The following is a 917,189-nucleotide window of genomic DNA, read 5'->3' as shown; positions in this document are numbered from 1 at the left end:
ATCTATTCTGAAACGTAAGAAGTAAAAACCAAAGGAAAAAGTGGAAATACTATCCTAATTTCAATAGATTTCTGTTGTTTCTGCATTTGATAGTTAGAATTAAGGCCAATGCTAGATGGTAAATGTTGGGTCGATCTATTCTGAAACGTAAGAAGTAAAAACCAAAGGAAAAAGTGGAAATACTATCCTAATTTCAATAGATTTCTGTTGTTTCTGCATTTGATAGTTAGAATTAAGGCCAATGCTAGATGGTAAATGTTGGGTCGATCTATTCTGAAACGTAAGAAGTAAAAACCAAAGGAAAAAGTGGAAATACTATCCTAATTTCAATAGATTTCTGTTGTTTCTGCATTTGATAGTTAGAATTAAGGCCAATGCTAGATGGTAAATGTTGGGTCGATCTATTCTGAAACGTAAGAAGTAAAAACCAAAGGAAAAAGTGGAAATACTATCCTAATTTCAACAGATTTCTGTTGTTTCTGCATTTGATAGTTAGAATTAAGGCCAATGCTAGATGGTACATGTTAGGTCGATCTATTTTGAAACGTAAGAAGTAAAAACCAAAGGAAAAAGTGGAAATACTATCCTAATTTCAATAGATTTCTGTTGTTTCTGCATTTGATAGTTAGAATTAAGGCCAATGCTAGATGGTACATGTTAGGTCGATCTATTTTGAAACGTAAGAAGTAAAAACCAAAGGAAAAAGTGGAAATACTATTCTAATTTCAATAGATTTCTGCTGTTTGTGCATTTGATAGTTAATATTAAAGCCAGTGCTAGATGGTAAATGTTGGGTCGATCTATTCTGAAACGTAAGAAGTAAAAACCAAAGGAAAAAGTGGAAATACTATCCTAATTTCAATAGATTTCTGTTGTTTCTGCATTTGATAGTTAGAATTAAGGCCAATGCTAGATGGTAAATGTTGGGTCGATCTATTCTGAAACGTAAGAAGTAAAAACCAAAGGAAAAAGTGGAAATACTATCCTAATTTCAACAGATTTCTGTTGTTTCTGCATTTGATAGTTAGAATTAAGGCCAATGCTAGATGGTACATGTTAGGTCGATCTATTTTGAAACGTAAGAAGTAAAAACCAAAGGAAAAAGTGGAAATACTATCCTAATTTCAATAGATTTCTGTTGTTTCTGCATTTGATAGTTAGAATTAAGGCCAATGCTAGATGGTACATGTTAGGTCGATCTATTTTGAAACGTAAGAAGTAAAAACCAAAGGAAAAAGTGGAAATACTATTCTAATTTCAATAGATTTCTGCTGTTTGTGCATTTGATAGTTAATATTAAAGCCAGTGCTAGATGGTAAATGTTGGGTCGATCTATTTTGAAACGTAAGAAGTAAAAACCAAAGGAAAAAGTGGAAATACTATTCTAATTTCAACAGATTTCTGCTGTTTGTGCATTTGATAGTTAATATTAAAGCCAGTGCTAGATGGTAAATGTTGGGTCGATCTATTTTGAAACGTAAGAAGTAAAAACCAAAGGAAAAAGTGGAAATACTATTCTAATTTCAATAGATTTCTGCTGTTTGTGCATTTGATAGTTAATATTAAAGCCAGTGCTAGATGGTAAATGTTGGGTCGATCTATTTTGAAACGTAAGAAGTAAAAACCAAAGGAAAAAGTGGAAATACTATTCTAATTTCAACAGATTTCTGCTGTTTGTGCATTTGATAGTTAATATTAAAGCCAGTGCTAGATGGTAAATGTTGGGTCGATCTATTTTGAAACGTAAGAAGTAAAAACCAAAGGAAAAAGTGGAAATACTATTCTAATTTCAACAGATTTCTGCTGTTTGTGCATTTGATAGTTAATATTAAAGCCAATGCTAGATGGTACATGTTAGGTCGATCTATTTTGAAACGTAAGAAGTAAAAACCAAAGGAAAAAGTGGAAATACTATCCTAATTTCAATAGATTTCTGTTGTTTCTGCATTTGATAGTTAGAATTAAGGCCAATGCTAGATGGTACATGTTAGGTCGATCTATTTTGAAACGTAAGAAGTAAAAACCAAAGGAAAAAGTGGAAATACTATTCTAATTTCAATAGATTTCTGCTGTTTGTGCATTTGATAGTTAATATTAAAGCCAGTGCTAGATGGTAAATGTTGGGTCGATCTATTTTGAAACGTAAGAAGTAAAAACCAAAGGAAAAAGTGGAAATACTATTCTAATTTCAACAGATTTCTGCTGTTTGTGCATTTGATAGTTAATATTAAAGCCAGTGCTAGATGGTAAATGTTGGGTCGATCTATTTTGAAACGTAAGAAGTAAAAACCAAAGGAAAAAGTGGAAATACTATTCTAATTTCAACAGATTTCTGCTGTTTGTGCATTTGATAGTTAATATTAAAGCCAGTACTAGATGGTAAATGTTGGGTCGATCTATTTTGAAACGTAAGAAGTAAAAACCAAAGGAAAAAGTGGAAATACTATTCTAATTTCAATAGATTTCTGTTGTTTCTGCATTTGATAGTTAGAATTAAGGCCAATGCTAGATGGTACATGTTAGGTCGATCTATTTTGAAACGTAAGAAGTAAAAACCAAAGGAAAAAGTGGAAATACTATCCTAATTTCAATAGATTTCTGTTGTTTCTGCATTTGATAGTTAGAATTAAGGCCAATGCTAGATGGTACATGTTAGGTCGATCTATTTTGAAACGTAAGAAGTAAAAACCAAAGGAAAAAGTGGAAATACTATCCTAATTTCAATAGATTTCTGTTGTTTCTGCATTTGATAGTTAGAATTAAGGCCAATGCTAGATGGTACATGTTAGGTCGATCTATTTTGAAACGTAAGAAGTAAAAACCAAAGGAAAAAGTGGAAATACTATTCTAATTTCAACAGATTTCTGCTGTTTGTGCATTTGATAGTTAGAATTAAGGCCAATGCTAGATGGTACATGTTAGGTCGATCTATTTTGAAACGTAAGAAGTAAAAACCAAAGGAAAAAGTGGAAATACTATCCTAATTTCAATAGATTTCTGTTGTTTCTGCATTTGATAGTTAGAATTAAGGCCAATGCTAGATGGTACATGTTAGGTCGATCTATTTTGAAACGTAAGAAGAAAAAACCAAAGGAAAAAGTGGAAATACTATTCTAATTTCAACAGATTTCTGCTGTTTGTGCATTTGATAGTTAGAATTAAGGCCAATGCTAGATGGTACATGTTAGGTCGATCTATTTTGAAACGTAAGAAGTAAAAACCAAAGGAAAAAGTGGAAATACTATCCTAATTTCAATAGATTTCTGTTGTTTCTGCATTTGATAGTTAGAATTAAGGCCAATGCTAGATGGTACATGTTAGGTCGATCTATTTTGAAACGTAAGAAGTAAAAACCAAAGGAAAAAGTGGAAATACTATTCTAATTTCAACAGATTTCTGCTGTTTCTGCATTTGATAGTTAGAATTAAGGCCAATGCTAGATGGTACATGTTAGGTCGATCTATTTTGAAACGTAAGAAGTAAAAACCAAAGGAAAAAGTGGAAATACTATCCTAATTTCAATAGATTTCTGTTGTTTCTGCATTTGATAGTTAGAATTAAGGCCAATGCTAGATGGTACATGTTAGGTCGATCTATTTTGAAACGTAAGAAGTAAAAACCAAAGGAAAAAGTGGAAATACTATCCTAATTTCAATAGATTTCTGTTGTTTCTGCATTTGATAGTTAGAATTAAGGCCAATGCTAGATGGTACATGTTAGGTCGATCTATTTTGAAACGTAAGAAGTAAAAACCAAAGGAAAAAGTGGAAATACTATTCTAATTTCAACAGATTTCTGCTGTTTGTGCATTTGATAGTTAATATTAAAGCCAGTGCTAGATGGTAAATGTTGGGTCGATCTATTTTGAAACGTAAGAAGTAAAAACCAAAGGAAAAAGTGGAAATACTATTCTAATTTCAACAGATTTCTGCTGTTTGTGCATTTGATAGTTAATATTAAAGCCAGTGCTAGATGGTAAATGTTGGGTCGATCTATTTTGAAACGTAAGAAGTAAAAACCAAAGGAAAAAGTGGAAATACTATCCTAATTTCAATAGATTTCTGTTGTTTCTGCATTTGATAGTTAGAATTAAGGCCAATGCTAGATGGTACATGTTAGGTCGATCTATTTTGAAACGTAAGAAGTAAAAACCAAAGGAAAAAGTGGAAATACTATTCTAATTTCAACAGATTTCTGCTGTTTGTGCATTTGATAGTTAATATTAAAGCCAGTGCTAGATGGTAAATGTTGGGTCGATCTATTTTGAAACGTAAGAAGTAAAAACCAAAGGAAAAAGTGGAAATACTATCCTAATTTCAACAGATTTCTGCTGTTTGTGCATTTGATAGTTAATATTAAAGCCAGTGCTAGATGGTAAATGTTGGGTCGATCTATTTTAAAACGTAAGAAGTAAAAACCAAAGGAAAAAGTGGAAATACTATTCTAATTTCAACAGATTTCTGCTGTTTGTGCATTTGATAGTTAATATTAAAGCCATTGCTAGATGGTAAATGTTGGGTCGATCTATTTTGAAACGTAAGAAGTAAAAACCAAAGGAAAAAGTGGAAATACTATTCTAATTTCAACAGATTTCTGCTGTTTGTGCATTTGATAGTTAATATTAAAGCCAGTGCTAGATGGTAAATGTTGGGTCGATCTATTTTGAAACGTAAGAAGTAAAAACCAAAGGAAAAAGTGGAAATACTATTCTAATTTCAACAGATTTCTGCTGTTTGTGCATTTGATAGTTAATATTAAAGCCAGTGCTAGATGGTAAATGTTGGGTCGATCTATTTTGAAACGTAAGAAGTAAAAACCAAAGGAAAAAGTGGAAATACTATTCTAATTTCAACAGATTTCTGCTGTTTGTGCATTTGATAGTTAATATTAAAGCCAGTGCTAGATGGTAAATGTTGGGTCGATCTATTTTGAAACGTAAGAAGTAAAAACCAAAGGAAAAAGTGGAAATACTATTCTAATTTCAACAGATTTCTGCTGTTTGTGCATTTGATAGTTAATATTAAAGCCAGTGCTAGATGGTAAATGTTGGGTCGATCTATTTTGAAACGTAAGAAGTAAAAACCAAAGGAAAAAGTGGAAATACTATTCTAATTTCAACAGATTTCTGCTGTTTGTGCATTTGATAGTTAATATTAAAGCCAGTGCTAGATGGTAAATGTTGGGTCGATCTATTTTGAAACGTAAGAAGTAAAAACCAAAGGAAAAAGTGGAAATACTATTCTAATTTCAACAGATTTCTGCTGTTTGTGCATTTGATAGTTAATATTAAAGCCAGTGCTAGATGGTAAATGTTGGGTCGATCTATTTTGAAACGTAAGAAGTAAAAACCAAAGGAAAAAGTGGAAATACTATTCTAATTTCAACAGATTTCTGCTGTTTGTGCATTTGATAGTTAATATTAAAGCCAGTGCTAGATGGTAAATGTTGGGTCGATCTATTTTGAAACGTAAGAAGTAAAAACCAAAGGAAAAAGTGGAAATACTATTCTAATTTCAACAGATTTCTGCTGTTTGTGCATTTGATAGTTAATATTAAAGCCAGTGCTAGATGGTAAATGTTGGGTCGATCTATTTTGAAACGTAAGAAGTAAAAACCAAAGGAAAAAGTGGAAATACTATCCTAATTTCAACAGATTTCTGCTGTTTGTGCATTTGATAGTTAATATTAAAGCCAGTGCTAGATGGTAAATGTTGGGTCGATCTATTTTAAAACGTAAGAAGTAAAAACCAAAGGAAAAAGTGGAAATACTATTCTAATTTCAACAGATTTCTGCTGTTTGTGCATTTGATAGTTAGAATTAAGGCCAATGCTAGATGGTACATGTTAGGTCGATCTATTTTGAAACGTAAGAAGTAAAAACCAAAGGAAAAAGTGGAAATACTATTCTAATTTCAACAGATTTCTGCTGTTTGTGCATTTGATAGTTAATATTAAAGCCAGTGCTAGATGGTAAATGTTGGGTCGATCTATTTTGAAACGTAAGAAGTAAAAACCAAAGGAAAAAGTGGAAATACTATTCTAATTTCAACAGATTTCTGCTGTTTGTGCATTTGATAGTTAATATTAAAGCCAGTGCTAGATGGTAAATGTTGGGTCGATCTATTTTGAAACGTAAGAAGTAAAAACCAAAGGAAAAAGTGGAAATACTATCCTAATTTCAATAGATTTCTGTTGTTTCTGCATTTGATAGTTAGAATTAAGGCCAATGCTAGATGGTACATGTTAGGTCGATCTATTTTGAAACGTAAGAAGTAAAAACCAAAGGAAAAAGTGGAAATACTATTCTAATTTCAACAGATTTCTGCTGTTTGTGCATTTGATAGTTAATATTAAAGCCAGTGCTAGATGGTAAATGTTGGGTCGATCTATTTTGAAACGTAAGAAGTAAAAACCAAAGGAAAAAGTGGAAATACTATCCTAATTTCAACAGATTTCTGCTGTTTGTGCATTTGATAGTTAATATTAAAGCCAGTGCTAGATGGTAAATGTTGGGTCGATCTATTTTGAAACGTAAGAAGTAAAAACCAAAGGAAAAAGTGGAAATACTATTCTAATTTCAACAGATTTCTGCTGTTTGTGCATTTGATAGTTAATATTAAAGCCAATGCTAGATGGTACATGTTAGGTCGATCTATTTTGAAACGTAAGAAGTAAAAACCAAAGGAAAAAGTGGAAATACTATTCTAATTTCAATAGATTTCTGCTGTTTGTGCATTTGATAGTTAATATTAAAGCCAGTGCTAGATGGTAAATGTTAGGTCGATCTATTTTGAAACGTAAGAAGTAAAAACCAAAGGAAAAAGTGGAAATACTATCCTAATTTCAATAGATTTCTGTTGTTTCTGCATTTGATAGTTAGAATTAAGGCCAATGCTAGATGGTAAATGTTGGGTCGATCTATTTTGAAACGTAAGAAGTAAAAACCAAAGGAAAAAGTGGAAATACTATTCTAATTTCAATAGATTTCTGCTGTTTGTGCATTTGATAGTTAATATTAAAGCCAGTGCTAGATGGTAAATGTTGGGTCGATCTATTTTGAAACGTAAGAAGTAAAAACCAAAGGAAAAAGTGGAAATACTATTCTAATTTCAACAGATTTCTGCTGTTTGTGCATTTGATAGTTAATATTAGGGCCAGTGCTAGATGGTAAATGTTGGGTCGATCTATTCTGAAACGTAAGAAGTAAAAACCAAAGGAAAAAGTGGAAATACTATTCTAATTTCAATAGATTTCTGCTGTTTGTGCATTTGATAGTTAATATTAAAGCCAGTGCTAGATGGTAAATGTTGGGTCGATCTATTTTGAAACGTAAGAAGTAAAAACCAAAGGAAAAAGTGGAAATACTATTCTAATTTCAACAGATTTCTGCTGTTTGTGCATTTGATAGTTAATATTAAAGCCAGTGCTAGATGGTAAATGTTGGGTCGATCTATTTTGAAACGTAAGAAGTAAAAACCAAAGGAAAAAGTGGAAATACTATTCTAATTTCAACAGATTTCTGCTGTTTGTGCATTTGATAGTTAATATTAAAGCCAATGCTAGATGGTACATGTTAGGTCGATCTATTTTGAAACGTAAGAAGTAAAAACCAAAGGAAAAAGTGGAAATACTATTCTAATTTCAATAGATTTCTGCTGTTTGTGCATTTGATAGTTAATATTAAAGCCAGTGCTAGATGGTAAATGTTAGGTCGATCTATTTTGAAACGTAAGAAGTAAAAACCAAAGGAAAAAGTGGAAATACTATCCTAATTTCAATAGATTTCTGTTGTTTCTGCATTTGATAGTTAGAATTAAGGCCAATGCTAGATGGTAAATGTTGGGTCGATCTATTCTGAAACGTAAGAAGTAAAAACCAAAGGAAAAAGTGGAAATACTATTCTAATTTCAATAGATTTCTGTTGTTTCTGCATTTGATAGTTAGAATTAAGGCCAATGCTAGATGGTACATGTTAGGTCGATCTATTCTGAAACGTAAGAAGTAAAAACCAAAGGAAAAAGTGGAAATACTATCCTAATTTCAATAGATTTCTGTTGTTTCTGCATTTGATAGTTAGAATTAAGGCCAATGCTAGATGGTAAATGTTGGGTCGATCTATTCTGAAACGTAAGAAGTAAAAACCAAAGGAAAAAGTGGAAATACTATTGTAATTTCAATAGATTTCTGTTGTTTCTGCATTTGATAGTTAGAATTAAGGCCAATGCTAGATGGTAAATGTTGGGTCGATCTATTCTGAAACGTAAGAAGTAAAAACCAAAGGAAAAAGTGGAAATACTATCCTAATTTCAATAGATTTCTGTTGTTTCTGCATTTGATAGTTAGAATTAAGGCCAATGCTAGATGGTAAATGTTGGGTCGATCTATTCTGAAACGTAAGAAGTAAAAACCAAAGGAAAAAGTGGAAATACAATCCTAATTTCAATAGATTTCTGTTGTTTCTGCATTTGATAGTTAGAATTAAGGCCAATGCTAGATGGTAAATGTTGGGTCGATCTATTCTGAAACGTAAGAAGTAAAAACCAAAGGAAAAAGTGGAAATACTATCCTAATTTCAATAGATTTCTGTTGTTTCTGCATTTGATAGTTAGAATTAAGGCCAATGCTAGATGGTAAATGTTGGGTCGATCTATTCTGAAACGTAAGAAGTAAAAACCAAAGGAAAAAGTGGAAATACTATCCTAATTTCAACAGATTTCTGTTGTTTCTGCATTTGATAGTTAGAATTAAGGCCAATGCTAGATGGTACATGTTAGGTCGATCTATTTTGAAACGTAAGAAGTAAAAACCAAAGGAAAAAGTGGAAATACTATCCTAATTTCAATAGATTTCTGTTGTTTCTGCATTTGATAGTTAGAATTAAGGCCAATGCTAGATGGTACATGTTAGGTCGATCTATTTTGAAACGTAAGAAGTAAAAACCAAAGGAAAAAGTGGAAATACTATCCTAATTTCAATAGATTTCTGTTGTTTCTGCATTTGATAGTTAGAATTAAGGCCAATGCTAGATGGTAAATGTTGGGTCGATCTATTCTGAAACGTAAGAAGTAAAAACCAAAGGAAAAAGTGGAAATACTATTCTAATTTCAATAGATTTCTGTTGTTTCTGCATTTGATAGTTAGAATTAAGGCCAATGCTAGATGGTACATGTTAGGTCGATCTATTCTGAAACGTAAGAAGTAAAAACCAAAGGAAAAAGTGGAAATACTATCCTAATTTCAATAGATTTCTGTTGTTTCTGCATTTGATAGTTAGAATTAAGGCCAATGCTAGATGGTAAATGTTGGGTCGATCTATTCTGAAACGTAAGAAGTAAAAACCAAAGGAAAAAGTGGAAATACTATTCTAATTTCAATAGATTTCTGTTGTTTCTGCATTTGATAGTTAGAATTAAGGCCAATGCTAGATGGTAAATGTTGGGTCGATCTATTCTGAAACGTAAGAAGTAAAAACCAAAGGAAAAAGTGGAAATACTATCCTAATTTCAATAGATTTCTGTTGTTTCTGCATTTGATAGTTAGAATTAAGGCCAATGCTAGATGGTAAATGTTGGGTCGATCTATTCTGAAACGTAAGAAGTAAAAACCAAAGGAAAAAGTGGAAATACTATCCTAATTTCAATAGATTTCTGTTGTTTCTGCATTTGATAGTTAGAATTAAGGCCAATGCTAGATGGTAAATGTTGGGTCGATCTATTCTGAAACGTAAGAAGTAAAAACCAAAGGAAAAAGTGGAAATACTATCCTAATTTCAATAGATTTCTGTTGTTTCTGCATTTGATAGTTAGAATTAAGGCCAATGCTAGATGGTAAATGTTGGGTCGATCTATTCTGAAACGTAAGAAGTAAAAACCAAAGGAAAAAGTGGAAATACTATCCTAATTTCAACAGATTTCTGTTGTTTCTGCATTTGATAGTTAGAATTAAGGCCAATGCTAGATGGTACATGTTAGGTCGATCTATTTTGAAACGTAAGAAGTAAAAACCAAAGGAAAAAGTGGAAATACTATCCTAATTTCAATAGATTTCTGTTGTTTCTGCATTTGATAGTTAGAATTAAGGCCAATGCTAGATGGTACATGTTAGGTCGATCTATTTTGAAACGTAAGAAGTAAAAACCAAAGGAAAAAGTGGAAATACTATTCTAATTTCAATAGATTTCTGCTGTTTGTGCATTTGATAGTTAATATTAAAGCCAGTGCTAGATGGTAAATGTTGGGTCGATCTATTTTGAAACGTAAGAAGTAAAAACCAAAGGAAAAAGTGGAAATACTATCCTAATTTCAATAGATTTCTGCTGTTTGTGCATTTGATAGTTAATATTAAAGCCAGTGCTAGATGGTAAATGTTGGGTCGATCTATTTTGAAACGTAAGAAGTAAAAACCAAAGGAAAAAGTGGAAATACTATTCTAATTTCAACAGATTTCTGCTGTTTGTGCATTTGATAGTTAATATTAAAGCCAGTGCTAGATGGTAAATGTTGGGTCGATCTATTTTGAAACGTAAGAAGTAAAAACCAAAGGAAAAAGTGGAAATACTATTCTAATTTCAACAGATTTCTGCTGTTTGTGCATTTGATAGTTAATATTAAAGCCAGTGCTAGATGGTAAATGTTGGGTCGATCTATTTTGAAACGTAAGAAGTAAAAACCAAAGGAAAAAGTGGAAATACTATCCTAATTTCAATAGATTTCTGCTGTTTGTGCATTTGATAGTTAATATTAAAGCCAGTGCTAGATGGTAAATGTTGGGTCGATCTATTTTGAAACGTAAGAAGTAAAAACCAAAGGAAAAAGTGGAAATACTATTCTAATTTCAATAGATTTCTGCTGTTTGTGCATTTGATAGTTAATATTAAAGCCAGTGCTAGATGGTAAATGTTGGGTCGATCTATTTTGAAACGTAAGAAGTAAAAACCAAAGGAAAAAGTGGAAATACTATTCTAATTTCAACAGATTTCTGCTGTTTGTGCATTTGATAGTTAATATTAAAGCCAGTGCTAGATGGTAAATGTTGGGTCGATCTATTTTGAAACGTAAGAAGTAAAAACCAAAGGAAAAAGTGGAAATACTATTCTAATTTCAACAGATTTCTGCTGTTTGTGCATTTGATAGTTAATATTAAAGCCAGTGCTAGATGGTAAATGTTGGGTCGATCTATTTTGAAACGTAAGAAGTAAAAACCAAAGGAAAAAGTGGAAATACTATTCTAATTTCAACAGATTTCTGCTGTTTGTGCATTTGATAGTTAATATTAAAGCCAGTGCTAGATGGTAAATGTTGGGTCGATCTATTTTGAAACGTAAGAAGTAAAAACCAAAGGAAAAAGTGGAAATACTATTCTAATTTCAATAGATTTCTGTTGTTTCTGCATTTGATAGTTAGAATTAAGGCCAATGCTAGATGGTACATGTTAGGTCGATCTATTTTGAAACGTAAGAAGTAAAAACCAAAGGAAAAAGTGGAAATACTATCCTAATTTCAATAGATTTCTGTTGTTTCTGCATTTGATAGTTAGAATTAAGGCCAATGCTAGATGGTACATGTTAGGTCGATCTATTTTGAAACGTAAGAAGTAAAAACCAAAGGAAAAAGTGGAAATACTATCCTAATTTCAATAGATTTCTGTTGTTTCTGCATTTGATAGTTAGAATTAAGGCCAATGCTAGATGGTACATGTTAGGTCGATCTATTTTGAAACGTAAGAAGTAAAAACCAAAGGAAAAAGTGGAAATACTATTCTAATTTCAACAGATTTCTGCTGTTTGTGCATTTGATAGTTAGAATTAAGGCCAATGCTAGATGGTACATGTTAGGTCGATCTATTTTGAAACGTAAGAAGTAAAAACCAAAGGAAAAAGTGGAAATACTATCCTAATTTCAATAGATTTCTGTTGTTTCTGCATTTGATAGTTAGAATTAAGGCCAATGCTAGATGGTACATGTTAGGTCGATCTATTTTGAAACGTAAGAAGTAAAAACCAAAGGAAAAAGTGGAAATACTATTCTAATTTCAACAGATTTCTGCTGTTTGTGCATTTGATAGTTAGAATTAAGGCCAATGCTAGATGGTACATGTTAGGTCGATCTATTTTGAAACGTAAGAAGTAAAAACCAAAGGAAAAAGTGGAAATACTATCCTAATTTCAATAGATTTCTGTTGTTTCTGCATTTGATAGTTAGAATTAAGGCCAATGCTAGATGGTACATGTTAGGTCGATCTATTTTGAAACGTAAGAAGTAAAAACCAAAGGAAAAAGTGGAAATACTATTCTAATTTCAACAGATTTCTGCTGTTTCTGCATTTGATAGTTAGAATTAAGGCCAATGCTAGATGGTACATGTTAGGTCGATCTATTTTGAAACGTAAGAAGTAAAAACCAAAGGAAAAAGTGGAAATACTATCCTAATTTCAATAGATTTCTGTTGTTTCTGCATTTGATAGTTAGAATTAAGGCCAATGCTAGATGGTACATGTTAGGTCGATCTATTTTGAAACGTAAGAAGTAAAAACCAAAGGAAAAAGTGGAAATACTATCCTAATTTCAATAGATTTCTGTTGTTTCTGCATTTGATAGTTAGAATTAAGGCCAATGCTAGATGGTACATGTTAGGTCGATCTATTTTGAAACGTAAGAAGTAAAAACCAAAGGAAAAAGTGGAAATACTATTCTAATTTCAACAGATTTCTGCTGTTTGTGCATTTGATAGTTAATATTAAAGCCAGTGCTAGATGGTAAATGTTGGGTCGATCTATTTTGAAACGTAAGAAGTAAAAACCAAAGGAAAAAGTGGAAATACTATTCTAATTTCAACAGATTTCTGCTGTTTGTGCATTTGATAGTTAGAATTAAGGCCAATGCTAGATGGTACATGTTAGGTCGATCTATTTTGAAACGTAAGAAGTAAAAACCAAAGGAAAAAGTGGAAATACTATCCTAATTTCAATAGATTTCTGTTGTTTCTGCATTTGATAGTTAGAATTAAGGCCAATGCTAGATGGTACATGTTAGGTCGATCTATTTTGAAACGTAAGAAGTAAAAACCAAAGGAAAAAGTGGAAATACTATCCTAATTTCAATAGATTTCTGTTGTTTCTGCATTTGATAGTTAGAATTAAGGCCAATGCTAGATGGTACATGTTAGGTCGATCTATTTTGAAACGTAAGAAGTAAAAACCAAAGGAAAAAGTGGAAATACTATTCTAATTTCAACAGATTTCTGCTGTTTGTGCATTTGATAGTTAGAATTAAGGCCAATGCTAGATGGTACATGTTAGGTCGATCTATTTTGAAACGTAAGAAGTAAAAACCAAAGGAAAAAGTGGAAATACTATCCTAATTTCAATAGATTTCTGTTGTTTCTGCATTTGATAGTTAGAATTAAGGCCAATGCTAGATGGTACATGTTAGGTCGATCTATTTTGAAACGTAAGAAGTAAAAACCAAAGGAAAAAGTGGAAATACTATTCTAATTTCAACAGATTTCTGCTGTTTCTGCATTTGATAGTTAGAATTAAGGCCAATGCTAGATGGTACATGTTAGGTCGATCTATTTTGAAACGTAAGAAGTAAAAACCAAAGGAAAAAGTGGAAATACTATCCTAATTTCAATAGATTTCTGTTGTTTCTGCATTTGATAGTTAGAATTAAGGCCAATGCTAGATGGTACATGTTAGGTCGATCTATTTTGAAACGTAAGAAGTAAAAACCAAAGGAAAAAGTGGAAATACTATCCTAATTTCAATAGATTTCTGTTGTTTCTGCATTTGATAGTTAGAATTAAGGCCAATGCTAGATGGTACATGTTAGGTCGATCTATTTTGAAACCTAAGAAGTAAAAACCAAAGGAAAAAGTGGAAATACTATTCTAATTTCAACAGATTTCTGCTGTTTGTGCATTTGATAGTTAATATTAAAGCCAGTGCTAGATGGTAAATGTTGGGTCGATCTATTTTGAAACTTAAGAAGTAAAAACCAAAGGAAAAAGTGGAAATACTATTCTAATTTCAACAGATTTCTGCTGTTTGTGCATTTGATAGTTAATATTAAAGCCAGTGCTAGATGGTAAATGTTGGGTCGATCTATTTTGAAACGTAAGAAGTAAAAACCAAAGGAAAAAGTGGAAATACTATTCTAATTTCAACAGATTTCTGCTGTTTGTGCATTTGATAGTTAATATTAAAGCCAGTGCTAGATGGTAAATGTTGGGTCGATCTATTCTGAAACGTAAGAAGTAAAAACCAAAGGAAAAAGTGGAAATACTATCCTAATTTCAATAGATTTCTGTTGTTTCTGCATTTGATAGTTAGAATTAAGGCCAATGCTAGATGGTAAATGTTGGGTCGATCTATTTTGAAACGTAAGAAGTAAAAACCAAAGGAAAAAGTGGAAATACTATTCTAATTTCAACAGATTTCTGCTGTTTGTGCATTTGATAGTTAATATTAAAGCCAGTGCTAGATGGTAAATGTTGGGTCGATCTATTTTGAAACGTAAGAAGTAAAAACCAAAGGAAAAAGTGGAAATACTATTCTAATTTCAACAGATTTCTGCTGTTTGTGCATTTGATAGTTAATATTAAAGCCAGTGCTAGATGGTAAATGTTGGGTCGATCTATTTTGAAACGTAAGAAGTAAAAACCAAAGGAAAAAGAGGAAATACTATTCTAATTTCAACAGATTTCTGCTGTTTGTGCATTTGATAGTTAGAATTAAGGCCAATGCTAGATGGTACATGTTAGGTCGATCTATTTTGAAACGTAAGAAGTAAAAACCAAAGGAAAAAGTGGAAATACTATCCTAATTTCAATAGATTTCTGTTGTTTCTGCATTTGATAGTTAGAATTAAGGCCAATGCTAGATGGTACATGTTAGGTCGATCTATTTTGAAACGTAAGAAGTAAAAACCAAAGGAAAAAGTGGAAATACTATTCTAATTTCAACAGATTTCTGCTGTTTCTGCATTTGATAGTTAGAATTAAGGCCAATGCTAGATGGTACATGTTAGGTCGATCTATTTTGAAACGTAAGAAGTAAAAACCAAAGGAAAAAGTGGAAATACTATCCTAATTTCAATAGATTTCTGTTGTTTCTGCATTTGATAGTTAGAATTAAGGCCAATGCTAGATGGTACATGTTAGGTCGATCTATTTTGAAACGTAAGAAGTAAAAACCAAAGGAAAAAGTGGAAATACTATCCTAATTTCAATAGATTTCTGTTGTTTCTGCATTTGATAGTTAGAATTAAGGCCAATGCTAGATGGTACATGTTAGGTCGATCTATTTTGAAACCTAAGAAGTAAAAACCAAAGGAAAAAGTGGAAATACTATTCTAATTTCAACAGATTTCTGCTGTTTGTGCATTTGATAGTTAATATTAAAGCCAGTGCTAGATGGTAAATGTTGGGTCGATCTATTTTGAAACTTAAGAAGTAAAAACCAAAGGAAAAAGTGGAAATACTATTCTAATTTCAACAGATTTCTGCTGTTTGTGCATTTGATAGTTAATATTAAAGCCAGTGCTAGATGGTAAATGTTGGGTCGATCTATTTTGAAACGTAAGAAGTAAAAACCAAAGGAAAAAGTGGAAATACTATTCTAATTTCAACAGATTTCTGCTGTTTGTGCATTTGATAGTTAATATTAAAGCCAGTGCTAGATGGTAAATGTTGGGTCGATCTATTCTGAAACGTAAGAAGTAAAAACCAAAGGAAAAAGTGGAAATACTATCCTAATTTCAATAGATTTCTGTTGTTTCTGCATTTGATAGTTAGAATTAAGGCCAATGCTAGATGGTAAATGTTGGGTCGATCTATTTTGAAACGTAAGAAGTAAAAACCAAAGGAAAAAGTGGAAATACTATTCTAATTTCAACAGATTTCTGCTGTTTGTGCATTTGATAGTTAATATTAAAGCCAGTGCTAGATGGTAAATGTTGGGTCGATCTATTTTGAAACGTAAGAAGTAAAAACCAAAGGAAAAAGTGGAAATACTATTCTAATTTCAACAGATTTCTGCTGTTTGTGCATTTGATAGTTAATATTAAAGCCAGTGCTAGATGGTAAATGTTGGGTCGATCTATTTTGAAAAGTAAGAAGTAAAAACCAAAGGAAAAAGTGGAAATACTATTCTAATTTCAACAGATTTCTGCTGTTTGTGCATTTGATAGTTAATATTAAAGCCAGTGCTAGATGGTAAATGTTGGGTCGATCTATTCTGAAACGTAAGAAGTAAAAACCAAAGGAAAAAGTGGAAATACTATCCTAATTTCAATAGATTTCTGTTGTTTCTGCATTTGATAGTTAGAATTAAGGCCAATGCTAGATGGTAAATGTTGGGTCGATCTATTTTGAAACGTAAGAAGTAAAAACCAAAGGAAAAAGTGGAAATACTATTCTAATTTCAACAGATTTCTGCTGTTTGTGCATTTGATAGTTAATATTAAAGCCAGTGCTAGATGGTAAATGTTGGGTCGATCTATTTTGAAACGTAAGAAGTAAAAACCAAAGGAAAAAGTGGAAATACTATACTAATTTCAACAGATTTCTGCTGTTTGTGCATTTGATAGTTAATATTAAAGCCAATGCTAGATGGTACATGTTAGGTCGATCTATTTTGAAACGTAAGAAGTAAAAACCAAAGGAAAAAGTGGAAATACTATTCTAATTTCAATAGATTTCTGCTGTTTGTGCATTTGATAGTTAATATTAAAGCCAGTGCTAGATGGTAAATGTTAGGTCGATCTATTTTGAAACGTAAGAAGTAAAAACCAAAGGAAAAAAAGGAAATACTATCCTAATTTCAATAGATTTCTGTTGTTTCTGCATTTGATAGTTAGAATTAAGGCCAATGCTAGATTTTACATGCTGGGTCGATCTAATTTGAAAGTTAGGAAGTAAAAACCAAAGGAAAAAGTGGAAGTAGTTCCCTAATTTCAATAGATTCCTGTTGTTTCTGCATTTGATAGTTTATATTAATGCCAAAGTAGATGGTACATTTTGGGTCGATCTATTTTGAAAAGTAAGACGTAAAAACCAAAGGAAAAAGTGGAAATAGTTTCCTAGTTTCAATAGATTCCTGTTGTTTCTGCATTTGATAGTTTATATTAAGGCCATAGCTAGATGGTACATTTTGGGTCGATCTATTTTGAAAAGTAAGACGTAAAAACCAAAGGAAAAAGTGGAAATAGTTTCCTAATTTCAATAGATTCCTGTTGTTTCTGCATTTGATAGTTTATATTAATGCCAAAGTAGATGGTACATTTTGGGTCGATCTATTTTGAAAAGTAAGACGTAAAAACCAAAGGAAAAAGTGGAAATAGTTTCCTAATTTCAATAGATTCCTGTTGTTTCTGCATTTGATAGTTTATATTAAGGCCATAGCTAAGTGGTACAAGTTGGGTCGATCTATTTTGAAAAGTAAGGCGTAAAAACCAAAGGAAAAAGTGGAAATAGTTTCCTAATTTCAATAGATTCCTGTTGTTTCTGCATTTGATAGTTTATATTAATGCCAAAGTAGATGGTACATTTTGGGTCGATCTATTTTGAAAAGTAAGACGTAAAAACCAAAGGAAAAAGTGGAAATAGTTTCCTAATTTCAATAGATTCCTGTTGTTTCTGCATTTGATAGTTTATATTAAGGCCATAGCTAAGTGGTACAAGTTGGGTCGATCTATTTTGAAAAGTAAGGCGTAAAAACCAAAGGAAAAAGTGGAAATACTCTCCTAATTCACCGGAATGCTGCTTTTTCTGTATTTGATAGTTAATATTACGGCCAATGCTAGAAGGTACATGCTGGGTCGATCTATTTGGAAATGTAAGAAGGATAAACCAAAGGAAAAAGTGGAAATACTCTCCTAATTCCGCTAGATTGCTGCTATTTCTGCATTTGATAGTTAATATTAAGGACAATGCTAGATAGTACAGGTTGGGTCGATCTATTTTGAAAAGTAAGAAGAAAAAACCAAAGGAAAATGTGGAAATACTATCCTACTTTCTCTAGATTTCTGTTGTTTCTGCATTTGATAGTTAATATTAAGGCCTGTGCTAGATGCTAAATGTTGGGTCGATCTGATTTGTAATGTAAGAAGTAAAAACCAAAGGAAAACTAATGGAAAAAGTGGAAATACTCTCCTAATTTCAATAGATTTTTGTTTTTTTTGCATTTGACAGTTAATATTAACGCCAGTGCTGGGTGGAACATGTTGGGGCGGTCTAATTTGAAAGATAGGAAGTAAAAACCAAAGGAAAAAGTGGAATTAGTTTCCTAATTTCAATAGATTCCTGTTGTTTCTGCATTTGATAGTTTATATTAATGCCAAAGTAGATGGTACATTTTGGGTCGATCTATTTTGAAAAGTAAGACGTAAAAACCAAAGGAAAAAGTGGAAATAGTTTCCTAATTTCAATAGATTCCTGTTGTTTCTGCATTTGATAGTTTATATTAAGGCCATAGCTAGGTGGTACATGTTGGGTCGATCTATTTTGGAAAGTAAGGCGTAAAAACCAAAGGAAAAAGTGGAAATACTCTCCTAATTTCAATAGATTTTTGTTTTTTTTGCATTTGACAGTTAATATTAACGCCAGTGCTGGGTGGAACATGTTGGGGCGGTCTAATTTGAAAGATAGGAAGTAAAAACCAAAGGAAAAAGTGGAATTAGTTTCCTAATTTCAATAGATTCCTGTTGTTTCTGCATTTGATAGTTTATATTAATGCCAAAGTAGATGGTACATTTTGGGTCGATCTATTTTGAAAAGTAAGACGTAAAAACCAAAGGAAAAAGTGGAAATAGTTTCCTAATTTCAATAGATTCCTGTTGTTTCTGCATTTGATAGTTTATATTAATGCCAAAGTAGATGGTACATTTTGGGTCGATCTATTTTGAAAAGTAAGAAGTAAAAACCAAAGGAAAAAGTGGCAATAGTTTCCTAATTTCAATAGATTCCTGTTGTTTCTGCATTTGATAGTTTATATTAAGGCAATAGCTAGGTGGTACATGTTGGGTCGATCTATTTTGAAAAGTAAGGCGTAAAAACCAAAGGAAAAAGTGGAAATACTCTCCTAATTCACCGGAATGCTGCTTTTTCTGTATTTGATAGTTAATATTACGGCCAATGCTAGAAGGTACATGCTGGGTCGATCTATTTGGAAATGTAAGAAGGATAAACCAAAGGAAAAAGTGGAAATACTCTCCTAATTCCGCTAAATTGCTGCTATTTCTGCATTTGATAGTTTATATTAAGGCCATAGCTAGGTGGTACATGTTGGGGCGATCTAATTTGAAAGTTAGGAAGTAAAAACCAAAGGAAAAAGTGGAATTAGTTTCCTAATTTCAATAGATTCCTGTTGTTTCTGCATTTGATAGTTTATATTAATGCCAAAGTAGATGGTACATTTTGGGTCGATCTATTTTGAAAAGTAAGACGTAAAAACCAAAGGAAAAAGTGGAAATAGTTTCCTAATTTCAATAGATTCCTGTTGTTTCTGCATTTGATAGTTTATATTAAGGCCATAGCTAGGTGGTACATGTTGGGTCGATCTATTTTGAAAAGTAAGGCGTAAAAACCAAAGGAAAAAGTGGAAATACTCTCCTAATTCACCGGAATGCTGCTTTTTCTGTATTTGATAGTTAATATTACGGCCAATGCTAGAAGGTACATGCTGGGTCGATCTATTTGGAAATGTAAGAAGGATAAACCAAAGGAAAAAGTGGAAATACTCTCCTAATTCCGCTAGATTGCTGCTATTTCTGCATTTGATAGTTAATATTAAGGGCAATGCAAGATACAACAGGTTGTGTCTATGTATTTTGAAAAGTAAGAAGTAAAAACCAAAGGAAAAAGTGGAAATACTCTCCTAATTCACCGGAATGCTGATTTTCTGTATTTGATAGTTAATATTACGGCCAATGCTAGAAGGTACATGCTGGGTCGATCTATTTGGAAATGTAAGAAGGATAAACCAAAGGAAAAAGTGGAAATACTCTCCTAATTCCGCTAGATTGCTGCTATTTCTGCATTTGATAGTTAATATTAAGGGCAATGCTAGATACAACAGGTTGGGTCGATCTATTTTGAAAAGTAAGAAGTAAAAACCAAAGGAAAATGTGGAAATACTATCCTCCTTTCTATAGATTTCTGTTGTTTCTGCATTTGATAGTTAATATTAAGGCCTGTGCTAGATGCTAAATGTTGGGTCGATCTATTTTGAAAAGTAAGAAGTAAAAACCAAAGGAAAATGTGGAAATACTATCCTACTTTCTATAGATTTCTGTTGTTTCTGCATTTGATAGTTAATATTAAGGCCTGTGCTAGATGCTAAATGTTGGGTCGATCTGATTTGTAATGTAAGAAGTAAAAACCAAAGGAAAACTAATGGAAAAAGTGGAAATACTCTCCTAATTTCAATAGATTTCTGTTTTTTTTGCATTTGACAGTTAATATTAAAGCCAGTGCTGGGTGGAACATGTTGGGGCGATCTAATTTGAAAGTTAGGAAGTAAAAACCAAAGGAAAAAGTGGAAGTAGTTCCCTAATTTCAATAGATTCCTGTTGTTTCTGCATTTGATAGTTTATATTAATGCCAAAGTAGATGGTACATGTTGGGTCGATCTATTTTGAAAAGTAAGACGTAAAAACCAAAGGAAAAAGTGGAAATAGTTTCCTAATTTCAATAGATTCCTGTTGTTTCTGCATTTGATAGTTTATATTAAGGCCATAGCTAGATGGTACATGCTGGGTCGATGTATTTTGGAAAGTAAGACGTAAAAACCAAAGGAAAAAGTGGAAATAGTTTCCTAATTTCAATAGATTCCTGTTGTTTCTGCATTTGATAGTTTATATTAATGCCAAAGTAGATGGTACATTTTGGGTCGATCTATTTTGAAAAGTAAGTAGTAAAAACCAAAGGAAAAAGTGGAAATAGTTTCCTAATTTCAATAGATTCCTGTTGTTTCTGCATTTGATAGTTTATATTAAGGCCATAGCTAGATGGTACATGTTGCGTCGATGTATTTTGAAAAGTAAGACGTAAAAACCAAAGGAAAAAGTGGAAATAGTTTCCTAATTTCAATAGATTCCTGTTGTTTCTGCATTTGATAGTTTATATTAAGGCCATAGCTAGATGGTACATGTTGCGTCGATGTATTTTGAAAAGTAAGACGTAAAAACCAAAGGAAAAAGTGGAAATAGTTTCCTAATTTCAATAGATTCCTGTTGTTTCTGCATTTGATAGTTTATATTAATGCCAAAGTAGATGGTACATTTTGGGTCGATCTATTTTGAAAAGTAAGAAGTAAAAACCAAAGGAAAAAGTGGAAATAGTTTCCTAATTTCAATAGATTCCTGTTGTTTCTGCATTTGATAGTTTATATTAATGCCAAAGTAGATGGTACATTTTGGGTCGATCTATTTTGAAAAGTAAGAAGTAAAAACCAATGGAAAAAGTGGAAATACTCTCCTAATTTCAATAAATTTCTGTTGTTTCTGCATTTGATAGTTAATATTAAGGCCAGTGCTAGATGGTACATGTTGCGTCGATGTATTTTGAAAAGTAAGACGTAAAAACCAAAGGAAAAAGTGGAAATAGTTTCCTAATTTCAATAGATTCCTGTTGTTTCTGCATTTGATAGTTTATATTAAGGCCATAGCTAGATGGTACATGTTGCGTCGATGTATTTTGAAAAGTAAGACGTAAAAACCAAAGGAAAAAGTGGAAATAGTTTCCTAATTTCAATAGATTCCTGTTGTTTCTGCATTTGATAGTTTATATTAATGCCAAAGTAGATGGTACATTTTGGGTCGATCTATTTTGAAAAGTAAGAAGTAAAAACCAAAGGAAAAAGTGGAAATAGTTTCCTAATTTCAATAGATTCCTGTTGTTTCTGCATTTGATAGTTTATATTAATGCCAAAGTAGATGGTACATTTTGGGTCGATCTATTTTGAAAAGTAAGAAGTAAAAACCAAAGGAAAAAGTGGAAATAGTTTCCTAATTTCAATAGATTCCTGTTGTTTCTGCATTTGATAGTTTATATTAATGCCAAAGTAGATGGTACATTTTGGGTCGATCTATTTTGAAAAGTAAGAAGTAAAAACCAATGGAAAAAGTGGAAATACTCTCCTAATTTCAATAAATTTCTGTTGTTTCTGCATTTGATAGTTAATATTAAGGCCAGTGCTAGATGGTACATGTTGCGTCGATGTATTTTGAAAAGTAAGAAGTAAAAACCAAAGGAAAATGTGGAAATACTATTCTACTTTCTATAGATTTCTGTTGTTTCTGCATTTGATAGTTTATATTAAGGCCATAGCTAGATGGTACATGTTGCGTCGATGTATTTTGAAAAGTAAGACGTAAAAACCAAAGGAAAAAGTGGAAATAGTTTCCTAATTTCAATAGATTCCTGTTGTTTCTGCATTTGATAGTTTATATTAATGCCAAAGTAGATGGTACATTTTGGGTCGATCTATTTTGAAAAGTAAGAAGTAAAAACCAAAGGAAAAAGTGGAAATAGTTTCCTAATTTCAATAGATTCCTGTTGTTTCTGCATTTGATAGTTTATATTAATGCCAAAGTAGATGGTACATTTTGGGTCGATCTATTTTGAAAAGTAAGAAGTAAAAACCAAAGGAAAAAGTGGAAATAGTTTCCTAATTTCAATAGATTCCTGTTGTTTCTGCATTTGATAGTTTATATTAATGCCAAAGTAGATGGTACATTTTGGGTCGATCTATTTTGAAAAGTAAGAAGTAAAAACCAATGGAAAAAGTGGAAATACTCTCCTAATTTCAATAAATTTCTGTTGTTTCTGCATTTGATAGTTAATATTAAGGCCAGTGCTAGATGGTACATGTTGCGTCGATGTATTTTGAAAAGTAAGAAGTAAAAACCAAAGGAAAATGTGGAAATACTATTCTACTTTCTATAGATTTCTGTTGTTTCTGCATTTGATAGTTTATATTAAGGCCATAGCTAGATGGTACATGTTGCGTCGATGTATTTTGAAAAGTAAGACGTAAAAACCAAAGGAAAAAGTGGAAATAGTTTCCTAATTTCAATAGATTCCTGTTGTTTCTGCATTTGATAGTTTATATTAATGCCAAAGTAGATGGTACATTTTGGGTCGATCTATTTTGAAAAGTAAGAAGTAAAAACCAAAGGAAAAAGTGGAAATAGTTTCCTAATTTCAATAGATTCCTGTTGTTTCTGCATTTGATAGTTTATATTAATGCCAAAGTAGATGGTACATTTTGGGTCGATCTATTTTGAAAAGTAAGAAGTAAAAACCAAAGGAAAAAGTGGAAATAGTTTCCTAATTTCAATAGATTCCTGTTGTTTCTGCATTTGATAGTTTATATTAATGCCAAAGTAGATGGTACATTTTGGGTCGATCTATTTTGAAAAGTAAGAAGTAAAAACCAATGGAAAAAGTGGAAATACTCTCCTAATTTCAATAAATTTCTGTTGTTTCTGCATTTGATAGTTAATATTAAGGCCAGTGCTAGATGGTACATGTTGCGTCGATGTATTTTGAAAAGTAAGAAGTAAAAACCAAAGGAAAATGTGGAAATACTATTCTACTTTCTATAGATTTCTGTTGTTTCTGCATTTGATAGTTTATATTAAGGCCATAGCTAGATGGTACATGTTGCGTCGATGTATTTTGAAAAGTAAGACGTAAAAACCAAAGGAAAAAGTGGAAATAGTTTCCTAATTTCAATAGATTCCTGTTGTTTCTGCATTTGATAGTTTATATTAATGCCAAAGTAGATGGTACATTTTGGGTCGATCTATTTTGAAAAGTAAGAAGTAAAAACCAAAGGAAAAAGTGGAAATAGTTTCCTAATTTCAATAGATTCCTGTTGTTTCTGCATTTGATAGTTTATATTAATGCCAAAGTAGATGGTACATTTTGGGTCGATCTATTTTGAAAAGTAAGAAGTAAAAACCAAAGGAAAAAGTGGAAATAGTTTCCTAATTTCAATAGATTCCTGTTGTTTCTGCATTTGATAGTTTATATTAATGCCAAAGTAGATGGTACATTTTGGGTCGATCTATTTTGAAAAGTAAGAAGTAAAAACCAATGGAAAAAGTGGAAATACTCTCCTAATTTCAATAAATTTCTGTTGTTTCTGCATTTGATAGTTAATATTAAGGCCAGTGCTAGATGGTACATGTTGCGTCGATGTATTTTGAAAAGTAAGAAGTAAAAACCAAAGGAAAATGTGGAAATACTATTCTACTTTCTATAGATTTCTGTTGTTTCTGCATTTGATAGTTAATATTAAGGGCAATGCTAGATGGTACATGTTGCGTCGATGTATTTTGAAAAGTTAGGAAGTAAAAACCAAAGGAAAAAGTGGAAGTAGTTTCCTAATTTCAATAGATTTCTGTTGTTTCTGCATTTGATAGTTAATATTAAGGCCAGTGCTAGATGGTACATGTTGCGTCGATGTATTTTGAAAAGTAAGAAGTAAAAACCAAAGGAAAATGTGGAAATACTATTCTACTTTCTATAGATTTCTGTTGTTTCTGCATTTGATAGTTAATATTAAGGGCAATGCTAGATGGTACATGTTGCGTCGATGTATTTTGAAAAGTAAGAAGTAAAAACCAAAGGAAAAAGTGGAAATAGTTTCCTAATTTCAATAGATTCCTGTTGTTTCTGCATTTGATAGTTTATATTAATGCCAAAGTAGATGGTACATTTTGGGTCGATCTATTTTGAAAAGTAAGAAGTAAAAACCAATGGAAAAAGTGGAAATACTCTCCTAATTTCAATAAATTTCTGTTGTTTCTGCATTTGATAGTTAATATTAAGGCCAGTGCTAGATGGTACATGTTGCGTCGATGTATTTTGAAAAGTAAGAAGTAAAAACCAAAGGAAAATGTGGAAATACTATTCTACTTTCTATAGATTTCTGTTGTTTCTGCATTTGATAGTTAATATTAAGGGCAATGCTAGATGGTACATGTTGCGTCGATGTATTTTGAAAAGTTAGGAAGTAAAAACCAAAGGAAAAAGTGGAAGTAGTTTCCTAATTTCAATAGATTTCTGTTGTTTCTGCATTTGATAGTTAATATTAAGGCCAGTGCTAGATGGTACATGTTGCGTCGATCTATTTTGAAAAGTAAGAAGTAAAAACCAATGGAAAAAGTGGAAATACTCTCCTAATTTCAATAAATTTCTGTTGTTTCTGCATTTGATAGTTAATATTAAGGCCAGTGCTAGATGGTACATGTTGCGTCGATGTATTTTGAAAAGTAAGAAGTAAAAACCAAAGGAAAATGTGGAAATACTATTCTACTTTCTATAGATTTCTGTTGTTTCTGCATTTGATAGTTAATATTAAGGGCAATGCTAGATGGTACATGTTGCGTCGATGTATTTTGAAAAGTTAGGAAGTAAAAACCAAAGGAAAAAGTGGAAGTAGTTTCCTAATTTCAATAGATTTCTGTTGTTTCTGCATTTGATAGTTAATATTAAGGCCAGTGCTAGATGGTACATGTTGCGTCGATGTATTTTGAAAAGTAAGAAGTAAAAACCAAAGGAAAATGTGGAAATACTATTCTACTTTCTATAGATTCCTGTTGTTTCTGCATTTGATAGTTAATATTAAGGCCAGTGCTAGATGGTACATGTTGCGTCGATGTATTTTGAAAAGTAAGAAGTAAAAACCAAAGGAAAATGTGGAAATACTATTCTACTTTCTATAGATTTCTGTTGTTTCTGCATTTGATAGTTAATATTAAGGGCAATGCTAGATGGTACATGTTGCGTCGATGTATTTTGAAAAGTAAGAAGTAAAAACCAAAGGAAAAAGTGGAAATAGTTTCCTAATTTCAATAGATTCCTGTTGTTTCTGCATTTGATAGTTTATATTAATGCCAAAGTAGATGGTACATTTTGGGTCGATCTATTTTGAAAAGTAAGAAGTAAAAACCAATGGAAAAAGTGGAAATACTCTCCTAATTTCAATAAATTTCTGTTGTTTCTGCATTTGATAGTTAATATTAAGGCCAGTGCTAGATGGTACATGTTGCGTCGATGTATTTTGAAAAGTAAGAAGTAAAAACCAAAGGAAAATGTGGAAATACTATTCTACTTTCTATAGATTTCTGTTGTTTCTGCATTTGATAGTTAATATTAAGGGCAATGCTAGATGGTACATGTTGCGTCGATGTATTTTGAAAAGTTAGGAAGTAAAAACCAAAGGAAAAAGTGGAAGTAGTTTCCTAATTTCAATAGATTTCTGTTGTTTCTGCATTTGATAGTTAATATTAAGGCCAGTGCTAGATGGTACATGTTGCGTCGATCTATTTTGAAAAGTAAGAAGTAAAAACCAATGGAAAAAGTGGAAATACTCTCCTAATTTCAATAAATTTCTGTTGTTTCTGCATTTGATAGTTAATATTAAGGCCAGTGCTAGATGGTACATGTTGCGTCGATGTATTTTGAAAAGTAAGAAGTAAAAACCAAAGGAAAATGTGGAAATACTATTCTACTTTCTATAGATTTCTGTTGTTTCTGCATTTGATAGTTAATATTAAGGGCAATGCTAGATGGTACATGTTGCGTCGATGTATTTTGAAAAGTTAGGAAGTAAAAACCAAAGGAAAAAGTGGAAGTAGTTTCCTAATTTCAATAGATTTCTGCTGTTTGTGCATTTGATAGTTAATATTAAGGCCAGTGCTAGATGGTACATGTTGCGTCGATGTATTTTGAAAAGTAAGAAGTAAAAACCAAAGGAAAATGTGGAAATACTATTCTACTTTCTATAGATTCCTGTTGTTTCTGCATTTGATAGTTAATATTAAGGGCAATGCTAGATGGTACATGTTGCGTCGATGTATTTTGAAAAGTAAGAAGTAAAAACCAAAGGAAAATGTGGAAATACTATTCTACTTTCTATAGATTTCTGTTGTTTCTGCATTTGATAGTTAATATTAAGGGCAATGCTAGATGGTACATGTTGCGTCGATGTATTTTGAAAAGTAAGAAGTAAAAACCAAAGGAAAAAGTGGAAATAGTTTCCTAATTTCAATAGATTCCTGTTGTTTCTGCATTTGATAGTTTATATTAATGCCAAAGTAGATGGTACATTTTGGGTCGATCTATTTTGAAAAGTAAGAAGTAAAAACCAATGGAAAAAGTGGAAATACTCTCCTAATTTCAATAAATTTCTGTTGTTTCTGCATTTGATAGTTAATATTAAGGCCAGTGCTAGATGGTACATGTTGCGTCGATGTATTTTGAAAAGTAAGAAGTAAAAACCAAAGGAAAATGTGGAAATACTATTCTACTTTCTATAGATTTCTGTTGTTTCTGCATTTGATAGTTAATATTAAGGGCAATGCTAGATGGTACATGTTGCGTCGATGTATTTTGAAAAGTTAGGAAGTAAAAACCAAAGGAAAAAGTGGAAGTAGTTTCCTAATTTCAATAGATTTCTGTTGTTTCTGCATTTGATAGTTAATATTAAGGCCAGTGCTAGATGGTACATGTTGCGTCGATCTATTTTGAAAAGTAAGAAGTAAAAACCAATGGAAAAAGTGGAAATACTCTCCTAATTTCAATAAATTTCTGTTGTTTCTGCATTTGATAGTTAATATTAAGGCCAGTGCTAGATGGTACATGTTGCGTCGATGTATTTTGAAAAGTAAGAAGTAAAAACCAAAGGAAAATGTGGAAATACTATTCTACTTTCTATAGATTTCTGTTGTTTCTGCATTTGATAGTTAATATTAAGGGCAATGCTAGATAGTACAGGTTGCGTCGATGTATTTTGAAAAGTTAGGAAGTAAAAACCAAAGGAAAAAGTGGAAGTAGTTTCCTAATTTCAATAGATTTCTGCTGTTTGTGCATTTGATAGTTAATATTAAGGCCAGTGCTAGATGGTACATGTTGCGTCGATCTATTTTGAAAAGTAAGAAGTAAAAACCAATGGAAAAAGTGGAAATACTCTCCTAATTTCAATAAATTTCTGTTGTTTCTGCATTTGATAGTTAATATTAAGGCCAGTGCTAGATGGTACATGTTGCGTCGATGTATTTTGAAAAGTAAGAAGTAAAAACCAAAGGAAAATGTGGAAATACTATTCTACTTTCTATAGATTTCTGTTGTTTCTGCATTTGATAGTTAATATTAAGGGCAATGCTAGATGGTACATGTTGCGTCGATGTATTTTGAAAAGTTAGGAAGTAAAAACCAAAGGAAAAAGTGGAAGTAGTTTCCTAATTTCAATAGATTTCTGTTGTTTCTGCATTTGATAGTTAATATTAAGGCCAGTGCTAGATGGTACATGTTGCGTCGATCTATTTTGAAAAGTAAGAAGTAAAAACCAATGGAAAAAGTGGAAATACTCTCCTAATTTCAATAAATTTCTGTTGTTTCTGCATTTGATAGTTAATATTAAGGCCAGTGCTAGATGGTACATGTTGCGTCGATGTATTTTGAAAAGTAAGAAGTAAAAACCAAAGGAAAATGTGGAAATACTATTCTACTTTCTATAGATTTCTGTTGTTTCTGCATTTGATAGTTAATATTAAGGGCAATGCTAGATAGTACAGGTTGCGTCGATGTATTTTGAAAAGTTAGGAAGTAAAAACCAAAGGAAAAAGTGGAAGTAGTTTCCTAATTTCAATAGATTTCTGCTGTTTGTGCATTTGATAGTTAATATTAAGGCCAGTGCTAGATGGTACATGTTGCGTCGATCTATTTTGAAAAGTAAGAAGTAAAAACCAATGGAAAAAGTGGAAATACTCTCCTAATTTCAATAAATTTCTGTTGTTTCTGCATTTGATAGTTAATATTAAGGCCAGTGCTAGATGGTACATGTTGCGTCGATGTATTTTGAAAAGTAAGAAGTAAAAACCAAAGGAAAATGTGGAAATACTATTCTACTTTCTATAGATTTCTGTTGTTTCTGCATTTGATAGTTAATATTAAGGCCAGTGCTAGATGGTACATGTTGCGTCGATGTATTTTGAAAAGTAAGAAGTAAAAACCAAAGGAAAATGTGGAAATACTATTCTACTTTCTATAGATTTCTGTTGTTTCTGCATTTGATAGTTAATATTAAGGGCAATGCTAGATGGTACATGTTGCGTCGATGTATTTTGAAAAGTAAGAAGTAAAAACCAAAGGAAAATGTGGAAATACTATTCTACTTTCTATAGATTCCTGTTGTTTCTGCATTTGATAGTTAATATTAAGGCCAGTGCTAGATGGTACATGTTGCGTCGATGTATTTTGAAAAGTAAGAAGTAAAAACCAAAGGAAAATGTGGAAATACTATTCTACTTTCTATAGATTCCTGTTGTTTCTGCATTTGATAGTTAATATTAAGGGCAATGCTAGATGGTACATGTTGCGTCGATGTATTTTGAAAAGTAAGAAGTAAAAACCAAAGGAAAATGTGGAAATACTATTCTACTTTCTATAGATTTCTGTTGTTTCTGCATTTGATAGTTAATATTAAGGGCAATGCTAGATGGTACATGTTGCGTCGATGTATTTTGAAAAGTTAGGAAGTAAAAACCAAAGGAAAATGTGGAAATACTATTCTACTTTCTATAGATTTCTGTTGTTTCTGCATTTGATAGTTAATATTAAGGGCAATGCTAGATGGTACATGTTGCGTCGATGTATTTTGAAAAGTAAGAAGTAAAAACCAAAGGAAAATGTGGAAATACTATTCTACTTTCTATAGATTCCTGTTGTTTTTGCATTTGACAGTTAATATTAAGGGCAATGCTAGATGGTACATGTTGCGTCGATGTATTTTGAAAAGTAAGAAGTAAAAACCAAAGGAAAATGTGGAAATACTATTCTACTTTCTATAGATTTCTGTTGTTTCTGCATTTGATAGTTAATATTAAGGGCAATGCTAGATGGTACATGTTGCGTCGATGTATTTTGAAAAGTAAGAAGTAAAAACCAAAGGAAAATGTGGAAATACTATTCTACTTTCTATAGATTCCTGTTGTTTTTGCATTTGACAGTTAATATTAAGGGCAATGCTAGATGGTACAGGTTGAAATGAATAGGTATTTTTAATCATAGTTTAAGAGTTTATTTAGTTGGGACAAACCCCTCTCCTAAATATATACCATCGAGACCTTAAATTGACGTATTTACATAAAATTCAAATTTAATGACTATTCATTCATTAAAAGTAGTTCATAGATCGATAATTTGAACGATCTCAGTACTTCTTATTAGTGGGTGAACGAGCATGTTAGTACTTTTATGTCACGTAGGGAATCGTTGACCACGCTAACTCATCAAATGTTATCCATATCGGGTTAAGATGTAGAATTAGTAGTTAGTAGTAGTAACAAATTTGGAAAGAAGTCCTACATTGCCGGGGCTAACTCCTTTCCTATTCGATGTTCAGTGACGAGACCAGCAAAATTCTGGTCTACTTAAAATTCTGACACTTCATTGATGAAAATCGGTTCACGCGTTTAGGCGCTACGCAGTTTACAAAAAAGGTAACAACAACAACAAGAAGAAGAACAACAACAATTTCTGAAAATGCCGTTTTTGCTCATTTTCGGCAACTTTTTTCTCGAAACCTGTTAGATCTGGGTTGCTGCAAAAATATTACACGTATAAAGAAGGATTTGCCCTATATTTTAAAGAAAATTTGAGTATATTATTTTTAAAAGAAAAAGATATAAAAAATGGTCAAAGGTGTTTTTCAACGTTACTCTTTTTCGTGCACTTTTTGACGATCATCCCTTATACAACTGTCCTACGGGACAGTTTTAATCTTCCTAACAATATTTTCAAAAACATTTAGTAATGTTATGCCCCCGGGATATCTTTAAAATTGCTCTTTTATCAGATTTTTTTTAAAAAAAATTAATAGTGCGCATTAAATTCTGACTTGATATGATACTGAGAAATTGATATGTCCAATAATGAAAGGTTAACGGTTCTATTTTTTCGTGAGTTTAAGGATGACGAACGTAAATTTGTTACTACAGTTAAATGTGGTGCGTTCTAAGAGATTGGTTTACAGAAGCTCGTCAAGTCAAGTAAAGCTCCGTCATAGATTAATCTAATGCCCCTAATGCGAGATATCTACGCGAAGCTGCACTTTCTCTATCTGTGCTGCAGACATAAATATAAGTCTGAAAGGAAATAAAGAATTGTTATTCATTTAAAGGCAGCTTTAACTTAGCAAACTTAACTGACTTCAGGTACTAGCTAACAGCAGAAAAGCTCGTTTGTCAAATCGTTAAGTTCTGTTAAGCTAGCTGACGATGAAACTATGACCTTCTCAATTACTACCTCTTTTTTAAGTCTGATAACCACAGAGTAAAAAATTACTCATGTCTTTAATGAATTAAGAAACGAGTTAAATCAAGAAACCAACAGTTACATTCGTTGAGTGCACGTGCCATTTCTCTTTATTTTCTCTCTCCATCCTTGGTCATCCAGATCTTAGTTCTATTAACTATAGTTCAATTAAAAATGAGTGTTTAGTATTTCCATTCTTAAGTTTATACTATTCTATTCCATCCATTTCCTTATCTAACTATGTAGAGATAGAAGGGGATGGATAAAAAGTGAGTATAAAATCAATGATTTTTAAAAATAAATTCAAATTTAATTTCTGAGACTAATTTAACCGAGATTTTGGCAATATTTTCTTCCAATAAAAGAAAGGTAGAATGCATAATATATATCACAAGATTACTTCTTTTTATTTTAGTAAAAAAATACAATTTACAATTATTTATTATAATAATAATAATTATTTATTTGCCATTAAGGCACAAACTGAGTGCTATTTATAAACAATTTACATGTGAGATAAAAATAGGACGTAATAATCTCTGTACATGCTACTTAAATTACAGATAGAAAAACAAAAACTATATAACATTCAAAAGACAAAGAAAACTAAGGCAAAACTTTAACAACTCATATTATTTATTTTATAAAAAAAAGACCTTAACTTTAATACACTAAAATTATAAACAATGAGTAACTTTATTTTTTCGTTAATGAAAAGTACATTTAAAACATTTCTTTCTATATTTGAGGGCTGATTACTATTAAAAATGATTCCTAATTGAATTGCATTGAAATGGCAAACAACAACAGATGATAAACAAAAATCTTCTTCAAAATGCATTTTGCAGATTGTGCAAAGCAATTTACAATTTATAATAGGAATGCAACCTACAGTAATCTTATCAATTTACAACAAAATTCGGGTTATTCCGAATTCAATTCTAATCATGTAATCAGAAGTATTTCGAGACCATTGTCAATTGGTAACCATCTCTTATAAAAGTTAAGATGCGCTCTCTACAATAAATCGACGTATCTTAGACTCGCAGACTTGTGCCCAAATTACAATTATCTTTGCTACAAAAATCTGCAAACTATTCCAAGGTAGAAGATCTGCTATGGGAAAAGTACGGACTTGGATTGTCAGTTGAACAAGAAATGATTATGTAATCCAAAGTTTACAGTTTAAAATAAATGAATGAAAAAAAAAAACGAAATTAAAAAGGTTTTAGCGAATGGACGCTCACGATTCAGAACAATAATGTAACACTAAAATATTAAATAAATAAATCATAGATTTGATATCTACTATAGCAGAAGGTCGTTAAGTTCATAGAGTCTTGATATTTCACGTTCAATCATTTCATATTACGAACAAAAAAATAAATGTTTTATATTTTTATGAATGTGTTTGAATAGTGTTAATTAGATTTAAGAATCATTTACCATAATAGTGATAGATGTAAACAATTTTAGAAAGGATTTACGTTAAAATAAATGAATTTAACGATGTCACACACGAGTAAATCCAGACAGATTATGTTGTCTTCTAAGGTACTATTTGTTTATGTGTTCAGTGGTGTGAACGTACTCTTTGTTTTATGTTCAACGCTACAAACATCAGCAGTTTGTTTTTATTAGTTTACAAACAAACCTAGTAGGGTCGATGGTCTCCAGTTAGTTTACATTTCTATTTTTTAGCTACTAAGTAAAACTTGAATTTACTCTCTTTAAAGACAGTAAAAGAAGCCGATCCTTATACCAGTACCGTTTGGTCAGGGTAAGAAAATTTAGAGGAGGCGATAAAAAGCGCAGAAAGTAAGCTTGGGCCAGAGCGCTTTCTATCCTCAGATTAAGGCCTTCTATCAGCAGAAGCCTAACCTAAGAAGACGTTTTGCTTAGACAAATAGGCTTACCCCGCTTACTTCATATTACCAGCAAGCTGACATGTTGTTCTAAATTTTAACATTGAAAACCTGGGTATTTCCGTATGGTATTGATCCGGTTAAGTATAGAACACAATAATTTTCATTAATAAGTTATTTTTTAGAATTTATTAGATGTCACAGACCCTTATGCTGGCCATTTTCGTCTACAAAATATATGTTCAAGTAGCACTGTAGATTGACTGTAATATCTAGTTATTTATAATAATGAAACTACTAATTACAGGTTAAAAAGAAAAACGTTACAAAAAATAAAAAAAAGTATGAGGCTAAAAAATTCAAAAACTTTTTTAAAAAATGCTTACACCAACATACATCAATGATTTTGTTTATTTTATTTATTTATTTGTATTTTTAAATAAAAATCGTCGGTTTAAGTTCATTCTTCGATTAAAGCAATTGTTATTTTATGAAGTAGTCAAACGTTTATAATAATACATAATAATTATCTGGCTTTATCGCAAATAGTAATATAGTTTTCTTCAAGTACACTCTCAATGTAGCTGTTCTTCTCACAATGTTGTATATATGTAATATAAAGTAAATAAGATATGCATATTTTTAGGGCAGCTAATTATTCCAGTATTTTCCTATAAGTAAAATTAGGGGGACTAAATTAAATTACAATTGAGAAATGAATAATTGTTGTTGAATAATCTACTTGTTATTAACTGTGTGTTATTTGTGCTCACGAATATTTCGGTAAGACGAATTCTAGACAGTAGCCTACTCTAACTTTGTCTTTTTCTACTTTAACATGCATGTACATATTTATGTGATTTATCATAATTATAACAAAAAAATATTATAAATGAAGTGGCCAGCATAAGGGTCTGTGACATCTAATAAATTCTAAAAAATAACTTATTAATGAAAATTAATGCAGTAGAATTACTTAACTATTAATGAAGTATTAATGAAATGTTGGGTACTCGCTGATTTGTGTACCTTTTGGCGTTTAATCAACCCTTATACTTAACATTTTAAACTGTAAGTTTTTGTTAAGGAGATTTTTGTACCTTTTGGATAGATTTTCCTTTTTGTTTATTTTACAAAGTTACATATCTTCTTTACAGATTTATTTAAAATTTGGAATAAACAATTCTATCATTATAATCTAATAAGGTGTTAAGTCGGAACCGTAACTACCAATGGAGAGATCTTTTTAAAGAATGATTATAGTTGCGTTCCCCCAAACCATCCTCAATAACAATTTTTTTGTAAAAGCGTTTTGAATAACATAGGAAGGTATTTGTACGTAAATAGCAAAATTAAACTGCGATTTCAGTACTTCCTTTTAAGAGGAGTAAGAAAAATAAACTGCGATTGCAGTACTTCTAGGCAAAGAGGCAAAGATGTTTTAATCGAACAACAATTTAATGATTTAAATCGGTTCACTCATTGATAATTTTAACGATTGCAGTACTTCCTCTTAGTAGGTGCAAGAGCATCAGCAACGTAGAGGAGCTTTAACCACTTATTCGAGCTGAATTTTATCAAAATCGGACTAAGCGTTATAGAAATATTGGTAATAATAGTTTTAGAAAGGGCCTTATTTGGGTGGGGCAAACTCCCCTCCTTATGAGGCACGGCGTCGAGACTTTTAAAGTGCAAATCTGTACAAAATTTCGATTCGAATGACCCTTCATTCATGCAAATCGGTTCACGTGTCGATAATTTGCAACGATTGCTATACTTCCCCTTAACAATGTAAGAGCAGATCGTCGCTTTAATGTTACGTAGGGGAGCCCTAACCCTATCATCCTACCAAATTTTATCATAATCGGGCCAAGATTTACAGAGTAATTAGTAATAATAATTTTGGAGGGGGCCTTACATAAAGGGGGCTAACTCCTCTCCCATTCAATGTACAGGATCGAGACCCCCAAAAGGCACATCTACATAAAATTCCGAATCGAATGACACCTCATTCATGAAAATCGGTTCACGCGTTTAGGCGCTACGTTGTTTACAAAAAAGGTAACAAGAAGAAGAAGAAGAAGAAGAAGAAGAAGAAGAACAACAAGAACAAGAACATTTTTTGAAAAAGCCGTTTTTGCTCATTTTTGGCAACTTTTTTCTCGAAACCTATTAGATCTGGGTTGTTGCAAAAAAATTACAGTTATAAAGGAGGGTTTGCCCTATAATTTAAAGAAAATTTGGGAATTTTATCTTTTATAGAAAAAGAGAAAAAATTTGTCAAAGTTGGGTGTTTTTCAACGTTACGCTTTTTCGTGCAGTTTTTGATGATCAACCCTTATACAACTGTCCTACCGGACAGTTTTAATATCAATGCAATGTCATTGCGGCGAAATGGATAATTTGACGCCAACCCTCTTCTACGAGGAAAAGGATTTTTCAATACGGATACTTACAAACCCTATAAAAATAAGAGTAGATCTGCCGACTAACAAACAAAGCAATGGGGACTGAGAAATCTTTTAACCTTCAAATAATCACATGGGAGCTTCTAACCTCAAAGTAGTTTTCAATAAAAAACAAAAATCTTTTTTTTATAAACAAATTAATAATTGAATGGCTAATCCATTGCTATAGAAATATCCTGAATATTTTCGCGATAAACTAAAGTCATGAAATGTATTAATCGAGATTCTTGTAAGCCATAAAATTAACAAAACAAAATACAGTTCGAAGTTCATTCCGTTCCTGCTCTGTTGATTTTTAATTATTTATATCTTCATGGGACACAGTGCTCTCGACAATTCGGTCCCCAAATCAGTTCTAAATAAGTTCACTTCTTAAAGTTTAGTTTTTCAGTCTTCAATGACACGCCAATACACCCAGTCCGACCAAAGTACTTCTCAGATATCTTCTAGATGTAATTGCCCCGGCACAGATCCACAGACTTAGCTGGTCACTCCAGAGCTTAGCTCTGTTAGCTTCTTCCTTTACTGGACAAAATATACTATATACTCGTAGTTATAAATAGAATTAGTTTACACAGTAATCACTGAGAATCTTGGGTAAGAGACGTTCACTCAAATTAAGAAAAACAATCTATAACAAATGAATGTAATTTTAAGTAGATGAGTATTTTTTATAGCCTATTCCTTTTGTTTAGGCAATAAATATTTTCAAAAATTACTAACATAACCATTTTTTTTGCAGGGCCCCGCTTTCCCGAGATTGTCGCTGCAGGCGTCTTCACACTTCCACCTTTTCTTTGAGTGTCCAAAGAGTTGAACCTGCTGACACCAAGGTAAATTTAATTAAAAACTGCTCTAATAAGAAATAATAAGTTCCCTTTAATTAAAATTGGAAAAATTACTTCAGGTAATGACGCTCTTACTTTTAACAAGCAATGAATGCTCCTTTATCTGTTTCCTTCTTTCCAGAACAAGAAATAATTGGAACTTATATCTATTCTACTGTTGTCATAATGTCTGTTAAATCAGCTCTCTTCAAATCCTAAACAAAAAGTATAATAGTATTGAATGAAAAATAACTTTTACAGGAAGTTGTAAAGTTGCACTTATGGTTACGTATCTAGGGCACACAAGGACTGACACGCATTACAATGCATCTGTACAAAATCACAATAGATCCTAATGTTGGTCCAATTCAAGTGTGACAACACAACGGGAGGGTTAAAATGTGCACAGTTGAGAGATGCAGTTGATTGCATTGAGGGGGGAAGTGCCAACCCCTTCAAAATGGAGGGCGTGCAGTTTATATATATGTAAAGATATCAGTGATACGAAACTAATGTGGTTAATCCTTCATTTATGACAAGCATTAATGCAGGTGATATGTGCCAGTGTTCTATTATAATAGGTTAGGCAATAAGCAGTAAACACTAACTATAACCTCTCTCCAGCTGAATCCTGGCCAACTTACTCACTAAGAAGCAGATGTCCTCTGGGTTGCTTCATTTTTTTTTTGTAGCCCTAACTTGAATTTATTCCCAATGAGTTCATTTAAATTTTTTTTTTATGCCATAAAACAAAATATACCTCTGTACAGACAGCGATTTTTTTTAACCAGTTTCAGATCATCAATATATTCTTCCCTGCGCCTCTTAACTAACTATTAAATTCACAGGTTTAGACCTTAAAACAGTGAGATTCTCAATACCGCTCCTTATTTGGAGAAGAAACCTAAATCTGCGCATCTCGCAAATAAAGTATTAAATGAAATTTAAATTTAAGAGGATTGAACAAATTAACAATGAATTACTGCAGTGGAATTGATCTAATTAATTTAAATAATTACTACTTCGTTGTCCATTATTTTCCAGTCTAAAACAGAATCCACGATAAACTTAACTAAAAAATAAACAGGAAAAATGGACAAAATTACTAAAAATTTCTCTTTAATGATACTAAATACTATTGGGATACTTGACATTGGCTTTCGCCATACAGCCAGCATCGTCTAGGTGCTTATAACTAGAATATCACTCACGCTCCATTCTTACCTATAAATACATTCGCTTCACACATTCATCCCTCTACTATATACAACTATTTACATACAAACTTACAACTAATGGATGGATCAGTACTCTATATTCCTGCCATCCTTATAGCTTAATCGAAATTAAAATCACCGTAATCCTTCTCTAATCATTTTCTTTCATTCATTCTAATCGGCTATAACTTTGAAATACATTGATATTTCTTTGCTAGCTCTGCTAAAGATTTAAGCACATATATGTTGGTGGAGAATATTATGTCTTCGTAGCGAAATGGTGCATCTAAATACCTGTATATGTCGTCAAACATTCGTTTTCTTTCTACCTCTGCAACGTGGACAGTTGCTCGTTTAATTACTAAAATTTTACATAAGATTGAATAATGTTAACGCTCTTCCTGTATTACAACCGGTGGTTAGAAATTTGCAGAATTACTTGTACTTATTTCTCAATTTCTCGCTGTTTTGCAAACATAATAGCAATTTTTAAGGGGGTGGGGGGAAATCGAAATATTCAAAGTCGTTGCACATATGTAGATTATTATAAATGGAAAATTAAAAAAGTCAAATATCTACACATCAACGAAAAATCAATGCTGATGGATTAAAATAGAAACTGGCCAGTAGTATAATAAACAAAAAACAGTCGTGCTTCAACGGAAACAATAAACTATTCAAGACTAAGTGCGCAATTATTGCATTATACAATATGCTGGGTAAAAAATTCATCAAAATGGTGAACAGCAAGATTGAAATTAGCTGTAATCTGCAGCAAAAAAAAAAACGATAAATTTTATTCACTGCTGGCATTAATTATTACAAACATGTTGATTAGTTTGCCTTTATTGTTTCAATTAAAGCCTTTTAATGGATGACAACATATTTAATTTGTACATTGACTTATTGATTGATCAATGAAAAGAGAGAATTTGGTTCAATTGTCCGTTTGAAGTGCAATAATAATTCAACAAGGGGGATAGATTGGTCTTCTGATTGGCTTCCAGTAAAGTGGGTCAATACAATAGAGGGGGTACATTGACATAGTATTTCCAGACTTTTCCCCTCTGTCTGGATTTCAACTTTATGGATATAATACATTTCAGTTAGGGGAGAAAATTACTTTTATGATTTTTTATTATTTTTGACAGAATCAAATATAATTGGACCAAGGAATTTTATTTCCTAACCAGCTGTTAAATCGCAGCTGATTACTACTTTTATCAAAAAGAATATACCTATGGCTGGAAACATAGTGGAGAGGCGAGCAAAGCGGTGATGATAGTTGCTTCAGATCAAAGAGAGCGACGAGCAGCGAGCAAAGAGTCGCATGCACATAGTGACGAGTTTAGACGCGTTTGTTCTTTCGACGAAACAAGATGGAGGAACTATTTCTATGTGAAAATTCTTCCTTGAAAATTTGGTATTTACAGCAGCTTAGTAGTAGGAGCTGCAGTGTACATGATATAAATAAGTCTAGAAATGAACTTGGTGAATTTCATCACTTGTACCAACAATTTCGAGAGCAAGTTTCGTGCGTATTTTCGAATGTTTATTATCAACATTGTGTAAAAATACCCTTCCACTAGATAGAATGGAGACCTACCCATTAATAATAATTTAATTTTGCCTAGTATTTAGATGAAAGTTAGCATTAAGGAATTGAGAACCAAATTGAATGTAGCAAAAATTACCCGAATTTTCCATTAACTACTGTTGTAGCTTCGCAAATATTATGCATAGATAAACACGTTTGCTACTTAATTGTTGTATTCAATTGTTTGGCAACATCATCCCATTCCTTATCCAACACAAATCTGTTGTGATGGAGAGGATCCTTTTGGTCCTACAGAGGTTTCTTTAAAAAAACTACACCAATAAATGTTTCAATATCCATTTTAAACTTTAAAAATTGCGCGCAATAAGAGCGGAGAAATCAAACATGTCATAACGCTTTGCTCTACTCTTTATAGATAGCGTTGCTCTATCTTCGCTTTGCTCTCCACTATGCGCGGTCCCATATGTTAACTTGGTTTGTTTTCGCCACTTTGCTCTTCGCTATCATCGCCGCTCTACTATGTTTCCAGCCTAAGGGAATATAAAACAAGCCAATAGAAAGTTTATGTTCTGCAAATTCTTAAATCTCTCATTTTTGGATAACATCTTCTAATCAGCTTCCTGGATAAAAATAACTAAACAATTAGATAAATTAAAACAATTAGCTTTATAGAGCAAAGAGAGAAATCTGCGAAATGGAAGTATAAAACTAAGTTTAGGGACTTGAAGCTAAATGATTAAGAAGTTAGATCGAGATAATTAAAAAGAATAAGGGATTTAGGATATTAGGAATCAGTGATGAAAAGTAAAGGGTACTCAAAGGCGGAAATAAGGAGAAGAAGGGCAAAGATCAAGAAAAGTGTTGCTCCTAGCTTGATGATTCTCCCTAAGAAGAATAAACACACACGAACAATATGCACACAAAACAAAATACCGTGTCAGGTAAGTTATAAACTTCGTGTTCGTATGTCTCTGGATATCTAGTTTCCATCAGTGGGTGGCTTCACAATATCTTTGGAGTGAGCTCGGTGGGTTATCAGCAATCTAATGGGTTGACGGAAGGGTAACTTGTTTTGTGTTTCGTCACGACCATCTTTCAAACTACTAGTTGGATGCTGCTCTAAATGAAATTGATTTGCATGGTATAAATAAATGAATACGTCTGATATCAATTTTCAAAGAAAAACAACAAGATGTAGTGATAAAGAATTCAAACTTTTAAGTTTTTTTTTGAGGAATTGCGATTAAAAAGAACAATTTGAACGATTTTTGTTTTTCGTTTAAAATATTATTTTTGTTTAAGGGAGTAATTTTTAAAGTTTTTTCATATTTCTTACTTTAATCTCATTATTAAGAAATCATCTTACAATCAGGGCAACAGAATAGGCTTACACCCTAAATTTCCCACCCTCCGAGACACGTGCCTCCCTCTAACGGCCCTCAATGTATACCCAAGGCTCATTTACATAATAATTCATTACGTCATATTTTTTTTAAATGAGAATTTAAAAAACTAGAACCATTGTAAACTTGATAAATAAATTTACACACTGCAAGTTATAAAGAGACAGGAAATACGTCTTGCTTTATATAAATAAGCCTGACAGTTTTGATGCAGTTCGATGATCACGGCAAAATGAACAAGAGGAAAATATGAGGGTACATCAAACTAGCTAAAGATGGGGGATCAGCAATCTGTGAAGTTCACATATGCGATTATTTGCACCATATGGTCCACGCATACAACCCTATGGGTGTTTAACATAATTATAATATATTTAATAATTAGAATTAATATTCGACGAGATCTTTTCTGTTGTTATAAAATGTTAATCCAATTAAGGAACAATTTTATTTTCAGATGATTTACGTATTTGACTTTACCAGTAAACTTTCAGCTTTTTATTTTCTTTTACTTCCGTAAGAGAAATTTCTGAGAAAGAAAGAATACCAATCTAGCTTCTTAAGACATTTCATGTTTAAGATACGAGTATTCCGTTAATACACATAGACTTGCAAGAATTTTTCATTCTTTTTGGACATCCGAGGGTCGTTGTTGCATTCAACTATAAAAAACGCAATATTCCACATTTCTACGAATAAGAAAAGAGATAAAAGAATAATGAAAATGGAACTTTTATTTTCACATTTGTAAGTGATGAAACCATTGCAGTAATAACGAAGCTTCAAGCGAAATCGCCAAGTTTTTTTTCTTTGAATATTACAATAAATCGGAAAAAAATACCGATTGGGACTTATTCATACTTACTTCCTCATCCCCATATCTTACCTAAAAGACCGATATTTCAGAGTCAACTGTGGAGCAGCAGACTCTGATATCCGCCTAGCTCGAGCTGGTGTTCCTCAGGGCAATGTCCTAGGTCCTCTTCTTTACTCCTTATACACAGCAGACATACCTCAACATCCAAATACCATTCTTTCTACCCTTGCTGACGATACTGCAATCTTATCTCCTCATTCCGATCCTCTTATCGCTACACGAACTCTACAAACACACACCAACCACTTACAGGACTGGCTTTTCAAGTGGAGAATCAAAACCAACGTTACGAAGTCAAAGTTTATAGTATTTACTCTCAGTCGGAAAATCCTACCTCCCATCATCTTGAACCAAACTCCTATACCATCTGTGGACAAAGTACGCTACCTTGGACTACACCTAGACAAACGGTTGACATGGAATCCCCATACTAGACTGAAAAGACAAGAAACTAACCAACGCTACAAACTTCTCGCCAGACTACTTGACAAACGTTCGAAACTTAACCTACATAACAAAAGACTCTTATATCTACTGTTACTGCAACCTATATGGTCATACGGCATCGAAGTTTGGGGATCGACTAAGCGTTCCAACTCACTACGCCTCCAGGCATTACAGTCCAAAATAGTTCGAAAACTTCTTAACGCTCCGTTCTATGTATCTAACCTCACTATCCATAATGACCTCAAAATTCCTTTCATTACAGATCTTGCTAAACTCGTTTCTTCAAATTTCATTCCTCTACAGCAACTCATCCTAACCCTCTCATAGAACACCTATCTTCCTCCACATTACCAGGTAATCCTCTAAGGAGATTGAAGAGAAGATGGCCTCGTGATCTTCTCTTATCGTGAGAGCAAAGCACGTTACTGGAGTGGCACCACTGGGTGCCTTCTCCACTCATGATCTCTTCTATTTCTTTTTTCTTATACCATATTTGCTTGTTGCAACAACTGTTGCAGTGGTAAATTGCAATAAAAGATTTAAAAAAAAAAGAATATTGCAATAAATCGAAAAAAAATACCAATTAGGACTGTTATTCATAAACTGAATCGTGAATAAATCAACTCGGCCATTTCATTTCTGAATTGTGCTAAGCAAGTACCTGCTTTTCAAAAAATCAACTTTAAAAAACTACTTTTGTAAACTTATAAGTACTTAGGGTATATATTTGCTTTCATTCTAACAGCATTCGGTAGAAAAATAAACTGTACTTACAATTTAAGTTCCCAAGTGTCTTATAATTAACAGCTATTCATTATAAATTTGCTCCTAATTAAACGAATGCATTTGCTGTTAATGTTGAATAACTAATATTTATTTATATGTAACAGCCACTATATTTAAATTATCCAATTTTAGAATTTGTATAAATGTAGGATATTTGATTACGTCACTGGAATTAATTGGACCCAAAAGCTAATGGCGTCATTTCGACTTGTTTGCCTGCAACAAAAATTGGAACAAAATTAATTAATTAATTTAACAAAATATTATTAAAATAAAAAGAGACAATATATTTATAGAAAAAGACTATTATTGGAATACTTTTAATTTGTTCCTTTGAAAATATTACCAAAAAAATTCTTGCAAATTTGATGGATTTTGATAGAATCAAAATTAAAGTTTATAACTTCAAGAAAAAATTAAAAATTAACTAAAATTAATAAGTTTATTAATTTGCCAAAAATAAATAAAAACTAAACTACTCTCAATTTAGATCTCTTTGCTCAGCTCAGTCTGTGTGCCGTGGCCGTGATCTCTACAATTTGCTGATATGTAATGGTAATTTATTTAATTAATAATAAAGTCAAATTTAAGATATGAATGATGATTTATGTACAATCTATTACTTATTTTAATGGGAACCAAAAATATGTAAATATTTTTATATTTTATGAAAGATTACTTTGTGAAAATGTAAAATAAAAATTTGGGTCATTTGGATTCCAACTTTCAAGATGGCGATTAAAATTAAGTTCTCAAGACAAAGTTTAATCACTTTTTTTAGTGGCTTTAACTTATAGAATCCAACTTAAAAATGGTAAAACTTTGTTTTATTATCATTTTTTTAAATGAATTGATAAAGATTGATTCCATTGATGCAAGGAATCTGTAATTCTTAATCATTCAATCTTGTTCAGAATCTTACCATACGTTAAGATTAAGTAAATCACTTAAACAGCTAGAATAACGTAAATGTAACGTAATCCAACTTAAAAGTGGTAATACATTGTTTTATAACCATTGTTTTAAATAAATTTGAAAAGATTTAAGGAATTTATGCGAGTTATAATTCTGAACAATAGATAGTACTGTTTAGAATCTTACAAAATGTTACGAAATCTGTAATCTGTAACATTTATTCAGCTTAAATAACTTTTCAGCGACTTTTTTTTAGTCTTAAAAAGAATATTTTACTTTATACATTCATATATAGGTAAAATTGCTTATTCTAAAGTAAATCAAAAAACACGTTCCAATTTCTTTTTTGATATCTGAACCAAACCAATTTCCGAAACACTTTTGAAATCTATCTAGTCAAAAAATGATTTTACTTAATCTTAAGCATTAACTTTATAAATTCAATTGTTGCAATTAAATAACTTAACACCTACCTGCATGATAAAATAACTGAAGGTATCCTCACAGATTTGAATGCTGACTTTTATTTCAAATTTTAGCATTTTTTTTTTAAAGTAATCAAATTAAAAATTCCCATTTTTTTTTGTTTTATTACAGGTGGGTGAATTTGTGCTGTGTTATAGTGCAGTGTCAAGTGTTTTGGAAGGCTGATCTGAAATCCTGGAAGAAGCAATCAACTTTGAAATAAAGGTAGGAGTGCATGTACTGTGTAAATCACTTGTAACTCAATAACCTTTTGCTTTTGTACTTTTTCATTAATATTATCATCACTTAGATTAATAATCAATTCTTTATAATAATTATGTTCAAAATTTAGGTTACAATCTTAAAACACAGAACGAATACAATACCGAGTAAAATATTATACCTCTTTCTTTTTCCACAAAGCTAAAGTTTGCATCTTAAATTCCTCCACTTCCACATTCACATTTTGAACTCTTTACCTTCTATTTTCTGGTTTCATTACTTTAAAATCAATTCTAAAAACAAACTATAACCTAAAATCCCTTTGAGCACTAACCTCACAATTCAAGCACTAATAGTATTAGATCCCCACCACAATACCTCCTGATGTTAGCGGTAATTGAATTAGAAAAGAAAAACAAACCACTATTTATAATAAGAATTGTTTCTTTGGGTTACTGTTTACTTATTTTTTTATGGCATCGTTGAATTTAAATCTAACGTTTATTCTGGATTTGTAAATTTAAAGTTGTTGAATTTTCATAACTATTTCAAATTTAAGAAATATTTCTGTTAAAGATTCAAACTTTGTTAATTTCTTTTTGCTTTTTGATAGATATTTACAATATTCTACATCTGAATTGAATAGTGTCACGATTTTTTGCTAATGTATTACCAAATTTAAATTTGACTTTCTTAATTCATTACAGAAGAGATGTTATTTACTGTAAATTACTATTTCTGTTTGTATTCCCTTATGCAGTTGCTAACATATGTAAATCTGGTGTGAAATGCTTTACTTGGAAATCCGAGGGCTGTTGAATATCTTGAAATTAGTGGTTCTTGAGAACAGAAATGAGGAGATATGCAGTAACTATTTGTACACTGGCTAGCAAGAACTGAATAAAACCAGACTAATAATAATTGGACAAAGTTATTCAGAAAAATGCATCAGTTCTTGTGTAGTTCTTTAGATACTCATTAGATCGCTTCTGTATTCATTCTTTGCATGAGCCTGTGCCAACTTACTTACAGGCCTGCTTCTTATGATGTTTCCCTTTAATGCTGCTAATTTTTTTTCACAAAATAACTAAATAATCTTTTCACAATGTTTTATTTGAACTTGCCCTTTATGTTTTACCCTGTTTTTACATGACCAAATATTTTCTCAGGATTCCCACCATCACTGAGAAGTCTCAACCACCTTCTGAGTTAGACATCTTTAATTTTGTTTTATAAATATCAGCAAAAGCTTCCCCTAGATAGAAAATTGAAGCTCAAGAGTTTTCTGCAAGGGCCAGAAGCATTTTTATTAGCTGCAACTTCATTTCTGTTGGATAACTGCATTTTTTTAACCACTTCCAATTGTGGTTTCTATGAATAATGCTGGTTGTTTCTTTCTGTAATCAGCATATCATCTGTTTTGGCGAGTGGATCCTCAATCACAATTACTCAATTAGAATAGGTATATATTCAGTTTATAATTCAGACTCATTTCGGTTTGATCGCTCGACCACTCATTCTGTTCAACGCCAAACGCAATGGCTTTTCAAAATAAAGTTTGTACCATTCTCGACGATTGTCTTCACCTCAAAATCGGTACAATATTGTTCTAGAAGACTGGAAAAGGTATCAGTTCTTTCTCCAAGGATGTTCTTCTAGTACTTGCTTCTTTATCATGTGGAAATTTAAAAAAACGAAATGTTGGATGGCTAGGTCAAATTAGGCGCTTATTTCTTTTCTCTCAAAAGCTCAACTTTTCCTAGGCAAAAACTCTCTCAAAACTTTTTCTAGGCAACTCTCAAGATCCTAGAAATTTGAACAGCTCAAACTGGTATCTTCTTTCTAATCAATTATAACCAAATATCTCAAACACTGCATTTCCTTCCCACCAAATTGTTACAAGTAATTACAACCACAGGTTCCTAAACTGCATTTTCTAAGCTCCAACTGGGGGGGGGCACCTCTTTACATCAGCGTCAGTTGTAGCCATATTTCTCGAACATTGCACTTTCTGATTTATATCCAAGTATTTACTGCAGTTTCTTTACTGGGTAACTCCCTGCAAACAGTTGTAACTACTTTTCTCTTTCTACTACTAATTTTTAGGACAAAAATCTATTAAAACAGTAGTTTTTCATCAGCCTTAATATTAATACGAAATTCTTTCATATTGTGAATCATCTTTAAGGGCCAATCTCTTAATATTATTTCTTAATAAGTCCATTCTTTCTATCAGGGTATTACATTAGAATGTGGAGTGTATCATCCCAAATTTTATTTTTAACCACGATTTTTTGTGTGTCAGGGTGTGTTATCTTTCTTGTGGACGGCGATTTCGAAAGATTATCGTTTTATAGTGATATGGACCTTTTCCTCACTGAATACAATTAATCATCCGGTAAAATTTTAAAGCTTGAAGGTTTGATTTAAAGCGTAAGTGTTGCTCACCAAATTTCACTGTCTCCCAGGATTCCTTAATCCTCAGTGCGTGCTCTCACTTAAATATAACATTCAATTTTGTAAATTTAACTCGGATAAAATACTTCCCCTCTTTTGACTTAAGTAAAGCGGAAAAGCTGGAACAATACTCACAAGATAAGAAATACTCGTATACTGGAAGTAATACGTCACTAGCAGGGATTAGGTAATCGGATATGCCTAAAACGGATTTGCATATCAAAAAGAGGCGGCGAGAATACTCGTAGAATCCCCTTGATCATGAGGAGGGCGGTGGTGGTAAATCCTTTAATACTTGAAAGCAAACCTACAGCAAACGTCATCAGTTAATCTTCTTTCCTCCTCCTCGCCGCACTTCCTGTCTTGTGTGCGCCACTAGCGCGCTCTGTGAAGCTCTAATCCAAAATGAGCCTATTAAGGAATGTTTCAACTACAGTTGAACAAATTTTAACAAAAATATCCTCTTTTGAGTAATAAATCTTTTGAAAAATTCTTTGAGGAAATTCTTTCAAGATTCTAAATCATTTCAGCGACTTGTCTTCTGTTATCCTCTTGCTTCATTAGGTTCACTGTTTTTCTCACTTAGCGAGCTGTTGCTATGGTAACTAATTTTCAAATTTCACCGGAAGTTCTCTCTCTTTCTCTCTCCATCTTTTTTCTCAATCTCCTCAAAACTCAAAATAACATCTCTTACCACAATGCTCTGAGTTTGTCTTTAAATTTCCAAATTTTATTTTCTCCAATTCTTCGAGGTTTTTGTGAATGAGGTAATATTACGTCATTACCGGAAATGTTTTAAAGCTTCTAGACTTCGAAAAAGTGATTTTTACGAAATGATCTGTGTGTTTCTGTGAATGTGTACAGATAATTGTCAGGAAGTGCATACACTTTAAAGTGAATATTTTTAATTTTGTATTCAACTACTTTTTACAAAAAATTGTACGTTTTAGAAATCTTGATCTCTTAAATTGTGATTAAAAGAAACGTTGTGTCGCTGTTCACTTCATATTTTTTAAAAAATTTCTAATTAATATAATTAGATGGCCTCTTCTGTGTTTACTGAGTACAATGACCCTTTTTAAGGATAATTTATTAGACACTAAATTCTGACGTTAAATATGTATCACACAAATAGTGACATTCTTATCTTCATAATTCTTTAGAGTTTCTATTAATAGAAATATTAGTATTTATTAAGACAAATATGTACGCATTTACTAATTTTTTTTATCCGGTCTCTACTTGGTCGAATTGCCCAAGCGTTAGCCGCAGTTCGTTAAACTTTAAATCTCTGGACATCTTTTGGTTGGAGCTCATGCTGCGAGCCAGAATTACCTCTTGTGACCCTTAATACTAAACAAGGGTGCTGCTGTTCAATTAGGAAGCAATGGATGCCCATTAATATAACAATAAAAGAAAGTATGACGTATTATTTAGGAAGGTATCAATGGGTAACTAATCATTTCCGAGTTTAAAAAAATTTCTTAAGTCGGAAGTAACCGGATTTTTAATTTTATTTTGAGTTTTTTCTTTCAAAAATGGCCACTTTGATGAACCTGGTGACTTTTACTAAAGACATATTCAGCACAACATACATTTACATATACTCACCTCTTAAGAGGAAATGGACTAGCCGACTTGACATCTCTGCCGGACATAACGACACTTACTGACACCCTAAACGCATTCTCACAATAAACGAAAGACCTGCGAAGTTAGTTGAAATGCATAAGAATTTGGGTTTAGCGTGCCCCCAGACAAACTTCATCTCACCATCATACACAAGACACAATAAAACTTTACAAAAGGATACATAAGAGATCTTTTGGCTAACATTAGCCACTCCCTTTATAATGCACAACCTACCCTCCATTAGAGGAACTATTGTAATCGTACAGATTTTCGATTTTAAAGTTTTTACCGGATTAAACGTTTTGAGCTTCTTTAAATGTGAAAAGTTATCTTTAAAATCCCTCTCTATCGGAGGACAACTCAAGTCAATACTACATATCGATGGTGATTCAAATTTATTATTTCGTTAGAGTTCCCGGGGACCTCATCAAAGGGTCTTATCAAAATCGATCTATCGAATGTGCATCTTTTTTTCGATTTTGAGAATAGAATTTTGCCGTAATTTGCGATTTTATTCAAGATGTTTTTTAAAAAAACTTAGTGTAATGATTGCGTACTTACCGATTTTATAATGATTTTTATTTGTAACATTTATTTTTTATGACACTTTTATAGTATTGTCAAGTATTACATTTACAATATTTAGAAAATAGAATAACAGGAAGTTGGAATTTTCTAAAAGGGTTTTCTAGGTTTTCTAAATCAGTAGATACGAGGGTCGTTTGAAAAGTCCGTGCAAAGTCAGAGAGATAGCACCACTGGCGCGTATCGAGGTTATGTTTAGTTAGTAGCATCTCTTGGAAGAACACACACCAAGTTTCAGCCAGATCGGTCTATTTCTTTGTGTTTGGCATTCGTTTGAATCGAGGAAGTCGAGTGATTTTCAAAAAATGGAATTTCGTGTGTTGATTAAACACTACTTTATGAAAGGCAAAACGCCTCAGGAGACTAAAGAGAAGCTTGATAAACATTATGGTGACTCTGCACTTTCGATTAGAACAGTTTATTAGTGGTTTCAAAATTTTCGGAGTGGCCATATGGGCACAAGTGACGCTGAACGTTCTGGACGCCCTGTTGAGGTTACTACTCCAGAAATAATTGATAAAATCCATGATATGGTGATGGATGACAGAAGAGTGAAGGTGCGTGAGATTGCTAGTGCTGTGAGCATCTCGAATGAACGGGTACATAATATTTTGCATCAACATTTGGACATGACAAAGCTATCCGCAAGATGGGTGCCGCGATTGCTCACGCTTGACCAAAAACGAAATCGTGTGAAGTGTTGCAAGGACGGTCTGCAGCTGTTCCAGAAGAATCCGCAGGACTTTAAGCGTCGTTTCGTCACTGTGGATGAAACATGGATACATCACTACACTCCTGAGACCAAAGAACAATCTAAACAATGGGTTACCAAGGGGGAATCTGCGCCAAAAAAGGCGAAGACCGTCCCTTTGGCCGGAAAGATTATGGCGACTGTCTTTTGGGATTCGCAAGGAATAATCCTCATCGACTATCTGGAAAAGGGTAAAACTATTACAGGTGCATATTATTCATCGTTATTGGACCGTTTGAAAACCGAGCTGCAAGAAAAACGCCCACGATTGGCCCACAAAAAAGTCCTTTTCCATCACGACAACGCACCAGCTCACACCTCAGCAGTTGTGGTCGCAAAATTAATGGAAATAGGTTTCCAACTCGTTTCACATCCCCCCTATTCTCCAGACTTGGCTCCCTCGGACTACTATTTGTTCCCCAATATGAAGAAATGGCTGGCGGGAAAAAGATTTTATTCAAACGAGGAGATGATTGCAGAAACGAATGGCTATTTTTCAGACTTGGGCAAATCCTATTATTCGGAAGGGATCAACAAACTAGAGCAGCGTTGGACGAAGTGTATAAGCCTAAAAGGAGACTATGTTGAAAAATAAAAAAGGTTTACCCCAAAAAATTAAGTAGTTTTTATTTTTGCACGGACTTTTCAAACGACCCTCGTACTTGTCTTTCTTTTTTGCCCTAAATTACTTCGTAACTTTGATAATGTCTCAGTATTTCCTGTTCGGAACTGTTAGAGGTTCATAAGCAAACTAAGGAGTGGACAAATATAAAGACTATAATAAATTGGCTATTTACTAGTGCCTGTCCCTGAAGCTTAGACTTAGAGCATCCATTTAACCCCATGTACAAGTACTGACATCAATTAGCATAATCGATTTCTTAGAAGCCAAAGTAAAACTGGTAGAGAGAAATTTTTATTAAACCTTCAACGGCGGTCAACTTTTATGCGACTTAATTTTTATACTCCTTTAGAATCCCTAGTGATTTCTCAAATAGAACGCTGGAAACGCTAACTTCATTTTCCCACGAGATTAAAAGTTTTGGGCAAAGTAAGAAATATTATGAAGTTTAGAAGTAAAATCCCTTAGTCTATCCGCTTTAAGTCAAATCAAATCTTTTCTAAGGGGTTGATTTGTTAAGTAAGTTATTTTTAATGAACTTAGCCCATAAGAAGTTTGGCGTCGTTTTAAATTTCAGGACTTGAAGGATTGCTCTAACTAGTGGGTGCCATTAGTAGACTATTTGGGTTGCGATGGTGTAGCCAACCACCATAGAATCTAATCTATCTGACGATGGTTCATCTGAAGGGCCGAACTGATTTCTCCTCCTCCGGTGGCCAGAATACCAGTCCTCTTTGACCCAGCATTCAGTGTCATTTTCTGCTACTAAGATCTGTAAATTGTTCGTACAGTCTTGCATAGTAGTTTACGTAGAATCATATTAGTTATCTACGAGTAGAACTCAATATTGTTTAGCAATAGATTCTTCACCTATGTTAGAGATATTGCGCCGTAAACGCTAAGACAATATTTACGTTCTCACTAGCACAGATGTTCACTGTAAAATGAAGATACAGTAAACTAAGTTATTTCAATCAGAGTAATAGCAATCCTAACACTGCATGAAACGCGCAAAGTATAATAAATAGGAAATCGTTGAACAAAACAAAGAAAATAGAATCACAGTTCCATTAATGAAGATATGATCATCAGAGTAAGAAGAAGAAGTGGAGACCATCACCGGTCGTACCAACACTCTGCAAGTGTGAAGCTTTCAACTGTTATCTTTTAAATCTTGAGATTGTTTTTTCTCCTTTATATCCAGCCTGTTTGGCTCGAGTCCAATCTTATGTCCAACATGTGTGAGGACAAAGAGGAAGTCAGTTAAAAACTTGAACAAGTAGTCAAGTCAGGAATGCAGGAGGAAGTTATCGATCTGTTTTAATCTAATTACTATAGTTCTTCCTTCGTAACTCCGTGGAAATAAATTAAAAAGAGGTGATTCTAATTCCTTAAATTAGCAGTGAAATCCTAAAAAGATAGCCCAGAGATTTCTCCACTTCTAGAAGATTGCTTCAGGCTGGAGAACCTTCTCTTAGTAAGACAGCACGTTCCGACGGTTCGGGTGTTTCTTCCATTAAATACTCGGATCTTTAGTCAGTTTTCCTTTCTCGGTTCCTTCGGATGCAAAGGAGGTACGGGAGTGCAGGATGCTCTTAGTACGCTGAGGAACAGCCTCATAGATCTCTTATGGTCGCTAAGCACCGGGACCCAATTAATTAAATAGAGCATGAACGCTCTGATGACTTTCTAGTTCTCTGTTTTGCTTCCTTTATTTTAATTTACAACTCCCAATTACTTACCTTTAGTCAATTTAGAAATCATGGCCATCTATCGGTGACCAACATAAGTCGGAAACCCTATACAAAAATATTTGTATTTAAGTTTTTCAAAGTCGGAATTTCCGCCAATCTAATCTTCCTAAATATTAATTAAATATAAGTGATAGATCCCTACATTAGGCCGTAGTAGAATGTATGCTTGCTAATTTCCTATACAGAACAGACTAAAATGAAGTTCTGATGATCTTGTAGCTAAGCTCAAGCGCCTCCATGAACTGCTTCATAAGATTTATTTTCAGCATCACCAGAGACACTCGCATTTCGCGCTACTACGATTGTGTTGAAGTGGCTTTTCCCCAGTCTACCGCCGCTAGTATTTTTTCCTTTTCCAAGTTATCCAATCTCAAAGGCCATCTTATATTTTCCAACTCTTCAAATTCAAATCCTCGATCCATTCTCGCAATACAAGATCTCTGACCTCTATATTCCTTGACACCATACTTCATCCTTTGACAAATCCTTCCTAATTCGCGCTACCTCTCTCTGGAACTCCTTACCTTCATCTATTCGCCATGCTCCTACCCTTTCCATCTTTAAATCCCTTCTGTTCAATTATCTCCTTTCTACCCAGCTTCCTCCGAAACTATAATTGTATTTCATTTATTTCCTTAATTTTAATTCTCATTTTTGTAAATACTTTCCTATTTTTTGTATATAAATATCTAAAATACAGGCCAAGCCAATAGGGCCTCCAACTGTACATGTATTTATTCTTAGGGGACAATGGTCCCAGGATAATAAATTTATTTTCTTTCTTGGTGAAATTTCAAATAAAAGAGTTATGAAAATGTATCAAATCTTGCGTGTATTTTTTGGGGGGTTTTACTTTCTGAATCTAGCAGATTGGACACCTCATTTTTATTTATTTATTATTGTTACTGAGTTTAGATTTTTTTTTTTTTTCTTCAAAATAAAGTACTATTAGTCAGAATGTGATTGTAAATGGCTGACTTGACGTCTTTATCTCCGTGCCTTAACCATGCCTGTAGGTTAGTCGATAGATCTATTTCCATCTCCAGGTCTCCAAATTTTTGTCTTAGGTTTATGGTAGCAACATACTCCAGCACCACATGTTTGGCATCAGTACTATTTCGTCCCATTGACTTTAGGTTGTATCTATTATTTCCTGTTCTTAATCGTATGTGTACAGAGTGTAAACATGCTGAAATGTTTTGCGGAAAGGAACCACGGTCTGGCCAGTAAGGCTGAATCCTGGAATGGAAACTAACTTTGGTACTTTTACAGCTGTTGTTTTCAATTTGACATTCGTATGTTAGAATGTTTTTCAAAAAGTATCCTTGCAAATAGGGTTTAAAATTGGTGCTTTAGTGCTGATTACAGGATTCCTTTGGTGCTCTTTAATGATGTAATTAACTTACTGCGACTATCCATTTTAGAGTTATGCCTGTCCACAGGCACCACCCACACACACCCAGGAATAACCAGAACATTTCTTTCGTGTTTAAGTATTTCCGATTTTTTTTTTTAAACATGAAGTTCCGGTAAATGAAAATTTGAAAAACAGTCAAAATTGATGTGGTATTCTGAGGATCAAGTAGGACTCGGTTGCTATTGGCGATTTAACTGGCGGATAGTTTAGGAGCGATAGTAAAGACGGGAGACTGATTAGGACGAGGGGAATGGTTTAGGAGGGGGGCAATTAGTGAGCGAGGTATGGAATTAGTTTGATCACGTGGAGAGGAGTGTCAACAGCCATCTGTCAACAGTGGGTATTTCTTTTGGGGTTGGAATATCTTTTAGCCCGTATGTTTTTAGGCTGGTCTCAACCACACAGTTCTAGTCTTTACTTGTCAGTTACATCAATCGTTTGTTCTGTTCTGACATATTTACTCGTTGCTTGCAGTCTCAAATTTAACTTAAATACAAAGCTGAAATCGTCTCGAAAAATAAATTGATAAAACTAAAACAACAAGAGAACATGAATGGTGATTGTGTTCAATAATTTAGAAAATTAACCTTGGCCAAAAAAAACGCTAAAGTTGGCCTTGACAATCAGCTGTTAATCAATAAGTAATTGCATGAATTTAAACAAGAGAAAAATGGCCATAAGAATAAATGTGATCCCATTTAAATTCATTTGAGATAAAAATGCGCTGTTTAACAAATTGCCAGAGCATAAAGCAATTTTTTATTACTTCTCTCTTTTTTTATTCCTCCAGAACTTTAGAATAAATAATTACTTAATCTTTTTTTTATTTTTAATTTTTGTTTGCACTATTACTGAATTAAAGTCGGCATTCTTCGGGTTTATCCGGCCGGCATTTAATATCTACCTCTTTGTCTCATGCGCTTTCCTTCTCTCTCTATCGGTAACTAGCGACTATATCGGCGGAGCGTTCTCTTTTAGTTTGCTAGACAACCTTCTCCAGTTGGTTGGTGGTGATAGCGAGGTTTCATTTCTTCTCCTTGTCTCTCTCTCTCTCTCTGTCTCTCTCTCTCCAGTTTATTGGTGTTCTCCTTTATCTAAATCGGTGGAAAAGTGTTTCGTTCTTGTTATCAACAATTTCTTCACGCTGTTTATCGTCTTGATGAAAATATGATAAAAGTGCATGTTGCTGAACAACACGCACAAGAAGATATATCGCAGTAAGTGCCGATTATAAATTTTTTAAAATTTTTCGTTTTATTAAATTATATTTCGGTAAAAATGGTTATATTTTTAGAAATTATACCATCCAACCTTGAATTTCAGCCATTATTTAAAATCACTTTTAAAACGTGCTTAATAGAAAAACAAATTTAATCTAATTTGACTGAACTTTGAAATATAAACGCTATTATTATTATTTTTTTAAAGTTTACAATGAAGGGTTTCGTTCAAGGAACGCCTTAATATCTTATTTTGTCTCATCCTCTTCGGTGGATGATTTGTCTATGGTTGATATCCAAATGTATTTTCTCCGGTGGCAGTGTTCGAAACAATGATTTTTTTGGTCAATATTTGAGGATTGCATTATCTGCTGCTGCTTCTTCTTCTTCTTCTTCTTCTTCTTCTTCTTCTTCTTGAAGGTGATTGTCAACAGTTTGTAAGATGGTTTTTTTCATTTTCGTCTTTGTAATTAGCCCTGTTGGTAATTTTACCCTCTATAGTTGATGTTTCCTTAATATCATTATTTTTTTACGTACCCTTTCACATTTTTGTTAACGATATAAAACTAATAATGAGAAGAAATAAAGTAAAGATGCCTTCAAAATTGGAATTTAAATTTTGTAGATTTGTTAATTCTAGTCATTTTTGTACCAAAATATTTTTTTTTTTTTTTGCAATTACTGGTATAAATCGCAAACACTTTAAACGATTTCCTTGCATAATCGTCCCCATATTTGGGAAAAATTGAGTTATTTAGAAATAAAAAGATCTGAGACAAACGTTACAGTTTAAAGTGTAATACAAAAATGCATACAATCCATCAAATGCATTATATTAGAAGCGATATCTTTCTAGAACTTTCTAGAAAATTGTTCCATTTAAAATTTACTCTAAGATTTTTTTTGTTGCTCAAGTCTCAGTTGTTGTTATTAAACGATTATTGGAGTTTTTTTTTGCCACCTGCTGTAATTTAAATTATATTTCATATTATAACCCTTCTCATCGTTTTGCTCATTTAAATTAAATTGAACTCGCACACCAAAATGCGAAATCTGATTTCCTATTCGATTATAAAATTCCAAATTTAATCATCGATATAATATTATTGAAATATATCTTAGATTGTTCCTACTTTCTTATTGCCATTTAACCATTTAAGCTCTCAGCGTGATTCTGTCCATCTGTAAAACATATGTCGTAAACTTTAAATAAGATTGAATTAAAAATGCAACTCTGGAGATTTCATTTGTTTGGGAATTGGTACCATTTTATGGTTTAGAAAAAAAGAGATACCATATTGTACTTTTACTAATTTTTATTCTACTTATCTGTAAAAATTATTTATAAATATTTTGAATAGGTTATTTTATTAAAAAATTTAGAAATTTTAAGTTAAAGTTCCAAGTTCAAGTTATGTTTGTGAATGAATACAGAATAGAGCTTTATTTATAGAGATTAGTGCACTTACGGAACTTACAATCTTACTATCTTACTGTTACATTTTCTTGACAATTTTTATTATAATTTTTTTTTTAAATCTTGAAACATACTTTTTTAATTTTTTGAAATCTCGCTCTTTAGAGTAATGTAAATAAATGTTTCCGATTTTTCTCGTACCGCATATAGCGTTAATAAATTTGATTTTTTAAAAAAACACTAGTTTTTTTTAACTCAGGGGGGCCAACAAAACAGACAAAGGAAAAAAAACAAATTTTCCTCAAAACGAGTACTTTCGGCGACAATTTGTTACAGGAATTTTAACGTAACCGCAATATTTATTCTTTTTTTTACCGGAAATAATAAGAAATGAATAAAAATAAATACGCCATAGGCCTGTTTTAATAGATATTAATATCATATATAAATAATTTATCAATATTTCGTATAAATAATTAATTAAAAAGTTGAGCATATTAATAACGGAAGTTAGATGATGTTCTCACGTTAAATTTGAATTAATAAGAGTAGACAATTTCTTCTATTAAACATAAAATTAGTGCTCATGTAGAAGGCAGGGTGCTGTGAGGTGCACACTCTAGTAAACTGGGACAAAATAAGCCTTAACTCTCCAAGGAGGTTATTTCCTGTTATAATTCTAACCTTGACCTTAGTTAATAATATTCAAATATTTACGTTACTTACAAGACAATTTTTTTTTTTTTTTTAAACAGGCCCTATATTAATATCATTACCAATATCTTTTAACATATTATTATTAATAATATTTTTTAGAAACTCTCCATACAATAATTTGTTTAATATTCCATTATTATGATTAATGACGTATTAGGAAATATTTCCGTTAAATAAATTTTGTACTGACAATATTGTTGTTAATAATTGGCACCCATGACAATGTCGTAATTAGTTCCATTATTTCGTACAATAATTTAGCACGGCTAATGAAGTTTGGCGGCAAAATAATGTTAATCAATTCTCAAATTAGCCCATAATTTATTTATTTATTAAAACTGTCCGATAGGACAGTTGTATAAGGGTTGATCGTCAAAAAAGAGCACAAAAAAGCGTAACGTTGAAAAACACCCAACTTTGACAATTTTTTTCTCTTTTTCTATAAAAGATAAAATTCCCAAATTTTTTTTAAATTATAGGGCAAACCCTCCTTTATAGCTGTAATTTTTTTTGCAAAAACCCAGATTTGATAGATTTGTTTATTTTTGTGATAGGTCTTGTTGTTGTTACCTTTTTTGTAAACTGCGTAGCGCCTAAACGCGTGAACCGATTTTCATGAATGAGGTGTCATTCGACTCGGAATTTTATGTAGATGTGCGTTTTGGGGGTCTCAACGCTGTGCCTCAAACGGGAGAGGACTTAGCCCCCTTTATGTAAGGCCCCCTCCAAAATTATTATTACTAATTACTCTGTAAATCTTGGCCCAAATTTCGATAAAATTTGGTAGGATGATAGGGTTAGGGCTCCCCTACGTAACAATAAAGCGAATTTATTAATAAAATTAACCGGATGTTTCCATTCTTTTGGTGAGAAAAATATGGCGATTGGGCCAAATTTTATTTATTTTGGAATTTACTACCGGGATAATCGATTTTCATTGGTTCTTGTGTGCGGAAATTGGTGACTGTAACTTACCTTCTTTGATTTTCCTTCAATTAGATTATTTTTTTTAAAAAAAAAATTCTTTATTGTACCCGCGCAATTTGGAATTCCAGGAACATTCGATTGAGGGCGGCACTTCTGTGTTTGGGAGGGAGGGGGGTTAGGCACTTGAACAAGTAAATTTAGGATATAACTTTGTAAATCTTAATTTAATGAATGATATTAATCAGTTCTGTGATTAGTGCATACTGAATTCCCAAGGCGGAGATCCAAGGATCGAATTTAGCTGCTGGCCCTTATATTTTCTCTTCCTAGGAGCACTTTACATCTCACTGTCCGGTGATGGATGCAAAGAGAGAACAGGTTCGAAGGCCGGAAGTGTTCTGAAAAAAAAAAAAAAACTCTGAGCGCCAATCACCTCTGTTTGTTCACGAGCCTTAAATAAATAAATAAATAATCAAAAAACAATAAATTATTCAGCGTAAATTCGCACTGACTTTTAAATCGATTAATTTCCAAAGAAAATTTGTAACTTCCAAGGAAGTGGCCATGTGAACTAAAAAAGTGCACATTGCACTTGGTACAGACTTTGGGAACTGCTCTCCTCTCTTCGTTGCATCATAAAATGCAGATTTTTTTCTTTTTCCTTTTAACTCACTTTACTCACAAACAACTTAATTCCACATGAGTTGCACGTTCACTCGATTGAAAAGTCTCGCGCCCGTGCGTACGTATGTTTATGGTGCTCGTAGATCTTTTTGTTTCTAAAAATATTGACCTCTGAAACCAATGAGCAGCGTTTAACTTTGTTCTCTATCTCTCTTGTCAGTAACATTAACTTTAATGTATCTTCTATCTCTTTGTCCCTGAAGTAGCTATGACGGTATTTTAAACAATTATTACATAAAAAAACGAATATATAATGTAACGTAATAAAATTGATAATGGACATAAATCCAAACACAGAATCACTAATTCGATTGTGATGGCTGGAATTTATAAATTATCTTATAAGATAATCTTATGTGATAAAAAAAAAAAAAAAATTTATAAGCGACCATTTGGGCTGCCAACTGTTAGGCCTAAGCAAACTGATGGAACAGATTCCGTTATGACACACATCTCTTCTTCCATCACTGCCACCACCAACATGCAGACGCACATGCTTTTACTTAATTGGACAAGATTCCTGACGAACACCTAAAGCCACCAATAGTAGTAGTTTTAACTACAAATAATAGTTGTTTTTACTACTAACTATCTAAACATATGGCGCTATCTATTAGATTTTCTTTATTTATTGTCGCCTTCTTTATTTTATTAATTTCTTATTCTATTCACTTCTAAAAATAGTGTTTTGAAATTATTAATAATAGTTTTGTTTGCCAACATGAAGGAAGATTTTTATCGATATTCTTCTTATTTCATCGTATTTCTTCTCTACATTTAAGGCAGAACTATTGTAATCGTGCCTAATTTGAATTTGAGTGATCACCGGATATATCTATTTTAACTTCCCTTGAATACGAAATAGTAGTTTTATTCTATTGTATGCAAAGATGCGCCCAGGGGGACCCCCTCCGAAAATATATTAACAAATTATACTTATCCCAATATATGCTATAATAAAAATTTAAATTACTTGAATTAGGGGTGTAATTATTTTAGTTATAATTCCATGTTAAGACGCTAACTTATCACTACAATACGGTAAAGAATTCATTGAGAACTGATAAATAATAAAAGAGATATAAATGTTTGAAATTAGAAAGAAATTTGTAAACAACCAAAATTGAACCTTCCATATCTCATTAACTATTATCACCATAACATTCTAATTTATCCAGTTATAGAGCTAAGTTTTCTCTACAATTTGGTACGGAATTCATTAAAATCTGAAGAATAGAAAGAGAGATACAAGAACTGTTCATTAATTTTGGTGACTGAATCATAGTTTCAATAGGAATAAAAAATTAATGCCAGTTTCAGTCATTATAAACATTATTCTGCCGAGCTTTCGACCTAGGGACTAGGTCATCTTCAGGGCTAATTTACAATGTACTGTTTTACATCATTAGAGAGTTTGTGTGTCTTCTGTCTTGTCCTGTTCATGGACTCGTTTTCTTCGTGGTGTATCCAAAAGTGTGTTCCACTTCAGTGAAAATGTTGATTCGATTGGCCTTCGTCTTGTAATTATTGTCCATTAATTTTGGTGACTGAATCATAGTTTCAATAGGAAGGGTTCATGAACATACAGGACAGAAGACACATCAACCCTCTAATGATGTAAAATAGTATATTGTAAATTAGCCCTGAAGATGAGACTGAAAATGGCATTAATTTTTTTTTAAGAACAAGAATATTATCTAAAAATGCCTTTTTTTTTTTTGCTCATTTTCAGCAACTTTTTTCTCGAAATCTAAAAAGATCTGTTGTTGTTGCAAAAAAATTACTCTTTTAAGCGAGAATATGCCCTATATTATGGCAAAGTTGGGTGTTTGTTTTGAATATTGCGCTTTTTCGTGCACTTTTTTGACCATCAACCCATTCACAACTGTCCTATCGGGCGATTTTAACTACGTAAAGTACACCAGAGTAGTGCAATATGACGAAATCATAGTTGAAGTCGAATTCTCTACTCCAAACTGATCTGAATCTACCACTCACGATGGATGTAAGCTCGAAACCGGTCAGGGATACAAACAAACATGTCTTTTATGACGGATATTGAGTCATATTTTCAATAAAATTTTCCGTTTTAGGTGATGTCCAAGTAGTATATAAATATTCTCTATTTACATTAGCGTACTAATCTAGCCACCGCTGACTAGATAGATAATTACTGGTGAACAAAAAGAAGATAATTATTTTACTAAGTATTTACTAAATAAAACAAAATAAAGAAATAGATTTTGCGAAAGCTAAAAGTGTAAAGATTAGCCATTAGGTACTAATTGAGTCACTCATCTTCAAATATGGCCATATCTTCGTGTTCAGTTTTTTTTCTAGTTGCATATGTTCTCAAAGTGTCTAATTTGCATATTGATTAGTTATAACAAAAAACAGCTCCCCCTCCCCAAATTTGACCAGCGCATCTCTCCTACCAGCTAATGACTGTACTCCTAAGTCTTTTATCCATTAAGATATGTAATTTCCAAACATCGCGTGTGGGGGGACCTAATTTTAAATAACGGTTTAATTTACTTATTTTTTACCCTCTAAAAATTTTCTTTTGTAGTTTGTGACCTTAATAAAGGCGAAGAAATTCAAATTCAAATAAATTCAAAATTTTGTAAAGATTATTTCTTCAAAAAGGATTTATCTGTGTATCTTGAGATACTTGATTTCAACTTACTCTGGTCCCTAATTGAAGAGCTTGGTGCAAAAAGGAGTTATCTACAGTTTTTTAAAATTTCTAGTAGGGGCAAAAAAACTAAATATGCTTTAAGATGTATTCCTTATGTTGTGTCTGCTGTAATGATTAGTTAATATATTGTGATGGGGGTCATTTTTGGGGTTCAATTTTAACTTTCTGGGGCATTTTTTAAGCTTGCTATAAGCAAAAGTTATTTTGCAGCTAACTCTTTTTTTGCACCAAAATCATAATTTTCAGTAAAACTTGAGTGTACATATTAAGTACTTTAGTCAACAGATTTCTTGTTTTTGAGCTTTTAAGTGACATTTTGTGTCTTGTCGAAGCGAATGTTAGATATATTATTATGCCTGTCAAAAAGAAAAATAATAATATCTACCTAATATAAACATTAAATAAACCTAATAAATTTTTTTTTGAATATATAGGTTTCGTGACCGTAAATTGTTAAACTTGGAATTCTAGGTTAGCGGAGGAATCGGTCAAATAAAAAACAAACTCGTCTCTTTGCCAACGTTTCGACAAATATATTGTCCTTATTAAAAATACAAATTATTTGTAATATCTAGGCCCTGAAGAGGTCAATATATTTGTCGAAACGTTGGCAAAGAGACGGGTTGTTTTTTATTTGACCGATTCCTCCGCTAACCTAGAATTCCAAGTTTAAAAAAAATTTTGTTTGATTGATTGCGTCATCTTTTCTGTTTGGAGCAAAAGAAAGTTATCTGCAAGTAGAAAACTCATTTTTGCTCCAAATCTAGACCTAGGTTAGAGAATAAGTAATAATGCACCAAAAGATGTAGAATAGGGGGCGCCACTAAACACATTTTCTGAAAAAAAATTTAGATAACTCCTTTTTTGCACCAAGCTCTTCAATTTGAAACTGAGCTGTAAGATATTAACTGGAAATTCTGGAGTTCCCTTGGCTAGAAATAAAGTTTTGAAGAGCATAAGTTTGGAAAAACGGAAACGCTCCTCACTCTGTGTTCTATGAATATCATCGAAAGTCGTCAGAGCTTCGACTTCCAAGTTTTACGTAATTTGTTTCCGCTTTTGTTGCTAACGTTTTGGCCGAATTCTTCAATTATGCTGAAGTAAGTTTTCAGTATTTTCACTTTTACTTGAAAATTATCTCAGTTTTAATTCAAGTTTAACGGATTCAGTTTTTTTTTTGAATAAATAATTAAGAAAATAATTAATTTAATGAGCTGGCCTGTGATAATCTGAACAATTTGAACAATCGGTTTTTTAAAGATAAAACTATGTACTTTTGATACAGGATAATATTACAGAATTGTTTACACATGATATTGTGTCCGTTTCCGCTGCAGTTATAGATTAAAAAAACAAGAACTTATTTTTGGCGCGAAGATATGCACATGTAAAGGGAAATTGACTAATTTCAGAAAGATAATTTTTTCCGGAATGAGTATTCGACAGCTTCGACTTTTCCTTTAGCTATGTTTTCGATTGATTACGTATTATTTACAAGTTTATTCTTGTAAATAAAATTAAAAATTCTGGTTCATCCAGTATTGTGAGGAACGTTATTTGGAGAGAAGATAAAATGCCAAAAAATTATTTTAAAAAATCAGAGAAAACGTATGTAAATTTTAAGGGAAATCTTTGGAGTCGTTTTCGGGAAAAAAAATCGAACGAGAAAATCGATTCATTTAAAGTAAGAGCCTCGATTATGACAAAAAAAAATTTTTTTTGGCGAGTTTCCTAAACCGGAACACATAATCTCACAAATCCCTACAATAGATCGATTTCTTAAAACCACCTTCTTAACAGAGGCCTTGAAAAAAAAGGTACTTCCGTTGAAAATAAATACCAAAATGTGCACTCGAATGCAATAAAACGCACTTATACTGATGTTTTTATGAACGTCAGACCACTTATTCTCCCAAGATATCAGAACTGGAGTGTACTAACCTTGGCGTAATTTATGGCAAATGCTGACCTACGAAGTTCTCAGCTAAACAGCCTCTCCTCTCCACATCAACTCCAGACACAGCAATACTGTGATAAATGTCCAAAAAAAATAACGCGGCGGAAAACGGCGGCCATCTGGAAAAGTTTGCTTCAGCTCTCGGTCTCTCTCTCTTCGTTGCATCTTCTCTTTGCATTTACGTTACCAACTTCAGGCTCTCTTTTATCTTTCAAAGTATTTTACTACATTGTTTTGATTGCAACAATCACGTTTCAATAGATCTTCCACTCTGTAAGAGACCAGTTCTATGCTATTGGTTAATATATTGATACATTAGCCTATTAATTTAATGGCTTTTATTGCAGTAAACAGCAGAACCATTGCTGGCATAAATATAAATCTATCAGGTTGTGTGTAGAACTCTTTCCCTTTCTGTCTGTCTGCTATATATATGTATTATGCACGTATATATTGCAATGCTTTGTTGTACTCGTATTCCGTATCCCTTCCCCTAGATCCAGCTCTTTCTAGTGCATGCTCTCCGTAAATCATAAAAAGTGGGAAGGAATTGCTAAATATTCTTATTAGATGTATTGCATAATAAATTATTATATATTATATATTCGTAGTATCAGTAACAGGTCTATGAAATAAAGTAAAATACACACTGTAGAGGGAAATCTTCTCATAAAGAACTCCCCTAAAAGTAATTTTATTAGTAAAATGTATCAAATGAAAATCTATCTGTACAATAATAAATAGTTCGAAATTACAGTAGAGCGTTACAGCTGATTTAAAAAGAACAAATTGATTAATCTACCATTGACCAAAGATGAAAGTCTTTCTAATTGGTCAGGTATTTAGTAAACATTCGTGCATGTTGTTTGAATTTCGCTAGCGAACGGATTCTAAGATTGGAGGTCGTTGAATTGGGAAAAAAAAATGATCGAAACTGCCCGTGGAATTTATTTTAACGATATGGGATTGATGAAAGATGAAACCAGAATGCATTTTGGGTCGGAATATGAGCACTTCCCCCTAATCTTTGTGGCTACGGAAGGAAGATGTACCCTCTTTGCGCTCCTTGACTCTTCCTTGAATTTAATTAATCCCACAAATTAAAGAAATCCTTAGGTTACTGTTCATTATTTTTGGTGACTGATTCATAGTTTCAATAGGATTAAAAAAGTAACTGCCAATTTCAGTCATGATATATTTTTATTATGCTGAGTTTTCGACCTAAGCCAGGGATGGCGAACCTTTTGAGACGTGGGTCAAATTTTGTTCATTTTTTTTTTTTAGTACTAGCTCTTGGGTCACTAATGCCCATTTGCACAAGAGTTAAGTTTAAAAATTTTAAACTGAATAGTTTCAAAACTAACCATCTTCAAAAATTCAGTTGGCTTAACGGGTAAAACGTGACGAAACAAGTGGCTATGGAAGTCTCTTTTTATAAACATAATTGAACAAAACCTTACAAAAGTGTGTTTTATCTGAAGAAAAATCTAAATATGGTTATTTGCTTTGGGTTGTCGATTTTTTTAACAAACAAAATATGAGTAAAATTAAACATTTTATTTGATATTTTGTAAACACTTTTGCTTTATTTCAAATACTACAAAAGCGTTTGTCGTCATTTGCGTTTTAGAACTGTAATGATCAAACTAAAGGTTATAGATAGCATTTAAATTGCTTTTGTGTCAATGCGTGATTGAAAAAAATAAAGATAGAATATAAATTATCCACACAATTAGAAAATCTAAATCAACCTGCGTGCAAATAAACAAATGGTTGCCTAGCAATTGTGGGTCAGTGTCTGACCCTCGGGTCATAGGTTTGCAATCACTGGACTAAGTCATCATCAGGGCTAAATTTACAATTTAATATTTTACATCATGGACTACTCAGTTCATGAACAGACAAGACAGAAGACACCCCAACCCTTTAATGATGTAAAATATTGCATTGTAAATTAGCCCTGAAGATGACCTAGTCCCTTAGGTCGAAAGCTTGGCATAATAAAAATATATCATGACTGAAGCTGGCAGTTATTTTCTCATCCTATTGAAATCCTTAAGATTATTAGAAAAAAAAAAAATCATCAAATATTTTCATTATATTAATTTTCTTGCACACACCGACGGAAAGCAAAAATCGTAGACTGCAGTTCAAACTTACTATTATAATTTTCGCAAGTTATTGGCTGGACATTTGGTATGAGATACCACAGACAGACCAATGTCTACATTCATCCACAGCCGCCGTTTTACCATTTATTTTTGGCAACTATCCACTGCATGTAAAACAGGAACTATCCTTCTTTTATTTACTATGCATTACAAATAGTTTCCAACAATGCAGCAGTATGTCCTTTAGAAAGAATGTATTATACATAAACATGACAGCTACTATTTTTTCTTATTTTTGATTTCCTGTAACCTGGTAAAAAAGTCAAAAAATAATTTTAGTTGACACATTCTCATGATTTTAACTCAGTGCAATTTATTATAATTACAAAAATTATCTTACCCAGAATTACGTTTCGCTTTTGCTGCATTTTGAGATCGTATTTAGCAGGGAAGCGCATCCCATTTAACTGGGATAATTCTGGCTGACTCTAAAGTATTTACTACGGAGTAAATACTTCTAACGAACTTCTCTGAATGGCAGACATTATATTTATTTCAAGGATACTTGTGAACCACATGTGAATCTGATGTCCCAAAACAGGGGACGTGAGAACACGTTGTAGAAGATGCTGCTTCACTTTGGAAATCTGGGGAGATTAATTTAGATTACAAATCTTAAATAACATTTTTTCTCCCAAGTTCATGAGTAAATTTGGGGAAGCTATTTTTTTTTGGAAATGACGTGTAAATTTCCCAATAATATTTTTTAAATCTAGTCTTCATTGGCTAATCAACTTTTGTGATTCTCTTGATTTGAGAATAGGGGTTTAGTATCATGTAGTCTGTCTTTCAGTGCGAATAAAAGTATCTCAAAAATGGAAAAAATTAAATAAAGTTGACACATTACGTTTTGAGAAGGCTGTGAATTCTTGAAATCCGTAATTTTGAGTGGATCGTAATACCTAGTTTAGTCAAGAGATAGTTGAAGTGTAGTTCTGTAAATGAATTCCTTATTGTCTAAAGTGGTGTTTTATGGGAAACGCCGGAGTGGTAAGCGAGGGCCAATTTTGAAAATTGTCAATTTAGTCCCTGATTTTTTTAAAATTTTACGTTGGCCAATGAAGTATGACGGTAGAAGTACTGTTGGCCAATCATGTTATTCTTAAATTTTTTTCATTAGATATTATCAAATTCCATTGGCTATTTAATTTTATTTTTTTAAATAACTAAATTGCTTTAATTAAAAATGGGTTTAAAAAAAAATTAAGCCTCAAGGTTAGAAATAATGATAGCTTTATCTTGCGCGTTGCATCTTTGACCTCAAAGTAATTGCTCTTGTTGCACTTACATCGCCACATCGCCATAGAAGATAAGTTCTCTTATTTCTCATTTGTTGTCTCATTGTAATAAAACTTGAAGGAAGTGTTGACTGCAAATTAGTTTAATGGAAAGTTGCAATAAAATGCACTAACCTAATAAGTAAATGTTACTGGTCCTGTTAATTGAGGCTTATCTAGTATTCTTCAATTATTGTTTTATTTTCTTTATAATGACTCAGTTACTTCTCCATAAGTGTCTGCCTTTTAAAAAAGGGAAGTAGCTAATTATTAAATTAAGCTTAACCAATGAAACTACTGTTATGTGATTCTAAAGCGAGAATACTTGATCTTTTTTATCTTAATGTATAACTTTGGAAATAGATTCTAAGGAAGGAAGTAATATTCTCTGCAGCTTCTGCAACTTGCACTTGTCCTACTCGAGCAGGAATTCTGGCAATCGGACCGATTTTAGACTTTGATTTCCCACCACAAATATAGTTTTTAAGGTGTTCTGAGAATGGAAAAGTGGTTCTATTAAATTGGTAGATTCAGTTTTTCATTTTAGTTTTCTTTTCCACTTCTACGAATTTCTTTAAACTTTGTACAACAAATTGCGCATACTTATACACACACAAATGCGTAAAAACCACTTTTTTTTGGGCACGGTAGTTCTTAAAATAGATATTTCTAGTGGAAAAATTGTCATCAAAAATTTCCTAGCTCTCTCTCGAAGAAGCGTTAAACAGAAATAGTAAGATGTAGAGTAAGGTTGCTCAAGTCGTACCCTTTAAAAAAAAACGTTCTCAGAAATCAGGGAATATATTAGTAAATACATACTTGTGGGTATCATTAGAAACCTTAGTAAACCCTGATTTTATTTATGGCAAAAAAATTAAATAGTCTGCGCACATTTTCCTTAAAATCCTAGTTTTTTTTTTTAAAAAAAAAATGACATTACGATTATTAAGGTTCGACTAAGGAAACCAGTACCATAGATTAGATTAGATTATCAGGGTGGGACCTATGCCCCACGGCATCGCAGCCAAAAAAGACTTATTGTGCCAGCCCCTTCTTAGTTCTAGTAAGCGAACCCTCCCCTGCTAAAGAGGTTGAGGACTTTTCCTACTAGTTCTTTTTGCGCTACTATCTCCTTTGGTCTCAAACTTCCAAAGGTTTCATAGCGCAATCACTCGATTGAAACGCAATTGAACAACAGGTGAGAGGCCGTTTCCTCCTCTTCCTGACACAATCTGCACAACGGTTCCGAGCTAATAAGCCCCCACCTTGTACAGATGACTATGCCCTATGTGTACTGTGTAAATGTATTGGGGTGTAACGGTATATATTGTTCATGTTCATATTGTTAGGCTAGGATACCTGCAGGGACGACAAGTACTCTGAAAAAGTGGCTAGTCCACCTTAAGTCGTACCACCTACAGCTTAAATCTTACCTCAAACTAAAATTAAATAAATATATGGTTTATTTTCAAATAAATATATTTGATACGTGTACTTGGAGCCAGCAACTTTAAATTTTGCCTTTATTTCTCTCGAAATCTGACGTGTTAAGTAGGAGACTGAATCTGAGACAATAATATCGACCACCGGCCGGGTCGTATATACTATATACTGCTGTACTTTTTGTAGGGATTATATTTATTTCATCCCATTTTCTAGGGACGTATAATTATAGAGTATTCTTCATAACGTTCTGCATAAACAAGAACTAGCTTGCTTGGATCTGAGAAAAAGCAATATTATTAATATAGATAAGCCATTATTGTAGAAATACCTTCATACCTGCGATGTAACTATAGTTCCTTATTGCTTATCCACAGGTAGAATAGCTCTAATTCAAGGTTTCTTATAGAAAAAGGTAATTATAGTGTGCATTCAGTTTTGTGGCTAATGGTTTGCTTTTAAGAGTGAGATATGGTCCACGGACAGTCCCGCCTCCCTCTTGAAGCTTGTAAATATTTCTCTGTTAAACTATAGCGGATATCATGCGCATATTAAGTGAAAATTACAGTTTTGTATCTAGAGATAGCGGCTGGTGAGACTATTTAAAGCGTTAAAAAAAAAAGCCTAACTTTTGTAAATAGTTTTTGCAGAAATAAATAGTTAAACGCTTAACCACTAATATGATCAAGAGTCCTTATAAAAGAGCGAAAGACCCCTAGTGAGTCACTGGGTCCATATCGTGACTCAGATGACCTCTTCTCTCCTACGAGAATGACCTTTCTTTCTTTTTTTCTTTTCTAACTTCACCCAGACTCGCTCTGCGGTCCACTATTTACTCTGGACGGTCCAAGCTCTTTCCTCCTCTTCCTTCTGCTCTCCTCTTCCTTCTTATTCTACTCCAGCATTATTTATAGTTGGAGTACTTCCTGTTGTAATCTTTTGCTCTACCACCCTCTCTACACCCTCTACTTTCCAGATGGTCTATTACAGTTCAATTTATTTGCTGTATCATGATCATGTGAATATGGCTACGTACTTATAAATAATGCAAAATAAAAGCCGAAGTAAAGATATAATGACCTCGCTCCCAGAAAATGACTCTCTAACAAAATTATTGTTTTATTATACGATTTTTAAAATTTCTGTTTTAAATCCAACCCATTTATTGTTCAACTTTACATAATAATATTTTATCTTTTATTATGTTTTAATAGATAGTAAACCTTATTCAACTTTTATGTCTTTCTTTTCCACTTCCTTTTTTAAAACCGCCTACAGTTATTTTGTTTTACTTCCTGTTCCAGCTAGTTTTTTGATGCTGGTGGTCAGCGAGTGTCTTGTGTGTTTGTAACAGGAAATCGTAGAAAGTTTAAATTTGTAATTTGAGCTACGATGGGGTCCGACAATAAGCTTTTTAAGCAAAATTCACTAAAATCGGAAATGCCACTTTTAAGTATCGATATCTTTGTAGTTTTCTTTAAATCTAGGCGCCACGATAGCCGAGCGGTTATAGGCTAGACTCGCAAAGCTAAGATCTATTGTTGGTTTAGTGGGTTCCATTCTCCCGGTCTAGGGGCCTTGGATTTTATTTAATGGTTAATATGAGAAATTTATAGTAAAGTATGTAAGGCGGTTATAGGCTAGACCCGCAAAGGTAAGATGTATTGTTGGTTTAGTGGGTTCCATTCTCCCGGTCTAGGGGCCTTGGATTTTATTTAATGGTTAATATGAGAAATTTATAGTAAAGTATGTAAGGCGGTTATAGGCTAGACTCGCAAAGCTAAGATCTATTGTTGGTTTAGTGGGTTCCATTCTCCCGGTCTAGGGGCCTTGGATTTTATTTAATGGTTAATATGAGAAATTTATAGTAAAGTATGTAAGGCGGTTATAGGCTAGACCCGCAAAGGTAAGATGTATTGTTGGTTTAGTGGGTTCCATTCTCCCGGTCTAGGGGCCTTGGATTTTATTTAATGGTTAATATGAGAAATTTATAGTAAAGTATGTAAGGCGGTTATAGGCTAGACTCGCAAAGCTAAGATCTATTGTTGGTTTAGTGGGTTCCATTCTCCCGGTCTAGGGGCCTTGGATTTTATTTAATGGTTAATATGAGAAATTTATAGTAAAGTATGTAAGGCGGTTATAGGCTAGACCCGCAAAGCTAAGATGTATTGTTGGTTTAGTGGGTTCCATTCTCCCGGTCTAGAGGCCTTGGATTTTATTTAATGGTTAATATGAGAAATTTATAGTAAAGTACGAGTATGTTTGCTAGTCGCCTCCGTCCACAGCATTTAATCCGGTAGTTGGACGTAAAGCTCGCCTTAAAATGTAGGCATTTCTTTACTTTACTTACTTTTTTACTTAGTTTTCTTTAAATATAACATACTTTTTACGAAATTTACAATGACCTAACTTTTATTTGTGGTGTTCACTCAGGGCTATTCATTTTGAAGGCCCTTTTGGGTGAGGGATAAGATACACGTAAGGTGGTCTCATCACCCGTACCACAACATTGTGTTGCTTCGTGTTGCAGCATTCTGATACCTTATCATACGAATTGTTAAATTCCTGATTTAAAGCCCGGAAGTGTTACACGCTAAGTTTCCATTTCTATGTTTAAGTTCATTCCTTTTATAGCTTAACTTGGCGGACATTATCTTGTATTTCGCTGTTATTAGCTTTTATTCAACTCTTTCTTTCTTTATATCCGCCTACAGTTTAGTTAAACTTGACTGTTCATTTCATTGATTCACTAACCGTTTTTGGCATTCCTTCGAGAAGCTATGAGTCAGCCTGCTTTTACGACCTTCTTTAATTTAAACATACTGCTATTGCCTTTAATTAGATCAGCACTAAAGTAAAAAGTAAAGTAAAGTAATTGTGCCTATTTTTTCAGGCCGGCTTTACGTCCAACGGCCAAATTAGGTGTCATGGACGGAGGCGACTAGCAAACATACTTTACTGTAAATTTCTTTTATTAACCTTTAAATAAAATCCAAGGCCTAAGACCGGGAATCGAACTCACTACCACAATACATCTTAGCTTTACAGGTCTCGCCTCTAACCGCTCGGCTACCGTGGCACCTTTAGATCAGCACTACAGTAACCGAGTTATCTCAACTATGAATTTGCATAGTTTGAACTAGGGCATAGCTGCTCAATTACTAATTACCTTAATCAAATTACCATCCAAACTTTTGCGTATAATAACAATCAACATTTATCTAGGACCTTTTACTCCTTTATCAGCGTTTAAATGGACAGTTCTTTGTTGTCCTTGATTTTGACAAGCTTTGAAGCTAACTGAGTAGAAGAAGTTATAAAGAACATTACTGAAATACGTTCTGTGAGCTTAATTTTGATGTCGATTAAAATATTAAATAACTAGGAGAATTATTAAAGTTGTTAAACTGGGAGTGTCCCGACTATTTATGGACTCAAGGAAAAGTAAATAATCGAAAAAAAAGTAATTGTTTCGATTTCTTAGCCGATTTGAGTTGACTATTTTGGTTTGCTATCTGAGAATGGAACTTCCTTAAAATATGTTTGGTTTTTGGTAACTCCTTATTTAGTTTAGTAATGTATTATTCATATTGGTGCAATATCTTAGATTGTGCAGGATAAGGCTAGTTTTATTTCCTATTATCTTGTACACTTATTGTGACTGTTTTTCTTTTATAGCGTACAGCCATATGTTAGGACGGCCGAGGCGGCCTTGTGACCGGCTCGCCCACCCGGAGGCGTGGTCTGTCCTGGAGGTCGAGCCAGGTTTTTGTTACGCGTTCGTTCTCCTCTCCTTTTCGCTCTCTTTGCACACAATCCTAGACTAGATTTATGAGCGAGTGAGATGAATATAGGACTTCCTAGTTTTTAGTTTACACCAGAGGTTAGGATAGTCTTGGGTGCTCCTTAAAGTCACCGGCTTGTCCCTCTCACTTTGTTGTTCCTCTCACATCATACAGTACAGGTAGTTCATCTTGCATACAAAGTGGCTACCACGGCCTACATATTTGTCATTTACCTTGGACCTTAATCAACATAACAACAGTATACCCTAATGTAGGTTGGTGTGGAGACAAGCATGATCAATAAAGCTGTATACATGCTTATCCTCATCAATGTTTTCGCCTAATTAACTACATTCCAATCATTCCTAATCTCACTTTATCGTAACTGTTTACTGGTATTTTAATAATAGACATGAAGGGGTTACTACAATTTATTTTTGGTAGAAGTAAGAGTATTTCGAGCGTCTCCAAGCTTCCAAATTGGGGTAGAATATAAAAATTAACCAGTTAAGCGTGGAATTTATTTAAAAAAAAAAAACCACAGAGTGCGGAATTAAAATCAGACAATGACGCGCATACACGTCGAACGCAGGGCAAAACAACCAAAAGTTTACAACGTCGTAAAAGTCACTGCAAGCGACTTTTTTTTTGCAATTTCTGGAGCTTAAGATTATAGAGCATTCTGTGCTCATTCAAAAGCTTGCACCGCTTCATGTATGCATTGCTCTAGTTAACTAGAGAAGCAAGAGCTTTTACAAGGTAGAAAAGAGCTTTTGAATTCTGTGCAAAATGAAATCATGCTCGTACTGAGGTCTGAACCTCGTATCTAAGGTATAAACGGCATTGCACAAGGGTTGAGAGCTTCTGTTTGTGTGCCTAATTCCCAATCTCTAATGCGGAGACCAAACATGTACCAACCACTTATCATTTGGCTGACCCCCTCTAACCCCCTCCATATAAAATACTTGGCAGTTCTATTGGTAAGATAAAGGAAACATCCCACCAAATAATATTCTTTTTGTATTTTATTAAAATTTCGAGTTTTTATAGTTAACTCTTTATATTTTACATTTTTCACAACGTATATACACGTCAAACGCACCGTAATAGATTAAAGTTTTCAAAGCATCGTCTAGACGATATTCTTTCAAATTTGTATGCTACTTCTTCCAACCAATTTTTCTTCCACTTTTAATCAGAAAAAATAGACGAAGTTCTCAGCTTTAAGCTGCGCTCTAACTTGCTACTTCAGTACAATGTTCAGTTCCACCACTTGTACAGCCTACCAGGGTTACCAATTCGGGCTATAGTAAATGAAAAATAGAATAAAATTCCCATTGGGGCCATCTTATCTGAATCCATTTTGATGTTATGATTGTTTTTTTGTCGAGAAATTACGACATAACGATATAACATCGTGAGTTGCGTGATTATTTTATGCTAGATTTTATTGTTTATTTACTTGTAATGAACTGCCAAAATATTCATTGATGTCTTCCTTTCTCTTGCTTTCAGGTGAGTACGCTAACCACTTCAGTGCCCTTAAAGTTTGCATCACTTCTGGGTAATGTACAGTCTATTTCCTTTCTTCTCTCTCTCTGCAATATCTGTGTGAAACTTTCTCTTACTACTGTAAGAGAGTGCATTGCTGAATGTGGGCCGTTTTTATGGGAGAATTGTAAATAATAATTAGAAGAATCTCCTCACGTGGGTAAAAGATAGCCAATCAAGTGAGCCAAGATCATTTTGATACTGTTATATAAAGGTAATGTTAATGCAAAGAACGTGTCTTATAAAGATCGAAGGTCACACAATACGAGTGTGATGTTCTATTTCAAAGTCACCTAGTCTCGCACATACACGAGAACAGAATATATGTGTGGTTAACATTTAACCTTACTACAGTTCGTCTACACTACATATTAACAATGTTCTCATCTCGTTACAATATAACGGCGAATTCCTAGTCCATCTCTATCTCTGTCACTCTCTCTCTCTCTATTCCCGATCTTCGCTCTTTGATTCCCAGTCTTTCACTTACACACACTTCCTCCGTAGATCTAAGTATGTACATAAAGCCTGGCCATATAGACTTGGATAGATAAAAATTCCCTTTCAATTAATAATAGCTCTTTCTGACACTAAGAGATGTTATCTCTGATAGAAGTGTAGTCGGTCACATTAATGGAACAGCCAATAATATAATACCGGTTGAAGGGGGGGAGTAATGGAGGGGATCTGCCTCTTTGAAATATCGAACCTCTTATCGATATTTAAAAAAAGGAGACTACATCTTTTTTTTTTATAAATGAATATAATTTTTTATCCAATTATTAATCATTGAATTAAATTAATTCATAAATCATTTTGTTGTTAATTAATTTTTATTAAGTCAAGAGTAGATTAAAAACAAAAATTAAGAAAATTATCAGAATTTATCGATCTTTTTAATGTAAAACTTGATCAACTTTTCTACGCGTTCCATTATAGCGGAGTGGATTGATTTAAAAATTCAATATGAGTAACGTAATTGATTTTTAATTTAAACAAAAAATTGAGTGAAAGATAATTTCTTGATCAGTGATTAACGTCTTATTGTGTGATAAAGTACCGGCTTTTCATTCAGATGATCTGGCCGAAATGGGGCGTCGATAAGCGACAAAACTTATTGGTTAACGCCTTAAACTGGCCTGCGGTCAGAACTGCTGATTGGTGTAGCTCCCAGTATCACAATGTCAGCTTTCCACTAATAGCTTCCCAGCAAAATTTCTAATTACTTCTTATTGGCCGTTCTTGAATGTACATTTTTACTATTTCCACCACTCAGTAAACACGTTTATAAAAATATATCCGTACCAAATAATCCATAACCTTAGTCAAACTAGTAGGTTATGTAGGCTAGACCCACAATGCTAAGATGTATTGTTGGTTTAGTGGGTTCGATTCCCGAGGTCTAGGCTTCAGATTTTATTTAATGGTTAATATGAGAAATTTATAGTAAAGTATGTCAGGCGGTTATAGGCTAGACCCGCAAAGCTAAAATGTATTGTTGGTTTAGTGGATTCGATTCCCCTGGTCTAGGCCTTGGATTTTATTTAATGGTTAATATGAGTTTATAGTAAAGTATGTTAGGCGCTTGTAGGCTAGACCCGCACAGCTAAGATGTATTGCGGTACTAGTCTAGGGCTTGGATTTTATTTTTAATGTTTTTTTTTTTTTTTTTTTTTTTTGCGTTTATTTTTGCTACAATCAGCGCGTTAGCGCTATAAGTAACAGTGATAACAGTAACAACAAATAACAGAAGAATACGAGTGGAGAAGTTACCCAGCGGTAACACTCCAAAACAGGCTATTAGTCGCTCTCTTCACTTGAGAGGAGATCACGAGGCCACTGTCTCTTAAGGCGTCTTATCGGGTTGTCAGGAAGAGTTCTAGAAGAAAGATTTTTAGCTAGAGGATTTATATGAGATTGCAGGCTGAAGTGGAGTTTTCTGTATCTTGTTTTAGCGACTTGTGTGACAAAAGGAATGTTAAGGTCAGTGTGTATAGTCAGGTTGGAGACATAAAAAGGAGCGTTTACAATAGTTCGAAGAATTTTAGATTGTAGAGATTGAATCCTTTGAAGATTGGAGCGTTTGGTTGAACCCCACAGCTCTATTCCATACGCCCAGATGGGTTTTAAAATAGCTGTATAAATTAGTCTTTTGTTGTCCAGAGAGAGTTTTGATCTGTTGTCTAAGAGTCTTTTAAGTAGTCGATAGCGTCTGTTCAGTTCTGTTCTTTTAAGTCTAGTGTGGGGGTTCCAAGAAAGTCTTCGGTCTAAGTAAAGCCCAAGGTAGCGGGCAACGTTTACTACTGGTAGAGGTGTTAGGTTATAGATGACTGGAGGAAGAGTAATGCGACGAAGAGTAAAGGTGATATTTTGAGACTTGGTTTCATTAAGTTTAATAGCCCATCTCTTGAACCACTGTTCTAAGGAGGAGAGATGTGACTGCAGATTTCTGTGAGCAAGTACAGGATCATGATTAGTGGACAGTAAGGCGGTGTCATCTGCGCATGTGAGAAGTGTAGTGTTAGTATCTGTTGGTATGTCTGAAGTGTAAATGGAGTAGAGAATAGGACCCAGAATGCTGCCCTGTGGAACTCCAGCGTCGATATGCTTAAGTGGGGAGAAAGAAGATCCTATTTGCACTCTGAAGTACCTGTCGGACAAGTAAGATTTTATGATTAAATAAAACGTGGCAGGTAAAATATTTTTAAGCTTCCACAAGAGGCCAGTGTGCCATACTCTATCGAAGGCCTGCTGCACATCAAGGAAAGCCCCTGAACAACATTCTTTCTTTTCAAGAGAGGATGCAATTATGTCCACTACTCGATGACATTGCTGAATAGTAGAGTGGTTACGTCTAAATCCAAACTGATGATCTGGGATCACATAAGAGTTTTCGAGGATAGGAAGGATTTGTTTGAGAAGAAGTTTTTCGAAAATTTTTCCTAGTACAGGTAATAAACTAATTGGACGGTAAGACGAAGGATGTTGATGAGGTTTTTTAGGTTTTGGGATAGGACGGATTACGGAATACTTCCACAAGACGGGGAAGTAGGTTGTTCGGAGAATTGCGTTGTATATGGAAGTCAGAAATACCATGGCTTTTTTGGGAAGATTGCAGAGAATGGTTGGTGTAATGAGATCAAATCCAGGCGCTTTCTTACGTGAAAGATGATTTATGACGTACTGAACCTCAGAAGGTGAAAATGGTTTGGGTGGGAGTGAGAGAGGAAGAGGTGTGTCCAGATCTTGTAGGAGAGATTTTTGGAATTGTGAGTCGATAATGTCAGAATGTGGAGTGAATGCATTTAAAAAATGAGAAGAAAAGAGAGCAGCTTTATCACCATCGGAAGTAGCCCATGATCCATCGCTACGTCGAAGTGGGGAGGGTACTGGTTTGTAGCGGAGGATTCTTTTTGAAGCGGTCCAGAGAGATTTGTCTTCGGTAGTCAGTGATAGTGTATAGTTTTCAAAACGTTCATTTTTTAAGAGCTGTAGTTCAGTCCTGAGTAGATGAGTAAGTTTGTTAAAGATTTGTTTGTCTGAGGGATAGCGGGAGCGCTGCCATACGGCTCGTGCTCGTCTCTTATCTGTGATGAGTTGTCTTATGTATAGTGGTAAATTAGTAGTGTGATTATGTTGTTTTCTGGTATGTGATGCAGATTGATAAATGGAATTTTGTATTGATGTTGTGAAATGTTGTACAGCGTTGTCTATGTCTTCACTTGTTTTAAGTACAGTTTGTAGATTTAATGAGTCCTCTAATTTAGATTGAAATTTCTTCCAGTCGACCGGGCCACATATCAGAGATGGTTTAGGAGTATTAAGAAAAGGATTTATGTTGAGAGTAATCAGTACGGGGCTATGATCTGAGGAAGGTTCAGTTAGAGTGGAGATTTCATAGTATTGAGACATCCGATAAGTGACAAAAATATCTAGGATATCAGGGAGCTTAGATAGAGATGTAGGCCAGTACGTAGGATGATCCGGTGATATTACGCTGTAATTTCGGGCGTGAAGAACATTTAGTAGAGTATGGCCACGTGGATTTGTTGTGCGGCATCCCCATTGTTGGTGCTTGGCGTTGTAGTCTCCACCGGACAGGAATCTGGGACCAAGTGTTTTGAAAAATGAAACAAACTGTTGTTGAGATATGGATCTGGCCGAAATGGGGCGTCGATAAGCGACAAAACTTATTGGTTAACGCCTTAAACTGGCCTGCGGTCAGAACTGCTGATTGGTGTAGCTCCCAGTATCACAATGTCAGCTTTCCACTAATAGCTTCCCAGCAAAATTTCTAATTACTTCTTATTGGCCGTTCTTGAATGTACATTTTTACTATTTCCACCACTCAGTAAACACGTTTATAAAAATATATCCGTACCAAATAATCCATAACCTTAGTCAAACTAGTAGGTTATGTAGGCTAGACCCACAATGCTAAGATGTATTGTTGGTTTAGTGGGTTCGATTCCCGAGGTCTAGGCTTCAGATTTTATTTAATGGTTAATATGAGAAATTTATAGTAAAGTATGTCAGGCGGTTATAGGCTAGACCCGCAAAGCTAAAATGTATTGTTGGTTTAGTGGATTCGATTCCCCTGGTCTAGGCCTTGGATTTTATTTAATGGTTAATATGAGTTTATAGTAAAGTATGTTAGGCGCTTGTAGGCTAGACCCGCACAGCTAAGATGTATTGCGGTACTAGTCTAGGGCTTGGATTTTATTTTTAATGTTTAATATGAGAAATTTATAGTAAAAGTATGTTTGCTAGTCGCCTCCTGATCCACCCCACACCTAATTTGGTGGTTGGACGTTAAGCCCACCTAAAAAAATAGGCATTACTTTACTCAAACTAAGTGGAGGAAGAATAATTCGAAACAAGTACTCAACTTGCTATTCTTGCTAATTTTATCTGTCCCAGCGCGCTATTGCTTATTCTATTTTTGACCGGTTTCGAATTCGTATCCTTCTATCAGTGGCTCAACCAATCAGTTTGGTTCAAATGAGGGATTGCCAAACATTAGAGTCACAGGAAGTATAGTGTTTCTTTCAATTTTCCGAACGGAACAATTGAAAATCTCAAAGGGCAATTGTGTATTGTAAAATTCGCTTTTGTATTTTCCAAACCAAACGATTATTTCATAAGTTATTTTGTAGAAAGGTAAATTTAATGAGAGAGGCTGTGATGTGACAGTTTCCTCTGCATTGCCAGCGATTTATCAAATGGCCTACGAGTACTCCTTAATGGTAGATCAAACCAAATCAACAGACCTTAGCTCTGTGTTCCTCGTTGGTCAGTTCCCTTGAGTCCTGTTACCAAATCGGCAAACCTAATCACAAAACTAGAAAAATCCAATTGTCCGGAGGACTGCCTCTCTAGTCAGCAACCATTCAATTTTGTATTACTCTTTTGTAGACACTTCTTTCGGTGAGCAAATTTTCTTTTATAAATTAAATTTTATGTCAACTGGGAAATTGGATTGATCTAATTTTTACTTTCCCTAACCTTTGTAAATGGAAGTATTGAAATCTATCTTGCATCTTTACTGATTAGATTTTTCAGTTATTTGATTTTCCTGGATAATGACTTCTCAAACCATATTTTTTGGGGGAAATTCATATCCTCAATGCTGGTAACTTTTATTTGAACATTTTCTCAGCTTGGTTCATTTTAGGGTATTTCTTTGTGATGGAATGGATTAGGTTTTCCTGTAGAGTTAGTTCTTGTTGTAAAGTACGGTGCTTTGTAACTTCATTGTTTCTAAACGTTTATTTCTTTTCTCTTATTTCTAAATTATGGAAAGCTTTGCGACCGAGTCAAACTAGAAAATTTACAGGAAATACGTATATGTTTGTGGTGCCCTAAACACGAAACAAATGATATCTAAAGCATGGGCCCTAGAAGTTTTAATTATAAAGTCAAATAAAGAATTGTTCGTTACAATAATATAACCGACGGAAGTACGTAATTATGGATAGGTAATGCCTTTCCACTAAGACCTAACCTGTTTTATTGTTCAGCAATTCATTTCTAGGTTTATTCAGCCAGACCTACTCTAATGTGTCTTCTTTTTGGGTTAATGTACAGTTTTACCACCTGTAGAATAATAGTTGGGATTCAATGTGTATGTAACCTTCCAAAGTTGAAGTAAATCGGCGACATGAAATTCTACGTTTACTTCCTTTACCAGTATTATTTTATTGTTGCATAATTTTGACGGAAATGCCTTTATTAAATGTTCATTTGGGTAAAAAAAAGATGAACAACATTATTTTGAGAGAGAGTCAGAAAATAGGCGTATAAAAAGGGGTCAAAATAAACTGCCCCATTACTGGGTCTGTTGTAATTTCCCATTTCCCCCTAATAATTTGGCCGTCTGATTTAACCACTAATATCCTAAGAAATAATTAATTGTTTAAAAAAAAAATGAGTTGCGTTACGCAGGATTTCCTTTACGAAAAGAAATTGCGGTTTAATTAGACATTGATACCACAAGAGCGGAATCTAATAACCATAGTACTCATTATAGTTTTATCCAATCCCATAAGGAAACCTTCCTTGATTTAATAACCTTCCGGAGTTGGATACTATTAGGAAAGATTTTTTTTTTATTACGTAATTTTTTTCTGAATGGGGGAGGGGAGCAATTTGGAATTTGTTTGGGTTACCCACTTTGATTTGATTAGACAGTGATTATTTTGGGCTGTGCACAAAACTTTGGGTAACATTGTAATAAAAATAATGATGCTGTGTTGGGATTGTTTTGATCTTTTATAGTATTCTGTTATTGTAAATGAAATTAGGTGGCAATTTGGGGGAGAGGATCTGATATGAAACATCTTTATCTTTTTCTCTTCTGAAGGTTTTTGCAAATTCGGATTTTTTTTTAATTGAAATTATTAGCATTTATTGATGACAGCATCAATATGATTGTAAGACGAAAAAAGACGACAGTTCCACCGCGCTGCTTAGACACCACATTGAAAACAAACACAATTTTGACTTCCAGAATGTGACAGTACTTGATAGGGAATAGAACCAATACAAACGTAACTTTCTAGAAATGTGCCACATAGTGAAACAGAACAACACAGTTAACTTTAGGACAGACACGTCGAATTTAGCCAATTGCTACAATTTTATCATTAAAAAATAAATAGATATCCAAATTTTGTACATAATTATTGCTGTGTTCTTTTAAATTTGCTTCTGATCATTTGGTCCATCATATGTATTTAGTTCATAAGGGGTTTTTGGCTTTTTCTATGTTTGTCTTTAACGTTTTTGTTTCAAAAGAAATTTCCCAATATCTATTTTATTTACTCTTTTGTCAAATTGAACATTGTTATTAGTCTATTGTATCTGTTCCATTGTCATTACCAAAATTCCCGTGTAAGTCCCGCTATATATAACCTGTTCTCCAGTTCTGGCTCTTAGTTTCTGTAACTCAACCAACCCGCACAGCCACGTAAGTTTTCAATAATTATAAAGAATTTATTGTATTTTATTTATTTTATTTTTAGATTACTGTCTTGTTTACTTATTTTCAATGTTACTGATTCTCTAAATTGTTTGTAGTTTTGTATTTGTAATATCCATGCCCTGAAGAGGACAATATATCTGTCGAAACGTTGGCAAAGAGACGAGTTGTTTTTTTATTTGGACCGATTCCTCGCCAATCTTGAATCCTAAGTTTAATGATGACTTGAAAGTTGGTTTACTGTACTTTATAAAGTAGCGTGTACAACCCAGGAAAATACGATTGAGAAAAATTGGGGCGCGCAATTTTCCGTATTTTAGAACATGATTTCGCCCGAAGCCTAGACTGGGAATCGAATCACAGAACCTAATTTATATAAGTCCTTTGCGGGCCCCGCCTCTATCCTACGGGGCCTTTGGGCCTTTCTTAGCCTCTTAGCCAGCCCTTAGAACCTCTAGCTACAGAGGACACGCTAGAAGAAGCTAGACTGCACTTTGTAAACGGGGTAAAAAAAAATTGAATGAAAAGCTTGAATAGAATTCTTTATATTACTAGAATTACTGGCCTAGTTTGACTCCAACTGCACCAGATGCGACATCAAAGCGACATCTTTAAAACAGATGTTAGTACTGTTTGCGTGTGTTCGTGTGTGTGACAGAGACAGAGAAGGAGAGAAGTTTACGTCAATCCTCAGAGTGATGATGTAACCATCATTTTTTACAGAAACTAACTGCAATTAAACTTATCCTAAAACTGGGTTAGATTTTTTTTATTTTTTAACTTAATTAAATTAATAGATTCATATCGGTTAATGTTTTTAATTAAGTTGTTTGTGTACTTACTCAAAACTCAATTAGTAGTGCATATCGATTATAATTGAAGAAAGTAAATATATGATTCAGTTAGGATCTGGTGATTTTTAACCAAAACAATTATGGTCAGTTCTAGAAGATTACTTAATTTACGTCTATAATAATTAGATACAATATTTTTGTGATTTTGTAATACGTAAGTTATTTTTACTTTGTCTAACTACGTAAAAAAAAGTATCATTTTCATGCTGAATTGTTTAAAATTTTCCTTTCCAATATCCGTTTTGGCGCTTCCTAAATCAGAAAAATGGTTTGATAAAATGGATTGTGTAAAGTAAAGCATTTTTCAGTCGAGCTCTTTACGTCCAGCTACTGAATTAGGTATCATGAACGGAGTGAACGCCGCGACTGGAGAAACCTTTTACTATAAATTTAATAAAAATGGGCTCTGTTCCAAAATTATTTCACATTAAACGATGTATATATATATTTCTTGCTTTATTTTTCTGTAAAAAGTTATGCTTAGGGTATATTTGACAGCTATGAACAGTAGGAAAATATGTGGTACGAAGTTTAAAGTGGCAAGTGAACTTAAATTTAAGGAAAATACTATCCTTGGTTTGGAACTGTTTACATTTTCCTTTGGGAAAGTTGCCAGCGTTTTTGCGGCTATTTTATTGTTGGTTGGGAAGGTTACATTTTGGTTTCTGCAATATCTATTAATCATAAATAAACGGAAATTATGTTTTTGCTACCGGAAGTACTCGTACTATGCATTCGTGTCAGAATTGCGGTATTGAGTTTCCACCGGATATGACACTAGGCCGGAAAGGCACACATTGTTCAAAGTTGATATTTTTTTGTAATAATAAGGTGCTTCACAACATCTGTCTTTGGCGCCTCTGAGCTTTTTTTCAGTGCAGTGCCTGTTTCCGGGACAGTGTGCTCTTCTTACAGACAACACTCTCCGTCATTGGGCACTAATCTGTAAGAAGCACCTAGAAAGAGAAAAATCTATTGGCCTGCAGATCGATTCGAATCTGGGATCTCCTTGTGGGAATCCAGTTAGCTATACCCCTCGTCATCCCTCATTCCTCTCACTTGATATTAGACTTTTTACTAACTGGTCCAACTTCGCAACAATTCGTATTTCGGTTAGGATCTAGCTCCGGAAACACCATTTGACTTAGCAGGTTTTTAGTGATGTTTTCAAACGTCTCTAAACTTGGTTCGTGCATACGTATTGCGTACCAATAATTTTCAACGACAAGCTGGTAGTGGAAAAAGTGCACTTTGAAAGTTTTTTCTTTCGTTGAGGTTGAGGGTTGTCTCGAAAACTGCAAGCGTTTTCTTTAAACCACTTGCATCTTGCTCGCTTTTCTTGGAATAATTTTTCCATGCTAAGCCATTCTATAGGAGCTTTAGGGAGGAGAAGTAACAATTAGACTTCCCTCTACTGTGCTCTTTCAGTATATTGTGCGGTTCTAACTTCTAAACCCTTAATTACCTCAGAGTTGAAGTAACTACCTTTTGTGATAATAGCATTTGTTCTGCTGCTAGATGACGTTCACGCCGCTTTACATTGATTTTCATTAGTTAGGTCCAGAATAAAGTCACTTCTGGCAGCCACCAGTCATCCCAGCAAGGGAGACAATAAAATGAATCCCTTTTTTGCATCCCATAGAAAACACTGGTCGTAACCTTTCGGACGGATGAAATCGATTCCAACTTTTTTTTTTTTTGTTGCAGAGCCACCCATTGCTCTGATAACAATATCGACTTCTGGCGTATACTATAGTCTCATCTATAGTAACCAATCTGTGCTCTAATTGGTTGGTCAATCGATTTCCTGAATAAATGTTACCTTTTTGATTCATATTCATTCAGATTCCTTTGAATCATAAAGGAATACTGGACAACACGTTTAAATTCAGCAGCCCATTTCTTCACTGTTGAAAATGAAGAACCTGGACTCCTTATTAACCTTCAAATTTCTGTTGGCTATAATCCGCCCATAGCAGGAAATTCTACGTCTACAAATTCTCCAATTTATCTATTTCAACGACTTGCACGCAACTCGTTTACTTTTAAAAGCTATACAAATAAAAACTATTCATTTGACCAAGTTAACCCTTGACTTCCGTTATTTCGATACGTCGGTAAAAAAAAGAACGAAGTTTCATTGCTGGCCGTACCTTCTCGATGCCACTGAACATGCCATCATCTCGAAGAAATTTCCATCCTATCGTAGAATAAGAACTTCACAGCTCAAACAGGAGGCACAAACTTCGGACTAATTCTAGGTACTACCCTGGGACGAGATGTTTCTTATTTGATTAGAGTGAGAATAGAACGAACACGACTGACTAGATCAGTGATGGGCAAAGTACGGCCCGCGGGCCAACTCCGGCCCTCGAAAGTATTTAATCCGGTCCACCGAGGGTCCATCGACATGGATTGTATATGGCCCGCTATAATTACGTTTTGACGATCGAGAAGTATAAAGTAGATTCTACTTAGTAGAATAATAGATGCATAGCCTATAGGTGAAGCTAAACTAGCCGCGTAGTTACACAAGTGTGTAATGCTGTAAAGTTTTTATAATATTATGATTAAAAGCTTTAACACAAAATGCATTTTTTCTATAATTCTGGCCCTCCTCTAGAATTTCTTAAACTTTGTGGCCCCCCATTAAAAAAGTTTGCTCACCACTGGACTAGATAATCTCGTAGCTGGCTCTAAAGTTTATTTTAGTATTATTATTGTAATAACTCCTTCACATATATATATATAATATAATATTATGTAGCGAATACAAATAATGCGGCCAAGATAACGAGTGTAGAAGTGCAGTGTTAGGAGTTGACTCCCCGGGGAGTGGCCAACACTCTGAATGCTCCCCGTAACGACCTCAACAACCAACCAGCCAACCTATAAAATTCCATAAATACAGACTGCCGGCTTTATCTGTACACAACAAAGTATTGTACTTTTGTTTGCAGTTCACTTTAAATAAAATATTTGTGATTTATGATTTGTAAAGTTTAGGCTACCTCTCCCTCCTTCTTTACCCACCCTTCTTCTTCTGCATTCTTCGGGCCAATCATCAGTTTCTATTGTCACACCATTGTGAGAATCTATTTCTGGTAGTAAAGTTCTATTTAGGATTTGACTTCAGAATTACATCTTATTTTTTCCTTCTACTACAATTAAGCGGAAGTAGTATCGATCCTGTGTGGCAATCTTTAATGATTTAGGAAATTCATGTTCTGCGGCCATATGATTCCCTAAATGTGTGGTTTTTAATGAAACGATATGTTTGTCGATTCTAAGATCGATTGTGAACACATCGTAATTCCATTATCTTATTCGATTTCTTACTCACTCACAACTTCTTGCTGTTCTAACTTACTTAAATGAGAAAAAAAAAGTAATATACGTTGTAGATATACACATAAATACTATAATACACAAACTAATTCATAAATACGAGATAGTATCTTCGTTTTTGTCCGTCGTAGCGCGCTTTTTTTTTTAACCCTTTCCGGTTTAAAACATTCATCCATGATCAGAGGTAAATTAATTAGTTTGGTGCAAAGAATTCGACTTTACTTACACTTCAGCATCGTCTAGGTGCTTATCGCTAGAATATCACTCACTCTCCATTCTTACTTATAAATACATTCGCTTCACACATTCATCCCTCTACTATATACAACTATTTACATAAACTACAACTAATGGATGGATCTGTACTCTATATTCCTGCCATCCTTATAGCTTAACCGAAATTAAAATCACGTAATCCTTCTCTAATCATTTTCTTGCATTCATTCTAATCGGCTATAACTTTTAAATACATTCATATTTCTTTGCTAGCTCTGCTATAGATTTAAGCACATAGATGTTGGTGGAGAATATTATGTCTTCGTAGCGAAATGGTGCATCTAACTACCTGTATAAGTCGTCGAAACATTCATTTCCTTTCTACCACATATCGTGGACATATCATTATTATATGTTTGAAATCTTCCTCCTCATTGCAATCTACGCAAAGAGGAGAGGACCTTTTGTTGATCCAGTGAAGATACGATCCGTACACAGCGTGGTTCGCTCTCAGCCTGCTTATTGTCGTAACAACCCATTTATTAGTGACAGTTCCCTTAAACCGTGGTTGTCTAGGTAACTGATCTACACATACTTTTATAGAATCTCCCTTTATTACCATTACTGTAATCTGTCTGCCATTTTTGTAGTGCTGTTTTTGCAATTATACACTTGATATCTGTGTGTGGTAATTTATAGTTAGCCATTTCCCCACTATTGGTGGCTTCCTTTGCATGTTTATCCACAATTTCATTTTCTTTTATACCACAATGACTTCTTAGCCACAAAAAAATTAATACTTACACTTCCGTTTACTTATGCTCACTTATACTTGCTGTTTGAGTGAGGCATTTAAATTTATCGTAAAAGATTCTGTAATAATAATAAAAGTAAACTTAGTATGCACTTAAAATGCACTGTACGTCATGTGCATTGGTAACATTATAGAATTGAATTCCAGTTTTACAAATCTAAAACATAACCTGTGCTCAAAGCATAGGAAAACCTTAAACACGTTGAAATATGATTTAAAACATAATTAAAATAAATAAAATCTATATTTAAATCTATCAACATTAATTATTTATTTGATGTTAAAATCAACCATTTTTCTCACTCACCTTCTCTTATAAATTAAATTTATGATAATAAAAAACAAAAGCATTAATAATTTAAGATGTTTCCCCCCATTGTGCCGTTGGGGTGAGGTGGAGACGGGGAATTGGTAGTAAATTTGATTTTGTTAGAAAGAGCTGCTCTGGTGGACGAGTGAGTTGATTGTCTGTCAGTAGATAATTGGTACCAGAATAGAGGTGGACGTTTGAATGATCTCTGGGTTGTGAGAACCGGTCTAGAGAGTGCAGCACACGTGTTTTGTCTGTACGTCGTTAAGTTAATGCGTGCATTGTAAACTAGAATTGTTCGGGGCCACTGATAACGTTCTAGGGATATTCAGATTATTTTATTTAGTTCATCCAGGAAATTGTAAAGGAACATATCGATTTGCCTTCATCAGTTACTGACATGAGAATCGTATTTGGTACTTTCTCCAACCATTTGTTACAGGAAGTACTATCATCGTCCAAATTTTTGATTTCCGCTTGCAGCAGTGTACCATGAAAAAGGTCTTTACAACTTGATGTATGCAGTGGTGCACTTTGACATTTTTTTTTTTCGGCGCATCGACAACTTGGTCATTAGCGCCGAATGGTTTCATAAAATCTCTCGTGCTAAGTTGGCACCCCTCCTCCCTTGCTACATCCTTTACAGCTTCCACTGGAGGCAACCGAGGGACAATGGAGCATATCTACTCTCTTCAACACCTTTGACAAATATTTTTCTTAAAAAACCTAAATTAACTAGATAACTTTCTGTATTTGTCTCTCTTTCGTTTACGTCACAATTGGATGTGGGCACCTTTGAACACTCATCAGAACAATGAACTTACTCTAAACTGCCTACAAGTACCTTCCACAAGGCAATGCAGTACAAATCTTGTGGCTACCGTCTCAGGGAAAACTCTACGTAAAGGTAGTCTTCGGCCAAACTATGACGATTGCTTACCCTGTCCGTCCAGAACTTCTCAACTCCTCATATTTCCACACATCAAATAGGTGGTAGAGAGGATGATAATGATATCGTACCCAATATGAGCAGTCCTTTTCATTAGAATAAATATTCAGTTCAAAAACCAGCGCCACTATAGGCTCAAAAGAATTTAGGAACGGTCCATCATTTATTGAAGGCATGGAAAGTATTTTTACTCGTTCGATACCCATTCGCATATGCTCACGTGAGGGTACTCGGTGCCCTAATCACTGAACTCGTGAGTTAAAAGTGAACTTTCCCTTATGCCATAAATTACCGAAACCAACAAAGATTCTGAGAAAATTCAAAAGATAGAAGCAAACCTTGAGTGCAGTATTTAAAAGAAAATGGTTCTCCGGTGTTTTTTGAGGTCGCGATTGGGGTTATTGGTTGAGTTAATGATTAAGATTCTTCTATGACACATTTTTATGGGGTTACAGGTAGCTATTGTCTGGATTGGGACATTTATATGCCCTTGCCTGATGATGTTAAGATGATGTTATTGAATTCTCCACTTTTTTTTTTTTGTTTACTTTGAAATAAGATAGATTAACTCTGTGAATGAAGTTAGGGAAAAAAAAAAATCCATTACCAAATATAGTGTGAGTACGCAGGAGATAGAAATGCTTACGAAACATCCGTCTGTTGACTACCGGTGAAGGTAAGGAGGGGGCGACAGAATCGCGGCCGATAATGTGCTAAGTTCGTGACTCACACATATAAGGGGATGCTCCGTTTCTGTTACTGACCTACTGTTTGCAAATTAATGGCAATGACTCTTGTGTGTGGACTAGAGTCCATCTGACTGTTAACTTCTGTCTTAATGAACCCAGTCCCTGTCCTTTTTGGCATCATTCAATCGACTAACGGGAATTCCTTTTTCTTATCTTATTTATTTTTTTTTTCAAATTTTGTTCTACTTCCTTTTTGAAAATGAATCTTCAGTAAGCTCTCTATTTACTCATTCTGCTTCAAAAGGGACGTTTGACGATCGTTCTAGATTTACGAATGACATATAAAGTTGTAAACATGGGCCTACACCTCTTATTATCAATGGATCCTGACGTCGGATCATTGTTGCCAAAGTTATAATTCGTAACTTTAAGCTCTGTTTGTACGCCTTACCGACTAACTTCTGTGACTCTCTTCCACATGTTAAGTTAAAGGCGAAGTTTTTGCAGATTTCACCCCCTCCTAGAATGTTTAAAAATTAATTTTGTTTTTTTTTACAAACAAAATTTATAAAATCCAATCAAAAGTAGAACTGAGGAAAGAATTAAAATTTACATTTAGAATTTGATGGGAATTTAGAATTAAGGTTGGGAATTGGATACAAACGCTGAATGTGCTAGTCTGCTCCCTAGTGGCTGAATATAGAATTGCCGTCGGTTCAATGAATTCTTTATTCAACCAAAAGAGGCCGCAATTATAACTTCTTTTCCTTGCTGTGCTAATTTCTTTTATTCAATTTACTTTATTGGATGTTTTTAAGTAAGTTTTAAATTAATTGTAATTGTTACAAGATTAGACTTTAATAGCTACTTTGCGGCCCAAAATGGCGGAAGAAGTATTTCTTTGAAATTTATTACTTTCATAGAAGTAGGTTGGTAATCTTGTCCCATTCCTTCAGTTACGTTTCCGCAAGAAATACTTTCTTTGTCGTCCTCCTAATGCGAAAAACAATTTAGTTTTCTGAATTCAATGTTCTATAAGTTTAGAGAGACACCAAATAATTGGTATCCGTGCGTATTGAAAGCACGACAGACTATAAGCCTTTCGACAAATTCAATCAACCGGATGTACCATATTGCTGAATTTATTTTATGTAAAGTTTTTCAGCTTCAATTTTCTTCTTTTTTCTCTAAACTTATTTGAAACATTTACACATCAGAAAAAAATCATTAAGGGCACCCTATTTTTTGAAGGAAAGGTTTTGAAGGGCCATTTTAGGGTTACGTATGGCCTCACCCCTGACTTATTATTAGGGGAGAGGGGGCCACATTTGAACAGAATTTACATTTTCTGTTATGAGTGCGCACAGAATCGTATTATTGAACCTTTTTATTTTGTTTTCTACAACTTTCAAGTCTTCTGTAACAGATCTGTATCAATAAACAGTTGGTACTTTACATACATATCTATATTTTTTTAATTTTAAAATGTGTCAAATGTTAATATCTGCCCCACTGGGGGGGTCACCTTTGAACACAATATAAAATAGAAAGAAATGATATTACTTAACTCTGAATCTACCTTCTATCAGTTATTTCTCTCACTACTACATTACTTTCTCTTTTAAACCACTGGAATCTAGTTCAAAAATCAAGAATGACTCAGTTCGGAATGTTGTACCCGAAGTGATGATGGGTTTAGGGAAGTTTGAACAAAATATTCGGTTTGTTGCGCTTCTTAATGGTAGGTTAAACAAAAAAAAGTCACAAACTTGCATGTCGGTAGGGCACATTTTAAGAATGATGTTGAAATGTGCCCCTCATAATTCCATAAAAGAAAATATAATATCCAACACTTCTTGCAAGCAAATAGACGAATTCCAAATGTTAATATGGACTAACAATACTCACACCTTGTCCACTACAATCTTCACAATACACTTCCAAAGCTGCAACAAAAATTTTACTTCCACCTTACAAAATGTAACATTCCTCAATTCTGGACTTTACCAAACAATGAAAACGAAGGGAAACTTTGTCAATTTATACAACAAGGTCTTCCACAAAATATGGAGAAATTTACCAATCATAAATTTTTTAAATATTTGGCGAGAAATTAAAACTGTTCAAATTTGCCCCCCTCTAGACTACATTATATCCGGAAGTCACACTGACCATATTTTTTCCAGTTTGAGCGGTTTTTTGTTTTTATTATTAAAAAATTCAATTTGTAACGTGGGAATTTATTTACCAAAAATTTAATATAATTGAAACAAGAAAGGTGAAGCAAAGTGTTATGTAAAGATTTTTCAATTTAGATTTAATTATGCATTTAAATTTGATTGGCGATTAAATCATATTAAAAGCTGCGATGTGGGTAGGAGGCAGGTGAAGATCGTTGGTGGTTGATGCTGGAATAGAAACCAAAGAGGCGGGTATGTAACTCTCTGCTATTTATACTGCAGACGGTTGTTATATCAGGGAATTTGCAAATTAATTGCTACACTCATTTTAGAGCAGTTTTATTAATTATTTTCATCCTATTCGTAGTTAATTGAATCCCCCATTTATGGATGGTGAAGTTCGACACTTGCTTTCTTGACTTAATTTTTCTTTAAAGACTTTATAAATAACTTATTTACATACAACTAAGTATAGCATAAATCTCAGACTGGAACAAAGTTCTCCAATCACCAAGAAGGCATTGCCATATTCCTTCTCAAAATAGGCTCCCTCTCTTCCAGACCTCCTGACAATTCTGGTACCATCTGCAGAATCATCATGTATTACACTAGTTCGTTACTTAGACTGATACCGAATTGTACAGCCACAATAAGAATACTCCAAATTAGTGGAAGATATCGCTCAAAAACAGTATCCACGGCATTGCCGCTGGACGCCCAGAACTCAACAACAGCCCAAGATTGGATCCCCCCCCCTCAAATCTTTCACAATTTACACTGCAAATATCCCAGAAATAAGATTCTATCTAACTCTAAATATTAGTTCAAAATTTAAATAAAATTGCAATAAGAAAAAGCCTTTAGTGTTCAAGACTAATTGTGGCAAACATTTGTCTTCTTTTTCCGCAGGACGTCTTTCTGCACTTTCTTGGGAGCCACTACTTTCCTAGGACGGGTGGGTCTGTGTCGGGATTGGCACCCTGTCGCGCGTATGAATGGGTTGCGTAAATAGGTTTAGGATTGTAAATGAGTATGAAGTACTCGTATATAGAGTACTCCACTCAATGTATTTATAGGAATATATCTATTAGGATGAATGTACTTAATAGGATGAGTGTATGAGTGCATAAATAAATTTTGCATAAATAGGTTATTTTAAAATTTAGGCTAGATCTCTATGGGGTGCGAGGAATATCGAGTACTCCACCCCAACATTAGTTAGCTAGGTTAACAGGAAATACGAGTTAGGCCAACCACTAGGTTAGTTTCGACTAGATTAGATGTTAGTGTAGATTAGACCGTCTATTCTCCGATATACTCCTAGTATCCTCGTAGTTCAGGTGCAAAGGAGCTTCGATGTTGCGCACCTTTTCGAATAATAATAATAATTGTTTTATATTTACTTGTAAGGGATCTTCCAAAATATTAATTATAATGTTTTGTTCTCAGGTGAGTACGCATTTGTCATCAGAGTTTACTTCGGCACTGGTATCGTATTATTTTTGTTTTTCTTTATTACGTTAATTTTCCCTTAAACTACTTTGAGTGTGAGCTTTCCTATCGTGTTCAATTTAGAAAATTGGTTTTTCCACCAAAAATATTTGCTTTCTTAGATTTTTCTTCTCAGTTTTGCAGCGCCATCCTCGAAGCTCGAACTATTTCGTTCTATATCTTCTCTTATCCCCCTGGTTAGAAGAAAGTATTGACGGACACCATTCCGGCCATGAGTTTTACTAGAATTATCTGTTTGGAGACGTCCTCTGGTTATGAATTAGCAGTTATTTGGACTTTGTCTGAGTCAAATACCCACCCCCAAAAAGCCAGCGTTTACTAGGGAAAACTAATTATTCCAAGAGTACACGATTTCCTCCTTGGCCTTCCACTCTCTGGAGCAGGTTCCGTCCTTAGCGCATTCATTCCTTATCCACAGATAACTTCTCCAGCAGTTCTGAGGGATGATTCTCTTTGTTCTTGCTCTCTGCTGGAGTGAGTAGAGAGAACAAGATTAATTCCTTTTTGACAATGGGACAAATCCCTAGGGATTGCTTTTAACTTGGGAAACACTATATTATATTTATTTAGGTGAATTAGTTTTATTGTTGGACACATTCCGGAAATATTCTTTTTTAAGAGAAGGATTACGTCATCTTGAGAATCACAGTAACAGGAAATCATTCGCAGACTATTTATACTTACCTTTTTTTACTCCTAGGTGTTACGATCGTGCAGATTATCGATTTTAAGATTGTTTTCCTATTTTGTCTACATGACTATTAGATCGTGAATGTCTAGTTTACCCATTTATTTGATAAATAAATTACCATAAGTGTATGGTTACTTTATCAATAAAAACTCAGCTGATATCTCTAATATTATTATGTACAAATTATTATTCGAGTCATGTTGGAGGGGGTGTTCATTACTGAAAGCTCTAAATAAAGCTACAGTTAAATGCAATCCATTAAGGCTGTAGGAAACGTGAATTTATAGTTAATATTTTATACTATCGTTTTTAATCGTTATCTGAACATTAGTTTCACTGATCACGTTTCATTTTTTTTTTTTTTTCTTTTTTTCTTTGTGTTATTTTAATAACCTAACGGATATTGTGGGGGGTGTTCTTCAAAAATGATAAATTTTAATATTACTATAAATAAAGTTTTACTTCGGATGTTGTACGTAGTTTCTAAACATTAGTTTGTCTGTAAGTACGTTTTAGAAAATTAAACTTTAAGCGGCTTTTTGTTTGTTTAAAGTTTAATAGTTTTGAAGCATTCTAAGTATGAAAATCGGAAGCAAACTTGCTGCACAGCTTCTCTATACAAGTTTCTTGAGCTAAAATAGATCACAGCTGGTGATTCTTATTTCATTTCTGGTCATCCACGTAATATCTAAGCTAATCATCTTACTTACATTGATATTTAAACGTGAACATCTTCTTAGAAGATAACGCCGGTAAAGATCGTGATAAATCTAAGTATATAATCAATTTTGGTAAGAAAGAATAGTAAGATAGAAAAAATATCGGCAGAAAATGACAGACGATAACTTGAATGGAAGAGAAATCGTTTTCCTATTAAAGGAGGTACCTGTTTGATTCTTTACTCGGCTTTACTCAGCCAACAACGCTATCAATAACTCCGAGTTTATCTCAGAAATAAATGGAGTCTACCCTCCCCCCCCTTTCCGGTGTATTCTTATTCAATAGGCGGGGGTTGAATAAAGAACGAAAATGGAAAATCAAAAGAATCAGAAGTGAATCAATTGAATAAAAGGAATAAAATAAATTATTGCTATAATTCTTCAAAAGTCACTTGATGGACTAGTTCTCTTAATCAGGGTTCCGTTTTTCGTTTTCCACCGGAACTACGCGTTTTGAGAGGTCCTTTGAGTCTGAAAAGTCCACTGTTCTTTAAAAAAAAAAAACGAAAAATCTCATCAAGATTGATAATTTGCTTAGTACCATCAGAGGATGCCTCAATAAGGTTTTGGTCAAAAATTGGTAACAGAAAGTACTCAAGTACCATTATACTGTTTATTGTACTGCATTGCACAATATTTATTATTAAGAATTTTACGATTGAATTTCGAAAATTTTAAGAAAAATAACCGGAACTTAAAACCGGAAATAGCACTTTGTGTAATGGATTAGAAATACAGACGACTCTCGATAAATCGAAATCCAAGGGACTACATGAAAAATTCGAATTATCGAGATTTCGAATTATCAAGAAGTTTGAATTATCAAGAAGGGGGAAAAAAATTCGAATTATTAAGAGTTTTTATTATGTATATATGTATGTACATACGCATATTGAAAATACGTATGAGCTTACCTAAGTTTTAGACATTATATAGCCTCAAGTAAAATAGTAAAAATAATGAAAACGACAAAAAAGAACAAAAAAATTACTTATGTATTTACATTTCAATAAATAATAATGTACATATGTACCTAATTAAAAAAATGAAGAACAGTTTTTGTTTCAATGTGGCTTGACTTAGTTAAGTGACTTAGAATTGTAGAAAGCGTTGATGGTGGAATATTGAGAGTTTTGGCGATATCTTTTTTTCGAACCACTTTCCACGGCCGCCATAATTTTTTTTGGGGGGGACACAGTAAGGGAGACGTACTTACCATCGTGACAAACTAAGAAAGAGAACTGGAAAGTTAAACTGGGCTGGAAGGAGGGAAACATTACGCAGGAAATGGACAATAAGCGGAAAATGAGAAGTAAACATTACTAGGGAAAATTCGAATTATAAAGAGGGGAAGCGGTCTCGTTCGAATTATAGAGCCTTCTCTCCCCCTATTGTTAAGAAAAGGATTTCGAGCTATCGAGCGTATCTAAATACACTGCATTTTTTCGATTTACCGAAGTTAGCAGCTGTTGAGTTCGAATTATCGAAAAATTCGAATTATCGAGAGTCGACTGTACCATTATACTCTTTATTGTACTGTATTGCACAATATTTATTATTAAGAATCAAATTTTACGATTGAATGTCTAAATTTTAAGAAAAATAAGCGGAAGTTAAAACCGGAAATAGCACTTTGAGTAATGGATTAGAAATACATAAATTTATAACTTTTACTCGGAACATTTTATTTTTCCCGAAAGTTTGGGTACTTCTGAGTGAGGAGTAGGATAATATTGTTGCTTCTAAAGTGATAAGAATTAAATAGAACTTAAAAGATCCTAGTTTTTAAGAAAATTTTGGAAACTTTGGAGCTAGTTTTTTTTTTTTTTTATCCAGATTTTCTTTTAAGATGAGAGGAAATGAGGAGACATTGTCTGTAGCTTGACGTTAATTGGATACTTAATTGTAAAATTAATTTTTGCAAACTCAATTAAAGGAAATTGAGAGAAAAAAAAACAAACGAAAAACGTTAATTATAGGGTTCTAAATATCTACATAATCGATTTTAAAACGTCTACTTACAGATCTTATTTATTTAAACGCCTTTCTCACCACAATCACTCGTACGTTGGTGAGAAAAATAAAAAAAACTTACGAGAGAAATTAGATTGATTGACAAATTATGATCAAGGAATATTTACCGACGCAAATTTTCTTGACTTGATCGTTGAAACATTTAGGGGGTACTTCATCTTGTAAACACACTAAACCACGGCCTCCTGGTTATTTGCTCATATAAGGATATCCAAAGAAGGAAGACGAAGAGGGAAGTAGTAGTAGAGCAGCTACTACTCAGCTGTGGTTTGTTACAACTCTGCAGAAAGGACTGCTGGACCGTTTGGATATTGAAGTGGTAACTTTCAAACGCTCTGGAACATTACGCCCGCACGGGCCACCCCCCCCCCATGCCCAAAAATAGTGTATCCTAAGCGAGTGAGAAGAGTAGGCGGTGTTTTTTCTGTTCTCCTTCCAAAAACCTGTGTTACCTTACACTTATCGAATCTTATCTTAAATAATGGCTAATTCTCAATTAGGTGAATCATCAATCAATTTAATTTGAAATTTTTAATGATCTATTCTAAGATAAATCTAAATATCTCCAGTAATTTGTTTTCTCCAGTTTTAATCTACAGCGGTGTTCAAAATAAAAATCTGATTTGATTTTTGTCTCTAATTCATGTAGAAGACCCGACTGAAAGCTTCTGGTTCAAAACAGCTGATTTGAAGGCCTTTTATTTATTGAATAGATTTTTCTTAATTTTTGTGCTTTTTCCCCCAAAAAAAGGCTTCTAGGACTTTCATTTAACTTATTCCTCGACTTTTATTATGAACACATTTTCCTAAAAATTCCTTCAAGGCCACTACTGGAGTGTTAGGCTTTCAATATATCTTTCTATTGTGATATTTTGGCTTATTGCCTGTTAAAATATCTATAACAAATAAATTTAGAATATCTTCAGTTCGAATCCCGCTTATCGTGTAATAGTATAAAGTAGTAGTGAACGGATTAGCTAACTGAATTCCTACGCAAAAATCCCGGGTTCGAATCCAGCAGCCTGCTCTTAGATTTTATCTTTCTTGGAGCTTCTCAGCGTTCACTGTCCGGTGAAGTAATGTTGTTACCTGTGAGGAAGGAACACTGTCCACGGAGGCCTAAATTTTGGGGATTTTTTTTTAAACAAATATTTTCGTGTTCATGTATTTCAACATAATATGTATATCCGGTGAGAATATATATTATTTATTCAATTTATTACTATTGCAATTATTCATGTACAGCTACAGCTAAGATTAAAAAGTACCTAACATGCTGATAAAGATCATGGTAATCAAATATTGAAGAGAACAATCCCACTGTTGCAATAAGCTATTATTGCAATAGTATTTTAGCGGAAACAGCGGACTCTGTAAACATTAGGAAGTTAGGAGGGAGTAGTTTTGAGTTAGCGGCGGGGAGGTGGGTTAAGACCCTCCAGGGACATTAGCTCTCTCTCTGTCACTCTCTCGCTCCCTCTCTCTCCACACACTCTATGATACGGAAGTTCATCTCTCTCTCTCTCTCCCTACCCTCACACTCCAAGAAAACGGAAGTTCAGTTAGTGTTTCACTGTTTACATTTTGCTCCAAAACCTAAACTCTGACGGAGGTTTTCAAACTACCTGCATGCCCAGGGTCTTCTTGCACCGGTAAACTTGTACTTCTATTTATCTACTCCGCTCTGCTCTGCTTTATTGAGTACAGTTTGTGAATGTTTGTCTGTTTTATATTTGTACTATTATCCATTCTTTCCTCTATGAAGAATTAAAATTCTGTAGATGCCAGTAGTTTTGCCCCTACTATTTTTGGCTTTTTGGCATTTTTTAAAGTAAATAATTGCATTCATCCGTCTTAGTAAGCATCAGTACCGATTTAGTATTGTCATCCATCATTATAGGCAGACTAATCTGTTGTAGACCCCGTGAAAAGCACAACTTCAACTTTACCGTTCTAAAACATTACATTTATGTATACAAATTGTTGTTTTTTTAAATTTATTTTGTAATTTACAATCTCTATACATTGTATACAATAAGTACGGAGAGAGTGATGAACTGGTACGGGAGGAGAGCAGGAGGAGAGAAGCTACCCATCGGTAGCACTCTCTATAGGAGAAGGATGACGTTTAGGTCTTCAGACTGCAAGGAAGTCGCGGGGCCACTGGCGATTCATTCGGCGAGGAGTATTAGGGATGTCAGAGGAAGCGAGAGACAATACAAGAGGTTTAGAGTTAGTCGAGAGAGTAGTATGGAATTTTTGGTATTTTACTCTTGGCGAGCTGGTCTATGAAGGGAATGTTGAGGTCGTTGTGAAGAGTGAGGTTAGTCACCGTAGAAAGGAGCCTCAGCTATCTGTCGGAGGAGTTTTGACTGAAATGTTTGTACAGTCCGTATGTTTGTAGGTTTGGCTGAACCCCACAGCTCTAGTCCGTAAGTCCGCATAGGTTTAAGAATAGTGTTGTATATTAAACGTTTGAGTTCAATGGGTAATTTGGAGCGTCGTCCAAGTAGTCTGTAAAGCAGTTTCGCACGTTTTGTCATTGCTTGTCTTTTAAGTCTAGTGTGTGGGTACCACGTGAGTCGTTTGTCTATGTAGAGCCCAAGGTAGCACACCAGATCTGTACTAGGAAGAGGATTGCTGTTGTAGAGGATAGGTAAACAAAAAATACCTTGCAATTATTTATATATAAATAAGGTATATGTAAAATCAGATTTCTACATGAAGTCGTTTCCTTTTCTGGTCTTGCAGGAAACTTCTTATCTCTTTCAACCATATTGTCTACGGCTTCATGTGTTTATATCACGCAACTAAACCATTCGATTTTGTGCTTTGTTTAAGAAGATGTTAAAACTTCTTGTCTTCAGTTCTGTTAGGGATAGTAATAAATTAGCTGTGATTTTATCTGTATTTTTTTTTGTTTAAATAAGTGCGTTTTTTTTTCTCGTGCGTGCAGCTTGTCCGAGGTTCTCTAGATTCCGGGAGGTGAAATAGAGCCGTCATTCAGTGGTACCCACTCCCCACCATAGGGCCTCCCTGAATCTGCTACAGGAAGCCTCCCAAACTAGCTCCAGATCCAGCTAACTCTCTTCGTAACTTTTTCGGTTCTCCAGGGAAACCCCAAGTAGAGGGTGGAGTCAGTAGGGATAGATAGGTAAGGTACTTAATTATATCTTTTTTAGAACAAATTCTATTTGTCAAGCAAAATTAATGACGTAATTAAATTAATTACGTAATAATTAACAGCGATTAGAGGAAATCTTGTGAGTGAATTACAGAATGTTCTTTGTTAGATCTTTGAACTTAAAAAAGCTTCAGTTTTATCTTTATATTTTCAGAATATTTGATTTAATTTTATCTACTGCATTCATGTTTCATCTCTCGATCAGAAATCTGCATTTTCATCCTTCAAATTAAAATATATTTGATATTCTAGAGTAGATAATGTTCTCAGAGAACCTAGCGGTAATATTATTATCCTTGGCAGCCTTTATAATAAAGTTTGAATTATTTATTTTCTTATTTAATAATAAAAAAAAAAACATTGTCCTATATTTTATAAATTGTTCCAGTTCTTTCAATATCTGTTACGACCGTATTGATAGCGTGATTGCCTTAAGCTCTGTTCTTGGCATGATTCCGTGGGACCCTCTCCAGATGGGAAAGACAAGTTTCTTACTTATTTGCGAATAAAACTCAATCTTTCCCACCCATTTGTAAATAAATTTCTATCATGTATTTAGATTTTTTTTTAGCAAAAAACAAAATTAATAAAGTTAACGTATTTTATTATTTATTTATTGCTGCATTTATTTTTATTGCATCACACAGTTAGATAATTTAAATTTATTGCTCGTAGGCTATTTCTGTTGTTGTAGCTAACTTAATTTATAAACTGTTTTTTTTTTTAAACTAGAATTGATTGCTTTAAAAAATAAATAAACAACCTGATTTCGTGAATTATTTGACAATCAAATCGTTACAAAATTCAACAACTAGCGGTCTCCCGCTTTGTAGCGGTTCAATGTTTACTAAATAGAACAAAAAAGATAATTGGTTGATAATTATCTGAAGCATGTGGAAAGATAAGTCACAGTTCTTACTAGTTGCAAAAAACCAAAAACGTTTATGGAAAGACAGGCAGATCCATGGGGGTTTACCCTGGAATGTTGTTCTTTAGGATTCACGAAAATCTTTTGAGACCAATCCAACCCACAGAAGAAGAACCCAAAAACTCGCTACAGCTCTGCCAATGTCCTACCATAGGACTAGTTCTGTCTCCAGCGGTTGACTATAATTTCCCTTTAGGGCACTGTTTAGATAGAAGGGCTATTTTATTGTAATATTTTAATCCTTTCGGCCACTTATGTGATTTTAGGATTGAAAGAGTTTCAAAAGGATTGAACCAAATGGCTTGACCGGATATACTATTAGCGAATAGTTGTGACAGCATTTCCTCTAAGCAGTTAAGGGTTTCAAAACTTCTTTTTCTAATTTTAAGTAGAAAAAATAAGAATATTTTTCTTCAGTTACTTTTATAATGAATAAAAGTAATACGAATGAAACATGACACAGCTGTTAATTTGAATTTTCAATTGTAACATAATAGATGCGCGCGCATATTCGCTTCCTTTGCAATGACCTCAGACGACATCCGGGAAGTGATAGATAAACGGCTATATTCTATTCACTTGTAGTTGGAGCAGTGCCTTACAAGTAACCCTTGCACTCTATATGCACATTAGTTAGTCAGTAGTGCAATTTGATCTGATAGTTTCATTGTTACAAACTTTGTCTTGCTTTATTTATTCTTTGTGAAAGTGTAATGCCAGTTTACTCTGAAGATGCCATTACTACCATTGACTAGAAAAACAAATCCAATTTTACAAAGGAAGTCCTCCATAAAGCAGAAAGTTCGGTTTAGAACTCAGGGTGCCACATATGGGTGAGCCTATGAACATGCTTTCTATGCTTTAGTAATGTAGTAATGCTTTTCTTTTATTAGGTGGGCTTATTGTCCCAACTACCCCAAATTAGGCGACGTGGACGGAAGCGACTGGCAGAAATACTTAACTACAAATTTATCACGTAGAACCATTAAATAAAATCCTAGACCTGGGGAATCGAACCCACTAAACCAACAATACATCTTAGCTTTGCGGGTCTAGTCTATAACCGCCTAACATACTTTACTATAAATTTCTCATATTAACCATTTAAATAAAATCCAAGGCCTAAGATCAGGAATCGAACCTACTAAACCAACAATACATCTCAGCTTTGCGGGTCTAGCCTATAACCGCCTAACATACTTTACTATAAATTTCTCATATTAACCATTTAAATAAAATCCGAGGCCTAAGTTCAGGAATCGAACCCACTAACCAGCAATACATCTTAGCATTGCGGGCCTAGCCTATAACCTCCTAACATACTTTACTGTAAATTTCTCATATTAAACATTAAATAAAATCCAAGCCCTAAGATCAGGAATCGAACCCACTAAACCAACAATACATCTTAGCTCTTCGGGTCTAGCCTATAACCGCCTAACATACTTTACTATAAACTCATATTAACCATTTAAATAAAATCCAAGGCCTAAGATCAGGAATCGAACCCACTAACCAGCAATACATCTTAGCTTTGCGGGTCTAGCCTATAACCGCCCAACATACTTTACTATAAACTCATATTAACCATTTAAATAAAATCCAAGGCCTAAGATCAGGAATCGAACCCACTAACCAGCAATACATCTTAGCTTTGCAGGTCTAGCCTATAACCGCCTAACATACTTTACTATAAATTTCTCATATTAACCATTTAAATAAAATCCAAGGCCCTAGACCGGGAATCGAACCCAGTGCCCAAATACATATTAGCTTTACAGATCTCGCCTCTATCCGTTCAACTACCGTGGCGCCAAGTTAGACAGAGTATAATCGCGATGTTTGAAGAAAATTAGGGCTGGGAAGACTCGCGAAAAATGTAGAATCATTGAGGAAACTAATATTTTTGGTCATCATTTCTATGACTGCATCTTTCGGATGTCGTCTTTGTCGGAAGATAACTGCAGTTAAGCTTCCTGCAGAATATATCTTTTAGAGATATTTATATCTACACAAAATGCAATTTTTCATACTTAGATTGTGTACAGAATATAATATATCAAAAAATTTAGTACCATTGCAAAAATAAATCTTGTTTCGAGTTAATCGATAATCGTCTTATATTCAGACCGTATAAGATTTAAACTTAACATTTATTGTGCACCCAGACAAAAAATAAAAATAAAACCTTTTAATTTATGTCGAAAGTAATAAAATAAGAAACGCTTAAAACGTGACAAGAGTTGGGAAAACTTTATTAAAAAGAAAAAAAGATTGAATGCAGAAGAAGAAGAAAAAACCGGACATTACCGACAGTAAAAATGGGTAATTATTATTTACCGTCGATTGTAAACTCACAAGAAATGTAAAAAAAAGGAAGTGAACTTAAATTACACTGTGTGTGTGAGGAGGAGGGGGTGTTCAGTCTTAAGAAGAATTATTATGCAGCCGAGGTAATGTAACGGACTGTGTGGTAATCATCAGTCTATTTCTTCAATCATCCTTCAACCACATGTTCAAATTACTTTGCCAATCATTTTTTTTCCCCCCAACTGCAATGATGTTATTTTATTAATACATTGATAGGTTTAGTAAGGTACAGAGGTCATAAAGTAGCTAACATTTGAAATGGATTGCTTAAACACCATTTTCTTTTGTATTGAATTGTTTTAATCGTGGATTACTGTAATTTCTTTTCCTGTAAATGTTACTGTAAATGGTTAGTTGGTCACGCGATATCATATTAATATGGGAGGCTTTTGAAACTTAATTTCAGTACGACTTCTTCTGTGTGTGTTATTTATTGACTTCTTTGTCTCTAGGGGCGTTTTATACGGGATTGCAGTGCATGCTTTGATGAAGGCTTTCTAAAAATTAAAAATAAAAACTCTTTAGGGTTCCATGTACCCATCACCGAAAAGCTCTTCCCCAAATATTGCCCCAAAATTACAGGAAGATTTGGGAATGTTTTAACAAGGGCTGGTAACAGATGGTGCCAAATATCATAGTTAAAGGAGCCAGGCATAAACCTCTTCATGGCTGCAAAAATCCTCCCTCAAAGACGGGGACATGTTTCGCACCCCAATTACCTGGAAATCACACTGAACACCTCACTCCTGGCTAAGGATGTTACTCCTCGGGGAGGAAAAACCAAGGCCTTGAGAGCTTTACCCAAGAGTCGCTCTCTAGAATTAAGAGTCTGATTAAACGGACGGGTCTGTAGGGCGAGCTCTAGAGTGGGGGAGCCACAATAGATCCAAATGGGTCGCAGTGGTGTAGGCCTTAAGGGCCGCCCTATTAGAATCTTACCATCTCTTCAGCCAAATGATTGATAACCGCTAAACCGGAAGATGTTCAATATAACCATTCATCTACGGACATGTAAGTGTTTCCAAAAGTGTACGAATATGTTAATGTTCAGCTTTGTTTTAAAAAAAATGTACCATTAAGTGAACTTACAAAATTCAGCTAAATATTTATTAAATATTATATATTGGTATACAAATGGTCGAAACTATAATTTCCAAAGTGTTAGAACAACATTCCTAATTGGTACGACCTTGAACGTTATTTACACATTTGCATTTCTGGTCTTTTTGATTTATTTTCCATTCACACTTGAATAATGAATGGTGAGTCTAGGCAGTTGATGATGACGTAAGCCTATTACTCTCTCTATTCCTCCATGATATATTTGTACCACCTTCCCCAGTTCGACCGCTAATTTTGAACCAGTCTCAATATTTAACCAGTTCTTTATAGTTTATGTTTTGGTCCTGTCACAACTCATTGTTATCCATTGCCCGAAGGCTCCTCCGTCACCCAAAGTAAGGAGTTCCTTTTTACTTACTGTCCTGGTACACGGGTTCCCCTTAGGGCCTTCGGCTTTATAAGATGTTCTTGTTGATTTTGAAAGGGCTGCTCTTATTTCCTTGATTGTTTTTTATTGAATGTTGATTATTTTCGGCAAGTTTTCTTTATGGAGTGTCTTTAGGTTTCAAGGCCTGAGCCTACCTGTCATGGTTTTAGTAGTTTATTTCATTTTTTTTCGCACCCTCATGTTCAAAAGAATTTTCATCTTACCCTTGTGAACCGTCTCAGTTTCAAATTTTCTTTAATTTTCATACATCTACAACATAAATATGATCTATTTTTCGTGGAATACAGATTAAGGACACTCTCCTGTGAGAGGGAGTTCCTGTAAAGGACATTTCAATGTAACCTACCATCTTATCACTTATTAAGTGGATTAAATTTGTTGCAAGATTCCCAAACTTGAAACCGAACGAATTCTTTTTTGTCTTTTTTAAGAGAATTGACTCGAAAATGCCAGTTACGATTTGTTCTGAACTTCGTATTTACACGTTTAATGACACATAATCTACAGATATTTATTTTATTCTCTACGGCAAAACCGTTCATCTTTAATTTGTAATTGAGTTTAATGAAAAGGTATTCCAAATGTGAGATTAGTGAATGACCTTAAAAAGAGTTCAAGTATAAGGGCGGTGTACCAAGTTGAACCTGGTTACAGCCCGGGACTCCAATGAATGGAAAGACTGCCAATGTAAGGAGACCAGAACGAGGAGACACCCAACAATAAGATCAGCATACAGCCTCAGGGCAGTGCATAGCACACAAACTAATTAGCCGTACCAGAGGTCCATCTAGTTACAGGCCCAGCGGGCATCCTATTTAGTCTTTATATTAAATAGAAGACTCTCTTAGAAATCTCTTTAGAAAGCAGGATGTTGCGAGTGAGTGTATATATATATATATATATATATATATATATAAAGAAGTGAAACTTCATCTTAAGAGTTCACAGTCCAGAAAGAAGAGAGTCTATGAACTCGTCTATTCTGGGTGTGATAATGTAGCGCTTAATTGTAATAGAGGATCTACTAATTATGTGCCGGAGGTGTTTTGTTTTGCGATTAAAAAAAGAAGGAGTTACAATCTCTCTCTCTTTTGCCATCTCTAAGGAGGAAATCCTTTGTCATCCATCTGCGGTCAACGATCTCTGGTCCATGCAAGGGAGTCTCTCTGCGCTTTAAGATCATTAACACGCCGATATTAATTTGAAAATAGATTGATGAAACCAAGTTTCTGAGAGTAGTCGACTTGCAAAACCTTTGTGATTCTCTAATCGCCATATTGTCAAGGATTTCGAAGACGAAATTGCAAGTTTAATTAAATTAATTTATTTCAAATGCTTATTTATGAAAATCACAGAAATAATATAAAAATGAAATCTCAACCAAAAGCACAGAAAGACCGACCATAAGGCTTGAAATTGTAAAGATGGAGGTTGCCACCTGTCTTACAGAAAGAAATTAATTATTAAAAAAAAAAAAAAATTGTATTAGAGATTTCAAATTTAAAGAAACCTACTGGACCGGATGGGTAAATCTCTTAAACGACTTCCTTTTAGCTTTCATAAATCTTCAGTTTACATCAAGAAGTACCATTTGTTTGAAAATTCTGTTCAGGAAAATGGATTTTTGAGTAAGCTTTCCTCAAAAGTTATTTTATGTTAATGAAACTGGAGCCAATTAACTTTTAGTAAAAAATTTATAGTTGGAAAATGAACTCACCAATTATTATTCTACTAGCCAATCACAAAATTTTTATTTCCGGTAACCAATCTGCACATTTGCGATATTTCTTCACAAACCAATCATCTGCACCCAGCATTGCTGTCTGTATCAGTAGCTTCAAGTAGCTTTTTTTACAAGTATTCTTTTTTATATATTTGTGTGTCTATTGGACAATATGTACTAATAATGCGGGATAATGAAATTAAAGCAATGAAGACAATGAAGATGGAACTCCAGCGATTATAGGGAACGTTCCCAGGGTCCTCCTATATCGATCAGAGAAGCCCTGACATAGCCAAGGTCAGGGTCGCAGCTGGGGTATTATAACAGTTTTTATTTGTCTCTTACATCTCTTTTTTGTCTTTTAAATTGTTATTTCGCCACGATACCCTAATCTTCTTTTCTTTTCTTTTTTCTTTTACTTTTATTTAAATTGAATCAAACTTAATTGACTTAGTTTTACAACTTGTTAGGAATAACCTTGCTTGATTAATCTACATTTTTATCTACTTTGTATTGAGTAAATCTGTTCTTTTAATTGTACAAAAAAGAGAGAACAACACAGCCAGATTGTCTTTTAAGTTCCATCAATATTGCACCCCGCAATTATTGCTGTTGATTATTTTTTTAATCGATATGGATGCACAATATTGCATAGAATTTAGGTTATTAGAAAAAATGAATTTAAAGCCTTCTATTCAGCGATTTAAAAGAACCATTATGGCTTCCTTAAGTGTAGTGTTCGTACGTTGAATAAAAGGATCTGTAGTGTTGGTGTGCGAATTTTTAATTAGTGTGGGTGGTAATTAGTTATCTTGTGAGGCCCAATTAGTGAAATTTAAAAGAAGTGTTATGATGTAGGGGAGAGGTGGGGCACATTTGAACAGAATTTACATTTTCTGTTACAGAGTGCGCACAGAATCTGTGATTATTGTACCATTTTATTTTGTTTTCTAAAACTTTCAAGTCTTCTTAAGAGATCTGTATCAATAAACAGTTGGTACTTTACATACATATCTATATTTTTTTTAATTTAAAAATTTGGTGTCAACTGTTAACATCTGCCCCATTGGTGGGGTACCTTTGAATACATTATAAAATAGAAAGAAATGATATTACCTTACTCTGAATCTACCTTCTATCAGTTATTTCTCTCGACTGCTATATTACTTTCTCTTTTAAACCACTGAAATCTAGTTCAAAAATCAAGAATGACTCAGTTCGGGATGTTGTACCCGAAGTGATGATGGGTTTGAACAAAATATTCGGTTAGTTGCGCTTCTTAATGTAGTAGGTTCGGACCCACTTTCCCCTTCTCTGCGATTAAACAAAAAAAAAAGTCACAAACTTGCAGGTCGGTAGGGCAGCACATTTTAACTGTGATGTTGAAATGTGCCCCCTCTCCTTCCATAAAAGAAAATATAATATCGCAACACTTTTTTGCAAGCAAATAGACTTTTGTAAATAGTAGATTTAAAAATACGTATTCCAAATGTTAATATGGACTAACACTACTTACACCTTGTCACTACAATCTTCACAATACACTTCCAAAGCTGCAACAAAAATTTTACTTCCACCTTTACAAAATATAACATTCCTCAATTCTGACTTTACCAAACAATGAAAACGAAGGGAAACTCTGTCAATTTAAACAACAGGTCTACCACAAAATATGGAGAAAATTACCAATCATTAATGTTTTAGACATTTGGCGAGAAATTAAAACTGTTCTATGGTGCCCCCTGTTCAGATTTGGTTTTATTAAGCCACTTCTTCAATCATTTAACCACTTCCTCTGCAATCAGTTAGCCACTTCATCATTTCGCTGCATCATTAACTTGTTCTTTATTTTCATTGGTTTTTAAACGGCGACATTTAGGCCGAAGGTAGCCGAGCGGGTATAGGCAAGACCCGCATAACTCAAATGTATTGTTGGTTTAGTGGGTTCCACATTCGATGTCGAAAATTGGACTGATTGCTTTTGGTTATTCTTACCTATTATTATGAGAGAGCATCTGTTATTCGCTTAAAAGAAAAACAAAATTGACCTGTTGATTGATGGTAAAATGAAGTAACCTTTTTGCTAAACAGAGCGTGCTCGTATTCGTATATTATGTGCGCACGCGCGTAAAACAATAAATAATAGTGTTACCTATGATAGACGGTTTTTAAGACACGGGTCTACAGTAAGACGGTGGTCGGACGGGGAGAGGAGAGGCTGTTGTTGGTAGCCAACTTGGCTAGACTGGCCACTGGACGGACACACCAATATTTTGTGGATGTGGGCAGGCCAGCCACCATTTTCGCCGCCTTGAGGCCTAAATCTGTTCCTTTTACTGTCATTTCCAAAATTACTTATTGCTCAACGCTTTGCAAGGGCATCAAAAATACTTTGAAAACATTTTGTTAAACAAGATGATATCCGTGTTTCTTTTTATTTTTTGTTTTTTTAAGAAATAATATGTACACCTGTACGTATAATTGTTTTTATCTTTTTAATAAAACATAATTTACCATGTTTTTTTTAATGTTTATAGGATATTATACATAATTATACAGACAATATTAAAAAAAAAACAGAGTTGAACTCTTGTTAAGTAAATTATCTTTTGATTTGTTTTATTACTTGGGCAAATGTTTGGTTGTTTAAAAAGTAATTACCCTTTACATAATACATGGTAATTAGCGAATGTTCAGCTTTATCACTGTCCCCGCCATTTTTATTCTATTTTGAAATTTATTTAGATGTTTACAAAGTGTCTAAACACAAGGACGAAGGCGTTTGTTTTTCATGATTTAACGCCGGAATTTAGATGCGAATTTCGGCGTGGAAATTCGATAAAAATTTGGAAATAAATTTAAAATCTGAATGAAATCTTGACTAAAAACTCATACGACTTTAGCTTACCAAAATGCGCATGGTTCTAATTTTTTAAATAAGGAATTTCAAAAGATTTAATGCTGTCTCTGAATTCATTAAAAGAAAAAAATTGCCTTTAAAAAACAAAATTATGTTACTGTCGTGAACCCAGAGAAATGGCAGCATGCCACGTATACTCTCCGGCGGGGCTCCTGTCCACCTGTCCTCTTCAACAGCAATCCTCTTCCTTGTACAGATCTGGTGCGCTAACTTGGGCTCTACATAGACAAAAGACTCACGTGGAACCCAAATACTAGACTTAAAAGACAAGTAATGACGAAACGTGCGAAACTGCTTTACAGACTTCTTGGACGACGCTCTAAATTACCCATTGAACTCAAACGCTTAATGTACAGTACTATCCTCAAACCTATGTGAACTTACAGGACTAGAGCAGTGGGGTTCAGCCAAACCTACAAACATACGGACAGTACAAGACATTTCAGTCAAAACTACTGCCGACAGATAGCTAACGCTCCTTTCTACGTGATTAACCTCACTCTTCACACCGATCTCAACATTCCCTTCATAGACCAACTCGCCAAGACTAAATACCAAAAATACGATACTACTCTCTCGACTTGCTCTAATCCTCTTGTACAGTCTCTCTCCTCCTCTGACATCCCTAACAATCCTACTCGCCGACTGAATCGCCAGTGGCCCCGCGAATTCCTTGAGGTCTGAAGAACTAAATCTCTCCTCTCTCCTCCTCATATTCTCCTCCTCACATTCTCCTCTCTCCTATAGAGAGTGCTACCGCTGGGTAGTTTCTCTCCTCCCGCACCAGTTCATCTCATTCACCTCCTATTTACTTATTGTATATATTTATACAGATTGTAAATTGCAAAATAAATTAAAAAAATAAATATTACTGTCACAGATCTGCTTGTACATTATAGTAAATTCTAAGTGTTGTTCATTCTTTTTGGTGACTGATTCATAATTCCAATAGGATGAAAAAATAATTGCCATTTCAGTCGAGTAAAATTTATTTTGCCGAGCTTTCGACCTAGGGACTAGATCATCTTCAGGGATAGTTTATAAAGTAATATTTTTATATTACAAGGTTGGTGTGTCTTCTGTCTTGTCTGTTCATGGACTGAATGTGCACCAACCTTGTAATGTAAAAATATTGACAATCTTTACTTATCGTTTCCAGAAGGTCTTTAAGCATGTGCTTCATGTTGAAAACTGTCATGATTGTATTTAAGCGACTAAAATTTTGAATAACTATGCACTAAGAAATGGTAATAACTCAATACAACGGAAGAGACCAACGATATAAAACGTCCTTGAACTTGCCACAGTATAGGAGAAAAGTGATTATTATTTTTGGGGGGGGGGAATGTCTATAATAACTAGGTAATGTAAGTTATAGTGCACGGGGCGTTACATTGATAATAGTGTGGCGGTCTTTGTATGGTAACTGCAACAAGAAAAGATACCCCAAGTGTTTTTTTTGAAAATAATGAATGTCATGCAACTTAGCTTGGGGAGAACGTGATTCGCCGAGGCAGTCCTGGAAGTGCCATAACGCTAGCCACTAAGACAGAACTGGCTCAGCTTTCATGTTCACAAGTTTACAATCGGGTTTTCTACCTGTGTCAGATCATAAAAGCTCTATATTTCCAAATGTTATTTTCTCTGTGAAATACGTCACAAAAGTTTACTATTCCTCATTTGCTCCAATCTGTCAGTTGATGCATTTAATGATTTCAAACTGCCCCTTTTGCTAAATTGAATCTTGGTATATAATTAATCCAATGTGTATAACATTTAATAACAGCTATTTCAAACTGACCTAACATATGTGTATATATTATATTACATAATAGTGGATTGCCTTAAAATTATTTATTAAATGGGTGAATGAGTCAGCCTTGATAAAAAAAGAAAGAAAAAGAATTGTACCTTCATTCGCCCAAGATTTTGAACTTAAATTTGACCTGCATATTTTTATTTTTTAAAAAAAATTTAAGCCATAACTTATTGAATGTTTGATTAATAAAATGACAATTTCTTTTTAACTTCCGGTCAAATAAAGTACATATTGCATTTTAATGTTAGCGAGCAATAACAGCAGTAAATTATACTGGGACATCATGTGTTTCGATTTTGATTTATTAAAATAAATAATCAATAATCATTTTAGGGTAAAAACAAAGACAGTCAACCAGCAGTTGCCAATCGTAACTAAAAACTAAAACTTATAAAACTTTTTTTAGTTAATAATTTATTCTTAAAATTTATTCAGTTTTACCCAAAAAAAAAACGCGATCTGTGACGTATAAAATCAGTGACTTAAAATTTTTAATATTTTAAAAATACAATACCGAATTCAGTCCCACGCTTTAATCAGTTTAACTATGCAAATTAATTTTTAAAAAAATAATTCAATATTTTTTTAAGGACTGAAATTCAATAATAGCACTTTAGATTGACCAGCTATTCCACCTGTTCTAGAGGAATATTTAAATATCAGTTGGGGCTGGGTTAGCAAAATGGGGGACCAAATTGGAAAAGATCAATCAAATATCAAATTCAGGAAAGCTTTAGGGCTAATTATATATTATTTACCTGCGTGTATTTACCTGCGCCAATATTTACTCAACGATTTGTGATGTTTTTCTGTTTTGATATCAGTTCTATTTGTTTTTAATAATTGCTGGTTTTGGATGTACAAATAAATACCCGGGTAATGATTGGCTCATTTCTGGACTGCCTTCAGTTCTTTTTTTATTTTTTTGATTGGTTTGTTCATCGTGAGCATTACGAGATGTATTTGAATGCAAAATGCCGACAAAAACTGAAAATCAAATTAAAAAATATAGATTATGGAATAAATTTATTTAAATTGCTTCGTTTGGTGGTTTTTTTTTTATGTTCCCGTAATTTGGGGAAAGGGATTTTGGAAGCCTTCAACTGGGAATTTGGTTTCCTTGGAGACTGAATTTGGGTGAGTGGAGTTCTGGAGGAAAAAAAGTAAGTCTGGTGTGAACGCTAAATAGGAATTTTTCATATATTTTTCAAATTTCAAACTTATTCTTCTACTAAGTGTCGAAACAATCCGTACGTACCAATAAAAAGACCGATTAGAGAAAGAAGTGTATGCTAATTACTCCCTCTAAACTGCACTGTGGCGATTTTGTAGCAATGCTCTCCCCACCAAAAAAAAAAAACGCTTATTAAAGAAAAACTTAATTCAAGTTTTTTGAAGTGGAAGTTGGCTTTGGAAATGAAAAGAAACGTTGAAAATTTGAGAAAATTATTGAAACGATAACTCAAATAATCAATCTGAAATCAAGAGTAGTCGCAAGATAAATCAATTCTGTTTAATACATTGGGTGCGAATAGCTTTTGTAACAGTATAATAAATGTACAGTGTTATCAAATTTACATCCGGTTTTTACAGGAAGAAGGTTATTCTAAGGTTCTCCCCCTTACCAGATCTTATTCAAGTGATACATCACTTAAATAGGGCGCTTACCAAATATGTCACACATCCCAACTAGGTGGCCCTATTTTGAAAAAAGCCCTCATCACTGGCATATTAGGTGAGCACGTACCACTTTACTGTATTGGCGTAACCGGATATCAACGGTGCATATCCTTGCCATATTAAAACCCTTTACTTCACAGGAAATCGTACCTCCCTTTATAGACTATCTCTCTCTCTACAAAATCCATTTCCAAATCAACGCACACAGCCAACTAGATATTTCGCACATTGGACACAGTTTTACTTCATTCGCACTACACACAGGAAATTAAATCCGGCGACCCAGAATATTTGATTGGAGACATCCGTTTTCAGTTTCTGTCCACCAGCGAATTTCAAACGTTCGTTCCAATAAAATACCTTTTTCTTTTGGTTGAATTTATTGGCGTAGATAATTAAAGGGAAATTTCTTAATTAAAAGGCTTCAAATGTACAGCAATTACTATTGGACTACTCAACAAATTTTATATTACTTTGTCCTCGTAGTGTATTAGGATTTGCTTGAAGTAGATGGGGTAATTATACCCCAAAATTTTGAAACCTAAAATCTATTGCGATAGTTCTTGTTAAGTAGGGGAGATAGGAATTAACAAGTCCTTTACATCTTTGAACTAAGGAGTTCACCTTCAACAAGATGTACTACCACTGAATGAGCTCCCTTCCACAAATTAGGGGGATGATGATCGTTACGCATTGCTGCTCTCTTGTTTGTATATTTATTTAGTTATAATAACTCAGAAGTTATAAATTCACCCTGTGTGAACAAACTTATTGCTACTTAAAGTTATATTAAGGTGGCACCGCTTGCTTTACTTCTGCTCTTTACAAGAGGAAGCTGGTTAATTGCATTTTGTTCCACTCGAGTTGCATTTCTATTGCAGGTAAAACATGATGTTCAGGTTAATTTATGTTCCTTCAAAATATTGTTAATTTCTTTCTGCTTCAATTGCAGTCCAACAAAGGAAATCTTGCTTAACGACTAATTTCACTGTTCTAACTTGTACTATTTCCTTCAAAGAAGGAATTTCAAAACATAATTAAGTTTTCCTAGCATTTTCACTTACCCATTACTGAAAATTACCCTGAACTGCCGCAAGATAAATTTTCTTTGGACAATTATTCAAGTAAAAACTAGACATGTAAGTGTAGCTAATGTAAATGAAAAGGGAAATCTCAGAAAATTTAAAAAAACTTTTCGAAAATGTATTGCTTCCGGTTAAGGATATTAACCCCGAAGCTGTAGCAGCACATTAAAGGGAAGTTGATTTCCTCTTAGCATAGAAGTTTCCTTTTTCGAATTCCGGCTGGAAAAATATAGCAAATAAAAGTTATAGATATGAAAGAATGCCAATTAGGATATCAAGTTTCATGAAAAGCGTTGAAACTGTTTTCAGAAAAGTATCAGAAAAAATGTGAAATTTTCTCTTAAAAAGGAAGTACTCGTACGTCACTCGATTTGAAAGGGTGTACTAGAAAGGGTTATTAGTATGGCGCTTTCCCGAGACCCCAAGATTAAATTTGGCTTCTTAAGGGGAATGGTACGCCATGTGCATCTATCTGTAGTGTGCGAAGTTTATAGAAAATCGTACAAACTAAAAATAATAATAATTTTTTTTGCGCTTATTTCTGCTACAAACACTGCGCATTGGCGCTATAAGTAAATAAGTGATTCAAGTAAATGGTAGTGGATACAAATGAGTGGAGAAGTTACCCAGTGGTAACACTCCAAAACACTGAAATGTATTAGTCGCTCCCTACACTTGAGAGGAGATCACGAAGGCCACTGTCTCTTAAGGTGCCTTGTCCGGGTTGTCAGGAAGAGTTCTTGAAGAAAGATTTTGAGCTAGAGGATTGCAGGCTGAAGTGGAGTTTTCTGTATCGCGTTTTTGGCGACTTCGGTGATAAAAGGAATGTTAAGGTCAGTGTGTATAGTCAGGATGGAGACATAAAATGGAGTGTTTACAGTAGTTCGAAGTATTTTGGATTGTAGAAATTGCATTCTTTGGAGATAGGAGGTTGAACCATTCAGCATATACCATACGCCCAGATGGGTTTTTAAAATAGTAGTATAAAATTAGTCTTTTGTCTAGAGACAGTGCAGATCTATTGTCTAAGAGTCTTTTAAGTAGTCCGTAGCGCCTGTTTAGTTCTATTCTTTTAAGTCTAGTGTTCCAAAAACGTATTTGGTCTAAGTAAAGCCCAAGGTAACGGACAACTTTCACTACTGGTAGAGATGTTAAATAGAAAAATCCATCCAATAAAGACGTACATCTGGTTGTTGATAGATGTTCTCTGGTTGTAGAAGAATAGCGTATAGAGTTTCAAATAGTTGCAAGAGTATGGGGGTACACAAATAGTGGAGATAGTGAGAGATTGGATCTGTCACCGTATTGGCTTTATGTCTTACGGTATTCCTTTAAATCTTGTTCAGGATTTCCTCCTTCTAAGAAATGTTTAATCCTCCCCCGCTACAGGCTGAGCAATTTCTTTCCTACCAAGAAATCCTGTTTTCTTGTTTTTCTCTCCTCGGAGCTTTTTTGATTTGTTCTCCTGCTTAAAGAGTTTTCTTCTGCAAACGGAGAGAAATAATTGACTTCCTTGTTTACAGAAAGGTATTTTTATTTTCACTTGTAAGAGCGGATGTGTAGGATTATGCTTGAATTTGCCTTTAATCCGGTAAAATACTAATTTTGAGTGCCCTAAGCAATTGTTTTTTTTTTCCAAAACACATAGTGTGGCACATGTATTCATCATGGTTAAGGAACAACTAATTGCCTAGAAATTCATATTTAATGTTGGTCTCGTGCAATAAAATTTTTGGACGGACTCAGACTACCAGAAGTATCAAATAATCGCATAGCTTTTTCGTTTTTCTATTTTTTTTTTTTTTTCAAGGTTAGCGTAATCGCACGCGGAGATCCCGGGTTCGAATCCAGCTGTTGGTCCTTAAATTTTTTTTTTCCTTCCTAGGAGCTTCTCACTGTCCGGTGATGAACAGTGTTGACTGTAACTTCCAGAACACTGTGCGTTTAAAAAAAAAAAGCTCTGAGCGAACAGTCTCTGATGTGTATATCTTGAAAAATGGCTACACCCTTTCAGCAGACATGTTAAGAATATTGACAGCCCGCGGAATGCTTCTTAAGATGGTCTCTAAAATTCACGTTGATCTGCAACTTATATCTGTATAATTTCTTCAATGTCGGAGTTTTAAATTCTGGATAATGTTGATGAAAATTATATTTATCTTTTTCAAATATTGGAAAAACCTCTTACTTCACTTTTCTTGATTCAATTCCAAAGCTTCTCAAGTGCAGTGGGAGCTTAAATTTGACCGCAGTCACAAAAAAAGAGAGAGGTTTTATGAGGAAATAGACTAAATCAAGGGAATGGAATGTTCGTTATTACAGCCTGGGTCTTGGGTTGGTATAATTTAGCTAAAGATGCGCCATAGTCTTGGTATGCGAATATTATGCTTATCTCAGCCCTTCCTGCTCGTAGAATACCATTCTGGCATATAAGTTATCGATGGTATTTATAGGCTTAAGCCTTTGTACACACACTATAGTGCAATGAGTTGCTTTGGGCACTCAAAATTGATTACCATTCCTTCTTGTATAGTGTGTTGGTTATTTTGATCCATCCAGATACTTTCTCTCACTTTTAAAGTGCTTTTAAACTAAGAGCCACAAATTTGCTCTCATATTAGCGCACTATAGATCCTATCTTGTGACATATACATCTTATAGTGCTTTCTTATTTAATAAAAATTGTAAGAAGATGAGAGTATATAAAAGAAGATGAAGGCAACAATTTCTTCTTTATTCTGTTCAGAGAGACGTGTTGCATGTTTAATGACATGAAGCTGCAGAAGTGCACTCTTTGAATTTGCTATGCAATCGGACAGGGGACTGTCAGCGTGACATGTTTATCTCTTGCCTGCTTTTAGAGTTGAAGTAATTGCAAATTTCAATATAAAGGATTACTGTTCTAATTTTAAGCGCTTTTTTTTTTTTCAGGCGGGGGCTTTAAGTCCAACTACCAATTGGGTGGAAGCTCCATACTTTACTACAAACAATTTTTGTTAACAAATAAAAAGTAGTCATACGCGGGATTCGAACTGGGGTCCTCTAAGACTATATTTTATTTTTAATGCAATCTGCAAGTTTTCGAATTTCATTTTTTCCAAATCATCGTAATAAATTGGGGCGTAACAGTTAAGTCTAGGTGCTTCTTGAAGGCTGTCGATTAGACATCTGTTTGCCACAATAATTTTAATCAATAATAAATATCAATGTCATTGTTAAAATTCTTGCTTTTAGTTACAAACTTTGTAATAATCAGTCACAAATTAGTACTCTAATAGTACTTTCATGTTTCTTGGTTAAACCATTTGGTAGGAAGAAGTTACGTGAGTAAAATGAATTTAGGGCACAATGAAGATATAAATATTAACTGGAAATTTACACACCATGATGAAGTATTGTACAGATGAAACGTAACCTCCATGTAGAGTGTTATAGTGAGAGAGAATGACGTAAAAAGCAGGGAGGGAGGTGGAGGAAAAAAACTGTAGCGTTATAGTTTTCGAAAGGGCAACTATATTAACATAACTCTTACAGGAAGATAGAGAGGCCTAGACAATAACAGCCACTACGGAGTGTTCGCTGCGTGTGTCCAATACGGCAGATCAATCTTTTACACACGACCGACTTAGGATATTGGGTCTCCCTCTACTCTCTCTCCCAACATTTTGGCTGGAGCGTGAGCTCCACAGACAGGCTGAGTATGTCTGTCTGTGTAAGGTAAAAAGAGAAATGAACGACTCCAAGAAGCTGCGAACATATTCCATCTTACTCTTTCTAATGTAAAGAATTCACTCTAGAATTTCCAATGTATTCTTCTTAAAAAATATTTCACTTAAATGGAAAAACCAAATAGAAGATGTTTTTCCATTTTCTTTTTTTGGTAATATTTTTGGAAGGCCGTACAAAGAAAATAACCACTTCCTTTTGCAAAACATGGCTTTTACGTTCTAACGGTTCTCTTAACAATTATTGCAATTTTGGATAAATAAAATCTTTATTACAAACTTTATTTTTAATTATTATTATTTCTTTTGTACGAAATATTTATGATGGGGTCTACGTCATTTGGTGGTATTACTGTTTTCTCTCTTTTTTGTGTACTTTCACTTCATTTTTTCTGAAAAATGGTTCAAAAAGTCTGAAATAATAACTGAGTTATTGAGTTTAAAGAAATGCTATTAATCAGTTTTCAAGAAAAAACACAAAAAATAAATGAGCTCTAAAATCGTACTTATGGTTAAGTTATTTTTTTGTTTTGTTCAAATTTGGCATTTCATGGCCACTTTGATCGTATCTTAATATCATTCTGATCGAATTTAGATCAAAATCACTTTATTGGGAATGCTTTTCCCTTAAGAATTTTCAAAAATTGGTTACGGTTGCACATCTTTTCCCTTTGAAAATAAGGAGAAAGAGTAAAAACCGTTTTCTTCAGTAAATTTATGTAATTAATTTTATCTGTAATATCGCTCAGGTTTATTGTATTCTTGTTCTGATATCCTTTCATCATCAGAGGTGAGAGTAATCAGTTGTGGTGTAGTGAATTTCTACTTCTGGTTTCTTTCCATCTCGCTCACCCATCCAAACTAATTCACATCTAATAAACTGGCAGTGGTAAACTTTAAATCTGTCAGCGCCCTTAACAGAACCTCTAGAGAAGTATTTGAAAAACGATTGGCTTGCTATTCATATTTCTTTTACACCAATATACCTCTTAAAGAGAGCAACTTGTTTGTTGCCTGCATCTACAGTTATGCTCGTATATCGATATTTATTGAAGACTAATTTATGAAGTGCTTCAATTTGAAGTGATTAGAAAGATTAGATTATGTAATTTTTGTTTTTTGCTTGGTATTTATATTTTTTGTAACTTCCGCTTCCAGAACTATCCTTAATTTCTCCTTTCTCTTTTCTGTTACAGGTAAGTGACTGTTTACATTTCTACGATTACTCCAATATCTGGTGAGAAGTTTATGATTTCTATTGTAAATTCCTTATTTTTAGCAATTCTTTAATTTGTGGAATATCATGGGGAAAAACAAATTTATAAATCGTAGAATATACAGAAATGAGAGGAAATGGGTTTTCTCTGAAATGCTTCGAGAAATGAGAAAGAAGAGGGTTCGAGTTTATAGGAAATCGTTTTCGAGAAAATTATATATACAAAAGGCCATTAATTTCTCTCTAAAAAACACATTAGAGGGAAACCTAACCACTTCCTCTTCTAAAACTATCCTTAAATGAATATTTGCAGCAAATAAGTCGGGAAATCGATATTTCCGGTTGTGAATACTCAGATTAAATTTGAAATTAGAGCTTCTTGTTTTTCTTTTTGAGCTTCACTTTTGCATCCATAAACCCATTTTTTTAAAAACTACCATTTTTTTTCAAACAATTATCGGTGTACATATTTCCTGTTTAAATTCAGTTTTAGAAATTTGACAGGATCGAAATACTTTCCTCTTTTCGTGGTAAGAAAAGCCAATGAGAAGTCTCCTTCATTTTGGACCATCTTTGATCGGAAGTTTCAGATGTGTTTTGGTATTCCGAAAATGTAATCTTGTAACATCTGTATCATTAATCCGACAAATTATTCCCTTCCTCTTTATAATAACTTTTCCACTTTTTTATTATTAAACAATACTTTCTAATTTAGGACGCACATGCTCTTCTATATTATTATTTAATTATATGTATTTTAAATACATTTGCAGCCGTATGTGTTAGCGTATTGTTAGTAAGCACGTGCTTATTTAAACTTCATTGAGCGTCCTTTATATTAAAATTATTAATTTATTAGATCAGAACAGATGCGTCGGTTGATCGCTGTCTTTATTATTATACTTACAAAAAGAGCAGGTTGCTTTTGTTTCTTGGCCAGAAGGTGCTAGTTTCGATTCTCACCTTGAATTTTATTAAATTGCTTAATTATTAATAATTCAGGATTATGTTTGCTATTCAGCACTGTTCAGGTCACTGGCCCTTTCGAAAGTTGTACGTAAAAGCACCAATAGCATTACTTGCTGTTACTACTACTTAGTTCCCCAGGGACTGACCCATTATTCTTTAAAAGTTGTTTTAAAAAAAGGATGTAGATCTAATGTTTAAAACATCTTTTTCCCGTTTTCGTGATAACCTCTAAAACCGAAAAAAAATCGATTTAAATTATATGTATATGTATATCTAAACTATCTAGTAAATAGAAGAGATTTATATCTCACGCACAGAGTTCGCTTTTGCCAGAGTTGATTTGTCTTGGGTTTGTGTACTGTGTATTATGTATTATGTAAGACGCCATGCAAGGCAGTTAGGTTTGTACCAAAGTATTATTTGATTTCCTTACAGTTCGTGCATACCTTCTACAAGTGGGTATGTTTGTGGTTTGTCTGTGGGTAATCCTGAAGAGTTAAGAGAGGTTTTGAGAGGAGAGTTTGGCGTTGTCCTGATGGACAGAAGAAGTGAAGGGCATGGAATTGTTCTGAATATGAGGGTAATAAGATCATCGAGGCTTCTTGTTAGAAGATTTCACTCCCCCTTTTGGAGCTTTCGGGGGCAAAAAACTTCCCCCCCCCAAAAAAAAACCCTGAAACACTCATTAATTGAATGATTCAAATTAACAAGCACAGCTTTTGATACTTAATTTTACAAGAAATTCAGCTTCACAATACTTTTTTTTTTAAACCCAGAAATTGTCGTAGTTAATACTTGAAACATTGCCATAAATATAGACGACTATCTACGTACATAATGACGCAAGTTATTTATTAGAGGATTGACGTCATCATGCTCTACGAACTACACTATGAAAATAATAAATATTTGCACAATAGAAGTTTTTGTATTGTGAAGGAAATATAGTTATTGTGGCCCGTTTATGTTGTTCGTTTAATTCATTGAAAGCAATAAACTATTTTCTATGGTTCGTATATTCCATGTAGTATAAATATACGATATATTCTGGCGTAGTCAGCATTTATACTACGTCCTTTATCACTGAACTTGTCCGTCTGTGAATGATTGTTTACATTGAGTTGAAATTGTAAATCTTTTTTCTTTTCTCCGCGTAATGTTATATCAGATGTATTTACAACCCAGCAATAATCTAGAACATCCTTACCAACCCTCGAAACTGGCAAATTAACCAATAAACAAACTGTAAATACTCTTTTTAAAACGCATTTAACTTTTGCACCCGCATGACTTAGTGTTACTGCAATTACATTATTATATAAATAGCAAAACCAGTTGGCAACGGATAGCAACTACATTACATATGTATTTGTATTGAAAGAAAATAATATTATATTTAAATAATTTGTTTGTTTAGTAAGAACTAAAATAAGACCAACTAAATTTCTGGTCAGACAGATTTTTAATCATTAAATGATTGGTAGTAGGCGCCACGGTAGCCGAGCGGTTAGAGGCGAGACCTGCGAAGCTAATATGTATTGTGGTCCTGGGTTCGATTCCCGGTCTTAGGCCTTGGACTTTATTTAATGGTCAATAAAAGAAATTCACAGTAAAGTATTATTGCTAGTCGCCACCGTCCACGACACCTAATTGGTAGTTGGACGTTAAGCCTCGCCTGAAAAAATAGGCGATTACTTTACTTTTACTTAATGATTGGTTGTATAAAATTTAAATTATTATCTTATAAACTTTTTTTTTAACTTGCTGAAAATATTTTCAATGAAAAAATAGAATAAAAGGGCAGAATAGTTTTCGTTTTCTTTTATTCTTTATTCCAAGATATCTCCTTCAGCAAAGTAATTTAGACACAAAACAACATACCCGCACAGAAAACCAGGATAACAATCTACAATGTTGTAAAGTTGAAAGTGTTGCAAAAAACTTTTCAAGTTGAAAACAATCCTGTGAAATGGGGATAGAGAGAGACTGTAAGTTAGGGGAACGATTGGTCACCTGGTTAATCGTAATGAACCATCAGATAGGAGCTCATTATCTCACCTATGGGCGTTAGCTGCTGCTCAAGTAAATCCTGCCAGCTTTGAGAAAACTAAAAAAAAAGAAAGAATAAGACGTTCATACCTCTCAATCTCTCTCTCTCTCGGTCTTTCTTTCTCACTGCTTCTTCACAGAGTTATTCTCAGCAACAGAAAACAGCTTGTGGTCTCTTAGATTCTGTGCTCTTAGATAGTCGCCTTTCCAGACAATCCCAGCCGTACAAGTTACGAGATTTGTTAGCCGTGGTTAGTGTTGGGTGCAAAAAACAAAAAAAAATTTATAAGAAATCTCTGCTTGCATGTAGAAGACTGTTTGTGTTTCTACCAGATTTGTATCTTACTTTGGCGTCCGGATAAGTTAGAATGTGTTTGGGATCGTAGACTTTTTTAACACCTCGCTTGTACTGTTCGCGCAGTTATTTGCCCAGAAATACCACTATTTTATATTACTTGGTTACTTGTAGAACATCTATATATGTTTAGTTGGTTTTATGGGCTCTCAGATGCCAGCATTCAGTATTGTTCTCTTTCACCCAACTCCAGAACTTCAATCCCCTCTTTTCCAGCAATGAAAGATGAGAAAGATTTTTATCGGCCTGGCTAAACAACCAGGTGTCCTGTTTGTACGCAATTTTTGCCTAATTAGGTTTTTTTCATAAATATTTTTACTACCTGAGTAAAAGAATGTTTACGATCTATCTGAATTTTAAAAATTAATCTTTCAAAGTAAATACCTTTTTTGGGATCCCTCTAGTCCAAAAGAAAAGATTTTTCAAAATGTATTAGTTGATAAACACCGGAGGGACTTCTGGTCTTGTTATTTTCAAAAGCGATTAAGATGCACTGAGATCTATTTGCAGGATTTAGGGGGGCTTTTACTGCACATACGCTCACTCACACTGATCAGTTGGTGAAAGCCGTATTTTCGAATTTAGGGGATCACAAAACTTATGTTTTCAATATTAAGTAGTCTAGCAACGACTTTACTTTTTTGGAAATATAGGAAGTTATCAATCATCAAGCCTGCAGGGGGAAGTGGATTAGCCACTTCTTCAGGGTATCCCAGCCTAACAACATGAACATGAGCAACATATACTGTTACACCTCAATACATTTACACAGTACACATAGGGCATAGCCATCTGTACAAGGTGGGGCTTATTAGCTCTCGGAACCGTTGTGCAGATTGTGTCAGGCTGAGGAGGAAACAGCCTCTCACTGGCTGTTGAGTGATCTTTGAGACCAAAGGAGATAGTAGCGGAAAAAGAACTAGTAGAGGAAGTCCTCAACCTCTTTAGTATAGGGGAGGTTTCGTCTAGATCCAAAAGGGGAAGGCACAATAAGCCTCTTTTGGCTACGGTGCCGCAGGGCATAGGTCCCACCCCCAATAATCTAATCTAATCTATCAATCATCAAAAAAAAGTTAACAGTTTTCAGTTATCATTGAACTTTTAAGAAGCTTTCCTATAATTAGGGAAAATGGATGCAATTACGTGTCTTCAGTGTATAAGGACAAAGATTTAACTTGCATTAAAAAGAGATATTGTCAAAGTTTAGTAATTTTAATCGATCTTGGCCCTAAGTCGCGTATCGAAGTAAGATTACTAATGACAACAAGGAATGCCAAATTACATTTACCAGTTCTATCTTTTTATGTCAGGGACGTTTATGTTAGATTTAGTCATGAAAATTTTAATTATATCACATTTAGGAAACGCTCGCAAAGTTTGTGCGTAAGTTCTACGTAAAATGTTAAGAGTCACCATTAAAAGTGAAATTAATAATAGTATATGGTGGGGTTAGCGTATCAACTGAAGGCTGTGAGTCGTCCTTATTTTTAGCAACGAGGAGATGGGATGAAGGTATCGTGTATGCTTGAGGGTAGCTTGAACTGAAACGGGATTCAATCCTCAATATCATCTGCAACGGCTCATGTGTAAGTGCTGGACTAAATAGACTTCCTTGCGCTACTCCAGGTAGATTCGTTTCATGACAGATAATTCAATGACGCATACTAGCTCTGAAATTATGTTCTGTCAGTAAAGGACTGAAAGGTATTTAGCTTACACAACAACCCTGGGATGCCCTTTCACATCGCGGACCTAACTTTCCTCTAAGACATTCAGAATGCGCCATTCAGTTATTTTAATTGTACATTACTACGTCAAATAAACGGGCCACTAATAAAACGTATACACGTTAGTTTTGCTGTTTAACACCTTTTGAACTTTATACAATGACGAAAGGCAATTAACACGGTTGACCCATTTAAATGAAATGTATTTTAAATTATAGAGACTATTTATCCAATTAGAACCAGATGGACAGTAAGTACCGAACTCGGTGCCCAAGAGATAGATGTGACCCAGCATTCTGCTCTAGACTAGGCTCTGTCTCTAGTAATTGGTACAAAGCCCATTAATATAATCCATTAATGACAACCTTTCACCTGACGGAGAGGCCATACCTCCTTCACTAAAACGGGGACGTGGCGCTCTGTTAAGAATTAATGTAACGGTTAACTAACCCCTGCCTTAGTGTATGTTACATTAGGAACATTAACATTTCTGTTTTGTTAATAACCACACCGTTTATAATTTTGTAGCTAGTACAACCAGGTGGTTAACCAATGCTTTTAGAATATTTTTAACTCTCTCTTTCTGTTTCCAAGATTTGGTAATTGGAGTCATATTTTCAAAATAGACAAATTTACTGCTTTCAATTTAGAACTAACTTAATTTATGTCTTAATTATTATGAATATCTGATTAACTATGAATTAATGATGGTAGAGCAAGTGGTAGATGCGACATGATTGTTCATGAGTAGATGCAAAGGTACTCACTCGTTGCTAAGTGATGATTTGAGTTGATGAACTACTAAAGCATTGAATTAATTATTTCTTAATGATTTATTGAAGTGTCCGTCTGATTCCAAGTCTATTTCCTCAAAGGTGGGAATGCTGCTGGCAAATTGTGTCATCAGTACTTCAACCAACTCTTAAGACCGATTGCTGGTCTCTTATTGCTGTAAACATTTTCTTTGTTGTGGTAAGAGTTGTTCTACTATTACACAATGTGGGTGTCTGATATTAGGTTTGTAGAGCGTTGGGATTGGTGGTAATGTTTTTGTGTCGTTAAGTTGGTTAACCCGCAGAGCTCTCCAGATATCGCTAATGGTCCAATTTATCGCTTCTGAAAGGTTGTTGGTATCTGTTACGAACTAGGGTATTAATCGTAGGTAGCAGATGTTGTTCTATCAGCGAAAATGCTTAAATGGAACTGGGCAGTAAATGTGTGTACATGGAAGATAGACGGACCAACTAGATAACTGATTGATATCCGGTAGGAAGGAAAAGAAGAACAAGAAGGCAGTGCATCAGATGCAGCGACGAAATTCATTTATTCTGTAGTTTTGAGATTTGTTTTAATTAATTTATTTGTAGTAAAGGAGCTCAAATTTGGGCCCAGTCTAACTAGAAGCAATAAAAACTACAATTATTTTCTTTTGTTTTTGATTATACTGTGCTGTTATTTTTTAAATGATTTATGGCGTGTCAACATCGGAGGTTATTGGCGCCCGGAGCTTTTTCCAGTGCATTGCCGGCCTCCGGACAGTGTTCTCTCGTTACAGACACACTGTCCATCACCGCACAGTGAGCTGTAAGAAGCTCCTGTGAAGAGTCAGTGCTGGATTCGAACCCGGGACCTCTGCGTGGGAATCGCAATACGCTAACCGCAAAGCTAATCCCTTTCCTACTGTGCTGATAAAATAATAATACGTCACTTCCTCATATTTTGATTTAATGGAATAAAGGGTCACTATTATTTTTATGAATGGTATATTATTTATAAGAGAACTCCACCAAACTTAATAAAACTTAACTGGAATTTTCGCCTAACTAATTAAACGTAATTACGTTTAATTCTAAAACTATATATATATATAATTTGGGAAATCATATTTTGCACTTGAAAATTTTCCAAAAACTTTGGCTATAAAATAAAAGATTTGGATAATTTATTAGAATAGTTATGTGGCAAAAGTTTCAGTTGGTAGTGTTATTGTCAAGGGATAGAAGAAAGGCATTCTGCTCGTATTTCATTGGGTGCGCGATCCATTACTTCCTCTAGAAGTTCGGATATGCCGGTACTAACGCGCGCACAGGGAGGCCACCTGAATACAGAACACAGGGAATAATAATATTGAATATAGGGCATGGAGTTTGGAGAATGCGTCCTGTCTTTTTTGTGCTGGTGTTAGTGAAATAAGTTGCGAGGGTGAAGTATGAACAAACATTTTTGGAGCCGCTGGAACGGTCGGTAGAAAGCTTTGAAAAAGGACTTTTCGACGCTCTTTAAACGCCGCACAGCGCGGAGAGCCTCTCTTAGTATTCTTCTTCAACTTTATCACAAATTTCTCCTCTCATCCTCTCTAGAACATATTCATGCTCGTAGAATTTCACATAAAACAATGGCAATATTCTCCTCCTTTTCTACATCTTCTTCTTCTTCTTCCTCTACACCACTACTTAGGGGTTACCCTGGCCAACAAAGACCAAGTATGTGGATAACCTCATGTCGCTCTGGCTGCCTTTTTTGGGGAAGGTGCGGGTAACATTACAACGTAAAATATTGTGTTTTGGGTGTGCTTACCACTTTGCACTCGGCTTCCTCCATTCTTTCCAAATAAATTTCTCTCCTTTGCCCATTCCAAGTGACATAAATCTTTTCTTTACTTCGCCCTCAGTTTTGGTACCATCCTCTTTCTCAAGGTCTTTCTCATCTTGGAACTTTTAGTAAACAAATGTATATTTTGAAAGCTAAATAATAATATACATGGTGACATCTGTATGTTGTTATTTTATACGTGACGTAGAGCTTCCTCTGCCAAGTTTTGGAAATGGGAATTTACCGGAAATATATGTTTAAACCCCTCCCCCCTATCACGCAATACTCTCTCACCATACTTTGGGATGACTGAATTGACTCTACCGCACTCTGTACCACATCATTACCTGTTTCTTTCTTCGTATGTATCTGCCCATGAATATGATGACATCGTCTGTAAACGCCAGGTCTTGTAAACGAGATGGAGACAAGACGGATTGCAGCTTCCTCAATCAAATTAAAGAGAATCGGTGACTCCCTCCTCTATAGACCTAAACTACTCTTCATACATTTTTCTTATACTGCATCGCGTGTCTAGTTCATTATTACCGCGAGCATGATGATCTTAGTTGGTGTCTATTTCATGTTTTTCCAAAAATAAGAGCTACTGATATCAAAGGCCATCTGAAAACCAATCTAAGAATGATTTGTCCAAATTATGACATCACAATAGTCCTTCTTATGAAAACGAAAAGAAGCAAAAATAGGTATTATTTCTAGTCATGTAAATCTACTATTATTTTAAGTCAGTTACCTCTAGTATTGTGCTAATTTAAATAGAACTCTTGGCAGACTCAAATTTTAATCTTCCAATTATTATTCGGTTATTGAACTGTTAAGGAACACCATCACAGCGTAACAATACAGGCAAAACTGTAAACATGCATACATACATAAGCATACAGTTTGGTTCCAGCCAGACAAATATAGGTCATCAATGCTAAGAACTAATTGAAAATTGCATTCCAATTGCAACTGAGCGAACTTTCTTCTTATATTATGTCTTAGGCATGAATATTTTATCAAGAAAATGTGAAAACTCCATTTATTGAGGCTACTTCTCAGTTGAGAAGGTTTCTTGGACCTTTTTCTTTAATAATTCTTTAATTTCCGGTATTTTAGCTACCTGTTTATTCCTTCTTGATATTAAACATGTGAGTAGTTCTGTAAACAACACCGTAATGGCAGTGCGAAACTTTCCCATTTCCATAATAAGTGTTCTAAATTAAATTTTCCTGGACAGCTTACAGTTTACAAGAAAATTGTGTAAACTGGATTAGAGTCAGCCGAGTTGTCTTTAGCTTTTCTATTTTTTGGGGGGCCCTTCATTGTTAGTGGGAGATCAGAGTTCAGGAAAGCCTAGGATCGAGTCGAAGTTCGAAAGTCAGATTGTGAAAGTTAATTCGCAAAGTGCGAATCCTCATCGGTAGGCAGCAGTTTCCGGTGGTACTCGGTGTCGAATTAACTTGTATTAGAAATCTTGGTTGTTTCGAAACTAGTGGCAGAATTACATTATGAAAATAAAACATTATTCACTCTCTTTGGCTGATTTAATCTCTACAAAAATTCCACCGACCAAGTAAGCACTAACAGAAAGAAATCTACGCTGTCTTCTTAATAAGCAGCTAGGGTAACCCATATTCATTTTAATATGCTTATTATAGAATGCAGGCTCAGCTACAGCATGTTTATGCACACGAAACTCAGGTTATCTTGACGGTTTTTCCTGATTGAGCAGGTATTTTTCATTAGTTGTTATCTCTAACAACCTCCCATATAGAAAGATTTAGGCAGCATAAGTTATTTGCGATCGCTAAAAAATAGTAGGAAAATCATTTGTTTTTTCCGTTTCCCTTCCGTTTCTTTTTTCACTTCCAACAGTGAGTATTCTCATGTTACACGTGTACGTCAATCACATCACACTTAACCCTATAAAAAATTAATTTAACGTCGGTTTAACTATATTCTGGGAACTAATTACTAAAATATAATATTGGCTATATAAAAAATGTAATACAATATCTATTTGACGCTCTCGATGACGATTATATATCGACACGACCATCGATGATAGATTAACCAGGAATGTTGAGTTATGTATGAGATGGTAACACTGTAATATCCTGTATAACTCCCCAGTGGTACGTCTGTTATGTGTCCAACTATGTTTTGACGTGTTACGAACAAACTTCTAACATAACATGCCATCATTATTGAATTGGATAATAAAGTTAAATATAGTTGTTTTCAAAAAACATAAAATAAATAAAAGGTGAGCATAAAACTAGTTCTGAGCAAGGGTGTGGAGCGAATTTGGAGGACCTAACTCCCATATGATTGTCAATCAAAAAGGGAGGGGGTGAAACATCAAAAGAGTGGCCTAATTTTCAAACAATGCTTCGTGAAACATCTGGTTTTTTGCAGTTGCTAAAATTATGTATAATGCACAGTCGTACAATCATAGTTCGTTTCCCTTTGTCAAACCCTTCATTTATTGGCCAATGATTAAATGTTCAAATTTGAGATTTCAACTTAAATATTCTGAGTAAGAAATTATTTTTCTTCAAATAGGTCTGTCCGTTTATCTAAAAATATTAGGGCTAAAGTTTTATATTGATTTAAGAGCCAAGATTGGATCCAGCTTTTCGATAAAGGTATACAAATAAGAAGTGCTTCTTTATTAAATCGATTTTCTATGTTTTGGGTTTTTTTTTCTCAAAAAATGACTCCTCAGGTTTTCTTTAAACATGGTATTCTCATTGCATACGTACTGCAACTTTTTTTTTAGGAACATTTCCCAATTTAAGGGCACATAGCGAATGAAAGTTACAGTATTTTGAGCTCGCGAGTTTTATGACGCGCTAAGAACCTATGTATCGTCATCACCTATTCCATGGAAGCTTCATGTTTAAAACCATTTTCAGCGTTAACCTCTCAGAAAACAGGTGATCCAAATAAGTTTTGGTAACATGTTTACCACTTTACAAGGTTTTTCGGTAGTTGTAACTTTATTTAGTTTGAGTTTAGTTGTTTCTCAGTTTTAGCAACAGTTCTACTACTCCTAACTTCCTTCAAAACTAACTTCCTGGTGGTTTAGTTTCTATAAATTCTCTAGTTCACTTTTGGCTGGCTTCAATTTCTTTTAATCTCACTCAGAAATTAAACCTCCCCTCCTCCACCAAGTACAAAGTTTTACGTGAAGTTATCCCACTAATACACCTAAAGTACACCTAAAGAGTTCAATGCACTTTATAATAAGAGAAAGAACTAAAATTTCTGTCCTTTTCTGTGGAACATTGTCGATGATTATATCGTAAGCCAAGCTGTAGTAGAATTATACTTTGGAACTTGAAATTTCAACAGGGCTTACTTTAACATTTACAGTTCAGAAAGTTTACTAAAAGTTTCATGTTTAAACTTGCACCCTAAGGTACATTAAAAGGTACACATTGAAGTTTAAGATAGAAAGGGTTTTATTCCATTATGAAGTTTTAGTAACATGAGGTAAAGGGAACCTTAACGCTTTATAGAAATATTAGCTGAATGTTTTAACCTTGTCATTAAAGTGAAATTATTTAAATTTTCTATCAGTCCTTTACCAAAGGGTGAGTTAAAGGTCTCTAATTAGTCCTAATCTACGTCAGCGAATAATGATAATGAAGGCTCAAAAGAATCGACCGGTTTCCAAGCACGAAAAATTTGGAAACTATACAATGTGCACTGTTATAATTCTGGGGCTTATATTAGTTTCAAGGCCTTTATAATAATTAAAACTACCCGGGTAGGACAGTTGTTTCTAAATGTTTTTTAGAAACTCTCCATACAATAATTTGTTTAACATTCCATTATTATGATTAATGACGTATTGGGAAATATTTCCGTTAAATAAATTTTGTACTGACAATATTGTTGTTAATAATTGGCACCCATGACAATGTCGTAATTAGTTCCATTATTTCGTACAATAATTTAGCACGGCTAATGAAGTTTGGCGGCAAAATAATGTTAATCAATTCTCAAATTAGCCCATAATTTATTTATTTATTAAAACTGTCCTGTAGGACAGTTGTATAAGGGTTGATCGTCAAAAAGTGCACGAAAAAGCGTAACGTTGAAAAACACCCAACTTTGACAATTTTTTTCTCTTTTTCTATAAAAGGTAAAATTCCCAAATTTTCTTTACAATATAGGGCAAATCTTCCTTTATAGCTGTAATTTTTTTTGCAAAAACCCAGATTTGATAGATTTGTTTATTTTTGTGATAGGTCTTGTTGTTGTTACCTTTTTTGTAAACTGCGCAGCGCCTAAACGCGTGAACCGATTTTCATGAATGAGGTGTCATTCGATTTGGAATTTCATGTAGATGTGCCTTTTGGGGGGTCTCGACGATGTACATCGAAAAAGAGAGGAGTTAGCCCCATGAATGTGAGGCCCCCAACTTCAAAATGATTATTACTAATAACTCTGTAAATCTGTGCCCGATTTTGATAAAATTTGGCTGATATAAATTTATACTAACCTATAAGATATCGGAAATAATATAAACGGTATTATGAGTAATGTTTATTATGGATTTGAGCAAGTTTCGAGCCGTGCTTTGGATATTTAAGCGTAGAAAGAATGTTTTGGGATGAGCAATAGGGAGAGTACGATGTCATTTCTACTTCCTCTTTTCGGAAGTCAGGTCCTGTCTCTTTACTTCCGTAACTTTCCATCTCAATAAATTCCCATGGTTCTCTACTAAACAAAATCTACTGCCATTTAAATTCTATTAAGAGGAGGTTTAACTTTGTGGTTTTAAATTCTGTATTGAAAATTTGTTCCTCAACCGAAAATATAGGATAAGCTCACAGCCCGAATTCAGTTAGGTACTTATGGGATTGTCCGTATTTTATTCTACTGTGGGTACTGTTCAAATCGTAGGCCACCTTGTATGAGATCAGCCTGAAGCGGAACTGTCAAAGTTGTTTGACTTTGAAGTGAAGTCAGGTGGCCAAATAATGTGTGCCCACTGATTTAGCACATGTGTGCTTTGCGCATGTACCTTGAATGGAACTAAGGCTAGACTTAGTTCCGGTCAGTTCTGATTAACACCAAATATAGAGAACTTTGTAGTTTCCGTTCCTGTTCCCGCCCACTCTCACGAAAAGAAATCAAACATTACCAGAGCATCGACCTTTATTTTTTATTATATAAAACTTACAAAATAAAATAAATTTACTACACTTTATTATTATTAATTCTTACTTTTATTATTTTACTAAAATTATTACTTCGCTAATAAAAATAATAATAAAGTTAAGCACATTACTATTCATAAGCTCAGGCTCAGATATAAAACAACTAATTAAGATCTGATTTTATATTCTATTCATTTATGAATAGAAAGATACGTGTAAAATTTGCTTTTTATTGACATTTTATCGTGGTTAAGTGTTTTATGTTTTAATATTTTTATTACCTCTTATAAGAGGGAGTATTGCAATCGTGCGGATTACGTTTTTTTAACGTTTCTCCAGTAACATCCGGTTTTAGGTTTCCTATAATAAGGGTGTTGGTCGTGTATCCATCCAAATTCGAAAAGCGAAAATCGCAGTGTTCAAGATTTAGATATTTTTGTAGAAATAAGTTTTATTTTCAATCAAATTATACTAATTGCTGATAATCTACAATTAGATTTAGTTAAGCGGTCAGTAACTGGCAAAATATCTAGAAAGGATGCCACTGCCTTGACTATAGCGGCTAATGAGGTAATTCTTGTAGTTCTAAGTTAGTCCTAAGCAACTAGATGTACAGCTCAAATGTTTCTATGGCAGTTGGAAGCTCGGCTGTCTATCCCCGAACAACTGTCTGGTCTTCAGCAATTCATACACTCAGAAATTGCCCATTGCAAGAGCTTCCTGAAGTTCTTTCCTCCAATTCAGGAAACACGTAATAGTAGGTACTCCAAACAGAATCCTAACTTAAAGAACTAGGCTCTGTTACCTAACAATTTCTGATACCACCAAAGACTCGGAAATGAACGGGTATTTATGGGCGTAAAAAAAAGGATGGGTATCTATAATTTGCAGAAAAAAAAATAGCTTACCGGAAGTCCATTTTATTGTCTAGATTTTTTGTAATTTTTACGAAATGTTTTCGAAATGGTTCCTTTAAAGTGATCATGTATAAATACGCTCTTGTATTAAGAACTACTTTTTAGTAGAAGTTGTGAGTTTTAAGAAAAGTTTATTACGTAAATTGGGGTACCGCAAAAGCCAAGTGAATGTACCCACTAGAGTTTTTCACTTCCTTGTTGAACACAATTAGAATTTTGGCAAAAGCTACGCGCTTCCGGTCAGAAGTAGAAAAAGAAAGTATTATTAATGAATAATAAAAAATAAAATAAATAAAGAAAAAATAACATGAATGGGAAAGAAATCATAGAAGTTTGAATGAAAGTTATCGCTAAAATAAAGTAATAAAAGCCAATAATAATACAGAAAAGAATAAAAAAAACTACTGCGCTACAACCACTACGTGAGTGGACACTTTAAAATATGCGCAAGCTATAAATCCAAATGTCCCTTTCAATTGTGTTCTTTTATCTGAACACTTTGTGAATACCACGTAACAGAGAGATTGTTAACATTTTTACACGTAAAGGAAGTTCCTGGATGTTTTATATTCTCAAAATTTAATGTGTTTTACTGCAATATAGTGAGCATATGTAGTTTTGAAGGCCAAACCTGTTTTCCATTCATTTCTATTTCTTTTTAAAGCTTCAGGGTGTTCATTTTAAGACAGCTCAAATGCATTTCATGCTTAAACGGTTAATCTAAGCAAAAAATGGTAGAGGAAAAATTTGTTGCCCGTCACCTCTAGTTTCAGAATATGTGACTTGATTTTAGATTCCTGCCCGCATACGCGGCTGACGCGCGTCCAAAAGTAAGGATTCGCAGTTGACTCCCATTTTCATGTTCACAGTTTTAAAGAGTATAAAAAGTTATGAAAGAAACCGGAAACCGTAATTCGATATCTTTAAAATTAAAGGTGCTAGGCTATTTCGAAATCTGGATATTTACTAATCATATTTCAATTTTTTTAACTTGTTATCAAAGAGAAAGAAGAGCACGCGATAGGTCATGTCTATGTATTTTTTCATCCCCTTTCTACTAAAAATATTGCCAAGGCAGTAAAGCTAGTATTTTTCTTAATATCGGGAAATAAGTAGTTTTTTCCGAGTGATTTTCTAAGAAATAATCAAATGTTAAGAGCTTTAAATGTTCTCAAGCATACCCAAAATGGCTAAAAATTAATTTTACATCTGTTACAAACAAGAAGGTTTAATAATTATTTGGTAATTTTGGGAGAGTTGCGTTTTTATTACCAAAAAAATTGGAAATCTCCTGCCACATATTTAAGTGATCAATATCTTTCATGTAAAGGATCAAACTTATTCCTTAATTTATCAAATAATGCACTTTACGCAGCTTGTGCAGCATGTACTGTGCCTTCAAAGGTGCCTCCTCAGATACAGGAGAGCAGTTGATAACCTCCTGGCTAACCTGGCTTGCGAGTCAGAGGAGGCACCTTTCAAGGCACAGAAGGTCACGGCTGATCTATATCTCTTCTATGTCTTCCATTATTTTCTAATATTTTATTAACTTTTTTTTGTACTTAATTAATATTAAGATAAATATATTAATCTTTAGGTACGTAGGAAAAAATTATTTAAAAAAAAATCATTCTCAATTTTTCATAATTCAAAGATCGTTTTCGAATAGTTTTTGCCAATATTCCTCAGTTTCTCTTTACTTTCTCATGAAAAGAATCTCATATGAACACTCACATGACTTTTTCTTACCGTAATTGACGAATATAATTGAATTTTATTTTAACTTAGAATTGCTTAATAAAAAGATCAATTAAATATTAATGTTGACAGGATGCGACACAAAAATTACAAGCCAAACTGACATTTAAGCTTAAGTACGCCACTAGATCAGTTTGAAATGAATCAGTTTCGGCAAATTCATAGTAAATTACAGAAAAAGCCTTACTTTGAAATTGCACTTCTGGTGTATTGATTTTCTATCTTTTTGGAAGTTTGGTTAGAAATTTAGTGAACAAATACGTAAGAGGTAGTATAACCTTAAAATATCTAAATGGAAGTTTAGAAAACCTTATTTATCCCTTCGTAAAATGAGAGTATAAGATGGCTCTTTGTACGATTAATTTCGTCGATTAAATTTTGATTAAAATTAAAAACATTTATTCCATCAGATTTATGATTAAATTGTATTTCTAATAATTGCCCATCTCTGGCGATAACCAGTTCTCGTATATTCAGAGAATGACCCTCTAATTCTCGAGTAGATATTGTTACATCTTTTAGGTAACATGTTTGTCTCTATTGTACGCGAGTACCCTCTTTATTCTATTGTATTGTAACCTATAATTTCTCTTTCAACGAGAACACTTCGAACAGGTTATCCAAAATTTAATAATTATAGGTTAACAAAATAGGGTACGGATGGTTTCTTTTTTTGTGGGTCACAATCGGATAGAAAGGAAAAAGCAAAGTGTTCTGTCTCACTGCACTTCCGCTCTTAACCTCTTTGTGTGCTCAATAGAATCTAGGTGAAACAATTTTACGTATTTTTGGGTAGATCCAAAGGGGGGGCCCTATTAGATGTAAATTAGATGCATACTTTGTTACTTCTAATTTAATAATGCAACGTAGTGGTGGTTTTTTTTTCTTTCTGCAAGGAAATTAATTCAGTTCCGTGGGAAAAATTGTACCGGAAGTATTAATTTTGTCTCGAAATTTCCGGGCTAGTTTAACGTCACATGAGACTATGTATTTGGTTTTTCTTCCTCTTACTTTTCGAAGGTGAGTTAACTTGAGCTGAAATTTTATATCTTTAGATTGGGGACGCATCAAGAGAAAGTGGGTCTCAAGGATTTTCATGGAACTTTGTACACCCGTTGAAGGACTTTTGGTTGAATCATTTTCCAGAATTCGATGAAGAAAATTGGGTTATGATTCCTTCTGGTATAGAATAGAAACAAAAATTATTATTCTGGGACAATTGTCCCCTAAGAATAAATACAGGAACAAATAGAGGCCTTAACAGTTTGGCCTGTGATTAAACAGAAAATAAATAAATAAATAAGTATTTACAAAAAGTGAAAATAAAAATAACAGCAGAAATTAAGGAAATAAATTAAAACAATTAGAATTTCGGAGGAAGCTGAGTAGAAAGGAGATAACTGAATAGACGGGATTTAAAGATAGGTAGGGTAGGAGCATGGCGGACAGATGAAGGCAAGGAGTTCTAGAGAGAGGTAGCACGTATTAGGAAGGACTTGTCAAATGATGAGGTACGGTGAGAGGGAATATAGAGATCAGATGAGCGAGATCTAGTGTTACGGGAATGGATGGAGGATTTAAACTTAAGGAGTTGAAAAATATAGGAAGGCCTTTGAGACTGGGTGACTTGAAAAAAGGAAAGAAGCCAAAAGATATTGGCGGCGATAGACAGGAAAAAGCCACTTCAACTCATCGTAGCAGTGCGAAATGCGAGAGTCTCTGGAAATGCTGAAAATAAATCTTATGAAGCAGTTCATGAGGCGCTTGAGCTTAGCTTCAATATCACCAGAAAGACCACCATACACTAAACAACCATAGTCGAAATGGGGGAATATAAGAGAGGAAACTAGGAGTTGCCGGGTCTTAATTGGAAAAAGGTGACGGGAACTATAGTGCTGGGTACGTTCCTGTGTTTTTTTTAAACTATTTCTTCTTAATTTAATTTTGTTGTTGCGATTTCTCTCCCTGGAACATCTTATGCCACCCTTGAAGTCTCCACCACGAAAGGAGGGTTACCTCTCTCAATTTTCTTGACGAAACCTCTTTTCATTGGTATCCACAATTTTGTTACTATACTTCCTGTTCTAAAGCGCGACAAGAGAATGGGCACACTGATAACTGGAACAATGACCTTAAAATCATTTAAGAAGATATCTGCTCTGTTCATTGTCAGATCTGGTGCTAGATTATCTTTGTTTTTTGTCTATACACCACTATCTAGCTTATCGGACACTCCCACATTATGAAAGAATTTGCATTCTTTGCTGGTTTTATAGTTTTTTATCTAGATCTAGGAATTTCTCCTGCTTGGGGAAACGGATGTAATGAGTTTGATTTTTACCCACAATATACTAAGTTATCTTCCCCCTCTCCTTCCAACACTTACTAACTAATTCTTCTTAAGATAATCACACCAGCATCATTATAAATACTCACTGAATAGAATGATATCAGAATTCTCAGCACACCAATGAAGTCAGTATTCCCGGATTGAGTGATATAAACAGCAATTCGTAACAGTGTCATGAAGATGTTCGTTCATATTGTACTGAGCCTCTTCATATTTAATTGAACTTCCTATTCCAGAAGCAAAACTACCTTTATCGCTTTTCCTCAACAAAAATGAAATGTTTCTTTTTCGGTTGTGTACTTATCCTTTAGGGTTGTACTTAGCTTAAAGAGAATCTTAGGAAAATTTTAAGAATACAAAAATCGTGAAAATCTATTAAGAAAAGTGCCCCTTCCGGATAATTGATTTTGTCCAAACGTTTGTCGATTGTCTCCCATCGATGCACTTGAACAAATATCGATTTTACATCTCCTCAGTTGAATTTTACTTATCTTACACTCTTCGGACAGTGAGTAAAAACCATTTTTTTTTTTCCATGCGCAGAAGGCTTCAAAACGGAAATACCCTTTGAAAACAAAGAATTTGCTCGATTTCAATAGTTTCATCATTTCTTTTTTTAAAGTAAGAGGCAGTTCACTTAAACTTTAACAAAAAAAATGTACAATAAAAGTAATTGCGTAGTAAAATTGATGAAGATAATTAACAAAGTGGAAGTGACGTAACACAAATTGTTCCCTTCTTTCATTAACATGCTTATTGGATGACTATTATATGATGTTAAATTATTTAGATGGCAGCGAATTTATTACCCTAATATGGGTAATGTTGGTCAGGGTTTTAGGAAAGTGTTTTCTCTTTTGTAAGATTAATGGCGATTTATGGTTAAATAAGCATTACGTTCAGGTTATTGAGACATTATAATCAACAGATTAACTGCACAATTTAGAGGACATCTTTGTAACATTTACAACACCAACTAGGTTTTATTTTGCTGTCAAAATACTTTTGAACATTTCACTTATCTGTTGTTTCTATCTCTGTTGGTTTTCTCCTCAATAAATCTCTGTAGTATTACCATCTTTGTTATAAGTTATTTAATGGGTCTATACTTTGATTAGTTGGCTGTTCCAATGGACCTTTTGGACGTAATTTTCATTTTCATTCACTCAACCAAATTCTTTTCATCCTTTGGCACGAGCTACTCCGTGGGATTTGGCCCTTAAGCGATGTTATGCCTGTTCTGGTACAAAAAATTACGTATCTGCACTATTGGCAAAGTTATCATCCATTCTAAGGAGGAACACCACCTCTCGTCCTAAGTTAAAGGCAAATAAGTAAAGGAAAGGGCTGGAAAGGCAGTAGAATAGGTCCTCCAAATATTACTAGTCAGTTCCTCCGTTGGCCCGCCTCAGAAAACAAGAGACTCCTGGGATATTATAGCAAAATAGTGGAAAATAACAGCAATGATATTGAAGGTCAGAAATTGCGTTTTTTTTTAAATATATATTGAGCTGCAGGAATCGTATGCCCGAAGCGGAAATCCTAGGGCATTTCTTCCTGTATCCTTTTTTTACCTATCCTTTTTTTCCCTTGGGATTTCACAGCCCTAGAGCTTACTCATTATAACAATTCTAATAAGGCTCGCTTGGTAACACTTTCAAGTATGTTTTCTTATTTCAATTTTTTCAGCCATTTCCATTCACCACCATTTTGTCTTTTTTGTATTTTTAATGACAGCCTAAGAGATGAAATTGTTTCTCCTTGCTCCCATTAGACAGCGCTCTGGTTAATAATTTCTTTTTCACTCTTTTGGTTATTAGAACAGGGCTTTGTGTTTATTATTCACATTCTTTTTTTTCCCTTCACTTACAAAGTTTTTTTATGTTTCATAAAAAGGGCCGTCTTGAACGACCTTTTTTAATGAATAAACTATTTACACTTCTCTTTAGATAATTTTATTTAAATATTTCACTTCTTATATTTATATTTTATTTTTTTGTTTATTTAATTATTTATTTTATATTCAGTAAATAATCCATTTTTGGTCCTTAAAGTATCATCTTCCAAAAAAACATAGTTCTCTGGTTCTCATCTATTTAACAAGAACAAAATCTCCAAACAAAGTTTGTTCTCTCACACTATGGTTCCGCAAAGAGTACTTTTTCTTTAAGAGGCGTCTTAGCGCTTTAGTAATGTAAAATAATCGCCCATTTTTTGTCAGGCGGGGCTTAACACGTCCAACTGCCAATTAGGTGTCGTGGTCGGAGGCGACTAGCAAACATACTTTACTGTAAATTTCTCTTATTAACACATTAAATAAAATCCAAGGCCTAAGACCGGGGAATCGAACCCAGTTAGCACACAATACTTATTAGCTTTGCGGGTCTAGTCTCTAACTGCCTAACATACTTTACTGTAAATTTCTCATATTGACCATTAAATAAAATCCAACGCCTAAGTCGAACCCAGTACCACAATACATATTAGCTTCGCAGGTCTCGCCTCTATCCGCTCGGCTACCGTGGCTCCCTCTTCTTAGCGCTTTGTCACAATTTAAAAATCATAAAAAGGAATCTTAGGAAATAGCATCACAAGTCATCATGGTACAATGATGATTTTGAAAGGAAAAAAATTTGGACTAAAGTAACGTTAAGTACAAAACAATTGGCGATTTCTTAAAATGCAGAAAATTGCTCTTAGTTTTCCAATAACATGGTTTTCAACGTTAATCTGTAATAAAAATGCTTTTGAAAAATATGCATGTCGAAACCTGCAAAAAACTTTCCTTCTAATCTAAATAGTATAGTGACGAAAAAAAAAAAAAAGAAAGTAATCAATGGACAGTTAAACTCATATGGGGCTAACCGAGGTGGGACAGCAAGCAGTCTGTCGTTAGGCAATACTGCAACCTTCACCGGCCCATTGTAGTGACCAGATAGTCTCCCCTCTCCTTCCAGAGTACTGACACAACCTCAGACCGACTGAACTACATTCATTCAGTTTGACCATAGTCAGTACTGCAATTTAGAGATACTACTACCAAAAAGAAAAAGAATCGAAACAGTAATAAAGTGAAACAAAAAAAACTTCTTATTTAATTTAACTAATTAGGTACACCAGTTTGCCTTGTTTAGGTTAGCCCATTTTGAGTTGAGGACGGCTAGTGTACAGTATTTAACCATAAGAGTGCATCTTGTCAAGGATGTGTGTGAACGCTTGAAGAATGACGATGAGAGATGATGGGTTTGTTAGGTCATTGTGTAAGTTTCCCTTTAGAAATGAATGGACCCGTCCTCCCAATGAACACAGTTGCTTGGAGAGCCTAGAGGCGTAGAAACGAACCCTAGGAACGGCTTACAAATCGTGGTCTAAAAATAGCCTTTCTTCCCTTAAAATTCAGCATTTTTAGGGGACTTCCATTAATCACCGCTAATGTTTTGCTAAGTCTGGAGTACTCTCATATATTTTCACTTCAGTGGCACTTTAGAGAGAGCCGCTTAACCCCACAACCTCTTTACTCTCTCTCTCACTCCCCGGAAGTGCACTAAAAATGGAAAAATTTCCTTGCAAAAATCATTTCAAATTAAAGTTATACCAACTTAACTCTATCATTTCCGGTCGCACAAACCACAGATCCGGATCACCAGATATTACTGACCCACAACAGAACTTCAATTAATTTTTTTTTTTTTCCCCCGTGCTCAGAGAATCCTAAACCCAAAATCGGAAACATGCAGGATTACAATACTTCTTTGTTTTGAATACAAGAGAAAGTCGGAAGTATTAACTACATGATTGTCCACACAAATTTAGGAACTATTATTTTTTTCACGAAACTTCATAGTTATTCACTAGTTACAATACTTAATTCAACAATAACTTCTAAAGCAAAGGCAGGATATAGAGATAATAGTACTGCTCCAGACTCGATGACTAAGGATGCATTCTTGGGATGGGTTACCACACACACCTTTTGGGTTTTCCTTTATCTCAACAATATTTATCTTTTCTTTTATTTGTGTGTAAACATTTTTTTTTTTTTTAATTTTTTATGATTACATCTTTGTGTAAAATTTAATTTTGATTATCTCATCATTTTTTGCTTTGTTTGCCTTTTTAACAATTCGTTCGTTATGTATTTTGTTAATTAGATAAGGAAAGTATTGCCAGCTAGCCGAATTTTCGAAATTGTAGTTTTACCAATTATTCCTTCTGAAGAGTTCGAAAAAAATTGCATAGTTCAAATAACATTTCTAGAAATTTATATTTCAGTTTGGTACTACAACTTACACACTCACCACCCCACATACTTAGGCGCGCGTGTGCTCAGAGAGGAGAGAGAGAGCGCGTATAAGTAAGCAGGAGAATATCTATACCAAAATATCTCCACCGGGTACCTAATTAGGTATACCTTGTATGCCTCTATTGGTAGGCAATGTGGTCCTTTTGGCTGTGTAGGTTTTGCTAAACCCGCAACAGTTAGATGTATTGAGTGGTTAATCTAACTTAGTTTGGGAATGTCTTTCAATGCTTCATTTCTGTTTGAGTTTTATTTGTTCTTTCAAATGAGCGGAAATATTGAAATCGTATCGAATTTGCGATGATGAATTTTTACCGGAAATGAACATTTTGTATGTAAATAAATAAATAAAACCGCAGCAAGCTAATACTTCATATTTAGTTTTACGGTCACCCTCTGTACTAAAAGCAACTTAGCGTAGTAAATATTTTTCCTATAAATACCGGAAGTAGCACTTTCCAAAGAAGATTTTCCTAATTTCTTACGATTTTCTTTAAATTTAGCGCATAGCTTTAGATCTGAAACTTTTAATTGATGCATTTTTCTTTTTCTTTAGAGACCTCAGTTTGTGGTAATTCTTCCCTCCCAAAAAATATATACAAATTTTAAGGCAATGACCATAACCAGGATGTGAAGTTGAGCTACTTTTGATTTGTGAAAGATTTGAGTGCTAGTTTTTTCTAAATTTTTTTTTTGATTTTACGAATCATTCAGCTCGGATCCCTAGATCCGAGATTGGTCTGTGCAGGTTTTTATTTTTTGTTAATCATGAAACTTATGACTTCAAATTTCCAAAACGAAACTTGAATGAAATAATCCTGATGTATAATTTTATATTTATATATGTATATATCAGGACAATTTACCTTATTTACAAGTTGTTCAATGAATGCGCTTTTGGAGAGGTGTGTAACAAAATGATATGAATGGACACAGACATTATAATCGGATCCTACATTGGAGTAGGGGGGTTTTGCCCTTATATATATATATATATATATGTTCAGAATGTGACACCCTTTCATTAATTTTTAGGGTAAATATATATAAGCGCACACACACACAAATCTTCATCGCATTGAAAACAACCCCCCCTTTATATAACATTGTGCTTCGGCCCCCATCGCTAGCTCACTCACTCTGGTGACCAAAAAGCGAGCTGCATTTGCAAGTGGGATGGTACTTTGATAGAAAAAGAAAGAAAAATAATAACAATAATAAAAACATTTGTGTGTGTGAGTGACAGTGATAGAGAGATAGAGAGAGAGCGATATGTGTGTAGAGGATGATGTTAGTAGTAGTAAAGGTGGGCTCTCCTCAGGGTGTTAGTGTAGTTGTAGACTCTGTATATGCCTTATGGAGGGGATGACAACATATCTAGCGTCAGCCAGTCATGTGCCAGCTGTGAATCAGAGTGCACCATACGATCTTCTTGTCCAAAAATTGTCGTTTTTTTTTTTTTAATGTGCTTTTTTCTTAATTTTTGGACATGGAGTTTTTTGGGTTCTAGTGATTTCCATTTTGGTTGGTTTTGTGATCTGTAACTGTTACAGTTTTTTGTAAATTTTTTTTGGGTGTACTCGAAGAAAAGTTTCTTGTTCCACGAAAGGTTCCAACAAAAGAAAAATTTTGGAAAAAATGAAATTCAGTACAGGAGTACGTTCCCAGACTTATACCCTATCCAGAGAAAGGTATGCTACGAAATTTTAAACAATAAATTCAGGTTTGATCCTAAAATCTACATTTTTTTCTATGTTTTGATCGATTCCTACCGTATTTTCTTCGATTCTCAGCCGCCTCTGATTCTAATTCAGATCATAAATTTTGCAAAAAAGTTAATATGGAGTAACATTAAGTCCATGCTTCCAATTAGTTTTCAGTCACTTACTTAGTTTTTTAGTAAGTTTAAATTAAGCCAAGTTTTTTGGGGGGGATAATTATTTAGTTGAGTTGGATAGAGAGACGTTTTGGGGGCGGATTGGACCTGAGGGTGGCGCGCATTTCATCAGTAAAACTTCCTTTTAGCTGAAAACCAAAATATAACTGAAAAATGTCCCAAATAATGTAGAACAGTCCTGAAACAGAAATATTTTACGAAATTAAATTGGTGCCCTCGATAGACCCAACTTTGAAACGCTTAATCTAATCATGTAGGGTTAACTAAAGTAGATAAAGAGCCCTAAATAATCTGTTATACCCCTAGCTGTGGAGTTAATCGGGACTTAGAGCATGTCATCATGAGGTGCCCTCAGTTCGATGTATCCCTGAGTAAAATTTGTTTAATTTAATTAACAACTATGGAGCATGCCTCTTTATTATTAATTATTATACAATTTTATTCTCTAATAATGTGGAAGTTATTCGAGACAATAAATAAAAATTGTTCAACCTGTATCTCTGATTATTTGACATTCACTTTTTGGTCTGTAACTTATTTAGTTTTGATCGTATGAGTTGATTTAAAAATTTATAAAAAGAGTGAGATTATATTTTGAAAATTTGAAGCTTTATTTTTGAAATAGAGCTTTACATCACTACTTACGAAGAAGCTCGGTAAACTTAGAGAGGCCGAATGCTTCATACATTGGTGTTTTACAGTAACACATTAGAAATTCTGAAGAAGTTATGAGTCTTAAAGGCAAAAGGAAGATCTGGGAGGCCTTCTCGGTCACTTCTCCACCTTTTTTTTAAGCTGTTTTTGTAGCTCGATCAAATAACTGGAAAACTTGCAGACAGATTAGGAGCTCTAGTTTTTTTACATATTTGCGCTTACATGACTTAATTTTTTTTGGTATCTGATGCAATCAAACTCTGAAGATGGCTAAAAATTCGTAACCTGTCGGAAATCAACTAAAGTAATAGCCTATGACGTTTAATATTACCAATTATTCAAAACAATGAATCAAAGAATCATTTTTTTAGATCATTAAAAATAAATGAAGCCAATTTTCGGTCTAAAAACCGGAAATATGTTTTTTAGATACAATTGATTAGCTTTGATTCGAAAAGATGGATTCAGAATGACAGAATCATTTCTTGTCTAGGGGTTATAATGGCAATGCTTTGATCTTATATGCTTTGGGTCCGCCCTAGTCCGCCGCGATTACCTATTTAGTAGTTGGTCGTTAAGCATCACCGGAAAGATCGCTTACTTTATCGATCTTCAAATTTTTTTTTGAAAAACATTTATCGGCTAGAACCTTATTTAATTTGGAATCTATTTTCTATTTAAATCTTAGCAAATTTGAATGTTCAAAATTTTTTGTAAAATTAAGATGATTGGAGCAATGAATACGAAAACTCATTTTAAATAAGTTTCGCTTTCTTATCACCTGTCAGGAATTTGAAATTAAATTGATTAAATTCGTTATTAAGGAGAGGTGGGAGTTTTTGATTTTTTAATGACCAATTTGACAATGGATCCCCTTTAGATAAGGAGAACTTCCTTCAAACTTAAGGCAGGACTAGTCAACTGTACTTCATCGATTGATTTTTCTTCCTGTTTAAATTTAAATCAATCCTTTCTCAAAATGTATTTGTATTTTTAATATAATTTAAATATTTTATTAAACTTCATTAAATTGTGGTGCTTTTCTAGTTATATAAAAATTAAGTGCGGTAATTTAAGGGCGATGAAAAATTGAAATTAAAATTTTTCTGCAAATCTGATACAAATTTTCATTTATTATTTATTCAAGTCGTACTACGTAGAATAAGTATAACGGCATAATAAATAAAATGAACTGTACTTTTTATTACTTTCAAGGCCATCCCATTGTTTTAATTTTTCAAAACATTACGCGTTTTCACTTAAACCACTTTAAGACGATTCGTTATTTCCGGTAGAGTGCCCAGAGCGTTAGTCAATTTGAATAAAAGGAAGGACAAACTGTATGATATATTGGCGTCTCTCGTTTTTTAACGTGGGCACTTGATTGCTGTTCTCTTTTTGTATTCCGTACCACTCTTATCTCATCTTGTAAAACGTAGGTTGATTATTATATTAGCGGATTTTATTGCATGAATGTCCTAGTTATTATGGTAATTAGCTTGTTGTCTTAGATTTTGTTCTTATTTTTATTCTACATTTCTATAACTTGTTTTATAACTCGCTTTTTTTATCTTCTTCTGAATATAAATACTTTGATTTTCAATGTTCTAACAAGTTATTTACAACATAATTAATATCAAATTTGTATTCGGGCGAATATTGTTGTAAACAAAAAATAAAAATAAAAGATTAAAGTAAAAAAAACAGGTGAAGAAGGGAGACGTCTGACATTCTTTGATGACTTAATGAGCCTTCAGAAATAATAATTTGGTGTTGGCCACCTCTCCACTTTCTCTTGCCGTAATTTACGTCATTAAATTTCAAGATTAAATGAAGATCATAGTTGTGGTTTAATAGGAAATCTCGAAGTACTAAAAAAAAATCTAGCTCCAGTAACGTGACTGGCGCAATCACACGTCATAGACCAAATTTTTTCAGACTCGGTGGACTGCCAATCGGTTATTTTCGGTTAGAAAAGTTCTGAATAGAAAAATCTCGTTACAGACAATACTGTCCATTACTGGGACAATGGGACAGACAATGAAGCTGTAAGTAGCTTCTAGTTAGAGAAAAATCTACGAGCCCAGCAACTGGATTCGAACCTGTGATCTCCGCGTTGGTATCCAGAATTCGGTAATCGCTAAGCTATTCCCTTCCCTTATTAAAGTAAAAGTAAAGTAATTGCCTATTTTCCGCAGGCGGTCTTTAAGTCCAACTACCAAATTAGGTGTTGTGGACGGAGGCGACTAGCAAACATACTTTACTGTAAATTTCTTTTATTAACTATTAAGTAAGACCAAAGGACTAGACCAGGGGATCGAACCCACTAAACCCACAATACATCTTAGCATTGCGGGTCTAGCCTATAACCGCCTGACATACTTTACTATTTTCTTTTATTAACCATTACATCAGCACTGGCTGATTTCTCTCTTCCTGCGTCCTTACGGTTGCGGTGTGCGTCGGCTATGCCGGGCAGTTTTCGCATCCTATACTGCACTTCTACTATTAACAATTTGCCTGGTGTATATTTATTTTTTATACAGGTAGCAAATAAATAAATAAATAAAAAAAACCATTAAATAAAATCCCAGACCTAGACCGGGGGAATCGAACCCACTAACCAACAATACATCTTAGCTTTGCGGGTCTAGCCTATAACCGCCTAACATACTTTACTGTAAATTTCTTTTATTAACCATTTAAATAAAATCCAAGACCGGGGAATCAAACCCAGTACACAATACATATTAGCTTCGCAGGTCTCGCCTCTAACCGCTCGGCTACCGTGGCGCCTATCTTTCCTTATTATTTATATTGGGACAATAGGTGGGTACTGTTCCTGAATGTACAGCAGCCAAGAGATTTATCGTTTATTTAAAAATGGACAACACTCTTGTTGAACAATGAGTAACGGGTCACACATAGAAATATATATAGCTACAGAAATATTCTGACATCTCTTTTTGTAAGCTACAAAATTTATTAGGTTTTATTAAAAACAAATAAGTACCATAAATAAGAAACTGATGAACAATATGCCAACTAGACTCGTGCATAAAGATGAGAAATACGTAGCTAAAAGAAATATATGTATGAAGTTCACAAGAAGTGTAGATATGTCGTCATTACTTATGCATTCCCAACAACTGTGGCTACATTCTCAGGATATATCCTTTCAACGTTTTATTTATTTAATTTTTTGAAAAAGGAAAAAAAAATAAGGAAGGGTTTCCTTTGCAAGTAGAGTTCGAGGACATGCAAGATATTGGTCCCCCTGTTTGCATCCTGTTTTCCCATAAATAATGGGGTTATCCTTTGAGTAGGAGGTGGCCAGCCTGGGAGAAAATAATTCACCTCTCTGAGGGGGTTGCCACAGGCTGACTAGACAAATATTGAAGGAGTATCTTGAAATAGAGCTGACCTCAAGTGTTCCAAGCTCGCTTCCTTAAGGGTAGGAGCGCTTCCTTACAGGGTGGTGGATGCTCTTGTAGGAGATCTACCTTCTGGGAGCTTCTTTCTCCTTAGAAGTTAAACTTTCTCAGTATAAAAGTCCTGATGATGCCATTTTGCCTGTTTACTTACGCCCGCTGAACTGGGCAAGATTATTGGGATCTTGTAGATTTTCAATGTAGATTTTTATTTATAGGAGATTCACCTTTTGAGATCGTTTGAGTCCAAAAAAGTAGTTTGTCAAATTAGTCTTTAAGTGTATTTAGAGTGCGCGATAAGAAAAATCGCGTGAATTTCAATCGATAAATGGTTTGATTGCCCTTATCGGATCTTACACTAAGCTAACGGATGAAATCAGCCAACAGGAAATACTCCTTTACTGAATCGAGTTTTCTTTTTGTTAAATGACATCATCTTTTTCCGCATAAAAGTTTAGGCCATCATTATCATGGGAAAAAGACGTAAACCGTCAAAAAAAAAAAATGGCCACTCTCTCAAAAACAGTTGACAATCAGACTATGATGTTTATGAATCTCAACACAGCCGTAACTCACACTACTAAATACTATAGTTTTATAACCACTACCATTAAATAAAACATCCAATGAACTTTGTAAATTTTACTGCACAATATATTCAAATAAGTATTTTTGTAGACTTATTACTAAGTAAAAGTATCGTGTACTTAACAATGCTTAATATTTATGATGTACTTAAAGTTTCAAATTAAATTCTATGAAAGTGTGGGGCCCATAAATAACATGAGAAGAAAAGAAAAATGATTTGTTTATAACCTTAAATGGAGTTTCATGCAACAGTAACCTTCCACGCTCTCTTATTCTTTCTCTTCGATTTTAATTGATTGCGTAAAACTCAAAAATCAACTTATTAATTTTTTTTTTTTTTTTTAATACTCGTGTGATTATTTGCAGTGTTTATTGAGATTTACAACTGCAACGATTGTTGCAACAAGCAAATGAGGTACACGATAAAAAAAATATCACGTGAAAATATACGATTGGAGAAGGCACCCAGTAGTGTCACTCCATTATCGTGGACATATGCATGCTCTTATGACAGACAGTAGATCGCGAGGCCATCTTCTCTTCAATCCCCTTGGAGGACTATCTGGTATTGCAGAACAAGATAGTTTTTCGATTAGAGTGTTAGGATGAGCAGCTGTAGAGGAATGAAATTTGAGAAAATGAGTTTTAGCAAGATCTTTAACGATAGGGATGCTAGATCATTATGGATGGTGAGGTTAGATACATCTTTCTTCTAATTATAAATATACACACAGAGTGATAGAGAGAGTTTTGAATAATGCCGCAATCACTTATTATCCATCCGAGACAGTAGTGATGCTGCTTGCCTTCCTTGCCAAATTATTTCTTCAACTTGGAACTGGAAGTATTCTTGATCGTGACTGGCTTTTGGGGGATGTAGAACTTTTCCCGTGGATTTTTTGATGTTATTTTGAGGTCTCCTAGTTCAGAGGTGGATTCTCAACGGAGCATTAACTAGTTTACGAAGTACTTTTGACTGTAAAGTCTGGATGTGTAGAGAGTTTGAACGCTTAGTCGATCCCCATTCTTCGATGCCGTATGACCAAATAGGTCGCAGTAGCAGAAGGTACAGTAGTCTATAGTTATGTAGGTTAAGTTTCGAACGTTTGTCAAGTAGTCTGGCCGAGAAGTTTTGTAGCGTTGGTTAGTTTATTGTCTTTTCAGTCTAGTATGGGGATTCCATGTCTAGGTACAGTCCAAGGTAGCGTACTTTGTCCACAGTTGGTATAGGAGTTTGGTTCATGAAGATGGGAGGTTGGATTTTCAGTCTTAGAGTAAATACTACATAAATTTTGATTTTGTAACGTTAGTTATGATTCGCCATTTGATAAACCAGTCCTATTAAGTGGTTGATGTGTATATTGAAGAGCCCGAGTAGCGGTAAGAGGATCGGAATGAGGAGATAAGATAAGTAAGGAAAAAAAAATTTAAAAAATGTTCTTAATGTAAATTTCATTATTAATGTTTATGCTAAGTTTAGAATACTCTTAAACCGCTCGCGATTTCAAGGCAAAGCGTTTTTACGCTCATATACTTTAATAATCTTTCTTATTTTTGATGCTGAGATCTCAAAAGTGATAACTTCAGACAGAAATTTTGGCACGAACTGGTTACTTTTTTTCCCGAACTAGAAATTAGGAACAAAAATGTGGCCAAATTTCTGAGATTTTTTTAGCTTTTAAAATGGAAGAGCACTTAAGATACTTTTAATTTTCAATTATTATTAAAGTTTTGCTTCTCATGTTCATTCGTACCCATGCCCTTTAACTCTACCGCTGATTTTCGACTTCAGAGATCATCAGTGCATGATATTTCCGGCAGTATCTCATTTCTTTCCGAAAATTTGACCCTATTGCAATGGCTTCCTTGTTACAAGTACAAAAAATAAAAAATGAACAAAATACACAAATCGTGATGTTGAGGATGACCAAGGAAATTCATTAATCTTCGACCAGATTTGCTGGCGGGCGAACGTTCCTTTTGAGTGGTTTTTATTATTGACGGGAATATGAATTACAGCAAATTATGTTTGATAGCTGTGATTCTGATAAGTGTGATGTATAAATCATCTTTCTTCTAATTATAAATATACACACAGAGTGATAGAGAGAGTTTTGAATAATGCCGCAATCATTTATTATCCATCCGAGACAGTAGTGATGCTGCTTGCCTTCCTTGCCAAATTATTTCTTCAACTTGGAACAGGAAGTATTCTTAATCGTGACTGGCTTTTGGGGGAAGTAGAACTTTTTCCCGTGGATTTTTTGATGTTATTTTGAGGTCTCCTAGTTCAGAGATGGATTCTCAAAACTGTTCTCTCTCTCTTTGGCTTTAAAGTAGACCACAAACAGAAAAAAAAAAAGTCACAGGAAATAAATCATTATCTACTTTTACCTTCCGGAAGACGAACTTTGCATTCGTGCAGGTTTTTGGATTTCGAATATTCTCTAAATCCATCGCAACTAAAAGTCGCAATAAGTTGTATTACTTTGATTTTCTTGGTTTAAAGGAAATTTCTAGTTTCTTTAGTTGAATGACGTAGTAGTGATTGCGTAGTAGTAAACTTGGTGTACTGATTGCGTACGCCACAGCTATAATTTTCATTTGAAGCATTTTAACCAGGGAAAACCATTTGTAGACTTTTATATGTGTTTAGGGGAGGAATTTTCCGCACTATTCTCTCTGGTCTCTTAGTTTCGAGTGAATGTGGGGTTCAAGTTTCGAATTTGAAGTAAGACCTTGTCGATATTATTATTATTTTGTTCCTTTCCGATTGTCTAATAAAGTCCTCAAGCTTAGACAAAACTCGGGATGATCAATCTACACAGAATGGAAGCCTAAAAGGCGGATAAAGATGTGTGACGTAGAAGGGTTGCGTTTTGGAGTAGAATTTGGGGCAGATTGTAATCAATCAAGGGGGTGTGGTCTGCAATGAGTGAACCAAATTCTATAAGGCCGGCAAAATTATTGACAAAACTACAGGCTCCAATATCTCTTCACCGTCTGCGAACAAAGAAAAAAAAAAAAAAAAAATCCGAGATATTAATATTTAAATTTTTCTAAATCTTCATATTTCTTTTTATTATGAAATAATGGTGGACAATATATGTTTATCACTGCCAGGGAACATCCTTTTAAATATTATTATTTATTGGAAATTTATATGAATAAATCAGCCGAAATAGGCAGAGGACTATTCAGATGCGTAGAATAGGATAATATTTATGGAGCAGCCCAGTGTAGGTTGTGCTGAAGATGTGGGCGTCAAAGATACATCAACAGCTGATTGAAAATGTCAAGAATTTTTTTAAATAAAAATTAAATTAGTTTGTCGTTCGACCGTTTTTGATTCGATTGATCAAACTGCAGATCAATTTGGTAACTTAACATATAAAATCGTTCTTTTCTAAATATTATACGAATTTCTCTAACTGCAATTGAAGTTACTTATTATTATAATTTTTAAATTTAGAATTTGTACGAATAATTTACTAAAAACCACCAGCATTTAGAATTCTGCTTCCGCTGTACCGATTTTATTAATGTTAATTATTTTTTTAATTAATTTAATCTGTATATACATATACAATAAGTAAATTAGAAGGTGGATGAAATATATTGGTGCGTGATGAGCAGGAGGAGAGAACTAGCCAGCATTCTCGACAGGAAACCGATTATGAATACCTCAAGGAGGTCTCGGAGACACTGGCGATTCAATCGGCGAGTAGGATAGTTAGAGATGTCAGAGGAGGCGAGAGTCTGTACAAGAGAACAGTTAGAGAGAGTAGTATGGAACTTTTGGTATTTAGTCTTGGCGAGTTGGTTGTACGAATGGGGTTGTTGAGGTCGTGGTGAAGAGTGAGGTTAGTCACCATAGTCAACTATCTGTCGGCATTAGTTTCGACCGAAATGTCTGTACTGTCCTAAAATTTTAAATTTAAATAATTCTCAATTCTTTACGAATTTCTTATTGTATGATGAGCGATATCTCGCACTTTCCAGCGAAGAACGCCCTACCTAGTGCTGCACGAGAAACGAGATAAATCTCGGTCTCGGTACCGAGACCAAGACGAGACTTGAGCAACCGAGACCGAGACCGAGATCGAGATATGATATATATCTCGTCGAGAAATCTCGGTCTCGTCTCGGTTTTTCAAATATTAATTTTTAGCTACAAAATTATAAAATTGTGTTCTTTATTAATAAATAATCATTACGTGTATTGAATTAATTATTAAAAGATACGATTTTATTATATACAGGTATGTTCAATATTGCTACATCTATTTGACTTCGAATTACATAAGTAAAGTAAGCAAAGTAAAGTAATCGCCTATTTTTTCAGGCGGGGCTTTACGTCCAACTACCTATTAGGTGTCGCGGACGGAGGCGACTAGCAAACATACTTTACTGTAAATTTCTCATATTAACCATTAAATAAAATCCAAGGCCTAAGACCGGGAATCGAACCCAGTACCACATAAATTCACTAAATTTCACTATTCATATCATAAAAGAGCTTTTACTGAGTCAGAAGTTAGAGAAGATCTTCTGTTGGTCATTATCATCGCAGCTTGCGAAAATAATCTTTCAGATGGCACTGAAGTTGCACAGATACTAAAAATATCTTTTGCCATTCTAGACAAATTTTTGAAGGAATTCTTAAGTGTTTTCCACCATTCTAAAATGTCAATGTCTACTGGTGATTGGTCTAATTTGGTGTAATTAATTATTTCTGTCTTCCATGCTTCGGTGATATTTGCTGATTTTTGAGCAAATGGTGCAAAAATATTGATGCAGTCGTCGTCGTCGTCAAAACGTGAATCATCAGATTCTTTATCTTCACCAACAGCCATAACTAATGGAGCTGGAAGTTTGTTGGGAGGTGTATTTTTTATTTCACGAATCGACTTGTTATAGGAGGCAGATATGTTATTTGGGTCTTTCATTTGGCGCGTTTTAACATCTTTTTGAAATTATATAAAGATATATAACAGTAATAGTAATATATGATGCATTGAAGTGTAAGTAGTTGTCTTCTTTTACACACACTTTCATTACCAATATATAAATTAAAATAATTATTAGAAAATAATAACATTTTTTGAAAAGATTATTAATAGCAAACCGCTTTTAATACTTAAACAAAAATTCAAAAAACCGAGACCGAGATCGAGACTGCATAAAGTCTCGCCTCGTCTCGGTCTCGTGCAGCACTAGCCCTACCTGGAACTCCCACACCGGAAACAAACAAGGATCTTAGTTTAAGTTAACTCTAAAACTCTACACAATCTTTAATGTGAACATAGGTCTTGTAAGGATCAGCTAAGCGCGCCAAATTTAACCGTATTCAATCCGTACAATGTAAAGTCCTATGCAGAATTGTTAACTTACCTTTCTACGTTAACAATCCCCATACTGAAAGATTCCCCTTTGTTTTCTAGACCTAGCTACCAAATTTTAATTCAAAACAGCCCCAAACTATCGTTTTCTCGAATCCTTTCCAAAATTTGTAGCATGGATTGCCTCGCGATCATCTGATCCCATGATAGAGAAGGGCATCCTTCGACATGGATGTCTTCTGTGTTAGCTGACTCATGATGGTCGTCTTTGGATGGCTCTCATTTCTTTCAAGCCATATTACTTATTTTTTATTCGTAATGTCACTTACTATTGTCAAGAACCGGTTGTAAATTAATTTAAAAAATGTTTATATATATCATTCTTATTACTATAATAACTTACTTTAAAAGTGCTAAACGAGATTAAGAAAAAAATTAAAATTTTAATAATACAGTACTTTGGACCCAAGTAAGCAAAATGGTGTGCATATAATTCACCGCACAACCCAGTAAATCCCTGCAATTATCTATAATGAAGGGCCTCCAGTGCCCTAATAAATTTGTTGTAATAGGCTTCACCCAAAAAAAAAAGGAAGGGATTAATACCCTTCTGTTTAGTTAATGGCCGTATTAATTTGTTGATAAATTTAGGAGAAATAGGGTTATGACATAGGGTTCAGTTCTATTTAAAAGTCTCACTTTCCTTCTCCTATAATATTTAAATAAAAACAGAAATAACTAAACTGATATTGGTTCTGTTAAAGCTTACAGCCATAACCAGGGCCGGATTAAGATGAAAAGAGGCCCTAGGCTATTCCACTTATGAGGCCCTTTCACCTCCCATTTTTCAAGTTTGTAAATTACATGAGAGATAATAAAATACATCACTACTGTGATATATATCAATATGTTAAATGAAACATGTTGTTATTGGTACTGTTTTTAGAATAGTGTAATTTTAATTTTGCTAACAATTTTGAATGTAGGCCCCTCTTGATCTTGAGGCCCTAGGCTTCAGCCTAGTTAGCCTATAGGAAAATCCGGCCCTGGCCATAACCAAAACAATAGCGAGACATTATGCAGTAGCAGACAAAATGTTGACTAACCCGGAAATGCTAAAAAATAATATACAGGATGTCCGGTAGAGATTGGAAGTTATGTGTTGTTAAAATTAAAATAAAATTATTAACATTTCCTGTAAAATATAAAAGAAATTGTCTTCTTCCGAACTAGATATTGGAGAGTTGATTACCAAAAATGTTAATTGTATTTATTTTTGTTTTGCAGAGATCGATACTAACACCGTTTTTTTTTTTTACTTTCGATTACTAGCGGAATTCCGCTTTTGTGATTTGATCCTTTTTGGGTGGGGGGGGTGGTAGTCTTTTGAGATCAAAAAAGGTGGTTTTAACCAGATGATATGTTGAGAGTAGGTATTTCGATTGGTGCCGCCACTTTGAGAGCCGGAAGTAACGCTCCTTTCCGGGATAAAACCAGCGGAAAGAACCATTTTCGTGAATTGATTTTTTTCCCCTTAAAAGTTCGTACTTTGCATAAAATTGATAAAGGTAAGTTTTATTTTTGACAATGTCCCAATATTTTTGAGTTTCGTCCCGCATTGCTCTAATCACGATTGTCATTTCTCAGAGTTTCTGGTTGCAATTCCTGCTGCACATTCTTCTTGTGGAAGTTGGATGCTTTACAGATTCTCTGTTTTCTTTTTGTGTGTTCTTCTGTTCCTTTATTTCAAAATAACTTCTCTTGTAATTCATAAAGTTAAGTGATTGAATTTATTTATTTATTCTTTGTTCCCATAATAATAATTGGATTAATAAAAATCCATTTTATTATACATACATTGGCTAGGAGTACAACTGCAACCCGTTCTCCTCCCTATATGTGGAAACTTGTGGTACTGGTTTAAATAAGATCTCGGTTTAATGTAATAAAATACTCGACGGTGGCCCAGTTTACTGACAAGAGCCCCGGAAAGCTGCTCCTTATAATCTCACCACTCCATATTGTACATATTAGGCGCAGATAGAAGACATGTTTCATCATGTCCACATACGCACTTTCACATCTCTACTAACCGATCTCTGTACAATGTAAATCCATTGATCCATTAGTCTGGATAAGGTTATCTCATCTTGATTTGTCCTTCGTACTGCTTTTTTTTCTTTTTCGCTTTTTTTTTTAATGAAAGAACTAATTTTCATGAGTTTATTTATTTTTTTTATTTAAATAAAAGCCCAATGTCAACTTAGTAATTAAACATTTTTGTTCTCCTGTCCAATAGGATTACTTCTACAATAACTAAACTATTTTTTTAACCCGTCTTTTGTTCTTCGTTACAATCCATTATTAGACTGTTCAAAAGATTTGTTTAAAGGTAATAAGAGATTTTAATTCTTCTCTTTCCTGATGTTGGAACAGTTTTGTAACTTCCGGAAACTTGTGAGAAAATCCTGTAACCGTGAGAAACAGGATGATGTTCGATGTAGAAGGAAAAAAGTGGATTTGTTGCCAGACGTCTGATCTTTATCGATACCCAGTAGATATCCTAGAACGGGAAGGCCTGAAATCTGAACACCTGAGTAGAGATTAGATTAAAAAGGTTTTATTTCCGTTCACATTAGGAGAAACCTCGCTTACGTTTGGTTTGTCTGCTTCGGAAATTAAAAGGGATGAAATACCCTGAACCAATCAAATATCTCCAATTAATAAAAAGTACCAAAGTCCATTTTAAAAATGCCAACAAATGGAATTCTCGTTTGTTTAATGTTATTGACACCACAGTTATTTGGTAGACTGGGTTTGTGTTATCTGATGACTTATAATTCATTTTTGATTTATATTTTATTTTTTACGTGTTTGTTTTTGGTGAAAGCTGGTTTACATTTAAATTTAGATTTTAAATTATTGCTCCAAATATGGGGAGCAATTCCTTTTTTTTCCCTCTCCAATTTTGTTAAATGTTATTTTTATTGAGGGAAATTAGATTAAAAGAGGAGCTGGCTCAAAAGTATCTTTTTCTGACGCGGAGGACCCGGGTTCGAATCCAGCTGTTGGGTCCTTAGATTTTTCTCTTCTTACAGCTCACTGTCCGATGATGGACAGGGTTGCCTGTAACGAGAGAACACTGTCCGGAGGCCGGCAGTATACAGAAAAAAGTTCTGGGCGCCAATAACCTCAGTTGTTGACGCGCCATAAATCATTTTTAAAAAAATAGATTGATATTTTTGGAATTTTACATTTAAAAAATTTGGTCTAAACACATTATCTTCTTATAAAGCAGTTTACGAAATTAAATTTTAAATAGACAGTTGGCCTCAATATTATACAATACATTTAATGATTCTATTGAAGGAAGTTTGACGTCAAAAAAAGGGGGGATAACTCAGCTTTTCCTCCCCCCCAAAAAAGGTGCTTCATGAATTGTGCCTTAGGTATTTTTTTGTGTTAATTAAATATTATCCTAAGGGCCAATTTCTCGATAGTTATCGATAGATTAATCTTTTATCGATACCAAAAAAAAAATACAACATGGAAGTTCTTATATTTTGATATTCTTAGTTCTAAGTGAATTTCTTTTTAAATAAATGGCAGCCTTATGTTGCATAGCTGCAGTCCAGACAGCCGGTGCATCCTGTTCGTGTAATGAAAATGCATTTCCACTTGTTTGGAGACAAGCGTTGGGCTTCTTAATCTACTCAGTGGAACGGGTTCATAGGAGTTTGCCGATAAAATTGGCGCGATGCGGATTTTATGTACACATTATGTGATACATCCTTAGAAACTTTAGATCACTTGCATGGAAATAGCAACTTAGAGATTTTCACTAAAAGTATTAGAAATTTTCAGGATTTCCCTAAATTTTGGGCATTCAAAATTATAACCTATCATCAATATAAACCTTAATTTGGAGAATCAAAGTAATTTAAATGTATGGAAAAAGGTTTTTGATTGATTCCCTTAGAGAAGTGATTACCCTGATGTTAGTAATAATCAATTTCCAATATAGTTAATTGATATTAATAATCAATGATGTTAATAATCAGTGCTGTTAATAATCAGTTAATTCATTAATAATCAATAATCTTCATACCTCCGCCCACACATACACATTTCACTGACTCTCATGCTTACCTCGTTCTCGAACACAATTCAGTAAACATTCCAAGACTAAAGAAATTGCCCTGACGACGTATATGAAAGACGTCTTAGTGTTTCAAGCTAGATATCATCTATTCACAGTGTGCAGCACAAAGTAGCATAATCTGAAATTCGTAAATCAGTCTCATTACTTAGTAACTGACTATTACTAAAAATAACGTAAACCTAACTGTTAAAAAACTAAAAGAAAAACTAGATTGTACTGAGGCAAACTTCCCCAATATTATATTTATACATAAAATATTCGAGGTCACTAAAATATATCGCCTACGGTAATTTAATGTTGTGAACGTTTTTTGTATTAAATATTTGTAATAAAACAATATAAATAGCCAATTATAGATAAGTTCTGTTCACGACTTAATTTATTGCATAGAGACAATACGAAGTTTAAGAGAGATCAATAATGATCTTTAACAATTGTCTTGTGTCTATGTATATAATTATATACAACCTTGGGAGTATAGTCTATATTTTATATCTATATGTATTAGGTTTGTCTTCAAGTTAATAGTGTTATATAGACATAAATATTTTTGTATTAAGGGTGGTTACTATGAGTTTTTAAGGTCATTTCTAATGTATAATACTTTTTTGAGTTTGGAGAGTATTGTGTATAGGTCACATATATTTTGCATAATTAATGATTGGTCCCAATATTGGCTAGCTAGATGGGACTGCAACACTTCAGTTTCATATTTCTCTAAGGAAAGCGCGAGGAGTTTGCGAAGCTTGTCTCCCGGTTTAGGCCTAACGACTGACAAATTGGGTCGCCTCTATCAACTCAGTAATACTTGTAAGTGACGGGTTGCTGAGGCGGAATATAGTGAAACTATTGCCGAAGACAAAGCAAGCTCTATATTATCACTACGATTTCTCGAACACCACTAAAACCTATTCTCTCTGTACTCGAAGACCTAGAGAACAAACCCCATATGGGGCAGTTTGTGATCTCCGTGGTACCATTCTAAAAGGCCTACAGTGGTCAAAGGTTCGGCCATACTAGTTTGGCCTAAGGTTTTCTTCGCACCCTCCTTACTCCAGACGAAGATCGTTTTCTGCAGCGAAGTCGGTGCTATCCCTATTCCTAATTATTCCCATAATACTCTCACGCCATTAAATAAAGCGGGACGGGACCCTCGCCCCACGGCACCGCAGCCACAAGAGGCTTATTGTGCCTTCCCCTTTAAATCTAATAGATGAAACCTCTCCTTCTAATAAGGTTGAAGACTTTTCCTACCAGTTCCTTCTGCGCTACAATCTCCTTTGGCCTCAAAGTTCCAAAGATATGGTGGCGCAGCCATTAAATACTTCTATTCCTTAATCCTTAATTTAAATTCCTATATCCTTATACACTTAACATTATTTTGTATCTCTTTTATTTTATTCTAGACCTGCATGAAGACAACCTTCTATGTTTTTTCTCCATGCTTCAAATTTTGTTTACACTTCATTTCTATCAAAGTTCCATTCTGGAACATCTCTCGCAAGTTTAGCAGACGTATTAAAACTTTTATCGCTCACCAATTCATCTGATCAGCCCCGAATCCTTTTTTAGCAATCTCTTAAAAACCCAATACAGTCCATAGTTAATCAAAAATGTTCCATCATCTCCTCTCCAAAAATTAAATGACGTAAATTGCTGTAAGTGAACGTCCTCGTGAATGTGGTGTTAACATTAGATCTTTTCTGAGCACATTTTTGTGAACATTTTCGGACTCATGGATTTTATTGTGAGATTCATTCTTCCATAAATGAAAACATGAGTTCCTGTAGCACCATGAGTTCTGTAGCACCATGAGTTCTGTAGCACCATGAGTTCACTTAGTGTTGCTACCCGACCGGAAATCATTCCCTACTTTTAAAGTTATTGAAATCCACTGGTCCATGAAGTTTCCAGAGCTTTAATGTGTGATAAAAATCTAAGAAAATTCTAATAGAATTCTCTCTATTTCTCTATGTAAATTATTGATTATACTTGAAATGAAATCTTTAGAGAGACAGAATTTATAATTACTGTAATTCTCTTAGTACATGCCTTAAGGCTGGAATACCGTTGACTAAAATAAAGACGGGGTTATGTTATAAATCTCATGTAATTTTCTTATAATTTCAATTCCTTCTAACTGTTCTCTATGCCTAATGAAATGTTAATTTAGTTATGTATCTAATGAAGGTAGAAGAAAAGGTCACGCGATTCTTCTCTCCTAGCAGGAGACGTTATTGTCGTCGTCCTTCTTTCTCGAAATTTATTATTTATTTATTTATTTATTTTACCGAAATTCGTGTTTTAGAGATCCCCTGAGTTCAAAATCAATTTTGTCTGTTTGTATGTTTGAATCAAAGAAATGTCTTAAAAGTTGCATAAAACTCAAAATTGGTTATCCTGTTTTTGATAATACTTAAGCCTTGCCTTAAATGCGCCCAATTTTGAAGCACGATTTTGTAAACTTTGTATACCTACTTATTCATCTATTTCCTTCCTAATTGCATATCTTATTTATTAGATGCACTTTTCCAGGATAATGGTGTTTTTTTAGAAGTTTAACTTTAAGTATTCCTGTAAATAAAGCTATAGTTATTGGCTCCAACCCACTCCTTAAATCATTGGCTCCTCTTCCTAATCTTTTCCTTTACAATACCCCAATAAAATATTGTTCCTCTGTGAAAAACCTTGGTATCACTTTCGATCAAAACCTATCCTGGAAAAACCATGTTTCCCAAATCTCTCGTCGTTCCATCCATATCCTTAAGCAGTTTAATAGTTCCCGTCACCTTTTTCCAATTAAGACCCGGCAACTCCTAGTTTCCTCTCTTATATTCCCCCATTTCGACTATGGTTGTTTAGTGTATGGCGGTCTTTCTGGTGATATTGAAGCTAAGCTTAAGCGCCTCATGAACTGCTTCATAAGATTTATTTTCAGCATTTCCAGAGACTCTCGCATTTCGCACTGCTACGATGAGTTGAAGTGGCTTTTTCCTGTCTATCGCCGCCAATATTTTTTAGCTTCTTTCCTTTTTCAAGTCATCCAGTCTCAAAGGCCTTCCTATATTTTTCAACTCCTTAAGTTTAAATCCTCCATCCATTCCCGTAACACTAGATCTCGCTCATCTGATCTCTATATTCCCTCTCACCGTACCTCATCCTTTGACAAGTCCTTCCTCATACGTGCTACCTCTCTCTGGAACTCCTTGCCTTCATCTGTCCGCCATGCTCCTACCCTATCCATCTTTAAATCCCGTCTATTCAGTTATCTACTTTCTATTCAGCTTCCTCCAAAATTCTAATTGTTTTAATTTATTTCCTTAATTTCTGCTGTTTTATTATTTTATTTTTACTTTCATTTTCACTTATTAAATTTTCACTTTTGTAAATACTTATTTATTTATTTAATTTCTGTATAATCACAGGCCAAACTGCTAAGGCCTCTATTTGTTCCTGTATTTATTCTTAGGGGACAATAATAAATAATAAATTTCTTTTCTATTTCTATTTCTATTTCTAAATTGCACTTCAGTTACATCGTCTCATCTTCTACTAAGTTCGTTTTTTCGGCCAGTTTTTTGACGATTAACTTTTATGCAACTCTCCTACCTCACACTGTTTTGCTCAACTTACGATTTGATATATTCCCTTTATTATTATTTTCCAGAAATAAATTAGAATAGAACAGAACAGAAAATAAATTTATTATCCTGGGGCTATGTCCCCTTAGAATAAATACTTGTACAATTAGAGGCCCTATTGGTTTGGCCTATATTTTAGATATTTATAAACAAAAAATAGGCAAGTATTTACAAAAATAAGAATTAAAATTAAGGAAATAAATGAATTCATTCCGGAGGAAGCAGGGTAGAAAGGAGATAATTGAACAGAAGGGATTTAAAGATGGAAAGGGTAGGAGAATGGCGGACAGATGATGGTAAGGAGTTCCAGAGAGCGCGTATTAGGAAGGAAGGATTTGTCGAAGGATGAAGTACGGTGAGAGGGAATATAGAGATCAGAGATCTTGTATTGCGAGAATGGATCGAGGATTTGAATTTGAAGAGTTGAAAAATATAAGATGGCCTTTGAGATTGAGGATAACTTGGAAAAGGAATGAAGCCAAAAATTACTGGCAGCTGTAGACAGGAGAAAGGCCACTTCAACTCATCGTAGTAGCGCGAAATGCGAGAGTCTCTCTGGGAATGCTGTAAATAAATCTTATGAAGCAGCTCATGAGAGGCGCTGGAGCTTCTGTAACAAATTTAATTTCTGTCTAATTGTAATGAAGCCAATTGCTTTCTGTGTCTATTCATTGAGTGCAGACTGCACCGCGTTGAATTTAGTGCAGTTTTGTGTAATAATAATTTGTTTAAAATAATTCTCGTTGTTTAAATTATTGCGAGTTTAGATGATCTAAGTTCTGTAATAGACAATCCATCCAGTCAATAATAAATCATTCCCATTATTTATTATTCAATTTTATTGTACAAAAATGCAACTATCAACAATTTGTAGTTTTTTAGCAATAACCAAGTGCTAATGGATAAATGACATTTTAATAAATGTATTAAAAATGTATTTACACTTTGGATTAGCTGCAGGCGTGCAAATGTAGGCCGATAGCCCGCTCTCCTCCTTCCCCGCAGATTAGGTATTATGGGGCGTATTGTGTAAGACAGAAGTTCCGCCAGTTCTTTTACCATTCTCAAGGTTAATAGTCCAACCCACATTTCAATATTTGAATCAATTATTTGTATTTAAATATTTTATTTGTATTATATTTAAATGGTTTATTTTAATCTTTGTCTGGCAATATTGATTCTACTAACAAACACGCTGACAACTGACTAGTTGTTGTATCCTGTTAAAGTAGTTGTTGTGTGCAACTAATTGGCTAACTCTAGCTTGATAGTGGGTTAGCTTCCTTTTAGTTATTAAAAAAATATATATATTTTAATTAATATAATAAATACGCGCTGTGCGAATAAATGTAAACTCAGAATTCTACCTAAAACCAAATTCCTTTCATCATATATATTAAATAAATATAAATTTATTTCTTTATTTACCATTTGTATATACATATATTTACAATAAGTAAAAAGGAATATATGCGATAAATGAATGCGTGAAAGGCAGGAGGAGAGAAACTACCCAGCGGTAGCATTCTCTACAAGGATATTAATGATGTTTAGGTCTTCAGACTGCAAGGAAGTCGTGGAGGCCATTGGCGATTCAGTCGGCGAGAAGTATTGTTAGGGATGTCAGAGGAGGCGAGAGACAGTACTAGAGGATTAGAGCAAGTACATAGAGCATTATGGAACTTGCGAATATCGAGTTGGTGTACGAATGGGGGATGTTGAGGTCGTTGTGAAGAGTGAGGTTAGTCATCGTAGAAAGGAGCGTCAGCTATCTGTCGGCAGTAGTTTTGACCGAAATGTCTGTACAGTCCGTATATTTCTATAGGTTTGGCTGAACCCCACATCTCTAGTCCGTAAGTCTATATAGGTTTGAGAATAGTGTTATACTCGTATATTAAACGTTTCTAGTTCTATGACCAAGTAGTCTGTAAAGCATTTGGGCAAGTTTAGTCCTTCTATATCTTTCAAAAAAACTGGAAACAAGTTAATAAAATTTTGCTGAGAATTCCTCCACAGTGGGTGGTCAACACCCATCATCTTCTTGTGACCTGTTTTTTTTTATGACCCCGGTACAGATAAGGATATCCGGTGTAGTTTTTACTGATAGAAGATTAAGCCTACACTAAATTGCGTATGTTTGAACACATTATTGCCAATAATATTATTTAAACGCGAGACACGGAAGCAAGGAACATCCCTAAGGAGTTAGGGTAGAATTTTTATGTCGTAGCAGTTTTGAATTAGAAATTAGGATTCCACTTTCCAAACGCATCTTTGTAATATATTATAATAAAAATAAGGAACGTACCTGAGCGGGTCCTTTGGGAAACATTAGGGTGGGTATCCTGTAGCTTGATAAAGAGTTTCAGATAGAAGGAATACCAAGTTTTAGATATTGTGTGTGTGGTTACAAAAAGGATTCAGTCCCTTTTTATTTATTCCCGTATCCTTATCTACAAAAAGGATATACTAATAATTAATTTTTATTTCATCCTGAACTTTTATTTCTACCAATGGCTTGCCACTTTTATGCTCCTCGCCTTTCTAAGATATTCCAAATGATTTTTACCCCCCTCTTTATACAGCATTACCATCTTTATTTTTATTAAGAGAACCAAACTTCGGCTCACAGCATCCTTATTTCACTCTTCAACTCTTTCTTTCTCACTCTTAAAGCGGATACTAAAAGTTTCATGCTTGAAATTTTTATGCATTTTTTTTTTTACTTTTACGGTGACATTTCTCTTCTTGTGGTGGTTTTCCCGCTATTTCCTTTTACAGCCAGAAGTAAACTTATTACCTTCTACCTTCTCGGGGATTTTTGCATCTTATTAGTTATATTTTTCTTGAGCGGTTTGAGAATGTAAATGGAGCCGAGTGTTGGCTGTGATTTACTGTTACTTTTAATTAACCTTCCATAATTTTTACTTTTATTTCATTGCTCTTCTGTAGAGAGAGAAAGAGAGATGCTCTTCTGGTAATTTTGTTTTTCTTCCTTAAGGACCATAAAATAGGTATTTTTATTTCTTTCTGGATTAACGGTATTTTCCGTGAAGAGATATTTTTATTATCAAAAACGGGTTTATAGTTGAATTTATTTACTACTGATCTCTGTTTAAATTTGCTCCTTGCAATTTTGTTTTTACTTTATTTATATTATATCCCATTTTGGAGTCTTCACGTTTTTTGAAAAAAGCCTTATTTAAAAAAAAAAAAAAAATTATAATCAGGTGAGAAACTTACCGATATCCTTTTACTTAAAATATTTCAATATTTAACGGAAACTGGTCCGAGTAGACAATTTTTTGTGTTCGAGATAAAATTCTTTTTTTTTTTTTAAGAATTATACTACGAGAGATTTTGCTATTTAGAAAAAATATCTGTAGCCATCTTGCAAGATTGTCTCTTTCCGCAATTTACGTAATTGGATTTTCTCGTAACTTGGAATTTGTACTTGAAAAATAGTCGAAGTAAACATTATAATAGAGTAGGATGAAAAAATTAATGCCAGTTTCAGTCATTATACAGACTGTAGAGTCCATGAACAGGCAAGACAGAAGACACACCAACCCTCTAATGATGTAAAACAGTATATAGTAAATTAGCCCTGAAGATGACCTAGACCCTAGGTCGAAAGCTCGGCAGAATAAAGTTTATAATGACTGAAACTGGCATTAATTTGTTCATTCAATTGAAACTATGATTCAGTCACCAAAAATAATGAACAGTAATTATAATAGAACTATGTTTCATCAAATGTTTTTTTTAAAAATTTATCCTCTTGAAATTGAGGTTATCGCTATCAATTAATCGTATAGATAACCAACCGGAAACTTCACAAAGAAATCATTCTGAAATCGAATTTCAGAATCGATTTTACCTTTTCAGTACAGCCTTGCTAGTCGAAATGAAGTTTTTTTGTAGTCTAAAAAAGAAGTACGAGGGTGGTTTGAAAAGTTCTCGAAATCACCGCAATACTAATGCAAACCTCCTAGACCAACTACAGGAAAAGATACGCGAAAAAAGACATCTTTCATCATGGCAAAACTTCATGAACTGAGGTACGAATTGTTGCCACATCCACCTTATTCACCTGATTTGGCACCATCAGACTTTCATCTTTTTCCCAAGCTGAAAGTTATCCTCGGTGGACGGAGATTTCCTACAACGGAAGAACTGACAGCCGAATTGGAGAGTTTTGCCGAATTTTGCAGGCCTGGAGGAATCTCATTTTCGAGATGGGATCAAGGCATTGGAACATCGCTGGACCAAATGCATTAGTCTACAGGGAGACTATGTTGAAAAATAAAAGCAGTTCCATCGAGGTAAGACACTTCTTTCTAGTACATTCCGAGAACTTACCAAACTTATCAAACTACCCTCGTATATTGTTAGAAAATGACTTGTATTTAAGTGAAAATTCTAGCTGGAAAAAAGAAAAGTCGCCGAAAATTGCAACTTTTTTTTTTATTTCACCGGCATTTTCGCTTTGCTGAATTGATTTTACGAAACTAATAAATACGATACTAAACCGGATGTCCGTGGAATTAAGTTTTCATATTATATAAATCACATTTCTATTATGATGTGGAAAGATATTGGGGATATTGAAAGTAAAAAAACAAACAAAATCGTCGATGATGTAGAACAGATTAGAAGTGTACTTTGTACTAAGAGTAATGTCAACATAGATATATTCATGGTAATTTAATACGCTCCAACAGCTAGCAGTAAGGTAATAGAGAATTGGTGAAATAGAACCTTGAGCGCCATCGATAGTATGTTACTGTAGCAGCAGAATTGCTAGTGAAAGTATCTCCTACACAATGCAATGTTCTCTCACTCTATATTCTGTATGGCAATGTTATAATTGAAGTTCATGTGAACTATAAATCAGAATTGTTTTTTCGTTCTTTTCAGCAATCTCACGGTACTTTTGTTTTGTTGGAATGTAATTTTCTGTGGACATCTCAGAACTACGGGGGGGCCTCTTCTGATTCCACTTTAAACGACTTAGTCTAAAGATCAATGGAAAATTTTAGATTTTTCTGGGAAGGCCTTCAAAGAAGGTATATTCTTCTGCAGAATACCAGGTATCAAAGCTAGTTATCCAGGAGCCCAGGAGCTCAAATTCAAGAATAGGATTCCTTCCTATGGTGCCAATACTCAGTTCTAATGTTTGACCTAAGTATCGGCACCTTTTGTCCCACCTCTTAACACTAGAGAAGTGAAGATCTAAGGTTGAAGATTAATACTAATATTTCCGAATATAATTTAGAGATTGTGAGACGAAGATCGCTGAACATCGTCTTTCCAGTTCAGTAATACAGTTTTTAATAATCTTCCAACTCCATCACTAGTGAAATCAATTCAGGCATTATGTCGTGATCTGGATTTTTTAACGAATTCCCCGTGAGTACTATTCAAAATAGTGTAAAACAGAAAAGAATCGTGCATTCGACAAAGTCAAGATCATCATGGTAAGAATGAAAGAGAGGACAGATTTGACGAAGAGCATCTGAGAAATTGAAATTGATTTTTTTTCGGCCTTTCTGATCTTATATAGTGGAAGAGAGAAATAGAAGATTCTGTGGCGTAGAAGAGCACATCTCATATAGCTCACACAGTGTTAGCTCTGGCTTGGTGTGCTCCAGTATCACGATTGTTTCCTTTATCAAGATCCAGGTTACAATTTAAAAAGAGCACCTTTCTATGAGTCATTAAGTGAATGTAGCTCTTTTTAACTACCAGTAAGACACTGTAATTCGGGCTGCGTTCGTGGTTTGTTTCTATTAACCCCAGCAGAGCGGCCATAGATCTAATATGTGTTAGAGAAATTCTGTAAATAGCTACTGGTATGTGAAAGTGCTTTTTTACTGGGTGGAATAACTTTTTTATCTGCAAACTATCGAAACATCAGTTAACTCTCAACCACTATAGTTGATTTGATCAGAAAAAATCTAAACCCGTGATTCCATGTTATGAATTATAGTGTAATTGATGCTGTTTTATTGATGCAATCACAGATCTGCTTCCAAATCAAACAGGTTGTAGCTAGTTTACATGACAATTTTACTAAGAATAGTGTAACATTAATTTTTGTTGGTCTTTTGTGTTCAATAAAACGGATCTAGATGCCAGAGTTTTCTCATTGATTTCAGCATTATTACTTACACTCCTAATAAATAAAAAAAATCAGGGACGGGATTAGCAAACAGGGACACGGGGATCCTGGGTTCGAATTCAGCAGCTGGCTCCTTAGATTTTTCTCTTTCTAGATGTTTCTTACAGCTAACTGTCCAGTTAGTTCCGGAGCTCAGGTGTTGATTCATTTAAAATGGCGCTTTAAAAATTAACCCTGGATTTGCATAATATTTATTTCTTCGGTAATTTCAAAATTAGGCTAGGGAAAACCTTATTTTTTTTTGAGAGAGAGAAAACTACTGCATTGAAAACTCAAAATGAGGCTTTTCCACTCTTTTATTTATTTTTTCAATCATTTATTTTTTTTTTCTCTTAGCAGTCCGCCAACAGAATTTTTATGCTAAAGAATATGTCGGTCAAATTTAGTTGAAATCAATGCAGCGATGTAGGAGTCGTTTTTTTAAAAACAATTTTACAAAACGTCAGCCTGCATTAAATAGCCATAATGCGTTGCAAGTATCATATCAATGTAATGAATAGCTACTTAGATATCATTGGAATCACGTGATGCATGATGTTATTGTTTTGGTGCATGATGGTATCGTTTTGGTGCATGATGGTATCGTTTTGGTGCGTGATGGTATCATTTTCATGTAATTTATCGATTATGAACTATTTTTTTTTCAATTAACTTTAATGTACAGGTGTTTTTATTGGTAATTGCAGTAATTTAATACCTTTATCTTTTGTTACAGGTAAGTTCTGCACATGGTATTTGTTGACGGCTAACGTGTAAGTTTAATTCTTCCAATAATTTGACTAATTATTAAGGGTATCACCTTCTTTAGGTACACCCCAGTTCCTCCTGGGCCTACCAATCTATCCTTTGAATTAAAGCAGAAATTTCTATCAAGATTTTGCTGATGTAATTTCAAAGACAAAAATTGTGGGAAATAAATAGCAATTTGCGAAACACTAATCTTTCGGATTCAGAGGACCGCAAAATGTTTTTTTCTTCCATTCAATATTAGTTAACTTAGTAAATTAAATCTTTTAATGCACTAAGTATAAGCTAAAAATGGGTGCAATAAATCTAAATTGGTCCAGATGTAAGGGGGTCTAACTGTAAGATATATGGGCGTTACTTCGCTGGTTTATCTGACTTGATCACATTTAAAAGCAGACCACGAAGTGCATTTAACCAACCAAACCATTCGTATTGCCCGTGCTTTATTAATATTTACGTGTAGAATTAAGTGTTACAAACTAGTGTAGTTTGTAAAACCAATAGTAATCGCCTATTTTTCAGTCTGGGCTCAACGTCTAAGTACTAAATTAGGTAGGGGGTTTGTTACCAACAGTTGGGTCTGCTAGCCGTAAAATTGGTATTTATGTGCGCTTACTGCAGACACTATTCTGTAATATAGTTAGCACATTTAATTTTATTTAACTTCCTGCCATTTTTTAGGTTTTCCTTTATTTGAAAATTATTTCTAATTGAATCTAGTATTAATGTTTAGAAATACGCGACATTACTAAATCGCACTTCAAATAGTTGTTATTAAAAAAGTCATGGAAAGCTCTAACTTGATATTTCGTTTTCGGTACTAAGGTATTGGCTGAAATCATTTATCCGGAAATACCACTTTCCTAATTCGATTTGGGGGCGTGGTTTTCTCGAAAATGGCTCCCATTATTTTCTTTAACGTACGAGTATATCCCGCTTAAAATTGATTGTTCGCAACTGCATTTTTTTGCCATCTTTTATTGGGCATTGAACATGGCCATTGCATTTCAGAGTCTTCTGATTTAACTATCCAATCACGTCCATTTTAATCTCCAGTTCATCTCTTTGCTGATAGCGTTCCAAATTGAATTATTGATTGACTAATCATGAGTACTCCTCCTCTAATTATCGATCTTGCCTCTTTTTGCAACCACCACCTTTTACATCTATTCAGTAGCAGAATCCTCCCCATTACCATCTTATAAATTGATTTCTTTCCTTCGTCGGTGTTGCAGAAGAGCCTAAAAGAAAATTTAACTGGCCGTTTTCCTTCTAGTAATGTTTTATAAAAAAATATATCGGAAACTCCGGTCTAGAATTTTTGTGGCCTCCTTCTAAGTCTTATGATCCGGAAAATTCCAACCTAGAAGGTACTAGGATTTTTCTCTTACCTGGCTTTTCCATCATAAAATAATAAAATTTTTCTTCTCGGCCAGACGAGGTGAGGAAGGTAGGGATCCATATATGTGCACCAAAAATCACTCTAATTTTTCCATAAGCTCTATGTATTGAAAGCAGTTTCAAAGATATATAGTTTGCTATAAGACATAATAATAATAGAGACAATAATTTGCTATACTAAGAGAGGATATACATTCACAGGGAGCACTGGTAGCGGAGTGCCCTAACATGCTCTCCGCGGGTAGCGTACCAATATTTTGGTGTACTTTGCCCTGACGGGTTCTCTCTACCAATATACCCGCTGATGATCGCATTTTTCGGGATATTTAAGCGGCCCTGGTTACAGGCTAAAACTGTGGATTTCTTCGGCTTCTATTGGACAGTATTCCACAGTCTTTTGGGGCTTCTTTTATTCCTCTTTCAATTTTCTGAGCATTTAGTGTGCATCTTCTACTTTTTGTATTCATCTTAAGTGGTAGTGTGTTCCTTGCTAGCATTCCCATTTGTTTGATTTTTTTGGTTTTATTCTCTGTTGTTAAAATGGCTTGTTATTTTAAATAAAGTGGTTGATGAACAGCATCCTTGTTTTAAATCTTTCGTGTCGTTGTGAGTGGTCCTTACAGCCTGCTTCTTCCCTGTTTCTAAAGACAGGTTTTTTTTCTCAGACCATCTTTGCTCTGGGAACATTGTCATGCTCCCACTGTAAGGACTATGCTCCTTCTACTTCTTGCAAATAGTTTCCTGAGGTATTGTTGCATTAATGACGGAAATTGCAACAAATCCACTCCATAGTAACAATGTTTATGAAAGGAGTCTGTAACTCTCCGCTAACCTCCTGGAAAACAATGATGATCTGACGTAGTAGAACTTGAGGAAATAAGAAGTGTTCTTTTCGTACCAAGCATCAGTTTAACATAAGATTTACGCCTCTCCTTTTAGTGGCCTGAGATCAACCTTTTCTCTGCATAATACTCTGGCATTTTGTTCGGAAATCTCAGAGAATTGTAAATAGTCACGTACAGTGCAAACTTTTTTTTTTTTTTAAGGACGCCTTAAGGGTCCCAAGCCCAGTTCTGATTGGTTCCCATGTTGGCAGGCTAAACAATAATTCTGTGGTGACATTTGTGAACCATGAACAGGATTAGCACCAATTTGTGTCTCATCATAAAAGTGCAAATCATTCAGTTTCTATTAAATCTCTCCACTTCTTAGTAAAAAATCGTTTACGATCGTGTTAGGGGCTCTGTGAGGTGGAATGTTTTATGGAAGAACTTGAAATTTTGTCCTCTTTACTCTGCAACCAAAACATTTATCTTTAAACGTAGCATATTTATTGTCCGTCCTCATGATGTTCAAAATATTTTAATTGTAACATTTTTCTGCGACATTTTGACTTTGAGTTTCTTCGTTTAGGCTTCCTCTAAAGCCATCTATATTACAAAGGAAGTTTACATATTTTGCTTCTAATCCGGTAAATGTGTGTGCGTGTTTTTTTTTAAGTCGCAGCTTAAATTAAAGTATAACTTGGAGACAATTTTATCAAAACCAATCTATAAGTTTTGATGAGCAATTAGGATTAGTGAATTAGCCGCGTTCCAATGACATGGTAATATCAGGGATTATCCAGTATCGATGACAACATCGATACCTGTAATTATATTGCGGTTTAGTAACTATTTAAAGTGTGCACATGGCAACGCTTCATTTTGGTTTAAAGTGCAATTCCACATTAATTGACTTGCATTAAGAAATATTTATATTAAACTTGCAATTCCTTGTAAGCAATTAAATTTAAAAAAAAAAAATCTTTATAAAAATCGAATAATTATGAGCAATTAATATAAATTTTAATATTCACTTCCATTAACCATTTAACATATTATTATCTTTGATTTTTTCAATTATTTCTTATTGTAAAGGTTTATGAATTCAATTAAATTATATAATCGCAATAAAAATGTACAAGAGAATATAATATAATTATAATTATTATTAAAGACAAATTAATAAAAAGAATATGAGACAGAAAACTTTGGTTTCGATACCGTTCTTGTGTTAAATCAAGATTTTATTCTGAAAATTATTTATTTTAAAATTGTATTTTCCCACGTCATTTCCTCTTCAAAGGATTTAATAATGTACCAATTATGAAAATATTCCTATTTTTCTTCTCTATAATTTGAAACTAGACATTTGCTTTCATAAAAAACGCTATTAGAGTTATCCAGTTAATTTCCAAAACCAAATATAAGTTTGGAACATTCGGCGTATTCTTATTCGTAGATTCAGGGATCCACCGACGGCCCATAGAAAATATCAGGTTACATCTTTCCATTTATACCAACAGAAAGGGTACAGTAAAAATGGCGGACCTCTACATTAAAAAGTACTGTTAAAAGTAACCAGAGTTCGGCGTTTGCAACCTTCCTTCATGAGGCATCACTGCCCTTTAGCTGAATTGTTCCAATGCTTTTGAGAAATATATGATATTCCTGGTTTTTTGGGAAACGAGAAGGAAGTTAACAGTAGATGAGCGAGAAATGAATCTCGAAGGTCTAAACGCTGGTGAAGATTTAGGCGACTATATCAGGAAGTAATCAGAGGCATGTTTCATTACAAAGTGGAACTAGTTACTGGTAGAGCTGGATCTAGAACGTGATAGTACCCACAGATTCTGTGGTGAGATGGAAGGAATTCCAGGACTAGGGACCATCATTCAAAGAATGATTAGAATCCTGGACAGAGACCAGTCACTGAGGAGAATATACAAGCCTTCTCTTAGTAAAGTAGAGTACGTCCAACTACCAATTAGGTGTAGTGGACGGAAACGGTTAGCAAACGTACTTTACGTTAAATTCTTTGTATTGACCATTGAATAAAATCCAAGGCCTAAGACCAGGGGAATCGAACCCAGTACCAGAATACATATTAGCTTTATAGGTCTCCGCCTCTAACCGCTCGGCTACCGTGGCTTCTCTTCGTCCGAAAATCTGTTTACTAGAATAAAATTGACCATATTTACTTTTATAAAGCATTAAATAATCATTTCGCACACATTTCAACTCACACGTGTGCTTTACATGTGCAACAACACCCACACTCTGTATGCCCACTTCAAAGCGTTCTCTAATCATGGTACCAGTCCTCCTCTTCGGTAGCTAGTAGTACCAGTTCTCTCCGGCAGCTAGTAGCCACAGACTGTCCAAGGGAAGTAAATCTACCTCTACCTGAACAAAAGATTTGTGGTGAACCAGATTTTAGAACCTCTCCCGTTGCGCCTCTACCTCTTCATCTCGTTTCCAATTATGGAGCGGCCAGCAGCGGGAAAACTCTACTCTCTAATCAAATCCTACAATACTATGTATGCACTTAGTGGTCCTAATTAATGCGCTACTTCATTCTCTTGATATTGGATATACTTTTACTTCCTAACATGTCGCCTATCTGCCAAGGTTGTAGCGTTTTTTACTTTAAGGAGTAATTCCCTATGTTTTAAACAGGTTTAAAATTTTTAATTATAAAGTTCAAAGTTCTGTATTTGTTGTCGCAGGCTCCGCAGTCCATTAATGAACCTTGCTCACTGCAGATGAATTGGTCTTGTTCTCTCTTTGTTTGTTGTTCTTTTTTAAAGGGAAGGAAGATTGTTATCATTTTCAGGAAAATAAGTTTATTATAACTCAGTATTGTCTGCTTAAATTTGGGTACCCCCTTCGTTTAAAATACAACTCCATCTTTAATATTCCAAGGTTACTGGTATCTCCTGTTTGCAAATAGGGTCAGATATGCGGAACATTCGCTCTTGAGAGAAGGTAGAGTGGTCAGGAGTGGATTTTTTTGAATTCAGGTGTCGATAGTCCACGGTATTATGGCTCCTTGTGCATGTTTGAGTCAATCCACTTAAATGAATCGATCACCTCCTGCTAAAATACCACTATTATTGACGCCCAGAGCTCTTTTTCAATGTACTGCTGGACTTCGGAATGTGTTCTCTCGTTAAACGACAACACATTCCGGTGAGAAAGCTGTTAAAAGTTATTACCCGGAGACAGTGTGCTGTAAAAAGCTCCTAGGAAGAGAAATCTAAGGGCGAGCTGTAGGGAATAAACTCAGCGATATTTTCCAGCGCAGCGAATCTCACCACACTTCTAAATGTATACCTTCTTATTTCCCGTAAAGATCCCGATATTTTGCCAATTGGAGGGATACCAGGTATATAAAATATAATTATATCCCTCTCTCACAAGTTGTAGTTCCCCGAATTCCCTTTACGCTGGTAAATCAAGTAAAATAGGCTTCCTTAATATATCCCTAAGGGCCTATTAATGAGCCTACCACAATTTATCTCCTAATAATAATATGTATTACTCATTAACAAGGTCATAAACAAGACTAAATTATAGAGGGAGGTAAACATTAATACTAGCAACCCTCTAATTAATGGTTCTAATATTATATCAAAACCAGTAAATTCCTGCAAAAGTCCCACTCTTGTTTCATAAAGTCTTCATAAATTATGTAATTCTTAATTTCAAAGATTTGTGAACACATTTTAAAGAAAAACGAATAATTTTCAAGAACAAAAATAATTAAAAATTAATTAACGTTCAGTAATAAGGCGTTTTCGTTAGAATTGATTTCTTCAATTGTTAAAATTGTATTTACTCATTATTATTAAGGAGTTCCTGTAGTGGTTATGAGTTGATTATGATAAGTTGTTATGAGTCGAGGTTTGTAAATGAAAAATACTCAGTTCGTGTTCAGAGTGGAGCTATATTTCAGTTATTTGATGCATTAATATTAAAGGATAAGCTTCTGACTTCTGTCCTGACAGCTTCTGACTTCTGTCCTGAAAAATTAGGCAATTAGTACTCTTACTGTAGAAGCTGTAACTCATTGGAGAGGAAGGGCAAATCTTTCCTATTTTCTTCTTTTAAAACCTTAAAATAAAGAAAGGAAAAAAGTATTCTTTTAAAAAAAAACTTTAATTACTCTTATAACTGTGGATGCTGGAGGCGTGATGTAAATATTGATTGACATGGACAATTTAAAGGTGACTTCATCTTCCACGTTCCCATAGAAACGCATAAAAATCAATCTCCATGAGGAAATCCCAAGTAAGATTCACGGTTACACTCTAAACGGTCTGATTCATTCATCAAAATTGTTTTCAATGAATTGTTCATTAATAGATTCGCCAATTTCCTTTTTCATTCAGTGTTTTATTTCCGTTTATCCGGCGGTTTGTGGTAAAGATACAATTTTTTTTCTTTTGTTAAATTACGTTTTTAAAAGAAATTCAAGTTTTAAGCTCTAAGTAGCACGTAAATAGTTTTAATTCTTAAAAAAAAAAAAAAGGAGTAGATTTTGAGATCGTTTTTGAGTTTGTATTTTGAGTGCGTATTGTGCAGCATCTCACTGAGTTAAATTGATTTATTAAAATATTTTTATTACCTTATTATTTTATCTACTTATATTTATTTTGCCGTTCATTATTTTTGGTGACTGATTCATTGTTTCAGTAGGATGAAAAAAATAACTGCCAATTTCAGTCATATTTTCCGTCTTCTGTCTTAGGTGCATATGATATTCCTTTTAATATTAATACAGTAATGATGCTGCTGGCTGTACTTAAACGATACTTTAGAGGGAACTTAACCATCTCTCCGCCAGAAATGTCAATTATAAAAGTTAGATATCTACTTGTGGGAAGAAGACGTATAAAACCGTAACCGTTTTTGAGACAGTAACAAAACAAAAAATCAAATTAGTAAAATGATACGTAATTCCGATTGGCAGATTTGGTCTAATTTGCTCATACATTAGAATTGTAGTCAAAATACTCGTAGGACCTGTGTTCCATTCAGATCTTTCTACAATATTTACTTAAATCTCTTTAAAATGATGTGTAAACAGAGTTAAGACAACAATAAATTCCTATAACAAGATGATGAGCTGACTAATTTGTAATTTAAAAACAAATTTAATTTGGCTGTAATAATTGTAATTACCTTTTAGGAAAGTTTTTTCATGTGAATAATACTGTAATTTCAAATTACACTATCCCTTATCCAAGTAGACAAAGACTCTGGGTGTAATTGTAGCTGGCAATAACAATGGTAACGATCCTAGACAACTCCCACAGGCTCCACATTCCATAATATCATCTCCATTATCTCCTCTCTTAAATCTTGAAAAGGCCGTAGATTTTTCACTTAATTAGTTAGGATCAAGATTAAGAAAAGAAAAGTAATTAAACAAAGATTTCACTGCTGGGAAAGCCGTCTTTAGTTAATTATCACCATTTTGTAATTCAGTAATATCTTTTCATCGAAGAACTGTTAGTAGATTATTAATTATATGAATAATTAGATATTCTGGTATCTCCTGTTTGCAAATAGGGTCAGATATGCGGATCATTCGCTCTTGAGAGAAAGTAGAGTGGTCAGGAGTGGGTTTCTTTTGAATTCAGGAGTCGATAGTCCACGGCATTCTGGCTCCTTGTGCATGTTTGAGTCAATCCACTTAAATGAATCGAACACTTCCGTCTAAAATACCACTATTATTGACGCCCTGAGCTCTTTTTCAGTGCCCAGCTGGACTCCGGAATGTGTTCTCTCGTTAAACAACACATTCCGGTGAGAAAGCTGTTAAAAGCTATCACCCGAAGACAGTGTGCTGTAAAAAGTTCCTAGGAAGAGAAAATCTAAGGGCAAGAAACTAGATTCGAACCCGGGATCTCCGCGTGGGAAGCCATCCCGTTAGACCACTTAGCTGATCCACTCTCTCACTCCAGTATAATGTTCAGAATTTTGGAAAATTTAAGGATTTTGAAGGAAAAACCCTTGCTCATGATAAGAGTTGTGTGAGTGTACACAAATTAAAAATTAAGGAGCGTCCACCTCTAAAATCATTGACGAATCGGTGACTCAGTGTAAATGGCCGCCATCTGGACATCGTCCTCTTTTTTTTACCGGAAACATTATCCAACACCGAACAGGATGCTGTAAGAGGATCCTAGGAACCGGAAACTGGACTTGAAGCCGATGTTTCCGCGTGGATGGGACTTTCCTTCATTTTCATTGTTATTTTATTTACATCCATCGTCAATAAAATAGGATCCGACATAATGTTCTTTCCGACCATTCTGAGTTAAAGAGAAACAAGAAATTATTGTTACAGCTTCATTTGAATTCCAGTCTTAAGTATTTGTCCTTTTGCAAGTTGTTAGGTTTTTACTCCTTTTTTTAACCAATCTACCACCAGCCTTACTTATTCTTTATTTTCCCATGCACACCTATAAACGATACAAGTATAGGTAGAAGGGATAACCAGTGTTGATTTACGTCTTTACAAGAGACTGGAGGCTTACGGAGCTTGTAGACGTTTATATTATCGCTACCACTAAAGGAGATGAGCACTTTGAACTCAGAAGCGTGGGTTAGAGCGAGATAGAACTTACCGCTCAGCTAAAATAGACGATAAGTGCCTCTTTTTCTAACAGAAATTTACGTCCCCGTTCCCTAGTCCATAATTCCTAAAGTACCCTTTCCCATTTGTTCCTTAGTTTATCCAATAGTTTAAGTAGTTTATGATTTAATCGTATATAACCATATTTATGTCCATATAATATACTGATCTATCGCATTAACTCACTTTTAGCCGTAAATTTCACTGTAATGTTTACTTTTTCTTTTGTGGAAGAGGAGAATATATGTCTGCTGCAAGAAGAATAATTGGACAAAGAATGCGAATCATCGCAGAAGGTCGAAGAATTGCTATTTCCTTTTCAATAAGTCCACTTCTGATTTAAACAAAATTACGTTCTTTTTAATAAAATGTTGCAGTTTAAAACAAAAAAGAAACGTCACAGCTTCCTCAGTTCTCTTCTGAACTTAATAATTATTTGGAGGATGTGACTCCAAGTGATTTTCCTAACGAACAACATTCCTTACTGCTTCATCCTTACAAAATATTATTATTAGTTGGTAGAACCGTACAAGAAACTGAATTGGCGCTTTAAAGTTCTTTTGGCAAGGAAAACCCGTGCTTTGAAGATTAGAAACACTTCCGAACAATTCTGTTCTTTAAAGTAGCACTTCCGTTCAATGATTTTATCTATACAGTAAAGTAAAGGAATCGCCTATTTTTTCAGGCGGGGCTTAACGTCCAACTACCAATTAGGTGTCGTAGACGGAGGCGACTAGCAAACATACTTTACTGTAAATTTCTTTTATTAACCATTAAATAAAATCCAAGGCCTAACACCGGGAATCGAACCCAGTATCACCATACATATAGCTTCCCAGGTCTCGCCTCTAACCGCTCGGCTACCATGGCGTCTTGATTTTTTTCTATATCTATATTTTATATTTATTTGTTTCGTCTCACAAATTTAATTCTTATTATTGACGAGACCGTACATTTTTTCTGATGACAATAGTTTTCTTAAATAAAAGATATACTTCTAAATGTTACAATTATGTTTAGATACCAAATTTCTGGTTTAAAGAATGTAGTTGGAACAGATTTTTAAAATTAAAACAAATTGCTTGAAACAGAAATAAAATTAAATCAATTACATTCATAGGCGCTAATGACGTCAGCAGGTGTTGCGCCTTAAAAAGAAAAAAAGGATACACTTACCGCGGGGAATTGTGGAACCTCTTCAATCTAACTGGCTTCTAGATATTGACAAACATTGGACAAGGCTATTTTATAGGATGACCTAAACAGATTCCTATGATGATAACATGATAACCATCGTACAGCTTCTAAGGATTCTGTTGGTGGAGAAGAAAAGCTATGAGAGGTGCTCACAGTTAAGCTTACTGGGGGAGATGCTTGAGTTTTCTTTAATTTTTTGAAGTTTACAACTCGACATTGCAGGAAGTGGTATTTTGTTTTCAACGAATACATCTTTTCTCTTTTCGAGGCGTATATTTCCGGTGAAAATCATTACGTAAGGTACACTCCAGAATGAAATGAAGTTCTCTACTTTTTCTCTTTATTAATACAGTCCGGTAGAAAAGTTGTATCCGGTTGGATCGTCAAAAACTGCTTGAAAAACAAAAAAAAACGATTGCCATTTATTATTTTTAACAAAAGTATACACACTTTGTAACTCTTCTGGATTAATGCCATTACTTCCTTTTGCTATTCCAAACATATTAGCTGCATCAAAAAGGTTGAGATTTACATTTAACAACGCTTCGATCTCTATTTGCCGAAACGACACAAAACGCCTTTGATAGACGTTAGTACTTTCGGCAATAGAAAGTTGGTTTTGCTCGTATTAATGAAAGCAAAGGGACATTAAGTGTAATTTCTTCTAATACTTATCTTACATCCCCCATTCGTGCAAAGGAAATGAGATATATTTGTGGCAGTATGATCGTGTACAAAAAGTAAAAAGGTTATATCCTCACTTCCGAGTTTATTGGGAAAGGTTGCATCATTATAAACTGCTTCATCATCTTTCTAAAAATGTAATCTTAAGCGAACGATTCATTTAATTTAGAATCGCCAAGTTAAATGAACTTTTTTGAGACTGCCTACTTCACACATCCCGTGAACAAAATATAACAGTCACATCTCTAAACCAACATGAAACAATAAGTTTTTCAACAAAATCAGCCAGCGATCCCGAATCGATTTATTCAATCATTTTCTAGAAAATAACTCAGTGAATTCCTTTAAAATTGTAACAAAAGAATAACACATTAATTATTTAAAAAAATTTCTATTTAAGTAGAAGTTCAGCGTAATTTACAATTTCATTCCCCTAAACTAATATCAATACGATTTAAAATATAAGAGCAAATAGAGGAGTAAAAGAAAGTAAAATCTAGTTACTTAAATGAAAGTGAAAGAGCACCTATATATTGTACTGGGTAACTGTGTTTTTATTGGTGAGGGAGTGGCTTACGGTATTGCTTCGTCATCAGCCGTAGACCGCCTACTTTACACATCCCGTTGGCCAATGAGATTAGCGAATCCTTTTTGCTAATTATTTATAGGAAAAATACAATTTAATTTTTTTTACTAATTTTTCCCCCATAGGTATTTGATAAATTATCGAATAATGCAATAAAAAATTTAAATCTTAAAAATGACGAAAATAATTTTTTTTTTCTACATTATATTCCAGGTTTTATACTTCTAATTTAATGTAGAATCAAAAAAGTTAAGAAAATACCTTCCAGAAGTAAAAGAAAGTAAAATCTAGATACTTAAACGAAAGTGGAAGAGCGCCATTTATTGTACTGGATAACTGTGCTCTTATTGGTGAAGGAGTGGCTTACGGTATCACTACGTCACCAGCCAAGAGACCGCCTACTTCCCACATCCCGTTGGCCAATGGGATCAGCGAATTGGTTTTTGTAATTATTTCTAGGAAAAATACTATTTAAAATTTTTTTTCCAATTTTTCCCCCATAGGTATTTGATAAATTATCTAATTATGCAATAAAAAAAATACTTTTACAAAATACGATAAATAATATTTCTTTTGGACTAAAACTTCATGTTTTACACAATTATGGTTAACGGAATCAAAAAAGTTGAGAATTTGTATTGTTTAATCATGAAATAGACATAAAAGAAATAGGCACATTGTAGACTTGTAGTCCGCCATTACTTAGGCTGTAAGCTTACTTTACAGTCCAGTCGGTGGAGAACTCTAGTGGCAATTTCTGTAAACACACATACCTAGTCTCTACTGTTAGCTATTTCTTGATATTTTCCTCGGTATTGTTTAATGTATATAAATCGGATTTTTTAAATTTTTATTTCCGTACATGAAATATTTCCTAACAATATTGACGACTCACAAGACTTATATAGGTGAACCTCACACTCACATATAACTGTGTTGGCAACTCACTAGACTTGTATATTTCAACTCACATTTAACCATGTAGGTAACTAACTAGACTTACATAGGTCTACCTTACACTCACATTTAACCATGTCGACAACTCACAAGACTTACATAGGACAACCTCACACTCACATATAACTGTGTTGGCAACTCACTAGACTTGTATATTTCAACTCACATTTAACCATGTAGGTAACTAACTAGACTTACATAGGTCTACCTTACACTCACATTTAACCATGTCGACAACTCACAAGACTTACATAGGTCAACCTCACACTCACATATAACTGTGTTGGCAACTCACTAGACTTGTATATTTCAACTCACATTTAACCATGTAGGTAACTAACTAGACTTACATAGGTCTACCTTACACTCACATTTAACCATGTCGACAACTCACAAGACTTACATAGGTCAACCTCACACTCACATTTAACTATGTTGGCAACTCACTAGACTTATATAGGTCAACTCACGTTTAACTATGTAGGTAACTAACTAGACTTACATAGGTCTACCTTACACTCACATTTAACCATGTCGACAACTCACAAGACTTACATAGGTCTACCTTACACTCACATTTAACTATGTTGGCAACTCACTAGACTTATATAGGTCAACTCACATTTAACTATGTAGGTAACTAACTAGACTTACACAGGCCAACCTCACACTCACATATAACTGTGTTGGCAACTCACTAGACTTGTATAGTTCAACTCACATTTAACCATGTAGGTAACTAACTAGACTTACATAGGTCTACCTTACACTCATATTTAACCATGTCGACAACTCACAAGACTTACATAGGTCAACCTCACACTCACATTTAACTATGTTGGCAACTCACTAGACTTGTATAGTTCAACTCACATTTAACCATGTAGGTAACTAACTAGACTTACATAGGTCTACCTTACACTCACATTTAACCATGTCGACAACTCAGTAGGCTTATAGCAGTAGTACTAGTAGTTATAAATTATCTCACTCACCTGACTTCGAAGCATTATCAATCCCCTGATGACGTTGCAACAAACAGGAGAAGCTGTACTCATGGCAGTGAATGCTCGTAGTCTGAGTCCCAAGCGAGATAATGGATATTACGTCTAATGCCACGGCTTCTAGATAGACTAGCACTGGCCGAAAACCGAAGTCTACATAAGAGCCACGAAGAGTTTCAGTTCCACGTAGTATTTTGTGGATTAGCCCACACACAAGTTTAAAGCCGCGAGCCGCGCTTTGCCGACCCCTGAGGAGCTAGGTTACACTAGTTGTAGGTAGACATCATGCTTGGGTTTAGGGTGAGCACTTTATTGAATAATAAAAGTACGAGACAGGATGTGGTTGTTGTACTTACATCGGGGGAAGTTGCGCACTTTATTACTTCGCCTTACATAAAATACTTTACTGGAGGGTCGTAAATAGGTAATATTATAAAATAGTTGGAGTTGATTTTTCTTTTTGGAAAATAATAAAAAAAAACATTCCAAGAATTCCAATCATTCTTGGGCACAAATATTTATTTTCTTGAACATTCAGCGGATGTGTGTGCACGGGGAAATCGAAGAAATGTCTTTAATATTTCTTTTTATTTTATTTTATGATTTAAGGCGCACCAACATCTGGGGTTATTGGTGCCCGGGGCTTTTTTCAGTGCTCTGCCGGCCTCCGGTCAGTGTTCTCTCATTACAGACAACACTGTCCATCACCGGGATAGTGAGCTATAAGAAGGTCCTGAGAAAAACTAAGGGCCAGCCAGCCAGATTTCAGCCTGGGATATTTGCGTGGGAATCCAGTACTCTAATCACTGAGCTTATCCCTTCCATTTTGCATTGTTTATTCAAATAAAGCATAATGTTGGTGATAACTGAATAGGACTTGAAATATTCGCAGTTAGGAATAAATGTGATAAGAGATAATATGGTGGGGGATTATCATCAGATCTGTAACTCTCATTTACTATCTATACTCAAGTCCTGCTTAATTTCTTTTCATGAGAATTATCTGGAAAGTTCAAAATTAAGCCCTTAAAGGTTCCATAGTGAAGCCAACAAGAATTTATTTAGAATAGTTTTTTATTATGTGGAAGTGGACTCGAGATTTTTCCAACTAGAATGAAGACGCTTGTCTCTATGTGTGACATCACATGTCACATCCCATATTGTTCCGAAAGAACGGAAACTAAACAAAAAAAAAATAGTCCTTTAGGATCTACTCGTCATACTCTCCGGCCATATTTATATTAATGACATGAACTTGACTATTTTAATTAATATATCTAATTATTTCTTTCTAGTTTAGTTTTTCATCAGATTTCTTTTTTGTCCTTCTTTTTTCCATTGAATAAAATAGTTCCCACAGGAACATCGCACAGCCTTCAGTATATTGAAGATCAAAATTAATCTTTTCCGTTTTAATTAGACTTGTTTTTTCCTCCTTCATTCCCATCGTCGCCAGTTCCTACTTCTTAAAGAAACTTAAGAATAACTTTGTCCGCGTTATATTTCTCTATTTTTCCACCCTCCATTTTGTTTCCTTCCTGGTTAAGCCTATTGGAGTGGAAAGAGAAATGGGTGAGGGGAGCTTGCAAGCGGAAGTTGATGGGAGCAGACGAACAACTTTGCTAACTTTCTGTAGCTTGTTTCCTGTCTTAATGATATTTAGTCTTCTTTTTTTCAAAGCTTGTTATTTTTCAAAATACTTTTCTGTAACAAATCTTAGGGTCAGTGTTTTATCTCTTATGTTTACATAAATTATTTATTTGTATTTTCCTTTGTATTTCCATCTTTTTTTTTTCCTGGCATTGGCTTTTCACCATACAGCCAACTTCAAAGCTTATTCCTTCCTAGGATATTTGATCTTAACTATGTAACTTCCTATCCACAAGTATATTTGTTAATCAAATCTTCAACAGGTTTCAGGGCATAGACATTATTAGAAAAGATGATGTCCTCGTATCTAAATGGCGCACTCAAATTTTTGTACAGCGAGATGAACAGCTCATCTCTTTCTTTCTTATAGAGTGGGCACTCCATGACGACATGTTTAAAATCTTCCTCCTCTTTACACTTTTCGCACAACGGAGTAGCTCGTTTACCGATTCGATGTAGGTACGACCCGCAGACTGCATAGTTCGCTCTCAATCTGCTAATTGTAGTAAACAATCTTTTGTTCATAACTGTACCTTTAAACCAAGGTCTTTTCAGGCAGTTGGTTCACCATACGCTTGTAAAATTGACCCTTCGTACTATTACTGTAGTCTGTTTGCCACATTTGTAATGCGTTTTTGGTTATTCTTCCTCTTAAATCCGACATTGGAACTTTTTACTCTTCAAATCCTCCATTTTCAGTGGCATCTTTAGCGAGTGTATCCACTAGTTCATTCCCTTTAACACCGCTATGTCCTCTTACCCAAAGAAAGTGAACGTAAACGCTCTCCTCTTTAACAAGTGCTATACGCTCTACTATTTCCGCAATAATATGATTCATCTTACACAGTCCGTGTGAGTTTGTTAGTCTATGCAGTGCACTCAAGCTATCACTTAGATTTCCATCTTTAGTAATAACTTCACAGTCTCAATTAGGGAAACTGGTTCTTCTACCCGTTTACCTAAACCTCACTCCTCTTCCCACCATAGATTGTGTTAAGTAACTAGGACTCTTCTTGGACAAACCCCTAACCTGGGAACCCACAAACTTGACTTAAACGGAAAGTACTAAACTGACGATTCAAACTTCTCTCTGGACAAAGGAACGAAACTTTCATTAAACAAATTGAACGACTTTATCTACTCAATCCAATCTTTTCAATTTTATATTTTGTATAGCCTCTACTCACCACTAACCTCGAACTTGCTGCTCATCAAAACCAAATGAATTTACCTTAAAAATAAGGATCCTAAAGTACACTAAATCGGTAATGTAGTATCGGGAACATTTATGCATTACAAAATGTTTTTAGATCAATATATTGATCTGATCTTTATTAAACTCTAGCAACCCCGGACGCTTAATTTTGTTTTGGGTTTTTTGGTAGACCTGGAATATGGCGCGGCGGTTCGTTTTGTGGCATGGTCATCAATGTAGTTGTCTACAGCATCAAAGAAGATCATTTCTATCTCACGTACCATCCTTCTCGTCCTTCTCAATCCTTCCTTTTGTATAGATGCGTGTGTGTGTGAGACTCAGTCACCGCCTTGTGGGAACCAAAACTCTTCAACAGCATCTTGCTCCTTCGAAAATAAAACTATATTCCCACTTCTTTCTTTTTTTATTTATTTTTGGTAGACATTATGTTATTATATAGCTTATTCATAACTAATTCTGAAGTTCAACCGTGTATATGGATTGGTTACAAGGGTACAGGAATTTTGTACTGATTAGAAATTCCTTTTTACATTAAAATTTTGAAAATATTTTGGTGGTTTCGAGCCCAGAAACATTTGCTTTCACTTATCCTTTAAGACAGATTTTGAATTTCATAGTTAAACAAAATTTAGAGGCCTGTTAGTCACTCTTTTTTTCGGTTACTTAGAGTTAAATCGAGGACAGCTATACCTGGAAGCTTTTTCAATGGACTGACGGCTTTCGGATAGTGTTCTCTCGTTGCAGGCCATCCTGTCCATTGTTGAGAGCATCACACGGTGAGCTCTTTAGGATCAGGATTTTTCCTAAATGGAGTTTTCCCCTTTGTGCTTCCTCAACAGCATCATAATAGAGAACATTAAAATAGTATTTAAGCCGAATTCGCAATCAAATTCTGAGTTTCAATCAAACAAACCAACTGAAAGAACAGGAAGTCATGATTGTGCAGACATGATTTGTGTTGCCAAGTTGAATTAAATGCTAACTAAAGATTTAAATTAAATTCCGAATTTAATTGTTGCAAGAACAATTTAAAATATAACAAATAAATAATAGAATCGTAAAAAAAAAAAAAGAGGCAAGAATAGACAAGACTTCTAAGGCACCCAGAATTGCTTAATAATCTGTCAATCAGAGTTAACTTTTCTCAATGTGTGATAGCCGCTACAGCAGGAGCCTTCCAGATCATAGGCGAGGCATAAATCTGGTTTTAAGTGTATCAGGATATCTTGTATTGTAGCTTTTGGTTTCCTGTCACTTCGGCTCTTTTTTGTTCACAGCGGCATCTCTTTCTCCTTTGACTACATCTTACATTTGGTATTGATCACTTGTGTCCGCTAGATTTCACACTTTGTAATCTACATGAAGTTATGACGCAAATCCGGTTGCTGTCATACTTCCATTTTTTTCCCCAACTGGACACATGGAAATCATTTTATTACGTCAGTAGTATCTCTCTCTTTTTATCTTTACTTCACTATCTTTGTTTTAAGTGCTGTCGGGAATGTGAATGAGTGAGTCACAGTGTGGCCAGTTGTTTTTATTTGAGTATGTTCAGCTTGACAATGGTATTACTTAAATTTTTATATGACTTGTTTTCATTCACCGTTGTTTTCTGGACGGTATCCAAATATGTCTAAATTCTGGCCAACCTGCTTTTACATTCTTTTAACCCCCACCCGGCCAAATGTAACAGGTGGTTTTGTAATTGTGCATATTCTCTTAAAGGAAAAGAAAAGCTCTTTTGACGTCCTAGAAAGTTAGAAAGAATTGTTTCACAAATGGAAGTCTGTCTGTCCTTCAGTATGTATCCATCATACAGGTCACAATCTTGGTCTTAGAGGGGGGAATATTTAAGCTCGCACGTTCAGCCCTCCTTTCAGTATTATAGTGCAATTCTTATACCTGCATAATATGAGCTTGAAATGCCTACCCAAAACTTGTAGCTAACTAGACTCAGCCCAAAATTTCTAAGATACATTGAACACAACGAAAGATTTTTATGGTTTGTTAACACAAAGCGGTAATTTGCAACTTATTTTGTTTTCCACTTTGAGATCTCAACAATTACATTACTAGTGAAAACTCCGAACAGAATATTTTCTTGACAATTACAGAATATTTTCTCTTAACGAGCTTTGCGAGAGAAATAAAGATATGGATAACCAAGTTATTTCCTTTATTATCTCGCTTCCTTATTAATTCAAAACAACGTTCACATCTATTATTGGACTGGAGGTCATACGTTCGTGCATTATGTTCATTTTCGTAGTGTTGTTAATGTTCCTATTTAATTGGCTCCCCCCCACTCTCTCGTTCAATTTGTTCTCTTTGATGATTTGCCACCATTGTAGGAAACTGCGTCTCCATTCAGAAAGGCTAAATTGAATTTAAACCCATTTTGTGACTCCGACAGAATGGTTATTCCATTATCTATTTCCATTAATTGAATGTTTAAATTTTAATAGCTCTTGCTGGCAACCTTTTAACATTCTCTATTTTACTTTAAGAAAATTGCGTAAATATAATTTTAAAGCTACTACGTAAACCTTTCTATTTTTAGAATAATCCATTTTGATGAAAGTCATTGTTAGAAAATGGGGCTTAAAGACGTCGACAAAAATTTATCAGCTTCCGTAAAGACATTGGAAAATTAACTGCGAAAAGGAAGTAAGGACCTCCTGCAAGGATTCTATGGGAATCACTAACACACTAATTCCTACGCCATCATGTACCACGAGTTCTGCTGTTCACACTCATTCTAGTTATTATTTATTTCTGTATTCTACGTTCCTTTGATACATTTACCCTCCCCAGCCTTCATCCTCGCCTTTTTTTCAATGAAATCGGTGGAGGCTTTTTTCCAATCATCCACTGCTTTCTATATAAAGGTACGTCACCATATTTATCTGCCTCTGGCTTTGCATGATCTTAGTAGGTCTTATTTGGCTTTCATATGAATTTATTCTTTACATCTTTAGAATTCTTGTTCCTCTTTTTTGTTCTTTGACTTGGTAGTTGTGTTGTTAGCTGCACATGAGGTTGTTGTCGATGATTACACCCTCGAAAAAGGGAAGATCTAAGTAGGATATTGGATAGGCACGGCGCGTAATATTGCAATTCGACTAGAAAAGATGAAGGGCAAAATGAAATAAAAGATTGACTAAGGGTGAAAGTAAATTTAAAAGGTGCCATGATAGCCGAGCGGTTATAGGCGAGACCTGTAAAGCTAATGTGCATTGTGTGGTGCTGGGTTCGATTCCCGGTCTTAGGCCTTGGATTCTGTTTAATGGTTAATAAAAGAAATTTACAGTAAAGTATGTTTGCTAGTCGCCTCCGTCCACGACACCTAATTTGGTAGTTGGACGTTAAGCTCCGCCTGAAAAAATAGGCGATTACTTTAATTTTAAGTAAATTTAAATGTCGAATATTTAAGAAAATCTGTTCTTTTTTTGGAATCAGCTATAACTCTTCGTATTGTAACTTCGGTTTAACTTTTAATTTAATCATTAGTTAAAATTTAATATGTTTCACATGAAAAAGATGTCCTATTTGCGATGTTAGGAGCTCCGGGCGAATCCCAGTCGTCTTTTTTAAAAGAATGTTAATTGAGCTTATTTAGGATGCCATCTACATTAGTCAACCTCAAACTCCGGCGAGAGTGAAAGATCTTGAGAGGGAAAAGCTAAAAAGTTTTTCCATATCCATGAAACAAGGAAATACATACTCAAGAAGAGTTTTCACTGTTTTCCGTTTGGAGTATTGACCCGCACTCTCTGTTACCGACAATTAAGAGAATATACAAAGTAAATTAAGTTATTACAATAAAAACAGACCAAGTTAATTTAATGGAATATGAACTTGAACACTTTTAACATAAATTAAGAGAATCCAATTAAAACTCAGTAAAGTTCTTTTACAGACCTTTTTTTTTTTAATGTACAACCATTACGTAGACCCCTCCTACATATCCACCCTTAGTACTAAATCGATTTTTAAAAAAAAAGTCCACGATTTATACCGCTCGTTGGACTGCCAGTTTAGCTTTTGGTCCTAAATCCAATTGGTGTTAATAATAAAATGTTCACTTGTTTTTATGGCCAACTAATCCCACGGATCGTTAGCCAGTAGAATTACGTTCTCATTCACCAATAATGTTATTGCTTCTTTTCTCATGTACACACCATTGTATATATCTATTTTTGATTTCTGTAATTGAAATAATTAATCATTTGGAATGTTCTCTTTCTTCTAATTAAAACACAGTTTTAATTAGAAGAAACATGATATTAAAAACACATTTTTCATTTTTTTTTAAATCATTAATTTATTTAATGGTCTCAAAAAATGTTGTTGGTCATTTGCTTGTTTCATTAACTGACGAATGTTTAATTTTTTTTAAATATTTCTAGGACTCCTGGTTTTGTCTAAGATAGTGTCTTTGATTGGACCAAGAGCTTTAATAGAATATCTTGAAGCAGATTTTTAAAAAATCTGAAAAATGTTTTCAATTCCGTTACTTCCTCTTCCTTTTTAATGCGTGAAAGTCTTTCCCCCATCCCAAAAATTCAATATTTCGCAGCAGGAGTTTTTTATTTTATTTGATTTCTTGTAAATTTAATAATACAAGTTTGTGTAAAAAAACATTCCATTTAATTCTGATAAAATGGATTTGATTCTGTCATGTCAGTATCTGGTACATGAATAGATAGATAAAGCGAGATGTTTGCCAATAGATTAAACCGGATATGCATAGGAAGGGTTTTTTTTTTTTTTAAATAGAACTGGCAGGTGCCGGAAATGTGTCCTATTTTTTTATGTAGTTTCCGTCCTTGTTGGTAGAGATTCACCCAACCAGAATTCGTTTCCTGGCAGACTGAAATAACTCTTCCGTAGATTTTATTTTATTTTTTTTGTTTTTTGTTTTTGAGGGTGACGTCAACAAATAGGGAGCAGACAGTCCTGCAAATAAGAAAAGGGGCAGAAAAACTGTTACAGCTTTTATCCCCTTTTATATGATTAAATGTAAAAAAAAATCAATCTTCTGTCGCTATCGATGGTGTGTGAAGGCGGATATAAGTAGAGGCACTTCAATATCAAGATTGTCTTCAACGATATATTTACACACATCAGATCAATAAATATTCTCACATGATTGTACAGTTCTACCATCAATATTGTATTTCTAGTGAAAAGGTTCGGCAAAATGGAAAGATTAGAGAGGGGGGTTTGGTTGAAGTTGAGCTTTCTCTGCATTTCCGTTTTATCGATTATAATTGTAGTTGGCCTTTTCTTTTGGAAATCTTTGTTGAATCTTCTCAGTATTCCTCCCAAACTCGCGTGATCTGCGTTCTAATCCGAAATTTGAAAGATATAAAACTTTTATTTGTCCCACCGTAGACGTATTTCGTAATTTGGCCATATTATATCCAAGAATTTTTCACGTATATGTTAAACACTGATAATTTCCAAAAATAACTCATGCTCAATAAGTATCATCATATCATCCATCAGCCTGATTGCGCATTTCAAACAGCCGGATGTAAATTCGAATTACAATAAATTTCTCCATTCCCCTTAGACCAAATATATTTTCTATTAATACTTTCGACAATAATATCTACAGTGACTCTAATTCATTTTGAAAACTCCTTCAAGAGCTTTCACAAAGCGAAAAGCTAGCGAACGAAATCCAACTCATGGATTTCATTTTTAAAGTTAGGGCCAGCTACATTGCTGCGATGATTTGTATTGGTGACAATATAAAATGCCTAGAATTAAAAAAATGGCTACCCTAATACAAATTAATGTAGCCAAACGGTTACGAAGGTTTTCCCCCCCCCCTTTGTTATTGGCTTCTTAAGCTAGCAAATCAGCCATTTACATTCTTCTTTAGTATGTTGAATGTTTATAGAATTATCTTGTTGTTTGTTATGAACTCAAAGAGCTCTGTGTAAATGCTGCCATCATCAGCTGCCAGAATAGTATTTAAATTGGCAGGGAACGGACATCCAATCGCTATCCACAAACGTTCTCTTCCTTTAGTATTGTTAGCACAGTCCAGGATTAGATGGTTGGCCTCAGCTATTATTCCAGAAGTACAGGAACACTTGTGCGTTATTTCCACACCAATCCTGGCTAGATGGTGCGGCGAATAATTGTGGTTAAACCTCATTCTAATGAGTGTGCTAACAAACTTCCTATTGTTGTTCTTATATCTGTAAAACCATGGTCTTTTGGAGACACTAGATTGTATGGCTGTGTAAAATTGGCCTTTTCTCGAAGGGTTAAATGTGTAACTGAAATTCCAAAATTCACTTCCAGAAGTATTTTTTAATTACGTCATCTGCGTGAAGAGGAAGTAGTTCAGTTCAGTTTACCGGAACCATTTTGTCATATATCATGTTCAGCGGCACATAGAGTTATTTACATCGGAATTGTTTATTAATCCTTCGCTCTGCGAGAACAATCAATGTAGATAATGTAATAAAACAGTGCTTTCCCCATACAGTTAATCAACTCTACCCAATCTACGAGTATAATAAAAAATAGAAAATTTCAATTACCCGAACATAACAATTTATAATGTGAAAATGATTAAAAACAATAAAATATCCTAACCATCCGGACATTAAATATTGCCCATGTTCAATTTTAATAACATAAAAGATGAGAAAAGAACAGCTGGAGAAATTACTTCCAACCTTATCTATGGCCGCCATACATTCGTTTTATAGCAACTTCTTATTTACATATTCTGTGTAACATCATTGCACAGCTCCCCAACTGTTCAATGTCTTATGTTTTATTGGATTTCTTAATTCTTTAAAATGAGTATTGCAGTCTCCACTGCCAATGTCTGTCTATAGTTTTTATTGACATCTCTCTCTTTTACTTCTTCTTTCTCTCTCCAGGGTAATCTTGTTTAGTATTTCGTAATGTAACTTACAAGTCTTTTTTATTGGATACGCATGCTCCAATAAGATATAGAAATCTTGTTAGAGCTCCAACATAAATAAATAGTACTGCAGCGCACCATTTACTTTTTGTTTTTTGTTTTTATTGTTGTTTACTGTAAATAAATTCAATGTGATCAAGTAAGAAATAGAGTTGTTATGTGTATAGATATATAAATGCATTAAAACTATTACTTCTTCTTCATCTTGTTGAATAGTTGGCTTTGTCCGACATGAATTATAACTCAGATAGTTGTCCTCATTTTCAACCATCTTTAGAGATGTTCTTTTCAAGATATTAAAGAAAATTTGTTTTGCTCTCAAAGTTTCTGTCTCATGAAATGATTGAATCAATTCTGAAAACATCTCTAAGCCCCTATGGCTGAATGCTCTTACTTCCTTCAAGACTACTTGGTTTGGGAATGTAAAAAGGCATTGGAACAACTGGCTGGAATGGGTGCCTGGTCATCAAGGGAAAGAAACAGCCGATCAGCTGGCCAGGAATGGAGCTAACACTCCTTTCATTGGCCCGGAACCAGTCCTGGGGATCAGCAAGGGTGTGCAGTTTGTGTGGCTCTCAGAGAATGGATCTGGAGGGAACATGTAAAGAACTGGGTGATGTGTCTTGGGGTTAAACACAGCAATGACTATGATGTCTTGGCTGTGTGAACAAAGAGCCGAAATGACTCTGTGCTTGGGTAGAAAACAAGATTACTCTGATCACAGGCCTGTTCACGGGGGCTTGGTAGGTTCAGGAAGCATCCTGTACAAGGTGGTGGGGCTTATTAGCTTGGAATCGTTGTGCAGACTGTGTCAGAATGAGGAGGAAACGGCCTCTCACGAGCGGTTGCGCTGTGAAACCTTTGAGGCCAAAGGAGATAGATAGTAGCTCAACAAGAACTAGTTGGGAAAGTCTTCAATCTCTTTAGTAGGGATCCAAAGGAAGAATAAGCTTTCGTAGCTGCGGTGCCGTGAGGCATGGGTCCTGTCTCTTTACTAATCTTAGTTCTCTATGGAAGCTAAAAAAAAGCGTTTTATTGATCTCTAGTTATGTTGTTTTTCACTAGCATTTCATTTGAGTTCCACCATTTGACGCCAGCAGTCTAATGTAAAAATTGAAAAATAGTTTTAAGTATAATCTTAATATTCAGTCACAAATCCACTCTAAAACAGGCCATCGATTAGTTTCAGGACAAGCTTAATACTTGTGGTTACCCAAGCGAGCTTCATAGTTTTCCCCATTGCTTGATTTTGGTGACTCAAGGTAGACACACACCATTCAGTTCAAGCGTAGTTTTAACAATATTCTCCTGACGGTTTCAAATTTCAGCGGGTAAACTGTTGTCAACAAGCGCCTAAACAATACTTAGGCCTTGATTAAATACGTCTAGTAAACATCGATAATCACAGGAAGTTGTTATCGATAGATCGTGGGTGTTCGATTAGTTTTATACCATTTTCTCATGCATTTTTTTCCCCAACATTATACGAATTGATTTATCACTATTTCATGTTATTAAAGCTTCTTTCTTTCTGACTAGATAAAATTTTACAATAAATTTTAATAGCATTCCGATGTTTATCTAAAATGTTATTAAAAAATAAATAATAAAAACTAGGTGAAACTAATAAATAATAAATTGGTAAAGCTGGTAGCGAGTAATGTCAGTCTCTAGCGAACCGACAGACCAACTTGACTGAAGGCGGAATTCCAACACCCGCTCGTAAACAGCTGATATAAGAGAAATGTTTAGCAATAAATAAAGATTTTATAATTTGTAGTTAGGAGGTTCAATGTTGGTTACCATCCTGATGATGAGATATGTCTGTGCCTAACTTTTCTAATGGAATTTTATATGGCTACTGTAAAAATGGTTGGTCATTTTTCATTCAACTAGTTCCTGTTTTATGTATTATATATACGTAGATGTACGCATATTTATAAAATAGGGTTATTTTTATATTTGTACACTACGTAGGTGATCTCAATTGTGGAAATATAAAAATAGTATATTTCAATTTTTGTTTGCTTAATTGCCTTTATTTTTTTTTTAAATTTTTGTTGACCCAATCTGATTTGGGCATCGATCATGGCGGTTCTTTTCACAACAGCATCCAAAATAAAGTGGCTATTTCCTGTGTCCAGATCTTTGAGTTGCCTCAGTATTCATTACCAAACCATTTTCTAGCTGACGCAAGAGAACTCAGCGTTTAGGGAAATAGATTTGAAATAGAACTAGGGATCTTCCACTTTAAAAGCCACGCTCATGACCACTAGACCAACACCCTGGCAAGATAATCATAGGTCAAGAATTCTTGCATACCGGGTACATTAAAATGATATGATGATTTGCTTTTATTTGGTGATAAAACAAATTTATCCTGGATACAACCCACAACCATTACATTACACTACGTTTTCAAAAATCTTCAATTATATTATTATTTTGGTTCTTTACGTCTCAAATAACATTTTATGCAGTCAGAGGACCCCCCAAAACAGTGTATTTCTGGTGGAAAATTAATATTGAAAACCGATCACGAATAGATAAAATTGTAACTTTGGTCTTAAATATCTCGACTAATATTAGGGATATTGAAACGGGGTCAAAGTCATTTTTCACAATTTTTTATGTAGTTTTCATAATCATTGTCAAAACCAGTGGTCCTTATGAAACCCCGATCAGTTTTTTGGCCGTAACTCCAAAAATGATGTTACAGCATCGGGGGTGGAAAATTTGAAAACTAGACCAAATAAAACATATAGTTTACTTCGTGGGTTTTTCCAGATTTCCGTTTTCCTAAAACGTTATTAGCGATTTGTGCGTTTTATATGGATCACCCTGTATAATTAAGAATGTTGAATCTTAACTGTAGCGAAAAAATTGGACATAAGTCTCGCCTTTTCCTCCCAAAAAATGAGTTCATTTCCTTTATAAACAAAGAAATACAAAAAACAAAAATAAAGGGAAAATTAAAACAATATTATCCTCAATGCTCCAACAAAGAAACAGGCATTTTTTTTTTCATTTTTCTTTCTCTTTGTTTTTTTTAAATCCAAATAAAGAAAACCCCGGAAAATGTACAAAAGAACTAACTGGCCGAGTAAAAGAGGTGGAAAAAAATTATAAAGATTACAGTTTTAAATTGCACAAGATTACTTGATATAATAAAAAAACTGCAAAATGTTAAAATGGTTTTTCCTAAAAGAAAAACAAGGAAAACAAAAAATAAAAGTACTCTCTCACAGTTTACATTTTCATTGTGTTTTCTCTCTTCTTTTTTATTTCATTTTTTATCAAAAGAAAAAGTTTTTGGAAGGTGAAAAACAATTCCTTGCTAAATATAAATGAAAATGCAAAAGCTTGCTATTTAAAATAAGAAAATTTCGAGAAAATGAGAGGGAAAAGTTTATTTTAATATCCAGTTAATGGAGTTTGTCTTTAATTTTATTCAATGTCCTTTTTTATGGCAACTTTATTTTGGAGGGGGCCCGGATTTTATTTTTTACTTTATTGTTCTTTGGTTTTTTATGATTGAGGTTCCGTCTGTCCATGGATTTTGGAAGTTATTTTCATTTTCCTGTTTGTTATGTGTATTAACTTTAGAAATATAATTTTATAACTAATTTGCGATATCCAATACCGTAGATAGTTCTTAATTAATATATAACAGTGATTTAATAGATTGGCCCAATTTTCAAGTAAGCAAAGTAGTAAATCAGCATGTATAATATCCCTCACAGAATAGAGATCAGAGTAAAGTTTTGGAATCTGTGGATTGTGAGAACTTAGGCAAAAGCCTTAAACTCTTGCCTCTAGTGTACCTTGACATTATCTATGAAAATATTTCTACTATAGAAGTGTTAGGGGCAATAATAAATCTTAATTCTATCTTAACGGGGGAACTGTGTAAAACTAAAGTAGTCGTAAGAGTGAATCAATATGGGGGTGACAAAGAGGCTGAACGAGGTAAAATGTCATTATAGCCCCAAACGTAACCTCCTACCAACTGCTAGCTATTAATTATATCATAAAGTGGGTTCTAACAAGTAGGTTGGTAATACTATGCTGGCAAGCCTGTTGAACTTGGCAGAGGTTGGCACCACTTACTAGGGATAACGGCAATATCTCTTTTCTCTAGCATTAAGTAATGCCTATTTTTTTTCAGGTGGGCTTTAAGATCTAAATACCATACTTTTCTGTAAATTCCTTTTATTAATCATTAAATAAAACCCAAGGCCTAGATAGGGAATCGAACCTTGTGTCACAAAACATCTTAGCTTTGTGCTTAGGGACTCGTCTCTAACCACTCGAGGGTCTGAGGGCTCGTTTGTATTAAAACTATTACATTTTAAGCTCCAATAAAGTTTGTCTTGTTTACAATAGCATCCATGGTTGCTCTGGAAACTCAATGGCGAAAAAAATTTAAGTAGTAAGGTAATGCCTACTTTTTTCCAAGCGGGCTTAGCGGTCCAAATTAGGTGTCGTGGACGAATACGATTAACAAACGTACTTTACAATAAATTTCTTATATATACAATAATTTCTTATAGGTCAACACCTAGACCGGGAATCGAAAGTACCATAATATATCTTGTTTAGCGAGCCTCGTTGGATAATTCCAAATGAACCAAAGTCGTCATATGGCTAAGCCATCACCGAAATCAAAGGTGTCTTAAAGACAAACTCAAAGCCCAACACAAAACTCCAGGACTTACTACCTATCATTCACTTAATTTATCATCTTGAAGCCCAATCTATTTGACCGCTTCATTCAAGTTCAACATGGAAATCAGTATTATTCAGTTAGTCATAAAACTGAAGCGAGCGTTCTACTGAGCAGCATCTTAGAGTCCATCCTATCAACAACCATCCAGGAACTATCCTTCTAACCTATCCAGATAATGATTTGCAAAATCTGCAAGGATATTCTTCTAGTATTTTATGATAGATTCAGAAGAGCATCCTTTTTATTAAAGTAATTGTTTCCAGGCGGGGTTTAACGTCCAGCTACCAATTAGGTGTCGTGGACGGGGGCGGAAGCTCATACTTTACTATAAACCATTTCTTTCTAACAAATAAAAATTAGTCCTACTCGGGATTCGAACTGGAGACCTCCCACATATGAATCCACGCTCTTGACCACTAGAACCAACACCCTTCCCGCATTCTTTTTATTATTTTTAATAACAAATTTTGTATATTGCTACGTGGATGAACCACAAAATGGCTAACCCAAACCTATTTATGAAATACCCTACTACATCTGCAATGCAGTAATGTGACAATAACTATTTGGCTAGTTACCAACTATCGCTGCCAATTACACAGGATCCGTATAGATTTACCAAATACTATTTTAGAAATCTTCCATTAACCCCCTAACCTCTCGGAAGGCTATAGATTTCATCAGGCATTATAGATATCTGCTTATTTCCTCCCTCCATGTTTTAAATTATCATAAGTAGGTCTGTTTTATATTTGGAAGTCCATATTTGGCTATCTGCCATTGAGTATAGCACGAAACTACCATTTATTTCCAATTTTTTTTATGGTCATAGGCTAAAATTTGCCCTATTTGTTATCATTTATTTTATTTACAATAAGAAATTCTCTCATAACTTTCACTTACACATAATTTACGTAATAATAATAATAAATTTATAAAGTTACTTTTCTGAAAGATAACGTTCCCCCAGAGCCTTAAAAAGAACTACTGGATTTCCACAGCTCACTATCCGATGATACCACAGTGTTGTCTGTAACGAGAGAACACTGTCTAGAAGCGGACGGTACACTTGAAAAATAAAATAAAATGTTAATTTTGTCTGTAAGTGCTTCCATTTCAGAATATTATCCTTTAAAACAAGTTAAACAATGAAATAGATTAAAATTCATTACACGCAAGTTATGCTGGTCTAGTATAACTTGCAATGCATATTTTGTATAAATTCAATTTTTGCTCCGATTTGGCATAAAAGTTCATTAAAAAATGGAGACAACGAATTGATAATGAAATTTTTGTTTTTATAATTATTAAAAAATAAAAAACTATCGCTAATTTATTGAATATCCTTTTAAAAGAATTCCTAAATTTATTGCAGAAATAAAGATAAGCGCTTTTATAGTCTCTCGGGTCATTTTATTGCAATGATTTTTTTTTAATGGCGTACGTAACATTGATATTTATTCCAACTCTTTTACGAGCTATCTTGTAACCTTATGAACTGTTATCGGAAACAGTAGAGTGGTCACTCTACTGGGCAGTAAACGTACTAATGTATTCAAACAGTTTCTTTCTCGTTTCCTATTTTATTGCGGTTCAATAATTTTAAACCCACCTGTTATTCTCTCAAGCTTACAAACAAATAAATAAATAAATAAATAAAATATTATTAATAAACAACTCGATTTTTGTAGCCAATCAAAACGATTGGTGCTTAAAAAATATTAGTAAATTTATTGATATTAATTTGGTAATTTTGGGCCATCTCTAAACATTAAAACCCCGGCCATTTTCGATTTAAAATTTTTATAAAAAGTTCTTAGTGCATTGTATGCGGAGGAGCGGTCTGTAACTTCGGGAGGTGATTCAGCAGCTCAAATGCAATAAAAAATATTCTATTCACTTTGGCCCGATTCTCAATAGTGTCCAAGATATTTGCATTTTTAACTTTTCCATCGATATTCGCGTTTTTCACCATAAAAATGGCCGTAACTTTTCTATCCTTTATCCTACAACAAGGCTGCTTATTCCAAACGAAAAAGCATTAAATTTTCTATAAATCTGCTTAAAACCAGAGCCTCAAAACGTTCTTATAACAATGAAATTTTTACTTTAATGTCTAAAAAATTCGTTCTCGATGATTTTTGTTAAAATTTTCAACTGCATTTTTTTCAATGATTAATGAATCAAGGAGTCACATAATTTCAGAAAAAGTTGCGCATTTATGGAGGTTCTTTTGATCAAAGTTAATTAATAATAATTCAAAAACTAAAAATGATTATTTTCTTTTTGTTCCTTCTCCAAAAATAGATTTAGAGTAAAATTAGTAGTAAAAAGTCGGTTACGCAAAATCCCAGTTTTCTGCAATTTACACCCCTCAGTTCGGGGTAGGGTTTTATTAAAAACCAAAAAAATCCATATGGTCTTGAAGCTCAATAAATGTGCAACTTTTTCTGTAATTGGGTGACTCTTTGAATTTATTAATCATTGAAAAAAATACAGTTGAAAATTTTAACAGAAATCATCGAGAACGAATTTTTTAGACATTAAAGTAAAAATTTCATTGTTATAAGAACGTTTTGAGGCTCTGGTTTTAAGCAGATTTATAGAAAATTTAATGCTTTTTCGTTTGGAATAAGCAGCCTTGTTGTAGGATAAAGGATAGAAAAGTTACGGCCATTTTTATGGTGGAAAACGCGAATATCGACGGAAAAGTTAAAAATGCAAATATCTTGGACACTATTGAGAATCGGGCCAAAGTGAAGAGAATATTTTTTGTTGCATTTGAGCTGCTGAATCACCTCCCCAAGTTTCGACCACTCCTCCGCATACACTCTGTATAAATACACACAATGATCCGATGATAGTTCAGTAATCGTAAATAAAATATGATCTAGCAGGCAATGACTTTTACATAAACAATAAATTATCTACGTAACCAGCTTATATTTCGTGTGAATCAGCTGGTAGAAAAAAGAACATGAACTTTGTTGTACTTCAATATTTAATAAAAATAAATAACAAATTTTTACTATTCAAGGCTAAACACTGGATTCCAGAACTGTGTTTAGAACGCGTTTCTCATTCTCCATTGAGGGAATATCCCAAGCCAGATTATTTATAATAGTTATTATGTATGTATATATTCTCCGCCTTTATTCAACATATCATACTATCTCTTACTCTGGTTCCTCTTCAGCTGGGAGGGAGGTTACAAACAGGCTACCGTATAACCTCATTTCTTTAAAATAAAAAAAAACTGGTTCGGTCTTTAACGTTCAACTTGTACACACGTAAATATATATATATATATATATATATATATATATATATATATATATATATATATCAGTTTGTCTCTTTTTTTTTATTTTGGTAATGTTTAGTCGATTTTTTAACTTAGTGGGCGTGTGCCTTCTGTATATTGTCACGCTATCTATGCTCTTCTAAGCTTGAAATATATATATACAAACCTAATATTCAATTTCCTACTTACTTTGTTTTGGCTTTTTTTTTAAATATTACGTTCAGGATCCTAATATTAGACTTCGAGTATTATTACATTATATTACGGCGCTACAACTCGAGTCCTGGCCTCCCTCATGAGCATCCACCATCCTGCTCTATCCTGTGCGGCTGCTTTCCAGTTGGAAATTTTCAAAAATCTTGCGTCAGCCGCCACTCCATCTAGCCCACCTCAGTCTCGATCTTCCAGCCCTTCTTGTTCGGTGAACAGTCTCGTCTAACACCTTCCTTGGGATCTCAGATTCCTCCATCCTAGCTAGGTGGCCTGCCCAGCTCAGCCTGCCTGTCTTAACCACTTTAACAATATCCGCTTCGGCGTAAAAATCGTACAGCTCCCTATTCTTTCTTATTCTGAGAGGGATGAGGACGCGAAGGAGGAGCCCCCGGACTTGGAAGAAGTGGTAGACGCCATCCAGAAAATGGAAAATAATAAGGCGCCAGGAGCAGATGGGCTATCAGCAGAACTTTTTAAGTCGGGTTGTGAAGAACTCCACCAAGCGCTATACGATCTGATTTTTGCGAGATGGATTAAGCAGAAAATGCCACAACAATGGGGAAGTGCAGTTATATGCTCTTTGCATTAAGAAAGATGACCAACTAGAGTGCACCAACTATAGGGGTATCTCCTAAGTTCGAGAATTATACTTCAAGTAAATTTACCGAAGGAACTTCAATTTCCCATCTCACGTTTACTATTCAGTAAGTGCTCAATTTAAAGTATTATTAAAGTCAGTATTTAAATGAAGTCTGCAAAAGGCGTTTTACGAGTATGTACATTTTACGAGTATAATTCCGACATTTGCTTTTTCTTTTTTTGTATTTAGAGATCACTATAAATAATTAATAATTTTTTTTTGTTAATGAAAACTTAATTCCAAATTTGGCTCGATCGCAATACTTTCTGTTTTAAATTGAAAGAGAAAAAGAATAAGATAAACCTTGTCGTCAAAATATCTTCAAAGTTCTGTATATTAGTCAGAGAGCTACAAACATTTAATAATGAAAGTCGCTACTTAGTTTGATTGCAGAAGAATTAATATTTATGTGTTTGTGTGTGTGTGTGTGCAGGACGAAAAGGAGAGGCAACAGGAAGCCCGGAGGCGGAGATGGAGAGGCGTACAGCCAGGCCAGTCCGCCGCCGGATACTGGACAACAAGATAAGTGCAAGGTAAGTTTAGTGCTGTGTGTTTCTTTTTGGCATGAAACTTTAATGACTCTCCAGGTGCTTTATTTCAGGACTTATTGTTGCATTCATTTGAATAAGTCTTTATTTCAGTATAATATAATTATGATTAGGCTTTTATTTTGTGTATATTACTACAAGTGGATAAAAGTGTAGCTAAAAAGTGTACTGATAATTGCATTTCTGACTGTAAACACGTCGAAATTCTTAAGGCCAAGAAATTCCACAATTTGTGAGCTGTTTTATGCGAGTTTTTTCCTTATTGAGCTTACTCTATTGCCAAGTTTTAATACGTAAAGCCTACCTAGAAAAATACTTATCGCTTAGAGAACATATCCGGTGTCCACTCCATTTGAAAAATTTTGACAAGCATTTTGTGTTAAATAAATAATTACGAAAACCAATAATATAATAATTCTCTTCTAACAGAGAATTAATAATGGATACGTTTCTAATTAATTAGATGCACATAATTAGAGACAGCTTAGAGACTAGCATGCAATAGTAGAATATAGATTAGGCAAATTTGTAGAGAACAAAATTAGATTCTATTAGATTAATAGCTACTAGATTCTAATTATTAACAAATAATATTTTTCTATTCCAATCTCTTTGACGCAATCTCTGCCTTTGATACACCCACAATAGCCACAGCCTTGCTCTTTTTGGTTTTATTATTATAGTTCTATTATTTTTAAATTGATCTGCGTGTGGATCGATTTGTTGAATCGATTTTTCAGTTTGGTTTTAGATTTTTGTATAAAGTCTTAGGTTTTCTTTGAAATTGTTAAACTGATTCCAAATACAATTTTAATAACTTCTATTTAAAACAGTTTTTTGGTGGAAACATTCTATTTAGGGCAACTTCTAGGCGAGGCGGTTGGTAAGGTTTCCCTCTAAAGGGTTTTGTGGGATCTCATCTGAAGCAGGCACATCCCTGGAATCCCCTAAAATAAGTTATAATGGAATAAAAGTTACCAACATACATTACAACTTTCAATGAGATTGTAACAAATGTAAGGAAATCTCTCCCTAAATTTAATAAAATCCCTTTAAAAAAAACCTTCAGGAAATTCATGTTTCCCCAAATAAGTGATTTTACAACAATCTTGATCCTTAATATTAATCGTTCTAGAAATTATCATGCGGTATACCGAGGTAAGGTTCTTTGTAGGGAAGCCTAACTATTACTCCTTCTCCCCCTCCAAAAAAAACCAGCCCCAAATTAATTCAACCAAATCTTTTAAAAGTGTAGCATGTAGAAATAACAATAACACTTCCTAAAGGTTCCGGTAGTTCATGATTAGACCAAAAGGAATTAAAAGCTAAACCATGAGAAGGAAATGAGTTTAATGCACGACACCATTTGCACACCATAAAACTTGACTCCCCCACAATTACTACTCTGGGTCACACACCTGTTGCTCACTCATATAAATTGTCATATTTTCTCAACTCAAATTGGCTTCAGTTTGTTGTGAAATATTGCTGTTAGAACTACCTAATATTGTTTTCTATTTTATTGTTTATTGTTCTGTTTTTGATATCAATTTTGGGCTGCTATTAAATATTGCTGTCCCGGTAATAGTGTATTGATTTTTGGGCCTCCTGTAACGGGAGAACAAGATATTAAGCTCTTGGTAATATATAAATTTATTCGATCGGTTGATACAATATCAAAAATTAATTTTTTAAATTATACCTTTTAATATATTTTAGAGATGTTTCTTACAATATTCAACTATTAATTATTCGCATTACTGAAATAATCTCCAGACGAGTCTCTCTTGAGATCATGAGCTCCATGATCTGTGCGAAGAGTAAGCATTCAAAGTGTACTAGAGCTCACTTAGAAGATCATTGATTTTATCCTGTCGTAGCATGGCATGTTTATTGCATCTCTGATCGGTTTTAGACGTTCATCCATCAGCAGAGGTACTTTCATTCAGTTTCGAGTAGAGATTTCGACTTATATTTCCGTCCCACACAACATTTCCTAACTTCTAAGCCAAAAGAAGCCTGGATAGTTTCATTCCTAATTTTTTACCATACTCTAAATTCTAAAGTTTATCCAATAATCTCTGATTGTAGGCTAAGAATTTCAGCGGCATCTAAATTTAGAGCATTTATTTGAAAAATATTACAGAAAAACCAAAATAAATTAATTTTGAACATATTCAGCTAGCCTAATATCGTGTAGATAAAATAACTGCTTTGTATAACATATGTTATGACATCACAATCTCACTCTCAGCTGATTCTCTACAGTAAAATAATTAATATTCTAAAGCGCATGTGCATAGACAATGGTGACGTTGAGAGTGTATAAGGTGAATTTCATTTCTAGAATAATAAATCTGAACTCTTTATAACAGTTAATTACGATGGAAACTGTACATATTTCTTATAGATTATCAAAAGATTTTGGTGTTCAAGTGAATTTTGTTAGAAAGATATTGGATTATAATAATAATAATAGTTATAATAAGGGAAGGGATTAGATTAGAAGGTTAGCGTATTGGATTCCCACGTGGAGGTCCCGGGTTCGAATACAGCTGCTGACCCTTAGATTTTCTCTCTCTAGGGAGCTTCTTACAGCACACTGCCCGGTGATGGACAGTGTTGTCTGTAACGAGACACTATCCAGAGGCCGGCAGTGCACTGAAAAAAGCTCTGGGCGCCAATAACTTTAGATGTTGACGCGCCTTAAATCATTTTTTTAAAAAATAGTAATAATAATAGCCATTTATTAAACATTATACAGGGTTTTCATTTTAAGACGGCTCAAATGCATTTCCTGCTTAAACGGTTGATCTGAGCGAAAAATGGTAGAGGAAAAATTTGTTGCCCGTCGCCTCTAGTTTCAGAATATGGGACTTGATTTTAGATTCCTGCCCTAGTATTCGTAGTACGAACTCTCACTTTTGGTCGCGCGTCAGCCGCGTATGCGGGCAGGAATCTAAAATCAAGTCCCATATTCTGAAACTAGACGTGACGGGCAATAAATTTTTCCTCTACCATTTTTCGCTCAGATTAACCGTTTAAGCATGAAATGCATTTGAGCTGTCTTAAATTGAACACCCTGTATATAGAAAAACATATAGTAGGTACATATAATAATAATAATTATTGTTATAATTCTGATTATATAAAATATATTATCAAAACAAACCATCTTTAGATGGTGGAAATAAAAACAACAGAAAGCAAATTCTTAAAGTGACTTTACCGAACATAAACATTTATAGATTTTCATAAAATACCGCAAGCACGATATCATTTTATATGTGCATAAGTATCTTTGTCTCTGTCGGTTGCATAGCTGCATTTTTATTGGTTTTTCTTTTTTTAAGGATTTGTGCTAGCGTTATGGCCTAGCCAGTTTTATTACTTGAGGAGGGGCATGCTTGAGAGGTACTGAAACTGCAAGTGTAATCTACACCAGAAGAAATATGATGAAATTCCTTGCAGTTTTCTTTTAATATTTCTGACTAAATTAACTTTTAATTTGATAATAATTTTTTCTTTTACAAAAAAAAAACTATCAAGTCGTCAAATATCAAAAATTAATCAAACAGGAATTCATGAATATCATTTTAGTTCCGCAGAAAAGATCAAGAGACCAGTGGCAGCTAAAATAAAAAATAAACAACCAATAAAAATCAAGCAGCAAAGAAATTTCAAACCTCCTTCTCTAAAACGACTCTCTTGTAAAGTTCCGTTATAATAAGTTTAAACTCATAAATGCTTGGGCTGGTGTAAAACTATAAAAAGCGCAAACGCAGTTCTCAAAAAATTAACCGTAATAAACCGTTTGGACAGGTTTGGACAATCTCTTTCTGTATCAAGTCACCGGTGACTTCCTTCCCTTTTCGTCCAGATTATTAAATAATATGCCGAGATACTGACATAATTTTCTATTTAACCACTCAAGCTGTAAGCAATAAGTGTTGTTTATCTCGGACAAGTGGAGCGTTTAAAGCCACCCAACAACTTCATTATTTCATTTTTTTAAATAATTAAATAAATATAGGTTATACAAACAATTTAAAAAATATCTTCTTCGCTAAATAATGGGGCCCAATACTAAATCAAATGGTGGGAGTCATATTAATTAATAAATTAATTTTCACTAATTGGCGCCATTGCCATAAAAGAAATAAACATTGGTCTTGGAAAAGAAGTAGACCATTTTTCTGAGGTAAAGGCCCATCTTTGTTCAACAACGCCATGCATTTACTTTACTTTTTCTTTTCTTTTTTAATTCTGATATTTATCTCCGAAGGTAGTCGTATCTCCCATTGTACGTAGTAACCCTACATTATAGCAGAGAAGATTTCTGTTCAAAATACTAGTAGTTACTTTATGCCCTGCAGGTATTACTCCTGAATACACCTGTCTCTACCTGTGTACACTTCTGATCATGACTACATTCACCTTATCATGTCTACTTGATTTTGTAGAAGAAAAAAAAAAAACTTAGTTGGGTCATTCTCCTGGTTAGTGTAAATTTTCTAAATGCAGACATTATTTTCAGGATGAAACCTGGAAATTGAGAATGTGATTTGTTATTCTGGTGGGTTTCCAGTGATTCTTAGAGAGAGTCTACGATCTAGGTGGAAACTAAAGGCCAAATTTTTGTTTGATGTCCTTGTGGTTTCAGGGATTCTGTAATGAGAAAGTTATTGACATTCGGCTTCTATATATTGAAAAACTATTCCATATTGATTCAAGCGATTGACAGTTAATTTCTATGAGAAATAATTAGTTGAACCATGGTTTCTCAGCCAGTTAAATAAAATGAGGTCTTGGTTCCCAGTATTGGTTAATATCGTTAATTAAGCATGCAAATTGAATCCCTGACACACCTTCACCCATCATCAGAGGTTAATTAAACAATTTGGTGTAAAGACTTCGTCTTTACTTATGTTTACTTCTCACACAGCACTCGCTGACTCAGCATTGCTCTGACTCAGGAGTCAGCCAATATAATCTGGATAAAATCAAAGAATTATTTTTTCAAAAAAAACTGATTTTGTTCGCGTTTTTCTTTTTACTTTAAATTTGCGAGTTTTCTTATTATTCTTTCATAAACTTGGCCGGAAATTTATACAGTTGGTACAGCTGTTTATATAAGATAATGAGATAATACAAAGAAGTTTTGTATGTACTGTTACATAGTGCGTTGTACGTATTATAATTTATTTATTTTGTCGGTCCATTATTACTGTACGCAATGTGCCTACTCGTATGTTAGCAACGGTTGTTTTACTCGTACTTTTGTTTTGAGCAATTATTATTTTTGTTTGTTTTCTGTAATATTTGTGTTATTACTTTCGTGTTTTATAACAGTTCTATTGACCCATAATGTGTATTTTTACGAGATTCGGTTTAATTAACTTTTACGTTCACCACTTCATCCTTAAGAGATTGGCAAAATGAGGAAGATTCTAATGATTTTTTTTATTTCGCCAACCAACAATTTGTAGAAGACATGGTTCAAAATGTTTCGATAAATTTCGAGATCTTAGAAAACTAAAAAATTATTTTTAGCGGAAGAGCCCCCTCTCTCCCCCTTCGAATATAAGTTACTCTCTACAGCGAAAGACAATGTTGTGGAGAGTTATTGAAGAGATAGAATTGAGTTGAAGATTAGAGCGTTTCGTTGGACCTGACAGTTCAATAACACAGAGCCTATGAGTTGTTCGTTATTTATTTATTATTTAATGACTTAAGGCGCGTCAATATCTGAGCGTCCGGACAGTATTCTCTCGTTACAGGCAACACTGTCCATCACCGGACAGTGAGCTACAAGAAGCTCCTAGGAAGAGAAAATCTAAGGGCCAACAGCTGGATTTGAACCCGGGATCTCCGCTTGGGAAAGATTAGATCAATGGATCCTGTAGTCCTTTAAGTAGTCGATAGTACCCAATAAATTCTTTTCGTTTAAGTCGAATGTGTGGGTTCCACTTTTATCAAAATGCAGCCAAAGATATTGGACAACTTTTACAGCAGGAATAGGAAATTGATTCATAGTAGATCGGAGGATGAGAGATGCTACTTAGAGTGAAAGTAATGTTTTGAGATTTGGTTTCGTTTAATTTTCCATTTTTTTTAACAAACTCTCGAGGGAGATGAGATTGGTGCATCTTCGTGATCAAGATGAACAGCTTCTATGTTCGTATCATCTGGATAGATTAGAAGGGTAGTTCCTGCATGGTTGTTGATAGGATGGACCCTAAGATGCTGCTCAGTAGAACGCCCGCTACAGTATTATGACTAACTGAATAATACTGATGTCCGATTTGAACTTAAATGTAGCGGTCAGACAGATGGGCTTCAAGATAATAGATTAAGGGAACGATAGGTGGAGTCCTGCGAGTTTTGTTTTGGGACTCCTCTGATGGCTATGACGGCTTAGCTTCACTTGGAATTTGAGATGTGGTATTTTTGATTTAGAGTAAAGCACGTGTAGTCTGGTTCGTCCATCTAATTCGGTAGTTGGTATGGCCTGCCTGGGAAAGTAGGCACTACCTCCTTTCTTCACCTCCTTGAGTTTCGAGAGCAGCGATGAGTGCTAAACCAAGACCAACATTATTGGAGCTAAAACTACTGAATTGTTGCTGAACTGTTTCAATAAAAAACGAGCCCTCATTTTAAAGTAAAATTACATGAATATTCATTCGCTTTTTCCAACACGCTTCAGTTTTTAATGCACTAAAAAACTAGTGAATATTATTAGATAATGTGGGTCTCTCATAAACTAATCTAAAACAATGTATTAATTGTTCCTGTATTATGCACCATGATGTCAGTCTTCATTAAAGGTTTCTTTCTCCAATTCTTCATTTTGGAAATTCGATACAGAAATGCGGGTCTAATCGTTATATCTCTACTTCTGGGTACATTTAATTATTTATTTAGCCAATGATTTATTAATAAAGTTTTTATTTTCTTCTAATAATTAACGGAAGTATTGCTGCCGAGTCCTTTTTTCTTTTTAATTCGACTTTACACCGGAAATGTCTCTTTTGAATGCTTAAAAAAGTGATTTTTGGAAAAATGATCTGTATTAGTATCGATAAGTTGATAATGTTTTCAGATTATGTTTTCTATAGCATTAATATTAAAGAAAATTCAAGCATTTTTTAATAGTATTAAAATTTTACATGATGATGTCGCCAGGAAATAGAAAATTCGATGATTTTTCCAAATTTGAACTATTATCTTAGTTCGAAGTCCTCTTGGTGGTAGCACATCTTTTCTATTAAATATTAGCACACCTTTTTCAGGGACTGAATATTTTTATTTAAAGACATTTTGAGTTAATGGTTTTGGAGGGGGTACAGGGGTGAACCAGTAAGTATTGTCCATAGGCCTACTGTGTGTAGTACATCTAAAGTGGAGTTCAATGACGTATTGGACAACTTCATATTTTCCTCTGTTCTTGAGTGACGACTCTTTAATTTTTTTTTTCCAAAGCCATTACTTTTTTCCAATAAAAAGGTTATTACTCAGAAAGTTTTAGTCCCAATTCGATTCTGATGACACGGTTAGAAAGAGAGATAAATTTTCTAAAAATTGACACCATTTTGAAGCATAAGTTATTCTCCAAACAGCCTCGAATCTTCCTCCGAATGCTAGAAAAATAAAAGTAATGAAAATTGTAAACACGTTTTCTTGTAAAACAAACGTAATTTCTCATACGAAGATGAAAGGAATCCTGGAAAATGATATACCGTTTGAAAGCCCATTAGACAAGGAAACTTTTACTAAAAAGTGCCAGCACCTAGATTTGATAATGATCACGTAAGGGCCTAATGAGTTTTCTTAAAAATTTCGACTACTTTTATTTTTCCAGTATCCAGGAGGAAGATTGAGGCTGTTTGGAGAATAACTTATGCTTCGAAATGGTATCAATTTTTAAAAAATTTATCTCTCTTTCTAACCGTGTCATCAGAATCGAATTCAGACTAAAACTTTCTGAGTAATAACCTTTTTATTAGAAAAAAGTAATGATTAAAAAAAAAATTAAAGTGACCTCACTCAAGAACAGTGGAAAATATGAAGTTGACCAATACGTCATTGAACTCCACTTTAGGTGTACTCCATACAGTAGGCCTATGGACAATACTTACTGGTTTACCCTGTATATATTGTATATATAAATCCAACAGCTACGTTTCTTATCCTTAATAAAGACACTGCATACACAACATATTAACTAATCTACGTGAGTTGTGCGCGATAAGTTAAAAAAGAAAAAAAAAAATTTGATCCCAAAAAAAACTATAACTTGATGATGAAATAGCAGTTATTATTTCTCCATACCCAACGAAATGACTGTTCGCACTCTGGCGGCTAAAGGAAGTGAAAGTTATTTAGAAAACTATTATTTGATTGGATGATAAGAATCAATATATTTATTCACACATAGAACGTGTATGTCTTGTTGATTAATGTTTTATGTATTTCGAAAGTTGAAAATGAAATTGAATTTAGAAAAAGTGAACATTAGATTATGGTAAATATAATCTAGTTTATGAAGCTGCTCATTCATTACACTGATGGTGATATTTTAAGGGGGGGGGAGCCAATCTCTGTCTACAGAATGCCATACAAAAGATAACTATTTACTAAGAAAATTTGAATGCAATTTAAAGTAGAACTTAATGGGCAGTGAACAGAATAGGGGAAAGCACATTCGGGAAAGTGGTACTTTTGGATTTCGGAAGTTTGAAAATAAAATATAAAAAAAATGGGAAATTTAGCAACACGATTATCTTTGCTTTGTAGCGTACAAGAGTTGATGAATATTTCATGGAAATGAAGAGGGTTCTCTATAGTGATACCTATCAACCATTATTTCTATGTACTGGGTAGTCCATCACTAGGATGGCCATCACGTCTTAAATCTGGCTGTACTATCGTATAGTGTGGTCCTATTTGTCTGTAGAGAGAGAGAGGTTAGTGGTTTTGAGGAAGTCAAATATTGTTTCATTTTGGCTGGAGTTAGATCACGTTATAGGCCAGTGAATCGTAAGGCAGGTAGTGAGCCTAAAATTGTATTTAATGGTAATTGTGACACCCAGGGCCGGATTTAGATGAAAAGAGGCCCTAGGCTATTCCACTTATGAGGCCCTTTCTACATTGATACATCACTAAAACAGTGTTTTATTGTTCACTGTTTTTAGAATAGTGAAATTTTAATTTTGCTAACTATTTGAATGTAGGCCTCCTCTTGATGTTGAGGCCCTAGGCTGAAGCCTAGTTTGCCTATAGGAAAATCCGGCTCTGGTGACACCGCAAGATTGGCAAGTTGGTGAGGATACACTTGTCTGTGTGGCAGTCTTTTATGTCCAATTCGGAGGTGGCTCAAGATCACCTCTTCTCGACGTTAAGGTTGGGAAGAGGAGCTCCATCTGTTAACATTACTTTTTAATCTCTCTCAATTTATTGACAGTGATGAGGAGCCCCATCTCTGACTCCATTTCTCTAATTCACTTTCTTTTTAATGAGAGCAATGTAGTCCTATTCTGGAAGCTCCCGATATAAGAAGTCTTACCTCTTCTTCAACACTCTTAAGAAGTGCTCTTAATGGAAATGACCCGTAAAATATTTCAAATGAAAGTTCTAGATTAACATCCGGTACAAAGTAGGCGCCATTTTCAAGGAAATTTCAATAAAGAGAAACTTCCAATGGCGTGATTTTTTTTCAAACCCAAAATTTGAGCAAAAATATTTAACCCACTTTTATAATAATGATCACGATACAGGATCATCATACGTAATCCTAAATTAGTACTTTAGAGAGAAGCCTAACCACTTGTTCCATAAGTGCCCATAATTGAATTTTCAGGAAGTTGTTTTAAATAAACGTTTTCGGTCGTCATGAATATCCGTTTTTGAAATCAAATTGAAAAGTTAAGTTAAAGGTGCCCCTGTTTTTCGTCTTTAAAAATAAAAAAAAAACAGATTTTCGAAAAAATTGGCATAATCGCGAATGTTTCATTACTTTGTATTAGAGAAAGTAAAAATATGTTACGTTTAAATTTTGTTTGTGAGTCATGGCGAGTCACTTTGTTGACGGAATTATTATTCACCAAATAAATGTCAGAAAAGGTTTTCTGTTTGTTTTTTACCGTCACAATAGACAGGCCGTCGTAACATATTGTGTAAAAAAGTAACAAACAAACCAACAATGTTACCAACCTCTACTGACAAATAAAAAAAATACCTAAACTATTACTACGTGAACTACATGGTAATCACATAAAAGCTACTGGAGATAGCATTAGCATTGCCTAAAACTTGTTGAATGACTAATACTTACTTAATTAAGGTGACGATTCTCAGAGAGGTTTTGAAACTCCCCCCCACGCATCACTGTGATGTTTTATATTGTGGAAGAGGTGCGTTAACCTCTTTCGCTTAGTGTGTTCGACTGGGTGGACAATTTATCATGAAGTGTTAGGCGACACTCTGCCACTCCCTAACTTCATGATGGTCTATATAAATTCGATTATGTTCAACCTCCTGGTGATATTGTAATTGAAAGTTTTGAGATCGATTTTTGCGATTTATTCATTTTCCACCCGGAAATATCGTTTTGGGTCCTTCTTGGGTCCGGAAAGAATGCTTTTTAGATAATGGATTGAGTGTGCGAACAAAATACTTAAAAAAACGGAAACTGTGTTACCAGTGCTTTTTTTCGTGCACTACCGGCTTCCGGGCAGACTTCTCTCGTTACAGACAACACTGTCCATCAGCGGACAGTGAGCTGTAAGAAACTCCTAGGACGAGCAGCTGGATTCGAATCAGTGATCTCCGCGTTGGAATCCAGTATCCAACCACTTTGACCGGAAAATACGTATAATAAGTGTTTTAACTTCCGCTGTACTAAGTATACGTAGGTACCCAACCTTTATTTGAATAATTTTTTAAAGAAATTTAGTTTGAGGATATTCTTTTCAAAATTAAATTTGAGGCGCGTCAAAATTTGAGGTTATTGGCGCCCTGTACACTGGTACCCAGAGTACACTGTCGTTCTCCTATTAGATCAGGAAATGTGAATTTACAGGTAGCTTTAATAGCTTCGTTTCTCTCAATAAAAACACTAACAGCTTCTTATTAACTCGTATGAGGTTAGATTTTCCCCGGAGACTTTCAGATGGGGTTGATCCTGGAATACAGAAAGATTGGAACTTATTTTGTGAATTAAATGAAAAAAATCCGTTTAAAAAAAAACAAAATGATATTACGAAATGTGAATTACAAAAGAAGGTATAAAAAATCTATGATTCTAAATTGAATGATGATGGATCATATATTGTTATCTTGTAATAAGGTTTGTTTGTGTATTTTTGAGGGGTAACATGCGATGTCACAGTATGTGGGGGAGCCGTGCTGCCCAAGAGATTATCTCAGTGACATAATATAGTATAATACACATACCCCCAATCGTTCTTATATATACATATCTTTATATGTTTATTCAAAAACAACTGTAATAACAATCTCTTTGCGAACAGTAAACAAGGAAATGTTATTATAGTATTTAGGTAGATCACGGTCTTTAACACCTCACTATTAACAATAACCGGTTCCCTATACATCTTGCCACTATTGCTGAGCAATTGTTAGTTTAATAAAACAGTAACAATTCGCTTGGGACCTTCCCATTGTTAACAGCGTTGGGAAATTTATTATTATTCTGATAATAAAGGAAATCTTTTATATCTTGTGAAAGGGCCAAAATTAATTAGGAAGTTATGAGTCTGTGTAGGGCTGATATATCGCAAGTTCATGTTCATGGGGCCTTCAAGAACCCCTTGGTGAATTACTGGATACTTCGCTGGAAACAAGGTGAAATAATTACAAAGGAGTGTATTTAGACCAGTATTTACAAGTAATTTTTAATAAAGATTCGTGTATAACTCGTCTTTTCTTAGAGTTTCTTGATTTCGGCTAGACGATTATTGAACTAAATAACATACACTAAGTAACAATAAAAGGCATTTCTTGAACTAAAAAAACCGTAGTCTCTCCAACCTGATTGGCCTAGAACTTGGTACGCAGAGATAGCACGATGAATATCATTGTAGAAGATCAACGTTTAACTACCATGAGTCTGTTCTCTAGAACAGCCGTTCAAACCCGGTTAAGAAAACAGTTTCAAAAGGAATGCAGGTTATGTTAACTACAGTTCTAACATACTACTAGTCTAATACTTCCTATAAACGTTTCGTAATCTTCTCATAACCAGCAACCACTGTCAAGGTAAGTACTTGAGGAGGGGCAAAAAAAAAAAAGAAAGAGAAAGAAATATAAACACGTAATCGTTTCAGAATACCACTGGATAGAATTATCTAGTTAGCAGTATCGAAAACAACTTAGAAACCGTTAGAGAATTGTTAAATTTTTTTTTTTTTTTTGTACTATCCGTTTCCTGCTCGTAATGGCAAAATATTGCGATCATGGTAACTTTCAAAATTGGCTGCAAACTGAAATGTAACAGATTCTGAGCTCCAACTGAGCAAAGAAAAAGAATGTATGTTAACACTTTTCCAAATAACTACTCGTATAATTCCTAGAGTCGTAACTTAAAAATTTTGTTAAAAGTAAGAATCTATGAATAATATCTCTTTTTTTATTATTATTAACGAATACAATTAGTAAATAAACTAAACTTAATTGCTCAGAAAACTTCTTTTAAAACAAATTCTCTAATATTATTCCAGACCATCAGTTTGGATTTAGGCGACAACACTCTACTGTACAACAGTGCCATCGAGTGGTAGACACGATTTCATCCTCCCATGAGAAGAAAGAATGTTGCTCGGGTGTCTTTCTCGATGTGAAGCAAGCCTTCGATCGGGTTTGGCACCCGGGCTTGCTCTGGAAACTCAAAGACATACTTCCGTTCACTCACTTTCTCATCTTGAAGTCCTATTTGTCAGATCGTTATTTTCAAATTCAAATCGGAACATCGTATTCAGCTAAACATCGTAATGAAGCGGGGTGTTCCTCAAGGAAGCATCTTAGGACCTATCCTTTATGTTATATACACAGCAGACGTACCACTCCATCCTGAAACTGTCCTCCTAACTTATGCAGATGACACAGCTAAACTTTCTCCTCACATTGATCCGGTAACTTCACACAGACACCTTCAAACTCATCTCTTTTCTCTTGAGAAATGGTTCAAGAAAATGGAAAATCAAGTTAAATGAAACCAAATCTCAAAATATTACTTTTACTCTCCGCCGCATCACTCTTCCACCAATCTTCTATGACTCAATTCCAATTCCTCCTGCCAATGTTGTGTCCGTTATCTTGGAGCTGTATTTAGACAAAAAGACTGGACTTGGGACCCGCACACACGACTTAAACGAACTGAAGTTAACAGGCGTTATCGACTACTTAAAAGACTAATAGACCAACGTTCAAAACTTTCACTTAATAACAAACGACTGATTTACAATTCCATACTAAAACCCGCCTGGACGTACGGTATTGAACTGTGGGGTTCAACGAAACGCTCCAATCTTTAACGAATTCAATTGCTTCAGTCTAAAATTCTCCGCACTATCGTTTCAATGGCTCCATTTTACGTTTCAAATCTAACCATCCACACAGACCTGGAAATTCCGTTTGTTGGTCAGGTTGCTCGAACTCGTTACAAAAGTGTTCATCAGAACTTGCACTCTCATTCCAATCCTCTCGTCCGCCATTTATCCTCTCATCACCTCCCAGATCATCCTCTCAGACGATTAAAACGCCTGTGGCCTCGCGATTTTCTCTCCTCTGAAGAGAGTAGCTAATCCTGGAGACGACTTAGGGAAGTGTTATCACTGGGTAACTTCTCCCCTCAATTAGTTAGTTTGATGTCAGTTATTGTCATTGTTACAGCGTGTCTAGCGCTGGTGAAACTTTACAAATAAATTAAAAAAAAAAATGCTCAGAAATAACTTAACAGGTTAGCATTTCCAAATTCATCCCAAGAGCCTCTCTAAAACTAATTCTTATAGAAAAAATTATACAGGTACAAGTTAAATATTTGTCTGTTTGTAACGAGTTACGAAATATTGTGAAAAATTGAAAACTCAACGTGGAAAAGTTGTCAAAAACGGTACTCTGCCCTTTTTCCAGCAATCTGTTAATTTAAAAATAATATTTTGCTACCTGTTCCCTTTATTTTTTGCTTGCATTAAAAATTGGGAGAAAAAGCAAAACATTATCTGAGATAATCGTGAGATTTATCTGAAAATGTTTCCAAATCAAAAGAGTGTTAGAAAATTTCACTAAAGACTTGGTCTAGATTTACTTGATTTTGTAATGTCTTCACGCTTATATTTATTTAAGTTGCACGAAGTGTCACAAGTTTTTTTCTCTTTTGGTTTAAGAAACCTTCAAGAAATTGGTTAAGATTCCCATGGTAATCGTGTGGATATTTAAGTTATCGCTTTAAGATAGTTTCGTTTACCCATCTGTCTGTCACTTTGTAATTACATCAGAAAGTCACTATTAGTTATGCATTTGCATCATGCTGTTGCCATGATCGTACCCTTCTATTTCTTCTCATTGCTTGCAATAGGCCGAATCGCTATCGTGCAGATTTTCTATGTTACGTCTTCAACGGAAGTACAGTTTTGGGATGTGTAATGGGGATTTTAGCCGATTTAATTTTATTTGAAAAAAAAAGGATAGGGGCAGACTATTTTTAGCAAACATTTTAATATTCTAAATTTAAAATAATGATAATTGCGATAAGTTTAAAGAATTACATAAATAATTAAAATAATTAAAAATAAATAAATAATAAATAAAAATAAGTTTAACTTAAAACAAACCTATCTGTGCCATCTATGAGTAAAGTTAGTAACTAAAATAGTTCATTTTTTTGACGCTAGATATCGTCACCATGTAACCTTCCCATAGATCTAGGTACAGGGATGTTGTACTGATAATGGCCGTACGTTGCCGTGAGTTATGGTTTATCTCGGTTATCTATTTACTCATTCATAAGCTAAACAATATCCATTAGTGATAGATACACGTAATAACAAGTTTTTTTTAGACTTTAATGGTGGTAAGTACATAATTTGCTAATATTATTTAAAAAGTCCATTGATTAGTGAACCATCTACTACGTATTTACGAGGACATGTTTTATTTGTAGTGCCAATCAATGTTTACTTGAGTTGTTCATTTACATTGTCACTTTAAAATGATATTCTAATCAACATTTTTTGCTTGTAATTTATCATTGAAAACACTAATTGTGGGTAATTCATTTATTTCAAAATGAAATTCATTGTTAATGAATGCAATAAATTCAAATTCAGTTCAGCTTGATTTCATTCTTATTTCCGATACAATTACTTATATGCTATTTCATTTTAAAGTTTACTTATTTTGGTGTTAACTCAGATTAAGTAAATCATTATTTGATATCAAAATATAATTTACAACGTTTGTCTGATTCTAGTTCACATTTTTAATGTGCTGTTTCTTGTTTTAGTTCTTTTTTGCTTAATTCATTCTCATTAGTTATTTATCGTGAGTAAGATCGCAAAGTTATAGTTTTGAGATCTAGGATCAATAAAGTGATCTGTATGTAAACTTTCTAGCTCAAAAACCTCAGCAAACCCAAACTTTATATTCATTTTGAGTACTCCTTTGGGACATGACAGTAACTTAAAGGAAAAAAATTCCTTATCAACTTGTACAGAGAAGATCTTTCACTTTCTTTATAATATTCAGGAAGCTGGTTATGACGGTTACCTGTAAACTCCGATTTATAGATTACATACACATATATAAAGTAACTTTTGATGCAATCAGTTTTCAAGAAACTGGTAGGTCGGGTGGGTATAAGTTTCTTATCTTGTGTCATTTCATTGTAACGTACGATCTCATCGCTTTTGTAATTTTAATTGGAATTATTGGAGTGAGATATTTTTTTTAAGGGAATAATGGCCCCCAATCAAGGGAAGGTTTCAGTGCCAATTAGTTTATAAGGGTACTTTCTGCTACAGTAGCCCTTGTGCCTGCAAAGGCTGATTGCTAATTCACTCATGAAATTACAGGTTCGAGATTGGTAACCTTTTTGTTAGCGATTTATAAAGTTAGACTATTTCCAATGTGTACAAAGTTCAGTATGTTTTTCTAACATATGTTTAGTGATAAAGTTAGATTGATAAACGATCTGTATTCTGTGCATATCAAAACAGGAACATAATCTAAAGATGTTCACTAATGTTAGTGTTAGAATAGTTTTTCTTTTCTTTTTTTAGCATAGATAGTTCTGTTTAGTTCCGTAAGATGGTAGATTTTTTTTTATTTGATTTTTTTTTTTAAGACCGGTTCTGTGTGTTCTTAAGGGGAAGAAATGTTACACAAGTACCCGCTCATATATTGTTTAGCTGTTTATAAATATTTGTGTATATATATCTTTGTGTAACTGTGTTGTGTAAGGTTATATATACAGAAGAGTTTACAGCAAGGCTTCTTAATTGATGCATAAATCTCTCATAGTAGTCACCACTACTAACAGTACTCGTACAATCTGCGTCCGTCTGGCTCTGTACGTGTGATGGTGGTTCTCAGTTCGTGGTCGATGTTATCAGTGGTGCCTTGCTGGCCACAATATATTCCCTGGTATTGGCTACTGGTAGCACTTCTACGTGTTCCTTTTAGTTTTCCACACCTCTTTTGTACAATATCATAGTTAGTTGCTCAGTGCTAGCAACTTCACACCTGTCATCAAAACTAATTTGTTTCATTTTTTGCTCCTTCCTTGGCTAATCTTTTGGTAAAGAGGTTTTTAACTAATTGATCTCTGGGTGTACTCAACTGGCGTATCCTCTAACCCCAACGACTTCATTGTTAGAGTTCCATAGTTTATGTAAGTGGTATTTCAACATGAACACTAATTACCTACATTGCCTAGAAAGGGCGCGATTCTTCTCATAGCCACCTAGATCGTCCAGCCGAACTAGAGGACTTGTTCTCCGTTCTGTAAGTGCCTAACTGGCTATTATCTTTGGTTATTTAACTCAGAAAATGGAAGGTAAGATGTAAGTTAAGATTGGCTTAGAGTTTTGGAGGTATCATCAGAGATCTTTTGAAAATTTTTTAAGTAAAATCAGGTTAGTGAAAGGCACTACTACTAAATTTGGTCGGTCCGTGTCCTGCTATACGATGTTTTCCAATATAACATCCACGCCAAGTACAGCTTTAAGATCTAAGACTCCCAATTGGGAAAATGTCTTTCAAAATCAATAAAACATTTCTTTTGGGGGGCATTTTCAATGCAAAGCGTGTAGAAAAATTAACCTTAATTTGGGTAGTTCGCACAAACAGGTGTTCATCTTTATCTGCTTTACTTAACTACTGTCTATGGTAAACAGCTATCCTAGATAAGGTTTTAAGCCATCAAACAGACAATCAACCTTTATTTGGAACTTTAATCAACATTCCTGTAGGGATGTTCCCTTAAAAGGGAAGAATGTTAAGGAGTATCCTATTTTTGGAACGACCAAGCGGAACATATATCTGTACAGTGACGGGCCTATGATTAGCAGAGCATTTAAATTCTCATTTCTACAGAATTCCATGCGTTCAGATACCCTGAACTGATAGAACATTCTTAAAAAGAGATAGTTTTGCTTTACTAACTACTAACAGAGCGGAGGTGTTATGTTCTGGCTCCATCTAATTTACTTTTGACCGCCATTAAAACTTGTATCTGCTCATGATCCCCATACTGGCGTTTACGATCGTGCATTATGATCTTAGCTTAACAACCTACTTCCCAATTTAAAGGCTAAGAATGGTTGCAATCGCCTTTGCGAGGGAGTAACCTACGGTTTTTCCGCTTATTTCTTGGTGCCGGCTTGGACTTAACAAGTCATTCCAGATGGATTTGGTTTTACCCTTCATGATGGTTTGCTGCTCCTATCTATCGAATGAAAGTAAGCCTCTTCTGTAGATAAGGAATCATGTACTCTATGTTATAGGGTTATCAGAAAGTATAGAAAACATCACTCCATGTTTTCTGTTAGTATGAAGGACTTGTATTGCTAACAATTCAACAGGAGAAGATAAACTGAAGTCCTTTCTAAGTCTAATCAAATATACTATAGTAGGTGCTTTAAATTAGTAAGTGCAAGTAGGTCGCGTTGACGTGAGCTGTCCTCTAACAGAACCTCTCAGATTTCTTCTAGACTAATCTACTGAGTCACTACAGTAATGGAATTTCTGTGCTAATTCACTAGAACACTACAATTGTAATCGATATTTTTAATCGGCTTGAACATGCTAGCTACATTTCACTCCCTTCACATTACTAGTAATTTTATTTTTTATTAGAGTATTTAATTTTTATGATTACAAGTATGTTTATCGATGTCTGAATAATTATATAGCCGGATATTATGTGTAATTAGTAGTTTCGGATCATGTTAACTTTGTAATGTTGTAAGTTCATTCACTTCCTTGTAATAATTGTACTTAGTGCATCAATAAATATCAACTAATCTAATGAATTGTATGCAAAAAAAGGTTTATGATTAATAATTATAAGTCCCTATGTTATTGAATATTAATTTTAAACTTGAATAAGTATGTAATATAGGAAGGAAATAAAATATAAACTAATAATAGAAATAAAAAAAGTTCAGAGATATGTTAGTTCTGTGCTGAGGCAGAATGCGTGTTTATAAAAGAATTACGATTCTTGGTCACGCACCGGCTTCTTGTTAACAAAGTGTAATGATACAGCAGCTGCCCCTTTTGGTAAACAGTTTATAAAGTTATAAATAACGACTGGTTTATTTAAGAATATAAATATAAAGGTACCTAGTTACTTGTCTTAGAAATAAAATGGTTATTGTGGGTGTAATACTAGTTCTAAGAGTTGCCGTCAGGTAGCAGTAACTGTCCATGTAACTAGCTGGTAATAGTACATGCAATGGCCGCTAGATAGCTCTATCTGTATTGTTTTTTACTTGTTTACAAGATCATTTTCTGCTGGACCTGCATTATTTCTTTAAATTTCAATCGAATACATTTATAGATACACATCTTTTCTTAAAATTTCCATTTTTTCATTTCCAATTTTACTTCTTACTTTCTCTTACTACAAATTGTAGAAGTATTAGTCATTTCAAATTTTCGTTTTAGAGTTCGAGGTCCTCCGAGTTCGAACAAATGGGTTTAAGAAAATGTATGTTGTTTGTTAGCTAATTTTAGATTATTATTTTTTTTGTGTGTGTGTGTCTGTTACTCTCTTTTACATAAATGGAATGTAGATAATCCAGCAATGGTAATGGTTATGTTGCAGAGTGCCCAAGAACTATTCGAACTACTGGAACGTGTACAATCTAGCAGGCTGGACGACCAACGCTGTGTTCTTCCCGCTTACTTCTCTCAGGTCAGTGTGCCTTTTTAACTATTTATGGTTTTGAGAATTTTTATTTTATAGTCTCAAACTTTTCAGTTCAATGTTTATTTCTGTTGTAATATTAAGCAAAGAAAAACTTTCCAAGAAAGCACCAGTAAGGTTGTTGTTTGAGCTGTCCTACTTCATGCGCGTCATTATTGACGTAACATTAAGTGAGTCCTAGTAGATATAACCCACCACTTTTTCAAAAAAAATGATAGAATACTTATTGATAACAGGTTAAAGTCTGGCCTGGTCTGCTCCTATATTATGTATAACGATTCTTCTTGTCGCCTGTCGTTTGAAAGGCCGATTCTTTGTTGATCTCCAAAGCTAAATTAAACAGTAATCTTGTGCCTTGTTTGAAACTCTTGAATGCCAGTATTCTCTGTATTTTCTTTAAATGAAGTTTTGTTATCTGAATGCAAAATTACGTTTTACCTTTTTTTTTTACATCTTTTTGTAGTAAAGTAAAGTAGTAAAGAATACAAGATTTAAGAGCAGACTTAATACAATTACTGGATTGCATCTCCAGTGTACGTCCTAGCAGAGTTACTACTCCCCTGAATCCTTCATCTCAGCCTATCCTTCCTTTGCTTTCACCCTGGCTAATCAAATACAAGTGCCTTATTCCTTTTTATCTCCGCATTCTAGTGGAAAAGTCTTGTTTATACTCCATCCACACAAATCCACCAGCAGACACTTGATAAAAAAAATACCCGAGGATTCTTTCTTGTCGTGAGTTAGTTCGCTTCTTCCGCCTCCGTCGATGACCCTAACTCTCTCTTGCCTGCCCTTACTGTACACAGGAACATTGCTGCATGCCTTCATCAGTTGTTTTTCCTCGCACACCGATCGCCGCCTCTTGTATAGTTTCTTTTTATTGCTCCATTGATTTTTTTAAACTTGTTAGATGTTTGAAGTTGTTTACTTCTGGGTTACCTCTTTTTAAAATTGTACAAAACAAGCTAGTTTTTTTTTATTGTTATCAATTTTTCGCTTTTATTTCTTGTAGTAAAGTTATCATTTAGTTATATATCTGTATGATAACCCGGCGGGAAAGTTCTTGGCGTAGTAGTGACTGATAGATAGATAGATAGATAGATAGATAGTGTTTTTATTTTTCTAATTTACAAAATACACACAAAAAATTTATATATACAAATACACTATAGACAATGGACATTTGTCCGTCTGCCAAGTTAACCTCGTATGTTAAAAACAACTGAAAATATTTACTTCTAATTTTAATAAACAATTTACTTAATTAAATAATAATTACACATTTTTTTTTTTTTTTTTTTTTATGCAACCAAAAATAAAAAACAAAAATAACGTACTTCAGTAGTAAGAGATTGGAGATAAAATAATTAGTATGAGATTAAAGGTAAAATACACAAAACAGAATAAAATAATTAAAAATAAATAATTAAAGTGAAAAATAAAACTATCCATTGTATTGTGAGATCAGGAAAGCTCTATAAGTGGATGCGGTCTGTACGTATGAATACAACGGGTACCAGTTGCCCCTTCCGTTTAAAAAACTTATAATCTCGTCACTAGTCAATTCTGCCTTATTGAACCACCTTACCCTGTACTCCCTGAGTATCGGACACACGGCAAGGAAGTGGAAAGCACACTCTTCTACACCCAAATTACACATAGTGCAGAGTCGGGAATTTTCATCTGCCCACGGCTTGAAGTTCAGATCTAACAGCTGGCATCTCGCCCGAAACACCACTCTCTTTAGGTGTAAACTACCCTCGTCTGACATATATTTTTTATAATTATCAGGTAGATCCTGACTCAATAGCTGGTTATAAAGAGAGTAATGCTGCGAGCGGGAGGCCAGTGACAACATATCCCTTTTATGCCGATCTTCAAACAATTGCAGAATTGTACTCTTCCAATCAGGCAACTTTACACGCTCCTCCAGGAACTTCTCGACGCCACAACCATAACGATCCGATAATTCTAGCCAAGAGCGATACCAGTATAGTTTTTTATTTATTACTTTTTGCGCAATAATTTTGGGTAGACGATGGTCGGGTAGTTGTAGAACTTTTATTACATATTGTATCTGCATTCTTAATGTATATAGATACAAAGGTTTTAACCCAGTCTCTATAAACAACATGTAACTCGATGTCCAACGTGGTAACGCAAACAGTTTTTTAATAAAATATCTTAATAGTATTTCTACTTCATCAAACTGTTGGTGACCCCACACTTGGCAACCGTAACACATAGCAGCACGTGAGACCGCATTAAACAAGGAATACTTAGTTGATAACGGAATTTCGCCTCTACCAACAAGATCTCTCCAAGTGCAATTAATCCCATACTTAGATACAGATAACTTATCTTCGAAATGCCGTCTCAGGGATAGCTGCGGTGTCATTCCGATACCCAGATATTTATAATAATTCACTGTCTCAATACAAGACCCACCCAAAAACCATTTCTCATCACGAGCCAGTTTGCCGCCGTTCCTAAATACTACGATTTTCGATTTATTTAAGTTTATCTTTAAGTTCCATAAATTCGAGTATTCGTGCAATCTATTTATCATGTTCTGAAGGTCTCTGGGAGTAGAGCTAATAAGGACTATATCATCTGCGTACATTAAACAGTTTATTCTTGTACCATCCACCCCCACACCGCCCCCTATGTACTCAGGTAGATCATTTATATAGAGAGAGAACATCATAGGTGATAGCAAACATCCTTGCTTCAGACCTAACTTTGTGCTAAAACTTCTAGTGACGCCATCCTGAACCCAAACCGCCGACCGAGTATTGGAATATAACCCCTTAAGTGTATTAATAAATTTTGAAGTTAATCCAACATTATATAACTTATAATACAGAGATTCCCTAACTGGAGAGTCAAATGCGCTGCTATAGTCCACAAAGAAACAATATAGTTTCTGTCGTTTTACCGAAAGCCTGATTTTTATTAGATTAAACAATGTGAATATATTATCTATTGTGGAATAATTTTTGCGAAAACCAGCCTGGCCTTCATTTAAAACATTGTTACTTGAACACCAATGTTCTAGTCTTTGTAATAATATACCCGTAAACAGTTTAGATAAAGTTCTTGGCGTAGTAGTGACTGATGTGTCTTTTAGTTCGAAAATGCGGGTATTTTTCTGTCTAAAATTCTCTTTTAATTCACCGCATCGTTTTTGCAAGAGTAGATTTCATCTCTGATAGTTTAGGAAGCTAAACTAAATACCCATCTGCAAACTATTGTATTTTGAGGTTCCATATCGGGTAAATAGGATAGATGGCCAGATAATTCGTTTTCCAAATCTCTCAATGTTCCCAATGCCATTACATCTTTATTGTCCTGAAGACTAGAAATACGATTGAGAGAGTTGTCTTAATGTGGGCACCAGACGTAATCCAGAACCACATCTTGGTGTCTATATATATATATATATATCTTCCTCTCTCTTTCAAAATTGGCATTGTCTCTCTCTTAGGTGTAATGTATAAACAAAGTACACACTATTCATCGTTGTGGGCGATTTGACCGTCATAAATGTGGCTTGCCTTGATTTTACTGCTAACATCATATCCAATATTTTATTTTGAAATAATTAATGTATTAGTTATATTATTTATTGTTGCAGTTTAAAAGCAATAATGCGTCTTAATACATTATACATTGATATAAAATCAGCTCCATTACAAATGCTATTAGTCTTTCTTCAACTTACTTTCGTCTTGTTTTTACAATGTCTCAAGGAGATATTTGTTCAAGGTTTTCTAAAATTTCTTTCCTTAAATTTTGGTTATATTGTCCTAAAATTAATTTGGGTTTATAGAAGGTGATGTTCAGTTTCGCCGAAATCACATATGTATGTTAGGGTATCTAATTTGGTTTTACTCTAATCTAATCTACAACTAGGACCTCTATGAGGTAGGACGCATGTGTAGGCCTAAGGTGGGTCCATTGTGTTTCTGCATTCTGCCCTGTACTATTCAAAAAAAACGAGACAAGCGATGACTTCAAACCCCCACCAGTTCGGCACCAAACATCACAGGGAATCGTTTCCAAGCAAAATGCTCATAATGTTTGTGCATTCCCCGAGGAGATGAAGCGAGGTTCCATTTCCCACAGCTCCACTTTCGTTCTGCCAAGGTGGTTAAATTGAGTGTCTTTATTACAGGTTAAGTGTCTGGTCTTTCCAGGGCAAAAAAAAAAGGACTTAGATTACCTGCTTCATCTCCGTCACACCTCTCCCAGTGGAGAGTATACTTTCATGTTCAGCCATTCCTCAGTGGTCCCAAGAGTACATTTATATTAAATAGTGCACAAAGGTCTGGGGCCTAAAATGGTAACTGCAAGATGCCCTCCTTTGTCTTCTTCTAATTTGGTTACACAGTTTCTAATCGATTCTTGCTCCAGCTGATGAGTATCTACAATGTTTTATTTTGTCAGTGTAGATTTATGCCCGATCGATAAGATGTGTTGACAAATTTCCATTGCTTGTTGTTAGTTGCGTTGTTCTGAATTAGTTAGATTGCATTAAGTGTATCGCAAAGTGTTGTGTATGTTGTAGCCATTCAATGCAACAATAGGGAATAGTCTTCTTATCATTAAAATATATTTTCATCTAATCAAATAACGATGTAATCACTCCAAATTCTCACCCAAAAAGTCCCAGAAATTTAAAGAGTTGTTGAAAATATAAAAAGATATTTATTCAAAAGAGATACTTTCAGAATAAAACAATAAAGTAATAATAGAAAATTTGAGTATTGGTTTGCTGGTAAATGGAGAACAAGTTGGTTTACTGGTTCTCCGCTAGGATGCGTTAGTATTAACTTATTGACTTATTAACTTGTAATCGGGAATTTGTAGTCTGGCCAGGCTCCTTAATTATATAGTTCGGGATATTAAACCTTTATTTTCTGGTCTCATCCTTGTATTACGTCTGGATACTCATCAGATCATCTCCAGCATTGGGCACATTTAGAATTAAACATATGTATTATTATTTAATTTTTGTTGATGACAGATTTAGAGACTTTAGCTTAATTTTATTTTTGTGCATTATTTTTTTATGTAAATATTTTTTTTAATTATTTGATCAAAGACGTCATGTGTTGTGGGTATCATTATGAAGTTTTTACTTATTGTCTGCGGGTATTCTTCTTCGTACAGCTCTTAACAGTTTCCATGCAGGTACCCTTTGGAGCCGTTTACAGCTTCCAGGGTTATTTTCTTCTTTTTTTTTTCTGGTATTCTGGACTCATTGCGTTTTTAGCAGGATGGTTTCTTTGACTGTGTAACTTTTTATACCGCTTTAATGTTTATTGTTTGAATTAAACCATCTTTTTAGTACAAGTTCTCTATTTCTGGTAAACATATTGAATAGAAGTATTGGTATTGTTATAAATTTACATTATTATAATTAGAATAGGTTAGCTGATACTTGGTATCCAAAAAGTTTATCTCGTAATAACAGTTTACTTTGTTCGCAAGCCTTGGAATAAAATTCAGGACATAACCGTTGTTGTTTAAATGAAATTGTAACGAATAAAAGTCTCCATTTTTTTATTATTTTTTTTAATTAATTCTATATAAATTAAATACTTTTCGCGAGAATATAAATTAATTTACGCAAAACACTGAAGAAATAGAAAATAAATCTCTTTCTCTCTTTTTTGAGGACAACAAGATAAACGCCCTCTTCTACCAACCAATTAAATTAATTGAAAATTAATAGAATGACGTTAGAGTAATTTCCTTTTCCTTCCTTTTATTAATTTTTTAGATGCAGTTTTTTGATAACAATGATGCAGTCAACTTGTAATTACTTTTATAAAGAAATTACTCTTTGATTAGATGTTTTAATTATTGACTGCCCATTTAAAGGGGAAATCTAGCTGGCTTTCATAATTTAGCCAATATGGTTAAGAAAGTTTTCATTGAAATTGATGAAGGTAATATTATGCTGGTCTTATATTTTGCAAAGACTGTAGATTGTATTAAAAGGGCGAAGGAACGCAGGCAATCTTAATGCCCATTGTTCCTTCAAAATCCACTGCTCCACCTCTGTTCTACAACGTCGATAGGATACAGGGATAATGGGCTGAGGAGTCATTGTTATCATCGCAGCTCCCCTTCCTTTGCTGTTTCATCAGCAAGTTCGTTACCCGGAACCCCAGAGTGACCAGGGGACCAAGCAGCCGAAACAGTATTCAAAGTTCCCAACAAATTGAGAGCAACATGACAAGAATTGACCGAAATTTTGGTTCTTACTAGGAGAGGTCAGAGCTTTAATTGCAGCCTGGCTATCCGTGAAGAACCTAATATCAGTATCGGCAAATCCCTTCCAGCGGAGTAAAGTAGCTGCCATCTCAATGGCGGCCAACTCCGACTGAAAAACAGATGTGTAATTACCAAGATCTAGGCAGGTGCGTTCCCATCTGAGCCCAAACTGGGGTCCCCAGATTATATTTTGCAAAACTTTAGTTTCATTAGTTTTTCGTACCAACTTTTTTTCCCAATCACACAAATTCGATGGCTACAGAACCTGGTGCTATTGTCTAGGATGGTGTCTGTACTGAGGGTACCAGTTTTATCATCCTATTTCTCTTCAACTACATCCTTACACTGAACTCGAATATCTTGTCCAAATTATGCTCAAGTTTCATAGAAAACTCATTACTTTATTATTAACTTTTAATCTGCTGGAATTTAGTATAGAAGAATATATAATATAGTATATTCAATATAGAATGCTTCTTTTTCACCAGGCTCCTTAATTATTTAATGCCTTTGCAATAAAGTGAGGTAAAAAATAAATTAAATAAATAAGTCAACTTATGGCTGAAGAATTTAGATAGATTAACTTCCAAATTTATTGCACGAGTCTTTACTTCTGATAAATTTATTACTTTTGGTTCTATTTTAAGTAATTTCAAAAAATCTTTTTTATTTCTCGTTCTTATGAGAAGCCATTTTTTTTTTAAGTTTTTCCTGAAGATTTCTGTTTTCTGTTTTGATGTCTCTTGAAAATGAAGAAATGATTTTTGTACAATATTTTCTCTGTGTATGTTCCTTTACAAAATTGACAGAAACCTCAGATTTGATATTTCTGTTACCATTAAATGTTGAAAATTTACTCCCCGGAAGTGGAGCACTTTATTGATCGATTTTTCCGGTTCAGTTTTTATTAATTTTTCGAGTAAGTCGTGTGACGTCAGTACTTTTTCTTAGTTAGCGGTTGTAAAAAAATGAGTTTAAGGATAAGAAAGAGAGTTCTAAGGATATAACAACCGTGCTTTTATAGAAAATTCTTTACTTAGAGGTCAAAGGTTATATGATGACCTCATTCGTTCTGGGAGAAACTTTGTCCCTTCTCTATATATGTTCTCTCTCTCACTCACTCTTTCCATCAACGTGCCCATCTAACATGAAAGATAGGAACTGGGAACAGGCAGAGTTTAGTGGGATAAGTTCTGGGCAAGGAAGGGTTGGTTAGATGGTAGTTTGTTGTGTGCGTGCTATGTTCAGGATGTATGTCTTACAGGAGAGGATGCTGTGGATGCCAGCATGTCTTGGAGGCTCTGTGCTTGTGGACATGTTCGGCGAGGAAGTCCAGAGAGAGAGAGAGGAAGGCTATCCCGTGGTTCTAGCCTGCCTCAAGGGATTTCACAGTCCGCTGCTATTATCAAACTCCCTTCCACTTCTTCATCGCTCTTTCTACGCTACTATTTCTGGACTTCAATAACTTTATATAACATACTCACTGAGCGTACCTTTAAGATCGTCTTAGCTACAAAATAACACAATCTCCTTATATAAAATTAACATTTGTTGAGCTTTATTTCCCTATCTGCTAACCTAAAAAGCTATTTAACTTTTGTCATTCATTTAGTATTTAAAAGTTTTACCGCTTTCATTTTCCAAAAGTCTAGTCTAGTATTGATCCATTGATTGATTTATTGATGAATTTTGGGTTATAAGCGATATCTCTTTTTTAGGTTTTTATTTAAAATTAGGGTTCTTAAAAAAAACTTATCACTTCTCTTAAGTCCTACAAAATCGTTTACTTATCTTACTTCTCTACGAGGAATTACTGGACGGGTTAGCTGCGAGTGTTGGACCACTGTGTGCTTTTCATATCTTTACTATAACTCTGCCTCCATTATAGGGTACTTGCAGTTATTTGGAAGAAGAAAGGTTAATGAATGTGCCTGTTTAGATGGTGGAACTCAGTAAGACCCCTGGAGTTATGCAGACATTGTTATCTCTTTAATATAGCGGCAGTAAGTTGACATGGTTTACTGGAACACGATATGAAACTATCGATTACTCTGATTTCACAGGCCTATTCACGGTAGGTTCAAGAAGCATCTGCGCAAGGTGGGGGGGCTTATCAGCTCGGAGACGTTGTGCAGATTATGTCAGGAAAAGGAGGAAACGGCCTCTCACCTGTTGTTCGTTTGCGTTGCAATCGAGCGTTTGCGCTATGAAACCTTTGGAACGCTGAGTCCGAAGGAGATAGTAGCGCAAAAAGAACTAGTAGGGAAGGTCCTCAACCTCTTTAGGAGGGAAGGGTTCGCTCACTAGAACTAAGAAGGAGCTGGCACAATAAGTCTTCTGTGGCTGCGGTCCCATCTACTATCTAATCTAATCGATAAAAAGAGTAAACAATACCAAAAAAAAGCAGTTCATGTTAACGTCTACCCCTAAATTTAGGGGACACTTAGGGGGTGAGACAATATAAGGGGCCCAAGGCCCTTTGGTTCGATTCAAGAAGTAGCTACATACCACCAATTAATGTGGTGCTGACTCGTACGTTTTTGGGAGTCAATTTAACTTTTAATTAAATAAAAAAGTCCCAGATGTGCACATTTTAACCTTTTATTGGTTTTTTACGTCTCAAGTTTGGTTTCGACTTTGGATTTTTAGTTAGTTGCTTCAATTTAAGTCCACAGCAACTGAACTGCCATTTAAGGGAATTTAGGATATGATTAAAAAAGGAAGGTGAATCGTACTAACATTGTGACCTTTCAACTTAAATTTATTTTTGGCCTTTTCTTTTTCCATACAACTCCGACACTATTCTCTAACCATTGTTTACTCCCATCACACAATTAATAAAGCCCGTAATAAATCATCATTTCCGAGTTGAAACAATTTCAGACGCATGTACAGATAGATGAATAGCGTCAAGATGCTTATTATTTGATTCGAGACGCACTATAATGGCTAGCTTTAACGTAACACCTATTGTTATAGCAAATATAATAGGAATCAGTTACGTAATGATGTCGTCATAGTTTGTATCTTGTACTAGTACTCTTATAACTGTAAAGAAATAAAATGATTCAACAATAACCAACACTACTAGAAACCGTTTTCTTATTTTGCAATCTTCAACCAGTATTTTGTGGTTAAATATTTTGATTTTTTTTTTTCAAAAATCTGGTCCCAAAAAAAACAATTAGTCAACTTTTTCAAGTAATTAAATAAATGTTCGTGGTCTAATATTAATTTTGATCAGTCCGTCTGTGTTACCATGATGCTGGAAATCTGTAGCAGCACCCACCAGATGTTAGTATGTAGTGACTTGGGTGTTTTCTGAAGTCTTGACGGTTGGTTCGATTATGATTCTGGTTGAGAGTCCTGGTTAAAGTTTGGAGGTACCAGTCTCCTCTCTATACTGATCAACTCTCGACCAAATAAGCCCTTCACGCTGAACAGGAAATATAATAATAAGTGTGGAGTGCTGTTTCTTCTTCTTTCCGGCGATCCGGAGTTGGTTGGTTCATTAAGCTAGTTGTAGCCCTTTAAATGAACTACATATCCCAGAGGCCTTGTAAGAGTTATGCCTTTAAACTATTAGGGCGACTGGGGCTAATAATGAACTTGTTTCTTTGCCTGCTCCTTTCCTGAATATGGCTCCAGAGGTTCTTAGAGCTTACCATGGGGAACTTGCCCAGACCTAGCAGGCTATCGACTCATTAAATTCCTTTTCTGAATAACCTGGCATCTAGAAATACTTACTAAACTCTTTAGAATGTCCACCTAGAGCTCCACACACATCTTTCAATTCAACTTCGTAGAATTTACTAGCCAGTAGAGCTGCCTGGATATCTCAGAAAATCACGACCCCTTCTCTTGTATTCTCAGCTAGACAAATGTAACTAGCTCAGTCTGTGGCCAGTTTTTCTAGGCATACCAAGATGTCAGCTCCCACTCTTTTGTTCTATAACCTTTTAAGAACCTCGCAAAGCCATAATTGTTAATGTTTAAAGAGTTGGCGTTGTCTAAGTGATCTTTTTAATCCCAGAAAGAATCTCATTAAGAAAGGTGATTGTAAGGTACCCTAAGTGAAGGAATAGAGTATTGAATAGAATGCACCACTGATTGCAATTATGGTGCATATTGCATGAATTTTACTTTCTTTTTCCAGTATATAATAATAATTGAGTCTGTCCAATAGATTATATTTAAATAAGGTTTGATCCTCAACAAAAACGTTGAAAAACGTTCAACTTTCTTAAATTTGTTTCCCCCCGCTTTACCTAACATATAACGTGTTCAAAATTGAATTTTAGATAATGCAGCACCGCATCCAGATAACATAAAATAACAATAACAATTAATAAACATATTAATGCATTCATAAATATTCAGATTATGTGTTTAGAATGCTAGTGGGCTTGTTGATATATTATATACTTGTAGAACAATAGACAGTATGACCATTTTACATCTTAATGACAGACGTTTTGGTGGTAACGGGGTGAGAAGGAGAGGGTTATTTAAAAGTTGGGATTATAATGACTGTGGGAGTCATTAAGTGGATGTGCACACAATACTGGGAATATTATCATTACTATTGTTAGAGGGAACCTAGTACCATGGAGTCCTGACTTGTTGAATCATTGGTGTCTACACTTTATCATCCCTCAGGAGCATCTAGTTCCAGATAGAACTTAATATAAATTCTGTAATTAGTAAAATTTATTTCCATTCTAGAGTTATGTTGAACTCTTTTGCTTTTTTTAAGGAATTAAAAAGGGATATTTCTGGTTGAATTTCAGTACGTGTTGAAAATCTGTCCGAATGAAAAATAACTGGAGTAAACGGTCGAACAACTGCATCACGCAAACTTCCTGAAACTTTGAATTTTTACTGAATATTAGTTACTTCAATGGGTGCTAATTTGAAGAAGGGCTTTCTAGGTCCCAGTCTCTTTAAAAAATTGGGTGGAGCAAAAGGTATGAACCGGTTTTAAAGGGATGTAAAACAAAAACAATTCAACTTACAGAAATTATGTTTATACTGTTTAATTCAGTACAGAATCTAGTTTTTTACATTAAGTTTGAAAGATGATATCACGTAGCCGCGATGCACTCTTGAAGGCGAATTCTGAACTTTTTCAACCGCTCTTCTGCACATTTCGATGGGTATTGCCGTAACTTCCTCTCTGATTCTGTCCTTAAGTTCTTCCTGGGTATGTGGACGATGTTTAAAAACTTTTTCCTTTATGTACCCCCAAAGAAAAAAATCACAAATGCTCAAATCTGGTGAGCGCGCAGGCCCCTCCACGTCACCCCTCAAAGAGACGAGGCGCTGGGGGAACACTTGCCTCAATCTCGCCATTGAAATCCTAGCAGTGTGGGATGTAGGTAGCCCCGTCCTGTTGGAACCAGATGTCTCCCAGGTAATTTTTGAATTTCCGGTTGACATTTGTTCTATATCGAAATTGTGACTGAATCACTAATATAATCTTTCTCTGGAGTAGACAGGAAGAAGTAAAAATGGGAACCCATTCCTAGGATGTGAATTGAGTACAACGAGAGTATGCCTCTAGGTAAAGGGCCTTGAATCGTTTGGAGGGGCGGTTTACTCATCCAGAAAGTTCAAGGAAACATACATGGAGGAGATTAACATTTCTATTTTTCATGGTTGTTAAACAATTGTTTAACCATAATGTTTTCTTTACTGGTTTGTTTTTGTTACTAAATAATATGTTTTATACCATGTAACAGACTTATGACCTTACTTTCTTTAGGAATAGTGCGAATGTCTCTTTTTCACATGGTTCCAGAACATGAAATGTACCATTGACTGCTTTTAAAGTCAAATCTAGTGCAAAGTAAAAGTTGTTGTTTAGGGTGGATATGGTTCTTGAGAAGTTGACGCTACAGATGACGACTACCGGCTGCATTAATCAAAAATTGTGATTACCCAAAAAAATCACCGTCTTTTTGGGCATCTTCAGCCTACCTTTAAATATTTTCCCCAAAAATGAGAAAATATGGCTTTTATAAATAGAAGCCTGAACATTCAAGAATTGAGACTATAAAGGGCCTATTACTTTTTCTGCACCCGCGTAGTTGTCTGCTCCAGTTGTGATTGCTGAATCTAGAGGGCTACCACCGGAAGTTGACAAAGAAATGAGGCGTGCTTTAATAACGCCGTCATTTTGAACAGAAAAACAATTAAGTTTAAATGCTTCGGTTTCCTTCTGTTGACCAGTTTGTTCGTCAATTGTATTATCAGGCGTTTTACTTTTTTGTAGTTCAATAGAGTCTCCGTCTTTCTTCAACTTAAGAGGAAGCTTGACTGTCATTTCCCCCCTCCACAAACAAAAGATTCAGTTGTACCAAAGACTTCCTGTATTTATGTCAGTAAATGGAAATTAATTGTATTTAAATTTCACTACTAAATTTAAATTTTACAGGATCTAAGTAAGGCTTCTTGCGCATTTTATGACCGCAGTTCGTAATAAGTCCCATATTTGGATGAGTACTATTAGGAGCGGTTTTCTTGATATTTCCCTGCTAGAGTCTACCCAGAAAAAATTTCCACGCTACGCTATATTGTCCAAACTGTTTCCTTAGTTGTGAGTTTTCCTCTTAAACTTCATGCATACCCGTATACTTCCGCGGTGTAAGAAGGAAGTCAACAAAATATGAACGGATATAAAAATAAAAAATAACCTCAGAACTTCAATAGAAGCCGCCAGTCGCCATTTATTAAAAATAAGAATAAATAACCATTTTTTTCAAAAATGTTTATTTTAATTGCGAATACAGGAAATGAACTCTGCAGTAGTTAATTAGCTAGTAAAAATGTCAGTGAATAAACGCGTACGTGATCACATCAGGGGGTTCATCATCGCTATTACATTTCTAATATCCACCATTTTTAATGGTGAGAGGTTTTAAAAATGATTAAAGTTTAGCTTTACGCCGGATGTAACCGTTATTTTAATTTCATACCTTCATTTTTTTTATGTATATGACAGGATATTGTTGCTGCAAATCCAGTCTTTGTAATTTGAGCTTAAGATTATCTGAATATTATGTAAATGGCTGTAATAACGTCTGGAATACTTGAAATGGATTACGTACTGAGGCATCTTTAGGTCAACTAATTAAGACGAAGCTCAATTTGTTTACTCTTGGGTGTTTCCCAAAAAGGTTTTGTGAGGAATCAGGAAAATGTTTTTCTTTGAAAATTTATTCTATACTAGAAGTTGTATCCGCTTTATTACGTTTTTGAGAAATTTCTTCCATCCGGTTTTCTCTCTCTCTCCAACACCTAGTAAAACAGGAAACTCCCTAGAAGAACTTGGGAGAGCCGGTAATTCATGAGGTTCTAGGAGCGACTTCCCTCATTTATACTGCCATTTCCACTGCGTCATAACAAGGTTTTTCCAACCAGTCTAATCGGTCTAATAAATTTTTTCCAGTTTGTGCGAGTAAGTTTTCTTTTTTTCTTAAAAAAAAAAGATTTCTTTGAGGCCCCTTTTCAAAAAGTTTTGAAGCAAAAAAAAAATCCATAATAAGTTGTAAAAGGAGTTTCCTAAGAAAGTGGACAAAAGCTCCTCTACCCCTGCCTATTTGTTCGCGGGGGTATTTAAACGGAAATAGGGGCAAGCAATAAATAAAAGAGGCCACACTAATGGAAAATACTTTTAATGCTTTCTAGATTAGAGGGGAGAATACTTGCACTTACTGAAGTAAGAGAAAGTAAAAGGAGAAAAAAACGTCTTTCATCTGCACTTTTTCTCTTCGGTTTGATACAAATATAAAAACGCTTTTGTTATTTGAGGTATTAAAAAAGGAGTTCCTCCCTTCTCCTCCTCCTCCTCCTCCAAACCCCTTTGACCCAATATTTTCTCTCGAGTTCCTAATTCACACTAAAGTTTGGTTGTTTAATAGACCGTTTTCAAGAATTACCCAACAGATGAAGCCATTAGCCGTGGTTACCTTCTGGGAATGTTTAATTCCAGTCCAGAAAACAATAATAATTAAAAGCTTTTTAATGTTGAACTTTATTTAAAATAAAAAATAAAAAATAAAAATACTTTTTGCGTGTGTGGGTAGAATTTAATAAAAGTAATGGATGCAGAAGGTTGTTAAGTACCGTTAATATGGAATTTATTATTTTCCATCTCTGTTGGAACGTAGGAGAATTTAAATTGTATTGTTCTCCAGTATTTAGCTTCAAAAAAACATGAACTCGCATGACTTGCTCTTACCGCAATTAGATGCGCATAGTTTCCCGAATTTCCCACACCGAAAAGTCTTAAGTTATCCCATTTTTTTTTAATGCAGTAAACTTTTTTTTTTAATCTAAGGAGCAAAGAAAAGGTGCCCCAAATGGTAGTTCATGTCTTCTTGATCAATGATCTTGAATGATCAAGACGGCAAAATACAGCTACCGTGACTTTGCAGGACAATGAGATGATATTGGTGTAAAGTTTTGGACGGAAGTTACGTGGTTTTTGTCAGGTTAAGCAGTTCTTATTGGTGGTTTTTTTCAACCGGATACTGCAAGCTTACTTATTATTAAGGGTTGGAAAGAAGTATATTTATGTGGTTTCTGGTTTTGGCAAAAGGGGGGGGCCATGCTGCTGTGGCACCACCTCGGAGAGGTCGACCAGCGTCAATTGAACGTGGGTAGAGTACGAGTAGGCACAGCGTCTTCGCGATGAAGACTAGATTTTAGGCCATTTTGATAATGGCCAGTATAAGTAAGGTAATCTTATAAATATTGTATTGAGATCGGCTAAATGAATTTTGAGGTGATTTTTGGGATAAAAGTCTGTGGAGGCACAGGAGCCTCACGTTTTTTTGGGGCTAAATTTGTTAATATATAAAAAAAAAAACCTCTAGTGAGAATCCAATCACTGCGTCATACTTAGCTAGGAAATTGCAGTATAAAACCCATGAGTGGTATTAAATGACGTTGACAGTTTTGATGGCAATAATATTTCTGACTTCTTTGAGCCTGTAATTGTGTGTAGTTTGTTTGTTTTTTTTTTTTTTAAGAATCTTGATGTTTATTTGCTGTTAAGCGGCGGACAAAATGAGGGTAACAGTTACTTAACAAGTTGACAACGTCAGGCTGTTCTGTTTGTCATGGCTGTTCGCTTATCATTCGTAATTTACGATTGTACGTACCATAAAATCTTGACCCTCCGTTTACTTTACAGCCTCCTACAATGAAGCAATCTCTCTTGCAGCCTTGTGATTCCAGTGTTTGTACACTTCATTGCCAAGTTAAGTTTAGTATTCTGGTTTAATAAATGAAATTAGTTTAAAAAATCTCGCATTAACACGCCTTGTATTATTTCATTTTATTATTTGAGGGCAATTTGATGGATTTCCTTTTTAATGGTTAGTTTTCCTGGGAATACAGTGAGGGCACAGATATTTCCTACCTTCCTACTCCACTACAGCACTGCAGTCCAGCAAGAACCTAAGCCTTCTCCAATACTCCTGGCCATTCTTTCTTCTCATCGGCAAGACTCCTCCACCTTATTCACACCAAGTCTTCGGTGGGCATCCTCGTGTTTCTATATCCACCAGGCTTATCTTTCAATAATTTCTTGGGGATTCTCTCGTCTGGCTTCCTTTCCACATGTCTTCAACTGATTCCTTCTTATGAAAGAGACCAGATCCGGCTCGCTGTACATCCGTACACCTATTCAGATATTTCCTACAGGTCCCACATTTGGTCTCTTACTACCATTGGCCAAGAGTCCCTTAGACTCCCACCCTGACTACCAAAAAAAATTGTCCAAAGAAGAAAACATTACACCATAAAAATAGAGGTTTTATTAGATAAAATTTTTCGAAGTCCGAAACCTTACCCAAGATTACCAGTATTCCCAGCATCCTGTCCCAGCGCATTTTGCCCATTCTGTGCGCCTTCCATTGTCTGCCTTTTTGGGAAACAGACTTAATAGAGAAAGCCGGAAATGGGGCCAGTTCTTTGGTCCCCGTTGCATTACAGCGTATCATTTTTCGAAAAAGAGAAGATATGATTTTCTTCTTGGTGATAATTACTCCTCAGCTGTTAAAAGACCCTTTTATTGGTACCTCTTAAGCAAGAGAGAAAAGTCCGGGCTGAATAAAAAAAGAAGGTGGTGATTCAAGTGATGTTGCTCAGACAATTGAAACTTCACAAAAGGAAATTAACTTCAATAAAGAAAAATATTAAAGATAATGGTTTCAATATCACGTTAGCTAAGAACTGTTATTACGTCATTATCCTTGTATCACACACAATAGTGGATGCTGTAAAGCGCACGAGATGAGCACAATTAGAGACAACTGTTTTATCAAAACAAAAACTTGCGAGGAAAAAAGAAAAACGGAAATAAAAAAATTTAATCCGGAAAAGAGAAGTGTTTATTTAAACAAAGGCTGTGGCAATCTGCTGACGTCAGAAGAAAAACTTTTTCCTTAGAGCAACAGTTTTTTTTGAATGGAACATCTGGACCAGTCTCTGCTGGGGATGGAAATGATTGCTATTTTGTTCTATAATACTTAAAAGAAGACTAGTTCATTAACTATTTAGTTAGACTAGTTGATTGAATCGGTTCAGATTATCGTAGTAGTTTTCTAGTTTCTGTGTGTAATTAGTGAAAATACCGGAACTATCAACTGTTTTTATTTTCGTCTTTTTCTTTGTGGTTGTGAGCGAGAATTATTCAATTAAAACAGCTGAATCTCTTTATTGAATTTATAATAATTTAAATGCTGCTGCACTTTTAACTTCAATGTACTGAAAATATCGGTTCTCCAGTAATCCGAATACTTGATGATACCCAGTTCTACAAAAAACAAAATTTAACTGTGCGATCTAGATCCAGTATTTTGCTATCATTTGCATCTTTCTAGAACAGACTGCCAATTATGAAGATTTGATTACAAAGCTGGACGGGACCTATGCCCCACGGCACCGCAGCCACAAGAGACTTATTGTGGCAGACCCTTCTTGGTTCTAGTAGAAGAAACCTCCCCCTACTAAAGAGGTTGAGGACTTTCCTACTAGTTCATTTTGCGCTACATACTATCTCTTTTGGTCTCGAGAGTTCCAAAGATATCTTAGCGCAACCATTCGATTGCAATACAATCGAACAGCAGTTGATGAGAGGTCATTTCCTCCTCTTCCTGACACAATCTGGCCAATGGTTTTAAGCTAATAAGCCCCCACCTTGTACACAGATGCTTCCTGAACCTACCATGTCTCGTGAATAGGCCTTGATCAGAGTAATCTTATTTCTACCCAAGAACAATCACTTTGGCTCTTTGTTTACACAGCCAAGGCACCAGGACACATCACCCAGTTCTTTTCATACTCTCTTTCCAGATCCAATCCCTAAACTGCATCCTTGGTGATCCCCAGGACAGGTTCCAGGCCAATGAAAGGAGTGGTAGCTCCATTCCTGGCCTGTTGATCGGCTATTTCATTCCCTTTGACCCTTACATGACCCGGCACCCATTCCAGCCGAACTTTATTGTGCCGAGCCAGTTAGTTATTCCAGGGCATTTTTACATTCCCAAACCAGGTTCTGAAGGAAGTAAGGGCCTACAGTGCGGCTTGGCTGTCCGAAAGTATGCGAATTTCCCTATTTATTCGTAGGTTTTCCTCAGCTCAGGTTTTAACTGCGAAGACTTCTGCCTGGAAAACGGTGGAGTATATCCCGAGAGATCTCTCAATGAGTACCACAGGTTTAACCCCATACACTCCACTAAAACAATATTAAACAAATCTCAAATTACATCGAAATAAATGACAAACTTTTAAAAAGCAATATTCAAATATCTTAAACTTTTGCTTATTTTAGCTTAGCTTATTTAAAGCTTCTCTATTTTCCTAAACTTAGACGAACTCTTTCAATTTCTAGAAACAGAAATGTATTTTATGTTTCTCAGATTCATTTCAAACTAAAGTCCGAACAGAATCTAAACTTCATTTTATAATCTAACTCAAAAACTCTAAACGGGAACAATATCTTCATCTAGTTGGAAACTGTATTTCAAAATTAAAAAGAGATGATTTTCAACAAAAAGTTTTAGAATCAAATTAATAGAAAAGTTTTCTTCTTTTTTCCTTTTTGAGGCGGGATTTTTAATGGTTTTCCCGGTTTGATATTCTCATCCTCTTTTCTTTATAAAGTTGGCAGCAATAAGGAAAAGGAAGTTGGTGGAAGTAACTTGTTGCCCTTATTTGTAGTATAGAGGAAGCGGTGGTGAGTGAAGTAGTAGGAGGCCCCAGAGTTTTACAGCTCCACATTGTCCTTTTGCAAGCAACGCGACGTCCTGCCTTCCTTCGGCCTTCCTGGACCAGTTATGAATGGGTGCCCATTAAAGACATTCGACACACGTTCTCAAACTCCTTGATAACGACCAGCACAACTTTAGAACGTTGCTCTGAATTTAACTTAACCCTCTATTCTTCTAGTTTACTTCTTTCGTTGGACTTTCTTTCCCTTTTTTCCTTACTATTTAAGTTTCCTGTTTCCTCCTTTATCGGTTTGTCTTCTTCTACATTGTTTTTACAGCTCCTCACGCAGCGTCTTCCAATGTTCTAGATCGTTTCCATTCAAACAATGAAGAAGACATTATAATTGCTACTTTTATGATTCATTTCCTGAAGACATAATTTCTTTGTAATAAAAGATAGTAGATGTTCCCACCATTTTGGATAGATTCAAGTCCCTTCATCTGGACTTTTCCAGAACGTTTTAAAGTACCTTTCTACTCATTTCTTCTCGCATTTTGGTAACCACTTTAACAATTTATGCGCAATGGGTCAGAATTTTATGTTCATGCAAAAATGAATTACAGTCATTCCCCTTTTATAACTTTAATGTTGGATCTTGACTAGATTTTATTTCCATTTTCGTGAATAGCTTAGAGAGCCTGCTTCCCTTGCAGTTTACAAGGACCACCAACCCTTTTTTGCGAATCCTCTCCTTTGAACTCATATCGCAAACTAGTGATGCATCTCAATAAGACCTTTTCCACTCATCTAGAATCACTCACCTACTGTGTTTTCTGATGTAAAGGATATAATTTCTCAATATGTGTCTTATATTGCTAATTTATTATATGTATAGGAAAGCTAGAGAAATACATTGCTAGTTACTAAATATTTATCTCGGCTAGAAATCCTGCTAGCTGTGATAGTTGTTGTATTTAATACTGTAGCCCTTGGATACTCTAAATCTTACACTTGGGAGCACTCAGCACGGTAATGGAGCTAAATGTACACAGGCTTGTTTCTATCCCAGTGCCTCCTACATCTCTGCCACCGCACAACTAAATATACAGCTCTCCTGTCTGGAGGCTGTCCGAACTATATTCCCTTCACAAATGAATGTATCTTAAACATGCTACCAGTTTTTGGAATCCCTTTTAGTTTTATTATTAATAACTATGTTATTTTAACTTTATTTGATTTGATCAGTTTGTTGCAGTTTTTCATCTAATAATTGATTCATAATTCGCTGATTCGATTTAAAATTCGATTACACATAAATCATTGATTAAGATTAACTGAATACTATATAATAATAGTATTTCCATGCATATTTTTTAAATATACTTATTTTTGTTACAGGTAAGTACCCCCCGCAAAATTATTTTGGTGATGGGTCTACTCATGTAAGTTTATTTTTTATTTGTCTTAAGTATTTTTATTTGCAATAATTTGTCGATTTCTCTCCCTAGAATCGTTTTTTTTTTTTTTATACCACCTCTATACCACTCATCCTGGTTGTTTTGAGCACGAGTTCTCCATCGTAATAATTCATTTTTGCTAATTTTATTAGTTGCTACCAGATTTAATAAGGTTTTGTCAAAATCGATTTACTGGAAAATGTTCCCATTACTGAATCGATTTTCCTTTTTTTAGGGAATTTCTCAAAAAAAAAAAAAGGCTCCATTAATTTTCTATAAACGTGTCATGGCTGTTTGCATTTATGCATATCTATAGTTATTTAAAATAGTTGTCCACAATTTTCATTTTAGGATAAATCCTGGGGAAGTTAATGGTTACGCCACCCTCTACTAAAGTACCGTTTGTGTGTAATGTATGGATCTGTATCTTATGTAATATTTAGGAGGGACATTAAATGAATTCTGACTTGAATAAGATGGAGAATGAATCGTGAGTTTGTTTGTAAACATTTTTATTTAAATTTAATCATTTTTTTTTAAATAATGTCAGGTCTTAGTTCTTTATTAAGTGCAATTTTCTATCCTCCATTTTCTTTTTTAAATACGTGAGTAATTAAAATGAAGTTAGCCTAAAGCCGAGGACCGACTTGAGAAATTAATTCCCTAAAGTTTGGCCATCGAGAACCACTGACGGATAGCTCTGACAGGGATGGCAGATCCCCAGTAGTGGGTGGGGGGTAAAGCTATAGAATGCGGTCTCCTAAAACCATATAATATCGTAGAACAAGAACGAGGCAATGGGGCCCTGGATGTAGTTTTCCTTGCTAATCGACAAACTCTTGTGAAAACCTTCTTCATCTCCTCCACTCTATGTGGTGTTGGACTGCTGCTGGCCACCACCCCCACAAGTTGAGCTGAAACTTTGTCATTAGCTTTCGTATTGATGGTAAATTCACAACAAAATTTTATGTTCACTGAAGAGAGTTGTTTAGCCAACTGCTCGACAATGTTGCTTCTATGGACTCGGTAACTAATATAATATTTAATATAATTATTAATAAATCTTCTCTTAACTTTGCAGCATCTCAGTCCTATTATTAATTCTATAATTTCTTTAGAAAACTTATTATTCTTAATTAAGTCACACAAAAAATGCGGGACAAAATAATAAATGTGTCTTTTATAACGGATTTTGTTGTGAGATGAATATCATAATGGCTGTGTCAAAAAGTATGGAGATAGGCGTTGGTCGCGAACTATTGGTTGTTTGTGTTTTTATAAAAGGATGTATGATGCGTAAAGTTTTCTAAGTAGAATTTTGCGCAGTTTTATATTTGATCCATGGATTAATCTTTATAATGTACCAAATAGTGCAATCTTTAATCAAAATTTAATTTTTGACAACAATTTGACTAGATACAAGCAAAAAGATAAAGAAAGCTTTTTTAATTTTCTTTTAAATTAAAAACAAAAACCTCCAGAGAGTGCTTACTTAATTACTACTTACTATTGAAATATGCGGGAGCAATTAAAATTCTCCTCCGGAAGGTTAACCTTAGCAGGTCTTAATTGGTTACGTATTTCTTGCATAAGTTTAGCCTCTAAAAGTAAATTCTCTCTCTCTATTGTTCTGTAGATAGAGATAGTTGATAATTTTATAAAATGCTGCGCAGTTTGAAACAAAATTTACTTTCGCGCTTTTTTTATTTTTGTTTTTTCTATTTTAAATTAACTTAAGTTTTATTTTTGACTTTGTACCACTCCTCGAAAAGAGGGAAGTTTATACAGTTGATTTTGAGTTTTACCAGATCTCTGCTAAGTCAGATCAGAGGAAATGGTTTGTTTTTTTAGATCCTGAGCTCCATCGTATCCCCCCTCCAAGAGATTTGTAGAGACATCCTCCACTTTTCTGTCTGTAGTGTCTTATATTTTCCATTTTCATTTGTTTCAAAAATTCTTGATAGACATTACTCTTCTTTCAGACTAATACAGACACCAGGCATTCCATTGATAGGCCCAAGCTGTACATGTTGTGTTTTACTCAGGATCTTAGTGACCCCATAAAGTGGGTCCTTCGGCCGTACAAGTCGATTATCCGGTCTTGCTGATGGAGCAACTCCTCTGGAAAAACTGCACAAATACGAGAGGATAGATGGTACTTTTTTCGCCAACGTTTAGCTTGAGGTTTTCATACACCATTGCTAAGACTTATCTGGTACGTCCACGCTTACTTGGCCGCTCTTTGAAGGTACCTGGAAACTCTCCTGGGTTCTTTAAATGCCCTGGAACCATGTATTTAAATGTCGAACCCAGAAATTTTGGGCGAGCTTCTTGTAATACATATATATTCATTTGGAAGCGCTTTAGAATTATTGTAGCTTAACAATGGTTCCTTCAAGTTCGTCTTTCATAAATTACAAAATAGTCGAACCAGCTAAGCAAAAATTTAGTCCATATAAAAACAATCAGTATTGTTCTCCGAACACAAAGCAAACCTTTTTTTTAAATAATTGGAACTGAAATTGTTCTAAATAACTTCTTTTTTTTAATACAAGGTTGTTTTATTTCATTTATTTTTTTTTCCTAAAAATAAATTACCCGGGATTGTTTGTATTTACAGTTATTGTTGTTGTTAAGAACGCATCAGTTGGTATTGTTATTTATTATTGTACAGCATTAATGTTTGCGTTGGTAGCTCACCTTGAAATCTGACTGGTCAGTAAAGGTAGACTTGGACACAACCGAGCGGTTTAGTTAGCAGTGGGAGCAGCAACAGTCGCTTTGCAGCAGCAGTGGTAGGGATAGTGGAAGATGAGTGGGGATAACGGAACAGCTTGCCAGTCAGTCGGATAACCTACCATGCTGTTGTGAACAAACCGTTCGTGTCCCCATTCAATTGACATTGTGGCTCGGTAAAAAATTTTTTTTTGTTTGTAGTTTCATTTATCTTCGGTATTTTTATAAATCATTAATGAAGAACTCTCATTGATGAACACAGAAAAAGAAAAACCAAAAATAATTTAGGGCACATCAAGTGTTCCTTACTCCTTTGAAGTTCTGTGTGCCGTGGATGGTGTTGTGGGCCTCCTCTAGGTCCTTGTTCTCCAAAAGAGTGGTTATACTTTAGATGAGAGACTGCGAAGTGGCCACCAACAGTGATACCGGTTGGGTTAACTCCGTCATGGGGGTCCTCAAATGGAGGAAATCATCCACGGAATCAAATGCACAATCTACTGCAACATCTGTCCAGGTTGCTCAACAAACTCAGCAGGTATTTTGGTGTTTCACTTTTTTTGTGTGTGTCTGTGAAAGAGATCATTCCAAATTAATTTTAAGGAAAGCTTTCTTCATTGGTTTAGAGATTTCTATTTAAGTATTCAGGAGTTTAGTTTATAATTAAAAATAAACACGTTCCATAGGAATGTAAACATTAAGTTCAGTTGAAAGACACGTTTATGCTCCTTATGTTCCACTTTGTACACCACATTTGGATCTTTATCAGCTGTTTATTCTGTTTTCTTTTCAAATCGTTTTATAATTTCTTTTCTTATTGCTTGTTTACGCTTCAAACTTTACATCACAGCTGCTTTGACTAGTAATTCATTACAACACCATGTCCATACATCAAAATACACTCCATCTCGTAACAGTTTTCTTATTAGATTGATATGCCTTAAGGGATACTCCACGTAAATTAATCCCTATTACTTTAATAATTAATTGAAGTTGCTTTTATTTAAAAACATGGAGAGGGTGCCCGGCTTCATCAGCCAAAAGAGGCTTATTGAGCTGACCACTTTTAGGTCTAAACAGGAAAAACCACTTCAACCATGAATTAGTTGGGTGTTGGGTCTTCAAAACTTCAATTTAGGTTGGCCGGGGCTAAAAAAAAAAGAACAAATTATTTTAAATCTTCAACGTATTTGGCTTCATCCAACCATTGAAAAAAAATAACTCTTTTAGGGTTTCCCACCCGTGGGTTTTTTCCATCTCTTCTGAGACTCCAAGCAATTGAAGTCACACAACAAACCCAGCCAATCTAATGTAGTAGTTAGAAAAGTAAACAAGAGTCTCATTTCTTGTTGAAGAGATTACGTATGCCCATACTGGTCCTACTAAGGGTGAATATCCTCAGATTTCTGAGTCAGGTTTGGGTAGTCTCAAAAAAGGGGTGCTATTTGTGTTGCTCCAATATACTTGTACGGAGAGGGTCTCCTTAGTTATTGGGATAACCCTTGGTCCCTGTCACGGTTGTGGGATTAATTAGTGTTGAAAGGGGGGTTCTCTGAATAGAGTCTCCCCCTGCGCTGTTGGTCAAAATTTAGATACTGGAGATCATAGTCCAAAAAACACAGTCTTGCTAAGTGAAACGTCAGCCCTAAAATTACAAGATGTTCGTCAATGGCCAGAAAAAGTCTTTATCGCAAAGAGTTTATTAAATAAACTTAGTACACCATAATTGTTTCTAGCGCTATTTTTTAATAGAATTCTTTTCTAGGAGGAGGTAATTGGCTTGCTCTGAACTAGGGATTACCTTTCTCCTAAAACCGCCGTACTGGTTTCAAAATACGTAATGTTATACCTGAAATTGATTTACTCAGTAGACATCTGGCGCCGTCATCAGCCAGCTCGTGGGTTGGAGCCCACCTGCCATCTGTCTAACGACCTTTTTTCTCAATGTTTTATTTTCTGTTGACATGGAAATGTAATTTTTTTCTTAGTTTCTCTTACAGTGGCATGAGAAAGTACTGTGCTGTTACCAAGTTTTCAGAATTTTCTTCAACTAAATACTATCTAGTTTCCTAGCACTAGATTTCTTTCACTGAACAGACGCTACGGACTACTCAGGAGACTCCTTGGACCGAAATCCTCCATGAACGTACAAAACAAACTTACATTTTACAAAACACTATTACGACCAATATGGACATATGGAGCAGAATTGTGGGGCTCCGCCAAACCATCCAACATCCAACCTATCCAATCTTTACAGTCTAAAGTCCTCCGCCGAATCGTTAACGCATCATTCTATGTCTCCAACCGCACCCTCCATCATGATCTCAATATTCCCTACGTAAATGAGTTAATCCACACCCGATTCCTAAATTTCCACAGCAAACTCTCTGATCACCCAAATCCTCTGGCTCAATCACTATCCAAATCGTCCCATCCTGACAATCCTCCACGTCGCTTAAAACGGCGTTGGCCACGTGACCTCATTGCCTCCTAAACCCCCAATAAGTTCCTGGAGAGTTCCAACGCTGGCTGGTTTCTCTCATCCAGTCATCCTGGTTGTGGTACTGACCCAGCTCAATGGCACAATCGAATGTTTATTAGTATTTCACTTTTGCTAAATGTATATTTTTGCACAGTTGCAAATAAATAAATTAAAAAAAAAAAAGATTTCTTTCGCTTCCAAACAACACATTTTACTGGGGAACCTCTCCTTTGGTTATCATATCGATGCCACTGATACGGGCACACTCTCTTGACTAAATTTATTTCAATTGGGTAAAAACGTTCACTAAAAAAAATACAATAAATGTGGCCATTGACATTTTTGTTGGGTTTTAAAGTGTTACAGTCATATCTCAGAAAGATAAGATACCATTGGCGGAGTGATGGGCCAATAAGCCTTGGCAGCTGTATTTGAATACTGAGGCACCCGCTCCACAGCTGTCTGATTAATTGAACGGCGGGCTAAAGAGAGGGACTCCTGAGTAGAGCAGGAAATCCCGAGTTTGTCCACTCCGAAGAGAATTACTTCATATTGACGCGACATGTGCAAAGCTCTTTCTGTGAAATAGTAGAGAAGGTTATCCCTTACTAGGATCCCCACTAACCTTCCTGAACTATTCGACTGTTTCCGTCTAAAACTCTTCCGGTTATAATTCCTGCACCTAATCTTTTCACACCTTAATCAATCCGTCATAAGTTGATTGAAGGTTTTCTCCTCTATCTCGCTAACTCTAAAAAAACAAAAGGGGGGTCAGATCTTGGATCCAATTGTGTAAATTGTGATTTCCCAAGCTACAAAATACAGTATGAAACCAAGACCCAAAATAATCCTACTGTGATTCTTATCTAGAACCTCTTATCGTTATTTTAGAAGCAGAAGTTGATGAACTTAAACGCACAGATCTCGTACTTTCATGTGCCCTAAAACTTCATTCGCTTCCAAATTGGGGCGACTTCACTGATTCAAGAAAGTTTCATTTTTTAAATCAAGTTAGAAGCAATCAAGTTCGAACCAGATTATCTCTTCGCTTGAATGGAGGCGAAGAGTTTATTCGATTGTTTTTTTGTTTTTTTTAGAACTTCTAGGGTTTCGAAACAATTATATATATTTTAAAATAACAAAAGTCTTATTTGGCAAATATTTAAAGACTTCCAATTCTTCATCTTACATTAAGTCCTACGAGGAAACAAAAACATAAGGCATCTAAACAAAGTCTATTACCTAGATTAGGTTTATGCACTATCCTGTTTCACAATCAGTCAAATATGCCAGAATATAGTATTACTATATAATCCAATATAGTACCATGCAAGACCCACCTCGCATTGACAACCTCCAACACTCCTCAGACTTGGGAAATTATTCGGTGTTCCTTTTTTCCCACTGATAGGTTGATTTTAGATGGCTATTATGTGATCTATCGGGGTGTAGTATAATAATTCAATGTTATTTTTAAGTATCACTGACCTTGGGATTATTTGCTCATGAAGACTTGATCTTACCGCTGAATTAATTTACTTAATTGTTTTCGAAACTGACAATTTGTGATATAATGTGTTTTGTCTTCAAATTAAAAAAAAAAATTCTCTATTCTCGAGTCTATTCTTGATACTATTATTTCTAATATCTTTCCAAAAACTTTGATGGTTCCCCTTCTCCAAAACCAGGCCATATATTCTCAATATTTTATGGTTGTTTCATAAAAGAAAAATACTTAACAGCATCATAAATACATTTTTATTATTTATCCATAATGAATGACATGTGCAATAATGTATTCCATAGATTCTGTAACATGTTTCTAATAATTACTTAGATACATTCACTGCAAACATGTTCACAATAAATAAGGTTACATTTAATGTAAACAGTTTTGCTTACGGAATATCTGAAGACCTGAATAACAGAAAACTGGTATTTCGTCATTTCCGTTTTACTAAAAAACCTTCATTATTTAATTTTAAATTAAGCAAACTAATGCTCTGTAAATTTGTTTTACAGGGAAAGCTTTATTTCGATTGGTTTCTCTCAATTTTGGTGGTAACCAAGAAACTTTGCTGGTTTTTAAACATTTTGGCCAGTTTAATTTGATTTAAGTTTGTTTTATCAATATTGAAGTTTGGTTACTTCATTTCTGCTTGAAATATTGAAGCAATGACCTAATTTTTCTGCACTTAAATTTCTCTTTTAAGAAAATGGTTGAAATATATGCTAATAATTAGATTAGATTTATGACTCTGATTACCTTAGGGTTAATTAGCAACAACTTTTAATTACGCAAAGTGGCCAATAAAAGTGGAAATTTATTTGGGAAATAATAGCCTTGATTTATGTTAAACAATGACCAGTCTTTTCATTGTATAATAATAGAAGGACATTATTATAAGGTTAATTAATAATAATAATAAAACAGAAAATAATATCTTGACAATCGTTGCAATTTTTAGCGAATCATGTGGCCAAATTCTTGCTGAAACTTCAAATATTTCACTTAAATATTTAGATTTATTCCAAATGGCGTGTTCAGTTCCACAATAGGACACAATGGACATTCTTTGTGATCTAGAGAGCTGTATTTCGATTCTTACGACACTCCGAGTGCCCTAAAAATATTGTCTTAAGATATCTTGGCATTAGCATGTAAATTTGTTGGCGAAAAGGAATCAGGTGTACTTGAAATTAGTAATTTACCTCGTGAACTTGCCATTTTCAATTATACAAAGGTGATTTTGTAGGCAAAATTTTCTTTTTAATCTATTTGGGAGAATGAAAGTGGAGCTAATGAAGATCCTTAGCTCTCTAGTGTCAGAATAGCCTCTTGAGGAAGCATCTGATTATAGGATAAGGATTTCGAGGAATCTGCTCTTTAGGAGGCATCAAATTCAAAGCCTCGAAAGTTGCAGGAGCCTTTTTCGGAGTCGGCTGGATCCTGTGTTCAGATTAGTGTTATCTTTAAGCAGCCCACTTTTTCACAAACTGAGGATTTGCCTTAGTCCTACTCATAGATCAGTTCCGTTCCTTATTGTGCCTTCCTTTTGCTGGCCTTCCCTAAATCTTACTTGCTAATAGGTTCTGTCATTTCAGGATAACTTTATCTCTCAGATCTTGACAAAGCACTCCCAAATCATATCTACGAGTAATTACAAAAATATATCCGTGCTCTAATAACTATCTGGTTTTCGGCAATGATTAACACTTTTCTTAATCATAGATTTGAAATTAATACAAATTTTTAGTGAATTTTATTTGATTGGTTCATTCTGAAGTAGCACCGCCTGGTTATGATCCTGTCCATCCAAGCGAGTCCCCATTGCTTGACTGGAGGTAGGCGAGCCTCTAGCTACATTATTCCCCACTAAATAATATTTGCGGTAAAATTAGCTGCTTACGTAAGTAATCATTAACGGGCAAAATAACATCGCCATGAGAGAGGCGTTTGAGCGAGTAATCGTGATCTAACATTGTCGTGAGCTAATTCTAGTCCGTCTTGTCTAGTTCTCTGAGTACCGCTAAATACATTTTGTCCTCCTTAACAAGTACTTCTTCCATATATTCAACTTAAGTTTTCTATATAATATATGTTGTTATATACATTTATTATTTTTTTAATGTTTTATACAATATATGGAACCTTATCTCGACTTTAAGTTACAATAGATCATAAAGTTGTCCTTTTTCTAGAATGATACTTTAGAGGTATGCTTAACATAGCATGGGACTTAGTTAGCATCTTGATTTTGACGTTTTATCGAAATGGTACTTCACTTTTTAAATTCACCCCCACACTAGAGATAAAAGAACAGAACTAAACAGACGCTATGGACTACTTAAAAGACTCTTAGACGACAGATCAAAACTCTCTCTGGACAACAAAAAACTAATTTATACTTCTATTTTGAAACCCATCTGGGCGTATGGAATAGAGCTGTGGGGTTCAACCAAACGCTTCTAGCTCCAAATAATTCAATTTCTGCAATCCAAAATACTTCCAACTATTGCAAACGCTCCATTTTATGTCTCCCAACCTGGACTATACATACCGACCTTAACATTCCTTTTGTCTCACAGGTTGCTAAAACACGATACAGAAAACTCCACTTCAACCTGCAATCTCATATAAATCCTCTAGCTCACAAAATCTTTCTTCAAGAACTCTTCCTGATAACCCGGACAAGACGCCTTAAGAGACAGTAGTCTCGTGATCTCCTCTCAAGTGAAGAGAGTGACTAACAGTCTAATGTTTTGGAGTGTTACAACTGGGTAACTTCTCCATTCATTACTTATCATTTGTTACTCTGTTATCATTGCTACTTATAGCGCCAACGCGCTATATAAACTCGAAACTAAAAACTTTTTAAATTCAATCTTTATTTCCTGCCAAAAGTCAATGTACATAGCCTATACAGGAAAGTGGAAAGCGTTTCCCGGGTTAATATTCGAATTTGAAAGGATCTAAATTTAGTAGTGAAGTATATGGTAATATTAATTTATAAAGTTATATTTACATTGAACTTTGTAAATAAATATTTATTACTACATAATATAGTATTGACTCAGGTATAATCGTGCGTGGCCCCGGTGTTAGTCATAATGAGCTAGCGAGATGGTAGGTCAAGTCTGATTGGAGATTGTCCACAGTCATCAAGGCTGAACTGTTATGTACATTATCCTGACTTAAGGAGCTTACCAGACAATTAACTAAACTTCTCCCACCACTCTCTAAGCCACTAATAAGGCTTCGTTATAATCGATATTTAACTTATCTTTGTTTGTTTATTTATAAGGAAGATTATGTTAATGTAGTCTATCGATATGTTTATCGTTGTTTTCCTTGGCGATCGATACTTCTTATTCTCTCTTCCTGCTGTCAAATTTAAGAATGTTCTCTGTTAAGTGTTGCTGTTTACTGTCATCTCGTTGCTCATTAAACAGCACACTACCAATAACAGTAGCAATAATTATCCTTAAGGAAGTAGTCAATAATTTCAGCGCCATTACTTCTTGGACTATTTTCTGAAACAAAAAAGCCATAAGTTCTAATTCCACAAATCCACTTCCATAGCTTACATATTAACCTGTTAAGTGTATTTGGCGTGTATTCACGTCAAACCAAATCTCTATTACGGTGCGTTCGACTTGTATACTCGTGAAAACTATAAAATTGCCATTAACTATAAAAACTCGAAATTGTAATAAAATACAATAAGAATACTATTTGGTGGGATGTTTCCTTTATCTTACCAATAGAACTGCTAAGTATTTTATACGGAGGGAAGTGGAGGGAGTCAGCCAAATGATGTGGTTGGTACATGTTTGGTCTCCGCATTAGAGATTGGGAATTACGCATACAAATAGAAGCTCTCAACCCAAGGGTTTTGTGCAATGCCGTTTTTACCTTAGATACGAGATTCAGACCTCAGTACGAGCAAGATTTCATTTTGCACAGAATTCAAAGCCCTTTTCTTCCTTGTAAAAAAGCTCTTGCGTCCCTAATTCGTAACTAGAGCAATGCATACGTTAAGCGGCGCAAGATTATGAAATGCACAGAATGCTCTGTAATCTCAAGCTCCAGAGAGATTCCAGAAAAAGTGCTTGCAGTGACTATAACGACGTTGTAAACTTTTGGTTGTTTTGCCCTGCGTTCGACGTGTATACACGTCAATGTCTGATTTTAATTCCGCACACTGAGGCGGGGTTTTTAAAAAATCTAAATTCCGCGCTTAACTGGTTAAAAGCAAATATTTGAAGTTAATATTCGGCTTTTAATAAAAGTTAATTTCTTCCAACCTTTTAAGTTCATTAAGTTCATCGACCTACAACTATTTTAGCATTCCACAAATATGTATATTTCATTTTAAAAACATTATGTGCTAAAGAAGAAACCCTTGGAATGCGCCAATTAAAGTCCTCGACTAGGCTCTATGCTTAAAACCGGCGAATATCTCATCAGATCCGTCCACTTTGCTAAGACATCATCATTCTCTCCTAGTGATGCTGTTATGATTAGGATCGTTAAGAGACAATGACACTGGTCGTTATCAGGATGGAACTCATTCTGTCCCAAATAATTGGGACACAGAGCTATTACCACCAGCTCTGCGATTATTACAAACCTCTTTGGTATTAATTGTTTTCTAGCTGGGGTGCTTGTTCCCCTATTTATAGCAAATGTTTGTCCTTCCATTGAAGTCTTCTGCTGGCAGTTTATCTTTCCTATACTTGAATTTTTTCCTAATACACCTTCTCTATGGTTGGTTTTTAATCTAATTTGGTGACAAGGAAATTTTAATGACTGTTCAAATTTTTTAAATATTTTTGCATCTTATAGAGCCCACTTTAACTGTGCCATTCCGCTCATTCGATAATATTCTCTCTTCACAGTCCTATTTCTGTTTCATTCAGAAATTTGGCCCACAAAACAAAGATGCAAGATGAACTCCTCGTTGAGCAGAAGTTTAGCTACATATTTAGTCCACCTTAAAAGAATAGGGAGTAGAACCAAACATTGTTTTGAAATGGCACATTAGAGGCAGTCTATTCACCCATCCCTCAGGAGAACCCTTGTAGTAAAAAAAAGAGCTTCTTCCAGTTAACGAATTTGAGCCGTTAATTTTCTTAGGGCAGAACCCACGAGGAAATTTGTTTTTCCAGCTATTTGGAACTACAATGTTCTCCTCATAGATCCAAATATTTTCTTAAAACCCTTTTCCCAGATCTAGGAAATCGCATGTTCTTTCAATCTATTCGTCAAAGCCTCAAGTCTGTTCAGTTTTCATTAATTTTCATCAAGTTTTTCTGAATACCTATAATTGCAGGATATAATCCTAACTAGTTCTGAACAAGCTTTAATTTAAAACACATGTTGCAGACAAATGTGATGCATTAGAACCAAAATTTCGTGCTCAATTCAGTTTATCTTAAATTTAAAAACAATGAGAACAGAATTATAAGAACAACGCTGAATGCTCGAACGCAATGTTGATTATAGTTTCAACGTAATTAGTTAGCTGGTATTGTTCAGTTCCAGTCCGCCGTTCTTGTTGCTCTCTTGCTCCCATATTCCAGCAAGTATTGCCACTTTCCATTAAAAAAAACAAAAGACATTATTATACCCACGTTATGTCCTTGGTGTCACGAGTATTTTAGGCGATGTGCAATGGCCAGCCACGCTAGGCCAAGGTTCCGTTTATTTATTTATTTATTAAAATAATAATAATTTCAACAAAACAGTTTTTTCTTTATTTAAAATTGACCATCCAATTATAATATATTCTTTTGAATAAATTTTATGTATGATTGTGTCTCTGGAGTGGGCTCATACATGTAAATAGAGAACCAGTACTGTTATAATTCCTAATAAATATTTCAGGTTTTACCTTCTTTGATAAGGTTATAGTGTTATCTAAATATTTATTCGTGCTAACAGCTGGCCCCCTTTTTTTTTATAAGAAACGAAGCAAACAGACAGAATATATATACTGAATAATTGATATGGAAATTTCATTTACTCACTTTGCGTTGTGTAATTCTAAAATTTTGTAATAAATTTGTTGGATTATCAAATTTATGCTTCGATTTTCTGATACTATCGTTTGTTTATAACTAATGCGATCGTCTCTAAATTTTTTTAATATCAAGTTGTCACCAGAAATATCTATTTTGATAGATCCTGGATCCAGGAAAGTGGGTGTTTTTTTTTTAGAGCAAATGGTCTTGAGTATGAACGTTAGTCACACAAAATTCTTGCATTTTCATCCTTCTAAGTTTTAGGCTAACAAGTTCCAAGGCTCTTGAGAAAGTATCTTCTACGAGTTTGATTTCCAGGTTATTTGGCTGTTTTCGCGAAATAAATGAAATGGATGTAGGCAAAATCAGAGGGTGGTCTCTCTCTTTTCTATTTATTGGCCTTGAAACTGGGACTGTTTCGAGGACACTTGTCCCGTTTGGTTTTGAATAGTTGTTCAGCTTCTTGTTTCGTGTGAAATTAAAAACGGAAATGGTAAAATTTCATCTGAAAATCATTTTAAGAAAGAACTAAATTCAATTCCCTAATAAATTGAACGTACGTTTTTATTGAAGTACTTCTTTGTTGGAAAATAAAAAAAATTATAAATAATGAAATAGAGCATACTTGAAGATAACTTTTGGCCCGTGCCATGAGGGTTGCGTACATAAACCTGGACGGGTGGGCTTGCCAGGAAGACGCACTTCCGGTACATCTGTCCCACCTGGCTGGACCGTCGCGCTTGGTGGAGCTTGGTTTCCTGTTTGTACGCTGAAATGAGTTTTTTTCCAGCTTTTTTTTGAACTTCAACTTTTATTGTACCTGTTTTATATTTGTTCAGGTTTGTTTAAAAATAAAATAAAAAGATTGATTAATATACTTTAAAGCTGGGCTTTGTAATGAAGGTTTTAATCGAGCAGGTGTACTACTTAAAGGAAGCGCGCTTTAAAAGATCCTTTTTTCTTTGTGAAAGTTTAGAGAATTGAGCTTTAATTATAATAATATTAAAAAATGTAAAGTAAAGTAATCGCCTATTTTTTTCAGGCGGGGCTTAACGTCCAACTACCAATTAGGTGTCGTGGACGGAGGCGACTAGCAAACATACTTTACTTTAAATTTCTTTTATTAACCATTAAAAAATAAAATCAAACTATAAAATCCAAGGCCTAAGACCGGGAATCAAACCCAGTACCACAATACATATTAGCTTCGTAGGTCTCGCCCCTAACCGCTCGGCTTCCGTGGCGCCCTATTACAAAAATGTATAAGTTAGTTTTTATCGAAACTTGAATTAGAACAAAAGTAGAGGGGAATTGATCATCATTGGGTAGTTTCTGCAGACATTTAGTCATCAAAGAAACAAATATTGCAGGTGACTGAAATTTTATACTTCGATTTTGGTATGCATTGTCGGTGCCAACTGTAACTTTGCAGTCGTACAATTTATTCAAGAATAATTAGTGATAGATGAGTTGCTAAAAATTCAAAGGTGAATTCAAAGCATGGACTGGAAAAGCGAATTTCCAGATAGGTTTTTCACGATTTCAGTTTTTTTGCAAAATACTTTTAAAAAAAAACCACTAGAGCTAATTTCTTTTTATTATACACGTTATATTGCATGCTATCTGTTTTAGAACTCTCCCAATTTTAATTTAGAATTCCCAATTCTAAGCTAGAGCCAAATTACTTGGAACTCCAGTTCAAGTGAATTGATTTATTTAGCATTCTAAAATAGTCTTTACAAATAACAGACATACAGCCTGTTTAGGTATGCTGACCTTCAGACCTTTAGCTGAGTTCTAAATCATTCACTATATCCTACAGTATTTAACCTAAGTGAAAGGTTACATTGACCTGAATGGGTTTCTATTTAAAGCGGTGGCAAGTTTCTTCAGTACCAGTGACCAAAACCGATCGGCCTGTTGGACATTCAGACAACAGTACTTGAAAGTTACCTGTTGTCAGTTAAGGTATTGAACAACTTCCAGAGCAGACTGGGTCTCTTAGACTCTTAAGTATAACGGTAGATTGTAGCAGCCATGTTCTTTGACTCTGTCTCCAGGCTTACATTTCACTGCTGGACAATAATTTCACTTTGTCTCCAAATAAAGTACTGAAAATAACATTATAGTCTTATTAAATTATAATAATATGTACAGCAGTTTTTCAATATTTTTGCTTGTAGTTTAATAAAGACTATTTTAACGAAGTGCCAGAACTTGAAGGAGATTTGAAACTTACTTTGTGCGACAGACTTCTCGTGTTAAGCTTTCAATTTTACGTCAAAATAAAAATTAAAAAATATAAATTCTTAATCTATAGCTGTTCAGATAGATTTTATAAATCTGAATCGATTCTACTGAGTCGATTTTTTAAGGTGATATCGTAATATATGGTTCTAACTTGTGTGTAATATTAAAGAAAATAATCTTGGCCAAAAGAATTTGAATAAGACTGGAAATGATCCTTTTTTCCCCCAATTTTAGGTTATTTTATCCCAAAACGGCTTTAACCAAATTTTTTTAATTCGTATTATTGTTTTATTTAATGGCGAATACTGCTAACTAGAGAATGTTTGCTTGTCACCTGATATAATTTAAGACATCAGGCGGGAATTGATCCAGGGAGCATTTCCGGCTAGTTGTCAATATGTCGCTGACAGAATTATTTAAAAAAATAAATAAAAGATAATACGTTCCAATTAAAATTGACCAAATTCTTAGTCCATTTTAGACCATCCGCATATACGATCATATTAACATACTCATACACTTACGTCTTTTTATAGCCGAAAGAAATTGCTGAGTTCGCACTGTTTTGCGAGCAATTCTATATCTATCTCGTATATTTAATTTAACCTTCACTTCTATCATAATCTATTTCCTGTAAATAGAAAATGAAAAAAATTTAAATAAGGACACTTTATTCTTATTGATGACGAATTCTGTTACAGTTTTAAAAAAAAGTTATTTTTCCTAACTGCTTAAAAATAAAAAATTAGTAAAAATGAAAAGCAAAACAAGAAAGGTTCACTAATGAATACTTCATACTTGATGAATCATGCGTGATGGCCAGTTAATAATATTTATTCCTTTTTATGACTAAACATTATTCTAAAATTAACTGGAGAATTGTGAATCCTTGGGAGATATGCACCTGCTCAGAGAGCCATTAACAGAAAGAAACAACCAACCCCTGTTCTCCAGACAGGACTGGCAAGGTGTACAGCAATCTTATTATCCTCTTTGTTTCTTGGTCTAGGGTGGGATGTAAATTTAATGTTAGTGGCTTTGCTATTATTATTTCTTTTCTCATGTTATATATATTTCTTTAGGTATGTACTAATTACTAGCCAGCATCCATCTTGCTTTCAGTGAGTCTGCAGCCACAGTGGGGCACTTCTTCAACATCTCTCTGATACTTTAAATTATACCAGCGATTTGGCGGCTATAATGGCATGCATTTTCATTTTATTTCTTTCTCGAGTTCTATCTTTTTTTTTCATTTCTTCTTATCTGCTTTCTTAATAATTCATCGAAGGCTATTCCAGTTGATTCCTTTCATGGGTTTTTAGTGCTTAGAGCTAGTAATAATTTTAGAATAGAAAATCGATTTATGTTCAACTGAATAAATCGACATTTAGTAAAAGATCAGATGTAAAACTTTATGAATATTGTTTTTTTTTAATTTGTAGATTGGTGCTGGGTATGATGAAATTATTAAAACGAATGATTCAGTTGTTCAATAGCCAAGGGGCCATTCGTGCGATCGTAGTCCCCTTTGAAAGTTAGTGGTAAACTCATACATTGGACAGGCCTATCAAAAAGGGTGTGCTATCCATCTTAGGCAGGAAGAAAAAGAAACCGTACTACGCGTATTCAGTACTTCCTGTCAGAATGTGGGACTTTTTTTTTTGGTGCTTTGAATAAGAAATTGCGAATCTTCAAGCTTAACCCAGAGGTGGAGTCTTTGGTCCAGACTTTTAGGTACTAATCAAACTGGCAGTATTGGTACTCCAGTACTCCAACCGGTGGGGAGGCACATTAGAATCCCTTGGGGATCGCGATCCTTAGGTAGAGTCTGACCATACCGGATCTAGTCTAATCTATGGAAGTAAGTTTAATTTGTAGAGTAGAGAACTTTGTTTAAAATGCAGATAACAGATGGATTCGGGTCCATCAATACACATGTAGGAGAGTTAAGCCATTTAATCAAGTCTTAGAACTGGAATTACTGAATATAATCTATTACATTTTTATCTGTTACTATAGTGATATATTACTATTACAAGGCGCCACGGTAGCCGAGCGATTAGAGGTGAGACCCGCAATGCTAAGATGTATTGTTGGTTTAGTGGGTTCGATTCCCCGGTCTTAGGCCTTAGATTTTATTAAATGGTTAATATGAGAAATTTACAGTAAAGTATGTTTGCTAGTCGCCTCCGTCCACGACACCTAATTGGTAGTTGGACGTTAAGCTCCGCCTGAAAAAATAGGCGATTACTTTACTATTGTTACTATTACTATTGTAATCTATTACTATTACATTTTCGCAGCTTATTATTTTAAAAAAAGCCCTTGGGTGCCCCCTTTACGCAGTAAAGATTCATTTTATTTAAATGAGAATTGCACTAAAAATAAAACATTATAAATTTGCTTAATAAATTGAAGTCACAATAAATCTAGAGAAAGTTTGCTTCCTATCGAGTTATAATTTGCTATAAATAAAACGAAGCCCTGACTTCACTGAACTTAACGATAACTTAGAAATGACAGAACTAGTAAACTAATCCCTCTCTGGCCCCGACTGTGCTCCTGCACAAATAAACTTTATAAGGTATCCACACTGTTACAATTTTAAAGGATTGTCTGTGGGAAGTCATGATACAATACAGCCTTAACATATAATCAAGGACCAGAGAATCTTTTCAACTTTATCACAATTTATAAAAAAATACCAGACTACAGAACACTGTAATTGTATTACTGATTTGTTATTAAAGTTTAAAATCTGCGAGGACCCTATAACCGTCTGGGGTTTTTAGAGTCTCTGTAGGGAATTTAAGTTCTATAAAATGATGTACGTTTACAGTTAACAATTCTTAGCATTTTATTTCGTTTTAATTTAAACTTTATCTCAGATAAAATTTTATTATGCTTATAATTGGACTAACAAAACTTAGAACGTGTAATTATTGTTGTTTATATATTTCTATTTTAATTGTTTATTGGAGTATGTGGGTACTTTAATGTGGGAAATTGCACGTATTGTTTTGTTGAAATGAATATTTATTTTTTGGAGCCGGTCTATTAGGCGTTATTATTTTGTTTACTAACTTCTTCTATAATCAGCAGGTTATTTATCGAGAGATTGTTTTTTTGATTCCATGTTAATCATAGAGCTTTTTTTCTTGAGTGTACTTTGTGTGAAGTTGTTTGCATTCCATCCATTTCTCATAGGCTTGTCCTTTAGGGCTAGTATTCATCCAGAAATTAACTATAGAATTTGGTACTTTGAAATGCACCACTATTGGTTACAAGTTCCCCAAAAAGAAAGCTCGGTACATTTAAATGAAATAATACAACTTATTTAAAATACATCTGGTCGCATAGAATAACAAATTCAACAGCATAAAGAATTGTAAGTGGAAGAATTTATATAGATGGCTGTGGACAGCTCTTTAAAGAACATCCGGGCGAGACCAGCTGTATTCTGCAGCTGGCTGAGGGCAAGTTTTTTGTAGCATGTCACAGCCCACAGTATTTCGCGACTATGCATCTTCTTCATCTTCTATTTAAATGACCCTTTTTTTTTATATGTGTATAGAGCTAAGAATTAATTTCCCCTCTGACCAACCAGAAATGATCTCTGCTGCCGAGTGATTGTCCATCTGTCCGGGACAGGGTTCAGACAAGAGGAATTATTGTCCTAGAGGGTTGGTTTTACCTTTTTTTTTTTTGTTCTGTTGGTTATTAATTTATAAGCGGCTTGCTTATTTGCAACTGTTTATGTTCAGAGATAAGGGCTGAACTACTGGCAAAGAGTGGAGATGAAACTCCTTTCATTGGCTCGGAACCTGTCCTGGGGATCTCTAAGGGTGTGCAGTTCCGTGGGGCTCTCAGAGTTTGGATCTGGAGAGAGAGCATGAAAAGGCTACGATGCCTTGGCTGTATAAACAAAGAGCCAAAGTAACTCTGTGCTGGGGTAGAAATCAAGATTAATCTGATTATAGGCCTATTCACGGGGTTTAGGAAGCATCCTGTACAAGGTGGGGTCTTATTAGCTCTCGGAACCGTTGTGCGGATTGTGTCAGGAAGAGGAGGACCTCCTTCGACCTCTCACTTGCTGTTCGATTGCGTTGCAGTCGAGTGATTGCGCTAAGAAAACCTTTGGATCTTTGAGACCAAAGGAGATAGCAGCGAAAAAAGAACTAGAAGGTAGAGCCCTCAACCTCCTTAGTAGGGGAGGTTTCGTCTACTAGATCCAAAAAGGGAAGGGAGGGCACAATAAGCCTCTTGTGGTTGTAGCGCCGTGGGGCTTAGCTCCTGTCCCGCTTTTGTATTCTGTAAGAGCTGAACTATTTTCAGCGCTTACAGAATATGTTTTTACTGGCAATACATGTGCTGAGGTCACCTGATTATAATAAAAATAGTTTGGATGCTGGATTTCTTTCTCAAACACTCTCCTTCCAGGCGTGTTTGTGTATCTTTGTTCTGATGTGTGAGTGAATAGAATATCAGACCCGAGAAGTTGTTGAAAGATGCTTAAATTTAGTACATATTCTGTTTTGGTTTTATTAACCCTCTGACTCTAAGTAATTGCAAATTTAAGCAATCCTCTTAAAGAGTCGAGAACCTCACGGATATGAAACCTTACTGAAATTCGGTTTCATTTTTTGAAATAATTTTAAAATTCAATTTCTTGACTTCGTCACTTCCGCCACTGATTCTCTTACAAATGCCCACCCACACAGTTATCTCTACTATTCTCGATTCGTACTTCCGGTGTAAACTTATCGGAAATATGGCATGTTCCCCATACTTCTCTTACCTACTGTAAGAGAAAACAGAGAAGTAGTATTTATATTTCATTCCCAGTGTCCTAGAATAATTTCAACTGAATCTTTTACAGCCTCTCGTCATCTTCTGAATTATGGGCCCTAGATATGGGCATTGGTGCCACACTAGTGTAGTGGGGGCCCATTAAGATACTGCCATCGTAGTCTTCATGTGTCCACATATTATATACATATGTTCCTCAAATGGAACACCACACTCAAATGAGATAACTGAACGAGGTCCCTTATAAAAGGGGAGAGAACATTTATCATTATTTATTACCCTAAATAACCACGGCGTCGACCCCCTAAAGTGAAGGGCGTTGTTAACAGAATCGAGAGCAAAAAAAGAGTAATAGCTCTCAGTGGTTGCCTTTAGGGGGCGTATTTATCTTAATCGGATTCTGTTCTATCTATTGTTGTAGCAAATGATAACCAAATATCTGGAAGACGAAAAATCTCTCCTATTGCAATCTGCATCTAAGTATACTAGTAAGTTAGTAAATGTAGCTAATTAGTCTAACTGCCACCATCAGCGCTACCATCAAATTCTAATATATATGTTTCCAAGTTCCGGCCTATCAGATTAACCACGTTAATCCACACGTGCCTGTGTGAGAGATAGTGACGATTTTCCGGTAGAAGCCACCGTTTCTAAAATTGTCGCAATACTTCCTCTCTTCGTGAGAATAATAAATTGGCATTCCCATTGGCTGGCTAGCTTCTAGATTCGCTTAGTCTCTAATTAAAAACCAAGGGTTAGGCCACCAGTGCTGGATACAATCAAAAGATCTAAATTAGAAGTTCACAAACTGAAACGCAGTTCAAAGCAACTCTAGATTTTCAACTTCAAATAATCTTTTTTTTATCCAATAACTTAAGTATTAAAAGTTCTATTATATGCTTTTAGGACAAGCGGTATATTGGAAGATACGACCGGGCTGGGGCAGGCATGATGGAAGGGTGCGGTTGGTGGTGGGAGGTCAATGCACTTGGTAAGAATACCGGGGCCGCCATGTCTTTGATGTGCTTTATAGTAAAATATAATCGGGTTCTTTGCATTTGATTTATTCTTAATGACAGTTTACAGCTTAAGTAAATGGTGATTGGGTCTTATTTTAGAAATTGGGTTTTTTTTATCATCCTTTAAGAATTTCATTTTTGTCATATATTTATAAGGTTTTTATTTTAAAAGGAATGCGTCGCAATTCTTGACAGTACTATGTACAGAGATCTTTAGAACTCGGGGACCTTTATGTTTCTGTAAAAAAAAAGAAAAAGGAATTGCCTATTTTCCAAATTTCTTCTAATAACACGTTAAAAGGAAGTGGTTAACGCACTGGATTTTCACGCAGAAGTCCCTAGTTAGAATTCCAAGTAACTGCGCGGCCTTTAGATTTTCTCTTCTTTGGAGCTTTTCTTACAGAGCATACTCTGTTCAGTGATGGGATATTGTTAACGAGAGAACATAGTCCGGAGACTGGCAGTGCCCTGAAAGAAATAACTCTGGGTGCCAATGAACTCAAGACGTTTGACGTGCTTTAAAAAAGGGGGAATATATTTAATAAAACGTGTAACGCCAGGACGGGAAATTGAAACTAGTCCCGCAATACACCTTAGCTTTGCGGGTCATGCCACTAAATACTCATTAGGCGCTTGCTGAAATAAAGTTCAGTGTCGTAACTCAAAATTATTGTCAAAAATTCTAAGTTCTAAGGCATTCCTTTTATAGAATATATTATATGTATAAGTATAATTTTTAAATTATTCAAATTTTACAGTTTTCTCTGTTCCAAACTTTTAAAATTGCTTTTTACTATCTACAATAAGGAGAAATCCAAGAAACGAAGTTTACCATTAAGAGAGCTTTATTTACATTTATCTTATTAGAACTTATCATAGACTAAGAAAAAGAAAGCAATCCAATCTGGAGGGGGAAATATGCTCTAAATTAAGTTGAAACTATGTTTTTAGGGATAGCATCACGACCAACGTAGGAACAGGGGATATAAACAGGTTTTCGTTCAAGGTTATTCTACCAGTTGGTCAACCAAAATCGTGTTCATTAACCAGATGAAAAAAAAAGAAAAAAAATTATGTATACTTGTTCAGCGTTTTTTTAAAAATATTACCATCATCGTATTTTAATGGTAAACCAAGCGCACAGTGATGATGGTGATGATGGTGGAGGCAGTTCTGAAACTAAAAGTGGTGATAATTTAATGGGCAGACTGTAAAGAGATGTGTCTTGTAGATATAGATACCGGCTGGGGAAGATGCTGGCGCTTCTTATTTTTACTCTAATTGACGTATTTTCTTAGGACTTGCGAGTTCTTATTACATAGATTCACTGAAATAGGCTCTTGAGTTTCTACAGATTTTTCTTTTAAACAAATTAACGATTTCCTTTGAACTTGAAATGCTAATTTTCTTGAAACAATTTTCCTAAAAATTGATTTCAAAGCTTTAGCGGGGGTAGATTACATTACTTTTAAAGTAACTCGCGTTCAGATCGGCTGCTGAACTTCAATAAAGTGCTGGAAGTCGCCATTAGTTCCCTAATTATTTGAAGAAATATTGGGGCGAGTCCTTTTTTTGCATGGTCACCAGATTTTATTCTTAGTAAATCCTTATTAAGGAACTTAAACATTATTTTAAGTACCAAACATCATGCCTTTTTTATTTATTTATTAATAATTTGTTTTGACTTACTTTCTCTATCCAGTGCCACAAACTTTCACAATTATCGCATACATAAATATAATTATATTTATTTATATATAATATTTAGTTCCGCTACAGATAATTGGAGCCATTATCACTGAAACGAAATTAACAACAGAAATGGAAAGTGTAAAAGAGTGAAAAATTATTAGCTGGATTATTTGATTGGCTATCAAATTGGGTGCATGTTTAAACCTGAATAATTATTTTGACGTCCATATTTATAGTTAAATGCTGATTCTCTTCTATTTTCATTACGTTTATTTCACTGTTTGACTTTTATATTTTCCCTTTACACAAATAAACTGCAATGAAAATTCTGTCCCGGAAATTACAAACGTTTTTCGCGTATCTTTTAAGTTTAACTACATATATTGTTTCTCTCTTTGGAACATGAAAACCGATCTTTACCTAATGGCCAAATGATTCGGTTATGATGTGTGCCCTCATTTGTTGCTTCTAAGAAACTAAACTATGTGCTAAATACGAGTAGTTTGATTGGTGCAAAGGGGGGGGATACCCAGTTTTCATTATAATCAGGTAACCTGCAATGGTGGTTGTTGCTTCTATTCTTCTTGATTCAGTTTTGTTTTACCTCGTTTGGTTGCAAGTAAATTTGTGTTCAATTCCTTAGATAGGTAAGCTAAATCATTTAGAGCTTGCTAAAAACGGATTACTTCGTGTACACAGTTCCCGAAAATATACACGATAATCAAAATCAAAGACAGGGACACCATTAATATACAAACAAAACTTAAAATATCTACAAGATATATATGTGCAACGGGACTGCACAGCTTCATACACTTACTTCGCAACATTTAGAGAGAAGAATGAAGCAACACTACAGAAAGGTTAGTCTTCCCGTGCACTTTAAAATGCGGTCAACACCGACTACTTTATGTATTATGGACAAAGAATATAAAAGATAGATGCAGATAGATTTATTAGGGATAGAGGTCGCGATGTTCCTGCTGGTTCTTCCGTTCGGGCAATGTCCTCCTCTACAAGCTGGGTTTTTGTCAGAGTTATTTCAAAAAAACTAATTCCTCCAGAGGGATCATTTGGTTTCATCTGGATAGGGTTCACTTTCAACCTTGGGGTTTCTGCTATTACAGGCTTGTTGAAAAATAATTTTAGTTTCTTATTTTATTTTTCTGATACTGAAATACAAGTTTTAGTTTAACTTAAATTATAGTTTTTACTTATTTTGAAGTCCAGTAAACTCCAGCTGACGTCATTTGCCATTACCTACATATTACGTCATTCATAATTATATACATATATTAATCTTTAATAAAAGTATATAACCATTATTATTTAATTAAGGACTGAGCAGACACAGATAACTTTACCCAAATTAAGAATCGCACAATCAAAAAGGCATTTGCTACAGCCGCTGCCATTGCAGATGTAACCTCAGCCCTCACAGATCAGACCCTTCTTTGTACTGAGCAAACTTCCGTCTCTTAAGGCATACTTTCGGGCTAAAAAAAAAATGTTGCAATTATAGAAGGGCGAATTTTCTTAGACCTATGATCAACAAATCAAAGTGTTTGAAAGTGGATGAAGAACAAATAACTGCAGGTTAGCAACTCATACATCTTAAACTCGTATTTCCAAATTTTGACCCGTCCGTTCATTTCCTGTTTATTAAACAAGGTAGGAAAAGGTAAAAAAATCTACTTTAGATACTTCTAACACATCGTTATATTCTGAAAATGAAATGAGATCATCATGACAGCTTGCGTGCGAATTCCGGCCACAGCTTCAAGGTTCGCAGCTGATCCAAATTATATATTATTTAACTCCTACAGATCAAGGAGATTGATCTCGTGTCTTGAGTTCAAATACTCCATCAGTTTTTTTTTTGTTTTTTTTTTTTAAATTTAAAAAACTAGATAGTTTAGTTTGAGGCCTACAACACTAGTTTATTATTTTTGTAGTTAAATTTTCGTATTTTGTTTACTTATCTTTGTGCTGTAAGAGGAGCAGGGAGATAGGTAACCTAGGGCATCCTCTACTTCAAAAAAGAACCTACCACTTCACAGAGGCAGAGAGCTACAAAAAATGACCATTACTTATCTGAAACGAGACATTTCATTTTGGAACATCTAGTACCAAGGTTTTGATCATAGTATTGTCTTGAAGAAATTTGTGTAATTATAGTTTCAGTATGGACTGCATTAATCCACTATAAGCGTTCAAAAAATAGTTTTTTTTGTAAAGTTAAAATGATAATTGCATTAACTATTATTTTTAAAAGTTAAATCCACTACCACTTCAATTGTTCACTTGTTGCAGACATCAACAATATTGATGAACTGTAATTCAGCTAATTTTATTAACTTTAGATGATTCGAATCAGCCGTGAAGCGCAGAATTGATTTAAATGTATAAATGGCAGGCATTTTCGGATTTTTTTTTGTAAACTTTAGAATGATAACTGCATTTTCATTTAATTCATTTCAATAATTGCAGTTAACGGAATGTCTTTTGAGCCAGTCAGTCTTTCTTTCTCCTCATTCTGATTGGTTCTAAGCTTTAGTTGTCCAACTTAAATCTATAATGATTCCCTAATTTAGTCCTTAAATTATATATTTAGAAAGAAAGCATTATTTAGGGATAAACCTTAACGGTTTAATAACGAATCGACCGGAGTGTAGTGATGTATCCATGTTTCATCCACAGTGACGAAACGACGCTTAAAGTCCTGCGGATTCTTCTGGAACAGCTGCAAACCGTCCTTGCAACACTTCACACGATTTCGTTTTTGGTCAAGCGCACACTATATATATATATAGTGTGTGTTCTTCCAAGAGATGCAACTAACTAAACATAACCTCGATACGCGCCAGTAGTGCTATCTCTCTGACTTTGCACGGACTTTTCAAACGTATATATATATATATATATATACATATACGAGGGTCGTTTGAAAAGTCCGTGCAAAGTCAGAGAGATAGCACTACTGGCGCGTATCGAGGTTATGTTTAGTTAGTTGCATCTCTTGGAAGAACACACACTAAGTTTCAACCAGATCGGTCTATTTCTTTGTGTTTGGCATTCGTTTGAATCGAGGAAGTCGAGTGATTTTCAAAAAATTGACGAAAAAGAATTTCGTGTGTTGATTAAACACTACTTTATGAAAGGCAAAACGCCTCAGGAGACTAAAGAGAAGCTTGATAAACATTATGGTGACTCTGCACCTTCGATTAGAACAGTTTATAAGTGGTTTCAAAATTTTCGGAGTGGCCATATGGGCACAAGTGACGCTGAACGTTCTGGACGCCCTGTTGAGGTTACTACTCCAGAAATCATTGATAAAATCCATGATATGGTGATGGATGACAGAAGAGTGAAGGTGCGTGAGATTGCTAGTGCTGTGGGCATCTCGACATTTGGACATGACAAAGCTATCCGCAAGATGGGTGCCGCGATTACTCACGCTTGACCAAAAACGAAATCGTGTGAAGTGTTGCAAGGACGGTTTGCAGCTGTTCCAGAAGAATCCGCAGGACTTTAAGCGTCGTTTCGTCACTGTGGATGAAACATGGATACATCACTATACTCCTGAGACCAAAGAACAATCTAAACAATGGGTTACCAAGGGGGAATCTGCGCCAAAAAAAAGGCGAAGACCGTTCCTTCGGCCGGAAAGATTATGGCGACTGTCTTTTGGGATTCGCAAGGAATAATCCTCATCGACTATCTGGAAAAGGGTAAAACTATTACAGGTGCATATTATTCATCGTTATTGGACCGTTTGAAAACCGAGCTGCAAGAAAAACGCCCACGATTGGCCGACAAAAAAGTCGTTTTCCATCATGACAACGCACCAGCTCACACCTCAGCAGTAGTGGTCGCAAAATTAATGGAAATAGGGTTCCAACTCGTTTCACATCCCCCCTATCCTCCAGACTTGGCTCCCTCGGACTACTATTTGTTCCCCAATGTGAAGAAATGGCTGGCGGGTAAAAGATTTTTATTCAAACGAGGAGGTGATTGCAGAAACGAATGGCTATTTTTCAGACTTGGACAAATCCTATTATTCGGAAGGGATCAACAAACTAGAGCAGCGTTGGACGAAGTGTATAAGCCTAAAAGGAGACTATGTTGAAAAATAAAAAAGGTTTACCCCCAAAAATTAAATAGTTTTTATTTTTGCACGGACTTTTCAAACGACCCTCGTATATTAAAACCAAACCAACTGGTACAGATATTGTCCCAACTAGCCAGCCGATAGCAATGGAGTGTTGAAAGTAACTCTGTAAGGGAAAACGATCAAACTATTGTTGTTTGGTCGATACACTTAGAGGTTTTCTTTACTTTAGCGGGACATGTTTTCTCCTGGCTATAAGAATATTGTGGCTTTTCTACACTATTTATCCATTTTCTCTTTTAAAAACTGCCATTACTTTCTCCTGTGGTCTTTTTTTTATTCTATTGATGAAAATAGTAATTCTTTTGTTATTGATTTCATTAGATGTTCAGGACTTTCTGCTCTTGTGGTTATTGAATTGGTTTTTTGTGTGGTAACTTATTTCATTTAAAACAGAAAAGGCTGTATGAGAAGTTGGAATCATATTCAACAGTTCATTACTATGTGCACATCACGAGCTGTTGATTCCTAGACTACAATCAGATGATTGTTACTTACAGCCTCTCTCTATCTTAATAAAAAATTATTCTTCCATGTACACACCTTGTTCCGTTGAAGATTGTTTATTAACATTATTATGCATACAAGTTTCTCGATCTATGATTTTTTTTTTTGTATTACAGAAGGCAGTGGCTATGCACACGCACGTGTGTAATAAACTAGCTCGCTGCTTTTGAAGTAGGGAAAAAGAAGAGATTATAAGAGTTGAATGCAGTTCTTACGGAGCAGGACATCCGGTGGTGTAGTGACGCATTGTGAACTGCAAACTACATTACTTGCAACCTCTACCGGATGTTTGCCAACTTGTCCTATACATACATGTATATAATGTTTAACTAGGTGTACACAATACTGTTTTCTCTCTTTGACTAATTATCTAATTTTATTGTATATTTCCATATTTTAATTATATCGTGAGCATGCGCGGAAGTAAATTGCATACGTCTCTTAATTAATTAACCAAAAGATTTGAAGGTTTTGAATAGCACGCTAAGATGAATTGTTTTCATTAAACCAATATTATTATTTCATTATTCATTTTGTAGTTAATTTTTTGATTAATATCCAGGTATATATTAGGATCCAGTTTTTTTCAAGCTCAAATGCTAGCTTTTTTTTTTAGTTTAGTTCGATTTTTGAGAAATTCTTTGTCAGGATTTTTCTTGTGTTAAGAAGATTTATGGATAAAGCTGGCTGCTGAACCAGAATGTAAATCAGTCATAGTCATTTATTTATTATATTTCCTCTAAAATATTATTTTATTGTTAGGGTCCTGTTTAGGGTGATAATAATTGAGTGAATGTTTCACATCATAGTTCGACTCTCAGCAGTCGTTAGTTGCGGGCAAAAAAAAAGGCGCTCACTACGAACGATTTGCGCATTTACCGCTCTTTTACGGTTACCCCTCTTGTTTCTCTTTGATACTCTGGTCCAGGCCGAGGATGTCACGCTTCTCCTCATTCTTATGGACCATATCCACATTTAAACAGCATTACAACATAACCTACTTTTGTTATAACACGTATTCTCATTTAAATTTGGTTTATACCTTCCATAACACCAACTTGGGTGACTTCTAGCCCATTGTCCTGTTCTTACGTGTTTCGAAAGATATGATTTATAAAAGCCGTATATGTACAGCTAAATGTGTTCCTCACCTCCCTTCCATGGCTTTATGTAAGCTCCTTTCTTTGTGCTTTCAAAAAGGTGATTTATTCTTTCTATTATATATCTATTACTGTTGAAATATGGCTGGCCACCATCTCTTAATTCGGTACAAAGGATTTGTTCGTTCTGTCGTGATTGCAACGTAAGAATTTATAAATTGCAGATTTGAAGCTGAAAAAAAAAAGCGGAAATGGTTTTCACTAATGTACCTGATTCGTTCTGAGTTCGGATCCACCGGAAGTACCACTTTATTGAGCAGGTTTCCCACTATTTTGACTTCCCACGGAAATGGTTTCACTGATTTTGTCTAAACATAACATTTTACATTTCCTGCTCTCTGAACTAAAACTTTTGAATAATTTTTCCCGCAGAATTTATTTCAGGGTAATTTTGGGGTTGTAGGGAATAGACTACTTCCCTTTTGTGCCATGCCATTGGAATTAATGATTTTAAATACTGTAATTGTAATATTTAAATTGGGTTCTTTTATCTCATTTTGTATCCTAAGTATTTATTTAGGGCCCCTGATATTTCTATTTATTCATCTCTTCTTGTAAAATTATTTCTTAATAAGTTGAATCGTAAGATTCTTCTTTACAATGATATTTTTACTATTTTACTCAAGAAAGTAATTATTATTTCCAAATTCTTACTACGAAGTCATTCTGATAAGTTGATACTTATTCTGAACTCCTTAACAAAAACTTACAGTTTTAAAAGTTAAGTATAAGGGTTGATTAAACGCCAAAAGGTACACAAATCAGCAGTTCCCAACATTTCATTAATACTTCATTGATATAATTTAAGTAATTTTACTGCATTAACTTTTCCTTCACATTTTTTAGAATTTATTAGATGTCACAGACCCTTATGCTGGCCATTTTCGTCTACAAAATATTTACTCAAGTAGCACACCATTTAACTTAGATTGACTGTAATATCTATTTATCTATAATAATCAAACTATTAATCACAGGTGAAAAAGAAAACGTTATAAAAAATATAAAAAAAATAAGAGGCTAAAAAATTCATAAAATTTTTTTACATCAATAATTTTATGCATTTATTTTTATTTTTAAATAAAAATCATTGGTTTAAGTTCATTCTTCGATTAAAGTAATTGTTATTTTATGTTGTAGTCAAACGTTTCTAATAATAAGTAATAAATAATCTGGCTTTATCGCAAATAATATAGTTTTCTTCAATTACATTCTCAATCTAGGTGTTCTTCCCACAATGTTATATATATGTAATATAAAATAAAGAAAATAAAGATATGCATATTTTTAGGGCAGCTAATTATTCCAGTATTTTACCATAAGTAAAATTAGGGGGACTAAATTAAATTACAATTGAGAAATGAGTAAATATTGTTGAATAATCTACTTGTTATTAAATGTATATGTTATTTGTGCTCACGAATATTTCGGTAAGACGAATTTAAGACTGAAATATTGTTTTGAATCCTCCGTGATTGAAATTTAAAAAGTGGCCGACTCTAACTTTGTTTTTTTCTACTTTAACATGCATGTATATGTGACTACTCAGAATAATTCATCACTCATTTTATCATAATTATAATAAAAAAATATTATGAATGAACTGGCCAGCATAAGGGTCTGTGACATCTAATAAATTCTAAAAAATGTGAAGGAAAAGTTAATGCAGTAAAATTACTTAAATTATATCAATGAAGTATTAATGAAATGTTGGGAACTGCTGATTTGTGTACCTTTTGGCGTTTAATCAACCCTTATACTTAACTTTTAAAACTGTAAGTTTTTGTTAAGGAGATTTTTGTACCTTTTGGATAGATTTTCCTTTTTGTCTATTTGCAAAGTTACGTCTGCTTTACAGATTTTTTAAAATTTGGAATAAGCTATTCTATCATTATAACCTGATAAGGTGTTAAATCGGAACCGTAACTACCACTGGAGAGATCTTTTTAAAGAATGATTATAGTTACGGTCCCCAAACCATCCTCAATAACCATTTTTTTGAGAAAGCGTTTTGAATAAAATAGGAAGGTATTTGTACGTAAATAGCAAAATTAAACTGCGATTTCAGTACTTCCTTTTAAGAGGAGCAAGAAAAATAAACTGCGATTACAGTACTTCTCCCTAAAAGGCAAAGATTTTGAATCGAACGACAATTCATTGATGTAAATCGGTTCACTCATTGATAATTTTAACGATTGCAGTACTTCCTCTTAGTAGGTGTAAGAGCATGATGGCACTTCACAGCCACATAGAGGAGCTTTAATCACTTCTTCGTGCTAAATTTTATCAAAATCGGACTAAGCTTTGTAGAAATATTGGTAATAATAGTTTTAGAAAGGGCCTTATTTGGGTGGGGCGAACTCCCCTCCTTATGAGGCATAGCGTCGAGACTTTTAAAGTACAAATCTGTACAAAATTTCGATTCGAATGACACTTCATTCATGAAAATCGGTTCACGTGTCGATAATTTGAAACGATTGCTATACTTCCCCTTAACAAGTTTAAGAGCAGATCGTCGCTTTATTGTTAGGTAGGGGAGCCCTAACCCTATCATCCTACCAAATTTTATCAAAATCGGGCCAAGATTTACAGAGTAATTAGTAATAATAATTTTGGAGGGGGCCTTACATAAAGGGGGCTAACTCCTCTCCCATTCAATGTACAGGGCCGAGACCCCCAAAAGGCACATCTACATAAAATTCCGAATCGAATGACACCTCATTCATGAAAATCGGTTCACGCGTTTAGGCGCTACGTTGTTTACAAAAAAGGTAACAACAAGAAGAAGAAGAAGAAGAAGAACAAGAACAAGAACATTTTTTGAAAAAGCCGTTTTTGCTCATTTTCGGCAACTTTTTTCTCGAAACCTATTAGATCTGGGTTGTTGCAAAAAAATTACAGTTATAAAGGAGGATTTGCCCTATATTATAAAGAAAATTTGGGAATTTTATCTTTTATAGAAAAATAGAAAAAAATTGTCAAAGTTGGGTGTTTTTCAACGTTACACTTTTTCGTGCAGTTTTTGATGGTCACCCCTTATACAACTGTCCTACCGGACAGTTTTAATATGTAAAAGTTCATCTAAGTTAGTTTTATTTACCGTTTATTCATGTAAATAGTGCTGTAGCGTGATTGGTTCATTGATAAGACAAGCTGTAGGCGTTTTGGAATTTCATAATTGTAATTGGTACCACAAGAATGAAATCTATACAATATCCCGTTTTTCAAATAACGATTATACAGACTTCTTGCATAATTTCTTCACAGAGGATATCCCGCTCAATCGATTAACGGCATGTATCCATGACTAAGAAAGAAATAAAGGTAGACTAAAGTGAGTTTCTATTTGCAAGGTTGGTAGTCCTTGAATGGAAGTTCACATTTAATATGGTGTACGATACATAAGGCGTTGGCATTTCCTTTTTCTTCTTTCACTAAAAATATAACCGCACGGTTCAATAGCGATCGCCTACAGCGAAATTATATGGTGTGTACTGCGGGGAGAGCATGTGTTCCCCCTTTATAAAAGGGAACTTCTTACTGCATGGCGGCTACATTTAGTAAACATTCTAATTTCTTACTCCATCATTTCTATAAACCCCTGTAGTTCGTGGATCTCTGTTTTAAAGGTTGTTCTTTGCTATTTACTAACTCCCTGACTTCACGACGGACGAGAGAGCGAGCGGGAGAAAGAAGGAAAAGGGGATAAAAACCATTCAGCGCTGGAATATCGGCGGATGTAACAAGAACGGCCGTTTCCTCTCTCTCTCCTACCTCATTCCGCCCCCGGTAAAGTGAATGTCAAACTGTTTTCCTCCCTTCAGGCTGTTCTCCTGACTGAACCAAGAGGGAGTGTGTCTGCTTGCTGCTAAGTGTGGAACAAGGATATAACCAGATATAACTTCCCCCATCCCTTGGAAGGTTCTTTTTTTTTACCCCAAGATGGAAATGGTTTGTGAAATGAAACAAATCTGCACAATTGTGATGTAATAGAATACAGCTATATTTTTTTTCTCCTTTATATTTTATTTTCTCTTTTATATGATAATATTGGTTGTTATATATTTTATTAATCCGACTTAACCTAGACTTAACTTGGATTGCCAGTTATGTTAAGTTTTATGGTGGAATTTAACGTAGATTCCCAACATTGATACCTTGCTTTCTATTCAGTTGTTGTTGCTTTTTCCATCTGTCTCGAAACTTCTCTTAACGCTGAACTTTTCGAGTACATTCTGTCTAATTCTTCTGGCCAGTAAAAGTCAGAAGAAATGGAACGTCCATTGGAAAGAAATTCGTGATGATCTGGTTCCTTCAGAAAGCGCACAAACTCTGCTTTTCCTTCATAATGCTATCCGGAAACAGCATTGGAATCTGCATTTTGAAACCATTAACCCTTTATATTCGTATTTGCCACAGTAAAATCACTTAGTCAGTATTCTCCGTGGCATGTTCTGCAAACAGCTCAGTACGTTGTTGCTTTGTGTATATTATTACCTAATAAATTCTACAACGCAGTGCACTGACGTCTGTCCATCTCGCTTTCTGCACAACGTTTAAAGTGGAAGATTCCACAAATTATCTATAGTGCAAGTGATCATGTCATCATCTTAACAAAGCATGGAGATGACAGCTAAAGTTTTCTTTAGGTAGAGCGAGTTCAGCATCAAATAGGTGTACTCTCCTCAATATTTGGGCTTTGGAAAAGCTCATTTTAGCCACGCGTTGGTTTGTCTTGAACCTACCCTTAAGAGCGTCAATCGGACTGAACACTGAATGAAGATTCTTCTTCAGATAGCAACAGGAATCTAGAGCAAGTGTTAGTTTTTCATTTTATGCGCGATCTTCCATGAAAACTGAACACTGCAGATTATACTCTTATTAATTGATGCTTTGTTACAATTTCATGACATCATTCATAATTTTTAATGCTTCTTTTTTCCCTCATCATTGCCAGTTTCTCTTTGAGTCACACTAAATGATGAGGTGAGTATATGAGTCACACCTCACGGCAAAGAGTCGAGATAAGTAACTCTCTGCATTAATATTATCTATATTGCTTAGCTTGAAACAGGAATATAGTTCACATATTTACACAATCACGTATCTCGAAGTACTTTATTACAAATTATTATTCATATTGTACCTGGTAAATCTTTTGTCATTAACTTACATTCTTATTAGTGATTCGAGTTTTGGATTTTTCAGGACAACTTATTGCAGGGTCTGTCCCAAATTTTGTGCCAATTAAATATTTTAAAACATAGTTAATGCTGTGGCAATGCCAGACAGCATTCATATTATCCCTGATTAACCCTCCCTAATTTTTTTCAACTGAACCATGTTTAATGTGCAAATTTTTGTTTCAGGTATGTTCGAGTTTTGAAACCAAGTATGATTTTTGCATTTAAGTACGTAAGTCTGAATTTTTATTAAAAATCTATTTTTTGTAAGAACAGTTCTGTAACCGAGCGAAATTTTCAGATACTTCCTTGATTTTAGTAGTTCTTAGTCATTTAAGTTCTGTCCTCAGCCTTCCAACAAATAAACCTAAACTAGTTCCACATGGAAGAAGGAGCCAAACCCTTAAACATTGGGAGAAAACAATCTTTTCCAAGTTCCAAAGCCTTCTGAGGAATCGTCAATGCTACTTCTTACGATTCTAGTGTTAATTTTTTATTTCCGAACTAATCTATTTCGTTTTCGTATCTTCCACAACTAATCTATCCCAGTCATCTTAGTCCTGCAGCTCTCGAGAGCCCTCTACTTCATACCCTGAAGACTGACTACCCACCGCGCCGTTTAAATCAAACGATTGATTGTTTAATAATTGTCTCGTTTGATCAAGCCAGACCTAAATTCCTGAACTTTTCCAGCAATTGCTGGCGTCGCCAAACTCTTATCAGTAGGTGTAGAGGTCATGTATGCATCTATTGACTCAGGATGTGTAATTATTAATTATTAACAATACTGAAAAGTTTCGAAATCCATGCTTAGATTTGTAAAACATATAAACAAATACTTCAAAGTCTGTTCCTCTAAAAAGAGAGTTCGGTCCTTTATTCCAAACAACAAACTCCAAAGCCATCCGTGGTGCTTAAATTAAATTGTGCTTTTTTAAGTAAATGTCTGAGACATGTTTCATTTTTTTGTAAACTTTGGCGTTACGAAGTGAAACTTTTGTTGATATTTAATTTGATTTTGTCGTGAAAATGAGGCCTCTCCAACAATTTGTTGGAAAAGCTATCTTTTCTTACCCGTTCTCGAAATATATACCTATATATATATATATATATATATATATATATATATATATAACAAACTTGAGAGATAATGGTGAAAGTAAGTAGATTTGTCATCGGTAGGGGCGCTGTTACCCCGAACCTTTCGCACCCTTGCGACTAGAGACACCTGTTCGATTAATGGTGCCACGTTGTTGCCATTACTCCAAATTGTGTAACATGATATCCTCCGGCTGTAGAGACACCCTTAACCTCACTTCCGGGGTTATCATTATTTTTATTTTCTACCTTCTATTTCTCTTGCTCTCATTAAAATGTGATGATCATCTTTTGGGTGAACAGTGTGAAAGAACTTTTTAGAAGTTATCGATAAAGGATATGTCACGTTGGCTCTTTTTTTGTGAGTTAGTTCTTGGTACGATGGAAATACTCCTTGTCTCTTCCTCTAAAGAGCGGGTACGATACTTTATTCCAGACAAAAACTCCTAAGCCATCCGTAGTGTTTAACCTGAGCCTGTCATAATTAACTCACACTTAAAGAATTTCGAGGAAAAAGTAGAAATGAGCTACTGGAAGAAATTCGCTAAGAAGGAACCAATAGAAAAGGTTGGAAAAGAATTTAACCTAAAAGAGATTGGAGCAAAGAAGTCGATGCTGAAGTGAGGTCTTCAGGAAAAGTTGTGGTGGCATTTAGGCTGTTTGAATAAAAGGTCAGACACAATGGTGACACCCGCAGCAGAAAATAGTAAGCGAGCCTTAATCGGTACAATTGGAAAGATTGGCTATGTCTCTGAAAATAAAAGAACAGTTACGTTCTAAAGCAAACTAACTTGACGGAAACTGGTCAAGGGAAATACAGGCTGAACAATTTCTCTGAAACGTGTATTTACCCCGCGACAGGAAGTAAAAGTGGCCAAAAAAAATGTCCATCAGTGTTCACAAAAGATTGTCCATTCTTCAATTGACGAGTTAATAATGGTTTCCCCAAAGTTGTTGATCCTGACAACAGCCAAAAGGGAGGGAGTGGGGCTATCAATTGTTTGGGAGGAACTTGACCTGGAATATTCCCGCCGCCTACAACTTCTGCACCTGACCCAACCAACACCAATGTTAGTCAATTAAAAATTGGGTGATTGCAACCACTTCTAGAGTATCTAGAGTGGATCTAGATCTAGTCCACACATTGGCTTTGCTTCATCCCCTTTACCTCACCTAAAAATCATCTAAATTCTGCAAGTTTGCCTGCTGGAAATTGAGAGTATGTTTGTCATTACGGTTAGAAGAATATTCTTAACGATATCACAAACCTAAGCTTTAAGCAATTCAAACCGGAAATAGTACGTGATGGCGCATGAATCTGAGAGCATATTCTAAGTGACAGCGTACTCAGTAAGCTTGATTTTATAATTATCTTCTCTACAATTCATCTTGAATCCTAGAAAATGATTATTAAGTATAAATATTGTTTCAGTTTTTATTCTGGAATAATTGTCATTGTTTGGTAACTCAATGACATTTTATTATCGCGAACATTTTGTCATCTTTATTTTTAGTTTGCATCTCTCTTTCATTAACCACAAAAACTTTTGTCATAATTAATTACAGCAATTTGAAATGGAAAACTTCTAATTTGCGGTCAATAATAGAATTTCCTGATGTAAACTGTTTGCTGATTTTTTTTTAATCTAAATGAATTTCCAAGTTGTTATTAGTGGTTTGTTTCATGTTCTATCAATCAAATCTGATCTCTTCATTAAAATATTTAGATACCAATTTTATTTTTGAAAGAATTTGATAGGCTAAATAAAATATTCGGTCCAATCACGCGTACATCTTGGACTACGTGTCAAATCTTAAATGGCTATCTATAAGACCAGCAGTTCTAATTTTTTATTGTTATTTAACTATTATAATTGTGTAAAAGGAATTTTTATTACATTAAAAGTGGTCTATGTTCACTTGTTTTTTCCATTTTCTATTTTAAACGATAAAATATTTATTTCCTATCAAAACGTTGAAGTATAATTTCGTAATATCCTGTTTTAGAATGTTTAGGAGATAATGTTTTTACTGATTTCAGAATATTTTTTTTATTATTTTACTGGCCAAGAGGGTTTGTCAAAATCTTCTATTACTAGAAGGAAATAAAATAACTATTACTAATACATTATTAATTAGTATTAATTTAAAACAAACTATTATAAAAATACAACTATTTTTATTGTATTAAATGATTATTTTTAATGTTAGGGAATTTTGGTGAACAGCCAGAATATTCCTCGTGAATAGTTTTTACTCTCCGAAAAGTGGAAATCAAACCGAATAAAATCGATAGTTTTCTTTTGTGGAGAGGGAAAGAAAACTAGATAATTAGTTGAAAGTTGTAATTAATAGTGTTCGGTGATGTAATAAGGTGAAAAAGTCAAATTTTGGGACACCCAAATTTGATCTCATCCAGAGGTGTTCATACTTTTATTCAAAAAATAATAATGTGATAATAACCTCAGATAAACTAGGATTAAGTAGTTTTCCTCACGGTTAGATTAAGAAATTTATCTATCTAAATTGAGAAGCGCTATTATCTGTGATTTTGAGCAATCAAGGCAATCTAATATGTTTGATGAAATTGTTGTAATGCACGCGCGGCTAGTCGTGATACTGACAGACTAGTGAGTTTGCTTTACATCATGTTAAGTGGATAAAATTAGAATAAAAAATATTTCCTATTATTTATCATAATTCTATAATATTCTATAATAATTATTCAATTAGTTATGTAAGGCTTTTATTAGTTAAGCATTAATTTTAATTACAATTATTTTTTAAAAGTATTTTTTAGTTTAAGGTAGTTCAAGAGAAAAAAGGGTTCACCTTTTTAAAAGTATTTTTTAGTTTAAGGTAGTTCAAGAGAAAAAAGGGTTCACCTTTTTAAAAGTATTTTTTAGTTTAAGGTAGTTCAAGAGAAAAAAGGGTTCACCTTTTTAAAAGTATTTTTTAGTTTAAGGTAGTTCAAGAGAAAAAAGGGTTCACCTTTTTAAAAGTATTTTTTAGTTTAAGGTAGTTCAAGAGAAAAAAGGGTTCACCTTTTTAAAAGTATTTTTTAGTTTAAGGTAGTTCAAGAGAAAAAAGGGTTCACCTTTTTAAAAGTATTTTTTAGTTTAAGGTAGTTCAAGAGAAAAAAGGGTTCACCTTTTTAAAAGTATTTTTTAGTTTAAGGTAGTTCAAGAGAAAAAAGGGTTCACCTTTTTAAAAGTATTTTTTAGTTTAAGGTAGTTCAAGAGAAAAAAGGGTTCACCTTTTTAAAAGTATTTTTTAGTTTAAGGTAGTTCAAGAGAAAAAAGGGTTCACCTTTTTAAAAGTATTTTTTAGTTTAAGGTAGTTCAAGAGAAAAAAGGGTTCACCTTTTTAAAAGTATTTTTTAGTTTAAGGTAGTTCAAGAGAAAAAAGGGTTCACCTTTTTAAAAGTATTTTTTAGTTTAAGGTAGTTCAAGAGAAAAAAGGGTTCACCTTTTTAAAAGTATTTTTTAGTTTAAGGTAGTTCAAGAGAAAAAAGGGTTCACCTTTTTAAAAGTATTTTTTAGTTTAAGGTAGTTCAAGAGAAAAAAGGGTTCACCTTTTTAAAAGTATTTTTTAGTTTAAGGTAGTTCAAGAGAAAAAAGGGTTCACCTTTTTAAAAGTATTTTTTAGTTTAAGGTAGTTCAAGAGAAAAAAGGGTTCACCTTTTTAAAAGTATTTTTTAAAAAATTTGAAATTTGAAGGGAAATTTCAAAACTTGGAATCTTTCGAGTTAGTTATAGTGAGGAGAATAACATTTATTTGAAATTTTTTGGTGCATATATTTATTTTATTGTTCAATATTCTTTGCGATTCAGTAAGGCTGTACAAAATGCCCATCTGCGGATGCTGTCTTATCATCTTTTCATTTGTTTGTAGGAAACTGCGCCTGTGACAGAGAGTTACGATTTCTTTCCTGTTTTGTTTAACCCAAATAGTGGTAACACCAGTTGTTTTCAGCCTCTTAAGTAGATTTTGTGGTTAGTGAGGACCTCGATGTGACTTTGTATTGTTAGGCTGGGATATCGTCATGGACACCAAGAATCCAGAAGGAAGTGTATTTCCTTCGCCTTGATCCTTGATCAAATATTTATAGCCTCTTCAATATCTATTGTTAACCAGGACCTGAAAGTAGAGAGAACCAGGTTTTCGGCAGATCCTTTATTAAAACTATTAAAAAAATCCCTTATTTCTACTTTCAAAAAAATCTACAAATAAATTAGATTTGCACTAAATTAATCTAGTCCTTACAAGTTTAGCAACATTTCTTAATGTTGTTACAACAACATTTTTAATTCTGTCCGCTGTATAAAAAAAAAAAAAAATACTTTCTAAAAGTGATTGCCAACAAGACTGCCGACTGTTAACGTGCCGTTATAACAAGATATCAGCGTAAACAATCGATCGGTCACAATGAATCAATCGAAACAGTATGGTAACTATGCACACTGTTCTACCGCCTAACCATATCCGCCAAATAAAGAATCAGGTGTGGCACACACGCAGTCGCATACAAATATCCCGACAGTTTCCCTTGCACTAATATTTTTTTAAAAGTAGGAATTTCTACCTTTACAACCATTAAAGGGTGGTAAATTTACTTCCGGGGGTATTTCTGCTAAAGTGAAGTTGGTGTATTTAGGCTTGCAATTGAATAAAATAGGGATTCACATATTTTGTTGTTTTTAGGGGGCCCGAAATTTGTAAATTGTAGCTAAAGGACTCTCAAAAAACAAGGAGGACAGTTGTTATAAGGGTTGAACGTCAAAAAGTGCACGTTGAAAAACACCCAACTTTGAAATTTTTTTTTTTTTCTCTTTTCCTGTAAAAGATAAAATTCTCAAACTTTCTTTAAATTATGGGACAAATCCTCCTTTATAACTGTAATTTTGTTGCAATAACATAGATTTCGAGTAATACGTTGCTGAAAATGAGCAAAAACGGCTTTTCCAAAAATTGTACATCAATCAAATAGGTGTTGTCAGTTCTTCAAATTTTAACTCTTAACGATTTCCCTGGTTTTTTAGTTGGTCTGACTGCCAGTACAACAAAGCAGATTTTGTAATGAACCACTTTTTTCGGGTTCAATGGGACCTCAAAATCGGAAGTCAGTACGATCACAATACTTCCTGACGGCTAGAAGAAAGCAGCAAATGAATAGAACAGTACTGTTTAGTTGGTGGGCAATTGCAAAACCATGTCCATAGACCGTCTATTGTCTTCCACACTGATTTACCGTGCCTAAACGTTGCTTCAACTCTTTTGCTTTGTTCTCACTTCTAGTTTTGTAGCGTTTTCTTTACTCTTCACCACGTTTAGTGGTTAGAAACGCCTGGTTATTTTTTTTTACGTCTTCTTGCTAACGGGAACACGAGGCTTGTGTGTCCAATGTTTGCTATTCTTCATCAGACTTGTTGTGAAAATTAATTGGCGCCATTTTTGTTGTTTTCCTTTATCACCCGTATTTGTCATCCTGCTGTTCTCTACTGTTAGCCGTGTGTGTTTCTTTGTGCTCTCCTTTTAAAACAAGTTTCTACTCTCCTTAACTTCAAGGGAAAGCGTTTCCCTCGGGCATATACTCGTATGTCAGCATTTTCCTTCTACACTCCTTGACATTTCATTGTCGCTTGTGTAGGGTATATCCTCGGGGAGTTTTCTTCCATCACTCATCCTCCTTAAACTGTACAGCTGCTGCGTAGCAATCTGTGTTACTCTCAGGAATACCATTAATTCGTTGGACTTCTGTATTTTCTCTCTCTCTCTCTTACTCCTGACTGTGTGAGTGAGCTCAAGAAAAAGGAAACTTGCAGCTGAAACTTGTCATTCCAATTACTGATGGAAGGTATCTCCATCGCATTTAACTCCAAAGTTTGACTCAAAATCATTTCTGAAGGGCTTTTCCGAACTCAAATTCCAGTTACAGTCGGCTATAAACCGACTATTTTATACAAAAACCACTCCAGTATTTTAACTGAAATGAACTCCGTCGGCTTCCTGTACACGCTAATGATTAGATTACCTCCCATTACGACTTCCTTATGTTTACTTTATTAATGTAACGAATGTGTTTATAATGTGGATAAGTATTACAAGTAATATCTTCTTGATTACCATAATTTCAAGACCGATAAACTCGCGCAAAAGATTCTGTATCTCAGACTCCCATTAGGTATTAATGGTTATTACAGTTACAGGATGCTCACATATCTCTCTCTCCTATTCCCTAATAACTTTACGGATTATCTTTTAAAAAGATTTATTGAATTTACTGGGATTTTAGCATTAAATTTATCTCCCTACTTCCGCTGGTATCGCTTTAAGGAGTAATTTTTGTTTGTCCATTTTGTTGCATTGTTGTATTTCTACATTTTCAACTTAATTTCAACCCTTTTTCTACACTATTGATTCCTGAAGTTCCACCTTAAGTTTACCTCTTCGTCGAGAAAATTTCCAAAGAAAGTCACAGTCACCATTAGATGTAGATTTAACTATGGTTCTGTGATTATGATTTTTTTTGTGATTTTGTATATACCTCTCCTATATAGGCGCCACGGTAGCCGAGCGGTTAGAGGCGAGACCTGTAAAGTTAATATACATCGTGATCTAATTTTGCTTTCGTCCAATCCTATAAAAAATAAAAAACAGAACATACTAACACACGTACATATGTAATAAGACAAAACGCTACATATAATCGATACATCGCTTGCTTGACATCGCGTTACTTCTTGCTGTTACTTCGTTGTTACCAATTTCTTTCATTGCGTAAAAGCTCAAATTAAGTTCGTGGTAATGTATGATATATTGATTAAGTTGCGTCTTCTCATAGTTGAGTTACATGGCCACTTACTTGAGTAAATCGAGCTGTAATTTCTGTTTGAGTTTGTATTTAATGAACAGGTGAAATTGTCGCAACATGCTGCGCATAAAAATCATCTTATCTTTTCATCATTTTTAAGCATAAAAATTTATGTAGCCAGCTCAAAATCCTTGAGAGCTTTCATACTTGATTGTGAAATATTGAATGAAAAATATTTGTTTAGGCTAATTGTTTTAATGTTTAACTGGAGATAGACGTTTAGTTAGGCTTAATCGATGTATTTTGTCCAATCGAGACTTTAATACAATTTGAAAGGTAGTTAACATTTGTAAAATACTGTAAGACCTGCAAAGCTAATATGTATTGTGTGCTAACTGGGTTCGATTCCCGTTCTTAGGCCTTGGATTTTATTTAATGGTTAATAAAAGAAATTTACAGTAAAGTATGTTTGCTAGTCGCCTCCGTCCACGACACCTAATTTGGTAGTTGGAAGTTAAGCTCCGCCTGAAAAAATGGGCGATTACTTTACTTTTACTCTCCTACAGATCTTTTAACTTCCAGATCTACATTGGTGGCAACGAAATTGCCATCTCCTTCACCCAGATATTGGTTACAAAGTTCGCGAAATTTTGTCCATCCGTTTTATGTCCCCACTTAGAAATCAATTGTCACATATATTTTGCGATGATCGTTCAGTTTGTTAATGGTTAAAAGAAAAAAGCAAACTTTGTTGATTGATTATTTTCAACGCTACAGGTATCTAATCGTTTTTCAATGGTTGAATGATTGACGGAGGATACTTCAACTTTTGAAAACGTCAATCAGTTGATTTAAATTGATAACCCTGAATGCCATCTTCCAATACTGAGAACCCATTCGGACATTGTTAGAGATATTCTTTAGATTTTGATTTATCTTTCATTGTCGACACCCGGCCTTTGTTTTCTCAAATTGTCCTGCAATTTATCTCCATCATTTGTAGTACAGGAACTAGAGCGTCGCAAACTTGAGAACAGTTAGAAAGATAGTGAAAAAGTAATTCATCTCAAATTGTTGTAATGTAATAAATTTCAATAGAATGTTTTGTAATGTTGAAAGAAAGAGAGCCATCTGTGTTCTGAGACCTCCCCAGCAATCTGGCTGCTCCATTGTCTTAATTTCCTTTTTCTCACTAAATCCTTTCTTTTCATCTCTTTTTCCCATCAAGCTTCCATTTTCTTCTATCTAACATCCACTGAAACTTGTTTCTTCCGTTTTTCTTTTTTCTATCCCGTTTGTAATCCTGTCTTACATCCTGGTTATTATATATCTTTCCTTTCTTTTCATATTACACATCCTTTCCTACAGAGAGATGTTGCTATTGCGCTTCCTCTGCTCCAAATTGTTTTTGGACGCCCGTTCTTGTTTTATTTATAGTAAAAAATAATATTTTTCTGTTTATATCGACTTTCTTACATACCCACACTCAACACACATCAGAAAAACAAATTGGGGTTCTCCAATTGGTAGTTTGATGTAAAGCTTTGCCTGAAAAAATAGTCTTTTTTTTTATACCCGCCCACAGATAAATTTGTAAAAACTACTTTTTCGTTTTTACGAGACAAAACTGTCTGGTGGTTGGCGGGGCGTTCAAGAAAGTTCCGGGCGCTGACAACCTGAACTATTGACGCGCCTTAATTAGCAGAAATATATATATATATATATATATATATATATATATATATACTTTTTCCTGTTCAGTTTACCTGAAAACGGCCATTTTTGCCCTAAACCAGTGGCCGACAACCCGCGGCTCTTTTATCCAAATTATGTGGCCCTTCAGTCTGCCCAAAATATATTGTATATTTTAATTTTATTGAAACAAATGAAAATTTCGTTTATTAAAGATATTTTTTAAAAATAATGTTAAATGTGATTGGTTCGAAATTGAATAGAATTATATTAAAAAGCACGTTATGTTATCATAGAATACTTTCATCCAAACGCAGGTTTAGTTATTATTTATATGTTTATTTACTTCACAATATGTGAAAATAAATATATAAAACATTTAAATGTTATTGAATATCATTAAATAATAATTTACGAATACAAATGATCTACAGAGTTTGTTTACACTATCATCCTTGCGGCTCTTGGTAAGATTTATTAAAATTATTTAAGGAGAAATGGCTCTCTACTTAAAATAGGTTACCGACCCCTAAACTCATAATAGAAAAGGTGCATCTATTAGAGGCCTACCCTGGTGGTTCTGAAGTGAAATTTCAATTTAGATTTTCCCGCGTCATGCTGTTGAATCCCGCGCCAAACATAAAAAGGAAGTAAAAAAAATCAGTCAAATTTAAGAATCGTTGATGCATTTTAAAGACCCAAAAACAAAAAAATCTGTGACATAGGAAGATTGAATAATTAGATGACGCATCATCATAACTTTTCGATTGATCCTACTCAAAAAAGATGTCCTACATCCCAAATATGCCAAAAGCGTACAGCAGACTGACCTATCGAATGGTTTTTGTTTTGTTTTTTCCTCCACATGGTTGGCTAAATAACAGATAGCTTGGGCGATATTTTAGGATGCCTATAGACACGACATACATAGATGGGTGATGAAGGCCTCGTATCCAAAACACAAGTAGTGAAGTTTTATGTCAGGATCAGAGGGTCTAACTGCTGACAGTGATGTACGCTAAAGGGGGGATGGCAAGTTCTAGTGGTGAGTGGGTGGGCCACTTTCTTGATTTAGGTGTTCCATGTAGAGAACTACTCACTGTACGAGTAAGTCTGTCCGTTCGTAGACAAAACGAGCCACATCTCATTGAGTTATTTCCGTTCCGAAAGATTATTTGTTCGCCACTTTCTCCTTCTGCGCGGTTAAAATAGTTATTGAAATAATTTTAAGTAATAAATTTTATTAGAAAAAATAAGAATAAAATATAAATGACAGGAATTGAGCATCAGTAATCAATAGAAAGTGAAAAAATACGCTTTTCCCCCTTTTTTTATCTATGCAAATTATATTTTGTAATAGATCATTCTGACAACCACCACTTTATCTATCATTCACAGCTCTTCACTCATAGTTTCACTATTTTTTTAAACTATATTTTTTTATATTTTGAAATTAACTTTCTTTTAATTCAATTATTACATCTCGTAGTGATAAACTTCTGCCCCAATTTGTGATCTTCAATGTAAATAGCTTTGGCTTCGATACGTAATAATAAAAACTGTGTAACGCGTCTCACATAATATGTGAAGTTAATACTTCATTCTCTTCTTCCATTAAGTAAGAGGTAAGTGTAGCGATTGTGATGAATTCGCCGGAAATATCCGTTTGGGAATCCACTGAGAGCGAAAAAATGGTGATTAGAAAGTTATACCTGAATGTGGATACCACTTGCTTAACCCTCATGGGACGTGCTAGAAAGTTAGCGGCTCCTCGACTCTGAGAACCATTTTAACTTTTTCTTTTAGTGATAGCCACTTTTTGTCTTCGTTATTTATACATTGCTACGTGTATAATACATATTATACATCAGGCAAAGTGTGGATAAAGAGTAAACTCTACAAATACTTGACGCAAAAGCTGCCCCCGGCATAGCCGATGCATAACGAGAACGTAGGGGACACAGGGAGAGAGTTCTGAGAGTATTCTCAGGAATTTTTAATAATTGGCATTGGTCTAGGGGCAGGAGATCTCGAGGCCTACGTCATTTTAGACTTCGTGGTGAAGGATAAGGTTTCTGTGGGAAATGGAGGAATTGTGTATGGATAGATTCGGTGACGGAAGAGGATATTTCAGTTCTTTGTGAAGGGTGAAGTTAGAGGCATAATAGGGAGCATTAACAATACGACTGAGGACTTTTAATTGAAAGGATTAGGAGGACGCGGGAGATATTGGAGGGTTTAGCCGAAACCCAAGAGCTCTGTACCGGAATACCAGATGGGTTTAAGTGAAGTCTTGTAGTGGGGTTAGTTTGTTGGGTGTTCTGTCTTAGTTGTTGCGTACCTTTTTGTTTAGTTGTTGTCTTCCAAGTCTAGCGTGTGGGTTCCATGTGAATCTACTGTCCAAATAGGAACCCAGGTAGCTCCAGGTAGGTTCAGTAAGAACACATTTGAACACCTCTGACAGCTGAGCATGGAAGTTATGTGATCAATTTTGATGGATGGCACCAGCCAGTTTGAGATGTTCTTGAAGGAGTTTGAAGATTTCAGATGGTACTGAGTGGGTAGAGAGGGGATGACGGTATCTTCAGCATAGATCAAGGTGTTTGGGGGGGGGTAAAAAGTCACAGATAATACACAATATTTGATGTTTATTATTTTTGGTGACTGAATCATAGTTTCATTAGGAAAACAGTCTAAAGTTCAAAAACAGATACGAACACAAAATACTTGTGACAATTGGCAACACTGACTTCCTTACAACCAACCAAACACAATCACACACAGACCGATCACATTCTGCCCATGAACAGACAAGACAGAAGACACACCAACCCTCTAATGATGTAAAACAGTATATTGTAAATTAGGTAAATATTTTTGTAAATTTTCGTTACATTATATACATATTCATTGTAATATAATTGGTAATGTAATTATTGTTAACAATCTGTAAATATGTTCCACAGCCCTGAAGTTGATCTAGTCCCTAGGTTCGAAAGCTCGGCATAGTAAAGTTTATGATGACTGAAACTGGCGTTAATTTTCCATCCTATTACAATATTTAAGTTAGACCACGGGAATGGACTAAAAAAGTAAGCCTTACAATTTTGTTTTATTCTATGAACGCAACACATGTATGTCAGGCGGGTTGAATAGAACTAACTTATTTTAGGGGTTGTTTTTGTTTATTCCAATTACAGAATTCCAATTGACCAGTTTATAATAGAAAAATGAAAAGATTTTATGATCAAATTATTACAGAAGGGGGTCAAATTACATAAAACCTGTCTTGTCTTGTCCTGTAACCACTATTTTAGATTTTTTTTAAAAAAAAGTATATGAATATATGAAAATATATTTTTTTATTCATAATAAGTATTCACGTAGTCAACATTCCCTCCATTGTTATCGCAGACAATAACCTGAACCACATGTTCTCGTAACTCACGACATAACATAATATGGACCGCATAATCCAATTTATGGAATATGTTGATCGTACCATAAGATTTATTTTTAGAGTTATTGAAGCATCAATATTTTACTGGTCTCGTTTTATTTTTGCCTTACATTTCGGCCATTTTTAGTGGCTAATACTGAGTACACTAAATGTTTCATACTGTGTACAAAAATTATTCCTTCAATTGATTGTTTAGTTGTTCTTACCTATTTCTTAGTTCTTCACTATTAAAGAACGGGTACGTAGTTATTTGAATATATTGTGATAGCTCATCTATTTCAGAGTCTACAGTAAAAAGAAAAACTACATTATTTATTGCCCAAACTTCTTCAAGTTCCTGCTCTCCTTTTCCTTTTTTTGCGATGTAAGCAGGACAGGAAAGCTTGATTTATATGCCGTGCCACAGTGTTCTAGAAGCAGGACACAGGGGCAGGCAGACTGTGCTGAAGAAGCAGCAAGCCCAGGGCACATTTGGTTTAGCTTTTTCTATCTTTCGCCGCGTTTACTGGATTTCTCCAGGTCTACAAGAGCCATTGATCGCTACGATCTCCCTCCGCTCCCCCATTCGCCTGCTCTTTAAAGACAGTGTGCTAAGACATTCCTCTATAAATTATAGCCCAATAAATGGCTTTCTTTCCCCAAAAAGTAATAAATGAAATAAATACATTTTACTGGATTTGATTCTTCTAAAAAAATTCTCTTATTGATGGTTTTCTGCTTTTTATAGTTTCGTAGCTTTTTTTAGCTGCTTTGATAGATAAAAAGAATACATAAAATAAATATAGCTGATGCATACAAATATATTAATTCTAAGTAAGTTTAAAAATAAAAAGCGATAATTTCGTAGCGTTAACTATTAATAATATCTAGTGTAAATAAGATAATGAAAAGTACTAATTACCCATAAATGCCGTTATTACTGTTTTTATTTATTTTTTTTATTTAAAGACGATGATACATGAAATAATTTTGAACCATACTTCCGGGTAATATTTGTAGATAATCGTTCTTTAATAATTTTTTTTTAAACTTATATTTGAGTAAGTATTTTGGGAATTACGTTTCCAGCTTCCTTTGATTTCTTTGTTAAACTCTTTTTTGTATTTGGTATTTTTGTCTTTCTCTTGAACTCACCGGAAATGTTGCAATAGTAGTTATTTTTCTTGGGAATCGAGTGTGCGGTAATAAATCGTTTGAAAAAGCCCAAATTCTAGATTTCGATTTCGTACAGTATAGTTGTTGCTTCCGTCCAAATCCGTCGAAGTGCTCTTTTGTGGTGTGATTTTCAGTTTATTTTTCGAAAACTAATCCGACTGTAATATCTCTACTATTACAACAGAAAGAGCTCTAGAATTGTTCCAGATATTCTTTATTGGGTTTTTATAGAATCTAGTTTTATAACTCAATTTAACATACGTTTTAATAACATACGAGATCTGTAAATTAAGTAATGAGACTGATTTTTTTAAATATTTTTATTCAAAAAGAATTACAATTCTATATTGTCACCTTCAAAATAACTTCCTTCTGAAGCCACACAGCGCTGGAGACGTTTCTTCCACTCCTCATAGCAGTGCTCGAACTCCGATACTGGAATAGCCTTCAGCTGGTCGGTTACAGCCGTTTGACTGTGCCAAAATGATGATTACCTTGAGGTGATTTTTTCAACTAAGGGAAGAGAAAAAAGTCACAAAGACTCAAGTCAGGCGAATAAGGAGGCTGTAGAGCCACAGGAATGTTTTTACTAGCCAAAAACTCTGGTTTATTGAAATTGCTGTGTGTGACAAGGAGCATTATCGTGATGCAACAGCACCCACTTGTACTTGATGTTTGGTCTCACACGAATGACCGTTTTTCGAAGTTTTTGGAAGAACCTCTCCGTAAAAGTGTTGATTGATCGTTTGATCTTGAGGTAGAAACTCTTTGTGGACAATTCCGTGGATATCGAAAAAGGGAGCACTGCTATGAGGAGTGGAAGAAACGTCTCCAGCGCTGTGTGGCTTCAGAAGGAAGTTATATTTTGAAGGTGACAATATAGTATTGTAATTCTTTTTGATTTTATTACTTAATTTACAGACCTCGTATCGCAATTAATACTAGTAACCATTTTACACTGTTACACCGATTTTGTTTTGTAAAAAAAATAATAATTTCACATAAGTATCTATTACTTTTATTGGTGAACGTTTTTCCCCAGGGAAAATGGATTTTCTCAGGTTTTCCAAACTTTCATAGTTCACAATTTTTGACCCTCCAGGTGCATATTTTAACCCCTTCCCTTTTAAAGGTAAAATTACTTACAGAAACTTTTTAATTCAAAAATTTCGTTTTATTTAATCTTTGTGACATTAAGTTGTGAATTATTATGTTGGGAGAATTATTTGTTATAATGTGGCGCCAAGGAGGTGTAGCATGAAGTCCCCGTGTGGGCGCGACCTGAGACCCACAGAGGTCACGGCCGGTCTCATGTGGTGGGTACACAGGACCCTTTACAGTACCTTTCATCTACAATTTTATAGCAATTATTGTGTCCCTGCCCCACCCAAGACATCAGCAATTTGTTTACCATTTTGCCATTAATTCAGCTTTAGATTTGTTCAATTTAAATCGCTTATTAAACCTGTCCGCGGTTAATCCTTTGGATTGTTTACTGTAAAATAGTCCCATGTTTTTATTATAAGATTCCTGCAGGCTGGGAATCACTGCAGATAAAAAGAATCGTATTATCTTTTCAACTCATTCAGTTTTTCCATCAGAAAAACTTGAGGATAAATTTTTTTGATTCATACACATCTGAGAAGCCTTATCAATTTTGTCTTCTTTCTTTTTTTAACATCAAATATTCAATGTTTAAATTTGTCGCAAAGATAAGCGGTTACCATGGAAATAAGATAAGCAGTAAGTTGGTTATCATATCTGGGTAGTATCAGAGCCGCTTGGTTCTTTTCCCGGATTACTTCGATAATTTAGCAGAATTCAAGTTAAATTTCGTAAATTCAATTCGTGTTTTTTTCCCCCTGTAATATGGAGCGTCAACACCGAGCGGACGTTACGATATCGCCATGATGAATTTCATTTAGTTCACTGAAATATCATTGCATTAAATCATTCCCCAGATTCTGTCGACCACTTTGGAGAACAGTTTTTCCTTGAATACTTCACCATTTTTTTTTTTTAGAGGAGTAAGGGAAGGAGTTTGTAGATATCTTCTTCTGCTGTTATGCTAATTAAGTACCAGCATTTCCTATTGTGGCTTTTATCATCAACCTGAGGGTTGTTATTGTAAACTGTGTGCATTCATAGTTAAGTGTAAACACTTCCCTTAAGTATTCAATGTCATTTCTTTTTCCTCTCTGCCTGCAATCGTACCTGTAAAATCTCTTGCTGAAGACAAAGTTCGAGTTTAGAAAAGTGACTTTCCTTGGATTGGTGATTAAGAGTTGCGAGTTGAGTAAGAATAAAGGTCAGATAATTGTTGGACACTCCTCGTGTATTTTTATTTATTAATAGCGAATTTATTAGCAGATCTGTAGGGATTTAATTATTTATTACGTAGAGGTTGTAATATTAGTAGAAAAGGTTTAGATTGTATGTATTTGAACAACGTAAATTTGGATTAGATCTTAGAAAAAAAACACACAATTGTCTACATAACTTATCTCACTTACAATTTAGAAGGTTGTTATTCAATAGCTAAGTAATTTTTTGACTTTAAAAATGCCAAGGATAAATTTGGGAACAAGTAGTTTCAGTTTACCAGATCCCTTGTATATGTTTTAGGTATCCATTACCATATTTCATTTCTTGAAAATCAATTCTTTTGTTTACTTAATGAAGGATGGAAGAAATGTATAAGGCTTCGATTACGTAGGAGAATGTTCGCTGTTACGTTATGTTTCTATTGTTAACACGAAGGTCGTAAGGGCTGCATAGAACATGTGCATTATTTTTCCCTTCATTCAATCAAATTGGAATAAACTCTTCGATAGAATCACTGCAGTTTGGTACAGATCTGTGCCGAAACTTTAACATCATTAAAACCTATTCTATCCAAAACCGTTTTAAAATACATTATTTCTGTAGCTACTAAATCTTTGTTTTATTTTCTATAAATTGGGTTAAATAAAATGATTTTAATTGGCCAGAAATATGTATTATAAATAGTTATATCTTAGAAAAATAGGAAAATTACGTCTATTGTTGGCCAGACTAGAATATAACGCCAGTATGCGAATAGATTCTTCTAATAATAGTTTGCACTAAATAAGATATTCTTGGTATAGTGATTATTACAGAAATATACACATTCAACTACCACTATTACCAAGTGTTTTTTAAAGTTTACTGTAAAGAAAGCAATAGAAGTGAGCTGGCCAAAACTGGTGTGTTGGTTTGGTGAAATTGGTCGGAGATTTAGCGGAAGGGGCTGCCTGTTTGATCTCTGGTTTCATTACAAGTTCCTTTTTGTTTCCCCCCCCCCCCCGCTCTAAACACTAATAACAGATGTTCTGTTATAACCAGTGCTCACGTCACAAAGCCTTCCAATGGGAATAGGTTTGATAAAGAGGACAAAATAAAAAAAAAATGGTAACTTTGGCGGTGAGTTCGATGTTGGGATTTATTTTTAGCGAAATATAGTAGTGTTCGTTACTTTCTTTTGTAACTCACTCTTAAGATTCATAGTAATTTTGGATATCGGAGTTTTTACTGTAAATAAGTATGATATAGGGAGTTTAAGTAATTCAAAACTGTTAATGTATAACTCCCCTATCCAAGACAAGTCTGGCTAGCTGTGATCCAAGTCACAGCATAACCCCAACTTAGCGCACACCCAAGATCCGTTTAACCTTACATTCCAGCATTACCCTGCCTTTAATATCGGGCGGTTCTACTAGCCTAACTCCAACTTGACTGTTCTTCTTTGCTGCACATGGAAAAAAGTCTTGTGCAACTTCACATGTAAACTCCATGACAGCTTTCGCTTTCCCAATTCTTCTAGTTCATCTATAAAATATAGGAACTGTATGGTATGATCCTGCGCGGTTGTTCTTTATAGATTAAAGGAGGATGAGATGTGAATAAGTAAGATCGGAAAGAAGTAGAGGTTATTTACACTAATAAGGTGATAAAGGAAACACTAATTGAGGCATCGCGAATTTGGGGGTAGTTCGAACAATTTTTTGTAGCGATATTAGGAAAATTTTAACATAAATAATCGAGAACGAATTTTTTATACATTAAAGTAAATATTTAATTGTTAATACGAAACGTTTGAGGCTCTGGATTAAGTAGATACACAGGGTAATTTAATGTTCTTTCGTGTGGAATAAGCAGATTTGGTGTATGATAAAGGATAGAAAAGTTACGACCGTTTTTATGGCGAAAAACGCGAATATCGACGGAAAAGTAAAAATTGCAAATATCTTGGACACTATTGAGAATCGGGACAAAGTGAATAGAATATTTTTTGTTGCATTTGAGCTGCTGAATCATCTTCCGAAGTTTCTACCTCCGTGCACACTCTGTATAATAAAATACCGATTAAAGATTGAAATTATTGATGTTGAAATGCTAGTTAATAATGTACGAGGTATTGTTACAAAATACGGCTTTTGCTACACAGTAATAAGGGAACGTTGCGTCCATGTAAAATTTTTAAAATCAAGTCCTAACCTAAACTAAACATTTAGATATAAATTTACTTTATGTAAAATAAAAATTTTTGCATTTTTAGAATTTTATTTTAGAAAAAATTCAGATTTTATTGTAGATTTCTCATCCGGAAGTATTACTTGATTCTCTAAAATTTTTATTTAAATTACAGACTCAAATCCTGTTATTGGAGCATTATTGTTTGGGAAATTGATTTCAAGCCAGTTCCAGATTAGAAATGGAGCTGTGCTTCGCTTTGAAGCTTTGAATGGTACGGGTTTAAAAACTCGAGAAGTTTGGGGAAGATGTTCAGGTAGAATGTACCTTGGTGATGTAGAAGTTCGCGTGAATCTACCCGCCAGCCTATTCTGTAGATAGCTACAAAGATAAACAATGAGCACTGGATGTAGAAAATATTTTAGATGACAAGAAAATACTTTAAGCTAGATGTGACGTTTACATGTTGAGTATGACATCACAGGCTTTCTCAGACAAGACATTCACATATCCAGGTGGGTAAAACGCCCTCTTGTCATACTAGGCGATATGGAAACATATTGGAGAGGTTTTCTGTTTTGTATTTCTAGTTCTGTGTTAATGTAGTAGTAAAAAAGGGCTCTTTGTGTAACTGTGTGTTGTTATAGAGGGGATTTGTTGGGCTTGACACTGGGAGACGTCACGGCTGTGAGGCGCCAGACTTGTAGGCTATTTAGTCACATCTTCAGGCAATATGTGGGCTTTAACTAATTGGTCTGGTTCTGTCTGTTCGTCTAACTGTCGACTTAGCAACACCATATTGTTTAATGTCTCATTAATGAAATAAAATTTTAAAGAAGAGCTTATTTTGTTAGGTTAAAGAAAGTACGTAACCATGACGTTTTAAGTAACTAACCAAACCCCGTAAGTGGTTCTACAAAATGATTTCCATGGGGTACTGGTTTATCAAAATTTATTTTTATTTTTTTTAGTTAACTTTAGTCGCAGGAAGTATTGCAATCGATTTAGTGTATAATCGGAAAATCTCAAAACACGATACTCTTACGTTGAGTAAGGGGTAATCTAAATACAGAAGGGTTTAAAAGCAGCATGATGCACACTTAATAGGATTATCCATCCAGTATAGAAATCACCCCAGACATCCTCCGCATAACAATAGAAATGGACAATGTACACCAGGAACTACCTCACCACCCCTCCTTCAACTGATATATTATCTTTATCTATTCAGCGTTCTTCAGCGTGCTGCGATATACCACAATAACTGAACCATACATCCGCCGCCCTTAACACCCTTCCCAACACCATGAGAACTCTTTTCAAAAACTATTTCCTCTACAGTTCCCACAATGGCCGTTTACACCTGGCCGCCATCATCATAAATTCTTGTATCTTGTAGGATTATCTAGGAAACAAGAGCTGGACGAGTGCGGAGGGGGTAAGATTGAGAGAGTGAGTGAGAAGGCTGGTTAATTTCCTTAATTGTTTCCACGGTTCAGGTGGCAGAACCGTTCACTGTGGAGGTGCTTCTTTCTCCAAGCAAGACTGTATTACTTCTTGGGAAATGATAGAGAAGGCTTTTTTTCTTTCAATTTCTTATCTTTTTCCAATTTTTTTTGTTGTAATTTCTTTGCTGGTTGAAAGAAGCTTTTTGTAATTAGCTGCGATTGTTCTCAGAGAAAGAAAACTAATTGCCTCTCATTCCTTTTTTTTAAAAAATTTTCCTTACATTGGCATTCAAGTTTCTTAATTAAAAAGTAAAATCTTATTAACAAACACATATTAATTGGCATGCCCTTCTTTTCGAGTTCTGTTCTTCAAGATTCATTTGAATATCTCTTGTTCAGATTCTTCACCAGAGTAATGTGATCTTATTCAGTGCATTCTACAATCTAAAGATTGAAACAGTCACATCATTAGTCATTCATTCTCCCTTTAGTAAGAACAGACTTTCAGTTCTTAAAAAAAGGCTTAAGCATTCAGCAACCTTGACTTGCGTAAAAACTCTTATTGAAACATTGGTGAAGTTCTGGATTAAAGATGGACAAAACTAGGAAAATATTATGATCTCTGACCCAAAAAGATTCTTAAAAAACAATACTTAGGCACAGGGATCGAAACACCCCCAAATATTGTAGTTTCACACATCAGTACATCCCCAAACTATGTGTATATTGTGTAAGTGTATTGTTAGTGTTGCAGTTTGTGTTGTTTCCCGAAGAAGTGGCTACTTCCATTTCCCCATTACAGAACTCATTTGTACATTTTTCAGACACCTAAGTTCTATGAAAAATACTGGCTCTAACTGGCGTGGCAACAAGACTTTTTAGATTGCAATGTATTTCAAAATGTTCAACTTATCCTCGTTTAAAACCATTAATTCTCAATCACACTTCAGTACTGACTGAGTTACTGTTTTTGGTGTGCACCTCCGCAGCCTTTCTGAAAAAACAATACAAGTTCTTTTAAACGGAAGTAGGATTTCCCGTTTAAAAAAAGAAATACTTATTTCCTTTGTAGAAGAACTCAAAACAACTATTTCCCCAAAAATGGATAATGAATGCAATGTTCTAATTTTTAATATTAACTGGCCTTGTGCCGAGTCAGAAGAATTTCAAGATTGAGATGCAATCGTATCGTTCGTTAGAAATAAAAAGAATTTTCAAGAGTGAATATGAGTTGTAAGCGTCCAATCGTATTCAAAGGACATACTTGAAAATCCATGGATAACAAGTAGATCAAAAAAGAAGTTGATGAACATAAAAGATGACTTCAGGCGAAAGTTGCTGGGAAATTAAATACCATAGAAGGATATGAAAAGCAAGAATTGGTAAGTAAGGACTGGAATGGTTGAAAACAAAGCGGATAATGTTGGACGGGGATAACCATTAATGATGGTGAACTCCACCACTTAGTGATCGATATTTAGATCGATTTAGTACGAGTATTCTCGCGATAGAACTCTGCAGCACTCCAATTACGAACTCCTCCTTATTGTTCTGATTATTAGACGGAGCTTCATTAGCAATATGATATCTGGCCAAGTTTCCCAGGTGTTAAGCACAGTGATCAGAACAGACTAGTGTAGATCTCGTCTTCAACAATGAAGTTCTGCATGTGAACGAGGGTGGATGCTGCTACTCGGTACTAGTTTTCCCACGCCGTAATGACGACGGACTGCCACTGCAGGCCGTGAATGAGGGCCACCCCAAAGCCCTTATATAACCACTTCAGTTTGTATGTATGTTCAACTCTTTATTTTCCTCTCAAGGTTTCTTTTAATTTATCCGTCCACTGCAAAAACCCTCCCTCCATCAGTGCATCTGCCGCTACAGCGCATCTTTTATCGCTTTCTGTTTGCTACTAGTAAAAATTATTAAGTTTTTATCTGAAGTTCATAGTTTTAGATCTCGTAAGTCTTGATAAAGATCAAGCAAACATGTGTTTCGTCTTGTTACCATCGTATAATTTGCCGATCTTAGCAAGCCAAATATCTGTACCGGTTTCTAAATATCTTAGAGCTTGGCTTAAGTCTACTCGTGAAGAACTTTATTAGTTATATCCACTTCTTTAGAGGACAGCCTTAAATTCTCGGTTACGGAGACGGATACCCGAACTTAGCTTAGAATCCAGCATCGTCCAGAAACTCTCTTGTTGAAAAGGGCACAGTTTTTCTTCTTCTTCTTCTTCTGCTTCAACTTCGTCGACGCACATAGAGGCAGAGTATCCATTTCTGTATTAGAAGGTTCTACCTGAATCTGTCTTTCTTTCCAAAAACGTTGTCCTCATTCTTACTTCTTCTTTTAGCTTGACGTGGTCCAGCAAATCGTCCATTCAGCGCGTCTTCTCCTTCAATATTGCTGGTCGCTTCGGCCACCAAAAAATGCCTTTTAGTAAAAATAAAATCTACTTTTCACTATCATATTCTAAAAATCTTTAAAAAAATCTAATACATCCTGAAAGATTCATTATGACTCCTTCGTTCAAACATAATTTATTCGCAGGATGTACTACGTCATCAAACTGTTTTCAAGATGTTCCTGAAGACGTAAAAAAAAACAGGTTCCCAACCCAGTTTGATGAAGTACAAAGAAGGGTCTTTTGAAAATAAAATAAAATTTTAAAAAATAATCACTTTATATTTGATTTCTAAGATGAAACCCATTATAATTTCACGTTTCTATTGGCTGGATCAAGTTGACTACCCCCTTGCAGTTACTCTGGCCTTATTATGTACTGTGAATACCTATATTTTAGTGAATAGAATGAGGCGTGTTAACAAAAATCACGTCTTGACGCATACATCATGTAACCTGACACGTTTTGGTCGATGAGATACCTACTACCTTATGGTTAACTTTTGCACGTATAACTTCTTCTCCGTCTATTCAACCACCATAACATTACGTTCACATGAGTTTTCTCTAGTGCCAGTAACCAGTTCTAGTTTAGCCTTTACTTATATTATGTAGATCGTATTTATGATTAGTTAAATTATAGTGGCCGTGCCATTCCAGCTGTCATAATTTGTCTCAAGAAATGTTCACACGTCTATAAACTATTATTCTTGCTAACTTATTAAGAAAGAATAAATATGGTTTTGAAAACCTATATAACTTTCTATTCCAACTATTTCTCAAAAAGATTCATTGTCAAAATTATGTAAGGCTTGTTTTTGCGATTAACCAGAAAACGTTTGGTCAGCATTGGTGGTTTGGAGGATTTTGTTTAGTTTTGTTTTGTTTACGTAATCTTAGCTTAAGAGAATTGCGTTTGAATAGATCTTCAAGTTGAATCATGGCCTCGAGTACTGCCTCGGCTCCTTTTCTCTTCTACTCCTCATTTCTCTGTGTAATTTCTCTCTTTTCGTAGCTTCCTTCACGCTCTATCTCAAGTTGTCGATGGCCTGCTTCAACCCATGTTGTACATCCTAAGCCAGCATCATTGACATCCTGCCAGCCTTTCTTTTTCTTCCGCTGGATGAACTTCAAAGTTCGTCTGGTCTTCGTCTCAACCTTTCTCAAATATCTCAGAAGCCTGCAGCCGCCTTTTTGTTTCAAATAATGCCCAGGAAAATGATGAGTAAACGAACGGAGGAAAGAAGTAGAACTATTTACACGACAGTTTGGTGTTCTTAGACACTTTTTTCTGCAGCAGAAGAAACTGTTTCTGAACACATTGAATGTCTATAAGATATCGAAGACTTAAATAATTATCATAGATTAAAGAAAATCGGATAATTTTTTTTTAAAAAAAAGAAAAATGTTTCTTTAAAAATAAAAGAATGAAAATATTGTAACATCTCTTACAATCGAAGAATAAAAGATAAGTATCAAATCACAGGCTCACAATTTCTGAAAAAAAGTGACCAAAAAAAATATTATTTCCTCCTATTGTTTCGGGAATAGTGATTTATAAATCTAGTTCCAAAACAGGGAAAACTTTGACAGAAATCTTCAGGAGATGGAGAAAAGAAAGCAATGAAAGTCCTGTGAAGGAGGACATTATGTCCAAGATAGTCCGTGAAAGAAAGGAGAATTCTCACAAAAGGAAGAAGAGGAGTTGGCTTTGATCGCTATCAAGACGGCAGTAGGGTTCACAGCCAAAGGTTAAAGTTGGCAGCACTGTCTATTCTCTATTTTTATAAATTGTTTTATCTTTTTCTTCTTCTTTTTTCCGAAAAAAGTTTTGTTTCCTTTAAAAGGTTATTTTTAGAAGGTTAATTCCAGGTTTTTAAACACTTATTTTGTAAACGAAAATACAACTTGTAAACTTGTAAAGCCTCATTCTAATTTATTTTATTTCCAGTTAGTTATTTATTGTTTTATTTTATCCTTTATTTCAAATACTTGAAAATTATTAAGCCAGGGCCTTGTCTTCCTGCCTTCCAATCAGATATTTCTGGATGAGGAACCATTTGTGTGCCTCTTTCAATCAAGTGGCTCTCTCCTTTGTGGAGGGATCTAGTTACATTTGGAGGTAGGGCGATTCAAGGAGGTATCGGAAGTACGGAAATAATATTGAATTGAACCTGGAAGTATGATTTTTTTTTTATAATCCGAGCGGAAGTGTTATTTATTGGGGGAATAATTCGCCATAAGTTTGATTATAGTGAATGAAATTTCTGAAGATTAAGGATTAAAATTCAAAACAGTTCTAGATAAATTAAGTTTGCAAGCTTTGTCGGATAAAAATCTTAGAGCTTTGAATTATAAATCGATTTGTCACCATTTCGCTGCACCCATAAGCTCATTTAGGTACCTTAGCTTTTATTTAGCATTTATTTAAATTTACATTTGCAATAAATCTTTTAACAGTCAGTTTTTAATCCGCAAAGATGACAATGTATTAATATTTCATTTTCGTTTACAACGTTTTTAGCTTTAATTGAGCAATATGCAAATATTCTTGCCAAAGACGTTTAAAAACAAGAAGGCACATAAAACATGTCATAAAAATTTGCGCAATAATTCTTTGATTCTAAAACTATTCCCCACATATACTGAATATGGGTATAATGAAAAAATATGGGTTTTCATCCAAACATCTATTTAAAAATTGTTTATTATTAATAGATTTAAAAACGTACATAATTGCATAATTATTTAGCTATATGATATGCATCACATTTTTGATAATTATCCAAAAAATTATCAAAAAACTACATACTCGTATTATTGGCTTATTTAATAATTTTTATAATAATCATCACATTTATTCGTAACAATAATAATTTATGGTAAAATTATCATCATACTATCATCTATTATTAGAAAAATAGAACAAACCTTTCGGCAAGTTGACGATGGCTCGATTTGGTTTTTGCAAAATCTTCCAACACATTTATTTTCTCTTCTAGAGATAACCACTTTTGTTTGAGAGACATATCGGAAAAAATAATATTGTTCGTCCAAAGTAATCTTGAAAAATGATTAAAATGGTACAAGATGTATGGAGCCTATATAGGAAACTTTAGGAAAAACCAGAAAAAAAAAAAAAAAACTTGAGAGGGGATAATTATTTTGATCACCGCGTCAAACGAACTTTTAAGAATAAGGTGGTCGTTGGTGGGAGGTGAAACATTTAATCCGTTCCCCAAAATCAATGTCCGCGGTTGCTATGTAGAGTGACCGTTAGACGGAGGTTCTTTTATATAGAAAGTGTATAGGGGTAAAACGGGGAAATCCAAAAACTGCCCGTAAATGGAGTTGGTCGCTAGTGAGAGTGTCCTTTATGGGAGGCTAGTCTGTACATCATGCCATGTAGAGTTCTTTTCTAGAATTCTATAAGATTTAAATGCAAATATAAATTTGAATCATATAAAGGGCAAAAGGTCATCTAGGGCATGGCGTCTAGTCTAGGTCATTGACTAAAAAAAGCAACCCTATTTTTTTTCTTTTTAATTTTATGAATGAAGAGCAGTTAATGGAGTTAACAATAATTAGAAAGCCGTCTCTGGTGGATTCGCAACTGAATTAATGTTACCGTATGAATGGTGAGTGGTGAGTTCATTCACGGCAACAGGCCATTCCTCAATGTCAAAAGAGCACTGGCCCCCCACCTAATTAACCTAATAAAAATTTGCCTTTGTCTTTAGTTAATCGATGGTCATCGTTAGGACTAGAATGATTAGACCAAAAATAGAAAGACTGGTAGCGTCAGACTTGGGGGTCTCTTTTAGTTATTATGGGCTTAATTCTAATTCTGGGGGCCTTTATTTTTATTTTTTATTTTTTGGAGGGGGCTAAATCCAGTTATTGGTTTCTACAAATTACGATCTTGTCACCAGTTTCCGTTTTAAATTCACCTACTCATGCAACGCGAAATTTTTAATCGAAATCTTTCGACCCGAATTACACAATTTCTTGTAACCTCTCCTAATTTCGAAACAGTTTTGGAGTTTGTTGGATCTAATACAGAATAAAAGACCAAGGTTTCTAGTTTTATTATTTATTTGATTTATTTACAAAATAGAGTGAGGCCATCTCTCTCTTAGAGCTTTTTTTACACCTATTTTATTTTTTGCATAATGTATTATTTAAAAATCTAGGCAAAAAATGACTTATTTGTAAAATATATTTTGTTTATTGTTGCAGGTATGTCAGTTTCACTTCCTCTGTAATAAGTAAGTCTTCTTTTCTTATTTTTTAGTAATTATTATCTTTGTTGCATGCGAGTTGACCTCTAGCTTTTGTTCGAGTCGGACGTATTTATGAGCTCTGTAAATTTTTTGATTTTACAGTGGTAACTTTTGAGTATTTCAGTGGGATTTTCGCTGAATATATTCCTCTTTGTTCACTTTATCTTGTGATAGTGATAATTTGGCCGAAGTGACGATTTTTTTAACGTTATATTAAAAATATATGAATTAATTTTTGTGAGATTTATAGATTAACGTAAAGTCTGTGTTATTAGTTACGCGAGTTTGGTGAGTAGTGGGGTACAGGTGGAATACGTCATCGACGAAGATACCCTAAGAGGCCACGCCCATTATCGCATATACTGCTGTGCGTTCGCCAAGAGCGGATCATATTCATATATTAGAGAGAGAGAGAAAAAAAAAAAAAAAAAAAAAAAAAAAAAAAAAAAAAAAACGCGCAGGTGCATTGGTGAATAGTTTTGATTTAATAGTTTATTTTATGAGCGATACGATACACAAACTTGACTCTCCTCAGCTTGAGCGAAGTGGAAAAAGAAGAAGAGAAATTAATTCACCTCCAAGTACTCTAGTCAAGAGACAGTCCTCGACAGAGACTGTATCGCAGTCTGCAGCGACGATGGAAGTCGGCAAACTATCTGTGGATCAGCTAATGCAGCAGTTTAGTAGTATCTTGGACAAAAAATTACTTAATGTAGCTACGAAAGATGATCTAAAAATTGTTGCCGGTGAATATAATAAGATTAAAGAAAAAGTAAAGGAATTAGAGTTTAAAACTATTAGTGTTCATAATCAATTAGAATACATTTCGCAGCAGTTAAGAAGAAGAAATCTTGTATTTAGAGGACTGGATATTTCTGAGGAAGGTAACTGCAAGGAAACTATTACGAATTTCTGTACGAATATGTTAGGTGCTAGGCAAGATATTTGCGTATCAAGGGCGTTCGTGCTAAAAAATATCCCAGGTAAACTTATTGTAGCAGAGATCGCATCCGATGAAGATAGAAACTACCTGTTGAAGAAAAGAGTGATACTAAAAGGAACACAGTATAGCATACAGCAGGATATGACACCAAATATTCGCCGAAAACATAACAAGCTTCTTGCTATGAGAAAGCAAATTAAGAGTGTTAATAAAAGTATCAAAGTCAATGTTAACATGAACTACATGTATATAGAAAATATAAAATTTGAATGGTGCGAGTCAAACGGTATTATGTCAAAAGGTGTTAATGGTTTACAGAAATTAAAGGAATTGTGCGGCTATGATTTCGCAGAATTTATAAACAAACTGCTGAGAGAAGGTAGAAAAGGCGAGAATAGTGAAGAAATAAGCATGCATCAGCAAACATTTATCAGCAGCGAACCAACTTCCGGATATAGGGAATCGTCTCAAGGTCAATCAGGAGTTCTGGCAAAGGAGAAGAATAGGAAATGAAGTGGGGACGTCTGCCGAGAAAGAAGAAAAGTATTTAGAGATGAAAATGAGTATGTTCAGGTATTGTCTTATAATGTATGTGGGTTGAAAAATAAAAGAGAAAATGTTGAGTTTTTTAATTTCATAAGGAAGTATGATGTAATTTTTTTAATGGAAACGTTTGTACTTGAAAAAGAAATTTTTATGTTCGAAAAATATTTTTCGGGATACACCGTGTGTTGGTCGGGAGCGAAAAAAGAAAACGTTCAGGGTCGGGCTAGTGGCGGCTGTTTGCTAGCAATTAAAAATAATTTTAATTGTTCTAAATTTTTAAAAATAGTTAATTTGGATGGTATCAATCTGTTTATTTTCCAATCAAATTTTGCTGAAATTTATATAGTTCCATTATATTTGAGTTGTAATAACTGGGAGTCTGATTTCAATTCAATATGTACTTTTTTAAATAAATATCCAAATAGTAGGTACCTGCTCATTGGTGATATAAATGCTAGAATCGCGGGATGTCAGAAAATACCGGAAAGTACTGTAGTTAATACTCCTAATTTTGGGGCTAACAGAAAATCAAAAGATGCTCTTATTAATAAAAAAGGGAAAAAGTTTTTAGAATTATGTGACGATTTTAATTTAATAATATTAAACGGAAGAGCAGTTCTCTCTGACCCGGAAGGAGAATACACGTTTATCGGGCAAGGGAGCTCTGTGATTGACTTAGCGTGCGTTTCGGGGGATGTTTTACAGATAATAGAATCTTTTCAAGTACTTGCTGAGCTTTATTCAGATCATATGCCGATTTGCACCAAGTTATATCTGCCAAGTATTAACAATTACAGAATAATAAAATATGTACAGCCTTTACTTCCAAAATTGTTTTGGTCCAAAAATGACGAGATGCATTTCAAAAAGAAAATAGAATTTAAATGTAAAAATAGTGATGTAAAAATGTCAGGTGATGCTCAACATGATATAAACACATTATGTAATATGGTCAGGGACTCTGCCCATCATGGTAAACAGCGGATGAACTTTAAACATAGTAGTAGCCAAAACATAAGAACATGGTTTGATCATGAATGTATACAACTAAGGTTGCAATCTTTCAAATTATTAAATATTTATCGTAAAAATAACAATAACTATGTTAGAAATTTATACATTCAGGCTAATAAAAAGTTTAAACAACAGTGTAAAGAAAAGCGGAAATTGTATTATAAAACATTAAAAGAAAAATTTAATAATGTCAAGGACTCTAAACAATTATGGAGTTTAATAAATAAATTCAAAAAAAGAAACTTTTTTTCTAGTCCGTCCATAAACGAGAAAGAATGGTATGACCATTTTAACAATTTGTTAAATCCGGAAATTGAGTATAACTACTTTTTATATTCTATGCCTTATATAACTGATGATTATATGGATGCAAAATTCACTTATAATGAGCTTGTAAGTGTTATAAGTAAGGCTGGGATCAATAAGGCCCCGGGATTTGATAGGATTCCGGTGGAATTTTTCAAGAATTGCCCCCAAGTATTTTTGGAACATCTTTTGAACGTTTTTAATAATATAACTGATACAGGAAATGTACCTTCTACGTTCGCTAGATCAATTATATTTCCTCTTCACAAAAAAGGTGATATTGAAAAAGTTGAGAATTATAGAGGAATCTCTTTTGCGGACGCGGTATCTAAACTGTTTACGGGTATATTATTACAAAGACTAGAACATTGGTGTTCAAGTAACAATGTTTTAAGTGAAGGCCAGGCTGGTTTTCGCAAAAATTATTCCACAATAGATAATATATTCACATTGTTTAATCTAATAAAAATCAGGCTTTCGGTAAAACGACAGAAACTATATTGTTTCTTTGTGGACTATAGCAGCGCATTTGACTCTCCAGTTAGGGAATCTCTGTATTATAAGTTATATAATGTTGGATTAACTTCAAAATTTATTAATACACTTAAGGGGTTATATTCCAACACTCGGTCGGCGGTTTGGGTTCAGGATGGCGTCACTAGAAGTTTTAGCACAAAGTTAGGTCTGAAGCAAGGATGTTTGCTATCACCTATGATGTTCTCTCTCTATATAAATGATCTACCTGAGTACATAGGGGGCGGTGTGGGGGTGGATGGTACAAGAATAAACTGTTTAATGTACGCAGATGATATAGTCCTTATTAGCTCTACTCCCAGAGACCTTCAGAACATGATAAATAGATTGCACGAATACTCGAATTTATGGAACTTAAAGATAAACTTGAATAAATCGAAAATCGTAGTATTTAGGAACGGCGGCAAACTGGCTCGTGATGAGAAATGGTTTTTGGGTGGGTCTTGTATTGAGACAGTGAATTATTATAAATATCTGGGTATCGGAATGACACCGCAGCTATCCCTGAGACGGCATTTCGAAGATAAGTTATCTGTATCTAAGTATGGGATTAATTGCACTTGGAGAGATCTTGTTGGTAGAGGCGAAATTCCGTTATCAACTAAGTATTCCTTGTTTAATGCGGTCTCACGTGCTGCTATGTGTTACGGTTGCCAAGTGTGGGGTCACCAACAGTTTGATGAAGTAGAAATACTATTAAGATATTTTATTAAAAAACTGTTTGCGTTACCACGTTGGACACCGAGTTACATGTTGTTTATAGAGACTGGGTTAAAACCTTTGTATCTATATACATTAAGAATGCAGATACAATATGTAATAAAAGTTTTACAACTACCCGACCATCGTCTACCCAAAATTATTGCGCAAAAAGTAATAAATAAAAAACTATACTGGTATCGCTCTTGGCTAGAATTATCGGATCGTTATGGTTGTGGCGTCGAGAAGTTCCTGGAGGAGCGTGTAAAGTTGCCTGATTGGAAGAGTACAATTCTGCAATTGTTTGAAGATCGGCATAAAAGGGATATGTTGTCACTGGCCTCCCGCTCGCAGCATTACTCTCTTTATAACCAGCTATTGAGTCAGGATCTACCTGATAATTATAAAAAATATATGTCAGACGAGGGTAGTTTACACCTAAAGAGAGTAGTGTTTCGGGCGAGATGCCAGCTGTTAGATCTGAACTTCAAGCCGTGGGCAGATGAAAATTCCCGACTCTGCACTATGTGTAATTTGGGTGTAGAAGAGTGTGCTTTCCACTTCCTTGCCGTGTGTCCGATACTCAGGGAGTACAGGGTAAGGTGGTTCAATAAGGCAGAATTGACTAGTGACGAGATTATAAGTTTTTTAAACGGAAGGGGCAACTGGTACCCGTTGTATTCATACGTACAGACCGCATCCACTTATAGAGCTTTCCTGATCTCACAATACAATGGATAGTTTTATTTTTCACTTTAATTATTTATTTTTATTTATTTTATTCAGTTTTATGTATTTTACCTTTAATCTCATACTAATTATTTTATCTCCAATCTCTTACTACTGAAGTACGTTATTTTTGTTTTTTTTATTTTTGGTTGCATTAAAAAAAAAAAAAAAAAAAAAAAAAATGTGCAATTATTATTTAATTAAGTAAATTGTTTATTAAAATTAGAAGTAAATATTTTCAGTTGTTTTTAACATACGAGGTTAACTTGGCAGACGGACAAATGTCCATTGTCTATAGTGTATTTGTATATATAAATTTTTTGTGTGTATTTTGTAAATTAGAAAAATAAAAACACTATCTATCTATCTATCTATCTTTGTTGCATGCACTTGCACGCATAATAGTGTATGTAGAGAAGAAATTGGTTTAGGTGCACGGTTTGCGATTAAAAGAAGGTTTCAAGATAGTACCATGAGCTGCTATCTTAGAGACGGAAACATCAGCCTTAAAATGTATGATCAAAAGATAGCATTTGTTACTTTTCTTAAGATTTTAGGGCAGCCTATTGGAGCCGTTGTCCAGTATGCCCTTTAAGGCTTAGTTATATGTCCAATCGTTAAGTGCTTATTTTGAAACGTCCATCAAGCTGTATTTTCATTCGTAGCAATGTATTGAATCTAACTATAGTTTTTTGCAAAATGTTTGATTAAAATTTCGCTATAAAATCGTCAAAACTTTGTGCAAAACCTTACCATAATGGGCTGGTCTTACCAACAGCCATGTTTGAAGTGGATAGAGTGGCTGCAACAGCAAAGTGGCTACAACTCCCCATAGATACAACCACAGACAAACCTCGCAAGTTTTTTACCTCCTCCTCCTCCACCGCCCCTCAACCGTAGCAATTTACAAGATAATGAGTTTTTGTTGTTTTAATGAATTTCCCTCAGTTTTTCATTTCCACTAGACTGTGAGTATCGTCGTTAGCCAACAGGTGGCAGCAGCCATTATGCTCTAGTCTCGGGAGGTGAAGGGACAACTCTAGCGCAATGATTATGTGCGATTATGTTGGCAGTGTTGAGCACGTAATACGCAGCATTGCGCTAATGCGTCACCCCCACCCAAACATTACAAATGTAATGTTTATTATGTTTTCAATTAGCGCTAATTTTCCGTCCATTTCACTGCCATCTAGGTACACAATTTAATGATACAAACTCATCAACAGCGTCGCATTTATTTATTTTTGGTAAATCGTGATAATTAAAGGTAATTAATTAATGGGGCAATTAATTAATTAGAGAGTTTTTATGGTGGGGATTAAGTGTGGGTGGGGGAGTTAGCGCTTGTCTGTAAGTAAAGTACAGATTAGCTCTAAATGGAGAAAAGCACAGGGGAGCCTAAACTTGGCATTTCTCTCTGTGGAAACGACTTTTCGCTGTTTTCTTTGTTCTGGGTTCTTTTTTGGGTGGGAATGGGGTTTCTCAGCGAACTGCAACTTTAAGCCCTTCACTGGAGGAGCACTGAAGTTTCTTACTGTCACAGTGATTTTAAAAGTGATGCTGAAATTCCCAGTTTAACGTAAATCAAGTTTTGAATTTGTCCCCTAGTAGAGAGGATTTGCCGATTCTGGCGCACCTAAAATACAAAATGGCGGCCATCCCCTCCCCTCCCACCCCCCTCCCCCAACCCTACCCCCACCCCTCCTTATTGACCAATCATCGATTTCGACGAGGGTTTAAGCCACGCCCCCTACCCCCACCCCACCTTATTGACCAATCATCGAACTCGACGAGGGCTTTAGGCCACGCCCCTTCCCCCACTCCACCCTTCTTAATCGACCAATCAGCGAATTCGATGACACCCCTTTTACCCCCACTCCTTCCCCCACCCTTATTAATTGACCAATCAGCGAATTCGACGACACCTCATTACCCCCACCCTAGCCCTACTCCTATTACATGACACCTACCTTTACCCCCACCACCTCTAGGTCGTCGTATTCGTTGGCCTCTTAAGCTCCTCCTACAAGATGGCGGCTCTCCTAACAGCTGTAGTACACAAGATGGCCGACCTCGTACCAGCTGATGACCACAAGATGGCGGACCTCATACCTCCACCCCCTCGCCCATTGATAGACAGGAGGGGATTTTTTTTTTTTAATTATTTTTACTTACTTGGGATTCGATCCTACAACCTTCGTACTGATAGACACGTCATCTGCACCAGTCGGCCACAGTGGTAGTCTCGCTTACTCTAGTTTTGAATGTTCTCTTATGTTTTAACTTGGAATTATTTTTTAAAAAATCTAACCCCCCTCACCAAGAATTTTTTTTTTTTATTTAAATTACCCCCCACTATCACAAAAATATTGAAAAATAAAAATGGATAACCTCACTTTAGGTAATAGAAAAAACTATTTACTTACCCCCTCCACCTGGACTGCTTCCGTTGCTGATAACGCGACCTACACTCACTGAAAACTAAACCCGAACTGGCATTTGGACTGCGATACTAGCATTAACCCCCCACCACAATTACGTCACACTCTAACTAGCCAATAGAATTGCATCTTTTTTTCCAAATGATTACCTCTCTTGACAGGTCTCTGTAGCAAGCCCCCCCCCTTTCCCTTCCACATCTTTTATCATACCTGTTAATTTATATATATGCCAACATAGCTGAACATGCTCCAACAAGTCTGGACATGTAGCCAGCTGCCTCTTTCGCTTTAACCGTTTTATTATTTCCGTTTACCAACTATACAAACCTGTATGAACATATCGTTATAGTCTCAATAGGATGACACGTATGATTAGCTGAACATGCTCCAACAAGTCTGGACATGTAGCCAGCTGCCTCTTTCGCTTTAACCGTTTTTTAGTTAGCCAATAGAATTGCGTGCTTGTCTTCCCTCTCTCTCTTGCAAGTGTCTCTCTCTCTATAAGGTGAATCATACCTCCCACCTTTGATGCAGGACTCAACCTGTCCGTTAACTTCATATATGTTTCTTAGAAAAAACAATATTTTTAAAACTGAACTTTGCCCTTATTAGCTTTTATTGCTTTATAAATAATAAAACTTTGAATGTTTTAAATAAGAAAATAATTTACACTGCTAACTTAATCAACTGCGCATGCGTAAACTACAGTCAATTGTGTGATACCTTAATACAGCAGGCAGTTGCAATATCGATTATTCCTATCGATTATCACATTGACTATATGTATTGATTAATATCGATTTATTTCTTAATTCAAGTAATATATATATAACCACTGCTATTTAAATAAGAATATGTTTTACACTGCTAACTTAATCATCTGCGCATGCGCAAACTCCTCTAAATTGTGTGAGACCTTAATACAGAAGGCAATTGCACCCAAATACATATGCGCTGCATTTATTAATTTTTTTTTGAAAAATTAAATAAAATTTGAACTTATTATGACGCAACTTGTTGCAACCTTAACTAATTACCATATCTTCCGTTTACATACAAACCTGTATGAGCATGTCCTTTTTGTTGCTACCGTAACTAATTAGCATATATCTTATTATTTCCGTTTACCAACTATACAAACCTGTATGAACATATCATCGGTGTAGTCTCAATATGTGTGATTACCTGAACATGCTCCAACAAGTCCGGACATGTAGCCAGCTGCCTCTTTAGCTTTAATTATTTTTTTGTTATTATGAAGTTAAAAGTAAATTGAACTTTGAACTTTTTAATAAAATATAAATGTTTTAATTTACTTTTCTTTATTTATCACATAATTTGTATATGGCTTAATATTGCTCAACTTGCATGTCTGAGCTTGCCCTGTTTGAATTGGTCAGTAACTAACTGATGTCTCCCACCCTTGGGCATGACGTCACTAATTGTTAGCCAATGGCATTTCGTGTTTTTACTAATAATCGATTATCATAATCGATTCTTCTGATAATATAAAAGTCGCTCCGAATTCTGCTGCGGTCATACAGTGTTTAGTGTTCTTAGTGTCAACAGCTTTTCCAGCGTCTTGCCTTCTTTGAACTGTAAGTACTTTTTTTATTAATTTTCAACAAATATATATATATTCGTTTTTTTTTTTTAATTATTTCACTTTTTAGTATTTCATTTTTATAAGTTTTCAATTTTAATTTCATTTTATATAGTTAATTTTGTTTCTTGTATATATTTCTTTAGTAATATCTTAGTCTAGTTTATATTCTTTATTCCTTTTTATTAGTAATTTTGAAATATTCGTGGTTTAAATATATATATATTTGTAGTTATTATTTTGTGTTACGTACTATTTTATTGATAATGGAGTGCCAATATTGTGGAAAAATGTTTTTACGGGGGGACTATAAGGAGCGTCATGAACGTGCTTGCGCCGCAAATGAGCAATCTCGTCAATGCCCTAATTGTAGAGAAAGTTATTCTTCTCGAAAAACGATGCTTGCTCATTTGCGACGCTGCGGTACTGAAACACCAGTCATGGCAAAACGAGCTCGTATTGAGGCAGCTCAAGGCCATTTATATGAAGTGGAGTCAGCTTTTGGGAGGACACTTCGAACTTTTTTCCTTCCAAGTTCCGGGGCAGTCGACGCAATGGAATTTCTAACAGGTCAGATAGAAACATTACGTCGTCTGCTTCAGGAAGTAATGGCAGACAGCGATTCTCCCCTGAAATATAACTTGGTCTTGGAGGCGACCTTTGAAAACATCAAAGGTGAAACTTGTGATCGCGCCTTCAAGACTAAGAATAAAGTAATTTATGAAGACTCCTCCATAGACGATTCTCTTAATGAGAGCTTCAAGAAGATTGTAGTAGAGATGGAGGAGTCAACACTAAAGGGGAGCGGCTGGTGCCTAAAAGAGTTCGACGGAGTCCTCTTAAAAGTAAATAAATTTACCCCTCTCGGCGGCTCCAGCTTCATTCCCCTTCCTCCTCACATTGCCAATAAAAAAGCCGTCATCAATGTCCAAAATACGGATGACCGGTGTTTTCAGTATGCGATTCTTTCTCGCTTCGTCACAAAGGATCCACAACGTGTTAGTAAATATGCTAATATAGAGCACAGGTACAATTTTGACTGCATTTCCTTCCCCACTCCTCTCCATGAGGTGAAAAAATTTGAAAAGTACAACAACATTACGATAAATGTTTTCACCCTTGGAGAGAAAGGAAACGTGTACCCTCTAAAAGTGGTAAAGCAGGAGAAGGAGGACCATCGCGATCTCCTTCTCCTGACTTTAGAGAATGGACGGAGCCACTACACTTACATTAAAGATTTTAATAGATTAGTGGTCCGACAAATTACTGCGCATGGAAAAAGGGTACACGTTTGTAAGCGGTGCTTTACCCATTTCAACTTGGATGGTGAAAGCATCGCCGAGCGGGTGAGGGAACATATGGAGTATTGTGGAGTAAATAGACCGACCCGGATTGTATTGCCAGCCTGTAACGACGATGGGACCCCTCCAAAAATATCTTTCACAAAAATACAAAACCAAATGAGGGTTCCCTTCGTCGTTTACGCTGATTTTGAGGCAATTTTAAAAAAAATTGATACAAACGGAAACAATCTGGGCCGGTCATACACAACTCCCTACCAGAGCCACCTTCCTATGAGTTTCTGCACTTATGTAAAAGTTGCAGAAGACATACGCCACTGCCTTCCTGCCGATTTTCCTGCGGAACCTTACATCTATACGGGTGAAGATTCCGCAGAGAAATTTATGGCTTACATAAAGGCGGTGGCCGAGAAGGTGGCTCTGGTATACTCCATTAAGCGGCCAATGCTACCCCTGACACCATCTCAGCTGGAAGACTTTAAACGGTCCCCAAAATGTTACCTCTGTAATCTTCCCTTCAACAGAACCGATCCTAAAGTGGCGGATCACGATCACATCACTGGTGTGTATCGTGGTCCTGCTCACAATTCCTGCAATATCCTTTACCGCACTCCTCGTTTCCTTCCCGTCTTCCTCCACAATCTGAGCGGCTATGACGCCCACTTTATTGTTCGCCAGTTGGGGTATGACTCAAGTCGCATTGACGTCATCCCCAACAGCGAAGAGAAATACATCTCATTTAGCAAGCAAGTGGGCGCTCTAACCGTCAGATTTGTGGACACCTTCCGTTTCATGTCTTCTAGCTTAGATAGGTTGTCCAAGAATTTGCCCAACAATAAATTTATAGACACGGGCAAATTCTTCCCCGCCGACAAGATGGATCTGGTCGTAAGAAAAGGAGTGTACCCCTATGACTACACAGATTCGTTCGAGAAACTTAGGGAGACGGTTCTACCCCCTAAGGAGGCATTCTATAGCACCCTTAATGAATGCCACATCTCGGACGAAGACTATCAGCATGCCCAGTCAGTTTGGGAGGCCTTTGAAATTAGAACCCTAGGGGGGTACAGCGAACTCTACCTTAAAGTAGACGTAATGCTCTTATGTGACATCTTTGAAAATTTCAGAGATGTTTGCATAAGAGCATATTCGCTGGACCCTGCCTGGTATTTCACGGCCCCAGGACTGGCTTGGGATGCCATGCTGAAGTGTACAGGGGTACAGTTAGATCTACTCACTGATTATGACCAGCTCCTGATGGTTGAGCGGGGTATTAGGGGTGGCATTTGCCAATGCAGTCTTCGCTATGGTAAAGCTGACAATGCTTATCTGTACCCAGATCGAGATCCCCATAAGGAATCTAGCTACATTGCCTACCTAGATGCAAATAATTTGTACGGGTGGGCAATGTCAAATCCGCTTCCTTACGGGGATTTCGAATGGGTATCAGATCCGGATACTCTAGACTGGGGCAATATGCAGGAAGAAGGTCCCTTCGGGTATATTGTCGAAGCCGATGTTGAGTATCCGGCCGAGTTGCACGAACTGCACAACGATTTCCCCCTTCTCCCGGAGAATAGGGTGCCTCCGGGACAGGTTAATAAGAAATTGTTGGCTCCATTGACCAACAGGGAGAAATACGTTGTTCACTTCGTCAACTTGAGGCAGGCTATGGGTTTAGGTCTGCGGTTGGTACGCGTACATAGAGCGCTGCGATTCAGGCAGTCCCGTTGGCTTCGTCCCTACATCGACCTCAACACCCAAATGAGACAACAGGCGACCAACGACTTTGACAAAGACTTCTACAAACTAATGAACAACGCGGTATTTGGTAAATTCATGGAGGACGTACGAAAACGAACAAAAATAGAACTGGTAACCGACGAACGTAGAATACGGAAACTAATAGCGAAACCTACTTTTAAAGACAGGACGATCTACTCAGAGACGCTGACTGCTGTACATCTGGACTTTGAACAGATCACGATGAACAAACCAATTTATGTTGGAATGGCCATTCTTGATCTGTCCAAAGTCCGGATGTATGACTTTCACTACAGTACAATGCTAACCAAATACGGACCTGACAAACTAAAACTTTTATACACAGACACTGACAGCCTCATGTACTTGGTACAGACGAAAGACTTTTACGAGGACATAACTACAATGATGGACGAGTTTGACACCAGTGACTACCCTGACGGACATCCATGTAAGAGCAACAGAAATAAGAAGGTGTTGGGGAAGTTCAAGGATGAAGCCAGTGGAGAGCCTGTCTCTGAATTCGTGGGCCTCCGCGCAAAGATGTACGCAGTACGCATCCGCGGCCTAGAGAAGAAGCGGGCGAAAGGGATAAAGAAGGCAGCCGTAGATAAAAAAATCACCTTTGATGATTATATGGCTGCCCTGTTCGAGGGAAAAGAGTTTACAACAACGTTTAGAACAATAATTTCTAAAGAACATAAACTCTTTTCCGTCGAACAGAGAAAAGTATCCCTTTCGCCCCACGACGACAAACGCCATCTAGTCGATCGCATTCACACTCTCGCCCATGGCCACTTTACCATAGCGGACTAACCTGTGTAACGTTGTGGATTTTTTGTAAATATATATGTATATTTCATATACTATGTACATGGTTACCTTGTTTAGAGTAGGTCTTTTTTTTTTTTAATTGTTCTAATCAATATTTATTTATTAATTTTTTTAAACGTAATTTTGTAAATATTTTTTTCATATATTATTATTTTTGTAAATATTTTTTCCATATATTGTTAGTATTTAGTATTAAGTTTTTTCTAATTAATAGTTTATTAAAATAAAAAAAAAAATAAAAAAAAATTAATAAATAAAAAAAAAAAGGTGGTGGGTATTAGTTTAAGTTATTTTATGTAAATAGGATGTGTGAATGATGGTGGCGGGTGTGTGAATGCAATGTAGATAGATTTCCTGTGCCATGTACATAGCTTAGTAATATATATATACAGAAGCGAGAGAGCGTTCCTTATTAGTTCCCATCATGCGCTTGATAAAGCAACATCACACCCTCTCCGTGCAAAACCTTGACGACAGGGCCTCTTCCAAGAAATGTTCCAAACACGGTCCGCTTTTCCCAGATTCCATTAGATGTTTAATATGTGGGCCGTCCAATTGTGGGAAAACTAACCTGATGTTGAGCTTAATATACGATCCAAAGGGGTTGAGATATGAAAATATATATTTGTTTGCAAAGTCATTACAACAGCCCAAGTACCGGAAGCTAGCTCAAATTTTAGAACCTTTAAAAGATATTGGGTACTTTGAATTTGAAGACAATTCTCAAGTTCCCCCACCTAAAGAGGCCCTGCCAAATTCAATAATTATTTTCGATGATATAGCATGTGACAAGCAAGATAATGTAAGAGCCTATTTTTGTATGGGGCGCCACAGTGGAGTTGATATATTTTATCTAAGTCAAAGTTATACTAGAGTTCCTAAGCACTTAGTAAGAGAAAATGCAAATTTCCTAATACTCTTTCGGCAAGATGAATTAAATTTGAGAAGAATTTACGATGACCATATCAATTCCGACATGGAATTCAAAACTTTTAGAAAAATTTGCCACTGGTGTTGGAAAGAAAATAGATATGGTTTTCTAGTGTTGGACAAAGATAGACAGATTAATGAGGGAAGGTATCAAAAAGGTTTCGAAGCCTATATAATACCTTAACTATGTACTTGAAGATCATTGTTCATTGAGCCATGGAGGGGTCAACTAGTGACGTTGTAATGCGTGAAATAATCGAAACCAGAAAGACGATTCAAGAAAAGTGTAATTTATTGAAGAGAAACAGAGAAGAGACCGATGAATATTTGAAAATGAAATATCAACCTTTATTGAGTCCATTGAAAGCATTGGTGGAAAAGCAGGAAAAGCCACCACTTGAATTAAAACAATCTCCTAAACCGGAAGTAGCTACTTGTGAAACACCCCTTCCACCTCCAAAGAGACTAAAATTTCTGAGGCTGGAATCGGCTACAACACCAACGTCAAGATTAACAAAAACATGGCATGAAGAACTTTCAACCCCAAAGCGACCGGAAGTTCTAAAGTTATCTTCTTCTGCTTCTGCTGAAGCAGCCAGCCCGCTTCAAGAGGTACGAGAACAAGCACAAACGCCCGAAGGGAAGGAAATTTCAGCAAAATATTTGAAGGAAGTTGGAGAAATGTCTTCAAAATATATCAAAAAATTTGTCAAAAATGAGACCAAGGACTTGGATATGATATATGGTGTAGTTTATGACGGTCGGAGATTTAGTATTGGTGACTCAGTGGTCTCCATCAGCAAAGATATTCTATCTGTTGGTGATAATACCTATTTCGGCACACCAGGTCTTTTCGAGTTATTATTCATGACAAATCCAAACTTGTCTATGGTGAAAAAGACGGATTATATCAATTATAAGAGCATACTGCAACAGACGAACGCTCATAGAGAAGGGCACAGCCCTTCCGGACCAATTAAAGTTCTAAACACAAACATGAAATACAAGAATGTGATTTCAAAATTGTTTTCAACAAAAAGAGGTGCCGGATATGTAGATCCTAACATGCTCGTAGATCGATTAAGAAGCTTACTTGGCACCAACAATGCCAGCGCGGAAATAAAAAGTATTGAAGCCCAGCTGAGAGATGGAGGTATAATAGCGTAGTGTGGACATGAGCAAGCTTCATTTCATCATGGCCTCTGTTAAGGAACAGATCGTTAACGAGTTGCACAGACCAGCAAGAAGAGTGTTCAAGAGAAGAGCAGTCCTTCTGAAGGGCTTGGATGACCTATGGCAAGCCGACTTGGTGGAACTAATACCCTACGCTAGATTCAATAAAGGCCACAAATATCTGTTGACCGTGATTGATTGTTTCTCCAAATATGCATGGGCGATCCCTCTGAAGAATAAGACAGCCCTGGAAGTGAGTCAAGCATTCGAGAAAGTATTAGCCGAACGGAAGCCAAACAATTTGCAAACGGATAATGGAAAAGAGTTTTACAACAAGATATTTGGCAAGCTGATGAACGTGAACGGTATAAATCACTATTCTACCTATAGTAACTTAAAAGCTTCAATAGTGGAGAGATTCAATCGTACTCTGAAAGCGGCAATGTGGAAAAAATTTAGTCTCCAAGGATCGTACGACTGGTTAACCAGTATTAAATCGCTAGTGAACAAATATAATAACACTAAACACAGAACTATCAAAATGACACCGGCTTCAGTACGGGGAAAAGAAATAGAAGAACAGCTGTTACGAGAAGTATATGCGAAGAAAACTTTGAAAAACGCCAGCATTCCCAAGTTCAAAGCTGGTGATCATGTACGCATATCCAAATATAAAGCGCAATTTGCTAAAGGCTACTGCCCTTCATGGTCTACAGAAATATTTAAAGTTGCTGAAGTGAAAAATACCATACCGATCACCTATCATCTGAAAGATTATAAGGGGCAAATGATTGCTGGAGGTTTCTATCAAGAGGAACTGCAGCTGGCCAAACATCCCGACAGTTACCTAGTGGAGAAGGTTATTAAACGGAAAGGTGATAGAATTTTGGTGAAATGGTTGGGCTTAGATAATTCACACAACAGTTGGGAGAATGTTAAAAATGTTCATATATAAAGCCAGAAACAACTAACAGCGATTCAGTTTATCATGAGACGTGCTAAAGATAAGAAGAAAAAGAAGAGAATCATCCCCACTCCTAGACGGATGGGTGGCAAATCTTCAAAATTGAGCGGAAAAGCTAAACGAATGCTGGATACGCTACCTCGCCTGCGACTAAGTAATTTTGATCTAATTAAGTTGGCAAAATCAAATAAAATTCCTCATTTCAGAGGAGTGTTCATGATTGATGAATTTCCAAAGAAACCTTGGAAAAATGAACGAGCCATTTTTAATTTGGATAGCAGTGTTGGCAGTGGTACTCACTGGGTTTGTTACAAGAAGAGAGGAGAATATGTTCAATTCTTCGATAGCAGTGGTGCCAATCCCCCTGCTGAATTTGTCCGATATGTAAAGGGAAGTCGAATTTCATGGAACAGGAAGCAGTATCAGAAAGTTGGCACTAACAACTGCGGTCAGCTTTGTCTACTCTTCCTGCTGGATGTCTTATAAAAGAGAGGCTCACAACTGAAGTTGGCCATTTGATCACTAGACGGAGATGGGGTTAGACTTTAGAAGAGGCGATAAAAGGACAGTTGCGGAGAAAAAGAGCATCATTCCAGTGAGAACAGTTGCCGAGCGAACATCGCTGACCAACAGCAGTATTCGATTTCTTCAGGCTGCAGGTTACTACGTTCTATCATCATCATGGAAGTGTTAGATTTGGAAGAGAAATGTCAGTTTGACAATTCAATCGAGTGCATAGAATTGCATTCCCATCACCCATATGCTTCTTCAAAACTACTGCCAGGCGATGAAATACGCATTAGTGTACAACATCAAGATCTATATACGCTACCCAGTCAAAGTTTGCTCTACTTGGAAGGCAAGTTTTTAAAGGAAGACGGCTCTGCAGTTCCTGTTTCATCCAAATTGACCAATAATGCTTTTGCATTTCTATTTGATGAAATAAGATACGAACTAAGTGGAGTTGAAATAGATCGAGTAAAAAACCCAGGAATAGCTTGTACACTTAAAGGGCTGGTTTCGCTTAAGGCAGGCTGTCAGTATATTACAAACTGGGGCTGGTGCTATCCTCAAAGCGATGCTCTCAACATCACTTCAGCAGAAGGATGTTTTAATTTATGCATTCCGCTGTCATCGCTGCTGGGATTTTGTGAAGATTACCAGAAAATTGTGATTAATGTTAAACAAGAATTGATACTTGTTAGAAGCAGACAAGATGGAAATGCCTATAAATTCAACAGATTGAATGAAGAACAAGCGGTGGAGAGGTGTAAAATTGAAATGGTGAAGCTTTGCTGGATGCTGCCCTATGTAACAGTCAACGAACATCAGAGATTGGCTCTTATGCGTCATCTTAAATCTGCTAAGGTATTTGCTCTAAGTTTTAGAAGTTGGGAACTCTATGATTACCCTTTGTTGCCGGCCACTCAGAGGCAAATCTGGTCAGTAAAGACTTCTAGTCAAATGGAAAAGCCCCGATATATCATTCTAGCTTTTCAGACCGGACGTGCTAATAATGTGGAAAGCAACGCTAGTCACTTTGACCACTGTTCTATTTCAAATGTAAAACTTTATCTTAATTGTAAAGCTTTCCCATACGGCGATTTGAATGTAGATTTTTCGTCTAACCGTTTTGCCATTCTATATCATATGTATGCTTCCTTTCAAATGTCATATTATGGAGAACAAATGTATCCTCTAAGTTCTTTACAAAATTTCAAAGAGAAAACACCCTTAATTGTAATAGATTGTTCTAAACAGTGTGAATCTATCAAATGTGGCCCGGTAGATGTTAGATTGGAATTTGAATCAAAAGAAATGTTCCCGCCCAACACCACTGCATATTGTCTTATTATACACGACAGAGTGGTAGAATATAATCCTTTAACAGGTATTGTACGTCGTATGGTATAAGAAGGCTTGAAGAGCTAGTTCAGTGTTCAGTATGGCTCAAACAGGCGTGCTGATAGCTGACTTCCAGTGCTTTGTAGACAGTGTAGGAGGTTATATTGTTAAAGAGCTTTCTCTATTAGACTATAATTTTCAATCAGTCAGACATTGGATATTCAAGCCACCTGCCCAACATAAACAATGTGAAAAAAGTAGAAGAACCAATTATTGGTTAGAAAATTATTATCATAAAATTAAATGGAATGACGGGGATATTGAATATGAAATGATTAGAGATATTTTCAAGTTTATTGATTGTAATTATAAATTTGTGTTTGTTAAGGGTTATGAAAAGAAAAGATTTCTTTTGCAAAATCTGTACAGTTGTTGTGTAATTAATTTAGAAGATTATGACTGTCCAAAACTTGATTCATTAGAAGCAACAGGAAATCAGTGTATTATACACAATACTTGTAAAGAGAAATGTACGCAATATCGAATTAAAGCCATCAATTGCTGGCTCAATAGTAAGTTTGGTTGGAATGAGACGGAAATATTTTTGCCTTGAAGAACGAATGTGGTCACTGGCGAATGCATTGAGTTGCACACAAACCTGAATGTTGGTCACTGGCGGGGTGTAAAATCCCCGTAAACCATGAATGGATTTGTGCAGATTCTGTACAATGTATGAATGCGATTGATGCAAGGCAGCTAAAATTCCAACAACCATTAAAATAAACTGATTCGATAGCAAAACATTTCTTATTTATTTCACTTTAATGTACTAATTAGAAGTTAAATATTTTATTTGTATTTGAAGTTGATTTTTAAGTTTTTATATTTTTCTGTAGATATGTATCTTTTTAAGTTTTATTTCAATAAATGTATTAAGTTAAATTATTGCTTTATTTTTCAATTATTCCTTTTATTATTATAAAATTATTTTTAAAAAAATAAAAAAAATAAATAAAAAAAAAAAACAAAAAAAAAAACAATCTTCCTCGATGACCTCCACCTTGACGTGGTGAGGAAGCTTAAGGCGGAAGCCGAACTAAGAGGGGCGCATATACAAAATTTATTTAGTTAAAAAAAAGAAGAAAAAACTAAGCTGCAGCTTTTGCACGTTGAGGATATGACAATGGTATGAGTCATCATTATTTTTTACTTGCCTGTTCAAACATGTTGTGCAAGCGTGTTAACATTTTTTAAAAAGTAAGTTTTTAAGTCTACAAACATTCAAAGTTTTATTATTTATAAAGCAATAAAAGCTAATAAGGGCAAAGTTCAGTTTTAAAAATATTGTTTTTTCTAAGAAACATATATGAAGTTAACGGACAGGTTGAGTCCTGCATCAAAGGTGGGAGGTATGATTCACCTTAGAGAGAGAGACACTTGCAAGAGAGAGAGGGAAGACAAGCACGCAATTCTATTGGATAACTATAAGTGACGTCATAGAGTGGGGGGGGGCCATCCGTAACGGTAGAGTAGTGAAGCTTGTAAGGTAATTCGTCATTCGTTGCCCACAGCTCGAGAGGTTAACTTCATACTTCAAAGGTAAGTAATAATACTTTTTTATTGAAACAATATTTTGATAATGATGTGATACTTTCATATAATATTCTTCTTTTAGATGTCTAAGTTGGCAAGCTTTTTGAATGATGTGAATACAAGGTCTGCGGGCATTGGCAAATTATCAGACCTAAGAACCGGATACTCATACGAAGTGAAGCAATTCGAAAGAATCAACACTAAATTTGGAGATGCCATCGTTGCCCATTTACATTATATTGGCCCGACAATGGACTACCCAACGAGGATCTTCCTTCCACGCAGATTTGCGGCAGTGATAACTGATGAAATGGTGGAAGATTACCAACAATCAAAGAAAAAACTGTTAATAATGTACAAAGGCTTTAATAATGGAAGATATGACATAGAATTTAAATAAAATTTATACTGTGAAATAAATGTTATTATTTTACTTGTATACTTCCTTTAAATAAAAATAAAATGTTTTAATTAATGTTTGTTCATTCTTATTTTTACTTTATACACTTATAAATAAAGAAAAGTAAATTAAAACTTATTTATATTTTATTAATAAGTTCAAAGTTCAATTTACTTTTAACTTCATAATAACAAAAAAAAACGGTTAAAGCGAAAGAGGCAGCTGGCTACATGTCCAGACTTGTTGGAGCATGTTTGTGCTCGTTGAGGATATGACAATGGAATGAGTCATCATTATTTTTACTTGCCTGTTCAAACATGTTGTGCAAGCGTGTTAACATTTTTTAAAAAGTAAGTTTTTAAGTCTCCAAAACATTCAAAGTTTTATTATTTATAAAGCAATAAAAGCTAATAAGGGCAAAGTTCAGTTTTAAAAATATTGTTTTTTCTAAGAAACATATATGAAGTTAACGGACAGGTTGAGTCCTGCATCAAAGGTGGGAGGTATGATTCACCTTATAGAGAGAGAGACACTTGCAAGAGAGAGAGGGAAGACAAGCACGCAATTCTATTGGCTAACTAAAAAACGGTTAAAGCGAAAGAGGCAGCTGGCTACATGTCCAGACTTGTTGGAGCATGTTCAGCTAATCATACGTGTCATCCTATTGAGACTATAACGATATGTTCATACAGGTTTGTATAGTTGGTAAACGGAAATAATAAAACGGTTAAAGCGAAAGAGGCAGCTGGCTACATGTCCAGACTTGTTGGAGCATGTTCAGCTATGTTGGCATATATATAAATTAACAGGTATGATAAAAGATGTGGAAGGGAAAGGGGGGGGGCTTGCTACAGAGACCTGTCAAGAGAGGTAATCATTTGGAAAAAAAGATGCAATTCTATTGGCTAGTTAGAGTGTGACGTAATTGTGGTGGGGGGTTAATGCTAGTATCGCAGTCCAAATGCCAGTTCGGGTTTAGTTTTCAGTGAGTGTAGGTCGCGTTATCAGCAACGGAAGCAGTCCAGGTGGAGGGGGTAAGTAAATAGTTTTTTCTATTACCTAAAGTGAGGTTATCCATTTTTATTTTTCAATATTTTTGTGATAGTGGGGGGTAATTTAAATAAAAAAAAAAAATTCTTGGTGAGGGGGGTTAGATTTTTTAAAAAATAATTCCAAGTTAAAACATAAGAGAACATTCAAAACTAGAGTAAGCGAGACTACCACTGTGGCCGACTGGTGCAGATGACGTGTCTATCAGTACGAAGGTTGTAGGATCGAATCCCAAGTAAGTAAAAATAATTAAAAAAAAAAAATCCCCTCCTGTCTATCAATGGGCGAGGGGGTGGAGGTATGAGGTCCGCCATCTTGTGGTCATCAGCTGGTACGAGGTCGGCCATCTTGTGTACTACAGCTGTTAGGAGAGCCGCCATCTTGTAGGAGGAGCTTAAGAGGCCAACGAATACGACGACCTAGAGGTGGTGGGGGTAAAGGTAGGTGTCATGTAATAGGAGTAGGGCTAGGGTGGGGGTAATGAGGTGTCGTCGAATTCGCTGATTGGTCAATTAATAAGGGTGGGGGAAGGAGTGGGGGTAAAAGGGGTGTCATCGAATTCGCTGATTGGTCGATTAAGAAGGGTGGAGTGGGGGAAGGGGCGTGGCCTAAAGCCCTCGTCGAGTTCGATGATTGGTCAATAAGGTGGGGTGGGGGTAGGGGGCGTGGCTTAAACCCTCGTCGAAATCGATGATTGGTCAATAAGGAGGGGTGGGGGTAGGGTTGGGGGAGGGGGGTGGGAGGGGAGGGGATGGCCGCCATTTTGTATTTTAGGTGCGCCAGAATCGGCAAATCCTCTCTACTTCCCCTAATTACTTATTTTTATTAACAAGCCGTAATTTCTATTGTCTGGAGAAATAACTATAGTGGGAATTTTGGAAAGGGCTACAACTTGAAAGCATACCATCTTTCTGTGTTGATGCTGAAGGGTGGTGAAAAACATAAGCTCACAATTTTAAATTTCTTCTACTTGTTTCTGATCTTTTATTCTTCTTATGGCGCTACAGTCCGAGGCGGCCTGTTCAATCCAGCCCCAATGATGGCTAATTGGGTGCTATTTCATTTTCTCCATTCATTGTTTTGGCCACTTTTCTATTATAGGATGGTCTTCTGGGTTTAAAGTTTTTAGAAATGCTGAAAATTTGGTCTACTAACATTCTGCATAGAAAATAGGTCACATTACTTTAACCAATAAGTCTAAGGAAGACATAAAGAGCCCATTTATGGCGTTCAATTCTCTATTTTTCCTTCTCTGTCAGTTCCTGATGATTGTCTTCCGTACTTCCTTCTCCTTCCTGTCTTACTTTACTTTGTTTAGTGCCCAGGTTTCTGTGCCCTAGATATTATAATTAAATTACAATATCAGGACAGGACCTATGCCCCACAGCACCGCAGCCACAAGAGGCTTATTGTGCCTTCCCCTTCTGGATCTAGTAGACGAAATTTCCCCTACTAAAGAGGTTGATGACATTCCCTACTAGTTCTTGTTGCGCTAATATCTCCTTTGGACTCAAACTTCCAAAGGTTTCTTAGCGCAACCACTCGATTGCCGGAAGTAATAACAGTTCTCACGGGAAATTCTGGTTAGTAGTGTATGTTATTTGTACCTCGGTCTTCAACTTCTTCTTATAAAAAATAATATTGTAGAATTTATCGAATACTATAGACTCCCTTGACGAAATATTCCGGCGGATGCGTTATCTGTTATCTTCTGGCTCCTAAAATGTTTGTATTTTCGTTAACTCCATTTTATATTTATAAAAAATAAATCCTTTAAAAACAGTTGAAACCTCAAATTCCATTAAAAATTAGAGTTGTATTTTGTTCTAAATATAAATTGAAGTATGTCAACCATTGTTATGAACAATGTATTCAAATGGCATTGTGTAGCCATTATTTAGGCCATCAATAGAATGGAAAATAAATAAATTATATATGTAACAAATAATATGTTGAATACCGGTGTTATTTAATAACGGAGAGAGAAAAAGAGGCAATACCGACTACAAAGTACGAGTATTTGGTGGCGATGAAGTTGAAAAAGCTAGTGTACACATGGCCGCAACTATTTTGTCAGTTTGTCTGTCAGTCCATAATAATGTCCACTTGGACAAAGGTGAAGCAGAGGGGACACCGTTATCTTTAACTTGTGTGTTACTTTATATCAATCCCTGGTCAGTAGAGGGTCCTTGGTAAACAAAGAAGAAAAAACATTGTCATCTACTTCCGCTTCGTCTTTTACAGCATTCCTTCAGGAACTTTATAATTTTTTTTATTAAAATTCTAGCAAACACCTTTTTTTTGTGTTTAAAATTACCACGTTACAGGAAACGTCACAAACTGCCCCTCGAATCCGATTGGCACAGCAAAATGATTCAAAAAGAAGTACCTATAATAATAATTGTAGCAAAAAGTCAGAATGCAAATAACCTAGCTCCGAATATGTCGAGAAATACATAGATTTAGAAGTAATGGGACCAGAAATGGTGGGCGGAAACCCATTCACTACAACCAGATAGACACGCAAAAAAGCTCCTCTGCTAAGCTTGCTACAGAATTAATAGAGAATCCTCACCATTACGAAGTCTGTGAAGGTTTTGTCAAGAAGTAGAGGAAACGGCTTTGACAGAATGTTTGGGGGCTTGAAATTTCGCATCTTAGTCCAACCAAGTAGGCAGGATCATGGAGTTGCTTTAATTGAAGGTAGAAAATAGAATCCCAAGGGTCGCTTTTGTGGCCAATTGACCCCTTAGAAAGCAAGCCGAGACCATGTTTGGCGAAGAGATCAGTTCACGGGGGGTCTTGATGCTTGATCCTCGCATTGTGACTTATGAAGTGTGTTTGTCCAAAAGGATTCTTCTTTTCATCTTGCTTGTCTAACATCTTAGGATTCATAATATTCCAGGAAATCGCTGAAAAATTTAGGGCAAAAATTGAACTTTACTATTTTTCCCCTGCCTAAACCATAAATTTAAGTTTTAACTTCCTGTTCCGGCAGTTTTATATTTAAAAAAATGAATAAATAACCAGAGAAACTGACAGAGTAGAGAGTCCTGTAAACATTAACCTAGTTCTGTTACTCCAGATATTTCATTACTTCTATCGAAATTCCATTTTTAAAATTTGGCAAAATAAGGTAAAATTTAGTTAAGAGCAATTAAGAGTAATAAGTCCTGTGGGAGATTTAAATATTATATTGAACGAGTTCTCAGTTATTCTTATTTTCTTATGAATTGCATAACCAGAACCAGCGAAGTGTGCAGAGTAAGGTCAGTCTGGTAATAACCTGTTTCTTTATTTTCATATCTGGTATTTTTATAATTTTATTTACAAAAATGTTTTATTTATACTAATTAAATCAAATATTTCACACTAATGGGAAATATTTAGTATTTAGTATCAAAAATTGTGTTTTCTCTTACTGTAAGTGGTAAGGGAGAGTGTCGCGATCGTGAAAAATGATTCTTTATTGTGTTTTCATTGGAAATGATCTTGGGTCAAAAGTGTTTTTCATTTTTTTAAGAAAATGTTTTACGTATAAATGAGCGCAATATATCAAATAAAACTACCAAAAAGCTCAAACTTTATATCTCATTTGTGAGTGGTACCCCTGCATGACTTCCTGTTTGTCAAATAACTGATGAAACACTCTCAGCCGGAAGTAACACTTTATTGAAAAAGCTTTTCCAATGTGTTCCTCTTGGTTGAGATTTTATTGAAAAACTGGACTAAATGATTTTCTACTCCATACCATTTTTTAAAAAAAAAACTAATCGCATATTGTGTATCTAATAAAGTTTTTTATTTGAATCCTTTAATCCAGGAAAATTGATTTTACTAATTTTATACAACTGGAAAAGCTTTGTTTTTTTCCTTTAAAAAAATGTTATTTCGCGGAAATGTACGCGTATTACCTCCTCTGTAATATTTAGAATTAAAATGTATTGCTCAAATTCTAAGTTTGACGAAAATGGCTTCTTCCGGAAGTGAGAATCTTTTATACGAAGTTTTAGTTAGCTTCCGCATAACTTTTTTTCTTGTATTAAGTTCTATAGCTTTTATCGTTTGGTTTTATCCGGCGTAGAAGAACGCATGTTTATTGTATCCAATCCTTAACCGGATTTTAGATCGTTATCCAGTATTACCTGCAGTTTATAGTCAGATATGTAGATTTAGACTTCACGTTAGTGTCTCGCGATATACGTGATAACTACTGTCTATCCGTCACTATGAAGACCCTAACCATATTTTTCGCAGCTTTTTTTGTTGGACTTATTTTTAAGAAAAATTGAGTTTAAGTAATATTTTGTTGAACACGCTTTATTTTAAGATCCTTTTTCTTGTAATGAATCCTTCTTTAAAACCAACAATTAGTAAAAATTACAAGTATACTGGAAACTTTTGGTAAGAGCGAATCGCGTGAATGTTACAAAACAGATTTGGCAATTTATTAAATTTTACAGATTTGAGATATATTCAATAATATTAATAATTAGTTCTTTTTTCGTTTTTGTTGGTACATAATATTTTCTAATGAACACTTATAGTTTTATTTGGGTCTAGAGCGCTTTTGAACCAAATTAAGAATGGTTAAATGCACATAATATAGAACCAGGAAAAAGTAGATGTTTGTCTGTCTATTGTAGACAATAAATGGGAGCTGTATACAGTTGAAATTGCTAGTTCCTATTCTAGTCCGCAGAGAAATAGTCATATGTTCTGTGGTTATATTACCTTCTCCATACAACCAGTCGTTCTAGTGGGTAGTGGTAATATTGCGGAAGTGGACGTCTTTTAACGTACTGCATATCGCTTCCTGCGGTGAGTAAAAAAAATACTCCAGTATTAAGGGCATTCTAATCGAAAATAAATTGCATTTTTACGCCATAATCAAAACGTAGTCACTCTAGTAATTAAGCTACCAATACTAATAAAATTAAACAAATTTAAAATCTATATTATTTAATTGCAGAATGCAATTAAATAATATAGAACAAAACTGAATGCGGTTTATTGAATGTTTATTGCGGCAGTTTTATTTCTAAAGTATATCCACCAGCACATGTTTTTTTTAAAAGAAGCGGTGAAGAGGGAAACCATAACGGTAAGAATTTGTTGTGGCGGCAGCTATACACTAAACTTGTGCCTATGTAGGTATATCTGTTAAGCTGTTGAAGCTTTAGTGTATGTATATATATCTAATGTATGCAGTAAAAGCACAGAGCAGGCTTCCCTACTCTCAACATTGTTGAAGATGTAATGTGAATGTAGGAGGATATTCTCAGCAGTTCTCTGTAGCTTCCTCTCCCCATCTTGCCAAAGAGGTACAAAACCTAATACACGGCTGCGAGGTTTTTCATGGTCTACTTTATTATTCTAATGTTATTCCTTGTGAATAGGATCTAATGTACTTCGCTGGTTATTTCTCTTTCCTCTTTCCTGGTTATTTTTAATGGATCCTTATACATCTATTTTCTTAAATTTATATATGTAAAGTGTATAAGATAAGTGTTTCTATGTTGCATTTAAATAATTAGAACAGGAGAAAAGTAGTTTTCCATTGACATATTTACTACTTCTGGTTTTATCACCAGAAATATTCCTCTAGGTACAGTGAACTGATCTCATTATCACTTTATATTTGTGATAATCAAACGCCAGAATTCTAAGTTCGGTAATAATCTGTTGGCTGGAAGAGAGATTTTTCTGTACTTCTGATTCTGCACCCAAAATCACCAGCTGGATCCTTTTTTTTTTATGTACCCCAATATATCCATATCCATTGAGGGCCTCTCAGTTTTGTGTATGTCCGGAAGATACTGATTTTTTATGGTGCGTCTGAGACTTCGATACTTTAGAATGCGATCAAAGGGATTATGAAAATGCAACATTCACGATTCACTGCTAAATGCATTTTATTATAACTTTATACTCGTGAACAATTATTAACATTTTATTATGTTAAATCCTGGCTAAAATAACAACCAATCAACATTTAATAAAACATCTCAATTTTTTTGTTTTTTTGCCCCCTTTTTTTTGGGCATTGGCTTCCGCCATACAGCCAGCATCGTCCAGGTGCTTATCACTAGAATATCACTCACTCTCCATTCTTACGTATAAATACATTCGCTTCACACATTCATCCCTCTACTATATACAACTATTTACATACAAACTTACAACTAATGGATGGATCAGTACTCTATATTCCTACCATCCTTATAGCTTAACCTGAATTAAAATCACGTAATCCTTCTCTAATCATTTTCTTCCATTCATTCTAATCGGCTATAACTTTTAAATACATTCATATTTCATTGCTAGCTCTACTATAGATTTAAGCACATAGATGATGGTGGAGAATATTATGTCTTCGTAGCGAAATGGTGCATCTAAATACCTGTATATGTCGTCAAACATTCGTTTCCTTACTACCACATAACGTGGACATATCATTATTATATATTTGAAATCCTCCTCCTCATTGCAATCTACGCAAAGAGGAGAGAGGACCTTTTGTTGATCCTGTGAAGATACGTGGTTCGCTCTCAGCCTGCTTATATGTCGTAACAACCCATTTATTCAGTGACTGTTCCCTTAAACCATGGTTGTCTAGGTAACTGATCTGCCATAGTTTTATGGAATCTCCCTTTATTACCATTACTGTAATCTGTCAGCCATTTTTTGTAGTGCTGCTTTTGCAATTGTGCACTTGATATCGGTGTGTGGTAATTTATAATTAGCCATTTCCCCACTATTGATGGCTTCCTTTGTAAGTTTATCAACAATCTCAAATTTTAATTCGAAAATTCGGATAATTTAGAACTTTAATAATTTATAGTAAAGAGTAAAATTGTTGAAAACTTTTTCACCATATTTTATTGAATTCTATTTTATATTTAATCTGAAGGTTCCTTTGAGGTAGCCAAGTTCATGTTACACATTCAAGGTATCCAGGAGCTGTTATCTAAACGTTTGTCCCTTTAACACGGCGCCACCCTACAATGAGATAAGACGGACAAAAACTTACCAAACAAGCCAACATGGCGCTTTAAGTGAAGCAAAAAAGAATTTTTAGACCACCCAACTTCCTTAAGATATTCGGTGTTGAAAAGACTGTTTTAAAAAAAATGGTATAAAAGAAATAAATGAAACGAAATATACGACATATATAATAATGACGTAACTTATGACAAAATGCAGCTTCATTATCACGTACGGTCCTGTCAGAGCGTTACAAAAATAGTTTTCCATATTACTGCCATTTCTTATCTTTTATTTACCACCTACACAAAATTAAACTCATAATAAGGAGGACAAAAGAAATAGATTTGTCTGTATATCCACATTCACTGACTTATAAAGCGTAAGCTCCCAAGATAGATAGATAATGGTGCCTTGATATTTGAGCTGTTGGCCTTCTAAAAGCTAGATGCAAGAATCTTAATGCCAATCTCTTGTAAAGAAGAAGGGTAAATGAAAGCAACTCAGTATTTGCGCGGATACCTTGCTATCGGTGATTAGATTTAATGGAGTTGAAGTGCGAAAGCTGATGGCTGCCACCATCACCACACAGAGGATAGCTTTTAGCTGGACGCAGATCAGTGAGTAAATACTGTAACTACTTCACAGTTAAAAGCCGTTTGTGATAGAATTTAGTTGAAAAGACTAACAAGTAGTGTTAAATGAAAGATAAGTGAAGATTTAGGTAAAAAAAAAACGGTTTCAAAGTCAAAATTATAGATCATAGTGAGCTGAAAGAGCTCATAAAAGTGGAAAATCCATTAAGAGATGGTTCAAGAATTTTTAATCGCTAAACTCGCCGTCCACGGGAATTTCGGCGATTCTACGTTTTGGGGTTAATGTTAATGCTCAATAACTCATTTAGGGTAAACCATATTCTAACCCGCACTCAAAAATATACTATTTGAGTCGCTAATTCGTATTCAGAGAACCTCAAATTAGGTATACTTCCGGTGAATATCTCAAAACCAAAAATCTGCACGATTACAATAACCTTCCCTTACTGTTTACTGCAGTAAGAGTATCTAAAAAATGAGCTCTTAATTATGCGCATTAATGGTGTGAAATCTAAAGGACTTGCTGGCCACATTTCCGCTCTCAGTCAGTAAGTTCCGCCATCTTGGCCTTTATGGACCGTTGCGTGTACCAAAAGTTATTTACTATTCTTTACTGTTTAACTTAAAATTATAAGTGTATTCTTGTTGTACTTCTTTTTATGTATATATCTACGACAAATCACTTAGAAGTTGAAGGTATTTTTCACTTATTGAAGCAACCATAAATTTCAAACTACAGTAGAACCTCGACTAACCGGGCTGACCTCTGGCTATACCCACCCCGGAAAACTGAAATCCCGGTTAAACCGAATACACAGAATTACATAGTAATACATTACTGTTTCGATGAGGATTTTATCTTCGATAGATACAACAAATACGTTTACGTTTAGCACCAGGTTTTTTTAACGGATTCCATTGCGTAAGTGAAATAAAAATTCGACGGAAAGGGCAAACGAAAGATGTTTTCTGTAGGACGGAACTGATTAACACTGAAAACTAGCTTGAGATTAGGCTGCTCTCTGGGAAGATTAAAATAATGCTGGTAATTATCCATAAAAATATTACATATAACCGTGAAGTTGAAAATCAACCACGTAAATCTCATGGTCTTTTGTAAGACCGTGGTAAATCCCAAGAAATTCAGTACTAATTGCACCATATTTTGGGGTTTTTACATACATACATAAAGAACCCTTCAAGAAAATCAGGTATAAAAGAGTTGCTGCCACGCCTACAATTATGTTACAACGGAAGACAAAAAATTTTCCTGTCGCCGCCGGAAATTAACTTTTGTTTCGGCGCCGATCCAGGTGTTCTTATGATGACTCAACATGATCCCGGTTAATCCGAATACCGGTTAACCGAGGGCCAGTTAATCGAGGTTGTACTGTAATTCGAAACCTACAGGATAATCTTCGCTTGAAACGTTCACCCTCACAAGACTGTTCGCTATCACATCCTGTCTTTTTTAAAGGACCTTATGTTATTGTAAGAAAAATAAAATTTCTGTCACTTCCTAAAGCTCTCCAAGAATGGTAGACCGAGGGTTATCCCATTGAAAAAAGCTACCTCCACAGGATCAATGTTAGGTTGCATTCCTAAGAAGCGCCCAAAAGGCTGGTCACATCATACCAAGCTGGGTAACAGCATCCTGGATGAGAAAACTTAGCCTGTGGAAGTAAGTGAAAAACAGGAAAATCGGTAAGGATGCTGGTTGTCGAATTTTTATCGATCTTGAACACGTGGATGATATATTATGTTTCGAGTTTTAAAAATCTATAATCTAATTTAAGGCGCGTAAACGTTTTAAGGTCATTGGTTAAACTTAATTTTTCACTGCACCGTCGGCCTCCACACTTTGTATTCTCTCGTTTCAGATAATAATCGGATAGTAAATTGAAAGAAGCTACTAAATCTAAGAGATGGAAGCTGGATTCGAGCGCATGGGAATTAATAATTAGGTTCTTCGTTTGGGAATCCAGGTCGCTAACCATTGTGTTAATTTTTTCCCTTTAGACGACCTAAAATATGTATTTCTGTTCGAATTTAAATTTAAGAAACTATCTCTAAACTATTACAAACCAAGAGGAAGTGACAAATAGATTAGGCTACTTCATATACGTGTTTCCATAATTACGATCTACAATACGACAAAAGATTTATTTTTTACAGAATTGGTTCGTGACCTAATAGATAAGTGAAATCTTGAAAAGAAGCGTGAGTAATTATCTTTATTTGTATAAAAGTAATTAAAGATCTAGAAACAACCTGCCCAACTAGAACAAATATAGCAAAAGTTTGTAGCAGGTATTTCTATTAAACGTAGAAGTGTTACACTACGCTAGTCAGTTAACGAGTTTTATTTTTTAACAAAATCTCTCAAGAAAGATGTTACCAACTTGATTATTCTATTGTTAGTGATACGAACAGCTGAGAATTTTCACAGCCGTTTAGATCTCGTCCCATCCTTTTTTATCTTTTTCTTGTGCTATTTTTAATCTCGCTTGGTACAATAACTACTTGTTCTCACACATCTCAACTTGGAATATAACATAAATTCCGTTAACAGTGTTAGAAATTACTTGGACCGGATTGTTCATTAGCCATCTTCATAAGCACTCAAAGAGTTAATGTTACATCCACTGGGAAACGAACAGTAATCATTTCTAAGTACGTAACAGTTTACGAGTGTGAATATGCAAGACCTGCCAGCCATTACAAAGTGTAACAAGTCTCCCTCGGCTTAAACAGGAATTATCCTTCAAGAAATAATTATAATTTATTGTGATACTCGCATGACTCTTTCTAACAACATTTCTCGGAGTTTGAACTAGACTATTTTTACACGTAACTCCGAATTTATTAAAACATTTTCAATTCTTTCCTCCCTTAGAATCCCCTGAAATGAATAATCCTGGATAAATTATTAATATTATAGTTACGGGACAGTAAATTTTATAGAAAAGGTAATTTAGTGGGATGGCTACCCATTTGCCCCTTCCTGAACTGCCCTTAGTGGGATGGCTACCCATTTGCCTCTTCCTGAAGTGCCCTTAGTGGGATGGCTACCCATTTGCCTCTTCCTGAAGTGCCCTTAGTGGAATGGCTACCCATTTGCCTTTTCCTGAACTGCCCTTAGTGGGATGGCTACCCATTCGCCTCTTTCTGAAGTGCCCTTATTGGGATGGCTACCCATTTGCCTCTTCCTGAACTGCCCTTAGAGGGATGGCTACCCATTTGCCCCTTCCAGAAGTGCCTTTAGTGGGATGGCTACCCATTCGCCTCTTTCTGAAGTGCCCTTATTGGGATGGCTACCCATTTGCCCCTTCCTGAAGTGCCTTTAGTGGGATGGCTACCCATTCGCCTCTTTCTGAAGTGCCCTTAATTTATCTTTAAAGCATTTAGATAACTATATTACAGCTTAGTGGAACCCAATCGAAATTTAAAGTTTCAGCTTCTTGAAATGCCCCCACCCAGAGATATTTTGATCACAAGCAGTTATTATAGTGCTACATTTCAACTCATTTTATTATTATCCTTCTACCATCGTGTAATTATATTTTCTTAACATTTTGAGAAATTTCATTCATTTTAAAATCTGCCATTATCAGACAATCACAAATTATTGTTGTGATTAGCATACAATCTGAATAGAAATGCTAATTAGCAGATTCTGCATACCAGTTATCCAACTGATGCATCTTTGCCGAGGAGAGAGTGTTAGTGTAGTTTACCTGACACTGTACTGCATCTCTAATCTCTCTCTAACTTTAGGTATTTGCATTTAGACAGATCTCAAATTTCCTGCTATAGTTTCGTTATCTTGTTACTAGCGATAATCTTCATGCGTGAAACAAAAACAAAACACGAGTTGCTCTTGATTAAATTGTCGTCATAATTAGCAAAAATGTGTGGGTGGATTATTGGTTGTATATTCTCCAAAGAAGTATTTTTATAAACAGCTGTCATCTTAATATCTCTTTGGATTCAAAGCTTAAAGAAATTCGTCAGCGCCAAGGCTATTCAAAAGGCTCGGAATCTTCTGCGTTGAATTGCACTTCAACATACTTAATTTATCTTTATGTACAGATGGTTAAGTAGATGCATTATTCACAGTTTACATGTTGCACATTTTCCCCTTGTTTTGGACTTTGGTTTGTTGGGATTACGTCTTGATGTGTCATATTATTCTGTTTGCCAAACGTTTCGGCACGCATTGCTTGCCAAAAATAAAGATGACTGTGATTTCCATGGATTTCTGATAAAGCAGGAAGTCATGCACAAGTTCTCTTTAAAGAAAAAAATGTGACCCACATCAACACAAAGAAAGCACACATCTAAAAAGTGCTAATGATATCACAACGTGACATAAAACAATAACAAAGTAGAAGACTGGAATTACGGCACAGGAACGTGTAATGGACAGACGTCGCTATAATTTGAAGGAAAGAATGAAAGAACGCGAGTGAGATGAATAACAGAAACAAAACAGAAAACTTCCTTGGCTTACTCTCGATCTAGGATTTTTGGAACGAGGAATTAAAAATAAAATCATAAGATAAATACATTTATAGTTTAATGGCAGAACAGACAAAAATATTAACCACTTAAAACTCACATCAAAGAGGCAGTGGCAGTAGCCACCATTACAGTCATGTGATGGTAACCACAACAGAGTATAACCTTCAAAGAGATCATACTCTTCTCACGTAGTAAACACCGTATCCAATCAGCCATTGACGAGAACACATTCTTGCCGAAATATTGGTCAACTGGAAGAAGTCGAGTTATCAAAGACTAATCAGATTACAGAAACTATCAAGGATTGCTTAATCTATTCACAGTATCTGGAAATATTTTTACAGGTAATTTTCATCAATTTATGTTCGAAGTATTAAGTTTTAAACTTCTGTTACTAACTTGGTAAGTTTGAACTCTTGGAAAAAAGAAAACTGTTTCTGCTTTCCAACCCACAATATTTGACCCAGTTGACAGAGTGGCAAACCAATAAGAAACGTGATCCTGATCTAATTTTGCTTTCGTCCAATCCTATAAAAAATAAAAAACAGAACATACTAACACACGTACATATGTAATAAGCAAAACGCTATATATAATCGATACATCGCTTGCTTGACATCGCGTTACTTCTTGCTGTTACTTCGTTGTTACCAATTTCTTCCATTGCTGTAAAAGCTCAAATTAAGTTCGTGGTAATGTATGATATATTGATTAAGTTGCGTCTTCTCGTAGTTGAGTTACATGGCCACTTACTTGAGTAAATCGAGCTGTAATTTCTGTTTGAGTTTGTATTTAATGAACAGGTGAAATTGTCGCAACATGTTGTGCATAAAAATCATCTTATCTTTTCATCATTTTTAAGCATAAAAATTTATGTAGTCAGCGCAGAATCCTTGAGAGCTTTCATACTTGATTGTGAAATATTGAATGAAAAATATTTGTTTAGGCCAATTGTTTTAATGTTTAACTCGAGATAGACGTTTAGCTAGGCTTAATCGATGTATTTTGTCCAATCCAGGCTTTAATACAATCATCCTACCAAATTTTATCAAAATCGGGCCAAGATTTACAGAGTAATTAGTAATAATAATTTTGGAGGGGGCCTTACATAAAGGGGGCTAACTCCTCTCCCATTCGATGTACAGGGTCGAGACCCCCAAAAGGCACATCTACATAAAATTCCGAATCGAATGAAACCTCATTCATGAAAATCGGTTCGCGCGTTTAGGCTGTACGTTGTTTACAAAAAGGTAACAAGAACAACAACAAGAAGAACAAGAACATTTTTTGAAAAAGCCGTTTTTGCTCATTTTCGGCAACTTTTTTCTCGAAACCTATTAGATCTGGGTTGTTGCAAAAAAATTACAGCTATAAAGGAGGGTTTGCCCTATATTTTAAAGAAAATTTGGGAATTTTATCTTTAGTAGAAAAAGAGAAAAAAATTGTCAAAGTTGGGTGTTTTTCAACGTTACGCTTTTTCGTGCACTTTTTGACGATCAACCCTTATACAACTGTCCTACCGGACAGTTTTAATTTGAAAGGTAGTTAACATTTGTAAAATACTGTAAGACCTGCAAAGCTAATATGTACTCCTTAACAAAAACTTACAGTTTAAAATGTTAAGTATAAGGGTTGATTAAACGCCAAAAGGTACACAAATCAGCGAGTACCCAACATTTCATTAATACTTCATTAATATTTAAGTAATTCTACTGCATTAATTTTCATTAATAAGTTATTTTTTAGAATTTATTAGATATTTAGATAATTTTTAGATATTAGATATTATGCTGGCCATTTTCGTCTACAAAATATATGTTCAAGTAGCACTGTAGATTGACTGTAATATCTAGTTATTTATAATAATCAAACTATTAATTACAGGTTAAAAAGAAAAACGTTATAAAAAATAAAATAAAAATATGAGGCTAAAAAATTCAAAACCTTGTTTAAAAAAATGCTTACACCAACTTACATCAATGATTTTGTTTATTTTATTTATTTATTTTTATTTCGTAAATAAAAATCGTCGGTTTAAGTTCATTCTTCGATTAAAGTAATTGTTATTTTATGTAGTAGTCAAACGTTTATAATAATAGGTAATAATTATCTGGCTTTATCGCAAATAATATAGTTTTCTTCAATTACATTCTCCATCTAGGTGTTCTTCCCACAATGTTGTATATATGTAATATAAAGTAAATAAGATATGCTATATTTAGGACAGCTAATTATTCCAGTATTTTACTATAAGTAAAATTAGGGGGACTAAATTAAATTACAATAGAGAAATGAATAATTATTGTTTAATAATCTACTAGTTATTAACTGTGTGTTAATTGTGCTCACGAATATTTCGGTAAGACGAATTCAAGACAGTAGCCTACTCTAACTTTATCTTTACTTTAACATGCATGTACGTATATGTGATTTATCATAATTATAACAAAAAAATAATATAAATGAAGTGGCCAGCATAAGGGTCTGTGATATCTAATAAATTCTAAAAAATAACTTATTAATGAAAATTAATGCAGTAGAATTACTTAAATATTAATGAAGTATTAATGAAATGTTGGGTACTCGCTGATTTGTGTACCTTTTGGCGTTTAATCAACCCTTATACTTAACTTTTTAAACTGTAAGTTTTTGTTAAGGAGATTTTTGTACCTTTTGGATAGACTGTCCTTTTTGTCTATTTTACAAAGTTACATATCTTCTTTACAGATTTTTTTAAAATTTGGAATAAGTTATTCTATCATTATAACCTGATAAGGTGTTAACTACCACTGGAGAGATCTTTTTAAAGAATGATTGTAGTTGCGTTCCCCCAAACCATCCTCAATAACAATTTTTTTGAGAAAGTGTTTTGAATAACATAGGAAGGTATTTGTACGTAAATAGCAAAATTAAACTGCGATTTCAGTACTTCCTTTTAAGAGGAGTAAGAAAAATAAACTAGGATTGCAGTACCGGACAGTTTTAATTATTGGTACTGGGTTCGATCCCCCTGACTAGGCCTTGGATTTTATTTAAAGGTTCATAAAAGAAATTTACAGTAAAGTATGTTTGGTAGTCGCCTCCGTCCAGGACACCTAATTGGTAGTTGGACGTAAAGCCCCGCCTGAAAAAAATAGGTCATTATTTTACTTTTTACTTACTGTAAGTTTGAAGAAAAAAAATCAGCAATTAGAAATTGTGAGAAATGTTTAAGAGAAGCTAATATCAGAGATTCTTCCCCAAAATTTTCTCGTTAACTTCCGCTAAACTACGGTTAAACGTACCAAACTTGGAATTTACTAACATTTTAAGTGATTTATCATAAGGATTTAGCTAAATAATGCTATCGTTTAAGACCGGAAGTTAAGTAAAGTTTGTAAAGCAGCTTTTAGCCTTCTGTATTCAGAAGTTAATCTTAAGTCTCCAGTTGTATATCTCAACTTCCTCTATTTGAATGTACATTTTAATATAGTAAGATTTGACTGTCACGAAGTCAAAAGTTTTCTCTTTTCATTTCTATCTTATTTTTTCGTCTCCACATTCTCTTGACAATGACAAAAAAAAATATTTGTTTTTTTTAGCGAATGGTGTTTCTTAAGTTTGGCAGAACTTTTCCCAAAATATCCTAGTAACAGAATTGTTTTTTATAGAATGAAACTCTCTAGTGCTTAATTTGAGATACACCCAATATGGCGGCTAGACAGAGCGAGAGAAATGAGAAAATACCTTTACCTTATCCTGGCTGCTTATCTGCACAGGGAGAATGTAGTAAGCTTGCACAGCTGACTCGCCTTATACTTTGTGATGGGCGCATGTCACTGATACCACATTAAACACCTAAATAGCATTTATATTGCTTCCGTCAAACTACTTTTTTTGTCCCCGCCTGCCCCCCGCGCGCGGCTTGTGACTCTCGACGGAAAATCTGGAATCTGCTGACATATTCGACTTATCTCTTAGTGCAGTTATTTGTAAATGATCAGTTGGCTGCTAAAGGTTGGTGTTTCCTTCGTCTAAATAAGCCCAGAAGATGGTAGTAATTTAACGGAATTTCAAGGTGATGGAGCCATTTTCGGGAAAAACTTTTACAAAATCTGTAAATTAGTACTTTCCATTTAAGGTATTTGGTTACCGGTCGCCAGGTAGCGTCTAAAATAAGTACCAAATTTTCTCTTTTAGTTTTGATAGTACTTTAGACATCAATACTACGATGACCGCCCGGGTCGCCCTTCCACATCCAAAACGGATGAAAATATCGATTATAATTAATCAACATTACTAACGTGAGGTGCTTGCTCAACTCCCTGAAAGAGTAAGAAAAAAACGCCCCGATTTGTGTAAGAACAATTGACGGGGTTCTCCATCAAAACAACGCGCCGGCTCACACTGCATTGTCTGTCAAGAAGACGTTTCTAGCCAAGAACAACATCCCAGTTTTTGGGCCATCCGCCTTATTCGCCTGACCTGGTGGCCCCATATGACTTTTATCTGTTCCCCAAAGTCAAATCTGCATTAAAAGGAACACGATTTCAGTCCTTTAAAACTGTGAAAGAAAAAGCGGCACGCGTCATGCAGGAGCTCATAGAAAAAGACTTCCAGCATGGTTTCGAACAATGGTAAATTCGCATGGAACGTTGTAGGGATAGGGGAGTGGTGTATATTGAAGGTGATAATAACTAAATATGTTTAAATTTAAAATAAAATGTTTTACAGCAATAGTCTCGATATTTAATAGCCACACCTCGTATTTTCTACGGAGTTTGACTTTGATCCCCTACGATAAAACGTCTTACTCAGATATCCATCATTCTTCTTACATCCAATAAGTTCCCTTTTTCTCGCCATTACATTAACATTTAACCGCGGTCATATTGCTCTGAGAATCCATCTAAATTAAGGACACTAATCACATCAACTCCCAAACATTCATATCTCTCCATTAAACTCACGTGATTTGGAAAGAAAAGGAAATTTAGTAGCAGCTCACAGCGATACTAGTGCTCGGCTAGTAATTTTACAAAACTAAACGATAGTAAAGGAAAGGGTGAGATGTAGTTTGCCTGGCTAGGATGTCACGCAACAACCCAAAGGTAACTAGGTCGATTTTATTCCCCTCCTATTAGCCCCTCTAATCGTACACTGCCATCTAGAATTTGATCTAATCTAGCCCTTAGTCTTGCAGTAGTATTTACACATGTTATTAGCAAGACTAACCGTAGTCTTAAATCATATTTGTTGATTGTACCTTATTCAGATGTAAATTTTTTGATTTTTTTAAAAATTAACTGGCTTATTTAATAGTTTGTTATGAATGATTGATTACTTTTTTCTTTGCAAAAAACCTTTTCAATTTCTTTTGCCTTTCGCGAACGGAAGTATTGCGATCGTGAGATTATTGATTCAGAATTTCTGGCGGAAATATCCGTCTGAGTTTACCTGATATGATAATGAGATTTTCATCGATTGGTTTGAGGGATATAATGTATATATACATTTATATAAAATCGTTACTTCCTCCTAAAAAATGGTGGACAATCAGTACACAGTAATGAACACAGCTAAAACAAATAAATGAAGACGAAAATAAATAAATTAATTAATAATGTAGAGATTAGGACAAAAAGGGACTGATATGCTGCAAAAGAAGAAAAATATCCTCTAAATACGAGGTGTCCTTATCATCTAATCGATGGACGCAGAAAATCATCCAAATTGGGGTAATTTTGTCACGGGACGAGTGTATCCATGATAATTCGATTATTTGCAACGGTGATACGGTTCGCCGATCTGCAACAAAAACGGATGTATGGCTTAGAGGTCGTTAATAGATTCGCAATAGACTACGATTCCAGACTCTATGTAGCGGAGAGTCCATTGACTTAGACCGGTAAAGATCCTGGTTGAAAGTTGTTAAGTAGGTTTAGTCTAACTTATAGACTATTCTTCTGTTGTCGTCTGCGTTTTTATAGAGAACGCTGCCAACGTTTTGACTTAGAGGGGCTTAAATATCTTAGAGCCTCGGCTGGTTTCGAGCTTCACAATGTCAAGGCAGTTCTTTCCGCCAGTTCTCCTGATCGGTACTGGTACAGGCTCTCCTCACTATCAAAGAGCTCTCTTAAAATTCTAAACTTTTCCCTTTAATTTTCTAAAATATCAAAACATTTTTTCTAAAGCATTAATTTTGTTTCTACACCTTACATAGAATTCCATTCTAATCATGAAGTTTCCTTCTGCAGAAAATGATGTCTATTACAGCTATTTCGAACAAATGTAACAAAATATTTAATATCTATATATATAATTCAAAAATAACTAATACTTTAATACATTTCCAATCCTGGTTGACCCGAGTTATGCATTCTCAGTTTCGTTAACCTTTCAGGATTATGCGTGCCCTGAACAGTGGTTTGGCTCGTACGTCTGTTTTATAAAGGTTCAAGGACCTCCTTTCTTCCCAAAGGTACACCTACATGGGCACACTAATACGCACTTGGTTGCATTTATTTTTTTTTATTATTATTATTTTACATACTTCGGTAATAAATAATTTGACGATTGATTATTGCCAGCGCAGTTAAATATGTAATTTATTCTGTTGCTCCAGATTCTTTAAGATACAATTGTAAGATGATTTTTTGTTTTTTTTAATTGAATCATTTTTTTATGACGTAATTATCCTCTTAATTGGTTCTCTGTCGTTTCGTAGCACAATTAGGTCAATAATTGAGCGACTCATGCCTACGACAGTTTTGTATCCAATCCCTTGTTACGGGGGACAAAGACTTCGTTACGTTACTTATAGGTCACTGCGCCAGGAGATTCTATTTTATACAGCAAAGGCCTTGGCAACCCAGGTAAAGTTTTCTCTAGCTTTGACGGTCACCACTTTCAGGACATCGTCTTAATATTTTTTGCTGCAAAATTTCCCAGCGGAAAATAGGGCTATTATTCATTTCTATTGACTAATTCTTCTTTACTATGTACGTATTTGGAGGTTGCTGGGACATATGAAAGTTAAGAGGCCTTAAAAGATATCCGATTGGTCTGGTTATCTTAATCTAGGTGATCTTGGTTGCAAGCTGTAGTAATATCTTAACTGAAGAGTAGGTTAACCATGCTCCCTTTTTAACCAGCTCATCAACTTCTTCGGTTTGGTAGAAGCCTGGAATATCCTTTTACCCCTTTTGGATTGTCTTTCAACGTCACTTCTCTTCTTGTAGCAATAACATGGAACATTAAACTCATTTTAAGGATGTCAACACTATTACTTCTGAAAGCAAAGTGATATAGAATTATATAAGCTTCGTGTCGTAACTAGCTGATTGAAACGGATATTAAACCTACGCTTTTCTTGCCGTAAATATTGGCTATATTAGAGGTGAATGAGACATGATGCTTCCAGGGAACTCATTCAACGATTTTGGAATTGAGGTGTTCTATTTTTGTTTTGTTTTTTGGAACTGGAAAGAACTGTGACAATTTTGGTATGAGATTATCCTAGCCGATTCTTAAGCCAGAACTTTAAAGCCCACGGCGAAATTAGGCAGCCTATGTTTTCTAAAGGATTTTCAGTCTTTTCTTGGAAAGAGTTGTTTACAGATAAAAATGAACTCCCCCTCTGCTCCTGAAAATGCGTTAAGGTTTGATTAGGAAAGGAGTAACCAATCCTGCAGGAAATTGTAGTTGGCAATCAACGCTTTTCAAACTGTTGAAAAGTTAGACCGGAAAGTTCTGCCCAGGATGTTGAATTACTTTCTTGATCAATTTTAATTGAAAGACTTACGTAAAGCCCCTTAAGAGAACGGTCCAAGGTCTTTAACTTCCTTCATTCTCCATAGATGGCGTTCAATGTATCCATGTTTGGTTAATTGATACCAGGTAAAAAATGAATTAATAAAAATAACAGGTATTTCTACTTTAACCAGGTGTCACTTCGTAGTGAAAGTTAACCGTTATAGTTAACAAGCTCATAGTTACCGTATCACTAAACGGATTAGCTTTGAATTTAATGTGCTCAGGTTTAGTGAGGGCTTACAATTAGGCTCTGGGGAGGATGGTAGGAAAGGAAAAACGATCATTTTGCTGCAGTTATCTCTCTCTCTCTCTCAAAAAAAACGCAATAATATCCCTGGATGTGGGGAAAACGTTTTTAAAATCAAGTTCTGGCAGAAGCAGTTCAAGTTTATTGATAACGGCACCTATAAAGACCACAAAATAATCTCTCCTGCGATGCACATGTCAAAACGCGCTTTTTTAAAAAACAAACTAACTCATCCCCTAAGCTACAGTTTCCATGCACATTCTTCCACAGTACAGTTTTTTTTTTATCCTGTAATTGCGTCAATAACGGTAGGCCTTAGTTAATCCATTTGGTATCGTGTTACGTTTCCAGCTAAATGTATCTGTTCACCTCAATTTTGTTTAGCAATCAAGTTCCGTTCCACTGGTCACAATCATTAGCCAATACTTACTTCATTTCTATTGGCTTAACTGATTAAAGTTGTATTACAGAAAAAGTAAACAAAATATCAAAATAGACACAAAATACTAACATTTCACATTTTCTTATCTATTTATGTAAAAATAATTACAATTTTTAAATAGGAAATGGAAAATCATGAGCAGGTATAAATGTAAATAAGCAATTGTCTCATTAAATTGGGCTTTGTGTTTGCCTTTTGGAGCAGTGGAATGGCTAAGCCATTTGGCGACTTAGGTGGTATACTTGGGACATTCGGAGGACCCTTAATTTAAATGATTCCATCGTCAGAAGTCGAGTAACCAGCTTGGTGAAGACAATGTGACTTTAACTATGTTTCTGCTTAACACTGCACTTGCGGACTGAATGAAGATGCTTCTAAGATGCGTTTAAATCAAAGACACAAACAAAGAACATATCCGGTTCCGTACAAGTACTAGAAAACAGTCGCAAAAACCGCTTTATCCAAACACAAATCACCAACCACAGCTCTACCTTCAAACACAGTCAAACAACCTTTTTCTTTTGTGGCATCGCCAAATGTTTAGTGGAGCCATCAAGAGTTTGATGGATGCAGAAACAATTGGGTGTAGGAAGGGGTTAACTCCCCCCCCCCTCAAGGGCCAGAGGAAAGCGGAAAAGTTCATCAGCACCTAGGAGGTGTTGCCATTTTTTTAACCTAATTCTGCAACCTCCTTTTACCTCCACCATTTCCAGAAATTGATGGGTGATAACTCTGAAGACGCAGAGAAAGACCCACTAAATTTAAGCGTAAAGTTAGTTTTATTCACATTTTTATAAATTCTTACTCACGCACATGTAATATTAATCATAACGGTTAATAAATTGCAGCATTTATCTAAGTGCAATTAAGTTTATCTTGGATAAATATTTGATAGCGTGATATCAACTTTTATTGGCTTTGAAATGGCTATTTTATTTTATTTTTTAGCAACAAATTGTCTGAGAAAAAACTTAACTGCATAAGTGGTATTAGTTGCAATGTTTTATTGATAATAGTTAATGAGATATAGAAGGTTTAAAATTTAAATGTAATAGAGTATATAATATGGGATGAATGTCGTTTTTCAACATTACGTTTTCTCGTGCAGTTTTTTGACGAACAACCCTCATATAAATGTCCATTTTTTTAGGGCCAGTTTCTAGTACATTAAGCCTTGTTATTCATTGCAAAATACTTGTTTAAGAATATTGTACACTTCAGCCGGGCCAAGTTAATGGTAATTTGCAATAGTACCAGGTTAATTTCAAATAGAAAAGTTTGATTAGACAGTTTAATGAAGTAACAACAATAAAAATATGCGCATAAGAGTAAAAGCCATTGTCAACCTCTCTGTTAAATCGAAAAAGGGATGCCAACTTAATAAAAAAAAAAATTAATGTTTCTAAAGAGACAAATGTAATTTGTGTCAATTGAAAGTGGTGACCTCAAAACGGCAGATGATTGGCCTTAGAGAGTTGATTTATTATTTATTGTCCGTTATTTTATATCCCTCTTCTTTTTTTTATTTCATTCGTTAAGAATGAACAAGAGTTAAGTTGTCCCAGTCTAGCCAAGAGCCAAGTATGACGCACTCCTCTGCGTGGAGGCTGTTCAACTGTTAGACGCTGATTTTATTTCACTCCATAATTACTTTACTGCAAATTATGGAACAAGAAGATTCATTCCTACATTCATATTAACGACTATTGATTATATTAATTAATGCAAAATTTCACTCGAAAGTTTGCCATCCGGTTTTGCGAAAGGTCTTTTACTCGTAAATGAGACCGATATCAATTGTGCATCTTATCTGCAACTTACTTATCATCGTTTCGCTCATTTACTTAATTTGACTTAGGAAACCTTTTCAGAGATACAATATTAGTTCTACAGTACTTAATTTCAATTAGGTCAGTACCAAATGATGACGATACTTACTGATAATATTTGATGAAATATTAAAAATAAATATCGATTGGTCTTACTGATGATGCTGATCTAATTAGTAACGGCAGCTTGAAGTTTTTTTTTAAAAAAAATCTTTTATTGAAATTTACAACTGCAAAGATTGTTGCAACAAGTAAGTGTGGTGCATCATTAAAAAAATATCAGAATATACGAGTGAAGAAAGCTCTCAGTAGTGTCACTCCATTATCGAGGACATATGTACGGATGGTGAGGTGAGATACATAGAACGGAGCGTTAAGTAGTTTCCGAAGTATTTTTTGACTGTAATGTCTGGGAGGTGTAGTGAGTTGGAACTTTTAGTCGATCCCCCATACTTCGATGCTTTCGATAGGTTGCATTAACAGAAGGTATAAGAAGAGTCTTTTGTTTTTTAGGTTAAGTTTCGAACGTTTGTCAAAGTAGTTCTGGCGAGAAGTTTTGTAGCGTTGGTTCGTTTCTTGTCTTTTCAGTCTAGTTTAGGGATTCCATGTCAACCGTTTGTTCCAGATACAGTCCAATTGTTATATTATATTGTATCTCTAAAATATATAGAAAATAATTGGTTATAAGAGTTACTAAAATATCTCTTAAAATTCTAAAGAAATAACGTAAAACAGGAGACAGTATTCATTGATAATAGACTTGATATCGATAGATTTTATTATGTCGTGAAAGTAGAAGAACTTACGTGATCACGTAGGGCACGCGGAGGAATGAGGGTCAACTATTGGACTGGAATTAATTGTTAGTATTTAATTGGATGGGTGGAGGGCTGGCCGGAACTCGGATGACCAATTATATCGAAGAGGGTCATGATAGAATTTAGGGAAAAAGAAATTTTTCAATCATTTAAGGGCAATTTTTTAGGTACTTAATTGGGATATGAAGATTATTTTAACGAAGGGTGCGATTGTCCGATGGAAACAAGAAAAAAAGTTAATAATCTGCTCAAAATATTTTAATAAAAATTATTGAACCATCTGAACTTACTTAAATAAATAAAAATTAAAATTAAATTTAAAAAATCGGCCATCTTCAAAATAAGAAATCATTCTGTTCTAAAATTTAATTCATCTTCTTGATTAATTAAAATATTTTATAATTTAAATGATCATTTTTTAAAATAACAGCTGATATATGTCCACTAATGACCATTGCAGTCAAAGCGCCAAATAAAAAACAGCTAATATGGTAATATTATAACCTGACAGTATCAGCTGATGAGCGGTAACAAGAAGGCGATCACCAGACCAGATAAGAACTAATATTGTGTTTATACTGTTTTATCTCTGCAATATACATTTCATTGATTGATGATTCAAATCATTATGATGCAGATTGATTGGCGGATGAGTTCTGGTGAGTGAAGTTATAGTTTTAATACCTAAATAGTTGATTTCATTAAAATTAGTTTTGAGTAAATTATCATCCAGAACTAGGCCAAAACATAGCTAGTACGTGTATTCAATTTCATTCAAAAAGTAATTTAACTCGAGAAATGAGTCGAAAATAGAATAAAATTTATATTTGAAATGAATATTCTAGGATGATGCAGCTAGAGAATATAAATTACTGTATAGTCGCCTAGTTAAAAACAAAACAAAATCTATGAATAAATAAACTAGGAGTGTAGTAGTTAAACAGGAAAAAAGAGGAATAATTAAGAGACCGCGTTCATTCATAAAAGGAGACAAGTGGTAATTACGACTCTGTAGGGCCTACACTGGAGGAATACTAAAGATAGGAAATCTATAACTGGAGGGGCTTACCAGGGTATTTCGGGTTAAGTACCCTTCTTTACTATACATGTACTTAGTTTGTAGATAATTTATTTTTTATTTAAAGATACGCTGGTTTGGAATTTACATTCTCGAAAGGTTAAATATGTAAGCGTTAGTTTGATTCTACTGAGAACATACTAAGAACAGGTTGGTTTTGTCAGAACTATTTACATCGAACGATCCTTCCAGTACTCGAAGGGATGGAACAATTAGGATCTATGGCTTGTGATGGAGTTAGAGCAAATGTTCTTCTAGTTCAGTGTTTGGTAAATATTAGATAACTATTGACCATTCAATAGTCAATTTATGTGTTAAAGATCACGTCAGGAAGATCTCCAAACACAATCGGACATCCAGTTTTGGTAAGAATGTGTGAAAGAACAACCTCGGTTCTGCGTAGAATGATTTAGAGATAGTTTCAGGTGTGCTTGCTGTCGAATGTGTGTGTTTCACATCCAGATCTTTATTTTTAAAATAAAGTTTCCCGCATAGCGCTGAAAAAATAACACAAAATGATTAACTAAAGAGCAGTAAGGTTGTACACTGCTGATATTCAATTGAAGAGTCTGAATTGGTTTGAACAATTCATTAAACATTGAATGAATATAGTCTGTATATACAAACACGTACTTGCGTACATGTAAGGTAAATATAGGCGAAGTTAAGGAAACTTTTTGTTAATAAAATATTCATGAGATATTGAGCTATTCTAGTGAGCGCTAGTATAAGGAGAAGAAGTTGAAGTGGACGTCTCACTTGGAGATAGTCGGTTATTATTACCGTAGAGGACGGTTATAAGAGATTGACCGGGTTGGTGAGATAGGGTTATACAGCAGAGAGCTGGTAAGAATACTCGACGCGGGGGGGCCAGACTCCAGCGGCACATCTCCTCTATACAGATTCAATTATCGACTTTCAATAGCCTATTTCACTGGCTATGGTACACTGGCCCCGATATTAGTTCTTGTCTGGTCCGGAGATCGCCTTCTAAATAATGCATCCAATCTCTGTCTCTCTGCTCCATTGTTTCCTACTATCGATATCACTTCCTTTTCAATTTCTTTATTATTTCCTGCTAACTTTAATTAGAAAAGTTCACATTTAGAATGTCCATGTCTTGTCAAGATGTGAAGCATCTTTGTTGTGAACAATTACTCGACGAAGAAAACAAGTCAGCGCAAAACCCCGCCTGTAGTTATGTTATGTTCAGGTTTAGAAGATAACCAACTGGGGTCTTAGCAAAAAAATTAAAAGGAAAAATCGTAGGAGTCAATTTCAGCAAAAATACTGAAATATTTCTGAAAAATACTCAAATAAAGTGTACTCCTGGAACCAGTTTTGATCAATACCATTATTTTGAAGTAACTATCATATCCCGTGGTGGTACCTAAACGAAATACAAAATTTGAAGTAGGTGTCCGAAACGTCCGGGAAATTGTGGCATTGGAAGCGTCCTGCGCAGTTTCCTTAGACTTGAATCTCTTGTAGCGTTGCCACGAACGCTGCACACGAGACTCCTAAGGCTAAATTAAACTGACGTAATTAGAAGCGATGGGTGTCACGTGGGTGCGACTTTCTGGCCAATCATTGGTTGCCTCTTGGTTGAAGTATTTTGGCCATTATCGGATTTCTGGACACTTAAAATGGTAAGAAAAATAAATAAATAAAATATAAACTATTTCTGCGAATGTTGAGAAAATTAGATAAGAGAGGATTGTTCATGTAAGCTAATGAAGCACTAAGGGAGATAATGACTTCATGGCCGCCCATAAATTCCGCAGAATATAATTATTATTATACATTTAGTAGGGCGCATCCCCTGGAGTGGCATTCCCAACTTTGTCCCCATTATTTTCTTCTTTAATTCACCCCCCTATTTTAGGCGAGCCATGGTGAGAATTGCCCGCTGTTAGCCAGAATGAGAACATTAAGAAAGAAGCGCTGGGTATCTTCTAATTCAGCGGTTGTTAGCGGTGAACCAGTGTCGTCAGCCGTTCCTCCGTTCCAGACTTCTCCAAATAAAACGTCTGGAAAAGTCGGCAGATTTTTGCTCTTTCTGCTTCTCCTTAATTTTAGCCTCTACCGCTTTTTACCCCTTTTTATCTAACAGCCTTTTAGTCCAGCATCCTTAGTTTAATGCTCTTTGCACTTCTTCTTCATCATCTAATGAATCTTGCCTTATCTGAAGCTAAAGTTAATAAAGTCTTTCAGCACAGTGAAATAACTTTAGAGGGTGGCCAACCATATCCATCCCTCGATGGATCCTAGATAAGTGTTCCAAATAAAAGTTGCATATCTACGTAATGCAGTTTGGAGTGAATCGTGCAAGCAATATTCGATAAATAATTGTCTTAAAAAGTGAAAACTTCTTGCAGTAAAATGGTTTCTACCGGTTGAAAAATTTGTTAAACCAATCTTACAAACGGATCTCTGGGTTAAGACCCAATCAAAAATAAAGTTCTACTGGATTTGAGATTTTTTTTTATACACCAACAAAATCCAGATCAATCCGCTGCCTAATTACAGTAATGTATAGCTTTAAATCCTTTGCTTCTTTTGCCTCTTTGTTGTAGAATAGGGTAAGCTTGTCTATATCAATTAAAAGTAATTTTGTTGACTTTGCTTTTCGTATGTCTTGCACCAAGATAACGTGAGGTTTTTTTGGATTAATGAGGAAGCTTCAGTAGACAAATTACAGTATCATCTGGCAAGGTTTTCTTGGAGTTCATCTCATTAAAACTAAAATCAATTACTGGATCTGTATCAAGTCCTAAGTTCTTTGGTGATCTCCTGAGTGGTGAATTGCTTTCCATTAGTGCTCATCCTCAAAACACATCGACCTAGGTCAACAGGTCTGTTGTAGTAAAACTCTATTTTCTTTCCTCTTGTGAGTGTTGGATAAATTTATGAACTTATTGGTGACCTCTCTATAATGGAAGAATATCTGGGAAGGTTTTATAACCTGCTCTATTTTATCTCTTTTGAAGCATTCTGATATCGCTGCACTTGCAAGGTCAGTTAAGATTCCACTGCGTATAAAATTAAAAATTATTAAACTTGTGCGGTGGGGGAACCAATCATTTAATGTTATTTTATTGAACAATTAATTTATTCAAAATTTAATGTAGGAAAAGCAGGTAATATTTTATTCAATAAAAAGTTTAGCCGCAAGTTGGTATTAATAAGTTTTTTAAAAAGAAAACACGAAAGAAGCAAGCGGATTATGAACACCTTAACTTAAAAAGTTGAAAATAACTCTCACGCGATGCTGTTCACCATAAAAAGTATCCATTATTATGAAAGTTTTTTGTGTTATTGTGTTTATGTTTTCGTCACAATTAAAACTTTCCCAAGGTGAATAATATTGTTGATGAAATTGCTTTGAATACTCTATCGCTTTCTATTTAGTTATTCGCCTTTGATATAAAACTAACTTTATTATACAGAATATTGTTATTTATTCGAAGTTTTCCAATTACAAACGTACAAAATAATAAATATCCTACCACACATTAAGTGGAAATGTTTCTAAAAGACTAATGTATCAATGAAATGTAAACAAAACATCAAAACCATCAGTGACATATAAATGTTAAATATACGAGGGTTGTTTGAAAAGTCCGTGCGAAGTCAGAGAGATAGCACTACTGGCGCGTATCGAGGTTATGTTTAGTTAGTAGCATCTCTTGGAAGAACACACCCCAAGTTTCAGCCAGATCGGTCTATTTCTTTGTGTTTGGCATTCGTTTGAATCGAGGAAGTCGAGTGATTTTCAAAAAATGGACGAAAAAGAATTTCGTGTGTTGATTAAACACTACTTTATGAAAGGCAAAACGCCTCAGGAGACTAAAGAGAAGCTTGATAAACATTATGGTGACTCTGCACCTTCGATTAGAACAGTTTATAAGTGGTTTCAAAATTTTCGGAGTGGCCATATGGGCACAAGTGACGCTGAACGTTCTGGACGCCCTGTTGAGGTTACTACTCCAGAAATCATTGATAAAATCCATGATATGGTGATGATTGACAGAAGAGTGAAGGTGCGTGAGATTGCTAGTGCTGTGGGCATCTCGAATGAACGGGTACATAATATTTTGCATCAACATTTGGACATGACAAAGCTATCCGCAAGATGGGTGCCGCGATTGCTCACGCTTGACCAAAAACGAAATCGTGTGAAGTGTTGCAAGGACGGTTTGCAGCTGTTCCAGAAGAATCCGCAGGTCTTTAAGCGTCGTTTCGTCACTGTGGATGAAACATGGATACATCACTACACTCCTGAGACCAAAGAACAATCTAAACAATGGGTTACCAAGGGGGAATCTGTGCCAAAAAAGGCGAAGACCGTTCCTTCGGCCGGAAAGATTATGGCGACTGTCTTTTGGGATTCGCAAGGAATAATCCTCATCGACTATCTGGAAAAGGGTAAAACTATTACAGGTGCATATTATTCATCGTTATTGGACCGTTTGAAAACCGAGCTGCAAGAAAAACGCCCACGATTGGCCCACAAAAAAGTCCTTTTCCATCACGACAACGCACCAGTTCACACCTCAGCAGTTGTGGTCGCAAAATTAATGGAAATAGGGTTCCAACTCGTTTCACATCCCCCCTATTCTCCAGACTTGGCTCCCTCGGACTACTATTTGTTCCCCAATATGAAGAAATGGCTGGCGGGAAAAAGATTTTATTCAAACGAGAAGGTGATTGCAGAAACGAATGGCTATTTTTCAGACTTGGACAAATCCTATTATTCGGAAGGGATCAACAAACTAGAGCAGCGTTGGACGAAGTGTATAAGCCTAAAAGGAGACTATGTTGAAAAATAAAAAAGGTTTACCCCAAAAAATTAAGTAGTTTTTATTTTTGCACGGACTTTTCAAACGACCCTCGTAACTGTCATGTTGAGTCGACTTTTGGGAAACCTTTTTGTATCATTCTCTAATATGGTCTCGGCTAACTAAGTAACCTGACCTAGGCAAACAAAGTCAGGTTCTTTTGAAGGAAATACACACTACCATGGTGAGTACTACATCTCGCTCGCTGCTGATACCTATTGTGAGAAACACTTTCGGTTTTTCTGAGGAGAACCTCCAAAATGGAGGTGGAAGACAACAGAACTGGAGCTTTAGCTGAGGAACTGAAATAGGAAGAGGTCAAATGAGCGTTCCACGTTCCTCAGTAAAATATAGGCTTCATTGCAACTGAAATGGCTAATGCAAAAAAAAACTAGGCCTAGAATCTAATTGCACCTGCAAAACTATGAGGTGATATAGGAGATTGTATTTCATCTCCTGCGAACTGAGATACGATGTTTTGGAGAAGGATAAACTCTGCCAAAGATTTCTCATACTGAGATATCTCAGATGTTATAATTTGGATGGGTTAATAGTTGGTTTCATCTAGTTGAAAAAGGGCCACAATAGATTGATACTGTCTCAGTGCACTGAACCCTTCATCATCAAAATTTTTTTTATTTTTACTTATTGTTTATTCAAGAAATTTTTTTAAAAAACAAGTCTGAATCGATGACTACATAGTCTTATTATGTTGATGAAAATTTCCCTTTAAATTAGTAAACATATTTAGAGTAAAATTTTTCTAGAAAAGTTCAAATAAACATATTAATTTATAGGATGAGAAAAAATGTACTTTAATTCCTATATATACTCACCTACACATATTCAGTCGCATCTCCGTAATAGCTAAATACTATAATAGTATAAAATAGGTCACTAAAAGTTCTATAATAATAAAGGAAGGAATAAGCTCTTGGTAGTGACTAGGATATGACGTGGAAAGGTCCTTGGTACGAATCCTGTTGGCTGCCCTTAGGTTTTTACGAGGAACACTAACCGGCAGTGCTTCGAGAAAATGTTTCTCAGATAATACATTACAAATATCGAGATATTCTAAATAATAAGCTACAGGGAAAAATTGTAAATGTTTAACAAACTAATTTTTACTCGCTAATAATTAACTCCTCTATACTTATTTACAGAGCTGCCGAACCAACGGCGAAGAAAGACGTCAAGAAAGGACGGCTGCCGAAGAAACAAGAGATCTACTGGAACGTATCCTAGAAGGTGCAGCACCATATCCTACGGTAGTCCTACCGCCAGGCGGTGGCTATTGGGAGGATAGTGGCGATACCCCGCCTATGGCCCTTCAGTCTCCACAAGATCACCAGCCAAAGTATTATAGACATCACTTCCTCGGACAGGTAAGCTCTATACAGCCTTCTCAAAATCTTAGTACGAGTTTTTATAAGCTGGCTATGGGAACAGTCGAAGTAGTTGCTGTAATGTAATAATTGTTCATAGTATTGAGAGATAAGTTGTATTAATTATGCAGAAAATTCATGATTGGAAATAGTGAAGTTAAAAATAAGTGGGAAATTAAGCAAAGAAAAGAACCGTTATTCAATATTAAGGAATGAAAATGTATTTTCCGATAGGCTTTTCCAATTTAGAATTACCAATTAATGTTAGCCAATTTAAGGAAATTTAAATCTTAGGTTACATCCTAAACAAATTCATAGATGGCCTGAGTGTAATTCACACTTGCTTTGTAATTCATTGGGAATTTAATTGCCTATTAACATTTACAATTTCAATTTTTAATTGAGTATATTTCTTTTAATTTTTAGTAAAATTCAAGTTTCAGCTGGATGACGAGTTTCCTATGGGTTAAAATTCCTCCTGGAAAAACCACTTTTATCTTTGGGTTCTCCTCACAAGTGCTAATTAAATTGAATACACAATTTCATTAAAAATGCCACATTTGTCAAAAAAAAAAATTATTGATCCGAAGTATAGCTTGTCTGAAGGAAACTGGTTAGAAAAATCGCATCTGAAAAAAATTTTAATGACACCAAATTATTTATTTGAATTTCGTTTAAACTTAAAAAGTAATATTACTTTTTTAATTGCAGGAACACATCAACCTGACTGGCTGGGATGATGCATTAGGCCCTGTCTTATTGTCTTTGAGGCATGAAGCTGTGGAGGACCAGACGAGGATAATATTGAGGCTGAGAACGGGAAGTGTTAACCATCTGTTGCCATCCACCAATACTCCACCTTTAGCCATCGCAAAGGTAAACCAATCATCTTCATTATTATCTATATTCAGACAACATTAATTCAATCGTACTTTCATTATATTTAATAAATATTGTTTTAGGCTGTGAATCAAGATCTCACTTTGGCGAGGTTAGAACCAGTATTATGTCCAAGATCGTCACATCTTATAGCCGCCTATGATGAACACGTCTTGGTCTGTCAGTATAAGTTTGGAGTCTTATATCAAAGGTTTGGTCAAACCGCTGAAGAACAATTATTCTCCAATAGAACATCCAGTCCAGCTTTTGATGAATTCCTCTCCTGTCTGGGACATAGAATTAATCTTAAATACCATAAAGGGTTTGTGATATTTATTTTTTTTTTTTTGCTATTTTAATATTACTAATTTTTGTGCTCATTTTTTGGGAGTTTGATCAGCACTCACTTTATTATGTTTCTCAAGATTTTTTTAAGAAGAAAGAAAAGAAAGAATGAAGCCTAGAAATGGGAGGGATGAGAGGTGGAATTGTCTATAGAATCTCGTTTAAAAAAATGACTACTGCTTGGAGGTTTTCTTTTAAAGGATTCAACTCCATGTTAAGAATATAGAACTTATAAAAGTGAGTGAAGCAATGAATGAGTAAAAGTTGGATAGATGGTTGAAGAAACACAATTGAAGGGCAAGTTTCCTAACAAATATCCAATGGAAATTATATAAATTTACAACAATTCTCTTTTGGGAAAAAGATACAAAGAGGAGCATAGAAAACAATGGAAACTAAACAGAGCAACATTCTGGGAAACTGCAAAACATCTTGGCTAGTTACCCGGTTTCCTTGAATCTGAAATGGCAATCTACATTATTTTAAATGCAGATTTTATCCTCACATGTTTTCTGTATTTCGATCTTCATCCATCAACAACAGAGGTTGAGTTATCATGACAGAAACGTGGTTAAAGTCACATTCTTTACACTAAACTTATTAATCTCATCTGATGATCGTCTAAAAGCCAAACCAGGTCGAAAATAAAAAAAAAGAACGTGCTAGAACATATAAAATCAGCTATTTTAACCATCACGGCATATCTTACAACCTTTTCTACATCATTATAATTAGTTTAGTCTGTAGTAGAAACTTACAAATACAAAAAGTAACGCTTTAAAAATAAATCATTAGGTAATTCATCAAAATCAAATCAAGAGTGAAGAAAATTTTTATATTTTAAAAAACAGAATGACAAAAAATCTTAGGCTTTTATTCATTAATATGTATTTAATGTTATTATTTTTTTACACAATAATATATCGTGTATTAGTAACCGGTTGTACAATAAAAAAGTTCTAAAATCAGCTGTAACATCTGGGCAATGTGGGTCCCATCTTTACCATATGGTTAGCATCTATCATTGGCGAAACCAAACTCAAGTGTATTACTTCTTTTTGTTAGTTTTACTTGTGTACTTTTTGGTCTATTGGCATCGTGAGAATTGACATAACAAAGTGATAAACTGTCTCCTGCATTGTGACGCATTTAAAGATACATTCAGTTATAAGTCTATAATTGCGACATCATTTATGTATAATAATGCATTAATGTGCATTGTTTTTATTGTAGATACCGAGGAGGTCTAGATACTCAGTTTGGGCAGACCGGCGAAGAAGCGGTTTACCAGGTGTACAAGGAGAGTGAGATTATATTTCACGTATCAACCTTACTTCCATACACTGACAATGATCCTCAACAGTTGCAAAGGAAAAGGCATATTGGTTAGTCTAAAATTCTATTGATTATTAACTTCTTGTTCTAAAGTTTCATTGCTAAAGATCAATATTTGTTCAATAATGTCCAAAATTGGGACATTAATCCGAAAGATTACTTTTTTTTTTTTTTTTTTGAAATCCACATGATTTATTCAATAAACACCTCTCTGCACTAGATGAGATGTTCCTAGTTTGGGTTTATTTCAACATGCGTGCAAATAATCTAGTAAGTGAGGTCTATTATCCACATCCTAAAGCAGTTTAATGGTTCCCGTCACCTTTTTCTAATTAAGACCCTAGTTTGCTAGTTTCCTTCCTTATTTTCCCCAATTTCCGTATATGGTGATCTTTCTGGTGATATTGAAGCTAAGTTCAAGCGTCTCATGAGCTGCTTCATTAGATTTATTTTCAGCATTCCCAGAGACTCTCGCATTTCGCGCTACTACGATGAGTTGAAGTGACTTTTTCCTGTATTTTTTGGCTTCATTCCTTTTCCAAGTTATCCAATCTCAAAGGCCATTTATATTTTACAACTCTTCAAATTCAAATCCTCTAATCTATTCTGTAATACTAAATATCGTTCCTCTGATCTCTAAATTCCTTGACACCATACTTCATCCTTCGACCAATCCTTCCTAATAGGCACTACCTCTTTCTGGAACTCCTTGCCATCATCTGTCCACCATGCTCCTACCCTTTCCATCTTTAAATCCCTTCTGTTCAGTTATCTCCTTTCTACCTAGCTTCTTTCGAAATGAATGCATTTATTTCCTTAGTTTTAATTCTTATTTTTGTAAATACTTACTAATTTTTTATATATATACAATAAATACAGTCCAAACTAATAGGGCCTCCAATTGTACATGTTTTTATTCTAAGGGGACAAAAGTCCCAGGATAATACATTTATTTTCTTTCTTTCTTTATTAATTCCTGCGGATATTATCTCTAATTGGTGTAGGCCAATATTCTACTATTCTGCATTTTATTAAGATTTCTCTTTGTCTAAAATCTTTAGTGGTACTGTATCTAAAGGTATTGCTTTAGGCGTGATGAATTAAAGTCGAGAAAAAGAAAACCCAAAAGTACACTACGTCTGCTGTTTGATATTTTGTTGTTTAGGGATGAACACAATCACTTACAATAATACCAATAACTAGACTAACGTACCCTTCAAGCAGGAACATAGCACCCTACAGGGCCTACTTTAAAATTATTAGAAGTAGGCATGTACTTGATTCTAATTCACTTAAGATAAGCTATAGTCTGTTTTAGAATATCCTCCATTATACCGACGACGTTTTTTTTAGAGCAATTCATGTAATTTTCCTTTTCTTGAAAATTATAGTTTGAATTTAAAAAGATATGTTACCCGTGTTCATTATAATTAAAGAATGTTGTTAACGAAAGTGTATCAGAACTTCCATAGAACAACAATAAATCATGTTCCCTGAATCAAAGATTTAAGCCAAAGTTTATTATGTCCTAGTTTTAATAAAACTTCTTGGCGACTGTCTATAAAATTACAAAAAAACTAGAAAAGATTGTCAGACACACTTCCAATAATATATTCTTCCAACATGTAATTTTTTAATAATTCATAAATATTAAATAGATTTAACATCCTAGTTAGAGAGAGAAGAAAGTTCACATCCTCTTGCTTGATCCTTCCACTGCGGCTCCACTGAGCCAATAGTGTACCAACATGTTGAAAACTTGACGAGCCACTCCTTCAACCGTTGGCTGCATTCAATTTATTTCAGAAGAACTATGGACAAACTTCATGTGCTATTGAACTTCTTTTGATGATTTGATTTTTGACTTTATGTACCAAAAAAATACCAAAGAAAAGCAGTATAGATTTGGTCCTAAGTTTGGTTTCGTACATAGACTAGAGACTACTGTAAGTATTAATAAAATAAATGGCATGGAAGATTTGTTAAAGTTTCCCCTTTAAATTGGGTACATTGACCAGTTTTGTTGGTCGAAGGCCTACAGGGATAGAAAGAAACTAATTTAATTTAGTAAACTTTGACATTAAGTTTTTAAAAAAAAGAAGGAATTGCCATTTTTATATTATTTAATTAATTGACTTGATTTAAATTAAAAGATAGGCTACTTAATTTTTATAAAATCATTCATTTCGAAGGATGTAATTGTGCAGATAAAAGCACCTTGACATTTAAGTGCTTAGTAAGTCTCTAGACCCGCCTATTTTCGATGACAATTTATCCAGTGAAAGTTGGTCGTTATTTATATTTAGCGCTTCTTTGTTTTTAAATAAAGATTTAGATTAACTTTGTTTTTCCCAAGCTAATTTCATAATTTATACGAGATTAGATTGAGGAAATTTAGAAGACTACACAGTCTTACGTTCTGTTTATAAATGTGATCTCCATTAATTCTATTTGAAAAAATTGGATGCGACTCAAATAATTAGTGGTAAACAATTTGAATTAAGTATAATTTTAAAACCCCTTTAATTCCAAGCTTGCTAAAAAGGTGTTGAATCCCCTCCTCATTAAACGAGAGTTTGTTTATATTGACGTTCCTTTTTCTCTTCCTAGATGGCAATAGTCCAAGATGTTGGAAGTACCATATTTCTTATTCAACTGCTTCCCTTACCTTCTAATAGACTGTACATAAACATAAGTATGGAACTAAACCTACTTTTTTTTAAATAGATTTCTATTTTTCTTGCCTATACTTCCTAACCACAACTTCTGCCCTTGGGAGGGCGGGTTCTACAACTGTTCTGTTCATTTATTGAGAGAGTCTATAATTTATTAAAATTAAAATTCTATCTTATATGTGGTTTTCTTATTTTTGTATGAATTGAGTGAATATTTGAGCGTTTTTTTGTGGAATCAGTTAACAAAAATAAGTAGTAATAATCTATTTTATTCGACTAGGAATAAAGAGATAAATCTGAGTGGTCGAATTGAGAAAACTGTAACCCGTACTCTTACTAAAACAATAACCAATTAGAGAGTGAGTAACCAATTCCAAAGAACCTCCATCACAATTCGATTTGGAAAAAAAATTGTCCTGATTTCAGAACTCTTGAAAACTTCAGGCAAATATAATTAAGTACTCGAATTGTTGAGCTTACTATAATAGTAAACATTTATTTGATATTTTCTTTTGACCTTTTTAAGATTCACATATGTATGTACGAGCCCACAGTTATGTATCTTTATGTTTACAACTTAGCCTTGATAATTCCAGTCCACCTACATTCGTTTTTTAGATATACAATTCTTTTTTTTTTTTTACTCTTAGAAGTGTGAGAGAGTATGTTTTTATTTGTATTCCTCCCTCTTCACAAGTTCTATCATCCAAGTACTGACCTATTCGATGGGATTCACATGAGCAGCGTTCTCCAATAAGAAATTTTCTTTGAAAGTGCCTTACTTATCTAGTATTTACGATTCTATTAAAACTAAACATAAAATCGCTTTTATGACTTTATCGTTTATGATTTTTATAAACTGATTACTCCCATCACTACCCTAGCGATGTTTTCAATTTAAAGAATTTATTTACAAATAAATAAATAAAATATAATGAAGGTGGATGACTGAAAAGGTTATCTTTTTAAAGTAAATCTTATTTAAATTTATTAAAGTTATTTGCCTTTTGGGGTTACAATTATTATAGAGTTTTGTAGATTGTAATTGTGAGCATAAATTTATTTTTCAATTCATCTGTTAAATAGGTAATGACATTGTGGCGATCGTCTTTCAAGAAAAGAATACTCCATTCTCGCCTGATATGATTGCATCACATTTCCTTCACGCTTTTATAATTGTTCAAGCAATCGAACCAAATACTCCAAATACAAGGTATTTGTTTATGTTCAATTTAAGTCATTAATTAAATTTATATTTTGTACAATTAAGTGTTAGCAATTTAAAATATTAAAGCTACCAACTATTGATGAAAATTCGTCATTTGGAAGTCATTTATTGTAGTCAAGATTTTTTTTATAGTAAAATTTTAAGATTTTTGCTGAGTGCAGCTAGTCGCGCTATTTCATTCAAACTAATTCAATGCAATGTTTATATAAACAGCATTGATATCTCACTTTGTTAATTTTATATTGATAATTTGATATTCGCTTAAGTCTGTAACATTCCTTAATCGAATTTTGAGTTAATTTTAAAAAATATTAAATAATTTATATTAAAAAAGTTAAAGTAAACCCACTTTAACAACCCAAATATCAAAGTAAAGTGGCTCATGTCGTGGATATTTCCTATGCAAAAAGAGATAAATGCTTGTGGTATTGACTTTTTCGCCACCTTAAAACTGTCGTGGTACCAAAGAGAAATTAGTGGCACAAATGTGAGTTGGAAGGGATTAATAACTGTGGATATTGGATTAATAATTGAAAATTTTGTTCTGCCATGTAACTTTTATTGCAGAACTTCTTGATATTTTAATGTACGTAAAAAGTGGAACAGTTTTGATAAGCTCTTGATGTAGTGTACACAACATATCAGCTGATAACATTGAATTCATGACTGCTTTATTCGTTTTGTTATAGGTACAAAGTCAGCGTAACAGCCAGAGATGATGTCCCCATGTTTGGACCATCTTTACCTAATCCTCCCATTTTCAGAAAGGGTCCTGAATTAAGAGAGTTTCTATTAGACAAATTAATTGCTGCAGAATCTGCTTGTTATAAAGCCCATAAATTCGCCCAACTTGAGGTAAAAAACAAAAACATTCTTACAAGATTATTATTTGGCATACTTTAAAAGAGGCATATTTTTATAGATTGAACTTTCTATTTTGCTTCTCCTTCTAGTTAAGAACAAGATCAAGTTTACTTGAATCATTAGTTACTGATCTGCGAGAGAAATCCAGAGAATTTTTAGGACCTGCCGCACTTTCAGCTGGTACTAACGGTCATAACGATTCGCCATCTTCAGATTTTGCTGAAACACCCAAATCAGAATCCGGAGCTGGTTCGAGATTTATAGATACTGTAAGAAAGGCGTTGATTGCCCGGGTTAGATCGCAGGAGACTGGCCACAACAATAACAATAATAACAATAACTCCACTCATAACAAGAGGCAGACTAATGGCACTACGGATCATGATTCGAATCAGGTCAGTATTTGATGGAAGAAAGAAGTGTAAAACATGAACGACTCCTATCATTAGACAATTCTAATCCCTTTGAAATTAAAAATAAATATAGGCGGTGGGAGTTATATTAAAATTAAGATTGTCTACATCTAAACGAAACCTTCTTAGCATTAGAAATAAAGTAGATTATGGAGTGACTGTTTTTCCCAGTCAACGCAGATACGTTGCATAGGACAGAAGGGAAGTGGGACATCTTAAAAAGAATAGAAATGTACAAACAGAAAGACCCAATACATTATTATAACATTTATTCAATTTTCACTCGGATACGCACTTTAAAATTCATTCCGTACCGCACGCTCAAAAAAAAAAGTTGCATTTTCTTGACTGTTTTTAAGATTTTACTTATTGGTTGAATGATTAGAATAACATATTCTTCATTATTTTCTTTCCCGTCACATAGCGGGCCCTACTTAAATTCGCCCCACCCAATATAAATTACAATTCAGATTTGATAATTTAAATACACACACATGCCCTAAATTTTCAGAACCTTTAAACAAGTACTAATTTTATTAAATATTTTCAATTTTATTTTAATATTTTTAAAATGTTTTATGATTCATTAACATTTTGAATAGCACACATGTTCACTATATAACCTCCCTTAGTCAGCAAGTGAGGTGCGAGACGGGATCATGAGTGAAGTCGAAATGTCAACACCAAACTGATTAATCCACTTCTGTGATGGGTGAAAGTAGTCAGGGATACAGTAAAGATGGGTGCTATGACGTTAAAAAAAAAAAAAAAAAATGAAAAATGACGTGCAATCTCCCTCTGTGGTTCAATCCAGGATTTTTCTAGTCGTTATCTCTTCCATTGCTCTCAAGGTGTCAATGATCTTATTTCACAAACTAAATACTGTATCTATCTTGTTCAATTCGCCTTTTTTATCCATTTCTTAAGTGATTCTTCCAAGTAGAACTTTTTCGTATCGGGGACACCTCAAAAGTAATATTTTTCAATTCAGTACGAAACTGGTTTTGAAAATGACGTATACTTAACTAGCTTTCTTAATAAAAGTTACTAACTTCCAAGTGGACTAATAAAATTTAACCGGAAAAATAAAAGAAAGAAATAGTTGCATGACATTCTCAAGTTAAACTTCTAGTAACTTAATTTTCGTGTTGTTTCAAAATGAAGAGCTCGAGTAATCCAGTGTCAAGAAGTAGCACATTTGGCAAGAAGAGTACTCCATCTTCACCAGTGTCCAGTCCTGATATTCACACACAAAGATTAAACAGGTAAGCTTTGTCGAAAGTTTAAACCACTGATTTGCATTGATTTTTTGTGCTGGAAAAAAATCATGATGTTTGAAATGTTTTTCTTATAGGCAGGTAATGTCTAAAACAAATCTTATAAGTCCTAATAAAATTCCACAGTTTTAATTAAGTTTATTTAATATTTATCTTTTTCACTTTTACTTTCTTTTAAATACTGAAGTAGATGGGAAAACATTGCAAATATTGTTATACTTTTGTCATCGAGTTAAGTGTGTGTAGTTTATTGTAAGCAAGAAACCTTACTTTTGTAAAATTTATGTTTTTTCCCCTTAGTTAAGATCAAAGCCATTCAATCTGAAGAGCAATTTACTGAAGCGTTTTCATTTCTAACATTTTTAAAAACTTCCCCTAAAGCATGGATACATTTTAAGATTAGCATTTTCAATAGAAAGTTGAGTTTTTTTTCTTTCGAGATAATACTTTAAAGTAAGTTTTATGAAAATCCTATCGTTTAAGAATTCCATTAAACTGACGTTTAACAAAATGTTAGGTTTAACTGGAAATGAGTGAATGTTCATAAATGAGATTTTTATCATGCAGTGACAGATGGGAATTTAAAATATGTTTGGCAAAAACCTTAAATTACTAGTTTACCTTAATAGCTATTAAACTTACTAATCCACTTTTACTAGCAAGAGAAAGATAATTTATCAAGTTCGAAATATGCTCATTTCACTTTGATAGCGAATTTTCTAACTAGAAGATTGCAAATGAGGTAGAAATACTGTTGGTCTTTCCTACCAAACTATTTTGGCTGCTTAGAGTATTTACCTTTGCGGTTTTTTGTTTAAGTGCTATTAGTTCGTTAAAATTTTCGAGTTTTTCTTAAAAACTGGATAACTCTTAATTGTTTGCGTTATCTATTAATTTACATTTTATCTGATCCTCTAATGTTTTCCCTCTCACGAAACTCATGCTAAATTTTGTGTTAAATATATTTGTAACCTGAACGTAATGGTAATGAGATTACGTTGTACATTTTTAATGGAAAGAATCCTAGATATTTATTTGTACTTCCTTTGCAAATTACTAAGCTTCTTTTTGTAATAAATATAAATGTATTAATTTTTATTTAATTGCAGTGGCCGTGTGTCGGAAAGCGATTGCTCATCTCTGAACAGTGTGGAAATGGAGAACGGAGGTGATAGTGACACTGGATTGGAAAGTATGTCGTCTTCGGAGAATAAAACTTGTTCACTCTGTCTGGAGCCGGCGGATCTCGCCCAAGAGGTTACCAGATTAAAATGTGACAAATTGCATCTTTTACGACAAAACGTGGTAAGCTTATTTTTTTTTTTTTTTTTTTGCGCATCAACAGCTGAGGTTATTAGCGCCCGGAGCTTTTTCCAGTGCACTGCCGGCCTCCGGACAGTGTTCTCTCGTTACAGACAACACTGTCCATCACCGGACAGTGAGCTGTAAGAAGCTCCTAGGAAGAGAAAATCTAAGGGTCAGCTGCTGGATTCGAACCCGGGACCTCCGCGTGGGAGTCCAGTATGCTAACCGCATAGCTAATCCCTTCCCTACTCGCTTCGGCGGTACATATACTAAAATTGGAACGGTAAGCTTATTATTGGTATAAATGTGATTTATTATCATTATTATTATTATTATTCAATTTTAGTAGTATTAAAGTAATAATCCTAAGGACATTGCCAGGATTGCCTGCGCGTGTGCCTTCCTTATTATAGGATATAGAGACCCTCTATATCCTATAGTTTATATTCTTCAGTGCCGGTCTCCTATATCTGGGATACCTAATTTTGTTATCTTTTTTTCTATTTTGGGCCTCATTGTCACCGCTAAGCTCGTACACCCACATGCAAGCGATCTTTTGCTCCCTGTATCGGTATTGTTCTTATTACAACCATTATGTCTACCATTATTATTATTATTGAAATTGATTTATTCAGAATTCTTGCGATGTTCTCCTGTAATAATGCAGTACTCCTCCACTCATCAGTCATCAGTTAGTGGAGTGTTCCTCGTTTGTCTTGTGTTCTTACACCAAAGATTTTTTTTTTTAACTCCCTTACCTCTATCTACATTTCTTGGAGACAGCTGAAAAACTCTCTTACAGTCTGTGTAAAAGCAATTCTCTTTGTAAACTATCGCTGATTTTGCGCTGGGCATAGTTTCAGTTGGATATCTAATCATCATTATTGGTTGGGATAAGCAATCTGTGATACAGTTTTAGACTTTGAAGTCAAATGTTAGCTCATTCTTAGTGAGATTCCAAAGACTATCTAGTCTCCCACGCATAGATTATTACCCCATTATAAATTAAATAAGCTTCTAGAGGATTCAAGAAGATTTTTTTCTTCACGATTAAAGAGAAAAAAACTCTTGCAAAGCTTTTTTCATTTCATCTAACATGATTATCACATCATGAGGGAAGAAATGAGCGAAATATCAAGACCATATTAGGCGCAGGCTTTACTTTCGTATTTAATCGAACAGAATCGTTTTAGGATTCGTGTAATTGCTTCCTTTTTCGCCATGTCCAATATTCATTTATGTCACTCTTCTGAATTCTTCTCAGTGATTGGTCTCTTCAATTGGAAAAATTTTCTATTCATATCATTTTTAGATATTTTGTTTTCTTCGGCAAAACTTATTTTATTTATTTAAAACTTTTAAGCAAAATCCACGGCGATATAAAAGATGTGTTCCAATTTTTTCTGTACTTGCAAGGTATTCGTAAAGTTTGAGCAGTTAATTGTTTGATATGGAAACTGGAGTTAACTGTGGATACGCTAAACCCAAATATCTATTCACTCTCAATCTATCCTATCAGAGTTGTAAGTTGTAAGTACTACATTATAACGAAATCACATCCAGACTACTTGTTTTTATTATGCTCAGTTAAGTTTTAATGCTTATGTTTTAATGTTGAATTTTTGCATGGAAAAGTATATTGCAACTTAAACTCTGACTTCTAAAACTATTAATAAATCTGATCTTATTGAACTAGAGTGCTTTACTCGCAGTTTCAGTACTTCAATAGGCCTTATAACGTTTATTTGTATACATGACATGTTTTAAGGGTATTTATTTTGTTACTGTGACAATTACAGAGCTGCCAGAGGGAGATCAAACGTCTGCGAGAAAGAGAACTAGGTCTACAGTCAGAACTGGCAGCCGCTAGTCGAGAGATACTTCGTCTGAGAGAGTTACTCAAAGATTATAGCACTAAAGACAACAATTCCACAATTTAAACTTTACCTTGCTAAATTATTATAGTTACATAAATTATTTTTTAAAAAAATTATAATATACCCACCAAAATTAGTTATTCCAACTATTTAATTTTCTTTTTTGATACCTCAGCAAAAAAAAATAATTAAAATTGAAACAGAAAGAAAGATAGTTGGAATATGTAGCTGAGAAAAAATATAAATTCTATTCCACCCTCACTGAGCTGCTCTCTTGGCTGAGAAAACATTCCTTAATATTTAATTAATTAATTATGGAAGTGAGGAAATTAAAGAATGTTGATATTTCTTCTTTTTTTTTTCTTAGTATGTATGTTTTTGTATATTATTTTCGTGTAATTGAGAAAGTATTTAATGTGAAACCCAGAGAGGCGAAATCACATTTTTCTGCTGGAGTGTTGAGATTATTTATGTTTCATATTATGTTCTTCATAAAATTTCTGAATATGTGCAAAAACTTAAAAAAAAAAAATACTCAGTCTGAATGTATAAATAATAATAATAATAATAATTTAATTGAATAACAATAGTCAGACATATTTCTAAAATGTAAATCAGCTTTGGGATGAGCTGATAGGCCATCCCTCACTCTATGCCACAAAATCAGCGATTTTGTGGTGTTGGTGATCAAAATATTAAAAAAGTAGAAAATTTGGAAACAAAAACAAAAAAATTGTAAAATGCAGAAAGAAATTTCTTATCATTTTACTTTCTTTTTTTTTTACCCCTATTTTCTCTTTAATTTATAGTAAAAAACTGGAAGCGGTAGATGAAAATTGAAAAAATGTAAATATAAATGTTGGAAAAATATGAATGGTGTCACTAAAAGTTTTTTGAAGAAGTACCTGGAAAAAAGTAAATAATTTAAAAAATACGATTGTATAGAGAAAATTAAAAGGAAAAGATAAACAACGTTAAAGTTGTTATGAAATGTGTTACCATCACTTACATTTTTTTTTTTTTTGTAAATATGTAATTTTATTTTATTTTTTTTGAGGTTGTAGAAGGTTATTAAAGCCCCCGCTGGAAAAAAATGCACTATTTTTATTTTCTATATTTTCCAGGAGTGTAAAGTGTAAATTATGTTTAAATTTATTTTTTTAAACAAACAAATTTAAAATAAACTTTATTTACTTATGTTTTTAGAAAAGAAAATCATGATGTCTTTGGAAAAGATCTGATGAATACTAGAAATGTTTTCATTTATTTTTTGCTGTTTTAACCTATTACTTACAAAGCTATCTGTGATCCAAATCATTGGGCCCCTTTTCCTTTCAGTAATCTAAAATTCTTGAGTCTTGAGTGTTGAAATTTACTTAATGTTTAAAAGTGACAGTAATTTAGCTAAATTAAATATTTCTTTTTAGGAAAATGTCTATTAAATAATATTGAATTTAAAAAATATAAAAGCAATCTCTTTGTTAGTTCTTTTTCAAAGAATATCCTTTTTTGGATGAGAAAGAGAAGGATTGATTGTTACATTATGTAAAACTAATTTAAAATGTTTTCTAATTGAGAGAATGGTAGAACCATTGGTAAAACCAAAACCAATACGATTCAAGAGCTATATTAATAAGAGAGGACGAACTGCAATTTTTCATTAAATTCTTCGATCCATTACTGTTGGTTAATCTTTCTTGGGACATGGACATAGTATGGTAGATTTTTCTTGATCAGTGTTATCTTACAAAGACTCTGTACTTTGGCTCAACGACTAGAATTGTCATCAAATTCTCAAGCTTCAGGACTCGGATTTTTAAAGAAAAAATTGATTTTCCATTCTATAGCAGGAATGTGGAATGTTCCTAGCTTTAGCAATGTTCTGGCAGCATACTCATATAACACAAAATGTGTATATTTTTGTAAGTCTGTTCTATGCAAGTCCATTTTTTTGCTCAGTTTCTGCTTCAGATACAAATTAAGTATTTTAAGACCTGGATACCCTTAAAAGTGTCCAGCCTACATACCGACTATTTTCTCGAAGTCAATTTAACTTTTAGATTACCCGATTACTCAAATCTTGAGGCCTGGCTCATTTCAAGCATTAGTATTTCTAGTGAAAGGGCTTTATCTATGCTTATAATTAACACCACCTATATATCAACAATGTGGTAATTTATTAACTGTGAAAATTTACAAATTAACATTAAAATTTAAGATTTAATAATTAGCCGAGGAAAATCTGCAAAAATAGTTCTCGTCGTTAGGATGTGCTAAGGCACTCTAGATAGGATTTTTTTACATAAACGTAGTACAGGTTTTTTTACTTTGATTGTTTCTGTTTACGTGAATAATAGTCCTGGTGTTCACCAATTTATTCTTTTCCTTCATCACCTCAGCTACTTCCAGGATATCATCAGCGTAAGCAAGAATGCCAATTTCCACTCTGCAGATAAGTCTATGTGAACATTTTGTGTTCTCTTTTACAGTAAGCAATTCATCCAACTTGAGAATTAATTAGAAAAGAACTTGAAATAAAGCTTGCTTTCAACCTGGGCTGAAACAGACCCTCCGTCAATAGGTTATTGTTTTCTTAAACGCGCTCGAATCCTTCTCTTTCGGGGAAAATAATGATTTAATGTTTATTGAACTTTAAAAGAAAAAAGTAAATATTGTGTTCGACGTATTCATTAGGACTTAAGATTCCTACTCAATCAAATATTTCTCTGCACTTGCCGAAGCATTTTTTGTTGTTTTAAAGAAGAAAATGAAGTGCAGAATCTTCTTCTTTGCCTTCAAATCATTTTTTATTCTTTGCCAGTCTTTTGAAAAAATGAAAGAATCTTCTATATAAAAATGTTACAAAATATTGCAAAATGTAGTTTGAAATTTTAAATTAATTATTTAAAAAAAGAATTAGTCTAATATTTATTATTGTATGGAAGAAAAAATTCCATAATATTGTTAATATAAATATTTGTATAGAGAGAGAGAGAGAGAAAAAAAAAGAGGTTAGTTTTATTGAGGTATAAATTTTAAGAAATTTAAATAATTTATTGTGAAATTTCACTTCACTATTGATGTTAGCACAAATTAAAATATATATATAATGAAAAAAAGAATTAATTAGAGTACAGTAGTCAATTACTTACTTCAAGCACACCACTATTGATTGTACCAAAGGAATTATACTTAATTTTATTAACATTGCTATATATTTGCAAGTTATGTACATTTTTTTTTGCATAGTATACATATGATATTTATATATTATTAAGAACTTTTTTTCTTTCTTTCTTTTCCCCCTGTCGCTCTTTCATTTATTTCTGTTAGTATGTAAATATAATTTAACATTGGTTAGTTTTTCGTAGAGGAAGTAAGTTGACAGATTAACGATTGTATGATTAATTTAGTCTTATAGAAATATATAAGTACATATTTAGTGTTGTCTCTTATTTATTTTTAATGTTAAGTTTTCAACAAATCTGTTTCACAACCTTTTCAAATCTCCGTTAACTTCATACAAGTTTTGTTGAAGGATAGATTGCCTTACCCCATCCTCCATATAGACCTTTTTCCTTTAATATCTGAACTTTTTCTCAACATATAACTCTCCATATTTCACTGTCGAAAGCAACTGTATCCTTCAATTAACAATTGGTCATCATTTCTTGGATTACTATTAATGAGACCATAAGCAGTGCGACTACTTTTCTAATGTTAAAAGGTACCCAAAACAGAATTTTAGATAACTAAAATTTTCTTTTTTTTATTTGAGTACATATTTATCAATATTTTATTTTAAATAGTTAATAATAGTTCCTCTAATTTTTAAATATTTCCCAGCACAAATAAATTTAATGTAATTCAGTAATTAATAAAATGCGGCCCCCTCATGTAAAATACAATTTTTAAACATTACCTATTTACAGTCAGAGTCATAAATATTCGTACACCTGCAATTTATTCAGAAAACATACACAAAATTGGAGTTAAAAAATAAAACGCTTTGCCCAACAATTGTTTTATTAACATCATATCAATTGAAATTTTACCATATCACATGATCCATAATACCATAAATAAACTCAAGAAAGCCTACACCCCCTGCACTCACACATCCCCAAACCATTGACTGATTTGCCACCATATTTTACCGTTGGAATGAGATTCTTAACATTCATGGCATCATTTTTCCTCCTCCATACTTTTTGGTTTCCTCGGGTACAAAATAATTCTAATTTAGACTCATCAGTAAAAATCACTCGATTTTAGAAATCAGAGGGGTTGTTTGTATTCTCTTTAGCAAATTCTAATCTTTTCTTTTTATTAGCATTACTGATGTAACTTTTTTTCCGAGCCCTTCTTCCATGTAAATCATTTCTTTTCAAACACCTTCTAATTGTGCATGAACTTACTTGTCTTCCAGTTTCAGAATAATATTCATCCTCCAATTTCGGAGCACTAATTTTTGGATTTTTTTAAACTTTTCTCACTATGACCCTTTCATCGTGCACACTTAATTTTCTTGGACGTCCACAACGTTCTTTAGAAATAAATGTCTTCCTCGCACTATATCTGTTGATAAAGTCTTTAACCGTAGTATGGGGCCTATTCACAATTTTACCGATTTCTCGGAGCGATCGACACTCATTGTAAAGACGAATAATAATCCGCCGTTCTGATTCGGAAGTTTCTTTTGATTTGCGCCCCATTTTAATTTTTTTTGGGGGGGGCTAGTTTTAACGTACTTGCTAATTGTATGTATTCGACATAAACTGAAAATTAAAACCTGACATCTTATCGGCAAGATAATATTAAAGGATTACAGTCTTAAGTCCACTGTACGAATACTTTTGACCCCCATCCGTTTACTTGTTTACTGTAAATTGAAAACATAATCAATTGATGAATGAATTCAAATTATAATCAAGCTTCATTTTGTTTGGCTTGGATCACATTTAACATAAAAAGTCATTATTGGAATTATACACAGGAAAAAAAAGTATTAATTGAAAGATATGCTGGTGTACGAATATTTATGACTCTGACTGTATATGAAATTCACAAGCCTTAAATTAAAACTAGGTTACATTAATTTTATTTCACCATTTTTACAAAAAATGTTTTACAATTCATTGACATTTTAAATACCACGTACACACCATATGACATCTTGTAACCACATACATATGTAACCTTCCTCTCTCAGACATCCAGTTCAGTGTGAGTGCTTCAGTGTTGAAGTCACTAAGCAATATTAATTTAAATGTTTAATTATCTTATAAGTTACTTATAATTATCATTATAAATCTGATGATGGATAAAAGACGAAAACCTCTAGTTTGCCACGATGGACAAAATCACCATTACATCAACATAATTTAATAAAGATGTTCATGCTGAGAGACATTTAAGTACGTAAGTTTTGTGATATTAGTAACAAAATACTTTCTTTTATTGCTGCAAATAAACCTCTCAAAATTAAAGAGGGGTTTTAGTGAAGTCAACTTATTTTCTACATTGTGTAAATTGTTTTGTTGATTACTAGAAGTACACCCTATTCTTTGGTTTCCATTATTTTGGTAAAAACGTGGCAAAAAAATTTTAAATAAATTATGAATAGTAAAATATCTTTTATATACGCACAATGCCTCAAATTTCATTAATGCTGTCTGTAAAAATACAGAATTTATTAGGCACCATAATTTTTATTTTTTACATCAAATTACACTACATTTAGTATAAAGTATATTAAAGCACTATAAAGTAAGAATCATAAGTGTGATTATATTTGTTCGCTGAAATGAGTGCAGTGGTCAGAAGCGTTCTATCTTTATCCAGTGCTTATCAACACTGCCAGGTTGCAGCCAAGTAATGCTCAGCTTTCATCTGAAATGATTATGCTTCACATCCAGCATCCGATAATATTAGGTGATTGTGATCCATTCTATTCCGAAGATTAACAAAGTTATGGAAATGTACCTACTACTCTGCCTTTGAGGGACTGTTTCTCAGGTAGCCTTTTCTATTATTTTATACGTTCTAAGTATTATAACATAAACTAAACCCGTGATTCTGATAAATAATCTTTTCCTTTCAATCTGAATAATTTTTTTTTATTGCATGTTATTAGTGAATGTTTTTCCTGTTACAGTGTTTTCTTTTACTTCTTCATCTACTTTTTACTTTTATTGGTTTTTTGTACTTAGGCAAATTAGCCATTTGTGTAAAATCTTGATGAAAGTTCACTGACTTAAGCAAATATTAATTTTTAACAATCTTAATCTAGGTACGGATTAAATTGTAATAATTAATGTAATATTCTTTTCCATTATCCAGGGCTTTCATGTATGGGCCTTTCTAACGCTATACCAGCCTTGAGCACATAAGTAACTCTCATCTTTCATCTGAACTGATTTTCTCAATGGTTTCTTCACTACACCTGTCATACACCATTCTCATCCATTCTATTACGGAGCATAAAGAAGTCAAGAAAATCTACCTATCACTGGCCTGTGTGGAACTGTTGTTCAGGTTGGTATATATATTATTTCATATTATAGTGGAAAGCAAAACTTTTTTCAGATTTTTCCCTCAGAAAATGGAAAAGTTACAATTTTTGTTGAAAGTAGGTTTTAATTTGATTGATAAATTCAACGTCAAACTGCATGTGAATTCTAAATTTTTGTTCAATCTATTTAAACCGTTTTTAGTCATAACCTTTTTTTAATTCATTTTCATGAAAAAAATGCATGGAAAATAATAATAAATGTGATGGAATTGTCAGTCAAATTAATCATGAATCATAAATCATATATGTGTTTTTTGGAAATATATACATTTCCTTTTCATTGAGTAACCACGTTTAGCTTCTTTAATAAATTATTTTAATGTACAGATCAATGCTTCAGCTAAATTTTTATGATAATACTTTACTATAGCTACTTATGTACAGATTTTATCATTAAAATTAAATATGTTTGAATAAAATTGTAACTTTTTTCATAGAAGTTAAATGAAAAATAGTACAAAAGTAAAATTGCCACGAAGGAGCAATTAATCTTAAAAATAATTTAATGTTTCACAATGCAATGAATTCGTTCTAAAAGATTGATCCGTTTAATCCAAACTAATGATTAAGTATTAATTTGTAGAGTCATTGAATAAAATGTTTTTTAATTCTAGAATTACTCAATAAACTGTTTATTTCATTGAATGTTTTCAGATTGAAAACAGCCAATACTGTGAGTACTACCAGCAAAACCGTCCATCAACTGAAGTGGAAATGAAAAAGACGATGAGAAAACATCTATCAACTGAGTAAGTAGAAACAACTTTTGTTATGAAACAATTGCTAAAAAAATATATTATTTAGGTACAGGAAATTTGCATGTTTGTATCACAATCTTATTTATTAAATGATTTTTTGACTTAAAGTGAAAATAAAAAATATTATTTAGTAGGTGAATAAATAAAAACCTTCATTTGAAAAAAATATTTATTTACACAGCTATTTTGTTTTTACATAGACTTATTATTACATTCTATTACACGAAAAATATACATATAAATTAATACAAAATACAAAAAGAATTGCTAAAAAATGTTTAAAACTAACAAAGAAGAGATTTGTTCAAAAAAAAAAAAAAAATTAATTTAAGTAAAAATAGAAATTTTTAAAAGATGTATTAAATCTTACTTCGATTCTGAATGGAAAAAGTGATTATATCGTTCAAAGTAGTTTCAAAAATTATTATTAACTTCATTGTCAAAGAGAATTTGTAGCATTTATCTTAAAAATTACTTGATTTCATTTAAAAGTTGCTTCACATGTAATATTTGAAAGAAGAAAAAAGACTTAAAATTAGTTACAATTGAAATTGCGTGCATATTCAAATCTGGAAAAAAATCAAAATACATAACTAAAAGCAGTCACAACTGGCAAAGCGCTCTATCGGCAAGCTCCAGAACTACTCAACAAATAGTAGTTCTCAGGTCTTCCACTAGATCGCATAGGTATGTAGAATTCCTGTCTTTAATTTCATATATGATTTACATTCATTTTTGTACTTTTAATAATCTTCACTGAAGATAACATCGGTTATAAGTAACAAACTATTGATATTGGTATTATTGAATATTGGTTGGGATGGGAGTAACAGTAAATACAAAAGAGTAATTATTGTGTATAAATGTAGTTTATTATAAATTTTGTTAATAACACTTAAATAATTTTATTTTTATGTAAGTCAACATTTTTCTGATTCAGAGTAAGTAAAACTTACAAATAATTTGTTTAGGTATTCTTGAGAGATTACAAGTAAGGAATAAACATTTATTTACATTCCATTCTCTTTGAACAATATCCATTCCTACTCGTATATTAAAAAACTAATTGTCTATTATTTTTTTTGCTTCTGAGAGTACAGATTATAAAGATTCACTTCTGAAGGAATAGTTTTTAAGTTAACTTCAAATGTAAATTAATATGTACCATAAGTTTGATTATAAAGGTTGATCTACTTAGATTCTTTATTGCAATTTTCGACTTCCAAATGATAAATTTGTTAAAATATATTTACGTATTTGTGAATGAAATCAAATAGTGTATTGAGTTTTAATGTATTTTGTTTTTCTGTATCCAGTGCGTTGGTCCAGGGCTCCTTTTGGCCTTTCGCTAGCTCTTTGTTCAGATCATCTATCATCTAAAATGTTTACTATAAAGCTCTAAACTTGAATGTCATCCATTCCTACATTACAATGTGAGCATTCTACCATCAATGTTTTACACAGCTGCTCTTAGGGTAGTTTTCAGTTAACACAATCAGGTACCTTTATTTAATACTTCCAAAGCATGTTGAAGTAATTTTCTTTTTTAAAAAAGATAATTAAAATCTTTCTCGCGAATCTACTTACCACCCTGTACTTCAGGTAATCTTATCTATTATTTATTGTGTTCAGTGAATTACTGAGAAATGATTTTTTTGTTTTGTTTTCAACAAATTAAATATTTCATTTATTCAAGTATAACCATTAGTTCTTTATTTTAAAGTACTTTTAGCATAACAATGAATCAAGTTCAGTCAATATACTAATTTTGTATTATTGTTATGCAGTACGTTCATCCAGCACTTCGCTGACTTGCAGCTACCATTTATGATCGATCACATTACGTGTACATGTCCACATAAGTTGAGGTGAAGCGCATACAATTTCGCATTTCTGGAAAAAATCTATCCTCGCATTCTTGTGGGACTTTTCATTCAGGTAATTATATCTTAATTAAAACGTATACCATTAAATTTAAAAAGGAAGGAATGCTTTTTCAGATTTATTAAATCTTACTTCGATTCTGAATGGAAAAAGTTTTAATATCATTCAAAGTAGTTTCAAAATTTATTATTAACTTCATTGTCATTGAGAATTTGTAGCATTTATCTTAACAATTACTTAATTTGATTTAAAAATTGCTTCAAATTAATGATGGCAAAAAAAATACAATTTAAATAGCTTGCATATTGAAATCTGGACGAAAATTAAAATACTTAACTAAAAGAAATCACAACTGACACAGCGCTCTATCGGAAAGTTCAAGAACTACTCGGCAAGTAGTAGTTCTAAGGTCCTTCACTAGATCGCATAGGTATGTAGAATTCATGTCTAATTTCATATATCATTTACCTACATTTTTGTTACTTTTAATAACCTTCACCAAAAAGATAACATCGGTATTAACTAACACGCTAATTGCCTATTATTTTTTTGGTTCTGAGAGTGCAAATTATAAAGATTCATTTCTGAAGGAATAGTTGTTAAATTAACTTCAATCGTAAATTAATATAAACCATCAGTTTGACTGTGATCTACTTAGATTCTTTATTGCAATTTTCGACTTCCAAATGATAAATTTGTAAAAATATATTTACGTATTTGAGAATGAAATTGAATCTAGTGTATTGAGTTTTAATGTATTTTGTTTTTCTTTATCCAGTGCGTTCGTCCAGGGCTACCATTTTGGTCATTCGCTAGCTGGTTGTTCAGATCATCTATCATCTAAAATGTGTACTGTAAAGGCTTTAAAGTTGAATATCATCTATTCCTGCATTACAATGTGAGCATTCTACCATCAGTGTCTTACACAGCTGCTCTTAGTGTAGTTTTCAGTTAATACATTCAGGTACCTTTACTTAATACTTCCAAAGCATGTTGAAATAATTTTCTTTTTAATAAAAAAGATAATTAAAATCTTTCTCTTTAAGTTGGAATGAGAAAAGTTTAAATTATGTTGAACGAAGGTTTGAATTTAATTGAATAACACAATGTAAATCGTTCGAAGTGTTAAGCATTTGATCATCAATTGCAACTATTTTTCATTCAACCCTAATCTTTTTCAATCGAATTCGTTCACTTTTAAAAAGTATAATCTATCTTTTCATTAGAACTTAACATTTTTTGAATTTATTTCAAGTAATTGCAACGTAGAGTAATTTAAGTTTAAATAATTAGCTGTCAGAATGTTTAAAAATGCTACGAATTCATTCTTAAAGAATGATCCGTTTAAAAGATTTAAGCTTTCCTTTCATTCCTGTAAGATAAAAATATATCTTTGAAAGCAGTTATTTGTAGTTCATTGAATAGAACGTTTTTTTATTTTAATCTTTTATTAAAAATAGAAAATGTATTACTAGTAGGAGAATAAAGAACAACCTTCAATTTTTAAAATAATAATTTTATTTGAGTAATTTTTTTTCTTTACATAAACTTAGTAAATTATAATCATTTATATGAATAAGTTAATAAAATACAAAAAGAAGTGTTAAAAAGTGTTTACAACAAAAAAGAAAATTAGAATTTAACAGCAGATGTAATCTTCTCTTTATTTTCAGTGCTTTCATCAATGGGCCCTTTCGTATCACCTTTAATCTGAAGTGATTACCTTTAAAGGTCCCTTACTTTATGTCCAGTAAGCAGCACGTCTGCACATATTTTGAGGTAATTCGCATCTATTTGTGCTGGAGACATTACGCTAAGTAAAGGAGATGTACTTACCACTTTATATATTCTGTTAAGGTACTGTTATCCATTATTTATTTTTTTTGCATACTAATTTATGTATACATTCTAAATAAATGAGTGAATAAGTTTTACTAAACATAATAACATGGTAGCTTTATTTCTGTCAGATTTAAATTTTATTTAATTTAAATAAAAAATACGTTTTAAAGGGTAATGCATGTTATTTCTTCGCTTCTTCCATTACAGTTCAATACTTTTGCACTAAATCAAACTTTTTTGAAAGAAATTGAATGCAGAACGGTTAATATTGATTAAGACCTCATTAGATTGGGAAAAAATTCAGCACCGTGACATCGCAACATCGTTGCGAACTCAAAATGAGTCTTATTCATTTAAGAGATACAATGTATATTTGATTTCATTCTTATAACAATGAAAATGTAACTTAATACACGGTTGAGTAGAAGTAGCATTTATTCAAAGCTTTTTTTATACAAGAACAACGTAATAAATCCTTTATTTCATTGAAGAATGGGTGGTTTTCAGAATGAAAACAGCCAATTAGAGTACTGCCTGCAAAAATGTTAGTCAAATAAAGCTGAAAAAAAAAGCATTTGGAAATATCTAAATATAACATCTATCTGATGCAAATGTGCAACTTTTGTTATGAATCAATTGCTAAAAAAATTATTATTTAGATATTTGCAAAATGAATGTTTAAGTCACTATCTCATTTACCATAAGCTTTATTGACTTAGAAAAAATGTATTATTTAGCAGGAGAATTAAGAACAACGTTTAGTTTTTTAAAAAATTATTTATTTCATACCTATTTTATGTTCCATAATCTTAATATTTTACATTCTATGATAATGAAAAAAAACATATATAAATTAATAAAATACAAAGAGAAGTGACAAAAAAATTTAACTTTCGATTTTAATTTGTTTCATTGTTTCTTCTTTCTGAAAGATATAAATGTATCTCAAAGTAATGGTTGTGTTTTAATTTGTAGAGTCATTGAATAAAATGTTTTTTAATTCAAGAATTACTCAATAAACTGTTTATTTCATTGAATGTTTTCAGATTGAAAACAGCCAATACTGTGAGTACTACCAGCAAAACCGTCCATCAACTGAAGTGGAAATGAAAAAGACGATGAGAAAACATCTATCAACTGAGTAAGTAGAAACAACTTTTGTTATGAAACAATTGCTAAAAAAATATATTATTTAGGTATAGGAAATTTGCATGTTTGTATCACAATCTTATTTATTAAATGATTTTTTGACTTAAAGTGAAAATAAAAAATATTATTCAGTAGGGGAATAAATAAAAACCTTTATTTGCGTAGCTATTTTGTTTTTACATAGACTTATTATTACATTCTATTATACGAAAAATATACATATAAATTAATACAAAATACAAAAAGAATTGCTAAAAAATGCCTAAAACTAACAGAGAAGCTTAAAAAAAAAATTAATTGAAGTAAAAATCTTCGATTTTGAATGAAAAAAGTTTAAATATCGTTCAAACTAGTTTCAAAATTTATTATTAACTTCATTGTCATTGAGAATTTGTAGCATTTATCTTAAAAAAGTACTTAATTTGATTTACATGTAATATTTGCAAGAAAAAAAAGACTTAAAATTAGTTACTATTGAAATTGCATGCATATTGTAATCTGGACAAAAATTAAAATACATAACTAAAAGCAGTCACAACTGGCAAAGCGCTCTATCGGCAAGCTCTAGAACTGCTCAGCAAATAGTAGTTCTCAGGTCTTCCACTAGATCGCATAGGTATGTAGAATTCTGTCTTTAATTTCATATATCATTTACCTACATTTTTGTTACTTTTAATAACCTTCACTGGAGGTAACATCGGCAATAACCAGCACACTCTTGATATTGGTATTATTGAATATTGGTTGGGATGAGAGAACAAGTGTAATTATTGTGTATAAATGTAGTTTATTATAAATTTTGTTAACATTTAAATAATTTCTTTTGCATGTAAGTCAACATTTTACTGATTCAGAGTAAGTAAAACTTACGAATAATTTGTTTAGGTATTCTTGAGAGATTACAGGTAACGAATAAACATTTATTTACATTCCATTCTCTTTGAATAATATCTATTCCTACTCGTTTATTGAAAAACTAATTGTCTATTATTTTTTTTCCCTTCTGAGAGTACAGATTGTAAAGATTCACTTCTGAAGGAATAGTTTTTAAATTAACTTCAAACGTAAAATAATATGAATAATAAGTTTGATTATGATCTACTTAGATTCTTTATTGCAATTTTCCACTTCTAAATGATAAATTTGTTAAAATATATTTACGTATTTGTGAATGAAATCAAGTGCATTGATTTTTAATGTATTTTGTTTTTCTGTATCCAGAGCGTTCGTCCAAGGCTGCTTTTCTGGCCATTCGCTAGCTGGTTGTTCAGATCATCTATCAATCATCTAAAATGTGTACTGTAAAAGCTTAAAAGTTGAATATCATCTATTCCTGCATTAGAATGGGAGCATTCTACCATCAGTGTTTTACACAGCTGCTTTTAGTGTAGATTTCAGTTAATACATTCAGGTACCTTTATTTAATACTTCCAAAGCATGTTGAAGTAATTTTCTTTTTTTAAAAAGATACTTAAAATCTTTCTCGCGAATCTACTTACCACCCTGTACTTCAGGAAATCTTATCTATTATTTAATGTGTTCAGTGAATTACTGAGAAATGATTTTTTTTGTTTTTTTTTTCAACAAATTAAATATTTCACTTATTCAAGTTGTACCATTAATTCTTTATTTTAAAGCACATTTAGCATATCAATGAATCGAGTTCAGTCAATATATTAATTTTGTATTATTGTTATACAGTACGTTAATCCAGCACTTCGCTGTCTTGCAGCTATGTACCCTTTATGATCGATCGCACTAAATGTACCTACATGTTCTCCGTACATGTCCACATATGTTGTGGGACTTTTCATTCAGGTAATTATATCTTAATTAAAACGTATACCATTAAATTTAAAAAAGAAGGAATGCTCTTTCAGATTTATTAAATCTTCGATTCTGAATGGAAAAAGTTTTAATATCGTTCAACGTAGTTTCAAAATTTATTATTAACATCATTGTCAATGAGAATTTGTAGCATTTATCTCAAATATTACTTAATTTAATTTAAAAATTGCTTCAAATTAATGATTGCAAAAAAAATACTATTGAAATTGCATGCATATTGAAATCTGGACAAAAATTAAAATACATAACTAAAAGCAGTCGCAACTGGCAAAGCGCTCTATCGGAAAGTTCAAGAACTACTCGGCAAGTAGTAGTTCTCAGGTCTTCCACTAGATCGCACAGGTATGTAGAATTCGTGTCTTTAATTGCATATATGATTTATGTTCATTTTTGTTACTTTTAATAACCTTCATTATACTTAGATAACATCGGTAATAACTAATACACTAATTATCTATTATTATTTTTGCTTCTGTGAGTGCAGATTATAAAGATTCACTTCTGAAGGAATAGTTTTTAATTAACTTTAATCGTAAATTAATATGAACCACAAGTTTGATTATGATCTTAGATTTTTTATTGCAATTTTCGACTTCCAAATGATAAATTTGTAAAAATATATTTACGTATTTGTGAATCAAATTGAACTAGTTTTAATGTATTTTGTTTTTCTTTATCCAGTGCGTTCGTCCAGGGCTACCATTTTGGTCATTCGCTAGCTGGTTGTTCAGATCATCTATCATCTAAAATGTGTACTGTAAAGGCTTTAAAGTTGAATATCATCTATTCCTGCATTACAATGTGAGCATTCTACCATCAGTGTCTTACACAGCTGCTCTTAGTGTAGTTTTCAGTTAATACATTCAGGTACCTTTATTTAATACTTCCAAAGCATGTTGAAATAATTTTCTTTTTAATAAAAAAGATAATTAAAATCTTTCTCTTTAAGTTGGAATGAGAAAAGTTTAAATTATGTTGAACGAAGGTTTGAATTTAATTGAATAACACAATGTAAATCGTTCGAAGTGTTAAGCATTTGATCATCAATTGCAACTATTTTTCATTCAACCCTAATCTTTTTCAATCGAATTCGTTCACTTTTAAAAAGTATAATCTATCTTTTCATTAGAACTTAACATTTTTTGAATTTATTTCAAGTAATTGCAACGTAGAGTAATTTAAGTTTAAATAATTAGCTGTCAGAATGTTTAAAAATGCTACGAATTCATTCTTAAAGAATGATCCGTTTAAAAGATTTAAGCTTTCCTTTCATTCCTGTAAGATAAAAATATATCTTTGAAAGCAGTTATTTGTAGTTCATTGAATAGAACGTTTTTTTATTTTAATCTTTTATTAAAAATAGAAAATGTATTACTAGTAGGAGAATAAAGAACAACCTTCAATTTTTAAAATAATAATTTTATTTGAGTAATTTTTTTTCTTTACATAAACTTAGTAAATTATAATCATTTATATGAATAAGTTAATAAAATACAAAAAGAAGTGTTAAAAAGTGTTTACAACAAAAAAGAAAATTAGAATTTAACAGCAGATGTAATCTTCTCTTTATTTTCAGTGCTTTCATCAATGGGCCCTTTCGTATCACCTTTAATCTGAAGTGATTACCTTTAAAGGTCCCTTACTTTATGTCCAGTAAGCAGCTCGTCTGCACATATTTTGAGGGAATTCGCATCTATTTGTGCTGCAGACGTTAAGCTAAGTAAAGGAGATGTACCTACCACTTTATATATTCTGTTAAGGTACTGTTATCCATTATTTATTTTTTTGCATTCTAATCTATATATACAATCTAAATAAATAAGTGAATAAGTTTTACCAAACATAATAACATGGTAGCTTTATTTCTGATTTAAACTTTATTTAATTTTAAAAAAAAAATACGTTTTAAAGGGTAATGCATGTGATTTCCTCGCTTCTTTCATTACAGTTCAATACTTTTGAACTAAATCAAACTTTTTTGAAAGAAATTGAATGCAGAACGGTTAATTTTGATTCAACATCGTGACATCGTAACATCGTTGCAAACTCAAAATGAGTCTTATTCATTTAGGAGATATAATGTATAAATGTATGTATAATGTGTATCTCAAACTTATGATTATGTTTTAATTTGTAGAGTCATTGAATAGAATGTTTTTTATTTCAAGAATAACTCTATAAACTGTTTATTTCATTGAATAATGATTTCAGATTGAAAACTTCCAATACTGTGGAGTACTACCTGTAAAACCATCCATCAACTGAAGTGAAAATGAAAAAGACGGTGAGAAAACATCTATCAAATGAGTAAGTACAAACAACTTTTGTTATGAATCAATTGATAAATAAATTTATTATTCAGATATTTTTAAAATGCATGTTTGTATCACAGTCTTATATATCAAATGATTTTTTGACCTTAAGTGAAAATAAAAAATTATTTAGCAGGAGAATAAATAAAAATCTTTAATTTATAAAAAAAATTATTTATTAGTATGCCCATTCTTTTTTTTTACATTATATACATGTTATAAATTAATAAAATACAAAAAGAAGTGATAAAAAAACGTTTAAAACTAACAGAGAAACTTAAAATAATAAAGAAATTAAGGTAAACAAAAAAGTAAAAAATTAGTTCCAAAAAAATCCGTCAGAGGGCGCCACTTATGAGACAGGTGTGAAAATAGTTCCAGAATTGACCACCAGGTAGCAGTGCTGTAACCTTCTCTATATATACGGCAACACAGGTAATTCTCGTCAGTACGACTTGAGTAATGCAGGGGGGAAGGTCGCTCTGTCGCTCCCAAACATATGTATCTAGTCTAGTCTAACATCCATCACCTCTCTCTCAAAGAATCATGAAGTGGGGAGATGTTGTCGCTTCGACGGTTCTCCCCACCCTGCCCCGCCCTTCCAATGAACTTAGTTATATAGCCTCCCAGAGCAAGATGGCGGACACTTCACTCACCTGATCCAGTGGCCACTAGATCGCTCCAGCTGACTGTTGCTCTTGCACACTCTCACGACTCTGCCAGCCATCTTTAACCTTCCCTCTAGGTTTTCTTTTTCACTTCTACCAGTATCTAGACTTTGTAACCTTCCTTTTAGGTTATCTTTTTTAATTTTTCGCATTTTCTTCGACACTTTCAAATATTAATAAAATATTATTCATTTTTTACGTTTTATTTCTACTTTTTCGTAGTAATTTAATGGAAATATAAATAAAATAATTTTTTAAAGACTTTTTTTATTACTTTTTTTTCTAAACATGCAATTTTTAATTTGGATAACATCATGCACATTACCTACAATAACTACTTACTTTTTTTTTTATAGATTCTTTACCAATGTTTGTTGGAATCACATTGAATTGATGTTTTCACATCTTTTTCACTTGGGCTTCCATTGAGGACTAGTTTTGGAGGCAGTACTTTGGTATCACCATTATAGATTCTGAAAATCATTATTTATTGTAATTTAAATAATTATAGTGTTTACTTAGTTTTACTTAGCATTAAGAAATATATGTATAACACTTTATGTATATTAGAAAAATTAAATAAAGAATTGATAGCTCATTTAAATCCTTTTATTTAAAAAACCTATATCTTTTCATTCAATAATAATGAATTTATTTCCAAAAGAAAAACACTCCTTATAAAAAAAAATAATATGATTGAAAACAGCTAGCCCTTAGATTTTTTCTTCCTAGGAGCTTCTTACAGCTCACTGTCCGGTGATGGACAGTGTTGTCTGTAACGAGAGAACACTGTCCGGAGGCCGGCAGTGCACTGGAAAAAGCTCCGGGCGCTAATAACCTCAGCTGTTGATGCGCAAAGATAAAAAAAAAAAAAAAAAAATATGATCGAAAAAATATAACCTACTAATACTATTTTGATAATAGTAGAAGCTCGAATAATAATAATTCTGTGTCATTGGAAATAAATACAGAATAACCATGCATGTTTCACATTGAATTTGACAATGAAATATATTCAAAAAACACAAAAATTAATATAGACGTCTGTAATTAAACTAAAGAATTGATTTTTTTTTTTAACGAACCTAAAACTTTTCATTCAATGATAGTGAAATATATTTCTAAAAAACACACTTATTCTCCTTAGGAATAAAATTAATTTAATTGGAAAAATATAGATTGTACATAATCTACAAGCATTATTATGAAATTATTGTTTTGGTAATTAATTAAAAAATTATAAGTTCAACTAAAAATAGTTCTATGTGATTGGAAAATGATGTAGAGTTCACACACATCTTTGATGTTGAATTTTCCAATTGAATTAATGTTACCTACAATCAACAAAAATTAAAACTTCTTTCAAGTACAAAAAAAAATAATAATTTGTACGAAAAAAAGTTTTAGTTCTTGTTATAACATGCTGAACATAATAAATAATAAGATAAAACTTACCTGGATGCGAATAACTTCATATTAATGGTCGTGCTGCTGGAAGTACAGAAGGACCTTTAAAACTTCATCTCAGGTAAAAGCTTAGGACTACAAGTTGACAAAACAGCCCATCGATGTATGCACTGCACGAACTGAAAAAAATATTACATTAAACATAAGTAGGAGTAATATGAATTTAATTCACACTACATTAATATTTTATTTAAAACGTAAAATTTAATCTAAACCTTTCTTCAAAATAATAGTTGTAAAATATTCTCTTTACTTTCTTAAAATAAAATTTTATAACACTGAAAATGTGCCTATTACCAGAGAAAGGTACGACTAATTACACATACTTCTGTAACAAAATAAATGAACTTGGACGAAATAAACCTAGAGTTCAAATGTTTTAATAAACAGAGTTTTAAGAATTTACTTCTTTTATACCAATAAAATCGAATTAAATCTTCAAATTTACTTTATTTTATTGTCAATAAGGTTTTTTTGTCTAAAGAAAAATACTATTTTTAAATTCTTGGAATATTAAACGTTTTAAATAAAATAACTTTACTATGAAATTCAAGTTAACAAAAAGTCAGAATTCAATAAAGAAATAATTATTATTACTGAAAAGAAGTTAAAACTGGCTGAATAAGAGTTTCATTTGATTAAAAATAATGCTGCATTCTTTTACGTTTATCGTTGAATATTTATATTGAAATCAATTTTTCTTGATTGAAAGTGGAAACATTACTTATTCTGATAATTATCATAAAAAAAGGGTTTACTTAATGATATAATAAGTAGCACTTACGGATATTACCTAAAGAACATTTCAACCAAGAGGTAGGTAGAATTTTTTGGCTTCTTTAATCTCCAGAATAGAATAGATGAGAATCATCCAACATTTACCAAATTGATGATGGATGTAAAGAAGAGGTCATACATTTAGCTTTCCAATGAACGCTAAGCATTACTAGGCAGCGTTAGAAAAGCTAATTGATGAAAGCACTGGATGGATAATGATTAAAAAATAATCCTTTATCAGTTTCCATTAATTTCACACGAACTAAATTATTCTAAAAATCAGGGCATTTTTCTGTCAAACTAAATCAACATTTATGTTTATTTTATCACTAACCGGTTCCGGAATTTTATCTATCAACTAAATTCTATTCTATCGAGATAGATTATCAGTTTGTAGTAAAGACAACTACCTCTGCTACGTTAAGAACTCACGCTACACTTGCTAAGTAAGGAAGGTTATATGGTGGTTATGTGTGCCATTTAAATTATTAATTGATTGTAAAAAAATGAAATAAATATAATGAATCCTACTATTTATTAAACCGTTCTGAACGTTTAGTGCATTTATAATGTTTTAAATTTGTAAAGTTGGAGTTGTATTTTATATACATTGGGGGGGGGGGGGAGTTAATAAAAAAAACTTTGAACTATTCTTATTTCTTTTATACAGAGAAATAATAACTTCGAAATAAAAGAATGATAAATAAATGATTCAAGTAAAATGTTATATGGAAAACAGTAAAAAAATCTGCAAAATGTTCAAATCTTCAAATTTTTTGCATGTTTGAGATTTGCTTTGGACCTTACTACAACTAAATTAACTATGTCTTAAGACAATAGACTTAAATATCATTCGAAAAATTATAATCACATCAAAAATTATTGAACAGCAATTGATTCTCAACATAAATAAAGTTTATAATGAAAAGAGTTGATTAGTTGTCAATGTTATTGCAGTAAGTTATCTACTAGTTATTTTTTTTTTGCAATTCATTTCATTTTAAGTCTTTAAATTACATGCATAATAACTACTTACCTTTCTTTATGGATTCCTAACCATGTTTGTTGGAATATTGGATTGATCTTTTACGTCTTTTTCTCTTGTGCTTCCATTGATGAACAGTTTTGCAGGCAGTACACTGGAATCACCACTATTGGTTCTGAAAATCATTATTATTTATTGTAATTAAAATGTATTAAAAAGCCAGATAAAAATATCTGTAACTATTTATGTATATTATAAAAATTAAATAAAGAATTGATAGCTCACTTAAATCTTTTTATTTAAAAAACCTACATCTTTTCATTCAATGATAAGGAATTTATTTCCAAAAAAAACACTTACTCCTTATGAATAAAATTAATATGAGAATAATAATAATAATAATACTTTATTTTTAAAAAGTATATAAGTACATTAAATTTTTAGTACAAAAGTATAATAGGCATGGCTATATGCAGCCGTCTGCCAGAGTTTACTAATGTTTAAATGAAAATACTCTTTCTCAATAAAACATAGAAAGCTAGACCTAAAAAGATATGAAATAAAAATGAATAAAATAAATAAATAAAAAGTATAAACATAAAATAATAATAGTGAACTGTTACAGAACAAAAAAGAAAACAACATTTATAACAAATTAAATAAGAAAGTACATAAACGAAAAAAAGTTCAAAATAAATAATACAAAAAATAAATGAAATGTACATGAAAAGAAATTCTAAGAAGAATCCACAATCCAGATATACCGAACTCTCCAAGCATGACGAGCATAGCGGATCAATGGGCGAGGATTTACTTGGCCGGATAAATAAGCAATAATTTCATCCCTTGCAAGAGTTCGTTTATTGAAATAAAGAACTCGAAATTCCGCCAATAGAGGACACACACCCAGAAAATGATATATCTCTTCGCGGGTATTGAAGTTACAAAGAGAACACATTTCAAGGTCGGAATCTCTCTCAAGCCAAGGTCTACCATTTAAATATAGTAACTCTCCCCTCAGCTTAAATAGCCAGCGAAGTTCAGAGTGGCTTAGATTCTCGGAGAAAGAGACCGTAACCTTTTCCCGAAGGTCCGAAATCAAGACTCTATACAATAAAAACCGGTCGGATGCCACTGCACGATTTACAGACTCCACCAGTCGAGACTTATTAATAGCATCTGGAAGTTGCAGAAGTTGTTTAGGACAATCAGAAGGGTCAACCAAAGAGAAATGAAAATCATATTGGTAACACCTGAGTGTGAGCCAATGTTTAAACCAATAGACCTTATTATTAATAATCTGGAGGGCAACAATTTTAGATAGGCGGTGATCAGGTAAAGAAAGAACTTTAATTAAATATTTTATGTGCAAATGAAGGGTATAGGATTCAAAAGGAGGCAACTCAGTCTCTATGGCTAACATGTAAGAAGGTGATACTAATGGTAAACCATACAACTTCTTTATAAAAAATCTTTGAAATTTTTCTAAGATTTCATAAGATTGAAAGCCCCAAACATAGCAGACTACTGCGCGTGAGACACTCTTAAAAACTTGTATTTTAGCATTTAATGGGATGATGTTATTTGAAATAAATTTGGACCAGACTCTGTTTAGACCAAGTTTAGCCGAGGAGACTCTCTCTTCAAGATGGGGGATAAAGGAAAGGCGGGGAGTTAATATTTCACCAAGGTACTTGTACCGGTTTACAATCTCAATTCTTTCGTCTTTGTAAAACCACTTCTCAGATGCCGCAAGTCTGCCTCCCTTACGAAAAATCATTATCTTTGACTTCTTAAGATTTACTTGTAAATTCCATTGGTCACAATAATTTGCTAAGATATTAATATTTCTTTGGAGACTGACTGAGTTATCGGTTATGAGAACAAGATCATCCGCGTAAAGCAATATTTTGATCTTAGTGCCTCCTATTATAACGCCACCTTCTAGGATAATTAATATGATTAAAAAAATATAACCTACTACTGCTATTTTGATGAAAATGAATTAAAAATACAAGCTCTAATAATAATTCTGTGTGATTGGACATGAATACAGAATAGCCATGCATGTTTCATGTTGAATTTTCCAATTAAATTACTGCTACTATCAACAAAAATTAAAACTTTTTTCTGATACAAAAAAAAGTAAGAAAAAGTTTAGTTTACGTTGTATTACTCATAACATAATAAATAAAAAATTACCTGAAGAACAGTTCCAAAGACCGTCCCCAATTTAGTTTATTTTCAGAAATACAATTGACGCAAATTACTTCGTATTTATGAAAGTGCTGCTGAAACTATAGAAGGATGCTTAAGAATTCATCTCAGGTAAATACTGAGCTTAACGGAGCCGCAAGTTGATAAAAAGCCCTTGGATGTTAGCACTCACTACTTGAAGAAAAGATACTACATTAAACCTAAGCAGTAATACGAATTTGATTCACACTATATTAATACAATATTTAAAACGTAGAATAAATAATAAGATAAGACTTACCTGGATGAGAATAACTTCATATTAATGGTCGTGCTGCTAGAAGTATAGAAGGACCTTTTAAAACTTCATCTCAGGTAAAAGCTTAGGACTACAATTTGACAAAAAAGCCCATCGATGTATGCACTGCACGAACTGAAAAAAATATTACATTAAACATAAGTAGGAGTAATATGAATTTAATTCACACTACATTAATATTTTATTTAAAACGTAAAATTTAATCTAAACCTTTCTTCAAAATAATAGTTGTAAAATATTCTCTTTACTTTCTTAAAATAAAATTTTATAACACTGAAAATGTGCCTATTACCAGAGAAAGGTACGACTAATTACACATACTTCTGTAACAAAATAAATGAACTTGGACGAAATAAACCTAGAGTTCAAATGTTTTAATAAACAGAGTTTTAAGAATTTACATCTTTTATACCAATAAAATAGAATTTACTTTATGTTATAACAATTAGAACGTACTAAATAATGGTAACATTACCTGAACAAAATTTCCACAGGCCAAGTGGGAGGTACATTTCCAGGACTTCTTCTATCTCCAGAATAGAATACGCTAAGAGTTTCCATTCAATTCATGCCAATTGAATTATTGTAGAAATCAGTTTTTTCCTGTTAATCTAAATCTACATTAATGCTTATTTTATCCTTGGCCGGTTTCGAACTTTCATCTATCAACTTAATTATCCTAATGAGACTGATTCATTAGTTTGAAGAAGACTTCGAAATCATCGATACCCCTTGACTCCACGCACTTGCTAAGTAATGAAGGTTATATAATGGTTATGTGTCCATTCAAAATGTTAATTAATCGTAAATTTTTTTATATAAATAATAAAATAACAATAATTGGACCTTATTATTTATTGTAGGCTCTAAACGTTTAGTGCATTTTTAATGTTTAAAATTGTAAAGTTAATTATTTTTTTTTTTACACGGGAGGGAGACAAATTTTTTTAAAAACAGAATTACCCTTCTTTTGTTAGTACTGAGAAATAATTACTTTGAAATAAAGCAACGATAAACAAACTATTAAATAATATAAAAAGTGTCAATGAAATAAGTCAAATCTTAAAAAAAAAAATAAAAACTTCTTAAAACACAGGACTTTTATTATACCAAAAAGCAATAACCACATCGAATATTAAATACCTTACGATCGCAGGAATGGATGCTAATACTGCATGAACTAAAAAAAAAAGCCCGTGGATGTAAGCACTGGAAGAAGGAAAAAATACTACATTGAAACCTAAGAATATAATTCGACTTAATTAACGCTACTTACTTTATTACAGAATTACCTTCTGCTCTCAATTTTATAGTTAAAAAAACTGTACCTTGCACATCACTTACCTACCACCTCATATTATCAAAATGTACGTACAAACTGAAAACTCAAAACTAATCAAACAACCAGGGGCTAAGCACATAACTTATGATAGAAAATAAAAGGCAATCTTGTATTAACTAAATCGGAGACAGGAACTCTGGGTACAGAGTATTATTGTTCCAATTATTAATGCAAAACCCGAAGGTTTCTTTCTTTAGTTTTCACAAGCTCTCAATAAGTGAACAACAGAATATGCTTTGTACTTTTTAGATTTTTATTTGAAGAATTCAAAAAATAATGCGGAGAAAAACTTCAAATAGGTGAATTTGTCACCATACATGATTCAGGATCTCTGTTTCAAACAATGTGGTCATGGAGCTAATGAACCAGTACCAGGTGAAGAAAAGACATTAGTTTACGATAATTATAACACCAGTTCATGACTTAATTTGTAGAGGTACAAATATCATTGGAACGTTGCAAAATAAAAGAAGACATAACCCGAAACATGTCCAAAGAAAAAAAAAAATTAATGAAAGTAGAAAGGTACTTAATTTCCAACAGAATGATAAAAATGTTGTTGGGAAATGAAAGAAATTAAAACCCGGAAGGAAATTACGAAAAAACTTAGTACCATAGCAGAATATAATGCCCCAAAATCTTACGTAGATGTAAATCGTTAATAAACTTATCAAAACCAGCAGAAGAGAGAGCTGTCAGAAAGCTTTCGGATGATTACCAATAAATCGAGGTCATTATCAGCTCAGAAGTAAAGAAAGTGATTAATGTGTTCTCTTATAAGGATGCCACAATACTCCTCTGGGTCATAGTGGCGTAGGCTTTTAGGCAGACCCCCAAGGAATTTAATTCTTTTCACTTGTTTTTTTAAATAAAATGGTGTTCACGTGGTGTAAATCATGTATAATATTTCAGAGTTGCCATCTAATTTTGTGAAATCCAATTATTTAGGCTGTTATTCAGATAACGGTGATAATAGATTATTAAATGGTAAGTATGTTACCTTTATGAAAGAATTGTCTCCAGAATTTTGCGTTGGCTACTGCTATCGAAGTGGATATAGATATGCTGGAGTTCATAATGGGTAAAGTAAATATTTCTTAGTCCATAATGGGTAAAGTAAATATTTCTTTACTATGTAAATGTTTATTGTTTCTCTTATTAAAGTAAGAAAAAAAATCAAATGTTTCTCGGAAAAGCACTTTTTAACTTTTTAAAACGAATGGTTGATCTTCCTCTCTAGCTCATCTCCATACATGCCTCTCTAATGGTTAGATAGTGGGCGTAGAAGAGTAAATTCTGTGGCTGTCCATGTTTACATAGCTACATCCTGCGGTCTCACATCAAAGAATTTGACTGATTTCACTTATCCTTAACTTGGGTATCAAGGAATTCTTTAGGGTAACTAAGAAAAATAAAACGTGTTGGATGTGCCAAGTTAATAATCACTTGAGTAAAGCAGTGCAAACTGAAACTATCATTTTATTATTAGCAACATTCTTTAAAAGATGTTCATGATAACAATTCCCAGTGATTCTTCCCAGATGAAAATGCCCGTGAAAAATAAAAAAGAAACTTTTATTTATCCTGTGGTGGTAGTCTGGTGTCAGAAATGTTACAATAATAAAATCTACAACCCAGAATAGTAAATTTGATTTTAATATGCATTACGAAAGCTGACACCTGGGAACCGACAAGCAAAGAAGTAATGAATTACTGGATTCGTTTCCCGCTCTTTTCCTTGGATCTTATTTAATTGGAAAAATAAGAAAGTTCACTTGAAAAAAAAATTTCATTAGGTTTGTTTACAGTTTGCAATCATTTGCTACTCTAGCAGTGATCATTATTTTATATATATTTGAATGTGTTTTATGGGAAATGCCTTTCATTATTTTGTTAAAAATTAAGTGAATGTTTATAATCTCATTCATAACAACTGAATATGACTCATTGCGCTTAACTATTAAACTATTCTTGACTTATCCACCCACCCAAGCCTCCTCTTACTTATCGAAATAGGTTGCTCTTTTTCTAACATTGAACTTTCTGCTAGAAAATTGGTTAAATTTTTCATTGCGCAGCAAATACTCTGAGGCATTGTTTGATGAAACCTATTAAAAGTAAATTAGGCATGTGTTTCTAAAGCTTAAAAGAAATTTTTCAATTGGTATTTAAAAAAGGTGTTACATTATTATTTTTGGTAATCTTTTTTAATATATTATAACCGCAGAAAGTATATTTACTTATTGTTAACATGTACGTTTCAGTACTCAATGTTTCTGTGGAGATAGCCTTAATCAAGGACAAAGTAAATTAAGAGATTCTGATTGTGATATTAAATGTGCAAACAGTAGATTTAATTGTGGTGGTCTGCGGAAAAATGGAGTCTATCACACACACTCAGATTTCCGGTAAATTTCTTTATTATTTCAATTTTTCTCATGAAAGTTGATAAGCTAACTTTTATAAACCTATGTATATTAAAGTATAAAAACACTTAAACAAATGTTCCTTAAATCATTCAGTTTTGAGCACATAAGTTTTAGTTAAACGTAACTACTGCCAATACTCAATCCATCTATGCATTAGATTATCAGGATGTCATAATACCAGCAAGTCGATCATCATCATCGCGAATCTACTGATTTCATATGCTCACTTTCTTAAACAGTAGATTCAAAAATACTTATCAACGTAAGTTGGAGTCTCATCACTCATTTTTTGTTTTGTTTTTTTACATTTCGTGATGGACAAACTTTACCCCATCATTATTAAATTTGATACAAATCTTACTTACATTCGTTCTGCAGATTATTCTGAAGAAGACCATCTCATAGGCTGTTTTATTGATAACGAAAAATTACGACTACTCTCCGCCTTACTGATGACAATTACAGATAAATACACTCCAAAATTATGCCTTAATATCCGCTTGCAACTTGGTTATAAATTCTGTGGAGTTGAATATGGGTAAATCTTTATTTTTATTTATTTTATTAATTTATTTGGGTGCTTTATTTCTAAAATTAATTCTTTAAAACTTATTACTTCTCCAGGCAGGAATGTCATTGTGGCAACAAAAGACCTGATAGTAGCCTGGAAGTAGGTGAAAATCAATGCGAAATGCCTTGTCCTGGTGATCGTAGCCAAAAATGTGGTGGTGCATGGAGGATTAATGTATATTCTACGGATAAATGGTGAAGATTTTATATACTTGTAAAGAAACAAATTAATGAAATAAAGAAAAGTGAAAAACAAAGTGCTTATTTCGTTACATTTTATCATTATTATAATAAAAAAATTATTATGAATTAAATTGCCAGCATAAGGGGCTGTGACATCTAATAAATTCCAAAAAATATTAATGAAAACTTAATGCAGTAAAATTACTTCAATGATATCAATAAAGTATTAAATGAATTGATGGGTACTAGCTGATTTGTGTACATTTTGTCGTTTAGTCAACCCTTACACTTAACTTTTAAAACTGTTGACTGTTATATTATTAATTAATTTAATACGTTGATTAATTCAATTAAAGCTCACTTTTGTGACTACTCTTAAAAAATTTCAAAATACCATAAACAACACTGAACTGAGCAGAAGACTTTATGAAAATTCCTAAAAAGATTTAAAATAGGAAGGAAGAAACTCCATTATAATAATATACTCACTTTTTTTTAAATAATTAAATTTCAAGATTAAAAAAGAGATAATTGCGACCGCAGAGAATTACGTTGTGGCTCACAATTAAGTTTCTCTTCGAACTACCTCTACGTAAAAAAGTCCTGTTTCTCTAAAACAAGCTTCTGCTTCAAAGTTTACCAAATCGACAAAAAGCCTTTTTTTAACTAATGATTTGGACCAGCTATAAGTAAATTTAACTAAAATTGTTTATTACGCCACTAATCTCATAAAAATTGTTCATCTTGATAGCCAAATAGTATAAAGTATACATCGCATCAAGCATATATTTCATCACTAACAGGTTTCTCACTTTTATTAATCATCAGAAGAGGATTTTTTAGTTTAGTGCAGATTTCGATGACTGGCCCGCAATATAAACGCTGATTGAGTGAGGGAGGTTACATGAGTTGGGTGTGAGTGTTATTCAAAATGTTAATGAATCGTAAAACATTAAAAAAAAAAAAAAAAAAAAATACAAAGAGAAATACATTGTTTAAGAGTTTTGCACATTTAGTGCATTTGTTATGTTTCAGAATTGTATTTTATGCGGAGGGGGCGCGTAAAAGTGCTGGGAAATAATTTTTGGAAAATAAATATTGATCAATCTGGGTTTCTTAATTTAACAAATGCGTTGATAAGTACAGTCCCCAAATGAAAACATAAAACAGTAAAAAACCATGCAAGATGGAATCTTAGGTTTCCTTTTACTTTTTTATTATTTTAGCCAACAGTAGTGAGTCTATATGCAGGTGCTGTAGTGTTAATTAATGACTGGAAGAATTGGGACTCAGGGTTTGTAAACTTTGCGAATTGCTCACAGATTGCTTTGGGATTTATGGATACTTATTTGTGTGCTTCATGCCTTTTGTTTTTGTGAGTATGGTTACTTCAGCAGTGTCACTATGTTTGTTACGGAATAAATTTAAAGATTATATCAGAGTTAATGTCAGTTTGGTGTTAAAGATGTTTTAGTTTGTATATTTCTACTCTTTCTAAGATGTCCATACGTCTTCCCTTCCTTCCTGTACATTACAGCGTCATTGTGTTGTCGATGCAGTCTGGTTGATGAGTGTTTCATAAAGAGGTTTGCGTTGAGGTGTTTTGTTGTGTTTGAAAAGAAACAATTTATTTTAACTAAAAAAAATTGTCAATTGTAGGAGCAATTTTCTTTAAACTTATTATTTGTAAGTTCTAAAATTACTTTTCTTTCATTTTATTTAAACAGAAGATTAAGTTGACAAATCGAAAATAAAAAACTTTAAGCCACTTCTAGATTTATCTAAACATTATTTGAAGTAAAATTTCAAGCTGCAGTAAAGTTGTGACAACTACTTCAGGTTGGACAGAAAATTCAATCTAATTGAATGAAATTAATAAAGGAAATAAGCATAAATTGATGATGAGTACTTACTTTTGAACGGTATTTTTCTTTAGAATAACATTGACTAGTCATATTACTTAATGTTAAGGAGACAAGCATCAGCACGCTACACAACAGCTAATATTTTACATATAACCACTATTGGTACCTGTTCAGGGTAGAGTTCATTTTGAAACCTTCAGTGCTGTTAATCGAAGTCTAAATAAAGTTATTTTTCAGCAATAATAAATGTTCAGTAACACACTAACATAAATATCATTAGTTTAATGATTATTGAAAATATTATGCATTACTTTGGTTTTATCAAGATTTTTTTCAAATAAATAGTTAGTGCTTTTTAATTCTACTAAACAGTATTAGTCCTCGTTCTAAATGTGATGATTATAACTGCGTGATAAAAGAAACCGCTTTTTAATTTATTTTTGATATAAAATTGTAGAATTTTAATTTTGCTAGTCCAAGGAGTTTTCTTAAACCGAACATCAGTAATATTAACGAGCAGTATTTCAATTCACAAGAAAAGATAAGATAATAGTCTATTTTTAAATTGCCAACAGTACTAGCATTTTTTCCATTTTATAGTAAAATGTGCAGCTTATTTGAAGAAATAAATCTGCCAGAGAAAGAATTTCAAGAATTAATCGAAAAGGCCAAAGACTGGGCACTAATGCATGGTAAGTTACTTATTTATTTATTTGTCAAGAAGAAATAACTAATTAGTTATCTTAATCATATTATAATTTTAATTTTTAGGGGTAGGAATGAGGTCTAAGCATCATTTCTCTGTCAATTCAATTAATTTCGCCCCTTTCACATTGTTCCCTACGCCTCTAAAACGTGAACATTTTGAAGAAGTTATCTCTCTGCAACTTTCATTAGGAGAATTGATGCATAAAGTAGCAAACGACCGTGAATTCTTAACGTCAGCCTTAGAGAAGTAAGCATTATCTAGCTCTTCAGAATGATTTTTAAAAGATTATTTAAAAAAAAGTGCAATTTTTGGTATTTTTTTTTAAAGAACGGTAGAAGTAGATGATTTTACCAGAAGACTTTTTAACATATATGAAACTGTTTACATGGAAGGCATCACACAGGTATTTCTTGTGGTATTTTAGAAATTTTAATGAGTTTGCGCTAATCATTACTGTATGCGTTTCAATTTTAATAGCACATTTAGTAGACAGCATGATTGAATTAGCATCAGTTGATATTTGAGTTACTCTGAAACATGTTAACTTTTGATACCTAATTTCACATTTCAATAGGATGTCATGGGATGTAGAAAAATTGTCGTTTTTCGATTGAACAAAATTCCTTTCTTGATTAATATTCTTAAAAATATCCCATTTTTGATTGAGCGCATAAGGAATTTTTCTCACACTAATACTATTCTTTGTGTTTAAGCTCAAAAAGTGCACTTCAATGTCAGTTTTGGAGAAGTTATTAGTATTTTCTCCCATAGAGAAATGTGCCGAGGAACAGAAGAAATTGTCGGTTGAATCTGAATTTAAACAGATGGTAAAAGTAGATCCATGCCACCAAGTTCTTGGATCTTTTTTTGTTTTTAGAGTGACTGGAGGTGTGTGGGCTAGCTGAAACAAAACTTGGGAGCAATTATCAAAACTGAATCATATTACGGGATATCATATAAAAAATATAATTTAAATTTCTAGTGGCAATAAAAGTTGACCGCGAACCTCTTCCTCATTAGCGACAAAACAGGTTCGCTCTGAATCTGCCTTTCTGTCGACATCCATAAATAAAAACTAAATTAATCAAAGCAAACGGTACGCAGTAAGCTGATTCAATTCATCTTTCCCGTGTACTTAGTTGTAACTCAAAATTACTTATAATTCGAAAGATAAATAGTTTTTCTTAATTTTAAAAAAAGGCTAGTAGCCTTTTATTTATGACTATGAAGATGTGGGTCTAGAACATAAACCCGATAATACGTCTGTTTGAAGAACGTACAATTTAGTGTATTTTCTTAAACATAGCTAGTATTCAATGTGAAGATAAACCTTCTGTTGTACCGTAGCATACTTGGTTGTGCCTCCTCTCCTGTTCATTTAGAAGTTTATTGAATTTCTGTAATCGAAAAAAGGTATTTTTTTTTTCATTCATCCTATTTTTTTTTTTATGATTTAAGGCGCGTCAACATCTTAGGTTATTGGCGCCCGGAGCTTTTTTCAGTGCACTGCCGGCCTCCGGACAGTGTTCTCTCGTTACAGACAACACTGTCCATCATCGGACAGTGAGCTGTAAGAAGCTCCTAGGAAGAGAAAATCTAAGGGTCAGCTGCTGGATTCGAACCCGGGACCTCCACGTGGGAGTCCAGTATGCTAACCTCATAGCTAATCCCTTCCCTCATTCATCCTATTATAACTAATTTAAAAGTATATCCACTGATCAAAATTTTTCACATTGCACTGATTAACATTTTTGCTGTAAATTTTTTAAGCTTGAATTTTGTTACAGTGATTGCATTTGAATCATTTAGAGCACTTTGACTATTTCAATAATTTCTTGGAATCTATTCTAATTTTTAGTGAACTCTCACTTCCCGCTCTAAGCGATTCATTTTAGTGTATATTCATAAATATGGCTAATATTCAGTGCAAATAGAGGAAGGTAAAACTTCTGCATTAGTTGTTGTCTCTTATTCATTAGGAAGTTAAAGCGGTGTAATTGCTCCTTGGGTAATGCAATAATGAGGTATTCATTTTTATTTATTTATTTTGTAATAATTTACTAATGAACTCTTACTGATGCGTTTTACCCTGTTGAGGTCTTTGCAGTGTCAAAAGAAATTGAAAGCGGTTACACTAGCCATTATTCATAAGAGTGAGAAGGTTGAAATCCCTAGTCTATCATAAAGGACATATACTATCCCTAAAAAAAAAATAACTAAACGCAAGCTGAGTCTAGGATGTATCCTAGATTAAGAAGCTTTCTTGATAGACTATCCAAATCATTAGAGTTTCTCTTAGTGGGAGGTTTCCATTTCTTTCTCCAGATGAGGTCAAACTTGTTTTGTTGAACTATAAAATTACCTACATAATATACTAAGAATGATTTCAGAAGAAAATTCTTTATTTGTAAAAATAACCTAATTTTTAATTAACAATTGCAGTTTTACAAGTTGTGAGGTCTCCTTTGATTTTTATTTTTTTATTTTTTGAACCTCCAGTATTTAACAATAATTTCTTCAATTTATTTTTTTAATGCAGGAAATTTATCTATCCATGCTCAGAAATGATACAATGATTGCCAGTACAGGCCCAAAACAGGTTGAATACAATACAATTGCATCTGGTTTTGGGTGGTTGGGTCCTATCTCCAAGGCTATACAGAGGTGTATTTACTTTGACTTGATGATTGTTCATTTAAAAAAAAAAATCAAGTGCGCTTGCTAATTATTTTTGTTTTGCTGCTTTTGAAAAGTTAAAACAACTACTAATTCATCATTTAAACTCGTACAGCCATTGTGATAGTTATTTCTTTTCTAATTAAGTGCATTAGTTTTTTCATGTCTAAAATCTCTTATGGGTTAGCTAAAGAATATTCTATGAAATGAAAATTTAAGAAGTATTTATTACATGAAATATAATATTTTGAACTAATTTTATTATAGAATATTCTACTGCATTTCTTCACTGATTTTGTGTTTTGAACTAACACTTTTTTAAATTTATTTATTTTATTTTCATTTTGATATGGCGTCTGTATGGAGGATTAATAACACTAAAGTACACAAGTTTTCATTGATGCATTTACAATGCCGCTAAAAGACTAAACTAAGACCACACAAATCACGTCGAATATCCATAGAAGTAGAAAATTTGAATTCTAAGCTTCTTTCTCTTTATCCATCAATATAGATCTGGTTTCCCCCAATAACCACCTCTTTTGCTCCACTACCTACTTTTTTCATAGTAAACAAATTTTCTAATACGGAGAAGCTGGAGAAGTTATATTTCCATTGAAAATCGCCTGATAATGATGGGCATAGAATTAATTGTTTGCTAAAAGAGGATTCAAGTTACAGAAGATTTTCTTTATATTTTGAACTCTGATTAGTTGGGTGAATGTCTCGTCTTGCCAAACGTTATGGAACTGAATGTCTGCTCTCATCATTGACTGACGAATATAGACGTGTGACATTTGAGAGAAGTGTGATTCATTTGGGGTTTTGATGATGTATTTTTCTTTAAATATTTTTGTCTCATTTTTTATTAATTGAGATGGATCTTTGCGTATGTATCATCTGTGCTACGTATTTCTTTTGCCTCTACAGTTTTATTTCTCCAAAATCTTCGGATTATAGGTGTTGATCTTATGAATGTTATGGTGAGAAGCTAAAGCGTCATTACTTTCTTGTTAACTCTCGCTGTTGTATCAAAACTTTCATCCAACAAACCAGCTTACAAAACATGAAGAAGAAACTTAATAATAAGCGAAATTCTTAGAAGATAATGTTCCATTTTTGGAAGAAAAGTTTACAAAGGTAACATTTTAGTACGTTTAGTGGTTACTAAAGTGCAGAATGTCGGCAAAATAGTTTTCCTTCCTGAATTTAATGTTACTGTTCCTGTAATATTACAAGTATTTGTATTTTTGACCTAGAAATTATGTATTAATTGTTAAGTAAAAGTATATTTAACCAATTTAAGAAGTTTCTTTTATTATTGTGTTCAGAGATTTTCCCAACGTTATGTTGTATCTATTTAAATTTAGGTTCATTTCTCTTGTCATATATTTCTCAAACAACATATTGGTCTTAATTCGGTGTTTTGCTTTCGATTGCTGTTATATGTTCAGTACCCTGTTATATGTTCAAGCTCTTCTTGGGCTCTTTGACACCCATATATTGTTATTCTTTGCCAGAATTAAAAACACTTTTTTGCACTGATAGTTTATGTTAATGCACCAAATCTTTCTTTTTCTACTTTTATAGGGCTGTCTTAACATATAACTTCAAATTAGGTCATACTTCTCTTATTTAGGAAATTTCGTTGGAATTGACAAGATCTGACTATTTAGAAGATATAATATCACAGAGACTGAAACAAGTTGAGTTCAACACAATTGCATCCAGTTTCGGTGGCATGTCACCAACAAATGTACGCCTTCAGAGGTACGGGAAAATTTAATTTTATAAATTACCTTAAGAGAAAGTGTGTGAAGTTCACACTAGATCTAAATTTCAATATCCATTCTGTCATTAATTCTCCATGATTAATTTTGTGTGGTGAATTTTTACTTAGTAATAAATGTGTTCATTTTAAATAATCAGATTTTTACTAGTAATTATACAGCTTGGTGGACGGTATTGTATTAAAGGATTTCGAGCTTTAAATAGCCTAATGTTTTTGTTTTCAAATATTGCTTAATGATGATAGTAATGATTGAATATTGGAGTAATTTTAAATGTACTGTAATATCAATCAGTATCCATTAACGTAGATTTAGTAGGGTATGTCTTTAACGTTCTTGTCTTTGATGTTATAAAAAATTCACTTCAGTCAAAGATAAAATTGGTGGAAAGTAAAAAAAGCGCCTATATCTTTTCCTGAAATGGTGTTTCGTAGGTGTTTATTTCAATTTTTATATATATAGAAACATAGCTGCTAATTATAAAGTAATGAACTTATTTAATGAGTACAGAATTTTAACTAGAGATCACCACAGCACTGTTTGAGTTATTGTTGAAATTTGTAGAAGCTATTTTGCTATTTTAAAGTTGGAAAGTAATTGATACTACAATGTATGTTTCAAAATTAACTATTTCATAATAATCTCTTTTTGTACGTGCATGTGAATGAATTATACTTTTTATTTTTATAAAAAAAAATGATTCTATTTAGAATAAAAATTATGGTAACCTTGTTAATTTGCAACCAGTAGCTATTACACAAGAACATTAAGAAAATCAAAACAAAAAGAGTTCTCTAAATAATTATTGTCTTCTTCTTTTTAAAGGATTACATTTTCTAGCCTGAAGTAGCAGAATATTTAAAAATTACAAAAAATATTTTCTTATTTTAAATTTTTTATTAAATATTTTAAATAGAACTTTCTTTCGGAACATAAGATATCTATTAATTATTTTTTTGTTTACGAAAAATATTTTTTTTTAAAGTAGTATTTGATCTCTCTCAGCGAAATCTGGTTTCTATTAAGTTATGTCAATAGGCGGTTTTATTTTGCAACAAATATTGAAAGTAGCAGATTATTTTTGCGATTATTTTCAGTTATGAGAACTTTTATATTTCATCAAGCATGTAGATAATAAAAATATAATACATTGTTTGGAAATTACCTGAGTTTTTTTTATGATCAAGAATTGAATTGACTTTCTATTTTATATTAGGCTCGCACTAATGAACCTATTTTGAATAAAAATTGTAAAGTTGTTAAATTGCTAGCAGCATCTATTACACAAGAACATTAAGAAAATCAAAACAAAAAGAGTTCTCTAAATAATTATTAAAAGTAATTAAATAATTAAATGCACTCGCATTGGCACAATCAATTAATCAACAGAACGAAGTTAGTGACAGAAAGCTTTTATTATGGTTATTTATTTATTTATTTTATTATTTGTTGAAAACTTGCTATAATTTTATTTTTGTTTATATTATAGTTACATCCTGAAGGAAATTGGACATTACGACAAATTAAAGCAAGTATGTGTATTTTTTTCTCTGTCAGTTTTCTAGTATGTTGTCCATTATCTTTACAATATTTCCGTTTTTAATAAATATATAATCAAATAATACAAATTAAAAAATTACACGTAGAAGAAACAACAGAAAGAAACCAAAATGCTTTTAGTTTTTACGTGAATATATCTAGATGTTCAAGCCAGTTCTGGGCAACGAATCTTTGTTACATTTTCAAAACTTATTACTTACATAGGGATAAACTGATTATGCTATCTTTTTTTTTTTAATCCGTACACCTTAAATATCATCACCTCCGCGTGGGAAAGGGGGGCTCGATGTATTTGATACTCAGGGCATGCTGGGTTTGGTCTTAATTTTAAAACTATTCATTAGTTTTATTAGATGCAAAATTTCATAATCAGAAATAAAATGGTGTACAAAAAAAAAAGCATTCGGAAAAGCGTCTATATAGCAGATTACCTTGCTATTGTTAGTAGCAAGAGCAAGAGAAACAGAGGACGCAAAAATGCGAAAATCTACAGTAAATATCCTCTTGAATGACTGAGATCCACCTAAAAATGGAATCATGGCCTCCAGAAATAAATACCAGATCTTGATCCTTTGATGACCTTAAGGCTGACTAAAACAGACGAGTCATCCGGTGCCATAAGTGATCCTCGAGCTAAAATAAAAATTAAATTAAAAAAAAAATTTTTGTGGAATTTAAATTTTAGTTTCAATGAATTTATTCAAGCTTACATCCCATATTATGTATTTAACTATGTATATGTATTGAAATATATGTTTTTATGTATGTATTTAATTGGCAGTAGTTTGTACTTAAACATCTATATATTTCTAGCTACCAGAAAATAATGCATTAAGCGGATATTGTGAAGGAATGTTGGAAGCTTGGAGAATTTTTAATGTTCCAGAGTATGTGTATTATTTTTTATTTGTTTAGTGCGTGTTATTAAATGTTTTTACTACTTATTGAGTAAATATAAAGTATGAAAATAAATGACAATAATTTTCTTTTTTTGTTGTTGTTTTAGTGCTTGTATCTTGTTCGTTGTTGAAGATGTTACTTACAATATTTGTGACCAAAGATTTATGGAATTTGAATTAAGGGAACTAGAACCTAAAATTAAAGTAATAAGAAGAACCTTTAAAGAATTACATACGGAAGCAAAATTAGGACCAAATAAGGAATTGTTTGTGTAGGTGGTAATGTAAATTTCTAGATTTAAAATGTGTGTTAGTGTGGTTCACTTTTATCATTCATAGCAGGCTTGACTTTGTTATTCTAATTCTGGCTGTTTTTAGATGTAATACTGGGTTCAATTGCCGTTTTAGGTCTTGATTTTTATTGTACGGGTAGCATAAGAAATTTATAGTGAAATATGTTAGCAGATCTTCTTTCGTCCGTGACACCTGATTTTGTAGTTAGACGTAAAGCCCTTTTGAAATTAATTCCTATTATCATCTATCTTCAAATGGAAGATACTCTCATGTGAACATTTTAGAATATATTCTAAGAATTACATGGTTGAATATATGTGGTATCTATCAGTCGTAGTTATATATTAAATCTAAGCTTTTTTATTCGATTTACTCGAATTCATATTATTATTTTTTTTTGTCATAGAAGTTTTAAATAAAATCTAATAATCGTGTAACTTACTATATGTTGAAATTACGAATTTGTAGCTGTAAAAAAATTTAAATTTTTATTCTTCTACAGCAAAGATTCCTTTAAAAAAAAGAAAGTTTAAAGCATTTATTTTATATTTATGTTTGTTAGTGGAAAACACAGAGTTGGGATTGTTTATTACAGAAGTGGATACGTTCCCCAGCAGTATTCAGAAAACGGCTGGCAAGTAAGACTTCTTATAGAAAGATCAGACTCTATTAAATGTCCCAACATTCAATATCATCTTTCTGGATCAAAAAAGGTTAACGAAATCTACTTTGTTATTGTTTCCTTTTAAAGATTATCCTGTAACGTAGCTAATTTTTTACTAAAAAATAAATTTCTTGAGACGTAAATTTCTTCAACATTGTAGGTACAAGAAGTATTAACAAGACCTAATGTTTTAGAAAGGTTTTTAGACGAAAATGAAGCCAAAAAAATTAGAAATTTGTTCACTGATATATACCCCCTCAATAAGGTAGTAAGATTTTAATTTTTTTTTAAATTTACTTATTAATATTGAGATGTTAATTCTCGAACAGGAACATACTTCGAGGATTTGTATAGCTTTTTAAACAAAGTTGCTAATATTCAATTTCATGACTCATTAAGGCTATTAGGTTATATTATATGCACTGCATAAAAGGACGTTCATAAGATTTTTCTAGAGTTTGCTGTATAACAAAATCATCTGTAAGCCTCTTGAGGCTTCCTTTTCAGAGCATATTTATAGATTATTAGCGTCTTTTGGAAGGAGTACAGTGTGAGTGTCTGTCTGTAAGTTGCAGACGTCAACATATATAGGTTCTACGTTTTGTCAATGATGGGTGATGTCAGTATAAGTGCTGTTTGTGTTGTTAGACTGGAATATCTGCTGGGACTGTAATATCCCTGAAGAAGGATATTAATATCCACTTCCTCTCATTGATACGCTTGCTCGTAGGATGAACCGGGTGGTCTGGAAGCAGAACAACTATTAATGACTAATCCTGAAGATTTTGTATTAAAACCACAACGTGAAGGTGGTGGAAATAATATTTATGGTAAAGATATCACGGATTTTATTAATGGAAAACACGAAGATCCGAACTGGCAAGCATCTTTTATAGTTATGAGAATGATTCGTCCAATAACGTATAAGAACTGTATAGTAAGACCAGAAGGGTCTATATTAATTACTGATACTATTTCTGAGCTGGGGATTTTCTCCGTAGTTATCGGGTATGTATTATCAAGTAATTTTATTTCTGCCCGTCTAATATAATACCATCTCAACAAACACTAGATTAATACTTGTTCCCCAAAATTCAATGCATTAATAAAATTTCATTCATTTTAGATCATCTTCGAAAATTATTTACAATAAACAGACTGGTCATATGTTAAGAACAAAGCCTTGCGATTACAATGAAGGTGGTGTCGCTTCAGGATTTGGTGCCTTAGATAGTCCGTACCTTATATAAAGTACATTTGTTTCCATAAAATGTTTTAGTGTTATCGTTTACAAGACACTTGTATTGTTTTTATAATTGTTCTATTGGAAAATTAAATTTTTATAACTAGACAGCAGTATGTTTTTTCTTTGCTTTCCTAAATGTTAGATATATTCCATTTCAGTACTTACTTTACTTACTTGAAAAAATAAAAAATAAGTTTGGCTGAATTGATAGATATTGCTACATAAAACGTGTAAAAGGAACTACCAAATCACCTTCAGGAAGAAATTTGGCCTGCATGGTTGGTATACGAGTATTTCCAATTATTTCTCAAGATGAAAAAAATCTTTCATAAAAACGAAAGAAAGATGAAATATAAAATTAATTTTCAAAAGAATTTGGTCCTTTACTGTCGCAATAAAATAGATAATAATTGTAAAAGCTGGGAAGGGATTAGCGAGTTCTGAATTCCAAGGCGGAGAACACGGGTTCGACAGCTGATGTTACTTAGATTTTCTAATTCCTAGGAGCTTCTCATAGCTCACTTCCGGTAATGGAAGATTTATCTCCATGTAGGCACCATTTATAACATTTTTTGGAACATAGAATTGTAACAGTTTTAGCATTTTTTTCCTCATCTTTTTTTAAAGGAGTTCCATTTCAAGGATTTCTTCACCAAATTCTCTTTAAACTACATTTCCTCTTCATCTTTTTATTTCATATCTAATACTTGGCTTAAAGAACGTAACGTTTTTGTCTGAGCCAGAAGCTGAATCACACATTAACTCTCCAAATGGAAGACTAGAATTTGCTATCAAGGGTTTCATCTTTAGCCTTTATAGCTTTCACTTCTATCACAAATTAACTTATTCTTATCAAATTCATTTATTTATTTTTTAAAGGTAACTTCAACACAAATATAACGGATAAAAAACCACAATAGGCATATTCTATAGGCATAACAAGAAAGACGTATAAATGAATATGAACACATTAACATTTAAAAAAAAATACAACCTAATAAATAATTAGTAAATAATTTGTATTATTTTGAACAAAAACTTTAACAGGCAAGAAATTAATTCTTAGCTTTCAGAAGTTTCTAAACAAAACAAAAAATTGGTTTTTAGTACAAAATAAAGATGGATGCTCAAATTTAAGTACTATATTGATAAATATGTGACTAGATACTGAAATGTTAACTAGTGTAAACTTCCATTTCATTAAGTACAAAAACACCGAATATATAAATCTAAAACATAAATATGTCTTTGAAATATCTGAAAGTATGTTATATTTAAAATATTCTTATATAATTTATAAGAACAGTATCACATAACAAAGAAGTTTGTAAATAAATTACACTAAGTAAAAAAAATACAACCTCGATATTCAGTTCGAAATCATTAAGTTACCACGGAAATATTGAATCTTTCCTCGAACAGCAATTACTAATAAGAACAATAAATTTTCTGTAAGGATTATAAAATTGTTTTAGCTTCTTGTAGATACTACTAAATACTTGTACCACGCCCTGGTTCCTTCCTTCATTTCCGGGATGGTGATGGTGTTGTGGAAATAACAGGATATATCCCACCGTAGATGGGTCTAGTCCCTCGCGGTTGACAGAAAAAGAAGGAAACGTTCCTTCAATTCTTTCAATCGATAATTTACTACATAATAAGATTCGTTTCATGTTTTAAAGTAACATGATTGTCTGTGAGTTGTAACAACTAGAAGATATTTTCAGTGAGATCTTGCTTTATTACTGGTCTTTTTACAAGCGTTCACCCATATTCTGGATATTTTTGTAAATAGAATGTTACCATATATACTCTAAGGGGAATGCCACCCAAGAAATGCGTCGATAATATGAAACCATTCACTATATACGAGTACATAGAAAAATGACTGAGATAAAAAAACAGCGTTCCATTTTCGTATTTGGAAGTAAATCTAATAAGCCGATTTGGTACTTCAGCCGGATCATTACGCAGATTAACTTTTAAAACGATGATTTCTCTGCTTTCTTTTACAATTTCGTCAAGAAGCAAGTAAAAGAATAAAAATAAAAGTGAAGAAATAAGATCTCCACGCTGGTATACCCAACGATTTAAAGAGTGACTAATATTTAATCAAATGAATTTTCAAAGTCAATTACTGATTTTATTTCTTTAAAATTTAATGCCAAAAAGGAGAGAGTTGAGATAAAACAGGGCGCAATGAATGATATACAAAATATACTTTTGAAGCTAATGAAAAAACCTGATTCAAATTAAGATGAAATAATATTTAGTTAAATATAATGTACGAAGATTGGGCCAATCTGTATTCGTAGGGACGAAATCAATAATTTTAAAGCTAATTAAAAAATTAAAAAAAAAAAAACTTTGTTTACTTTGTTGAACTTTAAAGGAAATTTAGTGTCACTCACTGTCTTAGAGTGGATTTTACTATTTATTAATATTTTTCAGTCATGAAGTAGTATTTATTAACTAAATATTTTGGTTTTGCAGTACCTTATCAAAAATTCGTTTTATTTCACCAGGAAATTTCGACTACATGACCTGAGAATTTGTCCGGTGAGGCACTTTCATACAAATAATTCTTTTAGCTTCAGGAGCGCTCCATGGGTCGTCCCTTCTCAACTGATAATCTGTGTCAGGAGCGCGTAATCTCTTTTTATCAAAATAATTGATAAGGCAACTAGCTGGTACCCAAATTAAAGCGGTGACAATGATTACAGCACCCACAACATTGTCTCTTAATATCAATAAAACTTTATTAATATTAATGTCTTCTATGATATCCCAGAAACGTTCAACAACATCTTGAATTGTTTTCTCACAAACTCCCTGAAATAAAAATTTTAAAAATTAAAATTTACACATAAAAATACTAAAGAAATATTCTTTAATTCATTAAAATATCTCTGCATTGACCTTAACTACTCAAAGTTTGGAATTTATACATTTTCTTCTGAGAAAAAGAACATAAACTATCTTTTAAAAAAATTTCCTACAAAAGTTATTTTTATTAAAATAAAATGACTTTAATCGAGGAATCAAGATTATTGCCTTTTATTAGTTATTTTTATCTATTTAAGTTTTCGTACTCAGTGCAAGGATATTTCTGATGAATACACGATACGAAAATTTGCTACAGGATTTAAATGTGTGTATCACGTTAAAAATGTCACTGCGGCAGTGATGGTTCAAATAAACATTTCAGCTTTTTTTTTTCGATTGATTGATTTTTTTCTTTTTTCTGTAACATGTGTATTTGTTTATTAAGAATAGAGAAGAAATAAAAGTAATTTAATACTTTATTGCAGAATCCATGAATACAGGGAGTACCATCAGGAAGAATGTCATCATGTGTTGTTACTGGGAAGCAAGTTTCATTTAAATTCATCCTACAACATCGCTTGCAAGCATCACCACCTGAAATAAAGAAAAAAAGTCTCTTGCTCAAAAAAAATTTTATACATGATATAAAATTGATTATATTTATACATAATTTATATTTAGTTAATTTATAATACATGATGTATAAATAGGTATAACAAATTTTAATTGGTAAGTGACATTTTTTCTTACTTGTATCGCACATACAGCTCAGCAAATTTTGTGTCTCACAATATGGAATACATTTACCCATACGGCATTTGCCTTTTTCAAGACATGTAGTACCGTCCGTCATAGGAGCAGATTTGGGACATTCAGCTCCTTTACCTGAACATCTGGATTCTTGTTCACAAGTTGCGTATTGGGCGTCTCGACATTTATTACCAGCTGGAAGATAACGGCAATTCTGACAGCATGGAGAGTTTTTATCGCTGTAAAAAATTAAAAAATAAAAATTATAAATGAAAATAAAGGTGTTTAAAATGATTTCTTCGTCAAAATAAATTAAACAAAACAGCCTAGATAGCACTACATCATCTTAACAATACTTTCAGAATATTTAATAGCAAGAGGTATTTTTCGGAACCAATTAAATAAGAAAGTATCATGACCGCATTAAAATTACTAATTTATGTGAACGCTATCTCGAAAACAAAAGATTTCAGAAAGTTTAGGGTCAAAATCCAGACGTAGCAGCCCTCAACTGTTTTTTTTTCTTTTTTCAAGTTCTAAAAATAGCTCCCAAGGTGTGCTTTAAACTTTGTACGCACATAGCACTGTGTAATGTCACTCTAGTGTTATGCATTGTTTTATAAGCTATATAATGTTAGTAAGAAGTAAGTATGATTCCAAATTTGAGTTGGAGTAAAAGAAATTAATTTGAATGTCCAAATCAGATTTTTTTCCTGCTTAACTGAACAAACGCACTGGGAGGACAAAAAAAACCTCGCAAATCTGATTCGAAAGTTGTCCTTTTACATCTGTAAAAAACAAATATGTTTCTCTCTTAAAACATTTTTTCAATTTATTTAAGTTAGGTAGTTTCATTTAAAAAGAGATAACCACTTCATTTTTCTTTGTCGCTATAAAAGGTATTTCTGAAATCCTACTTTCGGAAGTTCTAGTCAAAATTTTAAAAGCCCAGAGAAAAGGCAAATTTACGAATAGTGCAATAAAAGTGGGTGCACTTTTATAATTAAGGGTGCTTAATTATTTAAATATTCCTGAATTCTGTACAACTGCAACACTAATTTAATAAAAATCAAACCTGCAAACAGCCCCCTGATTTCGTCTGAGTTTGCACACCTTATCACAGCAAGCATCATTATCTTCTGTACCTAACAATCCTGCATCACATTCTTCATCACCCTAGAAATGTGTACATAAATTAATTCATAAAAGTACTTGAAGTAACCCAGTTATTTAATAAAATCAGACAGTCACAATACATTACCTCAACTCTTAGATTGCCGCAGAATGATTCTTCAGGCTCGGAAAAGCATCTCCCAGACTTAGCTTGCAAGACTTTTCTAATGGATCGTAAACTACACGGTGAAAATCTCTGAAATCACAAAATATCACTTGTAACATCAAACACTATCTTCACTTCTTCTTCAAAATTGTTGTAGCTTTACATTTCAGCTGATTTTTATTTATTTATTTTTTTTCAAACATGCTTTATAAGTGGGGAAACAAATAGCATTACCTTGTTATTTACATCGTAGCCACTGACGCTGTAAGTATACATAAGATAGGAACCACCTTGGCTTGCACTAGGGCTACATTCTGCTATATCAGGATCATGTTCGGAGCCCCAATTATGTCCAAACTCATGTGCGGTAACTAAATCAGCTTCCCTCGTGATTACTCGCTGACCATAATGATTTCTACTAGAACTCAGCCCAGAGTTAAGATAAAGAGTATAACCATTCTTGAAATATTCTAAAGAAAAATAAATGAATATCAGTTTTTCAGAACTTTTACTTTGATTAAATTAATTGTGTTGTTTGTCAGTTTTTAACCAAAATGATAAAATAGGAATTAGTTCCTCTAATAAATCAGCAAAATTGTCATTTTAATAGAAGCTAAGTTCCCATTACTTTTATTACTTATAGAAGATACCTTAAGCGTACGTTTCAAAACCTTGGGACTTGCAGCACACTCAGGAAATGTATCAAAGCAGAGAAGAGATTAGTTCCGTTGATACTAGTAAGCCGGGGTTCTGGGCTAATGTAACCCAGTGCAACTATTAGATTTTTCCTTTCTACAAGCCCTTAGCTGCTCACACTCTTAAGCGAGAGAACACTTGAACTTGTGGTTCCGGTCGGCAATGACTTTAGATGTTAACGTGTTTTAATTAAAAATGAATACGAAGCAATGCAAGGACTGTTGTTACTGACGAAAATGTGGTTAGGTCTGTAGTGCTGGATCATATTGTTAATTTTATTCGCAGTAGGTTGCATGTTTATTCTATCGGTTTTGTACTTTTATCCACCGTCTGTGGTGTATTAATCAGTTTACTGTAGAGTATTCGACTCCACTTATATATTCGTATCATACGACACTTACTGACTGAGTGAGGGATGTTACATGGTGAACATCTGTGATAAACAAAATATTAAAGAATTGTAAAAAAGTTTTTGTAAAAACAAAGAAATAAAATTAATGAAACTTAATATGTGTGTTAGGATTCTGCATATCTTGTGCATAAATAATATTTCGGATTTGTACAGTAGCAGTTCAAATTTATAAGGGGGCGGGGGCCCAGTTTAAAAGTTACTAGTTTTAATTTAACAGAGCACGCAAAATGGCAACTTAAGTTTATAATAAAGCAGAACAACGTTCGTTTTGGATTTTGCTTTATAGAAAAAACAAGTTATTTCCTCATTGTCTTATCTCTAGTGAAATAAATTAATTGACAATGAGGCAAAGAAGGTATCATAAATGATCAACGAGTTACTAGTCTACACTTTAAAAAGTTCTGTGGAATTACTAGTAGAAGAACATGTCCGAACACACATAATTATAGACGTTCTTTGTCTTATGTGTCATATTATGGAAATTACCCGAATTTCAGTCGAAATTGAGTTCATTAGACAAAGGACTGTTTCTGGCAATCTCCAATCAAGGAGAGCTATTTATACTGAACTGAAATTGGTTGGTTGCCTGGCTTGGAGCCTAGGACGAAAACAAAGTAATACGCAGATGACACATAAGGAAATTATTCTGTAACAGTACAATCTACAAATCAACGTCACCAATCCATAAGCTAAAAAATCGTTTACAGTTAATGATTAGTTAATTCAAAGATTTACATAATATAAAAATCATGCAGCATGCTTTAAAGCAAACTGTAACCTGGCGTGCAGATTCCGCCCACAGAATTCCTTCTAGGCGATCCGACATAAGCTAAACCAAGGATACCGCCTTCAAATTTAAGATCAGTGAAGAGATGTGCAAGACAGAAATCCTTATGGCTGTACTCTCGGCTGAAAACCTAATCAAAAATGCTCATCTTTTTTTTAATTAGCTATCATTCATTGATTTATTTGATTTTTTTTAAATTTTTTTTTAAAAAGTTAATGACGTAAAATTAATGGAACAATAAACCTTTGTGCTCAATCACATACTCGAGTCGATCTCTTGTTTCCAGCATTCACAATGAAATTTAATTTCAAAAGTAACTATTTTTAAAGAAATCAAATTTGGGTGAAGCAATCACAAGTCCTCTTCCTCTACAATAACCATAGTAATAATAAATATAACATAGTTCAATTTCTTCGGATTTTACGCAAACTCGGAAGTTTTAGCGACATATTTAATTCGCAGAAACTTGTTCAGGTAGTAAACAAGTAGAAAATGCTCAGTAAAGGCCTTTTATTTGAGAAACCCTAAGATATCCCTCCGCTCACAACTCTCCTAAAAACAACTTTTACGAAGATCATTTTCAAGCCAAACTGATAAGTTCTTACTTAAGTAATCAGCATGCCAAGTTTAAAGAGGGTTCAGCTCGAATGGGTTTTTAATTTTGAAACCTTGTCACTTTTTAAATATGGACAGAATCAATACACAAATCATAAATGACACTTTAAAAGAAAGACTGAATGCTCTCTCCACCACTAGAAGAACCATTAATAAAAGAATTATTCAAATTATGTTTTAGAACTTCAGGAGTCTAATGAGTATGTTAAGTTTAAAGAAAATTATTTAAGCCACTTTTAAAAAATCTCACAAAAGTGAAAATAATTCTGTAAACTGGTGGTTCAGGATTTTCTTCGCTCAGCCTCTGTCATGAAATAATTTTTCGTTTCTAAGTAATTTACATTTAACTTCTGTTAATGAGCAGAGTCGTATCCTCAAAAATATCTCTTCTTTTTATCGGAAAAGAAATGAGTAATCTTTGAACGAATACACAAATAACCTTAGCAAATGTTCTCGTACTATATAAGGTATCTGAATTTGGAAATCAAACGAAAACCCGCTTGAAAAAATAGGCATTTAATTTACTAAATAAAAAAGTACAATAAGCCTCTTTTGGCTGCAGTGCCGTGGGGCATAGGTCCTGACTCTATCTTTAATCTTACTATATAAAAAGTAACTTATTAGACTAAGCGATACTTGACTAGCTGGATTTTAAAGATTACTATTAGTCTTAGATTGTAGTTTGAAAACTGGTTAACAAAGTACCTATGAGAAGGGTTCTTTTGCAGAATAATTTGTTGTTTTAAAAAATACCTTTTATTAGATCGTTTATCTAACTGGCTAATTATATCATAAACTTGGAGTTAACTTAAGATGGCGACGCTAACATGCTTTTAAATTGTTTTCTGTAATTCTTTATATTCGATTTTGTTTTTCGAATGCCTTTTAAGAGTTTTTTCAACAACTATACCCAATCAATTAATAACTGGAGGTCAATTCATAGGATTGCTGGTTTATTTTGCACACTTTTATTTACTTCAATGGAAACATAAAGCATTAAGAAGCGATTCTAAGCAATATACAAATTAAGAAGGCTTAGTTTTTTTTAACAAATAAGTTTACTAACATCGAACATATTACCATCACCCATACCTTCACCAATGCATTATTTAAAGCAACCCTTTAATAACCAAAACCTAAGTGAAACAAATAATATTCAGAATATAAACCATCACTGCAGATTCCTCCAACAGAGACTGGCCTAGACGAAGAGATATACGCTAAACCAAGAACTGTGCTGTCTCGAGATGTAAACGTTTGATGTGTGAGTAAATGTGTCAAACAGAAATTACCGTGGTACTCCCTTGAAAAAACCTACAACATTTTAAACGGCCAACCCATAAAAATGAAAAACAAAACAAAAAATAAAACTCTCCATCCAAAAACCATTGTAAGTAATATTATTTATATATATCTATTCACGTGTACGTACCAAAAACTTCACATACCTCTAAAAGATTCCTGACATCCCACTTGTCCCTGATCATATTGTAATGTGCCTCACCACCTCTAACTCTTGTCGGTTCTGAATGTACTACAATCTTCTTGATGACGAAACCCATGCCTTTAAAACCTTCACTTTCTGCTCTATCTTGCCATATTGTGTCGTTATAAATTTTATGCACTCGATCTATTAGACTTATCTGTAAAAAAAAAAGTAAAGAAGTAAGGCGCGTCAACATCTGAGGTCCTTTGCTTCCGGAGCTTTTTTTCCCCAGCCTTTGGACAGTGTTCTTTGCAGATAACCAGTCCACCATCGGAAGGAGATCCAAGGAATAGGAGTTGGATTCGGCCGTGGGATCTCCGCGTTTCCTATCAGTAAGGGATTTTTTTTTTCCACATCTCTTAAATAAAGTCTGAATTTGACCTTCTTTTTTTCAGTTATTAAGTAATACTCTCGAGCATCCTTATAAAATGAAGCATTCCCTTTCATATAAAATTACAATACATTCAATTTTATAAAGTAGTAGAATAAATCTTAGTAACATATTACCAAGTAATTAATAGTGGTTTTAGTGTTTTTTGCTCCCATTTCTTCGTAGAACCTATAATCAGCCACCAAAAGTAGAGGGCATCGTGTTTTAGTCGGTGTGTATTCATATTGATCTGCCTGCCTTTTCTTTCTTGTATCATTCTTATTAACTTCGTCTTCAGGATCATTTTCATGCTCTCCTTCTTCGTGAATATCCCAACCTCATTATAAAAATAACGTTCACTTATGAGTGAAATCACTGAAATAATTAGCCAGTAACTAGCATTCTTTAAGAAACCTACCTGGGCCTTCCTTTACATAAGCGCAAGGACTTTGTTTGGAGCCATGCCAGCTAAGTCTTACATCCGACTCTCTATAAGCAACCATACTTTCATTACCAAGATGTGGCAAATGTCTCCATGAGGGCTGGAAAATTTTCAGAATTAAATTAAAAATGTAAACCTCCAACAGAAAATGTAACAAAAAAAAATATATGTATGATTATTTCAATTAAAATTAGATTACTTCTATATGATATGTCTCATCTGGTAAATGAATTGCAGCAGTCATTACTCCATCTTCAATGTGAACACTTGCATCTGACCATCTCTCACCAAAAAGTCGGCCTTCATAAAAGTTTTCGTGATCTGAGAAATGAACTTGAGATTTACCAGTCTTTTTCACAATGTAATTTACAATATGTGTTATCTTTTAACAAAAGTAATGGAATTGGATTCTAAATCGTCTGGCTTTATATAATGAGAAGATGATGTTATAAAAGTATTTTGGAAATTCGTTGTTCTAGATTTCTCTAGAAGCTTCTTCAGATGTGGAATGCTAAATAAAATAAAATTAAACCAACAATAATTGCTTCCTTCTCTTTATCAAAGGTCTGCTAAGACGTTATCAACCTCAAAATTAGATACGAACCGAATGATAAACTGCTGCTAATATGAACCATGGCGTAATATTAGGGGATCCATTCTACCTCTTCCGTTTTCCTTCAAAACCAAACGTCACAATCTAGACTCTATATTTCACTATCCCTATTTTCTCTTTGCACTTTCGCGTCTCATGCACTAGGCCCTGAGATATCAAGGAGATATTAAATCCAGAGTAAGATGGCTTTTTTTTTCATTTGTCGAGTAGAGCACTATCTCTTATTCCATTGATAACAATTGTAATTGATAATTAGAAAATGCCTGTTATAAAATTTGGAATTATCTTTCGTTTTTTCAGAGCGGAAAGTAGTAAGTTTGAAATAAGTGATGCAAAATCTGACCTCTGTTAAGATATACAAATAAAAATTCTCTTCGGATAAAAGGCACAGTCAAGAGAAAAACATTAATTTTAGTAAAACTTCTAGGCGAACAGCAAAGTTCAGAGCACATCTACACCTACGGCTGATAAACCTACAAATAAATTAAATTTATTTATTTTCTCGTTTTTAAATGCGTTGATACGAAACAAACTTATCACGTATAAAAATAAAATAAAATTAACTATTATTTAGAAAACGAAATCCATGAGTAGTTTCGAGATAATAGTAAAACAATACGTTATTTCATATTTAAACTAAATAAATACTTTATATTTAAACCAAAAGGCGCCGCTACACATTCTGACGTCAGTTAAGAATAAAACATCAAAGAAAGTAAATATTAACAGAAGGGGATGGGTGAATTAATACTCTAAAACTGTAGCTTTCTGATGAATCATTCAAGTGAAACAGGAAAACTAAAGTAAATAAAAAGCAGGACATTATATATTTACTTTTGAAATATTACCTATCGCTACGGGTTTTTCATTACCATCACCATCTACAGAATAGGCCTGAAACTTGGAATGCAAAACACCTTTCCTGGGTGTTAAGATTAAACGAAAGTCCCTTTAAAAAAGAATAAGAACTTATTAGTTTCTTTAAAAAAAAGAAAAAAAAAGTATGTTTCCATCGCATACCTTCCGAGGATTTTGAAATTAACTTCTTTAATTTTGTTGTAAGGGTGAGAACTCTCCTTCAGTCCCCGTTTAACTATGTGATGTGTGAGATCAGAGGCTTGAAGTGTGTCGAAATATTTCAAATTTTTATAAATTGAACCTGGTTTAATAAAGAAATTTTTAAAATAAAATAACGATATCTACACGGCTGAATATATAATTCAAAAATAAAAGGAATACTTACAGGAAACTTGTCCTATAAAGAATAAAAATAATATCCATAAGTCTAACCCTAATCTGATGTAACAGATCATTGTAACCACAATTATTTTGACAGTGTCCTTCATAAAAAGAGTTTCATATCACTAAAAAAATTATGTTCTAGGAGTATTTCACACTTCTATCAGTCACAACCAATGCCACTCCTTAACCTCTTCAATAGTAATCATCTAAACCTGCAGGTTTATAACCTCGAGTTGATAAGGAAATGCAATATCGTTGATATTATAATTAGTACACTGATCCGAACAAATCTAAATACCATGAAATATCCATTTTAAATGGAGCTAACTATTTTAAATTACGACTGTGTTTCATTGTTTCTAATATGTTTTTGGGATGATTTTGCCTGAGTCGATCAAAAATTTCGAGTTTCTTCAGTGGTAGAATATTAACACTTCGTGCTTTTCGATTGAGCGTCAATGAAAATATTAACTTGATTAGTTAGATTTGTTTTCGAACTCAGATAGCCAAAACTTAATTGAAACTACGCTTCATTAAAAGCTGTTGCATAAATCGAAAATGTTAACATACCTTATTTATCTAGAAAATTAAAGTAATTGAGCCTTAGTAACCAGTACTAGATTTACATAAGGAGAGTCATGCTCATAACTCCTCGTCTGTATGGCTCAAGCTAATAGGGAAAAAAAATTAAATTATTAGATAAAACAGGGTTATTAAGAAAATTGTGTTTTAAAATTGAATGATTTTTTTCAAAGAACTTCAAGACAGTAACTTTTTTTTATTTTTGTTAAAAATCATAAACGCATAATACTGTACCCAATCTAAAAATAAGTCATTTCACTCATTAAAACTGATGTAAAAATTGTAAAAACAATTTTTTTGTAATCTAAAAAGTAATAAAGTACTTAGGTAGCAATTTCTGTTATCAAGCAATATTTATGAAAAAATATATTACTATTATGCAAAAGGTATGATGATACACCCACATAAAATAAAAATCATATATTTACAAATAAAAAATTTATTGACAAATTGTAAATTACTAAGAATTCTCTTCCACAATAGGTTCTTTTCTCTCCGACACGTAAGGTACAGAACCAGGTTTAGAATGAGCTCTCCTGTTTGCTTCCCTGAAGAAATAAAATGGCACAGATATAAGAAGATAAGCTAAAGAAATTTGAATCAAGTACGTATGATGCATGTACTGTAAAAAAAATTCTAATCTTACTTTCTTTTTTCTTTAAGAAACATTTGGCGATGTTGTTCAGCCGCTCTATGCAGATATTTAGGTACATGTCTGTATTTAGATATACTTCCGATCTGAGGGAATGCTTCAAATTTCTTTTTCAAAGCTTCTTGATATTTAAAATTTGCTTTCTCTCTTGGTAATAACTAAAAAGTAAATACAACCTTTAACATTAATAATTTAAAACAAAGGTTCAGTAAACCTTTTGAGATAAATAAGTGCGATATTAAGACTAAATAAGCACGATATAAGAAGAAAATTTTACATAAGGGACATTGATTTATTTTTTGTTTTGATGTTTTTTTTGTTTTCAACTTTTTACTATGTTCAACACGTTGTAAATATTTTGAGGAATTTTTCGGTAAAAACATACGTGAGCAAGGCAGTAAGATTAAGTACTGCATATAAATATATGATCGGTTGGCACACAATTATAAAGTTAAATAGATGACAGTAAAACATAACTAGCAAACAAATCAATAGTTGTACTTGACTGTATGTTACATGCCAAAAAAAAATAATAATAATAATAAAAATTATTAATTATTTGTCATTTTAGAAAGTTATAGCAGTTGTTAAAACAACTTTAAAGTACGTTCCTCAAAGAAAAAAAATACATTCAATTTAATTTAAAAAAAAAATCTAGAATACATACAATTCCTAATTTTTCAGAAGCTCTTGCTTTCCAAAGCCTTATATTCATTTCATCAGAAGCACTTAAAATATATTTGTTATCCAATGACCATAACACATTTGTAATTCTTTGCATCCTCTTTGTATGATAAATCTCCCGTGAAAATGACTAAAACAATAAACATTTAAATCAATGTGATTTGTAATTTTACCTTGAAGGTACCAAATTTAGGCGATACGAAGCACTGCGCCTTTTTACAACTACTGTTCCCAGTTAATATGGCAGGTAGGACCCTGAAGCACCTCCCAAAAAGTCCTCAGACACGACCAACTGGTAATGTACAAGAGAGAGATGTCTCCCAACAACTCCTGGTAACTTTTCAGGCTCTGGATCTTCCTTGAATGATGGCATCGCAGTTTTGAGGTGTACTGGATTATTCTTAATGAAGAACTCCCTACAGAATCTGCAGGTTCTGCCAAGTTACAAACCTAACTGCTTCTGTTTCTCTGAGTCGACAATGCCTGACGAAATCCGATATTTACTCAGATATCTTTCCAGGTTGTAGCTCCATCTCCTCCTACCTCAGGCCCTTGGTGCATATACAGCATGGTTATGCACACTTTTTCCTCCTTCCTAAGATACTCCTGGAGAGCTCTCACGCCGTTATAAAAAAAAAAGAATTCGGCAAGATTTAACATTAGCTAAGCGGCTAAAGTAGAGGCGCAGACCACCAAATAAGTGTACAATAATAATTACAATAGAAATAAATTAGATGTATTCAGAAATTTGTTTTATTTAATGCTGCTTATTTATAAAATTAACGATAAATTATGTAAGCTAACCGCACCTTGTACTTGGTCTTCGATTAGTTTTCGGGCCTCCGGCGTTTATCAAAATGTCTCGAAAATAATAATATTTACTTGATCAGGGGACGGACGGTCATAGCATTTAATTAAAAGAGAGTATTCACTCCCGTCAATGAGAAAAGTGGATAAAAAAAACTCAGCCAGTCACGAATAACCATTTATGATTTTTACAAATCTGACAATTGTTATTACTTTTAAAAAGTTATTTAACAAAAACATTTATTTTATTTAACCCATTTGCATAATTAGCGTACATATACGCTCAATTTTCCTGGCCACTATCACCGGAGCTATACTAATATACGCTTTTTTTCACTTAATATATCGTTAATCCTTAGCTAGAAAACAGAAATGGAGGTTGTGTTGTAGATAAAAGTTGTGATTCGGTTTTATTTGTTGACTTTAATTCATGACACGACCTTAAATTTCAATTTTATTTATATAAAAAATTAAAAATTATATGAATAAAATATAATAAAAAAACATTTGGTAATAAGGACCTTCTTTTTCATATTTCCTTATGATGCAAATGGTTAGGGAGAAGAATTGTATTATTACTTTATTAGATTACCTTAATAATAAATGATTTTTTTGTAAATATGCTATTAATATAAAAGAGAATGCGTCTTTATCAACGTCATTAAAAGTACATCTATTTCAGGAAATAATTTATTATCTTTTGATTTACTAATAGACACGGACTTATAAATATGATTTCTTTTTAGCATGACAGAAAAGGAAACTAATCAAAATAAAATAAGACTTGTTTTACACAAATGAAAGATGAAATCTGTTTTGAAACCATTTCTGAAATTAATAAGTAAAAACGTTATCTCCTCGAAAATTAACGGAAAAACCAAACAATTATTACTAAAATAAGCAAACAATCAGATCTAAAGAGATAAGCGAAAATGTACCTTATTTGCTTGAAAAATCCTTAATGTTCGATCATAACTACCGGAAACAAATTCCAAACCGGTTGGAGCGTAATCAACACTAATAACTGCAGAAATATGTCCTTTGTGCTTGGTTACTGCTACTGCCATTTTTCTTGTATCGAATGTGTACAAGCTAAAAAAATATTTCACAAAATAATACGTCTATTCCCATCAAAAGAATAAATTTCATTATTACATGAAAAATTAGGCATTAGATGACATCAAAAATACAATTTTAGGAATGTTTAAGATTGCCCACGCTTTTTGAGAATGTCTAAAATGCAAAGAAGCATCACCCCGTTTTATTCTGTATTTTTAATATACATAAAATTGTATGCAAAACCTTTATTATATTTTCTGATACAATTCATACAATAATCAAACATTTAATTGACCGAATTACTTTAAAATTCAAATTTAAATGTTTCATGTTTCGTATTTTCCAAACCTTCTTTTTGAGACAGTCAGTGAATATTTAATCTGCCTATTGTACTTGTTATTTTATAAGTTATTTTGAACATGATTTTGCAAATTTTCAAGAATTTTAAAGTAAAATATACCAAGGAAAATATTTGTCTTGCCACCGAAACGGGCTCATATGCCCTCTTTAAGAAGTGAGCCATGAATGGAAACCATTTGTTTGGCTTGCCCAACCTAAACAACATATGTCAACCAAAATTAAAACATTTTTATGTTTACAATTATAAAGTTTCATATCACTGGAAAGGCAGAAATTATTTACTGAAAATGTTTTTCGACAGGTAAAAATTAAAGAAGGCAGGTATAGTTATTTTAAGACATTTTAAATATAAGACCAATTGTTTTTTAGGTTAAAGAAGTACCATACCAAACTCTTTTCAAAACACTCCAAGTCATATTTCAGGTGAACAGATTTTCTTTAATCTCGGAATCTTAACAAAAACATTTAACAAACGTTTAAATGTCACTAAATCAGATTTACTTGCTGAAATGGCATCCTCGAGGAAAGCGTGATGATAAGGCTCTCCTCAGAATCTAATATCTACCCGCTCTTTCATTTATCAAGTTTAAAAGAATACTGTTGAAGCCTCAGTCGAAAATATTGCGAAAAACAAGGTCAATTTACACTTCCGTTGTCAAATTCTGATCTAAACTCCATAATTTCTCTAAACGAATAATTTCAGATTTGATGTCCCAAAAGATTTATTACAAGTTTATTGTATGAAAAGACGGTCTAAGACCTAAGCTATTAATAAATAAAAATCCCTCTAAAATGAGGGATAAAATTTGTCTTGGAGGTTTCATTAAACTAAATTATTAGTTACAAGAATCACTGTACCTAAAAAGTCTTAAGTTTATGATTGTTGGGGAAGAAAGTTATGTAAGTGTTGATAAGTTGGATCCCCGCATGGTTGCCATTATTTTCTATGCGGATAATCCTTTCTATGGCGACTTTCGTTTTGTTATTTACAAGCAGTGTACGATGTGAGAGTATAAAAGAGAGATAATGCATTAAGGAAGATTGAGTTGGTTAGGACATGTGGAGCAAATGGAGGATAACAAAATCCCTAAACGCTTTTTATATGGAAGGCCCAGAGGCATCATAAGGAGAGGTAGGCCAAGACTGCGATGACTTGATGACGTCGAAGAGGATTTAAGGAAAATAGGCGTGCGAAGGCTCTTGATTGAGCTTAGTGGAGAGCCTTGATTGAAGAGACCCAGGTCCTTTCAGGACTGTAGCGCCGAGGAAGAAGAAAAGAGTGATAACCTTCGTACTCAGAGAACTTTTAAGATGAAAACACAATTTCGCTAAGTTGACACAATCTAATGACATTAGGGAGAGAAGTAAAAACTCAATTAACAAACTGAAATATAAAAATCAATTACTTGTAATCTTCATTTGCTAATGTGTATATAAATGCTTCCATTGGATTCCAGGCAACTTGATTTGATCTCATTGCAAGGACCATTTTACGAACTGGTCCAACTTCTCTAGTATCATAAAATGTTATACTTCTATCATTAGCGCATATGACTGCAAATCAACAAAGAAATTGAAATAATTAAATTCTTAAACTTTAGAAAAAATAAAAAAAAAAACAGCAAATAGAAGTATACAAATATTAAGAAAAATAAATTTTTTAACAAATTAGGTGACCACGTAAGGTAATAAAATGTATACAGGGTCATATGGGTCATATAGGGTCATATACAGGGTCATAAAGGTAGGAAGAAAAAGGAGGTCATCCAAGAAAATCAATAGTAACTTAAGCTTTTGATGTTTTAATATTATCGCTTTCAATGTAAAAATAGCTGAATACTTAGTATATGTATACTCTTTACAAAAATATCTGAATTAATAAGAAAAAATAAAAAATAACCAAAACAATTAATTACTAACCCAATAATAAACCAATGATTTACCATAAGAAATGAAGGTACTAATAAATAATTCATTACTAATTACATTTTTAATAAATAATTTATAAATATTTTTCTAACTCTCTAAAGTTCCCAAAGTTTTTTTTGCCCTCTGTGGATGAAATTTGATATTTATTAGTTTAAATGAAGTCCAGAAAGACTCGAATGCTTTTAAGGATTCAACCTGTTTATTTGATTACTTAAATGATTAACTCGATGGAGTCAGACAGTTTTTCTTTTCTTTTTTTTATTTATGGAAATGTATTTCTAAATGAATACGCAATATAATGAATATTATTTCATAATTAGATCATAAAGACATAAAATGTACTTTGATGGATCTCCAAATATATATATTATGGTTTTTTTAGGCGCCACGGTAGCCGTGCGGGTTAAGAGGCGAGACCTGCAAAGCTAAGATGTATTGTTGGTTTAGTGGGTTCGATTCCCGGTCTTTAGGCCTTGGATTTTATTTAATGGTTAATAAAAAGAAATTTACAGTAAAGTATGTTTGCTAGTCGCCTCCGTCCACGACACCTAATTGTAGTTGGACGTTAAGCCCCGCCAGAAAAAATAGGCGATTACTTTTTTTTTTTTTACTTAAGGTTTTTTTCCCCCCACATGAAACCTCTTACGTTAAAGTTTTGTCGAATGAAGTTGCAAGCAAGTTAAAGAAAGCAAAGTACGATCAAATCTGGTAATCGTATGTACATAGAGTTACTAATGTCTTGACATAAACAAAAAGTCCACAAATATATCACTGTGTGCAACAGATCATTTTAATTCTATATGTCTAGAATGAAGGTTTGCGTGCTATAATATATCATTATCTCTAAGCTCAAATGAAACAAAAAATATATAAACAAACTATTAACCTAGTAAATGGGGCTCCACTAAATTGAACGCAATGTGATAAGCACTATCAGCACCCCACTGAAATGAGCGTATAGGTTCATTTCTAGATTCTTCCCAAAGTTGGCAAATCTCTCCACAAGTTGCGAACTGGCCTGATTTGTTATTATATGATATACCATTAAGTAAGGTCTACAAAACAAAAATAATGAATTATCACTTCTAACGTTAAAGAAATGAGCTGCACCTTATTGTTAGGACCAGAATCCTTATTTGCCAATTACAGATTGTGCAACTTAAGAATTACCTTAGATATGATCGTATTTATAGGAAAGTCTTTCTCTCCGTAGCCAGGAGCTTCAGCGTTCCAAGTTTTTAACGTTTTATCATCACCAATAGAAATAAACCTCTGGCCATCTTGTGTAAAAGCAATTCCCCTGACATAACCATCGTGCGCTTGCACTTGTCTGATACACTTTCTTTGAGCCAAATTCCACAATCTAATCTGTTTACATATACAAGAAATCAATCAAAGTAACCAGACATAACATAATCAAGCTGTTATTAATAAAAATTAAGTAATAATACTTCTCCATCAAAAGATCCACTTCCTGTAATTGAGAGACTTTTTGGGTGTTTGCACAAAACAGAAATGCCTTCTACATGACCATCTAGACTTCCTAGAAATGGTTTGGCAAATACTTTATCAAGTTTCACAGCATTTAGAGTCCGAATGTATTCTCTTGGTGCTTCAAAGGGATGAAGAGCTGGATCAAAGTTTCTCGGAACTAGAAGAGAAAAATAAAAGCTTAATATTTTCAAATTAATTAATATTAATATTTTTCAATATTAATCCGAGAGAATTCTCGGACAAATTATTAAAATAAAAATTATTCCAATCCTTGGAATCATCCAACAATAATCACATAACTCAAGAGTATATTCTGGGTTAATGAAACGTATCTACAGAAGTAAAGGTTATTGAAAACAGCAAAACAACTCAAGAAATAGATCAAAGTTAACGATAGGTTTTTTGTTTTTTAAGTTATTTTGAATGTGGGTACTTATGATATAAACTTATGTTTAAAAAAATTAAATCATGAGCTCTCTTTTACTCACCTTTGTAAATATCCCTTTTTGTTTCTCGCAAATAATCGTCCGGATTTCGAGATAATACTTTTACTCTCATATCGGAAATTCATCTAACAGTGCAAAATTCAGGCACAATACCAATTTAAAACAATGAGTCTTCCTACCACGCTAGAGATTGCTAAGAATTCTAACACATTGGTAGTTTTATTACCTGTAGTTACCTCTCTCTCAGGTTACTGCTCTCAGCTGGTTGCGCCACAATGATCAATGTTTTCCGTTGAAAATTTGGCTGTTTCTCATTCTAAATTCATATTTACCTGAAGAAATTGGTTTACAATAACAGAAAATAGTTGACAAGTTCCCTAGGAACACTACTATTTATAAATAGTCATTTTCTTAAAACGACCACAGGGACGTTAATATTTATAATTTTAAAAAGAATCCAATTAAAATTGGAAATTAAAAATGTGTTACTTCTAAAATTTCTGTGAACATGTTTACATTTTAATTATATTTCTTTCTCCACTTAATATTTCTCAAATGTAAGGAGCTTATTGACAAATTGTATGAGGAGCAAAAAGAACGAACGTGGCGCTGGTTAAAAAGAGGAGGGGTCAGCCATTCTTTAGTGCTGTCGTAGGGCCCCTTGTTTTAGCTGTGGTTACCAATGTGATAGTTGTTATTTATCGGTAATTGGTGTGAAGAAGATTTTTTTAAAAAAACAATGTCCTCTTCCGGAGATTTCGGAAATCCACTACGGAAATTTAAACTTGTATTCTTAGGAGAACAGAGTGGTGAGTGGAATTCCTCTTGACATTAACTTTCATTTCAGCCCTCATTTCCACAGAAAAGCTGTTTACTTCCTTATGATATTTCTTTTATCTTATGTTTTTAAGGGTTTAGTTTAAGTAAATAGATACGTTTTCTTTCAATGTTCTCCCGAACCTTCCTAATCGTAATTTTATCCGTGACTTCGTATGAGTGATGAGTAAGTTATAATAAAAGGTTTCAAACATATACTTGCTTAAGGTTTCTGTGGAGTATAGGTTTTTAAACTAACAATGCTACCTTTGATTTTTATCAATTAATTAATTTAGAGAAGGTAGATGAATTGAAAATGAATTCATGCTTTAGATAATTTTTTAGTAGTATACTGCAGTTTAATTATTCCTAAAAGCTAGTGAATAATTATTTTAGGCATTTAGTATGTACTGGACAAAAATAAAGTGAGGAATATTGTATAATTTGTAGGTCATAATATAATGATAGTTTCGTACTATGTGAAAAATCTCATATTCTCATTAAATAATACATATTATAGAGTGCCCTAATTTGTAAATGTACAATTTTATTGCTAAATTATTTTTATTCACTAAAAAATAAGCAATTAGTTTTAAGATAACTTTTATTTATTGGAAGAAAAATAATTTTTAAGCAATGTGTCGAAAATATTTAAAAGATTTTTTTTTTTACTTTGAAGAGCTTTTATAATTTTTCAAATACTGAAATGTGATAACAAGCGTGTAAGGTCTTACTAAACATTGAAGGTCTTTATCATTTAACCGTTACATTCACTATTCTGTATTTTATTGCTTGCATAGATGCATTATGCAAGTGTGGAAAGTAAACTACTAACTTTTTAAAGAGCCTTCTTTAAAAAAATAAATTGACTTACTGGGTTAATAATACTTCTAAACAATACTTCAGAAAGAAATGTACATCTATTAATGTTTGTTAAAGAGTTAAATTTACATTGTATTTATAAATTGAGTATTTTAAAGTACTTTAGACTTCTACATAATTTCTCCTAAAATATGTATTTGTATGACTTCTTTTATCAGTTTTAATTGCTTTCTTTTACAGTTGGAAAAACGTCTCTAATTACAAGGTTTATGTATGATAGCTTTGATAATACCTATCAGGTCAGTTTTACCTTAAAATTTCATTTTTGTAATTATTTTATTTTTATAAATTTAACCTTATTTTTTTTATGTTTTCTATTATAGGCGACTATAGGAATCGATTTTTTGTCGAAAACAATGTACTTAGAAGATAGAACGGTAAGTCGATTGAAATATTCATAAAGTTTACTCTTTTGTTTCTTTACTTGTAAAGAAAAGTATTTATATCGTGTCAAATAGAAATAGAATTTTCATAGAAATAGATATTTTACAGTCTCTCGATTTGAACAAAAAAGTTTTTGGAGCGTGTGCTTTGGCGTGAAAAAAAAATTACAAAAACGAAAAGTAGAAGGGTTTTAATTTTGGAATTTCGCTTTGGTAGTTTTGTCACATACAGTTTTGTCCGGAACTAATGTTTTGGTCGAAATCTATGAAAGAGGATATGCGCTTTGTTTCGTATCAGTATATTTTGGATATATTTAAATTACATTTTTATTTAAAACTTTTTCTTAGATTTATTGATATTTTTTAGGATTTTCTCGGTACTGCTGCACATAGGTCTTTCTAAGTTACCGCGTAAGAATTGTGTCTAGTTTGTATGTGATATGTTAAGGAGCTATAAAAGCATCAAGAAAATTTGGATTTTTTTTTAAATTGACTCCAATGGTAATATAAAAATAAACAATAAATAAATACAAATTTATTATTCGTTCAAGAGGCTTTATTTTCTACATATTACATCATTACTAATAAGGATCTGGTAGAAATATATTTATAAAAAGTAGAGATTTTAAAATGTCAGCAAGACGCATAACATAATCTCTGTTATTGAAACAGTTGTTTTTTTTTCCGGATAATTAGTTTAAAATGGGTATTACCGAACAACTTCAAAATTGATACTATAAATCGTGGTGGGCTTATAGTTACAACTAATTATTCCTTGAACATGTACTTTATAGAAGGTCACATACCTCGTCATTTAAGGACATCTGAACTTCCTTTTTTTTTTTTCTTTTTTTTTTTTTTAGTGGAAGAGGCATCGACTACTGAGGTCATTAGCGAAGAACCATATTAATCAATTTTTAACTTTTGTTTCAAGTGATTATGAACATGATTTGTAAGTTCTGAATAATTGCAAAAAGGACGAAAGTTGTGGTGCAACCGGTGGATAATAATAAATTTTAGGATACAATTGATAATCCGGAAATGGATTCTACTGAAAAGCAAAAGCCTTTTTTTCCCCCGTTTAGAACATTGCTTTTATACTTTAATGTACGGCATTTTTAATCGTCTGAGAGGAGATTAATTCCTTTGCTTTCCAAAAACCATTAGAGAACCGTAATGAAAAACAACATAAACTGGGTCTTGGACAAAGTTCTAGTCCCGAATTCATTTTGAAAAATTAGTAAATAAAGATCTACCTAGGTTTACTTGAAATGTGCAATCTTGGAAATTTTCATTTTAAGACGTTTTTCTTAATTAGTTCAGCATATCATCCGGTTCTGTATAATGATTATTAGCAATTAAATACATAATAATCGAGTTAGAAAAATATGATTTGAACGGTTTCGTTCATCTTCATTTTGAGAGTAAACACTAACTCCCATTGACATGGAGAATGTAGTGCTTGCTTAGGTTTTAACCTAAGCAAATAACATTTGTTTTAAGGCAGTCCCGAAAGTGTAAGCATTCATTCCGTCAAAAGTGCAGTTTTATTATTTAAATTCAAGCCAAATAACTTTTTATTATAAATTCTAAGTTTGATGAAAAATTTGGGAGTTAGAACTTTTGAGATTGTAGTAAAAAAAAGGTCATGTGTGCGTTTTTAAGATTTTTAAAGAATTTTCTGAATTAAACAAGTAAAATTGCATTTCAGGTAAGGTTACAGCTATGGGACACTGCCGGACAAGAGAGGTTTAGAAGTCTGATTCCATCTTATATAAGAGACTCAACAGTAGCCGTCGTTGTTTATGACATTACGAGTGAGTCACCTTTTTTCTTTTTATCTCATTCAGCAAAAATCCTGTGCACTTGACTTTCATTTATTAAAATACTTTCACAAATTTACTAGCATTACATTTTTTTTTTTTGTAATTTATTATTCTATTTTTTGTAAAATCTTGTTAATTTCGAAAAGAAAATGAAAAGTATGATAAACTTCTGCAGGTCAAACTATATTTAAATTCAGAATGACGTTTTGTTTTTATTCAAACAATTAAAAAATAAAAATAAAAAATCTATTCCGCTATATTTTGTGTATCAGATTGATTATTTTGAAGGTCACGCAGGTAGAAATGGATTGATAAATTAGTAGTTCCAGATAACGATTGAAGGTTTGTTGAAAAATTTCAGTTGCTGAATTTGATATAGATCTAATTGGAATAGAACAGAAAAAATAGTAGCCCATCATTTGTTTTTTGTTTGTTTTTTTCAATTTTTAATAATTAGTATCAGATTCTTATTCCATTATTTAATTTTTTTTTCTAATTATTTAAAATAATTTTTTTTTGTGTGTGTAACTTTTTAATGAAGTGAGAAATCATTAAACTAACAATTTTCATTTAAATAACTTTTCGATAAGCGTTAATTTAATAAAGCGATAAAGATAAGAACTAAATTGGAGAAATCATCAGGTAGAAAAATTGTCAATCGGTGAGATTGATTTGAGTAATTGTATTATTTAAAACATCACTTTAGTTTAAGAAATTATTTTATCTCTAAATAAAATGCACTCTAAGGTAATCATACTTATTGTATTTCTTAAATACCACATAGAACTTTAAATTTTTTCAATGCATTAAATAATCTTGAATTAAGCGACCAAACAATGTTCTGAAATAGTAGCAATTCATGGAATAGCTTACATTTCATCTTCCGACGGTTCCAAAAATATATCTTCTTGATTGAAATGTTCTACTTCGATAGTTAAGGTAGCACTCAACAAACACTCTGAGAGAGTACAAGGATTCCTCTAGAGGGTAGGACACTTATCTCCAGCTAGGTAGACTGAATAAAAAGAAAATAAATATATTTAATTGATTCTTTGAATCTAATTTAAATCCTAGGTTAAATTAAAAGGAGAGAAAGAGGTAGTACACTGAAGTGAATCGAGGAAATTTATGATCGTACAGCTTTCACTATTTGAGCTAATACTGAAGCATCTTGGTCTAACAATACCTTCAGCATATAATGTAACTCAAGCACTCGTACTTGCAGCGTTGGCGGATATGTGCAACTACTGAGTTAAGCAATCCCACCACTGTCAAACTTTAGCTCAAAATAACCAAAATCTCCCTCTCTCACAATTATACGTTATTATACTTTTTGGGTAGTGGAATTGATTTTATATTAATCTCTTCACAAATGCAGATTTGCTTTAACAATAAAGTAATGTGTCAGCGGTTTTTTTTATTCGCCAAACATTTCATCATGGACGTAAAGTATTTGAAGTGCCTCTCGTCCAACTACGTTCAGTTCTATTAATGGCTCTGATGATATACGCAGGAGTAGAAACCCCCGTGTGGAGAGGTTATACGCCATTTTGATTACATTCATTTGACTGCATAACGGCCTTTGGCTATTACCTTCTTAATTGGGTTTTGATTATGTTTTGGGTTTATAAACTTGTTTTTTTTATTTTATTTTGTTTTGTTTGTAATGTAGTTAATTGAGGTACGATTTGTTGATATGCATTAAATTCTAATCGATTTTTTTTTGGATTTACATATATATTTATATAAATCTAGCACTATAAAACGAACAACTATAAAGCAGTCGCTGGCTCATCTCAGTTATGATACAAATATTTCATTTCGAGGCGCCACGGTTAGAGGCGAGACCTGCAAAGCTAATATGCATTGTGGTACTGGGTTCGATTCCCGGTCTTAGGCCTTAGATTTTATTTAATGGTTAATAAAAGAAATTTACAGTAAAGTATGTTTGCTAGTCGCCTCCGTCCAAGACTCCCTAATTGGTAGTTAGACGTTAAGCCCCGCCTGAAAAAATAGGTGATTACTTTACTCTTTTTTTTTTTCATTTCGGCGATTAAGAGTAGTAAAAACTCTTCAAGTTGAGAATCTAGAGTAAGATAGCAAGTGGTGAGTGTAAGCGTTTTGGCCCTAGTTTGATTACGTTTAGTAAAAATAGCCCAAACAAAACCCTTTCAAGTGATAAGAATTTAAAACACTAGCACTATTTCTATGTTTGCCTTACAACTTTTTTGCATTAGTAATGGAATTTCAAACTTGGTTTACTTTCTTATAACAAGAAGTGTCACTAAAAAAAAGATCACTTCTGTGACAAACTTTTAGCTAATGTCATATTTAAATATGTACAATATATTTAAATAGAAAGATCTTCTTCCAAACCAAAAACGAAAAATAGCATTATTTTAAAATTATGACTAACTTTACTTTCCTATACAATGTTTCTTAGATGCAAATTCTTTTCATCAAACATCAAAATGGATAGATGATGTAAGAACGGAACGAGGTAGCGATGTGATTATTATGCTCGTCGGGAACAAAACAGATCTCTCTGATAAACGTCAAGTATCTACAGAAGAAGGTGAACGTAAAGCGAAAGAGTTAAACGTTATGTTTATAGAGACTAGTGCAAAAGCAGGGTATAATGTTAAACAGGTAATACAATTTTTAAATTATGGCAAAATCATATTAATATTAAAATATAAAACGTACTAATTTTTACCAGCTACAATAGTCGGAAGAGGCCAAAAAGAATCAAGTTTTTTATTGTTCGATGTTTCAAACATCTTGATGTTTGTGTTGAAGTATCAACAGCCAAATAACCTACTAATTCATCAGCATATTAATTTTTCTTTCATGATTTTTTTGATTTTTAAAATATGGCCTATTGCAGTAGACAGTTATATGTATGTAAGCCGTTTTATTGCAGAGAACCACCCGGTCTCAGGATTTTGCCATTTTAAGTACATTTTCTTCATATGTTCCCGTTTTTAATTACCCCATTTTTGTTTGATGTGTAAAACTATTTGCAATGAAATTTTATTTATTATTTACAAGTTATTCCGGAGGGTAGCCGCTGCACTTCCAGGAATGGACTCACCAGAAAATAGGCCACCGGAAGACAGTATCCTTTATTTTTTTATAAAGCTTATCGGCTTCAAAGCTTGGCAAATATTTTCAGGCACGAGCTTTTTTTTATAGTTTTTTTTTTAATTTTTGAAATTGCATGATATATTCTTCCAATTGCACATTCTTTAATGTTCAGAATTTTTTTTTTAATGTAATTAAATATTTTATTAGAACCCTCAATATTTCAAAAATTTGGAAGGGGGACTTAAACGTTTTTAATAAAAAAAATCATAAATGATACAATAATAGTTCCAAACAAAATCTGTTTAAGAGCCAGTCGTATATTACATTTAACCAGTTTTTTTTTATTATTATTATTGTATATGGTTTTAGTTTAATTTTTTTTAATTCCTTAACTCTTTGATTTTTCCGCGTTTTCTTTTTCCAACAGTGCAAGAAATTATGCTTAAAGATGCACCAAATGAAGGAAATAATCCAGAAGCTGGTTGTATATGCTGAACTGCTTTACTCAGGCAAAACCGACTTTGAACTTTTGCAATATACCAATAGTAAACCTTGCTTTTTTTAGCATAAAAAGTGGCTGTTATATGGAGCTTTTTTTAACATTATTTTTGTTGTTATCTTCTATTGCCAAGGTGATTGTTGTTGCCAGTCTCTTAAATAAAAAGCAATTAATTGCCTATCCAGTCATTTTTAAGCAAAGTGAAATATGGGACCACAAAAAAAAACATTTTTTTCAATCACTTTGTACATGTAACGTTATCATTAAAAAAGAAAAAAAAAAAGGAAAAGCCTTTGATCAAGTGCTCTTCAATGTGTTTTTGGTTTTTTAAAATTTTAATTATCGATTATCCAAGCATTTTTTTGGGAAAAGTAAAATATGGTTACTTTATTTTTTTATTTATTTTACTTAACTTGTTAACATTTTTTTTTATTATTTATTACAAAATAAAAGATTTGATTATTATTATATTGTTAATTCATTAGTTCAATAATTCTTCATAAATAATTAACCTTATTCTGCGAGAAATGACAGGTTTCTACCATTAATGCCTAGTGACCGTTAACAAATTTTTCCGAATGTATATAATTTTTTTTTTTTTTGTATAAATTATGTAATTTATTTTTTTAGTACTTAATAAAAATATATTTATATATATATAATGTAATCAATAATCTGTTACAATTTTTTTAGCAGTCATTTTGCGTTATTTTTATATATTTCCTGCTCGTTTGCATGGTTCATGTGTGTATCTATTAAGAGGGATTTTACTACCTCAACAAATAAATGTTTTTGTTTTTTTTAAATTAATGAATGAATGCATGAAAAGTAAAAATAATTATTAGAAGTAAGTTAAATTCTTGCAGGTAAGTTAATACGGATTTTTTTTTTAAATTAATAAATCAAAATATTATTAGTACTTTAATTATCGCGATATTTGAATAGACATACCTGAAAGTAAAAATAAAAAATTTATATAATTGATTAATCTTTCTCTTGAATATCAATTTGTTGGTCTTATTCAAGCCTTCATTATTATTAATTCAGTTGACGAAAATCACTTTTCTTCTCTTTCTCTTTATTCACCTAATATAAATGAAGTATTATTTCAAACAATTTGTCAATTCATATCTGAGAATTCATTCATCAATTCCAAACTGTTCGAACCAGAGAAACTAAAATTATGCTTCATTGATTTTGATAAATTTTCCAACAGCCTTTTCATTCTACTGTTTATTCGTTCTTTCGTTGGCTAAATTTAGGGAAAAGATCGCACTACAGCGGTACAGCTAACTCTGTGTAACTTTGCTCTTCAACAAAGTCACTCATTCTGATTATAAATAACATCGTTAATCCGGAAATAAAAATCGTAAAAAGTGTTTGGGTTCGAATCCAGTTGCCTGCATTTAAATTTTCTCTTTCTAAGAACTTCTTACAATTCATTGTCCGACGGTTGAAATTGTTTTCTATGACTGAGGACACTGATTGTGGGATCGCTGGGCATTGTAAAAAGCTCTAGGCGACAAATACTCCAGATTTTAACGCGAAATTCATAAAAATGAAAATACAAGCCGTGAAATAACTGCAACTTCGTCATTTCAGACATATACTGTGTATATAATTACTTATAATTTTTTACTTTCTTTTTTCCTAATTGCCGCCACGTCAAGCCTTTCTCTAGATCTTGATCGTGCCAGTCTCTTAGACTTTTGACCCCAACATCTCTTCGATATTGTCTCATCTTTTTGATGGTCTGCCTATCCTCTTGTTTTATTGCTTTTCGGAATTCAATTCCTACCCAGTATTGGCCATTTCTCTTGAAGCATTCTTTTTAAACCTTTTTTTGCCTTTTTTTTCAATCTTTTGAGCCACTGATTCCATTATTTCTATCTCCTGTCGTATCTCCATCATTTTTTTTATTCTTTCCTCCTTAACTTCTTTAAACATCTCAAATAATCCATTTTTACCACTCCTTCTACCGCTTGGCTTTTTTAATCGGAGGTTTCTGCGCAGTACATAAGAATCCCTTCAATAATTGAAGAAAATATTTTATTATATATATTTAAGGCGCGGCAACTTCTGAGGTTATTGGCGCTTTACTTTATAAGCTTTTTTCAGAGCACGGCCGGCCCTGGACAGTGTTCTCTTGTTACACTGCCCATCACTAGACAGCTGTAAGCAGCTCCTGCTAGGAAGAGAAAATCTAAGAGCCAGTTGGTTTCGAACCCGTGATCTCCGCGTTGGAATCCAGTATTCGCTAACCACTCATCTAATCCCTTTCCTATATTATTATTATTATTGGTTGAGCAACCTCACTGCTTCCCTCGCCAGCACTCTCTTTGCTTCCACCCGCTTTTCATTTCTGCCATTTAAATCTGACAAATCCTGGTAGGCCTTTTTTTTTTAATATTAGCTCTAAAGTGCACTGCTTGGGCAGCAATACGAAGAAATGACTGCGAACAATTTTCTTTCCAGTATCTTATTTGGCAGTCTTTAGTCCCATCTGAATTGCTAAGCTGAGAGTAATTTTAAAAAAGTTCATAACAAAGAAGGGCGTAACTACCATTCTGCTGCGTATGTGATACCCAATTTTTGAAAGTGTTTCCCAAACATTATGCTATTGAAAAAAAGTGTTTTCAGTGCTTCTTTGTTTTGTTTCTATATCGTGAGTTAATTGTTTGATATTTTATTTACTTTTTGAATTTTTCTCCTTGTTTGTTTTAATTTTTATTAGTAGTTGCTATTACTGTTGTTATCATTGCAATGCCACCTTTATAATTGGTGGTGGTAATGTGCTAAACGCAATATTTGTTATCAGTATACTTTTATTTACTTTTTAATGTATATGTGTAATCCACGTTTTTATTGGGGTAAAAGGAATTATTTTCAATATTGCCTGATAATTTTTTTTACAAAAATGCATGTTCCTTTTTACAAAAAATAAATAACAAATATTTTACTGAAGTGCGTTATAGCCTTAACACTTGTCTCAGCTGTTGATCTACAAACTCAACATTCGCCTCAAAATGACCAACAAGATTCGGAAGGTGGTTGCATGTGCTAATTTTATTTAATTTTTTTTTTTTTTTTTACACTCATGGCAGGCTGAAAATGAATAAATAAATTTAACTAATAAAATTTCGTAGTGTCGAAAAAAAACTGCCCACAGATTTTTAAAAAATACATTTTATATAATGCTTTATTTAAGGTCATTTTTCTAATAAGGCTAAGATAAAGAAAATAAGTTGTTTGTGATCTGAAATTTATTAAATAAATTTATTGTGACACGAAATTCTGCTATGAGATAATTATCAAAAAAATTGATTTTTTTTTTGGAAGGGAATGTGTGGGAAAAAAAATTAAAAGAAAGAACATTCCATTAAAATGCATTTGTAATGCACAAATGTCAAAATGCCAATTATTCGCTAGCTCACAGAGGTAATTTTTCGCCACTAATTGTTTCAAATATGTAGGGTTTTTATTATTTTTTTTTATTTCCTCCATTCATTACTACTTAAAGTAAAGCAGTGTGTAAAATGTGCATATAAAATAAAGAAATGTTATACCTAGCAAAAAGCAAATAAATTGTCGAAAAAATATTTTTATTTATTTTTTACAATCTTTTTTTATAAGACAGGAATTACATTTCAATAATTGCAATAAATAACCTAATAGCAAAATTTAATGAATAGAAATGGCCTACATTCAAATAGAACTTCTTTTTTTTTTTTTTTTATTACCATTAATATTTTTTGTTAATTTCTGTCAAGTTGAAAAAAGTAATAATATAAATTTTAGAATTTTAGTAGAAAAGTCGAATATTTTAATTTTGAATCAATATTATTACAAATTAGCAAAAAACATAATTATTTCAAACATGCTCATTGTGTAACTTGGAAGTTAGCTATAATGTGGCTGCTGTGATCTATGTATTAAAAAGAAAACTGTTATTTATATTATAGATTGAATTTTTTTCCAATATTTATTTATTCTTTGTTAAACGAAAATTTTATTGTTAATTTTCTCCCCCTCGCCCAATTTAATTTACTGAAAAAAGTAATGAATTCTATGCCTGTATGATTTCTACGCTAATTTTTTTCTATTTCAAAAATTAACTGCGCTGATCGTGATACACAAATTCACCTTTGTGGCATTTAAGAAGAAAAAAAAATTATTTGGGTGCACGTCTGCAATAAATATTTTGTTTTGTGAATCATGTGTTTTTTTTGTTTTTTTGTTTAAAAAAAAAAGAATAAATTATACATTTAAATTGCTTGAAACATTTTTTATTATATGATTTATAGGTTTTTTTTCTTTTGTCCAATTATAGCTCAATTAAATAAGAGCCATATTTCTGAATGTTTCTACTTTTTTTTTTCTACTGGTTTATTTCTTAGACAAACGAGAGAAGTTTGATTTCTACCTACGAGTCAAATGATTCTCACGAGAACGGAACGGATATAAAAACTCTTAACTTAAATTTAAATTTTTTCTGCAATCGTTTTGATAATTTAATTTTTAGAACAAGATTTTTGAAAGGCTTGTTAAAACCTAGTAGCTGTTCTGTCAGACGGAAGACCCAAAACCATGTCCGTCTCGAGATCCTCTTACAGCTTTTGATATTCGTTGCTGTGCCTGGAACTTACTCTCTCAATGCAGGTGTAGTAAGAATACTAAGGCATGATTAATTTACCAAATTATGCTTTACGAAAATATTATTCCAAAACAGGTTGAGAAAATAGAGCAGATTGTGAAGCGAACGTTGAAGTGCGAGATCTACTATGTTAGCTGGCGTTAATTCTTTGGATAGTATTAGTTAAGATGTTTTCAGCTGACAAATCAGTTCATTCATCAATGTACATGTTGTGCTTGTACACATGATGAGTCAACAGTTATGATGATGTAGTTAAACTTTACAAATGTATAATACCCTGAAGAAGAATAAATTTGCCGAAACGTCGGTGTACAAGACATTGTTCAGAAACAAAAAATTTTATTGACCACCTTAAAGTTCTCTTGGATAATTTATTAATAACGGTCGAAAACCAAACCATCACTACAATTAAATAAAGTACCATTTCGTCAGACTATAATGAGGCTTTAATTCAACATTGATGAAGATCAATTTAGTCATTTACAATTAAGAAAAAAATTAATTTAAAGATGTGAAAATCGATATTAAAATTGTCCAGTAGGACAGTTGTGTAATAATAATTTTGTTTAAGCATTAATATTTAACAATTCACGAATAAATGGCTAATGGTTTCGGAAGTAGAATAATTTTTAAAGATTTCATCTACATTCTCATGTAGGTTTTAAGAAAATGCAATATTTAAATGGTAAAAAATCAATTTAATAAGACTGGAGATTGGTAGATTGAAGCAAAACATTTTTGGGCAATCGTGATCAATGATTAAAATTTGGAACTGAAAAAGATCTGTCTTGTTAATAGAGACTTATGCTACCTCAAAATTAATAAGGCAAAAGCAACCTGATTATAGTAAAAAACAGAAAAAAAAGTCAAACAGCTCCAGGCTGGAAAATAAATGTTTGCTTTAATTTTTAGTGGTGTAATTACTTGAATGGTCATGTGTAATGATTACGCAAAAATGACCACTAATTTTTGTTTAGGAACAGTTTTCAAACAGAACGTTCGTGAGAAAACTTTTCGAATTTTTCTTACCAAAAAAAGAAGGGAATTTACCCCCAGTTCAGTCAAAACAAACTTTCTAAAACTGACAGCTCTTATTTCAAAGGGCTCCACTCACACCACAAATTAATATTACTTCATTCAAAGTTACTTAGAGGATACAAATCTAGGATTGCTTGCCCAAAATTAATTAAAACTAAAAAGAAATAAAAACGACTGGCTTAATCATAACAGGGCGCAGATATCATTGAGAAGTTTGAGAAGATATTTAAGACTATTCGATTTGTATTTATATTTCTTTCTAAAATTGATTGCGTGTCATAAAGGTATCTTTTTGCTAGCTATCTATTTCTATAATTATAAATGATTTACTTTGTTAATACATTTTGATAATGTATGCATTAAACATAGCACGAACATGCAATTAATGTTAGGCAACTAGGAGGAATGAATGCCTTTAAAAATCGCGGAGTTTGAACTGGTTGGCTGTACGGTTAAACTCATCCTAGTGTTTTAAGAAGAATGCGAATATTTACTTTTTTTACGGTAACGGAGGGTTGTCACTGGTCAGGTACTCCACTCTTATACTTAGTTTTTGCTCTCATCTCATTTACTGGAAGCAAATTTGTTAATTATAATTTTTTCAATAATTGACTTAAAAAGAAAAAAATCAATAATGTGAAAATTCCTACTTACTTTACACATGTAATTTGTTTTAGGCTTAGGAGAATTCATATCGGTTCATAATTACATTTTACTACACTATTTCCTAGGTTCTTGTTGGTTATGTTTTCTATTTGCAAAAATCTTATTTATCATTATCAATGAATCCAAATTGAAATCAAACCAAATTCTGGCGATTGTAGCGCTCCTGGAGAAGGTTTTCTGTAACTATTGCAGTGTCAACTAAATAATATAAAAACTAATAAAAGTGTCAGTGCTATGATAAAGCACGAGGAGTAGGCTGGGCCACAGCTTTGTACCTGAAAGTTTTAAATAGTTAATGTCTAATGGCTTAGATTGTTTGTAGTATTTTCAAAATGCGTAGTTTTTTAAATGTTTTTGGCTTATACACATTATGCAGAGGTAAGTGCCCTTCGGTCGTCAAAAAATATTGAGTGTATTATTCAATTTTGCAAGTATAAATAGTTTGTTGGTTGAATAAAACAATGATCAAATATATAAAATAAAAGCTATACATGTAATAAGAATCGGCATTTACTTAAAATATCTTTTTTTCTATAACTCCATGTATCTAAAAGTTTCATATGTTTTAAATCAACCCACATTATAATTGTGATGCTTTTGAAAATTTTTGCTTTTTATTTCGTACGAAAAATTTAATTTAATTAAACAATGGGCTAATAATAAAAATTAAACATGTTCTACAGTGTTTGACCTTAATGAAAGTATCAAAGAATGACCTGGTTCCTTCAGAATGGATATTGAATGTAATGGGTTCAGATTTAACTCAAATTTTGATTCTGGAAATTTAGGAAAAGTCGAATATGTTGGAGAATGTGGTTAGTTTTGAATTAATAAAAAGTTTAAACATTTTAATTTTCTTTGTTTAATTAAAATAGGTTATTAAAAATGTCATTTACTGTGCATTTATCAATTTTTTTAGATTATTCACTTGAAGAAAAAACCTACGAATTTAATGTATGGACAAGGCAAGATTGTGCTGGTACCGAATTCGTCAATGGAAATAGAACTTGGTTTTATTTTGGAGTGACAGGTGATTTTTTGTTTTTTATCGCCTTTCTTTATTTAAAATTTTGTTTACAAGAATTTTTTAACTTTTAAGAGTCACTCTTTCAAGTTGCGCACGAGTAATTCTAGTACTCATTTACAATCCGCAGCAATGCTTGAGAAAAATTACTCTTTTTTAAAAAGGATTACTAACGAAAGTAAAAACCTTTTATATTATGTCTCAGGCCCTCCGGAAATATGTTATATCAAACTAAACATAGTAATGAATAAGCAAAGTAAAATGTACGGCCAAGGTATGGCTCCTGTTTACCGCGTACTTCCAGGACAGCCACAATGGGAACGTATAAAAGAACGCCCTACATTTATGGTAAATGGTATTCAATTATGTAAACTTTACCTTTTTTTCATTCCTTTAGTTAACAATTATTTCTTTTTTAGGGCTCAAATGGTAATTTTTATTTAACTTTTTACCATCAGTGGACAGAAATACATAAACCCAAAACAGTGGTTTATTTTGCTTTCACATATCCATTTACATATAGTGATCTTGAAAGTTTTCTTGATTCATTGCAATTTTCAAGGCATAATGCAGCAGATATTTGTATGGAACCAATATCGTACGAGAAAATGAAAAGTAAATTTTATTTTTATGTTTTCTTAATTGATTAATATTTATTTTTCTTTTAAATTTAATTTTTTTGTTTACAGCATTTAGTCCAGATGATATATATTTTCACCGTGAAGTATTGTGTAATTCAATCGAAGGACGTAATGTCAATCTAGTCACTATTACTTCATTACACAATGTCACGCCAGTTAGAGAAATTAGATTGAATAATTTATTTCCTGACGAATCTTCACCCAGGCCTTACAGATTTAATAAAAAGGTAAAGAGGTAGAATCCTTCCAATTTATTTACTCTGATTAACCATTAACTGGTGCTTCCATCTCTTAAGTTTTTATCTTTCTTTATTTTTCATTATTATTGATCAGGATTAGCTAGATAAATTTAGCAAGATTGGCTGAAAAGTAAATGCACTTCGAGCTATAGATATATTGTAGCTCCCTTCGCTGTAAATGTGTGCAGCTGAGTGAGATGATGAGCTAAAATTTAGGTTTTGATTAGCCAAACCTGAATAGTTACGCAACCCTTAAATCTCTGCATACTCTGTTGTTTGAATAGTGCAGATTAGTACGTGATGTTTATATTGTTTGACTATCTTGTTAACACAGTCCTTGTATCAGTAAAATAATTGGTTTCTAGTACGGTTTTACATTTTTGATAATTGCCAGCAAGATGCAGTTGCTTTCAATGAAAAGGTATTTTTAATTTGGTTTTGTCTTCCTTGATGAAAACGGATGAACGGAAAATTTGTCAAAGCAATTGCTACTCTCACTTCAAAGTTTTTATGAAATGAATCTTTCATTATGATCTAATAGAGACTTCCCAGTAGATAGTTTTAAAATGGCTTTTCAGAGAGTCATTATTTATTAGAGTAGATGTTTACATCATTTGTGAGCTTGACTGCGAACTCTTTTTTCCTTTAGGTCGACTTAATCCAAACAGTAAAACCTCTGCGAACTTTTATATATTTTATGAGTGTTGGGGCTATAGTGACTATTAGGTTTGTGTTGCTATCCCAGCGGAATCGCTTATGTCTCTTAAGCGTGGCTCGCCCCTTGAGGGAGTACTTATGGTGAAAAGTTGGATGAATTTAATTTTGTATGAGTTAAATCTTCTTATTGCTTTGTTCAATCAGTTTTGTTTGTTAATAGGTAATATTTTTAAGCGCAAGGGTTCATCCAGGAGAAACTCCTTCAAGTTTCGTTTTAAATGGCATGATTAATTATTTAATGACTTCAGTGGATATGCCAGCTAATATTTTACGAAAAAATTACGTTTTCAAAATAATACCCATGTTGAATCCAGATGGAGTATTCCATGGGAATTACAGAACTGATACTCGTGGAACTAATCTTAATAGAGTATATAATAATCCATCACTTATCTACCATCCTTCTATTTATGGAGCAAGGTATTTTTGCTGTTTCTTATGTTTATTAATTTAACTTATTTAATGCTTAAATTAACCTATACATTGGACAAGCAAGATTTTACATTTAATAAGCATTAATAGAATAACGTAGCATTTCCATTTAGTGAAACATTCTCCTTTCGAATAAGTGCTTGGATACGAAATATTTGATCATATCATTATTTCATGTTCCACAGTGTACTTACCATGAAATTCTAAGCGGTTTGCATCTCCCATCTGTTTCAATGATTGTTACAAGGTTCTTGAAATTTAAGTTCCACTTTTTACAAAGTCTTCGAATTATTGTGGTTTGAAGAAGGTTAATTACAAAACATTCTTGAGAAGATGAAACTTAAAACGTCTGAAGGGCAAGCCGCTCTCACCTGTGATGTTGAAATATGTGGGAGAAGTAGGTGAAGAACTTCTATTTAAGGTTATTATAAATTTGTCTGGCAAACAAGAAAAATTCAAAAGAATTAGAATAAAAAATAAAAATAAAAGAAATAATAAAATTTGTTATTCTTTGTGCTATTGGATGCTATCATAAAAACTTGCAAAAGGAAAACTACGGGAATGCACCTTGGCCACTGGAGGTTACAACCTGTATTATCCTCATTCTTTGCTTTTGCGAACGACTTAATTTTCGTGGCAAACAGTTTTATTGAAAAAACTTCAAGAACAATTATTTATCTGGAAAGACGAGCTTGAAAGGAAAAAAACTTGGCAGTCAGTTTACAGAAAACCAAATGTACGTTAGTGTCAAGAGCATCTGATGTGGGTGTGGATATGGGCTTCTTTCGGCGACAATTGTCAGTCGTTCAGCGAGAACAGGAGGCACCACGAGTAGGCGACTATCATCACCCCCCCCAAATAGTATTTTACATTGGGCTGTCAGACGTCGTATGGCCGAAGTAGCCATTAACTGTGAAGGCGTAGGATAAAAAAAAAAGGCCTGGATATATTCATAAAGGGTATGAAAATCTTGTAGAAAATGGAGTGGGTAAATTCTCATCAGTACCTTGGAGTAATTATAAACAGCAGAAAAATTGCTGAAGAAATAAATGAAAGAATATGGGATATGTCCCAGAGGAAGAAGAAGAAGAAGGATCACCTGGAAAGATAATGTTAAGAGTACATCAGTACATCATTCTGGTATATTACTCCAATTTTGGCGAAGAAAGAAAGAAGAGAATCAGTAAAAAAAAAAAAAGGTTGTAAAATAATTTTATTTAAAATTTATTAAAAAGTTCTCTAGATTTTCACGATTTTCTACAAAATGGTACGTACCTACGATTTCCCTAACATACAAGAAAATATATTGCATAATAATATTAATAATATATTACAAAAAATTAACATAATGAAGTTTTCGTGAAGCTGTGATATAAAATCGATCTAATACCCTTATTTTCAGTAAAAGTTGAGGAGAGGCAAAAATTCTTATTTACATATTAAATCATTAATTTTATTACGTTATTATTATGCAGGGCTCTCTTATTATATCATCATTTTGGAAGGGAAATATTACAAGTTTCGACTGCTCCTGTGTGGGATCCTTACATAGATTCTACCAAGATTACAAAAATCGAAGACGGTGTCAGCGATCTTTCTCTAGAGAAGCAAGGCATAGTGAAAAGCTCCGAAAATTTGGTATGTTAGAAAACATGTTTATGGTAAAAAATTGGGTAAAATATAATTTTTGTTATAAATCTCCGCCCTCTTATATTTTTTTTTTCTGAAAACTGCTTAAAAAGTGCTGGCATGACTACTAGAGTGAAAGGTTTTTGGGTCTGTAGGTTTTCAATAAAGTTGGGTATGATGTCCCTGAAGCGAGTTTTAATGAGTACACTTCGTACTTTAATTGAAGATCTTGAAATAATAATGGGTACAATTTAATCCCTTGAATTGTTAATTTGTTGGTTACGCATTTTGAACACTCCAAGTACTCTAACATATATGTTAGCATAGAATAGTATTGCAATTAACCTAATTCCCAACCACATTGAGGTTTTGGTCGTTGTGGCAAATGTAAAAATGGTTTCTCATAATCTGAATACGATTAAGGAGCAGATTTAAGCAATTATTTTTGTAGATAAAGTCAAGTCATTCCTAAATATCGTTCTAATTTCTCTAAGATTACGTCGCCAAGAGTCTTGCATCATGATATGTTAAAAAACTATTTATCCAGTAAAATGTAGAAAAGCTAGTTTTATGTAATTAACAAATGCATGTAATTCGATGTCTTGTAATTATATTTCCTTCGTAGCTTTGGAATTATATTCACCGCAGCCTAAAAAAAATTATTTTTCCCCTACTGCAATGTATGAACTGTAAAAATGAACTTCACTCGTATGTTCCATAAATCCTAATTCATGCACTCGTTAACCACTCTGTTAGCCCAAAATACACTTAGTGAAAGTGTTGATAGACATTGGCAACAAAAACAATGAAGAAGACTAGATTGTAGTTAGTAATGGAAGTTACTATAAATGAAATCTACGGCGTTCCAAAAAATTATGTGAATAGTAGTCAGAATTTGTGCATAGAATATAGGAGTATGTAAAATGTTTAGTGATTAGTGAAGTGAGTAATGATGAGATGAAGGCGAGAGTGTTCCTGTGCTTTACTAGAGATAGTTCAACTAACTATAATCAACTCTGCAGGCTCTATGTGTAATGTGTGATTGTTAGGGCTGTTAGTACAAGTATTTGTGTTGTTAGTCTGGTTACCCGCAGGCTTGCTGAAGAAGTGGCTAGTTCACTTCCCTCTACGGAACTGAAGAAAACTAAGAACTTGGATTTGATCATTTTCCTGAGGTTAATTTGGTATTGCGATTTGCAAATTTCAGAAAGTAGAATTTTCGGCAGAGAAACAAATAAATCCACTTTATTTAGCGATTTAAAGCGATGGTTGTTTTCACATCAGATTTTTTGTTTTGATCTTTGATTCGCGAAAAAAATTACCTCTAAACAAATTTATATATTAGGATTCTTTTTGAAAATTAACTCTGCAAATCTGGAGGCTTTACCTTCATTTGGTTTCAAGGCCAAAATCATATTATACATGTACAATTGTGTAATGTTAAGCAAAATAGTTGCTAATTGCTTCCCATCACGACACTAGATCGATTACTTGCTCGTGAAGCTCAGCAGCTTAGATTTGCCTGCTTAAATAAAATCTCGAGCACGTAGAAGATATTATTTATATCTTCTTGAATATTATACTTTTTTTTTTAAATTATTACTTCCTACTTATGATAAAAAATATTTAATAACTTCCATTTTTTCCTACAACCATTATTTTCACCAATGTGGGTATCTTAAGAGGCGATAACATTTTAGTAGAATATTCTACTATGTTGGCGATTAGTTTTACATTTTGTGTAAATATATTTACACATGTTGGTGGTTGAACTTATTTAAAATTGCCTTAATTGCCTTTTTTTTGATAAAATTTAGTGTTCTATAATTGTCATCTGAATCATATTCAGGATTCCAAAAGTATTACTGCCGTGAGTAACTCGAAGAATTATATTGGAGATTATCAACCGGAGAAAAAAGAAGATGATTCCTTGCATGTTCCAGGACGTTACGGACCAGAACCATTGGAATCGGGACTCTTTCTTTATATTGACATGCATGGCCATGCTTCTAAAAAAGGTATTAATTTTTAATTTTTTGTACCCTTATAAAAAATTCAGTTGAAGCTGATATTCAAAGTGTTAAAATGTCCCTATTAATGAAAAAATCAATTTAAACAATAATTAGTAAGCCTAAAAAATAGTTATTGTTTGACTTTCTTTTACAACAGGTATATTTATGTATGGAAACCATTTCAAAGATATATTAAGCAACATTGAATGTAGATTATTGCCAAAACTAATATCAATCAATTCTCCACATTTTCATTTTGATTCGTGCAATTTCTCTGAGAGGAATATGTTTACGAAGTATGTAATATTTTTAATATATATATATTTAATTCTTTTACTGTTTATACTATATTTTGAAAAATCTAAGTTAGTGTAATAATGAGTTAATTGGAATCTTAACTAATATTATTGTATTTTATTTATAATTAAAATTGAACATGACATTAAAATATTACAGGGATAAAAGAGATGGCAGTTCGCGTGAAGGTGCCGGTCGAGTAGCCGTTTACAAAGCTACAGGTTTAGTTCGTAGCTATACTTTAGAATGTAATTACAACACGGGTAAGAAAATGAATTCAGTGCCACCACTGCCTCATACATTAGATAAAAAAACGCCAGGCACATATACGAATCCACCGAAATATACGCCAGCTATTTACGAAGAGGTAAGATACTTTTATTGGTATTTATAAATGAAAATCAACAATATGGTGTTTTTGCAACAGATATAAATAAAATAAATAAATTATCTTAATCTGAAATTTTTATTAAAAAAAGTCTAGGTTACCGGTTGTTCATTACGCTCTAGACAGGTAGCATATTATTTGGGTTTGAGAGATAGATTTCTTATAGAATGACTCCTACGTGTACCTTTGGCAAGCTCTTCAGTTCCTATGCTGATCAGAGAGATTTAGGCAGGATTGCTAATTTTATCAATCTTTATGGAACGGACGGTAGGCTAGGAACCAGAGAGATGATTTTCATAATCCTAACTGCGATAACCTAGCTAAGCTTTTGGTGGCAGAGGGAGAACAATAATCAGGCATATTTGAAATCAATAGACAAGGGAGGTAATTGATTCTAGAGTTTGAATTTTGTTTTAAACCTCTACGAATCATTAATTCATACTAGTTAATTTAATACTAACGAGAATTAATAAGATTTTTTTTTTTTTTTGTACGAAATGCCTTTTGTGTGGTCCTAACTCTTGTGAAATTTTAAGAGAGTGTTATCGTATGTGATGCTAATAAAATCGAGTTTAAAAAAAGTTCCTCGACAAGAAGAAGTACTCAATGGATTGTTTACTTTCACGAAAATGGTTCAAAAGCACGTGTAATCATTAGTACACTTAAATTCATAAGTTTTTATTATTTTTGTTACAAAAATTCGTGTTAGGTCTGTTGTCGTAAAGAAGTAGACTTCCTTGTAAAGTTAGATTTCAGTTAAATGTACGGATTAGCGAACTGTATAAAGTGTTAGTGAATATGGCCCAAACGTTCGGTTTTAAGAAAATTGCTAGGTTAGAGCATAGTAATAAGAAAAAACCTTGTAAGTGTTCGTTCAAACTCCATTTTTTAAGTGAGTGAAATGAATATTTTCTCCTTTTTTTTTTTTTTTTAGACTGGTCGCCAAGTTCTTGTTTCTGTATTGGATATGAACAATTTGAATCCATGGTCACGAATAAGCCAATCACAGTATCGTACTTTAAATTCAATAAAAGAAGCATTAAGATTGAGAGTATTATCTGAAGATAATTTATCACTGCATAGAGAAAAAAATCGTGGTTTTCACAATAAGGTATGTTCAAATTCGACTACTGATGTTCACATTGATCATTGCCAAATCAGCTGACACCTAAGGTGAGCGCTGTGCTCACATCATCCTAGCCTCTCCATTCACTGAGGTTACCACACATTTAAGTCCATTAGGGTATTTTCCGAATTTATTGTTTTGTTTGTATATTAGGTGTACTGTTTCTTTAGAATACTTTTTTGTTTGTTTAATTTTTCGTTTGGATTTTTTTTTCTTCTATAAAAATAAAATTTGTTTCTGATAAATACTTAATAAATTTATATATATTTATTACAAATTTGTTTGGATTAAAGTTAATTTTTTGTAGACATTTTATAAATGTTGTGTTATTTGATAAACTGTTCGAAAACTTATTACGTTCCCTTTGTTTTTGAAATTTTAGGCATGTTAATGTTTGTTTTTTCTTTCTTTTATCGTACGGGGGAAAGTTTTTATTTTAAAATTTTGATAAATTTTTACATTTTTTGTACAACTGTCCAAGTTCTACGTGTCCAAAAAAGTTTTTAAATATATATTTTTTCCCCAAACCAGTGCAGTATGTCAAGCGTTTATTTTTATTCACTTATATAAAATACTAATCAGTTTATCACTTTAAACTACCGGGTAAAAAACGTTGTAAAAAAACATGAACGGTATTATTATTCTTCAGCTAATATTGATTTTATCTATTAAATGATTCACCATAACTGTTCGGATTTAGTGTTCGGAGACTTTTTAAACAAAATCAACTGGTTATGAAAGCGTCGTCACCAGATTAGGGGATTCCTTTAATAAGAAGTTCGAGAGCATATTATCGATGCTGTTTCTTATTTGTTGGCACCTCGTTAAAACATTGACATTTCACAGTATAAATTATATAGTGTCCATCATCTATTGTACCATTTTATTGGTGGTTTTCCAATTCGTTGGATTCATTAATAAAGGGGTTGGGTACTTGTTCAGATAGTACAGAACACAAGAATAACAGAACTAGATACTAGGATATTTACACTAATAGAAATTTTTTATCGAAAATCTAGGGGGGCATGGTTACTTTTTCATACTTTTTTTTTATTATTAGATACTTTTAGTGTAATTAGTGTCTTAGTGTAGTTGTGCCAAGTTGTTTTCTTCCCCTCAGCAAGTCCTCGATCTCAAAGTCATGGCATAATCAGGTTGTATAAAGTCACTAATATGAACATAAATTAAATTTTATAAAAACTTAATATATTAAGATAAAATAGCCAAATAAAATGAACGTACATTGTTAAAAAGAAAGAAGATATTTTTAAGCCCTGTGTGATAACAGATTCCTCCGATAAATGACATCATCTTCCACTCCCGTAGAATTCGTAATATCGTTCGAGAAGGCACAATTGCATAAATTGTAAAAATTGAATTAATAAGGCAGCTGCCTCCTTCACAATTCTCTGAAAAAGTCACTCCATTTGACCTTTCTTCTCTTTTCTCTTTGATCTTATAAGTACTTGATAACTTATTAATGCCATTGCGGTATTATGTAAATATGGTCAGACTCCTCCTGGAGGTTTTCTATTTATATATTTCTTACTTGGAATAGGGTATCCTATCCCCAAGTTAACATAATGCACATATTTAGGTGGTGAGATTACTCAATCTCAGTTTTGGATTGCCTCAACTCTCCTTGAGTGAATTGGACAAAGATACTTAAAATCTTTCTTATTACTGTGATCACAAAGTCAATTGTGTGCGCGTTTCTACACTTCTTTCAGTTTTTATTTTAGCTGATTTATTATTTTTTCGAAATTTTTGCAAGTTTAAACCTTTCTTTTATTATATTCATTTATTTCATGTCAGTATTAATACTTCAGAAGAAGTTCATTCTTCTAGTCTAGAGTTAGCTTTTCGCTTGGTTGAAGAGTTCAAAATTCTTTCCATTGTCTCTACTATGGAAAAAACATGTTCTCAGTTACCTCTTTTGTTGCCTTCTATATCTTTTTTAAAAGCGTTGGAAAGGCCCTGCGTAATTCCGAGTAATTTTTTTTTTGCATACATTCAACTGTTCATGGCGAAATCTTATTCGTATAAATTTAAAATGCTTGAAAAAAAAAAAAAAATACAGAAAAAGAAACCTAGTTCTTAATGTTTTTCTTTGAATCGTGAATTGAATTAAATTAACAGAACATTGTGAGACTGATCTTTTGAAAAATATTTCTCGCTCGGCATACTGTGCGAACATGCAAGCAAGGTCTTAAATAATACTTTATTGAGGGAAATTTATATACATATGTATATATCCCCTAAAACAGTTAAATATTAAATTAGTTTTATAAATTGATAGATGACTAGCTTTTTTGTTTTTGATTATAGATTATTTTTGGGTGTATGCTAGAAAGCTTTATTTTCTGTTTTTCCATTTCTCAAATCTGAATTTTGCATTCATTGTAATGTATATTTGATAAAAATGCAATTATTTTTAATGCACAATTGCCATAATTAGAATGAATCAGTTTTTGTTAATGAATTCTGTTACAAGATTTTTTGTACGAGTTTTTGTTTTTCTGAATATTTATAATAAATTATTATTTGCACTATTTTGCACAAAGTATTTTGAATAAAATATTGTGTTTTACTTATAAAATGTTAGTAGCTGCTTAAAAAAAAAATAATAATAACACACGAAAAAGCATTCATATATTTTTTTCAGATCTACGATTTTCTTTGCATAATTGTTTTCAAATGCAATCAAATTATCACGTAAACTTATTTGGACAAAAAAAATCTGTGTTAATAACTTATATATGCAGAAATGAAAAAATAAATACCTCTAAATTGATACAGTTCAAATAAAACAAATGTACTGATTTTCTATTAGCTCTAATATTTTTATATATGTGAATTAAAAGCAAATATAAGTTATTAGATGTAAATATAATAATTGGGGCCAAAAAATATTATATTTAGCTTATTGATCCCATTTTATTTACTCAAAAGAGTTTAATAGTTACGACTTAACTGATAAATGTTGCACAAGATCTTGTAAGGTTAGGATTTCTTTTTCTTACAATTGAAATTAGACAGATATTGGTCCGAAAAAATATGGAACTTATACAAAACTTTGCCTTCTCCATCCACGAAAATTTATGTTTAAATGAGTAATTTTTAAACATATAAACTGTAAGTTTCATGGCAAGGTAAAAATATTTAGTAGGAAATGGGTATACTTCAAGTAAAAATTGCCTACTAGATGTGCTCTTAGAGAGTTTATTTTCAACAACTAACTATCATATAAATATAAGAATTTTTATTAATTTGGATTCCAATTTTGACAAATGTAATTAATTATATACCTAATAATGTTTTTCATTACATTCATTTTCAGACACACACACACACACACACACACGTTAATTTCTGCTTTCAAAAATTGTCTTAACAAACAACACTGATTATGTCGGGATTTACATACGTATATACATGAGGTTGGCCAGGTAGCTCCTGGGTTAAGCTAGTCTGAAGATATGTTTTGTTCTCCAATAAACAGAACTTTTGAGACATCCAACCTCTTCAAGCTGACACATACGAAATGATGTAACCTGTTCTTCCTGAAAAAAACCTGTTGTCATCAAGTTTATGCTGTACAAATATTTCCTTAGCCTTTAGTGGCTTTCCCAATGGCTGACATCATCCAACTCCAAGGTTTACTGGCCTTTTTGGAATAATACCGTTGCGAACTTGTGAAATCATAATTTTAAAGTTTTTCGTCTGTCTCTCCATCTTAAGATCCCAAAACTACAACTAGTTACATAGGCTTACCAAGATATCACTCCTTTAATACTCCATTCACGAAACTTCTGAGAAATGTTATAGCATGAACGTTCAGTAAAATAACTTCAGAGTAGAGGATCAATTCGTTTTTTCCCAAAAATTTTTCTCTAATTTTCATGGAGAAAGATGGATACGTTCAAAGAAAAAAATTCTGCTATGAGGGTTGAAAGATCAGTAGTAAAAGTATCGGAACATTGGGGAAAACTCAAGGTTTTCGTATTCATTTATTTTCAGTTATTATTTATCGAAAGGTTATTCATGTTATATATATGTAGCTAATTTCCGCAGTCATTTATTTTTCGCGTTTTCGTCTTTACGCTTTGCCCATTAATTTCATTTATTGTTAATTGTAAATTTATTTAATTTTTTTTGCAAAAACTTCTATTGTGATAAGTATGTACATATGTCGGAAAAACTTATGAAAAATCTCTTCTAGAGTTGTAATCCGTTCACTTTATTTTACGTATCAATCAGAATAGTAAATAAATAGAAAAATTTTGTTGTAATAGTATGGCTATCTTCCCAAATGGCGCTGATGAAGAATGGAACTTAATTTTCGCTAAAATTGAGTATGAATACCCTGACATTAAGTATTCAGTCTACAGTCTTGAAGTTAATTATAAGAATATTCATTCATTTCTAGTTTTTTTTATGAAATTTTAGTACTCAATTAGATCCTTAGGATTTTTCTAGTTTTCTGAGTTTGTAAGCAAATAAATAAATATATTTCCCATTATTTGTGGTGTTCTTATCGTTACGTTTATCCTAATAGTGTTTATAATTAAATTAATGGAATTAGTGGCAATCCTAGTTAAAATTAATCGAATTAGTCGCAGTCTTAGTTTTAGGGATACATTTATTTGAAAACTATTGATAGATGAAGTCTAACATATCTAAAAGAAGTTCTATGCGTTTTTCACTGTTTTAATTATTTGATGATGTGCTAACAAAAAAAAAAGATAATGTAGAATAAATTAGACGTGGTAATTAAAAATAAAAGGTTATTTATAAAATTTTTTTGGGTGTTTGTAAGGGGACAATATGTTTGCTTCGTGAGTTTTGAATCAAACACAGCTACAAGTACTCCTGTACATGGTGTAGAACAACTGGTACTCAAATCTAACAAAAAAATAAATAAATAAAAATATAATAACTTTTATGGAATTGAACTTCTTTAAGACCCATCTCACTATAGACAGCTCCATTCCACTACCATTTGTTTCATGTTAAACTTAAAAGACGACATTAAACTTGAAACACAATAGCAGATGTTCTATTCTTAACTGAACGAATAGTACGGTGAACGTTTTCAAGGCAGACCTAGGAAGGTGCTAATCCTGAAATTAGCGCGCTCTACTTTAATAATGATTTCGCGTTTAATATTCTCATTAAAGCTATGTGCATTTAAAATAGATTGACAGTTCATATGGTTGATACTCTTACCGTTTATTTATACATTTAAAAATGTTTTTTCCTTGAAGAGATGTAGCCCAATGGTTTAGCTTTCGAGGATAAATTTGCAACCTAATACAAATTTATTAGCAAGTATTATCATTGATTGAATCTCTCATAATTATTCAATTTTTATTAATGGTTCGAATTAATTTAGCTTCTTTCTGACAATAATCTTTTATAATTCTGTTTTTCGCTACCCTCGTAAAATTAGATTTTAGAAATAAAATTAACTTGAATTTTCTTGTTCTATGTATATATAAACCATAGGTTTTGTATGAAATTAGGTTTTCAGAGAGAATTCAATCGAGTTATTTATAAATATGTTAAAAACAATATTTAGCTGCTTAAAATTTGTTAGATTTCAGTTTCCTTTGCGACTTATTATAAGTGTGAAACTATAGTTTTTGGAAGTTGCTGTGATAAAATCTATGTATCACACCAAAATCAATACGGAGAAAGAAACAAGGAAGTCCGACGGCGTCAGTTAATTTAAGACGTAAGGTACAGGTGGCAACCAACTAAGCTAATTCAGCCAATTACCTGTCTATCGTACATAAGTAATTGGATTTGTTCTATTACACATTTATTATGATATAAAATGTCTCATTCTTATTATTGTCATAATTTTGCGAAAAATTCTTGGCAATTTCGCATTTACTAGTTACAATTGACAAAGGGAGCCTTCGTTTCCTATGAATCAACAAAGGCGCCAGAAATCGAAGTTTGAGAACCTCTGACTTAGACCAACTTCTTTATATACAACTTTGTGTGAGCATGAGTGCATTCTGCACAAGTCGAAAAGTTATTTTACACTCTCGCTAGACTTGGTATAAAACATTTAAGTTTTTACAAACAAAATATTTTTAGAAAAAGGAAATTAGCTAATTTTGTGGGAGAATCTTTTTAATATTTACCAGTTTTTATAAAGGTTTGAAAGAAGTCGTTTTCGTTAGGCAATTTTTTTTTACATAATTAAATGCTTTTATTTTCTCATTGATGTTTAAAACTTTTTCGGACCAATACTGCAATCTTGAGATTTTAGGACTTAAAGCACTTCCAAAAAAATTTGAAGCTCTTTTTAAGCTTCTTGAGTACACTCAACAGCTTGAAGATGAAGGGGATATTGTTTAGGTATGCCGAGGAGAGGCCCGACCATGGAAAAGGCCAAAAGCAGCTGGTGCTATTGCTGGATTAAATATTGCCAGTAGTTCAACAATGCCAACCCATAAGAAGTTACGTCAAGCGGTTAAACGTACTAAAACAGCTACTGAAACGCAATCAAGACTAGAGAAAAAGAGTACAGTAGATTCTTCTACCAGAAGATTAATACCAGAACAGAGAAGAAAGAAATTTAAACCTAAGTGATCAACAATTTGATCAAGTGATCAAAAAATTAATAATTCAAGTAATGTCTATTTAAAAAAGCTTTACGAAACTATCTTTGTAATACCTATTTCTATATGAATGATTACCTTTAAAAAAAAATTATAGCAAAAACCCGTAATGATAAAAACAGCTTCATTTTATTAGAATGTTCATTTAACACATAGGTAATTACTTATCTGTAATTCCACCGCTCACTGTTTTTGTAAAGAATTTCATTTTTTGAAAACAAAGAAGCAATTTAACAACAATTGTGCGTAAAAATACTTTTTTATAATAATTAGAAAACAGTAATTACCTATGAAAATATTAGATAAAAAGATATCCTAATGATTATAAGAAAATAATTGAATTACTAGTAGAAAATTAAAAGAAAAAATGTGATCTTTGATAGCTTTGTTAGTGTTAGCGAAATTTTTATTTAATGTTTTTATTTTATTATATTAAGTAAAAAATAAATGAGACAATTATTTATTTAGTTATAATTTTCAAATTGTGATATGTTACTAATGAATTGAAAATTGTAAAAAAAAAAAATTCTGTTTTCACTACGTTACCAAAAAAAAGTTGTTACCTTTTTCTAGAAAAACTTAATTTTATAAACTAATTGATAATTACAAAACAAATAATAATACTAATAAATGTATTTGAGAAATTTATAAATTATTTGAAATTATTATTTTAAAAAATAAATACACTTCCACAAATATGATACTTTACTTTATTACTTTTTTATATAACGTAAAAAAATTATGGACATTCTTTTTCAAATGGATCTTGATAATTAATTACATCTTGTAGTTTTCATTTCATATTTGTTTTTTTAAGCTAGCACTTTGAAGAAATATTCAACCTAAAAAGAGAGAATAAATTAATTATTAACATCTGTTGTGAATATTAATCTCACATGTTTTTTTTCTCTTACCGTCTCTTATGTAAATATTTTATTGATATTTTAGGTTGCAAAGATCATTTGTTTAAATAGTATATAATAAAATTCACTTTTAATTAAAGGATAAGAGTAGCGAAGTGTTACAATAAAGTTCCTCACTAAAAAAATGTTCACATGAAAATTTTTTCTACTCTAAACCGAAAGGTCTGCTGAATTCAAGCATAAAGGTCTAATGTAACACTCTGGCCACTGCCTAGAAAATTTCAGAAAACTCGGAAAAATGTTTAAGTACTGATCCGATAAACTGGTGCTCTTTTGGTTCAAAATGTCGGCACCTTATGTTTATGGTATACGTATGAACCGTTCTATTTAACAAAACGAAAATTTACAGGAGAGTGCTTAAACTTGACTCTATCCAAAGAAACTCGTTTAAATGAAGCACTAAGAGTGTATTTGTATAAATTTTTAAACAGATTGATTGTCTTTATCAAACTTTCTCTGCTGCAATTTTGAAATGTTAGGTTATTTTAATTTTTCAATAAATACAAAAATATTGACCAACTATTTGCTGCAGGGCTTTTATAGCTGATATTTAAATTAAAGTGTTATGATATAGGCCAAATCTTCCTTGTAGCACACATGTATCATCTTTTGCAAGATGTAATACAGCAATAATTCGAGCAAAATTTGACAATCAAGATAAGCTGGTTGTTGCACGACGTCATTTAAGTAAGCGATGTTACACAATATGATACAGCACGACCGTTAGCAACAATGGGGATACATGGCTTTAATGTTGTTCAAACTAGCATTCTTATATGTATGAGGAAACTTTGTTGATTCATTTTTTATAAATAAGATCAATCATTACGTAACCATATAAAACTGGATTTAGTAGTAGCAATAATTTAAACAAAAATAAAGACATTTTGAAGGTAAGTAAAAGAATTTCTTTTCAAGGAATTAACTTACTTCTAGTATTCCATCAGAAGGAAGATCTGATGCATGGACTGCATTGCGTACTTTATCTCTTCCAAAATATGCTCTCAGAGTATCTGGCCTTAGTTTTCGCGCGATATCCTGTAAAAGGAAAATTAATGCGTTACTTTTAATGGTGGAAAAGTCGTTGTTTATGTTTATCAAAATGGTTCAACGTCTTTAAACATAATAACAAAAACAAACAAAGGCTAATCATAATAACTACTAACTGGATCTGATGGCCCAACAAAAGCTCTGAAATGAGACGGCGTATCCTTTCCATATGGTCCGGTTATTTCCATGGCCACGCACGTACCTGATGTCAGTTCTTGAACCATATCCTTAACAAAAGTATAGAATGCATTTTTTTTTTTTTTAATGTTTATTGGTGAAAAGTGAGAAATAATCTAGCAAACTAAACGTTCATTCAGATTAGCCCTAAAATGTTGAGGATAACATTGTTTATTAGTAATTCACAATTGTTAGGCATTACTGATCTTTAGCGTCCAGGTAATGAAACTTGATGACACTCTAAGTGTATTTTTCCCCATTTACTGAAGGAACATGAGCAGAAGTTTTATTCGTGGCGAGTATACATCATATAAAGTTTCTGACCGAAAATGTCAGCATACACAGTAGATTATATTCTAGATATAAGTATTCACATACTCTAAATTAGATAATCGAACGTTAGTTGCACAAAGGTATATACTCCCTTCTTTATTCTTAAAAAATTAGCGTGAACACTCAATCAATGACAATTTTTGATGCAATGGCTTACCGTATATTCCATCAACACTCCTTTATAAATTTCATAAAATTCCTCTGTGTTAGCAGTATTCATATGAAGCATTTGCATTGCTGTAATTTTGAAACCTTTCTTTTCTATTTCACTCATAATTTCACCAAGTTTGCCTGGAAAATAGTAGAAATTATAACCGAATATCGTATTAACCCATCACAGCATGCTTATTTTTTCAAATCTGAATCTTGAAGAGGTCTTTCAAGACTTTTGACAAACAAGAACAACTCTACAATGACCGTGGAAGATTATATAACTTTCAAAATGGTAAAAAAGACATTTTATTAACCCATAAATCTAAAGCAGACTTATTCTCTATTCAAACGCGATGATACTGAATAATATGTATCAGTAAAGCAAAATCCATTTTGTATAAGAAGATCCATTTTGACTCCATTGAAAGCTTGTATTTCTTTTCGTAAAATGCAATAACTTACAAAATGTAAATGAGTTTATGAAGTTTTTTTCTGTGGCTGCTTCATTAATAAAGAGAGAAAAATTAATACTAATTACAGTATGATTTTTTTTTTATGCCAAGCTTTCGACCTAGAGATTAGGTCATTTTCGTGGCTTATAATTTTTATGATTATAATTTGTTTTACATTGTTAACAACAAATGTTGGTTGTGTCTAATGTCCTGGCGGTTTAGATACTTACTCACAGAAAACAACCTTTGCTGCTAACTATGAACAACAAATTGTTGATAAATGTAAAACCTGATGATGACCTAATCCCTTGGCCGAAAGCCGAGTAAAAAAAAAGTAAACAAATATGATTGAAATTGGCAATAACATTTCTCACTTTGTAAATGAGTAGGTTGTTAAAGGCTTAAGATTTAAATAGGTAAACTTCACTGAAGTAGTAGCAACATCACTACTTCTCCAGATAATTATGAAAATGCTGAGATCTCCGTACGTTTGCTGATAGACTGGTAAACTCACAGGACCAAAAGTAAAAATTTTATCATCCAATCACACCAGAGACAAATTGTTGATTAAACAACCAATCACACCAGAGACAAATTGTTGATTAAACAATCAGTGAAGATGGATGAAAATCGCTAAATATTAAAGTAAGTAAATTCTGATTTTGATAATATTAATACACGAGCGGAAAGAAAGTTCCTGCGCAAAGGACTACATTTCTAAAGCCACACTATGTGCTAAAGAACACTTTCTGCACACTTCCGATAAGGGTGTAGTGAATATAACCACGCATTTTACCTTCTTTCACTGCATGAGGTTTCACAACACAACATGTTGAATCTTGCAAAACTACGGTTTGAATATCTGATTCTGCTTTTAGGATCTTTTCATTTTCAAATATTACTTGTGTTTGCTATAAAATGACAAAAATCTTATTTAAAAAAAAAGAAAAGAAAGTTAATTGAAAAAAGAAAAAAAATGCAGTGAAAAGTACTTTTGCTGCGATTGAAACTGAAGGAGCGTAGTAAAATGAATTATGTATTTCATCAAATCCAAATAACGCAATAATTGAACTTGGCTCTTGTACTTTAGCAACGTTAGGATCAATGGGCCCAGCTATTTTCTTTAGTCTGTCAACTGCATTTTCGCCAACCAATTCCATCGCTATGGAAGCTCCAGATCGCAGATGAGTTTGTAGTTCTCTAGGAAACAGCACAAATATTTTAAGTATTCTAGCAAACAAATTTTAACAATAAATAATTCGAAATCCCATGGAAAGGAAGGTCCTCTTAGAAGTTTTGGCCAATCGCCATAGCTGGTAAAACAAGAAATCACCTACAGAGGTCTCTATTGAAGTAGCTAGTCAGGTGATCGGGAATGAGCAGATAAAACGTACAGACTGAATTTGGGCAACAATATCATTGTCCTTGCGGAGACGAATTTACTCAGACTACTCATTTTAGAACAAGTTCGTTATGAGGATCTCCGTATGCACCTCCGATTAGCTCTTAGGGTTCACATTGAAGCAGATGACATATATTTCTCCTGCGGTAAGAAAATTTGATGTAGAGAGCCTTTAAAAATTGTCGAAAGGGGTGGTCTTGATGGGAATTTTATTTGAGTAGGTGGTGTTCATGTTGAGTACGTGAGCAACGTAAAATATGACTCTAATAGGAAACAATTTTTACAAGTGAATTAAGAAAACAAAATTCTGCTAACTGAAATTGTTTAATAAAATTTATTTTTAAAAAAACTTACAAAAATTTGGGTGCTGATTTTTCATGTTCTAATAACTTCTCAGATAAGGCATCACTCAATTTAAGCATACGTAAATTTATTATTGTAAATCCATTTGACAATAATATCTGCAATATTTTTGATTTTTTTTCAACCCCATCTGGCTTTATAAGGGCAAATGTTCTGTAAATACATATTTATTAGTCTTTATGACTTTTGAAACTTTACACTGTCTTAAAACAAAATTAAGGCAAATGAAAGCATGTTAAATATTATTTATCTCTTGAATTATATCTGAGTACTCGTTTGGGTGAAAAATTAGAGTAGAAAATGCAGGCCCAACATTGAGTTAGGGCTATCTGGATTTTATTTATTTTAATTATTAAACTGCATTACGATTTATAGGTACACTATGGAGTAATCAAAATCTTTACAAATATATTTCTAGCCAAAAATAAATAATAATATTAATTAAACGGCGCTAATGACCAAGTAGTCGACGCATCTGAAATAAAAATTAATTAAAATCATTACTTCATCATTTTTGTTCCCAAAAGTCGTTTGGTCATTGTATTAGCATAATCCACCAGTTTTAGTTGCCTTGAGAAGATGGTAATATAGTTTCCAACGTAAATATCGCCAAAATTTAAATTTTCTACTCTGGTTCTTCTGAGAAATATGCGGTTTCTTTTGACATCATACTAAAAAAAAAAGTAGGTATAAGTAACAAAAAAAAAATAATGTATTAAATAAAATTAAAGGTAATATGCCAAAGAAAAAATATATATATCAGTACATCTGTTGATGGATTTAGACATGTTTTATTATTTGACAAGAACTTATTGAACTAACAATATCCAATAGGGTTTCAGCAATTCGTATGCGATGGTGGACCCAGATTATCAATACTGAGTCTTTGGTTTGAGAAGTAAATGTATTCATTTTTCTTTTAAAAAATAATCATCGAGATCCTTAGGCCTTGAATTGGAAAATATAGGGATGGGAACGGCAAAGTTTTCCTCTCTTCCTTCTTCCTGCTGCACCTATGAATATTGCGTCAGAAAGATGGGGTAGTGACTATACACAAATCACCATTTTGCGATACGAGATCTTCGACACTTTCGAGATCCTCCGATCGACCTTCGATCTTCGAGACCCGAAAAGACGATAGCGTGAATACAACTTATGTGAGGGCCCAAGAACTTGGAATATGGAGACGTTTCTTCTGCTTAGACCTACAATCGGCTCAATATTTAGACTGAGTTTTTTGAACATCATTTAAACTCCCTGCAGGAGGGGAACTCTAGAAGAGAGCATTTCCTACTGACGGAGGAAAAAAACTGCTTAAAAAAATCACAATTTGGTGCTTAAGACTTTTTAAGCACCATAAAATTAAAAAAAAACATGTTGATACAATATTAAGAACATAAATGCATAATTGCGGGAATGCTCTTTTAAGCATTTAGCAATGAAACTAATTTTACGCTTCCAGATATTCTCTTTTGAATTGTTTTGAAGCATTGTAAAGAAGAGTAAAATTATGTAAACATTATTTATGATATTTTTTATAAACTTCTGGTTCAAAAGTCCCTATGTGCGCATGGAAACTTTACATTTAAAATATCATATGGTATGGAAATAAAATATAATTTTAAGTAACTACATATTAGAAGAATCAATTCATTTGTGTACAAGGATATAGTGTTTTATTTTATTCTTTAATTTACCTCTACACCTAGCATTAGAAGAGGGTTTGAGTAAGTTTTGTTTTTTTAGTTACTACTGTTAGGAATTTGTTGTTCACTGATGTAACTTCAATATCGCCAGTAATTTATTCTACACAAGTACGCTACTCACCATTTCAACCGTGGAATCAAATGGGTAGTAGAAGAAATAAAATCTTCTTAAAAGACTAGCATGTGGATCCATCCATTCAGCAATTAATCCCAATTTATCACGTCTTGAAACATCTTCCTAATATGAATAAACGTTTAAGTAGTTAATAACACAAATAATTTAAAATTGGTATAAACATGGTTAAAGAAATTTTATTACCAAAGAAGCTGCCATTATCTTGCCATTAATCTATAACTTGGAGTTCTTCCTAATATTCTTAAGAGCCGGAGCGATTTATTTACAAACTTTGTTTGTGGTTGCTAGTTAACGTAACGATCATTATACTCGATTAAATGTTTGCTGTAATATATTTAACTACAAAACTTCATCTTCCTCCCAGAAAATTAAATCATTTATTCTAATGAACAAGGAATATCGTAGGAGAATAGTTTTTTGTTTGAGTTAATTTGAGTGAATATTCAGCACATCTAATCTTATTAGTTTATAAAAATAAAAAAATAAATTTAAACAACTGAAAGACAATATTTTTATCTTTAAGTAAAAATTTAAATATATCCTTTCTTTGTAAGGAGAAAAACTTGTATTTTACTTGCAGTTTTCTTTCTCGGCTAAGTGATTTTAAGCAGTAAGTGAAGTTTTATATCTTGACCGTCTTTAATTAATTTATACTTCTTTTGTAGAATAGTTTGCGATTTCCAAAGCCTGGTTATCACTTTAGACAAAGCTGTACCTTCATATTCACTTGTATAAGTAATGTTCTTACATTGTACATTCTTTAATATTAAGTGACTGACTTTTCGTAATCGTAGGTTCATCATGACTGTCGAAGGAACCACAACATACACTTCCAGTATTTGTAACCTGCTTAGGAAAGTTTCGCACGTATAGTTCGTTCAGAGAACGATAGTAATTTTGTAGCAACTAAACAGAGGCTGTCTTTTAATGATTGTCGTGAATACAACTTTTCTTATATTATAATAAATGTAATATCATTTTATGAAGACTTACTTCGTGAGGAAATTTTCTGTGAGGAGGTGCAGTATTTAAGCATCAATAAATTTTGTGTTCAGAGGAATTTTTTTGTTGACATATTTTAAATTTCTTCAAAATGAATCCCATGACGTAAGTTTTTTTTTTTTTTCATTGAATGTATGGTATTACAATAGAAATAAGTTTGCTTTATGTATAATGAACACTTTTCTTCGAAATTAGTTTAAATGTAAGCGAACTGATTTCAGGAATATGAAAAATGTCTTGAAACTAAGTGAACAGGAATTAAAAAATAATTCAGTTTCATCTTGGCATGATCAATACAAAGATAGTGCGTGGATTTTCATTGGTGGCCTACCTTACGACTTAACAGAGGGAGATGTGATTTGTATATTTTCTCAGTTAGTTTTTTAACATTTAGTTTTGCGCTGTAAATGTATATGCCATTTTTTAAAAATATATTTTTCTTTTCAGGTTTGGAGAAATTGTAAATATCAATCTTGTTAGGGACAAAGCCACAGGCAAATCTAAAGGCTTTTGCTTCTTATGTTATGAAGATCAGAGAAGTACAATTCTAGCGGTTGATAATCTCAACGGAATTAAGGTATTAAGGTTCTCCTGCTCCAACTTCTTAATCCTAAAAGTAACTTCATAACTTTTTTTTAAATAAGCCCTCTCCATTTATACATCAAGAACAGATAGTTTCGAGCGAGAAAGAGAGAAAGTGCACTACAAGTCAAATCCCTGCAACTGAAAGTTTAACACTTCCTGCGTCTTGTTAGGAGTATAGTTGAACACAAGACAACCACCCTTCTGTAATATTTAACATTGGTTATAGAAGAAATATTCATTGGTTAGGAAAAAGGTAAAATAGACTACGAACTACAACAGACCGAAAGAATATATTGGTTTAGAGTTGGTGGCAACTTGGTCTGAGGCATAAGAGCCAAGATCTATGGAGAAAATGCTGTATTTAAAGCTTCTTGGTTTTTCGTAGTGCGTCTTTCTTTACAAGACCTGTACTGAAGGCCAGGAGATTTTCTCTTTTCGATCAACCAGACTACAATAAAAGCGTGATACCTTAAAACTACTCCATCATTTGTTCGGAAGTGCTGGTAGGCCCTAATGCGGCATTCCGGATGCTCTCCATTGAATGAAAGCCAGAACATATTAGCATCAAAGAAAACGTTCTGAAAACGGCGATAGTTTATTGCTCATTCTCTTTCACACTTTTCAAGTTTAAATTTTATTAAATTTCTTCTATCACTTTTTTTTAGAATTCATCTTCCAATAGTGTTCATATATTTGCTACATATTAACAGAGTATTTTACTTTTATTATTTGAAACATATTTAGATATGTTTTTTTAGGTAATTCTGGGATAGCTGTGACTGTAGTTTCTCAATTTAATATTTCGTATCAGACGTTCAATTTATTTTCATATTTCTAATTCAATGATTTGAATTATTTCAATTTGTTCGTAGGTTATTGGGAGAACAATTAGAGTTGATCATGTAGCTGATTATAAAACCCCCAAAGAAAGCAAAAATATTACAAAAGAAACTGCTAAGTTATATGAAGAAGGTTGTGCCGTAACCGGAAAAATTAAAGTTAAAGAAGAACCAGTAGAAGAAACCTCAAGTACTGTCACATCGTATCAGAAGCGTCCGATTAAAGGTTATTGTCTTTTCATTAAAATTGAAATATTAAATAATATTCATGACACATTTTTGGTGCTCTAAACCCAGGAATCTCCCCGGCTCATTGTAGGAAGCAATTTTTATAATAATCTTTACAATGAAATTAAGCCTATAGTCTTAGTTGATGTTACCAACTAATTGGTTTAGATAGGCTAGTTTTTAGTAATCTAAACAAGAAACGGAGCTTAAGTAAAAATTTATTGGAACCAATGTATCTTTTCCTAGATATTCAGCATCCTAATTGGGTCCAGTGAGTGTAGTATGTAGAATTGGCTTATCGATGCCATGTATAGGTTTTTTATTTATTTAGTAGTTCACTTTTGTTGAAAAATTCATCGAATAAAAAGGAAAACTATGTATATTTCTAATCTTATGGGCTACAGGTGTTACACACCTATTATTCACTGTTATGCAGTAGTTGCTCTTTTCCGATTATTTTTTAAAACAGTGTTTTTCATTAATTTCACCATTTCTCATGTATGCTTTATGCTAAAGGTTAGTGAAGTTGTTGAAATATTTTATTCCGAAACAAGTACGCAAGTATTGGTTGTATCTAGCCTGTAGATACTTGCCTGCATCAATTATATATAAATGCAATCCAAGGAATTTCAGTTGTACGGTTCTTTGTTCTTGACGTATTTGAAATGACAGATTTTAGAGAGAAGTAATTATGACCAGAGATGGGAAAAATTTAATCAATTAAATTCCATCTTTATTAAAACAAAATTTAATTTTAATCCTGTTTAAAATTAAAAAATTTAATCGGCCAGACTTAGTTGATTGAATTAAATTCACTTTTAATTTAATTAGAATTTAATCAATTAGAATTTTTAATCATACAAAAATTAAGATTAAAATTAAATAATCAGAATTTTAATTGATGAATTATATTCCAAATTTAGTTTTAATCACTTTTTACGATTAAATATTTTTATTTAATTAAAATTTAAGTGATTAACCAGGATCGGGCCAATGCACCTCATTTTGACCAGCTGTTGCCTCATCGCCATCAATATTATCATAGTTCTCTAACTCGGCACCTTCATTCTAACAATCTAATGCCTCATCTAAATCAATAATATCACTTTTCTTAAACTCAGCACGTGCATTCCTCCAATATAAGTACCATCTTAAGTAGAAAGTGCATGTAGAATACGGAAAAACTTTTGAAATATCTTCTCTCTAACTATTGTTCCATTTCTATTCCCAAAGCCCTCTCCAGACATTGTGAAGTCAACTCCCTTTGTCCGCATCTCAATATATAGTTGAGGAGAGTGGTTGAGGATTATCGCAATTCGGTCTTTAGAATAAGTTCTGATGACGTCTCTATTGACTTATCGCTGGAGCCATGTTTGGTGGGGCACACTGATCAATAGTATTTTTGCCATTGAAATCTGTAAAACAAATAGCCATAATAAATAGTTTACTGGAGGAGTAAAATACTTTTTAACTTGCAAAGTGTTCCATCCCACGGAAGATACTGATAAATGAGGAATAAAACACATCCTCTCTATCCGCATGAAGTAACCAAATCGGTTCAAAAAGATGAAATGTTTCATTAAAATAGTATTCGCCTACTTTATAAGTGGCTAGTCAATGCAATGTTGGTTCAATCTTACATAAAGTGTGAATTACTATAGTGTATGCTTAAGGCTAAAACAATTACTCAAAAATTAACTTATTAGTAGTAGCCTTACTACTAATAACTAGTGACTACGTCCTACAAAACGAGTGGAAAACAAAGGAGAAAATGAGGTAGCTCTAATTACTTGATAGATTGCCTAACTATTACATAAATAGGTCACATATAATGCGGTAAAAAATAAGTTAAATATGAGTGTAGGATGGCCCTAAGAGAGTCCTAACATGATTAAATATGAGTGTAAGATAGTCCTTTATAAGTCTAGTGAGTCGTCAACTTGGTTAAATATGAGTGTAGGATGGCCCTAAGAGAGTCCTAACATGATTAAATATGAGTGTAAGATAGTCCTTTATAAGTCTAGTGAGTCGTCAACTTGGTTAAATATGAGTGTAAGATAATCCTATATAAGTCAGGAGAGTCTTCAGCGTAGTTAAATGTGAGTGTAAGGTGGTCGTACAGAGGTCTAGATAGTCACCAATATGGTTAAATTGTGAGTATTAAGGAGGACCTATCTTGATTTAGTGAATCGTATGCTTGTGAAGTCCAAGTCTGAAAAAATTAATCGAATAGTTTTTGTTAAAGATACTCTGAAAGGTGGCCTCGCCAAAACGTGGTTCGAACCTTTAGTTGAAAAGTCATAATAGCCTGTGAATTAATCAATTTGATTAACGATTGAAATTAAATTAATTTGGTTATTAAAACTGAAAGTTCATTTCTCCGATTTAATAATTTTTTTAGTTTAATTAACGATTAAATTTAAAATTTAGTTCACTAATTAATTGCCAGGTGATTAAAATTTCGCCGATTAAATTCTGATTAAAAAAACAAAATCAATTAAATTGTATTTTTAATCAATGCCCATTTCTGATTGTGACTATGTATGTAGGCCTCGTTTTTTTTCCTTTCCGTCATTGCAATGATAATAAAAAATTAGGTGCTAAAACGATATTTTGTGCCAGATGTTTAGAATGGTAGAGCGAAATTCTCTCACAAACTTCTTTAGTTATTTTAAATGTTTATTCTTAATATTTAGTTGTAATGTGTTTTTAGATGAAGATGAAGTCTATCGGAAAAAGAGAAAAATAAAAAAAGAGAAAAAAGAAAAAAATAATAAAAAATCTTCTGCACATAAAAAAAGTAAGTCGAAAAAGAAGAAGAAGAAAAAGAAGCGCAAAAGTTCCAGTTCTGAAAGTGATTCTGAAAGATCCAGTTCGGACACTGAATCTGATTCGTCAGACTCAGAATAAATATTTTAGTTTTTTAATCTTATTCTTTGCCAGGTTGATGAGAAAGCGGTAGGTTATGATAAATTTCATTTACAAAATCAAGTCTGTTGTAGATTTGAATAATAGTGATGACTTTAATCGTTGTTTTTAATTTTTTTAACCAATTGAACGTAAATTGTTTCCAAGTTATTTTAAATAAAAGCACAATTACATTAGTAATGCATTCGTAGGAAGCATATTTGTGGCATATTATTTTTCTATTATTATAATATTATTTTATTTAAGCTGCGTAATCTCAAGATTGTAATTTATATACATATTTCTGGTGGTGCTGCACCATTATAATAACAATATTCAAAATTTTTAATAATCTTTAAAATGGTTGTAAACAATTACATCTTAGTCTAGAAATTACACTTAAGATGTTCAGAAGTGCCGACTTTTGACTCATTCACATCAAACTCTATAACATCTGGATGTTCGCTACGTAATATTTCTCAAAGAGGCCATTTTAATATAAAATAAGGAGGTAGACGTATATGATGCACAACCTGTATGATGTGTGAAGAAAGTGAAAACTGTTGAAAAAAGTGAAAGGCAATAAAGACTCTAGATAATTCAAAGTTATGTATATTTATTTTCTTAACTTATCTTTCTAGTAAAAAATTTTAACATTTCATTTGATCTCAAAAGAAAAAAAACTTTTTGATAGAAAACTTAACAAGCAAGATGAAACCACCTTTTTTTGAAAAATGGGTGATACTAAAAAAGCACAACGAGAGTTATCCATGAAATTAATCCACTGCTGTGGGAACTGTTTTCATTGAATTGAAATAGGGCAGTTCATAACAAGAGTACAATCAGGGACCGTAGATTTGCAGGATATAAACTCTTTTATACAAGAAGAACTTCTAAACCTATTCTAGTGTGATAGATTATGCTAAATATGTAAGTGGTTCAAAGTGTTGGTTGGCAAGGGGGACTAATCAGAAACCACTAAACATTTCAAAAAACTAACACTGGAAATTATTTTTATACTTCGCTTTACAAAAAAAACAAACAGTCGAGATTGTATTACTGAAAAATAAAACAACAAAATACCGCAGTCAAGGAACTAATGGTGTCGTTCAAATTTTATTGATTGCCGATTTTTTAGTTCAACCAAAACCCATACAGTTAAAAAATTTTGATGGAACTTTTACGAATGTGATCACTAAAAGTTGTCGAGTGAATCGCTGAATAATAATGCAATTTGCAGCTAGCTCCCATTGAATAATGGAAACAAAAAAAAGTCTCTTTTTTTATATTTCGACCAGTATAACGTAGGAGAGTTTCATACAAATTTTAATTTATAATCAAATGGATGTTTCTAAGTTTCTTAAAATAAAGTAGTAATACTAGGATGTCAATACTTGGTAAGGCTATAATAGTCTCAAATATAATCACAAAAACAATTTTACGTGATTTTGCCCCCCCATAAATTTTTGTAATCTTCTCAAAATTACAGTCAACCTTATGGCCAATGAACTTTATGCCCAAAATATAATTATGGACTTTTTTGTTGCACAATTAAAATGTTTAATATTCATGAATACCATATTTTAATAAAGTGCAATTCATGTTGGTTTGCCGTACACTGCATTACTTATTAACCTTCACAGCCAACTTGAGTGTGGTTTTTGTCATTTTTAGGAGAATGATTTACATTTTCAAATAATATTTTTCCTTGAAATCGTTTCTATAAATAAACTTCTTTTCATTTAAGTTTCCTTCCTAGTTCATTATGTTGACTAGAATTAAAAATTTATGACAACTATCTTAATCATCTTAATTCTTTTAGTAGCTGAACGGATGTTATTTACCGTTTAAGGTTACGTTGGGCCTTTAGTAGGACATGGGCGTCTCTGGTTGTTGAGTAGTTGCTGACGTTTTATTAAATTTTTAGTAGTTCATGTGCGCCAGCTTCATACGTTTTTAGTTCCTAAATCAAAGAGGTAATGTCTCAACTTACTGAAGAACAATTCCCTGGATGGGCTTTATTACCGAAGAGAGAAACGGGTGTCACTTCTTTTTTAAACAAGTATCCTCAATATGATGGAAGAGGGATAATAATAGCTATTTTTGATTCCGGTGTAGATCCTGGAGCTGCAGGTTTACAGGTATCCTTGGATTTTTTTTTTTTAGTAAATTCAGTAAAACTGTTGAAGTTTACTAATCAAGTAAGGCATTTCTTAGGTTACAAGTGAAGGGAAACAAAAAGTAATCGGCAGGTATGATTGTAGCGGTGCAGGTGATGTAGACACTTCGACTGTGGTTCAAACAAAAAATGGTACTATTACTGGAATTTCTGGTCGTACATTAAAAGTAATAGCATAAGTTAATATATCTCATTGTTGTGCTTAGGGCTTCAATTCTTATATTTAATTGAGTATGCAACCAACAGATACCCAGTAGTTGGAAAAATCCCACGGGTAATTACCACATCGGTATTAAGAATGCCTATGAATTGTATCCTAAACCTTTAAAAGAAAGGATTGAAACTGAGAGGAAGGAAAAAAAATGGGATCCTAATCACAAAAGTGCCTCCGCCGTAGCGAATCAAAAACTAAACGAGTTAAATACAGTTAGTATCGCATGCTGTTAGTTTACTTAAGATTAATCATTCTCTATTAATTCAATGCGTTATTTCCGAAAGACGTTAGATTCTTCAAAAAGTGGCCAGCCTATTACACGTGTACAGAAATTGGCTAAAGAAGATTTAGAATGCCAAGTTGAAGTCTTAAATACATTTGAAAAGAAATATGCTGATCAAGGCCCAGTTTACGATTGCATAGTATTCCACGATGGCATTATGTGGAAGTAATTAATAAAAATTTTACTCTATATAAAAGTGTAATTAAATTAAAAGTATTTCACAGAAATAGAATAGCTCATTGTAAACTTGTAATTATTATTTTTAGTGTATGCCTTGACACAAGTGAATGTGGAGATTTAGAATCTTGCAACCTTGTAGGCGAATATGAAAAAACATATCAATATGTTACCCTTACCAAAGAAGATTTACTCAATTATTCCATTAATGTTTACAATGATGGAAATCTGCTAGAAATTGTCTCAATTTGTTGTAAGTTGACAAATGTAATTTTGTATGTTTTCGTTAATATTGTTAATAGTTGAATGAAGAACTTTAAATGCATAGATAAGTTGCCATTCCTGTGATAACTTGGATTGCCTTCCTTTTCTCTGATAAATACAAACAAAGAGGTTAGTTTACGGCAGTGCTTCCGCAATTTCATCGAAATGCTGAAATAAGATTAGGGGTATAATTGTGTTTGTTTAAATGCAGATAACCTTGAAAATTTAAATAAATGTATGAATCTGATGTTAGCTTCATTGATTTCTTTATTAGGCATATTCTTATGTTATTTAAGCATAAATTGCAGCATTTCGCTGAGATGAAAAGAAATTGATTAGCAGAATATTTTGTTTAGTTTAATTTTATTGCTGGAAAAGAAACTAGGCTTAACAATGTAATATCGGTATATTAATAATAATCCTCTAATGTAATTAATTTAAATCAGTTTGTGTGTAGTAATCGCAGATTGTTTATTTAGGAAGCAGTAGTTGTGAGCCTAAGCCGAATCCTCAGCTACCTAATGATTTATTGGGGCCCGCTTATGTGTCAGGAAGTGATAGTGATTAGATTGTAGTCTTATGAAAAGCGTAGTATGTAAGAGGGATGGTGGTAACAGCTACAGTTTGCCTGTGGTTTCACTAAAACCAAATAGGTTTTTGCATTCGTAACCATTCTCTGCAGAACCAGTGGCGAATGGTGCAGTTAGAGGAGGTCGTATAAGTGTTTTAGATTGAAATACCTACAGGAAAAGAGAACTTGCTAACTTGCTAGCAAAACAAATTCGAATTCCATTCTTTCCTAGAAATCTTTCTTAATTTAAAAATGATTTCATTAATTTTGAAAGGCTTTTATTTTTGAATTTTGTATTTCAGCTTCACACGGTACTCATGTAGCTTCAATCGCTGCTGCCTGCTTTCCCGACGATCCGGACAAAAATGGTATCGCCCCAGGTGCCCAGATTGTATCATTATCAATTGGTAATTATTGAAACTATCTGCTTTCTTTATTCCTTTTTTGTATGACGGGTTTACTTAGTTAAGTATTTATTTTGCAGGCGATAGTCGATTAGACACGATGGAAACGGGTACTTCAATTGTTCGATCCATGATAAAGGTGATGGAATCAATCAAAACAGATAATCCTATAGAAGTCATCAACATGAGTTATGGAGAGCATGCTAAATGGTCGAGCACCGGGTACGTCTAGTTGTTTCGCTTATTTTCGGTAAACATTTCTTTTTTGTTTTTGTTTTGTTTCATCATGTACCTTCTAAACAATCTAATCAATAGGTTTGTTGTGTATTATCTTATAATTTTGCTTAAGATAATTTTTCGTATTCGGGTAAAACCCATTTTAAGTTAAATAAAAGAAATAAGACTGATTTTTATTAAGCTGTACTGCACTTCTCATGGCAGTAGTGTTACAAGCTTAATTCCTCCCATAAATTGTATAAAACCTAATAAAACATTATTAAAGTTGAAAAATAAACTAGAAATGCGAAATTTAAAGACGCCTTAAATGAATTCAAGACTTTCGTACGTCTTCAATAAAAGTTTTCAAGAAGAAATGGTGAGCATGTAATTATTTTAAAGGTTACACAGAACTTATAACTATCAATAGTTTTAGAGATTACTTCAATATATCCTAATAACATTTAAAATAATAATAGATTTTGAACAAAGTGAGTCATTGAAGAAATTATATATCTGAAGTAAATTTACTGAATCTCTTACAACAATTTTCAAAGTGTTAACTTATTCATTTTCTTCAAACTCACACTACAAGAGACATTGGCAACTAATTTAATTAGCATTCAAACGGCACTTCAGAGAAAAGCGAACCCTCTTCTCTAACTTTAATTCAATTTGCCTGGGATAATGTTTCAGATAAGTGTTCTAGATCTTCCTAGATGTAGAATATAGTAAAAATTTAAAACAAATCACACATATAAAGTACATCACCAGGTTAGAGAACCTTGATGTTACAGTCGAATTCAGGTGGTGGCCAAACGAAGTATATGTTTGAGCTTCCGGCATTTTTCGAATCTGATCGAGAATTTCAAAATAATTTGTAAATGATCTTGGAATTCACTGCCTAAAATAATTTAAAAATGACTTTTCATATTTCTTCTCCTTAAAATTCAAGTACTTTTTTTGTTTACTAATGTTTTCATGAATAAACTAGGAAGTATCTGAGAGAAACGAATCGTGTCCATTAGTAAGTAATAATCTCCAAACCTTAATATAAACCTTAAAGCTTTTCAGTTAGAAAAAAAAGTTCAATTTCTGATATTTATTATGGTATCAAGTAATAGGTTGTTAATCTAATCATTAGAAATAATGGATATAACTTTATTTCATAAATATTAGGAGACTTGGAGAGCTGATGAACGAAGTTGTAGATAAATATGGAGTGACTTGGGTCGCAGCCGCTGGAAACTTAGGACCTGGTCTCAGCACAATTGGCACTCCTCCTGATATTAGCACAAATAATGTCATAGGTAATTATATATTAAATAGTAATTTTTAATAATAAATGCTTTTGTATGGGAGGAGCCTGACCGCAGAGTCGTTACCATAGGTCTTTATTCCAGATATCCTAGTAGGGTATCACCGACTTGGCCCAAAAATTTCATTTCTTATTGCTTTGAGTTATTTAAAAAAACTCTTTGAAACGATTTATATTGAATTAATTAGGTAATTAAGTTAATTAATTAGATGTCGAAAATACTGGCAAGGGTGAAAGCAGTGCAAAATGTTATTACATCATAAAAGTAGTAAAACGTCAATCAAGGCGTATTTTAGTGCGCAAATCTGTTAAAATCCTGAAATAAGTAAAACAATCAGAGAAAATCCTTTTTTAAAGAGGAGAAATTGATGTTATTTACTTAAAAAAAGTATTTGTCGACATAAATGTTTTTCAGGACATAAAGGCGACGAAGAGTGGATCCCTGGGCTCTTGAGCGTTATGTGGGCCTTTTTTTTATTGTTATTATTGAAACAGAAGCTTGAAGCATGATGTGAGTGGGAAGCCGCATTTCAGAGATAGTCCATAAACTTTATTAGCACTAGTTGCTTAAGTTTATTATAGAATAAATCATATCAGGTCTCTATCTTTGGCAATGTAAGTTTAGGAAACTTATACATCATTTAAAACCAACTTCTTCAACTTATTATCCGAGAACTTTTCATCAGACTTCTAATTAAACAGAGTTACTGGAAGAATGCTCCAATTATAGGTTCATTTTTCTCGAGTAACTGGCTGCCTTATCGTAATAAACTAATCTGTTTGCATTTGATTTAGGTATAGCATCTATTAATGGTCAGCTCTATAGGAATTTGAATGGGTAAATGCATTTTACATTAATTAGATCGTTTATTAGAGTACTACGATATTTATGTAATAACGATTATCAGTTATTACTAAATTTTTTGGAAGGGACAATTCCTTTGGATACCGTAGGTCTTTATTCCAGTTATCCAAGTAGGGTATCACCTACTTGGCCCAAAAATATCAGGGTTTATTCATCGAATGGATCGTCTGTAATGTTTCTATTGGGAGAATGTGACCTGTAGTTATCCGCCAAGCCGAAGAAGTTGTACTTATTCGTTTTATAGGTTTTTTGATTATTATGTGATGTTGGGATACCGTGTGTATTATGGTATAGACTGAGATATCCTCAGAAGTACCAAGCTTCTTGAGCAAATGTCTAGTCCACTTCCTAAAGGGCGAATGAAACTTTTTCGAAAAATAGAGGTTTAGATTGATGATTTATTTTTTCTTCTTCTTTCTTGGCCTTTTGTTTCTTGCAAATTAGCCATTATTCATTGGCCTGTTTTTAAATAGTGGATCGTCTGTATTTGAATATTTTTTAATTTTAAAAAGAATTCCTTTAGGGTCTCAAATAATTTTTTTAAATAGTTACAGTTTTGTTTTTTAAATAAAGTTTGAAATTTACAGGTGTTGGAGCTTACGTTTCTCCAGAAATGATGATCGCTGAATATTCATTACGCAACAAAGCTCCCGGCTTACCTTATACTTGGACGGCTAGAGGACCGACCCTTGATGGTGGTAAAGGTGTTAGCATTTGTGCACCGGGCGGTGCTATTACGTCCGTACCCCAGTACATGTTACGTTCAGCGCAGCTACTTAATGGTACTAGCATGGCATCTCCACATGTTGCAGGAGCAGTTGGTAAGTACTCACTTTTATTTATTATTTATTTTTGTTATAGAAAGTATACTTATGGAAGTTGTAAAAATATTATTCCTTATTCTTCCTCAACTGTATAATACTGTTTACAATCGAAAATGTCAATTCGTAACATTATGTTTTATTTGTACTGCATTCCATGCGTATACGACTGCATCCTTAAGTGATGAGACTACTCACATTTCTTCTTAAGAGAAGTTCAAGGAAGAGTGGTGAACCGGCAATCAGAAGCTCCCTGATGCCAGCACACCTACTTCCTTTCAATGCGTTTCCAATTATTTTTTGAAGTCCCATATTAAAATAATGTGGGAGGGTTCTAAAAGGGTATATCCCTGTCCACCTGGTAAATACCTAAACTCTCAATAAAATTGATCATAATGTATCTATTGTGAGTACTCGAAGTTTCAAAGATATCGTAGCAGTCGCTTTTAAGGAAAGTATTTACAAAAAATATATTTAAAAAGCAAATATCGGGTTTGGCGCAATTTCTTTGTAGTTGAAACGTCCTGTTTAGTAAGGTCTAGAATTTTTTCCTTTCCCTTTTTCCTTTTTCCTTTCCTTTTTTGCCCTTCGAGCTCACCTGGCCTATTAGTACCAGAAATCTCATGTCAGTTTAAGTACAATCAAACAGGGTAATAGATAGTTAACTTCTTCCTCCTTACGATCACGATTATAATGCTGAAGATCACTTGAACTTATGTCAAGATTACAAATATCTGAAAGGTATCCCAACCACCTGGGGGGTTCTTTTAAACGTCTATTTTCTTTCTAGGTTTCTCAGATATTTTATGTAATTACAGTCAAAATTCAAGAACTTTTCAGCTTGAATTTTTTTGGCAAATTGTATTCATAATTTACGTTAAACATTTAAAAAATGCAATAAAAAAAAACATGTTAAATATCTAATTAAATTCTAACATTTAAATAAATTTTTCAGCCATTTTATTATCCGGTTTAAAAGCACAAGGCATTAAGCACACTCCTTATCTTGTAAGAAGGGCACTTGAAAACACTGCGGCTTATCTTCCCAGTGCCGATTATTTTGCTCAAGGAAATGGTTTATTACAGGTTATTATTACTTAATTTTTAGCAGTTACTTAATGTCACTTAGATTTCAGCTTTTATCAATTCAATTAGAATCTCACGTTTTTTAATACTCAAAATTTAGAAACTAAAAAAAAATATATATATGTAGAAAGGAATACGGTTTCACAAGAAAAGTGACTTCTACTTTCTGAGGAAAAAATGAAACATCTACCACTTAGTGGAAGAGAAGTAAGTTTCATTCCACTCTTTCTCTTGTATTATGAGAGGCTACTCAAAAGAATTATGAGGGGTTTTAGGGTATCTGGAAATAGATGGATTAATAGAAGTAGTCTAGTAGAACCGCAGATGTAGTTAGGGTGAAATTTGAATTGAACGAGTCTTCAAAATTTAAAAAACTTTTGGAAACGCTCACAATTTTTCTCTTAGTAGTACTCTTATAATTGTAAATGATAAATTTTCTTCCAACCCTTTGTACGAGCGATTTGGATACCACAATTGAAGAAGTCAGTTTGAATGGATTTTAAATGGACTTGGAGAAACCCTGAACCAAACATTTTCAACAAGATTGCACTTTCGACTCTTCAGATTAGAAATTTTTGGAATTCATTTAACTTTTATAAATGAAAGAATGCATTTAGAAGAAAGGCTAATCAACTCATCATCAATACCTGCTCTAAAATCAGTTTTTTGGGAAAAAATATTTTAAATCAAAGTTATATCTCTTTAACAAAAACTTACAGTTTAAAAAGTTAAGTATAAGGGTTGATTAAACGCCAAAAGATACACTAATCAGCAAGTACCCAACATTTCATTAATACTTCATTGATATTATTTCAGTAATTTTACTGCATTAATTTTCATTAATACTTTTTAGAATTTATTAGATGTCACAGACCCTTATGCTGGCCATTTTCATCTACAAAATATATGTTCAAGTAGCACTGTAGATTGATTGTAGTATCTATTTATCTATAATAATCAAACTATTAATTACAGGTTAAAAAAAAATCATAAAAAATATGAGGCTAAAAATTCAAAAACTGTTTTTAAAAAATGCTTACACCAACATACGAGGGTCATTTGAAAAGTCCGTGCAAAGTCAGAGAGATAGCACCACTGGCGCGTATCGAGGTTATGTTTAGTTAGTAGCATCTCTTGGAAGAACACACACCAAGTTTCAGCCAGATCGGTCTATTTCTTTGTGTTTGGCATTCGTTTGAATCGAGGAAGTCGAGTGATTTTCAAAAAATGAACGAAAACGAATTTCGTGTGTTGATTAAACACTACTTCATGAAAGGCAAAACGCCTCAGGAGACTAAAGAGAAGCTTGATAAACATTATGGTGACTCTGCACCTTCGATTAGAACAGTTTATAAGTGGTTTCAAAATTTTCGGAGTGGCCATATGGGCACAAGTGACGCTGAACGTTCTGGACGCCCTGTTGAGGTTACTACTCCAGAAATCATTGACAAAATGATGATATGGTGATGAATGACAGAAGAGTGAAGGTGCGTGAGATTGCTAGTGCTGTGGGCATCTCGAATGAACGGGTACATAATATTTTGCATCAACATTTGGACATGACAAAGCTATCCGCAAGATGGGTGCCGCGATTGCTCACGCTTGACCAAAAACGAAATCGTGTGAAGTGTTGCAAGGACGGTTTGCAGCTGTTCCAGAAGAATCCGCAGGACTTTAAGCGTCGTTTCGTCACTGTGGATGAAACATGGATACATCACTACACTCCTGAGACCAAAGAACAATCTAAACAATGGGTTACCAAGGGGAAATCTGCGCCAAAAAAGACGAAGACCGTTCCTTCGGCCAGAAAGATTATGGCGACTGTCTTTTGGGATTCGCAAGGAATAATCCTCATCGACTATCTGGAAAAGGGTAAAACTATTACAGGTGCATATTATTCATCGTTATTGGACCGTTTGAAAACCGAGCTGCAAGAAAAACGCCCACGATTGGCCCACAAAAAAGTCCTTTTCCATCTCGACAACGCACCAGTTCACACCTCAGCAGTTGTGATCGCAAAATTAATGGAAATAGGGTTCCAACTCGTATCACATCCCCCCTATTCTCCAGACTTGGCTCCCTCGGACTACTATTTGTTCCCCAATATGAAGAAATGGCTGGCGGGAAAAAGATTTTATTCAAACGAGGAGGTGATTGCAGAAACGAATGGCTATTTTTCAGACTTGGACAAATCCTATTATTCGGAAGGGATCAACAAACTAGAGCAGCGTTGGACGAAGTGTACAAGCCTAAAAGGAGACTATGTTGAAAAATAAAAAAGGTTTACCCCCAAAAATTAAGTAGTTTTTATTTTTGCACGGACTTTTCAAACGACCCTCGTATATTAATGATTTTGCTTATTTTATTTATTTATTTTTATTTTTAAACAAAAATCGTCGGTTTAAGTTCATTCTTCGATTAATGTAATTGTTACTTTATGTAGTAGTCAAACGTTTATAATAATAGGTAATAATTAATCTGGCTTTATCCGCAAATAATATAGTTTTCTTCAATTACATTCTCAATCTAGGTATTCTTCTAGGTATATATGTAATATAAAATAAATAAAATATGCATATTTTTAGGAAAGCTAATTATTCCAGTATTTTACTATAAATAAAATTAGGGGGACTAAATTAAATTACAATTGAGAAATGAATAATTATCGTTGAATAATCTACTTGTTATTAACTGTGTGTTATTTGTGCTCACGAATATTTCGGTAAGACGAATTCAATACTAAAATATTGTTTTAAATCCTCCGAGATTCAAATTTAAACAATAGCCGACTCTAACTTTGTCTTTTTCTACTTTAACATGCATGTACATATCGTATATGTGACAACTTCAGAATAAAGCATATTAAAGATAAATCAGAAGAATAATTTGGAATAAAGTTAAAATAAAGTACCTATTTAATAACGAAGTTATAATATACATTTTATCATAATTATAACAAAAAAATATTATGAATGAACTGGCCAGCATAAGGGTCTGTGACATCTAATAAATTCTAAAAAATATTAATGAAAATTAATGCAGTAAAATTACTTAAATAATATCAATGAAGTATTAATGAAATGTTGAGTACTTGCTGATTTGTGTACCTTTTGGCGTTTAATCAACCCTTATACTTAACTTTTTAAACTGTAAGTTTTTGTTAAAGAGATTTTTGTACCTTTTGGATAGATTTTCCTTTTTGTCTATATTGCAAAGTTACATATCTGTTTTACAGATTTTTTTAAAATTTAGAATAAGCAATTCTATCATTATAACCTGATAAGGTGTTAAGTTACTACCGTAACTACCACTGGAGAGATCTTTTTAAAGAATGATTATAGTTGCGGCCCACAAACCATCCTCAATAACAATTTTTTTGAGAAAGCGTTTTGAATAAAATAGGAAGGTATTTGTACGTAAATAGCAAAATTAAATTGCGATTTAAGTACTTCCTTTTAAGAGGAGTAAGAAAAATAAACTGCGATTACAGTACTTCTCCCTAAAAGGCTAAGAGGCAAAGATTTTTAATCGAACGACAATTCATTGATGTAAATCGGTTCACTCAGTGATAATTTTATCGATTGCAATACTTCCTCTTAGTAGGTGTAAGAGCATGATGGCACTTCACATCCACGTAGAGGAGCTTTAACCACTTCTTCGTGCTAAATTTTATCAAAATCGGACCAAGCGATATAGAAATATTGGTAATAATAGTTTTAGAATGGGCCTTATTTGGGTGGGGCGAACTCCCCTCCTTATGAGGCACGGCGTCGAGACTTTTAAAGTTCAAATCTGTACAAAATTTCGATTCGATTGACACTTCATTCATGAAAATCGGTTCACTTGTCGATAATTTGAAACGATTGCTATACTTCCCCTTAACAAGTGTAAGAGCAGATCGTCGCTTTAATGTTACGTAGGGGAGCCCTAACCCTGACATCCTACCAAATTTTATCAAAATCGGGCTAAGATTTACAGAATAATTAGTAATAATAATTTTGGAGGAGGCCTTACATAAAGGGGGCTAACTCCTCTCCCATTCAATGTACAGCATCGAGACCCCCAAAAGGCACATCTACATAAAAGTCCGAATCGAATGACACCTCATTCATGAAAATCGGTTCGCGCGTTTAGGCGCTACGCAGTTTACAAAAAAGGTAACAACAAGAACAAGAACATTTTTGAAAAAGCCGTTTTTGCTCATTTTCGGCAACTTTTTTCTCGAAACCAATTAGATTTGGGTTGTTGCAAAAAAATTACAGTCATAAAGAAGGATTTGCCCTATAATTTCAGTCGAGTAAAATTTATTTTGCCGAGCTTTCGACCTAGGGACTAGGTCATCTTCAGGGCTAGTTTACAAAGTAATATTTTTACATTCCAAGGTTGGTGTGTCTTCTTTCTTGGCTGCTGTCTTCAGTCCATGAACAGATAAGACAGAAGACACACCAACCTTGGAATGGCAATTATTTTTTCATCCTAATATATACGTTTTTTTAACTGTATGTAAAGCTTTTGTCAAGAGAAAGATGCTGTAAGTAGTAAGTAGAAGTCAGAGAAAGTGAAACTTAGCTTATAGTGATTTAAAATCTTGTTAGAAATTTGCTTTTATTGTTTCTAAACCCGATAGGTTGAAAAAGCTTTCGATTACCTAACTACCTACAATGAATCTCCTGATAGTAAAGTTAGATTCAATGTATCTTGCGGTTCTTGCAAACAAAAAGGTATTTATTTAAGAAATTGGCCACACAACAAGATAAAGGATTGCGCTGTACATTTAGAACCAGTTTTCGCTGATGTTGACAATATGGGTATGTATTTTATCATTTTTATTTTATATTATGAATTAGCCTCTGATCTTTTTATTTATTGTTGTAATATTTAACAATATTTGGGCTTCCCCCTCTTACTTCAGACATTAAAGAAAAGTTAAACTTCAGAGTAAGCTTGGCATTGACTTGCGATGCACCATGGGTTCAACACCCTTCTTTACTTGAAATGACTAATTTAAATCGAAGTGTCCAAGTCAGGATCGATCCAGAAGGCCTTGAGCAAGGTGTCCATGCAACATCGTATGTATCTAAATGATAATATTTGAAAATAATGATTAATATTTGAAATTGTTAATAATTATTATTACATATTTTTTTCATGTTTTCCCCGTTCTAGTTTGAAGGGTTACGATGTGAAATGCCCTGCGAAAGGACCATTATTTCAAGTGGAGATTACTTTAGTTCGACCAATTGAATTCCCAGATGGTGTATTGCGTCCAAATATCACTTACTCACAGGTTAATTTTAAGCCCGGTCAAATTAGAAGGCACTATATTATGGTACCAGAGAAAGTAGCTTATGGAGGTAATTTTTTTTTACTACTTATATTAATAAATTTTACTCAAATTTAATGTTGGCTAGACTACTCGTTAGTTTTAATTGCTCTAATTTCTAACATATTACGAAACGTTTAATTTTAAAGATTATTTTTTAAACCCAATTTATTTATGTATTTATTTTGAGTAAAAAAAAAATTCAAAAATTTGTACTTGATCTTGGAAAGTTTCACTGTATTAACTGTATAAGACAGAATGAAAACTATTGTGGTTACTTTGCATATTAGTAATTCTAAAACGTATAGCGAAATATTTGATATTTAGTAGGAATACTCTGCTTACTTTTCTTTCCCTTTTCAGTTGTAAAAATTCGAGTGGAAGACGAAGATCGGTCAGGAAATTTCGTTATTCATGCAATTCAACTTAAACCGAAACAGTCATGTAAAGCTTTAGAGTTTTACAAAATGTTATCCTGCAGTCCTAAGACGGATATGCAAACATCCTTCAAAGTTAAGGTAATTTTTTTTATACGCTACATTATGTTTGTTTGGTTTGATCACAAACTTTTTTTTTCTAAATGGATGCAAGTGAAATGGTAAAATAGAATTTTTTCAATGCGTTTTTTGAACTTATTAAATGTCTTAATAGAATTTCAAACAGTAATTGGTTTGTGAAAGGAAAATAAATACTTTTCAGTTATCTTTCAGTAATCTTAATTTAAAACTAATTTTAGGCACTTCCACTACTCTTTCTTAAGTTATTTGCAGGATTCAACTCTCTGTTTCGGATACAAACTCAGGATTCATAGTTAAAAAAACCGCACAATAACTTTCGTTTAATAAGAGTACTGTATTTACAGTCCATATTTAAGTTTTATTAAACTTTATATAGCTTTTATTTCCAGAATTAAAATGATATATTTGTTTTCAGTTTGAGAAATATCACCTAATAAATGAATTAAATTAGCAGTTTAGTTATAAAATATCTTGTGAAATTCATTTCTTAGACTTCCTAGTTAAAAATAATGTACTAACTGTAGACAATGATTCATGTGCGCATATACGTTAATACTACAACTAACTATTATATTAATAAATAACTATCACTGGGATAGAGTGCTTCATATTTTTCTCACCGTAATGCCTAAAACTAAGATATATTTATCCTAATACATCCATAATCACTTAAAAAATGAAGTTATTCAACACACTCTTACTTAAGTAAATTACATTCCTGACTGAAATTGTGTGTAAAACTTCAAATTCCTCTCTTCCATTAAGAAACATTTGCTTGTTATATTTTTGGTTTTTATTTTCAATGAAATCGAATAAAGTTTCAGAATTATCTCCTTATACTTCTTCGATCTCTTTATGATAATGAAAATGTCCTAGTTCATCTACTTGTACTCCACACTTGACAGGGATTGCATTTTCATGCTTTTCAATGTTGGTATTATTGATTACATTACTTTTGAAATCACCTGGATTGTAGTCTACGGGATTAACATTCTACTTTTATCTTGAGACCCTGCGAAATATCCATCATCCCAGTTCTGTTATCCATTGAAATTACTAGAAATAGTTCTAAAATATAACTCAAAAATTAAGAAATCAAAAAGAAAGAAATTTTTATTTAAACTATAAGAGTTTCTTCTAGAAAGCACCGAAGAAATAAATAATAATCGTAAAATAAGGAAAACGGAAGAAAAAACCTGTTAACAGAAATAAAAAAAAAATTAAACCAAATTAAAGAGAAGAAAGAATTTAGTAAGTTTTACTGATTATCTGATCGCTCTTCTCTTAGAGCTCTCCACTTTAATCCGCACCCCACATTGCAAAACACAGACTTTCCTTGTACTTAAAATACCTCTTTTATCGTGGAAATATTCATCTCATACCTAGATTTTCGTAATCACTTTTTCAGGGAGGCATTGTGTTGGAGTTGGTAATTGGTAAATATTGGTCTGAACAATCTGAAAGTACCGTGGAATATAGTCTTTATTTACAAGGGTGCCCACCAGATGGAGATGAATTCACAATGCACCACGCTGAAGGAGTAAAATTGATTGACATTAGAAGTGGTTGTCAAGTAGAAGAAATCAGTCCATCCGTACAATTAACTCACATGGTCTCTGTGCTCAAGTAAGCTAACTTTGCTTTTTTTATTAAAAACAAAAAACATGAAAATTAAACGAATTTTTGAAGAACAGTAAACTCAACTAACGTGTACAGCTTACATTTTATGAGCTCAGTACATTACAATTGATGATTTTATTTTAAAAATGTATTTTTTTTTTTTTATAATTATAAAATGTTAAACCATATTTTGTAAATCAGTAAACACAGTCTTTCAAATTTATTTAATTTAAAGGTTTTTAAATTTGTATTTCAAAAGAAAGTTGTTTTACCGCCATTTCATTGCTACTTCTAAGAGTACTTATATTTCCCTTTGAATCTAATTAGTTTTATTAAATCATAATAAGTTTTTTTAAAAGTTATATATCTTGTGTAAATAAAGCAGAACCTTTTCTATTTTTAGTCAAGACGTAAATAAATTTCATGTACACTCTGTAGTGTTCTATTCCTAATTCATTCATTATAGTTTCTCATAAAAGTTGAATTTAAAGATGAAAAATCATTCATTTTATTTTTTAATTTGAATTTTTCTATTGTATGATTAATTTTTCTTTTAATGTTTTAAATCCTGGTTTGTTCTGGAAGGTTTCATTGAAATAAGGGGGCGGATACAGTTTCATAAGGCAGCGGAGCCAAAGAGACATATTGCCCTATCGCATTATTAGGCTTTTAAACTCATCTTTCTTCTACTTACTAAACACTGTTACTCGGATGTACTCGTATGTCCGCATCAGTAGATTTGATGTGATGGCACGCTGTTGTCTAATCTCCAAAAAGTTTGGAAATAGAGAAAAACTAATTTTCAAAATCTGTTCCCATCAAACCAGAGTTCGAAACATAAATGAAGTCTAGGTTTTCATGAAAAGCATCGCACACATACACACACACACACACACACACTCAGTACATTGAAGTGCTACTCATTTTGTAGACCAAGTGAAGCAAAACTAATTCCGTGTGGTAAAAGAGACATTATACCATCTGGGCGACAAATTTACCAACTAGCCTTACTCTATAACCTCCATCTTAGTAGAGGAACTGAAGTAAGTCCTAAATGTTCAATGCTCTCAGATTTGCTTTATGAATCAGAATTGGAATCGCAGTTATGGATGTTGTACGATTCAAATAAGCAACTGTTAGCTTGTGGAGATGCTTATCCAACCAAGGTAATTTTTAATTCAATAGTTTCAGAAGTTATTAAATTTCAGAAAAAACAAATTCATTATTTGAAAAATTAAAAAAATTTTTTCAGTATTCTACTAAGCTAGAAAAAGGAGATTATGTTATTAAACTACAAGTACGACATGAAAAGCGTGATATTCTGGAAAAATTTATGGATATGCCGATGTTAATTAAACAAAAATTAGCTAATAATATTTCTCTGGATATTTATGGCAGTCATTCGCAAGCATTAGTACAAGGCAAAAAGTTGAATTATGCAAGCATTCCTACAGGTTGTTCTTTTACTCCCATTTACATTTCACCCTTGCACAACGATAAGTAAGTAAATGATAATCAATGAATTAAAAAAAAAATGTTATTTTTACTTCTAATGTAGTTTTAGTTGTGAGATTGATCAATATTTTTAAGTATTATTATTTCATTTTATAGAAATTTAAGAAATTTAACTCTTGGCCAGTACTTGTGTGGAAATTTCACTTTGCCGAAATCTGATATTGCAAAAAAAGTTGTAAGTATACGCTGTAATTATTTAAATTTATAAATTTAAAGCACTTGTAACATCTAAGATCATTGGTGGCTGGCGCTTCCCTGTGCTCTGCCGGCCATCAGACAGTGAGTTGCATGGCTCCTATAAAAAAAAGAGTAAGGAATATCCAGGATTTGAACCCTGAATCTTTGGCTTACAATTGATCTAATTCCTTTCCTAATAATATATACGTTAATCTGGTAAGAAATATTAACATGACTTTCTTCTTTTTTTTGTGGAGTGACATATTTTTCAAATTTTTTTTTAGCTAACTCCAAATTTTTCGCAACATTTTTAAATTACTGTTACAATATTTGTGGAATACCCAGAAATGGCACATTAGAGAAATACTCGTAAAATCCATTTTCACGAAAAAGGTTTTAAGCAAAACTAAATTAGCAACAGTGTTTAGTGTATCTAGTTTAGCTCGAGTTCAGCTCGATTGGTTTTAGAGAAAATATAAAAAAAGTGAAAAGTACATTTTTTAGTGAAGTCGTATAAGGTACTGTCAGGTTGCTTGTCTATGTTGTTTAAAGTGAGAGCTAAAAATAGCCTCCTTTTATGTAGAAACCAGATCAGGGTATCAGAAATCACATTCACAGGATGGGGATGTTTAACCTTGAGTCCCTGGGTTTACACACAAGTTTACTGAGTCGGAAAAGGGAAGAAATAGCCTCTTATATTTCCGTTTGATTACGTTACAATAGCTCGGCTGCCTTTTGTGATTTTTGGCAGCCAGAGAAGAAAAAATATCTATTCGCTTTAACAATTAATAAAAAAAACAAAAAAACAAGTGTCTTTCAAACATTGAATGTTATATTTACTATATAACGGAGGTATACCGGAGATTGTATACCTCCGTGCTCTAATTTAATTAACTTTCGGGACCCGTAGGTGTGCCAAACGATGTGTAAAACTTGAGCTTACGAAAGGTTTTTAAATGTTCAACATTTACAAACGTTTTTCTAAAATCCAAATTGGCCTTTTAATTTACGTTCTTGTCCTGATATAGAAAATCTGACACGATCCAAAATTTTCTCTTATAAGGAGTACCCCAGCAGTAATTTTCTTTAATTTTAAAATAATTATTTTCTTATACATGTAATTAAAAAAAGGAATAAAATTATATAAACAATCTGAATTTCCGCCATATTTTTTCGTTAATTTAATTTTTTTTTATAGGCATATAATTAAAATTTTATGTAAATAAAGATTGCAAGAAAAATATTTCGTAATTTTTATAGTTTAAGCCCAATAATTACATAAAATAATCCCAAGTACAAAAAAAAATAGTGATAGAATGATAATTATAAGTAAGTAATAAATGATCGTGTAAAAAATAGAAAATGAAAAAGTAACTTTAACCAAAAAATCTGGTGTCAAAATTCGAACGACTTTCCATCACTGTAAATTACATAATTACATTTTCGAAAGTTAGAAATTTTGAAAAGATCGTTGGCCTATATATTAATTATGTTCACTGTAATATATTGATATTTTTTAAGAAAGAATGATGTTACAACACCTCTCAGAACTCATTAAATTTAATCTCGGAGAAAAATTTCAAACCGAAGTGACATGCCTAACGTCCAAGTTCAAATGAATCGCTTTGAGGATTGGTTAAAAAATTACTCCAATTTTTCATTTCAAAATTTTGTTAAGACATTTCGTACTCTTAAATATTATTTTTATGTGATACAACTGTACAAACAGCACGTTAGAGGAAAGCTTAACTTCTGTCCTCTTTAAAAATTTCGCTTAAACAGAAAAAAAAGTATTATACGAAGTTTTCAGAAAATTTTGGTAGCATTTAAAAAAAAAAAAAAAAAAAAAAAAAAAGTTAAATAATTACAAATTTAATGGAATGGCATTTATAGTATACAATTTTTCTTCAATTTGAACGCGAAAGTAATTGTGAACTGTAAATTGTCTTAACATCGTATTCTTGATTTGAGAGAGCCGGCGTCAGCTCCCGGCTTACCCGGGCAAATGCTGGGGCCCATATCGTTGCACTTGCCGCCCCCTCCCCGAGTGGAAGAAGGAGCGATTAAAGCGCATCAAGAAGTTGAATCAACAAATTACAAGATACATAGTTTTAAACAGAATGTCTGCCAAAGGAGACGATGCTAATCTTCAGAATAGCGACCGGAGGAGTGGAGTGGTGTGGTCTATTTATTTAGATCGCTTTATTTGCCTCGTAATTTTTAATCTAGTTGGCGCCATGTGATATATATAAATTCTTAATTTAGTCATTTGTTATTAGTGTTTTTGTTCTTTTAAGCATCATATGTTTAAGTACAGTTACTGGTTTCGTTCTATCGTGTTTAGGCGTGTAATTGTTTAGGTGTCTTCTTTTTTGTTCTTCATTTGCATGAGTGACCTTAATCTGCAATTTTAATTTGTTTTAAAGTATGAATGTAGTCGGAGTGAGGTGAAAGTAGTAAGATTTTGTATGCGGCGTAGGAGTAACTTTCCCAGTGGCGACCTTATGAGGGTGCTTTCTAGATTCTTCTTCAAGCCTCTACTTAGCACTGTCGTTGAGGAAATAGATACATAATTCAATTTTTGAAACAATTCACCGCTAAGTTTGGATTTCTGAATGACCTCAAGAAATCAGTTGCTGACTTGTCTGTGCTGGTACAACATTTGTTGACTTTTCTAGTCTAGTAATTGATGGGGAGGATATACTGGAATAATTTGAAACACTGGTTAGGATGTTGTCTGATCATCTGTGCCCAGAGGAGACTTTTCAGTATATTGTGTTTCGCTTACTGTACTTGACTTTACAAATCTCGTTTTAGCATTGCAATTGCTGTTAACTGTTCCTGTCTCAGTAGCGTAAGTTGAGAGGAGCTTCAGTAAACTGAAGCTTATTAAGAACTACCTCATGTCACAGATGTCTCAAGACAGGTTAAATGTTTTGGCCGTTCTTTCCATTGAGGCACAAGAAGCAGAGTGTGTCGATTTTATTGACGTTATACTCCGTTTTGCTTCAGAGAAAACCAGGTTTAAAGGAGCACTCGAGAAAAGTAACTACTGTTAATTAAAATTAGCATAAAATGTTTAAAATTGTTTAAAGTTTTATTACTTGCGAATTGTTCAAAAGTTTCCTTGATATCTTACACTTTCTCTTCTATTTTGCACTAGGGTTTTTCTGAGTTTGCATAATTTTTTTTTTTAAATACAATATTTTGGTCTCAGTTGAACCTGCTTTTTAACTGTCACCACATGATTTGCTCCACAAAGGGGCTTCTATCGCCCAAGGGCCCACAAAAACATGGAACCGCCTCTAGATTTAAGAATGAATGGATCATTCTTCTTGAGCTTTTAAATTGTAAAGGCCGAGAATACACAGTACTCTGATGGTTGGCATTTTTTATAATTTGTGAGGAGAAAGTAACAGAAATTATCTTTATTTATGTAGAAATTTTTTATTAGGCGTTGAAAAATACACTACTTATTATTGAAACTTCGGCGAAATATCATGTCTATCTCTCTTCCCGGGCCTCACCATTTTGAGAGAGTATTTTCTCTATTTAAATATCTTATTTCTTTTAAGAAAACTTGTTTTCAGAATATTGATTTGTTCCCATTTTTTCAGGATACTTACAGATTTAAATATGTATTATCAGATCTTAGCAAAAAAGGTACTAATTCTTCAAATTCTTCCAAAAACACTGCCGACAAAACAAAATGGGAAGAATATGAAGAAGCTCTACGGGATTTGAAGACCAACTGGTTGTCAAAAATGGGTATGTAAGCATGTTTTTGTTATATTTAATTTAATTAACTTATCAGGTAGATTTATATTATTTTCTTTACTGTCTTTAGATAATGTTGAAGACGCAGAACGTTTATACGCGGAATTAGTGAACAGGTTTCCTGAGCATTTAGCATCTCATACAGGTCTGTTACAAGCTTTGGAAGCGGAAAATAAACGACCATATCCAGGTGGTGAAATAACAGATTCAATGCTTGAAACAGCCAAACGTGTGATATTAATTGCTGAAGAAGTTTGTAAAGCTGTTGATCAGAATGCACTATTAGCTCATCTCGGCATTAAGACAGATCATCGTGTTGATGCAAATACCATCAATTCGTAAGTCACTAACTTTATTTATTTATATGTTGAATTTGGAAGAATTTAAGAACACTGGTTATCTGTAATGCAAGTAATTCATTGATTCTTTTAGATTCTTTGCTTTCTCGTTCAGATAAATAAAGTATTGCGAACTTATTAAATTTTTTATGTTGTGTTTTTTGCCGGTAACAAACTTTTGTTGGCCTCTGAGACCGTAAAAGAAGTTGGTAGAAAATGTTCTTCGTGTTTCTTTGTGAACACTAAAGCACAAACTCTATAATTCGTTTGCATATCCTCTTGGAACCCGACAAGGATTTAGCATTAGAAATCCTTTTAACCGAAAGTATCGCTTTACTAAATGAACTTTTCACTTCTATGAGATATTCTTGTTAATCGCTCTTACAGTTTTCATTTCCGTGTTTTCTGCTTAAATTCGCGCACCCTCCTATGAAATACAACTCCAACTTTACATTTCTAAAATACTGCATTTAAAAGATCGTAAAACATTACATATTAAATGTGCAGAACCCATAATCAAATTGTAGGTTTCATAAATTTCATTATTTTTACAAAATGTTTTACGATTCATTTACATTAGGATAACACAGCAAAACACCAAGTAACCTTCCTCACTCAGCAGCAAGTAACCTTACTGCTCAGTCAGCAAGTGTAGTGTGAGATGGAAGCGTCAAGTGAAGACGAAAATCTCTAAACTAAATGATTTATCAACATTTGGTAAGTCGAAAACCGGTTAGGTATTCAATAAATATGCGTGCTTAGACAGATACATAAAATGAAAGATATTATCCAGCACTGGTGACCTAACCAGATTTTCAACGTTTTAATTAAACTTCATATTCTTAATGTATATTAAGATCTTTACTTTTATACGAAACGTCAACCCAGGAAAATTCGCTTTATGAAATGATAGGAGTAATTAGCTACCCTCTTTCAAGATATTTTAGTATGATATATGGTGTAATGTTAGTTACCATGATTTTTTCGTTTTTTGTTTTTTTAAACATGCTATATTAACTACCAATATAACATCAAAACTTATATAGTGAGCACCAAATCTTATTTATGAGACAATGTTCATGAATTCATTTTAGTCGATACTCTAAAGTACTGTTTAACAGGATTGAAGGATGATTTATTATGAAGGACTGAATAGAAGACTAAAGGATAAATAAATATTGGAATATATTAAAATTCCAAATTTTAAGAGTCGAGTCTTAAGAAAATCTCGTGAATGTAATTGTAAATGTCTTGAAAGACTTCATTAAACATCTGTTGTTTGCATTTTAACTAATTCTCTATCATTTTAATGTTCAAATGTGTTTTTAATTATTGTTAATTTTTTTTTGGTCACCGATTCATTAATTTAAAAGAAAGAAAAATCATTGCCAATTTTAATCGGTCATATTTTTTTTGCTTTTTTTGCCTAGCTTTCGACCAGGGATAAGGTCATCTTCAGGGCTATTTTTTTTTTTTTTTTTTGCGCATCGACTGCTGAGGTCATTAGCGCCCCTAATCATTTTAATCTTCTCTCATCTTTTATCCACTCGAGCTGGGTTTCAGGGCTAATTATTAACCATGATATTTTTTTCTCTTTTTTTAACGTTAAAATTTTAGGCACTATTAGTAATTTGTGAAAAATTGACAAATTTATCTTCCTTAATGCTCTTAACTTCAACTTAGGTACTCAGCAAACATTTTATTTAATATTTGTGTGCTCTCCAGTGTGCATTTCTGATAACAGTTTGGATCTTAATGTGAAAATATATTAGCCCATTTTTATAAAAAGATGAGAATTGATAAATTACTCGAGATATTAATTTTTAGGATTTTTTTTCTGAAATGAAACTTGTGCTCTATTACAGAAAGATGGAAAAACAGAAAAACGCAATTGTGGATGCGCTGGCCAAAAAAGGTTCAGCAATGTGTAGATTATATTTAAACCATGTGTCCGGAAATGGGGACCACGTAATCACTTTGGAGGCAATAGATGATGTATGGTTGAATCTGTTGCAGTATGTCGAACCAACTGACATAAAGGTCCGTACTTGTTTTCCTGAGTAAAAATTAATGATGAATGTATTAACTTTATCTAAATACGTAAAATTTATTGTTATGATGAATTACCCATCTTCTGAGGAGATTGGGTTAACTCTATGAGCAATACATTTACTGACTACAACTATCTATACGAACGACACTTACATTGAAAAATCAAACGCTCCACAATTACACAGGGTTTTCTGAAGCAGTTAATGTTTACTACATAGGTTTGGCGATCCCACTGGCATTTTCTATGCCAACATCACACGTTAATTCAATCATTCTATAGATGTACAGAGTGTCAGACACACTCTATATTTTATCATCATCAAACCATGATTCTTTAAGACGCCACACTAGATTTTTTTTAAATTGCAATGAACTCTCTATAATCTGCAATCTTCGTTGTTGGGAAATTCGCACCATGAACAACTGTTTGAGTAGTTTACTCTATGAAATTCTATTTTAAACTTAGTATAAATGGCTACTGAAACTTTTAAATATTATGAATGGCTCACGTAAGCTTTTAAAACCTCCAAGTTCATACACTGAAATTTAGGCTCACGATGTATACATTGTAAAAAATAATACGGAAACAAAGGGGGATCTAATGGAATGGTATGTGTATTCATAATAAATGTTTAAAAATTCAGTTCTGGGCTTTATTGATTAGATAGATATAGATCAATACTTCCGATACTCCCTGTGAGAGGGGTTTAATCGAAATCTCTGCCAAAGAATCAAGTTTGCGAGTGTAGATGTTCGTGTTGTTGCACTGGGACAGCCTCAGGACCGCTGAAATATCCTTTAAAAAATAAAAGAAGTTCGTTTACTTCTTCAAAAAAAAAAAAAATAAAATAAAATAACAGTTTCTTTTAACTTGAAGCTAATTTTTCTTACTTCTTTTTGTTGTTTCAATTTAGCAGGCTGGCTACTTTGGAGTATGGCATGCCGTGGCTTATGAACATTACGGACGAGCAATTAAATTAGCACTGAAAATGTTTGAAGAAAAAGCTACACGTGAACTTGAAGAGAGTATATTGTGGATGTGCGCAAAATTAGGTTGGCAAAATTGTGCTCAACACTACGCACGTTCAACACTGGTACGATTTCCGCCAGCTTATCGCCTGTTTTAGAAATAATAATTAAAATTATTATTATTATTGTATTTTTTGTTTCTTTTTTTTCGCACACGCGTATAAAAGTAATATTGTCATGCCTGCGTCAATACTCTTTAAATCACGCTATTTTATACAAAGACATAATTTTTAAATTTGGTGACATTTTGAAAAAAAAAATAATAAAATATTAATAAACCAATCATAAAATAAGTAATTAATTAAAGGTTTTCAATTACATCAGTTCTAGTAAACTAGATTGTTACAAAATTAAAATAAAGGTTGTGACATTTCATCTTAAAAGTACCTGGAATGTACTTTTTTTTAATTTTATATAAAAACCAATTAAAGAAAGCAAATCTAAAAGTATTTTTGCTCAGCACACACATTGGAGATTTTTTTTGTTCAGTTTGCATTCGTATTATTGATCAAATGTCTAGAACAGCGGTTTCTAAAACTATTACGAGTCGAGGTATAGAAAGTAACAAAATTTTAAGCCATTTTCCCTTAACAAAAAAGATCGTGTTCTACATATTAATTTTATTATTTAAGCTTAATGGGTTGTATGAAACACTAAAGTGCTTAATAATGTGCTAAATTTATATTTCATTGCAATCATTGTGATTTCATTTTTCTTAACATGTATCAACTGATTTCCTAAGGATAAGTTACTAATCGAATAGCAGACTGTAATCTCGTCATTAGTGTCAAGCCACAGGGTTTTTATGAGCAGCGCCCGAGGTAATCAACTAACTTGAAGAACTTCCTGGTAGGCAGAAGGTATTGGCTTCCAATGAATTCTGAACGCTTTAAATGTTATTCGGGGCAATGATAGTTTGTCAATCTCGGAGCAGCGCATTCTTAATTCTGTCTAGATCGTATTGTTCAGCCAGGAGAATAATTGGAGCTGCAGTAAGTAACAATTATTAATTAAGCATGATTCTTCTTGCGAAAACTTCTTAATGAAGAAAAGAAGTGGGAGCAACTACTGTATTACGAGATACCCTAGAACAGGGATGAGCAACACGCGGCCCGCCCAGCATTTCTAAAATTGAATTTATTTTATCGACTTTCTCCCATCAATATATTGTTATAAAATTAATTATAATAAAATGGTAGTACATACTAAACCGAAATATTTTTTTATGGCGAGTTACTTGTCGACGACGTTTTTAAACATGCAATACGAACGCGCCGCGTCTGCGCGATTTTTTTGTGACGAGATACACACTTGTCGGTGACTTGTTCAAACATGCAGTACGGACGCGATGCGTTTCGTACGAAGTTTCGTAAATTATTAGTAAGAGTTAATCTATGTGCGGCCCGCAAAAAAAAAATTTAAATTTAAATTGGCCCATTGATTAAAAAGGTTGCTCACCCCTGCCCTAGAACATGTTCAGATCAGTGGGAGCTAATTGCATTTTTTTGGTGACTTGGCCAAACTATCTTAACAATCGTCTCCGTTGGAGTGATAAAATATCCTAGCTGACACCTTTGTGTAGTTAAGAAATGAAAGAGATAACGTTTTAAATAAAAAAACGGTATTTTGCATTACACGAGAAAAATTGATAGAGATACCTCCATTGGCTTAGGAAGATGGAACAAAAAATAAACAATCGTTACTACAAAGTAATTTGTCGCACTTTATGTACATTAGCTGTTATCGCTTTCGGTTAAAAGTCCCCAAACTTCAGCTGAATTATATCGTATTTTTTCGAAGTAGTCCAATGGTTGGTTGAAATTTACATTTTTGGCTACCCATCTAACTCTTGTGGGTCTCATACTTAAAGAATCCGTTTACTAGAACATTATTAGAAACTACTGGCTGATTTTGCTAATTGTTCATAACTTAATTTTTACAATACATCTAATGATGAACAAAAATTAAAAACCTGTTTCAATCAAAAAAGAGAAGAAAAATCTCTGAAATAATTTTTCTTGAATATGTTACCAACAAGAATCATACATTACTGAAATTAATATAAGATTTTGCTTGTAATAAGTAGCAAAAATAAGTAATACTATTAAATTAAGTTGTAACTCATTGCAATGTATGATTGAATTTTACTGCTACACAACTATTTCCTAAAACTGTTTTTGTTTTTTGTTTTATTTCATAAAGATAAATATTTTGCATCTTTTATTTTCTTAAAACTACTTGCCTGAAATGAAATAAATTCGAACAAATCATTTTAAATTCTAATTTGAAAACATTAATAATTAAGTTCAAAACAATGGCGTTGGCAGTATTAGACATGCATTTTTTAAAAATCATTCAATTTATAAGTCTTATGTTCTTTCAATTGATTGAATTTACATAAAAACACTTTAATTTTTTTTTTTCAAAAATTAGAACTGATCAAAAAGTATTTGTAATCGTAATAAATAACCAAAACAAAAACTTTTACGTACATATTGTGAGAGTACTATAAGACCTAAGGACATAATTTATTTTTTCTAGTGAGATCTCATCCATCCAAGTCTTTAGTATGTATTACCAAATTTTGTTCTTATTAATCTTACTAAACTGAAGGGATTATTTAGGGTATCAAATACTAATGTTGATTATACAAATCGTAAATTGGTTACATGAATTTATATTATAACTTGACAAAATATTGTATTGCATCAAATATAAGGCGCACTACTTTTCTGAAAATATAATTTTTAAAACAGTGTGTATTAAAGTTCCTTTAAGGCTGTATGAATTAGTTATAAAATAAGCTCATTCACGCATATAAAACTCCTCTTAAAAGTTTCACTTGTTTTAATTCGCAACAAGTCGACTCAACATTTTCCTTAAATCCTCATGCAGACAATAGTGGCAATTGGATAATCTGAATTCAATGCTGATCTCCTAGTTAGGGGTGGTTGCTGTATAAGTTGCATTATGACGAGCTAAGCTTATGCCTTCCATCACTGGATGGATTCGTTCATTTTATTTATATTTCTGGATGCATAAGTGTAAACTGATCTATATAAATATACAACCACTGTTTTGCTTATTGTACACTGTACAGTTTTAAAATAAACATATGAAAAAATGTGTTAGTGCATCTCATACTAAAGGTGATTTTTTGAAAAAACATTTTCTAGACATAGCTGGCGTCATTAATTTGAATGAGTCTTATATTCCATGCAATACGATATCAAAGGTACTTAGATTTGCGCACGTGTATCATAGTTATGAGAACTAAGCATACTTTTACATTTTGAAAAGTTTTGATCACAAAATTTCTCCACATATTTATAGATGATTTTGTTTAACGTAAGGATAATTACTTAGATGCCAAATAGGTATTAGGTAGATAGATAGATAGATAATAGTCAGCTTCTTCAAAACAATTATGGCCCCTCAGTTAGAGCATATATTCCAGTCCTGTATCTATATTTTTGCTCAGCCAAAATAAGATGTACGGTCCAAAGAGGGTTTTTAAATAAATCTTGTTATATTACCAGAATATAGAAAAACCCACAGATTTTATACGTTTAGAAGATAGAAGTCAGTAATCCGTATCACGACAATTAGCTCGTTGCTATGGAAGAAGAATATAGCATATACTAAGGGTAAAAAAAACAGAAATAAAAAAGAAATACCACAGAAGTAGATAATTTGTCAAAGTTTATGATTCAATTCATAAAAGTCATCAATTCTTTATCTCCATTGATTCCCAAAACTATCTTATGATGTGTAGATCTTAATAGTATAATGCCATTCAATAAATTACTTAGAACCTTATATGTATACGAGTATATATTTTCAAACTATTACTTCACATATTTATACCAGCGTTTCCCTTCTTATGAGGGTTACCGTTTAGACCATGGCCCAAACCACCTTAAAAGTAAAATTTAATTCCCTTTTATGCCAGTCCTCGGCCCGCTGTCTCTTTAAGGATACCATCCCACGTCTATCGCGGACTTCTTCTCTTTCATATCCTCGTTGGCATCGATTCGAAAATCTTATTTGGCCACGTAGTAGCCAATTAACGACCAATCCTTCTACTGCCTCATCTCCTAAAGCCATTTATCGTGTAATAAATGTAAAAGTAGAGCTTTATTGATTAATTATATTACGTTATTTTTTCAGTTAAACAAATCGCAAAATTACATATATTTATTAATCCAAGTCTCTCTGCACATAACAAAGGTTCCAAGAAGTTGAAAAAGTTTGTTATAATGTAAAATTAAAGAACCTATTGAATCCTTAAATTTTATTAATAAATGTAATTCAACTTCTTGACAGGTTTTTGACCCCTAACCTCCAGCAAATTGTACATTATTGTAGTATATAAAAAAATCTTTTGTGGTCTTTCGACACCCTAATGAGTCGCAGTATAAAGAAGCTTTTGAATGTATGGTTGGTGCCGCGGTGCTGGTTTATATAGTTGATTTGATCCTTCATGTTATGTTATGTTTTATATTTCTGACTGGCATCGGATTTTATCAGAGATTGGTTTATTAGTTTGGAGTAGAGGATTATTCCACTGTGTTTTGTCTTACATCTGTAATTTAGTTAAGAATGTCAGGAATTGTAAGTTAAGGCAAAAATAGTAATTAACATGGGCAGTAATTCTCTATACCAAAGAGATTGATAAAATCAACAAACAAAAGAGGTTTTGCAGCTCCAGTGGAAGAAACCTCTACTTTTCGTAAGGTGTAAGAGGAAAAAAAAGCTCACCCGAGTCATTATTGTACCTCCTCTGCCTGCAAGTGGCAAAGGTCTCATATTGACAACTAAACGATATTTAATGCATTTAGAATGTATGAAAGATAATTAAAAATCAGATTGAGTCGGCTTGGGCACTTACCCTTGCCTGAATTTATTAGAGACCAAGCTCAAAAAACTACGAGTTCGTTTTTTTTTTTCGTAGCCACCGCATTCTAATAAAAAATGATGTTTGGGCCGAGTATGTTAAACTACTGCCGATTTTTTTAGAACTACATTTGAGAATATAATTCATAACATCATAATTTTCATTAAGAAAAATTAAAAGCTGGTGAAGGGATTGCCTATAATTATAAAAACATTTTTATTAGTAAGTATTTGTTAATGTTAATTTCATTTTTGGGACATAAATTATTTAGTTAATTATGTATAAATAGCTTTAATCCATAATTTAGTTTTCAGTTATTGTTGAATATTGAAAATTTCAAAGCACATTCAAGAAAGAAAAACATTTTGCTTTATCTTACCTTTCCATTGATTTTATAGTGAAAATGGTTTTCCCCCATAATTTGGGGTGGGATGACTGTAATGTAAACTAAATTATCTTAGCAAATTTAGTTGTCTAAATTAAATTAGAGTTACGGGCAGGTAGTTCGATAATAAAAACAAAATTTCCACAAATTTACAAATTAGGTATATTTATTTACATACATTTACAGGGCATTGTGAACTGCCAAAAATTTCATATGTACACTCTTTTTGACGCTCAAGAAAATAAACTCTTTAGAAAATTTTCTCTTTTTTCTTCAGCCACAATTTTAGTTTTTATTTCTTTAACTTCTTTTTGTTTATATCTTTCATTTAAATCTGTACAAAATGATTCTTCTTGCTTCTGAACTTCTGTTAATAAACCTTCTCTTTTATTCTTTTTATTTATGTATTCTTGGTGTTCTACAGCTTCTTTAAAATGATTAGCTATTCTCTTGGCCTGACTTATTTCAGCTCTTAATTTCTGTTTCATTACTGCACGTTCATAGTTCAATCGTTCCATCAGGTGCACCCATTTAAATCTTTAAAAAAAAGAAGAAAAAACTGAACATAAGATTTTCTCTTATAAGGAACCAAGTGATAAATTTTTTCCAAATTTCAAATTTTTTACTTAATAGAGGCTTAAAAATCGGCTTCTCTAATATAAGGATTTTTAGTGAATTCTGCACTTAATGAAAAAAAAAAAAAATCAAACTGATACGCCTACTGATTAAAAAAGAACATCTGTCAAGAGATCCAAACTACCAGTCAAGCGATTTTCTCCTACGAGTTTTAGCAACATACTTAATTTTCACTCATGTTACTTAGGAGATCAAGTCTAAAATTCAGAGAAATAGTCCTTTAGCTGGAAGTCTTTCTACACCCTCCGTCAAAAGTACTCTGCAAATTATTTATCTGCTTACCTAGGTAGGTACTTTATATTCCATAAACAGTCATAGAATCTACTTTTTTTCTTTCCACCCATTTTGGTATTATTCAACATGCTGGCAACTTCCTTTGCACGTCTTTTTTTCAGAAATTCAACCCATCCTTCATGCATTGTATCTTCCTTGTTTTTTCTCCTTTTTGGTTCTAAAAAAAAATTAGAAAAAATAAGCGAGAATTCTAATAATTCCAATAGCTTTGAACGCTTGGTGAAGAAGATCAGTCGACAGTGGTAGCCTCAGTATGTGAGAGGAATATGAAGTCAATTTCTAGGAAAGCAGTATCAAAAGTAGGCTTTACTCTGCGAAAACAAAAAGGTGGACATAATAGACAGTTTGAGATCAAGATTTATGGTTGTGAACTAGAAATTTAAAGTTCAGTTTAGCATAACAAAAACACTTACCCCCAGGATCTTGAATAACTTGTATGAATATACGTCCCACATGAGCATACTTCGACAACATTCGTCTTAATATATCTGCTGTCATATATGGCGGTATAAAAGAAAGATAAACTACTCCAGTTTTAGCTTTCTTTTTCGCGAGTATGTCTGGTTTCAAAGCTATCTTTGTTTCGCTTAGAAAACAACTTTCGTTTATATCACTAACTTCATCTTTTTCTTCTGAACTGTCCATATTAAGTAATTTATAAATATTAGGACTGTTAGAAGTAAGTCATTTCGATTTTAGATCAATTGTGAAGATTAGAGATGTTTATAACCTGACAATGCACGTGATGTCAGAAAAAATAAACAATCCATGTTAAATCTATTCGCGTTGAATTTTTTATAGGCCTTAAGCAATATGATTTCTTTTAAACTCTGAAAAAGGTGTATTTAGGTATTTTTTAAAATCTGAAATTAAATAATCAATAAACAATATAAAAATATTAGTATTATCAATAATAAAATTGATTTTTACATTTGTACTTTATTAGTAAAACCTTAGATAATATTTGTTCTAATTTATCAAAAAAAAAGAAGATGCCAGCATTTATTTAATGAAAATAAAATTTAAAATTTACCAATTACAATTTTGTTTATTTTAGTTGGCATCACTGGTTACATCTAGTTCTTCTAAAGTTGTAAGCATGGCTGACGCGTAAGTATCGCCAGTTTAAAGATCTGTAATTATCTTATTGTAATTATTTCATCCGCCTTTTATTTATGTTTATATAAGTGTTTTTGTTTATTTCTATATAGTTTATTCTGGATTAAAGTATTTTCCAAATTCATTGGAATTTATTTAAGGAGGGTAAACCATGCATTAACCTGCGAAGGTTTACGGTTATATATTTGATTTAAACAAACATGGATTTATGTTGAAGTTAATTATAAATGTTATTTATATCTTTAAGAGCGAAGAAAGAGGTAAAAAAGACCACTACAACAACTACACCTAAAAAGGAGAGTGCTGCTCCTGAGACCTCTGTAAAAAAGGATGGCACCACTACGAAGACGAAGAAAGTAACTTCAAAACAGTTGCCGGCTGTTCCAGAATCTGTCTTGAAGAATAGAAGAAAAAGAGATGCAACTAAAGCTGCACAACTTAAATCGTTGCTGAAGGTGAGTTACATTAATTGTAACTGAAAAGTAGGAACACATTTTACAAAGAAGTATTTTCGAAGTTTTAACTCTTGTCTTTGCAAAAAGAAATTTATGTGTGAATTACCATAATTCATTTCAATTTTGTCGTTAGCCCTTCATTATACAATCTTCACGAGCTGGGTACTACTTTGTGGAATTTTAATTTTTAACATTACTTTATATCCTTCATTGTTTTATCTATTGCAGACACGAGCAGAAAGGTTTAAGAAAAGGAAGGTTATCTTCAAGCGTGCAGAACAATATGTGAGGGAATATAGAGCAAAGGAACGCGATGAAATCAGATTAGCTAGACAGGCCAGAAATAAAGGAAACTATTATGTTCCTGCAGATGCCAAATTGGCTTTTATTGTGAGAATTAGAGGGTGAGGATATTTTTCGTTATTAATGATCTTTTAAGTTAGATGTCTTTTATAGCATATAATGATCAGACGGTTTACTCAACGTATTAACTTTTTTTTTTAAAGGGCCACTTTAACTCAGTATGCTTTTCCATTTTTAGTGAAAATAAGTATTTGTGTTTGTCCCCTTCCTTTAACCTAGAACTGTAAGAAATTGAATATTGGCTAATCTGCACGCCAAGAAGGCCAAAAAAAAAAAAAAAAAAGAAGAAGAAATTGAATAAATAAATAAATCGTTGCTAGTAACTCTTTCTCGGATTGATCTCCCTATTTAATATTATTTTGCATTAAATCTATGAGCTTAGACTACTTTTTAAATGCTAATAAATATCACACTGTTTATTTCAGTGTTAACCAAGTAGCACCAAAGGTTCGTAAAGTTCTGCAGTTATTCAGGCTTAGGCAAATTAATAATGGAGTGTTCATGAAACTTAACAAGGTATTTTCTCTCATGCTATGTGTTAAAAAAATTAAATCGATTTATTTTTAAGTACTATGTATATTCTATTTATTCACATTTTTAGGCTACTATTAATATGATGCGAATTTGCGAGCCATATATCACTTGGGGCTATCCAAATTTGAAGAGCGTGCGAGAACTTATTTATAAGCGAGGATTTGCCAAACTCAAAGGTCAACGAATTCCCATCACCAGCAATGAAATGATTGAAAAGAAACTTGGTAAGACCAACATTTTTAATTATATTATTTTCTGTCCAATGATTCCTCCTTAGCTGAAATCTGTGATTTTATTGTTAAATTATTTTTAATTTCCAGGGAAATATGACATAATTTGTATAGAAGATCTAATTCACGAGATTTTCACCGTCGGCTCTAATTTCAAGTACGCATCCAACTTCCTGTGGCCCTTCAAGGTATTTATTTTTAATGTATCCCATTTCCCTAATCTTATATTACTTTTTAGAATTGGGTGAATATTTTAAGTTTTCGCTATTTTTGGTAATAATCGTAAACAAAAAATTTGATTTGACTGCTGCTTTCACTTTAACCTGAACAGAAAAGTCTATTAAACCTAATCCACTATGAACTAGTAGATAATAAGATGCTTAACGTGTTGAAGACAATTCATAGAGTGTAATTACATTAAATTACCTAAAAAATTAACATTTTATAATTTTAATTTGTACTACTGGAGAACCTAATTTGAGACCTATGTATCTCTCCTCGCAATCTAAAGTCCAGTAGCCTTAAAGGACATCCCCATTAGCAGCCTTCCGGTCTGTCGTTAATTGTTTGGTAAGGTATCCCTGAGCCCCAAATCTCGCTAGGAATTCTATTGATAGTAACCCTCTCCCTATTCAGCAGAATAGTATAGTAGAAAAAACGGACACCAATAATTTTTCGAACACCCTCATCACCACTCTAAAACGTTAGACAACCCGTCTTACATATCCAGTGTAGCCAATGGCCATTCGAGTACTAAAAACTTCTAAAAAATCAACTTTAAGAAACTGTGAAAATCAAAGCTGAAAGAGAAGAAAAACTTCGCAGTTTCCTATTATTATTTTCATCATCTGTAGTTTTTATTTTTTTAATGTTATAAACCTTTTAGCCTTGTCATTCGACGCCGTTCTTGATGCTCCTACTTTGATATCTTCCAAATCTTTATTTCCCAATCACAAAATTACTTCCTGGCAATTGACGCTTCTTTCGGTAATAAGACTTCTCCAGGGATAGCATTTATTTATTTATTTATTTATAACTATATCCTAAATCTTATGCTGATCACCGTGATGATTGTTGCTCAGTTATTTTCAATGAACTTGGTTTACTGAGTCTGAGTGGTTTGCATATTTTCAAATCTAATACATGCATGATCAGATTTTAGAAACGTAACCATATAGGCTCCACAATATTATCGAGGATCCTACAAAAATGTTAGTAAAGAACTTAACGCCCAATCACCTGTATCGATTTTAATGAATGAGCTGTCTTTTGATTCGAAATTTCATTTAGATGTTAGTTAGTTAGCCACGATGACCCCCCTCTGAAGCTATTTCTCTGTTAACTCTGATAATCTTAACCGATTTTGATTGAATTTGGCATGAAGAAGGTGTGGAGGCCTCCGTCCGTATCATTAAATCCGTATCATCGTGCTCTTTCACCTACTTTGGAAATTTTAATGACAGTGTAGTAGATCAAGAAAAAGAAATGTACTTTAATTTTTTATTAACACTTTTAGTTTATAAGTTATAGGGATTCATTTTGATATCTTTAATATCCCTGTTACAGCGGTTTCAAAAGTAGAACGTACAATATGTTAATGTGGTAATATAGCCCAAAAATTCCACCTCAATTATAATAATAATAAATAAATAAATAAATAAAAATGGTAAAATCATAATTCAGGGTAATAGTTCTTACGATATAATACTTTTTCTGCTTAACATTGAATGAATTTGAAGCTTTTTTGCTAAATCTCAAATCCTTTGCAAATCACCGTGATGATTGTTGATTAGTGATATACAATGATCATGGTTTACTGAGTCTGAGTGGTTTGCGTATTTCTGTTTTTTCAAATGTAGTGAATATATGTTCAGGTTTTATAGTATTGAGTCTGTTGCATTTATGTGAAACCTTTCTGCAGTTCTATATTTTTAAAACTATACCGGGATGTTGTACGATTACTAGCCAATTTATACTGCCATTTTTATTTGAAATGTGGATCAGAACTTGGAATAATCATAAGAGAAATGAATTTTAAAAAATTATTTGCTGTTTTCATTCTACAAAAAATAAAATGCAATTAAGAAGTCCTCATGACTGGATCAGGTGTAGGATAGAAGCTGCCCACAGGTTACACTTTCGCTGGAGGACAACACTCTTGCTGTAACCTAATAATCGCTTTGTCCTGACAAGAGATTGGCTACACCAATCTTGAGAATATTTTTGAGGCAGATGAGGTGCTTCTGGAAGGTCAATAATTCCTACAGAGTAGATCTCCTTAGAAGAGGGAAAATGAATTAAGGTGAACCTGACGCAGGTTCATTACCTACTTTAGAAACATCTAGAAGTAATACGCATTTCACGAAGATCAAATTATAGATAAGTTTTGCCTTAAGTCCGAATTCATCCAAGATAATATGGACGTACATTTGTTCCATTCCTAGTGCGTGATTCTTCCTGATTCTAGAAAAATAAAACATAATAAATACCTATTTTGGATACTAATATATTAATTTGTTTTCAGCTGAACACTCCTACTGGTGGTTGGCGTAAAAAGACAAACCATTACGTTGAAGGGGGCGATTTTGGATGCCGAGAAGATAAGATTAATGCATTATTAAGAAGAATGGTGTAAATTTTAAATTTTTACGTTTTTACTGTTTGATTTCGCAAATAAATTTGACAGTAATTTGTTTATTTTTTTTATATTACATCACTGTAAGTAACCTCATTTGATTTTTTGATCAGTTGTCGGGATTTTGTTAAGCGAAGTCAGATGGTATTTATTGAATTTAATAAAATTAATTTCTACCTCCTTTATTCTTTCGATGTTTAAACTATCTGTTAGAGCAAATATTTAGTTTTGTATTAATGGCAGTTCTAGAAGTTCTTAAAACTTTCTTCCGATGAAATATCTTAGTCTAATATTTTTATTGATAGTCGTGAACTTCTAGAAAACTTCTTTAAATACAAACAGGGAGCTTCTTAGCAGATCATTAAGAAGAGTTGGAACTATTAGGATCTTCAAGATTAAAGGCCCACTCAGATTCGACGGGTAGTATTTAGCATTCAATCTTCTAGCGCAACCAAAGTAGAATTATTCAGAGTAAATTTGTTTGTGGATGAAACACATAAGATTGATAGGTAAATCCAATGGTTTTAATTATTTGCCTAGTTCAAAAAACCTGGAGTAATAAGTTCTTGTAGCAGTAAAGCGAGTGAGTGGTAGTAATACATTCCCGTATGACATGGTTCCATAATACAAACTACAGCTTGTACTGTATCAAATTATTTTGTTTGTTACATGGATTACAAGAAATATTTCATAAACTCAAAAGTAATGGTATTCTGGAAGAATGGGAGATAGCAAAAAAAATTACAATGATCTTGGTATGGGTCTCCCATTCGTAAATTTAAACCACACTTTTTGGATAAATGCTTATAACATTTTTAATTATAATATATAACCCAATGATTACCGAGCAGAGATCTTAGCCTTATGCCTAAGTTGGTAATTAAAGTTACAGAAATTTTATAATAAAAATGTAATTCCTATTTCAGAAAAACTAGAAGTATAGTTATTTATTACGCAGGACAGATATGGGTCATCAACATTCTAGTGGAAGTAGAAAAGTAAAATATTTTTTTTGTCAATACTCATACCCCTCGATGTACAGCCTACCTGGCATAAGATTTTTTCTACCGATATAGCTTCATTTTAAATATTTAAAGAAAGTGTTTGACATGCCGACTACAGATTACCGAGGGTCCTCGCACAGGAAATAATGAAAAATTATATAGATTTGCATAAAAATAATCTTGAATTACGTACTAAGTTGGTATTACTTATTAATATTAAATGTAAATTTAGGTGTGATTTTCTCCAATCTTAAATCAGAATTAAGATGTGCAATGGTTGAGAGGGTAAATGATTCCAGTTTCCATTGATTATAAAAGATTTAATGCTGGATCCAGCAGGCAGGTTCAACGTAAGTGATGTGATAAGCTTGAACTTTATGAGAGTTATTTTTAAATTACGTGGCAGTTAATCTCTCCTTAATAATACTGTTATTAAATATAAGCAACAGAGACTATGCTTCTTTTGTAATAGAAAAATAACTTGAGGATTTATATCACTATGTAGATGTAGGTCCAGTCCTGACCGAATATAGAGTATAGTGATTGGGATCAAAGAATTAGACTCTCCGAAGTTATATTTCTGTTCAACGGTGGGGATGGAAGAAGCGTTTATTCTATTACCACATTACTGCTTATAAGTATCGGTCCTTTCTGATAGTTGTATATAACTGACTGAAATATACGTGTGAATGGCTATTATACATAGCTGACTTGATAGTCTATTGGAAACATGTTTATGGATTTCTTATGTACTGTGACCGTTTTGATTGATTAACTTTCCTAGTGTGAGCGTGTTCAAGCTATCGTAGAGTTGCCTTACTCCACTTTACTTAGATAAAGTCGAGATTATCTTTTATCTTCTGTTATAGTAATTTGCTGTTCTTATTTCCTGATTGTATGTTTGGTTCTCGATCTTCAGATTTGAATAGATATTTTGGATATCAGACGCCTAGTTCTATGCGTATATTTGATTATTCAAACATGAAAATGAACACGTGTAGCATATTTTTTACTGTCAAAGTTTTCTTTTAAGGATTTAGCTTATTTATGCTCTTTTTATATTATTTGAATTTATATTATTATTATTTGAATTTATTTTTATATTATTTATCATAGTTTTACATCAAAATTATTATTTCTCAGTTCAAATGAAAGATGTGCAATTCTCTTGAATTAGCCCCCCCCCCGATGTATAAAATGCAACTTTAATATTAAAATTTTAAAACATTAAAAATGGCCTAACTGTTCAGAACTTATAATATGTACTAGGTTCAATTAATTTGTATTTAATTATTTTTACAAAACATTTTACTGGTAATTAACATTTTGAATGGCACATATAACCACCACATAACCTTCCTAACTTAGTCTGCAAGTGCAGTGTGTGGTGGTAACATCGTTAAATTGGCACCATACAAATTAATTCGTTTCAGTTGATTAATTAAGATAAAAGTTGGAAACAGTCTGGGATAAAATAAGTATTAAAGTAGATTTAGATTATTTAGAACATAGAAAACTATGATTTCTACAATAATTCAATCAGCGTGAATTGAATGGAAACTCTTTGTATTATTCTTTACTCTTTATTTGTATTATTCTATGTTGGATGATTCTCATCAATTCTGTTTTGGAGATTGAAGAAGTAAAGGAAATCTACCTACCACTTGGCCTGTGGAAATGTTCTTCAGGTAATGTTACCATTATTTAGTACATACTAATTGTTATATCATAAAGTAAAACGTTTTTTTATGATAATTCATCTTTCCCTTTGAATGGGGATAAGTAATGTTTCCACTTTCAAACAAGAAAAGTTGATGTTTAATATAAATATTCAACGATAAACGTATAAGAATGCAGCATCATTTTTAACCAAATGAATCTCTTCTTCAGCCAGTTTAAACTTCTTTTCATTAATAATAATTTCTTCTTTGTTGAATTCTAACTTTTTGTTAACTTGAATTTTATGAAAAAAGTCATTTTATTTAAAAAATATTCCTAGAATTTAAAAGTAGTGTTTTTCTCTTTAGACCAGCGTTTCCCAATCTTTTTTGGCTCGCGTTCCACTTGGTATATGTACATCATGCTGAATTGTACCACTTCGTAAATATGATTGTATTTCGTGAACTTTGTTATTCCGAGTGTGTTACTTTATTATCTTTATTTGTATAGAGATACAATGTATCTGTTACAAAGAAGTTCATGTTCACTTTATAAACTTTGTAAAATGTAATATCTTAGTTTTAACACTTTTTTTAAACAATTAAAAATTGCCTACATATTTTTCTCTTCAAAATTATTAATAATTAACAAAGTTCTTCTTTAGAATTACTATATTTGTGCCCAAATCTTCTAAATTAATTTCTTTAAAGCATTCCACTAACTGTAAGAACCAATTAAATTTAATGTTGTTTGGATAGAGCTTACTCATTACAATCAGTCTCTTTAAGCAGATTTTTACATAGTTGTCAATTAAGTTCTGTTACGTGATAATTCTATTAAATTTTCTTTATCTTTTATTGATAATTATGTAACTTTTGCAAAAATTTCTTTATAGAAGGGGTTTGAAATCCAATTATCATTTGTGATTTCGGGTTTTGGAAAATACTCCAATAAAGACCATTTTAATCCCGTTAAATGTGCTACTATATTTTCTCTTATATCATGAGACAGACCAGCCTTATTGTACATATTAACAACATTACTGTATAATATTATTTATTCAAATAATTTTTATGTATTATAGAAAAAAACGTTTCTTTGATATTTTTATGATGTAATTTTATTTAAAATTTTGTATGTCCGCCATTATTGATTATTTTTCGCGTACCACCAACCAGCAACTCGCGTACAGTTTCGGAAACGATGCTTTAGACCAGGGATGGCGAACGTTTTTGCAACGTGGGTCAAATATTGTTCAATTTTTTTTTTTTCAAGTACTAGCTCTTGGGTCACTAATGCCCATTTGCACAAGAGTTAAGTTTAAAAATATTAAACTGAATATTTTCAAAACTAAACATCTTTAAAATTCAGTTCGCTTAACGGGAAAAATGGAACGAAACAAGTGCTATGGAAGTCTCTTTTTACAAACATAACTAAACAAGACCTTACAAAAGTGTGTTTTATCTGAAGAAAAATCTAAATATGGTTATTTGTTTTGGGTTGATTCATTTACCAAACAAAATATGAGTAAAATTATACATTTTATTTGATATTTTGTAAACACAAAAGTAAATTCTTAAAACTCTGTTTATAAACAGCACTTTCATAAATAAGAAGTTATTAGCGTCAATAGTATAGGTAAATTTTTATTTATTATGTTCCGAGTAATACAACGTAAACTAAACTTTGTCTTTCTTTTTTTTTGTATCAGAAAAAAGTTTTAATTTTTGTTGATAGTAGCAGTAATTTAATTGAAAAATTCAACATGAAACATGCATGGTTATTCTGTATTCATGCCCAATCACACATTATTATTATTAGAGCTTGTATTTTTAATTCATTTTCATCAAAATAGCATTAGTAGGTTATATTTTTTCAATCATATTAATTTTATTCATAAGGAGTAAGTGTGTTTTTTGGAAATAAATTCCTTATCATTGAATAAAAAGATGTAGGTTTTTTAAATAAAAAGATTCAAGTGAGCTATCAATTCTTTATTTAATTTTTATAATATACATAAATAGTTACAGATATTTTTATCTAGCTTTTTAATACTACTCCTTACAACATTTTAATTACAATAAATAATAATGATTTTCAGAATCAATACTGGTGATTGCAGAGTACTGCCTGCAAAACTGTTCATCAATGAAAGCCCAAGTGAAAGAGGCGTAAAAGATCAATCCAATATTCCAACAAACATGGTTAGGAATCTATAAAGAAAGGTAAGTAGTTATTATGCATGTATGTATTTAAAGACTAAAAATGAAATGAATTGCAAAAAAACAAAAACTAGTAGATAACTTACTGCAATAGCATTGACAACTAATCAAAATCAAGATTTTCTACCACCTTCATTTAAGAATACAATTGTAAGTACAATACATATCAATATACAAAATCGCCCAAAAGTAATAAGTGAATTACTTCCTGTTTTTTAAATGAGTTCACGAAATAGGATCTCAAAACTCTTTTCATTATAATCTTTATTTCTGTTAAGAGTCAATTGCTGTTCAATAATTTTTGATGAATGGCACACATAACGACAATATAACCTTCCTTACTTAGCAAGTGTAGCGTGAGATGATAACGTAGCAGAGCTAGTTGTCTTTACTCCAAACTGATTAATCCAATCTCGATTAATTAATTACTGGAAACGGATAAAGGATTATTTTTTAATCATTATCCATCAGTGCTTTCATCAGTTGGCTTTTGGAACGCTGCATAGTAATGCTTAGCGTTCATTGGAAAGCTAAATGTATGACCTCTTTTTTACATCCATCATCAATTTGGTAAATGTTGGATGATTCTCATCTATTCTATTCTGGAGATTAAAGAAGTCAAAAAAATCTACCTACCACTTGGCCTGTAGAAATGTTCTTCAGGTAATATCCGTAGGTATAATAAAATAAAGTAAATTTGAAGATTTAATTCGATTTTATTGGTATAAAAGAAGTAAATTCTTAAAACTTTGTTTATTAAAACATTTGAACTCTAGGTTTATTTCGTCCAAGTTCATTTATTTTGTTACAGAAGTATGTGTAATTAGTCGTACCTTTTTCTGGTAATAGGCACATTTTCAGTGTTATAAAATTTTATTTTAAGAAAGTAAAGAGACTATTTTACAACTATTTTTTTGAAGAAAGGTTTAGATTTAATTCTACGTTTTAAATAAAATATTAATGTAGTGTGAATGAAATTCGTATTACTCCTTCTTATGTTTAATGTAATATTTTTTTCAGTTCGTGCAGTGCATACATCGATGGGCTGTTTTGTCAACTTGTAGTCCTAAGCTTTTACCTGAGATGAAGTTTTAAAGGTCCTTCTGTGCTTCCAGCAGCACGACCATTAATGTGAAGTTATTCGCATCCAGGTAAGTTTTATCTTATTATTTATTATGTTCAGCATGTTATAACAAGAACTAAAACTTTTTTTCGTACAAATTATTATTTTTTTTTTGTACTTGAAAGAAGTTTTAATTTTTGTTGATTGTAGGTAACAGTAATTTAATCGAAAAATTCAACATCAAAGATGTATGTGAATTCTTCATCATTTTCCAATAAGAGAACTATTTTTAGTCGAGCTTATAATTTTTTAATTCATTTTATAAAAAATAATGTTAGTATATTATGTTATATTTTTCAATCAAATTAATGTTATTTATATGGAAGATTTAGGTTAAAAAAAAAATCAGTTCTTTAGTTTAATCAAAGTCTTCTTTATTTAATTTTTATAATATACATAAATTGTTATACATGTTTTTTTTTCTTAATGCTAGGTAAAACTAAGTAAACATTATAATTATATATATTACAATAAATGGTTATTTTCAGAATCAATCCTGGTGAGACTGCCTACAAAACATCAATCCAGTGTGAATATTCCAACAAACATTGGTGAGGAATCTGTAAAAAAAGGGCAAGTAATTATTGTACGTAATATACATGATTTTATCAAAATTAAAAATTGCATGTTTAGAAAAAGTCTTTAAAAAAATTATTTTATTTTTCCATTAAATGTGTTAATTACTACGAAAAAGTAAAAATAAAACGTAAAAAATGAATAATATTTTATTAATATTTGAAAGTGTCGAAGAAAATGCGAAAAATTAAAAAAGATAACCTAAAAGGAAGGTTACAAAGTCTAGATACTGGTAGAAGTGAAAAAGAAAACCTAGAGGGAAGGTTAAAGATGGCTGGCAGAGTCGTGAGAGTGTGCAAGAGCAACAGTCAGCTGGAGCGATCTAGTGGCCACTGGATCAGGTGAGTGAAGTGTCCGCCATCTTGCTCTGGGAGGCTATATAACTAAGTTCGTTGGAAGGGCGGGGTAGGGTGGGGAGAACCGTCGAAGCGACAACATCTCCCCACTATCATGATTCTTTGAAAGAGAGGTGATGGATGTTAGACTAGACTAGACAGATATGTTTGGGAGCGACAGAGCGATCTACCCCCCTGCATTACTCAAGTCGTACTGACGAGAGTTACCTGTGTTGCCGTATATATAGGGAAGGTTACAGCACTGCTACCTGGTGGTCAATTATTCTGGAACTATTTTCACACCTGTCTGATAAGTGGCGCCCTCTGACGGATTTTTTTGGAACTAATTTTTTACTTTTTTGTTTACCTTAATTTCTTTATTATTTTAAGTTTCTCTGTTAGTTTTAAACGTTTTTTTATCACTTCTTTTTGTATTTTATTAATTTATAACATGTATATAATGTAAAAACAAAATGGGCATGCTAATAAATAATTTTTTTTATAAATTAAAGATTTTTATTTATTCTCCTGCTAAATAATAATTTTTTATTTTCACTTTAAGTATCTGAAAGTAAAATATCTGAATAATAAATTTATTTATCAATTGATTCATAACAAAAGTTGTTTGTACTTACTCATTTGATAGATATTTTCTCACCGTCTTTTTCATTTCCACTTCAGTTGATGGATGGTTTTACAGGTAGTACTCCACAGTATTGGAAGTTTATAATCTGAAAATCATTCAATGAAATAAACAGTTTATAGAGTAATTCTTGAATTAAAAAACATTCTATTCAATGATGCTACAAATTAATACGCAACCATTAGTTTGAGATACATTTACACTGGGCCAAAAAAGTCTGTGAACACTAACCTAAATTTTATTACTTTTATTATTATCTTATTAGAAACTTCTTTTATTTTCAAATGAAATATACTATTCGATAGAGAGAAACCAGAATTTTTCATTTTATATTCAATCTTTTATTTTTGTTCAACAGGAATATCACAATTAAATGTTTAACAAAACAACACCCCAAACGAATGCAAAAAAAGTCTGTGAACACTTTGCAGAAATAAATCATTCTTACACATTGTACGTGAATTATAAATTTTAAAAACTTGTAGGACCTCCTATGTTCCTAATCACTTCCAACAAGCGAGCTTTCATCGATCCTAATAATTTTGTGGTCGTCAATGTTGGAATTTTATCCCACTCTTCTAAAATAGCGTTTTTTAGTTGTTCACGGTTTCTTATTCCTCGTTTATTTATTTCGCGGCTGATTTCATCCCACAAATGTTCTATTGGGTTAAGGTCTGGCAATTGTGGAGGGGTGTTTAGACGCCAGAGTGTATTATTTAAAAGCCATTCCCGAGTTTTTAGTGCGGTATGTTTCGGGTCATTGTCTTGTTGGAAGACAAACGTTCCCTCCAACCCTAATTTTTTTGAATTTTCTTTTAAATTGCGTCTTAATATATCCACATACACATATTGGTCCATCATACCATTAATTAGATCTAACTTGCCCACTCCTTTAGCACTCATGCACCCCACACCAGAATGTTGCCTCCCCCATGCTTAAAAGTAGGCTTCATATTTTTCATTTTCGTAGCTTCATTTCTTTTTCGCCACACTTTTTGTCGTCAATCAGACCCACATACATTGAATTTCGACTCATCTGAAAAGATTACGGTTTCCCAGAAACTAGAAGGCTTAGAAACACATTCTTTCGCGAAATCCAATCGGCGGTTACTATTTATTTTATTGATTAAAGGTTTTTTCCTCGGGACTCGACCGCAATAATCGTATTCATGTAATTTATTTCTAATTGTCTGTGGTGTTACGCTTACACATAATCCCTTGATAATTCTTGACTGATTTTTTGAGCGCTTGTCCTGGGTTCTTCTCGAACAGACTTCAGAATTTGCCGTTTATGAAAGGAATTAAGTTTTGGTGGCCGTCCACTGCGTGGCCTACTAATCACATTTCCGTACTTTTTAATTATATTATGCACCGTTGAAGGGTTTTTTTGAACTATCTTCCCTATTTCTCGAATACTTTTTCTTTCATTTCGCAACGTCACAATAAGTTCTCGAATTGGTCTGGGAACTTCCATATTAGTGGTTAAATATGTACTAATTAGATTATTTATTCACAAAACTGACTGTAGTGGTTTCTACAATACAATAGAGAACTTTGAAACTTTATTCAATCGTTTTTCTGTTTGTTATCTTAATGTTTTTACATATTTATACAGCTGTTCACAGACTTTTTTTGCATTCGTTTGGGGTTTTGTTTTGTTAAACATTTAATTGTGATATTCCTGCTGAACAAAAATAAAAGATTGAATATAAAATGAAAAACTCTGGTTTCTGTCTATCGAATAGTATATTTCATTTGAAAATAAAAGAAGTTTCTAATAAGATAATAATAAAAGTAATAAAATTTAGGTTAGTGTTCACAGACTTTTTTGGCCCAGTGTATATCTTTCAGAAAGAAGAAACAACTTAAAATCTAAAGTTAAAATTACAATTCAAATTGTTTAAACGGATCAATCTTTTAGTACGAAATCATTGCATTGTGAAACATTAAATTATTTTAAGTTAAATTGCTCATACGTTGCAATTACTTGAAATTAAATTGAAAAAAAGTCTCAATGAAAAGATGGATTATACTCTTTAAAAGTATTTGATTGAAAAAGATTAGGGTTGAATGAAAAATAGTTGCAATTGATGATTAAATGCTAAACACTACGAACGATTTACATTGTGTTATTCAATTAAATTCAAAACTTCTTTCAACAAAATTTAAACTTTTCTCATTCCAACTTAAAGAGAAAGATTTGAAGTAACTTTCAAAAAAAAGAAGAAAATTACTTCAACATGCTTTGGAAGTATTAAATAAAGGTACCTGAATGTATTAACTGAAATCTACCCTAAAAGCAGCTGTGTAAGACACTGATGGTAGAATGCTCCCATTCTAATGCAGGAATAGATGATATTCAACTTTGAAGCCTTTACAGTACACATTTTAGATGATAGATGATCTGAACAACCAGCTAGCGAATGGCAAGAAAAGCATGCCCTGGACGAAGGTACTGGATACAGAAAAACAAAATACATTAAAACTCAATACACTATTTGAATTTTATTCACAAATACGTAAATACATTTTAACAAATTCATCATTTGGAAGTCGAAAATTGCCATAAAGAATCTTAGTAGATCATAATCAAACTTATGGTTCATATTAATTTACGTTTGAAGTTAATTTAAAAACTATTCCTTCAGAAGTGAATCTTTATAATCTGTACTCCCAGAAGCAAAAAAAAAAAATAGACAATTAGTGTGTTAATATTACCGATGTTATCTATAGTGAAGGTTATTAAAAGTAACAAAAATGTAGGTAAATGATATATGAAATTAGACATAAATTCTACATACCTATGCGATCTAGTGGAAGACCTGAGAACTACTACTTGCCGAGTAGTTCTTGACCTTGCCGTAAGAGCGCTTGCCAGTTGCGACTGCTTTTAGTTATGTATTTTAATTTTTGTCCAGATTTCAATATGCATGCAATTTCAATAGTATTTTTTTTGCAATCATTAATTTGAAGCAATTTTTAAATCAAATTAAGTACTTCTTAAGATAAATGCTACAAATTCTCATTGACAAAGAAATTAATAATAAATTTTGAAACTACTTTGAATAATATTAAAACTTTTTCCATTCAGAATCAAAGTAAGATTTAATAAATCTGAAAAGTATTCTTTCCTTTTTAAATTTAATGGCATACGTTTTAATTAAGATATATTTACCTGAATGAAAAGTCCCACAAGATTGCGAAGATAGATTTTTCCAGGAATGCGAAATTGTATTCGCTTCACCTCAACTTATGTGGACATGTACATGTAGTGTGATCGATCATAAAGGGTACAAGTCAGCGAAGTGCTGGATTAACGTACTGCATAACAATAATACAAAATTAGTATATTGACTGAACTTGATTCATTGTTATACTAAAAGTGCTTTAAAATAAAGAATTAATGGTACAACTTGAATAAGTGAAATATTTATTTTATTAAAAACAAAACAAAAAAAAATCATTTTCTCAGCAATTCACTGAACACATTAAATAATAGATAAGATTACATGAAGTACAGGGTGGTAAGTAAATTCGCGAGAAAGATTTTAAGTATCTTTTTGAATAAAGAAAAGTATTTCAACATGCTTTGGAAGTATTAAATAAAGGTACCTGAATGTATTAACTGAAATCTACCCTAAGAGCAGCTGTGTAAGACACTGATGGTAGAATGCTCACATTGTAATGCAGCAATGGATGACATTCAAGTTTAGAGCTTTAATAGTACTCATTTTAGATGATAGATGATCTGAACAACCAGCTAGCGAATGGCCAGAAAAGCAGCCCTGGACGAAAGCACTGGATACAGAAAAACAAAATATATTAAAACTCAATACACTATTTGATTTCATTCACAAATACGTAAATATATTTTAACAAATTGATCATTGGGCAAGTCGAAAATTTAAAAACTATTCCTTTAGAAGTGAATCTTTATAATCTGTACTTTTAGAACGAAAAAAATAATAATAGACAATTAGTCCTCAGCTGTTGATGCGCAAAAAAAAAAAAAAAAAAATAGACAATTAGTAGGAAAGGGATTAGCTATGCGGTTAGCATACTGGACTCCCACGCGGAGGTCCCGGGTTCGAATCCAGCAGCTGACCCTTTGATTTTCTCTTCCTAGGAGCTTCTTACAGCTCACTGTCCGGTGATGGACAGTGTTGTCTGTAACGAGAGAACACTGTCCGGAGGCCGGCAGTGCACTGGAAAAAGCTCCGGGCGCTAATAACCTCAGCTGTTGATGCGCAAAAAAAAAAATAAAAAAAAAAAAATAATAGACAATTAGTTTTTTAATATACGAGTAGGAATGGATATTATTCAAAGATAATGAAATGTATAAAGGTTTATTCGTTACCTGTATAATCTCTAAGAATACCTAAACAAATTATTCCTAAGTTTTACTTACTCTGAATCAGTAAAATGTTGTCTTATACAAATAAAAAATTAATTCAATGTTATTAAACAAATTTATAGTAAACTTTACATTTATACACAATAATTACACTTTCACTCTCATCCCAAACCAATATTCAATAATACCAATATTAATAGTTTGCTAGTTATTACTGATGTTATCTACAGTGAAGATTATTAAAAGTAACAAAAATGATATATGAAATTAAAGACACGAATTCTACATACCTATGCGATCTAGTGGAAAACCTGAGAACTACTACTTGCTGAGTAGTTTCTGAGCTTGCCGATAGAGCGCTTTGCGAGTTGTGTCTGCTTTTAGTTTTGTTTTAATTTTTGTCCAGATTTCCATATGCACGCAATTTAAATTGTATTTTTTTTGCAATCATTAATGTGAAGCCATTTTTAAATTAAATTAAGTAATATTTAAGATAAATGCTACAAATTCTCATTGACAATGAAGTTAATAATAAATTTTGAAACGACTTTGAACGATATTAAAACTTTTTTCATTCAGAATCGAAGTAAGATTTCATAAAATATTTTAAAAGTTTTTATTTTTACTTAAATTAATTTGTTTTTTAAGCTTCTGTGTTAGTTTTAAACAATTTTTAGCAATTCTTAATGTATTTTATTAATTTATATGTATATTTTTCGTGTAATAGAATGTAAATCTATGTAAAAACAAAATAGCTATGCAAATAAATATTTATTTATTCTCCTATTAAATAGTACTTTTTATTTGCACTTGAAGTCAAAAATCATTTAATAAATAAGATTGTGATACAAACATGCAAAATACCTATACCCTAAATAATTCATTTTTTAAGCAATTGTTTCATAACAAAAGTTGTTTTACTTACTGTTTTGATGGATGTTTTCTCACCGTCTTTTTCATTTCCACTTCAGTTGATGCGTGGTTTAACAGGTAGTACTCACAGTGTTGGCTGTTTTCAATCTGAAAATCATTATTCAATGAAGAAGAAACAAAGAACAACTTAAAATCTAAAGTTAAAATTACAGTTAATCTTTTAAACGGATCAATCTTTTATAACGAATTCATTGCGTGGTGTATCATCAAATTATTTTAATTTAAATTGTTCCTAAGTTGCAATTTAATTTTGTACTATTTTTCATTTAACTTCTACGATAAAAGTTATAATTTTGTTCAAACATATTAAATTTAAATGATAAAATCTGTACATAGGAAGCTATCAGTAAAGTATTGTTTATAGAAATTAAGCTGAAGCATTGATCTGACATTAAAATAATTTATTAAAGAAGCTAAGTGTGGTTACTTAATGAAAAGGAAATATATATATTTCCAAAAAACACATATATGATTTATGATTTAAGGTTAATTTGATTGACAATTCCATCACCTTTTTTATCTTTTTCGTGTAATTTTTTCATGAAAATGAATTAAAAAATGATTAGTATGACTAAAAACGGTTTAAATAGATTGAACAAATATTTAGAATTCACATTCAGTTTGACGTTGAATTTATCAGTCAAATTAAAACCTACTTTCTACAAAAATTGAAACTTTTCCATTTTCTGAGGGAAAAATCTGTATAAAAGTTTTGGTTTCTGTTATAATATGAAATAATATATAAACTATCCTGAACAACAGTTCCACACAGGCCCGTGATAGGTAGATTTTCTTGCCTTCTTTATGCTCCGAAATAGAATGGGTGAGAATGGACTTATATCAACCAGCGTATTGACAGGTGTAGTGAAGAAACCATTGAGAAAATAAGTTCAGATGAAAGATGAGAGTTACTTATGTGCTCAAGGCTGGTATAGCGTTAGAAAGCCCTGGATAATGGAAAAGAATATTACATTAATTATTACAATTTAATCCGTACCTAGATTAAGATTGTTAAAAAATAATATTTGCTTAAGTCAGTGAACTTTCATCAAGATTTTACACAAATGGCTAATTTGCCTAAGTACAAAAAACCAATAAAAGTAAAAAGTAGATGAAGAAGTAAAAGAAAACACTGTAACAGGAAAAACATTCACTAATAACATGCAATAAAAAAAAATTATTCAGATTGAAAGGAAAAGATTATTTATCAGAATCACGGGTTTAGTTTATGTAATAATACTTAGAACGTATAAAATAATAGAAAAGATACCTGAGAAACAGTCCCTCAAAGGCAGAGTAGTAGGTACATTTCCATAAGTTTTTAAACTTCGGAATAGAATGGATCAGAATCACCTAACATTTTCCGGCGTGCTGCTGCATGTAATGATGGTTCCTTAGAGGTTATTCATTTCAGATGAGAGCAGAGCATTAGTAGGCCGCAACCTTGCAGTCTTCATAAGTAATGGATAAAGATAGAACGCCTGTGACCACTGCACTCATTTCAGCAAACAAATATAATCACACTTATGATTCTTATTTTGTAGTGCTTTAATAAACTTTAAACTAAACGTAGTGTAATTTGATGTAAAAAAAAATAAAAATTATGTATTTTTACAGGGAGCATTAACGAAATTTGATGCACTGTGCATATATAAAAGCTGATTTGCTATTCATAGTTTATTTAAAAATTTTTACCTATCCTTGTGACCAAAATAATGGAAATCAAAGAATACGGTGTACTTCTAGTAATCAACTAAAAACAAGGGGCTAATGACCGTAGAGGTCGATGCGTCGGAATAAAAAACAAAAATTTAAACAATTTAAGAAATAAGTTAACTTCACTAAAACCCCTCTTTAATTTTGAGTGGTTTATTTGCAGCAATAAAAGTAAGTATTATTTATGAAATATCACTGAGCATGATCATTTTTTTGAATTATAAACTAAATGTGCAATGTTACGCTGATTGTGTTGATCATACACTAGAAACACATGGTTTTTTTCTCATCTTCTGAGTTTGATTAAGCTATTAAAATATAGATTAGTAAATTCCACACCTAGCATGCTTCCGACTCAAACTTAACTTGTTGACTGAGGGAAGGAGGTTATTTGAGGTTACTTACAAAATATCACATGTGATCCTGATGTTTAAAATTTTAATAAAGAAAACAATTTTGGTAAAAATAAGATAGTGAAATAGTAAAATAAAAATTGTTACAAAATAAATGAAACCCAGATGGAATGTAAGGCTTGTGAATTTCTTACGTATAGGGAATGTTTAAAAATGGTATTTTACATGAGGGGGCGCGCAAGCTCTGAATTATACTAACTGCATTTGTAGTGGGAAATATTTTAATATTAAAAATTGATGAAAATGTGATTCTAATTACTTAATGAATATTGCGTAAATGTTCAAATCTTGAACATTTTACTATTAAATATCAAGCAAGATACTAGTATGTTCACTTTTTAGTGTTTGGTAAAATTTGCTCAGATATTGGTGAGTTTCGTATAGAATTACTGTAAGTAGGGTGTCCGAGTTTTGGTTTCTTTTTCCGTTCAAAATGTTTATTTAATAGCTTTGTGTTTGTATAGTTCTATTCATTTTACAGTCTCCACACGCCTTCCTTGGAAAATTAAGCAAATGAAATAAGTACTGCTTTGCATTGTCAAGTTCTAAAATAAACACGGTATTCAATACCGTGAATTGAATAAATAAAGAAAATTTTCTTTTAAAGTATCACCTCTTAAGATGCAAGTATTTTTCGGGTCAATGCTGTAGGTATTTCTCTTCCAGATCAATAAAAAGATGTTCAGTGGTGCATGTTCTCAAAAAGTAGATATATTCAACAGGTAGTAGTTATGTAAGAAGATAAAAACAAGGAAGAAGTTATGCGTAGGTAACATCGGGTTTTAACCCACTCTATAGTTAAGTAAATAAAATAAAGCTCTGTAAACAAATTAGATAGATGTATGAGCATTAAAGTACTTTGAATGAATGTTCTAGTGCTTATACTAGAATATTAATACTTAGATGGACTATTCTTGGGGTATGATATATCAGAAGCTTACATCTTTTCATTTTGCGGTGGCATTTAAGAGTTAAACCTCAAAAAACCTCCAATTTAACAAGTACATGAATTTCTCCTAGCGATGAAAACGGTTCGTCTATAATAAATGTTCGTTTTTACTTTATTAACATAGTATAAACTGTAAACTTACCACATTGTAAAGCTCTAATTTGTTTCGTGTGCAATTAAAATCTCTGAAGTATACATTAGTTTTAAAGTAAAGTAATGCCATTTATTCAGGCGGGCTTTGCGTCCAACTACCAATTAGGTGTCGTGGACGGAGGTGACTACATATATTAGTTGTAATATTGCTTAAATATGAACCGTACATATTTTGCCCAGAATATGTTGCTTGCTTAAAATTTAAACTTATCCCTTTCTCATTCATTATTTATATTGAATGCCCAAGAGCCGTTTGCTAAATTTTTATTACTGGATCAAATAACCTGAAACTTTATTTTTAAATTTAAAGTAAAGTACTTCAAATAAGAAAGTAGAATAATTGTTTTTTACCTCCTGTTCTAATTCCATTTTTAATATCATTAATCTTTTCGGTACTGCATCATCAATATTTAGAAATATCGCAATACCTAAGTTTCAATATTTCAACTACTATCGCATATCGCTACAAATAATGCAATAAAACAAATGTATTTAAATTTTAAATAATAAAAGTACAGCAAACACGGAAAGATTGTGGAGGTTAAATAGGGTAGGAAGTCACATTGATGATGAAATCCATTCCTACTATAAAAAAAAGTTTTCTATTGTTTTATATTTGAAGTTTCAACTTGGTGACAACTTCGAACGGCCAACTTAGTTGATTTGAAACACATCCTTGATACAAAATGAAGATACGTGCATTTTTTTTACTTGAATCACTGTAATGATGAGGTTGTTTCGTAATACACAAATGGACGCACTCCTTAATGCTTAAGATAGAGGAAACATTTTACAGGCCTAAAAAAGCTCCTCTCCATCCTAGGTTCAAGTTTTTTTAAATATTTAAAAAAAATAAATGAAATTCTAGTTTAGTTTTATAATCAAAAAAGATAGACATTCATAAAGATAAATATTTATTGTTATTTTTGGCACTAGTGACTCCAAATTTTTAATCGAATCTTTTCTGCAACATGTTTAGTTCATGAAGAGGTTTCGGTTGTTCACCTTCAGCAGTTCTAGCGGTACAGTCTTGCCAGTACCGAAGATTAGCTACGTTAATTATATCCTAATGATCGGCGAACGTCCAAAAACCGTTTAACTAATAATGAGGAATACGGCAGAGAAAAAATCTTATTGTTTCAAGACACTTCGAAGATGTTTTATTTTTACATGTACATAATAATATAATTCAATAAAAACGTTTTGTACAACTTTTGAACACTTACTCAAACATTTCAATATCTTCTGCCATCTTTTGTGACTCTACTACCCTGTTTTCTTTTTCGTCTAGGTTGAATTATAGTTTGTTTTCTCTTATTCTTCCCACCAGTTTTGAAATTCCCTTTTCGATTTGATTTATTATTTTTAAAATTTGTACTTCTAGCTCTTTTCCTACCATCCTGTTGATCATTCCACTTCACTTTTTTATTTCGCCACTTCTCGTCCTGTTGATCACTCCATTTTACACTTTTTACTTCTTTTTTAATTTTTTTAGTTCGCCAGTTATTGTGAAGGGAGTCACTTTTCCTTTTTAAAGCAGATTTTGGTTTATGTTGAAATAATTCTAAATCGGCAAGGAAAATAAAACAAAAAATCAATTTTTAAAAGTAAAACTCTGAACATAAAATTTAAGAAAAAATGATTTAATGAAAAATTTACTTCTCACTTCATAATTTTTTCCATTAACTATCTAACACTGAGAATTTTATTAGTTTTTAAAAAAAGGACTAATTAAACGAAATTCTGCTGTTCAGTCACAAAGAAATATTGATGAATAGTTGAAAATAAAGTTATAAATACCAGGTTCAGGCTCTTTTCCAACTTCCTTTCTATACCATTCAGCATCATCATCCTCATTCACGTTTTCATCCTCAACGTCAGGACTTATCTGTGGTTCAGATTTTTCTTTCACAATTTCAACTTTATCATCTTTCTTTTTCTTCATTCCTTCTAAACTCTTTTTTTTATGTTCCTCTTTGATAGCTTCCTTTTTCTTGACATTTTCCATTTGTTGTTGTTTTCTTTTGAGTTTCAATTTCCTGAAAAATTAACACTATGAGCTCAGAGCAACTTGCGTTCAGGGCTACAGAATTTCATAAAAAAATAATGATTCCAGCTCCTTTTCGATGTAAGAAAAGTAAACAAAGTTAAAATTTTAGACGTGAAATTACTGATGAAATTAAAAATGAATAATTTACTTTGTTTCTTCTCTTCGTCGAAGAATTTCCGCTTTCTCTTCTTCTGTTTTGTGAATGTATTCATGGTAAAGGACCTCTCCATCCATTAATCCCGTTTCCACTTTTATTAACTGGAATATAATTAATTTAATTAAATAAGAATGGTAGATATTTTGTTTTTGAATAAAGGACTTAATTCCTAGAGAATCCAATAAAGTTTGAGGTTTAATACAAAGCATTGGCCACTCTTCAAATTAAATTAATCCGCCCAAAAAAATCACTTTTTGTGAGCATAATGATTATGGGATATCGAATACATATCTAATGCAGCCTATGTTCTTTAGAAAGAAAAACTAATTTTGTGCATGACACGGTAATCAAAGAATTATAAAACTTCTTTAACAGATTTGAAGATATCCAACAAGATAATCAGATCCTTGCCAATTTTAGGATAATTCTGCAATATTAACTAAAATTTTGGAGGAATTAGATTAATTACATTATTTTCACTGATAGCATTAAAAGCCTTTGCTTAATATTGTTTATGCCTTAAAAGCCAATAGAGAAAGTACTTATCGTTGAAGAAAAAGTTATCACATTATGTTATCAATACTCCAATAATCGAACAGAGCAGAAAGCGTTTTAATGGGTTATCAGAGGTTACTTCAGCAAACGCAAACTATATTAAACCATCTCTTTTTAAAAACAGAAAAATATAAATCTCAACAGGTCAGGTTTAGAAGGCTGACACTGGCGAAGATAGTATGCAGCTTGAAGAAGTCCCATACTGCCAACTTTTCTTACTTTCCTTACCTAAGAAAGGGTGCATGAACATAGATTAATCTGGCAATAAAAATAATGATGAAAATAAAGGGAACACGGAGTACTGGCAAAAACGAAAATTCACAATTGGAACTTTTACAGGATTCCAATATAAGAGGTTGCTTCCAATAGGAAATAATAAAAAAAATGGAATGAACAGCAGTCAGAGGAAGAGAACAGATATATCTGTATTTACTAGAAAAATTAAAGAAAGTGGTAGGAGAAATTTTAGGAACAGAAGTAAGTCGAAATAATATTGACAGATAAAGGAGGCTGTCAAATGAATTGCTACAAGCTATAGAAAATAAACATTTTGCTTATCAGAAATGGCTCACTACGAAAGAAAAATCAAATATGAAGAATTATATTGACCAGAAAGAAAGCTTAAATAAGATGATAAGTAAAAATGAAGAATGGGAAGTGATATGCACTAATATTAGTGCTAAACCTGAATTCCAACAATTAACAGAAACCTGGTCAGTTATAAGAAAGATGAGTAAAAATAATAATAATAAAAAATAAATTAACTAGTAGCAATTAAGTTAAATAATTGGGTAATTTAAGATTCAAATTTGCTTAAGGGAGATAGAAAGGAATTTAAAAAAGAGTGGAATTCATTTAACAAGGTGGGATAAAGATAAAAGAAGAGAAACTGAAAAAAGGCAGCACAGCCTGAAGCTGGAGGAGTTAATTTGGAACTCTTAAAGTATGGCGGAGAGAAAATTACGAAGATTATAACAAGGCTGATGAATTCTTGAAGAAATATTTTGTGGAGGAAAACCTCAATATTAAGGAACTTCTAAAAATAAAAAAAACGACATCAAGAAGGTAGGATTAAAAAATTACATACTAATTAATTGAGCCATGAAGGAACGCATATTTGAACTAAATGAATTAAATTTAAATTCAATGCGCATATGTGAGCACTTGTGACAACAGACTACAAACAAGAACTTACTTGAAAAAAGTAACAAAAAAAAGAAGAAGAGTGTACCTGCAAGGTTAATCTAGGCCCCAATTCTGTCAATCGAATAGCTGAGGTGTTTCCGACGATATTACCTCTGGAACGAATATCCTGCGGTAGTTCTACATGACTGTTTGGATCGTCTTCACCTTCACTTTCACTCAATGCATCTGCCCTATAAATTCAAATGATTTTAACAGCATGTATTGGGTAATAGCGAATGGTTAACATTGCTACATTAAAGAAACAATTCTATCAATATTTTTAAATTTCTTTGCTAAACTTATTCACCTTTTTTTGTGGAACTAATACATGGTACCTTCAAATAACACTTCAATAATACAACTAACTCGTGACTCTTTCAAAACTCTTCTGAAATTAACTTCCAAAAATGATGGATATTTACAAAACAGAGGGTCTCAGAGAATTAAAAAATCTAGTTGGAAATTTTAGAAATAAGTTTTTGAATACATATATACATCAGTTTTCAAAATCAATTTTCATCCATACAAGCACTGCTAAAAAAACAACTTTGGCAAAATGGAAAACTGTGAAAACGTAATTTTGAATAAAAAGAAACTTACTTTTCAACGAAATCGGCGATATCACTAAACCGAGACAGATTTGGCACTTTTGACGAAAGTAATTTTTTCACACTCTTTGATACACCAACAGGGGTCACTCTGATCATGTAATGTCTTACGTCAATCGTATTTGTATTTGAATTATAATTAAGAAGCAAACATCGATGGACATTATTTAAGTTTATCTAAAATACAAAAATGAATAAATAATAAAATCTCTCTAGAATGATAATAATATTGTAGGATTTTTTTCTGGGCAGTCATTCAGCTTCTTTCTTACACAAAACTCCTTTTATGTTTGAGTCTACTGCATCATGATTTTAATTCTCTTATCGCAACTTATAGATTCATTACCTTCACAGGCAATGGAAACGTCAATTACTCTGAACTATGAAATATTTTAGCCCATGCATCACTGCAGGTAGATAGATTTGATCTTTATTTAAACAGAACACCTACAACATTTTTGTTCTTGACAAAAATTGACATTTATCCGCAAATCAAGTTTTTATCGGCGAAGCTATTCTTTTCTGTCATTGAAATACAGAAAGAATAGAAAAAAAAGTGCGAAAGAATTCGAACTGTAGCCAAATATGCCGACACGTTTTGAATCTATCTTAACAAACGAAGGATGATTAACAAATATAATACAATCATTAGTATTAAATAATGCAGGTAAATCAACAAATTTAGAAACTACATATATAATGCTGTAAAGTAACTTCTCACCTTGGAAATATTAAGAACTGGAAACATACTCTGGAAAGATGCAACCATAAGTTTAAGTTGAGATGACTCGCCAGAAAAGCCATTCATGATAAGAAGTGGAGCAGTCTGGTATAATCTTGGATGAGAATACTGTTTCTTCAGTGATGAAGCAACATCTCTGGCCAGCACATAGTCATGTATTTTAAAAGTAAGTGTAGGACCACGGGGTAGTCTAACCAGTCGCAAATACGGACTTTCAGGTGAACAAGTGAACACCATCATATGAGAAACATGAAGTAATCCGGACACTGATACGAAATCTTTGAGAGAATTTTTTCTTCTTGCCTAAAATAAATTGAGCAATAAATTTGTGATTCACAAGTATAAGAGTTTTCAAATCTGATAAATTTAAAATTAATTACTTACTTTCAAATTTGACGCAGTAAATGGTTCAACAATTTTTCTAAAATCTTTTACCAACGATGAAACATATTTTCCTACAGTGCCTCGGTGGAAAATGAAAGAATGTGGTGCTCTTGTTAAATGTTCTGGCTCAACCGAAGTAAGCTGTTTATTTTTCTTAACACATCTTCCCTACAAAGGAATATATCAGTGATAATAACAGTTTTATAAGTAAAAATATATGTAATAAAGATAGTAAAATTACCCTTCTCTTTCTAGCCATGATTCGTTAACTGATCTTCCCAAGTCAACTATTCAACCCTAACAAATTATAAGAACCTCATCAAAGAACAACATACACACATTAAACTTGCAAGAACAAGCACTCTTCCATATACATTTATAACCTGACAGTACTCGTAAAATACCCATGTGCGCTAACCTTTTATAACAACAAATTACCTCCCAATAATATTATTGTTCAAAAAATAATCTAATAATTTCTTAGAACAGAAAAAAATAAACATTTTGAAATTTTACAGATATTAATTTAGCAGAATCCTTTACTATTTTCAATTTATCTATATTATTCCAATAGAGAATTTGAAGGACACGTTGAAGCCACATAATAAGCAAGCTAATTGTCTGTGATAGTAGGGCAATTTTATGTAGAAAATCAGTTTCATTTAGTTGTTTGAACAGAAAGGTGTCGGTTTTTTTTAAAACATATATTAAGACTGAGTAAAAATACAAATAAAAAATGGCTAATTTAGGTAGGAAATTGGTAAACGAATTAAAGAAAAAAGAATTTCGAGACTATTTGATGAGGTAAGCTAGATTTAAATAAAACATTCTTTTAAAAATATTTTTTAATCAAATATTTTTTTCTCAAAATTATGTTGATAGTACACATTTTTGGGGACCAGTTGCCAATTGGGGTATTCCAATAGCTGCAATAGCTGATACACAGAAAGATCCAACTATTATTAGTGGCAAAATGACCTTAGGTAAATAATTTAGGCTCAATTATACTAATTATTTTTGAAAAAGGAAGTATTTTGAGAAAATCATATCTTCGAACTTGAGTTTTCACCAGAAAGCTGGGCCCCTGCATTTTGAAATGTAAAAATTAAACGTTCCAACAACGCATAAGTTCGACATTCATCTTCCGTTTAAGTATAATCGAAAAACCCCACTAGAAGCTTCCGGCCAAGGTCTGGTAACCGGATGCACATTAATGAAGGTATTTTTTTCTTTCTTACTTACCTCAACTACGATTCTACGATGTTCTTTAAATTTCTTGTCCAACTCTCTAAGGTGGTAACACAATTGTTAAATTTTCAAAACTCGCCACTCAAAAAGCGGATTAAGGACATACTCCCCAAATGTTAGAAACGTGTAGGGGGAAAAAATATTTGTAAGATATACATATTTGAAGTCAATTGTACTTGTTAGTTTTTTGATACGGGACAAATGAATCTTTAGGTGAAAATTCAAGTTGGAAGAAACTTTTGAGATTTTTTAATAATTGAAAAATTATAATATTCAACATTTTGTATTCATAATATGATTTCAGCGCTGTCAGTTTATTCATTGGTCTTCATGAGATTTGCGTGGAAGGTTCAACCACGGAATCTACTACTGTTAGCGTGTCATGCAACAAATGAAGTTGCACAATTGACACAAGGTGCTAGATTCATAAACTATCATTATTTATCTGAAAACAAATGATAAATATATTTACAAGATTATTAGAATTAATTTAGCTTGAATTACTATAGACATTTAATTAAACGATGAAAAATAATAGAGAAATTACTAGTTTATAATCGAATCAAGACTGAAGCTGTAAATGACAAAATTTACAACATTCCGGAATAGTACTGATTCCATGTTAATTAGATGAATGTGAGATGTTTAAAAACAAAAAAAAAACTATAAAGAATTTATAGGCTTCTTAATTTGAAATTAGAATCAAGAATGAGGAGTTGCTCAAGTACTTTACCCTTTAATTAATTTCTACATTATATTTAATGAAATGGAAGTATTATAGTGCAATGTTAAAGACTACATAAAATTACTGAAGCCTCCATTTATTGAATACCTATGTATAAACTAATAAGAATTATCATTTTTGAAATTTTTATTGATTGATTTTCATTTTACAGTTCAAAATTATTCCAAGTTTATAACTTTACTTAGTTAATAGAAATTCAATTATTTTAGTTTTGCCTAAATAAATTCTGTTATCTAAAACATGATCCTACATTAAATTTTATACTGTCAGTAATTTTTATTATTAGTTCAACAGAAAGTATCATTTCAGTTGAGATCATTGATAAATTGATATTTATAAATTTCTACTATATAGAGTTTTCTTTAAATGTAAAGTGAGACCAAATTTTATAAAAAATGAATTAAGAATTTAAGGATTATTTTTAAAAAATCAATTTTTTTAAACACTTGTAAAAAAACCTCTTATAGAAAAAACCCTAACAAATTTATAAAAAAAATTACTTCCTACCCTTAATTAAAACTGTCCTGTAGGACAGTTGTATAAGGGTTGATCGTCAAAAACTGCACAAAAAATCGTAAAGTTGAAAAACACCCAACTTTGACAATTTTTTTTCTCTTTTTCTGTAAGAGATAAAATACTTAAATTTTCTTTAAATATTTAAATAAAGTTGTTTTTGCACTGTTGTCATTTTGAAAATACATATATTTCTGTTTATATTTGAGAGATATAGATGTATATTTGTTAAATAGTGAAAAATATATTTTTAAATAAATGTAATTTTACTTAAACATCCCGCAAGTACCAAAAAAATCACTTACAGGAAGGAAATGATAACTGAATCAATTCAGGAAAAAGATCTTTGAGAAAATGCTATCTCATTGTTAAATGTTATAGTCATGTCACTTAAAAGTCTATTCAGAATGTTCATGAAGTAGGCATGAAGCTTTACAGACACATCACACAAATACATCTATTAAAGAAGGCTAAAAATAACAATTGAAAAAAGAAAGTATTTTTCAATACTAATAACTTCCAACATAATTACGAAAAATGTTTGAAAAAAATTGAATCTTAACAAATGGAAAAGTATAAAATTGAAAAAACAACGAGACAATAAGATTGAATAGAACCAAAAAAAAAAATTAAATTAAGAGTGAATACCAACTTTTTTTAACTGCAATTCTAACTTCTATGTTTCCTTATATCTGAGCAAAAGTATACGTCTCGCAAATGTATAAGATGAGAGGTAGTTACAAGGTAAGTTCAAGCTTTTTTGCCTTAATAAGAAGGGAGCTAAACCCTTGCCTTTTACTATCCCAAAAACAATTTTATGGATACCTTTATATCATTACAAATCTATCTTGGTCAGACAAACAAGAAACGCGGAAAATTGTGGTCTTCTAGGATTCATCTGAGATTATTAGTGCCCTAACCTCTTTCCCCCCCCGACTTTAATTGTAATCTGCAGAAGATTAAGGAATGTGTGTCAAGCCTTCTTGAGAAAGCCATGAAAAACATACATACACGTATTAGGAATCTCAAAAGCTGGCGCAAGAAAGGGAAGCAGCTGGAAAGATCTGAAATTCCCTAGTAGTGTAATCCAATTCTAAACCTCCAGAATTCCTTCCACTCCACCAAGACGAATTTTTGATGCCAGTTCCCGCTCAGCAACTAGGAATGATCGCTTGAGCAGTTATTGAATCCCCCAAAGCAAGGCTACTCAGCAGCAGCTGCGTATCTCAATATCCAATTTATTCATAACACATTACATATAAGACCTCGACACAAATTAATAGAAAATAAACGCAAGTACTTATTGGACAACTAGAATCAAACTGGACTTGATTCCAATTAGATTAAAGTTTATGAACTCAATCAATTCAACTAAATACTGACACTTATAATTGACGATTATTATTAATATTATTTTAAGTGATTTAGAATGTTATCAGAAATATCAACAGCTTCCCTTCTAAACTTGAAGTTAGAAACTTGATGTTGACCGACTTCTGGAAAACGTTTTTCAATTCAACTTTTTACATCTGCCAGAGGAGCAACATTTTCCCCAGTATTCTATTTGTTTAAAATAAACTGAACTTTGAAAAGAAATGTTATTTACAATAATTACTGATATTGAGGTATGGTTATTCGTAATGTCGTAAACTGGTTAAGAGGAAGGTTTCACACCATCTGTTTCTTTTTGATTCCTGCAAGAGTTGTTTATGGAAATAGAAATAGTAAATAATAGAATATAGAGAGAGGGTCGTCTACTACTTTAAAAAAAAATCATCATCGCTATTGTATAAATGAAAAAACTAGCTATACACCTGCTTTAACTTCTTTTCATTTTTTTTAAGCTAGATCTATTAAAATAAATGTAAATCTATGTTACACCTTAATAGAATTAGTATTTAACAATTAGATCTAATGGTTTTTAAGAAAAAAATTGAACAATTGAAAGCGTGATGTTGAAATTATTTAAGAAAAAGAAGCTTAAAAAAAGAGGTGGATTCTCATTATAGGAACCACAAATTAATGATATTAAGTTAGAATCTAGCGTAATCAAGTTTATGTTATTTTTCTTATTTTATTTTAGTCAAGAATTACGATTTTCATTGACATCTCTGTAAACATATCAGCAATATAATGTAAATTTGAAAAACTTAATATTTCGCAAAAAGTAGTTTAAAATCACATAAATTAAAAATTTATTTTACGCTTTATGCATTTAACTAGCGCATTATGAGCATTTGTAGGATAGAAAGCTCAAAACTTGGTGTTCCGTCTAATTTATTTTCGTTTCTGATGTACTATGGTGTTGCACAAAATCCATCAATCGGGATTGATGTTTTCATTGTTACTTTTTGCCAGCAAAATACTCGTATCCCGGCCAGTTTTTTTAACCTTCTTATACTATTTACCCACATAAATACACTTGAAAATTATATATATTTTTGTTTTCTGGGTTTCTCGGGGATAATTGTTACGTTAAACATTCCTCTCTAAAATGGCCCTTCAGAACAACTTACTATTCTGCCATATATATATATATATATATATATTAAAAAACAATAAATAAAAAAAATCAGTATTTCATTAGCAAATTTTGCAATAAATAGTTTCGTAGACCAAAATATAATTTTAACAAATAGATATTTATGGTATTGCATACTAATGAATCTGTCACTTTAATTTCAATCATTTTCCCGGAAAAACAACTTTTAAATGGTTTCACAACCATGAAAAACCTCATCTAATCTAATCTTGTTTGGTTTCGTATTGTTATGAAAGCGAGGATTCTGGAATATAATTTGTATTATACCTTCGAAAGAACCAATTTTAAGTCATTTCATTAAATTTTTTTGAGAGAAAATAAACGTTAACAATTTACAAATATAATTTTTTAAAATGTGTTAATAGAAAGATTTGTATTACAGAACTATTATTTAATTAAAAGTTTTGATCATTCTAAAGATGATAAAGTGAGCGAATCTCATTTCTCTTCTGTAAACGGACAATATATGAAAACATACATCGTGCGTCCAGAACTCGAGAACCCTCTGGCGCGCAGTTCACGTGGCCTAGACGCATGCTTCTTCCATTTCCTCACTCCAAGCATCGTCCTATCTGAACTGTGACCTTCACCAAATACTCTCCGTTCACATTACCCTCATTATCATTTTCGGTATCCTCAAGTGATCTATTGTTTGTGCCCTGGACTCTCAAGGCCCAGTTTACTTTCCTGACAATGTCTCCGAATCGATCGTACAGCTCTCGTTTATTCCATCTTCTCTAATAATATCCTTTAATTAGGCTATATATTTTCCAAAGTGAATTACTTTCAAATTTTAGGGGAGATGTTTACTTGAGTGCCCAGTTAGCAAAAACTGTCAATTTTTTCAAAGCAAATGGGACTATTGTAATAAAAATATCTTTTTGAAGGCAAATATTAAATTAAATGTAATTAATAAACCGTCAGACTGATTTAAAGTTACGTCATCTTTGATCTAAATAAATATTCATAGTAGGTAAATAAAATGCAGTCCAAGACAAGGTTAACTAGAATTTTAAGAAAATAAAATTTATCTTCCTCACTTTAGGTGGCAATTATGAAATCAGAATTAAAATTTCTATACTAATATTTGATTAGCCGTTAACATTCTCTGTAGGACTGTTCGCACAAAATATGAAAAAGGGGCAGGAGAGAAAATCTGCAAGGAACATTTACTTGAACAGACGTGGATTTAAATGCTATTATTTGCAAGTGTATGAAATAGTGAGTTCTGTCCATCTGAATTTACATTTTTATTTTTTCAATTATCACATTTTTTTTTAACAAAAAGGTTCAGAGCTTTCAAAATTTAACTTTAATAAGTTTCTTTTAAAATAAAAGACAAACCAAAAAAAAAGGAGATAATATTAAAAAGTGTGTCTATTGTTTGATGGACCTTCCTCTATGTAAATTTCTCGTTATATTTCATTATCTTTGTTACTTTTCTTGACCCATAATGTTTGGCTAAGTTGTTGGAGTTGAAAGTTGATTTACTTATAAGAATGGAATGCTAAAACTGAATCAACTTTTTTGTAATCCCTGTCTCTCAAAATGCTGGGAAGTTTTCTTTGAAATGAAGTTAGTTCTATATTTTCGCGTATGTCACGCTTTGAATATTGTACGTATTGAATGTGGGTATCCCTGCAGATCAAAATAATTTGTTGACCGAATGTTAAAATTGTATTTAATTTCAAAATATTAATAAATTAAGATTGGTTGCCAAAATTTTGAATGTGAAGTTTGAATTAGAAAGAATCTAGTGATCGGAACTGCATCTTTCTTTAGTAGTGATTTTCGCAATAAAAGTGCCATTAGGTTTCTTTTTTTGACTCAGCATTATTGGCTAAATGTGTACTGATATTTCTCTCAAAAGGATTTTGCTACAGTACGTAAATCTAGATCATTAAGACATATTGCCTTCGTTATAGAAACATGTTTTTGTAAAAATATATGGTACGAGAAAAGTTATTTATTCTAGCAACAGGTAATTGCTTGTGTAGGCAGTGGATGTAGTGTCTAACGTGGTGGCTGGGGGTAGCTCCTCCACACTGTGAGAACTGCAAACCGGAATGTCCGGCCCATGGATTTACGTTAGAAACTTAGGCCCTCTTCTTGTAAAAGTCCTACAAAAGGATGAGAGATTTGCAATGGTAGCACGGCCTAGGGTGTGGTACGTGTGGGGGACAAGTGATAGCCGAGTATACAGGTTGTGGGAATCAGCCGACAATAGAAGGGAACAAAAAAAAAGACACCCTCTCATTGCACTGTGGGAGCATCTCTCCCTGGACAGTCCACCCTTACCCCACTTCCTACATAACGAACTATCTTGACCACCTTCTTCTCCTTTACTCCTTTTTCCACCAAGTAAACTCCCTTCAGACGGGACCATCATTAATAACTTCCCTGTAACGTTGGCCGGACCAGCAGACCCATCATGCAAATACGGCTTTACAAACTCCTCTCTAAGTATCTTCCCCCATATTAACATTTTCTTTTTCTTTTTTATTTATTTTTTGTTAGGTGTATGTGTGAAACACCAGTACTAACGTCAGAAGGAGGTTCTTTATCAATGCCGTTCGTTACACTTCATTCCTTATTTCAATATTTCAAACACACAACTTCTTTATTAATTCAAATCTTGGTATAAACAATTAGAGATAATTATGCACGAAACAGCGGCACAGTAACGGCAAAACTAACTTCTTCATTCTCCCGGAACTATCACCCAAATGATGGTGCTTCCTGTAAAAAATGGACATATGAATAAGTAGATAATAAGCAAGTTAGAAAAATCGAAAGCGTGCAACGTCAAGTTAGACCCCATGGTTTTGGCGAAATAAAAATTTCAATGTTAAAATTAAAAAAAAAAAAATCACAGTGTTTGGATTTAAGAGACCAAAAAACTGGTTTTTCCGATCTTTTTTTCCGAAGAAAATCTAAGAAAATTTGCTCTTATAAAAGGGAAAACATTTTTATATGTCAAATGTAGCAGAGATATTTATTTACTGGTACAAGAGAATTGCTAGTTTGTCTGGCTTCCCTATTCCTGATTGACTTCAGCTAACAATTAGAAATTCATCTCTTAAAAAACGTTTTCTTTCTCTCTCTCTCAGACGCTCTCTCGCAGTATGATAGAGGCCAAATTTCGATATTGAGTTATCAAATGAAATAAATGGTTTATGTATGTATGTGAAGCACGAAAAACTTCATAAACCGTAATTTCTACAGGAGCCTTTATTATGAAAGATTTACAATTTTGGAGATTCGCTTGAATGGAGTTTAATTTATAAAAAATGTTTATTAATAAGCACCAGTATAGAAATTTAATTCTTACCGCAAATTTAGGGTTCGTCGTGAACTATTAGGCTTTCTTTTTTTTGTAACTGAATAACCTACTTCATTTTGCTTTTATTTCTGTCAAATACCAACCGTCGGCGCAAACTTACGATGTAATCTCAAAGTGTACAGATAAAAATCGATTTTCGAATTCAGTAATGCAAATGATACACAACCTGAAGAAATAATGAGATTTTAAGGTTATTCTTGAAGTGCTGTTTTAATCATCCCAGAAAACGTTATAGGTACAGGTTTCATATAAATTTCTGAGCATGCAAACGGATACTCTAAGCGTAATTTATCCTCTTTGAAGCCCCAATATAACTCGTCCATTTTTTGTTCTTTTTTTTTTTTTTGTAAAATCTTGATCAATACTCATTACGTCCATTAACTGCTATATTTTCAATATCTTAAAAAGCAAAACAATAAAGTTTACTTGATTAGTAAATCTATTATGTATACTATTTCCTAGGAAACAAAAAATAATAACAAATTCTAAATTTACGTATAATGATTGGTTTTTTTATACTATTATTTATATATTTTGCATTCTTTTTTTTAGTTTATATTACTGTTTATATGTTTCTGTTTCTAATTCATGATTGCGTTGTTTATCAGAGAGGATAAATTTTGTGAGATCAATTAACGTCATGAAAGAACATGTAAACGTATCAAAAGAAACTTAAGGAAATAAACACAAAGATACCAAAGAAGAAAAGTAATGCTTTATGTATATGATTTAAAATTTTACTTTACACTTGAAAATATTCGTATGAAACGAAATAACTGCTTACTTAAAATAAACAACAAGATGTTTGTAAGTAAATTTACTTAAATTTACAAACGGTCTATTTGTTTTATAACACTATTAACTTGCTTATACCATAACCAACTCTTCACACAGGTAAGTGGAGTTATGGTTCTGGACTCACACTTTCCGGAATCTCGTGCTTAAAAGATTAGTAAAAAAATATATATGTATTTATTTCTGAGACTACATTCGTAAATCTAAATTATAATCCCAAAAGAAAATAAGGTCAAAGGAAATTCTTATTTGGGGAAAACTCTAATTTAATTTGAAAATAGAAGTTTTATTATTGTTGAAATCGTGCCCCGCTTCAAAATAACCTTTTTAATTACAAAGTTACCACTTAAAAAAATATAGTATTTCATAAATGAATTGGAATGGGGAATTGTACTTTGACTACTGTTTATTAAAAAATAGATGCTTTTAAAATCTAATTGCGAAAAAATCTACCAGAAAATCTTGAAAACATAAATTGGATTAAATGGTTGAGTATTATTTATTTTAATTTTATTGTTATTCTTATTATTTTAATAATGATCAATTCCAGGCATCGAAGATGCTTTACTCAGTTAAAATTGAAAAAAACACCAACGGTCATGGATATCCGAAGAAAGTTTACCTATCTTTCAATACAACAGGAATTAAATGAAAAACCAGTTAATTATGTTCAGAAAGAAATAAGAAAAACAAAGCGTAAAATTATGGAGCTTGAATTTTATGCACTTTCGTTCGTCCACGAAAGTCTTTCAATAAACGCAAGAAAGTGAAGTGAAAGAAGAGGATGTGAAAAGTGAAAGATAATTTACTGTGGAGATAACGCACTTTAGTTTTTCCCCACATGAATTTGTACGCACCTGTTTTTCTTCCTTTAAACCAAATCCTGCATGCGAACAGCTATTTTGTTAATATCCATTATTCAAAGGCATCACCACTTCATTATAGCCAACGGTACAGCACAGAACGATCCAAGTATCCTTAAACAAAAACAAAAATCATAATCATTCTAAGAACATCTGAAACCAACAAATTCATCATTAAAAATAGGAAATGTAAAAACTTGTTTGTTTTGCATCTGTTTTGTTGACATTGGCTTAGTACTGATTCATAAATTCTTTTAGGTCTTTCCTACTGGATAAAAAAGAAAGTATTAAGATCGTTTTAAATTTATGGAATTAATTAATTTAGGAAATATAAGTATTAACGTTTTGAACGTGAGACCGAAAATCTTAAAAAAACTCAAAGTACTAGTTAGCATAAACATGATGAGGTGATCAAGATTGTTGATAAGATTATGATCAAAAACTATCCAGCTTGAAGAAGAAGAAAAAAATAAATATCGACAGGTTTTTACTAACTTTTTGTCTTGTATCCAGTTGGGGTATTATCGTTGTTACTTCAAAAAAGTTTTTGAGAAAATCCATCAATTGGTAAGACGTGTTTCGGAAAGCTTTCTCACAATGTACTAAAAATTATCTTGAATTATATATTGTATATATTTTTTTAAACTTAATCTTGAAGACTACGACCTGAAGCTATAAAAAGATTATAAATGTATAAGCACGCAATTTTAGAGCCACAAATTAATATGGGAATGTGGGTGAAGTTTCAGTTTGTGCAACATTGAGATGCTCACTTGACATGACCAAAAAAAGACTGGTTAGAAGGCAGGAGGAACTGACTAGGATGGGACCTTGACACTGTGTCTCCAGAAAATTTGTGAGAGATAAATTAAGAATTAGAGAAGTAAGAGAGAAGTAGTAAAGAGACTAGAAAGGTCGTAGGTTCTTTTAAAGTTGAATTTCCTAAAAAATAATAATGCAGAAAAATTAAGGGTTTTCTTCTCTCTATGAATAGGAAGAGTAGGGATTAAAAGTTCTGGAATTCTCTGCTGCTAGGACACGCTTGCCCAGTCATGCTACACGTCAGATAGCACGAGCATTCGTAGTAGCAGAAACTGTGTAAACACTACAACGTATCTGTTTCGCCAACACTTTAGGTTAAGTATATGACAAAGCCAAGGAATGCTAGGGAGATTTTGAAATATGTTACGATATGAAATTTTAAGAAGTTTGATAAGCTTCTTCAGTATAGTTCTTTCTTTCTTTAGTAGTATGTGAGGATAAGTAAGGAATTACGACTCAAGTTCCGTGTCTTTCGGCACTGATTGTTATAAAATAAATGCTTATCTAATATACTAATTATAAAAGCTGATGAACAACGGGTATCATTAAAAATTTAGGTTTTTATTTGTGTTTCTCGGAAAACTACACGATAAGCGTCCATCTGGAGTCCAATTCATACTATCACAAGGACATGGACGTTGTGACTAAAATATAAGTTAAAAACAAAAGTTATCGAAAGTAAGACTCTAGAAAATAGATGCTTAAAAGAATAATAAACCATCCCTAATAATTACATTACAATAACGTAAAGAAATAATTGTATCTATAGAAAGTGTTTTCTCTCCAGGATCTTTATTCAAACTCTATTTACTTGAAGTAGGTAAATTCAAAATAAAATAGAATAATATTTCAGAATCATTGGTGTACAAAAGAAAGATATCTCCCTTTTGACAAATTTTTAATATTTACGTTTTCATTTCAATCATATCCTTTCCCGCTGAAAATCTAGTTATGCTATTACAACATAATGGATTATTAAGGAACTTAGTCCTAGCTACAATGCATTTCCGAAGGGTATTGAATTTAAAAAAAAAAAAAAATCTGTTTATACAGGCAACATATTAAAGATGATTTTTATAGATTCTAAATAAATAAATTCAGGGGAAAAGATTCTGGGAAGAAATACAAGATTACATTTTCTAAAACCGGTTCATCAACACAAAAGACAAGTTTCTCAGTATCTGATGTAGAGCGGGAAAATTACTTACTAGAGAAATAAAGTTGCAATTTTTTTTTAAAAAAAAACATCCTTACTTGTGGGGAAGGTGGTTTTCTTAAACAAGCTAAAGGGTGAAAAACCTTTCAAAAAAGAACCTATTTTAAGTAGATTATTTCCGTTAGTCAAGTGTTAATTTAATTTCTTAAATTTAATTTCGTTTTATTGTTTTAGACGTGATGTAGATCCTAACTCTTCTAAATAATTACATGTGTTCCAAAAATCCCTGCTTTAAGCAACTAATAAGGGCTATTTTCCTACTGAAATTAAGTTAATGAATAACGAATGTCTACGAAATGTATCTGTTTTACCAACCGTAACTTTAAAAATTAACTTACCAAATTAAGTGATGGACACCGAGTGAAAGTGGCGACAAGAGCTGACGTAACACTGAATAAAAAAAGATAGTACTTATATAACAGACTTTTATGTGAAAATAGTGATTCAAAGGTGCTTTAAACAAAAATAGAAAAAAAAGACGGTATTTTTTTTCCATATTAGTGGTTTAGGTGTATGGTGATTTTTTAAATAAGTACTCATGAATTTGATTGCTTTTTTCCCTTTCATTTCAACCCCTTTCATTATCAATCGCTTTTTTTTTCCTTAGTGGTTAACAAAGGAGCTCCGCCCCCGACTGTACCCTCCTACAGGTAATTGTTCTCACTGGGTGAGCCGAATCCTCAATTCTTTTTATTATTATTGTTATTACTATTAACCTAAATAACAAGATTATTACCATTTTTAAAGTTATCTAATAAGTTTCACTTTATTTTTAAACAATTGGATATTCATCAGTAAATTTGAATGAATATCCCACAAAAAAACCTTCGATTATTTGCTCTAAAATCATATTTCTAATCTACCCTGATCATTTTAAAATTTATAACATATAGAATTCCGAGCATGCTATAAATTACCGGTTGGATTTAGTCAATATAGGAGGAATAAGCAAATAATTTCAGCACTTTCTGGAAGGCTACATGAAAGAGTGACCAGTAGAAATGAAACCATAAAATTTAAAACTATGAAATTTGAACCTTAAGAAGAAAAAGCTTCCTCTTTCATTGAAAAATTAAAGGTTATTTTCAAAATAGTTCAGAGTAACTGTAAGGGTTGATAGAGAGAAAGGAAACTATATGTATACAAAAATAATTAAGAAAATTTTAGTGCACAGTACCATTGGTCAATTTTTCCTTTAGACAATTATTCAATTCAATATTTCACTGAATTAAAACAAATTATAATTATCTATTTTCTGATCATCAAAAACATTTTAATTACTAAGTGCTCACTAAAATCTGGAGAGAAAAATTAGACAACTTACTCTTTAAACTTTCACGTTCTTCCTAATACGTAAAAATCAGTTATATTTTTAAACAAGTTCAATTATTATTATTATTATTATTTTTTTTTTTTTATCTTTTATTTGAAATTTACACCTGCACTCGTACAGTACAATAAGTAAATATGCTGGGCGTACAATAAAAATGGCGTGGCAATCATGAATGATGATCATCCAGTGATGACCATCATTAGTTTACCAGTTGGTCACGGGGCCAACGGCGCCTCAGCCGTCTTTGGGGGTTGGAGGGAAGTGTGGTTGAGAATAGGTTTGCAGCTAAAGGATTAGGGTGAAATGATAGTTTTTGGTGGAATGTGTTGTAGCGGGTTTTGGCAAGTTCTGGTATAAATGGAATGTTGAGGTCTGTGTGTATGGAGTGGTTACTGACATAAAAGGGAGCGTTTACAATGCGGCGGAGTATTTTAGATTGGATTGTTTGTAATCTGTTGATGTTAGATCGTTTAGCTGTCCCGTAAAGTGAAATTATTTACGTATTTATTTCACTGTAAGTTAAGTTAGCATGAAATTATGCTGAGCATTTTGACTTTAATAACTAAATAATGTGATTCAAAGTCCTTAGACTGTGTTTCATCATATTTTATTTAGCATTAGAGATCACTTTTACATAATAATATTTTAGAGGGAGAGCAAATAAAAAAAAAATCACACAAGAACTGTGATGTATTTATTTTTCTATATTAACTGAAATGTAAAAAAAACGTTTCGTAATTAAAGTTAGAAGTGCACAAAAATTAACTCTGAAATTTACTTGAGTAGAAAGATGCAAAGGAAAATTAGGATTAATATTTTGGACGGCCCTATTCCACACGCACTGCAGCTGAGAAAGTTATACTTTTTATAAGGAAAAGGAATTTTCGAACGATGTTTTTACCGTATCCTGTAATCTCCAATGAATGTCAGAGGTCTCATATGGCAAACAAGCGATTGCACCTTAATCAGAGAAAGATTTTATGGGAAAAAGAGTTTTCCACCCTACCTTCTGTAAAGTTTTTAAAAAGATTTTTTTGTTTGTGTATAAAATATATAAAATGTTTAAACCGTAATAAGTTGGCTAGGGCCACCGCCTTGCTCTATGCTCTGGCCTGCTGTCGGAGGGAGTGCTGCAAATTTAGGGGGCAAACAACCATACTAGAACTTTAACTCTAAAAACTAGGACCTGCTACCACTTCGTAAAACCCCAGTCACGGAAATAAAGGGAGAAACTTAAACAGAGAGAAAAGCTACTTTCGCCAGATGCAGAAATAAGTAGATGACCTATGGTTCTGAGACAAAATTTTGTGGGGCGATGTAGGATCCAGTACCTTTTCCACAAGATTTCTCCAGTCATTGTAGGTCTCTGTATTTCATCTAACCTCTTCGACCAATCTAACTTCTTCAATCTCCTTCGAGATCACGATTCCAGAGGAGATAGTTTGCAGTAATTTAATAGTCGAACATCACTGGTCCTGAAAATAGAAATTAATTAAATCATATTATTTTTTTTTTTTAATGTTTCAAATCTGTGGATTAGTAAATTAACTAGTATTTATTTACTTTCCATGAAATAACCTAATTTTTTTATATGTACCAAATTTTTACTTAAAACCAGACCTAAAGCTTGGTACATCAAGAGACATTTATTTAAGTAAAACACGATTCTATCTACACGAAACAGAACATATTCAATCACAACTTAAGACAAATACCTCATTCATGTAAAAGAAAGATGATTAAAAGAGAGCAGCTGAAAAAGAATTGATGGTTAATAATTCATTACAAAATGCATCAAAATATATTAATATATTAATAAATGGGGAAAAAAGGCCAGCCAAAGTTAGTTTGTTACTTATGTTACTTATCTTATTACCAAAAGTTATTTTCAAAAAAATTTTAACTTTTTAAATTAGCATAAATTATTTGAAGATAAGTAAGAAGAATTGAACTACAATAACACGAATATTTATTGAGCGAAAAATGTGTTTATTTATTTGCTCATTGAAAGTAATAATTTCAATTGTAATTTATAGATAAGAATATTAGTTATTAATGAATTATCCACTTAATTAAATGTAGATTAAGTAAATAAATTAGCAACTAATACTTGAAAGATAATTTATGTTTTTTTGAAGGTGGCACAAAAAAAAAACTGAACTCTGCTAACACAAACTGTAACAAATTTTAAGATTTTTAAATATTTAATCTTACTAAGAAAATGTAACATCCTGTTTAAGTGTTAATGATGTTTTAAAACATTTATCTTGATTGTTTCAATTGTTTATCAACTTGCACATAGTACCAAAACATTGTATATTTTTAAAAAGCAAATATTTAAATTTAGATACCTAGTCCCAAACAAAAATGTAATTTTTATAACTAGTTTTCATTCAACTACAACCTGCTTCAATTAAATAAAATAATATGGGATTGTTATCTGATAAGATAATTGATTTTTTTTTTCAGTACTTGACCAAATCAATATGATTACTTGTTTTAGATGTTAACTCTTATTGTAGCATGTTTAATTTTAAGTCAAAAATGGTCAAAATTTCAGTCAAAAATCTGAAAGAATTTTAAAAGATTACTTAATTTTTTTTAAAAAATTACAACTTACCTCATGAAGAATCTTGAGAAAATAACTGGTAAAAGTAATGGTGTAAACAAGTTAATTCCACATTTTAATCTCTGAGATAGAATTGTCCATGGAATTTTGTTAAAGTTCTGAAACAAAAATAATGGCAGTTATAACATTAATTTTGTAAACAGTTATAAAGGAGGATTTATCCTATATTATAAAGAAACTTTAAGAATTTTATCTTTCATAGAAAAAGAGACTAAAATTGTCATAGTTGAGTATTTTTCAACGTTACGCTTTTTCGTACACTTTTTGACGATCAACCCTTACACAACTGTCTTACCGTAGAGTTTAATAAGCAAGAAAATGCAAAAAAGGTTATCAAGTATCAAAAAGTATTGTAAACGAGGATTGTAATTGAATACATTACATGAAATAATGATCTCTTGAATCCCATTAAATAAAATGAGAAAATTAGATTAACCAAATAGATTAATAAGTAAATTTGTATTGTTAAGATTTCAGCTTTAACTAGAATCAGTTAATAAAGAAAAGAAAGTATTTAAGTTTATAAAATGTATTTCCCACATAATTTTCTTAACTATTTTCTTAATAAGTTTTAATTTTTCAAAAACAAAAATTATCCTACATTTTCGAAGAGGTAAGAATGTAAGTATACAATGCTTAACAATAATTTTAATAACTGAAGTAAGAAATAATTTCGAAAACCAAATTCTAAAAATAGAAGAAAATAAAATCTCTATTTAATACTCGTAATATTACTTCCCTATATCTTTTATTATTTTTAAACGGTTTCGAAGAAATTTGGCCAATTATATTATTTTCAACATTTCACTAGACAAATTTGAGAACAGTATAGTGAAATTTCACCTCCAAACTATCATATTAAATTTTCATGAAAGATACATTCTGCAAAGAGGTGAGAAAATTACAGATAGTAATTAATAAGTAAGTAAATAAAAGTTCAGCATGAAGAAGCAGAGCTACGCGAAATATTAAAATATCGACGCTTTTTCCAGCAGTTTTTGACGATCAACCCTTAAACAACTGTCCTACCGGACAGTTTTAATACATGCAGGAATATTCCACCTTTCAAAAACGGCAAATGAAATTTACATTGGTTATATGTGTATGGCAAACCACAAATTTTTCAGTCTAATGCAAAACATGTATTTATCAAACATTTAGGAACACATTTTTACACACTAATGCAGTTATTTTTTGTGTTCATAAAAATTTTTTGTATTACGTTTTACAAAAGTAGATATGTTGTATCCGTGCTTCGGAATTTAACATTTTTAGTAATGAGGTTTGCACTACAAATAAACCAGAACTAAAGTCATAAGACCACTCACTCTGTAGCCTCTCTCGTTGATGAAACCACTCCCACTGGAATTTTAAGGAAGTGCGATGGGAGTTGGTAGCGAGGGATCACTATTTGCTACGCCAATGTACTGTTACCTTCCAATACGTTGCAAGATATTTCTGAAATAGACTCTTTTAAATCAAGAGAAACAGGAAAGATGCTTTTTGGAGTTAAATTACTCTCCAATCCCTGGTCACTAACCAAGCCTTCCGAAAAGTCCCAAGAAGGGTAGGCAGCCGACGGTTGATGATGCCAAGACAACCATTTTCCTCAATGCCCCAAGAAAGAATATAATCTCCATTTACGGTTATAAAGAAATCGATATACGGTAGTCAACTCGAAAAGAGACAAAGAATGAAAGTCATGACTTTTGATTAGTTGCTGATATTTCTGCTATTTGCTAATACAAATATTTTTTCTGTTTAATAAATTATTTTAAAAAATCTCGGCCACCTTCCATCAAGAAGGCCGGTTATGGAACTCTGTAATACTAAAGTTCCATATTAAAAAGTTAAATAGTTACGCACTATTTTAGAGATTAGGCCATAAAAATAAATAAAAATAACTGGTACTCAAAATGGAGTAGCATACATGGGAAGTGAAGTGAATGAAAAGAAATATTTACACAGAAATAGTTACGCTTTATAAAAACCACAATAATTTTAAAGTAAAGTTAAAAATTCAACAATAAATGAGTAAAAGCTACACAAATTAGAAGCACTGACAGGTTAAAGTAAATCATGAAATCTTTTTTATTAAAACATTAACAATGAAAAAAGCTTTCCAGATTAATTGAGGTGAACTTAGGGCAATAGAACTTAAACTGACAGGTTCATTCAAAAGTTAGTTAACTTTTTGGTTTATTTAAATTGTAACGTTCACCGTTTAGTTTGATTCTAATAAACGTTTTTCTTGTTTAACTTAAACTACTATTCAAGTAAAAATATTTTGAAATATGAATATAGCAATAGGTTTTCTGGAAAATAAATGTTGATTGTTCTTATAAGAGAGAGGTTTGGCAGTTTTGTTTGTATAATTAAAGGAATTTAATCGGTTAAATGTAAAAGTAAAGGAAAACATTACTTTGGGATGCTACATCTCCATTTAAGGATGGCCAGCAAATTAATCTTTCAATTTTTTTAGCGCTTACTTCGTAAAATGTTATAATTTTGAAAAGAAGTTCGGTTTGCGGTTTCAATATTTAATCTATCTTAAATAGGTGCTCTAAATTTTTTATTTAAAGATTAAAAAAAACACGACCCCATCAGTTCCGACATCAATGTGTTTTCTAAAGTTTTCTCACAAAGAAAGTATGCCACAGAAACACAGGGAAGATACTTGTGGCAGAGGCTGGAGTAAAACGAGGGTGTTAATGAAGGTAATTCCATCAAGTTTTTCAATTTTTCTTTAGTCTGACGAAAAGTAGCTCTAGCCCTTCCAGCTGAAGGTGAGGGTGTGACAGTAAAGTTAAACTTCGCCTGTGGGTAGTACCCAAATAATGGCATACATTAACCATCACGTAAGTGTAGGGACTCTCAGTATATAATTGCTTTGTTGTTAAGCTAGGCGTCACAGAGAGGCCAAAAACCATGAAAAAAAGAGTCCAGCCCTATTTTAACCTTTCATATGAACACATTTCCCATGAAATGTTTAGTTATTACTATTTTTAGCACTTTTAAAGGCGGGGATGGTTTTGCATCACTCCATTGGTACAGTTTTAATGAAAAGTAAGGAACTATCTCTTATATAATTGTAACAAGGATTAAATAACTTGTGGACATTATGCGATTGAAGAAAATAGTATCTGATGGTACCAATTTCCTCACTTCTTTTCGCGATTTTTTCAAAATTCACTTTGATGAACTCTTTTCACTAATAAGAACCGATCAGTTTTGCTGAGAAATTATTTCTTTAAAATATAATTTTAGGAGTTTTGAGGAATACATGGGCTTTCGTAAAAAGTGCACCTTTTGGAAATTCTGCGGTTTTACTACCAATATAATGTTACTGAGATTTAAATGTAATTTAAATTCTATGTTTGCAGGAAATTCGAACTATTGGTCCCTTACAACTCTGACCATAATGTAAGAAGAAGAGCGTTTAATATTACATTTTTTTAAAATATATTCTCTATTAATATTAATATGTTTCAATAATTCGACTTTAGAAAAATATGTTTTATCCCCATTTTGATTTTTAATGTTATTTATTAAAACAAAAAACAAAAAAACGTTAAAATATAGCCTTGCTAGGTGCGCTTAATACATCAAAGGGCCGGCAGAAAATTATGTGGGATAAAACAAAAGGAATTATTTTAGGAGGCCTACTTGGCCTGCTAGCTGACGAGCCTCTTCTCCAGCGAAGGTGCCCTTAGATGAAGTGGGTGCGTTGGCCGTCAAAAAAAAGGGGGTGGATTGCGAAATACTAAGTAGGCTAGAGAAAGCTTAGAAAGAGAGGAACCGAGTTGAAGCAGCAGATGGGCTGTTCTTCCCCCTACGCCACCCTTGGACTGGGCAGTTCACTGGCCAGTCGGGGGTGACTTCCTTACAACTGACCGTGGGACCACATTAATATGCAAGCGTCACCCCCTGGATGGTCAGTTCTCACAGTTTAATACATTACCCCTCTCCCCCTACGCATAAAACCCTTTTGTATTCCTTGGATTCCTAGCCTGGACCCTCAAACCACCACCGCCCTCCTCCTCTCTTCCTCTGTCCAGTTCTTTAGATAGGCCAAGATTTATAGGCATCTTTTCAACTTATTTTTCTAAAAATTAAAAATTCCTCTTTGACGAAGAAGATGCAGGGGAAGTAACATGAATATTGTGAAAATAAACGTCCGGCTGGTGATGGCAACTTGAGAAACTAGAAATTAAACATAAATATCTATTGAAGAAACGGACATTACGTAATATGTATACCTAAGAGTTATAATCTTAAATGGGGAAAAATGTATTAGGAAACTTTCATTTAAGCGTTTCACTTCATTATTCCACCTTAATTTTTATGATTATTATTGTTTTTTTAAATCATTTTTACGACTTACTTATTCTTTAAACATTAACTATGCTAGGTAATGGTAATTAATCCGATATACTTTTTTAAAAAATCTCAGCAACTTGTTGAATACATATTCCATTTACGGTTAACATTTTACCTATATCATTTTAACCATAAGTAAGTAGAAGCAATTGCAATTTTTTTATAGTTATTTTCTCATCCACTTATTTGTAGAACATAATTTTTTAAATTAATTCAATCATACCAATGTGATATGCATCCAACGCTTGTTTTGTTTGAGCCTAGAGCTGCATGTTGCCAGAGCCGCCGCTACCGATTTTTCACTCCGCCCTCTGGAATTTGTGGCTCCTGAAAAAGAAAATAGACAAAATCAATAAAAATTGTGTAAGATGCAATACTAGTTTCGGCAGCTTTTCTTGTACCGTTGAGGATTTTATAACTTTATTTTCAGTATAGAAAAGTTGCTGACTATTTCAATAAAACTCCTAAAGTACACACTTCACCTTGTTTAATCAATTTTTTTTTTTTCATAAATTTCTAAAAAGTTAACTCCAGTTATCCACGTGCTTTAAGAGTTACTGCATTTCACTCGAATAGCTGCCACAATAAACTGCACTTGGGCAGCAGATTTTATCTCGAGTAATCTGATCCTATTGTTAGCAAAAACTCTCCAATGCGATCTACCTATCAGTTTTAGCTCATAGAGATTCAAAACATACAATAAAATTCGAAACATTTTAATAAAACATGAAGAGTACTACATTATACTGAAATGGAACTTTAGAGGAAAGAACCCACCTCCTCTCATAAGAGTCCCTTTAATAAATAGAACTCTCTTGGAAAAGTGTACTAAAAACATTTGTGTAAACGAAAATTAGAACCTTTGAGAGTAGAATAAAATAGTTGAAGCTATTTTTTAAAAAAAGTTCAAAGTAGTAAATAATCCGTCCAGGATGGCCTAATGTGGAATTTTCACCAAATACGGAATTTAAGCCACTCACATAACCTTCCTTTGTAATATAAAGAACACGAACCATACATTATAATCAAATAGTTCTTTAGAGAAGTACCTCTCCAGCCCCGTCTATTTGATTAGAATCAGATGACTGAAGAGGGACTATTGGGTAAAGCTTGAAGGCATGAATTTCTGGTGCCGTCCTTTCAGCCTGACAGAAAATACTGAATACAAGGAGTGCCATTTCATCTTCTTTTCTTTCAAACTTAGAAAGGCTAGCCGTTCACAGACCCATGATATGCAAATGTTTACTCACTCTGCCGTGCCCTTGAAGAGCCTTATCATCAGATGAATTGTATCCCTGCCATTTCGGCTATACTCCGAAATATAGCCGAAATGTAAACTTAAGCGTTGTGGCTAATCATGAACTTTTTTACCTTTATGTAGAGGTTTTCCCCCACTAATTGCTTTGAATATTTGTCTTATTCCAACGCTTTATTGGCTGCACTACTACTATATTTTCTTTCACCGTCAAATGGCAAGACAGGGTTCCAAAATAGGCTACCTGCCGTCTCAATAAACTTTTGTCATGAATCCCGAACACCCAAACCACATGTTCTGATAGTCCAAGAAGTTTCACACTTCTTTCTATATATACAATTTGAAATTGTCTCATCAGCAAAAATGTGTTGCTCCTGTCAGAAAAATGATCAGTTTTCCTAGGCCCATCGAGAGATCAAACCTCGGATTGCCGCCGCACATCAGTACTTGGTACTGGCCAAGAACTGTACAATCATAACTTTAGAGTAACAACTAAAGACTAAGTAATTATTAATAAATGACAATTATTAATGTTCATTTTATAGCTTAAAAAGATCAAGTTGCCTAAATTATTTTGAAAACATAAGCTCAGAAACAATCTCATCAAGAAACTGATGATTGTGTTGTATCCCACATGAAAAAATAGAGTTGAAAAAGTAATGTATTTACTTCTCAAACAACCCCTACCCAACAAAATTCTGAGTGCGCATCTGTATATAAGGATCAAGAAATTATCAAACATGTTCTACCTACAGAATGATAACGCTTCTGAACTAAAATTAAATGAATGGTGATTGTTTTTTAAGATTAGAAGGAAGTTACTTTTTTTATAATTATAAATAACAATTTAGAATGAAAATATCATCAAAATATTCCACCTTTCAGTTTTCTGAGAGATGTATAATTGTATTTATTTCAGACACAAATACTAAAAAAAGTAAAACAGTTTCTTTAACTATAAGTATTTTTTGCTCGTTTTCTTTAAATATATTCATTTATTTATTTGTCAACATTGTAACTAAAGAAACCGCGAATATATGAACAAATGAAATAATTCTATTTTCATAATGAGAAATTAATTTACTGACAGTTAAACTTCTAAAATGATCTTTCAAACAATGCTGCAACTATGACATGCTACAGTAATGATCTAAGAAATAATTAGATCTCTTATGAGGGATAAGAGAAATAAAAAAACCGAAGATTTCATTCTATAAAAGAAAAATCCAAACATTTTTTATGACTCAATGCAATCAATTTTCTTCTGATGCCTAGCATTAGAACTCAAATAAAAATCTACAACGCACTCAACACGTTGAGGTAGTTGATGTCTGCTATTTACGTCAAGCTATTATTGGTACATTCTACGATCAAAAACTGAAACTTAAGGAAACCAAAACAAATATTTTAGATCACAGTGAAATTAGCTTTGTAGCCACTAACTGTATCCTACTAACTGATCGAATCAATTCTATAGTTTCAATATCTATACTACATACAAGAACCAAAAAAGCAATGCTAAATCTACATGAGGAAGTATACAAAAATTCCGTAGCAAAATTAATGCCAAGACTGGACAAGAGCACATTACTTCATCTGCATTACTACTTCCTCATAAAGAATGTAGCACGCTTCACACGTCTATTCTTTTCTAATAAAAAAAAGAAGTCATAGACTAGTTCTGAAGCTATTCTGAAAAATGAATAGAAAATTATAATAATGCAATTGAGCATTATTATCTCTATTAAGGCATTGGACCTATTTAAATTCTAACCAACCCAAATGAAAATAAGGGCCAAAAATAAAGAAAGGACAAAAAAAATCTTTAAAACTGTATAACCCTCTATTTCGGAATCATTGTTATCTTCTAGGATTATAGCAGCTTGTCTCCCCCAATTTTTATAGATCTCCCGCCATATAAACAGGTTCATCCCTTCCAAAATAAATTATATATTTACAAAAAAAATCTCAGAGTAGATACTGAAGGAATAAAAAAAAAAGTAGGGGTGGCGCTGAAGGGGAAACTAGTCCTTCACTCAACATCTTTCTGGACATCACGACTTGTTCTATACAAAATGTAAATATACATAAAAAATAATAATACAAAATTACAATGAAAAAAAAAATTATATATATCAACAATCAAATTTAATTTGAAAAAGGTGTGCGCATCATTATTCTAAGAGCTTCTCTTGCTTTGTTAATCGAATTATTTTAAAATAATTTCTATATTTCAAAACTTTTCACTTACTCCTCTAGCAGATCCTCTTCTCCACAATTCAAGACGAAACTTTTTTTTAGGAAACTTTATATTTGGAGAGATCTCCAGTAAACGGCAACAACGGACAGTCTCACTCCAATTCAATGAACAGTTCACCAGCTATTATTATCTAAGGCAATTACAAAAAAAAATAGTTTGACGAAAAGTGATTGATATATTTTTTGTTCACATTAAAAAACTTGAGATATTGATTGAAGGTATATAAAACTACGTTTTTTCTTAAATATTTTCTTAGAAAAGTATTTATACAAATTCAAGGAAGAAAAGAAGACAGAATGTGTTTCCTCATTTGGACCAAATAAATGATTACATCCGGAAAGAATAAAACGTTCACCTCCTACAATTGCATTGAGCATACTTCTACCTTTAGGCAAGATCGGAAATGTTAAATCTGAACTATGCAGTAAACAGAAGTGAAGATCGATGGCTTTGTTCTTTATGTAATCTCTGACAAATAGAAAATACCTATCATTTTGTTGGTGTTTGTCCCGTGTTAAATGAATTTAGATACATGTGTTTCAAAAGTAAAAGTTTAAATTATCGAGAATTTATTTTGTATTTAAACGGGAAAAATTGGAAGGCGTTGTATAAATTTATAATTATCGCGGGTGGCTACAGACGGTTTGTGATAGGAGAATTCAATTTTTAATTAAGGAATTTTATACGCAAAAGTAATCTGATTAAAAGTAATATCAGTATAATTTTGTATGTTTAATAGTTCTATTTCTTTATACAAAAACAATAAATAGTAAAATAAATAAGTTCTATATTTTGTAAGTATCTATATGTTGTCTAATTATTCAGGTTTTGTAATGGTTTGCATTTTATTTGAAATTTAATCATTTACACCTTATAAAAGTATGTAATTTATGTTATATTTGTTTTAATCAAGGTCAACACCTTTGATGGTCTATTGACCAAGAGTACTGCTTTAATTCAATTATGTAATATGGAATTGTATATTTTTAATAAAGCTTATTATTTTTTTTTTTTGGCGCATCAACAGCTGAGGTCATTAGCGCCCGGAGCTTTTTCCAGTGCACTGCCGGCCTCCGGACAGTGTTCTCTCGTTACAGACAACACTGTCCATCACCGGACAGTGAGCTGTAAGAAGCTCCTAGGAAGAGAAAATCTAAGGGTCAGCTGCTGGATTCGAACCCGGGACCTCCGCGTGGGAGTCCAGTATGCTAACCTCATAGCTAATCCCTTCCCTAAATAAAGCTTATTATTATTACTTCTACCTTTAGTTTTAAGAAAGATTATCTAAAGACAAAACGTAAAGTCAAATCAGATTGTTTGTTCACTTCCAAATGATGGGAGAAAAAATTCGTCCAGAATTTTAATGTGGGCCCTTTGGTACGAAAAAGTTTATTTTTACATGCAGGTTTGTAGAACTCAAAAATTAAAAGTAAGACAAGGTCAAAACTGAAATTAGGTTTAGGTATCATCACCAGCGTATAGCTTAACCAGAAGTCACTTTATTAATTTGCTTCATCTCTTTTCTCTTTCACAACTCCTCGGAATCCTTCAAGATTAAGCATCTACTGAAAAGATAATTTAACCAGCGATTCAGAAAAACGAATAAGGACCGTGTTATACCATGTCTCCAACATTCTCATAAAAATTCCGACACTCCGGACTAATCGCCCAACTTAAACTGTGTGTAAAAAATTATAATAACAATAAAAAAAGGCTTTCAAGAATCAACCTTCAACGCCTTTCAAATTCCACTAAACTCCAATCCTAAATTCCCAGATGAAATCGTTACTATTGTCCAACAGTGCGAAAACAACTTCGTTTTCAAAAAGTTTTTTAAGTAGTGAGATGAAAACCGAACAAAATTCATTTTTAAGAAAATTTAAAAAAATCTGAGATAACCTTTCACAGTTCTTGAAAACTAGAAATGTTTTATACCATCATTTTTGTAATAGGTAACAAAGTTTTCTACAATTGAAGTAAAAATTAGATTATTTTGATTATAACATGATGGTTTATAAGTATTCAACATGTTATTGTAGTTTTTGTAGTATTGAATGGGTAATACAATAAATTTCTAAAAATTCGAATGCATAAATTAAAGAAAAAGAAAACAACAGCTAACTATCATTACTTGCTCTTAGAAAGTAGTGGATATCTAGCTTATATGGCAACACTTTTTTGTTACGCGATCTTCTGAGATCAAAAAAGTAGTTTTCAAAAATGATCTAGCTATTCAAAAACAAGAAACCTCTGACTTTATGTTTCTTTCAATAATGTGATGGTCCCGCTAGGATCTTACAGTAACTTAGTGAATCCTTCTAAGATTCACCAGATATACTATTTACATTATGTTAATTCGCTTTAATATTTACTCAATAACAGCTTCAATTATTTTCATCAAAGTCATAATATTCAACATATGAAGTTGAACAACATAAATTGTCTACAAATTTTAATTGTTGCTAAAATTTTAAGTTTAAAGACAATTTATCAACTCTACGTAGCACTTAATTGAATGGTTAGCAATTACTTTTTTTATAATATTCCTGTGTCTTGACAATTTTCTCTAAAATATGAAGTATGAAGATTACATACACAAATGCAAAACAATAAGCTTTTCTATTTCCCGCAGGTTTCTTTTTTTCTTCTATGAGTAATAAAAACAAAATAAGACTTTATTAAATAAGACCATAAACACAATAAATAAGACATTTAAAGTGCTTATGCATGTTGGAGTTAGGCACTCCTTCCCGGGGGATTTCAAGCTTCCACAGGTCCTTTTAAAACAGTTAGGATAAGGGACTGAATTTTCTGTTTTTTTTTTTGTTTTTTTTCGAAAGTTATACAGCTTTACCTGTTTTGTGTATTTTGTTGAAATGGATAAACTGCAGTAACTGAAATAAAATACTTCTTTTTGGACCGTTTGTCATCAAAGGGAATTCATCTAGAGATGAAATTGAAAAGAAATGTATTTTAATTTTTAACAGGGTAAAATGGGTGGCTTCTTTTGAAGATTACTCTCGAGAAGTACTTCCAAAACTACAACCACAGATATAAGGGAGCTATGATAAGAAAAAAAAGTGGTACATATTAATTCAAGAATTAAAAATGAGTAGGCACCACGCATTTTTTAAATGCTGACAAATAATTAATTTCTCAACAATGTTTAGATCGTTAGAAAATCAATATAACTGTTTTGTGTGCCGATCTTTTAAATGTGGTTGTGATGCAGATCCATTACATCTAGAAGCGAAACAGCAATCAAAGCAAAGGGTGGTATCCAAAGGCTTTGCACCAAAAAATCTCTCATTCATAGCTATAGTAATGCGCGCGTTAAACTTTTAAAGTTTTACTTTTTAAATACTTCAGGACTATATAAATTAAATAATAGTTTTTACATACAATATATTACTTTTACGTGTAAAAAAAAAGGTCAACATGGTATTTTGGAAAATGGTCTCTCTGCACATGTATATACGTATGTGAACACTAGCTAAAATACGAAAAATCTGCATTCTTTTTTGGGAACTTACAGTACCAAAATCCCTCAACCAAGTAGCACTTTACGCAAAGATTTTTCACTTTCTTTAAAAAAAGATTTACTTTAAAATGGTCTTATCATCTTTCTTTTAACATCGTACGCATGCTTATTATACTAACTTAAATGTATTACTTATTTGAAACATTTGTTCTGGAAAATTCTATTCAGGGTACTTCTAATAGAGAAGTACCATTGAGTGCAAAGTATGATCTTAACACTGTGACTGTCATAGTCTTGGGGTAAATTAGTTTTAAAGCAAGTCTAAAAAAATTAGCGGTTGGAAAACTTTTCGAGTCATATGAAGAGATGTTAGGTGCTGCATGTGGGTACTTTGCTTTCCTTCAAGAATCACGGATGAAATTCTTTTAACGGGAAAACTTTGGACGAAGTTCATTACCCTAATAGAGAAATGCTAGAAAACTAAAGGTTTTTTTTAAATAAAAAGCACAGTCTTTCATTTCCAGTCTTCTGCTGAACTTTCCATCTTGCCCTTCCGATGAAAACACAAACAAAAGAAGTTCTTTTTAATCATAAATACTGACTAAACTCATAAGTATTTTATATATAACTGTCTTATAACTTTTTAATAAGTTATAAAGTACAAATGCAAGGATGGAGGACATGTTTTTTAAGCCAGATGTTTTACTGCACATTTTTAGCATATTTTATCTATTAACGAAAGTTAAACTCTAACAAGGAGAATAATATCTCAGAATGGGTCAGGATTCACATATATACACAGAAGTATGGAGTAGAGTGTATCTAGTTGAAAACATTGTCAGGTTCATTTGAAAAGATTTGTGACAAAGAGAAATGACTGTTGTTGTCACCAAACCCTTCTCTATCGTTCTTTCTCTGAATGCTGTTCAGTACAGTGTAGCATGTTGAAGCTCCGCAGCACATTCACACATTCTACAATAATGACAAGTAATTTGCATAGAAATATATATATATATATACACAAACCCCATCACTTCGTTCTTCATCCCTACATGGACCGAATACTCCCACCCTTTCTCCAGTAATCCCTTCAATTTATTACAGTTATCGATTAAAGAGAAAGCAGTATTACCGTTGCAACTGTCTTCCCACGTGTGCACCTCATATCCAAAGCCTCCTATGAAAAAGAAACCTGTCTTTCACTCTTCTTCACTGGCCATTCATCTTCAGCCCGGTATCTTCTTTATATACATTCTTTAACAATAAATATCTCGAGACTGTCCCCCGTGCACTGCTCCGTCTCTCAAACACAGTAGCCAACGTAAATGCTAAGAATTACAAAAAGAGTAAAAATAATAAAAAATATTATTATGTAAATTATTATTAGTATAGAAATGACATTAGTTTGTTTTCTTTTAAATTTAATTTTTAAACAGTCTCGAATCTCATTTTAATGGCGGTTATCTGTGATGATATCTTTGACGACATACATTTTGATATACATCGTAACCTTTTTTTTCCACCATCTTTCGGCCAGGAGACTCTACGCAATTAAGAACATAAAAACTTCGCTTGTCCAGAAATCTTTATCAAATTGTTACAATAGCAATTTGTCAGTTTAAGCTTGTGTGCTCATTGATTCTAGGCTTCAAAGTCTGAAAAGAAAAGAAATATATTGTGAACAGTCGCACAACTTTCCCTTAGAATTATTCACAACGCATTGTTCAAACCTTGAATTTTTCCTGCAATGTATGTCAGGTTAAATATATATGTTAATGATACAATTTCCAAAGCGTTAAAAAAAAAAAAAAATCCTCCCCTTCAGTGGACGGATACAACTGGTTGGACCAATCTAATCTATTGTTGGTATCTTTACAATTAGCGAAATAAATTTACGTTTCAGTGAGCAACGAAAACTTTTTGGCATTGGAGAAGTGTTTTAAAGACTTTAAGACGACCTGCGCTATGAATGATTCCGCAGCTTCTCGTACCAGATAATATGTGGCTGAGAAAGACACACCTACTTTATCAGAAAGTGCTGTGGGATTGATGTCAGTATCCATGACCGTAGATGAATAAGGAGATAGTCAGCCTAGGAGGAAAAAAGTTGCTTTTCAGATATACAAAACTCTCTCTAAATTTGCAGATCAAGATATAAAAGAAACAAACCTTCCCTTTTCCATTAATTGAGGAAACGATATTTGAAATCATTTTCAACATCATAAAATTATAGGCGCACAAACAGAAATTAATGCGGGGCAGCTAATATAGGATGTATATTGTCATGTAAGAAACTGTATTTTTGATAACTGAACATAGTTTTTGTTCCTTGCGCGTGCAACAACTATTGATAAGTTTAATTGCGTATTTGCTGTAAAATAAAAATTGGCCACCTCTTTTTAAGGCGACAATCCATCCCCGCCACCTAACAATTATCCTAAAATGAATTTTGAAAAAGATTTGTACAAAAGTTTTAGTTCTTTCACTGAGTAATTAATAACTTTAATGAAATGATCTAGATAATGAAAGTGGTTTTCGATGAATTCGCGAATATATACATCCTTCTGTAAAATCTTTTTATTCAAGCACTAAATTTCAGCAATTCACTTCATTCTGATTATTATTTTGTAACTGATAATTAATCATATTTATACATTTCATCCTTTTCACTAAAAAGTTTCCTTGCTTAAAATGACTTAATACATAAGCCGAATCTCGCCTACTACAGTAGCGTGTTTAACAGAATTTCCCTAATAAACAAATTCAACTAAATGTTTACCTTCGTGTTGTTTTTAAAAATAAAGTTGTTTTCTTTCCTGAACATAAAAACTGTTGTTGGTCTAAGAGTTTGCAATGAGGACTAAGAATATTGGAACTTTTTTGCATTCAGAAAATCTCTATTATAAAAAAAAAACATAAAAAGATATTTCCGATCCAGGTATTGCTCCTACGTCCTCTGAGGGTACGCAATTGAAATGAATCTGTGAGACCACAGCCTCCTAGGAAAAAAGCCTCTGCTCAAAATTCATTTATGTCGTCATTAGTTGAATAATTTTAACTGGAGTTATATCTATAAGTACATTTGCAAATTTAAAGAAAATAAGTTAAGCGGGTGAACCACTTTATTGAAAAAAAAATGTTCGGAAAGAGTAAGAATAAATAGGCTGGGAAAATACTCTCACGACTTACTCTAAAATAACACTAGAGAAAAGGCTAGCCTCCATCTCTCCTCAGAAGTACCCGGAAACGTGTTTGCCAGAAGAACTGTTCAAAAAAAGATTTATAGATCTACAACGTATATCTGAAGCCATCAATATTTGTAGAACCAATATACCAACCTTAAGGAAACTAGGTGAAAATCACATCAAAGTAAAAATCTCACAAGAATGAAAAATACAATCAGTATTTTGGTACTTCTCTATTAGAAGTACCCTGAATAGAATTTTCCAGAACAAATGTTTCAAATAAGTAATACACTTAAGTTAGTATAATAAGCATGCGTACGATGTTAAAAGAAAGATGATAAGACCATTTTAAAGTAAATCTTTTTTTAAAGAAAGTGAAAAATCTTTGCGTAAAGTGCTACAAAGGTTGAGGGATTTTGGTACTGTAAGTTCCCATGGTGGTACCCAAAAAGAATGCAGATTTTTCGTTTTTTAGCTACACTTACGGACCATGCAGACAGGCAATTTTCTAAAATACTATGTTGACCCTTTTTTTTTTACCCGTAAAACTAACATATTGTACGTAAAAACTATTATTCAATTTATATCCTAAAGTATTTTAAAAGTAAAACTTTATAAGTTTAACGCGCGCATTATTATCGCTATGAATGGCCAATTGGAACAACTGTTGAATAGGATATGATTTTTTTCTCTTTCGGAATGTGGACTATATGTTTTGCAAGCTTTGTGTATGTAAGGAGGGTGAAGAAGGAAGCACTAGCGTGTAGTTAGGGTAATAGTATGGAGCGATAAGAAAAGGGTTGCATTCATAATGCAGTTTTGTATGCAATAATGCAGCCGGCCACCAACAGGGGTGCAATACAGGATTGTTCCGGTACCATTTCAACTATTGTTATATCAACGTGACAGTCTCTTTTAATAGTATGCAGTTATTGGCAATAGAAGTGTATGCAAATGTCCTATATATAACTATTTGAAATTATTTTTACTTTTGAAAATTGCATAAAATGTTTAACATACAAGTGGTTAATATGAATTTAGTTTTCTAAGAAAATTGCCCAGCAGTTAGATATTTGTTGAGAACTACTACAAAGTTTTCTGTTTTCGAAACATTTTGAGTGAAACATTCTTTTATACAAATTCCCAACGATTTATTGAAAAATGTTTACGTATTGTCAATAAGTATTTTAAAAAAGTTGTTTACCACTTTCTGATTCCAGCGCTTTCATTCTCCTTGCAACAGAAACTTCTACAAGTATTATATTCCAGTGTCCTCAGTATAACTACTCTTTTCACTTAGACATATGTTCAGGAAGATAGCTATTACAAACATATTTTTTAATATTAGTAACCTTGACAAAGTGGGTATCGTTATACAAATATTTTTCTATATAAAGAAATACTTTTCATCGAGGCTAAAAAAAGTCCTAACAAACTAAAAACTTATTCGATAAATTAGCAATTCCTGTTGAAGCATTGGTGCACAATATGATGCATAAATGGTAAACAGAGCCTTAGGCCAGAGGCAGGCAAAAAAGTAAATTATTATTTATTAGCCTAAAGTCCTCAGAGATAATATTTCAACAAGGCTGGCCGGCCAATCGAATGCTCGTATCCTTTTTCGATGGGCTTCTGCTGCCTAAGAAAGCCCATGCATCGTACGTGCCTGACGATAGTCTGTGTATGTTTTGTCAACAAGAAGATGAAAATGGATTTGTTTTATCAGTTAAAGGACACTGATCTCTGTTTTCATATTTTATCCAACCTAATTGTAGCGTCCACAGATAACATCAAGTCTAAACATAAAATTTGAAAATCTGCAATTGTTTTAGTTACACTGACCTCTCATGTACAAAAGGAAGAGAGTATCAAGAAGCTTCAAGACGTGCATTCCCGGAGACAACTCGGAACCGTAGGTTCACCTGACTGCAGTATATCCTCAAAGAAAAATAACTGACTTTCTCTAATCCTGGAATTGTAGAAAACTATTTCATCTTCATTAAATTTGTGTAAGTGTAGAGTTCAGACACTACTAATTTGAATGGGGGAAGCCATTCACGGATCTCTTCGTAAGAATTACTTTCATCGAACTTTCCAAATGATTCAAATAAACATTACAGATCTGTATGTAATTATAATACGCAATTAAAAAATCACAGGAGCCATTTTTGAAAAAATCGCTTTAAAAAAAATAAAAGTGCATTCAAGAAAATGGATTTCCAGATTATTTTTTTCCCCTATACTCGAAAGAAATATCAAATTTAAAAGACCTATTCTTTTCATGGTGGATCCACTTCAATGTACCCAGCTTGTAAAATCCAATTTTTCCGACAAATGGAATCTCAAAAATAAAGAGTAAACATCTATTTTGCAATATAACATTCCAATTGAAGGATTAGCACTTAAAACAATTGCTGGTCGTAGCATAATTTAGTCTAACGTAACTAGCTACTGTTTACAACCACTGCACGTCGTTAATTATAATATTAAACACTGTAAGATTAAGGAAAACTTGAAAATTAGTTAAGAAAACGGTACAACACAACTCAGAAAAGCCACACAATTTCAGCAAAGCAAAACAATTTTTCCGTTGCTTCTTGAAAAATAACTTAATTTAAAATATTTGAAAAGCAATAGGAGACAAGAAAAAAAAATATATCACTAATATCTCTAAGTACACATACGAAGAGAGTAGATTTAGGGCTAAAGTATAGTAGAAGTCTCGACGATTTTCGTTAGTACTAGAAATGTTCTATTTGGTCACCTTTTATCATTCAATAAAGGTGCCAAGAGTGTCAAGCCAGTATTAACTTTGATTGAAAATTACATTATAAACAAAAATTGCACTTAAACCTCGTTTAAACGTTGAATTCGCACACACTTTGATGATTAATAATGTAATTTTAACTTTATTGCCTCATTTTCTGATCAATTTGCCATGGAGTACAATTAGCAAGAATAGAACTGTACCACAAAATTTTAAATGACAGAAAAACAAGTTTTAGATTATTTCGTCTTTCAGACGAAGTTATGGGCACTAGAGAATCCAAAGTTGACATAAATACAGCGTGATAAATGTAATGGTTTTTACCAGTTGCTTATTTAGTAACAATAATTAATAACTAACTTAATTTTTGTCGCACTCATGCTAAACATGCGAACTTATCAGCATAACATCAAAACAATTGCATTCCTTTAATTACCTTCATTTCCTATTCAAACAAACAAACCTACTTCGGTAGCATTTAGATGTTTAAAGCTAATCAGAACGTAAACTTCTAAGCCTTAAAAAAGACGATAATTTTTACTTTTTGCAATTCATGATGATGTTACCGCGCTTCAGTAATCAATAACCTGTACTTCTGTTCAGTGACATTGGTGGCAAGGAAGTCCTCATTCGACCATCTGTTGATTCCAGTAAAAATGCCCACTTAATCATGTAGTCATGGAAGATTCAATGATTTTCTGAGGAAAGAGAATGAACTGATTGGGCCCATAACTTTGAAGTACGAGTAAAGATTCAGAAGAAATAATTACGAGATTTTTCTAACAGACAGCTGTTCAACACAACAAAATGAAGTATTTGTTTCCTAGTTTCCTTCTTTTGGTTGATTTCTTCTTCGGGTATCAAGTTTCAAACTTTCAATTACTAGTAGACTTCTAGACTTACTACTCTTACAAAGTAATATCGTATAAAATGTTAAATTTAGTTTCAAGGCAAGTTATTAAAGTTTTTAGTTCTTTAGTTTTTAAGTCTAGTTTAGTACATAGTACAATAATACTGCATCATACAATGGACTAATGTTTAGCAACAAATTTTGTTGCATGTTTTTTTTTCTTTTCAGTTGAAAGAGATAGTTATCAGCTGATTACCACAGAAACATAAACAGTCGCTTGTTCCTTCTTTTGAAGAAAGATAAAAATAACTAAACATCTGCAAACAGAAAATCTTTTTTTGAAATCATGAATATAAAACTTGAAATAAAATAGATTTTGCCGCACCTTAATAAAGTTTGAAAAAATAAAATAACTGCTTGTTTCTTTTCGTTCCATTAAATTGTTCATAGAATCTTAGAACTTATCTTGCATTTTGTACTTACAGTAATCATTCTACACACTACATTCAATTTGGTTTTATTGATAGATGTGAATACAAAATCCAATAAATCTAACCTAAATACATGACAATTTTTGAACGACAAAAAGAAAATGGATTATTGCTTTACAGTCTTAGATTTCTTGTAACACGGGCTAATCAAAATTTGGACTTCCGAATATTTCTTTTTTTTTTTGGTTAGGCGTTTCAATAAAACTCCTATATAGTGCCAGCATTTCATTAAAACATAAAAATTACAGCTTATATTTAGGTACCATTGGTAAGTTCAAATGGTTTTCATTTTAATTAAAAATTAGGTTTGGGCTTTTACTGTTCAAAAATAATTTTTTTGCTCCTGAAATTATTTGTGGGAATTCTTCAAATTCAAATCTTCCCCCAAAAAAGGTAAGATATGTTCATTTATTCGACTATAATTTTTAAAAAAAGAATTCTTTATTGATTGATGAACAGAAATTATTGGAGGAAAAACAATTGCCTTAATGTTTTTTAGTTGCTTTGAATGGTTTTTTTGTTTTGTAGATTGATGGTAAATTTAAAGTGCTCATAAAAATGGGAGCATTAGAAATTAATGGCTACTTTTTGTTTCAAAAATAAAGAATCATACTAGAAAAAGAAATTTCTCTACATTACGCTCTGTCCAAATTACAAACCAAAGAAGCGCTGTACGATGCTATGTGAGAAGTTAGAAGACCATAGTCAGGTCTTCGCGAGCTCAAACCAGTTTCTTCCTACTTTACTTTAACTACTGAAAGCGTAAAGTATCGTTAACTGCAATCCTTCCAACATAAATTTGGGGAAAAATCTGCGGGTATTAACATACATAATGAATTTTAGAAAATGACACAATATTTTATTATACACCGAAAATAAACAAAAACCTAATACTCCCATGACTTTGTCTCTTACCATTACTCTCAAGGTTCTAACTTGTAAATTTATGTCGTAGACTCTACGACAAACCGGCGGCCCTCGAGATAATTGTGGCCCACAATGTTCCGAGATAAAATGACAATAGAAAAAATTGAAGAAAATAGCTCTAATGTGAGATAGAGGCAATACTGTATTCACAATGCCCTCGTTAACCCTTAAACTATTAAAGACGAGAGTATTACACGTGGTCTAGTGCCTTTCCTGGGGGCCTGTGGGCGTGTATAAAAGCGCTGACTAAGTTCCGGTGACGTTTGGAAGCGATTTGTCTGCAGCATAAAAAATAGAAAGGCATACAGATCAAGATTACTGATAAACATGTTCTGCCTTAATGAAGACTGTATGTTCTCAGCCTTTGAATCTAGACTTAGAAAACTAGTACGAAGAAAGCGCTGGTAATTTTCAGGAAAAAAAAAATTTAGTTTATAAATACAGTGAATAAAATAAATATTTAAATAAAAGCAATTATATAGTGCTTTAATTATCCTATCCATATTCCTGAATCCTCACTTCTGAATATAAATCTAACAAAATTTGAAACCCAAATTGTAGAGTGATGTGCAACACACAACTCTCTTTTTGCAACACACTTAATCCTTTAAAAAATGGCAATTTAGAGGCCACCCCAGGAAGTGCACTCAATAGAATAAGTTGTTCGGAAAAAATAGTTTAAAATAAACAGTGTTAAGCGCCTGCGATAAGGGTAAGAAGTATTAAAAAAGTAATTAGAGCTGTTTTTTTAAATAAAAATCAAGAAAGTTTAATGGTATGATAGAGAAATATTGAAGGCCAAGTTATTATAGGGGCCTTTAAGCAAACGATATTGAACTTGCATTGATTTTTAGTTTTAGCGATAATCACTGTCTCAAGCATAGACCTTCTGATAGAGACCACTTTCTTTTTGCCTAAGGGGTCCTCCAAGAATGTATTTCCGATGAAATCTTGAAACAGAAAGTAAAGTAATTTGCCGAAATAGTGGTATTCTGAACCTCAGGATTGACAAACAAAAATACATAATATTTAAAGAATCTATTATTTAAGATTACATCTCAAATATTCCCGAATATATATACTGTAAACATATGTTAGGCTAAATGGTACGTCTATCAGATCTTCAACAGCCTTTTTTTTCATATAATATATTGTTTAGGCATTTAAAAACTGGATTTTATTTAATACACTTTTTTTACCTTCCTCCACTGCAGGTTCAAATCACAATACCCTCAGTATGTAACCTGTTCCATTATGTTTAGAAACACCCATCTCCAAAACACACCCTAAAAAATATTATAAAAAAAAATATTTCCTCGTTTGATAATATAAAATTTTAATACTTTGATACAATAATCATAATTGTATTCATATAAAAAATAGGTTTTTTTTGTATCAAAAACTTTTACACTACTAAACACGTGGACGGAATTAAAATAATTAAGCTTACAGTGTTAATAATAATAATTCTAAGTAAAAATCCGAGATTCATATAGCACATTTTTGTTTGATTATTCTGTTTTAAATGCACAAATTAAGAGATTGTGGATGTGCAAAGATTAAACAAAGAAATCACTAAATTGGCAAATGAATGATGAAAGATACCTAATACTAGTCACTTTACAATAAAAATACACAAAACTATATTTGACGTCCTCCAGTCTTCTCCTGAATGCTTAATATCTGTAAATTGCACTTAACATTATATATTCTTAACAATATGGTACAGTTTTTTTTTTTATAATTCTTACTAATTAAAAACAATTTAAGAAATAAGAACTAAATTTTTGGGTAAAGATTACAGATTATTATATCAAAAAAGTGCTCAACTTTTGTACTTCATAAATTATTAAAAAATAACTAAAAATTGGAATTAATATAATATAAAGTTGTTAAGTGAAAACAAATGTTTTACCTTTAAATCAGTCTGTTATTTACATTACCTCAAAAAAACTATAGAAATTAACAAGGCTAATAGTACGATTACATTTTCTTGTAAGCCTGGTGCTGCGGCAATGCGGCATTTGAACATATCATACCTGAAATAGAATCATTTGCTTTAACAGTTTTTTTTTCTCTAATGATCATTTGGGTAACACAAAATTTAAATTCCTGAAACGAAACATAATAGTTCATAACACAATCACTGGTGGCGGAAATTGTAAATTTCTTGTCCAGTTGTTAAATGTTATTTAAGAGCCATTGTTTTTAGTGCCGGAATTTTTACTTTAAGCCCAGAATATATATATATCAATAAAACTAAAAGTTTTACATCTGTTGAGTAAAAATTGCAAAATTCTAAAGAAAAACGGAGAAAATAAAAAAGTGCTAAGTTAGTAGCAATCGACATATTGCATTATTATCGGAAGCGACAATAGTATGAACCTATTGACTTTTTTTATTTATACTTTCTTATATCCGTTATTACAAATTATACACACTGTGGAAAAACATTGGAGCTACTTAAAACGAGAGATTTCCAAAACACGGCCCCTGTGAATGTTCCAATTACGGTGTTTATTAGAGCAGATTTACGATCGTATAGTTATAGTTCGCATTGGTTTTTTTCACTCATACAAGAACCGAAATGCAATACACAACAATTACATTCCTAGGATTATACTCTTAAATAAATGAACGGCGTTGCTCTAAAAGTTATTCTGGTAGAGAAATAACAAAAGTCAAAGCTTGAAGTTATTAAGTGTAGCCTAAAAAAGCTTAATAAAGAAATAGTCCCAGTCTTCTGAAACCAATTTTGTTCGAAAAAAGTCTTCTAAACCAAATTTTCAAATCTACATTTTCGTAATAAATACTTTAAAGCGTTAAAATCATTAAAATAATTCGAAGGCAAATTTCTACCTTAAACCTCAATGATTATGAGATGAAACTTAAATGGATATTAACTTTATACATTCCAATTCACAAGGATGGTGACAGCTCGTATCTGACAGGATTGTAAAAAAAAATGACCACAATTCTTTTTTTTATAAGTTTTTCAAGTATATCACTGAATATTGTTGAAGAATCCAAATGGAATCTCCCAATGACGGAATGCTGGCATCTGTCCTGAATGAAATTAAACTCAATAGCACATACAGACATATTCCCCAACCCCCGTAAAAAAATTGTTCGTTCGAAAACTAAATAAACCTGACAGATTTTAATTAAGAAATGAGTACGAAGATCGTACAACAAAGCTGACGATGATAAAAAAGATCTTGCCCTTACAAAATCGATAAAAAATAAACGCTATCATCAACAAACGAGAAAACATCTTAGCAACACTTTGTTCAAAGTTTACAGATTTGCTGGTAGTTTTCGTTTTTAAATATTGCCAGTTCTAATGCCCGAATATTTGTGATTGGATTTATCTCGATAGTTCCGTTTTAGGCTTTACCCGTTGTCGAATGATGCCGCACTGAACCATTCTCTTTCACTGTATCATCACTATTCAACTTGATAATAATGTAAAATATAGCAGATCAAGTAAATCTGGGCAGTTATTAAACACTAGAAGAGTAGGTTGAACGATGACTAGGGTCCACAATGAGTAGGAGAAGTTCCATCTATTTAGTACTGTTTTTTCATTAGGAACGAGAGAATACCACTTTTATATATAATACAAAACTTACAATTAAAATGACTGTGTGATGCTAATAATTATGTATAGAAATATTCTACTGAGTTCAAAATTAGAAATTTTATTTCTGAACATTAGACGTGAGTGGTGACCCTTTAGTAAGGAGGACTGTCATATTTGTTGCTCAACACAACACTTAATTACAAATACAAATATGTTTGGTTCGACTTTCTCAATAGAAAAATTGAAACACTATTTTATTTAAGAAGTTTTGTTATAATATATAATTTTACTAAAATTCAGTTGTTTTGAACTTACAGCAACGCAAAACCTGGCATAAATTATTCAGGTGGTAAGTAGATGTATACAGTTACATTCTCCACTGGTAGCTATGCTGCCAGCAAGTCCAGGATACATGTATGTATCCATTTAAATATATTTATGAGAAAAAATGTAAATGCTATTTTGTTATCGGCATTAATGGAATTTTAAATAAAAACGTTGGAGGAACTTTTGGTTGAACGATATCGGCGAAACCTTAGTTTCGGAAGGGAAAAAGGTGCAGAATGGAAATACTATAATTGAGGTTACTGCATCCTTTCGTTTTAGAGAAATTTTGTTCTCTCACACACTTACTCGTGCGCACACAGAGGGAATGAGAGTGAGGCATTTGTTAGAAATATTTTTTTTTTCGTTTTCCAGTGAAACATATATTGTTTAATTATCGAATGCCCCTAACAATACCAATGTCAAAGCAGGTAAAAGTCATTTAATAGTCTTTCAATTTTGTCAACGCCATTTAGATTTCAGCTCCAATAAGTAATTCGCAACTAACTTTGAGGAAGAAGTTCACGTGATAATCCTTCCATGGTCACACTGAAATTACACCTTATTAGGCCTCTCTTCACTCAGAGTGATTGTGAGTAGCAAAGCTAAACAATGAACTTATTTATTTACACAGTCTTTATTTATTAAAATAAAAATAAAAATAAAATACATTCCTGGGTGTACAAAATAATTATAAAGACATCTGCCATGGTCAATGACCGTCGGCGGAAAAACAATGAACTAAACAGGACCAAACAATTCTATTAAGATATGAAAGGAGTAAAGAAAAGAAACTTGTACGAGAGAGACATTGATAAAAAGTGAGCTTTCGTAAATGAATGCACCCGCCCTGGAACTATACCAATAGAACAAAATACCGCCACGTTTTAGAAATCAAATAGGGCATGATTTCTAAGATAAGCACCTCTAAAGACTCGGCGCTTCAATTCGCGAACGCTGCGGGGTGTAAGAGGAGTTGGTGCCGATATTAATGTTTACCCTTCTCTTATACACATTAGAAATAATTCCGCTGCTCATAACACTGTATAGACGTAAAGGTACCTAAGGTCCAAGAACGCCAACAGTTGTGTGATCCCACACATTTGTTTTAATAGATAAAAAAAAAGGATTACCGGTAGAATATAAAGTTTGAGCTTGAATAGTGAGAGATCATGCTTTTAATAAGACCCTTTTGTGGTGGACAGAAAAATTAAAATAAGTACACCTGGAATATAACTCAATTTTTTTGAATAAAGTAACCACCAAAAGGTACAACAACCCCCAGTGCTTGACTAAAAAAAAAGTCTGAAAAAAAATTAAAAAAAAAAATTGTGGTAGAATAACCTTGCAAGGGTATACTAATTCAAGTTGAATCTAAACTCGAACTGTTGACCTTTGCTTTGTTGAAAGTTTCCCTTTATTCTTGCTTACTGCTGAGAGTTTCAGCTGTCAATTTATTTATGGTTCATTATCTAATTTTGTTAACTGACTATATTGCGAACGAAGCGCAGTTTTTTTTTAATGTCCTATTTGAAGCATTTTATTGAGGAAACCTTTATATGTTGTTTTAGCAACAATTTTTTTTTCTTTCTATTTTTCTGTAGGCATCGTTAATATCTTTTTGATGAATCCTGAATAGTTCTGTTATCAAACTAATATTTATTCTCTTAAACATAAATGAGACTTTTTTATTTAAAAAGTCAAATAAAAAAATATTTAAAAAAAAGATGTGTAGGGGTTTCTTTTCTGTTTCCTGCAGATTTTTTGCTAACTAAATATGCCATGGAGGGAGTAAGATCCAGTTCTTGTGGGAAGGGAGTCAGTTAGGACTAGTTTTTTTTCTACTGAATAAAACCCCTTCCATATCAACATTATAAGATAGTGGGGGAAATTGAGGGGTTTAGGTGTATGTGAAAGGGGTTAGTCTCACTCACCTAGTGGCATTGTCCACAACCAGATTGAGAAACTCTGCTTCGACCAACTGGCCGTCGTAGTACGTGATGCTATCTTCAAAAGGATACTCGTAGCCTTGCAGACATTCACATTTATAACCACCAGCATCATAGCCTCTTCCTAGGATTGGTACGCACTACAACATAAAAATAGTATCGGGTTACAAAAGAAATACTTTAAATCGGGTGTTATGACACCCACCCGATTTAGATATTTAGTGAAATGTGATGGACGTTTTTATACAACTCAAAAGTGATACAGTGTTATGTTTGGCAAATTTTCTAATTTATAAAGGAAACATAAAAGTTATCGGATATTTTTGCATCTACAACTTCAAATTACGGTGAGTGAAATCTATGCACTTACATATGATGTCTTATCACACTTGTGGGTGTTTTTGAAAGCGTTCGGTACATAATACCTGTCAGGGCACTGATTAATATCTAGCTGTAGTAAATCCATTGCTACTGCAACAACACCTCTGAAAGAAAACGAAAAAAAAAGAAGATAATTTCCTAGTAGTTTCAATATTTATTTAAACAGTTAAAAAATTTTGTTCTTGTTTTAAACATACTTAAATTCCAATTTGCTTTTGAGATTGTCCCAACCAAAAAATGGAACCGCGTACATTATTATCCACTTCTTGACTTTGCCATTGCAATCAAAAAAGGGGTTGGTCCAATAACCGTCATCCAGTTTGGCAGCACTAGAAATTATTGTAAATGTGATTGGAATTCTACATATTCAATAATTTTCTTCGACAGAGAAATCTTTAACATACCGGTAATGATTGGGGTAGTGCTCATATTTCATTAAATGTTCCCCGGTTTCATTATATCTAATCTTTATTTTCATATAATATTTCTCCAAAGAATCAAAATTGGTTGACCATCGTTCTCTCAAAAATTGAAACCATTCTTTGTTTGTATAGACTTCATCTGTAAATATAACGCAACAAAAAAGACATAATTTCATCTTTTTATAACTTTTTAGGTTTTACTAAAAAACTGACCCTCCATTACCTGAATTATTTAAACGGGCCAAATCCTCTAATTTGAATTTTCTAGTATTCAATTGAGTTTTATATGCATAAGGAGCAAAATAAGTCCTATTCGAAAACTTATTTCTATCCCAGTAAGTGCCAGCCGACCATATTTTGCTATCCCCTAATACTAAAGAAAGAGTTTCTCCCATCATTTGATCTTCAGAAAGAGGCTGATCAGCTACTCTCTTACCGGTGTATACTTCTTTAGTATCCACTATCTTAAAAAAAAGAACAGAAATGCATATATGAAAATTATTTTTAGATTTCATTCAACACAAACCAATAAGAAATAATTACCTGCAAGAAAGCACTTATAAAATTAGCCAATCTAACGGCCATTTTAGCTTCATTTTCAAAAAACTCTTCAGCCCCAAAACTAACATCTCCTGGTAGAATCAAATCCTGTCGTTTGTAGCTAAAAATAAACAATTTTAAAATTGTTACTAATAGTAGATAATATTTTAAATAAAATCATTAAAAAAGTTTTTCCGTACTTTTTACAGTTGTCTGGCCTTACTTCTAGAATAAAGTTAATTGCACTATGTATATTTAAATTATTAGTCCTGAATGGGTTTGCACTTTCTGTGAGATTAAGCTGCTGATGGAATACCGTGTCCTCGGAGTAGTTTCGATATTCATAATATCTATCCAAATATAATTCCCTTAGGTATTGCGGTGCTTTTTCCCACTTTATAGGTAATTTATGTATCCCTAAAATAATGTAATATCTAAGCCAAAATTCTTTCTCTGAACAAAACTGAATTCCACAATTATTCTTTCCATAGCTTACATCCAATTTTGAGGCAATCAAAGCCGTTATAGTATTGTTCTGAAGTAGATCTTTCAATAATTTCACCTAAAAATGGTCTTCTTTGTAATGTTGGTAATCTCCAGCCAGGGCGACATCTACATTGATAACCACCTCTTCTAAAACCCCATCCATGGATTGGCTCACACTAAACATTTCCACATAATATAATTCCAAAAATTTGATTTAAATCAAGAAGCTTTCGATGAAATTACTTACTTCTGTGGTTTCCTTCTTACAACGGGCTGTATCTGCAAATCTATTAGGTCCGTCGTTACCTTCACCTTTAGGGCACTGATTGATATCAATACGATCAAAATCCATCTCCAATACTGCTACAGCGGTGTATCTATAATTTAATATTAAATTAACCAAAAATATTTAACAGTTTTGAAAATATGTTAAAGAAATACATTTTTGCTCACCTAGGGTATTCAATGTGCCTGAATTGAGTATGTCTGGGATAAATATCTGCAATAGGTACTATAGCACTGACAAGCCACTTGTTAGATCTATGACAATCGAAGTACGGACGACCCCATTTCACTGGTCCAGGATTTTCATCAGCGCCTAAAAACAGTTTTCTACTTAATAAAATAGCTTAGATTTTGTTTGTTGCTTTGATTACAGTAAGAAACGAAAAGTGGGCAGACCTGGCGGGCCGTGGAAAGTGAACGTTTCGTTGGTATTGTTGGCATAACGGATCTGCACTTGGTATGTAGTCTTTGTATCATGGCGTCCTACTACATTGTCTGGTAGCCACTTTTGATACCTTTAGAATATTTAAAAATTTAAAGAAATATGTGTAAATAATTTAAAGCTCACTGCACTCAAATTAAACTTACCATTCGTTAATGCGATAATGTTCAGAACTGTAATCCATACTTTGAGTTTCATTTGAAAAAGCTCCCAAGTCTCTAACAGTGAATGTATTGAGCGTAGAAATTCGTTCTAGATGGATTGGATCATTGAAGTCATCAGCCCTAAAACATTTTCTTATTAACAATTGGCTTTCATAAATAACATTAATCTCAATATTATTCCACATACCTAAATGTACGCGGAGCGAATCTGGGCATTGTTTTATTAAAAAAACCTCGATAGGATGGTGTATATGCCGAATGAGGTGAGAAATATATGGCACTAGCATTTATATAAGGATTTGCGGATACATCAGCTACTGTAGAGAGAAAATAATACATCATTCCAGGATCATAAGTATCATTTATAGCTGGCCGAATAAAACGCGCTTGTAAGATATAACTAAAGAAAAACGATCTGCTTAGGGCCAAGTTGTGTAAATGCAATAAATGAGTCCTATTTGGAAATGTAGGATTCACGTTTAATTCTTTTACATCAGGTAAATGGGAAACAGAATCTTCTGGTAAATATAAGTCGTAGAGGTTTTGAATTTCACAATTGTCTGCTGTAACTCTATCTATTTTACCACTTATTTCATCAAAAACATCTTTTGGTTGCCACTCATATTGGCTGTAAACACACCAAAAAAATAACGCACTAACGAAACAAATTGCTGTCCACATTCTTTAAATGGTTCAATTTGACACTGTTTTTACTAAAATTAGAGAAGAAACTTGACTAATTCCATTACTTTACTGTTTTATTTACAAGTACACGCCTACTTTTGATGCTAACAAGTAGTTCAGTCTTACCAACAGCTAAAAAGAAGTAACAAAATAAGGTTACAGCAAGGTTACAGTTACAGTGATTGAAGAAAGCTTTATTGAAGCAGTTTAACTTCGAGCAAGCTTTACTGTAGCGAAGTACACACTGGATATAATTTTGAATACCAATCTATAAATTGTTCCTGTTAATCCCTTCAAATTACGCGTATTCAAACTTTAACAATGAACAACTTGTAATACGATTTTTAAAACATCATTATTTCTTTGAGCTTAATAATTTTGTTTTCTTGAAGCTTCTTATCACATTCAAATTGCAAACTGGTTAGCGAAGGTTTTATCCTATTTTGCAATAAGTAACAATGCAGGCCAATGGAATTACATAAAATAAGTTGTTCACAAATGGCCGCCACCCTTTGGGTTCGAGATTATTTTTGCGCGTCGTTCTGTAGGGAAATATGCGATCACGTTGAGTTCGGCCGCCATTTCATTTTTGGAGGATATAGTTTAACTAAATTCCATTAAAATTAATGTTAGTCGTTTGAATTCAAAGTGCATTTTATGGCCTAAAATTTTACATGTAAGTACACATTTTTAATGATAAAGTTAATCTTATAGAGAATTGAATTAGATTGAAAAGTGTGGTGAAGTTCTAGTGCCAATTTATATGCCATGAGTTCTAAAGCCGGCCGGTTTTGAAATAGTATAGGGGGTTAATAATTTACAGTATGTATTTGCTGACTTAATTGGGTTATTATTGTATGTCGATTTACGTTGCTCGATGCTCGATTGTTTTTATATCATTGTACATATGCAACATTAGTTCTTCTTAACCTATAATAGGATGTGAGAATGTCACTCGAAACAAAAGGAATAGATTTTCCACATTTCTCGCTATTTGAACAGAGCTGTGTTTTTTCAAGAGGTTGTGATTATTTTAATAATTACAGTAGTAAATATGTTTTTTAGGTCGGAAATCGGTGTTGAATTTCGGGTCAAAAAGTTGCCTAACAGTGTGATCTATCCAACCATCTGTGTACTTGATTTTATGAATTTTATTTTATTAACCTAGTTTTACATATCGTGTTAATTTTCAATTTTTAATGGTTTCAGCCATGGCTGAAGGTAACGGGGAAGTAACGACAAAAAATGATGTTTCGGAAAAAGAAGATAACGATGAAAAAATTGATGACAAAATTGAAGAAGGAAAAACAGTTGAAAAATCTAAAGACTACCCTAAACTTATTCGGTGTGGACTTGAGGAATCAGTAGCATTAAAATTAGATGAAATATATAGATCAGGTAAAAATTTATAAAATTTGTTTTCTTTCATGTTAGGTTTAGCCGTCATTTTTGGAAGGTAGATTGTACTTATTTTCTGTCATAGGAAAACTAGCGCATGTGGACTTAGACGATCGTGCCCTAGATGCTCTAAAAGAATTTCCAGTCGAAGGCGCAATCAATGTTCTCACACAATTTTTAGAATCTAATTTGGAACACGTTTCAAATAAGTCTGCATATTTGTGTGGTGTAATGAAAACATATAGGCAAAAAAGTCGTGGCGGCGGAACTGGCCCTGGTTCTGCTGGAAATACCACTCCGGCCTCCACCCCAGCAAAAGGACCAGACGAAGATAAAATTAAAGTATTAAAAATATATTTTAAATTTTTTATTGCTATGTTAAACTTTGCTGTGACATCCTAATGATGAGTTGGTTAATTTTTAATAGGCAATATTGGAGAGGACTGGTTATACATTAGATGTAACAACTGGTCAACGAAAATATGGTGGACCACCTCCAAATTGGGAAGGTCCTCCTCCTGGGCCAGGATGTGAAGTAAATATATTTAAATTCTATTAATTATTACATCAATATCATACTCTTCGATTTTATTTTTTAATTTTCTAACACCTTTGTAGGTATTTTGTGGTAAAATTCCTAAGGATATGTACGAAGATGAATTGATTTTATTATTTGAAAAAAGTGGAAAAATTTGGGATTTACGACTGATGATGGACCCAATGACTGGAACTAATAGGGGTTACGCTTTTATAACATATACCAATAAAGAGGAAGCTTTTCAGGCAACAAAAGATGTAAGTACATTCTATTTTTTAAAAATAAAAAGTACTAGGAAGAAAAGTTATTAAAATAGTGGGTTTATACAATAGACATAGACTTGCAGTGATTAATTTATAAGTTCCACAAAAAAAACAACACGTTTCTTTAAGATCTGTGTACGTTAGAAAATACATTTATTTCTTGCTGATGATTTTTGCGTTGTTGCATAGTAGTTTGTTTTTCCATTTGCTTATAAACTACATTTTGTGGTCAAGATGTTTGCAATAGGCTTAAGTAAATTATTCTCTTTGTTTAGTGTATTTAAACTTCCATTTCTTTTAAATAAAAATTAAGGCCTAAACTCTTTTGGGTACTTTTCCGTTAGCCGGGCGCAAGTGAAAAACAGTTTTGGGTAAAACTGTTTTCTTTACAATTCATTAATATTTGTTTATAGTTGAACTTGTTTTGCTTACTATTAATTAATATTTGTTTATAGTTGAACGTTTTCGACTTTTATTCCGTTGACTTGGCTCGCGTTTGGTTCACAATTGGCGACATTTGCGCCCGGCTAACGGAAAAGTACCCTCTTTTGTCTTCGAAGGAAATTTATTCATCTTTTACTTAAAAAGTTTTCGTATGTTCGATTCAATTACTTTTATATTTTCACCCTCCAATTAAGAGTAAGTACTGCGATCGTGATAATAATTTTCATGTTGTGTTTCCATTAGTCTTGTTTCTTATTTGTTTTTTAAAATGGTTTTACTTGTATGTGTGTGGGTGTGTTTTATTGGGAATTGACTTGCCCATGTGAGTGTTTTGTAAGGTGTATATATGTGAAAGTAATGTCTATTTTTGTTTACGTCTTGGGCTTTACCTCCAGTAGTCAAATTAGGTAACTTAGACAAAGGCAACTAGCGAAATTACTTGACCATAAATTATTCAAATTAGCTATTACATAAAATCCAAGGCCTAGACCTGGATTCAAACTACTTTGCTTGGCTAACGTGGCGCCTGTTTTCACAAGCTAAAACTATTTAGTCCAAGTCCAAACTTGATATTTCGTTTGGGTACTTCCATGAGTTCGTGCAGATTTTTAACGAGTAGATTCCTTTCCCTTGGCTCTGCAGCCGATATGACGGCTTATTGCATCAACACCATAGTCGCTTAACTACTTAGGCCTCTTCTTACCATGAATCAGGATTTCACCTATCAGTTATTTTTGTGATTAGTGTCCTCTCTGGTATCTACGTCTAGAAGTTCTCACATCGCTACTTATTTCTGGGATTGAAGAAAATTCTTTTGCCGTGAAGCACGAAAGGATTTTTTTTTGTTTGAATTTCTTGAAAATAGTTTTTTGATTTTTTTTTTCTTCGTGTCGTAAACAAGTGTAATTTCATTGTGTTGTATAGCTTTACAAATAGCATTCCGTCAGTCAGGATTAAATGTGTTAATGAAATTAGGAGTGTGAAGAGAACGTTTAGGTTTATGAGAAAATTATATTAAAAGATGTGCGAACGTAACGTTAGTTTTTAGTTCTCTGGTACGTAGTAGTCAAAATTGCATGTCTTCTTTGTCATTACATCTAATTTCTTTGTTTTCTTAAGAATCACTCATCAGTTTGTGCAAACTACTAATAAATTTTATGATGAGATCTACTTAATTCTTTATTATCACTCTCTTCACCTGTGAGCTACAGATTTTAATATTGCAACGACCAGAATAAGGATCTTTTTATTTGTAAATACAACCTCTTTGCCTTATGCAGAGTGTAAGGCTTAATTTCAAAGGCTGATTTTTTACTCAGTTCCATGTGTATTTCTTGTTTCGTTTCCTTATCAAAGTTAATCAATGATTTCATAATGAATATGTACTGACTTTTGTATTTCATGTCACAGTTATAACATTGGGCATTTTAGTTGTTTGATTTAAATGTTACTCATTGCCCTTGCCTCCTGCATTTATTCTTAGATACTGTTTCTCATAGTAGATTTTTTGTTACCATATTAAATATAAACAGAATAAATGTTATGTGTGCCTATTTATTTTTATTTTTTTATCATTACTTCTTGTTGATTTAAGTTGGAATGATCATTCAAAATATTTAATTTTTTAATTTATGATAAAAGTTTTAAATTTCGTATTAGTCAGCCATCTTCCTTTTTTTAGGTTTTTTTTTATTTATTTTTTTAAAATTTACGCAAACTAGTTATGCATGCTGGAGTGGAGGGAATTTTTTGCCTTCGTTAAACTTAAACTTCATTATGTTTTTTTGTTATTTCTTAATATATTTCGATGTATTAGTATTTCATTAAGACTTTATTCAAAGTAAGTTCTCTTTTATTTTTAATTTAATAATTAGTTTTTTAAAATTTGATTTCTGGTGGAGGCATAGGAATGAAGGTAAGACAAATTGGTGCCAATTTTTCTTAAATTCCTATGAGATTTCTGGGTCTCCTCTTTGCTCTATGGAGCAAGATCGGGGCTGGAGCTCAAAATTTTTATCTTTTACTTTATTTTTCTAAAATTTTCCAAGATATAGTCAATGTAATTAAAAAATTAAAGGAAAATTTCGTTTTTTTAAAGCTGTATATTTCTTTAATAGTAGATTAGTTTTTTATTTGTAAATATTTATTTATATATATTAGTTATTTTACATGTACCTAACAAAGTTTCGTAGGTGTGTGTGTTTCTTTTTCTAGGAATGTACCAAATTTGACGGTTGTTGCTAAATTTTTAAAAAGCACCATTGATTTGGCATGCTAATTTAGTATGCCGAAGTAGATTATTTATTTTTTTTCATCAAAAAAATATACCGTTTAATTTTTAATTTTTTTTTTCTTTTATTTTTAATTATTTTTTTTTTTCAAAATTTTACAAAACAAAAAATTTAATTAAATTTAAAAAAATATAACAATTTTTTATATTTTTTGAAATTTTGGCATGTTTCTTTTTTTCTAAATTCACAGCTCGATAATCACGAAATCAAACCCGGCAAGCACCTGAAAGTTAACATTAGTGTACCGAATCTACGGCTTTTCGTGGGGAACATACCTAAGTCTAAAGGCAAAGAGGAGATCTTGGACGAATTTGGTAAATTAACAGGTAAAGTTGTTGCTGAAAATTGAGTACACATAACCAATTACACATAGCAATGACGGCTAGTCGTTTAGCCCTCCTTGCTCATTAATTTATTATTATTATATAAAATTAATTTTTTTTTTTTTTTTTATGCTAAAATACATAACCTCCCCCACCCCAATTACGCCTTAGCAATTGGTACACACCGTTTTTTTCTCTTGCCTTTTTCAGTTAACCGTACGATTTCTTTTTAACTTGCAGCTTTTTTAAAGAAATTTTCCAAAAAGAAAAAACAAATTAAATAAATAATTCTAAACATATATTAAAAAATAATTGCCTATGGGAAGTCTTATAAAAATATTATTGAAATAATTATATTGATATGCCTCCCCAAGTTTTTATTTTAATTTTTATTTTAACTTATTTTTTACATGACGAATTAAGACTAGCTTTTTAAAAACCCTTATTATGTGATAGTTCTGGTTACAAAAACAGCATGTAGGGTTGATTGATGTGCATTATTTATATATAATTCGTATTTATGTTGTGTTTTGTCAAAGCATGTTTATGCAATAAACGATTTTCTTGTGGGAAAAAAAAGTTTTGGATAAACATGGTTTTATACACTTCACAGGTTCACGGGAAGATGAAAGGTTCTTGGTCTTGCACAGTGTTTTTTTTTTGTTTTATTTCTAGGTACTCGTGTCGCTTTAACCTACAGCAATAGTCGTCTTGATCTTGAATAGTTTTCATCATACTGTTTTTATAACATAGAAGTGTTGATGTAACTGATTTAGTACCGATTTGTCTGCACACAAAAGACGTGATTACGCATACGGATATTTTGCACGTCTTGCTGAATCGCACTTTAGAAATAGAGCCTATTAATTGGAAAAACGTTGGATGAATGAATTTGAACTAAGAGTAGGCTAGATAGAAAAATAAAAATATTTTTGAATGGAAAAGTTTTTTACTGTCAGCCCGAGAACTTTCAACTTACCCACGCATTCCCTGTTTAAAAAGGATAAATGAAAAACTTTGTTTTCAAATAATATTTTGATTCCGGTTTGGTTTGTTAATATCCAGTCCCTCCCAGTTAAAATGGGTAGTCTTCGTGGCTTCATGAGAGTATAATGCAGATTTTTTAAAGGCGATTGCTCACATATTTTGTTCTTTAAGATAAATTATTCGTAAATTGCTTTTTTCAACCCTTCCGATAATTTTTGTTTGCTTCTGTACTGCTTATTCTTTATTTTCTTTTTTTTTTTGTTCGTCATGTTTAAGCATGATTCCTATTTACTGCTTTGATGTAAGTGCTGCTTTTTTGTTTTGTCTAAATGTCCACTTTGACGGTGACTTTTTATTTAGGGGTGGGTGGGGCTTTAAATTTTTAAACTAAATTTGCTTCTAAGCTAAGTAAAAAAAAAAAGTCATAGTTTTTTAAAAGTTTGTTTTTCTCAATTTAGCCGGATTGACTGAGGTGATCATCTATAGTTCTCCAGATGATAAAAAGAAAAATCGCGGATTTTGTTTTCTTGAATATGAATCACATAAAGCGGCTTCTCTAGCTAAAAGACGTTTAGGAACTGGAAGAATCAAAGTATGGGGATGTGATATCATCGTTGACTGGGCAGATCCACAAGAAGAACCGGATTCAGAAACTATGGCCAAGGTAAACTTAAATTTTTTAGTATTAATTAAATAAAAATATCTTTTAGATGGAAGATGTTGCATTAAGAATAAAGAGATTCTGTGAATAAAGTAGAGGATGTACCGTTGAGCAAGAGCATTATAGTACGAGCATACATTCATTATCATCATTATTAAATGATAAAAGTGAAAAGGAAATCTAGCTCAGTGGTGCGGAGGCTCGCAAATTGGAGGTTCAATTAAAGCAAAATGTCTTCATGATTTCATTCATTCCAAGATGGATTCATGAATTTTAATGTTAATGTAATAACAAATTGTTAAACGACCTTATTAGGCAGCAAATTGAAGCAGTATAACTTGAATATGAGGATTCTGACAGATTATGTCAAAGATAATGTCGCCATATCTGAGAAAATGGTAATTTTTATTTGGTAAATTTATTGAACGATTTTTTTTGTTTTCCTAGGTCAAGGTGCTATATGTTAGAAATCTTACTCAAGATTGTACTGAGGAGAAACTAAAAGAAGCTTTTGAAGTTTATGGAAAAGTTGATAGGGTTAAAAAAATCAAAGATTACGCATTCATTCATTTTGACGAAAGAGACCATGCAGTAAATGTAAGTTTTCTATTTTTATATATTTATAATAAAAATATCCTTTCTTATTCAATTTAATTGTTTTATTATTATTATTTTTTTATTAGCTTCTTATAATTTCTTACATACTTCAACTTTTAACTGCAGGTTATACCTTTTTTGGAATTAATATTTTCAGGCAATGGAAGGTTTAAATGGTAAAGATATGGGTGGATCGTGTATAGAAGTATCTTTGGCAAAACCTCCTTCTGATAAAAAGAAAAAAGAAGAAATTTTGAGGGCAAGAGAACGACGGATGATGCAGATGATGCAGCTTAGAGGAGGCGGGTAAGAATTTTTGAAAAATGTTGATACTCTTAATAATCTATTTAATTGAATTATTTTAGTGTTCTTTATTTATTTTAATTTTTTTCTTGACGGTCACAATGCATGCCCGGTATGAAGGATTTAATCTGATTGGAAGGTACGTAACTCCCATACGGAACTACTATATGGCCGTTTTTTGCCTATGTCAAAATAGTTCTCTACATCAAAATGGGTCTTTGTACGAGTTTCTAAAGATTTCATGTTCTTGTTTATTATGAAGATTCGTTTTTTTTATAAGTATGGTTACTTCGGGAAGATGACTTCAACTGTTATAAGTCATATGTATTTTGTTATCTTGACACAGCTCAGTTTCATTTTCTTCTGAAGAATTTAAGAAAGAAAGAAATCATTTTCATAATTTGTTGTAAATAATGTAAAAAAGATTACGTCTCCAGCCATCTCGATTTCTGGACTGTTTTCTAGTCTCCTCCTTATTCATGCGATGAAATACCTTGTTATACAGTGGTCAGTCCTGGAATGATCGTGATATATTGATGGTTCTTTACGGACCACTTCAGGATGGAGGTTTCCTGAATCTATATGGTACCAATTAGCGCTTGAGAAGTGTAGGGTCCTGGTCGAGTAATGCTTTTTTCATGCGTTGTTTTAACGGTTGATCTCTAAATATTTTATAAGAATTTCCAACAAATACTACGTTTCCAGGTTTTTCTTCTTGCATTTATTTTGTTAATTTCTGGGAGTGGTTTTTTGTGTGTGTGAAATTTTGTGCGTGTAAGAAATGTTTGATTCTGCTAGCTTGTTGCTGGCAATATTCTGGAAAAATTAAACGTAATTATTATTTTTTATCAATTGTAACTTCTTTCTTTTTTTCCTTTTAAGGTTTTCACCGCAACATCCTAGCATGATGGGAAGCGGTCCTTGTGGTCCACGAGGAGGTCCATTGTCTAGGGGTTCTTCGAGCACAATGCGTTCCATGGGACGGGGTGATTATGGTAAGTCATCAGTGTATGTTATAAAAATCATCAAAATAATAATAATCATTGAAAATAAAAAGAAAAAAACAAAAAACTGATCGCATGTTTCTCAAACCGCTTTAGCTTTTTATCTAACAACATCCCAATTGTGGGAACATATTTGTGTGCCATTGCACAATATTAGATTTTTTGTTTCTTCCTTTAAAAAAAAAAATGAAAACAAGAGTTTTTTTTTAATAAAAAGTAAATTCTTTGAAGAATAAAGGTGTATCAATTTTTGCAGTTATATCGGCAATTCAAAATTCCAGATTTTTAGTATTTTTTTGCAAAAATTTTGCATGGGAAAAATTTTTGTATCGACCATAAAATTTTTTGTTTTGTTTAAAGAACTTTTATTGTAAAGCAGAAAAGCCTTAAATTATCTTTTGTTTTGGTAATAGGGATTGATTTTTAATTCATTTTATTTTTATTTTATGAGTAGTTAAAATCGCATTTGAATTTTCTGTAGGTGTGATCAAAGAGTTTCATTATCATATTTTGGGAAAAGTATTTTTGGTGTAAGGGACCTTTTGTTTTTTTTTTTAATTAAAATTAATTTTGACACGTAACTATTTGCTGTCAAAAGGTAACTGCACGTGCAAGTAACTGCGATTAATAATATTCTCAGTACTTCGAAGCGCCTCTATATTTCCTTTTCACAGCATGTAGTCACACGCAAATAGTTATAATACTATATGTTTTAGATAGGAGAAGGAACCTAAATGCTCCTATCTAAATTATTTCGTTATTTCTAAAATAACCGATAACTTAAAAAAAAAAAATTAATAATTTAACACTTCCATTCATTGTTATGGTAAATTTTATATTTTTATTGTTAATCATTTCTATTATACAAATTTTTATATTTTCTTGTTGAGTATTAAATTAAACTGAAATGAATGGAAATGTTTCTTCAAAAGTAAATGCAGCATTGTAGATGGTTAAATAGAAAGGTAAGTGATGAGTTCCATACTTCTTTCAATACTTAGTGCAATATCTTTTTTTTTTCTCTATCTCTCTTTTTTCCTCAACTTTCTTAGTTTACTTAAGAGTGGTGGGTACCTAGTTTTCCTGTTATTTATTTTATAACCCATAATTCTATTATCCAAATCCTTATCCAAACAATTGTAAACTCAAAAAAGTATTCTTATCTTTATTTTATATCATTCAGATATTCGGTTCAATCTTTTTGAAATTCATTTTTTGTTATTGTTTTTATAAGAAAGCTATTTTTTTTTAAATAAGAAATCTTCTTGGAAACGCCCTTGGTCTAAATACATAATAGCGGCCACACATTGACACACGTTGTTTCTTGTAATGAACAATGAATAAAAGAAAAGATCGTTTTATTTCCAGTACATATTTACAAAGGTATTTCTTAACGCTACACAATCATGGCACAAACCAAGATATAATAAGTTCGTGATCAATGTAAAGCTGAGTGTTACATTGGTGCGCGTAAATCAATTGAACGAACGAGTTTAAGATACCTACACAGTTTTATAACTAACAGCGCGTCATGATTCATTTTCTACAAGTTTTTGTGGAAATTACCAGTTACAATGATTCGCTGTGGATGTTGTGTTAAGTCTTCGACTGCGCATCTTCCTTGTTTTATAGAACTTTAATACATGTTACTGTACGAGTATTTCCCATCCAATTAAATGAATGGAAGTAAATGTGATTACAATCACCGAGCACCGCTCTCTCGTATTGATCACTTAATATACTGAGTATTACATAAACTTTAACATCGGAGATATTTTGTTTCCTTAATAAGAGAAAATAATTGTACCACAATGATTGTACAGTTGTTGAGAGACTAGCCTCTTTAAATCCTTACTACTTATTTCAGATCTCGTATACACCTCGGGTGTCTTTATTGAATATCGCTCGCTTTTCTTTATTTTATTTAACTCTTCTTCAGAATAATACTAAACAATTAATTAGTTAACAAAAGTAAATGAGTTTCAAGAGTAGTTGAAAAGAATTTATCATTTAAAGTACGAATACTTTTTGTTTTTAATTTGGCTCTTTCTACTGAATTTTCTTTTAATTTCCTTCAGTTGTTACCAATCTAAAATTAAAAAAGAAAAAGTATAAAGGAAATGTCTTTTCCCGGCATGCATTTACTATGTAGACTCAGTTATTCCTTGGAAACAAAAAAAAAAATCTAAAAGTTGTTTATTTTAATTTATTTTTTCTTTTTCTTTCTTTTTTTTTTTTAATGCAAAATTTATTTCAGAAAAATCCAATTTTTTAATGGTCTTTTCTTTTTAATATTGATTGTTTTTTTAGCGGTGGCTTTTTTTTTTATAAAAAATAAAAAAAATAAAATAAAAAACATACTACCTTTAGGTATTTTGTTATATTGTTATATAATATGTTTTTATAGATTATGATTACGACTATTACGGTTATGGGGATTATCGAGGCGGCTACAGTGACCCATATTATGATGACTATTATCGTTATGAGGATTACTATTATGATTATGCGCCACCTCTGCCTCCCGCCCGTGGAAGGGCGAGACAACCACAACCGGTGGGTTTTTCTTTTAAGAAAAAAAAAACAAGTCCCAAAATTGTTTATTATTTAGCCTTATGTATTTTTTTTTTTTTTTGGTACTTTGAGTATGATAGGCTGTGCTTTTTTTATTTGTTTAGAAAAACAATAATGAAAGGTTACAGAATATCATGCCTTTAACCAAAAAAAGAAAAGAAAAAATAAAAAAAGAGATAAATTAGAGAGAAAAAAAAACTATCCAAATTCTCGCATCATATCTGAGTCAGCCTCGCGCCGGGAAAAGCTTTAAAATTTTAACGAAAGAATTTAAAAAATTTACAGTAAAATAAAAATGGCCAGCATTTTTCATTTTCTCTGTGCTTTTTAATTAATATTTGAATTAATTTTTCTTTTTACAAAATTAATACAATGTGTGTATGACGTTTTTTTTTTGTTTTTTTTTTTACTTTTTATTGTTATTCTTGTTTTAAAATACCATCGGATGCAAAGAAAAAGAAAAGGAATACCCTACTTTTTTTTTTAGTTAACCCAATGATTTTGGAGTTATTTGCGATCCTGCCCAGGGGAAGAGACTGCTCGAATAAATCTTATCACCTGGCATTTAATTATCACATTCGCTCTTTCTGATGACAGAAGACAAGACTCCACTTCTTTATTGTCTTGTTTCTTTAGATGAGCTGCTGTTGTTTAATACAAGTTCAGAACCACTGTACAGGTTTGAACTCAAACCAGCTTTGTCTTCATTCCATTCCTTCATAAGGTTCATTTACCTAAACCGTGAACGTCAGCGCCCTCTTAAAACAGTTTTTTTTTCCTGTATTTCTCTTACGAATAGTTTAAAAGTGCTAACATGAAATTACCTGTCTGCAATTTGAAGAAACCATGTTGATTCTAGTTCTTCGTTCATTACCTGTGATTTTATCTATAGGTAATCAACAAACTAATAGACTTTTCATTTTGAATTATTTGCCTGAAATTTTTCTCCTTCTAACCAGTATTCAGAGTTAATTCAAATTGCCTGCCTCTTTAATTTTTTGAATAGGGTAATTGCTTTTATTCCACTATTTCTTTCGTGATCAGCCCCACTGCATTAACTTTAATAATTTCTTCTATCGTTTTGATGCTATTAAATGTTTTTTTTTTTCCTTTCGCAAGTTCATGCGCTAGTCATATCGGTCGCAGCAATCTCTGCTTGATAAATGTCCATGTACCCTTTTTGGCTGTTGTTTTTATTTCTTAATTTTTTGAAAATGCATATTTAGAAGTTCCGTTTATTGTCTTTTTTAGATGTAGAGCTTAATCAACGGAGCATTTATCTTTCACTAAAATAAACAAGTTCCCATTTTCCCCACTTTTTAAATTAAATTTCTTCATTTAACATTTTTAAACATGAATAAAGTGAAAACTTGTTTGGTGTTTATTAATAAACGAAAAGAACAGTAACACAGATAGAACTTAACTGTTCAGTAGACAATTCAATTTCTAAGAAAGTTTATCGTGGCCTTTCCACTACTTCCAATGAGTGCTTTCATTAAAAATCGTTTCTCATTCCTTCAGAGTGCTACACTAAAAGGGGCAGATATCTCGAAACAGGAAATTTCCAAGGTGTTCCTTTTTTTTTTGGTCATCGAGTGAATTTTTTATTTTAACCTTTGTTATTTGGTTTTGGGTTTTTGCACATCCCCCCTCAAGTCCCACTAATAAACCACACCTTATTTTGGACTGTCTAACCCCATCCCCTGTTATTTTATTTTGCCTTTTGTTGGCTCAGATATGATGCCTTGTGTTTTTTTTTTTTTTTTTTAATGTGCTATATGTTTTTTTTTTTTTTTTTTTTTTTTTAAATTTTGTGTGAATCCGCGGCTCAAAAGTTGCAGGGTTATCCAATTAGCTAGGGGCGTATACTGCAGCTTCCATATATTTGGCTCGTCTGGAAACAAACACAAACAAATAAAAGCCGCAAAAAGAAAACAGTAAATGCGCCGCCCATTATATTTAAAAAAAAAATAAATAAAAATTCAAAAGCTGCAACAAATATCTCACTAACTTTCTCCATTTCCCAGTGCACAACTTCTCTAGCTGGCATAACCCGACTTTTTATTTTCATTACTAATACAAATTCATTTTTTGTTTTGTTTTTTTTAAACAGAATTTTTTCCCTTTTTTAATATATTTTTTTTATTATGCATTTTATTTTTATTTTTTAATAAATATTTTAATTTGCAAGTAATACTCAATTATTATTATTTTCTTTAATGAGAAACATCGAGGAAGGATATTACACACAGGATTTCTACATATTTCTGTCAAAATATGTAGTTCACCTGTTTTATAAGTAAATTTATTTTAATTTTAATTTTTGTTTTGTTTTGTACATTTATAATTTGTTTTAAATAATTAATTTTGATTTATGTGTGTGATTTTTTTAGCCACTTTTTTTTTGCGTGCGCTTAATCTATCGCTTTACTTATTTTTTTTTGTTTATTTTATGCTTTATATATTTTTTCGCTTTTTTAAAAATAAAAAATTATATTAATACGCTTTTGTAGATGCTTATTTTCTTTTTAAAAAAAAATTAAAAAAGTATTGAAAAAAAAAAATGGAAACAAAAAATGCTTTTTTAGGCGATTTTATGTAGTTATTTTATTTATTTATTTTTTTTGCTTGGGTATCCCATCCTTGTGACAGCTTATACACCCTCACCTTTGCTTTTATATTTTGGATAACCCTGCTACCTGCTATTATATTATATAATAGATTGTGTATTTGATTTTGATTATTTATTATACATACGTACATACGTATATGTATGTATACATAAAATGAGTACGAATGTATAGATACTTTATTTTAAATATTTATTTAATATAAAGATATCTTTCATTGTAATTAAAATATTTTTTATATTTCAGTTCTTTATATATATATTTTAATATCAAAAGATTTTTTGGTATATTTATATGTATTAATTTTAATTTTTATCCAGACATTAATTTGATTTTCTCTTTATTATTATTATTATTTTTTATTCAGCTTTGTTTTTAAAGCATTAGTGTTTTAAGTTGTCACTATCTACAAGAAAAATTTTGAAATGCGTATGCAATTTATTCATTTTATTTTGTGAAAGAGCAGATTTAAAAGAATAAGTATTAACCAATTTATTCATTTTATTTAAAAAAAAAAATAGTTTAAAAAAAAATTAATTAAGTAGACTATAAGAATTATTTTTTCTCATAAATAATAATTAAATTTATTTAAAAAATAAAATTAAAATAATGATAAAGTTTTATCGGCAATGGCCAGAGAAAGTTTTCTTTTGAGGCCCTATTTTTTTTAAAAATTAAAATTGGTCAATAAATTTGAATTCATTTTAATTTAATACAAAAAATTGGTCTTAAAAAGGAAAAAGAATTTCTCTTTTAATTGCCGATAAAACCTTCTCACCATAATTTAAGGTCAGAGTTTTTCATTAACCAAATAAAAACATTTTTTAATACAAAATTTAAACTCGCTTGATATTAGTTTTTAGTTGGTATTTTATTAAATTAATAAAAGCCAGATTGCTATTTGTTATTTTATTTTTTTTTTAATTGCTTTTTGTATTTATAAGTATGTATATTGTTAATTAATGATTAATCTTTAGCACTTATAATTATTGGATATAATTTGAATCTACTTAGGCTATCATGGAGGGCGTTATGGAGAGAGGAGCAGTCAGTACGGGCCTGAATTCTGGGACCCAGGTTTGTTCCCTTTTTATTATGTTAAAACTAATTAATAATTAGTTTTTTAATATTTGTTTGTATTTTAATGGTTAAAAATATATTTATAAAATAGTTTTTTAAACAAATGGCAAACTGGCTTTGGAATTTGATTTTTCCCCCTGCCGCTTACTGAAACGTTTAAATATAAATGGATTCATATCAGAATGAAAGAGTGTAGATTCAAGTTTACCAAAGAATAATCATATTTCATTTTCTAAAACTTAAGATTGCATATTAAATTTAAATTTTTGAAAATTTCAATCTTAATAATTAAATTTTGTATTTAAATAAAATGTTCGGATTTTTCATATTATTTTCCATATGCCAACTTAAAATTATTAATTTTTTATTTCAAAATAATCTTAATTTTTTTTTTTTTAACAAAATGTTTGGATTAAGAAGTAAGAAAATAAGATGCAGTTAAATTGCTATACTACCGACTATTTTTTTTCCCCCTGCAACAGTCGTTAAAAATTGTTGTAACAGTGTAATTTTTGTAAATATTTAATTATTCAATTTTAATTAATTGAATAAACTTATTGCCAACAAACTTTCAACTTTCCCAGTTGCACTGAATCAAATTTTCTGTGTTCCATTGTGGAGGTACTGGTCTGCTGCGGTAGCAATCTATAGACATTTTTGAAGATGGGTGCCATTGGAAAATGTTATCTACGCGATCATTTCGTAAATCCAAATAAATTAGTTTATGGAAACTGACTAAGACTAAGGAAGGAATCCCTATTAGGTCGCATAATCAGTAGCACGATTTTAATCATGCAAGCCAGCACCAGTAGTGGTATCTCGTGAGCTAACCAATAGGTATCCTATAATCTTTAGTGACGAGTCCATGGTTTGACTCGAACGAAGATTATTTAAGGTGAGAAATTTCTAAATCAACTTTGGATAGCCTACTATCTTTCCAAAACTTTCCGTTTTGGATAGCCTACTATTTCTTTGTTTTTATTTCACACGCAGTCCATAAAGATATACTTTAATGAAAATTGGAATATGAAAAGAAAAAAAATCGAATCCCATTAATTTTAGAAAAGGAAAAAAATACAGGAGAAGGATGATGAATTATCGCACGCGATTGGGTGGTGAGATTCCTGGGTCACGTCCCAGCTTTCATAAACTTCTTTTTATGAGAGCCTTTACATCTTGTTACCTGACTGGGGATAGTAATGAGGGAATACTGTCCTTAGAGAGATTGTTGATTTGCTTTAATAAAAATAAAATAAGCGTACGATACATTTCTTTACAAAGATAATCTTCAGAAACGTTCAAGGTACAAGAGTGTGGGGCTTGGTGAGTCTTATTTGGGCAAAACTGTAAACATATTTGGATTACTCTTCGGATTACTTGGTGTATTGAAGTTGTTGGTTGAAAGATCTTACTGTTGCGGGGAAAAAAATTGTTCGAATAGATGTCCAGAAATGTGAACTGCTTATTATTCTTTCAGAATTTCAGTTAATTTCAGAATGTAATTTCATTAAAGGTAATTACATTTTAAAACTCGTAACGTGTATTAGAATAGAAAAAAGTTTTATTTTTATAATTTTGTACTTTTTTTTTTGTAAATGTTACTTTTGAATTACATGAATTACTGGAATAATATCATTTAAATGACTGACAGTCACATAAGATATGAGGTACAGTGTCGATATTACTATTTCTGGAGCTGTTCATATTTGTGGAGATAAAAGGAGTAGTCCTTCTTAATCCAATCATGATAATGGTGTAGAGTTGTAACTGCTACTGTATTATACTGATTATACTTTGTTAAAATCTCAGGGTGGGCGTGGGCGTGGAGTGGTGGTGCGTGGGCGAGCAGGTGGGCCCCAGGCGGCGGTGGCGGCTCGTGGGGCGGCGGGGGGGCCCAGGGACAGCAGAGTAGCGCAGGCCGGAGGCCCGCACCAAGCCCCGCGTGGCCCCCTCCGCACCCCTCCGGCCACCGGCCCAGCCCGTGGCTCTCAGCGCGCCAAACAAAGTTTACCAGGTAAATTCTATCAATTGGAATCTTGTGTTTGGCATGACATTCAAATTTTTTTATTCATTACCAAAATTCATTTAGTATTTTAAAATTTTGCATGATTTTTTTTTTTAAATTTCATTTTTTTATTTTATTTATTCATATTTATTCATTTTATTTTTTAAAAGATTATAAAGTGATAAAATTTGAATTAATCCATCCTACTCCTCGTCCTACGTTCCCACATTCCTACCCATAATTTCTGTAATGTTTGTTTTTTTTTCATAAAACAATAATAAATGAAACTATAACGAAAAAGAATCCAAAACTAAAATTATAAAAAATAATGATAAACAATTTAAAAAATAAAAAACTATTGAAAGTTTCTCCATATTTATGTTTTATGAATCTTATTTAACCATAGACAAATTTAGAAATGTATGTATATATATATATATAGATTTTTTAATTAAATTTAATATAAATTTCACACAATTTTTTTTTTCTTTCTCTCGCAGAGACGTATGTGTACCCATTTTTGTGCATTTATATTTTTTAAGGAGAACAACATTGATTCTTTTTTCCCCCAAAATAGAATTAGATACAAATAAAATAAAGGAACCCGATGGTTTTTGTGGATTTCTTTTAATTACATGTGGCAAGCAAATAGTTACATTTTAAATGAAAATAACTTTAGCTTAGGTAACAGTAAATCTTTACGCAAAAGGGAAAATTAATTTCTCTGAAAGATTAGTTGGTTTTTTTATCCCCCTTAGATTTCTTAATACTTAAAATCTCTCAAGGGACATTTTCCATGTATATTAAAACATTAAGCTATAATTCTGCGTATTCTAACTAGAAAATACGCAGAATTCTTTCGAGAATCTGTAGAGAAAGAACCGAACTGAGTAACCACGCAAGATCATTCAAGGCCAAATAATTATTTTGGCTCTTATGGATTATTCGCGTCCAATTACATATAATAGTCTCCAAGGGACTCTGCAATGATAGTTGTTGGGTTAGTAAACATTTTGCAATGATTTCATTCTTATGTTCTAACAGTGAACATCAGAGAGGTTACATAATCTCTGTAAGGTTTTTGTGGATTTTAGCCACATTGTCCATAACTTTTACGATTCTAATCTGTTGACATTCTTGACTGTTCTAGGCTGTCCTGAAGGATCATTAAGCTAATCTTGGGTTCTTTTATTTGAAAACCTCACTGTTTTCTGAAACTTGTGCAGCTGTTTCACTCTGATCAACCAAACCAGTTAAAACTTTCGTTTGGTCCTTATATTGAAAGAAATTTTCTCTTCTGCTAATCTATAATTTTATTGCAATATCTTCTTTTATCATTTTCTTCCATACTAGTTAGGCTCGTAGCCTTGGGGCTACCCAAGGTAGGCTAGGTTAGTCTAGGGCCGCCTTCCAAAATGTGAAATGGTTTGCTTTGGAAAACCACCTGCATTTATGAAGTACAATATATTTTTGTATGCTAGGCTCTTCTCGAATAATGACAGTATTCAAAATGCACCTGTTTAGGATATGGTTTGCGCAGCATGACTACCGACGTTTGAAATCTATTCCTCCTTCAAGTAAGATATTAATTTTTGTCATTTTCTTGAGAATGCTTTTAAATCTTTGAACCATCAATGTGGCTTCTGAGTCTTCTTCATCTTCATTACTAGTCGTCAGTCTTACTGCTTCAGTCGTGGCAGTTTTTGAATGATTACATATCCCCCAACCTGACGAAATCATCAGTGCTTGTGGATTTTCGATTCACTTACTTCAAACAGTAAGCATCAGTGATTGTGAAAAAAATAGAAAATTAAGAACTTAACTAGTTGTTTATGAAGAACTTCGGCAATCAGTTAAAGAATTAATGCATTTTTAATTGATCGATTGAGGGTAATTAATAATGATCTGATTTTCTAGTATTTCTTGGATTCTTCGAGTTCTTTTAAACCTAATTTACTAGCGCCCTTAAAAAAAGGAAAAATCATAACATTTAAACCATTTTTATTCCCCAAATAATCGCAAAGTATTCAGAGCATAGATTTTTTTCATTTATTTAAAGTATGCATTTAAAAGGTAATAAATTAATATAGGATGTTTTCAAAATCATTTTTTTGTATTTTTGTTTAGAAATGTTAATTTTCAAAAGAACTTTTGAAGTTTCTTCTTTTGAATGTTGAAGGTAGAAATTGTGACCAACTGATTAATATATAACGGAAGAAGATCTAACTCTAAATAAGAGATTTTAGAAATGACTTTATTTGAATTATTGTTTTAAATTAGAAGAGCTCTGCAATAGAAGAGTTATTATATAAAGGAAAGGTTTTGTTAAATTCGATAATAAATCATTAAAGATATGATTTTAGAAAGGATTAAATTTCTGACTTCTTTATTTTAGAAATTATGTTAAAACGCTCACGTGGAATTTGCCCTCCCATCATTTTAGAAGCAAACTTATTTTGGTAAAGTATTTTCTGAAGAATATTAGTCTTACTTCAGAGAATATTAAATAATTTTGAACTTAACAAGAATAGGAAATAAATATTTCAGTTATTTTGAGTCATGCCTGATGGCCGTTGCAAACTATTGTACCGCTAAACACAACTATTGCATCCCATAATTGTCCTTCGCTTTCTCTGCAGACCAGCAATTGATTTCTTGCATCAATCGCAAAGACATTAGGATCTTCCTAATTGGTCACCAAAACTCAAAAAAGTGCTCTTGGATTTAATATCCCAAACTTTTAGAAGTTGACCCATCTATTTGACATTTTATCTTAAGCTTGCTCCCTCCAGTTATTTTTAATATGCAGTTAGATTTATGTATTTTTTTTTTTAAAAAAAATGTTAAAACACAAAAACAAAATTGTGGGCATCACGAGAGGCTTTTTCATCGCGCTGCATTCCCAAACTTTATTTTATTTCAATTCTTTTATTCCCGTTGAGTTTATATGAAACTAATTGTATTTTATTATATTTTATAGTTTTTATCATTATTATTATTATTATTGTTAATTGCATTTCAGCTGAAAACTGCAATAACTGGGAAGACAGACTATGTAACTATCTATTGCTTACCAGCTATCTGTTTCTATAACAAAGCTGGGAGATTTAATTTAACTCCAGTAAATTATTGGGTCGAATGAAATTTATTAATTAAAATAAAAATATTTTATATATTTTTTAATTTTTCTACTAATTTATTTTTGATTATTTTCTAAACTTTTAACGTAGTAGATTTATTTTCAATTTTTAAACTTTTAAAAATTGAAAAATGTTAAAAAAAAAAAAATTGTGTGTGAAGTATGTATATGTATTTATTTTTTATCATTTAATATTTCCTTTTTATAGGTAACTGTCTATCTACTAGCTTCACATCGTCCATAAAAATTAAAAAAATTATTTTTTCAAGAAATTTTCCCGAGTTTCCTAAAAATAATTTAAAAATATTTGTCATCAATTAACACAAACAAACAAATGTTATCATTATTTTCTTTTCTTTTATTTTTTTTCTGTTCAATTAAAATATATAGCTTGATTTGTATAAAATATAATTTTTGATTTTTTTTTTTTTAGTGAGTTATTAAAATTAAATTAATTTAATTTTTTTTGAAACACTCCGTTATTTTTAATAGAGTTCGGCAGGAAGATATGATATTTGGGATGTAAAATTTTAATTCATGGTGATTAGCCGTTTCCACAAATAGATGGCAAGGCTCTGCAGTAGTCACGGAGAATGGTTGACAGTTGAATTTCTCTGGTTAGGCATCTGAGTGGTTTCTGAAATGGTCTTTAAAAATTGCGTTTTGCCCATTGTAACCTTATGCGGTTCTTAAAAAAGTCCAAGACAGAAATATATACGACAGTAATCACCGCACTAAACTTACCATGAATTAGAGATGAATGCACAAAAAGGTGTTATTCAATCGTTATGAGATGAGTAAGCACCTAATCGGTATGCACTAGCTAGTTTCACCTCTTTATACGATATCAAAAAAGCATACCTTCCTGCTAAACCCTTTTATCAATAAATTTATACATTTATTTATTTAATTGTGGTGTTGGATTCGAATTTACTTTGGTTTTGGTGTAGTATGTTTGAAAGAACAGTAATAATTTATGCCTTTTTTTTTTTTTTTTACTCTGTAGGTAAGCGTAAATTGGATGGGGGCAACCAGAACCAGGGGGAAAGTAAGCGTCGCTATCAGAGCAGCTGGGGAAACCAACCTCTTGCACAGCAGCCTCTAGGAGGCGCCAACACGTACGGAATGAACGGTGCCTATACAATGGGTGAACATCAATGGTACCAGGACAGTTACGGCAGCTGGAGCTAGGCTGTGAACTTAAACAAATTTAATAACCTAATTTATATATAATTAATTATTTTTTTTTTTCTCAATTTTCTTTCTTGTGTGAAAACAAAAAAAATTTGTAAAAGTTCCGAAAGAAGGAAAAGCATGTAAAAAACAAGAAATGTCTTGGACTTTTTTTAAGAAAAAAAGTGTCAGTCGGCAAAAAAAAAAATTTAAAAATGAAAATCTAAAAAAAAAAAAAAAAAAAAAAAAATTAAAAATTTAATTCCAAAAAAGTAAAAAAAAATTTTTTTTTTTTTGAAAGAGAGAGAGAAAAATAGTCTGTTTTCTCTTTAGTTTAAACTTAAATCATTAATTATTTTGTTTGGAATTTTTTTAAAAAAATTCTTTAGTTTTTTCAAAAAATATTTTTTCGAAAGTTTTTTTTTATTTTTTGGGACTATTAAGATTTAATTTCTTTTGGCGATATAATCACTTTTTTTTTTGTAATTTAATTTTTATTTTTTTGGTTCAGCATGCTGTGCGTACTAAAAAAAAAAAAGCAAATGAACCGGGTCTGGCTTCAGAATAATAAAACTGTAACTTGTACTTTTTATTGATTTTTTTTGTAATCATTTATATATGTATAAAACAAACAAAAAACAAATGCTTTTGTTTTTTTTTATTTTTAGAATTTAAAAAAACAAAAAAAACTTGATGATTCTCAAGTTTTAACGAACAAAAACCTTTTAACACAAAGTGAAAAAAGTTGAAAAAATTGTTAAAAATTTATTAATTTTTTTAAGGAAAAAAAAACTTACATTTATTTCACTTTAATTATTAATTTATCGATAAACTCCTACGTGTGAAGCGGTACATTCCCGCCCCCTTACGAAAAAAAAAAAAAATTAAATCAGTTCACGCAAACCCCCCCTAGTTCTGGAGAAATTACATCATAGGGGGCGTACATTGATGAAAAAAATATATATGTATATTAATATATATATTTTGAAGCCCTACTAAAAAAAATATATAATTAAAAAAAAAAAATTGAAAAAAAAGTAAAAAAAAAAAATGTATTATCTATACAAAAAACTTAAAAAAAAAAGAAAAAAAGAGTCTTCAATGAATGATAAAATTCAAGAAAACAAGTTAATCGTTACAATTTATTTGTTTAAATTTGTTTTTTTAAAAAAAGTAAATGACTATTCAATTTTATTTGGTTAACGGCTTCTTACATTATTCTTCTTTTTTTTTTGGGTTTTTACTCGTTTAACGTTGAAAAACCTGAAATATTTTGTTGGTTTTTTTTTTTTTGTTTTTTGTGTAGAGTAATAAATAAAATGCAGTTGTAGGATTAATTTATATCTTCTAAGGCACCATTTTATAATTTAATTTAATTTAATAAACTCTTTGTAAAATTTAAAAAAAAGGAAAAACAAAGCCACATCCTGTTTCTTCATTAATTTTTTTTGTTTTGTTTATTGTTTTAATTGCTATGACGCAAGAAAGTTCATTGTTAACTTGCTCTATTATTATTTATGGACATTTTTATGTTAAGTTATTTTTTTTTTACTTTTTAAAAAAAAAAAATGTCCCATTACTATTTTAAAAAATATTTTTTTGAAGGCTTCATTTTTAAATTGTAAGCATGAATTCCCGTTTATGCTTATAATAAAAATTAATATTGAAATGCCATTTTTTTCCCACGTTATTATTATTATTAATATTAATAAGTGTTAAGTTTAACTGGATTAGAATATAAGTGATAAGCAAAAATAAAATCGTTTTAAAAGAAAAAAAAAAAACTAGTTTAAAAATGAAATGAATGAATTGTGGCACTTCGTTTATTTATTTATTATTATTACTTTTTAAGAAAAATAACCCTTAAAGGATTATTTGTTATAAAAAAAAGAAAAAAAAAAGAATGTTACTAATTAATTATAATATTGGGTTTATCTGAAAAAGAAAAAAAATTGTGTTCGCTTTTTATAAAAAAACAGAACACAAAATTTCCAAATTACCCAAATAAAATAAAAAATATCTTGCGTCAAATGTCAAATTTAAAAAAATCGCTTTTTGCTTTAAAAAAGAAAGAAAACAACTTTTTCAGCTTAATTTTAATTTTTTTCTCACGTAGTGTTTTTTCAATTTTCATTTACATAGTGTGTCAAACGTGAACTTTTTTTCTTTTTAATTTTTACCATATTCGTTTTTTTGTTTTTTATGGAGGCTAAGAGAGGTATCATGGCACCTAAATCTAATTTTTTCCCCACTATTTTTTTTCATTTAATTTATTTTAAATTAAAAATAGAACAAATTTCTTTAAAAAATACATAAAAAAAGAGAAAAGGGGCACTCCAATTATACATTTTGTATTAACAGAAAACAAAAAAAAAAAAAAAAATCTACATGTCTCAATAAAAACAGTTTGTATTTGTAACCTTTATTATTTTTTTTGTTTCTCATTTTTATAAACTTGTGTTACCAATTCTTTTTTTCTTTTATTGAAACAAAAATTAATTTTTTTTTTCTTCTTCTAGAGCAATGAAAAGCAATCTTTTTTGTTTTTCGTGAGGAGTCACAAATAGAATCAAATATTTTAGTCGTAGACACCGAAATTATAGTATTAATTATTGCCATCAGTTTTCAGAAAAAAATATTTTTATTAAAACTTTCATTTTATATATATACATTTTTTTTTATTTACTGTACATATAAATACAGAACAATTGTTAAATGTAACAAAGAAATGACGTTATCATTTCTAATCTATATTAGAGACGGGACATAGGCCACTAATGGGGGTAAATTCTATTAAAATATCCTACCGGACTAATTCAGTTTTCACATTAATCCTCCACACTTATAGAAATCTTGTGTCAGTGACGTTGAAGTAATGTACCTTACAGTTTTTTTCCCTTTCAAGAGACAGGTTCATAAAAAATTGTCTCTAAAACACGTACAATCACCCTGGGTAGAGCCATAGACTCGTAGAGCTACTCTAAAGTCTTTTACTGTTAACACTGTCAGCCGAATTTACCTTCTTGTTTTGATGAGCCATTGCATGTCAGCTATTCAACCCTACTAGATTTCTTGAATCATTCCTTCTGTCTTTACTTTTATCAAGGAAATCTTTCATCTTAATACTCTTTTAACGTAAAAATTAAGTCGAGACTTGAAATTTTATTTAGGCCCGTTGTGCTCCCCACAATTTACAACAACATTAGCTCCAAATCATTCAGTAAAACATCATTTTACGGGCTTGCCAGAATTCTGCTCTCTATACCGCCTTTATTCTAATCTTCAGAATCGTTTGCATTCATGATACATGCATTCTGGGCGGAACGGTGGTTCGTCCTAACAACATACCTATACAGAATGCTTCCACCATACATTTCCGTTCCATTTTGATGTTTCTATAGACAATATCTTGTAACTAGCCATTATTCTTTCCTAGAAATTGATGATTGTGCACGGCTTTTCAGGACGTCCCGCATTCCCGTCCCATATACTTCCAGTAAAGTGTATTTCCAGTATGTGTACTATATAATGGGTTTCACCAGGCAGTTTTATCCAATGTTTTACAAAAAAGGTTTAAAAACTTCTTTTCTCCAATAATTTATTTAGTTTTTCAATTTGGAATCTATTGCTATTTTGCATCTAATGTTCTTTCATGACAGAAATTTTGTTGATATAAAAAAAATGATCTCTGTTAAAACACAAATAGAAACCTAAGTTTGCCACTACATACGACAGCTCCTCCGGGTCTAAGAGGTTGCTTATCGCTGTTCTGGAGGAAGAAATAAGAAATCAATGAAATCACTAACAGTTTATCTATCACATTCTTAGAAGATATTATTATTGCTCAATTGCTTGTAATGTTTATTATTATTATTTGAACAGACAAAAATAAAGAGTAATGAAAAAAGTTTATATATATATATAAATGGATTATATATATTTATATATACGAATTTATATAATACGTCAATTAAAAAAAAAAAAATACTATATATTGTCGAGTCTCTTAAAAATAGTGTGATATTTGAATTTAAGCTTTATATTTAAAAAAAAGTATAAAAAAGTGAGAGAGCAAGAGATTATATACAAAATATTTTATAGTATTTCCTTGCTCTTTTTTAATTTTTTAAAAATCTAAAATTTTGTTTACTTCTCTATTTTACAAAACTCCCTCTGGATAAGTCTTCCTTTTTTAATCCTTTATTCCTCTCAGGAGCAAATCAGATGTTAAGTCTTTCAGATTGTTAAAAAAAGAAATCCATTTGATATGATCGTAAAAGAAAATAAATTTATGCTTGACAAGTTACATTTTTCTATTTTCAATTGATATTTTTATTTATTTTTTCAGTTATTTTCTGCTAATAAATGTACATTTAAAAAAAAAACCTTGATTTAAAAACGACAAAATTTTAAGTTATTTTTAATACTTTTTTTTTTTTTTAATCATCTCCCGCCCCCTGAGAAATCACGATTTTGAAATTTTTGAACTTGTCAAGCAAGTTTAAAAAAAATAAATAAACAAAAAATGAAAAGAGGGTGTAAATTTTAAGATTTTTCTAAAATAATTGTTTCTCCCAAAATTTTTTAAAAAAAATAATGAAACAGAGAAGACTAAAAAATAATATAACCTTGTTAAATGTTTAAATTAAACAATAAGGGAGGTTATAAATAAAATATTTTCGTTAACAAAGTTAACAAGCAAAAAACAAATCGTATAAAAAAACTATGTTGCTGAATAAAATTGATTATAAATATGTTTTTATTTTCTACTTTATTTTTTCTTTTTTCATTTATTTTGAAAAAAAAATAATTTTTTTTCTATTATGTAATTTACAAGCTAAGGATGTGATTATTTTTAAATATAAACTACTGGGGGTATCTTTGAATGATTATTTTTGGGGGAAAGTTTTTGTTTTTTTCTTTTGTTGAAAATGTGAATTTGGATAGGTGTTTTTCTTTTTGATTTATTTTTGTGATTATTTTTTAATTTTAGCTTTTCTTTTGGGTTACTTACTGGTGTTTGGGAATGTAGATTTGTCAGACTGAATAACAAAAAAAAAAAAAAGTTTGATAAGGTTAGCCAATAAAAACAAAATATGGAAAAGTTTTCAATTTTCCTAATTATTTGAATTTGACCGGTTACAACTTTTGATCCTGAATTTTTTTCTTCTTCACAACCTTCTTTTTCTTTTTGTGATCCAAACAATGTTTCCCCGGTGAAGATTGGTTGAAGATAAGCAAGAAAAGTCAACATTGTTTATTTTTGTGTTTCAATTGCAAATACATGAACAGTATTGGATAAACTGTAATAATTACAATTTGCAAAACGTTTTATATGTGGCCTATTTTAAGTTATTAAAATGAATTTTCAATAATAATCGCTTTGTCATGGATTACTTGTTCTTCAAGTTGTACCACTAAAGTATCTGATGCATAAAAACTCTACGAATTCCTACAGAAATTAGAAAAATGAAAAAAAAAAAGGCAACTTGGTAGTAACCATGTGCTGGATTAGTATAAGAAAGCACATTATGTCATGTTCAGTCTACAATTTAATACTTTTTTGTTTTTATAGATGTGCCGCACGCATACTTAGGACTTTTGAATTTTTTAGTAGGTACACAAAAATCCGTTAGGAATCACTATTTTTTTTTTACTTTTGACAAGTGAATGTAGAATATAAAAGATACATAAATTCTCTAAATTGGCTAATTAGTGCAATCACCAGTGGTGAAGTTCTTGTACGTTGGAACTTCTTAAATGGTCATGAGGTAGTGCGTCTATTTAGGGAACTTTTGCTTCAATTGACGAAGAGGAAGGTGAGACAGGAGAGATGTTCCTCGAGAGGATATAGATAGAGAGCTAGTAGGCTGTGAAATTTGTGGTAGACGGATGGTACTGTTTAATCAAGAACAAAAAGTTTTATAAAGACCGTTATGAAGAGTGTGAAACGTATCTTGGATTTAGATTTTCCTTAGTTGTATCCGTTACAAAAATAATCTTTTTTGGATTATCGACTATTGGTGCGACATTTGACGTTTCTATCATACAGTGATCAGTGCGAGTGATCTTACGGGAAAAAGTCATGAACCACTCATTTATTGCTGCTTGCGACGTACCGTAATGGTGCGGCCAGTTGACCATTAGCTTTGACTATCCATTCCCTCACGATTGGTAAGCATTTATCGGGGGAGTTCGGGTGAAGGATTGATATAAGAAAGCGACGTTAAGTAAATACGAGGTAAGTACACATCAATTGGTAAGTGTGAAGTAACCTGAAGATATAATGATGTTTCTGATTAAAGGACTAGATTATGGAATACAGAACCATTATATGTTCTATATATAGATAGATATGTGTGATTCTAGAAAGCAAGAATCAGGAAGAGAAATTGTCATTAAATAACACCGGATAACCTCTTAAGACTTACTGGCAACGGTTATGTCTAATTATCCGCATACATCGTTCATTTCAAATATTTGCTAACTTTTGCTTACATTAAAAAAAAAATACAAATGTATAATAATATTTTTTAGCTTTATGTTGATTACCTAAACCATCATGGCAGAGCTTACCCAAATTATTTTTCAAAATAGAAAACACTTGCTTTTTATTAACCCTCTATAAATAAGGTCTTTAAAAAGTCACTTTGAAGTCAATAAGACTGTCTGTTACTTTTATTAAAAAAATTTATTTTGATTTCCACAGGTAAATAAAATTTTAGCAGTTATCTTAGCACGTGAAGCATTTCACGTTCTCTTGTCTCAATATGAATTAATCCGATATTTGGAGAAGTAAACAACCAGTAGTTCATCCTAGGTTTATACTGTGATAAAATGACAAAATTCGCTGCTGCTTGTTACAAGTCTATGATGTGCTATTTTTGTGAATTGTACTGTTTTATTTCTTAAGCTGAGAGTTGAGTTTGCTGTTTCGAAATACGCTGCTTTCCGGATGTATGAGTCTATTGAGCGATTAGTTTTCATTTACCTTAAATTCAGATCTGTAGCTATTGCCTGAATTTATTATTTTTTTGTCATGAAAATTCAATTTTAAGTTGCGGTTCAATAATGTTACACTTCCCATAAAAGCACTATTTTCTCTGTGCTGCTAGCCAACCAGTGGCTCCGCTGGCTTTATCAAAATGCTGAATCAACTGAGAAACTATTCGATAATTTAATTATGGCTTTTAAAAATTATTTATTCTCTAAAGACATGAATAAAATTCTAAATTCCAGTTACAATTTATTTTATAGTCTAATATGCCCATTAAACGCTGAAGCGTTTTATTTAACTTGTAATGCTGTTCATGTAGACAAAATTAGATTTATCTGCCAGTTAAGATTATCATTGAAAATTCTGACTAGGTTGAATTATTATAAAAAGGGAAAGAAAGTTAGTTTTGATGGTGATAACGTTTGTAAATATTGTAACCAAAATAAGCGTACGTTATTTCATTTTCTGCTTCATTGTTTTCACTTCAAGGTCTATGGAAATAGGTAAATATGAAAGATGATATAAACTATCAAGTTACCTCCATTCTAGATATAGATTATATTGAAATACTAAACAGTATCTGCCATGAATACTGTTCAAATGAGAGGTGATGCTTAATATTTTTATTTTACTCTAATAAGTTAATTTCTTTTTGGATTATTCATTTATTATTCACTATTACCTTGCTCCCCGGCAATGGCCCTTTGTAGCCCAAATGATTGGTAATAAATATAATAATAACGTATCATGTAATATAATATTTAAAAATCTCAGGTCATCAGCAGGTCTCAGTTCAATATACGAGAATACCAGAGATCTTCAAATGTCAGAGATCTTCTCTTATTATCTGACCAATACCAAATATTGATACACTGTCTCTTGCACCCTAACCTTCACTACGTATAGATGGCACTAGTCTCGCTCCCGATAATATTCAGGTACTCTGCCAGCCTTAATCTTCACCGTCACCAGCATATACGAATACTTCTTTGCCAGATCCAACTAATACATTGTAGCATACGATTTGATTTCTTCTATTCAATTATACTATTAACTTATAGGCACTCACCTTTGTCCAGAAGCTTTCCTATTTCCTGCAGTCTCCATTCCATGATAATCCAATGTCACCACCACTGTATCATTTCGAGGAATAGCCAAGGCAGGTTCAGGTCTACAGCATGATGTACTAGATCGCTTCCTTGCAAGTTCATCAGCTTTTTCGCTCTGCAGAAGTGAATCGCTTGTAGTAAAAAAATTGCTATTTAAAAAAAAACTTAAAACACATAGAATTGAAGTGAGATAAAGACCAATGAGAGTTTCAAAGATTGTTGACTTAGCACCAACACATTGGAAACTCCAATACTGTTTCAAATCCTGATATTTGTGGGAAATTTATAATTATGAGAGGAAATATAAGTTATTAGCTGTTCACCTATTTAACAAGAGTTGCCACTAGGATATGATATTGAATTTGCCCAAAAAGCGTCGCATTTGACTCCTAAGTTTCCACTAAGTTCAGGGTTACCATTTTCATCAGTTTCAATTAGTACTTCTTTCTGTTTCTTCAGTATACTTATGTTTCAATGTACCGAATGGTTTTTTACAAGCTCGGAGTTTGATGCAAGTATAGAAGTTATAACTTCGAGGATATTAAGCAAAAGCCGTGTAGTCACTACTTTCAAGTAGTTTTTGTCTCCCTTTGAAGCTCCGGGAGCATTTTTTTTTTTAGTCCACTGCCGGCCTCCGAACGATTTCTCTCGTTGCAGAAAGAGAAAGTCTATGACAGCAGGAGTCGCATTCGTGTGGTTCCACTTATACAAAGTTCAGTACCCATTGAGCTGGTATATTTCCCAGACATTTTTCTTTCACTATTCCTAAAAGAAAAATAAATTTTCGAATCACCCAAGCAAACAATATTGCTTTAGAGCAAACCAAGATATGAGGGCAGCTGGACATGTACGAGGTCTTCTAAGTACTTTAAGTAAAACAAGTACTTTTTAACTCCTCAAATCGATTTGGAGTACGTGTTCTCGGACGATGTCCTTAGATCAAAAGTCCTTTTAATATAGTAAACCTATATCGAAGACAAATAACACTTAGTAAAATTCAATATTTGGAAGCCTTGAAAATTGTTATGCAAAGTCTAGAAATTAACCAAATTTTTTACGGTAAAATGGTAATTTTCGTTGGGCGGATTTTCTCAAAATTTAGGATTTTACTAACACATATTGGATTTGTACGGTACAGTAAAATTACTAAATCCGTATAAGACTCTTAAATTACACAGTAGAGGGAAGCTGAACCCCATCTCTCTCCTATAACTCAGGAGATTTTCGTGCGAACATTAAGCATAATTTAAAATATAAAGAAAATGAAGCGTTTTCAAACAGAAAATTCTCGTTATCCGTGGTAGCCACGATTCGAAAAAACTAATTCGGATTTTATGGATTTGTAGAAATCTCTTTTTTTTTTTTTCAGGATTCAGAGTACGTCATCACCTTATTATTACCAATGAAAGTACTCGAAATAGAAAATTTTGTAGACACTTAATACTATCTTTTAGCAGTGTATACCACTACTGCGTAATAAAATTTAAAAAAATGACATTAAAATAATTAAATTTATTTCCAAACTTGAATATATATACTAAGTGAGAATTTAAATATTTAGTCCCCAGTGGATCTTCCAATAATGCTGGTCTAAGAGAAGTAAGCGTCGCTAAGTTGAACTTTTGTCGACTGTTTATTTATGTAAGTCCTGAACTTTCTGTTTCAAGTTTGACTATAAATTTAAACTTAAACTGATGGGACTTGATTTGGTTCGGGAGTAAATATTAAAGAGAACTAAGTATTCTCTTTTTTGTTTGCTTTACTTTCTCTTTTGTTTTGCTTCTTCCAGCGGTAAGAGGAAGAGTTGTGATCGTGCAGCTTCGCGTTTTCGCCAGTAAGATCCATTTTGAGGTACCCTGAGTGCGAGTGGTTTGTCTGTACACAGTAATTTGTGTGTGTGTTTTTTGATCGCTCAAAAATCATCATTTTAATTTCATTCTTCTCACGCAATTCTAGATGATATTTATTCAAATTGTACAATACTTTTCATGATTTACATAATGAGGTATTAATTATTATTAATTATCGTTTATTTTGACCCCTTCTGACTGATTTCAAATTTGTGTCCACCATCAGATGTAGATTAATTAGTTTGAAGCCGAGATTTCGCTTCACTTTTGTTTCCGTCTCGCACTAATTATAATTATTTATTACAGAAAGTAGTTATTCAGCACCTCACATTTTTTTTGTGGTGTTTTACATTCAAAAAAATAAATAAAAATTCCCTAAAGTACGTTACTCGTTAGTCTTCACCTTAAATATTGGAAGTAAGAGAAAGACCGATTGCCCATTACTAGCTTATCATTTGTGTGGTGATAAAGTAGGAGGGCGGTGAACAACTAAGTGATCATTGGGAGCGGGCAGAGAGGATCTGCCTGGTAGATCTTAGCGAAGATGTGGACTCTTGGTAGCAGATACAGGTGGAAGTGGTGAAAGAACCCTCCCCGCCGGCAAATGTTTTGAAAGGAGAATGGAATTATTTTAAAATTATAATTGAAGTGTAGTTAATTTGTTGTGGTAGAAGTTAAAGTGAACGGAGCAAGGAAGAAGACGGGACGACGGGAAAGAAGTAAGCATTGTCACCGCCATCCCAGTGTGTGGGGCGGGTGAAGGCGGTGGGGGCGGAGAGGCTAGTAGGGTTTGTTATTAAGAGCGGCGAGTTGCGCAGTATTTGGAACCGCGCCCTTCAGTTAGGCCTGAGACCTCCTCAGGGCCGTTAGGCACACCCGGGCAGTGCCTCCTAGTGTCCCGAGTGTGCGAGTGAGAGAGAGCGAGAGAGAGAGAGAGAGAGTGTGTGTGCGGGTGCGAGGGGGAACGTGTGCGGCCACGACAGCCATGGACAAACCATTATTACTACACTCAATACCTGTAAGTAAACTCTTCTTTATTTATTTAACTCTAATATAATTGCCAAACAAAAAAAAAATCCATTTTTTTTGTACTAAAAGTTAGCCAATTACACAGAACAGAATTCATCAATGGATTAAACTTTATCCATACACGATAACTCACCACCAATCTTAACTGCCAATAATCATAAACGCCTAAGCAGGACTTTAATAGAGTATAGAGTAAACGCGTGCGTTACGCCGGGACCTAAAGTCTATATCAGTTGGCTAACTCATCCTGTTCCACTCTCGTAGTGTCGCGGGATCGATCGATAACCAAGGCCCTTTGCCGCCCATCTAGCCTACTCTACAAATACTAACCTATAAGCTAAACTGCTACAATTAAAACCTCTCTCATTTCTGGCTACCAGAATCACCACAGTAGTCATGCTATAATAACCTTTTATTTCAATAAAAAAGAAAACCTTATCTTAAAAAAGAGATTACTTCTTTTAAATAACAGAGCAAAGAAGAATGCATAACCTCATTAATAGCAACATTATCTCAAAACGGGATGGAACCAATTACTATTTAAATTTTTTTAGGGAAGGAGAAATTTAGTTGGATGAGAAGTGCTGGAATATTGTCGATCTTTTCCAGTGTCCTGCACATGTTTCTTTTATTTATATTTCTAACAGATTTTGGGATTTTCATGCATCATCAGAGGTTATCAGTTTTGTTGTAGCGGAAATTCAACCCCGCCCGCTGTTTTCCTCCTCCTCTTAGGTTTCCAATTATTTTACTCTACCGTAATATCCACAATGGATAAGTACAATACAGAAACATAAGAGGAAAACTGGTTCTTCTACACCAAAAACGTATGAATTTAACCACTGATGGATGGATGAAAATCCAAAACTATAAAGATATATAGAAAAATCAAGAGTGCTACAATGGATAAAATAAACGGATTTTACTTACATAAGACCAATAATTTTCAATATAAAACTATCTAGGGTTTAATATATTTACGAAAAATTGTGGAAACTATTTTTTTTTTGGTAAAAATTATTTTTAAAAAAGGCGGAAAAATCCATCTTGTAAATTGGTATATCCGGTCTGAGGAATTTTCTGCATTCTCTGAATTTAAACAGTTCATTCACAGGTTGTAGTTCTATCGTAAATGAGTTGAACCAGTTTAAAATAATAATAATAATAATAATAATAACTGTAACTGTTAGAGCCGTAAGATTTCATGGGAGTACCCCCACCTAATATAAATTTTTGAACTTCCTGTGACTTTTGGGATTTGATCTCGACAAAACACAGTGCCTTACCTCCTCCCCATTTTAAATAAACACCTTACTGTCTCATTAAATCTCAAAATGAATATTCTTGTATAAATTTAATTTCGATCACAATTGACTTGTTAGTAACTAAAAAATTATATCTCTAAAATATCAATTATAACCTAACCTATACATTAGCCTTGATTTTATAACTTGAAATTTCTTTATTACATACATATACGAGTATGTATATCAGATAAAATCAGGTAAACCATATACATTTTGAATAAATAGGAAATATATTTTTTTGTATCGATTTTTGTACATAAACTGGAATTGCCACAATAGATCCTTGGGGTGTCGCGGTGGCGTAGGCTGAATAGCCAATTCCCCAGATGGAATCTAATCTAATCTAATCTAATAAACTGGAATATTTTTTGTTTTGTTTTAATGGTGTTTCACCTGATTTTTAAGTCCCTGATGGCTTTAAGATTTGGTTTATTAGAAATTAACAGAAAATCCGCTTTTAATTTTAGTTTTTGGAACAGAGAAATAGGCGAAAAAACGACGAAAATGTAATCTTTATTATTGAATATCTTGGCAACAATTTGAAACATTGAAGTGAAATTAACAGCATTTTTTAAAAATAATTTTAAATTAAGTATTAAAAAGTGGGGGTCAACAGGAAGTCGCCACTTTCTACCCCCTATTTAAGGGGTAAGGCGGCAATAAAATCAAAAAAACACCATCAACAAACTAAAGAGAAAATACTTCAACAAACTTTATGTTCGTTTTTCTTTGAAATCTCCCTTCGTTTAAAGAGTTATTTCAAAAGTGGCCCATTTAAATGGGAATTTGCATGAAATACTAATTCACATATTTAAAACAAAACACTGCATTAAGCGGGGTTCTTGGATATAACAGGATTAAGTCGCCCCCGACAACCCCGGAAATCCCCTTTTAAGAAAAATCTGTAATCAATCAAACGACTTTCGATTATTGCAATTCTTTTTTCAAGTTTTTAATTAACTTCAAAAAAAAAAAAAACCTTCTAATTTTGCACGATAATAAGCTCCATAAAAGACTTACTACATCAAATGTGTCTACAAACAACAACATTAGTTTTAACTAAAAAATAATTTGAGCCGTTTTTGAGAGAATATTGCAAGGAAAACTTCCGTGGCCAGGCTATTTTTCTTAGAATTTCCCACAGCTCACTTAATATCCTATGGTACGTATTTACGCATACTAAGTAATAGTATCATAACTTCCAATAAAATAGCATCGGAGTAAAGCCTAAAATCACCATACAATCCTTTGTACAGAACTTTTATTTATCATTTTTGAATAACACGTGAATATTTTCTACAAAGCCACCTCAATATTAAATGTTTCTTCTCTGTTAAGAACCTTGGTATCACTTCTGACCAAAACCTATCCTGGGAAAAACCATGTTTCCCAAATCTCACGCCGCTTCATCCACATCTTGAAGCAGTTTAATAGTTCCCGTCCCCAATTAAGGCGCCGGCAGCTCCTGGTTTCCTCTCTTGTTTTCCCCCCCATTTCCGTGTATGGCCGGTCTTTCTGGTGTTATTGAAGCTAAGCTCCAGCGCCTCTCATGAACTGCTTCATAAGATTTATTTACAACATTACCAGAGAGACACTCGCATTTCGCACTACTGCGATGAGTTGAAGTGGCTTTTCTCCTGTCTAGCGCCGTCAGTGTGGCTTCATTCATTTTCCAAGTCATCCAGGCTCAAAAGCCATCTTATATTTTCCAACTCTTCAAGTTCAAATCCTCGATCCATTCCCGTTAATACTTGATCTCGTCTTCCTCTGATCTCTATATTCCCTCACACCGTTCCTCATCCGTCGACAAATCCTTCCTAATACGCGCTACCTCTCTCTGGAACTCTTTACCTTCATCTGTCCGCCATGCTCCTACCCTTTCCATCTTTAAATCCCTTCTGTTCAATGATCTCCTTTCTACCTAGCTTCCTCCGAAATGAGTTCATTTATTTCATTAATTTTAATTCTTATTTTTGTAAATACTTTCTTATTTTTTTGTATATAAATATCTAAAATACAGGCCAAACCAATAGGGCCTCCAACTGTACATGCATTTATTATTAGGAGGCAATGGTCCCAGGATAATAAATTTATTTTTTCTCTCTTTATTCTTTCTTTCTCTTAAACTCATGGTATCTTAAAACTTAAATTCTTACGGCGAGTACTTAATTTCACAAAGCTGTTACGATTGTAATTCTCGCGTGTCTAAGAGAATGTTAAATCACTTTTTGTGTATCGTAGATTTTTTTCTTTTAATATTTGCAAAAAAAAAAAAAATACATTAATATTTTATTTATTCGTAACATTATAATTAGGATACTATAATTTTAAAGACACTTTATCCGGAAATTTATCGATGCGGTTTCCCTCACTTGGTATCAAACAAAACCTACTATTCAGTCGCGAAAACACGAAAAATGCTTAGGAACGAAAATGAGCTATATTAAATAAATATTGCCTCTATATTAGCGCAACATCGCATCAAAGTTACTTTTGCCTTTTGAGCGATTATCTGATTGATCCAAACTCAAATAATTCATATTCCTTCCATTTTTGCTTTTTTTTTACAATGTAATTTAAAACAAAATTTGTTTCTTATAAAAGAGCATTTTCTTTACAAAAAGCCAGCCAAAGATGTAAGTAATTTGATGCTGATAAAAACAAAGGTGTAACTCCAGTATTTTATATTTCTTATTTATTTATTTATTAAATCTTCTATCTTCTTCTAAATAAATCGTTCGATGAAATACACGGGGTTTGAACACCATGACAACGGGGGCAGTGGCGCGTCCATAACCAATCTACTTCAAACTCATAGTAGCATATTGTATTGTTTATGCGTCCATTTTTTAGATACTATATGTATTTTATTTTTTTAAATTCTCTCACTACTTTGAGGAGAAAGCGTTTAGTAGTTTCAAGATCTATTTTCAATTTTTAGTAACGCTCGTATTCCTGAATAACATATACGAGTGGATATGATCATACATTCTTCTGAAGTGGCACATTAGAGTAAACATCCTTCTTCCCAAGAAGGGCTCATAATAGACTCTTCTTAGGAATAGTTTTAATAAAAATTATTGAAATTATTGCGTGCTTGGTTTAAAATCGCAAAAAATCGTTCGAATTATTTCCGTTCAAACGCACATAAATATTTGTAGTCTCTTTTGGATTCAGAATCTCTTAAACTCGTATTTCCTCCCAAAAAAAATTCTTCACTTTTATTAGCGGAAATAGAAATTAAAAACCGGATAAGTAAAACGATAGTTCCTGATAAAACGTCACAATCGTGTTGTTGGTTTCTCTGGCTTACATTACAACTGGAGACTGAACGTTTTATTTTTGTGTATACTAAACCGTAAACACTTAGCAGTATAACATGGTCTAGCATAGCTAAAACCCCTTTAAAGGTAAACAGTTCTGTGTTGAGCTTTAGAAAGTAAATTGTTTATACAATTATTTAAATTATGTTTACGTTCTGTCGTGTGATTGTTTCACGCTGTGTTCTTGTGATTTTTTTGTTGGCTAATGTCTTCAACATTCTAGAAACCACATTTGGCACATCAATTGAATCGGACTAATTGATGATTTAATCAAATTTTATTTTAAGAATAATTTATGCAAAATTATGGATAAATTGTTTTATCACTAAGCAGATTATATATAATATTTAACACTCAGTGATGCTGTAGACTTTATCTGTCATCTGGCCATATTCCAATTTAAAATAATTCATCACTATCTCTTCATCGCTTTGTCAGTGATGGACAGACTTCCTGTTTAATGTTTATTCCATTCTTGCAAGGTTGAGAGAGGGCTTCTACTTCCTCTTTGGGCGGGTATTGGTCTAATGATCATGAGCGTGGCTTTGTAAGTGGGAGATCCCTAGTTCGAGTTCCGCGTATGGCTAGTTTTTTATTTGTTAGAAAAAATTGTTTATAGTCAAGTATGAGCTTCCGCCTCCGCCCACGACACCTAATTGGTAGTTGGACGCTAAGCCCCGCCTAAAAAAAAAAATGGGCGATTACTAAACTTTACTTTCTACTTCCTTTTAGTAGCTTAGTATACAATTTTAATAAAAGAATTGTAACTTCCTTTTACTCTTTGTAAGAAAGAAATTATTGAATTTGAGCAGATTTTCGAATTTATGGAACATATATCGATACCTTTAGTTCGAAATGATTTTATAAAAGAGAATAAGTATATATAAAGTAGTTGATAATGAAAAAATAATATCGAATTTTATAAAGATATGAAAGAATTATTTGAAATGGCTAGAAGTTACTCAAGGAAAAAATCGATCCCTAGGGAGAGCTCTGAAGGGATGGAAAAAAAGAGGCTATATCTGAAACAAAAGGGATAGAAAGCAGAATAAGTGAGTAGAATAGAAAGAAGTAAGTAGGATCTGAAAGTGGGAGTAACAAAAACATTAATGAAAGAGATAAATTGGAAGAGGGATTAAGAGGAAATGAGAATTAAAGAGTGAGAAGGGAGGAGAAAAGAGAAAGTCAAGGAAAAGAAATTAGAAAAGAAAGAGGTCTGGAAGAACGGAGTATGGGGATGACTGAAAGGTATGGGGGCGTAAGGCAGGAAAGTGACTAGACACAAAAACTGTTTAAAACTTGGACTGACAGTCAATTAAAGTGTGTTGGCTCAAAATCGGAAATTTCCACCAGGTCTACCAACCTGTCTTCAACTTCTACCCAACATCTACGTTTCCCTTCATCTCTAACATCAATATGTTTTAAAATGAACATATATATTTTTTAATTTAAATTCTATTTTGAAAGTAACAAGCAACGCTGGTTGTACTATCAGTATCACTAACAAAGACTATGATGATTGAGGCGAGAAGTTACCTAGCGGTAACTCTCCCTAAGTCACAATTCTAGGATTAATTACTCTCTTCAGAAGAGAGAAAATCGCGAGAACACTGGCGTTTTAATCGTTTAGGAGGATGATCTGGAATGGAGAGGATTGGATTGTGGGTCTGTAAGTTCAAGCAAACTGACTTACATACGGAATTTCTATGAAAATGCATAGTTTTGAATAGTGCTGCATGAGACCGAGACGAGGCGAAACTTTATACGCAGATCTCGCCTCGGTCTCGTATGACAAGTGTCTCGTCTCGATCTCGGTCTCTGTCGCTCAAATCTCGGTCTCAGTCTCGGTCTCGTCGAGATATCTCGTTTTTTTTTTGAATTTTTGTTTAAGTATTAAAGTGGTATCTGAGCCACGCACCAGTAGACGTTGAAATTTTAGAATGGTGGAAAACACATGAGAATTTCCTTCAAAAATTTGTCTAGAATGGCGAAAGATATTTTTAGTATCTGTGCAACTTCAGTGCCATCTGATAGATTATTTTCAGCTTGATTTCAAGCTGTGTTGTTAAAGGACCAATAGAAGATCTTCTCTAACTTCTGACTCAGTAAAAGCTCTTTTATGTATCAACGCTTGGGCAAAGAGTAACTTAAAAACGAAAATTTGTGGCAATATTTTTTAGATGCATAGATAGACTTTTTTTTCAAATTCACTAATTCTAAAATTCTAAAATATAATTCAAATAATATCAAAGTTCAAAGTATTTGATTATTAACCAAAATATTAACCAAAAAAAGAAGCCGTACTTTGTAAACAGCTGAAGCCTCGGCTTCTCTCTCCGACATCATCCCCTCCTCTAGCCTTGATGAATGTACCAAACTATCATCACAGGAATCAGAGATTAGCTTACTGTTCGCGCAAGCTCCTGAGCCAGTGTTTAACTGGTCTCACTCAGTAGAAATGTTTTCTGAGTCGCTTGGACTAACGCTTGAGGCTAAATTGAGTTGGCAAGTGTAATTCAATCTGATGTGTAGATCAAGATGCTCGAGAGGCAATTACCAAAGTGGAAACCGCTTTGGAAACCGGGGGTTGGAGGGTGGAAACCGCTTTGGAAACCGGGGGTTGGAGGTTTGCCGTTAGACCTTGACCAGACTGAGGCTAATAAGATGCATTTGCAGGTTGTATGTTGATTCTATGTGAGTCTAGCCTTAAATGCCTCAATAGGCTTATGGTGGAAGGGAAAGCCAGCAGGTGGGGAAGGAGATGTGTGGTCGTGAATATTTCTATCTGGAGAATCTGTGGACAGCATAACTCCAAAAATATTAGTCTGGACTAATTACCAATTAAATATTACCCAGATCCCAAATTGAAGGTAATTTGATGGCCATCGGAAAATAGTATTGAAAAGACACGTACTGAAGAGTAGTATATTTTTAGGGCATATTTTAAGATTCAAGAAATGTTAAACCCTTAAACAGAGATAAGAGAGGTAGTCATACGAGGTGTTAGCACCAGATTGTTTATTAAATGTTGAAAAAAAGGACAACTGGAGAGTGCAGGACAACTAGAGAACAAGAGAATAATGTCTAGCTATAGAAGTGGCAGTGAATCAGCTGGTGTTTTATTCAGATGTTATGTGTCTACAATATGTAGACATAGATATGTATCCAAATTCAGAACTACGATCTCGTATGTACATATATTCTTCACAGAATGGCTAAAATTTCAAGTTGGTAGCCTCATAGCGTAGCCCCAAACCCCTGTGTGCGTAAAGTCAAGCCAGGTGCTACCACTTGTAATTCTCCAGTAACCCGTTTTCATATATATATACTTACACCTTTTTATCTTCAAAACACCTCCAAAGCATTTACCGAACAAGAAATTACCATATACAATCTATTTTCCCATTAGTGTATGTAAATGAATTATTTAAACAATACGGCTTTAGCAGCTTCAATATTCTAAGCTGAGAATGTTAATATTTTTGAGGGGGAAAATTTATTAACTTTTTTAAAAAAAAGGGTTTTCACAATGTATTTATAATTACGTTTCTCTTATTACCTGATATGAGGAAACTGTGCGATCGAAAGCCCATTGTAAAGCACAGGTCTCTCCCTGGAAGGCAACCTAACGATTTTAGAATTAGGGAAAAAATAATCACATCATCCTTGTCGCTGGATCAAAAATTATTGTACAGCTTTTGGAAACGTAGCACAGTAAATCCTGTTGTAATCAGCAAAATTTTCTGAATCCGAAGTACCATTTTAAAAGAATGGATTTTCAAGAATTTCTTGAAAATGGAAAAATCATTTTCTTTAAACTATTTTTACTTATCTAATTATCTACAAACATTTATTTATATCGTTTTTCCAAAATAATTTGCTTTAAAAGGCAAGAAATAAACTGAGGATAATTTTCTCTTTAAAGTTTCATTTCAGTATATTTCACGATCCTAATACATTTTAAAAAGAAGAACAATTTGGTTTGTTTCAATTAAAAGTATAAATTTTAAAAAAAGTCAAGAATTATAGTAAGTCATATATCTGTCCACTCTAGAATTTTTGTTTATTTTAAAGATTCACGAAAGGTCTAAAAACAACTCACTTTACTGAACGAGTGTCAACAGTTTCTCTTGGGGTCAAGGGTCGTTGCTTTAGTTTACATAACCTTAAAAAAAAAAAAAAAACTACCAAAGTACGAAGTAGCAAGAAGCCACTCCACTGGAATTGTTCGCCAGGTTATAGAAGTGCTAAAATACACACATTAGGCGCAACCTATCGAGATTTTATGATACTAACTATTATCACTTCGTTTGCCAATTATTATTAGAATAGAAAAACAAAAATTTTGCTTTCTGTTGCTATGCCAACTATCCTGTAATAACTACAAAATCAACTTTTTATAAAAAATAATAGATTTAAGACCCGTTAATGTCAGAATGATTTTTTTTTGGTAAAGAAAATGGTTTGTATGACAAAAGAAAATATCTCAACAAAGAAAAATTTTAGAAAATTAAAACTTTTCGCTTGGGTATCCCAATATCTGACAGATAAAGTTTGCTTATTTTGAATTTAAGGTTTAATCGAATTTCTAGCTCCCATTCTGACATTTCTCAAATTATAAATAATGGAACTAACTAAAAGGTCAACTCTTTGTACTAAACAATAAGATTTACTTTTAAAATCTTTAGGATGTTCAAAAGACATTTATGAACTAGAAAAAAGATAAAATAAATAATTTACAATAACCTAAATAATTAAAAATCATTTTAAGGAAATCCTATTAAACCAAAAACTGGTGTGAAAAACTCAGGATTTTTCATTAAATTTTCCCTAACATTACAATTTGAGCTCAAAGATAGTTGCCTTTATTACTGTTCATGTCCACTATAATGTTTCTATTAAGAATTGAGTGGCGTCACTAGATCACCTGGAGCCCCAGTAAAATCAATATTCCGTGAGAAAAAGTTCCTAGCCAAAGAGATAAATCAGACAATCATTGTTAAAAATTAAACATGGCAGGAAAATTAATAGGAAAAAACTAACAGTTATGTAAATAATGTGCGCGCCCATAACCACTTCATCAAAACATCTCATACTCATAAAAATATTGCAGTCCGTAGTGAAGTACGGGGTTCCACAGTTACTTTTGATCATAAATGAGCATCTTACAGCGTAAGATATTCATCTATAAGAGTCCTGCTGGTGTATTATCTGAAAGTAACCCGGATGGTGACGGTCTGGATGGAAGGTCTTCTAGAATGACAATCTAATTTGGTGCTGGGATTCATTTAGTGGTGCTTCTTTGGGAGATCTTGGCTTGGATTCACTGTTGTGTTTCAAATGAGTCACTTGCAACTTCCCGGTAAAAGGGGTTCGAATCCAGCAGCAGTCGACCCTTAGATTTTCTCTTTCTAGAAGCTTATAACTCACTGTGGGAGGCAGGCAGTGAACTGCAAAATGGCCCTGGAAGCTAATCACTTCAGCTGTTGACACGCTTTAAAGTAAAAGAAATGACGAAATTCAATATTGAAATCGATTTAAATGATTACGTAAGAGAATTTTACATTTTTACCAAAAAAAAAGAGCTTTGTAAAAAGTAATAAAACAACCAGGGCAAAAAATCCCCTTTATTATCCCTTTGTTCTGCCCTAAGATGTCGATTTAAATTCAATATTATGATGACTTCAACGAAACACTAATACTACCTTCTCCTCAATCGGCCTCTTTTCTTTTGTTCTACTCGAGACTGAAGAAATATTCATTAAATCTAAAAGAAAAGTGAGATCTTCCCTCGACAAGCAAAAGAAAAATAAGATGCACGGTTTTGCTGGATGAGAAGCTTGTAAGAAATCAATGAAAACTGGTGTGATTTTTTTCAACAATATCAGAGGTGATGAAACTGAAGTCCAAGTGCCAAATTGTTTTTAAATGTTCACATTTTGAAATACTAACATCCCTAAAAGATAGCCTATAATAAAGATAGCCTAATAAATAAAAGAGGAGCATTTCAAGGTTACAGTGAAGAGATGAAGAGAACGTAGATAAAGCAACATTTGTTTTAAATGTTCACATTTTGAAATACTAACATCCCTAAAAGATAGCCTATAATAAAGATAGCCTAATAAATAAAAGAGGAGCATTTCAAGGTTACAGTGAGGAGATGAAGAGAACGTAGATAAAGCAACATTTGTTTTAAATGTTCACATTTTGAAATACTAACATCCCTAAAAGATAGCCTATAATAAAGATAGCCTAATAAATAAAAGAGGAGCATTTCAAGGTTACAGTGAGGAGATGAAGAGAACGTAGATAAAGCAACATTTGTTTTAAATGTTCACATTTTGAAATACTAACATCCCTAAAAGATAGCCTATAATAAAGATAGCCTAATAAATAAAAGAGGAGCATTTCAAGGTTACAGTGAGGAGATGAAGAGAACGTAGATAAAGCAACATTTGTTTTAAATGTTCACATTTTGAAATACTAACATCCCTAAAAGATAGCCTATAATAAAGATAGCCTAATAAATAAAAGAGGAGCATTTCAAGGTTACAGTGAGGAGATGAAGAGAACGTAGATAAAGCAACATTTGTTTTAAATGTTCACATTTTGAAATACTAACATCCCTAAAAGATAGCCTATAATAAAGATAGCCTAATAAATAAAAGAGGAGCATTTCAAGGTTACAGTGAGGAGATGAAGAGAACGTAGATAAAGCAACATTTGTTTTAAATGAATATTTTTTGTTGATGCGTATTTACTAACAGAAATAAACCTAATTTAAAAAAATATGTTTGAAAAAATAGGCGATTACTTCACTTTAAATAATGTAATAATGTATAATTGCACATTACTTTTCATAAACATTAAGTGGGTAAGTGCAAAGCAAATGAAAGACTAAAAATTATGCTTAGTAAAGTTGCACTTGTAGTAGATTCAGAAACACTCTAAATATCTTCAAAATATAATAATAATAATAAATTATTTATTAGTCATACATTTTTCAACTTTTCCCATTATTGGAAACCCTAAATGCAAGGGCATGATCCCATCTGCTAGCCGAGCAGTTATAGGCAAACACAATCCTCTAAATTATGTATATCTTTCGAAAATTCTACATAATTGCCAAACTTCCTATTATTATAAACAATAACTGAAAGTAAGGAAAACTAATTAAAATTTTCTTTGGAAAAAATACAAATTCTAGTTCCCAGCGAAACCGAGGATTAGATGAATATTCTAAAATACATGAATCAAATCATTGAAATCTCCTTTGGGAGAGACCCATTGATATGTATTGTATGCATATTGCATTAGTGCATGTATTCACTTTGCTATGAGAATCACAGACTTGTAAGATAATTTTTTAGAAAAATCTAATAATTTGAAATGCAATAAAATGTTCGTAATCGAATTGTGGCACATCGAGCACTTATCCCTTAAAATAAATAACTTCAGTTAAAGCAATTCAAATATAAAATTAAACAAACGAAAGCAACAAACCGCCGAACAAGTATATGCTGGTAATGTTCAACGCTTTCGGAAAGGTCTTTTTGTGCTGCCGGAGAAGCGTTGTTTCCGCTACAATATTCTTCTCGGAGAAAAGGAATGCAACTATGAACCAAAACAAAACCCAGTTCTGTAGCCTTTAGGTTCAGATAGAACCCAACGGCTCCTGTACTGTTGGTAATTATTACCTCTGTACGGCCATTTAATTCATTTATTTGGGTTCCCAGAAAGGATCTTAGCTGAACAAATAGAAATTTGAACATATTAACTTCCAGCACGATTGAGATGCTCATTATTTAGACGTAACTACTGAATAGTTGGCAATGGAGAACGTCCTCGGCATAGTAAGGACACGTGCCTTCATGTAGATCAATACTTTTCGTATTTAAAACTCTGCCAAACGAATATTTTTGGTGAAAACTCAAAGTTGAAGATCTGTACGATTCTCTTACTTTGTAGATGAGTAAGAGATATACAGTAAAAATACTCGAACAAGGGGTTAGTTAACTAGGGAAGAAAACTAAAATGTTACAAAATGAAGTAAGCTCTTAAAAGAATTAAACAAAAAATTAACTAAAAGAAAACCTTAGAAAAATAACAAACTTGAAAGGATAAATACTTATTTCTAAATTACTTATATTTTAGAAGTAATAACAAATGCTGAAAGAAATACTTTTTATATTCAAGAAAAAAATTGATTTAAACATTTAATTTCAAGAGTAAATTCACAAAGATAAGTAAATTTTATTTATTCACGGATTCTAGGATGAAATTATAGTTGGTCTAATGCAGCAGAATGAATTTAGACAAGAATATTCTAAAATATCTTGTACATTCAGATTTGCCAAGGCTGTTTACCTAGTGTGCCAAATTAGACAGCAAATGCCATCTAGCGGAATTTTTTTGTTACACTGTTTGAAACTACTATCCGTAGACATAATATTCAATTTTATTGATAAAATTGTAGGTAAACATCGAACTATGTTTTCATGCACCAAACAAGAGAGTCTTAAATTGCTTTCATTGAAAGCTGAACGAACGATACAAATTAATGCTAGTAGTTTCTTTTTAATTAGCTTTCCAGAAAACCTTTTCATCATTCATTTCTCTTCTTTTTTATGTATTTAATGGTATAATTACAGTTCCTCATCTTTCTTTTTTCCATTCTTTTAATTTATTAACTTTTCTTCAAGCTCCAAACTTACCTTAAACGTTATTTCCAGCATCTTCCTAAAACAATACTTTTGAAGGAACTATCCTGGATTTTCCAGTGTTCCCTTTAAATCATTTTTCATGAAAACTATTACGAACAAAGATCACAGAACTTTGTTCTTAAATTGTTCATTGCTCATTTCCAAGAGTTGGTAAAACTATAACATTACTTAAGCCTGTAGGCCCTGCTTCGCGAATATTAGGTATAGTTTGATAGGAAACAGTATTCTCTTAAGGAAATACTTCAGGTTGTGAATCTCTAGGTATCTTAACAATATCTAGGTAACCAGATCTGAAGATTCTAAGCAGAGAACAATTAAGTTTTTGTTTGCTTTACTTGGGAGAATAGGAATGACTTATAGTTAAGCTGGAGCAATTCTCACTTCAATTCTTAACATCAAAACGTACAGAAAATGTATTTCTTTGAGCGCTTACCTCACTAGACTGGCAAGGCACCCCCAAAGCACATCTCATATCATTATCGAACAGTCTACATCAGTTAGCTAAGACTCCACATTCCGCAATATACTTTCCAGTTCTAGAACAGAAGAGATATTTTTTTCAGAAACCCAGGCGTACAGTTTAAAGATTGAAGATATAGTTCAAGGGCTTGACACCCTATTTGCTGATCACAGAGAGTGGACTGCGATACAGCATTTACATTTATTAAGAAAGGATAGTTCAGCCATTTCTAAACCATATTCTCAGCGAGTTTTCGACTCGTTTCTTTGAATTGGAGGTTTTCCAATGTTAACCATGAAGATGATATAAATTGCCTTTTACTTTTAGTGCTTTTTAAAACTTATTTTCCGTAAATAAATGAATTTACCCCAAAGAGATAACCATTTCCGCATAGTTTCAATTTTTACTATTTCAAGGCTCTACTTACCCAAAATATTGCTCCTAATTCCCCGCGGGAGATTTGGTACATTTCTAGCATTTATGACCACATATCAACAAAAAAATATGACATTAAATTTTCCATATTTATACCAAGTTCAGCTTAATGAAAGTTAATTGCTGAATATTTATTGAAAGTAAAAATTAGAAAACCCATTAATTGCTTCTTAACCATATTTACCCAGAATTTTAGCAATAAAATAATAAAGCAGGAAATGTAGTCATATTTAAGGATGATATGAATAAAATCTGTTTAATTACTAACTGAGCAAAAGAACAAGAAAATCATCACTTTTTGAACAAAACAGTTTTCATTTTTAAAATAAAAATGAGTAATTTACAAAATGAAAACAAATAATAAGCAACTTCAATACAGGAAAAGTTGTGGTAAAAACTCCAATTAAAAAGTTACAATTTAATAAATGTATAGACATAATAATTATCCAATACTTTAATTGCTTTCATTATAAGCAAAGTTGTTTTATTTATTAACAAACAAGAGGAGCTTGTTTGTTAATAAACAGCATTTCTTCATCTTGAATAATTAATAGCAAATTTAGATTGCCACGGCTGAAACTCTCATTGAAATCAAAAATGGTTTAATTGTTAAATTAATTTTTTATTTTAAGGTTATTCTATTGCTTTTTTGGGGGGGCTACTTCTTTCTTTGGCCTTAAGTTTTCGAAATTCAGTTTCTATCTGGAATACATGTTACACGGCCCTTGAATACGAAATAATATTTTGAGTACAAAGTTAAAATGTATAATGGACAGAATATATCAATAGGGTAAAAAAAATAAAATTAGTACCTAGTTTTGTAACAAATTTGCTTCCGATACTCAAGAGTTTGGTCGAGTGGTAAAAGTCAATGGTAAAAGTGGGTATTTAATATTCTTGAGTACACTATTATCCAGGAAGTACAATCCGAAGTTAATTAATTTATCAGAGAGACTGGGAATTGCTCAAAATAATGAATTGTCTCCCAGTTTGGAGCTCTCAGTATCTCTCCCAATATTCAATTAAAAAAGCATATGCTTAAAAGTGCCTGTACTTTGGATATTTTAAGTGAAAACAGATGTAAATTATTTGGACGTTAGTTTACTTCTCATAATTACAACTGAAGAAAGACGTAGGAAACAAATTGAACCTTAGAATTGTAATTACTCTTCATTATTTTTGGTGAACGATTCATTATTTCAATAGCATGGTTTATGAACTCGTGTTCATCAGCAAACAAAACACAGGATACACCAACTGAACAATAACCATATAAAAATATCACTTAGACAATAAGCCCTGAAGATGATCTTAGTCCCTAGGTTGAAAGCTCGGCACAATTAATAAATATCACTTAGACAATAAGCCCTGAAGATGACCTTAGTCCCTAGGTTGAAAGCTCGGCACAATTAATAAATATCACTTAGACAATAAGCCCTGAAGATGACCTTAGTCCCTAGGTTGAAAGCTCGGCACAATTAATAAATATCACTTAGACAATAAGCCCTGAAGATGACCTTAGTCCCTAGGTTGAAAGCTCGGCACAATTAATAAATATCACTTAGACAATAAGCCCTGAAGATGACCTTAGTCCCTAGGTTGAAAGCTCGGCACAATTAATAAATATCACTTAGACAATAAGCCCTGAAGATGACCTTAGTCCCTAGGTTGAAAGCTCGGCACAATTAATAAATATCACTTAGACAATAAGCCCTGAAGATGACCTTAGTCCCTAGGTTGAAAGCTCGGCACAATTAATAAATATCAAGACTGAAACTAGCATTTATTTTTTCATCCCTAGAATTGTAATCAAAATATAATTTAGTTTGCTTCTAATTCCAAATTAGCTAACCAAAATAGAAACCTTTAGTAACTAATCAAATATTTAGGATGATTTATATGTTTGTATACATCTATTGCAAAGATAAGTAAGTGGTTAAGTAATTTTGTGAGTTCCCTAGAAAGCGTTTTCAAACTTTAAACTTCTTTTCAAATTCCAGGGACTTAAGTTAGAAGCTCACATTTTTTAGTTATAGTATAATTTATTTATTAGACATTAGATTTACCAAAATGCATACAGATAACCTACTGTTATTCACGGTAATTTACTTTTGCAAAACTATTTGTTATTCAGAAATGCAATTTAAAAAAAAAAAAAAAGTTTGCACTTAGATTAAGATTCTTTAGGGATTGGCCAACGAGCCTACACAGCTCACCAACTCCCAGGGGTCTTGTTCTTATTGTAGATTAAGAAAGTTTCGAAAACTGTACAATTAAAAAAATATTTAAACAAAAATTTGATTGATCAATTTCTTTATCTGGAACCTCATTTCAAAGATTGGTTTTATGTCTGTCCTTTAGTGGATTTTTAACTTCAACTCAATTAAGCCCATGAGTAAGAGGATTGGAAAAACGTCTGAGAACTAGAATTAAGAATTTATAGGGGTGCCAAAACTGCATGTCAGCATCTTTCTTGTAAGAATCCCAATAGTCTTTCAGGCAGACACTTTCGTCACCCTAGTACCAGCGATAAAAGAGCACAAAAGACTAGTTACCTTCTTTGTCTAACATGTTGGACTAAAAGCGGTGATAAACGTCCATCATAGGGTAAAAAATGTGTAAAAGATTGCCGAAAAAGGATTAGAATTCCTGGCGGACATACGTCTCAGTTTTTTTTGCAGAGTAGTAGCATTTAAGGCAACAAAGAAGCTGACAAATTGGGAAAGAAAGGGATTCTAATCCTTCTATCTCTTCTTGTCATAACTTTTCTGGCAGATCTTTAGAAAGTGGTTCGATTAGAAACTTTCTTTTTGACCTACAGGAGATCAGCAGACATTCCAAATTTTCTGGAGGTCATGCAAATTTCCACGGATTGCGTTTTCTCAATAGAGAGAAAAATGAACAAGGCAGATGTTACAGGAAAATGGTAATTCTTTTTAAATTTAATTATGAGGGTCGAAGCCCCTTATGCTCTCCAGATTCTCATCCCTACATAAAATACTCTGTATCCTTAGGAATACATAAAAATGGATCAAGTTGAAACAGTGGCTGGATAGATGGACTTTCCTTACAAATTCTGTACTTCACTTATGTGAGTTCGAAAGGACAGATGCTTCCACGAAGGTACGAACCAGTTATAAAATCTCGCCTCAATAATTGCGTGTATCAACGATATTAGTACGGGTGAAAAACAGTCAGTCTTTAGTCTAAGTGTCTCCATCTTCCGTACAAGACTCTTGGCTCTTTGTCCAAAAAATTGTTGCCATTATGAAAATACGTGAGGGAGAAATCAAGGAATTGTAGTTTGGTAAGTCTCTATCTCCCTCAAACTGGAAATTCAAAATTAGTTAAATATATCCTATAAAATATCAGAAAACTTAAGGGTATTGCTGTAATTTCAAATTTAATCCTAGAAGCAATTTTACCGAAGAGAATGTATAATATTTTGTACTTTTTTTTTGGACAAGATTTTGTCCAGCGATTTATAATGAACTTAGGTACAAACAACTTATTTGACAATCACTTTTATTTGTACCATTTTCGCAGAAATAATTGGTTCATTTATTTTAGGCTACTCTAAAGAAAAACATCTCTACTGAGCATATTGAGCATTAGTGTAATTAACTATCTTCTTATATTAAAGTAATAATTAGAAATCTGCAGAAAATTTGCAGAACTAAAAAAATAGAAAGTCTTAGGTTTTCAAGCAAGATCTTTTTCAATCAAAATTAAAAATGTTACTATAGTTTACAAAATGAACTCTTAAAGCGACCTCTTCATAGTCTGCCACCAATTAAAGGTATAACCATCAAATTCATGAAGTTCAGTTATTTGTTGTTTTTAAATACTAGTGAATTTTGGTTCAAACTGATTAAAGGTTTTTACAATTGGTTTTCAAATTAATACTGACAATCAACTGCTGCAGTGTTTTAACTTGGCCTAACCTTTCAACAATTTGCTGATGGATTTTCATATTTTTACTGCTCTTTGTTTCATTGCATTCTTAGATAACCTATATCCATGTCTGGCGTTCTGTTTACTGCTCAAGCTCTTTAATAAGTAATCAGAATCTCATTTATTGAAAACGTAAACTGCAGCCTTTGTTTTGTACTTATTAAAAAGAGATTATTGTTGTTCATTAAACTATCAAGATTGTATGATCTTAAGAGAGGATGCAAAACAGCAATATGCACTTTAATGTACTTATGATTTAGAATACAATAATTAGAATTATTTTTGTGTAGTTTATTTTCTGAAGGAGTTAAGCATTTTAGTTGAAACTGTAATGAGGGAAAATGTGAGTAAAGTTTTGTGTAATTCCTGTGTAAAATAGATAAGTTTTCCAAGATTTGTTTGTGTTTTTTTAAATTGGTGCAAATGAAGTTACTCTAGGAAGATCATTACATCTTTGAGACTAGTTATGAATTTATGTGTTTCAGTATAAGTCAAATTTTACCAATAGAAACAAATATTTTGCTAGAAAAAGAAGCATACCACAAAGAATAAGGAAGTTGTATAAGCAGGTATTTTATAGTACAGTTATAAAAAGCATGTGTTAAACCCTAAAAAGTTGAAAATATTTATACAAAGCGATAAAGATCCTAATGTTAAAAATACCTTCTTTCTGTACATACCTACTTGAGGTACCAGTTTTATGTGAGGAATTCGTGTGCCTCATACAATTTTTTGGTCCAAACAGCTTTTAATTTGACCAATGCATGTTCCTTTTTGACCTAAAGAGCCTTGGTTGGCATCTTCCCAAGCTCGCCTTCTAGGTCTTATTCATTTCATGTGATCCCCTAGCTGGCTGGCATGCATTCTGCTGAAGTGTATTGGTTATCAGTTTTATTCAAGTATGTTTGTATTCCTCCTAAATGCAGATTGCTCTCTGTTCTTTTCATAGACATATATGCATTATTGTTTAAGTCTAAAATACAACGTTAAAGTCAATAAATATCAAAGTAAATGTTTAATATTTAAATAAGTAATTGCGTAAGCAAAGATATCAGCTTTAAGAAAAACTAATCCTAATCTGTATATGTACTTATGTTAATCATATTTAAAAATAGTTCACTATCTTTCTAGTTTATATTATATTAAACTGCAAATTAAAGTTTTGCATTTTTATTAATGTTACATTTGTGAAAATTTTTAAATAAAATCATAATTATTTTTACTGATGATTGAATCATTTATTGACTCACTGTTTGATTATTTAAGAACCTTAATTTTTCACTTAATATAGTATTTAGAAGGAAAGTTTTCTAAAATAGTTGATTCCTACTTGTTATTTTAAGAAAAATTATTTTTAGTTATCTAATTATACCAATTATGAATTTAAATTTACTTACAAGATGAATTTAGACGGCCACTTTTATACCTTGACATAGAGATATTAAGTTCTAAGATAGCGAAAGACGTTAGTCCAAAATATATGAATAATATTACTTAATTTTTAAAAAAAACCTTTTATTAAACAATAGATTAAAATAATTTAAATATTTTTAATATTTTATTAAAATTTGGTATTATTTAATAATGAAAATTTCGACATGATTTACTTTAATAACTACGAGTTTGAATTTAAATAAAGATGTATCCAAATAACTAAAAAATTTTTGATTTTGTTTTACTTATTTTGATTTTTTTATCAAAAATTATTAAAAAAATTACTAACAATTTCCTTTCTTTGCAGCCAAAGGTGCCAATATGATTCAGTGATGGCGTTACCGAGTCGAAACGAATTGATGTACGATATGCATTCCGGTATTTCGGAAAGATTGTAAAGTGGAAATTTGATTAATTTTCTCTTTTAATTATTTTAATTATTAAAAGGATTCATTGTTACTTTTTTAATAACATGTTTTTAGTGTAGTGCAATCCAATAAACTATAAAAATTCATTATGAATCTGATGAACAAATTAAACGTTTTTGGTGAGTTCAATTTAATCTTACATTTTTGATTTTACAGAGGGTGGGGCTAGCTTTTCATCTATTTTCCAATGGAAAATGATGCTTAAAATTACTTCTAGTATTTATTGTTCATTGTTTGAAAGAATTTAATTTTAACAAGAACTTTTTAATATGTTACTTGGGGACTTAAAACTATTTTAAGTAGATTCGTCAGCCATTACAGTTTCAACCAATCAGAGAACAAAATTATCCTTATTCTTGGTGCAATTGCAGAAATCAATTATTCACAAAAGATTTTTTTCTGGATTCATGTATAATTTATTAAGTTCATTGATGCATTAGTATTTAAATATATAGCAGCAATTATATTATACATCTGGTTTCGAATATTTTAAACCAGTTATTTTGAAATACTCTAATAATCATGAGATGTGTTTTATCGATCTACCAGGTAGTTAAAAAATGGTGCCACCAAAAAAGTGTTAATTAAATAAAAAGTTTTATCTATGATTTTTGAACTTTCTCGCAGTAGTTTCTGAGATCTTCTTGTGCGGAAAAGTGTTAATTGTCTACGTTAAATTATTCACCATAAGTAAAATTAACAATTAACGATTTTTCTTTAATATTTTACCCACTATTAAATAGATTCTCAAAATATCTCTCTTCAAATTATTTAAAAAATCATTTTTGAAGGTAAACCTTAATTTTTCTTTTTGTGTTGAGTTGTTTAAAGGATCCTCTAGGTGTCGTTTATCGTAGTGCTTTATAGAATTTAGCTAACACTACAATTATAAAGATTATTAATAATTCCAGGATTCGAAATGGTAATCTTTGATAGTAATTTAAATTCATTTTGGTAACTTTTATTCCCACTTTTGTCTTAAGATTTTCTTTAACTTCGAGTACATTCTACATTTATAATGTAACCCGTTCAGTTTTATTTGGAGCATTTCTCCAGTATACTTCATTTATTCGAGGTCGAAGTTCCCTCAAAAGTACCATCCATTGTATTATACAGTTCTAACATCTTGTATAGTACATATTTTCCATATTTGTGAGTATTGATTTGCCCTAATTCTCAATTTGTACCATTCTTATGACATATCTCTGTAAGTGCTATTACAGTTATCGATAATAAAAAATATATCGTTTTACTATTTTTAAAGAAAATTGTGACGTATATTATTGCAACTTACGCGCTTACAATGGTAAGAGAAAATAAAACAAAGCAGCTGTGTCACTAACCAAAGGTCTGTCTTTTGTTGCTCCAGAAATAATTTTGGAAATGATTAACTTAATAATGGGGGGAATTGGCAATTTGTGAGATTTGGGAAACTGGACGTTATACTTAGTGAAATAGGATTCAATTTTAATCTATAAATTTCTTTTTATGGAGCAACGCAGGCCCCCCCTTTTGTATTCACTTAACATTGTAAGAAGTTTTTTTTTTATTAACCTAAAAATATAATTTAGTTTGAAATGAATTATTTGATGTGATAATTTACATTTTTTGTTTGCATTGTTTATTAGATTATAACTAATAACTACGCAATTCAATTAGGGGTTTAAAAGATAACTCTAATTGTGAATTCTTTTTGAAATGTTACGATTTGTAACAAAGTTTCACATGATAATGTTATAATTACATTTTGTTAAAATCCGAGATGAAGCAGCAACCTTGGAACGAGTTAACGTTCTCTTTTTGACTTGATCTGATTCATAGCGAAAAGAGAAGTGTTGCGATCGAGTAATTATTTCCCCACCGGGAAACTCTATTTTGATCCAGCTATCTGCCTTTAGATTTTTTTTTATAGATAGTCTATTCTCTTGTGATGAAAAGTATTCTCCGCAAGATCAGAGAACACCGTTCGTAGAACTGGAAAAGACTCCGGCCGATGATTATTTATAAAAAGTAAAATAAATTGAGCTGCTCTATAAAGCGCTGCAGCAAGTGGGACTTATTGTAACATCCTATTGTACATCTTGCAAGTGAATCTTTCACTCTTTACCTCCTCCTCTAGTACCGCACACCTTGCGACAGGATATGAATAGCCGTTTCCATCCTGTTCTCTATAGTTCCAGGTTTATCAAACTCTTCATACTTTGCAAACGTACCATGTCCCTGCAGGAAGACTCCGCCACTAGACTTATCTGTTTGCTAAGACTCATTTCAGATTTGACATAGATTTGTATTACTGTAATTCGTTTCCTGTGATGGATACGGTCATATGATAACACGCCTGACTTTATCTACAGATTCTAATATGTTGCCTGAGAGGTTAGGGGTCCAGTATCTCAAGTATACTTATGTTAAAAGGGGTCCAATGAAAGTGGGTGGATGTTTTTCCCAATCTCGAGATCCAGAAGCTGTGCTTGCATCTATTAAGATGGGCGTTGATCGCAGAGACTTTTAGCATTTAACCAGTTTCAGTTCAAGGCTGAATCTACCTATTGCTTCCGCCAATAATTGGCCTTCGACCAGAGAGCTTGTGAGTTTTCTTCTACATTCAAAGACAACCGCAAAGAACAATCAAATTTCCAAATTGTTGCTCTCCAGATTGATTGATCTTGGATCCATATACCCTTATCATAAAAGGGTTTAGTCTGTGTACTCTGGATAGCAAACTGGCTGATTCCTCTAACACTATTCCCTGAAACTGAGGCATCCACTTGCTCAACATAGACTCCGTGAGAGATCACCTTCTGTAATCATGCAGCAATCATATGTGGGGTAGTAGCCAACAAATATAAAGCGTGTTCGTCAAGACGAACAGTGCGATATCACTCATTACAGCAAAGGTTAAGTTGTAGTAATGCTTTAGGCACAATCAAAGGCAAAAATAAATAAAACCCTCAAACCCTGTAAGTGAAGCCAAGTTGGCTTTACCAACCTATTCTTGGAAAGACTCCGACTCCAGTGTAGTCAGAGAAGTGATAACGGGGTTTCGGGATACTACTAATAGAAATGGGTGGTACAGTCTGAGGAAATATCTGTGTGTTGGTTAGCTGAGGACGTCACACACACACACACACACACACACACACACACACACACACACACACACACACACACACACACACACACACACACACACACACTTCTTAATGACCATCGGCGAGGAAGTGTGGTGTAAACAGAGCAACAATGGCAGGTTAGGTGGGGCGCTGGTAGTCATGGTAACGCAGCCACATCGATTCACCCTCTCACTCACCAGGCGGCAGCACACTCAGACTCCTCGGCAGGTCACGCCCGGTCACTAACCCTTCTCATCGTTCCATCTCTTTTCCATCACACTCTGTCTCATTTTTTTTTATTCTTCCATTACCCGCCGTCTCAAACGGATTGGACTAAAAATGTCCAAATATAGGACATTTTGCCATTCAAACAAACAGAAAATAACATTGTGATTTTCTTTGTTAAAAAGAAGTGGATCTATTCTCGGCCAGTTTCCGTCCCTCTAGAATGGTTTAACAGTGTGTGGCCGATAGATGGTGATAGTGACGCTATCATACTACCTTCCCGCACTGGTTATCCCATCTACTTCCCCATAGTTTAATTTCCGAGCAGGTTGATCTTTTTCATTAACCTTATCATATTTCTTGCCTCATTCAATAGATAAACATCGCTTTCCCAATTGGTCGCAGATTTGTCGGCTATAATTGGCCTTTAACTTTCCTCCCATTTTCAGTTTTGGTATTCACAATTTTTGAGGCCTTCAGTATGTAATTTTTAAGTCCCCTGAGTTCGAAAAAAAAAGTGGCTTTTACACAATTGGCTTCATCTCTCTACAAATTACACGTAATGTTTCTAAATAACTCAAAAAATGGCCGAGTACGGTTTTATTTTAAGTGATCCTGCAGAACCTTTAGAGCAATTAGCTTTGCGACAAGATCGGTGAACCGGAAATGCCGGAAATTTAATATATTTTTTCTTAAGTTTTTAGGGTTGATTTCACGAAATAGTTTTTAACGATTTTCTTTAAATTTGATACAATTTTTTTTTTTCTTTTATTGAAATATTTTACTTGGAAAATTCCATGGAAATCACCTTTTTTGGTGTGTAGAGAGAGGAAGTGGTAAAAGGATTAATTAATATCTGAATGATATTAGTAGCTGTAAATATATAAGTAATATTAAGATTTTAAGCACATCATTTGACCTGAAGTTAAATTTACAGTTTCAGAATGTTATACTGTTTTGAAAATTTTCACAATTGCAATAATGGGGGTGGGAGAGCGGGTAAAAATACTCGATTTATATATCGATGGCGTATCTATTTATACTCCCTGATGACCAAAAGAAAGTAGAAGGTCCAGCTAGACGGCGGTTGGAAGTGCACTGTTCGAGTTTAGAAGTGATGGTTGGTCAGACGGGAACGGAAGTCGGAAGTGACGCGTCATGTCCTCGGGGAGTAAAATGCACTTTGCAGCCGCTCTCTCTCTCTCCTACTAGCAGCGCTTTCTCTTTCTCCCCCTCTCTACCGTCCAGGAAAGACTGATATCCTTCTATTATCAATTTATATTCCGAGACATAATGAATTACTTTAAATATTTAATAGAATTTGAATGTTTTATCGCATAATTTTGGGCTAGAACTCGTTTCAGTTAGTCAGTCTTCTGTCTCCTCTAACAAAGTCCGGTAGATGTTTCGATCTTTCCTTCCAGTACTGCTCCATCTGTAACCAAACATTGTTTTCGAATCATTAGACATATTGTTGTATCACCTTTGTTTTCAAAACTTTTTTTAATGGGACGTCGTTTTTATTGTTATTGTTATTTCATTTTTTGGAAGGTTCTTAGAAGGCTGGGATGTCAAGCATTTTTGAAAAAATTTGGATTTTTGTGCTGCAGAAATTTTTATAAAGGCTCATTAATAATAGTATACTTTTTCTTTAACTTGAGTAGTAATGTAAACATTGTTCAATCCAGACTGCAGACCTGGAACGTATTTTCCATGATCGTGCCTGGCGATCTCAGCTGGCAGGTATACGAGGGTTGGCTGAAAAGTAATGCACATGCTTGCCGAGCGCGTACGAAAAGCTTCAAAAAGCGCGCGAGGTAGCATTTGGAAGTCACATTTCCCCTTATTACGTATGCGCAGTTTGGACTCGTTGCGTTCAGCCAGTGTATTTCTAGACGCCGAAGTATGGACACGTGTACTGGTGCTATGTCACTGCGAGATAAACGGCGTGCTGTTATCGAACTTTCTTTTGAATATTGTGACAGGGGACGAATCATAGGTCCATCATTACGACCCAGAAGAGAAAAGGCAGTGCATTGAATATCGACATGCGTCTTCTCCTCGGCCGTAAAAGTTAAAAACACAATCGTCCGCAAAAAAAATTCGTCTTACTGTGTTTTGGGATGCTCACCAAGTTTATGTGACCGGTTTTCTGGAACCAGGGGCAACGGTAAATTCTTCTCGGTACGTCCAGACTCTAAGAAACCTCCGAAGTCGAGATTATCGTGTAAGAGGCAGCTTGGCACCAATAATCTTGCAACATGACAACGCTCGTTCTCACACCTCGAAACTGCAGAGGCTCTGGAAAAACTGAAGTTTGAACCAATTCCACACCCTCCTTATTCCCCGGATCTTGTTCTCTGCGATTTTTATTTGTTTCCTCTACTCAAGAGAGACCTCAAGGGTAATCACTACTCCTCAGACGATGAGGTGAAGGCAGCTGTCAATTCCTGGATTCAAGAGGCGGAATGGAAAAACTTGTTTCACGTTGGGAGAAATGTATTAGCGTTAATGGTGACTACATTGAATAGTAATACATAATTGTGAAGCTTAAGAATTGCACTTTAATATACTTTCTGTCCGAACTTGATAACACTTTTCTTTCCCCCTCTCCTAGCATGTTGTGTGCATTACTTTTCAGCCAACCCTTGTATATTTCGGCGGAGTCAAAATAAATCGAGCCCCATTGGTAGAATCAATTATCATGGATTCTCTTACAATTTTATGATTAGCATACCTTCAGATTTAATTTTATACTATTAGTGCTCAGGATAATGGCATTATTTTATATATTTACATATGTTTTATGAGTTTAGTTCTTATTTATTTGATCTTAGTCTAATTTTACATTTATAATTGTATTATTGAGTAAGGAGCTACTGTAGCCGTGCGGTTAGAAGCGAGCCAAGATGTATTCTTGTTTCGGTTCCCGGTCTAGGCATTGAATGTTTAATATGAGAAAGTAGTAAAGTATGTTAGGCAGTTATATAGACCAGACCCGCAATGCTAAGATGTATTGTTGGTTTAGTGGGTTCGATTCCCGGTCTAGGCCTTGGATTTTATTTAATGGTTAATATGAGAAATTTATAGTAAAGTATGTTAGGCGGTTATAGGCTAGACCCGCAAAGCTAAGATGTATTGTTGGTTTAGTGGGTTAGATTCCCCTGGTCTAGGCCTTGGATTTTATTTAATGGTTAATATGAGAAATTTATAGTAAAGTATGTTAGGCGGTTATAGGCTAGACCCGCAAAGCTAAGATGTATTGTTGGTTTAGTGGGTTAGATTCCCCTGGTCTAGGCCTTTGGTCTTATTTCGTAGTTAATATGAGAACTTTATAGTAAAGTATGCTTGGTCGTCCCCTCCGTCCACGACACCTAATTCGGAGGTAAAGCCCACCTGATAATAAATTAGACATTACTTTATTTTACTTTTTCTATTATTGAGTGACGACAGCCAAAATGGTTGGTGATAATATTGATGAATTTTTATTTACCTAAACCAGTAACTTTTAAGACCGATCAGTAATATATTGTTTGAAGCAACACAATCTAGGTATGTGGGAAAAAGTTGAGCTTACAGTAACAAAAGCGAGACCTAGAACAGTACCATTTCCTTATTACTAGGCGGGTAGCCTCTAGTGGACCGCAATGCGGAAGACCTTAGCTGACTTGACACTACTAATGAAGTAGGCCTAAACCACTGGGTGCTTCTTCAGTTATCTTTAAAGAGTTTAACTTTAACAAAAGAACAAAAATAAATAAAAGCGCAATAACATTAGCAAAAGCTTTTTGTGTCCGCTGTCTCTTTGAACGTCCTTCTTCTAATTCTCTCTCAGCAATAGACTCTAGGAATACAAATTTCTCTTCAAGGGAGAAGTTGTACCGTTTTCTTAAGAACTGCTGTTCATTACGAGCATATGTTTAATTATCCAAACATCAGCCATACAAATCAGGCTCATTGAGTCTTTGTTAATTACTTTTCAGTAAGACTAAATATTGCAATTATTGAGTAAATGGTAGTTGGACGTTAAGTCCCGCCTGAAAAAATAGGCGATTACTTTACTTTACTGCAATTATTGAATCTATAAGTAATTATTAATCATCTATAATTATCTATAGTAAATTATAGTCTGGGTCAAGTCAGGCAATAGGGGGGATGGGGCGAGATCACTTGCGGAAGTTCCTCTTATTACAATTCTTACCGTATTTACCCAGACATTACGTCGAACTATTCACTTTTCCGTTCAATTTTTTCTCTTTTTAATCAATTTAAAATTAAACGACTCACACACGTGGAACCCACACACTAGACTTGAAAGACAAGCAATGACAAAACTTGCGAAACTCTTTACTGACTGCTTGGACGACGCTCCAAATTGCCCATAGAACTCATACGTTTAATATACAGTACTATCCTCAAACCTATGTGGACTTACGGACTAGAGCTGTGGGGCTCAGCCAAACCTACAGAAACATACGGACAGTACAAACATTTCAGTCAAAACTACTGCCGACAAATAGCTGACGCTCCTTTCTACGGTGACTAACCTCATTCTTCACTACGACCTCAACATTCCATTCGTACAACTCGCCAAGACGAAATATCACAAGTTCCATACTGCTCTCTCTACTTGCTCTAATCCTCTTGTGCAGTCACTCGCCTCCACTGACATCCCTAACACTCCTACTCGCCGTCTGAATCGCCAGAACTATACTGCTCTCTCTACTTGCTCAAATCCTCGTACAATCTCTCGCCTCCTCTGACATCCCACATACTCCTACTCGCCGACTGAATCGTCAGAACTATACTGCTTTCTCTAATTGCCCTAATTCTTTTATGCAGTCACTCGCCTCCTCTGATATCCCTAACACTTCTACTCGTCGACTGAATCGCCAGAATTATACTGCTCTCTCTACTTGCTCTAATCCTCGTGTAAAGTCTCTCGCCTCCTCTGACATCCCTAACAATCCTACAACGCCAGTGGCCCCGCGACTTCCTTGCAGTCTGAAGACCTAAATGCCATCCTTCTCCTATAGAGAGTGCTACCGCTGGTTAGTTTCTCTTCTCCTGCTCCTCCCGCACCAGTTCATCATATTTACCTCCTATTTACTCATTGTATACATGTATACAGATTGTAAATTATTAAATAAATAAATAAAGATTTAGTCCCAAATTTAAATCTAATTAAATTTAAATTAAATAGATGGCAAGACTGCACTAGTTACTTTAAGGTAAAAGCCTGACCACCCTCTCCCAGAAGTCCCCCTAAAACAAATTTTAACCATGCTTAAAGAAATTCAGAAGCTTTATTGAGAAAAACTTAAATAAAAACTTCAAACTCGATTCAGCAAAGTTTTTACTTGCGGTTAAATCGATTATTGGACCAAAAAAAACTACCTGGTAACGTCCTCTATTGGCACTAAATTTTGAAAATGTCAACTTCCGGTGTTTGTTTTTTCGTGTTTGACTTCCGTTGGATACAAATAAACATACATACACACGTACACACTCTCAGAAAGAGAGGAAGACACTAAAATACGATCAATTTTCAATGAAATCTCAAAACACGATTACAGTACTACCATTTTTTTACTTGTGATGTAAAAGAAAGATAAGTTAGGGTAACTTAACACCAATTCCCGCCTTCCTCCTCCCCCAAAACCAATATGGACGATAATAACCAATCTAATTTAATTTTAGTTCATTGTTTATCCAGAGATCGGCTCTCTTTGTTATGGTTATCTAAAGAGAAGGTCGTGTTCAGCGATGGTAATAGTATTCTGTGTTATACAGATTGTTAAATTAGACGTGTTAGAGATAATAACAATGACAAATCATTCATGCAGCTAAATCAAGCTGCGGGCCAGAGCCGTAAACTTATTACTATGGGCAGGGAGGGGAACCGTACAATAACTTTCGGTCCTGTGAGTGGATTCTGCTCTTGTGTATCTCAATTATAATCAGATAATTAACTTCTCATCTTATTGGCTGGCTGTATAGGAAGTTAATTAATATGGATCAATAATAATTTTACACTAATTAAAATTTGGAATTGAAATTTGATAGATTAATTTACTGCTAGCTATTTGAGTATTGAGTACAATCTGCACTTCCTTCATCTACTTTGTAAGAGGAAGTTTTGAAATTTTTCGTAGATTTTACCGGAAATGACGCAGAAAAAAATTGATGTAAATACCTTCCTCTTACTGTTATTATCACAGTTCCAACTCAAAACGTAAATAAAATCGAGCAACCGGAAATACTTCATTACTGATTTTTTTTTTCTTCAGTTTGTACTGTCAAGTTTAAAGTGAGGTGGATACGTAATTGAGGTCGAATTCTCTACTCCTAACTGAGTAATCTCCCTCTGGTGATGGATGAAAATCCAAAATCTGTCAGTTATACAACAAAACATGCGCACTACGAAGGATAAAAATCAGCGATATTATCCAGCGTTACGGAACTAACCAAATTATCAACGTATACATATCTTTATGTATGATACGAAGTGTGGCTATTAAATAACGAGACTATTGCTGTAAAAGGTTTTATTTTAAATTTATACATATTTAGTTATTATCACCTTCAATATACACCCCTCCCCTATCCCTACAACGCTCCATGCGAATTTACCATTGCTCGAAATACAGGGCTGGAAGTCTTTTTCTGTAAGCTCCTGCTTGACGCGTGCCGCTTTTTCTTTCACAGCTTCAAAGGACTGAAATCGTGTTCCTTTTAATACAGATTTGACTTTGGGGAACAAATAAAAGTCACATGGGGCCACCAGGTCAGGCGAATAAGGCGGTTGGCCTAAAACTGGGATGTTGTACTTGGCTAGAAACGTCTTGACAGACAATGTCTTGATGGAGAACCCATGACTTGTTCTTCCACAAATCGAGTCACACTTTCACGGAGTTGAGCATGCAACTCACGGTAGTGATGTTGATTAATTATAATCGATATTTCATCCGTTTTGGACGTGGAATGGGCGACCCAGGCGGTCATCATCTCCGACGCCTTCTCGGCCATCTTGGAAACGCTTGAACCACTCAAAAACTCGCGCACGTAATAAACATTCATCGCCATAAACTTCTTTTAATAAAAGATAAGTTTCAGTAGCGGTTTTACCCAGTTTCATGTGAAATTTTACGACAATTCGTTGCTTTACTACTTGTGTACTATCATGTTTTTTCGGCAAAACGAAACTAACACCTCTTACACAAACGACGATTCCGGTCAGACAGATTTCTCTACAAGCAAGTGAGACGCTGCAATTGAAAGAGAAGGCTTTACGCTGCACAGCTGTCGGTCGTTAAGATTTGGCGCATGTATAGTACTTCTGTATCAGCATCAGTCTCGTTATTTAATAGCCACACCTCGTATATCTCGTATACATCTACATCCCCTTTGGGATACTAAATGGACAAAAAAAAAAATAATGCAAAGGGATGGTTTGCAGATCCTCTTTGTTCATGCCCAGATTATCGCTTCAAATTTTAATATCCCAAAGTGCTTACTCTAATTCGGCCCTTTCGAGCCTCTTTTGGGCTTTTATTTTATTTATTTTTCTTTATTCTCTGTGGTAAAACTTGGTAGAGATGATCGTCATGAAATCACTTTTGGGATTCTCTTTTTTTAACCTTAATCTTTGTAATAAATCAGCTGTGAACACATACGTCTTTCTGTTACTTGAATTCTCGAAAGTTTTAGCTCAAAACTTTTCTGCCAATTCCAAACGTTTCATATTAATGATTTAATTATATTATCATTTGAAGAGGAAACGCTCATTTCCTCTTTTTTACCGGGAAAACTCAATTTTGATCTCAAATCGGACATTTCCGGTAAAGCTCAAATTCTAAAATCTGCACGATTGTTATAAATTCTCTTAGTGACGTAAGAGAAATTAGGAAGTATTGCGATCGTTGCAACTTTGATCTTCTTTCCCTTTTTTTTTAAAAATCTCGAAACGGAAGTACTATATTAATGATTTAATTGATTATATATTTTAATGGATTTATATTTGTACTTTGTGATTTTTCCCCAAAAACATTTCGATCGATTTCTTTAAACATTGCTTCTGTGTTAATCTATAAAACTTATCTCATAAAATCTTACAGAATTTTATGAGAATTTTCAATTCAATTTACTTCCGGACCCCCCATTATTGGCCAAAACCTTTAGATTTATACCGTTTATATACTATATTTAGTGAGCATTAAATATATGTTTACAATACTGTCAAAAGATGGGGGTCGTTATAAACCGTTTAACAGACTTTATCTAGGGTTTGGAGTGTCGCTGCAAGAGGTTGCTGTGATCATTTCTTACAGCTGTAGCTAAAGAGGCTCAGATAAAGTGAATATATATATATCTATATCTATAATCTTACTAGAGGAAGTCATTAGGGTTTTACCGCGTTGCCTCACTTTTGCCTATCTCGCTCATTAAATTTTAAGGACTGATTCTCTGATTAGTCAAGCACACTTGCCCCCTCCTCCTACACACAGCTTCATGTAGGATAATTGATCCTTCTGCCAGCTTAATGAGAAATACTTACTACTAATAACCTAACTCCTTAACAAAAACTTACAGTTAAGTATAATGGTTGATTAAACTCCAAAAAAGATACACAAATCAGCAATTACCTGTCATCTCATTAATACTATCATTTCAGTAATTTTACTGTATTAACTTTTCATTAATATTTCTTCGAATTTATTAGATGTCACAGACACTAATGCTGGGGCTATAATTGCTATTTATACCAGTTACAGAGCTAACTTTTCTCTACAATTCGGTAAAGAATTCATTAAAATCGGAACAATATGTAGAGAAAGATATAGAACTATTTGCAAAATCTGCAACATTTATTCTTTTCCTTTACTATCTCCTTAATAAAAACTTACAGTTTAAAAAGTTAAGTATAACGGTAGATTAACCCTTATTCTAATAACTGGAGAGATCTTTTTAATGAAATTAAAGGTAGAAATTTGAACTTAAATAGCAAAATCAAACTGCGAATACAGTACTTTCCCTTAAGAGGAGTAAGAGAAGTTAATCTGCAATTACAGTACTTACCCTTTAAAAGGCAGAGTGAAATTCTAAACGCACGATAGCAATAGTTTCCTTGAGTAGGTGTAAGAGCATTATGGTATTTTAGAGTCACAAATTGAAACTAACCAGTTCTTTGTGCTAAATTTTATCAAAATAGGACTAAGCGTTATACAAATACATGTTAGTAATAATAGTTTTAGAGAGAGACTTACTTTCTTGGGGACTCCTCCTTAACAGGCACATCGTCGAGACTTCTAAAATGCAAATCTATATAAAATTTCGATTCGAATGGGCACTTCATTCATGAAAATCGATTCACGCGTCGATACGCACTCGTTGAAACGAGTGCCATACTTCCCTTAACAGGTGTAAGAAGAGCAGAACATCGCTTTAATATTACGTAGGGGTGCCCTAACCCTTTCATCCTGCCAAATTTTTTTCAAAATCGGACTGATTTACAGAATTATTATTAATACTAATGAGATTAACTTATCTTTCTTTTGATGTAACATCATCGAGACCCTCAAATTGCTCATCTACATGAAATTCCGAATCGAATGATACCTCACACATGAAAATCGGTTTGTGCGTTTAGGCGCAAAGTTGTTTACAAAAAAGGTAACAACAACAAGAACAATTTTTGAAAATGCCGTTTTTGCTCATTTTCAGCAACTTTTTTTTCGAAATTTGTTTGCAAAGAAAATTACAGTCATAAAGGAGGATTTGTCCTATATTTTAAAGAAAATTTGGGAATTTTATCTTTTATAGAAAAAGAGAAAAAAATTGTCAAAGTTGGGTGTTTTTCAACGTTACGCTTTTTCCTGCACTTTTTGACGATCAACTCTTATACAACTGTCCTACCAAAGCTGGGGGCTTCGAGCTCTTCAATCATTTCGTCCTTCTAATGCTCGAAATGACGTTTTAAGTCTAAATGTGAAATTATGAACCGGAAACTTCTTAGTTTTGTCCGATGAACATTTTTAACTGAAACAAAATAACAATTTAAGAATTAAAAGTTAAAAAACTGAAGATAAAATAGAAATAAATTATTAATTAAAAAAAAAATATATGAAAAAGGATATTTTTTCCCCCCGAAAGTAACGCTTGGATAGAGCCCTTGGTGAGGAACATCCTAACCCTATATTTGGGTCATGCCGTGCAATGGTCCAGCATTGATGTCCTAGTTTCCTGGCAAATGTTTTTCAATTCGTGGTAAAATATTTTCAAATAAAAGTATAAGATCAGCAGGTACTTACTGCTGCAACACTTTACGGGAAAAGGAAAATTTCTTTTACTGAAATAAGAAAATAATAGTAAACAAGAAAATAAACAACGGAGTTTTATTAATGCTGAAGTTGAGGAAGAAAAGGGTATGGCCAGACGAGGTGAGGGAGCCGCTTAGAGTAGAGGGTTTAACGTTATGTCTAGATACGTTCCCGGTATACTGGCTGAAAAAGTGGGACGAGATATCCTCCTGGCTCACGGGTCCCCAGGTCTCACTTATTGCTGGCGCTCCATCACACTTCCACTTGCCAGTCTACTGGGTTACGCGCCAGGGCTTATTTCTCTTGTAAAGCACAGTCTCCGCTATAAATAATGGGATGAACATGCGTTGGATCCTCTCATATGAAGCGCCAGGAGAATAGTTGAACATAGTCTGCCAGTATGGGGAAGTCAGGAGAAGACGCGACTTAACGGACTTTAATATGATACCAAGTTTGTCTTTGTGGGTTGGTCGTCACGGACTTGGAGGTGGTTGTTGCTGCTTGGCCAAAGATAAGCGGGTAAACTGGGAATATTTATTGAGAGAACTTAAGTTCTCTGGAGCACTTTGAATGTGAGACATTTTTGTAAATCTAGTATTACTCTTTTACTTCTTCCAACTCTTACTTCTTGTAAGGGGAACTGTTGCGATCGTGACCAAAATGTTTTACCGGAAATATTAAAGCAGAATAAGCAACTTTTACAAAATTTAAAAAAAATTAATTTAATTTTACTGAATGCAGCCAATAATAATAAAATGATAAAATATAAGGGAGGGTTAGCGTACCAGATTCCCTGAGTTCGAATCCACCTTCCGGATCTTAGATTTTCACTTCCTAGAAGCACGATACCTTCCGGTGAAACAACACCGGAAGTTCTTCTAGGGCACTATACTCTGGTAAAACTAGAGAGATAAGCAGCACTCCTTTGGTAGATAGTTAAAGTCTACTGCACAGTCGGTTCTTGCAAGTTTAGAATGAAATCATATTGGAATGAAATTAAACATTTCCTTATCAGCTCTGTCTAGAGTGGGGCTGCATGAGTGCACTTCTTAGAGTACCATTAGGGAGCTAAGTATCTAGTGTCTGTCTCAAAAAGAAGGCTTCGACGTCTGACAAGATTAGATGTGAACCTCTGGACGCTTCAGACTCCAGTTGGTCCTTCAGCTTTTCCTGTATCAGTATTGCACTTATCATTAAATAATCTTAGTAAAACACACTATACAGGCACAAAACAAAATCGTTTGCCATTATTCTCTGGACATCCATCTGCGTGGATTCAATAATTGATTGATTGAAAATTGATTTTAGGGAGGGACACCCAGAACAAATGGTGCTCTTATAATTTGTTTTTTTTTTTTCCTTTATTCTTAAATACGCAACTGCGAAATACATAAACGCAACAAGCAAATATGATAGCTACAGTATAGTACATCATAAATGTGAAATATAAAAGTGAAATAAAATAAAATAATATAAAGTAAAACGAAATAAAATAATAAATAAATAAGCAAAAAACATAAAACCACTGGAATAGCGTGAATGAAGGCCATCCAACGATGACCATCATAAGTCGGTTAATGTAAATACCGAATGATTTGAATATGAAGGATGGCCTTGTTTATCTCAGCGACCAGGTGATATCGAGGCCATCGGCGCCTCAGTGCCTGCGAGAAGGATTTGACGGAGAGGTTAGTGCAGGACAGGTTGCTGATTAAGGGATTATGGTGTAGGTAAGGTTTGGAGTGGAATTTGATGTAGCGGGGGTCTGGGCAAGGTTAGAAACAAGATGGGATTTGCTCTCTTATAATTTAAAGTGAAATCCCAAATCTTTCACTTAATGTAAATCCATCAGTTATACGTTTTAGGAAATCTATCTACCACGTAAAAGAAAGATATTCATACTAGGCTTGGAGCTAGCAGAGAATTATTTCAGAATTTGGCATTACTGCATTGTAGATCTGCAAGAGAGTGTAAGCGTTACTGACATTGGACAAAATTCCGTCCGGACTTCCTGCACTAATATCTAATATAGCCTGACACTGGTATTAATCTATTCTGACAGATTAAAGTATACTTTAATGCTAGGGGCACGTTGAAAGGGTGAAGTAAAGAAAGAAAGAAGTACAATAGGAGGGGGGATAGAGAAGGAGAGTGACGAATATTAATAAGTGTGTAAATTGGGCGACAGGAAGTGAACTATGCAAGGGTGGCAGTTGTAGCGGGATGGACGGACAGTTCCGGCGGGCGCGGCAATAGATGTGGGTGTATTCCATTCATCCAGGGGCGCCAACATAAGCTTTCTAATACCTGTCAAGTGCCATTCATTAAACTCTACTTGAGATGGTATGTTGGTTTATTGGCCTGCTACCTCCTCCTCCCTCTCTCTCACTTCTGTAAACATCATCAATACCACCTCCCAGAGTGTGATCAATATCTAAACCGGCTTCACTCAGCTACTGTTTGTTTTCTCTTTTTACGCGTTCCTCTAACTAACTATTAAACCTAATAGAATAGAAGGGATTTCCTTAACTTCCTGTTACGTCTAGGAGTAGAAGTGTTTGGTTTGGAAGAAAAGTTTTTCGGATTTTGTAATGTGCACTTTCCGAACCGCATTTTCTGGATGAAATATTTGCTTAAACCTTTGTTATTCAAATCGTGAAAAGCTAAATCTTTATATTTCGATTGTTTCCGGCCTGGATACTATAATTTTGGCGTCAAAATCCCAGAACCAGTACTATTTTAACGTACGGATTTTTCCAGTTATTATTTTTAATTTATTATTTTATTTCATTTTATTAATTCCTCTTGTACTGTCTCTCGCTTCCTCTGACATCCCTAATACTCCTCGCCGACTGAAGCGCTAGTGGCCCCGCGACTTCCTTGTAGGCTCAAGACCTAAATCATTATTCTCCTATCTCTCCTCTCTCCTCCTCGTATTCTTCTACCACTGGGTGCTACCGCTGGGTAGTTTCTCACCTCCTGCTCTCCTCCCGCATCAGTTCATTACTCTCTCCATATTTGCCGATTGTATACAGCATACAATATATACAGATTGTAAATTACAAAATAAATGAAAAAAAATTATTATTTTACTTATTTTATTTTTTCTTTGAGATTTTGTTTTAATTTGTCTTGATTCGATTTTCTTTAATCTTTGGACAATCAGTGTATACGTAGTGCACCAGCACTACTACATTGTCGATTTACGTTTATTTCAAGCATAATTCGCGTTGGAAAATGTTTCTTTTATACAACCATTTCCGTGCAATGTAAGTTGCACCTTTATGTTATAATGGAGAGTAGATACATTTTTCTGAAAACATTTATAGTTTTCCGAACATAATCATAAGTTTTCATCACTTCTGGCGTGTTCTCACCAGATTTTTTTTCAACTCATTTAATTATTTTAATTGTTTTTTTTTGTATTAATTTCCGGTTTCTGTATTTTCTGTTACAGGTAAAGTGAGAAAGCACTGCGGGTTTGGTTTGTTTCAGCAGCCAACACGCAAGGACACTGCCGATATGGTGAGTCTCTCCATATCATTATTTATTCTGATATTTATTAATTATTTTAATTAAAACTTTTCAGCAGCACTTAGGGGTTTTTAATAAATTTATGGTATTTATTTTAACCAATTCCGTGAATTATAAAAGATATTCTTGGGGTAATATCGATGCTTTAATTTTTTTGATTTATTTCAAATAAGTTTCTCTATAAAATCACCTATCTGGACTTCGCTGAAATAATAATTATTATTAGTATTATTTACATATTTTATGATAGAGCTGTGGTGTTCAACCAAACGCATAAATCTCCTAAGGATTCATTCCCTTCAATCTAAAATACTTCGAATTATTGAACGTCCCCATCTTTCTAACTTGGCGTACAGATACATCTGATTTTAAGCTCTTAGTTTAAGAATAAGATACATATTTTCAAATTGTGATCTCCGAATAAGAGAGCACTCTGGTAGCTGGTTGGTTGAAGGGCTGCTGCAATGGTTGTGATTGCTGTTGCAATTGAGGCTGCTTCTGTTGCAGCTGTTGTGAACTATTGTAAACACTCTAATTTATGCCTCGAACCTGGACTATACACACTGACCTTAACATTCCTTTTGTCACAACAAGTCGCTGAAAACACGATACAGAAAACTCCACTTCAGCCTGCAATCTCATATAAATCCTCTAGCACAAAAATCTTTCTTCTGGAACTCTTCCTGATAACCCGGACAAGACGCCTTAAGAGACAGTGGCCTCGTGATCTCCTCTCCTGTGAAGAGAGTGGACTAACAGTCTCATGTTTTGATGTATTACCACTGGGGTAACTTCTCCACTCGTTTGCTTCATTTGTTACTCTGTTATCATTGTTACTTATAGCGCCAACGAGCTGATTGCAGCACAAATTAACGAGAAAAAACTAACATATTTTTTGATAATAAGCCTCTGTTAAATCCAACTCAGAGGTAGTTGGCTACCCCATTCATATGACTACTAAACCGTAGAAGTAAAAAAAAAAAAAAAAAATTGCTTTCAAAAGGAAATGGAGAGTTTTTACTGAATAAATTTTTTGCGCTCAAATTTCAAAGTTTAGTTTAGAAGGTAACGTAATTTTAAGGTTATAGAAAGTCACCGTTTCTAATTTTCTAGACACTCACGGCATATCCTTGACATAAAGGTTCATCACTTCCGTTTAAAATCCCCCCCCCCAAATAGCACTATTGATTTAATTGGGGTTTTTAGGAAGAATCGTGACGTCATGTTTCCTTTATCACTATCACTTTAATATTATAGTGAGAATGTACAACTATAAATGGCAAATTCCAAGTTTCAGCCATTTTTTGATTATATATAATGACGTGTGAGGATTCAAGCCTGTTATTTATAGTTAACATCTGGGTAACTTAATGTTGATATTTATTTTTTGTAGAAAATGTTCTTGGACCATTAAATACTGGCGCTACAGTTTAGTTAAGTATGAATAACAAATTTCCCAGTAAGCTGGCCGATAAAAGGGTTGTTGCAACATTCTAGGATATGCCGTGGCTGATATTGCGGGGGCGGTTATGCCTCCAGTTCCTAGACTTAGAACATCCACAAACTAGCTCTCTAGTTCTTTATCTAGCCTCACTTCCGCTTCAACACCCAACTAGCTAATTCGGTTTTCTTCTGGAGAGGTATCTTTTAATGTATTTCAAACTATTGATTATACTGACGATAATTTATTATAAATTCTAAAGTACTTTATTACTTCATACTCTTCAAACTTTGATATGACGTGAAATCAAACTGAACATAGTCCTGACTCGCTAAATGTTCGTCTATTCAAAAAGAAGACTAAAAAGAAAGGTTAACCCCGGATGAACAGCTGAAACGATTTTTCCTTTTTCTTTTTTTTTTTTTTGAAAAGAATCGTTCAAAAGAAGAAATCAAGCAGAGATAGGAAATCTTTTCCTGGCATACGGATTTTCCGCTTCTATTCAACGTGGATGACATGCGGAGGCGGCGAGGCAAGGCCGGAAAGAGGATCTTTTCTTCTTCCAAACACTGAAGATGGAAAGGTCATCTATCGCTCTTCATTTTTTTTCTTTTTCTGTTCAAATCTTTCTTTTTCTTTTTTGTATCAGTAAGCCTGTTCAGCAAATCAGATTGTTTCTAGTAAGGGCATTAGCCGGAAATATCTTCAGCATGTTCGTAAATAAGAGAACTTCCTATACAATAGAATTATCCTCATCTAAAATGTGTCACATCTTCTTCCTTATAACTTTACAAAGTATAAAAAGTATAATTTCACGTTTTCTGCTTTGAATTCGGGCGCCCCTGGTATGAAGTACGAGTCTAACTTTACAATTCTAAAGTATTATATCTGCAATAAATGTCAAAACCCTTAAACAAGAATTAGGTTTCATTAAATTTATTACATTATTTTTTACAAAATTGTGTATCAATATATAATCTCCCAGTTTTGAGGGATCCTATTTTGATTTTCGTGTGTCCTTATTTAGGTTATTGGGTACAGCAAAAGTTTATATTTCCTGTGAAAAATCAAGCTGGAAAATCTGCAGGATCGCATAATTTCTCTTAAGAGGGGTAAGAGGAAGTTAATTACAAATTAACTTCTGAAGCCATTTCCGCTTGTAACCCCCATTTCGAACGTTTTATCACGAAATAACAATGAGTGAATTATAAATCAAAATAAGGGGAAATCTGTAAATTAGAACTTGAGAGTTGTGTTTCGTGAAATTGATAATGTCAGTGTTGATCCGAGAATTTTCAAATAAGGAAAAACCTAATTAATTTCAACCAAGGAGGAAAAAAATAAGGGACAGTTTTAAATTCTAAAAAAAAAAAAAAAAAAAAAAATCTGCAGAAGACAACCCTTTCAATAAGTTTAGGATGGGGATTATTAAAAACTCGTCAAAAGACTATAGGATGGGTGAGAGGGAAATGTTAAGTTGCTGCCAACTTAATTTGGGAATACTTTGTTTCCACACTATTTTCGGCAATTTCTAAATTCAAAGCTGTAGCCCTCCTCCAAAGCCGCCATCACCGTCGGCACTTCTGACGTTAAACTTATATATGAAGAGATCTGAGGACAAGTTTATCTTTGGTCTTGTTCTGACAGCCATGTCTGTAACCAGCGCTAAGTTTACTACATTTACTTGCACAACAATAGTTACATCTTCTGACTTGAAACTGTGAGAAGACAAAATTTTTAAATAACATCTGATCGAGTTCAAAATATTGCACAACTTTTATGTTACTTTAGTGAAATCTGACTCCAATTAATGATTGGCAAATTTACCTCAGTTTTTTCCATTGAAAAATAAGGATTACTCTGGGAAAACGTTAAACTAAAAACTGGAAAAACAACTTTGTTCTTTTTGAATTCAGCGAAAATTTGAATGGATGCGAAAATGATTGATTGCTTGGGTTATCCAATATTATAACGTATCTTCCGGTGCATTTGTTAGTTGGTAACGCTAGAACTCTGGAGGCTAATGGTAGGTACTTGGACCGACATTTTTCTAAACAATTTCCTTGCACTTCCTAGCCGCACAACTAAGAAGTCCTTTTCAAGATAATGTTAATGGCAATGGTCCTTTTGTTTGTACGTTCCTTAATTAACCGGAAGTTATAACTTTGAAAACAGAATTAATCCTTTATAAAACAGTAACGTTAATCAATAAATCCTGGAATAAATTTGTTTTTCATTCCAATAAAACAGTTTTCCCCTTTACAGTAGAACCTCGATTAACCGGACTGACCTCCGCCTATACCCACCCCGGAAAACTCAAATCCCGGTTAAACCGAATACACAGTATTACATTTGTACCTTTGAATGTAGTTACATAAGTACGTATGTATTATACGGGTGCGTAGGTAGACTCATCAGTAAGATGCCTATGTGAAAATATGTAAATTAAAAAGCCGTTTCGTGCCAGAGATCAACTCCTATCTTAGACGGCAATCCTTTTTTTTTATTTTTTACATACATACATACTCGTACATATGTACACAATGACCCTTCAAGAAAATCAGGTATAAAAGAGTTGCTGCCACGCCTACAATTATGTTACATCGGAAGACAAAAAATTTTCCTATCGCCACCGAAAATTAACTTTTGTTTCGGCGCCGATCCAGGTGTTCATATGATGACTCAACATGATTCCCGGTTAATCCGAATCCCGGTTAACCGAGGGCCGGTTAATCGAGGTTGTACTGTATTTTGATTGATTATTCACTCATTGTTATTTCGTAATAAAACGTTCGAAATGGGGGTTACAAGCGGAAATGGCTTCGGTAGTTAATTTGTAATTAACTTCCTCTTACTCCCTCTTAAGAGAAATTATGCGATCCTGCAGGTTAGTTATCTTGATTTTTCAGAGGGAAATATAAACTTTTTGCTCCCCAAAATAACTAAAATTACTTTTTTACTATTTTTGAGGTTTCATGAACGTGTCGGTATTTTAAAAATGAACGGTTAATTATTGTGTATGTGGTCTTTTATGTTTTTGTGTGCAGCCCCAAAATGCCCCCTGTTCTACCCAAACAAAGTCCAAAGTCTTACTTAAATCTCGAAAAAAAAAAAGAGAAAAAGCTGCTCAAATTAAGGATACCTTCCGGTCTACCTGACGTTTCTTCTCAGATCAATTTCTTGTGAAAAATTCCTGAACCTGTCTGTCCACTTTCCAATACATTCGTAATGTATATCCAGAATCTGGTTTTGTACAAATCTTGGGTAGTCACCTGATTGGTCAGTTGGAGGCTAAGAAGACTCGATTAAAGGTACTTCCAGAAGAAATGGGGTGGGTAGGCTTCCCTCCAAAGATTCCTGGTTTGTTGGCAGTTCCACAAGCGGAAGTGCACCTTTGCAGAATGGATTATTTATTTTTATTTTTTTCGGATTTTCATAAAGACATCCTTTCAATATTTGTTTACTTTCATTGTACTAGTATTGGTCTCAAATATTTAAATAGGGAATTCTGTGTTTTCGCCTCGGTCCACGCCGACACCCAATTGATAGTTGAACATTAGGCCCCGCCTAAAAACTTTTACTTTACTTTGAGAAACTTTTCCACGACAATTTGACTAAAGGAACAGCTGGATGAGTAGGTGGTTGAATTGGTTATTCTTCCCGCTAAAGTATCTTTACCCTAAGACTCTGCGTAATTTTAACAGTCCTGCCAACAGTCTAATTTAATGCCAAATTGAATGAATGAATGTTTTAATCAAAACAAAAAACAAAAACAAAAAACTGGTTCAGAAATTGAACAAGAAAAAAGCAACGGAAGTACTAACAATGAACAAACGGCCGGTTTGTGTTTGAGTCGGTGTTGTCCCGCAATGCGGCGCCACAGTACACACCATGCCATGTCCGTGCCATGCCTTTTTTTTAATCTTCAACTTAAACCCTAACCTTCTTCACAAATCCTGCTAAAATTACAGCTTCTGTTTTCCTTTTTTTAAAAAATGAGTTCAATATCTTCTCCTTTCTTCTTTCTTGAGGGCACTTCTACTCGGGATGAATATATTGATTTATTTTATCTGATTTATTAGGATAACCTACATATTTTTACCTATTAAATACGTAAGGACTCGATCTTTTGTCCATAATAAAACTTTTTACGAATTGTGCGTACTTATCTTAAATTCTCTATATTTAACTCAAAATTGTGCAGCATGTACTGTGCCTTCAAAGGTGCCTCCTTTGGCTCGCAAGCCAGGTTAGCCAGGAGGTTATCAACTGTTCTCTGCTATCTGAGGAGGCACCTCTGGAGGCACAGTACATGCTGCGCAAGTTGAGTAAAGGAATAAGTTTGATCCTTTACATGAAATATATTGATCACTTAACTAAATATGTGGCAGGAGGTTTCCAATTTTTTTGGTAAATTAAACGCAACTCTCCCAAAATTATCAAATAATTATTAAACGTTGTTTGTAACAGATGTAAAATTAATTTTTAGCCATTTTGTGTTTGCTTGAGAACATCTAAAGCTCTTAACATTTGATTTTTCTTAGAAAAATCACCCGGAAAACGACTTATTTCCCGATATTAAGAAAAATACTAGCTTTACTGCCTTGGCAATATTTTCAGAAGAAAGGGGATGAAAAAATACATAAAAATGACCTATCGCGTGCTCTTCTTTCTCTTTGATAACAAGTTAAAAAATTGAAATATGATTAATAAATACCAGATTTTGAAATGGCCTAGCATCTTTAATTTTGAAGATATCGAATTGCGGTTTCCGGTTTAGTTTCATAACTTTTTATACTTTTTAAAACTGTGTATATGAAAATGGGGGTCAACTGCAAACCCTCACTTTTAGTCGCGCGTCAGCCGCGTATGCGGGCAGGAATCTAAAATCAAGTCACATATTCTGAAACTAGAGGTGACGGGCAACAAATTTTTCCTCTACCATTTTTCGCTCAGATCAACCGTTTAAGCATGAAATGCGTTTAAGCCGTCTTAAAATGAACACCCTGTATATGCACAAGAACAGTTTAGCGCAAAAATGTAAATTTTGTTAAAATTATCACTCGGTTTTCATATATTAAAGTTTCTAAAAGTTTTAGATTGTACAATTTACCTACTTCAAATTTACATTCCAAATTAAATTTAAATTATTAATCACAAGGTACGGTTTGACATAGAAATTTCTCTTTAAAGGACCCTCTCCGGATTAGCTTTAAGTAGAACTTTCCGAGAAAGTTGTGTGAAATACAAAAAAGTATCGAAATTCTTCCGCGTTAAAAGTTTTTTTGTTTTCCATTCAATTTTGGTCAATAATCGACCAAAATGTGGCACCAATCGTGTAAAAAGCTTTCTTATAATTCATTATTGACGTAAAATATATCGTAACTCTTTACTCTCGGTGCACGTTTAGTGGTTGATCGCCACTATGGTTGTAGTTTTGCAGTTTGCATTCTTCATATCCATAATCTTCTAGAGAAGTACACAACATGTGTTTTAATTCTTAGTACCCATCACTTTCAACAAGAACTTTGCATGAATTACCTAGTTGGTGGAAAACTATATAAAATGAAGAACTTTATCACGTCACGATATTATAGTTTAACCATTTCGATGACGTAAACAGCCCATATGTAAGTCATACGTAAATAAATTAAAACGTTTACCTTAGCATTCACTAAATCAAAATTCTCTCATTACAAGACCCCTAGAAATTACATCTCGCTCTAGTTTATACTAGAATATTTGTGTCCCACTTTTTTTCTGAATAATTTTTCTGGAAAAAGCCATTTTCAGCCAGGGGTTCTGAGGGAATTAGAGACTGAATTATTATCGGTAAATTAGCCTTTCTGCTTTGCTGCACTAAAATTACTAAAACTAGAAACAGTTCATATTTATTTCAATTCTAGTGAAATGACCTAGAATAATAATTAGGCTAAATTTAATTATAATTGAGAGAGATGACATGTAATTAATATAAGTATATATATATATACGATACCTATGTATCGTGCGCTACTACATTCTCTGGAGGCCAACAAATTCACTAACTATATCAGATAAATAGCAAAATTTATAATTTATTTAGATTTTAGGAGTTCCTTTGTAGTTTTCATTAATTTATATAAATTATTACGTTAAAACTTGATTAAACGTAACAAACTTTCCAGATATTTGATTACAAAAATTATCATTTAGTGGTTTTTCTCTATATAAAATTAATTACCAAGGTTCAGGCGAAATTTTTAAATGTTAAGATAGGCGCATCCTTCCGTATTATATAGATACTACATATACAGTGCCGAACAAAAGTCTACATACACCACAATATTTCGGGAATTTCCAAAATAAAGAATTATTAGAGTAAAAAATGTGATTTAAACATTTGTAACTATTGTTACTAAATATATATATGAGAGATGAAAAGAGCTCTGCCATCTCCCATTGCATATAAATAAAAAGATCGGAGTTCATGCCTGAACAAAAGTCCACATACAGAATTGATAAATTCAATATTATAATAATACTTACTAGTTAGGGTGAATCCTAATATTTACAAATTTATTAGTTTTAGTTGAAACGTGAATATAGGCGGATCTGAGTTAGTTAAGAATTTATTATTACTTAAAATGGTTCACCATAGAAAGGAAATTCCTGTGTCAGAACGCAGATTAATAGTTAAATTAAATAATCAAGGATTTTCATATCGTAGCATTGCAAACATTATTCAAAGAAGCCACGCGAGATATCCTTTCCGACCGAGATAAAAGACAAATTTTCAGAGTGTATGCAGACTTCTGTTTTGCACTGTTTGTAAAAATCTGGTTTCGACACACCCGGATCTCAGTAGTACTCTTAATTTTAATTGGGAACTGCTCTTACTCTCAAGTAATAAGAGAAAGTTTCGTATTCTACGTGATTTTCCATTTTGTAACTGGACCGGAAATACTCGCTTTGAGGACGAAAAAGTAATAGTTATGAGTATGTATCCACCGGAAACTAAAATGGTGGAAAAAATTTCAGATAGTTCAAATTTGGTATTTAGTTTAGGTATGAACATAAGATACCACAATCGTGATTTATGTCATAATCTGTTAACAAAAATTCTTTAACTTCGTGTACACGGAAATCCGGACTATGCAAATCGACGGGGAAAACAAAAAAAAAAATGAAAATCCAGATAGAGAGGAAAAATACTTATATTGTTTTATTTATAAGACATCCGTCAAACTTCTGAAGGAGTCGCCTTCGTCCTGCTGGGATTGGAGGACCAACCAGACCTTCCATATTTCAGCCATATCTATGTATTGTAGTTGTTAGCAGGAATAAAATTATTCCATATTTTTAAAGCTTACCCTTGGTAACATATGTACAGGAATTTATTCCTAAACAAGAGAGGGAATATTTCTTCTCTCAGGGTAAAAGTGGCGGGAAAGGGTTTTCCTTCTTCTTCTTCTTTTGTTTTTCCTGCAGAAAATATTTAGCTCGGGTTTTTCCTAGTAATTCTAGAAAAGAGTACTCCCTCCCCAGTAGCCGCCATACCCTTGTTATTTTCCTGGAAGATTTTTTTAAGCCCCGTCATGGGGAGAGAATGAAAGGAGTTGAAGTCTCAGTAAAATCCAATTCTGTCATTTTTCCACACACACACACACATATATATATATATATAAGCGCTCTTTATGAAGTCAACAAGAAACTAAGTCGATTTGTACAATCACAGTGAAAATTTAAGTCCTCAAAAGATTCGGCGAACGTCATTTTTTTGCTAGATCCTCGAGGGCGTTTCTACCCATTAAGTTTTGCAGTTGCTTGTGAAGGTGATAATCTGTTGATTCGAGTTCTGAGGGCAAGAGAGGATCAGCTAAAAAATTGTTTACGAGACTGACAGGGAGGAAATCCGACAGAATAAAGAAGTATTGTTTGTGTTCATAAGGAAATAATGGGACAAATTTTCATGAAAAACAATCATTGTTATAAAATACATGAGTATTCGATGGTTACTCAAATCAGCCCCAGTCCACATCTTGTGCTGTTATTGAGGAGATTGTACGCCTTGTCAATTAGGATCTTTAAATCATTGATGCAGAATGCTCATTAATTAAGGCAATCAATATTTAGTGATGCAGAAGCTGTACTAACCACATCAGAGAGTAGCAAATTCCTTACACATAGCGCTCACAGAGATGTTAGCTGTTCTCGTTTGTATGTACGTATATATTGTTCGCATTCGTCGCAGATGACATAGTATTGTTACCAAGTATGGACTTAATATTATATGTTAGGATAACATGCAGATTTCTGGCAATTATACAATGCTTATGCAGGTCTCCTCGCTCTTCATCATCATCATAATCATCATCATCATTTGTCACCAGCTGGCTCATCACCAACCTACTGTGCGCATTATTCTCGGCAGGTCGCTCTAGAAATGTGTTGCCAACCAACCAGGTGGCAAGCCCGAAATTCCTTTCTATGTTCATTGCGGAAATTAATTATGATATTGTGGGCTAGATGAATATTTTGGATAATAATAACAGCAATTTGGACATACAAGTAGCAATGGTCGCTTTTACTATCTGATTGTTCCCTTCTATTGTAAAATGATGTACCAATTTTCTTACAAATTTTCAACTTCCAATTTCGAATGTTTCCTAAAAGTTGGCTTCACGAAGACCAGCCCAAGGATCGAGCAGAGTAATTGCTCTATTCTCGAGCTTGAAATATTTATATTTGTAATAGACTTGGCAAAAAAATATACTATTTTGGATCTGATTAACTGAAAAGTTGTCTTGAAGGATTTTAAACTAGAATTAATTTGTATTTGGACAATCTCCTCCTTTACATAATGGCCATCAGACCGATGTTACTCTAAGCCTGTTCTACCTGGAGCCTGACCTAATTGTAATATCAAAAAGTAATTCCAGGCAACTCAGGATTTGTACTGACTCTATAAGACTCATTAGAATCTCAACCTCCAGGAAAAAAATCTTCCATAATCCAAGTAGAATTCTCTATCCAAAAACAGTCTTATGAAACTCCTTTGCATTCTAGACTGTCATCCTAGGCCGCTCTTCCGCGAAATAACCTGCTTCAGATCCTTCGACTCTCTACAGAGACACAAGACACTTAAAACATATTGTTCTTTTACCTTCTCCTCTAACAGATTTCCCCTTCTTTGATTCTGCATATAATCTCTTAGCCGTTTTAAGAAAGTTATTATGTTTCAGAACGTTGAAACTTCTTATTATTTAGGAAATGTATTCGTTTTTTTTAAATAAATTTTTTTATCTATCTAAAAATATTTTGTGCCAATATAAGTTGCTAGTACTTTGCTAAATTTACTCTTGCGGAAGAATGACTCATATTAACGCTACAGAACAGTGATTTTCCTTAACTAGGTTGTTAGTTTTTTACGGAAACTGATAGGCATTTAAAAAGGGAAGTAGTACGTATACAGAATTTTAAACAAAAAATTTATTGGAGCCATTTCCGGAAAAATTGTGCAAACATCAGGTGGAAGCTTAGTTAACTCACACTTCCGGTTGCAGGAACTTGGTCAAAACCTTAGGATCGGGATTGAATTTAGATTTAGAATCGGAATATCGCTCACGATCTGATCATGAGCTAATAACATTCTCTCCCTCTTCAAGGAGACAAAAAATTATTTTTCTTTGAATTAGTTGAAGGCTCAATTTAGAAAATTTGGTAGGATCGCAATATTTCCTGTTGTATTAGAAATGAAAGAAAGGAAAATCTATACTTTTCAAAAATAATTTCGTGATTTTTCCTCTGACGTATTCTATCTGATCCTAAAATGCTTTTTACCTAAGGAAATAATTAAAAGCAAGTTCTTGAACTTAAAAGTCTTAAAACAGAGAGAAAATAAAAAACAAAAAACCTGGTTTAAGAAAAGAAAAGGTCCATACTTCAGAGATAACTTCCTGATAAGGAATTAAATCTCGTAGAACCTTGTTTTGGGCGTTTATTATTTTTTTTTTTTTCTCAAGACAGTCTTATCTCAGACAGGAAATAGGATTCTTTTTAAGTTACTGATAACATCGTATAACAGCGAGAGATTTGGAAATAAAGGAGGAGACTTAGAACAATTTTCTAAGTCTTCAACACTTCTTTAGAATTGCCTTAAAATGTTTTTTTTTTTTCAGGGCTGAAATTTCAGCTGTGAATGTGGTGGGAAACGAATATAACTCTTTTTTGTGTGAATAACGCAATTAGTAATTAGATTTGGATTGCAATCTATGAATATATAGGTTTCGTGACCGTAAATTGTTAAACTTAGGATTCAAGATTGGCGAGGAATCGGTCAAATAAAAAACAAACTCGTCTTCTTGCCAAAGTTTCGACAAATATATTGTCTTCTTCAGGGAGTAGCTATGCGGGTTGGTTGAGTTACAGTTACAGAAGGTTTCTGTGACTCAACCAACCCGCATAGCCACGCCCTGAAGAGGACAATATAATTGTCGAAACGTTGGCAAAAAGATGAGTTTATTTTTTATTTGACCGATTCCTCGCCAATCTTGAATCCTAAGATTGCAATCTATGTTTAAAGTAATCGCCTATTTTTCTCAGGCGGGGCTTAATATCCAACTACCATTTACTAACTGTCGTGTACGGAGGCGACTAGCAAACGTACTTTACTATTTCTCATTTAACCATTAAATAAAATCCAAGGCCAAGACCGGGAATCGAACACAGTACCACAATGCATATTAGCTTTGCAGGTCTCGCCTCTTAACCCGCTCGGCTACCGTGGCGCCTGCAATCTATGTTTATTTGCATGACTTTCGTGGAAATTATGGATACAATAAGTATATCTGAACAATGATTAACATTTGAGAAAAAGTTCGCAAATTTTACGTAGCATCATTGTTAAAAGTCTATTTTGCTAGAATTATCACAAACCCAGGGGCAATCTATGCATGATGGACTGGAATAAATTTGTTACCATCGAATTTTCACTAAATGTTCGTTGGCTTCAATAAAACTTCACTTTTCCTCTTAAATCGATTTTTTAAATCGACGTTTTAAATCGATTTTTTACATCGTTTTAAATCGATTTTTTAAAATAACGTAATCAATCAAAGTTCAAGCAATACTTCACTTAAACGAAACTTAAAATATCGTGACTCTTCCAATTAACCTACTTTTCTTAAAATTTGAAAAATTTAGCCCCACAATTGAAAAACCATTGAAAGCTCACTTTAGATTTAGACGAAAGAAAACCAACTCACTTTCTCAAGACACCATTTTATCGAATTATCCCGGGAAAAAAATGAGAATATATAGAAGTAGCACTTTAGAGAGAAGCCTAATCACACTCTCTGCCGGAAGTGGCTAGCAGAAAACTCTAAATATTATCCATTCCAGAATAATTTTTAACTGAAAATAGAAATTAGTGGTTTTTTTAGAAGTTTTCCTCTAGCCAAAATTACTTTAAAGCCTTGCCATCAACAGGGAAAGTTAGTTTGAGATTAGATTGGGTACCAGAACTTAAAAGGATTATGTGTGTGTCAACTGTGGTAAAGTTGGTAACTTGAAAGATGGCGGCTACCAAAAAAGATTCCAATTGATTGACGCGATAGTTGAGGACTTTAAAGATGAGAGAAATTGGGTGAAGTTGGTAACTTGAAAGATGGCGGCTACCAAAAAAGATTCCAATTGATTGACGCGATAGTTGAGGACTTTAAAGATGAGAGAAATTGGGTGAAGTTGGTAACTTGAAAGATGGCGGCTACCAAAAAAGATTCCAATTGATTGACGCGATAGTTGAGGACTTTAAAGATGAGAGAAATTGTTTTAGCAAGTTTATTAATTTGTTCTTTAAAGTTTTTCTCAATTTATTAAAATATTTTAAGAAATTATTAATATTAGTGTTACAATAATATTGAAAATTTGGTTAGGACGCAGTGCTGGATAGAATCTTTGTTTATTCATCCAGCATCAGTTGCAGATGAAACAGTTTGGCGTTAGGATTTCGAAACACTCATGTGTTAACTTCTCCCACTACATTAGTCAGAGATATAATAAACATGCTTGCTACGACAGGCAAAATCAAAGATATTATAATAATATTTAGTATTTCACAAGTTAGTAGATCCTATATAACCCCAAAATGGCTCTTTTGAGGGAACCGTTCCTAACCCTTATTCCCGAAAATGCTGTTAATCGAATTTCCGTAAAAAAACAATATACCTAAGTTATATCTCTAGATAAGTACAATAAGCATGTCTAGTTCAAAAAAGCAACATAATAAATAAGTAGGACAAAAAAATCCATACGTTATGCTGCGATGGTATTAGTTTATTGGTTAACATGCTGGACTTTCACGAGGAGATTCCAGGTTCGAATCCAGCTGCTCCCTCAAATTATCTCTCTGTAGCAGCTTCTTACCACTCATTGTGATGAACGATGTTGTCTCTAACATGAAAACACAGTTGGGAGACTGGCAGTACATTCAATAAAAAGAAACACCAGGCGTCAATGATCCTAGATTTTGACGTAAATAAGAATATATAAGATAGATGAATGCGTGAGAGGCAGGAGGAGAGAGACTACCCAGCGGTAGCACTCTCTACAGAATATTAATGACAATTATTGTGATCTTCAGACTGTAAGGAAGTCGTGGGGCCACTGGCGATTCAGTCGGCAAGTAGGATAGTTAGGTATGTCAGAGGAAGCGAGAGATAGTACAAGAGGATTAGAATAATTAGCGAGAGCAGTATGGAACTTTTAGTATTTCGTCTTGGCGAGTTGTACGAATGGGATGTTGAGGTCGTTATGAAGAGTGAGGTTAGTCACCGTAGAAAGGAGCGTCAACTATCTGTCGGAGGAGTTTTGACTAAAATGTTTGTATTCTCTGTAGCCTTAATTTTTTTTTTTTTTTTTTCCCTTTATTTGTATATTTCCAACTGCAACAATTGTTGCATCAAGTAAATTTGATCTTACTGGTTCAGTTCTCTTGTAATGACATGGTTAGAGCAATCACCCACTGGTGAAACTCTTTCACAATGATTTAATCACAACAGATCTCTAGGCCATTTTCGCTTCAAGCGACGAGGAGGATTGTCGGGAAGGTGTGGAGAAGAGAGTTGTTGGACAAGAGGATTAGGATGGAGAGCTAGGAGGCTGTGAAAGTTGCAGTAGCGAGACTTTATTAGGTCAGTGACAAAAGGGATGTGTAGGTCAGTGTGTATAGTAAGGTTAGAAATGTAATATGGAGCATTCAGGATTTTCCTTAGGATTTTAGATTGTAATGTCTGTAGGCGTTTGGAGTTAGAGGGTTTGGTTGAGCCCCACACTTCTGCTCCGTATGTCCATATGGGTCTTAACAGTGTTTTGTAAATTGTCAGTTTGTGATTCAAGTCGAGTTTAGATCTGCGGTCAAGTAGCCTAGTAAGTAGCTTGTAGCGTCTGTTCACGTCTTGTCGTTTCAGTCGAGTATGTGGGTCCACGTGAGTCTCTTGTCAATGTACAGTCCTAAGTATCGTACTACGTCAGCTGGAGGAATCGTTACACCGTTCAGTTGAACTGGTGGACAAAGCAGATTTTCTTAAAGTAAACGTTATGTGTACTGACTTTTGTTCATTAATTTTAATTTTCCATTTTCGGAACCAGGTTTCGAGAAGCTTTAAGTGAGTTTGAATGTTCTGAGTGGCTTGCACCGGATCGGAGTGAGATGAAAGAATAGCAGTATCATCAGCGAATGTTGAAAACCTTAAATTAAAAAAAAATCATTATACTTAAGTAGCCCTTTGTAGCAATGTCTTCCCATATCCCTTCCCGCAGAAGTGCCCTTTATCGAATTTTCCCGAGCGTAAAGATTCCTGTAAAAGTTGTAGATGTCCAGAAGTAAGATGTGTGATAGACAATTTTCTAGATAACCCCAGAAGAAGTGAAAGATTTATTGTGTAAAGTGGCACTTTTAGTTAGGAGATTTCAATCTGTAGGTGGAAGTTAGGCCCTTTGCAGGGACCTTTCTCAAGTTTCACTTATCTGCGATTTCCGCTTTTCGAATTATATTGTTCATTATGTTTTTTAAACCTACTTTTTTCGGACTTGAGGAAATTAAAATCGATTATTTCCGGTGAAATCTCGAATTTGGGAATTTGACGAGGATTGCAATAGTATTTACTTACCTTAGTAAGAGAAAGTAATAATCCTGCTTTCTTCAGGAAGTGTTACTCCACAGATATTACTACGTCTCCGAATAATCCGCGAAGACGAGAAGTTTTTATTTGTTAGGAAATAAATTTATAGCGCACTACACGGAAGGAAGACAATTCCTCCAGTAACAACTTGTTTCACTGGATCCTTTTAGCTTCCTTTTATTATGTTACCACCAGTTCGAGAAAAGGAAGTTTCTAATAATATTAGAGATGGGTAAAGGGATTGGAGTTTATTGGAAACTTAAAGGGCAGTCCCTAGCTGGCTGGCTGGCTAGCTGTCCGCTGTATCCTTGTTTTGGATTTGACAGTAGGACAATAGCAAGTTGGGTACGTGATCCAAGAACAACCCAGATACAGCATCACGTACAAACAGAGAGCGTTTCTAGTCTTTTTTGTAGTTAACAACTGTTCTAGATTTAGACATCACTTGTTTGTAATGTTCAATATTTAAAAATATCATTTGTGTTTTATATTTGATTTTGTTTATTGGCTACACACTTTTAAAACAATTAATATCAGTGCCGTATTCATATGAACCCAGTTGAATCTTTTTTTTTGCTCAAAATCTGCGAATGGCACTTTCCCAAGGAAAGTCCAACCCTTCGGCCAAAAGTGCCCTTATATGAGTTTTACCGGGAAAGTGTTCCAAATAACAGTTATGGATCTACAAATTTAAAGAAAATCGTTGGGAACCTTTTTCGGGAAAGTCTTACAACAAACAGGAAAACTTTTTTTTAGTAAAAAGGTTATTTTCTAAGAGAAAATAATAATCTAGTTAAAGGAAATCTCAATACGTCGTCATCATCATTATGTCATTAACTAATACTAATAAACAACCATGCGTTTTTTTGTATTTCTAAGAGAAACTTTCTTCTTGCTTCTTGCTAGACACTACAGTCCAAGAAGGACCTTGGCCGCCTCAATAATGTGCCATGCATCTCTCTCTCTTGGACCGCTCTTCTCCATCTTCTTACGCCCAAATCTCTTAGATACTGCTCAACATTGTCGAGCCATCTCACCTGAGGCCTCCTCCCCTTCTAGTCCTTCCTGGATGTCCAAGAAATAGTTTTTTTGCTATTCTTTCCTCCCCCCATTCGTTTCAAGTGACTTAACCATCTAATTAATTCTTCCTTGCTTGATAAGACCAACTAGGTCCTGATCATCATAAAGGTCATTGACTTCCTTGTTAGTCTTTACCCTCCATCTGTCATCTTCCAGAATGGGGGCCCATATATTCTTCTCAAAATTTTCCTCTCCCAGACACTGAGAAAGCGTTCATCAGTAAAAGAGCCCACGTTTCACTCCCTATACATCACAATAGGTCGCCGCAAAATCGTCTTGTAGGTATGCAATTTGACTTCTCTCGAAAGAGTTCTAAAGCGAAAAATTTTCTGTTATGTTAGAAGTATGAATGAACCTGGAGCAAACAGAACATTAGAACAAGAACTGGTGAAGATAAACTTTACTTATTAAAAATTCAAATTTATAGAAAATCTAATCTAGATTATATATTCCTAAAAAAATCTGGAAAAAAAAGGTCACAAATACGAGTAGCATGCTTTATATTCTTTACTTCTGAGTATAAACAAATTTATTTGGCAGTGGCAAAAAGAAAGGCTAACCCACTTCAAGGACAGAGAATTTTAGTCCTGGGCCAGGACGTATATTACGCATTCTCTCAAACTGGACACACCTTCCTTCCTTCCTAACTTCATACACACACACACAAACACACGCGCATAAGGTTTTCGCCTTCAAAAGGATGTAAAGTAATTTTGAATGTTTTACCGGCGGAACTAACTTCATAACTTCCTTTATGTTTTATATATTTAAATCAAATGAGAAAATTACAAAAGAGCACGTACAAATTATACTTTATTACAAAAGGGCGGTTTTATTTTTAAGTTTTAGTATACATTTCTTGTCCTCGAATATGGTTTTAAATTACCTCTAGGTACAGGTAAACCAAACTGGTAAAACGGATGTGTTGAAAAATTCTAGTCCATGTGCGGAAGTAACAGTTTGCTTGCTGCTTTTATTTTTACTTTGTAGTGGTAATGCTTGCAATTGTATTATACTTCCGATTTTGAATTTTTCAGCGGAAACGCTAGTTACTTTGAGGTTACTTAAGGGAGAAAATGAAGAATTAGTTTTTAGACAAAATTGGTGTTTGCCTGGTTTTGGAATGTGTACATTCTGGAACTAAAACAATCTGGTGTCAAATATTTACGTTGTATCGATTGATATTATCGATTAATCAATGAAATTTTCTTAAAAACTTGGAATTTAAAAAAAAACGTTAAATTAATAGAATTTATTTAAATTGCAATTTAGTAAACGATTTTTCCTTTATTGAAATAGGTGTTGGATAATATCAATAATTTTATCTGTCGTTACTCAAATGTTTATTGAATCCCTGATCGGCTACATCCATCTTCAGAGATATCAGGGCTTATAGGCACCATTTTCTAAACAACCTTTTTTGGCTTCTATAGTCCAGAAAAATGGCTATTTCTTCTGAAACGTGGATGTTAAAAAATTGACACGATTGCGATACCTTTTCTTGTTAGTATAAAAGGGACTAAAAAAAAAGGGTTGGTGTTATCCCAAGGGATATTATATAATACATGAAACAATAAAATGTATGTATATTCATACATTTTGATCTTTCTTGTTTTCACTTCCTCCAGAGAGATCTTCTAGTGTATATTGTAGAATATATGTGCACATCCTGAAGTTTGGGGGAATAGAGGAGAGCTTATAATCGTTTCATGTGCAGCAATTTCGGGCATTCACCAACTCCCAAAATATGTCAAATGCTAGCAGGCGCGCTTTCTACAAAGGATTTTCACTTAGTGTGGGGGTGGGGGAAAGCTAGTTAGTTGGTGTAGTGGTAGTAGTATGTTAGTAGTAGTAGTAGTAGTGGTAGTAGTGGTAGTAGTGTAAAGTAAGGGCAGGCCGCAAACTTTAAAGTATTCGCCAACGTTGTAGAAGCCCTACTCGGCGGCGGTGGCGGCCCGGGGTTTATCCCGGATAGATATGGTGAGGCGGGGGGGGCCAGGGCGAGTTAAGTCTAGTGGTGGAGAATATAAGTGGTGGATGCTGTAAGAGGTTAGATCTTCTTCCTCTCTCGTACACTAACTACCTGCAGGGAAGCTTTCACACAGAGCACTGTGCGGAAGGTGGGAGCACTGTTCGCTACCTCTAGCATCGCTTGTATTATTCAAGAAGCCTCAGGTAACCAACCTCCTGTTCTTCTTCTTCTTCTTGTTCCTACTTCTGCCAGACCCCCAAGGTTAGAACTGGAAGAAGAAGAAGTAGTAGCAGAAGAGAAGCGTAAAGGATTCCCTCACTTTCTCACCGGAGAAAGCACTCTGGCGCCCACTCATCCAACCCCAGCCAGAAGGTTTGCATAACCCCCCCTACCGCCGCCAGAGGGGCGTAAATTCAATGCCCCACCTACCTCCGATTACTATCTCTATTAAAACTGCGGCCACGGGTAAAATATTTATCTTCTAAGTAAGCTTTATACTTTTATAATTAGGTCCAACTTCTTTTTTTATCTCTTTCAGGAGCAATAAACTAACAAAAACAGATCTGTTAAACGTCTAATTCACAGTAAACAATCTTAAAAAAAAAAAATAGTGAGAAAATGGAGAAGAGTTTGGTGTGAACTTCAATCTCAAATAGAAAGGGAAATGATATTCATTGCATGTTTCACTTATCGCCGCGATCGCAGCAGATTGGAGCCAGAATTAGAGCATTTCCCGGAAGTGCTTCTCTTACTAACTGAAAAGAAAAGTATTGTGATTGTGCCCAATTTTCACCGTATTGAGGTTTCATAAAGCTGAAAATGTTTTATGTAGATGTTTGTTAATAAAATGTTGTGGAAAAACAATGAGAAAACCTCCGGAAGCGGAAAATTTATATTTTCATTGTGTCTCCGGGTATCTTATTGTACGGGAAACAAGGAAAACCTTCCAAGATCTCATGGGAAAGATAAAAACAGTGGAAATGGTGTATTGGAGGATCTGTGTAAGAAAAATAAGATCCGAACGGATTAAAAATGAAGAAATTTTGAAAGAAATGGGCCTAAGAAAAGAAGATAGATCAAAAAGTAGCAGAAAGGAAGGATGAGATGGTACGGGCATGTCCGTGGGATGTACCTAGACAAGTGACCTGAGAAGATTCAGAGTTGGTTTCCCTTAACACAGAAAGAAGACGAAGAGGAAGACCAGCGCGTCAATGGGCAGGAAGAGATCAAGGAGGAGATGTCGGGAATAATAGGATATTATGGGAAGACCAGCTGACTTGAGGGGCGAACTCATTGAGGGAAACGCCGTAAAAGGAAGTGAAAGCATTGTGTCTCGCCGTGGATCAGACTGTAAATTAGCGATATCACTTCCGGAAGTAGCGCTTACTTCTTTTTTATCTATTTATTTAATTATTACGTCAAAATTTTGCCATAAGTAGTACAGCTTTCTGAACTAAATTAATAATTAGCGAAGATCTAGCCAATGGTAGCACCCCTGTACATAATAGTTATATATAATAGTTTCAACTTGATAGATTCACTTGTGATTCGAATCACTGAGCTATTGCGCTTAAGACATCTGGGAGGATCGCTAGGTACGGTTCGAAAAGGATTATGAAGTGCCGGTTTTTTTCCTTAAATAGCGGATTGAGGTTACTTTGGACAAGGACAGAAGGCTGAGGTCACAGTTCCGTTCAGGACATAGAGAAGAGCATTTGATAATTGTGCGCAGGAACTTTTGATCAAATTTCTTAGTACATCTGTTTCTTCACGCGATCCAAGTACTTCTTATTTGTGGAAAAAGAGAAACTAAATCGTTTTACTGGACTTACATCCTCTTTCTTGTTTCTAGCCATATATTTTGCCCAACTGTCAAAACATGATGTTCTCTTTCTTTAAACGGCTTTTCCATAAAACATGTTTGTGGAGGGGAGAATTGAAGTCATTCTCTGTTATTGGTAATGCTGTCTGGTCTTGCTAAGAATCTAATAGAACATTCTGAAGTTCTAGTGAGGAGGAGTGAATGGGGGAAGGGCGAGTGTTGAGCTTGTTCCTTAGTATGTGAGTGGTGTAATACGTAGAAGGGCCCGGAAGTGGTCTGCACCTCTCTGCTAACTTGATTGGACCGGATCTGCTTCCCACAGAGCCCCTCAATGAGAATTTTTATTTCCTTCTAGCTTTCTTCATTTCTCCCAAGAACTAGCTCCACTTCTCCAATGATCTTTTCCATTTCTTCTTATATTATAACCATCAATGGCTCATTTATGTTCTAAAATGTCAATAACAATACTCCATCCACCTACTACTGAACATACAAACAATAACTGTAACTAGATGTAATTTAATCGTTGTACGAAATACCAGCTGTGATTTGGTTTTCTTATCGCTAAAGGTGTGAAAGCGGTTGAAATTCATAATGAGATCAGTGAAATTTATGGAGCTAAAGATTATGAAATGGGTTAGTTGTTTTGGCCGCACGAATGTTCATGATGTGTGAACGAATTGGGCGACTTCCTTCAGAAGATTACTGAAGATTTGGTGCAGAAAGTTGACTAAAAAAGAAAGGTGATAGAGACATATCACCCTGATTTCTGCATCTCGGTGGTTAGCGCCACGATGACGACGATGATGAGATAAAAAACAAACAACGACCGTATTGCAGTGGTTGTCAAAATAGGGTGGCGGACTGCTATGAGGATGGGTTTCATACTTCTAAGATACGATAAGTGTCTTACTTAATATTAATGTTTTTCTTTTATTTCATTTACCTTAAAAAGCACGCCTCGTATCAACATTGAAACCAAATCCAATGCCGCCTTCAACAACTCCCTGTAACTCTCGCTTGTAATACTTCAGTGTATAATGTAACTTGGGGTAAAATTATTATTTTAAAGTTTATTTGTGAGTTTACCAAACTGAATTCTACACTCTGAATTATGTGCGTGTTAGATGTGTGATTGTAAGATAGGCTCAGGGAGGATACTCTTTCAGCTAGGTCCATAAAGTAGTTTCTCAATAGACAGACACGAGATATTAATGTTTCTCATTGTACGGGCTCACGAAAAAGGGCCTGTTATAAGTGAAAACGGTTATGACGCTTTAAAGTTTCCACAAATTGATCATCGAGTATCGAACCCGTTCAAAGCCGACATCAGAGAAAGACATCGTAACCAAACGGATATTAGGGATTATTTCTTTAGTCTCGAAAATGGAGTAAAGGGTTTTAAGCAAAAGATTCTCTATGTCTCTTCGGTGGATAACCGGAAGGAAGGAGATGTTTCGTTTTATTTCATGTGCTGAACACTGAACGTTCCTTGTTTGAAGAAAACATTTTTAAATTTGAACTCTAATGATTAGAGTAAGAGGGGATATTGAAGGAGTTTATTTATACGATAAGACTTCCGGCCTACTTTCATACTAGAATTGGCATAAATTCATTTTTCATCCATATATTTCAAGGATGAATACATCAAAAAGGAAAAGAAATAAATTATCTTGGGTTTTTTTTCCCTCCATGTAGTAGGAGCGACAGAGAGCAAATATACAGAGAGAGAAAGTGAGAGTATGATAAACAAATCCCTATCCTCTAACAGGAAATATGAATCCACCTGTCATTGGTTATCGAGGTACTCCTGTACAGGAAAGGTTATACGTCGTGGATAACCTGCGAACAGTTAAACTGATGTAGTTTTCATTTTGTTATCCAACCGACCATGTGGGAAAAAAAAAGAAAAAAAATCTGGTGAAAAACACATTCAAATGGCTTTTCTTTACCTGCAGTTTACGTAGTTAAGTTTTCTTTTAACTTCAAATTTGTATTCAAAAGATAAATTACTTCAATATTATACATTTCCGGTAAAGTAAAATTTTCTGTCGATTGTATTCCATCGAAGTTTAATACTTATAAATATTTAAAAGGTAATTAAGTCCTTATCTTATTCTGATATAGCACTTTAGAGGGATACCTAACCCTCCTAGCTTAAAAAAATAATTAAAAAAAATGATATTCTTTTTCTTTCTTTTTTTTAATATTTTATTGTAATTTACCACTGCAACAAGCAAATATGGTAAAAGAAATAGAAGAAAATCATGAGTGGAGAAGGCACCCAGTGGTGTCACTAACGTGCAGGATTACCTGGTAATGTGGAGGAAGATAGGTGTTCTATGAGAGGGTTAGGATGAGCTGCTGTAGAGTGGAATGAAATTTGAGAAAACGAGTGTTAGCAAGATCTATAATGAAAGGGATTTTGAGGTCATTATGGATAGTGAGGTTAAATATGGGGGAACGCTTAGTCGATCCCCCATACTTCGATGCCTTATGACCAAATGGGTCGCAGTAACAGTAGATATAAGAGTTTTTTGTTGAGTTTCGAACGTTTGTCCAGCAGTCCTGGCGGGAAATGATGTTCTAAAATAAAAATTAACATCGAAAAATTGCAAAAATAAAAAAATTAAATCGATTCAGTAAAGTGACACATTAAGCCGACTTCCTTCATAATTTTGGTTACCTATTACATAGTGTGCGGAAGTATTTCCGGATATTCTGTAGAAATGACACGTTAGAGGGAACCAATTTAGGTTCCCAAACAAATTGTTCCATGATTATCTGTTTTTTGAGTTTAATTTACCCATTCATAAATTTTGCATAAATTACTTCTTTTTTTAAATCTGGTAAAACAGGAAATAGAAAATTAGCATTATCGTGTTATTTCGTCTTTCCCAGAGGGGGATTAATAAGAAATTCAACTGAGAATAGTTAGCTTTAAATATTTCTTTGTATAGGTATTTTTGTCTTATTTTACTATTCTCTTCGTGTAGTTTCTAGTTTTAAAATTATATTGGGTAAGTTCGTATGTACTCACGTACATGGGTAATATAGTGGAGATGGAGTTCTTGAAATAGGGTAATGCATCATTGTGCAATGTGAGTGTGTGCAAAACGGGTGGCACTAGATACGAGTGCGGAGTAGAAGATGAAGGGAATGGGTGTGGTTAAGAGAGCTTATAACGATGTTGACAGTAGCCTAGCTGAGGAACGAGTGAAAAGGGATCGGGTCTGAAGAGAAGAAGAGTTAGTTGTATAATGAGGTTTAGAGACTTCAGTGGAGGGAGATGATACTTCGGGGTAAATTATCAAGGAATATACTGGGAGAGGGTGGCTGAAGCGAGAGCATGCCGTAAGCGGAAGTAGAAGAAGAAGATGAAGAAGGAGAAGAGCGACAAAGAGAGGAGTGTGGCAAGTTGAGGAATAGTGATTTGTTTGGTTGGAAACTAGAAGGATGGAGGCGGTTAAGGGCCTCTAGTGTGAAGCCAAGACCAAGCTGGTAGTAACCCCTTCGGGCCAGTTAATAACCGCCCTCCTTGCGGGTCAGGCGTAAAACAAATATAGGCTATATGACTGATACTAACCCATCTACATACGCGCACCACTTCCAGTCGTACGTACGAGCCACTTCAAGAACAATGCACTGCCGCCAAGATCACCACGGCGGCTCTCTGCACCATGTGGGTATTCACTTAGTTCCTTTTTGCATAAATTCATGACATAAGCCACACATTAAACGTTGCAACTGTTTAATTTTAACTTCACCTCCTCCAACAGCCTTAGCTGTTTCAGCTAACTGTCTCAGGATTGTTGCTTGTAATCAATCAATTTTTCTTTTTCTTCCTCTTTCTGTTATCATTATAAAATAGTGCAGGTATCCTATGTTCATTTTATGGTTCCTGAAGTAGTAATAGTATGGTCCCATGTGGGCTACGACGGAAATGATATCTAATCACATTTTCAGTTAAAGTTTTTTACTTTCTGCTATTTCTCGTTTCGTAAACACACTTTTAGTAACTGAAGGTCCAGTCAAATCGGACCAGCCTTCGATCACTCGTTACAGTTAGCTTTGTCCATCAACAAAGCCGCCATGGTGATCTTGGAGGCAGTGCATTGTTCTTGAAGTGGCTCGTACGTACGACTGGAAGTGGTGCGCGTATGTAGATGGGTTAGTATCAGTCATATAGCCTATATTTGTTTTCCCGCAAGGGGGCGGTTATTAACTGGCCCGAAGGGGTTACTACCAGCTTGGTCTTGGCTTCACACTAGAGGCCCTTAGCCGCCTCCATCCTTCTAGTTTCCAACCAAACAAATCACTATTCCTCAACTTGCCACACTCCTCTCTTTGTCGCTCTTCTCCTTCTTCATCTTCTTCTTCTACTTCCGCTTACAGCATGCTCTCGCTCCAGCCACCCTCTCCCAGTATATTCCTTGATAATTTACCCCAAAGTATCATCTCCCTCCACTGAAGTCCCTAAACTGGACTGATGGAAGTTCCTAGAAAGAGAAAATATAAAGGCTAGCAGCTGCATTCGAACCTGCGATCTCTGCGTTGGAATCCAGTATTCGTTAACCACTCAGCTAATCTCTTTCCTTTTTTTTGTACGATTTTGTACTTCTTTTGTTCTATAAATTCTATTTAAAGAGCTTTTCTTGGTGTTTTCGCTTTCTGAGGAGGGAAGAAGTAATTATCTTTTAAACTTCAGTGTCCACGTTATGTGGTAGAAAGGAAACGAATGTTTCGACGACTTATACAGGTATTTAGATGCACCATTTCGCTACGAAGACATAATATTCTCCACCAACATCTATGTGCTTAAATCTTTAGCAGAGCTAGCAAAGAAATATGAATGTATTTTAAAAGTTATAGCCGATTAGAATGAATGGAAGAAAATGATTAGAGAAGGATTACGTGATTTTAATTTAGGTTAAGCTATAAGGATGGCAGGAATATTGAGTACTGATCCATCCATTAGTTGTAAGTTTGTATGTAAATAGTTGTATATAGTAGAGGGATGAATGTGTGAAGCGAATGTATTTATAAATAAGAATGGAGCGTGAGTGATATTCTAGTGATAAGCACCTAGACAATGCTGGCTGTATGGCGAAAGCCAATGCCAAAAAAAAGGCAAAAAAAACTTGTTTGAAAAAATATATACTTATATATAGTTTTGGATCTCGAAAACTGTGATAAGACCAAAGTCTTTTGAGTGTTTACAGCGGATACATTTTTTTAGGAATCAGTAAAAAGTAAGATTACGTACGTGAAACTTAACAACATTTAAGCATGCCTGTAAAAGCTTTTAGATCCTCACAGTGGGGTTAAAATCAATTACATTCTGTCAAGTGCGTAAGAAAGGAACATGTAGCGTTAGCAGGAGTAGCGGAGGAGGGGGAAAAGCTATGGTTGGGGAATTCAGGATTTGCTGTAAGAAGGCGGAGAGAGAGAGAAGAATTGTTGTAGTAGACTCTTCTTGGGGGATGGGGTGAACGGTATTGCAGGCGGAAGAAGTAGCAGTAGATTCCAGCATTCCTAGCTGATGTTATATTCGATACGAAACAAGTGGAGACTTCTTTGCCTCCTCAAATGTTAGTTTCTTACTGTACAGAGATATATATAGAGAGAGAGAGCAGAAGCACCAAGGGCTGTTGTACTTAGAGGTACTGCGGAGTAGGGCTCAACAATGTTATTTGCTTAAATGTAACAATAGCTGTTTCCGTGCACCGCTTATACAATAAAAACTGGGTGCTTTTTTTGTGTACTAAATTGAGGATATAAATAATAGTGGATGTATTTTTTTGCTTTTCTCACTTGTGGTATATTGCGATAACAGTTGTCTCTAATGAGCAAAAGATGTTTTTCTTTTTATTAAACCAAAATCTGAGCTAACCGCAAGACTTTTCTTCTCCTGAAAGACAGTAGTATATTCTTGAGATGGCCATTTCCGGGGTCTGCAGTTCCAACCAGGAAGCGATGCCCAAAATAGTTCTTTTCAGCGACGTTTTTCACCCACTAAATGATGGCAGCAGCCATACAGCAAGTCTGCAAAGAAATTTCTGAGTTCTTAACATATCCTTCTTCCTTCTCTTCCAATTGGACATCATACTCATCAATAATTTCTCTTCTATTTCTCGTAAAAAGAATTATTTTGAAAGGACAAGTATTTCGGAAGTAAACATTTTGTGGAAATTTGAACCCATAAACAATTTTTTTTCTAGAATATATTCTACGAGCCTTCTAGATCGAAACCAAAAATATCGCTGAAAGTGACCTGACAGAAACTTAGCGACATGAACCCGGAAGGAACCTCTTTTCACATTTTTTGAGATCATCATTGACATATTTTTCTTATTTTAACTTTAAACTTACTCCACTTCAGCCTGCAATCTTATATAAATCCTGTAGCTCAAAAATCTTTCTACTAGAACTCTTCCTGATAACCCCGATAAGACGCCTTAAAACACAGTGCCCTCGTGATCTCCTCTCAAGTGAAGACAATGGGACTAACAGTCAAATATTTGGGAGTGTTACCACTAGGTAACTTCTCCACTCGTTACCTTATCATTTGTTACTCTTTTATTGTTACTTATAGCGCCAACTCGCTGATTGTAGCACATATAAACGCGAAACAAAAAACTTCAAACTTAATTAAGTACACTTAACTATTTATTTATTTAGTTTCTAAATAACTGTAATGATATTTACTACTGCACTTGAGAAGAAAAATAAATGACTTCAATATTTTACATGAAACTACCTTTCCGGTAATGTGGAATTACCCGTCGACGGTATTCCATCAAAGTTTAATAATTACAAATATTTAAAAGGTGATTAAGTCCTTATCTTACTCTGATATGGCACGTTAGAGGAATGCCTAAACACTCTCCTAGCTTAAAAAAATAATTAAAAAAAAGTAATATTCTAAAATAAAAGCGATAAACCTACGTATGATATGTTTATTCAAAGTTATTGACAAAAATTAACATCGAAAAATTGCAAAAATAAAAAATTAAATCGATTCAGTAAAGTGACACATTAAGCCGACTTCCTTCATAATTTTGGTTACCTATTACAAAGGGTGCGGAAGTATTTACGGACATTGTGTAGAAATGACACGATAGAGAGAACCAATTTAGGCCAAAACCTAATTGTCCCATGATTATCTTTTTTTTTGAGTTTATTGGTGACACTCAAATCAATCTTTATTGAGCTTCACCGCCAAGTAAAAAATCGCAAAGCCTGCGCTGTCACAGTCGAAAGTTATGATTGTCAGAAAGAGTAGAAGATGAAAGGTAGTCAATTAGGGTTTGGATGAGCGTAAAGACGAAAATGAAACTACTTGTAAAGGGCAGAGGATTTGGGTCTTGGATAAGAGGTACTTTTAGATATCGGGGAGATTGATTATGTGCATTGGTTATACCATATATACGGTGTAGAATTCGTGACTGCAGTTTTTTTTGGAGCCGGTAGATGAGCCTCCTAAATTTCCGAGTCCGTAAGTTCAAAAATCATGGTATTTTGTAGTTAACCGTCAGCTTCCATCATCAGGACGTACAAAATTTCAGTAATTGTTGAACTACTACAAGATAATCTACTTCTAAACATTAAGGTTATTGTTATATTAGGGCAAAATTAAATTTATTAAAACAACAGATCAGCTTATAATAATTATTTTAAAATTAAGCGAACTAATTTAGAAAAGTAATTTAGATCAGACTGGTTAATATGAGAATTAAGTGATTAATTTATCAATTTTAATATTGCGGAAGTTGCAACAGAAAGTGGTTGGGGGAACACAATCTTAATTGTTCTACTCGGGGGGGATGAAAATATTCATTTCCGTTTATTCGTAGTAATTATTTAGAAACAGGTTTTCCATTAATAATTATGTAAATCTTCTTTAGAATAATTATCTATTCTCTCAGTCAGTTAGTATTAATATTTCTGAATTATAATATTACATTTTCTCATTTGGAAGTGGAAAAACTCAATTTTCTTACTTTTTCTTACTCTACTCTGAACGGAAGTATTGCGATCGGGCAGATTTTCCTTTTTTTTTAAATTTTCACCGTAAATATTCGACTTAGAGGATCTACCGAGTTTGGAAAAAATGGTTTTTACAGATTAATTTTGTTAGTGAACAGCATAATCCCAGAAATAAAGTAGACCTTCCGGTTGTGGATGCATTTCCGCTAAAATTTGCTTGCCATGACCACTAAAAAGGAACTCAATTCTTTTGCATAGAAATTATTATTTATAATAATAGAAAGAGATGGCCGATATTAAATTATTGCAAATAATTTTCGCTAAATAATTCTTGACTAACATCAAGTATCTGTTTGCTGCCGCCCCCGCTGACCTAGCGGATGCTGTTCATTATTAGGCAGAACTCTGCCTCCTCATTTTCTCCGCCGGCCGATCTTCTCCTCATTTTCCATTTTCTACCCCCTTCCACCTCGGTCAGTAGAGCCCACCAACACCTGCCATTGCCTTAATTGTATTCTGGATGCGCCCTCACCATAATCTTGCCGTACCCCTCTCCTAGGAAGCATATTTTCCCCTCCACACACTCCAGCACAACGTCCAGACCGTGAGCTTTTTGCTGTTCTCGCTAATTGTATGGAAATGGTAATTAAACTCTTAATTGCAACTTTATCAATACATTGTTTCCTTTAAATTCATTAATTTCTATTTAATGTATCTATTTCCTGTTTTTGGGGGGCCGAGGGTAAAAGAGAAAATAGTAATTATTATAATGAAAGAAAATCTTTTGAATCATACCTGAATTTTCTTATTTTGAAATTCCTCTATTGGTTTTCCATTATCTGGTATCCCTAAATCAATTAAGAAATAAGTTCAGAAACTAAATCAATTTGATACTACGTTTCTATCTAAACGAAATTATCACTCGTTTGATTTTCTTTTACTTCTAGATTTTTCATTTTTGAGATTTCTTCAGAAAAGTTCGTCCTGAGATCTCCTGAGTACGCCAAAGTGCTTTCACGGAAGTATCTAACCAAACAACCAACCAGTTTCTTGTACGTTAAGATCTGTCCTTCCGGTTTGAAACTTTTTCTCCTTGGTAACATGGTTTTTTGTTTTAATGGAGTTAATGACGAGTTAATTTGGCGGCACACTTTCTTGTACAGCTTCGATTAATTGTAGCGAACATGTTGGTTATTGAAAACAACTAAACTTTTAAATTTTAAACAAAATTTAAATTACTGAAAAATGCAATTAAATAAACTATGCTCAAGAGAAAATTCTGTGAGTTTTCAGACCAGTATTTCCCACTTTTAAAAAAAAAAATACATTTATTTAAGCACAAAGATTAAACGATATATATCGCCATAGTCAATTTTATTACCCTGCTGTTAAATATGATAACCACACAATATAAATCGATATATTGGCCCATTTAAATGATCGACCATAAAGATATATATTTATCAATGACATAAAATTTTCACCCTATTGACTGTTATACGATATTTTTATGTATTTATAACGTTTGGAACTTTATCTTAAATGTTTAGAAGATTGATTTTTACTTGAAGCTGATCAAATTGAGGGTGTTTTTTTTTTCTTTTTACATGAACATAAAATACCGCGTATATATAGTATGTGATATGTGTATATACAAATCACTCATTTAATGGAATACAGCGGAAGGAAATCAGATTTATATGTAGAAATGTCTCGAAACTATGGTGCAATTCAGATGTTAATTCAGACGCGAATTCCTCTCACAATATACCTCTATTCCCAGGGCTGGATTTAGATGAAAATAGGCCCTAGGCTATTCCACTTATGAGGCCCTTTCACCTCCCATTTTTAAGTTTGTAAATTACATGAGAGATAATGAAGTACATCACATCTGTGATATATATCAATATGTTAAATGAAACTTGTTTCACTGTTTTTAGAATAGTGTTATTTTAATTTTGCTAACAATTTGAATGTAGGCCCCTCTTGATCTTGAGTAGGAAAATCCGGCCCTGTCTATTCCCCTTGTCTTCATCTTCTTCCATGATATGATGACTTACTGAAGCAATCTAATTAATGTTTATAATTTTATGACGTTTTTTATTTAAAAAAAAAAGGGGGTTTCTGATAAAAGTTGAGCGCCCCTCTGGAGATTACCTCTCGATTCACAGTTTGGATACTAAGTAAAGTAGTAATAAGTAATCGCCAATTTTTTTCAGGCGGAGCTTAACGCCCAATTACCAATTAGGTGTCGCGGACGGAGGCGGAAGCTCATACTTTACTAATAAACAATTTATTTCTAACAAATAAAAAGTAGCCATACGCGGGATTCGAACTAGAGATCTCCCAGTTACAAAGCCACACTCTTGACCACTAGACTAACCACCTGCCCTATAGTTTGGATACTAAATAAGCTGAATATCCTAACCTCAAATTAGTCTCACAAACGAATTGAATCGAAGATACAGAATGATAAATAGACTATTAGACAAACCCCACCAAACTCACTTTGCAAACCAAATGACAGTTTCCCGTTACCTCCAATATAGAATTATGGACTTTAACTTTACAGGACTAGCAAACGGATAAACCTCTGTCGCATTCAATCATTACACTCCAAAATCCTAAGTACTACATAGTTAATGCTTCCTTTTACATTCAAAACCTCACCATCCATACCGACTAGAAAAAATTCCCTTCGTTTCCACCGATGCAAAACACCTGAAACTTATGTGAAATTACATTGGAAACTATCCCCAAGCTCTAGCAACCTCAACATTTCCTATAAACCGTCTCCTAGCGGTTGGCCGCACGACCATCTGAATATCTGAGATGTTGGCTATCCAGAGAGTCAGTAGCACTCCCTATCGCTTTAAGGGTCATCTTTGGATGGTTGCCGTTCAAGAAATCAAGCATGTTCATTGGCGCTAAAGTTAAAAATATTAAATTAAATGATATATATATCTTTTTTTAAATTCACATCATTAACATTTTTTAGATTGACTCACAATCTGGAAAAATTTTGACAGCCAGTCTAGGGAAATTAATTAAAGTAAAATTCTATTTAAAAAAAAAAAAAAAAAACAAGTAGCCTTAGTGGGGGAATAATGAATTTCACAATAGTATAGTTTTGGCGGTTGGCGGAAGGGGGCAGACAAATTGTGCAGAATGCACAGCTGGTTGTACCGTATTCTGAAACAATGGTTCCACCCTAATGGAATGTTCGCCCGTTAATTTATTTAACTTACCAATTGAATGGGAGCATTTCCTCAAATGGCTTTTCTATGTCTCTCTTCACGCACACCAATCTTCTCTACCTTTACAACCACAATTTTCTCTATATTCCTGACAGATTTCTAAAATTGCTGTTTTCCCCTATAATAAAACATTTATTTTATATACTTTAAAATCGTATAATACTTAATAAAAGTTTATAATATTACCTAAGTTTTACGCACAAACTTCATAACTTTTAGTAATTGGACAGTTATTAATTCGCAGTTTTATAAATAAACTGGTCACTTCCGTATTCTGATAGTCTGGATAAAGTTCAAATAAAGTTTTTTAAACCACTCCTGCAATTGCCTAGATCTACCTGGAGTTTCAGATTTTTAACTAGTGGTTAACATTACTTAAAAAAGACAATAACCGTATCCCCAAATTATGCTATAATAGATTGTACAATGCATCATCTTGTTGTAAATAGTTGCCCTTCAATTGGTGCAACTTTCTTAAGGGATACTTGGCAAAAATCGGGGCTTTGGATTTGTGGCAAAACGGTGATTATTTGGAAGTGAGTAGAAATAAGATTGATTTAACAAATGCATACAAATCCCATCTGATCAGTGTTGATATTCATAAAATTTACAATATTAGATATAATAGTTGTTATATCCGGTTTGTCAGTAGTTTTAACCGCGAACAATCTTACCTTAATTTATATATCCCCTTTGGATTTTTAAAGACCATATGTCTATGTACGGTTAATGAATAAGAAATTCCCAAGATTAAGAATAAATAATACAAAATATGATTTAAAATCGGAAGGTAACTGTACCCTGTGTAGTTCAGATAACGCTAAGGACATATTTTGTTGGATTGTGCCTTTTTTACTCATTACAGATTGAAATACTTACAGCAGTTTGATTTGACAAGTAAACATTCAGAATTAGATATTCTACTGAATTGTACCAGTTTGGATAAGATTAGGCCTATTTGCTTATACTTGAAAGTACGAGTTTAGAAAGTCGTATGTTTAGCCTTGAGAAGGGAAATTGAGCTGTGGTTGTCGAATAGAAGTTGAGTCCGTCTTAAGCATTTTAATGATAATAATTAATAAATAAAAGCCAATGTAAAACAGCTGAACTCTGGCTATAAATTGTAATTTTGAAGCCAAATAAATAAATAATAAATAATTGTATAAATAAATAAATCTGGTGTGAATTCGCACGCCAGATTTCTCTTGCGAAAACTGCCGAATTTTCTAACTTGAGCATTGTTAACTAACTTTGAATTTTAAAGTGAATTTAGTCTTTATCAATATTATAAAGTATGTAAAACCGTACAGCTCACACAAATAAAACTTTAGATGAAAGCAAACTTTTCCACTCACTCCCAGAAGTGCTCTAGAACAATTTTCTGTTACCCATGGGAAAGTTGCCAAGCATATACCAGACGGAAGTAAACACAAATGGAAGTTATGTTCAGTTAGATCTTGAAAAAAGATGCTGTTGAGATTGAGAGACTATCATCCTTTTCTGATGGCCACGACTTTAATCAAAGCGCTTAATTCATGTGTTGTTAGTACAAAGTTAGTTAGGGGGATTGTCTGCAAGAAAGTGTAGATAACATAGCCGTCGGCTGACCACCTAGCAAGGCAAGGCGACAGCCAAAATTCCTTTTATGAGAGAAAGCTGATCAGATAAAAATCTGGACCAGTTCTTCGTGTTCAAGACTCTGTTTTGTTCATGTGCACAATCAAACCTAAAAATCCGGGCATTTCCAGTAAAAATAGAAAATTTATCTCGATCACACCACATATAAGAAGTAGAAGTAAAAAATTCAAAATGTCAACCAACTATTGAGCCTTTTACAGCAAAGAAAAGACAAGTTATGTTCGTTGTTATCCAACACAAGGAAAGTACCCGACCTTAGTATGAGTAGTTCTTGTGTACTCTTTTTAAGTATTTGGAGAAGTTCGTATTACTTTGCATAGCTTTGAAATATGAGCCATGGAAAATAGTAGTCACTTAGGCTAGTCCGGACCCATTGCTATCGAATAAATAAAGCCTTCGCTTTGATAGTTCAGTTTTCCAGCGCAATTCTGATTGGTCGGTTTTTGAACAATAAAATAAATAAATTCAACATTTTATACAGAAGTTTTAAGATGAAAAACTATAACAATCACATCTCTAAACTCACATGAAACAATAAGTTTTTCAACAAAATCAGTCAGCATTCCCGAATCGATTTATTCAGCTCTTTTCTCGAAAATAACTCCGTGATTTTCTTTAAAATTGTAACAAAAAATAACACATTTTTAATTTAAGTAGAAGTTCAGCGTAATTTACAATTTCATTCCCCTGAACTAATATCAATACGATTTAAAATATAAGAGCAATATGAGTAAATAGAAGAGTAAAATCTAGTTACTTAAATGAAAGTGAAAGAGCACCCATTTATTGTACTGGGTAACTGTGTTTTTATTGGTGAGGGAGTGGCTTACGGTATTGCTACGTCATCAGCCAAGAGACCGCCTACTTCACACTGACCATTATCCAATGAGATTAGCTAATAGTTTTTCTTAATTATTCTTAGGAAAAACAGTTTAAATTTTTTTTACTAATTTTCCCCCCATAGGTATTGGATAAATTATCGAATAATGCAATAAAAATTAAATTCATAAAAATGCAAAAAATAATTATTTTTCTTACCATATATTTTCGGTTTTTTACTTCTAATTTAATGCAGAATTAAAAAAGTAAAGAAAATACCTTTCAGAAGTAAAATATAGATACTTAAATGAAAGTGGAAGAGCGCCATTTATTGTACTGGATAACTGTGCTCTTATTGGTGAGGGAGTGGCTTACGGTATCACTACGTCACCAGCCAAGAGACCGCCTACTTCCCACATCCCGTTGGCCAATGGGATTAGCGAATTGGTTTTTGTAATTATTTATAGGAAAAATACCATTTAAATTTTTTTTCCAATTTTTCCCCCATAGGTATTTGATAAATTATCTAATTATGCAATAAAAAAAATACTTTTACAAAATACGATAAATAATATTTCTTTTGGACTAAAACTTCATGTTTTACACAATTATGGTTAACAGAATCAAAAAAGTTGTGAATTTGTATTGTTTAATCGTGAAATAGATATAAAAGAAATAGGCACATTGTAGACTTGTAGGCCGCCATTACTTAGGCTGTAAGCTTACTTTACAGTCCAGTCGGTGGAGAACTCTAGTGGCAATTTCTGTAAACACACTTACCTAGTCTCTACTGTTAGCTATTTCTTGGTATTTTCCTCGGTATTATTTAATGTATATAAATCGGATTTTTTAAATTTTTATTTCCGTACATGAAATATTTCCTAACAATATTGACGACTCACAAGACTTATATAGGTCAACCTCACACTAACATATAACTGTGTTGGCAACTCACTAGACTTGTATATTTCAACTCACATTTAACCATGTAGGTAACTAACTAGACTTACATAGGTCTACCTTACACTCACATTTAACCATGTCGACTACTCACTAGATTTACATAGGTCAACCTTACACTCTCATTTAACCATGTCGACTACTCACTAGATTTACATAGGTAAACCTTACACTCTCATTTAACCATGTCGACTACTCACTAGATTTACATAGGTAAACCTTACACTCACATTTAACCATGTCGACTACTCACTAGATTTACATAGGTAAACCTTACACTCTCATTTAACCATGTCGACTACTCACTAGATTTACATAGGTAAACCTTACACTCTCATTTAACCATGTCGACTACTCACTAGATTTACATAGGTAAACCTTACACTCACATTTAACCATGTCGACTACTCACTAGATTTACATAGGTAAACCTTACACACACATTTAACCTTATCGACGACTCCCTAGACTTATATAGGTAAACCTTACACTCACATTTAACTATGTCGACTACTCTCTAGATTTACATAGGTCAACCTTACACTTCCGTTTAACCATGTCGACTACTCACTAGATTTACATAGGTAAACCTTACACTTACATTTAACTATGTCGACTACTCACTAGATTTGCATAGGTAAACCTTACACTCACATTTAACCATGACGACTACTCACTAGATTTACGTAGGTCAACCTTACACTCACATTTAAAAATGTTGGCGACTTTCTAGACTCGTACAGGATTATCTTACAATCACATTTAACCATGTTGTCGATTCTCTAGACTTATATATGTCTATCCTACACTCACATTTAGCTATGTCGACTACTCACTAGATTTACATAGGCAAACCTTACACTCTCATTTAACCATGTCGACGACTCACTAGACTTACATAGCTAAACCTCACACGCACATTTAATCATGTCGACGACTTTCTAGACTCGTACAGGATTATCTTACAATCACATTTAACCATGTTGTCGATTCTCTAAACTTATATAGGACTATCCTACAATCACATTTAACTATGTTTGACTCATAGTCGTTTAGAACGAGCTTTCACTCAAATTTAACCTTGTTAGTGACTCTCAAGACTTAAAATGAAATTAAAAGGCACTAATTTTTTTACTAGGTAACTCTGTTTTTATTGGTAAGGGAGTAGTTTATTGTTTATTTTATTCTAAAACGTGTAAATCGATGAATAGCGTACCTTTAGAGGTAACAGCTATTTTATTGATTTGCACCAACTGCTGGTGTTAAGATCTAAAGTAATTTATATTTTTAAGCATTTTCTGACATTAAATTGTGTATTTTTTTTTTTAAATTACTGCGGTTGGCTACTGCACTAATTGAGAGAAGAATAAAAGGGACTTTGTCTAATGATGACGCCTATAATTATTAACTAATACATCTCATAAAGCCAACTCTTTAAAACTTATATCTGGTCTGAGATCAGTGACCGGCAAACTCATTAGTGAATAGTATAATGATTTCTATTTGGTTTGGGAGCTAAATGTTTTTAAAGTTGAGACTACATTATATAGGTACATGGGATATTAACTTAGCTGGCCTTTGCTATAAACGTCTTCACTCTGATGTTCTCTTTCTCAAATGAACTCTTGTTTGTTCATTGTTAACACAATTATCTTCTTCTTGCGCCTGATCATACGTTTCTTTCCGTACTTCACGAGAAATTGTTCCTCACTATTCTACGACAGCTTCATTTTGTATGAACTGTAGCACGTTAAAAATTGTCTCACTCGCCTGACTTCGAAGCATCGACAATCCTCTGATGACATTGCCACACACAGGAAAAGCTAGTACAGGTGGCAGCGAGTGCTCGTGGTCTGAGTCCCGAGAGAGATAGTGGTTATTACATCTATACCCCCGTCTTAAGCCACGGCTTCAAAATACACTCGCCCAGCGTGAAAACCGACTTCTGCGTATGGGCTACGAAGTTTCCACCGACTGTTCTAACTCTTTTGTATTCTTTCTCTTCGGACAGCATCGTACATCAAATACTTACCAATTTGTGGCACCTTCTTTTGGCACTTCTAAACAGAGCAGTTTCGTCCCCTTCCTAAACAAATTCACCTTGCCATGTCTCTTTCCTTTTTAGTTTTCTTCTATTTTCACTCGCTGATTTACTGATCCGTCAGCTGTTATTTTATTTATTTTTTGGCGTTGCCAAAAATGTACACTATGTTCACAGTCATTAACCGCCAGATTTGGATAATATTTTATTACTTTTAAGTATTATTAGAAGACCTGCATCCCTTAAGTATAGTTCTGTTTTCGTTCATCCACAAACAGACAAATTTACAAGCAAATTTTTGTCAAAAACTTAAAACAGGAAATCTATTCGATTGCAGTAATTTATTTTTACATCAATGAGAGGATCAAAAATATTCAAAATTTTATTAGGAAAAAATATATATGCCAATGGTAGCTGTTCATTATTTTTGGTGACTGATTCATAGTTTCAATAGGATGAAAGAATAAATGCCAGTTTTCAGTCGTGATACATTTATTCTGCCGAGCTTTCGACCTAGGGACTAGGTCATCTTCAGGGCTAGTTTACAAAGTAATATTTTACATTACAGGGTTGGTGTGTCTTCTGTCTTGTCTGTCCACTGAAAAATGGCATTTATTTTTTCATCCTATATGCCAATGTTGATACAAAAAATATGGTATAAATATATGTTTAGGGCAAGATGTTGTCGGGTACACCCGAGAGACTGTTCGATATGATCAGATGAATTCCTCACCGGGTTACAAATCGGGTTAAGCTCATGAATACTCCCTACTTCTTTGCATCCTCTCCTTCATATGCTCCTGATAAACTTTGCTTCCCCTATGCTATGCACTTTCTTTATATCTACATGAACGAACCGATGTCTTTATAGACTGCCAACTCTCTATGGTGAGAACATACATTCACACTCGTCCACATATCAAATGATTCTCCGAACTATAAAAATTGTCCTAAAATTTCTGAGTTTAAGCTGACTGTCTCGAAGTTTAACTTGCTTGCATTTTTTTATTTTTTTGGAAACGCTGAAGTTCAGATGCAGAAGTGCAGTTTGCCCTTAAGATTCACTTTATCATCATCAATTATGGTAACGCTTAAAATGATAGTAAAATTGCATTTTAACCATAAATGGCATATTAAATCTAAGCTCTAGTCTTCGTTAGGCCATAAAATGAATTTTAGACAAAATTGGTAGAGTGATTCCGTTAGTGAAGCATTCTTGACTGTTTGATTTAAAAACCAAATCATAGCGTTGTCTAGCTGGACCTAATTTTGAAATCTACGAATTTTGATTTTCTGGGTTTCGTGGGCCACAGACTGACAACCCTCAGCACAGTCAAACTCAAGCACACAAGCGCCTAAACTTTTGTTAAGAAAATATTTCCAAGTTCTGTGTATTTCCGGTGAAAATTTACACGATTACAATATTTCCTGTTTAAGAGTACTTCCTCTTTTTTTTGACGGATAAGAGAAGGCTAAAAAATAAAAAAAACTTTAATTTAAAAACCCCCTCATATTTAAAATTGGAATAATATAATCCTAGATTTTCAACTGGAATTTTAAGATGATAAATGTTAGGAGACCCAAAATAATGGAGAAACTAGAGCAACATGATTAATTAGAAGATGCTAGTTGCGCAACTAGTGAATGTAACAAGATCATAGATTGCTCTTGTTGCGGTCATGATCATGTACTATTCATTACCGCACTCCTCTCGTGAACACGGAATACGTACACATTTTCAGTATTAGACAAAATGGTAAATACAACAGTATTCATGCGAAGGTGATTTCTGTTTTAGAGTGGCAAGATTGTTGTTAGACTTTTCTTTTTGTTTATTAATTGGATTACAATTTTGGAAAATCTGTGTTAAGATATATAGACGTAATTTCCTCTTGCTGGGGAACATTCAAGTAGTGAACTATAGTAATTTTCAAATTATTCACTTACTTCCTCTTTGTTACCGGAAAATTAAAGCTTCCTCCTCAGAATGAGCCTCAGAAAATATAAAGCTAAATTTTCCCTAAAAATAAATTAAAATTTATAAAAATGAAAATGGAAAAACAAAAATTTCTTTTTTTTCCCCTCTTTATTTAAAGATTTAATAATTAGAATTTCCATTTAGAAGTAAGATAAACATCTTGATGATCTAGAAAATTAATTAAAAATTTTCTTTATAGTAGTAGGTTAAAGAGTGATGTCTTCTTGAAAGAAGAAGGTATGTTGAGTTAGGAATGAGGAGATGGTCCTGGCAAATGGCCAGATTCACCGTACACCCTGGAAGTCACATTACTTTAGACGGGTTTAAAACCCAAACCCAGATCCTACTACTACTGGTGCTGTGTCTTCTTCTTCTACTTCTACTTCTTTGCTTTGGCTATTCTCCATCCAGATCGGTGAGAGCTAACGGCTCTCTTTCTCTTTCCTTGACTATCTGCTAGTAGTGTTTGTCCGACGACCAAATGTTCAACCCTCACTACATCAAGGTTGTCCCTTGCCGGCTATTTTAAAGACCACACTGTTTTATAGCGTGAAAGAGAATGCCAGGGTGTGGCTTGCCGACTCAGGGCGCTCCTAGCGGACGTTCATGACAACGACTTTTTGAAAATGGGTTAAGGGGATAGGAGGGAGGGAGACGGACTGAGATAGTGTGAGAAAAAGGAAAAGAGAGTGGTACCCCCTCTCTCCGCCGCCGGCCGCCCCCGTGCTGTTTACTCCCTCGACTAAACAGGGCACGCTCTATCCTCCTCTTCCTCGGGCAGAAGGGAAGTGCAGGTATCTCTCGCCTCTTCCCTGTTTAGCTCACCCGCATTCTCACTGTCTCCCTCGATCTCTCGATCGATTGGATCGCCCGCACCCGCGTTTCTCGTTTTACGGAAACGTGGCCAGAAAATGTCTTGCCACTTCTTCTTCATCATTTGCTGGGATGGTTCGTCACACACCCACAGACACACCATGACAGTCCCTTAGTCGGACAGTACTAAATTTCCTTCAACTTCCCCAAACCCTATTCCTGTTCGCACACTGACCTTTTTAGCTCATTAACACAGTCTGTTCCCCTTTTTTTTATTGCTTGTTTTCCTTTTTTAATTCCTTTTAAGAGTTAAAATAAATATAAAATTATAAAAATAAAGGAGAAATAGGAAAAAGAAAGTAATCAGACTTATATTTATATTTATTTATCAATTCATTCATTTTTTATTTTAATTTCCACTCAGTAGATCAGAAAAGTGTCAGATTTTCGTTTTCGAATTTCCATTAGAAATAACCGTTCTTGTCTCCTCAGTCACAAGAAATGGATTAAAAAAATAGCTTTAAGGCCAATGGTAGAATATACAAAAAGGGTAGACCTCTTTAAAAAAATGTACAGTAAAATACATAAGAAAAATACCGAATTGGGTTCCAGTTCGTTGACATTTCTACTTTGAATACAATTTCGGTTGTTTGATCCATTGGTCATTCCAGGATTCTGGGTAACGAACTTGCTGATGAAACAGCAAAGCAAGGAGCTACGTTGATTAAAATGACTCTTCAGCCCATATCGAGGTTATGGAACAGAGGTTGGAGCGGTGGAGATTCAGAGCTGACTGCCGTCAGTCTAAGGGAAATTCTTGGCCTTTCGAAAACGGCTGTAGTTGGCTTCAAGCAGGTCCCGGATTCGCTAGTTGCTTCAGGTGTTGAGTGGCCATGCGAATTTTGCCTACCATCTTTTTAAATGCGGCCTTACCCAGTCACCAATCTGTGCTGAGTGCTACGCGGCACTTTGTAGAGGTGTGTCCCGTTTATTCTAAAATTAGATTCCTCGTCTTCGGGAGTGGTTAAATGTTTCCCTCTCGAAGATTGTGGCATCTGGTAATCTTTACGAAATTTCTAGATTTATTCAGTATACACTCAATAGGCAATTGAGTCGCCATGCTCCGTAGTGTCCTGTTGCTACATTATTAGTTTATTGTTCTCCTATCCGGAAAATCTCTAGCCGAATTTATTGGTCTAGAAGCCCCGATGTCTCTTATGAGGTAAAAGGTGGGCGAGGAACAATGGGCATTTTGGATTGTCTGCGTTCCTTCTTCCCCTTTTTGGCGGAACCACCCTTTTAATACAATCGAATGGTAGAATCGATGTTAACTCTGCTCTTAACTGCTATTTTAATGTAAATAATTTTCCATTAATATTAGCAAATAATTTAACGTACAGTATTTATTAAAATTTCCACTTTTCAGAAAATCAGTTTACAGGAAGGGCACCTTTACTGGGCAGTTTTCTTCTTTAGATTTTCCTTTGTTTTGAGCTCTTTGACGTTGATGAACGAATGAAAGTTTTTATACTTTTTTCTTTCTAACGTAAGGATTTATGGTTAGCCAAAAGAAGTTGGGATGTGGCGGATCGGTAGGAAAAAATACCGACGTTTTGGTGATGAAAATATAAAATATCAAAAGCATCTAAATATATAGTTAAAATTCTAAAAGGAAATTAGATTAGAAAAGGAAAAGTCGTGAAGTTATCAACATTAAAGATTTTTTGTTTTTAAATAATTAGTTTTCATGAAAATTCCAACATGAAGGAATAGAAAAGCAACCTCCCTCCAAAAAAGAAAGCCAGAACTTTATTAGAAAAAATAAAAACCTTAATAAGGTTGAAGGAGGTGGCGAGAAAAGCGGAAGTGCTCTCTAGTTCTGCTCTTCACTCTTTTTGAAATGTAAAACCAGAGCCCTTCGCTTGTCTCTAACTTTCATGAGCTTGGCAATTTATATTCAATGAGCTGCCGAGGATTAACTTACAGCATCTGTGTTGGTCCTTCATCCGCAGCTAGCTGCTAGCTGTTAATTCTGTACATTATCAAACACCAAAATACTTCCAACTACAATTCTTATAAAAACCTTTATAGTTACTTTATTTATTTTTATTTTTAAAATCTGGTATTCTCACGGCTTCTAGTGTTCGAAGTACTACTTTATTTTCTCTTAAAACTTAAAAAAAAACCACCTCAAATATTTAGTTCTTCTCTCGTATTCTTTTCATTCGACTAGAAACAAATGTGACCTACATAATACGTGTATGCAGTATTGCTCAAAAGCGATGTTTGGTCAAATGATTCCACTGATCATAAACACTGAAGTCAACTAGATGATCGATTCTATCCCTTTAACCTCTCTGTAGTTCTAGATTCTGACATCTCTGAAACACATAACATTTATGGGTTTACAATATTTGACATAATTATTGTTATTATTCCCAATTTTTTTTCCCCCTTCCCTACTGAACCCAAGAGGTCACGTTTATGGGAAAAACCAATGTTTTGCGGAAAACCCTTTGAGAACCATTGCTCTAGAAGGAAAAGACACTTCAAATCAAATTAATTAAAACGTTTCTTATAAACAATGAAATTTTTACTTTAATGTCTAAAAAATTTGTTATCGATGATTTCTGTTAACATTTTCAACTGCATTTTTTCAATGATTAATGAATCAAGGAGTCACCGAATTACAGGAAAAGTTGTGCATTTATTGAGCTTCAAGGCCATATGGATTTTTTTTATTTTTGTATTTTATATTACCTTACCCTTTTATAAGAAACGTTTCGAGACTCTGGGTTAAGCAGATATATAGGGAAATTTAATGCTCTTTCGTTTGGAATAAGCAGCGCTTTTATGGCGTAAAATGCGAACATTGACGGAAAAGTTAAAAACCCAAATATCTTTGACACTATTGAGAATCCGGGCCAATGTGAATAGAATATTTTTTTGCTGCATTTGAGCTGCTGAATCAGCTCCCGATGTTTCGAACTCCTCTCCTCCGTGTACATCCTATATATTTGAGCGCTATAAACTGTATTGTTTGTTAGGGCTGCAAAAAAAAGCTTTCATATTGGTTACTTTTGTTCTAATGTCTCCAGGGTCAATTTATTAGTGGAGAAACACAAACCTGTCAACTCTTTTCCAACAGTTCATGCAGTTTGACTGGATATTCAACTCTCATGCAGCCTCATGCACTATTTTCTTCTTCGTAAGTTCCACGAAATAAAGCGTCTTGAGAGCTATATATGCTAGGCTTAGTGGTAATCTTGATCTTGTTGGTTAAGTTGGTCTTTCTGTGTAGGACATGTATGTGAGATCCTTGGAGTGATAATTGAAGGAAGTCTCAATCTCTCCTGTGAATCATACTTTTACTCTATTTCCTTTGAATTTTTTATATACCGTACTTCGTAGCGCATCTAAATACTTTTAGCGCTTCAAGGAAAGCATACTTCTAGGAGTTCGTTTAGAAACTTGGTTTTATATTTTATATATTTTGACATTAGTTTAACCATTTTACGAAAAAACATTTTCTTTTTTTTTTGGATTGAAATGGCTTCAAAGCGTGTATTTCCGGATAAAACATGTTCCAAAATTTGAAAAAGTTCCTGTAAATCCTATTACGATCCAGAGTAACAAATAATTAGAATAGAATAGAATAGAATAGAAAAGAAATTTATTATTCTGGGACAATTGTCCCCTAAGAATAAATACAGGTACAAATAGAGGCCTTAATAGTTTGGCCTGTGATTATAGAGAAATTAAATAAATAAATAAATATTTACAAAAGTGAAAATGAAAGTAAAAATAAAATAATAAAACAGCAGAAATTAAGGAAATGAATTAAAACAATTAGAATTTCGGAGGAAGCTGAATAGAAAGGAGATAACTGAATAGACGGGATTTAAAGATGGATAGGGTAGGAGCATGGCGGACAGATGAAGGCAAGGAGTTCCATAGAGAGGTAGCACGTATGAGGAAGGACTTGTCAAAGGATGAGGTACGGTGAGAGGGAATATAAAGATCAGATGAGCGAGATCTAGTGTTACGGGAATGGATGGAGGATTTAAACTTAAGGAGTTGAAAAATATAGGAAGGCCTTTGAGACTGGATGACTTGAAAAAGGAAAGAAGCCAAAAAATATTGGCGGCGATAGACAGGAAAAAGCCACTTCAACTCATCGTAGCAGTGCGAAATGCGAGAGTCTCTGGAAATGCTGAAAATAAATCTTATGAAGCAGTTCATGAGGCGCTTAAGCTTAGCTTCAATATCACCAGATAGACCGCCATACACTAAACAACCATAGTCGAAATGGGGGAATATAAGAGAGGAAACTAGGAGTTGCCGGGTCTTAATTGGAAAAAGGTGACGGGAACTATTAAACTGCTTAAGGATATGGATGGAACGGCGAGAGATTTGGGAAACATGGTTTTTCCAGGATAGGTTTTGATCGAAAGTGATACCAAGGTTTAATGATATAATAACATTTAATTAGCAAAATATGATTTATATTAATTCAAAATTTATTGAAATGAAATAAAATGTTTTGTTCGCCATTATAGATAATATTATCTAACACACCAAAGTGTGCCATTACGGCAAACACACCCGATTACCCCCAAAGTGCCGTAATAAAATGGGATAAAGCCCCTTTAGGGTAGTGTTGTCACTCTCTCTCTCTCTCACACACTCCTCCATCTTCCTTCTTAACTTCATGTGAAGCAACCCCCACTCGACGGAAACTGTCGAGTGCTGCTATCTTGGAACAATTCGCTGAAAGTAGCTCAGACATCCACCGATAGAAAGCACTAAAGTGTGCCACTAGGATGTGGCGCTAAGCTGCGGACGTTTATGTGACTAAAATTTTGTAGTTTCAGGAAACTACCGCCAGATTGAAGAAGAAATAAAGTATTTGAATATTGAAACTAGAAACTATTTACATAGAACTGTCGATTTATACATTAAAAATTAGCTATTATAATAATCGCGGAAATAGCAGAAATTGCCTCACAACTTTCTCTTACAGCGATTTACGTGATTAAATTTCCTTAAAACTAAGAATTTTTACTGAAAAGTTAGTCACATCGAAATTATACATGTTCACTTCCGTCATTAGAGAATTAAATAACACTTTGAAGAAAGTGTGACATCACAGCTACCACAGAACCTTCTTAAAATCAGTATTATCTGTGGAACAGTTTCATATCAAAGCGATAGGCTTAACATAGAATGCGATCTAGTTTTGATTCCTTTAAGAAAAATAAAAAATCGGTATATAAGGGTTTGTGTAAATGTTAGTAAAGGTCATTTGAGAAAAAGTGTAGCCAAAATTAAAACTGAGAAATTGATAAAACTACAAATGACAGTAGGTCAAATCGAAGAATTTTAACCGTGCAGTGGAGCATTCTAGTGAGGAAAATCTAAACTACTGTAAGCCCTGATTACAGTTAAGTCCGTATTCTACTCTCTTTAGAAGCATTGTGGTCGTGTTAGCTTTTCCAAATTGTTGTTTTCATTCGGTGGTTCCTCTAAATTCTAAAAAATGAGAATTTTTCACGAAATCAGCGAACCGGAAACTGTGATGATTCAGCTGTTTGAGATTTTCTCGACAATGTTTTGTTTTTACTTTGCCATATTATTTCCTTCCGTAGATTAGAATTTATTAGGGAAATAATGGTGGTTCCTGTCTCCCAGGTACTGCAGCCAGAAAAGCCTTATTGTGAAACCTTCCTGTAGGTTTCGTCGAAGAAAACTCTTGTTTTGTTACATAATCGACGGTTATTTCATAATTTCTCACATTTCTTCACCAATGGCCTCATTTAAACAAATTGCGATTGCAATGTCACCAGTACAGAATGTAAGAAAGCGATTCCTCTTCTTCTGTCAAAATCTGCACCCCACTTAGGAACATCATGCTGGTATTTTCTGAGTCTGACGTATTCTTAAAAAAAAGATATGAATACTTAGCCTGCACAGAAATCTGCTGCCAGTTTCTGGTGTCCCTTCTCCACAACGTGATCACCAGACCCATTGTTATTCTCCGTCTGCTCCACCTGGAGCCTGTCCTATAGTAATTCCTGACAGCTCACTATAAATTTCTTAGCTTGGCGACCCTTGTGGCTTAGGATGTTACTTCTCGGGGAGGAAAAACCCAAGGCCTGTGAGCTTTACCCAAGAGTCGTCTCCAGAATTGAGAGTCTGATTAAACTGTCGGGTCTGGAGGGCGAGCTCTAGAGCCACAATAGTTCCAAAGGGGACGCAGTGGCCTAGGCCTTGGGGCCGCCCTAGTTGAATCTAATCTAATCTAGGCTTGCGACAGGTTCTCTTTAAGATACACTAGAATTGAATACCTCCAAGAAAATTCTATGTCTTCCTATTGCACCAAAACCGTCTACTGAAATTCGTTTCCTGTGTAGATATTCATCCTCAATCATTATACCGCCAAATAACCACATATGGTACATCCTCCTCCAGCTACAGGTTTGTCTCACTTTTTCACTATCTATAATCACTCTATCCCAATCGTCCCTAAACCAGTAATGGTATAAGGAGGATGTAATTTTAGCTTACAGTGTCATCAGAATTGATCTGCCTTCTTTTACCAATGTCAAAGCACCACAGCTTCGATTGACTACCAAAAATATTTCCTTTTTTTAGAAGTAGGTTCAGTAGTTCTCAAAGGTGTTTAAGATTCAGTTCCTCAGTATCAGTACGTAACATGATTTTATGGTGAGCCGTACCAAGCATCGATCTGTATCATGTTTACATCACTAAAAAAAGAGATAAATCAACCAATTCCTTCCCAGATTTCAGAACCACAAAGTTGTTACCAGAATTTATTAAATAAGGAAATTTCTTAATAAACCCAACCAATAGGTATTGATCTGGCTAACCTAAAAGAGGATATTAATCCCAACTGCTTCTCCTCCTGCTTGGCAGTAATCCATTCCTGAGTGTAATTTAAACTAAGTGGGAAGGAGTGTTAGTTAATTTCCTATTGTCCTCTCTTTCTATTTATTTTTATTTTATTTTTTTAATTAAATAGGAAAATACGTAATTAAACAGGTGTTTGCACGAATTTATTGACTTTTTCTTTTTTGTATTGAAATTAAATTAACTTTGAAAAAGAATTTAAACCAAATTTCAATTCAATTCAGCCCAAGATGGAAGGTCCCGAATTAGAATTTGAAGTTTACTGATAGAAACAAATTTTTTCTTTTCACTTTTTTTTCGTTTCCGCATGATCGTAAAAAGTATATTTCCGGTAAAAAGTCAAATTTCTTTTTACGAAAGTTGAGGGGAAGGATGAAATAAAATAAAATCCGCAGTTATCTTGAATAAATTATCCGATAATTTCCATCATTGCTGATGAACTCTTGGTTATTCCGGAAATGATGATGTGAATGATGATGTTACAGGACACAGTATGGCTGGTGACACCCGGCACTCCCCAACACTGGCCTTGTTCTTCTACTGCCTATTCGCTATTTCCTTACAAGCATCTTCAGGTAAGCTACTTTTTTTTTGTTTTTAATAATTCTATTTTCAATATTTAATTTCCGATTCAGCGTAATAAAGAAAATTATTGCTAGCAATTAAGAAATATATATCTTGACGCAAGGATAACGAATCTTCTTTCAGGAAAAATTTCATCAAGAAGTCGTAGGAACTGGGAAGTTTCTAGGAAACAAATCACCTCTACAAAAATCTTATGGGGGTACCTCTTAATGCGCATCTAACAACTTGTCTGTGCCCGGGTATGCAGGTCAATTAGGTAATAAGACCCCAGCTTGTCATCTGGGCATGGTTCTTTTAACCAGTTAAGCGTGGAATTTAGTTTTTTTAAAGAACCCTCCCACAGTGTGCGGAATTAAAATCAGACAATGACGTGTATACACGTCGAACGCAGGGGGCAAAACAACCAAAAGTTTACAATAGTCGGTAATAGTCACTGCAAGAGACTTTTTCTGCAATCTCTCTGGGAGCTTGAGATTACAGAGGAGCATTCTGTGCTCTTTCAAAATCTTGCACCACTTTACGTATGCATTGCTCTAGTTAACTAGGGACGCAAGAGCTTTTACAAGGAAGAAAAGAGCTTTGTATTCTGTGCAAAATGAAATCATGGTCGCACTGAGATCCTGAATCTCTATCTAAAAGGTAGAAACGGCATTGCACAAGGGTTGAGAGCTTGTATTTGTGTGCGTAATTCCCAATTTCTAATGCGGAGACCAAACATGTACCAACCACTTATCATTTGGCTGACTCCCACCAACCCCCTCCGTATAAAATACTTGGCAGCCCTATAGTTAAGATAAAGGAAACATCCCACCAAATAATATTCTTATTGTATTTTATTAAAATTTCGAGTTTTTATAGTTAATGGCAATTTTATAGTTTTCACTACGAGTATACTCGTCGAACACGCTTAACTGGTTAAAGAACCTGCAACTAAATGCCACAATAGGACGGCTATCGCGATAGGGTGGACGATCAAAGCCTAGAAATGGGCAACTTAACCTTAGAATAAACAGGTGTGAGCCTGACAATTAGATAGCCTTCGTAGATTATTATCAAACAGAGAAAGCAAGAAACGCATTTAGAGTAGCTATTTCGTACCGGCACATCATGAAAGTAAAATGGTTTCTATGGTCGGTTGTAAGTTAGGCTATTTGAAGTAGAAAAATAGTACTTATTTTCAAACTTTTAACCGGAAATTTTTCGCTAAAATCTTAAGTCTTAGGAAAACAGGTAGAGAGCCCCAGAACAAACCTGCTGTGATGTCGCGGAGTCATAACCCCCAGGAATCTAATCTAGTCCAAAGTAGTTCCAATTTTTAGAGACTTGGAGATTATATTATGAAGAGTTTAGGCAGTTAAACTTGTCTTAGAGCTGGAATTATCTTGATGAATTATATATTATGTGCATTACAATTAATTTTTTATTGCGTAATATTGGAAAACTTCTGCTTTTCCTTAGATTTTTATTATTTGGGAGGGAAAATAGAAACCAAAAATGATCAAAACCGTTGGATGCGCCACTGTCGTCTGGATTCTTTACCATTAGTTTGTGATGTATATCTCTAAATTATCTTAGCTCTCTGCTGCCCAAAGTCCATATGATCACGCTTGTAGCATTCAATACTAATAAATATTACAGATCATTAATTAACGAACTCTAAAATAATGTTACTTACGTAGAGAAATTTGTAAACATGTTTCTCAAATTTAATAAATTCTATTATTGGCATACCTCTAACATAAATCTAGAACATATGTACAAAAATACGCTACTCCCCCCAAAAGCAATAACTCTTAGTTGCTTTCGAGGTACATACAAACATACGCTAACACACACATACAGACACACACACGCACGAGCATGATGACGACATCTCTTCTTGTAATACACCCACCAGTTTGTATCGATCCTCTGGCCATAAGAGAGTCTCTAAGGAGATCCTTTATCTTAGGCTGGGTGAGCGGGGGGGAGTAGTACAAAAGATTCTTCTGATTTCTCTCTTATCTTCCTATCTGCCTTGCAGATAGATTAGAAGTGCTTCAATGCCGGAAGTTCATTTGCACAGTACCATTTGATACCTTCTTCTTTTTATCTACCCTCTCTCTTAGTATATGTGAACTTCTCGAATTTCCTACCGGCTCACAATTTTAGTGACGTATATTTTTTTGCCTTTTTTTGGCATTGGCTTTCGCCATACAGCCAGCATCGTCTAGGTGCTTATCACTAGAATATCACTCACTCTCCATTCTTACTTATAAATACATTCGCTTCACACATTCATCCCTCTACTACATACAACTATTTACGTACAAACTTACAACTAATGGATAGTTCATTACTCTGTATTCCTGCCATCCTTATAGCGTAACCGAAATTAAAATCACCGTAATCCTTCTCTAATCATTTTCTTCCAATCATTCTAATCGGCTATAACTTTTAAAAACATTCATATTTCTTTGCTAGCTCTGCTACAGATTTAAGCTAATAGATGTTGGTGGAGAGTATTATGTCTTCGTAGCGAAATGGTGCATCTAAATACCTGTATATGTCGTCAAACATTCGTTCCCTTTCTACCACATAACGTGGACATATCATTATTATACTGTCTGAAATCCTCCACTCTCATTGCATTCTACGCAAAGAGGAGAGAGGACCTTTTTGTTGATCCTGTGAAGATACGATCCGCACACCGCGTGGTTCGCTCTCTCAGCCTGCTTATTGTCATAACAACCCATTTATTAGTGACAGTTCCCTTAAACCATGGTTGTCTAGGTAACTGATCTACTCATAGTTTTATAGAATCTCCCTTTATTACTATTACTGTAATCTGTCTGCCATTTTTGTAGTGCTGTTTTTGCAATTATACACTTGGTATCGGTGTTTGGTGATTTATAATTAGCCATTTTCCCACTATTGGTGACTTCCTTTGCAAGTAGTAAATCTCTTAGTTTTCGAGTTAAAAGAAAACATTGATTTTTGTTAGACTTCCATGGAAATACCTAAACGTTGCATAAAGTTTGGATTTACTGAAAAAAAAAAAAAATTTCGTTTTTCGAGAGTATATTCACACATTCACGCGAACAGTTTCCTAAAAAAACCACTATTTCCGGATTAAGAAAAAACAAAGCGGATATTTCTAGTTACTGTTCACAAAAAAAAAAAAATTTCGTTTTTCGAGAGTATATTCACACATTCACGCGAACAGTTTCCTAAAAAAACCACTATTTCCGGATTATGAAAAAACAAAGCGGATATTTCTAGTTACTGTTCACAAAAAAAAAAAAATTTCGTTTTTCGAGAGTATATTCACACATTCACGCGAACAGTTTCCTAAAAAAACCACTATTTCCGGATTAAGAAAAAACAAAGCGGATATTTCTAGTTACTGTTCACAAAAAAAAAAAATTTCGTTTTTCGAGAGTATATTCACACATTCACGCGAACAGTTTCCTAAAAAAACCACTATTTCCGGATTAAGAAAAAACAAAGCGGATATTTCTAGTTACTGTTCACAAAAAAAAAAAAATTTCGTTTTTCGAGAGTATATTCACACATTCACGCGAACAGTTTCCTAAAAAAACCACTATTTCCGGATTAAGAAAAAACAAAGCGGATATTTCTAGTTACTGTTCACAAAAAAAAAAAAATTTCGTTTTTCGAGAGTATATTCACACATTCACGCGAACAGTTTCCTAAAAAAACCACTATTTCCGGATTAAGAAAAAACAAAGCGGATATTTCTAGTTACTGTTCACAAAAAAAAAAAAATTTCGTTTTTCGAGAGTATATTCACACATTCACGCGAACAGTTTCCTAAAAAAACCACTATTTCCGGATTAAGAAAAAACAAAGCGGATATTTCTAGTTACTGTTCACAAAAAAAAAAAAATTTCGTTTTTCGAGAGTATATTCACACATTCACGCGAACAGTTTCCTAAAAAAACCACTATTTCCGGATTAAGAAAAAACAAAGCGGATATTTCTAGTTACTGTTCACAAAAAAAAAAAAATTTCGTTTTTCGAGAGTATATTCACACATTCACGCGAACAGTTTCCTAAAAAAACCACTATTTCCGGATTAAGAAAAAACAAAGCGGATATTTCTAGTTACTGTTCACAAAAAAAAAAAATTTCGTTTTTCGAGAGTATATTCACACATTCACGCGAACAGTTTCCTAAAAAAACCACTATTTCCGGATTAAGAAAAAACAAAGCGGATATTTCTAGTTACTGTTCACAAAAAAAAAAAAAATTCGTTTTTCGAGAGTATATTCACACATTCACGCGAACAGTTTCCTAAAAAAACCACTATTTCCGGATTAAGAAAAAACAAAGCGGATATTTCTAGTTACTGTTCACAAAAAAAAAAAAATTCGTTTTTCGAGAGTATATTCACACATTCACGCGAACAGTTTCCTAAAAAAACCACTATTTCCGGATTAAGAAAAAACAAAGCGGATATTTCTAGTTACTGTTCACAAAAAAAAAAAAATTTCGTTTTTCGAGAGTATATTCACACATTCACGCGAACAGTTTCCTAAAAAAACCACTATTTCCGGATTAAGAAAAAACAAAGCGGATATTTCTAGTTACTGTTCACAAAAAAAAAAAAATCGTTTTTCGAGAGTATATTCACACATTCACGCGAACAGTTTCCTAAAAAAACCACTATTTCCGGATTAAGAAAAAACAAAGCGGATATTTCTAGTTACTGTTCACAAAAAAAAAAAAATTGTCACTGAATATTTTATATTTTCTACAGAGCATCTAAAGAATTATGCAACATATTTAGCTTTAGAGCTCTTGGCCAAAGCTTTTAGATAATAGGTAAAGTAATTTGATTGAATTAGTATAGAAATCAATGCTTTATAAGCTCAAGCGTACGGAATTCTCTTGAAATTTTTTCGAGTTAACAACTCTCGGGCCAATCAGAACGTAGTTTACCATACTGATAGAGAATAAATAACTAAGACTCCTTGTATATATATCGATATTTAGTAAGCAAAGTAATTGCCTATTTTTTCTGGCGGGGGCTTAACGTCCAACTACCAATTAGGTGTCGCGGACGAAGGCAGAAGCTCCATACTTTTCTATAAACAATTTTTTCTAACAAATAAAAAGTAGCCATACGCGGGATTCGAACTGGGGATCTCCCACTTACAAAGCCATGCTCTTGACCACTAGACCAATACCCGCCTTTATATATCGTTATATATATATATAACGCCTTTTGTATTCATTTTTAATTAAATAAAAGGTGGGACAGTATTTATCACTTAGTCACACATGATTGGTGATAAATAATTAGAGAGTTTTTAAACGAAATGTTAGCCCATTTTGCTGTCGGACTAGTTTGTAGTCAGTACTAAATGGGCTTTTCTGGGTTTAATTGAATTTATTTATCTTTTTAAATATTACTGTCGGCGAGTATTCATTAGATATCTGATTGGTTCTTCTGTTAATTGACATTTTTTGTGCAAATATATACACGAGGTGTGGCTATTAAATTACGAGACTGCTACAGAAGAACAATGCATGCGCCAAATCCTAACGACCGACAGCTGTGCAGTCACAGTCTTCTCTTTCGATTGCAGCGTCTCACGTGTTTGTAGAGAAATCTGTCTGACCGGAACCGTCGTTTTTGTAAGAGGTGTTAGTTTCGTTTTGCCGAAAACATGATACTACACATGTAGTAGAGCAACGAATTGTCGCGAAATTTCACATGACACCGGGTAAAACCGCTACTGAAACTTATCTTTTATTAAAAGAAGTTTATGGCGATGAATTTTTAAGTTTTTGAGCGGTTCAAGCGTTTCCAAGATGGCCGAGAAGACGTCGGAGATGATGACCTCCCGGGTCGCCAATTCCACGTCCAAAACGGATGAAAATATCGATTATAATTAATCAACATTACTACCGTGAGATGCTTGCTCAACTCCGTGAAAGAGTAAGGAAAAAACGACCCGATTTGTAAAAGAAAAAGCGGCACGCGTCATGCAGGAGCTCATAGAAAAAGACTTCCAGCACTGTTTCGAACAATGGTAAATTCACATAGAGCGTTGTTAGGATAGGGGAGGGGTGTATATTGAAGGTGATAATAACTAGATTAGATTAGATTTTAAAGGGCAGGACGGGACCTATGCCCTACGCCACCGCAGCCACATAGGCTTGTTGTGCTTTTCTTCTAAGTCTAGTAGATGAAACCACCCCTTCTAAGAAGGTTAAGGGCGTTCCCTACCAGTCCCTTCTGCGCTATAATCTCCTTTGGTCTCAAGTTACCAAAGATATCGTAGCGCAGTCTCTCGATTGCAACACAATTGAATAACAGGTGAGAGGCCGTTTCTTCCTCTTCCTGACCACAATCTGCACAGTGGTTCCGAGCTAATAAGCCCTAATTTGTGCAGGTGCTTTCTGAACCTGCCATCCCTGCGAACCCAAGGCCTGTAATCAGAATAATCTGATTTCTGCCCAAGCCCAGAGTCTCTTTGGTTCTTTGTTTACAAAGCAAGGGCATGTGACACTCTTGCCGTATTTTACCCCAGGAAGCATCACCCAGTTCTTTTCGTGTTCTCTCCAGATCCAGTCTCTGAGAGCCTCACGAACTGCACCCTGGGTGATCCCCAGGACAGGTTCCGGGCCACTGAAAGGAGTTGATAATAACTAAATATGTATAAATTTAAAATACAATGTTTTACAGCAATAGTCTCGTTATTTATTAATAGCCACACCTCGTATAAGTGAAGAATTGAGATTGGAAGCTGTGATATCGCTCCCTGTAGCAGAGATGTTCTTGTATCAAATAATGTGTTTTCATTAATTTCGAACCGGATGCAAGAATAAAGGCACAGTATGGGAACCTCTTACGATGTGGTCTTCTACTATTTTTTCCGCTTTCCTTTAGACGTATATTGTTTTCCTTTTCAACCTACCCCGAGTAAAATAAATTATTGTGTATTTGCATAGTTTCTATTTTCACTTTTTACCGGTTTGCGGAATATTTAAATGATTTTTTATTTTTATTTTTTAAATTAATTTTGTCCGTGTTTACGAATGTAATCAGTACCCTGCAGGTTAAATTCTCTGAAAAGGAAGTGGAACAGGTTTGTACAGCTGATTGTATTAAAAAATGAATCCTTTCTAGACATATTACTGAACGAATCAGTCACTATAATCCAATTTCGACTCACCTATCTTTGAATAGTTTATGATTTCATTTTCATTTTGAGGGGGCTAACTTTTTTATTTTTGTTTTTCTAGCGGCCTTAAATAATTTATTCCATGAAGAAAACTCTAAATAGAAAAATTTATATTAAAATTTTCTCTTTTGAGACGTAAGAGAAAGTTAAGAAAAAAATCGGAAGTTCTAAATCAGTGTATATACGATATAAACCGGAAGTTTATACAAATCCTTTACAGGCCATGAAGGAAAAACCCTAATTAATGGTTTTCCCGACAATTACTCTCTAATGGAAAACTGAATAATCATTTGACAAGCGTAGTACTATAGTTATTGGAGTTTCTTCTTCGGTTAAGGTTTGAGAGTTATGGTTTATTTAAACCACAACGAGCTGGCTAATCTTTGTTACAAAGGTGAGAGGTTATATATTGTTCAGGTTATTCACCAGTTTTGACGATAGAGTTACTCTTGGGAAATGTCTCATTATTAAATCAAAAGCATCAACTTTTCACTAAATTCCCTGTCTCGTTTACAGCGTTTCTACTACGGTTTCCTGTAATCATTTTGTTTACTCGTATTATTTGGATTGTTTCTTTGAAGCGATATCCATTACTGCCATTACTAATTACTCTTACTTAATTGCAAAGAAAGTATTTTGCGAAAAATGTGGCGAATTTTTTCAATTTTACTTTTTTCACAGTTTTCCGGTACTTTGAGTCCGGAAAAGTGGTTCTTTCTGTGTGTACGTGTGAGTGCAAGTAGCTAAAAAACTAAGAAAAACAGCTTTATATTGTTTCAAACATTATATTTATAATTGCTTGTCGAACATTTCATGGGACTCCTGGTTCGAATTCTGCGTCATAGGACTTTTTATTTGTTAGAAAAAAAATATTAATAGCAAAGTATGTGCTGTCGCCCAAGTCATTTAATTAGCATTTAGACGTTAAAAGCCTCCGCCTGAAAATATAGGCAATAACTTTACTTTATTTAGTTCGAGACCTTTTTTGGGGGGCACTCCAGAAAAAAACCCGCTGATTTTTTCAAAAAAAAGCCGACCTCCAGAATCTTTTCAAGTGATTTCTGCAAAAGAGTCACAACTAGATTCAGCTCCGACGGCTATCAGTGAGGGCCTTTCTTTTGCCAACTCTTTTTTTAGCCACCATCTTTAATTTTGTATGCCATTAGGCCAAGGCAAAAAACCCAAGACGTAGGCTGTTGGGGCTTCACTAGGGACACAAATCCATTGTGACGAACGTAAAGAAGTTCGTTGTCCAAGTTTTCAGGCTCCAAGCATTTCTTTTCTATCACTTAAGATTAGCTTCTGCTTAAAATGACAAAAAGGTCCGCCTGAAGCACTCTCCAGCGGCTTACAAAAGAAATGAAGATGTAGATATACGAGGTGTGTTCAAAAAGTAACGGGAATTTTCGTTTTTTGAAAAAAATATTTATTTATTCATCTACATTAATATTGTCGCCTTCAAAGTAGTCCCCTTCGCATACAATACACTTGTGCCAGCGCTTTTTCCAATCCTCCAACACTTCTGAAACTCGATCTTTGTGATAGCTTTCAGCTCTTTCAGCGATTCGCTTTTAATGTCATCTATGCTTGTAAAACGACGGCCTTTTAATGTTCTCTTTATGTTTGGAAATAGAAAAAAGTCACATGGAGCCATGTCTGGCGAATATGGAGGCTGGGGCATCGTTAAAGTTTTGTTTTTGGCCAAAAATTCACGAACAAGCAATGAAGTGTGAGCAGGTGCATTATCGTGGTGCAAAATCCATGAATTGTTTTGCCACAAATCCGGGCGTTTTTTTCGGATTGCATCACGCAAACGGCGTTGAACTTGTAGGTAGTACTCCTTATTGATTGTTTGACCTTGTGGCAAGAATTCATGATGCACTATGCCATTAAAATCGAAGAACACAGTGAGCATAACCTTCACATTCGACCGCACTTGTCGAGCCTTTTTCGGTCTTGGCGATCCAGAATGCCTCCACTGGGACGATTGAGCCTTAGTTTCAACATCTTATCCGTAAACCCATGTTTCGTCACCTGTTATAACACGTTTCAGTAGATCCGCATCGTTGTCGACTTCATTGAGTGACTCTTGAGCAACTTCCATTCTCCGCTGTTTTTGTTCGAAATTCAACAATTTTGGAACAAATTTTGCTGCCACACGTTTCATACCCAAAACATCCGAAAAAATTTCATGGCATGAGCCAATTGATATGGCAACATCATCAGCGACTTCTCTGATTGTGATTCGGCGATCGTTTATAACCATTTCTTTCACTTTTTTCACGTTTTCATCGGTTGTTGATGTGCTTGGACGTCCAGGTCGTTCGTCATCTTCAACGTTTTCGCGGCCATCTTGGAAACGCTTATACCACTCGTAAATCCTTGCTTTACTCATAGCAGACTCACCATATGCCTTTATTAACATTTCACACACTTTATTTCATTTTTTACGCAAAATTTAATACAAATTCTTTGATCCATTTTTTTTAACAAACAAAAATCGCCAAGCTCGAAAAACACGTCTAACCTTAACGGCTGCCACTTAAGAAGTAAACAATGAATATTACTGAAAATTTTATCGTACTTCAGGGGCATGTGTACCAACATAATAAAAAAAAAAATTTTACAATCAGACTCTCCAAACCCGCGAAATTTAAAAATTCCCGTTACTTTTTGAACACACCTCGTATAGGCGCCCGCCTTGACGTAGGACCATATAATAAGCCATAATCAAGCCATCCTTCAAGCTCATTTTCGTCCATAACTCAGCATGATAATTAAGAACTGCCATGGATAAATCGGGTTCTTTTTCCAAGCCTACTCTAAGGACGATTTTTAGGATGATGTTTCTTAATGGGCCGTCTTCAGCGCTCCTAATCTTTAAATTTAATTTTTAACTAAAACTAAGTCTTCAAAAGTCAATAGTTTTATACATATGAACGTGTCAAACTGCTGGTTATTCTAGTAATATGTATACTTTAGATTTAATGGGCTTTAGAGGAGATGTAAACTTTGAAGAGTTTAACTAATCCTGTTCAAAGTTCATACATTTAGCTAACAATTAGCTTAACCTGTAAGGTCTATTAGTGAAGTTCCTAACTTTGGAAGTTATCTTGTAACGGCGATCCATTTAAATTTAGGATCTACATTAACATTTTGGTTCTTCAAAGCAGAAAAAAAGATAAAGATAATAGACCAGATAATCCACGTCTGTCAGTTTTCTAACTTTGTTCATATTTAATACAAACTTCAGGAGGACTTAAATATTTCCACATGAGAATCATGCGGATATATCGTGACAGCTATCAGGTTAGGTTGTAGATATTTTATGTAAAACTGGGAGTTAGAAGTTCAAATATTAGTCTAAGCCAATGTGGAGAACATTTTCTAACGGCCCTGAGTGATGCCTTGCAGATGGGGAACGTTTGCAAAAGAAAGGTGAGATAAATGCACGTCTTCCAAGAGGAGCCCATTTTTATTGTGAACACTCAGTTTTTGGGCTCAATCGTTCGGAAAAATGCTACAATTCACTTTACTGGGATAACCAAACTGAAATAAACGACAGTCTAAAACAAATCGACCAATTAGGGGACAAAAATCTTCTCTCCTTGTTTAGAAGGGGTTAAACGTGTTCCTATATTTCTTTAACCGGAAGTATGTCTTTACACAATGGATACACAACTTTTTCTTTTGTATCCTGTCGAAAATGTATGCATTCTTTTGTAATTTTTTTTATTTTCATTTAGAAAAGTTAGTTTTAAGGCAGTCCTTGCAGAAGGATTGGGATAAAGCCTGTCCCTCCCCCCCAAAAAATCCGAATTAAACAGGCAAGTCGGTTATATAATATTGGAAATAATTAAATAATAATCAAATGTTCCAAGTTCGAAGATAATTTGTGGGATAGAATTAGAAAGCCACAGTAGCCGAGCGGTTAGAGGCGAGACCCGCAATGTTAAGATGTATTGTTGGTTTAGTGGGTTCGATTCCCCCGGTCTAGGTCTTGGATTTTATTTAATGGTTAATAAAAGAAATTTACAGCAAAGTATGTTAGGTGGTTATAGGCTAGACCCGCAAAGCTAAGATGTATTGTTGGTTTAGTGGATTCTATTCCCTCGGTCTAGACCTTGGATTTTATTTAATGGTTAATATGAGAAATTTACAATAAAGTATGTTAGGTGGTTATAGGCTAGACCCTCAAAGCTAAGATGTATTGTTGGTTTAGTGGATTCAATTCCCCCGGTCTAGACCTGGGATTTTATTTAATGGTTAATATGAGAAATTTACAGTAAAGTATGTTAGGTGGTTATACGCTAGACCCGCAAAGCTAAGATGTATTGTTGGTTTAGTGGATTCTATTCCCCCGGTCTAGACCTTGGATTTTATTTAATGGTTAATATGAGAAATTTACAATAAAGTATGTTAGGTGGTTATAGGCTAGACCCGCAAAGCTAAGATGTATTGTTGGTTAGTGGGCTCAATTCCCGGTCTTAGGTCTTGGATTTTATTTAATGGTTAATAAAAGAAATTTATAGCAAAGTATGTTAGGTGGTTATAGGCTAGACCCGCAAAGCTAAGATGTATTGTTGGTTTAGTGGGTTCGATTCTCCTGGTCTAGGTCTTGGATTTTATTTAATGGTTAATAAAAGAAATTTACAGCAAAGTATGTTAGGTGGTTATAGGCTAGACCCGCTAAGCTAAGATGTATTTCGGTACTACAATAGTTCTGTACCTTTAATGGTTAATAAAAATGCGAACTTTATAGTAAAGTATGTTTGTTAGTCGCCTCCGTCCACGACATCTAATTGGTAGTTGGCCGTAAAGCCCCGCCTGAAAAAATAGGCAATTACTTTAGTTTTATTTTTACTTTACTTTAGAATTAGGAAGCAGGACGGGACCTACGCCCCACGGCACCGCAGCCACAAGAGGCTTATTGTGCCAGCCCCATTTTTGGATATAGAAATTATAAGATATTTTAAGAGGAAATCGAGTGGCTGGATCCAGAACAGACTTTTATAATCCATAATTCTAGCATTGTCCCATTGCAAGTACCATAAATAAAGGTAGAATGCAGAATGGCCGCGCCTATATTCATCCAAGAGACAACAAGAACTACAGCTTGAGATTTTGGGCTTGAAAAGAATAATATAATGTTAGAATATTTTCTTGATATTGCGCGCGAACTGTCTCGACCGCCTCCTAGCGGCTGGTAAAACCTCTAATCTTACTCCTTCAGGTGTTACTAAACCAGTCTCTCTTCACTGTATTTCATGGGCGTCTATTTCGCCCCTTCCCCATCTCCGGCCGTTATTATTGCAAATCCTCTTTCAGCTAAATCCTTTCATAAAGTAGCTGTGGAATAATTCAGCTAAAAATAATTCCATCTTACATTATATAGAATAAAGCTTTTATCTCATTGATCCCACTGATAAAAGATGTAGGTATGTATTCAATTTTTTTAAATTTTTTTATTTTACTTTAAATAAGATAACGTGCGGGAAAGATCTCCCCTCAGTACCAATTTAAAAATAAATAAATAAATCTTTAAATTTAATTTATTCTGGTCCAGTAGTTTATCTGAGAGAGGAAGATGCGATAATCTTTGGATGATTTTGTTTGGAACATTGAATTGAAGAATTGAATAACTTAAGTATGGATAAAAAAAAATGAAAAATCTTGCTGGAAAAACACTGTCACGTCTTTTCCAAATATCTCCCGCTTTTCATGAAGCACTTTTTATGAAGATTTACTCTTCTAAAACTAGTGATTTGCTTTAAAGTTTCTTATTTTTCTCTGACTTTTCTTAATTTTTAGTGATTTTAGTTGGGTGGGGGTAAAAACCGGACAATTCAGTTATCATTTCTCCCTCACCCCTTAATGCCTCAAAAATGAAATCTTTTAGGAAAAACAGTCCTTGAAATGAGCAGTTTTTTTCAAAGTTTTGAAGAGTTTGATGTTATTTTCATATCTCATTTTATGCTCCTTAATATTATACAAGTAACATAAGTGGCCCCATCAACCTCAATCAGTTTCCGATGTTTTCTAATTCGTTAAGTCCAATAACTTTTATGAGAAAATTTTACCCAGAAAAATATTTAAAAAACCATTTTTTTTTGTGGGAGATTTTGGGGCAGGCTTCCCACTGAAGTTCCATTTTATGGCCATTTATAGTCTTAAATATTGTATTTCCTGCATTATAGTAGAGCTTAAATGTCTAAGTAAAGTTCTAAATTCCAAGGAAAACTAGTTGAAAGAGGTGCCACAATGCAGAATTCATTTTTCAGTATTTCCCATTTTGTTTTGTTTTTTTTGGGAAGGAAAATTGTTGCAATGATTTTCCTTCTATTTCCCGCACTTCCGGTATGGAGGATTATTTCTTTTATTTGAAATATTTTTTAGGGGAACTATTTAAGCAGGTTCTTCAGGAGGGATGATGTTAAACTCTACCTTATTTTATCCTCAAATGATCCGTTCATGAACTCGTAATATTTACGCTTCTATTTAGCTTTCTAGTTAGGCCTATCATTTTCTCAGATCACACTGACTGAAGGAGGTTCTAGAGGGATCTATGTCATCACGCTTCCTTCCATTCTACTTTATTATAGCGAAGCTAGTGAACAAATGTCAAATATTTTTTCAACTATAAATCAAAAGAATTTTTCGTTTTAATTAAATTTAAGTCACGTCAACAAACGAGTTCATTGGCACAACGTTGTCCGGACAATGTTGACGTATCAAGGTGTTCCTCGGTGTTCTGATTCCTCCAATGCTTTACCTCTTTCTTAGTAGATCCATTGCTCTTACTAATGAAATTATCTTCTTTTTGTTACAGGTAAGACAATCTTTCTCCAATAATGTATAAGGTAATATTTTTCTTTTTTATTTTAAGTTTAAGTTAAATTTTTTATAAAAACGTCCGATTCTCGTACCCGTTCAATTCTTGTATAAAAGCGGATTTACTAATTTCTCCACTCTATTTTAGAACTTAGATACATCCACAGAAGTTCTGGATGATTTGGTGTTCTCCAATGATTTGGACAGTGATGTTTTCTTTTTAATTAGATCAATAAAAATATCCGTATTTAAAAAGATAAATTTATAATTAATAAATGTTTATTTTCTGAAGGAAAAAAACTGAAAATGATTAAAGAAAAGTTACAAGTTTTCGTGAAAAGTTGGAATAAAAAAAAAATAATTAAAAAAAGCAAAAACCAGAATTTAAGAACTTGGGTTATTTGTTTAGGATTATTGCCTAGGGCGTGTTGCTTGTGCCCTGGCCACGTGGGCCCAGCTTAAGAAGTTCACGAATTACGTACGCACCGGTAGGGTAAAGTATTTGTGAGGATTGTTATTAAAAAAAAGAAAAGTAGTGGAGATGTAGAGTAAAAAGGAGGAGGAAAACAGGAAAATGGAAGAAAGGAGAACTTCTGAGTCTAAACTGGAAGAACTGGAAACAGAGAGGATCAGAAGGAGTGAGAGAGAGAGAGAGAGAGAATGGAAGGAAAAGGAATGAAGCCAGAGAGTGCTGGAAAGCAGGCGCGGATCAATATTTCATATCTTCTCTGGTGGGGTAAACAGGCGAGTTCTTCAGGGGGTGGTCGGTCGGTCGGTGGAGGCGGCGAACTAGTGGTAGTCAGTGGACTAGAGAGATAGCTCTGACAGTGTGTGCGTGTTTGTGAGGGTACAGTCAGTCGCTGTTCCCCAAATACCCTTGGTCTTTAGTACGCGCGCCGTGTCACTACCCTGAGGCTCTCCGCTGTCTACCGTCATCCTACTTTATAACATACTATTGTCCAAGACGTCAGATCCGGATAATATGGTCGCGGCGGTAGGCATCTGTTGCATACTTGTGATTCTCCTTGTATTCATTGTCTTAATTGTTTTGGTCGGTCAGAATATCAAACCGGAAGACAATACTTAGCCCATCCTACAGGTAATTTATTTCATTAATTTATTATTTAAAAATAATAATAATGCCCGAATCATGTTAATACATAATTAAGATATGAACTCGTATTGTGGCATACAAAATAGACGCTGGGTGAAGCAACAGTTGTCCAAATATTAAGGAAGCGTTGGTTACAGACACAAATACAAAACATTTCTCATTACCTTCCTCATTAATCGGATCATCAGCCTACACTGGAATTATTGGAGAAAAATAAATTTAAATTTATTAAGTTTTATTATTTTTGTTATCAAGATTTGAAATTATTGAAAAAATTTGGTCTGGAAATGTCATCAAAAGATGAAATACTCCAGGGAAACACAATTATTTATTTTTTATCCAGCATTTTTTATTGTTTAAATTTATAGAATAATCTTCATAATCCTCATTTGTTCAAAATCTAAGTATAATAATAATAATAGCAACAATAATAATAGAAGCAGCAAATAATTTATCAAAAGAAAGACACTTAGGTAGTCATTACCATAAATCAGTTTCTCACATATCAGTTACGAGCTTTTCTTATCGTAATTACAGTAATGAAGTTTTTCTTTGAACTTATGATTTTTGCAAAAATATAAAAAAATGGAGAAACTAGTAATAAGTATTGAATACTTATTTACAATAAAATGGCATCAACTGATTTTCTAAAAATATGTAATTTTAGTTAGCATATTCAAGTCACGTACAATCTGCGGATAAAGAGGCTGCACCAGTGCACTTTAAATTGTACTATAGAAGGTAGTTTAATCCCAACTTTAATCTAGAACTGCTTTAAAAAAGACTTCCGGTTTTGTCTGAAAAAGCTTTTTACCAAATGGTGGCACCAGGACGATTTATCAAATTTCAACTTTCCACGATTTATACGATAAGTCATTAAGTTCAACCAGATGATCTTTTAAGGTTATTCTTAGCCAAAAACAGATCGGTATTACTGAGAGAAGATTGCTGTATCATTACGAAAGAGTTTAGAATTGTGTCAGGGTGAATTGGTAAGCTGTTTGGAAGAGTGTAGAAGGACTAGGACACTTCCCAGAGGAGCTGCAGCTTTCTTTTTCTCTCTGCAATAGGATGAGGAGTTACCCTGGAAACGTTGCAAGCAAGAGGAAAAAAACTCTTCTTTGCAGACATTTATCAATCAGGGAAGTGATAAATGAGAGACAAAAATTTGACATAGAGAAATATATTGACTATTGAGTCCATCTCTAACGAGACATTGAGTTCCGTTTTGGGTTTCATCTTTAGTAGATTGTACGTCGATCTGGTTTTTCAGTTGATTGAGAAAAACTAGCCCAACTTGTACATGCAGCAAATCCAATTTCTAAATGTGTCAGTTATGCTAGTCCTTTCTCTTTACGCAGGAAAAGAATTAGAGGAAATAGATTGTTGAGTAAAGGAGACTTCTTGTGAAAAACACGCAATCCTTCCGTTCTTTCTTCGAAGTACTTTCACTAATCAATCAAGACGCATTAAATGATTATTCTTTAATTAAGATGAAATCATTACATTTTTTTTTTGTTATTTTGTTTTGGCTAGGGCAAATTTAAAGTAAGAAAAACTTTGCGAAGCTCCTGAAGTTGTTTTTATAAAAAGTTTTTGCGTAACGATAAGAAGTTAGTGATGGAAAGATATTGGGTAGTTTGCTGTTAGTGTGTTGTTTTCAGGCAGAAGCAAAGTTTAGAGCTGGGGGGCTCCGTTACAGGGTTTGGAACAAAGTGTCTTTAGGGGGATTGCTAAGATTGTTCAGGAGGAGATAACTAATTTCAGTATACTCTGGTTCCTATCTACATAGTTTAAGGGTCATTTCGGATGGTTTTGTCATTTAACCTTTAACTGGGTTTCATTGCAGAAGTTGTCTTCTAGGGTTTGATCTAACGATATTAGCAAGATGGTGGCTAGTTTCTTTTTTTTCGTACTCACAAACATGCAGTCCTTCCGGTGGTACTCAATATGGCGAAAATTTGACTTATTCAAAGTACTTCCGCTAATTTGCAAATGTTTGAAAAAAAAAAACTTTATCGAAGTTCCATCATTTGGTAGTAAGCGATGAAAGTCTTAAATTTATCCGTTGCAATTAAGTTAACAATAAAATGATAAAGGAGGCCTTATAATAAGGCAGCTTGAATTATCCACCAATTGGAGAGAGATAAGAAATTAACATTCTAGCGATTAACCGAGAACAAAAGGGTTAATCTATTCCTTTGCCTGAACTGGCTGGTGTAATTGAATAGAGATACTAGGGAGCCAATAAAATGGATTCATAATTATTATATTATATTATAAGATATATCCGGCGTTTGCTCATTTTGTCGAAAACCTTATTGTTAGTCGGTCCGCTGGTGACTCCTTAACTAAAAACAGATTGAAACTGTATCTCCGATTTTCTGATGTTCTCAGTTTTTGGTTCAATTTATTTATTTTTTAAGAAATTTTCCGGAATATTTTTGTGACCTTTATAAGATCGATTGCGCCTCACACTTGGTGCTATTTGAGACCTTGTAACATCCTTGGTGATGTTGCAACTCATCCAGGAACTGTTGGGTAGTCCAAAGAGAAGAAGTCGCGAGCTGGCAGCAACGGATTACTACTCTTTAGAGCCAACCTGCCCTTTCCCTTAATTGCCTTCCCAAAATATTATAATGTAACCTACTAACGGAGATTTCTAGGTTGGGAATGTTCTCTTCTCTAACACTTGGTAACTACCAAGCTTGTCTAGGGAGCGTAGGCTTTCCATCCAGATGTACTGCAGAATGGCCGTCCCATGGAGTTCTAGAAAGTGAGAGGAGCCGGAACTCCAGCGTAAATCTGTTCCTTGGAGTCCCATGCATACGCCCTTCTCACAAAGCCCTTCAGATGTTCTAAAAATTCTTTCCAAATAAACTGATTGGGAGGGCATAACCTAGTGATTACCTAGGCTCTTTGGTAGAACCTCCAGAATAGAGCGGAGCCGGCATTTTGGTATTGTCACTTCCGACAGTTTGGACACTTTCTCCTCCAAGAGTAAAGGCTTCAAACCTGTCCTATGTTTACTAAAGGATTTCCGGGGAGGTCTAATGTCCTCTTAAGTCTACGATTTGCGGGCTTTGTTTGGGGGAAAGCTGTCACGAGGAGGTGGAGGAGGCGGGATTTATTCCCCAACCCCAATTTGTTTTTTAGGCAGCCCAAAATAATAAAAATTATATAAACATAGGAATACGTAATTTTAATTAAGTAATTCATTTAGATTAACGCAATTCAAGACAATTGAGATTGGCTAGGGTGTAATCCATGTCAGCTGTATTGTATTGCAAGTATTGTAGGCTTTTAAGACCTTGCGCAGTACAATTTAGTAGCTCAATAGACTGGTTACATTATTCTGCTGACGTAGCCTAGTTCACATTCAGTGAAGCCGTTTTAGCGACTATTCATTCGCATACAACAGGTGCTCTAATGAATAAATTAATTTAAAATTTGAAAAGATTTATGACAATTGAATATTAATTTATTAGATTAATGAATTTTGAAATAGTTAACTCAGAAACCTTTGTTGGTCGATCCATTTTACTTGGTCTCTCGATACTCTAGAAAGCCGAATGCTAGTATCCGATCGTGTCAAACTTACAAAATTTGTGTTTTCAACTAAAATAACTCTTAAAAGAATTCTGTTTTTTGTTATAAGAATTGATTTTTAAACATCATTCAATCTTTAAATTTCGATTTTGGATCTAACCAGCTGATTGCTTTTAATTTAGCCAATCAAAAATGACTTTTACACTTTCTTTAAGATACTTTTTTTTTGTATTTTTAGGAAATGACTGCAACCATTTTCTTTATTCTTGAGTCTTAGCTGATTGGCTACAATGTAGCATTCATAGCTTTTCTTGAAAACGTTTTCCACAGCAACTTTGATTGTGCCTCTGTGAGAGGGATTGATGGGCGGGCAGGCTTTGGCTCTGTAGTACCGCATTCTTGTAACGCAACCCAATCGTTCCTCAGCCTTAACTTTACACTTGTAAAGCTAAGATGTATTGTTGGTTTAGTAGGGGGTCGATTCCCGATCTTAGGCCTTGGATTTTATTTAACGGTTAATAAAAGAAATTTATAGTAAAGTACGTTAGGCGGTTATAGGCTAGACCCGCAAAGCTAAGATGTATTGTTGGTTTAGTGGGTTCGATTCTCGATCTTAGGCCTTGGATTTTATTTAATGATTAATAAAAGAAATTTATAGTAAAGTAATGTTTGCTAGTTGCCTCCGTCTAAGACACCTAATTTGGTAGTTGGAAGTAAAGTCTGCCTAAAAAAATTGGCAATTACTTTATTTTTTACTTATTTATATATTTTTTACTTCATTTTAGCTTTTCTTATTTTAATTAATATTGTAATTTTGACAAAAAATTTAATTTTTTTTCTTTACAATATCTCTCGCAATCAATTCATTCAATCAAAAATCACCACCGTATTGTTGATGCTCCCTATAATGGCTCTCTTCACCAAGATCTGAAATGTCCCTTTCATCATCGAATCTATCCCCTTCACGATTCCTCAATTTCCACAGAAGCCTTATCCTGTCGTCCTAAATTCTAAAGAGTTGGAACTCTTCCCTCTATAATCCATTCTGGCAATCTACCACAACTTTTAAACCGACGTTGGCTTCGTGATCTCCTATCCCAGAAATTGCATCTTCAACTTCCATACGGTGGTGTTGTGCCTCGGCTATGTGCCGGACAGTTTTTGCAGCAATTGTTTAGATTCTATCTGCACTTTATGATGTGTTTTGATACATATATATTGTATTTTATTAAGCGCCACGGTAGCCAAGCAGTTAAGAGGCGAGACCTGCAAAGCTAATATGCATTGTGGTACTAGGTTCGATTCCCGGTCTAGGCCTTGGATTTTATTTAATGGTTAATGAAAGAAATTTTACAGTTAAGTATGTTTGCCAGTTGCCTAAGTCCACGACACCTAATTGGTAGTTGGGCGTAAAGCCCACCTGATAAAATAGGCAATTACTTTACTTACTTACTTTATTATATATATTATTTATTATTATTATTTTTTTATACTATATTATGATTTTTGGTTAATATCGAGGTGCGGTTTTAAATAAAAACAACTTTTTTGCTTTATACCAACGTTTCGGTAATTTTTACTACCTTCTTCAGGGTATTATAAAAAAAGTTTGTGAAGTTTAATGTAGAGCTACGAGTATATCATCATAACTGTTGAATACTATATTATTATGTATATTGTTGAGGTAGCAATAAATAATAATAATAAGATCTATTATTATATAAGATTACTTTTTCACCGTAAGCATTTAAGTATAATTAGAAAGATCGCCATAAACTGCCTAAATCGGTAAGACATTCACATGTTGTATAAAATAGGCTTTAGGTAAAAAACCACAGTCTGCCGATAACATTTATACAAAGTTTAGAGATAATGGTTTAATAAAAAAAGGGATCAAACCGGAAGCTATAGGATCACGTTCAATTACCGCCGGATCAAAATATTAGAAACTTTTTATTGTTTTTTTTTTTACGCTCAACTTTTTTCCGAACTTTCCGGAAGGGGTGGGGGGTATATTGGCGAAAAAGCGAACAATATATGATTGCTTGTAGAGTGGAGACACTTTTCATTGAAAATAAACTCTAACCGTGCGAGAGCCGAGGCCAAAAGGTCAACATATATACCGATTTTCATACAGTGAAACTGTGGGCGCTAAGCAACCATTACATCTCGTGCAACCATCATCCAATTCTATTCAATTATGAATACAATCAAGTGGTAAAGACTTTGTCATAATAGCGAATTTATCCTCTATATTAACGCTATTTCTAGTCGACTTTTATCCTTATTTTATTATAAGGTGTTAAAAGACGACGACAATTTTTGTCTCAAAGAAATCAGTTTAAAATTTAGTGTTTAATAAAAATACACTTCCGCCATGCATCACGTCATTCTAATTTTTTTTACTTTCTCCTTCCTCTCATAACAGGAAGTATTGTAATCTTGCAGAAGTTTTATTTTTGAGTTGTAATATCCGTTTTGATATCCTCTAAGGTCAAAAGTGTGGTTTTTACAAACCAATCAACGTATATATGTGTCCATCTATCTGTTCATGGTCAGCATAACTCAAAACGGAAATCGCAAAAATGTTAATATTTAAAAAAATCCAACAACCGGAAGTTCGCCAAAACTTTGTTCGACTAAAATATTTGGTTTACCCCTTAGGACAGGATACTTTAAATTTCGTATTAAAATACTTAAAACTACTTTAAGATATACTAAATTCCTTTTGAATTTATTTATATTGAATCCAATAAATACTCTCTTTTGTAAGATTATTATATTTTTTTAATGTGATTTACGACGTATTAACCTGAAAAGGAAGTTTTCCTGGTTTAAAAGGAAATTCTTTTAAATGATATCACTTGAACCAATACTCGTTCAATTTAATCTAAATAAGGAACATGTTCTTGATCACTAGATTAACAACAAGTCGATTTTATTACATCATTGTAAAAATTCGATCCTGGAAATCCAAGGTATTTGTTGATTGCTGTTTTTTTTTTCTCAGGGTTTGAAGTTTTCTATCAGCGTGAAAGGTTTCCGGTTGCTCGAAAAGATGATAACTCGCTGTCGGGAAATCTGTAGAGAATAGCCGCCGGTAAATCTGAACTTCGATCTATGATTTGTACCCGGGTATTGACCGGAGCTAATCATGCACTAGGATTGGATCCTTTCTTGTGTACCAATGTCCAGCCTACTGGTGGCTTGATTTTCGATAGATGTCGCTAAGCAGTGGTTTGGGTGGCACAACCTGTCCAATCACTGTTTCCCATTGCTTTACTGGATCCATTTTTCATAACTAGAAACGATCTGATCCAAAAATGGATCGTTTTCATTGCTGGTTTGCATTGATGAACAATCCTCAAAGCGTACCTGGTCAAAACCTGCAACCTAATAAAAATTGAGACGTACTACTTAATTCCAGATCTTGATTGTATGAAACAGAGATTGAAGGTTTGAACTCCCTTCAATAAATTTAGTAGAGTGAATGGTCCATCACTTGATGATGGCAAAAAAAAAAGTTATATTTATTACATTATTTCTGCGTTTATTTATTTGTTTTTTGAAATTATTCTAAAAACAAGCATGCTAAGGTTTGGTTTTGAAAACATGTGAGCTCTATTCACTTTATTCCCAGAATATTTTGCATAAAATGATGAAGAGGGCACCGAGATAAAAGTGATAACTTGAGCGACATATCATCTGATATGTCACACATATATGTTTTGTGAGTAATTTTGTTTAAACATCATCAGTCCTACATTACATTCTTTATGCAAATAACATCATTATTTGAATAAATTGTGAATTGTTAAAATAATAACAATAATTTTACCTCGGAGGGAAAAGGCACCATGTCACAAAAAGTAAATTTTACAGGGGAGCCAAATAAAGATATTTTTCCAAATTCATTTTTTGTTCCACTTTTCCGGTTATACTCTTTCCTGTACTTCTCACCATAATTATTACATTAGGTACGGCCACTTTAACTCCCATATTTTAAAATATTTTACTTTCATCTCCATTGTGAAAACATTTATGTCCATGTAGTGCCTTAAGCAATGAAGTATCATAGCGCTTTTTAAAAACACATAAATCGCTTAATAGTAAACATAGGACATAGTGCTTTACACCTGTAGAAAGAGCAACAAAAAATTTGTAAAATGATGCCAAAATCTGAAAATCGAAAAAATGGGCATGGTGCCTTTTCCCTCCGAGGTACAGATATTTAGTTGGACAACATCTGAGTTATTGGCGCCCGGAGCTTTTTTCAGTGCCTCCGGGCAGTGTTCTCTCGGTAAAGTCCACGGATTTGAATGAAATCGATTGTTGTTAGCCATTTTTTCGCATAAATTCAAAAAAAAATTTCGTAACTTGTTACAGAAAGTACTTCGCAATAGAATTTCCATATTTACAAACCTAGTATCTTTATTATTTCCTTAGGATTCTTCATTCCAAGCAGTCCTCTTACAAGAGTTGCTGGTGTGGTCGTTGAGAAAATCGTGAAAAAGTTCGCATTTCCACTTCCGCCATTGTCTTATCCTGTTTGCTCAGAGAATCATTAATCCCTGTTCCTAATTTTTGCCATTTATACTTAAGGAAATTAATTCTTTAAAAAAAAAAAAAAGAAAAGAAAAATGTCAGTTATCATTTTGAGAAAGTCCTGTTGGTGTGTCACAGCTGATTTTACCAAGAACAACAACGGAAGTAGTTTTGTCGGAGAACAGATGTTAGAGGTGTGAGTGTTATTGAACGGTACAGCACGAGATGGAAATGTTGTGTTCTGTTCAATCTATAATTGTGTGAGGGTAACGCACTACAACAGCACTTTCCTCCTAAAGGTCGATGTAGCACTTGGAGTCTGGGGACGTACCACTTTCCTCGTAAAGGTCGTAGTAGCTCTGCTGTATGGAAAGTACCATTTCTTGCCAAGCGAAATAACCGAAAGTGTTGGTAGAGTAAGGAATTACAATATTTCTCCCTGTAAAAATGAAAGATTATAATAATTCCTGAAAAATAGTTTTGAATCGTTCATAAAATGAATAATCGTTTAATTTTAGAGTGGGCCTAGAAGGGGAAGTAGTTAAAGACTCTGAAGATCAGGAAATACTAGAGCTTCCATGGCTAGCCAAGTCATTATACACTATTGAAAACCAGAACGATGTGACACCCTGGCAATACGGTTTTCTTTCAAGGGTATCTGAGAAGATTTTAGTATCGCGTTGCATTGATGGGTTGTATGAGTAGGGATACCGAATTAATCTTTGGGGAAGATATACTTCTAGGAGAGTGCAAAAAGTTTAAAGAGGAGCTAATGTTAGAATGTTCCTCACAACAGTAAGAAGACTGATTAGGGGATAAGATGTGTGGATGCAAGGGTTCTTTTTCTTTTTGTAATTGTGAAGGATGATGGTACTAGGTTGGTGGGAAGAACCGCGTTAAAGGGGAAGGACAGGAATAGAGCTGCTTTTGGTTGAAGCGGTAAAGGACGGAGGTGATGCTGAGGTTAAAATCTGTGGCCCCTTTTTGAGGAGGAGTTGTATGAGTGGTGAATTTTCTCCAGTCAATCCTGAATTTGTTTAACTATCCTTAGCTACGTTGCTAGATAAATTAGATACGTCAGAAAAGAAAAAAGCCCTAGTTATATTGCCTACCATTGTGCCATTTAATTTAAGAACTGTTTTCAAGTTATTTCTTCGCCCACAAGTCCACATTCAAATAATTTGTCCCTTCCTAAATTTTGCAAACAAAGTGGGATAAGAAGAATACTCAGCTCCCCACTTGCTCCCAGTTTGGGTAGCTCTCATCTCTGTCTTGAAACCAAAAACCTTTAAAGCAGTAGTACTTCTGTACCTTTATCGGTAACATCATAACATTCACGGGAATAAACAGAGAAATTTGGGCTAGCAAGTTAGAGCAGTTATTTCCGGTCTAATGGATTGTGACCAATAGAAAAAAAGTAGTTTCCTTTGCTTTGTATCCGTCAGCACTTTGCCGTCAAAGTTGGCCGGACTAGTTCACAGCAGGGCTGTACTCTCCTTTAATGTGATGGTCTCCACGTGCTGTCCTCTAAATGGAAACACTAAACTTTTATTACTTATTCCAAGAACAGAGGAAGTAATGAAAGATATCATTTTCATGTAGCTCCCATTTTGCCATCTGTCTAAATTGTGATTTTGCCTGATAGTTTCCGCTTAAGACATTAATATAAAATCTACCGCTACCACTCACAAGACCCCCTTCCGCACCAATGGCAATAAAATCATGTACAAAAATTCAATAAATAAACATTTCAAAAATAATGTACTTTTTTTTGTCCATAAGCTATCTACCCTGAATTTTTTTAAGCTACAAAAAAGAGCTCCTAATGTATCTCTTCTTTTAATCTTTACATTAATTTATTATTGGGTAATAAAGGGTGCCCAAGAATCAGGAATAGAATCCCTAAAGTATACTAGAAGTAGAGAATCATAGATGAGGTAATAAACTTCCTTACAAGTTAATCAATCCTGTTCTTCGTTTAGATTAAAAGTATGGGATTACAAAAAAAAAGTGTTTGTAGGAAATCATGTTTGAAGGAAGTAGGTGTCCAGGAGAAACAGGAGCTTTCTTGAAAACTTTCTGCTGGAACATCCTCCTAGAATTTTAAACTAACCTTTTGGTACTTAAACCGAGGTAATGGCTTTCTAGCCAGTAATCGCATTTGTGCGCAAGGTGTATACTGCGCAGTAAACCGTGTTTAAAGTGGTGGATATAAAGTTTGGTATATTAAATCCTAACTATTAGATGCAAACATCAAAACTCCTTAACTATCTTACAATCGACCCTTCACACGAAGTAGGGTTGGTGGTTAATGTTAATGTACTGTTGTTGGGATTTCCTCAACCAAATCCCTGAAGGTTGATTGTCGTTGTAATCCCAGGAGGGTTATTAAATATCTAATATAGTGAGCGTTTAATGATGCTCTGATATGCTGATATCTTCGGTAGACTTATCTTTAATTTTTTTTTAATGATGTTACGAAAATTAATGATTACAAATAAAAAAAAATCACACTTTGAAAATCTTTAAATTAAATCGCGCAACAAAAAATATTTGTATAAAATAAGGAAACATCATTCATTATTGATTTACTTTCTATAATCACCTGGTAAGAGTTTTGTTTTTCTTTTAATTTTGAGTCCATCGGAAACCAAATTTTGAAGTAATTTTTACAAAAAAAGGTTTTTGTGGTAATGGTCGGCCCAACTTAAAAAAAGTAAACTAGCATTGCCACAAATTAGATATTTCATTTAAGTACCGCTAGGCGAACCCTTTAATAAGATGTCGATCAAAATCAAATAGTTTGAAGGGAAGCTTTATTTCATTGGTTTTTCAGTTTTTTTTGCTATTTTCCCTCACTAAAGGAAAAGCTCCAAAAAGTTTGCTTTAATCGTAGCGAACTGATATGCGTAAGGCTGGAAACATAGTGGAGCGGCGGGCAAAGCGGCGATGATAGCGAAGAGCGAAGCGGCGAAATCAAACACAAGTAAACATATGGGACCGCGCATAGTGGCGAGCAAAGCGAAGATAGAGCAACTCTATCTACTTCTAGTTTTTGTTTTTGCCGCTTTGCTCTTCGCTATCATCGCCGCTTTGCCCGCCGCTCCACTATGTTTCCAGCCTAAGACGCCATGATAGCCGGTTAGATATGCTAGACCTGCAACACTAAGATGTATTGTTGGTTTAGTAGGTGTGATTCTGTAATAAAAGAAAATAGTAAAGTATGTCTGGCGGTTATATGCTAGACCCGCACAGCTAAGATGTATTGTTGGTTAGTGGATTCGATTTTATTTAATGTTTAATATGAGAAATTTGTTGTAAAGTATGTTTGCTAGTCGCCTGCGTCCACTACAACTAATTTATTAAAACATTATTCTGTGATTTTTATCATTCTTGTTGCATAAAAAGAAAATTTCGCTCCTACTACAGTCCAAAGTGTTTTACAATTTAATTATTTACAAAGAAAACGCTTGATTAGTTTTAGAGAGCAGATCTCCGCCGGTCAAATGGAATATCTTTGTCTTTCTCATTATTAAAGAATTCCTTCCACTGCTGAGAATATCATTTTATGGAAGTGAATAGTATCCCTCAGGAGATATCAAGTGATATTACTTCTATTACTTCGCAACTTTTATTCTTATTCTCTCATAAAAAAAACGTAAAACTTCTAATTAAAGTGAAAATTTATTATTTAATTATAATTAATGCATAATTTTTAATTATTTTAATTATTTTGGCCAGTTTTTGAAGAGCGAAATAAATAAAAAAAAATGGTCTGAAACAAAATCTTTTGCAATGGTCTTTTTGCAGTCAATAAATTATTTCCGGTCTTTTCTCAGGAGAGTATTATATTTATTTCCTTTTTTTCTGGAGTAATGCCCTAAGGCATACAGGATCCTAAGCAGCGATTGGGTCATTTCCTATCCGATAGAAAACCCTAACATTACTGAAACCATCGCATTCAATCTCCCCACTGGTCTCGTGTAAAGCTGTAAGTCTCTTCTATGAAATACCCTTTCAAATCTTTCAGATGCTTTTATAAAATTGTCTTTCTGAATTACATACACTGTAAGGATCCTCTGTTGCATTCTAACAAAAGCGGAAACATTTTCCCCCCAAGGTATTGTGTTCGCAAATTTTCTCAGTAGATTTACAGTTAATCGAATTTACCTTCATACGTTTCCGGTAGGTAATCAGCGCCACTGGTTTCCTTAGATACTTTCTGCCTCATTTAATAATCTCGAGGGGATGTGGTTAGCTTCACATTCTGCATCTCTTCTATGTCTAGGCGCAAGAATTAGGTTTGCGTATCTCATCTCCATTCTTTTTTTTATACCATCGTATCACTTACGAGGTGTGTTCAAAAAGTAACGGGAATTTTTAAATTTCGCGGGTTTGGAGAGTCTGATTGTAAAATTTTTTTTTTTATTATGTTGGTAACATGCCCCTGAAGTTGGATAAAATTTTCAGTAATATTCATTGTTTACTTCTTAAGTGACAGCCGTTAAGGTTAGACGTGTTTTTCGAGCTTGGCGATTTTTGTTTGTTAAAAAAAATGGATCAAAGAATTTGTATTAAATTTTGCGTAAAAAATGAAATAAAGTGTGTGAAATGTTAATAAAGGCATATGGTGAGTCTACTGTGGGTAAAACAAGGATTTACGAGTGGTATAAGCGTTTCCAAAATGGCCGCGAAAACGTTGAAGATGACGAACGACCTGGACGTCCAAGCACATCAACAACCGATGAAAACGTGAAAAAAGTGAAAGAAATGGTTATGAACGATCGCCGAATCACAATCAGAGAAGTCGCTGATGATGTTGCCATATCAATTGGCTCATGCCATGAAATTTTTTCGGATGTTTTGGGTATGAAACGTGTGGCAGCAAAATTTGTTCCAAAATTGTTGAATTTCGAACAAAAACAGCGGAGAATGGAAGTTGCTCAAGAGTCACTCAATGAAGTCGACAACGATGCGGATCTACTGAAACGTGTTATAACAGGTGACGAAACATGGGTTTACGGATATGATGTCGAAACTAAGGCTCAATCGTCCCAGTGGAGGCATTCTGGATCGCCAAGACCGAAAAAGGCTCGACAAGTGCGGTCGAATGTGAAGGTTATGCTCACTGTGTTCTTCGATTTTAATGGCATAGTGCATCATGAATTCTTGCCACAAGGTCAAACAATCAATAAGGAGTACTACCTACAAGTTCAACGCCGTTTGCGTGAAGCAATCCGAAAAAAACGCCCGGATTTGTGGCAAAACAATTCATGGATTTTGCACCACGATAATGCACCTGCTCACACTTCATTGCTTGTTCGTGAATTTTTGGCCAAAAACAAAACTTTAACGATGCCCCAGCCTCCATATTCGCCAGACATGGCTCCATGTGACTTTTTTCTATTTCCAAACATAAAGAGAACATTAAAAGGCCGTCGTTTTACAAGCATAGATGACATTAAAAGCGAATCGCTGAAAGAGCTGAAAGCTATCACTAAGATCGAGTTTCAGAAGTGTTTCGAGGATTGGAAAAAGCGCTGGCACAAGTGTATTGTATGCGAAGGGGACTACTTTGAAGGCGACAATATTAATGTAGATGAATAAATAAATATTTTTTTCAAAAAACGAAAATTCCCGTTACTTTTTGAACACACCTCGTACTCACATTCATTGGACCAATACTGGCATTTTAGGAGCAATAATGGATATTTTAAGTAACCAATGAATTCGCCTTTAAACCAAAACCCTGGTAGCCATTTTGTTTTGTTCAACGGAAGTATCTTCCCAAAGTTAACTGTAATATTTCCCCTTGAGTCTTTGTGAAAGTTGAGTGTTTTCAAGTTTTAGGACCTGGTCTTTTAAGTGACTTACTCCATAATTCCTGAAATTTACTGGCAATTTAGCATCAGTCAGTTATGTGCTGTGTGCTTATCTCAATCCTGGAGCTTCCACTCCTCTTCTATCTAGATAGTTGAACTGTGCTTTTCCTTGCCAAAACAAATACAAAACTGAAAGAAAGCACAAATGGAATTACTTAAACAAACAAGTTTGTAAGCTTACCAATTTCACTTAATAGAGTTTAGAGCGGCATGTTGCTTCTTGCTGTATTCCTGGCGGATGAACTGGACTTTCCCATCATAATCTTTCATAACTTCTACTCCATCCGTGGACCTTAAAAGGAATTTTTTATTCAAACGTTATACGGTGAACGTTTACTGTTTGGATAAATAGGTATGTCATATACATAGGACGTGCTTTGCACAATGGAAGACCGACCATATTGCTTTCTTCTTCTGTTTAGAGAGCGCCCTCAGCATCACTATCTTTCCCTCTCTATCTTCTCTCTCATATACACATTATTTGCAACATTTTTTTTTTTTAGTTTCTCTAACTTCACAATAGATTGTGCTACACTATTACTTAAAATTTTATAAAGTTTGTTAATACATGGTAAAGTACTCGCTTTACTTACCACCCGTTTCTCCTAGATTCTCCGCGCTTAAAGTTATCCATTGCAATGCTTCATGCTTCAGACTGCGGTTAAGTTCTTATCATAATTAGATTTCAATTTCTCTGCTGATCTCAAGTGGTGCGTCCATTCAAATATTTTTTCTAAGAATAGTGTAACACTCTAAACCAAATCGTCGACTTTGACTTCAATATGTAGAAAGCTGTCCGACATCCGGCCGTTTTAAAACCGGCAAAAAAGAACTTGATGGGAACTCAATTACGATAATTCTCATAACTTATTCATTAACCAACTCATTCATTTGCTTGTTCTATAAATTCTTAAGCACATTCATTTCTTTGTGACAATAGTGTGTAAAATAGTAAAAATTGTACCGAAATGACACTTCAGATAGAAGCCAAGGGCCGGCCAGAACAACAGAACTGCCCAAAAACGATTTTTTGAAGAAAGTTGAATAAAAGCATAGATTTTATTTATTAAAGATGTTCAAAGAGATTCTGGCCAATTTTTTCTTCAAAGAAACCTCAGATTTTCTCAGCTTTTTCGATCGTCGCAGAATCTATTTTAATTATTTTGAGGATAATTCTAGAAACCTTTTATTGGTGTCAATCAATATTATCTTTATCAGCAAAATGTTTATCATTTCAATGGTATTTTTCTTTTCCTAGACCATTCGATTTCCTTCATCTTTCACTTCTAGTCTCGCTCCTTCGAGTAACCTGATAATTATTCATCTTAGTTATTAGAAATTTTGTACATTATTATGAATAAACAAGTAATTTTAGTAAATAATAAAATATAATTAGAAGGAAAGATAGGTTAATTTATAAGTCCAAAGTAAATGATCAAAACGCCCATGGGAGTTGATATAAAAGTTGTCAGTTGGAAGTAGTTAGTTCTAGTTTCGAACCCGGGAGAGGGAGACAGGTCTCAGAGAAACTGGATGTAGTCGGGGAGAGTTCGAAAACTCATTTAATGTCTTGTATCGACCGCAGGTAGGAGTCCTGTGGGAGTGACTACTGCCTATTGGGACTCCATGCAATTCCTTCCATCATTATTTACTATAGCAAAACTAACAATAATTTATTGTAACTATAAATAAGAATCATTCTTCATAAAAATTTTTTTCTATTGATTGAATTCATCATTAATTTTAAACAACAAAAGTTTAGTTTCATGTTGATAAATAAGGGGTTTGAACTATGGTGGCTTAGTTGATTCAATTTCTTTCTAACAATATATGACTCATGGGGATAGCTTTTGTGTGCTTAAATGACAACAAAGTAGAAAGAGTTTGTTACATTCTTACTGACAGTCAGACAGAGCTACATCCTGTCTATCTGTAGGTGTTATCTGTTATGGCCACAAATGTGAACGAACTGTTTTCTATAGAGCTGACAGCACCAGGCCTTTTCCTGTCTAAGATTGAGAGAAAGTAAGGGATCGAGTCACCTTTTGGAAGTTGAAGTTTTCGATTATGGGAACACTGTTGGCTTTGAGATCCTTTTAATAAGAAGAAGGAGAAGAAAAAGAAACACGAGTCCTAAACCGTTTAGTCTACGACGGGTAGTTGAAGAAGTGAGGAAAAGATCTGCAGATACAATTTCTGGACCAAGTATTCCTCGTCTAAGGTAGGCAAAATTCTCATCTGAGAAATTCTAACCGTAACAGATCTGAGGCGTGACTCGATCTCAATAAAGATAAATTCGCGCAAATCTCTGACGGAGCATTGTCGACTCAGAAGAGCATTTAAAGAAATTTGTGCCTAGAATGCAATGGTATCTGCAGATTCTATGTGGAAATGGAGAAAGCATCAGTACACCTTTTCTGTTGACTGTTCATTATTCCAAGTAAGATGCAGACACCTGGGTAATTACCAAGTGTTGGAGGAGGACATACCCTCCTTCCAACCTTCTCAGATTCTTGTTTATATTCGAAGGATCCTGGGACCAGAGCGGATGCTGTAGAGATCCTCCTGCCACCAGAAAGGGATAGATAGATAGATAGATTAGACTAGGGCGGCCTCAAGGCCTACGCCACTGCGACCCCTTTGGATCTATTGTGGCTCCCCTCACTCTAAAGCTCACCCTCCTGACCTGTCCTTTTAATCAGACTCTTGATGCTGGAAAGCGGCTCTTGGGTAAAGCTCACAGGTCTTGGATTTTCCTCCCCGAGAAGTAACATCCTTAGCCTTACCAGAAAGAGATACAAAATAATTCTTGCAGGTTGCGGTGCTCAGTCGTGCCCTTAAACTTAAATAAACCTGTTGAGAACAATCGCATGCATTTTTCTTTTGTGCAGTACCCAACATTTTAACTTGAACATTTTCTCATTGTACACGTTGGAAAACCCGTACTTTACCAAGAAAAAGGCCTTCTAGAAGAAAACCAATCTCCATCACCACCTCAACTTCTCTAAAACGATTTTTGTCCTAAAAATATATATATATATATATATATATTCAATTAAAAGTTTTGGGAAATACGTAAATACATGTGCGAAATGTATTTATATGCTCGTACTACGTTTAGAGCATATTGTTCGAGTCATTTTTGAGATTAGTATTTGATGATTTTACTCACAGTTCAGAAATTTACTCTAAACTGAAAATTGGAGCATTAAATCGTGCTTGAATAATATAAAAAGTTGCAAGTTCGAAAATTATTTTCAATTTCATCTAAAATAAATTTTACTGATTGTAATTTTTTGTTTGCTTTGTTTTAAAAAGGAAGTCATTTATTAGGTCCGTCCCCCCCCCCCCCCAGTATGGTATTACTTTAATAAAATCAACTCCCTTGGGATAAGGAAAAGTGCAACTTGAGGACACCTTTTAGAATTGGCCACTTGAAACAAGCTGACGTAACAGTTTTCTGGTATAAGTTGATCATTAAGGCCCAAGGTTCTATCAGCTTAGTAGATCTCTTTGTGCTTTTCAGCCATTAATTTGTATACTCTCTTACGTAAACAGGAAGTATTGTGATCATTTTTGAGGGTCCCCTGAGTGCCAAAAAAAAGAAGTACTTTTTACCATTGTTTATGGGTGGCGAGACCCGCAATGCTAAGATGTATTGTTGGTTTAGTAGGTTCGATTCCCGGTCTTAGGCCTTGGATTTTATTTAATGGTTAATATGAGAAATTTATAGTAAAGTATGTTAGGCAGTTATAGACTAGACCCGCAATGCTAAGATGTATTGTTGGTTTAGTGGGTTCGATTCCCCAGGTCTATGCCTTGGATTTTATTTAATGGTTAATATGAGAAATTTATAGTAAAGTATGTTAGGCAGTTATAGGCTAGACCCGCAATGCTAAGATGTATTGTTGGTTTAGTGGGTTCGATTCCCCAGGTCTATGCCTTGGATTTTATTTAATGGTTAATATGAGAAATTTATAGTAAAGTATGTTAGGCGATTATAGGCTAGACCCGCAAAGCTAAGATGTGTTGTTGGTTTAGTGGGTTCGATTCGCCCGTTTTAGGCCTTGGATTTTATTTAATGGTTAATAAAAGAAATTTACAATAAAGTATGTTTGCTAGTCGCCTCCGTCCACTACACCTAATTTGGTAGTTGGACGTTAAGCCCCGCCTGAAAAAATAGGCAGTTACTTTACTTTTTACTTTGTTTTGTGAGTGTTTTCTGTAGAATATGAGCACAGCTTAAAGCTAACCAAACTCAAACTCAAAACCATCATCGGAAAATTAGGTTATTTATTTATTTTATTGCTTTTAAGAATCAAGTTTCCCTCTTAGCAAGAAGTTCGCTTACCATTTTCACGAACATTGAGCGTTCAGTATTAAACTTTATCTCAAGTAAGTCAGATTGGTTATAATACATAAATAAAAATGGTTTGAGAGATTTGAATGAGGGCCATCCAACGGTAACCATCATGAGTCGACTAACACAGGATGCCGTTGAAGTGAATTCGAAGGATGCCCTTTTCTATCAGCTCGCGAGGCCATCGACGCTTCATCTTCGGGGAGGATTCAAGGGAAACTTGTATTACTACTCCTCAAAATCCAAAATTATTGACCTGCTGGCTTTGCTAGTGAATCAAATTCGAAATTTGACCCAAAGCAGGTTCTGGTTTATGTTTGCAAAGAGCCAAAACACAGTGGGTTTGTGTGAAACACACACACAGAGAGAGAGAGAGAGAGAAGGTCTGACAATGTGGGGAGCACCCTGAGGTACATTCTCACAAACACAACTATTACAAAGAGCCCGCTAATATATGAGGCTGTGGAAATTTGTTATTAACTGCTAATAAAGATACCAAAACACTTTTGCAACAATTTAATTATGCAAATGCCCTCAAGTAAATGTAATAACTTTATTCATAAACACTTTGTATACACTCAAATAAAGTTTATATTTTATTGACAAAAAGCCTTTTAGCCTATTAAGTAATTAGCTTTAAGTTCATGTTTTGTGTGAGCTTATTCGTGCAAGTTCCATTTTAACTCTTTAATTTATTATTTATTAATAAATCATGTACACATAAAGGTGATTCTCTTTGTCCTAGTTTTGTGTAAACATTTGGCAAAATTAGTGCATTTTGTAACATTTGTTTATTATTTTAACAATTATGAAAATATTTTGATCGTATGTAATTTTTTAAATTTGGCGTTCTTTCGGGAAAATTCTTATTTTCAGGGCCTTGCTATTATTTCGTAATGAGGGAAAAAATGAATCCTGAATGAATGAGAAAGTATGAAACAAATGTTTTAGCCTACTTGGTGAGCACCAACTACATTTAAAAGTATTATTAGACATAAGTACCTAACCTGTACTTAGACCAGCGGCATTAAGTTCTAATTAAAGTTCAGAAAGAAACCACTTGGCATTTCTCCACAAAACATCGAATTTTCAGCAATAATCTGCACAATCTCACTTCCGGGAAAACTGATTTTATACCAACTTTTGTCAAAACTTTTTTTGGTACAACCAAACACATTTTATCCGGGTATTCGATCCTGTAGTATACCAAAACGACTGCTAAACAGCCTTTTTAATTACAGGTAATACCTGGCTAATGAAGGTTTTTTTAATGAAAAGAGTAATGGCGCATGATCCTATCTAACCAGAAAACTAAATAAGAATACATTTAAGGGAGGAAAAAAGGCTACATTGTATTCAAGAAAATTAGCCTTGCCTTGGATATATTGTGAGGCTTTGGTGAAGAAAAAGGAGTAGGAGTAAGAGAAGAAACTAGGCCACCCTTCATTTCCATGCCCTAATTTTCTTTTCTATATTAAAAGGAAGGGTGAAAAGAAAATCTCTAAATAGCGGCCCTAAAAGGGTTTACAAGAAATTTCATTTAAAAAGAAAATCTATGCTGATCTAAAAAATCTGCAACAGATTTAATTTTTATAAAGAATCTTCATTTTACTTTCTTCAATTTCTCGTAAGAACAAAGTTTAGAATTGTGCAAAAAAAACAAACTAATCTTATAATTAAGTTTTTTCGTTAGATTAGAAGTTCACTGGAACAACTGGCTCGGCACAATAAAGTTCGGCCGACCAACTGACCAGGAATGGAGCTAACACTCCATTCATTGGTTCGAAATCTGTCCTGGGGATCACCAAGGGTGTAGTTCGAGTGGCTCTCAGAGACTGGGATCTGGGGAGAGCATGAATAGAACTGGGTGATGGTGTCCTTAGGCCTTGGCTATGTAAACAAAGAAACCGAAGATACTCTATGCCCAAGCTCAGAGATTACTCTGATTACAAGCCGTTTTCACGGGGTTCAGGAAGCATCTCTACAAGGTGGGGCCTTATTAGCTCTCAGAACCGTTGTGCAGATTGTATCACGAAAAAAAAAGAAACGGCCTATTCGATTACGTTGCTTTACTCAAAGCAATCTCAAAGATTACGATCTTTGAGACCAAAGAAGGCAGCAGCGCAAAAAGAACTAGTAGGGAAAGTCCTCAATCTCTTTAGTAGGAGAGGTTTCGTCTACTACGACATTCAAAAAGGGGAAGGCACAATAAATCTCTTTTGGATGCGGTGGGGCACAGGTCTTGTCCCGCTATTTAATCTTAATCTTAAATTTGAAGTTATGGGTATATCATAACACAAGAACGTAAAGCAACGGAAAGTCAAAAGTTGATGTTCTGAATCGATACCATTATCTGGAAATGGCGATAAGGATTTGGCGGAAATATGCCAACCGGAACCTCTATAATGGATAAATTCGTTTAGTTTTGTGACATTGCTTGTTAAAATCTTCTTTTAAAACATGATTACTCAACGCGTAAAAGCAGATCTAGAACTGTTATTTGAAACGTCGAATATGAAAATCGATTAAGGGGCACTCTGGGCGAGGGGACTGATTGGGCACTTTTCTAAATTACTATTTCAGTGGATTGTAAGGATTAATTACCAATTAATTTTTAAAAGAATTAAATATGTAACCAGAATTTCAAATTAGGAAAATTGGCTTAACGGAAATCGCATTTTACAAATTGGATTTTCTTTTAGTTTTCAGCAATTTTGATCACGTTAATTGAAATTTCCAGTTTCCCCTCTCCCCAAAATACTTACTTCTAAAATGGTTTTTCTATAATAATATTTCATAAAAAGTATACAGGAAAATCTTTCGATATTATTGCTCAGAAAACTGTAAATCGAAAAGCTGCATATTGGGAAATTCCCCCTCAGCTTGCGAGCACAAGAGAAAGTGAAATGCGAAGTTCTTAGAAAATGTTGCTCTAGAACTGCCAGAACTTCAGCCTGGGTGAGGGTATTAAACGATTTATTGCTTACATAATACAGTATCAATGTACGTTGTATTTACTTATATTTCCAAGTAGAAATATCAATATTTACTTTATTGAAAGCGCTGAACCATCATCGGAGAAGCAATACAGCATCCGTGAGACTAAAACTTTGCATACGATATATTTAGATCGAGAGAAGTATGCCCTTAACTCATTCAGCAATTTTGTAATGAATAAAGATATACCATTTGCTTCTAAGTTGCAGGTATATAATGCAGTAAGCAGGGCAATTGTCTGCTACGGAGCACAAGTGTGGGGATGTACCTGGTTTAAGGAAGTAGAGGTTTTGTTAAAGTTTTTTCTTAAAAAAGTATTTTGTCTGCCCATTAATACCCCTGATTTTGTATTGTATTTGGAAACCAAGGTACTACCCTCATTCTTGTATACCGTCAAAGTGCACATAAAATATATTCAAAGATGTAGGCAGCTTCCGCCATATAGATATCCTGGTATATTGTTAAAAGAAATAATTGAAAAAAAACTGTCTTTCTATACAGAAAGGGAGAATCTGTGTACAACCTATGATATTCCTTTATCTGATTTTATAAATAATAAATTAAAAATTCATTCAATTGTGAATATTATTAAAACTGGGTTAATTAATAAGTATAATTTGTCAGCACAAAATAGTCAACGGCACATTTTGTATAAACAATTAGATTCACAACTTAACTTTGTAAATACCATTTTGAATAGTAATTCTATCAGCTGGATAATCAAAGCACGGGGGGAACTACTTTATCTTAATAAATATACCTTTGGTAATGAAATAAAACTTTGCTCTATGTGCAATTTGACAGAAAGAGAGGAAAGTGTATTCCACTTTATAGCGGTCTGCCCTATCTTGCGGGAATTTAGGCTGAGGTATTTTGGTAAGGTAATAATGAGTGAGGAAGAATTCATAAATTACTTAAATGGAAAATGTTGGACTAGCTTGGTTAACTACTGTAAAGATGCGTGGAGATATAGGTATGAGCTTATCAGTGAATTTAATTACTGAAATTAAATATAGAAAAGACAGTTTGTACGAAAATATATAATCTTGTAATTAAGTAAATAAATTATTTATTATATAAAACAAAATAAATAAATAAAAGCTATTTAAAAAAAAAACAAAAAAAAACAGCGGGACCTTATATTTGATAAGAATAAGAATCATAGTTTATAAAATAGAAGAAAAAACAGAGAATTATAAATCAGTGTAAATAGATTTGAATTGTGGAGATTGGACGATTAAGTTTTAATTTTTATAATGCCTAAGATTTTATATTTAATGTATTTTGTTCTCTCTGTTTTGTTTTGTCTTTATAGCCAAAGATGTGGAATTTAAGTTGTCTTTTAATTGTCTGTTATTTTGGCCAATTGATATTTAATTTCTTACTATAGAAACTTAATAAGACTTTCTCAATTTCATTTAGACAGCTTCTCACTCAGACGGTCTTTTGACCATGAGTCAAGTCTGTCAGTCTTTTTCTAATTTGCAAAATTATTGTATATAGTTATTGAAATAAAGACCTTTATTATTATTATTATTTAGATCGAGAGGGGATGGTGGAGCTCTCACTGGTTTTTTGCCCCCAAGTGCTTATGTAGTTGGCAAATAAAATGGGCTTAAATATTTATTGTAATACTCAATTTCATTTTTGCAACCATAAATTATGAATTGTTTCCTCCGCAAACAAAGATTTGATGCGTATCTTAGTATTAGTCTAACACGTTGCGGATCCGGTTCGCCAACGCAGTAAGCTGAAGAGCATTCCCTTAAAAGTGTAGAAGATACAGTCTCCCTTTATTTATTCTAGTGATCGCAATAAAACGTCATATAACCTCTATACAGGTTATTTCGCTGTCAGGAGAGTATGACCAACACAGGAGGAAATACAAGTGTCTCATATCCGGTTAAATTATTCTTAATAATCGTAATAGATGCCACTTCCTCATCCTTCTGAATCAGTCGTCTTGCACAAGAGCTTAACCTTAATCAACAACCTTAACTTTTGAAGAAAAGAGGCTAATTGTGGACGGCTCTATTGACAGGAGAAAATTCCCGCTTTTTTTACGAGGTCCATCTCTGTGGAAGACCTCCTCTGGTCTTCCAGTGCCAGTGACCTTAACTGTGCAATTTAACCGGATATGAAACACATGTGTTTTCTCTTCTCTTCTTGGTCATCATAATCTCCAAAGCAGCCTACAGCGAAACATAGAAAAGAAATTTATTATTCTGGGACAATTGTCCCCTAAGAATAAATACGGGTACAAATAGAGGCCTTAATAGTTTGGCCTTTGATTAAACAGAAAATAAATAAATAAATAAATATTTACAAAAAGTGAAAATAAAAATAACAGCAGAAATTAAGGAAATAAATTAAAACAATTAGAATTTCGGAGGAAGCTGAATAGAAAGGAGATAACTGAATAGCCGGGATTTAAAGAGATAGGGTAGGAGCATGGCGGACAGATGATGGTAAGGAGTTCCAGAGAGAGAGGTAGCACGTATCAGGAAGGACTTGTCAAAGGATGAGGTACGGTGAGAGGGGATATAGAGATCAGATGAGCGAGATCTGGTATTACGGAAATGTATCGAGGATTTAAACTTAAGGAGTTGAAAAATATAGGAAGGCATTTGAGACTGGATGACGTGAAAAAGGAAAGAAGCCAAAAAATATTGGCGGCGATAGACAGGAAAAAGCCACTTCAACTCATCGTAGTATTGCGAAATGCGAGAGTCTCTGAAAATGCTGAAAATAAATCTTATAAAGCAGTTCATGAGGCGCTTGAGCTTAGCTTCAATGTCACCTGAAAGACCGCGTCATACACTAAGCAACCATAGTCGAAATGGGGGAATATAAGAGAGGAAACTAATTGGAAAAAGGTGACGGGAATTATTAAACTGCTTAAGGATATGAATGGAACGGCGAGTGATTTGGGAAACATGGTTTTTCCAAGATAGGTTTTGATCAAAAGTGATACCAAGGTTTTTCACAGAGGAACAATATTCAATTGGGATATTGTAAAGGAAAAGATTAGGAAGAGGAGCCAATGATTTAAGGAGTGGGTTAGAGCCAATAACAATAGCTTTGGTCTTTTCTACATTCAGGGTAAGCTTATTGTTCGTGGCCCATGCTGAGATATTATTGAGGTTCTTAACACACTGTACAGAGGTTATATGACGTTTTATGCCTTAGAAAGTATAAGAAACCAGATTAAGTCCTTATTAAACTGACGAATCCGTTACAGGCATTGCTGCCTTTCCCAGTATTGGCCCTTTATTGTATTTTCTTTGGGAAATGTTTCGAATAAAAGCCCACCATTTTGCCAGAAATAATGAAACTGAAAGGGTAGAATTATATTTCCTTCCGGCGACTATAAATGATTTTTATGAGTTAGAAAGGAATAATCTTAAAACCTTTTCGAAAGTCGATAGTCTTAACTTTTTTATTATCGCTTCCATTAACTACTCAAAGTTGACTATGAGTTTTTAAATAAATATCGACATAAAAAAAAATTATCGATATTAAAATATGGTTATAAAAAAAGAAAATAATCCGTTCAATCTTCTATCGCTATTAAACGCTTATCATATCTTTCACACTATGGCGAGCAATTTACAGTTTTACGACACACATAACCTGCTTACAGCACAGCTGATTAGGGCGTAGAACATTTGGGCTCTGTTATTACGATTTTCCTTTTTTCCGGGAGCTTTGACGATATTTATGAAAATTTGTTCGGGGCGGATTTCAGTTTAGTGTTAATGAAGATGTAGATTTGTAATTGGGAGATCTCTGGCTCAAATCCCGTGTGGTAACTTCTCTTTATTTGTTTAAAAAAATGTTAATAATAAAGTATATGTTTCCGCTCCTCTACAGGACCCGCCACTTTTATACTATTTCCCCACAATTCTATACTATTTCCTTTCAATTTAAGGCATTACACGAAGTTATGCTATAATAGTGTTACATTTAATTAACACCTCAAAAAAGTAATTTTTAATTACATAATGTGAGGAAGAATTTTACTATTTATGGAAGCAATCTTTGGAAGCAAGTTTACAAAACAAATAAAATGGAAAACTCATTTTCCGAAGTCATGGACGCGATTAATGGAAATATAACTTTCTCCACGTTTAGCTGGAGTCTAGACCTGTGAGTAGCGTTTTGTAATGACTCACCACTGCGACCCCTGACCTGGTAGGACCTGAGCAAAGCGACCTGTGTCTGGGTCAGAGCCGGCCACTGAACGGAAGAATTCAGCTCACTGTTTTTGCAGCAAGTTAGCTGATTGTATTAAAGCTTCAGGCCGTAGAAAAAGTGACAAATTTAATGTTGTTTGTTCATATTGTTTGTTCCGTTTACACTTTTTTATTTATTTTGTTGACAAAAGTTTTCCCTTTTTCCCAGCTTATAACTTATCCAGCTTTTTCGTTGAATGAAAATTTGTTTTTCTACAACTTTTTTTTGGGAGGAATGGGGATAATTATTTAGTGCACTTTCCAAACATTCAATAATAACCATTGTTTTCTCAGAATATAATCGATAGATCGATATGTAATCTAACGCTATCATATGACATTTGTCCTTTTATATGAGTAATTGGCCAAGTTCACCCTTTAAATGTCAATATAGGCCTCTAAATTAATGTGACATCACAACATAGTAATTCATCATTAGTTTGATGGCTTATGTAACTTAATATAAGACAATCTTGTTGTTTGTTCTTAACATTCCAATGTTTCTGGGGTGATTTGCAAATATTTCTCTCGGTTGAGAAAGTTTTCTACAATCTACAAGTTGTTTGTAAATAAAGCGATCTATATCCGGGCAAATCTCTCTCTCTCTCAAAGACTTCCTCTTTCCAATTATTGTAGTTCTTAAAAGTAGAAACCTCTTAAAAATTGTTTAAAATGGTTAGTTTCGGGAAAGAAAAGTTCCAAAAGTTTTTCATACAGGAAAAACTATTTCTTGTTATTTTTTGGGTTAATGAAAATCTCTTAGTACTGGCCTTATAATAATAATAATAAAAATAATAATCGGGCGCTAATGACCGTAGTCGTCGATGCGCCATAGAAAATAAATAATAATAATAATAATAAAGATTGGTAAAGCTAATATGCATTATGGTACTGGGTTCTATTCATGGTCTCAGGCCTTGGATTTTATTTAATGGTTAATAAAAAAAATTTACAGTAAAGTATGTTTGCTAGTCGCCTCCGTCCACGACACCTAATTTAGTAGTTGGACGTTAAGCCCCGCCTGAAAAAATAGGCAATTACTTTACTTTTACTTTACTTTAATAATAATAATAATAATAATAATAGGCCATTTATTGCTGTTAATGTACAAGTACATGATAGATTACCCTTTCACATAAGTAGCAATTCAGCAAAATTGCTTTGGCACTTTTTAAAAGTATAGTTCAGTACACATTAATTATAACTTTAATATTACATTTTTATAAATTAATACAAATACAAATACATAAAATATTAAGTAAAATCAAATAAGAACAAAAAAACTGGTTGAAAACAGAGAAATCCTTCTTTATTAATTGAATTATAATAAATTTGTATTACTTAAATTTGACTTACGTTTCGGGCCTTCTTTGGTCACTCGAGAGACTTTTTTTTAATTAAAAAAATGGTTTAATTATAAAACTTACTATTAATTTATATTCTTTAGGATCGACGTTTGTACTATTGTATCGTATAGAATTATGTAGTCAAGTTTTGAATTAAAGCGGGTCAACATCTGAGGACACTAGCGCCCAGAGCTTTTATCAGGCATTAAGATCTTCCGGACAGTGTTCTCTCGTTCTAGACAACACTGTCCATCATCTGGGGGCAAGCGCCGCCGAATATGAACCCGGGATCCAGGAAGGCCTTACCACTTAGTTATTCCCTTAGCTTCCTTATTATTATACAAAAGGAAGAAAAGTGATTGACTATTCAAGTCATAATTAAACCGAGCTTAAGGACTAGGGTCATCTTTTAGGGCCTATGCTTAACACTAATTATAATTTGTTTTACGTTGTTACATCCCTAAGGTTGGTATGTCTTCTCTCCTAACTGTTTAGGTACTGAGTTTAGTCGGTTTCATTGGCTATAATCATCTAATTTTTGGTGAATCAATCAGAAAAATGATGAAAAATACTTATTATTATTGTTATTCAGATTATTTTTTATTTTTTTTGTTGATTTTGAATTTTATCTTTTATCAGGATGTTCACAATATTCTTAAGTTGTATTCCCACAGTCCAGCGTTCTTTATTTCCTTCAGTTAGGTGAGTTTTAAGTTCTTGAACTGGATTTCATTTTTCAAGTTCGCTATTTCCCTTTTATTTTCTCATTATTAATTTCTCTAGGGCCCTAGAGGAAAGGGTAATTGCTCCTCCTACCTCATATGCATGTACTGAAGGTACTGAACGCTTCTTAAACGAAGTGCCCTTTGGGGGGGGGGGAGGAGCTTACTTGAAAACCAAAAGAACTTTATACCAATCTTCAGGGCAGACTTCTGTGTATTAGATGTATGTTCTGAGAAAGGCTAACAGAGTGCGCTATAGGCTATAAATCCTGCTCCATACACGCTAATAAAACTTTAAAGGGCTGTTCACGAGAAGAGAAAGCGAATTTCTCATCTCTTTTCCATTTCTTATGAAGGTATCACTTAAAATCTCCTACCATCTTACTTTTCTCTTTTTTTTGTTGTATTATTGCATTTTCTTTTATTATATTGTCTGTGGAATCTTTTAAGGTCAAAGTAAGAAGGTATATTACATTCATGGCAAATCTTAGCCACTGGCTGTCTCCAGAGACACAATTCAATTTTGTGATACTCTAGAAACTATTGGAGGCCTTCTTCCGTATGTGTTAATGTAGCATCTCTTCAGTGGTATATATGGCCTCTCAAAGCTAGCCACCATGATTTCGCTACTAGGACCGAGTAAAGGGCCTCAAGTGGCTACCATATCAGTTATTTATTTATTCAGGATCCTGTTTCCTGAGGCACTACAACCAGAAAAAAAAGATTTCTTCATCACTCCTCTGAAGGCATAGAAAATAAATCCTCACCTATTTTCGAGTTTGATGGTACTACCCATCAATCATTTTCGCGACAGTATCTCCTCTGGTCTCAACATTTCAGAAATCTTTCAGTCGGCCAGCATAAAACGGGAGGTTTCCTCTCCTCTTGTTCCACTGGACTGGGGTTGGACCCTCCTTGCAGCAGAATATCTGCAGAGATGTTTTCTGACATATTGTGCCTAATAAGGCCACTGGCCTGAGCCGTTCCGACTCTTCTGCACATCCAGTGGTGCACCTTTTGCAGGTGGAGCTGGTTTGCCTTGACTAACAGAGCCTGGTGGGCTTAACTTGCCTTACGTTTGCTGACCCTAAGTAAGTAACTTATCAATGCAGCTCACAAGACCAAGAGTCACAGAGTACAACATCCCTCAGAACAGTCACCAGCGTTTTGGTACTGACACGAGTGCACTTCCTGAATGCTGGAACTAAAAACCTTTCTCCTCCGAAACTATTCGGTGAGAGTGACACCAAAAAATTTGAGCATGGACATGGAACGTAAAAACTTATTAGGAGGGGGACTTTGTTAATTTACAAAGATCCAATTCGTTGAATTTGATCTGGAATTAGAAGAGTAATCTCTTTTCAGCAGTACATATCTCACCCTCTACTGGCTAACACATTAAATCTATTTTCGGTCCCCGATAGGCCCACTGTCCATTATTGGTTATTGATTCAATTCTAGTTCTTGGAAAATGTCCCTTACAAAACGTTTTCATGCTGAAGAATGAAATTTCTTTTCTTTTTTCCCTTTTAAAGACCATAAATTTTATTCTATTTATTTTAAAAAAAACTTTCTTATTCTACTTTAGTCTTTTTACCGGAAGTTACAGTTCTGAGATCCCTAGAAACCAAAAAAAGTGGTGATGGTTTTTACCTTTCAGTGCCTTCGTGGTTTGTCTGCTTCGAAAATGGTAACTTCTAAGTGAACATGTATTTAATATTGAAGTACAAACTATCTTTTATTACATAATTTAAATTTCAATTATTTAAATTGTGGTGAGAGTGTTCACACCAGACCTCGTACATAAATATGTATTTCGGGTAAAAATTCAATTTTTGGAAATTTGATAAGATTGCCATTCTTACTGGCTAAAAGAGGAAGTAAAACAATCGTTCACCTCTCTAGATAACATTATGGAAATTTATTTACAATTGACTGTTTGATTATTAAATTAAGAATCGTTAGCATTGCAATAGGACTGACTTCCTTCCCAAGGGGGTTTCGGCCACTGTACCGGAATGGGACTATGGATGACCCGGAAACACAAGCACCATGACCTGTTATGCCCATAAAATCGATGCCTCTACCCTTTTGTAATAAATAAGTTAGAAGTGGATGAATATTGCAGCTGTTTGCAAGAGATGGCTGCCAGATATAAAGATGGATAGTTACGCTTGAAGGAGTCCCTCTGTACGGGCCCAGAAAGGGAGTATCTTGACCCAGTTAGTGGTAGCGCTCTCGATATCCTGCTGCCGGCTCTTCTCTGCCTCACTGTCTACCATTGTGCTCAGCTAGCGTACCGTTCTGCTGACGAGCGATCTTTATTGTTATTATTTTTTTTATTATTATTATTTATGCTATATACGTACTTACACAAGCCAACACTATTAAATTTGCATGCACTGCTGATATAACAAAACATCTTCCTTATCGAACTGTTTCCGCCATAATTGTTTATTATAAATTTTATTATCGGTAAGACAGGAAGTTTGGCTGCCTAGATAACTCTTTTGGGATTAGAAAATAATCCTCAAATGTAACGTCAGCAGTTTAATGAAACTGGTTTTCTAAAGATAAGTAAAGTAAAAGCCAAATATTCCAGGGGGCTTTACGTCCAACTACCAATTAGGTGCCATGGACATAGGCGACTAGCAAAACGTACTTTTCTGTAAACTTCTTTTATTAACCATTAAATAAAATCCAAGGCCTAGACACCGGGAATCGAACCCACTAAACCAACAATACATCTTAGCTTTGCGGGTCTAGTATACCTAACCGCTCGGCTACTGTGGCGCCTTTCTAAAGATAAAAACCCTAAAAAGCACGTTCGACGTAAATAATTAATTTTAAAAAAATTAATTATTCCCTCAGTGATTCTACTGTTTATTATGATTTACTCAAAGACGAACAGAGGAATAGCAAATTTTAACTGAAAAATGATGTCAAAGCTCACCAACATACTTGCAAATAATTTTTTTTTTTTTTTTGTTACCATAGGAACAAGCCGGTTGTGAAAAAATTGATACAATAATAAATAATTTCAAAAATATCTGCTCAAAATGACAACCTGACGATTCTAAATCAAACTATCGTATTTATATATATATCTGGGTGAAATTATCAGTAGAATTGAGTGTGTGAAAGAGGCTGGCGACCTCTATGTCGATAGTCTTAGAGGTGACGTACATGCGCTCTGCTAGCATCCTGGTGAAGCCCCTACAATCACCAACTGGTGTACCAAAACTCTACATGTGGAGCATAGCTAGTTTATAAAATATATATATATATATAATTTGTGTAGGTTTGGTCAAATCGATTTTTTGAAATAAAATTTCTGATTCATAACTTTCTCATATCAATTATAATTCATACAGAAAACAGACTGATCCAAGAAACTGCATTTAATACATTTTTCAATTATATAAGTTAATTTTATATACTGTGTTTATTATTGTATTTGTGTAAGCTTGGAAACAAGCTGCCGGCGAGTGGGCCAAATATTAGTGCTTTTTCGCCTTCATCTAGTTTTGATACTAGAACGCATGACACGAAGGTATTGCAGGTCAACTCGTTTGATACTAATTATGTGTAAACAGGCTGTCCACATAATTCTGAAACAATTTCGATAAAATTAGGCCCAAATATACACAGTATGAATGTTTAATGTTTCTCTAAAAAGTATTAAAGTTAAACTTATCGATAATTACTCGATCTTGGCTAATCATTGCACAACAGGCCATATTACCCGGGCACCGAATCGACCTTTGATGATAGTGCGTCTTAAATTAATAAATTTTTTTTAATCCTAATTAATTATTTTTTAGTTCATTTTATTTTGTTTTTTATATAAACGTATTTACCATCATTATTACCAAAGGGGTTTTACTAATTCGTTAATAAATTTGTACAAACTTTTTTAATTAAATTAAACCATTAAATAAAATCCAAGGCCTAAGACCGGGAATCGAACCCACTAAACCAACAATTCTTAGCTTTGCGAGTCTAGCCTATAACCGCCTAACATACTTTACTATAAAGTTCTCATATTAACCATTGAATAAAATCCAAGGCTTAGATCGGGGAAATCGAACCCACTAAACCAACAATACATCTTAGCTTTGCGGGTCTAGCCTATATAACCGCCTAACATACTTTGCTACAAATTTCTCATATTAACCATTAAATAAAATCCAAGGTCTAGACACTGGGAATCGAACCCACTAAACCAACAATACATCTTAGCTTTGTGGGTCCAGCCAATAACCGCTCGGCTTCCGTGCCGCCTCCATCTTGATAATAAATTAAGTCGACTTCTATCTCACAATTGTAAATTGTCTTTTCGTAGAGGATTTAAGGAAAAATAAACGCAGTAATAAAAATAGAAAGTTATATTTAAAAATAATTGATTATAATAAAAGCAATAAAAAGGGGCTTTTAAGTAGATATAAATCTTAAAATCTGAATAGTACAATGTTAGTCAAGTACGATATCGATTCGCTTCAATTAGAGAGAGTAAATCGAAAAAAAGGGTTAAATTTAGAATGAGTTTAATAAAAGGGTTGTCCAACTTGACTGTTCGCTCAGTTCACGCTTCAACACCCCGACGGCTTTAGGGAACGAAGTTAGACTTTACGCACATCACTGAGTTTGAAATTCAAAGACTCACTTCTCTTGCTTGACTTTTACCATTTATAATTAAACTTGATTTTTATTATTCAAAGATCTTTTTAATTCATCCAAATTCTTTTTAAGGAAATCTGTGGTGATGGAGATGAATAAACGGTAACATGGTGAAATCTTAAATATCGTAAGCATAACTTTTTCATGCTGCAAATAAATTTAAGCAACTGGTTTATGCAATTTTTGTCGGTTTAAGGGCAAGAAGAATATTAGATTTCCCACAAGTTGTGCCACCAAAACTTATTCCTGAATTTAAGCCAAGATTTACTGCAAAGAGACTAAACTCCTCTACTATCAACCTAAGATCCTGGACATGAACGCCTTGCTCTTCCTTGGTCATTAGATTAGAGGAGAGGGTTTCCTTTTTCTTCTGAACTCTACAAAAGTACCCTGATACAAAACCCCAATTTGTAAAGTACTCTTACCTGAAAAGTTCTAGGAATAGATCTGTGTTAGACCCAACAACAATAACTCACAAACAACCCCTAGACGGAGCTCCAATCATGTTAGACTGCTGATAACGCATCAAGTCCATCCATAAGTGCAGCTGAAAACCAAGCACTTTCCATTTATATAAATATTCCCAAAAGTTGCATCAAAAAGCAGCAGCAACATGCCTCCGTTGTTGGAGTCAACTACAAATTAAACTAAACAATAAATTATAACCTCCACGCGTAGCTTACCATATCAACACTGATGAAGGCACACTTTGGGCCGCTGAATGGTTTTCTTAAGAAGTCCAAACCCACCAAACCAGTGCTTGAAATGCAAAAGAAAAATTATTAATAGTAGAAACACACAAAAGGCTATAAATAAACAAATTTGATAGCCTACAAAAACTAAATATTATACAAAACTGAAATTTAAAAAAAAAATGGTTAAATTTTGTTCAAAATACAATTGTTGTAGATTTGGATTGGTTCAACCACCAACCGCCATTTTCAATGGTTTATTAATCCCCACACAGCAGAACAGACCAATTAAAACTGATGTCTGAATGGAGTTCTAAATTTATATCAGAATGATACCAATATACAGCTGGACTGTTATAGGCCGTTAGTTTAGGGCGAGGGGATTTATTGTTTTAAAACCCATAAATACTTCGGGTGTAATTCCAAATGGATGCAAATGGTCCACTTTTAAGCTGCTGCAATCGCTGCATTTTTATTAGAAAAAATTTTTTCTTTCAAAATTAAGAATTTTACTGAATGATGGTCATTATCTAAATTATCACAGTACGACTGTCTCTCTTCTTGATAGAATATTCATCATCAAATAGTTTGAAGAGAAGATCTTAGAACTGTTCACAGTTCGATTAAAAGTTAGGTAACAGCCTATTTTCAGGCAGGGCTACCTAATTAGGTATCTTGGGGTGGTGCCTGGGAGGTCATACGTCACTATTAACATTTTTATTATAAATAAAAAGTTTGTACTGGGGGATCTTCCACTTACAGCGCTCATAACCAATTATTACGCCAAACTCCTGTTCCACAATAATATCAATATATTTTAAATTTGATTTAATTTCAGTTAGCTTAAAACCACATACTTTTCTGGACTTCACTGGTTAAGCAGTTAAGAGTTATGCAGGAATAGTTATTGTAGAAATCCTGGTCTCTAAAACAGTGAGCAACCAGTCTTGAAACCAACAAAGCAACCAATAAGAATATTGTTTCAACAGTAAGAATGCAAAAGAAATTGAAAGTACACTCATCGATTCCTTAATTTACTAACCAACATTAACTGCAACGATTTGTACAGCCACGTACATTGTACAGACTTCGCAGCATTTGGCGAAAATAATAAAAACAACGTAAAAAATTCTTTAAAGGAAGAAAACAAATGCAGTCTTAGCGTTCCACGTCACTACAAAACTATGCATTGAACACCAACAGCCCTAGATGATGAGAAAATGGCTAGAAATACTTACATTCGACTGGGTATCGTAGTAGAATCATATTTTAGTTAATTAGTAGAACTGACATGATTAACTTTAACCAATGAAATAATCGAACTTAACCAAGAAGGTATTGCAAACAATTATCCACAACAGAGTATATAATACTAGGTGGAATCTCCTCCCAGAAAGCGTACAAATCAGCCAATAATGAGGTAAATTGGAATACCTGGCTATAGCGGAAGTAGAGTTATCGAGACCTACGAAGAAGGGTTCAAAACATAAGGAAGAAATTTTAATTAAAACAGTATTTTTTAACGGTTATGATAAAAGCAAGCAATGAATAGAACTAGGAGACAACAAATTTTCATTTCCCAAATGGATGTTTTAAAACAATGAGGTGGAGTATTCTCTAAGGTGCTGCTCTCTAGCCGCAGGCGCTATAACTAACTACTAGCTGTCGCTAATTAAAAATAGTTGACAATGTGAGTTAGTTACTAAATACGTACGAACAGGAACACTACCAAAGATTTAAATTGTAGCACGTAAACATTTACTAGAAATTCTTCCATTTTAACAAAACTTGCTATTATATTTAATTACAACTGCAAATAAATAGGTAAATTCTTAGACACAATAGTAACATCTCTTTGTTGCACAATTCACAGCAATTCTTGTTCATTGTGTACTTTCATAGAAGAAAGGCAGACAGTATAATGGTATCCGACTACGCTTGAGATAATAGTATTGGGCCCTAAAGGTCTGATGAAGACATTCCGGTAACCGAAGACCGACCGGAAACAGTAATGTCCTCCAGGACACTTGCAGAACTTTATGAAATCTCCGTACATGTGATGAGAACTGATGTCCAATGGTAGGCATCTAATACTGAGCGATTCTCATCACTCTTACTTAATCAGGAGTTGAAAACCTGGTAGCTTTTCCGAAGTACGTACATCCTGGATGTGTATGGCCATAATATGGCCACTAGCGTCATCAACTGGTGAAGGAAAATGGGAACAACCCCTCGAAGAATTCTTAACCTGACCAAAGCTGAGGAGGGCCTCTGCTTAATCTGGCCTTATGATTTCTATAGAGACAAGATTGACTCAGTAAACATCTCCACAGGAAAAGTCCCAGGATGTTGTAAGACAACTTTCTTGTCTACTTGTTTCTTTACATCGTGCCCCCAGGAGAGAAAATGGTCTCATATGTAATGCCTTTGGCACTTTTGGAGCCTAGAGGAAATAATTTGCAAAACAAAAACAAAAAACTCTTCAGGTGGGAGAACCCTGAAGAGAGGTTTACCCGGTTGAGAACTACAAGGGGCTGAACTTGACTTTTAAAAGGCTACTTTTTACTACAATTACTTGGGATACAGGACTTCCTCCACCTTTGCCGGCTTGAAAAGCTAACGGAATTAGCAGAGTGAAGGATACGAAGATGAGAGTTTGATGAGTAACAGGTTGAGCGATAAAGGGAAAGAGATAAGTGAAGCAAGAGGATATCGTTTAAATATTTCACAAAGAGAATTCCCGCCTCCCCAAAAATAATTCAGAAAATATAACCAAATAAGATCAGAAGAAAGAAAACTAGTAAAATAATTTCTATATAACAGTTGGTAGCAATGTCCAAATTTAAACTGTTAAAACTAGAACGGCTCCCCCTTCCGATACATATGTGAAACACCAACTTTTAATTATTTTGTAATTGTTTACACTTGTTTTAATTAACCTTCGCAAACAGAACTGTGGTTAATTAAACAAACAGACCGGTTTTAGTTGAGATCTCTGAGAAGATGAGATAAAAACAAAAACAAAAAATGGAGCAGAGAGCTTAAACTCTTAAGAGCGGAAAGTAAGTTATTATTTAATGAACACTCACTGAGAGCTGAATCCCTGCTGCACGCTGAAATCTGCCATGAAAATTTTATGTAACTTTTCTTCTCACTCTCTTGCGGTAGGACTAAATGAATTTCCTTACAAGTTCACCAAGTTTTCCTTAAATGATTAGAGGTGTCTTTGATGTCCTGAGATAGTTGTTGACACACTTACCGTTTGTGAGAAAAATTTATTTACTTTCTGTTATTGCTGAGAAATGGAAAAGTATTTCTTTAAAATTAATTCTTCTTCTGGGTCTGTACCATGTCTTCCGTCTAAAACACTGTGAGACCACTTGAAGAACACTCTCATCTAATCTCTGGCCTACTTAAACTTCTTCCTTGACAACATTTTGCTAGATTATTCGCGAACTTACTCTCGGGTCTTCAACCACTTTCTTCAATCGAAGCTACTCTGTCTGCGACTGAGTCTTGACTTGTGGCCAAACCATCTCTTCGGCTGCACTTATAAGCTAATCATCGTATTTCTGATCTTATGACTCCCGAGTTACTCCTTCTAATTTGTTTCAAAATCTACAACAACTTGATGTGGGTTTCATGCAAGTATCCAGGACTCTATTTCTCAACTATTGAGGAAATCCGCACTGCTTGTTGTCATTATTTGGCCTGATCAGTTTTCTGCCATTATCCTGAATTCTTACTAAATGAAGAAATTTTGTCTTTTTTTTTTCGAACGGCCCTAGTTCGGAAGAAAGTAGGAGACACATAAAACAATCAGAAGAAAGATCTCTAGTTATCTCTCTTCATCTCTGTTTATCCCCTTCTCTACAAAGAAATAAGGGGTCGCTATTTATCCCATCCCAACTCAATAGACTAAGAAGGAAAGAGAATAAAGTCGACCTTTATTCAAATCCTTATTTCAGCATCATTTGTAAAATCGTAATGATTTTAAATTCTCCGCTCAGTCTTTAATAATATAAAATTTAATTATTAACTCAGGATTTCTAGTACTATAGAAACTTCAATTTCTATAGAATTTGGTTTCAAAACTTCAATCTCAAAAACATAGCTTCTTTCCAGTCCACCAAATCTACAAGTCTAAATCAAAAGAGAAATCAGGTATACAACTCTACAGTTTAGCAATTGCCAGCCTGATTGGATTACGGCTGAGTGAACATCAATCCAGTCAGATGGCTTCCCGAGGCGTTTGCAGTGCTCACTATCTGATAAACATCAATAACAGAGACTATCTGCTCACGTCACTTCCTTCTGTCACAAGTACAAACAATAGTATTGACCAGGGTATTTTCCTTCCATTATTGACTATAACGTAACTTCTAATTTCAATGAAAATTGAGTTGTAAATTAATTAATTTATATCTCCTACATTTATAGATCTGTGCACAAAATAACTATAGTTTATAATTGAGAAAAACAAAGTGTACAAGAGAGAAAAATTCCATATCAATACGTGCTTCACAGTGGGAGATATAGAACAGCCATAATTTTACAGAATTTCATGACCCAAAAAATTTTCAACCCTTTATATCAGTGGTTCTTAACCTTTTCTTAGACGCGGAACACAATTATATGTTAATATTTTTCTCGCGGAACACTAACATTAAATAATTTGAAATACGGTATTTAGCAAGAACTTAAAATTAAATTCAAATTAAAAAAAAAAGGAACAATTTTTTGTTTTCGTATCTTTCCTAAGTTTCTAAATTTCAATACATTTAAAATTGAAATTTCGCGGAACACTTGGACCATATTCGTTCCGCGGAACACCGGCTAAGAGCCACTGCCTTATACAACTGTTCTACCGGACAGTTTTGATAAAAACAAAAAAGTTTATCTATTTTATTTTTTTGAGATCCACCCAATAAATTAGAGTTCCAAACGTAAAAAAGAGAAAATGTAATGATTGGAAACAAGAAACCACACTGTTTTAAAATTTTTGAAAGGCCCCAAAAAAATGCAACCGAAAACTTTAAATAAAAAAAAAAAGTGCGCCAAATTATTTTGGTCGATATCAAGAGAACAGCTGATTTATTTGTGAGTCAATAACCTATCTCCTCTGTCCCTTCACTTGCACTAAGCTCTATCGCGTGTTTCTTTTTAAGTTATTTATTAAAAGCTGTGTTTTGTTTTAACCAAATAATTGTGGATTTTGAACTCTATCTATCGGGCAGGCTATCTCGAAATATTTATAAGGTTTTGTGAATACGCAACATTCGGGACTGACTTTTTTGGGCTTCTCCTTTTCCAAAATCGAGTCTAAGTACATAAACCACTTCAGCTTTTTGCATTTTTACTCCATTTAGGTCCTAATTCTTCTCTTCATACCCAATTCAAACCGTTTTTTCCTGTAAATTTACTCTCTTACTTCAGTATGAGAACGATTTTTTTTTTTCAGATTCCTGATAATCAGTTTCATATCCTATTTGCCCAAGGACTTAACAATGTTGGCATGCACTTGCATTCAATTCTGAAACCATCCTACTGTATACAACTCTCTCCAAAACATTTTAAATGTGGTAAGAGTCAGGCAACATCACTGCTTAAGAACTTAGAAGCTCCAAAAAGGTCTTGACAGTCTAATTTCCTGTTCATGCGTATGTACATTTCTCTTCTGTATTATTACATTCATTTCTTTTCTGTGGCATGAATTATGCTTTTTCTCCCAGACCTGATTCTCTTAAGTCTTCACATCCTTTCTTTAGGCACTTTGTCGAAGCTCACATTATACTAAAATCTTATTTTAGAGAAAAGCGAATCTACTTTTTCTCCAATGAATTAAATATTCCCTAGGAAAGTATGTCAAGTTTTAAGCAAATCGTGCAGCTGTTTTCAAAAAAAATTGCAAAAGACTCAGTAATGTGGACTTACGGTTGATAGATTTTAATCAAAACCTTATTACAGAGTACTTGAATTGTCTGCAATTTATATTTTCGCTTTTAGCATTTTAGATGACAAGGAACTTTTTATTCTTTTAGGATTCTGCTAGATTAGGATTGCAGGTTTATACCAGAAATGCGATTCATTCCAAGGTAGTACTTGGAATTAATCACTGAATGTTCCTTTTGTTCCTTGAAACATGCTTTTATTTGAACCAAATATCGTTTGTGTGAAACTAAATAATCTAAATTTAGATTATCGACATTTCAATTGTTAGCATATATATAAATTTTCTTGTCTAGAAATATATCAATCGATCGATAATTGTAAATAGTTTCTTTAGCAACTTTTATTAGATGACGACCTTCAATAAACTTGACACATAAGGTCGTCCAGTATATTAAGATGACTGATTTTAAAATATATTTTCAAGTTGAGAACTTCTTACAAAAAAAAAAACTATTAGACTTTCTTAAGTAATTATGGGGTATTCGAACACTTAAAACAATCGTCCTAAGAGAATAACCTTCTTCTAAAACAATCGTCCTAAGAGAATAACCTTCTTCTAAAACAACTTCTCAAGACTGAAATTTAGTAAACAAGGAATTCTCATTTCAGTTTTAAAAGCGCAAAATCCATTAAAACTTTATTTTTCTATCGAAGTCCAAATAATGCTTTTGGAATGTTTCAATTTAAAATTATTGTTATCCTATAAACATAATTATTAACTTAAACGTAACCATAATGTAAAGCAATTTGTTGCCGCCTTACACTTGATGGTAAAAGGACATTTCATTAAGGTTAGTATATGGGGTACAGTAAATCTACTTTAAGTTTATTAAGCATAGAATTGAGGCAGTGCTTTGAACATATTAACATCGCATTTGAAATTAGATTGAGAGGCTGCTCTCTTCATATCCAAAGTTTCTTTCATTTCCATGAATATGGTGGTGCCACAGTGCGATAGATGGAACTAGAGCTTTAGAAATAGTTTTTTGCTTGTCTGGAATAAATGCCAAACACGTTTGGGCCAATGTTGTGAAGGCGTGCGACCTTTTTGGATAATTACTTACGAGCATATACAATTCCAACTCATTAGACTCTGCTGGTAAAGGCAAATGACACATCTCCTTCAGTCTCTCGAGGGTTTTAATTCGTTTCAGACTGAGTTTGCTCTTAAATGAGCTTTCAGTGATATTTATCGAACTTAGCGGTGTCATAATCACTTTTTTTCTTTTTTTTTGAAGGGGGTTCAGGAGGTTTGAGGCCATAAATAACTCTAAAATTGAAACCATACTTCACAGGTTTGCTGATATTTTTGTTTTAGAGAGAATCGTATAAGTTTTTTACACCTGATATTTCCTCCCTAAGGTTCATTTATTAAATAAATAACAAACCCACTAATATTTTTAGAAATTAACAAACAGTGAAAAAAAAGGTTTTTGTGTCAGTTTGGGCGTTTTCCCTACAGTTGGAAAAGTTAGTTTGGTTTTAAACCATCAATCGATTAACCTCTCTTTTAGAGAAATATTTTATGAGACTAAGGAGTTAATCTACACATTCGGTCTACAATAAATTTTATTATTTGCTTTTGCAAAGTACAATTGCCCTAAACGTACCTGACATGAGGGGATATTACATTATTAACAATATTTGGTATAATAATTTTATTATCTTCTTTATATTATCTGTTTTAATAAGTATTTATCTGCTGCAAGTCCCAATTTAGTATTTAAAATAAATTAAAAATGCCAGAAACCTTAAATTAGACTCATCAGAAATATTAGCGTCCCTGCAGGCTTCTTAATTGCTCTGCAGACAAACTATTTGGTTTTAATGAATTCACAGACGAATTCTAGCTCAGCTTATTCCAAGGTGTCTTGCAACCCTTGCTGAAGGATGGTATGCACAGGTTTATTGAATCGAAGTAAGAGATTTCGGAGCATTATACATCCCCTCGAAGTAAGTAGTTTTTCCTGACTAGAACGGAGGCTTGGGAGGGCACTTCCCTTCAAAATCTGCTCAGTTACCAAGTGTTGATCTTTTCTCATCCTGAGGCTTCCTGAGTCTGTGAGGTTACCAGAATATTATCATACTTTCTGAAATAATTGCTTCAATTGGAGAGATGATCTTTATTTAGTAATTTTATTAGAAATAAGTAATTTTTATCCATTACACTGATTCTACTTTATATGGCCCTTGCTATGATCTGTCTTTTAATAAATTTGTATATTTCTGTTTCAGAGTGCGACCGGACTTTCGTGAGCCGGGTGGGTGGGCCGCAGAACGGTACCTTCACATCTCCGGTCTTCCTGAACCCTGAGGGCCACTCCAGGCAGTGCGTATACACCTTCCTAGCGGGACCGAACCAACGGGCCGAACTTACCTTCACAGCGTTCGATCTCAGAGGCACTCCTCCAGAGTAAGCTTATATTGTCAATAGTGGTTTTTTTTTTTTACAATTACAACTTGTAAAATTTAACAAAACTTAAAAAGATATTGGAGTCAAATTAAAGGGAAGAGTTGAAGTACACTTGCGCATCTAAAGAATAATTATTACTTCTTTCAGGAAGCACTACAAACATCATGAATTATCTTATTTTAATGCAGTACATGACATACAAAAATGTGTTTTTGATGAAATTCAAATTAGTAGTAAAGGTAATGTAGCAATGGCGTATTGTCTAGGCAAATAGTTTTAATTTGTTTTCGTCTAAACTCTATTTTCCTAAGCAAGGAGTATCTGACGGCGGTGTTATTTGGTGAATCACATTCAAACAATATTTTTAATGCTTTTAAGATAAATTGCTTAAAGCAAGGATTGAGTCGATTTACAAAGTATCAACAATAATTACAAAAAAATACGAAATAATAATGTAATATAATGAACTAACTCTTTTCGTTAGAAAAGTAAACAAATAAATGGTACTAAGAATATTTAGACACAGTCATTTTACCCAAAAATAGTGGGAAAAAATGATATAAAGTAAATCAAATTAAACTTGCTAACTTGGCATAAAGTTTTTTAAATTTAAAGATTTGAGAACGTAAAGAAAGATATGATTCAGTTTACTCTAAGAGACTATTGTTAAAAAAAATTTGACAGTGAATCATTGTCCAAAGGGTATAAAATATAATTTGAGAGATACATTTGTCTAAAATAATGTAACTTAGGGCATGATAAAGGGAAGTGACTTAGATTATCACTATCATGGCCAATTACCCAAGGTACATAGATGGTCAGGATTAAATCTATGTGTAACATTATTGAGGAAGATTCTACAGGAGACATGCTACCAAATAACCTTAATTAGCTGGTGAATTGTATGTAGCTCACATGAGCTCAAGGATATAGCTCATAAATCTGATAAATCGTACATAAGAACTTTTTTCAGTGTTCTGATTAAATACCTGTTTTTCAGCTGTTTAGTTGTACAATATATAAAACTACTTTTTTTTTATGTAATTATTAGTTACTGCAAGTGTAAACACCTATCTAATCAAGTATTTTTTGCTATCAAGACCTGAGCTAAGGAAAGTCTTAGAAAAACCTTTAAAGGAATTGATGTTCTCTTATTTTCGGGCAGCGAAACAGCATTCGAAACTATCTAATCAACCATCAGCTGTATTTCTTATAATTATTTGCTTAAAACAAATACTTAAAAAGTGGCTGAAATATATGTGGCTTTTTTTACATTAAATTAAAGCTAATAAAATGGAACTTTTTAAAATTAATCGATCACCTCCTAAGAACTTATTTGTTTTGTTAATGAAGGTGTGTGCACGAGTATCTAGACGTGTACTCGGAAGTGCAACAACCGGAGGCGTCAGAGCTGATCAACTCGCCGTTCGGAGGACGGTTCTGCGGCCCCATCCCTCCTCGTCGCCGCATCTCCCTCTACAGAGCTATTGTCCTCTCCTTCTTTACTGATAAGAACTTCACCACACCGGAATTGTTCAAAGGAAGATACTCCTTCATTAACGACTGTAAGTATCTCTACTAAGGTTTTGTGAAAATGGAAAGAAGAAATTAATTATTATCTGTTTGGTAGTTAATAGACATGTAGTTTCTTCAAGGGTGATTAAAATCTTAAACTTTAGTTTCGATTAAGCTTCGTTCAGTTTCCAAAAAGTTTTATTCCTTATAACTCGAACTTGGAAAAGTCTTGTTCTTGTAATGTCTTTCCTCGCATTGTTACGCCTTCATGAATAATTTTCTTTTTGATATAAAGTGAATATTTTTTGGGCAGTAACTTCAATTTTACAAACTGCTCGCAAGTTTGAATTAAGTTATATTTTATCCGGTCTCATCCATTTGTGTTTTCGATATTAAAGGTGTAAAACTTTTTTGGGACCCCCAACGAAAGTTATATTTTATTAACCTTAATATCATGATTTGATGATGGCAGTTGAGATGATTTCATGAAAATAATACTTTGTAATCAAGAAATATTTTTTAAAATATTAAATATTAATATTTTGGCGAAAGTTCCTTTTCTTCTGTTAGACACTTCGTTTAGTTTTGTAATAATTAATTTATTGTTACGTTTTTTTTCCTTTCAGTTTAGTTGAATGTGCAGGTTGCTCAAAAATAGTGTTATAATATTGTACTATAAAGCTTGATTATTTAACGTTCACAGAGAGTAATTATTCGAGTTTTGATAGTATAAATTGATTTAAAAAGTGATTGAATTATGTTTCGAAATTCGAATCAATGGCTGCTGATCTAGAAATTTTTATATTGAGGAGACTTTAACTGCTTTCACAATTAGTGCAATTGTTCTTAAGGAGTTAATAAAACAAGGCTTGAATCTTGAACAAGTATTGGTTTGGATTAGTTCCACTGGTGCACTAAGTAATTTCAAAGGACTAAAAGCTGATTATAGAAATCGTATCATACTAATTGAAACATGATATTACTGTTTCAGCGGAGTATCAAATCGGGACGCCGGCACCACATTCACCTTGCTCCTACGTTATACACGCTCAAAACAAACGCCAAGGAACAATATTAACTCCGACTTATCCGGGCACTTATCCCAAGGACTTAATCTGTACCTATCTGTTACTTGGTGGCGCAGGCCAGAGGGTACGATTAGAGTTCAGAGACTTTGATCTCTTTTTTGGTGGTCCACAGTAAGTATTTAAAAAAAAGAATAAATAAATAAATATTTTGTTGTTGGAAAAAGAAGGAAGAATGAAGTTATGTATTTCTACTTCAATCCTTTGAAGAATTAAAAATGTTTTCAGGAAGTAGAAGTTAAGTAAAATGGAGGCTTGCTTTGGCCACGGTTAAATAACTTTGTTTATTGCTGACGTATTTATCTCTTTTGAGGAAAATATTCTTTCAAATTCTTCAAACTTCGGGCTAAAACATAGCTTTGTGTTATTTACGGTACAATTTTCAGTCAACATTTTTTAAATTCCTTTTAATATAAACATTTCGTTGGCATTACAAGTCATCATCATCATCATCATCATCGTATCGCAGCTGCTCTGTAATCCAATTAAACAGTTCTGGCCTACTCACTCAATCACTTGCTGAGTACAAAAGTACCTGCATCAGGGTAAAATGTATTTGTATCTGTGAAAGAACATCACCTACATATTGATACCCCTCTCTTTGGTTGGAACAGTAGAAGTGAAGATATTTTTACGCTTTTGAAACTATATTTCTACATGCTCAAGTCTTTATACTTTTATTTTAAGTAAAAGCAAACATTACATAGAGCCAAAAAGTTGAAACTATTTCGCTTGTGTATCAGCAAATTCCTACAAATAATAATAATCTTCCCAAACTCTTCTTGGAGTCACTTCGGACGAAAAGAGTTTCGATCCCATGAAAACCTCTAGTCATTAGATCATTAAACACAAAATAATGGGATCTGCAAGGTAAACTGCAACAAAACATAGCGTTAATACTATATTCTCTTATTAGAAATAAGAACTGAAAGTTGAATTAAGGTTAACCTTACTAGTAAAATTTGTTTTGACTCACAGTCCAATAGAAGTGCATTGGATGCGACTCCATCTACTCACGGAATTTCTGTTCGGCACCTAGTTTCTTCATGTGTCCACTGAGACGACAGTGCTCATGATAAATACCATCAGCGTAATAAAATGATTTTAATAGTTCAACAGAAACTAAGAAAAACAAAACGCTTTTGTAAACAACCACATTTTAGGTTTAATAATGTCTAAATAATAAATTCTGTTTCATACAGACTTATGTAATTAAGCAACCTCTCTGTTGAATGTAATTTTTTTTTTTTTCCCAATGCCTTCTATTTTCTAATAATAATTTGTTTTTAGTTGTCCGTTCGACGTTGTGAAAGTATACGACGGTATAAGCAATGAGTCGGCGGTGATCGGTACGTATTGTGGCCAACAACGGAACCTCGTCCTATATTCTTCAAATAGTACCATGTACATTGTCTTTGAAACTCTCAAACGCACTGCCAACACACAGAACCGAGGTTTCAAAGGGATTTTTGAATTTAGTGAAAGTTTTGTAAAACTAGGTCAGTAATACATATTTTTATTTTACATATTAGTTTATACAAAATAGAAATTTGTATTTCCATTTTATTTTTACTTATTATTTTGTTTTCTTAAATTTCAGATTTTATTGCTAAAAATGATGGAGAGCACATACGAGGCTCTGAATGTGATCAGAAAATTTTAAGTAAAAAAGAGTCGAGTGGTTATGTGTTCAGCCCTAATTATCCATTTCCATACTTATCTAAAATCGTATGTCGTTATTTTATTTATGGTATGCAGGACGCGCAACACTTAGAGCGAGTTCGCCTGAATTTCTTAAAGTTTTTTATCCCTAAAACTGATAAGGGAGAGTAAGTCATTGTTATTTTTGCCTCTATTCCTTAATTTTTCTTATAATGTTGATTGTTTTAAAAAACTACCGAACTGACGCAATATATCATCAGTCTTCAATAACAAACATTGAAACTATGACGTCTGAAACATTAACCGAACATAATCCTACTTTCAGTACAGAAAACTCAAGGACTAGATTACTGAGAGAAATAGAAATCAGCTAGTGTGGAAATAAATGAAAGCACTCCTGTCAGGATTAGCTGTCCATCTGGGTTATACATGAAACGAAGCTAAGCTTAACCAGAGCTTGATTCTATTAAGTTTATTGAAATAAAATCATCTAATCAGCTGAACTGGCAAATCTTCACAGAACAATAACACAGAAGAGTAACCCTGAGAGAGACACAACTGGTCGAATTCCCGTATAATTCTTGAGCTTTTAGGGTGCCAGTAGGGAACGTCTCTTTCGGTGAGCAACTGCCTAGAATAGTTTTTATGAATAAATGTGCCTTGCGCTTCGAAGAAGTCGTGAGTTTGCAGCCCATATTGTGTGCAAGAATTAAATCAGAACTTCAGGGGCACATATCAGGTCAGGTTGACTGAGATTACGCAGAGGAAATTTAAACTTCTTCTTAATTAAAAGTCTCTTCTACTCCACGGTGTGGTCGTTCTTTTTACCAATTTCTTTCATCCATTTCAGACTCTTCGAGACCTGTGAAGCTAATATGTATTGTGATTCTGGGTTCATTCCCGGTCTTAGGCCTTGGATTTTATTTAATGGTTATAAAAGAAATTTACAGTAAAGTATGTTTGCTAGTCGCCTCCGTCCACGACACCTAATTGGTAGTTGGATGTAAAGCCGGCCTGAAAAAATAGGCAATTACTTTACTTTATTCCGGACTCTTCTCTTCGAAATCACCGCTGGGACAATCCTCCCATGTGATTCTTGTTCTTTCTGGTGCCCTTCACCGCTGTATTTTTGTTTCTTAGTTAAACCTAAACCTCATGGTTCTTGAACAAGTACATAAACAAATACTATTAAACTGACAGCACCGTAAATGAATTTACTTAAAATGGACATAATTAATGATTAGATTTTAACAATTGCTTTATCTGGTAATACAATGCATTTGAAAAACATAAAAATTATCCATTCTAATCATCAGTAATATGCCGCATTTATACATTTACAGTTGTAGCGACGGTTATTTGAAGTTATATTTAAAAGGCCAAGAAGCGACAGATTCTTATGAAAAGTTTGACCATGAACTGTGTGGAGAAGAAAGCCAGCCCATTGAAGTGGTCTCAGATGGTCCCAGACTGGTTATGGTATTCAGTAGCGGCGATAAAGTGGGCAGGGGATTCAAAGCGAAATACACTTTTGAAACAGGTAAACAGTACAGTAATTTTACTGAATAGTAGTTTGAAAGACTCGTTAATACAATAATGACTTTTTAGAATTACCAATTTGTGTAAAAAAAGATGTCAAAATATTTTTATTAAAATGAATTAGCATTATTAAAATTAGGGTCACTTCTCGTAAGAAGTAGTTAAGGCTCTATTTCATAGTGCACAACATTGGATTCACTGGATTGTTGACAATAGCTTATAATATCCTAGCTAATGTTATTATATTATACGGTTATTGTATTAAGTCTAGTTTCGGATTTCCATCCATCAAACGTAGATTTATTTATTTTATTTTATCTTTCTTTTTTTTTGTTGGGAATTCATGTTTGTTTTCGTCTGGTGTTATCTTTGTTCACTTAAATTTTACTTATTTATGAATTTGTTATATGATTAGAATCATTAATATTTTATTTAAAATTATTTCGTAGTACAAAAAAATTAAGTACATAATGTATAACTAATTCAGTTTTTACTGTTGAAATTAGCGGACCTCCCATTAAATACAATTCTTAAACATTACACTTGTACTAATCAAACAGGACCTTTAAACAGATACTAGATTTCATTAATTCTATTTCATTATTTTTACAAAATATTTTGCTACACATTAACATATTGCATAACACTCATCACACCATGTAACCTCCCTCACTCAGTCAGCTGGCGAGAGACGGTAAGCGAAGTCGAACGTTCAGCTGCAAACTGAGTAATCTATTTTGTGATAATGAATAAAAGTCTGAAACCGGTCAGGAATACAGTAAAAATGATTGCTACCACGGATAAAATCAACATGTAGACTTATTAGAAATTAAAAATTTTTCTCCAACACAAACTTCAAATAAAATAAAAAAATCTCAAAATAAAATTGAGGGGAAAGCAAACAGTTACAGCGTGATATTAGTGTTGTTTTTTATTTTAATTTTTCAGAATACCGGATACCTGGCACAGCGGCACCAGATGGCACATGCACGTTTACATATAGGAGTTCCAGTCGTAAAAAAGGGGAATTCAATTCGCCCAGATACCCTTCAAACTATCCCAGTAGAACTAATTGTACTTTCACATTTATAGCAACGCCGAACGAGCAGGTCTCCTTGGTATTTGATCATTTTAAAGTGCGGGCTGATTCAGCCAATGGCACTTTTGGCTCTTATGGGTATGTACTTTTTTTGAAATTTTATATTGTTTTGTTGAAGTCATTCTTATTATTGGTTCTCATCATTCTCTCATAAGTAGAATAAAGCCTAAGCTTTTTTCTTGTAAGCTAATGTGCTGTAAAAACGCAAGTGCCTCTAAGCAGCCTTCAAGTGGCCTATGCTTTTGACGCCTACAGTTAATTGAATGAACTAATTTCACTTTAATCCACCAATGTTTTTACTTCGGGATAACGATTAGCAAGGAAACTCTTTTTAACGCGCAACACTTTAACTACTGGAGTTACGACGAGCTAAACTTATAACACAGTATCTAGCTACACTGCTCCATGAAGCATTCGTTTTCCTTCAGATTTCCTTCACTTAAATAATTTTTGTAAAAAATCTTACGAATAAGTATTATTATGTTTCGCCATATTTTTTATGGTTGTTTAAGAATAAATCTATTTGTATGTTTATATATATATTTTGAATGGTTTATAGCGCGGCAATATGTCAAGAAGATTGGTTGGAAATGTACAATATTTATCGTGATGAAACGCAGAAATTGATCGGCAGATATTGTAGCATGACAGCGCCTGGACCGCTTGACTCGAACAGAGGAGCTATCGGTCTGAAAGTTGTCCTTCACACCGATCGGGAAGAAGTGTCCAGTGGATTTAAAGCGAGATATTCTTTTGAAAATGCAAAGTCAATTTTTGGAGGTAAGTGTTAAATTTCTACAAGTAGGTATAAAATTAATTTCATTGTAAATATAATAGTGTCTGAAGTAAATCAAGTGAAATTGAGTTATTGTAATTCAAATTGCGAAGCTGCCTAATAATTACTTAGGAGGGGGGTTCCAGGGTTGATTTAATTCATCATAGAACAAAAGATCTTACACGGAAACTGGAGACCTCATGTGGTGAGCAAAATATGAATACTTATGGAATCATCGGATTTGAGGTCGGAAAATTTTTTAAAAATTTTGGATTCCGATGGATTTACCGATATTTAATTTTTAATTAACTTTTTTACTTTTTAATTTTCAAATTTTAGTCCTATATTTATTCAAACGCTCAAATGGCATGAATTAATTTAAAAAATTAATTTAAAGGTGAGTACAATTAATTTTATTTGGCTAATTTTGGTGGAATCACTTCCTCTAAGAGAAATTCTTTGGAATGTTCGCAACAGAATTTGTACTTAATGTTGCAGACTGTGGTAGTAATGTGAGTAGCAGTCACTATGGAGTGATAGTGAGCCCTAATTTCCCGCAGAACTACGAAGGCCCTACAAAGGGTGCCGCCAGTAAAACATGCAACTGGTATATTAACGTCCGCCCAAATCACAAGGTCCTGCTCAATTTTGAGCATTTTGCCGTCGAGGGTGATGCAGAAGGTTTGTTTTTTTTAAATCAATATTAAGATGAATTTTTAATTAAGTAAAAATAATATTTGATTTATGTTATGCTAATCTAATCAGCAAGGGGATGCCCGGCTGCTGTGGTTCGGTTGTGGTACACTTTAGATGGGCCTCCAATAGAACTATGCGGTGAAAAGAAACCTACGGATAAGTGGCAGTATATGTCCGAATCCAATTACGTCCGAATAAGGTAATTATTTTTGTTACAGTTTCAGTCGTTGTTTTATAATGACTCACACGCTAAGTGTTGTTTAGATTATTATTATCATAATTGATGAGTTAATGACTACAGTGATTCCATCTTCCTCATTGTATTGGTTCATTTGTAAGAGTTCTTAGAAAAACTTTAAAGAAGTATATAATAGACTAATTTCAGATCTTGCTCGAACACATAGGCAAAGATTTCATTCGTAAGATAACCTCCTTATTAAAGAAGAGATCTGTTAAATACACAATCAAATCCTACTAGACAATCTTCAATGAACGTCTAATGTTCAGAAATATCTAGTTTCAAAACAGTTCTGGTGAAAAAAATATATAATAAATTGGTGGGGTGTACTTTATAGTACACAAATACATTGGGTATAATCATTCTCTGATAGCTGTTCCTAAAGTAGTGGACGTTCCATTTCTGTACGTTAGAGTGCCTAGGTTCCATAAATTGATCCTGGGCATTTAGAGGAAGTGTTCGTTATATTTGAATGAACCTTTCGTCATTGTTTGAATCGTAAAGAAGAAACAGTTGAGAATTGCGTAGATATCATTAACCTCGTGCTTGAGGTATAACATAATTGATTTAATTTTTTGTTTAAATAATCTGAGATTCTTTCAAACTGTAATTATAAATGAAAAGACCATTATCCCAAAAAAGTAATTAAGTGGAAATTGACATAGATTTAGCTAGCCCACGCTTAGAAATAAGGCGAGAGAAGGAACAAATTTTGCACTGGGAACTATAAGGCCTACCTGTATACATATCTGACTGCTAGGATCTTTGTTTTAAGTTATCTACTATTTACTTTATGCAATTTATATTTTCAAATTCTATTTTAATTACATTTGGTAAATAATTCCAATTACATCTTTAGGAGAACAATAAAAGGTTCTTTTAGTTTAATTGTTAAACTTTGAACAATTTAGTGTTTACATTCCTCTGATTATCTCTTCCTTGTCATTTAACATTTATTCCTCAACCAACGCTATTATTAAGAAGGTGTCACTAGTAGAGGGTGCTTGAAAATGATGGAAATCTCTTTAAATCCAGTTTTCGTCTTCCGAAATAGTGCATCAGAAAGAAGTATCGTGGTTTAGAAAAGGAGATATTGCAGTTCAAAAAAGAACGATAATTGAAGGAGAAATTTTATAAAATCCTTATTTTTACTTTCTCCTACAATATTAGAAAAGCTATTCTACTTTTAATTAATAATTTTATAATTAACGTAATTATAATTGTTTGTTTTTCTTTCAGTTTTATTTCCGCTGATAAATCAGTAGGTGCTAAAGGGTTTAAAGCTGTTTGGACCGAAGTGGCCGATTCCGGTGAAAATTGTGATGAATTTCGCTGCATAAAAAGCAGTTTCTGCATAGCAGATAAACTTCGTTGTAACAGGGTCGCCAACTGTGGTGCTGATGATGCCTCAGATGAACTTAACTGTAAGCAAAGTTTCAATATTAAAAATTAGGATTCATTATATTGTGATGTTATACATGCTTTCCTCGTGAACTTCACGCTGGTTATATTTGAGTTCATGTTTTTTCACAAGTGAGTGAGAAAAATACGTTATTATTAACAATTTATATTATTGTCATAGATTGTTAAAATATAAAAAAACATCCCATCAATGTTGAAATCTTTGAAAGTAAATTCTAAAAGAAAGAATTCATCTAGAAGTTATGAAATGAAATGTTAAATGTTTCAAATGATATATTTACTAATTTCAATTAGCTTTACCATATATTTCTTTAGAATTTTAATTTATTGATATATTTTAATCCAGCTGGGATATATTCGGCACTATTTAGCGGTTCCAGCGTTTTCTGTCACTAACAAAATTGGTTACAACAAGGAGAATAATGTTAAGCACAGAAAGTACCCGGAATTGTATCGCCTGTCAAAATAGTAAAAAAACGGGAAGATATTTAGATTTATAAAGGTTTAGATAGAAGGAGACAAGATGTTTCTTTCCTTCCTGAACAAGACGCAATTCTGAGTTTTGGTGGCCAGTTATTTTTCACGAGAGTATTACAGAAATGTATGCTGAGGGACTTGGGAGAACGGATATCATTTCCTAAATTACATTAAGTTCAGAAGAACTGGAGAAGTTTGGCAAAGAATGTGCTTTCTCTTTCATGCATATTTTGTGGGGAGTTATGGGAGGATTTAACGACGAACTGGCTGCCATTATTCTGACGATAAGAACTGGGAAGTTGAGTACTTACTAGGTACTGAAAAGAAGAAAACATCTTCCTGGAATGTATCCAATTTCAGTCTATTTTAAGGAAAAGTTGCAGTGAGATGAGTGATGAATTATTGAAGGAAGCAGAATGAACTTCTTTTGGTCATCACCAAAAGAAGTCATCACCATCTAAAAAGTTCCAGGTGCACAAAGAATTTCTGGGTTTCGTATCATGATTTTTAATTCTTTGTGGAATTAATTTGATTAAGTGCGTATCGTCCATTTTTGGAATTGCATTGGATAAACATAGAGGGAGAGAGAGTCCAACTAATAAAACACTTCTCTCACTCAGGAACCACAATACGGATATTTCCTGCAATATCTTAAAATCGAAAATCTGACGTTACCTTCTCTTACTAATAGGGTAAGAGAGAATAAAAAAAAAAAAAATAGAAAAACTTATTAAAATATATTTCTGTTGCAGGCATAGTAGAAGTGGCAATGGAATGGTTTTGGCCTTGCGTAATCGGAGGAGTATGCGGTGTAGTCCTGGTGCTGGTGTCCGCTTGTTTGGTCTGTAGACGACTGCGACCTAGAAGAAGACGACCACACCATCTACATTTACCAAGGCCACCGCCACCTACATCTAGACAACATGTTTGCGAAGAGCTTGGACAGAGGTTTGCCAGTGTTGACAGTGTCTGATCCCTGCTCAATATCGCCACCCTAACTTCCGACACCATACACTTTCATTATACACTAATAGCGACTAAACTCAAATTAAAATAAATCTATTTTATTTAATTTTTTAGGGGGAAAAAGTTCTTGGTTTTAAAAGAACCTTTTTTTAAATCAATAAATGGTTCATAAATTAAAGTGCTTTATAAACATATAAATTAATCAAAAATCAACAAAATTAAAAAAGTAGGTAAACTCTTAAAAAAATTAATAATTGGGGAAAGATTGTTATCGATTCGAAACAAAAATATTTTTTAATAAAGAGAAAGGGGAAATCGTAATTTTTAAATCAATCTTCTTTTTGATAAGTGTCATTACCAATTTTTTTAAGTTTTTTCTAAAGTGAGAAAAGCCCCTTAATTAGACGGGTCAAATGAAAGATTAAGACAAATTTCAAATAATCGTTTGCGCTTGTAACTACAATTACATTAACTCACCTAATTACGTGGCCTCCATTGAAGAATAATGGACATATTTTCTTTTGAATATGATGATAACTATTTTAAAACATAGACGTAAAATTAATTTCTCCAGCCTGGATATAAACGTGTAGTTACCATTTTCACGGCTGAGCTTGCACGCCAAAATATCCATGCTTTTGTTTCGTTTTTTATTTTCACTTAATTTGTTCTTACATTTCGGTAGGGTTTTTGTTTACTGGACATTTGTTAACGAATCAAGGAAAAACTAATCTAAAATTTCAATATTGCTTAGTTATCAGAGAAATTAACCATAAAAACTGTTTTAATCTGCAGCATTTCCTGGATGAAAAATGCTGCTGAATGGAATACATGTGCATTGTGAATGTTCTGAACTGTGGATAGTGAAGTACTGGATTGCTTGGCCTGAAAGGTGCCTGTAAAGGTTTAACAGGACCCGAACGCTTTTATGACATCTTAGAAGTACGACTTGTAAGAATTATGGAAATTGTGGGTTAAAATTCCAAGCCTGAGGCAGGCAAAAAAAGTATACTTTTGGCCGAACGCCTAAATTTAAAGCTTAGAATGAATCCAGCATGGCCAAGAGGACTTTCAGAGGAATGTAGGCCTCCTGAAGGGTCGCTGCAGACTGATGAAGAGCATGCCAATGTATGTATGGACGGACTTGGCAAGCTTAGAAGAAAAGGAAGCTGCTCTGCAAGTGCTATAACATTTGATTAGCTCAGAGGTTGGCTCTTCGAAGAATAAAAAACCCATGCCTTCTTCACACGAGCGCCCCTTCGTCACTGTTCAGACTCCCTGTATCTAAACCAAAATGGAACCTTAGTGTCCGTGGAGGTAGTCTTCCTGGCCAACTCTTTAGAGTCCCTTTCAAGGTTAAGTGATGTCAGATAAGTCAGAGATTGTAAGTTGACGATTATTTGACGAACCACCTAAAACTAAAACCTAAAAATCCTTTCTGTTTCAAGATAATACGATTTCTCCGAATCCCCATATTATTCTAAAAATTATTAAAGTAATTTAAAATTTAAAAAAAAAAAATCATTTAGTCGGGTCAGAGCTTAATATTTTACAAAAAAATAAATACTTTCTTTTTATTTTTAATTATTTTGACATTTAGGATATAAATACCATTATGGCAGACATAAAATGTATTGTTGACAATAGTTACTAGATAAGTAGGCATTCACAAATTAAAAAAAAAATTAATAAACTTATTTAGGAATATATTTTGAATAATAAAACTTTAAAAAAATAAATAAATAAAATAAATTTTGAAAGATTTTGGTGTCGGAGGATAGGGGAATTTCTTCATAATGGCGAACATAAAAAAAGAAAACCCACATTCCCTTACTCAAGAAAAACAAAACAAAATAATAAAATTTAAGAGGCAAATTAAACGCCCGGATATGTTAATGGTGCATTAAAACAAAAAAAAGTAAAAATTAATTGAAAATAGCGAGAATATGAACCTCATAACTTTTGTATCTTATCGTTGATCGAATTAAAAAAGAATATATATATAAAATAGTAAAATAAAATTTTGCACATTAGAGCGTAAATTGAAAACAAAATATATGTATACATATATATATATATATAGTTTTTTTGGGGTTTCTTTGAACAAAATGAAGAAGGAAAAAACACGTCTCGACGGTTTGCAAACAAAAAAAAAAAAGGAAAACAAAAAACAAAAATTGCAAAAAAAAAAAAAAAATCAGAAAATGTGAACTCCAGGATATCTCCAAAGTGCACTGTGTCAACTTCAACGAATTCATTGGTCAGGCTTTGTGAATATGTGCTGTGCAGTTCTTGCTCATAATATAAAATAACATAAAATTACAAAACAAAAAAATAAATTAAATAAAAAAGACAGTAAATTAAATGTTACTGTTCTTTTTTTCTTTTGTATCTTTTGTTAATATATATATATATATAATAAATTAATGGACATTATCTGTATTATATAAATATTATTATAATAAAGTTAAAAAATAAAATAAAAATAAATTAAACTGTGCGAACTTATGGAAATTATTATGTTATATAGGATATGGTGAAAAATATGTTTAGTAGTGTTGAATATGAAAAAAAAAAAGCAAAACTAAAAAAAATATAAAGTTTACACAAAAACTGTCGAATGATTGATTGAAAATTGCATGATTTAAAAGAAGAAGAAATGTAATAGAAAATGGCTAGGAATTGTAGCATATAAAGGTAATAAAAAGTACATTTTTCTTTTAATATATTAAAAAGTTTTCACCTATATCTTCTGGTGAAATGTTTCAATAATTTATTTTATTTATTTAGTATTTTCTTTTTTTTTTAATGGACTAAATTGAAGTTTTTTTTTTCTTTAAAAATGACTGAATATATCATAATTGTTGTGGTATTCCAGGATTTAAAGAAGAATTAGGGGTATCCAGTAGGTCCGCGATTTGCTGAGGATCAGTATGGTTTCGAGGACGCAAAGAGCACTCGTAATGGAAAAACAAAAATTTAGAAAATTAAAAGAATCGACACTTTAAGCTTCGGTTGCCTTAACATCTTTGGTTTGGAGAGAAATAGGTAGACTCAGGTGGAATTAAGTTCTTCCCAAAAATTAGGTGATATATTTAAATTTAATTATTTTTTTTTTTAAATAGTTTTAATTTTATTCTTGAACTTTTCAATTCTGTAAAAGTCAATTGCCACTCTCTCTCTCTCTCTCTCTCTCTCTCTCTCTGATATTCTCTTTAGCCACCTTCCAATCTTCTATCAAAGAATGTTCTTTAGTCTCTTAGCCAGTTTTTAGGCGTTTCAAGAATGAGTAGGGTAGCTGTGGATCACACATCTGCCCAGCTTCTTGGAACTCTTTGGCTTCACAGTTATTCTTTTCTTTGATCAACTGGATTATAAAATTTAAAATATTGATTCCGGGAACTGACCAGGGTTGATTATAGTGAGTTGTTTTAGCTGTTAAATCTTTTAAGGCTACCCAGAATTCTAGGCATTGAGATGCTATAACGGCATAAGGAAAACACTATTTTTGTATGCAGTGATTTGTAAACTGTAAAGTGATTTTCACGGCTAATTGTTATCCTTTTGCGCATTTGTAATTGTTACGGTTGATTCTATTGAAGAACTAAAATAAAAAGATGGTGAATTCTTTAAACAATGTGCACAGGCAAAATCTTTTTCTTTTTTTTTCTTTTCTCCAAAATTTGTCTAATGAAACATTTCACTAGAAAGTGAGTTACAAAAATGTAAAACAAAAAATATATAACCTTCCTCCCAAGAAAACAAAAAATAAAAAGAAACATTACACTTCATTTTATTCAGGCCTCAAAGGAACTTTATTCAAAATGAAGAAAAATAAAACTTTAAATTGTCTTAAACTAAAGTAAATAAATAAATAAATATATACAGAAAAAAAAAAAAAATACAGTGACTTTAAAATAAAAAAAAGCGGACATGAAAAATTTGGTAGTTATTTGGTAGATTTATATATTTTTTTATTAAAAAAAAAGTAAAAGTCGCAAATTTTAAAATTGCGCGAAATTTTAATGAAAATTATTACTAAAAATAACAACCAAGAAACAAGGAAATGTTAAGGGGGGAAAAAATCAATGTATCAGTATTAACAACATGTGCCAATCTTTGGTGAGGAATTTAAAATCCAATTTAATTTAAAAAAAAAAAATCAAAAATATATTGTTTAACGTAATGTTTAAATATTGTTACAAATTTTTTTAATTCTCTATTCTTAAAACTTTCTCAGCCAGGGGTGAATTGTGACGTAAAGGAATAACTATTAAAAAAAGTATTAGTTCTAAAAATCTAGCCTATACACAACAGAAAACACAAACACATACACAAAAAAAATTAATCATTTTTGAAAAGAGTGAAAACACAATCATAAATGTTGTTTTTTGTTTTTTTTAAAAAATTAATAATAATTAGGTAAAATACTGTTGAAAAATTTAAAAATAAAATAACTTATATTAAATATATATATTCAAATTGTCATGTAATATATCGCATTGTATATTTAACCCACAAAAAGTGAAAAATTTAAGTAGAAATATAAAAATTATTAATAATAAATGAAACAAAAAAGTTATTATGTTATTATTGTTAATTTTGTAATTATAATAAATGATTATTATTAATTGTTTGTTTTCAATATTTTTGCTGGAATGAAAGCACAGAAAACAAAAACATTTTTTAAAAAAACACAATTTTTGTTATTGCCTTGCTTTTATAAAATAGATTTACATCACTAAAATAAAAATAAAAAAAAAAGAATACAAACAAATAATAATAAACAAAGAAAAGCACAATTATAGTAGAAAAAAAACCATCACCGGAATTCATTTCAAAGAAAAGAAAATTATGTTCACTATTATTCGTAAAAAAAATTAAAATTAAAAACTTACAAATATCACAATTACGATATTAGAAATTAAAATAAAATAATGAAAAATGAAAATAAATGTTAAATGTAATTTTTAGAAGTAGAAAAAAAAAGCATTATTAATTACTAAAATATTTTTTAAGTTTGGCCAACTTTAAAATAAACAAAATAAAAAAAATGTTAATAATTGTATTAAATGATATATATTTACTATGGTCACACAAAGAAACTAGCCAGAGGGAATAATAGATATGGTTGTGCTTTTCCCCTTATTAATTTTGTACTTCATCCGTAGGAATTGTTTTATGAATACTTTGGTTAAAGTTAGTTTAAAAATCATTTGTATAATGTAACATTCCCATGGATAGTCTCCATCATTTAGAAAGCTCTGCTTAGAGCTTAGCGCTTACCGAAAAAGTCCAACGAAGGCTTAGCTTAGATCTAACAAGCTGTAAACACGGTTTTTCTTTTTCACTTACAAGCAGCCTCGGACAAATCATTCGTCAGGTGATGGTTATGTTTTTCAGAGAAATCTGTTAGTAGTGTATTTAGAAGGCGGTGTTGAGCAGCTATTGGGATAACAGCTGCTTAAGGTACACGACACTTCAACAACCTGTGGAGGAAATAATTACCACGTATTATGGGCTTCCTTTTGTTGTTTCCATTGATTCGGCGGAAACTCCTCGCATCCTGAACTACATCATTGCAACATTTGCCTCACTAATTTTTTTTTCGTTTTTGATGTTATGTCTTACTTAGAAGGGTAGAGGAAAGCCGCCACTATCTCTACATAAAATCGCGCCGTATAGCCGGCCGATTGAGAAGAGTTGATCGCTCTTAACATAAACTGTTAATCTAAATTGCTCTTGGCAATTGTAATGCCAATTACGTTGCAGCTCTTATTTGAGATGATCATGTTTTCAAAGCGATCAAACATTTTGAATGTATTATACCTTATTCAAAGTGAAGAAGGTATAGAGTGGAAAAATTTTTTTTTTCTTCGCTAACCACTGACTCAAGTTTCCAACTTCAGCTGTTAATCTCTCTCTCAAAGCGTTATCGAAAATAATAAAAGCGAGAATGTTATCCCAAGGGCCCAAATTCCCCACGTTGTGACGTTAATCAATTCGTAGTCTCAGAATTTTATTGCTGCCTGAAAGCCGGTTTCCTATGACTCAAATCCAGGTGAAAGAACCGCACGTTCCATTAGCAGAGGGCATTGATAGCTTATTTTTAAGCAAAACTCACTCTTAAAGTGTATAGTTGTTCCCAATGGGTGATTTCAAAGCGAACATAACTTTTATTGTCCCAAGTTAGTTAGCTACAAGTTTTGGTGAAAGCTATTCTTTGAACTTCATTTTGTACCATTGGCATTGGTACTTTTTCAACTTACCTCAATGAATAACAGCGGCAATGAATGGCTGAAATAGAATATCTAGATAGTACTGTTCACAACCTATAAAAATTCTCTGAGCCAATTCTTAAGGCTAGCTAAATGTGCCCATCAAACCCAAGCATTGAGTTTGCAGGCATAAATAACTCAAGGCTCCTCATTACTAATTATCATAAATCTGTTGCATTAAAGAATTATTTTTAAGTCCTTAAAGAATTATTATAGAATTTAATAATTTTAATTATAATAATTTCATTTAAGAATGGTTATATAATGATTCCTGCGAAAATTATTTAAATTAACAAATAACAACAAATTCATTAACTAGACACCTTAACACCTAATAACAAAACTTAGTTGTCAATAAATGTTAGGCTCTTCCACAATAAATTCAAATTTTGTTTCCCCACCAAATCACACCTGGCACATACATATATGTTTATATAAAATTTTATTATGGCTAAAATAAAAAATGAAAAAAAAAAAAATAAACGTAAGGACTCTTTGAGTTATGAGCCTAAATTCTAACAACGATTGCATAAAAGAAAAAAAATAATAATAAAATTAAATCATCCATATTTTATTAATAAAATAAAAAATCATTTTCTAAGCATTAGTTAAAAAACAAAAAAAAGATTATTGTGAATTATGTATTGTAAATAAAACAAATATTGAAATATTAATATTAATAAAATTAATAATATTATAATCCCAGTTCATTATTATAAAAAAGAGTTTCTTTAGTACTAATAGATAATAAATTAAATAAAATTTAAATAATGAACATAATATATTGTGTTCTGTTCTCTTTAATAATTTTATTACGATTGTCAAACAGCCATATGTTATAAGATACATTTTATTAAAAAAGAAAAAAAAACTTGTTCCTATGCGCACATTAATTATTGAATATTAAACAATAAATTTTAAATCAAAATTGAAACAAGTTAAGTTAGGTTTAATTTTGATTGAGGTTTTTAGTGGATAACTTTTGTACTATTGTAAACTATTAATTTTTCGTTTAAAAAAAGAACAAAACAAAAATAAAATAACTAACAAACAAATTCACCCCTCCGTCAAAATTATTAGACATCGCATTTTAAATTAAGTAGCCACCTGGTCGTAAAATTTTGATTCCATCTGATTACAATGAATACAAATAGCTTTTTTCTATTTTTATATGAGCAATACGCAAAAGTGTCAGAAAGAAGAAGTCATATTCTGTTTTAAATTTTAAACTAACATTTAATTTTTTTTTTTTTAAAAAAAAAAGGGTTTATCTTTAAATGATTAATTCTTAGGGTAAAATTAAGTTTTTTTTATTTAATTATGACAGATTAAAGAAAGTGTGAAGTAAAACGCTCTGCAGAGTACTTGGCCATTTGCAATTTCTCTTATTTTTTTCTTTGTTTTTCAGATTTCGTTCATCTAAATTTTTCCTACAAATTTAGGGCCAGAAATACGTTTTGACTTCAAATCCGAGGGAATTTTGACTTCATATGGCTCTGAGTTCAGCTCTTCTAAGAAGAAAAATGTATATCTTTATGAGCTCCTCACCAGATTCATAATTCTGATTGATCGAATAGACATGACTGGGTGCCTAAGCATGGTGACACTATATAGATAATAGACTCTGTGGGTTGCGGTGCATAGTCGTTCCTAATTGGTCCCCGTGGAAAGGTATCAGTTATTAACTTAAAATTCATATCTATTTTACATTGATTTTAAAATCAATCCTTTAAAGGAAGAAGTTTTGAAGTACTGTACTTCTACTTAGAACCAATTTTCTTGTGAGAACCACGTGATGAAAATCTTTTGGTAAATTCTGCCCACGAAATGACTTACCGTAATCTCTAGGAGGAGACGATGGAAAGCACTATATCGCATTATTTCACAGACAGCAAACACTATCTCTTTCACAGAAGATTAAGGAGCCTGATTTCTCACGGATTTTGTTAGGTAGTAAAATTTACTATTAAAAGATATTTAATATCTTTTATATCCATCCCGGTTCATTGGATTTTAAGATTAATGCGAATGAACAAGGCTGTCAGATGAGAGTTTAGGAGTTCTATCTTAATTGTTTATTCCTCACTCAGTTCATGTTTAATTTCTGTTAGAAAATGTAAGAAAGCAGATTGGTTGGCTCCTGTAGATGCTAACGCTGAACAGTCATCCTTCCCTGAGATTTATCTAATTTCCAGGTACGATATGAATACTATTGTGAGTAATCAGCATCCGGTAAAACTCTAATTAGTGTACGTGAGTATTGATGCGTTGATACTGCGTCCATTGATACTTAAAAAAATCTATCATTGGCCAACTTCTAGAAATTTGTCTTTATAGTCAGTCCCTAAACTCAAGCATTCTTGCCATTGAACTGTTTCTTTAGACACCAATCGCATACTTGCAGTTCGTATTGTATTACTGGCGATGTCTGTAATATTAGGCAAAAAAATGGGGCTTCAATTTGGATTCCTTTTAGCCAAAAAAAAAAAATGTGCATCTGATGTCAGATTGTTTGGGTTGTTAGCATCTAAGATCATTGTCTGAGGAAGAATTATGAGTTGGGAGTCGAACTAGAATCTAGATCCAACTTTTTTCACTTAGAAGTAGTTCTAAACGGACCCAGAGGAATTTCGGACGGCGAACGTTTGTACCATCATATATAGGTAATAAAAAAATAAAACTGAAATGATTGTTTGTTGATAAACCCATAAATTTGTTCAAGAAATCTTTCTCAAAAAAAGAAGCACAAAATTTGGCGTGAAACAAAATCAGATCAGAACATACACTTAGCCAATACGTTTTTATGTTTGTGTACGTTTATTCATAAATTTTTAATAATTGTATATTTCCACAAAGAAGCAAACATTTAATTAATTATTAAAGGATAAAATAAAAATAAAAAACAAACTTTAGCATAGAATGAATCAGAAAACCCATCCTAAAATAAAAATAAAAAAAGATACAAATTTGATACGGTGTCATAAATAATAGTGAACAAATTTAATATTATAAAAATAATAATATATTTGTTAAATGTTATTAATTAAAATTACAATAAAAATAATTTATTGTTCAATTACATTAAACACAGAATAAATTATTATAAGTTCAGTTATTAAAAAAGAAGGAAATGCATTTTTAATTTAATAATACTAATGAGTTCAAGTATGAATTAAATATATCTATATATATTAACCAAATGTTGGTGTTAAAAAAAAAAAACTTCAGGAAGTCGAAGTTTAAAATTTAGTAAAAAGAAGAATAAAATAAAATTTTACAAGAAATTGGAAATAAATACAGGTTCTTTGTTCATAAAAAAAATGTAGTTTAAGTAATTGTAATAGGAAAGTTAAAAATGAGTCACACGTTGAGGTTCTTTTTTTTAAAAAAATTTATTTCATTCAAATTCAAGTATGCAATCTAAAACAATATTTAAAAAAAAAAGAAAAAATAGAACACAGCACTCATTAAAAAAAATATGTGCTTAAAAAATGAGAAAAAAGTAATTGTAGAATTAAATATCGTGATCTTCCGCAAAATGTTCGGCTCAAAAAATGTGTATAGTTGAAAGAAATAACTGTTAATCAGAGCTGTACTTATTATGTATTTATATTTATGTAATTTTTTTTAATATTTCATTCATTTTATATTTTAAAATAATTTAAAAAAAAAAAATACTCTGTTAAGAGTATAATTTTTTTATTTAGATAACTTTATAAATACTAGAATTATCTAAGCGCATCTCAAAAGTTAATTTACTCTTGGGCTATAATGGTACATGATCAGCTCGTGTCTTTTGCTTCTCTTTATCTCTTACCGAGATCCTGTGCTGAACCAAGGGCCCAAATCCTCCTCACCCACCCAGCGGATAGGACGTCCTTAAGATGTACATTGAGAGACTACGCCTAAGATTCAACGAACTCTTCTGCAGTAATTCTTTTTCTCAAACTCCATTAATCATCACTCTCATTATCACATAAATGAATATCACGTAAACCTATCAGGAAATTAATTATATGTTTTAGAAATCAGTTGCTCATCCAATCATTAATTTACACAAATCAGACATGACTTCGCTGATTAGAAGGTAGTTTCAAGAGAGAAATTCAAGAAGATAGACTGGCCGGATTGAACCTTTCACTGGGCCAGAGTTGGTTCGCGGGCTGTAGTTTGCCCATCACTGGTTTAGACATTTAAATCTCTTTTGGATGATGGCATCGCAGACCATTCGTTAGAAGGTGAATTGGAGTGTCCTCCATCGTCTTTTAGATAAAGGCGCTATTTTGTGTTCTAGACCAGTTGTTTCAGACTTCAATGTAGGGTAACTTTTCCTCTGCCTCATCCTTATCTCTGGAGACATCCACCTTCATAAGCTATACTCTGGAGCAGTGTTTCCCAACCTTTTTTGTGTCATGCCCCACCTTAACCTTTATAAAAATTTTATGCCCCCCTATGTAACATATATATTTTTTAACATTAAAAAATTGATTCGTTCACTTAAGAAACATAAATGATAGGTTCTAGGAAGAAATCACTCTGAAATTGTTAACAAAACACAGTAAGTAAAATTTCAAAACATATAATGAAAAACTGAAATTCAAATTCCAAATAATTTTAATACAGATTTTTCTATATTAATTTATTATTTTAATTTAGTGAGATCCTTGCGCTTGATGCTTGCTGCACAGAGATTTTATATAAGGTTCCAATTTGGTTAGCTGCAGTCTCAAGTCTCCACGTTGTGTTATATCCAGCCGATTTCTTTTTTTTACCAGTAAATCATTTACAGCACTAAATCCACATTCAGCTAAAAATGAAGATGGAAACGGTAGCAATAGTTTTCTTGTACATTTGGTTGAATTTAGGTATTTGATTTCTGTTTCCTCACAAAGCCATGCCATCGCTCCTTTTATATTAAATAAAGTTTTAACTGACTCATCATTTTGCAATTCTGCGAGTTCTTCTTGATACTGCATATTTGATATGCAGCGATGGGCCAATTAAGTGCCAACAACTGCGCTGTTTAGCGAGTTTTTAATACGTCCGGGGTTCCCCGCGGCAGACTGCACGCTCCGCGGTGAACCCCGGACGAAGTTTACTTGACGACGCCAATCACCCAGTTGATATTTTGGTCTCGTCAAACGGAATTATACCTAATAATTATTTAAGAATTTGCTTTTTTCGTTAAATTTGACACCGATATCTAGCATTGCATTTAAATGGCCCGGAGCGAAAGTGTTAAAGTCGTGTCGAGTCCATTTTCGAATTGCCCCCCTCAACTATCAAATTGCCCCCCTGGGGGGCGTGGGCCCCACGTTGGGAAACACCGCTCTGGAGAGACTTGTGGCCTTTCCGAGAGTAGGGTTCGAGTTCATTAAGGGGGATAAAGCGCTTTGCATTGTCGACCATCTATCTCATTTCATTTAAACCCCTGCCCCAAAATAAGGTGATTGTTTTCCTGTTTAGGTCAATGAGTTTGCCGAGTCTTCGACTAACTATTTTCGGGATAATATCATGAGAACTCACACACCTTGTTATCGGATAGGCTTTCGGACTCCGATTCTCCCTTCGGGATTATCTGAACTATGTTACTTTCGCCAAGGTAACGGGGCTTAGACTCCTTAAGTAGGTGTTGATCAGTTCCTTTAAGAGAATCGGGATAAGTATGAAGCATCTGAGATTATAGGTAGTTCTGGTTGAATAAATGATTTAAATTTCGCAACTTATTTTTGTTTAATTTACTTTTATTTTGTAATGTATACATTTTTTTTTTTTAAATTATCAAAGAATAAAAACAATAATAGTGACAAAAACTTTTATTGGAAATTGCATTATCTAAACATGCTGGCAAACTTAATATATATATAAAATCAGTTGTTTTAAGAAGAAAAAGAACAAAAAAAATATAGTAATATGAAAAAAATATGGCCAAGATTTTAATGAACAGTGACGTAGATTGTTACACATGTTGTGTTTTATATATAAAAAAAAATAATAAAAAAATATTAATATTTATTATTGGTTGAGACGGGTGAAAGATTATATATATACTTATATAAACAAAAAATATATATATAAATATATATAAAATAATGTAAAATATATAAATTAATGTATGAAAATGCTCACTCTGCAATTAGTTGATAAAATAATTTTTAAAAATGAAAAAAAACACTTTTCCAGAAGAGAAATGAAAAGGAAATATATTAAAAATAAAATAACGATATTGTGTGTATCATAGAATAAGCCTACAGTTTTTTGTTCACATTTACTTTTTAATTTGAAACTAAATTTGTTATCGGTCTGGTCCAAAAAGACTCTCCTTGAATAACTAATAAAAATACCATAATAATTTGTAAAATAAAAATAAAAAAAACAGTATTTATGTAAATATATTGTAATGTTATAACTGTCCCTCAATAAAAAATATAAAAATTAAATAAAACTAAAAAAAAAAAAATCAAAAAAGTGAAAAAAAGAAATCACATTGTGCATTCTAAAAAAAAAAAAAAAATTATATATACATATATATCCTTTTCAAAACACTTAAATTCTGTTCGAATAAATTGTTGGCAGTACTGTATAAAATACTTATATCAGCTAATTTGTGAAGGTTATCTTTTGTTTTTCTGTTTATGATTATAGTCGGTGTTATCTTAACAATAGTTCGCAATGGAAAATCTCTTTGAAAAGGTAAATAATGAATTCATTTTTTAAAGAGTCTTTTTATATTTAAACATATCATAATTTAAGCGAATACGAAAATAAAAATTATTAACAATTTTAATACAGATTCAATAATGTAATTTATGAGGTAATAGTTTAATAATTTCATTACTCCAAATAAACTCAAGACGAGCAAATTGTTTTATACGTACTTAAATGTTTCATTATGTAGTCAGTTGCTACTTGATCCGTGATATCTTCAAATTTTACAAACTGTAAAAACTTGCATAACAGATACGGAAATATCTGAAAGAACTAACTACCTAAAAATAACTTTTGTTTTTTTGCCAAACTCTGTGGGAATTGTATCGTATCCGTTTATCAAAAGATGGGGTACAGATCTCTTTGATTTTTTAATTTACTCATTTTCCGATTAAGCTAATAGAGAATAGCAAGTCTTAGGTCTGTCTATTAAAGTAAGTGTTGATTTTCCGTTTCCAGTTAAAGCCATAATCTATGCTTAAAGGAAGTAGTACAATAATTCTATAAGAATTTTAAATTTATTGTCTAAACTTCATTTACTTTCATCTAACTGATTCTGTCATTGTTCCAAACCAATTTCCTCTAGAGCATTTCCTTAAAAAAAACCGAGGCATCGGATCGTTTAAACCCAATTGAAACTCATTCGCCAGAGTATTCCTCTACTAGTTTCGTCAAATCCCAGAGTGGTCTTCACTAACTGTATTCTTGCCAATACATTCTCTGACTTACTTCTACTTCTAATATCTGGTCTATCTTATATTCTAAAAGGTATATCTTGAAGCCCACCACAGTATTGAATGTATCATGTGTCGACCTTAAATGACAGTCTTAAAGCTTTCCAGCTTGATGCTAACTCAACTTAAAAGTTGTTGGAATCAGAAATCAGTGGTAAAATGAAATATGTTGAATGGTATATATTTTAAATTCCGTCACAATGTCGTGGTTACGTATAATTAATGTTTACTTTTTTCGTATATTTTATAAATATAAAAAGTTCTCTAACGATTTTAAAATGAATTCATTGCTTGCATTTTAATAATGAGATTTTTATTGAAAAAAAGACGATTGTTCAGAACTTTTAACTCTTAATTCCGAAGTAAATTTTTGCGTGTTTTTTTTAATCATCAATAATTACTAAAATTTTAGTAAAATATTAAATAACTAATTATTGCATTAGTAACTTTATTGGGTTTTAGTTTTACTTGAATTTTTTTTAATTGCTGCCAATTTGGGAAGACAAAAGAAACTGATGAAATTAAATAAAATCTTCATACAGTTTTTTTGTTGTGGTTAGTTTACAAACTTTTTAAGTTTTTAATTGTATGAGAAAACAAAAATGAAGAAATAAGACAACAGTTTTCAAATAACTCCACACAATTATAATTACCACAATATACATTATAATATGATTCAGATACTATTTTACACAGAGTTAATAAAAATTATTGAATAAAAAAAGTATGTCGTTTTTTATTTCTTAAATTACAAGTTTCCTTTTCTTATGTTTTACAGTTTATGGATGTAATATTAACGAACAAAGTTAAACTCCAGTATGTTGAACTTCGAACAATGGAAGTCCTAAGAAGAATCTGACTTATCAGAAGTAATTCAACCGTAATAATAATATTAAAGAAATAGCAAGTGCAACTTAAATGATAAATGATCGAGGCAATAGAAATTTCAGACCTACAGTTTGACGATTATGAAATTTTTACTTAATGTCAGCCGATAAGAGGTGTTGATCTGACAGTCAGGTAATAGAGCGCTCATCTAGTCCTAAATCTGATAGAATTTTTTTTTCTTTCATGATTTTTAAGGCGCGTCTACATCTGAGTTTATTGGCGCCCGGGGCTTTTTCCAGTACACTGCGGCATCCGGACAGTGTTCTCTCGTTACAGACAACACCGTCCGTCACCGGGACAGTGGATTCAAACCCGGGTCCTCCGCGTGGGAACCCAATACACTTACCGCATAGCTAATCCTCTCTCTATTGGAAGAATTACAAGTTACAGTATTAAGAATTTGAGAATTAATGCGAATCCATGAAAAGAAATGCAGAATAACTGTTTGTCTCTTTGCAACCGCTACTTGAAAACAGCTTTACATTCCAGAAATGTATGTATAAAATTATGTCCATCAAATGTTTGACTTTCAAATTATGTTTAGGATTTTTAGACGTCTAGTCCAGGTTCAGTCCCACTTGAATTGAATCCTAATTTGAACTATACAAGGTTTTTGAGACAATTTAAAAAAAAATTAATGTTTAGAAAACAAAGCTCAGGTCTAGTGAATTGAAACCACAGTAGTACGGTTTGTTGGTTGAGCGACATCAGGTTTGTGGACAAACCGCTTACTCCAGAGATGCAACTACTCATTTAAGTTTTAATTTGATTGCTTGTTGCTTGATGGATGGTGATCAATATTCAATATGGAATTTCAGAAATTGACTAATTGAAATAAAAAATATTCCCTTAAAGCCGTGACACTAATTTGTCCAATAATTACATAAGATTAGTAAGTATTTAAAGCAACAGACCACTCAAATTTTGTTATTCCCTTACTGGCACACTTAAAATAGAAAAGGAAAAGTAGAAATTGAATTCAATATGTGACTAATAATGAACTAACTTTTAAAAACAATTTTAATTCAAAAGTGAATGGCTATGCTATCTCGCGGCGTTTGTTGAAACTAATACGGTTTACTTTGCAGCATCAGCTACAACAATCCACCGCTAGATAGCAGGGGCTGTAGCATTACCACTGACATCTATTAAAAATAATTATTAATTATTTTCTTTTTAACAATAAATTGCATGGGATAGTCAAAATCCTCTTTAAATATTTAATTTATAATTCTAAAAGTTATTCATTTACACTTATTTTAAAGTTAACATAGTTTTACAATCAACAAAATTAAAATTATTATTTAGCCAAAATTCACTGATATGTATTTTTGTTTTCTTTTTTGAGATTATAATTCTAATTAATACCATAAGATATGGCACTAGCCATTGCTCCATAATTGAATTATGTGAACTTCATTGATAGCATTTCAATATTTGTCATAAGTCGGTTTCTTATCTTGATCTATATTAGTAGGCGTGTTAATCTTTTACTCAACACATTATTAAAAAGTGTTGGTTCTTTTTTATAACCGATATTAGATAATACTAGTAAATAATGTAATCGAATTGCATTTATATTTTCAGGCAAGGCATAACGTCTACCTACAAAATTAGAAATGTCATGGAATGGGTAAGGAAGCTATTGTTTTAATATGTGGTAATAGTATCTATTATGTTCAGCGATATCTAAAACAATTGATTTTAAAAAGTCAATAAAAGTTAATAAATATTAAACCAAATTAAACTTTTTTTCTTTTTAATACAGAATTGTTTAATTTGGTTGCTACGAGTTTGATGAACTGCATCGTAAGTTTAACAGAATAATTTTACGATTTCTACTATTTAACTATAGGTATGAATCAAATACTAATTATTCATGTAGTTTCATTATTAATGTAGTACTATTCAGTGCTTTCATCCATAGACATTTCCTACCCTACAGCCAGCTTGTAGCCTAGTAATGGCTCACCTTTCATCTAAAATGATTGTCTCTATAGTCCCTTCATTAGATGCTGCAGCACGCAGGTAAATAGTAAATAATTCTCATCCATACTCTTATACATTATTTAATACATTAATAAATTACAACATGATCTCAACTTCTTTTTGACAATTAATCTTTTCCTTGGACCCTTTTTTTTTTTATAATAATTTCTTTTCATTTTGCAATATTTCCCTGTAGAAATGAACCTAGTTTATTGAACTGTATTACAGCGTTTTCTGCTTACAAAAAGCGCGCCCCCTCATCAAAATAAAATTTAAATAAAAATCTTTACAAGCCTTAAATTCATATTAGGTTTCATTAATTTTAATTCACATTTTTATTTTTTTTTACAAAAAATATTTTACAGTTCGCTGTAAAACAATAATAGTTACACAAATACCATATGATATCTGGTAAGTAACCAAAGAGTAACCTCCCTCACTTAGTCAGTTACCATTGTGATACAGGAGTGTGGTTGAGGAAGTAGATTTGATACCATATACATTTTAACTTATTTGTCAACGTCTGATGATGGATTTACCTTGTTCTCTGGTTTCCATTATCTTTGTCTTAAAAGAAGTTTAAATTTTTTAATGAATTGATAATACTAATATATCTTGTACAATGAATCAAACTTCTCGTTAATGCCGTCTAGAAGGTTGAAGTACTAAAAGTAAGAACAATAAAATAATAATAATCAAACAATAAGTTGGATTATATTTTATTGTTTAATTTCCTGTTGAAATGAGTGCAGTGGTAGAAACTGCAGTAAGGAGCTTTGAATCTTTATCCAGTGCTTTTCAACACTTTTCCAGATGCAGGCTTGTAATGCTCAGCTTTTAATTGGAAATGATTACCTCTATGGGGGCCCTTCTTTACATCCAGTAGCACGCCGAAAATAGATTATTTTCATCTAGTCTTTTCTTGAGTATAAAGAAGGAAATCTACTTATCACTCTGCCTTTGATCTTCAGGTACTTTCATTCATTATTAAGTCATAAGTATTACAAAATAAAATCTTTTTTCTGATAAAATAAATAATGTTTTAATTTCGTAAAATTTGATTGAAATATTGGTGAATGCTGTTACGAAGTGTTCTACTGTTTTAAAAATTAATCCTGCTACATTCGATCTAACTAGTTTTAAAAATAATTTTTCTTGCAAACTTTCAATTTTATTGGAAAATGGTAATTAAAGCAAATAAAAATTGCATTACGGTGTTTTTTTTTCTTACAATTTCATGGAAAAAGTTAAAATTTCATCCAAATACGTAAAAGTACATTATATGTTTTAGTCAAATTAACTCAATTAACATTTAACTCTTTAATTTTTGTTTTAGAAAATGATTATATTTGATTGAAATATTTAAGTTAAACGTACATTCCTAGAAATCTGATAAAGAAAAATGCTTCAATTTCAACAATCTTTCTTTTGGTGTGAATCAGATGATAATTATTAATGTAATATTCTTTACCATTATCCAGCGCCTTCAGCGATGGGCCTTTCCAACGCTACTCCCTCTTGCAGCACAGTGATGCTCATTTTTCCTTTGAAATGATTACCTCTATGGGCTCTTCATCACGCCGGCAAATATGAGTCGATTCTCATCCATTCTATTCCGGAGTATAAGAAGCCGTCAATACCTACCTTCCATTCTGTCTAAGGAATTTTTACGGCTGTCATATCTATCCTTTCATATATAACAGTATTGCAGCAGTAAGTAAAACCTTTTTTTAACACTTACTCAATTTTTCCTATTAGATCTAAAAAAAAGTTCTAATTTTTACTGTGGGTAGGAGTACTTTGAAAAAATTTAAGTTTTACGTGCATATAAATTCTGAATATTTTTTTAACCAAATGAAACTATTTTTAATAGAATAAAGTTTTAGTAAAAGAATTTTGAACAAAATTGAACTTGAATAAAAAATGGTCTATTTTGGTTTTAACAAACCTAATAAATTTATGGCAGCAAGTGTTACATGACTAAAACAAGTTTAGTAAGTACAACAGTTAAATTGCAACTTAGGAGTAATTCATGTTAAAATAATTTAATGTTTCACTATGCAATGAATTCGTTCCAAAAGATTGATCTGTTTTAAAAGATTTAATCTAAAATTTCAGCCTTCATACATTCATTTATTTATCTCTTAAATTTCTGAAAGATACAAATTAAAGCTTAAGGTAAGGGTATTTAAGTTACTATGATATGTAGAAGGGTCTTTAAGAAAAGTCTTAATTATTAATTAATTAGAAACTGATTTATAAAAATTTCTCCACGTAAGAAGTATCAAACAGTATCTCCGTACATTTATCTGATCAGCTCCATGTAACATGTGAGTACCTATTGTTCATAATCTGTTCAATTTGTTTTTCAACTAATATTGTAGTAACAAATTACTTAAATAAGTAATTGCAAAGAGTTGGTATTTTTTCGTATGAAATTTTCGAAATTAAGATATTCCCACTGTTAAACTAACTTCTCTATGAGATTGATTTACCTGTTAGAGTCTCCCAGAATTTAATGGGTTTTTTATTATTATTTTTTCATTAAACATTATTGCAAATTGGAAAAAGTAAATGTTTATTTGCTCATACATCGACATTACAATTGAATCGTTCAATTGGTTTTTCTAATCGATTAACTCCACCTTTTGAAAAATATTCAATTTAAGTGTTAAAGTACTTGGTTCAGTCGCAGCTGAAAATCAATGTACATTATTTGATCCACTTTTTGTTTTATGGAGTTAATCGAGTTGGGCAGTGAACGTCTCTATTAATGGTTTTCAATTTTATTACTTTTTGCTTCTAAATGTCAAAAGTTGAAGATTAAGTTTATTCTGAACCAGTCAAGGAACTATCTCTAAGAAAAATTGAAATTCACAATTTCAACATTGTAGAAAGTTTTAAATTCTATAAAAAATTTATTGATTATTTAAGTTTTACCATTTAATTCTTTATTTTAAAGTACTTTTAGAGTATCAATGAATCAAGTTCAGTCACTATACTAATTTTGTATTATTGTTATACAGTACGTTCATCCAGCACTTCGCTGACTTGCAGCTACCATTTATGATCGATCACACTACATGTACATGTACTCCGTACATGTCCACATAAGTTGAGGTGAATCGCATACAATTTCGCATTGCTGGAAAAATCTATCCTCGCAATCTTGTGGGGCTTTTCATTCAGGTAATTATATCTTAATTAATACCATTAAATTTAAAAAGGAAAAAATACTTTTTCAGATTTATTAAATCTTACTTCGATTCTGAATGGAAAAAGTTTTAATATCATTCAAAGTAGTTTCAAAATTTATTATTAACTTCATTGTCAATGAGAATTTGTAGCATTTATTTTAACAATTACTTAATTTGATTTAAAAATTGCTTCAAATTAATGATTGCAAAAAAAAATACTATTGAAATTGCATGCAAATTGAAATCTGGACAAAAATTAAAATACATAACTAAAAGTAGTCGCAACTGGCAAAGCGCTCTATCGGCGAGCTCAAGAACTACTCAGCAAATAGTAGTTCTCAGGTCTTCCACTAGATCGCATAGGTATGTAGAATTCATGTCTTTAATTTCATATATCATTTACCTTCATTTTTGTTATTTTTAATAACCTTCACTACAGATAACATCGGTTACTTATAACGCACTAATTGTCTATAATTTTTTTTGCTTCTGAGAGTGCAGATTATAAAGATTCACTTCTGAAGGAGTAGTTTTTAAATTAACTTCAAACGTAAATTAATATGAACCATAAGTTTGATTATGAAGGTTGATCTACTTAGATTCTTTATTGCAATTTTTGACTTCCAAATGATAAATTTGTTGAAATATATTTACGTATTTGTGAATGAAATTCAAATAGTGTACTGATTTTTAATGTATTTTGTTTTTCTGTATCCAGTGCGTTGGTCCAGGGCTCCTTATGACCATTCGCTAACTCGTTGTTCAGATCATCTATCATCTAAAATGAGTACTATTAAAGCTCTAAAGTAGAATGTCATCTATTCCTGCATTACAATGTGAACATTCTACCATCAGTGTCTTACACAGCTGCTCTTAGGGTAGTTTTCAGTTAATACTTTCAGGTACCTTTATTTAATACTTCCAAAGCATGTTGAAGTAATTTTCTTTTTTTTAAAGATACTTAAAATCTTTCTCGCAAATTTACTTACCACCCTGTACTTCAGGTAATCTTACCTATTATTTATTGTGTTCAGTGAATTGCTGAGAAAATGATATTTTTTGTTTTGTTTTTAATAAAATAAATATTTCACTTATTCAAGTTGTACCATTAATTCTTTATTTTAAAGTACTTTTAGCATATCAATGAATCGAGTTCAGTCACTATACTAATTTTGTATTATTGTTATGCAGTACGTTAATCCAGCACTTCGCTGACTTGTACCCTTTATGATCGATCACACTACATGTACATGTCCACATAAGTTGAGGTGAATCGCATACAATTTCGCATTGCTGGAAAAATCTATCTTCGCAATCTTGTGGGACTTTTCATTCAGGTAATTATATCTTAATTAAAACGTATACCATTAAATTTAAAAAGGAAAGAATACTTTTTCAGATTTATTAAATCTTACTTCGATTCTGAATGGAAAAAGTTTTAATATCATTCAAAGTAGTTTCAAAATTTATTATTAACTTCATTGTCAATGAGAATTTGTAGCATTTATCTTAACAATTACTTAATTTGATTTAAAAATTACTTCACATGTAATGTTTGCAAAAAAAATACTATTGAAATTGCATGCATATTGAAATCTGGACAAAAATTAAAATACATAACTAAAAGCAGTCGCAACTGGCAAAGCGCTCTATCGGCGAGCTCAAGAACTACTCAGCAAATAGTAGTTCTCAGGTCTTCCACTAGATCGCATAGGTATGTAGAATTCATGTCTTTAATTTCATATCATTTACCTTCATTTTTGTTATTTTTAATAACCTTCACTACAGATAACATCGGTTACTTATAACGCACTAATTGTCTATTATTTTTTTTGCTTCTGAGAGTGCAGATTATAAAGATTCACTTCTGAAGGAGTAGTTTTTAAATTAACTTCAAACGTAAAATAATATGAACCATAAGTTTGATTATGAAGGTTGATCTACTTAGATTCTTTATTGCAATTTTTGACTTCCAAATGATAAATTTGTTGAAATATATTTACGTATTTGTGAATGAAATTCAAATAGTGTATTGAGTTTTAATGTATTTGTTTTTCTGTATCCAGTGCGTTCGTCCAGGGCTACTTTTTTGGCCATTCGCTAGCTCGTTGGTCAGATCATCTATCATCTAAAATGTGTACTGTAAAGGCTTTAAAAGTTGAATATCATCTATTCCTGCATTACAATGTGAGCATTCTACCATCAGTGTCTTACACAGCTGCTCTTAGGGTAGTTTTCAGTTAATAGATTCAGGTATCTTTATTTAATACTTCCAAAGCATGTTGAAATAATTTAAAAAAAAAAAAATAATAATTAAAATCTTTCTCCTTAAGTTGGAATGAGAAAAGTTTAAATTTTGTTGAAGGAGGTTTGAATTCATTTGAATAACACAATGTAAATCGTTCGAAGTGTTTAGCATTTGATCATCAATTGCGACTATTTTTCATTCAACCCTAATCTTTTTCAATCGAATTCGTTCAGTTTTAAAAAGTATAATCTATCTTTTCATTGGAACACAACATTTTTTAAATTAAACTTCAGGTAATAGCAACGTAGAGTAATTTAAGTTTAAATAATTAACTGTCACAATGTTTTAAAATGCTACGAATTCATTCCTAAAGAATGATCCGTTTAAAAGATTTAAACTTTCCTTTCATTCCTGTAAGATAAAAATATATCTTTGAAAGCAGTTATTTGTAGTTCATTGAATGGAACGCTTTTTTATTTGAATCTTTTATTAAAAATAGAAAATGTATTACTAGTAGGAGAATAAAGAAGAACCTTCAATTTTTAAAATAATAATTTTATTTGCATAAGTTGTTTTACTTTACATAGACTTAGTAAATTATAATCATTTATATGAATAAGTAATTAAAATACAAAAAGTGTTAAAAAGTGTTTACAACAAAAAAGAAAATTAGAATTTAACAGCAGATGTAATTTAGTGTTTCTTCTCTTTATTTTCAGTGCTTTCATTAATGGGCCCTTTCGTATCACCTTTAATCTGAAGTGATTACCTTTGGAGGTCCCTTACTTTATGTCCAGTAAGCAGCTCGTCTGCACATATTTTGAGGGAATTCGCATCTATTTGTGCTGGAGACATTAAGCTAAGTAAAGGAGATGTACCTACCACTTTATATATTCTGTTAAGGTACTGTTATCCATTATTTATTTTTTTACATACTAATCAATATATACATTATAAATAAATAAGTGAATAAGTTTTACTAAACATAATAACATGGTAGCTTTATTTCTGTCAGATATACATTTTATTTAATTTAAATAAAAAATACGTTTTAAAGGGTAATGCATGTTATTTCCTCGCTTCTTTCATTACAGTTCAATACTTTTGAACTAAATCAAACTTTTTTTGAACGAAATTGAATGCAGAACGGTTAATTTTGATTAGATTGGAAAAAAATTCAGCACCGTGACATCGCAACATCGTTGCGAACTCAAAATGAGTCTCATTCATTTAAGAGATATAATGTGTATTTGATTTCATTCTTATAACAATGAAAATGTAACTTAATACACGGTTGAGTAGAAGTAGCATTTATTCAAAGCTTTTTTTATACAAGAACAACGTAATAAATCCTTTATTTCATTGAATAATGGGTGGTTTTCAGAATGAAAACAGCCAATTAGAGTAGTGCCTGCAAAAATGTTAGTCAAATAAAGCTGAAAAAAAAAGCATTTGGAAATATCTAAATATAACATCTATCTGATGCAAATGTGCAACTTTAGTTATGAATCAATTGCTAAAAAAATTATTATTTAGATATTTGCAAAATGCATGTTTATGCCACCATCTTATTTACTATAAGATTTATTGACTTAGAAAAAATGTATTATTTAGCAGGAGAATTAAGAAAAACGTTTATTATATAAAATAATTTATTTCATACCTATTTTATGTTACATAATCTTAATATTTTACATTCTATGATAATGAAAAAATACATATATAAATTAATAAAATACAACGAGAAGTGACAAAAAAATTTAACTTTCGATTTAATTTGTTTCTTCTTTCTGAAAGATATAAATGTATCTCAAACTAATTGTTGCGTGTTAATTTGTAGCGTCATTGAATAGAATGTTTTTTATTTCAAGAAAAGAATAACTCTATAAACTGTTTATTTCATTGAATGATTTCAGATTGAAAACTTCCAATACTGTGGAGTACTACCTGTAAAACCATCCATCAACTGAAGTGAAAATGAAAAAGACGGTGAGAAAACATCTATCAAATGAGTAAGTACAAACAACTTTTGTTATGAATCAATTGCTAAATAAATTTATTATACAGATATTTTAAAATGCATGTTTGTATCACAGTCTTATATATCAAATGATTTTTTGACCTTAAGTGAAAATAAGAAGTATTTTTTAGCAGGAGAATAAATAAAAACCTTTAATTTACAAAAAAAAATTATTTATTAGCATGCCCATTTTGTTTTTACATTATATTAGATTAGATTAGATTAAATTTTGGGTGGCCTCAGGGCCTACGCCACTGCGACCCCTTTGGGTCTATTGTGGCTCCCCTAACTTTAAAGCTCACCCTCCAGACCTGTCCTTTTAATTAGACTCTTAATGCTGGAGAGCGACTCTTGGGTAAAGCTCACAGGCCTTGGTTTTTCCTCCCCGAGAAGTAACATCCTTAGCCAAACAAGCCCCTCACACTGGCACAACACGTGCAGTGCTGTTTCCTTTTACATTATATACATGTTATAAATTAATAAAATATAAAAAGAAGTGATAAAAAAAACGTTTATAACTAACAGAGAAACTTAAAATAATAAAGAAATTAAGGTAAACAAAAAAAAAAAAAAAGTAAAAAATTAGTTCCAAAAAAATCCGTTAGAGGACGCCACTTATCATACAGATGTGAAAATAGTTCCAGAAAAGGCCACCAGGTAGCAGTGCTGTAACATTCCCTATATATACGGCAACACAGGTAATTCTCGTCAGTACGACTTGAGTGATGCAGGGGGGAAGGTCGCTCTGTCGCTCCCAAACATATCTATCTAGTCTAGTCTAACATCCATCACCTCTCTCTCAAAGAATCATGAAGTGGGGAGATGTTGTCGCTTCGACGGTTCTCCCCACCCTAGCCCGCCCTTCCAGCGAACTTAGTTATATAGCCTCCCAGAGCAAGATGGCGGCCAATTAACTCACCTGATCCACTGGCTCCTAGATCGCTCCAGCTGACTGTTGCTCTTGCACACTCTCATGACTCTGCCAACCATTTTTAACCTTCCCTCTAGGTTTCCTTTTTTACTTCTACCACTCTCTAGACTTTGTAACCTTCCTTTTAGGTTATCTTTTTTATTTTTTCCCATTTTCTTCAACACTTTCAAATATTAATAAAATATTATTCATTTTTTACGTTTTATTTTTACTTTTTCGTATTAATTAACAGATTTAATGGAAAAATAAATTAAATAATTTTTTTAAAGACTTTTTTATTAACTTTTTCTAAACATGCAATTTTTAATTTTGATAACATGCATATTACGTACAATAATTACTTACCTTTTTTTTACAGATTCCTCACCAATGTTTGTTGGAATATTCACATTGTATTGATGTTTTGCAGGCAGTACTCTCTCCAGGATTGATTCTGAAAATACCCATTTATTGTAATATAAATAATTATAATGTTTACTTAGTTTTACCTAGTATTAAGAAAAACGTGTATAACAATTGATGTCTATATTTATTGTAATTTAAATAAAGAAGACTGTTAACTTAAAGAATTGATTTATCTCTCACCAGGGTTGATTCTGAATATCATTATTTATTGTAATTAAAATGTAAGGCGTTTTACCTAGCATTAAGAAACTAGAGAAAATCATGTATAACAATATGTCTATTATAAAGATTAAATAAAGAATTGATAGCTCATTTAAAACATTTTATTTAAAAAACCTAAATCTTTTTATTCAACGATAATGAAATTTACTTCCCAAAATAATTCTTTTTTAGTATTTTTTAAGCATCCAAATTATTCGTTTTATAACATGCAATTTTAAGTGAAAATTCTTATATTACTTTGTGAAAAAAAACATGCATAGTACATGTAATAACTACTTACTTTTTTTTGATAGGTTCCTATTAAGATTTGATGGTAATTTACACTGGATTGATGTTTTACGTCCTTTCACTTGGCTAGTTTTGCAGATATCACTATGGTATCACCAGGATTTAATCTGAAAATCAACCTTACGTATTGTAATTAAAATAATTAACATGTTTATTGAGTTTTACCTAGCTTTAAGAAAAAACATGTATAACAATTTATGTATATTATAAAAATTAAATAAAGAAGACTGTTAAACTAAAGAATTGATTTTTTTTTTTAACCTAAATCTTCCATATCAATAACATTAATTTGATTGAAAAATATAACAGTCTACTAACATTATTTTTATAAAATGAATTAAAAAATTATAAGCTCGACTAAAAATAGTTCTCTTATTGGAAAATGATGTAGAGTTCACATACATCTTTGATGTTGAATTTTTCAATTAAATTACTGCTATCTACAATCAACAAAAATTAAAACTTCTTTCAAATACAAAAAAGAGAATAATTTGTTTGAAAAAAGTTTTAGTTCTCATTATAACAGGCTGAACTTAATCAATAATAAGATAAGACTTACCTGCGAATAACCTCACATTAATGGTCGTGCTGCTGGAGGTATAGAAGGACCCTTAAAAATTCATCTCAGGTAAAAGCTTAGGACTGCAAGTTGACAAAAAGCCCTCTGATGTCAGCACTGCATGAACTGGAAAAAATATTACATCAAACATAAGTAGGAGTAATACGAATTTGATTTACACTACATTAATACTTCATTCAAAACGTAGAATCTAAACTAAACCTTTTTTTCAAAAAAATATTTGAGAAATATTCTCTTCAATTTCTTAAAATAAAATTTTATAACATTCAAGATGTGCCTATTACCAGATTCTTGTAGTACCTTCTGGTACGACTAATTACACATACTTCTGTAACAAAATAAATGAACTAGGACGAAATAAACCTAGAGTTCACATGTTTTAATAAAGAAAGTTTTAAGAGTTTACTTCTTTTTACCAATAAAATCGAATTAAATCTTCAAATTTACTTTATTTTATTGTCAACTAGGTTTATTTGTCTAAAGAAAAATACAATGTTTAAATTCTTGGAATATTAAACTTCTTAAATAAAATAGCTTTTTCCATGAAATTCAAGTTAACAAAAAAGTTAGAATTGCACGTTAGAATAACACATAATAAATAATAAGATAAGACTTACCTGGATGCGAATAACTTCATATTAATGGTCGTAAGAATTATTATTGTTGAAAAGAAGTTTAAACTGGCTGAATAAGAGTTTCACTTGATTGAAAATGCATGCATTCACACGTACGTTAATCGTTGAATATTTATATTAAACATCAACTTTTCTCGTTTGAAAGTGGAAACATTACTTATGCCGATAATTATCATAAAAAAAAGGGTTTACTTAATGATATAATAATTAGTACGTACGAATATTACCTGAAGAACATTTCCACAAGCCATGTGGAAATTAATTTTCATTTTTCAGATAAAAAAAAAATAATAATAATTTATATGAAAAAAGTTTTATGTTGCATCACTCAGAACATAATAAATAAGACTACCTGAAGATCAGTGCCAAAGATCCTTTGTTTAGTCCTTTGTTTAGTTTATTGTCGAAAGTACAATGGATACGAATCGCTTCACAATCATGTCCTGGATGCTGGAAGGGTAGAAGAACCCTTACAAATTCATCTCAGGTAAGAGGTGAGCTTAACGGGGCTGCTAGTTGTCAAAAAGCCGCCCATAGCTGTTAGCACTGCATGAACGAAAATACTATATTAATCCTAAGTAGGAATTATTCGAATTTTATTCACACGATATTAATACCATATTTAAAACTTACGAGTTTTTCGGTTTAACCTTTTTTCAAAAAGATATTTTGGAATTTTGGTCTTAATTTTTTAAAATATAGTTTTATAACTTTAAAAAAATGTTTACCTACTATTGTCACACGAAGATACGACTAATTACACATAATTCTGTGACAAAATAATGAACTTGGTCGAAATAAACCTACAAGTTGACAGCATTAATATACGAAGTTTAAAGAATTTATTATTTTTTTACCAATAAAAATAATTAGGTTTATATGTCAACAAAAATATACTTTAAATATTACGGTTTTTATATAAAGTAAAAACTTTTTTCATGAATTTCAAATTAACAATATGTAAATTACAATACAATAAAGAAAAAATTCTTATTATTGAAAAAAAGTTGAAATTGCTGAATAAGAGTTTCATTAGATTAAAAATGGTATGGTATTCACACTATGTTTAACTATGATATTTAAATTAAACGACAACCTTTCTCATACCATTATTACGATTCATATGGAAAAAATAACCATCTAAAAACGGTTTAGTTTATAACATAATACTTTGAACGTACTAAATAATGGATAAGATTATCTGAAGTGGTAGGTAGATTTCTTTGACTAACCATAATAACCACCTAAAAAAGGTTTTATTTATAACGTAATACTTAGAACGTACTAAATAATGGATAAGATTACCAGAAGAAGTGGTAGGTAGATTTCTTTGACACCTTCATTCTCCAGAATAGAATGGATGAGAATCAACCAACATTTGCTGTTTGATGTAAAGAAGATCCCATACGGGTAGTTTTCCAATGAACGCTCTGCACGACTACTTGTCAGTGTTGGAAAAGCCAATGGATGAAAACTCTGTATGGGTAAAAATGAAGGAATAATCCATCGATTGTTTCCACTTAATTCACACCAATTGACAATCTAGAAATCAACATTTTTCTGTTAAACTAATTCTACTTTTAGGTTCATTCAATCTCTTTATCCAGTTTCCGACTTTCCAAGCATCTTAACAAATTTATCGAGGTTGATCAATAACTTCGATGAAAGTTAATCTACTCCAATGACGTTCTCACCTCGCACTGTACTTACTGACTAACTGAGGAAGGTTATATGGTGGTTATGTGTGCCATTCAATAGTTATATAATTGTACAGAAACTTATAAAAATAATGAAATAAAAATTAATGAAACCTAGTATTTATTGCAGAGTTCTGAACGTTCAGTGCATTTATAATGTGTTTAATTTTTATTGTGTAGTATTCTATAATGGTAGGAAGGGGGGTGCAAATTTAATAGAATACTTTTTTTTTTTATAGATTCCTTACCAATTGATGTTGGAATCACATTGGATTGATGTTTTTACGTCTTTTTCACTTGGGCTTCCATTGATGACTAGTTTTGGAGGCAGTACTCTGGAATCACCAGTATTGATTCTGAAAATCATTTATTATTGTAATTAAAATGTTGTAAGAAGTTTCAGCTAGTATTAAAAAGCTAGATAAAAACATCTGTAACTATTTATGTATATTATAAAAATTAAATAAGGAATTGATAGCTCATTTAAATCTTTTTATTTAAGAAACCTACATCTTTTCATTCAATGATAATGAATTTATTTCCAAAAAACACACTTACTCCTTATGAATAGAATTAATATGATTGAAAAAAGATAACCTACTAATGCTATTTTGATGAAAATGAATTAAAATTACAAGCTAGAATAACAGTATTAATTGTGTGTGATTGGACATGAATACAGAATAGCCATGCATGTTTCATGTTGAATTTTTCAATAAAAGTACTGCTTAGTAGCAGTACATTGGTAGTTCAACAAAAATTAAAACTTTTTTCTGATACAAAAGAAAAAGTTTAGTTTACGTTGTATTACTCGGAACATAATAACTAAAAAATTACCTGAAGAACAGTTCCAAAGACAGAGTCCCCAATTTAGTTTATTTTCAGAAATACAGTTGACGCTAATCACTTCGTATTTATGAAAGTGCTGCTGAAACTATAGAAGGATCCTTAAGAATTCATCTCAGGTAAATACTGGGCTTAACGGAGCTGCAAGCTGATAAAAAGCCCTTGGATGTTAGCACTCACTACATGAAGAAAAGATACTACATTAAACCTAAGCAGTAATACGAATTTGATTCACACTATATTATTACAATATTTAAAACGTAGAACTTATCTGTTAATCTAAACCTTTTTTAAAAAAAAATATTCCGAAATTTTGCTCTTATTTTTTAAAATAAAAGTACGGATCATTGCACATAATTCTACCACAAAATAAATGTACTTGGTCCAAACAAACTTGTTTAAATTGTTGACTTGTTCAACACGTTTTTTTTTTAAACTAAAATAATCGAATTAAATCTTCAAAAATTCTTAATTTTATTGTCAATTGGGTTCAAAGAAATAAAATTTTTAAATTCTTCAAATATCACAATTTTTAAATAAAATAACATTTTTATTTAAATAAAATATAAAATTTAATTTAACAAAACACGTGTGAATAATTATTATTGAAAAGAAGTTTATTGATTAAAAATGCTGTTGCATTCATATAAGTTTAACGTCAAATATTTATATTAAACTTGAACTTTTCTTCTATGAAAGTCACTCATTCAGATTCAAAGGGAAAGATTAATTATCATAAAAAAAGTTATTGTTTATAATGTAATAATTTGAACGTACTAAATAATGGATAAGATTACCTGAAGAACATTTCCACAGCCTTAGTGGTAGGTAGATTTCCTTTACTTCTTTATTATCCAAAATAGAATTGATGAGAATCACCCAACATTTCCCAACTAGCTGCTGAATGTAAAGAAGGGCCCATAGAAGGTAGTTCTCCTATAAACATTGGGGTGAACTTTTACGTCTTTTTCACTTGGGCTACCACTGAGGACTTGTTTTGGAAGCAGTACTCTTAGTATCACCAGTATTGATTCTGAAAATAATTATTTATTGTAATTTAAATAATTATGTTTAATGAGTTTTACCTAGCATTAAGAAAAACGTGTATAACAAGTTAGGTATATATTTTTGGTAATTTAAATAATTAAAATGGTTAGTGATTTTACCTAGCATTAAGAAAAATAACAATTTGTGTATAAAATAAAAATTAAATAATGAAGACTGTAATTAAACTAAAGAATTGATTTTTTTTTAAACCTAAACCTTTTCATTCAATGATAATGAAATATATTTCCAAAAAACAAACTTACCTATTCCTTAGGAAAAAATTATGAATTTTATTATATATTTATAATTTAATAAATATATTATTAATTTGATTGGAAAAATATAATAACACATTTAATCTACTAGCATTATTATTATAAAATATTTTTTTGAAAATTAATTAAAAAATTATAAGTTCGACTAAAAATAGTTCTGTGATTGCAAAATGATGTAGAATTCACATGTGTTTGATGTAGAATTTTTCAATTAAATTACTGCTATCTACAATCAACAAAAATTAAAACTTCTTTCAGAAAAAAAAGAAGAATAATTTGTATGAAAAAAAGTTTTGGTTTTTGTTGTATCACTCCTAAAATAATAAATAATAAGATAACATTTACCTGAAAGTGAATTTCTTCATATTAATGGTCGTGCTGCTGGAAGTATCTAGAAGGACCCTTAAATATTCATCTCAGGTAAAAGCTTAGGACTGCAAGTTGACAAAAAGCCCATTGATGTTAGCACTGCATGAACTGAAAAAAATACTACATTAAACATAAGCCTACTTATGTTTACTCCTAAGTAATACGAAATTCAATCTCACTACATTAATACTTCACTCAAAACGAAGAATTTATCACTTGAACTACACCTTTAATAAACGTGATTTTTAGGAATTTACTTTTTATTTATAGCAATAAAATCTAATTAAATCTTCAAATTTACTTTATTTTATTGTCAATTAGGTTTATTTGCCTAAAGAAGAATACTGTTTTTAAATTATTGGAATATTAAAGTTTTTAAATTAAATAACTTTTTCCATAAACTTCAAGTTAACAAAAAGTTAGAATTCAATAAAGAAAAAATTATTAATGAAAAGGAGTTTAAACTGGCTGAATAAAAGATTCATTTGATTAAAAATGATGCTGCCTTAATATACCTTTATCGTTAAATATTTAAATTAAACATCAACTTTTCTAGTTTGAAAGTGGAAACATTACTTATTCCCAATCAAAGGGAAAGATGAAGTATCATAAACAAAGGTTTTACTTTATGATATAACAATTAGTACGCATTAAATAATGGTAACATTACCTAAAGAACATTTCCACACGCCAACTGGTAGGTAGATTTCCTTGACTTCCTTAAGATCCAGAATAGAATTGATGAGAATCATCCAACATTTACCTAATTGCTGTTGGATGTAAAGAAGAGCTGATACATTTACTTTAAAGACTAATCCTTTATCAGTTTCCATTTCATTCACACTAATTGAATTATTCAAGAAGTCATAGCATTTTTCTGTCAAACTAAATCTATTTTTATGTTTATTTTATCCCTGACAGGTTTCGGAATTTCATCTATCAACTATATTCTATTCTAACCAGATAGATTATCAGTTTGGAGTAAAGACGTTACGTTAACATCTTACGCTACACTTGCTAGCTAAGTAAGGAAGGTTATGTGTGCCATTTAAATTATTAATTGATCGTAAAAAAATGAAATAAATATAATGAATCCTAGTATTTATTAAACCGTTCTGAACGTTCAGTGCATTTATAATGTTTTAAATTGGTAAAGTTGGAGTTGTATTTTATATACATGGGGGGGGAAATAATCAAAAGAACTTCGAACTACTCTTATTTCATTTATGCAGAGAAATAATAACTTCCAAATAAAATATTCAAAAAATAAAGCAAGTGCGTAATCAAGTAAAATGTTATATGGAAAACTTTAAAACAGTAAAAAAATCTGCAAAATGTTCAAATCTTCAAATTTTTTGCATGTTTCTGAGACCTTACTACAACAAAATTAACTACGTCTTAAGACAATGGACTTAAATTAATTCGAAAAATTATAATCACATCAAAAATTATTGAACAGCAATTGACTCTTAACAGAAAATATAATGAATAAAGTTTATAATGAAAAGAGTTTTGAGATCCTATTTCGTGAACTCATTTAAAAAACTTATTCCCTTATTACTTTTGGGCGATTTTGTATATTGATGTGTATTGTACTTACAATTGTTTTCTTAAATGAAGGTGCTAGAAAATCTTGATTTTGATTAGTTGTCAATGCTATTGCAGTAAGTTATCTACTAGTTTTTTTTTTTGCAATTCATTTCATTTTGTCTTTTTTTTTTTTAAAGAAACATCTTTATCGCCAGAAATTTGTCACCACATTGTGAAAGAACTGTAGGTAATGAAAGGACTTTTGGGTTACCTATCAGGGTTGTCTAAAATTTCATGATTTAAAATTGCTGTTAATTTATAAATGACTTTGTTAATACTGAATTTAAAAATATATTATTAACGTAAATTAATATCTTAGTAATTCAGCAAATACAATAGCAGCAAAAGTAAGTGCACAATTAAACTAGAAACAAAAACAAAAAACTACTAGAGGAGCAAAGAAACTTCAGAAAAGATATATCTTTTCGTAGTAGAAAAAAAGAGTTGAAGTTAATAGATACTAGCTGGTTACAATGTGGTAATTATTGTTAAATTGAAGTTAGTTGAGCTGGGAGTGCTAATAAACCATTATATTAAAGAAATCAAAACTAAATATAGAACAACATTGAAATGTGAATGAATGAAAATTCAATTGATTGAAAAGAAGGTGGAAATGTCGACAAAAAGAAGAGAGTAAGTTAGATCAGCTGATTAAAGATATTTAAACCAACAGCTAAGTGCTAAAAGAGTTAATTCCACTACAACTGTACAAAATATTTAAATCATTATCTTAAAATATGAAGTGGCATGACTTGAAAAAAAGATTGTTTTTGTTAGGGAAGTATTTAGAAGTCTTGTAAAAATAGATGAAGGGAATAGGAACTCTACTCAGTATTATTATGAGTTTCCAAAAAAGATGAACAGTCCACTGACAAATTTATGACACATTAAGAAAAACAAATATGAAAAATAAAGTGTCTAATCTCGAAGATTTAATAGTGAAAAAAAGAGTTAGAGCCCAGGAAAAGTCCTTCCCCCATCAAAATCGACAAATTATACTAAAGTCACTGTGCTGTAGTATTCTTGAGGAGTCCGGTTGATAATATGATCAATGTGACAATATGCTTCAAGTCCAGTAAGAGTTGCTGTAATAAAGAAACGTAGCAAAACTCGACTTAAGTTGGTAGCATCAAAAATTGGTGCACGATCATATTTCAGTTACCAATGACCATGGTCGACTGTTCGAAAGCACTTTGTTTCATCTATCAAGACGTACCTAGTAATAAAAACGCGTACTTTTCTGATTAGTACCTACAGTGCGTTGGACTCGTGGAGCGCTTGCACCCGCAACATAAAGTTTTTTTGCTGCATTAAGACAAACGGGGGTGGATGCCTTGCTACTCGTTCTGTAAGGCTCTGCTATTAGCCTATAAAGTGGATCATTTAGCAATAACTCTGAAAGTGGCAGAGAGCTTTATGACATGAATTTGCAGTCATCTAAATTTTACCAACCTCCACAAATCTAGACTTCGCGAAGAATTTAAGCAGAGACTCCATGTGCCTAGACCGTTCGCACTTCTTATATGTATCGGACCTCGCTATGCCATGCCATCATTTAAAGAAAAAGTGGAACAATTCTTGAACCCACATATGCACCCGATTTTAATAATAAAAAAAAAAGCGATTCTTTTTCATCGAGATTAAGGAGAGAAATAAATCTTTGAGCACGTCTTTAGAAATACTTCTGGTGCTATATGTAATCCGAAAATTAGAATATTAAATCGCTACCTTCTACAGAGCGAATTAAATGTTATGAGAACGGCCTTTCGTTTTCAAGCTGATTTTGCGAATATCTTCTTCGTGTCTATTACTGAAATACAGATTTACCCGCTAAGGAATCGAAAATTTTATTAGAAGTGAGAATGAGAAAATGTTTCCTAATCATTCCTTATTCAGATCATTCGGATCAATACAAATTCTCAATAAACCCGTCGCTTTTCTTCTATTCTAATCTATTACCTCTTTCAATTGGATAATTAAACTTCACTGTTTCCTTCACTTTAATGCGATATAAGCCCGGAATTTTTCAATTCCCTTCAAACACATCTTTGTATTCTAACTTAAGTTCTAATTCAGACTTAAAATGTACTAAGATTTATGAAAAATGTCTTTTCAACGCCATTAATTCTTCAAAATAAGTCTAATTCTTAACAACCTTTTAATCCTAAAATAGGTTCGAATGGAATGTTAAAATCTATCGGTTACAGAAAAACCATTAGCCATGAGGCCTTTACTTGATTTACAATTAACAATCTCTTTTCCTAATGGTTTAATATTCAGCTATTAATATTATATTTTAAGAGACCCATTAATTTCAAATGGGGATTTCTTTTTTAATGATTAATGGCAGAAGTTAATTTAAATTTTACCTTGGTAACCAAAATTCTTCTTAGAGTTATTTTTTCCAGCCAGGATTTAAAATTGTTTATGATCGCATATTCAATATGAATCAATAATTCTTCTTCGGCATTTTGTCCAACTATAATATGTGGAGCTTCTTAAACGGAGTTCTTTAATTCGTTTTAATGATATAGATTTCTTGTTTGGGCAAACTTTCGATTAACTTTTCAACAGTAATTACATTGTTGTTTAAATTCTGAAAAAGTCATGCAAGTAAAGAAACTTACAGCATTTGTACTTTACAGATTTTTATCTTACGCAAAAATACCTTTCAGCTCGATTAGCTTCTCTATTACCGTTTCCGCTACATATTTGGTCACTTATATTGCTCTTGTATATTCTGCAGCCTTTGTTTGCGACATTTCCCGGACTCAAGGAAGGCTCCATACAGTGGTATTATCTCTAGAAGTACTAATCGGCATAACATTAATGTAATTTCATCTTTAAAATCACAAACTGATTTACTGTCACCTGTTAAACAACTGTCCACAGATTGATCCACTTGTTTAAAATTAAAAGAACCATTATAATATCAAATGGAATATTTTTTTTTAATGAGATATAATGTTCATTAAATTTTTTCATACTAGTTCCATGGTTACCTTATTTTTCGGATTTAAATTTTAAGGCGTTACACAAATCCAACACATCTCCAATAAAATTAAGAAAACTTGCTATTTTAACCATGAAAGACGATTTTAAGTTTTTCAAGGCAAAAATTAATTTCCATTTTTTGTTTGAATTTCTTCCCATTAACGGATATGTTATTGACTCCAATGGAGCTGGAAATTAAAATTAATATTTTGCATTCTTCTTATAAGGTGCAAACATTAGGAATCTATACTATTTATAAAAATTTTTTCTTCTTTGTGAAACAACTGACACCGTGTTACATTACTGCTATGTATCAATCAATAAAGATATACATCTTTATCATTAAGTATCTTCAGTATAAGAGGACTAAATAATAAAAGCACTTAAACACGTAACTACGATAAGGACCCGCAGGTACCACACATCAGGAGGTTACAATATGTGATGGCAATCATATAAATACACCTACATACATATGTAGGTATTTACTTTAATTGCAGCGAAAGAAAAATTAAAATAAAATAAAAAATTCAAACGTATGAATAATGAACTGTTTCATTTAAAAATATCTGTAAATGTCAAGAATACGTGCCCGGAGGTGTGGCATCATACGATTTTGATTACTGTTACCATGTAACCCGCAATATTTTAATATAATTTTTTTTAATAATTATTAATTTATATTTAAAGATAGCATGTAAAAACTTTAACATTTTAGCGGGTAACATTATTAATAAAATAAAAATAATAAATTTCTAGTAAAAATAGCAAAGATTTACTTACCATTTTTGTAAAACATCAACTAGCCAACAAAATGTGTATGATCCAAACCTAGCATGAAAAACAAACTGTAAAAGTTAAAAATAAGGAATGGCGAACAGAACTAACCAAGATTTTTTTCTCCTTTTGTTAACTTCTCCGGCCTAATGTTTATAATCCAACTCTGGCAGGAAAATCAAACAAGCCAGTTAAAAATATGAAAATTCTAGTAAAACTAGAAAAGATTTTCCAATGTTTCCCTTTTCTGACAATTGCTACATCCTAAATTAGGCGACCTAATGTGAATGGTGCAACCATGGCATGAAAATGGAACTTTGGAACTTAAAAATAAGTTCTTTCTAGTAATCCTAGCCAAGATTTCCCATTTCTGCCCTTCTCTGAAATACTACTCCCAAAACTAGCAAAACTAATGTGCATCATCTAACCTTGACATCCAAATCAAACCTTTGAACAAACCTCAAGGAAATGTTTGCCATATTACCCCTGGTTTTCAATTTTTTCTTTTATTTCTTAATTTCCACTTCCTAAACCTGCCGATCTAACTTGAATGTTCCAACCCTAGCATAAAAATGGTCTTACCAGTCTGTAAATAGAAAATAAGCAATTATTAGAAAAACTGGACAAGATTTTTCCATTCCTTCTCTTCACTATGAAATACTTCTCCCAAAATTAGGCGACCTAATGTGCATGATCCAACCCCAACATTGAAATCAACTTTGGAAAAGTTCTTTCTAGTAAAACTAGAAAATATTTTCCGTTTCTTCTCTTCTCTGAGAAATACTATACAAAAACTAGCCGACCTAATTTGTATGAACCAACACTGCCATGAAAATCGAACTACAGAACTGAAAGTCAAGGAAATTTTTGCCAATCACCCATGGTTTTCAATTTTTTCCTTTATTTCTTAACTTCTACTTCCTAAACCTGCCGACCTAATTTGTATATTCCAGCCCTGGCCTAAAAATGGAACTATGGATGTAGAATATAATCAGTTATTAGTAAAGATGGCTAAGATTTTTTTATTCCTTCTATTTTTTGTGAACTACTACTTCATGGAACATAAAATTAAGTTCTTTCCAGTGAAAATGGACAAGATTTTTCCATTTCTTCCTTTCTCTGTGAAATACTATTTCAGAAAATAGCTGACTTACTATGTATGGTCCAACCCTGGCATAAAAATCGAATTATGGAGCTAAAAAATAAGGAATTTCTGATAAAAATAGCTAAAATTTTCCATTTCTTCAAATAAATACTAAGTATAAGACCCTCTGTGAACAAAAAAGGAGTGAATTTTATAACAATATGGGCGACAAATTTAAATCATGTCGTGATGGTAAGACATTTTGGGAGCTCGTAAATTAATGTAAGAATAAAAACTTCATGGCTAGTAGTGCAATTTAGTCCTTTGGAGGGGAAGAACTATTTTAGGGATTTATATAACCCTACTCTCAGTCCTCTAGGCTGAGCCATATATCGCCGAGGTTTCTTTCTTATACACTGCAGGAATTGCTACTTGTAATAGAAAGTGTAAAGGATAACAAGGCTCCAGGACTTGATAGGGTACCCTACGAATTTTACAAAAACGCATCACTAAATTTTCAAGAATGTCTGGTGGATTTTTATAATTATTTATTTAACGTGGGAGTTGTGCCAGAAAGTTTTCTAAATTGTGTTCCCTTTGCAGAAAAAGGGCAATCCCAGTACTCCAAATAATTACAGAGGGATCACTTTTATGGACTGTATATCCAAACTGTACGCTTCTTTGCTATTGAACAGGTTGACTGAATGGGCTGATAAACGGAACGTCTGAAGTGGGTATCATCAGGCAGGCTTTAGGAAATTTCATTCGACCATCGACCATCTATTCTAACTGACCAGCATTGTTCATCAACACTGCATGAAGTCCAAGACTAAAGTTTAAGCTTTTCTTGTTGGTTTCCAATCAGCATTTGATTGTATTAATTAGTCATGGAAATGTTTGCAAAATACCTATGGTTTTCAATTTTTCCCCTTATTCCTTACGTTTTCCTTACGTTTTACTTTCCAGCAAGCTTACCTAAAGTGAAGGATCCAACCTAGTCATAGAACTCGTGCAGTGGAAGTAGAAAATAAGGAACTATTAGTGTAACTGTCAAAGATTTCCTATTTCTTCCCTTTTCTATGAATTGCAAATTCAAAAACTAGCCGACCTAATGTGTATAATCTAACCCAGCCATGCAAATCGAACTAAAGTAAAGAAAGTCATGGAAATGTTTGCAAAATACCTATGGTTTTCAATTTTTCCCCTTATTCCTTACGTTTTCCTTTCTAACTGGCTTACCTAATAAGATGTATCCAACCCTGGCATAGAAATCGTGCTGTGGAAGTAGAAAATAAGGAATTATTAGTGAAACTAGCAAAGATTTCCAATTTTTCCCCTTTTCTATGAACTGAAAATTCAAAAACTAGCCCACCTAATATGTATGATCTAACCCTGCCATGAAAATCGAACTATAGAAAAGAAAGTCGTAGAAATGTTTGCAAAATACCTATGGTTTTCAATTTTTCCCCTTATTCCTTACGTTTTCCTTTCTAACTGGCTTACCTAATAAGATGAATCCAACCCTGGCATAGAAATCGTGCTGCGGAAGTAGAAAATAAGGAATTATTAGTGAAACTAGCAAAGATTTCCAATTTTTCCCCTTTTCTATGAACTGAAAATTCAAAAACTAGCCCACCTAATATGTATGATCTAACCCTGCCATGAAAATCGAACTATACAAAAGAAAGTCATGGAAATGTTTGCAAAATATCTATGGTTTTCAATTTTTCCCCTTATTCCTTACGTTTAACTTTCCAACCAGCTTACCTAATGTGAAGGAACCAACCCTGCCATAGAAATTCTGCAGTGGAAGTAGAAAATAAGGAACTATTACTGTAACTAGCAAAGATTTCTAATTTTTCCTCTTTTCTATGTACTGAAAATTCAAAACTAGCCCACCTAATATGTATGATCTAACCCTGCCATGAAAATCGAACTATACAAAAGAAAGTCATAGAAATTTTTGCAAAATACCTATGGTTTTCAATTTTTCCCCTTATTCCTTACGTTTTACTTTCCAGCAAGCTTACCTAAAGTGAAGGATCCAACCTAGTCATAGAACTCGTGCAGTGGAAGTAGAAAATAAGGAACTATTAGTGTAACTGTCAAAGATTTCCTATTTCTTCCCTTTTCTATGAACTGCAAATTCAAAAACTAGCCGACCTAATGTGTATAATCTAACCCTTCCATGAAAATCGAACTATAGAAAAGAATGTCATGGAAATTTTTGCAAAATACCTATGATTTTCAATTTTTCCCCTTATTCCTTACGTTTTACTTTCTAACTAGCTTACCTAATGTGAAGGATCCAACATTGTCATAGAACTCGTGCAGTGGAAGTAGAAAATAAGGAATTATTAGTGAAACTAGCAAAGATTTCCAATTTTTCCCCTTTTCTATGAACTGAAAATTCAAAAACTAGCCCACCTAATATGTATGATCTAACCCTGCCATGAAAATCGAACTATAGAAAAGAAAGTCGTAGAAATGTTTGCAAAATACCTATGGTTTTCAATTTTTCCCCTTATTCCTTACGTTTTCCTTTCTAACTGGCTTACCTAATAAGATGAATCCAACCCTGGCATAGAAATCGTGCTGCGGAAGTAGAAAATAAGGAATTATTAGTGAAACTAGCAAAGATTTCCAATTTTTCCCCTTTTCTATGAACTGAAAATTCAAAAACTAGCCCACCTAATATGTATGATCTAACCCTGCCATGAAAATCGAACTATACAAAAGAAAGTCATGGAAATGTTTGCAAAATATCTATGGTTTTCAATTTTTCCCCTTATTCCTTACGTTTAACTTTCCAACCAGCTTACCTAATGTGAAGGAACCAACCCTGCCATAGAAATTCTGCAGTGGAAGTAGAAAATAAGGAACTATTACTGTAACTAGCAAAGATTTCTAATTTTTCCTCTTTTCTATGTACTGAAAATTCAAAACTAGCCCACCTAATATGTATGATCTAACCCTGCCATGAAAATCGAACTATACAAAAGAAAGTCATAGAAATTTTTGCAAAATACCTATGGTTTTCAATTTTTCCCCTTATTCCTTACGTTTTACTTTCCAGCAAGCTTACCTAAAGTGAAGGATCCAACCTAGTCATAGAACTCGTGCAGTGGAAGTAGAAAATAAGGAACTATTAGTGTAACTGTCAAAGATTTCCTATTTCTTCCCTTTTCTATGAACTGCAAATTCAAAAACTAGCCGACCTAATGTGTATAATCTAACCCTTCCATGAAAATCGAACTATAGAAAAGAATGTCATGGAAATTTTTGCAAAATACCTATGATTTTCAATTTTTCCCCTTATTCCTTACGTTTTACTTTCTAACTAGCTTACCTAATGTGAAGGATCCAACATTGTCATAGAACTCGTGCAGTGGAAGTAGAAAATAAGGAATTATTAGTGTAACTAGCAAAGATTTCTAATTTTTCCTCTTTTCTATGGACTGAAAATTCAAAAACTAGCCCACCTAATATGTATGATCTAACCCTGCCATGAAAATCGAACTATAGAAAAGAATGTCATGGAAATTTTTGCAAAATACCTATGGTTTTCAATTTTTTCCTTTATTTCTTACGTTTTACTTTCCAACCAGCTTAGCTAATGTGAAGGATCCAACATTGTCATAGAACTCGTGCAGTGGAAGTAGAAAATAAGGAATTATTAGTGTAACTAGCAAAGATTTCTAACTTTTCCTCTTTTCTATGAACTGAAAATTCAAAAACTAGCCCACCTAATATGTATGATCTAACCCTGCCATGAAAATCGAACTATACAAAAGAAAGTCATGGAAATGTTTGCAAAATACCTATGGTTTTCAATTTTTCCCCTTATTCCTTACGTTTTACTTTCCAACCAGCTTACCTAAAGTGAAGGATCCAGCCTTGTCATAGAACTCGTGCAGTGGAAGTAGAAAATAAGTATCTATTAGTGTAACTAGCAAAGATTTCTAATTTTTCCTCTTTTCTATGGACTGAAAATTAAAAAACTAGCCCACCTAATATGTATGATCTAACCCTGCCATGAAAATCGAACTATAGAAAAGAAAGTCATGGAAATGTTTGCAAAATACCTATGGTTTTCAATTTTTCCCCTTATTCCTTATGTTTTCCTTTCTAACTGACTTATCTGATAAGATGTATCCAACCGTGGCATAGAAATCGTGCTGTGGAAGCAGAAAATAAGGAATTATTAGTGTAACTAGCAAAGATTTCTAATTTTTCCTCTTTTCTATGGACTGAAAATTCAAAAACTAGCCCACCTAATATGTATGATCTAACCCTGCCATGAAAATCGAACTATAGAAAAGAATGTCATGGAAATTTTTGCAAAATACCTATGGTTTTCAATTTTTCCCCTTATTCCTTACGTTTTACTTTCCAACCAGCTTACCTAAAGTGAAGGAACCAACTCTGCCATAGAAATTCTGCAGTGGAAGTAGAAAATAAGGAATTATTAGTGTAACTAGCAAAGATTTCTAATTTTTCCTCTTTTCTATGAACTGAAAATTCAAAAACTAGCCCACCTAATATGTATGATCTAACCCTGCCATGGAAATCGAACTATAGAAAAGAAAGTCATGGAAATGTTTGCAAAATACCTATGGTTTTCAATTTTTCCCCTTATTCCTTACGTTTTACTTTCCAACCAGCTTACCTAAAGTGAAGGATCCAACATTGTCATAGAACTCGTGCAGTGGAAGTAGAAAATAAGTATCTATTAGTGTAACTAGCAAAGATTTCCAATTTCTCCAATTTTCTATGAACTGCAAATTCAAAAACTAGCCCACTTAATATGTATGATCTAACCCTGCCATGAAAATCGATCTATAGAAAAGAAAGTCATGGAAATTTTTGCAAAATACCTATGGTTTTCAATTTTTCCCCTTATTCCTTACGTTTTACTTTCCAACCAGCTTACCTAAAGTGAAGGATCCAACATTGTCATAGAACTCGTGCAGTGGAAGTAGAAAATAAGTATCTATTAGTGTAACTAGCAAAGATTTCTAATTTTTCCTCTTTTCTATGGACTGAAAATTCAAAAACTAGCCCACCTAATATGTATGATCTAACCCTGCCATGAAAATCGAACTATAGAAAAGAAAGTCATGGAAATTTTTGCAAAATACCTATGGTTTTCAATTTTTCCCCTTATTCCTTACGTTTTACTTTCCAACCAGCTTACCTAATGTGAAGGAACCAACTCTGCCATAGAAATTCTGCAGTGGAAGTAGAAAATAAGGAATTATTAGTGTAACTAGCAAAGATTACTAATTTTTCCTCTTTTCTATGGACTGAAAATTCAAAAACTAGCCCACCTAATATGTATGATCTAACCCTGCCATGAAAATCGAACTATAGAAAAGAAAGTCATGGAAATTTTTGCAAAATACCTATGGTTTTCAATTTTTCCCCTTATTCCTTACGTTTTACTTTCCAACCAGCTTACCTAATGTGAAGGAACCAACTCTGCCATAGAAATTCTGCAGTGGAAGTAGAAAATAAGGAATTATTAGTGTAACTAGCAAAGATTACTAATTTTTCCTCTTTTCTATGAACTGAAAATTCAAAAACTAGCCCACCTAATATGTATGATCTAACCCTGCCATGAAAATCGAACTATAGAAAAGAAAGTCATGGAAATTTTTGCAAAATACCTATGGTTTTCAATTTTTCCCCTTATTCCTTACGTTTTACTTTCCAACCAGCTTACCTAATGTGAAGGAACCAACTCTGCCATAGAAATTCTGCAGTGGAAGTAGAAAATAAGGAATTATTAGTGTAACTAGCAAAGATTACTAATTTTTCCTCTTTTCTATGGACTGAAAATTCAAAAACTAGCCCACCTAATATGTATGATCTAACCCTGCCATGAAAATCGAACTATAGAAAAGAAAGTCATGGAAATTTTTGCAAAATACCTATGGTTTTCAATTTTTCCCCTTATTCCTTACGTTTTACTTTCCAACCAGCTTACCTAATGTGAAGGAACCAACTCTGCCATAGAAATTCTGCAGTGGAAGTAGAAAATAAGGAATTATTAGTGTAACTAGCAAAGATTACTAATTTTTCCTCTTTTCTATGAACTGAAAATTTAAAAACTAGCCCACCTAATATGTATGATCTAACCCTGCCATGAAAATCGAACTATAGAAAAGAAAGTCATGGAAATTTTTGCAAAATACCTATGGTTTTCAATTTTTCCCCTTATTCCTTACGTTTTACTTTCCAACCAGCTTACCTAATGTGAAGGAACCAACTCTGCCATAGAAATTCTGCAGTGGAAGTAGAAAATAAGGAATTATTAGTGTAACTAGCAAAGATTACTAATTTTTCCTCTTTTCTATGAACTGAAAATTCAAAAACTAGCCCACCTAATATGTATGATCTAACCCTGCCATGAAAATCGAACTATAGAAAAGAAAGTCATGGAAATTTTTGCAAAATACCTATGGTTTTCAATTTTTCCCCTTATTCCTTACGTTTTACTTTCCAACCAGCTTACCTAATGTGAAGGAACCAACTCTGCCATAGAAATTCTGCAGTGGAAGTAGAAAATAAGGAATTATTAGTGTAACTAGCAAAGATTACTAATTTTTCCTCTTTTCTATGGACTGAAAATTCAAAAACTAGCCCACCTAATATGTATGATCTAACCCTGCCATGAAAATCGAACTATAGAAAAGAAAGTCATGGAAATTTTTGCAAAATACATATGGTTTTCAATTTTTCCCCTTATTCCTTATGTTTTACTTTCCAACAAGCTTACCTAAAGTGAAGGATCCAACCTTGTCATAGAACTCGTGCAGTTGAAGTAGAAAATAAGGAACTATTAGTGTAACTAGCAAAGATTTCTAATTTTTCCTCTTTTCTATGGACTGAAAATTCAAAAACTAGCCCACCTAATATGTATGATCTAACCCTGCCATGAAAATCGAACTATAGAAAAGAAAGTCATGGAAATTTTTGCAAAATACCTATGGTTTTCAATTTTTCCCCTTATTCCTTACGTTTTACTTTCCAACCAGCTTACCTAATGTGAAGGAACCAACTCTGCCATAGAAATTCTGCAGTGGAAGTAGAAAATAAGGAATTATTAGTGTAACTAGCAAAGATTACTAATTTTTCCTCTTTTCTATGGACTGAAAATTCAAAAACTAGCCCACCTAATATGTATGATCTAACCCTGCCATGAAAATCGAACTATAGAAAAGAAAGTCATGGAAATTTTTGCAAAATACATATGGTTTTCAATTTTTCCCCTTATTCCTTATGTTTTACTTTCCAACAAGCTTACCTAAAGTGAAGGATCCAACCTTGTCATAGAACTCGTGCAGTTGAAGTAGAAAATAAGGAACTATTAGTGTAACTAGCAAAGATTTCTAATTTTTCCTCTTTTCTATGGACTGAAAATTCAAAAACTAGCCCACCTAATATGTATGATCTAACCCTGCCATGAAAATCGAACTATAGAAAAGAAAGTCATGGAAATTTTTGCAAAATACCTATGGTTTTCAATTTTTCCCCTTATTCCTTACGTTTTACTTTCCAACCAGCTTACCTAATGTGAAGGAACCAACTCTGCCATAGAAATTCTGCAGTGGAAGTAGAAAATAAGGAATTATTAGTGTAACTAGCAAAGATTACTAATTTTTCCTCTTTTCTATGGACTGAAAATTCAAAAACTAGCCCACCTAATATGTATGATCTAACCCTGCCATGAAAATCGAACTATAGAAAAGAAAGTCATGGAAATTTTTGCAAAATACCTATGGTTTTCAATTTTTCCCCTTATTCCTTACGTTTTACTTTCCAACCAGCTTACCTAATGTGAAGGAACCAACTCTGCCATAGAAATTCTGCAGTGGAAGTAGAAAATAAGGAATTATTAGTGTAACTAGCAAAGATTACTAATTTTTCCTCTTTTCTATGAACTGAAAATTCAAAAACTAGCCCACCTAATATGTATGATCTAACCCTGCCATGAAAATCGAACTATAGAAAAGAAAGTCATGGAAATTTTTGCAAAATACATATGGTTTTCAATTTTTCCCCTTATTCCTTATGTTTTACTTTCCAACAAGCTTACCTAAAGTGAAGGATCCAACCTTGTCATAGAACTCGTGCAGTTGAAGTAGAAAATAAGGAACTATTAGTGTAACTAGCAAAGATTTCTAATTTTTCCTCTTTTCTATGGACTGAAAATTCAAAAACTAGCCCACCTAATATGTATGATCTAACCCTGCCATGAAAATCGAACTATAGAAAAGAAAGTCATGGAAATTTTTGCAAAATACCTATGGTTTTCAATTTTTCCCCTTATTCCTTACGTTTTACTTTCCAACCAGCTTACCTAATGTGAAGGAACCAACTCTGCCATAGAAATTCTGCAGTGGAAGTAGAAAATAAGGAATTATTAGTGTAACTAGCAAAGATTACTAATTTTTCCTCTTTTCTATGAACTGAAAATTCAAAAACTAGCCCACCTAATATGTATGATCTAACCCTGCCATGAAAATCGAACTATAGAAAAGAAAGTCATGGAAATTTTTGCAAAATACCTATGGTTTTCAATTTTTCCCCTTATTCCTTACGTTTTACTTTCCAACCAGCTTACCTAATGTGAAGGAACCAACTCTGCCATAGAAATTCTGCAGTGGAAGTAGAAAATAAGGAATTATTAGTGTAACTAGCAAAGATTACTAATTTTTCCTCTTTTCTATGGACTGAAAATTCAAAAACTAGCCCACCTAATATGTATGATCTAACCCTGCCATGAAAATCGAACTATAGAAAAGAAAGTCATGGAAATTTTTGCAAAATACCTATGGTTTTCAATTTTTCCCCTTATTCCTTACGTTTTACTTTCCAACCAGCTTACCTAATGTGAAGGAACCAACTCTGCCATAGAAATTCTGCAGTGGAAGTAGAAAATAAGGAATTATTAGTGTAACTAGCAAAGATTACTAATTTTTCCTCTTTTCTATGAACTGAAAATTCAAAAACTAGCCCACCTAATATGTATGATCTAACCCTGCCATGAAAATCGAACTATAGAAAAGAAAGTCATGGAAATTTTTGCAAAATACATATGGTTTTCAATTTTTCCCCTTATTCCTTATGTTTTACTTTCCAACAAGCTTACCTAAAGTGAAGGATCTAACCTTGTCATAGAACTCGTGCAGTTGAAGTAGAAAATAAGGAATTATTAGTGTAACTAGCAAAGATTTCTAATTTTTCCTCTTTTCTATGGACTGAAAATTCAAAAACTAGCCCACCTAATATGTATGATCTAACCCTGCCATGAAATCTTGGCTAGTTTTACTAGAAATTTCCCAGTTACTCTCTAATATTTATTATCTATGCCCAGGCTGGATAATACTCATTAAATTGGTTAGTATGGATGAAGAGAGTCCTAAAAACTGAAAAATTAGAAAATAATCACTAGTTTTACTAGAAGTTCCTAATTTTCTCGAGCTAACAATCTCTTATTTCGCCAGATCCTGATCATCCATCATAGGGTCAGTCAGGTTTGGAAGTAGCAATTAACATAAAAGGTAAAAATTGGAAAATCTTGACTAGTTTTACCAGAATTTCCTTATTTATAACTTGCAAATTTTGATTTTCATGCCAGCGGGTGATCATTCACTTGGTTCGGCAAGATTTGGAAGTAGAAACTATGGAATACCTGGGTAAAAATGGAAAATCTAGTCCACGTTTTATAGATATCATTTATTTTTAACTTCTAGGTTCTATTATCGTTCCAGTGGTAGATCATACTCATTAGGTCGCCTAGTTTAGAAAGTAACAGATTAGAGAGAAGGAAAAAATAGAAAATCTTTACTAGGTTTACTACAAATTACTTATTTTTAATTTCCAGTGTTAGATTTTCAAAACACCGTTAGCTCGTACACGTTTGTATTGAAAATAGCAGTTAAGAAATAAAGGCAAAAAAGGATCATAGCAACGTTTACTAAAAATTAATTATTTTAAATTTCCTCAGATCGATTTTTATACCAGGTTTGGATCTTACACAATAGGTCAGCAAGTTATGGAACTTAAAATTTAGAAAAATGAGGAGAAAAAAAAAAAATCTGGGCTAGTTTTCCAGAAAATCCTCTTTCTCTCCCTCATGAAAATAATCACTAGGTTTACTAGAGGTTCCTAACATTCACATTTTTTATTGTCCCAGATCATCCAACTTAGATCCGCTAGATTCAATAAAAAGAAAAGAAATAAAGAATCATAAGAAGTTTAAAATGAAGTTCCTTATTTTCTGGATCAAACATTAGCTTATAATAACAGAACTACATCACACATCAAGTCGGCTAGTTTTTCACGTAGGAGAACTGGAAAAATCTTTGACAGCATTACTAGAAATTCCTTATTTTTAAATTCCAAATTTCGATTTTCATGCCTGGGTTGGATCATGAACATTAGATTAGCTAATTTTTGAAGTAGCAGTTGTCAGAAAAGGGAAAAATTAGCAAATCAAGCCTAGTTTTACCAGTAATACTTATTTCTAAGTTCAAAAGTTCAATTTTTATGCTGGGATGAAACACCGAAATTAGGATTGCTGGTTAGGAAGTAGAAGTTAAGAAATAAAGGAAAAATAGAAAACCTGGGGAAGTTATAAAAAATTTCCCTTTCTTTTAGTTCTAGTATTCGATTTTCATGTCTGGGTTGGACCATACACATTAGGTCGGCTAGTTTCTGAAGTAGTAGTTTACAGAAAATGGAAAAATTGGAAAATTGTCTCTAATATTACCAGAATTTCCTTTTACTAAGTTACAAAGTTCCAATTACATGCCAGGGTTGGACCATACACATTAGGTCGGCTAGTTTCTGAAGTAGTAGTTTACAGAAAATGGAAAAATTGGAAAATTGTCTCTAATATTACCAGAATTTCCTTTTACTAAGTTACAAAGTTCCAATTACATGCCAGGGTTGGACCATACACATTAGGTCGGCTAGTTTCTGAAGTAGTAGTTTACAGAAAATGGAAAAATTGGAAAATTGTCTCTAATATTACCAGAATTTCCTTTTACTAAGTTACAAAGTTCCAATTACATGCCAGGGTTGGACCATACACATTAGGTCGGCTAGTTTCTGAAGTAGTAGTTTACAGAAAATGGAAAAATTGGAAAATTGTCTCTAATATTGCCAGAATTTCCTTTTACTAAGTTACAAAGTTCCAATTACATGCCAGGGTTGGACCATACACATTAGGTCGGCTAGTTTCTGAAGCAGTAGTTTACAGAAAATGGAAAAATTGGAAAATTGTCTCTAATATTACCAGAATTTCCTTTTACTAAGTTTCAAAGTTCCAATTACATGCCAGGGTTGGACCATACACATTAGGTCGGCTAGTTTCTGAAGCAGTAGTTTACAGAAAATGGAAAAATTGGAAAATTGTCTCTAATATTACCAGAATTTCCTTTTACTAAGTTACAAAGTTCCAATTACATGCCAGGGTTGGACCATACACATTAGGTCGGCTAGTTTCTGAAGTAGTAGTTTACAGAAAATGGAAAAATTGGAAAATTGTCTCTAATATTACCAGAATTTCCTTTTACTAAGTTACAAAGTTCCAATTACATGCCAGGGTTGGACCATACACATTAGGTCGGCTAGTTTCTGAAGTAGTAGTTTACAGAAAATGGAAAATCGTCTCTAATATCACCAGAATTTCCTTTTACTAAGTTACAAAGTTCCAATTACATGCCAGGGTTGGACCATACACATTAGGTCGGCTAGTTTCTGAAGCAGTAGTTTACAGAAAATGGAAAAATTGGAAAATTGTCTCTAATATTACCAGAATTTCCTTTTACTAAGTTACAAAGTTCCAATTACATGCCAGGGTTGGACCATACACATTAGGTCGGCTAGTTTCTGAAGTAGTAGTTTACAGAAAATGGAAAATTGTCTCTAATATTACCAGAATTTCCTTTTACTAAGTTACAAAGTTCCAATTACATGCCAGGGTTGGACCATACACATTAGGTCGGCTAGTTTCTGAAGCAGTAGTTTACAGAAAATGGAAAAATTGGAAAATTGTCTCTAATATTACCAGAATTTCCTTTTACTAAGTTACAAAGTTCCAATTACATGCCAGGGTTGGACCATACACATTAGGTCGGCTAGTTTCTGAAGCAGTAGTTTACAGAAAATGGAAAAATTGGAAAATTGTCTCTAATATTACCAGAATTTCCTTTTACTAAGTTACAAAGTTCCAATTACATGCCAGGGTTGGACCATACACATTAGGTCGGCTAGTTTCTGAAGCAGTAGTTTACAGAAAATGGAAAAATTGGAAAATTGTCTCTAATATTACCAGAATTTCCTTTTACTAAGTTACAAAGTTCCAATTACATGCCAGGGTTGGACCATACACATTAGGTCGGCTAGTTTCTGAAGCAGTAGTTTACAGAAAATGGAAAAATTGGAAAATTGTCTCTAATATTACCAGAATTTCCTTTTACTATGTTACAAAGTTCCAATTACATGCCAGGGTTGGACCATACACATTAGGTCGGCTAGTTTCTGAAGCAGTAGTTTACAGAAAATGGAAAAATTGGAAAATTGTCTCTAATATTACCAGAATTTCCTTTTACTAAGTTACAAAGTTCCAATTACATGCCAGGGTTGGACCATACACATTAGGTCGGCTAGTTTCTGAAGCAGTAGTTTACAGAAAATGGAAAAATTGGAAAATTGTCTCTAATATTACCAGAATTTCCTTTTACTAAGTTACAAAGTTCCAATTACATGCCAGGGTTGGACCATACACATTAGGTCGGCTAGTTTCTGAAGCAGTAGTTTACAGAAAATGGAAAAATTGGAAAATTGTCTCTAATATTACCAGAATTTCCTTTTACTAAGTTACAAAGTTCCAATTACATGCCAGGGTTGGACCATACACATTAGGTCGGCTAGTTTCTGAAGCAGTAGTTTACAGAAAATGGAAAAATTGGAAAATTGTCTCTAATATTACCAGAATTTCCTTTTACTAAGTTACAAAGTTCCAATTACATGCCAGGGTTGGACCATACACATTAGGTCGGCTAGTTTCTGAAGCAGTAGTTTACAGAAAATGGAAAAATTGGAAAATTGTCTCTAATATTACCAGAATTTCCTTTTACTAAGTTACAAAGTTCCAATTACATGCCAGGGTTGGACCATACACATTAGGTCGGCTAGTTTCTGAAGCAGTAGTTTACAGAAAATGGAAAAATTGGAAAATTGTCTCTAATATTACCAGAATTTCCTTTTACTAAGTTACAAAGTTCCAATTACATGCCAGGGTTGGACCATACACATTAGGTCGGCTAGTTTCTGAAGCAGTAGTTTACAGAAAATGGAAAAATTGGAAAATTGTCTCTAATATTACCAGAATTTCCTTTTACTAAGTTACAAAGTTCCAATTACATGCCAGGGTTGGACCATACACATTAGGTCGGCTAGTTTCTGAAGCAGTAGTTTACAGAAAATGGAAAAATTGGAAAATTGTCTCTAATATTACCAGAATTTCCTTTTACTAAGTTACAAAGTTCCAATTACATGCCAGGGTTGGACCATACACATTAGGTCGGCTAGTTTCTGAAGCAGTAGTTTACAGAAAATGGAAAAATTGGAAAATTGTCTCTAATATTACCAGAATTTCCTTTTACTAAGTTACAAAGTTCCAATTACATGCCAGGGTTGGACCATACACATTAGGTCGGCTAGTTTCTGAAGCAGTAGTTTACAGAAAATGGAAAAATTGGAAAATTGTCTCTAATATTACCAGAATTTCCTTTTACTAAGTTACAAAGTTCCAATTACATGCCAGGGTTGGACCATACACATTAGGTCGGCTAGTTTCGGAAGCAGTAGTTTACAGAAAATGGAAAAATTGGAAAATTGTCTCTAATATTGCCAGAATTTCCTTTTACTAAGTTACAAAGTTCCAATTACATGCCAGGGTTGGACCATACACATTAGGTCGGCTAGTTTCTGAAGCAGTAGTTTACAGAAAATGGAAAAATTGGAAAATTGTCTCTAATATTGCCAGAATTTCCTTTTACTAAGTTACAAAGTTCCAATTACATGCCAGGGTTGGACCATACACATTAGGTCGGCTAGTTTCTGAAGCAGTAGTTTACAGAAAATGGAAAAATTGGAAAATTGTCTCTAATATTGCCAGAATTTCCTTTTACTAAGTTACAAAGTTCCAATTACATGCCAGGGTTGGACCATACACATTAGGTCGGCTAGTTTCTGAAGCAGTAGTTTACAGAAAATGGAAAAATTGGAAAATTGTCTCTAATATTACCAGAATTTCCTTTTACTAAGTTACAAAGTTCCAATTACATGCCAGGGTTGGACCATACACATTAGGTCGGCTAGTTTCTGAAGTAGTAGTTTACAGAAAATGGAAAAATTGGAAAATAGTCTCTAATATCACCAGAATTTCCTTTTACTAAGTTACAAAGTTCCAATTACATGCCAGGGTTGGACCATACACATTAGGTCGGCTAGTTTCTGAAGCAGTAGTTTACAGAAAATGGAAAAATTGGAAAATTGTCTCTAATATTACCAGAATTTCCTTTTACTAAGTTACAAAGTTCCAATTACATGCCAGGGTTGGACCATACACATTAGGTCGGCTAGTTTCTGAAGCAGTAGTTTACAGAAAATGGAAAAATTGGAAAATTGTCTCTAATATTGCCAGAATTTCCTTTTACTAAGTTACAAAGTTCCAATTACATGCCAGGGTTGGACCATACACATTAGGTCGGCTAGTTTCTGAAGCAGTAGTTTACAGAAAATGGAAAAATTGGAAAATTGTCTCTAATATTACCAGAATTTCCTTTTACTAAGTTACAAAGTTCCAATTACATGCCAGGGTTGGACCATACACATTAGGTCGGCTAGTTTCTGAAGTAGTAGTTTACAGAAAATGGAAAAATTGGAAAATAGTCTCTAATATCACCAGAATTTCCTTTTACTAAGTTACAAAGTTCCAATTACATGCCAGGGTTGGACCATACACATTAGGTCGGCTAGTTTCTGAAGCAGTAGTTTACAGAAAATGGAAAAATTGGAAAATTGTCTCTAATATTGCCAGAATTTCCTTTTACTAAGTTACAAAGTTCCAATTACATGCCAGGGTTGGACCATACACATTAGGTCGGCTAGTTTCTGAAGCAGTAGTTTACAGAAAATGGAAAAATTGGAAAATTGTCTCTAATATTACCAGAATTTCCTTTTACTAAGTTACAAAGTTCCAATTACATGCCAGGGTTGGACCATACACATTAGGTCGGCTAGTTTCTGAAGCAGTAGTTTACAGAAAATGGAAAAATTGGAAAATTGTCTCTAATATTGCCAGAATTTCCTTTTACTAAGTTACAAAGTTCCAATTACATGCCAGGGTTGGACCATACACATTAGGTCGGCTAGTTTCTGAAGCAGTAGTTTACAGAAAATGGAAAAATTGGAAAATTGTCTCTAATATTGCCAGAATTTCCTTTTACTAAGTTACAAAGTTCCAATTACATGCCAGGGTTGGACCATACACATTAGGTCGGCTAGTTTCTGAAGCAGTAGTTTACAGAAAATGGAAAAATTGGAAAATTGTCTCTAATATTGCCAGAATTTCCTTTTACTAAGTTACAAAGTTCCAATTACATGCCAGGGTTTGACCATACACATTAGGTCGGCTAGTTTCTGAAGCAGTAGTTTACAGAAAATGGAAAAATTGGAAAATTGTCTCTAATATCACCAGAATTTCCTTTTACTAAGTTACAAAGTTCCAATTACATGCCAGGGTTGGACCATACACATTAGGTCGGCTAGTTTCTGAAGTAGTAGTTTACAGAAAATGGAAAAATTGGAAAATTGTCTCTAATATTGCCAGAATTTCCTTTTACTAAGTTACAAAGTTCCAATTACATGCCAGGGTTGGACCATACACATTAGGTCGGCTAGTTTCTGAAGTAGTAGTTTACAGAAAATGGAAAAATTGGAAAATTGTCTCTAATATTGCCAGAATTTCCTTTTACTAAGTTACAAAGTTCCAATTACATGCCAGGGTTGGACCATACACATTAGGTCGGCTAGTTTCTGAAGCAGTAGTTTACAGAAAATGGAAAAATTGGAAAATCGTCTCTAATATCACCAGAATTTCCTTTTACTAAGTTACAAAGTTCCAATTACATGCCAGGGTTGGACCATACACATTAGGTCGGCTAGTTTCTGAAGCAGTAGTTTACAGAAAATGGAAAAATTGGAAAATTGTCTCTAATATTACCAGAATTTCCTTTTACTAAGTTACAAAGTTCCAATTACATGCCAGGGTTGGACCATACACATTAGGTCGGCTAGTTTCTGAAGCAGTAGTTTACAGAAAATGGAAAAATTGGAAAATTGTCTCTAATATTGCCAGAATTTCCTTTTACTAAGTTACAAAGTTCCAATTACATGCCAGGGTTGGACCATACACATTAGGTCGGCTAGTTTCTGAAGCAGTAGTTTACAGAAAATGGAAAAATTGGAAAATTGTCTCTAATATTACCAGAATTTCCTTTTACTAAGTTACAAAGTTCCAATTACATGCCAGGGTTGGACCATACACATTAGGTCGGCTAGTTTCTGAAGTAGTAGTTTACAGAAAATGGAAAAATTGGAAAATTGTCTCTAATATTACCAGAATTTCCTTTTACTAAGTTACAAAGTTCCAATTACATGCCAGGGTTGGACCATACACATTAGGTCGGCTAGTTTCTGAAGTAGTAGTTTACAGAAAATGGAAAAATTGGAAAATCTTGGCTGATATTACCAGAATTTCCTTTTACTTTCTTAATTCCAGAGTTCGATTTTCATGTAAGGTTACACACATCATATGAGATCAACTAGTTTCTGATGCAGTAGTTCACAGAATAAGGAAGAAATTGAAAATCTTTGTTAATTTTACCAGAATATCCTTATTTCTTAATTCCAGAGTTCGATTTTCATGCAAGGTTACACACATCATGTAAGGTCAACTAGTTTCTGATATAGTAGTTCACAGAATAGGGTAGAAATGGAAAATCTTTGTTAATTTTACCAGAATATCCTTATTTCTTAATTCCAGAAGGGTGCTAGGGTTACACCATACACATTACGTCGGCTAGTTTTTGTAGTAGTAGTTCAAAGCAAAGGGATAAATGGTACAGCTTTAACATTTTTACTAATAATTAATGAATTTCTACTTCCAAAATTCGATTTTTATGCCTGGGTTGGTACATTGAAATTGGTACATAAGGTCGCTAATTTTAGAAGTAGAAGTTAAAAAATATAGGAAAAATAAAAAATCTGGGTTAGTTAGGCAAATAGTTACTTGACTATGTTCTGAAATTTAATTTTCATGCTAGTGTTGGACCATACTTAATAGGTCGGCCTTGTTTCTGAAGTAATAGTAATAGTAATAATAATAATGTTTTATTAAAGAAAAACAGTACATATCCCAAAAATCGTAAAAAGATGAAATCATTTCTTGCTATGGATCAATTCCGTCAGCATAGTTACAAAAAAATTAAATGAATAAAAATTATAAATTAAAATGTAGCATTTAAAAATGAATCCTAATTAAATTCTCTAACTAACATAGATCTATAGGAGAGTGCATATTTTAAATATTTACATAATGCTTGTCAATCTAAATCATTCAAATAACTACAAATTTCACTTTCATTGAGAGTACATTTATTAAAATATTTTAAAATTGGACAGACTGCAATAAGGTGGGTTAAATTTTCTATTTGATAAAAATTACACAATGAGCAAAACTGATATATTTCTAATTTAAAAGGCTTGTAATTTAAATAGAAAAGTTCGCAACGAGCTTTTAAAATCAACTTCACATCACGGCAAAGAATCAAAATAATTACAGTTATCATTTTATTTATGATTCAGCCCATGAAAAACACCATTTCTTGCTTTTTTCTATTGCCTTTTGTTTTTTATCTGCCGCAATACTATTCAACAACTTATCTAAATTCTTTTCCCATTCAGAGGTTACATTCTGGTTATCTGATAAATTATTTTGATAATGGCAATATAATTTCTTCCATGCAACAAACCAAAATATTTTATTTATTATTTCTTTAACAATTTTATGTGGCAGTATAAATTCTGGCAGTTTTAAAATTTTAAAAAATATTTTAGAGTTTCTGAAGTAGTACTTCACAGAAAAGGGAAGAAGTGTAAAATCTTGGCCAGATTTACGAGCAATTCCTTACTTTTTAAGTTCCAAAGTTCTATTTTCATGCTATTGTTGGACCATACACATTAGGTCGGCTAGTTTTTGTAGTAGTAGTTCAAAGAGAAGGGAAAAAATAGATAATCTTTGCCAGTTTTACTAATAATTCCTTATTTTGTACTCCCAGAGTTCGATTTTTATGCCACGGTTGGAACATTGATCACGCCGACACGGTCAGTTAGAATAGTAGTGTCTTTTGTACAATAAGTCTAGACATCAATCTAGTGGAGTTGCCACAGAATACAAAATTATCTGTTAACTCCATTGTCAATGATTGGGCAAGGAAACAAAAAGTTGCTCTTCAGGTGCACTTATGGTTGTAAAACGTATTTTTCAAAAGTTGCACATTAGGGATATTTATAGATGGAATACCCTAAGAACTTCCCAGAAAAAAAAAAAAATGCCCCTTCCCGCTTTTTCTAAAAATCCACTCCATCTAAAAGGAAGAAATAAGAAGAAAATACCCTTAAAAAAAGGAAGAACTATCATTAGCATTTATAAACATCAACTGTAAATTTGAATATGCGAATAAATAATTGAAAGATCAACAAATCCGCCAGATCAGGTGGAATAATCCCTAGATTCGTAACAGCAGTCATCAGCAATTTTATTCTTTGCTGGCATAAAGTACAAATATTTTCAAATTTGACACTTTTTTGTTTTTATGTCCGCAGGAAAATCAATCTTAACGGTTAAATACTTTGCCAATATCCAGTGTTATAAGAAAGGCTAATGGTTGTCAAATGCCTTGTCACTGTTGACAATCTCCAAACTTCCTCAAACGTATCTTCAGCTGTACTAGAGAGATGTACTATCTTCTCATCCCCTCCGGTAAAGAGCGGGTACGTTAAGTGATAACTCGACATTACCCTCTTAATCAGCAGATGTAGATTATCTAATAACCAAATAAACAAGTTAGTTAGTGCAGTTTAAAATAATTTTATTTAACCAATCAAATTGTTCGGGGAGAAAAAATGTCTTTTCATGCAAAGAATTAGTACTTAAAAAAAAACACTTTTTGAACAAGAAAAATTAGAAGTAATTAAGGCATTAAATGAGATCATTTAATTTGTCACAATTGATCTTTAACATAAGTTTTTTTAAAACTATCTGGGAAAGCGATGTAACAGTTGAAACACATTTAAATATAATTATAATGACCTCTAAATGTATTGTAAGTGGGAAAAGAGAAACGGAAAGTGATATGAGTCATCCAACCATAAGTGTTAAACAATTCAAGACTTTATCGGGGATAGAAGTGGATTATATCATAAAAAAAGGAAATATTTTGTTAATCAGCTAATCCGATTTTCACAAAACTTAAGCGAGCTAAAAAGCCGGTAGTGGATATTACCTAGCCACCAGAATCGATTTCGCCACTACTCTGAATATTTTCAAAGGATTTAATCAGTTCTCTCTTAATTGCACTAAAATTGTTATGCCATCTGCAGGACAAAAACACGAAGTATTCTAGATTAAGTAAGAAGACTAGTTGAAGGTTATATTAATTAACACTAAAAGTAATCACCTATTTTTCTAGGCGAGGCTTAACGGGGGCGGAAGCTCATATTTTACTAATAAATAATTTTTTCAAAAAAAAAGTAATCATACGCGGGATGCGAACTGGGGGAATTTCCCACTTACAAAGCCATGCTCTTGAACTCTAGACCAACATCCACCCCTTCGACATTTTTTACTTTAATTTAATCAACCAGTCCATATTCTGGTATAAAAAATTCATGTTAACATGAAATACACCAGTTTCAACTATATCCATAGAAAATGATATATGAAACCGTTTGATCCTTTTGAAGCCATAGTGAAATTGAATTTACACCTTGAACTTAACATGTTATATGCTCATTGTTGAGGACTTACACGATTTGTTTTCAATCTATAAACTGATTACCTAAATTATCAAGATGTTTTCTCTTTCAGACGCTAAATGTGCCAGACTGGATTACAAATCTACCACTAGAGAATCTAGAGCTGACATAGGTATGCTTGACACTACACATCAAAACAATCAAAACCTAGGTTCTTACATTTAGACAAAGGCTAATTTATTTTTATTTTTTAACTTAAGAACATTGTATCATATTCAGAAAAAAAATATATATTACTTACTTCGAAATTTAAACTGAAATAATCTCCAGCTATAGAGTCATGACCAAAAATAACTCAGAGATTTCAGCATATATCAAAAAGCAGTCTGTAATGTGAGATCATCCACGCTTCCCCAAGATATGAAGAAACAATAAAGAAACCTCTCCAGCATCCATTTTGCACGCCATCTCCCTCATTCGACTCACCAAATTCCTATTTTAATAAATTGTATAAAAATTGGGTAAGAAGACTTCAGAAATAGCATCCAGAATTCTCCAGAATGAAATAAAAAAAATTAAAAAATAAAAAATAAATAATGAATCTTCCTAATTAATATATTTTTTATGATTCATTTTAGTTCTTATAGAATTAAATGTCAATATATTTTCAGAATTAAAGTGTAGTTAATTAATGCAACTTAAAAACCCAAAGTTCTCTAACATTTCTGCTGACTTCTTCTTTGTCAGTTTACGATGTTGATAAAGTTCTTTCAGATGAGATGGTTTTGCTGTAAATTAGACGATAATTTTATCATGTATAGATAAATATCATAAATTGTATGCCCATCATTGATTACTGTAATTGCTGGATTATTCTTAATAAGTGTTAGGAGAGATTCTGCCCATATTCTACAATACTTTTAAGAACTTGTATTTCTTTTCACTTAACTGAACTGAGACAATAGTCGTTAGAAGCAGGACTCCTAGTTTTTCCTAAATTCGTCTCCTTCTTCGGCTTTACATGCTTACTCCTAAGCCGCAATCTCCCCTTAGCAGTGGTGTCCTTGCTGATACCTTCCGGGTTATTCAGCTAGCAGCTCTCTTGTGAACCTCTCCAACGGCGCTCTCTACACGTCCAAACCCAAACATCTAGAAAACTGCTTTGCCAAATAATTGTTTCGCAATCCTAAACAAAAGTGTGAGTATTATTTTTCTGGGCAAACAGGGACTGTTGTGTGGTTTCCTTGCACTACCCACGTACAGCTTCCTTAACTGATTTTAATTACAAGAATGGAAAAATTATTCTTATCTGGGTAAAATGTCAAATATTGTACAACTAAGTAAGAACAAAAAAAAAATTGATAGTCATAGAAATGCAAGCATAAAATTAATTTAAACCTCATTCCTAAACAATTAATGAGGTTATTGGTTCAATGAGCTGGGCTGTTAAGTTGTAGTCTACTGTTCAGTAGAAAAACCCAAAAGGCCAATCTTTTTCAGGAATGGCAAACCAATTCCAAGTTGTAATAATAGTCCAAAAGCAAATTTCTGGTAACGGAATTCCATTTTTGGAGCTGATAGGAGCAAAAAAGCTCCCATTGCTTTAATCAAAATTCATCAACAATTTCAAATAAAATATTATTTGAATAAAAAGTAACAATTTTAAACTTCTCACATTTATTTATTTATTTTTAATCAGTTAAGCTTCCTTCCGTTGATCAACAAGAAACTGTCTCTGTAGTTCATAGATCTGGCTTGTAAAAAGAACTCCACTGTCCTGAAGTCCTGCAGTAAGCTCTAAGGGTGAATTTCCAAGGCTGGGTTGAACTAGTTCCAAAATAACCCTATTACAGCTCACTGGTCCACAGGGTCATTTCTAGGATTGGATCTCACCACTCCAAGATACTCTATCCAAAGCAGGGTCCAAAAGCCAACTCCTAGCAACAGAATTGCAATTGTGAAGCTAATAGGAACAAAAATGCTCCCATTGCTCAAATCAAAATTCACCAATAATAATGAATGAATTAATTTCAATTTAATGAAGACAATTTTAAATTTCTCACTCCTCATTCTGTTAAAAGGAATAACTCCGAGGAGCTAAAAAGGAAACTACCTCAAATAGTTTATAGATATCCGGTTCTTTTGTGTTCAGCTTCAGATCAAGAGATAAACCAATTGCAAGGTAGAGGTACCTTCAATCTGTGCAGAATCAATGTTACACAGGATCATTCTTCACAACTTGAAACTAAAATTTCCAGGCTTTGGTCTTACCGAGCAGAGTCTGTGCTCCAAAAGTCAATTGCTGCAAAAAGGACTACATTTTTTTTTTCTGTAGCTATTAAGATCAAATGACACATACTACACCAAAATGCAAGATGCTTGAAGTGTAAAAACTAAAAAATTCATTCACAATTTAAAGCATGCATTTCTCAACGATTTTAGGAATAGATACTATTAAAACTATATCCAAAATGAATACCTTTTCTTGATGAAATTGTTCCAAAAATTTATTTAATAGATAAAATAGTAATTAGAACCCAATTAGCTGTGATGAAATAGCAGTTTTTCCTTTAAAATGTGAATCAGCAATCTCCATATAACCTTCATCTTTAAAACAAAAAATAGAATTTTTAATTGGTAATAATTAATTATATTCAAATTTTCGTTCAATTTACGTTTTACTTATAATTTAAATTTTCACAATTTTCACTGGAACTACATTATACTAGAACCAATTAATTTTAATAAATTTTATTAATTTAAAAAAAATCTCCAAAATAACGTGAAATAATTATTAAAGAAAATCATAATTAAATAAGTTACTTATACTCATCTTTGTTGGATGTTCAATTTTTCATTTCTATATCTGTTATTTCAATATAAATGCATAATAAAAAGCCAATGCCAATATATATATATATATATATATATGTTTCGTCAGGAAAATAATTTTCAGATTGTTTAATCTTGAATTACGTGTAATAAACTTAAGTTTTCTCCTCTGTAAGGTGACAAAAAAATAAATTGAGAAAAAAAATGTGACTCTTTGGACAAAAAAAATTAAATGGGCGAGCAAGCACAGTTTTTGTATTAATAATAATTATTTTATACTGATATAATGATCTTATTTCAATTTATCACTGTAAAATGTTAATTTATCTTTACAAAAAAAAAATTAATTTGCTCAGCCTTCATTTAATTTTTTTTTTTCAATTCAACCTTTCCCTCACCAAACCTATAATTTCGCAAAATTTGAAAATAAATAAAATGAGAAATTAAGAATAAATTGTTTAAAAAAAAGTGAAATAAAATATTTTACTTACGTAATTAAATTTAATAATTTCATTTTTTTAAATAATTATAAATAATAATTAGAATCCTATTTAGTTCAATCAATATTTTTATACTTTTTAAATGAATAAATTTGACCCAATTTAAATAATAGTTAATCATTTCTTTCATCTTTAGAAAAAACATATTTAAATTATAATTTAAAATGCAGGGTTAAGTTAAGGCAGCCATTAATCTTTCCCTTTGCTTCTATTTAAGACAATAACACAGCCTTTATAAATCTATTACGTCACAAAATAAATCTAAAAGCTTCCTTTTCTTTACTTAATACTTCCTAAGTAAAAGATCAATTCTGATTGGCGCACGTATGTATGTAATGTTCATCCACATAAAACTTTAACTTCAAGTGACAATACAAAAAAATAATCCCCGAATATTGAGTCTATTAATGCATAATTTTTAAAAAAGACCATATCAGAAATTCTTTTTCATTTTTTTACAATAGAGTATGTATAAATTTTCTAGTTTAAAAACAATTTTTTTTTAAATTGAAGCTAAGACAAGAGGCTGTCGTAGCAAGTGCAAAGCCCCCTTCTCCTGCCTGCTCTGGACCTGTGAAGATCAGCCCTGCTGTAAGTCGTTTTTTCAAATTAATTAATAGGAAAAATTTCCCAATTCCCAACTAATTTTACTTAAAACTTGTTTATTGTGTTATAAGCTTCAAAGTGATATATAATTTTACACATTTTACCATTGATTGATATTAGAAAAATGTGTTTAAAGAAAATTCAATTTGACTGAGAGAGAATCCAATATGGCCAGCCAAATGGAATAAATTAATTAATAGGAAAAATGTCCCAATTCCCAGCTAAGTTTACTTAAAACTTGTTTATTGTGTTATAAGCTTCAAAGTGATATGTAATTTTCCACATTTTCCCATTGATTGATATTAGAAAAATGTGTTTAAAGAAAATTCCAATTTGACTGAGAGAGAATCCAATATGGCCAGCCAAATGGAATTGAATTTCATTTTTTAAAAATTGCTTTTTAAACTTGTTTTCACAATTTCCAATCTCAAAAACTTTCCCAAAATGTTTAATCCATTCAATATTAACTATTGAAAATATTTTTTTTTGTCAATTTTCTTCTTTTATTTAAAAAAGTGGAAATCGGACCTATTGCGCAATCGTCCGTGATTTTTAATTTTAAACTTTTCCCCCATTTTCTGTTGCAAATTCTTTAATAATCCAACTTAAAAATGTTAATCCTTTATCTTTTTATAAATATTTTGCTATAATTTAATAGATTTATTCAATTTTCTTTACAAAAAGAAAATCGGACCCATCACGCAATTTTCCGTAAAATATAATTTTTTTTAAAAATAAATTATTTCTTTTTTTTTCTTAATAATCCATCTAAAAAGTGTTAATACTTCACCTTTTTATTAATATTTTACTGTAATTTGCAAGAATTATTAGTTTTTTATTCAAAAATCTAAAATTGGTCCCCTCACGCTAATTCCCATGATTTAAAGATTTTTTGTTTTTTACTTTTTCTCCCTAATTCTGTAAAAATCCAACTAGAAAATATTAAATTTTATTCTTTTTATTAATATAAAACGTCCTAAATTATTTCAGAGAAAATAGGAGCAGGAAAAAAGAAAAACCTAAGAAGAAAAGCCCAAGGTAAGATCCAACAAAAAAAAAATCACTATGTAATTTTTAAACATTTAACTTGTTTGCAGTGTTTAATATTACGAATTAAATTGACGCAGTTTTTATTGTTATTTAATTCTAATTTCAGATGGGAGCATTTTTCTATTGCAACACTTTGGTTAATTTATTCGACATGGAGAATCTGATCCTGATTCATCCCACAAAATGGTCTCACACAAAAAAATAAAATAAAAATAAATCAAAGTAAGTAGAAAAAGATATTTGCTAATTTCTTTTTTAAAGAATTTTCCGAATTAGTGTTCAATTTTTAGACCCTTAACATTGTCTGTTAGAATTGCAATAATTGAAATCTTAGGTCTGTCCATGTTAAAATTGTTAAGTTATAATTTTGTCTCACTAATTCTTAAAAAATCCAAATTAAAAAACTTAATACTTCATCTTTTTATTAATATTTTTCTATAGTTTGCTAGAAATATTAATTTTTTATACCAAAATCTAAAATAGGCCCCCCTCTCGCTAATTTCCGTGATATAAAAAATTTATTTTAATTTGTACCACTAATTCTTCAATAATCCAACTAAAAAGTGTTAGTACTCAATCTTTTTAATAATTTTATGTGTTTTCAAATTATTTGTTTTATTTCAGAAAAGATAAGAGCTCGAGAAAAGAAGATGAAAACAAAATTAAGTTTTTCCTAAGAAGAAAAGCCGAAGGTAAGATAAAAAAAAGTTATGTTCTTGTTACGTATTTTTAGAAAATTTAAATTTTTTAAAATTATTTTTTACAATATTTAGATAATACATTTCAGCAAAATAAAAAAAATAAATTAAAGATAATTGTATTTTTTTATTAATATTTAATTCTAATTTCAGATGGGAGAATTTTTCTAATGCAACACTTTGGTTAACTGATTCAACTTGGAGAATATGATCCTGATTCATCCCACAAAATGGTCTAAAAAAGAATGTATCAAAGTAAGAGGAAAAAAACTACTTGATAAATTTGTGTTTTTTCTATTTTTTTAAAACATTTTCTTTATATAGAATTTTCAGAATTAAAACGATTTTCTTTCTAGACCCTTAGATTGTCTGAGAGTGTTGCAATAATTGAAATCTTAGGTCTTTACAAGTTAGGATTGATTGTTAAGTTCGATTCCTAACTGTTATGGCCTAAAATAAGATGAATTTTGTAAACTTAAAAAACAATCATTAATTTTGAAAATGGATATATAAAGAAATAAGAAAAAAAAATAGAAATAATGAAATATATATATATCAATTAGTCTAAATTTGCCTTGCCAAGGATCTGTAAAAAGAAGTATATTTTCTCCTTCCTTAATTCTATCGTTTCAAGAACAAATTTCCTTGCAGTTAAACAAAAATAGAGTTAGTAAAATATATTTTCATTTCCAAATTGGAAAATCCAAAATATATTACCATCTCATTTTAAGTGGAAAGTTTTCCATAACTTTTGCCACAAAGACAGGAAACACTTTGTTGTTGAAACGTTGGCAACAAAAAGAAATATCCTTTTTTTTATTGGCTGATCCTCATCAAGATTTCTTTTATTACTATGTACCTACTTTTTAGTTTTTTTCTAAACATTTTGTGGTTTCTTGGACCTCCCAACATCTACTTGTTCCCAATGACAACCATTCATTCACAAAGGATTGTTCTAGAATAACGTACTGATTTATCCAGAGCAATCTGAACATAGGTAGTCCAGATGGTCAAGATCTGTCCGCAAATAAATTTGTTTCAAGGGGGGGAGGAAGAGTGATACGACCGGAACCATCGGAAATACTCCTTAAGAGTCTGGAATTATAGTTAATTATTGTTTTTTTTTACAGTGTTTTTTTATATTAAATAAATATAAAAAAAATAAAAGTACACATTATTTTTTTGTCTTTGTATCTAATTATACTTGAATTCGAAATATTTCGACACCTACTTGGAACAACAGCTTAGATTTGTTGCCTTCTTTCAAGCAAAATTAATTTCTGAGTCATCTTTTTCTATAATAACTTATCTTTTAAGATTAATATTCTCCTCTATTTGAAATTCCTGTTGTATAATATTCTTCTTTTTTTGTCACTTTTTAATGTATAGAGTTTTCTATTCTGTATTAATTCCCTACGTGGTAAGGTGCGTTCGTTTGTGCTCAATATTAGAAGTTGTTTTCATTTTTTCTCCCTTCCGAAGTCTGAGTTGATTTAATCTATGGGAATGAATCATACCCTTAAAAAAATGGATTAAAGCAACCAATACTGAAGTGGGGAGGAAAAACAACCTGGAATACAGGGCACTTTTGGGATTATCTTTTCCATGAAGGGAAATTAATAAAAAAAAATTAAACTGTACAATAAAAAGAATCAAAAGAAAAATGAATACTATAGAAAAGGATTATCGAATAGTACAGTGAGGAATTTTTATTCTCAAATAATAAGGAAAATTATATAGAAAAACAGGACTAAGGAGGTTAACTCTGCTAGATAAAAGACGAATTAGGTGATTTTCTTTCTTTTTTTTTATTAAGAACAAGAAAGGGTGGCCTCAAATCAAAATCCTTCAACAAGCCCCCTCACCCTTTTCCAAGACATTAATAGGAAAAATGCCTTTTCCAAGTCATTAATAGGAAAAATGAAGAACTTAGAAGAGACAGCTGCTGATGGAATGACGGAGCAAAACTGGAAAACGTTAAGAGTCCCATTCCAAAAACCTCTTTTATTCGATTAATATATTTTATTAAGCCATTTTAAGTTTATTGAATTGAATTTAAGTAGTTGATGCAAGTGCATTAGTATTAAAACTACCCGGTAGGGTTGATAGTGAAAACAACAAAAATTCATGAAAAAAGCAACTTCGATTTCCCCCACCCACAATTTTCCTATTAAAGATAAAACTTCCAAATTTTCTTTAAAAATAAATTCACAGGAAAAATATCAGGTGCGAACACTCACATGACTTTCTCTTTCCACAATTTACGTCATTAAATTTTCTAGAAACTTGGAATTGGTTCTAAAAAGATAATTGGATAATTGAACAAAATAGTGGCAAGATTGAGGTTAAGAAAAAAAAAAATCTATTCACCTAAGTGAACTTCCAATTATGGGATTTCGCTTAAAAACAGTTTAAGTCCAAATGTGAGGTGCTCGTACACGTAATTAACAGTCTCGAGATTTCTTTATAGTTATACATTTTTTAGAAATCAACTTATCCGACACAGAAAACCCTAAAAACATACTGTACTTCCGGTGAAAACTAAATACAGAAAATAGAAAATACATAAAATAAACTTACATGAATAATTTTCCTTTGTGGCTATTTCCAAATACTTGAATTAGAATAAATTTTCAATTTGTTGATTCCACAGCCATATCCATAAATTGGTATTATCCATTCATTTCGAATAAAACCCACACTTCTTGTTTCAAAATTTTTAAAAAACACTAAAATTGCAATTTGAAATCACTAATTCACTGAACACACTGATTTGCATAACCTCACCAGTATCACACTAGAATAAAAGACCCCTCCCAACACTTTGGACAGTAAAAAGACTGAATTCCACCAATAATTATAATAATCACAATATACAAAGGAAATAATTTTTTAAAAAATAACATAGAATTTAAAAACTTAACATTTCAACAATCTTTCAACATTTTAAAATGGACTTCACAATTCATCAGCAACGCAAAAAGTCAGAAAAGTAACTGCGAAAACAACATCCCCACTCCAGTGATAAAGTGTTTATTCGTATGCCATTGGTCAAAACATGTTTATTTCTCTATCTTTTGAACTAAGTCCTTCTTACTAATCCATCAAATTAATAGCATCCTTTCTGTTAATAATAAGAAATAAGGGAACTACAGACTTTGAAATAAAAATAAGAAAATACATACAATCTGCTGGTGTAATTCAACCTTCTAACTTTTCTATGATTAATTTTGGAAAATACTTTAACTGTAAAGTTATAATTTACATACATTCAGATAATAACTTTATATTATATTATTTATTTTTTAATCTTTTATTGAAATTTACAACTGCAACAATTGTTGCAAGTATATTTGGTACATGATAGCACTATATCAGAATTATTATCGTGACCATTTATCTTTACTGCTATCATGAGGAGAGTAGATCGCGAGGCCATCTTCTCTTCAATCTCCTTGGAGGATTACCAGGTAAAGGCGGAAATGGATAGGTGTTCGGTTTAAAAGATTTTAGGGTGAGCTGCTGTTGAGTAATGAAATTCTGAAAAAACGAGTTTTCTTCAGATCTTTGAGTGAAAGGGATTTTGAGGTCATTATGGCTTTGTGTGGTTAGATACATAAAATGGTATTTTTTGAATGTCAGTAACTGGTTGCTTTGAGAATTGGAACATTTAGTCGATCACCATACCTATAATGCCGTTTTACCGAAAATAGGGCGGGGTTAAAAAAGTAGGTATCAAACTTTTGTTATTTAGGTTGAGGGTTTCTTGTCTTTTCAGTGTAGAATGGGGGTGGGGTATTCCAGGGCAACCATTTTGTCTAGCTTCAGTCCAAGGTAGCGTATTTTGACTACATTTGGTATGGTAATTGGCTGATGAAAATGGGGAAACTTTTAGTTGAATAATTTTTGGCGCATTTCTTTTCACGTCATTTTTATGTAGGATTGGTGGTACAGTCTTGTTCCTTTCAGAATCTAGGAAATGATAAATATATTTTAAAGTTTTAATGCATAAGTTTGAAATTCAAGGAACACAGTATGAAAAAGTTAAACGAGTGTTTGCACCAAAAATTTTATTTCGCAAATACAGCTCAATATTTTGTTTTCATATTGCAACTGTTCCTAATTTTGGATATCGATTTTTTACTGGGGATTTGAAGGATTTCTCTCTCTGGAAAAAATGCATTTGCTCTCAGTGGGGGTGTGTTTTTCTCTTACTGATGGTAAGAGAAAGTAATTCTGGGTTTCTCTCTTTCATGATAGACGATGTGACAAGAATTTCAGAATAATACAACATTGGGTTGAAAGGTCACCCTGCAATTCCTTCCGCTAGATATCTGCGTGTCCCTCCAAATTAGCTCTTTCCACTTTTCTTCTTCAGGTTCGTCATTAGTCTTTTTCTTTTTATCACGATTTTTCCAATTTAATCAATCTAGTATATCTTTAGTTCACAATCTTCTTTATTATTATTTATTAGGTAATCATATTTTACTTGAAAGTTTAGTTGGGGGCTCAAACATCTCCTTCGCCCTAAAAAAAAAAAGTCCTTAATAGAGTAATCCTGTAATAGCAAGATCTTATTGTCACTCCCGCTTTGGTAATTATTATTATTATTGAAACAGGTGGCAGGTGCGCTTTCTTTAAGGTTGTAAATAAATCAATGGTTATTAGTGCGTTAAGTACGATTATTTTGTGATTTCTAGCAAATTGATACTTTATTATGTTGCAGTTAATGTTAATTTATAAATTTTTATCGATTTTGGAGCGATAATATAGTTAGTTTTAAGCCCAAACATTGGTATATCACAAATTTAAGAATGATAAATAAGTAATTAATCTTTTCCTGAAAATAACCTTTTTGACGTCCCTTTTTAGATTTCCTTTTTTGTAAGAATACTTTCAAGCACCAGTAACTTCTATATATAGAAGATACTTACTATAGTAAGTATTTCTTTCATCATGTTAATCTTACTCTAATTATGAGTACATTAACTTTGTATGTTGGAAATCACATGAGCAATGTTGGGAAATGTAAATATATAATTATATCTATTGTATAAAAAAATTATTATTATTGACAGAACCACAGTTAATTTAAACAATTAATATTATTGTGCAGTATTTACCGAAAAGTAATAAAAGTTTGTTTCTGTTACAGGAGTGCGGGATCGTTAAAATTCTCGGGAGTGCGGGAGTGTTAATATCCCCGGGAGTGCTTGTAGCGGAAGTGCTTTATTAAAGTGGAGGAGATACATTTTAACCTGTGCGCTTAAAAATAAAATAATATTCTCCGGTTATTTTCAAAAGTCCGTCTCTAACAGCAAATACGTCAGTTTCATTTCCCTTAAAATCTTTTAAACTGTGTACAGTGTCCAGTGTTGACGAGCAGCAGAAGACATCGATGGATATGCACTGCGAGTGATTGGTGCATATCCCAGCCGACGGCTAAATCAGGTAGGATGGGGAATTAACTATGTGGTCCATATTTATGATTCTCAACTCTTTTAAGTGTCATTCTTTGGAATGGCTCACCACTCCTGCGACAAATCTATCCTCTAAATAATAACTTTATCTACAATAATTATAGTTCCAATTATTTTGCTTGCATGAAAAAAATGACACTAGTCATTTTAGAAAAATAAACGGAATTATAATTATTTAAACATTTATATGGCCACTGTTAATATCCTTCTTCGGAACTTCTAGTCCAAGTTGAGCAGAGAAAGGTAAGACTATTAATTTCTGTTTTATTTTTATTTTTTAATCTTATATTACTTCAAAATTAATGATTAAATAATTTAATTATTTTCATAATTTTACGAGGCGTCTTGGTATTTCAGATGCCAAAGTGCAAACAAACACTTCCTGTTCGTATTCACCGTTATTTCTAATTTCTATTGTTGTCGTTATTCATTCTGCTGTTGTTTCTTCAAATTGGTTCTTTTGTCAGTTGCGACTTCCGTCTTTATACAGGTTCATATTGTCTCTCCTATTTCCTATTTATCACTTGGTTTATTGTCCATTGCTTAAACGAGTCCAAGTTTCCCCATAAATCTCATCTTCCCAAACACGGTTCTACACAAATAGCGTATCCTGTATTCTGCCATTCCTGCTATTTGTCCATTACCCTACCCAAACTCCGTATAATCGTATTCATTAACGGGTCCAAAGCTGGCTTTCTCCTTCCCCCTCTATACATCGCAGGTAATGCATCTCCATTGTTAATGAGATTTGCTACTACGCTTGCTTAATAGAGCATGAAAACCAGTTGGAATACGATATTAAAGGCAGGATGGCATTTTGGGGGGCGAAAATCTGAGCTCTACCTCCACGAGGTGCCCCCCGGACAACTGCTCCCCGGAGCAGGCTAACAGAGCCAGTACCACTTCCTTTAAGTATTCTGAGTGGACATTTCTTGAGAATGAAGACTCAGCATAGCCGTATTCCAATAGACTTCAGAGTATTCTGGCAGCTGCGTAAGTCTGACTGCACACACTATTTCTGAGACCCTATGATACCGCAAGAAACCTTCAGCCGTATTGAAGTAGCTAAGTGTACTTCGCAGTAGTTAGGCATCACATTTACCATTTCATATCATCTTCCTAAGGTCGTCTTCAACCCAAATCTTTATTAGGATTGTGACAAAGTCTTTACGATTTTATTGTTTATTAAAGTAGTTGAACTATTCAATTTCTGCAGCAATTCGAGTTAGTTCCATCTGAAGCGATATGTAAGATCTTCTCAGCAAAATTCCTATATAAGTAGAACTAACTGGAAGACATCTACAGCTCAGTGTAAAACGTTATCATCACCTACTGCAATATTAAAATTATCTGTCCAGGGACCAGAGTGAATAGATAGATGCTACTTAATCATTTTGCCGCCCGCATAATTGAATTCGCTGATCCATTGAGGATTAGATTTCTCAACTAACCTTCAGTTAGGCTGAATTGCAAGACTTTACATTGGACCGAAACCCTTATTCTCCCGCTCAAGTAGTGCCCAACCTGCTTCATATATTTTTGGTAAAATGTTGTTTTTATTCAAAATTATCTGCTACTTTTATTTCTAAAACACTTCTAAAATTAGCCCGCATGGAGCGATTGATGCATGCAGTCGCTTGGGAAGTAGCGACCCCACGGGTACCACAGCTCAGTACACCAGGCACCTAACACAACACTTTTTTACTGCTAGTGTTACGCGTTTAGATTTAATGTTAATGTATCACCATCAGGTTGATACAAACATTATTTAATGCGAGTATGGATATTATTAGGGTGTCTCCATCAGGATGACACCACACTCTCTTAATGCCAGCGTTACGCGTTTAGGTATAGTGTTAGTTAATGTTAGTATATCACCAGCAGGATGATACAACCATTTTGTATAGCGGGTATAGATATTATTGGGGAGTCTCCATCAGAATGATACCACTCTCTCTTAATACCAGCGTTACGCGTTTAGGTGTAGTGTTAGTTAAAGTTAGTGTATCACCAGCAGGATGATACAACCAATTTCTATTGCGAGTATAGACATTATTAGGGTGTCTCCATCAGATAGACACCACTCTCTATTTATGCCAGCTTTATGCGTTTAGGTATAGTGTTAGTTAATGTTAGTGTATCACTAGCAGGTTGATACAACCATTTCTTATTGCGGGTATAGATATTATTAGGGTGTCTCCATCAGGATGACACCACTCTCTCTTAATGCCAGCGTTACGCGTTTAGGTATAGTGTTAGATAATGTTAGTGTATCAGCAGCAGGTTGATACAACTATTTTTTATTGCGGGTGTAGATATTATTAGCGTGTCTCCATGAGGATGATACCACACTCTATTTTTGCCAGCTTTACGCATTTAGGTATAGTACTAGTTAATGTTAGTGTATCACCAGCAGGTTGATACAAAGAATTTTTATAGCGAGTATGTATATTATTAGGGTGTCTCCATCAGGATGACACCACACTCTCTTAATGCCAGCGTTACGCGTTTAGGTATAGTGTTAGTTAATGTTAGTATATCACCAGCAGGATGATACAACCATTTTGTATAGCGGGTATAGATATTATTGGGGAGTCTCCATCAGAATGATACCACTCTCTCTTAATACCAGCGTTACGCGTTTAGGTGTAGTGTTAGTTAAAGTTAGTGTATCACCAGCAGGTTTATACAACCAATTTCTATTGCAAGTATAGACATTATTAGGGTGTTTCCATCAGATAGACACCACTCTCTATTTATGCCAGCTTTACGCGTTTAGGTATAATGTTAGTTAAAGTTAGTGTATCACCAGCAGGTTGATACAACCAATTTCTATTGCGAGTATAGACATTATTAGGGTGTCTCCATCAGATAGACACCACTCTCTATTTATGCCAGCTTTACGCGTTTAGGTATAATGTTAGTTAATGTTAGTGTATCACCAGCAGGTTGATACAACCAATTTCTATTGCGAGTATAGACATTATTATGGTGTCTCCATCAGATAGTCACCACTCTCTATTTATGCCAGCTTTACGCGTTTAGGTATAATGTTAGTTAAAGTTAGTGTATCACCAGCGGGTTGATACAACCTATTTCTATTGCGAGTATAGACATTATTAGGGTGTCTCCATCAGATAGACACCACTCTCTATTTATGCCAGCTTTACGCGTTTAGGTATAATGTTAGTTAATGTTAGTGTATCACCAGCATGTTGGTACCACCATTTTTTATTGCGATTATAGATATTATTGGGGAGTCTCCATCAGGATGATGCCACTCTCTCTTAATACGAGCGTTACGCGTTTAGGTGTAGTGTTAGTTAAAGTTAGTGTATCACCAGCAGCATTTTTTATTGCGGGTGTAGATATTATTAGCGTGTCTCCATGAGGATGATACCACTCTCTATTTTTGCCAGCTTTACGCATTTAGGTATAGTACTAGTTAATGTTAGTGTATCACCAGCAGGTTGATACAAACATTTTTTATTGCGAGTATGGATATTATTAGGGTGTCTCCATCAGGATGACACCACACTCTTTTAATGCCAGCGTTACGCGTTTAGGTATAGTGTTAGTTAATGGTAGTGTATCACCAGCAGGTTGATACCGCCATTTTTTATTGCGATTATAGATATTATTGGGGAGTCTCCATCAGGATGATACCACTCTCTCTTAATACCAGCGTTACCCGTTTAGGTGTAGTGTTAGTTAAAGTTAGTGTATCACCAGCAGGTTGATAGAACCATTTTTTATTGCGATTATAGATATTATTAGGGTGTCTCCATCAAGATGACACCACTCTCTATTTATGCCAGCTTTACGCATTCAGGTATAGTGTTAGTTAATGTTAGTGTATCACCAGCAGGTTGATACAACCATTTTTTTTTTGCCAGTATAGGTATTATTAGGGTTTCTCCATCAGGATGACACCAATCTCTATTTTGGCCACCTTTACGCGTTTAGGTATAATGTTAGTTAATGTTAGTGTATCACCAGCAGGTTGATACAACCATTTTTTATTGCGATTGTAGATATTATTAGGGTGTCTCCATCAGGATGTCACCTCTCTCTATTTATGCCAGCTTTACGCGTTTAGGTATAGTGTTAGTTAATGATAGTGTATCACCAGCAGGTTGATACAACCATTTTCTATTCCGAGTATGGATATTATTAGGGTGTCACCATCAGATAGACGCCACTCTCTATTTATGCCAGCTTTTCGCGTTTAGATATAATGTTAGTTAATGTTAGTGTATCACCAGCAGGTTGATACAACCATTTATTATTGCGATTATAGATATTATGAGGGTGTCTCCATCAGGATGACACCACTCTCTATTTATGCCAGCTTTACGCGTTTAGGTATAGTGTTAGTTAATGTTAGTGTATCACCAGCAGGTTGATACAACCAATTTCTAATGCGAGTATAGATATTATTAGGGTGTCTCTATCAAAATGATACTAATCTCTATTTTTGCCAGCTTTACGCATTCAGGTATAGTGTTAGTTAATGTTAGTGTATCACCAGCAGGTTGATACAACTATTTTTTATTGCGAGTATAGATATTATTAGGGTGTCTCCATCAGGATGATACCACTCCTCAATTTTGCCAACTTTACGCGTTTAAATGTAGTGTTAGTGTAATGAAATAAACGGATGTTATATCTGACTTGCAACTCAATGTACGTAAGTGGTCCATAAATGGGTTGGTTAGTTATGGAGTGATACAGTGCTTTGATGAGGACGATTGGCTCATGGATTGCCTCCGAATGAGTACTTTTAATATTGTTGCTTGACTTGAAACTATTATCTTCCTGGATATGAATCCCGGAAGTATCTAATGATTATTTAGAATTTTGTAAAATATTTCTTATTAATTTCATCATCTTTATTTCTGATAATGTCAATGAATTTTCTATCATCTTGCAGTGAGCATTACTACTGGTGCTAATAAGTTAAATTTCAGTGCACATTAATGTGAAGATTGTTGCTCATTAATAGGTCATTAGTGCACATTATTGTAACATTATTGCATCTTAGTATAGTACTGATGCACGTTAATGGAACTTTAGTGCTCTTTAATGATTATTGGGGCAATTAAAAGGAACATTAATGCATATTAATGAAATTTCAATGCACATTAATGGAACATAACTGCTCTTTAAGAGATCATTAGTGCACATTATTGTAACATTATTGCATCTTAGTATAGTACTGATGCACGTTAATGTATCTTTAGTGCTCTTTAATGATCATTGGGGTAATTAAATGGAACATTAGTGTATATAAATGTAATCAATAGCATATTAATGGTACATATTTGCTCTTAATGGGATTATTAGTGCACATTATTGGAACATTAGTGCATCTTAGTATAGTACTGATGCACATCAATGGAACTTTAGTGCTCTTTAATGATTATTGGGGTAATTAAATGGAACATTAGTGCATATTAATGAAATATCATTGCATATTAATAGTAGGTATTTACTTTTTAAAAGATCATTAGTGCACATTATTGTAACATTAGTGCATCTTGGTATAGTACTGATGCACATTAGTGTAAATTTAGTGCTCTTTAATGATCATTGGGGTAATTAAATGGAACATTAATGCATATAAATGTAATCATTAGCACATTAATGGTACATATTTGCTCTTAAAGAGATCATTAGTGCACATTATTGTAACATTATTGCATCTTAGTATAGTACTGATGCACGTTAATGTAACTTTAGTGCTCTTTAATGATCATTGGGGTAATTAAATGGAACATTAGTGTATATAAATGAAATCAATAGCACATTAATGGAACTTATTTACTGTTAAGGAGATCATTAGTGCACATTATTGGAACATTAGTCCATAATTAATGAAGATATGAGTAATTCATTGGTTCATTAGTGCACACTACTGAAATTTTCTTTCACATTATTAGAGTTATATTGTTCTAATATTTCACTATGAGATGTAACTATTAGATTTATCTTAATTTCATCCAGCAACAAGGCTTTTTCCGAGGTAGTGCATGAGTAAGAGCCCTCAATCGTTTGCGTGTTTGACTTGTTAATCTACAAAACTAAACCAGGTTTATGTCCAACACCGAAGATAGTTTATTTATTTATTTATAATAATAATTATATATTCCGAATACAATAAGTTGATAGATAGGTGTGTTTCTAGATTGACAATGTGGTCTGTTCTACAGAATGTGAGTTTTGTAATTGAGATTAAGGTCTCAATTACCATCAGGTTAATACAACTTTTTTTGTTACTAGCTATGACGCGATTAAATATTAAGATTAAAGTATTGCCGTCGGCATGATATAATACTTTATCGTTACTAAATATTAGGCGTTTAGTTATTAAGAGCAGGGTGTCACCATCAGATTGATACAATAGTTTTGTGCAGCTGGCCATTACGCAATCGTTTGTTAAGAGTAGGGTATCACCATCAGGTTGATACAACACTTCCCCGTTAATAAATATTACGCGTTAGATATTAAGATTAGGGTATCACCATCAGGTTGATACAACAGTTTTCTGCTGCAGGCCATTACGCACGTATTTGTTAAGAGTAAAGTATCACCATCAGGTTGATACAACACTTCAACGTTAATAAATATTACACGTTAGTTATTAAGATTAGGGTATCATCATCAGGTTGATACAATATATTTCTGTTGCTGGCCAATATGCATTTATATGTTAAGGGTATGGTATCACCATCAGGTTGATATAACACTTAACCGTTAATAAATATTGCGCGTTAGTTATTATGAATAGGGTTTCACCATCAGGTTGATACAACACTTCACCGTTAATAAATAGTGCGCGTTAGTTATTATGATTAGGGTATCACCATCAGGTTGACAAAATAGTTTTATGCTGCTGGCAATTACGCAATCGTTTGTTAATAGTAGGGGTATCACCATAAGGTTGATACCACACTTCACCGTTAACAAATATTACGCGTTAGTTATTAAGATTAGGGTATCACCATCAGGTTGATACAACAGTTTTCTGCTGCTGGCCATTACTCATTCCTTTGTTAAGAGTAAGGTATCACCATAATGTTGATTTAACACTTCACCGTTAATAAATATTACGTGTTAGTTATTAAGAATAGGGTACCTCCATCAGGTTGATACAACAGTTTTCTGCTGCTGACCATTACGCATTTATTTGTTAAGAGTAGGGTATCACCATAAGGTTGATACAACACTTCACCGTTAATAAATATTACGCGTTAGATATTAAGATTAGGGAATCACCATAAGGTTTATACAACATTTTTCTCCTGTTGGCCATTACGCATTTGTTTTTTAAGAGTAGGATAACACCATTTTGATACAAAACATCACCGATAATAAATATTAAGCGTTAATTATTAAGATTAGGGTATCACAATCAGGTTGATACAACACTTCAATGTTTTTAAATATTACGCGTTAGTTGTTGAGATTAGGGTATCACCATCAGGTTGATACGACAGTCTTCTGCTGCTGGCTATTATGCAATTATATGTTAAGGGTATGGTATCACCATAAGGTTGATACAACACTTCACCGTTAATAAATATTACGCGTTAGTTATTAAGATTAGGGAATCACCATAAGGTTTATACAACATTTTTCTCCTGTTGGCCATTACGCATTTGTTTTTTAAGAGTAGCATAATACCATTTTAATACAAAACATCACCGTTAATAAATATTAAGCGTTAATTATTAAGATTAGATATCACAATCAGGTTGATACAACATTTTTCTCTATGCTGGCAATTACGCATTTGTTTTTTAAGAGTAGGTTAACATCATTTTGATATAAAACATCACCGTTAACAAGCATTACGGGTTATTTATTAATACTAGGGTATCACCATCAGGTTGATACAACACTTCAATGTTTTTAAATATTACGCGTTAGTTGTTGAGATTAGGGTATCACCATCAGGTTGATACGACAGTCTTCTGCTGCTGGCTATTATGCATTTATATGTTAAGGGTATGGTATCACCATAAGGTTGATACAACACTTCACCGTTAATAAATATTATGCGTTAGTTATTAAGATTAGGGAATCACCATAAGGTTTATACAACATTTTTCTCCTGCTGGCCATTACGCATTTGTTTTTTAAGAGTAGGTTAACATCATTTTGATACCAAACATCACCGTTAATAAGCATTTCGGGTTATTTATTAAAACTAGGGTATCACCATCAGGTTGATACAACACTTCAATGTTTTTAAATAATACGCGTTAGTTGTTGAGATTAGGGTATCACCATCAGGTTGATACGACAGTCTTCTGCAGCTCGCTCTTATGCATTTATATGTTAAAAGTATGGTATCACCATAAGGTTGATACAACACTTCACCGTTAATAAATATTACGCGTTAGTTATTAAGATTAGGGAATCACCATAAGGTTTATACAACATTTTTCTCCTGTTGGCCATTACGCATTTGTTTTTTAAGAGTAGCATAATACCATTTTAATACAAAACATCACCGTTAATAAATATTAAGCGTTAATTATTAAGATTAGATATCACAATCAGGTTGATACAACATTTTTCTCTATGCTGGCAATTACGCATTTGTTTTTTAAGAGTAGGTTAACATCATTTTGATACAAAACATCACCGTTAACAAGCATTACGGGTTATTTATTAATACTAGGGTACCTCCATCAGGTTGATACAACAGTTTTCTGCTGCTGACCATTACGCATTTATTTGTTAAGAGTAGGGTATCACCATAAGGTTGATACAACACTTCACCGTTAATAAATATTACGCGTTAGATATTAAGATTAGGGAATCACCATAAGGTTTATACAACATTTTTCTCCTGTTGGCCATTACGCATTTGTTTTTTAAGAGTAGGATAACACCATTTTGATACAAAACATCACCGATAATAAATATTAAGCGTTAATTATTAAGATTAGGGTATCACAATCAGGTTGATACAACACTTCAATGTTTTTAAATATTACGCGTTAGTTGTTGAGATTAGGGTATCACCATCAGGTTGATACGACAGTCTTCTGCTGCTGGCTATTATGCAATTATATGTTAAGGGTATGGTATCACCATAAGGTTGATACAACACTTCACCGTTAATAAATATTACGCGTTAGTTATTAAGATTAGGGAATCACCATAAGGTTTATACAACATTTTTCTCCTGTTGGCCATTACGCATTTGTTTTTTAAGAGTAGCATAATACCATTTTAATACAAAACATCACCGTTAATAAATATTAAGCGTTAATTATTAAGATTAGATATCACAATCAGGTTGATACAACATTTTTCTCTATGCTGGCAATTACGCATTTGTTTTTTAAGAGTAGGTTAACATCATTTTGATACAAAACATCACCGTTAACAAGCATTACGGGTTATTTATTAATACTAGGGTATCACCATCAGGTTGATACAACACTTCAATGTTTTTAAATATTACGCGTTAGTTGTTGAGATTAGGGTATCACCATCAGGTTGATACGACAGTCTTCTGCTGCTGGCTATTATGCATTTATATGTTAAGGGTATGGTATCACCATAAGGTTGATACAACACTTCACCGTTAATAAATATTATGCGTTAGTTATTAAGATTAGGGAATCACCATAAGGTTTATACAACATTTTTCTCCTGCTGGCCATTACGCATTTGTTTTTTAAGAGTAGGTTAACATCATTTTGATACCAAACATCACCGTTAATAAGCATTTCGGGTTATTTATTAAAACTAGGGTATCACCATCAGGTTGATACAACACTTCAATGTTTTTAAATAATACGCGTTAGTTGTTGAGATTAGGGTATCACCATCAGGTTGATACGACAGTCTTCTGCAGCTCGCTCTTATGCATTTATATGTTAAAAGTATGGTATCACCATAAGGTTGATACAACACTTCACCGTTAATAAATATTACGCGTTAGTTATTAAGATTAGGGAATCACCATAAGGTTTATACAACATTTTTCTCCTGTTGGCCATTACGCATTTGTTTTTTAAGAGTAGCATAATACCATTTTAATACAAAACATCACCGTTAATAAATATTAAGCGTTAATTATTAAGATTAGATATCACAATCAGGTTGATACAACATTTTTCTCTATGCTGGCAATTACGCATTTGTTTTTTAAGAGTAGGTTAACATCATTTTGATACAAAACATCACCGTTAACAAGCATTACGGGTTATTTATTAATACTAGGGTATCACCATCAGGTTGATACAACACTTCAATGTTTTTAAATATTACGCGTTAGTTGTTGAGATTAGGGTATCACCATCAGGTTGATACGACAGTCTTCTGCTGCTGGCTATTATGCATTTATATGTTAAGGGTATGGTATCACCATAAGGTTGATACAACACTTCACCGTTAATAAATATTATGCGTTAGTTATTAAGATTAGGGAATCACCATAAGGTTTATACAACATTTTTCTCCTGCTGGCCATTACGCATTTGTTTTTTAAGAGTAGGTTAACATCATTTTGATACAAAACATCACCGTTAATAAGCATTTCGGGTTATTTATTAAAACTAGGGTATCACCATCAGGTTGATACAACACTTCAATGTTTTTAAATAATACGCGTTAGTTGTTGAGATTAGGGTATCACCATCAGGTTGATACGACAGTCTTCTGCAGCTCGCTCTTATGCATTTATATGTTAAGGGTATGGTATCACCATAAGGTTGATACAACACTTCACCGTTAATAAATATTACGCGTTAGTTATTAAGATTAGGGAATCACCATAAGGTTTATACAACATTTTTCTCCTGCTGGCCATTACGCATTTGTTTTTTAAGAGTAGGTTAACATCATTTTGATACAAAACATCACCGTTAATAAGCATTTCGGGTTATTTATTAAAACTAGGGTATCACCATCAGGTTGATACAACACTTCAATGTTTTTAAATATTACGCGTTAGTTGTTGAGATTAGGGTATCACCATCAGGTTGATACGACAGTCTTCTGCAGCTCGCTCTTATGCATTTATATGTTAAGGGTATGGTATCACCATAAGGTTGATACAACACTTCACCGTTAATAAATATTACGCGTTAGTTATTAAGATTAGGGAATCACCATAAGGTTTATACAACATTTTTCTCCTGCTGGCCATTACGCATTTGTTTTTTAAGAGTAGGTTAACATCATTTTGATACAAAACATCACCGTTAATAAGCATTTCGGGTTATTTATTAAAACTAGGGTATCACCATTAGGTTGATACAACACTTCAATGTTTTTAAATAATACGCGTTAGTTGTTGAGATTAGGGTATCACCATCAGGTTGATACGACAGTTTTCTGCTGCTGGCTATTATGCATTTATATGTTAAGGGTATGGTATCACCATCAGGTTGATACAACACTTCACCGTTAATAAATATTACGCGTTAGTTATTAAGATTAGGGTATCACCATCAGGTTGATACAACAGTTTTCTGCTGCTGGCCATTACTCATTTCTTTGTTAAGAGTAGGGTATCACCATAAGGTTGATGTAACACTTCACCCTTAATAAATATTACGGGTTAGTTATTAAGAATAGGGTATCTCCATTAGGTTGATACAACAGTTTTCTGCTGCTGACCATTACGCATTTGTTTTTTAAGAGTAGGTTAACATCATTTTAATACAAAACATCACCGTTAATAAGTATTTCGGGTTATTTATTAAAACTAGGGTATCACCATTAGGTTGATACAACACTTCAATGTTTTTAAATAATACGCGTTAGTTGTTGAGATTAGGGTATCACCATCAGGTTGATACGACAGTTTTCTGCTGCTGGCTATTATGCATTTATATGTTAAGGGTATGGTATCACCATGAGGTTGATACAACAGTTTTCTGCTGCTGACCATTACGCATTTATTTGTTAAGAGTAGGGTATCACCATAAGGTTGATACAACACTTCACCGTTAATAAATATTACGCGTTAGTTATTAAGATTAGGGAATCACCATAAGGTTTATACAACATTTTTCTCCTGCTGGCCATTACGCATTTGTTTTTTAAGAGTAGGTTAACATCATTTTGATACAAAACATCACCGTTAATAAGCATTTCGGGTTATTTATTAAAACTAGGGTATCACCATTAGGTTGATACAACACTTCAATGTTTTTAAATAATACGCGTTAGTTTTTGAGATTAGGGTATCACCATCAGGTTGATACGACAGTTTTCTGCTGCTGGCTATTATGCATTTATATGTTAAGGGTATGGTATCACCATCAGGTTGATACAACACTTCACCGTTAATAAATATTACGCGTTAGTTATTAAGATTAGGGTATCACCATCAGGTTGATACAACAGTTTTCTGCTTCTGGCCATTACACATTTCTTTGTTAAGAGTAGGGTATCAACATAAGGTTGATGTAACACTTTACCGTTAATAAATATTACGGGTTAGTTATTAAAAATAGGGTATCTCCATTAGGTTGATACAACAGTTTTCTGCTGCTGACTATTACGTATTTATTTGTTAAGAGTAGGGTATCACTATAAGGTTGATACAACACTTCACCGTTAATAAATATTACGCGTTAGTTATTAAGATTAGGGTATCACAATTAGGTTGATACAACATTTTTCTGCTGCTGGCTATTATGCATTTATATGTTAAGGGTATGGTATCACCATAAGGTTGATACAACACCACCGTTAATAAATATTACGCGTTAGTTATTAAGATTAGGGAATCACCATAAGGTTTATGTAACACTTCACCGTTTATAAATATTACGCGTTATTTATTAAGATTAGGGTATCACCATCAGGTTGATACAACAGTTTTCTGCTGCTCACCATTACGCGTTTATTTGTTAAGAGTAGGGTATCACCATAAAGTTGATACAACACTTTACCGTTAATAAGTATTACTGGTTAATTATTAAAATTAGGGTATCACCAACAGTTTATACAACAGTTTACTACTACTAGCTATGACGTATTAATTTCTTAAGATTATGGTATCACCGCCAGGTTGATACAACACTTCACCGTTAATAAGTATTACGGGTTAATTATTAAAATTAGGGTATCACCATCAGGTTGATATAACAGTTTTCTGCTGCTGGCCATTACTCATTTCTTTGTTAAAAGTAGTGGTATCACCATAAGGTTGATATAACACTTAACCGATAATAATTATAAAGCGTTAGTTATTAAGAATAGGGTATCACCATCAGGTTGATACAACACTTCACCGTTAATAAATATCCTGCGTTAGTTATTAAGATTAGGGTATCACCATCAGGTTGATACAACAGTTTTCTGCTGCTGACCATTACGCATTTATTTGTTAAGAGTAGGGTATCACCATAAGGTTAATACAACACTTCACCGTTTATAAATATTACGCGTTAGTTATTAAGATTAGGGTATCACAATTAGGTTGATACAACATTTTTCTCCTGTTGGCCATTACGCATTTGTTTTTTAAGAGTATGATAACACCATTTTGATACAAAACATCACCGATAATAAATATTAAGCGGTAATTATTAAGATTAGGGTATCACAATCAGGTTGATACAACATTTTTCTCCTGCTGGCCATTACGCATTTGTTTTTTAAGAGTAGGTTAACACCATTTTGATACAAAACATCACCGATAATAAATATTACGCGTTAGTTATTAAGATTAGTGTATCACCATCAGGTTGATACAACAGTTTTCTGCTGCTGGCCATTACTCATTTCTTTGTTAAGAGTAGGGTATCACCATAAGGTTGATGTAACACTTCACCGTTAATAAATATTACGGGTTAGTTATTAAGAATAGGGTATCTCCATTAGGTTGATACAACAGTTTTCTGCTGCTGACCATTACGCATTTATTTGTTAAGAGTAGGGTATCACCATAAGGTTGATACAACACTTCACCGTTAATAAATATTACGCGTTAGTTATTAAGATTAGGGTATTACAATCAGGTTGATACAACATTTTTCTCCTGTTGGCCATTACGCATTTGTTTTTTAAGAGTAGGATAACACCATTTTGATACAAAACATCACCGATAATAAATATTACGCGTTAGTTATTAAGATTAGTGTATCACCATCAGGTTGATACAACAGTTTTCTGCTGCTGGCCATTACTCATTTCTTTGTTAAAAGTAGGGTATCACAATAAGATTGATATAACACTTAACCGTTAGTAATTATTACGCGTTAGTTATTAAGATTAGGGTATCACCATCAGGTTGATACAACATTTCACCGTTAATAAATATTACGCGTTAGTTATTAAGATTAGGGTATCACCATCAGGTTGATTCAACATTTTTCTCCTGTTGGCCATTACGCATTTGTTTTTTAAGAGAATGTTAACATTATTTTGATAGAAAACATCACCGTTAATAATCATTACGGGTTATTAATTAAAACTAGGGTATCAACATAAGGTTGATACAACACTTCACCATTAATAAATATTACGCGTTAGTTATTAAGATTAGGGTATCACAATCAGGTTGATACAACAGTTTTGTGCTGCTGGTTGTTATGCATTTATTTGCTAAGAGTAGGGAATCACCATTAGGTTGATACAACACTTCACCGTTAATAAATATTACGCGTTAGTTATTAAGATTAGGGTATTACAATCAGGTTGATACAACATTTTTCTCCTGCTGGCAATTCCGCATTTGTTTTTTAAGAGTAGGTTAACATCATTTTGATACAAAACATCACCGTTAATAAGCATTACGGGTTATTTGTTAAAACTAGGGTACCACCATCTGGTTGATACAACATTTCAATGTTTTTAAATATTACGCGTTAGTTGTTGAGATTAGGGTATCACCATCAGGTTGATACGACAATTTTCTGCTGCTGGCTATTATGCATTTATATGTTAAGGGTATGGTATCACCATAAGGTTGATACAACACCACCGTTAATAAATATTACGCGTTTGTTATTAAGATTAGGGAATCACCATATGGTTTATGTAACACTTCACCGTTTATAAATATTACGCGTTAGTTATTAAGATTAGGGTATCACCAACAGTTTATACAACAGTTTACTACTACTAGCTATGACGTATTAATTTCTTAAGATTATGGTATCACCGCCAGGTTGATACAACAGTTTTCTGCTGCTGGCCATTACTCATTTCTTTGTTAAAAGTAGTGGTATCACCATAAGGTTGATATAACACTTCACCGTCAATAAATATTACGCGTTAGTTATTAAGAATAGGGTATCACCATCAGGTTGATACAACAGTTTTCTGCTGCTGACCATTACGCATTTATTTGTTAAGAGTAGGGTATCACCATAAGGTTGATACAACACTTCATTGTTATTAAATATTACGCGTTAGTTGTTGAGATTAGGTTATCACCATTAGTTTGATACAACAGTTTTGTGCTGCTGGTTATTATCCATTTATATGTTAAGGGTATGGTATCACCATAAGGTTGATACAACACCACCGTTAATAAATATTACGCGGTAGTTATTAAGATTAGGGAATCATCATAAGGGTTATATAACACTTCACCGTTAATAAATATTACGCGTTAGTTATTAAGAATAGGGTATCACAATCAGGTTGATGCAACATTTTTCTCCTGTTGGCCATTACGCATTTGTTTTTTAAGAGTAGGATAACACCATTTTGATACAAAACATCACCGATAATAAATATTACGCGTTAGTTATTAAGATTAGGGTATCACAATCAGGTTGATTCAACATTTTTCTCCTGCTGGCCATTACGCATTTGTTTTTTAAGAGTAAGTTAACATCATTTTGATACAAAACATCACCGTTAATAAGCATTACGGGTTATTTATTAAAACTAGGGTATCATCATCAGGTTGATACAACACTTTAATGTTATTAAATATTACGCGTTAGTTATTGAGTTTAGGGTATTACCATCAGGTTGATACAACAGTTTTGTGCTGCTGGCCATTACGCATTTATTTGTTAAGAGTGGGGTATCACCATAAGGTTGATACAGCATTTCTTCGTTAATAAATATTACGCGTTATTTATTAAGATTTGGGTATCCCCAACAGTTTATACAACAGTTTTTTGCTACTAGCTATTACGTATTCATTTCTCAAGATAATGGTATCACCGCCAGGTTGATACAACAGTTCTCAAATATTAAATATGTCGCATTGTTATGATGCTCAGGGTATCACCGTCAGTTTGATAGAATGGATTTCTCCTGCAGGCTATTCAGTATTTAGTTATTAAAATAAGAAATTTACCGTCATGTTGATACCACTGTTATTAAATATTAAATATAAATATAACGCTTATAGTTATTAAGATTAGGTTATCTCCATCTGGCTCATAAAACACTTTACCGATTTTGATTTGTCTCGTTTAGTCATTATGATTAGGGTATCACCGTCTGGTTGATACAACTCTTTACCGTTATTAGAGATGGAGTTTTCAGTTATTAAGATTAGAGTATTTGGTTTAGCATTCAGCTTGTAAGATTAGAGAACCACTGACAGGTTTTTAGGCTAATTAAGATGCGTTTAGTAGCTAAAATTATGTATCTCCATTAGGATAATGAATCACTTTTCTTTTCCTTGTTGTTACTCATTTAGTTTTTACTATTAAAGTATCATCATGAGATTCATTGTACATTTTTATGTAGCTGGTTATGGTTCATTTATTTCGTTATTTCACCATTAGGATGATATAATTTTTTCTTTTTATCAGTTTGGTGAGTTTCGTAATTAATTTAGTTTTCCATTATAATGTTTACAATTTTTTTTTTTTTTTTTGTATTAGTATGTTACTACGCGTTCAATATGTTAGGGTATCACTATCTGGTTGATGGAACATTTGAATATAAGTCGTTATGGTGTTGCTGTGTTAGCCATGTAATATAGACTTTACAGGGTAGATGAGTACGGATCATAATAATTTCTGCATAATGGTATTTTACTTTTAACATGACCCCTAATATTTTGGTGGTTTACATTCCGATTCTGGAGGACAATCTAATACTTACTTCATTAGAGTTCTTTTTAATAATTTTGTTGAAAATGGATAGCTGCAATAAACGGATGTTATATCTTATTAGCTACCTAAAGTACTTGGGTGGTGTATAAACTGTCTGGTTAGTTTTGGAGTAAAACAGTGCCGTGATGAGGACGATTGGCTCATGGATTGCCTCCGAATGAGTTCTGTTAATATTGCTGCTGGACTTTGTTGAAACGATTAGCTTTATGGTTATGAATGAAAATAGCATCTAATTGTTTAGGAGTTATTTTTTATTAATTTTGGAACATTGTGATTTTTTGTAAAGTAATTAAATTTTGGTTTTGTCTTACAGTGGAACATTATTGCTTATTAGTGTAATATTAGTGCACCCTAAGTAATCCTAGTGCTAATATGTAGAATATTAGTGCACATTAATGTGACATAGGTGATCTTTTCGAGATCTTTAGTGCACTTTATTGGAGCATTAGTGTATCTTAGTAGAATTCTAGTGCACATTAGTGGAACTTTAGTGCACAGTAATGATTGTAGAGTAGTGAAGTGGAACATAAGTGCATAATACGAAATTTCAGGGCACATTAATGGAGCATTCCTGCCTTTTAAGAGATCATTAGTGCACATTATTGTAAGATTAGTGCATCTTAGTACTTTACTGGTGCATGTTAGTGGATGTTTGGAGCACATTAATGATTTTTGGGGTAGTTGATTGGAACATTAATGTATAACTAGTGAATTTCAGTGCACATTAGTAGTACATACCTGCTCTTTAAGCGATCGTTAGTGCATATTATTGTAACATTAGTGCATATTACTAGAATACTAGTGGACGTTAGTGGAAGTAAAGTACACATCGATGAAGATTAGAGTACTTAATTGTAACATTAGTGCAAACTAGTAGAACTTAGGTGCACATTAGTGTAGCTTTAATGCTCTAATATTTCACTATGAGATGTAACTACTAGATTTCTCTTAAATTCTTCCAGCACCACATTAACAGTACACTTTCGGAGGCAATTCATGAGTTAGGGCCCTCAATCGTTCGCGTCATGGCTCTGTTTAACTCCCTAGCTAACCAGCTACTTTAGGTGCCACATTGTTTGTTCAGTTTCTTCCAAGTTAGGTTATCTAATTTACTTTATTTAGAGTATTACTTTGTTGGTATGTTAGTGTTTCACCGTGAGGTAGATGAGACACTTTTCCGTTAATGTATAGGATGCGCGTTATGTTTAATCTTAGTTTATTACCACCAAGTGGATACTGCATTTTACAATTTATTCAGGGTTCATATTTTCTTTGCTATTTCCTATTTATCGCTTGGTTGATTGTCTATTGATTGAACGAGTCCAAGATTACTTCTAACGGTTTTTTCCCAAGCACAGTTCTTCACAAATAGCGAATCCTGTATTCTGCCATTCCTGCTATTTGTCCATTACCATACCCAAACTCCGTATAATCGTATTCCTTAACGGGTCCAAAGCTGGTTTTCTCCTACCTCCTCTGAACATCGCAGGTAATGCATCTCCATTGTTAATGAGATTTGCTACTACGCTTGCTTAATAGAGGATGAAAACCAGTTGGAATACGATATTAAAGGCAGGATGGCATTTTGGGGGGCAAAAATCTGAGCTCTACCTCCACGAGGTGCCCCCCGGACAACTGCTCCCCGGAGCAGGCTACCAGAGCCAGTACCACTTCCATCAAGTATTCTGAGTGGACATTTCTTGAGAATGAAGACTCAGGTTAGCAGTATTCCAATAGATTTCAGAGTATTCTGGCAGCTGCGTATGTCTGGCTGCACACACCATTTCTGAGACCCTATGGTACCACAAGAAAACTTGAGCCGTATTGAAGTAGCTAAGTGTACTTCCCAGTAGTTAAGTATCCCATTTACCATTTCTTGTCATCTTCTAAAGGTGGTCTTCAACCCAAATCTTTATTAGGATTGTGACAGTCTTTACGAATTTATTGTTTATCAAAGTAGTTGAAGTACTCAATTTCTGCAGCAATTCGAGTTAGTTCCATCTGTAGCGATCTCTAAGATCTTCTCAGCAAAATTCGTATATAAGTTGAAGTAACTGGAAGACCTCTATAGCTCAGTGTAAAACGTTATCATCACGTACTGCAATATTAAAATTATTTGTCTAGGGACCTGAGTGAATAGATAGGTGCTACTTAATCATTTTGCCGCCAGCATAAATGAATTCGCGGAACCATTGAGGATTCGATTTCTTAACTAACCGTCAGTTAGGCTGAATTGCAAGACTTTACATTCAAGAGACACTCTTATTCTATTTTTGGGAAGAATATGATTTTTTATCCTAATTGAATGGTACTTCTATTTCTGAAAACAATTCTAAAAGTAGCCCGCAAGGAGCGATTGATGCATGCAGTCGCTTGGGAAGTAGCGACCCCACGGGTACCACAGCTCAGCATACCATGCACCCAACACAACACATTTTTACAGCCAATGTTACGCGCTTAGATCATATGTTAGTTAATGTTAGTGCATCACCAGCAGGTTGATACAACTATTTTTTATTGCCAGTGTAGGAGTTATTAGGGTGTCTCCATCAGGATGACACCACTCACTCTTAATGCCAGCTTTACGCGTTTAGGTATAGTGTTAGTTAATGGTAGTGTATCACCAGCAGGTTGATACCGCCATTTTTTATTGCGATTATAGATATTATTGGGGAGTCTCCATCAGGATGACACAAATCTCTCTTAATTCCAGCTTTACGCGTTTAGGTATAGTGCTAGTTAAAGTTAGTGTATCAGCAGCAGGTTGATACAACCAATTTCTATTGCGAGTATAGACATTATTAGGGTGTCTCCATTAGATAGACACCACTCTCTATTTATGCCAGCTTTACGCGTTTACGTATAGTGTTAGTTAATGTAAGTGCATCACCAGAAGGTTGATACAAGCACTTTTTATTGCGAGTATGGATATTATACGGGTGTCTCCATCAGGATGACACTACTCTCTATTTATGCCAGCTTTACGCGTTGAGGTATAGTGTTAGTTAATGTTAGTGCATCACCTGCAGGTTGATACAAGCACTTTTTATTGCGAGTATGGATATTATTCGGGTGTCTCCATATAACTCTCTATTTTTGCCAGCTTTACGCCTTTAGATATAGGTTTAGTTAATGTTAGTGTATCATCAGCAGGTTGATACAACTATTTTTTATTGCCAGTGTAGGAGTTATTAGGGTGTCTCCATCAGATAGACACCACTCTCTATTTATGCCAGGTTTACGCGTTTAGGTATAATGTTAATGTTAGTGTATCACCAGCAGGTTGATACAACCATTTTTTATTGCGATTATAGATATTATTGGGGAGTCTCCATCAGGATTATACCACTCTCTCTTAATACCAGCGTTACGCGTTTAGGTGTAGTGTTAGTTAAAGTTAGTGTATCACCAGCAGGTTGATACAACCTATTTCTATTGCGAGTATAGACATTATTAGGGTGTCTCCATCAGATAGACACCACTTTCTATTTATGCCAGCTTTACGCGTTTAGGTATAGTGTTAGTTAATGTTAGTGCATCACCAGAAGGTTGATACAAGCACTTTTTATTGCGAGTATGGATATTATTCGGGTGTCTCCATCAGGATGACACTACTCGCTATTTATGCCAGCTTAACGCGTTGAGGTATAGTGTTAGTTAATGTTAGTGCATCACCAGCAGGTTGATACAAGCACTTTTTATTGCGAGTATGGATATTATTCGGGTGTCTCCATCAGGATTATACAACTCTCTATTTTTGCCAGCTTTACGCGTTTAGATATAGGTTTAGTTAATGTTAGTGTATCATCAGCAGGTTGATACAACTATTTTTTATTGCCAGTGTAGGAGTTATTAGGGTGTCTCCATCAAGATGACACCACTCTCTTTTAATGCTAGCTTTACGCGTTTAGGTGTATTGTTAGTTAATGTTAGCGTATCACCAGCAGGTTGATATAACCATTTTTTATTGCGGGTATAGATATTATTAGGGTGTCTCCATCAGGATGGCACAAATCTCTCTTAATTCCAGCTTTACGCGTTTAGGTATAGTGCTAGTTAAAGTTAGTGTATCAGCAGCAGGTTGATACAACCAATTTCTATTGCGAGTATAGACATTATTAGGGTGTCTCCATTAGATAGACACCACTCTCTATTTATGCCAGCTTTACGCGTTTAGGTATAGTGTTAGTTAATGTAAGTGCATCACCAGAAGGTTGATACAAGCACTTTTTATTGCGAGTATGGATATTATTCGGGTGTCTCCATCAGGATGACACTACTCTCTATTTATGCCAGCTTTACGCGTTGAGGTATAGTGTTAGTTAATGTTAGTGCATCACCAGCAGGTTGATACAAGCACTTTTTATTGCGAGTATGGATATTATTCGGGTGTCTCCATCAGGATGATACAACTCTCTATTTTTGCCAGCTTTACACCTTTAGATATAGGTTTAGTTAATGTTAGTGTATCATCAGCAGGTTGATACAACTATTTTTTATTGCCAGTGTAGGAGTTATTAGGGTGTCTACATCAGATAGACACCACTCTCTATTTATGCGAGCTTTACGCGTTTAGGTATAATGTTAATGTTAGTGTATCACCAGCAGGTTGATACAACCATTTTTTATTGCGATTTTAGATATTATTGGGGAGTCTCCTTCAGGATGATACCACTCTCTCTTAATACCAGCGTTACGCGTTTAGGTGTAGTGTTAGATAAAGTTAGTTTATCACCAGCAGGTTGATACAACCAATTTCTATTGCGAGTATAGACATTATTAGAGTGTCTCCATCAGATAGACACCACTTTCTATTTATGCCAGCTTTACGCGTTTAGGTATAGTGTTAGTTAATGTTAGTGCATCACCAGAAGGTTGATACAAGCACTTTTTATTGCGAGTATGGATATTATTCGGGTGTCTCCATCAGGATGACACTACTCTCTATTTATGCCAGCTTAACGCGTTGAGGTATAGTGTTAGTTAATATTAGTGCATCACCAGCAGGTTGATACAAGCACTTTTTATTGCGAGTATGGATATTATTCGGGTGTCTCCATCAGGATGATACAACTCTCTAATTTTGCCAGCTTTATGCGTTTAGATATAGGTTTAGTTAATGTTAGCGTATCACCAACAGGTTGATATAACCATTTTTTATTGCGGGTATAGATATTATTTGGGTGTCTCCATCAGGATGACACAAATCTCTCTTAATTCCAGCTTTACGCGTTTAGGTATAGTGCTAGTTAAAGTTAGAGTATCACCAGCAGGTTGATACAACCAATTTCTATTGCGAGTATAGACATTATTAGGGTGTCTCCATTAGATAGACACCACTCTCTATTTATGCCAGCTTTACGCGTTTAGGTATAGTGTTAGTTAATGTAAGTGCATCACCAGAAGGTTGATACAAGCACTTTTTATTGCGAGTATGGATATTATTCGGGTGTCTCCATCAGGATGACACTACTCTCTATTTATGCCTGCTTAACGCGTTGAGATATAGTGTTAGTTAATGTTAGTGCATCACCAGCAGGTTGATACAAGCACTTTTTATTGCGAGTATGGATATTATTCGGGTGTCTCCATCAGGATGATACAACTCTCTATTTTTGCCAGCTTTACGCCTTTAGATATAGGTTTAGTTAATGTTAGTGTATCATCAGCAGGTTGATACAACTATTTTTTATTGCCAGTGTAGGAGTTATTAGGGTGTCTCAATCAAGATGACACCACTCTCTCTTAATGCCAGCTTTACGCGTTTAGGTATAGTGTTAGTTAATGTTAGCGTATCACCAACAGGTTGATATAACCATTTTTTATTGCGGGTATAGATATTATTAGGGTGTCTCCATCAGGATAACACAAATCTCTCTTAATTCCAGCTTTACGCGTTTAGGTATAGTGCTAGTTAATGTTAGTGCTTCACCAGAAGGTTGATACAAGCACTTTTTATTGCGAGTATGGATATTATTCGGGTGTCTCCATCAGGATGACACTACTCTCTATTTATGCCAGCTTAACGCGTTGAGGTATAGTGTTAGTTAATGTTAGTGCATCACCAGCAGGTTGATACAAGCACTTTTTATTGCGAGTATGGATATTATTCGGGTGTCTCCATCAGGTTGATACAACTATTTTTTATTGCCAGTGTAGGAGTTATTAGGGTGTCTCAATCAAGATGACACCACTCTCTCTTAATGCCAGCTTTACGCGTTTAGGTATAGTGTTAGTTAATGTTAGCGTATCACCAACAGGTTGATATAACCATTTTTTATTGCGGGTATAGATATTATTAGGGTGTCTCCATCAGGATAACACAAATCTCTCTTAATTCCAGCTTTACGCGTTTAGGTATAGTGCTAGTTAAAGTTAGTGTATCACCAGCAGGTTGATACAACAGATTTCTATTGCGAGTATAGACATTATTAAGGTGTCTCCATTAGATAGACACCACTCTCTATTTATGCCAGCTTTACGCGTTTAGGTATAGTGTTAGTTAATGTAAGTGCATCACCAGAAGGTTGATACAAGCACTTTTTATTGCGAGTATGGATATTATTCGGGTGTCTCCATCAGGATGACACTACTCTCTATTTATGCCAGCTTTACGCGTTGAGGTATAGTGTTAGTTAATGTTAGTGCATCACCAGCAGGTTGATACAAGCACTTTTTATTGCGAGTATGGATATTATTCGGGTGTCTCCATCAGGATGATACAACTCTCTATTTTTGCCAGCTTTACACCTTTAGATATAGGTTTAGTTAATGTTAGTGTATCATCAGCAGGTTGATACAACTATTTTTTATTGCCAGTGTAGGAGTTATTAGGGTGTCTACATCAGATAGACACCACTCTCTATTTATGCGAGCTTTACGCGTTTAGGTATAATGTTAATGTTAGTGTATCACCAGCAGGTTGATACAACCATTTTTTATTGCGATTTTAGATATTATTGGGGAGTCTCCTTCAGGATGATACCACTCTCTCTTAATACCAGCGTTACGCGTTTAGGTGTAGTGTTAGATAAAGTTAGTTTATCACCAGCAGGTTGATACAACCAATTTCTATTGCGAGTATAGACATTATTAGAGTGTCTCCATCAGATAGACACCACTTTCTATTTATGCCAGCTTTACGCGTTTAGGTATAGTGTTAGTTAATGTTAGTGCATCACCAGAAGGTTGATACAAGCACTTTTTATTGCGAGTATGGATATTATTCGGGTGTCTCCATCAGGATGACACTACTCTCTATTTATGCCAGCTTAACGCGTTGAGGTATAGTGTTAGTTAATGTTAGTGCATCACCAGCAGGTTGATACAAGCACTTTTTATTGCGAGTATGGATATTATTCGGGTGTCTCCATCAGGATGATACAACTCTCTAATTTTGCCAGCTTTATGCGTTTAGATATAGGTTTAGTTAATGTTAGCGTATCACCAACAGGTTGATATAACCATTTTTTATTGCGGGTATAGATATTATTTGGGTGTCTCCATCAGGATGACACAAATCTCTCTTAATTCCAGCTTTACGCGTTTAGGTATAGTGCTAGTTAAAGTTAGAGTATCACCAGCAGGTTGATACAACCAATTTCTATTGCGAGTATAGACATTATTAGGGTGTCTCCATTAGATAGACACCACTCTCTATTTATGCCAGCTTTACGCGTTTAGGTATAGTGTTAGTTAATGTAAGTGCATCACCAGAAGGTTGATGCAAGCACTTTTTATTGCGAGTATGGATATTATTCGGGTGTCTCCATCAGGATGACACTACTCTCTATTTATGCCTGCTTAACGCGTTGAGATATAGTGTTAGTTAATGTTAGTGCATCACCAGCAGGTTGATACAAGCACTTTTTATTGCGAGTATGGATATTATTCGGGTGTCTCCATCAGGATGATACAACTCTCTATTTTTGCCAGCTTTACGCCTTTAGATATAGGTTTAGTTAATGTTAGTGTATCATCAGCAGGTTGATACAACTATTTTTTGTTGCCACTGTAGGAGTTATTAGGGTGTCTCCATCAGATAGACACCACTCTCTATTTATGCCAGCTTTACTTGTTTAGGTATAATGTTAATGTTAGTGTATCACCAGCAGGTTGATACAACCAATTTCTATTGCGAGTATAGACATTATTAGGGTGTCTCCATCAGACACCACTTTCTATTTATGCCAGCTTTACGCGTTTAGGTATAGGGTTAGTTAATGTTAGTGCTTCACCAGAAGGTTGATACAAGCACTTTTTATTGCGAGTATGGATATTATTCGGGTGTCTCCATCAGGATGACACTACTCTCTATTTATGCCAGCTTAACGCGTTGAGGTATAGTGTTAGTTAATGTTAGTGCATCACCAGCAGGTTGATACAAGCACTTTTTATTGCGAGTATGGATATTATTCGGGTGTCTCCATCAGGATGATACAACTCTTTATTTTTGCCAGCTTTACGCGTTTAGATATAGGTTTAGTTAATGTTAGTGTATCATCAGCAGGTTGATACAACTATTTTTTATTGCCAGTGTAGGAGTTATTAGGGTGTCTCAATCAAGATGACACCACTCTCTCTTAATGCCAGCTTTACGCGTTTAGGTATAGTGTTAGTTAATGTTAGCGTATCACCAACAGGTTGATATAACCATTTTTTATTGCGGGTATAGATATTATTAGGGTGTCTCCATCAGGATAACACAAATCTCTCTTAATTCCAGCTTTACGCGTTTAGGTATAGTGCTAGTTAAAGTTAGTGTATCACCAGCAGGTTGATACAACAGATTTCTATTGCGAGTATAGACATTATTAAGGTGTCTCCATTAGATAGACACCACTCTCTATTTATGCCAGCTTTACGCGTTTAGGTATAGTGTTAGTTAATGTAAGTGCATCACCAGAAGGTTGATACAAGCACTTTTTATTGCGAGTATGGATATTATTCGGGTGTCTCCATCAGGATGACACTACTCTCTATTTATGCCAGCTTAACGCGTTGAGGTATAGTGTTAGTTAATGTTAGTGCATCATTTGCAGGTTGATACAAGCACATTTTATTGCGAGTATGGATATTATTCGGGTGTCTCCATCAGGATGATACAACTCTCTATTTTTGCCAGCTTTACGCCTTTAGATATAGGTTTAGTTAATGTTAGTGTATCATTAGCAGGTTGATACAAACTATTTTTTATTGCCAGTGTAGGAGTTATTAGGGTGTCTCCATCAGATAGACACCACTCTCTATTTATGTCAGCTTTACGCGTTTAGGTATAATGTTAATGTTAGCGTATCACCAGCAGGTTGATATAACCATTTTTTATTGCGGGTATAGATATTATTAGGGTGTCTCCATCAGGATGACACAAATCTCTCTTAATTCCAGCTTTACGCGTTTAGGTATAGTGCTAGTTAAAGTTAGTGTATCAGCAGCAGGTTGATACAACCAATTTCTATTGCGAGTATAGACATTATTAGGGTGTCTCCATTAGATAGACACCACTCTCTATTTATGCCAGCTTTACGCGTTTAGGTATAGTGTTAGTTAATGTAAGTGCATCACCAGAAGGTTGATACAAGCACTTTTTATGGCGAGTATGGATATTATTCGGGTGTCTCCATCAGGATGACACTACTCTCTATTTATGCTAGCTTTACGCGTTGAGGTATAGTGTTAGTTAATGTTAGTGCATCACCAGCAGGTTGATACAAGCACTTTTTATTGCGAGTATGGATATTATTCGGGTGTCTCCATCAGGATGATACAACTCTCTATTTTTGTCAGCTTTACGCCTTTAGATATAGGTTTAGTTAATGTTAGTGTATCATCAGCAGGTTGATACAACTATTTTTTATTGCCAGTGTAGGAGTTATTAGGGTGTCTCCATCAGATAGACACCACTCTCTATTTATGCGAGCTTTACGCGTTTAGGTATAATGTTAATGTTAGTGTATCACCAGCAGGTTGATACAACCATTTTTTATTGCGATTATAGATATTATTGGGGAGTCTCCTTCAGGATGATACCACTCTCTCTTAATACCAGCGTTACGCGTTTAGGTGTAGTGTTAGTTAAAGTTAGTTTATCACCAGCAGGTTGATACAACCAATTTCTATTGCGAGTATAGACATTATTAGAGTTTCTCCATCAGATAGACACCACTTTCTATTTATGCCAGCTTTACGCGTTTAGGTATAGTGTTAGTTAATGTTAGTGCATCACCAGAAGGTTGATACAAGCACTTTTTATTGCGAGTATGGATATTATTCGGGTGTCTCCATCAGGATGATACAACTCTCTATTTTTGCCAGCTTTACACGTTTAGATATAGGTTTAGTTAATGTTAGCGTATCACCAACAGGTTGATATATCCATTTTTTATTGCGGGTATAGATATTATTTGGGTGTCTCCATCAGGATGACACAAATCTCTCTTAATTCCAGCTTTACGCGTTTAGGTATATTGCTAGTTGAAGTTAGAGTATCACCAGCAGGTTGATACAACCAATTTCTATTGCGAGTATAGACATTATTAGGGTGTCTCCATTAGATAGACACCACTCTCTATTTATGCCAGCTTTACGCGTTTAGGTATAGTGTTAGTTAATGTAAGTACATCACCAGAAGGTTGATACAAGCACTTTTTATTGCGAGTATGGATATTATTCGGGTGTCTACATCAGGATGACACTACTCTCTATTTATGCCAGCTTAACGCGTTGAGGTATAGTGTTAGTTAATGTTAGTGCATCACCAGCAGGTTGATACAAGCACTTTTTATTGCGAGTATGGATATTATTCGGGTGTCTCCATCAGGATGATACAACTCTCTATTTTTGCCAGCTTTACGCCTTTAGATATAGGTTTAGTTAATGTTAGTGTATCATCAGCAGGTTGATACAACTATTTTTTGTTGCCAGTGTAGGAGTTATTAGGGTGTCTCCATCAGATAGACACCACTCTCTATTTATGCCAGCTTTACGCGTTTAGGTATAATGTTAATGTTAGTGTATCACCAGCAGGTTGATACAACCATTTTTTATTGCGATTATAGATATTATTGGGGAGTCTCCATCAGGATGATACCACTCTCTGTTAATACCAGCGTTACGCGTTTAGTTGTAGTGTTAGTTAAAGTTAGTTTATCACCAGCAGGTTGATACAACCAATTTCTATTGCGAGTATAGACATTATTAGGGTGTCTCCATCAGACACCACTTTCTATTTATGCCAGCTTTACGCGTTTAGGTATAGGGTTAGTTAATGTTAGTGCTTCACCAGAAGGTTGATACAAGCACTTTTTATTGCGAGTATGGATATTATTCGGGTGTCTCCATCAGGATGACACTACTCTCTATTTATGCCAGCTTAACGCGTTGAGGTATAGTGTTAGTTAATGTTAGTTCATCACCAGCAGGTTGATACAAGCACTTTTTATTGCGAGTATGGATATTATTCGGGTGTCTCCATCAGGATGATACAACTCTCTATTTTTGCCAGCTTTACGCGTTTAGGTATAATGTTAATGTTAGTGTATCACCAGCAGGTTGATACAACCATTTTTTATTGCGATTATAGATATTATTGGGGAGTCTCCATCAGGATGATACCACTCTCTCTTAATACCAGCGTTACGCGTTTAGGTGTAGTGTTAGTTAAAGTTAGTGTATCACCAGCAGGTTGATACAACCAATTTCTATTGCGAGTATATACATTATTAGGGTGTCTCCATCAGATAGACACCACTTTCTATTTATGCCAGCTTTACGCGTTTAGGTATAGTGTTAGTTAATGTTAGTGCATCACCAGAAGGTTGATACAAGAACTTTTTATTGCGAGTATGGATATTATTCGGGTGTCTCCATCAGGATGACACTACTCGCTATTTATGCCAGCTTAACGCGTTGAGGTATAGTGTTAGTTAATGTTAGTGCATCACCAGCAGGTTGATACAAGCACTTTTTATTGCGAGTATGGATATTATTCTGGTGTCTCCATCAGGATTATACAACTCTCTATTTTTTCCAGCTTTACGCGTTTAGATATAGGTTTAGTTAATGTTATTGTATCATCAGCAGGTTGATACAACTATTTTTTATTGCCAGTGTAGGAGTTATTAGGGTGTCTCCATCAAGATGACACCACTCTCTCTTAATGCCAGCTTTACGCGTTTAGGTATAGTGTTAGTTAATGTTAGCGTATCACCAGCAGGTTGATATAACCATTTTTTATTGCGGGTATAGATATTATTAGGGTGTCTCCATCAGGATGACACAAATCTCTCTTAATTCCAGCTTTACGCGTTTAGGTATAGTGCTAGTTAAAGTTAGTGTATCAGCAGCAGGTTGATACTACCAATTTCTATTGCGAGTATAGACATTATTAGGGTGTCTCCATTAGATAGACACCACTCTCTATTTATGCCAGCTTTACGCGTTTAGGTATAGTGTTAGTTAATGTAAGTGCATCACCAGAAGGTTGATACAAGCACTTTTTATGGCGAGTATGGATATTATTCGGGTGTCTCCATCAGGATGATACAACTCTCTATTTTTGCCAGCTTTACGCCTTTAGATATAGGTTTAGTTAATGTTAGTGTATCATCAGCAGGTTGATACAACTATTTTTTATTGCCAGTGTAGGAGTTATTAGGGTGTCTCCATCAGATAGACACCACTCTCTATTTATGCGAGCTTTACGCGTTTAGGTATAATGTTAATGTTAGTGTATCACCAGCAGGTTGATACAACCATTTTTTATTGCGATTATAGATATTATTGGGGAGTCTCCTTCAGGATGATACCACTCTCTCCTAATACCAGCGTTACGCGTTTAGGTGTAGTGTTAGTTAAAGTTAGTTTATCACCAGCAGGTTGATACAACCAATTTCTATTGCGAGTATAGACATTATTAGAGTGTCTCCATCAGATAGACACCACTTTCTATTTATGCCAGCTTTACGCGTTTAGGTATAGTGTTAGTTAATGTTAGTGCATCACCAGAAGGTTGATACAAGCACTTTTTATTGCGAGTATGGATATTATTCGGGTGTCTCCATCTGGATGATACAACTCTCTATTTTTGCCAGCTTTACACGTTTAGATATAGGTTTAGTTAATGTTAGCGTATCACCAACAGGTTGATATAACCATTATTTATTGCGGGTATAGATATTATTTGGGTGTCTCCATCAGGATGACACAAATCTCTCTTAATTCCAGCTTTACGCGTTTAGGTATATTGCTAGTTGAAGTTAGAGTATCACCAGCAGGTTGATACAACGAATTTCTATTGCGAGTATAGACATTATTAGGGTGTCTCCATTAGATAGACACCACTCTTTATTTATGCCAGCTTTACGCGTTTAGGTATAGTGTTAGTTAATGTAAGTGCATCACCAGAAGGTTAATACAAGCCTTTTTATTGCGAGTATGGATATTATTCGGGTGTCTCCATCAGGATGACACTACTCTCTATTTATGCCAACTTTACGCGTTGAGGTATAGTGTTAGTTAATGTTAGTGCATCACCAGCAGGTTGATACAAGAACTTTTTATTGCGAGTATGGATATTATTCGGGTGTCTCCATCAGGATGATACAACTCTCTATTTTTGCCAGCTTTAAGCCTTTAGATATAGGTTTAGTTAATGTTAGTGTATCATCAGCAGGTTGATACAACTATTTTTTGTTGCCAGTGTAGGAGTTATTAGGGTGTCTCCATCAGATAGACACCACTCTCTATTTATGCCAGCTTTACGCGTTTAGGTATAATGTTAATGTTAGTGTATCACCAGCAGGTTGATACAACCATTTTTTATTGCGATTATAGATATTATTGGGGAGTCTCCATCAGGATGATACCACTCTCTCCTAATACCAGCGTTACGCGTTTAGGTGTAGTGATAGTTAATGTTAGTTTATCACCAGCAGGTTGATACAACCAATTTCTATTGCGAGTATAGACATTATTAGGGTGTCTCCATCAGATAGACACCACTTTCTATTTATGCCACCTTTACGTGTTTAGGTATAGGGTTAGTTAATGTTAGTGCTTCACCAGAAGGTTGATACAAGCACTTTTTATTGCGAGTATGGATATTATTCGGGTGTCTCCATCAGGATGACACTACTCTCTATTTATGCCAGCTTAACGCGTTGAGGTATAGTGTTAGTTAATGGTAGTGCATCACCAGCAGGTTGATACAAGCACTTTTTATTGCGAGTATGGATATTATTCGGGTGTCTCCATCAGGATGATACAACTCTCTATTTTTGCCAGCTTTACACGTTTAGATATAGGTTTAGTTAATGTTAGCGTATCACCAACAGGTTGATATAACCATTATTTATTGCGGGTATAGATATTATTTGGGTGTCTCCATCAGGATGACACAAATCTCTCTTAATTCCAGCTTTACGCGTTTAGGTATATTGCTAGTTGAAGTTAGAGTATCACCAGCAGGTTGATACAACGAATTTCTATTGCGAGTATAGACATTATTAGGGTGTCTCCATTAGATAGACACCACTCTTTATTTATGCCAGCTTTACGCGTTTAGGTATAGTGTTAGTTAATGTAAGTGCATCACCAGAAGGTTAATACAAGCCTTTTTATTGCGAGTATGGATATTATTCGGGTGTCTCCATCAGGATGACACTACTCTCTATTTATGCCAACTTTACGCGTTGAGGTATAGTGTTAGTTAATGTTAGTGCATCACCAGCAGGTTGATACAAGAACTTTTTATTGCGAGTATGGATATTATTCGGGTGTCTCCATCAGGATGATACAACTCTCTATTTTTGCCAGCTTTAAGCCTTTAGATATAGGTTTAGTTAATGTTAGTGTATCATCAGCAGGTTGATACAACTATTTTTTGTTGCCAGTGTAGGAGTTATTAGGGTGTCTCCATCAGATAGACACCACTCTCTATTTATGCCAGCTTTACGCGTTTAGGTATAATGTTAATGTTAGTGTATCACCAGCAGGTTGATACAACCATTTTTTATTGCGATTATAGATATTATTGGGGAGTCTCCATCAGGATGATACCACTCTCTCCTAATACCAGCGTTACGCGTTTAGGTGTAGTGATAGTTAAAGTTAGTTTATCACCAGCAGGTTGATACAACCAATTTCTATTGCGAGTATAGACATTATTAGGGTGTCTCCATCAGATAGACACCACTTTCTATTTATGCCACCTTTACGTGTTTAGGTATAGGGTTAGTTAATGTTAGTGCTTCACCAGAAGGTTGATACAAGCACTTTTTATTGCGAGTATGGATATTATTCGGGTGTCTCCATCAGGATGACACTACTCTCTATTTATGCCAGCTTAACGCGTTGAGGTATAGTGTTAGTTAATGTTAGTGCATCACCAGCAGGTTGATACAAGCACTTTTTATTGCGAGTATGGATATTATTCGGGTGTCTCCATCAGGATGACACAAATCTCTCTTAATTCCAGCTTTACGCGTTTAGGTATAGTGCTAGTTAAAGTTAGTGTATCACCAGCAGGTTGATACAACCAATTTCTATTGCGAGTGTAGACATTATTAGGGTGTCTCCATTAGATAGACACCACTCTCTATTTATGCCAGCTTTACCCGTTTAGGTATAGTGTTAATGTAAGTGCATAACCAGAAGGTTGATACAAGCACTTTTTATTGCGAGTATGGATATTATTCGGGTGTCTCCATCAGGATGACACTACTCTCTATTTATGCCAGCTTTACGCGTTGAGGTATAGTGTTAGTTAATGTTAGTGCATCACCAGCAGGTTGATACAAGCACTTTTTATTGCGATTATGGATATTATTCGGGTGTCTCCATCAGGATGATACAACTCTCTATTTTTGCCAGCTTTACGCCTTTAGATACAGGTTTAGTTAATGTTAGTGTATCATCAGCAGGTTGATACAACTATTTTTTATTGCCAGTGTAGGAGTTATTAGGGTGTCTCCATCAGATAGACACCACTCTCTATTTATGCCAGCTTTACGCGGTTAGGTATAATGTAAATGTTAGTGTGTCACCAGCAGGTTGATACAACCATTTTATATTGCGAGTATAGATATTATTACGGTGTCTCCATCAGGATGTCAGCACTCTCTCTTAATACCAGCGTTACGCGTTTAGGTATAGTATTAGTTAATCTTAATGTATCACCAGTAGGTTGATACAACCATTTTTTATTGCCAGTAAAGGTATTATTAGGGTTTCTCCATCAGGAGGACAGCACTCTCTATTTATAGCAGCTTTACGCGTTTAGGTATAATGTTAGTGTATCACCAGCAGGTTGATACAACCAATTTTTATTGCGATTATAGATATTATAAGGGTGTCTCCATCAGGATGTCACCACTCTCTATTTATGGCAGCTTTACGCGTTTAGGTATAGTGTTAGTTAATGTTAGTGTATCACCAGCAGGTTGATACAACCAATTTCTATTGCGAGTATAGACATTATTAGGGTGTCTCCATCAGATAGACACCACTCTCTATTTATGCCAGCTTTACGCGCTTAGGTATAGTGTTAGTTAATGTTAGTGTATCACCATCAGGTTGATACAACCATTTTTTATTGCGGGTACAGTTATTATTAGCGTGTCTCCATGAAGATGATACCACTCTCTATTTTTGCCAGCTTTACGCATTTAGGTATAGTACTAGTTAATGTTAGTGTATCACCAGGAGGTTCATACAACTATTTTATATTGCGAGTATAGATATTATTAGGGTGTCTCCATCAGGATGACAGCACTCTCTATTTATGGCAGCTTTACGCGTTTAGGTATAGTGTTAGTTAATTTTAATGTATCACCAGTAGGTTAATACAACCATTTTTTATTGCCAGTATAGGTATTATTAGGGTTTCTCCATCAGATAGACACCACTCTCTATTTATGCCAGCTTTACGCGTTTAGGTATAGTGTTACTTAATGTTAGTGTATCACCAGTAGGTTGATACAACCATTTTTTATTGCGGGTATAGTTATTATTAGGGTGTCTCCATCAGGATAACACCACGCTTTTTTTTTGCCAGCTTTACGCGTTTAGGTATAGTGTTAGTTAATGTTAGTGTATCACCAGCAGGTTGATACAACCATTTTTTATTGCGGTTTTAAATATTATTAGGGTGTCTCCATCAGAATTACACCATTCTCTATTTATGCCACCTTTACGCGTTTAGGTATAGTGTTAGTTAATGTTAGTGTATCACCAGCAGGTTGATACAACCAATTTCTAATGCGAGTATAGATATTATTAGGGTGTCTCCATCAGAATGATACTAATCTCTATTTTTGCCAGCGTTACGCATTCAGGTATATTGTTAGTTAATGTTAGTGTATCACCAGCAGGTTGATACAACCATTTATTATTGCGATTACAGATATTATAAGGGTGTCTCCATCAGGATGACACCACTCTCTATTTATGGCAGCTTTACGCGTTTAGGTATAGTGTTAGTTAATGTTAGTGTATCACCAGCAGGTTGATACAACCATTTATTATTGCGATTATAGATATTATAAGGGTGTCTCCATCAGGATGACACCACTCTCTATTTATGGCAGCTTTACGCGTTTAGGTATAGTGTTAGTTAATGTTAGTGTATCACCAGCAGGTTGATACAACTATTTTTTATTGCAATTATAGATATTATTAGGGTGTCTCCATCAGGATAACACCACGCTTTTTTTTTGCCAGCTTTACGCGTTTAGGTATAGTGTTAGTTAATGTTAGTGTATCACCAGCAGGTTGATACAACCAATTTCTAATGCGAGTATAGATATTATTAGGGTGTCTCCATCAGAACGATACTAATCTCTATTTTTGCCAGCGTTACGCATTCAGGTATAGTGTTAGTTAATGTTAGTGTATCACCAGCAGGTTGATACAACTATTTTTTATTGCGAGTATAGATATTATTAGGGTGTCTCCATCAGGATGATAACACTCCCCAATTTTGCCAACTTTACGCGTTTAGATGTAGTGTTAGTGTAATGAAATAAACGGATGTTATATCTTACTTGCAACTCAATGTACGTAAGTGTTCCATAAATGGGTTGGTTAGTTATGGAGTGAAACAGTGCTTTGATGAGGACGATTGGCTCGTGGATTGCCTCCGAATGAGTACTTTTAATGTTGTTGCTTGACTTGAAACTATTATCTTTCTGGATATGAATCCCGGAAGTATCTAATGATTATTTATAATTTTGTAAAATATTTCTTATTAATTACATCATCTTCATTTCTTATGTCAATGAATTTTCTATCATCTTGCAGTGAGCATTATTACTGGTGCTAATAAGTTAAATTTCAGTGCACATTAATGTGAAGATTGTTGCTCATTAATAGGTCATTAGTGCACATTATTGTAACATTATTGCATCTTAGTATAGTACTGATGCACGTTAATGGAACTTTAGTGCTCTTTAATGATCATTGGGGTAATTAAATGGAACATTAATGCATATAAATGAAATTTCATTGCACATTAATGGAACATAACTGCTCTTTAAGAGATCATTAGTGCACATTATTGTAACATTATTGCATCTTAGTATAGTACTGATGCACGTTAATGTAACTATAGTGCTCTTTAATGATCATTGGGGTAATTAAATGGAACATTAGAGTATATAAATGTAATCAATAGCATATTAATGGTACATATTTGCTCTTAATGAGATTATTAGTGCACATTATTGGAACATTAGTCCATAATTAATAACGATATGAGTAATTCATTGGTTCATTAGTGCACACTACTGAAATTTTCTTTCACATTATTAGAGTTATATTGCCCTAATATTTCACTATGAGATGTAACTATTAGATTTATCTTAATTTCATCCAGCAACAATGCTTTTTCCGAGGTAGTGCATGAGTAAGGGCCCTCAATCGTTTGCGTCCTTGGCTTGTTAATCTACAAAACTAAACCAGGTTTATGTCCAACACCGAAGATAGTTTATTTAATTATTTATAATAATAATTATATATTCCAAATACAATACGTTGATAGATAGGTGTGTTTCTAGATTGACAATGTGGTCTGTTCTACAGAATGCGAGTTTTGTAATTGAGATTAAGGTCTCAATTACCATCAGGTTAATACAACTTTTTTTGTTACTAGCTATGACGCGATTAAATATTAAGATTAAAGTATTGCCGTCGGGTTGATATAATACTTTATCGTTACTAAATATTAGGCGTTTAGTTATTAAGAGCAGGGTGTCACCATCAGATTGATACAATAGTTTTGTGCAGCTGGCCATTACGCAATCGTTTGTTAAGAGTAAAGTATCACCATCAGGTTGATACAACACTTCACCGTTAATAAATATTACGAGTTAGTTATTAAGATTAGGGTATCACAATCAGGTTGATACAACAGTTTTGTGCTGCTGGCCATTACGCATTTGTTTGTTAAGAATAGAGTATCACCATTAGGTTGAAACAACACTTCACCGTTAATAAGTATTACGGGTTAATTATTAAAATTAGGGTATCACCATCAGGTTGATACAATATATTTCTGCTGCTGGCCAATATGCATTTATATGTTAAGGGTATGGTATCACCATCAGGTTGATACAACACTTCACCGTTAATAAATATTGCGCGTTAGTTATTATGATTAGGGTATCACCATCAGGTTGATACAATAGTTTTATGCTGCTGGCTATTACGCAATCCTTTGTTAATAGTAGGGTATCACTATCAGGTTGATACAACACTTCACCGTTAATAAATATTACGCGTTAGTTATTAAGATTAGGGTATCACCATCAGGTTGATACAACATTTTTCTGCTGCTGACCATTACGCATTTATTTGTTAAGAGTAGGGTATCACCATCAGGTTGATAAAACACTTCACCGTTAATAAATATTACGCGTTAGTTATTAAAAATAGGGTACCACCATTACGTTGATACAACAGTTTTCTGCTGCTGACCATTACGCATTTATTTGTTAAGAGTAGGGTATCACCATAAGGTTGATACAACACTTCACCGTTAATAAATATTACGCGTTAGTTATTAAGATTAGTGTATTACAATCAGGTTGATACAACATTTTTCTCCTGTTGGCCATTACGCATTTGTTTTTCAAGAGTAAGTTAACATCATTTTGATAGAAAACATCACCGTTAATAAGCATTACGGGTTATTTATTAAAACTAGGGTATCACCATCAGGTTGTTACAACACTTCAATGTTTTTAAATATTACGCGTTAGTGGTTGAGATTAGGGTATCACCATCAGGTTGATACGACAGTCTTCTGCTGCTGGCTATTATGCATTTATATGTTAAGGGTATGGTATCACCATAAGGTTGATACAACACTTCACCGTTAATAAATATTGCGCGTTAGTTATTATGATTAGGGTATCACCATCAGGTTGATACAATAGTTTTATGCTGCTGGCTATTACGCAATCGTTTGTTAATAGTAGGGTATCACCATCAGGTTGATACAACACTTCACCGTTAATAAATATTACGCGTTAGTTGTTAAGATTAGGGTATCACCATCAGGTTGATACAACAGTTTTCTGCTGCTGGCCATTACTCATTTCTTTGTTAAGAGTAAGGTATCACCATAAGGTTGATACAACACTTCACCGTTAATAAATATTACGCGTTAGTTATTAAGATTAAGGTATCACAATCAGGTTGATACAACATTTTTCTCCTGCTGGCCATTACGCATTTGTTTTTTAAGAGTAGGTTAACATCATTTTTGATACAAAATATCACCGTTAATAAGCATTACGGGTTATTTATTAAAACTAGGGTATCACCATTAGGTTGATACAACACTTCAATGTTTTTAAATAATACGCGTTAGTTGTTGAGATTAGGGTATCACCATCAGGTTGATACGACAGTTTTCTGCTGCTGGCTATTATGCATTTATATGTTAAGGGTATGGTATCACCATAAGGTTGATGCAACACTTCACCGTTAATAAATATTACGCGTTAGTTATTAAGATTAGGGAATCACCATAAGGTTTATACAACATTTTTCTCCTGTTGGCCATTACGCATTTGTTTTTTAAGAGTAGGATAACACCATTTTGATACAAAACATCACCGATAATAAATATTAAGCGTTAATTATTAAGATTAGGGTATCACAATCAGGTTGATACAACATTTTTCTCCTGCTGGCCATTACGCATTTGTTTTTTAAGAGTAGGTTAACATCATTTTGATACAAAACATCACCGTTAATAAGCATTACGGGTTATTTATTAAAACTAGGGTATCACCATCAGGTTGATACGACAGTCTTCTGCTGCTGGCTATTATGCATTTATATGTTAAGGGTATGGTATCACCATAAGGTTGATACAACACTTCACCGTTAATAAATATTACGCGTTAGTTATTAAGATTAGGGAATCACCATAAGGTATATACAATATTTTTCTCCTGTTGGCCATTACGCATTTGTTTTTTAAGAGTAGGATAACACCATTTGATACAAAAGATCACCGATAATAAATATTAACCGTTAATTATTAAGATTAGGGTATCACAATCAGGTTGATACAACATTTTTCTACTGCTGGCCATTACGCATTTGTTTTTTAAGAGTAGGTTAACAACATTTTGATACAAAACATCACCGTTAATAAGCATTACGGGTTATTTATTAAAACTAGGGTATCACCATCAGGTTGATACAACACTTCAATGTTTTTAAATATTACGCGTTTGTTGTTGAGATTAGGGTATCACCATCAGGTTGATACGACAGTTTTCTGCTGCTGGCTATTATGCATTTATATGTTAAGGGTATGGTATCACCATAAGGTTGATACAACACTTCACCGTTAATAAATATTACGCGTTAGTTATTAAGATTAGGGAATCACCATAAGGTATATACAATATTTTTCTCCTGTTGGCCATTACGCATTTGTTTTTTAAGAGTAGGATAACACCATTTGATACAAAAGATCACTGATAATAAATATTTAGCGTTAATTATTAAGATTTGGGTATCACAATCAGGTTGATACAACATTTTTCTACTGCTGGCCATTACGCATTTCTTTTTTAAGAGTAGGTTAACATCATTTTGATACAAAACATCACCGTTAATAAGCATTACGGGTTATTTATTAAAACTAGGGTATCACCATCAGGTTGATACAACACTTCAATGTTTTTAAATATTACGCGTTAGTTGTTGAGATTAGGGTATCACCATCAGGTTGATACGACAGTTATCTGCTGCTGGCTATTATGCATTTATATTTTAAGGGTATGGTATCACCATAAGGTTGATACAAAACTTCACCGTTAATAAATATTAGGCGTTAGTTATTAAGATTAGGGAATCACCATATGGTTTATATAACACTTCACCGTTTATAAATATTACGCGTTAGTTATTAAGATTAGGGTATCACCATCAGGTTGATACAACAGTTTTCTGCTGCTGACCATTACGCTTTTATTTCTTAAGAGTAGGGTATTACCATTAGGTTGATACAACACTTCACCTTCAATAAATATTACGCGTTAGTTATTAAGATTAGGGTATCACCATCAGGTTGATACAACAGTTTTCTGCTGCTGACCATTACGCATTTATTTGTCAAGAGTAGCGTATCACCATAAGGTTGATACAACACTTCATTGTTATTAAATATTACGCGTTAGTTGTTGAGATTAGGTTATCACCATTAGTTTGATACAACAGTTTTGTGCTGCTGGTTATTATCCATTTATATGTTAAGGGTATGGTATCACCATAAGGTTGATACAACACCACCGTTAATAAATATTACGCGGTAGTTATTAAGATTAGGGAATCATCATAAGGGTTATATAACACTTCACCGTTTATAAATATTACGCGTTAGTTATTAAGATTAGGGTATCACCAACAGTTTATACAACAGTTTACTACTACTAGCTATGACGTATTCATTTCTTAAGATTATGGTATCACTGTCAGGTTGATACAACACTTCACCGTTAATAAATATTAGGCGTTAGTTATTAAAATTAGGGAATCACCATAAGGTTTATATAACACTTCACCGTTAATAAATATTACGCGTTAGTTATTAAGATTAGGGTATCACCATCAGGTTGATACAACAGTTTTCTGCTGCTGACCATTACGCTTTTATTTCTTAAGAGTAGGGTATTACCATCAGGTTGATACAACACTTCACCTTCAATAAATATTACGCGTTTGTTATTAAGATTAGGGTATCACCATCAGGTTGATACAACAGTTTTCTGCTGCTGACCATTACGCATTTATTTGTCAAGAGTAGCGTATCACCATAAGGTTGATACAACACTTCATTGTTATTAAATATTACGCGTTAGTTGTTGAGATTAGGTTATCACCATTAGTTTGATACAACAGTCTTCTGCTGCTGGCTATTATGCATTTATATGTTAAGGGTATGGTATCACCATAAGGTTGATACGACACTTCACCGTTAATAAATATTACGCGTTAGTTATTAAGATTAGGGAATCACCATAAGGTATATACAATATTTTTCTCCTGTTGGCCATTACGCATTTGTTTTTTAAGAGTAGGATAACACCATTTGATACAAAAGATCACCGATAATAAATATTAACCGTTAATTATTAAGATTAGGGTATCACAATCAGGTTGATACAACATTTTTCTACTGCTGCCCATTACGCATTTGTTTTTTAAGAGTAGGTTAACAACATTTTGATACAAAACATCACCGTTAATAAGCATTACGGGTTATTTATTAAAACTAGGGTATCACCATCAGGTTGATACAACACTTCAATGTTTTTAAATATTACGCGTTAGTTGTTGAGATTAGGGTATCACCATCAGGTTGATACGACAGTTTTCTGCTGCTGGCTATTATGCATTTATATGTTAAGGGTATGGTATCACCATAAGGTTGATACAACACTTCACCGTTAATAAATATTACGCGTTAGTTATTAAGATTAGGGAATCACCATAAGGTATATACAATATTTTTCTCCTGTTGGCCATTACGCATTTGTTTTTTAAGTGTAGGATAACACCATTTGATACAAAAGATCACTGATAATAAATATTTAGCGTTAATTATTAAGATTAGGGTATCACAATCAGGTTGATACAACATTTTTCTACTGCTGGACATTACGCATTTGTTTTTTAAGAGTAGGTTAACATCATTTTGATACAAAACATCACCGTTAATAAGCATTACGGGTTATTTATTAAAACTAGGGTATCACCATCAGGTTGATACAACACTTCAATGTTTTTAAATATTACGCGTTAGTTGTTGAGATTAGGGTATCACCATCAGGTTGATACGACAGTTATCTGCTGCTGGCTATTATGCATTTATATTTTAAGGGTATGGTATCACCATAAGGTTGATACAACACTTCACCGTTAATAAATATTAGGCGTTAGTTATTAAGATTAGGGAATCACCATAAGGTTTATATAACACTTCACCGTTTATAAATATTACGCGTTAGTTATTAAGATTAGGGTATCACCATCAGGTTGATACAACAGTTTTCTGCTGCTGACCATTACGCATTTATTTGTCAAGAGTAGCGTATCACCATAAGGTTGATACAACACTTCATTGTTATTAAATATTACGCGTTAGTTGTTGAGATTAGGTTATCACCATTAGTTTGATACAACAGTTTTGTGCTGTTGGTTATTATCCATTTATATGTTAAGGGTATGGTATCACCATAAGGTTGATACAACACCACCGTTAATAAATATTACGCGGTAGTTATTAAGATTAGGGAATCATCATAAGGGTTATATAACACTTCACCGTTTATAAATATTACGCGTTAGTTATTAAGATTAGGGTATCACCATCAGGTTGATACAACAGTTTTCTGCTGCTGACCATTACGCATTTATTTGTTAAGAGTAGGGTATCACTATAAGGTTGATACAACACTTTACCGTTAATAAGTATTACTGGTTAATTATTAAAATTAGGGTATCACCAACAGTTTATACAACAGTTTACTACTACTAGCTATGACGTATTCATTTCTTAAGATTATGGTATCACTGTCAGGTTGATACAACACTTCACCGTTAATAAGTATTACGTGTTAATTATTAAAATTAGGGTATCACCATCAGGTTGATATAACAGTTTTCTGCTGCTGGCCATTACGTTTTTATTTCTTAAGAGTAGGGTATTACCATGAGATTGATACAACACTTCACCGTTAATAAATATTAGGCGTTAGTTATTAAAATTAGGGAATCACCATAAGGTTTATATAACACTTCACCGTTAATAAATATTACGCGTTAGTTATTAAGATTAGGGTATCACCATCAGGTTGATACAACAGTTTTCTGCTGCTGACCATTACGCTTTTATTTCTTAAGAGTAGGGTATTACCATCAGGTTGATACAACACTTCACCTTCAATAAATATTACGCGTTAGTTATTAAGATTAGGGTATCACCATCAGGTTGATACAACAGTTTTCTGCTGCTGACCATTACGCATTTATTTGTCAAGAGTAGCGTATCACCATAAGGTTGATACAACACTTCATTGTTATTAAATATTACGCGTTAGTTGTTGAGATTAGGTTATCACCATTAGTTTGATACAACAGTCTTCTGCTGCTGGCTATTATGCATTTATATGTTAAGGGTATGGTATCACCATAAGGTTGATACGACACTTCACCGTTAATAAATATTACGCGTTAGTTATTAAGATTAGGGAATCACCATAAGGTATATACAATATTTTTCTCCTGTTGGCCATTACGCATTTGTTTTTTAAGAGTAGGATAACACCATTTGATACAAAAGATCACCGATAATAAATATTAACCGTTAATTATTAAGATTAGGGTATCACAATCAGGTTGATACAACATTTTTCTACTGCTGGCCATTACGCATTTGTTTTTTAAGAGTAGGTTAACAACATTTTGATACAAAACATCACCGTTAATAAGCATTACGGGTTATTTATTAAAACTAGGGTATCACCATCAGGTTGATACAACACTTCAATGTTTTTAAATATTACGCGTTAGTTGTTGAGATTAGGGTATCACCATCAGGTTGATACGACAGTTTTCTGCTGCTGGCTATTATGCATTTATATGTTAAGGGTATGGTATCACCATAAGGTTGATACAACACTTCACCGTTAATAAATATTACGCGTTAGTTATTAAGATTAGGGAATCACCATAAGGTATATACAATATTTTTCTCCTGTTGGCCATTACGCATTTGTTTTTTAAGTGTAGGATAACACCATTTGATACAAAAGATCACTGATAATAAATATTTAGCGTTAATTATTAAGATTAGGGTATCACAATCAGGTTGATACAACATTTTTCTACTGCTGGCCATTACGCATTTGTTTTTTAAGAGTAGGTTAACATCATTTTGATACAAAACATCACCGTTAATAAGCATTACGGGTTATTTATTAAAACTAGGGTATCACCATCAGGTTGATACAACACTTCAATGTTTTTAAATATTACGCGTTAGTTGTTGAGATTAGGGTATCACCATCAGGTTGATACGACAGTTATCTGCTGCTGGCTATTATGCATTTATATTTTAAGGGTATGGTATCACCATAAGGTTGATACAACACTTCACCGTTAATAAATATTAGGCGTTAGTTATTAAGATTAGGGAATCACCATAAGGTTTATATAACACTTCACCGTTTATAAATATTACGCGTTAGTTATTAAGATTAGGGTATCACCATCAGGTTGATACAACAGTTTTCTGCTGCTGACCATTACGCATTTATTTGTCAAGAGTAGCGTATCACCATAAGGTTGATACAACACTTCATTGTTATTAAATATTACGCGTTAGTTGTTGAGATTAGGTTATCACCATTAGTTTGATACAACAGTTTTGTGCTGTTGGTTATTATCCATTTATATGTTAAGGGTATGGTATCACCATAAGGTTGATACAACACCACCGTTAATAAATATTACGCGGTAGTTATTAAGATTAGGGAATCATCATAAGGGTTATATAACACTTCACCGTTTATAAATATTACGCGTTAGTTATTAAGATTAGGGTATCACCATCAGGTTGATACAACAGTTTTCTGCTGCTGACCATTACGCATTTATTTGTTAAGAGTAGGGTATCACTATAAGGTTGATACAACACTTTACCGTTAATAAGTATTACTGGTTAATTATTAAAATTAGGGTATCACCAACAGTTTATACAACAGTTTACTACTACTAGCTATGACGTATTCATTTCTTAAGATTATGGTATCACTGTCAGGTTGATACAACACTTCACCGTTAATAAGTATTACGTGTTAATTATTAAAATTAGGGTATCACCATCAGGTTGATATAACAGTTTTCTGCTGCTGGCCATTACGTTTTTATTTCTTAAGAGTAGGGTATTACCATGAGATTGATACAACACTTCACCGTTAATAAATATTACGCGTTAGTTATTAAGATTAGGGTATCAACATTAGGTTGATACAACACTTCATTGTTATTAAATATTACGCGTTAGTTATTGAGATTAGGGTATCACCATTAGGTTGTTACAACAGTTTTGTGCTGCTGGTTATTATCCCTTTATTTGCTAAGAGTAGGGAATCACCATAAGGTTGATACAACACTTCACCGTTAATAAATATTATGCGTTAGTTATTAAGATTAGGGTATTACAATCAGGTTGATACAACACTTCACCGTTAATAAATATTACGCGTTAGTTGTTAAGATTAGGGTATCACCATCAGGTTGATACAACAGTTTTCTGCTGCTGGCCATTACTCATTTCTTTGTTAAGAGTAGGGTATCACCATAAGGTTGATGTAACACTTCACCGTTAATAAATATTACGGGTTAGTTATTAAGAATAGGGAATCTCCATTAGGTTGATACAACAGTTTTCTGCTGCTGACCATTACGCATTTGTTTTTTAAGAGTAGGTTAACATCATTTTAATACAAAACATCACCGTTAATAAGTATTTCGGGTTATTTATTAAAACTAGGGTATCACCATTAGGTTGATACAACACTTCAATGTTTTTAAATAATACGCGTTAGTTGTTGAGATTAGGGTATCACCATCAGGTTGATACGACAATTTTCTGCTGCTGGCTATTATGCGTTTATATGTTAAGGGTATGGTATCACCATAAGGTTGATACAACACCACCGTTAATAAATATTACGCGGTAGTTATTAAGATTAGGGTATCACCATCAGGTTGATACAACAGTTTTCTGCTGCTGGCCATTACTCATTTGTTTTTTAAGAGTAGTATAACACCATTTTGATACAAAACATCACCGATAATAAATATTAAGCGTTAATTATTAAGATTAGGGTATCACCATCAGGTTGATATAACAGTTTTCTGCTGCTGGCCATTACGTTTTTATTTCTTAAGAGTAGGGTATTAAATTATATATTCCGAATACATTACGTTGATAGATAGGTGTGTTTCTAGATTGACAATGTGGTCTGTTCTACAGAATGTGAGTTTTGTAATTGAGATTAAGGTCTCAATTACCATCAGGTTAATACAACTTTTTTTGTTACTAGCTATGACGCGATTAAATATTAAGATTAAAGTATTGCCGTCGGGATGATATAATACTTTATCGTTACTAAATATTAGGCGTTTAGTTATTGAGAGCAGGGTGTCACCATCAGATTGATACAATAGTTTTGTGCAGCTGGCCATTACGCAATCGTTTGTTAAGAGTAGGGTATCACCATCAGGTTGATACAACACTTCCCCGTTAATAAATTTTGCGCGTTAGATATTAAGATTAGGGTATCACCATCAGGTTGATACAACAGTTTTCTGCTGCAGGCCATTACGCACGTATTTGTTAAGAGTAAAGTAACACCATCAGATTGATACAACACTTCACCGTTAATAAATATTACGCGTTAGTTATTAAGATTAGGGTATCACCATCAGGTTGATAAAACAGTTTTCTGCTGCTGGCCATTACTCATTTCTTTGTTAAGATAAGGTATCACCATAATGTTGATATAACACTTCACCGTTAATAAATATTACGCGTTAGTTATTAAGAATAGGGTACCACCATCAGGTTGATACAACACTTCAATGTTTTTAAATATTACGCGTTAGGTGTTGAGATTAGGGTATCACCATCATGTTGATACTACAGTTTTCTGCTGCTGGCGATTACTCATTTCTTTGTTAAAAGTAGGGCATCACAATAAGGTTGATATAACATTTAACCGTTAATAATTATTACGCGTTAGTTATTAAGAATAAGGTATCACCATCAGGTTGATACAACACTTCACCGTTAATAAATATTACGCGTTAGTTATTAAGATTAGGGTATCACCATCAGGTTGACGCAACAGTTTTCTGCTGCTAGCCATTATTCATTTATTTGTTAAGAGTAGGGTATCACCATAAGGTTGATACCACACTACACCGTTAACAAATATTAGGCGTTAGTTATTAAGATTAGGGTATCACCATCAGGTTGATACAACAGTTTTCTGCTGCTGGCCATTACTCATTTCTTTGTTAAGATAAGGTATCACCATAATGTTGATATAACACTTCTCCGTTAATAAATATTACGCGTTAGTTACTAAGAATAGGGTACCACCATCAGGTTGATACAACAGTTTTCTGCTGCTGGCCATTACTCATTTCTTTGTTAAGATAAGGTATCACCATAATGTTGATATAACACTTCTCCGTTAATAAATATTACGCGTTAGTTATTAAGATTAGGGTATCACCATCAGGTTGATACAACAGTTTTCTGCTGCTGGCCATTACTCATTTCTTTGTTAAGATAAGGTATCACCATAATGTTGATATAACACTTCTCCGTTAATAAATATTACGCGTTAGTTATTAAGATTAGGGTATCACCATCAGGTTGATACAACAGTTTTCTGCTGCTGGCCATTACTCATTTCTTTGTTAAGATAAGGTATCACCATAATGTTGATATAACACTTCTCCGTTAATAAATATTACGCGTTAGTTATTAAGATTAGGGTATCACCATCAGGTTGATACAACAGTTTTCTGCTGCTGGCCATTACTCATTTCTTTGTTAAGATAAGGTATCACCATAATGTTGATATAACACTTCTCCGTTAATAAATATTACGCGTTAGTTACTAAGAATAGGGTACCACCATCAGGTTGATACAACAGTTTTCTGCTGCTGGCCATTACTCATTTCTTTGTTAAGATAAGGTATCACCATAATGTTGATATAACACTTCTCCGTTAATAAATATTACGCGTTAGTTATTAAGATTAGGGTATCACCATCAGGTTGATACAACAGTTTTCTGCTGCTGGCCATTACTCATTTCTTTGTTAAGATAAGGTATCACCATAATGTTGATATAACACTTCTCCGTTAATAAATATTACGCGTTAGTTATTAAGATTAGGGTATCACCATCAGGTTGATACAACAGTTTTCTGCTGCTGGCCATTACTCATTTCTTTGTTAAGATAAGGTATCACCATAATGTTGATATAACACTTCTCCGTTAATAAATATTACGCGTTAGTTATTAAGATTAGGGTATCACCATCAGGTTGACGCAACAGTTTTCTGCTGCTAGCCATTATTCATTTATTTGTTAAGAGTAGGGTATCACCATAAGGTTGATACCACACTACACCGTTAACAAATATTAGGCGTTAGTTATTAAGATTAGGGTATCACCATCAGGTTGATACAACAGTTTTCTGCTGCTGGCCATTACTCATTTCTTTGTTAAGATAAGGTATCACCATAATGTTGATATAACACTTCTCCGTTAATAAATATTACGCGTTAGTTACTAAGAATAGGGTACCACCATCAGGTTGATACAACAGTTTTCTGCTGCTGGCCATTACTCATTTCTTTGTTAAGATAAGGTATCACCATAATGTTGATATAACACTTCTCCGTTAATAAATATTACGCGTTAGTTATTAAGATTAGGGTATCACCATCAGGTTGATACAACAGTTTTCTGCTGCTGGCCATTACTCATTTCTTTGTTAATATAAGGTATCACCATAATGTTGATATAACACTTCTCCGTTAATAAATATTACGCGTTAGTTATTAAGATTAGGGTATCACCATCAGGTTGATACAACAGTTTTCTGCTGCTGGCCATTACTCATTTCTTTGTTAAGATAAGGTATCACCATAATGTTGATATAACACTTCTCCGTTAATAAATATTACGCGTTAGTTATTAAGATTAGGGTATCACCATCAGGTTGATACAACAGTTTTCTGCTGCTGGCCATTACTCATTTCTTTGTTAAGATAAGGTATCACCATAATGTTGATATAACACTTCTCCGTTAATAAATATTACGCGTTAGTTATTAAGATTAGGGTATCACCATCAGGTTGATACAACAGTTTTCTGCTGCTGGCCATTACTCATTTCTTTGTTAAGATAAGGTATCACCATAATGTTGATATAACACTTCTCCGTTAATAAATATTACGCGTTAGTTATTAAGATTAGGGTATCACCATCAGGTTGATACAACAGTTTTCTGCTGCTGGCCATTACTCATTTCTTTGTTAAGATAAGGTATCACCATAATGTTGATATAACACTTCTCCGTTAATAAATATTACGCGTTAGTTATTAAGATTAGGGTATCACCATCAGGTTGATACAACAGTTTTCTGCTGCTGGCCATTACTCATTTCTTTGTTAAGATAAGGTATCACCATAATGTTGATATAACACTTCTCCGTTAATAAATATTACGCGTTAGTTATTAAGATTAGGGTATCACCATCAGGTTGATACAACAGTTTTCTGCTGCTGGCCATTACTCATTTCTTTGTTAAGATAAGGTATCACCATAATGTTGATATAACACTTCTCCGTTAATAAATATTACGCGGTAGTTATTAAGATTAGGGTATCACCATCAGGTTGATACAACAGTTTTCTGCTGCTGGCCATTACTCATTTCTTTGTTAAGATAAGGTATCACCATAATGTTGATATAACACTTCTCCGTTAATAAATATTACGCGTTAGTTATTAAGATTAGGGTATCACCATCAGGTTGATACAACAGTTTTCTGCTGCTGGCCATTACTCATTTCTTTGTTAAGATAAGGTATCACCATAATGTTGATATAACACTTCTCCGTTAATAAATATTACGCGTTAGTTATTAAGATTAGGGTATCACCATCAGGTTGATACAACAGTTTTCTGCTGCTGGCCATTACTCATTTCTTTGTTAAGATAAGGTATCACCATAATGTTGATATAACACTTCTCCGTTAATAAATATTAGGCGTTAGTTATTAAGAATAGGGTACCACCATCAGGTTGATACAACAGTTTTCTGCTGCTGGCCATTACTCATTTCTTTGTTAAGATAAGGTATCACCATAATGTTGATATAACACTTCTCCGTTAATAAATATTAGGCGTTAGTTATTAAGAATAGGGTACCACCATCAGGTTGATACAACAGTTTTCTGCTGCTGGCCATTACTCATTTCTTTGTTAAGATAAGGTATCACCATAATGTTGATATAACACTTCTCCGTTAATAAATATTACGCGTTAGTTATTAAGAATAGGGTACCACCATCAGGTTGATACAACAGTTTTCTGCTGCTGGCCATTACTCATTTCTTTGTTAAGATAAGGTATCACCATAATGTTGATATAACACTTCTCCGTTAATAAATATTAGGCGTTAGTTATTAAGAATAGGGTACCACCATCAGGTTGATACAACAGTTTTCTGCTGCTGGCCATTACTCATTTCTTTGTTAAGATAAGGTATCACCATAATGTTGATATAACACTTCTCCGTTAATAAATATTACGCGTTAGTTATTAAGATTAGGGTATCACCATCAGGTTGATACAACAGTTTTCTGCTGCTGGCCATTACTCATTTCTTTGTTAAGATAAGGTATCACCATAATGTTGATATAACACTTCTCCGTTAATAAATATTACGCGTTAGTTATTAAGATTAGGGTTTCACCATCAGGTTGATACAACAGTTTTCTGCTGCTGGCCATTACTCATTTCTTTGTTAAGATAAGGTATCACCATAATGTTGATATAACACTTCTCCGTTAATAAATATTAGGCGTTAGTTATTAAGAATAGGGTACCACCATCAGGTTGATACAACAGTTTTCTGCTGCTGGCCATTACTCATTTCTTTGTTAAGATAAGGTATCACCATAATGTTGATATAACACTTCTCCGTTAATAAATATTACGCGTTAGTTATTAAGAATAGGGTACCACCATCAGGTTGATACAACAGTTTTCTGCTGCTGACCATTACGCATTTATTTGTTAAGAGTGGGTTATAACCATAAGGTTGATACAGCATTTCTTCGTTAATAAATATTACGCGTTATTTATTAAGATTTGGGTATCCCCAACAGTTTATACAACAGTTTTTTGCTACTAGCTATTACGTATTCATTTCTTAACATTATGGTATCACCGCCAAGTTGATACAACAGTTCCCAAATATTAAATATGTCGCATTGTTATGATGCTTAGGGTATCACCGTCAGGTTGATTGAATGGATTTCTCCTCTAGGCTATTCAGTATTTAGTTATTAAAATAAGAAATTTACCGTCATGTTGATACCACTTTTATTAAATATTAAATATAAATATAACGCTTATAGTTATTAAGATTAGGGTATCTCCATCTGGCTCATAAAACACTTTACAGATTTTGATTTGTCTCGTTTAGTCATTATGATTAGGGTATCACCGTCTGGTTGATACAACTCTTTACCGTTATTAGAGATGGAGTTTTTAGTTATTAAGATTAGAGTATTTGGTTTAGCATTCAGTTTGTAACATTAGAGTACCACTGACAGGTTTTTAGGCTAATTAAGATGCGTTTAGTAGCTAAAATTATGTATCTCCATTAGGATAATGAATCTTTTTTCTGTTCCTTGTTGTTACTCATTTAGTTTTTACTATTAAAGTATCACCATGAGCTTCATTGTACATTTTTATGTTGCTGGTTATGGTTCATTTATTTCGTTATTTCACCATTGGGATGATATAATTTTTTCTTTTTATCAGTTTGGTGAGTTTCGTAATTAATTTAGTTTTCCATTATAATGTTTACAATTTTTTTTTTTTTTTGTATTAGTATGTTACTACGCGTTCAATATGTTAGGGTATCACTATCTGGTTGATGGAACATTTGAATATAAGTCGTTATAGTGTTGCTGTGTTAGCTATGTAATATAGACTTTACAGGGTAGATTAAATCCGGATCATAATAATTTCTGCATAATGGTATTTTACTTTTAACATGACCCCTAATATTTTGGTGGTTTACATTCCGATTCTTGAGGACAATCTAATACTTACTTCATTAGAGTTCTTTTAATAATTTTGTTGAAAATGGATAGATGCAATAAACGGATGCTAATATCTTATTAGCTACCTAAAGTACTTGGGTGGTGCATAAACTGTCTGGTTAGTTTTGGAGTAAAACAGTGCCGTGATGAGGACGATTGGCTCATGGATTGCCTCCGAATGAGTTCTGTTAATATTGCTGCTGGACTTTGTTGAAACGATTAGCTTTATGGTTATGAATGAAAATAGCATCTAATTGGTTAGAAGTTATTTTTTATTAATTTTGGAACATTGTGATTTTTTGTAAAGTAATTAAATTTTGGTTTTGTCTTACAGTGGAACATTATTTCTTATTAGTGTAATATTAGTGCACCCTAAGTAATGCTAGTGCTAATATGTAGAATATTAGTGCACATTAATGTGACATAGGTGATCTTTTCGAGATCTTTAGTGCACTTTATTGGAGCATTAGTGTATCTTAGTAGAATTCTAGTGCACATTAGTGGAACTTTAGTGCACAGTAATGATTGTAGAGTAGTGAAGTGGAACATAAGTGCATATTACGAAATTTCAGGGCACATTAATGGAGCATTCCTGCCTTTTAAGAGATCATTAGTGCACATTATTATAAGATTAGTGCATCTTAGTACAGTCGAACCTCTCTTAACGAGCATAATTCGTTCCAGAACCTTACTCGTTACGCGAAATATTCGTTAAGCGAAACAATTTTTTTATATAAATTAAAATAAAAGAGGATAATTGCTGGATCAGCCACACTTACACCATTTTCTCGTTTCTCAATGATTTTACGTTTCAATTCTAACGTTATTTTAATTCTTTTCGAAGCCATTTTGTTAGAGGGATAACAAAATAAACACAATAATATTTAAACACAAATATCACTATATGGACTTCCCCTATACACCACTCATTCGGTGAAGTTCGGTTTCGACTGTATCAATGCATTAGATACGTGGAGAATATGAAACGCATATGCGTAAACAGGAATGACTAATCGATGAGTCAGCGAAAACTGCGCAGTCAGCGAAATGTCATTAGAAAACTATCGTTATGCGAAACATCGCTCGCTATAAGAATCAATTTGTTTTACTCGTTATGCGAATTACTCGTTAAGAGAGGTGCTCGTTATGCGAGGTTCCACTGTACTTTACTGGTGCATGTTAGTGGATGTTTGGAGCACATTAATGATTTTTGGGGTAGTTGATTGGAACATTAATGTATAACTAGTGAATTTCAGTGCACATTAGTAGTACATACCTGCTCTTTAAGCGATCGTTAGTGCATATTATTGTAACATTAGTGCATATTACTAGAATACTAGTGGACGTTAGTGGAAGTAAAGTACACATCGATGAAGATTAGAGTAGTTAATTGTAACATTAGTGCAAACTAGTTGAACTTAGGTACACATTAGTGTAGCTTTAATGCTCTAATACTTCACTATGAGATGTAACTACTAGATTTCTCTTAAATTCTTCCAGCACCACATTAACAGTACACTTTCGGAGGCAATTCATGAGTAAGGGCCCTCAATCGTTCGCGTCATGGCTCTGTTTAACTCCCTAGCTAACCAGCTACTTTAGGTGCCACATTGTTTGTTCAGTTTCTTCCAAGTTAGGTTATCTAATTTACTTTATTTAGAGTATTACTTTGTTGGTATGTTAGTGTTTCACCGTGAGGTAGATGAGACACTTTTCCGTTAATGTATAGGATGCGCGTTATGTTTAATCTTAGTTTATTACCACCAAGTGGATACTGCATTTTACAATTTATTCAGGGTTCATATTTTCTTTGCTATTTCCTATTTATCGCTTGGTTGATTGTCTATTGATTGAACGAGTCCAAGATTACTTCTAACGGTTTTTTCCCAAGCACAGTTCTTCACAAATAGCGAATCCTGTATTCTGCCATTCCTGCTATTTGTCCATTACCATACCCAAACTCCGTATAATTGTATTCCTTAACGGGTCCAAAGCTGGTTTTCTCCTACCCCCTCTGAACATCGCAGGTAATGCATCTCCATTGTTAATGAGATTTGCTACTACGCTTGCTTAATAGAGGATGAAAACCAGTTGGAATACGATATTAAAGGCAGGATGGCATTTTGGGGGGCAAAAATCTGAGCTCTACCTCCACGAGGTGCCCCCCGGACAACTGCTCCCCGGAGCAGGCTAACAGAGCCAGTACCACTTCCATCAAGTATTCTGAGTGGACATTTCTTGAGAATGAAGACTCAGGTTAGCAGTATTCCAATAGATTTCAGAGTATTCTGGCAGCTGCGTATGTCTGGCTGCACACACCATTTCTGAGACCCTATGGTACCACAAGAAAACTTGAGCCGTATTGAAGTAGCTAAGTGTACTTCTCAGTAGTTAAGTATCCCATTTACCATTTCTTGTCATCTTCTAAAGGTGGTCTTCAACCCAAATCTTTATTAAGATTGTGACAGTCTTTACGAATTTATTGTTTATTAAAGTAGTTGAAGTACTCAATTTCTGCAGCAATTCGAGTTAGTTCCATCTGTAGCGATCTCTAAGATCTTCTCAGCAAAATTCGTATATAAGTTGAAGTAACTGCAATACCTCTATAGCTCAGTGTAAAACGTTATCATCACGTACTGCAATATTAAAATTATTTGTCTAGGGACCTGAGTGAATAGATAGGTGCTACTTAATCATTTTGCCGCCAGCATAAATGAATTCGCGGAACCATTGAGGATTCGATTTCTTAACTAACCGTCAGTTAGGCTGAATTGCAAGACTTTACATTGAAGAGACACTCTTATTCTATTTTTAGGAAGAATATGATTTTTTATCCTAATTGAATGGTACTTCTATTTCTGAAAACAATTCTAAAAGTAGCCCGCAAGGAGCGATTGATGCATGCAGTCGCTTGGGAAGTAGCGACCCCACGGGTACCACAGCTAAGCATACCATGCACCCAACACAACACATTTTTACAGCCAATGTTACGCGCTTAGATCTTATGTTAGTGGGACACCAGCAGGTTGATACAACCGTTTTTCTATTGCGAGTATAGATATTATTAAAGTGTCTCCATCAGGATGACACTACTCTCTATTTATGCCAGCTTTACGCGTTTAGGTATAGTGTTAGTTAATGTTAGTGCATCACCAGAAGGTTGATACAAGCACTTTTTATTGCGAGTATGGATATTATTCGGGTGTCTCCATCAGGATGATACAACTCTCTATTTTTGCCAGCTTTACGCGTTTAGACATAGGTTTAGTTAATGTTAATGTATCACCAGCAGGTTGATACAACCATTTTTTATTGCGAGTATAGATATTATTAAAGTGTCTCCATCAGGATGACACCACCCTATATTTATGCCAGCTTTTCACGTTTAGGTATAGTGTTAGTTAATGTTAGTGTCCCAAAAGCAGGTTAATAAAACCATCTTTTATTGCGGGTATAGATAATATTACGGTGTCCCAATGAGGATGTTACCAATCTGTATTTTTACCAGCTTTACGCTTTCAAATATAGTGTTGTTAATGTTAGTGTATCATCAGCAGGTTGATACAACTATTTTTTATTGCCAGTGTAGGAGTTATTAGGGTGTCTCCATCAGGATGACACCACTCTCTCTTAATGCCAGCATTACGCGTTTAGATACAGTGTCAGTTAATGTTAGCGTATCACCAGCAGCTTGATATAACCATTTTTTATTGCGGGTATAGATATTATTAGGGTGCCTCCATCAGGATGACACAAATCTCTCTTAATTCCAGCTTTACGCGTTTAGGTATAGTGCTAGTTAATGTTTGTGTATCACCAGCAGGTTGCTACAACCATTTATTATTGCGATTATAGATATTATAAGAGTGTCTCCATCAGGATGACACCACTCTCTATTTATGGCAGCTTTACGCGTTTAGGTATAGTGTTAGTAAATGTTAGTGTATCACCAGCAGGTTGATACAACTATTTTTTATTGCGATTATAGATATTATTAGGGTGACTCCATCAGATAGACACCACTCTCTATTTATGCCAGCTTTACGCGTTTAGGTATAGTGTTAGTTAATGTTAGTGTATCACCAGCAGGTTGATACAACAAATTTCTATTGCGAGTATAGACATTATTAGGGTGTCTCCATCAGATAGACACCACTCTCTATTTATGCCAGCTTTACGCGTTTAGGTATAGTGTTAGTTAATGTTAGTGTATCACCAGCAGGTTGATACAACCATTTTTTATTGCGGGTACAGATATTATTAGCGTGTCTCTATGGGGATGATACCACTCTCTATTTATGGCAGCTTTACGCGTTTAGGTATAGTGTTAGTAAATGTTAGTGTATCACCAGCAGGTTGTTACAACTATTTTTTATTGCGATTATAGATATTATTAGGGTGTCTCCATCAGATAGACTCCACTCTCTATTTATGCCAGCTTTACGCGTTTAGGTATAGTGTTAGTTAATGTTAGTGTATCACCAGCAGGTTGATACAACCAATTTCTATTGCGAGTATAGACATTATTAGGGTGTCTCCATCAGATAGTCACCACTCTCTATTTATGGCAGCTTTACGCGTTTAGGTATAGTGTTAGTTAATGTTAGTGTATCACCAGCAGGTTGATACAACCAATTTCTATTGCGAGTATAGACATTATTAGGGTGTCTCCATCAGATAGACACCACTCTCTATTTATGCCAGCTTTACGCGTTTAGGTATAGTGTTAGTTAATGTTAGTGTATCACCAGCAGGTTGATACAACCATTTTTTATTGCGGTTATAGATATTATTAGCGTGTCTCCATGGGGATGATACCACTCTCTATTTTTGCCAGCTTTACGCATATAGGTATAGTACTAGTTAATGTTAGTGTATCACCAGGAGGTTCATACAACTATTTTATATTGCGAGTATAGATATTATTAGGGTGTCTCCATCAGAATGACAGCACTCTCTATTTATGGCAGCTTTACGCGTTTAGGTATAGGGTTAGTTAATGTTAATGTATCTCCAGTAGGTTAATACAACCATTTTTTATTGCCAGTATAGGTATTATTAGGGTTTCTCCATCAGGATGACACCAATCTCTATTTTGGCCACCTTTACGCGTTTAGGTATAATGTTAGTTAATGTTAGTGTATCACCAGCAGGTTGATACAACCATTTTCTATTCCGAGTATGGATATTATTAGGGTGTCACCATCAGATAGACACCACTCTCTATTTATGCCAGCTTTTCGCGTTTAGGTATAGTGTTAGTTAATGTTAGTGTATCACCAGCAGGTTGATACAACCATTTATTATTGGGATTATAGATATTATAAGGGTGTCTCCATCAGGATGACACCACTCTCTATTTATGGCAGCTTTACGCGTTTAGGTATAGTGTTAGTTAATGTTAGTGTATCACCAGCAGGTTGATACAACCATTTTCTATTCCGAGTATGGATATTATTAGGGGGTCACCATCAGATAGACACCACTCTCTATTTATGCCAGCTTTTCGCGTTTAGGTATAGTGTTAGTTAATGTTAGTGTATCACCAGCAGGTTGATACAACCATTTATTATTGCGATTATAGATATTATAAGGGTGTCTCCATCAGGATGACACCACTCTCTATTTATGCCAACTTTTCGCGTTTAGGTATAGTGTTAGTTAATGTTAATGTATCACCAGCAGGTTGATACAACCATTTTTTATTGCGATTGTATATATTATTAGGGTGTCTCCATCAGAATGACAGCAATCTCTATTTATGGCAGCTTTACGCGTTTAGGTATAGGGTTAGTTATTGTTAGTGTATCACCAGCAGGTTGATACAACCATTTTTTATTGCGATTATAGATATTATAAGGGTGTCTCCATCAGGATGACACCACTCTCTATTTATGGCAGCTTTACCCGTTTAGGTATAGTGTTAGTTAATGTTAGTGTATCACCAGCAGGTTGATACAACCATTTTCTATTCCGAGTATGGATATTATTAGGGGGTCACCATCAGATAGACATCACTCTCTATTTATGCCAGCTTTTCGCGTTTAGGTATAGTGTTAGTTAATGTTAGTGTATCACCAGCAGGTTGATACAACCATTTATTATTGCGATTATAGATATTATAAGGGTGTCTCCATCAGGATGACACCACTCTCTATTTATGCCAACTTTTCGCGTTTAGGTATAGTGTTAGTTAATGTTAATGTATCACCAGTAGGTTGATACAACCATTTTTTATTGCGATTGTATATATTATTAGGGTGTCTCCATCAGGATGTCACCTCTCTCTATTTATGCCGGCTTTACGCGTTTAGGTATAGTGTTAGTTAATGTTAGTGTATCACCAGCAGGTTGATACAACCATTTTCCATTCCGAGTATGGATATTATTAGGGGGTCACCATCAGATAGACACTACTCTCTATTTATGCCAGCTTTTCGCGTTTAGGTATAATGTTAGTTAATGTTAGTGTATCACCAGCAGGTTGATACAACCATTTTCCATTCCGAGTATGGATATTATTAGGGGGTCACCATCAGATAGACACTACTCTCTATTTATGCCAGCTTTACGCGTTTAGGTATAGTGTTAGTTAATGTTAGTGTATCACCAGCAGGTTGATACAACCATTTATTATTGCGATTATAGATATTATAAGGGTGTCTCCATCAGGATGACACCCCTCTCTTTTTTTGCCAGCTTTACGCGTTTAGGTATAGTGTTAGTTAATGTTAGTGTATCACCAGCAGGTTGATACAACCATTTTTTATTGCCAGTATAGGTATTATTAGGGTTTCTCCATCAGGATGACACCAATCTCTATTTTGGCCACCTTTACGCGTTTAGGTATAATGTTAGTTAATGTTAGTGTATCACCAGCAGGTTGATACAACCATTTTCTATTCCGAGTATGGATATTATTAGGGTGTCACCATCAGATAGACACCACTCTCTATTTATGCCAGCTTTTCGCGTTTAGGTATAGTGTTAGTTAATGTTAGTGTATCACCAGCAGGTTGATACAACCATTTATTATTGGGATTATAGATATTATAAGGGTGTCTCCATCAGGATGGCACCACTCTCTATTTATGGCAGCTTTACGCGTTTAGGTATAGTGTTAGTTAATGTTAGTGTATCACCAGCAGGTTGATACAACCATTTTTTATTACGGGTATAGTTATTATTAGGGTGTCTCCATCAGGATAACACCACTCTCTTTTTTTGCCAGCTTTACGCGTTTAGGTATAGCGTTAGTTATTGTTAGTGTATCACCAGCAGGTTGATACAACCATTTTTTATTGCGATTATAGATATTATAAGGGTGTCTCCATCAGGATGACACCACTCTCTATTTATGGCAGCTTTACGCGTTTAGGTATAGTGTTAGTTAATGTTAGTGTATCACCAGCAGGTTGATACAACCATTTTCTATTCCGAGTATGGATATTATTAGGGGGTCACCATCAGATAGACACCACTCTCTATTTATGCCAGCTTTTCGCGTTTAGGTATATTGTTAGTTAATGTTAGTGTATCACCAGCAGGTTGATACAACCATTTATTATTGCGATTATAGATATTATAAGGGTGTCTCAATCAGGATGACACCACTCTCTATTTATGCCAACTTTTCGCGTTTAGGTATAGTGTTAGTTAATGTTAATGTATCACCAGCAGGTTGATACAACCATTTTTTATTGCGATTGTATATATTATTAGGGTGTCTCCATCAGGATGTCACCTCTCTCTATTTATGCCGGCTTTACGCGTTTAGGTATAGTGTTAGTTAATGTTAGTGTATCACCAGCAGGTTGATACAACCATTTTCCATTCCGAGTATGGATATTATTAGGGGGTCACCATCAGATAGACACTACTCTCTATTTATGCCAGCTTTTCGCGTTTAGGTATAATGTTAGTTAATGTTAGTGTATCACCAGCAGGTTGATACAACCATTTTCCATTCCGAGTATGGATATTATTAGGGGGTCACCATCAGATAGACACTACTCTCTATTTATGGCAGCTTTACGCGTTTAGGTATAGTATTAGTTAATGTTAGTGTATCACCAGCAGGTTGATACAACCATTTTTTATTACGGGTATAGTTATTATTAGGGTGTCTCCATCAGGATAACACCACTCTCTTTTTTTGCCAGCTATACGCGTTTAGGTATAGTGTTAGTTAATGTTAGTGTATCACCAGCAGGTTGATACAACCATTTTTTATTGCGGTTTTAAATATTATTAGGGTGTCTCCATCAGAATGACACCATTCTCTATTTATGCCGCCTTTACGCGTTTAGGTATAGTGTTAGTTAATGTTAGTGTATCACCAGCAGGTTGATACAACCAATTTCTAATGCGAGTATAGATATTATTAGGGTGTCTCCATGAGGATGATACCACTCTCTATTTTTGCCAGCGTTACGCATTCAGGTATAGTGTTAGTTAATGTTAGTGTATCACCAGCAGGTTGATACAACTATTTTTTATTGCGAGTATAGATATTATTAGGGTGTCTCCATCAGGATGATAACACTCCTCAATTTTGCCAACTTTACGCGTTTAGATGTAGTGTTAGTGTAATGAAATAAACGGATGTTATATCTTACTTGCAACTCAATGTACGTAAGTGTTCCATAAATGGGTTGGTAAGTTATGGAGTGAAACAGTGCTTTGATGAGGACGATTGGCTCATGGATTGCCTCCGAATGAGTACTTTTAATATTGATGCTTGACTTGAAACTATTATCTTTCTGGATATGAATCCCGGAAGTATCTAATGATTATTTAGAATTTTGTAAAATATTTCTTATTAATTTCATCATCTTCATTTCTTACAATGTCAATGAATTTTCTATCATCTTGCAGTGAGCATTATTACTGGTGCTAATAAGTTAAATTTCAGTGCACATTAATGTGAAGATTGTTGCTCATTAATAGGTGATTAGTGCACATTATTGTAACATTATTGCATCTTAGTATAGTACTGATGCACGTTAATGGAACTTTAGTGCTCTTTAATGATCATTGGGGTAATTAAATGGAACATTAATGCATATAAATGAAATTTCATTGCACATTAATGGAACATAACTGCTCTTTAAGAGATTATTAGTGCACATTATTGTAACATTATTGCATCTTAGTATAGTACTGATGCACGTTAATGTAACTTTAGTGCTCTTTAATGATCATTGGGGTAATTAAATGGAACATTAGTGTATATAAATGTAATCAATAGCATATTAATGGTACATATTTGCTCTTAATGAGATTATTAGTGCACATTATTGGAACATTAGTCCATAATTAATGACGATATGAGTAATTCACATTAATGGAACTTTAATGGTCTTTAATGATTATTGGGGCAATTAAAAGGAACATTAATGCATATTAATGAAATTTCATTGCACATTAATGGAACATAACTGCTCTTTAAGAGATCATTAGTGCACATTATTGTAACATTATTGCATCTTAGTATAGTACTCATGCACGTTAATGTATGTTTAGTGCTCTTTAATGATCATTGGGGTAATTAAATGGAACATTAGTGTATATAAATGTAATCAATAGCATATTAATGGTACATATTTGCTCTTAATGAGATTATTAGTGCACATTATTGGAACATTAGTGCATCTTAGTATTGTACTGATGCACATCAATGGAACTTTAGTGCTCTTTAATGATTATTGGGGTAATTAAATGGAACATTAGTGCATATTAATGAAATATCATTGCATATTCATAGCACGTATTTACTTTTTAAAAGATCATTAGTGCACATTATTGTAACATTAGTGCATCTTGGTATAGTACTGAGGCACATTAATGTAATTTTAGTGCTCTTTAATGATCATTGGGGTAATTAAATGGAACATTAATGTATATAAATGTAATCATTAGCACATTAATGGTACATATTTGCTCTTAAAGAGATCATTAGTGCACATTATTTTAACATTATTGCATCTTAGTATAGTACTGATGCACGTTAATGTAACTTTAGTGCTCTTTAATGATTATTGGGGTAATTAAATGGAACATTAGTGCATATTAATGAAATATCATTGCATATTAATAGCACGTATTTACTTTTTAAAAGATCATTAGTGCACATTATTGTAACATTAGTGCATCTTGGTATAGTACTGAGGCACATTAATGTAATTTTAGTGCTCTTTAATGATCATTGGGGTAATTAAATGGAACATTAATGTATATAAATGCAATCATTAGCACATTAATGGTACATATTTGCTCTTAAAGAGATCATTAGTGCACATTATTGTAACATTATTGCATCTTAGTATAGTACTGATGCACATTAATGTAACTTTAGTGCTCTTTAATGATCATTGGGGTAATTAAAGGGAACATTAGTGTATATAAATGAAATCAATAGCACATTAATGGAACTTATTTGCTCTTAAGGAGATCATTAGTGCCCATTATTGGAACATTAGTCCATATGACGATATGAGTAATTCATTGGTTCATTAGTGCACACTACTTAAATTTTCTTTCACATTATTAGAGTTATATTGCCCTAATATTTCACTATGAGATGTAACTATTAGATTTATCTTAATTTCATCCAGCAACAATGCTTTTTCCGAGGTAGTGCATGAGTAAGGGCCCTACAAAGATCTACAAAACTAAACCAGGTTTATGTCCAACACCTAAGATAGTTTATTTATTTATTAATAATAAAAATTATATATTCCGAATACAATACGTTGATAGATAGGTGTGTTTCTAGATTGACAATGTGGTCTGTTCTACAGATTGTGAGTTTTGTAATTGAGATTAAGGTCTCAATTACCATCAGGTTAATACAACTTTTTTTGTTACTAGCTATGACGCGATTAAATATTAAGATTAAAGTATTGCAGTAGGGATGATATAATACTTTATCGTTACTAAATATTAGGCGTTTAGTTATTAAGAGCAGGGTGTCACCATCAGATTGATACAATAGTTTTGTGCAGCTGGCCATTACGCAATCGTTTGTTAAGAGTAGGGTATCACCATCAGGTTGATACAACACTTCCCCGTTAATAAATATTACGCGTTAGTTATTAAGAATATGGTACCACCATCAGGTTGATACAACAGTTTTCTGCTGCTGACCATTACGCATTTATTTGTTAAGAGTAGGGTATCAACCATAAGGTTGATACAACACTTCACCGTTAATAAATATTACGCGTTAGTTATTAAGATTAGGGTTTCACCATCAGGTTGATACAACAGTTTTCTGCTGCTAGCCATTATTCATTTATTTGTTAAGAGTAGGGTATCACCATAATGTTGATATAACACTTCACCGTTAATAAATATTACGCGTTAGTTATTAAGAATAGGGTACCACCATCAGGTTGATACAACACTTCAATGTTTTTAAATATTACGCGTTAGGTGTTGAGATTAGGGTATCACCATCAGGTTGATACTACAGTTTTCTGCTGCTGGCGATTACTCATTTCTTTGTTAAAAGTAGGGCATCACAATAAGGTTGATATAACATTTAACCGTTAATAATTATTACGCGTTAGTTATTAAGAATAAGGTATCACCATCAGGTTGATACAACACTTCACCGTTAATAAATATTAGGCGTTAGTTATTAAGATTAGGGTATCACCATCAGGTTGGCGCAACAGTTTTCTCCTGTTGGCCATTACGCATTTGTTTTTTAAGAGTAGGATAACACCATCTTGATACAAAACATCACCGATAATAAATATTAAGCGTTAATTATTAAGATTAGGGTATCACAATCAGGTTGATACTACATTTTTCTCCTGCTGGCCATTACGCATTTGTTTTTTAAGAGTAGGTTAACATCATTTTGATACAAAACATCACCGTTAATAAGCATTACGGGTTATTTATTAAAACTAGGGTATTACCATCAGGTTGATACAACACATCACCGTTAATAAATATTACGCGTTAGTTATTAAGATTAGGGTATCACCATCAGGTTGATACAACAGTTTTCTGCTGCTGGCGATTACTCATTTCTTTGTTAAAAGTAGGGCATCACAATAAGGTTGATATAACATTTAACCGTTAATAATTATTACGCGTTAGTTATTAAGAATAGGGTATCACCATCAGGTTGATACAACACTTCTCCGTTAATAAATATTACGCGTTAGTTATTAAGATTAGGGTATCACCATCAGGTTGATACAACAGATTTCTGCTGCTAGCCATTACTCATTTCTTTGCTAAGAGTAGGGTATCACCATAAGGTTGATATAACACTTCACCGTTAATAAATATTACGGGTTAGTTATTAAAAATGGGGTATCACCATCAGGTTGATACAACAGTTTTCTGCTGCTGACCATTACGCATTTATTTGTTAAGAGTAGGGTATCACCATAAGGTTGATACAACACCTCAGCGTTAATAAATATTACGCGTTAGTTATTAAGATTAGGGTATCACAATCAAGTTGATACAACAGTTTTTTCCTGTTGGCCATTATTCATTTATTTGTTAACAGTAGGGTATCACCATAAGGTTGATACCACACTTCACCGGTAATAAATATTACGCGTTAGTTATTATGATTAGGGTATCACCATCAGGTTGATACAAAAGTTTTCTGCTGCTGACCATTACGCATTTATTTGTTAAGAGTAGGGTATCACCATAAGGTTCATACAACACTTCACCGTTAATAAATATTATGCGTTAGTTATTAAGATTAGGGTATTACAATCAGGTTGATACAACATTTTTCTCCTGTTGGCCATTACGCATTTGTTCTTTAAGAGTAGGATAACACCATTTTGATACAAAACATCACCGATAATTAAAACTGTCCGGTAGGACAGTTGTATAAGGGTTGACCATCAAAAACTGCACGAAAAAGCGTAACGTTGAAAAACACCCAACTTTGACAATTTTTTTCTCTTTTTCTATAAAAGATAAAATTCCCAAATTTTCTTTAAATCTTACTCCAAACCCTCCTTTATAACTGTAATTTTTTTGCAACCACCCAGATCTAATAGGTTTCGAGAAAAAAGTTGCCGAAAATGAGCAAAAACGGCTTTTTCAAAAAATGTTCTTGTTCTTGTTGTTGTTCTTGTTGTTGTTGTTGTTACCTTTTTTTTGTAAACAACGTAGCGCCTAAACGCGTGAACCGATTTTCATGAATGAGGTGTCATTCGATTCGGAATTTTATGTAGATGTGCCTTTTGGGGGTCTCGATGCTGTACATCGAATGGAAGAGGAGTTAGCCCCCTTTATGTAAGGCCCCCTCCAAAATTATTATTACTAATTACTAGGGAAGGGATTAGCTATGAGGTTAGCATACTGGACTCCCACGCGGAGGTCCCGGGTTCGAATCCAGCAGCTGACCCTTAGATTTTCTCTTCCTAGGAGCTTCTTACAGCTCACTGTCCGGTGATGGACAGTGTTGTCTGTAACGAGAGAACACTGTCCGGAGGCCGGCAGTGCACTGGAAAAAGCTCCGGGCGCTAATGACCTCAGCTGTTGATGCGCAAAAAAAAAAAAAAAAAAAAAAAAAAAAAAAAAAAAAAAAAAAAATTACTAATTACTCTGTAAATCTTGGCCCGATTTTGATAAAATTTGGTAGGGTGATAGGGTTAGGGCTCCCCTACGTAACATTAAAGCGACGATCAGCTCTAACACTTTTTAAGGGGAAGTATAGCAATCGTTGCAAATTATCGACACGTGAACCGATTTTCATGAATGAAGTGTCATTCGAATCGAAATTTTGTACAGATTTGCACTTTAAAAGTCTCGACGCCGTGCCTCATAAGGAGGGGAGTTTGCCCCACCCAAATAAGACCCTTTCTAAAACTATTATTACCAATATTTCTATAACGCTTAGTCCGATTTTGATAAAATTCAGCCCGAATAAGTGGTTAAAGCTCCTCTACGTGGCTGTGAAGTGCCATCTTGCTCTTACACCTACTAAGAGGAAGTACTACAGTCGTTTAAATTATCAATGAGTGAACCGATTTAAATCAATGAATTGTCGTTCGATTAAAAAATCTTTCCTCTTTGCCTTTTAGGGAGAAGTACTGCAATCGTAGTTTATTTTTCTTACTCCTCTTAAAAGGAAGTACTGAAATTGCAGTTTAATTTTGCTATTTACGTACAAATACCTTCCTATGTTATTCAAAACTCTTTTTCAAAAAAATTGTTATTGAGAATGGTTTGGTGGAACGCAACTATAATCATTCTATAAAAAGATCTCTCCAGTGGTAGTTACGGTTCCGACTTAACACCTTATCAGATTATAATGATAGAATTGCTTATTCCAAATTTTAAAAAAATCTGTAAAGAAGATATGTAACTTTGTAAAATAGACAAAAAGGAAAATCTATCCAAAAGGTACAAAAATCTCCTTAACAAAAACTTACAGTTTAAAATGTTAAGTATAAGGGTTGATTAAACGCCAAAAGGTACACAAATCAGCGAGTACCCAACATTTCATTAATACTTCATTAATAGTCAAGTAATTCTACTGCATTAATTTTCATTAATAAGTTATTTTTTAGAATTTATTAGATGTCACAGACCCTTATGCTGGCCACTTCATTTATAATATTTTTTTGTAATAATTATGATAAATCACATATATACGTACATGCATGTTAAAGTAGAAAAAGACAAAGTTAGAGTAGGCTACTGTCTTGAATTCGTCTTACCGAAATATTCGTGAGCACAAATAATACACAGATAATAACAAGTAGATTATTCAACAACAATTATTCATTTCTCAATTGTAATTTAATTTAGTCCTCCTAATTTTACTTATAGTAAAATACTGGTATAATTAGCTGCCCTAAAAATATGCATATCTTATTCATTTTACATTACATGTATACAACATTGTGGTATGAATACCAAGATTGAGAATGTAATTGAAGAAAACTATATTATTTGCGATAAAGCCAGATAATTATTACCTATTATTATAAACGTTTGACTACTTCATAAAATAACAATTACTTTAATCGAAGAATGAACTTAAACCGACGATTTTTATTTAAAAATAAAAATAAATAAATAAAATAAAATCATTAATGTAAGTTTTTTATAAAAAAAAAGTTTTGAATTTTTTAGCCTCATATTTTTTTTTCTTTTTAACCTGTAATTAATAGTTTGATTATTATAAATAACTAGATATTACAGTCAATCTACAGTGCAACTTGAACATATATTTTGTAGACGAAAATGGCCAGCATAAGGGTCTGTGACATCTAATAAATTCTAAAAAATAACTTATTAATGAAAATTAATGCAGTAGAATTACTTGACTATTAATGAAGTATTAATGAAATGTTGGGTACTCGCTGATTTGTGTACCTTTTGGCGTTTAATCAACCCTTATACTTAACATTTTAAACTGTAAGTTTTTGTTAAGGAGATAAATATTAAGCGTTAATTATTAAGATTAGGGTATCACAATCAGGTTGATACAACATTTTTCTCCTGCTGGCCATTACGCATTTGTTTTTTAAGAGTAGGTTAACATCATTTTGATACAAAACATCACCGATAATAAATATTAAGCGTTAATTATTAAGATTAGGGTATCACAATCAGGTTGATACAACATTTTTCTCCTGTTGGCCATTACGCATTTGTTCTTTAAGAGTAGGATAACACCATTTTGATACAAAACCTCACCGATAATAAATATTAAGCGTTAATTATTAAGATTAGGGTATCACAATCAGGTTGATACAACATTTTTCTCCTGTTGCCCATTACGCATTTGTTCTTTAAGAGTAGGATAACACCATTTTGATACAAAACATCACCGATAATAAATATTAAGCGTTAATTATTAAGATTAGGGTATCACAATCAGGTTGATACAACATTTTTCTCCTGCTGGCCATTACGCATTTGTTCTTTAAGAGTAGGATAACACCATTTTGATACAAAACATCACCGATAATAAATATTAAGCGTTAATTATTAAGATTAGGGTATCACAATCAGGTTGATACAACATTTTTCTACTGCTGGCCATTACGCATTTGTTTTTTAAGAGTAGGTTAACATCATTTTGATACAAAACATCACCGTTAATAAGCATTACGTTTTATTTATTAAAACTAGGGTATCACCATCAGGTTGATACATCACTTCAATTTTTTTAAATATTACGCGTTAGTTGTTGAGATTAGGGTATCACCATCAGGTTGATACTACAGTTTTCTGCTGCTGGCCATTACGCTTTTATTTCTTAAGAGTAGGGTATTACCACCAGATTGATACAACACTTCACCGTTAATAAATATTACGCGTTAGTTATTAAGATTAGGGTATCACCATCAGGTTGATACAACAGTTTTCTGCTGCTGGCGATTACACATTTGTTTGTTAAAAGTAGGGCATCACAATAAGGTTCATATAACATTTAACCGTTAATAATTATTACGCGTTAGGTATTAAGAATAGGGTATCACCATCAGGTTGATACAACAGTTATCTGCTGCTAGCCATTATTCATTTATTTGTTAAGAGTAGGGTATCACCATAATGTTGATATAACACTTCATCGTTAATAAATATTACGCGTTAGTTATTAAGAATAGGGTACCACGATCAGGTTGATACAACAGTTTTCTGCTGCTGACCATTACGCATTTATTTGTTAAGAGTAGGGTATCACCATAAGGTTGATACAACACTTCACCGTTAATATTTGTTAATAATTACAACACTTCACCATTACGCATTTATTTGTTAATAATTATTACGCGTTAGTTATTAAGAATAGGGTATCACCATCAGGTTGATACAACACTTCACCGTTAATAAATATTACGCGTTAGCTATTAAGATTAGGGTACCACCATCAGGTTGATACAACAGTTTTCTGCTGCTGACCATTACGCATTTATTTGTTAAGAGTAGGGTATCACCATAAGGTTGATACAACACTTCACCGTTAATAAATATTATGCGTTAGTTATTAAGATTAGGGTATTACAATCAGGTTGATACAACATTTTTCTCCTGTTGGCCATTACGCATTTGTTCTTTAAGAGTAGGCTAACACCATTTTGATACAAAACATCACCGATAATAAATATTAAGCGTTAATTATTAAGATTTGGGTATCACAATCAGGTTGATACAACGTTTTTCTCCTGCTGGCCATTACGCATTTGTTTTTTAAGAGTAGGTTAACATCATTTTGATACAAAACATCACCGTTAATAAGCATTACGTTTTATTTATTAAAACTAGGGTATCACCATCAGGTTGATACAACACTTCAATGTTTTTAAATATTACGCGTTAGTTGTTGAGATTAGGGTATCACCATCAGGTTGATACTACAGTTTTCTGCTGCTGGCCATTACGCTTTTATTTCTTAAGAGTAGGGTATTACCACCAGATTGATACAACACTTCACCGTTAATAAATATTACGCGTTAGTTATTAAGATTTGGGTATCACCATCAGGTTGATACAACAGTTTTCTGCTGCTGGCGATTACTCATTTGTTTGTTAAAAGTAGGGCATCACAATAAGGTTGATATAACATTTAACCGTTAATAATTATTACGCGTTAGGTATTAAGAATAGGGTATCACCATCAGGTTGATACAACAGTTTTCTGCTGCTAGCCATTATTCATTTATTTGTTAAGAGTAGGGTATCACCATAATGTTGATATAACACTTCATCGTTAATAAATATTACGCGTTAGTTATTAAGAATAGGGTACCACGATCAGGTTGATACAACAGTTTTCTGCTGCTGACCATTACGCATTTATTTGTTAAGAGTAGGGTATCACCATAAGGTTGATACAACACTTCACCGTTAATATTTGTTAATAATTACAACACTTCACCATTACGCATTTATTTGTTAATAATTATTACGCGTTAGTTATTAAGAATAGGGTATCACCATCTGGTTGATACAACACTTCACCGTTAATAAATATTACGCGTTAGCTATTAAGATTAGGGTACCACCATCAGGTTGATACAACAGTTTTCTTCTGCTGACCATTACGCATTTATTTGTTAAGAGTAGGGTATCACCATAAGGTTGATACAACACTTCACCGTTAATAAATATTATGCGTTAGTTATTAAGATTAGGGTATTACAATCAGGTTGATACAACATTTTTCTCCTGTTGGCCATTACGCATTTGTTCTTTAAGAGTAGGCTAACACCATTTTGATACAAAACATCACCGATAATAAATATTAAGCGTTAATTATTAAGATTTGGGTATCACAATGAGGTTGATACAACGTTTTTCTCCTGCTGGCCATTACGCATTTGTTTTTTAAGAGTAGGTTAACATCATTTTGATACAAAACATCACCGTTAATAAGCATTACTGGTTATTTATTAAAACTAGATTATCACCATCAGGTTGATACAACACTTTAATGTTATTAAATATTACGCGTTAGTTATTGAGTTTAGGGTATTACCATCAGGTTGATACAACAGTTTTGTGCTGCTGGCCATTACGCATTTATTTGTTAAGAGTGAAGTATCACCATAAGGTTGATACAGCATTTCTTCGTTAATAAATATTACGCGTTATTTATTAAGATTTGGGTATCCCCAACAGTTTATACAACAGATTTCTGCTGCTGGCCATTACTCATTTCTTTGTTAAAAGTAGGGTATCACCATAAGGTTGATATAACACTTCACCGTTAATAAATATTACGGGTTAGTTATTAAAAATGGGGTATCACCATAAGGTTGATACAACACCTCACCGTTAATAAATATTACGCGGTAGTTATTAAGATTAAGGTATCACCATCAGGTTGATACAAACGTTTTCTGCTGCTGACCATTTCGCATTTATTTGTTAACAGTAAGGTATCACCATAAGGTTGATACCACACTTCACCGGTAATAAATATTACGCGTTAGTTATTATGATTAGGGTATCACCATCAGGTTGATACAAAAGTTTTCTGCTGCTGACCATTACGCATTTATTTGTTAAGAGTAGGGTATCACCATAAGGTTGATATAACACTTCACCGTTAATAAATATTACGGGTTAGTTATTAAAAATGGGGTATCACCATCAGGTTGATACAACAGTTTTCTGCTGCTGACCATTACGCATTTATTTGTTAAGAGTAGGGTATCACCATAAGGTTGATACAACACCTCAACGTTAATAAATATTACGCGTTAGTTATTAAGATTAGGGTATCACAATCAGGTTGATACAACAGTTTTTTCCTGTTGGCCATTATTCATTTATTTGTTAACAGTAGGGTATCACCATAAGGTTGTTACCACACTTCACCGGTAATAAATATTACGCGTTAGTTATTATGATTAGGGTATCACCATCAGGTTGATACAAAAGTTTTCTGCTGCTGACCATTACGCATTTATTTGTTAAGAGTAGGGTATCACCATAAGGTTCATACAACACTTCACCGTTAATAAATATTATGCGTTAGTTATTAAGATTAGGGTATTACAATCAGGTTGATACAACATTTTTCTCCTGTTGGCCATTACGCATTTGTTCTTTAAGAGTAGGATAACACCATTTTGATACAAAACATCACCGATAATAAATATTAAGCGTTAATTATTAAGATTAGGGTATCACAATCAGGTTGATACAACATTTTTCTCCTGCTGGCCATTACGCATTTGTTTTTTAAGAGTAGGTTAACATCATTTTGATACAAAACATCACCGTTAATAAGCATTACGTTTTATTTATTAAAACTAGGGTATCACCATCAGGTTGATACAACACTTCAATGTTTTTAAATATTACGCGTTAGTTGTTGAGATTAGGGTATCACCATCAGGTTGATACTACAGTTTTCTGCTGCTGACCATTACGCTTTTATTTCTTAATAGTAGGGTATTACCACCAGATTGATACAACACTTCACTGTTAATAAATATTACGCGTTAGTTATTAAGATTAGGGTATCACCATCAGGTTGATACAACAGTTTTCTGCTGCTGGCGATTACTCATTTCTTTGTTAAAAGTAGGGCATCACAATAAGGTTGATATAACATTTAACCGTTAATAATTATTACGCGTTAGGTATTAAGAATAGGGTATCACCATCAGGTTGATACAACAGTTTTCTGCTGCTAGCCATTATTCATTTATTTGTTAAGAGTAGGGTATCACCATAATGTTGATATAACACTTCATCGTTAATAAATATTACGCGTTAGTTATTAAGAATAGGGTACCACGATCAGGTTGATACAACAGTTTTCTGCTGCTGACCATTACGCATTTATTTGTTAAGAGTAGGGTATCACCATAAGGTTGATACAACACTTCACCGTTAATATTTGTTAATAATTACAACACTTCACCATTACGCATTTATTTGTTAATAATTATTACGCGTTAGTTATTAAGAATAGGGTATCACCATCAGGTTGATACAACACTTCACCGTTAATAAATATTACGCGTTAGCTATTAAGATTAGGGTACCACCATCAGGTTGATACAACACTTCACCGTTAATAAATATTACGCGTTAATTATTAAGATTAGGGTATCACAATCAGGTTGATACAACGTTTTTCTCCTGCTGGCCATTACGCATTTATTTGTTAAGAGTAGGGTATCACCATAAGGTTGATACAACACTTCACCGTTAATAAATATTACGCGTTAGTTATTAAGATTAGGGTATTACAATCAGGTTGATACAACAGTTTTCTGCTGCTAGCCATTATTCATTTATTTGTTAAGAGTAGGGTATCACCATAAGGTTGATACAACACTTCACCGTTAATATTTGTTAATAATTACAACACTTCACCATTACGCATTTATTTGTTAATAATTATTACGCATTTATTTGTTAAGAGTAGGGTATCACCATAAGGTTGATACAACACTTCACCGTTAATAAATATTACGCGTTAGTTAATAAGATTAGGGTATTACAATCAGTTTGATACAACATTTTTCTCCTGTTGGCCATTACGCATTTGTTTTTTAAGAGTAGGCTAACACCATTTTGATACAAAACATCACCGGTAATAAATATTAAGCGTTAATTATTAAGATTAGGGTATCACAATCAGGTTGATACAACATTTTTCTCCTGCTGGCCATTACGCATTTGTTTTTTAAGAGTAGGTTAACATCATTTTGATACAAAACATCACCGTTAAAAAGCATTACGGGTTATTTGTTAAAACTAGGTTATCACCATCAGGTTGATACAACACTTTAATGTTATTAAATATTACGCGTTAGTTATTGAGTTTAGGGTATTACCATCAGGTTGATACAACAGTTTTGTGCTGCTGGCCATTACGCATTTATTTGTTAAGAGTGGGGTATCACCATAAGGTTGATACAGCATTTCTTCGTTAATAAATATTACGCGTTATTTATTAAGATTTGGGTATCCCCAACAGTTTATACAACAGTTTTTTGCTACTAGCTATTACGTATTCATTTCTTAAGATTATGGTATCACCGCCAGGTTGATACAACAGTTCTCAAATAATAAATATGTCGCATTGTTATGAGGCTTAGGGTATCACAGTCAGGTTGATAGAATGGATTTCTCCTGCAGGCTATTCAGTATTTAGTTATTAAAATAAGAAATTTACCGTCATGTTGATACCACTGTTATTAAATATTAAATATAAATATAACGCTTATAGTTATTAAGATTAGGGTATCTCCATCTGGCTTATAAAACACTTTACAGATTTTGATTTGTCTCGTTTAGTCATTATGATTAGGGTATCACTGTCTGGTTGATACAACTCTTTACATGTAATATAGACTTTACAGGGTCTATGAAATCCGGATCATAATAATTTCTGCATAATTGTATTTTACTTTTAACATGACCCCTAATATTTTGGTGGTTTACATTCCGATTCTGGAGGACAATCTAATACTTACTTCATTAGAGTTCTTTTAATAATTTTGTTGAAAGTGGATAGATGCAATAAACGGATGTTATATCTTATTAGCTACCTAAAGTACTTGGGTGGTGCATAAACTGTCTAGTTAGTTTTGGAGTAAAACAGTGCCGTGATGAGGACGATTGGCTCATGGATTGCCTCCGAATGAGTTCTGTTAATATTGCTGCTGGACTTTGTTGAAACGATTAGCTTTATGGTTATGAATGAAAATAGCATCTAATTGTTTAGGAGTTATTTTTTATTAATTTTGGAACATTGTGATTTTTTGTAAAGTAATTAAATTATCTTTTATCTTACAGTGGAACATTATTGCATATTAGTGTAATATTAGTGCACCCTAAGTAATGCTAGTGCTAATATGTAGAATATTAGTGTACATTAATGTGACATAGGTGATCTTTTCGAGATCTTTAGTGCACTTAGTGTATCTTAGTAGAATTCTAGTGCACATTTGTGGAACTTTAGTGCACAGTAATGATTGTAGAGTAGTGAAGTGGAACATAAGTGCATTTTACGAAATTTCAGGGCACATTAATGGAGCATTCCTGCCTTTTAAGAGATCATTAGTGCACATTATTGTAAGATTAGTGCATCTTAGTACTTTACTGGTGCATGTTAGTGGATGTTTGGTGCACATTAATGATTATTGGGGTAGTTGAATGGAACATTAATGTATAACTAGTGAATTTCAGTGCACATTAGTAGTACATACCTGCTCTTTAAGCGATCGTTAGTGCATATTATTAAAACATTAGTGCATATTACTAGAATACTAGTGCACGTTAGTGGAAGTAAAGTACACATCGATGAAGATTAAGTAGTTAATTGTAACATTAGTGCAAACTAGTTGAACTTAGGTGCACATTAGTGTAGCTTTAATGCTCTAATATTTCACTATGAGATGTAACTACTAGATTTCTCTTAAATTCTTCCAGCACCACATTAACAGTACACTTTCGGAGGCAATTCATGAGTAAGGGCCCTCAATCGTTCGCGTCATGGCTCTGTTTAACTCCCTAGCTAACCAGCTACTTTAGGTGCCACATTGTTTGTTCAGTTTCTTCCAAGTTAGGTTATCTAATTTACTTTATTTAGAGTATTACTTTGTTGGTATGTTAGTGTTTCACCGTGAGGTAGATGAGACACTTTTCCGTTAATGTATAGGATGCGCGTTACGTTAATCTTAGTTTATTACCACCAAGTGGATACTGCATTTTACAATTTATTCAGGGTTCATATTTTCTTTGCTATTTCCTACTTATCGCTTGGTTGATTGTCTATTGATTGAACGAGTCCAAGATTACTTCTAACGGTTTTTTCCCAAGCACAGTTCTTCACAAATAGCGAATCCTGTATTCTGCCATTCCTGCTATTTGTCCATTACCATACCCAAACTCCGTATAATCGTATTCCTTAACGGGTCCAAAGCTGGTTTTCTCCTACCTCCTCTGAACATCGCAGGTAATGCATCTCCATTGTTAATGAGATTTGCTACTACGCTTGCTTAATGGAGGATGAAAACCAGTTGGAATACGATATTAAAGGCAGGATGGCATTTTGGGGGGCAAAAATCTGAGCTCTACCTCCACGAGGTGCCCCCCGGACAACTGCTCCCCGGAGCAGGCTAACAGAGCCAGTACCACTTTCATCAAGTATTCTGAGTGGACATTTCTTGAGAATGAAGACTCAGGTTAGCAGTATTCCAATAGATTTCAGAGTATTCTGGCAGCTGCGTATGTCTGGCTGCACACACCATTTCTGAGACCCTATGGTACCACAAGAAAACTTCAGCCGTATTGAAGTACTAAGTTAAGTACCCCATTTACCATTTCTTGTCATCTTCTAAAGGTGTTCTTCAACCCAATTCTTTATTAGGATTGTGACAGTCTTTACGAATTTATTGTTTATTAAAGTAGTTGAAGTACTCAATTTCTGCAGCAATTCGAGTTAGTTCCATCTGTAGCAATCTCTAAGATCTTCTCAGCAAAATTCGTATATAAGTTGAAGTAACTGGAAGACATCTATAGCTCAGTGCAAAACGTTATCATCACGTACTACAATATTAAAATTATTTGTCTAGGGACCTGAGTGAATAGATAGGTGCTACTTAATCATTTTGCCGCCAGCATAATTGAATTCGCGGAACCATTGAGGATTCGATTTCTTAACTAACCGTCAGTTAGGCTGAATTACAAGACTTTACATTGAAGAGACACTCTTATTCTATTTTTGGGAAGAATATGATTTCCTATCGTAATTGAATGGTACTTCTATTTCTGAAAACAATTCTAAAAGTTGCCCGCAAGGAGCGATTGATGCATGCAGTCGCTTGGGATGTAGCGACCCCACGGGTACCACAGCTCAGTATACCATGCACCCAACACAACACATTTTTACAGCCAATGTTACGCGCTTAGATCTAATGTTAGTGGGTCACCAGCAGGTTGACACAACCGTTTTTCTATTGCGAGTATAGATATTATTAGGGTGTCTCCATCAGGATGACACAACTCTCTCTTAATTCCAGCTTTACGCGTTTAGGTATAGTGTTAGTTAATGTCAGTGTATCACCAGCAGGTTGATACAACCATTTTTTATTGCGGGTATAGATATTATTAGGGTGTCTCCATCAGGATGACACAACTCTCTCTTAATTCCAGCTTTACGCGTTTAGGTATAGTGTTAGTTAATGTCAGTGTATCACCAGCAGGTTGATACAACCATTTTTTATTGCGGGTATAGATATTATTAGGGTGTCTCCATCAGGATGACACAACTCTCTCTTAATTCCAGCTTTACGCGTTTAGGTATAGTGTTAGTTAATGTCAGTGTATCACCAGCAGGTTGATACAACCATTTTTTATTGCGGGTATAGATATTATTAGGGTGTCTCCATCAGGATGTCAGCACTCTCTATTTATGCCAGCTTTACGCGTTTAGGTATAGTGTTAGTTAATGTTACCGTATCACCAGCAGGTTGATACAACCATTTTTTATTGCGGGTATAGATATTATTAGGGTGTCTCCATCAGGATGACACAACTCTCTCTTAATTCCAGCTTTACGCGTTTAGGTATAGTGTTAGTTAATGTCAGTGTATCACCAGCAGGTTGATACAACCATTTTTTATTGCGGGTATAGATATTATTAGGGTGTCTCCATCAGGATGTCAGCACTCTCTATTTATGCCAGCTTTACGCGTTTAGGTATAGTGTTAGTTAATGTTACCGTATCACCAGCAGGTTGATATAACCATTTTTTATTTCGGGTATAGATATTATTAGGGTGTCTCCATCAGGATGACACAACTCTCTCTTAATTCCAGCTTTACGCGTTTAGGTATAGTGTTAGTTAATGTTCGTGTATCACCAGCAGGTTAATACAACCATTTTTTATTGCGGGTATAGATATTATTAGGGTGTCTCCATCAGGATGACACAACTCTCTCTTAATTCCAGCTTTACGCGTTTAGGTATAGTGTTAGTTAATGTCAGTGTATCACCAGCAGGTTGATACAACCATTTTTTTTTGCGGGTATAGATATTATTAGCGTGTCTCTATCAGGATGACACAACTCTCTCTTAATTCCAGCTTTACGCGTTTAGGTATAGTGTTAGTTAATGTCAGTGTATCACCAGCAGGTTGATACAACCATTTTTTATTGCGGGTATAGATATTATTAGGGTGTCTCCATCAGGATGTCAGCACTCTCTATTTATGCCAGCTTTACGCGTTTAGGTATAGTGTTAGTTAATGTTACCGTAACACCAGCAGGTTGATATAACCATTTTTTATTTCGGGTATAGATATTATTAGGGTGTCTCCATCAGGATGACACAATTCTCTCTTAATTCCAGCTTTACGCGTTTAGGTATAGTGTTAGTTAATGTTAGCGTATCACCAGCAGGTTGATACAACCATTTTTTATAGCGGGTATAGTTATTATTAGGGTGTCTCCATCAGGATGACACCACTCTCTATTTTTGCCAGCTTTACGCGTTTAGGTATATTGTTAGTTAATGTTAGTGTATCACCAGCAAGTTAATACAACCATTTTTTATTGCGGGTATAGATATTATTAGGGTGTCTCAATCAGGATGACACAACACTCTCTTAATTCCAGCTTTACGCGTTTAGGTATAGTGTTAGTTAATGTTAGCGTATCACCAGCAATTTGATACAACCATTTTTTATTGCGGGTATAGTTATTATTAGGGTGTCTCCATCAGGATGACACCACTCTCTATTTTTGCCAGCTTTACGCGTTTAGGTATATTGTTAGTTAATGTTAGTGTATCACCAGCAAGTTAATACAACCATTTTTTATTGCGGGTATAGATATTATTACGGTGTCTCCATCAGGATGACACTACTTTCTCTTAATTCCAGCTTTACGCTTTCAAATATAGTGTTAGTTAATGTTAGCGTATCACCAGCAATTTGATACAACCATTTTTTATTGCGGGTATAGATATTATTAGGGTGTCTCCATCAGGATGACACCACTCTCACTTAATGCCAGCATTACGCGTTTAGGTATAGTGTTAGTTAATGTTAGCGTATCACCAGCAGGTGTATATAACCATTTTTTATTGCGGGTATAGATATTATTACGGTGTCTCCATCAGGATGACACTACTTTCTCTTAATTCCAGCTTTACGCTTTCAAATATAGTGTTAGTTAATGTTAGCGTATCACCAGCAGGTGTATATAACCATTTTTTATTGCGGGTATAGATATTATTAGTGTGTCTCCATGAGGATGATACTAATCTCTATTTTTGCCAGCTTTACGCATTCAGGTATAGTGTTAGTAAATGTTAGTGTATCACCAACAGGTTGATACAACTATTTTTTATTGCGAGTATAGATATTATTAGGGTGTCTCCATCAGGATGACACCACTCTTTCTTAATGCCAGCTTTACGCGTTTAGGTATAGTCTTAGTTAATGTTAGCGTATCACCAGCTGGTTGATACAACCATTTTTTATTGCGGGTATAGATATTATTAGGGTGTCTCCATCAGGATGACAGCATTCTCTATTTATGTCAGCTTTACGCGTTTAGGAATAGTGTTAGATAATGATAATGTATCACGAGTAGGTTGATACAACCATTTTTTATTGCCAGTATAGGTATTATTAGGGTTTTTCCATCAGGATGACACCAATCTCTATTTATGCCAGCTTTTCGCGTTTAGGTATAGTTTTAGTTAATACTAATGTATCACCAGCAGGTTGATACAACCATTTTTTATTGCGGGTATAGATATTATTAGTGTGTCTCCATGAGGATGATACTAATCTCTATTTTTGCCAGCTTTACGCATTCAGGTATAGTGTTAATAAATGTTAGTGTATCACCAACAGGTTGATACAACTATTTTTTATTGCGAGTATAGATATTATTAGGGTGTCTCCATCAGATAGACACCACTCTCTATTTATGCCAGTTTTACGCGTTTAGGTATAGTGTTAGTTAATGTATCACCAGCAGGTTGATGCAACCATTTATTATTGCGGGTATAGATATTATTAGGGTGTCTCCATCAGGATGATACCTCTTTCTCTTAATGCCAGAGTTATGCGTTTAGGTATAGTGTTAGTTAATGTTAGTGTATCACCAGCAGATTGATACAACCATTTTCTATTGAGGGTATAGATATTATTACGGTGTCTCCATGAGGATGATACCACTCTCCATTTTTGCCAGCTTTACGCGTTTAGGTATAGTGTTAGTTAATGTTAGTGTATCACCAGCAAGTTGATACAACCATTTTTTATTGCCGGTATAGATATTATAAGGGTGTCTCCATCAGGATGACACCACTCTCTCTTAATGCCAGCGTTACGCGTTTAGGTATAGTGTTAGTTAATGTTAGTGTATCAGGAACAGGTTGATACAACTATTTTTTATTGCGAGTATAGATATTATTAGGGTGTCTCCATCAGGATGACAGCACTCTCTATATATGCCAGCTTTACGCGTTTAGGTATAGTGTTAGTTAATGATAATGTATCACCAGTAGGTTGATACAACCATTTTTTATTACCAGTATAGGTATTATTAGGGTTTCTCCATCAGGATGACACCAATCTCTAATTTTGCCAGCTTTACGCGTTTAGGTATAGTGTTAGTTAATGTTAATGTATCACCAGCAGGTTGATACAACTATTTTTTATTGCGGGTATAGATATTATTAGGGTGTCTCCATCAAGATGACACCACTCTCTCTTAATGCCAGCGTTACGCGTTTAGGTATAGTCTTAGTTAATGTTAGCGTATCACCAGCTGGTTAATACAACCATTTTTTATTGCGGGTATAGATATTATTAGGGTGTCTCCATCAGGATGACAGCATTCTCTATTTATGCCAGCTTTACGCGTTTAGGAATAGTGTTAGATAATGATAATGTATCACGAGTAGGTTGATACAACCATTTTTTATTGCCAGTATAGGTATTATTAGGGTTTTTCCATCAGGATGACACCAATCTCTATTTATGCCAGCTTTTCGCGTTTAGGTATAGTTTTAGTTAATGTTAATGTATCACCAGCAGGTTGATACAACCATTTTTTATTGCGGGTATAGATATTATTAGTGTGTCTCCATGAGGATGATACTAATCTCTATTTTTGCCAGCTTTACGCATTCAGGTATAGTGTTAGTAAATGTTAGTGTATCACCAACAGGTTGATACAACTATTTTTTATTGCGAGTATAGATATTATTAGGGTGTCTCCATCAGGATGACACCACTCTTTCTTAATGCCAGCTTTACGCGTTTAGGTATAGTCTTAGTTAATGTTAGCGTATCACCAGCTGGTTGATACAACCATTTTTTATTGCGGGTATAGATATTATTAGGGTGTCTCCATCAGGATGACAGCATTCTCTATTTATGTCAGCTTTACGCGTTTAGGAATAGTGTTAGATAATGATAATGTATCACGAGTAGGTTGATACAACCATTTTTTATTGCCAGTATAGGTATTATTAGGGTTTTTCCATCAGGATGACACCAATCTCTATTTATGCCAGCTTTTCGCGTTTAGGTATAGTTTTAGTTAATACTAATGTATCACCAGCAGGTTGATACAACCATTTTTTATTGCGGGTATAGATATTATTAGTGTGTCTCCATGAGGATGATACTAATCTCTATTTTTGCCAGCTTTACGCATTCAGGTATAGTGTTAGTAAATGTTAGTGTATCACCAACAGGTTGATACAACCATTTTTTATCGCGGGTATAGATATTATTAGGGTGTCTCTATCAGGATGACACCACTCTCTCTTAATGCCAGCTTTACGCGTTTAGGTATAGTGTTAGTTAATGTTAGCGTATCACCAGCAGGTTGATACAACCATTTTTTATTGCCGGTATAGATATTATAAGGGTGTCTCCATCAGGATGACACCACTCTCTCTTAATGCCAGCGTTACGCGTTTAGGTATAGTGTTAGTTAATGTTAGCGTATCACCAGCAGGTGTATATAACCATTTTAATTGCGAGTATAGATATTATTACGGTGTCTCCATCAGGATGACACTACTTTCTCTTAATTCCAGCTTTACGCTTTCAAATATAGTGTTAGTTAATGTTAGCGTATCACCAGCAGGTTGATACAACCATTTTTTATTGCGGGTATAGATATTATTAGGGGGTCTCCATCAGGATGACACAACTCTCTCTTAATTCCGGCCTTACGCGTTTAGGTATACTGTTAGTTAATGTTAGCGTATCACCAGCAATTTGATACAACCATTTTTTATCGCGGGTATATATATTATTAGGGTGTCTCTATCAGGATGACACCACTCTCTCTTAATGCCAGCTTTACGCGTTCAGGTATAGTGTTAGTTAATGTTAGCGTATCACCAGCAGGTTGATACAACCATTTTTTATTGCGGGTATAGTTATTATTAGGGTGTCTCCATCAGATAGACACCACTCTCTATTTATGCCAGTTTTACGCGTTTAGGTATAGTGTTAGTTAATGTATCACCAGCAGGTTGATGCAACCATTTATTATTGCGGGTATAGATATTATTAGGGTGTCTCCATCAGGATGATACCTCTTTCTCTTAATGCCAGAGTTATGCGTTTAGGTATAGTGTTAGTTAATGTTAGTGTATCACCAGCAGATTGATACAACCATTTTCTATTGAGGGTATAGATATTATTACGGTGTCTCCATGAGGATGATACCACTCTCCATTTTTGCCAGCTTTACGCGTTTAGGTATAGTGTTAGTTAATGTTAGTGTATCACCAGCAAGTTGATACAACCATTTTTTATTGCCGGTATAGATATTATAAGGGTGTCTCCATCAGGATGACACCACTCTCTCTTAATGCCAGCGTTACGCGTTTAGGTATAGTGTTAGTTAATGTTAGTGTATCAGGAACAGGTTGATACAACTATTTTTTATTGCGAGTATAGATATTATTAGGGTGTCTCCATCAGGATGACAGCACTCTCTATATATGCCAGCTTTACGCGTTTAGGTATAGTGTTAGTTAATGATAATGTATCACCAGTAGGTTGATACAACCATTTTTTATTACCAGTATAGGTATTATTAGGGTTTCTCCATCAGGATGACACCAATCTCTAATTTTGCCAGCTTTACGCGTTTAGGTATAGTGTTAGTTAATGTTAATGTATCACCAGCAGGTTGATACAACTATTTTTTATTGCGGGTATAGATATTATTAGGGTGTCTCCATCAAGATGACACCACTCTCTCTTAATGCCAGCGTTACACGTTTAGGTATAGTGTTAGTTAATGTTAGTGTATCACCAGCAGGTGGATACAACCATTTTTTATTACGGGTATAGATATTATAATGGTGTCCCTATGAGGATGGTACCATTCTCTATTTTTGCCATCTTTACGCGTTTAGGTATAGTGTTAGTTAATGTTAGTGTCCCAACAGTAGGTGGAAACAATCATTTTTTATTGCGGGTAGAGATATTATTAGAGTGTCTCCATTAGGATGACACCACTCTTTCTTAATGCGAGCTTTGCGCGTTTAGGTATAGTCTTAGTTAATGTTAGCGTATCACCAGCTGGTTAATACAACCATTTTTTATTGCGGGTATAGATATTATTAGGGTGTCTCCATCAGGATGACAGCATTCTCTATTTATGCCAGCTTTACGCGTTTAGGAATAGTGTTAGATAATGATAATGTATCACGAGTAGGTTGATACAACCATTTTTTATTGCCAGTATAGGTATTATTAGGGTTTTTCCATCAGGATGACACCAATCTCTATTTATGCCAGCTTTTCGCGTTTAGGTATAGTTTTAGTTAATGTTAATGTATCACCAGCAGGTTGATACAACCATTTTTTATTGCGGGTATAGATATTATTAGTGTGTCTCCATGAGGATGATACTAATCTCTATTTTTGCCAGCTTTACGCATTCAGGTATAGTGTTAGTAAATGTTAGTGTATCACCAACAGGTTGATACAACTATTTTTTATTGCGAGTATAGATATTATTAGGGTGTCTCCATCAGGATGACACCACTCTTTCTTAATGCCAGCTTTACGCGTTTAGGTATAGTCTTAGTTAATGTTAGCGTATCACCAGCTGGTTGATACAACCATTTTTTATTGCGGGTATAGATATTATTAGGGTGTCTCCATCAGGATGACAGCATTCTCTATTTATGTCAGCTTTACGCGTTTAGGAATAGTGTTAGATAATGATAATGTATCACGAGTAGGTTGATACAACCATTTTTTATTGCCAGTATAGGTATTATTAGGGTTTTTCCATCAGGATGACACCAATCTCTATTTATGCCAGCTTTTCGCGTTTAGGTATAGTTTTAGTTAATACTAATGTATCACCAGCAGGTTGATACAACCATTTTTTATTGCGGGTATAGATATTATTAGTGTGTCTCCATGAGGATGATACTAATCTCTATTTTTGCCAGCTTTACGCATTCAGGTATAGTGTTAATAAATGTTAGTGTATCACCAACAGGTTGATACAACTATTTTTTATTGCGAGTATAGATATTATTAGGGTGTCTCCATCAGGATGACACCACTCTTTCTTAATGCCAGCTTTACGCGTTTAGGTATAGTCTTAGTTAATGTTAGCGTATCACCAGCTGGTTGATACAACCATTTTTTATTGCGGGTATAGATATTATTAGGCTGTCTCCATTAGGATGACAGCATTCTCTATTTATGCCAGCTTTACGCGTTTAGGAATAGTGTGTGATAATGATAGTGTATCACGAGTAGGTTGATACAACCATTTTTTATTGCCAGTATAGGTATTATTAGGGTTTTTCCATCAGGATGACACCAATCTCTATTTATGCCAGCTTTTCGCGTTTAGGTTTAGTGTTAGTTAATGTTAATGTATCACCAGCAGGTTGATACAACTATTTTTTATTGCGGGTATAGATATTATTAGGGTGTGTCCATCAGGATGACACCACTCTCTCTTAATGCCAGCTCTACGCGTTTAGGTATAGTGTTAATTAATGTTAGCGTAACACTAGCAGGTTGATACAACCATTTTCTATGGCGGGTATAGATATTATTAGGGTGTCTCCATCAGGATGACACCACTCTCTCTTAATGCCAGCATTACGCGCTTAAGTATAGTGTTAGTTAATGTTAGCGTATCACCAGCAGGTTGATACAACAATTTTTTATTGCGGGTATAGATATTATTAGGGTGTCTCCATCAAGATGACACCACTCTCTCTTAATGCCAGCGTTACGCGTTTAGGTATAGTGTTAGTTAATGTTAGTGTATCACCAGCAGGTGGATACAACCATTTTTTATTACGGGTATAGATATTATAATGGTGTCCCTATGAGGATGGTAGCACTCTCTATTTTTGCCATCTTTACGCGTTTAGGTATAGTGTTAGTTAATGTTAGTGCCCAACAGTAGGTGGATACAATCATTTTTTATTGCGAGTATAGATATTATTAGGGTGTCTCCATCAGGATGACACCACTCTTTCTTAATGCCAGCTTTACGCGTTTAGGTATAGTCTTAGTTAATGTTAGCGTATCACTAGCTGGTTGATACAACCATTTTTTATTGCGGGTATAGATATTATTAGGGTGTCTCCATCAGGATGACAGCATTCTCTATTTATGCCAGCTTTACGCGTTTAGGAATAGTGTTAGATAATGATAATGTATCACGAGTAGGTTGATACAACCATTTTTTATTGCCAGTATAGGTATTATTAGGGTTTTTCCATCAGGATGACACAAATCTCTATTTATGCCAGCTTTTCGCGTTTAGGTTTAGTGTTAGTTAATGTTAATGTATCACCAGCAGGTTGATACAACTATTTTTTATTGCGGGTATAGATATTATTAGGGTGTGTCCATCAGGATGACACCACTCTCTCTTAATGCCAGCTCTACGCGTTTAGGTATAGTGTTAGTTAATGTTAGCGTAACACTAGCAGGTTGATACAACCATTTTTTATGGCGGGTATAGATATTATTAGGGTGTCTCCATCAGGATGACAGCATTCTCTATTTATGCCAGCTTTACGCGTTTAGGAATAGTGTTAGATAATGATAATGTATCACGAGTAGGTTGATACAACCATTTTTTATTGCCAGTATAGGTATTATTAGGGTTTTTCCATCAGGATGAAACCAATCTCTATTTATGCCAGCTTTTCGCGTATAGGTATAGTTTTAGTTAATGTTAATGTATCACCAGCAGGTTGATACAACCATTTTTTATTGCGGGTATAGATATTATTAGTGTGTCTCCATGAGGATGATACTAATCTCTATTTTTGCCAGCTTTACGCATTCAGGTATAGTGTTAGTTAATGTTAGTGTATCACCAACAGGTTGATACAACTATTTTTTATTGCGATTATAGATATTATTAGGGTGTCTCCATCAGGATGACACCACTCTCTCTTAATGCCAGCTTTACGCATTCAGGTATAGTGTTAGTAAATGTTAGTGTATCACCAACAGGTTGATACAACTATTTTTTATTGCGGGTATAGATATTATTAGGGTGTCTCCATCAGGATGACAGCATTCTCTATTTATGCCAGCTTTACGCGTTTAGGAATAGTGTTAGATAATGATAATGTATCACGAGTAGGTTGATACAACAATTTTTTATTGCCAGTATAGGTATTATTACGGTTTTTCCATCAGGATGACACCAATCTCTATTTATGCCAGCTTTTCGTGTTTAGGTATAGTTTTAGTTAATGTTAATGTATCACCAGCAGGTTGATACAACCATTTTTTATTGCGGGTATAGATATTATTAGTGTGTCTCCATGAGGATGATACTAATCTCTATTTTTGCCAGCTTTACGCATTCAGGTATAGTGTTAGTAAATGTTAGTGTATCACCAATAGGTTGATACAACTATTTTTTATTGCGAGTATAGATATTATTAGGGTGTCTCAATCAGGATGACACCACTCTTTCTTAATGCCAGCTTTACGCGTTTAGGTATAGTCTTAGTTAATGTTACCGTATCACCAGCTGGTTGATACAACCATTTTTTATTGCGGGTATAGATATTATTAGGGTGTCTCCATCAGGATGACAGCATTCTCTATTTATGCCAGCTTTACGCGTTTAGGAATAGTGTTAGATAATGATAATGTATCACGAGTAGGTTGATACAACCATTTTTTATTGCCAGTATAGGTATTATTACGGTTTTTCCATCAGGATGACACCAATCTCTATTTATGCCAGCTTTTCGCGTTTAGGTATAGTTTTAGTTAATGTTAATGTATCACCAGCAGGTTGATACAACAATTTTTTATTGCGGGTATAGATATTATTAGTGTGTCTCCATGAGGATGATACTAATCTCTATTTTTGCCAGCTTTACGCATTCAGGTATAGTGTTAGTAAATGTTAGTGTATCACCAACAGGTTGATACAACTATTTTGTATTGCGAGTATAGATATTATTAGGGTGTCTCCATCAGGATGACACCACTCTTTCTTAATGCCAGCTTTACGCGTTTAGGTATAGTCTTAGTTAATGTTAGCGTATCACCAGCTGGTTGATACAACCATTTTTTATTGCGGGTATAGATATTATTAGGGTGTCTCCATCAGGATGACAGCATTCTCTATTTATGCCAGCTTTACGCGTTTTGGAATAGTGTTAGATAATGATAATGTATCACGAGTAGGTTGATACAACCATTTTTTATTGCCAGTATAGGTATTATTACGGTTTTTCCATCAGGATGACACCAATCTCTATTTATGCCAGCTTTTCGCGTTTAGGTATAGTTTTAGTTAATGTTAATGTATCACCAGCAGGTTGATACAACCATTTTTTATTGCGGGTATAGATATTATTAGTGTGTCTCCATGAGGATGATACTAATCTCTATTTTTGCCAGCTTTACGCATTCAGGTATAGTGTTAGTGTAATGAAATAAACGGATGTTATATCTTACTTGCAACTCAATGTACGTAAGTGGTCCATAAATGGGTTGGTTAGTTATGGAGTGAAACAGTGCTGTGATGAGGACGATTGGCTCATGGATTGCCTCTGAATGAGTACTTTTAATATTGTTGCTTGACTTGAAACTATTATCTTTCTGGATATGAATCCCGGAAGTATCTAATGATTATTTAGAATTTTGTAAAATATTTCTTATTAATTTCATCATCTTCATTTCTTATAATGTCAATGAATTTTCTATCATCTTACAGTGAATATTATTACTGGTGCTAATAAGTTAAATTTCAGTGCACATTAATGTGAAGATTGTTGCTTTTTAATAGGTCATTTGTGCACATTATTGTAACATTAGGGCATCTTAGTCTAGTACTGATGCACATTAATGGAACTTTAGAGCTCTTTAATGATTATTGGGGTAATTAAATGGAACATTAATGCATATTAATGAAATTTCATTGCACATTAATGGAACATAATTGCTCTTTAAGAGATCATTAGTGCACATTATTGTAACATTATTGCATCTTAGTATAGTACTGATGCATATTAATGTAATTTTAGTGCTCTTTAATGATCATTGGGGTAATTAAATGGAACATTAATGCATATAAATGTAATCATTAGCACATTAATGGTACATATTTGCTCTTAAAGAGATCATTAGTGCACATTATTGTAACATTATTGCATCTTAGTATAGTACTGATGCACATTAATGTAATTTTAGTAATGATTTTTTAATCAACATCAGGTTGATACAACACTTCAACGTTAATAAATATTACGCGTTAGTTATTAAGATTAGGGTATCACCATCAGGTTGATAGCACTGTTTTGTGCTGGTAGCTATTACGCATTTAATTGTTAAGATTGGTGTATCACCATAAGGTTGATACAACACTTCACCGTTAATAAATATTACGCGTTAGATATTAAGATTAGGGTATCACCATCAGGTTGATAGCACATTTTTGTGCTGCTAGCTATTACGCATTTGTTTGTTAAGATTGGGGTATCACCATAAGGTTGATACAACACTTCACCGTTAATAAATATTACGCGTTAGATATTAAGATTAGGGTATCACAATCTGGTTGATACAACAGTTTTCTGCTGCTGGCCATTACGCATTTATTGGTTAAAAGTAGGCTATCACCATCAGGTTGATACAACACTTCAGCGTTAATAAATATTACGCGTTATGTATAGGGTATCACCATCAAATTGACACAACAGTTTTGTGCTGCTGGCTTTTACGCATTTGTTTGTTAAGAGGAGGGTATCACCATCAGGTTGATACTACAATTCACCGTTACTAAATATTACGCGTTAGTTATTAAGATTAGGGTATCACCATCAGGTTGATACAACACTTCACATTTAATAAATATTACGCGTTAGTTATTAAGATTAGTGTATCACCATAAGGTTGATACAACAGTTTTCTGCTGCTGGCCATTACGCATTTGATTGTTAATAGTAGGGTGTCACCATCAGGTTGATACAACACTTCACCGTTAATAAATATTACGCGTTAGTTGTTAACATTAGGGTATCACCATCAGGTTGATACAACAGTTTTCTGCTGCTGGCCATTACGCATTTGTTTGTTAAGATTAGGGTATCACCATAAGGGTATACAACACTTCAGCGTTAATAAATATTACGCGTTAGTTATTAAGATTAGGGTATCACAATCAGGTTGATACAACCGTTTTGTGCTGCTGGCCATTACGCATTTGTTTGTTAAGATTAAGGTATCACCATAAGGTTGATACAACACTTCAGCGTTAATAAATATTACGCGTTAAGTTTAGGGTATCACCATCAGGTTGGCACAACAGTTTTCTACTGCAGGCCATTACGCATTTATTTGTTAAGAGTAAGGTATCACCATCAGGTTGATACAACACTTCACCGTTAATAAATATTACGCGTTAGATATTAAGATTAGGGTATCACCATCAGGTTGATAGCACAGTTTTGTGCTGCTAGCTACTACGCATTTGTTTGTTAAGATTGGGGTATCACCATAAGGTTGATACAACACTTCACCGTTAATAAATATTACGCGTTAGATATTAAGATTAGGGTATCACAATCTGGTTGATACAACAGTTTTCTGCTGCTGGCCATTACGCATTTATTGGTTAAAAGTAGGCTATCACCATCAGGTTGATACAACACTTCAGCGTTAATAAATATTACGCGTTATGTATAGGGTATCACCATCAAATTGACACAACAGTTTTGTGCTGCTGGCTTTTACGCATTTGTTTGTTAAGAGGAGGGTATCACCATCAGGTTGATACTACAATTCACCGTTACTAAATATTACGCGTTAGTTATTAAGATTAGGGTATCACCATCAGGTTGATACAACACTTCACATTTAATAAATATTACGCGTTAGTTATTAAGATTAGTGTATCACCATAAGGTTGATACAACAGTTTTCTGCTGCTGGCCATTACGCATTTGTTTGTTAATAGTAGGGTGTCACCATCAGGTTGATACAACACTTCACCGTTAATAAATATTACGCGTTAGTTGTTAACATTAGGGTATCACCATCAGGTTGATACAACAGTTTTCTGCTGCTGGCCATTACGCATTTGTTTGTTAAGATTAGGGTATCACCATAAGGGTATACAACACTTCAGCGTTAATAAATATTACGCGTTAGTTATTAAGATTAGGGTATCACAATCAGGTTGATACAACCGTTTTGTGCTGCTGGCCATTACGCATTTGTTTGTTAAGATTAAGGTATCACCATAAGGTTGATACAACACTTCAGCGTTAATAAATATTACGCGTTAAGTTTAGGGTATCACCATCAGGTTGGCACAACAGTTTTCTACTGCTGGCCATTACGCATTTATTTGTTAAGAGTAAGGTATCACCATCAGGTTGATACAACACTTCACCGTTAATAAATATTACGCGTTAGATATTAAGATTAGGGTATCACCATCAGGTTGATAGCACAGTTTTGTGCTGCTAGCTATTACGCATTTGTTTGTTAAGATTGGGGTATCACCATAAGGTTGATACAACACTTCACCGTTAATAAATATTACGCGTTAGATATTAAGATTAGGGTATCACAATCTGGTTGATACAACAGTTTTCTGCTGCTGGCCATTACGCATTTATTGGTTAAAAGTAGGCTATCACCATCAGGTTGATACAACACTTCAGCGTTAATAAATATTACGCGTTATGTATAGGGTATCACCATCAAATTGACACAACAGTTTTGTGCTGCTGGCTTTTACGCATTTGTTTGTTAAGAGGAGGGTATCACCATCAGGTTGATACTACAATTCACCGTTACTAAATATTACGCGTTAGTTATTAAGATTAGGGTATCACCATCAGGTTGATACAACACTTCACATTTAATAAATATTACGCGTTAGTTATTAAGATTAGTGTATCACCATAAGGTTGATACAACAGTTTTCTGCTGCTGGCCATTACGCATTTGTTTGTTAATAGTAGGGTGTCACCATCAGGTTGATACAACACTTCACCGTTAATAAATATTACGCGTTAGTTGTTAACATTAGGGTATCACCATCAGGTTGATACAACAGTTTTCTGCTGCTGGCCATTACGCATTTGTTTGTTAAGATTAGGGTATCACCATAAGGGTATACAACACTTCAGCGTTAATAAATATTACGCGTTAGTTATTAAGATTAGGGTATCACAATCAGGTTGATACAACCGTTTTGTGCTGCTGGCCATTACGCATTTGTTTGTTAAGATTAAGGTATCACCATAAGGTTGATACAACACTTCAGCGTTAATAAATATTACGCGTTAAGTTTAGGGTATCACCATCAGGTTGGCACAACAGTTTTCTACTGCAGGCCATTACGCATTTATTTGTTAAGAGTAAGGTATCACCATCAGGTTGATACAACACTTCACCGTTAATAAATATTACGCGTTAGATATTAAGATTAGGGTATCACCATCAGGTTGATAGCACAGTTTTGTGCTGCTAGCTACTACGCATTTGTTTGTTAAGATTGGGGTATCACCATAAGGTTGATACAACACTTCACCGTTAATAAATATTACGCGTTAGATATTAAGATTAGGGTATCACAATCTGGTTGATACAACAGTTTTCTGCTGCTGGCCATTACGCATTTATTGGTTAAAAGTAGGCTATCACCATCAGGTTGATACAACACTTCAGCGTTAATAAATATTACGCGTTATGTATAGGGTATCACCATCAAATTGACACAACAGTTTTGTGCTGCTGGCTTTTACGCATTTGTTTGTTAAGAGGAGGGTATCACCATCAGGTTGATACTACAATTCACCGTTACTAAATATTACGCGTTAGTTATTAAGATTAGGGTATCACCATCAGGTTGATACAACACTTCACATTTAATAAATATTACGCGTTAGTTATTAAGATTAGTGTATCACCATAAGGTTGATACAACAGTTTTCTGCTGCTGGCCATTACGCATTTGTTTGTTAATAGTAGGGTGTCACCATCAGGTTGATACAACACTTCACCGTTAATAAATATTACGCGTTAGTTGTTAACATTAGGGTATCACCATCAGGTTGATACAACAGTTTTCTGCTGCTGGCCATTACGCATTTGTTTGTTAAGATTAGGGTATCACCATAAGGGTATACAACACTTCAGCGTTAATAAATATTACGCGTTAGTTATTAAGATTAGGGTATCACAATCAGGTTGATACAACCGTTTTGTGCTGCTGGCCATTACGCATTTGTTTGTTAAGATTAAGGTATCACCATAAGGTTGATACAACACTTCAGCGTTAATAAATATTACGCGTTAAGTTTAGGGTATCACCATCAGGTTGGCACAACAGTTTTCTACTGCTGGCCATTACGCATTTATTTGTTAAGAGTAAGGTATCACCATCAGGTTGATACAACACTTCACCGTTAATAAATATTACGCGTTAGATATTAAGATTAGGGTATCACCATCAGGTTGATAGCACAGTTTTGTGCTGCTAGCTATTACGCATTTGTTTGTTAAGATTGGGGTATCACCATAAGGTTGATACAACACTTCACCGTTAATAAATATTACGCGTTAGATATTAAGATTAGGGTATCACAATCTGGTTGATACAACAGTTTTCTGCTGCTGGCCATTACGCATTTATTGGTTAAAAGTAGGCTATCACCATCAGGTTGATACAACACTTCAGCGTTAATAAATATTACGCGTTATGTATAGGGTATCACCATCAAATTGACACAACAGTTTTGTGCTGCTGGCTTTTACGCATTTGTTTGTTAAGAGGAGGGTATCACCATCAGGTTGATACTACAATTCACCGTTACTAAATATTACGCGTTAGTTATTAAGATTAGGGTATCACCATCAGGTTGATACAACACTTCACATTTAATAAATATTACGCGTTAGTTATTAAGATTAGTGTATCACCATAAGGTTGATACAACAGTTTTCTGCTGCTGGCCATTACGCATTTGTTTGTTAATAGTAGGGTGTCACCATCAGGTTGATACAACACTTCACCGTTAATAAATATTACGCGTTAGTTGTTAACATTAGGGTATCACCATCAGGTTGATACAACAGTTTTCTGCTGCTGGCCATTACGCATTTGTTTGTTAAGATTAGGGTATCACCATAAGGGTATACAACACTTCAGCGTTAATAAATATTACGCGTTAGTTATTAAGATTAGGGTATCACAATCAGGTTGGTACAACCGTTTTGTGCTGCTGGCCATTACGCATTTGTTTGTTAAGATTAAGGTATCACCGTAAGGTTGATACAACACTTCAGCGTTAATAAATATTACGCGTTAAGTTTAGGGTATCACCATCAGGTTGGCACAACAGTTTTCTGCTGCAGGGCATTACGCATTTATTTGTTAAGAGTAGGGTATCATCATCAGGTTGTTACAACACTTCACCGTTAATAAATATTACGCGTTAGTTATTAAGATTAGGTATCACAATCAGGTTGATACAACCGTTTTGTGCTGCTGGCCATTACGCATTTGTTTGTTAAGATTAGGGTATCACCATAAGGTTGATACAACAGTTCAGCGTTAATAAATATTACGCGTTAGTTATTAACATTAGGGTATCACCATCAGGTTGATAGCACAGTTTTGTGCTGCTGGCTATTACGCATTTGTTTGTTAAGATTAGGGTATCACCATCTGGTTGATACAACACTTCACAATTAATAAATATTACGCGTTAGTTATTTAAATTAGTGTATCACTATCATGTTGATACAACAGTTTTCTGCTGCTGGCCATTACGCATTTATTTGTTAAGAGTAAATTATCACCATCATGTTGATATAACACTTCACCGTTAATAAATTTTACGCGTTAGTTATTAAGATTAGGGTATCACTATAAGGTTGATACAACACTTCAGCATTAATAAATATTACGCGTTAAGTTTAGGGTATCACCATTAGGTTGACACAACAGTTTTATGCTGCTGGCCATTACGAATTTATTTGTTAAGAGTAGGGTATCACCATCAGGTTGATACAACACTTCACCGTTAATAAATATTACGCGTTAGTTATTAAGATTAGGGTATCACCATCAGGTTGATAGCATAGTTTTGTGCTGCTGGCTATTACGCATTTGTTTGTTAAGATTAGGGTATCACCATCAGGTTGATACAACACTTCACAATTAATAAATATTACGCTTTAGTTATTAAGATTGGGGTATCACCATAAGGTTGATACAACACTTCACCGTTAATAAATATTACGCGTTAGATATTAAGATTAGGGTATCACAATCTGGTTGATACAACAGTTTTCTGCTGCTGGCATTTATTGGTTAAAAGTAGGCTATCACCATCAGGTTGATACAACACTTCAGCGTTAATAAATATTACGCGTTATGTTTAGGCTATCACCATCAAATTGACACAACAGTTTTGTGCTGCTGGCCATTACGCATTTGTTTGTTAATAGTAGGGTGTCACCATCAGGTTGATACAACACTTCACCGTTAATAAATATTACGCGTTAGTTATTAACATTAGGGTATCACCATCAGGTTGATACAACAGTTTTCTGCTGCTGGCCATTACGCATTTGTTTGTTAAGATTAGGGTATCACCTTCAGGTTGATACAACACTTCAGCGTTAATAAATATTACGCGTTAGTTATTAAGATTAGGGTATCACCATAAGGTTGATACAACACTTCAGCGTTAATAAATATTACGCGTTAGTTATTAACATTAGGGTATCACCATCAGGTTGATAGCACAGTTTTGTGCTGCTGGCTATTACGCATTTGTTTGTTAAGATTAGGGTATCACCATCTGGTTGATACAACACTTCACAATTAATAAATATTACGCGTTAGTTATTTAAATTAGTGTATCACTATCATGTTGATACAACAGTTTTCTGCTGCTGGCCATTGCGCATTTATTTGTTAAGAGTAAATTATCACCATCATGTTGATATAACACTTCACCGTTAATAAATTTTACGCGTTAGTTATTAAGATTAGGGTATCACTATAAGGTTGATACAACACTTCAGCATTAATAAATATTACGCGTTAAGTTTAGGGTATCACCATTAGGTTGACACAACAGTTTTATGCTGCTGGCCATTACGAATTTATTTGTTAAGAGTAGGGTATCACCATCAGGTTGATACAACACTTCACCGTTAATAAATATTACGCGTTAGTTATTAAGATTAGGGTATCACCATCAGGTTGATAGCACAGTTTTGTGCTGCTGGCTATTACGCATTTGTTTGTTAAGATTAGGGTATCACCATCAGGTTGATACAACAGTTCACAATTAATAAATATTACGCGTTAGTTATTAAGATTGGGGTATCACCATAAGGTTGATACAACACTTCACCGTTAATAAATATTACGCGTTAGATATTAAGATTAGGGTATCACAATCTGGTTGATACAACAGTTTTCTGCTGCTGGCATTTATTGGTTAAAAGTAGGCTATCACCATCAGGTTGATACAACACTTCAGCGTTAATAAATATTACGCGTTATGTTTAGGGTATCACCATCAAATTGACACAACAGTTTTGTGCTGCTGGCCATTACGCATTTGTTTGTTAATAGTAGGGTGTCACCATCAGGTTGATACAACACTTCACCGTTAATAAATATTACGCGTTAGTTATTAACATTAGGGTATCACCATCAGGTTGATACAACAGTTTTCTGCTGCTGGCCATTACGCATTTGTTTGTTAAGATTAGGGTATCACCATAAGGGTATACAACACTTCAGCGTTAATAAATATTACGCGTTAGTTATTAAGATTAGGGTATCACAATCAGGTTGATACAACCGTTTTGTGCTGCTGGCCATTACGCATTTGTTTGTTAAGATTAGGGTATCACCATAAGGTTGATACAACACTTCAGCGTTAATAAATATTACGTGTTAAGTTTAGGGTATCACCATCAGGTTGGCACAACAGTTTTCTGCTGCAGGGCATTACACATTTATTTGTTAAGAGTAGGGTATCATCATCAGGTTGTTACAACACTTCTCCGTTAATAAATATTACGCGTTAGTTATTAAGATTAGGGTATCACCATCAGGTTGATACAACACTTCACAATTAATAAATATTACGCGTTAGTTATTAAGATTAGGGTATCACCATAAGGTTGATACAACAGTTTTCTGCTGCTGGCCATTACGCATTTATTTGTTAAGAGTAGGGTATCATCATCAGGTTGTTACAACACTTCACCGTTAATAAATATTACGCGTTAGTTATTAACATTAGTGTTTCACCATCAGGTTGATACAATACTTCACAATTAATAAATATTACGCGTTAGTTATTAAGATTAGGGTATCACCATAAGGTTGATACAACAGTTTTCTGCTGCTGGCTATTACGCATTTGTTTGTTAAGATTGGGGTATCACCATAAGGTTGATACAACACTTCACCGTTAATAAATATTACGCGTTAGATATTAAGATTAGGGTATCACAATCTGGTTGATACAACAGTTTTCTGCTGCTGGCCATTACGCATTTATTGGTTAAAAGTAGGCTATCACCATCAGGTTGATACAACACTTCAGCGTTAATAAATATTACGCGTTATGTATAGGGTATCATCATCAAATTGACACAACAGTTTTGTGCTGCTGGCTTTTACGCATTTGTTTGTTAAGAGGAGGGTATCACCATCAGGTTGATACTACAATTCACCGTTACTAAATATTACGCGTTAGTTATTAAGATTAGGGTATCACCATCAGGTTGATACAACACTTCACATTTAATAAATATTACGCGTTAGTTATTAAGATTAGTGTATCACCATAAGGTTGATACGACAGTTTTCTGCTGCTGGCCATTACGCATTTGTTTGTTAATAGTAGGGTGTCACCATCAGGTTGATACAACACTTCACCGTTAATAAATATTACGCGTTAGTTGTTAACATTAGGGTATCACCATCAGGTTGATACAACAGTTTTCTGCTGCTGGCCATTACGCATTTGTTTGTTAAGATTAGGGTATCACCATAAGGGTATACAACACTTCAGCGTTAATAAATATTACGCGTTAGTTATTAAGATTAGGGTATCACAATCAGGTTGATACAACCGTTTTGTGCTGCTGGCCATTACGCATTTGTTTGTTAAGATTAAGGTATCACCATAAGGTTGATACAACACTTCAGCGTTAATAAATATTACGCGTTAAGTTTAGGGTATCACCATCAGGTTGGCACAACAGTTTTCTACTGCAGGCGATTACGCATTTATTTGTTAAGAGTAAGGTATCACCATCAGGTTGATACAACACTTCACCGTTAATAAATATTACGCGTTAGATATTAAGATTAGGGTATCACAATCTGGTTGATACAACAGTTTTCTGCTGCTGGCCATTACGCATTTATTGGTTAAAAGTAGGCTATCACCATCAGGTTGATACAACACTTCAGCGTTAATAAATATTACGCGTTATGTATAGCGTATCACCATCAAATTGACACAACAGTTTTGTGCTGCTGGCTTTTACGCATTTGTTTGTTAAGAGGAGGGTATCACCATCAGGTTGATACTACAATTCACCGTTACTAAATATTACGCGTTAGTTATTAAGATTAGGGTATCACCATCAGGTTGATACAACACTTCACATTTAATAAATATTACGCGTTAGTTATTAAGATTAGTGTATCACCATAAGGTTGATACAACAGTTTTCTGCTGCTGGCCATTACGCATTTGTTTGTTAATAGTAGGGTGTCACCATCAGGTTGATACAACACTTCACCGTTAATAAATATTACGCGTTAGTTGTTAACATTAGGGTATCACCATCAGGTTGATACAACAGTTTTCTGCTGCTGGCCATTACGCATTTGTTTGTTAAGATTAGGGTATCACCATAAGGGTATACAACACTTCAGCGTTAATAAATATTACGCGTTAGTTATTAAGATTAGGGTATCACAATCAGGTTGATACAACCGTTTTGTGCTCCTGCCCATTACGCATTTGTTTGTTAAGATTAAGGTATCACCATAAGGTTGATACAACACTTCAGCGTTAATAAATATTACGCGTTAAGTTTAGGGTATCACCATCAGGTTGGCACAACAGTTTTCTACTGCTGGCCATTACGCATTTATTTGTTAAGAGTAAGGTATCACCATCAGGTTGATACAACACTTCACCGTTAATAAATATTACGCGTTAGATATTAAGATTAGGGTATCACCATCAGGTTGATAGCACAGTTTTGTGCTGCTAGCTATTACGCATTTGTTTGTTAAGATTGGGGTATAACCATAAGGTTGATACAACACTTCACCGTTAATAAATATTACGCGTTAGATATTAAGATTAGGGTATCACAATCTGGTTGATACAACAGTTTTCTGCTGCTGGCCATTACGCATTTATTGGTTAAAAGTAGGCTATCACCATCAGGTTGATACAACACTTCAGCGTTAATAAATATTACGCGTTATGTATAGGGTATCACCATCAAATTGACACAACAGTTTTGTGCTGCTGGCTTTTACGCATTTGTTTGTTAAGAGGAGGGTATCACCATCAGGTTGATACTACAATTCACCGTTACTAAATATTACGCGTTAGTTATTAAGATTAGGGTATCACCATCAGGTTGATACAACACTTCACATTTAATAAATATTACGCGTTAGTTATTAAGATTAG

At 33.3% G+C, this 917,189-nt stretch overlaps 16 protein-coding genes and 9 long non-coding RNA genes across 115 annotated transcripts; 14 read left to right on the top strand and 11 right to left on the bottom strand.

The window, feature by feature from the left end:
* Positions 1-31,715: 31,715 nt before the first annotated feature.
* Positions 31,716-44,778, bottom strand: LOC141458778 (uncharacterized). Its single transcript, XR_012461174.1, has 6 exons — positions 44,557-44,778; positions 44,162-44,348; positions 42,762-42,989; positions 36,582-36,700; positions 36,382-36,477; positions 31,716-36,289 (listed from the first exon to the last, which is right to left on the bottom strand). It is a non-coding gene; the product is annotated as an uncharacterized lncRNA (long non-coding RNA).
* Positions 44,779-54,552: 9,774 nt separating this feature from the next.
* On the top strand, positions 54,553-379,634 carry RapGAP1 (Rap GTPase activating protein 1). Of its 37 annotated transcripts, none has more exons than XM_074137173.1 (28): positions 99,953-100,181; positions 198,676-198,775; positions 218,139-218,228; positions 349,582-349,803; positions 350,515-350,679; positions 350,766-351,004; positions 352,261-352,412; positions 356,124-356,250; positions 356,955-357,120; positions 357,219-357,524; positions 358,707-358,807; positions 359,929-360,124; positions 361,924-367,418; positions 367,818-368,019; positions 368,344-368,538; positions 369,230-369,324; positions 370,650-370,766; positions 371,121-371,271; positions 371,515-371,647; positions 371,996-372,181; positions 372,891-373,074; positions 374,106-374,200; positions 374,741-375,619; positions 375,910-376,026; positions 376,738-376,923; positions 377,633-377,816; positions 378,268-378,363; positions 379,393-379,634. In XM_074137173.1, exons 1-13 carry the CDS (start codon positions 100,081-100,083, stop codon positions 362,062-362,064), a joined length of 2,106 nt encoding a protein of 701 aa, XP_073993274.1. In that variant the 5' UTR covers positions 99,953-100,080; the 3' UTR covers positions 362,065-367,418; positions 367,818-368,019; positions 368,344-368,538; positions 369,230-369,324; positions 370,650-370,766; positions 371,121-371,271; positions 371,515-371,647; positions 371,996-372,181; positions 372,891-373,074; positions 374,106-374,200; positions 374,741-375,619; positions 375,910-376,026; positions 376,738-376,923; positions 377,633-377,816; positions 378,268-378,363; positions 379,393-379,634. The 37 variants fall into 37 exon arrangements, with proteins under 37 accessions (XP_073993280.1, XP_073993283.1, XP_073993274.1 ...); XM_074137166.1 differs by having other exon boundaries at positions 369,230-371,271; positions 374,741-374,824; positions 375,094-375,113; positions 375,430-375,619; XM_074137165.1 differs by having other exon boundaries at positions 369,230-371,271; positions 374,738-374,824; positions 375,094-375,113; positions 375,430-375,619.
* On the bottom strand, positions 379,059-391,374 carry LOC141458774 (uncharacterized). 9 transcript variants are annotated; one of them, XR_012461168.1, is made up of 9 exons: positions 391,218-391,374; positions 389,168-389,303; positions 388,917-389,071; positions 385,256-385,529; positions 384,763-384,894; positions 384,468-384,682; positions 382,317-382,440; positions 380,492-380,622; positions 379,059-379,509 (listed from the first exon to the last, which is right to left on the bottom strand). It is a non-coding gene; the product is annotated as an uncharacterized lncRNA (long non-coding RNA). The 9 variants fall into 9 exon arrangements; XR_012461167.1 differs by having other exon boundaries at positions 379,059-379,199; positions 379,379-379,509; positions 385,256-389,071; positions 391,218-391,357; XR_012461164.1 differs by having other exon boundaries at positions 385,256-387,593; positions 391,218-391,357.
* On the top strand, positions 389,300-401,112 carry LOC141458765 (glutathione synthetase-like). Of its 7 annotated transcripts, none has more exons than XM_074137209.1 (13): positions 389,300-390,679; positions 391,770-391,861; positions 391,941-392,124; positions 392,206-392,281; positions 394,418-394,477; positions 396,194-396,324; positions 397,834-397,876; positions 398,718-398,791; positions 398,911-399,075; positions 399,660-399,810; positions 399,922-400,026; positions 400,492-400,769; positions 400,888-401,112. In XM_074137209.1, the coding sequence occupies exons 1-13, from the start codon at positions 390,642-390,644 to the stop codon at positions 401,009-401,011; spliced, it is 1,521 nt and encodes a 506-aa protein (XP_073993310.1). In that variant the 5' UTR covers positions 389,300-390,641; the 3' UTR covers positions 401,012-401,112. The 7 variants fall into 7 exon arrangements, with proteins under 7 accessions (XP_073993310.1, XP_073993314.1, XP_073993315.1 ...); XM_074137212.1 differs by lacking the exon at positions 389,300-390,679 and adding an exon at positions 390,731-390,990; XM_074137211.1 differs by lacking the exon at positions 389,300-390,679 and adding an exon at positions 391,374-391,513.
* Positions 401,113-401,856: 744 nt separating this feature from the next.
* Positions 401,857-412,753, bottom strand: Tace (ADAM 17-like protease Tace). Of its 3 annotated transcripts, none has more exons than XM_074137187.1 (14): positions 412,527-412,753; positions 412,304-412,442; positions 412,132-412,232; positions 410,870-410,991; positions 410,647-410,770; positions 410,366-410,565; positions 409,821-410,015; positions 409,542-409,686; positions 406,097-406,332; positions 405,845-405,952; positions 405,659-405,759; positions 404,584-404,822; positions 404,309-404,427; positions 401,857-403,839 (listed from the first exon to the last, which is right to left on the bottom strand). In XM_074137187.1, exons 1-14 carry the CDS (start codon positions 412,627-412,629, stop codon positions 403,543-403,545), a joined length of 2,229 nt encoding a protein of 742 aa, XP_073993288.1. In that variant the 5' UTR covers positions 412,630-412,753; the 3' UTR covers positions 401,857-403,542. The 3 variants fall into 3 exon arrangements, with proteins under 3 accessions (XP_073993288.1, XP_073993289.1, XP_073993290.1); XM_074137188.1 differs by lacking the exon at positions 409,542-409,686 and adding an exon at positions 407,749-407,887 and having other exon boundaries at positions 412,527-412,752; XM_074137189.1 differs by lacking the exon at positions 409,542-409,686 and having other exon boundaries at positions 409,805-410,015; positions 412,527-412,752.
* A 759-nt stretch (positions 412,754-413,512) lies between these two features.
* Positions 413,513-420,798, bottom strand: LOC141458766 (DDB1- and CUL4-associated factor 13). Its single transcript, XM_074137217.1, has 9 exons — positions 420,581-420,798; positions 420,050-420,249; positions 419,769-419,966; positions 419,485-419,653; positions 418,076-418,223; positions 416,189-416,342; positions 414,427-414,573; positions 413,754-413,917; positions 413,513-413,655 (listed from the first exon to the last, which is right to left on the bottom strand). Exons 1-9 carry the CDS (start codon positions 420,648-420,650, stop codon positions 413,568-413,570), a joined length of 1,338 nt encoding a protein of 445 aa, XP_073993318.1. The 5' UTR covers positions 420,651-420,798; the 3' UTR covers positions 413,513-413,567.
* A 321-nt stretch (positions 420,799-421,119) lies between these two features.
* Positions 421,120-432,311, top strand: Rab6 (RAS oncogene family member Rab6). 2 transcript variants are annotated; one of them, XM_074137225.1, is made up of 7 exons: positions 421,120-421,347; positions 422,417-422,475; positions 422,560-422,613; positions 424,331-424,436; positions 426,889-427,094; positions 427,497-427,563; positions 431,025-432,311. In XM_074137225.1, the coding sequence occupies exons 1-7, from the start codon at positions 421,278-421,280 to the stop codon at positions 431,093-431,095; spliced, it is 633 nt and encodes a 210-aa protein (XP_073993326.1). In that variant the 5' UTR covers positions 421,120-421,277; the 3' UTR covers positions 431,096-432,311. The 2 variants fall into 2 exon arrangements, with proteins under 2 accessions (XP_073993326.1, XP_073993327.1); XM_074137226.1 differs by having other exon boundaries at positions 421,121-421,347; positions 427,960-431,059.
* LOC141458776 (uncharacterized) lies at positions 424,234-434,535 on the bottom strand. Its single transcript, XR_012461173.1, has 3 exons — positions 434,378-434,535; positions 434,218-434,294; positions 424,234-425,460 (listed from the first exon to the last, which is right to left on the bottom strand). It is a non-coding gene; the product is annotated as an uncharacterized lncRNA (long non-coding RNA).
* Positions 434,536-434,614: 79 nt separating this feature from the next.
* On the top strand, positions 434,615-450,075 carry LOC141458764 (cytosolic carboxypeptidase-like protein 5). 5 transcript variants are annotated; one of them, XM_074137203.1, is made up of 13 exons: positions 434,616-434,767; positions 435,073-435,204; positions 435,309-435,419; positions 435,619-435,761; positions 435,833-436,028; positions 436,103-436,281; positions 437,171-437,430; positions 438,918-439,080; positions 440,921-441,089; positions 441,241-441,379; positions 441,540-441,747; positions 442,703-442,879; positions 449,267-450,075. In XM_074137203.1, exons 2-13 carry the CDS (start codon positions 435,120-435,122, stop codon positions 449,498-449,500), a joined length of 2,064 nt encoding a protein of 687 aa, XP_073993304.1. In that variant the 5' UTR covers positions 434,616-434,767; positions 435,073-435,119; the 3' UTR covers positions 449,501-450,075. The 5 variants fall into 5 exon arrangements, with proteins under 5 accessions (XP_073993308.1, XP_073993304.1, XP_073993305.1 ...); XM_074137204.1 differs by having other exon boundaries at positions 449,253-449,485; XM_074137208.1 differs by lacking the exon at positions 449,267-450,075 and adding an exon at positions 445,560-449,202.
* Positions 450,076-450,221: 146 nt separating this feature from the next.
* nmdyn-D7 (nucleoside diphosphate kinase homolog 7) lies at positions 450,222-457,041 on the bottom strand. Its single transcript, XM_074137218.1, has 10 exons — positions 456,408-457,041; positions 456,210-456,326; positions 454,887-455,053; positions 454,374-454,535; positions 453,610-453,817; positions 453,414-453,528; positions 452,170-452,303; positions 451,619-451,729; positions 451,383-451,490; positions 450,222-450,371 (listed from the first exon to the last, which is right to left on the bottom strand). The coding sequence occupies exons 1-10, from the start codon at positions 456,420-456,422 to the stop codon at positions 450,342-450,344; spliced, it is 1,167 nt and encodes a 388-aa protein (XP_073993319.1). The 5' UTR covers positions 456,423-457,041; the 3' UTR covers positions 450,222-450,341.
* Positions 455,987-462,390, top strand: LOC141458770 (RNA-binding motif protein, X-linked 2). Of its 2 annotated transcripts, none has more exons than XM_074137223.1 (5): positions 455,987-456,109; positions 457,448-457,600; positions 457,674-457,803; positions 458,684-458,876; positions 461,592-462,390. In XM_074137223.1, exons 2-5 carry the CDS (start codon positions 457,452-457,454, stop codon positions 461,786-461,788), a joined length of 669 nt encoding a protein of 222 aa, XP_073993324.1. In that variant the 5' UTR covers positions 455,987-456,109; positions 457,448-457,451; the 3' UTR covers positions 461,789-462,390. The 2 variants fall into 2 exon arrangements, with proteins under 2 accessions (XP_073993324.1, XP_073993323.1); XM_074137222.1 differs by lacking the exon at positions 455,987-456,109 and adding an exon at positions 457,074-457,331.
* A 1,050-nt stretch (positions 462,391-463,440) lies between these two features.
* On the top strand, positions 463,441-486,662 carry TppII (Tripeptidyl-peptidase II). Of its 2 annotated transcripts, none has more exons than XM_074137144.1 (22): positions 463,441-463,926; positions 464,003-464,131; positions 464,211-464,390; positions 464,463-464,626; positions 464,728-464,891; positions 465,776-465,880; positions 465,958-466,099; positions 467,273-467,403; positions 468,864-469,097; positions 470,053-470,183; positions 474,811-474,991; positions 475,096-475,252; positions 475,350-475,537; positions 475,870-476,024; positions 477,433-477,650; positions 478,576-478,810; positions 478,897-479,144; positions 479,256-479,334; positions 482,954-483,104; positions 483,184-483,451; positions 485,317-485,491; positions 486,421-486,662. In XM_074137144.1, the coding sequence occupies exons 1-22, from the start codon at positions 463,765-463,767 to the stop codon at positions 486,628-486,630; spliced, it is 3,807 nt and encodes a 1,268-aa protein (XP_073993245.1). In that variant the 5' UTR covers positions 463,441-463,764; the 3' UTR covers positions 486,631-486,662. The 2 variants fall into 2 exon arrangements, with proteins under 2 accessions (XP_073993245.1, XP_073993244.1); XM_074137143.1 differs by having other exon boundaries at positions 486,418-486,662.
* A 5,290-nt stretch (positions 486,663-491,952) lies between these two features.
* On the bottom strand, positions 491,953-493,510 carry LOC141458769 (uncharacterized). The gene is made up of 3 exons (XM_074137221.1): positions 493,158-493,510; positions 492,733-492,901; positions 491,953-492,351 (listed from the first exon to the last, which is right to left on the bottom strand). Exons 1-3 carry the CDS (start codon positions 493,387-493,389, stop codon positions 492,048-492,050), a joined length of 705 nt encoding a protein of 234 aa, XP_073993322.1. The 5' UTR covers positions 493,390-493,510; the 3' UTR covers positions 491,953-492,047.
* A 291-nt stretch (positions 493,511-493,801) lies between these two features.
* On the top strand, positions 493,802-498,142 carry RpL7 (ribosomal protein L7). The gene is made up of 7 exons (XM_074137219.1): positions 493,802-493,854; positions 494,111-494,318; positions 494,547-494,722; positions 495,107-495,197; positions 495,283-495,439; positions 495,536-495,633; positions 497,970-498,142. The coding sequence occupies exons 1-7, from the start codon at positions 493,844-493,846 to the stop codon at positions 498,078-498,080; spliced, it is 852 nt and encodes a 283-aa protein (XP_073993320.1). The 5' UTR covers positions 493,802-493,843; the 3' UTR covers positions 498,081-498,142.
* Positions 498,143-513,051: 14,909 nt separating this feature from the next.
* On the top strand, positions 513,052-515,551 carry LOC141458779 (uncharacterized). Its single transcript, XR_012461175.1, has 2 exons — positions 513,052-513,170; positions 515,140-515,551. It is a non-coding gene; the product is annotated as an uncharacterized lncRNA (long non-coding RNA).
* A 291-nt stretch (positions 515,552-515,842) lies between these two features.
* Positions 515,843-520,100, bottom strand: ppan (Brix domain-containing protein peter pan). The gene is made up of 8 exons (XM_074135713.1): positions 520,083-520,100; positions 519,842-520,009; positions 519,437-519,760; positions 518,708-518,892; positions 518,154-518,298; positions 516,359-516,468; positions 515,961-516,199; positions 515,843-515,856 (listed from the first exon to the last, which is right to left on the bottom strand). The coding sequence occupies exons 1-8, from the start codon at positions 520,098-520,100 to the stop codon at positions 515,843-515,845; spliced, it is 1,203 nt and encodes a 400-aa protein (XP_073991814.1).
* LOC141458760 (uncharacterized) lies at positions 519,837-564,882 on the bottom strand. Of its 2 annotated transcripts, XM_074137186.1 has the most exons (25): positions 564,250-564,882; positions 564,045-564,182; positions 563,853-563,971; positions 563,625-563,769; positions 563,419-563,548; positions 563,182-563,347; positions 562,886-563,102; positions 562,689-562,806; positions 562,369-562,609; positions 562,128-562,284; positions 561,921-562,052; positions 561,713-561,827; positions 561,328-561,482; positions 554,454-557,525; positions 553,655-554,385; positions 551,656-551,771; positions 548,757-548,921; positions 548,399-548,594; positions 543,777-543,915; positions 540,494-540,597; positions 535,882-535,988; positions 534,593-534,736; positions 530,386-530,492; positions 529,885-530,004; positions 519,837-520,009 (listed from the first exon to the last, which is right to left on the bottom strand). In XM_074137186.1, the coding sequence occupies exons 1-14, from the start codon at positions 564,741-564,743 to the stop codon at positions 557,426-557,428; spliced, it is 2,427 nt and encodes an 808-aa protein (XP_073993287.1). In that variant the 5' UTR covers positions 564,744-564,882; the 3' UTR covers positions 519,837-520,009; positions 529,885-530,004; positions 530,386-530,492; positions 534,593-534,736; positions 535,882-535,988; positions 540,494-540,597; positions 543,777-543,915; positions 548,399-548,594; positions 548,757-548,921; positions 551,656-551,771; positions 553,655-554,385; positions 554,454-557,425. The 2 variants fall into 2 exon arrangements, with proteins under 2 accessions (XP_073993287.1, XP_073993286.1); XM_074137185.1 differs by lacking the exon at positions 530,386-530,492.
* On the top strand, positions 520,275-522,606 carry Mpc1 (mitochondrial pyruvate carrier). The gene is made up of 3 exons (XM_074137227.1): positions 520,275-520,645; positions 520,724-520,824; positions 521,394-522,606. Exons 1-3 carry the CDS (start codon positions 520,578-520,580, stop codon positions 521,546-521,548), a joined length of 324 nt encoding a protein of 107 aa, XP_073993328.1. The 5' UTR covers positions 520,275-520,577; the 3' UTR covers positions 521,549-522,606.
* LOC141458775 (uncharacterized) lies at positions 528,662-531,045 on the top strand. 3 transcript variants are annotated; one of them, XR_012461171.1, is made up of 3 exons: positions 528,695-529,039; positions 529,578-530,457; positions 530,634-531,045. It is a non-coding gene; the product is annotated as an uncharacterized lncRNA (long non-coding RNA). The 3 variants fall into 3 exon arrangements; XR_012461172.1 differs by lacking the exon at positions 530,634-531,045 and having other exon boundaries at positions 528,702-529,039; positions 529,578-530,079; positions 530,149-530,540; XR_012461170.1 differs by lacking the exon at positions 530,634-531,045 and having other exon boundaries at positions 528,662-529,039; positions 529,578-530,540.
* Syp (synaptotagmin binding cytoplasmic RNA interacting protein) lies at positions 554,813-590,910 on the top strand. 12 transcript variants are annotated; one of them, XM_074137192.1, is made up of 15 exons: positions 554,813-554,952; positions 563,830-563,913; positions 565,956-566,144; positions 566,230-566,486; positions 566,572-566,679; positions 566,763-566,939; positions 569,871-570,006; positions 571,449-571,654; positions 572,099-572,248; positions 572,406-572,554; positions 573,434-573,546; positions 575,963-576,111; positions 579,774-579,836; positions 581,649-581,853; positions 585,990-590,910. In XM_074137192.1, exons 3-15 carry the CDS (start codon positions 565,958-565,960, stop codon positions 586,172-586,174), a joined length of 2,085 nt encoding a protein of 694 aa, XP_073993293.1. In that variant the 5' UTR covers positions 554,813-554,952; positions 563,830-563,913; positions 565,956-565,957; the 3' UTR covers positions 586,175-590,910. The 12 variants fall into 12 exon arrangements, with proteins under 12 accessions (XP_073993293.1, XP_073993294.1, XP_073993292.1 ...); XM_074137193.1 differs by lacking the exon at positions 563,830-563,913 and having other exon boundaries at positions 554,820-554,952; XM_074137191.1 differs by lacking the exons at positions 554,813-554,952; positions 563,830-563,913 and adding an exon at positions 564,929-565,422.
* Positions 590,911-596,926: 6,016 nt separating this feature from the next.
* LOC141458431 (cubilin) lies at positions 596,927-756,632 on the top strand. Of its 3 annotated transcripts, XR_012460941.1 has the most exons (16): positions 596,940-597,130; positions 634,320-634,387; positions 681,784-681,873; positions 738,220-738,397; positions 739,751-739,960; positions 740,896-741,111; positions 742,288-742,496; positions 742,598-742,826; positions 744,003-744,199; positions 745,147-745,375; positions 745,857-746,077; positions 746,571-746,753; positions 746,838-746,967; positions 748,246-748,430; positions 749,658-752,568; positions 752,750-756,632. XR_012460941.1 is itself a non-coding variant. In XM_074136392.1 (15 exons), the coding sequence occupies exons 3-15, from the start codon at positions 681,792-681,794 to the stop codon at positions 749,876-749,878; spliced, it is 2,484 nt and encodes an 827-aa protein (XP_073992493.1). In that variant the 5' UTR covers positions 596,927-597,130; positions 634,320-634,387; positions 681,784-681,791; the 3' UTR covers positions 749,879-756,632. The 3 variants fall into 3 exon arrangements, 2 of the variants coding, with proteins under 2 accessions (XP_073992493.1, XP_073992492.1); XM_074136392.1 differs by having other exon boundaries at positions 596,927-597,130; positions 739,751-739,962; positions 740,904-741,111; positions 749,658-756,632; XM_074136391.1 differs by having other exon boundaries at positions 749,658-756,632.
* Positions 756,633-760,618: 3,986 nt separating this feature from the next.
* On the top strand, positions 760,619-775,279 carry LOC141458434 (uncharacterized). 2 transcript variants are annotated; one of them, XR_012460955.1, is made up of 14 exons: positions 760,619-762,842; positions 764,370-764,592; positions 764,675-764,972; positions 766,067-766,112; positions 766,248-766,507; positions 767,282-767,439; positions 767,950-768,181; positions 769,495-769,657; positions 770,384-770,567; positions 770,857-771,002; positions 771,732-771,918; positions 772,633-772,816; positions 773,830-773,925; positions 775,223-775,279. It is a non-coding gene; the product is annotated as an uncharacterized lncRNA (long non-coding RNA). The 2 variants fall into 2 exon arrangements; XR_012460956.1 differs by lacking the exons at positions 760,619-762,842; positions 764,370-764,592; positions 764,675-764,972; positions 766,067-766,112; positions 766,248-766,507 and adding an exon at positions 766,606-767,139.
* On the bottom strand, positions 772,816-789,051 carry LOC141458432 (uncharacterized). 13 transcript variants are annotated; one of them, XR_012460946.1, is made up of 14 exons: positions 786,596-789,049; positions 785,821-786,000; positions 785,487-785,700; positions 785,188-785,414; positions 781,899-781,998; positions 781,205-781,336; positions 780,335-780,570; positions 779,529-779,716; positions 778,940-779,047; positions 778,300-778,536; positions 777,347-777,540; positions 776,339-776,687; positions 775,772-775,886; positions 775,255-775,297 (listed from the first exon to the last, which is right to left on the bottom strand). It is a non-coding gene; the product is annotated as an uncharacterized lncRNA (long non-coding RNA). The 13 variants fall into 13 exon arrangements; XR_012460950.1 differs by lacking the exon at positions 786,596-789,049 and adding an exon at positions 772,816-773,860 and having other exon boundaries at positions 774,853-775,297; positions 785,487-786,436; XR_012460952.1 differs by lacking the exon at positions 786,596-789,049 and adding an exon at positions 772,816-773,860 and having other exon boundaries at positions 775,210-775,297; positions 785,487-786,435.
* Positions 789,052-805,132: 16,081 nt separating this feature from the next.
* LOC141457782 (uncharacterized) lies at positions 805,133-816,490 on the bottom strand. 3 transcript variants are annotated; one of them, XR_012460542.1, is made up of 8 exons: positions 816,061-816,490; positions 810,274-810,795; positions 809,908-810,096; positions 809,470-809,731; positions 808,744-808,980; positions 808,096-808,287; positions 807,878-807,978; positions 805,133-806,863 (listed from the first exon to the last, which is right to left on the bottom strand). It is a non-coding gene; the product is annotated as an uncharacterized lncRNA (long non-coding RNA). The 3 variants fall into 3 exon arrangements; XR_012460540.1 differs by lacking the exon at positions 807,878-807,978 and having other exon boundaries at positions 816,061-816,488; XR_012460541.1 differs by lacking the exon at positions 807,878-807,978 and having other exon boundaries at positions 810,274-810,401; positions 816,061-816,483.
* Positions 811,608-814,673, top strand: LOC141457781 (uncharacterized). Its single transcript, XR_012460539.1, has 5 exons — positions 811,608-811,717; positions 812,723-812,770; positions 812,889-813,004; positions 813,407-813,474; positions 813,634-814,673. It is a non-coding gene; the product is annotated as an uncharacterized lncRNA (long non-coding RNA).
* Positions 816,491-917,189: the final 100,699 nt, after the last annotated feature.

The sequence above is a fragment of the Rhodnius prolixus genome, unplaced genomic scaffold, assembly GCF_049639745.1.
Source record: "Rhodnius prolixus isolate KJV_2025 unplaced genomic scaffold, Rpr scaffold_5, whole genome shotgun sequence".
NCBI lineage: Eukaryota > Metazoa > Arthropoda > Insecta > Hemiptera > Reduviidae > Rhodnius > Rhodnius prolixus.
This window is presented reverse-complemented; position numbering and strand designations above follow the sequence as displayed.

Coding starts and splice junctions, on each gene's coding strand:
- Rab6 (XM_074137225.1), top strand. CDS start 421,278: ATGTCCTCTTCCGGAGATTTCGGAAATCCACTACGGAAATTTAAACTT. Junction 422,614..424,330: donor TGTACTTAGAAGATAGAACG/GTAAGTCGATTG, acceptor ATTGCATTTCAG/GTAAGGTTACAGCTATGGGA. Junction 427,095..427,496: donor CAGGGTATAATGTTAAACAG/GTAATACAATTT, acceptor ATTATTTACAAG/TTATTCCGGAGGGTAGCCGC.
- LOC141458760 (XM_074137186.1), bottom strand. CDS start 564,743: ATGTGGACAGCAATTTGTTTCGTTAGTGCGTTATTTTTTTGGTGTGTT. Junction 562,053..562,127: donor CACTACCCCAATCATTACCG/GTATGTTAAAGA, acceptor AATAATTTCTAG/TGCTGCCAAACTGGATGACG. Junction 561,828..561,920: donor AAAAGCAAATTGGAATTTAA/GTATGTTTAAAA, acceptor GTTTTCTTTCAG/AGGTGTTGTTGCAGTAGCAA.
- LOC141458769 (XM_074137221.1), bottom strand. CDS start 493,389: ATGGACAGTTCAGAAGAAAAAGATGAAGTTAGTGATATAAACGAAAGT. Junction 492,902..493,157: donor AGTTATTCAAGATCCTGGGG/GTAAGTGTTTTT, acceptor ATTTTTTTTTAG/AACCAAAAAGGAGAAAAAAC. Junction 492,352..492,732: donor AATATAAAGTACCTACCTAG/GTAAGCAGATAA, acceptor TTTTTTTTAAAG/ATTTAAATGGGTGCACCTGA.
- Mpc1 (XM_074137227.1), top strand. CDS start 520,578: ATGGCTAATTTAGGTAGGAAATTGGTAAACGAATTAAAGAAAAAAGAA. Junction 520,646..520,723: donor TTTCGAGACTATTTGATGAG/GTAAGCTAGATT, acceptor TTATGTTGATAG/TACACATTTTTGGGGACCAG. Junction 520,825..521,393: donor TAGTGGCAAAATGACCTTAG/GTAAATAATTTA, acceptor ATATGATTTCAG/CGCTGTCAGTTTATTCATTG.
- LOC141458770 (XM_074137222.1), top strand. Junction 457,601..457,673: donor GTGATTTGTATATTTTCTCA/GTTAGTTTTTTA, acceptor TTTTCTTTTCAG/GTTTGGAGAAATTGTAAATA. Junction 458,877..461,591: donor TCAGAAGCGTCCGATTAAAG/GTTATTGTCTTT, acceptor ATGTGTTTTTAG/ATGAAGATGAAGTCTATCGG.
- ppan (XM_074135713.1), bottom strand. Junction 518,299..518,707: donor ATCGCCGATTTCGTTGAAAA/GTAAGTTTCTTT, acceptor TTGAATTTATAG/GGCAGATGCATTGAGTGAAA. Junction 516,200..516,358: donor CGACGAAGAGAAGAAACAAA/GTAAATTATTCA, acceptor TTAATTTTTCAG/GAAATTGAAACTCAAAAGAA.
- LOC141458766 (XM_074137217.1), bottom strand. CDS start 420,650: ATGAGAGTAAAAGTATTATCTCGAAATCCGGACGATTATTTGCGAGAA. Junction 420,250..420,580: donor AAAAAGGGATATTTACAAAG/GTGAGTAAAAGA, acceptor TTTCTCTTCTAG/TTCCGAGAAACTTTGATCCA. Junction 413,918..414,426: donor CTTCTGAAAAATTAGGAATT/GTATGTATTCTA, acceptor TTTACTTTTTAG/TTATTACCAAGAGAGAAAGC.
- LOC141458764 (XM_074137203.1), top strand. CDS start 435,120: ATGGATATTGAATGTAATGGGTTCAGATTTAACTCAAATTTTGATTCT. Junction 436,282..437,170: donor CTTACAGATTTAATAAAAAG/GTAAAGAGGTAG, acceptor GTTTGTTAATAG/GTAATATTTTTAAGCGCAAG. Junction 437,431..438,917: donor CCTTCTATTTATGGAGCAAG/GTATTTTTGCTG, acceptor ATTATTATGCAG/GGCTCTCTTATTATATCATC.
- Tace (XM_074137187.1), bottom strand. CDS start 412,629: ATGAAGGACACTGTCAAAATAATTGTGGTTACAATGATCTGTTACATC. Junction 410,771..410,869: donor ATGAGACATATCATATAGAA/GTAATCTAATTT, acceptor AAAATTTTCCAG/CCCTCATGGAGACATTTGCC. Junction 409,687..409,820: donor ATGTCAGGAATCTTTTAGAG/GTATGTGAAGTT, acceptor AAAATGTTGTAG/GTTTTTTCAAGGGAGTACCA.
- Syp (XM_074137190.1), top strand. CDS start 565,695: ATGTCACTCGAAACAAAAGGAATAGATTTTCCACATTTCTCGCTATTT. Junction 566,487..566,571: donor CAGACGAAGATAAAATTAAA/GTATTAAAAATA, acceptor AATTTTTAATAG/GCAATATTGGAGAGGACTGG. Junction 579,837..581,648: donor GCCTGAATTCTGGGACCCAG/GTTTGTTCCCTT, acceptor TTAAAATCTCAG/GGTGGGCGTGGGCGTGGAGT.
- LOC141458431 (XM_074136391.1), top strand. CDS start 681,792: ATGGCTGGTGACACCCGGCACTCCCCAACACTGGCCTTGTTCTTCTAC. Junction 742,497..742,597: donor TGAAAGTTTTGTAAAACTAG/GTCAGTAATACA, acceptor CTTAAATTTCAG/ATTTTATTGCTAAAAATGAT. Junction 746,754..746,837: donor CGTCGAGGGTGATGCAGAAG/GTTTGTTTTTTT, acceptor TAATCTAATCAG/CAAGGGGATGCCCGGCTGCT.
- TppII (XM_074137143.1), top strand. CDS start 463,765: ATGTCTCAACTTACTGAAGAACAATTCCCTGGATGGGCTTTATTACCG. Junction 464,627..464,727: donor CACGATGGCATTATGTGGAA/GTAATTAATAAA, acceptor TATTATTTTTAG/TGTATGCCTTGACACAAGTG. Junction 479,335..482,953: donor CTGATATTGCAAAAAAAGTT/GTAAGTATACGC, acceptor CCATTTTTTCAG/GATACTTACAGATTTAAATA.
- nmdyn-D7 (XM_074137218.1), bottom strand. Junction 455,054..456,209: donor TTGATTCCACGGTTGAAATG/GTGAGTAGCGTA, acceptor TTTTTTTTTTAG/TATGATGTCAAAAGAAACCG. Junction 451,730..452,169: donor GAGTGTTGATGGAATATACG/GTAAGCCATTGC, acceptor ACTTTTGTTAAG/GATATGGTTCAAGAACTGAC.
- LOC141458765 (XM_074137209.1), top strand. CDS start 390,642: ATGGATACTTATTTGTGTGCTTCATGCCTTTTGTTTTT. Junction 396,325..397,833: donor ACAAATGTACGCCTTCAGAG/GTACGGGAAAAT, acceptor TTTATATTATAG/TTACATCCTGAAGGAAATTG. Junction 397,877..398,717: donor ATTACGACAAATTAAAGCAA/GTATGTGTATTT, acceptor ATATATTTCTAG/CTACCAGAAAATAATGCATT.
- RapGAP1 (XM_074137145.1), top strand. CDS start 300,200: ATGGAAACGTTTGTACTTGAAAAAGAAATTTTTATGTTCGAAAAATAT.
- RpL7 (XM_074137219.1), top strand. Junction 495,198..495,282: donor TGTTCATGAAACTTAACAAG/GTATTTTCTCTC, acceptor TCACATTTTTAG/GCTACTATTAATATGATGCG. Junction 495,440..495,535: donor AATGATTGAAAAGAAACTTG/GTAAGACCAACA, acceptor TTTAATTTCCAG/GGAAATATGACATAATTTGT.